Here is a 1,099,364-nt window from a genome sequence, read left to right as displayed (position 1 = left end):
TTTATTTTTTGACAAAATTTTATATAGAAATAAAATTTTGACGAAATTTTCTATAGAAATGAAATTTTAACAAAATTTTCTATAGAAGTAAAACTTGGACGAAATTTTCTATAGGAATAACATTTTGACAAAATATTCGATAGGAATAAAATTTGGACAAAATTTTCTGTAGAAATAAAATTTTGACAAAATTTTATATAGAAATAAAATTTTGACAAAATTTTCTACAGAAATAAAATTTTGACAAAATTTTCTACAGAAATAAAATTTTGACAAAATTTTCTATAGAAATAAAATTTTGACAAAAATTTTTATATAAATAAAATATTGGCAAAATTTTCTATAGAAATAACATTTTGACAAAATTTTCTATAGAAATAAAATTTTGACAAAATTTTCTATAGAAATAAAATTTTGACAAATTTTCTATAAAAATAAAATTTTGACAAAATTTTCTCTAGAAATAAAATTTCGGCAAAATTTTCTCTAGAAATAAAATTTTGACAAAATTTTCTATAGAAATAAAATTTTATTTGTTGTTTTGATAAACCATTGTGTTTAAAACCACTGTGTTGACTAAACTACTAGAGTAGCTTAACCAACAGAGGAAAAGAATGTTTTTCAAATTTATTTGGGGAAAGCCCTATAGACTGCAAGATGGTTGGATGGACGCACGTTTCGGAATTACCACATTCCTCATCAGCATCCTCTACTTGCAGCAAAACTATCAACAAATTATCAGAATAAATTCAGACAGTTCACTAAACCCAAAGTGAACCACACTTGAACCTTCCGAAAAAAGGTTTATGATAGCCAGCTTATGCCGAAATAAATTCATACAAACATCTCTCCTTTTCACCATAAAATCATCGATTTGTGTGCAGTTGGCTGGGTTTATTTTGAGCGTGCTTCCTCTTACTTCATTCGTGTTTTGTTTTTTATTGGAGGTTTCCACTTCAATCATATTTGTTGTTTTGATCTCAGCTTTAAAACTAAACTACAAGAGTAAAAGCTGAGATCAAAACAACAAATATGATTGAAGTAGAAACCACCAATAAGAAACAAAACACGAATGAAATAAAATTTTGACAAAATTTTCTATAGAAATAACATTTTGATAAAATTTTCTATAGGAATAAAATTTTGACAAAATGTTCTATAGAAATACATTTTGTTAAAATTTTCTAAATAAATACAATTTTGTTAAAATTTTCTAAATAAATACAATTTTGACAAAATTTTCTATAGAAATAAAATTTTGACAAAATTTTCTATAGAAATAAAATTTTGACAAAATATTCCATAGAAATAAAATTTTGACAAAATTTTCTATAGAAATAACATTTTGACAAAATTTTCTATAAAAAAAAAATTTGACAAAATTTGCAAAGAAATAATTTGGTAGACTATTTATGGCTCGAGTGGCAACTGTGACCCCAAACCTGCAAATTTCAAATAAATCGAAGAACTTTGATCTAATTTTCATAAACTCAGATATCAAAAAATGAGGTACGCTATTTTCACCCTATTAAAATATGGTACCTTTTGTCAAAAATTCGGGGTTACTTGCTTTCAAAGAGAATACTTTATAAAAAGGGGAGTTTTGTTTGTCGGAAAAATAAGATAGGAAAGGCCGAGAGACGAAGAAGTCCATGCGATTGGTTCTACTCTGAGTGAGCACGGTAACCTGTTCCGGGCTCAACATAGGAAGGCTAAGGAGTTATGTTGGTTAGAAAAATAAGTTACACGGGTGCTTAACTTCCCTCTTACCAACCATTGCTGACTGATTCCTCCGAAAAAAATATATATAATACGCAAAATGCTAAATAAAGAATATCTGCATACCACATTTTTTTCAAAAAAAAGTGTTTTTTTTAAAGTGGTTGTATCTTAAAAAATACAGTGCGCAAGTTTTTATTTATAAATAAACAAGTTGGTTTTAGTAGAAAATAGAAAATAGCGATATTTTTACACTACAAAGTTTTTTTAACAACAATACTTTCATCTCTGGTAAATATTATTTAACTTAAAATTAGTAGTTTTTTGAATTTTTGGTCAAAATTTGATTTTTAATTTTGACTGCAGATTAACAAAAAAAAACCTATTTTTAGGAATAGCTTTATGATGTATTAAATACAACAAACTTGATTTCATAGAATTCGGGCAAAATTTTAAGACGTAAGATTTTTTTCCTATTGTATCTTAAAAGATACAGTGCACATTTAAGGGTTAAGGTAACTGGCAATGGAAATAGTTTCAATGGTTGTGGTTCTGTTCTGTAGTCATAATGCTTTACATATAGTTTATATGTGAAAAACTTAAAGAAGCTTTGAAAACTTCATTAGAACAATGAAAATGTTCGTTAATAGTATGAAACTTTTCATTGATTAACAGAAAATTCGCTATAATAATGAAAAACTCTTTTATGTAAATGTTTTTTTTTTTTGCAATAGCTCTATTTTAATGACACATTTTGTTAACACAATGAGGTTTTTTTCTACCAGTGTATACGAAACGATGACACTCAGACTGCCCATACAAATGCACAAATTTATTATTGCCCTATACCACAGTAGTGGTAAAGAGTATAATAAAGAATTTCACAAAATTTAAAGAATTTAGAGAATACACATCAATTTATTCGATGAAGATATCCAAATCATAGCAATTTAAACATATCAATCCTTTTGTTTAATTACATATTTAAAATTCGCAAATCTAAATTAAATTTAGCAAAAATTCAGAAATGGTGTTATATTGTTCTAATATATTACAATTATATTGTTTTATTCTTTGTAATTATAATACATATTAATCAAATTTTAAATATAATACATGCCTCTCTATTTCTCTACTTACGAACCTAATCAAAATATTAAATTCTTATTCAAAATATATAAGCCAATCATATATAAATAATACGGGTTTCAATGTTGATCAAATGAATTTAATTTCCAACCAATATAAGATATTATGAAAATAAACAAAATAAAAAAAACAAAACAAATAGAACTAAATATAAAATAAAACTTAATATTTTTAAATTTATGTCATTATATTTATATATAAAAACACAACCGAAAATCTGACCAATTTCATTTCGTTAGTTCATCATCCTAAATACAAAATAATCAAACTAACAATAACAATTATTCTCCATTATCCTAATCAAACTCGCAATTAACCGAGGTTTCTTATTGATAAACATATATATACGGCGTAAAGTTCGGCCGGGCCGAATCTTAAATACCCATCACTATAGAACGCATACAATAGTTTTCTTTGAAAATATTTTCGTAATCGAATGTCATATATCGTACGAATATAACGACTTTTGCTACGGATACAAAATGGTGCAACATCAAAATATTAATGAAACTTGCAAGAATGTCAGGTAGGAATTTCTGTTTTTATTGGACCAAGAAGTCGAACAGGGAGATTGTTCTACAAGGATGTTATATCGAAACATTCAGCCATACGCAAAAAAATAATTCTTTCCTACCAAACGAAATTTTAGACAAACAAAGATCGTTTCTTATTTTTGAATTTTATTCTATTATACTTTTTGTTAAACGTTTATTCTTTTCCAGGATTTAAAAACAATTTCATAAAGACTAACTCAAAACAACAATCTTTTCTGGTCAATTGCATTTTCCCTCACATCTTTCTCACTTCCACGAGTTCTTTTAGTTCTTAGCACGTTTTTCTGTAAAAAATGTAGAAGAAATTATTGGATTTATAAGTTTTTTTTTTTAAATTTTACCTTTCGCCTGGACGGAGAATCGAACCGCGGTCCATGCAATTTATAAGCCAACACACTATCCGCTGGGCTACGTAGCTGTTATTGTCATCAACAGACAATTAGCGTTATAAGTTATATTTATGTAGCATAGTTTGCAGCGCCCACGAACAAATTTTATTTAAGAGAAACATACATTTTATTGGGCACCGTGGAACAGTGGTTGGTACGTCCGTCTATCATACCACGGGTCGTGGGTTCGATCCCTGTTTCGACCGAACACCAAAAATTTTTTTTGTTGTTTTTTTTTTTACATATATTCCAGATATGTTCGTAAGATCCCGAAAAGGTGTTCAACATTACATACTACTATAATAAATTTTTACTATGAAATGTGTCTTGTTAAAGACCTTAAGTCAGAAAAGTACAGTGCTTGATATAAACGAAATCGACAAAATATTTTTGCACCAACAACAAAAATATTTTGTTTATTGAATAAATAAAATTTTTGTAACAAACGATTTTTTTGGTGATACAATTTTAAAATTTTCGAAGTAATTCAAAAAACTCCAACACGTTTTCGATACACGTTTTCCAAACGTTTTTTTTTTCTTTGCGTTCATAACTCCTTTTGGATCAAATACACCTCCAGATTTGAAACTTCAAGCAAGCAGATAAAACTTGGGGCTTCCATGTCCTCAAGAACTCAAATCGGGAGATCGGTCTATATAAACCAAATTTAGTACAGCTCTTTGTGAACATAAAATACCTTCAGATTTAAAATTGTAAGCAAACCGGATAAAATTTGCTGTTTCCATGTCATTAAGAAATCAAATCAAGAGATCGGCCTATATGATGGACAGATATATGCCAAATTTAGCACAGTTACGAACTTAAAATACCTTTAGATTTCCATTTTCATGAGAATCGGGTAAAAGTTACTGCTTCCATGCTCTCAAGATGTAAAATCGGTATATACAGGGGCTAACAGGTTGGCTGATAAGTCCCCGGTCTAACAAAGAAAAACACATTTTTTTTGTCAAAATTCGTTTTTATTATTCAACATAGTTTCCTTCAAGAGGGATACAACGATTATAACGAACTTCCAATTTTTGGATACCATTTTGGTAGTACTCCTTCAGTTTTGCCTCAAAATAGGCCTCAGTTTCGACGATCACCTCTTAGGTTAGGTTAGGTTATGTGGCAGCCCGATGTATCAGGCTCACTTAGACTATTCAGTCCATTGTGATACCATAGTGGTGAACTTCTCTCTTATCACTGAGTGCTGCCCGATTCCATGTTAAGCTCAATGACAAGGGACCTCCTTTTTATAGCCGAGTCCGAACGGCGTTCCACATTGCAGTGAAACCACTTAGAGAAGCTTTGTAACCCTCAGAAATGTCACCAGCATTACTGAGGTGGGATAATCCACCGCTGAAAAACTTTTTGGTGTTCGGTCGTAGCAGGAATCGAACCCACGACCTTGTGTATGCAAGGCGGGCATGCTAACCATTGCACCACGGTGGCTCCCACCGTGGTGCAATTTATTCATTGCAGCCAAATTTTTTCACTGCGAACATCATTTTGAGGTCTGAGAACAAGAAAAAGTCGCTGGGGGCCAGATCTGGTGAATACGGTGGGTGGGGATGCAATTCGAAGCCCAATTCATGAATTTTCGCCATCGTTCTCAATGACTTGTGGCACGGTGCGTTGTCTTGGGGGAACAACACTTTTTTCTTCTTCATATGGGGCCGTTTTGCCGCGATTCCGACCTTCAAACGCTCCAATAACGCCATATAAAAGTCACTGTTGATGGATTTTCCTGTTGATGGTTTTTCCCTACTCAAGATAATCGATAAAAAATATTCCATGCGCTTCCCAAAAAACAGAGGCCATTACTTTGCCATTACTTTGAGTCTTTCCATGCTTCGGAGACGGTTCACCGGTCGCTGTCCACTCAGCCGACTGTCGATTGGACTCAGGAGTGTAGTGATGGAGCCATGTTGCATCCATTGTCACATATCGACGGAAAAACTCGGGTGTATTACGAGTTAACAGGTGCAAACACCGCTCAGAATCATCAACACGTTGTTGTTTTTGGTCAAATGTGAGCTCGCGCGGCACCCATTTTGCACAGAGCTTCCGCATATCCAAATATTGATGAATGATATGACCAACACGTTCCTTTGATATCTTTAAGGCCTCTGCTATTTCGATCAACTTCATTTTACGGTCATTCAAAATCATTTTGTGGATTTTTTTGATGTTTTCGTCGGTAACCACATCTTTCGGGCGTCCACTGCGTTCACCCTCCTCCGTGCTCATTTCACCACGCTTGGGGCGAAGTCCGGAAACTCATTATCAAGCCAAGTTTTTGCTTCCACCGTATTTTTTCTTGGGGCAGAGTCCGGAAACTCATTATCAAGCCAATTTTTGCTTCCAGCGTATTTTTTCCCTTCAGAAAACAGTATTTTATCAAAACACGAAATTCTTTTTTTTCCATTTTTTTTACACAATTTCAAAAGTTGCTTCACAAAAGACTTACAGACGTCAAATTTTGACACGAATCATTTCAAGGTTGGTACTATATGAAAATAATATGCATTTAATACTAGCGATGCCATCTATGTGTCAGACCGGGGACTTATCAGCCAACCTGTTAGAGGCAGAGTGAGATCAAATTTGACATTTGAGAAATAGATAAGTTGCAAGTTTTTTGCTAGAAATTTTTTTCCCAGTAAAATCTTGCAAGAGTTAGCCATAAACAAATAATACGTACAATATATTTCACAGAGTCAATTAGAAGAAGTGTAGTATAAACAAGTATATACGGCCGTAAGTTCGGCCAGGCCGAAACTTATGTACCCTCCATCATGGATTGCGTAGAAACTTCTTCTAAACACTGCCATCCAGAATCGAATTACTTAAGTTGCGGTAACGCTTGCCGATGGCAAGGTATCTTAAAACCTCCTAACACCATCTTCTAAATTGTATGTAAGTCCATACGTGGTATATATTAAATCAAAAAAGATCGATCCAATACGTATATAATTCAGTTTGACAAAGTAGACGTAAAATTTTTACAAAATTTTCTAAAAAAATTAAAAAAAAATTTTCTATAGAAATAAAATTTTCACAAAATTTACTATAGAAATAAAAATTTTGACAAAATTTTCTATAGAAAGAAAATTTTAACAAAAATTTTCACAGAAATAAAATTTTAACAAAATTTTCTATAGAAATAAACTTTTGACAAAATTTTCTATAGAAATAAAATCTTGGTAGATTATTTTTGGCTCGAGTGGCAACCATGATTATGAACCGAATAAAATTTGAACAAAATTTTCTATAGAAATAAAATTTTTACAATGATGAAAATTTTATTATGAACCGAATAAAATTTTAACAAAATTTTCTCTAGCAATAAAATTTTGGTAGATTATTTTTGGCTCTAGTGACAACCATGATTATGAACCGATATGGACCAATTTTTGTGTGATTGGACCAATTTTGGTATGGTTGTTAGCGACCATATACTAACACCACGTTCCTAATTTGAACCGGATCGGATGAATTTTGCTCCTCCAAGAGGCTCCGGAGGTCAAATCTGGAGAACGTTTTATATGGATCATATACTAACACCATGTTCAAAATTACAACCTGATTGTATGAAATTTGCTTCTCTTGGAGACTTCGCAAGCCAAATCTGGGGATCCGTTTATATGGGGGCTATATATAATTATGAACCGATGTGGACCAATTTTTGCAAGGATGTTAGAGACCATATCCCAATATCATGTACCAAATTTCAGGCGGATCGGATGAAATTTGCTTCTCTTTGAGGCTCCGCAACCCAAATCTGGGGATCGGTTTATATGGGCGCTATATATAATTATGGACCGATGTGGACCAATTTTTGCACGGTTGTTAGAGACCATATACCAATACCATGTACCAAATTTCAGCCGGATCGGATGAAATTTTCTTCTCTTTGAGGCTCGGCAAGCCAAATCTGGGGATCGGTTTATATGGGGGCTATATATAATTATGGACCGATGTGAACCAATTTTTGCACGGTTGTTAGAGACCATATACCAACACCATGTACCAAATTTCAGCCGGATTGGATGAAAGTTGCTTCTCTTTTAGGCTCTGCAAGCCAAATCTGGGGATCGGTTTATATGGGGGCTATATATAATTATGGACCGATGTGGACCAATTTTTGCATGGTTATTACAGACCATATACCAACACCATATACGAAATTTCAGCCGGATCAGATGAAATTTGCTTCTCTTTTAGGCTCCGCAAGCCAAATCTGGGGATCGGTTTATATGGGGCTATATATAATTATGGACCGATGTGGACCAATTTTTGCATGGTTATTACAGACCATATACCAACACCATATACGAAATTTCAGCCGGATCAGATGAAATATGCTTCTGTTAGAGGCTCCACAAGCCAAATCTGAGGGTCCCTTTATATGGGGGCTATACGTAAAAGTGGACCGATATGGTCCATTTTCAATACCATCCGACCTACATCGATAACAACTACTTGTGCCAAGTTTCAAGTCGATAGCTTGTTTCGTTCGGAAGTTAGCGTGATTTCAACAGACGGACGGACGGACGGACATGCTCAGATCGACTCAGAATTTCACCACGACCCAGAATATATACACGGTTGAAAAAGACTGTTTTTCATATGCTTGGCTATAAACATTATATGTTTGGAACACAAATTTTTAAACACAATATTTTTGAGTGCAACCATATAATGTTCATAAACTAGCATAACATGTTTGGGACATATATGTTAATATGTTAGAACATATTATGTTTGGTACATAAAATGTTTGTAAATATAATATGCTTGAATGCAAACATATATTAATTTAGAAATAGCCTATAAACATATATGTGTTTAGTAGCTTGGAGCGCTATTTAACAGGGAGCGATATTGAATTAAGTTGGTGGTTGTTGCTTGTTATTACAAAATTAACATTTTATTTTCCTTGGGCAATTGATCAGCTACTTCTTTGATCCTTACAAACTGTGTGGTCCGCTGTTCGAATCCCCGTCCGGCAAAAGGTAAAATTAAAATAAAAAAAATCATAAAATTGAATAATTTCTTCTACAATGTTTGTATTACAGAAAAAGGTGCTAAGAACTAAAAAATCTCGTGGAAGTGAGAAAGTTGTCGGGGAATATACAATTGGGCAGAAACAAAATTTTGAGCATTCAGGTCGAAAACCTATGTTGTTAGCACCTATATTACCTGTTTATTTTCATAATTCATTATGATTATAAATATATAAATAAATATTGAGCACAATATTGTTTGGGAGAATTTTTTTTAAGCATATAATATTTTTGGGTGCAAAATGCTTCCAAACATATTATATGGTCACATAAAAACATATTGTTTTTTGGAAGACAACATTATTGAATTTGGATGCAAAAATACAAAATGTTTGGAACTTAGACTACCCAAACATATATTGTTTAGACCAATATGCTTTCAAACATATTATATATTGGTAGAGATCAAACATATACATGTTTGGGCAATACCCAAAAATGTATATGCTTGAAGCAAAATATGTTTGGGAGTATATGTTACAGAAGCGATTTTTTGTGAGGGTGTATACTTTATGGGATCTTACAGAAATATTTCGATGTGTTACAAATGGAAAGACAAAGTTAATATACCCCCCATCCTATGGTGGAAGGTATAAAAAAATCAATACCAAAATCATTATTGTAAAGAGAAAATCTTTGGAACCAGGCATGCTTTTTTTCAGTGTAGATTATTGAACCATTTTGAGCAAACTTTGTATGTGTTACACTTACAGTATATCAAGAAAGTCTTTTGACATTGCCAAATATTTAAAATTCCAGAAATAATTGAAGTAAAAATCGAGTTGTTAATTCGTTTTGAGAAAAATAAAATATGTATACTTTGAAAAATACATAATAAAATATTTTTTAAAATTAAATTATATTTAATTTTGGAATAAAACATAATTTTTATCCTATTGTCAAAACACTTTCTTGACATACTGTATGTAGATACAAAATCAGTTTAAATGGAATTTTAGGTCCAATAAAGCGTATGTTGTAGCCGGTTATAGATGATCGTTATGCCATAAGTCAACTAAAAAAAAAACTATTCCATTTAAAAATATCGAATGTTTCTTTGGCACCACTGTGCCATTGACTTTTTTCATTTCATGTAATTCCATTTGAATACAGTTGTTTTTCCATCTATATTCATAAATTCAACAACCACACCAAAAATTGGTATAGGGAAAAATTTACAAAACAAGCAAATGCAACTAAAAAATTCTAATATTGTTTCAATTTCTGTGGTTTTCCTTTTTGAATAAATAAAACTACATACAATAAATAAAAAATATATATATATATATATATATATATATATATATACATATTTTGTAAGTTAAATTTATGATATAAGTAATTTTTCATCTAAAACAAAACTAAACAAGATAACTGATAAATTGTACCAGAAAATATAACACCAAAATTTACAAAAACAAAAATGTTAAAGAAAACGATAAAGACATGGAAACTCTTAAGTACTGAATTAGAAATCAAAGAACAAACAAAAAACTCCTATTGAAAAAGAAAAGTATACAATTTGTATTAGTTTTAGAAGAAGACATAAAAAGAAAATAATGCCAAAATAAACTTAAAAAAAAAAAAAAAAACAAAACAATGAAATTCTAAAACAATTAAAGGGAAAATAAGAAGAAAAATGTTAGTTAATGTTTAAATGTTAAATTATTCTATGAAAGATGTAATGTAGTAGAATTAGTTGTCTGAAATTGAAAGATATAGAAATTTATGATTTAGTTAAAAGTGTTTATGTGTGAACATTTTTAATATGAAAACGAAATCAATTATTTGTATTTTAAGTTTAATATTTTGAAATCTTATAGGCAAAGGCATAAAATAATATATACAAAAGTCATTATTATGAACTTACCGAAACCGGATCGCTTCGCAGCGCCCTCTCGATTTTTTTAAACTAAGAGATAATTTGTTGAAAAGGAACAATTTGGGTTAACTAAGTCGACCATATTATTGCCAGAATATTTCGCAGGATAAGTAATCCTTCTGAAAATTATTCCAAAGTATTTGACATTCTTTTCGAAATTCATGTGAATACGCCCTCGTAGTATTCAGGGCGAACACGACATTTTTCTGTGGTTTATTTCTCTCCAAGGGGTGTCACCCATAGAATTATTAGTCGTTCAGAAAAATTGGGCAGCATTTATTTTTAAGACAGATTTCAGTCTAGGAAGGGTTCCATGAATTGTGTATTTACATTTCTCCGACCGGCATTTGATAAAAATTTTTAAGAAATTTAACATAGTTTATTTCTATAGAAAACGTTGTTTGGCAAAATTCTATTTCAATCAGGGATCCGGAGCGGAGCGGAGCGGAGCGTGGAGCGGAGCGGAGCAAGCCCTTTTTTTGCCGGAGCGGGAGCGGAGCGGGAGCGGCATTTCTAAAATCCGGAGCGGAGCGGGAGCGGAGCGGTTTCCAAATGAAAAACCGCTCCGCTCCGAATAAAATATTACTTGAATGAAATATGTAACTTTGAAATTACACTGTGTAGGTAATTTCAAATTTAGCTAGTACTTAGCGTAGTGTGAGTAAACGTTTAAAATGTACGATATGTATTTTTGTACGTACGTACATTGGGGAAAACACAACGTGTTTTTTAGTAATTGTTTTCAAAAACGGCAAATGTCAAAATATATATCTAGTATGTGTTGTAAAAGTAACAACAGTACTTTCGATCAATTTCATCCCGTATTACTACAAAGATGTTTGTAATGAACGTCAAATAAATGCAATTAAACGATCTTATTTATATTTAATTTTTTAGTTTTCTACACTGAAAAAAATATTGTCGTGAAGTCAAAGATTCCATGTCCTTAGAATAAGAATGCAAATTTTGCTTAACATGGAAGACGCATTTCTCTAAAATAAAGTTTTTTTCTTGAATGAAGTTGTAATGTCCTTATAATTAAGTGATTTTACTTAAAAATGTGTATCATAACATGAAAGATAAAATTTTTGAGGTAAGGTCAACGTGACTTTAATAATTAAGAAAAATTCTTTAAAATTAATAAAATTGTTTTTAAATTTGTTTCCTTTTTACATCTTGCCTACAAAGCAAAAAATCGTTAAAAAATAAGACATGTTTTTCAACACTTTATTTTAAAGACGTTTTTTTTTGAAACATAGCATAATTTCTACTGGAAGTCGAGTCTTAATATGGAAAAAAATAACTCGTTAACTCGTTTTTAAAGGATTTTGATAACAACTGACGAAAAAAAATCTAAAAAAAATTAAAAATTAACATTTGCTTCCTAGAAGCAAGTACATAACCCCCAAATTTAAAAGAGAATTACGTCTTTAAAGTATCCTTACTTGTATTCTCCGCTTCTTTGGCTCGGAATTAATACCCAAACTGTTAAAGTAAAGACAAAATCTTTGGAACCGGGCATGCTTTTTTTCATTCACATTTGCTTTACTATTGTACTATATCCTAGCATTCTCTTATTTCTGATATTAGTTCTCGAAAATTTAATTAAAATTATGGATAGTTTCAATTTTGGTTGAAAAATGTGCGCATATACATTTATTATACAATAAAGGGAAAGAAACCGAAATTAGGTAACACTAGATCTGAGTAAGAATATTCGTAGGTATACCACGGACTGATGTCGATGGAGGTTGTTGCAAACATAAACATACACACACATTACAAATATAACAAAACCTCTTCTCTACGTCTGTTGCAAAACAAAAAAAACTTTCGGAGAGTAATTACTTCTACTCTGTGTATAGACTTTCAATTCCAATCAGCGTTGCCGATCGGACCAAAATTGGTCCAAAAGATTTCTAATTTTTAAATTTGGTCCGATGGTCAGACCAAACAGAATTTGGTCCATTTTGGTCCATTTTCATAAATTTGGTTTCTATCACATATTAAATAGTAGATGGTGCACCGCAAAGAATATTGTCGGGAGGCCAAATATTTCACATGCTTAAAATACGAATACTAATTTTGCTTAGAATAGAAGACGTATTTCTCTGAAAAAAAGTTTTTCCTTGTCTAAAAGTCTCTAAACTTTTCAATGAAGTCTGTTTGTCCTTATAGCTAAGTGATTCGACATAAAAATGTGTATCCTAACATGAATGCAAATTTCGTTTTAATGAAGTCAAAATGGATTTAATATTTCTGAAAAAATCTTCAAAATTAATAAAATATTTCAACACATTGTTTTAAAGTCATTATACCCTAAACCACATAGTGGTTAGGGTATAATAAGTTTGATCTGTCAAAAAATGTGCCTACAAGAAATATTGATTTTAGACCCCATAAAATATATACCGATCGACTCAGAATCACCTCCTGAGTCGATCTAGCGCTTGGCGTCCGTCCGTCCATCCGTCCGTCTGTCCATGTATTTGTTGTTCACAGGATTTCGGTCGCAATTATTAACCGATTTTGATAAAATTTGGTACAAGGAGTTTTTTTGGGCACAAGGACGACGTTATTGAATTTGGAAGAAATCGGATCAGATTTAGATATAGCTCCCATATATATGTATTGCCCGATTTCGACAAATGGGGTCACGTTGCACTTTTTTTACTAACCGATCGTCGTCAAATTTAGCACAAAATAATCTTCTGTATCACCCTTTAAGTATGAAAATTTCATCGAAATCGGTTCAGATTTAGATATAGGTCCCATATATATGTATCGCCCGATTTTGTCAAATTAGGTCATAAAACCCTTATTTATCAACCGATCTTACTCAAAGTTGGCGAAATGTAATCTTCTACAGCACTAACTATATGTGCAAAAAATCATCGAAATCGGTTCAGATTTAGCTATAGCTCCCATATATGTACCGCCCGATTTTTCTAAATAAAATAAAACTCAATTGAACAAATTATACAATGTTTGTACTATAATTTTCTCGAAGAGGAGCGGAGCGGAGCGTGGAGCGGAGCGGAGCGATTTTTTTTTTCTCGGAGCGGAGCGAGGAGCGGAGCGGTTTTTTTTTCTCCGGAGCGGGAGCGGAGCGGAGCGAAAAAAATGGACCGCTCCGGATCCCTGATTTCAATAACACATTTTGTCAAAATATTATTTTATATATTTATTATTTCTATAGCAAATTTTGTCAAAATTTTATTTATATACAATTTTTTTCAAAATTTTATTTCTATAGAAAAGTTTGTCAAAACTTCATTCCTAAGAAAATTTTGTCTAATTTTTTTTTTCTATAATAAATTTTGTTAAATTTTTTTTATCGTAAAATTTTGTTAAAATCTTTTTCTATCATAAAATTTTGTCAAAATTTTATCTCTATTGAAAATTTTGTCAATATTTTATTTCTTTAGGAAATTTTGTCAAAATTTTATTTCTTTAGGAAATTTTGTCAAAATTTTATTTCCATAGGAAATTTTGTCAAAATTTTATTTCTATTTGTCAAGTTTTTATTTCTATAGAAAATTTTGTCAAATTATTTGCTTCTATAATAAATTTTGTTAAAATTTTATTTTTATAAAAAATTTTGTCAAAACTATATTTCTATAGAAAATTTTGTAAAAATTTTATTTTTACAGAAAATTTGGTCAAAGTTTTATTTCTATAGAAAATTCAGTCAAAATTTCATTTCTATCGAAAATTTTGTCAACATTTTATTTCTATAGAAAATTTTGTCAAAATTTCACTTCTAAGAAAATTTTGTCAATTTTTTTTTCTATTAAAATTTGTCAAAATTTTTTTCTATTATCAAATTTTATCAAAATTTTGTCTCTATAGAAAATGTTTTCAAAATTTTATCTCTATAGAAAATTTTGTCAAAATTTTATTTACATAGAAAATTTTGTCAAAATTATATTTCTATAATAAATTTGTCAAAATTATTTTTTTTTCTATAATAAATTTTGTTAAAATTTTATTTTTATAGAAAATTTTGTCAAAGTTTTATTTCCATAGAAAACTTTGTCAAAATTATTTGCTTCTATAATAAAATTTGTTAAAATTTTATTTTTATAGAAAATTTTGTCAAACTTTTATTTCTATAGAAAATTTTGTCAAAATTTCCATAGAAAATTTTGACAATGAAAATGTTGTCAAATCTTGTTTCTAGAAAATTTTGAAAATGAAAATGTTGTCAAATCTTGTTTCTATAATAAATTTTGTCAAAATTTTTTTCTATAATAAATTTTGTCAAAATTTTTTTCTATAATAAATTTTGTCAAAATTTTTTTCTATCATAAAATTTAGTCAAAATTTTATTTCTATAGAAAATTTTGTCAAAATTTTATTTCTATAGAAAAGTTTGTCAACATTATTTGCTCCTATAATAAATTTTGTTAAAATTTTGTTGTTGGTCAAAATTTTATTTCTATAGAAAATTTGCTCACAATTTTATTTCTATAGAAAATTCAGTCAAAATTTCATTTTTATAGAAAATTTTGTCAACATTTTATTTCTATAGAAAATTTTGTCAACATCTTATTTCTATAGAAAATTTTGTCAAAATTTCATTTCTAAGGAAATTTTGTCAAAATTTTATTTCTATAGAAAATTTTGTCAAAATTTTATTTCTATAGAAAATTTTGTCAAAATTTTATTTCTATAGAAAATTTTGTCAAAATTTTATTTCTATTGAAAATTTTGTCAAAATTTTATTTCTGTAGAAAATTTGGTCAAAATTTTATTTCTATAGAAAATTTTGTCAAAATTTCATTTCTAAGGAAATTTTGTCAAAATTTTATTTCTATAGAAAATTTTGTCAAAATTTTATTTCTATAGAAAATTTTGTCAAATTTTTATTTCTATAGAAAATTTTGTCAAAATTTTATTTCTATAGAAAATTTTGTCAAAATTTTATTTCTATAGAAAATTTTGTCAAAATTTTATTTCTATTGAAAATTCTGTCAAAATTTTATTTCTATTGAAACTTTTGTCAAAATTTTATTTCTATAGAAAATTTTGTCAAAATTTTGCCTGTATAGAAAATGTTTTCAAAATGTTATCTCTATAGACAATTTTGTCAAAATTTTATTTCTGTAGAAAATTTTGTCTCTCTAGAAAATGTTTTAAAAATTTTATCTCTATAGAAAATTTTGTCAAACTTTTATTTCTATAGAAAATTTGTCAAAATTTTATTTCTATAGAAAATTTAGTCAAAATATTATTTCCATAGAAAATCTTGACAATGAAAATGTTGTCAAATCTTGTTTCTAGAAAATTTTGACAATGAAAATGTTGTCAAATCTTGTTTCTATAATAAATTTTGTCAAAATTTTTTTCTATAATAAATTTTGTCAAAATTTTTTTCTATCATAAAATTTTGTCAAAATTTTTTTCTATCATAAAATTTTGTCAAAATTTTATTCTATAGAAAATTTTGTCAAAATTTTATTTCTATAGAAAAGTTTGTCAACATTATTTGCTCCTAAAATAAATTTTGTTAAAATTTTTTTTTTATAGAAAATTTTGTCAACATTTTATTTCTATAGAAAATTTTGTCAACATCTTATTTCTATAGAAAATTTTGTCAAAATTTCATTTCTAAGGAAATTTTGTCAAAATTTTATTTCTATAGAAAATTTTGTCAAAATTTTATTTCTATAGAAAATTTTGTCAAAATTTTATTTCTATTGAAAATTTTGTCAAAATTTTATTTCTGTAGAAAATTTGGTCAAAATTTTATTTCTATAGAAAATTTTGTCAAAATTTCATTTCTAAGGAAATTTTGTCAAAATTTTATTTCTATAGAAAATTTGGTCAAAATTTTATTTCTATAGAAAATTTTGTCAAAATTTTATTTCTATAGAAAATTTTGTCAAATTTTTATTTCTATAGAAAATTTTGTCAAAATTTTATTTCTATAGAAAATTTTGTCAAAATTTTATTTCTATAGAAAATTTTGTCAAAATTTTATTTCTATTGAAAATTCTGTCAAAATTTTATTTCTATTGAAACTTTTGTCAAAATTTTATTTCTATTGAAAATTTTGTCTGTATAGAAAATGTTTTCAAAATTTTATCTCTATAGACCATTTTGTCAAAATTTTATTTCTGTAGAAAATTTTGTCTCTTTAGAAAATGTTTTAAAAATTTTATCTCTATAGAAAATTTTGTCAAAATTTTATTTCTTTAGGAAATTTTGTCAAAATTTTATTTCTATAGAAAAATTTGTCAAAATTATATTTCTTTAGAAAATTTTGTCAAAATTTTATTTCTATAGAAAATTTTATCAAAATTTTAATTCTATAGAAAATTTGGTCAAAATTATTTATTTCTATAGAAAATTTGGTCAAAATTTTATTTCTATAGAAAATTTTGTCAAAATTTTTTCTGTATAGAAAATTTTGTCAAAATTTTATTTCTATAGAAAATTTTTTCAAAATTTTATTTCTATAGAAAATTTTGTAAAATTTTGTCTGTATAGAAAATGTTTTCAAAATTTTATCTCTATAGAAAAATTTGTCAAAATTTTATTTCTATAGGAAATTTTGTCAAAATTTTATTTCTATAGAAAATATTCTCAAAATTGTATTTCTATAGAAAATTTGGTCAAAATTTTATTTCTATAGAATATTTTGTCTGTATAGAAAATTTTGTCAAAATTTTATTTCTATAGAAAATTGTTTCAAAATTTTATTTCTATAGACAATTTTGTCAAAATTTTGTCTGTATAGAAAATGTTTTCAAAATTTTATCTCTATAGAACATTTTGTCAAAATTTTATTTCTATAGGAAATTTTGTCAAAATTTTATTTCTATAGAAAATATTCTCAAAATTATAATTCTATAGAAAATTTGGTCAAAATTATTTATTTCTATAATAAATTTTGTCAAAATTATTTTTTTCTGTAATAAATTTTCTTTTTATAGAAAATTTTGTCAAAATTTTATTTCTGTAGAAAAATTAGTCAAAATTATTTGCTTCTATAATAAAATTTGTTAAAATTTTATTTTTATAGAAAATTTGGTCAAAATTTTATTTCTATAGAAAATTCTGTTAAAATTTTATTTCTATAGAAATTTTGTCAAAATTTTAATTGTATAGAAATTTAGCCAAAATTTGTATTGTATAGTAAATTTTGTCAAAGTTATTTATTTCTATAATAAATTTTGTTAATTTTTTTTTTTTTGTAATAGAAAATTTTGTCAAAATTTCATTTCTAAGAAAATTTTGTAAAATCTTTTTTTCTATAATAAATTTTGTCAAAATTTTTTTCTATCATAAAATTTTGTCAAAATTTTATTTCTATAGAAAATTTTTTCAACATTTTGCTCTCAATGAATTTAAAGAGGGTTTCTTTAATTTTGAAGAATTTTTAGAATCATTAAAGCCTTAATCCAAAAACATTTTGCTTCATGTAAAAATACCCATTTTAAAGTCTAATCAACTAACTCTAAGAATAAAATGTCTTCAATAAAAAATTTATCAACTTTTGGCCAAGTAAACAATCTTTGTATCAGAAAGCACATGAAATCTGTATCCTAACGATAATATTTTGCTCAGTATATAAAAGAAAAAAAATTATACAAAACCATGTTCGATTGTATTTTTTACCTTCGGAATACATTTCTCTGAATTTTAAGCCTTCTATGCCACTTGCCAAAATAGATGATTATAAAACATATCGCCACAAAATTCAAATAAATATTTTTTTAATATGTTAAAAAACAAGAAATTAAAACATAAATTGTTTCACTAAAATTATGAATCATTTAGAAAGCTAAGTAAAAAATTTATTTGGAATAAACTCCATTGCGGTTATAAATATAAAACAAATATATCTATCATATAATTTTTAGAACGAAATCAAATTTAATTTTAGTTATATATTACTATTATTATCATTTGTTGTTTACTAAATATTACATAATTTAAAAAATAATGCATATAGTATGTTTAACGAAAATATTTGATTTTAAACATAAATATATATGTACTAAAAAAAATAAAATCAAAATGCGCTTTATCTTTAAATCGCAATACTATAGATGTTTTATTAGAGAAACTATCAAGTATATAAATGAATTAAATATTTTAAAATTTTCAAAGCAAAGTCAATCCCCAAAAATAAAAGACAACTGTTAAAAAAACTACTACAATAAAATATTTGCAAAAATTATATCACAAAAACCAAACTGATATAGAATAATAATAAACAATTAAATGTTTTGCTTATATGAAAATGTACTGTATGAATCTTAGCAAACGTCTCCATATAACAACTTATGTGTATTAAATAATTGAATATTTAATAAGAAATTAAATATATATAAATAAATAAACATATTATTTAAAAAATCCATGGACACTTTTATTTATTTGATTATAAGGATAAAAAGTAAAAAATTAAAAAAAAATAAGTTCTTTTTTTTTCGTAATAATACATTTTTTTGTACACCCAAAGAAGAAATCTGAAACGAAATTTTGGACAAACGAAAGTCCATTTTACGAATTATTGCAAATTTCATACGAATTGGACCTGAACATGAAGATTAAGGAATTTGTATTATGAAGTTATTGAAACTGCAGGATACCAATCTTCATAAACCTGGCTATACATGTTTCCTCCGAATTTTCACCACGATTTCTATACCCTCCACCATAGGATGGTGGTATATTAACTTTGTCATTCCGTTTGTAACACATCGAAATATTACTCTAAGACCCCATAAAGTATACATATTCTGGGTCGTGGTGAAATTCTGATTCGATCTGAGCATGCCCGTCCGTCCGTCTGTTGAAAACGGACCCCCAAATTCGGCTTGCGAATCCTCCAAGAGAAGCAACTTTCATCCGATCCGGCTGAAATTTGGTACATGGTGTTAGTATATGGTCTCAAACAACCATGCAAAAATTGGACCACATCGGTCCATAATTACATATAGCCCCCATATAAACCGATCCCCCGATTTGGCTTGCGAAGCCTCTAATAGAAGCAAATTTCATCCGATCCGGCTGAAATTTGGTACATGGTATTAGAATATAGTCTCTAACAATCATGCAAAAACTGGTCCACATCGGTCCATAATTATATTTAGCCCCCATATAAACCGATCCCCCGATTTGGCTTGCGGAGCCTCTAATAGAAGCAAATGTCATCCGATCCGGCTGAAATTTGGTTGTTGATGTTAGTATATGGTCTCTAATGATATACAAAAATTTGTCCATATCGGTCCATAATTATATATAGCCCCCATATAAACCGATCATCAGATTTGACCTCCGGAGCCTCTTGGAAGACCAAAATTCATCTGATTCAGTTGAAAGTTGGTACGTGGTGTTAATATATGGCATGAAACACCCATGCAAAAATTGGCCAAAATCGGTCCATAAATATATATAGGCCCCATATAAACCGATCCCCAGATTTGACCTCCGGAGCCCCTTGGAAGAGCAAAATTCATCCGATTCGGTTAAAATTTGGTATGTGATGTTAGTATATGGTATCCAACAACCATGCAGGAATTAGTTCATATCAGTCCGTAATTATATATAGCCCTCATATAAACCGATCCCCAGATTTGACCTCCGGTGCCTTTTGGAGAAGCAAAATTCATCTGAAATTTGGTATGTGGTGGTAGTCTATGATATTTAACAACCATTCCAAAAGTGGTCCATATCAGTCCATAATCATATATAGCCCCCATATAAACCGATCCTAAGATTTGGTTTTGGAGCCTCATGGAGGAGCAAAGTTCATCCGAGTCAACCATGCCTAACTAGGTCCATATCGGTCTATAGTTATATATAGGCCTCAGATAAATCGATCCCCAATCACACAAAACTTGGTCCATATCAAGTTCATATTTGTATATAGCCCCCATATAAGCGACCCCTATATTTCAATTCTGGGTCTCTACGTACCGTGCAAAAGTCCATATCGATTCGTAATTATTTGTAGACTTACCTATACATACCTTTTTTGTGTAGTATATACCACGTATGGACTAACTCACAATTTAAAAAACGATGTTAAGAAGTTTTAAGATACCACAACCCAAGTAATTCGATTGTGGATGACAGTCTTTCGTAGAAGTTTCTACGCAATCCATGGTGGAGGGTACATAAGATTCGGCCTGGCCGAACTTACGGCCGTAAATACTTGTTCCAATTAAAAATGTAATTGAATTGAAAACAATATTCAATTAAAAATTTAATAAAAATCAATCATAAAATTTAATTGTATCAAATGATTTTTTAATTGGACAATTAATTTCGTGATTGAATACAACAAATATTTTTTTCTGTATATCTATATATCTGGCTGGGGGGAGATGACTCATTTTAGGAGTTATATATGAAAATCCCTGCCACGATGGTTTCTAATCTCTTTTTGATTTTAAAGAAAATTTTCTAGCGTCAAACTAAATTCGCTCATCTAAAATGTCGGTTCACAGAAACGAAAACTCTTCTTTCAGTGTATGAAACCTAATTAAATTCATATCGGGCGAGGTTTTTGAGTCATATTTGCTAGGTTTTACGAGACTCGGATGTACGAAATTTAGAGAATATCGGTTGACAAACACCTCGATCATGAACAAATCGATGATAAATATATGACAGCTAAATCTAACTTTGAACCGATTTTTCCCATATCAAAAGGGATTTTCCGATATCAATAGAGATTGGAAAATTTTGTCAAAATTTTATTTCTATAGAAAATTTTGTCAAAATTTTATTTCCATAGAAAATTTTGTAAAAATTTTATTTCTATAGAAAATTTTGTTAAAATTTTATTTCTATAGAAAATTTTGTCAAAATTTTATTTCTATAGAAAATTTTGTCAAAATTTTATTTCTATAGAAAATTTTGTCAAAATTTTATTTCTATAGAAAATTTTATCAAAACATTATTTTTATAGAAAATTTTGTCAAAATTTTATTTCTAGAGAAAATTTTGTCAAAATTTTACTTCTATAGAAAATTTTTCAAAACTTTATTTCTATCGAAAATTTTGTCAAAATTTTATTTCTATAAAAATTTTTGTCAAAATTTTATTTCTATAGAAAATTTTGTCAAAATTTTATTTCTATAGAAAATTTTGTCAAAATTTTATTTCTATAGAAAATTTTGTCAAAATTTTATTTCTATAGAAAATTTTGTCAAAATTTTATTTCTATAGAAAATTTTGTCAAAATTTTATTTCTATAGAAAATTTTGTCAAAATTTTATTTCTATAGAAAATTTTGTCAAAATTTTATTTCTATAGAAAATTTTGTCAAAATTTTATTTCTATAGATAATTTTTTCAAAACTTTTATACCCTGCGCCACACTGGGTATTATAAGTTAGTGCATATGTTTACAACACCCAGAAGGAGACGAGATAGACACATCGTGTCTTTGGCAAAAATACTCAGGGTGGGCTCCTGAGTCGATATAGCCATGTCCGTCTGTCCGTGAACACATTTTTGTAATCAAAGTCTAGGTCGCAGTTTTTGTCCAATCGACTTCAAATTTGGCACAAGTAAGTGTTTTGGCTCAGAATAGAACCCTATTGATTTTGGAAGAAATCGGTTCAGATTTAGATATAGCTCCCATATATATATTTCGCCCGATATGGACTTATATAGCCCCAGAAGCCAGGGGGGTTACTCTGTATTGCGATACGAAAGCAAATGCGATGCGATAGTTAAATGCGTTAAGAGTACAATTCGGTACTCTGTATCACTTGCGCAAACGCTTTCGCAAAGTAAACTGAAAATATGGCAACGCTTTAGCAAAATAAAGCGAAAATATGACAACGCTGGCTGCACAATGTAAACAATAACGAAAATGATAAAAAGAAATGTCAAAAAATTGTAAAAAAAAACATTTTAAACAATCTTCCGTTCGGTGCGTGTTCTTTTAAAACTTGCTAATCGTTTATAACAAAAAAGTAATAATTATGGATTCGATAGCGTTATGGTTTGAAGAAAATTAACATGAACGAATTACAAGAAGAATTTTGCGAGATCGGTCAAATATACTCTCCCTAAGTGACCACGGGTAAGAAAATGGAAACTCAAATTATGTGACAAACGTTTTCGAATATTTCATTTTTATAGATTTCGTCTTAATAAAGATGCGTTTATGTATGTATTAAACGCTATTAAAGACGACCTCGTCGTTCCAAATAAATCCACCGCCATTCCAACTCCAATAAAAGTGGCCGCTGCTTTGAAATTGCTTGGACAAGGTGGTTATCTACAAATCGGCCAAGACCATCTTTTAGGACTATCAGAGCAATCTATGTCGCGCTGCTTAAAAGAAGTTTGCGAGGTGATTGAACGAATACTTTGTCCCAAGCACATACAATTTGAGGTAACTGCGGAAGAGACCATAAAGTCTACCAAAGTTTGGAACTGACGTTGCTGTGTCTGTAACTTTTTTGGTTTTTCCCTAAAACAATAAACAATTTAGATACAAATATAAAAATTTAATTGTGCTTACTTACATATTTGTTACTTTGCGATTGCTATTTTGTTTGCGCACGATTTTTGCGATCAACGAACGAGTTTGACATACGCTTTCGCATTATAGAGTGCGGTGATGCCAGATTTGCGAAAACTAGATGCGCAAGGTAGATACGAAAACGAATTACTGAGTACCAATTACTCGATTCGCGACAATTTTTCTTACGCATCGCAATACAGAGTAACCCCCCAGAGTTTTACCCTTATTTGCTTAAAATTTTGCCAAATTTTGTGCCAAATTTTATTGAAATCGGTCTAGATTTAGATATAGCTCCCATATATATCTTTCGCCCCATATGGACTAATACGGTCGCAGAATCCAGAATTTTACTCCAATTTGGTTGAAATTTCGCACTAGAAGTACAATTAGTAGTGTAGTCAACTGTGCCAAATTTTTGAAATCGGTTCAGATTTAGATATAGCTCCCATATATATCGTTCGCCCGATTTACACTCATATGACCACAGTGGCTAATGAACAGGGAGTAGAATTAGCATTGTAGCTATGCGTGCCAAATTTGGTTGAAATCTGTTCAGATTTAGATATAGCTCCCATATATATGTTTTTTCTGATTTCTATCAAATTCTGTCCAGATCGAGTGATATTTAAATGTATGTATTTGGGACAAACCTTTATAAAGGGTGATTTGTTAAGAGCTTGATAACTTTTTTTTAAAAAAAACGCATAAAATTTGCAAAATCTCATCGGTTCTTTATTTGAAACGTTAGATTGGTCCATGACATTTACTTTTTGAAGATAATTTCATTTAAATGTTGACCGCGGCTGCGTCTTAGGTGGTCCATTCGGAAAGTCCAATTTTGGGCAACTTTTTCGAGCATTTCGGCCGGAATAGCCCGAATTTCTTCGGAAATGTTGTCTTCCAAAGCTGGAATAGTTGCTGGCTTATTTCTGTAGACTTTAGACTTGACGTAGCCCCACAAAAAATAGTCTAAAGGCGTCAAATCGCATGATCTTGGTGGCCAACTTACCGGTCCATTTCTTGAGATGAATTGTTCTCCGAAGTTTTCCCTCAAAATGGCCATAGAATCGCGAGCTGTGTGGCATGTAGCGCCATCTTGTTGAAACCACATGTCAACCAAGTTCAGTTCTTCCATTTTTGGCAACAAAAAGTTTGTTAGCATCGAACGATAGCGATCGCCATTCACCGTAACGTTGCGTCCAACAGCATCTTTGAAAAAATACGGTCCAATGATTCCACCAGCGTACAAACCACACCAAACAGTGCATTTTTCGGGATGCATGGGCAGTTCTTGAACGGCTTCTGGTTGGTCTTCACTCCAAATGCGGCAATTTTGCTTATTTACGTAGCCATTCAACCAGAAATGAGCCTCATCGCTGAACAAAATTTGTCGATAAAAAAGCGGATTTTCTGCCAACTTTTCTAGGGCCCATTCACTGAAAATTCGACGTTGTGGCAGATCGTAAGTCTATTCATGATGAAATGTCAAAGCATACTGAGCATCTTTCTCTTTGACACCATGTCTGAAATCCCACGTGATCTGTCAAATACTAATGCATGAAAATCCTAACCTCAAAAGAATCACCCTTTATATAGCCCCCAAAACATTCGACGGATGTGATATGGTATCGAAAATTTAGATCTACAAAGTGGTGCAGGGTATAATATAGTCGGCCCCGCTCGACTTTAGACTTTCCTTACTTGTTTCTATAGAAAATTTTGTCAAAATGTTATTTCTATAGAAAATTTTGTCAAAATTTTATTTCTATAAAAAATTTTGTCACATTTGACCAAAAACAACGTGTTGATGATTCTGAGCGGTGTTTACAGCTGTTAACTCGTAATACACCCGAGTTTTTCCGTCGATATGTGACAATGGATGAAACATGGCTCCATCACTACACTCCTGAGTCCAATCGACAGTCGACTGAGTGGACACCGACCGGTGAACCGTCTCCGAAGCGTGGAAAGACTCAAAAGTCCGCTGGCAAAGTAATGGCCTCTATTTTTTGGGATGCACATGGAATAATTTTTATCGATTATCTTGAGAAGGGAAAAACCATCAACAGTGACTATTATATGACGTTATTGAAGCGTTTGAAGGTCGAAATCGCGGCAAAACGGCCCCATATGAAGAAGAAAAAAGTGTTGTTCCACCAAGACAACGCACCGTGCCACAAGTCATTGAGAACGATGGCAAAACTTCATGAATTGGGCTTCGAATTGCTTCCCCACCCACCGTATTCTCCAGATCTGGCCCCCAGCGACTTTTTCTTGTTCTTAGACCTCAAAAGGATGCTCGCAGGGAAAAAAATTTGGCTGCAATGAAGAGGTGATCGCCGAAACTGAGGCCTATTTTGAGGCAAAACCGAAGGAGTACTACCAAAATGGTATCAAAAAATTGGAAGGTCGTTATAATCGTCGTATCGCTCTTGAAGGGAACTATGTTGAATAATAAAAACGAATTTTGACAAAAAAAATGTGTTTTTCTTTGTTAGACCGGGGACTTATCAGCCAACCTGTTAAGAGTTACATGTAATTCTAAATACTATCGGATAATACATAAAAATTTGAAACTTGAGTAGCATTGGTAAATAAATAAGAGTATTATGGCCAAATTTGAGAAAATCGAGCGATCTATATATATGGGAGCTATATATAAATCTGAACCGAGTTAGATATTTTTCGGATTTAATTGAAACCACAGAAGGTGATCTTGTGCTAAATTGGAGAAATATCAGTTAAGAAATGAGGCCTCTGTGCTTAAACATAAGGTTAATAGGGGACATTTTTCAAAAATGGGCAATATATATATCTACATCTGAACCGATTTCGATGAAATTTTGCACATACAGTTAGTACTATATAGGACTGGATCTAGCCAACTTTGAGTAAGATCAATTAATAAATAAAGGTTCTTTGGTCAAATTTGGGAAAATCGGGCTATACATATATATGGGAGCTATATCTAAATCTGAACCGAATTCGATGAAATTTTGCACATATTGTTCGTGCTATAGAAGATTACATTTAGCCAACGTTGAGTATTATCGGTTGATAAATAAGGTTGATAAATAAGGGTTTTATGGCAAATTTAGAAAAATCGGGCGGTACATATATATGGGCGCTATAGCTAAATCTGAACCGATTTCTATGATATTTGGCACACATTGTTAGTACTATAGAAGACTATAGTAAGCCAACTTTGAGTAAGATCGGTTGATAAATAAGGGTTTTATGGCCAAATTTGGGAAAATCGGGCTATACATATATATGAGAGCTATATCTAAATCTAAACCGATTTGGATGAAATTTTGCAGACTTGAAGGGTGATGAAGAAGATTACTTTTTGCCAAATTTGGTGACGATCCGTTTGTAAAAAAGCGCAACGTGACCCCATTTGTCGAAATCGGGCGATACATATATATATGGGAGTTATATCTAAATTTGATCCGATTTCTTCCAAATTCAATAGCGTTCGTCCTTGTGCCCAAAAAACTCCCTGTACCAAATATCATCAAAATCGGTTAATAATTGCGACCGGAATCCTGTGAACAACAAATACATGGACAGACGGACGGACGGACACCAAGCGCTAGATCGACTCAGGAGGTGATTCTGAGTCGATCGGTATATATTTTATGGGGTCTAAAATCAATATTTCTGGTAGGCACATTTTTTGGCCGATCAAAGTTATTATACCCTGACCACTATGTGGTTTAGGGTATAAAAAGTAGACTTTCGATAGTTGAAAATTCGACCGGTATAGCCTCACTTTATCACACCTTATATAGAACTTATTTGAGACAACTCCTAAAAGGCCTTAAAATAATGACCTTATATTAGCCCTTATGCTGTAAGTTGAAGTCGGAGCCCTTGGTCGAAAAAAAAATCACTGAATATGTAATGGGACATTAATGCCTTGTGTCTGCAAATAAATGCCTTTCATAAGGCCTTATGAAGAGCGATTTCCGCCGCTGGGTAGTCCTTAAAACTTAACAAAGCACACATTTCGATAATAAAATTCAAAAATTCGCAAGCGTTCTTCATTTGAAGGTTAAGGTGAGTATTAAGTTCGAGTTTAGCCGCTAAAATCGCTAAAGTGAAAACTAAATCAGTAAGAAAAATGCATGAAATTATACGTATTTGTTGCAAATTTTATTATAACATGATGGGGAAAAGCCCAAAGCCTATTTTCACAAAGTTTGTATTCCTTAAAATGGATTATTAAAGAAAAGTAATCGTGAAAAAATGACGTTTTTAGCGGCTAAACTCGAACTTAATACCCACCTTTAGGTGGCAGCCCGATGTATCAGGCTCAGACTATTCAGTCCATTGTGATACCACATTGGTGAACTTCTCTCTTATCACTGAGTGCTGCCCGATTCCATGTTAAGCTCAATGACAAGGGACCTCCTTTTTATAGCCGAGTCCGAACGGCGTTCCACATTGCAGTGAAACCACTTAGAGAAGTTTTGAAACCCTCAGAAATGTCACCAGCATTTCTGAGGTGGGATAATCCACCGCTGAAAAACTTTTTGGTGTTCGGTCGAAGCAGGAATCGAACCCACGACCTTGTGTATGCAAGGCGGGCATGCCAACCATTGCACCACGGTGGCTCCCTTGAAGGACGATTCATGGTTAAACTGTAGATGTTTGACAGTGAAACAAAACACGAAACGTACCTCAGCTGTTTAAACCAGTGTTACCAAAAAGATAAAACTAAAAAATTAGCCTTTAATTTGCTATCAGATATTTATTTTATAGTTTAGAGTATTTGCTTCTCCGATTTGAGAAGACTAGCACATTCGTGATGTGTCACATTTGGTTTCTTCCCAACCATTGCATCTTCCATAAGTCATTTTTGAGGCAGCCATCGACTAAGAAGAGTCACTTTTCACACGATTTCGAAAAACTACTTCTTTCTGTGTGTGACCAAAAACTTACCACTTTTTGATATCATCTTCTTGAAGAAATCCTTAAACCGTACTTGGCAGGTCAATCAGTTGATTTAGGAAAAGCCCGACTTGCAAAATAAATACGTCCCGACTCTTAGCTCTTGGTTATTGCAGATTTTGGTAACTTTAGTGAAATTCCGCCAATTGATTAATAATGTTGGAAGACCATGCGATGACGAAGCAATATTTACGTAGTGGTTTCTTGTAACACCACACCAGACCAATGAAAACCTATTTAATAAAATTATCTAAACAACAAAGATTGGCCATTATAAGATGCCGTTGAAAATACATCATAAATTAAATAAAATTTGTTACTTTTGATTAATTTTTCTAATATATGCAATTTTTATTTTTATTGTGACACACATTTCTATAATATAAGTATGTGGTAACATTGTTTTTCTGGTTTTGTTTTTTTTTTTTAAGTTCATTCATTTGTGATTTTCGATTTTCTTTAATTTTAATTAATATTAAATGCCTAAAGGACCGCTTAAAGGCTAATTTTTATTGTATGCTATTTTTATTTCTATTAATTATTATTAATAATTGAATGCAATTATGGCTATGGATAACGAACTGATTTGCAAAATATGAAAAGTTAGTTGTAAGGACTATTATATGCCTGCATTGGGGTAGCAGTAAATAAACGTGATACATGTATGCATGTGTATGTGAATGTAAAAAAACAAATCACCATTTCGCGACACACCACCAAATTGCGAACGCGCGTATATATGTATGTGGGTGGGGGTGTGTATTTGTGTGTGTGTGCTCTTATTATTATAAGCAATTGCTATATTATATACGATTAAAAATCTGAAAATATGATGTATTTTTTTTTAAATACATAAATAAATTATTACACTCTAGCAATTTATTTTTAGAGAATTATTAAGAAAAAACAAGTAAATCAATAAAAGGAAACAATTACGAAATGAAATTATAAATTTATAATAATGATCAACAATTCAAAAATCAACACTTGAAAAATTGGTATGGGTATCATATATACCGGAATTATAATAAAAACAAAAACTGGCACACAAAAATATTTTTGTGTTTAAATCACCAGTCAACACAAAAGGAAAAATATTGGAAAAAGATCAGGTAAATTATTATGGTTGCTTTTATATGGCATTTTCATTTAATTCAATTCAAATCTACAATTTACAATGCATCTGTATTCCAATCTAAAAATGGAATTAATTTCATTTAATTTTAGCTTGAACATTACTAGTGAACAAGGGGTAATACGAGTAACACAGTTATTTTGTGGCACAATCAACCAAACCAAACAAAATTAATGTAAAAATATTCACGGCTTATTCTAGATTTGTATGAATATGGTATGGAGATTCTCTACGATGAGGACATTGCTAAGACATCACTACTACTGCTGCGACTTTTGTTGGACGAAGATGAGGATTTGTATGTTTTGATACCGGTCAATGTCACCGAACCAGGTCCATTAAGGAAATGCATTTTTACATGTTTCTGCAATTCTAACTGTGAATCGAAATACACTTGACATAGATCGCAGGAGAAACGTGATTTCACAACGGCATTAGCGGCCACAGCAGGAGGTTTACGATTTTCCATTGATGAGCCACCATCGTCATCAAATTCATCAGAATCCTCGAATTCATCGGAGTCAGTATCACGATTTTGCGTTGTGTGCTGTTGTGATTGCGGTTGGTGTTGCGGTTGCGGTTGTACTTGTGCTTGGGGTTTTTTGAGACTTGCTGCCTTGGCTTCTTCATCGGTTATATCACCTGAAATTTTAAGAAAAAATAATTAACGATTTTTAAAATTTTCTAAAATTCGAAACTGACTAGTTAACTTTTTGTCAAATAGAACAATGAAAAAAATTATTAAAAATTCAAATCGAATGTATAAATATGGACTATTCGATTAAAAACACAAAAGTCGAAAATCTAATCTTTTACTAATTTTGTATTAGCGCTTATAATCTGGATCAAAAAGTCTAGCACGTGTCTAACACTTTGAAGGGGCTATTATTAGCTTCGTTCTAAATTTTTCTAAAAGGACATCTGATAATTGTACTGAAGCGATGCTTTAATATAGTAACTTGGCTTGGTACAACTTCTCAATAGTGACTCAGCTATATCCAATGAATTTTAAATATCATGTACGACCATTTTCGACGTGGTGGGGATTCATGGATTGCATAGAAACTTGTACTAAAGACTGTCATCCACAATCGAATTACTTGGGTTGCGGTAACACTTGCCGATGGCAAGTTATTGTAAGTTAGTCCATACGGGGTACATATTAAGCAAAAAAAAGGCCGATTAAATACGTATATAATTCAGTTTGACAAAATTAAAATAAAATGTTGACAACATTTTCTATAGAAATAAAATTTTGACAAAATTTTCTATAGAAATAAAATTTTAACAAAATTTTCTATAGAAATAAAATTTTGACAAAATTTTCTATAGAAATAAAATTTTGACAAAATTCTCTATAGAAATAAAATTTTGACAAAATTTTCTATAGAAATAAAATTTTGACAAAATTTTCTATAGAAATAAAATTTTGACAAAATTTTCTATAAAATAAAATTTTGACAAAATTTTCTATAGAAATAAAATTTTGACAAAACTTTCTATAGAAATAAAATTTTGACAAAATTTTCTATAGAAATAAAATTTTGACAAAATTTTCTATAGAAATAAAATTTTGACAAAATTTTCTATAGAAATAAAATTTTGACAAAATTTTCTATAGAAATAAAATTTTGACAAAATTTTCTATACAAATAAAATTTTGACAAAATTTTCTATAGAAATAAAATTTTGACAAAACTTTCTATAGAATTAAAATTTTGACAAAATTTTCTATAGAAATAAAATTTTGACAAAATTTTCTATAGAAATAAAATTTTGACAAAATTTTCCATAGAAATAAAATTTTGACAAAATTTTCTATAGAAATAAAATTTTGACAAAATTTTCTATAGAAATAAAATTTTGACAAAATTTTCTATAGAAATAAAATTTTGACAAAATTTTCTATAGAAATAAAATTTTGACAAAATTTTCTATAGAAATAACATTTTGACAAAATTTTCTATAGAAATAAAATTTTGACAAAATTTTCTATAGAAATAAAATTTTGACAAAATTTTCTATGGAAATAAAATTTTGACAAAATTTTCTATAGAAATAAAATTTTGACAAAATTTTCTATGGAAATAAAATTTTGACAAAATTTTCTATAGAAATAAAATTTTGACAAAATTTTCTATAGAAATAAAATTTTGGTAGATTATTTTTGGGGATCGGCTATGTATAACTATAGATCGATATGGACCAATTTTGGCATGGTTGTTAGTGCCAATATACAGAGCAATGTACCAAATTTCACCACGTACCAAATTTCAACAGGATCGGCTTCGGAGGTCAAATCTGGGGATCGGTTTAAATTGGGGTTATATATAATTAAGACCGGTATGGACCAATTTCTGCATGGTTGTTAGAGACCATATACTAACACCATGTACCAAATTTCAACTGGATCGGATGAAATTTGCTCCTCCAAGAGGCTCCGCAAGCCAAATCTGGGGATCGGTTGATTGGCTATATATAATTATTGACCGATGTGGACCAATTTTTGCATGTTTATTAGATACCATATACTAACACCATGTACCAAATTTCAACCGGATCGGATGTATTTTGCTCCTCCAAGAGGCTCCGCAAGCCAAATCTGAGCGTCGGTTTATATGGGTGCTATACGTAAAAGTGGTCCGATATGGCCAATTTGCAATACCATCCGACCTACATCAATAACAACTACTTGTGCCAAGTTTCAAGTCGATAGCTTGTTTCGTTCGGAAGTTAGCGTGATTTCAACAGACGGACGGACGGACGGACATGCTTAGATCGACTCAGAATTTCACCACGACCCAGAATATATATACTTTATGGGGTCTTAGAGCAATATTTTGATGTGTTACAAACGGAATTACAAAGTTAATATACCCCCATCCTATGGTGGAGGGTATAAAAATTGTAACGATTTCGATTGCAAAACACAATTGTTTTTCTTATTTGATTAAAAAGTAAATTTGAATTTGGATTGAAGTTTAATTGAGTCCGTTAAAAAACTGATGGAGTTTTCGAAACGACATCAATTGAATCAATTAATTTTTTAATCAACATCAATTAAATGGTTAATTGAATCAATTAAAAAATTAATTAAATTTTTTGAATCCAATTAATTATTTTTTTAATGGAATATATTTTATGCCGAATTAAAATTGTGATTCATCATTTTCGTGATTGAAGACATTTCAATTAAAAATTAATTGAATCAATTAATTTCGTGATTTAATCATACATTTTTTTTGTGGGTAATTAAAACACATTTTCACTAATTATCACATGAGAACACTGAAAAGAATACTGCTAACACTGATATAAAGGAGTATTTTCAGCTCAAAATTTCACAAAAAGTGAACAGAAACTCTTTTGCAGTATTTTTTGCGATATAAATAATAAAAACAAATTAACTAATTTTTAGTTTTAGCCGGTATTGGGCAAACCCGGTTTCAACAAATTTGGTATTGGGATAAGCCGAAACCCTTTTTCGTTTTTCAAAAAAACTGATTATTTCGACAATCTATTTTCATCGATTATCAAATTCTCATCTATTATCCTATTATAGAAAATCTACGTTGGCTTTGTAAATAAATTCTTCATCTCTTATTTGAATATTGGAGTCTCATTTTTTTGTTTTTATCAAACTCACCTTCATCATCCTCTTCGTCATCATCATCGACGTCATCCTCATCATCGTCATCGTCGTCGTCATCATCATCATCCTCATCATCATCCTCATCGTCTTCATCATCATCGTCATCTTCCTCTTCGTCCTCTTCACCACCCACAGTTTGTTGGGCTCCTACAGCCAAATCGTCGATATCTCCTGCAAGTATTTCCTCGCCATCTAAATCATCGTCTTCATATGCCGGATGTTTATATTGTGTGACTCTGGCATCACCATCTTCTGCCTCTACGCCTCCCCCTTCATTATTCTCTTCTTCGTCATAATGATCTTTGGCACTATCACGCGAGTCTTCTCCATTTCCTTCCGCTTGCATAGACACTGTATTCTGTTGTTGTAAAGCAGGTAATTTAATCTTCTTAAATTCGTATGATCCCTCTTCGCCCTGATCGTTTTGTTCACCCGAGGTATTATGATGTTTCTGTTGACCGGATTCAGTGTATTCCACTGGTACTATGATCTGCTCCTTCATGTGATTATGCAGATGATTGATAAGTTTCTCTTTGCGTGATACATACGCTCCACACAAATCACAACCCCATTGGAATGGACCGAATGGTTTCATTACGCGAGCCTCGGCCACTTTATGTTCAATCCATTCGGCTTTCGATTCAAATTTCACATTACATTTGCGACAATTGTTTGCCACATCACATTGAATTCTCGGTGGTTCGGGTAAATTGCCAATTTCATTTTTATGCAGCTCGAATAAATGTCTACGCAAGTTGTTGTTACTAATGAAGGTGGACGGGCAATATTGGCATTTAAGTTCACGTTTACGCTTCTGGGATTTGGTCGGTAAGTGAGGAGCAGATGAGTTGACTGAATGTCTCGGCATCAAACCCACCGCTTGTAATCCCAGTAGATGTTGATGGTTGTTCGATTTCTGTTGGATCTGTGATGATGTTTGCTTCTGTTGCGATTTGCTGTGGGGTAGGCTGTTGTTGTTGTTGTGGTGGTGGAGAATCTGATTCGATGAAAGATGATCGGCATCGTTCTGTGTTTTGAAAAAATGTGGGGAAGATACAGAGAAGGAAAAACTCATATATGAAAACAAATTCTTTACTATTAAAGCTACTACAACATTGTAGATCTCATAATTTTTGCGACTGGTGTGGAGGCAATACACATATCCAGAAATTTGTATATAGGCTGTAATGTCCATTGTTTTTTCTTACGTAGTTTTAATAAAAAGTTTTGAAAGCACAATTTAGAGTGAGAAACAGTTTATATAGTTAAATATTATAATTTCGACATGATTAATATTCAAATTTTATACATTTTAAGAGGACCCATAGAATATACCAATGTATCGAGATAGCCTTGAATTAAAAGAAGACAAGTTTAATTCCGTTATTTTAAAATTTTGAAAAGAAAAAAATCTATAACACAAAAATCTATAACAATTCGTATTAGTCACACGGTTGTTACAGTTGGTAGAATTCTACAAAAAATTGTAGATTTTTTAAAATTTATTTCTATAGACAATTTTCACAAAATTTTCTATAGAAATAAAATTTTGAAAAAAATTTCTATACAAATAAAATTTTGAAAAAAATTTCTATAGAAATAAAATTTTGAAAAAATTTTCTATAGAAATAAAATTTTGAAAAAATTTTCTATAGAAATAAAATTTTTATCAAATTTTCTATAGGAATAAAATATTGACAACATCTTCTATAGAAATAAATTTTGACATAATTTTCTATAGAAATAAATTTTGACATAATTTTCTATAGAAATAAATTTTGACATAATTTTCTATAGAAATAAAATTTTGACAAAATTTTCTATAGAAATAAAATTTTGACAACATTTTCTACAGAAATACAATTTTTACAAAATTTTCTATAGAAATACAATTTTTACAAAATTTTCTATAGAAATAAAATTTTGACAAAATTTTCTATTTTGTGGCACAAATGCTGGTAACATAAGGAAAGTTAAACTAGCAATTCATAGAATAGTCCGTTATCTACATTCATTGCGTCGATATGACCACATATCTCCTCATGTCCAGGATTTCCTGGGGTGCCCATTTTCGAGTTTTATTGACTTCAGATCACTTGTTCTTTTCCGCAAAATTTTCAGTGCTCAGTCACCTCGATTTCTCGTGGACTTATTTTCATTTGGCCGATCGCGGCGAAATCAGATTGTTGTACCTCTTGCCAGAGGTCATATGGACAAGTCATTTCAGGCTAGAATCGCCAGATCTTATAACTGTCTCCCTACTAATTTAAAGGACTTCTCGATTTCTGATTCGACATATCGTAAAAGATTACTCGATCATCTTGGATCACCTGCATGAAGCTTATCCAAACTCTAGTTAGTAGTGCTGCTTTGTTGTGCTTGGTTGAGTAAATAATATTTTCTTATTTTGTCTTTTTTCAATCATAATGGGAACTAAAAATGTTTTGTCATATTTCATTTTCTTTATATTTTTTTTTTATCATATTATTAATTATAATTGTCATATTTCATTTTTTGTCATATTATTAATTAATCTATTTTATACCTTATATATGTAATTATACTTTTTATATACTCGCATATATTTTCACATTGTCATAACTTCAATTATACTTTAGTCACGGTTAGTAGTCCATTGTAATTTACATGAATTGGCCGCTATGTGGCTTCAAATTACATAATGAAAATAAAATAAATAAATAAAATAAATAAAATTTTGACAAAATTTTCTATAGAAATAAAATTTAAACAAAATTTTCTATCGAAATAAAATTTTGACAAAATTTTCTATAGAAATAAAATTTTGACAAAATTTTCTATAGAAATACAATATTGACAAAATTTTCTATAGAAATAAAATTTTGACAAAATTTTCTATAGAAATAAAATTTTTGCAAAAATTTCTATAGAAATAAAATTTTTGCAAAATTGTCTATAGAAATAAAATTTTTGCAAAATTTTCTATAGAAATAAAATTAAAAAAAAAAAAAAAAATACTATAGAAATAGAATTAAAAAAAAAATACTATAGAAATAACATTTTTGCAAAATTTTCTATAGAAATAAAATTTTGACAAAATTGTCTATAGAAATAAAATTTTGACAAAATTTTCAATAGAAATAAAATTTTGTAAAAAATTTCTATAGAAATAAAATTTTACAAAATTTTCTATAGAAATAAAATTTTACAAAATTTTCTATAGAAATAAAATTTTGACTAAATTTTCTATAGAAATAAAATTTTGACTAAATTTTCTATAAAAATAAAATTTGGACAAAATTTTCTATAGAAATAAAATTTTGACACAATTTTTTTTAATAAAAATTTGCAAAATAATTTTTCCATTTTGACAAACATCATAATTGAATTTGACTCAATTTCCTGAAAAATTAGGATTTGACTCGATTTCCTGAAAAATTAGGATTTGACTCGATTTCCTGAAAAATTAGGATTTGACTCTTCTAACAAGTGGAAAAATTGATTTTTGACTTTCATAGCAACATGCCCAAGAAAGTGTAGATTATTCTAACTAGCGGCCAAGCTTTCCATCCAAACTACCATGTCATGTTAACCAATGCTTCAGTGCCATTATTTTTAAATTCATTCTAGCCATAATCTCGATCATTAATATATCTCCTTCTTATTTTGAAAACATTTTAAATTTTGCTCCAAAAAACATTGAGCATAAGGAATTTTGAATTTATTATTTCTTATGTTCATTCACAAAAAAAATCCAAAACTGTGGCTTTCCAAACAAAGTATACGCGTTTTTTTAACTCGCGAATTTGTAAAGGACATTTTATACCGTTGCTCTTTCACTTTTCTCTTCAAAGCCTCACTGCACAAGTCCAAAAGCTCACCTGTTTGTTATCACCTCTGAAATGCCATTTCCTATGAACTTTAAATGCTGTCATTTGTGTGAACGTTTTCGAGCACAAATCACAAGCATACTCGCCATTATCATTTACACGATCCATATAGAATTGATTTGGATCTGCTGGGCCAGTATCGAACATAGCAGCCAATGGATTGTCCGTATACAATTCTCTTTCGTGCATTTGTATATGCTTAGCAAATAGTTCTTGATCTGTGAAACGAGCTCCACAAATCGTACAGGCCACTTCGGGTAGTTTGATTTTCATACTACCCGCCGTATTCGCATGCATATTTGTGGATACTGAATCAGCAGCATCTCGTGATTGTTCATCATCATCATCGTCTTCATCATCGCCGGTCTTGTGTTTGTAAACGGCACCCATCTGTCCACTTCCTTCATTAATAGCAGAGTTAATAGGCTTGCGATTACATGTGGGTATGTGGTGTTCCAACATTTGGCCATCAAAGAATATCTTTTTGCACAAAACGCATTCCGAGGGTTCGGGTATCTGGGGATGCTTTTTGTAACGATGAACCTGTACAGAGTTTGAAGTCAATAAGTGAAATTTCCGCTTTTTTTTCGTTAATTGTCAAAACTTACCCAGAGACTTTTTCTTCCACTATACACATTTCCACAATCTTTACACGAGTAATCATTAGAGTCAAATTCATCGTGTGAATTAATATGTATGGCCAGTTTTTTATTCGTATTGAAATTCGATGGACAATATTTGCATTGATACCAATATAAGGGTCCAGAACCACCTCCAGTTTCCCCTGCTCCAACTACACTCACCGGGGTTGATAGTCCCGACATATCAGCGGTTGTAGAATTATTATCACCACCGCCACCAGCATTCAAGATGGATTCATCAGCATTGTCATCATCGACAGCATCAGGTTTGGCTGACACTTGTCCATGCTTATTATGTACATTAGCGAGATGGTGTTGCAGCTCTACATCGGTACGATAAACAATGGAGCATATTTCACATTCATATTGCTTGATGATCATGTCATCCTTAAGCAATGTATTGTGAATTTTGAACATGTGCACCTTCAAGCCCTTCTCATAAGCAAATTCAGCATCGCACAGCTTGCATTTGATAAACTGGACATTACGAATTTGATGGTCCTTCAACATGTGATAACGATATGATCTTTTGGAAGAGAAACGACGCTGACATATACGACAACGCATACGTCGAAATCTTCTGTAGGCGGCTGCTTGTTCCAATGATTTCTTTAGTATATTCTCAGATGCAATAATACCGGTGGACTGCTGTTGACTGCCATTTCCTCCAGCACTTATGGATTTGGGATTTATATTGAAACTATTATTGGCTGCACTTTGATGGGAACGCATATGATTGGAGAGGCCAATGTTGTTTGCGAATACAGCATTACATATGGGACACTCACGAGGGCTTGTATTGGTGGTTGTACCACCATTATTGTTTCCATTACTTCCTTCCAAACGCATTTTCTTCGAAGCGTTCTCATAATCTGCATCATCGTCTATTATGCATTAAACAAAGAAAAACAAAATTATTCTCAATTTTAATATCAATGACTTTAGCGGTGATATGAAAAATATTTAATATAAAAATAAATCTTAAAGACAAAAATCCTTAGCCCACCCTTACCCAGTGTCCCACCATTTGTTATCGACATCAAATCCTTCATCACATAGTCATAACGTCCTGTATATTGTGTTTGTGAACTACTGCCATTGTTGCCTTCTGTAGCACTTTTTACAGCGTCCGCATTAACAATGTATTCGAATCCTGTATGTCGTGCTTTATCTGCTCCATGGGCAGTAACCATATGCTCACGCAGATTTGATAGTCTTGGATAACCTTGACCACATTTTACACATTTATAGGTCTGAGGTAACTGATCGGGATGTTTGGATTCCATGTGACGCAAGACATTGTTATAGTTATTGTATTGTTGACCACATATCGGACATGCTTGAGGCATGCGTGAGAAATATTGAGCTCGAGGTGGTGTAATATTTACAAGGCTAACACCTCCGAAACTATTACGCGAATCATCATTCGATGAAGTTGTTCCTGTAAGAAAATAAAAATAAATTAAAGAAATCAATAATTGAAATGAGAGTATACAATAGTGGAAGAAAAAATGGAAATTTGTAACGAAGCAATGTCTGGACTACACGGGGCAGCGTTACCGTTGAAAATTTGTAGAAAAGGCACAAAAAAGTGGCAAAAATGGCACACTTTTTCATAAAGAAGATTCCACAAACAATCGTATTTATATTTATTTACATAGCGTAGCGAAATAACTTTTTGAAATAAGTTGAAAATCTTTGAAATTTAATATTCATAAAAGATAAACCCGGTTTATCTACTATAGAACATTTTTCATGCATACTTTTAGGCGGTAAAAGTATACACCGCCTAAAAGTAAAAAAAAAAAAATTGCTCACAAACTCAATATTCCACTCGGGAATCCGATTATTTTTTAAGAATCTAATCAAATCGGTAATCTTAAAGCTATTTACAATCGAAATATGTAAAATATATTACAGTATGAATGAATGCAATTAAAAAGTGGCACAGTGTAACAAAAAAAAGTCGCACAAAAAGTAAAAGGTATCACATTTAGTGGCATAACAAAAAGGTGGCACAAAAGTAGCACTGTTTGAAAAATGTTGGTAATTTGCCACTAAAGTGACACAAGGGTAACACTGATACGGAGATGGGGTAGTACCTCCCATTGTAGTGTTTCTGGTTTTGCAACGTGGGGCCAAGCGTCATCGTGCTGCACCTTGCTTGGCCTGTTCAAATATTGTGGCTTTTATCACGCAGTGCTCCGCTCCTGTAATCATTTGACTCGCTCATAGTAAATCACACAAACCGTCAATATTGAAGCATGACCGGGATAACCATATGATTTGATTTTCACTTGGGTGCGATGCGATGCAAAATTAATATAGTTTCAGTATCGTCTTATTTTTCAAAGCAAAAATTTTCATCTTTTTCATGGGCACAGAAGACACATAAAACGGTGTGGACCAATGCAACGGTCGGAAAGACGACGAAAATGGGTTGACCCAGACATTAAAAATACTGGAGAACTACTCAAGGAGAGGAGGACGACTGTCAGGAGGACCATGGAAATAATGACGGGGCCACTGGAATTGAGAGCACATCTGTGGCGAATAGGAGCAGCAGAAGATGGTGTATGTAGGGCGTATTTTTAGGATGGTGAGACTTTGAAACACCACCTTTGTCACTGCCCTGCATTTACTAGACAAAGAGTTGATCATATCGGTGAAGGGGTGGTTCGGTACCAGGTCCAGTAACTGGACAGGAAATTCGTTAACGCACAACAATCCGAATACTGGCTTGGGTGTATGTCAGTCGACATGAGACAGGAATCTTCTTTTCAACCTAACCTATTCTAACCTATGTTAGGCATAGTGATAGTCCATTATTTCTTAGGCATAGTGATAGTCCATTATTTCAGGCTCATTTTGCCTATTCAGACCAGAATCTGAAACCGCCAAAGTTTAGCCACCGACAATATTTTAGGAGACGCCGACTATGATTTTTTAATCCATAATTTGCCGTCGCCAAATAAACAAATTTGAATCTGTTAAGCGTAAGTTTCCGCTGTCGATAACTCTGCCAACAAAAATGAGTTAACTTCATTCTCTGATTCAGATCATCGAGATACCAGAGTGTTGAGATTCTCTCTTTTCACTGTGTGCTGCGCGATTCCATGTTCAATACAATGACAATAACCAAGTCCCAAAGGCATTTCAAACAAGTGAGTAAAGTAGAAAGTCGGGCGGGGCCGACTATTATATCATACCCTAAACCACCCCTACTGATTTAGTAAACATTGTTTGTGGGGTATCAATGGTAACATATAACATTTAAGGATGGGGAATGGGAGTGGGTAATAAATCCAAATTTCTGAAAATAGGGCAAAAGATTTATGTAATAGCTACATATAAGTCTAAATACGATCGGATAATACCTGTACATTTGAAATTTGAGCAACATTGGTTAATAAATAAGAGTATTATGGCCAAATTTGGGAAAATCGGATATACATGGGAGCTATATCTAAATATAAACCGATTTCGATGACATTTGACACACTTAAAGGGTGGTCAATTTGATTACATTGTGGCAAATTTGATGCTGATCGGTTAGTAAATAAACGCAATTTCACCCCATTTATCGAAATCGGACGATACATATATGGGAGCTATATCTAAATTTGATCCGATTTTTTCCAAATTCAATAGCGTTCGTCTCTGTACCAAAAAAAAACCCCACATGCCAAATGTCGTCAAAATCGGTTAATAATTGCGACAATAATTGGACACCAAGGGCTAGATCGACTCAGGAGGTGATTCTGAGTCGATCGGTATATATTTTACAGGGTCTAAAATCAATATTTCTGGTAGGCACATTTTTTGGCAGATCAAAGTTATTATACCCTGACCACTATGTGGTTTAGGGTATAATTACGATGAGAGAAGCCTTAAAACTTTCAGGAATATCAACTGCGTTCGTTCAAAATTGTGGTTGAAAATATGACTCTTTGTATGCAAGATGTACATACCAACCATTACACCTCGGTGCCTCCCGATATTGAAGCACCTGGTTTCCCAGGACCTGATTAGAACAAGGGTACATTGATTCCGTTACTGACGTTATTTACATCATATATCAGTCGAATTCTTAATTGCTCAAAGCCGTGTCAAAGAATTATCGCCGTGGGACTTGACGGCTAATATTATTGCACAGGAGAAGTCGAGAAAAAGCAATTTATTTATTTTTATTTATTTAAGCAATTCAAAGCCCTTAAAAGGGCAATATAACGAATTACAAAGGTCGAGCTCTAATTTGTCAGATTGGACATTACTCAAAAATTGATTATTCGATGTAGTAAAGCCAATTAGCCGATTGTGGAAACCGTACACATTCGATATTATTTTTTATTTTCTAATATTAAAGCTGAGTACTATGTTCAGTTTTCAAGCTGAAAATCAGCTTGTTTTACTTACGGTTACTTTTTAATTAATTAATTTAGAAATATAAAATTATTTGCAAGCAATAGACTGGATTTTCTCCATCCATTATTTGGCAAGACTTGATCAAGATATAATCGTCTTCATAAATATATTTGTACTTTTAATTTAGTGTTTTTGTTTAAAAAAAAAACCGAACATAGTACTCACCTTAAGGCATTAGCTTAAACCCGGGTTTTAATTTCTTAACAGAACTAAATTTATTTCAAAATATTTCTATTGAAACCCTTAGGAAGTTAATAATGTTATACATGTTCATATTCTATATTCAAATTTCGTTATTTGTTTTTGATATGTTTTCGCGTCTTAAAGTTGCGATAAAAATACCATGTCGCATATTTTAAAATCACATATGTCTTCTTACGAACTTCCTTTAGAATACCATCGAAATGTAGATTCCATTTCAGACACCATTTATAATATTCTAATGACTCTCATTAATGAAGAAATATCTTTTGTATGCAAACAGTTGCTACAACACTTACCACACACTCCTCCACCCATGTTCGTAGATATTTTCCCTGGTGAATTATCCATATGTCCACTTCCAAACTGGGTATTTTCACCGAAATTTGCCATATGTTTCTCTTGAACATGTTCCATAAATTTCTGTTGGGTCTCATGTTTTGTATCACAGGTTACGCAACGTAACGTAACTATACAATCCATATTATTATAATGACGTTTACGTTCGGCTGGATCTTCAATATCTATGCCACAGAAACTACACTGAGTGTTGTTAATATCTTTACGTTGGGCATCGGCATGTTCATCATAGACATGTGTACGAAATTCCAACTTCAAACGGAATGTTTTGGGGCAAAGTTTACACTCGTACATTTTATTAACCAACAATTCTTTGGCGCGCAGTTTTTCGGGCGCAGCAGCAACGGTAGCACTAACAGCTGCTGCAAAATTGGCATTTTTCGACATCAAATTGTGTAAAACTTTATGGAGATTTATGCAATTGCGTTTTTTCAAATGTGAAATAAACAAAGCTTTCGAATCGTTTAGCTTCAAACAATTGAAGCAACAATTTCTGGGCAATGTAAGGTACTTTTTACGCATGTGAGCCATAAAGGTTTTATAGGTGGTATAGAAACGGTTGCAACAGCGGCAAGTCATTGCCTGATATTGTCGCAGGAATTCATCGTTTTGCTGTAAAAAGACAATCTTTTCATCGGTCAACAAATGTTGATATTTCTCAGGATTGTCATAATCATAGCCAACTTCACAGGAATTATTGAAGGCAGTTACAACTTCATGGCGATATTTTTGTGGTGTTATAACACCAGTGCCTGTCAGTTTGCAAGCATCAGCGGCTACAGCTGCTGCCACAGCTCGTTGTAGTTCTAGCGAAGCATTTAAAGCTGCTGTTTGTTTATTCACAGTCGTGTCGTTCTCCTCCAAGGTTTCAAATAAATGTGGATGCAAATTTTTTTCATGTCTCCGTGCATTGGCCCTTGTTGAAAATTTCAAATTACAAGCACGACATGCAGCCTCTTTAGTACTCATACGTATAACAGTACCAGCTGGTAGATTAGGCCTGATATTCTCATAATCATAATTTGAACCCGAATCCTAAATAGGGTGAATAAGTGTGACTTTCTAATTTATTTTTACAAAAATACTATCGTAACATACCATTAATGGTTCTTCACCTTCATCGGCTGTACGTTCCAAAAACATGGTGGGATCCATCATTTCATCGGATTCATCATTGTTTTTGGCGTTATTATACTCATCCTCCATATCCATAGGTTCATCTTTTATTTGTACTGCGGGTAAGGGCTAAAATGAGAAAAATTAAAAATTAAGTATTAATAAAAAATAACGAATTTCATATTCGATTAAATCTACAAAAATATCACTGGATATGGTTTTTGATTGTTTATCACCGGAAACATTAAAAAAAAAACTATAGCGTTTTTAATTGAGGAACAGCTGTGACAATGTTATTGACATTTTCCAAGTAATTTTTAACGGAGTTATTGGATTCGAAGCTCAGTTTTTACTACAAAAAATATGAATGTATTTTAAGAGGATCGGATAAGTTTGGCCCCTCCAATAGGCTCCAGACGTCAAATCTGGGGATCGGTTTATATGGGGGCTCAATATAATTATGGATCGATGTGGACCAATTTTTGCTAGGTTGTTACTAACTAACACCATGTACCAAATTTCAGCTGGATCGGATGACATTTTTTTTCTTAGAGGCCAATTTTTGGAAACCAAATCTGGAGGTCCGTTTATAAGGGGGCTATACGTAAAAGTTTCAAGTCGATAGATTGTTTCGTTCGGAAGTTAGCGTGATTTCAACAGACGGAAGGACATGCTTAGTTCGACTCAGAATTTCACCACGACCCAGAATATATATACTTTATGGTGTCTTAGAGCAATATTTCGATGTGTTACGAACGGAATGACAAAGTTAATATACCCCCATCCTATGGTGGAGGGTATAATTAATTGAGTTTGCAATCAACATCAATTAAATTTTTAATCGAATCAATTAAAAAAATAATTGAAATTTTCAAATCAAATTCATTAATTTTTTAATCAAATATTTTTTACGCCCAATTAAAACTGTGATTTTGATACTATCATTTTTGCGATTGAAGGCATTTCAATTAAAAAATTAATTGCATCAATTAATTTCGTGATTGAATCAGAAAAAAAAATTTTGTGTGGTATTGAATCAGAAAAAAAATTTTTGTGTGTATGTTTGCAACATCCACAGCGACGCGAGATAGACACATGGTGTCTTTGGGGAAAATGCTCAGGGTCGGATCCTGAGGCAATCTAGCCATGTGTATCCGTCCGTCGATCGGTAAACACATTTTTGTGATCAAAGACTAGGTCACAGATTTAGTCAAATTGACTTCAAATTTGGCAGAAGTAGGTCTTTTGGGTTAGAATAGAATTCTATTGGAAGAAATCGGTTCAGATGTACATATATATATCTACCATATATATCTTCCGGCCGACTCACACTCATATGAGCATAGAAGCCAAAGTTTTACTCCGAAATTTTGCACAGGGAATATAATTAATGTCGGCTCAGATTTAGATATAGCTCCCACCAAATATATCTTTCGCCCGATTTACAATCAAAGTTGCAATCCTTCATTCTTACAATGCATACCAAATTTGGTTCGAAAGGGGATTTACTGGTGATGTAAAGTGGATCGAAGAGAGCCACCGTGGTGCAATCGTTTGCATGCCCGCCTTGCATACACAGGGTCGTGGGTTCAAAGCCAGTTTCGACCAAAAACCAAAAAGTTTTTCAGCGGTGGATATCCTACCTCAGTAATGCTGGTGACATTTCTGAGGGTTTCAAAGCTTCTCTAAGAAGTTTCACTGCAATGTGGAACGCCGTTCGGACTCGGCTATAAAAAGGAGGTCCCTTGTCGACAAAGCCGAATATCCATGGAAAGAAGCTTATGCTGTGTATTTGGTGGGGCCAACTGGTTGTGGTGTACTATGAGCTGCTACAACCGAGTGCAACGATCACAGGAGCTTTGTATCGAACTCAAATGATGTGTTTGAGCCGAATATCCACGAAAAAAAACTTATGCTGTGTATTTGGTGGGACCAGCAATAAGATCGCAAGAGCTTTGTATTGAATTCAATTGAGGCGTTGAGTCGTTCATTGCATGATAAAGGGCCATAACATTTGTAAGGGCACGACAAGGTTTGAAGATTTGAAACGCTTAGAAATATCATCAGAATTACTGAGAGCGGATAATCCACGGCAGTAAAAATTTTGTTGATTGGCCGAATCTGAGATTGAACCCATAAACCTTTGTATGCAAGGCAGGCATTCTAACCATTGCACCATGGAGGCTTTATTTTTAATTTGTTTTTACCAAAAATTCGACTTTATTCATCTGTGTCCCAAGTGATTGTCCAATCATGCTAATCAAACTCTAAAATTGGTAAAAAAAATCTTATCTAATATATGTGCACTGTTCCCGCTAATCGCATGAAACACATTCGAAAAAATTAATCATTAGAATTCGAATCATTTTGGATTTATCCGGTTTTGTATGTTCCGTTCGTTGGTATGAGTCTGCATTGATTTTCAAAAATGCAAATTATTTAATTTTTGGCCTGAAAATTCATTAAAATAATTTTTGTACTTTTTCTCGACACATATTGTATATGTTCAACTGCAATTCGAAATGACTTGCCTTTCGAAATAGAAGAACCAAAAATCAAATTTCTTTCTTTTGAAAAGCACAATGCAAGCTTTCTTATGAGATTGGGAAACAGGGCAATAAACTCGCCTGACATATGCTTCTACACCAATAACTCATTTAAAAGAACAAAGAAAATGTAAAAATTTATATGGACGTAAAATTTTTCGCAAAAAATTTTGAATTTTCATTTTCATCACGATTCGAAACAGGTAGCCAAACATTGATAGACTTCAACGGCGAAATATCTCCTCTGCATATGAAAAACGTTATAAATAAAATTTATCACACAAAAATCATAAAACACAAACAAGAAGATAAGATTTTCTAATGTATGTAACGCCATGATACGATGTATACGATACTTTTACATTATAGGAGTATCGTCTAAACAAACGTAATTGTTGGACAGCGCTTGAACAAGCAGCTGCCGCCGATGTAGAAGCCCCCATTGCTGATGTTCCAGCAATACAATCAACATCTAAACCAAAACCAACAGTGGATGTTGGACCAACATCACTGCCAGTAGTGGTCAGAGTGCTTGTGCTGGAACAAGAAGCAGATGTAGCTGTCAATGCATTCGACGACGAATATGAAGTTATGGTAGCTGTAACCGCTGCAAGAGACGTAGAACAAGGCGCTGCTGGTTTTGCAAACGATTGCTGCTGTTGCAGCATTTCTTGGCCGAGCTTTTTGTCATATTTAGAGCGTTTGGTTTTACTACTACTACTACTGCTACTACAACGAGAAGGAGCTGTAGCAGACGAAAGGGTTTGCGACCGATAAACATTTGGCTGATCTAGTTTTCGTTGAGAAAGTTTATGTCGGTTATAGCGACGTTTAGTCAGCAACGGCTTTGTGGCTGCAGTTTTACTAGTAGCAGACACTTCTGCGATTTGCTCTGGATGTTTGCTTTTTGGTGACGCCAATATTTGGGGCGTTACTGCTGTTTGGGGCTTATGCGCGTATTTTGCTTGAGATGTATCTTTTTGACAAACTTGCGATTGTTGTTTTTGACTCACATAGACTGTTAAGGATTTTCGTTTTTTCAATGTTGATATACCCTCCAATATGGAGGAGGCCAATGATTGTTCATCTTTCGGCTGGTGCTGATGCTGCTGCAGGTGATCCTCGCTGTTATTATCTGCATTTGGATTTTCAGCATTTGATTTGGCTTTTTGTGGTGATCCATCTAACCAAGAACTTTGCTTGGTTTGTGCGGATAAGCAACGATTTTTGAATGATTGCCAGGAATTTAAGTAGCTTATACAGGCATGACATATGCGCAATGATAGACTATCATTTGAAGAAATCTGCAATGAAATGAAAATGAAAAGAAAGATTATTTGGTATTTGTATACAAAATGGGGTTATTTATATTTTAAATGGAGAGAATGGAGTTGCAACAGGCAGCTGAGAGACACTGAAGATCCAAACTCTATTAATATATGGGCTAATTTTGATGTGGGAATGGTAATCGGATTGACATTTCAAAATGTGTGTTGATATTTCAAAATGTGTCACCCAGAAAAGCCGACTGTCCAAGGACCGATGTCCTAGATCCCACGGTATATGCCCGATGTGTCCTTATTTTTGGGGTTCGTCTATTTTGTTAATTTCTAAATCGAAAAACTTTTCAACTAGTATTAGATATATTTTGAATTGGTAAAAGAGCAATGAATAGATTCCGCAAGACAAGCACTAGAGAATGAAGCCGCTGACCCTTTTTTGCCAGTAGTTGTTGTTGTTGTAACAGTTTTTAATGTAGTTTCATACATTTTGTTCTATGCTTGTGTAGTTCAAGGATGGGGTGTGCCTAGAGTGATCTGGAGGTGAGATGGGTAGGCTTAGCTGGGCAAGCGAAAAGGTGACGAGTGTCATGTGGCCCTTGATTACAGATGGGACACACGTTAGCTACGCTGCTATCAATCACTGATAAGTAGGAATTGAGGCGGCTGCACTTGCCTGATCTTATGGCGATTTCGATTGGGAAAAAAGGTACAACATTCTCGAAATTGATTGCCACATATGAAGGACACTGTCATAGATTTTGGATCCTGTATCCCTCAAAATGTTATGAATTAATAATAACTTTGGAATGACACTATCATTTGGGCGAAAATACAATGAAGGAAAAAGTAGTGTAACACCAAGGCAACATATTTTTTGCGAAACGAAAACGCCCTTAGTTGGGCCAAAACCGTGGGAGGACTCTGCCGTGGGAGGACTCTCTCCTACGGTGCAGTGGGCGGCGATCGGACTCCGGGAACAGGATTAACCTTATAGCTCCTCACCGCTTCAGCAACAGTATCCTCATGAATCCTGTTCAGACCTGTGTGGTATGCTGCCTGATCTAGATGCTCTCTTTTATAACGCTGGATCTCGGGCTCTAGAAAGTGAAGATCGACCCTTACATTCCTGGGTGGAGATTGTCTATCCACCAAATGGTGATTCGGATGACAACTACGATAGCAACACAAGAGGTACTGCTTTGACAACATGTAATTGTGTCGACACACTGGGATGATTTTGGTCTCCGCATAAAGGTGATGCAGAGGTGTACTGCGGAGACATCCTGTTGCAGTTCTAAGGGCAGCGTTCTGACAGGTCTGTATGTTATTCCACTACGTGTCGCTCGTTTGGGGTGTCCACACTGACGCTGCATAGTTTATCACTGACTTGCCACTTGCCTTATATGTAGTCAACAAGGTTTCTTTGTCCGCACTCCAAGTGCTGCCGGCAAGCGACTTGAGGACCTTGTTTCTACCGCGGAGCTTATTACAAATTGCAGCGGCATGGGCAGACGACCTGAAAAGGCTGTCGAATGTGACCCCAAGAACCTTGGGGTAATTTGTGGTCGGAATTATTTCGCCGTCTACTCTGACAGTTGAATGTCGTACTTCCGCCGTCCATGTAGTGAATAGTGTGGATGAGGATTTGGTAGGAGATATCCTCAAATTTCTTGCATTGAAATAACTGGTAAGATCAGCAAGGTAGATGTTCTATCGATCGCATATGTCATCAACAAAGGGCCCATGATTGTACAATCGTCCGCATATGATACAATCTCGACGCCGTCAGGAGGGGGTGGAATCGAGGACAGGTAGAGATTAAACAGTGCCGGAGAGTTCACCCCACCCTGGGGAACTTCCTGTTTAACTCTACGGGGTTTAGACTTCCTGTCCCTGAATTCCACATACGACTGGCGTCCGCACAGATAATTCAGAACCCAACGCTTGGTCCCTACCGGTAGGGACGTATTCTCGATGTCCTCGAATAGTGTGGCATGGTTGACGGTATCGTATGCCTTCGATATGTCAAGCGCCACGAAGACCGTCCTGTGACACGGCTTGGGCTGATTGAGTCCCATATTGATGTGTGCTGAAATGGCATGCAAGGCTGTCGTCGTGCTATGTACCTTACGGAATCCATGTGGATGGTGGGAAAATTCTCCACAAGGCTGGGGAGGAGTAGTGCCTCAAGTGTCTTGGCTACTGGCGAGAGAAGGGATATCGGTCTGTACGATTCACCTTTGCTCGAGTCTTTGCCTGGCTTCAGTAGTGGAATCACCCTACCCATCTTCCAGACATCGGGTATAATGAGTGATTCTAAGGACAAATTGAGGAGTCTGGTCAGGTACTTAACTCCCAGTATTCCCAGATGCTTCAGAATTAGCATTGAAATTCCATCGGGGCCCAGCGCCCTGGATGGTTTCGCGCTGTGTATGACATTGGTAACTTCGGCTGTGGTAAATTGTGGTGTGTCATCGGCTCGGAGACCACGTATGCGACAAGTGGCTCTGCTTTTCGCTCTAACACTCTCCGGATCCTCGACAAACTGTCGGTTGAAGTATTTGGCGCATCTCTTCCATCCCATCATCCCTTGGGGTGGGGTTGGAGAGGGCTCTCACTGTTGACCACAATTTACCAGTTCCTGTGCCTAAGTTACATTGCTTCAGGGGCTCTAACCAAGTGTTCCACTTGTGCTCGTCGACTATCTTACTAATCTCTAGATTCAGATCTCTGATTCTAGGATCAGCAGCGTTAGCACGACGGCGTTCATCTCGCTCGTCTGCGAGTCCGACGCTTCGGCTACGAAGTTGGGCCTCACTTGGGCAATTCAACCAGCGGGTATGAAGCGTGCGACTGCTGCGTTGATGATGTCCCGAAACACCCTCTTGGCAACGTGAACATGAGACGGGACGGGAGCTCACGGAAGCGGCGATCTTTGTATTCTCTGAAGCCTTCCCAGTTAGCTTTCTTTTGATTGATAAACGTCCGGCGTTCAGAGGTTATGAAATCGGAGGGTCGGTTAATGGTGAGAATTATGGGGAGGTGGCCTGAACCCAATGAAATGACGGGTTGCCAGGAAACGTCAACCTGTCATGGCGAACTGCTGCAATCACCCATAATTCTCGTGGGCGCCTCTTTGTTCACCGTGCAAAATGTGGAGTCATCTATCTGCTCTGCCAAAGCTATGCCTCTCTGGTCATTACTCAAAGTTCGTGGTGGGCATTAAAGTCTCCTAGAACCAATCGGTTATGCCCGCACAACAGCTACTCAATGTTTGGGCTATAACCTGGAGCACAGCTACCAACCGGCGGTATATACACATTGTATAGGTCTATCTCGGTAGCCCCAGACTTGACTGCTACCCCCATACATTCCACATACGGGTCACTAGTGTCTGGCACAAGTGGGATAGGTCTATACTGCACGAAAGGGTGTAATATGAAAGCCAGGCCACCACCTCCACTTCTTGTACGATCCTTTCGTAGCACATTGTATCCATCACAATGGCGTAGGCTGCAGGTGGGATTCAGCTTAATTTCTTGGATCGCCGAGACCATTATCCTTTTCCGATTCATAAAGTCCACGATGTCACTAATCTTACCTCGGAGCCCGTTGCAATTAAATTGCAAAAACCATGCACTGTCCAGAATTGGAAGAACAATATTGGGTGTAAAATGCTGCGGCGGAGAATATTGTTGTGCGGGAGATGTCGGGGGGTCGCATAGTCTGACGACCCACTGCTGCTGTCGTTGGCACAGCATCCGCCACGTAGTCAGTATGACTATACTCCCGCAGCGATGTTAGGCCGGAGCAGTTCCGGAAATGGACCCACTCCAAGTACTGGTTACACCTCACCGAAACCGAACGGTGGTGGATTTCGGTTTCGGCAGACTGAACAGTACCCTGGACCGGGGTTTTCCTCTATCCCGGCTCGGACTAACAGCAAACGGAGAAGGCTCCCCGGGAAGCACCTTCTGAAACACAAAAATATTGTTTCATCCATACGTACACTGATGTGACAGCCGCTGGCCAATGGGTGGGATCCATCGGGTCAATCCGGTACAAAGAACACGCCGCCGTGGGATTGTGATGACATTAGTAACTTCAGCTGTGGTAAATTGTGGCGTGTCATCGGCTCGGAGACCACGTATGCGACGAGTGGTTCTCCTTTTCGCTATATCTTCGGTTCGGTTGAAAAAATCTGGCGCATCTCTTCGGATCCGTCGCAGTGTACGTGTTGTTTCGTCCGTATTTTGTGCCAGTCGACGCTGTCGCTGAATTTGTCGACTCATTTCGACTCAAATGAAAATATATTGATTTAAATCAGAAAATGTTTTAATAATTCTTGTATTTTTTGCCAACATTTTCAAATTTCGGCTATTCAGTCCTTTATTAATCACAATCAAAAAAGGGCACCATTCTCAATTACTTAACTATGGTTAAGTAATTTTTTTTTGTAATTTAGGTAATATAGATTTTAAGTTTTTGAATTTAATTATTTTCTATAATTCAGGTATTTTGTTTTGCTATGTAATACGTTTTTTGGCCCTTGGGCTTTTGTATTACTTCGTGGATTAATAAATAAATAAATAAATAAAATTGATTGCCAAATATGAAGGACACTGACATAGCTTTTTGGTCCTTTATCCCTCCCAATATTATGAATTAGCAATAACATCCTTAGAAAATTAGAATGAAGTGTAAATTTGATTGCAAGATAGGTTGTATAACTAATCTAATTACCATTCGGATAACTTCAAATTGAATTTATAATGGATAATTGTCCGCCGCCGACAAAAATGAGTTGGCTTCAATCTCTGGCATTTATCTTTTCTATCAATGTAGGGACTGAGGCGACCTGACCTACAATAAATTCTAGTAAAGAAATAAATATAGGAATTATCCATCCTAATTTGTTAAATTTCTCTAAAGTATTCCTTAAAAAAACATTCCTTAGCCTTCTGTAAACGCATACACGAGAAAGATGTTACTGACCTCCACTCTTACCATTGTCTATTTGTTTTTATTATCATCCCTACCCCTCCACCAAGCATCAAACATACAAACTTTCCCAATTTCTATTGCACTTTGTATTGCAAATGCTAAAAGAAAATTCATATTAAGATAATTTGCCGTTTACTACTTAAATGTCTTGCAATAATTAGTCAAGCATGTACACTACCATAGGCTACATAGTCCTGCTCCTTAATTACGAATGAATGCCATTGACCCTTGGGTATTGCTTATATGTTTGTGTGTATGCATGTTTGAAAAATAATTTATAATAAAATGTGCACATGAGACGAATACATAATCCTGCAAACAAATGTACATACATAATTATGGATGGATGCATTTTGTGTCCTAAGTGTGTGCGAGACACTGACATAGCCATTTAGGAGTTGGGACATTCAAAGTTGAAATAAATAATAGTGGTTGTGGACATCCTGTCGTACTTATAGAAGAAGGAGCAATACATATATACACCTGAAATCTTAGGTAATTGCTCATATTAAAGTAGGAAATCTTAAAATAAATCCCATATTTATCTATAAAAAATCAACTGACGGGTCACTTAAGCAGAATTCGAAATAATGAACGTTGATGATATATGAAAATATCATAACAACGTAGCTGGTTCCCAACTCTAAACTATTGCAAAGATTCGGTTTATGTTGTGTACCAATAAAAATATTTCAATAAAATATAAATGCGATATGAAAATTGACGATGTCAAAACGAAATATTGGCTTTAGAAAAATAAAACTCAAACAAAAAATATCAGGAGTTTTTTCATTTATGACCTGGACTATTTTTAAACCTTAAAAGATAATTTTTCTATTTAGAATAGAACATTTCCAATTTTACAGCATATTACTGTGCAAAAGTAGATTTTTTTTTAATCTTTAAAATTTGATTTTGAACATTGTTTCGATAAACCGATTCGGAAGGCCACGAAATTGGTTCACTAATTTTCACATCTTTGTCAAATTTGTATATCTATTTATTTAATTTTTTTCTATTCTAAATGTTTATCTTTTTGATAGGAAAGAGATTTACCACCTTTTTGAAATTTGTGCATAATAACAATAATAAAACAAAAATATTGAAGTAAGAAGAATCACGCTCTCAAAAAAATTACTTTAGCAAGGGAAATGTCCATAATGGCAAATGTTCATTGGTTTATTCAAAAGCCAAGTTTTCCACTTTTATATTAATTTGGAAAATTTTAATCTTTTGCTATCGAAAAGCCGGATTGTGTGGAGAATGATTCTTATGCGCCGTCCAGACTATAAGTTTATCCGGACGGCAATGCTCATGTCGAACATATCCCAGATGTTGGTCACACTATAAGTTATGTCCGACCGCATAATCGATACTGATGCTTGTTTACGTGATCGATAACACATTTGTCGATTCTTTAGTCATCGCCGACTATTCGTATCGATTGGCCACATCATAATATTCTTCATAAACACAGAAATTCCATCCGGAATAACTTATAATGTGTACGGCGCATTACACTTTATCATGTCGGATGTTTCCGATACCTTATCGATTACACTAGTTTACAAAATATTTTTTTTCATGTACATTTGAGGAAATGTGACTTATTTTGATCTGCTGAATTCAAAAAAATGTAAACTTTTTTTTATGGAACAGTTTGTGAGATAAACCCTTTGTTTTTAGTTTTTCGCTCTTTTGTCACTAAACAAATTATATCTCAAAGACGGTAAATTTTTAACTGTTTGGTAGATTGGTAGAATTGAGAAGTACTTCACAAATTTTCTATAGAAATAAAATTTTGACAAAATTTTCTATAGAATAAAAATGTTGTAAAATTTTTTCGTAATTACCACTTTTCTCATAAGCATCCTCTACTTGCTGCAAAACTATCAACCAATTATCAGAATAAATTCGGGTAGTTCACTAAACCCAAAGTGAACCACACTCGAGCCTTCCGAAAAAAGCCCGCCAGTTCACTAAACCCAATGTGAACCACACTCGAGCCTTCCGAAAAAAGCCTGCCAAAACAAATCTTTGTACAAACATCTCTCTTTTCCTTTTCCACTGTCAAATCATCGATTTGAGTGCAGTTGGCTGGATTTATTTTGAGCGTGCTTCCTCTTAATTCATTCGTTTTTGTTTTTTTCTTTTGTTGGTTTGTACTTCCATCATATTTGTTGTTTTGATCTCAGCTTTTTGCAAAAATTTTCTATAGAAATAAAATTTTGCGAAAATTTTCTGTAGAAATAAAATTTTGATAAATTTCTATAGAAATAAAATTTTGACAAAATTTTCTATAGAAATAAAATTTTGACAAAATTTTCTATAGAAATAAAATTTTGACAAAATTTTCTATAGAAATAAAATTTTGACAAAATTTTCTATAGAAATAAAATTTTGACAAAATTTTCTATAGAAATAAAATTTTGACAAAATTTTCTATAGAAATAAAATTTTGACAAAATTTTCTATAGAAATAAAATTTTGACAAAATTTTCTATAGAAATAAAATTTTGACAAAAATTTCTATATAAATAAAATTTTGACAAAAATTTCTATATAAATAAATTTTGACAAAAATTTCTATAAAAATAATATTTTGACAAATTTTCTATAGAAATAAAATTTTGAAAATATTTTCTATAGAAATAAAATTTTGACAAAAGTTTCTATAAAAATAAAATTTTGCAAAAATTTTCTATAGAAATAAAATTTTCACAAAATTTTCTATAGAAATAAAATTTTGACAATATTTTCTACAGAAATAAAATTTTGACAAAAGTTTCTATAAAAATAAAATTTTGCAAAATTTTTCTATAGAAATAAAATTTTGCGAAAATTTTCTATAGAAATAGAAATTTTAACAAAATTTTGCATTTAATGGTCAAGGTGTCGTGAAAGAAAAAAATGAATACCCAGGGTCAAGGAGTTTAGTTTATTCCATCTATTTAACGAATACCAAAATAAGTTTGCAGCAAAATTTCGAAAATTAAGCCCTTCGGACATGGCTAACGGAGAAGATCTATTATATTTGGCACAGACAACTACCCTAATTTTTCTCTCTTTCTGTTGAGGATTCAGAATTAGTTTAATTTTAAAAAAATTATTTTATGGTTACCCACAGGAAATGGTTCAACCCCAGCAGCACCGCCCTCGTTGCAGTCGGGTCTACGGCCCGGGGCGGACACAGGGTTTTCAACCCTGTCCAAGGACTGCTAACCCCCATTTGGAGTATGCTTATTTCCCGAAAAAACTCGAAAATACCAACTCCAAAGGGCTACAACAACAACCCCAGCAGCATTCCAATCGCACCAGAAAGGAAAACTTTTGGAATTTGTTAAACAATAGATTTTTCTTATAATTGTATTTTTGTAAATGTGTGGAACCAATAACATTCAAGATCAAGAGAGTGCCGAAAATTTTAAATTATAGGAAAATCAAAAATTGCGATAAACTGGGACATTGGTACCAGTCATGTGATTGGTCCGTATGTGTCAATTTATTCGTGAGCAAATGCAAGATATCATATGCTCTTAAATTGACTTTTTGGTTTGTTCCAGGGTTATCGAGTTTAAAAACAACAACGATTTCCTTTTTACAGATTTTTATGCTGTGTCTACTAACAAATTTCTTTGACGATAAAGTCTTCACTGAAAATTTATGATGGACTAGGACTAGTACTTGTACAAAAAAATTCTTTAGGTGGTAACGACTTCAAAACTTAATTGAAGATGAATGATCTCTTAGATTTTTCTGCAGTGCCTACTAAAACTTTTTTTAGTGTAAAATACACTGAAAATTAATGATGAACTCAGCGTTGTCAGATTAGGATGTTTTCCCCAAACTAGTAGGTTTTTTCCCTGGATGGGAATTTTTTTTTTTACTTTGGAGATTTGGCTGGGGATAAAGCCGTGATTTGTGGATTTTTATTTTTTATTTCCACCATCAATTAGATAGTACTAAATTTGTTATAGAACTCCAAAAGCAAAGTAAATTAAGTCGTATACGTCAATCTTTACGAACTCATTTACTTTGGACTAAACGGCGTTTCTGTTTACCATCACAGCTTCATATTTATGTAATAAATATAAAAGTGTACCACTTTACAAAATTCGTATCTCCTACAAAATAGTTCAGAATTTCATAAAATTGTTTAAGGTTAGGTTAAAGTGGCAGTCCGATTTAGTTTCAGGTTCACTTAGACTATTCAGTCCATTATGATAATAGAAAAATTTATTTTAGACTCATTGGAGGGCTCCACTCCAAATTTTCTTAAAATTGTTGAAAAATATTTACTTATTTTTGTGAAATCTGCGCAACATCGGGTTTGTAATGTAGTTAAAATTTTCAAAAATTAAGCAAAATGTTGCTTCCGAGTGGGTCCACTGTGTTGTAGTGTCATTTCGCTTTTTTGTTCCTGTTAGTCATCAGAAAATAAAAAAATTAAATTTGGAAGAAATAAAACAAATATATAAAACTACGATAATTTTGTTCTAAATGTTTTTAATAAAATATAGTACAATTTTGTATAAATTTTCATTACAAGTGTTGTTTCTGAAAAAAGAAACTTTTCAAAGATTCTTTACATAGCAAAACTCACATCAATTATTTACCACCTGACAGACTTTTTGAAGTCATTATCTATTAAGGAAATCGATACCATGTTGTTTTTATTTTTTTGTAAAATTAATAAATATATAATTTTTCTTTGCGGGATTTTTCATGGGCAAATTTTTTCGGTTGGGGATATACTTTCGAAATTTTGGGAATCTCTCTCAAAAAAATCTGGTAACCGTGGATGAACTAGTTCTTGTACGAACAAAATTTTTTCATTGTTAACAACTTCAAGTCTTAATTGAAGACGAGCGATTTTTGAAATTCGTTAACATGATTTTTGAAAGTCGTTAACTAGTCTAAAAATAAGTTTCAAATGCTAACCTATATTGAACTGTAAAAAAATGAAAATTGATCCAAAACAAAAATTACAAGAATCTATAGATTAAAGATTATATGGCTCGATTCAAATAAAAACATTTCTTCGCGTTAATTAACACCCTCTCAAGGTCTTACAAACTTACGCTATCATACGTTTATATTTTGTTCTATTTGTAAATTTCTTTATTTTATATCAATCCATCAATATTTCATTGAAAATACTAAAATGTCCAGCTGAATATTCCATATGTGCTGAAAACAAACATTAATGGATGTAAGTAAAAGCAATGCTAAAACAAAATTGTATTACTTTCCATAATCGTTTACTAACTCCAAATGGAAATTATCATCAAAGCAAATAGGCCTTACAAGTGAGTGATTGGCAATCGAAAGACGTTGCAAATTACGTCTCAATGAAATCTAGAGAAAAAAGTACTAAGTGAATTTATTGAAATTTGCCACATATTAAATTTAGACTAGCGATGTAATTATATTCTCTTATCCCCCTCATAAAAATAATCGTTTTGTTTTTGAATTTTCCCTAACAGCCTAAAATGATCGATAAAAATAATTTTACCTTTAATCCTGGTAACGAAAATTTTAGACTTAGCATCTTTTCACCAAAATAATTAGTGTGCGTACAAGTATGCAATTGGCAAAGTATTCGAGGATATAGTGCCTGGCTATTTGTACAGTAAATACATGTGTTTGCATATATGTACAGAGATACATACTTGTAAGTGTGTGTGTGTGTGAAAGGTGCATTTGAATGTACTCTTGTTAGATATTGTTGGACGAATTTATCCCTGGCAAAGAAGTATACACGTAGAAGAGGTGGGATGAGCAATATCCGTAATTATAACTCATTTTTCGAAATGTGTACATGCAAATTTAATTTGAAGTTGGCTCGTACTTAAAGAATTAGGAGCTTGTAATTTTGTTTTTCGTTGAGGAAATGAATTCACACAAAACAGTATTTAATTCATTTGACTAATAAAGTTGGAATCGCATAAGATTTTTTATTAAAATTCCAATTATTTCAAACCTTTAATATAAGGTACAAAATCAACGAAGACTTTGCCGGCAACCAAAATAATGAAAGTTCCACTTTTTCATTCGTTCTACCCAAATTAGATAAAAACTGGGTGTTTCAAAAGATCGGCTATAAAAAAGAAATCCCTTTTGTCGCCCCTCCAGATAGTTGTGGATATATTAAATCTCCTCTAAATGCTGTCTCATTTGAGATATGTCAAGTGAATGGACCCTTTCAAAAAAAGAATATTAAAAATCTTGAATCCATATCAAATTTGAACTTAAGTATTTTAACCTATTCATTCATGGGAGTCACAAGGGTCATGGGTTCAACGCCAGTTTCGACCAAAAAGTTTTTTAGAGCTGCATTATCCCCTCTCGGTATGCTGGTGACATTAAAGTGGTTTCACCACAATGTTAAACACCGTTCCGACCATGGTTGCCACAGTTGGTAGAATTCTTGATGTCTGGTATTGATGAAATTTCCTACAGAAATAAATTTTTTAAAAAATTTTCTATAGAAATAAGATTCTATAAAAAAAATCTATAGAAATAAAATTTTGAAAAAATTTTCTAAATAAAATTTTGACAAAATTTTTTATAGAAATAAAATTTTGAAAAAATTTTCTAAAACAAAATTGACAAAATTTTCTATAGAAATAAAGTTTTGACAAAATTTTCTATAGCAAAAAATTGACAAAATTTTCTATAGAAATAAAATTTTGAAAAACTTTTCTATAGAAATAACATATTGATAAAATATTTTATAAAAATAAAATTTTGACAAAACTTTCTTTCTATGTTAGAAAAAAAGCTTCTCTAAGTGGTTTCACCACAATGTTTAACACCGTTCGGACCATGGTTGCCACAGTTGGTAGAATTCTTGATGTCTGGTATTGATGAAATTTCCTATAGAAATAAATTGTTTAAAAAATTTTCTATAGAAATAACATTCTATAAAAAAATTCTATAGAAATAAAATTTTGAAAAAAAATTCTAAATAAAATTTTGACAAAATTTTCTATAAAAATAAAATTTTGAAAAAAAAAATCTAAATATAATCTTGACAAAATTTTCTATAGAAATAAAATTTTGACAAAATTTTCTATAGAAATAAAATTTTGACAAAATTTTCTATAGAAATAAAATTTTGACAAAATTTTCTATAGAAATAAAATTTTGACAAAATTTTCTATAGAAATAAAATATTGACAAAAATTTCTATAGAAATAAAATTTTGACAAAATTTTCTATAGAAATAAAATTTTGACAAAATTTTCTATAGAAATAAAATTTTGACAAAATTTTTTATAGAAATAAAATTTTGACAAAATTTTCTATAGAAATAAAATTTTGACAAAATTTTCTATAGAAATAAAATTTTGACAAAATTTTCTATAGAAATAAAATTTTGACAAAATTTTTTATAGAAATAAAATTTTCTATAGAAAATTTTGTCAAAATTTTATTTCTATAAAAAATGTTGACAAAATTTTCGATAGAAATAAAATTTTGACAAAATTTTCTATAGAAATAAAATTTTGACAAAATTTTCTATAGAAATAAAACTTTGACAAAATTTTCAATAGAAATAAAATTTTGACAAATGTTTCTATAGAAATAAAATGTTGACAGAATTTCCTTTACAAATAAAGTTTTGACAACATTTTCTATAGAAAAAATGTTGACAAAATTTTATTTAGATATAATGTTGACAAAATTTTCTATAGAAATAAAATTTTGGCAAAGTTTTCTATAGAAATAAAATTTTGACAAAATTTTCTATAGAAATAAAATTTTGACAAAATTTTCTATAGAAATAAAATGTTGACAAAATTTTCTATAGAAATAAAATTTTGACAAAATTTTCTATAGAAATAAAATTTTGACAAAATTTTCTATAGAAATAAAATTTTGACAAAATTTTCTATAGAAATAAAATTTTGACAAAAATTTTTATAGAAATAAAATTTTGACAAAAATTTCTATAGAAATAAAATTTTGACAAAATTTTCTATAGAAATAAAATTTTGACAAAATTTTTTGTAGAAATAAAATTTTCTATAGAAAATTTTGTCAAAATTTTATTTCTATAAAAAATGTTGACAAAATTTTCGATAGAAATAAAATTTTGACAAAATTTTCTATAGAAATAAAATTTTGACAAAATTTTCTATAGAAATAAAATTTTGACAAAATTTTCAATAGAAATAAAATTTTGACAAATTTTTCTATAGAAATAAAATGTTGACAGAATTTCCTTTACAAATAAAGTTTTGACAACATTTTCTATAGAAAAAATGTTGACAAAATTTTATTTAGATATAATGTTGACAAAATTTTCTATAGAAATAAAATTTTGACAAAATTTTCTATAGAAATAAAATTTTGACAAAATTTTCTATAGAAATAAAATGTTGACAAAATTTTCTATAGAAATAAAATTTTGACAAAATTTTCTATAGAAATAAAATTTTGACAAAATTTTCTATAGAAATAAAATTTTGACAAAATTTTCTATAGAAATAAAATGTTGACAAAATTTTCTATAGAAATAAAATGTTGACAAAATTTTCTATAGAAATAAAATGTTGACAAAATTTTCTATAGAAATAAAATTTTGACAAAATTTTCTATAGAAAAAAATTTTGACAAAATTTTCTATAGAAATAAAATTTTGACAAAATTTTCTATAGAAATAAAATTTTGACAAAATTTTCTATAGAAATAAAGTTTTGACAAAATTTTCTATAGAAATAAAATTTGACAAAATTTTCTACAGAAATATAATTTTGAAAGAATTTCCTTTACAAATAAAGTTTTGACATCATTTTCTAAAGAAAAAATGTTGACAAAATTTTCTATAGATATAATGTTGGCAAAATTTTCTTTAGAAATAATATTTTGACTAAATTTTCTATAGAAATAAAATTTTGACAAATTTTCTATAGAAATAAAATTTTGACAAAATTTTCTATAGAAATAAAATTTTGACAAAAGTTTCTATAGAAACAAAATTCTGACAAAACTTTCTATAGAAATAAAATTCTGACAAAATTTTCTATAGAAATAAAATTTTGACAAAATTTTCAATAGAAATAAAATTTTGACAAAATTTTAGATAGAAATAAAATTTTGACAAAATTTTCTATAGAAATAAAATTCTGACAAAATTTTCTATAGAAATAAAATTCTGACAAAATTTTCTATAGAAATAAAATTTTGTCAAAATTTTATATAAAAACAAAAGTTTGACAAAGCTTTCTATAGAAATACAATTCTGAAAAAAATCTATAGAAATAAAATTCTGACAAAATTTTCTGTAGAAATAAAATATTGACAAAATTTTCTATAGAAATAAAATTTTAACAAAACTATTTATAGCAATAAAATTTTGAAGAATAAAATTCAATAGAAATAAAATTTTGACAAAATGTTCTATAAAAATAAAATTTTGGCTAAATTTACTATGGCCAAATTCAAAATACAGTAGAATGCATTTATAGCGACCTCGGTTATAACGACCATCCGTTTATAACGACGGATTTTCAAAGCTAGTTTGGTTCTTAATAGTTTGTACATGCGCAAGCGTTCGCTTAGAACGACTCCGGTTTTAGCGACCATCTGCTTTTAACGACCAATTTGAACGTCTGCTTTGGAATGGACATTCGGTTATAACGACGATGTAAGTTCTGTGTACTAATTTTTATTTTTCCATTCCATTTTTTGTCGTCACCCAATACTAAATAAAGAAACATATACTGCGGGGAATCACAGAATTTGTTTTCGACTATCCCAAACAGAGGTGCAAATGACAAAGAAAAAAATATTCAAACCAGTTTTGGATGAGTTAGAGTTCAAACCAGGACTGGGATGAGTTCGTAAATGTCGATGACAACGTCGTGATATCAGAAGAGCCTTCATTGATAGAAATAGTGGAGAACACAAAAGAAAATGATGAAACTCACAGCGATAATGAACAAGATGACAAAGATGAGCCAATCAAAATTCCAACTAGGACAGAAACCTTGAGTGCGGTGCACACATTAAAACAGTATTTACGATTTGGGGGTTCTGATATATCAGAGAGTGTATATAGTTCCGTTAAAATTATTGAAAGTAAATTATTAAAAGAAATTCTTGTAAATAGAAAACAAACCACATTTCTATACTATTTGCAATCTCAATAAATATGAATATACATGATAAAAAAAAAAAATAAAAATATTGTGTACACTTATTTGGATACAACGACGTTCGGTTATAACGACGCATAATTTCGATCCCTTGGCAGTCGCTATAACCGAATTCTACTGTATTTTAATTGAATAATTTCTCCAATTGTTTTCATCATAACCACATTTTTTATCAAAAACTTCACAATAAGATATTTTATTTGGTAGTTTTTCTTTCTTCAAATTTTGGTAGATTATTTTAGGCTTGAGTGGCAACCGTGCTTCGGTCTCGACTATAAAAAGAAGGTCTCTTGTCATTGAGCTAAACATAGTCTAAGTGATCCTAAAATAAAGCGCTGTTAATATACCCAACAAACGCAAACCTATTCATAAATGTGACTAAACCTGCAAGGCATAAGTCTAACCTCAAAATCGCGCATTGTGCACTTCCCTTCTTTGTATTCCAAACAATATTTGCATCCAAAGTGCACTAACAGAGTCCATCAAGATAGTTGGTATGAAAATTTTATGTTTAAGCCATTGTGTTCTATGGTAATATATTTACGATTATTTTGGTATTGTTGTATCAGTTGGAGTAATAGCAAATATGTTTGGGGTACATCGGTATGTTTACATCTAGCATACAAGATGGTGAGCAAAGTTCCATGTTTACATTTACGAGAATGTAACACACATTCAAACAAACCTTATAGGCATTTATGTATCTGCTGCATACGCCCGGTGAATGTACATAAATAGAGAATAAGCATACAATCATTGTACACTTAAGGATAACAATTTTCAAATTTATTTTGGGGGGAAAACACATTGGAAAGGGACAAATGAACATTTCAATTTGAAATATGATTTTAATAAAGAACTATGATTTTAATTTAATTTTGTGTGCAGAATTTTTCTTTGCTATGGAATTTTTATTTTTTGTAATATTAAAAAAAATCATTAGTATAGAATTCAAAAGCTTTCGAGATTGAGATTTAAGTAATATATTCGACTAATCGGCTTTATCATAAAAAAATTAAAATATGGGTGTAAATCGGGCGAAAGATATATATGGGAGCTATATCGAACTCTGAACCGATTTCACTCACATCAAAACCACACTTGACGATACTATCAATTGAACTCTTTGCACAAAATAAATAAAACTCTGGTATTTTAGGGCCATCTAAGTAATATCAGGCGAAATATATATGGAAGCTATAGCTAATTATTAACCGATTTCTTCCAATTGTATTCTACTCTGACCCAAAGCACATACTTGTTCCAAATTTGAAGTCGAAGATACTTAAACAGCGACCTAGACTTTGAGTACAAAAATGTGTTCGCAGACTTTCTGTTCTGGCAGTTAAAGCCTAACGGAGCGAAATGAAAATGGCCATCAGCGTGAATATCAGTTCTATTATCTGTGCAAAATTTGTTTATTTATTTTTATATTCATGAAGCCACATAGCGGCCAATTTATATAAATTACAACGGACTACTAACTATGAATAAAGTACAATTCAAGTTATGACAATGTGAGAAATTTCAATTAAATCGGAGTGAAACTTTGAATTCTCTTTGGTCAAATTAGTGTAAATCGGGCGAAATATTCATATAGGTGGGGAGCCACTGTGGTAAAATGGTTAGCATACCCACCTTACACAGAAAGGTCATGGGTTCAACCAAACACAAAAAGTTTTCCAGCTGTGGATTATCCCCTCCGGTAATGCTGGTGACATATCAGAGTTTTTCAAAGATTCTCTTAGTGGTTTCACCGTCCCGACTCTGCTATAAAAAGGAACTCCCTTTTCAGTTCACCACCTGTGCCATGACAATGGACTGAATAGTCTGAATGAGCCTAAAATATAGTATAGTCCTAAAATATAGGACTATACCTAACCTATATAAATGTGAACTGACCCTACGGGAATTTGGTGCACTTTGCCACTAACGTAACAGAGGATTCTGGTACAAATCCTTTTCACTTTTCACAATTTTTAAATTTTCATATAATTTATTGAGTTCTATATTGTATGCACACATTTATTGAAATGAACAAATTTATCAGAATAATCTATTGTTCAACATATTTCAAAAGATTTTCCTTTCTGGTGCTAATCAGATGGTCAAAATTAAACAGGTTCGGCAGAGTTTGTCCCAGACTGGTTCATGAGAAACTGTAGCCCTACTAACTTGTGTCAGCACGTGTCCTTTGGAATGAGTCCAAGTCATGACCTGAAATGTGAATTTACCCTGTCAATGACAAACCTATGCTAAAACAAGTAAAGTCTAAAGTCGGGCGGGGCCGACTATATTATACCCTGCACTACTTTGTAGATCCACATTTTCGATACTATATCAAATCCGTCAAATGTGTTGTGTATAAAGGTTCTTGTCCCAAATACATACATTTAAATCTGACTCCATCTGAACAAAATTTATATTCTATAGACTTAAAATTTAAGTCGGCTAATCCCCTGGGATGGTACACTATGTTAATTTAAAAAAAAATATGGGAAATATTTTAATCTGAACCAATTTTGATGCAACTTCGCAAACGTGTACTTATGATTTATCGGTCGATAGATATGTATTAGAAATAAGGGAAATTTGAGTCACTTTTACAAGTTTTCGACTTAGCAGGAAAATATGGGTTTTTTTTGTCATTTTTGCTTAAATCGATCAACCAAATTTGACATGCATACTTAGTATTTTAATTCTACTCCCTGTGCAAAATTTCACATAAATCGGACTCCAACTTTGACCTCTGCGTTCATACGACGGAAAATCGGGCGAAAGATATATATATGGGAGCTATATCTAAATCTGAACCGATTTCAATCAAATTTAGCACACTTGAATACACTACTAATTGTACTCCTAGTGTAAAATTTCAACAAAATTGGGCTAAAACTCTTGCTTCTGGGGCCATATAAGTCAATATCGGGCGAAAGATATATATGAGAGCTATATCTCAATCTGGACCGATTTCAATCAAATGTTGCAAACTTGACTATACGACCAAGTGTTATGTTTGTGCAAAATTTCAAGCAAATCTGGGTAAAACCCTGGCTTCTGGGTCCATATAAGAGTATATCGGGCGAAATATATATATGGAAGCTATATCTAAATCTGACACGATTTCAATCAAATTTAGCACACTTGACTACACTACTAATTGTATTTCTAGTGCAAAATTTCAAACAAATTGGGCTAAAACTCTGGCTTCTGGGACCATATAAGTCCATATCGGGCGAAAGATATATATGAGAGCTATATCTCAATCTGAACCGATTTCAATAAAATTTGATACACTTGACTATAGTACTTATTGTTCTCCTGATGCAAAATTTCAAGCAAATTAGGGTAAAACTCTGGCTTCTGGGGCCATATAAGTCCATATCGGGCGAAAGATATATATGGGAGCTATATCTAAATCTGAACCGATTTCAATCAAATTTTACAGAATTGACTAGACGACCAAGTGCTATGTTTGTGCAAAATGTCAAGCAAATCAGCAAATCAGCCAAGGTTTTGGCTTCTGGGTCCATATAAGTGCATATCGGGCGAAAGATATATATGGGAGATATATCTAAATCTGAACCGATTTCTTCCAAAATCAATAGGGTTATATTCTGACGAAAAATATGAACTTGTGCCAAATTTGAAGTCGATTGGACTTTAACTGTGACCTAGACTTTGATCACAAAAATGTGTTCACAGACAGACGGACGGACGGACAGACGGACATGACTAGATCGACTCAGGGACCCACCCTGAGCATTATTGCCAAAGACAAAATTTTAATTCACGCACGAAAATGTCGTGACTCACGAAAAATACCGCAGTGTGGCGCAGGGTATAAAAATGACCGGCCCCTAGAGGTGTGCACGTGAGTAATATTTTACTCACGCACGATATTATTTGTTAGGACTCACGCATACTCACGAAATTTTTTTTTTAATTCACGCACGAAAATGTCGTGACTCACGAAAAATACCGTGACTCACGAGAAATGTCGCGACTCACGAATAATTTTATGAGTAATATACCTTAGGGGAGTGTATGAAAACATGAGCATGATAAAAATCGATAGCGTTATTAAACTCTTAACATCCCAGGTGTCCATAAAATTGTAAATGAATTCAACTCGTAAGCGTTTTATATCCGTGGGCGGAGGAAATTTGTTCGAAATTCGTTACTCACTCACACTCACGAAGAAATTATTTTCGGGACTCACGCTCATGCACGACGTTTGGTTTGTTAATCACGCTCACGCACACTCACGCCGTTGTCATCAGCGTGACTCACGACTAGAGGTGAGCGATTCACACGAAATTCTCGTGACACAAAATCCACGAGAGTCGTGAACAAAATCCAAAGCAACTCTCGTGAATGTGCGTGAAAGGGACTAAAATAAATATGTCGTGTGTGAGAAATAAAATCGGTTCGTGAATGTGCGTGAATAAAATTTCTGCAAAATCACGCTCACGAAAAAAATCAAGATTTAATTCATACTCGTATGTTAACTGAAATTAATTTAGCTCTAGAACTTTATTCTATTTTAGAGTTGTGTTACCTCTGCTAATTTGAGTTTGGAAAATGTCGTGAGCCTCGTGAATTTGTCGTGAATCACGTGAATTATCGTGAATCATGCGTGAGCGTGAGTCTTTAAAAGTAGTTCATGCGTGAACATGCGTGAGTACTGGTTTTTATTTCGTAAATGTGCGTGAGTGGAATTGGCTACCACACGTATCGTGAGTGAGCGTGCGTAAATGAACATTTTGCTTTGTGAATGTGCGTGATTGTGCGTGAAATTTCAGTCACGCGCACACCTCTAGTCACGAGTACCGCGTGAGTCACGAAAATTTTCGTGAGTCACGACAATTTCGCATCACGTCACCTCTACTTCATACACACCAGGGACTAGTCCTGCATCGGTCCTGGGCTTGATACATTTCACGTATGGAATTTTTTAGAATTTCGAGGGAGTGCATAGTTTAGGAGTTATGTCAGAATAACAAAGACACTTTGTTTAAAATTCGAAGTGTCTCAATATATCATAATTTTTCTGGAGGTTCTACTGTTCTTCTAAATCTGATCCGATTTGTCTGATATTTACCTAGCTTCACGCGATTCATAAAATATCTTATTCGAATAATATACACGTAAAGAAAAAAAAACGTTTGGAAAACGTGTACCAAAAACGTTTTTCTTTTGTTAGAGTTTTTTGAATTGCTTCGAAAAGTATACACTTTTATCACCAAAAAAATTCGCTTGTTACAAAATTTTTATTTTTTCAATAAAAAAAGTTATTTTTGAACCAAAAACACAGTCCATTTCGTTTATATCAAACACTGTTCTTTTCTGACTTTAGGTCTTTAATAAGACACATTTTACAATTTATAGTAAAAATTTAATATAGTAGAATGTAATGTTGAACATTTTTTTGGAATGTTCCGACCATATCTGGAATTTGGTCGAAGCAGGGATCGAACCCACGACCCTTGGCATGCAAGTCGGACGTAGCGACCACTGCTCCACGTTGCCCAACTAAATGTATTTTTCTGTTAAATAAACTTTGTTTAATCGGCTCGTGGGCGCCGCAAACTATGCTATATAAATATAACTTATATGGGTAATTGTCTATTGATGACAATAACGGCTACATAGCTCAGTGGATAGTGTGTTGGCTTACAAATTGTATGGTCCGCGGTTCGATTCTCCGTCCAGACGAAAGGTAAAAAAAATTTTAAAATTTATAAAATCGTATAACTTCTTCTACATTGTTTGTATTACAGAAAAAGGTGCTAAGAACTAAAAAAAATCGTGGAAGTGACAAAGATGTGAGGGAAAATTAGCCAGAAAAAATTTTTTTTGAGTTTGTCTTTATGAAATTGTTTTTACATCCTGGAAAAGAATAAACGTTTACCATAAAAAGTATACACTTTTCTTCCAAATACACTTCCTTTCAACGAAAAGCAAATGAGAAACGAACTTTGTTTGTCTAAAATTTCGTTTGGGAGAAAAGAATTATTTTTTGCGTGTATCTAAAAAATTACATAAACAACTTTTGGCTGATCACCGATAAATATATATGACATCGATTTTTAAATCAGAAACTTTTTTTCTAAAACGTATAGCAATTTCCTTAGAGCACTAGCTATACTTTTGCGAAGCCAATAGAGTTTGTCCTAGTTTCAAAACATTTTCCTTGTAGCAAAATTCATGAACGGACAGCCAAAACTAAATGGCCGACGAAATAAACGACGACTCTGGTTCGGTGCGCACACATGTCAATTTTGATAGGGCGATCAAAACTATAATATGACCACATAGTGGTTTTGGACATATATACTGATAATTTAACTAAAAGTTATTTTTTGGTTGGTTAAATGATATACAAAGCCTATTTGTATGAATTAGAAAAATGTTTGCGGTCTAAAATTACATTTTAGAAAATACATCATTATTGATTTGTTATTCGTTCAAAGGATCCAAATAATGAAGATATACAAAAATTTTATGTAAATGCTACTACAGTCATCATCGTCGTCGTCTTTAATTGAAAAGTGCTACATTAAAAATTTAACCCAAACTCTTTAAGAAATATTTCTTTGAAAATCAAATATGTGATTTGACCACGACAAAGCTTCAAACACACAAATACTACGTACATACATACATACCCAGCCGGACAGTGTTATGTTCTTTGTGGTGGTCATCATCATCATCATGTATTAAATGAAGCATAATCGACACATACAAAGGTGGAAAACGCACTTACAATTACACAGGATAAGAAAAGGATATGTATACCTATACATAGACATTTTGCTAAAGCTATGCAACATCAAATATACATATATACATGCACACACACATACATACGTTAGTGTGTATTTTTGTGTCGACAAGCTGCAAGTGCCATCTCATATGTATGTAAACCTATATAATGTTGTGAATAGCTATGTATATACATGAATACATCCGATTGTCCAATGTTTGTATTCAACTTTGGCTGTAGTGCAATTTCGGTGGTTACTAACAAATGGTTTATTCACCTTACCCATACCCCATATCGCAGTAGTGAGAAGAAGGAAGATAATTTCATAATCATTCCCAGTTGTCGGCTTGCTGCAGCATCCATCGGGAGCTGCTTACTTAAGGAGCTGATGACACCAGTGCTCTTGTTGTTGATAGTGTTGTTACATGGTTTATGTGTGAGATATTTTCAAACGATTTCTATTGTTTCCCCAAAATAAGACCTGTAATTGTTAATGCCCATTGTTGACCATTGACGCTATTCTTTCATGACAATTTATGTAAAAACGCTTAAGACCGACCGTAATGTATGCATACACATGCCGACGTGCGTAATAGTATATGGGGTGTAGGATTATTTGGGACGAGATTACCACAATTGAATGTGAGAATTAATCTAAGACGTTTAACACAATTGACTTTTCACCTTTATTGAATTTTGCAAAAAAAAAAAAACTAAATGAACTCAGCTTTGATAACTCTGAGCATAATGGATTTCAATTTCCATTTATTTCGTAATACAAAGCCAAATAAAAAAAATTTAATGCAAGTCTACATGGAATTTACCACTTTTTAATGAACATCTTACAAAATTCTGGTTGTAACCAGGGCTGTGGAGTCGGAGTCGGAGTCTGAAGATTTTGCTAGAGTCGGAGTCGTAAAAATTTTGCTCGACTCCGACTCGGGATAAACTATATTTTTTAAAACACTTCACATTTTTGTAACTAAACAAGTTTTTACGCAAATTAGTTTCCATTGCGTTATTCATTAGATCAATGTACGGTATGACTGTAAATGAAAAGCAACTTCCAATTACGAAGATCATTTATTGCTTCCTAGAATGTTAGACTAGCCGATGGGCTGAATCGATCCATTTTAATGCTCACCACCATAAAAATTTACTTGAAATATTTCAATCAATTTAATTTTTTTTTTAATATTATTTTAAGATCATATACCATATACATATGTCGAATATTGAAAGAAAAATTTTCAAAACTTTATTTCTATAGAAAATTTTGTCAAAATTTTTTCAAAATTTATTTCTAAAGAAAATTTTATCAAAATTTTATTTCTATAGAAAATTTTGTCAATTTTTTTTTTCTATAGAAAATTTTGTCAAAATTTTATTTCTAAAGAAAATTTTGTAAATTTTTTTTTATACACAATTTTTTCAAAGTTTTATTTCTATAGAAAGTCTTTCAAAATTTTATTTCTATAGAAAAATTTTGTCAAAATGTTATTTCATAATTTTAATTTAATTTTTTTCATAATTTTATTTCTATAGAAAATTTTGCAAACTTTTATTTCTATAGAAAATTTTGCAAAATCTTGTTTCTATATAGAATATTGCAAAATTGTATTTATAGAAAATTTTTCAAAAAATTATTTGTATAGAAAATTTTGTCAAATTTTTTTTTCTATAGAAAATTTTGTCAAAATTTTATTTCTATTGATAATTTTTTCAAAAAATTATTATTTGTATAGAAAATTTTGTCAAATTTTTTTTCTATAGAAAATTTTATTTCTAAAGAACCGAACACCAAAAAGTTTTTCGGCGGTGGATTATCCCACCTCAGTAATGCTGGTGACATTTCTGAGGGTTTCAAAGCTTCTCTAAGTGGTTTCACTGCAATGTGGAACGCCGTTCGGACTCGGCTATAAAAAGGAGGTCCCTTGTCATTGAGCTTAACATGGAATCGGGTAGCACTTAGTGATAAGAGAAAAGTTCACCAATGTGGTATCACAATGGACTGAATAGTCTAAGTGAGCCCGATACATCGGGCTGCCACCTAACCTTAACCTATATGCAGCTGTTAAGAAATCAATTTTTAGAGTCGACTGCAAAAGGCGAGTCAAGTACAAATGGCCAAACGGGTTCACTTTTAGTTTGCTCTTAACAAGACGATAAAGCAGTAACGAATAGGAAATAGGAGGGGAAATGGTGAAATAACCAGGAATGCCATTCATTCATTGAGCATAATATCGATGCCCTCATTCCAGAGTACGCTAAGTCGACTTAGCATGTTTTGATGGAGTTCGCTGTTTTTTATTCGGATTGATGTGAATTGCATACTGTCAAAAGTTCGTATTTATTGGACATTTCTATCAAAAGTTATGGTTAATATTGTACTTAGCCTGTGTCTAAAGTTTAAAAAAATGTCCAATCCAAAAAGGGCAAAAAGCTTTGTTCGGTCTAAAATGGTCTAAGTCATTTTTAGTCATGTTCTATTATCACTATTTTGATTTCGTACATACTAAAAAAATTATAAAAATATGATTTTGAGACCGAAAATAAGGAAATTTCTATATTGTACGAGTTTTGAGAAATTTCAAAAAACAAAACTTGTTTCTTGTTTCCTGTAAAATTCACTTTTTAGACTTAGCGCACTTTGGAATGTAGTCATCGATATGGAATTGGTAAGAAATGTCGGCTAAGTCTAGCACATAAAACATGATGTGGAATTTAATTGAGAAGTGAGATAAAAAAACTTACTTAATTTTTGTCCAGCAGAAAAAACCCATTTTCTTTAAACACATTTAATTTGCTAAATATGCCAGATTTTGGATTATGTGGCATATCAAGAGATATTAAGAGAGGTAATCTCAGTATTACAAAAAAATAATGACGGTCGTCATATTGCCACTTTTATTGTCTATAAATGAAAAAACCTAGGCCTGAAATACAAGCAAAACGAATTGAGCAAATTCCTCGAAGATCGGCCAAAATTTCCAAGCGATATGCTACCCGGATAACCCAATGTTCAATTTTTTGCAGCCAGAGTCAAACGCTGAAGCTAAATTTAAATAGTTAAAATTTTAGAAAGTTTATAGTCGCAAATTAATAAATAACTCAGGGCCAAAAAATAGCAAGAAAATTAAAAGCCTAAATTCGCTAAAAATGTATGCCGACAATGACGTATATTTTTTTTTATTTAATAGATGCAATCCCAATATAATTTAATAGATTCAAAAATTCCGAAATTTGCTTTTTTAATATACTTTGAAAAAAAAAAAAAAATACTAGGATAAATAATCAGAGTTTGAAGAATAAAAAAAATACAAACAATCCACCAGCAATGAAAAAAAAAAACTATTTTCAACTGATTCCTCTTAAAATATTCCTTGATCATGACAATAAAAATCAGAGAGGAAGACAAAAGCATGGCCGATTTTTTTTCTATATATTATTTTCGTCCCACGGAAATTGTTTTAATTTGAATGTTTTAAAATTTCCACTGGGTTAAATTTTTATTTTTTGTTGAGGTACACTACCATTGGCGTATACCAAGGAATAAATGAACAATTTTGGGTGCACAAATTAGTAATGCGAAAATGTAGTTCGGAATATACGCATACGAAATTACTGAAATTATATTCATGTCATCATAACCTCATTCCATAGCATTAATTACCAGTATGAGTCATTTACACGGAGGCTAAACAACATAGTTTTTTGGCTCTCAATATGTAAAGTTTCGTGGCCATAAAACAGCATTTGCTCCAAAGGAAATGTTTCTTGCATAGCGTGGTCCCTGCTAATGAAAAGTGGATCCACTACGACAATCCCAAGCAGATAATGGTTACCTCGATCATGTCTCAACATCAGAAGACGATTCACAATTTCGTTGTGGTATCCATATGTTGCCAAAAAGATGGCAAAACGTTGTAGCCAGAGATGAATCGAATAATCAGTCTGCTACAATTTTGTTCGGAATAAATTCTCAAACATCAGAAAAATTCCTGAATATCTCGGCTAATTTTAAGATTTTATATATAGGTTTATTTGCATTCATCTTTCGCATTAAATGAGTCATATTAAAAGGCATCTTTCGAATTAACAATTTCACAACTTGTTTCAAATAATAGCCAGAACTCGAACTTGTGTAATGTTTACTGTGATGCTCCTCAGATTTCTATATTAGGTCTAATCCTATTTATGTTTTATATAAATGATATAAGGAAGTCGAAATATCCATTCAACCGTTCAATGTATTCGTAGACCAGAGTTGCCAATTTGGCCTTTTTCTCGCTAGTTTAACATCTTTTAGCGGGATGAGTATTCTAGTCGTGGCCTTTTCAGAGCCAATTTTAGTCATTTTTATTTTCGACTTTCTATTGAATCATGGAAAAAACCGCGATTTTATCAAAATCTTACTCTCTGAATAAGGGTTTCCACGTACATCAAAGCTCAATTCATAAATTAACAATAATTCCCGCCTTGACTTTTGGTACAAAAAATACTAAGCTTTTTTTCTGACTGTTTTTAGCTTTCTTTTTCGTGCAACAATTCTGGCAATGCTGTCGTATACTCTATTAAGCCACCGTGGCGCAATGGTTAGCATGCCCGCCTTGCATACACAAGGTCGTGGGTTCGATTCCTGCTTCGACCGAACACCAAAAATGTTTTTCAGCGGTGGATTATCCCACCTCAGTAATGCTGGTGACATTTCTGAGGGGTTTCAAAGATTCTCTAAGTGGTTTCACTGCAATGTGAAACGCCGTTCGGACTCGGCTATAAAAACGAGGTCCCTTGTCATTGAGCTTAACATGGAATCGGACAGCACTCTGTGATAAGAGAGAAGTTCACCAATGTGGTATCACAATGGACTGAACAGTCTAAGTGAGCCTGATACATCGGGCTGCCACATAACCTAATCTAACCTAACATACTCTATTAAGATATTGGATGTGCATTGCCTTGGGCTTCCACTAAGAGAGTATGGATTATCCTTGATAAAACTAAAGAAGTGATTTACGGTGAAGAACGAAGTACTACTATTTCAATTAACAGAGTTAGGTTGGGTTAAGTTTAGTGGCAGTCCCATATTTTAGGCTTAGTTAGACTTTCGTCCATTTGATACCACATTGATCTTATCGCTGAGCGCTAGGTTTAGCTCAATGAGAAGGGACCACCTTTTTATAGTTGAGTCCAAACCGCGTTCCATTGCGGCGAAACCACTTAGAGAAGCTTTGAAACACGCTTTTTGGTGTTTGGTCGAAACTGGATTTGAACCCACGACCCTGTGTATGCAAGGCGGGCATGCTAACTACGTGTATACTTAGGTTGTCTTCTATAGTGTATTGCTTTTTGTCTATGGTAATCGTTGTAGTTAGTATGGAGTCCCCGAGATGCTCGTTTGAAGACTTTACGAGTTCGAAACCTACAATTCAAACCATGTTTGAAGAGCACATTTTTGTTCTCTTTCGTTTTTTTACAATGTTCCAATTTCTCCTAAAATTTGATGTACCGGAAATAATTATAAACTTACAAGTTCACATTTGCACAAAACACTACTATGTCCAATATGGCGAAAATACGACACTAAACAAAGGCCTGAAAATTTTTGTCTGGAACTAACTCTTTACGAAAGAATCAAAACGAAATGTCAGAAAATTAATTTCTGGAAATGATACATTTTTTTCTGGAGAGAAATGATTCATCTTTCTGAGTCTATTGTTTATGGTTCTAGGTTCCAAGAGATATCGTCAAATCATAGATTAGAGACTACATAGATGATTCGTTTGTCTCCGTGAAAAAGAACGTGTCAGTTCCAAGGATTATTTTCTGACATTTCGTTTTGATTACCTAGTAAAGGGTCAGTTTAGTTTTCCTGCTTTTTTGTGTTAAGCTGAGTACTATGTTCAGTTTTCAAGCTGAAAACCAACTTGTTTTCACGGTTACTTTTTTTAATTAACTAATTTAGAAATATGAAATTATTTGCAATCAATTCCTTGGATCTTTTCCATCCATTATTTGGCAAGACTCGATCAAAATATAATCGTCTTCATAAATAGATTTGTACTTTTAATTTCGTGTTTTGGTGAAAAGACCGAACATAGTACTCACCTTTATTCTTGAGGAGAAAATCCGCTCAAAGTTAAATTTCGTTTTAGCGCGGTTTTGTTAACAAATTTTTGTGGAAATATAATCTCTGGAAATGTTAGATTTTTCCCAAAGAGAAATGATTCATCTTTCTGAGTCTATTGTTTACGGTTCTAGGTTCCAATAGATATCGTCGAATCATAGATTAAAGACTACATTGATGATTCGTTTGTCTCCGTGAAAAAACGTGTCAGTTCCAAGGATTATTTTCTAATATTCCGTTTTGATTACCTAGTAAAGAGTCAGATCCAAAACTTTGGTTTTCCGACATTTTTGTGTTATTCTCGAAGAGAAAATCCACACAAAATTAAATTTCGTTTTTGCGCGGATTTGTTAACAAATTTTTGTGGAAATATAATCTCTGGAAATGTTAGATTTTTCTCGAAGAGAAATGATTCATCCTTCTGAATCTATTGTTTATGGTTCTAGGTTCCAAGAGATATCGTCGAATCATAGATTAAAGACTACATTGATGATTCGTTTGTCTCCGTGAAAAAAATGTGTCAGTTCCAAAGATAATTTTCCGACATTTCGTTTTGATTGCCTAGTAAAGAGTCAGTTTAGTTTTCCGAATTTTTTTTTTGTTGTTCTTGAAGAGAAAATCCGCTCAAAGTTAAATTTCGTTTTTGCGCTGTTTTGAACTTAGTAAAGAGTCAGATCCAAAACTTAAGTTTTCCGCAAATTTTTTTGTGTTGTCCTTGAAGAGAAAATCCGCTCAAAGTTAAATTTCGTTTTTGCGCTGTTTTGAACTTATAGGTTTTTAGTTTATTTAAAAGATGCCTGAAGCATCATAAATGTTAAAATTGGAAAATTGTTAAAATGAAAATGAAAGAGAGCGAAATCGTGCTTTTAATTTCTTCGAAAATGTCGAACAATGATTGACACGAACGGATCGTCTATATATGTAGCCTAAAATCTATGGGTCGAATAAATTATATGTAATTTGACTTCCCATTTCTCAATTCTACCAGAAATGATCAAATTTTAATACAGCAATTCAATCGAAACTATTCTTGAGCGGTCATTCGCAGTATGTGTTGCAAGGCTTTGGAATCGTGTCCAAACAATAATTCCAAAATTTGTCTGAGTTGTCAATTGTAATTACCGCAACTGTTGTCGCTGACATTTTTATATCTATGGGAAAATGTGTTTTGAAATTTTATGATTCTGATACCTATATGGTCCCATGAAATGTATTTCTATAAATATGTCGTCTAAAATGGGCCTGAATTGATTGATAAAATTGAATTGGAATTAAATTGAATGGAAAAGATAATTTCTACCAAAATTCATCAGAAATGCGAATGGAATCAAATTTCCCAACACATTGGGTGACTGATAAGATTGCCCATAGCTTTTATTAATTTTGTAGCCCAGTTCATCTATCAATTCACCTATAAACTCAGTCAAGATGGGGATAATCCTTTATGGGGATGATCACCTGTAAATAGAAAATGTTATATGAATAACATATTTTTACACTTGATAAATATTACAGACTTGGTATTTCTTACCACCCATAGATAGTAGTCTCCCAATGAAATCCCACTATGATTCTGGCAGCTATTTGTAATTTTTGTTCCACTGTAGACTCATTGAGGTTAAATGGAGACATAACCTCAAAACGGAGTACCAAAATATTAAACAAAATAAAAATTATTTAATATTATGATCAACAAAATAAAGCAGACTATATATCGTTTCTTTTTTTATTTTTCGTTAAATATATCTCGCAGGAATTTAGGACGAGGTTCTTCTCCAATTATTGATGGTGGAGGCATTATATTAGATACATGTTATGCCACACCATTCACATTGGTGGTTGTCATTAACATCGTTGGGAAGCAACGAAATAAATACCAAAACAAAGTGAGCAATGACGACGCAGAAGAAGAAGCAGAGCCATAGGAAGCTTTATGAGCAATGGAACTGCTGAATACAAGCAAAACAAAACCAGCCACACCAAGAATAGTCATTGGGGTTCACCATGAGATAACATGGACGAACAACGGAATAAAACCAACCAACCAGCTAGCCAGCCAGCCAACCACTCACTTTAACAAGGGGGTACAATAATAACAACAGCAACCGTAGCCATACACAAGAAATATATTATGGCTCTTAACAAGAAGACTGACTAAACGTGCTTAGGTAAGAAGCAGTTCATCGATTGTTTCCGAGCGGTTTTGCTTGTGCTACAACCACCACTACAAAAGCACCATCACCACTTCACTATTGAAGCTAGCCATTAATGTGTGTACATGTGTTCTCCTGCTCTGTTCAGCTTGGGTTTTGGCAATGAACCATGAGGTGACACCAAGTGGCAATATTTTCTTTTTATGAAACAAATGGAACACCAAGTGGACTACAGAAATTTCTTACGAAAATGTCAAAGTTTGCATTTAAAAATGTCAAAAAAGAATTCCGGATACAAACATACACATACACGTCTCTCTATGCGTAATAGAATAAAATCATTTGTCCAAACCATTATAAGCTCAGACAGATTTAATAGACTGCTGATGTTCGATTTTGTACTTTAATCCAAAAGTCCAAATGAGGAACAACGGGCAAACCACAAAATGGAGAAACACTACGTTTCCAGTTTGGAACAGTTTTTTCATTGGAAGCTTCATATCAGCACAAAAAACAACGTTCATAATCACGTTATCGCCTATAATGGCGACCAGACCACAGATATTCCTAACGAAAAACACAGCAACAACAATGTATCCAACGATTACTGAGACCCATAACCAAGACGAAGTCATCATCGGATACACCTCGTGTATGCCTATGTCAGGCAATCAGCCAGCTAGCCATCAACTGACTGGTTGGTGACTGATTACCACTACATCGCCATAATCATCGATGGCAATGAGGCAATTGTGGCGAGAATGATGCACACGTCAAACGAGGGCAAAATAATGTGGGTCTGGCAATTATATGCCAACGGCTGCGACGACTACGCCAATGGTGCTGATGATGACTACATGCAAAATCCAACCTAACCTCAAATAATTCATCATGGGACGAATAATTTCCCTACACATTGGTTATCCATTAATTCGGCATGTTCCTCGTGGTCTCTCGTCTCTCGAGTGCTCTTGTTACCCAGTCCACCAGACATGTGGACGGGTGTGGTCGCAAAGCAAAGTTTCCATTCTCCAAGAGCATACATCCACACTTACCTTGATGGATACACAACTGTGTATTTTGCTGGCCAAGGGCTCCTTGTCGGCCGCATAACTGTTCAAAATGGATATACATTCGTTGTCTGGAGCTAAGCATAGTCGGCAGCAGTTGTGTCTCCTTTGCATCTGCTGCTGCTGCTGCAACGGCAGACGGTCATCCGACATTTTGAATTTGTCCTATAGCGTTCCACTTCCACACACGCACACACTCTTAAAGGATTTACAGCTTCAAAGCCAGGCGACGTTGGATTGCTACTCTTTCCACACAGAAGTAATTTTTTTCCTTCGTCCAACGGTTATGTATTCGTTTGTCTATTTGTTGTTTGATAAAATCTTTATTTTGTTTTCACTTTCTCTTTCGAAAATATTTGCAACTTGTTTTTATTCTATTCTTTTTTATTCGCACATTTATTTTTCATTCTATTATTCACTTATTTTTTGTGCGTTAATTTGTTAAAAAAATTGTTCTTTTTTGCAATATCAACTTTTTCACATTTTCTATGGATGGATTTTTCTAGTTCGTCCTCGACCGGATACCGAGGGACAATCCACAACTGCTCACAACGGGAATTCAAGAAACTGTGCGGATGGCTTCACCGGGATTGGATGTGCTTTTCCTCGATTCCTACTCTCATTCGCAAATATGCTACCAACCTAAACTGAATGGTTGCGCATTTACAACGCAATTGGTATACAACACTGTTTATCAGCTGTTTCCATAACAATCAATAAACGGCCAGGTAGTGCGAGTTTCACAACAAAGAGCCATCTCTAGAAACCAATACGCCGTTCATATTGTTATTTTCACATTTTGGCGATTTCATATAAAACTAATGGCTCGAAATCTACTAAAAGTGCATTTGAAATCCCATTTTTTAAGGCGAGAGACATTTGAAATCTTGGTAAAGTGGGTTTGGAAAGGGTAATGTGAATGAGATATATATAATTAATACTATGTTCACACTATACTTGTGTTTGACATCTGAAATCCCGTTTTTGTGCCGAGAGGCTATTTGTAAATCTTGAAAAAAACTTCAAACATATTCAATTATGAGGAACATTTATTTCGATAGTTTTCAGTAACAAATTTAAAACAAATTGAATATTTCAAAATTTTTGGTGTAAAATAATTTTATTTTGAATTTTTATTTGTCACAATTGTCAGTTCAACATTGGCGTAGCTGGCAACATTTTCGTAGGGGGTACAATCTACAATGTGTGCTCATTGTGAAGATACCTCAAAAAGAAAAAATAAATTCTTATAGATGGAAAGAAAACAGAATATTTAATTCAATGACATATAATCATATTTTGAACAAATACTGCATGGTATTTGGTAGAGGGATATTACAAACCCATAAAACCCCTTTAGCTGCGCCTATGCCATTAAACAATTTTAATCACCACTTAAAAACGTAGCCGTAAAAAAGAAAGAAAGTTATTTTTATAGATTTTTTTGTAACCATCTTCTATTGACCTATAGGCTTGGTTATTTTTACAATAAATATAAATAATTATACAATTATTTTTCGAGCTTTATGGACAGATATAGATTAAGGAACATGGTTAATAGAGCCATTGAAAAGAAAACGCCAGATACCAATCTATACACGCCTGGACTGTACATGTTTCGGTTCGGGCGAATGAACCTTTCCACAGCCTTTAGTATAGATCTGGCTGGGAGAGATAACTCAATTTTGGGCCCTTTATGCTAACTCCTTATGGAGAAAACATTTGGGAAATTTCCTCTTACAAATTGAATAATCTTTTCTCCCACTGTACATCATCTTTTCATATAACTTACAAGTCCCTTAATCTAATTTTTATTTCGTTTTGTTACATAGTAATGCAACAACACGAAATTTATTTTTAGAAAGCTAATTTGTTAGAATTCACCTAAGTGGTGAACAGTCGAACAATGCTTATTGTTTCTACAGTCAACTACAACATATGACAATTAACAGAAACTGGTTTCCAGGATACAACAACAATTCTAACGCGTACATTAGTCGTGTTTTTCCTAGTTTTACGACGGGCTCATCGTTGCTTATTATATTTCATGTTAGCCTGATAATGAAACAGGCAATTGACGTCCAAATGCATTATATCTAATTATACAATTATTTTTCGAGCTTTATGGACAGATATAGATTAAGGAACATGGTTAATAGAGCCATTGAAAAGAAAACGCCAGATACCAATCTATACACGCCTGGACTGTACATGTTTCGGTTCGGGCGAATGAACCTTTCCACAGCCTTTAGTATAGATCTGGCTGGGAGAGATAACTCAATTTTGGGCCCTTTATGCTAACTCCTTATGGAGAAAACATTTGGGAAATTTCCTCTTACAAATTGAATAATCTTTTCTCCCACTGTACATCATCTTTTCATATAACTTACAAGTCCCTTAATCTAATTTTTATTTCGTTTTGTTACATAGTAATGCAACAACACGAAATTTATTTTTAGAAAGCTAATTTGTTAGAATTCACCTAAGTGGTGAACAGTCGAACAATGCTTATTGTTTCTACAGTCAACTACAACATATGACAATTAACAGAAACTGGTTTCCAGGATACAACAACAATTCTAACGCGTACATTAGTCGTGTTTTTCCTAGTTTTACGACGGGCTCATCGTTGCTTATTATATTTCATGTTAGCCTGATAATGAAACAGGCAATTGACGTCCAAATGCATTATATCTAATTATACAAATTATTTTTCGAGCTTTATGGACAGATATAGATTAAGGAACATGGTTAATAGAGCCATTGAAAAGAAAACGCCAGATACCAATCTATACACGCCTGGACTGTACATGTTTCGGTTCGGGCGAATGAACCTTTCCACAGCCTTTAGTATAGATCTGGCTGGGAGAGATAACTCAATTTTGGGCCCTTTATGCTAACTCCTTATGGAGAAAACATTTGGGAAATTTCCTCTTACAAATTGAATAATCTTTTCTCCCACTGTACATCATCTTTTCATATAACTTACAAGTCCCTTAATCTAATTTTTATTTCGTTTTGTTACATAGTAATGCAACAACACGAAATTTATTTTTAGAAAGCTAATTTGTTAGAATTCACCTAAGTGGTGAACAGTCGAACAATGCTTATTGTTTCTACAGTCAACTACAACATATGACAATTAACAGAAACTGGTTTCCAGGATACAACAACAATTCTAACGCGTACATTAGTCGTGTTTTTCCTAGTTTTACGACGGGCTCATCGTTGCTTATTATATTTCATGTTAGCCTGATAATGAAACAGGCAATTGACGTCCAAATGCATTATATCTAATTATACAATTATTTTTCGAGCTTTATGGACAGATATAGATTAAGGAACATGGTTAATAGAGCCATTGAAAAGAAAACGCCAGATACCAATCTATACACGCCTGGACTGTACATGTTTCGGTTCGGGCGAATGAACCTTTCCACAGCCTTTAGTATAGATCTGGCTGGGAGAGATAACTCAATTTTGGGCCCTTTATGCTAACTCCTTATGGAGAAAACATTTGGGAAATTTCCTCTTACAAATTGAATAATCTTTTCTCCCACTGTACATCATCTTTTCATATAACTTACAAGTCCCTTAATCTAATTTTTATTTCGTTTTGTTACATAGTAATGCAACAACACGAAATTTATTTTTAGAAAGCTAATTTGTTAGAATTCACCTAAGTGGTGAACAGTCGAACAATGCTTATTGTTTCTACAGTCAACTACAACATATGACAATTAACAGAAACTGGTTTCCAGGATACAACAACAATTCTAACGCGTACATTAGTCGTGTTTTTCCTAGTTTTACGACGGGCTCATCGTTGCTTATTATATTTCATGTTAGCCTGATAATGAAACAGGCAATTGACGTCCAAATGCATTATATCTAATTATACAATTATTTTTCGAGCTTTATGGACAGATATAGATTAAGGAACATGGTTAATAGAGCCATTGAAAAGAAAACGCCAGATACCAATCTATACACGCCTGGACTGTACATGTTTCGGTTCGGGCGAATGAACCTTTCCACAGCCTTTAGTATAGATCTGGCTGGGAGAGATAACTCAATTTTGGGCCTTTTATGCTAACTCCTTATGGAGAAAACATTTGGGAAATTTCCTCTTACAAATTGAATAATCTTTTCTCCCACTGTACATCATCTTTTCATATAACTTACAAGTCCCTTAATCTAATTTTTATTTCGTTTTGTTACATAGTAATGCAACAACACGAAATTTATTTTTAGAAAGCTAATTTGTTAGAATTCACCTAAGTGGTGAACAGTCGAACAATGCTTATTGTTTCTACAGTCAACTACAACATATGACAATTAACAGAAACTGGTTTCCAGGATACAACAACAATTCTAACGCGTACATTAGTCGTGTTTTTCCTAGTTTTACGACGGGCTCATCGTTGCTTATTATATTTCATGTTAGCCTGATAATGAAACAGGCAATTGACGTCCAAATGCATTATATCTAATTATACAATTATTTTTCGAGCTTTATGGACAGATATAGATTAAGGAACATGGTTAATAGAGCCATTGAAAAGAAAACGCCAGATACCAATCTATACACGCCTGGACTGTACATGTTTCGGTTCGGGCGAATGAACCTTTCCACAGCCTTTAGTATAGATCTGGCTGGGAGAGATAACTCAATTTTGGGCCCTTTATGCTAACTCCTTATGGAGAAAACATTTGGGAAATTTCCTCTTACAAATTGAATAATCTTTTCTCCCACTGTACATCATCTTTTCATATAACTTACAAGTCCCTTAATCTAATTTTTATTTCGTTTTGTTACATAGTAATGCAACAACACGAAATTTATTTTTAGAAAGCTAATTTGTTAGAATTCACCTAAGTGGTGAACAGTCGAACAATGCTTATTGTTTCTACAGTCAACTACAACATATGACAATTAACAGAAACTGGTTTCCAGGATACAACAACAATTCTAACGCGTACATTAGTCGTGTTTTTCCTAGTTTTACGACGGGCTCATCGTTGCTTATTATATTTCATGTTAGCCTGATAATGAAACAGGCAATTGACGTCCAAATGCATTATATCTAATTATACAATTATTTTTCGAGCTTTATGGACAGATATAGATTAAGGAACATGGTTAATAGAGCCATCTATTAACCATGTTCCTTAATCTATATCTGTCCATAAAGCTCGAAAAATAATTGTATAATTAGATATAATGCATTTGGACGTCAATTGCCTGTTTCATTATCAGGCTAACATGAAATATAATAAGCAACGATGAGCCCGTCGTAAAACTAGGAAAAACACGACTAATGTACGCGTTAGAATTGTTGTTGTATCCTGGAAACCAGTTTCTGTTAATTGTCATATGTTGTAGTTGACTGTAGAAACAATAAGCATTGTTCGACTGTTCACCACTTAGGTGAATTCTAACAAATTAGCTTTCTAAAAATAAATTTCGTGTTGTTGCATTACTATGTAACAAAACGAAATAAAAATTAGATTAAGGGACTTGTAAGTTATATGAAAAGATGATGTACAGTGGGAGAAAAGATTATTCAATTTGTAAGAGGAAATTTCCCAAATGTTTTCTCCATAAGGAGTTAGCATAAAGGGCCCAAAATTGAGTTATCTCTCCCAGCCAGATCTATACTAAAGGCTGTGGAAAGGTTCATTCGCCCGAACCGAAACATGTACAGTCCAGGCGTGTATAGATTGGTATCTGGCGTTTTCTTTTCAATGGCTCTATTAACCATGTTCCTTAATCTATATCTGTCCATAAAGCTCGAAAAATAATTGTATAATTAGATATAATGCATTTGGACGTCAATTGCCTGTTTCATTATCAGGCTAACATGAAATATAATAAGCAACGATGAGCCCGTCGTAAAACTAGGAAAAACACGACTAATGTACGCGTTAGAATTGTTGTTGTATCCTGGAAACCAGTTTCTGTTAATTGTCATATGTTGTAGTTGACTGTAGAAACAATAAGCATTGTTCGACTGTTCACCACTTAGGTGAATTCTAACAAATTAGCTTTCTAAAAATAAATTTCGTGTTGTTGCATTACTATGTAACAAAACGAAATAAAAATTAGATTAAGGGACTTGTAAGTTATATGAAAAGATGATGTACAGTGGGAGAAAAGATTATTCAATTTGTAAGAGGAAATTTCCCAAATGTTTTCTCCATAAGGAGTTAGCATAAAGGGCCCAAAATTGAGTTATCTCTCCCAGACAGATCTATACTAAAGGCTGTGGAAAGGTTCATTCGCCCGAACCGAAACATGTACAGTCCAGGCGTGTATAGATTGGTATCTGGCGTTTTCTTTTCAATGGCTCTATTAACCATGTTCCTTAATCTATATCTGTCCATAAAGCTCGAAAAATAATTGTATAATTAGATATAATGCATTTGGACGTCAATTGCCTGTTTCATTATCAGGCTAACATGAAATATAATAAGCAACGATGAGCCCGTCGTAAAACTAGGAAAAACACGACTAATGTACGCGTTAGAATTGTTGTTGTATCCTGGAAACCAGTTTCTGTTAATTGTCATATGTTGTAGTTGACTGTAGAAACAATAAGCATTGTTCGACTGTTCACCACTTAGGTGAATTCTAACAAATTAGCTTTCTAAAAATAAATTTCGTGTTGTTGCATTACTATGTAACAAAACGAAATAAAAATTAGATTAAGGGACTTGTAAGTTATATGAAAAGATGATGTACAGTGGGAGAAAAGATTATTCAATTTGTAAGAGGAAATTTCCCAAATGTTTTCTCCATAAGGAGTTAGCATAAAGGGCCCAAAATTGAGTTATCTCTCCCAGCCAGATCTATACTAAAGGCTGTGGAAAGGTTCATTCGCCCGAACCGAAACATGTACAGTCCAGGCGTGTATAGATTGGTATCTGGCGTTTTCTTTTCAATGGCTCTATTAACCATGTTCCTTAATCTATATCTGTCCATAAAGCTCGAAAAATAATTGTATAATTAGATATAATGCATTTGGACGTCAATTGCCTGTTTCATTATCAGGCTAACATGAAATATAATAAGCAACGATGAGCCCGTCGTAAAACTAGGAAAAACACGACTAATGTACGCGTTAGAATTGTTGTTGTATCCTGGAAACCAGTTTCTGTTAATTGTCATATGTTGTAGTTGACTGTAGAAACAATAAGCATTGTTCGACTGTTCACCACTTAGGTGAATTCTAACAAATTAGCTTTCTAAAAATAAATTTCGTGTTGTTGCATTACTATGTAACAAAACGAAATAAAAATTAGATTAAGGGACTTGTAAGTTATATGAAAAGATGATGTACAGTGGGAGAAAAGATTATTCAATTTGTAAGAGGAAATTTCCCAAATGTTTTCTCCATAAGGAGTTAGCATAAAGGGCCCAAAATTGAGTTATCTCTCCCAGCCAGATCTATACTAAAGGCTGTGGAAAGGTTCATTCGCCCGAACCGAAACATGTACAGTCCAGGCGTGTATAGATTGGTATCTGGCGTTTTCTTTTCAATGGCTCTATTAACCATGTTCCTTAATCTATATCTGTCCATAAAGCTCGAAAAATAATTGTATAATTAGATATAATGCATTTGGACGTCAATTGCCTGTTTCATTATCAGGCTAACATGAAATATAATAAGCAACGATGAGCCCGTCGTAAAACTAGGAAAAACACGACTAATGTACGCGTTAGAATTGTTGTTGTATCCTGGAAACCAGTTTCTGTTAATTGTCATATGTTGTAGTTGACTGTAGAAACAATAAGCATTGTTCGACTGTTCACCACTTAGGTGAATTCTAACAAATTAGCTTTCTAAAAATAAATTTCGTGTTGTTGCATTACTATGTAACAAAACGAAATAAAAATTAGATTAAGGGACTTGTAAGTTATATGAAAAGATGATGTACAGTGGGAGAAAAGATTATTCAATTTGTAAGAGGAAATTTCCCAAATGTTTTCTCCATAAGGAGTTAGCATAAAGGGCCCAAAATTGAGTTATCTCTCCCAGCCAGATCTATACTAAAGGCTGTGGAAAGGTTCATTCGCCCGAACCGAAACATGTACAGTCCAGGCGTGTATAGATTGGTATCTGGCGTTTTCTTTTCAATGGCTCTATTAACCATGTTCCTTAATCTATATCTGTCCATAAAGCTCGAAAAATAATTGTATAATTAGATATAATGCATTTGGACGTCAATTGCCTGTTTCATTATCAGGCTAACATGAAATATAATAAGCAACGATGAGCCCGTCGTAAAACTAGGAAAAACACGACTAATGTACGCGTTAGAATTGTTGTTGTATCCTGGAAACCAGTTTCTGTTAATTGTCATATGTTGTAGTTGACTGTAGAAACAATAAGCATTGTTCGACTGTTCACCACTTAGGTGAATTCTAACAAATTAGCTTTCTAAAAATAAATTTCGTGTTGTTGCATTACTATGTAACAAAACGAAATAAAAATTAGATTAAGGGACTTGTAAGTTATATGAAAAGATGATGTACAGTGGGAGAAAAGATTATTCAATTTGTAAGAGGAAATTTCCCAAATGTTTTCTCCATAAGGAGTTAGCATAAAGGGCCCAAAATTGAGTTATCTCTCCCAGCCAGATCTATACTAAAGGCTGTGGAAAGGTTCATTCGCCCGAACCGAAACATGTACAGTCCAGGCGTGTATAGATTGGTATCTGGCGTTTTCTTTTCAATGGCTCTATTAACCATGTTCCTTAATCTATATCTGTCCATAAAGCTCGAAAAATAATTGTATAATTAGATATAATGCATTTGGACGTCAATTGCCTGTTTCATTATCAGGCTAACATGAAATATAATAAGCAACGATGAGCCCGTCGTAAAACTAGGAAAAACACGACTAATGTACGCGTTAGAATTGTTGTTGTATCCTGGAAACCAGTTTCTGTTAATTGTCATATGTTGTAGTTGACTGTAGAAACAATAAGCATTGTTCGACTGTTCACCACTTAGGTGAATTCTAACAAATTAGCTTTCTAAAAATAAATTTCGTGTTGTTGCATTACTATGTAACAAAACGAAATAAAAATTAGATTAAGGGACTTGTAAGTTATATGAAAAGATGATGTACAGTGGGAGAAAAGATTATTCAATTTGTAAGAGGAAATTTCCCAAATGTTTTCTCCATAAGGAGTTAGCATAAAGGGCCCAAAATTGAGTTATCTCTCCCAGCCAGATCTATACTAAAGGCTGTGGAAAGGTTCATTCGCCCGAACCGAAACATGTACAGTCCAGGCGTGTATAGATTGGTATCTGGCGTTTTCTTTTCAATGGCTCTATTAACCATGTTCCTTAATCTATATCTGTCCATAAAGCTCGAAAAATAATTGTATAATTAGATATAATGCATTTGGACGTCAATTGCCTGTTTCATTATCAGGCTAACATGAAATATAATAAGCAACGATGAGCCCGTCGTAAAACTAGGAAAAACACGACTAATGTACGCGTTAGAATTGTTGTTGTATCCTGGAAACCAGTTTCTGTTAATTGTCATATGTTGTAGTTGACTGTAGAAACAATAAGCATTGTTCGACTGTTCACCACTTAGGTGAATTCTAACAAATTAGCTTTCTAAAAATAAATTTCGTGTTGTTGCATTACTATGTAACAAAACGAAATAAAAATTAGATTAAGGGACTTGTAAGTTATATGAAAAGATGATGTACAGTGGGAGAAAAGATTATTCAATTTGTAAGAGGAAATTTCCCAAATGTTTTCTCCATAAGGAGTTAGCATAAAGGGCCCAAAATTGAGTTATCTCTCCCAGCCAGATCTATACTAAAGGCTGTGGAAAGGTTCATTCGCCCGAACCGAAACATGTACAGTCCAGGCGTGTATAGATTGGTATCTGGCGTTTTCTTTTCAATGGCTCTATTAACCATGTTCCTTAATCTATATCTGTCCATAAAGCTCGAAAAATAATTGTATAATTAGATATAATGCATTTGGACGTCAATTGCCTGTTTCATTATCAGGCTAACATGAAATATAATAAATATAAATAAAATAAATAAAACGATTTTGCACCTGACGATACAGGTTTAATACCGGACTTTACCTTATTTGTAATGAAAAAAACCTTCTTCCCATCCAGGTTCATTCGAACCCCTAAAAGTTTTTTTAGCAGTAGTTTATCTCCTATCAGTAGTGCTGGAGACAGATATAAATTTTTCAAAGCACTATATATAACCACGGTTAACATGCCCGCCTTGCATACACAAGGTCGTGGGTTCGATTCATGCTTCGACCGGACACCAAAAAGTTTTTCAGCGGTGGATTATCCCATCTCAGTAATGCTGGTGACATTTCTGATGGTTTCAAAGCTTCTCTAAGTGGTTTCACAGCAATGTGGAACGCCGTTCGGACTCGGCTATAAAAAGGACGTCCCTTGTCATTGAGCTTAACATGGAATCGGGCAGCACTCAGTGATAAGAGAGAAGTTCACAATGGACTGAATAGTCTAAGTGAGCCTGATACATCGGGCTGCCACCTAACATCACCTAACTTATATAACCTCACCGCATTGCTTGAATTTGACACTGGATAATGTCAATTGGTGTGCATTTTTTTTTTTTAATATATTTTATGTAAAGGCCCCCTACTCCACTTTGGGCTCGCGTCGGGCACTTTTGGACTCTTTTTTCATAAAAAAATCTCAAAGCCCCCCATATATACCACTGGTGTTATCCCCAGCTGTCCTTTGGGAAAAAAATCAAACTCCGCCCAAAGTCGGTAATCATTACACATTTTCTATGTATGTGAGAAATTTAATATTTTGGTTTAACTTTGCTTAAGTTATGGTACTTAGCTAAGTATTAGACTTTAATACTTTGTACTTTGCCAAAATCCAATGAAAAACACTGCGGTGGGTCTATTTGTATAAACGAAAATCCATTAAAATTTATGTAGCGTTGTTGGACTGTTTGAAAGATAATAAGGCCGTAAGTTCAGCCAGGCCGAAATCTATGTGCCCTCCACAATGGATTGCGTAGAAAATTCTACTAAAGGCTGTAATCCACATTCGAATTACATGGGTTGTGGTAACACTTGCCGATGACAAGGTATCTTAAAACTTCTAAACATATGGGGTATATGTTAGACAAAAAGAACAGTTTAAAACATAAAAAAACGGCCGCATTTGAAGAAAAAGGTAACCAAAGACGATGTACCGTTTCACAAGTGATAAGACTTGAATTGAGATTTGATTGGCTTTCTCTACCGTGTTATCCAGTTCTCTCAACCCACGACTATTTCGTGCTTTCACGCCTTAAACAAATGCTCCGTGGGAAGAAATTTTCGTCAAATGAAGAGGCGATCACCAAAGCTGATGGTGCTTCATTAAAAATGCTGTAATTCATAATGTAATAATCCGTTATGACCCATGATCAGGCCACTTCATAAATGTCTTTTGTTATTAAAGACCCATAGTAGTTGTGGTAAAATAGGAAGTTAAACGAATTAATTTCTGCAAACTTCGTTGTATTTTAAATTTAAAGCAAAGTCCAAATTTTGTGAGTATAAAACGAAAAATAATCAAACTAAAATATACTAATCAATCCTGTAAAGTTTTTATGGATTATAAACTCTTTTGTTGAGTCAGACTCACTTCCCTCAATATTGAGTTTATAAGTGGGTCGTCATAAAGGCAACTATTGTGCCACAAATAGAGTTTTTATCCATCATAAAAAACTTTACGTTACGTATATGGAATATACTGGTGATTGATAATGAAATGGGGTCTGCTGTGTCCAGGCGAGTAATAGGTTAAATATGTCACTTTAGATGTTGTCAAGTGAAATGCCTATTACTCATATGCATGCCGGGACACTTTACCGTGCTCATCCACCTCCAGGTATATTACAATCCATTGAATTTGTTACACGTCCGATGCGGCGATTGGGTCGAAGACCTCCATTACCACCACCTCCTCCGCCGCCACCACCTCCACCAGAACCACTACCGGAGCCCCAACCACTGGTACCACGACGATTTCCTCCTCGGTTCTCCTGGCAAAATGGTGCTATAAGTGTTTGGAAGCTACAAAGACATATGCTTATGAGCAACGTGTAGTTCTAGGATGCTTTCAAAATACTTACAATTGAACGACAACCAGCCATAGGCCCGTAAAAATCTCCATTATACGGGCCATATCCCAAGGTCGTTTCTCTAAAACACGACCATCTGTAATTCAATTATATTGATAAGCAAAATCGTTTTACATTTAAGCAATATTTTACATACTTCGATCTATGTACACCATTTTAATATGGCGACTGAATATCTTAACACAAATATGATATTGCCGTATACAGGTTCTGCTTTCTTGAACAATCTAAATCAAAATATTAGAAAACAATGACTTCAGATTTTACTTGTGGATTCCAAATCGCGTTGCCAGATTTTTTTGTTTTCGAATTGGTCGGGGTCGGGGTTTCAATGTTTCCACATTTTTCACGCCCTCTATCGGAAATTTTATTTGCATGCCAATAATGCAATTCTTTCATTTACTATGCTATTTAAAGGAAAGAAGATGGGTCATGTCATCCAAGTTATGATGATAGGTTTTGTAAAAAAAAGTCGCATCTTTTGTACTTGCAATTTTGGTTTCCACTAGCCTTATAACAAGATTTCAAATATCAAATTTATTTTATGGGTAGAGAAATGTTTTTAGCTGTATATACGAGCTCTTATAAACAATACTTCTTGTTAGCAGAATTGGTAGACAATTTCGCTGGAGCTGCCTACCGGATTTAGTTGCAATTTACTACGCTACCTTAAACGATACAAATTACCTATACTTCTCGCAATATTGAATACGGTGATAGTCTGGGAAGAAGTACGGGGATAGTCTGGGAACACTATTTCCAAGCACTGACGTGGCTGTCAAAATGAACATATTTATCTGCCAAACATCGAGCTGAAGAATTATATAAAAAAACACATACAACGCAGGCTCAGAGAATAGGAAATACAAGAGAACGAAACTGTGAAGCAAAACTGCGTCAGTAGGTGGCAGTCATTAGCCCAATTCTGAATAACAACTCCCTGGGAATTTCCCTATTCCCTGTTGCCCTATTCTAAACAAAATCTCCCAGGGAAATTTTGTATTTCAAATGACAATAAAAAGGGAAAAACGATGAAATTTTTTGGGAATAATTCCCCCTAAAAAAGTCAAGGGAGTTGTAATCAAAATGCATCATTTTTCTGTAATTTCAGGTCAAAAATCACAAATTAAAAGCAAAAAAATAAAATAGTGGCATGCACCAGGATGGGATGCATCCAATTACCGAATCCTCATCTCATGGTCACAGATCTGTACATATTTTAAAAATTCTTTCATATTTACTAATTGAATATATTTTTCGAATATCCGCGGAATTTCGCTTTAGAAAATAGTTTTATATAACCTAGGGTTGCCGAAAATCACGCGTGGCTTTGCCATTGAAAAAGCAAATTTTTGAAAAAAAAAATGAACTGATAAGTCGAACTTTAATATGGATATTTGGCCTGACTTTCGAAATATATGTCTCTTTGCTTCAAATAACTTTTTTTATAGAAAGTAGGATATTCTAAACTATTCAATAAAAAAAACTAAGAACAATTTCATTAACGTGTTTATTTTAAATTCGAGAAAAATATATTGTTGACAATTACATTATTTGGAGTTAACGTTTCATTTTTTTGGCATTAAACGAAGATTATATGTAGTACAATATGTATGTAGATTCTAAAAATATTTTGATTTGAAAATTTGTTTAATAACTTTTGATTTTAATAACTGGTAAATTTTAATAATATATTATTACGTACACTAATATTTTAGTAAATACAGTATTATGTATATAATACCTTGTTGTGGGTATATGGTAAGTTGTATTATCGACAGGAAGTTTTTTATTGTTTTGGAAACCTAGCCTACAATATGTGTGTACGTGTGTATACGAAATAAGGATAAATTTTAATGTTTCACATTACATACTTCTCTAATATCGATCGTGTTTTTTATGTATTTATGTACTCCTCTAGAAAAGCAAAATAAAATAAATTTCTTGTAATTGCTTATTGTTCACAGTTCCAATACCGAGTGCTAACACTAATTCATTAGTGCTAACACTGACCACCTACCTCATTTGATTCAAATATGCGAGCAAACACCGACGGTATTTCGACAATCATATCGGTGGCCAACATGCCACGTCCATGCTTTTGAAATGCTGCGGCGTTGCAATGTTTTAAAAAATAACTAGCTGCAAAGGCTGCCAAAAATCCGGGATTTGCTTGATTGGCTTCCAGAGACCAATGGAAAAACACCGAGAGAGCACCACACAGTATATCTCCTTGACCACCACAACGTCTGCCTGAACCACCACTGGGCATTACATATATTTCTGAAGTATTTGGTATGTGAATACGATCATGGGCACCCTTTTCCAGTACAATAACCCCCTCACCCAATGAGGACATACGTTCCTTGCAAAATTTGTCACTTTCACTGGCTGGGGAGGCGACTGTACCAAATAAACGGCGAAATTCAATAGCATTCGGTGTTAATATTATATTGCGTTGACCTTGTATGAGATCTAAATGGTCATTTAGAATGGCCAGACCATCGGCATCGATAATCATTGGTTTTTCAATTTGTAAGCATACTTTGATGAGTTCTATCACAGTCTTTTGTATTTCTGGATCACGACCCAAACCAGGACCAATTACCTAACGGTGAAAAAAGAAAACCAAACAAAATAGTAGAAATTGTGGAATGGGGAGCAAAAAAGAGACAACATAACCTCAATGTCTATGAGTTTCGAATAATTCAAGCGTATACTAGATTCAAAGTATGTACTTACAATTACATGCAATCTTTCCAGCCAAGGAGCTATTATTTCGACAGCATTTTCGTCGTCCAAATTTGGATGGACTATCAATTCTGGACTATACGATTTGATGACTACTGCGGCTTCTTTCTGGCAAAATACATGGGTTAAATCAGCACCGACCTTTAACGATGAAATTGCAGCAAAATACGGAGCCCCAGTATACTCCAATGAGCCTCCCACCACGCCAATTCTTCCATATTGACCTTTGTGTTTGTTATCTGTTAGCCTCGGAACTATAGTCCTTGAAAGCTTAAGCAATTTTTGTGTTTGAACTGGAATCTCCATGCCTACGACGTTTGCTTGCTGCGATGCCTTTCTCAATTGCTGCTGCTGATGTTGTATATAAAAACTTCCATTGTCTGTGGCCGTAGGGCTCGGTAGACATCTGAATTGGTTTATCAGAAATACTGTCGTGCGCGGCTTGGTACGCAATATTGAAGTTTGCATGGCAAACAGGCTTTAATTTAAAGCATAAATTAAATTTTCACCGTTCGAACCAAAAACAAAATTAATCAATTCAAAGGTGCACTTTGGAAGAAATCAATTTTCATTTCGAATGCAGAGCTGCTGCTGCTGCTTGCCAATTTTGTGACGTTTATGGGTTTGCAAAAAACAGCTGATGAAAAGATAAACAAAACATACCAAAACCAAGCAGGGTTGCAAATAAAAAGTATGTAGACGTTTACAAAGAAATTAATTTACAGCCAATATTTTAGATTTTGTGATTTTTTTCATTTTGAAAAGTGTTTTAATTCTTTAGTAAATGTTTCAAACGAATTTCATAGGCCTTCTAATTGCAGCAAAATACGATAGGTTACATTTGTATAACCGTTGTATTTTTCTTTCTGTTCCAGTCCAGACCAAGTGTTGCCGCTTTGCAGCTTTTACAAAAATTCATGTTTCATTCCAAATAGGCGATTTTTTCTAGCCATAAAAAATGTATTGCTATGTTAAGGTCGGTATGCAACTATAACTAATTAAACAATTAACACTGAATTAACGGCACAAAAATATATATGAAGACGATTATATTTTAGCAAGTCTAGTAAAATTATGGATGCAAAAGATCCAATGCATTGATTGCGAAACATTTTATATTTCTAAATTAATTGATTAAAAAAAGTAACCGTGAGAACTAGCTGGTTTTCAGCTTGAAACCAGATTTTCCGGGATTTTTTCGGGATTATTTAAATGTTTTAAGTAATAACAATATACATCGCCACAAAATTGTTGTACATTAAACCAATTTAGTTTCATTAAATTTTACAAAAAAAAAAGTAAAGGATGCTGATGAGGAAACGTGCGTCAATCCAACCATCTTGCAGTCTAAAGGGCTTTGCCCAAATAAAATTGACAAACATTCTTTTCCTCTGTTGGTTAAGCTACACTTGTAGTTTAGACAATGCATGGTTTTAAGCTGAAATCAAAAACAACAACAATGATTAAAGAGGAAAAAACCAACAATAGGGCTGTTTTCTTTTTGCACTTGATACAACATTTGTATGGGCTATCCAGAACATCGTTGCACTGGTGTTCTATCTAGAACATCTCATCAGTGCAAGTCGTGCCGATCTTGCCAGATTGTGTTTTGATAAATTGACGCTTCATCGATTCACATGTAATTCAAAGTGGTATAGTGTCATAAATAATCGCAGCAGTAAATTTTTATTACTAATTGGAGCATTTCATACATTAAAAATGCAAGATTTCACTTCTTTTCTGTGATTGTTTTTAAACAGCTGATGACAGTGTTGCATATTTTTGGAGATGTCCTGGATAAACGTGTACTCTGTTTTCTTTTAGTCCTTCGCGGCTTAGGGTATCCAGTGCTAAAAGAAAACAGCCCTAATAACAAAACAAAACGAATAAAAAAACAAAAGAATATGTTCTTTTGTAAAATAAAAAGCAATTTCATATAGCTATCATATCATCCCTGCCAACATTTTTATACCCTGCTCCACACTGTGGAACAGGGTATTATAAGTTAGTGCATATGTTTGCAACACCCAGAAGGAGACGAGATAGACACATGGTGTCTTTGGCAAAAATGCTCAGGGTGGGCTCTTGAGTCGATATAGCGATGTCCGTCTGTCCGTCTGTCCGTGAACACATTTTTGTAATCAAAGTCTAGGTCGTAGTTTTAGTCCAATCGACTTCAAATTTGGCACAAGTATGTATTTTGGCTCAGAATAGATCCCTATTGATTTTGAAAGAAATCGGTTCAGATTTAGATATAGCTCCCATATATATATTTCGCCCGATATGGACTTATATGGCCCCAGAAGCCAGAGTTTTAACCTAATTTGCTTAAAATTTTGCACAAGAAGAACAATTAGTACTGTAGTCAAGTGTGCCAAATTTTATTGAAATCGGTTCAGATTTAGATATAGCTCCCATATATATCTTTCGCCCGATATGGACTAATACGGTCCCAGAAGCCAGAGTTTTACCCCAATTTAGTTGAAATTTTGCACAAGCAGTAGAATTAGCATTGTAGCTATGCGTGCCAAATTTGGTTGAAATCGGTTCAGATTTAGATATATCTCCCATATATAGCTTTCGGCCGATTTACACTCATTTGACCATAGAGGCCAATTTTTAACTCCGATTTAGTTGAAATTTTGCACAGGGAGTAGAATTAGCATTATTGCTATGCGTGCCAAATTTGGTTGAAATCGGTTCAGATTTAGATGTAGCTCCCATATATATCTTTCGCCCGATTTACACTCATATGACCACAGAGGCCAATTTTTAACTCCGATTTAGTTGAAATTTTCTACAGGGAGTAGAATAAGCATTGTTGCTATGCGTGCCTAATTTGGTTGAAATCGGTTCAGATTTAGATATAGCTACCATATATATGTTTTTCCGATTTCGACAAAAATGGTCAAAATACCAACATTTTCCTTGTTAAATCGCCGCTTCTTAGTCGAAAAGTTGTAAAAATGACTCTAATTTTCCTAAACTTCTAATAAATGTATATCGAGCGATAAATTATAAATAAACTTTTTCGAAGTTTCCTTAAAATTGCTTCAGATTAAAACGTTTCCCATATTTTGTTACTAAAATTGTTTTCCACCCTAGTGCATTAGCCGACTTAAATTTTGAGTCTATAGATTTTGTAGAAGTCTATCAAATTCTGTTCGGATCGAGTGATATTTGCCCCCAACATATTTGACGGATGTGATATGGTATCGAAAATTTACATCTACAAAGTGGTGCAGGGTATAATATAGTCGGCCCCGCCCGACTTTAGACTTTCCTTACTTGTTTGAATTTGGGGGCGCTTCTGAGAATCCCCACTACGTCGAAAACAGTCGTATACCATATCCAAAACTCCTCGGAAAACAGCGTCACTATTGAGAAGTTGTACCACGCCAAGTTACTACAAAAAAGTATTGCATGAGTGCAATTATTAGGTGCCTTTCTGGATACATTTAGAAGGACGCCAATAAGAGCCCCTTCAAACAATCTGAGAAAGTGCATTTTAAGATAGTTGTACAAGAATCATTGTGGTCAAGTAAAACACGATTGTTTAGAAGTGTATTAATTTCATTAAACATTTATAAATTCTCATAAATATAACATTTATACAACTATCACACCACATTTAACATATTTTTATGCATTAATAAAATATTGATGTTGAGTTACAAGTTGTAAGTTACATGTTGTAACGTCTATCAGCCAGTGCTTTTATTCCCAATGGAGGCAGCGTGTCTGGAAAAATATTTGAAAAACTATCACTTTGTTCCATTTGGAAAGTCAAAAATTCTTCACCAATATACCTTTCACAATTTTAAGCGAAATAACTATGTTTTCAGCACTTTAATATCGTTTTTACTTAAATAAATTATAAGAAGCTAGTTGTGCTTGGTGTTTCACAAAATATAAAATGGCTGTTATAACAATAGTGATGGCAAAATACTTTCATGCGAATGGTGATGGCAAAATACTATCACAGTTGGCGATTGTTGCAGTGTCACTTATGAGTCTGTGGTAGCGATGAAGATGAAATGGAACTTTGAAATGCTGGCAGGGATGGTATGTAATTCTACTTTAGTCCAACGCAAAATTGTGATGAAAAGAAAAACAAAAATATTGTGACAAAAATAAATACAAAAGACATTTCATATCGCTATCTTACTCAGCCAAACATTTTAAGGATTAGGTTAGATTAGGCGTATTTTCGTATACTTGTGATAATCCTTTTGTACTTCGATTTAAGTAAAAATATCAAGGCATTAAAATTTTTATCACATAAACGTGATCTTGTCATATTTTCGATGGATCATTTGCTTTTTATTTAAGGCCGCTATGAACCTCTAACGAAATTTCCTCTACCCATAAGAAATGCATTGATAGTTTTGCTATCGAAAATTTCGTGAGGTGATGTTATCGATTGCTTACATTTTGCTCTCATAAGAATAGTATAGCAAAACTGTATTATAGGCAGGCAACAGGAATTTTCGCTGCATACTGGGCTTTAAGCCTAGTACTAAGATCACGTTTTCGCACGAAAAAGTGTTATACTCCACGTAAAAAAAGCGTTGGCGCGGAATAAATGAGAAATCTTTGTTTTGAGCATTTTCAAACACATATTTATACAACCCTGGATTTTTCGCACGAAAAAATAGGCAGTCATATTATTTCGCATAAATAAGTTAACATCCCTGGGTTTGAGACCCTATTTACGGAGATTGATGAAGATATTCGTTTTTCGCAGAAACAAACTTAGTACTAAGCATTAAACAAAAAAAAAAACACCAAATCAACTGATACCTTGAAAATACCTTGTTAAATTTGCTTTGGACAGAACACCATGGAATTTCGCAAAGAAAAACAACTATACATTTCTATGGGTAGCAAAACTGATATAGCTGTCATTTTTCACTCCATTTTACATACAAATACGTAAATTGGCAACACTGCCCAGTACTAACATTTTCAGAGCAGTTGTGTTTTTTGTGTGAAGAGGTGCGTTAAGCTTTTCCTAGGTTTTCTATGAATTTTCCAAGACTGAAACGAAACTATATAGCTTAAAAATTGTACATAATATTGTGTGGTAATGTATTTGTGATGTTGTGTTAAAGGTAAATAGGGAAACTTAATGGGCGAATCTGAAAAACCAATTATTGTTGCTGTTGAAATCCAACATCATTATTACCGTCGTTGAGGCAGAGCAGAGTTTTCCAACAGAGTTCTTAGCCGAATTCAAGTGGATTTGCAAAAATAAACGGCGACGCGAACCGAGCAATGTTGATAGTGTTGGGGGGTATGAAGCCATCTTCAAGGTTTAATGTCTACTAGTATTGTGTGTAATGTACATTCACATATATGTGGTGCAATCAACGAAATTTGGAATTGTCAACTTATTACATAGTGTGTGGAACAGCAGCAAGGAATATGTGAGTGAGTGTGGCAAAAGGCTGCTGCTGTTGTGAAAACCAATAATATTAAAAAATGACCAACGACCTGACCCAGGCAAGAACGAATCCGTGGAAAAGTGACAGTTTTATGAATTTATTGACAACACCATCATTATCATCATCATCGTCTTACATATGGTGGCAACAATCGTCTATATCCATATACATCCATCCATACCTATATAATATATTATTCGTATATAACTGAGCAGGATTTTGTTTCATTGATTGACTTTTGCTTTCGAAATTCAGTGGTTTATAATATCGGACTTCTACCCATTTCGGGGCTCTGGGTATTACTCACAAGTGCCTTAGTGTAATACAAACGATTTTCACAAAGGACTACTTCCTGAAAGACAGTTAAAAGGAATAAAAAAATATATATGAAAGGAAAAACACAAAAACAAAAATCAGGTCCCGATATGAATTCAATGTCACACGTCATGGTGGTGTTGAGGAAAAATTCTTCAACAGTTTTTCCCCACAACATGTAATTTTTCTTCGGGTTTTACCTAATTTTGTATGAAAAAAAGTGAAATATTTAACAACACAGTTGTTGTAATAAATAACCAACCAAAATTGTGTTATCTTGGATATTTAATAAACACTGTGAAAATACCCTATAATTAGTTTTGTCCATTGTTGTCCTATTGGATCGATAGTAGTGATGTGGTGACTATGTGATACACATTTAAAGCTGAACTGGCTTTTAAGGTATTGGACAAATAAACTAAATAAAACCATGAATTTGGCTTTAAGCTAAATAGATTATTGTAATAAATTGCTGTGAATTTTTTTTTTTTGGGTTCGATTCCATAACCGAGACGAAATAAAATAAACGAAAATGTGTGTCCTTGGAACCCATATGTATTCGTGTTATATAGAGCGAATATGACAGTCACTCCATGTATATCTGCATCTATAAAGTATGGAGCCACAGTGAGCCATGGTTAACTTGACTTGACGCAGAAAGTCGTAGGTTCAACTCGCACTTGGAACAAAATATGTGTAATACGTTCTAACATCTTAATATTTTTTAAAATGTTGTCTAAGTCTGGTATGTGACACAGTGTCAAGGTGTTCCTATATGACCATAAAATGCAGGACCCTAATCATTGGAATGAAAATACAAGGGGAATATCCCAATTCTTATGAAAAATCCTTTACTTGTCTTTTAAGATGAAAACAATTTAAGAAATTCCTTCCCTTGCATTCCATGAGATGTTCGTGGCATATATGTACGAGGGTTGTCTTTTTTATTTTGCGATTATAGAACAAAAACAAATATTAATAATCCAAAAAGCTATTGATTTTCAAAATATTCCCCTTTAAACTACCCAGCAAAAAAAAAGCGTCGCCAAAAAAGTAGTGAAAATGTTATTTTTGGATCCGGGAGTGGTGCAAAATTAGCGCAGAAGCGATGATTTCAACATGGTCTTGTGAGCCACCGTCGTGCAATGGTTAGCATGCCCGCCTTGCATACACAAGGTCGTGGGTTCGATTCCTGCTTCGACCGAACACCAAAAAGTTTTTCAGCGGTGGATTATCCACCTCAGTAATGCTGGTGACATTTCTGAGGGTTTCAAAGCTTCTCTAAGTGGTTTCACTGCAATGTAGAACGCCGTTCGGACTCGGCTATAAAAAGGAGGTCCCTTGTCATTGAGCTTAACATAGAATCGGGCAGTACTCAGTGATAAGAGAGAATTTCACCAACGTGGTATTACAATGGACTGAATAGTCTAAGTGAGCCAGATACATCGGGCTGCCACCTAACCTAACCTAACCTTCCCTTCAACATGGTCTTGTCATAGGACGGATGTCCACAATTTCAACGGCCGTTGCACTGAATTTGCATCACTTCTTAATGTGTGATGCGAATCCAGTGATTTGGATGTGAATAAAGAAATTTTGCGATATTTTGACGAATAAATAATTTTTAAAATGTTTTATGATTCTTAATGCATTATAACGCTTTGACATCAAATATTTTCAAAAATTCGCAATTTTTCTAAAAAAGATTTAGCATTATTTTCGGCAAAATTTAAATAATTTGCACTATTTTATTAATTTTTAATCTGTTTTTAACCCATTTGAAACAATAAAATTTTAAATTTCCAATTAAAAATATGAAAAAAGCGAGTTATAAAATATTGACTCAAATCTACTTCCTGTGCAGTTAAAATTAAGAGATCTTTGGGAGAACATTTTTGGAAGTGCTTTTAAAGTTGTGCCTTAAGAAGACCTTCCAAATTTTTTTTTGCTGGGTATATAAACATTTGCATGCGTTTGAACCAATTGTCCAAGCTCTTTTGGCATTCTGAACGCATCTTCAGGTGCTGAACTTTCGACAGATGCGCACTTAAATCCACGATTCATCGCCTATCACATTTTAATACATGTGTTTCAAAGGACCGTCATCGTATTTATTTTTTCTATCGTTTTTGAGCGATTGACAAATTGCGTGGGATCCAACGGGAACACATTTTTTGACTGTCAAATGTTCATGCAACAATGTTTGTTTGTTTCACTAATACCTAAGGCTGTCCGAATCTCATGATATGCCACATGATGAACTTGCAATATCAGTTGACGCACAGCATCAATGGTTTCCGGAACAACAACTGTCTTTAGACTACCCTAACAAAATTCGTTTTGGAATGAACTACGATCTGAACGGATGAATTCACCATACTTTCGATAAATACTGATCCTTGACGGAGGTTCATCGCCAACAATTTGATTAAGTTCGTGGATGTACTGTTTTTGAGTTAATCCACGTCGGCAGGTGTAAAAAATAATGGCACGAAAATGTTCACGCTTTAATTCTATTTTTTGGGGAGGTGAATGTTTTAAGCTGTTGTAAACAACAATAAACTCAAAACTGTCAAGCTTTACGATAGTTGGCAGATTGCAACACTAGGGTTGTCCAATGCTGGCATATGAAAGGCAATCCTCGTGCAGATAGTTATGTACCTGTTATGGGTTGATCCATTCCTCGCTGCCGAATTTATATTATTGCCATTGGTATGCAATATGGATTATTTATCAAAAATCTAAAAACAAACTCGTCTAATCACCGTATAAAGTCAATTGTAACAAACGAAACGAAGGTTTTCGTTCGGTCATAGATCAATAAAGGTAGAGACGTCTAAAGATTAGATCCGAAGTTTGGAAAAAAAGCTATAATAGGCCGAAGCCGCTTATTTTCCGGAAATTTGTAGTTAAAGAAGTTTGAGGTGCTTTAGTTCAATATTTGATACAACAAAGGCATAAAAAACAACAAAACAAAGATAATTCTGTCAATGTCTTATAAATTCCTTTAGCAATATTCAAAATAGAATTCAAAATTCAATAGTTTGATATTATATTGACAAATAAGGATTTTTTGTACATTTTTGCTGGACCGTACTAGTACCGTTGCTCTTAAATGTTGAAAAGGGGAACCATTCCAATACTCAAATATGTTACTGTTACGTAGCTACTTAGGCTCCATAATATCAATCCATTCAATCTCTAATACTGTTTTTTTTTCTTCTCAATTTTATTGGACATGAAGTCAAGTTTTTCCCAATATGTATTTATAAGAGAATGATTTCAACGGCGATTTTCGTTTTCCAAAGAAAAAATTGAAAGGTCTGTGGTTCGGTTCAATTGTGCGTTCGCCACAATTGGTAGAATTCTACCAAAAGGGTAGAGTTTTTACAATTCAAATTGCTCTACTATAACATAGTATATTTTTTTTTACCAATATCGGTACCGAGAAATTGTAATATTGGTATGGAATAATAAATAAGTTCAAATGCTAATATTTTTAGGGACTATCAAGTTAGTCTCGTATATACACAATGCTTTATTATCGCAATATACTGCCGATCTTTACCACTACTGTGGTACAGGGTATAATAAGTTTGTGCATTTGTATGTAACGCCAAGAAGGAAAAGTCTGAGACCCATCGTTTAGTATATCGATCGTCTTAGAATTAAATTCTGAGTCGATTTAGCGATGTCCGTCTGTCTGTCTGTCTGTCCGTCCGTCTGTATATGTGTATGTAATTTTGTGTGCAAAGTACAGCTCGCAGTCTGATCGTCCTCAAATTTTGCACAGAGGTTTACATTGGCTGAAAGACAATCGCTATTGATTTTGAAAAAAAAATCGGTTCAGATTTAGATATAGCTGTCATATATATTTATCACCGATCTGGTCATAATTGACGTATTTATAAACGTATTTTCTCAAAATTTCGGGCAGCCAAATATTTTGGGGCTTTCGTAAGATATGCAAAATATCAGCCAAATCGGTTCAGATTTAGATATAGCTCCCATATATATCTTCCGTCCGATTTGAACTTATATGGCCTCAAAAGCCAGAATTTTACCCTGATTTGCTTCAAATTTTGCACAAGGAGTACGTTTAATAGCATCATTAAGTATACCAAATTTCGTTGAAATCGGTTCAGATTTAGATATAGCTCCCATATATATTTTTTAGTGATGGGCATTGTAGTTCAATGAAATGATCGCTCACTTCAGCTCTTTTTCGGTCAGTGAACTAGTTCGGTCAGTTAGTTCTCTAGTTCATTGTCGGCCAGTGAGGGGTTTCCAGTTCTTTTCTGGTTCATTTCAAATTCATAATAAAGTACAAGTATATTGCGTTGTTTTATTCATCCCACAAAAATAAATACGAAAATAATCCCGAATAATTTATGTGCAACAAAAAGCGATATGAGTTTAAGGACTGAAAACTATGACAATGCCAAGGAAAGCAAAAATAACTGAGCAAACAAACTGTTTAGCTAGCTGAACTGACATGGTGAACGAAAAAGAACGATTAATGTGATCTAGTTCAGTCCGTTCATTTCAGTGATCCGTTCACTTGAACTAGTTCGTTCGCGAACTACCCAACTTTAATATTTTTTGTCTGATGTTTACCTATATGGCAAAAAAAGCCAGAGTTTTATTCTGATTTGCTTCAAATTTTGCAAAAGGAATACGTTTAATAGTATTGTTAATAGTGCTGAATAAAATATGAAACAATCTACCATATTCCCCTACTCTGGCGTACATATATATGAACCGATTTTGACCAAATATGACATGCATAGTTAGAATAATAGTCCTGCTATTTCAACAAAAAACGTAAATGGGAGAATAATTTTGGCCTCCGTGATCATATGGGTGTAATCGGGCGAAAGATATATATGGGAGCTATATCCAAATCTGAACCGATTTCAACCAAATTTAGTACACTTAACTAGTTTCAAGTTGGTTTATTTATAGTTTCACATACAAAAGATTACAATCTCATAAATACAGTATGTGATTCAAGATGATTAAACACAATATTTAGGATATCATAAAAGGAAATAAGGATTAATAACATTCATTATCTTTCATAAATCATTCATAAAAAGAAAAACACAATAAAAGATGAAAGCGAAAACAATAAAAATTGCGATAAACAGAAAAAACAAATTAAACGCAATAAAGTGTAATGAAATATAACGAACAAATAAAATAAGAAAATAAATTGCGTTTTTCGGCGTTTAAACAATGCTTAATAGGGGGATGTTTTGAACTGAATTGCGTTGCTTAGGTTTTGTATTTGTGCAGGAAGAGAGACTATAATACTAATTGTTTTCCTTGTGCAAAATTTCAATAAAATTAGGGTAAAACTCTGGGGCCATATAATTCTATATCGGGCGAAAGATATATATGGGAGATATATCTAAATCTGAATCTAACTGATTTTAATCAAATTTTGCACAATATAGTACTAATTGTTCTCTTTTGAGCAAAATTTCAAGCCAATTAGGGTAAAACTCTGGCTTCTGGCCCATATAAGTGCATATCAATAGGATTCTATTCTGACCCAAAACAGAAACTTGTGCCAAATTTGAAGTCGATCGGACTAAAACTGCGACCTGGATTTTGATCACAAATATGTGTTCACAGACAGACGGACGGTATATAGCTCTGATTTAGTGGCGTTGCTTTCTAAAGGTAATTTCACTGCTTCCAACAAACAGTACAATGAATGAGGTTTTGAATGGCCCTAAAGCAATACATAAGCGTGAACTTCCATACCCATATACATATATAACAATACCCGTATTTGCCATTTATTAAATATTTCACTTAATTAAATGGTATAAAGTTAATAATCTTCGGTTAATTTTTCTGTAATATTTGTGCAGCCTAGATTAGTTTTAAAATTAAAGCACGATCTTGAAATTTATTATTTTGTAAAAATTAAAAAAAAAAATCGTCAACTAAATATAGAACAAACTTATATAAATGGCTAGAAAAGGAATAGTAAATCGTATACAAAACGAGAAATTCCTCTAAATTATCAATGAAAAGTACTTTTTCGTATTCTTTCTATTCCAAAATTATTCCCAAAAATGGCAAGTAATAATTGACAAAATTCAGAGTCCTGGTGACACAACAAAAAACGAATACATTCAATACCAAAGAATATCAAAATTAGCTGTCGTATTTATTATTATTGTATTTATTTCAATTTCAGGTGGTAAAGTGTGGTAAAGTGTGAAAGCGGAGTTAAACTTGTGTAAGAACGCGCGCGTACGACACTCACACGCTACCTGGTAACACTGAGCTGACTGGCAATTAGACAACACAACGTCTAACGCAAGATCTAAAGATCCCAAAAAGTTGGACGGCGAACGAAGAGTGTGGTGAAAACTCGAAACGACAATACAAAAATCCCTCCTAGCTGTTAATTTGGGTATAGGCGTATAGGAGGCAATATAGATTATTGACCCGATATAGAAAAAAAAAACGCTTTAAGGTGTTCTTTAATTTTAACCTTCAAGTAGGAGAAAACGAATAAAAGCAAAATGTCGGATATTGGTAGCGGAGATGGAGATCTAGGAGGATCAAGTACGTATAAGAACATTTAATGAAAACTATATTTTATCGAATATTTCAAACGAATCTATGAATGGAACAATATATTAAAAATTACTTTCTTACAGAATATAATGCTCCCAGCAGCATGGATGGCGCAGGTCGGTGTGACTTTGATCCTTCTGCGAAAAGTATACCAGAAATTCAAATTTTTACTACAAAACATTTTAATAATAAAATGAATGTATTATATATATATTTTCTCTATTCCCAAAAATAGCTCCTCAGGGACAAACCGAACAGGAGTTGGCTACTAAAATGTTGCAAATACAATCGAAGAGATTTTATTTAGATGTAAAACAAAATCGTAGAGGCCGTTTTATCAAAGTGGCTGAGGTAAGTGAAGATTAAAATCTATATGTTGCGTTACTAATTTGATGGCATCGATAATTTTCAGATCGGGGCTGATGGTAGACGCAGTCAGGTATATTTAGCTTTATCAACAGCTGCAGAATTTCGTGATCATTTGTCAACATTCAGTGATTACTATGCTTCTTTGGGTAATTTCTTAATGACTTATTCAACTTTGGACTATATAAGCCAATTATATCGAATTAATTTATAGGACCACCGAATCCCGATAATTTACCTGAGGACGGTAAACTGAAATCGGAAATGATGACCAAGGATAATAGGCGTTACTATTTGGACTTGAAAGAGAATGCAAGGGGTCGTTTTCTAAGGGTAAGCTTTTAGAAAAATATAAATATAAATTCGATGTAGGCCATAATCGAAAAAATCATCACAAACTCCGAGTCAGTGTTGGCAAAATTGAATTATTTGACTACTATTGTAATTTAAAAAGCCGAATTTTTTATGAGTAAATTTTTTAAAGGTAAAAAGTCGGCATTCTAAAAACTAAAATTTCTAATTGTCTTTAGACAGTGTATTTATTATCGTCATTATAATTCACCGCAATGTAATGCAATGTGTAATAACAATTTTACTATTGGTAATGCAAATTGTAATGAGCTGTGGTTACCTAATTTTTGCTGGGTAACTACAAGATTACAGGGTAATGAGAGTTTTTGCTGGATATGTAGTCCTCGACGTATTTCATAATCGCTTCGACTAATGATTTTTTATTATCCTTAATTTTAGTATTAAAATAAAGTTCGAATTAAGATCGAAAATAGGAACAAGTCGACTTTTCTATAATTGACTCAAATCGACTTTTAGATTGGCCAAGAGCCACTGACATTGGCAAGGAAAAAATCACGCGATTTTTTCTTGCAACTCCCTTTGGGTACTCTCGATAGTTTCGTATCGTCTCGTTTTGGAATAAAACTATCGATAATACCCCAAAGGATTATATACGAAACTTTGTGCAATTTAGTAGTTGCAAGGAAAAAATCGCGCGATTTCGAATATTCTCTTTTGGGGTATTATCTATAATCATCCATAAAATATAAAGAGTATCGCGCAATTTTTGTCTTGCAACTACAAAATTCGTATCGTATATATATTAAAATGACGTTGTACGTATGAGAGTCGATAACATTCCGACAGAAACGACGTTTGGAATGATGTTTTATGGATCAGTGTCGATAATATACCAAAGGATAGGCAGTGTGTGCAATTTTGTAGTACCAAGGAAAACAACTTGCACTATTTTCTTATCGTATATTTGGAATATTATCGATACTTTTTAAGTATATGTTTTGAAAAAAAAAAAACAGTTCTTCATTTCAGATAACACCAAGAAATATATCCGTTGTTACTGACAGGCCAATAAAAAAATTTGTGAAGTCACGTATCTTCGAAGCTTTCAAACTGTATATTTTTTTTTTGCTAATTTGGGTTATTCCTAAGTGCTGAATGTTTTGCCTTCTTTTTAAAATTTTGGGGTGTTAATTCATATACAATTGGGGCCTTATTTCATATTTTGGGGCTTTATTTAATATTTGAAATGGGCATTTATTTCATTATGAAAAAACGCCCCATTTTTTGGGCATTGTTTCATATCCTCTTTGGGACGTTGTTCTCTCTTTCTTTAATATTCTCTGTGGGGCTTTATTTCCATGTTTCCATATATACCCAACAAAAAAAGCATCGCCAAAAAAGTAGTGAAAATGTTTTTTTTTGGATCCGGAAGTGGTGCAAAATTGTAATTATTTTATTTTGGCCAAATAGGCTTAGAATTACATGCTCTGAATGAATAAATAAAATAAAAATAAAAAATTGGCGCAGAAGCGATCATTTTAACATGGGCTTGTCATAGGACGGATGTCCACCATATCAACAGCCCGTTATATTGAATTTGCATCACTTCTTAAGGTATGATGCGAATCCAGTGATTTGGATGTGAATAAAGAAATTTTGTGATATTTTGACGAATAAATAATTTTTAATTTTTTTTATGATTTTTAATGCATTATAACGCTTGTCTGGAACGTTTGACATCACATATTGTCAAAAATTCGAAAGAATTTAGCATTTTTTTCGACAAAATTTAAATAATTTGCACTATATTATTAATTTTTAATCTGTTTTTAAACCAATTGAAACAATAAAATTTTGAATTTCCCATTAAAAATATGAAAAAAGCGAGTTATTAAAAATTTTCTCAAATGAACTTCATTTGCAGTTAAAATAAAGAACATCTTTGGGAGGACATTTTTGGAAGTGCTTTTAAAGTTGTGCCTTAAGAAGAACGTCCATTTTTTTGTTGGGATACCTTGTATAACTTATTAACTTATCTCATGATTTTATTTCATTAATATATGGAATCGACAAAATTTGTCAGATTACCCTGAAATTTGAAAGATGTCGATGTAAGAGAGTTTAAGCGGTATATTTTGCATATGACAATAGTGGAATTTTGAATCTGGAAATATTTAAATATATTTCAATTTGGAATCTGGTTTTATATTTGACCTGAAAATGTAGTATGCGTATGACGGCACAATATACCGTATATACAGTCTACATATTCTCCTTATAAACCGATTATGTAATTATAGTTCATGTGGAAATATTTTTATATCAATAATAAGGGATAGTCAAAATATACCGATTGATCTCGTTGCAATAATCGATCAGAGCATTATGCAAGGGACTTTGCCTTATATTGTATCTTTGTTTTTTGTTAGAAAGCTGACTTCTCTAATAATGACTTCTATTTACTGTAGGTTTCCCAAACTATCACACGTGGTGGACCACGTTCGCAAATTGCCATACCTGCTCAAGGTATGATAGAATTTCGTGATGCCCTCACCGATCTATTAGAAGAATTTGGTACCAATGATGGGGGGTATGCGTGTAGCAGCGTTTTCCATTTGCTATCGTCTTTAAATATTTCTAATTTTACATTGCAGATTTAAGGGCGATCTACCAGAAGAGCGTCACATGAAAGTAGATAATAAGAATTTCTACTTTGATATTGGCCAAAACAATAGAGGTGTTTATATGCGTATTAGTGAGGTAAGTAAACAAAGGAATGTTTAGTTTGTTATTACAAGATAACATGGCAACTATATGGCGGCTAAAAAATTGGCGACAGAATCCCAAATCGTATCGAAAGCAATCTATTAATTCCGGCGAAAATTTGAATTCTGATATTTTTTGTTCGAATACGAAATTTCCATCTGTTTTGCCAAAAATTTGGAGATTTGATGAGTATGGTTTAAATAGTTAATATTTTAATTTCAGGACTAATATTTTTCACTCCAGGAAAACCTTTTAAATTTTCAATGAAAACTAAATTAAACCTTTTACGTTTCAAATGATTTTTTCAAGCCAAAATGAAATCTTTATCCAATTAAATTAAACCTTTTTCATTACAAATTAATACGTTTACCGTTCAAAAAAAAAGTTTGTATTACAAAATGCTTAGTTAAAGGGAATTCCCTTCCTTCTGTTCTCTGCGATAAAAAAGGAAGCTACCGTTGTGAAATGGTTAACATGCCCGCTTTGCATACAAATGGTCATGGGTTCATTTCTAGTTTCGACTAGAGGTGTGCACGTGACACGAAATTGTCGTGACTCACGATAATTTTCGTGATTCACGCGTGAGTCGTGAGTCACGCTCATGGCAACAGCGAGAGTGTGCGTGAGTCTCGAAAATAATAGCTTCGTGAGTGTTCGTCAGACAGGTATATTACTCATAAAATTATTCGTGAGTCACATTTTTCGTGAGTCATGGTATTTTTCGTGATTCGCAACATTTTCGTGCGCGAGTGTGCGTGAGTACAAATTTTCTTTTCGTGTGTCTGCGTTAGTAATTCCGTTGTTAGTGTGCATGAGCGTGTGTAATTACTCACGTGCACACCTCTAGTTTCGACCGAACACCAAAATGTTTTTCAGCGGTGGTTCATGCCACCGTGGTGCAATGGTTAGCATGCCCGCCTTGCATACACATGGTCGTGGGTTCGATTCCTGCTTCGACCGAACACCAAAAGTTTTTCATCGGTGGATTATCCTACCTCAGTAATGCTGGTGACATTTCTGAGGGTTACAAAGCTTGTCTAAGTGGTTTCTCTGCAATGTGGAACGCCGTTCGGACTCGGCTATAAAAAGGAGGTCCCTTGTCAATGTGGTATCACAATGGACTGATTAGTCTAAGTGAGCCTGATACATCGGGCTGCCACCTAACCTAACCTTATGCCCTCTAAGTAATATTGTTGACATTTCTCAATGATTTAAAACTTTTCTAATTGGTTTAAAAGTTGTGTGAAAGGTTTCATTTGGCTTAAAAAGATTTCATTTAAGATGATTTTTTTATTTGATTTTTTAATTCTTGCTTCAATCATGAAAATGATAGATACCATCGAACCCAATTAAAAAATTGGTAATATATTGGTTATATTTTTTTTACCCTCCAGCATAGGATGGGGGGTATATAAAATTTGTCATTCCGTTTGTAACACATCGATGTATTCTGGGTCGTGTTGAAATTCTAACCATGTCCGTTCGTCCGTAAGTCCGTCTGTTGAAACCAGGAACGAAACAAGCTATCGACTTGAAACTTGGCACAAGTAGTTGTTATTGATGTAGGTCGGATGGTATTGCAAATCCCCAGATTTGGCTTGCGGATCCTCTTAAGAGAAGCAAATTTCATCCGATCCGGCTGAAATTTGGTACATGCTGTTCGTATATGGTATCTAACAACCATGCAAAAATTGGTCCATATCGGTCCATAATTATATATAGCCCCATATAAAAACCGATCCCCAGATTTGACCTTCGGAGCTTCTTGGAGGAGCAAATTTTATCCGATCCGGTTGAAATTTGGTACGTGCTGTTATTATATGGTCTTTAACAACCATGCCAAAATCGGTCCATATCGGTCGATAATCATATATAGCCCCATATAAACCGATCCCAGGATGTGGTTTTGAATCTTCTTGGAGTAACAAATTTCATTAGATTCAGTTGAAATTTTGTGTTTTGTGTAACTATATGGACACTAACAACCATGCAAAAATTAGTCCATATCGGTCCATAATAAAGGTCTGCGATTTCAAATGGCTTGGATTTTTATAAAACATGCAGAACATCAGCGCTTCGCTAAACAAACCAAACAAATACCTCGTTCGACGGCAGCATGGCTTGAAAACACATACACAACGAAAGGCAATCGAACCCAAATCAAGCATAATAAAAATCAATTCCATGTTGCATAGAACTTGTTGCTACTTGGGTTATAAATGTTTTGCGTGGGTTATGCATGTTCTACAGAACCTCAGGCAGCACAGCAGTGGTGTGATTTAATTTTGTGAAAAAATATGGATGCCTTAAGCAGCAATTACTTCAATAATTTTTGTACAATATAGGAATTGTTATTTGATATAACTTAGGTATATAGTTGCTTTGTAATACGTTATTGGCCAATAGTCTTTTGTATTATAATGAATAAATAAATAAATAAATAAATATAGTAACTATGAAGCTTGGTATGGCTTCGCGTATTGTTATTTTTATACCCTCCACCATAGGATGGGGGTATATTAACTTTGTCATTCCCTTTGTAACACATCGAAATATTGCTCTAAGACCCCATAAAGTATATATATTCTGGGTCGTGGTGAAATTCTGAGTCGATCTGAGCATGTCCGTTCGTCCGTCCGTCCGTCTGTTGAAATCACGCTAACTTCCGAACGAAACAAGCTATCGACTTGGCACAAGTAGTTGTTATTGATGTAGGTCGGATGGTATTGCAATTGGGTCATATCGGTCCACTTTTACGTATAGCCCCCATATAAACGGACCCCCAAATTTGGCTTGCGATTGCTCTAAGAGAACCAAATTTCATCCGAGCCGGCTGAAATTTAGTACATAGTGTTAGTATATGGTCACTAACAACCATGCAAATAATTATATATAGCCCCCATGTAAACCGACCCCCTATTTGGCTTGCGGAGCCTCTAAGAGAAGCAAATTTCATCCGATCTGGCTGAAATTTGGTACATGGTGTTAGTATATGGGGTCGAACAACCATGCAAAAATTGGTCCACATCGGTACATAATTATATATAGCCACCATACAAACAGATCACCAGATTTGACCTCCGGAGCCTCTTGGAAGACAAAAATTCATCTGATGAAATTTGGTACGTGGTGTTAATATATGTCCTTAAACACCCATGCCAAAATTGGTCGAAATCGGTCAATAATTATATATAGGTCCCATATAAACCGATACCCAGATTTGAGCTCCGGAGCCCCTTGGAAGAGCAAAATTCATCCGATTCGGTTGAAATTTGGTACGTGATGTTAGTATATGGTATCCAACAACCATGCAGGAATTGGTTCATATCAGTCCATAATTATGTATAACGCACATATAAAACGATCCCCAGATTTGACATCCGGTGCCTTTTGGAGAAGCAAAATTCATCCGATCTGGCTGAAATTCGGTACGTGGGGGTAGTATATGATATTTAACAACCATGCCAAAAGTGGTCCATATCTGTCCCGATCCCGAGATTTGGTTTTGGAGCTTCTTGGAGGAGCAAATTTCATCCGAGTCAGTTGAAATTTGGTACATTGTGCTAGTATATGGCCGTTAACAACCATGCCTAACTAGGTCCATATTGGCCTATAGTTATATATAGCCCTCAGATAAATCGATCCCCAATCATACAATAATTGGTCCATATCAAGTTCATAATTCTATATAGCCCCCATATAAGCGACCCCCATATTTCAATTCTTGCTCTACGTACCGTGCAAAAGTCCATGTCGATTCGTAATTATTTATAGACTTACCCATACATAACTTTTTTGTCTAATATATACCACGTATCGACTATCTCACAATTTAGAAAACGAAGCTAAGAAGTTTTAAGATACCACAACCCAAGTAATTCGATTGTGGATGAAAGTCTTTCGTAGAAGTTTCTACGCAATCCATGGTGGAGGGTACATAAGATTACGGCCGTATATACTTGTTTTATTTCATATTGGTTTTTGTTTATTTCTGGAGTCGAACTTTTGGGATTGAAAATGAAAATAAATTACATTGACTTTCAATTTTAACGTAAAAGTTTTTTTGTTTTACGAATTTGGCTATATTTGCCACACTAATTGAACGATCTCCTATTCTACTTCTTCTAATGTAAATCTTAACTTTGTGCTATTCCACGGAAGTATCATAGAATATGAAGCTTACACAAAAATCATTCAAGCTAGAGACAACTATTTTTAAAATACTATCACACACAGAAAAAAATTTCACGAAAATTTTTCCAATTAAAATCTTAATTGAGTTTTAAAAAATATTCAATTAAAAATTTAATTGATTCAACAAATTTTTTAATTGAAATAAAAATCAATCACACAAATTAATAGTATCAATTAAATATTTAATTGGATCAATTAATTTTTTAATTGACTGTCAATTAATTTTTTAATTGATACTATCAATTCTGTGATTGAAGACATTTCAATTAAAAAATTAATTGGATCAATTAATTTCGTGATTGAATCAGAAAAAAAATTTTTTGTGTGCATGTACTTTATATATAAACGGGCGGTACTAAGCTTATGTTTCACGAGAGAAAACCAAAAATATAAGTGCAAAAATAATATAAGCTTACGAAATTATTTGCAAAATCTAAAATAGATTGAAAGAAAATGGCATCACAAAATTAATGGTAAACTTAGTACCTCCTTTAATGCAAAAAAAAACTTACGTTCGGGGAATCCATGGCTTACAAACTTTTCTTGCACACACCCACACACAATTCAATAACTACGCATCAACTGCCCCACCATTTAATTTGTTGCTTTCAGCTCTGTTCAGAAGATGTTGCAAGAATAACAAAATGTTGCAAGCACTTTAGAACATGCGCGCAGGTTCTACAATTCTTGCAACCGACTTGTGGAAATATCGCCCGACTTTGCCAAATAATATATCACAACCCACAATTGACCACATATCTCGAGGGCGAGATCTAACAAATATCCTTGTAAAATCGCCACTGCTAAGTAGCAAAACTTGTAAATATTACTCAAATTTGTCCTATACACACAAAAAAAATTTTCTCTGATTCAATCACCAAATTAATTGATCCAATTAATTTTTTAATTGAAATGTCTTCAATCACGAAAATGATAGTATCAATCACAGTTTTAATTGGGCATAGAAAAAATTCTTGATTAAAAAATTAATTGATTTTTTCAGCAAAATTCAATTAATTTTTTAATTGATTCAATGAAAAATTTAATTGATGTTGATTGCAAAACGAAATTAATTTATTAATTAAAAAAGGTAACTATTTTTAATTACTTAGTTAGATTGGCTTAGAGTTTTTATTTGGATTAACAAATGATTGTTTGAAATACATTTTTAATTAAAAAAGTAAAAAAAAATCAGCACTTTTTTAACTGAATTAGTCTTCCGAATTTGACTAAAAAGTTAATTGTATCAATTAATTTTTTAATTAAACATTTTAAAAATTTCAATCATTGACTTAATTAACTTAATGTTTCTATCATGATTAAAAAGTCAATTGTATCAATTAATTTATTAATTGAAAAAATTTTCAACTTCAATTAACTTTTTAATTGGAAATATTTTGGTGATATTTTTTTCTGTGTATCTCGAATAAATATGTATCGCCCCATAAATCATAACATAAACCTTTATAATAACTCCCAAAAAATTTGAAGTAGTTGAGATGGTAACACAAATTTTGATTTACATAGTGGTGAAGGGTATAATATAATCGGTCCCGCCCGACTTTAGACTTTACTTACTTGTTATTTAATCGATTGTAGTAATAATTTTTGTTTTTTTCTGTAGGTCAAATCAAATTTCCGTACAGCTATAACTGTACCCGAAAAGTGCTGGACACGTTTTCGTGATATATTCAATGATTATTGTGAAAAAATGAAAAAATCGTCCGAATCACCATCGTCAATCACTGCCGATAATAATACCATACAACAACAACAACAACAGCAGCAGCAACAACAGCCATCAGCCAAGTAAAAATACAAAGAGGCGACGGCGCGTGGTTTAACACACACACACACACCAACAAAATTTGGGGTAGCGCGTGAGGAGGAGGAGAAGGAGGAGAGTAAGGCAAATTTGTGGGGAATTTGGATAATGAAGAAATGATTAGATTTTAATCACACACAAGTAGTAGTGGGAAACAATTGACAATGTCATTATTACTGTTATAATCTATTACATACGACACTCTTTACATACACACACACACAAGAATACACTGAGAAACAGAAACACCAATCCTATATTAAAAAAAAGATAAATAGACCCACACATACAGAGTAGGTTAAAAAAATTTAAAGCAACTGTGTTTTGCCAGAGGAAAAGAAAAAGATTCATTTGTTATTAGCAGTAACAATTGACCATTTTAATCGATATCGTATAGAAAAATCTTTAAAAAAAATATTAACAGAATAACTCGATTTTAATCAATTTGTTTGTTGACAATTATCTTTTAATTTCACAATGATATGAAACTATTGTTAAGCTTACACTTCGTTATATGTGTGTGTCGTGCGCGAGTTACTAACTAAGGCGCAAAATGCAAACTGTAAAAATAAAAGAACTTAAAAAACAATACAAAAGAATAGAAAACTACAATTCAAAAATCAATGAAACGAGATGACAAACGAAAAAAAAAAAAATACCAAGTTAGACCCAAATACACATCAAAATATGATTAATTGGCTAATGAGAATAGATCCATCGCAATGTTAGGATAAAAAAACATCCGAATAAATCCACACATATACTACTACTACATTTTACATAAAAACCTACACTCACAAAGAAACAAAAAAAGTACACACACACACACACACATACATGATGATAATACCCAGAATTCACCCACCCACCTTGTATCACTAAAGTGTCCCCACTTCGAAAAGAGAGTGGCGGAACACTGGTGAGACAAAACGTATAATATAATCACTCTTTATGCAAAGTTAACACATCAACTACAAACAATCCTACTAGGACCAGACATTGGAAATTGTATTGCCGTAGGTTCATTCAATTATTAATTAGTACCAATAAAATAATAATAATAATAAAAAATGATCATAAAATGATCAAAAACATTGGCCGTATACCATAGGGATTTAGTTTCTTTTTTTATATTAAATCCCTCTCGCAATCACTTCTTCTACAATTATTACTATTATTCCAATTTTCTTTTGTTTTAAATTTTTGCTTTCATTACTTTACTTTTGTTTTTGGATCTTCTTTACTTTGCTATTTATTAAATTAGTTGTATGCCTGTATCATAATATTGTGTACGTAATTGTTTTCATGTTTATTTTTATAAATTGATTGTATCTCTTATTTATATATATATTTTAGTTAAAATCTGTGCGAAACGTACAGAAATTGACATTATTTAAACAAAACAAACATTGTGATTATGTGGAAATTTCAACAAAAAAAAAAACATGTTATTGTATAATAAATTTAGTTATTATCATAAATCAATTGAATGCAAATCTTAAAAATTTGGTTTTAATTTTCTAAAAAAATATTTTTTGTTGCAAACATTTCGCTGTACCCTTCGACGATATAGATGGATTTTTCACTTTTGTGAAATATACTTTAAAAAAATTTCAAAGTTGATATTCGTTATTCCGAATGATACATTCAATTGTGTAGATTTTCGAAAAGTTTTCTAAAATTTAAAAAACTCGACTTTCAATAATATTCGCTCAATGTATTCGAACTCAGTTTCGTTAGCTTTGACTTTGAAAAATAGCTATGGGTTACAAACTTATGGGTAACAAACATTTTTAAGACTTTAAAAAGATTATAAATCTAGTAAATGATTACCATTGAAAAGTTCGCTCCAATGCTTAGTACTAAGTTCGTTTCTGCAAAAAACGAATATCTTCATCTATCTCCGTAAATAGGGTCCCAAAGGCAGGGATATTAACTTATTTATTCGAAATAATATGCCTGCCTATTTTTTCGTGCGAAAAATCCAGGGCTAGATGTGGCAGCGACTCTATGTTTAATATAAACACCGCATGTCGTCTTGGTCCATCCACCTCATCCAAACGACCAACCTTTCAATCGGCGGTTGGAAGATCTGGGTTACATTCTTTTAGTCTCTCTAGTATTGACTCAGGATCAGGAGGGTTTACCGGTATCCATGCATGTGCTCTAGGTTTAGCCGGTATGCCTTTTTTATCGACTAACTCCAAAGCGGCTCCTTCCCAAACTTCACCAATTAGCATCAATGCAGCTTTAAAGAAATCCATAGACCTCTGGTCTGCAAAAGCTATTAACTTATATCGTCCTTGATACCATCCAGCATCTTGCCATCGAGGACTTGTTCCGGGAAACTTTTCGCACCTCAGAGTAGACACCAGACATCGCGTTCTCAATTTCCCCCCATTTTTGCCTTGGAATCATACCGTCCAATGCTCCTTTATTAATGATAGCCATCACAAGGCTGTCTTTTGCAACTGAGGCAAACGAGTTCATCCGGTGATCGTTCATTATCACGACTTGGTTATAAACTGTTATACTGGATGTATATTGTATACGGTGGGTATAAAAGCGAACGCTTTTTGCAAACTTTTTTGTAGATATCTGTACACACAAAAAAATATTTTTGTCTTCAATGACGGAAATGATAGTATCAATTAAAAAATTAATTCATACTATTAATTTTTGTAATTGATTTTTGTTTCAATTAAAAAAATTGTTGAATCAATTAAATTCTTCATTTAATATTATTTAAAACTCAATTAAGACTATAATCGGAAAAATTTTCGTGATTTTTTTTTCTGTTCCCACGAAATAATGTGCAATAATATGTGTATAAAAGTTTTTCATGTGGAAACTTGATCTTGCACTAGAATTTAACGAAAACACTTTAACAATACAAGGATGTATTGTTATATTGTTATATTCCACATAAAACTGTTATACTCCGTACTATAATGCATATTAATTGGTACGAAAAAGTTAACAATCATGTGGTTTTTTATCCTACTCAAGGTGCTACCTACTGATACTCGTTTTTAACAGAAACGAACTTAATATTAGGCTGTATTCAGAATTTTTGTTGCTTTATGCTATTGCTTTTGGAAGAATCAAAATTAATTGATCCCATTCTTTTCAATTGAAACTGTTTCAACCACGAAAAAAGTTTCACATTTTCAGTGGAACAATTCCTCAAATTCATTTTAAGATTTTAATTGGAAACAGTTTGGTTATATTAGGATTATACGCTCCTAAGAGCACGTTTTCGAACGAAAAACCGTTATATTCCATTAAAAAAAGTTTGTACGGCAGGGATGGAAAATGCAGTACTATAGTACTATTTTCAATACTTTTTCACCCTGGTCAGTACCCCCGCGAATGATTTAGTACCTTTTGTGCAGACATTTTTGAGCCGATATCAGATTTATGGTACAATAGTTTTGACAAAATATTTTATTATTTTGAGAAAGTCTTTAACAAACTTATTTGCTAATAGTCTCTTACAAATTTGACAAAACAGACAAGTTCATGTGGAAAGAAAATCTCGATTTTGTAAACGCCATTGAACAATATTTCTTGAATTTGAAGAATATTTTAGTAGAAAAAAGCATGTGATTCTATATTACACTACCATACGAACACTTTTTAGATAAGAAGTTATGGATCGCGTACTAAAATAATGCAAACCATTACAGTCACTGTCGAAACTTGAGACAAAAATAATCTACCAACACTTTGAGAAAATCTTATCAAATACTACCAAAAAATATTATTTTCCAAAAATATATTTCTTCTGAAAGTTGTATCAAAATTTTATTTCTACAGAAAATTTTGTCAAAATTTTATATCTATAGAAAATTTTGTAAAAATTTATTTCTGTGGAAAATTTTGTCAAGATTTTATTTCTATAGAAAATTTTGTCAAAATTGTATTTCTACAAAAAAAATTTTTTTGTCAAAATTTTATTTTTATTGCAAATTTTGTCAATTTGTTTTCTATAGAAAATTTTGTCAAAATTTTATTTCTATAGAAAATTTTGTCAAAATTTTATATCTATAGAAATTTTGTCAAAATTTTATTTCTATAGAAAATTTTGTCAAAATGTTATTTCTATAGAAAATTTTGTCGAAATTTTATATCTATAGAAATTTTGTCAAAATTTTATTTCTATAGAAAATTTTGTCAAAATTTTATATCTATAGAATTTTGTTTTTTTTTTTCTAAATTTTATTTCTTTAGAAAATTTTGTCAAAATTTAGTTCTATAGCAAATTTGTTGTTAAAGCTTTATTTTATTTTGAAAATTTTGTCAAAATTGTATTTCTATAAAATAAAAATTACAGAATTTTATTTCTATAGAAATAAAATTTCTACCGATCTATCAAACAGTAGAATTCTACCAACTGTAGCGACCGTGATTAGAATGCTACGGTAGTCTTTGTAGACGGATATAAAACTAAAACAAAAAAATATTTAAAATTGGGGTCGAAAATTGTATTTCTATAAAAAAAAAATTTGTCAAAATTTTATTTTTATTGCAAATTTTATCAATTTTTTTTTATAGAAAATTTTGTCAAAATTGTATTTTTATTGAAAATTTTGTCAACATTTTATTTCTATAGAAAATTTTGTCAACATTTTATTTCTATAGAAAATTTCGTCAAAATTTTAAATCTATAGAAATTTTGTCAAAATTTTATATCTATAAAAATTTTGTCAAAATTTTATTTGTCTAGAAAATTTTGTCAAAATTTTATTTCTACAGAAAATTTTTAAAAATTTTATTTCGGTAGAAAATTTTGTCAAAATTTTATTTCTATAGAAAATGTTGTCAAAATTTTATTTCTATAGAAAATGTTGTCAAAATTTTATTTCTATAGAACATTTTGACAAAATGTTATTTCTATAGAAATAAAATTTCTACCAATCTACCAAAAACCAGTAGAATTCTACCAACTGTAGCGACCGTGATTACAATGCTACGGTAGTCTCTGTAGGCGGATATAAAACTAAAACATAATTTTTTTTCAAAATTTTATTTCTATAGAAAATTTTGTCAAAATTTTATATCTATAGAAATTTTGTCAAAATTTTATTTCTACGGAAAATTTTTAAAAATTTTATTTCGGTAGAAAATTTTTCAAAATTTTATTTCTATAGAAAATTTCGTCAAAATTTTATTTATATAGAAAATTTTGTCAAAATTTTATTTCTATAGACAATTTTGTCAAAATGTTATTTCTATAGAAAATTTTATTTCTATAGAAAATTTTGTTAAAATTTTATTTTTATTGAAAATTTTGTCAAAATTTTATTTCTATAGAAAATTTTGTCAAAATTTTATTTCTATAGAAATAAAATTTCTACCAATCTACCAAAAAACAGTAGAATTGTACCAACTGTAGCGACCGTGATTACAATGCTACGGTAGTCTCTGTAGGCGGATATAAAACTAAAACAAAATTTTTTTTCAAAATTTTATTTCTATAGAAAATTTTGTCAAAATTTTATATCTATAGAAATTTTGTCAAAATTTTATTTCTACGGAAAATTTTTAAAAATTTTATTTCGGTAGAAAATTTTTCAAAATTTTATTTCTATAGAAAATTTTGTCAAAATTTTATTTCTATAGACAATTTTGTCAAAATGTTATTTCTATAGAAAATTTTATATCTATAGAAAATTTTGTTAAAATTTTATTTTTATTGAAAATTTTGTCAAAATTTTATTTCTATAGAAAATTTTGTAAAAATTTTATTTCTATAGAAATAAAATTTCTACCAATCTACCAAAAAACAGTAGAATTGTACCAACTATAGCGACCGTGATTACAATGCTACGGTAGTCTCTGTAGGCGGATATAAAACTAAAACAAAATTATTTTTCAAAATTTTATTTCTATCGAAAATTTTGTCAAAATTTTATATCTATAGAAATTTTGTCAAAATTTTATTTCTACAGAAAATTTTTAAAAATTTTATTTCGGTAGAAAATTTTTCAAAATTTTATTTCTATAGAAAATTTTGTCAAAATTTTATTTATATAGAAAATTTTGTCAAAATTTTATTTCTATAGAAAATTTTGTCAAAATTTTATTTCTATAGACAATTTTGTCAAAATGTTATTTCTATAGAAAATTTTATTTCTATAGAAAATTTTGTTAAAATTTTATTTTTATTGAAAATTTTGTCAAAATTTTATTTCTATAGAAAATTTTGTCAAAATTTTATTTCTATAGAAATAAAATTTCTACCAATCTACCAAAAAACAGTAGAATTGTACCAACTGTAGCGACCGTGATTACAATGCTACGGTAGTCTCTGTAGGCGGATATAAAACTAAAACAAATTTTTTTTTCAAAATTTTATTTCTATAGAAAATTTTGTCAAAATTTTATATCTATAGAAATTTTGTCAAAATTTTATTTCTACGGAAAATTTTTAAAAATTTTATTTCGGTAGAAAATTTTTCAAAATTTTATTTCTATAGAAAATTTTGTCAAAATTTTATTTCTATAGACAATTTTGTCAAAATGTTATTTCTATAGAAAATTTTATATCTATAGAAAATTTTGTTAAAATTTTATTTTTATTGAAAATTTTGTCAAAATTTTATTTCTATAGAAAATTTTGTAAAAATTTTATTTCTATAGAAATAAAATTTCTACCAATCTACCAAAAAACAGTAGAATTGTACCAACTATAGCGACCGTGATTACAATGCTACGGTAGTCTCTGTAGGCGGATATAAAACTAAAACAAAATTATTTTTCAAAATTTTATTTCTATAGAAAATTTTGTCAAAATTTTATATCTATAGAAATTTTGTCAAAATTTTATTTCTACAGAAAATTTTTAAAAATTTTATTTCGGTAGAAAATTTTTCAAAATTTTATTTCTATAGAAAATTTTGTCAAAATTTTATTTATATTGAAAATTTTGTCAAAATTTTATTTCTATAGAAAATTTTGTCAAAATTTTATTTCTATAGAAAATTTTGTCAAAATTTTATTTCTATAGAAAATTTTATTTCTATAGAAGATTTTGTTAAAATTTTATTTTTATTGAAAATTTTGTCAAAATTTTATTTCTATAGAAAATTTTGTAAAAATTTTATTTCTATAGAAATAAAATTTCTACCAATCTACCAAAAAACAGTAGAATTGTACCAACTATAGCGACCGTGATTACAATGCTACGGTAGTCTCTGTAGGCGGATATAAAACTAAAACAAAATTATTTTTCAAAATTTTATTTCTATAGAAAATTTTGTCAAAATTTTATATCTATAGAAATTTTGTCAAAATTTTATTTCTACAGAAAATTTTTGAAAATTTTATTTCGGTAGAAAATTTTTCAAAATTTTATTTCTATAGAAAATTTTGTCAAAATTTTATTTATATAGAAAATTTTGTCAAAATTTTATTTCTATAGAAAATTTTGTCAAAATTTTATTTCTATAGACAATTTTGTCAAAATGTTATTTCTATAGAAAATTTTATTTCTATAGAAAATTTTGTTAAAATTTTATTTTTATTGAAAATTTTGTCAAAATTTTATTTCTATAGAAAATTTTGTCAAAATTTTATTTCTATAGAAATAAAATTTCTACCAATCTACCAAAAAACAGTAGAATTGTACCAACTGTAGCGACCGTGATTACAATGCTACGGTAGTCTCTGTAGGCGGATATAAAACTAAAACAATTTTTTTTTTTTCAAAATTTTATTTCTATAGAAAATTTTGTCAAAATTTTATATCTATAGAAATTTTGTCAAAATTTTATTTCTACGGAAATTTTTTGAAAATTTTATTTCGGTAGAAAATTTTTCAAAATTTTATTTCTATAGAAAATTTTGTCAAAATTTTATTTCTATAGACAATTTTGTCAAAATGTTATTTCTATAGAAAATTTTATATCTATAGAAAATTTTGTTAAAATTTTATTTTTATTGAAAATTTTGTCAAAATTTTATTTCTATAGAAAATTTTGTAAAAATTTTATTTCTATAGAAATAAAATTTCTACCAATCTACCAAAAAACAGTAGAATTGTACCAACTATAGCGACCGTGATTACAATGCTACGGTAGACTCCTTGTGGGCGGATATAAAACTAAAACAAAATTATTTTTCAAAATTTTATTTCTATAGAAAATTTTGTCAAAATTTTATATCTATAGAAATTTTGTCAAAATTTTATTTCTACAGAAAATTTTTAAAAATTTTATTTCGGTAGAAAATTTTTCAAAATTTTATTTCTATAGAAAATTTTGTCAAAATTTTATTTATATTGAAAATTTTGTCAAAATTTTATTTCTATAGAAAATTTTGTCAAAATTTTATTTCTATAGAAAATTTTGTCAAAATTTTATTTCTATAGAAAATTTTATTTCTATAGAAAATTTTGTTAAAATTTTATTTTTATTGAAAATTTTGTCAAAATTTTATTTCTATAGAAAATTTTGTCAAAATTTTATTTCTATAGAAATAAAATTGCTACCAATCTACCAAAAAACAATAGAATTGTACCAACTGTAGCGACCGTGATTACAATGCTACGGTAGTCTCTGTAGGCGGATATAAAACTAAAACAAAAAAATATTTAAAATTGGTATCAACTCAACAAAATTTTATTTTCTTTAAAATTCAGTCTACGGGAGCTCTTGTCAATAATCTTCCAATGGAATTCTGTTTGATTTTGGTGAAAAGTACTTTTTCGCTCAAAAAAAAAACTTTTTTTTGTACTTTCTTAAAAATTGTAATTTCAATCTTTGTTGTGCGGTATATCTTTGTTTTGAGCTTGTTCGAACACATATCGATGCAAGTCTCGAATTTTCGTACTAAGAAAAAAAAATAAGAAGGCATATTATTTCACACAAATAAATTAAAAACCCGGTGATAAATACTGATATTCGTTTTTAACAGAAACGAACTAGTACTAAGCAATAAATAATTTTTTGTCACGTGAATTTTTACTTGAACTTTGAGATATATTCGAATAGAAGATTTACAGCAGTTATGTTAATTGCATACATTATTTATTTAGTTCAGCTAATTATTTTTTTCAGTTGATGAGGATTATTGATATTGATTTAAACTTTTATGGAAATAAATAATTTTAAGATTATCCCCGATAATCGTAAACACAAATCGCAAGATTTTGATTTTCTCCATTTTGCAAGGAGTTATCCTACGAAAGTACAACGCTTTAGATTTACAGTTTCTGTGGCTTGAATAAAATAACCAAATGAACATCTCTTCATTTGCCATTGTTACCTCCGTAACATGGGATTATATGATTTTGCGTTTAATCCTTCTTTCATATTTATTCAGAATTTACTAGAAAACCAGGTTTCTACTTTTTTTTGGTTTTAAGATGTACACAGACAGCTATGTAACTAAACTAAATTTTCAGTGTATCACCGTCCCTGGTAAATGAAAATTGTTGTAGTTGTTCAACACACTTACAGAAAACAAATTCTAGTAATAACAACAACAACAACAAAAATCCACAAAGAAAACTAAGAATATACCAGGTCTTTATGTATGAATAAATCTTGATTATCTAAAACCGTAAAACTTAAGAGAGGATAAAGAGTTTGTAGATGTATATATGATTATAACAGTTAATTTAACACAAAAACAAAAGAAAACCTAACAAAAAAACTATCAAATTTACCTAGTTGTGTTAATAAAAAGAAAAAAATCGTAACTAACAGAAAAAAAAACTAAAAGTAAATGAGCGAAAAAAATAATCGTAATAAGAAAGATACAGAAAGAAATCCTTATAAGTGTTAGTAAATTACAAGTATATGAAAGTAAAACAAAAAAGCAACAGCAACAACAACAAACAAACAAAACAACAAAAACATCAACCTGAAACAAAATAATAAAAATAATTATATCCTCCACCATATGTTGTGGGGAGGGCGTTACTAATGCTAAGTTCAAAATTCATTTCCGTTTGTATAACAAACAAATCAAAGCCATAGATCGCAGATCAAACTGTATGACAGTGTATGAAGAATGTCCCGAGTCCGTTGTCAGTCTGTGTGATTATTAAAACCGGAAGAAGAAGAGGAAGAGAAAGTGATTTATAATCCAATTTAAAGAAAATGTAACTGTTATTGGGTAATTTATTCTAAATTATGTACCATATGTATAATATTTGGAGTACGATTGCTACAAAGGATAAAATCCTCCGATGAGGATATATGGTATGTTGTGTATATAAAGCCTAGCTTGTTTTGAAGAAAATATTTTTGTTTTATTTAATAATACAATATATACATATATTCTAAAATACAATATGTTTAATTTTTTCTGTTAGGAAAATAATATTATTTTTACCAAACTGGCCATTTATATGTATTTTTATCTATTGGGTTTTCCATTTTATTTTAGATAAAGCCTTCTTGGTTTATTATAATTCGTTCATTGTCTCGTTTTTACAATAATTCCCATTTTAAATGAAATTTGTTATTTTTACTTTATCCGGGTGTACCGGGTGTCTATTCTCTGTTTCAGTTATTGTGTCCTCACACTGAAAAAACAGTGAACCCACCATGAAGAAAACTTTGATTAATTTTAGAAAATTTTAAATATTTTTAGAAAATTTTATCAAAACAGTATTACAAGCACTGGCATCACGCCGATATCACAAAAATAAGTAAATATTTTTCGACAAATTCAAAAAAATTTATCAGACATAAATATTTTTTCCGCTTTTTAAAGAAATTTTTGTAGTTTGAAGGAAAAAAATTGGAGTTCAAAATTGCAAGAATGTCTTTAATGTCATACGAAGTTTATGATGGACACTTTTTTGGTAAAAATTATAAAATTGAAGAAATAATGAACTATTTTGTGAGAAATACGAATTTAAAATTGTGACAAAATTTTCTATAAAAATAAAATCTTGATAAAATTTTCTATAGAAATAAAATTTTGACAAAATTTTCTATAGAAATAAAATTTTGACAAAATTTTCTATAGAAATAAAATTTTGACAAAATTTTCTATAGAAATAAAATTTTAACAAAATTTTCTATAGATATCAAATTTTGACAAATTTTTCTATAGAAATAAAATTTTGACAAAATTTGCTATAAAAATTAAATTTTGACAAAATTTTCTATAGAAATAAAATTTAGACAAAATTTTCTATATTTAGAAATAAAATATTGACAAAATTTTATTTCTATAGAAAAAATTTTATTTTCTATAGAAATAAAATTGTGACAAAATTTTCTATAGAAATAAAAATTTGACAAAATTTTCTATAGAAATAAAGTTTTGACAAAATTTTCAATAGAAATAAAAATTTGCCAACCTTTTCTATAGAAATAAAATTTTGTCAAAATTTTCTATAGAAATCAAATGTTGACAAAATTTTTTATAGAAATAAAATTTTGACAAAATTTTCTATAGAAATAAAAGTTTTGACAAAAGTTTTTATACAAATAAAATTTTCTATAGAAATAAAATTTTGAGAAAATTTTCTATAGAAATTAAATTTTAAAATTTTTTTTTCTATAGATATAAAATTTTGACAAAATTTTCTATAGATACAAAATTTTGACAAAATTTTCTATAGAAATAAAATTTTGACAAAATTTTCTATAGAAACAAAATTTTCTATAGAAACAAAATTTTCTATAGAAATAAAATTTTGACAAAATTTTCTATAGAAATAAAATTTTGACAAAATTTTCTATAGAAATAAAATTTTGACAAAATTTTCTATACAAATAAAATTTTGACAAAATTTTCTATAGAAATAAAATTTTGACAAAATTTGCTATAGAAATAAAAATTTGACAAAATTTTCTATAGAAATAAAATTTTGACAAACTTTTCTGTGGAAATAAAATTTTGACAAAATTTTCTATGGAAATAAAATTTTGACACAATTTTCTATTGGAATTAAATTTTGACAAAATTTTCTATAGAAATTAAATTTGGACAAAATTTTCTATAGAAATAAAATTTTGACACAATTTTCTATAGAAATAAAATTTTGACAAAATTGTCTATAAAAATAAAATTTTGACAAAATTTTCTATGGAAATAAAATTTTGACAAAATCTTCTATAGAAAAAAAAATTTGACAAAATTTTCTATAGAAATTAAATTTTGACAAAATTTTCTATAGAAATTAAATTTTGACAAAATTTTCTATAGAATTAAAAATTTGACAAAATTTTCTATAGAATTAAAAATTTGGCAAAATTTTCTATAGAAACAAAATTTTGACAAAATTTTCTATAGAAATAAAATTTTGACAAAATTTTCTATAGAAATAAAAATTTGACAAAATTTTCTATAGAAATATAATGTTGACAAAATTTTCTATAGAAATAAAATTATGACAAAATTGTCTATAGAAATGAAATGTTGACAAAATTGTCTATAGAAATAAAATGTTGACAAAATTTTCTATAGAAATAAAATTTTGACAAAATTTTCTATAGAAATAAAATTTTGACAAAATTTTCTATGGAAATAAAATTTTGACACAATTTCTATTGGAATTAATGTTTGGCAAAATTGTCTACAGAAATAAAATTTTGACAAAATTTTCTATGGAAATAAAATTTTGACACAATTTTCTATAGAAATAAATTGTTGACAAAATTTTCTATAGAAATAACATTTTCTAAAGAAATAAATTGTTGACACAATTTTCTATAGAATTAAAATTTTGACAAAATTTTATATAGAAATAAAATTTTGACAAAATTTTCTATAGAAATAAAATTTTGACAATATTTTCTATAGAAATAAATTTTTGACAAAATTTTCTATAGAAATAAAAAATTTTCTATAGAAATTAAATTTTGACAAAATTTTCTTAAGAAATAAAATTTTGACAAAATTTTCTTAAGAAATAAAATTTTGTCAAAATTTTCTATAGAAATAAAATTTTGACAAAATTTTCTATAGAAATAAAATTTTAACAAAATTTTCTATAGAAATAAAATTTTGACAAAATTTTCTATAGAAATAAAATTTTGACAAAATTTTCTATAGAAAAAAAATGTTGACAAAATTTTCTATAGAAATAAAATTTTGACAAAATTTTCTATGGAAATAAAATTTTGACAAAATTTTCTATGGAAATAAAATTTTGACAAAATTTTCTATAGAAACAAAATTTTGACAAAATTTTCTATGGAAACAAAATTTTTTATAGAAACAAAATTTTGACAAAATTTTCTATAGAAGCAAAATTTTGACAAAACTTTTTATAGAAAAAAAATTTTGACAAAATTTTTGCTATAGAAAATTTTAACAAAATTTTCTATAGCAATAAAATTTTGACAAACTTTCTATATATTTTTTTGTTTGGTAGTTTTTTTGGGAGAATTTTCTCCAAATTTATAACTACCAAATTGACATAGCTACACAGAAAAAAAGTATTGGCCAAATATGAATGAATATGCAACCTAAATTTGAGGATACACAATTTATGTCAAGGATACTTTCTTTAAAGAAATTTTAGTTAAGAGATTCATTCGATTTGCTTTAAAATTTGTTTTTATTAAATTAGGCAACAAATTTTTGGTATTTGCGTGCCTCCGTTTAAGTCGTATGTCTTTGAATTCAGCCGAATTTTATTGGTAGTCCGATATTTCAGCCTGATTTTATGTTTCTTTTTATAGCCGAGTTCGAAAGACGTTCCACATTGCGGTGAAACCACTTAGAGAAGCTTTGAAACACTCAGGAAAGGAACTAGCGTTACTGTGAGGGGATAAACCACAATTGAAAAGTTTTTTTGGGTTTTGGGCTACTCAAGCAGGAGATTGAATGTCCCGTTTCGCAGTGTATGGAACACAGAAAGTTTCTTGACAATTTCCAAGAAATAAGACACAATTTTTATTTGTGTACTGCAAAAATCTGCCAATTTTTTCTATTAGTTTACGGCATATACTATGAATATTGAAAAACAAGACATAAATAACGGACACTTAAAATATTTACCTACACATAAAAAATTTTTTTGTCCGATACAATCACGAAATTAATTGATCCAATTATTTTTTTAATTGAAATGTCTTCAATCACTGAAATGATAGTATCAATTAAAAAATTAATTGAGAGTCAATTAAAACATGTATTGATCCAATTAAAAAATTAATTGATACTATTACTTTTTGTGATTGATTTTTGTTTCAATTAAAAAATTTGTTGAATCAATTAAAATTTTAATTGAATATTTTTTTAAAACTCAATTAAGACTTTAATTGGCAAAAATTTTCGTAAAATTTTTTCTGTGTACATAAGAGTTTTATAAAAGCAAAATTTTAATATAATCTCTTACACAGGAAAAGTCTTTAAATGCTATCTGGAATATTATTATGAAAAATTTAGTTGATCTATGTTTTGTTGTTATGTGCTCTTTTGTAGAGATTCACGTTTTCCTGTCTTATTATAAATTAAATTAATAGATGGGATTATTTATTTATTTATTTTTTTATTTATTAATGTAACTTGAATTATTAATTATAATTTTCATATATATGGCTAGTTGTGAAAGAATGATAATAACTTTTGTTTGAAATATTTTTTTTGGCGGGATGAAGAATAGTCTCTACAAAATTGAACCTGCCCATTCACAGGAGTGTGGTACATTAAATATTTTCAAAATATCCAATGACCACAACTATCTATTAAAACAAAAAGAAATTTATTAAATTAATGTTGGAGGGTATAATCAATTCGGCCAAGTCGAATATGCATAGCACTCTTGTTTTTAGTAAAAAAATTCTAATAAATTAAAGATATATATAATAGAATCTAATGATATATAATTATAGTGAAATGAAAAAACAAAATGTCCTAAAGTAACTGAGAGAAAAAAAAAAACAAAACAAAACAAAAACTGAAACAAAAAGGTCCTTCTAATCTGTGTTTGTAATTCTATGTTAAATAAAATAATGTGAACAAATTCAAGCGAACAATCATAGATAGGAGATCATTCTCCTAACCGAATATAGTTAGTTCGTTTGGTGAATGTATGGCAAAAATGCTGATAATAGTATTAGCGAAGGAAAATATTAGGAACAGAGACATTTTCCAAAAGTGAAATGAAGTCAAAATGTAAATGCAAAAAAAATGTTTTTAAAAATTTTATTTCGAATTTCATTAGAAAAAATAATAATTATATGTATATTTTCCACAATTAATTACATTTTTTATATTCCAAAAAAAAAAAAAATGAAGCAGTGTCTGCTAATATAATAGAAACAGATATATTAGAGGCTAAACTCCAAAGCTCCAATAAAGGTTTACATATAAAATTGTTTCTGTTATTATTTTCAATTTTAAGACATCCCGAGTAAAAATTGTAGATTTCTCAATTTAAATTAGATCTGAGCAGATCCGAAAATTGTTAAGATATGATTATATATTTTTGTTATAGAACTAGATCAGATTAGATCTCAATATTGGCCTAGATCTAATGTAATCGATATAATTATATATAGCCCTATACACTGAAAAAATATTGTCGTGAGGTCAAAGATTTCATGTCTTTAAAATACGAATGGAATTTTTTCTTAGCATAGAAGACGTTTTTTTCCTTGTCCAAAAATCGATAAACTTTTCAATGAAGTTGTATTGTCCTTATAATTAAGTGATTTGACTTAAAACTGGGTATCATAAGATGAAAGAAAAAATGTTTGGGCTAAGGTCAACTTGACTTTAATAATTCAGAAAAATTCTTTAAACTTAATAAAATTGTCTTTAAATTTGTTGTGTTTTTGCATCTTGACTACAAAGCAAAAAATCGTTCAAATAGGGGACATATTTTTCAAAACTTTATTTTAAAGAAGTATTTTACTTGAAGCATAGCATAATTTCTATTGGAAGTCGAGTTTTAATTTGGAAAATAAAGTTGTCGTTAACTTGTTTTTAAAGCATATGAAGAAAAAAAGCTGAGAAAGCGAAAAATTAAAATTTGCTTCCTAGAAGTAAGTACACAAAACCCAAATTGAAAAGAGAATTGTGTCCTAAAACTATCCTTACTTGTATTCTGCGCTTCTTTGGCTCGGGATCAATACAAAATTTTTGTTAAAGTAAAGACAAAATCTTTGGAACCGGGCATGCTTTTTTTCAGTGTATGTAGATAGGTCTGATGTTAGATCTTATCATATATGGGATTCTATCTAGTTATATCAAATTATATCTCATCATATCTGGTTAGATCCAAAGAGGCCAATTTTGATATCTGATCATAACTACACAGAAAAAAATTTCATAAACATTTTTTCAATTACAGCCTTAATAGAGATTTAGAAAATATTCAATTAAAAATTTAATTGATTCAACAAATATTTTAATTGAAACAAAAATCAAACACAAAAATTTATAATATTAATTAATTTTTTAATTGGATCAATTAATGTTTTAATTAATACTATCATTTCTGTGATTGAAGACATTTTAATTAAAAATTAATTGGATCAATTAATTTCGTAATTGAAGACAAAAAATTGGAATTGGATCAAATAATTTTTTAATTAATACTGTAATTTCTGTGATTGAAGAAATTTCAATAAAAATTAATTGGATCAATTAATTTCGTAATTGAAGACAAAAAATATTTTTTTGTGTGTAATTAGATCCATCATTTTTTACATGGCGTCCCATGTTAAAATTGGGGGATATAATTCAATATGATTAGATCTCAAAATTTGCCGCTTTAAATGTGAGCAAATACACCCAGATATAATGTGTCCAACTAACTATATATATGGTTAGATATAATTATATCGAAGACATTAGATCTAGACTAATATTGAAATCTGATCATACTCAAAAAAAAAATTTTTTTTTGATTCAATCATGAAATTAATTGAACCAATTAATTTTTTAATTGAAATGTCTTCAATCACAGAAATGATAGTATCAATTAAAAAAATTAATTGACAGTCAATTAAAAAATTAATTGATCCAATTAACAAATTAATTGATGCTATTAATTTCTGTGATTGATTTTTATTTCAATTAAAAAATTTGTTGTTTCAATTAAATTTTTATTTGATTTTTTTTTTAAACTCAATTAAGATTTTAATTGGAAAAATTTTCCTGAAATTTTTTTCTGTGTATGTAATTTCATAGTAATTAGATATGATTAGATCATATCATTTTTTGGATGTACTCATATCTAATCATATCAAATAAGATCTCTCAATTTTTACTGGGGATAGAAACTATTTTGATTAAAAAATAAATACCAACTTATTCTAATTTTGAAACATCTTTTTTTAATTAACTGACTGCTAAAAATAGCAAAAAATGATTGGTTTTAACAGCAAGTAACAATGTTTGATAATAGAAAAATTTTTTGGATGTGTTTTTTTTTTGAAAAAGATTACCATTAGGCTTGTTTTCTTTTAATGCTGGTTAACTAAGCCGTGAGGGACTAAAAGGAAACACAGCAAATTTCACAGCAGCTGCTGAAAATAAAAATAAATACCAAAATATTCTAATTTTGAAAAATCTTTTTTAATTAACTGACTGCTAAAAATAGGAAAAAAATACTTTGTTTTAACAGCAAATAATATTTTTGATAACAGCTAATTTTTTACGTTTTTTGGAAAAATATTATCTTTAGGCTTGTTTTCTTTTCATGGTGCACAGAAAAAAATTCACGAAAAATTTTCCAATTAAAATTTTAATTGAGTTTTAAAAAATATTCAATTAAAAATTTAATTGAATCAACAATTTTTTTAATTGAAACAAAAATCAATCACGAAAATTAATAGTATCAATTAATGTTTTAATTGGATCAATTAATTTTTTAATGAACATTCAATTAATTTTTAATTGATACTATCATTTCTGTGATTGAAGACATTTCAATTAAAAATTAATTGGAGCAATTAATTTCGTGTTTGAATCAGAAACATTTTTTTTTGTGTGGATAACTAAGCCGTGAGGGACTAAAAGGAAACACAGTAATTGTTTATCGAGAATATGTACGAGAAACTGCGCAAAACTGGCATCAGCTGTTTAATTATTGGACAAATTAAGCACAAGGGGAACTAGAATCTGTTCGTATGTCTTTGACTACCTGCAAGCTCTTACTGCGTGAGAAGGCTATCATGATGGCAAATGTTCGATGGGAGAATTGCAAGGGTTGTAACGACACCAAGCAAATATGGCCCCATTTAAACTTGAACCGCACACTAGATATGCTAGTGTTCTCAAGACGTCAGATATCACTTCTGACATCTGCTATAACGGGTCGCTGCCTGATAGGCGAATTTGCAAAAACTATTGGTGGGAAGTATAATGACTACTGTATGAGCTGTCATGATGCGGAGGAAAAGGAATCTTGTGTGAGTGTCCTGCATTTTGTGTAAGGCGCAAGCGAATTTTAGGGTCATATAGCTTTAAATTACTGGCGGACCTGGAAAACGTTAACTTAAGCAGTCTGTTAATGTTTTTGGAACAATCTGTTTGGTTCAACCAAAGAAAATAATTGTGAAGGTTCAGTGGTTAAAACTAGAAGTGCCCATATGTAGTAGGTACTTTTAGTTAAATGTGGTATCACAATGGACTGAATAGTCTAAATGAGCCTGACACTTAATCGGGCTGCCACTTTAACCTAACCTAACCTAAGCACAATAAATATCTATTGTGAATCAAAGAGACATCTTTTCATGTAAATTCAATCTGGCAACACTAGTGAGATTTACACTGATGTGATAATCAGTCGTTGTCGCTGTCGGTTTATGTCGCTTTACGCCTGTCGCCACTAATTGGTATTCTATTTGTCGATATTTTCTGTTATCGATTATTATCGACACAGATCGATATTTCTACACTCGAAAAAAAAACAAATAATTAGTTCCAAAGATTTTGACCTTCCCTTAAGGATTTTGGTATTGATTCCAAGCCAAAGATGCGATTTCTTTAAAATAAAGAAAAATTTTAGCGACCTATCTGGCTTTAAATCTAGAATCAATAAAATTAAAATTAGGATACAGATCCCATTTATCGAATTTTCATTCTATATATTCGCTATATTAATAAAGCTATTCAAACAAATGCCAATTTAAAAATTCAAATTATAACGGATACTTCAAAGTAAAGAAATGTTTCCTTAATTCTAAAAACAGAACTTTAAACCTAAGATGATAAATTCTCAAAATAAGTTTTAGCCTATATCTGAATCGTTTTTTTTTTCATAAGATTCAATATTCCAATGAATTTAAGGACGATTTTTTTTAAATCAAAAATGTGTTTCTTTGCTTTAAGGAAAATTCGCCTTAGTTCAAAGACATACGACTTTAACGGAGGGACAGAAATTTAGAACACAAATTTTGGAAATTTGAGTCCTAAATTTAATTAAAAAAAAATTAGAAGCATAGATAATAAACTTTATTTTAATTAAAATATTTTCATTATTTTAAAGAAAATTGTCCTTAATATTTTGTAAATTGCATATCTCCCTTAATATCACGTAAATATTTTTTTCAGTGTAGAGACGTTTTTGTTGTCATCGAATTTGGCAGCGGCTTTTAAAGAAATTATTTAAACTTTAGTGATCGAAATGTAAAGAAAAATGGAAACTGGAAATAGTTAAAATGACTAATGCTCATCAATTAAAAAAGGTTGAAGAACTAGAAATGAATTCATAAGACGGAGGATTTGGTTGGAACACGATTTCAAATGATTTAAAACTCGATGCTTTTTGAACTTTCGAGAAGAAGATGGGCAAATGATAAGAAGTAAATTTAATTTCAAAAAAATTTATATTGTTTAAGTATTTATTCCGGTTTTGCCGAACTCATGTTCTAGATCTAGGAGACCTGAGCTGATCATGACACCAGTGTAACGATATCCTGGATAGTTGATACAAATGTTGCATCCAGTACTAAAAGAAAACAGGCCTAATCTTAGTGCTAGAGTCTAAGGCTCAAGGCTTCCTTGATTTACAAAAATATTGTATTTTTATTTTCATTACATTTTGACCGATTTTCACCTAGTTAGAATGCCTGTTGTAAATTAAAAATTAAAAAAAAGAAAAACCTAAATAATTATAAAGCAAAGATAGTATAATAAAAGATGATATATAATTAATATAATTAATTTAAAACCACAAAACAAAAATGTTAAAACATAAAAGAGAATAATTGTTTTTATTATCATTATTATTATTATTATTGAACAAAATTATAAACATAAAACAAAACAAATATATTATTTTTTCTAAAAATATAGTTACGACATATTTACTTGAAAAACAAAAAACCAAAAGTATCCTCTAATTAATTCAAATAAATTCTACTTTAGCCAAATTAGCTAAATACTGTTGATGTAACGTAAAAACTCGAAGAAATGAAAACAAAAAATTGTATTTATTTTTTTTTTCTCAAAAACTATTAATTTTAAATTTAGTTAAATTTATTTCTTTTTATGGGATGATGTTGTTTGTGTATGTACGAGTATATGTATGTATATGTGCACAGTTAGACCAAAACACCAATTGGTGAAGATGAATAGAATAGATGAAGCGGCTAGGAAGGAATTACATGCATGTCGCCTCCTTACAGCCAGCCGAAAGTTCTATGAATGAAAAACAATTTCAAATTAGAGATGAAAAACAAACCGATAAAGAAAATACAATAAGAGAACGATTTCAATAATAAAGATTTAGAACTAGTTTGGACTCTGAATTATCGTAAATCTGTTTTAATTGATGGGTTTGGGGGGTCTGAATTTTATATTAAATAATAATTAAAAAAAACTACAAGGTATGTACTATTTTTTGTACAAATTTGGCGCGGGTCGCAAAAAATGAATTTAGACACTAGTGAGCAGATAATAAAGCTAGTCCGGCGGCGACTGACACTTAATTTTTCCCATTGGCTGCGGAGGTCATCGCAAATAACAGGTTGGCTGATAAGTCCCCGGTCTAACAAAGAAAAACACATTTTTTTGTCAAAATTCGTTTTTATTATTCAACATAGTTCCCTTCAAGAGCGATACAACGATTATAACGACCTTCCAATTTTTTGATACCATTTTGGTAGTACTCCTTCGGTTTTGCCTCAAAATAGGCCTCAGTTTCGGCGATCACCTCTTCATTGCAGCCAAATTTTTTCCCTGCGAGCATCCTTTTGAGGTCTGAGAACAAGAAAAAGTCGCTGGGAGCCAGATCTGGAGAATACGGTGGGTGGGGAAGCAATTCGAAGCCCAATTCATGAATTTTTGCCATCGTTCTCATTGACTTGTGGCACAGTGCGTTGTCTTGGTGTAACAACACTTTTTTCTTCTTCATATGGGGCCGTTTTGCCGCGATTTCGACCTTCAAACGCTCAAATAACGCCATATAATAGCCACTGTTGATGGTTTTTCCCTTCTCAAGATAATCGATAAAAATTATTCCATGCGCATCCCAAAAAACAGAGGCCATTACTTTCCCAGCTGACTTTTGAGTCTTTCCACGCTTCGGAGACGGTTCACCGGTCGCTGTCCACTCAGCCGAATGTCGATTGGACTCAGGAGTGTAGTGATGGAGCCATGTTTCATCCATTGTCACATATCGACGGAAAAACTCTTGTGTATTACGAGTTAACAGCTGCAAACACCGCTCAGAATCATCAACACGTTGTTGTTTTTGGTCAAATGTGAGCTCGCGCGGCACCCATTTTGCACAGAGCTTCCGCATATCCAAATATTGATGAATGATATGACCAACATGTTCCTTTGATATCTTTAAGGCCTCTGCTATCTCGATCAACTTCATTTTACGGTCATTCAAAATCATTTTGTGGATTTTTTTGATGTTTTCGTCGATAACCATCTCTTTCGGGCGTCCCCTGCGTTCACCGTCCTCCGTGCTCATTTCACCATGCTTGAATTTTGCATACCAATCAATTATTGTTGATTTCCTTGGGGCAGAGTCCGGAAACTCATTATCAAGCCAAGTTTTTGCTTCCACCGTATTTTTTCCCTACAGAAAACAGTATTTTATCAAAACACGAAATTCCTTTTTTCCATTTTTTTCACAATAACAAAAGTTGCTTCACAAAAGACGCTCTATCTCACAAACTAATTGACTTACAGACGTCAAATTTTGACACAATGCATAAAAATAATATGCATTCAATACTAGCGACGCCATCTATGTGTCAGACCGGGGACTTATAAGCCAACCTGTTATTTAATTTCTTTTAAAAATTTTGTCAGTATTTAATTTCTTTTAAAAATTTTGTCAAAATTTTATTTCTAGAGAAAATTTTATCATCATTTTATTTCTATAGAAAATTTTATTTCTACAGAAAGTTTTAGCATCATTTTATTTTTATAGGATATTTTGTCAACACTTTATTTCCAAAGAGAATTTTGTCAAAATTATTATTATTTCTATATATAGAAACATGAGAAACCTCTTACTTGGAGAGGGAGATTTTGCAAAAATATACCAAAACATCAAGAATTCTACCGTTCTACCAAACAGTAAAAAAATCTACCATTTTTAGTAGAATTCTACCAATTGTGGGAACCATGTTTATTATTGCGGCCTTTAATTCTAAATACTAATTGAAACACTGGAGCGTATGATTGATATATCCAAATTATGTACATCATACGCCACCTTACGATAACTTATTGTGTAGTCCAGAGAACTGCAACGGTGGCTTTCTTTCGTATTGCAATCTTACCCACAAAATGTCGGTGGCAGTGAGTAAGACACCAATTACCATGCGATCTTTTCATACAAATCCGAGAATAAAAACACCAATAGTATATAACAATGTTCGTTCGTATGCAGTGTCTTCCAATCTTAAACCAATCGACATCGTAACAACGCTCGGTAAACAAAAAACGAGGTTGGCACTTAAGTGTGATTGCACTCAACAACAACAATTACTAGCAGTTGGCATTAGCTCAAGAGAATTGAGAGAGTACCAAATAAGAAAATACCAAACTGCTGAGATATGGGTAACCAATTTGTGTGATTGCTTTACTACGGTGTTTTCGAGAAACCAACACTCATACTAACAAACACCGACAGGGGTTGGTTGCATTGGATATTGGTGGTTGAAATTTTTTGACCAATTGGTGTTTTAAGATTGCAAATGTTGGGTGTTTACTAAATACACTGGTCGGTTGCGGTAGATCGCAGTCGTTCTCTGGTGTAGTCCAAATCAGAGAACGGCTGCGATCTACCACAACCGACCAGTGTATTTAGTAAACACCAATATTTGCAATCTTAAAACACCAATTGGTAAAAAAAAATTTCAATCACCAATATCCAATGCAATCGACGACTGTCGGTGTTTGTTGGTCTCTCGAAAACACCGTAGTAAAGCAATCACGCAAATTGGTTACCCATATCTAAGTAGTTTGGTATTCTCTTATTTGGAAGTAAATATTTGTCTTATTTGGAAGTAAATATTTGTCTTGGATAAAAGAATACTGTGATTTCTTTTACTCCGTCAAGATTTTGGTTATCAAGTCACGGTTGCCACAGTTGGTAGAATTCTACCAAAACTAGTATTTTTTTACTATTTGGTTAGAATTGTTTATGTTTTGGTAGATTTTCGACAATATTCCTTTCCAACTATGAGGTACTCACAAATTTTCTATAGAAATAAAAGTTTAACAAAATTTTCTATATAAACAAAATTTTAACAAAATTTTTTATAGAAATAAAATTTCAACAAAATTTTTTATAGAAATAAAATGTTGACAACATTTTTTTATAGAACGAAAGAAATATGAGCTACCGTGGTTCAATGGTTAGCATGCCCGTCTTGCATACACAAGGTCGTGGGTTCGATTGCTGCTTCGACCGAACACCAAAAAGTTTTTCAGCGGTGGATTATCCCACCTCAGTAATTCTGGAGATATTTCTGAGTGTTTCAATGCTTCTCTAAGTGGTTTCACTGCAATGCGGACTCGTTCGGACTCGGCTATAAAAAGGAGGTCCCTTGTAATTGAGCTTAAGATGGAATCGGGCACTCATTGATAAGAGAGAAGTTCACCACTGTGGTATCACAATGGACTGAATAGTCTAAGTGAGCCTGATACATCGGGCTGCCACCTAACCTAACCTTTTATAGAAATAAAATGTTGACAAATTTTCTATAGAAATAATTTTTTTCGTGTTTTGTTTTTTACTGTTGGTTTGTACTTCAATCATATTTGTTGTTTTGATCTCAGCTTTAAAACCATTGCGTTGACTAAACTACAAGAGTTGTTGCGTAGCACCGAAAAATAAAATAAATAAAAACACAAGGGATTTAGTTTTTCTTTTCAATGATGTTTCAATAAAACGTAATTTTATTGAATTTTTGGGAGATTATTATTTACCTTTTACAAAACAATCGTTGGACGGACGTAATCCAGAAACGAATAATAACAAAAGTTAGACGCCGCAAGACGGTAATGGCGCGACTCGTTAGAAAAATGTAACGAATTGTGCTGAAAGCACAGAGCTGCATCCAGAGCTTAGGGTACATTTCCTAACGAGGGGGAAATTGTTATTTTACAAGATTTTAAGTCCCCATCTAACGAATAAATTTTGACCTTACGAATTTGAACTTAAACATTCCGCCCGCCTTGCAACATCCAGCTATGTTGTAATTGAAATTCAGTAATTCATAGAATATTACATATGTACAATATATTGATATCAAAATAAATATAAAATGCGTTGTCAGTATCATTTTCAAATTGAGCATTTTTTTTTTTTTTTATTAGTTCTTTTAATTTTTTTCAAACTTCATTCTTTCTTAACTAAATGCTCGTAGAGCCGTTGACCCGGAGGGTCTGCAGTGTCTGGGTTATTGGCCAGGATGACCTACGACACATATTCATGGTTGACATTGCCCTGAAATCACCCAGCCGAATATCGTCAGCTGCGCCAAGGGGAATCCCGGACTCGAAAACATTTGAGGCTTAATAACCCTTGCGTATACGTCGGGCCCCAGGACCAACCCCACCCCGGAAGGGCGATAAAACACTGGATCGGCCAGCTGGAGACATTCAAAATGCTCTCGTATGGAGTCTGGAGCCGACGCCGATGGGGTGACCACACGGGATAAATTTGTCACCCGGGCGGAAAAAATCAATTTATTTTCCGCGTTGTGCCGGGATACGACGATCAGCGGACAAAAGGCGTTCTGCGCTGTCATTGCCGAAGTAAGCAGTAAGCTTTGGGCAAGACTACTGCATATCATACTGTACCCCGCACATGGGTCGAGGACAGCTCGGACGGGAATTCGACGACCGGACAAGACGAGTATCAACACAAGAGTGGGACCAAGCCTAACAGTTGGTTGCAAAACTAACAACGGACTAAATATGGGGGTAGCATTTGTAATGCAGTACGCGGACGAATTAACGGACGGACTTGAATTTGACTTTCTCTTAGACAAATCGGACGATGGAGCGGAAGGACGTTGTTGCTGGTCGAAGGAGTGCAGAAGCGTATGGTGGCTCTCTCCGCATTCGCGACACCTTTCGCGACTATTGCAGGTCGACCGCATGTGTGACCTGCCCAGACAGTTGGAGCACACCCGATGAAGAACTACGGTGCGCAGCCTTTGCTCCAACCGCATTTTCAAGAACCTGCGGCACGACCGTAGATTATGCTTCCGCCTGCATAACACACAATTGTTCAAATGAAGCTTTGGGCTCGAGTCCGAATTTCTTTGGGCAGTCCCCGTAGGGGAAGACGAAGATTCTGCTGCCTTAGTTGCAGATACTTCAGCTGGAGCCGTATCAGCCCCCGACGGAGGGATAACTTTTTGTGTCGGTACTACCTCTTGTGAAGAGGCGACGACTGGGGTCATCCCGACGTCAGGGACCTGCTCGATTGCTGGTAACGGCTCGCGAAGAACCGGTGCAACATCATTTTCTAAAATCTCTCTTTCCTCATCGGACATCGGGACGTCATCCTCGTAGTCAGGGAGAGTCTTAACAATTTCCCTCATATTTTCCATTGTACTGCGAAAAGAAAGATGACGCTTACTATATGAACGATCGAAAACTATTCGGTCAGTATGACCAATATTACCACCGGCCGTCTTACAACACCGTTTGCCGTTCTCACGTCAGCAACTCTAACGCGACCGTCAGATCCCGGGTGGACGTCATCCACACGACCTAACTTCCACGATGTAGGAGGCAATTGTTCATCACGAATTACTACCAAGTCCCCTACTTCGATATCACGCTGCGGAAATTTCCATTTATACCTTTTCTGTAAGCCTTTCAAATATTCATCTTTCCACCGTAAGCAGAACTGTTGCGACAGCGCCTTCATTTTCCTAAATCGATGCACCAAATGAAGTGGTGATTCCTCCTCTAACTGTTCAGGAGGCGCCAAGATCGGAGATCCTACCAAAAAATGGCCGGGCGTAAGTGCCACCAACTCTTGAGAACTTTCACTCATCGGGCACAACGGCCTAGAATTTAAACAAGCCTCAATTCTCGAAAGAACAGTCGAAAACTCTTCAAATGTATATTTGAATCCAGATGCATGTTTCCTAAAATGCGTCTTGAAGCTTTTGACAGCAGCTTCCCAGAGACCACCCATATGTGGCGCCCCGGCAGGGATAAACTGCCAGGAAAGCTGCTGAAACTGGTATGCGGAACACACCTTATCACGTCCCTCCTTAAGAACACTTCTCAATTCTTTTTCCATTTCGCGTGAAGCGCCTACAAAATTTGTACCATTATCCGAAAAAATGGTCTTGGGACAACCACGCCGAGATATAAATCTGTGAAAGGCAGCCAGAAATGTTGTCGTAGACAAGTCTGATGTGGCTTCCAAGTGTATGGCCTTCGTCGAAAAGCATACAAAAACGCAAACATAACCCTTTGTTATCTTACATGCGCGCCCTATAAATGACTTAATTTCGAAAGGCCCCGCAAAATCAACGCCAGTCGTAGTAAACGGTCTGGTAAGTACAGTTCTCTCCGGTGGGAGAGCCGCCATGATCTGCGTACAAGACTTCTTCCTATCCAACAGACACCGTTTACACCGGTTAATAGTCGATCTAATCAAAGATGTTAAACGAGGAATCCAATACTCTATCCGAATAAGACGTAGAACCAACTGGTTTCCTCCGTGAATAGATATGTCGTGAACATATTTCACCAGTAACCTAGCGAATCTACTATTATACGGCACTATAATTGGATGTCGCTCACTATACGAAAGGGTAGGACACCTACTCAAACGACCATTCAACCTCATAACCCCCTCCTCATCCAGGAATGGATTCAATGACAACAACGAACTCCTGGAACCTAACGGTTTCTTTTCCATCAAACAACCGTACTCATCTGGATAATGAGCCCTTTGAGAAAGAACAGCTAGACGTAATCTCACTGCCTTTAATTCAGTTGCCGTCAACGTCGTGTCGTGATACACATTTCGACTAGCATGTGAATAATGGGTCCTTTGATAAAACCTAAATATATACGCGATGACTCGTAGAGCCCTATCTAACGAAGAAAATCTCTCTAAAATGTCCTCATAGTTCGTAAAAAACGATGCGTGAGTCTTGACCGCCCGTACCTCAACGTCAGTCTCAAGAGGGGTCAAATCACTAATATCCCACTGAGAACTAGCTGAGCACAGCCACTCTGGTCCATGCCACCAAAGCGTTGAAACTGCCAACTCTGCAGGCGACACTCCGCGACTTCCCAAGTCGGCCGGATTGTCCTCAGAACGAACATGGTACCAATTCTGTCCCCCAGTATTCTCCTGAATCCTACATACGCGATTCGCAACGAAAGTAGACCACGTAGATGGCGTCTTTCGAAGCCAAGAGCGGACGATCGTAGAATCCGTCCAACAATAAACACGTCGAAATTCAATATCTAACTCCCTGGCTATAGACTTGTAAAGTTCTGAGGCCAAAACTGCCCCACAAAGCTCCAAACGTGGCAAAGATATAGATTTGATGGGGGCTACCTTAGTCTTACAAGATAGCAAATGGGTGAAGATTTGTCCCTGCGGCGTAACCACACGAACATATACTACCCCCGCGTATGCTTTTTCCGAGGCGTCGGAAAAAACATGTAATTCTACCTCACAGTCTGTGGAGTAATTGACCCATCGAGGAATACGAACGTGATTCACATCCTGATAGGTCTCGACAAACTTTCGCCATTGTCGCTCTGTTTGTAACGGAAGAGACTCGTCCCATCCTATCTTATCCAACCAAACCTGTTGCATAATTATCTTCGCCACTATAATAACTGGCCCCAGCCAGCCAACAGGGTCAAATAGCCTAGCTATAGCCGATAAAACCTCTCTCTTCGTAAACCGAGATTTTTGCTCAATCGGTTTCATCTCAAAATAAAACAAGTCTAACTGCGCATTCCACCTAATACCCAACGGTTTCGAACTACTGGCCTCAACAAACTCCAGTAATTTGGCGTCAACCAAATGGTCAGCCGGAAGCGATTCTAAAATGGCTAGCTCATTAGAAGTCCACTTCCTCAGTTCGAACTTTGCCGATGATAGTACTCTAATCAATTGGTCCCTAGATTCAACAGCAGTATCCACGTCATGGTATCCTGTCAAAACATCATCCACGTACATGCACCTTCGTAGAATATGTGCCGCGTGGGGATAGTCATCTTCGGAGTCATCGGCCAATTGCAATAACGTCCGTATAGCTAAATAGGGAGCACAATTCACTCCAAATGTCACGGTCTGCAGCTCATAGTCTTGTACATCTTTTTGTGGGGAGTCCCTAAAGACAATTCGCTGCAGAGAAGTATGGGCCGAATTTACCCTAATTTGGCGGTACATCTGTGTGATGTCGCAATTAAAAACGTATTTGAAAAATCTCCACCTCAAAATCAAATGAACCAATTCCAATTGTAATGTGGGTCCCACATAAAGAATGTCGTTCAGACTTTTACCATTTGAGGTCTTATGCGAAGCATTAAAGACAACTCGAAGTTTGGACGTCAATTTGTCCGGATTGATTACCGGGTGGTGTGGCAAATAACACACAGTTTGATCTGCAGGAGAAGTCGACGACACTGGTCTCATATGTTGCAAGTCCAAATATTCTTTAATCACCCCGTCATACATTAATTTTGTTTCAGGCTTTCGTAAAAGCGAAGCCTCACCACGAATAAACTGCTTCAAACAACTTGTCCGCGAATGTCCAAGCAAGACTTGTCCCTTTAATTCGGGTTTTATCGGAAGAGTCACTACGTATCTTCCATCGGAATCCCTATATGTGGTATTCTTAAAATTTTCCTCACAAAATTTATCTGCGGGAGAACAAATTGCCCGTCTTGGTAAGTCCTCTAATTCCCAAAAGCGAAGAAGAGTCTTGTCAAGACCATCTTCCTCCATAAATTCTACAGTCGTTGAAAAAACTGTCACACTGGAAGTGGGAATTGAACCAGTAATGAGCCAACCGAAGACTGTCTGTTGAGCAATCAACGAACCTAAAATACCGGAGCGAACCCCCTGTAATATAATTCTGGGATACACGTCTGCCCCCAACAATAAATCAACCGGACGGCTATCGAACAGATTAGGATCCGCCAAACGTAAGCCAGGCAAACGCGACATATAATTCCGACTCACTTGGAAAGACGGTAAATTCCCAGAAATCCTAGGCAGGACCAACGCAGTCGCCTCTACCAAGACCGACTCATCTATTGGTGACCCTATACTCAGAAGGCAAATACCGCGAGAAGTTATCGAAACCGATTGATTCACGCCTGATATCGAAGACGTCGCACTCGTTATCGAAATCCTAAGCAACTTTTGCATTTTTTCGGTAATAAAGGAGGCTTCCGATGCTGGGTCAATAAGAGCCCGAGCTGGGTACGTCATACCCTGATGAACGATGTTCACCATAGCCGTCCCTAATAGTACCGACCTGTTCTGGGAAACATGAAAAACTTGCCTGGCCGAAGTACCAGACACGATTCCAGACGAAGTGGAAGGCTGCGGGTCAATCAAACCGCTAGAATCCGTAGGACGAGCGGCCGAAACCATCGAAGACGTAGTCGCCACATTCGTAGAATGAGAAAAATCGCGATGAAGCAAAGTATGATGCCTTCCTTGACACTTCTCACAACTGCGAGATGTAGCACAGTTGTTAACGTCATGTCTACGAGCTAGACAATTGAAACAACAGCGGTACCGTTTCACAGCAGTCAACCGATCATTCACAGAAAGATTCCTAAATCTCGGACAAACACGAAGATGATGGCTTTGTCGTGGACAAAGAACACACATCTTATCGACGGAATCTCTAGAAGAATGAGAAGTGTATTGCGAATTACGCGACCTAGATGGCGAAGATTTCGGAGCTGCATTCGTAAAATGCGTTCGCAGTTTCCTGCCATCAGTTCTCCTCGAAGCATCGATACCCTTCAAATCGCGCAGACACGTGAGTGTCTGAATCCTTTCCGTAAGAAAACGATCCATGTCCACCCAAGACGACAACGCAGACTTATCACTTATACCCTGTTCCCACAAAGTAACACTAATCTTCGGTAGACGTTGCACACACAAATATATCAAAATCGGATCCCAATCGTTCGTAGGAACGTTATTCACAGCCATCGCCGAAATACATGCATTTATACCACGCTGCAAGTTCTTCAACCCAGAACTTGTCTCGGTGTCTAAGACCGGAAGGTCAAAAAGAAGCTTCAACTGATTGCTGACTAAAATTCTCAAGTTGTCATAAGTTTCCTTTAACGTCCTCCAAGCTAACTCGAAACTCCTATCAGTGAGAGGAAATCTTCTTACAACTTCACGGGCGTCGCCACTAGTCTTTTTGAGCAAATGACACAAGCGCTCAATATCACTCAGACGGGAATTTTTTACATAAACAGCAGTAAACAAATCCCTAAATGTTGGCCAAGACTGAAAGTCACCATCGAAAACCTCAATATCGCATGGTGGTAAAGCCAAACTATGGACCGCACCATGGTCAACACCTAACAAAAGAGAATTTCCCGATACATCCACATTACCAGAACGAGCAGAAATATCCGCCACATCGGCCTGCTGTATAGGAGTTGACGCCCTATGAACGGCTTTCAGACCGTCTATTTTCCTTTCGATAGTGGAAACAATACGAATATAGGCATCATAAGTTGCCTCATACTTGCCGTCAGCAGATTCTACCTTTCCCTTATCTGAATCTTCCTGAAGATCGTCTAAACACTCCTCATACCTCTCTTTCACTTTCTCCCAGAGTGATTTCGCCTCTTCGACCTGAGCCCTTAGAGAATAAACATCTAAATTCTCCTCCTTCAAAGAGCTAACCCGTGTCCCAAACTTCACAACCGCATCAGCGGCTCTAATGAATCGCGCGAATGTATTAACTGGCATATTGAAAATAATTCAGCGTCACAAAAATTCACAAAAACTCGTAAAGTATGTGAACACGCACTTATCGACAGCGAAAACTGGCCGAAAAATCAATAAATTTGCACAAAATGCCCAAAAATGCAAAAACAAAAATTTACAAAATTTTTCTTTCAGTGTATCAAATTCTCACACTGCACCAAAATTACCACAAAATTTCTTGAAGTGTAAACAATTGTTCGTAAAACAACCACTTCAAAACTTAAAATCAAAAATTTCAAACAATTTGTAAAATATTGGACTATTTTTCTCTCAGTGTAGAAACAATTAATTTTCGTTCAGTGTACCGAATCACAAAATATTTTCCCCTTGTACAAAAAATAGGCAAATTATTCAAGTCAAATTCTAAAAATCTCAAAATTCCACTAAAATCTTCGAACTATTTCTCTCAGTGTATGAATGAATTTACGAAAATTACGCTCAGTGTACCGAAGAATACTGACTGCCGCCAATTTGTATCAAAACTTCACACACGAAAACCAGATGATCAAAAAAATTCAACAAATTATAAGAAATTATAAAAAAATGTCTGTAAGACCAAATGTAGGGTGCACGGACTGTAAAATACACCTCTACACTTCCACGCCAAATAATCTCCCCAAAAAAATTAAAAATCGCAAATAATAAAAAATATAGAAATAAAAATATATACGTAATATATATGATAAAATAAAAATTATACGATCGTACCGGACCGCCTGTAGGGTGCACAGTGACCAAAACGATAATTTTTACTAATGCGCGTAACGCTAATGGGGTTAGCGTGAGGGTTAACAAATAAACCAAAGAAACACAGCTCAAAAAAAATATGTATGTATATACGTGTGTGTATCACTGATCATACGTAGGTATGTAATTCAAACGTTGACTGCAGTGACGATTGATGTTTGTTTACAATAGTAATACGACCAACAGAGCCTTTGGAGTCTGCGTGTATTTTGTTATTGTTTTATTTACTTCAAGTTAAAGGCAACGTAATTGCAAATAATGTTTTGAAGTAAATAAGCAATTGTCAACGTTTAAATTCACCACACAACACCAATATATACAATAGATTTTTTCACTTTTTATTTTGACTATTCTTTCACTTGAATATCTTTTAGCAAAACGAAATTAAACAAACGAAAGAAACGTACGTATGTATGTAGCAACGAATGTGTGTTTTTGAAATGCAATTTGCCGTCGGCAAAACGAAATAATTGAATCAATGTTGTAAAACGACCGCGGTTTAAATTTAAAACACTCGCGATTTGCTCAATTATTTTAATAAAACACTGACATACGCACCTGTGTGTTGATATATAATTATTTAAATAAATTTTCAATTTAAATTCTCCACAAATATGGCTGCAAACTGGCTGCTTTTTTGTTGTTGCTTCACAATATCAGCACTTTCCTTTGAAAAAAAAGACAAAACAAAATCCTTTATTAATTGCTGTAAGCAAGTATCCGGCTCGAAGGACCAATGATTGCGTAGCACCGAAAAATAAAATAAATAAAAACACAAGGGATTTAGTTTTTCTTTTCAATGATGTTTCAATAAAACGTAATTTTATTGAATTTTTGGGAGATTATTATTTACCTTTTACAAAACAATCGTTGGACGGACGTAATCCAGAAACGAATAATAACAAAAGTTAGACGCCGCAAGACGGTAATGGCGCGACTCGTTAGAAAAATGTAACGAATTGTGCTGAAAGCACAGAGCTGCATCCAGAGCTTAGGGTACATTTCCTAACGAGGGGGAAATTGTTATTTTACAAGATTTTAAGTCCCCATCTAACGAATAAATTTTGACCTTACGAATTTGAACTTAAACAAGAGTAGTTAAGTCAACGCAACCATCATGCAGTCTATAGGGCTTTGCCTAAATAAATTTGACCAACATTCTTTTCCTCTGTAGGTTAAGCTCTTGTAGTTTAGTCAACGCAATGGTTTAAAAATTTAAAATTTTGACAAAGTTTTCTATAGAGATACAATTTTGACAAAATTTTCTATTGTAATAAAATTTTGACAAATTTTTTAATAGAAATAAAATTTTGACAAAATTTTCTATAGAAATAAAATATTAACAACATATTTTATAGAAATAAAATTTTGACAATGTTTTCAATAGAAATAAAATTTTGACAATATTTTTAATAGAAATAAATTTTTTTCAATAAAAATAAAATTTTGACAAATTTTTTTATAGAAATAAAATTTTGACAAAATTTTCTATAGAAATAAAATATTAACAACATATTCTATAGAAATAAAATTTTGACAATATTTTCAGTAGAAATACAATTTTGGCAAAATTTTCAATAAAAATAAAATTTTGACAAAATTTTCAATAGAAATAGAATTTTGACAAAATTATCTATAGAAATAAAATTTTGACAGAATATACTATAGAAATAAAAACTTGACAAAACTAGTAACCACAAAAAATTTAACAAACACTGTTAAATATTTTGTAGTTTTTTGATAAAATTTTCTTAAAAATTTTCAAATATGTACATAGAAAAAAAATTCACGAAATTTTGTACAATTAAAGTCTTAATTGAATTTTAAGAAATATTCAATTAAAAATTTTATTGATTCAACAAATTTTTTAATTGGAACAAAAATTAATCACAAAAATTAATAGTATCAATTAATTTTTTTAATTGACTTTCAATTAATTTTTTAATTGATACTATCATTTCTGTGATTGAAGACATTTCAATTAAAAAATTAATTGGATCAATTAATTTCGTGATTGAATCAGAACTTTTTTTGTGTGGTTAATAATTTAGACCACAAGAGGTTAATTTTGTTTATCCCTTTGATTATTCTTAAAAAAAAATCCAGCTAATAGACATTTTCTATTTGTTCGTTCTTTATTTATGGTAATGACCTTCACTTAGTTTTTGCTTACATGGATGAAAAGACCTATTCCCTCCCCCAAATTTACTTTTCATTGCAGTTATTGCATTGCATTGGTACCAGACCCAAAGTAATGCATACAAACCTTGTATAGATGGATAAAGGACAATGTTCTCGTTACTGCAGTATATTTTATGTATAACAAACATTTATCTTAGTTGACCTAAATAATGTCGTCATCAGCACTATGTAAAGGGTAGAAGGATAAAATGGGTCCAATTGAGCTGAAAAAAAGTGGTTGAATTCAAATAAATGATAAGATATTTTGATAGTAAATGTTGGAAATATGGTTAAATTTATTTATATCAAAACTTCACTCAAATTTCCTTAATAGGAACACTTTTACGTTGAAAAAAAAAAAAAAAAAATAATAATAATCTATATATATAAAATTCAATCTGTTTGTTTATTTGTTTGTTTGTTTGTTTGTATGTTTCGAGTTGGCTCCGAAACGGCTGAACCGATTTACTTGGAACTTTCAGAGATCGTAGGGGGCGTTCATGTGGTGAAAATAGGGTACCTCATTTTTTGACACCTGGTCGCGGAGGGGGGCCTTCCCTTTGGCGGACTTTTGAAAAATTGGACCAAAGTTGACCGATTTGCTTGAAATTTTTATTGAAGGTTGGGGTTGGCATCTAGTTAAAGATCCGCTACTTTATATTTCGATATTTGGTGGCGGAGGGGGACCTCCCCTTTGTTCGACTTTTTTAAAGTACAGTGAAAAAACTAAAATTCTCTAAATTATCTGACATTTACAGAGAACATGCGGTGAGGTAATGGAATTAATATGGGGTACCTGATGATTTCATATGTGGTCGGGGAGGGGGACTTTCCCCTTGCCCTACTTTTTGAAACTTGGAACAAAATTATGCGATTTGCTTGAAATTTTCATTGAATGTTGCGGTTGGCATCTAGACAAAAATCCGCTACATTATTTTTCGATATTTGGTCGCGGAGGGGGACCACCCCTTTGCCCTACTTTTTTTAAAAGTACAGTGAAAACAAAACTAAACTCCCCCGACTGAAATTTTACGGAAAAATGAGTGAGGTTACGAAATTTATATCAGGTTCCTGATTTTTTAATAAAAATAAAAGGGCATAGGGAGACATCCGCTTCTCTTAAGTACATACAGAGAAACAATTAAACTTTACCGAGTTACTTGAAATTTACAGAGGAGAGGTTACGATATTAATAGTTGATACCTGATTTTGTAATATTTGGACGGAAGAGAGGCCGCCTCTTTAGGCTTATAATTTGCTTGACATTTTTTGGAACGTTTACAAAAGTACGCTACATCACTTTTCGATATTTGGTCCTCTAAAACTGCAAAAAAAAAAACAAAAATTCTTAAGTTTTCTTGAAATTTACAAAGGCAGTGGGGGAAGGTTATGAACGAAGAGGCAACCTTCCTTGCCCCACACTAGAAGGAAAGTTTCAAGAATTTTCAGGGAAGGTTAGTGGTGATATTCACTACGGGGTTTGTCGATATTGTATCGGGGAAAGTGACGTCCCTTTAAAACAATAGAGCAAAATTTAAACATCTCCGATCTACTTGAAATTTACAGGGAACGTGGGTGGAGGTGATTAAATTTATCAAGGCCCTATTCAGGGGGGGATGAGGGAGATCAAATCCCCCCCGAAATGAATGAAGATTTTTATATAAATAAATATATATTTTTAGCTGCATAGAAAAATCTTATCGAAGATGTTGAAGAAAAGCTGGAGGTTTTATTTTGAAAAACGCTTACCTATAAAACTTGCACAAATCATAGAATACTCGTTGAAAAGTCCGTCAAACGACGGTCGAAAAAACAAATTGTTTTTGTTCTCGCACCACAAATTTCATTTTTGGAAAATGTCTTTCTGCTTTTTATTTGTGTTTGTTGTTCTTTTTGTGAACATGACTCGCTTTGTTTAGCCATAGCAAAAACAACGAAACAGCCAAACACAAATGTGTAAATGAAATGGCGCAAAACCTGCGAAAATAACCTGCCTAATTCAGCGATGGAAGCACTTGGAGAATGCAATAAAGAGATATTTCCAAACGTGCATATTCTTTTAAAAATTTTGGTCACTTTGCCAGTTACTCAGGGATGGAAAATACAATTTTTAAGAAAGTACAAAAAAGGTATTTTTTGAGCGGAAAGGTACTTTTTACTAAATTTCAACAAAAATTTCACTGGAAAATTATTGTCAAGAGACTAAATTTTAAAGAAAATAAAATTTTGATAAAATTTTCTATATAAATAAAATTTTGCAAAAAAAAAATCTGTAGAAAAAAAATGTTGCAAAATTTTTTCTATAGAAATAAAATTTTGCAAAAATTTCCTATAGAAATAAAATTTTTACAAAATTTTCAATTGAAATAAAATTTTGACAACATTTTCTACCGAAATAAAAAATCGATAATATAGAATCGCATTCTTTTTTCGACTAAAATATTCTTGAAGATCAATAAAATCCTGTTTTTAATTATGTCTTTTATAAAATCGAGATTTTCTTCCCACATGAACATGTCTGTTTTGCCATATTTGTAAAAGACTATTAGCAAATAAGGTTGATAAAGACTTTCTCAAAATTTTAAAATATTTTGTCAAAGATATTGTGCCATAAATCTGATATCGATTCAAAAATGTCTACACAAAAGGTACTAAATCTTTCTTTACTTTCTACACATGACATTATATGAATATTTTTTTTTAAGTTGAACCCTCCCCCCCCCCCCCCTCCGAATTAAAATCCTGGCTACGGCCTTGAAATTTATACATGATTTTTAAATTAGTATATGATTTTTCGATATCTGGCTGGGGAAGGGGAAAATTGAAATAAACTTTGTCGATTTATTTCGATAGAATTTATAGGGACCATTGAGTAGTTGTGAAATGAATATAGGGTACGTGATACTCCGATATCAGGTCGGAGTGGAGCGAAGGTGGGGAGAGGGTTCCCTTTTGTCGGTTTTTATTTTCTTAAATTGAAAGTAGAGGGTTGTCCGTAAATGCGAACTCATTACATAATTTTATGATTTTTGCACAGGCTTCTGTCAGACTTCGTTTTTAGTAAAGAACTTAAATTTACATGAAATTGGCAGCCAACGTAGTGGGTGCATCATTTTCCAACATTTTAGCAAATGTTAATGTGGTAAAATTTTTTACTACTTTTGCATTTTCCGATTTATTGGATGGGAAACAGTAATTCTTTGTATGTTATTATAATATAGTGCTCAATTTTCAGATATGTTAAGGAGAAAGATACCTTTCCTTGACAAACCACACTTAAAATTCACAAGAAAAATAGAAGATTGTACAACTACTTGAATACAGAGCATTATTTAAAAAATTTGGAGAAAAGGGTACACCCATTCCCCCGACATTTTATTAGACGAACCGTTTTACATAAGCATATCCGCCGTATTTGTACCTATAAACGAAAAAGCAAGTAGTCCGATTTGTTTGAAAGAATTCAAATCTTTTCGAATTTGTTTTCAGCACGAAGGATATGGTTGACTAAGTAAACGTAAAATGTTCCTACAAATACGCTTCGGAAGGCGCAGCGAAGCGGGCCGGGTTACGCTAGTAATAAAATAAAATAAAATAAAATAAAATAAAATAAAATAAAGTAAAATAAAATAAAATAAAATAAAATAAAATAAAATAAAATAAAATAAAACAAGTATATACAGCAGTAAGTTCGGCCGGGCCGAATCTTAAATACCCACCACCATGAACCAAATATTAGGGTTTCCTTTGAAATTTCAGGAGGGCTTGAGAACTTGAGGACACTTCCCGAAAATAAATGTTCACCTATGAGGGCTATGTCAGATTCTGGATTTATAAGAACCATTTTTGTTTGAGTTCTAGAGGAATAATTAACATCTCTTGTAAGTGTGCAAGAAAATTATAAAATAACGTCTTGATTTGAAATCTTAAATCTGTAGAAGTAAAATCTGGAAATTTTTCATTGAGTTTCAAGCAATTTTCATGATCACTGCGCCTTCTACACCCTCAAGAAGTGAAGTCGGTCTATATGGAGGCATTACCAAATGGACCGATAAAAACTTAATCCGATACACGTTTTTGTGAGCCTAAAATACCAGAATATTTACAATTTCAGGCAAATCAGATAAAAACTACGGTTTCTAGAAACCCAAGGAGTTAAATCGGGAGATCGTTCTTATTGGGGCTATACTAAAATATGGACCGATACTCACCGTTTTCGGAACACCACTTTATGACCCGAAAATACCTCTAGATTTCCAATTTCAGGCAAATAGGATGAAAACTTCGGATTCTAGAAGCCCAAGAAGTAAAATCGGGCAATCGGTCTATATGGGGGCTATACCAAAATATGGACCGATACTCACCATTTTTGGCACACCTCTTCAAGGTCCCAAAATATCTCTAGATTTTCAATTTCGCGCAAATTGGATGAAAACTACGGTTTCTATTTATAAGCGAAAGACCCCAAATCGGGAGGTCGGTTTATATGGGGGCTATACCAAACCATGGACCGACACTCACCATTTTTGGCACACCTCTTCAAGGTCCCAAAATATCTCTAGATTTTCAATTTCGCGCAAATTGGATGAAAACTACGGTTTCTATAAGCGAAAGACCCCAAATCGGGAGGTCGGTTTATATGGGGGCTATACCAAAACATGGACCGACACTCACCATTTTTGGCACACCTCTTCAAGGTCCCAAAATACCACTAGATTTTCAATTTCGCGCAAATTGGATGAAAACTACGGTTTCTATAAGCGAAAAACCCCAAATCGGGAGGTCGGTTTATATGGGGGCTATACCAAAACATGGACCGACACTCACCATTTTTGGCACACCTCTTCAAGGTCCCAAAATACCACTAGATTTTCAATTTCGCGCAAATTGGATGAAAACTACGGTTTCTATAAGCAAAAAACCCCAAATCGGGAGGTCGGTTTATATGGGGGCTATACCAAAACATGGACCGACACTCACCATTTTTGGCACACCTCTTCAAGGTCCCAAAATATCTCTAGATTTTCAATTTCGCGCAAATTGGATGAAAACTACGGTTTCTATAAGCGAAAGACCCCAAATCGGGAGGTCGGTTTATATGGGGGCTATACCAAAACATGGCCCGATATAGCCCATCTGCGAACTTGACCTGCGCGCAGACAAAAGACGATTCTGTGCCAAATTTCAGGACAATAGCTCCATTATTGAATGCTGTAGCGTGATTACAACAGACAGCCAGACAGACAGACAGACGGACAGACGGACATGCTTATATCGTCTTAGAATTTCTCCCTGATCAAGAATATATATACTTTATATAGTCGGCAATCGATATTTCGATGCGTTACAAACGGAATGACAAACTTATTATACCCCGTCACCATTCTATGGTGGTGGGTATAATAAAATAAAATAAAATAAAATAAAACATTACATTAAACATTCCTAATAGTTTGAAAGATCTTTTTCTTTCTTTAATTTTAAATAACTAAACACCATGATATTAAACGATAATCAAATTAACATATGTTAAGGAAAAGTTAAATAGGTAATGAATATTTGAGCCCATAAATTTAAGACTAGAATTTCAAGTGAATTTGTTGGGAAATACCCCTCTCTCAATACCCGATACTTGTTTGTTGCCTATATTTGAATTTCAATTTTTTTGTTTTTATTAACGTTTCAAAAAAGTACGGAAAGAAGCAGCAAAAACAATATTGCGGCGATATATTAAACGGCGATGCCAATCTAAACGCACAACTCTGTACTTTGAAGTAGTTAAATTGTTGGTGTAACAGGTTGATAATCTAATGAGAAGTTGAGTGGTTTTTATGTGACAAGTTTCGTAAAAATTTTGTGTTAATATTTTTCTCATTTATTTGCTTAACAATCACTCATTAAACTAAATAAAAGAAAACAAGTACATACTATAAATAGCTATTACGGTAAGTTCTGTTCCAAATAAAAACAAATGTTCGTTTAAGAGATTGACAATAATATTTACATTAATGCGGTATTGTGCATTCCATATAAGTGTTGTCAATATGGTGGTTTTCGAAAAATATAAATAATACTTAGGGCCAGTTTCTCATTGTGTTGTTATTATTTATCGTGTCTATAAAACAGCTGATCCCATACAAAAATTTTACTAACCGGAGGTCTATCCACCGGTTAAAATTAATCGGAGGATGAGAAACTGGCCATTAAACTATTGAATTTTGTTCGTTGTGAAGTGATTTAAAAGGTAGTGTAACCAATCAACGATATTGTTTCATTACTTCAATACTACCGCGATTTATAACTCTTCAAATTTCTTGTAAAATACGCGACAAATAATAACAAAATATTTACTTTTATTACATTTGCATCAACGTATTCTTTTTCCATGATATAATAAACTGCGAAACTGCTGACTGCAATCTTGTAATGAAAGTGTTATCCGAGCGCCATGCTTAACTCTTAAAGTATATTTCAGATATCCGAAGGCATGACTGTCACTCCCTTTCTTGTAGGTTTAGATTTCTCTAATAAATTACCTGAATCACTGTGATAAATGGTAATATTCGTTTTCGTAGAAATGGGCCTAGAAATTAGATAGGGCTTAGAAGAACCGAAATCTAATATTAATGAAGATAAGATTTCGAGTATCAGAAATAGGTTATCATTTTTCTTAATTACGGCAAAATTGATCAAAATATTATGTTAGCAATGCATAGAATCGATAGAAAAATACAGATTAAAACTGAATGGGTAAATGTCTATAATCCATTATTAATCTATTTGAATTTGTAGCTTTGAAATAACATATGAATGCATATGTTAAGTTTTTGAAATGTATCGACAGAGAGAATGAAAATACAAGAGAACGAAACTGTGAAGCGAAACTGCGTCAGTAACAGGTTGGCTGATAAGTCCCCGGTCTGACACATAGATGGCGTCGCTAGTATTAAATGCATATTATTTTTATATAGTACCAACCTTCAAATGATTCGTGTCAAAATTTGACGTCTGTAAGTCAATTATTTTGTGAGATAGAGCGTCTTTTGTGAAGCAACTTTTTTTATTGTGAAAAAAATGGAAAGGACGAATTTCGTGTTTTGATAAAATACTGTTTTCTGATGGGGAAAAATACGGTGGAAGCAAAAACTTGGCTTGGTAATGAGTTTCCGGACTCTGCCCCAGGGAAATCAACAATAATTGATTGGTATGCAAAATTCAAGTGTGGTGAAATGAGCACGGAGGACGGTGAACGCAGTGGACGCCCGAAAGAGGTGGTTCCGTCGAAAACATAAAAAAATCCACAAAATGATTTTGAATGACCGTAAAATGAAGTTGATCGAGATAGCAGAGGCCTTAAAGATATCAAAGGAACGTGTTGGCCATATCATTCATCAATATTTGGATATGCGGAAGCTCTGTGCAAAATGGGTGCCGCGCGAGCTCACATTTGACCAAAAACATCAACGTGTTGATGATTCTGAGCGGTGTTTGCAGCTGTTAACTCGTAATACACCCGAGTTTTTCCGTCGATATGTGACAATGGATGAAACATGGCTCCATCACTACACTCCTGAGTCCAATCGACAGTCGGCTGAGTGGACAGCGACCGGTGAACCGTCTCCGAAGCGTGGAATGGAATGGGATGCGCATGGAATAATTTTTATCGATTATCTTGAGAAGGGAAAGCGTTTGAAGGCCGAAATCGCGGCAAAACGGCCCCATATGAAGAAGAAAAAAGTGTTGTTCCACCAAGACAACGCACCGTGGCACAAGTCATTGAGAACGATGGCAAAATTCATGAATTGGGCTTCGAATTGCTTCCCCACCCACCGTATTCTCCAGATCTGGCCCCAGCGACTTTTTCTTGTTCTCAGACCTCAAAAGGATGCTCGCAGGGGAAAAAATTTGGCTGCAATGAAGAGGTCATCGCCGAAACTGAGGCCTATTTTGAGGCAAAACCGAAGGAGTACTACCAAAATGGTATCAAAAAATTGGAAAGTCGTTATAATCATTGTATCGCTCTTGAAGGGAACTATGTTGAATAATAAAAACGAATTTTGACAAAAAAATGTGTTTTTCTTTGTTAGACCGGGGGCTTATCAGCCAACCTGTTAGGTGGCAGTCATGAGCAAAGAATGAAGCCGACCCATTTTTGTCGGCGGCGGCTGACACTAAAGTTTTACGTCTGGCGGCGGCGGCTTGACGGCTAAGCCGATATAAATTTGTCCATTCGGCGGCGCACAATCATCCATTATAAAATCCATTTGAAGTTATTCGAATGGTAATGAGATTAGTTGTACAACCAATCTTACAATCAAATTTACATTTAGTTAAAATTTTCTGAGCTAAATGTTTGCAAAAATGTTATAGCAGTTTGAAATTGATTGATTGTGGGTGGAAGGTTCAATATTTTGTCAAAAATATTACAATTATTATTATATTTTTCTGATTTAAATCGATATTTTTGATTAAGTGGCGGCTTAATTTGAGTCGAGATGAGTCGACATATTCGGCGGCGGCGTCGACTGGAAAAAAGTGGTCGGCGGCAACTGAAATCAGCGGCGCGACTCGGCGGCTTCATTCTCTGGTCATGAGGAACATTTCTCTAATATCATGCAGTTTTTGTCGGCGCTTCTCTAAAATATCATACAGTTTGCGTCAGCGTCACCCAGTTCAGTTCTCTGCCGGCTTTACGGAACGTAAGGAAAATAGGATTTACAACCTACTTTGTAGTAGAGGTGTGCACGTGAGTAATATTTTACTCACGCTCACGCACACTCACGACGGAAACATCTTACTCACGCACGATAGTGTTTGGTAGCACTCACGCTCACGCACACTCACGAAAAGAAATTTTGTACTCACGCACGAAATTTCGTGACTCACGAAAAATCTCGTGATTAAAATCGAGAGCGTTATTAAACTCTTAACATCCCAGGTGTCACTAAATGAATTCATCTCGTAAGCGTTTTATGTCAGCGGGCGGGATTTTTTTCGTGAGCGTATTTTTCAGAAATTCGTTACTCACGCACACTCACGAAGAAATTATTTTCGTGACTCACGCTCACGCACGACTTTTGGTTTGTTAATAACGCACACGCATACTCAAGCCGTTGCCATCAGCGTGACTCACGACCGCAACGTCGGTTATACCAAAGCTGTAGGCATTGTGCGACATCTGTACGGTTGACATTTGTTTTCTTCGCAGAAGAGAACTTTTCGTCATCTTGTGTTTTCATTCTCTCTGGTATTGACAACACTGTGAGTTTATTAATCATAAAAACCTGGTATACAAACAGTGTTGCCAGAAATGCAGATTTCATAATTTATGAAGACTTCAAAATTCCGCAGATAATATTACCTGTGACCAATGGGTACATTGAATATATACAATTTATTTATTTTTGGAAATTATTATCCAATATTAAAAATCCATACTAAAATAGTTTTTGTTTCAAATAATATTTCAAAGATTCAAAATAATTCTTCGTCCCTATTTGAAGATTTTTATTTTTAATCTAAATTAAACCTTATCTCTTTAAAGAAACCAGGTTTTCTTTAAATTGGGAGAAAATTGACCTTACTTGACCTAGAATTAACTAGATTTAGAGAAAACAAATTTTAAAACAAAGATTATCGAATTTCTTTTAATTACAATTTTGTTATTTTGAATAGTCTAAATAAGCATAATTAATCTAACCCATATACAAAGCAGGCAGTTTCGAAACAATTTGGTATTTAAACTTATCTGGCAACTTTGCCGAAAGCTTTTTATTTACATCACCCTCAAAGCTCATCGTTATATAGCTTGATACTTTACAACAGGAAGACCCGTATCAATTAAAATTATTTTTCGTTGAATGTATTAACGGAATATTAATTGCCAATTGTATTTAAATTCATTCAATATTGTTGTTTTGATTTCAGCTTAATCTGCAAGGGTAGCTTAATCAGCAAAGGAAAAGTATGTTTGTCAAATTTATTTGGGCAATGCAGTTGGTCGGATGGACGGCAGTTTCGGAATTACCACATTTTGACAAAATTTAGAATTTTGACCAATTTTTCTAAAGAAATGAAATTTTAACGAAATTTTCTATAAAAATAAAATTTTGACAAAATTTTCTATAGAAATAATATTTTGACAAAATTTTCTACAGAAATAAAATTTTGACAAAATTTTCTATAGAAATAAAATTGTGATAAAATTTTCTATAGAAATACAATTTTGACAAAAATTGTCTATGGAAATAAAATTTTGACAAAATTTTCTATAGAAATAAAATTTTGACAAAATTTTCTATAGAAATGAAATTTGACAAAATTTTCTATAGAATTAAAACTTTGACAAAATTTTCTATAGACTTAAAATTTTGACAAAATCTTCTACAGAATTAAAATTTTTACAAAATTTTCTATAGAAATGAAATATTGAAAAAATTTTCTTTAAAAATGAAATTTAGACAAAATTTTCTATAGAAATACAATTTTGACAATTATTTTTAGAAATAAAATTTTTACAAAATTTTCTATAGAAAAAAAAGTTTGACAAAATTTTCTATGGAAATGAAATTTTCTATAGAAATAAAATTTTGAAAAAATTTTCTACAGAAATAAAATTTTCTATAGAAATAAAATTTTCACAAAATTTTCTAAAGAAATAAAATTTTTCCAAAATTTTGTACAGAAATAAAATTTTGAAAAAATGTTCTATAGAAATAAAATTTTGACAAAATTTTCTATAGAAATAAAATTTTGACAAAATTTTCTATAGAAATAAAATTTTGACAAAATTTTCATAAAAATAATTTTTTTACAAACATTTCTATAGAAACCAAATTTTGATAAATTTGTCTATAGAAATAAAATGTTGACAAAATTTTCTATAGAATTACAATTTTGACTAAATCTTTTACAGAATTAAAATTTTTACAAAATTTTTTATAGAAACAAAATGTTAAAAAAGTTGTCTTTAGAAATGAAAGTTAGACAAAATTTTCTATAGAAATAAAATTCAGACACAATTTTCGATAGAAATAAAGTTTTGAGCAAATTTTCTAAAGCAATAAAATTTTGACGAAATTTTCTATAAAAATAAAATTTTCACAAAATTTTCTTTAGAAATAAAATTTTGACAGAATTTTCTATAGAAATAATATTATGACAAAATTTTCTATAGAATTAAATTTTGATAAAATTTTCATAAAAATAATTTTTTTACAAAATTTTCTATAGAAATCAAATTTTAATAAATTTGTCTATAGAAATAAAATGTTGACAAAATTTTCTATAGAATTACAATTTTGACTAAATCTTCTACAGAATTAAAATTTTTACAAAATTTTTTATAGAAACAAAATGTTAAAAAAGTTGTCTTTAGAAATGAAATTTAGACAAAATTTTCTATAGAAATAAAGTTTTGAGCAAATTTTCTAAAGCAATAAAATTTTGACGAACTTTTCTATAAAAATAAAATTTTCACAAAATTTTCTTTAGAAATAAAATTTTGACAGAATTTTCTATAGAAATAATATTTTGACAAAATTTTCTATAGAATTAAATTTTGATAAAATTTTCTACAGAAATAAAATTTTGACAAAATTTTCTATAGAAATAAAATTTTGAAAATTTTTTTTTTTTAGAAATGAAATTTAGACAAAATTTTTTATAGAAATAAAAGTTTGATACAATTTTCGATAGAAATAAAATTTTGACAAAATTTTCTATAAAAATAAAATTTTGACAAAATTTTCTATAGAAATAAAATTTTGACAAAATTTTCTATAGAAATAAAAGATTGACAGAATTTTCTATGGAAATTAAATTTTAACAAAATTTTCTATAGAAATAAAATTTTGAAAATTTTTTTTAGAAATGAAATTTTGACAAAATTTTCTATAAAAATAAAATTTTGACAAAATTTTCTATAGAAATAAAATTTTGACAAAATTTTTTATAAAAATAAAATTTCTTACAGAAAAGTGATTTTCTATAGCCCCACATAAACCAATCGTTAGAGTGGGCTTGATAAATTTCCTGGGCGCGTTTTTATCCAATCAATTTCGATACGTAAAATGTGTAAAGTGTCCAAGCAGAAGTACAGTGAATTTAAACTTCTAGTTTCAGACAATTTGTATTAAAATTGCGGCTCTTATCCCCTCATGAAGTTAGATCAGGAGGCTATATCAAAAGAGTACCTGTATAAAACAATTATAATACATGAATTTGTGAGCCAAAAATTCTACTACATTTAAATTTGAAAGTTGCACCTATGTGGTCCATACATCGGTCTATATGAAGGCTATACTAGAATATGGACCGATACGCACCTAATTGGACACACTTATTTGATCCCCAGAAAGCACCTTTAGATTTCCAATGTCAGATAAATTGAATAACAACCTTCGGTGTGAAGCAATGTTGCCAGTATTGGGAATTTTCCCCCAAATTGGGGATATTTTTTCGTGAATGGGGACGAAATTTCTAAGTTGGTGACTTGGGATTTGATGGGGAATTTCCATAAATTTGGGGATTTTTGTGGAATTTTTTTTTTTCGAGAAATAGGTTTAATTTTTTTTAACAAAATTTTATTTCTTTAGGAAATTTTGTCAAAATTTTATTTCTATAGAAAATTTTGTCTAAATTTTATTTCTTTAGAAAATTTTGTCAACATTTTATTTCGTTGTGAAATAATACAATATGACTGAAAAACAAACTAACAATAAAAAAAAATTTTCTATAAAATAAATCATATAAGCCCGATGTATCAGGAGGCGATCTTAGACTATTCAGTCCATTGTGATACCACATTGGTGAACTTGTGTGCTATATTAAAACATGGACCGATATAAACAAAATTTGACACTGACAACTTCATGGACCTGAAATTCCTTTAGATTTCTAACTTCAATCAAATCGAATAAAAATTTCGCAGTTTAGATGCTCAACGCTTCATTTCTACCGCACAATGGCCACCAAAATATCTGGATCTCAAGCCATTGAACTTTTGCGCCCGGGGCATTTTGAAGAGTATGGTGTGCACTAAAAGTTTCGATCATCTCAAGCCGGCGCTTTGCCGGAAATGGGATAAAATTCAGCAGAGCTACTTTCGTTCAGGGTGTGATGGTTTGAAACCATAATTCGTGCCAAAGGTAGCCCATTCCAGAAAATCTAAAGTGGTTCCAAAACATTACGTTATTTTTGACATGTTTTGCTTTGGAGCAATACAATTAAAAAAAAACAAGCGGGTCTATAATTGCGATTACCACCTCCGGCTATGAAATTTCTTTTTGCATTGAAATCTGAGACAATGAAATTTCTTAAGTTGTTATCGATTGGCACTCTAGCCGGTCGTATACAAGAGCGATCAAATTGCTATAGAAAATATAAATGGAGTGGATAATATTAGACTGAGATATTGAATTTGTCTCAAAGTAATTAATTTTTTTTGGTAAAACTAAAAAAATTATTATTCCAAATCAATTTCAACCTTAAATATAAAACCCTCTCGAGAAAATAGACTTGTGCCTTCTCGAAACATTTCAAATAGTCCTCCTTCGGTATAGCCATTAGAAATAGGAAAGTCCCTCCACCCGAACATGTTCTCCGAACAAATCGACGATTTTTCCATCGGCTGAAAAGGTTTTATACCCTCCACCATAGGATGGGGGTATACTAACTTTGTCATTCCGTTTGTAACACATCGAAATATTGGCCTCAGTCGCCATGAAGTATATACATTCTGGGTCTTGGGGAAATTCTGAGTCGATGTTCGTCCATCCATACGTCTGTTGAGGTATGACTACCTTCCTTTCAGCGTTGCCAATTTAGCGTTTCTTATCCTCTTTTTTGACATATTTCCAAAACATTGCTGCCAGAATAAGGTTTTCTAGATATTGCAAAGCTCAATCCATACATACACAATAATTATCTCAGTGATTTTTAATAAAAATAAGTATATACGGCCGTAAGTTCGGCCAGGCCGAATCTTATGTACCCTCCACCATGGATTGCGTAGAAACTTGTACTAAAGACTGTCATCCACAATCCACTTCTTAACATCGTTTTCTAAATTGTGAGTTAGTCCATACATGGTAGAGAGCCAGAATTGAAATATGTGGGCTACATACAATTATGAAATTGATATGGACCAATTTTTGTGTGTATAACTATGGACCGATATGGACCTAGTTAGGCATGGTTGTTAACGGCCACATACTAGAACAATGTACCAAATATGAACTGACTCGGATGAAATTTGCTCCTCCAAGTGGCTCCAAAACCAAATCTCGGGATCGGTTTATATGGGGGCTATATATATAAATATCATATACTACCATCACGTACCAAATTTTAACCAGATCGGATGAATTTTGCTTCTCCAAAAGGCACCGGAGGTCAAATCTGGGGATCGGTTTATATGGGGGCTATATATAATTATGGACTGATATGAACCAATTCTTGCATGGTTGTTGGATACCATATACTAACATCACGTACCAAATTTCAACCGAATCGGATGAATTTTGCTTTTCCAAGGGGCTCCGGAGATCAAATCTGGGGATCGGTTTATATGGGGGCTATATATAATTATGGACTGATTTCGACCAATTTTTGCATGGGTGTTTGAGGCCATATATTAACACCACGTACCAAATTTCAACTGAATCAGATGAAATTTGGTCTTCCAAGTGGCTTCGGAGGTCAAATTTGGTGATCAGTTTATATGGGGGCTATATATAATTATGGACCGATGTGGACCAATTTTTGCATGGTCATTAGAGACCATGCACTAACACCATGTACCAAATTTCAGTCGGATCGGATGAAATTTGCTTCTCTTAGAGGCTCCGCAAGCCAAATCGGGGGATCGGTTTATATGAGGGCTATATATAATTATGGACCGATGTGGACCAATTTTTGCATGGTTTTCAGAGATCATATACTGACACCATGTACCAAATTTCAGCTGGATCGGATGAAATTTGCTTCTCTTAGAGTCCCCGCAATCCAAAATTGGGGGTCCGCTTATATGGGGGCTATACGTAAAATTGGACCGATATGGCCCATTTGCAATACCATCTGACCTACATCAATAACAAGTTTCAAGTCGATAGCTTGTTTCGTTCGGAAGTTAGCGTGATTTCAATAGACGGACGTACGGACATGCTCAGATCGACTCAGAATTTCACCACGACTCAGAATATATATACTTTATGGAGTCTTAGAGCAATATTTTGATGAGTTACAAACGGAACGACGAAGTTAATATACCCCCATCCTATGGTGGAGGGTATAATATAGCGCTTTACTATGTTGCATTAGATATCAGCCACTATGTATGGAACTATACACGCCTTATTTAGCACATTTATGCGTGATCCCTAATAACTCAAGATGTCCGATTTTAGACAAATCGAATAAAAATACATCTAGACGGACGTCTTTAGCTCGTGGTGGGTATAAAAAATGTGATGCGCTTGAGTTATTGTGATCCATACAAGTGGAAAACCATAAATCATTTGAAATGTGAAGCATTTAGTATTTGTTTTAATGTAGATTATAAAAAAGTGATGAATAATTTCAATGATAGTTGGCAATTAATTAGAAATTTGTTTGCAAAAACTTTCGCAACTAATGAATGTGATTTTGGTATCCAATAAAATTTTAATAATTTAAATATACTTCTTATTAGATGTCATTTAGAGGTTAATTGAATTAACAATTGTTTTGTTTTTAATATTATTAGCTGCAATTATTGTACACTTTTTGCAATGTAACATTTACGACAAAATTCGACAAACCAGCAAATTAAATTATGCATACGGTAGTTAACAGAAAGTGTTACCAATTAAACCGACCCTATTAGTTTTTTTGTCCGAAATGTTATCTAATTGATTGAAATGACTAAAATGCAACAATGTATAAAATGCGGAATTCATTAATTTTGCTCGATATGGCCACCTTTTCCTTTGTATAAACACTGATTATTTAATTCGAAGACGATTGGATGAGAACTTTGGTGTGTATATGATCGTGAATTGATAACTTGATCTATTTCAGCATAAGCTGAGTACTATGTTCAGTTTTCAAGCTGAAAACCAGCTTATTTTCACGGTTACTTTTTTTTATACCCTCCATCATAGGATGGGGGTATATTAACTTTGTCATTCCGTTTGTAACACATCGAAATATTGCTATAAGACCCCATAAAGTATATATATTCTGGGTCGTGGTGAAATTCTGAGTCGATCTAAGCATGTCCGTCCGTCCGTCCGTCCGTCCGTCCGTCTGTTGAAATCACGCTAACTTCCGAACGAAACAAGCTATCTACTTGAAACTTGGCACAAGTAGTTGTTATCGATGTAGGTCGGATGGTATTGAAAATGGGCCATATCGGTCCACTTTTACGTATAGCCCCCATATAAAGGGACCCTCAGATTTGGCTTGTGGAGCCTCTAACAGAAGCATATTTCATCCGATCCGGCTGAAATTTGGTACATGGTGTTGGTAGATGGTCTCTAACAATCATGCAAAAATTGGTCCACATCGGTCCATAATTATATATAGCCCCCATATAAACCGATCCCCAGATTTGGCTTGTGGAGCCTCTAAGAGAAGCATATTTCATCCGATCCGGCTGAAATTTGGTACATGGTGTTGGTAGATGGTCTCTAACAATCGTGCAAAAATTGGTCCACATCGGTCCATAATTATATATAGCCCCCATATAAACCGATCCCCAGATTTGGCTTGTGGAGCCTCTAAGAGAAGCATATTTCATCCGATCCGGCTGAAATTTGGTACATGGTGTTAGTATATGGTCTCTAACAATCGTGCAAAAATTGGTCCACATCGGTCCATAATTATATATAGCCCCCATATAAACCGATCCCCAGATTTGGCTTGTGGAGCCTCTAAGAGAAGCATATTTCATCCGATCCGGCTGAAATTTGGTACATGGTGTTGGTAGATGGTCTCTAATAATCATGCAAAAATTAGTCCACATCGGTCCATAATTATATATAGCCCCCATATAAACCGATCCCCAGATTTGGCTTGTGGAGCCTCTAAGAGAAGCATATTTCATCCGATCCGGCTGAAATTTGGTACATGGTGTTGGTAGATGGTCTCTAACAATCGTGCAAAAATTGGTCCACATCGGTCCATAATTATATATAGCCCCCATATAAACCGATCCCCAGATTTGGCTTGTGGAGCCTCTAAGAGAAGCATATTTCATCCGATCCGGCTGAACTTTGGTACATGGTGTTGATAGATGGTCTCTAACAATCATGCAAAAATTGGTGCACATCGGTCCATAATTATATATAGCCCCCATATAAACCGATCCCCAGATTTGGCTTGCGAAGCCCCTAAGAGAAGCAAATTGCATCCGATCGGGCTGAAATTTGGTACTTGGTATTGTTATATGGTCTCTAATAACCATGCAAAAATTGGTCCACATCGGTTCATAATTATATATAGCCCCCATATAAGCCGATCCCCAGATTTGGCTTGTGAAGTCTCCAAGAGAAGCAAATTTCACCCAATCCGGTTGTAATTTTGAACATGGTGTTAGTATATGATCTTTAACAACCGTGCCAGAATTGGTCCATATCGGTCCATAATTATATATAGCCCCTATATAAAACGTTCTCCAGATTTGACCTCCGGAGCCTCTTGGAGGAGCAAAATTCATCCGATCCGGTTCAAATTAGGAACGTGGTGTTAGTATATGGTCGCTAACAACCATACAACAATTGGTCCAATCACTCAAAAATTGGTCCATATCGGTTCATAACCATGGTTGCCACTAGAGCCAAAATTAATCTACCAAAATTTTATTTCTAGAGAAAATTTTGTTAAAATTTTATTAGGTTCACAATAAACTTTTCATCATTGTCAAAATTTTATTTCTATAGAAAATTTTGTTCAAATTTTATTCGGTTCATAATCATGGTTGCCACTCGAGCCAAAAATAATCTACCAAGATTTTATTTCTATAGAATATTTTGTCAAAATCTATTTCTATAGAAAATTTTGTTAAAATTTTATTTCTGTAGAAATTTTTATCAAAATTTTCTTTCTATAGAAAATTTTGTCAAAATTTTTATTTCTATAGAAAATTTTATTTCTATAGAAAATTTTGTTAAAATTTTATTTCTGTAGAAAATTTTGTCAAAATTTTATGTCTACTTTGTCAAACTGAATTATATACGTATTGTATCGATCTTTTTTGATATAATATATACCACGTATGGACTTACATACAATTTAGAAGATGGTGTTAGGAGGTTTTAAGATACCTTGCCATCGGCAAGCGTTACCGCAACTTAAGTAATTCGATTGTGGATGGCAGTGTTTAGAAAAAGTTTCTACGCAATCCATGATGGAGGGTACATAAGCTTCGGCCTGGCCGAACTTACGGCCGTATATACTTGTTTGATTTAATATATACCACGTATGGACTTACATACAATTTAGAAGATGGTGTTAGGAGGTTTTAAGATACCTTGCCATCGGCAAGCGTTACCGCAACTTAAGTAATTCGATTGTGGATGGCAGTGTTTAGAAAAAGTTTCTACGCAATCCATGATGGAGGGTACATAAGCTTCGGCCTGGCCGAACTTACGGCCGTATATACTTGTTATTAATTAATTTAGAAATATAAAGTTATATGCAACCAATTCCTTGGATCTTTTCCATCCATTATTTGAAAAGACTCGATCAAAATATAATCGTCTTCATAAATATATTTGTACTTTTAATTTAGTGTTTTGGTGAAAACCCCGAACATAGTACTCACCTATAGCCATAAAAAATTTTATTTCGGACCAAATTTTACAAAACCGCACCAGCGGACCAATTTTAAAATTTCAATGAAAAAGGCCTTTATTGTTGTAATTTTTATAAAACTAAAGTAGCATAGATCATGTAAGGGAAGTCTAAAGTCGGGCGGGGTCGACCCTTCACCACTTGGTAAGCCAAAAATGTTGGTGCAATCTCAAATCCTTCAAATTACATGTAAACTTTTTTTTACACTCAAACAACATTTCTAGACCTAAAATTGAAGTCGGATAACACCCTGCACGCTCACAAAAAATCGCTCCTGTAACATATACTCCCAAACATATTTTGCTTCAAGCATATATATTTTTGGGTATTGCCCAAACATTTATATGTTTGATCTCTTCCAATATATAATATGTTTGAAAGCATATTGGTTTAAACAATATATGTTTGGGTAGTCTAAGTTCCAAACATTTTGTATTTTTGCATCCAAATTCAATAATGTTGTCTTCCAAAAAAAATATGTTATTATGTGAACATATAATATGTTTGGAGGCATTTTGCACACAAAAATATTATATGCTTAAAAAAAATTCTCCCAAACAATATTGTGCTCAAAATTTTATTTATTTATTTATATATTTAAAATCATAATGAATTATGAAAATACACAGGTAATATAGGTGCTAACAACATAGGTTTTCGACCTGAATGCTCAAAATTTTGTTTCTGCCCAATTGTATATTCCCCCACATCTTTCTCACTTCCACACGCTCACAAAAAATCGCTTCTGTAACATATACTCCCAAACATATTTTGCTTCAAGCATATACATTTTTGGCTATTGCCCAAACATTTATATGTTTGATCTCTTCCAATATATAATATGTTTGAAAGCCTATTGGTCTAAACAATATATGTTTGGGTAGTCAATTTCCAAACATTTTGTATTTTTGCATCCAAATTCAATAATGTTGTCTTCCAAAAAACAATATGTTATTATGTGAACATATAATATGTTTGGAAGCATTTTGCACCCAAAAATATTATATGCTTAAAAAAATTCTCCCAAACAATATTGTGCTCAGAATTTTATTTGTTTATTTATATATTTACAATCATAATGAATTATGAAAATAAACAGGTAATATAGGTGCTAACAACATAGGTTTTCGACCTGAATGCTCAAAATTTTGTTTCTGCCCAATTGTATATTCCCCCACATCTTTCTCACTTTCACGAGATTTTTTAGTTCTTAGCACCTTTTTCTGTAATACAAACATTGTAGAAGAAATTATTCAATTGTATGATTTTTTTTATTTTAATTTTACCTTTTGCCGGACGGGGATTCGAACAGCGGACCACACAGTTTGTAAGGATCAAAGAAGTAGCTGATCAATTGCCCAAGGAAAAATAAAATGTTAATATTGTAATAACAAGCAACAACCACCAACTTAATTCAATATCGCTCCCTGTTAAATAGCGCTCCAAGCTACTAAACACATATATGTTTATAGGCTATTTCTAAATTAATATATGTTTGCATCCAAGCATATTATATTTACAAACATTTTATGTCCCAAACATAATATGTTCTAACATATTAACATATATGTCCCAAACATGTTATGCTAGTTTATGAACATTATATGCTTGCACTCAAAAATATTGTGTTTAAAAATTTGTGTTCCAAACATATAATGTTTATATCCAAACATATGAAAAACAGTCTTTTTCATCCGTGTGGGACAAATTACAATGTTATTTAAAACTAGAATAACCCGGCCCGCTTCATTGCGCCTCCCGAAGCATATTTTCGAATCACCCTCTACGTTGCCTGTCAACTTCTCCAAAACACGTCAATTTTAGTATGTGAACCCACCTAATTTTGGAATATACCCCGAATAACATACCCTATTCAAAATATTGAAATAAGTTTCATAGAAATAAAAGAATAAACAAAGGCTTTTAAGAACATGGACATGTGAAAATAACATAAAAAAAATTTCCCATTGGGCTCGCGGTAATTATTTGGACATAGGTTGCATATATGTGAATTAGGAGTAAATGTAAATTTCTAGTTTCCATGGTAACTGTCAAACTAAAACATCTCAACCCGGTGTGAACGGTGAAATGTTTTGGAAAAACGAATGAGGAAAACGAGTCGGTGGGAACATAGCATTACTTAAAAAAATCTGGCAGAAGCATGTGGAAAAATCATAAAATTATGTACCGAGTTCCCATTTATCGACAATCCTTTACTTTCTATTTGCAAACAAGTATATGGCCGTAAGTTCGCCCAGGCTTATACGAAAGACTACACAATCGAATCTTAAATCGTTTTCTAAATTGTGAGTTAGTCCATACGTGATATATATTACACAAAAATGTTATGTGTCGGTAAGTCTACAAATAATTACGAATCGATATAGACTTTTGCACGGTACGTAGGGAGCCAGAATTGAAATATGGGGGTCGCTTATATGGGGACTATATACAATTATGAACTTGATATGGACCAATTTTTGTGTGATTGGGGATCGATTTATCTGAGGGCTATATATAACTATAGACCGATATGGATGAATTTTGCTTCTCCAAAAGGCACCGGAGGTCAAATCTGGGGATCGGTTTATACGCGCAGAGAAGGAATATGATCACCTCAAACATGTTTCAAGAGCAAAATGTTATTTTTGTATGGTGACCATGTAACATGTTTGTCACTAAAATGTTATTTTCTCCTCATGTTATTTTCTCTTATATGGGGCCTATATATAATTATGCACCGATGCGGACCAATTTTTGCATGGTCTATAGAGACCATATACTAACACCATGTACCAAATTTCAGCCGGATCGGATGAAATTTGCTTCTTTTAGAGGGTCCGCAAACCAAATTTGGGGGTCCGTTTATATGGGGGCAATACATAAAAGTGGACTGATATGGCCCAATTTTTTAATTGATATGTCTTCAATCACGAAAATGATAGTATCAATCACTGTGCCTTTTGGAGAAGCAAAATTTCATTCGATCTGGTTGAAATTTGGTACGTGGTGGTAGTATATGATATTTAACAACCATGCCATAAGTGGTCCATATCAGTCCATAATCATATATAGCCCCCATATAAACCGATTTGGTTTTGGAGCCTCTTGGAGGAAGAAATTTCATCCGAGTCAGTTGAAATTTGGTACATTGTGCTAGTAAATTGGCGTTAACAACCATGCCTAACTAGGTCCATATCGGTCTATAGTTATATATAGCCCTCAGATAATCAGGGCAAAACTCTGGCTTTTGAGGCCATATAAGTGCAAATCGGGCAAAGGATATATATGGGAGCTATATCTAAAATAACCGATTTGGCTGCTATTTTGCATATTTTATGAGAAGCCCAAAACATTTATCTGTGCGAAATTTTAAGAAAATACGTTGATAAATACATAAATTATGGCCAGATCGGTGAAATATATATATATATATATATATATATATATATATATATATATATATATATATATATATATATATATATATATATATATATATATATATATATATATATATATATATATATATATATATATATATATATATATATATATAACAGCGATTTTTTTCAAAATCAATAGCGATTGTCTTTGAGCCAAAGTAAAACTCTATGCCAAATTTGAGGACGATCGGCCTTAAACTGTGAGCTGTACTTTGCAGACAAAATTACATATACAGACAGAAAGGCAGAAAGACAGTTTGGAAAACGTGCACCGAAAACGTTTTTCTTTTGTTAGGGTGTTTTGAATTTCTTCGAAAATTTTAAACTTTTATCACCAAAAACAAAATCGTTTGTTACAATTTTTTTATTTTTTCAATAAAAAAATTATTTTTGAACCAACAACAAAGTCCATTTCGTTTATATCAAGCACTGTTCTTTTCTGACTTTAAGTCTTTAATAAGACACATTCTACAGTTTCATAGCAAAAATTTAATATAGTAGTACACTCAAAAAAAGATTTTGACCTTCCTTTAAGGATTTTGGTATTGATTCCGAGCCAAAGATGGGGGTTCTTTAAAATAAGGAAATTTTTTTGCGGCCTATCTAGCTTAAAATCTGGGATCTGTAAAATTAAAATTCGGATGTAGATCTCATTTATCGAATTTTCATTTTATTTTTGCGGTATATTAAACTGACAAACAAATGTCAGTTTAAAAATCCAAATTATGACGGATATTTCGAAGTAAAAAATTATTTTCTTAATTCCAAAAAAGCTTTAAACCAATGATGCTAAATCCTCAAAATAAATCTTGGCCTATATTTGAAGCGTTTTTATCTTAAATCTAAAGATTCAATATTACAGTTAAATTAAGGACGATTTCCTTAAATCAAAAATGTGTTTCTTTACTTTAAGGAAAATTTGCCTTAGTTTAAAGACATGCAACTTTAACGAAGGGACGCAAATTTTCAAAATGTGTGTCCTAAATTTAATAAAACAAAATATTGAAGCAAAGCGTATAAACTTTCTTTTAATTAAAATTTCATTATTTTAAAGAAATTTATCCTTAATAGTGTGTAAATTGCGGATCCTAAAATTGAAGTTGCGTAATCTTTAATATCACGTAAATATTTTTTTCAGTGTATGTAATGTTGAACACCTTTTCGGAATCTTTCGAAAATATCTGGAATATATGTAAAAAAAAAAAACAAAACAAAAAACTTTTTGGTGTTCGGTCGAAGCAGGGATCGAACCCAGGACCCTTGGTATGCAAGGCGGACGTAGCAACCACTGATACACGGTGCCCAACTAAATGTATGTTTCTGTTAAATAAAGTTTGTTTAATCGCCTCCTGGGCGCCGCAAGCTATGCTACACAGAAAAAAAAGTGTCTCGTAAATTTAAGAAGATTTTTACAATAATTTATTACAAGAATTTTCCAGAATTTTAGTTCATTTTTCGTATCTTCAACGAAAATTAACTACTCGGAAGGAAATTTTACAAATTCTAAGGAGCAATCGTTTAGTTCATGGCCTACAAAATACGATGGAAATTTCCTTAAAAAAATTCTTTACTGGTAGTTAAAAATTCGTTTGTCATGCTATAAAACTACTTGTGAAATGTAAAGTATTTTGTATATTTGTATTTATTGTATTTACTATAAGATTTTTTTGTATGAGAAAATATTTTTTTACGAAAAATGAACTTGAAAGTGGATAGCAATTTCTTACTGACAATTCCTATAGTTAATAATTGTTGGTAAAAAATTACCCAATGAAATATTTTTAGTTCACATGTAATTAAATTTATAGACATTTTCGTCAAAAATTGTAGATAACATTTCTTAAAAAATTTGCAAATTTTAAGTTAAATGTTTCATTGTTCATAAACTGGTGTGCCTTTACGAATATTATTCATAGAGTAAATTGTCAGCAGATGCGATGAACTAATGCATAGTACAAAGATCTTTATTGGCATAGTGGAATGTGATTAATGTAAAGATGAATTTTGTTGTGTATACATGAGCGTGGGGTTGTTTTTATTTTTGTTCATTTAGTGGTTTGTGTGTGTGTGTTTGTTATTCGCGGATGGTTTATTTTGCTGGATGAGGTGTTGTTTTCAATAAAGGCTAGGGTTGCCAGATGATGGTTGCCGAAATCCGGGACATTGCGCCGTACATTCCGGGATTTGTCGGGACAAGCAAAAACAGTCATATTTTTCGATATTAGTTCCCCATATTTTATCACTTGGTAAATTTGCATAAACGCCATGGCGTAGTCGTAATTGTCAGCAAGCTTTGAAATTCCTAAATATATTGGAGCCTCTGAAACTTTCTCCCAAGATGGCTGCGACGATTTTATATAAAACGTAAATAATTTTGGGAATATTTTTTTTTTAAACGGAAACCGAAACTCATATTTACTGGCATATTACTTTCGGGTTTGGCAAACAAACTTAAGCTCTGAGGTGACAATCGCTGCTTCTTTTGTAGTGGCTTTCGACTGGACTGGGATTTTGGATATCGCCATGGACATGGTTTTAGGTATATTTCGTATCCGAATTGGGGATTGTTATAGTGTCACTAAAGGGTCTATGGTAATCATAGGATAAAATCGAACTTTGAAATGATGGCAGGGAGCACAAACTTGACTTATAATTTGTTAAAATGCATTTTGCAGAAAAACGTGAATTGGATATTTGCGTAAATTTTTTTACATTTACTACTCAAGTGACAGCTGATGATTCGCAAGACAGTGATTTGATTTTTTTCTCAAAGTGGTGAGATTAAATGAAATGGTACAAAATCGGACAAACAAATGTACATTTAAAATGTATGAAAATCCAAAACCAAAAATATTTTTGAAAGCGATTTAATTTTAAATCGTTTTCATTTTTAAGAAATGTAAAAAAAATAAAACATATGCCTTGAGTAATTGAAATTCCGGGATATTTGGTAAATTTTGTGAAAGATCCGGGACACTTCATAGAGACGAAATTCCGGGACAATCCAGGCGAATCCCGGCCATCTGGCAAGCCTAATAAAGGCACATGTGTTTTTGTTGTTGTAGGAATGTTTTGGCTTTGCTTGGTTTTGTTTGGCATGCTTCAGTTGTATAGTTGGCGTTGGCGTGGGCTGTTGCATCTTTAAGAAGGTATGCAACAAGGGAGTATAAAGGCATGGAATATTTTGTATTTTTGAGACATATATTGGTGTTTGTTTATTAAACCTTTTAAATGAAAGTTATTAATATTTTATTGGTAGTTTAGAAAAAAGTTATTAAGAATATTTAGGAAAATATGTTGAAATTGAAAGTGTTTTGAAATTGTTATTATTGTATGTAAAAAATTAATATTCAATTCTAGATGAATTTGGAAAATTTTTGTTATATCTCAGCATATAGTTTATTCATAAATTGGTAAGTATTTTTTTAATATGACTTTCTTTTAAAAAGAATATTTTTTATGTATATTATTATTTGTTAATTAATTTTTTTGGAAACCAGTTTTTCTTTGTTGTAAAAACAATATTTAATTTCAGAGCAACTCCAGATGGATTCGAAGAAATAAAAAATAGAGAATTGGTAAGTTTTCTTTTAAAAATTGGCTTTTTTCAACTAGAATATTTACGTTTTTGTGACCTTTTTATCATCAAAATTACAGGTTTTTAATGCCTTATTTTAGTATTTCTTTAATCAAATTTTTTTGGAAACCAATGTAACATTTTTAATGTAAAAACAAATATTTAATTTCAGAATAACCCCTTAAAAATTTGGACAAATTTTTAGTACTCCTTTGCCTGTAATTTAATAGTGAATTGGTAAGGATTCTTTAACTTTCTTTTAGCCCTGGACAGTCATCCTTATTTTTTGTACATTAACGTCAGCCTTTGTCACTTTGACTACGGCTCATTTCAAGACGCTATAATTTTCATCGTGAGCGAAAAAGTGAGCCAAACTTGAGTTTATTTTCTTATTCAATTTGGTTTTAAGTAGTATAAAAAAAAATATTCATAAAACGGTCGATTAGTATAACTTAAATTTACCATTTCCCAATAGACTAAAATGCATTTTAAATCGAAAATGAAATTACGTGTCGTCATTTTGACGAATGATGACTGTCTACGGTTATCAAGAATATTTGGTTTTTTATGCATATTATTATTTTTTTCATTAGATTTTTCGAAAACCTATTTAATATTTAATTTCAGAGTAACCCAAATAAATTTGGAAAACTTTTTATATTTCCCCTCAGCGTACAATTTAATAGAGAATTGGTAAGTTTTATATTAAAACGTTGGCTTTCTTTCAACTAGAATATTTATTTTATTATATCCTTCACATCGATAACAACACAGTTTTATGAGTTTATTTAGAATATATCATTATTTCTCTAATTGTTTCAGGTACAAATTTTATGAGATACGTTTTCCAAAGAAAAGTTGAATTCCTTACACCATTTGATAAAATGCCCCAAATATGGTAAGTTACAAGCTAAAATGAAGAATTAAAAATTATATTTCATTACATGGTGTTAATTACATGGTGTCAATTTTCATTATTGTTTCCATTTTTCTAGCAAGATATGTGAAAAAACTACCTACGATGAATAAAAAAAGGATAAGTCAAAATGTCCAAACAGCGGGTTCAAATGAACTACTCTCTGTTCCACGTGGTAATAATATTTATTCACAAAAGACATTGTATTAAGAACTTTCATCATAAGTTGTTATAATAAAGTACTTTTGCTTAAAGAAAGTTTAATTTTAATGTATGGAAATTTTCATAATAGTAAAACGGTTTGTTGTTCCTTTAATTATTTAATTTCTCTGTACTGTGGAATGATTGATTTAAAAATAGTTTAGTCGTCGACATTTTAAAGAGACTGTTAACCAATTTTTATTATCGGGTTTCCCACAAAATAAGCAAGTAAACCAAAATAATACTGACTTTCTAACTTGGTAGGGGTATAGAAATCTTATGGTGTTGTAAAAATGAACTAAACTACAATGTTATAGATGAACTAAAATTTAAGAATATTATAAACTAGACAAGTTGAAAAAAATCTTAAGGGCTAAATCATGGTCAATATTACTACAGTTTAGTTCATTTTGCAATGGAAAAGGGTTCACTGTTTTTTCAGTGTATATAAATATAACTTTTATGGATAATTTTCGATTGATGACAAATTGTATGGCTTACAAATTGTATGGTCCGCGGTTCGATTCTCCGTCCAGGCGAAAGGTAAAATTTAAAAAAAATATATATAAAATCGAATAATTTCTTCTTCATTGTTTGTACTACAGAAAGAGATGCTAAGAACTACGAGTAAAAAACCTCGTGGAAATGAGAAAGATGTGAGGGAAAATGCAATTAGTCAGAAAAGATTTTTTGGAGTTTGTCTTTATGAAATTGTTTTTACATTCTGAAAAGAATAAACGTTTATCACAAAAAGTATATACTTTTCTTCTAAATAAACTTCCTTAAAGCAAAAAGCAAATGAGAAACGAACTTTTTTTGTCTAAAATTTCGTTTGGGAGGAAAGAATTATTTTTTTGCGTGTACAAATGCACAAACTTATTATACCCTGTAGTAGTGAAGGGTATAAATATGCGTCTTCTATGCTAAGAAAAATTCGGATTCGTATATTAAGAACATGAAATCTTTGGCGTTACATATACACTTTTTTCTCTGTTGCAATTGTATTGAAAATTGACCCTAGCTTCTTGTTTGAAACACCCCCCGAATGTGTCAAATATTATTAATTTTGTGAGGTTGGTAAAGCGGATCAGATAGTTGTCTTCGCCTGCTTTCTCTTAATTGTTTGTATAAAGTAAATAAACTCTACTTTAGCTATGATTAAACTAAGAAGATGACCAAATAAATCGTTCAAACTGTCACTTGATTTTCACTATACAAAGGGATGCGATCGATGGATTATCTATGAACATGGTTATAATCACGTTTTTGCTTTCCGATTGACCCATACATAATTATTATTATAATAAAATGCCATTAAAATTAAAAAAGACAAGCCATAAAAATGATAAGAAATGTATTTTTATAGAACTTCCACTCCATGGATTTAATATGCCTATGTGTGAGCATGAGTCTGGAACGACATCAAAAGGGCAAAATTAAAAAAAAAAAAATCCATTATCAATGATGTATTGTTCCAAGGTCAGACTTTCGTTCCATCGTTCGTTCCATTAGCTTAAATGTTCTATAGAAACTAAATTTGCATGACTTCATATATACGCCCGACGAAAAGAAATAAAACGCAACAACATTATTTGATTATGCAAATTTTTTTTATGCTAGCCATGTTTTTATCGTTTTTGTGATTCGTACATTATATTTACAACTAAAAATTGCATCAAATTTCTATATAACTCTCATATATATCGCATTGGATGCAAATCCACAGTGAATGAGAATGAGACCATAACTTTTACTCACTTTACATTCGAGATTTCAATCAGTATCAAAAAGAAAATTATTCGTCGTTTTGATTTTCAAATTTCAAAAAAAAAAAAAAACAACTTTTCGAAATTTTAAAATTTTAGAAAAAAAACTTTTTGACATTTCGACTTTCTAAAAATGTTGGCTATCGGTAAAATCAGATAATTCCTCCATCATTAAATGGAGGTATTATAACTTTGTCTACCGTTAGGTTATGTTAGTTTAGATTAACCTTGTTTACCGTTAGTAACGCATCTGTCTCAGCCCCCAAAAAGTACATACAATATTCTGGGTCGTGGTGAAATTTTGTGTCGATCTAGCGATGTCCGTCCGTCCGTATGTGGAAATCACGTTAACTTCCGAACGAAACCAGCTATCTACTTGAAACTTGGTACATGTAGTTGTTGTTGAAGTAAGTCAGATGGTGTTGCAAATAGACCTTATCGGACCACTTTTATGTATAGCTCATATAAACCGATCTTCAAATTTGACTTCCAGAGCATCTTTAGGCCGCAATTTTTGCCTTCTACCTATTACACCATAATTTACAATATTGTTTATTAAAGGACATATATTGACCGAATCAAATCTAGCGGTTGGTTTTTATGGAGCTGCATATAATTACAAAACGATATGATCCAATTTTTGTATGGTAGTTAGCGAACCCATACTGACATCACGTAACCAATTTCAAACTGATAGGAAGACTTTTTATCTCTAGGAGGCTTTAGAAGTCAAATCTGGGGATCAGTTGATATAAGACCTATATATAATTATGAATTGATATGCATCAAATTTTATACAATATAACTCAGCACCATCACCGAATTTCTAAAATGTATGACCTAAATAAAATAATTTATTATGGCTTCAAATTTTTTAATGAAATAAAATAAAATAAATATAATGACAAAATGTTGAGGCAACGATTAGAAACTTTTTTTAATTGAAATTTCGTTATTTTAAAAAAATTTGTCCTTTTTTCAGTATAATTTCGATGCCCTCATTCCAGAGTGCGCTAAGTCGACTTAGCATGTTTTGATGGAGTTCGCTGTTTTTTATTCGGATTGATGTGAATTGCATCCTGTCAAAAGTTCGAATTTATTGGACATTTCTATCAAAAGTTATGGTTAATATTGTACTTAGCCTGTGTCTAAAGTTTTAAAAATCCAATCCAAAAAGGGCAAAAAGCTTTGTTCGGTCTAAAGTGGTCTAAGTCATTTTTAGTCATGTACTATTATCACTATTTTGAGTTCGTACATACTAAAAAAGAAATTATAAAAAATATGATTTTGAGATAGAAAATAAGGGAATTTCTATCTTATACGGGTATTGAGAAATTTCAAAAAACAAAACTTGTTTCCTGTAAAATTCACTTTTCAGACTTAGCGCACTTTGGAATGTAGACATCGATTTGATGCTCCCAGGAAAAAAAGCGTTGCCACAAAAGTAGTGAAAATGTTATTTTTGGATCCGGAAGTGGTGCACCATTGGCGCAGAAGCGATGAATTTAAGATGGGCTTGTCATAGGACGGATGTCCACCATTTTTTACAATTTTATTAATTCTTTCTACGTTTTTACCCTTTAGAAACAAAAAAACTTAAAATTACCCATTAAAAATAGAAAAAAAAAATCGATTTTATGTAGTTAAAATTGAGAACATATTTGGAAGTCGTGCCGTTAGAAGAACTTCCAAATTTTTTTGCTGGGGTATTTTGGACATTTTGGATACCAAAAATTTGATGTGTTGCACAAGGAATGACAAATTTATTATCCCCCTAAAAAATGTATCCCCCTAAAAAATGCATTCCAAAAAATCCGAATTCAAGGAGTAGGGTAACATACATGAGGTTCAGGGCTGCCAATTTTGGCGATTTATAGGAATTTTGACGATTTTTTACTCAAAAAATAGCAAATGCCGATTTTCCGATTTTTGCACCAAAAATGACGATATTAGCTCGGTTCAAAAATTTCGACTAGAAGCAGTTCGTTTACACATTTAGAGCCACCAAAAAAGAGAATACATTTGACAATATTCAGATAGAGAAATTGCAAAGTTTTTGCTAGAGATTTCATACATATAGGAGCTATACCCCACTTTACATCTACAGTATTAGTATCACGGTTGCCACTCGTGCTAAAAATAATCCACCAAAATTTGAAGAAAATTTTATGAAAAATCTACCAAATTACAAAAATATCTTGAAGTTGTTGATCAAATTTTTGTGGTTAGTATATATAAAAATTTTGTTTTATTCGAAAGAAATGTTTTATATGGAATTTATAGAAAATTTTGTTAACATTTTATTTCTACAGAAAAAGTTGTCAAAATTTTATTTCTATAGAAAATTTTTTCAAAATTTTGTTTCTATAAAAGATTTTGTCAAAATTTAATTTCTATAGAAAATTTTGTCAAAATTTTATTTCTATAGAAAATTTTGTCAAAATTTTATTTCTATAGAAAATTTTGTCAAAATTTTATTTCTTAGAAAATTTTGTCAAAATTTTATTTCTATAGAAAATTTTGTCAAAATTTTATTTCTATAGAAAATTTTGTCAAAATCTTATTTCTATAGAAAATTTTGTCAAAATTTTATTTCTATAGAAAATTTTATCAAAATTTTATTTCTATAAACAAATTTGTCAAAATTTTATTTCTATAGAAAATTTTGTCAAAATTTTATTTCGTTTTGTTATTGTTGGTTTTGTTCTTTAAGCATTGTTGTCATTTTTTTATTTCAGCTTAAAACCATACATTGACTAAACTACAAGAGTAGCTTAACCAACAGAGGAAAAGAATGTTTGTCAAATTTATTTGGGCAAAGCCCTATAGACTGCAAGATGGTGCGTCCATCCAACCATCTTGCAGTCTATAGGGCTTTGCCCAAATAAATTTGACAAACATTCTTTTCCTCTGTTGGTTAAGCTACTCTTGTAGTTTAGTCAATGTATGGTTTTAAGCTGAAATAAAAAAATGACAAAAATTTTATTTCTATAGAAAATTTTGTCAAAATTTTATTTCTATAGAAAATTTTATCAAAATTTTATTTCTATAGAAAATTTTGTCAAAATTTTATTTTTATAGAAAATTTTGTCAAAATTTTATTTTTATAGAAAATTTTGTCAAAATTTTATTTTTATAGAAAATTTTGTCAACATTTTTTTTTATAGAAAATTTTGGTAAAATTTTATTTCTATAGAAAATTTCGGCAGAATTTTATTTTTATAGAAAATTTCGGCAAAATTTTATTTCTATAGAAAATTTTGTCCAAATTTTATTTCTATAGAAAATTTTGTCATAATTTTATTTCTATAGAAAATTTTGTCAAAATTTTATTTCTATAGAAAATTTTGTCAAAATTTTATTTCTATAGAAAATTTTGTCAAAATTTTATTTCTATAGAAAATTTTGTCAAAATTTTATTTCTATAGAAAATTTTGTCAAAATTTTATTTCTATAGAAAATTTTGTCAAAATTTTATTTCTATAGAAAATTTTGTCAAAATTTTGTTTCTATAGAAAATTTTGTCAAAATTTTATTTCTATAGAAAATTTTGTCAAAATTTTATTTTTATAGAAAATTTTGTCAAAATTTTATTTTTATAGAAAATTTTGTCAACATTTTTTTTATAGAAAATTTTGGTAAAATTTTATTTCTATAGAAAATTTCGGCAGAATTTTATTTTTATAGAAAATTTCGGCAAAATTTTATTTCTATAGAAAATTTTGTCCAAATTTTATTTCTATAGAAAATTTCGGCAAAATTTTATTTCTATAGAAAATTTTGTCCAAATTTTATTTCTATAGAAAATTTTGTCATAATTTTATTTCTATAGAAAATTTTGTCAAAATTTTATTTCTATAGAACATTTTGTCAAAATTTTATTTCTATAGAAAAATTTGTCAAAATTTTATTTCTGTAGAAAATTTTGTCAAAATTTTATTTCTATAGAAAATTTTGTCAAAATTTTATTTCTATAGAAAATTTTGTCAAAATTTTATTTCTATGGAGAATTTTTCAAAATTTTATTTCTATAGAAAACTTTCTCAAGCCTTTAGATCTCTAGAAAACATTTTTATTTCTATATAATATTCTTGCAAAAATGTATTTCTATGAACATTTTTGTAAAATTCTATTTTCAAGAAAATGTATATTTTTAATAAAATTTTTACAAATTGTCAAATTTTGGAAAATCGGGCAACACATATATAAATATTAAAGTTCTTTATTTTTATTTTTAAAGAAAAAACTTACTGAAGTAAAACTATATATTAACAAAATATTTTTTTATACTATTTTGTGAATTTCATAAATATTTTTTATACTTTTTTGTGAATTTCATAGCATAGCATAAAAAATGTTTTTTTTTTTATAATTTTATTTTTATACAAGACTAAATTCAAATATAGTTCTGAAGAATATTCCAGAATGTTTAGAGTATTGTTGTCTTTTCAATAATATGTTAAATAATTCGTACTTTCCATCTCAATGGAAGAAAGCTAAAGTAGTTATTTTACCAAAAAAAGATAAGGACACTTCGAAACTCGGAAATTTTAGAGCCATTAGTCTTCTTCCGAATATTAGTAAAATCTTCGAATGCTGCGTTAACAGTGACCAAATGTAATAATGATATCAGAAGAAACTGGAGAAAATTTGGAATAATATCGGAATTGTGTGACACTAAAATCCCAGTCAAACAATCAGTAAAATATCTACACCCTCAAAAAAAATCGCCTCTTTAACATATGTTCCAAACATATTTTGCAGGAAGCACATATATTATTGGATACTGCCGAAACATTAATATGTTTGTTTTATGTGAACATATTATATGTTTGGAAACATTTTGAGCCCAAAAATGTTATATGCTTGGAAGAATTTTTCCCAAAGACGATTGTGCTCATTCCCTAACATACTCGTTATTTTCACTTCCACGAAATATTTTAATTCTTGGCACCTTTTTCTGTAATACAAATAATGTTGAAGAAATTATTCACTTTTTTATTTTTTTAAATTTTACCTTTCGCCTGCACGGAGAATCGAACCGAGTACCATACAGTTTGTAAGCCAACACACTATCCACTGGGCTACGTAGCTGTTATGGTCACCAGCAGATAATTATCGTTATAAGTTACATTTATATAGCATAGTTTGCAGCGCCTACGAGCCCATGCAAACATAACATTATTTAACAGAAACATACATTTGTTTGCCACGTGGAGCAGTGGCTAGCATGTCTGCCTTGCATGCAAAGGGTCGTGGGTTCAATCCCTGCTCCGACCGAACACTTTTTTGTTGTTGTTTTTTTTTTTAATTTACACATTTATATTTATACTATATTAAATTTTTATAATAAAACTTCGAAATGTGGGTTATTAAAGATTTATAGTCATTAACAGCGCTTGATATAAACGAATTTGACTGATTTTTGGATAAAATATTATTTTTTATTGCAAAAATAACAATTTTGTAACAAAAAACTGTTTTTGGTACAAAACTTTAAAATTTGGAAGGAATTCAAAAACTTACAAAAGAAGAACGTGGAGTCGAGTATAAACATACATAAATAATTTTATAATATAAATATAAATTTATTTAGGCGTGAGCAGTTTTTTACTAGCATTTAACACCATCGGTCTAAAATGCCTTTTATTTTTTTTAATAATTCATTTTAAAGAAAATAAAATTTTTAAATTGTTTTAGCTGCAAAACTCGAACTTAATGCCCGCTTTTATATTTGAGGGTGTCCGTCAACTCCTCTTGGACTACTTATTAATAAAGAGGAACTAAACTTTCTTTTTATACATTTTACTGTGTAATTGTTCACTATTTCCTCCATTTCATTTTACTGTTCCAACTGTAAAAAGAGTATAGTGCCCTTTCGTTATTTTTATGAAGACCCCTGATTCCTTTTAACGAACCAAGAAAAAATTGTGCTCATAATGCCAAAATGATAAACAAAACACATGTCCACACATACATAAAATGCTGCTCTCACGGCGAAAACACATGCTGTTTTTTTTTAATGTCTATTCTCTTGGTTCCGAATGTCTATTCTCTTTATTCAAATTAAATAATATTTAGACTTAAGCATATCAAATTTTTGGCGTTATCATAAACCAGTTTTCCGAAACATCATAAAAGCGGTTTCATAGAAATTGTTCTCTTTTGATTCTTTCGCTGTGTTATATTGATATCTTTTGTCAACTCTCCCGGTTTCCATCTCTATTTCTTTCTCTATACTCTCTCTGTCGCTTTGAATAAAATATCACAACATATGTATGTTTAGTCGAAATTTGTAAATTTATACATGTTTGCATTCACACATATGATTTTTATGAAACATTCATGCCCCAAACATAATATATTCTAACATATTAACATAGATGTCCCAAACATTTAGTGTTAGTTTAGGAACATTACATGTTTGCACTTAAATATATTGTGTTTTAAAATTGTGCCCGAAACACATTTTGTTTATATCGGAACATATGAAAAACATATATTTCTAAGAGTGTAGGAATCTATTTGGACAATTTTCTATATTTTAACGACCATGTCAACAATATTTTAACAAAGGCTCGAAATGCATTTTTCCTATATAAGGGACTATTTTATTCAAGATATATTACCACACGCATTAAAATTATTATGTACCAATCTTTAATTAGACCAATTATTTCATATGGAAGTCCTATCTGGTTTAATATATGTCCATCCTATATGGAAAGGATACGAGTTTTCGAAAGAAAATGTCTAAGAGCTTGCACTTCTTTATTTAGGTCAGCACACAGCGACTACACAAAATACATATCAAATAAAAAGCTTTATGATGAAGCGAATGTAGTAAGGATAGACAATTTTATTATTCATCTGATCAGAAATTACATTGTAAGATGCACTTCATGTACTACGAATAATTTGATATTGGCGCCATATTATGCGGATGAAAGATATATTGTAGACACGTCAAGTAAAGGATGGGTCCCGCCTGAGGCTTTTTTATACCTCGATAAAAAAAAAAGATCATTCAGAAAGAAAGTGCCTTTCCTGTGTTTTATTACTGTTATAGAAGGGCCAATATCAAAGCTATTGATTGTACAAACTATTCAGACAATAACTTAAGATTCAGCACTAGCATCAGCGTTGCCAGAATTGTTTCACCAAAAACCGCTAGATTTGCCCAAAAAAATAGCTAAAAAATGCTAAAAAATGCTAAAAAAATAGCTAGAAAAAAAGCTAAATTTTTTTGTATCAAAAGTCACATTTTTGATTGAAATTTAACAAACTTAAAGGCTTTATTTCACTTACAATGCATATTATTTTCATTTTAATTTCACTTCTGTGAGACTGTAACAATATCTAAGGTATTTAGCTCTGTTTGCGTACTCGATACAAATTTTTTACTGGAAGTCCTTCGTTTTGTGGGAGCTACCTTCCCAACACCTCTATTTTATTTACTTGTTATTTTAAAATATTAAATGATCTAAGCATGCTTTGGATTTGGTAAAAAAATGATTTGTCATTTTTTTAAATAAAATTTTAGTTTGGTTTTGAAATTGTGAAAAATTCGAAATACATTACTTTTATTTAAATTGTAGAAAATACCCATAGTTTACATTTCCCAGTAAAAACATTTTCCTTTTCTTCATGAGCTATCAAAGTGCTTTAAAAACGTGCTAACGCCAACTTAAATTTCCAAATTCAAACTCGACTTCTAGTAGAAATTATTGTATATATACGTTTTTAAAATAAAGTGTTGAAAACATCTTCTCTTTTTGAACGCTATTTTGGTTTGTGGTTAAGATGCAAAAACTCCTCACATTTAAAGACTATTTCATTAATTCTTCCTTCTTTCATGAAAACATACCCATTTTTAAGTTGAATCACTTAATTATAAGGACAAAACGACTTTATCGTCTTTTGGAAAAGGAAAACAGTTTATATAAAATAAATTCACAAATGCTATTATAACCAAAATTCGCGTTCGTATTTTTTCAGTGCACAAAGCTATTCACATCTACTATTTTAATTTAGTAATATCGTAATAACTTTAGAATATTATAATAACATAAAAAGGATAAACGAGTCAAATGATAATATTCCCAATAATTTACTGACAGTTTATCTAACAAATTTATTTAATAGTAGATTTAAAGTTTACGATAACTTTTATGTATATAATGAAAAAACTTTACTTTACTTTATTGCTACAAGAATGCCCGCATAATGGCTGGACTCATTATTAATGTTTCAACTGAGCTTTGAAATATGTGGAAACCCTTATACTTGCAGCAAGGCTTAGATAAAAACGCCGATTTATCCATATTTCAATAGAAATATGTCGAAAATAAAAAAAAACCAAAAATAGCTAAAAGGGTCATGAAAAAAAGCCAGAAAAAAAGCTAAAAGCTAAATGCATTTTTTTCCCGCTAAACGTCTTCAAAAAAAGCCAAATCTAGCGGGAAAAAAGCTAAATTGGCAACGCTGACTAGCATATCAAATAGAGACCTACTTTCCTCTAATAAACCTGTACCAAAACAGTACTGGTGGCTAATGAATTAAAATTTATATTTTAAATCCTTTGCTTTTAAACTTCTGACTTAACCTTTAAAAATAAATTTAAACGTGATGTTTTTTGCAATTACTTTTCATTACAAAAATTTGCAATAGATTTACAAACATGAAAGAATAAAACTAATATCATAAATTTTCAAATAAAAATTTCAACCATAATTATTGTACTCGAGAGCCCGACTAGGGGACTAAGTATTAAGAGACTAAATATTATATACTATTGTTTATTGTAGTTATATATTATATAGTAAATTTTGAATAAATAAACACGACAAAAAAAAAGACTAAATTCATTATGATTTTGTCGTTGAAATGCATAGTTGTGTTAATTTTCTGTTCTTTATATGAAATAAATATTTTTGTTTTTAACCAAAAAATTAGTTTGGTTTTAATATTATTAACATTGCAGATTTTTTGACGATTTTTAAAATGGAAGTGATGATTATGACGATTTTTTCGGAAAAAACTGAATAGCCAATTTTTGTGAGTTTCTTTAATTTTTAATGGATTGAAATACAGGAACATTTTTTCGAGTATACGAATTGCCTCTGATCTTGACATTTGAAAATGATTTATTTTCCATTAGTGACATATCTAATCGAATTTTTACAGATCTCTGGACGCGTGGTCTTGTCTTACATGTATTCAATTTAATATACCCTCCACCATAGGATGGGGGGTATATTAACTTTGTCATTCCGTTTGTGACACATCGAAATATTGCTCTAAGACCCCATAAAGTATATATATTCTAGGTAGTGGTGAAATTTATGGCCGCTAACAATCATGCCAAAAGTGGTCCATATCGGTCTATACACTGAAAAAAAAAAGCATGTCCGGTTCCAAAGATTTTGTCTTTACTTTAAAAATTTTGGTATTGATACCGAGCCAAAGAAGCGGAGAATATAAGTAAGGAGACTTTTAAGACACAATTCTCTTTTAAATTTGGGTTTTGTGTACTTGCTTCTAGGAAGCAAATTTTAATTTTTCGTTTTTTTTCAGCTTTTTTTTCTTCATATGCCATCAAAGTCCATTAAAAACGAGTTAACGACAACTTTATTTTCCAAATTCAGACTCGACTTCCAGTAGAAATTATGCGATGTTTCAAGTAAAAAAGTCTTTAAAATAAAGTGTTGAGAAACATGTTCTATATTTGAACGATTTTTTGCTTTGTAGTCAAGATGCAAAACGACAATAAATTTAAAGACAATTTGATTAAATTTAAAGAATTTTTCTGAATTATTCAAGTCAAGTTGACCTTAGCCCAAACATTTGTTCTTTAATGTCACTTAATTATAAGGACAATACGACTTCATTGAAAAGTTTATCGGCTTTTGGACAAGGAAAAACACTTTATATTAGAGAAATGCAGCTTCTATGCTAAGCAAAATTTGCATTTGTATTTTAAAGACATAAAATCTTGGACCTCACGACAATATTTTTTTTTCAGTGTAGTTATATATAGCAGATCCCCAATCACACAAAAATTGGTCCATATCGGTTCATAATCATGGTTGCCACTAGAGCAAAAACTAATCTACCAAAATTTTATTTCTATAGAAAATTTTGTCAACGTTTTATTTCTATAGAAAATGTTGTCATAATTTTATTTCTATAAAATATATAGTCAACATTTTATTTCTATAGAAAATTTGTCAAAATTTTATTTCTATTGAAAATTTTGTCAAAATTTTATTTCTATAGAAAATTTTATTTCTATAGAAAATTTTGTCAAAATTTTTTTTCTATAGAAAATGTTGTCAAAATTTTATTTCTATAGAAAATTTTGTAAACTGAATTAGATACGTATTTAATCGGCCTTGTTTTAGTTTAATACATACCACGAATGGACTAACTTACAATTTAGAAGACGGTGTTGGGAGGTCTTAAGATATCTTGCCATCGACCAGTGTTACCGCAACCCAAGTAATTCGATTGTGGATGACAGTCTTTAGAAGAAGTTTCTACGCATTCCAAGGTGGAGGGTACATAAGCTTCGGTCTGGCCGAACTTACGGCCGTATATACTTGTTAGCTTTAAATTAATTTTTTCGATGTTTTCTTTACGAAATATAATCAAAGTTTTTTCTTTCATTTATATTCGAGCTTATCTATAATATTATTGTACTTTAATTTTTTTTATTATTTTTAATATGCAAAACTGTTGTTGCTACTTTCCATCTTCATAAATTGATTTCGCTGGTACAGAGTTCTACTACAAAAAGAAACAGAAATAATTTCAAGCTGATATAAATGTCTGCCCAAGTATGTATATGAGACAGGCTAGTCTTGCGTTTAGAACCCATATCTTTTCCTATAAAACATCTTAGGAATAAAAAATCTGCCTCAGTTGACATTTTTGTCGCTAAGTGACCGGTATTCGAATATTTGTGATCGGAACCCTATTGAATTTCTTATAAGGTATGAACTTTCCTTAGTAAATTATGTGAAGTGAAGTAGTTAGAAAATAAAGTTAAAGGAGCTATCCTTTGTGAAGCATATGAATTTTGGATTTATTCTTATTAAGGACTTTGGTTTCAAATTTCCAATATACAATATTTAAGAAATATTAAAAATTAACATGGAAATAGATTAAAAATATCAAAATCACAAACAAATATATGATGGATTTTTTTGAAGTTAGTTTTTTGGTATCTTTTGGAATTTTAATTCTTGGAATGTTTTTTGACAACCCTTTTCAACGTAGATGTTTCATTTTCAGAGTGTGATTTAAAGTGTAGTTAATGGAATTCGTTTTGTGTTACATTTAATATATAGTTTAGCCAAAAAATAAATTTATTAAATAAATTATTTTATTTTTTTTTAATTTAAAAAATTGATTTTTTATTTTTTATTAATTTAAAAAATTAAATTAATATGATTTACTGTAATTAAATTGTATTAAGCTCATTAGGATTACATTGGAATAAATATTTTTATATTAGGTTAAATGAAAGGAAACATTAAATTAAAGTAAATTTTGTTGAAATATGAAATAAATCGTATTAATTTATACTAATTTAAATTGCAATGAATTAAAATAAATAATAAAGTGATTTTAAATTATTTAAAGCAAAGTAAATAAAATGAATTAAATTTTCTAGATTGTATAAAAACTAAATTAAATTTAGTTTAATTAGTTAAATTAATCGCATTAAAATCCTCCTTCCAAATACATAAAATATTAGATATTATAGGCGAAGCTAGTCCTAATGACATTTTTTTTATTTTTGGAAAATTCACTTACTCAATTTTCTACTTTAAATTGCAAAGAATTAAAATAAATGAAACAAATTAAATTAATAAAATCCATTTAAATTATTTAAAGTAAACTAGGTGATATTAAAATAAATTGTATTGTATAGGTTATCTAAAAAGTAAATTTAACTAAATTAAATTAATCGCATTAATCATATCCATCCAAAAACACAAAATTTTAGATATTATAGGCGAAGGTTCTTGAAATCATACCCCATTTTCTTGTTTTAGTTTTGGAAAATTCTAATTAAAATAAATTAAACAAATTAAATTAATAAAGAATTAACACAGAATTAACAAAATTAACACAGAATTAATTAGAAATTGAATTTATTTTTTATTAAAAAACTAATTGATTTTTTCGACATTTTCTATTAATTTTTTTGATTGGATTAATTAAAAATGTAATTAATTTTTTCCACAAAACTCAATTTGTTTTTGAAATAAGGTAACTAATCAATCAATCAATCAATTATTTATTTATATATTTATTTATTTATTTTACCTTTACATGAAGTATTTTTCTTGTAATTTTTATACGAATTAGCGTTATGTTAACATTTTTTTTACTTTTCTTAGGATTTGAGTTAATATTTAATGATTCTAATATACATATATTTTTTTTTTGATAAAATATTATTTTTATTTAATTAAAATTTTAATTTTAATTTTTTTTAATAAGGTAAGCAATCAATCAATTATTTATTTATTTATTATTATGTTACATTTAGGTGGAATATTTTTCTTGTAATTTTCATACGAATTAGCGTTTTGTTAAGATTGTTTGGTTTTTCTTGGGATTTGAGTCAAAATTTAATGATTCTAGTATACATATATTTTTATTTGGAAATATTGTTTTGATTAAATTAAAATTGAGTTAATAATTATTTAAATTATTATTAATTATTTAAAGTGAAAAGGAAAAAAATCAATAATTTTCTTAATCCTTTCGACCTCGAATATTTTTAGGTATCGCTATTTTTTGTTTTTTACTTTTAATCATGTTGAAGTCATTTAAGAAGCGTCTAGCCAAAATTTCGGGTTGCCACGCCCATTCGTTAAGGCGGTAGAGAATATTGCCTGTGGGCAACTTTGGGCAATTGTGACTACAAAATAGTTTGTTTTGTAATGATAGACGTATTACGTTTTATTTGATTTTATTGTTATTTTACAGTAAATATATACTTAGATGCGCACGTGAGTGGAATTTCACTCACTCTCAAACACATTCATGAAGAAATATTTGTACTCACGCACGCCATGTGGGTAGGAATTCACACTCACGCCAATTCACGAAATGAAAAGTCATACTCATACAATTTTCGTAATTCACGACAAATCTCGTGATTCACGAATATTTTCGGAAATTTCTCGTGACTCTCGCTTTTGAAATCTTAAGCGTGATTAAATAAGAAAAGGTGATTGAAATCGGTGAGCTTGAATTTAATTTAATTTAATTGTGAACGTGAATTTTTTCGTGATTGTGACCTTTTGTGTCTCTGTTTTACCGTGAGTGTGCATTTTATCGTGAACATGAATTTGATCGCGAACGCGAATTTTGTCTTGAGCGTGGGTTGGATCGTGAGTTGGGTCGTGAAAGTGAATTTTTATCGGGAGCGTGATTTCGGAGAAATTTTACTTTCTCACAATCACGAACACAATTTGATTTGTACTCACGCGTCAAACATTTTTGTTTAGTCCCGTGTACGCACACTCACGAGATTTCGTTTAAATTTCATTCACGGCTTCGCGTGAATCACGCGTGAATGTTTTGAAATGTTTTTTTTTAACCCATGTCAATTTAACTGGCGGTGCCACCGTGGTGCAATGGTTAGCATGCCCGACTTGCATACACAAGGTCGTGGGTTCGATTCCTGCTTCGACCGAACACCAACAAGTTTTTCAGCGGTGGATTATCCCACCTCAGTAATGCTGGTGACATTTCTGAGGGTTTCAAATCTTCTCTAAGTGGTTTCACTGCAATGTGGAACGCCGTTCGGACTCCGCTATAAAAAGGAGGTCCCTTGTCATTGAGCTAAACCGGACAGCACTCAGTGATAAGAGAGAAGTTCACCAATGTGGTATCACAATGGACTGAATAGTCTAAGTGAGCCTGATACATCGGGCTGCCACCTAACCTAACCTAACTGGCGGTGTAAAAAACCAAAGTATACTAATGCGCCAATATTCGTACTAATTCACTTGTATGTTGCCAATAAGGTCGATATCTATGGCTTCCTCCCTTTTTACGATTTCTTCCAAATTCCCCCTGCACTGCAGATATGTTTTCCACATCATCGCCGCATTTCTTGTCACTGGGACATACCAATCGGAATTCAAAATTTTTTCAAAATCATTCTTTTTCAAAACTTTTTTCACTAGGTCTTACGTCCAAAAATATGTAATTTTACTACCACAATTGCCCAAAGTTGCCCACAGGCAACTTTTCAATTTTAAAAATTTCTCATCGGTTGTTTTTTTTACAATTGTAAGATTTTACTTCCAGAAATATTTTATTTGACATGTACTACAACAGATTTAATAAAAACTTTCAACATTTTAGTTGTAATTTTTGAAAAAAGTCACATGTATAAAAAACTATTTTTAAATTCGCAAATATTTTTCTCTTGAGACACGTGCGTATTAATGAAAATATTTTTGCTAATTGACAACCAAATTAACTGATTTTTCATTCAATTTGAAGAAAATACTTGTAGCTTTCGATACTGTTACAGTTTTATGAACAAAAGCAAAAACAACGCTGACAGTGTGTCTCAAAACACAAAAAATTGCCCACAGGCAACTTTAGGGTCGAAAGGGTTAATTGACTTTATTTTCTTAATTTGATTAAAAAGTTAATTATATCAATTAATTTAATTGATAACTTTTTTTTTAATTATATAAAGTAAAAAGTAAAAAAGTCAATATTTTTCATTATTGATTTTATTTTTTAATTTGATTAAAATGTTAATTATATCAGTTAATTTAATTGATTACATTTTCAACTTCAACCAAAATTTTTATTGAAAATATTGTGGTGATATTTTTCATTCAATCTGCCTGATATTCGGTACATGGTGTTTTGGTATCCATTCCTAAGTAGAATTCGTCCATCTTCAGATTTGACTTCTTGAGCATTTTGTTTTTTCTCCCGATATAGATATAGTCCGATTCCCATATTTTACTTCAGGCTAAGTTTTCATCCGCTCCTCCATGGAAGAAAACGTAGCTTTATATTAGACATTTGTATTTAAAATATTTTAGTAATTGCAACATGAGACAAATACGAGTAAGTTAATGATTTTTGTCAAATTGAAGTAAATTTATTAAAAATAATATTTTTTCTGTTGTTTAAAGAAATATCATATTTTGAAGATACAATTGGAGTTAAAAATTGTTAAAATGTCTTTAGCACTATATGAAGTTCAAGACAGACACAATTTAAGAAAAATTTGCTCAATTGAGAAATTTATGAATTCAATTTATTTAAACTTTACCTATTTTAGAAAAATATGAACTATTTTCAAATTTAGCAAAATCGTGCTCTTCATTTGTATACAACTTTTTTTAATTTTTTAAGTATTTAGATGTACTATTCCTCCTGTTTTAATTAAAATCTTACTGGAAGGATATAAATATTCTATTAAACAGTGAATACTCATTGATTTTTTTAGCCATAATAAAAGTCAGTCACATAGTCATAATAATTTTAATGCAATTTCAATTAAACCTTAATTTGTAACAATAAATTAACCAAATTAAATTAATCTTAATTGAATATATTAAAATGAAGAACATTGTTTTCAAATAAATCAAAACAAAAAGTAAATAAAAAATATTAAATTAAGGGTATATTTATGTGACTAAATTTACCCCAGAGACTTAAAGCCTTATCAGGTTAACATAACTTACCCTTCCTCAAAATAGTATAAAAGACTTAAGCGATGATCATCGTCGACTTTTGACTATCCAAAGATTTTACTATAAATTATACAGATATCTCTATCACATTTATAATCGACTTTAAATTGCTCTTACTGCTTGCGTTTTTAATAACAGTGTTCTCTATGAGTGATTGAGATTTGCATTAGCAGTTTCAGTGCTCCATCAATTATGGAACCCTTTAACAAAGCAATGACATTTGTAGCTAATTATAACAAATTTAATTAACTTTTTTTTGTTACCATATTCTGGTTCAATGCCTTTTTTGTTGTGCCAAAGTAGTTCTCGTCACAGCAATGGCTAACGTCATTTCAGTAAGCAAAAGTTTACAACAGTTTCAAATAAAAGGTCAGTTGTCTTTCATTAATCGAATGGTTAAGGCGCGTCAATTGGTAATAGCGGTTAAGCGACACTAAGAGGCTTGATTCGATCGTTTGATTCAATGTGTTCATTCAACAGTTAATCGATTTAATATTTATAAATATTGTGAATTATTTTTGTTTATTGTTCCGGTCAATACGATACAATAAGAAACCAAGCAAAATGTTGTTCGTACGATATTATCTAGTACTTGTGATTCTGTGTTCAATCAGTTTGGTGTATTCGAAACCTGGAGATAATTCGGTAAATAACATAGTGGTTAATAAAGAAATAAAATTTTGACAAAATTTACTAAAGAAATAAAATTTTGACAAATTTTTCTATAGAAATAAATTTTATTTCTATCGGATATTTTGATAGATTTTGACAACATTTTCTATAAAAATACAATTTTGACAACATTTTCTATAAAAATACAATTTTGACAACATTTTCTATAAAAATACAATTTTGACAACATTTTCTATAGATGTGTAATTTTGACAAAATTTTCTATAGAAATAAAATTTTACCTTCTGTTTTCTTTTTGTAAATTCAAGCTCGAGGTCAGAGTTTTATTTTCTGTTTTATTATACCCTCCACCATAGGATGGGGGTATATTAACTTTGTCATTCCGTTTGTAACACATCGAAATATTTCTCTAAGACCCCATAAAGTATATATTCTGGGTCGTAGCGAAATTCTGAGTCCATCTGAGCATGTCCGTCCGTCCGCCCGTCCGTCCGTCTGTTGAAATCACGCTACCTTCCGAACGAAACAAGCTATCGACTTGAAACTTGGCACAAATAGTTGTTATTGATGTAGGTCGGATGGTATTGCAAATGGGCCATATCGGTCCACTTTTACGTATAGCCCCCATATAAACCGATATATAGCCCTCATATAAACCGATCACCAGATTTGACCTCCGGAGACTCGTGGAAGACCAAAATTCATCTGATTCAGTTGAAATTTGGTACGTGGTGTTAATATATGGCCTCAAACACCCATGCAAAAATTGATCGAAATCGGTCAATAATTATATATAGGCCCCATATAAGGTTAAAGTGGCAGTCCGATTAACATTCAGGCTCACTTAGACTATTCAGTCCATTGTGATAAGGCCCCATATAAACCGATCTCCAGATTTGACATCCGGGGCCCCTTGGAAGAGCAAAATTCATTCGATTTGGTTGAAATTTGGTAAGTGATGTTAGTATATGGTATCCAACAACCATGCATGAATTGGTTCATATCAGTCCATAATTATATATAGCCCCCATATAAACCGATCCCCAGACTTGACCTCTAGTGCCTTTTGGAGAAGCAAAATTCATCCGATCTGGTTGAAATTTGGTACGTGGTGGTAGTATATGATATTTAACAACCATGCCAAAAGTTGTCCATATCAGTCAATAATCATATATAGCCCCCATATAAACCGATCCCGAGATTTGGTTTTGGAGCCTCTTGGAGGAGCAAATTTCATCCGAGTCCGAGTTGGTACATTGTGCTAGTATATGGCCGTTAACAACCATGCCTATCTAGGTCCATATCGGTCTATCGTTATATATAGCCCTCAGATAAATCGATCCCCAATCACACAAAAAGTGGTAGACTTACCTACACATACCTTTTTTGTCTAATATATACCACGTATGGACTAAATCACAATTTAAAAACGATGTTAAGAAGTTTTAAGATACCACAACCAAGTAATTCGATGGTAGAAGTTTCTACGCCATCCATGGTGGAGGGTACATAAGATTCGGCCTGGCCGAACTTACGGCCGTATACACTTGTTTTTTTATATAGGTTTTAATTTTATTTATTTATTTTATTCCCGTCGATGATTTCCGAAGGAAATCGAAATATCGAATTATAAAAAAATAAAACAGAAAATAAAACTCTGATCTCAAGCTTGAATTTACCAAAAGAAAACAGAAGGTAATAAACAAGGTCAAAAAACAAAAACAACAAACTTATATGAAATAAAATGTTGACAAAATTTTCTATAGAATTACAATGTTGACAATATTTTCTATAGAAATACATTTTTGACAAAATTTTCTATAGAAATAAAATTTTGACACAATTTTCTACAGAAATAAATTTTTGACAAAATTTTCTATAAAGGGTGATACGGTCAAAATTTGGTCAAGGGAAAACGCGTGTAAATCGGTGAAATCGTTTATTTAAAAAATCAAATTAAATTTATTTTTCAAGTTCAATTAGTATAAAATTCAGGAAAAATATTCAGTTAGGCTTTCGCTTTTCCAAATCCGAATTGCCGGGCCTCACGCTTGACACCTGCCATCAGATTTGGTACAGGCACCTTGTCCACCTTCTTCGCCGCAGAAAGCCAGTTTGCCTTGAACTGCTGCTCGTCCTTAGCAGTTTTTTTTTGGTCTTCTTTAGGTTCCGCTTGACAATAGCCCAGTATTTCTCAATTGGGCGGAGCTCTGGCGTGTTGGGAGGGTTCTTGTCCTTGGGAACCACCTGCACGTTGTTGGCGGCGTACCACTCCATGGCCTTTTTACCGTAATGGCAAGATGCCAAATCCGGCCAAAACAGTACGGAACAACCGTGTTTCTTCAGGAAAGGCAGCAGGCGTTTATTCAAACACTTTTTCACGTAAAGTTCTTGGTTGACAGTCCCGGAAGCTATGAAAATGCTGCTTTTCAAGCCACAGGTACAGATGGCTTGCCAAACCAGATATTTCTTTGCGAACTTTGACAGTTTTATGTGCTTGAAAATATCTGCTTCCTTTCCCCTTCCTTTTGCCGTATAAAACTCCTGTCCCGGAAGATGCTTGTAGTCGGCTTTGACGTAGGTTTCGTCGTCCATTACTACGCAGTCAAACTTCGTCAGCATCGTCGTGTACAGCCTCCGGGATCGCGCTTTGGCCGTCGTATTTTGTTTATCATCGCGATTTGGAGTCACTACCTTCTTGTAAGTCGATAGTCCGGCTCGTTTTTTGGCTCGATGCACGGTTGTAGACGATACACCCAGCTTATTTGCGGCATCTCGGGTAGAGAGGTTAGGGTTTCGCTTGAAACTACCGGCAACTCTCTTCGTCGTCTCAGCGGCTTCCGGATTTCGATTTCCCCCCGATAAAGATTTCCTGGATGTCGACAAACGTTCCCCAAACACTTTAATTGCATTTGTAACATTTGATTTGGCAACTTTTAGCGATTTTGCCAGCTTTGCGTGCGAGTAGCTCGGATTTTCGCGATGCGCGAGCAAAATTTTGATACGCTGCTCTTCTTGCTTGGACGGCATTTTGACAACTGAAGAGTGAATTCCAAAATCAAAACAGGAGCAACATTATACACACACACACACCTTCAAAATGAGGGGTGTTCAGGTTTTTTAAATGAAAATTGAAAGAAATACGTCAAGTTTATATTGACCAAATTTTGACTGTATCACCCTTTACAAATAAAATTTTGACAAAATTTTCTATAGAAAAAAAATTTTGACAAAATTTTCTATAGAAATGAAATTTTGACAAAATTTTCTATCGAAATAAAATTTTCTTTAGAAATAAAATAAAATAAAATAAAAAAATTGTGTCAAATTTTCTATAGAAATAAAATTTTGACAAAATTTTCTATAAAAATAATTTTTATTAAATTTTGATTAAATTTTCTATAGAAATATAATTTTGATTAAATTTTCTATATAAATAAAATTTTGACAAGGTTTTCTATAAAAAAAAAATTTTGAAAATTTTTTTATAGAAATAAAATTTTGACAAAATTTTCTACAGAAATAAATTTTTAACAAAATTTTCTATAAAAATAAAATTTTGGACAAAACTTTCTATAGAAATAAAATTTTCTTTAGAAATAAAATAAAATAAAACAAGTAAGGAAAGTCTAAAGTCGGGCGGGGACGACTATATTATACCCTGCGCCACTTTGGAGATCTAAATTTTCGATACCATATCACATCCGTCAAATGTGTTAGGGGCTATATATAAAGGTTTGTCCCAAATACATACATTTAAATTTCACTCGATCTGGACAGAATTTGATAGACTTCTACAAAATCTATAGACTCAAAATTTAAGTCGGCTAATGATGAGACACCGTGGTACAATGGTTCCTGCTTCGACCGAACACCAACAAGTTTTTCAGCGGTGGATTATCCCACTTCAGTAATGCTGGTGACATTTCTGAGGGTTTCAAAGCTTCTCTAAGTGGTTTCACTGCAATGTGGAACGCCGTTCGGACTCGGCTATAAAAAGGAGATCCCTTGTAATTGAGCTTAACATCGAATCGGGCATCACTCAGTGATAAGAGAGAAGTTCACCAATGTGGTATCACAATGGACTGAATAGTCTAAGTGAGCCTGATACTTCGGGCTGCCACCTAACCTAACCTAATGCACTAGGGTGGAACACAATGTTAGTAAAAAAAAATGTGAGAAACATTTAAATCTGAAGCAATTTTAAGGAAACTTCGCAAAAGTTTTTTTATGATTTATAGCTCGATATATATGTATTAGAAGTTTAGGAAAATTAGAGTCGTTTTACAACTTTTCGACTAAGCAGTGGCGATTTTACAAGGAAAACGTTGGTATTTTTACCATTTTTGTCGCAATCAGAAAAACATATATATGGGAGCTATATCTAAATCTGAATCGATTTCAACCTAATTTGGCACGCATAGCAACAATGTTAATTCTACTCCCTGTGCAAAATTTCAACTAAATCGGAGCACAAAATTGGCCTCTGTGGTCATATGAGTGTAAATCGGGCGAACGATATATATGGGAACTATATCTAAATCTGAACCGATTTCAATAAAATTTTGCACACTTGACTACACTACTAATTTTACTACTAGTGCAAAATTTCAATCAAATTGGGGTAAAACTCTGGCTTCTGGGACCGTATTAGTCCATATCGGGCGAAAGATATATATGGGAGCTATATCTAAATCTGAACCGATTTCAATCAAATTTTGCACACTTAACTGCACTACTAATTGTACTCCTAGTGAAAAATTTCAAACAAATTGGGCCAAAACTCTGGCTTCTAGGACCATATTAGTCCATATCGGGCGAAAGATATATATGGGAGCTATATCTAAATCTCAATCGATTTCAACCAAATTTAGCACGCATAGCTACAATGCTAAATCTACTCTCTGTGCAAAATTTCAACAGACGGACGGACGGACGGACGGACAGACGGACGGACGGACAAACGGACAGAGGGACATGGCTATATCGACTCAGGGACCCACCCTGAGCATTATTGCCAAAGACACCATGTGTCTATATCGTCACCTTCTGGGTGTTACAAACATATGCACTAACTTATAATACCCTGTTCCACAGTATGGCGCAGGGTATAAAAATTTGTCTAATTTTCTATAAAAATATAATTTTGATTAAAGTTTCTATAGAAATATAATTTTGATAAAATTTTCTATATAAATAAAATATTAACAACCCAGCAAAAAAATTTTGAAGTTCTTCTAAAGGCACAACTTTAAAAGCACTTTCAAAAATGTCCTCCCTAAGATGTTCTTTATTTGAACTGCACAGGAAGTTCATTTGAGCCAATTTTTTATAACTTATAACCATATTTTTAATGGGAAATTTATTTTTTTTTTTGTTTCAAATAGGATAAAAGAATATTAATAATTAATAAAATGGTACAAATTATTTAAATTTTGCCGTATAAAATGCTAGATGCTAGAATGGATTATTCTAGAAAAATTTCGAATTTTTGAAAATATTTCATGTCAAAAGTGCCGGACAAGCATTAGAATGCATTAAAAATCATAAAAAATTGTAAAAATTATTTATTTGTCATAATGAGACTAAATTTCTTAATTCGCAACACTGAATTCGCATTATCCCTTAAGAAGTGATGCAAATTTAGTGCAACGGATGTTGAAATGTTGGACATCCGTCCTATGACAAGCCCATGTTAAATTCATCGCTTCTTCGCTGATTTTGCATCACTTCCGGATCCAAAAAGAACATTTTCAATACTTTCTTGGCAAACGCGTTTTTTGCTGGGAAGGTTTTCTGCAGAAATAAAATATTGCCAAAATTTTCCATACAAATAAAAATTTTTGACAACATATTAATAGAAATAAAATTTTGACTAAATTTTCTATAGAAATAACATTTTGGCAAAATTTTCTATATAGTAAATAAAATATTGACAAAATTTTTTATAAAAAAAATTGTGAAAATTTTTTTTTTATAGAAATAAAATTTTCTATTTCTATAGAATACAGAAATAGAAATAAAATTTTGACAAATCGTACTCCACTGTTAGGCGAGCTGTGTGGCATGGGGTACCGTTGGATATCATTACGGTAGCGTTCGCCATTCGCAGTTTCGTTACGATTCTCATCATCTTTGAAGATTTTTTTCGGAGGCGCCTCAAGCACATTCACAGATTTTCTTTTTCACTCACACACGAAAAATTATTCACGCGTGTCACTACAATTTCATGTCACGGGTATTCCTCTAAGCTAGTCAATCATTATTACATGAAATAAAACGTTAAGATGGGTTTTGTTAATGAGGTGCAATAACTAAGTTACTGATTAATGCGATCAATATTTCTTCCAACCATCTCTCGTACTCTGAATTTATAAACGGGTGGAACGGGAATTTAAATTTCAATATGAATGAGTAACATAACTTGTTTGTATGTATACAAACAACAAGCACGTAGTTTCGAAACGTCATAAAAATCAGTATTCTGACATTCGCTAAACTTGAGCAATGCAAAAAATTTACTAAAAAATGAGAGTGACGTTAAAACTCATAACGGTCATAAAGAGGTTATATATAAATAAACTTTCAATTTATTTATAATGAGTTGCTTGACAAAAATGTATACAGTAATCCCTCGATTTACGTCGTGATTGGTTCCGGAATTTGACGACGTTAATCGAAACGACGTAAACAGAATTAAAAATTGCTCATACATAAAAAAGAAACAAATAACAGTTCATTATTCAAAAATATTGGGGTTTAAAAATTAAGTTTATAAACAAATGAGAAACTGTTATTTGTATACATATAAAAAACATCGCCTCTTCGAAAATTGCGTTATATATGCAATATAAATCAGAATTTGACGAATTTTCGGTAAGAATTTCAGAAATAAATGTTTCGGTGTCTTCGTTGTTGGTAGTTATTTCACTTACAAGGAGGGCGTTTCTGATAAAATTGGCAAAAAATCGACGACACAAATCGAATGGCGACGTAAATCGAAGTTGGATGGAATGAAAAATTTGACTAACTAAATCGAAACAACGCAAACCGACGCGACGTAAATCGAGGGATTGCTGTATATGTATAATATGAAATAGTAGTATTTTTTTAAGGGGTTGTTTAAACCCCCAACCAACTAAAATAGCATGTAGGGAAATAGGAACATCGAACGATAAGGTTGGTTGGGCTAGGTTATAATTGCAGACTGTTACTTCAGGCACTCTCATATACACCATCGTTGCCACAGTTGGTAGAATTCTACCAAAAATGGTAGATTGGTAGAATTCTTGAACATTTGGTAGAATTTTTAAAATATTCCCCCCCAGCTAAGAGTTCAAATTTTTTTCAAATTTTGAAATTTTCTATAGAAATAAAATTTTGACAAAATTTTGTCTATAAATAAATTTTTGACAAAATTTTCTATAGAAAACAAATTTGACAAAATTTTCTATAGAAATAAAATTTTGACAAAGCTTTCTACAGATATAAAATTTTGACAAAATTTTTTATAGGAATAAAATTTAAATATTTTTGGTTTCTATAGATCTAAATTTATATTTATTTTTTTAGAATATAATTTTGATATAATTTTCTATAGAAATAAATTTTGTCAAAATTTTCTATAGAAATAAAATTTTGACAAAATTTTCTATAAGAATAAAATTTAAAATTTTTCGGTTTCTATGGAACTATAATTTCTATTTATTTTTTAGAATAAAATTTTGACAAAATTTTCTATAGAAATAAAATTTTGACGAAATTTTCTATAGGAATAAAATATAAAATTTTTTGGTTTCTATGGTACTAAAATTTCTATTTATTTCTTTAGAATAAAATTTTGACAAAATTTTCTATAGAAATAAAATTTTGACAAAATTTTCTATAGAAATAAAATTTTGACAAAATTTGTTATAGAAATAAAATTTTGACAAAATTTTTTATAGGAATAAAGTTTTAAATTTTTTGGTATCTATGGAACTAAAATTTCTATTTATTTCTTTAGAACAAAATTTTCTATAGAAATAAAAATTTTACAAAGCTTTCTACAGGTATAAAATTTTGCAAAATTTTATATAGGAATTAAATTTAAATTTTTTGGTTTCTATAGATCTATAATTATATTTATTTCTTTAGAATATAATTTTGACAAAATTTTCTTTAATTTTTCACAAAATTTTCTATAGAAATAAATTTTTTGACAAAATTGTCTATATAAAGGGTGGTTAAAATTTCAAGGGCCGATGTTGATTTTGAATAAAACACAAACTATTTAGGAAATTATTGTAATTTTATTTTATTATGATATATTGGTATTACTCAATTATGTATGGAACAAAATATCGGCCAAATGGGCGCCGCGACCTCGGTGGCACACCTTCATCCGATGGTCCAAATTTTCGATGACGCTGAGGCATAATGGAGGTTCTATGCCGTTAATGTGCCGAATTATCTCATCCTTTAGCTCTTGAATTGTTGCTGGCTTATCGACGTACACCTTTTCTTTCAAATAACCCCAAAGAAAAAAGTCCAACGGTGTCAAATCACATGATCTTGGCGGCCAATTGACATCGCCATTACGTGAGATAACACGGCCATTGAATTTGTTGCGCAAAAGAGCCATTGCTTCGTTAGCTGTGTGGCAAGTGGAACCGTCCTGCTGAAACCACATATCGTCCACATCCATATCTTCCAATTCGGGCCATAAAAAGTTCGTTATCATCTCACGATAGCGAACACCATTCACAGTAACTGCCTGACCGGCCTCATTTTGGAAAAAATACGGCCCGATGATGCCGCCAGCCCATAAACCGCACCAAACAGTCACTCTTTGTGGGTGCATTGGTTTTTCGACAATCACTCTTGGATTCTTATTCGCCCAAATGCGGCAATTCTGTTTATTGACGAATCCACTGAGGTGAAAATGTGCCTCATCACTGAAGATGATTTTCTTCGAAAATTGATCATCCACTGTTGCCATTTCTTGGAACCATTTAACACGTTGTTGGATTGTTTATCTCTCCATGGTTCAAATTGAGTAAGTCTGAAATAGAGAAATGTCAAATAAAATTCGGAAAAAAACTTGGCGTTTAGGTGTGGTTCACATTCAACATCGGCCCTTACAATTTAACCACCCTTTATTTCTGCATACAGAAATAAAATTTAACAATATTTTATAGAAATAAAATTTAACCTTTTAGGTTTCTATAGAACTAAAATTTTGACAAAACCTTCTATATATTGTATAAAAACGTACTAATCTTGTGGCCCCTAAGTAAGCCTACGATCCACATTTTAGTCAAATCGAATGAATGTGAAGGCTTCTATAAGCTCAAGAATATGTTTATGTGTCATCAGCTATATCATGTGTCATCAGCTATATCAAGCTAGACAGACAGGATATATCGAAAAGGATCCCCAATTCTGGCAAACCGAAGTTTTTATTCAATTTACCTGAAATTGGAAATATAGAGGTATTGTAGGACCACAAATACGTATGCCAAAAATTTTGAGTAACGGTCCATATTTTGGTATAGCCCCCATATAGACCGATCTCCCGATTTTACTTATTGGGCTTATAGAAACCGCAGTTTTTATCCAATTTACCTGAAATTTGAAATCGGGAGGTACTTTAGAACCATAAAGAGGTGTGCCAAAAATTGTGAGTATCGGTCCATGTTTTGGTATGGTCCCCATATAAAACGACCTCCCGATTTGGGGTCTTGGGCTTATAGAAACCGTAGTTTTTATCCCATTTGCCTGAGGTATTTTAGGACCATAAAGAGGTGTGCCGAAAATGGTGAGTATCGGTCGATATTTTGGTATAGCCCCCATATGGACCGATTTCCCGATTTTACTTCTTGGGCTTCTAGAATCCGAAGGTTTTATCCAATTTGCCTGAAATTGGAAATCTAGAGGTATTTTCGGGCCATAAAGAGGTGTGCCGAAAACGGTGAGTATCGGTCCATATTTTAGTATAGCCCCCATAAGAACGATTTCCCGATTTAACTCGTTAAGTTTCTAGAAACCGTAGTTTTTATCCGATTTTTCTGAAATTGTAAATATTCTTGTATTTTAGGCTCACAAAAACGTGTATCGGATTAAGTTTTTATCGGTCCATTTGGTAATACCTCCATATAGACCGACTTCACTTCTTGAGGGTGTAGAAGGCGCTCTGATCATGAAGATTGCTTGAAACTCAATGTAAAATTTCCAGATATTACTTCTCGGGTGAAAATCTACAGATTTAAGATTTCAGATGTTAATGATTCCTCTAAAACTCAAACAAAAATGGTTCTTATAAATCCAGAATCTAATATAGTCCTCATAGGTGAAATCTTTAAATTTATCTTCGGCCCTCCTGAAATTTCAAAGGAAACCCTAATATTTGGTTCATGGTGGTGGGTATTTAATATTCGGCCCGGCCGAACTTACTGATGTATATACTTGTTATTACGAAATTTGTCCATAATATGGTTTAGGGTTCAAAATTTTAAAACAATTTAAACTTTCGTCAATTTAATTTAAGATTTCTGACACCTAAGAATTTTGGTATTGGATCCGAACCAAAAACCCTGCTTTAAATCTACACCCAAATACAAAATACCTTCCAGCACAAAATTTTCGACAAACGAATTTCCCCTTTGTTATCAAATGTTTTCTTTAAGTGCAAATTAAGCCAAAATAATAAGTCTTGCATCAAAGGCTTCTGGTAAACTTTATTTGCTTTTAAAGAAAAGAAATACTTCAAAAAAGAACTTCTTCAAATTAGGTCAATATTTTTTTAGTGAAGTAACTACTTCGAATTACCAAGGTCCAGGTGTTTCAGTTATCTTAAGCTATAAGGCCCAAAGTTTGCTTTTGTCTGTTGTGTCATGCTCTATGATATCACAGATGGTCAACATTTCTCTTATCAATGAGTGCTGCCCAATTCAATGTTTAGCTGAATATAACTTTTTCAATGTCTCGAAAAACACAATAATTCTGATTTCTTTGATTGATAATTTTATTGCCTTCTCTTTGCAGATGTCTTACAAAGTCGAAGCATTGCCAAACTCTCACGCTGAATTGGGTGAGGGACCCCATTGGGATGTAGCCAGACAAAGTTTGTACTATGTTGATATTCATGTTGGCAAAATCTATCGTTACGACTACAATGAGAACAAAGTTTACAAGGCACAAATCGAAAATGAAACCTTGGCTGGATTCATTATACCCGTCGAGGGTACAACCGATCAATTTGTGGTAGGAGCTGGTCGTCGTGTCATTGTTATCACCTGGGATGGTGTCTCGCCCACAGCCAAGGTTGTCAAGACTCTATTCGAAGTGCAACAGGGTGATGCTCGTTTCAACGATAATCGTTTCAATGATGGCAAATGTGATCCCAAGGGTCGTTTGTTTGCCGGCACCATGAAATATGTGGGTGATGAATTTGAACATCGTTATGGTGAATTGTACAAATTTGAGAAGGATGGCAAAATGGAACTGGTTAAAAGTGATGTAGGCATTTCTAATGGTATGGCTTGGAATGAGAAAACCAAGAAATTTTACTACATTGACACTACCGATTATGAGGTTAAGGAGTATGATTATGATTTTGCCACAGGCAAGGCATGTAAGTAAAATCTGCCACAGTTTTATGATAAGAAAAATCTGACTTCAAAATCACTTGTTTTATATTCCAGCTAACCCCAAAGTTGTTTTCAATCTACGCAAGACCAGTCCCAAGGACCATTTGTTACCCGATGGCATGACCATTGATACTGATGGTAATATTTATGTAGCCACTTTCAATGGCCATACCATTTTCAAGGTTGATCCCAAGTAAGTTAATGTAGTAGGAAAAGTAAGCTCTTCATTTTATTTTCTTGTTTTCTTCTTTTTATTTGTTTAGCACCAGCAAAGTTCTTTTGGAAATTAAATTCCCTTGCAAACAAATCACTTCAGCTGCCTTTGGTGGTCCCAATTTGGATATCCTTTATGTGACCACTTCCTCTCGTTTCGGTGAACCTGATCCTGCTGGTACTACATTCAAGGTTACTGGTTTGGGTGCTAAGGGTTTGCCCATGACCAAAATGCAAATTTAATTTAATACCTCAATACAAAGACACAATGCGTTCGCACACTCACACATACATATATACAAATAATATAAGATCGATATTTCGTTTATTGTTGAAATAGATTATGAAAAATACCACAAAAAAATGTTTTTTACACCTTCCATAAATCGCAAGAAGTTATATGACTGACAACGAAAAACTCGAGTTGGAAAGAATACTGCGAAATTTTAAGTTTATATGTTTAAGGACAAAGAAAAATGTTAACTTAAGCAGTCTGTTGTTCTTAGAACAATCTGGTTGGTTCAACATAAGAATATAATCGAGTAGGTTCAGCGGTACTTTTAGTTAATATGGTATTACAATAGTATAAGTCAGCCTGAAAATAAATCGGGCCGCCACTTTAAGCTAAGGACAATGAAAATATCGCCAAACGAAAATTTTGCGACTTGCTATTCCGAATATCGGAACAGTGGGTTATGTATATTCTTGATCGTGGTGACATTCTGAGCAGAGATGGTTAGGTTAGGTTAGGTTAGGTTAGGTGGCAGCCCGATGTATCAGGCTCACTTAGACTATTCAGTCCATTGCGACACCACATTGGTGAACTTCTCTCTTATCAGTGAGTGCTGCCCGATTCCATGTTAAGCTCAATGACAAGGGACCTCCTTTTTATAGCCGAGTCCGAACGGCGTTCCACATTCCAGTGAAACCACTTAGATAAGCTTTGAAACCCTCAGAAATGTCACCAGCATTACTGAGGTGGGATAATCCACCGCTGAAAAACTTTTTGGTGTACGGTCGAAGCAGGAATCGAACCACGACCTTGTGTATGCAAGGCGGGCATGCTAACCATTGCACCACGGTGGCTCCCCTGTAGAAATGATGCTAACTTCCGATGGACCTTAACGGAACACTTTTAGGTATAGCCTCCATATAAAACTATCTACTGATTTGACTTGCGGATCCTCTTGGAAGAGCAAATTTCATCCGATTGTGTTGAAATTTAGTACGTGTTGTTAGTATATACCCTAAAACAACCATGCGAACATTGGCTAATATCGGACCATAATTATATATATATAACCCCCATATAAACCGATCTCCAGATTTGGAGCACGCTCTATATTGCTTGTCAATTTCGTGTAAATTTATGTTTTTCGTTTGAAAAAGTGTGGTAAAAAGGAGCTTCCACTTCCCAGCAAATATCAAAAAATGAATTTCGTAGTTCCTATTTAGGAATACCCTTCACCTTAAATTTTCAAAAAAAGGCAAGGAAAAGTTGCTTCACTCTCCCCATACCCCATACCCCATATTCATTTCATAACTTCTCCCATTTCCCTACAAATTCCATGTAAATCGAAGAAGTTTTGATGTTTCACTATTCTCCAAAAGGGAGTTCCCCACCCCAGATCATATATCGAAAAATCCACGTTATCGGTAAATTCCAAGTAAATCGGAGAATTTTTGTTTTTGCGTATTCTTAAAAAATGGGACGAAATCGAAATTTCGAAAAATAAAGTAGGAGATTTATGTCTAGAGACCACCTCAACTTTCCTTAGTTTAGGTTAGGTGGCAGACCGATGTATCAGGCTCACTTAGGCTATTCAGTCCATTTTGATACCACATTGGTGAAATTCTCTCTTATCACTGAGTGCTGCCCGATTCCATGTTAAGCTCAATGACAAGGGACCTCCTTTTTATAGCCGAGTCCGAACGGCGTTCCACATTGCAGTGAAACCACTTAGAGAAGTTTTGAAACCCTCAGAAATGTCAACGGCATTACTGAGGTGGGATAATCCACTGCTGAAAAACTTTTTGGTGTTCGGTCGAAGTGGGAAACGAACCCACGACCTTGTGTACGCAAGGCGGGCATGTTAACCATTGCACCACGGTGGCTCCCGGTCACTTTCCTTGAAAATGTCAAAAAATGGTGAACTCCCCAAACCCCCCTCCCCCTTCCCCGACCAAAAAAGTCAAGGTATTTTTTCTATAGACCACCTTCAATATTCCCCGAGAACTTCTTCAAGTTTCTAAATGTCAGTCGAGGTGGAAGTCCCTCTCCTCGTCCAAATATCAAAAAATCACGTACCCCATATTTGTGTCACAACCTCCGCCATCTTCTTTATAAATTTCGTGTAAATATGAGAATTTATACTTGTTTAGTACAATAAAAAAGTCAGCAAAATGTAGGTCCCCTAATATAAAGTAGCGAAGCTGTGTTTAGTGACATCCACCAAACTTCCCGGAAGTTTTCAAGCATATCAGAGAACTTAAGCTAAATTTAAAAAAAAAAGTCTGGCAAGGAGGTCCTCCTCACCGGCAAATATCAAGTTCCGCATAATAATTTCATAACTTCCATGTCTTCTGTAAATTTCAAATAAATCGGAGAAGAAAAAGGATGGCCAAAGAGGAGGTCCCCTCCCCGACCAAATATCGCAAAATAAAGTAGAGAATCTTTGTCGAGACGCCGCCATCGGAGAACTTTGATTCAATTTTCGAAAAATCGGACAAGGGCGAGATACCCTCCCCGTCAAAATATCAACAGATCAGGTACCCTATATTAATTTCATAAACTCCCCCCACGTATTTTGCAAATTTCAAGTAAACCGGAGTTTTTCACTGAACTTTAAAAAGAAGGTCGACGGTACGTCCCCCTCTCCGCCAACCTTCCCAGAAAATTTCTAGAAGATCGGAGAACTTAAACGCAATTTTTTAAAAATGCGGGAAAAGGGAAGGGGATTTCCCTACCCAAATATTAAAAATCAGGTACACCATATTAATTTCATAATTTCACGTCCTTCACCCAGAGAAGGAATATGATCACCTCAAACATGTTTTAAGAGCAAAATGTTATTTTTGGGTGGTGACCATGTGACATGGTTTTCGCAACCATGTTATTTTTCTCTGAAATCATGCATCTGATTTCGGCAAGCAGGTTATATTTGACGAGAAAATATTATTTTAGTGACAAACATGTTACATGGTCACCATACAAAAATAACATTTTGCTCTTGAAACATGGTTGAGGTGATCATATTCCTTCTCTGCGTGTTCGTAAATTGCACGTAAATCGGAAAATTTTAGTTTTTTTCACTTTAAAATGTCGGGCAAAGGTTTTGTAGTTTATACCAGGTCTGTAGTAAAATGGATCAAATCCGGTACAAGATTAGTCTCTGGTGTGTATGGGCTAGTCCCAGTTAGGGTCAAAACTTATGGAAGGGACCGGTAACTTTAACATGGATTTGTCATTAACGGGGTAATTAAAATCTGGAGCACTGGTACCAGTCCTGTGATAGATTTTGGGTTTTGTTACGGATAGTCGAGGCCATACATTTAATATAGCGATTTCAAGTGTTTAATAAATTATCGTCTTCCACAAAATGGAAAAAATGGTGACTTCCATGCCCTCCAGAAGTTAAATCGGAAGATCGGTTTCTGTGGTGGATATATTAAAACATGGACGGATATATACCAAAGTTAGCACAGCTCTTTACTGACTTATAGAAATTGCGTCTTCTATGATCCCATGAAGTCAAATCGGGAGACCGGTATATATGGGGGCTATATCCACATATGGACCGATATAGTTCATATTGGACCCCATTTGGTACAATCGTTATGCGATAGAAAGTAGATCAGCATTAATTTTCAGTTCAATGGCTCTATTGCATCTCACCCCTATGCGAACAGCGATACCTGCATAAACCATAAATAAATCTTTGTTTTCATTCAATTTCATTACTATACAGAACACCCAAAAATGTATCTACGAGTATTTCCTCTATCTGTGATCTGTACCATTGACATTTGCTATTCATCAACATGCCATCCGTACCAGTCAATTGCATTGAAAAGAGAACATTTTGTATTGTTCAACTGTTCAACTAACCTGCATAAAATGCTCAATCACTGCGCGAAATACTTGAGTATGTTTTTTTTTGTTATGGGGGAGAACCCTTGTTGTGAACTCGTATTGTTGTGTTAAATTATAACGCATAATTTAAATATAATAGTTAGTTCTACTATTTACCGTCATAGATTGAATGAAGAGCTTGAATATTAGTGTGGAGTGAAGATAAACGCGTAGTATTTTTTGTCATTTGATATCCATTGCACGGAATAAAGGAACATACATAGCAGCGTTTACCAATAAGAACAGTCTATAGAAGAGTGACTATCACTTCATTCACGTTCAGAATGAGAAATTTTTATTCCCAACTCGGGAAGTAGAAAGAACAGACTGTTTTTTTTTGCTTGAGGTTAGGTGCTGATCGTCGGCGTTGAGTTTTTAGTTTTCCCATTGAGTTCTCGGATCTATAATTCCCCTACTGATTTGTTCGGATCTGCAGATCCTCTACTGATTTATTTGAACACAAAGATCTCCCGCTGAGTTCTTCAGATCTACAGTTCGCAACTGAGTTTCTTAATTTGCAGTTCCCCTTACATATATAGAGATTCCCCGCTGAGTATGTAGGATAATGAGTGTTTCAGATCTACAATCCCTCAATTTTTTTCGGATCTAATGAGTTCTGTTGATCAGCGAAATATCCATTGCAAGGAACACATATAGAAGTGTTTCGAATTTCGATTCTCATCGTCTGCTTGAAGTTTAGTTTTCCCACTGAGTTCTCGGATAAATAATTCCCGTACTGATTTATTCGGATCCAAAGATCTTCCTGGTTCTAAAGGTCTCCCACTGAGATCTTCAGATCTATAGTTCGCCACAGAGTTCTTTGATGTATAGATCCCCCTACGGATATTCAGATTTCAAGCTGATTATTTTGGATATACAGATTTTCGGATCTACATTCTCCCCGCTAAGTTTTTCGTATCTATGTAACAGTCACGCCACTGAGTTCTTTAGATCTATAGTTCCCCACTGAGTTTTATTGATCTGCGAAATACCCTCTCAGTTCCATGGACCTTTAGATTCTCCACTGAGTTCTTGGGTTCTACAATTCCCTTACTGAGTTATTCCGATCTATAGTTCCCCCAAAAAATTCTTCGAATCTACAATCCCTCATTGAGATCAATAGTTCCCCCACCGATTTGTTTGAATTTACAGTTCGTCATTGATTTCTCCGGGTCTATATATATGCAATAAGTTCTTCGGATACACATTTCACCCCGTGATATCTTCAGATCTTCTGTTCTACCACTGGGTCTTTAGACCAATAATTTTCCCATTGATTTGTTCGGATTCACAGTACCATAATGATTTATTCGATCTGCATTTCCCCCCACACATCTACAGATTCCCAGCTGAATTTTTCCGATTTACAGATTCGAATCTAAAGATTCGGCACTGATTTGTTTTGATCTACATTATCCCACTAAGATCTTGAGTCTACAGTGCACGGAAGTGCAGATTCCCGGTGAGCTTTTCGGATCGACAATTCCCGACGATCCTTCAGATTTCCCACTGTTAAGATCTATAGATTTCTCGGAACTACAGTTCTCCCACTGAGTTCTTAGGATTTAAGTTCCTCCACTGGTTTCTTGGGATCTTCTGAGTTCTTAGGATTTAAGTTCATCCACTGGTTTCTTGTGATCTACTGAGTTATTGGGATCTAGAGTTCTCTCACTTAGCTCCACCACTGAGTTCTTTGGATCTATAGATCTCCAAGTTTGCTCTTAAGACCTAATGCCCCCCAGATCTACTGTGCCTTTACAGAGTTCTTCGAATTTACGCCCCTCCCCCCTGATTTATTCGCATCCGTAGATTCCGCACTGAGTTCTTCGGATCTACATTCCCCATGAATTCTTTGGACCTTCATTTCCTCTATTGAGTTATTCGTATTTATAGATCCCCACTGAGGTTCCACGCATATTAGGTGGCATAATAGTATGTATGAGTAGGTGTACCGACCCTGAACTATTGCCTAATATGAGATAGCGTTCACACTACAATTAATACTGAAGTTGAGGTCAATTAATTTCAACGAGCAAACCTGTTCTCGTTTGTGGGTTCTTACGAAGATCTTGGGGAGCCACCTTGGTGCAATGGTTAACATGCCCGCCTTGCATACACAAGTTTGTGGGTTCGATTCCTGCTTCGACCAAACACCAAAAAGTTTTTCAGCGGTAGATTATCCCATCTCAGTAATGCTGGTGATATTTCTGAGTGTGGAACGCCGTTCGGACTCGGCTATAAAAAGGAGGTCCCTTGTCATTGAGCTTAACATGGAATCGGGCAGCACTCAGTGATAAGAGAGAAGTTCACCAATGTGGTAACACAATGGACTGAATAGTCTAAGTGAGCCTGATACATCGGGCAGCCACCAAACCTAACCTAACCTAACCTAACCTAACATGCCCGCCTTGCATACACAAGGTCGTGGGTTCGATTCCTGCTTCGACCAAACACCAAAAAGTTTTTCAGCGGTGGATTATCCCTCCTCAGTAATGCTGGTGACATTTCTGAGGGTTTCAAAGCTTCTCTAAGTGGTTTCACTGCAATGTGGAATGCCGTCCGGACTCGGCTATAAAAAGGAGGTCCCTTGTCGTTGAGCTTAACATGGAATTGGGCAGTACTCAGTGATAAGAGAGAAGTTCACCACAGTGGTATCACAATGGACTGAATAGGCTAAGTGAGCCTGATACATCGGGCTGCCACCTAACCTAACCTAACCTTAGGGAGAGAAGACCTCATCCAACGAGGTCTTCTCTCCCAACGAGAAAACCTCGATTCAAAATTTGTTACAAATCAAACGCAAACCTTAGGATGAATGAGATAAATATGTCTTTGGGAAAAATTCGAAATTTTAAATTTCTCACATAATTAACTACGCCCTATATCCACCCTAATATTTATAGTTCGACATTAAATAGGGGAAGTGCTCGCAATTTATTTAAATAAAGTTCTGCTGGACCCCCACCATGGTTTGATGCTTTTGCTTCTTTTATGTTCATGCATAATTAGCACGCATTCATTGCAAGGGGTAACCATAATTTTGGATTTTGATCTCAATCCGATGTTACTTTGCACGTAGCGTTTGAGCTCTTGGTCAGTCGGAGTTTGGGTTCGACTGAGGAAAGACTAGCGCTAGTTTTCGAATCATCTTCATTCACTGATATTGACTTCTGTGCATTTCAGTAAAATGCAAAACATAGAAGCCAATATACCCTTACAGGCCGTTGGTCAAACCCCCACAGATATTGTGCCTGCTAAGAAGGAAATCGTTTCTGGAAATGAGGTAATTTTTTTTGGTCCAAAAATGTATCTTTCATAGGAAAGAATGTTGTTTTTTCACAAATCTCATTTGAACAAACGGAAAAAATATATGGTAAATGCCTATCGTGGTAGCCTACCATTGCTGGAATTTCGAAAGGCTTTTAATGGTTTTGTAGGCCTATGTGGGATGCCTAAACCATGTAAAATATTAAAGGCAACGCACAATGTGCAGTACCTCATGGGTTGTGTGGAAATCTGCATCAAATGAAATCGAAGTAGGGTTTGGGTTTGGAAAGTTAAGTTTTTTTTCAGCAATATTTATGGGAATACTTTTCGCATATGGAGATGGTGTATTGGAAGAGACAAGAGTGATATTGAACTTCTGGAAAGAATGATCGTTGGATATTTAGAAAGAAATGAAGTAATTGTGAGTATTATTTTGAGATATATACGTTTAAGTTTAAAAACTAAATTAATTTTGTATTGCTTACAGTTTCTTATTCGAGATCTGTCGAAGATTTATGGATGACTCATTACTTGTAGCTACAATTCTGAGCCATCAAATTCTGCATTGTGCTGGTACTCGAATTCGCAGTTGCATCAAATGATTACAATGAAATACAATGAAATGATTACAAATGAAACACTCCTTGTCGATACCAGCTGAGAAGGTGTTTTAGAGGCGTTACACTTCAAAGCCTTGATTAGCCATTTTGCCATTCATCGCTTCATGTATTTTGCGTTTATGAATGCTGACCTGTCTGGTATACTGCATGTTCCAGAGGATATTTTTGTATCCCTCTCACCCACTGGATTTTGAAATTCAACCTTGACTTTCCTGTTTTCAACTAAAGGAGTGGTGAATTCCTATCAATGTGTGATTAACATGTAAAATTGCTTAGAAAAGTAATGAAACATTTACAAATTTCACCAGCATTATTGAGAGGCCTTTAAGATCAAAAGGGCAAAAAAAAAAACACTTTTTAAAAAATTAAAAACGCAATTTTTTCAAAATTAGCAGATTTCTTTTTATGCCCTCCACCATAGGATGGGGGCATATTAACTTTGTCATTCCGTTTGTAACACATCGAAATATTGGTCTAAGTCCCCATAAAGTATATATATATTCTGAGCCGTGGTCAAATTCCGAGCCGATCTAGCTATGTCCGTCTGTCCGGCTGTCTGTCCGTATGTCGAAATCACGCTAACATCTGAACGAAACAAGCTATCGACTTGAAACTTGGCACAAGTAGTTATTATTGATGTAGGTCGTATGGTGTTGCAAATGGGCCGTATCGTTCCACTTTTACGTATAGCCCCCATATAAACGGACCCCCAGATTTGGCTTGCGGAGGCTCTAGGAGGAGCAATTTTCATCCGATCCGGTTAAAATTTGGTACATGGTGTTAGTATATAACCTCTAACATCCATACAAAAATTGGTCCATATCGGTCCATAATTATATATAGCCCTCATATAAACCGATCCCCAGATTTGACCTCCAGAGCCTCTTTTTCATCCGATGCGGTTGAAATTTGGGACGTGATGTTAGTTTATGGTGTCTAACATTCGCGCTAAAATTGGTCCATATAGGTCCTTAATTATATATATCCCCCATATAAACCGATCCCCAGATTCGGCTTTCGGAACATCTGGGAGGAGCACATTTCATCCGATTTGCTTAACATTTTCTATGTTGTGTGCGTATATGGCCTCTAACAACCATGCAAAAATTTATCCATATAATATAATTATATATAGCCGATCCCCAGATTTGACCTCCGGAGCCTCATGGATGAACAAAATTCATCCGATCCGGCAGAAATTTGGTACATGGTGTTAGTATATGGTCTCTAACAACCATGCAAAAATTGCTCCATATCGGTCCATAATTATATATAGCCCCCATATAAATCGATCCCCAGATTTGACCTCGGGAGCCTCATGGAAGAGCAAATTTCTTGGTGGCGAAAATGTCATCAGATTCGGCTGAAATGTGAAGGAAAAACACTTTTTTTTTCAAAATTCGTTTTTATTATTCAACATAGAGTTCCCTTCAAGAGTGATACAAGGATTATAACGACCTTCCAATTTTTGATACCATTTTGGTAGTACTCCTTCGGTTTTGCCTCAAAATAGGCCTCAGTTTCGACGATCTGGGGATCGGCGAGCATCCTTTTGAGGTCTGAGAACAAGAAAAAGTCGCTGGGGCCAGATCTGGAGAATACGGTGGGTGGGGAAGCAATTCGAAGCACAATTCATGAATTTTTGCCATCGTTCTCAATGTCTTGTGGCACGGTGCGTTGGCTTGGTTGAACAACACTTTTTTCTTCTTCATATGGACCGTTTTGCCGCGATTTCGACCTTCAAACGTTCCAATAACGCCATATAATAGTCACTGTTGATGGTTTTTCCCTTCTCAAGATAATTGATAAAAACTATTCCATGCGCATCCCAAAAAAACAGAGGCCATTACTTTGCCAGTGGACTTTTGAGTCTTTCCACGCTTCGGAGACGGTTCACCGGTCGCTGTCCACTCAGCCGACTGTCGATTGGACTCAGGAGTGTAGTGATGGAGCCATGTTTCATCCATTGTCACATATCGACGGAAAAACTCGGGTGTATTACGAGTTAACAGCTGCAAACACCGCTCAGAATTATCAACACGTTGTTGTTTTTGGTCAAATGTGAGCTCGCGCGGCACCCATTTTGCACAGAGCTTCCGCATATCCAAATATTGATGAATGATATGAGCAACACGTTCCTTTTATATCTTTAAGGCCTCTGCTATCTCGATCAACTTCATTTTACGGTCATTCAAAATCATTTTGTGGATGTTTTTGATGTTTTCGTCGGTAACCACCTCTTTCGGGCGTCCACTGCGTTCACCGTCCTCCGTGCTCATTTCACCACACTTGAATTTTGCATACCAATCAATTATTGTTGATTTCCCTGGGGCAGAGTCCGGAAACTCATTATCAAGCCAAGTTTTTGCTTCCACCGTATTTTTTCCCTTCAGAAAACAGTATTTTTATCAAAACACGAAATTCCTTTTTTTCCATTTTTTCACAATAACAAAAGTTGCTTCACAAAAGACGCTCTATCTCACAAACTAATTGACTTACAGACGTCAAATTTTGACACGAATCATTGGAAGCTTGGTACTATATGAAAATAATATGCATTTAATACTAGCTACGCCATCTATGTGTCAGACCGGGGACTTATCAGCCAACTTGTTACATTGTGTTAGTATATGGTCGCTTACAACCATGCCAAAAGTGGTCCATATCGGTCCATAGTTATATATATATCCCCAAGATAAACCGATCCTTAGATTTTACTTCTTCCAGCATAAGCAAATTTCTTTTGATCTTTCTAAAATTTTGTACTAATCACACAAAATTTGGACCATATAAGTTCATAATAGTATATAGCTCCCATATAAACCGACCGCGCAAAAATTCATGCCGGTCAAGAACTGACTTATGTAGGTTTTTAACCTGCCTTTTTTGTCGAATATATACCACGTATGGACTAACTTCCAATTTATAAGACGATGTTATGGAGTTCTAAGATACCTTGCCATCGACAAGTATTACCGCAACCCAAGTAATTCGATTGTGGAAATTCGCCCAGTAAAAACTCTCATTATCAAAAAATTTTGGAGGTAGCTTAGTTCAAAACTGGTAACAAATTACTATCAAATGGAAATCTTGTTTACTTTCGCGGAAAGTACGTAGCATTACCAACACTCATAGACAAAATCATGAACGGCGTGCTCATTTCATAACGATTCGTTCATGAAAGTGAAACAACACACATGTGGTGTCAAATGGAGAAAAGGCGGTGTCAATCTGACAACGATTAAATGATACCATGCATTGTCAAAACAACAACCAGCGTCCATGATCTGAAAACAATTTAACAAAAAAGAGTATATACGGCCGTAAGTTCGGCCAGGCCGAAGCTTATGTACCCTCCACCATGGATGGCGTAGAAACTTCTACTGAAGACTGTCATCCACAATCGAATTACTTGGGTTGCGGTAACACTTGCCGATGGCAAGGTATCTTAAAACTTCCTAACACCGTCTTCTAAATTGTAAGTTAATCCATACGGGGTATATATTAAACTAAAAAAGGCCAATTAAATACGATATAATTAAGTTTGACAAAATTGTTTATAGATATAAAATTTTGACAAAAGTTTCTATAAAAATAAAATTTCGACAACATTTTCTATAGAAGTATAATTTGGGCAAAATTTTCTATAGAAATAAAATTTTGACAAAATTTTTTATAGAAATAAAATTTTGACAAAAATTTTTATAGAAATAAAATTTTGACAAAATTTTCTATAAAAATAAAATTTTGACAAAATTTTCTATAGAAATAAATTTTTGACAACATTTTCTATAGAACAAAAGTTTTTAACAAAATTTTCTATAGAAATAAAATTTTGACAAAATTTTCTATAGAAATAAATTTTTGACAACATTTTCTATAGAACAAAAGTTTTTAACAAAATTTTCTATAGAAATAAAATTTTGACAAAATTTTCTATGGAAATAAAATTTTGGTAGATTATTTTTGGCTCGAGTGGCAACCATGATTATGAACCGATATGGACCAATTTTTGTGTGATTGGGGATCGGCTATATATAAGTATAGACAGATATGGACCAATTTTGGCATGGTTATTAGCGGCCATATACTAACACCACGTTCCTAATTTCAACCGGATCGGATGAATTTTGCTTCTCCAAGAGGCTCCGGAGATCAAATCTGGGGAACGGTTTATATGGGGACTATATATAATTATGGACCGATATGGACCAATTTTTGCATCGTTGTTAGATAATAACACCACGTACCAAATTTCAACCGGATCGGATTAATTTTGCTCCTCCAAAAGGCTCCGGAGGACAAATCTGGGGACTCGGTTTATATGGGGACTATATATAATTATGGACCGATGTGGACCAAGTTTTGCACAGTTGTTAGAAACCATGCACTTACACCATGTACCGGATCGGATGAAATTTGCTTCTCTTAGAGGGCTATATATAATTATGGAGGCTCCGCAAGCCAAATCTGGGGGCACAGTTGTTAGAGACCATATACTTACACCATGTACCAAATTTCAGCCAGATCGGATGAAATTTGCTTCTCTTAGAGGCTCCGCTAGCCAAATCTTGGGATCGGTTTATATGGGGGCTATATATAATTATGGACCGATGTGGACTAATTTTTGCATGTTTGTTAAAGACCATATACTAGTACTATGTACCAAATTTCAGCCAGATCGGATAAAATTTGCTTCTCTTAGGGGCTCTGCAAGCCAAATCTGGGGGTCGGTTTATATGGGGGCTATATATAATTATATACCGGTGAGGACCAATTTTTGCACAGTTGTTAGAAACCATGTACTTACACCATGTACCAAATTTCAATCGGATCGGATGAATTTTGCTTCTCTTAGAGGCTCCGCAAGCCAAATCTGGGGATCGGTTTATATGGGGGCTATATAATTATGGACCGATGTGGACCAATTTTCGCACAGTTGTTAGAGACCATATACTTACACCATGTACCAAATTTCAGCCAGATCGGATGAAATGTGCTTCTCTTAGAGGCTCCGCAAGCCAAATCTTGGGATCGGTTTATATGGGGGCTATATATAATTATGGACCGATGTGGACCAATTTTTGCATGTTTGTTAAAGACCATATACTAGTACTATGTACCAAATTTCAGCCAGATTGGTTAAAATTTGCTTCTCTTAGAGACTCCGGAAGCCAAATCTGGGGATCGGTTTATATGGGGGCTATATATAATTATGGACCGATTTGGATCAATTTTTTCAAGGTTGTGAGAGACCATATACAAACACCATGTACCAAATTTCAACCGTATCGGATGAATTTTGCTCCTCCAAGAGTATCCGCAAGCCAAATCTGAGCGTCGGTTTATATGGGGGCTATACGTAAAAATGGTCCGATATGGCCCATTTTCAATACCATCCGACCTACGTCAATAACAACTACTTGTGCCAAGTTTCAAGTCGATAGCTTGTTTCGTTCGGAAGACGGACGGACATGAGTAGATCGACTCAGAATTTCACCACGACCCAGAATATATATATATATATATATATATATATATATATATATATATATATATATATATATATATATATATATATATATATATATATATATATATATATATATATATATATATATATATATATATATATATATATATATATATATATATATATATATATATATATATATATATATATATATATATATATATATATATATATATATATATATATATATATATATATATATATATATATATATATACTTTATGGGGTCTTAGAGCAATATTTCGATGTGTTACAAACGGAATGACAAAGTTAATATACCCCCCATCCTATGGTGGAGGGTATAAAAAGTTTTCCCCTACTGTCTCGAACCTGTGTTGTCTGCACACTACTTTTTCTTTTTTCAATACTTTTTCACTTTGGTCAATACCGTAGTAATTTTTAGTACTTCTGCGTAAACTAGAACCAAAATTTAAAGAAAATTTTAATGAAATTTTGCCCGAAAATTCAAAAACTTTGGAGAATAATTAATTTTTACCAGTAAAAAAGGAATGTTGGAAAAAATTTGTGTAGTATAAAAATATCTCTATTCTCTATGCTCTACTACAATAAAATTGTTTATTTGTAAATAAAAACTTAGTAATGCACATTGTATCTGTTATTTGTGCAAAACAATAAAAAATGAAATTTTGAAAAAATGTGCTATGCAGATGTTCTTTTTTACCATTTTGCATATTATATATTTTTTGGAGGAATATCGAATCCTGTTTTTATTTCATATGGTGGAAGAAGAGGTAAAACTAGCATATCCTGGTTTTATCGTTTGTTTTGACTGCTTTTTGCTGGATCAGAATTTTTGACCATTTTCCTTCTCAGCGTCCGAGAGAAATGGAAAAGCGGCCAAAATGGCACTACGAAGACCTCTTTCGCTCGTGAAATAGGTCAGTTTCAGCTCAAAGACATTTGAATTTATATTGACACAAGAAAATTCGAAAAATGCTATGCTGTTTCTTTTGAGCAAACCAGACAAATGCTGAATTGAAAATGATGTATTTTAAAATGTAAATTGGAAAGAGATGAGATGAAAGGATCGACATGCTGCTGACGGGTACTTGAAATAAATCGCGTGCACCAATTCTCTCATCTCTTTCCAATTTTAATGTTTGGAACAAGATAATTAAACGAATGATGCTAGGATTTGATGGCGAACGATCTGAATGTGATGAATTTAAAAGAATTCGCGCGCACATTGGAAAGCAACATAGAAACATTTATTCGCGAGATACCAAGTTGTTGGAAAAAGTATGTCAAAATTGGACTAAGCTGATGGACCATTTGAGGCGCAGCCGCGGTTAACATTTGCAAGAAATAGTCTTCAAACATTAAATTATATGGACCGTATTGTTGATTTAAATAAAGATTTTATGCATTTTTTTGAATTTTATGTGTTTGTTTTTTAATTCGTTTTGTTTTGTTATTGTTGGTTTGTTCTTCATTCATATTTGTTGTTTGATCTCAGCTTAAAACCATTGCGTTGACTAAACTACAAGAGTAGCTTAACCAACAGAGGAAAATAATGTTGGTCAAATTTATTTGGGCAAAGCCCTATAGACTGCAAGATGGTTGGATGGACGCACGTTTCGGAATTACCACATTCCTCATCAGCAACCTCTACTTGCAGCAAAACTATCAACCAATTATCAGAACCACGGAAGCCACCGTGGTGCAATGGTTAGCATGCCCGCCTTGCATACACAAGGTCGTGGGTTCGATTCCTGCTACGACCGAACACCAAAAACTTTTTCAGCGGTGGATTATCCCACCTCTGTAATGCTGGTGTCATTTCTGAGGGTTTCAAAGCTTCTCTAAGTGGTTTCACTGGAATGTGGAACGCCGTTCAGACTCGGCTATAAAAAGGAGGTCCCTTGTCATTGAGCTTAACATGGAATCGGGCAGCACTCAGTGATAAGAGAGAAGTTCACCACTGTGGTATCACAATGGACTGAATATTCTAAGTGAGCCTGATACATCGGGTAGTTTAGTCAACGCAATGGTTTTAACAACAAATATTTTCTTATAACTCTTAAAAAATCACCGATTACTTGTTTAATTTTGGAAGGAACGTAAAGGAATGGCCCGATCATAACCAAACTTTGCAAATTTGTTAGTTTTGGTCCAATACAAGGTTTGTTGCCTTCGTACGATATCTCCTTCTAAATTTGTTCATTTGTTGTATGAGGTCGCAGCGTTTTGCATTATCAACATTCGCCGTGAACTAACTATTTTCATACCACAATGATAGCTAAGCTTTACTTCCGTTGTTTCGGCATACTGGTTGACTAATGTATCAACAAGCAATAGATGCAATGTGTCATTAAGAGTAAGTGTTTCACCTTCTGCTTTTCACATATAAAAAGCACACACAATTTGTTTAGGTAAAGACATAATCAAAGCAGCTTTTTATTTCGATTTTCACATCTATCATACGATTAGAATGTATACCTTTCATTTGGCGAGCATAAATTTGGATATTGGCGATTTCTTCCGGTCCTACAGCCTTGACCACCAATATTGCAATCCGTGTAGATAGGTCGATTGAACATATTCGTATAAGCAAAGTTACAAGCAATCAGAAAAGTTCGATAGTTATTGCCTGAGGTATTATATGTGGAAATGGCACAACCAATGCGTACATTATTTTCCAACATCATAGCAGTAAAATGACCAATATGTCTGATAGAAAAAAAAAATTTAATTTAAAATTAATTTGGAATAATTTTTTGCAGATCTTACCTGCCACTTGGATGATTACGATATCTTCGAATGAAATCAATATTCGCCAATTGATGTTCATTATACCATGCATTTAGAGAAGTAGCCGTTTGCTGTCGAACATTAAGATTACCAAAATAGCCTTGCCATGCCAGATTTTGTCCTGAATTGGGGAATACAGCAGTGGCATGACAATCATGTTGCATTCGACATTGTCTCACATTGTATTCAGCCAAACGTGCCAATTCGTTATCCCAGGACACAGTGCCCATGCGACAAGCGGGTCTATATTACTACCTCCGGCTATGAAATTTCTTTTTGCATTGAAATCTGAGACAATGAAATTTCTTAAGTTGTTATCGATTGGCACTCTAGCCGGCCGTATACAAGAGCGATCAAATTGCTATAGAAAATTTAAATGGAGTGGAAAATATTAGACTGAGATATTGAATTTTTCTCAAAGTAATTAATTTTATTTTTTTGTAAAATTAAAAAAAATATTATTCCAAATCAATTTCAACCTTCAATATAATACCCTCTCGAGAAAAAAACTTGTGCCTTCTCGAAATATTTCAAATAGTCCTCCTTCGGTATAGCCATTAGAAATAGGAAAGTGCCTCCAACCGAGCATGTTCTCCGAACAAATCGACGATTTTTCCATCGGGTGAAAAGGTTTTATACCCTGAAAAGGTTTTATACCCTCCACCATAGGATGGGGGTATACTAATTTGGTCATTCCTTTTGTAACACATCGAAATATTGGCATCAGTCACCATGAAGTATATACATTCTGGGTCTTGGGGAAATTCCGAGTCGATGTTCTTCCGTCCATCCATCTGTTGAGGTATGACTACCTTCCTTTCAGCGTTGCCAATTTAGCGTTTCTTATCATCTTTTTTTGACATATTTCCAAAACCTTGCTGCCAGAATAAGATTTTCTAGATATTGCAAAGCTCAATCCAAACATACACAATAATTATCTCAGTGATTTTTAATAAAAATAAGTATATACGGCCGTGAGTTCGGCCAGGCCGAATCTTATGTACCCTCCACCATGGATTGCATAGAAACTTGTACTAAAGACTGTCATCCACAATCGAATTACTTGGGTTGTGGTATCTTACAACTTCTTAACATCGTTTTCTAAATTGTGAATTAGTCCACACGTGGTAGAGAGCCAGAATTGAAATATGGGGGTCGCTTATATGGGGGCTATATACATTTATGAACTTGATATAGACCAATTTTTGTGTGATTGGGGATCGATTTATCTGAGGGCTATATATAACAATAGACCGATATGGATCTAGTTAGGCATGGTTGTTAACGGCCACATACTAGAACAATGTACCAAATTTCAACTGACTCGGATGAAATTTGCGCCTCCAAGAGGTTCCAAAACCTCGGGATGGGTTTATATGGGGGCTATATATAATTATGGACCGATTTCGACCAATTTTTGCATGGGTGTTTGAGGCCATATATTAACACCACGTACCAAATTTCAACTGAATCAGATGAATATTGGTCTTCCAAGAGGCTCCGGAGGTCAAATCTGGTGATCGGTTTATATGGGGCTATATATAATTATGCACCGATGTGGACCAATTTTTGCATGGTCATTAGCGACCATATACTAACACCATGTACCAAATTTCAGGCGGATCGGATGAAATTTGCTTCTCTTAGAGGCTCCACAAGCCAAATCGGGGGATCGGTTTATATGGGGGCTATATATAATTATGGACCGATGTGGACCAATTTTTGCATAGTTGTCAGAGATCATATGCTGACACCATGTACCAAATTTCAGCTGGATCGGATGAAATTTGCTTCTCTTAGAGTCCCCGCAAGCCAAATTTGGGGGTCCGTTTATATGGGGGCTATACGTAAAAGTGGACCGATATGGCCCATTGGCAATACCATCTGACTTACATCAATAACAACTACTTGTGCCAAGTTTCAAGTCGATAGCTTGTTTCGTTCGGAAGTTTGCGTGATTTCAACAGACGGATGGACGGACATGTTCGACTCAGAATTTCACCACGACCCAGAATATATATACTTTATGGGGTCTTAGAGCAATATTTCGATGTGTTACAAACGGAATGACAAAGTTAATATACCCCCATCCTATGGTGGAGGGTATTAAGAAAATTAAGCGGTTTTTTCTAAGTTTTTGAGAAGATCTATCGGGGTTTGGTAAAACAATTATAGCAACTCTGGCTCCATATAAACCCACAAAGTTCATCTGATCTGATAGAATTTGTACTTGGCGTTAGTATCTGCCTTCTAACAACCCCATACAAACCGATCCTTATATTTGCTTTCCCAAATCATAGTAGACACATGGTGTCTGTGGCAATAATGAAGAGGGTAGCCCCTCAAGCAGAGAAGAAATATGATCACCCCAAAAATGTTTTAAGAGCAAAATGTTATTTTTGGAAAGTGTCCGCATTGAAACCCTAGGCAGATAAATATTTCGGCTATTTTCTAACGCACAATGGCTACCAAAATCTCTAGATTTGAATCCGACTTTTGGGCATTTTGGGAGAGTAAAGTTGACACTCAAAACGGCGCACATTGGGGTTTTTGATACCAAAAATGGGAATTAATTGAAAAATGAAATTTAGGAGAACCGAAAAAATTTTTATAGTCGGTAAAAGTACACAAAATTCCACATCACTAGCGCAAAAATTGTGTCTTTGACAAGTACCGTTGTGTCACTATATATGTTTGAAGTTGGAGTTATTTTACGTTTTCCTTGCGTGCGATATAAATGTAAATTATTGGTGTCTTAAAAATTAGTTTTGAGTGTTTTCTAAAGCGATAATTAAAAAAATAATAATGGAACCTTCATCCTCAGGTTAATAAGATTATTTTTGTGTTTTTTATTTTTATATTTGACTTGTATTATTATATGAAATTTAGTTTCGCTCGTAAGTCTTTAAATTAGAGGATTTCGAGAAATATGTCGACAAATAGTTGTGAATAAAGCCAAATTAAGTAAAAAAGTTTATTTTTTCTAAAACAATAAACTCTTTTGAAAGCATAGATGAAAAAGTTGTCTGCACTTTTTTGCACATTTCGAAATGAAATGGAAATACATTTTTCAACCCCTGGTACTATATGTCCCCAACTGTTCACAAATATTTATTACTTGGAGCAGAAATAATTAACCACGCTTTACTTCCAATTGGACAGTTGTCGGAAGAAGCGCAAGAAGCTAGAAACAAAAAATTTTAGAGAGCATTTTTTGCGAAAATGTTCTATGGAAAAGTCAAATGAAGAGATATTTAAAAGACTGTTAATTAACATACTTCGGATCCAGTTATATCAGAAATGAGAAATTAAAAGAGAAGAAACCCCACAATTTGCCTATGGAAGCAATTCAAATGTTGATATTTGAGTCAAATCTTGATGGTGATCAAAATGCCAGTGTTGATGATAATGATACATATAGTAATTTTCTGACGATGATGATAATAATTGTTAAGAATCAGATCAAAAAGCAGATATTCATTCTCTTTTTTTTTTGTTGCAAATTAACTAATGGAAAACAAATAAAATGTGGACTAAAAACTATTTAAAATTTGATTGGTTTTATGTCTTTTAGTGAATTTGGCCGAAAAAAGTTAAAACTATAAACAGGGAAAGCTACTTCGAATTAATTCCCACTTTTGACATCAAAAACCCCACTGTGCGGCGTTTTCACGAGAGCTAGCCAATCCTGGGGTCAAATCACCGAATTCGTCATCGAGTTCTGTTTCGTATAGAGAAAAATTTCGATCGTAGTAAATTTTTGGATCACCGCATTCGATCGTAATTTATTTTGTCTACTACTTTTTTTACTTTGCTGTAAACTTATGGTAATAAGAAATCGGAAGCGAAAGAGAATTTTAAAATAAGTTTTTGTGATCAAAATACGTTATTTCTGTGAAATATAATTGTTGTTGTGTGTTAAAATATATGTGCAAAAATATTTTATGAATCGGATACAGAGGATGAGTACATTAAGTGGCATTAATAAGGAAAAATATTCGTCCTTTAGCATTGCCTGAAGTAGAGTGATTCTATTTTGAAGTGAAGTGCTTTTAATTAATTGTGTTTTTAACATCCATAGATTTAAAAGACGTTTTCGTCTGCCAAAAGAAGCTTTAATATAAATATTTTCTTGAAAAAATAAGTTTTTTTGAAGCGGCTACTGAGCATTCCTTTCTTTTATCCGTTTTCCTAAAAATAGAATAATACTTACATTTTCACCCACTTCTTTTTTTTTTGTTTACCTTTTTCCGCTCAAAAATCACTACGTACTTCGTTTTCGATAGCATGCAACCTGTCGTGTTCAACTTCGAGTAGAAACAATTCGATAACGACTGCGGTGATCTTCGTAAACTATATTACGATGATGAAGTACTCGATTTCGACTGTGGTAATTTGGCCCCTGAACAAATTTAAACAGATTCTAAAATTTGATGTTGTTTTGGCATCTTAGTTATATGTACTAAATCGGTTTAAATTTAGATCTAACTCCCATATACATATATTTTTTGCCCGATATGCTCGTTATTGCCTTTGAGGCCAGAGTTGCCACTCTAGCTACCAAAATTTTGAGAAAACTTTACCAAAAAATTACCAAACACAAAAATCTTACTTTTATTTTCATAGACACTTTTATCAAAATTTAATTTCTATAGAAAATTTTGTCAAAATTTTATTTCTATACAAAATTTTGTCAAAATTCAATTTCTATAGAAAATGTTGTCAAAATTTTATTTCTAACATATAGGTAATTTTGTCAAAACTTTATTTCTATTGAAAATGTTGTCAAAATTTTAGTCCTATAGAAAATGTTGTCAACATTTAATTTTGATAGAAAATTTTGTCAAAATTTTAATTATCTAGAAAATTTTGTAAAAATATTACTTCTATAGACAATTTTGTCAACATTTTATTTCTATAGAAAATTTTGTCAGCATTTTATTTCTATAGAAAATTTTGTCAATGTTTTGTTTCTATAGAAATTTTTTTCTAATTTTTATTTCTATAGAAAATTTTGGCAAAGTTTTATTTCTATAGAAATTTTTTTTTAATATTTTATTTTTATAGAAAATGTATTCCTATAGAAAATTTTGTCAAAGTTTTATTTCTATAGAACATTTTGTCAAATTTTTATTTCTATAGAAAATGTTGGCAAAGTTTTATTTTTATAGACATTTTTTTTTTTTAAATTTTATTATCTATAGAAAAATATGTCAAAATTTTATATCTATAGAAAATTTTGTCAAAATATTATTTCTATAGAAAATGTTATGAAAAACTTTATTTCTATAGAAAATGTTATAAAAATTTTTATTTCTATAGCAAATTTTGTCAAAATAGAAATTTTGCCAAAATTTTATTTCTATAGAAAAATTTTTTCAAAATTTTATTTCTATAGAAAATTTTGTCAAAATTTTATTTCCATAGAAAATTTTGTCAACATTTTATTTCCATAGAAAATTTTACTTCTATTCTCTAGAAAATTTTGTCAAAATTTTATTTCTATAGAAAATGTTGTCAAAATTTTGCATTGACTAAACTACAAGTGTAGCTTAACCAACAGAGGAAAAGTATGCTTGTCAAATTTATTTCTGCAAAGCCCTATAGACTGCAAGATGGTCTATAGGGCTATAGAAAATTTAGTCAAAATTTTAATTATCTAGAAAATTTTGTCAAAGTTTTATTTCTATAGACAATTTTGTAAAAATTTTATTTCTATAGAAAATTTTGTCAGCATTTAATTCTTATAGAAAATTTTGTCAAAATTTTATTTCTATAGAAATTTTTTTCAAAATTTTATTTCTATAGGAAATTTTGTTAAAATTTTATTTCTATAGAAAATTGTATCAACATTTTATTTCTATAGAAAATTTTATCAACATTTTAGTTCTATAAAAAATTCGGTCACAATTTTATTTCTTTAGAAAATGTTATGAAAATTTTTATTTCTATAGAAAATTTGGTCAAAATATTACTTTTTTACAAAATTTTGTCAAGATTTTATTTCTAAAAACTTTTAATTTCATTTCTCTAGAAATTTTTTTCAAAATTTTATTTCTATAGAAAAAATTTTATTTCAAAATTTCTATATCAAATTTTGTTAAACTTTTATTTCTATAGATGATTTTGTCAAAATTTTATTTTTATAGAAATTTTTGTTAAACTTTTATTTCTATAGAAGATTTTGTCAAAATTTTATTTCTATAGAACATTTTGTCAAAATTTTATTTCTATAGAAAATTTTGTCAAAATTTTATTTCTATATAAAATTTTGTCAAAAGTTTATTTCTATAGAAAATTTTGTCAAAATTTTATTCTATAGAAAATTTTTTCAAAATTTTATTTCTATAGAAAATTTATGAGGTTCGTACCTTTTAGTTGGAGAGGAATATTTTGCAAAATCAAGCAAAACCGTGCGTCTGGGTCCATTTAGCGATGTCCGTCCATATGTGAACATATAAGTTGTAATCAAAGTCTAGCTCAACTAAACATGTGAAAAAAGTATGTGTTTTGGCTCAGAATCTCTCCTTAATGATTTTGTGTATAGATCGGTCCAGATTTAGTTATAACACCCCCATATACTATTCCCCCGAAAATTTCTTGTAAGTTCTCAGAAGATAAAGTTTCACGTTGATTTGCTTCAAATGTTGCCTCAAAATTTGTGCTAAATGAGTTTAACCTTTGGTGGCAGCCCACTTTAATATGCCTTGCTCTATATCAATGAAATTTAAATCAAAACTTTGTTGGAATTTGTTGAAGAAACAATTGTCGTTTGTGAAAAAAAATAGATTATTTTTAAAAGATTTCCGAAAGCTTTCTACACATATATATTTTGAGAAAAATGTTTTCATTAATGCATATCAAGTCTCGCCTTATGGCCATAACGAAATTGCATCAAATACGCTGCTATACTAGCCCTGCCATCAATCAAATGATTCAAATACAGCATACGGACATCTGTGCAGATCCGCCTTCCCGTGGTTTGGTTTTGGGTGTCTATGCCAATGAAGAAGATAAAAATGATCCAGGAGTTTTGAGTCCATCCGCTTGGCGTTATAATGTCCAGAAAACAGCTGGACATCTTTTGGAAGTTTTAAGGATGTCAGGTCCCATGCCAAAGATAGGTGAGGCTCGCCTCCTCTTTGCTCAGGAGACGGAGAAAATTCCCTATTATTCCGCCGTGGCCATGGTGGGTTTGGGCAAAGAATGTTTGGGGTTTAACCCCTACGAAATTTTGGATGAACAAAAAGAAGCCATACGAAGATCTGTGGCCAAGGCATGTATGGCTTTGGCTCTATTGGATACCGAACGCATAGAAGTGGACAATTGTGGGCATTCCGAATCGGCAGCTGAGGGAGCTGCTCTGGGTGTATGGGCTTATCAAGAGCTAAAGGATCCAAAAAAACGTATTACCATACCCGCCCTGGATTTATATACCCACAAGGATGAAGTCTGCGATATAGAAGGCTGGCGTATTGGATTGCAAAAGGCTGCAGCACAAAATTTGGCTCGCCAATTGCAAGAAATGCCCTCGAATATCCTAACGCCTACAGCATTTGCCCAGAATGTGGTGGAAGTGTTGTGCAAATCGGGTGTTAATGTCGAAGTCAAAGTAGAAGGATGGGCAGAGAGTCAAATGATGAATGCTTTTCTGTCGGTGGGTAAAGCTTCGTGTGAACCTCCCATCTTTTTGGAGCTCAGCTATTATGGAACTTCAGCAGAGGAAAGGCCTATCGTTATGGTGGGTCAAGGTCTAACCTATGATTGTGGCGGTCTGTGTCTAAAGCCCAAGCAAGAGTTATTCGAAATGAGGGGAGATGTGACTGGGGCAGCTGTTGTAGTGGCTACTTGTAGGGCCATAGCTAATTTGAGACTACCGGTGAGTATTCCTAAATTCAATGGAGAGGGATTTTCCTTCTAATTTGTGTCAAATAACCAGGTCAATATACGAGGTCTTATTCCTGTATGTGAAAATGCCATTGGCTGCAATGCTTTTCGTCCTGGAGACATTGTGAAAACCATGAATGGTAAACATATAAAAATTCAAGGTACTGACCATGAAGATGTTTTAGTCCTTGCCGATACCCTGGTGTATGCACAAAATTTCTGTCCAAAGACAATTATATCGGTGGGCACTACATCAGGCAGCATGCATCAGGCCTTGGGCGATGCTGCCTGTGGAGTTTTTACAAATTCCGAAATTCTATGGCAACAAATCAAACATGCCAGCATGCATACCGGAGATCGTGTTTGGCGGTTTCCCTTATGGTCGTACTATACCACTCAGGTAACTTCGGGCATGTCATCAGATGTCCAGAATAAGGGCTTGGGTAGCGGGGGACATCCGTGTAAGGCGGCTGCTTTCTTAAGGGAATTTGTACCATGTGGCCAATGGATGCATATTGTAAGTCGCTTTTTTATTTCGTTTATTTATCTGAAAATTCAAATGTATGCTCCACATTTAGGATGCCACCAATGTTATGATGTCGAATGGTCGTAATTTTGAATATTTAAGGCCTGGTATGGCTGGTCGACCTACTCGTACTCTGATTGAATTTATTGCTCAGGGTATTTGCAGAGATACAGCTCCAAAACAACCACGAAAAGGAAAATAGAAGCGACGTGCTTGTGAAACAGGAGAACTAGTGTTTTTTTTAATTAGATATTTTTTGTGTAATTTATTGATCCATAATCCAAATTATTTGTTGAATTTAAATGTTTGTGTCTAATTTCTTGATTGTATTTTTCCTTCAACATTTTTCGTTGATTTGATATTTTTGTGAGTATTTTTTATGTTTTCTACTTTAAATTATTCGTTGCTTGTTTCGTTTCAATAAATTTTGTTAAGCAAATTTTTGTTTTAACAAAAAAAAAAAAAAAACTTCAATTCTGTTGTAGGAGTAAAGTCCTTTGGAGTCGTAATTGCTTTACTGTATAGTGGTATTGGGATTATTTTCAAATTTTTGGAAAATCGAAAAATTAATCCTACACATATGTCGACACAGATAGGGGTCGGTATAGAGGGTATAGGTATAGGAGGTTTTAAGAAACTTCGAACCAAAATATGTCGAAGAAGATTTTGATGGACATTTGAAACCATACATATAATTTTGGATTTTTCAAGTGAATTTAATGGAACATACTCCTTTCTCAAGACAATCGGTTCAAAGGTACGGTTTCCGAAAATACATGTAATAATTTAACCCTTTCACTACCAAATTTAACCTAATATTAATTGACAAAAAAAATACAAAACGAATTAGCCACATAGCGTCTTTGGCAATATTGCTCAGGTTCGGTCCCTGAGTCGATCTACCCATGTCTGCATGCAACAAATTTGAAGGATTTTTCAATAGGGTTCCATTTTGACTAAAAAAACATACTTGTGCCAAATTTGAAGTCGATTAGACTAAAACTGCGACATAGGCTTTGATTACAAAAATTTGTACACAGACAGACGGACATGGCTAGATCGACTAAGGGGCCCACCCTAAGCATTATTGGCAAAGTTAGGTTAGATTAGGTGGCAGCCCGATGTATCAGGCTCACTTAGACTATTCAGTCCATTGTGATACCAGAGTGGTGAACTTCTCTCTTATCACCAGCGTTGCCACAATTAAATTTTATTTTTGACCAACATTTTTCCAAAAATCGACCAAAATTCATACCAGTGGACCATTTTTCCAAATTATATTAATATACTTTTAAAGTTAAAATTTTTCCAACATTTTACTTCCATAGAAAATTTGGTCAAATTTTTATTGCTATTCAAATTTTTTATTTCTATTTATTTCTATAGAAACTTTTGTCAAAATTTTATTTCTATAGAGAATTTTGTAAAAATTTTATTTCTATAGAAAATTTTGTGAAAATTTTATTTCTACAGAAAATTTTGTCAAAATTTTATTTCTATAGAAAATTTTGTCAAAATTTTATCTCTATAGAAAATTTTGTCAACATTTTATTGCTGTAGAAAATTTTGTCAAAATTTTATTTCTGTAGAAAATTTTATCAAAACTTTATTTCTATAGAAAATTTTGTCAACATTTTATTTCTATAGAAAATTTTATTTCTGTAGAAAATTTTGTCAAAATTTTATTTCTGTAGAATATTTTGTCAAAATTTTATTTCTATAGAAATATTGTCAAAATTTTTACTTCTATAGAAAATTTGTAAACCTTTTTTTTCTATAAAAAGTTATCGCAATATTTTATTTCTATATAAAATTTGTACAAAATTTTGTTCCTATACAAAATGTTTGCATAATTTTCTATCTATACATAATTTTTTCTAAAGTTTATTTCTGTACAACATTTTGGCAAAATTTTATTTCTATAGAAAATTTTGTTTATTTATATCTATAGAAATTTTTGCCAATTTTTTTTTGTATAGAAAATTTTATCAAAATTTTCTATATATAGAAAATTTTGATAAAATTATTAATTTGACAAAAATGGACCAAATTTCATTAGTCCGATCATCGACCAAGGGGCCCACCGTAAGCATTATTGCCAAGGTTAGGTTAGGTTAGCGTTGCCACAATGATTTTTTATTTTTGACCAACATTTTTCCAAAATTCGTACCAGCGGACAATTTTTCCAAATTAAATTAATGTACTTTAATGTTTTTCCAAAATTTGACTTCCATAGAAAATTTTGTAAATTTTTTATTTCTATTCAAAATTTGTATTTCTATTTATTCATATAGAAACTTTTGTCAAAATTTTATTTCTATAGAAAATTTTGTCAAATTTTTTTTTTCTGTAGAAAATTGTATCAAAATTTTCTTTCTATAGAAAATTATGACAAAATTTTATTTCTATAGAAAATTTTGTAAAAATTTTATTTCTATAGAAATATTTTATCAATATTTCATTTCTTTAGAAAATTCTGTCAAAATTTTTATTTCTATAGAAAATTTTGCCAATAGTTTATTTCTATATAAAATTTGTACAAAATTTTCTTCCTATACTAAATGTTTGCATAATTTTGTATCTATGCATAATTTTTTCTAAAGTTTATTTCTGTACAAAATTTTGGCAAAATTTTATTTCTATAGAAAATTTTGTTTATTTATATCTATAGACATTTTTGCCAATTTTTTTTTGTACAGAAAATTTTGTCAAAATTTTATTTCTATAGAAAATTTTTAAAAAATTATTGATTTGACAAAAATGGAACGAATTTCATTTGGTTCGATCATCGGACCAAATTTAAAAATTAATATTTCTTGGACCAATTTTGGTCCGATCGGACTAAAATGGCAACCCTGCTTATCCCGGAGCGCTGCCCCGTTCCATATTAAGCTCAATGACAGTGACAAAGCAGCAAAACCACTTAGAGAAGCTTTGAAACACTCAGAAATGACACGAGCATTACTGGGATGGGATAATCTACCGCTGAAAAACTTTTCGGTGTTCGGTCGAAGCAGGAATCTAACCCACGACCTTGTGTATGCAAGACGGGCATGCTAACCATTGCACCACGGTGACTCCCGAATTATTGCCAAAGACACCTCCTTCTGGGTGTTGTAAACATCTTGATAATGCGATCTTAATAACGGTCTTACGCGCTCACGAAAATTGTACGAATATATGACCCTTCTCGTAAAGGGAAGATTGCAGTTTCTGTTGGCCCAAAGATCAGGAGATTGGTCTATAAGGGGGTTACATATAACGAAACATTGATCAATATATATATATATATATATATATATATATATATATATATATATATATATATATATATATATATATATATATATATATATATATATATATATATATATATATATATATATATATATATATATATATATATATATATATTACATATGGCATAGCTGCTGTTAAACAACAAATTCCTCCAGGTATCAAAATTCAAGCAAATCGGATAAAAATGGCGGTTTCCATGTCCTCAAGATGTAAAATCGTAGTCGGTTTGTATAGGTGCTATATCAAAACATGGACCGATTTACACCAAATTTAGCTCTTTCAAATTTTAGCAAATCAGATAAACATTTCGACTTCCGTTCACTCAAGAAGTAAAATCGGGAGATCTGTCTACGTCTAAAAATTGACCGATATATACCAAATTTACCTCTAGTTTTCAAATTTCAAAAAATCCTATAAAAATGCGGCTTCTATTCCCTCAAGTTGTAAAATCGGGATCAATAAAAATCGTGATGATGCGAGCTATGTCAAAACATGGAACGATATATATAAAATTTACCGCAGTCTTTAACTGATTTAAAATACAAACTATATGCCAAATTTCTAGCAAATCGGATAAAAAAAGCGACTCTCATGCAGTCAAATCGGAAAATTGGTCTACATGAGGCAACATCACTTTCCGATAATATTCGGGTTTTATTTTGACCCCTAGGGCTATGGATACAAGAGGGGAGTGACCATCCGCGGTTACGGTGGCCCACACCATTATTATCAGCTGACATTGTTAACAAGCAAAATAGATCATTTTGGTTGTTCACAAACTGCTCAATTGGAAAAACCAACATTCGGTAACTGGTCACTTTCACTCCTTGGCTTTGGTGCATCGGTGTGCTCTTGTACTTTTTGGTAGTTTAATGGCTTTAGTCCAAATTCTAGAGGAACCATCGTAGTGCACTGGTAAGCATGAATACAAAGGGTCATGACTTCAATTCCAGTTTCGACCAAACACCAACAAGTTTTTCAGCGGTGGATTAACCCCTCTCAATAATGCTGGGGACATTTCTGAGTGTTTCAAAGCTTCTCTAAGTAGTTTCACCGCAAAGTGGAACGCCATTGGGTCTCGGCCATAGCCCAAGCGAAACTGAACCATAGCTGCCACCATAGCCAACCTAACCTAATTTAGTTCAAATTCAGTTTTCAATATGTGTTTCTAACTGTTTAGCTCATGAGAAAGGCTTTCACTTTTTGGATCATTTCTGTGTGTTGTGTTGTCAGTATCACGGTAACGAGTCATGGTACTTGAAACAAAAAATCTTTCAATTTCAAGAAAACGGAAAAGGAAAGGATTCTCCTCCTCGATCGAAAAGTCATGTACCCCTTATTTGTTTTATAACCTCCCCAAAGTTCCTGACAAATTCGAAGTAAATCGAAGACATTTAGATTTTTTACTATTCCAAATGGGAGTTCCCCTTCCCCGTCTAAGTGTAAAGGTACCCCATATTAATGTCATAACCTCTCTCCATGTCCTTTGTAAATTTCAAATAAATCGGAGAATTTCTCCGATTTTCACTGTACTTTAAAAACAAGTCGGGCAAAGCGGAGGACCCCACCCTGACCAAAATTTCGAAAAATAATGTAGCGGGTCTTTTAAGCAAGTCGGAGAACTTTGATCCAATTTTCAAAAAGTTGGGTAAGTTGGGAGAAGCACCTCCCTCCTCCCCGACCAAATATCAAAATATGAGGTACCCTATGTGCACAACATAATCACCCTCTACGTTCTCTGAGAATTTTAGATTTTGCTCTACTTTTTAAAAAAGGGACGTTTCCTTCCCCGATCGAAAATCGAAAAATAAAGTAGGAGTTTTTTTGTCTATAACTCCTCCCACAACTTTCCTTAAAAATTTCAACAAAATCGGGCAAGGTGGAGGTCCCCAAAAATCCCTCCAAATTCGAAGTAAATTGAAAAAATTTATATTTTTCACTATTCCAAAGGGAAGTTCCCCTTCCCCGTCTAAGTGTAAAGGTACCCTATATTAATTTCATAACTTCTCTCCACGTTCTTTGTAAATTTCAAGTAAATCGGAGAAGTTTTATCCAATTTTCAAAAGTTCGGACAAGAAGGAGGTCCCTCTTCTCGACCAGATACCAAAAAAATGAGGTAACCTATTTCACCATATTTTCACCCTCTAGTTTCTTTGAAATCTCAAGTAAATGCATATATAGATAATGATGAACTTACACCATTGTTTCCACAGAGTATATGTCTCCGAGAAATTTGACTTCGTTGACACCATCTAGGTTCACAGTAATTTTGTGCTCTGATCATTGATGCAGAGGCAAAAATCAAAATTAAATAAAATAATTTCATTTTCAGTTAACTGGGTTCCAATTGCAAGTTGATACAAATTCAACTTCCGTTAATTACAGTTCGATGATGGGTTTTTAAGAGATAGTAACTTGTATCGGTTTCTTTGTTTGATGAAATGGAAGCACGTGCCGTTAAAATAATGGTTAATTGTTTAATGAAAAATTTGGGTGATGTTTTTAAGGTCCCAACTGTTTTTCTTTTAAATATAGACAAACAAAAGCGAATTTTTAATACCTCCCACCGTTTATATATTATTGAAATATCGAAATGCACTAAAAAACAACGAACGAAATTTTCTGAAGCCAATTGAACATTATTTTATATCATGAAATTTGCTGAACTCAAATTGTGAAAATATGTTTCACACCAATAAAGTTCACAATTTTACTAAATTCGAATTTTTCGCAAAATTACAGTTATTTAAAATAAGAAAAAAAATCCCAAAAATTGTATACGTCTTAAATTTTTTGCGCGTACTTTTTAACATGTTTACCAATTTTTATACCCTCCACCATAGGATGGGGGGTACATTAACTTTGTCATTCCTTTTGTAACACATCGAAATATTGCTCTAAGACCCCATAAAGTATATATATTCTGGGTCGTGGTGAAATTCTGAGTCGATCTGAGAATGTCCGTCCGTCCGTCCGTCCGTCTGTTGAAATCACGCTAACTTCCGAACGAAACAAGCTATCGACTTGAAACTTGGCACAAGTAGTTGTTATTCACGTAGGTCGGTGGTATTGAAAATGGGCCATATCGGTCCACTTTTACATATAGCCCCCATATAAACGGACCCCCAAATTTGGCTTGCGAGACCTCTAAGAGAAGCAAATTTCATCCGATCCGGCTGAAATTTGGTACATGGTGTTAGTATATGGTCTCTAACAATCATGCAAAAACTGGACAACATCGGTCCATAATTATATATAGCCCCCATATAAACCGATCTTCCGATTTGGCTTGCGAGGCCTCTAAGAGAAGCAAATTTCATCCGATCCGGCTGAAATTTGGTACATGGTGTTAGTATATGGTCTCTAACAACCATGCAAAAATTGGTCAACATCGGTCCATAATTATATATAGCCTCCATATAAACCGATCACCAGATTTGACCTCCGGAGCCTCTTGGAAGACCAAAATTCATCTGATTCAGTTGAAATTTGGTACGTGGTGTTAATATATGGCCTCAAACACCCATGCATAAATTGGTCGATATCGGTCCATAATTATATATAGGCCCCATATAAACCGATCCCCAGATTTGACCTCCAGAGCCCCTTGGAAGAGCAAAATTCTTCCCATTCGTTTGAAATTTGGTACGTGATGTTAGTATATGGTATCCAACAACCATGCAGGAATTGGTTCCTATCAGTCCATAATTATATATAGCTCCCATATAAACCGATCCCCAGATTTGACCTCCGGTGCCTTTTGGAGAAGCAAAATTCATCCGATCTGCTTGAAATTTGGTACGTGGTGGTAGGTTAGGTTAGGTTAGGTTATGTGGCAGCCCGATGTATCAGGCTCACTTAGACTATTCAGTCCATTGTGATACCACAGTGGTGAACTTCTCTCTTATCACTGAGTGCTGCCCGATTCCATGTTAAGCTCAATGACAAGGGACCTCCTTTTTATAGCCGAGTCCGAACGGCGTTCCACATTTCAGTGAAACCACTTAGAGAAGCTTAGAAACCCTCAGAAATGTCACCAGCATTACTGAGGTGGGATAATCCACCGCTGAAAAACTTTTTGGTGTTCAGTCGTAGCAGGAATCGAACCCACGACCTTGTGTATGCAAGGCGGGCATGCTAACCATTGCACCACGGTGGCTCCCCACCGTGGTGGTAGTATACGATATTTACGATATTTAACAACCATGCCAAAAGTGGTCCATATCAGTCCATAATCGTACATAGTCCTATATAAACCGATCTCGAGATTTGGTTTTGGAGCCTCTTGGAGGAGCAAATTTCATCCGAGTGAGTTGAAATTTGGTACATTGTGCTAGTATATGGTTGTTAACAACCATGTCTAACTAGGTCCATATCGGTCTATAGTTATATATAGCCCTCAGATAAATCGATCCCCAATCACACAAAAATTGGTCCATATCAAGTTCATAATTGTATATAGCCCCCATATAAGCGACCCCCATATTTCAATTCTGGCTCTCTACGTACCGTGCAAAAAGTCCATATCGATTCGTAATTATTTGTAGACTTAATTATACATAACTTTTTTGTCTAATATATACCACGTATGGACTAACTCACAATTTAGAAAACTATGTTAAGAAGTTTTAAGATACCACAACCCAATTAATTTGATTGTGGATGACAGTGTTTCGTAGAAGTTTCTACGCAATCCATGGTGGAGGGTACATAAATTTCGGCCTGGCCGAACTTATACTTGTATATAGTTGTTTAATTTCGAAATTTTCGGAAACGCTCAGATTTGGCTTGCGGAGACTCTTGGAGGAGCAAAATTCATCCGATCCGGTTGAAATTTGGTACATGGTGTTTGTATATGGTCTCTCACAACCATACAAAAATTGGTCCAAATTGGTCCATAATTATATATAGCCCCCATATAAACCGACCCCCAGATTTGGCTTGCGGAGCCTCTAAGAGAAGCAAATTCCATCCGATCCGGCTGAAAGTTGGTACATGGTGTAAGTACATGGTTTCTAACAACTGTGCAAAAATTGGTCCACATAGGTCCATAATTATATATAATCCCCATATAAATCGATCCCCAGATTTGTCCTCCGGAGCCGTTTGGAGGAGCAAAATTCATCCGATCCGGTTGAAATTTTGTACGTGGTGTTATTATCTAACAACGATGCAAAAATTGGTCCACATCGGTCCATAATTATATACACGGATGAAAAAGACTGTTTTTCATATGTTTGGCTATAAACATTATATGTTTGGAACACAAATTTTTAAACACAATATTTTTGAGTGCAAGCATATAATGTTCATAAACTATCATAACATGTTTGGGACATATATGTTAATATGTTAGAACATATTATGTTTGGGACATAAAATGTTTGTAAATATAATATGCTTGGATGCAAACATATATTAATTTAGAAATAGCCTATAAACATATATATGTTTAGTAGCTTGGAGCGCTATTTAACAGGAAGCGATATTGAATTAGTTGGTGGTTGTTGCTTGTTATTACAAAATTAACATTTTATTTTTCCTTGGGCAATTGATCAGCTACTTCTTTGATCCTTACAAACTGTGTGGTCCGCTGTTCGAATCCCCGTCCGGCAACAGGTAAAATTAAAATAAAAAAAATCATAAAATTGAATAATTTCTTCTACAATGTTTGTATTACAGAAAAAGGTGCTAAGAACTAAAAAATCTCGTGGAAGTGAGAAAGATGTGAGGGAATATACAATTAGGCAGAAACAAAATTTTGAGCATTCATGTCGAAAACCTATGTTGTTAGCACCTATATTACCTGTTTATTTTCATAATTCATTATGATTGTAAATAAATAAATAAATAAATAAAATTTTGAGCACAATATTGTTTGGGAGAATTTTTTAAGCATATAATATTTTTGGGTGCAAAATGCTTCCAAACATATTATATGGTCACATAATAACATATTGTTTTATGGAAGACAACATTATTGAATTTAGATGCAAAAATACAAAATGTTTGGAACTTAGACTACCCAAACATATATTATTTAGACCAATATGCTTTCAAACATATTATATATTGGTAGAGATCAAACATATAAATGTTTGGGCAATACCCAAAAATGTATATGTTTGAAGCAAAATATGTTTGGGAGTATATGTTACAGAAGCGTTTTTTTGTGAGGGTGTATAGTCCCCATATAAACCGTTCCCCAGATTTGATCTCCGGAGCCTCTTGGAAACGCAAAATTCATCCCATCCGGTTGAAATTTGGAACGTGGTGTTAGTATATGGCTAATAACCATGCCAAAATTGGTCCATATCTGTCTATAGTTATATATAGCCGATCCCCAATCCCACAAAAATTGGTCCATATCGGTTCATAATCATGGTTGCCACTCGAGCCAAAAATAATCTACCAAAATTTTATTTCTATAGAAAATTTTGTCAAAATTTTATTTCTATAGAAATTTTATTCAAAATTTTAGTTCTATAGAAAATTTTGTCCAAATTTTACTTCTATAGAAAATGTTGTCGAAATTTTATTTCTATAGAAACTTTTGTCAAAATTTTATTTCTATAAATAATTTTGTCAAACTTAATTATATACGTATTTAATCGGCCTTTTTTAGTTTAATATATACCCCGTATGGATTAACTTAAAATTTAGAAGACGGTGTTAAGAAGTTTTAAGATACCTTGCCATCGACAAGTGTTACCGCAACGCAAGTAATTCGATTGTGGATGACAGTATTCAGTAGAAGTTTCTACGCAATCCATGGTGGAGGGTACATAAGCTTCGGCCTGGCCGAACTTACGGCCGTATATACTTGTTATTTTATAAGTTTCAACTTGACTAAAATAATTTGTATGGTGGGTTCAATTTTTTGTGAGTATCAGCTCATCGAAATTGTGTATTTTTGATTAGAATTAATTTCTGAATTAGAATTCAATTCTGTTGTAATCACGCTACAGCCTTCAATAATGGCGCTATCGTCCTGAAATTTGGCAAAGATTCGTTTTTTGTTTGCAGGTAGGTCAAGTTCGAAGATCCTAGTTTTGATATAGTCCCCATATAAACTGACCTCCCGATTTGGGGTCTTGAGCTAGTAGTTTTTATCCAATTTGCCTGAAATTGGAAATCTAGAGGTATTTTATGACCACAAGGAGGTGTGCCAAAAATGGTGAGTATCGGTCCATGTTTTGGTATAGCCCCCATATAGACCGATCTCCCTATTTTACTTCTTGGGCTTATATAAATCGTAGTTTTTATCCAATATGCCTCAAATTGAAAATATAGAGGTGTTTTAGGACTATAAAGAGGTGTGCCGAAAATGGTGAGTATCGGTCCATGTTTTGATATAGCCCCCATATATAGACCGATCTCCCGATTTTACTTCTTGGGATAGACTGATACATCGGGCTGCCACCTAACCTAACCTAACATAGAATTGGGCAGCACTCAGTGATAAGAGAGAAGTTCACCGCAGTGGTATTACAATGGACTGAATAGTCTAAGTGATCCTGAAATATCGGGCTGTCACTATATCTAACCTAACCTACATCTAAGCAGATATATCTAGATATGATGAGATAGAATTAAATATAAAGTGAAACCTGTCAAACTTGAACATTCACACCTCAGCGAACGTATATGCGTTTCAGAGTGTCCAAGTTCGAGAGATTTTACTGTAAAATTTTATTCTTAAGAAATTGGATATTTTGGATATTTTTCCAGTTACAAATTTCTCTACAATTATTTTTCTTAGCATACTTTCAGGCAGTAAATTTTTCCGCTAGAATCCATTGTGGTGCGAAAAAGAAAACGTTTTCTAAAATATGGTTTGGGACTCAAACATATTAAAAATAAATACTTCTTGTTGTATTGTGTTTTTTTTGTTCCTCTTAACTTTAATTAATCAACATCATATTCTTCAGAAATTGAGCATAGATTAGGATATTTAGGATTTTTCCCAGTTACACATTTCTCACCAGGAGTTGTGCAATCTGTGTAGACTGGCTCACCAATTTTATTGGTAAAAGCAAAATTACAGGCCATTAGGAAAGCCGTAAAGGACTCTCCAGTGGGAGTATATGTCGATGCAGCACATCCTACTCTGATATTACGATCTGTCACCATGGCGGTAAAATGAGCAATAACCCTGAAAGTGAAAAGTAACTCATCATTATTAATTATGATTCCATGGTTTTGGATATTCGGAGAAACTTACGCTCCCGTATCGTGATCAGGATATTTTTGTATGTAATCCATTTTACTGTGATTCACCTCGTCGTACCACAGTTCTAAAGCACTTTTAAGCAAGGCGGGATAATCCGGTTCATTGGTGTAGGTTTTCCAAGCTAAATTTTGACCAGACGTTGGATAGGCTTTTGTATTGTGACATGCTTCTTGTTTCATTTCACATTGGCGTACATTTAATTCAGCCAATTTGGCCAGTTCATGATCCCATTGCATTGTGGCCATGTGACAAGCGGGCTTATGCATATGATTTCCACCTCCAGCAATGAAATTTCTCTTTTCATTAAATTCATTCACAATTAATTCCTTTAAATACTTATCGAGTTTGACCAGAGCAGCATCTTCGGGGCATGATTCACTGAATTTCTATAAGATATGAGGAGGGCACATAGGTAAATTTTAAATGATAGAGGTATAAAAAATTCATAGTAAATGAAATGAGAAAATTCCAAAAACAACGTTTTTGGTGAGTTTCAGTGTACAACTTATATTTTATAGTATGTTTATGTTCAATATGATTTTTTTGAAATATCGCCGTCTACATGGACCGAGATATTGCACAAAGGAATCTCGATCACTTCGTTCTTAATTATGTATAGCTCCATAAACCTAGAGAAGGAATATGAACTCCTCAAACGAGTTTCATGAGCAAAATATTATTTTTGGAAGGTGAACATGGAATATGTTTGACGCAAACGTGTTATTTTTTCGAAAATTATGTATCTGATTTCGGTAACCATGTATATGTTTTCCGAAGAAGACAACATAATTACGTATAGCCCCATAAACCCAGAGAAGGAATATGAACCCCCCAAACGAGTTATTTTTGGAAGGTGAACATGGAATATGTTTGACGCAAACGTGTTATTTTCTCGAAAATTATGGATCTGAATTCGGTAACCATGTATATGTTTTCCGAAGAAGACAACACAATTACGTATAGCCCCATAAACCCAGAGAGGGAATATGAATCCCCCAAACGAGTTTCAAGAGCAAAATATTATTTTTGGAAGGTGAACATGGGATATGTTTGACGCAAACGTGTTATTTTCTCGAAAATTGTGTATCTGATTTCGGCGGCCATGTATATGTTTTCCGAAGAAGACAACATGGTGAAGGGTACATATTCTCGGACTTTTTCTACCACTCTCTCTCCCTTTGTATGCATTTATGGTATAATTTTAACTTAGAAAATATCTAAGATGCCAGATGGAATCGAACTTAGACCTCTTGTTTTGTAAACCAACACCCTATACCCTACTACACGGTATGGAACAATGATGTAATTTTGCAATATATATTCATTTTATTTATATTTATCATATACACCTTAAAAAATCTCCTCTGTAACATATACTCCCAAACATACTCTGCTTCAAGCATATATATTTTTAAAATTTGTTCAAATAAAAAACTGTTTGCAATCATATTAAGTTTACTCTAATCATATCTTTTTTAAGGCCCCAAATAATTAATTCCTGTCTGTTTTATAAATATGCGCTTCGCTCATGTGCCAGACACATACCAAGGAAATGAATGTAAGCACAATTATTCACAACAAAATATGTCTCTCTAGTAGAGATCCATTGCTCTCATTTGATACTCTCACTGCACGGAAGAAAAATACTGTTTTTCATATGTTTGGGTGTAAAAATTATATGTTTGGAATTCAAATTTTTTAAAACAATATTTTTAAGTGCAATCATATAATGTTCATAAATTAGCATAACATGTTTGGGTTATATATGTTAGTATGGTAGAACATATTATGTTTGGGACATAAAATGTTTGTAAATATAATATGCTTAGATGCAAACATATATTAATTTGGAAATTATTTATAAACATATATGTGTTTAGAAAGAGCTGCAAGTAAAATAATGAAAGTAACAAATTGGCGCCTTAAAAATATATCCACACAAAGAAAATTTCATTAAAATTTTTTACTACCAGTGTATGCCCTAACATAATATGTTTGAACAATACAAACAATATTTTGTTTGGACCAATCCTGAAAATATATATGCTTGAAACAAAATGTGTATATGTTACAGAAGCGATTTTTTTTAGGGTGTGTGTTATGTTGAAGTCTTTCGTTATCCGTCGCAATCTTTAGATTTTTCCTCTATTCTCTCCCGCTCTCTTTGACGTTGCAATGTTTATACGAAATTTCTAAATTAATTATATTATATTTAAGAAAATGTATATGACCCAAACATATATGCTCTAAGATATTAACGTATATAACCCAAACATATTATACTAGTTTATGAATACTATACGGTTACACTTAAAAATAATGTGCTAAAAATTTGAGTTCCAAGCGTATAATTTTTACACCGAAACATATGAAAAACAGTCTTTTTCGTCCGTGTACTAATATTTTCTGAACTACTTTTCACTTCCATATCGATGACAGCAAAAAATTTTTTCAAGACAAAAACTTAAAAAATAATTAAAATTTGTGATTACCGAAGGATTCCAGAAAATTCATTAAGAATAAAAAAACCAAACAAAAGAAATTTAAAATGGACAAAATTCGACCATGAAATCAACGATATAATGTGTTTCGTAGTCGGCAATTGGTAATCGATAATTTGTTAATACTGAGAGTAGTACGATTTTGATTGCTGGTATTGCTAAAAGGAATGGCGTCGGGCAGGGAGCCACCGTGGTGGAATGGTTAGCATGCTAGCCTTGCACACATAGGATCATGGGTTCAAGACCAGTTTCGGCCAAATACCAAACACTTTTTCAGCGGTGGGGTATCCTACTCAATAATGCTCGTGACATTTCTGAGTATTTCAAAGCTTCTCTAAGTGGTTTTACTACAATGTGGAACGCCGTGCGGACGACGGTTGCTACAGGTGGTAGAATTCTACCAAAAATGGTAGATTTTTTACTGCTTGGTAGATTGGTAAAATTTTTAGTGGTTTGGTAGATTTTGCAATTCATAAATAGAAATAAAATTTTTACAAAATCTTCTATAGAAATAAAATTTTGTCAAAATTTTCTATAGCAATAAAATTTTGTCATTTTCTATAGAAATAAAATTTGGACAAAATTTTCTATAGAAATAAAGTTTTGGACAATTCTTCTATTGAAATAAAACTTTGCAAAATATGATTTTTTTGTTTGGTAGTCTTTTTTTTTGGTAAAATTGGCAACCGTGGGTCGGACTTGGCAATAAAAAATAGGTCCGCTGTCATTGAGCTAAGTGATAAGAGAGAATTTCTCCAGTGTGGTATCACAATGTATTGAATAGTGTAAGTGAGCCTGAAATATCGGGCTGCTACTATTCCTCATCTACCCTAAGGTAGTAAGTTTTTGTTTACCAATAATGCTGGAGGAATCGCTAGTAGTTACCCAGATTTTTGTGGGTATATAAGTTACTTTAGTTTTCTACCTGTTTATATCGAGGAGTCCATATATACCCAGAAAAAATAGTTTTTGTCTTCAATCACGAAATTAATTGATTCAATTAGTTTTTAATTGAAATGCCTTCAATCGCAGAAATGATAGTATTATTCACCAAAGTCAATTAAAACATTAATTGTTCCATTTAAAAAATTTGTTGCACCAATTAAATTTTTATACCATAGGATGGGGGTATGTATATTAACTTTGTCATTCTGTTTGTAACGCATCGAAATATTGCTTAAGACCCCATAAAGTATATATATTCTGGGTCGTGGTGAAATTCTGAGTCGATATGAGCATGTCCGTCCGTCCGTCCGTCTGTTGAAATCACGCTAACTTCCGAACGAAACAAGCTATCGACTTGAAATTTGGCACAAGTAGTTTTATTAATGTAGGTTAGGTTAGGTTAGGTTATGTGGCAGCCCGATGTATCAGGCTCACTTAGACTATTCAGTCCATTGTGATACCACAGTGGTGAACTTCTCTCTTATCACTAAGTGCTGCCCGATTCCATGTTAAGCTCAATGACAAGGGACCTCCTTTTTATAGCCGAGTCCGAACGGCGTTACACATTGCAGTGCAACCACTTAGAGAAGCTTTGTAACCCTCAGAAATGTCACCAGCATTACTGAGGTGGGATAATCCACCGCTGAAAAACTTTTTGGTGTTCGGTCGTAGCAGGAATCGAACCCACGACCTTGTGTATGCAAGGCGGGCATGCTAACCATTGCACCACGGTGGCTCCCTTTTTTTTATTAATGTAGGTCGGATGGTATTGCAAAGGGGCCATATCGGTCGACTTTTACGTATAGCCCCCATATAAACGGACCCCCAAATTTGGCTTGCGAATCCTCTAAGAGAAGCAAATTTCATCCGATCCGGTTGAAATTTGGTACATGGTGTTAGTATATGGTCTCTAACAACCATGCACAAATTGGTCTACATCGGTCCATAATTATATATAGCCCCCATATAAACCGATCCCCTGATTTGGCTTGCGGAGCCTGTAAGAGAAGCAAATTTCATCCAATCCGGCTGAAATTTGGTACATGATGTCAGCATATGATCTCTAACAACCATACAAAAATTGGTCTACATCGGTTCAAAATTATATATAGCCCCCATATAAACCGATCTCCCGATTTGGTTTGCGGAGCCTCTAAGAGAAGCATCATCGGATCGGGCAGAAATTTGGTACATGGTGTAAGTATATTGTCTCAAACAACTATGCAAACATTGGTCGAAATTGGTCCATAATTATATATAGCCCCCATATAAACCGATCCCCCGATTTGGCTTGCGGAGCCTCTAAGAGAAGCAAATTTCATCCGATCCGGCTGAAATTTGGTACATGGTGTTGGTATATGGTCTCTAAAGACCATGCAAAAATTGGTCCACAGCGGTCAGTAGCCCTCATATAAACCGATCCCCCGATTTGGTTTGCGGAGCCTCTAAGAGAAGCAAATTTCATCCGTTCCGGCTGAAATTTGGTACATGGTGTTAGTATATGGTCTCTTATGACCATGCAAAAATTGGTCCACATCGGTCCATAATTATATATAGCCCCCATATAAACCAGATTTGACCTCCGGAGCCTCTTGGAAGACCAAAATTCATCTGATTCAGTTGAAATTTGGTACGTGGTGTTAATATACGGCCTCAAACACCCATACAAAAATTGGTCGAAATCAGTCTATAATTATATACAGCCCCTATATAAACCAATCCCTAGATTTGACCTCCGGAGCCCCTTGGAAGAGCAAAATCCATCCGATTCGGTTGAAATTTGGTACGTGATGTTAGTATATGGTATCCAACAACCATGCAGGAATTGGTTCATATCAGTCCATAATTATATAGTCCCCATATAAACCGATCCCCAGATTTGACCTCCGGTGCCCATGAAGTTAAGTCGGGAGATCGTTCATATGGTGGCTATACGAAAATATGGACCGATACTCACCGTTTTCGGCACACCTCTTTATGGTCCTAGGTTAGGTTAGGTTATGTGGCAGCCCGATGTATCAGGCTCACTTAGACTATTCAGTCCATTGTGATACCACAGTGGTGAACTTCTCTCTTATCACTGAGTGCTGCCCGATTCCATGTTAAGCTCAATGACAAGGGACCTCCTTTTTATAGCCGAGTCCGAACGGCGTTTCACATTCCAGTGAAACCACTTAGAGAAGCTTTGAAACCCTCAGAAATGTCACCAGCATTACTGAGGTGGGATAATCCACCGCTGAAAATTTTTTGGTGTTCGGTCGTAGCAGGAATCGAACCCACGACCTTGTGTATGCAAGGCGGGCATGCTAACCATTGCACCACGGTGGCTCCCTTATGGTCCTAAAATACCTCTAGATTTCCAATTTCAGGCAAATTGGATAAAAACTACGGTTTCTACAAGCCGAAGACCCCAAATCGGCAGGTCGGTTTATATGGGGACCATACCAAAACATGGATCGATGCTCACCATTTTTGGTACACCTCTTTATGGTTCTAAAATACCTCTAGATTTCTAATTTCAGGTAAATTGAATAAAAAACTGTGGATTCTGGAAGCCCAAGAAGTAAAATCGGGAGAAATTCTAAGACGATATGATTCTAAGACGGTCTATATGGGGGCTATACCAAAACATGAGCCGATACTCACAATTTTTGACACACCTCTTTATGGTTCGAAGATACCTCTAGATTTCTAATTTCCAAAACATGGGCCGATACTCACAATTTTTGGCACACCTCTTTATGATCCGAAAATACCTCTAGATTTCTAATTTCGAGCAATTTGGATAAAAACTACGGTTTCTACACCGAAAGAATTTTCTTCGTAAAAAGAACGAAAAATTTCGTTAAAAGTACGAAATTTGTCATTGTTTTACAACCAAAGAAACTTTTCATTAAAAGTACGAAATATTTCGTACTTTTTACGAAGAAAAGTTCTTCCAAAATTTTCGTAGTTTGTAAGAAAAAAATTCGTACTTTTTATGAAGAATCTTCGTACTTTTTATGAAAAATCTTCGTACTTTTTATGAAACAATTTCGTTCTTTTTATGAAAATGTTGCGTACTTTTTATGAAAAATTTTCGTAGTTTTTATGAAAAATGTTCGTACTTTTTATGAAAAAATTTCGTACTTTTTTCTGAAAAATGTTCGAACTTTTAGAAAAAAAATTATAGTCGGAAGTGCATTTGGTTGTAGTTGCAAGTGTGAAAAATGACATCACAACTTTACATCTTAAGTTTTTGAATAATTTTGAGTTTTATTGCTTCACTTTTATTCATAGCGCGCTATCACCCAAATGAGAAGTAGCATAGACTTGCATAAAAAAATAGAATAAAGGAATACACTCAAGCACATTATAAAAGACAATTTAATGCCGCGAAGCAAATTTTACAACTTCAATGAAACTTCTTCGTTATTTCAAAGAAAATGTTTCGTACTTTTTATGAAGAAATTTTAACGAAGAATGTTTCGTAAAATATTCGTAAAAACTTCTTCACAAAATTCATGAAATGTGAAGAAAGTTTCGTTAAAAGTACGAACTTTTTACGAAGAAAAGTTAATGTAGAATGTTTCGTAGAAGTTTCGTATATTCGTAAAATGTTCTTCGTAAAATTTACGAAAATGAATGAAAATTTCGTTATTTTAATGAAGAATTCAGGAAGAATAGTTAATGAAGAATTCTTCGTAAAATTAACGAAAAGAATTCTTTCGGTGTATAAGCCCAAGAAGTAAAATCGGGAGATCGGTCTATTTGGGGGCTATACCAAAACATGGATCGATACTCACAATTTTTGGCACACCTCTTTATGGTTCCAAGATACCTCTAGATTTCCAATTTCAGGCAAATTGGATGAAAACTAAGGTTTCTATAAGCCCAAGACCCCAAATCGGGAGGTCGGTTTATATGGGGACTATACCAAAACATGAACCGATACTCAGCATTTTCGGCACACCTCTTTATGGTCCTAAAATACCTCTAGATTTACAATTTCAGGCAAATTGGATGAAAACTACGGTTTCTATAAGCCCAAGACCCCAAATCGGGAGGTCGGTTTATATGGGAGCTATATCAAAACCTGGACCGATATAGCCCATCTTCGAATTTGACCTGCCTGCAGACAAAAAATTTCAGCACGATTGCTTCATTATTGAAGACTGTAGCGTGATTACAAGAGTACAGACTGACATACAGACGGACATGGTTATATCGTCTTAGAATTTCTCTCTGATCAAGAATATATATGCTTTATATAGTCGGAAATCGATATTTCGATGTGTTGAAAACGGAATGACAAACTTAATAATAATAAACCAAAAATGAACAATTCTGATTTATTTTAATGCCTAAAGATATATTTTTTTAAAAACAAATTCCTTTCTCCTATAGTTGACGACTTTGCATTACGAGTATATGAATTGCTCTCCGCTTATTTTGTAGAAAATAATTATACCCTTCACCACTACTGTGGTACAGGGTATAATAAGTTTGTGCATTTGTATGTAACGCCAAGAAATAGTGGTCATAGACCCATCTTTTAGTATACCGATCGGCTTAGAATTAACTTCTGAGTCGATTTAGCGATGTCCGTCTGTCTGTCTGTCTGTCCGTCTGTCTGTATATGTAATTTTGTGCACAAAGTACAGCCCGCAATTTAAGTCCGATCGTCCTCAAATTTGGCATAGGGCCGTTTCTTGGGACAGAGACAATAGCTATTGGTTTTGGAAAAAATCGGTTCAGATTTAGATATATATATATATAGCTCCCATATATATCTTTCGTCCGATTTAGACTCATATGACCACAGAGGCCAAAGTTTATTACCGATCTTCGTGAAATTTTGCACAGGGGGTAGAATTGACATTCTACCAATGCTTGGTAAATTTGATTGAAATCGGTTCAAATTTAGATATAGCTCCCATATATATCTTTCGTCCGATTTGAACTTATATGACCACAAAAGCCAGAGTTTTGCCGTGATTTGCTTCAAATTTTGCACAAGGGGTACGTTTAATAGTATCGTTAAGTGTGTCAAATTTTGTTAAAATCGGTTCAGATTTAGATATAGCTCCTATATATATCTTTCGTCCGATTTGGACTTATATGGCCTCAAAAGCCAGAGGGTTGCCCTGACTTGCTTCAAATTTTGCGCAAGGAGTACGTTTAATAGTATCGTTAAGTGTGTCAAATTCGGTTCAGATTTGGATATAGCTCACATATATATCTTTCGCCCGATTTGGACTTATATGGTCTCAAAAGCCAGAGTTTTGCCCTGACTTACTTCAAATTTTGCACAAGCGGTACTTTTAACGATACTATTGTATGTGCCAAATATGGTCAAAATCGATTCAGATTTAGATATAGCTCCCATATATATCTTTCGTCCGATTTGAACTTATATGGCCACAAAAGCCAGAGTTTTGCCGTGATTTGCTTCAAATTTCGCGCAAGGAGTGCGTTTAGTAGTATCGGTAATTGTGCCAAATTTGGTTGAAATCGGTTCAGATTTAGATATGGCTCCCATATATATCTTCCGTCGTATTTGCACTGATATGACCAGGGAGCCAAAAGTTATACTCCCATTTACGTGAAATTTCGCATAGATAGCAGAATTATTATTCTAACTATACATGTCAAATTTAGTCAAAATCAGATTATATATAGCTCCCATATATACGTACACCAGAGTTGGGGAAATATGGTAGACTGTTACACATTTTAGACCCATTTTCAATGGAAGTTTCCTCCAATTAACTGGTTAGCGTTAGCCGATTTAAATTTTAATTCTAAAGATTTTGTAGAAGTAAAAAAATTGTCTCCTTTATATAGCTTCCAGCAAATGTGAAGTAGTTGAGATGTAACACAAATTTTGGCCTACATAGGGGTGAAGGGTATAATATAGTCGGCCCCGCCCGACTTTAGACTTTACTTACTTGTTTTTTCCATGCAATCAACACCGGGAAGTTAGCATCAAATTTAGAACGTTAGGTTAAAGTGGCAACCCGATTTTTTCAGGCTCAATCATACTACTCAGTTCATTGTGATCAATTTTACAATAATTTTTCGTCGGTGAAAAATCTTGGGCCTTACGGTTTTTTACATTCCAGCATCCACGGAGTCTGGACGGCTATAATTAGTTATTGCACGAAATCCGATAGTATCGATACCATCGAATGTTTTTATTGAAACTATCGAAAATATCGAATGGTACGACTATCGATATCGATAGTCGTACCATCGATATCGATAGTCGTACCATATATATATATATATACATATATATATATATATATATATATATATATATATATATATATATATATATATATATATATATATATATATATATATATATATATATATATATATATATATATATATATATATATATATATATATAATATATATATATATATATATATATATATATATATAATATATATATATATATATATATATATATATATATATATATATATATATATATATATATATATATATATATATATATATATATATATATATATATATATAGCACCCATATAAACCGATCACCAGATTTGACCTCCGGAGCCTCTTGGAAGACCAAAATTCATCTGATTCGCTTGAAATTTGGTACGTGGTGGTAGTATATGATATTTAACAGTCATGCCAAAAGTGATTCATATCAGTCCATAATCATATATAGGCCCCATATAAACCGATCCCGAGATTTGGTTTTGGAGCCTCTTGGAGGAGCAAATTTCATCCGAGTCGGTTGAAATTTGTTACATTGTGCTAGTATATGGCCGTTAACAACCATGCCTAACTAGGTCCATATCGTCTATAGGTCTATAGTTATATATAGCCCTCAGATAAATCGATCCCCAATCACACAAAAATTAGTCCATAACAAGTTCATAATTGTATATAGCCCCATATAAGCGACCCCCATGTTTCAATTCTGGCCCTCTACCACGTATGGACTAACTCACAATTTAGAAAACGAAGAAGTTTTAATATAGCTAAACCCAAGTAATTCGATTGTGGATGACAGTATTTCGTAGAAGTTTCTACGCAATCCATGGTGGAGGGTACATAAGATTCAGCCTGGCCGAACTTACGGCCGTACATACTTGTTTTAGTTAGTCTTTATGAAATTGTTTTTACATCCTGGAAAAGAATAAACGTTATCACGAATAGTATATACTGTTCTTTCAAATAAACTTCCTTACAGCGAAAAGCAAACGAGAAACGATCTTTGTCTAAAATTTCGTTTGGTATGAAAGAATTGTTTTTTTGCGTGTAGTGAAATGTAAAATGTATCAAACATTACAGAGTGTACATCCCGAGAAGGAATATGATCACCTCAAATATATTTTAAGATCATAATGTTATTTTTGGATGGGGAATATGTAGCACATTCGTTGCAGACATGCTATTTTCCCGTAAATTATGTATCAGTTTTTTGCAAGCATGTTATGTACGGTGAGAACACAAAATTTTGGGGCAAAAATATTCCATGTTCCTCCTTCGAAAACAATATTTTGAAATATGTTTGAGGTAATCGAGTTTCTTCTCTGCTTGTAATTGCAAATGTCTGATTCGTTTCGTAGTTAAAAACTGACTGCTGAAATACTATGTCGAGAAGTGATTAAACTCTTGACTATTACTCCTTGTGATAGACTTAAATACTAGCATAAAATTATGGCAAAATAAATAGACGTTGTTTTTTTTTTGTATTCCACTTACCCCATTGTGACGACAACCAATATGTGTACCCACTGGGCAAAGTTTTTTATCACAATAATCCTCTGTGTTGACCAATGCAATGACGAACGTCACTAACAAAAACCCCGCTAATGTTTTCATGGCTGCTTGTATTGTAGGTTGAAACTGAAATACAACTGTGAAATAAAGCCATTGTGGAAAATAATTCATTTGAACATGCTAAACCACATTGGACTTCTTGACGACATATTGCGTACACATATAAATTTTGTGTTATTTCAGCTGTCTCAAAGATGTTAGGAAATTACGTTTTGTATTGATATCCTATATAATAGAGTTCTACTAGATAATGACTGATCAACATTTAGGTGCTGTATATTATTCACTATGAACATAGATTACCATGGAGACAATCTGATTCATACATTCAATATAACCAAAATACAAAGACAAGGTTGTATAATTAAAGCACAGGATTCTCATCATATAGATTTTTTAAAAGTATTAACAATAAAGAAAATAACTAAGCTAATTTATTTTTAAATAAACGCAACTGATTTTCATTAGAAAGCTCTCATTGCATTCGAGCCATACGAATACCCTCCTAAGAGAATTGTAGAAAGGGAAATGTTCTTAGCTGACATTCTCCTACAATCCGAAGTAAGCGAATCGGAGCCTCTTAGAGAAGCAAATTTCAACCGATCCGGTTGAAATTTGGTACTTGGTGTTAGTATATGGTCTCTAACAACCATGCAAGAATTGGTCCATATCGGTTCATAATTGTATATAGCCCTCATATAAACCGATACCCAGATTTGACCTCTGGAGCCTTTTTGAGAAGCAAAATTCATCCGATCCGTTTGAAATTTGGTACGTGGTATTAGTATATGGTCTTTAACAACCATGCCTAGGGAGCCACCGTGGTGCAATGGTTAGCATGCCCGCCTTGCATACACAAGGTCGTGGGTTCGATTCCTGCTTCGACCGAACACCAAAAAGTTTTTCAGCAGTGGATTATCCCACCTCAGTAATGCTGGTGACATTTCTGAGGGTTGCAAAGCTTCTCTAAGTGGTTTCACTGCAATGTGGAACGCCGTTCGGACTCGGCTATAAAAAGGAGGTCCCTTGTCATTGAGAAGTTCACCAATGTGGTATCACAATGGACTGAATAGTCTAAGTGAGCCTGATACATCGGGCTGCCACCTAACCTAACCTAACAACCATGCCTAAATTTGTCCATATCGATCCATAATCATATATAGCCCTCATATAAACCGATCCCCCAGATTTGGTTTTGGCCAAACTAGGTCCATATAACAGGTTGGCTGATAAGTCCCCGGTCTGACACATAGTTGGCGTCGCTAGTATTAAATGCATATTATTTTTATTTAGTACCAACCTTCAAATGATTCGTGTCAACATTTGACGTCTGTAAGTCAATTAGTTTGTGAGATAGAGCGTCTTTTGTGAAGCAACTTTCGTTATTGTGAAAAAATGGAAAAAAGGGAATTTCGTGTTTTGATAAAATACTGTTTTCTGAAGGGAAAAAATACGGTGGAAGCAAAAACTTGGCTTGATAATGAGTTTCCGGACTCTGCCCCAGGGAAATCAACAATAATTGATTGGTATACAAAATTCAAGCGTGGTGAAATGAGCACGGAGGACGGTGAACTCAGGTTACCGACGAAAACATCAAAAAAATCCACAAAATGATTTTGAATGACCGTAAAATGAAGTTGATCGAGATAGCAGAGGCCTTAAAGATATAAAAGGAACGTGTTGCTCATGTCATTCATCGATATTTGGATATGCGGAAGCTCTGTGCAAAATGGGTGCCGCGCGAGCTCACATTTGACCAAAAACAACAACGTGTTGATAATTCTGAGCGGTGTTTGCAACTGTTAACTTGTAATACACCCGAGTTTTCCGTCGATATGTGACAATGAATGAAACATGGCTCCATCACTACACTCCTGAGTCCAATCGACAGTCGGCTGAGTGGACAGCGACCGGTGAACCGTTTCCGAAGCCTGGAAAGACTCAAAAGTCCGCTGGCAAAGTAATGGCCTCTGTTTTTTGGGATGCGCATGGAATAATTTTTATCGATTATCTTGAGAAGGGAAAAACCATCAACAGTGACTATTATATGGCGTTATTGGAGCGTTTGAAGGTCGAAATCGCGGCAAAACGGCCCCATATGAAGAAGAAAAAAGTGTTGTTCAACCAAGACAACGCACCGTGCCACAAGCCATTGAGAACGATGGCAAAAATTCATGAATTGAGCTTCGAATTGCTTCCCCACCCACCGTATTCTCCAGATCTGGTCCCCAGCGACTTTTTCTTGTTCTCAGACCTCAAAACGATGCTCGCAGGGTAAAAATTTGGCTGCAATGAAGAGGTGATCGCCGAAACTGAGGCCTATTTTGAGGCAAAACCGAAGGAGTACTACCGAAATGGTATCAAAAAATTGGAAGATCGTTATAATCGTTATATCGCTCTTGAAGGGAACATAGTTTCCTTCAATAATAAAAATTTTGACAAAATAATGTGTTTTTCTTTGTTAGACCGGGGACTTATCAGCCAACCTTTTATATTGTTATATATAGCCCTCAGATAAACCGATCCCCAATCACACAAACATTGGCCCATATCGGTTCCCCCATATAAAGCGACACCCATATTTCAATTCCGGCTCTCTAATTACCGCGCAAAAGTCCATATCGGTGCGTAAATTTTTGTAGACTTACCTACATATACCTTTTTTGTCTAACATATACCACGTATGGACTAACTTATAATTTAGAAGACGATTTTAAGAAGTTTTAAGATACATTGCCATCGTTAAGTATTACTACAACCCAAGTAATTCGATTGTGGATGACAGTCTTTCATAGAAGTTTCTACGCAATCCATGGTGGAGGGTACATAAGATTCGGCCTGGCCGAACTTACGGCGGTATCTACTTGTTTATGCTAAACTAACCATCCTGTAAATATTTTTAATATTTACTTCGTTATTTACACCAAAAATTCAGACCATACGCCATGATTGGCTGAAATTTGTTTCGAAGGCCCCTGAGTGCAGTTATGTTTGCAATTCCAAAAATAATTAATTTTTTATACCCTGCGCTACACTGTGGAACAGGGTATTATAAGTTAGTGCATATGTTTGTAACACCCAGAAGGAGACGAGATAGACACATGATGTCTTTGGCAATAATGCTCAGGGTGGGTCCCTGAGTGGATATAACCATGTCCGTCTGTCCGTCCGTCCGTCTGTCTGTGAACACATTTTTGTGATCAAAGTCTAGGTCGCAATTTAAGTCCAATCGCCTTCAAATTTGGCACATGTTCCTAATTTGGGTTAGAATAGAACCCTATTGATTTTGGCAGAAATCGGTTCAGATTAAGATAAAGTTCCCATATATATCTTTCGCCCGATTTGGACTTATATGACCCAAGAAGCCAGATTTTTGGCCGAATTTGGTTGAAATTTTGCACTAGGAGTACAATTAGTAGTATAGTCAAGTGTGCAAAATTTGATTGAAATCGGTTCAGATTTAGATGTAGCTCTCATATATATTTTCGCCCGATATTGGTCCTAAAAGCCAGAGTTTTGGCCCAATTTGGTTGAAATTGTGCATGGGGAGTAGATTTAGCATTGTAGCTATGCGTGCCAAATTTGGTTGAAATCGATTCAGATTTAGATATAGCTCCCATATATATCTTTCGCCCGATATGCACTTATATGGACCCAGAAGCCAGAGTTTTATCCCGATTAGTATAGTCATGTGTGCCAAATCTGATTGAAATCGGTTCAGATTTAGATATAGCTTCCATATATATTTTTCGCCCGATATGGACTTATATGGCCCCAGAAGCCAGAGTTGGCCCAATTTGGTTGAAATTTTGCACTAGTAATATAGTCATGTGTGCCAAATTTGATTGAAATCGGTTTAGATTTAGATTTAGCTCCCATATATATGTTTTTCTGATTTCGACAAAAATGGTCAAAATACCAACATTTTCCTTGTTAAATCGCCACTGCTTAGTCGAAAAGTTGTAAAAATGACTCTAATTTTCCTAAACTTCTAATACATATACATCGAGCGATAAATCATAAATAAACTTTTGCGAAGTTTCCTTAAAATTGCTTCAGATTTAAATGTTTCCCATATTTTTTTTACTAAAATTGTGTTCCACCCTAGTGCATTAGCCGACTTAAATTTTGAGTCTATAGATTTTGTAGAAGTCTATCAAATTCTGTCCAGATCCAGTGATATTTAAATGTATGTATTTGGGACAAACCGTTATATATAGCCCCCAACACATTTGACGGATGTGATATGGTATCGAAAATTTAGATCTACAAAGTGGTGCAGGGTATAATATAGTCGGCCCCGCCCGACTTTAGACTTTCCTCACTTGTTTTTTACTAACATTGTGTTCCACCCTAGTGCATTAGCCGACTTAAATTTTGAGTCTATAGATTTTGTAGAAGTCTATCAAATTCTGTCCAGATCCAGTGATATTTAAATGTATGTATTTGGGACAAACCTTTATATATAGCCCCCAACACATTTGACGGATGTGATATGGTATCGAAAATTTAGATCTACAAAGTGGTGCATGGTATAATATAGTCGGCCCCGCCCGACTTTAGACTTCCCTTACTTGCTTTATTATTAACATTTTTCGTTAAATTATTTATTATACATAGATTCGATATATTGCATTAAATTTGCGCAAAGTTTTTACTTAATTAAATTTATATTAATTTAATTTAATATAAATTTTTTGCTGTCTTAAATTATGACCAAATGAAGATTGATATACAGGAAGTCGATCCGATTCAGTCTAGCACACCAAGAAAATCCCTTGTTACCTTTTTCTTAGGTTAAGTTGTTAAGAAGTCTTTTCCAAACTGTTCCAATAATCAAACTCTCTCATTTTGAGACTTTTTGATAAACGTACGAAATAAGTTTATTCACCTATTCTATGAACTTTTCTCCAAATCTGAAATATAATATAGCAAAATTTTTTTGTAAATATTGGCATATATTAAAGTTGAATATTGCTTGTTAGTCGGATCATATGGACAAAGACTCTAGAAACAGCTGCTGCTTAGTACATAAAATAAAAAAAAACAACAAGTTTATACGGCCGTAAGTTCGGCCAGGCCGAATCTTATGTACCCTCCACCATGGATTGCTTAGAAACTTCTATTAGAAACTGGCATCCACAATCTAACTACTTGGGTTGCGGTAACACTTGCCAATGGCAAGGTATCTTAAAAATCCTTAACACCGTCTTCTAAATTGTAAGTTAGTCCATACGGGGGATATATTAAACAAAATCAAAAAGAAAAAAAAAGACCGATTAAATACGTACACGCAAAAAAATAATTCTTTCCTCCCAAACGAAATTTTAGACAAAAAAGTTCGTTTCTCATTTGCTTTTCGCTGTAAGGAAGTGTATTTGGAAGAAAAGTATATACTTTTTGTGATAAACGTTTATTCTTTTCCAGGATGTAACAACAATTTCATAAAAACTAAAAAAACATTTCTTGCTAATTGCATTTTCCCTCATATATTTCTCACACCCACGAGATTTTTAAGTTCCTAACATCTTTTCCTGTAATACCAACAATGTAGAAGAAATTATACGATTTTATAAATTTTTAATTTTTTTTACCTTTCGCCTGGACGGAGAATCGAACCGCGGACCATGCACTTTGTAAGCCAACACACTAACCACTGAGCTATGTACCTGTTATGGTAATCAATAGATAAATATCCATATAAGTTATATTTATATAGCATAGCTTGCGGCGCCCACGAACCTAATAAACAAAGTTTATTTAACAGAAACAAACATTTAGTTTGGCACCGTGGAGCAGTGGTTGCTACGTCCGACTTGCATGCCAAGGGTCGCGGGTTCGATCCCTGCTTCGACCAAAGTTTTTTTTTTACATATATTCCAGATATGTTCGGAAGATTGCGAAAAAATGTTCAACATTACATTGTAGTATATTAAATTTTGAACTGTAAAATGTGTCTTATTAAAGACCTAAAGTCAGAAAAGAACAGTGTTTGATATAAACGAAATGGACTGTGTTGTTGTTTCAAAAATAACTTTTTTTATTGAAAAAATAAAAATTTTGTAACAAACGAATTTTTTTGATGATAAAAGTTTAAAATTTTCGAAGCAATTCAAAAAACTCTAACAAAAGAAAAACGTTTTCGGTACACGTTTTCCAAACGTTTTTTTTTTCTTTGCGTGTATATAATTCAGTTCGACAAAATTTTCTATAGAAATAACAGGTTGGCTGATAAGTCCTCGGTCTGACAAAGAAAAACACTTTTTTGTCAAAATTCGTTTTTATTATTCAACATAGTTCCCTTCAAGAGCGATACAACGATTATAACGACCTTCCAATTTTTTGATACCATTTTGGTAGTACTCCTTCGGTTTTGCCTCAAAATAGGCCTCAGTTTCGGTGATCATTGCAGCCAAATTTTTTCCCTGCGAGCATCCTTTTGAGGTCTGAGAACAAGAAAAATTCGCTGGGGCCAGATCTGGAGAATACGGTGGGTGGGGAAGAAATTCGAAGCCCAATTCATGAAGTTTTGCCATCGTACTCAATGACTTGTGGCACGGTGCGTTGTCTTGGTGGAACAACACTTTTTTCTTCTTCAAATGGGGCCGTTTTGCCGCGATTTCGACTTTCAAACGCTCCAATAGCGCCATATAATAGTCACTGGTTTTTCCCTTCTCAAGATAATCGATAAAAATTATTCCATGCGCATCCCAAAAAACAGAGGCCATTACTTTGCCAGCGGACTTTTGAGTCTTTCCACGCTTCGGAGACGGTTCACCGGTCGCTGTCCACTCAGCCGACTGTCGATTGGACCCAGGAGTGTAGTGATGGAGCCATGTTTCTTCCATTGTCACATATCGATGGAAAAACTCGGGTGTATTACGAGTTAACAGCTTCAAATACGGCTCAGAATCATCAACACGTTGTTGTTTTTGGTAAAATGTGAGCTCACGCGGCACCCATTTTGCACAGAGCTTCCGCATATCCAAATATTGATGAATGATATGACCAACACGTTCCTTTGATATCTTTAAGGCCTCTGCTATCTCGATCAACTTCATTTTACGGTCATTCAAAATCATTTTGTTGATTTTTTTTTATGTTTTCGTCGGTAACCACCTCTTTCGGGCGTCCACTGCGTTCACCGTCCTCCGTGCTCATTTCACCACACTTGAATTTTGCATACCAATCAATTATTGTTGATTTCCCTGGGGCAGAGTCCGGAAACTCATTATCAAGCCAAGTTTTTGCTTCCACCGTATTTTTTCCCTTCAGAAAACAGTATTTTATCAAAACACGAAATTCCTTTTTTCCATTTTTTTCACAATAACAAAAGTTGCTTCACAAAATACGTTCTATCTCACAAACTAATTGACTTACAGACGTCAAATTTTGACACGAATCATTTGAAGGTTGGTACTATATAAAAATAATATGCATTTAATACTAGCGACGGCATCTATGTGCCAGACCGGGGACTTATCAGCCAACCTGTTAAAATGTTGACAAAATTTTCTATAGAAATAAAATGTTTGTTGTTGTTTTTTTATTTCAGCTTAAAACCATACATTGACTAAACTACAAGAGTAGCTTAACCAACAGAGGAAAAGAATGTTTGTCAAATTTATTTGGGCAAAGCCCTATAGACTGCAAGATGGTTGGATGGACGCACGTTTCGGAATTACCACATTCCTCATCAGCATCCTCTACTTGCAGCAAAACTATCAACCAATTATCAGAATAAATTCAGGCAGTTTATTAAACCCAACAAAAACCACACTTGAACCCTCCGAAAAAAGGTTTTACATTGATAGCCGGCTTATGCCAAATAAATTCGAAACAAACATATCTCTTTTCCTATGCCACTGTCAAATCATCGATTTGAATTCACATGGCTGGGTTTATTTTGAGCGTGCCTCCTCTTCTTTTTCCATTTGTTTTGTTTTGTTATTGTTGGTTTTGTTCTTTAAGCATTGTTGTTGTTTTTTTATTTCAGCTTAAAACCATACATTGACTAAACTACAAGAGTAGCTTAACCAACAGAGGAAAAGAATGTTTGTCAAATTTATTTGGGCAAAGCCCTATAGACTGCAAGATGGTTGGATGGACGCACGTTTCGGAATTACCACATTCCTCATCAGCATCCTCTACTTGCAGCAAAACTATCAACCAATTATCAGAATAAATTCAGGCAGTTTATTAAACCCAACAAAAACCACACTTGAACCCTCCGAAAAAAGGTTTTACATTGATAGCCGGCTTATGCCAAATAAATATGTTAAATATGTTTGTTTCGAATTTATTTGGCATAAGCCGGCTATCAATGTAAAACCTTTTTTCGGAGGGTTCAAGTGTGGTTTTTGTTGGGTTTAATAAACTGCCTGAATTTATTCTGATAATTGGTTGATAGTTTTGCTGCAAGTAGAGGATGCTGATGAGGAATGTGGTAATTCCGAAACGTGCGTCCATCCAACCATCTTGCAGTCTATAGGGCTTTGCCCAAATAAATTTGACAAACATTCTTTTCCTCTGTTGGTTAAGCTACTCTTGTAGTTTAGTCAATGTATGGTTTTAAGCTGAAATAAAAAAACAACAACAATGCTTAAAGAACAAAACCAACAATAACAAAACAAAACAAATGGAAAAAGAAGAGGAGGCACGCTCAAAATAAACCCAGCCATGTGAATTCAAATCGATGATTTGACAGTGGCATAGGAAAAGAGATATGTTTGTTTCGAATTTATTTGGCATAAGCCGGCTATCAATGTAAAACCTTTTTTCGGAGGGTTCAAGTGTGGTTTTTGTTGGGTTTAATAAACTGCCTGAATTTATTCTGATAATTGGTTGATAGTTTTGCTGCAAGTAGAGGATGCTGATGAGGAATGTGGTAATTCCGAAACGTGCGTCCATCCAACCATCTTGCAGTCTATAGGGCTTTGCCCAAATAAATTTGACAAACATTCTTTTCCTCTGTTGGTTAAGCTACTCTTGTAGTTTAGTCAATGTATGGTTTTAAGCTGAAATAAAAAAACAACAACAATGCTTAAAGAACAAAACCAACAATAACAAAACAAAACAAATGGAAAAAGAAGAGGAGGCACGCTCAAAATAAACCCAGCCATGTTAATTCAAATCGATGATTTGACAGTGGCATAGGAAAAGAGATATGTTTGTTTCGAATTTATTTGGCATAAGCCGGCTATCAATGTAAAACCTTTTTTCGGAGGGTTCAAGTGTGGTTTTTGTTGGGTTTAATAAACTGCCTGAATTTATTCTGATAATTGGTTGATAGTTTTGCTGCAAGTAGAGGATGCTGATGAGGAATGTGGTAATTCCGAAACGTGCGTCCATCCAACCATCTTGCAGTCTATAGGGCTTTGCCCAAATAAATTTGACAAACATTCTTTTCCTCTGTTGGTTAAGCTACTCTTGTAGTTTAGTCAATGTATGGTTTTAAGCTGAAATAAAAAAACAACAACAATGCTTAAAGAACAAAACCAACAATAACAAAACAAAACAAATGGAAAAAGAAGAGGAGGCACGCTCAAAATAAACCCAGCCATGTGAATTCAAATCGATGATTTGACAGTGGCATAGGAAAAGAGATATGTTTGTTTCGAATTTATTTGGCATAAGCCGGCTATCAATGTAAAACCTTTTTTCGGAGGGTTCAAGTGTGGTTTTTGTTGGGTTTAATAAACTGCCTGAATTTATTCTGATAATTGGTTGATAGTTTTGCTGCAAGTAGAGGATGCTGATGAGGAATGTGGTAATTCCGAAACGTGCGTCCATCCAACCATCTTGCAGTCTATAGGGCTTTGCCCAAATAAATTTGACAAACATTCTTTTCCTCTGTTGGTTAAGCTACTCTTGTAGTTTAGTCAATGTATGGTTTTAAGCTGAAATAAAAAAACAACAACAATGCTTAAAGAACAAAACCAACAATAACAAAACAAAACAAATGGAAAAAGAAGAGGAGGCACGCTCAAAATAAACCCAGCCATGTGAATTCAAATCGATGATTTGACAGTGGCATAGGAAAAGAGATATGTTTGTTTCGAATTTATTTGGCATAAGCCGGCTATCAATGTAAAACCTTTTTTCGGAGGGTTCAAGTGTGGTTTTTGTTGGGTTTAATAAACTGCCTGAATTTATTCTGATAATTGGTTGATAGTTTTGCTGCAAGTAGAGGATGCTGATGAGGAATGTGGTAATTCCGAAACGTGCGTCCATCCAACCATCTTGCAGTCTATAGGGCTTTGCCCAAATAAATTTGACAAACATTCTTTTCCTCTGTTGGTTAAGCTACTCTTGTAGTTTAGTCAATGTATGGTTTTAAGCTGAAATAAAAAAACAACAACAATGCTTAAAGAACAAAACCAACAATAACAAAACAAAACAAATGGAAAAAGAAGAGGAGGCACGCTCAAAATAAACCCAGCCATGTGAATTCAAATCGATGATTTGACAGTGGCATAGGAAAAGAGATATGTTTGTTTCGAATTTATTTGGCATAAGCCGGCTATCAATGTAAAACCTTTTTTCGGAGGGTTCAAGTGTGGTTTTTGTTGGGTTTAATAAACTGCCTGAATTTATTCTGATAATTGGTTGATAGTTTTGCTGCAAGTAGAGGATGCTGATGAGGAATGTGGTAATTCCGAAACGTGCGTCCATCCAACCATCTTGCAGTCTATAGGGCTTTGCCCAAATAAATTTGACAAACATTCTTTTCCTCTGTTGGTTAAGCTACTCTTGTAGTTTAGTCAATGTATGGTTTTAAGCTGAAATAAAAAAACAACAACAATGCTTAAAGAACAAAACCAACAATAACAAAACAAAACAAATGGAAAAAGAAGAGGAGGCACGCTCAAAATAAACCCAGCCATGTGAATTCAAATCGATGATTTGACAGTGGCATAGGAAAAGAGATATGTTTGTTTCGAATTTATTTGGCATAAGCCGGCTATCAATGTAAAACCTTTTTTCGGAGGGTTCAAGTGTGGTTTTTGTTGGGTTTAATAAACTGCCTGAATTTATTCTGATAATTGGTTGATAGTTTTGCTGCAAGTAGAGGATGCTGATGAGGAATGTGGTAATTCCGAAACGTGCGTCCATCCAACCATCTTGCAGTCTATAGGGCTTTGCCCAAATAAATTTGACAAACATTCTTTTCCTCTGTTGGTTAAGCTACTCTTGTAGTTTAGTCAATGTATGGTTTTAAGCTGAAATAAAAAAACAACAACAATGCTTAAAGAACAAAACCAACAATAACAAAACAAAACAAATGGAAAAAGAAGAGGAGGCACGCTCAAAATAAACCCAGCCATGTGAATTCAAATCGATGATTTGACAGTGGCATAGGAAAAGAGATATGTTTGTTTCGAATTTATTTGGCATAAGCCGGCTATCAATGTAAAACCTTTTTTCGGAGGGTTCAAGTGTGGTTTTTGTTGGGTTTAATAAACTGCCTGAATTTATTCTGATAATTGGTTGATAGTTTTGCTGCAAGTAGAGGATGCTGATGAGGAATGTGGTAATTCCGAAACGTGCGTCCATCCAACCATCTTGCAGTCTATAGGGCTTTGCCCAAATAAATTTGACAAACATTCTTTTCCTCTGTTGGTTAAGCTACTCTTGTAGTTTAGTCAATGTATGGTTTTAAGCTGAAATAAAAAAACAACAACAATGCTTAAAGAACAAAACCAACAATAACAAAACAAAACAAATGGAAAAAGAAGAGGAGGCACGCTCAAAATAAACCCAGCCATGTGAATTCAAATCGATGATTTGACAGTGGCATAGGAAAAGAGATATGTTTGTTTCGAATTTATTTGGCATAAGCCGGCTATCAATGTAAAACCTTTTTTCGGAGGGTTCAAGTGTGGTTTTTGTTGGGTTTAATAAACTGCCTGAATTTATTCTGATAATTGGTTGATAGTTTTGCTGCAAGTAGAGGATGCTGATGAGGAATGTGGTAATTCCGAAACGTGCGTCCATCCAACCATCTTGCAGTCTATAGGGCTTTGCCCAAATAAATTTGACAAACATTCTTTTCCTCTGTTGGTTAAGCTACTCTTGTAGTTTAGTCAATGTATGGTTTTAAGCTGAAATAAAAAAACAACAACAATGCTTAAAGAACAAAACCAACAATAACAAAACAAAACAAATGGAGAAATAAAATGTTGACATAATTATACCCTTCACCACTACTGTGGTACAGGGTATAATAAGTTTGTGCATTTGTATGTAACGCCAAGAAGGAAAAGTCTGAGACCCATCGTTTAGTATACCGATCGTCTTAGAATTAAATTCTGAGTCGATTTAGCGATGTCCGTCTGTCTGTCTGTCCGTCTGTCTGTCTGTTGATGTATTTTTGTGTGCAAAGTACAGTTCGCAGTTTTAGTCCGATTGTCCTAAAATTTGGTATAAGGTCCTGTTTCGGCTCAAAGACGATCCCTATTGATTTTGGAAAAAATCGGTTCAGATTTAGATATAGCTGCCATATATATTTTTCACCGATCTGGTCATAATTGGCGTGTATATCAACCGATCTTCCTCAAATTCCGTACATCCGAATATTTTATGAGTCTCGAAAAACTTGCAAAATATCAGCCAAATCGGTTCAGATTTAGATATAGCTCCCATATATAGCTTTCGCCCGATTTACACTCATTTGCCCACAGAGGCCAAGTTTTTGCTCCGATTTAGTTGAAACTTTGCACAGGGAGTAGAATTAGCATTGTAGCTATGCGTGTCAAATTTGGTTGAAATCGGTTCAGATTTAGATATAGCTCCCATATATAGCTTTCGCACGATTTACACTCAGAGGCCAATTTTTTGCTCCGATTTAGTTGAAATTTTGCACAGGGAGTACAATTAGGATTGTAGCTATGCGTGCCAAATTTGGTTGAAATCGGTTCAGATTTAGATATAGCTCCCATATATAGCTTTCGCCCGATTTACACTCATATGACCACAGAGGCCAATTTTTTGCTCCGATTTAGTTGAAATTTTGCACAGGGAGTAGAATTAGCATTGTAGCTATGCGTGCCAAATTTGGTTGAAATCGGTTCAGATTTAGATATATCTCCCATATATAGCTTTCGCCCGATTTACACTCATATGACCGTAGAGGCCAATTTTCAACTCCGATTTAGTTGAAATTTTACACAGGGAGTAGAATTAGCATTGTAGCTATGCGTGCCAAATTTGGTTGAAATCGGTTCAAATTTAGATATAGCTCCCATATATATGTTTTTCTGATTTCGACAAAAATGGTCAAAATACCAACATTTTCCTTGTAAAGTCGTCACTGCTTAGTCGAAAAGTTGTAAAAATGACTCTAATTTTTCTAAACTTCTAATGCATATATATCGAGCGATAAATCATAAATAAACTTTTGCGAAGTTTTCTTAAAATTGCTCCAGATTTAAATGTTTCCCATATTTTTTTACTAACATTGTGTTCCACCCTAGTGCATTAGCCGACTTAAATTTTGAGTCTATAGATTTTGTAGAAGTCTATCAAATTCTGTCCAGATCGAGTGATATTTAAATGTATGTATTTGGGACAAACCTTTATATATAGCCCCAACACATTTGATGGCTGTGATATGGTATCGAAAATTTAGATCTATAAAGAGGTGCAGGGTATAATATAGTCGGCCCCGCCCGACTTTAGACTTTCCTTACTTGTTTTCTATAGAAATAAAATTTTGACAAAATTATTTATAGAAATAAATTTTTTCATAAAATTTTGATAAAATAAAATTTTGACAAAATTTTCTATAGAAATAAAATTTTAACAACATTTTCTACAGAAATAAAATTTTGACAAAACTTTCTATAGTAATAAAATTTTGACAACATTTTTTATAGAAATAAAATTTTGGTAGATTATTTTTGGCGATATGGACCAATTTTTGTGTGATTGGCCATTGGCTATATATAACTATATACCGATATGGACCAATTTTTGCGTGGCTATTAGCAGCCATATACTAGCGCAATGTACCAAATTTCAACCGAATCGGATGAATTTTGCTCCTCCAAGAGGTTGCGGAGGTCAAATCTGGGGATCGATTTATATGGGGGCTATATATAATTATCGACCGATATCGACCAATTTTTGCATGGTTTTTATAGACCACATACTAATACCACATACCAAATTTCAACCGTACCGGATGAATTTTGTTCCTCCAAGAAGCTCTGCAAGCCAAATCTGGGGGTCGGTTTATATGGGGCTATACGTAAAAGTGATCCGATATGGACCATTTGCAATACCAACCGACCTACATCAATAACAACTACTTATGCCAAGTTTCAAGTCGATAGCTTGTTTCGTTCGGAAGTCAGCGTGATTTCAACAGACGGACGGACGGACATGCTCAAATCGACTCAGAATTTCACCACGACCCAGAATATATATACTTTATGGGGTCTTAGAGCATTATTTCGATGTGTTACAAACGGAATAACAAAGTTAATATACCCCCATCCTATGGTGGAGGGTATAAAAACAACGTTAATGCAAATACTTTGGTGTTGCTTAAAAGTGTTTTTGATTGTTCCAAATCATTTGACAAAATAGCCGAAGGACTGGAAGAAAATTATTATATGATTAAACAATACGACTTCTTAATGTGCTACTTCATTAGATGACATTGTATTTTCCAATTACAATATGATATTATCATCTATTCATTCCCCTTTTGAAGAAATCTCGCTTCTCAATTTAAATAAGTTTGACTAATTGATGTTTTACATAAATCAGTGTGTTATTGTATTAATCACACCACTTAAGTTATTACCAACTGACCAATGACTTACTTTGGATATGGATCAGTTAATGATTACATGGTCTAAACTAAGTAAAACAAATCTGGAACGCATATAATATTTTGCTTTGAAAACATCTCCTCGTAATGGATTGTCATGTTCAGTACATATATATACATGCTAAGAAAAAACGTGTACCGAAAGCGTTTGTCTACATTTAGAGTTTTTTGAGTTTATGCGAAAATTTAAAACTTTTATCACCCAAAAAAAAAACTTTTTTTTTACAAAATTTTTATTTTTGCAATAAAAAAATAGCCGTAAGTTCAGCCGGGTCGAATCTTATATACACTGAAAAAATTATTGTCGCGAGGTCAAAGATTTCATGTCTTTAAAATACGAATGCAAATTTTGCTTAGCATAGAAGACGCATTTCTCTAAAAAAAAGTTTTTTTCTTTGTCCAAAAGTCAATAAACTTTTCAATGAAGCCGTATTGTCTTTATAATTAAGTGCTTTGACTTAAAAATGGGTATCATAACATGAAAGAAGAAATTTTTGGGCTAAGGTCAACTTGACTTTAATAATTCAGAAAAATTCTTTAAAATTAATGAAATTGTCTTTAAATTTGTTGTCTTTTTGCATCTTGACTACAAAGCAAAAAATCATTCAAATATAGGACATGTTTTTCAACACTTTATTTAAAGACGTTTTTTACTTGAAACATATCATAATTTCTACTAGAAGTCGAGTCTGAATTTGAAAAATGAAGTTGTCGTTAACTCGTTTTTAAAGAACTTTGATAGCATATGAAGAAAAAAAGCTGAAAAAAACGAAAAATTACAATTTACTTCCTAGAAGCAAGAACACAAAACCTAAATTTAAAAGAGAATAGTGTCTTAAAAGCATTGGCGGAGCTAGAAATTTTCTCTAACTATACATCCTCAATTTTATTGCGGTGTTAAAGGCAATATGCAGCAATATCAATCAAAAACAAAAAAACTCAATCACAAAAATTAGTTGTATCAATTAATTTTTTAATTGGCTTTGATGATTGATACTATCATTTTTTTTGATTGAATACATTTCAATTAAAAACAAGTAAGTAAAATCTAAAGTCGGGCGGAGCCGACTATATTATACCCTTCACCACTATGTAGACAAACATTTGTGTTACCATCTCAACTACTTAAAATTTGCTGGGAGCTATATAAAGGTTTGCATTTCCAGATACAAATACTTTTAATGGAAACAATTTTTTGTACTTCTACAAAAACTCTAGAATTAAAATTTAAATCGGCTAACGCCCTGGGATGATACACAATGTTAGTAAAAAATATGGGAAATATGAAGCGAGAGAAATTTTAATGCAATTGTACAAAAGAGATTTTTAATTTTTCAGGCGATACATATGTATTCGAGATATAGGACAATTAGAGTAATATTTACAATTTGTGCTACTCAGCAGTGGCGATTTTACAAGGATATTGGTTAGATCTCGCCAAGATATGTGTAGGGCGACTTGGAGCCTTATTTAAAACTAATCCGTTCTGTGGAAATTTTGGCATTGCAGTGTGTAGGATATGGGGAAATCATCACAGAATTTTGTGTAAACTGTGAGAATTTTGGCCATATTTGTATTCTCTGTGGAAACTATCCAGTCAATTGGAGGAAAATCCCATTGAAAATGGGTCTAAAATATGAAACAGTCGACCATATTTCCCCAACTCTGGTGTACGTATATATGGGAGCTATATACAATCTGAACCCATTTTGAATAAATTTGACATGTATAGTTAGAATAATAATTCTGCTATCTATGCGAAATTTCACGTAAATGGGAGTATAACTTTGGCCCCCCTGGTCATATGAGTGCAAATCGGACGGGAGATATATATGGGAGCCATATCTAAATCTGAATCGATTTCAACCAAATTTGGCACAATTACCTATACTACTAAACGTACTCCTTGTGCGAAATTTGAAGCAAATCACGGCAAAACCCTGGATTTTGAGGCCATATAAGTTCAATCGGACGAAAGATATATATGGGAGCTATATCTAAATCTGAACCGATTTTAACAAAATTTGACACACTTAACGATACTATTAAACGTACCCCTTGTGCAAAATGTGAAGCAAATCACGGCAAATCTCTGGCTTTTGTGGCCATATAAGTTCAAATCGGACGAAAGATATATATGGGAGCTATATCTAAATTTGAACCGATTTCAATCAAGTGTACCAAGCATTGGTAGAATGCCAATTCTACCCTCTGTGCAAAATTTCATGAAGATCGGTAGTAAATTTTGGGCTCTGTGGTCATATGAGTCTAAATCGGACGAAAGATATATATGGGAGCTATATCTAAATCTGAACCGATTTGGCTGATATTTTGCAAGATTTGCGAGATTCATTAAATATTTGGATGTACGGTATTTCAAGAAAATTGGTTGATAAACACGCTAACTATGACCACATCGTAGATAATTATATATGGCAGCTATATCTAAATCTGAACCGATTTTTTCCAAAACCAATAGCAATTGTCTCTGTCTCAAGAAACGGCCCTATGCCAAATTTGAGGACGATCGGACTTAAATTGCGAGCTGTACTTTGTGCACAAAATTACATATACAGACAGACGGACGGACAGACAGACGGACATCGCTAAATCGACTCAGATTTTAATTCTTACCCGATCGGTTTACTAAAAGATGGGTCTATGACCACTATTTCTTGGCGTTATATACAAATGCACAAACTTATTATACCCCGTACCACAGTAGTGGTGAAGGGTATAATTAATTAGATCAATTAATTTCATGGTTGAAGACAAAAAATATTTTATTGTGTGTGGGAGCCGGTTCCACGACACCGCTATAAATAATCAAATAACAACTTACCATTATTTAATATAACAAAAAATAAAAGCATTGCTTTAAGTATGTGCTTGAAAAATACTGTTTGTAATTTATTTTTAATTCAAGACAACAAACATATGATTTTTAAATTTTATTTAAAATGTGTGTTTTAAAACAGGACTAGAAATCATAAAGCAAAACATAAACTTAATATATTCATCGTGTATAAAAAATACTAAGAATAAAAAATTAAATAAAAGGCAAAAAATAAATTGAATATTATAAAACGTCTATCTTCGATTAGTTTTTAAAAATTCTCTGAGAACAGAATACAACGAAGCAACTGTCGAGAGCAGAGGTGCCAACTCTGTGGATTTTTCGTGATTTTGACGATTTTAGATGGTAAATTGGGCATGTGACGATTTATGATTTTAATCAACGTAGTTATAAATTGACTATTTTTGAAAATGTGCGTCTCAAGTTTCCTTTTAGTGTTTTTATGACGTGTTTTTAGTTGTAATGTAAATATCAATACTAAAAAATATGCTTAACATACTCTCTCTGCCACAATCTTAATTGGATTAAACACATCGCAAAGCCTGAATTAAAATATAAAACAACTGTAGCTTTGATTATTCTGGGGGGGCAAGAACTATTCTGGGGGGGGGGCATAGCCCCCCCCAGCACCCCCCTAGCTACGCCAATGCTTAAAAGTAAACTTACTTTTATTCTCCGCTTGTTTGCTCGGAATCAATACCAAAATTTTTAAAGTAAAGACAAAATCTTTGGAACCGGGCATGTTTTTTTTCAGTGTACCCTCCACCATGCTCTACTAAAGACTACCATCTACAATCGAATCATTTGAGTTACCTTAACCTTTATGAAGGCAGATTAATTTCCTACATAAAACAATTAAGTTCTTAATGAGTTTATATAGAGGAGACTATAAATAATTATGAACCTATATGAACCAAATTTCGCGCGGTTATTAGAGGTCTAAATTTCAATTGCATCGGATGAAATTTGCGCCTACAGGAAGCGCAGGAGACAAATCTGGGGATCGGTTTATATGGGTAGCTATATATAATTATGTATCGATTGGTACTAATTTTTGCATGGTTGTTAGAGACCCTATACTGAAGGTTGAATTACACACCATGCGTCAATCCGTGCGTTGATGGAAGGGTTGATTTTTTCTGTTTGCGGCAGACTATTCGAGCTTTTGATTTCAAAGAGAAATTTCAACTCTTCAATCATCGGACGCATTGAACGCATGGTATGTAATTCTACCTTAACACCACGTACCAAATTTCAACCGGTTCGTATGAATTTTGCTCTCCAAGAGGCTCCGGAGGTCAACTATGAGGATCGGCTTATATGGGGGCTATATATAATTATGGGTCGATATGGACAAATTATGTCATGGTTATTAGAGACCATATGCTAACACCACATACCAAATTTAAACCGGATCGGATGAAATTTCACTTCGAGGAAGCTTCGCTAGCCAAATCTGGGGATCGGTTTATGTGGGGACTATATATAATTTTGGACATATATGAACCAATTTTTGCGGGGTTGTTAGAAGCCATATTCTAACACCACGTATCAAGTTTCAATTGGACCAGATGAAATTTGCTACTTCCAGAGGCTCTGCAAGCCAAATATGGGAATCGGCTTATATGGGAACTATACTCATATATAATTATGGACCTATATTGGTCAATTATTGCATGACTGTTAGAGGCTATATACTAACACCACTTACCAAATTTCAACCGGATCTGATGAAATTTGCTCCTCTAAGAGGCTCCGCAAGCCAAATCTTAAGGTCAGTTTATATGGGGCCTATACGTAAAAGTGGTCTGATATGGTCCATTTTCAATACAATCCGACCTACATCAATAACAACTACTGGTACCAAGTTTCAAGTCGATAGCTTGTTTCGTTCGGAGGTTAGCGTGATTTCAACAGACGGACGGACAGAGGTAGATCGACTCAGAATTTCACCATGGCCGGGCTGCATGTACTCCTTTTTATACCCACTACCATAGAATGGTGACAAACTTATTATACCCCCCATAATAAGTTTGTCATTCCGTTTGCAATACATCGAAATATCGATTTCTAACTATATAAAGTATATATATTCTTGATCAGGGAGAAATTGTAAGGCGATATAAACATGTTCTTCTGGCCGTCTGTCTGTCTGTTGTAATCACAGTCTCCAATAATGACCATACCTGAAATTTGGCACAGATTCGTCTTTTGTCTGCACGCAGGCCAAGTTCGAAGATGGGCTATATCGGTCCAGGTGTTGATATAGCTCCCATATAAACCGATCCCCCGATTTGGGGTCTGGGGCTTCTAGAAACCGTAGTTTTTAATCAATTTGCCTAAAAGTGGAAATCTAGAGGTATTTTGGGTCTATAAATACGTGTGCAGAAAATGGTTGAATCGGTCCATTTTTTGGAATAGCCCCCATATGGACCGATCTCCCGATTTTACTTTTTGGGCTTCTAGAAACCGTAGTTTTTAAACGATTTGTCTGAAAATGGAAATCTGGAGGTATTTTAGGACCACAAATTGGTTTGTCGAAAATGGTGTGTTTCGATCCATGTTTTGGTATAGCCCCCATATAGACTGATCTCCCGATTTTACTTCTTGTGCTTCTAGAAACCGTTGCAAATCGAGAGGTATTTTAGATCCACAAATAGGTGTGTCGAAAATGGATTTGAAATTGGAAGTCTGGAGGTATTTTAGGACCACAAATTGGTTTGTCGAAAATGGTGTGTTTCGATCCATGTTTTGGTATAGCCGCCATATAGACCGACTCTCGATTTTACTACTTGGGCTTCTAGCAACCGTAGCAAATCTAGAGGTATTTTAGAACCACAAATAGATGTGTCGAAAATGGAGCATATAGGTTAATCTCCCGATTTTAATTCTTGGGCGTCGAGAAACTGTAATTTCCATCCGATTTGCTTGAAATTTGAAATCTAGAGATATTTTAGGACCACAAACAGGTGTGTCGATTAGATCGCATCGATAGATCGTGCATCGATAGATCGTTTGCTATAGCTCCATATAGACCGATCTCAGGAGTTTACTTCTTTTAGTTTTTATCCAATGTGCCTGAAATTGGAAATCTTGATGTTTTTTAGGACCATAAATAGGTGTTCCGTAAATATTGTGTATCGGTACAGATTATGATATATCCCCCTTATAAACCCGCCCTTATATTTGGGGTCTAGATTCTTTAGGGTTTTCAGAACCACAATTAGGTGTGTATCGGTGCATATTTTTGGCATAGCACCCATATAACATAGACTGATCTCCCGATTTAAGTCCTTGGTCGTATATAAACCTTGTTCGTATGATAAGGCCGATTTCACTTCTTGGTGGTATTGAAGGCACACTAATCATGAAAATTGGGTTACCCCCATTATTCAAATATACAGATTTTAGATTTCATATCAAGGCGTTATTTAATCTTTTTCTTGCACAGTTATGTTACATGAGATGTTTATGACTCCTCTAAAACTCAAATAAAAATTGTTCTTATAAATCCGGAATCTGATTTAGTCTTCATAGATAGAATCGTTAAATTTATCTTCGGAAAGTGTGCTTACTGCTTGAATTGATCTGCTTGGGAGAATATCTGTCAGCCAACCCCCTGAAATCCTATATATTATCAAGTAACCCGCAACGACGAAGAGTTTCCAAAGGAAACTATTATATTGGATTCATGGTGGTGGGTATTTAATATTCGGCCCGGCCGAACTTATTGCTGTATATACTTGTTTCTTCTCAATTGTTCAAGCCACTTACTAAGTCATACAAAAACATTATATATGTAATAAAAATGCTCAAAATAAACGATTTTATTAAAAATGTTTGAAAAATGCATATATCCTATTTCATCTTTAGTACCATTTATTGACATTGTATCTCTCACTTGAGGAGCACAAATTTGGATAATGGTGATTTTTGCCAGTGATGCATTTTGAAGCAGAAACAGGGCAGACATCATAAATTGGATGATCTACCATATTAGTGGTGGCATAGTTACAGGCTATCAAATATGTTGTATACCATTTGCCGTTTTCCTTGAAAATGGCAGCAGCACAGCCGACACGGATATTACGATCAGTCATCATGACAGTGAAATGCCCTATAGGTCTTTGCAATGGCCAAGAAATACATTTCAATAATGTATTATTGCCGAAAAAGCGTCAGATGCAATACTTACGGTCCTTGGTATCTAGAGGGAAATTTTTTGATAAATTCCATGCGACTATTCTTGACTTCATTGAACCAAGATTCCACTGCCTTGGTCATCATCTGTTCATCGGTATCGGACTCACTATAGCTGGATAAAAACAAATTTTGGCCGGAATATTTAAAGGTGTCGGTATTGTGACATCTATCGTGATTCATACGGCACTGGCGAACATTGAGATCTGCCAAAGAGGCCAATTCATCATCCCATTGCATGGTAGCCATACGGCAAGCTTTAGGATGTTTGTAGTCACCACCACCGGCAATGAAGTTTCTTTTGGCATTATGTACCTTGAGGATTGTAGCTTTCAGATTTTTATCCATGTTTACCGATCTTACATTGTTTGGACAAAAGGTAGCAAAATTCTAGAAGGAAAGTGCTTAGAATAGCATAGATCTGATCTTTAGTCTAGAGGATAAACTTACGCCATTATGACCACATGCAATGTGTCTGCCTTTTGAACCACATACCGAGGGAGAACAATAATTTGTACCTTCGACCAATGTCAGAATAGTCACTAAGACTACTGGGAAATAGAACCCATGAAGATAATTTTGCATTTTTGATTGTTCTTCGATAGAACTTTCCACAACTGATACTGATCGAGGGCTAAAAGAGCCCGTTTATATTTGGAATATATGGTCATCAAGGTGAATTTGGTTATTCTTCTAGAATCACAAATGTCTGTTGCGGAATATTAATTAGAATTATTTCCAGTCATGCTATGATAGATTATTAGTTACAAGTTTAAAGCGTTTCTATATTTAAAATTGATTTAACTGGAACAAGGCGTACCTAACATTACCGTTAGTAACCAAATGACCTTAAGGTGGAAATCAAAATTTTAGCACATTATTTTTAAGTGCAAACATATAATATTCCTAAACTAGCATAACATGTTTGGGACGTATATGTTAATATGTTAGAACATGTTATGTTTGGGACATATCATTTTTTTAAACATAATATGTGTGGATGGGAACATACATTTATTTAGAAATTGCTTATTAACATATATGTGTTTAGAAAGAGAGACCAAGAGAGTGTAAAACAAGTTAGTAAAGTCTAAAGTCGGACGGGGCCGACTATATTATACCCTTCACCACTGTAGCCCTAACTGTTTGATACCAGTTCAATTCCTTCAAATTTTTTGGGATCTAAAGGGTGGTTAAATTGTAAGGGCCGATGTTGAATGTGAACCACACCTAAACGCCAAGTTTTTTTCCGAATTTTATTTGACACTTCTCTATTTCAGACTTACTCAATTTGAACCATGGAGAGATACACAATCCAACAACGTGTTAAATGGTTCCAAGAAATGGCAACAGTGGATGATCAATTTTCGAAGAAAATCATCTTCAGTGATGAGGCACATTTTCACCTCAGTGGATTCGTCAATAAACAGAATTGCCGCATTTGGGCGAATGAGAATCCAAGAGTGATTGTCGAAAAACCAATGCACCCACAAAGAGTGACTGTTTGGTGCGGTTTATGGGTTGGCGGCATCGTCGGGCCGTATTTTTTCCAAAATGAGGCCGGTCAGGCAGTTACTGTGAGTGGTGTTCGCTATCGTGAGATGATAACGAACTTTTTATGGCCCGAATTGGAAGATATGGATGTGGACGATATGTGGTTTCAGTAGAACGTTGCCACTTGCCACACAGCTAACGAAACAATGGCTCTTTTGCGCAACAAATTCAATGGCCGTGTTATCTCACGTAATAGCGATGTCAATTGGCCGCCAAGATCATGTGATTTGACACCGTTAGACTTTTTTCTTTGGGATTATTTGAAAGAAAAGGTGGACGTCGATAAGGCAGCAACAATTCAAGAGCTAAAGGATGAGATAATTCGGCACATTAACGGCATAGAACCTCCATTATGCATCAGCGTCATCGAAAATTTGGACCATCGGATGAAGGTGTGCCACCGAGGTCGCGGCGCCCATATTTTGTTCCATACATAATTGAGTAATACCAATATATCATAATAAAATAAAATTACAATAATTTCCTAAATAGTTTGTGTTTTATTCAAAATCAACATCGGCCCTTGAAATTTTAACCACCCCTTATATAAACCCAGCAACAAAAAAAAAAAATGGAAGTTCTTCCAAAGGCACAACTTTAAAAGCACTTCCAGAAGATGCACTCCCAATGATGTTCTTTATTTTAACTATCCAGGAAGTTCTTTTAATTCAATTATTTATTTGACAAAATATCGCAGGATTTTTTAATTTACATCCAAAACATTGAATTCGGATCACGCCTAAAGAAGTGATGCAAATTCAGTGCAACGGCTGTTGAAATGGAGGACTTCCGTTCTATGACAAGCCCATGTTAAATTCATCGTTTCTGCGTAAATTTTGCACAACTCCCGGATCCAAAAAGAACATTTTCATTACTTTTTTGGCGACGCTTTTTTTGCTGGGAAGGTTTACATTCCCATTTACAGGTTGGCTGATAAGTCTGACACATAGATGGCGTCGCTAGTATTAAATGCATATTATTTTTATATAGTACCAACCTTCAAATGATTTGCGTCAAAATTTGACGTCTGTAAGTCAATTAGTTTGTGAGATAGAGCGTCTTTTGTGAAGCAACTTTTGTTATCGTGAAAAAAATGGAAAAAAATGGAAATTTCGTGTTTTGATAAAATTCTGTTTTCTGAAGGGAAAACATACGGTGGAAGCAAAACTTGGCTTGATAATGAGTTTCCAGACTCTGCCCCAGGGAAATCAACAATAATTGATTGGTATGCAAAATTCAAGCGTGGTGAAATGAGCACGGAGGACGGTGAACGCAGTGGACGCCCGAAAGAAGTGGTTACCGACGAAAACATCAAAAAATCCACAAAATGATTTTGAATGACCGTAAAATGAAGTTGATCGAGATAGCAGAGGCCTTAAAGATATCAAAGGAACGTGTTGGTCATATCATTCATCAATATTTGGATATGCGGAAGCTCTGTGCAAAATGGATGCCGCGCGAGCTCACATTTGACCAAAAACAACAACGTGTTGATGATTCTGAGCGGTGTTTGGAGCTGTTAACTAGTAATACACCCGAGTTTTTCCGTCGATATGTGACAATGGATGAAACATGGCTCCATCACTACACTCCTGGGTCCAATCGACAGTGGACAGCGACCGGTGAACCGTCTCCGAAGCGTGGAAAGACTCAAAAGTCCGCTGGCAAAGTAATGACCTCTGTTTTTTTGGGATGCGCATGGAATAATTTTTATCGATTATCTTGAGAAGGGGAAAACCATCAACAGTGACTATTATATGGCGTTATTGGAGCGTTTGAAGGTCGAAATCGCGGCAAAACGGCCCCATATGAAGAAGAAAAAAGTGTTGTTCCACCAAGACAACGCACCGTGCCACAAGTCATTGAGAACGATGGCAAAAATTCATGAATTGGGCTTCGAATTGCTTCCCCACCCACCGTATTCTCCAAATCTGGCCCCAGCGACTTTTTCTTGTTCTCAGACCTCAAAAAGGATGCTCGCAGGGAAAAAATTAGGCTGCAATGAAGAGGTGATCGCCGAAACTGAGGCCTATTTTGAGGCAAAACCGAAGGAGTACTACCAAAATGGTATCCAAAAATTGGAAGGTCGTTATAATCTTTGTATCACTCTTGAAGGGAACTATGTTGAATAATAAAAACGAATTTTGACAAAAAAATGTGTTTTTCTTTGTTAGACCGGGGACTTATCAGCCAACCTGTTATTTAGAGTATAACATTCAAATAAATTATAAATATATTTTTATTTGTAATCCACAAGTATGTTTATGGCATTTTGCTGCAAGTAAAAAAATGGAAGAAACAAATTGACGCCATAAAATATGTTTGAGCAATTGACGCCTTAATATGTTTGAGCACTATAAACAATATTTAGTTTTGACAAATCTAGAAAATATATATGCTTCAAGCATATTGAAGCATAATAAGCTTGAAGCATAATGGGAGAATAATGTTGTTGCTGGAAACCGTTTACATAATCACCCAACAAAAAACGGCGCCAACAAAGTAGTGATAATGTTCTTTTTGGATCTGGAAGTGGTGCAAAATTGGCGCAGAAGCGATGAGTTTAACATGGGCTTGTCATAGGATGGATGTCCACCATTCAACAGCCGTTGCACTGAATTTGCATCACTTCTTAAGGTGTAATCTGAATTCGGTGTTTTGGATGTGAATTAAAAATTTTCTGATATTTTGCCAAATAAATAATTTCTATAATTGTTTTATGATTTCTAATGCATTCTATCGTTTGTCCGAAATGTTTGACTTCGAAATTTATCAAAAATTCGAAATTTTTTCTGAAATGGATTTTGATTTTTTTCGACAAAATTTGAAAAAATTTTTACAAATTTTATTAATTCTTATTATGTTTCTAACCTATTTGAAACACAAAATTTTAAAATCAAGCATTAAAAAAGAGAGAATAAAGAAGAATGAAAAAATAAAATAAAGAATTGTGTATTCGGATCCTGAAAAAAGAAACACAATTTTTTGTTTGAACGAATACTGAAAATATATATGTTTGAAGCACAATATGTTTGAGAGTACATGTTACAAAGGTGATTTTTCTGTTTTTATTCAAATTTTATTTCAATAGAAAATTTTGTCAAAATTTTATTTCTATAGAAAATTTTGTCAATATTTTATTTCTATAGAAAATTTTGTTAAAATTTAATTTCTATAGAAAATTTTTTCAAAATTGTATTTTTTATAAAAATTTTCTCAAAATTTAATTTCTAAAGAAAACATTCATGTTTTATTTCTATAGATTTGTCAAAATTTTATTTCTATAGAAAACGTATCAAAATTATATTTCTATACATAATTTTGTCAAAATTTTATTTCTATAGAAAATTTTCTCAAAATTTTATTTCCATATAAAATTTTGTCAAAATTCTATTTCTATAGAAAATTTTGTCAAAATTTTATTTCTATAGAAAATTTTTGTCAATATTTTATTTCTATAGAAAATTTTGTCAAAATTTTATTTCTAAAGAGAATATTCAAGTTTTATTTCTATATTAACAGCTTCTCAAAATTTTATTTCTATAGAAAACGTTATCAAAATTATATTTCTATACATAATTTTGTCGAAATTTTATTTCTATAGATTTTTTTTTCAAAATTGTATATCTGTAAACAATTTTGTCAAAATTTTATTTCTATAAAAAATTTTGTCAACATTTAATTTCTATAGAAAATTTTGTCAAAATTTTATTTCTAAAGAAAATATTCAAGTTTTATTTCTATATTAACATTTTCTCAAAATTTTTATAGAAAACGTTCTCAAAATTTTATTTCTATAGAAAATTTTGTTAAAATTTTATTTCTATACATCTTAACCAATATACAATATTTAAACAATCGATCCTACAATTTGAATCCACCATAAAAATAAATGAATTTTGTATAAACTTGTCCTGTCATAATTTTCTCATCTTTATTTGTCAATTGGATAAAGTTCAATATCTCAGTATAATTATCGCTCTCTTAAGAGAAGAGCCAATGGTGATTACTCATACTCCCATGGAAATCAAAATAAGAGTGTGATTTATAACGTCATAAATGGTAGGAAAATTTTAATTAGACATCTAAAGATAAAATCGTTACTCATATGGTATTCTTATCAAACAGATAAGAAAATGGAATTTTTATTTCATTCTTATAAAAACGTTTTGCATCTGTTGGCAAATGAGTAGTTATTTTCAGCTTTCGATGCAAGAGATTACTCTTTGAGAAGACAAACGGAAAAAATGCATCAATATTATGTTTTAATCTCAATTGCAGCGATGACTGCATTGATTTCCGTTTCCGCTGTGGATTATTGTTCCCCAGCCTTGTGCAGAGAAGGATTACAGCATATAGCTTGTGGTCATAGTGGAGTAAGTATTGCAATGGAAGTTCCTAAAATCGTGATAATAATTTTCTTTGCCTTTAGAAATTTGCCGCCTCCTGTCCCCCTGATGCAATAATGGTCAAAATGAGTGCTGACCTAAAATCCATTATCGTTAATGCTCATAATGAAAAGCGCAATTGGATTGCTGGAGGAGGTGATGAAAATCATAAGCCCGCTTGTCGCATGGCCACCATGCAATGGGATGATGAATTGGCTTACATAGCGTCTCTTAATGTCCGTCAATGTTCGATGCGTCATGATATGTGCCGTAATACAGGATCCTTTAAATATTCCGGACAGAATTTGGCTTGGAGAGGTTTTTTTGGGGTTGCTAATCATACCGATATGTTGACAAAGACAGTGAACTTATGGTACAGTGAGGTCAAACATAGCAAAATGAGTTACATTAATAAATTCCCACGATTGTACAAAGGACCGTATGTAATGGAAAAGTGAATTTGTGAGGAAAATATACAAAAATGATTTATTTTTCATTTTACAGAGCAATTGGCCATTTTACTGTAATGGTAGCCGATCGTAATATCCGGATAGGCTGTGCTGCTGCAACATATTCTGTAATGGGAAAACCCTATAAATCCTATTTGGTGGCCTGTAACTATGCCACCACAAATGTTATTGATCATCCAATTTACGAATCTTGTCCTGTTGCTGGCCTACATTGCACAACTGGTAGAAATCCTCTATATCCAAATTTGTGCTCGATGTATGAGAAATATGCCGTGAATAAATGGTTCTAATAATAAGTGGCCTTGCTATAAAAGTGAGGTACAATGGGCGTTAATCGGTCTCCATTCATGGGACTAACCTACAAAATAATTAGTCTCGATCTTATTTTAATTAGCCTAAGAATGAAAGGGTTCTTTATTGCAATAAAAATTCGTCTTTCAAATGAAAAGAAAAAATAGAACTATTTAATCGAGAGCGCCTAAAAGTATTCTTGTTATATTGTTCTAAGGAATGTCAATTTTAACCAGCAAAAAACTTTGAAAGATATTCCTTTGAAAGATATTCTAAAAATGTTCTTCTAGAGATGGACTTATTTTTTACTTCACAATAAGTTCTTTTGACGTGATATACACAGTAAGATCAAATAAAATAATGGAAATTTCCAAAACCTAATTGAAAATTGTTCTCAGCAGACGCGATAAAATATTTGCTAGTATTATTCAAAACGAAAAATTAATTATTAAATGGAATCAAATTGTCAAAACTGTATTCCAATAGAAAATTTTGTAAGATAAATAATTTTATCAAAATTTTATTTCTATAGAAATTTTTGTCAAAATTTTATTTCTATAGAAAATTTGATCAAAATTTTATTTCTATAGAAAATTCGATCAAATTTTATTTCTATAAAAATTTTTTTTAAAATTTATTTCCATAAAAATTTTTGTCAAAATTTTATTTCTATAGAAAATTTTGTCAAAATTTTATTTCTATAGAAAATTTTGTCAAAATTTTATTTCTATAGAAAATTTTGTCAATATTTTATTTCTAAAGAAAATTTTGTCAAAATTGTATTTCTATAGAAAATTTTGTCAAAATTTTATTTCTATAGAAAATTTTGTTGAAATTTAATTCTATAGAAATTTTGTCAAAATTTAATTTCTATATAAAATTTTGTCAAAATTTTATTTCTATAGAAAATTTTGTCAAAATTTTATTTCTATAGAAAATTTTGTCAAAATTTTATTTCTATAGAAAATTTTGTCAAAATGTTATTAATATAGAAAACGTTGTCAAAATTTTATTTCTATAGAAAATTTTGTCAAAATTTTATTTATATAGAAAATTTTGTCAAAATTTTATTAATATAGAAAATTTTGTCAAATTTTTATTTCTATAGAAAATTTTGTCAAAATTTTATTTCTATAGAAAATGTTGTCAAAATTTTATTTCTATAGAATATTTTGTCAAAATTTTATTAATATAGAAAATTTTGTCAAAATTTTATTTCTATAAAAAATTTAGTCAAAATTTTATTTCTAGAAAATTTTGTCAAAATTTTATTTCTATAGAAAATTTTGTCAAAATTTCATTTCTATAGGAATTTTTGTCAAAATTTAATTTCTATAGAGAATTTTGTCACAATTTTATTTCTATAGAAAATTTTGTCAAAATTTTATTTCTATAGAAAATTTTGCCAAATTTTATTTCTATAGAAAAATTTTGTCAAAATTTTATTTCTATAGAAAATTTTGTCGAAATTTTATTTCCATAGAATATTTTGTCAAAATTTTATTTCTATAGAAAATTTTGTCAAAATTTTATTTCAATAGAAAATTCTGTCAAAATTTTATTTCAATAGAAAATTTTGTCAAAATTTTATTTCTATAGAAAATTTTGTCAAAATTTTATTTCTATAGAAAATTTTGTCAAAATTTTATTCCTATAGAAAATTTTGTCAAAATTTTATTCCTATAGAAAATTTTGTCAAAATTGTATTTCTATAGAAAATGCTGTCAAAATTTTATTTCTATAGAAAATTTTGTCAAAATTTTATTTCTATAGAAAATTTTGTCAAAATTTTATTAATATAGAAAATATTGTCAATATTTGATTTCTATAGAAAATCGTATTGCTATAGAAAATTTCTATAGAAAATTTGATCAAAATTTTATTTCTATAGAAAATTTTCTGGAAATTTATTTCTATAAAAATTTTTGTCAAAATTTTATTTCTATAGAAAATTTTGTCAATGTTTTATTAATATAGAAAATTTTGTCAAATTCTATTCCAATAGAAAACTTTTTCAAAATTTTATTTCTTTAGAAAATTTTGTCAAAATTTTATTAATATAGAAAATTTTGTCAAATTTAGTCAAAGTTTTATTTGTATAATATAATCTGTATGCATCAATTTTCTATAGAAATAAAATTTTGACAAATTTTCTACAGAAATAAAATTTTGACAATATTTGCTATATATAAAATTTTGACAAAACTTTCTATAGAAATAAAATATTTTACAAAATTTTCTATGGAAATAAAATGTTGACAAATTTTTCTATAGAAATACAATTTTGAAAAAAAAATCTTTAGAATATAAATTTTATCAAAATTTTCTATTGGAATACAATTTTGAAAAAAAAATTATAGAAATAAAATTTTGAAAAAAAATTTTTTTTTAATAAATGTTGAGAAAATTTTCTATAGAAATAAAATTGTGACATAATTGTCTATAGAAAGGAAATTTTGACAAAATTTTCTATAGAAAAAAATTTTGAGAAAATTTTCTGTAGAAATAAAATTTTGACAAAATTGTCTATAGAAATAAAATTTTGACAAAATTTTCTATAGAAATAAAATTTTGCAAATAAAGTTAGGATAATAATATATAATAGTGCAAATATTGAAAAGAAAAAAATTTACCACAAAAATTTGATCAAAAATTTTAAAATAAGATTTTTGAAATTTGATAGATTTTTGACACAACTGGAATCCGTGACTATTTGTTAAAAGTTACAAAAATAAAATTAAAGCTATTCTTGAAAAAATCAAAAAAAGGAGTACCGAAAGGTTTTACAGACTTTATTTTCCATTACAGAATACCAGGTAGGTTCAATTCACGTTTAATACTCTGTCCAAAATGTTTACCACTTATTGACACTGTATACCTCTTGGGGTGAGCATAAATTCGGATATTTGGTATTCTTGCCTTTTTTGCAAGATGTTGCAGGTTTAGTGCAACTAGCATAAATAGGTTTAGTCTGCATATTGGTAGTGGCATAATTACAGCCCATTAGGAAATTCTTAGCACCATCTTTAGTATATTTGGCGACAGCGCATCCTACAGCGATATTGCGATCGACAACCATAACAGTGAAATGACCAAATTCCTTGCTATAGCAAAAACAAAAAATGATTAAAATAAAATCAATTATTTTCATCATTTTCTCTGTTGTCAAACCTTACTTGTGATCATAGGTGACTGGGAATGCCTTTATGTTGCTCATATTACTATACTTAACTTCATTATACCACATATCCACACAGGCAACTAACATTTTTTGGGTATCCAAGGTCCCACTGTATGTTCTCCAGGCCAAATTTTGTCCTGAATATTTGAAGGCATCTGTATTACGACAACTATCATGATTCATTTTACATTGACGAACATTTAAGGCTGCTAGCTTTGCCAATTCCGCATTCCATTTCATGGTGGCCATACGACAAGCTGGCTTATGATTAGCCGCCTTACCACCGGCTACCAAATTCCTCTTGGCATTGTGCCTATTGACGATTGCATTTTTCATAGCTGTTGTAAGAGTGACGATGGCTGCATCTTTGGGACATGTGGAGTCGAATTTCTATATAGTATGTAGATTACCAATTAATGAAGAAACTGAAAATTGAGATGAGCTACTTACACCACTATGTCCACATGCTATATGTGAAGTTCCTGTGGGACAAATGGAACTGGAGCAATAATCTGTTGCCATTATATGGCCAATAGATAATGCAGCAAATAGAATTAATGCAATTGAATTCATTCCGATTGTGAACACTATTCCGTGAAAGCTCTTTCTCTATTATTTGAAAAAATAATCTGGATGACTTAGACCTTCATAACATATGTCACGATTTTTGTTTTGTTTAACTTTCCCATTTAGGGTAAAACAATAGATTATTTGAAAATATTTGTTTTGTTTCCATAATAAAATGGGCATTGTATTAAGGTTGTTGTTGTTTCAGCCGGGACATAAATCGCAAAGACACTGTTTTTTTATATTTTCTTTATTATTTTGGAATAATATAAAAAAAGAGCTTGCACAAAATGGGTTGTCTCCAAATTTGAAGTAGTGTAAATTTGGATCATATCCAAAGAATTTTAAATGGGCTTGTCATAGGACAGAACATTTGAACTTTTTCCAGAAGTGATGTCTTGAAAGCACATTTTAATCGAGAGAATAAGAAACGAGTATATACACCCTCAAAAACACAATTGCTTCTCTAACCCAAACATATTTTGAAGGTCCATGTTTTGGTATAGCCCCCATGTAGACTGATCTCCCGATTTTATTTCTTGGGCATCTAGAAACCGTAGCTTTTATCCGATTTGTCTGAAGTTGGAAATCTAGAAGTATTGTAGGACCACAAGTAGGTGTGTCGAAAATGGTGTGTATAGGTCCATGTTTTGGTGCAGTCCCCATATAGACCGAACTCCCGAGTGACATTGGAAATCTAGTGGTATTTTAGGACCACAAACAGGTGTGCCGAATATGGTGTGTATCCGTCCACGGTTTGGTATAGCCCCCATATAGCCTGATCTCCCAATTTGACTTCTTGGGATTCTAGACACCGCAATTTTTATCCGATTTACCTGAAATTCAAAATCTGGAGATATTTTCGGTACGCCGAATATGGTGTATATCGATTCATGTTTTGGTGTAGTCCCCATATGACCGAACTCCCGAGTTTAATTTTGGGTTTCTAAAAACCGTATTTTCTATTCGATTAGTCAGAAATTGGAATTCTAGAGGTATTTTAGGACCACAAATAGTGTGTCGAAAATGGTCTGTATTGGTCCATTTTTTGGTATATCCCTCATATAGCCCGATCTCCTGATTTGATTTCTTGGGCTTCTAGACACCGCAATTTTTGTCCGAAAAATCGGTAGATATTTTGGGTCTACGCATAAGTACGCCGAATATGGTGTGTATCGATCCATGTTTTGGTGTAGTCCCCATATAGACCGAACTCCCGAGTTTAATTTTTGGCTTCTATCTAGAGGTATCTAGAGGTATATTAGGACCACAAACAGGTGTGCCGAATATGGTGTATATCCGTCCACGGTTTGGTATAGCCCCCATATAGACCGATCTCCCGATTTGACTTCTTGGGCTTCTAGACACAGCAATTTTTATCCGATTTACCTGAAATTCAAAATCGGTAGATATTTTGGGTCTACGCATAAATACGCCGAATATGGTGTGTATCGGTTCATGTTTTCGTATTTACCTCACATAGACCGATCTCCAGATTTGTCATCTTAAGTGTGTAGACATCCCAATTTTTATGCGATTTGCCTGAAATTCAAAATAAAGAGGTATTTTGGGTCCACACATAAGTAAGACGAATATGGGGTGTATCGATCGATTTTCATATAAACCACATATAGACCGATCTCCCGATTTGACTTCGAGACACCACAATTTTTATCCGATTTTCCTGAAATTCAAAATTTAGAGGTATTTTCTATCCGTAAATAGGTCTAGCGAATATGGTGTGGATCGGTCCATGTTTTGGCATAGCTCCCATGTGTTAAGTCTACCGATTTCTATGTTGGTACATATGTCTGCTTGGCAGATCATCTGTCATCAAATTCACCTGAGTTTCTATATATGTACTTTCAAGTAACCTGACGAAGAGTTTTCTACACCGAAGAAAAAGTAAACTGTTTTATAGGAAGAATAAACTACCTCGTGCGAAAAATGAACTAAATTGTATTCCACATTTGGATATTTCCCCAAAGCGTTGTTAAAACCTTTTGTACCTTTTAACTGCTGTTCACGAAATAACATTCTCTCATAGAAGCAAAAATGAATTAAAAGTAAAGAAGAAATCATTGGCGCCAAATCATGACCATTTTAACCATACAATAGTTTATTCTTACTCTTTTTGGGAATCGTACGAAAATGTTCTTTCGCTTTAGTTCATAATGAACTTATGTGTAATGTTCTATAGAAATAAAGTTTTGACAAATTTTTCTATAGAAATAAAATTTCGACAAAAATTTCTATAGAAATAGAATTTTGATAAAATTTTCTATAGAAATAAAATTTTGACAAAATTTTGTATAGAAATAAAATTTTGACAAAATTTTCTATAGAAATAAAATTTTGACAAAATTTTTTATGGAAATGAAATTGTGACAAAATTTTCTATAGAAATAAAATTTTGACAAAATTTTCTATAGAAATAAAATTTGGACAAAATTTTCTATAGAAATAAAATTTGGACAAAATTTTCTATAGAAATAAAATTTTCTATAGAAATAAAAATTTGACAAAATTTTCTATAGAAATAAAGTGTTGACAAAATATTCTATAGAAATAGAATTTTGACAAAATTAAAAAGTAAAATTTTGACAAAATTTGCTATAAAATAAATTTTTGACAAAATTTTCTATACAAATAAAATTTTGACAAAATTTTCTATAGAAATACAATTTTGACAAAATTTTCTATAGAAATAAATTTTTGACAAAATTTTCTATAGAAATGAAATTTTGACAAAATTTTCTATAGAAATCAAATTTTTACAAAATTTTCTATAGAAATAAAATTTTGACAAAATTTTCTATAAAAATAAATTTTTGACAAAATTTTCTATAGAAATAAAATTTTGACAAAATTTTCTATAGAAATAACTTTGCCAAATTTTCTATAGAAATAATTTTGACAAAATTTTCTATAAAAATAAAATTTTGATAAAATTTCCTACAGAAATTATATTGTGACAAATATTCCTACAAATAAAATTTTGACAAATGTTCTATAAAGACAATATTAAGTCAACATCTTTATTTTCCCTCTCAATTTTTCGCGGGGGTACTACGGTACGGACCAAGGGTAAACATTAAAAGAAAGTACTATAGTACTCCATTTTTATACCCTCCACCATAGGTTGGCGGTATTTTAACTTTGTCATTCCGTTTGTAACACATCGAAATATTGTTCTAAGACCCCATAAAGAAAATATATATTCTGGGTCGTGGTGAAATTTTGAGTCGATCTAAGCATGTCCGTCCATCCGTCCGTCTGTTGAAATCACGCTAACTTCCGAACGAAACAAGCTATCGACTTGAATCTTGGCATAAGTAGTTGTTATTGATGTAGGTCGGACTGTATTGAAAATGGGCCATATTGGACAACTTTTACGTATAGCCCCCATATAAGCCGACCCCAGATTTGGCTTGCGGAGCCTCTTAGAGAAGCAAATTTCAATTGTATATAGCCCCATATAAACCAATCCCCAGATTTGACCTCCGGAGCCTCTGGGAGGAGTAAAATTCATCCGATCCAGTTGAAATTTGGTACGAGCTGTATGTATATGGTATCTAACAACCATGCAAAAATTGATCCATATCGGTCCATAATTATATATAGCCCATATATAAGTCAATCCCCATATTTGAACTCCGGAACTTCTTGGAGGAGCAAAATTCATCCGATTCGATTGAAATTTGGTACATTACTCTAGTATATGGCCACTAAAAACCATGCCAAAATTGGTCCGTATCGGTCTATAGTTATATATAGCCGATCCCCAATCACAAAAGAATTGGTCCGTGTCAGTTTGAGCCAAAATTAATCTACCAAAAATGTAATTATATAGAAAATTTTGTCACAATTTTATTTCTTGAGAAAATTTTGTAAAAATTTGATTTCTATAGAAAATTTTGTCAAAATTTTATTTCTATACAAAATTTTGTCAAAATTTAGTTTCTATAGAAAATTTTTCAAAATCGTATTTCTATAGAAAATTTTGTCAAGATTTTGTTTCTATAGAAAATTTTTCAAAATTGTATTTCTAAAAAAAATGTTGTCAAGATTTTGTTTCTATAGGAAATTTTTCAAAATTGTATTTCTATAGAAAATTTTGTCAAGATTTTGTTTCTATAGAAAATTTTGTCAAGATTTTGTTTCTATAGAAAATTTTGTCAAAATTTTATTTTTATAGAAAATTTTTTAAAAATTTTATTGCTATAGAAAATTTTGTCAAAATTTTATTTTTATAGAAAAAATTGTCAAAATTTTATTTCCATAGAAATTTTTGTCAAGATTTTATTTCTATAGAAAATTTTTTCAAACTGAATTACATACTTATTTAATCGGCCTTTGTTTGTTTACTATATATATTCGTATGGACTAACTAACAATACATGGTGGAGGGTACATAACTTACGGCCGTATATACTTGGTCTAGCCTTTAAAAATATAACTGCACTATTAGTGCTCCATTTTGTTTGTGTAGAAAATAAATTAATTAATTTATTTAGAATTTGTTCACCATTTATTAACTTTATATGATTCTTTGATGGAACACAAATTCCGATATCTTCTATTCCTTCCTCTTCTACACTTTGCCGCCGGTCTTCTACAACTGGTGTATACCGGTCTCCTTTCCATATTCGTCGTGGCATAATTACACGCAAATAGAAATTGTTTAAACCCATTATCAGTATAGGTGGATGCAGCACAACCCACACGTATATTACGTTCGGCTACCATAACAGTGAAATGGCCAATTTTCTGGCTGTAAAGAAAATTCAAAGTTAAGAAAAATGTCTTTAAATTAAATGTATAGGTACTAATTTCAATGATAACTTACTTAGTGTTACTAGGGAATGAATTGATATGAGCCATATTACTATTTGACAACTCATTGTACCACATGTTAATGGCTTTAGTTATCAGATGTCTCTTATTTGGTTTTCTTCTAAATGCCAACCTGGCTACATTTTGTCCGGCAAATTTAAAGTATTTAGTATTTCGGCAAGCATCATGTTTCATTTCACATTGACGAACGTTAAGTGCAGCTAGAGATGCTAGTTCTTTGCTCCATCTCATAGTGGCCATACGGCAAGCTGGTTTATAATTGCGCACCCTTCCACTGGCAATCTTATTTCGTTTGATATTATGACGATGGAGAACAAGCCTCCTTAGACTCCAAGGAAATTTAACCATTGATGCACTTCTAGGACATTTTCTGGAGAATTTCTGTAAAGTAAATTAGTATGAGAATCTCTTTAAGAATACGATGAGGAGCACTTACTCCATTGTGGCCACAAGCTATATGTTTTTTACCAGCTGGACAAATGTTTTTGGAACAATAGTTTGTAGCCGTAATGTAACCAATACAAAAAGCTAAGAACAAAATCAAACGTATTGATACCATTTTCTTTAAAATCTAAAATATTTCTGTTTATACCAAAAAAAAGAAGCTACCTATTTATATGTCTGAATGCATTTTTGTTATAGGCCTAAAATGTATTTTAATACACTTCCCCATAGGATGGGGAGTATACTAGCTTTGTCATTTCGTTTGTAACACTCCGAAATATTGATCTCAGACGCCATAAAGTATATATATTGTGGGTCGTGGTGAAATTCTAAGTCGATTCGTCCGCAATATCCATCCGTCTGCCTGATGAAATCTTGATAACTTTTCAACGAAACACATAAAAAACAATTTCTGATTCAATCACGAAATTAATTGAAACAATTAATGTTTTAATTGAAATGTCTTCAATCACAGAAATGCCCAGCAAAAAATTCGTCGACAAAAAAGTAATGAAAATGTCCTTTTTGAATCCGCAAGTGGTGCAAAATTGATGCAGAAGCGGTGAATTTAACATGGGCTTGTCATAGGACGGAAGTTCTCCATTTCAACAGCCGTTGCACTGAACTTGCATCACTTCTTTAGGTGTGATCCGAATTCAACGTTTTGAATGTAAATTAAAAAATTCTGTGATATTTTGTCAAATAAATATTTTTTTATAATTTGTAATGGATTCTAACGCTTCTCGGAAACGTTTGACCACAAATATTTTCAAAAATTCACAATTTCTTCCGAATTCAACGTTTTGAATGTAAATTAAAAAATTCTGTGATATTTTGTCAAATAAATATTTTTTTATAATTTGTAATGGATTCTAACGCTTCTCGGAAACGTTTGACCACAAATATTTTCAAAAATTCACAATTTCTTCAGATTGGATTTAGCATTTTTTTCGAAAAAAAATTTAAATGATTTGTACCAGTTTATGAAGTCTTACTGTGTTTTAAAAAAAAGTTAAAATTACCCATTAAAAGTATAAACAAGTTATAAAAAATTGAATTAAAATAACTTCCTGGATTGCTAAAATAAAGAACATCATTGGGAGTGCATCTTCTGGAAGTGCTTTTAAAGTTGTGCCTTTGGAAGAACTTCCAAATTTTTTGCTGGGTGATAGTATCAATTAAAAAATTAATTGAAAGTCAAAATAATTGATCCAAATAAAACAAATTAATACTATGAATTTTTATACCCTCCACCATAGGATGGGGGTATATTAACTTTGTCATTCCGTTTGTAAAACATCGAAATATTGCTCTAAGACCCCATAAAGTATATATTCTGGGTCGTGGTGAAATTCTGAGCATGTCCGTCCGTCCGTCTGTTGAAATCACGCTAACTTCCGAACGAAACAAGCTATCGACTTGAAACTTGGCACAAGTAGTTGTTATTGATGTTGGTCGGTTGGTATTGTAAATGGGCCATATCGGTCCAATTTTACGTATAGCTCCCATATAAACGGACCCCCAAATTTGGTTTGCGGAGCCTCTAAGAGAAGCAAATTTCATCCGATCCGGCTGAAATTCGGTACATGGTGTAAGTATATGGTCTCTAACAACCATGCAAAAATTGGTCCATATCGGTCTATAATTATATATAGCTCCCATATAAACCGATCCCCAGATTTGGCTTGCGGAGCCTCTAAGAGAAGCAAATTTCATCCAATGCGGCTGAAATTTGGTACATGATGTCAGCATATGATCTGTAATAACCATGCAAAAATTGGTCCACATCGATCCATAATTATATATAGCCCCCATATAAACCGATCATCCGATTTGGCTTGCGGAGCCTCTAAGAAAAGCAAATTTCATCCGATCCGGCTGAAATTTGGTACATGGAGTAAGTATATGGTCTCTAATGACCATGCAAAAATTGGTCCCCATCGGTCCATAATTATATATAGCCCTAGATTTGACCTCCAGAGCCTCTTGGAAGACCAAAATTCATGTGATTCAGTTGAAATTTGGTACGTGGTGTTAATACATGGCCTCAAACACCCATGCGAAAATCGGTCGAAATCGGTCCAAAATTATATATAGCCCCCATATAAACCGATTCCTAGATTTGACCTCCGGAGCCCCTTGGAAGAGCAACATTCATCCGATTGGGTTGAAATTTGGTACGTGATGTTAGTATAAATATGGTATCCAACAACCATATATATATAGCCCCATATAAATCGATCCCCAGATTTTACCGCCGGTGCCTTTTGGAGAAGCAAAATGCATCCGATCTAGTTGAAATTTGGTACGTGGTGGTAGTATATGATATTTAACAACCATGCCAAAAGTGGTCCATATCAGTCCATAATCATATATAGCCCCCATATAAACCGATCCCGAGATTTGGTTTTGGAGGAGCAAATTTCATCCGAGTCAGTTGAAATTTGGTACATGTGCTAGTATATGGCCGTTAACAACCATGCCTAACTAGGTCCATATCGATCTATAGTTATCTATAGCCCTCAGATAAATCGATCCCCAATCACAGAAAAATTGGTCCATATCAAGCTCATAATTGTATATAGCCCCCACATCTGGCTCTCTACGTACCGTGCAAAAGTCCATATCGATTCGTAATTATTTTTAGACTTACCTATACATACCTAACTCACAATTTAGAAAACGATGTTAAGGAGTTTTAAGATACCACAACCCTAGTAATTCGATTGTGGATGACAGTCTTTCGTAGAACTTTCTACGCAATCCATGGTGAAGGGTACATAAGCTTCGGGCTGGCCGAACTTACGGCCGTATATACTTGTAATTGATTTTTGTTTCAATTTAAAAATTTTTTGAATCAATTTAATTTTTAATTTAATATTTTTTAAAACTTAATTAAGACCCCAGCAAAAAAAGAGCTTCCACAAAAGTAGTTTGGATCCCCAATTTGTGACCTGGGAGTAGTGCAAACTTGGATCATCGCCAATGAATTTTTGTCATTTTTGGATCCTTTGCATTGCTTTAGAAGTTGTTCCTTGAAACTTCACTTCACTAAAAAACAAAATTTTTTTCCAATTTCATTTATTTATCAATATTTTTTGCCTTAGCGCACTCGGTCACAAACGCCATTGAACGTCTATTCAAATGTTTGTGATATGAACATAATATGACACCACGGCATGACATTCTAACTACTTCCTGAGATGTTCTTTATTATTATGAATGAAAAAATAAAGATCGCCTGTTAAAATGTCACCAGCGGTAATTTTTAAATTCAATATTTTTCCAAGAAATTAATGTTACACATCGTTTTTATTATGGTATTTTCGGCATATATTTTTTCCCATTAAAAATCAAAAAAAAAAAAATTAAAATTATCGTAATTTTCAAAACCTTCTCCAAAGAACTTCCATGGAAGTGAAAAAGTCAAACGGCACAGTTTCGATTCCCAACGGGCATGCATTTTTTCTTTTTATTATTATTTTTTTTTACTTTTTGGTTGATTTTAATTGTAAATGAAATCTGTTTTGGTTAATTTAACTTTTAACTTTTAGTTTAATTTAACATACGCAAATAATTATTAAAGTCATGGAAATTTTCTTAAAACGTAATAATTCCATGAACTCAAATAGAATTAAATCGGCTTTAGTGAGGTTCGAAAGGTTCACTTTTGTTTTGAGTGCAAAGAACATCTCGAGAAGTAGTTAGAATGTTATGTCGCTGTGTGATATTACGTTCATATCACAAACAAAATCCATGTAAAATTCTTTGGGTATACCAACTACTAGTTTGGGAGCTCTTTCTTTGCTAGGTATATATAGCCCCCATAGAAGCCGATCTGCCGATTTGATTTCTGGAGCTTCCTTGAGGTGCAAATTTCATACGATCAGATGTCAAAATATGCTTTTTACTAATCGAGCACAAATTGATCCATATCGGTTCATAATTATATATAGCCCACATATAACCGAACCATTTAGAAGAAATTAAATTGACTGGCATGAAAACATTTGGTAGTATGTGTAAGTAAAAATTTCGTTTCTGGCACGATAAACTGATCACATAAACTGATCTTTGTAATTTCAAACTATATCGGAGTAGTGGCGTGAACGGCAAAAGAGTTCAAAGTAATAATTATTACGATATTTTTATAAAACTCTTGAACTAACTTGATAGAAGTGCGATTAACTAAATTGAAGTTCAAAACATATCAGCTACTTTTTTTGGTGTAAGAAGTTTTTATCTTAAAAGAACATTCTACGCAATCCATGGTGGAGGGTACATAAGAATCGGACTTACCGAACTTACAGCCGTATATATTTGCATTCCAATATTATTATTGTTACGAAGAATGTTATGTGTTCTTTACAACAAATATTTACCATTAGAGTGTGACCTATTTACATTGAGATGTCTCATGTTTTATTGAATTTTTCAGAGACACACATTTTTATGGTTAACAAACAAATGTTTGAAGAAGTTGACATTAGTTGCGTTTCTTTACCTATAGAAATAAAATTTTGACAAAATTTTCTTTAGAAATAAAATTTTGACAAAATTTTCTTTAGAAATAAAATTTTGACAATATTTTCTATAGAAATAAAATTTTGACAAAATTTTCTATAGAAATAAAATTTTGACAAAATTTTCTTTAGAAATAAAATTTTGACAAAATTTTCTATAGAAATAAAATTTTGACAAAATTTTCTATAGAAATAAAATTTTGACAAAATTTTCTATAGAAATAAAATTTTGACAAAATTGTCTATAGAAATAAAATTTTGACAAAATTTCTATAGAAATAAAATTTTGACAAAATTTTCTATAGAAATAAAATTTTGACAAAATGTTCTATAGAAATAAAATTTAGAAAGAAAATATCTATAGAAATAAAATTTTGACAAAATTTTCTATAAAAAAAATAAAATTTTGACAAAATTTTCTATAGAAATAAAATTTTGACAAAATTTTTTATAGAAATAAATTTTTGGTAGATTATTTTTGGCTCGAGTTAAAACCATGATTATGAACTGATATGGACCAATTTTTTTGTGATTGGGGATCGGCTATATAATATAACTATAGACCCATATGGACCAATTTTGGCATGGTTGACAATATACTAACTCCTCGCACTAAATTTCAATCGAATCGGATGAAGTTTGCTCCTCCAAGAGGTTCCAGAGGTCAAATCTGCGGATCGATTTATATGGGGGCTATACATAATTATGGACCGATATAACCATTTTTTGCATGGTTGTTAGATACCATATATTTACACCTCGTTCCAAATTTCAACCGTATCGGATGAATTTTGCTCCTCCAAGAGGCTCGGGAGGTCAAATCTGGGGATCAGTTTATATGGGGACTATATATAACTATGGACCGATATAGACCAATTTTGGCTTGGTTGTTAGATACCATATACCTACACTTCGTACCAAATTTCAACCGGATCGGATGAATTTTGCTCCACCAAAAGGCTCCGGAGCTCAAATCTGGGGATCGGTTTATAAGGGGGCTATATATAAAAATGTACCGATATAGACCAATTTTGGATTGGTTGTTAGATACCATATACTTACACTTCGTACCAAATTTCAACCGGATCGGATGAATTTTGCTCCTCCAAGAGGGTCTGGAGTTCAAATTTGGGGATCGGTTTATATGGTGGTTATACATAACTATGGAACGATATGGACCACTTTTTGCATGGTTGTTAGAGACCATATTCTAACACTACCAAATTTCAAGGGGATCGGATGAAATTTGCTTCTCTAAGAGGCTCCGCAAACCAAATCTGGGGGTCGGTTTATATGGGGCCTATACGTAAAAGTGATCCAATTTGGCCCATTTGCAATACCATCCGACCTACATCAATAACAACTACTTATGCCAAGTTTCAAGTCGATAGCTTGTTTCGTTCGGAAGTTATCGTGATTTCAACAGACGGGCGGACGGACATGCTTAGATCGACTCAGAATTTCACCACGACCCAGAATATATATACTTTATGGGGTCTTAGAACAATATTTCGATGTGTTACAAACGATATGACAAAGTTAATATACCCCCATGCTATCGTTGAGGGTATAAAAAAATGTTTCTCTTCATGTTCGTAAATATGATACTTTATCGTAAGAAATAAGACAAACTAGAAGAAAATCAACCGAAAAATGACAAAGTTATAAGCAATTGAGTGAATAAATCCGATGCCAAATCATACAAAAATGAGCCACTCATCCACACAAAAATGCCACTCGGCCACACAAGAACGCATTTGATATGAGTATGTAAGTAAGAACTCTGATGAGACCATCATAATATGTTAGGCATCATAACAGGATATAACACACTTGGAATACACATTGTAAGGATTGGCTGAATGACTGATGATATTTTTAGACGGCATCTGGACCCGGAGGCAATGGAAGACTCCTACCATTTTCTGTGTCAGTGTCCATACTCAAAAAAAAAAAAAAAAAATATTGTCGGGCAATGGAAGACTCCTACAATTTTCTCTGTCAATGTCCACACTAAAAAAAATATTGTCGTGAGGTCAAAGATTTCATGTCTTTAAGATACGAATGCAAATTTTGCTTAGCATAGAAGACGCATTTCTCTAATATAAAGAGTTTTTTTGCCTTGTCCAAAAGTTGATAAACTTTTCAATGAAGTCGTATTGTCCTTATAATTAAGTGATTTCACTTAAAAATGGGTATCATAACATGAAAGAAAAAATTTTTGGGCTAAGGTCAACTTGACTTTAATAATTCAGAAAAAATTTTTAAATTTAATGAAATTGTCTTTAAATTTGTTGTCTTTTTGCATCTTGACTACAAAGCAAAAAATCGTTCAAATATAGGACATGTTTTTCAACACTTTATTTTAAAGACGTTTTTTACTAGAAACATAGCATAATTTCTACTGGAAGTCGAGTCTTAATTAAGAAAATAAAGTTGTCGTTAACTCGTTTTTAAAGAACATTGAAAGCATATGAAAAAAAAGCTGAAAAAGCGAAAAATTAAAATTTGCTTCCTGGAAGCAAGTACACAAAACCTAAATTTAAAAGAGAATTGTGTCTTAAAAGTATCCTTACTTGTATTCTCCGCTTCTTTGGCTCGGAATCAATACCAAATTTTTTAAGGCAAAGACAAAATCTTTGGAAACGGTCATGCTTTTTTTTCAGTGTATAAAAAAATATTTCTCTTCATGTTCGTAAAGATGATACTCTATCTTTATCGTAAGAAATAAGACCAACTATGTTAGAAGAAAATCAATCGAAAAAAATGACAAAGTTATAAGCAATTGAGTGAATAAATCCGATGCCAAATCAAACAAAAATGAGCCACTCATCCACACAAAAATGCCACTCGGCCACACACACACAAAAATTTTTTTTTCCGATTCAATCACCAAATTAATTGATCCAATTAATTTTTTAATTGAAATGTCTTCAATCACGAAAATGATAGTATCAATCACAGTTTTAATTGGGCATAGAAAAAATTCTTGATTAAAAAATTAATTGATTTTTTAGCAAATTTCAATTAATTTTTTAATTGATTCAATTAAAAATTTAATTGATGTTGATTGCAAAACTCAATTTATTTATTTTAAAAAAGGTAACTATTTTTAATTACTTTCTGAATTGGCTTAGAGTTTTTATTTGGATTAACAAATGATTGTTTGAAATACATTTTTAATTAAAAAAAAATCAGCACTTTTTTAACTGAATTAGTCTTCCGAATTTGATTAAAAAGTTAATTGTATCAATTAATTTGTTAATTAAAATTTTTAAAATTTTCAATCATTGACTTAATTAACTTAATGTTTCTATCATGATTAAAAAGTTAATTGTATCAATTAATTTATTAATTAAAAAAAATTTCAACTTCAATTAACTTTTTAATTGGAAATATTTTGGTGATATTTTTTTCTGTGCAAGAACGCATTTAATATGGGACTACAAGAGTAGTAAGAACTCAGATTTTCAGATGGCGACACATATAGAGAGGATTTGAGACCATCATAACAGGATATAACACACTTGGAAAACACATGGTATGGATTGGCTGAATGACTGATGATATTTGTATACGGCGTCTGGACCCGGAGGCAATGGAAGACTCCTACCATTTTCTGTGCCAGTGTCCAGCACAATCTTTCCTTTTTCTTTCAGGATATTACCGATGTACAGGACTACAATCTGAAGGATATACATGTTTTCTCAAGGCTTCGAGAAGAATGGGCTAGAAAGCTCATTTTGGAACTCGTTTGGAAACGCGTATATGATTGATGAAGAGGAGAGAAGACAACTATAAGGAATCACAATGGACCAACATGGCCTAGGTTAGGTTAGGTTAGGTTAGGTTAAAGTGGCAACCCGATTAAGATTCAGGATCACTTAGACTATTCAGTCCATTGTGATACCACATTAACTAAAAGTACCTATTACATATGTGCACTTCTAGTTTTAACCGTTGAACCTTCTCGATTATTTTCTTCTGTTGAACCAACCAGATTGTTCCAAAAACATTAGCAGACTGCTTAAGTTAACGTTTTCCAGGTCCGCCAGTAATCTGAAGCTATATGCCCCCAAAATTTGCTTACGCCTTACACAAAATGCAGGACACTCACACAAGAGGTGTTTTATTGATTCCTTTTCCTCCGCATCATGACAGCTCATACAATAGTCATTATACTTCGCACCAATAGTTTTTGCAAAATCGCCTATCAGGCAGCGACCCGTTATAGCAGATATCAGGAGTGACATCTGGCGTCTCGAGAACGCTAGCATATCTTGTGTGCGATTTAAGTTTAAATGGGGCCATATTTGCTTGGTGTCATTACAACCCTTACAATTCTCCCATCGAACATTTGCCATCATGACAGCCTTCTCACGCAGTAAGAGCTTGCAGGTAGCCAGACCAAGAGATTCTAGTTCCTCTGGAATATGTAAGGTAGTTCCTAGCCTTGCTAGCTCATCTGCTTCGCAGTTCCCCGGTACACACAAAGAAAATTTCATTAAAATTGAGCCAACGAAAATGTTTCATTGATATAACGAAACATTTTCATTAAGACAATGAAAATGTTCGTTAATAGTACGAAACGTTTCGTTGACTAACAGAAAATTCGTTATAATAACGAAAAATTTCGTTATATCAATGAATTTTTTTCATTGGCTCAATTTTAATGACACATTTCATTAATATAACGAAACTTTTTCTACCAGTGTATGTTCCTGTGGCCAGGCACCCATATTAGGTGAATATTGTGCTGCTCAGCCATATCATTGAGAGATTTGCGGCAGTCGATGGCCGTTTTCGAGTTGAGGAACACAGAGTCCAAGGATTTTATTGCAGGTTGACTGTCTGAGTATATATTAATGCCAATATTGCTTGGAGCATTACTTCTCAGCCAATTCACCACTTCTCTTATTGCTAATATTTCAGCCTGAAAAACACTACAGTGATCAGGTAATCTTTTCGCTATTCGAAGTTCCAGATCTTTAGAATATACTCCGAAACCCACTTGGCCATCCCATTTGGAGCCATCAGTGTAGAAATCTATATATCTTTTATTCCCCGGGGTCCGTGTACACCACGCCTCACTGTTGGGAATTAGAGTCTCAAACTTTTTGTCGAAAAGTGGACTCGCCAAAATGTAATCCACTACGTTAGGCACATCTGGCATTATTTTGAGGACCGAACTGTGACCGTAACTTTTTTCCGACCACAGCGATAGCTCGCGCAACCGCACAGCCGTTGTTGCAGCTGACTGTTTGGACAAAATGTCTAAAGGCAATAGATGCAGTATGACATTAAGGGTATGACAGTGTGACTAAAGGCAATAGATGCAGTATGACATGGCCTAGGTGGGAACCAATCCCATTTCTACGGATTGATGGCTCCAATCCTATAACATAACCTGACATAGACAAGTGGTCGAAGAAAACCCCGATTTTAAAAGAAGAAAGAAACCTAGATCCACTTTGTAATGCTATATCGATTATTGACTAAATTCGCGGAGATCAATTTTCTTATATCTTTAGCACATAATTATTTTCAATTTTAAAATTTTTATTAATATTTGTTCACCATTGATTAACACTATAGGCTTCGTTGACAGAGCATAAATATGGATATCTGCTATTCTTTCCGCTTTTACACTTTGCTGCAGGCTTTTCGCAACTGGCATATATGGGTTTCCGTTGCATATTGGTGGTGGCATAATTACAGGCCATTAGAAAATTTTTAGCTCCATTTTTGGTATAGGTAACTGCAGAACAACCCACACGCACATTACGATCGGCTACCATAACAGTGAAATGGCCAATTTCCTTGCTGTAAGGAAAATTACAAATCAAATCAAATATATTTAAATCCCATTTTCATTAATTTCAAAGGCAACTTACTTTTGATTATAGGTAACGGGAAATGCATTAATATAAGCCATTTTGCTATTTGAAACCTCATTATACCACATGTTTATGGCATTTGTAATCATTTGTCGTTTATTTAATTGTCCACTGAATGTCATCCAAGCCAAATTTTGTCCAGAATTTCTGAAGGCTTGAGTATTTCGGCAGGCATCATGATTCATTTCACACTGACGAACATTGAGAGCAGCTAATTGAGCTAATTCTACATCCCATCTCATAGTGGCCATACGGCAAGCTGCTTTATGATTGGCCACTGTCCCACTGGCAACCTTATTTCGTTTGACATTATGACGATGGAGAATAAGTCGTTTTAGTTTCATTGTCATTTTAATCAATGCAGCATTTTTAGGACATTTTGTCGAAAATTTCTGCAAAATAAATTTTTATTTAGAAACTTCAGTGCAATTTCTGAGGCGAACCTACTCCACTATGGCCACAAGCTATATGAGTGGTACCAGCTGGACAAATATTTTTCGCACAATAATTTGTAGCCGTAATGTAACCAAAACATAAGGCTGAGAGCAAAAGCAACCGAATTGATCCCATTTTCTTTGTGACTTTGTTGAGTCAGCAGCAGTGTTTTAATTAAAGTCAGTCTATTTATATGTGTAAGGGTTTATGACTTTTTTTGTGGTAGGCCTAATATGGGATTTTCCAAATCTATTTTTGATATGGAATATGTTATGTTTTTACTACATCAAATATTTACCATTAGATGTTTTTATGGTTTATATACCTTGAGACGTCTCATATCTTAATGAATTGAATGGATATACTTACATATTCGCCAGAAAAATAGCGTATCTTATAATTCCATTTGTGACAAATAAATAAATGCTTGAGGAATGTGACATATTAATTATTACATTTGGTTAAATTTGCACATTTATGTCCTACACTGAAAAAAAAACAGTGTTGACCTAAGAGATTGTACACCCTATCATTCTATTTGTAACACATCCAAATATTGATTTCCGACTATACAAAGTGTATATATATTCTTGATCAGGGAGAATTTCTAAAACGGTATATCCGATTTGCCTGTATCGAAATCTAGAGATTTTTAAGGTCCTTAAATAAGTGTGTCGAACATGCACACAAAAAAAGTAAACTATTTTACAGCAAGAATGAGCCACGTCGTGCGAAAATTGAATTGAATTATACGACACATTTTGTGATTTCCACAAAGCATTATTAAACCCCTGGTGCACTTTTTAACTACAAATCACGAAATTAGACCCTCTCATAGAAAAAAAACAAGTATATACGGCCGTAAGTTCGGCCAGGCCGAAGCTCCACCCCCACCATGGATTGCGTAGAAACTTCTTCTAAACACTGCCATCCACAATCGAATTACTTGAGTTGCGGTAAAACCTCCTAACATCGTCTTCCAAATTGTAAGTAAGTCCATACGTGGTATATATTAAATCAAAAAAGACCGATTAAATACGTCTATAATTCAGTTTGACAAAATTTTCTGTAGAAATAAAACTTTAACGAAATTTTCTATAGAAATAAAATATTCACAAAATCTTCTATAGAAATAAAATTTGACAAAGTTTTCTATAGAAATAAAGTTTTGATAAAATTTTCTACAGAAATGAAATTTTAACAAAATTTTCTATAGACATAAAATTTTGACAAAATTTTCTATAGAAATAAAATTTTGGTAGATTATTTTTGGCTCCAGTGGCAACCATGATTATGAACCGATATGGATCAAGTTTTATGTAATTGGGTGTCGGCTATATGTAACTATAGACCGATATGGACCAATTTTGATATGGTTGTTTCAACCGGATCGGATGAAATTTGCTTCTCTTAGAGGCTCCGCAAGCCAAATCTGGGAATCGGTTTATATGGGGGCTATATATAATTGTGAACTGATGTGCACCAATTTTCGCATGTATATAAGAAACCATATACTAACACCACGTTCCACATTTGAACCGGATCGGATGAATTTTGCTCCTCCAAGAGGCTCCGGAGGTCAAATCTGGAGAACTGTTTATATGGAGGCTATATATAATTATGGACCGACATAGACCAATTTTAGCATGGTTTTTAGAGATCATGTACCAAATTTCAGCCGGATCGGATGAAATTTGCTTCTCGTTGAGGCTCCGCACGCCAAATCTGGGGATCGGTTTATATGGGGGCCTTGCATACACAAGGTCGTGGGTTCGATTCCTGCTTCGACCGAACACCAAAAAGTTTTTCAGCGGTGGATTACCCCACCTCAGTAATGCTGGTGACATTTCTGAGGGTTTCAAAGCTTCTCTAAGTGGTTTCACTGCAATGTGGAACGCCGTTCGGACTCGGCTATAAAAAGGAGGTCCCTTGTCATTGAGCTTAACATGGAATCGGGCAGCGCTCAGTGATAAGAGAGAAGTTCACCAATGTGGTATCACAATGGACTGAATAGTCTAAGTGAGCCTGATACATCGGGCTGCCACCTAACCTAACCTAACCTAACATGGGGGCTATATATAATTATGGACCGATGTGGACCAATTTTTGCATGGTTGTTAGAGACCACATACTAACATGATGTACCAAATTTCAGCCGGATCGGATGAAATATGCTTCTGTTAGAGGCTCTGCAAGCAAAATCTGAGGGTCCGTTTATATGGGGGCTATACGTAAAAGTGAATCGATATGGCCCATTTTCAATACCATCCGACCTACATCAATAGCAACTACTTGGCACAAGTTTCAAGTCGATAGCTTGTTTCGTTCGGAAGTTAGCGTGATTTCAATAGACGGACGGACGGACATTCTTAGATCGACTCAGAATTTCAACACGACCCATAATATATATATACTTTGTGGGGTCTTAGAGCAATATTTCGATGTGTTACAAACGGAATGACAAAGTTAATATACCCCCCATCCAATTGTGGAGGGTATAAAAACTGAACTAAGAGTAAAGAAAACAAGTATATACAGCAGTAAGCTCGGCCGGGCCGAATCCTAAATACTAGGGCTTTCTTTTTCCCGGACTTTTTGCATTCCCGGGAAAGCGGGATTTCTTTTCGAATTTCCCGGGTTCCCGGTCAAAGGGAAACCTGCTTTGATGTGGACATTTGAACTAATTAGAAATTGCCTAAAGCTACGGTCATAAAGGGCTCTCTGGACAACTAACAATATATATTATATTGTTCTCTTACATCAGCCATAACTCATACTAAAATATGGTTATGGCTGTCTTCTTCGGTATAGTTTTTGGAAGAACACTATTAATATAGTGGGATTTTTTGTAACACTAAAAAACTATTTGGAAATGAAAGAAACTTATTTCACAATCGTTAAACGGGATCAATAAATGCACATGTTCAGTCAATATTCCCAAAAGGGAAACACTACCATGTAATACGACATTCACATTACACTTCCAAAATCCACTTTAACTAGATTTCAATTGTCGTATGCCCTATAAATAATGGCTTTAAACCCCAATTTTAATAGATTTCAAGCCTAATGTTTATAAGGTATAAATTTGAAATTAAAGTAACTATTTTAAGAAAGGTTGGAATTTTCTTATTTCATAAAAATTATACAATTGCCAACGTGGGTTACATTAGGTAAAATGTTCCGTTGTTTTTAAATGTTTACTCAGTCTACCAGTCTGTCGGAATGTCGGTTTACAGAAATATGACAATCATAAATTAGGAAGTGCAAACTTCTTTTTAACAACTGGGAGCCCGTTGGATTCTGGATTAGAACCCACGACTATGTATGTTCCATAAGGAAACTACTATGACTTGGTACCATAGTTATTCACATTACATTACATAGTTATTCACTTTTGCCATATAAAACCCTCTATTATACATAAAATATTGTAAAGAACATTTCCCGCGAATTCCCGCACTTCATTTCCGAGAAAGCGAGAGCGAAAAATATCAATTTCCCTAAAAATCTTTAGAGTTTTACCCCCCAACTTTTCAAATGATTACGAGAATTAAAATCTGTTTCAAGCTATTTTCATGATCAGTGCACCTTCTACCTCTAGATTTTCAATTTCAGGCAAATTGGATAAAAACTACCCAGCAAAAAAGCGTCGCCAAAAAAGTAGTGAAAACGTTCTTTTTGGATCCGGAAGTGGTGCAAAATTGGCGCAGAAGCGATGAACATGGGCTTGTCATTGGATGGATTTCCAGCATTTTAACAGCCATTACACTGAATTTTCATCATTTCTTAAGGTGTGATGCAAATTCAGTGTTTTGGATGTGAATTAAGAAATTTTGTGATATTTTGACAAATAAATAATTTTTAAAAATTTTTATTAGTTTTAATGCATTCTTACGCTTGTGTGGAACGTTTGGCATCAAATATTTTCAAAAATTCGCAATTTTTCTAGAATGGATCTAGCATTTTTGTTGGCAAAATTTAAATAATTATTACCATTTTATTAATTCTTAATCTATTTTCAACCAATTTGTTACAAAAAATTAAAATTTTTCCATTAAAAATATGAAAAAAGCGAGTTATAAAAAAATTGACTCAAATGAACTTCCTGTGCAGCTAAAATAAAGAACTTTTGTGGTAGGACATTTTTGGAAGTGCTTTTAAAGTTATGCCTTTAGAAGTACTTCCAATTTTTTTTTGCTGGAAACAGATTCTACAGGAATAGCTCCCAAGAAGTATATGGGGGCTATACCAAACCATGGACCAATACTCACCATTTTCGGCAAACCTCTTTATGGTCCTAGAATACCTCTAGATTTCAAATTTCAGGCAAATCGGATAGAAAATACACTTTCTAGACGCCCAAGCAACAAAATCGGGAAATCGGTCCATATGGGGGCCATACCATGGACCAATAGGTATCATTTTCGGTACACTTTTTGATGGTCCTAAAATACTTCTAGATTTCCAATTTCAGGCAAATTGGATAAAAACTACAGTTTTTCTAAGCCAAAGACCCCAAATCGGGAGGTCAGTTTATATGGGGACTATATCAAAACTTGGACCGATATAGCCCATCTTCGAACTTGACCTGTCTGCAAACAAAAGACGAATCTGTGCCAAACTTCAGGACGATAGCGCCATTATTGAAGGCTGTAGCGTGATTAGACCGATAGACAGACGGACATGCTAATATCGTCTTAGAATTTCTCCCTGATCAAGAATATATAGACTTTATATAGTCGGAAATCGATATTTCGATGTGTTACAAACAGAATGACAAACTTATTATACCCCCGTCAACATTCTATGGTGGGGGGTATTAAAATGCGTTTTCTACACTAAACAAAATTCGTATTTGGACATGACATCATTGGCCTCACAACACTATTCATTTTCAGTGTAGTAATACTCTTATATGTTAATTTAAATTCAATCATTTTACTTTATTATTTGCATTATATATAAAAAAATTAACAATTTAAAACTACATATAACAATTTGATAGGATAAAAAATCCTCTAAGCTTCATATAAATTATTGACATCATATGATTCAGATGTGGAACATAAATTGGGATATTGAGGATTTGTTCCCGAGGTGCATGAAGTTGCTGCAGAACTACAACTTTTGTAAATAGGCATAGTTCCAACATTGGTTCGGGCATAATTACAGGCGATTAAGAATATTTGTTTCGAGGAATCATTATCATCATAAGTGGCAGCAGCACAACCAAGACGTATACTTGGAGCATTTACCATCACAGTAAAGTGGCCAATTTTCCTATAGGAAAAATTTGGGAAGGATATTAAAATTTATTGTGATTCATATTTGGTATTCATTTTTAACTTACGGTCCCGAATAGTTCACAGGATAAGCATCAATGTAATTCATGTTACAGTCTTTTACTTCATCATACCACATATCCATACCAATTTTGGCCAGTTCAACATAATTTGGGGTACCCGAATAGGATCTCCAGGCTAAATTTTGTCCGGCATATTTGAAAGAGTCGGTGTTGCGGCATTTATCATGCAGCATTTTACACTGATGAACATTGAGAGCAGCCAATGAAGCTAATTCATCATCCCATTGCATGGTAGCCATGCGGCAGGCTGGTGAATGATTGGGTGCCTCTCCTCCGGCCACTAAATTACGTTTCTCATTGTGATAGTTGATAATGCTGGTCTTTAGCGAGTCGTCCATTTCGACCATTGCAGCATTTGAGGGACAAGATGAAGCGAAATTCTGGGGTAAAAGTAATAAAGCAATTTTCAGATTAGCTATAGGCAAAGTCATTAACCAACTATTCAATACTTACTCCACTATTTCCACAGGCTATGTGATTACCACCGCTACAGACAACAGTGGAACAATAGTCAGTGGCTAAAGCAAATCCTATTAGAGCTAAAAAACATAGAATTGCTATTAAATTATTCATTTTGCTCTGATGTTGTTTTGAAGTTATTGTTGAATTATGATATTTAAATTTAAAATTCAATCTCTTTTTATACAATAACCCATACTCTAGTCTAGGTTCAAGACCTAGTCGATTTCATTATAAAGTTCAAGTTGAAACGACCTATGTATGAGTTTTATTTACTAACTCTGTCATTTGACCTAGACAGCAATGTTTTGTCAACATTGTTACCTTATTGGTTTTAAACATCTGCGTTATAGACAATTACAAATATGTCTAACTCCAACTGTTGTAATAGAAATTTCTAAAACGATAAATATTTGTTTAATATAATTATACTCTAAACCATATAGTAGTTAGGGTATAATAGCTTTGATCTGCAAAAATATATGCCTACCAGAAATATTGATTTTAGATCCCAAAAAATATGTTTCGATAGACTCAGAACCAGGGCTGTGGAGTCGGAGTCTGAAGATTTTGCTGGAGTCGGAGCCGGAGTCGTAAAAATTTTGCTCGACTCCGACTCCGGCGACAAAACACTTCATATCTTAGTAACTAAAGAAATATTTCGACAAATTAGATTCCATTAGGGTTTTTAATCGAACAACGAAAAACGAAGTAATGAATTTCAGGCCATTCAAAGTGTATTTATATGGGTGATTTTACGGTGATATAAAAATTAGGTTTTACTAAAATATGATCAAAAATTGATCAATTGTATTGTCCATTTTTAACATATTAAAATATCGATTTTTCACCATATATGCACTCTTGATAAAGGTACAATTTTAAGGCAATATAGCCGTAGAACTTAACGTTCTAAATTTTTTGGCAGGCATATCGAGTTCGAAGATGGGCCATACCGGACAATTTTGTGAGGTGTTAGCATATAAACCCACCTTCCGATTTGTTTTAAGAAGTTTTTACCAGTTTTTATTTAGAGTTATTTGAATTTAGAGTTATTTGATCTATAAATAAATGCGGAAATTTTCCGTCGGCACAGATTTTGTATATGGAGATAATTACTTGAGAAATCTCCATATACACCCGATGTCCTTGGAAGCTGTAATTTTAAATTAAACCTCTGCCAACGTGCCATCTGAGCCGGTCTTTTGGGAGAATATTTATTTCATCAAAGCCACTCGAAATTCTTTACATTAAATTAATGGCCTTTAACAGGGATGATAAATTATGTTGTCGAAAAAGTACTAACAAGTATATACGGCCGTAAGTTCGGCCAGGCCGAAGCTTATGTACCCTCCACCACACGGATGAAAAAGACTGTTTTTCATATGTTTGGCTATAAACATTATATGTTTGGAACACAAATTTTTAAACACAATATTTTTGAGTGCAAGCATATAATGTTCATAAACTAGCATAACATGTTTGGGACATATATGTTAATATGTTAGAACATATTATGTTTGGGACATAAAATGTTTGTAAATATAATATGCTTGGATGCAAACATATATTAATTTAGAAATAGCCTATAAACATATATGTGTTTAGTAGCTTGGAGCGCTATTTAACAGGGAACGATATTGAATTAAGTTGGTGGTTGTTGCTTGTTATTACAAAATTAACATTTTATTTTTCCTTGAGCAATTGATCAGCTACTTCTTTGATCCTTACAAACTGTGTGGTCCGCTGTTCGAATCCCCGTCCTGCAAAAGGTAAAATTAAAATAAAAAATCATAAAATTGAATAATTTCTTCTACAATGTTTGTATTACAGAAAAAGGTGCTAAGAACTAAAAAATCTCGTGGAAGTGAGAAAGATGTCGGGGAATATACAATTGGGCAGAAACAAAATTTTGAGCATTCAGGTCGAAAACCTATGTTGTTAGCACCTATATTACCTGTTTATTTTCATAATTCATTATGATTGTAAATATATAAATAAATAAATAAAATTTTGAGCACAATATTGTTTGGGAGAATTTTTTTAAGCATATAATATTTTTGGGTGCAAAATGCTTCCAAACATATTATATGGTCACATAATAACATATTGTTTTTTGGAAGACAACATTATTGAATTTGGATGCAAAAATACAAAATGTTTGGAACTTAGACTACCCAAACATATATTGTTTAGACCAATATGCTTTCAAACATATTATATATTGGAAGAGATCAAACATATAAATGTTTGGGCAATACCCAAAAATATATATGCTTGAAGCAAAATATGTTTGGGAGTATATGTTACAGAAGCGATTTTTTGTGAGCGTGCATGGATTGCATATAAACTTCTTCTAAACGTACCAAGAGGCTTCAAAACCAAATCTCGGGATCGGTTTATATGGGGGCTATATATGATTATGGAATGATATGGACCACTTTTGGCATGGTTGTTAAATATCATATACTACCACCACGTACCAAATTTCAAACAGATCGGATGAACTTTGCTTCTCCAAAAGGCGCCGGAGGTCAAATCTGGGGATCGGTTTATATGGGAGCTATATATACTTATGAACTGATATGAACCAATTCCTGCATGGTTGTTGGATACCATATACTAGCATCACGTACCAAATTTCAACCGAATCGGATGAGTTTTGCTCTTCCAGGGGCTCCGGAGGTCAAATCTGGGAATCGGTTTATATGGGAGCTATATATAACTATGGACCGATTTCGACCAATTTTTGTATGGGTGTTTGAGGCCATATATTAACAGCACGTACCAAATTTCAACTGAATCAGATGAATTTTGGTTTTCCAAGAGGCTCCGGAGGACAAACCTGGTGATCGGTTTATATGGGAGCTATATATAATTATGGACCGATGTGGACCAATTTTTGCATCGTCATTAACATCATAACATTATGTACCAAATTTCAACCGGATCGGATGAAATTTGCTTCTCTTAGAGGCTCCGCAAGCCAAATCGGGGGATCGGTTTATATGGGGGCTATATATAATTATAGACCGATGTGGACCAATTTTTACATGGTCATTAGAGACCATATACTAACACCATGTACCAAATTTGCTTCTCTTAGAGGCTCCGCAAGCCAAATCGGGGGATCGGTTTATATGGGGGCTATATATAATTATGGACCAATTTTTGCATGGTTGTTAGAGACCATATACTAACACCATGTACCAAATTTCAGACGGATCGGATGAAATTTGCTTCTCTTAGAGGATCCTCAAGCCAAATTTTGGGGTCCGTTTATATGGGGGCTATACGTAAAAGTGAACCAATATGGCCCATTTGCAAAACCATCTGACCTACATCAATAGCAACTACTTGTGCCAAGTTTCAAGTCCATAGCTTGTTTCGTTCGGAAGTTAGCGTGATTTCAACAGACGGACGGACGGACATGCTCAGATCGACTCAGAATTTCACCATGACCCAGAATATATATACTTTATGGGGTCTTAGAGCAATATTTCGATGTGTTACAAACGGAATGACAAAGTTAATATACCCCCTATCCTATGGTGGAGGGTATAAAAACAATATTTTCTGGTCACTTGCATTTTCCCTCACATTTTTCTCACTTCCACGAGGTTTTTTAGTTCTTAGCACCTTTTTCTGTAATACAAACAATGTAGAAGAAATTTTTCGATTTTATATTTTTTTTAAATTTTACCTTTCGCCTGGACGGAGAATCGAACCGCGGACTATGCAATTTGTAAGCTAGCACACTATCCACTGAGCTACGTAGCTGTTATTGTCATCATGGCTTGATAATGAGTTTCCGGACTCTGCCCCAGGGAAATTAACAATAATTGATTTGTATGCAAAATTCAAGCGTGGTGAAATGAGCACGGAGGACGGTGAACGCAGTGGACGCCCGAAAGAGGTGGTTACCGACGAAAACATCAAAAAATCCACAAAATGATTTTGAATGACCTGACCTAGGGCAAATTTAGTTTGGGATCTATGTCCTTCCCTTATGACCCCCCATTGCGTCATTACTTGCGTTATGTATCACGCACATAGCGTGTTTCGTTCGCTCCATTGTCAGAATAAATTTTCCAGTTGAGAATTGATCCTTTCCTTAATTTTTGTTTTTTAAAAATTACTACATTTAGACCACTGCTAGACAATGTTTAGACAAAATTTTTTGCAAATGGTTAATTCATATTCAATTTATTTATACAGCAACAAAAGTTTTCATTTTGTCTATCGATTACAAATAAAATCTAGAACCATTTGTTGACGGAATATTGCTCCTTAGCGGAACACAAGTTGGGGAAGTTCTTATTGGTGCCAGTTTTACAGCCAGAGGCAGCCTTGGGACATGAAGCATAAATGGGATGGTCCATCATGTTGGTGGTGGCGTAGTTACAAGCAACCAAATAGCCCTTGTAGGGTTGACCGGGTACGGAATAAGTGGAAGCAGCACAACCAACACGAACATTGCGATCAGCAACCATGACAGTGAAATGTCCAATTGCTCTGTGGAAGAAGCAAACCAATGAAAATCAATCCCATCGAAAATTGCGAAGGGTTTAATACTTACGGTCCACTATAGCTCTTGGGGTATTTCTTGATGTATTGCATTTTGCTATCCTTGACTTCTTCGTACCACATATTCACAGCCTTATTCAACATATCAACATCATTTGCACTACCCATGAAGCCCATCCAAGCCAAATTCTGACCGGAATATTGGAAGGTCTTGGTGTTGCGACATTTATCGTGGGCCATTTTACATTGACGAACATTAAGAGCAGCAATTTTAGCCAATTCATCGTCCCATTTCATAGTGGCCATACGGCAGGCAGGTTCATGGTTGGGATGGCCTCCTCCAGCAATCAAATTACGTTTGGTGTTATGGGCCTTGACGATAACCTTCTTGAGCTTGTCATCAATATTGATCATAGTAGCATCGGAAGGACAAGATGGTTCGAAAGCCTGTAAGTTAAGAAGAATATGTCCTGTATATCAATTCAATAGTGGAAATGTTAGTTTTCATCTTACACCATTGTGGCGACAGGCAATATGGCTATAGCCATTTCTACACAAATCGGGTGAGCAATAGTCAGTTTGACCATAAGCTCCAATGACCAACAACGAGGCTGAGAACAAGAATACAGATAAGCTTTGCATATTGAATAGTTCTTTAAAATCAACTATACAACTGATGAAGATTAGAACTATAGGCGGATACTTTTATAGTCCCAGGTTCTCGTCAATTGCATCTATGTAAACTAACATGAAACAAAGATGACTTTACGCGATATTCAGCAAATATTTGCTCTTATTTATTGTCTCTATTATAAATGTTTTGTGTATTTAATGAAAATATTTGCATATGCATAGTCTTATATAAAGTCTTCAAATGTTTTCTTTTGGTTTGCAATTGTTTCTGACGTATGAATAACCGCATAACCATATGTGAATATTGTTGACACCCCCTTTGAATTTTTTTAGATATTCAGGATGTAAATGAAGCTGTATTTATCGCCACGACAAGACGAAAGTTTATACAAAATAATTTCTGCATATAAAAATTGCTGGGTAATTATCCATATAAACTACCCAGCAAAAAAAATGGAAGTTCTTCCAAAGGCACAACTTTAAAAGCACTTCCACAAGATACACTCCCAATGATGTTCTTTATTTTAACTACCTAGGAAGTTCTTTTAATTCAATGTTTTTATAACTTTTTTTTTTTAATACTTTTAATGAGTAATTTTAACTTTTTGTGCTTCAAATAGGTTAAAAACAGAGTAAGAATTCATAAAATGGTACAAATCATTTAAATTTTGTCGAAAAAAGCTAAATCCAATCTGAAAAAATTGTGAATTTTTGAAATTGTTTGAGGTCGAACGTTTCGGACAAGCGTTAAAGTCCATTAAAAATTATAAAAAATTATAAAAATTATTTATTTGACAAAATATCACAGAATTTTTTAATTTACATCCAGAACATTGAATTCGGATCACACCTAAAGAAGTGATGCAAATTCAGTGGAACGGCTGTTGAAATGGAGGACTTCCGTCCTATGACAAGCCCATGTTAAATTCATCGCTTCTGCGTCAATTTTGCACCACTTCCGGATCCAAAAAGAACATTTTCATTACTTTTTTGGCGACGCTTTTTTTGCTGGGTATTAATACAGCCCAGCAAAAAAATTGGAAGTTCTTCCAGACTTTAAAAGCACTTCCAGAAGATGTACTCCCAATGATGTTCTTTATTTAAACTACACAGGAAGTTCTTTTAATTCAATTTTTATAACTTGATTTTTTCATATTTTTAATGGGTAATGTTAACTTTTTTTGTTTCAAATAGGTTAAAAACAGAGTAAGGATTCATAAAATGGTACAAATTTTAAAAAAATTTTTTCGAAAAAAAAGCTAAATCCAATCTGAAAAAATTGTGAATTTTTGAAAATATTTGAGGTCAAACGTTTCAGACAAGCATTGGAATCCATTAAAAATTATAAAAATTATTTATTTGACAAAATATTACAGAAATTTTTAATTTACATCCAAAACATTGAATTCGGATCACACCTAAAGAAGTGATGCAAATTCAGGGCAACGGCTGTTGAAATGGAGGACTTCCGTCCTATGACAAGCCCATGTTAAATTCATCGCTTCTGCGTCAATTTTGCACCACTTCCGGATCCAAAAAGAACATTTTCATTACGTTTTTGGCGACACTTTTTTCGCTGGGATGGTAACTTAATTAATTCAAATATAAATATACATTGTCATGAATCTCCTTTAGATTTAGATTATCTAGGAACTATTAAACCGTACTATGAATATGTCCCCGTCCTACCTATCTATTTATATACCAATTAAGAACTTAACTGATAAAAAAATCAGTTAGACTTAAGCGGAATTTGAATTTCTCGTTCTAAATGATCCTTCAAGATTCTTAATGCATTTTCTCGCACAAACAAATTGCCTATAAAATATTTAATAACAAGCGTAATCTTCAGTTTTTTTTCGCTTTGTTCGCTTGTCGTTTTGCATATTCACTAAATTTGTGTTTAAGTTAATCAAAAGTAATTGCTCTTAGTAAGACAATTTTGTCCATTGTCCCAATGTCGACTCAATCGACGATATAACTGGTGGTTACTATACCATTGTTTCTCAATTTATTGAAGATGCTAGTTCTCTCATGTCATGCAAATAAACCTCCAAGATTCTGAATTAGCAAATTTTGTTGAATTGAATACAAACCAAAATCATAAAGAAAGAAATTCAGAGATATATTTTTGCTACAAATCCTCAAATTACCACCAAGATGGACAGGCTGGAAAAAATTTAAATTTTCACCTGTTTTTTAAAGTTTTGCAAAAATAACGTTACTTTTTCAAAATTAGCAATATTTTATTTTTTTTTAATGAAAACCAAATACTAAATAAAGGGTGATACGGTCAAAATTTGGTCAAGGGAAAACGCGTGTAAATCGGTGAAATCGTTTATTTAAAAAATCAAATTAAATTCCTTTTTCAAGTTCAATTAGTATAAAATTCAGGAAAAATATTCAGTTAGGCTTTCGCTTTTCCAAATCCGAATTGCCGGGCCTCACGCTTGACATCTGCCATCAGATTTTGTACGCAGTAAGCCAGTTTGTCTTGAAGTGCTGCTTGTCCTTAGCAGTTTTTTGGTCTTCTTTAGGTTCCGTTTGACAATAGCCCAGTATTTCTCAATTGGGCGGAGCTCTGGCGTGTTGGGAGGGTTCTTGTCCTTGGGAACCACCTGCACGTTGTTGGCGGCGTACCACTCCATGGCCTTTTTACCGTAATGGCAAGATGCCAAATCCGGCCAAAACAGTACGGAACAACCGTGTTTCTTCAGGAAAGGCAGCAGACGTTTATTCAAACACTCTTTCTCGTAAATTTCTTGGTTGATAGTCCCGGAAGCTATGAAAATGCTGCTTTTCAAGCCACAGGTACAGATGGCTTGCCAAACCAGATATTTCTTTGCGAACTTTGACAGTTTTATGTGCTTGAAAATATCTGCTACCTTTCCCCTTCTTTTTGCCATATAAAACTCCTGTCCCGGAAGCTGCTTTGACGTAGGTTTCGTCGTCCATTACCACTCAGTCAAACTTCGTCAGCATCGTCGTGTACAGCCTCCGGGATCGCGCTTTGGCCGTCGTATTTTGTTTATCATCGCGATTTGTAGTCACTACCTTCTTGTAAGTCGATAGTCCGGCAAGTTTTTTTGACTCGATGCACGGTTTTAGACGATACACCCAGCTTATTTGCGGCATCTTGGAGAGAGAGGCTAGGGTTTCGCTTGAAACTACCGGCAACTCTCTTTGTCGTCTCAGCGGCTTCCGGTTTTCGATTTCCCCCCGATCCAGACTTCCTGGCTGTCGACAAACGTTCCACTTTTATTACATTTGTAACGGTTGATTTGGCAACTTTTAGCGATTTTGCCAGCTTTGCGTGCGAGTAGCTCGGATTTTCGCGATGCGCGAGCAAAATTTTGATACGCTGCTCTTCTTGCTTGGACGGCATTTTGACAACTGAAGAGTGAATTCCAAAATCAAAATAGGAGCAACATTCTACACAAACGCACACCTTCAAAATGAGGGTTGTTCAGGTTTTGTAAATGCAAAATTGAAAGAAATACGCCAAGTTTATATTGACCTAATTTTGACCGTATCACCCTTTAAAATCAAACAAGTATATACAGCAGTAAGTTCGACCGGGCCGACTCTTAAATGCCCACCACCATCAATAAAATATAATAATTTTCAGTTGAAAACTGTTCGTCGCAGCGGGTTTCTTGATAATATAACAGGTTGGCTGATAAGTCCCCGGTCTAACAAAGAAAAACACATTTTTTTGTCTAAATTCGTTTTTATTATTCAACATAGTTCCCTTCAAGAGCGATACAACGATTATAACGACCTTCCAATTTGTTGATACCATTTTGGTAGTATTCCTTCGGTTTTGCCTCAAAATAGGCCGCAGTTTCGGCGATCACCTCTTCATTGCGAGCATCCTTTTGAGGTCTGAGAACAAGAAAAAGTCGCTGGGGGCCAAATCTGGAGAATACGGTGGGTGGGGAAGCGATTCGAAGCCCAATTCATAAATTTTTGCCATCGTTCTCAATGACTTGTGGCACGGTGCGTTGTCTTGGTGGAACAACACTTTTTTCTTCTTCATATGGGGCCGTTTTCTCGCGATTTCGACCTTCAAACGCTCCAATAACGCCATATAATAGTCACTGTTGATGGTTTTTCCCTTCTCAAGATAATCGATAAAAATTATTCCATGCGCAGCCCAAAAAACAGAGGTCATTACTTTACCAGCGGACTTTTGAGTCTTTCCACGCTTCGGAGACGGTTCACCGGTCGCTGTCCACTCAGCCGACTGTCGATTGGACTCAGGAGTGTAGTGATGGAGCCATGTTTCATCCATTGTCACATATCGACGGAAAAACTCGGTTGTATTACGAGTTAACAGCTGCAAACACCGCTCAGAATCATCAACACGTTGTTGTTTTTGGTCAAATGTGAGCTCGCGCGGCACCCACACCCAAAGAAAAAGTACTTTCCTCCGGAACAAAATTTTAGACAAACGAAATTCCTTTTAATATAAATTCCTTTTTAATAAAACTCGTATCTGTGACAAACGATGCAACAATTGTCTCTAATCTTTTTTATTTGCTTTTAAAGAAAATATGTTAGCTTCAAAAGGAAACTTTGTTTGTCTAAAATTTCGTTCCTCAGAAAAGAAAACTCTTCTTTCTGTGCATTTTGCACAGAGCTTCCGCATATCCAAATATTGATGAATGATATGACCAACACGTTCCTTTGATATCTTTAAGGCCTCTGCTATCTCGATCAGCTTCATTTTACGGTCATTCAAAATCATTTTGTGGATTTTTTTGATGTTTTCGTCGGTAACCACCTCTTTCGGGCGTCCACTGCGTTCACCGTCCTCCGTGCTCATTTCACCACGCTTGAATTTTGCATACCAATCAATTATTGTTGATTTCCCTGGGGCAGAGTCCAGAAACTCATTATCAAGCAAAGTTTTTGCTTCCATCGTGTTTTTTTCCTTCACAAACAGTATTTTATCAAAACACAAAATTCCTTTATTTCCATTTTTTCACAATAACAAAAGTTGCTTCACAAAAGACGCTCTATCTCACAAACTAATTGACTTAGAGACGTCACATTTTGACACGAATCATTTGAAGGTTAGTACTATATAAAAATAATATGAATTTAATACTAGCGACGCCATCAGACCGGGGACTTATCAGCCAACCTGATAAAGAAGCCAAATCTTTGGCTTTGAATCAATGCAAAACACAATAACATAATGGAGGGTCACAATCTTTGAATCCAAGTAAACTTTTTTTTGTTTAATTAAGAAACCATATTTCTGTAAAGTTTAGGATATTTTCATTTATTCGAAATTTGGCAGGATTGCAATACAAGGATACACGCAGTGTATATAAGTTATGGGTTATTAAGTCAACAGGTTGATGTTTTTCAAGCACAAAATGTTGAATGAGTTTAAAATGGCAAATTCATCACTTGATGGATGGCATAACAGTATCGTGTAAAATTCTTACACAGTAGGAAATAATACGAAAAAGTGTTTATTGCTGAGACAATAGACTCAGAAAAATATTTGAAAAGTATGGTGCAAAAAGATCTCTTTTGTGAGTTAGTGTTGCTTGGATGCACTTAAGCCAAACCCGGGACTATAAAAACACCCTCATTACTTGCAATATTCATCAGTTGTATAGTTGAGCTTTTCCAAGTAATCGGCCAATATGCAAAATTTATCTTTACTTTTATTCTCAGCCTCGTTGTTGGTCATTGGAGTCTATGGTCAAACCGACTATTGCTCACCCGATTTGTGTAGAAATGGCTATAGCCATATTGCCTGTCGCCACAATGGTGTAAGTTGAAGATCAGCATCTCCCCTCAAACTGAAACTGTATTCATGGGATATTTTTGTGATATTTCAGGCTTTTGGTCCCTCTTGTCCTTCCGATGCTACTATGATCAATATTGATGACAAGCTCAAGAAGGTTATCGTCAAGGCTCATAACACCAAACGTAATTTGATTGCTGGAGGAGGCCATCCCAACCATGAACCTGCCTGCCGTATGGCCACCATGCAATGGGACGATGAATTGGCTAAAATTGCTGCTCTTAATGTTCGTCAATGTAAAATGGCCCACGATAAATGTCGCAACACCAAGACCTTCCAATATTCCGGTCAGAATTTGGCTTGGATGGGCTTCATGGGTAGTGCAAATGATGTTGATATGTTGAATAAGGCTGTGAATATGTGGTACGAAGAAGTCAAGGATAGCAAAATGCAATACATCAAGAAATACCCCAAGAGCTATAGTGGACCGTAAGTATTAAATTCTTGGCAATTTTGGATGGGTAATTTTCATTGGTTTGCTTCTTACACAGAGCAATTGGACATTTCACTGTCATGGTTGCTGATCGCAATGTTCGTGTTGGTTGTGCTGCTTCCACTTATTCCGTACCCGGTCAATCCTACAAGGGCTATCTGGTTGCTTGTAACTACGCCACCACCAATATGATGGACCATCCCATCTATGCTTCATGCCCTAAGGCTGCCTCTGGCTGTAAAACTGGCACCAATAAGAACTTCCCCAACTTGTGTTCCGCTAAGGAGCAATATTCTGTCAACAAATGGTACTAGATTTGATTGATAATTATTGGAAATCTGTGTTGGAGTACGAATAAATTGACAAATAGTTAATTGTTTGCAAAAGGATGTGTTTAATTTATTTAAATGGAAACCAAATGTTGAACGATACGATATGTCAACTACTGTGGTACAGGGTATAAAAGTTTGTGCGTTTGTATGTAACGGCAAGAAGGACTAACCTGAGACCCATTGTTTCCCAGCATGAAAAATTGGAAGTTGTTTCACAACCATTTCCTTTAAAGAGCATACCGGGATCCTCCATCAATGTTTGTTCCGATCAAGCTCTTTTGTACCAGTTTTAGAGAATACGTTAGTTGGCCGTGTTAAATAAAGTTTTAGACAAGTAAATGTTGCAAATTTTTTCCACTTCCGATGAAGTTCTCTTGGACCAGTTTTAAAAAATACGTTATATCGCCGTCCTAAATGAAATTCGAAGTTTTGGACAGTTAAGTGAGGCAAAAACGAATAGACGACCAATAAAAATTAAAAAATAATGGGTTTCACTTCCATGCAAGTTCTTTTGAGAGGATTTTGGAAATTACGAGAATTTGCATTTCTTTATTGAATTTAAGTGGAAATATGTATTTCGACAAAAATATACGCCGAAAATAACAAAATGAAAACGACGTTAAAATAAACAAGTATATACAGCAGTAAGTTCGGCCGGGCCGAATCTTAAATACCCACAAGAAGTGAAATCGGCCTTACCAAATGGACAGGTAAAAATAAATGCGATACAAATTTTTGAGGGTCTAAAATACAAGTATATCAACATTTTTGTGCAAATCGGATAAAAACTACGGTTTCTAAAAGCAGAAGGAGTTAAATCTGGTGATCGCTCTATGTGGAGGCTATGCTAAAACATGGGTCGACACACACCATATTCGGCTGACATATTTGTGGTCAGCTGGATTCTAGAAGCCCAAGAAGTTCTATAGGGGCTATACCAAAACATGAAACATTTTCGACACACTTCTTTATGGTCCTAAGATACCTCTAGATTTCTAATTTCCAGTCAATATGATAAAAACTACGGATTCTAGAAGCCCAAGAAATAAAGTCGGGAAATCGGTCTATATGGGGATTATACCAAAAAATGGATCGATACACCTCAATTTCAGCATACCTATTTGTGGTCATAAAATACTTCCAAATTTCAAATTTCAGACAAATTGGATAGTAAATACAGTTTCTAGAAGCCCAAGAAATAAAATAGTGAGATCGGTTTATATGGAGGCTATACCAAAACATAGACCGATACACCCCAATTTCGGCACACCTATTTGTGGTCACAAAATACCTCTAGATTTCCAAATTCAGGCAAATGCAGTTTCTAGAAGCCCAAGAAGTAAAATCGGGAGATCGGTCTATATGGCGGCTATACCAAAACATGGACCGATAGAGACCATTTTCTACACACCTCTTTATGGTTCTAAAATACCTCTAGGTTATCAATTTCAGGCAAATCGGATAGAATATACAGTTTCTAGACGCCCAAGAAGCAAAATCGGGAGATCGGTCTATATAGGGGCTATACCAAAACATGGACCGATACGGACCATTTTCGACATACTTCCTAATGGACCCAAAATACCGTTAGATTTCCAAACTCAAGCAAATCCGATAGTAAATACAGTTTCTAGCAGCCCAAGAAGTAAAATCGGGAGATCGTTCTATATCACTTCACTTGGACCGATATGGACGATTTTCGACACACCTCTTTATGATCCAAAAATACCTCCAGATTTTCAATTTCAAGCAAAACAGTTTCTAGACTCCCAAGAAGCAAAATCGGGAGATCGGTCTATATGGGGGCTATACCAAAACATGGACCGATGAGCACCATTTTCGGCACACCTTTTTATGGTCCTCAAGTACATCTAGATTTCCAATTTCAGGCAAAAACTACGGATAAAAACTACGGTTTTTATAAGCTCAAGACCCAAAATCGGGAAGTCGGTTTATATGGGGACTATATCAAAACTTGGACCGATATAACCCATGCCAATCTCGTCTCCTTCTGGGTGTTGCAGACATATGCACTAACTTATAATACCCTGTTCCACAGTGTGGCACAGGCTATTATAAGTAAGTGCATATGTTTGCAACATCCAGAAGGAGACGAGATTGACATATGGTGTCTTTGGCAATATTGCTCAGGGCCGGCCTCTGAGTCGATCTAGCCATGAGCACATAACACCTATATGGCCCCAGAAGTCAGAGTTTTACCCTGATATGCTTTAAATTTTGTACAGGTAGTAGAATTAACGTTCTCGATATACATGCCAAGTTTGGTTGAAATCGGTTCAGATTTAGATATAGCTCCCATATACATATATCTTTCGTCCGATTTACACTTATATGACCCTAGAGGTCAAAATTTTAATCCGATTTTAGTGACATTTGGCACAGTGGGGTAGAAATAACATTTTATCTATGCGTGCCAAATTTGATTGAAATCGGTTCAGATTTAGATATATCTCCCATATATATGTTGATCTGATTTCGACAAAAATGGTCAAAATATCAACATTTTCCTTGTAAAATCGCCACTGCTTAGTCGAAAAGTTGCAAAAATTACTCTAATTTTCCTAAACTTCTAATACATATATATCGAGCGATAAATCATAAATAAACTTTTGCGAAGTTTCCTTAAAATTGCTTCAGATTTAAATGTTTCCCATATTTTTTACTAACATTGTGTTCCACCCTAGTGCATTAGCCAACTTAAATTTTTAGTCTATAGATTTTGTAAAAGTTTATCATATTCTGTCCAAATCGAGTGATATTTAAATGTATGTATTTGGGACAAACCTTTATATATAGCACCCAACACCAAGAAGCCCAAGAAATAAAGTCGGGAAATCGGTCTATATGGGGGTTATACCAAAAAATGGATCGATACACCTCAATTTCAGCATACCTATTTGTGGTCATAAAATACTTCCAAATTTCAAATTTCAGACAAATTGGATAGTAAATACAGTTTCTAGAAGCCCAAGATTCAGATTTAAATGTTTCCCATATTTTTTATTAACATTTTGTTCCACCCTAGTGCATTAGCCAACTTAAATTTTTAGTCTATAGATTTTGTAAAAGTTTATCATATTCTGTCCAAATCGAGAGTATGTATTTGGGACAAAACTTTATATATAGCACCCAACACATTTGACGGATGTGATCTGGTATCGAAAATTTAGATCTACAAAGTGGTGCAGGGTATAATATAGTCGGCCTCGCCCGACTTTATACTTTCCTTACTTGTTTTTTACAAACATTTTGTTCCACCCCAGGGCCGACTTAAAGTTAAAGTCGATAAATTTTGTAGAACTGTAACAAATTTTGTCCAGATCGGGTCAGATTTCAATATATGTATATAGCATCCAATACATTGGACGGATTTGATATGCTTTCGAAAATGTGGATCTACAAAGTGGTGCAGGGTATAATATAGTCGGCCCCGCCCGACTTTAGACTTTCCTTACTTGTTTTTTAATTGAGTACTTTTTAATCAACTTTTTTAATTTTAAATGTTTTGGTGATATTTTTTCTGCGGTTCTACCACCATGAGTCATTTGAAAATGAAATATTTTTGGACTTTTCGGTTAATATGAGGGGAGGATATGACGTTGTCACTGGAAATTATTGCCGTCAATGGGATAACATATTGTGATGCTAAGTAGTGAATGGTGAAGCATTTTCTCTCTTGGGGTTTTCCCGATTGTTTTCCTGATTTCACAATATGTCATTCATGCATAAATAGTGACTAGTTAAGCCTTTTCTCTGTTACTTTTTCCTCGATTATTTCTCTGATTTCACAACATATCATTCATTTAGATTAATATCACAACAACTACAACTAGTTTTTTTTACCTATTGACTACAAAAAGGGCGAATTCAATTTTGTTCTAGGTGGAATTATCGAACACAATCTTTTCACTCACTGGGTATAAATATCCTCAATGCAGTTGACGTCTCTTCATCTCAGTCGGTCTTTAAATTTTTTTCGTAATGCGGTTTAATCATAAAATCGTAATATCCTTGCAATAGTTATTACATGTGTTGAAGGACGACGTTTTCAATTCGTGTTTGACAGCGAGGACATTTTCTCAAACTGCGAAAATGCTCCTGCTGGAACGAAAACCCTATATGATCAATACGATTTCAGCGAATTTAAGATAGAATTTTCTGATGGATTCGCTGTTTTATCAGGCAATTTGACATGCATTTGGAAACATATCCAGCCAGGCGATTACTTAGAAGTGAAGCAAGCCGAAATTAAATCCATCAACTTGTGATCGGAAATTATATCTTCTCTATTTTTCCAGCAACATATTGAATTGTATAAATTTATACGTGGCACCTGGCAACCCACAGTCTACACTTATTACCTAAGAGATGTATGTGCTAGAATGTTCAAAGAAACAGAAGAAATCTATCAAGTTTGGACCAAACACATTATCCCAGAAGCTCGCGAGTGTTGTAGTAAATATGGGGTAAGCTAAAGATGTTCTTAGAATAAATTTGTACTCATCAAATATTGGAAGGATGGGGTCGCACTCACGGCTACAAGTCGAGACAAAAATAATCTACCAAAATTTAGTAAAATTTTCTTACAAAAAAAAAAACTAACAAACCAAAAAATATTATTTTGCAATTTTTTTTTTCTATAAAAGATTTTGTCAAAATTTTATTTCTAAAGAAAATTTTGTCAAAATTTTATTTCTATAGAAAATTTTGTCAAAATTTTATTTCTAAAAAAATTTGTTAAAACTTTATTTCTATAGAAAATTTTTTCAAAATTTTATTTCTATAGAAAATTTTATCAAAATTTTATTTCTAAAGAAAATTTTCTCAAAATTTTATTTCTAAAGAAATTTTTCAAAATTTTTTTATTTCTGTAGAAAATTTTGTCATAATTATTTTATTTCTATAGAAAATTTGTGAAAATATTTTTATTTTTATAGAATTTTATTTTTAATTTTATTTCTATAGAAAATTTTGTAAAGGTTATTTGTATAAAAAATTTTGTCAAAATTTTATTTCTATAGAAAATTTAGTCAAAATTTTATTTCTATAGAAAATGTCGTCAAAATTTTATTTCTATGGAAATGTTGTCAAATTTTGATTCTATAGAAAATTTTGCCATAATTGTTTTTCTATAGAAAGTATTGTCAAAATTGTTTTTCTGTAGAAAATATTGTCCACATTTTATTTATATACACACAAAAAAAATTTTTCTGATTCAATCACGAAATTAATTGATCCAATTAATTTTTTAATTGAAATGTCTTCAATCACAGAAATGATAGTATCAATTAAAAAATTAATTGAAGGTCAATTAAAAAATTAATTGATCCAATTAAAAAATTAATTGATACTATTAATTTTTGTGATTGATTTTTGTTTCAATTAAAAAATTTGTTGATTCAATTAAATTTTTAATTGAATATTTTTTAAAACTCAATTAAAATTTTAATTGGAAAATTTTTCGTGAATTTTTTTTCTGTGTAGATAATTTTATCAAAATTGTATTTCTATAAAAAAATTTCGTCAAAGTTTTATTTCTATAGAAAATTTTGTTAAAATTTTATTTCCATAGATTTTTTTTTTAAATTTTATTTCTATAGAAAATATTGTCAAAATTTAATTTCTATAGAAAATTTTTTTCAAAATTTTATTTATATAGACCATTTTATCAAAATTTTATTTCTATAGAAAATATTGTCAAAATTTTATTTGTATAGAAAATTTTTTCAACATTTTATTTATATAGACCATTTTATCAAAATTTTATTTCTATAAAAAATGTTGTCCAAATTTTATTTCTATAGAAAATTTTGTAAAAATTTTATTTCTATAAAAGATTTTGTCTAAATTTTATTTCTATAGAAAATTTTGTCAACATTTTATTTCTTTAGAAAATTTTGTCAAAATTTAATTTCTATAGAAAATTTTGTCAAAATTTTATTTTTATAGAAAAATTTCTCAAAATTGTATTTTTATAAAAAAATTTGTCAAAATTTTATTTTTAAAGAAAATTTTGTCAAAATTTTATTTCTATACAAAAAGTTGTAAAATTTTATAAAATTTTATATAAAATGTTGTCAAAATTGTTGTTCAATAGAAAATATTGTCAAAATTTTATATATAATATTGAACATTTTGTCAAAATTTTATTTCTATAGGAAATTTTTCCATAGAAATTTTTTTTTATTTCTATAGGAAATTTTTCCATAGAAAATTTAGTCGAAATTTTATTTCTTTAGAAAATCTACCAAAACATGAAGAATTCTATCAATCTACCAAACAATAAAAAATCTACCATTTGTGATAGAATTCTACCAGCAGTGGCAACTACTTAACACTGTCTAAATTTATATTCAATTGTGCGATTTGTATGTTGTTCTTTTTCCTTTCCTCTTCCCTTTACTTGTTTAGCATGTCTATCACCACGAAACATTTAACTTTAGCATTATTTTGGACTTTCCGAATAATATGGAGCCGTTACAAAATTTAATTCAATAACATTGCCTTTGATGAATACCGTCGACGGCGGCCACATCCCATTTGCACTGCTATCCAAGGAGAATTTATCAAAGCCAATTGATGGATTATATTATATAATTATTATTATTTAATAAATATTTATATATATGTTATACAATGTAAAGCTTATTGTTTTTCTTCAAATTTTGTAAAAAAAAAACAATCAATAAATTGGTTTATTGTCCGAGACTGTTTAACATTGTCATCTTCCGACTACATTATAAGCCCAATTTTCAGGTTACTATCACTTCGAAGCCGCTCGTCTGTCAGCTGACATATTTGTTCCAGTAACAGTTCATTTTATAGTTTACAAAATTTCGATCCATTGTACACAGAGAAAAAATCCGTAGTAAAACCATCGCAAAATTTAACAAATTTATTTGCTAGTAGTTAAATTTTATTATTTTTTTTTCGAAATTTTCACAGATTAATGAAATCTTAATTTTTTTTTTGTAAGTCTCAAACATTTTATTAACTTAAAGTGGGTATAACATAAAGTTCAATGACCGTAGACATAAGTTGAATATGAACTAAAACAAAAGAAAATTTTTGTACGATTCCCAAAAATAGTAAGAATGAACTATTATGTGGTTAAAATGGTCATGATTTGGCGCCAATGATTTTTATACACTGCGCCACACTGTGGAACAGGGTGTTATAAGTTAGTGCATATGTTTGCAACACCCAGAAGAGACGAGATAGACACATGGTGTCTTTGGCAAAAATGCTCAGGGTGGGCTCTTGAGTCGATATAGCGATGTCCGTCTGTCCGTGAACACATTTTTGTAATAAAAGTCTAGGTCGCAGTTTTAGTTCAATCGACTTCAAATTTGGCACAAGTATGTGTTTGGCTCAGAATAGATCCCTATTGATTTTGGAAGAAATCGGTTCAAATTTAGATATAGCTCCCATATATATATTTCGCCCGATATGGACTTATATGGCCCCAGAAGACAGAGTTTTACCCTAAATTTCTTAAAATTTTGCACAAGAAGAACAATTAGTATTATAGTCAAGTGTGCCAAATTTTATTGAAATCGGTTCAGATTTAGATATAGCTCCCATATATATCTTTCGCCCGATATGGACTAATACAGTACCAGAAGCCAGAGTTTTACCCCAATTTGGTTGAAATTTTGCGCAGGGAGTAGAATTAGCATTGTAGCTTTGCGTGCCAAATTTGGTTGAAATCGGTTCAGATTTCGATACAGCTCCAATATATAGCCTTCGGCCGATTTACACTCATATGACCACAGAGGCCAATTTTTTGCTCCGATTTAGTTGAAATTTTGCACGGGGAGTAGAATTAGCATTGTAGCTATGCGTACCAAATTTGGTTGAAATCGGTTCAGATTTAGATATAGCTCCAATAAATAGTTTTCGGCCAATTTACACTCATATGACCACAGAGGCCAATTTTTTGCTTTTTGTAATCAAAGTCTAGGTCGCAGTTTAAGTCCAATCGCCTTCAAGGGGAGCCACCGCTCAAGGGGAGCCACCGTGGTGCAATGGTTAGCATGCCCGCCTTGCATACACAAGGTCGTGGGTTCGATTCCTGCTTCGACCGAACACCAAAAAGTTTTTCAGCGGTGGATTATCCCACCTCAGTAATGATGGTGACATTTCTGAGGGTTTCAAAGCTTCTCTAAGTGGTTTCACTGCAATGTGGAACGCCGTTCGGACTCGGCTATAAAAAGGAGGTCCCTTGTCATTGAGCTTAACATGGAATCGGGCAGCACTCAGTGATAAGAGAGAAGTTCACCAATGTGGTATCACAATGGACTGAATAGTCTATGTGAGTCTGATAAATCGGGCTGCCACCTAACCTAACCTAACCTAATCGCCTTCAAATTTGGCACATATTCCTAATTTGGGTCAGAATAGAACCCTATTGATTTTGAAAGAAATCGGTTAGATTTAGATATAGCTCCCTTATATATCTTTCGCCCGATATGCACTTATATGGACCCAGAAGCCAGAGTTTTATCCCGATTAGCTTGAAATTTTGCACAAGGAGTACAATTGGTAGTATAGTCATGTGTGTCAAATTTGATTGAAATCGGTTCAGATTAAAATATAGCTTCCATATATATTTTTCGCCCGATATGGACTTATATGGCCCCAGAAGCCAGAGTTTTGGCCCAATTTGGTTGAAATTTTGCACTAGGAGTACAATTAATAATATAGTCATGTGTGCCAGATTTGATTGAAATCGGTTCAGATTTAGATATAGCTCCCATATATATGTTTTTCTGATTTCGACAAAAATGGTCAAAATACCAACATTTTCCTTGTTAAATCGCCACTGCTTAGCCGAAAAGTTGTAAAAATGACTCTAATTTTCCTAAACTTCTAATACATATATATCGAGCGATAAATCATAAATAAACTTTTGCGAAGTTTCCTTAAATTTGCTTCAGATTTAAATGTTTCCCATATTTTTTTACTAACATTCCACCCTAGTGCATTAGCCAACTTAAATTTTGAGTCTATAGATTTTGTAAAAGTCTATCAAATTCTGTCCAAATCTAGTGATATTTAAATGTATGTATTTGGGACAACCCTTTATATATAGCACCCAACACATTTGACGGATGTGATATGGTATCGAAAATTTAGATCTACAAAGTGGTGCAGGGTATAATATAGTCGGCCCCGCCCGACTTTATACGTTCCTTACTTGTTTTTTTTTTACTAACATTGTGTTCCACCCCAGGGCATTAACCAACTTAAATTTTAACCCTTCGTTGCATGATTTAATTTGAGCAAGGATAAAAATTATTTAGTATGTTAGAATTGTTGTATATGGAGTTATGATATCGTAAACCAATTTTCGTTCGATTCTGATCACTGAAGCAAAAGTTACGTAACATTGCATATATGCAATTTCATGCAGATAATCAATTTCTTTAGTCCACGTTGTTATCTCTATATATCACAGGTAGAGGAGAAAAGTGATAAGATAAAAAATGTTTTAAGTGAAAAATTTTATTGCTGGATGGGGAAAATGGAACATTTTTACTAAAAAAAATTGTTTTCTCGCCAAACATAAAATATTTTCCAAAATCAGATAGCATGATTGCGTCAAACATGTTACATGTTCCCCATCGAAAACTAACATTTTACTTCTGAAACATGTTTGAGGTGATCATATTCCTTCTCGGGGTGCAATATTAAAAGTCAAACTCTTGGGATTCTAAATAATTTCTGCCTTTTTTGATGCACAGAATTCCCCAGTTTTGCATTTAACACAAAGGGATGTGAACTTGGAGAACGCAATCCCATAGATGCGAGACCGTTTGCCGTTTACCATTGCACTGTTCCACGTAGAACAGTGCAATGGTCGGAGGGGCGACGAAAGTTGGAGCGTAACATGCTGAAAACTGGTTTTGGTATATACCAGCTTATATGATACACGGAAATCTGGACCCTCGTTTTTACTTAGGGTAGGTATAATGGCGACTTTTCAGTTAATTATGATACCACAATATTGACCTTCTGTTTATCACTGAGTGTAGTTCGATTCAATATTAAGCTCTATAGTTCCGAGTTCGAACGGTCTTCCACCATGAGGAAGCTTTTAAACACCTAAAATTGTCACCAACATATTGACAGGGGATAGGCCACCGCAAAAAAATGTTGAACCCATTTAACCTATCTATCACGATGATATACGTGTAACAATTACAAGCCAGCAGCTTGTATGTTATATGATTCTCCAACGATGTAGGGCAAGGATCAACTCGAATCTTCTTCTACGACCTCGATTTATATCAAACTCGGTGTTTAAATCTCCATCATCAACAAAATACTCGTCTTTATATTCATATTCGTCGTTAAGTGTCCTAGTAGTAACAAAAATTGATTGAATGCATGACATTGCACATATGCAATTATATGGCATATATGCAATGACAGTTCATATCGGCTCAACCGCATGAAATTGCAGATATGATATCATTCATTGTAGAGCACTTGTAAATATAATTTGTATTATAAAACTATACATGTAGCGTTTAGAATAGATTAAACTTTTCATTTTATATTTACATTTAAAAAAATTTTAAGAAAGTTTCATAATATTAAAACAAATAAGTTAAATTTTTCGAGGTACTCAAAATGCTTATTTTAATTTCGCTTTATTTAAATGAAATTGTTACGATACTGGACAAAATCCTTATCAAATATAATCTACGGCTTCCAAAATGTGAATAACAAAAAAAATTATGGTAAAATATGTAAAAGAATAGGAGCTAGACAGGCAAGAAACTAACATTGCATATATGCAATGTCATGCAACGAAGGGTTAAGTTAATAGATTTTCCAAAATGTCTTAAACATATTGTCCACACGCAAAGAAAAAAACGTTTGGAAAACGTGTACCGAAAACGTTTTTCTTTTGTTAGAGCTTTCTGAATTGCTTCGAAAATTTTAAACTTTTATCACCAAAAAACTTCGTTTGTTACAAAATTTTTATTTTTTCAATAAAAAAAGTTATTTTTGAAACAACAACACAGTCCATTTCGTTTATATCAAACAATGTTCTTTTCTGACTTTAGGTCTTTAATAAGATACATTTTACAGTTCAAAATTTAATATACTACAATGCAATGTTGAACATTTTTTCGGAATCTTCCGAACCTATCTGGAATATATGAAAAAAAAAAAAAAAAAACTTTGGTCGAAGCAGGGATCGAACCCACGACCCTTGGTGCCAAACTAAATGTTTGTTTCTGTTAAATAAACTTTGTTTATTCGGTTCGTGGGCACCGCAAGCTATGCTGTATAAATATAACTTATATGGATATTTATCTATTGATGACCATAACAGCTACATAGCTCAGTGGTTAGTGTGTTGGCTTACAAAGTGCATGGTCCGCGGTTCGATTCTCCGTCCAGGCGTATTACAGGAAAAGGTGTTAAGAACTAAAAAACCTCGTGGATGTGAGAAAGATGTGAGGGAAAATGCAAATAGCAAGAAAACAATGTGTTTTTTTTTTTGAGTTTGTCTCTATGCAATTGTTTTTACATCCTGGAAAAGAATAAACGTTTATGACAAAAAGTAGATACTTTTCTTCCAAATTTACTTCCTTACAGCGAAAAGCAAATGAGAAACAAACTTTGTTTGTCTAAAATTTCGTTTGGGAGGAAAGAATTATTTTTTTGCGTGCACTAAAAAGCTTTTAATATGTTGTCGGTTGAAATTTATATGTATGTATATGGGAACATAAACATTTATATATGGGACCCAAGAAATTTGAAGGATTTTAGATGGTATCGAAAATGTTGATCACAAAGTTGTGCAGGGTATGATATAGTAGGCCCCGCTCGACTTTAGACTTTCCTGGCTTGTTTTGGCTTGGAGTCTACCATTGGAATTAATTTATTTTCCAGTTTACTTTTTAAAATGCGCTTGCAGTTTTATGAACTTTCCTGAGAATTGAACCTTCGTCGCACATATCATCATCTTGGATATCACCGAATTCAATGTCTTGCTGACGTGACTGAACCATTTTGAGTTTGTGACGTTTGTTACTTTTTCTACATTTATGATCCTGATGCTGAAGTTTCTCTAGCACTTTTATGGGCCTTGTAAGTTAGAAGTTGGTTTTGTAAATTTACAATTTACATACCTAAGTTGAACCATTAGATAAGAAATTTGTCCTTTTACATATTGGACATAATTCCAGGGATGTCAAATCTGACAGTTCTTAAACTGGCCAAATAAACATGTAACATTTATAACCTTTGAATTTAAACCGATTTTCATAAATATTGGAAAGAAATGTTAGTAATAAAATCCTATTAAAAATAGGTACATAAAATGTATTTTTTGTCTGAGTGTCCAAACCTTAAAGCTCTCTAATCTTCATAATAAAGATTCCATATTACATGTTTTCTCATAATTATATGCCAACATCTAATATATGTCCGCACCTATTACATACACGCTCACAAAAAATCGCTTCTGTAACATATACTCCCAAACATATTTTGCTTCAAGCATATACATTTTTGGGTATTGCCCAAACATTTATATGTTTGATCTCTTCCAATATATAATATGTTTGAAAGCATATTGGTCTAAACAATATATGTTTGGGTAGTCTAAGTTCCAAACATTTTGTATTTTTGCATCCAAATTCAATAATATTGTCTTCCAAAAAACAATATGTTATTATGTGAACATATAATATGTTTGGAAGCATTTTGCACCCAAAAATATTATATGCTTAAAAAAAATTCTCCCAAACAATATTGTGCTCAAAATTTTATTTATTTATTTATATATTTACAATCATAATGAATTATGAAAATAAACAGGTAATATAGGTGCTAACAACATAGGTTTTCGACCTGAATGCTCAAAATTTTGTTTCTGCCCAATTGTATATTCCCCCACATCTTTCTCACTTCCACGAGATTTTTTAGTTCTTAGCACCTTTTTCTGTAATACAAACATTGTAGAAGAAATTATTCAATTGTATGATTTTTTTTATTTTAATTTTACCTTTTGCCGGACGGGGATTCGAACAGCGGACCACACAGTTTGTAAGGATCAAAGAAGTAGCTGATCAATTGCCCAAGGAAAAATAAAATGTTAATTTTGTAATAACAAGCAACAACCACCAACTTAATTCAATATCGCTCCCTGTTAAATAGCGCTCCAAGCTACTAAACACATATATGTTTATAGGCTATTTCTAAATTAATATATGTTTGCATCCAAGCATATTATATTTAAAAACATTCTATGTCCCAAACATAATATGTTCTAACATATTATCATATATGTCCCAAACATGTTATGCTAGTTTATGAACATTATATGCTTGCACTCAAAAATATTGTGTTTTGTGTTCCAAACATATAATGTTTATAGCCAAACATATGAAAAGTCTTTTTCATCCGTGTATATACAAGGATTATTATTGTAATATGACGTTAAGAGATTGAGTCCTCGTGGGAGTTCTTTCTATTAACATGAAATTTTTGTATATCCATTAAACACATGCAATTGCGAACAATTAACTAATTTTCACTTTATTAGTAAATCAACATAGATTGACAATAATTGTCGATCAAATCTAATACCATTTGTTGACGGAATATTGCTCTTTAGCGGAGCACAAGTTGGGGAAGTTCTTATTGGTGCCAGTTTTACAGCCAGAGGCAGCCTTAGGGCATGAAGCATAGATGGGATGGTCCATCATGTTGGTGGTGGCGTAGTTACAAGCAACCAAATAGCCCTTGTAGGGTTGACCGGGTACGGAATAAGTGGAAGCAGCACAACCAACACGAACATTGCGATCAGCGACCATGACAGTGAAATGTCCAATTGCTCTGTGGAAGAAGCAACTCAATGAAAATCAATCCCATCCAAAATTGCAAAGGGTTTAATACTTACGGTCCACTATAGCTCTTGGGATATTTCTTGATGTATTGCATTTTGCTATCCTTGACTTCTTCGTACCACATATTCACAGCCTTATTCAACATATCAACATCATTCGCGCTACCCATGAAGCCCATCCAAGCCAAATTCTGACCGGAATATTGGAAGGTCTTGGTGTTGCGACATTTATCGTGGGCCATTTTACATTGACGAACATTAAGAGCAGCAATTTTAGCCAATTCATCGTCCCATTTCATGGTGGCCATACGGCAGGCAGGTTCATGATTGGGATGGCCTCCTCCAGCAATCAAATTACGTTTGGTGTTATGAGCCTTGACGATAACCTTCTTAAGCTTGTCATCAATATTGATCATAGTAGCATCGGAAGGACATGATGGTTCGAAAGCCTGTAAAATAAGAAGAATATGTCCTGTATATCAATTCAATAGTGGAAATGTTAGTTTTCAACTTACACCATTGTGACGACAGGCAATGTGGCTATAGCCATTTCTACACAAATCGGGTGAGCAATAGTCGGTTTGACCATAAACTCCGATGACCAGCAACGAGGCTGAGAACAAGAATACAGAGAAGCTTTGCATATTGGATAGTTCCTAAGAATCAACTATACAACTGATGAAGATTGCAACTGTAGGCGGATGTTTTTATAGTCCCAGTTTAGCTTCAATTGCATCTAAGTAAACTAACTTACAAAAGTGATCTATTTGAACGATACTGCTCTAATATTTACCTGAACCTATTGTATCGACTCGAAAACACTTTGCACATTATTTTCTATTGCATAAGAGTTTTATAATTTTATAAAGTTATACAATATTTGACATATTTTTTTCCAATAAATTAACATTCCTACGCCTAGATAACTGTGTAACCAGATGCAACTACGCTTGCGAATAAATTATGCATGTTGGAGTTATTGGCAATAGATTACCTTTTTACATGACCCTAAATTGGTTGGAAATCATTTGTGGTAATGATGAGTTTACATATAATATCAAATTAAATGTTTGTTTTGTCAATCCATTTCCTGTATTTTTTAATATTTTTGTTGCCCCTAGAACCATACACAGATCGTGTCCATAGATTTTCTTAGGCGTTATAGGACAAATAACAGGTTGGCTGATAAGTCCCCGGTCTGACACCTAGATGGCGTCGCTAGCATTAAATGCATATTATTTTTATATAGTACCAACCTTCAAATGTTTCGTGTCAAAATTTGACGTTTGTAAGTCAATTAGTTTGTGAGATAGAGCGTCTTTAGTGAAGCAACTTTTGTTATTGTGAAAAAAATGGAAAAAAAGGAATTTAGTGTTTTGATAAAATACTGTTTTCTGAAGGGAAAAAATACGGTGGAAGCAAAAACTTGGGTTGATAATGAGTTTCCGGACTCTGCCCCAGGAAAATCAACAATAATTGATTGGTATGCAAAATTCAAGCGTGGTGAAATGAGCACGGAGGACGGTGAACGCAGTGGACGCCTGAAAGAGGTGGACGCCCGACGAAAACATCAAAAAAATCCACAAAATGATTTTGAATGACAGTAAAATGAAGTTGACCGAGATAGCAGAGGCCTTAAAGATATCAAAGAAACGTGTTGGTCATATCATTGATCAATATTTGGATATGTGGAAGCACTGTGCAAAATGGGTGCCGCGCGAGCTCATATTTGACCAAAAACAACAACGTGTTGATGATTCTGAGCGGTGTTTACAGCTGTTAACTCGTAATACACCCGAGTTATTCCGTCGATATGTGACAATGGATGAAACATGGCTCCATCACTACACTCCTGAGTCCAATCGACAGTCGGCTGAGTGGACACCGACCGGTGAACCGTCTCCGAAGCGTGGAAAGACTCAAAAGTCCGCTGGCAAAGTAATGGTCTCTGTTTTTTGGGATGCGCATGGAATAATTTTTATCGATTATCTTGAGAAGGGAAAAACCATCAACAGTGACTATTATATGGCGTTATTGGAGCGTTTGAAGGTCGAAATCGCGGCAAAACGTCCCCATATGAAGAAGAAAAAAGTGTTGTTCCCCCAAGACAACGCACCGTGCCACAAGTCATTGAGAACGATGGCAAAAATTCATGAATTGGGCTTCGAGTTGCTTCCCCGCCCACCGTATTCTCCAGATCTGGCCCCCAGCGACTTTTTCTTGTTCTCAGACCTCAAAAGGATGCTCGCAGGGAAAAAATTTGGCTGCAATGAAGTGGTGATCGCCGAAACTGAGGCCTATTTTGAGGCAAAACCGAAGGAGTACTACCAAAATGGTATCAAAAAATTGGAAGGTCGTTATAATCTTTGTATCGCTCTTGAAGGGAACTATGTTGAATAATAAAAATGAATTTTGACAAAAAAAAATATGTTTTTCTTTGTTAGACCGGGGACTTATCAGCCAACCTGTTAATTATTGCAATCTCATGTGTCTACTTTGAATAATTAAACATGAAATGTCTTTTTTCATAAACTGATTTAATTTAATGTAATTAACTAAAATTGAAGATATTACCAGTAAAGTCTTGTAAAATAGGGAATCTCCCAGTGAGAGATCTATCACAACTACTTTCGAAAATGGTTAGAACTAGGTAAAACCAAATTATATTTTTATGGTGAACCAAAAGCTTGAATTAATATATTTTGGTTCCCAAATTCAAACGATTACGAGAAGTAAAATCTGAAAATTTTACATTCAATTTCAAGCAATTTTCATAATCAGTGCGCCTCAAATAGGTCTATATGGAGGTCTTACCAAATGGACCGATAACAACTAAATTCGATACAGATCTACATCATATTCCTAATTGTAGTTCTGAAAAATTTAGAGAATTTAGACTCGAAATCGGTGGGTCGGTTTATAAGGGGCTATATCAAAACCTCCACCTCTTAATGGTCTCAAAACACCTCCAGATTTTCAATTGATTGACAAATTGGATAAAAACTAAGGATTCTAGAAGCCCAAGAAGTAAAATCGTGAGATCGGTCTATATGGAGGCTATACCAATCCATGGACCGATACTAACCATTTTCGGCAAACCCCTTTATGGTCCTAAAATATCTCTAGATTTCCAATTTCAGGCAAATTGGATAAAACTAAGGATTGTAGAAGCCCAAGAAATAAAATCGTTAGATTGGTCAGTATGGGGGCTATACCAATCTATAAGACACCAAATCGGGAGGTCGGTATATATGGGGACCGTAGCAAAACCTTAACCGGTACAGCCCATCTTCGAAATTGACCTGCCTGCAAACAAAACAAAAAAAAAAAAACGAATTGGTGCCAAATTTCAGAACGATAGCGCCATTATTGAAGGATGTAGCGCTATTACAACAGACAGACGGACATGGTTATATCGTCTTAGAATTTCTCCCTGGTCAAGACCATATATATTTTATATAGTCGGAAATCGATATTTCGATGTGCTACAAATGGTGATGGGTATAAAAATGAACTAAAAGTAAATTACAAAATTATTGGCGCCAAATGATGGCCATTTGAACCATACGAGTACTGTAGTTCATTCTTACTCATTTTGGGAATCGTACGAAAACTGTCTTTTGCTTTAGTTCATATTGAACTTAAGTGTATGGTCATTGAACTTTATACACATAACAAATAATTTTTTTCAATAAAAATAATTTAAATTTAGCGTTAGTTTAACTACGGATTTTTTTCAGAAAAATGCATGAAAATCATTGCATGCAAATGTTGACCGCGACTGCGCCTTTGTCCAATTTTAACATGCTCTTTGCAACATTTCGGCCGGTATCTCACGAATAAATGTTATGTTCCAATATGTCAATTGCAGTGGGCTTATGTTTTTAGAGATGACACAGCCTCCCAAAAAAATAGTTTTAAAGCGCATTAAATCGCACGATCTAGGCGGCCAATTGACCGATCCCAAATTTAAAATAAAATGTTCACCGAACTCGCCACCCAATAACTCCGTTGTTAAGCATGCTGTGTGGCATGTGGTAACGTCTTGTTTAAACCGCCTGTAATGCAAGCCAAGCTCTTGCATTGTATGTCATCTAACGGTAGCGATCACCATTCACAATTACGTTACGATTCACATCATCTTTGTAGAAGTACGGTCTAAAGACGCCACCGCACCAAACTGTGATTTTTATACCCTCCACCATAGGATGGGGGGTATACTAACTTTGTCATTCCGTTTTTAACACATCGAAATATTGCTCTAAGACCCAATAAAGTATATACCCTATAACTTTGTCATTCCGATTTTAACACATCGAAATATTGCTCTAAGATCCAATAAAGTATATACCCTATGGGAAATTGGTGCAAATTGCCACTGACGGACCTATCACAGAACTGGTACCTGTGCTCCAGTTAGTTGCAATTTTTATATAGTCGTAATTTATTTATTTCCGTACTCGCTAATATTTATATATCATGTATTTTCACATTTAGTGAATTAAACTTATCAGAATAACCTATTGTTCGACATATTTCAAATTTTTGTTTTTTTCATTTCGGGTTTGATTGGGATGCCCAAATTGAAACAGATTTCTAAGAGTTTGTCCGAGACTGGTTCCTGAGGACCTGTCTACACGAAGGGAAGGAATATGATCACCTCAAACATGTTTCAAGAGCAAAATGTTATTTTTGTATGGTGACCATGTAACATGTTTGTCATTAAAATGTTATTTTCTCGTCAAATATAACCTGCTTGCCGAAATCAGATACATAATTTCCGAGAAAATAACATGGTTGCGAAAACCATGTTACGTGGTCACCACCCAAAAATAACATTTTGCTCTTAAAACATGTTTGACGTGATCATATTCCTTCTCTGAGTGTATGGGGTGCTCCTGCTAAATTGTCCCAGGACGTGTACTTTGGGATGAGTTCCAGACGCGTCCTAAAATGTAAATTTACCCCGTCAATGACAAACCCATGTTAAAGTGGCCGGTCCCTTCCATACGTTTTGACCAGAACTGGGACTGGTCCATACACACTAGTCCTGTACCGGTTCTGTGGTTGATCCATATCCCGCAGAGTATCTATGCCCTCATTCCAGAGTACGCTAAGTCGACTTGACTTGTTATGTTGGAGCTCGTTGTGTTTTATTCGGATTTATGTGAATTATTCTGTCAAAATTTCGAATTTATTGGACACTTCTATCAAAAGTTATGGTTAATATTGTACTTAGCCTGTGACTAAACTTAAAAAAAAAGTCCAATCCAAAAAAGGGCAAAAAGCTTTGTTCGGTTAAAGTGGTCTAAGCCATTTTTAGCCATGTTCTATTATCACCATTTTGAGTTCGTACATACTAAAAAAATCTATAATAAATATGATTTTAAGACCGAAAAAGGGAATTTCTGTCTTATACGGTTTTTGAGAAATTCAAAAAAAAAAAAACCTTGAACTTGTTTCCTGTAAAATTCACTTTTTAAGCCATCGATATATTCTGGATCGTGGTGAAATTCTGAGTCAATCTAAGCATGTCCGTCCATCCGTCTGTTGAAATTACGCTAACTTCCGAACGAAACAAGCTATCGACTTGAAACTTGGCATAAGTAGTTGTTATTGATGTAGGTTGGATGGTATTGCAAATGGGCCATATTGGACTACTTTTAGAAAAGCAAATTTCATCCGATCGGGATGAAATTTGATACGTGGCGCTAGTATATGGTTTCTAACAATCATGCAAAAATTGGTCCATAACGGTTCATAACTATATATAACCCCCTTATAAACCGATCCCCAGATTTGGTTTTGGAGTCTCTTGGAGGACAAATTTTCATCCGATTCACATCGGTCCGTACTTATATAATGCCCCCATATAAACTGGTCTCCAGATTTGGTCTCCAGATTTGACCTCCGGAGGAGAAGCAAAATCCGATCCGGTTGAAATTTGGTACGTGGTGTTAGTATATGGTCTTTAACAACCATGCGAAAATTGGTTCATATCGGCCCATAATCATATATAGCCCCCATTTAAACCGATCCTTTGCTTTTGGAGCCTCTTGTAAGAGCAAATTTCATCCGATTCAGTTGAGATTTGGTACATTGTGCTAGCATATTGCCGTTAACAACAATGCCTAACTAGGTCCATATATAGACCTCAGATAAATCGATCCCCATATCAGTTCATAATTGTATATACACCCAGAGAAGGAATATGATCACCTCAAACATGTTTCAAGAGCACCATGTTTTCCGTGTAAAAGTAACATTTTGGTCTTGGAATATGGTTGGGTCGATCATATTCCTTCTCTGTGTGTAGCCCCCATAAAAGCGACACCCATATTTCGATTCTGGATCTCTAATTACCGCGCAAAAGTCCAAATCGGTTCGTAATTATTTGTAGACGTACGCATATATACATTTTTTGTCTCATATATTCCACGTATGGACTAACTTACAATTTAGAAGACGGTTGTTCAATTGTTAGAGGATTCATAGTAAAATTATAGACCTAACTCAACTATTTAAATATGTGTTGCCAAAAATATAAATAGCTAAAGAAATCACCCTTTACTTGTGCTTTTCTAGTTCTTCGAAATATATGCAAGTTTGTTCTTGTATTAGAAGAAGGCAAAGCAATCAAATTCATCCAATCGGATTGAAATTTGGACGTGAAATGCTTTCTAATAAATATGAAAAAAAAAAATGGTCGACGGAAGTCCATTATTATATATAGCCTTCGGAGGCGACCCCCTAAGATTTGATTTCTGAAACCTTTCCGTATCCGATCCGTTTAAAAATTGACTCTCTATGGTTTACCATCACGGTTGCCAATCGAGCCCAAAATAATCTACAAAAATTTGGAGAAAATTTTGCCAAAAACTATCAAACAGACAAATCGTATTTTGCAAAATTTTATTTTTATAGAAAATTTTGTCAAAATTTTATTGCTATGGATTTTTTTTTCAAAATGTTACTTACATAGAAAATTTGGTCAAAATTTAATTTATATAGAAAATTTGGTCAAAATTTTATTTCTATAGAAAAATTTGTCAAAATTTTATTTCTATAGAAAAAATTTTTTCACTTTATTAGTACACCAATACCTGATTTCCAATATTTATCAATCAAATCTAGTACCATTTGTTGACGGAATATTGCTCTTTACCGGAGCACAAGTTGGGGAAGTTCTTATTGGTGCCAGTTTTACAGCCAGAGGCAGCCTTAGGGCATGAAGCATAGATGGGATGGTCCATCATATTGGTGGTGGCGTAGTTACAAGCAACCAAATAGCCCTTGTAGGGTTGACCGGGTACGGAATAAGTGGAAGCAGCACAACCAACACGAACATTGCGATCAGCGACCATGACAGTGAAATGTCCAATTGCTCTGTGGAAGAAGCAAACCAATGAAAATCAATCCCATCCAAAATTGCCAAGGGTTTAATACTTACGGTCCACTATAGCTCTTGGGATATTTCTTGATGTATTGCATTTTGCTATCCTTGACTTCTTCGTACCACATATTCACAGCCTTATTCAACATATCAACATCATTTGCACTACCCATGAAGCCCATCCAAGCCAAATTCTGACCGGAATATTGGAAGGTCTTGGTGTTGCGACATTTATCGTGGGCCATTTTACATTGACGAACATTAAGAGCAGCAATTTTAGCCAATTCATCGTCCCATTTCATGGTGGCCATACGGCAGGCAGGTTCATGGTTGGGATGGCCTCCTCCAGCAATCAAATTACGTTTGGTGTTATGAGCCTTGACGATAACCTTCTTGAGCTTGTCATCAATATTGATCATAGTAGCATCGGAAGGACAAGATGGTTCGAAAGCCTGTCAGATAAGAAGAATATGTCCTGTATATTAATTCAATAGTGGAAATGTTAGTTTTCAACTTACACCATTGTGACGACAGGCAATGTGGCTATAGCCATTTCTACACAAATCGGGTGAGCAATAGTCGGTTTGACCATAAACTCCAATGACCAGCAACGAGGCTGAGAACAAGAATACAGAGAAGCTTCGCATATTGAATAGTTCCTAAGAGTCAACTATACAGCTGATGAAGATTGCAACTGTAGGCGGATGTTTTTATAGACCCAGTTTAGCTTCAATTGCATCTAAGTAAACTAACTTACAAAAGTGATCAATTTGAACTAATATTTACCTGGACCTATTGTCTCGACTCGAAAACAGTTATTGTCTTATGATTTCATAACGTTATACAATTTTTCTTATTTGGTTTACATTGAATTAATATTTTAATGCATGGATAACTGCGTAACTGCAGATGGGATTGCTTTTGGAAACACATTAATAAACTGTACGGACAAAGATATTGAGCTAATATGAAATACTATGGTTAGTTAGGGACACTCACTTTACCCAATATTATGGAAATTTTGCATTAAAATAGAGAAATTTTTATTCAAGTAAAATTCATATTCTTTGCTTTAAAATTTTCATAAAATATATCATAAAAATCTTTTAAATTTGCGCCTTTCGTTACTATCTATGAATAAATAAAACAGAGTATCAATATCTTTATTCCTACAGTTTATTATGGTTCCAAAATCAATCCCATCTGCAGTTACATGCATTAGAATATTAATTCAATGTAAACCAAATAAGAAAAATTGTATAACTTTATAAAATCATAAGACAATAAGTGTTTTCGAGTCGAGACAATAGGTCCAGGTAAATATTAGTTCAAATAGATCACTTTTGTAAGTTAGTTTACTTACATGCAATTGAAGCTAAACTGGAACTATAAAAACATCCGCCTACAGTTGCAATCTTCATCAGTTGTATAGTTGACTCTTAGGAACTATTCAATATGCAAAGCTTCTCTGTATTCTTGTTCTCAGCCTCGTTGTTGGTCATTGGAGTTTATGGTCAAACCGACTATTGCTCACCCGATTTGTGTAGAAATGGCTATAGCCATATTGCCTGTCGTCACAATGGTGTAAGTTGAAAACTAACATTTCCACTATTGAATTTATATACAGGACATATTCTTCTTAACTTACAGGCTTTCGAACCATCTTGTCCTTCCGATGCTACTATGATCAATATTGATGACAAGCTCAAGAAGGTTATCGTCAAGGCTCATAACACCAAACGTAATTTGATTGCTGGAGGAGGCCATCCCAATCATGAACCTGCCTGTCGTATGGCCACCATGAAATGGGACGATGAATTGGCTAAAATTGCTGCCCTTAATGTTCGTCAATGTAAAATGGCCCACGATAAATGTCGCAACACCAAAACCTTCCAATATTCCGGTCAGAATTTGGCTTGGATGGGCTTCATGGGTAGTGCAAATGATGTTGATATGTTGAATAAGGCTGTGAATATGTGGTACGAAGAAGTCAAGGATAGCAAAATGCAATACATCAAGAAATACCCCAAGAGCTATAGTGGACCGTAAGTATTAAACCCTTGACAATTTTGGTTGGAACATTTTCATTGGGTTGCTTCTTCCACAGAGCAATTGGACATTTCACTGTCATGGTCGCTGATCGCAATGTTCGTGTTGGTTGTGCTGCTTCCACTTATTCCGTACCCGGTCAACCCTACAAGGGCTATTTGGTTGCTTGTAACTACGCCACCACCAACATGATGGACCATCCCATCTATGCTTCATGCCCTAAGGCTGCCTCTGGCTGTAAAACTGGCACCAATAAGAACTTCCCTAACTTGTGCTCCGCTAAAGAGCAATATTCCGTCAACAAATGGTACTAGATGTGATCGATAATTATTGGTTAAATATGTTGATTTACAAATAAAGTGAAAATTAGTTAATTGTTTGCAAAGGGATGTGTTTAATTTAATTAAATGTAAACCAAAGGTTACAAAAAAGATGGCGGAAAATTTGCTTAAAGGATCGGGATTTTTTTTTTATATTCGATCATTCGATTTACCCACAAAAAATGTTAACGGAAATTTCATTTCAATGAATTCTCAATAAAATTTTGCCCTCCAAGTTAAGAAATGTTATTTAACAAGTGAAAGGAATTAATTGTGTTTATAGGTGTATACCATGTTCGGTTTCCAAACACGGTTGCCACAAATGGTAGAATTCTAGCAACAATGGTAGATTGTTTACTGTTTGGTAGATTGGTAGAATTCTTCCCAACTAAGAAGTACTTTATAAATAGAAATAAAATGATGACAAAATTTTCTTTAGCACTAAAATTTGACGAAATTTTCTATTGAAATAAAATTTTGACAAAATTTTCTATAGAAATAAAATTTTGACAAAATTTTAATTGAAATAAAATGTTGACAAAATTTTCTATAGAAATAATTTTTTTAGAAAATGTTCAGTTTCCAAACACGGTTGCCACAAATTCAAGCAACAATGGTAGATTTTTTTCTGTTTGGTAGATTGGTAGAATTCTTGATGTTTTCGTAGATTTTCCAAAACTTTCCTTCTCAACTAAAAAGTACTTTACGAGTATAAATAGAAATAAAATGTTGACAAAATTTTCTATAGCACTAAAATTTGACAAAATTTTCTATTGAAATAAAATTTTGACTAAATTTTCTATTGAAATAAAATTTTGACAAAATTTTCTATAGAAATAAAATTTTGATAAAATTGTCTATAGAAATAAAATTTTGACAAAATTTTCTATAGAAATAAAATTTTTAGAAAATTTTCTATAGAAATAAAATTTTGACAAAATTTTCTATAGAAATAAAATTTTTTGAAAATTTTCTATAGAATTAAAATTTTTTAGAACATTTTCGTAAGAAATAAAATTTTGACAAAATTTTCTATAGAATTAAAATTTTTAGAAAATTTTCGTAAGAAATAAAATTTTGACAAAATTTTCTATAGGAACACAATTTTGAAAAAATAAGAGTTTTCTTAGTAGTTGTTTCTCCAAAATTTTGGTAGAATATTTTTGGATCGAATGGCAACCGTGTTTCCAAATCGAAACCCCATAGAAAATCAAAAATGCAAAAAACTGGCGAATTTTGTTCGTTTGTGGTACTTTTTTCCGGACCGATAACTGACGGAAAGCTTAAGCTCGTAGTTAGAACTTGTTAAATCCTCCCTTGAGTTAGGTTTATAACGCCATTTGCAATGTCATTTGGGAAATTAATTAATGTAAAGCTGTGATGTAATATTTCTATTGACAAGAATAAAATTATCATCTGCAATAACTAAATGTACATTCTGTTATTTTTGCAAATAAGATTCCTTGAGAAGGCTATTATAACCAGCAAAAAATGTGGAAGTTGTTCCACAAAAATTTCTTTTTAAGCGCATCGCGTAATACACTATTCGGAGAGCGGCTATATAAAACTCTTACCGATATAAACCAAATTAGACATATGGTTAGGTTAGGTTAGGTGGCAGCCCGATGTATCGGGGTCACTTAGACTATTCAGTCCATTGTGATACCACATTGGTGAACTTCTCTCTTATCACTGAGTGCTGCCCGATTCCATGTTAAGCTCAATGACAAGGGACCTCCTTTTTATAGCCGAGTACGACCGGCGTTCCACATTGCAGTGAAACCACTTAGAGAATCTTTGAAACCCTTGTGTATGCAAGGCATATGTAGATATATCTTTATGGATCTAAAATATTTCCAGAAGCCCAAGAATTCAGATCAGAAGATCGATTTGCATATGCAGGCTACACAAAATCATGTACCGATACACACCATATTCGTCACAATTATTTGTGGACCTAAAATTCCTCACAACTTGCAATTGGAGGAAAGTCGAATACATCTTTTGGGCTTTATCAAACCCTTGACCGATATAGCCCATTGTTGGAATTGATCTGATTGCATACAAAAGCGTATCTGTGCCAAATTTCAGGACGATAGGTTCATAATTGAGGGCTTCTGCGTGATTACAACAGACAGACGGACATTATTAGATTGTCATAGAATTCTATAGATTCGTTGCAAGAAATATATATTCTTTATATGGTCCGAAATCGATATTGCGAAGTGTTGCCAACGGAATGGCGAACTTATTATACCATGCTTTGGTGGTGTGTATAACAATTATTTGTCCAGACCGAGCGGCTCTCGATCTCTCAAGCAGGGTCTTCATGGGAGAACCCTTTGAGAGAGAGAGGAGACTTAGCACCCAGCAAAAAATTGAGCACTATTTCAGCAGGATTGCAAGGGAGCCCAGCAAAAAATGGAGCACTGTTTCAGCAGGATTGTAAGGGAGAGGGGCAGCACCAACTGCTTACAAAACAACCGAATCAGCGCTGATTTTTGTGGGCGATGTCCCGATTTAGAGCAGCTTCTACATAGCGCTGATATAATTGCTCATTTTAATAGAAATATTCCTACGAAGTGATATATAATCTTGAGTATAGCATTGTTGGTATGAAGGAAAACAGCACTACCTATCATGCATCTATACTACATGAATTGGTTGCAATAACGTAAACGAATGATGATAAACTTGTTTGATTACTCGTTTACATTATTGCCACCGATTCATGCAGTGTGGGTGCACTGCCTACATTATTGTATAAGAAAAACGCAACTAAACTCTTACTACTGAAGTATTTTTTGCTGGGAGAGAGGCAGTACCAACTGTTTACAAAACAACCGAATCAGCGCTGAGTTTTGTGGGAAGAAGAAGGGAGCCACCGTGGTGCAATGGTTAGCATGCCCGCCTTGTATACACAAGGTCGTGGGTTCGATTCTTGCTTCGACCGAACACCAAAAGTTTTTCAGCTGTGGATTATCCTATCTCGGTAATGCTGGTGACATTTCTGAGGGTTACAAAGCTTCTCTAAGTGGTTTCACTGCAATGTGGAACGCTATTCGGACTCGGCTATAAAAAGGAGGTCCCATGAGCTTAACATAGAATCGGGCAGCACTCAGTGATAAGAGAGAAGTTCACCAATATGGTATCACAATGGACTGAATAGTCAAAGTGAGCCTGATACATCGGGCTGCCACCTAACCTAACCTAACCTAACCTTTATGGGCGATGTCCCGATTTAGAGCAGCTTCTACATAGCGCTGATATAACTGCTCATTTCAATAGCAATATTGTTCAGAAGAGATATACAATTTTGAGTTTTCCTATTTTATAGTATTGAAGGAGTTTCCTATTTTATAGTATAGAAGGAAAACATCACTACCTTTCATGCGTGCATACGTTATTGCCACTGATACATACAGTTCGGATGTAGGCCGTAGCCAGGATTTTAATTCGGGGGGGGTTCAACTTTAAAAAAAAATATTCATATAATCTCATGTGTAAAAAATTTTTATTTATGCATAGGTATGTATACAATATTTATACCCTGCGCCACACTGTGGAACAGGGTATTATAAGTTAGTGCATATGTTTCAACACCCAGAAGGAGACGAGATAGACACATGGTGTCTTTGGCAATAATGCTCAGGGTGGGTCCCTGAGTCGATATAACCATGTCCGTCTGTCCGTCTGTCCGTCCGTCCGTCCGTCCGTTCCTTTGTCTGTGAACACATTTTTGTGATCAAAGTCTAGGTCGCAATTTAAGTTCAATCGCCTTCAAATTTGGCACATGTTCCTAATTTGGGTCAGAATAGATCCCTATTGATTTTGGAAGAAATCGGTTCAGATTTAGATATAGCTCCCATATATATCTTTCGCCCGATTTACACTCATATGACCACAGAGACCAATTTTATACTCCGATTTAGTTGCAATTTTGCACAGGGAGTAGAATTAGCATTGTAGGTATGCGTGCTCAATTTGGTTGAAATCGGTTCAGATTTAGATATAGCTCCCATATATATGTTTTTCTGATTTCGACAAAAAAGGTCAAAATACCAACATTTTCCTTGTAAAATCGCCACTGCTTAGTTGAAAAGTTGTAAAAATGACTGTAATTTTCCTAAAATTTTAATACATATATATCGAGCGATAAATCATAAATACACTTTTGCGAAGTTTCCTTAAAAGTGCTTCAGATTTAAATGCTTCCCATATTTATACCCTGCGCCACACTGTGGAACAGGGTATTATAAGTTAGTGCATATGTTTGTAACGCCCAGAAGGAGACGAGATAGACACATGGTGTCTTTGGCAATAATGCTCAGGGTGGGTCCCTGAGTCGATATAACCATGTCCGTCTGTCCGTCCGTTACCTTTTGTGTAGACATTTTTGAGTCGATATCAATAGCTTTGACAAAACATTTTAATATTTTGAGAAAGTCTTTATCAACCTTATTTGCTAATAGTCTTTTACAAATGTGGCAAAACAGACATGTTCATGTGGGAAGAAAATCTTGATTTTGTAAAAGACATAGTCAAAAACAGGATTTTATTCTATATTATCGATTTTTTATTTCGGTAGAAAATGTTGTCAAAATTTTATGTCTATATAAAATTTTTGCAAAATTTTATTTTTATAGAAAATTTTGTGAACATTTTATTTCAATTGAAAATATTGTAAAAATTTTATTTCTATAGGAAATTTTTGCAAAATTTTATTTCTATAGAAAAAATTTTGCAAATTTTTTTTCTATCGAATTTTTTTGCAAAATTTTATTTCTATCGAAAATTTTTGCAAAATTTTATTTATATAGAAAATTTTGTCAAAATTTTATTTTCTTTAAAATTCAGTCTCTTGACAATAATCTTCCAGTGAAATTTTTGTTGAAATTTAGTAAAAAGTAGCTTTCCGCTCAAAAAATACCTTTTTTGTACTTTCTTAAAAATTGTATTTTCCATCCCTGAGTAACTGGCAAAGTGACCAAAATGTTTAAAAGAATATGCACGTTTGGAAATATCTCTTTATTGCACTCTCCAAGTGCTTCCATCGCTGAATTAGGCAGGTTCTTTTCGCAGGTTTTGCGCCATTTCATTTACATATGTGTGTTTGGCTGTTTCGTTGTTGTTGCTATGGCCAAACACAGCGAGCCATGTTCACAAAAAGAACAACAAACACACATAAAAAGCAGAAATACATTTTCCAAAAATGAAATTTGTGGTGCGAGAACAAAAACAATTTGTTTTTTTCGACCGTCGTTTGACGGGCTTTTCAACTAGTATTCTATGATTTGTGCAAGTTTTATAGGTAAGCGTTTTTCAAAATAAAACCTCCAGCTTTTCTTCAACATCTTCGATAAGATTTTTTATGCAGCTAAAAATATATATATTTTTTTATATAAAAATATTCATTCATTTCGGGGGGGGGGTTTGATCCCCCTCATCCCCCCCTGAATACGGCCTTGGATGTACTGCCTAATTTATTGTATACCAAAAAGCGCAACTAAACTCTTACTGCTGAAGTATTTGTTGCTGGGCAATGATCATTCGAAAATTATGGTAGAATTTAGAAGGTTCTCTCATACAAAGCGGTTAATTGCCTGACAGAGTCACGATCTGATATGTACCGACCTCCAAGAACTAAAAGAACTGCTTCTTCTGAGATCATTAATTCAATATGACTACACGAGAATGTAGCCACTCGAAGAGAGAGATACATCGCTGTGATCATTCAAAAATTATGGTCAAATTTCAAAGGCTCTCAGTTTCTTGCTCTTCTTCTAATTGAAGTCGAGTCGGAACTCGGAAATTTAAGTTGTAGTTAATACTTTTCTTTAAAGGATATTGATAGCACATGAAGAAAATAGCTGAAAAAAGGAATGAATGATAATTTGCTTCTTAGATTCATGTACGCAAAACGTAAATTGTGTCTTTACAGTACCAGTGTTGCCAGGTAATTTTTGATTCTTCCCCCCAAATCTTAATAAAAAAAACCCCTAAATTGGTCTAGACTTTTTTCAAAAACCCCCGAAAATTTTAAGTATGTCAATAGTACAAAAAGAGACCCAAAATCAAAAGACTGTAGGGATACACTTTAAAAATTAAATTTAACACAAATATGTAAACTGAAAGAAGTTTTTTCTGAGGAACAAAATTTTAGACAAAATAAGTTTTTTTATGCTAAAAATTTTCCTTTGAAAAATTTTCAGGGGGTTTTAAAGTGGTTGCACTGCAATGTGGAACGCCGTTCAAACTCGGATATAAAAAGGAAGTTCCTTTACATTGAGCTTAACATGGAATCGGGCAGTGATACATCTCAACTTGTTTTTAATTGTATAAAATATTAAAAATGCCCCTTCAACAGATGCGTTTAAAAAAGAATGTCATTGCATACTTGCTTGTATTTAGGAACATGGGTTGACTTCCCTTATTTTTTTCTCAAAATTCATGCCAGAACTGTTCCAAATTTTGTTGAGAATTGCTCCACTTTATAAGATCTAAGATATTTTTTTTACCCCCAAACCCACCCCCCCACCCAACTAAATGTTACCTATAAATATCCCCCTAAACGTGTACAAACCACTAAATTTTGGGGGAAAACCCCCAACCTGGCAACACTGAACAGTACCCAAATTTTTGGAAGGCAGCATACATTTTTTAGTGTGCTAGGCCAGACGTTAACCATTGCACTACAATAACTCTATATTTGATTACATTTTCAATGAAATTCAAGGGGTTTCTGTTAATTGTCCGCTCGTAAATTGGATCCAGACCTAAGAAATTCTAAAGTCAGGAAGGTCTTTGAGTATTGATATTAATATTGGAGATATATTTAACTGACAAGCTTTCTTCGTTTTTTATCAAACACCAATCGTAGTACAATTAATTAATTAGAAAAACAATTGTAAAAAGACTAGGAAGTGTGGTTTCAAACAATAGACAAACAAATATTAGGAATATCAATATTTCCCTATAACAACGGCATTATTGCATAATAATTACTTGGGCGAATTGTAAATAAGTCTCAACTATAAAATCTTAACCCGATGTAAGTATCATCATCAGTTGTACGGTGAATAAACTGTAGGAAAAATGCAACCTTTCTCATTACTTTTCTTCGGAGCCTGTATGTTGGTAGTTTTGGTCTCTGGCCAAACTTCCGATTATTGCTCACCCGATTTATGCAAAAATGGAATTACACATATTGCTTGTCGTCATAGTGGTGTAAGTAGATGGTTGACTTCATATAGGTTAATCACTTATTACACTCTTGAAATATATCCAGCAATTCTCGGAAGAATGCCCATCCGATGCTGTCATGATCAACATCGATGATAAACTCAAGAAGGCTATTGTCAAGGCCCACAATACTAAACGTAATCTAATTGCTGGAGGTGGTGATGCCAATCATGGTCCTGCCTGTCGCATGGCCACCATGAGATGGGATGATGAATTAGCCAAGATTGCTGCTCTCAATGTCCGCCAATGTAAAATGGCTCATGACAAATGCCGCAATACCAAAGCCTTTAAATATTCCGGACAGAATTTGGCTTTTATGGGCTTCACAGGAACTGCAAAGGATGTCGATATGTTGACTAAGGCTGTACAATTGTGGTATGATGAAGTTAAGGACAGCAAAATGAAATATATCAAGAAATACCCCAAAAACTATAGTGGAAAGTGAGTTGTGATGAATCTATATAGAATTTTGAAGAGATATAATCCAACGTTGTTCTGTTTTAGGACCATTGGTCATTTCACTGTTATGGTCGCTGATCGCAATGTCCGTGTGGGCTGCGCTGCCACCACTTATTCAGTTCCTGGAAAACCCTACAAGGCCTATTTGGTTGCCTGTAACTATGCCACTACCAATATGATCGACCAACCCATTTATGCCTCTTGCCCTAAGGTTGCCTCTGGCTGCAAGACTGGTACCAACAAGAACTTCCCTAACTTGTGCTCTGCCAAGGAGAAATATGCCGTTAACAAATTTAAATTGTAAATTATGAGGTAGCAATTTTTCGCCATTGATTTTGAAATCACTGGTGACGGATTAAAAATAATGAAACAAATGGTCATTTGAATAAAATTATCATTGGTTTGAAATGGTTTCACAGCTTGACAAAGTGAAAGAATATTGCTGTGAAGGTTTTTTCTACACTGAAAAATATATATGTTGTCATGAGAACAACGATTTCTTGTCCTTCCCTGATCAATTTGATGAAAGTCTTTTTTCTTTAACAAAAATCGATAAATTGAATTTTTGATACCCTCCACCATAGGGGGTATATTAACAATCAACAAGCGGACGTTTGTTGAAATTCCGAACGAAACAAGCTATCGACTTGAAACTTGGCACAAGTATTTGTTATTGATGTAGGTCGGATATTATTGCAAATGGGCTACATCGGTTCACCTTTACGTATAGCCCCCATATAAACGGACGCAAAGATTTGGCTTGCGGAGCCTCTAAGAGAAGCACATTTCAACCGATCTGGCTGAAATTTGGTACATGGTGTTGATATATGATCTCTAACAACCATGCAAAATTTGGTCCACATCGGTCCATAATTATATATCAAACGTGGTGAAATGAGCAAGGAGGACGGTGAACGCAGTGGACGCCCGAAAGAGGTGGTTACCGACGAAAACATAAAAAAAAACCCACAAAATGATTTTGAATGACCGTAAAATGAAGTTGATCGTGTTGGTCATATCAATTATCAATATTTGGATATGCGGAAGCTCTGTGCAAAATGGGTGCCGCGCGAGCTCACATTTGACCAAAAACAACAACGTGTTGATGATTCTGAGCGGTGTTTGCAGCTGTTAATTCGTAATACATCCGAGTTTTTCCGTCGATATGTGACAATGGATGAAACATGGCTCCATCACTACACTCCTGAGTCCAATCGACAGTCGGATTAGTAGACAGCGACCGGTGAACCGTTTCCGAAACGTGGAAAGACTCAAAAGTCCGCTGGCAAAGTAATGGCCTCTGTTTTTTGGGATGCGCATGGAATAATTTTTATCGATTATCTTGAGAAGGGAAAAACCATCAACAGTGACTATTATATGGCGTTTTTGGAGCGTCTGAAGGCCGAAATCGCGGCAAAACGGCCCCATATGAAGAAGAAACAAGTAAATACGGACGTAAGTTCGGCCAGGCCGAATCTTATATACCCTCCACCATGGATTGCGTAGAAACTTCTACGAAAGACTGTCATCCACAATCGAATTACTTGGGTTATGGTATCTTAAAACTTCTTAACATCGTTTTCTAAATTGTGAGTTAGTCCATACATGGTGTATATTAGACAAAAAAGGTATGTATAGGTAAGTCTACAAATAATTACGAGTCGGTATGGACTTTTGCACGGTACGTAGAGAGCCAGAATTGAAATATGGGGGTCGCTTATATGGGGGCTATATACAATTATGAACTTGATATGGACCAATTTTTTGTGATTGGGGATCGATTTATCTGAGGGCCATATATAACTATAGACCGATATGGACTTAGTTAAGCATGTTTGTTAACGGCCATATACTAGCACAATGTACCAAATTTCAACTGACTCGGATGAAATGTGCTCCTACAAGAGGCTCCAAAACCAAATCTCGGGATCTGTTTCCGGATGTCAAATCTGGGGATCGGTTTATATGGGGGCTATATATAATTATGGACTGATATGAAACAATTCCCGCATGGTTTTTGGATACCATATACTAACATCACGTACCAAATTCCAACCGAATCGGATGAATTTTGCTCTTCCAAGGGATTCCGGAGGTCAAATCTTGGGATCGGTTTATATGGGGGCTATATATAATTATGGACCGATTTCGACCAATTTTTGCATGGGTGTTTGAAGCCATATATTAACACCATGTACCAAATATCAACTTAATTAGATGAATTTTGGTCTTCCTAAAGGCTCCGGAGGTCAAATCTGGTGATGGGTTTATATGGGGGCCATATATAATTATGCACCGATGTGGACCAATTTTTGCATAGTTGTTAGAGACCATATACGTACACCATATACCAAATTTCAGCCGGATCGGATGAAATTTTCTTCTCTGAGAGGCTCCGTAAACCAAATCTGGGGATCGGTTTATATGGGGGCTATATATAATTAATGACCGATGTGGACCTATTTTTGCATGGTCAGTACAGACCATATATTAACACCATGTACCAAATTTCAGCCGGATCGGATCAAATTTGCTTCTCTTAGAGGGTCTGCAAGCCAAATTTGGGGGTCCGTTTATATGGGGGCTATACGTAAAAGTGGAACGATATGGCCCATTTGCAATACACGCAAGAAAATAATTCTTTCCTCCCAAACGAAATTTTAGACAAACAAAGTTCGTTTCTCATTTGCTTTTCGCTGTAAGGAAGTGTATTTGTATATACTTTTTGTGATAAACGTTTATTCTTTTCCAGGATGTAAAACCCTTTTCATAAAGACTAACTCAAAAAAACAAAAAAAAAACATTGTTTTCTTGCTAATTGCATTTTCCCTCACATCTTTCTCACATCCACGAGGTTTTTTAGTTCTTAACACCGCCTGGACGGAGAATAGAACCGCGGACCATGCACTTTGTAAGCCAACACACTAACCACTGAGCTATGTACCTGTTATGGTCATCAATAGATAATTATCCATATAAGTTATATTTATATAGCATAGCTTGCGGCGCCCACGAACCGAATAAACAAAGTTTATTTAACAGAAACAAACAGTTAGTTTGGCACCGTGGAGCAGTGCTTGCTACGTCCGACTTGCATGCCAAGGGTCGTGGGTTCGATCCCTGCTTCGACCAAAGTTTTTTTTGTTTTGTTTTTTTTTTACATATATTCCAGATATGTTCGGAAGATTGCGAAAAAATGTTCAACATTACATTGTAGTATATTAAATTTTGAACTGTAAAATGTGTCTTATTAAAGACCTAAAGTCAGAAAAGAACAGTTTTTGATATAAACGAAATGGACTGTGTTGTTGTTTCAAAAATAAATTTTTTTATTGAAAAAATAAAAATTGTGTAACAAACGATTTTTTTTTTTGGTGATAAAAGTTTAAAATTTTCGAAGCAATTCAAAAAACTCTAACAAAAGAAAAACGTTTTCGGTACACGTTTTCCAAACGTTTTTTTCTTTGCGTGTACCATCCGACCTACATCAATAAAAACTACTTGTGCCAAGTTTCAAGTCGATAGCTTGTTTCGTTCGGAAGTTAGCGTGATTTCAACAGACGGACGGACGGACGGACGGACATGTTCAGATCGACTCAGAATTTCACCACGACCCAGAATATATATACTTTATGGGGACTTAGAGCAATATTTCGATGTGTTACAAACGGAATGACAAAGTTAATATACCCCCATCCTATGGTGGAAGGTATAAAAAGTGTTGTTCCACCAAGACAACAGAAATGGCTCTCTTTTGATTCTCTCGCTGTGTTATGTTGATTTCTTTCGTCAACCCTCGCGGTTTACATCTCTATTTATTGCTCTATACTCTCTCTCCCTCTATCTCTCTCACTCTGACGCTCTCTGAATAAAATATCACATCATATATACGTTTACTCGAAATTTGTAAATTTATATATGTTTACATTCACACATATTATTTTTATGAGACATTCATGCCCCAAACATATATTCTAACATATTAACATATGTGTCCCAAACATTTAGTGTTAGTTTAGGAACATTACATAAATCATGGGGTCTGAGATCAATATTTCAATGTGTTACAAAGAGGTTAGGTTAGGTGTCAGCCCGATGTAACAGGCGCACTTAGACTATTCAATCCATTGTGATACTACAGTGGTGAACTTCTCTCTTATCACTGAGCGCTGCCCGATTCCATGTTAAGCTCAATGACAAGGGACCCCCTTTTTATAGCCGAGTCCGAACGGCGTTCCACATTGCAGTGAAACCACTTAGAGAAGCTTTGAAACACTCAGAAATGTCACCAGCATTCCTGAGGTGGGATAATCCTTTTTGGTGTTCGGTCGCAACAGGAATTGAATCCACGATCTTGTGTATTCAAGGTGGGAATGCTAACCATTGCATCACGGTGGGTTCCATGTGTTACAAATGGAATGACGAAACGTAAAATTTGAAAAATTTATGAATTTCTTCTACATTGTTGGTATTACAGAAACAAAATGCTGGGAACTAAATAAACCCATTTGAAGTGAGAAGGCTATCGGAGAAGATGAAACTAGCTATAAATTAAAAGCGATTGGTGAATGGTAAACGACGATAAATGACCAATATTTCTGGTAGGCTAATTCTCAATTAAGCAAAAGTTTTTACAAGTGATACAAAATTTTTAATCGAGCCAAAAGTTTACATATTACGATTAATACTATTTAAACGTACCCTATAGTCAAATTTCGATGCCAACAGATGTTATGGAAACATTTCTACATATATATTAGATCAAATAGTATTACATTTGGTGTAAGCCCTTGAACTTCATGGGTTATACCAATTCAATATGTTTTTCTCAAATATTTACAAATTGTCAATGAAATTAATTTTAAAAAGGTAAATATTTAAACACTAAAAGCAGATCTATAAAAGCGTTTTCGATTTTAACCATCAATATCAGTTATCATCAGTTAGCGTAGATTGAAAGTTCATATTTCAAAAAATGTATCACATTTTAATGTCCTCAGCCTTTATCTGTATCATTGGTACTGTTGTGGCTACTGACTACTGTTCCTCTTCACTATGCAATGGAAAAACTCACATTGCCTGTGATCACAATGGTGTAAGCATGCATCTGACTTTAATATTTTTTTAAAATTAAAAAAAAAAAAACAAAAATTTTAAATTTAATTAAAACAATTTTTTCTAGAATTTTGATTCCACATGTCCTTCAAATGCTGCCATGGTAAATATTGATAGTTCCTTGAAGTCGTACATCCTCGATTTTCATAATGAGAAACGTAATTTGATTGCCGGAGGAAGTGTGAACAAGCATGATGCTGCCTGTCGCATGGGCACTGCACAATGGGATGATGAATTGGCTTCCTTGGCCGCTTTCAATGTTCGCCAGTGTAAAATGGCCCATGACAAGTGTCGTAACACTGATAGCTTCCAATTTGCTGGACAAAATTTGGCCTACAAAACTTATGGGGGAACACCGAATTATCAAAATTTACTTAAAGCCACCATGAACATGTGGTACGATGAAGTGCTGAACAGCAATATGAATTTTATTAACTCCTATCCCTCAGGAGGAGCGTAAGTATTCTTTACATGATGCAATCGCGAGATTTTCTCACAAATATCCTTATTACTTTACTACAGAGGTATTGGCCATTTCACGGTTATGGTAAATGAAAATAATATTCGTGTTGGTTGTGCTGCCGCCACCTATGGAAAATCGAAAATGCAATTTTTGATCGCTTGTAATTATGCTAGAACTAATGTTGCTGGAATGCCTATATATACCAGTTGTGATACACCAGCCTCCTCTTGTACCTCTGGCAAGAATTCAAAATATCCTAATTTGTGCTCCACTTCGGAGTCGTATGATCCCAACGATTTATCCTAATTCAAGATCAAAATGATGTTGTAGCCTTAAATATATATAGTTTTTGTTACGCAGTTTTAAAAGTAAGTGTTATTCAAAGAAATGTAATCAAATAAAGAAAATGTTGAAATATAAAACAAGTATATACGGCCGAAGTTCGGCCAGGCCGAATATTATGTACCGTCCACCATGGATTGCATAGAAACTTGTACTAAAGACTGTCATCCACAATCGAATTGCTTGGGTTGTGGTCTCTTTAATCGTCTTCTAAATTATGAGTTAGTTCATACGTGGTATATATTAGACAAAAAAGGTATGTGTAGGTAAGTCTACAAATAATTACGAATCGACATGGACTTTTGCACGGTACGTAGGGAGCCAGAATTGAAATATGGGGGTCGCTTATATGGGGGCTATATACAGTTATGAACTTGATATGGATCAATTTTTGTGTAATTGGGGATCGATTTATCTAAGAGCTATATATAACTATAGACCAATATGGACCTAGTTAGGCATGGTTGTTAACGGCCATATATTAGTACAATGTACCAAATTTCAATTGACTCGGATTAAATTTGCTCCTCCAAGAGGCTCCAAAACCAAATCTCGGGATCGGTTTATATATGATTATGGACTGGTATGGACCACTTTTGGCATGGTTGTTAAATATCATATACTACCACCACGTACCAAATTTCACCCAGATCGGATGAATTTTGCTTCTCCAAAAGGCACCCGAGGTCAAATCTGGGGATCGGTTTATATGGGGGCTATATATAATTATGGACTGATATGAACCAATTTCTGCATGGTTGTTGGATAACATATACTAACATCACGTACCAAATTTCAACCGAATCGGATGAATTTTGCTCTTCCAAGGGGCTCCGGAGGTCAAATCTGGGGATCGGTTTATATGGGGGCTATATATAATTATGGACCGATTTCGACCAATTTTTGCATGGGTATTTGAGGCCATATATTAACAGCATGTTCCAAATATCAACTGAATCAGATGAATTTTGGTCTTTCAAGAGGCTCCGGATATCAAATCTGGTGATCGGTTTATATGGGGGCTATATATAATTATGCACCGATGTGGACCAATTTTTGCATAGTTGTTAAAGACCATATGCTTACACCCTGTACCAAATTTCAGCCGGATCGGATGAAATTTTCTTCTCTTAGAGGCTCCGGAAGCCAAATCTGGGGATCGATTTATATGGGGGCTATATATAATTATGGACCGATGTGGACCAATTTCTGCATGGTCATTTGAGACCATATATTAACACCATATACCAAATTTCAGCCGGATCGGATACAACTTGCTTCTCTTAGAGGCTCCGCAAGGCAAATCGGGGGATCGGTTTATATGGGGGCTATATATAATTATGGACCGATATGGACCAATTTTTGCATGGGTATTTGAGACCATATGCTTACACCATGTACCAAATTTCAGCCGGATCGGATGAAATTTTCTTCTCTTAGAGGCTCCGCAAGCCAAATCTGGGGATCGGTGTATATGGGGGCTATATATAATTATGGACCGATGTGGACCAATTTTTGCATGGTTGTTAAGGACCATATACAAAGACCATGTACCAAATTTCAGCCGGATCGGATGAAATTTGCTTCTGTTAGAGGCTCCGAAAGCCAAATCGGGGGATCGGTTTATATGGGGGCTATATATGATTATGGACCGATGTGGACCAATTTTTGCATAGTTGTTAGAGACCATATGCTAACACCATGTACCAAATTTCAGCTAGATCGGATGAAATTTGCTTCTCTTATAGGGTCTGCAAGCCAAATTTTGGGGTCCGTTTATATGGGGGCTATACGTAAAAGTGGACCGATATGGCCCATTTGCAATACCATCCGACCTACATCAATAGCAACTACTTGTGCCAAGTTTCAAGTCGATAGCTTGTTTCGTTCGGAAGTTAGCGTGATTTCAACAGACGGACGGACACGCTCAGATCTACTCAGAATTTCACCACGACCCAGAATATATATACTTTATGGGGTCATAGAGCAATATTTTGATGTGTTACAAATGGAATGACAAAGTTAATATACCCCCATGGTGGAGGGTATAAAAAATAATTGTGAACGAGCTTTTGAACTAAAAGCAAATAAGGGAATTTAGAGTTAGGTTGATGAATCTCCTATCCTGCATAGTGGTTCCAAATCGCTTTCTTTTTAATAATTGTACAATTTTTGAAGGGATAAGGAGTCAATAAGATTTTTTATGTACACTGAAAAAAAAAAGCATGCCCGGTCCAAAGATTTTGTGTTTACTCTAAAAATTTTGGTATTGATTCCGAGCCAAAGAAGAGAAGATAATACGAGGACACTTTTAAGACAAAATTCTCTTTTAAATTCGGGTTTTGTGTACTTGCTTCTAGGAAGCAAAATTTATTTTTTCGTTTTTTCAGCTTTTTTTCTTCATATGCTATCAAAGTCCTTTAAAAACGAGTTAACGACAACTTTATTTTCCAAATTCAGACTCGACTTCCAGTAGAAATTATGGTATGTTTCAAGTAAAAAACGGCTTTAAAATAAAATGTTGAAAAACATGTCCTATATTTGAACGAATTTTTGATTTGTAGTCAAGATGCAAAAAGACAAAAAATTTAAAGGCAATTTCATAAATTTTATATAATTTTTCTGAATTATTAAAGTCAACTTGACCTTAGCCCAACAATTGTTTCTTTCATGTTATGATACCCATTTTTAAATCACTTAATTATAAGAGCAACACGATTTAATTGAAAATTTTATCGACTTTTGGACAAAACTTTATATTAGATAAATGCGTCTTCCATGCTAAGCAAAATTTGCATTCGTATTTTAAAGACATGAAATCTTTGACCTCACGGCAATATTTTTTTCAGTGTAAAAGTTGAGGTGTTTTTATAGAAGTTGAAGGGTTGCTAAAGGCTCCCCAGGTTCACGTAAGGATGTTTGAAGTTTTTCACGTCGCACAGTGCTTCGATCCCATACAACGAATGTACAAAAATAGAAGGAAGCATCTTAGGAATGCGAGGCTTTGAAGGGATTTGTTGACGGTAAAAACTAAGAGAAATGTGAAGTTTGATACCTATCGGACCACAGGCAATGTGAGTTTTTCCATTGCATATTTAGTGAAGAGGAACAATAGTCAGTAGCAGTGTTGCCTGGTTGAGGGTAACCCCCCCCCCAAATTTAAGGGTTTTTATCATATTTTAGGGGGGTTTTTAGGGGTAACATTTATAGTGGAGCAATTCTCAATCAAATTCGGAACATTTCTGGCTTGAATTATGTAAAAAAGTCAACCCATGCTCCTAAATATAACAAGTACGCAATAGCATTATTTTTGTTATCTTTTTCAAACGCTTCTGTTGTAGGGATATTTTTAATATTATACACAATTAAAAACAATTAAACAAGTATATACGGTGGTAAGTTCGGCCAGGCCGAACAATCCATCATGGATTTCGTAGAAACTTCTACGAAAGACTGTCATCCACAATCGAATTATTTGGGTTGCAAGGTATCTTAAAACTTCCTAACACCGTCTTCTAAATTGCAAGGTAGTCCATATGTGGTATATATTAAACTAAAAAAGGTCGATTAAATACGTATATAATTAAGTTTGACAAAATTTTCTTTAGAAATAAAATTTTGACAAAAGTTTCTATAGAAATAAAATTTTGACAAAATACAATTTTGACAACATTTTCAATAGAAGTAAAATTTGGACAAAATTTTCTATAGAAATAAAATTTTAACAAAATTTTCTATAGGAATAAAATTTTATCAAAATTTTCTATAAAAATAAAATTTTGACAAAATTTTTTATAGAAATAAAATTTTAGACAAAATTTTCTATAGAAATAACATTTTGACAACATTTCTATAGAAAATGTTGTCAAAATGTTACGATTTTGACAAAATTTTCAATAGAATTAAAATTTTGGCAACATCTATATATATAAAATTCAATCTATGTTTGTTTATTTGTTTGTTTGTATGAACCGAGTTGGCTCCGAAACGGCTGAACCGATTTACTTGAAACTTTCAGAGATCATAGAGAACGTTCATGTGGTGAAAATAGGGTACCTCATTTTTTGACACCTGGTGGCGGAGCGGGACCTCCCCTTTGTCGGACTTTTTGAAAATTGGACCAAAGTTGACCGATTTGCTTGAAATTTTCATTGAAGGTTGGGGTTGGTAACTAGACAAAGATCCGCTACTTTATATTTCGATATTTGGTGGCGGAGGGGGACCTCCCCTTTGTTCGACTTTTTTTAAAGTACAGTGAAAAAACTAAAATTCTCTAAATTATCTGAGATTTAAAGAGAACATGCGGTGAGGTTATGGAATTAATATGGGGAACCTGATGATTTCATATGCGGACGGGGAGGGGGACCTCCCCCTTGCCTTACTTTTTGAAACTTGGAACAAAATTATGCGATTTGCATGAAATTTTCATTCAATGTTGGGGTTGGCATCTAGACAAAAATCCGCTGCATTATTTTTCGACATTTGGTCGGGGAGGGGGGCCACCCCTTTGCCCGACTTTTTTTAAAGTACAGTGAAAACAAAACTAAACTCCCCCGACTGAAATTTTACGGAAAAATGGGTGAGGTTATGAAATTTATATCAGGTTCCTGATTTTTTAATAAAAATAAAAGGGCATAGGGAGACATCCGCTTCTCTTAAGTACATACAGAGAAACAATTAAACTTTACCGAGTTACTTGAAATTTACAGAGGACTGGGGAGAGATCGTAACCTCTGTCAACCGTAATATTTGATACCTGATTTTGTGATTTTTGGACGGAAGAGAGGCCGCCCCTTTAGGCTTATAATTTGCTTGACATTTTCTGGGACGTTTACAAAAGATACGCTTTTCGACATTTGGTCGGGGAGGAGGTCCTCCTCTAAAACTGCAAAAAAACTGGCTCTATTAACCATGTTCCTTAATCTATATCTGTCCATAAAGCTCGAAAAATAATTGTATAATTAGATATAATGCATTTGGACGTCAATTGCCTGTTTCGGTATCAGGCTAACATGAAATATAAAAAAATTTAAGTTTTCTTGAAATTTACAAAGGAAGCGGGGGAAAAGGTTATAAATGAAGAGGCAACCTTCATTGCCCCACACTTGAAGGAAAGTTTCAAGAATTTTCAGGGAAGGTTAGGGTGCTATTGACTACGGTGTTTGTCGATATTGTATCGGGGAAAGTGACGTCCCTTTAAAACAATAGAGCAAAAATTAAACATCTCCGATCTACTTGAAATTTACAGGGAACGTGGGAGGAGGTGATGAAATTAATACATGATTTTTAAATTAATATATGATTTTTCGATATCTGGTTGGGGAAGGGGAAAATTTAAATAAACTTTGTCGATTTACTTCGATAGAATTTATAGGGACCATTGAGTAGTTGCGAAATTAATATAGGGTACGTGATAGTCCGATATCAGGTCAGAGTGGAGCGAAGGTGGGGAGAGAGTTCCCTTTTGTCGGTTTTTTCTCTTAAATTAAAAGTGGAGGGTTGTCCGTAAATGGGAACTCGGTATAAAATTTTATGATTTTTGCACAGGCTTCTTTCTTCCAGACTTCTTATTAGTAAAGAGAGGGTTCCTTTTTGTCCGTTTTTTTTTTTCTTAAGTTGAAAGTAGAGGGTTGTCCGTAAATGGGAACTCGGTACATAATTTTATGATTTTTGCACAGGCTTCTGCCAGACTTCTTTTTAGTAAAGAACTTAAATTTACATGAAATTGGCAGCCAACGTAGAGGGTGCATTATTTTCCAACATTTTAGCAAATGTTAATGTGGTAAAATTTTTTACTACTTTTGCCTTTTCCGATTTATTGGATGGGAAACAGTAATTCTTTGTATGTTATTATAATATAATGCTTAATTTTCAGATATGTTGAAGAGAAGGATACCTTTCCTTGACAAACCACACTTAAAATTCACAAGAAATATAGAAGAAGGTACACCCTCTCCCGCCGTATTTGTACCTATAAACGAAAAATCAAGTAGTCCGATTTGTTTAAAAGAATTCAAATGTTTTCGAATTTGTTTTCAGCACGAAGGATATAGTTGACTAAGTTAACGCAAAATGTTCCTCCAAATACGCTTCGGAAGGCGCAGCGAAGCGGGCCGGGTTACGCTAGTTCTCTATAGAATTAAAATTTTGACAAAATTTTCTATAGAAATAAAATTTTCCCAAAATTTTCTATAGAAATAAAATTTTGACAAAATTTTCTATAGTAATAACATTTTGACAAAATTTTCTATAGAAATAAAATTTTGGTAGATTATTTTTGGTTCGAATGGCAACCATGAATATGGACTGATATGGACAAATTTTTGTGTGATTGGGGATCGGCTATATATAACTATAGACCGATATGGACCAATTTTGGGATGGTTATTAGCGGCCATATACTAAAACCACTTTGCAAATTTGAACCGGATCGGACGAATTTTGCTTCTCCAAGAGGTTCCGGAGGTCAAATCTGGGAATCGATTTATATGGGGGCTATATATAACCCTCTAATGCCCAATAAGGAAGCTTTTAGTAAAACACACCTTAAGACAACAAAAATGGGCAAAATAAAAAGTAAACTTATTTGAGACTATTCAAGAGGCTTTGCAGCATATGCTGAATTTTACCGTATACATTTTTCTTGCTTTTGTGTCGTTAACATTGAAAATTTAATCATCTGCCAAAAAAATTGGGGCATTAGAGGAATAATTATGGACCGATATGGACCAATTCTGGCGTGTTTGTTAGAGCACATACTAACACCACGTTCCAAATTTCAACCGGATCGGATGAATTTTACTCCTCCAAGAGGCTTCGGAGGACAAATCAGGGGATCGGTTTATATGGGGACCAATTCTGGCATGGTTGTGAGAGACCAAATACTAACACCATGTAACAAATTTCAACTGGATCGGATGAAATTTGCTTCTCTTTGAGGCTCCGCAAGCCAAATCTGGGGATCGGTTTATATGGGGGCTATATATAATTATGGACCGATATGGACCAAATTTTGCATAGTTATCAAAGACCATATACCTACACCTCGTACCAAATCGGATGAATTTTGCTCTTCCAAGAGGCTCCGGAATTCAAATCTGGGGATCTGTTTATATGGGGCCTATATATAATTGTGGACTGATATGGACCAATTCTGGCATGGTTGTGAGAGACCATATACTAACACCATCTAACAAGTTTCAACCGGATCGGATGAAATTTGTTTCTCTTTGAGGTTCCGCAAGCCAAATCTGAGATGGCTTTATATGGGGGCTATAACTATACATCGTTCGCCCGATTTACACTCATATGACCACAGTGGCCAATCTTTTTGTCCGATTTAATTAAAAGTTTGCACAGGGAGTAGAATTAGCGTTGTAGCTATGCGTGTCAAATTTTATTGAAATCGGTTCAGATTTAGATATAGCTCCCATATATATCGTTCGCCCGATTTACACTCATATGACCAAAGTGGCCAATCTTTTACTCCGATTTAATTGAAATTTTGCACAGGGAGTAGAATTAGCATTGTAGCTTGCGTGCCAAATTTGGTTGAAATCGGTTCAGATTTAGATATAGCTCCCATATATAGCTTTCGCCCGATTTACACTCATATGACCACAGAGGCCAATTTTTTGCTCCGGTCAAGTTGAAATTTTGCACAGGGAGTAGAATTAGCATTGTAGCTATGCGTGCCAAATTTGGTTGAAATCGGTTCAGATTTAGAATATCTCTCATATATAGCTTTCGCCCGATTTACACTCATATGACCACAGAGACCAATTTTTAACTCCGATTTAGTTGAAATTTTGCACAGGGAGTAGAATTAGCATTGTAGCTATGCGTGCCAAATTTGGTTGAAATTGGTTCAGATTTAGATATAGCTCCCACATATAGCTTTTAGTATACCGATCGGCTTAGAATTAACTTCTGAGTCGATTTAGCGATATCCGTATGTCTGTCTGCCTGTCTGTCTGTCCGTCCGTCCGTCTGTCTGTATATGTAATTTTGTGCACAAAGTACAGCTCGCAATTTAAGTCCGATCGTCCTCAAATTTGGCATAGGGCCGTTTCTTGGGACAGAGACAATCGCTATTGGCTTTGGGAAAAATCGGTTCAGATTTAGATATAGCTGCCATATATATTTATCCCCGATTTGGTCATAGTTAGCGTGTTTATCAACCGATTTTCTTGAAATACTGTACATCCAAATATTTTAGGAATCTCGAAAATCTTGCAAAATATCAGCCAAATCGGTTCAGATTTAGATATAGCTCCCATATATATCATTCGTCCGATTTAGACTCATATGACCACAGAGGCCAAAGTTTATTACCGATCTTCGTGAAATTTTGCACAGAAGGTAGAATTGGCATTCTACCAATGCTTGGTAAATTTGATTGAAATCGGTTCAAATTTAGATATAGCTCCCATATATATCTTTCGTCCGATTTGAACTTATATGACCACAAAAGCCAGAGTTTTGCCGTGATTTGCTTCAAATTTTGCACAAGGGGTACGTTTAATAGTATCGTTAAGTGTGTCAAATTTTGTTAAAATCGGTTCAGATTTAGATATAGCTCCTATATATATCTTTCGTCCGATTTGGACTTATATGGATTCAAAAGCCAGAGTTTTGCCCTGATTTGCTTCAAATTTTGCGCAAGGAGTACGTTTAATAGTATCGTTGTGTCAAATTCGGTTCAGATTTAGATATAGCTCACATATATATCTTTCGCCCGATTTGGACTTATATGGTCTCAAAAGCCAGAGTTTTGCCCTGACTTACTTCAAATTTTGCACAGGCGGTACTTTTAACGATACTATTGTATATGCCAAATATGGTCAAAATCGATTCAGATTTAGATATAGCTCCCATATATATCTTTCGTCCGATTTGAACTTATATGGCCACAAAAGCCAGAGTTTTGCAGTGATTTGCTTCAAATTTCGCGCAAGGAGTGCGTTTAGTAGTATCGGTAATTGTGCCAAATTTGGTTGAAATCGGTTCAGATATAGATATGGCTCCCATATATATCTTCCGTCGTATTTTCACTCATATGACCAGGGGGCCCAAAGTTATACTCCCATTTACGTGAAATTTCGCATAGATAGCAGAATTATTATTCTAACTATACATATCAAATTTAGTCAAAATCAGATTATATATATCTCCCATATATACGTACACCAGAGTTGGGGAAATATGGTAGACTGTTACACATTTTAGACCCATTTTCAATGGAAGTTTCCTCCAATTAACTGGATAGCGTTAGCCGATTTAAATTTTAATTCTAAAGATTTTGTAGAAGTAAAAAAATTGTCTCCTTTATATAGCTTCCAGCAAATGTGAAGTAGTTGAGATGTAACAGAAATTTTGGCCTACATAGGGGTGAAGGGTATAATATAGTCGGCCCCGCCCGACTTTAGACTTTACTTACTTGTTTTTTACTAACATTGTGTTCCACCCGACTTAAATTTTGAGTCTATAGATTTTGTAGAAGTCTATCAAATTCTGTCCAGATCGAGTGATATTTAAATATATGTATTTGGGACAGACCTTTATATATAGCCCCCAACACATTTGACGGATGTGATATGGTATCGAAAATTTAGGTATACAAAGTGGTGTAGGGTATAATATAGTCGGCCCCGCCCGACTTTAGACTTTCCTTACTTGTTTTTTACTAACATTGTGTTCCACCTCAGCGCATTAGTCGACTTAAATGTAAAATCTATAAGTATTGTAGAACTCTGTCTAGATCTGGTCAGATATACAGAATCTATGTGTATGGGTGCATATAGCATCCAACACATTGGATGGATTTGACATGGTATCGAAAATGTGGATTTACAAAATGGTACAGGGTATAATATAGTCGGCCCCGCCCGACTTTAGACTTTCCTTATTTGTTTTTTACTAACATTGTGTTCCACCCCAGAGGATTAGGCTGAAATTTTAAGTCTACAGATTTTTGGAAGTCTAACAAATTTTGTCCAGGTTGAGTCAGATTTAAATGCATGTATAGGGGAACAGAAATCTTTATATATACTACCCAACACATTTGACGGATTTGATATGGCGAAAATGTGCCTCTACAAAGGGTATAATATAGTCGGCACCGCCCGACTTTAGACTTTCCTTACTTGTTTTTTTTTTTGCATTCATAATAATAAAGAACATCCCAGGAAGTAGTTAGAATGTCATGCCGTGGTTTCTTATTAGGTTCATATCACAAACATTTGAATAGACTTTTTGATGTGTCGTATACAATGGCGTTTGTAGCTGAGTGTGCTAAGACGTCCTGTTATGGTGCCAAACAGACCCAAGTTCAATACCCGGTGGAAGCGAAGAAGTTTTTCAATTTGCAAGAAATTAGATAATAAGAAAATTAGTTTTTTTTTAATTTCGTCATGATCTTCCAACTTGTTAAGCAATGCAAAGGATCCAAAAAGGGAGTACTTCCGTCCTATGTAAAGCCCATATAAAATTCATTGGATATGCTCCAAGTTTTTACTACTTCGGGATCACAAATTGGGGATCCAAACTACTTTTTTGCTGGGATATTTCAAGTAAAAAAATGTCTTTAAAATAAAGTATTGGAAAATATATATGCTTCATTAATTTTGATGAAATATATTAAAGACAAGTTTACCTTGGTCAAACAAAATTTTCTTTCTTTTTAAGATACCCATTTTTTAGTGGAATCACTTAATTATAAGGCAAAAAGACTTTATTGAAAAGTTCATCGTTTTTGCACAAGGAAAAAAGCATTATATCATAGAAATGCGTCGTCTATCCAAAGCAAAAATCTAGCGTAAACCTAGCGTAAAAACTTGTGGCAAATTTAGTTGATTGGACTTCGATCTAGATTTTATTATAGAAAAAACAGATGTGGAAATCTTCATCAAAATCTGTTACATTTTTTTAAGTTTTATTTTCTGAAAATTTTTTGTCAATATGCTTTTCAAGGTATGTTGTACGAAAAGAAGACCGAGTCAATAGCAAACTAAACAAACAATACACAACATATGGAAATATTAGTTGTGAATATGAAATCAAGGCAATATTATGGAAAATCCCTTAGTAAAAAAAAACAAAATATATTCAAAAACACTTGTTACCTTGTAATTTTAGTAGTTATTTTTTTTAACAAATATTTTACTATATAATGAGGTTGAAAGTTCACAATAGATATCATTTCTTTTTTCTCGTGGTTTCTACTAATAATAACATCCACTTACGCAATGAATACTTCAATAGTTTTTATTGGCTTAATGGCCCTTTTTGGTTTAACAATGGCAGATTATTGTTCAAAATCTCTTTGTTCCGGCGGAAATCATATAGCCTGTGGGCATAGTGGAGTAAGTGTAGAAGTTAAATTTTTATTTGAAAATATTAGAAATAAATTATTTTATGATTTTAGACTTTCGACTCTTCGTGTCCATCCAATCGTCGTGCTGTTACAATTGATGAGTCCTTGAAGAATGCCATTATCAATTATCATAATGAGAAACGTAATTTGGTAGCCGGTGGTGGAGCTCCTAATCATCAGCCTGCTTGTCGTATGGCTACCATGCAATGGGATGATGAATTGGCCTATTTAGCAGCTCTCAATGTCCGTCAATGTAAAATGCTACATGACAAATGTCGCAACACAAATACCTTCCACTACTCAGGCCAAAATTTAGCCTGGAGATCATATTCCGGATCTCCAAACTATCATGAATTGGCTAAAATATGCATGGATATGTGGTATGATGAAGTGAAAGATAGCAACATGAATTATATCAATGCTTATCCCATGAACTATAATGGACCGTAAGTTATACGAAATTGGTCACGGAAATTTGAAAATGTTTAATTGTTTTATTTCTATAGTAAAATTGGTCATTTCACTACTTTGGTGAATGGTCCCAATATTCGTTTGGGATGTGCTGCAGTTACCTATGCCGCCAGTGATTCGTCAAAGCAAATCTTTTTGATTGGTTGCAACTATGCCCGAAATAATGTAGCCACTTTACCCATTTATAAGAGTTGCAATTCTGGTGGTAGTGAATGTACCACTGGCAGAAATCCCCAATATCCCAACTTGTGTTCAGTATCTGAAGTTTTCGACGTAAACAATGTTTGGTGAGGAGGAAGTTATTAAAATTTTTGTTTTTTATAAGTGTTAATTTTTTTTAAGTTAAGTTGTTCATTAAATTGTTTCGTAGAGTATTAAATAAAATATAATTTTGATGAGTTACAATTTTAATGAGTTTTTTTCCGAATCTTAAATACCCACCGCCATAAATCAAATATAACAGGTTGGCTGATAAGTCCCCGGTCTAACAAAGAAAAACAATTTTTTTTGTCAAAATTCTTTTTTGTTATTCAATACAGTTCCCTTCAAGAGCGATACAACGATTATAACGACCTTCCAATTTTTTGATACAATTTTGGTAGTACTCCTTCGGTTTTGCCTCAAAATAGGCCTCAGTTTCGGCGATCACCTCTTCATTGCAACCAAATTTTTTCTCTGCGACAGCGTTGCCAATTTAGCTTTTTTCCCGCTAGATTTGGCTTTTTTGAAGACGTTTAGCGGGGGAAAAAAATGCATTTAGCTTTTTGCTTTTTTCAGGCTTTTTTTCATGACCCTTTTAGCTATTTTTGGCTTTTTTTATTTTCGTTTCTATTGAAATATGGATAAAACGGCGTTTTTATCTAAGCCTTGCTGCAAGAATAAGGGTTTCCACATATTTCAAAGCTCAGTTGAAACATTAATAATGATTCCAGCCACTATGCGGGAATTTTTGTAGCAAATACACCTTGTTGTAAAGTTTTTTCATCATATTCATAAAAGCTATCATTTGACTCGTTTATCTTTTTTATGTTATTATAATATTCTAAAGTTATTACGATATTACTGAATTAAAATAGTAGATGTGAATTGCTTTGTGCACTGAAAAAATATTGTCGTGAGGCCAAAGATTTCATGTCCTTAAAATACGAACGCGAATTTTGGTTATAATAGCATTTGTGAATTTCTCATATAAAAACTGTTTTCCTTGTCCAAAAGACGATAAAGTCGTTTTGTCCTTCTTCTTTTCATGAAAGAAGGAAGAATTAATGAAATAGTCTTTAAATGTGAGGAGTTTTTACTTCTTGACCACAAACCAAAATAGCGTTCAAAAATAGAAGATGTTTTTCAACACTTTATTTTAAAAACGTATACATACAATAATTTCTACTTGAAGTCGAATCTGAATTTGGAAATTTAAGTTGGCGTTAGCACGTTTTTAAAGCACTTTGATAGGACATGAAGAAAAGGAAAATGTTTTTACTGGGAAATGTAAACTGTAGGTATTTTCTACAATTTAAATAAAAGTAATGTATTTCGAATTTCTCACAATTTCAAAACCAAACTAAAATTTTATTTAAAAAACAAGTATATACGGCCGTAAGTTCGGCCAGGCCGAAGCTTATGTACCCTCCACCATGGATTGCGTAGAAACTTCTTCTAAACGTACCAAGAGGCCCCAAAACCAAATCTCGGGATCGGTTTATATGGGGGCTATATATGATTATGGACTGATATGGACCACTTTTGGCACTGTTGTTAAATATCGTATACTACCACCACGTACCAAATTTCAACCAGATCGGATGAATTTTACTTCTCCAAAAGGCACCGGAGGCCAAATCTGGGGATCGGTTTATATGGGTGTTATATATAATTATGGACTGATATGAACCAATTCCTGCATGGTTGTTGGATACCATATACTAACATCGCGTTAGTTAGTAGTCAACCGAATCGGATGAATTTTACTCTTCCAAGGGGGCTCCGGAGGTAAAATCTGGTGGTCGGTTTATATGGGGGCTATATATAATTATGGACCGATGTGGACCAATTTGTGCATGGTTATTAGAGACCATATACTAACATCATATACCAAATTTCAGCCGGATCGGATGAAATTTGCTGCTCTTAGAGGCTCCGCAAGCCAAATCGGGGGATCGGTTTATATGGGGGCTATATATAATTATTGACCGATATGGACCAATTTTTGCATGGTTATTAGAGACCATATACTAACACCATGTACCAAATTTCAGCCGGATCGGATGAAAATTGTTTCTCTTAGAGGCTCTGCAAGCCAAATCGGGGGATCGGTTTATATGGGGGCTATATATAATTATGGACCGATGTGGACCAATTTTTGCATGGTTGTTAGAGACCATATACTAACACCATGTACCAAATTTCAGCCGGATCGGATGAAATTTGCTTCTCTTAGAGGCCTCGCAAGCCAAATTTGGGGGTCCGTTTGTATGGGGGCTATACGTAAAAAGGGACCGATATGGCCCATTTGCAATACCATCCGACCTACATCAATAGCAACTACTTGTGCCAAGTTTCAAGTCGATAGCTTGTTTCGTTCGGAAATTAGCGTGATTTCAACAGACGGACGGACGGACGGACATGCTCAGATCGACTCAGAATTTCACCACGACCCAGAATATATATACTTTATGGGGTCTTAGAGCAATATTTCGATGTGTTACAAACGGAATGACAAAGTTAATATACCCCCCATCCTATGGTGGAGGGTATAAAAATGACAAATCATTTTTTACCAATATTAAATAATCCAAAGATTATTTAATATTTTAGAATAACAAGTAAATAAAATAAAGGTGTTGGGAAGGTAGCTCCCACAAAACGAAGGACTTCCAATAAAAAATTTGTGATAGTAATCAAAATGTATCGAATACGCAAACAGAGCAAATATGCCTTAGATATAATGGGAGCTATATATAATCTGAACCGATTTTGACTAAATTTGACATGTATAGTTAGAATAATAATTCTGCTATCTATGCGAAATTTCACGTAAATGGGAGTATAACTTTGGCCCCCCCTGGCCATATGAGTGCACATCGGACGGAAGATATATATGGGAGCCATATCTAAATCTGAACCGATTTCAACCAAATTTGGCACAATTACCGATACTACTAAACGTACTCCTTGTGCGAAATTTGAAGCAAATCGCGGCAAAACCTTGGATTTTGAGGCCATATAAGTTCAAATCGGACGAAAGATATGCATGGGAGCTATATCTAAATCTGAATCGATTTTGACCATATTTGGCACATACAATAGTATCGTTAAAAGTACCGCTTGTGCAAAATTTTAAGTAAGTCAGGGCAAAACTCTAGCTATTGAGACCATATAAGTCCAAATCGGGCGAAAGATATATATGTGAACTATATCTAAATCTGAACCGATTTTAACAAAATTTGACACACTTAACGATACTATTAAACGTACCCCTTGTGCAAAATTTGAAGCAAAGCACGGCAAAACTCTGGCTTTTGTGGCCATATAAATTCAAATCGGACGAAAGATATATATGGGAGCACCCCATTTTCGGCAAACCTCTTTATGGTCCTAGAATACCTCTAGACTTCCAATTTCAGGCAAATCGGAAAGAAAATACAGTTTCTAGACGCCCAAGAAGCAAAATCGGGAAATCGGTTCATATGGGCGCTATACCAAAACATGGACCGATATAGCCCATCTTCGAACTTGGCCTGCCTGCAAGCAAAAGACGAATCTGTACCAAATTTCAGGACGATAGCGCAATTATTGAAGGATGTAGCGTGATTACAACAGACAGACTGACAGACGGACAAGCTTATGTCGTCTTAGAATTTCTCCCTGATCAAGAATATATGGGCGCTACTTTATATAGTCGGAAATCGATATTTCGAAGTGTTACAAACGGAATTACAAACTTATTATACCCCCGTCACCATTCTTGGTGGTGGGTATAAAAAATTATAAATAGATCTGAAATCTGATTTGCAGTCCCCATAAATTGAAAATTTAAGTTCGGCCTGCTCGATTTTTTGACCGTTTATACTTATTATTTATTTCATAACGAAGGAACTATGTGAAATGAATCATATCTCGATTAGACGAAAAAAAACGCAATTTCGTTTATGTTTGTAAGTTTTGATATTCATTCAATTTTTATTGGTAAATAACTTAATATCATGAATAGTACATATGTATGTATGTTTTTTCGCTTGTAGTATGTAGTTTACCTTTTTGTTTGTTTGTTTGTATAATATGTATGTAGGTGTGGTTTAGGCATTTATTTTTTATGTGTTATGTATATAGATATATTTATATATTTTTTGTTTGTTTAATATACATTTAGAGAAATGATCGATTAATCTACATAGTACATTCTTATAATTTTACTTTTAAGTTTAAAATTTAGTTATCTTAAATATTTTGACATCTCGTATTAAAACTTAAAAATAAAAATCGTTACAAAACTTATTCTTCGAAAAGACAAACGCATAGAAAATTACAAATTAATATGGATAAATACTTACAAAATTTAAAATATACATATATATATCGGGATATATTTTATATTAGATATATTTATAGTACATAATTATAAAGCAAAACTAACAAGGATATATACAGAAAAACAACAAAAAAATATATAGAAATAATAAAAGAAAAAGAATAAAATAATTGTGCTGGTGGGATGGAAATAACTGGTCCTCCCAAATTGATTCTAAACAAAAAATATTTAATATTTTAAATTATTCTGCAATAATTGTAGATAACCTTTTAAGCAAATTCAGTTGAATTATATATTGTGAGTACAGAAGAAAATATTTTTCTTATTATGGGAGCTATATATGTTTGACAATTTTAATTTGGAAGCGTTATTTTTGTTTTATATTTAGGCTTGTTTTTTTGTTATAAAAGCAAACTATAATTCTTTGCATGCTATTTAAATATTAAAGCTGAAACATATATAAAAATTGAAAATTATATATAGATATAGTACATTGAGTGCTATGAGTTTAACTTAATGGTTCGGAAGCACGCTTAGCGTCTTCTTGAGTTTTAACAATAAAAAAAAAATTCTCATGGACCAACAGAGATTTCAATTTGGCAGCAATAGCATAACAAGGTTCAAATGATATTTTAAATTTGGTTTTTTGTTTTTTTTTTTTTTTTTTTTTTCAATTATTACATACATATTTCTATTCAAAAATTATAAAAAAAAATCAAATTAAAGTCCCCAACAAAATAAAAAAGTATTTCTTTATTATAAGAAAATATGTTAATAAGGGTTATTTGTTAGTTGAGGTTGTTTTTCCGATTCTTAGATAACATATCCGTTGTATATTCCAGTCTGATCCAAAACCCTCAAAATGTAGAAACGCCTCTGGGAGAAGAGCTTAGCCCCCCAGAATTTGAAAACATATTTACGATTTCCCGTTGTATTCTAGATAAAGGAGATATTGCACCCCCCTCCCCCCACAATCTAAAAAATGTCTAGATACGCCAATGTTCTCGAGTCTACAGATTAGGAAAAGCTGATTCAGTATGTCTACCCATATCATTTCGGTTCAAAGTATAGCTCGTAATTTATATCCTAACATTTGGTACAATCTGTCAGTTTCTTACTAAGGTAAAATCTGTTGACATTTAGAATAAATACAATATTTAATGAAGCTCTTTACTCAAAAAAAGTGAACCCTATACGGCACTAAATCCAATTTAATTCTATTTTATTTCATGGACTTATTATGTGTTATGAAAGTTTTCTAGACTTTAATTTTTTAAATGAACTTAAAACTGAAGCACAAAGATTTACTAAATTCGTGTCTACCACAAAATACTTCAGAATCTCTTAAAATTTGTAAATTTTCCCAATAATGCGCCCATCATGAACTTCGTATGGTACTAAGGATATTTTTGCAATTTTGAACTCCAATTTTTTCCTTCAAATTTTTCATTATTTTTTTTTATGAATTTATCGAAAAATTACTTTTGTGAAATCCGTGTGACATTTGCTTTGTTATAAATAATAGTTACAAATTTTTTAAATTAACCAAAATTTTCCTTCCTGTTGGGTTCACTGTTTTTGAGTGTTGTTAAAGTTTGCCCGATTTTATTTTACTTATGGGAAAAAGTAAAATGAGGTTTGCTCAATGTGGTTATTCTATAGTGGGGCTGTCGCCGGGATAAGTCCCGTCGCGAAATTCGGGGATTCGGGATTAATCCCGAGATTTGTTATTTTGAACAAGGCTGTGGAGTCGGAGTCGGAGACGGAGTCTTGGAGTCGGAGCCGGAGTCTTGGAGTCGGAGTCTGAAGATTTTGCTTGAGTCGGAGTCGACTCTGACTTCGGCGAAAAAAACTTTGCAACACACTTCGTATCCTATCCTATCAAACAACGAAAAACAAAGTAATGGATTTCAGGTCATTCAAAGTGTATTTAAAAGGTTAAATTTCACGGTGATATAAAAAGTAGGTTTTACTAGAATATGGGCTGAATTGATCAATTGTATTGTCAATTTTTAACATATTAAAATATCGATTTTGACCACATATATACACACATATATATATCAGTAGAACCTAACGTTCTAAATTTTTTGGCAGGCATGTCGAATTCGTAGATGGGTCATACCGGAAAATTTTGTGATATAGCACCTACATATAAACCCATTTTTCGATTTGTTTTAAGAAGTTTTTCCCAGTCTAAAATTTTCATAAGATTTGTCAGACATTTTGAATTTAGAGTTATTTGAGATCCACAAATAAATGCGGAAATTTCCCGTCGGCCCAGATTTTGTATATGGAGATAATTACTTGAGAAATCTCCGTATGCACCCGATGTCCTTGGAAGCCTCTGCCAACGTGGCACCTAAGGCGGTCTTTTGGGAGAATGTTTGTTTTATCAAAGCCACTCGAAATTCTTTACATTAAATTAATGACCTCTAATGTCCATAACTGATAGACCCTTTATAAATCGATGTCACACCATTTTATTTCTGTAGAAACAATATTTGTAACTGTCCAGCTATTCCTGTCATCGGTTGTATGGTAGTGGTTATTTAAAATTCCGCCGTCCCAATTTTTTGGCAGTTTATGCTTGTTTTCTATATCCGACACATTACATTTTTAACATCTAAACTTTCTATCAGATTAGGCCGACATTTTTATATTTGTGTATTTTTCTTTTTCATATAGATTCATTTTTTATAAAATGCCTGTATAGATTAATACCAGGATTTTACTTTTTAAACTTCTGGAAGCCTAATTATTTTTTGAATTTTTTTGTTTTTATAAATACATATTCTGGAGATTGTTGTCATCTACCCATATTTTGATGTGGTCTCTATATAGTCTTGTGTCGTATTTTAATTTATTGACCTGACATTAAAATGTAGAGTTCTTTATATCCATAAAATGCTGAGATTTGTCGTCGAGTCGTATAAAATAGGGCTCTTTAGGACATATAAACACATATGGCAAAATAGAATACTTATATCGGTCTATTTTTGGAACACTACACCTTAAAGTTACAAGTGGAATACTTTTAAAATGATACTTAGGAACACCACCTGGAGTCGACTCCGGAGTCGGAGTCGAGGCTAATAAGAAATGCTGGAGTCGGAGCCGGAGTCGAGCAAAATTTACTCGACACCACAGCCCCGATTTTGAATCCCGGGATTTTTCGGAACTCTTTACTTTACTCTTATGTTCTTTTGTTAATTGTATTAAACTAAAAATTACAACAATTTTTGGCGCTGTAGATTATTACACAGAAAAAAAAAAATTCACGAAAATTTGTCCAATTAAAATCTTAATTGAGTTTTAAAAAATATTCTATTAAAAATTTAATTGATTCAACAAATTTTTTAATTGAAATAAAAATCAATCACACAAATTAATAGTATCAATTAATTTTTTAATTGGATCAATTAATTTTTTAATTGACTGTCAGTTAATTTTTTAATTGATACTATCATTTCTGTGATTGAAGACATTTCAATTAAAAAATTAATTGGATCGATTAATTTCGTGATTGAATCAGAAAAAAAAACTTAAGTTTCGGGTTCCCGTAAAATCCCGGGATTCTATATTTTAAAATCCTGTATGCCGGGATTTATAAAAATCGATCCCGAATGACAGCCCTAATCGTGGCCTTCGGCAGCAGAGTGGAAGAGCGTTAGTCTTGCATGACAAAGGGGCCGGATTCGATTCCCAGCAGAGAATGGCAATACCAAAAATTAATTTCATATGCATTCATCACTTTTTCTAAAGTCCGCTGTCACACTTCCATCCATAAATAAAGTATGACTAAAAAGAGGGGAAATACTTAATGCTTTACTACCAGCAAAAATGAAGCTGTAAATGTAACTAACCAATAGCGCCCCCTAGTGGAGAAACTCAATCAACACCAAAACACCTGTTAATCTGAAACAGGATATTATAATCAGTGATGTTAAAACAAGCTCTCACGATAATCAATTGGTTTGAAGCACCTCCAAACTGCTACAACAACATTATTCATTCAAATCTGGACAATAATATTTTTAAAAATTTTTAAGGACTCGGGAAATAGGAAGAAACGAAAAAATATTGTTGATAGATATTTTTGACCCTATTTGGTTATAACTATCGGGTAACATTGGCTGGAAACCTATTCAAAGTTCTAAAACAACCCCACGTCTGGTCAAATCGGACTCCGTCTACAGTCTAAAATAATTCCCAATATCGGGTTTGAAGCGAAATATCGACATATCGATGCACAAGTAGTAAAATTTGGGAGTTCAAAAAATTGGCCGTTATAAAGCATATTAAATGATTTTTTATGGGTCTAAAGTAAAGTAAGCTTCAAAGTATGGTTAAAAATCGCTTCTGTAACATATGCCCCAAACACATTTTGCTTCAAGCATATATATTTTCAGGATTGGTCCAAACAAAATATTTTTATTTGTATTGTTCTAACATATTGTTTCATCTTAGGCATACATTGGTAGAAAAAAAATTTAATGAAATTTTCTTTATCTATATATATATTTAAGGTGCCAATTGTTTACTTCCATTCTTTTACTTGCAGCATGCTCTCTAAGTCTGTCTTTCTAAACACATATATATTTATAGGCTATTTCTAAATTAATATATGTTTGCATCCAAGCATATTATATTTACAAACATTTTATGTCCCAAACATAATATGTTCTAACATATTAACATATATGTCCCAAAAATGTTATGCTAGTTTATGAACATTATATGCTTGCACATAAAAATATTGTGTTAAAAAATATGAGTTCCAAACATATAATTTTTAGACCCAAACATATGAAAGACAGTCTTTTTCGTCCGTGTAGGACTAAAAAAGCTCAGATTGCAGGTATTTAAAAATTTCGGCGTTTGCTGGGTCAAGAAATTAAATTGGATATTGTTCTCTAGTGGGCTTTTAAAACAAGACCGATATTAACTTTTAGTTAGTTAAGATAAGTCCGATGACAATTTCGGCTTCAAGGGGCTTATCATAATTTGGATTATTTTTGGTTTTTTATTTTGCCATATATCGATTACAAACCGCCCTAGAAATATTTCTGCTAGGAAATCTATGAAAATGTCATCTTCCACATTCTCATTAAAACATGGACCAATATGGGTTATCTTTGTTATATTAAACACAGCAAAAAATTTCACGAAAAGTTTTCCAATTAAAATCTTAATTGAGTTTTAAAAAATATTCAATTAAAAATTTAATTGATTCAACAAACTTTTTAATTGAAACAAATATCATTCACAAAAATTAATAGTATCAATTATTGGATCAATTAATTTTTTAATTGCTACTATAATTTCTGTGATTGAAGATATTTCAATTAAAATTTAATTGTATGACTTAATTTAGTGATTGAAGATAAAAATATCTTTTTGTGTGTATTAAGAGGCTAAAGGAATGACATAATCTGCTAAGAAATCGGATTCAAAATGTCCCTGCAAGGCTGTTATAAAATCTAATCGGGATAATAGTTTATATGGGGGATATATAACATTTTCGAACTTGATGTGCCTGCTAACCAAACAATAATCTGGGCTAAACTTTAAGACTGTACTGAAGGCTGTATCCTAATCATAATCGGATCGTAATCCCTAGATTATTTTGTGCGAGAGAGTGGAAAATTTATTATTATGTCCATTTTATGGTAGAGGGTATAAGACCAAGACTTTAAAAGGCCGCTTTCCTTAAGATCAAGTCACGACATCAGATTTCTCGTACCACTATGTGATAAAAAAAGCAAAGCACACCATTTTGGTGAATTCTATAAATGAGGAAAAATGATGGAGTGGCTTGTCATTAAAACCGAGACATGATAGGTTATTAGAGACCTTGCCTTTAGTGTCGATATCGAAATATTTTACATTAAAGCACACCATTTTGGAAAGTTCTAAAAATGAGGTAAAACGTTGGACTGACTTGCCTTTAAAGCGGAGGCATGATTGGTTATTAGTGACCTTACCTTTAGTGGCGATATTGAATTTATTTCCCATAAATTCGAAACTCGGGAATTCGATTTACACACTCAAATTAAGCCTTAAGCTCGGATCTTTTAAATAGTACGAATGAAAGCTTTCGTAATTTAAATTCATATAATTAAAAAATAGCCTTTTCATAAAAATCCTGATATTTAAATTCTGGAAATAGTTTCGTGTGTTAATTATAAACTAAATATTTTTTTTTTCAAATAATAAAAATAACACGAAAAAGAAAACATGGTCATAAAGTGCTGCAATTTCGTAATATTTGTTTAATTTCTTTTTTTTTTTTAATTCATTGTTTTTGGGGAATATGGTTGTTAGATTTTTCAAATGTTCGAAACTAAGTTTATTAAGTAGATAGTTTAAAGCATTTTGTTATGTTTACAGCTATTTATAATGTTGATGAATTAATTTCTGTTTTTTTTTTTTAATTTTAATAATTCTTAGTTTTCTAATTAATAATTTTGTTTATTATAGTTTTTTCCAGTTTTCACTTTACTTTCTGTCCATTTTGTTCTTAAATCTAAAATAAATTGATATTAAATCTAATTAAGGTTATCGTTTAGTTTTAAGGGAACTGGTTTTACATTTTCATGATAATATTTGCATTGTTTTGTTTTTTTGTGTGTTTGTAACATTTCTTTTTTTTCTTTTCTTTTTTGCTTCAACTTAAAAAAATACCTTTTTCTCTCATATCATATTTTTCACAATGACCATTTAAATACTAGTAATATTGGATATATGTATGTATCTGTGTGTGTATATATATATATAGTCCTGTATACATGTACATATACTGCTATCAAAAAATACTTTTTTGCTGTTGGGATTTTTGCTTTTCTTCATATTCTTAGAAACACTTACACATAAAAACTACAATTCAATATTTTTTTCAATTTTTTTTAATAGACACCATTCTTAATTTTCGAATTACGCATAATGTTAATATATCTGATAAACTCTTCATTAAGACAGTGTGAATGAAATTTGGAAAAAAGATTTTCAATTTTTTCCTTAAGATTTAAAGTAGGAGGAAGGATATGCACATTAAATATTGGTAAATATTTGTCGAAAATATATGTGAAATTTGTTTCTATAGTTGACTTAGCCTAGAATGTATGCAATCCAATGTTTGTTACTATTGGGAATATCCAAACAGTGGTCATTCGTAATCAAAATTGGAAGACAGATTAAAAAATTACTCTTGTTCTCATAAAGAAAAAGGAATTAAATCCATTTGTATCAGTTTATGTTCACCAAATTTTATATCACTTAGTGAAATTTTGATTTAAATTAACCTAAAAATCATTTTTATCAACAATTCATCGAAAATCACTGATTGAAGTTGACCGTTCAGTGGAATATCCCTACTAACGAAAGTTTTCATTAAGCTATTTGTATACTTTCAGGCGCCAGATTTGACCACTAGGGTATAGTCACACTAGGCAAATATTTGACCACCATTTTTCCAGCATCATTTTAGAAATATCTGGATGCCGGACCAACAGGACTAAACATACATGTGGGAGGGGCATAGTGAGTGTTACTATTTTTTGCCAACATCAGTATATAGTTGATATATAAAATATGAAACTATAAGCACTATTTAGTATATCTCTTTTTGGCTCTTAACACCATACTCCACGCCAATAGATTCGCTTGGTACGTGGTCAGGAAATAAATTATAGCCAATATGAGAACATGGTTAGGTTCGGTTAGGTGGCAGCCCGATGTATCAGGCTCATTTAGACTATTCAGCCCATTGTGATACCACATTGGTGAACTTCTCTCTTATCACTGAGTGCTGCTCGATTCCATGTTAAGCTCAATGACAAGGGACCTCCTTTTTATAGCCGGGTCCGAACGGCGTTCCACATTGCAGTGAAACCACTTAGAGAAGTTTTGAAACCCTCAGAAATGTCACCAGCATTACTGAGGTGGGGTAATCCACCGCTGAAAAACTTTTTGGTGTTCGGTCGAAGCAGGAAACGAACCCACGACCTTGTGTATGCAAGGCGGGCATGCAAACCATTGCACCACGGTTGCTCCCTTATTGGACCTTATATAATTAAAATTTTAATGGGATTGTTGCATAAAAAAAATCATTGAGTTTTGTATTCAAAATTAATTAAAGTTTTAATTGATAAAACAGTAATTTAAAATGTCTATAAAATATATGATTTTTTTAATCAAGGGAATTTGTTACATGAGAAAATTTTAACAAATATTCAATTACAATTTCTAATTTTCTAATTTTCTAATTTTTTTTTGTAATTGAAACAAAAATCAATCATAACAATTAATTGTATCAATTGATTTTTTAATTGAAACAATTAATTTTTTTATTGATTGGGTGATGGATACTTTCATTTCAGTGATAGAAGACATTTCAATTAAAAATTAATTGGATCAATTAATTTCGTGATTGAAGATTTTTTCTGTGTATGTTTATTTAATGCTGTGATTGGAGTATATACAATAAAAATCAATCATAACAATTAATTGTATCAATTGATTTTTTAATTGGAACAATTAATTTTTTTTTTATTTACTTCGGTGATGGACACTTTCATTTCAGTGATTGAAGATATTTCAATTAAAAATTAATTGGATCAATTAATTTCGTGATTGAAAATTTTTTCTGTGTATGTTTATTTAATGCTGTGATTGGAGTATATACAATTTAAAAAATTAATTCGATCAATTAATGTCGTGATTGAATCGGAAAGATTTTTTTGCGGGTACACTTAAAAAAAAGCGAACTATCTATTTCACTAAAGCCAGTTTAACTTTATTTTAGTGCATGGGATTATTATGTTTGGAGAAAGTTTATTTTATTCTCATAATTTTTTTGCGTATGTTTGTTAAATGAACTAAAAAATGGGAAAAATTATACACAAATAAAGCATAAAATTTACTAAATTCGTATTTCTTACAAAATAGTTCATTATTTCTTTAAATTTGTAAATTTTACTACAAATGCGTTCATCATAAACTTCGTATGTCACGAAAGACATTCTTGCAAATTTTTAACTCCAATTTTTTCCTTCAAACTACAAAACTTTTTTTAACAAGTGAAGAAAATTATTTATGTCTAATACATTTTCTTGAATTTGTCGAAAAATATTTACTTATTTTTGTGATATCGCCGTGATGCCAGCGTTTGTAATACTATTTAGGGCCATTTTCATGTATCTCCGTTAGAATTTAACTCTCAGTTAAAAGAAAGTAAAATCGAAATATCTTCACACAGAGAAAATGTCATTAAAATTGAGCCAACGAAAATTTTTCATTGATACAACGAAACATTTTCATTAAGACAATGAAAATGTTCGTTAATACTACGAAACGTTTCGTTGACTAACAGAAAATTCGTTATAATAACGAAAAATTTCGTTATATTAATGAATTTGTTTCATTGGCTCAATTTTAATGACACATTTCATTAATATAACGAAACTTTTTCTACCAGTGTTCTATCCGGTTAACTTTAACTGAGAAATTTTTAGCAGTTAAGTTCCTAACTGGCATATGGAATATATAGACAAGATGACAGACATGTCCATAGTACGGTTTAAATGTTCGTTAGCTAACGTAGCACTAACGGAGCTACATGAAAATGGACGTTAGTTAATTTTTTTTTTTTAATATTCAAAATTTTCTAACTTATCCAAAATATTTCTTCCTGGTGGGTTCACTGTTTTTTCAGTGTATGCTTACAGACGTACTGTTCTCTGTTAAAAATTTCTTGTATGTCAAAATTTCAAATCTATGGACCGTTTATAAGAGGGTGATGGCAACATGAACGGGACGGGCTGAAAGATATGGCTAAACTGACTCGGGAAGTTCATGACCATGATCAAAATAATTTATACTTTATGTGGATCCTGTTCCAAGGTATTATAAAGTTGTAGATGATGGTAACACTTTATCCTGCATCTAGAAAATGTTAGGTATACCATACAACAGTCTTAGTTGAATTCAAGCTTCGATCTAACACCAAGAATTTTTTCCACCGGGATGTTTATCTTCTCTCTATAAAGCTGGTGGTGACATTTGCGTGTGTTTTATAGCTTCGCTAAGTGGTTTCACATGTGGTGTAACAAGGCCTATTAGTTCATTGGAATCTTTGCTGATAATTTCTGTAACCCAATTATATTTGACTACACCCTCAAAAAAAAAAAATCGCTTCTGTAACATATACTCCAAAAACATTTTGCTTAAAGCATATATATTTTCAGCATTGTTGCAAACAAAATATTGTTTGTATTGTTCAAACATATTATGTTTCACCTTAGGGCATACACTGGTAGTAAAAAATTTTAATGAAATTTTCTTTGTGTGGATATATTTTTAAGGCGCCAATTGATTACTTCCATTATTTTACTTGTAGCATACTCTCTAGGTCTCTCTTTCTAAACACATATATGTTTATAGGCTATTTCCAACTTAATATATGTTTGTATCTAAGCATATTATATTTACAAACATTTTATGTTCCAAACATAATATGTTATAACATATTAACATATATATGTCCCAAACATTTTATGCTAGTTTATGAACATTATATGCTTGCAGTTGAAAAATATTGTGTTAAAAATTTGAGTTCCAAACATATAATTTTTACAACCAAACATATGAAAATAGTCTTTTTCGTCCGTGTATGTACGACACAACCTAAAAAATAATTTTCTGTAGGGAATTTCAATGTACAAATTTGCTCTGAACCAATCCTACTGTCTTAAAAAAAAAAGCTTATCATTTAAAACTTGGCTTACATATGCGTAATTATGTAATCATATTACTTAGTCATTTCGAATTAGCAAACTTATTTCTAATAAATTTTGTGAAAAAGAAAAACATTCATAAATTATTTTCTAAATTATTTTGCTTGTGGTTTCTTTTGGTTGTTGGAGTTTAAGTTACCATGTATATATATATATGCTCGAAAATTGATATCGTTTATATTAATGCCGTAATATTTTCGGGAGAGTAAGGTTGACATATGTGAGGATATAGTTTTCTCATACATGTATATGAGTTCTTTTTAAGTAGTTAACAAAATGTAGCTGCTTTTCAATTAACTTTGTTCTTGGTGTTGGGCATGTGAATGATTACTATGTTGATGTGATTGTGACTGTTGCTGCTGCTGTTGCTGTGGTGAGTGATGGGTTTGTTGTTGTTGCGGTCCAAACTTATTCGTAATCTTATTGGAGACATTAACAATGGCCATTTCATGTTTTGAATCCATATCACAATCATAAAGACCACTGAGAGAATCTAGACTCAAAAGTCTAGAGCTGGCACGTGATGATACCGATGTATCATCAACATCGGGAGCATTATATAAAGAATTGACATCGGATAAAGCACCTTCGGCGTCGGTTAGACCAGCCTCATTTAGTAGAGAGATATTTTCGAGTCCAGGCTCATCGGTTATATAGCCGGTTGATTCAGCACCACCTGTTGATTGGGGAAATAAAAAGATTTCATTAAGAAAACCGTAATCATAGTAAATATGCTACAAAAAATTACATATAATTTTATTTAACTTTAACTTTGAGTTAATTTAATTGCGGGTAATTTAATTTTACATTATTGTATCACATACCTGTTGCCTCTTCGCGACAATCATCATCGGACCATTCCGATTGACTTTCCAAATGATTGGAATCCATCGATTGATGATTATGATGACCGGCACCATATTTGAGCTCATCATTTATCACATTCGTTTCAAGACAATCCATACGACGATCATGACTGCCACCATTTGTTAGAATTCTACCGCCACAAGCACCGACCAATGCATCCTCTGGGCCACATTCATTATCCTCCTCCTCATCATCATCATCATCATCATCTTCACCATTGCTACGATAGTGATTGACCATTTCTGTGGGTGGTAGTAAACGTTTTTTCCTTACATCGCGACCAACTTCATCATCCTCAAATTCCTCATCGGCCAAATTGTCTTCGGTATCATCGCGTTCATCTTCCTCATGATTATTAACTAAATGATGATGATTATTTCGTGTTGGCCTTGAGTGATGATGATGGTGGTGGTGATGATGATGATGGTGACGATTATAACGACCATTTGCCTTATTCTCTGAACCATCGTCCAATTGATCAAGGCTCTCATGACTCTGATCGTAGTCTTTGGAACGAGGTCTTAAGCGATGACGATGATTATGTTCTTTGGTTTGTTGAGTCTGTAACTGCTGCTGCTGCTGTTGTTGGTGATTTTGCGTTGTTGACGCACCCTGTTGTTGTTGAGGAAAGTTGTTGTAATTTGTACCATTGGTGGATGTTGAGGATTTATTGGTCATACTGCCATGGTGATGATCCATCATGGCCAGATTAAGTTGATTACGTGTTTCATGTAGGATTTCACATGATTCTGTGTCAGAAGTTTGCCTGCGGGAAATAATTGAATTGCGTTTAGTACATTGAAAGAAGTGTTTCTTTTCCGAGGAAAGCAATTTTAGACAAAGTTTTCTTTTGATGCTAATACATTTTTTTAAAAGAACATAAACAACGAGTATATGGCCGTAAGTTCGGCCACTCCGAAGCTTATGTACCCTCCACCATGGATTTCGTAGAAACTTATTATACTAAAGACTGTCGTCCACCATCGAATTACTTGGGTTGCGGAAACACTTGCCGATGGCAAGGTATCATAAACATCGTCCTAACACCGTCTTCTAAATGGTAAGTTAGTCCATACGTGGTATATATTAAACTAAAAAGGCCGGTTAAATACATATACAATTCAGTTTGAATTTTCTATAGAAATAAAATTTTGAGAAAATTTTCTATAGAAATAAAATTTTGAGAAAATTTTCTATAGAAATAAAATTTTGAGAAAATGTTCTATAGAAATTTTGAGAAAATTTTCTATAGAAATAAAAGTTTGACAGAATTTTCAATAGAAATAAAATTTTGAAAGAATTTTCTATAGAAATAAAATTTTGAGAGAATTTTCTATAGAAATAAAATTTTGACAAAATTTTCTATAGAAATAAAATTTTGACAAAATTTTCTATAGAAATAAAATTTTGACAAAATCTATAGAAATCAAATTGTGGTAGATTATATTTGGCTCGAGTGGCAAACATGATTATGAACCGATATGGACCAATTTTTGTGTGATTGGGGATCGTCTATATATAACTACAGACCGATATGGACCAATTTTGGCATGGTTGTTAGCGGCCATATACTGACACCACGTTTCAAATTTCAACCGGATCGGATGAATTTTGTTCCTCCAAGAGGATCCGGAAGTCAAATCTGGGGGCTATATATAATTATTGACCGATATGGACCAATTTTTCCATGGTTTTTAGCGGCCATATACTAACACCACGTTCCAAATTTCAACTAGATCGGATGAATTTTGCCCCTCCAAGACGATCTGGAGGTCAAATCTGGGGAACGGTGTATATTGTGGCTATATATAATTATGGACCGATATGGATGAATTTTTCCATGGTTATTAGAGACCATATTCTAACATCACGTACCAAATTTCAACTGAATCGGATGAATTTTGCTCCTCCAAGAGATTCCGGAGGTCAAATCTAGGGTTCGATTTATATGGGGGCTATATATAATTATGGACCGATATGGACCAATTTTGGCATGGTTATTAGCGGCCATATACTAACACCACATACCAAATTTCAACCGAATCGGATGAATTTTACTCCTCCAAGAGGTTCCGAAGGTCAAATCTGGAGATCGGGGGCTAATAAAATTTTGGACCGATATGGACCAATTTTTGCATGGTTCTTAGATACCATATGCTTCGTCGTCGCTAGAATTAAATGCATATTATTTTTATAAGGTACCAACCTTCAAATGATTCGTGTCAAAATTTGACGTCTGTAAGTCAATTAGTTTGTGAGATAGAGCGTCTTTTGTGAAGCAACTTTTGTTATTGTGAAAAAAGTGGAAAAAAGGAATTTCGTGTTTTGATAAAATACTGTTTTCTGAAGGGGAAAAATACGGTGGAAGCAACAACTTGGCTTGATTATGAGTTTCCTGACTCTGCCCCAGGGAAATCAACAATAATTGATTGGTATGCAAAATTCAAGCGAGGTGAAATGAGCACGGAGGACGGTGAACGCAGTGGACGCCCGAAAGAGGTGGTTACCGACGAAAACATCAAACAACTCCACAAAATGATTTGAATGACCATAAAATAAAGTTGATCGAGATAGCAGAGGCCTTAAGGATATCAAATGCACGTTTTGGTCATATCATTCATCAATATTTGGATATGCGGAAGCTCTGTGCAAAATGGGTGCCGCGCGAACTCACATTTGACCAAAAACAACAACGTGTTGATGATTCTGAGCGGTGTTTGCAGCTGTTAACTCGTAATACACCCGAATTTTTCCGTCGATATGTGACGATGGATGAAACATGGCTCCATCACTACACTCCTGAGTCCAATCGACAGCGGCCAGTGAACCGTCTCCGAAGCGTGGAAAGACTCAAAAGTCCGCTGGCAAAGTAATGGCCTCTGTTTTTTGGGTTGCGCATGGAATAATTTTTATCGATTATCTTGAAAAGGAAAAACCATCAACAGTGACTATTATATGGCGTTATTGGAGCGTTTGAAGGTCGAAATCGCGGCAAAACGGCACCATATGAAGAAGAAAAAAGTGTTGTTCCACCAAGACAACGCACCGTGCCACAAGTCATTGAGAACGATGTCAAAAATTCATGAATTGGGCTTCGAATTGCTTCCCCACCCACCGTATTCTCCAGATAAGGCCCCCAGCGACTTTTTCTTGTTCTCAGACCCCATAAGGATGCTCCCAGGGAAAAACTTTGGCTGCAATGAAGAGGTGATCGCGGAAACTGAGGCCAATTTTGAGGCAAAACCGAAGGAGTACTACCAAAACGGTATCAAACAAGTATAAACAGCAGTAAATTCGGCCGGGCCGAATTTTAAATACCCACCACCATGAATCAAGTATAATAGTTTACTATGAAAACTCTTCGTCGTAGTGGGTTACGTGATAATATATAGAATTGTAGGGGGTTTGATGACAAATCTTCTCCCAAACGAGGCAGCTCCCGAAGACAAACAAGATTCTACCTATGAAGACCAGATAAGATTCTGGATTTATGAGAACCAAATTTGTTTGAGTTTTAGAGAAAATATAAACATATCGTGTATATGTTGAAATTACGCCTTGATTTAAAATCTTAAATCTGTAGATTTTTCCGCATTTATTTAAATACGATGAGTAAAATCTGGAACTTTTACTTTCAGTTTGAAGCAATTTTCATGATCAGTGCGCCTGCTATACCCTGAAAGAAGTGTTTTCTTTTTTGAGAAACGTAATTTTAGACAAGCAAAGTTTACTTTTGGCACAAATTTTAGATACAATCGTTGAATAAACGAAAACACTTTATAAGAAAAAGAAATTTCGTTTCTCTAAAATTTTATTATAGATTACTAATTTCCAGCAAATCGGATAAAACTACGGATTCTAGAAGCCCAAGGAATAAAGCCGGGAGATCGGTGTATATGGGGGATATACCAAAACATGGACCGATAGGCATAATTTGCTACTCACATATTTGTGATCTTAAAATACCTCCAGATTTTAAATTTCAAACAAATCGGCCAGAAAATATAGTCTCTAGACGCCCAAGAAGTAAAAATCGAGAGATCAGTCTATATGGGGGTTATACCAAAAAATGGACCGATATACCTCAATTTCGGCACTCTTATTTGTGGTCTAAAAATACCTCTAGATTTCGAATTTCAGGCAAATCATGTAATAAATACAGTTATTGTAGCTCAAGAATTTCAGGCAAAGCGGATGGTAAATATAGTTTCTAGAAGCCCAAGAAGCAAAATGGGAGATCGGTCTATATGGGGGCTATACCAAAAAATGGACCGATGGGCACCATTTTCGGCACACATTTTTATGGTTCCAAAAGAACTCTGGATTTTCAATTTCAGGAAAATCGGATAGAAAATATTGTTTCTAGAAGCCCAAGAAGCAAAGTCGGGAAATCAGTCTCTATGGGGCTATATGAAAACATGGACCGATGAGCACCATTTTCGGCACACCTTTTTATGGTCCCCAAATACCTCTAGATTTCCAATTTCAGGCAAATCGGATGGTAAATATAGTTTCTAGAAGCCCTAAAAGCAAAATCGGTCTATATGGGGGCTATACCAAAACATGTACCGATGAGCACCATTTTCGGCACACCTTTTTATGGCCCCCAAATACTTCTATATTTCCAATTTCAGGCAAATTGGATAAAAACTACGGGTTTTATAGACTCCAAATCGGGAGGTTGGTTTACATGGGGGCTACATCAAAACATGGACCGATGCGGACAATTTTCGACACACCTCTTTATGGTCCCAAAATACCTTTAGATTTTCAATTTCATACAAATCGGATAGAAAATACTGTTTCTAGACGTGTAACAAGCAAAATCGGGAGATCGGTCTATATGGGGGCTATACCAAAACATGGACCGATATGGACCATTTCCGACACACCTCTTTATAGTCCCACAATACCTCTAGATTTCCAATTTCAGGCAAATCGGACGGTAAATATAGTTTCTAGACGCCCAAGAAGCAAAATCGGGAGATCGGTCTATAAGGGGGCTATATCAAAACATGGACCGATACGAACGATTTTCGACACAACTCCTTATGGTCCTAAAATACCTCTAGATTTTCAATTTCAGACAAATCGGATAGAAAATACTGTTTCTAGACGCCTAAGAAGCAAAATCGGGAGATCGGTCTATATGGGGGCTATACTAAAACATGGACCGATACGGACCATTTTCGACACACCCCTTTATGGTCCCACAATACCTCTAGATTTCCAATTTCAGGCAAATCTGATAAAAACTACGGTTTTTATAGGCCCAAGACCCCAAATCGGGAGGTACGTTTATATGGGGACTATATCAAAACTTGGACCGATATAGCCCATCTTCGAACTTGACCTGCCTGCAAACAAAAAACTAATCTGTGCCAAATTTCGGGACGATAGCGCCATTATTGAAGGCTGTAGCGTGATTACAACAGACAGACAGACAGACAGACAGACAGACAGACAGACAGACAGACAGACGGACATGCTTATATCGTCTTAGAATTTCTCCCTGATCAAGAATATATATACTTTATATAGTCGGAAATCGATATTTCGATGTGTTACAAACGGAATGACAAACTTATTATACCCCCGTCACCATTTATGGTGGTGGGTATAAAAATTGGAAGGTCGTTATAATCGTTGTATCGCTCTTGAAGGGAACTATGATGAATAATAAAAACAAATTTTGACAAAAAAATGTGTTTTTCTTTGTTAGGCCGGGGACTTATCAGCCAACCTGTTACTTATGCAAAGTTTCAAAACGATAGCTTGTTACGTTCGGAAGTTAGTGTGATTTCAAAAGACGGACGGGCGTGATTTCAACAGATGTGGTCTTAGACCAATATTTCGATGTGTTACAAATGGAATGACAAAGTTAATATACCCCCCATCCTATGGTGGGAGGTATAAAAAGATTAGTCGATTGTCATAAAATCGGCTTTATAAGCTCTTAAAGAAAATAATTTAAAACAAAGAGGAATTTCGTTTGTCCAAAATTTCCTTCCGGAGGAAAGTATTTTTTCTTTGGGGGTAATTCTCGACACAACTGAAATTTAATATTTCTTTGTAGATACACTTATTCCCCCCCCCCCCCCCTTTTTTATACCTTTCATCATAGCAAGGGACTATACTTATCATCCTGTTTGTAACGCATCACTATATTGTTGTCTGACGGCAGAAAGTGGAATTCTGAGCCGATGTATGTCCATTCATTCGTTCGTCTGTTGCAATCACTGTAACTTCCGAAAGAAGCTATCGACTTTGACTACTTGTAGATGTAGCCCGCATAGCAGTAAATTGCAACTATCGGTCCATAATCTCTCACAATTTCTTTTTGTACCAAATAAAAATTGCAGACCCGAAGGTTCAAGAAGTCCAATGTGGGGAAAGGTTTATATGGATCTTATATATAATTATGGGTTGATATGGAGCAATTTTTGTTAAAATGTCCGGCCTTGAATTGACCGAGCCGAATCTTAAATACCCACCATCATGAAACAAACATAACAGTTTCTTTGGAAAACTCTTTCAAGCTGTCCGGTCGAATTGTACGCTACCCTACGCTAAATTTTAATTCTTTACATATGGAGGCTACATCAAATTTTGGTACTCTAATCGTCAAACAATAATGATTGTAAGTCTCGTCTAAGAGTACAAGAAAATCCTATAAATAACGAATTTTATAGAATTTGAAATTTTATATGTGTTAACCCATTGGTAATGTTTACTTCTAATTTCGTCAAATTTGGATGAACAATGCGCCTTCTATCCCCTAAAGAAGTTGAATGGGGAGTCCAGTGTATATGGGGATTATATCAAATCCTTACCGATATAAACTAAATTTGACATATGGTTTTAAGATACGTATAGATTTACAATTTACAAGACAATTGGATAAAATTTTCGGAGTCCAGACGATCTATATGGGGGTTTTATTCGGTACACCTATTAGTGGATCTAAAATAGCTCTAGATTTCCAATTTCAAGCAGATCGGATAAAAATTGCGGTGTCTAGGCGCTGAAGAAGTAAAATCGGGAGATCGGTTTATGTGGGGGGCTGTATGAAAACCTGGACCGATACACAGCATATTCGGAATACTTACTTAGATACCTCTTGATTTCCAGAAAAAGAAGTAAAATTGGGAAATCGGGGGATGTATAAGAACCTGGACCGATACACACCTTAATTGATACACTTATTTATGGACCTAACATACATCTAAAATTCCAATTCCTGGCAAATCACATACAACTGCGTTTAGAAATCAAATCAGGACATCGATCTATATGGGGATTATATCAACACGTGAACCGATTTATACTATATTGAACACACCTATTAGTAGACCTAAAATACTTTCAAGCATATCACATAACAAGTAAGGAAAGTCTAAAGTCGGGCGGGGCCGACTATATTATACCCTGCACTTTGTAGATCTAAATTTTCGATACCATATCACATCCGTCAAATGTGTTGGGGGCTATATATAAAGGTTTGTCCCAAATACATACATTTAAATATCACTCTATCTGAATAGAATTTGATAGACTTCTACAAAATCTATAGACTCAAAATTTAAGTCGTTTAATGCACTAGGGTGGAACACAATGTTAGTAAAAAATATATGGGAAACATTTAAATCTGAAGCAAATTTAAGGAACTTCGAATAAGTTTATTTATGATTTATCGCTCAATATATGTATTAAAAGTTTAGGAAAATTAGAGTCATTTTTACAACTGTTCGACTAAGCAGTGGCGATTTTAGAATGAAAATGTTGGTATTTTGACCATTTTTGTCGAAATCAGAAAAACATATATATGTGAGCTATATCTAAATCTGAACCGATTTCAACCAAATTTGGCACGCATAGCAATAATGCTAATTCTACTCTCTGTCCAAAATTTCAACTAAATCGGAGTAAAAAATTGGCCTCTGTGGTCATATGAGTGTAAATCAGGAGAAAGCTATATATGGGAGCTATATCTAAATCTGAACCGATTTCAACCAAATTTGGCACGCATAGCTGCAATGCTAATTCTACTCCCTGTGCAAAATTTCAATTAAATCGGAGTAAAAGATTGGCCACTGTGGTCATATGAGTGTAAATCGGGCGAACGATATATATGGGAGTTATATCTAAATCTGAGCCGATTTCAATAAAATTTGGCACACTAGACAACACTACTAAGTGTACTCCTAGTGCAAAATTCCAACCAAATGGAGGTACAACTCTGGCTTCTGGGACCGTATTAGTCCATATCGGGCGAAAGATATATATGGGAGCTATATCTAAATCTGAACTGATTTCAATAAAATTTGGCACACTTGACTATAGTACTAATTGTTCTTCTTGTGCGAAATTTTAAGCAAATTAGGGCAAAATATATATATGGGAGCTAGTTCTAAATCTGAACCGATTTTTCCAAAATCAATAGGGTTCTATTCTGTGCCAAAACACATACTTGTGCCAACTTTGAATTCGATTGGACTAAAACTGCGACCTAGACTTTGATTACAAAACTATGTTCACGGACAGACGGACATGGCTATATCGACTCAGGAGCCCACCCTGAGCATTTTTGCCAAAGACACCATGTGTCTATCTCGTCTCCTTCTGGGTGTTGCAAACATATGCACTATCTTATAATACCCTGTTCCAAAGTGTGGCGCAGGGTATAAAAATTGCGATCAAGAAGTTAATTCGGGAGATCGGTTTAAATGGGGTCTATATCGAAAACTTTACATGGACTTAGTTTTAGATTTCCAATTGCAAATTGGATAAAAAATTCTGTGTCCAAATCGGTTTATATGGGAGCTATATCAAACCTGGACCGATACTCACCATATTCGGGACAAATATTTATAGACCTAAAATACCTGTAGATTTTCAATTTCAGGCAAAATATCAGTGTCTAGATGCTCAAGACTCCAAATCAGGGGATCGGTTAAGGGGGCTATATCAAAACCTGAACTACAGTAGTCCATCTTCGAACTTGACCTGCTTGCAGGGGAAAAACGAGTTTATGCAAAATGTCAGCACGATAGATTCATTATTGGCTGTAGCGTGCTTACAACAGACAGACAGATGGACATTGTTATATAGTCTTGGAATTTCTCCCTGATCTAGTATATATATACTTTATATAGTGGGGCGTCGATATTTCGATGTGATACAAACGGAATGACAGACTTATTATACTCCCATCACCATTCTATGGAGTGTGCTGTAAAAAATAATTTGACAAATAGTTTGTCAAGCTCTCGAAGTCTCATACCGGAGGTCATTCGAGTGCATGAAAGGCTCTGAGTTCTAATAACCACGATCAGAATCATTTTTTTTCTCATCTCAGGTGCTGAAAAAGTTTGTCTGTCCAAGCTCTCGACATCCCACACTGAAAAAAATATTGTCGTGAGGTCAAAGATTTCGTGTCTTTAAAATACGAATGCAAATTTTGCTTAGCATAGAAGACGCATTTCTCTAATATAAAATTTTTTTCCTTGTCCAAAAGTCGATAAACTTTTCAATGAAATCGTATTGTCCTTATAATTAAGTGATTTGAATTAAAAATGGGTATCATAACATGAAAGAAAAAATGTTTAGGCTAAGGTCAACTTGACTTTAATAATTCTGAAAAATTCTTTAAATTTAATGAAAGTGTCTTTAAATTGGTTGTCTTTTTGCATCTTGACTACAAAGCAAAAAATCGTTCAAATATAGGACATGTTTTTCAAAACTTTATTTTAAAGAAGTTTTTTAGTTGAAACATAGCATAATTTCTACTGGAAGTCGAGTCGTAATTTGGAAAATAAAGTTGTCGTTAACTCGTTTTTAAAGGACTTTGATAGCATATGAAGAAACAAAGCTGAGAAAGCGAAAAATTAAAATTTGCTTCCTAGAAGCAAGTACACAAAATCCAAATTTAAAAGAGAATTGTGTCTTAAAAGTATCCTTACTTGTATTCTCCGCTTCTTTGGCTCGGAATCAATACCAAATTTTTTAAAGTAAAGACAAAATCTTTGGAACCGGACATGCTTTTTTTTCAGTGCAGTTTCAAGTTTGTGAAGGCGATTTTATGTTAGTCTAGATGTAATACCGTCTTATTTTCATACGATTAGGGATTCAATCGATCCCTCAGATTTGATTTTTTAGCGTCCTTTGAGCTTCATTTTAGTTTCCATTGCCTATTAGTAATCACACAGAAAATGTGTTCTCATTACTACATTTACGTGGGAGGGTCTAATATTTCTTGGCCTACAACAAAGAACTCCTACAAGAAAGAATATTCCGCACACACTCCAGCTTTTACATGTGGCAAAAAAACATGCCAATTAATCTGGCTCATTCACGAAAATATGCTACATGATCGTAAATTTATCTAGTAATTCTTGGTCAGTGCACGGAAAAAAAAATATTATCGTGAGGCCATAGATTTCATGTCCTTAAAAGAAGGACATGAGAAGACGAATATCTCTTATATAAAGTTTTTTCCTTGTTCAAAAGTCGATAAACTTTTCAATGTAGTCGTTTTGTCCAAATATTTAATTGATCCGATTTAAAAATGGGAATCTTAACATGAAAGAAAATTTTGTTTGACTAAGGTCAACATGTCTTTAATAATTCTGAAAAATTCATTAAAATTAATGAAATCGTCTTTACAATTATTGACTTTCTGTATCTTTACTAGAACGGAAAAATTCGGTCAATATTAGGACATGTTTTTCAAAACTTTATTTTAAAGACTTTTTTACTTGAAACATAGAATAATTTCCATATGAAGTCGAGTCTGAAGTCTGGAAATTTAAGTCGTCGTTAAAACGTTTTTAAAGGACTTTGATAGCACACGAAGAAAACGGTTGAAACAACGAATAAATTAAAATTTGTTTCCCAGAATCAAGTACGCAAAACTTAAATCTAAGAGAGAGTTGTGTCTTAAATGTATCCTTGCTTCAATTCTCCGCTTCTTTGGCTCGGAATCAATACCAAAATCATTAATGTAAAGACAAAATTCTTGGAACCGGGCATGTGTTTTTTTCACTTTGGTATCACATTGGACTGAATAGTCCAAGTGAGCCTGAAATATCGGGCTGCAACTATACCAAACCTAACCTAACTTCTGGGCCAGCAATCGTTGAACGCATGGCATCGCCCTTATAAATATATATCCAAAAATATTCCCCTTTTCTACTTGACTCTAGTTAAAGTTACGATATTTTTCCAATTTGGAGCGGAATTAATACCCAAATCCTTAAATAAATGACGAGATCCATGGATCTAAGTGTACTTTTGTTGTGATTGCAATTAAAGTTTTGTTAATAAAATTCTCTAAAATTCAAATATGGAAATCATTGCACACTACTTACATTTGACTGGATTCTGAAGGATTCTTATTGCGGGTTATCTCCTTTATGGCCTCTAGACCCACTGGATGTTTGGCTATCATAAAGCTTGTACTCACTGGAATTTTAGAACCTATCCTCTGACCGCTACCGGTTGGTGAATTAAGCTCATCCAAAATTGTAGCCGCCATGGCCGTTGTGACATTCTTCAGGTTGTTGTTGACACTCAGGGGTGTACTGCCACTCAAGTTGCCATTACTACCCAAACTACCGCTGCCTCCAAAACCAGCGGCCACATTTAAACCATTGGAACTTAACTTACTATTGCTGCCCGAATAACTGATGTCAATATTGTTGCGACTGCTACTATTGCTGGTGGTATTGCCACCAATATCGCCATTACCCAGTGAACCGGATGTGACATTGCCTCCCGTGGATGATGAGGCTGTGGCCGCTGCCGAATTATGATTGTTTGCCGCTACTAAGCCTCTCGCTCTCGACGATTCGTTTAAAAGTCTTTGCAATTCCCTCTCAAATGGTGATTTAGTTGTGGTGGTGGTGGTAGCAGCAGCGCCATTTTGGTGGCCACTGCTACTGCCACCCGATGTTGGATTAGATTGTTTCGGCTGATGCTGACTCAAAGCCAAACGATCCTGATATTCGAAACTATTACAAGAGTCACCCTTATTTTGTGTGGTGGTCGTATACTGGCCTTGACTCTCGGTCGTGGAACTGACTTCAAAGTCCTTCAAATTCGACATATCTATGACGGGTGAGGTCGGATCGACCTGTATATCGCATGGATATAACCATTGTAGGGCATTACTGCCATTGCGTTGCTGATGACTGTTACTGCTGGTGGCTGTTGCTGTTAGACGATGCGGTGAATCTTCTTCACCTTCACCCTCCGTGGTCTTGGAATAACTTTCATCCGAGGAACTCATCGAGGGCGAATGTGGTCGGGAGCTGAGATCGTCGGTGGAAGACATTTCACGACTCTCTTCCAGTTCGTTTGGTAGTTTCGGTAGTGGCTTCATGTAGGAGCGTAGAAGAGGGGTATTCTGTTTTAGACTCGTTGTTAATGTGGCAGGTTTGGGTGGTAGGGCTGGTAGTGGAGGCTGGGGTTGTTGGGAGTATAGGGGATATTGTTGGTGTTGTTGCAGTTGCTGTTTCGTTTGCGTCTGTGGTTGCTGTTGGTATTGTTGGTGTAGTTGGTGTTGCATCTGCTGTTGTTGTTGTAGAAATACATTACTGGGGCACATATAACGAGGCGGTTCATATTTAGTGGGTGTATGATGCATTTGCTGATGATGTTGTTGCATGGACATAATCTTTTTGTATTTGATTTTTTTTTTTGGGGATTAGCACAAGGATTGATTGTCAAGCCATTCAAAGGCACACAGTGTATGGACATGTTCATGTTTCATTATGGTAGTCACATTTCAAGGATGTTCGATGGTGGTTACATTTAGAGATGCAGACATATAGACACACATAGAGATAGACAGAAAGATCCATGATCATAAATGATATCATTTGCATCAATCAATCAATCAATCATGGTCACCATGCAAATGGATGGATAGTTTTAGTTTTTGTTTGGATGTATTGAGGATTATTGATCAAAAAGAGAGCATAGAAAGGAATATACAAATAGGAGATTATTTACAAAAAAATACTAAACCATTTCACCATATAGTTAGTTATAAATAAGGTAATATATTTAAAAGTTTTATAGATATATATGTAAGCAAATAAAACTATTGCCACAAGAGTATATATATAAACAAACACCAAAAAAAAAGAAAATCAAACAAGAGGAGAGACCAAGCCATATGAACTATCACCAAGGAAACAGTATGCAATAGTGTAGGCCTAAATCTTAAGTGAAGCTAAAAGCAAAAATGCCTGTTGTTATCTAAACTCTTGCAAGAAGAGTCATGGCCAATAAAAGTGCTAGATCCCTATGGCAAAATTCGACAAATCATTCCCCAGTTTTCAGATATACTGATATCAAGATATACAAGATATCATTTGAGCAGAACTTTGATTGTCGGTATCTGCTTAATGGCATAGGCGTAGCTAAAGGGGTTTTATGGGTTTTTCATCTCCCCCTACCAAATACCATTCAGTATTTCTTCAAATCATGATTATATATCATTGAATTAAATATTATGGTTTCTTCCCATCTATAAGAATTTATTTTTTCTCCTTTTGAGGTATCTTCACAATGAGCACACATCGTAGCTTTTACCCCCTATGAAAATATTGCTAGCTACGCCAATGTTTAATAGACAATTGTGACAAATAAAAATAAAAATTCAAAATAAAATTATTTTATACCAAAAATTTTGAATTTTCAATTTGCTTTAAATTTATGACAGAAAAGTATCGAAATAAATTATCCTCATAATTGATGGTAAGAATTACTTCAATTATTCTTGTAGACCGTATCATATTTCGAAGCATACATCGATCATTTCCAGATTTTCTCTATTTTAAATTTCCAACTTCCAACCAAGTGAGAAATTTAATTCAATTTGACTGACAATCAAAGTTTCAATATGGCGACTGATATTTTTGTTTTTGTAATACTAAAAATATAGTCGTGAGGCCAAAAATTTCATGTCCTTAAAATACGAATGAGAATTTTGCTTTCTCTGATATTGTCCAAAATTCGACCAACTTTGTAATGAGGCCATTATAGTTAAGCGATTCGACTTAAAAATGGGTGTTTTCAAATGAAAGACATTTTATCTTTAAATAAGCCCAACTTGGCTTTAATAATTCTGAAAAATTCTTCAAAATTAATGAGATCGTCTTTAAATGTGTTGACTTTTAGTGCCTTGACTACAAAGCAAAAAAGCGTTCAACATATTATTTTAAAAATGCGTTTTTTTGTTGCTTTAAATATAGAGTCATTTCAACTTGATTTCAATTCTAAATTTGGAAATTTAAGTTATCGTTAACATGCTTTTAAAGGACTTTGATAGCATCTTCATGTACTTCAAAAGCTGAACAAAAACGAACAAATTTGTTTTCTAGAATCAAGTATGCAAAACTTAAATTTAATAGAGAATTGTGTCTTAGAATTATCCTTACTTTAATTCTGAAAGGTTTTGTCGAAATTACCATGTACAGATTATAGAGAGGATCTATTCTAGCTATGTATTAGGAAAACTTAAAACCAATACAGTAGTCATGCAAAAACGAAAAAAACTAAATCTTGGAAAATCTTCGTCTATATTCTTTAAAACCATTCTAACAAAGAGAGCCCAAACATCCAAAACAGACAAAATCTAGCTAATGTAACAAAAAATGGACAAAACAAATTGTTATTGTTTTGTCCCTTATTGGAAAATTTATAAAACAAATTGTTGCTAATTTTGATCTTCGTTCGAATTTGATCTTCGCATCATTCTTCCTTATATTAAAATTTAATGTTTTCTCATTGTTTTAAGAGACCAAAATTTGTGTTACCATCTCAACTCTTTCAAATTTGTTGGGAGTTATTATGAAGGTTTATATTCCCATATACAAATATTTATATCTTAACCGATTTGGAGACAATTTTTTGTACTTCTACAAAATCTCTAAAATTAAAATATAAAATATGGCTAAAAATATGGGAAATATAAAGCTATAGCAATTTTACTTTGCACACAAATCGGGCGATATATCCACAAGTCGGAGCTTTATTTAAAACTCGACCGTTCTGTGGAAAGTCTGGCATTACAGTGTGTACACTGAAAAAAAATTTACGTGATATTAAAGATTATGCAACCTAAATTTTAGGATGCGAAATTTACAAAGTATTAAGGACAAATTTTTGGGAGCCACCGTGCTAACCGCCTTGCATACACAAGGTCGTGGGTTCGTTTCCTGCTTCGACCGAACACCAAAAAAAGGTTTTTCAGCGGTGGATTATCCCACCTCAGTAATACTGGTGACATTTCTGAGGGTTTCAAAACTTCTCTAAGTGGTTTCACAGCAATGTGGAACGCCGTTCGGACTCGGCTATAAAAAAGGAGGTCCCTTGTCATTGAGCTTAACATGGAATCGGGCAGCACTCAGTGATAAGAGAGAAGTTCACCAATGTGGTATCACAATGGACTGAATAGTCTAAGTGAGCCTGATACATAGGGCTGCCACCTAACCTAACCTAACCTAAGGACAAATTTCTTTAAAATAATGAAATTTTAATAAAAATAAAGTTTATATCCCTGGCTTCAAAATTGTTTTTTTCATTAAATTTAGGACTGTTAAAGTCGCATGTCTCTGAAGTAAGGCCAATCTTCCTTAATGTAAAGAAACACATTTTTGATTTAAAGTAATTGTCCATAAATTAACTGAAATATTCAAACTTTTGATTTAAGATAAAAACGCTTCAAATATAGGCTAAGACTTATTTTGAAGATTTAGCGTCTTTGGTTTAAAGAATTTTTTGGAATTAAGAAAATATTTTGAAGTATCCGTTATAATTTGGATTTTTAAACTGGCATTTGTTTGTACGTGAGTACCTTTATTAATAAACCACGAAAAGGGAATGAAAATTTGATAAATGAGATCTGTATCCTAATTTTAATTTTATTGGTCCTTGATTTAAAGCCAGATAGGACGCGAAAAAAATTCTTTATTTTAAAGAAGCCGCATCTTTGGCTCGGGATCAATACCAAAATCCTTAAGGGAAGGTCAAAATCTTTCGATCAAAATACATTTTTTTGAGTGTAGGATATGACTCCGATATGGTGCAATCATTGCAGAATTTTGTGTAAAATGTTGGAATTTTGGCAAATTTGTATAAACCGGAAGAAAAAATATATGGAGGCTTTATCTAAATCTGAACAAAATTAGATCAAACTTGACACACTTTAATACCAGTTTCCGATTTTGATCAAATTTGACATGCAAAATAGTAATTCTGCTATCTCTGCAAAATTTGGGAGAATAACTTTGGCCTCCGTGGTCATATGAGTGTAAATCGGGCGAAAGATATATGGGACCTATATCTTAATCTGAACCGATTTCAAGTAAATTTGACATAATTAACGATACTATTAAATGCATTCCTTGTGCAAAATTTGAAGCATATGAGTGTAAATCGGGCGAAAGATATATATGGGACCTATATCTAAATCTGAACCGATTTGGTTGATATTTTGCATATTTTACGAAAGCTCCAAAACATTTGGATGTCCGAAATATTAAGAAAATTATTTGATAAATACCTCAATTATAATCAGATCGGTGATAAATATATATGGCAGCTATATCGAAATCTGAACCGATATCAATAGCGATTGTCTTTGAGCCGAAGTAAAACTCTTAAATATATAGACAGACAGACGGACGGACAGATAGACGGACATCACTAAATCAACTCAGAATTGAATTCTAAGACGATCGGTATACTAAACAATGGGTCTCAGACTTTTCCTTCTTGGCACAAAATTATTATACCCTGTACCACAGTAGTGTATAAAAGAGTATACAAATTATTGACATCCCATTAAAAATTAGATGCGAATCTTAAGGTGGAGTTACATACCATGCGTTAATGCGTCAGTTGATTGAAGAGTTGAATTTTCTCTTTGAAAGCAACAGTTTTGTCAACCCTTCCATCAACGCAAGGATTAACGCATGATATGTAACTCAACCTGTAGTTTTGCTTCAAACTATTTGCTCTTCTTTAAAGAAATATAGTCCTATAACATAAAGTGCTATTAGAGCCTCTATTAAATTAAGGATTGCAATGGATAACTCAATAATTGAGTCCATCCACCGGCAAATTCTCAGCGCTATCAACTAACGTTACCTCAATGATTTCATTATCGGATGGCATAACTACCCTCAACTCATGTTGCAGATGACTGTAACCGACACATTTGATAAACATTTGCTACAAGTACATCACACAAAAACTTGAATGCAAATCATTTTTGTGCAAATGCAAATAATGGGGTAATTATACATATACAAATCTAAGGACTTTTCATTTTGGTATTTGGGCAATTACCCCAAATAGAAGCTTATGCATTTTTATATTCAATTTTGGCAATTAAGCGTGCAAATTATTTAACCGTAGGCCTTTTATATTTCGGGTTTGTACTCTGCCAACTGACGGCTCTATCATAAAGATTGACATCTTTGGGGTTATACGTACTCAGAACAGTGTGGGCATAAATTGTCGACTGTTTTTTCGGTCAAAGTTTTCAAAGCATAATTGTCAATTATGAGTTGTAGGCAACCGTTTGTTTGCTAGTTGTCTTGCAAAAACTCAGGAAAACCAATTGCCTAAGACGGACAACTCTGAATATTAGTTATGGGCCAAATTGGTCAGACCAAATATCTTCAAAATGAGATAGTACCATTTTTCGGATCTGACGAAATATAAAACCATATCTAGTCAGATATTGTACTAGATCTTACAATATTTGGTGAGATCCAATAATTTTTATACGGTAATTAGTTTTTTTCTTTAACTAAAGAAAATTTCGTATTTTAAAGCAACACATTTGGAGGTAGAATTTTTTCATAGTTCAAGATGAACATTTTTGGTAAAATATAAAAGAAACAAGTATATACGGCCGTAAGTTCGGCCAGGCCGAATCTTATGTACCCTCCACCATGGATTGCGTAGAAACTTCTACGAAAGACTGTCATCCAGAATCGAATTACTTGGGTTGTGGTATCTTAAATCGTTTTCTAAATTGTGAGTTAGTCCATACGTGGTATATATTAGACAAAAAAGGTATGTGTAGGTGAGTCTACAAATAATTACGAATCTATATGGACTTTTGCACGGTACGTACACAGAAAAAAATATCACCAAAATATTTCCAATTAAAAAGTTAATTGAAGTTGAAAATTTTTTCAATTAATAAATTAATTGATACAATTAACTTTTTAATCATGATAGAAACATTAAGTTAATTAAGTCAATGATTGAAAATTTTAAAATTTTTAATTAAAAAATTAATTGATACAACTAACTTTTTAATCAAATTCGGAAGACTAAGTCAGTTAAAAAAGTGATGAATATTTTTTTAAATTTTTAATTAAAATTTTTTTTTGAAACAATCAATTGTTAATCCATATAAAAATTCTAAGCCAATTCATAATGTAATTGAAAATAGTTACCTTTTTTAATTAATAAATTAATTGAGTTGTGCAATCAACAACAATTAAATTTTTAATTGAATCAATTAAAAAATTAATTGAAATTTGGTAATGAAATCAATTAATTTTTTAATCAAGAATTTTTTCTATGGCCAATTAAAACTCTGATTGATACTATCATTTTCGTGATTGAAGACATTTCAATTAAAAAATTAACTGGATCAATTAATTTCGTGATTGAATCAGAAAAAAAATTGTTTGTGTGTAGGGAGCCAGAATTGAAATATGGATGTCGCTTATATGGGGGCTATATACAATTATGAACTTGATATGTACCAATTATTGTGTGATTGGGGATCGATTTATCTGAGGGCTATATATAACTATAGACCGATATGGACCTAGATAGGCATGGTTGTTAAAGGCCATATACTAGCACAATGTACCAAGAGGCTCCAAAACCAAATCTCGGGATCGGTTTATATGGGGGCTATATATGATTATGGACTGATGTGGACCACTTTTGGCATGGTTGTTAAATATCATTTACTACCACCACGTACCAATTCCAGCCAGATCGGATTAATTTTGCTTCTCCAAGGGGCTCCGGAGGTCAAATCTGGGGATCGGTTTATATGGGAGCTATATATAATTATGGACCGATTTCGACCAGTTTTTGCATGGGTGTTTGGGGCCATATATTAACACCACGTACCAAATACCAACTGAATCAGATGAATTTTGGTCTTCCAAGAGGCTCCGGAGGTAAAATCTGGTGATCGGTTTATATGGTGGCTATATATAATTATGAACCGATGTGGAATTTTTGCATGGTTGTTAGAGACCATATACTAACACTATGTGCCAAATTTCAGCCGGATCGGATGAAATGAAATTTCAACAGACGGACGGGCATGCTCAGATCGACTCAAAATTTCATTACGACACAGAATATATATACTTTATGGGGTCTTAGAGCAATATTTCGATGTGTTACAAAGTTAATATACCCCCATCCTATGGTGGAGGGTATAAAAATCTGAACTACTTTGTGCGAAATTCAAATTTAGTTAAACTATTACAGAAATCACTTGAGCAGGTCGCAATTGGAATATAACAATGTATAGAAATTTAAATATAATAAAGTTTTATTAGATTAAACACAAAATATGTATATATATCAAAAACAAGACGATGCCAAAAAAACAAAAGCAAGCATAAAATCTAGCCACAAAATCAATTAAACACAATTTCTTCTAACAATAAAATGGAATTTTTCAAACATTCGGAACTTCATCTAATTATTACCGTTTCCGGCCAGGGTAATCAATCAGGAGAACATAGATATTAGATATTTGTGTATAAAAAAACAACAACAAAAGTGTTTTGTTTTTTCGAAAATAGACAAATTCCAACACCAGATTAGATTTTAGTTGGTCTAGGATTTAGATATTGAATGGAATGGAACCACTATGGAATACTACTAATCAACACTACTGAACAAATTCGAGAAAATGGGCTCTCTTTGTTTCATTCGCTCTCGCTCAAACTATCTCTCATAAAAGATACTCTTCGGGACCCAGGTACTCGTCGTTATCATCACTACAATCTTCATTATCTTCATCTTCATCAAAATAAGAGTTGGAAGAGGAGTAGGAACTCACCTTGGCCACCTGGGTGGCATGCAACAATGGTTCACTTTCGCGACAATTATTGTAATTCATGTAATTACTATTGGCATTGTTGTGGTGATTGTGGTTCGAGGAGGACAACAATGGCGACGAGGATAACGACGTCGAAGCAATTTGATTATTGAATTGATTGTGATGATTATTGAGTTTGTTATTGTGATGATTGAGAAAATTGTTAGGTGGATGATGTTGATTTGCATTGTTACTATTATTCGAAGGTTGATGGTGACCATTGTTATGTTGCTGTGGCAGCTGTTGTTGATGATGCTGATACAAATAATGATGATAATTGGATGCGGATGTATTCTGTGAGACTACATGTAGATCACGTTCGCGTTTACCATTACCAGCCGCCGCACCATACATATGATTATTGAAATTCTCCAGCGGAGCGTAGGGATCATGCTGTTGCTGATGCTGATGGTGGTTTTGTGAGAGAGTAGGAGGAGTATTATTATAATAATTATTGAATTGGAGTAGGCGCTTATTGCTAGGATTTTCAATTATATTAAATTGTTCACGGAACATTACCGATGAGGAAGTAGGTGGCACCGCAGACAATGCCAGTTGTTGTGTTGATGATGATGATAATTGGGAAGAAGGTTGATGGGTTGGGTTGTGTTGTTGTTGTTGCTGTTGGAAGGCAGGTGGAACACCAGAATTGGCCGATAATGATGATGAATTCGGTGGTGGTGGTGGTGGTTGTGGTAAAGGCAAATGCTGGGGACCAGGTGTTAGGGATTGCTGTGCCATGGTGGTATTAGGATTAAGACCCATGCTGCTCATAGAACTAGACGAGTGATTACGTTGATGTTGCTGCTGCGGCTGCGCCTGATATCCACCTCCATTGAAACCATTGCTATGCTCATTCCCATTGCCATGTTGCTGCTCATGATCATTGTGACCATTCTCGCGTATATTAGGCAATCCACCATTCATTAGGAAAGGTTGCTTTTGTAATTTACTTTGCATCCTCTGTTGCTGCTGCTGTTGCAAATGATGTTGGTGATGTTGTGGCTGCATATGTTGCAGCAATAATTGTTGCTCTTCATTAGAATGTTTCATTATCTGATTGGTTGTAGCCTCTTGTTGATCGATAAAACCGAAATTATCCTTTTTCACATTATACGTTTCCGAGTTCATATTCAGATGATAGTTGGTATCCTGATTGAATTGCGATTGTTTTTGATAGTAGTCGGTAGATTGTAGCTGGGTCTGTGGTGGTTGACCAAATCCGGAATTTGTTATAGGTCTACTGCCAATCATGGCATTGCGTACCTCACCATTGAGAGCATTATTGGCATTGTCATTAAGGAAATAGGTAATCATATCACCTTTGCCTTTGACCTTAATAGTACCTCGGCATCTAGGGAGTAAAGGGAAAGAAAAGAAAACAGGAAGATTAATATCGATGGACATGGAAGAATAGAAGAATCTCAATATTCGTTATAATACGTGCCCACTATTCCCATAATCTGGAATATTTTCTGTAGATTGGAAAATTTTATCAGACTATGTATTAAATATACTCACTTGAATTCAAAATGTGATCCTTGAAGGCTATCCACAACTTCTTGGGTAACTTGTGTATAACCTGGTATGCCAGTCGAATCCATACGACTTGCAACATTTACTGTATTGCCCCATATATCATATTGAGGTTTACGAGCTCCAATGACACCAGCCACCACAGGTCCAATATTGATACCTATAAGAAAACCATTCAACGATGCTCCAAAACAAAATTGCATTGTCTATACTTACCAACTCTTAGCATAAAATTATTATAGGAATGACTGTTGATCTCTTGTAAAGATAAACGCATTGCCTTAACATATTCCACAAGTGCGGTCATATGACGTCGTACAGAATTTTGATCATTTGCATTAATTTTGTATTCTGTAAATATACAGGAACAGGGCATAAGAAATTAACCATCTATCGAAAAAAAGGAATATAATTTAAGATTACCTGGTATTAAACCCACGACAGCCATATAAGTACTGCCAACGGTTTTGATCTTATCAATGCCCAGAAAGCGATCTTCTTTTAATAACTGAAAATTTTGGATATATTTCAAATAAAATTGTAACAAAGAATTGTCCATGTACTTACTTCATCGAAATCAGCTATTATTTCATTGAGTAAACGCAAACATTCCAAACCTTGATCGGATCCATCCATTTCCGTATAGAATTCATGGAAATTTGGTACACTGGCAAATATGACACCTACTTTGGCATAACTTTGATGATAGAGTTCCTGTGAGAAAAAACAAAGAAGAAAGTAGAAATTATTTATTTTGAGAAATATACGACGATACTATAGGTGGGAGCTAAATAATTTACGAAATTTTCTATGATATGGTACAAACCTCGTTGAGATGGGAGTATAAGCTGGATTTTCTGCCTACACTGAATATTGTCGTGAGGCTAAAGACTTCATGTTCTTAAAGTACGGATGCGAACTTAGCTTAGCATAAAAGACGCATTTTTATACCCGCATTCCGTTTGTAACACAACGAAATATTGCTCTAAGACCCCATAAAGTATATATATTCTGGGTCGTGGTGAAATTCTGAGTCAAACTGAGCATGTCCGTCCGTCCGTCCGCCTGTTGAAATCACGCTAACTTCCGAACGAAACAAGCTATCGTCTTGAAACTTGGTACAAGTAGTTGTTATTGATGTAGGTCGGATGGTATTGCATATCGGTCCACTTTTACGTATAGCCCCCATATAAACGGACACCCAAATTTGGCTTAAGATTGCTCTAAGAGAAGCGAATTTCATCTGATCCTGCTGAAATTTGGTACATGGTGTTAGTATATGGTTTCTAACAACCATGCAAAAATTAGTCCACATCGGTCCATAATTACATATAGCCCCCATATAAACCGATCCCCCGATTTGGCTTGCGGAGCCTCTAAGAGAAGCAAATTTCATCCCATCCGGCTGAAATTTGGTACATGGTGTTAGTATATGGTCTCTAACAACCGTGCAAAAATTGGCCCACATCGGTCCATAATTATATATAGTCCCCATATAAACCGATCCCCAGATTTGACCTCCTCCGATCTGGTTGAAATTTGGTACGTGGTGGTAGTATATGATATTTAACAACCATGCCAAAAGTGGTCCTTATCAGTCTATAATCATATATAGCCCCCATATAAACCGATCCCGAGATTTGGTTTTGGAGCCTCTTGGAGGAGAAAATTTCATCCGAGTCAGTTGAAATTTGATACATTATGCTAGTATATGGCCGTTAACAACCATGCCTAACTAAGTCCATATCAGTCTATAGTTATATATAGCCCGTAGATAAATCCCCAATCACACAGAAATTGGTCCATATCAAGTTCATAATTCTATATAGCCCCCATATAAGCGACCCCCATATTTCAATTTCCATGTCGATTCGTAATTATTTGTAGACTTACCTATACATACCTTTTTTGTCTAATACATACCACGTATGGACTAACTCACAATTTAGAAAACGATGTTAAGAAGTTTTAAGATATCACAACCCAAGAAATTCGATTGTGGATGACAGTCTTTCGTAGAAGTTTCTACGCAATCCATGGTGGAGCGTACATAAGATTCGGCCTGGCCGAACTTACGACCGTATATACTTGTTCTGATATAAATAGTTGGCGATGAAAGATGTTTAGGTTTAGAGGTCCCTTGACCTCTAAAAGAAGTTGTGGATTGTGATTTTGTTTCCGAAGCAAACAGCGATAATATCATTATGATAGAAACTTGAAAAACATTATTGAGGTTCAGCTATAGACTATTTCGAGATTGACGACCAAAGGAATAAATTACCACAACCATGTCCGTTTAGGTATAGTTGAAGCTCGTTTAGACTTTTCAGTCCATTGAGATACCATTATGGTGAACTTCTCTCTTATCACTGAGAGCTGTCCGTTTCCATGTTTAGCTCCACTAAAAAGGACAAAGGCGAGAAGATTTGAACTCTCAGAAATGTCCCGGCAATTATGAGAAGGTATAATCCATCGCTGAAAATATTTCGAGATTGAACCCATGACAATTTGTATGTAAGACGGGTATGCTAACCATTGCACCATGGTGCCTCCCAGTTTAAATCATGAACTAGATAATCACGATGGAAAACTCTGAGACTAATTTCTATCTTCTGGAGGGAATCAAATTCTTGGACTGCGTGGCAATAGGTCGATTGAATTATAATGACCTGCGAAATAAATGTTTACTTCCTCAATCTGGGACTTGTTTAATATGCTTGAAGGCCCTGTAGAATATATAGTTGCTTAAAAACTGAGAAGAAACGCAATGGAACTCTTCTTGTATTGAAGCGGTATCCTAGTCTAAGTTCCTTACGCAATACAAAATATTGTCAATACAGAGTGATGTCGCCACAAGTCCATCAACAAAGGCACAGAGGCCAAATCGGACGAGGAGCAAATGATGCTAAGTTAGGAGTTAAGAAGCTGTTTAGTAATCTCCTAGAAGCAACCCTACATCATATTAGAGCATACGGTTCAAACTCTTTTAGATCGAAACGGCAAACAACGATGTAATGAACAAACTTCTAGAAACGAGTTGGTTTACGCACATTTCTATTTAGGCGACATTTTCACAGAATCTTCAAGTATCTAAAGATATTGGCCGTAAAAACTCAGTAATTTTTTAAAATGTGACAACCATTTATTTATTGTTTTACTAGTTATTTATTTGGAGCCACCGTGGAGCAATGGTTAGCATACCCGCCTTGCATACACAAGGTCGTGGGTTCGATTCCTGCTTCGACCGAACACCAAAAAGTTTTTCAGCGAAGGATTATCACACATCAGTAATGCTGGTGACATTTCAGAGGGTTTCAAAGCTTCTCTAAATGGTTTCACTGCAATGTGGAACGCCGTTCGGAATCGGCTATAAAAAGGAGGTCCCTTGCCATTGAGCTTAGCATAACAACCATTTATTTATTGTTTTATTATTTATTTATTTGGAGCCACAATGGTTGGTGCAATGGTTAGCATACCCGCCTTGCATACACAAGGTCGTGGGTTCGATTCCTGCTTCGACCGAACACCAAAAAGCTTTTCAGCGGCGGATTATCCCACTGAGCTTAGCATGGAATCGGGCAGCACTCACACGGATGAAAAAGACTGTTTTTCATATGTTTGGCTTTAAACATTATATGTTTGGAACACAAATTTTTAAACACAATATTTTTGAGTGCAAGCACATAATGTTCATAAACTAGCATAACATGTTTGGGACATATATGTTAATATGTTAGAACATATTATGTTTGGGACATAAAATGTTTGTAAATATAATATGCTTGGATGCAAACATATATTAATTTAGAAATAGCCTATAAACATATATGTGTTTAGTAGCTTGGAGCGCTATTTAACAGGGAGCGATATTGAATTAAGTTGGTGGTTGTTGCTAGTTATTACAAAATTAACATTTTATTTTTCCTTGGGCAATTGATCAGCTACTTCTTTGATCCTTACAAACTGTGTGGTCCGCTGTTCGAATCCCCGTCCGGCAAAAGGTAAAATTAAAATAAAAAAAATCATACAATTGAATAATTTCTTCTACAATGTTTGTAATTCAGAAAAATGTGCTAAGAACTAAAAAATCTTGTGGAAGTGAGAAAGATGTGGGGGAATATACAATTGGGCAGAAACAATATTTTGAGCATTCAGCTCGAAAACCTATGTTGTTAGCACCTATATTACCTGTTTATTTTCATAATTCATTATGATTGTAAATATATAAATAAATAAATAAAATTTTGAGATTTTTTTTAAGCATATAATAATTTTGGGTGCAAAATGCTTCCAAACATATTATATGTTCATATAATAACATATTGTTTTTTGGAAGACAACATTATTGAATTTGGAAGCAAAAATACAAAATGTTTGGAACTTAGACTACCCAAACATATATCGTTTAGACCAATATGCTTTCAAACATATTATATATTGGAAGAGATCAAACATATAAATGTTTGGGCAATACCCAAAAATGTATATGCTTGAAGCAAAATATGTTTGGGAGTATATGTTACAGAAGCGATTTTTTGTGAGCGTGCAGTGATAAGAGAGAAGTTCACCAATGTGGTATCGCAATGGACTGAATAGTCTAAGTGAGCCTGATACATTGGGCTGCCACCTAACCTAACCTTATTTGTAATTATTTAACCCTGGAAAAACAGCCTTAGTTTTTTCACACTAAAGTCATCCTTCGCCATTTTGTCTACGCCCTATTCCAAGGCCCTTTAAGTTGCATCATGAGCAAAAATGGGAACCAAAAAAATTATATATCGTTTTTTTTTTTTTTCTTTCGGGTTGAGTTACAATGCAATGAATTGGGATAATTAATATTTTAATTAAAAACGTAGAAATGTTTAATCTGTTTATTACTTGTCATTATTATACCCTCCACCATATGATGGGGGGTGTATTAACTTTGTCATTTCGTTTGTAACACATCGAAATATTGCTCTAAGACCCATAAAGTATATATACTTGTGGTGAAATTGTGCGTCGATTTAGCCACATCCGTCCGTCCGTTAACTTCCGAACGAAAAAGCTATCGAAAGGTATTGAAACTTGGCACAAATAGTTGTTATTGATGTAGGTCGGATGGTATTGTAAATGGACCATATCGGACCACTTTTACGTATAGCTCCCTTATAGACCTCCAGATTTGGTTTGCGGAATCTCTTAAAGAAGCAAATTTCAACCGATCCGTTTGAAATTTGGTACGTGGTGTAAGTATATAGTGCTCTAACAACCATGCAGAAATTGTTCCATATAGGTCCATAATTATATATGGCCCCCATATAAACCGATCCCCAGATTTGACCTCCGGAGCCTCTTGGAGCACCAAAATTCATCCGATTCGGTTGAAATTTGGTACGTGGTGTAAGTATATAATCTCTAACAACCATGCAAAAATTGGCCCATATCGGTCCATAATCATATATAGCCCCCATATAATTTGATCCCCAGATTTTACCTCCGGTGCTTCTTGGAGGAGCAAAATCGATCCGATCCGGTTGAAATTGTGCACGTGGTGTTGGTATATGGCATCTAACAATCATCCAAACATTGGTCCATATCCGTCCATAATTATATTTATAGGCCCCATATAAACCGATCCCCAGATTTGGTACGTCGTGTTAGTATATGGTCTCTAACAACCACGCAAAGTTGGTCCATATCGGTCCATAATTATATATAGCCCCCATATAAACCGATCCCATTGTTTGACCTCCGGAACCTCTTGGAGGAGCAAAATTCATCCGATTCGGTGGAAATTTGGTACATTGCGCTAGTCCATATCGGTCTATAGTTATATATAGTCGATCCCCAATCATGCAAAAATTGGTCCATATCGCCAAAAATAATCTACCAAAATTTTATTTTTATAGAAAATTTTGTCAACATTTTAGTTCTATACAAAATTTTGTCAAAATTTTATTTCTATAGAAAATTTTGTCAAAATTTTATTTTTATTGAAAATTTAGTCCCAATTTTATTTCTATAAAAATTTTTGTCAACATTTTATTCTGTAGAAAATTTTTCAAAAAATTGTTTTTCTATAGAAAATTTTGTCAAAATTTTATTTCTATAGAAAATTTTGTCAAAATTTTATTTCTATAGAAAATTTTGTCAAAATTTTATTTCTATAGAAAATTTTGTCAAGATTTTAAATCTATAGAAAAGCTTGTCAAAATTTTATTTCTATAGAAGATTTTGTCAAAATTTTATTTTTATTGAAAATTTAGTCCCAATTTTATTTCTATAAAAATTTTTGTCAACATTTTATTCTATAGAAAATTTTTCAAAAAATTGTTTTTCTATAGAAAATTTTGTCAAAATTTTATTTATTTTTATAAAATTAGAAAATTTTTTCAACCTGAATTATATACGTAATTAATCGGCCTTTTTTTGGTGTAATATATACCTCGTATGGGCTAACTTTCAATTTAGAAGACGGTGTTTTAAGATAACTTCCCATCGGCAAGTGTTATCGCAACCAAAGTAATTCGATTGTGTTTGACAGTCTTTATTAGGTTATAGTTATGGACTATTCAGTCCATTGTGATCGCAATCCATGGTGGAGGGTACATAAGATTCGGCCTGGCCGAACTTACGGGCGTATATACTTGGTTTTTAAATGCATTTAGAAGGGGGATGATAATCTGATTAACGCGTTAATTACGTTTTCAATTTTTTGTTTGAAATATTTTAGCCATATTTTTCTGGGTATATTCTGATAATTCTACTATTTTGTTTAACGCAATCTTAAACTCATTTCATTGAGTTGTTTCTTTTCCATAATCAAAATTCTATATGTCTATCAATCATCCTTGGAAATCTATGTCAACAGAATTTATTTTAAATCGCCTTTACTCACCATATTACTTCGAAATTGAGCATCAAGGAAGTGTGCAGCCACATGAGCAGGTAGCAAATTGTGCAATATTCTCTTGTTCGATTCCTGTAAAACATCCATTTCCTTTTTCTCCTGTGAAGCTTGCAATTGCCATAGAAAATCTAATCGGGCTGTCCATTCAACCAGACGACCATGCACAAGGATGGCAATCATAAAAATTATAATACGGGCCAATGAGATTAAATGAAGTGGAATGGAGGCACTGGAAATGATGGTAGAGAAATTGTGGGAGAAAAAAAGGGAAAAATACACCCACGATTAAATAAAGTCAATTGTGTATGAAGGTCATAAGGGTTTCCCCCCACATATATATAGAGGACTGGATGGATGGCATCATCATCATCATCACTTACTTGACACGGCTGTCATAACAATCGAAAATATTTGTATGGGATAGTTCAATGAAGAGACAATAGATAACGCCCATTGTCACCACCAGCACAGATTTGAAAATTATGGGTAATCTAAAGATAAAATGAAGAGAAAGGAGGTGTAAGGTATTATAGAAAATTTATAGGAGGACTTTAAGGTCAATCAAAGTGTTTGACACTCATTCAGCCATACTTACCTTAAAAATACCGATACAGATAGAAAGGCAAATGTGGCTGACAATGATACATATTGGGGTAGGGAGCATTTACGATGAGCCTCATTCTGATGGATCAGCACTAGAAGATCTTCTTCCATGGTTGGTTTTGTAGTGGTTACATTACTCGAACAAGGATGATCCGAAACGCAAGTGAACTACAAAAGCAAGGAACATGATTAGATTACGATACGATATACACCTTTGTTGGCAATTCAATACTCACCACATTCACTTGACCCACTGAATAGATGAGTATTATGGTGAATATCGTTATGGCCATACGCAATGTAAAACTCTGTGACAAATCCCAAACTATCCATTTCAAACGTACCGCCAATAGAAGCATCAATATAGAACTGACCCATACGAAGGCGGTTAGGAAAAGCAATAACAATATCAAGGTCCTTGGCAAAGCGGTCACCTGCAAGGCTGCTCCCAATATCAGCAGCAGCAACGAACAGCCCATGGCGGTGGTAAAGCCCAAATCGAAATCTTTGCGATATTCTCGTTCTTTGTCGCTCTCACGAAAGCGCAACGAGATACGATCGACATGTTCCGATTTGTCACAATCCACCGATCGGGCATTGATCGCTTGCGAAAGGAACCGATTAACACGATTGGTCGGCTGATGATGCACTGATGAGTGCCGCTTGCGAAAGGGTCTTTTGAATTTGTCAGTAACTTTTGATTGCTGCATATGGTACCCCCATGACAACAATAATGGTGGCATCATGTGATTGGACGGATACGTTTTGTATATATATATTTTTTTGGATTTTTTTGTTTGTTTTCAAAACCGAATTAATTGAAATGAAAAGTTTGAGAATGGCAGGAGAAACAGACAAAAAAACAGATTGAAAGAAACAGGAGAAATAAAAACATTTATTAGGCAATTGAATAAGAGTTATGGACTACTTAAGTAAATTAAGGAAAAATTGGCTTTAATAAAAATAAAATTTGAAAACAAGGGAATTAAATAAAAGAAAAAAAAAAACTTGTTAGTACAAATAAATATTACATGCTTTCTACAATCAAATCATATACAAACATGCAACCAAAACCATATATAGATGTATGTGTATACATACATTTATACAAATACTATTTTTTATAAGTATTGGTCTATACAAATCTAAAGAATATTTGAGAAGGGATTTCAAAATTAAATTTCATGCTAATTTTCTCAGAATCGATATACAAAGATGATTCACCACCATCCTCTCCTTAGAAATTGTATCTAAGTTTTTGTAGTAAAAATTTATTACCTTTAAAAAGCTTAGAAAAAAAAACTAAAAACACCATGCATTAAAAATAATAGGGCGGTTCCTTTCAGGGGGGGGGGGGGGGGTAAAAATCAATCCAAAGAAAATTTAGGTAAATTCTAGTTATTTCGAAAATAAAACATCTCAGAACAAAGCAGGGCGAAACATGTGTCTTACACCTAAATTGTGATTTTTTCTGGGATGATATTTGATTGTTCCATTCATATTTAAGAGGAGTTTTTTTATATCTATGGAAAATTGGACCTCGCAAAAACAAAGAGTTATTATTAGGGGTTCCTGTTCATCCTAGGGATTTATTAATCGAAAATCGGATAATCGTTTGTTCGAATTTTGGCATGTCGAAATCGATTATTAACCTAATAAAAATCACAAAGTCGATTTAAAATTTTCAACTATTTCTTAATTTTGACTATCTGATTCTGATGTTTTCTATTTTCATATTTATTGGTTTTAAATGAATAGAAATGTACATACTCTAAAATTTTATACAAACAAGGTTTTCTTTTGAATCGAACAAATTTTCTTTAAAAGCAAATAACGATTAGAGGCAATTGTTACATCGCTTGTCAAATATTCCAAGTTTTTAATTTACATTAAAAGGGAATTACGTTTGTCTCAAATTTCGTTCCGGAGGAAAGCATTTGTCTTTGGGTTTAGATGTAAAAAACATGCATATATTTCCTAATTATTAATAGGTTAGGTTAGGTAGCCCGATATTTCAGGCTCACTTAGACTATTTAGTCCATTGTGATACCACAGTGGTATTTATTAATAGAATTTTTTTATTAATTGAATTCCATTGTCAGTATACACGGCTGTAAGTTCGGCCAGGCCGAATGTTATGTATCCATGATGGAGGATTGCGTAGAAACTTCTACGAAAGACTGTCATTCACAATCGAATTACTTGGGTTCTAGTATCTTAATTGGGGATCGATTTATCTGAGGGCTATATTAACTATGTACCAATATGGACCTAGTTAGGCATAGTTATTAACGGCCATATACTAGCACAATGTACCGAATTTCAACTGACTCGAATGAAATTTGCTTTTCCACGAGGCTCCAAAACGAAATCTCGGGATCGGTTTATATGGGGGTTATATATTATTATGGAATGATATGGACCACTTTTGCCATGGTTGTTAAAAATCATATACTACCACCACGTACCAAATTTCAACCAGATCGGATGTATTTTGCTTCTCCAAAAGGCACCAGAGGTCAAGTATGGTGATCGGTTTACATGGGGGCTATATATAATTATGGACTAATATGAACCAATTCCTGCATTGTTGTTGGATACCATATACTAATTTCAGGTACCAAATTTCAACCGAATCGGATGAATTTTGCTCTTCAAAGAGGCTGCGGAGGCCAAATCTGGGGATCGGTTTATGTAGGGCCTCTATATAATTATGGACCGATTTCGACCAATTTTTGCATGCACTGAAAAAACAGTGAACCAACAAGGAAGAAAACTTTCGGTTAATTTTAGAAAATTTTGAATATATGTAGAAAATTTTAACTAAACAGTATTACAAACGTTGGCATCACGCCGATGTCATAAAAATAAGTAAATATTTTTCGACAAATTCAAGAAAATTTATTAGACATAACTAAGTTTTTTAACTTGTTAAGGAAAATTTTGTTGTTTGAAGGGAAAACTTGGAGTTCAAAATTGCAAGAATGTCTTTAGTGACATACGAAGTTCATGATGGACGCATTTTTGGTAAACTTTACAAATTTAAAGAAATTCTGAACTATTTTGTGGAAGACACAAATTTAGTTAATCTGTATGCTTCATTTGAGTATATTTTTTTCCTCGGTTTTAGTTAATTTAACTAACGTACACAAAAAATTATTAGAGTAAAGGAAACTTTCTCCAAACATAATAATTCCATGAACTAAAATAAAGTTAAATTGGCTTTAGTGAAATAGAGAGTTCACTTTTTTTTGAGTGTGGGTGTTTGAGGCCATATATTAACACCACGTATCAAATTTCAACTGAATCAGATGAATTTTGGTCTTCCAAGAGGCTCCGGAGGTCATATCTGGTGATCGGTTTATATGGGGGCTATATATAATTATGGACCGGAAATTTGCTTCTCTTAGAGGATTCGCAAGCCAAATATGTGCGCTATACGTAAAAGTGGACCGATGTGGACCAATTTGTGCATGGTTGTTAGAGACCATATACTAACACCATGTACCAAATTTCAGCCGGATCGGATGAAATTTGCTTCTCTTAGAGGCTCCGCAAGCCAAATCGGGGGATCGGTTTATATGGGGGCTATATATAATTATGGACCGATATGGACCAATTTTTGCATGGTTGATATAGACCATATACCATATACATTATTATCTTAGAGCAAACGCAAGCTAAATTTGGGGGTCCGTTTATATGGGGGCTATATATGATTATGGACTGATATTTATGGACCTCTTTTGGCATAGTTGTTAAATATCATATACTACCACCACGTACAAAATTTCAACCAGATCGGATGAATTTTGCTTCTCCAAAAGGCACCGGAGGTCAAATCTGGGGATCGGTTTATATGGGGGCTATATATAATAATGGACTGATATGAACCAATTCCTGCATGGTTGTTGGATACCATATATTACCACCACGTACCAAATTTCAACCAGATCGGATGAATTTATCTTCTCCAAAAGGCACCATAGGTCAAGTATGGTGATCGGTTTACATGGGGCCTATATATAATTATGGACTGATATGAACCAATTCCTGCATGGTTATTGGATACCATATACTAACACCATGTACCAAATTTTAGCCGGGTAGGATGAAATTTGCATCTCTTAGAGGCTCCGCAAGCCAAATCGGGGGATCGGTTTATATGGGGGCTATATATAATTATTTTTTGCATGGTTGATATAGACCATATACCATATACATTATTATCTTAGAGCAAACGCAAGCCAAATTTGGGGGTCCGTTTATATGGGGGCTATACGTAAAAGTGGACCGATATAGCCCATTTGCAATACCATCCGACCTACATCAATAACAACTACTTGTGCCTAGTTTCCAGTCGATAGCTTATTTCGTTCGGAAGTTAGCGTGATTTATTTTTCAAGTATTTTGTATAATCATTATTTCTATGAAATGCGATTATGAAAAATCAAATATACGAATTTTGATTGCTAAAACTAGTAGAAAATCGATCGAAAAGTCGAAAAATCGATTATTGGTTTGAACTACAGATCCCTACTTCATCCTTAACATGTGATTGTTTGGTACAGTCCAAATCCAAAGATTTGGACCTTCCCTTACACACAAAAAAATAGCATCAGCATATTTCAAAATAAAATTTTAATTGTATTATAAAAAAAAAATCAATTAAAAATTTTATTTTGTCAATACATTTTTTAACCCATTACCGTCCTCGGTCCCCATATGAGGACAACTGTTTAAATTCAAACTATGAACAACCCATTATACTGCATCTGATTTATACATAAAGACTCTTGGTCACATTTGATAAATGTTATATTCTTGTTATTATTTGGATAACTTTCGTAAAATACGTTTAATAGTTTTAGATATACCAAGTGACCAAAAATTTGTAGATAAAATTGTTATGTTTATTGTAATAAAAAGTTTAAAATTGTACTACCAGATAATGTAGATGTTTGGGGAATTTAATACTTAAACTGTCCAATGTCCCCACATGGGGATAATCTTTTTTCTAAAAAGTGTCAGTTTTATTTATTTAAATCTTTTTATTTAGCCTTTACTGAGTTAATAAAAAAAAAACATAATATCAACTTTTGTCCGGCAGATTCATTTTGAGCGTTAATGGGTTAATTGACGTTGTTTGATTTATACTATAATTTCTGTGATTCAAGAAATTTTTAATTAAAAATTAATTGGATCAATTCATTTCGTGATTGCAGATAAAAAAAAAACATTTTTTCGGTGTAAGGATTTTGTTATTGCTTTCTAGCCAAAGATGCGGCTTTCTTTAAAATAAGGAAAACTTTTAGGGACCTACACTGAAAAAACAGCATGCCCGGTTCCAAAGATTTTGTCTTTACTTTAACAAGTTGGGTATTGATTCCGAGCCAAAGAAGCGGAGAATACAACTAAGGATACTTTTAAGACTAGGAAGCAAATTGTAATTTTTCGTTTTTTCAGCATTTCTTCATCAAAGGCCTTTAAAAACGAGTTAACTACAACTTTATTTTCCAAATTCAGACTCGACTTCCAGTAGAATTTTTGCTATGTTTCAAGTAAAAAATGTTTTTAAAATAAAGTGTAGAAAAACATGTCCTATATTTGAACGATTTTTTTCATTGTAGTCAAGATCCAAAAAAACAGCAAATTTAAAGACAATTTCATTAATTTTAAATAATTTTTATGAATTATTAAAGTCAATTTCATATTAGCACAAATTTTTTTTCTTTTATGTTATGATACCCATTTTGATACACTTAATTATAAGGACAATGCCACTTCATTGAAATGTTTATCGACTCTTGAACAAGGAAAAAAATTTATATTCTAGAAATAGGTCTTCTATGCTAAGCAAAATTTGCGTTCGTATTTTAAAGACATAAAATCTTTGACCTCACGACAATATTTTTTTCAGTGCAGCTGATCGCTTAATGAAATTTAAATGTTTGCTGATATATTAAAGACAAAATCGGAGGTTTAGATCCGTCCCATAGTTTCACATAGTTTCTTGTTCATTGATGTAGATATACTAAAACATTTGATATGCTGTAAAGTTTGTACTTATAAATATAAAATCCTAGGAACATTCAAATATTTTCCATTCAAAATCACAATTGTTGTATAAAATGACTATAAAAAAGCTAAAAGATGGTTAAATATTATTTCAATGTGAGTTTTTGAAACTTTAAACTGAAGAACGGTGAACGTCAAAGAAACATCATTCATCGAACTCATTTTTGTTATGGAACTCATTGCAGAAGTAAGGATAAGCAGAAGAAAAATGGGAACCAGAGAAAACCAAACTTTTTCCCATGAGATTGAACTTTAAACAAAAAAACACAAGGATTCAATAAAATGGAAACATATCGATCGTGATGACATAGGAAAATAGAGAGGGTAAAACATTCCCATGGCAACAGCAAATGAAATTCAAACAATCCAAATGAATATCTAAATATTTTTTTAAAGGCTGTTAGACAAGAGTAGTTTATTTGTTCGATATCCAATATAATCAAATATACATACAGTGAGTGTCCAAATAAAGTGTACGAAGTGTTTGTTTGTTTTGTTGAGCTATTCATTTTCGATGTTTAAGCAGAAATATTCTCTAAAAATGTTTAATAAAATCGTAGATATAAAGGCTGAAATAAGTATTTTGAAACAAATTCATTTGTACACTTTATTATGGCGCTCACTGTATGTGTATGATAAATACTAAATAATAACATCGATTCGATTCGAGTTATTTTTGTCTGTCTATTAACATGGTCAGTATGTGAGAAGTGTGACATACAGGGTGAGGGAATTTGATCTTTCGTCGACATAGCGAATTGTTATGCCCATATATAAAATTGTGTCAAAAATTAAAGTGAAATTCCCGTGGTAACAGTTACCGACGGCAAGGCCTCTTAAACTCTTAATATTCATTTGTTCATTCATGAGGTTTTGTCAAAATTTTATTTCAATAGAAAATTTGGTCAAAAGATTGTTTCAAAAATTTATTTCTATAGAAAATTTTGTCAAAATTTTATTTCTTTAGAAAATTTAGTCAAAATTTTATTTCTATAGAAAATTTTGTCAAAATTTTATTTCTATAGAAAATTTTACTTCTGAAGAAATTTTTGTCAAAATTTTATTTCTATAGAAAATTGTGTCAAAATTTTATTTCTGTAGAAAATTTTACTTCTAAAGAAATTTTTGTCAAAATTTTTTTCTATAGAAAATTTTGTTAAAATTTTATTTCTATAGAAAATATTGACAAAATTTTATTTCTATAGAAAATTTTATCAAAATTTTATTTATAGAGAAAATTTTGTCAAAACTTTATTCCTAGAGAAAAGTTTGTCATAATTTTATTTCTATAGGAAATTTTGTCAAAATTTTATTTCTATAGCAAATGTTATCAACATCTTATTTCTATAGAAAATTTTGTCAAAATGTTATTTCTATAGGAAATTTTGTCAAAATTTTATTTCTATAGCAAATGTTATCAACATCTTATTTCTATAGAAAATTTTGTCAAAATTTTATTTCTATAGAAAATTTTGTAAAAATGTTATTTCTATAGAAAATTTTGTCAAAATTTTATTTCCATAGAAAATTTTGTCATAATTTTATTTCTATAGAAAATGTTGTCAAAATTTTATTTCTAGAGAAAATTTTGTCAAAATTTTACTTCAATAGAAAATTTTGTCAAAATTTTACTTCTATAGAAAATTATCAAAATTTTAATGCTATAGAAAATTTTTTTAAAATTTTATTTCTATAGAAAATTTTGTAAAAATTTTATTTCTTTAGAGAACATTGTCAAGATTTTAATTCTATAGAAAATATTGACAAAATTTTATTGCTATAGAAAATTTTGTCAAAATTTTATTTCTATAGAAAATTTTGTTAAAATTGTATTTCTATAGAACATTTTGTCAAAATTTTATTTCTTTAGAGAATTTTGTCAAAATTTTATTTCTACGAAAATTCTGTCAAAATTTTATTTCTATAGAAAATTTTGTCAAAATTTTATTTCTATAGAAAATTTTGTCAAAATTTTATTTCTATAGAAAATTTTGTCAAAATATTATTTCTATAGAAAATTTTGTCATAATATTATTTCTATAGAAAATGTTGTCAAAATTTTACTGCAATAGAAAATTTTATCAAAATTTTACTTCGATAGAAAATTTTGTCAAAATTTTACTTCTATAGAAAATTTTATCGAAATTTTATTTCTATAGCAAATGTTATCAAAATTTTAATGCTATAGAAAATTTTGTTAAAATTTTATTTCTATAGAAAATTTTGTAAAAATTTTATTTCTTTAAGAGAATATTGCAAGATTTTATTTCTATAGAAAATTTGGCAAAATTTTATTTCTCTAGAAAATTTTGTCGACATTCGACTTCTATTGAAAATCTTGTCGACATTTTATTTCTATAGAAAATTTTGTCAAAATTTTATTTCTACAGAAAATTTTGTCAAAATTTTATTTCTATAGAAAATTTTACTTCCAAAAAACTTTTTGTCAAAATTTTATTCCCATTGAAAATTTTGTCAAAAATTTATTTCTATAAGAAATATTGACAAAATTTTATTTCTATAGAAAATTTTGTCAAAAGTTTATTTCTATAGAAAATTTTGTCAAAATTTGATTTCTGTAGAAAATTTTGTAAAAATTTTATTTCTATAGAAAACTTTGTCAAAATTTTATTTCTTTGGAGAATTTTGTCAAAACTTTATTTCTATAGAAAATTTTATCAAAATTTTATTTATAGAGAAAATTTTGTCAAAATTTTATTTCTAGAGAAAATTTTGCAAAATTTTACTTCTATAGAAAATTTTGTCAAAATTTTATTTCTATAGAAAATTTTGTCCACAGTTGATTTCTATAGAAAATTTTGTCAAAATTTTATTTCTATAGAAAATTTTGTTAAAATCTTATTTTTAGAGAAAATTTTTTTCAAATTTTTTTTCTATAGAGAATTTTGTCAAGTTCTTATTTTTATTGAACATTTTGTCAAAATTATATTTCTATAGAAAATTTTGTCAAAATTTTAATTCTATAGAAAATTTTGTTAAATTTTTTTTCTGTAGAAAATGTCAAAATTCTCTACTGCACTCAAATCGATGATTTGACAGTGGAAAAGGAAAAAGAGAGATGTTTGTACAAATATTTATTTCGGCAAAAGCCGACTATCATAAACCTTTTTTCGGAAGGTTCAAGTGTGGTTCACTATGTTTTTAAGCTACTCTTGTAGTTTAGTCAACGCAATGGTTTTAAGCTGAAATCAAAACAACAAATAAAATTTTATTTCTATAGAAAATTTTGTCATAATTTTATTTCTATAAAAAATTTTGTCAAAATTTTAATTCTACGAAAATTTTGTCAAAATTTTATTTCTATAGAAAATTTTGTCAACATTTTATTTCGATAGAAAATTTTGTGAACATTTTATTTCTATAGAAAATTTTGTGAAAATTTTATTTCTATAGAAAATTTTGTCAAAATTTTATTTTTATAGAAAATTTTGTAAAAAATTTTATTTCTTTAGAAAATTTTGTTAAAATTTTATTTCTATGGAAAATTTTGTCAAAATTTTATTTCTATAGAAAATTTTGTCAAAATTTTATTTCTATAGAAAATTTTGTCAAAATTTTATTTCTATAGAAAATTTTGTCAAAATTTTATTTCTATAGAAAATTTTGTCAAAATTTTATTTCTATAGAAAATTTTGTCAAAATTTTATTTTTATAGAAAATTTTGTCAAAACTTTATTTCTGTAGAAAATTTTGTTAAAATTTTATTTCTATAGAAAATTTTGTCAAAACTTTATTTCTATAGAAAACTTTGTCAAAATTATATTTCTATAGATTTTTTTTTTAAATTTTATTTCTAAAGAAAATTTTGTCGAAATTTTATTTCTATAGAAAATTTTGTCGAAATTTTATTTCCATATTTTGGGAAGTAGTTTAGTTTCAGGACACCATATTGAGGGCTTGGTAGTTTTGTTACCATGATAACATCAAAAAACCTCATGTTGACTACTCCCGTCTTTCAGCCTTTAAATTAAAAAAATCACAATCTTTTCTTTTTAAATTTTGCAAACAAAAAGAAAAAGGCAAACATTAAGGAAAAGTTGTTGCAAAAATTCAGATTTTTGTTTTCTTGGAGAATGGGAATTTTGGTTTAGTTTTGTTTTGTGGAGTTTTTGGTTTAAAGTTGCTTTTCGAATAAATCTCACTTTAGTTTTGTTCTGACTCTGATTCTGACTAGTATTTCTATGAATACGACTAATCGTATTCGCAGTGGAATTGGAAGTTGTTCCTACTTGTATGGTCAGACCACCAACAGGCGGTGATGGAGCATGTAAGATTTTTTGTAGTCGTATTACCTAAAGAAACAAAACGATATTGGAATATATAAAAAAAGATGGAAAGAAAAGAATATTGTAAATATACAAAAGCAAAACAATAAAAAAAGAAAAATATAAAAATAAATATAAGAAATACACAAAAAATAATATATTTTTATATTTGTATATTTTTAATATAAAAATATAATTTTGGTATAAATATGAATATATATATGAATCCCAATCGGCCAAGCGAGGGAGTTAGCAAGTATCCATATGTTTTATGTTATAAGGGTGGGATAGAAGAAGAAATAGAAGAGAAGAGTATTTACAAAAACAAGAAGAAGACGAAGAAGAAAGGGAAATTATGGGAAAAGGTCACGAGGGATGGAAGAGAAAAATGAAAGTTTTTGGAAAATTTATTAGCTAAAGCTCATGAACTATGATTTCTAATTTTTTTTCTTAATGTTTACTATGGGAAAGGTATTTTTAATAATGAACGACTCTATTATTATACAAATATGAAACAATTAATTTTTATCTCAAACTAAACACAACAACTTATTTGAAATTTTTCTATTTTTTGGAGATTTTTTAAATACTAATTCTAATAGAATTTAATTGTCAATCAGTTGGTGATAATTTAGAAATGGAACATTTTGATGTATACAATAATGACTACCGTTTATAGCATACTACTAAGCCGTACGGGGGACTTAATGAGATTATAATGAAATATTATGAATACGGTTTTATTGATTATTTTTCAAAGCCGTGTGGGTAATTTGGATTTTTCTTTTAACTATGGCAACATATGAATAGTTTATCCAATAATTTCGTATCGGTCTCAATTGAAAATGTAAGCATTTTTAGATTATCAGCGGCTGTTTCTTTTTCCGGTATGGCGATGAGTTTTTATTTTTTGAAAATAATGTCACAACTATTATACGCCCAACCAACGTATAAAATTTATCTTAGTCTTCTTGATACACCCTCAAAAACATATACTCACAAACATATTCTGCTTCAAGCTTATATGTTTGAATTGTTTCAAACAAAATATTGTTTGTATTGTTCAAACATATTATGTTTCACATTGGTGGAAAAAAACTTTTAATCAAATTTTCTTTGTGTGTATGTATTTTTAAGGCGTCAATTGGTTGCTTCCATTTTTCTACTTCCAACATACCCTCTCGGTCTCTCTATCTAAACACATATATGTTAATAGATAATTTCTAAATTAATATATGTATGCATCCAAACATATTATATTTACCAAAAAGGTTATGTCCCAAACATAATATGTTCTAACATATTAACATATATGTCACAAACATTTTATGCTAGTTTATGAACATTATATTATATTATATACTATTATATTATATACAGTTAAAAATAATATGATAAAAATTTGAGTTCCAAGCATATAATTTTTACTCCCAAACATATGAAAAACAGCCTTTTCCGTCCGTCTAGCTGACACGTTTGAAGGGTTTGTGACGTTTTCTATATTAACGACAAATGTGCAAAGTTTACGACTGTTTACTGAAAAAGTTTAAAACAGATCATCTCTGCTAGGGATACAAATGTCGAAAATCGACCAATCTACTCTTTGTCCAAAACGTGGGGAAGCTTAAATCTTTTTGGATTCTTCCAATTGGACTAATCGATTTGTGACTTTGTAGAAAAAAGGTCAATAATCAAAGAGAAAATGAAAAGTCGAATTTTCATTGAAGAGTGGAAGTAATGCACACCATTTTATGCATCGAAAGTCAAATTTTAAATAATTGCAAAAGTCGAAAATTGTTAATATTGTAGACCAAGTTTAAAAATTTCAGCGCTGAAGTTAACATGAGCTTGTCATAGGACGGATGTCCACCATTTCAACAGGCGTTGCACTGACTTTGTCTCACTTCTTAAGGTGCGATCCGAATTCAGTATTTTAGATGTGAATTTGTAAAAAATTTGTAATATTTTGCAAAATAAATAATTTTTCTATTGTTTTACGATTTTTAACGCTTGTCTGACCTCAAATATTTTGAAAAATTCGCAATATTTCTAGAATGGATTTTGCATTTTTTTCCGACAAAATTTAAAAAATTTGTGTGTGTGTAGTTAAAATAAATAACTTATTTGGGAAATGCTTTTAATGTTGTGCCTTTAGAATAACTTCGAATTTTTTATTGCTGGTCAATTGTCGAAGTACTTTTGCCACTCTGATTGAGATATCTCCAAAACATGCATTCTGGGCGCATCAACCACTTTTTCAGCTGTCGAAAAACTTTGACGTCTCATTTATTTTTTTACGCACGAAAAGAAAAGAAAGTCATTCGGTGCCAAGTCAGGACTATACGGCGGATGAAAGTGGCGAAGAGCAATCCATTTTCGGCGGTAAGTTTTCCTGATTTCTTGGAAGAAAATTGGAAATCGAACCTTTCTGTATCACTGAAAATTGACTGTTTTGCCTTGTTCCACACCGAAAAAAATCCGTAGTTAAACTAACACTAAATTTAAATTATTTTTATTGTAAAAAAAATTATTTGGTTGTCATTAGATTTTATTATTTTTTTTTTTTTTGGAAATTTTCCATATGCCAATGGCATTTTCCTTTTTTATGTATGTCTCAAATATTTTATAAAGTTCAGTGACCATTTTCGTACGATTCCTAAAAGTAGTAAGAATGAACGACTGTATGATTACAATGGACATGATTTGGTGCCAATGATTTTCTTCTTTACTTTAAGTTAATTTTTTCTTCTATGGGAGCGTGTAATTTCGTGAGTTGTAGTTAAAAAGTACAGCGGACATTTTCCTGGTTTGAGGAAATCATAAAATGTGGAGTATACTTTTTTCTGTGTAGGTTTGGGACATGTCACGTTTTTCGGAAAAGTACATGCAATTATTACCTTGGAGAAACTGTCCTCCCAAGGATGTTCTTTATATTAACTACTCAGGAAGTTTTTATACCATCCACCATAGGATGGGGGTATACTAACTTTGTCATTCCGTTTGTAGCACATCAAAATATTGCTCTAAAACACCATAGAGTATATATATTCTAGGTCGTGGTGAAATGCTGAGTCGATCTAAGCATGTCCGTCCGTCCGTCCGTCTGTTGAAATAACTTCCGAACGAAACAAGCTATCGACTTGCAACTTGGCACAAGTAGTTGTTATTGATGTAGGTCGGATGGTTTTGCCAATGGGCCACATCGGTCAACTTTTACGTATAGCCACCATATAAATGGACCCTCAAATTTGGCTTTCGGAGCCTCTAAGAAAAGCATATTTCATCTGATCCAGCTGAAATTTGGTACATGATGTTGGTATATGGTATCTAACAATCACGCACAAATTGGTTCACATCGGTCCATAATTATATATAGCCCCCATATTAACCGATTCCCAGATTTGGCTTGCGGAGCCTCAAAGAGAAGAGAATTTCATCCGATCCGGCTGAAATTTGGTACATGGTGTTAGTATATGGTCTCTCAAAACCATGCAAAAATTGGTCCACATCGGTCCATCATTATATATAACCCTCATATAAAGCGATCACCAGATTTGACCTCCGGAACCTCTTGGAAGACCAAAATTCATCTGATTCAGTTGAAATTTGGTACGTGGTGTTAATATATGGTCTCAAACACCCATGCAAAAATTGGTCGAAATCGGTCCATAATTATATATAGCCTCCATATAAACCGAACCCCAGATTTGACCTCCGGATCCTCTTGGAAGAGCAAAATTTATCCTATTCGGTTGAAATTTGGTACGTGATGTTAGTATATGGTATCCAACAACCATGCAGGAATTGGTTCATATCAGCCCATATTTATATAGAGTCCCCATATAAACCGATCCCCAGATTTGACCTCCGGTGGCTTTTCGAGAAGCAAAATTCATCCGATCTGCTTGAAATTTGGTACGTGGTGGTAGTATATGATACTTAACAACCACGGCAAAAGTGGTCCATATCAGTCCATAATCATATATAGCCCTCATATAAACCGATCCCGAGATTTGGTTTTGGAACCTCTTGGAGGAGCAAATTTCATCCGAGTCAGTTGAAATTTGGTACATTGTGCTAGTATATGGCCGTTAACAACCATGCCTAACTAGGTCCATATCGGTCTATAGTTATATATAGCCCTCAGATAAATCGATCCCCAATCACACAAAAATTGGTCCATATCAAGTTCATAATTGTATATAGCCCCCATATAAGCGACCCCCATATTTCAATTCTGGGTCTCTACGTACCGTGCAAAAGTCCATATCGATTCGTAATTATTTGTAGACTTGCCTATACATACCTTTTTTGTCTAGTATATACCACGTATGGACTAACTCACAATTTAGAAAACGATGTTAAGAAGTTTTAAGATACCACAACCCAAGTAATTCGGTTGTAGATGACAGTCTTTCGTAGAAGTTTCTACGCAATCCATGGTGGAGGGTACATAAGATTCGGCCTGGCCGAACTTACGGCCGTATATACTTGTTATTTTTATATCAAACTGCAAAATTTTTTATATCAAAAAGTGCGTAAGTTCTAAAAGAATATCATAAGACTTGAGCTCAATTACCTTTTGTTGTTGGTTTTTATGTCTTCGTTTAACACTCGAAACATCCCAGCAAAAAAATTTGGAATTACTTCTAAAAGCACATCTTTAAAAGCACTACAAAAAATGTCCTCCCAAAGATGTTCTTTATATTAACTACTCAGGAAGTTTTTTGTTAATTCAATTTGTTATAACTCGATATTTTTATATTTTTAACCTTGTTTTGTTGTAAGTTGGAGTAAGGTTTAATAAAATGGTACAAACTATTTCAATTTTGTCACAAAAAAAAATGCTAAATCCATTCTAGAACATGTAAGGTACGTCTAAAGTCGAGCGGGATCGACTATACGAGTATTATACCCTGCACGACTTTGTTGATCCAAATATTCGATACCATATCAAATCCGTCAAATGTATTGGGTGCTATAGTTATATAAAGGTTTTTGTTTTAAATACATACATTTAAATCTGAGCAGTATTGTCCTGAGCAATATTGCCAAAGACACCATATGTCTATCTCGTCTCCTTTTAGGTGTTGGAAACATATGCATTACCCAGCAAAAAAGTTTGAAAGTTCATCCAAAGGCACAACTTTAAAAGCACTTCCAGAAGATGCACTCCCAATGATGTTCTTTATTTTAACTACCCAGGAAGATTTTTTTCATACTTTTAATGGGTAATTTTAACTTTTTTTGTTTCAAAGAGGTTAAAAATAGAGTAAGAATTCATAATATGGTACAAATCATTTAAATTTTGTCGAAAAAAATGCTAAATCCAATCTGAGAAAATTGTGAATTTTTGAAAATATTTGAGGTCTAACGTTTGCGTTAAGCGTTAGAATCCATTAAAAATTATAAAAAATTATAAAAATTATTAATTTGACAAAATATCACAGAATGTTTTAAATTACATCCAAAACATTGAATTCGGGTCACACCTAAAGAAGTGATGCAAATTGATGCAAAATAAATTCATCGCTTCTGCGTCAATTTTGCACCACTTCTGGATCCAAAAAGAACATTTTCATTACTTTTTTGGCGACGCATTTTTTGCTGGGTAACTTATAATACTCTGTTCCACAGTGTGGCGCAGAGTATAAAAATTGCGAATTTTTGAAAATATTTGAGAACAAACGTTAGAATGCATTAAAAATCACAAAAAAATTTTTTTTTATTATTTATTTATGAAAATATCACAAAATTTTTTTAGTTCACATCGAAAATACTAGTTCGTAGCATACCTTAAGAAGTGATGCATATTCAGTGTAACGGCTGTGGAAATAGTGGAATCCGTCCTATGACAAGCTCATGTTAAATTCATAGCTTCTACGATAATTTTGCTCCACTTCCGGATCCAAAAAGAACATTTTCACTACTTTCTTGGCGACGCTTTTTTGCTGGGATCTTTAATTAAAAATTTTAGAAAAACTACCGGCTTCGGCTGATAATAGCATTTTTTGTGAACATCGGCTTTGGCTTCGGTCGAGCTCTACTGCAACACAGTCGTTTATATTTTTCAAATAATTTCGTAAATGTTGCTCCTTTAATAAGAAGCGAAATTGTTATTCGATTTTAAAATTCACTTTCTTGTTGCCCACAATAGTACATAAAATTATATAATGATAATTTTATATAACTTTATGCTAATTAAACCATATTAAATTTTATAACTTTATACAATATTTGGTTAGTATATGTGCGTTAAGTTACATGTGTCTACAAGCTATTGTGTTTAAGTTAAAATCTGGCCTTTGTTATATATGATAACATTATAGTATATATTTTTCGTTCCGATACTTTACGTTAGCTAACTAAGTTCGTTGCATTAGTTGAGATAAAATTTAAATATTTAAATTTCTATTAACTATTCCATTTTATGTCATCATCATTTATTTATGTTTTATTATTACACACTGTGTATAGTTATGTTTTGGAAAAATTATAAATCGAGAATTATCCATTAGTTTTGTTTTTTATGGATAATAAAATTAAATTAAACAAAATCATAAATTCGGAGATAAAAAAGAAGAGACGAAAGAGAAAAGGGAGTACATAAAACACTTACCGCATCCTGGAATATAAATTACAACATTGACAACAACAAAAAACCATAAAGAAAATGAAAAGAGAGGGAAGAAGAATAAAAGAAGATAAATAAAATAACCAAACAAATCAATATAATTTAATAAAATTAAAATGTATTTAAAAAAATAATAAAATTTAGTCATAAAAGTTTATAGATTAGAAAAGAGTAAAATAGTTAAGGATTAGAAAAGTTCCAAGTGGATAGATTGGTGTTGGTTGTGGGGTTTTGTTAATTGTTTAAAACAAATTTTTAAAATTACAAAACAATATTTAAGGTTTAAAAAAAGCGATGCCAATTCGTTGTAAAAAAGAAGGCATAAAAAGAAGAACGAAAAAAAGGAAAAACTTAATTAATAAAAGCTTAGTGTTGTGTTTTTTTTCGTTTGTTTATGTATTAGACGTGTTTTATTAAAAATTTTATTTTGTTTTAAAGTGGTTGGTTAGTTAGTATTGGGTTTTTATTGCGCATCTAATGTGGTGGTGTGATGTTTTATAGTTTGTCATAATTTCAAGTGCATGCAAATAATATTTGAAGTGGGGGGGAAATGCTAAGTTTTCTTTTTCAAATTAGTGGCTTTCAAAGCAAAAATGGTGTGAAAAGCTCTAATGAAATAATTTTTGTAAATGCGTGTTTTTTTCATAATTACATATATAAGGATTATATTGCACCTGCGAAAGCCTTTCTTTATTATTTTTGCTTTCGTTTGGTATCATTTGAGGGAAGGTTAGTAGTATATTAGTGCCGAAGGGTTTTTTGTACAAAACTGAAAACTCTCTTTTGTTCTGGAAAACTTACCTTACGACCTCCTTTTTCCAATTGGCCATCTCCTCCTGCTGTACTGCCACGACCTCCATTACCTCCTGTGGAGGGAAATGAGCCAGTGGCTATATTGGAGAATGGCACAGGTTCAGAGAATTTTATGGTATGTAATAATTGCATGACCACATTGGATACATTGCGGAATGATAATTTTCGACGAGATCCAATGGCCGAACGTACACCCAAAGTGTTTAACATAAGGGGCTAGAAAAAACAATAAAACAATCAGATACCATTAAGAAGATCTTAAAAATCCCCAACCACAATCCCGGTTTTCATATATACCTTACGCCTATGTGGTGGTGGTACTATAAAATAGGTATCCACCCCATGATCTCTAAGATATGAGGACCTTTGATCCCCATGACCAGCTTCAACTTCATATTCTCCTGATAAGGCGTCTAGTGTGGCTCGTGTTACATGTACCCGACCTGGTTCACCACCCGACTCCATGTGATTGGCTAGAGTAACATCATTGGACCATACATCAAATTGCCATTTACGTAGGCCCAAAACCCCACATAAAACCCTACCCGTATGGATACCCACACGCATATTTAACATAACATCAGTAGCTTCAACCACAGAACTAAAATTTGAGAGAACAATTATTTTTCATTTTATTTATTTATATTTTAAAATATCTGTAAATACTTACGCTATAGCATCTATCATATCTAAACCCATTTCTACTGTACATTTGGCATGATCTTTACGTGGTTCCGGTAAACCGGAAACACAATAGTAACAATCTCCTAGGATTTTAATGCGCAAACAATGATTATCCTATATAATATTAATGGATATAAATAATATTATTAAACAATTTGAAAACATTTTCTAAAACTTTTCATATTTTTGTACTTACATGCGCCAATTGATCAAATCTTCCGAAAAGTTCATTCAACAGTCTTACCAATTCCTGTGCACTACACTGTGACGAGAGTACCGTAAATCCTACTATATCGGCAAATAAAATGCTGTAAATATATAGGAAAAAACGTAATAGATTAGATTTCTTCTCTTTTTAATTTTGATTAATTGCAGAGTTTATCCTAACGTTTTCAGTTACCCACAAGAAGGTTCACAAGAAAAAACGTAAAATACGCTAGTAAAATTTCAACATAAATATTTATAAATAAAATGATTCAAAATGTGATAAAGTTTTGCAGTTTCATTGATTTCCTTTTTTATTGATGTTGTAACTGATAGAAAAAGGTTGATATATCAAATCAATTCTCGTGAATTGGGTGGTATTCTTTACTCTTTATACCCTAACGTTACGCTGCAAGCAAATGTGCCTATTAGTATTATTGACTTTAGACTCTATAAAAGATATATCGACCAACTCAGAATTTACCAAAAAACATTTGCAAAATTTTATTTTTATAGAAAATTTTGTCAAAATTTTATTTCTATAGAAAATTTTGTCAAAATATTATTTCTATAGAAATTTTTTCTTTCTTTAGAAACTTTTGTCAAAATTATATTTCTATAGAAAATTTTGTCAAAATTATATTTCTGTAGGAAATTTTGTTTCTATAGAACATTTTGTCAAAATTTTATTTCTATAGAACATTTTGTTAAAATTTTATTTCTATAGAAAATTTTGTCAAAATTTTATTTCTATAAAAAATGTTGTCAAAATTTTATTTCTATAGAAAATTTTGTCAAAATGATATTTCTATAGAAAATATTGTGAAAATTTTATTTCTATAGAACATTTTGTCAAAATTTTATTTCTGTAGGAAATTTTGTCAAAATTTTATTTCTGAAGGAAATTTTATTTCTATAGAAAATTTTGTCAAAATTCTACTTCAATAGAAAATTTTGTCACAATTTTATTTCTATAGAAAATTTTGTCAACATTTTATTTCTATAGAAAATTTTGTCAAAATTTTATTACTATAGAAACTTTTGTAAAAATTTTATTTCTATAGAAAATTTTGTCAAAATTTTATTTCTATAGAAAATTTTGTCAAAATTTTATTTCTGTAGAAAATTTTGACAAATTTTTATTTCTACAGAAAATTGTGTTAAATTGTTATTTCTATACAAAATTTTGTGAAAATTTTATTTCTATAGACAATTTTGTCAATATTTTATTTCTATAGAAAATTTTGTCAAAATTTTATTCCTATAGAAAATTTTGTCAAAATTTTATTTCTATAGAAAATTTTGTCACAATTTTATTTCTGTAGACAATTTTGTCAAAATTTTATTTCTACAGAAAATTGTGTTAAATTGTTATTTCTATAGAAAATTTTGTGAAAATTTTATTTCTGTAGACAATTTTGTCAAAATTTTATTTCTATAGAAAATTTTGTCAAAATGTTATTTCTATAGAAAATTTTGTCAAAATTTTATTCCTATAGAAGGTTAGGTTAGGTTAGGTTATGTGGCAGCCCGATGTATCAGGCTCACTTAGACTATTCAGTCCATTGTGATACCACAGTGGTGAACTTCTCTCTTATCACTGAGTGCTGCCCGATTCCATGTTAAGCTCAATGACAAGGGACCTCCTTTTTATAGCCGAGTCCGAACGGCGTTCCACATTCCAGTGATACCACTTAGAGAAGCTTTGAAACCCTCAGAAATGTCACCAGCATTACTGAGGTGGGATAATCCACCGCTGAAAAACTTTTTGGTGTTCGGTCGTAGCAGGAATCGAACCCACGACCTTGTGTATGCAAGGCGGGCATGCTAACCATTGCACCACGGTGGCTCCCATTCCTATAGAAACTTTTGTAAACATTTTATTTCTATAGAAAATTTTGACAAAATTTTATTTCTACAGAAAATTGTGTTAAATTGTTATTTCTATAGAAAATTTTGTGAAAATTTTATTTCTATAGACAATTTTGTCAAAATTTTATTTCTATAGAAAATTTTGTCAAAATTTATTTCTATAAAAAATGTTGTCAACATTTTATTTCTATAGAAAATATTGTAAAATTTTTATTTCTATAGAAAATTTTGTCAAAATTTTATATCTGTAGGAAAGTTTGTTTCTATAGAAATTTTTTTTAAAATTTTATTTCTGTAGGAAATTTTATTTCTATAGAAAATTTTGGCAAAATACTACTTCAATAGAAATTTTTGTAAAAATTTTATTTCTATAGAAAATTTTGCCCAAATTTTATTCCTATAGAAACTTTTGTAAAAATTTTATTTCTATAGAAAATTTTGTCAAAATTTTATTTCTACAGAAAATTGTGTCAAATTGTTATTTCTATAGAAAATTTTGTCAACATTTTATTTCAATAGAAAATGTTGTCAAAATTTTATTTCTATAGAAAAATTTGTGAAAATTTTATTTCTATAGAAAATTTTGTCAACATTTTATTTCTATAGACAATTTTGTCAAAATTTTATTTCTATAGACAATTTTGTCAAATTTTTATTTCTATAGAAAATTTTATTTCTATGAAAATTGTGTTAAAATTCTATTTCTACCAAAAATTGTGTTAAAATGTTATTTCTATAGAAAATTTCGTCAAAATTTTATTTCTATACAAATTTTTGTCAAATTTTTATTTCTATAGAAAAGTGTGTTAAAATTTTATTTCTATTTGTAAAGTTTGTAAGGCTTGAGGTCATGTTGTAATAAAACAAATTTTAAATTCTTTCCAATATTTCGAACACCATCGTTGTCCGTCCTCAGGGAAATTATTTTTTTTTAATAAGACAAAGTAACTTGCTCGCCACAGCGTTTGAGTTTACACTATTTTTTATTTCTATAGAAAATTTTGTCAAAATTTTATTTCTGTACAAAATTATATTTCTTTAGAAACTTTTGTCAAAATTATATTTCTATAGAAAATTTTGTCAAAATTTTATTTCTGTAGAAAATTTTATTTCTATAGAACATTTTTGTCAAAATTTTATTTATATAGAAAATTTTGTCAAAATTTTATTTATATAGAAAATTTCGTCAAAATTTTATTTATATAGAAAATTTTGTCAAAATTTTATTTATATAGAAAATTTTGTCAAAATTTTATTTATATAGAAAATTTTGTCAAAATTTTATTTATATAGAAAATTTAGCCAAAATTTTATTTATATACAAAATTTTCTCAAAATTTAATTTATATAGAAAATTTTGACACAATTTAATTTATATAGAAAATTTTGACAAAATTTAAAATCTGTAATAATTTTTATTTTTTTTTTTTAATGGAAAAAATAAATGCCGAAAAAAAATTAAAACAAGTATATATGGCCGTAAGTTCGGCCAGGCAGAATCTTATGTACCCTCCACCATGGATTGCGCAGAAAATTCTACTAAAGACTGTCATCCACAGTCGAATTACTTGGGTTGCGGTAACACTTGCCAATGGCAAGGAATCTTAAAAATTCCTAACACCGTCTTCTAAATTGTAAGTTAGTCCATAAGTGTATATATTAAACTAAAAAAAGCCAATTAAATACGTATATAATTCAGTTTGACAAAATTTGATATAGAAATAAAATTTTGACAAAATTTTCTATAGAAATAAAATTTTGAGAAAAATTTCTATAGAAATAAAATTTTGAAAAAACTTTCTATAGAAATAAATTTTTGTCAAAATTTTCTATGGAAATAACATTTTGAGAAAATTTTTTATAGAAATAAAATTTTGACAACATTTTCAATAGAAATAAATTTTACCAAAATTTTCTATAGAAATAAAATTTTCTATAAAAATATTGTCTATAGCAATAAAATTTTCTATAGAAATAAAATTTTCTATAGAAATAAAATGTTGAGAAATTTTTTTATAGAAATAAAATCGTGACGTAATTTTCTATAAAAATAAAATTTTGTCAAAATTTTCTATAGTAATAAAATTTTGACAAAATGTTCTATAGTAGTAAAATTTTAACCAAAATTTTCTATAGTAATAAAATTTTGACCAAAATTCTGGTAGATTATTTTTGCCTTGAGTGGCAACCATGATTATGAACCGATATGGACCAATTTTTGTGTGATTGCGGATTGGCTATATATAACTTTAGCCCGATATGGAAGAATTTTGGCATGGTTGTTAGCGGCCATATACTAGCGCAATGTACCAAATTTCAACCGAATCGGATGAATTTTGCTCTTCCAAGAGGTTCCGGAGGTTAAATTTGGGGAGCGGTTTATAGCCCAAATATATATGATTATGGACCAATTTTTCCATGGGTGGTAGATACCATATACTAGCACCACGTACCAAATTTTAAAGGGATCGGATAAATTTTGCTTCTTCAAGGGGCTCCAGAGGTCAAGTCTGGTGATCGGTTTATATGTATATAATTATGGACCGATATGGACCAATTTTTGCATAGTTATTACAGACCATACACTAACACTACATACCAAGTTTCAACCGGATCGGATGAATTTTGCTCCACTAAGAGCCTCCGGAGGTCACAGCTGGGGATCGGTTTATATGGGGGCTATATATAATTATGGACCGATATGGACCAATTTTGGCATGGTTGTTAGAGACCATATACCAACTCCATGTCCAAATTTAAGCCGGATCGGATGAAATATGCTTCTCTTAGAAGCACCGCAAGCCAAATCTGAGAGTCGGTTTATATGGGGGCTATCAAGTTTTAATATAGCGGGATGGGGAATGATCCAAAGCAACAATTGGTGAATGATCCAAAGCAACAATTAGCTCGCGAATGCGATCTTAATACCGACCTTAAACTACAAATTAAGAAAGGCCTAATTTAAATTTCACCACCCTGCCGTATACGAATTATTACTATGAAATTAATTTTCAAATATTCATACGCACTGATGGTCTTCCGCTAACTTTATTACTTGCACATGTAAATATTTCAACTGAATTTCCTGGTACAATTAGTAAAATGTAATTGGAAAAACAATGATTAATTATATAAAAATATGTAAAAAATTGATTTAATGAAAGGAAACAGAAAACAAAAATTAAATGAACATCAAATTGTTTCGAGTTGAAAGACAAATTAAAAATTTAACAAAATTGTATAGAACTGTGCTTTTATACAAACAAAAAATATACGAACATTGCCATTTAAAAGAGGGCAAAAAATATATGGATACACAAACATCGACACTGACAATCGAATGCAATCAACCGGCAATGAAGTCCAAAAATTGCAATAACGGGTCAGACCAGTGACGTCAATTGGCCATAAGTCCAGTGAAAATGAAATGAGAATACATAACCAAAAAGAAGGAATGTTTTATGATTCAATTGGGGAAAATTTCCAGTAATGAAACAGGTATTTTAATGAAATTTGTTGCATGGAATGCATATATAAGGAAAACAACAAATTGTATTTATGCAAATTGTATACGAATCATATTTGCTTTTAAGTTTATATCAAATAGTATTTCATTTATATCTATAATAAATAAATAAAAAATAAACTAAATTAAACAAACGAATGAACCAAACGTTTGAAGGCAAACGAGTACTCAACTGCAATAGTTTCACTCAATATATTTTATTTATTTGTTGTACGAAGGGAATTTTTCCTATGATGGTAGGAAGATCCGGAAAATGACGGTACGAAACTGGGCCCCAAAAACCTATAGGAAACAGGGCCACAAATCTGGGGCAACGCTAAAAGTTCCTCAAGAATGAAAATAGACCCGAAAATAAAATTAGGGCCCATTTTTATACCCTCCACCATAGGATGGGGGGTATATTAACTTTGTCATTCCGTTTGTAACACATCGAAATATATATACTCTGGGTCGTGGTGAAATTCTGAGTCGATCTAAGCATGTCCGTTCGTCCGTCTGTTGAAATCACGCTAACTTCCCAACGAAACAAGCTATCGACTTGAAACTTGGCATAAGTAGTTGTTATTGATGTAGGTCGGAAGGTGTTGCAAATGGACCACTTTTACGTATAGCCCCCATACAAACCGACACCCAGATTTGCCTTGCGGAGCCTCTTAGAGAAACAAATTTCATCCGATCTGGTTGAAATTTTAAAATTGGTCCATATCGGTCCATAATTATATATAGCCCCCAAATAAACCGATCCCCAGATTTGACCTCCGGAGGCTCTTAGTGGAGGAAAATTCATCCTATCCGGTTGAAACTTGGTAGGTGGTGTTAGTATATCGTCTCTAATAACCATGCAAAAATTGGTCCATAATTATATATAGCCCCCACATAAACCGATCCCCAGATTTGACCTCTGAGCCGCATGGAGGAGCAACATTTATCCGATCCGGTTGAAATTTTGAACGTGGTGTTAGTATATGGTATCTAACAGCCATGCACAAATTGGTCCATATCGGATCATAATTATATATAGCCCCCATGTAAACCGATCTCCAGACTTGACCTCTGGAGCCCCTTGGAGGAGCAAAATTTATCCGACCCGTTTAAAATTTGGTACGTGGTATAAGTATATGGTCTCTAATAACCATGTAGGAATTGATCCATATCGGTCCATAATTATATATAGCCCCCATATAAACCGATCCCCCGATTTGGCTTGCCGAGCCTCTAAAAGAAGCAAATTTCATCCGATCCGGTTGAAATTTTGAACGTGGTGTTAGTATATGGTTTCTAACAGCCATGCAAAAATTGATCCATATCGGATCATAATTATATATAGCCCCCATATAAACCGATCTCCAGACTTGACCTCTGTAGCCCCTTGGAGGAGCAAAATTTATCCGATCCGTTTAAAATTTGGTACGTGGTGTTAGTATATGGTCTGTAATAACCAGACAAAAATTGGTCCATAATCATATATAGCCCCCATATAAACCGATCCCCAAATTTGACCTCCGGAACCTCTTGGAGGAGCAAAATTCATCCTATTTGGTTGAAATTTGGCACATTGCGCTAGTATATGGCCGCTAACAACCATGCCAAAATTGGTTCATATCAGGCTAAAGTTATATATAGCCGATCCGCAATCACACAAAAGTTGGTCCATATCGGTTCATAATCATGGTTGCCACTCGAGGCAAAAATAATCTACCAAAATTTTATATCTATAGAATTTTTGTCTACATTTTATTACTATAGAAAATTTTGTTACGATTTTATTTCTATAGAAAATTTTTTGCAAAATTTATTTCTATAGAAAAGTTTTTCAAAATTTATTTCTATAGAAAATTTTGTCAAAATTTTATGTCTATAGAAAATTTTTTCAAAATTTTATGTCTATAGAATTTTTTTTCAAAATTTTATTTCTATAGAAAATTTTTTCAAAATTTTATTCCTACAGAAATTTTTTCAAAATTTTATTTCTATAGAAAATTTTGTCAAACTATTATTTCTATAGAAAATTTTTTCAAAATTTTATGTCTATAGAAATTTTTTTTCAAAATTTTATTTCTATAGAAAATTTTTTCAAAATGTTATTCCTATAGAAATTTTTTTTTAAAATTTTATTTCTATTGAAAATTTTGTCAAACTATTATTTCTATAGAAAATTTTGTCAAAATTTTATTTCTATAGAAAATTTTGTCAAAGTTTTATTTCTATAGAAATTTTTTTCAAAATTATATTCCAATAGATTTTTTTTTTCAAAATTTAATTCTATAGAAAATTTTGTTAAAATTTTATTTCTATAGCAAATGTTGTCAAAATTTTATTTCTATAGAAATTTTTTTATTTCTATATAAAATTTTGTCAAACTGAATTATATACGGCTTTTTTTAGTTTAATATATACCACGTATGGACTAACTTGGGAGCCACCGTGGTGCAATGGTTAGAATGCCCGCCTTGCATACACAAGGTCGTGGGTTCGATTCCTGCTTCAACCGAACACCAAAACGTTTTTTCAGTGGTGGATTATTCCACCTCAGTAATGTTGGTGACATTTCTGAGGGTTTCAAAGGTTCTCTAAGTGGTTTTACTGCAATGTGGAACGCCGTTTGGACTCTGCTATAAAAAAGAGGTCCCTTGTCATTGAGCTTTACATGGAATCGGGCAGCACTCAGTGATAAGAGAGAAGTTCACCAATGTGGTATCACAATGGACTGAATAGTCTAAGTAAGCCTGATACATCGGGCTGCCACCTAACCTAACCTAACCTAACATGGACTAACTTACAATTTAGAAGACGGTGTTAGGAATTTTTAAAATACCTCTCCAGTGGCAAGTGTTACCGCAACCCAAGTAATTCGACTGTGGATGACAGTATTTAGTAGAAGTTTCTACGTAATCCATGGTGGAGGGTACATAAGATCATAAGCGTAGGAAGGCCTCTGGGGAGGGGGCTTAGACCCCCCCAGAAAAAATTTAGCCCCCCCCAGAATTTGAAAACCTATTTACGATTTTACATTTTTATAAAAATTAAAGAAGTATATACAACCGCACAAAGTTCCGCTAAAGACTTTCATGCACAATCGAATTACTTGGGTTGTGGTAGCAGTTGCCGATGGCAATGTTTGAAGTCTGATATTTATGAAATAGAGCTGTGATTGAACTTATGGTTTAGTTGAATAACTAACAGCCTGTTTCTGTATGTCGAACGAGTTCAATCGATCGACTGAAATGCATAGAAACAGCTGTTTTTGGTTATAAATTCTGCCGTTTGTTTCCATTTTAGTCGACATACAGAAAGAGGTTGTAAAGCTCCTTTATTATATTGTTTAGTCTGGTTTAGTCATCTTAATTAAAAAATAGTAATTGGTATTAACACTATTCTTCCATAAATCAATATCTTAATAATGCTGCAAAAAAGCTTTGCCAAAAAAGAAGTGAAAATGTTCTTTTTGGGTCCGGAAGTGGTGCAAAATTGGCGGAGAAGCGATGCATGTAATAGGAACTCGTCATAGAACGAATGTCCACCGTTTCAACAGCCGTTGCAATAAATTTGCATCACTTCTTACGGTGTGATTCGAATTCCGAGTTTTGAATGTGAATTAAAAAATTCTTTGATTTTTGGTCGACCTTTTGTTAGAATTATATAAATATTTATAAAGACCTCGAGCTTCAAGAAACATTAATTTATAATAATTTTTATATTTTTTTATGATTTTTAATGCATTCTAACGCTTGTTTGAATATTTTCAAAAATGATTGATTTTTCTATAATGGATTTAGCATTTTTGTGGCAAAATTTGAATAATTTTTACCATTTTATTTATTCTTACTCTTTTTTGAAACTATTTGAAAAAAGAAAACAAAAATTACGCATTAAAATATGAAAAAACTAAAGTAAAAAGCTGCATGTGTAGTTAATATAATTAACTTCTTTGTGAGGACATTTTTGGAAGTGCTTTTAAAGTTGTGCCTTTAAAACAAATCCCATTTTTTTTTTGCTGGGAAAAGTGTGGAAATACTTCTAGTTGCTTTATTATATATTATTTTGATGTCTATTTTTTTATTCTTTTTTATGAAATAAAACAATAATTGAACCTATAAGTTCAGTCTATAAATTTTTAGCTAGGGTGGCTATAGCCCCCCCTAGGAAAATTGTCTAGCTACGCTAATGCATAAGATTCGGCCTGGCCGAACTTACGAACAGGCCAGGTCACTTTTGATTTAAACGACCGCGTGAAAATGAAAACCAACTGATGGATAAAATATGAATTTTTGAGATTACAATTACATATGTGTCACCTAGTACGAATCTCTTTATCCATAGGAGAAAGTCTTAAGTTTGTATAATTGACACCATGTCAAATGCCAGAAAGCCAAAAAAGGTCCCACATGAAAACGAAGCACAATCCCACTAAGGAATTTGGGTTTCGTTTTCCTTTGTAATATTACAGTTTATTTCCACAATGCAAACGGGCCCCAAAAACGAAAATAAGTTACACTCCAAGAAACATAAAAATTTGGCTATATGAACTTTTGTGCGGTAATTATAGAGCCAGAATTGAAATATCGGGGTCGCTTTATATGAGGGCTATATACAATTATGAACACGATACTACCAAAAATGGCAGATTTTTGACTGTTTGGTAGATTGGTAGAATTCTTGATGTTTTGGAAAATTTTGCAAAATATTCCTCTCCAAATATGAAATGCTTCATAAATTTTCTATAGAAATAAAATTTTGACAAAATTTTCTATAGAAATAAATTTTTGGCAAAATTTTGTATCGAAATTATATTTTGACAAAATTTTCTATAGAATTAAATTTTTGGCAAAATTTTGTATCGAAGTTATATTTTGACAAAATTTTCTATAGAAATAAAATTTTGACAAAATTTTCTATAGAAATATAAAATTTTGACAAATTTTTCTATGGCAATAAAATTTTGATAGATTATTTTTGGCTCGAGTGGCAATCATGATTTTTCTATGATTGGGGAACGGTTTGTTTGGGGGCTATATATAATATCGTATGTTGCTCGTTTCTCCTGAACCTAGTGTTAAAAGTGTTAATTCGTGATTACCACCAAATAATTAAAATGTTCATGTGTAGGAGACTTTCTCCTATGGGCAGAATCCCTTTATCGATTTTATTTTACACATCAGAAACAGACATTTTTTGATATGGTTGGAACGGAGCATAAATGTAATTTGGTTCATTCTCTGATCCTGATACGAATATTTTGTAAACATACGTGGGGTGATTGTATATCATTTAGGGGTATAATCTTTTCTATTATTACAGTAATTCAATATTCATCTTTATACACGAAGTCACATAGTGATCAAGGTATAATAACTTTGATCTGTCTAAAAATGTGCCTGCCAGAAATATTGATTTAAGACCCCATAAAAAATTTGTATTGATCGACTCAGAATCACCTCCTAAGCCGATCTAGCCCCCTTGGTGTCCGTCCGTTTGTCCATGTATTTGTTGGTCGCAGGATTCCGGTTGCAATTATTAACCGATATTGTTTATTAATTCTGTAGGGGTGGTTTAGGGTATGATATAGTCGGCCCAGCCCGACTTTCTACTTTACTCACTTGTTTTTGTTTTTTTGTAATATTCATCGTTGCTACATTTCTTACCTTATATTAAAATACTTGTTAAATTCTTTTTTTTTCAACTTACCTTACATTCTCATGTTTTTGTATGTAAATTCTATGAAATTGACCAGCTACGGGTGAGAGTATGTCATTCTTCATTTGCATTGCAACATGCTGAGGTAGTACCGACAATAAAAGTCTTTCGAGTTTTTCATTTTCATCCTGTATCTCTAGGCGAGCAGCAATGCAATTTCGTGTATCCAAAAAGGCACGACGCTGTGCCCTCTCCATCATAATGTTTACGACTAGGCCAGCCACATTAACTCCAATAAACATAACAATATTAGCTATTAGCTGAAAAAATACAAATAATTGGAAATATTAATTAGACTATGTAAGGCAAGCGTAAGGTCAATGGTGGAAAGTGGGACCAATAATGTAGAAAAGAAATCATAAATGTACCATAATGGAATATATGGTTATATGTAATTCATCGTATAATATATACATGATTGCGGCAAAAATATCCAATACTGGCAACACAGCTCCACAATTGACTTCTTACAAAAAAAAAAATAATATGCTAACAATTTTTCTGAAGACTATAATCAGTCAGTCTTATTAAATCAAAATGTTGAAATGTATGTCTAACGAAATATAATGTACAAAATATATGTCGGTTCCGATTAGGGAGGTTGTACTTTAGCTGCGGTTTTTATTTGAAGAATACATATAGTATTAAACTTTTGTGCAAATGTCTCTTGTTAAACTATAGAGGTGAATGATTTCTATTGAAATACCGGCAATATTTAATTATAAATTTCAAAGATTCTAATGATGATTTGTTGAATATTGCAGAGCCTTAAATAGTTGTTGTACAACCTACAGGCTTAAACACAAATTAGGTGTAGGCTTTATCTTGTTTGCTTGCTTCAAAGCGGCCACAATTTTTCCAACACACATACACTCAAAAAAAGTCAACCCTCTAGGACAATAAAGCCATGTTAACTCTATTTTAGTTCATGGAAGTATTATACCCTACGCCACACTGTGGAACAGGGTATTACAAGTTAGTGCATATGTTTGCAACACCCAGAAGGAGACGAGATAGACCGTCCATCCGTCTGTCTGTGAACACATTTTTGTAATCAAAGTCTAGGTCGCAATTTCAGTCTAATAAAATTTGGCCCAAGTATGTGTTTGGGGTCAGAATATAACCCCATTGATTTTGGAAGAAATTCGTTCAGTTTATATATCTATGGCCCAGAAGCCAGAATTTTAGCCAGATTTGCTTTAAATTTTGCGCAAGGAGTACAATTGATGGTGTCGCGTGTCGAATTTGGTAGAAATCGATTCACATTTAGATATATCTCCCATATAACAGGTTGGCTGATAAGTCCCCGGTCTAACAAAGAAAAACACATTTTTTTGTCAAAATTCGTTTTCATTATTCAACATAGTTCCCTTCAAGAGCGATACAACGATTACAACGACCTTCCTATTTTTATACCCACCACCATAGAATGGTGACGGGGGTATAATAAGTTTGTCATTCCGTTTGTAACACATCGAAATATCGATTTCCGACTATATAAAGTATATATACTCTTGATCAGGGAGAAATTCTAAGACGATATGACCATGTCCGTCTGTCTGCCTGTCTGTCTGTCTGTCTATTGTAATCACGCTACAGTCTTCAATAATGAAGCAAACGTGCTGAAATTTTGCACAAATTCGTCTTTTGTCTGCAGGCAGGTCAAGTTCGAAGATGGTCTATATCGTTCCAGGTTTTGATATAGTCCCGATATAAACCGACCTCCCGATTTGGGGTCTTGAGCTTATAAAAACCATAGTTTTTATACAATTTGCTTGAAATTAGAAATCTAGAGGTATTTTAGGACCATCAAAAAGTGTACCGAAAATGGTGCCTATCGGTCCATGTTTTCGTATAGCCCCCATATAGACCGATTTCCGGATGTTGCTTCTTGGGCGTCTAGAAACTGTATTTTTTTATCCGATTTGCCTGAAATTGAAAATCTAGAGGTATTTTAGAACCGGAAATAGGTGTGCAGAAAATGGGGTGTATCGGTCCATGTTTTGGTATAGTATATATAGACAGATCTGCCGATTTAACTTCTAGGGCGTCTAGATACTGTATTTTCTATCCGATTTGCTTGAAATTGCAAATCTAGAGGTACTTTAAGACCACAAATAGGTGTGTCGAAAATGGGAAGTATCGGTCCAGGTTTTGATATAGCTCCCATATAAATCGATCCCCCGATTTGGGGTCTTGAGCTTCTAGAAACCGTAGTTTTTATTCGATTGGCCTAAAATTTTAAATGTAGATGTATTTTAGGACCACACATAGGTGTGCAGCAAATGGGGTGTATCAGTCCATGTTTCGATGTAGCCCCCACATAGACCGATCTCCCAAATTTACTTCTTGGGATTCTAGAATCCGTAGTTTTTATCCAATTTGCCAGAAATTAGAAATCTAGAGGTACTTTAGGAACATAAAGGGTTGTGCCGAAAATGGTCCGTATCGGTCCAAGTTTTGGTATAGCCCCCTTATAGACTGATCGCCCGATTTTACTTCTTGGGCTTTTAGAATTCGTAGTTTTTTTTACCAATTTGTCTGAAATTGGAATTCTAGAGGTATTTGAGGAACATTTCTAGAGGTATTCAAGTATTGGTCCATGTTTTGGTATAGCCCCCATATAGACCTACCCCCCACGGATTTATTTCTTGGGCTGCTAGAATCTGTACTTTTAATCCACATTGCCTGAAAATGTCAATATACTGGTATTTTAGACCCGTAAAATTTTGTATCGCATTTATTTGCACCGGTCCATTATTGACATTGATCGATCGACCGATTTCACTTCTTGGGGATATATCAGGAGCACTGATCATGAAAATTGTTTGAAAACAAAAGTAAAATTTCCATAGTTTACTACTCGTTATCATTTAAATAATGGCGGTAAAAATCTACAGATTTAAGATTTCAAATCAAGTCTTTTTTCATCATTTACACGATATGTTTAAGATTTCTCTAAAATTAAAAAAAATTGGTTCTTATAAATCCAGAATCTGATCTAATCGTCATAGGTAGAATTTTTAAATTTATCTTCGGGAAGTGTTCTGATTGAATTGATCTGCTTGGGAGAATAACCGTCAAGATACCCGCACCGACGAAGAGTTTTCAAATGAAACTATTATATTTGATTCATGGAGGTGAGTATTTAAGATTCGGCCTGGCCGAACTGATTACTGTATATATTTGTATTATATGTACTTATTTTTGTGATATCAGCGTGTTGTTGAGGTTACTGTTTTTGAGTGTAAAAAGCGCAGCGCTCGCTTCATAAACATAAACAAACTATAGAAACCCGAAATTCTTGAAATATATTTTGCTTTTAGTACCCCCCGACGCCCAGTTCACAGTTATTTTTTTTATTTTTTATTTAGCCTATAGATACAAATATCCTTACAGACTACTTTATACAAATATATATACAAAGAATACTGTTACAATAATTTAAACATTTCAAATAGATTTTAGATGTATTATAAGTTTTCGTTTTAAAGAGTGTTTATTGTCAGAGAAATCAAATAAGTGGTAATGTGAATTAAAATCAAAACAAATTCGTCGGAGGGGATCATTGTTTGCAAAATCTTTTTGATAGTATTGAATAGATAGAAATTGAAAATTCCTTGTTGGTCTAATAGGAACACTAATTAGGAGACGGTTAAGAATAAAATCGGAATTGATATAACCCTGCAAGATTTTCATAATGAAAGTAATGTTCAACACTTTTCTATGACTACTAACGGTAGGAAGTTTAATCATATTGAGTCTAAACGCATATGAGGGAAGTGTATTGAAATTCCATCCGTGACTACGAAGGTGAAACAAAAGAAACTGTTTTTGAACAGATTCTATTTTATCCGAATAAATGTTGTACACCGGATCCCAAATAACAGATCCATATTCAAGATTACTCCGAACAAGGGATATATATTGTGAAGCAACTTTTGTTATTGTGAAAAACTGGAAGAAAAGGAATTTCGTGTTTTGATGCAAAACGGTGGAAGCAAAAACTTGGCTTGTTAATGAATTTCCGGACTCTGCCCCAGGGAAATCAACAATAATTGATTGGTATGCAAAAATTCAAGCGTGGTGAAATGAGCACGGAGGACGGTGAACGCAGTGGAAAACGAAAAAAAAATCACAAAATGATTTTGAATGACCGTAAAATGAAGTTGATCGAGATAGCAGAGGCATTAAAGATATCAAAGGAACGTGTTGGTCATAGAATTAATTAATGTTAGGATATGCGGAAGATCTGTGCAAAATAGGTGCCGCGCGAGCTCACATTTGACCAAAAACAACAACGTGTTGATGATTCTGAACGGTGTTTGCAGCTGTTAACTCGTAATACACCCGAGTTTTTCCGTCGATATGTGACAATGGATGAAACATGGCTCCATCACTACACTCCTGAGTCCAATCGACAGTCGGCTGAGTGGACAGCGACCGGTGAACCGTCTCCGAAGCGTGGAAAAACTCAAAAGTCCGCTGGCAAAGTAATGGCCTCTGTTTTTTTGGATGCGCATGGAATAATTTTTATCGATTATCTTGACAAGGGAAAAACTATCAACAGTGACTATTATATGGCGTTATTGGAGCGTTTGAAGGTCGAAATCGCGGCAAAACGGCCCCATATGAAGAAGAAAAAAGTATTGTTTCACGAAGACAACGCACCGTGCCACAAGTCATTGAGAACGATGGCAAAAATTCATGAATTGGGCTTCGAATTGCTTCCCCACCCACCGTATTCTCCAGATCTGGCCCCCAGCGACTTTTTCTTGTTCTCAGACTTCAAAAGGATGCTCGCAGGGAAAAAATTTGGCTACAAAGAAGAGGTGATCGCCGAAACTGAGGCCTATTTTGAGGCAAAACCGAAGGAGTACTACCAAAATGGTATCAAAAAATTGGAAGGTCGTTATAATCGTTGTATCGCTCTTGAAGGGAACTATGTTAAATAATAAAAACGAATTTTGACAAAAAAAAATGTGTTTTTCTTTGTTAGACCGGGGACTTATCAGCCAACCTGTTACATTAAAACAAAAGAATGTTTGATAACATTTGGTAAATCATTTATAAAAAGGTTAAACAGAATAGGGCCCAAATGGCTACCCTGCGGAACCCCTGACTTAATTGAAATCTTCTTAGATAGAGTGTCACCAAATTTAACATATTGTATACGGCCAGATAAGTAAGATCTAATCCAATTTAATAACAATGCACATTGGGCCAAATGACCGAAATCTCACGCATAAAATCAAATTTTGAACTTGTGAAAATTAAATATTTGGTGGTACGAAAAAGTTGACAACACATTACCAAAAACAAATCCAAAATGGTAAAACAATATGGCAACCCGTTTGGCCGTCTCAGGCCGACGAAGTGGCAACTCTTTGCTATTGATTTTCTTCTTGAATTTATAGTGTAGCAAGGTGCTTTAGAGATTTTGCTGGTAAAAAAAGTTTTTAATGTTATAAACTTAATTTAAAATGTAAAATTTAAGTCAAAGAATGTACTTGTAGTAAAAATTAACAGCGATGGTAAATATTGTTTGGTTGTTTAAGAAAAAATGTGTGACAAAAAACATATTTTTTCTTTGCTAAATATAATGTATGTCCCTTGTTGTCTGGAGTAGAACTTACTATATTGGAACGTATTGGTAGAGTTTTATACTGCGTTAGAAAGGTTGAGATGTTGTCTTTCTTACAAACATAAATTTGTCTGCTTATAAGTGCTAATGAAGCTACCCTATTATAATTATGGTGTTACAATCAAAACGCAGAAATTATTAAATATTGGATAGAAAAAAACTCCCAGTGCTGTAATAATGATGCAGAAACATTAAAAAGAGATAAGTCTACCATGATAACTTGAAGAAAAAATAAAAATAATTGTGCAGGGAATTAGAATGAAGTAGCGTTACTTTGTTTATTAGAAACGTTTGGACAAAACAATGATAACGAATGAGAAATTTAGGTAAATCTGCAATATCTACCATATCATTAATAATAGGTATATAAAATAAAAAGTCGTCCTGGGTATCTTACTGTAACTGATTCGTCGACACAAGTTCCGTTACAAAATTTGGTTAATCATAAAGCTAATATTTACATATAGACTTACATATAGCAGAGTGTCAAGGTAGTGACACGTACTGAAGTAATATGATCACTTCAAACATGTTTCAAGAACAAAATGTTATTTTTGGACTGATAACGCAAAAACGGTATCTGAAAATTTTTTAACGAATATGTTCCCATTTCAATATAGTGTTGCAGAAATAATGGTATTTAAAACTTTTAGAGTGTAAGAGATTGAATTAAACTAAAATTGCTGAAAACATATACACTCTAAGGCAGTGATCAAGATGGAGTAACAGTGAGCATCAGTTATAATCTAGATTTTCAGTTTCCAATGTTACTACATATTGAAATATTTGATTTGATGTATGATAAAAGTGGTTGAGATACATCCTCCATTAGAAAGTGGACGTGGCAGTGGCCGGATCGGTCCGAAATGTTGATCATACTTTATTCTCATCCCCAGTGGTACATGTACAAAATTTTAGAGCTCTAAGCGCTTCCTATGGGTTGAAATACGTCCTTCATTTTAAAGTGGGCGTGGCAATGGGCGGATCGGTCCAAATTTTATATCATACTTTATTCTCATCCCCAGTGGTAGATGTACAAAATTTCAGAGCTCTAGGCGCTTCCTTTGGGTTGAAATAAGCCTTCATTTTAAAGTGGGCGTGGCAGTGGGCGGATCGGTCCAAAATTTTAATCATACTTTATTCTCATCCCCAGTGGTATATGTACAAAATTTCAGAGCTCTGGGTGCTTCCGTTGATTTAATGCGTCAAAAACCTGTCATTTGGCCCATTGTGCAATGGACAGAAGCCAAACTTATCAAGTTTCAACATGAGGAGCCTTTCGAACGCTTTGCTAAAATCGGTATATACAGCATCAGTCTGTTTTCCTTGTCTAAAACCATAATTAACTAAAGTTGTTGACTCAAAGATTATGCGCAACCTCTTAGAATTATATACTTTCCAACTTGTTTCGAAGACGAAGAATTAATCAGCGTCTTCATTGTTTGTCGGTAGAATATAAATACAAGAGAACGAAAAACGCTCTTCTACAAAAACAACAAATGTCAACCGTATAGATGTCGCACAATGCCTGCAGCTTTGGTATTACCGACGTTATGGTCGAAGCATTGTTTTGATAAATTCTTTATAAAGGCATCGGCAGTTATAATTTCAAATTGTCTGCCAAAAAAATTAATAGAATGAAAAGATTTATATAAAAGAACATTGGTTATTAAAAAGTTGGATCTAAATTCTATTTTCCTTACGACTCGTAAAGCCGGCAGAGAACTGAACTGGGTGACGCCGACGCAAACTTTATGATATTTGACATAAGCGCCGACAAAAACTGCATGGTATTAGAGAAATTTTCCTCATGACTGCCACCTACTGAAGTAGTTTCGCTTCACAGTTTCGTCCTCTTGTCGTTTTATTCTCTCTGACAATACTACTACTTGACCAGCGGTGCGTATGATTACCGTAGTAAATGTTTAATGCTAATATATAAATCATACGCTCCGATATCCCCTCACTAGTTGACAAACATTGAAATGAATGAGTAACAAACGACCAAGACATTCCTTCTATGCCATGTCAATTGACCTTTTAGTGTATAGCCAAAAAAAAAAAAAACACATTAAAATACGAAAATACAAAGGAAAAGGAAATAGTGGTTATTTCTTAAGTTATTTATAAAGGGCATATAACTCCTTGTGTAGAATGTTGGAATACTGTAGAACATGATATCGATCAAAAGTTAGTCTCTTTTGTTTTGTCCTATAATAAAATGCCATTTAACCAACTCTATGCTTTCATACTTAACCACAAAATCTAATTTCCTTTAGCTAAAGCAATTTTTCAATTTAATAAAATGTTATATATACAAAAGCAATTTATGTAAATGGAGCTTTTCGACCAGACGGATGGCCTGCTGGCCAGCCAGCCAGTCAGCCAGCCATCGAATTGCCCAGACATTCATCGACTACACTTACCTGATTATATTCCAAATAACGAAATGCATCCGTACATATTTTATAGACAGTCAAACTGATGTGCACCAAAGGCAGGATGATGCCAAAACAAACAGCTTCCCAGATTTGCAAAGGCATCATGGCATATGCCAAAAAGACCACAAACACTATTTGCCAAACACCTTCGGCCATGACCTGTACATAGAGAGAAATATACAAACAGAATGGAGAATATAACAAAATGGAAAAAAAGAAATGGACGAGTTAAAATAAATCAATGAGATTGCTACAAGCATCTGGGAAAATTCGTATGCTAGTACAAAATTTACATATTACAAACAGGGATTTATTCCAAATTCAAAGCGATAATCGTGAAATATATTGGTGCGACATACATCGATTATTCTTAAAGTAAAGTTTTGCTAGCCAATGCTCTACTAAAATTTAATCTTAAAAGATATTCAGAGGAGTTAGTGATTTCTTAATTGCTCCATAATGAATTCAATGGAGTTAATGATGTCAACATTATACGCCCGATTTATAAGATATTGAACTTGTTATCTTTTTGTAGGTACTTTCATCTTTTTTTTATACCATCCACCATAGGACGGGGCTATATTAACATTGTAATTTGTTCTGTAACGCATCAAAATGTTGGTTTCAAGCCCCGTGGTAGTGGTGAAATTCTGAGTAGATATAGCTATGTCCTTTCGTCCTAACCTAACCTAACCTTCGTCCGTCTGTTGCTAGCGTTCAACAGGCGGACGGACGGACGGACGGCTCAGAATTTTATTTTCATTTCTTTCGAACGAAACAAGCTGTCGGCTTGAAACTTAGTACAAGTACATCTATAATAGGAATATGATCACGCTAAACATGTTACAAGAAAAAAAATGCTATTTTTGGATGGTGAACATGGAACATGTTTGTCGCAACCATCTTATTTTCTCGTAAATTATGTATTTGATTTCATTTGTCGACAAAACAAAAATTTTCCAAAAATAACATAAGAAAATGGTCCATGTTCACCACCACCCCCCCGCAAACAAAAAACAAGTATATACAAGTATATATAAAAAAAGCGTCGCCAAAAAAGTAATGAAAATGTTCTTTTTGGATCCGGAAGTGGTGCAAAATTGACGCAGAAGCGATGAATTTAACATGGGCTTGTCATTGGACGGAAGTCCTCCATTCCAAAAGCCGTTGCACTGAATTTGCATCACTTCTTTAGGTGTGATCCGAATTCAATGTTTTGGATGTAAATTAAAAAATTCTGTGATACTTTGTCAAATAAATAATTTTAATAATTTTTTATAATTTTTATGGGTCCTAACGCTTGTCGGAAACGTTTGACCTCAAATATTTTCAAAAATTCACAATTTTTTCAGCTTGGATTTAGCATTTTTTCGACAAAATTTAAATGATTTGTATCATTTTATGAATTCTTACTCTGTTTTTAACCTATTTAAAACAAAACAAGTATATACGGCCGTAAGTTCGGCCAGGCCGAATCTTATGTACCCTCCACCATGGATTGCGTAGGAACTTCTACTAAAGGCTGTCATCCACAATCGAATTACTTGGGTTGCGATAACACTTGCCGATGGCAAGGTATCGTAAAACTTTTTAACACTGTCTTCTAAATTGTAAGTTAGTCCATAAGGGGTATATATTAAACAAAAAAAAAAGGCCGATTAAATACGTATATAATTCAGTTTGACAAAATTTTCTATAGAAATAAAATTTTGACAAAATTTTCTATAGAAATAAAAACTTGACAAAATTTTCTATAGAAATAAAATGTTGACAAAATTTTCTATGGAAGTAAAATGTTGACAAAATTTTCTATAACAATAAAATTTTGACAAAATTTTCTATAGAAATAAAATGTTGACAAAATTTTCTATAGAAATAAAATGTTGACAAAATGTTCTATAGAAACAAAATGTTGACAAAATTGTCTATAGAAATAAAATGTTGACAAAATTTTCTACAGAAATAAATTTTTTTACAAAATTTTCTATAGAAATAAAATTTTGACAAAATTTTCTATGGAAATAAAATGTTGACAAACATTGCTATAGAAATAAACTTTTTACAAAACTTTCTATAGAAATGAAATTTTGACAAAACTTTCTATAGTAATAAAATTTGACAATTTTTGCATGACTGTTAGAGGCCATATACTAACGAAATGTACCAAATTTCAACCGCATCGGATGACTATTGCTCCTCCAAGAGGCTCCGGAAGTCAAATCTGGGGATCGGTTTATATGGGAGCTATATATAATTATGGACCGATATGGACCAATTTTTGCATGGTTGTTAGAGACCATATACTAACACCACGTACTAAATTTCAATTGGATCGGATGAATTTTGCTCATCCAAGAGGCTCCAGAGTTCAAATCTGGGGATCGGTTTATATGGGAGCTATATATAATTATGGACCGATATGGACTAATTTTTGCATGCATGTTAGAGACCGTATACTAACATCAGGTACCCAATTTCAAACGGATCGGATGAATTTTGACCCTCCAAGAGGCTCCGGAGGTCAAATATTGGGGATCGGTTATATGGGAGCTATATATAATTATGGACCGATATGGACCAGTTTTTGCATGGTAGTTAGAGACCATATACTAACACCACGTACCAAATTTCAATCGGGTAGGATGAAGTTTGCTCCTCCAAGAGGCTCCGGAGGTCAAATCTGGGGATCGGTTTATATGGGAGCTATATATATTTATGGACCGATATGGACCAATTTTTGCATGGTTGTTCGAGGCCGTATACTAACATCAGGTACCAAATTTCAACCGGATCGGATGAATTTTGCCCCTCCAAGAGGCTCCGGAGGTCAAATCTGGGGATCGGTTTATATGGGGGCTATATATAATTATGGACCGATATGGACCAATTTTTGCATGGTTGTTAGAGACCGTATACTTAGATCACGTACCAAATTTCAACCGGATCGGATGAATTTTGCTGCTCCGGAAGGCTCCGCAAGCCAAATTTGGGGATCGGTTTATATGGGGGCTATACGTAAACGTGGGCCGATATGGCCCATTTTCAATACCATCCGACCTACATCAATAACAACTACTTGTGCCAAGTTTCAAGTCGATAGCTAGTTTCGTTCGGAAGTTAGCGTGATTTCCACAGACGGACGGACAGCCGGACAGACGGACGGACACGGACGGACGGACATGCTTAGATCGACTCAGAATTGCACCACGACCCAGAATATATATACTTTATGGGGTCTTAGAGCAATATTTCGATGTGTTACAAACGGAATGACAAAGTTAATATACCCCCATCCTATGGTGGAGGGTATAAAAAAGTTAAAATTACCCATTAAAAGTTGGAAAAAACCAAGTTATAAAAAACTGAATTAAAAGAACTTCCTGGGTAGTTCAAATAAAGAACATCATTGGAAGTCAATCTTCTGGAAGTGCTTTTAAAGTTGTGCCTTTGGATGAACTTCAAAATTTTTTTGCTGGGTACGGCCAGGCCGAATCTTATGTACCCTCCACCATGGATTGCGTAGAAACTTCTACGAAAGACTGTCATCCACAATCGAATTACTTGGGTTGTGGTATCTTAAGACCAAAAAGGTATGTATAGGTATGTCTAAAAATAATTACGAATCGATATGGACTTTTGCACGGTACGTAGAGAGCCAGAATTGAAATATGGGGGTCGCTTATATGGGGGCTATATACAATTATGAACTTAATATGGACCAATTTTTGTGTGATTGGGGATCGATTTATCTGAGGGCTATATATAACTGCAGACCGATATGGACCTGGTAGGGCATGGTTGTTAACGGTCATATACTAGCACAATGTACCAAATTTCAACTGACTCGGATGAAATTTGCTCCTCCGAAAGGCTCCAAACCAAACCTCGTGATCGGTTTATATGGGGGCTATATATGAATATGGACTGATATGGACCACTATTGGCATGGTTGTTAAATATCATATACTAACACCACGTACCAAATTTTAATCAGATCGAATGAATTTTACTTTTCCAAAAGGCACCGGAGGTCACATCTGGGGATCAGTTTATATGGGGGCTTATTTTATTATGGACTGATATGAACCAATTCCTGCATATACTAACACCATTTGCCAAATTTCAACCGGATCGGATGAATTTTGCTCCTCTAAGAGGCTCCGGAGCTCAAATCTGGGGATCGGTTTATATGGGGGTTATATATAATTAGGGGCCGATATGAACCAATTCCTGCATGGTTGTTGGATTCCATATACTAACATCATGTACCAGATTTCAACCGAATCGGATGAATTTTGCTCTTCCAAGGGGCTCCAGAGGTCAAATCTGGGGATCGGTTTATATGGGGCCTATATATAATTATGGACCGATTCCGACCAATTTTTGCACGGGTGTATTAACACCACGTACCAAGTTTCAACTGAATCAGATGAATTTTGATCTTCCAAAAGGCTCCGGAGGTCAAATCTGGTGATCGGTTTATATGGCGGCTATATATAATTATGGACCGATGTGGACCAATTTTTGCATTGTCATTAGAGACCATATACTAACACCATGTACCAAATTTCAGCCGGATCGGATAAAATTTGCTTCTCTTAGAGGCTCCGCAAGCAAAATCGGGGGATCGTTTTATGTGGGGGCTATATATAATTATGAACCGATGTGGACCAATTTTTGCATGGTTATTAGAGACCATATATTAACACCATGTACCAAATTTCAGCCGGATCGGATAAAATTTGCTCCTGCAAGAGGATCGGGAAGTCAAATCTGGGGATCGGTTTATATGGGGGCTATATATAATTATAGACCGATGTGGACCAATTTTTGCATGGTTGTTAGATACCATATACCAACACCACGCACCAAATTTCAACCGGATCGGATAAATTTTGCTCCTGCAAGAGGCTCGGGAGGTCAAATCTGGGGATCGGTTTATATGAGGGCTATATATAATTAGTGACCGACGTTGACCAATTTTTGCATGGTTATTAGATACCATATACTAACACCATGTACCAAATTTCAACCGGATCGAATGAATTGTGCTCCTCCAAGAGGCTCCGGAGTACAAATCTGGGGATCGGTTTATATGGGGGCTATATATAATTATGGACCTATGTGGACCAATTTTTGCATGGTTGTTAGAGACCATATACTTACACCATGTACCAAATTTCAGACAGATCGAATGAAATATGCTACCATTATAGGCTCCGCAAGCTAAATTTGGGGGTCCGTTTATATGGGGGCTATACGTAAAAGTGGACCGCTATGGCCCATTTGCAATGCCATCCGACCTACATCAATAACTACTTGTGCCAAGTTTAAACTCGATAGCTTGTTTCGTTCGGAAGTTAGCGTGATTTCAACAGACGGACGGACGGACATGCTCAGATCGACTCAGAATTTCACAACGACCCAGAATATATATACTTTATGGGGTCTTAGAGCAATATTTCGATGTGTTCCTATGGTGGAGGGTATACAAATTAATTAAGTTTTGTAATCAATATCAATTACATTTTTAATTTAATCATTTAAAAAATTAATTGAAATTTCCTAATGAAATTAATTAATTTTTTAATCAAGTATTTTTTAATGTCCTATTGAAAATGTGATTGATACTATCATTTTCGTGATTGGAGACATTTCAATTAAAAAATTAATTGGATCAATTAATTTCGTGATGGAATCAGAAAAGTTTTAAAATTTTTGAATTAAAACCAAGAAGCCAGATGCTTTGAAACAGATAGAAACGCGTCGAGAAAAATTCTCAGCTTGTGCGATTTGTTAAGCTCAATGACAAGGGACCTCCTTTTTATAGCCGAGTCCGAACGGCGTTCCACATTGCAGTGAAACCACTTAGAGAAGCTTTGAAACCCTCAGAAATGTCACCAGCATTTCTGAGGTGGGATAGTCCACCGCTGAAAAACTTTTTGGTGTTCGGTCGAAGCAGTAATCGAACCCACGACCTTGTGTATGCAAGGCGGGCATGCTAACCATTGCACCACGGTGGCTCCCTGGTGGCATTATGGACAGTACTTCTTCGAAGATGATCCAAGTCGTAACATAACTGTGAATGGTTGGCACTACCATGAGATGAAAGCCAACTTTTTCTGCCCAAAATGCAAGTGGTTCACGAGCATGACTTGTGGTTTCAACAAGACGGTGCCAAATGCCACACAGCTAATTCGGGACCGGTCAATTGGCAGTGTAGATCGTGCGAATTAATAGTCGGGTCAAGTTCTTTCTTGCTTGCCGCCAGGTCAAGTTCGAAGATAGGCTATATCACAGATTGTACCTCTCTGTTGAACCTATCAAATTAATGTTTTTTTTTTTACATTTCCCCATTTGTTGTAGTTCATGTAATAGTAGCTGGACCCATCCCAGATCGGATATTAGTAAGTCGTGAGAAAAAAAACCGGTTATGTTTTCTGGAGTTGAATTTTAAAAATTAATTCACTTTAAAATGATTCAATAAATGGAAAATGCAGCGATGTAATGATAATCAGATTAATGAATTTTTCATAATTGAATACTTGCAATTTTATACTACATACATATTATACTTCATATATTCATACTATATTTTTCACAAATTTTATTTTTGTATTGATTGTTAATCATTACCTTAGAGGCATCCTTTGTGTATGGATTTTTCCATAATGTATTTAATGAAAAATGTAATGCTATCATTGAGTGTACATTATAAATCAATAAAGATTAGAATTTTCAATGAACGGTATGGTAATTTAAAAAAAAAAAGCTTTTGCAAAAAATGGAAATTTATTAGAGCCCACATCAAATGTGTGAAATTGACATGATGTCCTTTAATTTAATTAACAAAAATCCTAAATGAGTTTCTTTATTGGAAATATGTTTGGTTTAAAGTTAAATGCATTGACACATAATTTATTTTAAATTAGTTCGTCTAAAACAATCACAATTTTTAAAATAATGTAAAAAGTTTTCCATTCTGTTTGAAAGGCAATATGATGCATGTATAGATCGGATATCGGATCGATTTTTCGAACGAGGACGAAACTCTCACCAAGGTTAATTTAATGTTAAAGTAATTTGCGATATCGACCACAAACTGTAACTTTTTGCAAATTGCTTATTATAAAATTGGTTCTGGGGGACTTAAGATTCTTATTGCCTCGTAATGGAACCACGGTTGCCATAATTAGTAGAATTCTATCAAAAATGGTAGATTTTTTACTACTTGGCAGATTGGTAGACTTTTTGATGTTTTGGTAAATTTTGTAAAATTTCGACACAATTTTCTATAGAAATAAAATTTTGACAAAATTTTCTATAGAAATAAAATTTTATTCTGATTCTTAATTTTGTTCGGCTTGAGGTCATAGAAACAATCGATTATTGATTTGTTTTAATATTTATTTCCAATATTTCGGTTAGTGCCACTAACCATCTTCTGGGATTTTGTATCTACATAAAATACAAAAATTAAGTTACTTTTAATGTTCACAAATCACAATATTATTTTAGATATAATATATTGAAAATAACTAACGTGAGTTCGTGTGATGCTTTTCGTTCTGCAAGTCACCGTACACTAAGCTTCGTTTGTGTCGATGCTTGTTTATGATGTGTCGATACATTCTCGCGCATTCTTCCGTGTCTTTTTTGAAATTCATTCTCTTGTCAGGAGAGAGATCTATTATATTAAGCATCTCAAGAGTGTATCTACGCCTATGATTATTCTCTTGAGCAAGTATCTCGACGTCTGTGAAGTTGGGCTTGTGTCCTGTTGTTGCACAGTGAGCTGCAAGTGCTGTTTTTTGCTCTACTGATTTGTCTACAGCTTTAAGGTCTGATTTATGCGACGAAAGTCTTGTCTTAAGTTTGGTCATTGTAGTGCCAACATATGCCATTGGGCATATGTTGGACTTGTCTCCATTACATTTAATTTTGTACACTATATTACTCCTGTCCTCATTCTTTATTTTTGACTTTGTGTTGCTGAATAATTCCTTTACTGTTCTCGATGTGCGTGAAGCAATTTGAATCTTGTCCTTGTTATATACGTTCGATTTGTAAAAACGCTCTGAGAATCTTTCAACGTAAGTCATGGGTTTGTATGACTTATCCTTTTTATGTTCCGGCTCTTCAATTGTCTTATTTTTAATGTTTTCGTCAAGTGTTTTATTTTTAACGCGATTTATTAGTCTGCTTATTATTCTATTTGGAAAATCGTTTGTGGTCAATATTTGTCTTATCTTTATTTCATTCTCCTTGTGGAATTCTACATCACTTATCCTTAAGATTCGATCTATAAAATTGATTGCTGTCATATGGATTTTACTTTTATTGTGTTTTGAATTATAATTTATTAGTCGTCCAGTTGCTGTTTGTTTTTGATACCAATTCAACCTCAAATAATTATCATCTCTCAGTATGTTACAGTCTAAATATGGTAGCTTGTTATCCTTCTCTAACTCCATTGTAAATTGTATTTGACTGTGGAATGAGTTTGATGCGTCAAGAGTACTTTCCAAGTCGGTTTTCTTTACTATAGCAAATATATCGTCCACATATTTTGTTATAATTCGAGGTTTCGGTATCTTGCTTAAGGATACGTCTAATAGATCTTGCATGATGATGTCAGCAATTATTGGAGATGCTGGAGATCCCATTGGCATTCCTTTCAATTGTTCATATGTCTTATCTTCATATTTGAAGTACCTACTGTCTTTGATGCAAAATAGTGCTAGTTCCTTGAAAATATCACGAGGTATTTTTGTATGATTTTTGATTAAGTCCCATTTCTTCTCAATCATTGCAATGGCTAGGTTTACCGGTATACTGGGAAACAGTGATACAACGTCAAACGATATCAGGATTTCATCATCTGTTAGCCTTACATTCTTAATCTTCGTTTTAAAGTCAATCGCGTCTTTTACATTGTATTTTGAATCTTTGGTGACGTTCTTTAAGATACTAGATATATATCTGCACATCTTATACGATGGTGCATTGAAAAAATTTTCTAAAGAAATAAAATTTTGACAAAAGTTTCTATAGAAATAAAATTTTGACAAAATTTTCTATAGAAATAAAAGTTTCTACAGAAAAAAAATTTTAAAAATAAATAAAGTTTTAAAAATATCTACAGCAATAAAATTTTGACACAATTTTCTATAGAAATAAAAATTTTATAAAACATTATTTTTTGGTTGGTAGTTTTTTGGTAAGATTATTTTTGGCTCGAGTGGCAACCGACAAAATTTCCTACAGAAATAAAATTTTGACAAAATTTTCTACAGAAATAAAATTTTGACAAAATTTTCTATGGAAATAAAATTTTGACACAATTTTCTATAGAAATAAAATTTCGACAAAATTTTCTATAGAAATAAAATTTTGTCAAAATTTTCCATAGAAATAAAATTTTGACAAAAGTTTCTATAGAAATAAAATTTAAACAAAAGTTTCTATAGAAATAAAATTTTGAAAAATAAATAAAGTTTTAAAAATATCTACAGCAATAAAATTTTGACAAAATTTTCTATAGAAATAAAAATTTTATAAAATAATATTTTTTGGTTGGTAGTTTGTTTGGTAAGATTATTTTTGGCTCGAGTGGCAACCTTGAATGGAATGCTGCACAAAATTGGTTCAAAGGGACAAACCCAGTTTGATTTTAACTTTTTATAACCCCCATCCTTTGAGGGGTATGTGTTACAAACGGAATAACATTGTCATTCCGTTTGTAACACATCGAAATATTGCTCTAAGACCCCATAAAGTATATATATTCTGGGTCGTGGTGAAATTCTGAGTCGATCTAGGCATGTCCGGCCGTCCGCCTGTTGAAATCACGCTAACTTCCGAACGAAACAAGCTATCGACTTCAAACTTGGCACAAGTAGTTGTTATTGATGCAGGTCGGTATTGGTATTGCAAATGGGTCATATCGGTTCACATTTACGTATAGCCCCCCATAAACGGACCCCCAGATTTGGCTTGCGGAGCCTATAAGAGTAGCATAATTCATCCGATCTGGCTGAAATTTGGTACATGGTGTAAGTATATGGTCTCGAACAACCATGCAAAAATTGGTACATATCACTCCATAATTATATATAGCCCCCATATAAACCGATCCCCAGATTTGACCTCCCGAGCCTCTTGCAGGAGCAAAATTTATCTGATCCGGTTGAAATTTGGTACGTGGTGTTGGTATATAGTCTCTCACAACCATGCAAAAATAGGTCCAAATCGGTCCACAATTATATATAGCCCCCATATAAACCGATCCCCAGTTTTGGCTTGCGGAGCCTCTAAGAGAAGCAAATTTCATCCGATCCAGCTGAAATTTGGTACATGGTGCTAGTAAATGGTCTTTATCAAATTCGATTGTAGATGACAGTCTTTAGTACAAGTTTCTATGCAATCCATGGTGGACGGTACATAAGATTCGGCCTGGCCGAACTTACGGCCGTATATACTTGTTTAAATTTTAAATTAATTTGTTTATTTCAATTTTTTTTAAAGAACTCTTTAATATCGTAAACGAAAGATCGAAATATACCTTAAGAAAAATCTTGTAACGGATGTAATTTTATCAAAATTTTATTAATAGAAAATTATATCGAAAATTTTTTAAAAAATTTATTTCTATAGAAAATTTTGTTAAAATTTTATTTCTATAAAAAATTTGTCAAAATTTTATTTCTATAGAAAATTTTGTCAAAATTTTATTTCTACAGAAAGTGTTGTCAAAATTTCATTTCTATAGGAAAATAAAGATATTAAAAAAATAATTGTGAAGTTCCTTTTAGTTGGAGCGGGATATTTTGCAAAATCTAGCAATCATCAGGAATTCTACCAATCTACCAAACAGTAAAAAATCTACCATTTTTGGTAGAATTCTACCAACTGTGGCAACCGTGGTTTGATCCCATAAAATTTGTCAATTGCTCAAAAAAGTTTCGTGTCGATTGATCGAAAGAAATACTCCAAAAATACGATCGCTTTCTTTCCAAAAACGTCTATGACATCGTGGCAGGGGATGAATCGTGGATATACGCGTATGAGCCCGAAAGTAAATAGCAGTCGACTGTACGAGATGAGCCAAATCCAACAAAAGTTTTTCGCGCACGAAGCACTTCCAAGCAAATGATCTCGTTGTTTTTTCGAAAAAAAAACTGGACATACCCATTTGTTTGCCAGAAGTCTTTCAAGAAATCAGGAAAACCAACCGACGAAGACGGATCACTCTTCACCATATCAATGCGAGCTCTCACACATCGGCTCAAACAACTGCACTCAAAACATGGCTAGTTCTAACTTAACGCCGAATGATTTTTTTTTTAATTCCCGTACGTAAAAAATAAAACGATACATCAATGTTTTTCGATACTTGGAGAAGCGATGTATGCGTTCAGACTGCATGTTTTGGAGATACTTCGACAAACTGACAAAAGTGCTTCGACAAATGGTTCAAACGCATGCATAAGTGTAAAGATCTTAATGGGGAATAGTTCGAAAAATAATAAAACTATGAATAATATATCAGAAGAAAGACTCATACCAAAATATAAAAGGCAAACCTCGTAAATACTGGTTCATATATAATATTTATCCCCGGTTTCATGAAGCACCGTAAGAGTAAAGTTTGCTAAACAACTCTTAAAATGTAATCCTGGCTATTTATTCGCACGTCAATTAGGAACTTAACATCTAAAAATCAACAAAATATCTTCAATTTACTTGTTGTTAAGTGACAGTTAAAGCCAAACCGTTACATATATAATATTTAATATATAATGCATATATATTTTAACCTATTAAACAATTTGAAATATAAAAAAAAACTATCCAGCAAAAAACAATTTATCGATTTTCTTTGACGTCCAAACATTTATAGCACCCACAAATATTCTATGACATTTAAAACTGCAGTACTTAGTGCCGAAAAAAACGACCATGTGATACCACCAAGTGATTGATGGATGACAGAAATGTAACAGCAACGGAACTTACCTCCTTGGTGTCAACCGGAAATATGGAACCCAATGTCGGCATCGAAACAAAACAAATTGCAGCAGTAAATAAAAGTATGCCATAGCATAGACAAGGCAAATGATGATCCTTGATCACGCGACATTGCAACAGGACTAAAATTATGGCAAATAACAGGCACACAAATGAATTGAAGACATTCTGAAAAAATCGAAAGACCATAGAATCAAACACCAAATCACAATAAAAAAGGACAATTTTAAATCAATGAAAATGCCATCACCGAAGTGCATTCCAAATAGGTGTGTTTGAACTTACATGAAATGTTGCAGCGTAATTATAGGTAAAGGATAAAGCAGCCATTACACCGCATAGCACCACAACTAAGGCCACCACACCCAGCACCGAAAAGCGTTGCAATTTGAGCGTATAACGTTGATACAGACATTCCAATTCATCATTTTCAAAACGTAGGGTATTCCAGGGACGACCACGTGTGGCTTTCACTGCATGATCCATGGTGGATAGGATTTTTTAGGGCTGTTTTGTTGTTAAACTAAGACCAAAAACTGTAACCACAAACCCAAAACGAATGGTAGGAAATAAAATGAGGATGAAGATTTGAAATAGAGCCCAACCAACCACCACTACCGCCTTTAAAGGGCGGTTATTTAAATGGTCGCAGCCAAAGCCTTAAAGTTTTTGGGAAATTTTCGTGAAAAAGACACCATTAAATCTGTAAGTAAAGAGAATAAAAATAAGAATGTTAATGTTTGTTCATTACTTTAATAAATAAAATAAAATAAATAAAATAAAATAAAATAAAATAAAATAAAATTAAATAAAATAAAATAAAATTAAATAAAATAAATGAAGTGATATTCATAATGCTCGACACCACAAGGTTAGGATTGAAAAAATAAAAAAAAATATATACGACCGTAAGTTCGGCCAGGCCGAATCTTATGTACCCTCCACCATGGATTGCGTAGAAACTTCTACTAGAGACGAGAGAGATTTTTCCCTAGAAAAATAATAAATATTGAATCTGGGGTGGAAAGTATACAAAGAGCTTCCAAAAAAGTAGTTTGGGTCCCCACTTTGTGATCCGAAAGTAGTGCAAACTTGGATCATCTCCAATGAATTTTACATGGGCTTGACACCACGGCATGACATTCTAACTACTTCCTGAGATGTTCTTTATTATTATGAATGCAAATAAGTATATACTGCCGTAAGTTCGGCCAGGCCGAAGCTTATATACCATCCACCATGGATTGCGTAGAAACTTCTACTGAAGATTGTCATCCGCAATCGAATAACTTGGGTTGCGGTAACACTTGCCGATGGCAAGGTATATTAAAACTTCCTAACACCGTCTTCTAAATTGCAAGGTAGTCCATACGTGGTATATATTAAACTAAACAAGGCCGATAAAATACGTATATAATTAAGCTTCACAACATTTTTTATATAAATAAAATGATGACAAAAGCTTTTATAGAAATAAAATTTTGACAATATTTTCTATAGAAGTAAAATTTGGACAATATTTTCTATAGAAGTAAAATTTGGACAATATTTTCTATAGAAGTAAAATTTTGACAAAATTTTCAATAGAAATAAAATTTTGACAAAATTTTCTATAGAAATAAAATTTTGACAATTTTTTTTGTAGAAATAAAATTTTTACAAAATTTTCTATACAAATAAAATTTTGACAAAATTTTCTTTAGAAATAAAACTTTGACAAAAGCTTTTATAGAAATAAAATTTTGACAAAGTAAAATTTTGACAATATTTTCTATAGAAGTAAAATTTGGACAAAATTTTCTATAGAACTAAAATTTTGACAAAATTTTCAATAGAAATAAAATTTTGACAAAATTTTCTATAGAAATAAAATTTGGACAAAATTTTCTATGGAACTAAAATTTTGACAAAATTTTCAATAGAAATAAAATTTTGACAAAATTTTCTATAGAAATAAAATTTTGACAAATTTTTTATAGAAATAAAATTTTGACAAAATTTTCTATGCAAATAAAATTTTGACAAAATTTTCTATAGAAATAAAATTTTGACAAAATTTTCTATAGAAATAAAATTTTGGTAGATTATTTTTGGCTCCAGTGGCAACCATGATTATGAACCGATATGGACCAATTTTTGTGTGATTGGCTATATATAACTATAGACCGATATGGAGCAATTGTGGCATGATTATTAGCGGCCATTTACTAACACCACGTTCCAAATTTCAACCGGATCGGATGAATTTTGCTTCTCCATGAGGCTCCGGAGGGCCAATCTGGGGATCAGTTTATATGGGGGCTATATATAATTATGGACCAATGTAGACCAATTTTTGCATACTTGTTAGAGACCGTATACTTACAACTTGTACCAAATTTCAGCCGGATCGTATGAAATTTGCTTCTCTTAGAGGCTCCGCAAGCCAAATCTGGGGATCGGTTTATATAGAGGCTATATATAATTATGGGTCGACGTGGACCAATTTTTGCATGATTGTTAGAGATCATATGCTAACATTATGTACTAAATTTCAGCCGGATCGGATGAAATTTTTCCCTTAGAGGCTCCGCAAGCCAAATCTGGGGATCGGTTTATATGGGGGCTATATATAATTTTGAACCGATTTGGGCCAATTTTTGCGTGGTTGTTAAAGACCGTATACTAACACCAAATTTCAACCGCATCGGATGAATTTGCTCCTCCAAGAGGCTACGCAAGCCAAATCTGAGCGTCGGTTTGTTTATATGGGGGCTATACGTAAAAGTGGACCGATATGGCCCATTTGCAATACCATCCGACCTACATCAATAACATCAATAATTCAAGTCGATAGCTAGTTTCGTTCGGAAGTTAGCGTGATTTCAACAGACGGACGGACGGACATGCTTAGATCGACTCAGAATTTCACCACGACCCAGAATATATATACTTTATGGGGTCTTAGAGCAATATTTCGAAGTGTTACAAACGGAATGAAAAGTTAATATACCCCACCCCCCTCCACCATCCTATGGTGGAGGGTATAAAAAAGAGCTTCCAAAAAAGTAGTTTGGATCCCCAATTTGTGATCCGGAAATAGTGCAAACTTGGATCATATCCAATGAATTTTACATGGGGTTGACACCGCGACAATACATTCTAACTACTTCCTGAGATGTTCTTTATTATTGTGAATGGAAAAAATAAAGAACCCTGGTTCAAATCTAACCAGCGGTAATTTTTTATTAAATATTTTTCTTAAAAAATATTTGTTTTATATTATACATCGTCTTTATTTTGTTTTTTGCATATATTTTGGTATAAACTTATTTTTTGTGTTTATTAAAAATGAGCAAAAAATTAAAAATTATCGTAGTTTGCAAAATCTTCTCAAAAGAACTTCCTTGGAAGTGATAAAGTCAAACGGCACAGGTTCAAATTCCATCGAGGATGATTTTTTTGTTTTTTTTTTTTTGATTTTCTAGTTTTTTTTTTTTTTTTTTTTTTTGTTTTGCAAAATTTAATTATCCAAATCTTAAATTTTCACTACAAACGGTCTATTCTGTTCTTTATAAGACTTGTCCAAAAGGACTGCATAGGAGGTGGAAAAAAATTAATGGGGGGATACGCTTTAAAAGAAATGTTTGTGGTACAACTTCCATTTGTTTTGCTTGGATGTTTAAAATGGGAAAGAGCAAAACTAAGAGTATCGAGAAACTACAGACGGACGTAATAGAGTCAAATTAATTAATAAAGATGATACTTTTGAACTTTTTCGGTACTTTTAGAATGAAATTGTACCGTGGTACTTCTATCTCGTGGTTTGTACGTTCTCAACACTCTCTTCAACCCTTCCACAAGCTATAAAGTATAAATGGACCCAACCTAATGTATGTGTTTGTATGCAACAATTCTTCATTTTCACATGGCTAAATTGGTGTCACGATATATTTTACAGCCATCCAAAATGGTATACGCTATACGTGTAGGTGTTAATGTTTTACTACTAATACGTATGTCATATTTCTAATATCCTGTAACAAACACTGTCACGATACTCATTTATTATGGGTGTTATATATATATGGATGAGAGTGGTTGCCTATGTTTGTGTATTTGTTGTTTCTACTGCTGTTGTTGTGTATACATGACAGCCTAAAAACTAAAATATGAATCGCTATGGATGAAAATATGTTGACATCGTTGTTTGTTCATTATTTTGTCCTTTGGGTTTTGATTATCATGCGCTTCGTCAACTGTGAAAATTTGAAAAATTATTTTTAGTTTTTCCTTCATTTCATATTAATTTTGTGGGTATCATTCCACTACCGATTTTAAAGGCTTTATTGGTGAATACCAATATGACCATTTTAGGAGACTGGAACATTTTATAGGAACAATTTTTTAAATATTAAGTGGTTGCTGTGAATAAAATGAAGAACAATTTCGTTGCGATAACAGCGGAAATTGTAATTGAAGTCATCCACTTAAATTGAAATAATCCATTTCGAGAGAGGAAATCAGTCCATTAACAAACTTCGATAAACAGGGACATTATTGATGCAACATAGGAAACTAGGTCCGAAGCCTTTACAACGCCGTAAAGAAATTAAGTGTACCGGGATTCGTAAAAAGGTCATTCAGAAAATATTAAAGGACTACAAGGAAAGAAGATTTCAGATCAGAAGATCATAACTGGAGAAATAATGCGAAGACGGTGCAGCGCATCTTTGACTTTTGTAGTCTTAGAAATGAACCTATGATCGTACAACCGAGGTGACTGAACGCTAAGTGGCGTCAGAAAGACAGACTCTGGAAAACAAATCGATGATGGATGATATGATGAGACTGGACGCATAAATGATGGACCAAGTTCTTTCCGGGCCACAATCATGCAAGCCGAAGGGCTGGATCAGCACTAACACAAAGCTATGAATCAATTACCATAGAGCAGGGATGATAAATGTTGTTGACGAAGCCAAAAGGTGCTAAACATAATATACAATTTAAACGCTATTGTAAAAGTACACTTATATTTAAATCTAGACCGATTTGGATTTTTTTCTTTCGATTTTCTAAAGTAATTATACCCTGCGCCACACTGTGGAACAGGGTATTATAAGTTAGTGCATATGTTTGTAACACCCAGAAGGAGACGAGATAGACACATGGTGTCTTTGGCAATAATGCTCAGGGTGGGTCCCTGAGTCGATATAACCATGTCCGTCTGTCCGTCCGTCCGTCCGTCCGTCTGTCTGTGAACACATTTTTGTGATCAAAGTCTAATTTGGGTCAGAATAGAACCCTATTGATTTTGGAAGAAATCGGTTCAGATTTAGGTATAGCTCCCATATATATCTTTCGCCCGATATACACTAATATGGACCCAGCAGCCAGAGTTTTATACCGCTTTGCTTGAAATTTTGTACAAACATAACACTTAGTCGTATAGTCAAGTGTGCAAAATTTGATTGAAATCGGTTCGGATTTAGATATAGCTCCCATATATATCTTTCGCCCGATATGGACTTAAATGGCCCCAGAAGCCAGATTTTTTGAAAATTGGTTGAAATTTTGCACTAGGAGTACAATTAGTAATATAGTCAAGTGTGCAAAATTTGATTGAAATCGGTTCAGATTTAGATATAGCTCCCATATATACCTTTCGCCCGATATGGACTAATATGGTCCTAGAAGTCAGAGTTTTGGCCCAATTTGTTTGAAATCTTGCACTAGGAGTACAATTAGTAGTGCAGTTAAGTGTGCAAAATTTGATTGAAATCGGGTCAGATTTAGATATAGCTCCCATATATATCTTTCGCCCGATATGGACTAATATGGTTCTAATAGCCAGAGTTTTGGCCCAATTTGGTTGAAATTTTGCACAGGGAGTAGATTTAGCATTGTAGCTATGCGTGCCAAATTTGAATGAAATCGGTTCAGATTTATATATAGCTCCCATATGTAGCTTTCGCCCGATTTACACTCATATGACCATAGAGGCCAATTTTTTACTCCGATTTAGTTGAAATTTTGCACAGGGTGTAGAATTAGCATTGTAGCTATACGTGCCCAATTTGGTTGAAATCGGTTCAGATTTAGATATAGCTCCCATATATATGTTTTTCTGATTTCGACAAAAGTGGTCAAAATACCAAAATTTTTCTGGTAAAATCGCCACTGCTTAGTCGAAAAGTTGTAAAAATTACTCTAATTTTCCTAAACATCTAATACATATATATCGAGCGACAAATCATAAAAAAAAACTTAAAATTGCTTCAGATTTAAATGTTTCCCATATTTTTTTACTAACATTGTGTTCCACCTTAGTGCATTAGCCGACTTAAATTTTGAGTCTATAGATTTTGTAGAAATCTATCAAATTCTGTCCAGATCGAGTGATATTTAAAAAATTTAGATCTACAAAATGGTGCAGGGTATAATATAGTCGGCCCCGCCCGACTTTAGACTTTCCTTACTTGTTTTATTTTGCAAAATTATTATACCCTCTACCATTGGACGGGGGGTATATTAACTTTGTCATTCCGTTTGTAACACATCGAAATATTGCTCTAAGACCCCGTAAAGTATAAATATTCTGGGTCGTGGTGAAATTCTGAGTCGATCTAAGCATGTCCGTCCGTCCGTCTGTTGAAATAACGCTAACTTCCGAACGAAACAAGCTATCGACTTGAAACTTGGCATAAGTAGTTGTTATTGATGTAAGTCAGATGGTATTGCAAATGGATGGTCCATTTGCATTTTTTTACGTATAGTCCCCACTTTTACGTATAGACCCCATATAAACCGACCCCCAGATTTGCCTTGCGGAGCCTCCTAGAGAAGCAAATTTCACCCGATCTGGTTGAAACTTGGTACGTGGTGATAGAATGTGGTCCTTAACAACCTTGCAAAAATTGGTCCATATCGGTTCATAATTATATATAGCCCCCATATAAACCGATCCCCAGATTTGACCTCCGGATGTTCTTAGTGGAGGAAAATTCATCCGATCCGTTTGAAACTTGGTAGGTGGTGTTAGTATAAAGGGTGATACGGTCAAAATTTGGTCATGGGAAAACGCGTGTAAATCGGTGAAATCGTTTATTTAAAAAATCAAATTAAATTTCTTTTTCAAGTTCAATTAGTATAAAATTCAGGAAAAATATTCAGTTAGGCTTTCGCTTTTCCAAATCCGAATGGCAGGGCCTCACGTTTGACACCTGCCATCAGATTTTGTACAGCCACCTTGTCCACCTTCTTCGCCGCAGAAAGCCAGTTTGCCTTGAACTGCTGCTCGTCCTTAGCAGTTTTTTTGGTCTTCTTTAGGTTCCGCTTGACAATAGCCCAGTATTTCTCAATTGGGCGGAGTTCTGGCGTGTTGGGAGGGTTCTTGACCTTGGGAACCACCTGCACGTTGTTGGCGGCGTACCACTCCATGGCCTTTTTACCGTAATGGCAAGATGCCAAATCCGGCCAAAACAGTACGGAACAACCGTGTTTCTTCAGGAAAGGCAGCAGACGTTTATTCAAACACTCTTTCACGTAAATTTCTTGGTTGACAGTCCCGGAAGCTATGAAAATGCTGCTTTTCAAGCCACAGGTACAGATGGCTTGCCAAACCAGATATTTCTTTGCGAACTTTGACAGTTTTATGTGCTTGAAAATATCTGCTACCTTTCCCCTTTCTTTTGCCGTATAAAACTCCTGTCGTCCATTACCACGCAGTCAAACTTCGTCAGCATCGTCGTGTACAGCCTCCGGGATCGCGCTTTGGCCGTCGTATTTTGTTTATCATCGCGATTTGGAGTCACTACCTTCTTGTAAGTCGATAGTCCGACTCGTTTTTTGGCTCGATGCACGGTTGTAGACGATACACCCAGCTTATTTGCGGCATCTCGGAGAGAGAGGTTAGGGTTTCGCTTGAAACTACCGGCAATTCTCTTTGTCGTCTCAGCGGCTTCCGGTTTTCGATTTCCCCCCGATCCAGACTTCCTGGCTGTCGACAAACGTTCCCCAAACACTTTAATTACATTTGTAACGGTTGATTTGGCAACTTTTAGCGATTTTGCCAGCTTTGCGTGCGAGTAGCTCGGATTTTCGCGATACGCGAGCAAAATTTTGATACGCTGCTCTTCTTGCTTGGACGGCATTTTAAAAACTGAAGAGTGAATTCCAAAATCAAAATAGGAGCAACATTCTACACACACACACCTTCAAAACGAGGGGTGTTCAGGTTTTTTAAATGCAAAATTGAAAGAAATACGTCAAGTTTATATTGACCAAATGGGTCCATAATTAAATATAGCCCCCATATAAACCGATCCCCAGATTTGACCTCTGGAGGCCCTTGGAGGAGCAACATTTATCTGATCCGTTTAAAATTTGGTACGTGGTGTATGTATATGGTCTCTAATAACCATGCAAAGATTGGTCGATAATTATATATAGCCCCATATAAACCGATCCCCAAATTTGACCTCCGGAACCTCTTGGAGGAGCAAAATTCATTCGATTCGGTTGAAATTTGGTGCATTGCGCTAGTATATGGCCGCTAACAACCACGCCAAAATTGGTCCATATCGGGCTAAAGTTATATATAGCCGATCCGCAATCACACAAAAATTGGTCCACATCGGTTCATAATCATGGTTGCCACTCGAGGCAAAAATAATCTACCAAAATTTTATATCTATAGAATTTTTGTCAAAATTTTATTTCTATCGAAAATTTTGTCAAAATTTTATTTTTATAGAAAATTTTGTAACGATTTTATTTCTATAGAAAATGTTCTCACGATTTTATTCATACAGAAAACTTTTTCAAAATTTAGTTGTATAGAAAATTTTGTCAAAATTTTATTTGTATAGAAATTTTTTTCAAAATTCTATTTGTATAGAAAATTTTCTCAAAATTTCTTTAGAAAAATGTGTCAAAATTTATTTCTATAGAAAATTTTGTGAACATTTTATTTCTATAGAAAATTTTGTCAAAATTTTATTTCTAAAGAAAATTTTGTCAAAATTTTATTTCTATAGAAAATTTTGTCAAAATTTATTTCTATAGAAAATTTTGTCAAAATTTTATTTCTATAGAAAAAATTTTCAAAATTTATTTCTATAGAAAATGTTGTCAAAATTTTATTTGTATAGAAATTTTTTCCAAAATTCTATTTGTATAGAAAATTTTCTCAAAATTTTATTTCTATAGAAAATTTTGTCAACATTTTATTTCTATAGAGTATTTTGTCAAAATTCATTTCTATAGAAAATGTTGTCAACATTTTATTTCTCTAGAAAATTTTGTCAAAATTTATTTCTATAGAAAATGTTGTCAAAATTTTATTTCTATAGAATTTTTTTTATTTCTATATAAAATGTTGTCAAACTGAATTATATACATATTTAATCGGTTTTTTTAGTTTAATATAAACCACGTATGGACTAAATTACAATTTAGAAGACGGTGATAGGAATTTTTAAGATACCTTGGCATTGGCAAGTGTTACTGCAACCCAAGTAATTCGACTGTGGATGGCAGTCTTCAGTAGAAGTTTCTATGCAATCCATAGTGGAGGCTACATAAGATTCGGCCTGGCCGAACTTACGGCCATATATACTTGTTTTTCTATAGAAAATTTTGTCAAAATTTTATTTCTATAAGGAATTTTGTCAAAATTTTATTTCTGAAAAAAAAAAACGTTGTCAAAATTTTTTTTCTATAGAAAATTTTGACAAAATTGTATTTCTGGAGACAATTTTGTCAAAATTTTATTTCTATAGTCAATTTTCTCAAAATTTTATTTCCATAGATTTTGACAAAATTTTATTTCGATAGAAAATTTTGTCAAAATTTTATTTCTATAGAAAATTTTGTCAAAATTTTATTTCTATAGACAATTTTGTCAAAATTTTATTTCTATAGACAATTTTGTCAAAATTTTTTTTCTATAGACAATGTTGTCAAAATTTTATTTCCATGGAAAATTTTGACAAAATTTTATTTCTATTGAAAATTTTTACAAAATTTTATTTCTTCAATGTCCGCTATTTGTAATTGTTATTGTTGAGTTGATAGCTGAGAAACGTTCACATTTAGGGGAGAATAACTCTGTATAGAGTAATTGTGGTCGTGCCACGGTGCTTTTGGTAGTCGAAATGTATGAAAAAAAGCACAAAAGTGTCAATTTTATCAACCCTGCCGTAGAGGTCACGCGAACTGAATGGCATTGGTATAGGGCGCATTGGTGTCGAATAGAAATTTCGAATGAAGTAGAATGAAAGATGTCTTGTTAGGACAGGGAGGTGTCAAACCATTACCTACGTCGCATCCCTGGATTTACGAAATGTAGACACCCCATATGGGGACAGTGATTCAAAACAAATTGGTGAAGTCGTTAAGAACATGAAGAATAGAATAGGAATAGGAGAAGTGTATATCAGCGTACAAGGGAATGGGAAACCCGGATACCCTTTTCAACTTTAATCCATTATTTCATTTACCGGCTATAACTATCACAGATTACTTAATTAATTAATGCGATAGAGTTGGGATATCTTTATATTACATAAATACAATGTATATTCTTATTACTAAATAGCTGTTCATTTAATTTCCATTAATTCAAATTTTCATTATTTAGTAATTGTGTTATAGAAATTTTGAGCAAGTGTCTATTTTGGGTAATATCGGTGGATTTTGCAATTGTGTTAAATAACGTTAAAGATCTAAACGGCCGAGAAGGTACATAAAATTGCATCAAAGCCATTAACTTTGGAATGTCAATTCTTGAATCCATTATATCTTTTACAAAAACAATGCTCTGAAGTTTACATCGATCCGATAACTTCTGAATGCGCAGTAATGGACAGCGGATTTCATAGGAAGGCTTGTTTGTAAAATGGAAATATTTCTTCAACTTAACCTCACCTAATGCGATATAAACTTTGAGATTAAGCAAGTTATACATTTTACCACTGACATTCACAGGTGCCCCGACTTTATGTTATTGAAATATTGCTATAGTTGTACAAACTCATAATATATGTAAATAATTTTATACAAACGCAACCATATCAAATATTCACTCCCTTGAATAGGGCATTGCGGTCTAAATGCTTTATTCAAATTCAGTATTCAATGGGTATATATTGTATATACATATGTGTGTGTGTGTAAACGTAGGGTAGTTTTCTAATGCGTATGTGTTGGTAAGTGTTATTCTTGAAAATTTTCCATATAAAAAGAAAAACACTTTTTTTCTTGCATTAGTCAGTTTAAGCACTTCAAAGGCCACACCACTTTAGAGAGAAAAGAGCACTTGCCATGTTGTTATTCCTCTACAGAGATGCGATGACGATGATGATTATCATTTTCTTTAAAATGATAATCCTATGGAGATGAATACATAGAAAAAATATGAAACCAAAATCAATTCATCTTTAAATGTGTCCATGAATATTGTGATTAAATCAATTGCGTATATTTAATAATGAACGTATATAGACATTTGCATTATGTTCCGCATTTATACGGATATTGCATTAAATACAATAAGAAGTTTTATATTTATATTTTACCTGTTTAAAAAAAGAAGGTTCAGGAAAACCTCATCCACATTACACTTCTAAAATCCATTAGAACTTTTGATTTCATTTCCTTATAAAAAAAGAATTTAATATCCACTTTTAGAGGATTTCAAGTCTGTCATAATTTTATTTCTATAGAATATTTTGTCAAAACTTTATTTTAAATTTTACAATTATTTGGACGTTAACTGCCTGCTTCGGTATCAGGCTAACATGAAAAATAAAAAAAACTTTTTTTCTACAGAAAATTTTGTCAAAATTTTATATCTTTAGAAAATTTCGTCAAAATTTTATATCTATAGGAAATTTTGTCAATATTTAATTTCAATAGAAAATTTTGTCAAAATTTTACTTCTATAGAAAATTTTGTCAACGTTTAATTTCTATAGAAAATTTTGTCAACATTTAATTTCTATAGAAAATTTTGTAAAAATTTTATTTCCACCGAAAATTGTGTCAAAATTTTATTTCTATAGAGGATTTCAATAGAAGATTTTTGTAAAAATCTTGTTTCTGTAAATATTGTTGTCAAAATTTTATTTCCACCGCAAATTGTGTCAAAATTTTATTTCTATAGAAAATTTTGTCAAAATTTTATTTCTATAGAATATTTTGTCAACATTTTATTTCTATATAAAATTTTGTCACAACTTTATTTCGAAAGAAAATTTTGTCAAAATTTTATTTCAATAGAAAATTGTGTCAAAATTTTATTTCTATAGAAAATTTTGTCAAAATCTTGTTTCTGTAAATATTGTTGTAAAAATTTTGTTTCTATAGGAAACTTTGTCAAAATTTTATTTCTATAGAACATTTTGTCAGAATTTTATTTCTATAGAAAATTTTGGCAACTTTTGATTTCTATAGAAAATTTGTCAAAATTTTGTTTCTATAGACAATTTTGTCAAATTTCTATTTTTATAGAAAATCTTGTCAAAATCTTATTTCTATGGAAAATTTTGTCAATATTTAATTTCTATAGAAAATTTTGGCAAAATTTTACTTCTATAGAAAATTTTGTCAAAATTTTATTTTTATAGAAAATTTTGTGAAACTTTTATTTCTATAGAAATTTTTGTCAAAATTTTATTTCTATAGAAAATTTTGTCAGAATTTTAATTTCTGTAGAAATTTTTGTCAAAATTTTATTTCTATAGACAATTTTGTCAAATTTCTATTTTTATAGAAAATCTTGTCAAAAATTTTTTTTAAATTTTTTTGTAAAAATTTTATTTGTAATATAATATTTTTTTTTTCAAAATTTTATGTCTATAGATTTTTTTTTTTTGAAAATTGTATTTCTATGAAAAATTTTTACGGTGTAATTCATTTCTTTGCATCGTTTGCATCAATAGAAAATTGTGTTAAAATTTTATTTCTATTGAAAATTTTGTCAAAATGTTATTTCTATAGAAAATTTTGTCACAATTTTATTTCTGTAGAAATTTTTGTCAAAAATTTCTTTCTATACCAATTGTTGTCAACATTTTATTTCTGTAGAAAATTTTGTCAAAAATTTAATTCTATATAACATTTTGTCAAAATTTTATTTCTATAGAAAACTTTGTCATAATTTTATTTCTATGGAAAATTTTGTCAAAATTGTATTTTTATAGAAAATTTTGTCAAAATCGTGTTTCTGTAGAAATTGTTGTAAAATTTTGTTTCTTTAAAAAATTTTGTCAAAATTTTATTTCTATAGACAATTTTGTCAAATTTCTATTTTTATAGAAAATCTTGTCAAAATTTTTTTTCTATAGAAAATTTTGTCAAAATTTTATTTCTATAGAAAATATTGTCAAAATGTTATTTTTATAGAAAATTTTGTCAAAATTTTATTTCTATAGAAAATTTTGTCGAAATATTATTTCTATATAAAATTTTGTCAAAATTTTATTTCTATAGAAAATTTTGTCAACATTTTATTTCCATAGAAAATTTTGTCAAAATTTTATTTCTATAGAAAATTTTGTCAAAATTTCATTTCTATAGAAGATTTTGTCACAATTTTATTTCTATAGAAAAATTTGTCCATATTTTATTTCTATAGAAAATTTTGTCAAAATGTCATTTCTATAGAAAATTTTGTCACAATTTTATTTCAGTAGAAATTTTTGTCAAACATTTCTTCCTATACAAATTGTTGTCAACATTTTATTTCTATAGAAAATTTTGTCAACATTTAATGCTATAGAAAATTTTGTCAAAAATTTATTTCTATAGAAAATTGTGTCAAAATTTTATTTCTATAGAAAATTTTGTCAGAATTTTATTTCTATAGAAATTTTTGTCAACATTTTATTTCCGTAGAAAAATTTGTCCAAATTTCATTTCTATAGAAGATTTTGTCAAAATTGTATTTCTATAGATTTCTTTTTGTTACATTTTATGTCTATAGAAAATTTTCTCAAAATTGTATTTCTATATAAAATTTTATTTCTATGGACAATATAGTCAAAATTTTATTCTATAGAAAATTTTATCAAAATTTTATTTCTCTGTAGAAATTTTTGTCAAAAATTTCTTTCTATACAAATTGTTGTCAAAATTTTATTTGTATAGAAAATTTTGTCAGAATTTTATTTATATAGAAAATTTTGTCAACATTTTTTTTTTCTATAGAAAATTGTATCAAAATCTTGTTTCTATATAAAATTATGTCAAAATATTATTTCTATAGAAAATTCTGTAAACATTTTATTTCTAAAGAAAATTCTGTGAAACTTTTATTTCTATAGAAATTTTCGTGAAACTTTTATTTCTATAGAAATTTTAGTCAAAATTTTATTTCATTAGAAAATTCTGTAAAAATTTTATTTCTATAATGTTTTTGTTTTTTTTTTTTTTTCAAAATTGTATGTCTATAGAATTTTTATTTTTTTTGAAAATTTTATTTCTATGGAAAATTTTTACGGTGTAATTCATTTCTTTGCATCTTTTGATAACTTAAGTACTGCATACTAGAGCTGTTGAACTGTCATCTGTAGTGTGGCACAAACTGAAGACAACAGGTTCAACCGCATGTAGAAATATTCTTTGTAATACAATTACGAAATGTTTAAGCACAAATTGTGGCTATGAGATACAATTAAAAGGGAATAAAAAGAGATATGCTGTGCGTAGAACCAAGGGTAAAATGAAGATAGTAAAATGTAAACGGGAGATTACAAAGAAAACAAGTGTATACGTTCTTAATTTCTGCCGGGCCAAATCTTAACTAGCCACCATCATCATTCACATATAATCTAAACCTTTGAAAATTCTTCGTCGTAGTGAGCTTGTTGAATATATATAGAACTTCAGGGGAATTTGATGACAGATACTCTACCAAACAAAAATATATAGCAAAACATGGGCCGATACACACCATATTCGGCACACGTATTTATGGTACTAAAAAAAAGTTTGAAATCCAACCAAATCGGATATGGGGTGTCATGATGCTCAAGAAGTCAAATCGGTCTATGTGGGGGCTACAACAAAACATACACCGATACACATCATATTCGTCACACCTAATTACGGGCCACAAATACATCTAGATTTTGAATTCCAGATATTCGGATAAAATCTGTCTGGGATGCCTAGACGCTCAAAAAGTCAAATGAGGAGATCAGCCTATATGAGGGCAATAGCAAAACATAGACCGATACACACCATAGACCGATACACACCATCTTCGACACACTTGTTTATGGCACAAAAGTATCTCTTCATTTGCAAGAAATCAAATCGAGAGATCGGACTAAATGGGGGCTATACCAAAACGTGGATCGATACGCCTTATCTTCGGCCTATATTTTGAAATTCATGCAAATCGGAAAAATATTGTGGTGTCCAGAAGCCCAAGAAATCAAAGCATGGGCCGATTCACACCATGTTCTGCACACTTATTTACGGACCTAATCCTAGATTTTGACTTGCAGGCAAGTCGGATAAAAATTTGGATATCTGAACGCTAAAGAAGTCACATCGGGAGAACGGTGGATATGGGGGCTACACCAAAATATGGTCCGATACACAAACTGTTCGGCAGACAAAAATTGTAGACAAATCAGATAAAAATTGCGGTGTCCAGAAGCTCAAGAAATCAAATCAGGAGATCGGGCTATATGGTGCATATACCAAAATATGGCTATACTGCTAAGGACTATACTAAGGACTTTAAACATCCAGATTTTGAATTTCTGGGAAATCGGATAAAAATTGCGGTTTATTTCCATTTTGTGAAAGTTTTGTTTCTATAGAAAATAATGTCAAAATTTTGTTTCAATAGAAAATTTTGTCAACATTTTATCTCTATAGAAAATTTTGTCAACATTTTATTTCTATAGAAAATTTTGTCAAAATTTTATTTCTATAGAAAATTTTGTAAACATTTCATTTCTATAGAAAATTTTGTCAACATTTTATTTTGTTTCTATAACAAATTTTGTCAACATTGTATTTCTATAGAAAAATTTGTCAAAATTTTATTTCTATAGAAAATTTTGTCATAATTTTTTTTATAGAAAATTATGTCAAAATTTTATTTCTATAAAAAATTTTGTCAAAATTTTGTTTCTATAGAAAATTCTGTTAAAATTTTATTTCTATAGAAAATTTTGTCAAAATTTTATTTCTATAGATTTTTTTCCAAAATTTAATTTCTATGGACAATTTTGTCAATATTCGGATAAAATCTGTCTGGGATGCCTAGACGCTCAAAAAGTCAAATGAGGAGATCAGCCTATATGAGGGCAATAGCAAAACATAGACCGATACACACCATAGACCGATACACACCATCTTCGACACACTTGTTTATGGCACAAAAGTATCTCTTCATTTGCAAGAAATCAAATCGAGAGATCGGACTAAATGGGGGCTATACCAAAACGTGGATCGATACGCCTTATCTTCGGCCTATATTTTGAAATTCATGCAAATCGGAAAAATATTGTGGTGTCCAGAAGCCCAAGAAATCAAAGCATGGGCCGATTCACACCATGTTCTGCACACTTATTTACGGACCTAATCCTAGATTTTGACTTGCAGGCAAGTCGGATAAAAATTTGGATATCTGAACGCTAAAGAAGTCACATCGGGAGAACGGTGGATATGGGGGCTACACCAAAATATGGTCCGATACACAAACTGTTCGGCAGACAAAAATTGTAGACAAATCAGATAAAAATTGCGGTGTCCAGAAGCTCAAGAAATCAAATCAGGAGATCGGGCTATATGGTGCATATACCAAAATATGGCTATACTGCTAAGGACTATACTAAGGACTTTAAACATCCAGATTTTGAATTTCTGGGAAATCGGATAAAAATTGCGGTTTATTTCCATTTTGTGAAAGTTTTGTTTCTATAGAAAATAATGTCAAAATTTTGTTTCAATAGAAAATTTTGTCAACATTTTATCTCTATAGAAAATTTTGTCAACATTTTATTTCTATAGAAAATTTTGTCAAAATTTTATTTCTATAGAAAATTTTGTCAAAATTTTATTTCTATAGAAAATTTTGTAAACATTTCATTTCTATAGAAAATTTTGTCAACATTTTATTTTGTTTCTATAAAAAATTTTGTCAACATTGTATTTCTATAGAAAAATTTGTCAAAATGTTATTTCTATAGAAAATTTTGTCATAATTTTTTTTATAGAAAATTATGTCAAAATTTTATTTCTATAAAAAATTTTGTCAAAATTTTGTTTCTATAGAAAATTCTGTTAAAATTTTATTTCTATAGAAAATTTTGTCAAAATTTTATTTCTATAGATTTTTTTCCAAAATTTTATTTCTATGGACAATTTTGTCAATATTTTATTTCTATAGAAAATTTTGTCAAAATTTGTTTTCTATAGAAAATTTTTGTATTTCTACAGAAAATTTTATCAAAATTTTATTTCTATAGATTTTTTTTTGCAAAATTTAATTTCTATGCACAATTTTGTCAATATTTTATTTCTATAGAAAATTTTGTCAAAATTTCATTTCTATAGAAAATTTCGTCAAAATTTTACTTCTATAGAAAATTTTTTAAAAATTTTATTTGTATAGAAAATTTTGTCAAAATTTTATTTCTATAGAAAATTTTGGAAAATTTTATTTCTATAGACAATTTTGTCAAAATTCTATTTCTGTAGCAAATGTTGTCAAAATTTAATTACCATAGAAAATGTTTAAAAATTTTGTTTCTATAGAATATTTTGTCAAAATTTTATTTCTATAGAAAATTTTGTCAACATTTTATTTCTATAGAAAATTTTGTCAACATTTTATTTCTATAGAAAATTTTGTCAACATTTTATTTCTATAGAAAATTTTTTCAAAATTTTGTTTCTATAGAAAATTTTGTCAAAATTGTATATGTATAGAAAAATTTGTCAAAATATTTTTGTCAAAATTTTATTTCTATAAAAAATTTTGTGCAAATTTTCTTTTTATATAGAAAATTTTGTCAAAATTTTATTTCTATAATTTTTTTTTTCCAAATTTTAACTTCTATGGACAATTTTGTCTATATTTTATTTCTATAGAAAATTTTGTCAAAATTTGTTTTCTATAGAAAATTTTGTAAAAATTTTATTTCTACAGAAAATTTTATTGCTATAGAAGATTTTGTCAAAATTTTATATATGTAGAAAATCTCGTGAAAATTCTATTTCGATAGAAAATTTTGTCAAAATTTTATTTCGATAGAAATTTTTTTTCGAAATTTTATTTCGAAAGAAAATTTTTGTCAAAATTTTATTTATATAGAAAATTTTGTCAAAATTCTATTTCTGTAGAAAATTCTGTCAACATTTTCTTTCTATAGAAAATTTTGTCAAAATTTTATTTCAATAGAAAATTTTGTCAAAATTTTATTTCTATAGAAAATTTTGTCAAAATTCTATTTTTGTAGAAAATTTTGTCAACATTTTAGTTCAATAGAAAATGTTGTCAAAATTTTATTTTTATAGAAAATTTTGTAAAAATTTTATTTCTAAAGATTTTTTTGCAAAATTTAATTTCTATGGACAATTTTGTCAAAATTTGTTTTCTATAGAACATTTTGTCAAAATTTTATTTCTACAGAAAACGTCAAAATTTTATTGCTATAGAAGATTTTGTCAAAATTCTATTTCTGTAGAAAATATCGTGAAAATTCTATTTCGACAGAAAAGTTTGCCAAAATTTTATTTCGTTAGAAAATTTTGTCGAAATTTTATTTCGATAGAAAATTTGGCGAAATTTTATTTCGGTAGAAAATTTTGTCAAAATTCTATTTCTGTAAAAATTTTTGTCAACATTTTATTTCCATAGAAAATTTTGCAAAATTTTATGTTTCTAGAAAATTTTGTCAAAATTTTATTTCTATAGAAAATTTTGTCAAAAGTTTATTTCTATAGAAAATTTTGTCAAAATTTTATTTCCATAGAATATATTGTCAAAATTTTAAACCTCCAGATTTTGAATTTTTGAAGGTTGTAGCGTGATTATTGGATAATAAGACATGGTTACGTAGTCTTAGAGTTTCTCCCCGATCCAGCCACCGTGGTGCAATGGCTAGCATGCCCGCCTTGCATACACAAGGTCGTGGGTTCGATTCCTGCTACGACCGAACACCAAAAAGTTTTTCAGCGGTGGATTATCCCACCTCAGTAATGCTGGTGACATTTCTGAGGGTTTCAAAGCTTCTCTAAGTGGTTTCACTGGAATGTGGAACGCCGTTCGGACTCGGATATAAAAAGTAGGTCCCTGTCATTGAGTTTAACATGGAATCGGGCAGCACTCAGTGATAAGAGAGAAGTTCACCACTGTGGTCTGAATAGTCTAAGTGAGCCTGATACATCGGGCTGCCACATAACCTAACCTAACCTAATATTTCGATGTGTTACTAGACAAACTTATTTCATCCCCATCAAGAGGTGATATCACTTCCATCGGTGGTGGATTAACGTTAACCCATTTCGAACAATGGCCTGCGAACAATCGTTCAATGCAGCGGGATGTCTTTTATATTTCTACTACAAAGTATGTTCTAAAATCTCTAAATGAATATTATAAGACTTGAGCTGAATAACTCTTTATTATTGTTATCAAACATTTGTAAATACTATTTTAATATAATATCACGAGAAGTGATCTCTCGTGGAATTTATTAATTTATTTACTTTTTTGTGCTACTTAGTTAATTATTTTTTATTTTGTTTTGCCAATATTGTATTACCTTTGAAATTTAGTTCATCACATCAGTAATGAAGTAATGACATACAAATTTGTTGCCTCTTTAAACATTTTACATAGCCCTTAATGTAGTCAGCATAAGAGTGGCATTTTGACAAGGAAAGCAATATACTTGAGATTTTTATCAGTATTAAGAAGGATGATTACATGGCTCTCACTAGCTGGCAGCCAAACGATTATAACGTCCTTGACAAACTTTCTGTTGGTTTTTTTTATTGTTGTTGGGTTCAATGGGTGGCACTATGTCATCGCTATTAAACAATTTGACTTTCGATTTTTTTTGGCGCCAGAGTTCATTGTGTAAAGACATTTAAACAACATCATCTTACATGATTTTTGGCAATGAGCTCTTCCCATTAGGGATGTTCACATCAAAAAGGAAAATATATATTTTTCATATGTATGTAAAGTAGTTATAATTAAGAGAAATGGGATTTTATTTGTGTTGAAGAGCTTTCAGTTTTAATGTTAAACCCAATACTAATATGAGAATAGTATAACCATTAACTAACAAAATTTTTTGTTCTTTCTTACTTGATTAGAATTCGATTAAAAAAGGATGAGCACACATTTTACCAATGACGTATTTAAATATTATACAGAATAATTTTGGATAATTTTATTGCTCAGATAAACAGAAAATTATTGATAGTATTGCAACTGCAATTAAGCCAAATGTTGTCGTGAGGTCCTTAAAATACAAATACGAATTTCGGTTAACATAGAAGACGCATTTCTTTCATATAAAATTATTTCCTTTCCCAGAAGTCGAAGTCCTTTTGTCCTTGTAGTGAAGTGACTCGACTTAAAAATGGCTATCCTAACATAAAAGAAAATTTTGTTTGACTAAGGTCAGCTTGACTTTAATAATTCTGAAAAATGCGTTCAAAAATAGTCGATGGTTTTCAATACTTTATTTTAAAGACGTCTTTTATAAGAAACTTTGCATAATTTCTACGAGTTTGAGTTTGAAAATCAAAGTTGTCGTTAAAAAATCAGAAAAAAATAATAACTTAAACTTTGTTTCCTAGAAAGTATGCAAAACAGAAATTTACATCTAGTAAACATCTTAGAGATGGTAAAGGAACAATGGTAACAACAAAAACGAAAAAATAGAGATTTGAACAATATGCAAGACCTACCTTAACAGGTTGGCTGATAAGTCCCCGGTTTAACAAAGAAAAACACATTTTTTTTTGTCAAAATTCGTTTTTATCATTCTACATAGTTCCCCTCAAGAGCGATACAACGATTATAACGACCTTCCAATTTTTTGATACCATTTTGGTAGTACTCCTTCGGTTTTGCCTCAAAATAGGCCTCAGTTTCGGCGATCACCTCTTCATTGCAGCCAAATTATTTCCCTGGGAGCATCCTGAGGTCTGAGAACAAGAAAAAGTCGCTGGGGGCCAGATCTGGAGAATACGGTGGGCGGGGAAGCAATTCGAAGCCCAATTCATGAATTTTTTCCATTGTTCTCAATGACTTGTGGCACGGTGCGTTGTCTTGGTGGAACAACACTTTTTATACCCTCCACCATAGGATGGGGGGCATATTAACTTTGTCATTCCGTTTGTAACACATCGAAATATTGCTCTAAGACCCCATAAAGTATATATATTCTGGGTCGTGGTGAAATTCTGAGTCGATCTGAGCATGTCCGTCCGTCCGTCCGTCCGTCTGTTGAAATCATGCTAACTTCCGATCGAAACAAGCTAACGACTTGAAACTTGGCACAAGTAGTTGTTATTGATGTGGGTAGGACGGTATTGCAAATGGGCCATACCGGTCCACTTTTACGTATAGCCCCCATATAAACGACCCCAAATTTGGCTTGCGAATCCTCTAAGAGAAGCAAATTTAATCCGATCCGGCTGAAATTTGGCACATGGTGTTAGTATATGGACTCTAACAACAATGCAAAAATTGGTCCACATCGGTCCATAATTATATATAGCCCCCATATAAACCGATCCCCCGATTTGGCTTGCCGAGCCTCTAAGAGAAGCACATTTCATCCGATCCGGCTGAAATTTGGTACATGGTGTTGGTATATGGTCTCTAACAACCATGCAAAAATTGGTCCACATCGGTCAATAATTATATATAGCCCTCATATAAACCGATCCCCAGATTTGACCTCCGGCGCCCTTGGAAAAGCAAAATTCTTCCGATTCGGTTGAAATTTGGTACGTGATGTTAGTATATGGTATCCAACAACCATGCAAGAATTGGTTCATATCAGTCCATAATTATATATAGCCATATAAACTGATCCCCAGATTTGACCTCCGGTGCCTTTTGGAGAAGCAAAATTCATCCGATCTGGTTGAAATTTGGTACGTGGTGGTAGTATATCATATTTAACAACCATGCCAAAAGTGGTCCATATCAGTCCATAATTATATATAGCCCCCATATAAACCAATGCAGAGATTTGGTTTTGGAGCCTCTTGGAGGAGCAAATTTCATCCGAGTCAGTTTAAATTTGGTACATTGTGCTAGTATATGGCCGTTAACAACCATGCCTAACTAGGTCCATATCGGTCTATAGTTATATATTGCCCTCAGATTAATCGATCCCCAATCACACAAAAATTGGTCCATATCAAGTTCATAATTCTATATAGCCCCCATATAAGCGACCCCCATATTTCAATTCTGGCTCTTTACGTACCGTGCAAAAGTCCATGTCGATTCGTAATTATTTGTAGACTTACATATACATAACATTTTTGTCTAATATATACCACGTATGGACTAACTCACAATTTAGAAAATTTAAAAAGTTGTAAGATACCACAACCCAAGTAATTCGATCGTGGATGACAGTCTTTCGTAGAAGTTTCTACGCAATCCATGGTGGAGGGTACATAAGATTCGGCCTGGCCGAACTTACGGCCGTATATACTTGTTTTTGTGTAAGGAGTATGTTAACGAGTATGGTGCAGATACCACAGGTTCGAGTCACGCTAGCGGAAATCTTTTTTTACTTTTGTTTGTAAAGTCGTAACCATAACGTTTTCAGATCATGAACGCTAGTTGTTGTTTTGACAACGCATGGTGTCATTTTACCGCCTGTTCACAGGTTGCCGCGACTTCGAACTTCAAACGCTCCAATAACGCCATATAATAGTCACTGTTGATGGTTTTTCCCTTCTCAATCGATAAAAATTATTCCATGCGCATCCCAAAAAACAGAGGCCATTACTTTGCCAGCGGAGTCTTTCCACGCTTCGGAGACGGTTCACCGGTCGCTGTCCACTCAGTCGACTGTCGATTGGACTCAGGAGTTTAGTGGAATGGAGCCATGTTTCATCCATTGTCACATATCGACGGAAAAACTCGGGTGTATTACGAGTTAACAGCTGCAAACACCGCTCAGAATCATCAACACGTTGTTGTTTTTGGTCAAATGTGAGCTCGCGCGGCACCCATTTTGCACAGAGCTTCCACATATCCAAATATTGATAAATGATATGACCAACACGTTCCTTTGATATCTTTAAGGCCTCTGCTATCTCGATCAACTTCATTTTACTGTCATTCAAAATCATTTTGTGGATTTTTTTGATGATTTCGTCGGTAACCACCTCTTTCGGGCGTCCACTGCGTTCACCGTCCTCCGTGCTCATTTCATCAAGCTTGAATTTTGCATACCAATTAATTATTGTTGATTTCCCTGGGGCGGAGTCCGGAAACTTATTATTATTTGCTTCCACCGTATTTTTTCCCTTCAGAAAACAGTATTTTATCAAAACACTAAATTCCTTTTTTCCATTTTTTTCACAATAACAAAAGTTGCTTCACAAAAGACGATCTATCTCACAAACTAATTGACTTACAAACGTCAAATTTTGATACGATTCATTTGAAGGTTGGTACTATATAAAAATAATATGCATTTAATACTAGCGACACAATCTATGTGTCAGACCGGGGACTTATCAGCCAACCTGTTACATTGGAATTCTTCATTACATCCAAACAAAAAAATCACTTATCTCAGTCGAAAGTACCCGATGAGAGGAGAAATGTGATCTCTGGATTGTGCTAGATTGGGTGCACACATTTCTTCTCCAATTTTTTTTCAAATGTTCAACATTTCAAGAGCTGTAGTCGAAAAACGGAAAAACTCGGTGATAAACGTGGTAATTTTTGGGGTTTTGAACATGAAGATGCAATTTTTCGACTTAATATATTCAGAATTTTTGTTGGCCGAGTCAAGAGCGGAAGACTGCAAAAAAAAAATCACAGCATTTTGCGAGCTATGACCATGGGAAAATTTCTCACAATCCAATTTGGCGACAAAACTATAGATGCTCATAATAAACGAACGGCAACCAATCTAACAATATCCAGACATTATCTCTCTCTTCTCATCGAGTACTTTCGCCTGGGATAAGTATTTTTTGTTTGGAATTTTTGTGTTACACTGTGCTATTAGTAACTTTTAGAAAAATGGTAATCTTCAGGGGAAAATAAAAGAAGGGTTAGTAATAGAGCTGCCAAAAAAGGATATTTGTCCATATGTCCAAATTGGTGAAGCATTACTTACTTAAGCATCATAAATACGTTCAAAACGTTCATCATCATACCAATGCGTTATGGGCGGAAATGGCAAAACAGCGGCAAAAAGTCAAATTTAAAAAGTGAAAAACTATTGGAAAGTACAAATCGAAAGTAAATTTAAAACTTGGCAACCTTGTTCATGAGCAAAAAGCTGTTTATGTTTACTAAACTTTATGTAATGTGCGTGTAATCAAAGATACCAAAAATTTAAAAATTCCGTGCTTATTTTTTTTTTTTTTTTTTTTTTGCAATAAAAGTGAATTAAAAAACTTTTAAATGTGGATTCTTAGAGGAGAGATATATACGAGTATATAATATTCTTGATCAGAGAGAAATGTTAAAGCTATATATCGATGTCCGTCTGTGTCTGTTTTAATCACCCTAGAGCCCTTAATAATGAAGCTATCGTGCTGAAATGTTGCCCAGATTCTTTTGTCTGCAAACAGATCAAGTGATCTTCCGATTTGACTTCTTGAAGGCATAGAAACCGCAATTTTGATCAGCTTAATATGGTTTGTATCATTACATATATGTTTCATAATATTTGCATGCAATTTGAAATCTAATGTGTGTTTATGTTCAAAATGAGTTGTGCTGGTTATGATTTATATCAGAGCTTCACAACTCAATTTGCTTCGTGCCCCCCAAAAATGTATCAAACTATTTAATTGTAGTTCTAGAATCTAGACGCCAGATCGGAGGGCCGGTTTATAAGGGGGCTATATCAAAAACTGTACCGATACTCAATACATTCGGCACACCCCCTTATGGTACTAGAATACCTCTAGATTTCCAGTTTCAGGCAAATTGGATAAAAACTACGGATTCTAGAATCCCAAGAAGTAAACTCGGGAGATCGGTCTATATGGGGGCTATATCAAAATATGGACCGATAATCACCATTTTCGGCACATCTCTTTATTTTCCTAGAATACCTCTACATTTCCAATTTCAGGCAAATTGGATAAAAACTATGGTTTCTAGAAGCCCAAAAAGTAAAATCGAGAGATCGGTCTATATGGGGGCTATATCAAAACATGGACCGGTACTCACCATTTTCGACACACGCCTTTATGGTCCTAGAATACCTCTAGATTTCAAATTTCAGGCAAATTGGATAAAAACTACGGGTTTTAGAAGCCCAAGAAGTAAAATCGGGAGATCGGTCTGTTAGGGGGCTATATCAAAACATGGACCGGTACTCACCATTTTCGGTATACCTCCTTAAGGCCCTAGAATACCTCTAGATTTTCAATTTCAGGCAAATTGGATGAAAACTGACTTTATAAGTCCAAGACCCCAAATCGGGAAATCGGTTTACATGGGGACTATATCAAAACTTGGACCGAAATAGCCCATCTTCGAATTTGACCTGCCTGCAAACAAAAGACGAATCTGTGCCAAATTTCAGGACGATAGCACCATTATTGAAGGCTGTAGCGTGATTACAATAGACAGACAGATGGACAGACGGACATGGTTATAACATATCGTCTTAGAATTTCTCCCTGATCAAGAATATATATACTTTATATAGTCGGATATCGATATTTCGATGTGTTACAAACGGAATGACAAACTTATTATACCCCCGTCACCATTCTATGGTGGTGGGTATAAAAAGTTTATCAATTTGTGGAAAATTTGTCAATTGTTCCTTTCATTAGCTAGATTTTTAATATTTGGTACTATTACTGAGAAAGTACGCCTTAAATCAGTTTCAACATGAAGGCAAGACAGATATTTTGACTTTATGTCTAAGAGTGACGAAAATGGTTTCAAAATTTTTAAAATGTGTGAATACAAAAGTGGGTACTGGTTCCGATATTTTAGCAAGAAATTTAGCCGTTGCAAATAAAGTGAACGACTATTTAATAACGGAAGACCTACAACAAATTATAGAATTACATGTAACTTCTATTCTTTTCTCATTGTGGTTATAATGATAAAAAAAACCTGCTCAACCAAAAATGACGCTGCACCCCTAGCGCGCCCCCTATTTAGGAAGCTCTGATTTATATCGTTCCGTGGTTTTTACACCGCTGTGACAACATGTGTTTGAGCTCGCCGTCAATAGTTGGTTGTTAGTTTTCGTCAAATAAAATATATCCTTGAATTCGAATAACATTCATTTTAAATAAATTTAATATTATTTATGACCTTTCAATGGAACAAATGTTATTTAGTTATCATATCTAGTTGGATATGTATACCAATGTGAACTCGGTTAATGCCTAGTGTCAGGTATTCATTAATAAGTCATCAGTTATACTATTATTCTCGCCAATGATTTTTATTACAATACTTTTTCTTCTCCGTGTATTGACGTGAGGACCCATAATGCTCAAGTGATTACCTCATTTGCCAACAAGCAATTTCTAAATAAAACAATTCAGTCAACGCGTGCTTTAGTTTTTATACCCACCACCACAGAATGGTGACGGGGGTATAATAAGTTTGTCATTCCGTATGTAATACATCGAAATATCGATTTCCGACTATATAAAGTATATATATATTCTTGATCAGGGAGAAATTCTAAGACGATATAACGATGTCCGTCTGTCTGTCTGGCTGTCTGTCTGTCTGTCGTAATCACGCTACAGTCTTTAATAATGAAGCAATCGTGCTGAAATTTTGCACAAACTCGTCTTTTGCCTGCAGGCAGGTCAAGTTCGAAGATGGGCTATATCGGTCCAGGTTTTGATATAGTCCCCATATAAACCGACCTCCCGATTTGGGGTCTTGGGCTTATAGAAATCGTAGATTTTATCCAATTTGCCTGAAATTGGAAATCTAGAGGTATTGTAGGGCCACACATGCGTGTGCCAAAAATTGTGAGTATCGGTCCATATTTTGGTATAGCCCCCATATAGACCGATCTCCCGATTTTACTTCTTGGGCTTATATAAACCGCAGTTTTTATTCAATTTACCTGAAATTGGAAATCTAGAGGTATTGTAGGACCACAAATACGTGTGCCAAAAATTGTGAGTATCGGTCCATGGTTTTGTATGATCCCCATATAAAACGACCTCCCGATTTGGGGTCTTGGGCTTATAGAAATCGTAGATTTTATCCAAGTTGCCTGAAATTTGAAATCTAGAGGAATTTTATGACCATAAAGAGGTGTGGCAAAAATGGTGAGTATCGGTCCATGTTTTGGTATAGCCGCCATATAGACCGATCTCCCGATTTTACTTCTTGGGCTTATAGAAACCGCAGTTTTTATTCAATTTACCTGAAATTGGAAATCTAGAGGTATTGTAGGACCACAAATGCGTGTGCCAAAAATTGTGACTATCGGTCTATATTTTGGTATAGCCCCCATATAGACCGATCTCCCGATTTTACTTCTTGGGCTTATATAAACCGCAGTTTTTATTCAATTTACCTGAAATTGGAAATCTAGAGGTATTGTAGGACCACAAATGCGTGTGCCAAAAATTGTGAGTATCGGTCCATATTTTGGTATAGCCCCCATATAGACCGATCTCCCGATTTTACTACTTGGGCTTATAGAAACCGCAGTTTTTATTCAATTTACCTGAAATTGGAAATCTAGAGGTATTGTAAGACCACAAATACGTGTGCCAAAAATTGTGAGTATCGGTCCAAGTTTTGGTATGTTCCCCATATAAAACGACCTCCCGATTTGGGGTCTTGGGCTTATAGAAACAGTAGTTTTCATCCAATTTGTCTGAAATTGGAAATCTAGAGGTATTTTAGGACCATAAAGGGGTGTGCCGAAAATGGTGAGTATCGGTCCATATTTTGGTATAGCCCCCATATAGACCGATTTCCCGATTTTACTTCTTGGGCTTTTAGAATCCGAAGTTGTTATCCTATTTGCCTGAAAGTGGAAATCTAGAGGTATTTTCGGGTCATAAAGAGGTGTGCCGAAAACGGTGAGTATCGGTCCATATTATAGTATAGCCCCCATAAAAACGATCGCCCGATTTAACTCCTTGGGTTTCTAGAAACCGTAGTTTTTATCTTATTTGCCTGAAATTGTAAATATTCTGGTATTTTAGGCTCACAAAAACGTGTATCGGATTAAGTTTTTATCGGTCCATTTGATAATGCCTCCATATAGACCGACTTCACTTCTTGAGGGTGTAGAAGGCGCACTGATCATGAAAATTGCTTGAAACTCAATGTAAAATTTCCAGATTTTTCTTCTACAGATTTAAGATTTCAAATTAAGACGTTATTTTATAATTTTCTTGCACACTTACAAGAGATGTTAATGATTCCTCTAAAACTCAAACAAAAATGGTTCTCAAGTGTCCTCAAGTCCTCAAGCCCTCCTGAAATTTCAAAGGAAACCCTAATATTTGGTTCATGGTGGTGGGTATTTAAGATTCGGCTCGGCCGAACTTACTGCTGTATATACTTGTTAGTTTTTTTTTGCTTTCTTGTCATGTTGTCACATTTTAAACAGGCAATGCGTCGCTTCTTCATTCTGTCTACTCAAAACCAGAGAAAGAAAATTAAATCATTCAACGATCTTGTATTTCAATCGATTCAACAGTTTGAATAGTGATGGTTAAGAAGGTTTATAAAATAGCCCATATATAAACCGCGAATTTTAATTTTGTCTTTTTAAAAACAAACAAAGTTCCACTTCGTCCATAAAGAAATTTATTTTAAAGGAAATAAATTTTGCAAAGACTATGGTTGCAATAAATGAGCTACAATTGAATGCGAATATTTGATGTGTTTTTATACCTTGCATTATGCATATTTTTTACAACGAAAAGACTTTAATTTGTCATATTTTAATGATTGTTAAAAAATAGTTAAAAAGAAAATTACACGATGCGAAAACATTTTAATTAATACAAAATGGATTTTTTTTAATTATCTGGCTGATATAGTAAAATTGCATTTTCACCATACCTTTCTCACGTCTACACTCAAAAAAAAGTTTACTTGGATCCAAAGATTTTGACCTCACTTAAGGATTTTCGTATTGATTCCGAGCCAAAGATGCGACTTCTTTAAAATAAAGAAATTTTTTAGCGACCTATCGGGCTTTAAATCTAGGACAAATAAAATTAAAATTAGAATACAGATCTCATTTATCAAATTTGCACTCTCTTTTCGCGGTTTATTAATAAAGGTACTCACGTACAAACAAATGCCAGTTTAAAAATTCAAATTATGACAAATGCTTCAGAGTACAAAATGTTTTCTTAATTCCAAAAAAAAAAAACTTTAAACCAACGACGCTAAATCCTCAAAATAAGTCTTAGCCTGTATTTGAAGCGTTTTTATTTTAAATCTAAAGTTTCAATATTTCAGTTAATTTAAGGACAATTTCTTTAAATCAAAAAAGGTGTTTCTTTACTTTAAGGAAAATTAGCCTAAGTTCAAAGACATGCAACTTTAATGGAGGGACACAAAATTTACAAAACTTGTGTCCTAAATTTAATGAAATTTTTGAAGCAAAGATAATAAACTTTATTGTAATTAAAATTTCATTTTAATTTAATTCATGTTAAAATTTTAAAGAAATTTGTCCTTAATATTGTGTAAATTTCCCATCCTAAAATTTAGGTTGCGTTATCTTTAATATCATGTAAATATTTTTTTCAGTACATATGATTTATTTAGGTCCCATCGCTTTGTCTTCTGGAATACAAGTAATATGGAAGCATATGTGAGTACACCTAAATACATAAATTTAGATTCCCAATCGAATAAGACTGTTTTTCATATGTTTGGGTGTAAAAATCATATGTTTGGAACTTAAATTTTTTAAAAAAATATTTTTAAGTACAAGCATATAATGTTCACAAACTAGCATAACATGTTTGGGACATATATGTTAAATGTTTGAATATATTACGTTTGGGACATAAAATGTTTGTAAATATAATATGCTTAGATGCAAACCTACATTAATTTAGAAATCTATCTATATACTTATATACTCGTATATAAAATTCAATCTTTGTTTGTTTGTTTGTATATTCCGAGTTGGCTCCGAAACGGCTGAACCGATTTACTTGAAACTTTCAGAGATCGTAGGGGGCGTTCATGTGGAGAAAATAGGGTACCTCATTTTTTGACACCATGTCGCGGAAGTGGACCTCCCCTTTGTCGAACTTTTTGAAAATTGGACCAAAGTTGACCGATTTGCTTGAAATTTTCATTGAATGTTGGGGTTGGCATCTAGACAAAGATCCGCTACTTTATATTTCGATATTTGGTGGCGGAGGTGGACCTCCACTTTGTTCGACTTTTTTTTTAAAGTACAGTGAAAAAAACTAAAATTCTCAAAATTATCTGAGATTTACAGAGAACATGCGGTGAGGTTATGGAATTAATATGGGGTACCTGATGATTTCTTATGAGGACGGGGAGGGGGACTTCCCCCTTGCCCTACTTTTTGAAACTTGGAACAAAATTATGCGATTTGCTTGAAATTTTCATTGAATGTTGGGGTTGGCATCGGGACAAAAATCCGCTACATTATTTTCAATATTTGGCCGGGGAGGGGGACCACACCTTTGCCCATTTTTTTAACTCCTTGAAAACAAAAATAAACTCCCCCGACTGAAATTTTACGGAAAAAATGGGTGAGGTTATGAAATTTGTATCAGGTTCCTGATTTTTTAATAAAAATAAAAGGGCTAGGGAGACATTCGCTTCTCTTAAGTACATCAGAGAAACAATTAATCTTTAGCGAGTTACTTGAAATTTACAGAGGACTGGAGAAAGGTTACGGTATTAATAGTTGATACCTGATTTTGTGATATTTGGACGGAAGAGAGGCCGCCCTTTTAGGCTTGTAATTTGCTTGACATTTTCTGGGACGTTTACAAAAGATACGCTACATCACTTTTCGATATTGGTCGGGGAGGAGGTCATCCTCTAAAACTGCAAAACAAAAAACAAAAATTCTTAAGTTTTTTTGAAATGTACAAAGGCAGTGGGGGAAGGTTATGAACGAAGAGGCAACCTACCACACTTGAAGGAAAATTTCAAGAATTTTCTGGGAAGGTTAGGAGTGCTATTCACTACGGTGTTTGTCGATATTGTATCGGGGAAAGTGACGTCCCTTTAAAACAATAGAGCAATATTTAAACATCTCCGATCTAATTGAAATTTACAGGGAACGTGGGAGGAGGTGATTAAATTTATACATGATTTTTAAATTAGTATATGATTTTTCGATATCTGGTTGGGGAAGGGGAAAATTGAAATAAACTTTGTCGATTTACTTCGATAGAATTTATAGGGACCATTGAGTAGTTGTGAAATTAATATAGGGTACGTGATAGTCCGATATCAGGTCGGAGTGGAGCGAAGGTGGGGAGAGGGATCCCTTTTGTCCGTTTTTTTTTTTCTTAAATTGAAAGTAGAGGGTTGTCCGTAAATGGGAACTCGGTACATAATTTTATGATTTTTGCACAGGCTTCTGCCAGACTTCTTTTTAGTAAAGAACTTAAATTTACATGAAATCGGCAGCCAACGTAGAGGGTGCATCATTTTGCAACATTTTAGCAAATGTTAATGTGGTAAAATTTTTTACTACTTTTGCTTTTTCCGATTTATTGGATGGGAAACAGTAATTATTTGTACGTTATTATAATATAGTGCTTAATTTTCAGATATGTTGAGGAGAAGGATACCTTCCCTTGACAAACCACACTTAAAATTCACAAGAAATATAGAAGATTGTTCAACTACTTGAATACAGAACACTATTTAAAAAATTTGGAGGAAAGCAGGTCGAAAAGCTATGTTGTTAGCACCTATATTATCTTATACATAAATAAATAAAATTTGGAGGAAAGGGTACCCTCTCCCCGAAATTTTTTAAAACGAACCGTTTTACATATGCATATCCGCCGTATTTTTACCTATAAACGAAAAAGCAAGTAGTCCGATTTGTTTGAAAGAATTCAAATCTTTTCGAATTTGTTTTCAGCATGACGGATATGGTTGACTAAGTTAACGCAAAATGTTCCAACAAATACGCTTCGGAAGGCGCAGCGAAGCGGGCCGGGTTACGCTAGTAGCCTATAAACATATATGTGTTTAGAAAGAGAGACCTAGAGAGTATGCTGCAAGTAAAATAATGGAAGTAACCAATTGGCGCCTTAAAAATATATCCACATAAAGAAATTTTCATTAATTTTTTTTTACCAGTGTATGCTCAAAGGTGAAACACTATATGTTTGAACAATACAAACAATATTTTGTTTGGACCAATCCTGAAAATATATATGCTTGAAGCAAAATGTGTTTGGGGTATATGTTACAAATTTTTATACCCTGCGCCACACTGTGGAACAGGGTATTATAAGTTAGTGCATATGTTTGTAACACCCAGAAGGAGACGAGATAGACACATGGTGTCTTCGGCAATAATGCTCAGGGTGGGTCCCTGAGTCGATATAAGCATGTACAATTATTAGTATAGTCAAGCGTGCAAAATTTGATTGAAATCCGTTCAGATTTAGATATAGCTCCCATATATATCATTCGCCCGATATGGACTAATATGGTCCTAAAAGCCAGAGTTTTGGCCCAATTTGGTTGAAATTTTGCACAGGGAGTAGATTTGGCATTGTAGCTATGCGTACCAAATTTGGTTGAAATCGATTCAGATTTAGATATAGTTCCCATATATATCTTTCGCCCGATATGCACTTATATGGACCCAGAAGCCAGAGTTTTATCCCGATTAGCTTGAAATTTTGCACAAGGAGTATAATTGGTAGTATAGTCATGTGTGCTAAATTTGATTGAAATCGGTTCAGATTTAGATATAGCTTCCATATATATTTTTCGCCCGATGTGGACTTATATGGCCCAGAAGCCAGAGTTTTGGCCAAATTTGGTTGAAATTTTGCACTAGGAGTACAATTAGTAATATAGTCATGTGTGCCAAATTTGATTGAAATCGGTTCAGATTTAGATATATCCAGGAAAAACTCTCATTACCCGGTAATCTTGTAGGTAAGCCTATTTAAAAATTAATAACCACTTATTAATTGGCATCGTTTCGGATTACATTTACATACGCATGTCCTAGGAGGAAAGTACTTCTCCCCAGGCATACTTTCGGCCATAAAATAAGTAGTGCATTTAAAGCATATAATCACCTAATATGTAATGACTTATTCGTACACACAAAAAAATTTTTTTCTGATTCAATCACGAAATTAATTGATCCAATTAATTTTTTAATTGAAATGTCTTCAATCACAGAATTGATAGTATCAATTAAAAAATTAATTGACAGTCAATTAAAAAATTAATTGATCCAATTAAATATTTAATTGATACTATTAATTTGTGTGATTGATTTTTATTTCAATTAAAAAATTTGTTGAATCAATTAAATTTTTAATTGAATATTTTTTAAAACTCAATTAAGATTTTAATTGGAAAAACGTTCGTGAAATTTTTTCTGTGTAGATACACAAAAGCTTGCAAAATAGCCACTTATAGTCTCAGGCAACCAAGTCTCGAAAATATTGATTTCTATCGCCGATTACAATGGATCAAAATATGGCGAGTGGTGCTGTAATAGGAGAACTACTGAATAGAAATAGAATATTGTATAAATAAACAAAAAATCTAATAAATAATCTAAATACGATACACTCAAATTAATGTCACACTTAAAATAGAAATAAATGTAGGTTGTTTAAGGGAGATGTATTTGTGAATTACGTTATAATATAAAAAGTGGATTTTAAGTCTCTTTTTTATAAGGCAAATGGCATTTGAAATTTAGTTTAAGCGCATTTTGGATTATTATCATATTATGTTTATTTAAAACATAATATGATAATGTCATTAAACACAATTATTATGAAATATTTGTGATAAAAAATTCTTAACGGAAAAATCTTCAGAATTACCGTTACATTACATATTCTTTTTGATTTTTTATGTAAGTGCTCGATTATGTGAATACTTATATTAACTACAACTGCCTAAAAATTTGAGAATAACAATTCGAAAATTACCGAGAAGTATTTAATTTTGTCATTACAAGTTAGTCATTATAACTCGCCGCAATGTAATGCAACGTGTAATGACAGCTTTACTCCTGGTAATGTCAATTGTAATGAGATGTGGTTACCTAGTTTTTGCTGGGTAGCTCCCACATATATGTTTTTCTGATTTCGAAAAATGGTCAAAATACTAACATTTCCCTGTTGAATCGCCACTGCTTAGTCGAAAAGTTGTAAAAATGACTCTAATTTTCCTAAACTTCTAATACAAATATATCGAGCGATAAATCATAAATAAACTTTTGCGAAGTTTACTTAAAATTGCTTCAGATTTAAATGTTTCCCATATTTTTTACTAAAATTGTGTTCCACCGTAGTGCATTAGCCAACTTAAATTTTGAGTCCATAGAGTTTGTAAAAGTCTATCAAATTCTGTCCAAATCGAGTGATATTTAAATGTATGTATTTGGGACAAACCTTTATATATAGCCCCCAACACATTTGACGGATGTGATATGGTATCGAAAATTTCGATCTACAAAGTGGTGCAGGGTATAATATAGTCGGCCCCGCCCGACTTTAGACTTTCCTTACTTGTTTTTTTACCAGTGTATGCCCAAAGGTGAAATGCAATATGTTTGAACAATACAAACAATATTTTGTTTGGACCAATCCTCAAAATATATATGCTTGAAGCAAAATGTGTTTGGGGTATATGTTACAGAAGCGATTTTTTTTTAGAGTGTACATATTTAATTTATTGTAACAATATATTTTAAATTTGGAATTTGTTGTATTACTTACACATAAGGTCTCCAAAAAATTTAAGAAATTATTTTTCCGAATGGGCTTTTCTTGGATTCATTTTGTTTTATACTCGAAAATTTTTTACTTTAAATATTTTGTGTTATATTTTTACTGTAAGATAATTTAAAACTGGCTTTGATCATTCGTTTCATTGCTTATTTCAATTTTAGTACACAAAAAAAAAATGTGTTAACACTCATTACGCATGTGAAATAACGCTCGAAATAAGCAAATCATTCTGATGCAATTAAACTACAAAAGCATCACAAGAACAGATCATCCGAATATTTCAGAGGAACATGGAAAACGTTGAGTTAATAAAGTCAGAAAAATTAAAAAAAAAACGAATTATTTGCCAGACAGACAGGGGAACATACATATAGTCAAAGGGATAGAACAAGGACGGACAAAGAGTCAGAGACACTGCTTACTCTTGCCTTTTCATTTTATTTGGCATTAATTTGTAATTTCTTCCGACTGTCTGTACTGTATGAGTTCATGAGATTTTCTCGAGTGGATTCTCGTGCCAAAAATAATTTCAATTTATACGGGGAACATCACACACGGCAGACTATGGTGATATATGAATTCATCTGAAGATGACATCCGAAGTAACTTGTGCCTGTCAATGGTATATAAATGGAATGTTTAGTACACAGAAGAAAAATTGTGTTATTTAGTATTATCAAGTCTTTGAACAGACAACATCATATTTTTTCATCGTGTTAAAAATGTCGAATTTTGTACCAGAAATTGATGATTTGCGGAAAGCATTCATTTTTTATTTTCATTTGAAAAATGCTTGTCGAAGCATATGGTGATCATGCTCTATCAGAAGCAACATGCAAAAGACGGTTTCAGCGGTTCAGAAATAATGATTTTGATGTGAGAAATGAAGAACGTGGAAAACTACCAAAGACACTTTGAGTTAAAAGCAAATGGCATCAATGTTAAATGTTGCACAACAAACATTTAAAAGGGAAAGAACCAAAAGTGTGGATTTGGCTTGCGAAACCTTTTGGAAGAGCTAATTTCATCCGACCTGGTTAAAATTAGATACGTTGTGTTAATATATGACAGACTCCATATAAACCAATCTCCAGATTTGATTTCCTGCGCTTCCTGGAGGTTCAAACTTCATCATATCCGGTTCTAATTTGGTGGTGTTAGTATATCATCTCTAACAATTATGCAAAAATTAATCCATATCTGTTCATAATTGTATATGGTTCCCATACCAACCGATCCCCAGATTTGATTTTCAGCTCTTCCTGCAGGCACAAGTTTCATCCGATATGGTTGAAATTTGGCCCTCTAACTACCGTATGAAAATTGGTTTACATGGGTTCAAAATTATTTATAGACTTCACTATATAAACCGATCAAGAGCTAAGGAGACTTATATAGGCATTTAATCTGTCTCCTCACACTCAAAATTTTTTTCTGATTCAATCACGAAATTAATTGATCCAATTAATTTTTCAATTGAAATGTCTTCAAACACGAAAATGATAGTATCAATCACAGTTTTTGTTGGACATAAAAAAAATATTTAATTAAAAAGTTTATGGATTTAATTTAAAAATTTCAATGAATTTTTTAATTAATTCAATTAAAAATTTAATAGATATTGATTGCAAAACTCAATTCATTTTTTTAATTAAAAATTTAACTATTTTCAATTACTTTCCTATATGAATTTTCTTTATTTGATTAAAAATTTTTGATCCAAATAATTTTTTATTTAAAAATTAAAAAAAAATGTCCATCACTTTTTAACTGATTTAGTCTTCCGAGTTTGATTAAAAACTTAATTGTATCAATTAACTTATTAGTTGAAAAAATTTTCAACTTCAATCAACTCTTTAATTGGTGATATGTTTTTCTGTGTATGGACTAAGACAAGTGTTATCACAGCCCACGTAATTCGTTCTAAGATGACAGCCTTTAGTAGAACTTTCTAGGCAATCTATGATGACCAGTGTTGACAGTATTTTTATACCCTCCACCATAGGATGGGGGGTTTATCATGTTTGTCATTCCTTTTGTAACACATCGAAATATTGCTCTAAGACCCCTTAAAGTATATATATTCTGGGGTCGACGTGAAATTCTGAGTCGATCTAAGCATGTCCGTCCGTCCGTCTGTAGAAATCACGCTAACTTCCGAACCAAACAAGCTATCGACTTGAAACTTGGCACAAGTAGTTGTTATTGATGTAGGTCAGATGGTATTGCAAATGGGCTATATCGGACCACTTTTACGTATAGCCCCCATATCAACCGACGCTCAGATTTGGCTTGCGGAGCCTCTTTGTGGAGCAAACTTCATCCGATCTGGTTGAAATTTCGTACATAGTGTTAGTATATGGTCTCTAACAACCGTGCAAAAATTGGTCCATATCGGTCCATAATTATATATAGCTCCCATATAAACCGATCTCTTGATTTGGCTTGCGGAGCCTCAAACAGAAGTAAATTTCATCCGATCCGGCTGAAATTTGGTACATGATGTTGGTATGTGGTCTCTCATAGATGAGCAAAATTCATCCGATTCGGTTGAAATTTGGTACATTGCGCAAGTATATGGCCGCTCACAACCATGCAGGAATTGGTCCATATCGGTCCATAATTAGTTGAAGCCTCCATATAAACCGATCCCCAGATTTGACCTCCGGAGCCCGTTGGAAGAGCACCATGAATCCGATTCGGTTGAAATTTGGTACATTGTGCTAGTATATGGCCGCTAACAACCATGCCAAAATTGGTCCATATCGGTCTATAGTTATATATAGCCCCCATATAAACCGATCCCCAGATTTCAACTCCGGAGCCTCATGGATGAGCAAAATTCATCCAATCCGGCTGAAATATGGTCCATGGTGTTAGTATATGGTCTCTAACAACCATGCAAGAATTTGTCCACACCGGTCCATAATTATATATAGCCCCCATATAAATCGATGTACCGATTTGTCCTCCGGAGCCTCTTGGAGGAGCAAAATTCATCCGATCCGGTTGAAATTTGGAACATGGTGTTTGAATTTGGTCTCTAACAAACACGCAAGAATTGGTCCATATCGGTCCATAATTATATATAGCCCCCATATAAACCGTTCCCCAGATTTGATCTCCGGAGCCTCTTGGAGGAGCAAAATTCATCCGATCCGGTTGAAATGTTAGTATAAGGCCGCTAATAACCATGCCAAAATTGGTCCATATCGGTCTATAGTTATATTTAGCCGATCCCCAATCACACAAAAATTGGTCCATATCGGTTCATAATCATGGTTGCCACTTGAGCCAAAAATTATATACCAAAATTTTATTTTTATAGAAAACATTGTCAAAATGTTATTTCTATAGAAAATTTTGTCAAAATTTTATTTCTATAGAAAATTTTGTCAAAATTTTATTTCTATAGAAAATTTTTTCAAAATTTTATTTCTATAGAAAATTTTTTCTAAATTTTATTTCTATAGAAAATTTTTTCCAAATTTTATTTCTATAGAAAATTTTTTCCAAATTTTACTTCTATAGAAAATGTTGTCAAAATTTTATTTTGTCAAAATTTTATTTCTATAGAAACTTTAAACTTAATTATATACGTATTTAATCGGCCTTTTTTAGTTTAATATATACCACGTATGGACTATGTGGTATATATTACGGTGTTAGGAAGTTTTAAGATACCTTGCCATCGGCAAGTGTTACCGCAACCCAAGTAATTCGATTGTGGATGACAGTCTTCAGTAGAAGTTTCTACGCAATCCTGGTGGAGCGTACATAAGCTTCGGCCTGGCCGAACTTACGGCCGTATATACTTGTTATTTTATAAGTTTCAACTTGACTAAAATAATTTGTTTTGTGGGTTCAATTTTTTGTGAGTACCATATAAACCGACGCTCAGATTTGGCTTGTAGAGCCTCTTGGACGAGCAAAATTCATCCGATCCGGTTGAAATTTGGTACATGGAGTTAGTATATGGTCTATCAACCATGCAAAAATTGGTCCACATCGGTCCATAATTATATATAGCCCTCATATAAACCGATCCCCCGATTTGGCTTGCGGAGCCTCTAAGAGAAGCAAATTTCATCCGATCCGGTTGAAATTTGGTACATGGTGTTAGTATATGGTGTCTAACAACCACGCAAGAATTGGTCCATATCGGTCCATGATTATATATAGCCCCCATATAAACCGATCCCCAGATTTGGCCTCCGGAGCCTCATGGCTGAACAAAATTCATCCGATTCGGTTGAAATTTGGTACATTGCACTAGTACATGGCCGCTAACAACCATGCCAAAATTGGTCCATATCGGTCTATAGTTATATATAGCCGATCCCCAAAAACAATCTACCAAAATTTTATTTCTATAGAAAATTTTGTCAAAATTTTATTTCATTAGAAAATTTCGTCAAAATTTTATTGCTATAGAAAATTTTGTCAAAATTTTATTTCTATAGAAAATTGTGTCAAAATTTTATTTATATAGAAAATTTTGTCAAACTGAATTATATACGTATTTAATCGGCCTTTTTTTGTTTAATATATTCCCCGTATGGACTAACTTACAATTGAGACGACGGTATTAAGAAGTTTTAAGATACCGCAACCCCAGTAATTCGATTGTGTATGACAGACTTTAGTACAAGTTTCTAAGCAATCCATGGCGGAGGGCACTTAAGATTCGGTCTGGCCGAACTTACGGCCGTATATAATTGTTTTTTTTTTTTTGGCTTTTAAATTAAAATTCCATTCAAAAGTTCCTAATAAATTGTTGCAAATATAATGGAAATATAATAGAAAACTGCAATAATTTAAAAAAAAATTGAAAAAGGTTGGTAGAGTTCTATCGAAAGAGGTAGATTTTTAGAATTCTTGATGTTTTAATAGATTTTGCAAAATATTACTTTCCGCCGAAGATGTTGTTCTCAAATTTTCTAATGAAATAAAATTTTGAACAAATTTCCTATAGAAAAACAAAATTTTGACCAAATTTCCTATAGATATAAAATTTTGGCAAAATTTTCTAGAGAAATAAATATCTCTAAACACTTTGGTAAATTTTCTTCACACCTTGTAGATTATTTTTGGTTGGACTATCTTCATAATATCTATATTTATTGAATATATTGTCCAAATCAGTGATGAACACTGATGAGGGGGCAAAATTTGAGAGGGCCTCACGAAATGATTTCGTAATTGTAAAACTTTGTCTTACTAAAGCTGAGTAAAATTATAAATTAATCCTTGGGCGCCCACAATAAAGTTCTGTGTCCGTTTCTAATCTGACCCCGGATAAATGAACAAAAAATGTTGCCATTCGTATATAACTCATTTGTTCACATATAGATGACGCTGACAGGAATTTATTTTCCCCGATATCCATTACATGGCGATTCCAAATATTTGAATTTTTTTTTACGCAAATAATCCCAAAAATCTCACAACTTTTTTATCAATAAAATATCACACTGGCATCACTAATGAAAGTACTCACATTTCGACATTTGTATGATGGCGGGTAGTGAACTACTACCAGTCATGCTGATGTAGGGAAGCACACGTAGTCAATATTTGAATTGATTGAAAACACTTGAGTTAACCATAGATGAATGTCGTATTGACGGTTGAAGATACATTTGAAGCTTCTACTGACACTACAAATATATAACGATGTTATTAATGCTATTGTGGAAAAATAGAATATACTTAAATATAAATAGCAATCCGAAGGTAGAAAACAGACAGATGTATGGGCAACAGAAAAGTAGATATTTTCTACTCCCCGCTAAAGTCATCACTGTGCTTTTTAATTATATCAGCAACGCTATCCTATATCCAATCTTCAAAATTCACACTAGCAAAAAGTAAATTCCAACAAAAATAAATATTAATTAATGAAATGAAATGATATAAAAAAATCCATCAATTGCCACAATTATCGTAATTTAATTAAAAGCACAGTAACAAATTGATTTCAATCTATCACTCTGATTAAAAAAACTGAATTGAAGTGAAACAAAACAAAACGAAACGAAATCACAATCATCTCGCCCAAAAGGAAATTATGGCATCGATAAGAAAAATATTCGAATCGAAATCAATCAAAGTGAATTAAAAACAATTTGTTTGTTTTTTATTAATAAATTACTTTAATATATTGCATGCTGTGCAATGTAATTCTTTAAGAAAAAAAAATTGCTACATTTGTTAATAAAAAGGAGAATCATTATAAATTATTTTGTATATTATAAAAGATCATCTGCACATGGGTATTTTTAGATTGCGAGCAAAATTCTTTGGTTTCTGAGAAGAAATTGGAACAAATCATAGCTTAGGTTATTAATAAAAATTAATCTTATGTATCCTTCACCATGGATTGCGTAGAAAGTTCTACTAAAGCCCGTCCACCACAATAGAATTAATTGGGGTAACAGTTGCCCATGTGAATGTAAATCAAACATTTTTAAAATTATCTTTTAAATTGAAATTATTTCATATGGAGATGACAGAAGGTATATACTAACATCTCGTACCAAATTTTGACGGTATTGGATGAAATTTACCTCTCCAATAAGTTCCGGAAGTCAAATCTGGGCATGGGCTTATATGTGGCCTATACATAATTACACAGAAAAAAAGTAAACTGTTTTATGGGAAGAATAAACTAACTCATACGAGATTTCCACAAAGCGTTGTTAAAACCAGGAAAATTTAATGCCCCGTTGTAACTGCAGTTCTCGAAATTACACCCTCTCATAGAAGAAGAAATTAACTAAAATTAAAGAAGAAAATCATTGGCGTCAAATCATGACCATTTTAACCATACAGTCGTTCATTCTTACTATCGAATCGTACGAAAATTTTAATTTGCTTTAGTTCATATTGTACTTATGTGAACGGTCATTGAACGTTTTACACACGTTTAGTTCTTAAAATATTTGAGACATACTTAAAAAAACGAAATTTTCATTGGGCTGTGGAAAATTTTGCAAAAATAATACAATTTAACTACAAACAAATAATTGTTTTTTTTTTGCAATAAAAATAAGTTTAATTTAGCGTTAGTTTAACTACGGAAATTTTTTCTGTGTATGAATCGATATGGACCAATCTTTTTACAGTTGTTAAGCAATACCATCCGACCTTCAGTTATAACGACCAAGTTTCAAGTCGATAAATAGCATGATTTCACATGATTTATCACAATGGACTAAATAGTCTAAGTGAGCCTGAAACTAAATCGGGCTGCCACTTTAACTCATGATTTCATCAGACACACGGACAGCCGGAAGTATGGACGGACGGACATCGCTAGATCGACTTAGAATTTTAACACGACCCAGACTATATAAACTTTATGGGGTCTGAGAGCAATATTTCGATGTTGTAAACGCAATGACAAAGTGTTTCTATGATGGAGGGCAAAAAAATATTTACCTCAGGAAATAGGGTCTCAATAACCTAGCAAAAAAAAAACAAGTAAGTAAAGTCTAAATTCGGGCGGGGCCGACTATATTATACCCTTCACACTATGTACACCAAAAATGTGTGTTACCATATCAACTCCTTCAAATTTGTTGGGAGTTATTATGAATGCTTTTATTAGAAATATTTATATAATTTATATACAATATGGAGAAATTTTTTTGTACTTTTTAAAATCTCTAGAATTAAAATTTAAATCGGCTAACACCCAGGGATGAAACACAATGTTAGTTATAAAATATGGGAAATATAAAGCTAGATCAGTTTTAATGTAATTGTACGAAATAATATATACGATTTATCGAGCGAGAAATACGTATTCGAGATAAAGGAAAATTTAAGTAATAATTAAAATTTTTGCTACAGTGGCGCTTTTACAAGGATATTGGTTAAATCTCGGCATTATATGTGGTCAATTGTGGGTTGTGATATATTATTTGGCCTAGTTTATTTAAAACTCGACCGTTTTGTGGAAAGTGTGGTATTACAGTGTGAAATATGACTACGAAATCTGAACCAATGAAACATTCTACACGCAAAAAAATAATTCTTTCCTCCCAAACGAAATTTTAGACAAACAAAGTTCGTTTCTCATTTGCTTTTCCCTGTAAGGAAGTGTATTTTGAAGAAAAGTATATACTTTTTGTGATAAACGTTTATTCTTTTCCAGGATGTAAAAAAATTTCATAAAGACAAACTCAAAAAAAAACACATTGTTTTCTTGCTAATTGCATTTTCCCTCACATCTTTCTCACATCCACGAGGTTTTTTAGTTCTTAACACCTTTTCCTGTAATACCAACAATGTAGAAGAAATTATACGATTTTATAAATTTCTAAATTTTTTTTACCTTTCGCCTGGACGGAGAATCGAACCGCGGACCATGCACTTTGTAAGCCAACACACTAACCACTGAGCTATGTACCTGTTATGGTCATCAATAGATAAATATCCATATAAGTTATATTTATATAGCATAGCTTGCGGCGCCCACGAACCGAATAAACAAAGTTTATTTATTAGAAACAAACATTTAGTTTGGCACCGTGGAGCAGTGGTTGCTACGTCCGACTTGCATGCCAAGGGTCGTGGGTTCGATCCCTGCTTCGACCAAAGTTTCTTTTTTTTTGAACATATATTCCAGATTCCGAAAAAATGTTCAACATTACATTGTAGTATATAAAATGTTGAACTGTAAAATGGGCCGTATTAAAGACCTAAAGTCAGAAAAGAACAGTGTTTGATATCAACGAAAACAACAATGTTTCAAAAAAAACTTTTTTTATTGAAAAAATAAAAATTTTGTAACAAACGAATTTTTTTGGTGATAAAAATTTAAAATTTTCGAAGCAATTCAAAAAACTCTAACAAAAGAAAAACGTTTTTTTTCTTTGCGTGTACTCAACTCTGGCGTATATATACAAAATTTGAAGCAAATCAGGCTTCAACTCTGGCTTTTGTGCAAATCGGACGAATTATAGATGGGAGCTATATTTAAATCTGAACCGAGTCCAAACAAATTTGGCACGGTTAACCATACTATTAAACGCACTCCTTTTGCAAAATTTGAAGCAAATCAGGGTAAAATTCTGGCTTTTAAGGCCTTGCACATATGACCTCGGACGAAAGGTATATATGAGAACTATATCTAAATATGAACCGATTTCAACCAAATTTGCACAGCTAACCATATTATTAAACGTACACTTTGTGCAAATTTTGAATCAAATCAGGGCAAAATTCTGGCTTTTGAAGCCATATAAGTGCAAATCGGACGAAAGATATATATGGGAGCTATATCTAAATCTGAACCGATTTAGCTGATGTTTTGCAGGTTTTACGTGACCGACAAAACATTCAGATGTACGAAATTTGAAGAAGATCGGTTCATAAATACGTGAATTCTGATCAAATCGGTGATAAATATATATGACAGCTATATCTAAATCTGAACCAATTTTTTCCAAAATCAATAGCGATTGTCTTTGACCCGAAGAAAGACCCCAAGCCAAAATTAAGGACGATTGGACTTCAATTTCGAGCTGTACTTTGTGCACAAAATTACATATACAGACAGACGGACGGACATCGCTAAATCGACTCAGAATTTAATTCTAAGCCGATCGGTATACTAAAAGATGGGTCTATGACTATTATTTCTTGGCGTTACATACAAATGCACAAACTTATTATACCCTGTACCACAGTAGTGGTGAAGGATATAATTACAAGTTGTTCCACAAACATTTCTTTTAAAGCGCATCCCAGAATCCACCGCCGATTTTTTTCAAATTCTGATGCAGTCTTTTGGACAAGTCCACAAACATTTCTTCTAAAACACATCGTGCGATCCCCCAATGATTTTTTCTACTTCTGATGCAGTCCTTTTGGACAAGTATTTGAAAGTACGCAATTAGGCTATTTTAAGTGCAAATTTAAGTTTTGGACAAAAAAAAAAATTATAAAAAAGTAAAAAAAAAAACAATACTCCCCGCTGGGATTTGAACCTGTGCCGTTGGACTTTTTCGCTTCCGTGGAAATTCTTTTGAGAAGGTTTTGCTAATTATGAAAATTTTTAATTTTTGTTGTTGATTTTTAATGGAAAAAATATATTTATACAAAAATATATGCCGAAAATAACAAAAATAAAAACGATGTATAACATAAAAAATATTCTTTTATGTTCCCTCCACCATAGGATGGGGGTATATTAACTTTGTCATTCCGTTTGTAACACATCGAACTATTGCTCTAAGACCCCATAAAGTATATATATTCTGGGTCGTGGTGAAATTCTGAGTCGATCTGAGCATGTCCGTCCGTCCGTCTGTTGAAATCACGCTAACTTCCGAACGAAACAAGCTATCGACTTGAAACTGGCACAAGTAGTTGTTATTGATGTAGGTCGGATGGTATTGCAAATGGGCCATATCGGTCCACTTTTACGTATAGCCCCCATATAAACGGACCCCCAAATTTGGCTTGCGATTGCTCTAAGAGAAGCAAATTTCATCCGATTCGGCTGAAATTTGGTACATGGTGTCAATATATGGTTTCTAACAACCATGCAAAAATTGGTCCACATTGGTCCATAATTACATATAGCCCCCATATAAACCGATCCCCCGATTTGGCTTGCGGAGCCTCTAAGAGAAGCAAATTTCATCCGATCCGGTTGAAATTTGGTACATGGTGTTAGTATATGGTGTCTAACAACCACGCAAAAATTGGTCTACATCGGTCCATAATTATATATAGCCCCCATATAAACCGATCACCAGATTTGACCTCCGGAGCCTCGTGGAAGACCAAAATTCATCTGATTCAGTTGAAATTTGGTACGTGGTGTTAGCATATGGCCTCACACACCCATGCAAAAATTGGTCGAAATCGGTCAATAATTATATATAGGCCCCATATAAACTGATCCTCAGATGTGACCTCCGGAGCCCCTTGGAAGAGCAAAATTCATCCGATTCGGTTGAAATTTGGTACGTGATGTTAGTATATGGCATCCAACAACCATACAGGAATTAGTTCATATCAGTCCATATTTATATATAGCCCCCATATAAACCGATTCCCGGATTTGACATCTGGTGCCTTTTGGAGAAGCAAAATTCATCTGATCTGGTTGAAATTTGGTACGTAGTGATAGTAAATGATATTTAACAACCATGCTAAAAGTGGTCCATATCAGTCCATAAACATATATAGCCCCAATAGAAACCGATCCCGAGATTTAGTTTTGGAGCCTCTTGGAGGAGCAAATTTCATCCGAGTCAGTTGAAATTTGGTACATTGTGCTAGTATATGGCCGTTAACAACCATGCCTAACTAGGTCCATATCGGTCTATAGTTTTATATATCCCTCAGATAAATCGATCCCCAATCACACAAAAATTATTTGTAGACTTACCTATACATAACATTTTTGTCTAATATATACCACGTATGGACTAACTCACAATTTAGAAAACGATGTTAAGAAGTTTTAAGATACCACAACCCAAGTAATTCGATTGTGGATGACCGTCTTTCGCAGAAGTTTCTACGCAATCCATGGTGGAGGGTACATATGATTCGGCCTGGCCGAACTTACGGCCGTATATACTTGTTTTTTTTCTGCATTCTAATAAATGATGCATTCTAATAATTGATGTCGTATTACGATCATATCACAAACATTTGAATTGACGTTTCGACGCGAATAAAACTAGGGTTTCTAGAAGCCCAAGAAGTGAAATCGGGAGATCGGTCTATAAGGAGGCTATTCCAAAACATGGACCAATTCACACCATTTTCGACACACCTATTTGTGGTGCTAAAATACTTCTAGATTTCCAATTTTGGACAAATCGGATAAAACTACGGATTCTAGAAGCCCAAGAAGTAAGATCGGTCTATATGGGGGCTATACCAAAACAAGGACCGATATACACCATTTTCAGCACACCTATTTGTGGTCCTAAAATACCTCCACCATAGAATGGTGACGGGGGTATAATAAGTTTGTCATTCCGTTTGTACTGCATCGAAATATCGATTTCCGACTATATAAAGTATATATATTCATGATCAGGGAGAAATTCTAAGACGATATAAGCATGTCCGTCTGTCTGTCTGTTGTAATCACGCTACAGCCTTCAATAATGGCGCTATCGTCCTGAAATTTGGCACAGATTCGTCTTTTGTTTGCAGGCAGGTCAAGTTCGAAGATGGGCTATATCGGTCCAAGTTTTCATATAGTTCCCATATAAACCAACCTCCCGATTTGGGGTCTTGGGCTTATAAAAACTGTAGTTTTTATCCAATTTGCCTGAAATTGGAAATCTAGAGGTATTTTAGGACCATCAAAAAGTGTACCGAAAATAGTGCCTATCGGTCCATGTTTTAGTATAGCGCCCATATGGACCGATTTCCCGATTTTGTTTCTTGGGCGTCTAGAAAGTGTATTTTCTATCCGATTTGCCTGAAATTGGAAATCTAGAGGTATTTTAGGACCATTAAAAAGTGTATCGAAAATGGTGCCTATCGGTCCATGTTTTGACATAGCCCCCATATAGACCGATCTCCCGATTTTACTTCTTGGGCTTCTATAATCCGTAGTTTTAATCTAATTTACCTGAAATTTGAGATCTAGAGGTATTCTAGGACCCTAAAGACGTGTACCGAAAATGGTGAGTACCGGTCCATGTTTTGATATAGCCACCATATAGACCGATCTCCCGATTTTGGTTCTTGGTCTTCTAGAATCCGTAATTTTTACCCAATTTGCCTCAAATCGGAAATCTAGAGGTATTCTAGGACCATAAAGGGGTATGCCGAATATATTGAGTAGCGGTACAGTTTTGGATATAGACCCCTTATAAACCGGCCCTCCGATTTGGGGTCTAACATAGATTCTAGAACTACAATTAAATGTGCTGAATACTGTGTGTATCCTTCCATGTTTTGGTATAGCCCCCATTACACCGAACTCCCGATTTAACTCCTAGGGTTTCTAGAAATTGTAGTTTTTATCGGATTTGCCACAAAATTGAAAATATACTGGCATTTTAGACCCATAACAAAGTGTACATGATTTAGTTTTATCGGTCCATTTGGTAAGGCCTCCATATAGACCGATTTCACTTATTGAGGGTATAGAAGGCGCACTGATCATGAAAATTACTTGAAACTGAATGCAAAATTTCCAGATTTTACTTCTCGTAGTCATTTAAATAATTGGGATGAAAATTCACAGATTTTAGAACAATCAAAAAATGGTTCTTATAAATTCAGAATCTGATCTAGTCTTCATAGGTAAAATCTTTACATTTATCTGTGGGAAGCGTATTGGTTGAACTGATCTACTTTGGAAAATATCTGTCATCAAACCCCCCTGACATTTTCAAAGGAAACTATTATAAAAAAAAAAAAAAAAAAAAAAAAAAAATATATATTATATTTGATATTTGATATCAAATATAATAGTTTCCTTTGAAAATCTTTAATATCTTTAATATCTTTAATATCTTTAAATCTTTAATATCTTTAAATCTTTAATATTAAGTAAATACTTTTTTCAGTGTAGCAACATTCCCGACATGCCCTACTAATTCTAAGATATGTATCTGTTAGCCTCTCCAGAGTGTGAAGACGTCCGTTTATAGATGTTGGTGCATAAAATCGGTGTATAGGTTCACACTAACGATTTCGAGACAAAGAAGCGGAGAATTGAAGACGAAATTCTCTTTTAAATTTGAGTTTTGCGTACTGGATTCTAGGTAACAAAATTTAATCCATTCGGATTTCCAGATTTTTTCTTCATGTGCTATCAATTTTTTTTAAAGCGTGCTAACGACAACTTAAATTTCCAAATTCAGACTGGGCTTCAAGTAGAAATTATGCTATGTTTCAATTAAAAAAGGTCTTTAAAATAAAGTTTGTGAGCCACTTAACTTATCACAGATCCAATTACACACGATTATTCGTCAATACCTTTCATTTAAGTAACAACAACGATATATCGGATATTTCCAACTCGATATAATTTGTTTAGTGAAAAAAGAGCGAAGAATTAAAAATAACGGGATATCGCAAAAACTATTCCATAAAAAAAATTTTAATTTTTATTTTCGGATTCAGCAGATCAAAATGCATAAGTCGCATACCATAAAATGTACATGAAAAAAATTTATTTTTAAACTAGTGTTATTAAAGCCAAGTTGACCTTAGTCAAATAACATTTTGTTTCATGTAAAAATATTTAATTTTAAGTGGAATTACTTAACTATAAGGACAATTCAATTTCATTGAAAAGTTCATCGACTTTTGGACAAGGAAAAAACTTTTACATCAAAGAAATGAATTTTCTATACTAAGCATTTCTAAATTCGCATTCGTATTTTAAGGACATGAAATCTTTGGTCTCTGTCATTTTCGAACTTCAAAATGCAGGCCAACATATTTTAAATGCTCTAAATTTGATATTTTAATATCTCGCAAACAAAATAGCAAGCTGATTATACTCCCTGGTGAATGTTATCATATAGGGGAATTGCCGGGCGGAAATGCTCATGTTGAATCTAAACCACGTATCACCCATCTAAATCTCCACAAAAACGTTAAAAATGTTATACATTTTAATTGAATTAAGTATTCTTTATATTCAACATGATAAATAATACAAATTACCAGGTTTCATATTCAACTTAAAATTCACTTGGTTATGGAGTACTTCTTATATTTGTGCTAGGAATTTCACGTAATTAGTGGCTCACAAGGACTTTTGAAATTGCGCCTCAAAATGGTCTGTATCCTTTGAGGAATAACAAAATGAGATATAAAATACAAATGTAAGCCATTCAAGATTGGTACTTAAGATCCCCATCACCTTAGCGTATACTTAGACATGTAAATTTTATAATATTTAATTTTTTTGTTTTGCGAAAGCATATGTTGTACATCAAACAGAAGAAAAAAACATTGCATTTTAGCGGATGTCGTATTGTCTGCCAGACGTCTTCTTTCATGTAAACGGGGTAACAGACGACGACAAAACCACGAACTGTTTTCTTTTTCTGTGAAACAATTTTAAACCGCTTGAAAGACCCCATTCCGTGTGGACTATGCCTCTCAAAAATAAAAACCACACAGTGATTTACGTCGACAATTAAACAATTTAAATGCACGAGGTGTGACACTGTGTCACACTTTTTATTGCCACGACGATAGATTGCAGATAGGTGTAATGTCTGTAGAGAAAGATCCAAGACACACTACACTGCTACATAAAATTTCATTTTAATTTGTTTGACTACACTTTGTTGTAGCCTCGATATATTCGCAAATATTTGATGTGGGAAAATATTAGGGATTCCCTGGTATATTAGGTTCACAAGTAGGTTAGGTAGCAGCAGGATGTATCAGGCTCACTTAGACTATTCAGTCCATTGTGATACCACATTGGTGAACTTCTCTCTTATCACTGAGTGCTGCCCGATTCCATGTTAAGCTCAATGACAAGGGACCTCCTTTTTATAGTCGAGTCCGCAAGGCGTTCCACATTGCAGTGAAACCACTTAGAGAAGCTTAGGTTCACAAGTAAGTATGCCTAATATTGTGTGTATCGGTCCATGGGTTGATATATGGGAGCCACCGTGGTGCAATCAATGTTGCCAGTCTTTTTCGGGCTCTTATCCCCAAAAGAAGACGCTTTCATCCCCAAAAACCTCCAATACAGATTTTGGCAAGTTTTTTGAAGTAATAGGCTCTGCTGAAAAAAAAATCCGTCATTATTTAAAAATTGGAATTAAAAATCAGAATTAATTATTTGTATAAAGAGTCATCGAATTTGTATCAAAAACAAAACTTAGTTCTGAATAGTCAAAAAAATAAAATTGGGTAATCGATCAAAAGGCGTTGTTGCTCCCATATGAACTCTGTTATGTATAGTATGTATTTTCCAAATCAGTGAGGTGCGCAGATGAGGGGGCATCATTTCGAACTAAGTCCTTCCGAAATAATTTCACAATAGTAAAAAATTTCTTAGAAACAAAGTAAATTGTAAAATAGCTTTTGGAATAGAAAGTTTTTTTTTTTTTGTTATATTTTGAAGATTCTCTGTACTTTTTTAAGCCCCCTTTTTTAAGCATGTAGAAGTAAAGAAGTTCATATAAACCATAACCTAAAACCTAATTTATTATACTGACCAGATTTCCAAAATTCCCCACAAAAATCGCCAAATTTGTGGAAATTCCCCCACCAAATCGTCAAGTCCCCAAGTCGAAAATTTTTCCCCATCCACGTAAAAATATCCTCGATTTGGGGAAAATCCCCAATACTGGCAACACTGGGTGCAATGGATGGCATGTCCATCTCGTTCCGTCCCATCCCGTTCAAAAGCTACAGAATTATTTCAAAAAAAATCGATTTGGAACCACTGTGCGATCGTCCAATTTGACTTCTTTGGGTTCCTAGCCATCAACGTTTTTATCCGATTTGCCTGCAATTGAAAATGTAGAGGTATTTGTGGACCTCAAATTGTTGTACTGAATATGGTGTCTTTACCGGATTAAATATGTCTTTACACAATGATGATGTTTCAAGTAAAAATAATACAGTGTTGAAAAACATCTACCATTTTTAAAAACGCTTTTTGCTTTGTTGTCAAGATGCAAAAAGTCAATAAATTAATTTTGAAGAATTTTTCAGAATTATTAAAGAAAGTCTCAAATAAAATGTTCTTCTTTCTATGCTAAGCAAAAAAAAAACGCATTCGAATTTTAAGGACACGAAAGCATTGGCTGCACGACATTATTTTTATACCCTCCATCATAGGATGGGGGTATAGTCATTCTGTTTGTAACACATCGAAATATTGCTCTAAGACCCCATTCTGGGTCGTGGTGAAATTCTGAGTCGATCTAAGCATATCCGTCGTACGTCGGTTGAAATCACGCTAGCTTCCGAAAGAAACATGCTATCGACTTGAAACTTGGCACAAGTAGTTTCTATTTATGTAGGTCGGATGGTATTGCAAATGGGCCATATCGGTTCACTTTTACGTATAGCCCCCATATAAAAAGACCCACCGAATTTGGCTTGCGGATCCTCTAAGAGAAGCAACTTTCATCCGATCCGACTGAAATTTGGTACATGGTGTTAGTATATGGTCTCTAATAACCATGCAGGAATTGATCCATATCGGCCCATAACTATATAGAGCCCCCATATAAACCGATCCCCCGATTTGGCTTGCCGAGCCTTTAAGAGAAGCAAATTTCATCCGATCCTATGGTCTCTAACAACGATGCAAAAATTGGTCCACATCAGTCCATAATTATATATATAGCCCCCATATAAACCGATGCCCGGATTTGGCTTGCGGAGCCTCTAAGAGAAGCAAATTTCATCCGATCCGGCTGAAATTTATATTAAATTTATTTATAATTATATATATGTTAGCCCCCATATAAACCGATCCCCAGATTTGGCTAAGCGAAGCAAATTTCATCCGATCCGGCTGAAATTTGGTACATGGTGAAAGTATATGGTCTCTAACAACTATGCCAAAATTGGTCCACATCGGTCCATAATTACATATAACCCCCATATAAACCGATCTCCAGATTTAGCTGGCGGAGTCTCAAAGAGAATCAAATTTCATCCGATCCGGCTGAAATTTGGTACATGGTGTTGGTATATGGTCTCTAACAACTATGCCAAAATTGGTCCACATCGGTCTATAATTATGTATAGCCCCCATATAAACCGATCCCCAGATTTGAGCTCCTGAGCCTGGTGGAAGAACAAAAATATCCCCGATTCGGTTGAAATTTGGTACGTGGTGTTAGTATATGGTCTCTAATAACCATACAGGATTGATCCATATCGGTCCATAATTATATGTAGCCCCCATATAAACCGATCCCCAGATTTGACCTCCGGTACTTCGTGGAAGAACAAAATTCATCTGATTCAATTGAAAATTGTTGCGTAGGGTTAATATATGGCCTCAAACACCCATGCAAAAATTGGTCGAAATCGGTCCATAATTTTATATTGCCCCCATATAAACCCATCCCCAGATTTGACCTCCGGAGCCCCTTGGAAGAGCAAAATTCATCCGATTCGGTTGAAATTTGGTACGTGATGTTAGTATATGGTCTGTAACAACCATGCAGGAATTGGTCCATATCGGTCCATAACTGCCCAGCAAGAAAATTTGGAAGTTCTTCCAAAGGCACAACTTTAACAGCACTTCCAAAAGATGTACTCCCAATGATGTTCTTTATTTGAACTACGCAGGAAGTTCTTTTCTTTCAATATTTTATAACATGCTTTTTCCATATGTTTAATGGGTAATTTTAATTTTTTTTTTGTTTCAAATGGTTTAAAAATAGAGTAAGAATTCGTAAAATGGTTCAAATCATTTAAATGTTGTCGAAAAACATGCTAAATGCAATCCGAAAAAATTGTGAATTTGTGAAAATATTTGAAGTCAAACGTTTCCGACTGGCGTTAGAATCCATTAAAAATTATAAAAAATTATAAAAATTATTTATTTGACAAAATATCACAGAATTTTTTAATTTACATCCAAAACATTGAATTCGGATCACACCGAAAGAAGTGATGCAAATTCAGTGCAACGGCTGTTGTAATGGAGGACTTCCGTCCTATGACAAGCCCATGTTAAATTCATCGCTTCTGCGTCAATTTTGCACCACTTCCGGATCCAAAAAGAATATTTTCATTACTGGTTTGGCGACGCTTTTTTTGCTGGGTGTATATAGCCCCATTTAAACCCATCCCCAGATTTGACCTCCGGCTCCTTTTTGAGAAGCAAAATTCATCCGATCTGATTGAAATTTGGTACGTGGTGGTAGTATATGATATTTAACAACCATGCCAAAAGTGGTCCATATCAGTCCATAATCATATATAGCCTCCATATAAACCGATCCCGAGATTTGGTTTTGGAGCCTCTTGGAGGAGTAAATTTTCTCCGAGTCAGTTGAAATTTGGTACATTGTGCTAGTATATGGCCGTTAACAGCCATGCTTAACTAGGTCCACATCGGTCTATAGTTATAAATAGCCCTCAGACAAATCGATCCCCAATCACACAAAAATTGGACCATATCAAGTTCATAATTATATAGAGCCCCCATATAAGCGACCGCCAAATTTCAATTCTGGCTCTCTACGTATCGTGCAAAAAGTCCATATCGATTCAGAACATTAACTATACATGACTTTTTTGTCTAATATATACCACGTATGAACTAACTCACAATTTAGAAAACGATGTTAAGAAGTTTTAAGAAACCTTGACATCTGTAAGTATTACCACAGCCCAAGTAATTCGATTGTGGATGACAGTCTGTAGTAGAACTTTCTACGCAATGTATGGTGGAGGGTACATAAGATTCGGCCTGGCCGAACTTACGGCCGTATATACTTCTTTTTAGTGCATTTTATATACTTTCAAGTAACCAACTACGGCTCGTTTTTTGACATTAATATCTTCTTTTTTCTTACTTTAGTTTGTGGGAAAAAAATCTGAAACGATATGTATGTATGTGTCGAATACCGCCAATGTTTTTATAATCTCTGCTACTAATATTCTATCTCCTTTTGCCATTAATTGTGGTGTGTTACTTTTAATACTAAAACATTTATTTATAAACACTTACCAAAACTTAATGATTAGCAACCAGTTTCTAAAAGAAAACAAAGTATATAAAACATTAAAAAAAGTTTTGTAATTACAATTACATTTTTAAACATAAATAGTAAATTAGACCGATAAATATACACTCTATACTATGTCGCTTCAATTAATTTAAAATTAGTTTAGTAGTTTGTGAATATTATTATAATTTTATAAAAGCTTATACGACAAGACAAAGAAGGGAATTGGTATGATTAAGTTATTAAAACAAGATATCACCAGATACCAATCTACACAGGCCTAACTGTACACGTTTCATCACAGGCTAAAGCGAATTACCATAGCCTTCAGTATGGACCTGGCGTGGCAATATAACTTATTTTGGGTCTTATATTCATACTTCTAATGGAATTGTATGTTATATTAAAATACATTTAAATAATTTGAAATAAATAAAACTAAGCTATAATAAATCTACAAGCTGCCATAAATTAAATAAACGTATGTAAAGAATGTCCAAAATCGATCGGGTCGACTAAATTATATCGCGCACTGAAACAAAAGCGTGACCGGCTTTGGCCTCCGGAGGCTCTTAGTGGAGCAAAATTATATATATGGGGGCTATAAACCGATCCTCAAATTTGACCTCTGGAACCTCTTGAAGGAGCACAATTCATCCGATTCGGTTGAAATTTGGTGCATTGCGCTAGTACATGGCCACTAACAACCATGCCAAAATTGGTCCATATCGGTCTAAAGTTATATATAGCCGATCCGCAATCGCACAGAAATTGGTCCATATCGGTTCATAATCATGGTTGCCACTCGAGGCAAAAATAATCTACCAAAATTTTATATCTTTAGAATTTCAAAATTGTATTACTAAAAAATTTTGTCAAAATTTTATTTTTATTGAAAATTTTGTCACGATTTATTTCTATAGAAAATTTGCTCAACATTTTATTTATATAGAAAATTTTGTCAAAATTTTATTTCTATAGAAAATATTGTCAAAATTTTATTTCTATAGAAAATTTTGTCAAAATTTTATTTCTATAGAATTTTTTCTCACAATTTTATTTCTATAGAAATTTTTCTCACAATTTTATTTCTATAGAAAATTTTGCCAAATTTTATTTCTATAGAAAATGTTGTTAAAATTTTATTGCTATAGAAAATTTTGTCAAAATTTTATTTCTATAGAAATTTTTCTCAAAATTTTATTTCTATAGAAATTTTTCTCAAAATTTTATTTCTATAGAAAATTTTGGCAAATTTTATTTCTACACTGTTAGAAAAATATGTTTTTCATATGTTCTGATATAAACAAAATGTGTTTCGGGCACAATTTTTAAACACAATATATTTAAGTGCCAACATGTAATGTTCCTAAGCTAACATTAAATGTTTGGGACACATATGTTAATATGTTAAAATATATTATGCTTGGGGCATGAATGTTTCATAAAAATGAATGTAAACATATATAAATTTACAAATTTCGAGTAAACATATATATGTTTACAATTTCTGTGAAACGGTTGTATGTTGTTTCGGAAAACTGCTTTATGATAAGGCCAAAAATTTGATATGCTTAAGTCTAAATATTATTTAATTTGAATATTGGAATGAGTATTCGGAGTAAAGAGAATAGACATTCGGAACCAAGAGCATAGAGATTTGAAAAAAAAAACAGCATGTGTTTTTGCGTTGAGAGGAGAATTTTATGTATGTGTGGACAAGTGTTTTGTGTATCATTTTGGCATTATGGACACACATTTTTTAACGGCCTTAAAGGTAAAATTAAAATTAAGTACAACATTTAAGCGTTTAAAATGTTGTTAAATGCTAGTAAAAAACGGTTCACGCCTTAATAAATTTATGTGTACATTATAAAATTATTTATTTATATTTATACTCTTATTTTGTTAGAGTTTTTGATTTTCTTCCAAAATTTCAAACTTTTATACCAAAAAAAGTTTTTTGTTACAAAATTGTTATTTTTGCAATAAAAAAATAATATTTGATTCAATAGCCATTTCGTTTATATCAAGCACTGTTTCCGACTGTAAATCTTTAATAACCCACATTTCGAAGTTTCATCATAAAAATTTAATATAGTATAAATGTCTAAATAACAATCCACTTGAATTGAACCCACGACCCTTTGCATGCAAGGCAGATATGCTAACCACTGCTCCACGTGGCCAACAAATGTATGTTTCTTTTAAATAATGTTATGTTTGCATGGGCTCGTGGGCGCTGCAAACTATGCTATATAAATGTAACTTATAACGATAATTGTCTACTGGTGACTATAACTGCTACGTAGCCCAGTGGATAGTGTGTTGGCTTACAAACTGTATTGTCCTCAGTTCGATTCTCCGTCCAGGCGAAAGGTAAAATTTATAAAATTGAATAATTTCTTCAACATTATTTGTATTACAGAAAAAGGTACCAAGAACTAAAAATTTCGTGAAAGTGAAAATTATGTTAGGGGAATGAGCACAATCTTCTTTGGGGGAACTTCTTCCAAGCATATAATATTTTTGGGCTCAGAATGCTTCCAAACATATAATATATTCACATAAAACAAACATATTAATGTTTCGGCAGTATCTAATAATATATGTGCTTCCTGCAAAATATGTTTGGAACATATGTTAGAGAAGCGATTTTTTTGAGGGTGTATAGAAAATTTCGTCAAAATTTTATTTCTATAGAAAATTTTGTCAAACTGAATTATATACGTATTTAATTGACTTTTTTAGTTTAATATATACCACTTATGGACTAACTTACAATTTAGAAGACAGTGTTTGGAATTTTTAAGATACCTTGCCATTGGCAAGTTTCTGCCCAATCCATGGTGGAGGGTACATAAGATTCGGCCTGGCCGAACTTACGGCCATATATACTTGTTTTGTTTCAAAAAGGTTAAAAACAGCGTAAGAATTAATAAAATTGTATAAATTATTTAAATTTTGACGAAAGAATTGCTAAATCCAATCAAGAAATATTGGGAATTTTCAAAAAAATTTGGGTTAAACGTTTTAGAATGCATTAAAAACTACAAAATTCGTCACTTCTGCGCCAAATTTGCACTACTGCCGGATCCAAAAAAAAAAAAACATTTTCACTACTTTTTTGGCGACTCTTTTTTGGCTGGGATAAAAAAAAAATAATTTTTTAGAAAAATGGTTGATAAAAAAATTGCCTCTGGTCAGATTTGAACCTGCGTTTCGTATTTTTTCGTTTATACTAATATGAACATCTCGAGAAGCGGTTAGAATGTAATTCCATGGCGTATTACGATCAAATCACAAATATTTGAATTGACCTTTCGACGCTTTGTGTTCAATGGCGTTTATGTCTGAGTTCAACCCCTGGTCGGAGCTTTTTAAATTTCTTCATTCAAATGAACTTGCAGGACACAACTTCTAAAGCAATGCAAAGGATCCACAAAGGGAGTACTTCCCTCTTATGACAAGCCCATGTAAAATTCATTCGAGATGATCCAAGTTTGCACTACTTCCGGATCACAGATTGGGGATCCAAACTATTTATTTGGAAGCTCTTTTTTTGATGGGATAATAAAGTTTTTCACAATACATATCAGCTACCCTGTATATGGCTTTGAGATTGAAAACCAATTTATTTATTACATTCAATTTATATAGTAAAAGGAGGATTATTTTATTGATATAATTAAGTGGGTTTATATAACCTCATGTGTATTTACTTTTTCATTAGAAATCTACTTAAACAATCTCCCTTAATTATTTGTTCATACGAGTATACTAAGCTATAATTGTCTTTGATTATATGAGTTTTAATTAAATTATTGCATAATACTCTATTTCACATTATGTCAATATATGTATATTGCATAAGAACAGGCTGAAACCAAACAATTGTTGGTTGTTGTTGAGATCACACCATTTGTTTAGTATGTCATGTGTGAATGTGAAATTTTCAATTGAACAATTAGAATTAATTAATTGACACTAATAACAGTTATTTAGAATAGACTCAATGTGGTCTTTGCACTTCTTATTCTTGGTAAAGCAATTGCATATCAAAGTGAATATTTTATTCGAACAGTTCGACTGTCACATCGCTGACACCGACATGTCCATGGAAAACTTAATTAGCCATGATCTTGTAAATGGCCAACACAAATGGAAAACAAATCGAATTGAAAAACAGGTCCAATCAATTAACAAGCTTTTTTTTTAAACCAGGTTAACAACATAGCCATGTTAACCACTTAAGTCACAAAGTACTTGATATATGGATGAAGGTTTGAGGTTGGCATAAATTTTCCCAAAATGTAATTATGTCAATTTTGAAATTAGCGATGCATAGGCTTGTGAATGGAAGAAGCTTTAGTTGAAGAATCAGGATTTAAAATTGCATTAAATAGTTAGACAATATTGTACCAGGAGTACTCTGAACGAAAAAATTCTTTCCTACGGAACGAAATTTTACACTCAAAAAAACAGAGATCCCACCAGGAAGGAACATTTTGGATGATTTTAGAAAATTTAGGTTAATTTTAAAATATTCTAACTAAACTGTATTACAAACGCAGATATCACGCTGATTTTAAGTAAATATTTAAATATTTTTAGATATAAAAGTAAGTAAGTAAATATTTTCCGACAAATTCAAGAAAAACAAGTAAGTAAAGTTTATAGTCGGGCGGAGCCGTCTATATTATACCCTTCACCATTATGTAAACCAAAAATTTGTGTTACCATATCAACTCCTTCAAATTTGTTGGGAGTTATTATGAATGCTTTTATTCGAAATATTTATATAATTTATATACAATATGGAGACAACTTTTTGTACTTCTATAAAATCTCTACAATTAAAATTTAAATCGGCTAACACCCTGGGATGAAACACAATGTTAGTTATAAAATATGGGAAATATAAAGCTAGAGCAATTTTAATGCAATTGTACGAAATAATATTTACCATTTATCGAGCGAGAAATACGTATTCGAGATAAAGGAAAATTTAAGTAATAATTAAAATTTTTGCAACAGTGGCGCTTTTACACGGATATTGGTTAAATCTCGGCATTATATGTGGTCAATTATGGGTTGTGATATATTATTTGGCCTAGTTTATTTAAAACTCGACCGTTTTGTGGAAAGTGTGGTATTACAGTGTGAAATATGACTACAAAATCTGAACCAATGAAACATTCTACTCAACTCTGGCGTATATATACAACTTTTGAAGCAAATCAGGCTTCAACTCTGGCTTTTGTGCAAATCGGACGAAGTATATATGGGAGGTATATCTAAATCTTAACCGAGTCCAAACAAATTTGGCACAGTTAAAATTCTGGCTTTTGAGGCCATATGTGCAAATCGGACGAAAGGTATATATGGGAGCTATACCTAAATCTGAACCGATTTCAACCAAATTTGCACAGCTAACCATATTATTAAACGTACACTTTGTGCAAATTTTGAATCAAATCAGGGCAAAATTCTGGCTTTTGAAGCCATATAAGTGCAAATCGGACGAAAGATATATATGGGAGCTATATCTAAATCTGAACCGATTTTAACCAAATTTGGCACAGTTAACAATATTATTAAACGTACACCTTGTGCTAAATTTGAAGCAAATCACGGTAAAATTCTGGCTTTTGAGGCCATATAAGTCCAAATCGGACGAAACGTATATATGGAAGCTATATCTAAAACTGAACCGATTTCAACCAAATTTGGCACAGTTAACCATATTATAAAACGTACACTTTGTGCAAATTTTAAATCAAATCAGTACAAAATTCTGGCTTTTGAAGCCATATAAGTGCAAATCGGACGAAAGATATATATGGGATCTAAATCTGAACCGATTTTAACCAAATTTGGCACAGTTAACAATATTATTAAACGTACACCTTGTGCTAAATTTGAAGCAAATCACGGTAAAATTCTGTCTTTTGAGGCCATATAAGTCCAAATCGGACGAAACGTATATATGGAAGCTATATCTAAATCTGAACCGATTTCAACCAAATTTGGCACAGTTAACCATATTATAAAACGTACACTTTGTGCAAATTTTAAATCAAATCAGTACAAAATTCTGGCTTTTGAAGCCATATAAGTGCAAATCGGACGAAAGATATATATGGGATCTAAATCTGAACCGATTTTAACCAAATTTGGCACAGTTAACAATATTATTAAACGTACACCTTGTGCTAAATTTGAAGCAAATCACGGTAAAATTCTGGCTTTTGAGGCCATATAAGTCCAAATCGGACGAAACGTATATATGGGAGCTATATCTAAATCTGAACCGATTTAGCTGATGTTTTGCATGTTTTACGTTGCCGACAAAACATTCAGATGTACGAAATTTGAAGAATATCGGTTCATAAATACGTGAATTCTGATCAAATCGGTGATAAATATATATGGCAGCTATATCTAAATCTGAACCGATTTTTTCCAAAATCAATAGCGATTGTCTTTGACCCGAAGAAAGACCCCATGCCAAAATTGAGGACGATCGGACTTAAATTGCGAGCTGTACTTTGTGCACAAAATTACATATACAGACAGACGGACAGAGAGACAGACGAACATCGCTAAATCGACTCAGAATTTAATTCTAAGCCGATCGGTATACTAAAAGATGGGTCTATGACTATTATTTCTTGGCGTTACATACAAATGCACAAACTTATTATACACTGTACCACAGTAGTGGTGAAGGGTATAATTATTAGACATAATTAATTTTTTCCCTTGTTAAAGCAAATTCCGTCGTTTGATGGAAAAAACTGACTTAAAAATGTCTTTAGTACCATACGAAGTTCATGATCGGCGAATTATTGGTAAACAAAAACAGTGAACCCACCAGGAAAGAAAATTTGGATGAGTTTAAAAAAAATAGGTTAATTTTAGAATATTCTAACTAAACTGTATTAGAAACGCAGATTTCACGCCGATTTTAAATAAATACAAGTAAACAAAAATATTTAAATATTTTTAGATATAAAAGTAAGTAAATATTTTCCGACAAATTCAAGAAAATTTATTAGACATAATTAATTTTTATTGCCTTGTTAAAGCAAATTCCGTAGTTTGAAGGAAAAAAAGTGACTTAAAAATGGCAAAAATGTCTTTAGTACCACAAGAAGTTCATGATCAGCGCATTATTGGCTAAATATAAAAATTTTAAAAAATTCTGAACTAGTTTGTGGGAGACACGAATTTAGTAAATCTCTATGCTTCATTAGTGTATAATTTTTTCCCGCATTTTAGTTCATTTAAATAACGTACGCAAAAATTATTGGAGTAAAGGAAACTTTCTCCAAACTTATAGGGTTCACTTTTTTAGTGTACTCGTAAAGTATATATATTCTCGATCAGGGAAAAATTCTAAGACGATATAACAATATCCGTCTGTCTGTCTGTTGTAATCACGCTACTGAAATTTTGCACAGTTTGTCAGCAGATATATTGGTATAGACCCCATATAGACCGATCTGTCGGCTCCTATGTTAGAAACCATAATTTTTGTCGAATATGATGCGTACCGGTCCAAATTTTAGTATGGTGCCCATGTAAACCGATCTCCCGATTTGACCTTTTGAGCTTCTAGAAATCGCAATTTCTATCAGAGCTTGTCATGCTCGAACGAGCGAGTAATAATGCGGGTAAAAATCTATTTCAAGTCATATGGTTCTCTCACCGGATTATTAAGATTAAATCCCATATTTGATATATTCTCCATAACTATGTAGAAAGTTTAAATTAAAACTGTAGAAACTTAAAAAAAAACTATCAAAAACTCCCTGAAATTCTTTATATTTTCAAATAAACGCTACGACGAAGAGTTTTGAAAGGAAGCTATTATCTTTGATTCATGTTGAAATTTGCTCCTCCAAGAGGCTCCAAAACCAAATCTCGGGATCGGTTTATATGGGGGCTGTGTATGTCTATGGACTGATATGGACCACTTTTGGCATGGTTTTTAAATATCATACACTACCACCACGTACTAAATTTCAACCAGATCGGATGAATTTTGCTTCTCCAAAAGGCACCGGAGGTCCAATCTGGGGATCGGTTTATATGGGGGCTATATATAATTATGGACTGATATGAATCAACTCCTGCATGGTTGTTGGATACCATATACTAACATCACGTACCAAATTTCAACCGAATCAGATGACTTTTGCTCTACCAAGAGCATCCGGAGGTCAAATCTGGGGATCGCTTTATATGGGGCATATATATAATTATGGACCGATTTCAACCAATTTTTTCATGGGTGTTTGAGACCATATATTAACACCACGTACCAAATTTCAACTGAATCAGATGAATTTTGGTCTTCCAAGAGGCTCCGGAGGTCATATCTGGTGATCGGTTTATATGGGGGCTATATATAATTATGGACTGATATGAACCAATTCCTGCATGGTCATTAGACTAGGAGCCACCGTGGTGCAAGGGTTAGCACGCCCGCCTTGCATACACAAGGTCATGGGTTTGATTCCTGCTTCGACCGAACACCAAAAAGTTTTTCAGCGGTGGATTATCCCACCTCAGTAATGCTGGTGACATTTCTGAGTGTTTCGAAGCTTCTCTAAGTGGTTTCACTGCAATGTGGAACGCCGTACGGACTCGGCTATAAAAAGGAGGTCCATTGTCATTGAGCTTAACATGGAATCGGGCAGCACTCAGTGATAAGAGGGAAGTTCACCAATGTGGTATCACAATGGACTGAATAGTCTAAGTGAGCCTGATACATCGGGCTGCCACCTAACCTAACCTATGGTCATTAGACACCATATATTAACACCATGTACCAAATTTCAGCCGGATCGAATGAAATTTGCTTCTCTTAGAGACTCCACAAGCCAAATCGGGGGATCGGTTTTAATGGGTGCTATATATATATAATTATGGACCGATGTGGACCAATTTTTGCAAGGTTGTTAGAGACCATTTCAGCCGGATCGGATGAAATTTGCTTCTCTTAGGGGATCCGCAAGACAAATTTGAGGGCCCGTTATATGGGGGCTATACGTAAAAGTGGACCGATATGGCCCATTTGCAATACAGTCCGACCTACATCAATAACAACTACTTGTGCCAAGTTTCAAGTCGATAACTTATTTCGTTCGGAAGTTAGTGTGATTTCAACATACGGACGGACGGACGGACATGCTCAGACCGACTCAGAATTTCACCACGACCCAGAATATATATACTTTATGGGATCTTAGAGCAATATTTCGATGTGTTACAAACGGATTGACAAAGTTAATATACCCCCATCCTATGGTGAAGGGTATAAAAACACTCAGTGTATGTACTTATTCCCGAACTATATTTGCATTTAACTGTAGTGGAGAATTAGTCATTTCTCTTCAACCGAATATTAGAAGTAAATGTTGGAGAAAAGAAAGACGATTTTCCACGATTTTTCCTCTCTAATTGATTATTGACAGCATTTGCTTATTGCTACGCATTGATTGGTAATCAAAGTATCCCAAGAATATTCTTTCGAGTGGACAGCATAAAAAGGCCAAATCTCGCTGAGTATATGTCTGTCAATCACTGTCATGCATATGTTTCCTGAATGCCAACCACAATCAAAAAGGTCACCTCAGGTGAAGCTTCCAATATATGGTAAATAAATTGATAAATCTTCCAAAAGGGCAAGGTTATATGAAACCACAGCGTGCTCTATGTAATTGGCAACTGATGTAAGGAAATTACCACAGATGGATTGATGGCGAGTACGCCACACAATTATTATTATGGTATGTGATTATTGGATAAATAAGCTCTGTGGTTAAAAATCCCAAAAGTAAAAAAAAAACCGCGTAGGGCGATGTGAAATTTTATTGACATTGAACTGGCGTATGGAACCTACACACAAAGAAAAATACTTTCCTCGGAAACGAAATTCCCCATTCATATAAAGTATTTTATAAGAATTCACTCAACTTTACAATAAGTGATATAACTACTGACGATAATTTGTTTAATTTCCTTTTTTCAAGGATCTAAACTTGTTCCATCACGTTTGTTATCAGTCCCGTAACAATGATATCCTCTGAAATCCTTTCTGGGATTCCAAGTTTTATATCCAGCACTATGTCCGTCTGTAACACATCGAAATATAAAGTATTCCACATCAGGAATTACGGGATCAACGAACACGGTTGCCACTCGAGCCAAAAATAATCTACAAAAATTTGGAGAATATTTTACCAAAAAACCACCAAGCCAAGTTCTTCCGAAAAAAATGGTAAAAAGAACATCTGCATACCACATTAAAAAAATTATATGTTTCTTTGAAAAAATAGTGGTTGTTTTTTAAAAAATACAGTGCGCATTAAACTAAGTTTTTATTTACAAATACATAATTTTATTTTAGTAGAGAATAGAGATATGTTTGCAATGCGCAGGTTTTTACCAACATTATTTTCATAACTTTCCAATTTGTAGTTTTTGGTTAAAACCTGCTTTTCAATCTTGACTATAAATTACTCAGAAGTATTTTTCGGAAAAACATATTTTTAGAAATACCGTTATGATGTTTTAAATGCAAAAAACTTGATTTCATAAAATTTGGTCAAAACTTTAAGACGTAAGTTTTTTTTTCTATTTGTATCTTAAAAGATACAGTGCGCGATTTAACCCTTAAAAATCATAATTATTTATTATTCGAGCTATATGGACGAAGAAGTTTAAGGAACTTTATACATTAAGTTAATGAAAAGAAAATCTTATTTTGTCAAAATTTTATTTCTATGGAAAAAAATTTCAAAAATGTTATTTCTATAGAAAATTTCACTTCTATACAAAATTTTGTCAAAATGTTATTTTTATAGAAAAAAAATTTTTGTTAACATTTTATTTCTATATATTGTCAACATTTTATTTCTATAGAAAAATTTGTCAAAATTATATGTTTGTAGAATTTTATTTTATAGAAAGTATAGTCAAAATTTTACTTCCATAGAAAATATTGTTCAAATATTATTTCGATAGAAAATTTTGTTTAAATTTTATTTCTTTTTGTTTAAATATTGTTGTCAAAGTTTTATTTCTATCGAAAAATAGAAAATTTTGTTTACATTTTATTTTTATCGAAAATTTTGTCAAATTTTTATTTCTACAGTAAATGTCATCAAAATTTTATTTCTATTGGTTTTTGTCAAAATTGTATTTTTGTAGAAAAAAAATTTTGTTAACATTTTATTTCTATATATTGTCAATATTTTATTTCTTATATTTATATTTATCAAAATTATATTTCTATAGAGTTTTATTTCTATAGAAAGAATTTTTAAAATTTTATTTCCATAGAAAATTTTGTTTAAATTTTATTTCGTTAGAAAATTTTGTTTAAATTTTATTTCGATAGAAAATTTTGTTCAAATTTTATTTCTATAGAAAATTTTGTCAAATTTTTATTTCTATATAAAGTATTGTCAAAATTTTATTTCGATAGAAAATTTTATCACAATTTTTTTCTATAGAACATTTTGTAACAATTTTATTTCCATAGAAAGTATTGTCAAACTTTTATTTCTATAGAAAATTTTGTCAAAATTTAATTCCTATAGAAAATTTTGTCACAATTTTATTTCTATAGAAAATTTTGTCAAAATGTGATTTCTATAGAAAATTTTGTCAAAACTTTATTCCTATAGAAAATTTTTTAAACATTTTATTTCTATAGAAAGTATTGTCAATATATATATATAGAAAATGCTATTTCTATAGAAAACTTTATCAAGATTTTATTTCTATGGAAAGTATAGCCAAATTTTATTTCGGTAGTAAATTTTATCAAAATTGTATTTCCATTGAAAGTATTTAAAAAAAAATATTTCTATAGCAAATGTTATCAAAACTTTATTTGTATAGAATGTATTGTCAAAATTTTATTTCTATAGAAAAGTTTGTCAAAATTTAATTTTTATTGAAAATTTTGCCAAAATTTTATTCATTTTGAAAATTTTGTCACAATTTTATTTCTATAGAAAATTTTGTAAACATTTGATTTCTATAGAAAGTATTGTCAAAATTTTATTTCTATAGAAAGTATTGTGAAAATGTTATTTCTATAGAAAATTTTGTAAACATTTTATATCCATAGAAAGTATTGTCAAACTTTTATTTCTATAGAAAATTTTGTCAAAATTTAATTCCTATAGAAAATTTTGTCACAATTTTATTTCTATAGAAAATTTTGTCAAAATGTGATTTCTATAGAAAATTTTGTCAAAACTTTATTCCTATAGAAAATTTTTTAAACATTTTATTTCTATAGAAAGTATTGTCAAAATTTTATTTCTATAGAAAATTTTGTCAAAATTTGTTTCTAAAGAAAATTTTGTCACAATTTTATTTCTATAGAAAGTATTAACAATATGTTATTTCTATAGAAACTTTTATCAAGATTTTACTTCCATAGAAAGTATTATCAAAATTTTATTTCTATAGAAAATTTTGTCAAATTTTATTTCTATAGTACATTTTGTCAAAATTTTATTTCTATAGAAAGTGTTGTCAAATTGTATTTCTATAGAAAAGTTTGTTAAAATTTAATTTTTATAGAAAATTTTGTCAAAATTTTATTCCTATTTGAAATTTTGTCAACATTTTAGTTTTAGAAAATTTTGTTAAAATTTTATTTTTATAGAAATTTTTTTCAAAATTTTATTTCTATAGAAAATTTGGTCAAAATTTTATTTCTATAGAAAATTCTGTCAAAATTTTATTTCTATAGAAAATTTTGTCAAAATTTATTTCTATATAAAACTTTATTTCTATATAAATTTTGTCAAAATGTTATTTCTAAAGAAAATTTTGTCAAAATTTAATTCCTATAGAAAATTTTGTAAACATTTTATTTCTATAGAAAGTATTGTCAAAATTTTATTTCTATAGAAAATTTTGTCAAAATTTGTTTCTAAAGAAAATTTTGTCACAATTTTATTTCTATAGAAAGTATTAACAATATGTTATTTCTGTAGAAACTTTTATCAAGATTTTTCTTCCATAGAAAGTATTATCAAAATTTTATTTCTATAGAAAATTTTGTCACAATTTTATTTCTATAGTACATTTTGTCAAAATTTTATTTCTATAGAAAGTGTGGTCAAAATTGTATTTCTATAGAAAAGTTTTTTAAAATTTAATTTTTAAAGAAATTTTTGTCAAAATTTTATTCCTATTTGAAATTTTGTCAACATTTTAGTTTTAGAAAATTTTGTTAAAATTTTATTTTTATAGAAAATTTTTTCAAAATTTTATTTCTATAGAAAATTTGGTCAAAATTTTGTTTCTATAGAAAATTCTGTCAAAATTGTATTTCTATAGAAAATTTTGTCAAAATGTATTTCTATATAACATTTTATTTCTTTATAAATTTTGTCAAAATGTTATTTCTATAGAAAATTTTGTCAAAATTTTATTCCTATAGAAAATTTTGTTAAAATTTTAATTCTATAGAAAATTTTGTTAAAATGTTATTCCTATTAAAAATTTTGTCACAAATTTATTACTAAAGAAAGTTTTTTGAAAATTTTATTTCTATAGAAAGTTTTGTCACATTTTTATTTCTATAGAAAGTATTGTCAATGTTTTACTTCTATAGAAAGTATTGTCAAGATTTTATTTCTATAGCAAATTTTGTCAAAATTTTATTTCCATAGAAAATTTTCTCAAAATTTTATTTCTTTAGAAAATTTTGTTAAATTTTTATTTCTCTAGAAAAAAAAATTATTTCGATAGAAAATTTTATCAAAATTTTATTTCTATGGAAAATTTTGTAAAAATTTTATTTTTTTTCAAAATTTTATTTTTATAAAAAGTATAGTCAAAATATTATGTATATAGAAAATGTTGTCAAGATTTTATTTTTATAGAAAATGCTGTTAAAATTTTATTTCTATAGAAAGTTTTTTCAAAATTTTATTTCCATTTGTTTTTTTTTAATATTTTATTTTTATAGAAAACTTTATCAAAATTTTATTCCAATAGAAAATGTTGTCAAAATTTTATTTCTACAGAAAATTTTGTAAAAATTATATTTCGATAGAAAATTTTGTTCAAATTTTGTCGAAATTTTATTTCTATAGAAAATTTTGTCCAAATGTTATTTCTATAGACAATTTTGTCCAAATTTTATATAGATAGAAAATTTTGTCATAATTTTATTTAGATAGAAAATTTTGTCAAAATTTTATTTAGATAGAACATTTTGTCAAAATTTTATTTCTATAGAAAATTTTGTCACAATTTTATTTCTATAGAAAGTTTTGTCATAGTTTTATTTCTATAGAAAGTATTGTCAATGTTTTACTTCTATGGAAAGTATTGTCAAAATTGTATTTCTATAGAAAGTATTGCCTAAATTTTATTTCTATAGCAAAAATTTTATTTCCAAGAAAATTTTCTCAAAATTTTATTTCTTTAGAAAATTTTGTTAAATTTTTATTTCTATAGAAAAAAAAAATGTATGTCGATAGAAAATTTTATCAAAATTTTATTTCTATAGAAAATTTTGTAAAAATTTTATTTGTTTTTGTCAAAATTTTATTTTTATAAAAAGTATAGTAAAAATATTATGTATATAGAAAATGTTGCCAAAATTTTATTTTTATAGAAAATGTTGTTAAAATTTTATTTCTATAGAAAGTTTTGTCAAAATTTTAATTCTCTTTGTTTTTGTCAACATTTTATTTCCATTTGTTTTTTTAGTATTTTATTTCTATAGAAACTTTATCAAAATTTTATTTCAATAGAAAATTTGGCAAAATTATATTTCTATAGAAAATTTTGTCATAATTTTATTTCTATAGAAACTTTTATCAAAATATTATTTCTATAGGAAATTTTGTCAAAATTTTATTTCTATAGAAAACTTTATCAAAATTTTATTTCAATAGAAAATGTTGTCAAAATTTTATTTCTACAGAAGATTTTGTCAAAATTATGTTTCGATAGAGAATTTTGTTCAAATTTTGTCCAAATTTTATTTCCATGGAAACTTTTGTCCAAATTTATTTCTATAGAAAATTTTGTCCAAATTTTATTTCTAAAGACAATTTTGTCCAAATTTTATTTAGATAGAAAATTTTGTCAAAATTTTATTTAGATGGAAAATTTTGTCAAAATTTTATTTAGATAGAAAATTTTGTCAAAATTTTATTTAGATAGAAAATTTTATCAAAATTGTTTTTCGATAGAAAATTTTGTGAAAATTTTCTCCAAATTTTATTTCTCTAGACTCAAAATGGGACTCAAAAGTTGTAAATAGCTGAGATGTGAGTCAGTAAGAACCCCGTTGGGTCTATATGGGCTCCGCCAAAGGTATTTGGAACCAGTGGTGACGTTTCCTAGTTAGTTAAGCTTTGAAATCCTTACATATGTCACCAGTATTGATAAGACCCAGTAATATAATTCTCAACAATTTTATTGGAAAATTTTCAAAATACCGGGAAATTCAACAAATTATTTGAACCATATCAAAGATAAGTAGTACACCTCATTTAAAGGTGTGAGCTACAAAGGAACATCTATAACCCCAACCACATGGGCTAAATAAATTTCCAATGAGTGATTTGAATTGAATTAATTCAGATGATACCTTCCTTTACTCACATCCACTTGTTATGTATGTGGGGTGGTGGTTGGTTGGTTGGTTTGTTTGCCAGTAGGCAGTCTGTCCACACTTAAATAACCGGCCTTTTGAATATGGGACAGTGGAAAAAAAAACGATAGCCCACACTTGTAAACAACCACAGCAATCTCTATATATTGCATACATATAAACACAACAAAAACAACAACAACAGCAAGAGCAATAAGAATAACAGCAAAGTCAGTAAAAATTATTAAATATGATATGAGGGGGACCAGGCGCAACCAGTCGTCAGAAGTCAGAAGCAACTGTAACAAAAGATGATACCGACTAGCTAAAATGCTGGTTGGAATTTATGAAAGCCTATACCACAATGTGATATGAGAAAATTGAAACAATCATAATTGTGGGAATACTGTGTCATGATTCTGTCATTATGATTAAAACGTAAAACAAACAGAAAATGCTCTCAAACCAAATCAGGGATAATATTTCCACAAAAAAACTCGACATTATAAGCAAATCATTCAGGAAGACGAAACTCTTTTCACAGCTCCTAATACCAACCCCCGCCATCAATGATGCAAAGTGTTCCACTATCATCGTTATCAGCATTATTCTCGCGAACAACATTACCGGCAGCCAGCAATGGTTGTTACACCATAGCTGTCAGTATCATTGCTCGTCGAAAAAAAGGTTCTATAACACCACCAACCACAAATCACTGAAGATAGTTCCATCGCAAATTCCGGAAATATTATCATCTCTTTTCACAACCAGACCACGGTCACCCACACATGATGAGCAAGCAACATCAATACCATAGTGTAACCACCTTACATCCTTCATTATGAGAAATAGAGCCAGTATCAACAAGAAGACTAGCAGCAACTGTCACAGACATGTTTATGATAATTCATGCTAAATACCAGGCTCGCAGTGAAAAGCAATAGGCCTGCGTTTTTGTGAAATGTTTTATTTTTGGTTTCCAGCAAAGTGAAAAGAATTTATCACTCACCGACGACGAACAACCCAGCAACCGACCAAACAGCGGACTATAACAGATACTCAAGTTGAATGAAAGCAAAAAATACAAATACAAATATCAAAAAAAAAAAAAAAAAAATGCCATCGCATCGCATACGGTGCAAAAGCGAATAACAGTAGCATGTTGATTCTGGACCTGTCCATCCAATTTACTACTATGTGTATGGCGGAGAAATGTCGGTGGCATGCCCACATAACGAGGGAGATATGAAAAATAATTGAAATAACTTTCGATATCTCAGGTGGTATCTATTGCAGCATCCAAACATAGAGGACTTACATGGAATATCTTACAAAAATTTCACAGCTTTCAGGAACAACCATATAAGCTGACAAATTGGTTCTCAATGTCCTAATAATGTCCTAAATTTCACTTCTTCAAAATAATATTTATTTATTTCAGGTGAGTATATGACATAAAACACTTTCTTACTTCAGCCATTAGGCGAGGTCAAATTCACTACGAGTTTAGTAAGCCCGCGTGTGTTTTTTCTGTTGGAAAATACACAGAAACAAATATGTTAAAAATTATTTAACACTAAATTTGAGCAAAAAATAAAAAACAAGTATATACGGCCGTAAGTTCGGTCAGGTCGAAGCTTATGTACCCTCCACCATGGATTGCGTCAAAGCTTCTTCTAAACACTGCCATCCACAATCAAATTACTTGAGTTGCAGTAACGCTTGCCGATGGCAAGGTATCTTAAAACCTCCTAACACCGTCTTCTAAATTGTAAGTGGTCCATACACGCTCACAAAAAATCGCTTCTGTAACATATACTCCCAAACATACATTTTTGGGTATTGCCCAAACATTTATATGTTTGATCTCTACCAATATATAATATGTTTGAAAGCATATTGGTCTAAACAATATATGTTTGGGTAGTCTAAGTTCCAAACATTTTGTATTTTTGCATCCAAATTCAATAATGTTGTCTTCCAAAAAACAATATGTTATTATGTGAACATATAATATGTTTGGAAGCATTTTGCACCCAAAAATATCATATGCTTAAAAAAAATTCTCCCAAACAATATTGTGCTCAAAATTTTATTTATTTATTTATATATTTACAATCATAATGAATTATGAAAATAAACAGGTAATATAGGTGCTAACAACATAGGTTTTCGACCTGAATGCTCAAAATTTTGTTTCTGCCCAATTGTATATTCCCCCACATCTTTCTCACTTCCACGAGATTTTTTAGTTCTTAGCACCTTTTTCTGTAATAAAAACTTTGTAGAAGAAATTATTCAATTGTATGATTTTATTTTATTTTAATTTTACCTTTTGCCGGACGGGGATTCGAACAGCGGACCATACAGTTTGTAAGGATCAAAGAAGTAGCTGATCAATTGCCCAAGGAAAAATAAAATGTTAATTTTGTAATAACAAGCAACAACCACCAGCTTAATTCAATATCGCTCCCTGTTAAATAGCGCTCCAGGCTACTAAACACATATATCTTTATAGGCTATTTCTAAATTAATATATGTTTGCATCCAAACATATTATATATACAAACATTTTATGTCCCAAACATAATATGTTCTAACATATTAACATATATGTCCCAAACATGTTATGCTAGTTTATGAACATTATATGCTTGCACTCAAAAATATTGTGTTTAAAAATTTGTGTTCCAAACATATAATGTTTATAGCCAAACATATGAAAAACAGTCTTTTTCATCCGTGTACGTGGTATATATTAAATTAAAAAAGACCAATTAAATACGTATATAATTCAGTTTGACAAAATTTTCCATAGAAATCAAATTTTTACCAAAATTTTTTATAGAAATAAAATTTTGACAAAATTTCTATAGAAATAAAGTTTTGACAAAATTTTCTATAGAAATAAAATTTTAACTAAATTTTCTATAGAAATAAAATTTTAACAAAAATATCTATAGAAAAAAATTTTAACAAATTTTTCAATAGAAATAAAATGTTGACAAAATTTTCTATAGAAATAAAATTTTGGCTATATAACTATAGACCGATATGGACCAATTTTAGTATGGTTGTTAGCGGCCACGTTCAAAATTTGAACCAGATCGGATGAATTTTGCTCCTCCAAGAGGCTCCGGAGTTCAAATCTGGAGAACGGTTTATATGTGGGCTATATATAGTTATGGACTGATAAGGACCAACTCTCGCACGGTTGTTAGAGACCATATACTAACACCATGTTACAAATTTAAACCGCATCGGATGAAATTTGTTTCTCTTTGAGGCTCCGCAAGCCAAATCTGGAGATCTGTTTATATGGGGGCTATATATAATTATGGACCGATGTGGACCAATTTTAGCATGGTTGTTAGAGACCATATACCAACATCATGTACCACATTTCAGCCAGATCGGATGAAATTTGTTTCTCTTTGAGGCTCCGCAAGCCAAATCTGGGGATCGGTTTATATGGGGTCTATATATAATTATGGACCGATGTGGACCAATTTTAGCATGGTTGTTAGAGACCATATACCAACACCATGTACCAAATTTCAGCAGGATCGGATGAAATTTGCTTCTCTTTGAGGCTCCTCAAGCCATATCTGGGGATCGGTTTATATGGGGTCTATATATAATTATGGACCGATGTGGACCAATTTTAGCATGGTTGTTAGAGACCATATACCAACACCATGTACCAAATTTCAGCAGGATCGGATGAAATTTGCTTCTCTTTGAGGCTCCTCAAGCCAAATCTGGGGATCGGTTTATATGGGGGCTATATATAATTATGGACCGATGTGGACCAATTGCGTGGTTGTTAGAGACCATATACAAAGACTATGTACCAAATTTCAGCCGGATCGGATGAAATATGCTTCTCTTAGAAGCTCCGCAAGCCAAATATGGGGATCGGTTTATATGGGGGCTATATATAATTATGGACCGATGTGGACCAATTGCGTGGTTGTTAGAGACCATATACAAAGACTATGTACCAAATTTCAGCCGGATCGGATGAAATATGCTTCTCTTAGAAGCTCCGCAAGCCAAATCTGGGGATCGGTTTATATGGGGGCTATATATAATTATGGACCGATGTGGACCAATTGCGTGGTTGTTAGAGACCATATACAAAGACTATGTACCAAATTTCAGCCGGATCGGATGAAATATGCTTCTCTTAGAAGCTCCGCAAGTCAAATCTGAGGATCCGTTTATATGGGGGCTATACGTAAAAGTGGACCGATATGGCCCATTTGTAATACCATCCGAACTACATCAATAACAACTACTTGTGCCAAGTTTCAAGTCGATAGCTTGTGTCGTTCGGAAGTTAGCGTGATTTGAACAGACGGACGGACGGAAGGAATCAGAATTTCACCACGACCCAGAATATATATACTTCATGGGGTTTTAGAGCAATATTTCGATGTGTTACAAACGGAATGACAAAGTTAATATACCCCCCATCCTATGGTGGAGGGTATAAAAAGCATATAAGGCGCAAGTTCGACCAGACCGAATCTTATGCACCCTCTACTATGGATTGCGTTAAAGTTCATCTAAAAACTGTCATCCACATTCGATTTGAATCGAATTGAGCTATATTTCAAGCTCACCTACACAGAAACAATTTTACGAAATAGTTTCCAATTAAAATCTTAATTGAGTTCTAAAAGTTCTAGACTATTCAGTCCATTGTCGTATCACAGTAGTGAGCTTCTCTCGTATCACAGAGTGCTGCTCGATTCGATGTTTAGCTCAATGACAACATTGAGGTGAAACCACTAAGGGAAGCTTTGAAACACGCAGAAATGTCACCAGCATTGCTGGTCTCCTGATTTAACTTCTTAAGAGGATAGAAAGTGCAGTGATCCTCCAAATTTCCCATAACAAGAAGTAAAATTTCCCGATTTTACTTCGCGAGCACATTTGAGTAATGGAGGTACAAATCGACAGATTTAAAATCATATGAGAGGAGTTATTTAATAGGATCTTTTTGCACGCTTTGACGTGATATTTATGCTCCATCTAAAATGGTTCCGATGTAGTCTCCATATGTAGAAATTATTATCTTCGGAAAGCCTACCATTTTATCCGATCTTCTTGGGATACTAGGTTTCATCAAATCCACCTGGAATTCTATATATATTTTCAAGTAAACCGCGAGGGGATTTCAAAGGAAACTATTACATTTCATTGATGGTGGAGAGTAAAGTGAAATCTCTCAAACTTGGACACTCTGAAAACCGGACACTGCTCACAAAGTGGACAATTGTCGCCAGACGCTTGATATATGAACTAATTTAAGATTTGGACCGGTCGAACTTAAAACCGTATATACTTGTTTTTATTGTAAAATCGGGCGGGATCGAAATTGGTTAATGACCGGGACGGACCACAATGTTAATTAAAAAAATATTGGAAATATTTAAATTGCATAAAATTTCGCAAATCTGCATTTATGATTTATCGGTCAATACATACGAATTAGGGTATCGGTAAATTTGAATCATTTTAACTGTGACGATTTTACAAGCAAATATTTGCTAAAATCGGAAGAACATATATACGGGGGCTTAGTCTAATTCTGAGCCGATTTTGATAAAATTTAGCACATATTGCTAAAATTTTAATTGAACTCTCAGTGCAAAACTTCAAAACTTTCGAAATTAAACTTTGGCCTCTGTGATCACATGAATCTAAATCGGGCGAAAGATATATATGGGAGTTATATTTAAATCTGAACCCACTTTGGCCAAATTTGGCATGTGTAGCAAGAATGTTAGTCCTACTCTCTGTAAAAAACTTCAAGTAAATCGGAGTGACATTTTGACGTCTGGGACTTAATTCTACTCCCTTGCAAAATTTCACGTAAATCGAAACAAAACATTGGCCCCTGGGGCCATAGGATTGTAAATCGGGCAAAAGCTATATATGAGAGTTATATCTAAATCTGAACCGATATGACTGATATTCTGCAAAATTTACGAGACTCACAAAATATTCGATTAGACGATCGGTTGATAAATACGTCATTTATGAACAGATCGTTTACAAATATATATGGCATATATATCTAAATCCGAGCCGATTTTTTCCAAAATCAATAGGGATCAACAGACAGACAGACAGACGGACATCGCTAGGTTAGGTTAGGTTAAAGTGGCAGCCCGATTGAGTTTCAGGCTCACTTAGACTATTCAGTCCATTGTTATATCACAGTTAACTAAATGTACCTATTACATATGGGCACTTCTAGTTTTAACCACTGAACCTTCTCCATTATTTTCTTTTGTTGAACCAACCAGATTGTTCCAGAAACATTAACAGACTGCTTAAGTTAACGTTTTCCAGGTCCGCCAGTATATGCCCCTAAAATTCGCTTACGCCTTACACAAAATGCAGGACACTCACACAAGAGGCGTTTAATTGATTCATTTTTCTCCGAATCATGACAGCTTCGCACCAATAGTTTTTGCAAATTCGCCTATCAGGCAGCGGCCCGTTATAGCAGATATCAGGAGTGATATCCGACGTCTTGAAAACACTAGCATATCTAGTGAGCGGTTCAAGTTTAAATGGGGCCATATTTGCTTGGTGTCGTTACAACCCTTGCAATTCTCCCATCGAACATTTGCCATCATGACAGCCTTCTCACGCAGTAAGAGCTTGCAGGTTGTCAGATACATTCCATCAGATTCTAGTTCACCTGGAATATATAAGGTAGTTCCTAGCCTTGCTAAATCATATGTTATGTTTGGTTGTAAAAATTATATGTTTGGAACTCAAAATTTTTAACACAATATTTTTAAGTGCAAGCATAAACTAGCATAACATGTTTTTTTTTTTTGAGGGTGCAGACACCCATATTAGGTGAATATTGTACTGCTCAGCCATCTCATGGAGAGATTTGCGGCAGTCGATGGCCGTTTTCGAGTTAAGGAACACAGAGTCCAAGGATTTTATTGCAGGTTGACTCTCTGAGTATATATTAATGCCAACAATTTTTGGAACATTACTTCTCTGCCAATTCGCCACCTCTCTTATTGCTAATATTTCAGCCTGAAAAACACTACAGTGATTAGGTAATCTTTTCGCTATTCGAAATTCCAGATCTTTAGAATATACTCCGAAACTCACTTGTCCATCCAATTTGGAGCCATCAGTGTAGAAATCTATATATCTTTTATTCCCCGGGGTCTGTGTACACCACGCCTCACTGTTGGAAATTAGAGTTTCAAACTTTTTGTCGAAAAGTGGTTTCGCCAGAATATAATCCACTACGTTAGGCACGTCTGGCATTATTTTGAGGACCGAACTGTGACCGTACATTTTTCCCGACGACGGACATCGCTAAATCGACTCAGAATTTAATCAAACCAAGGGAAACCAGGTCTATTATGGATGGGAACATATCGAAATCTGCCCTTACACAAGTATATTGATTTCACATATACATAGACATCGTTTGAGTAAGAATTTTGCTCATCAACCGGTCATCAATTTATCTTAGTAAACCATCAAACATGTACTAACCAAGCCCAGTTATCATGTGGCCATATTTTAGGTTCATCTTTTTTGTGGATGGGCAGTTCAAAAAAGAATCATGTAAATGATATTACATAACTCTAGCTTTGGAAGTATGTTTCAACACAAATGTATTCAATTTCCATCAACATCGAAATCTATACTATTTCATTTTTATTTTATTTCTTCACATTGATGGGGGTAGTTGGTTATGCCGAATTTTGTTCAATATTTTCGTCACGCACCATGTACAAATTATTCTGGTTTCGTTTTAGTCCTGGTTAATTTATCTTAAGAGGTCATTTCTTTAGAGGAGCTGACCTTTACTGTTCAAATTCTTTTTTTCTTGGAATTATAGTGAGTTTGTGTTCAAACACTTATGTTGAAAAAACTTCTTCTTTTGTTCCATTTCATTAGCAACACTCACGTATTTCCATTCCCGATTATTTCCAGTCAGAACTTTTTCATACATTCACCATATTAACCATGATACATTCTTGCGAATGTTTTGTTTTTTATTACTCGTTGTGGTACCCGCTTACTTCAAAAGAAGGAGGGTATTTCCTTAGGCTTGTTTTGTCATCTGTATGAAGTTAGGTTTCAATTTCGCATTTTTTCTCATATCACAGCAGGTTCTTCATGTGGAATTTTTTCTTGATGATTTGTTGTAGTGTTTGTTAGTTTTTACTACCAGGCGTTCAGGCGCTGTTGAACGCACCATCGCAAAATGAGATAGAACCAACCACAAGTTATTGCGTCTCAAGCTTTTGTTTTTTGTATTTTCTTTCTTTAGTTTTTTTTTCTCCTCCTCGACACATCCTCCTTCTCTTCGTAGCTGCCCATTGAAAAATGAAAAAAGGTGGAGGAGCAACTTGTATACAACATGATAGTGACAGGAATTTATTTGAAAATGATGACACACATATGCTTAATAAATATACCGAGGTGTCCATATACAACATTTAGTAGTACACTGTGAAAATGATCTCTTTAGCATAGAGTATAATGATCTGAGTTCCAAACAAAATATAAAATTTGTCTTCATTAGATTAAACGGAAGTTTTCAATCGCAAAGGGGCTTTGTATGGATTAAACAACAAATGTTTAAGAAAACTGGGATTTGTTTTGCTGCAAAGATGATATGTGAGACTTTTGGGGTCATTGCACTATGGGCGGAAATTAAAAATTTGCGGCAAAAATTATTTACAATCAATCTAGTATCGCCAAACATGGTATATCGATATATCTTATCAAAATGAAATGTTACCAACAAAAAGGGAGTCAATCCCCCTTATTCCAGGTGCGTTACTATAGAGGGGTCGAAATTGTAATTCCACTTGGAAAATACTTATATATGGAGTTTAATTTATACTTGCTGATTTTCCTTATTAAAAAAGCACCTTATCCCCAGAACTTGATGTAAATAGTATAAACCAGTTGTCATTTTATTAAATTAATTTCATTAATTAAGATTAAACAAATATTAACATCAAAATCACTTTCTTCGGTGTCTAACTCTAATTCCGTCCGTCTGTGTTTGTTGTTCGCAGGATTCCGATCGCAATTATTAACCAATTTTGATAAAATTTGGTACGACGTGTTTTCTTGATCAAAGAACAAACACTGTTGAATTTGGATAAAATTGGATCAAAGTTAGATATAGCCCCCATATACATGTATCGCCCGATTTCGACAAATGAGACCATACTGCGCTTATTTACTACCCGATTGTTTTAAAATTTAACACAAAGTAATATTTTATAGTACCCTTAAAGTGTGCAAAATTTCATCAAATTCGGTTCAGATTAGATATAGCTCCCATATATATGTATCGCCCGATTTTCCCAAATTTGACTATAAAACCCTTACATTTTTTTAGTATGGACAAGTTTGGGCAGACAAACCTTAGAGTACGTAAAAGTATACTTTCTCACGAACAATTATAAGCAACAATTTTCATTAACAATCGTTAACATTTCTAGTTCTATTCTTCGCAAATATACGTATGTACTAAAATTTTCACATATAAACAGCACTTTTGAATCCACAAATTCATGTTCAAAACCAAAAATATTTTTTAAAGTATTTACAACATTTTGAACTACTAAACCTTCTCTTAGAATCTACATTTAAAAGTTTTCTTTATTCACTTGTATTGCGAAAAAAATTAAGCACGAAATTTTTCAATTTTTGCTCTCCTTGATTGCACTCAACTTGCATAAATTTTGGTAAACATTGGCAACCTTTTTCTCCTGAATAGGGTTGCCAAGTTTTAAATTAACTTTCGATTTGTACTTTCCAAGATGTTCTATAGTAATTTCAATTGGAACATCCAATAATTTTTCATTTTGAAAATTTGACTTTTTGCCGCTGTTTCCATAGTGCATTGATGTGATATTGATTGAGATAGGGATGAATATGAGAATAACAATTGTTCAGCTTATTCCGATATCCCCAAATTTATATGGAGGCTATACGTAAAAGTGGCAACCACGGTTGTCACAGTTGGTAGAATTCTACCAAAAATGATAGCTTTTTTTACTGTGTGGTAGATTGGTAGAAGTTTGGTAGATTTTGCAATATATTCCTCTCCAACTAAGAGGTACTTACACTTTCTATCGACAACATTTTCGATAGAAATGAAGTTTTGATAAAATCTTCTAAAGAAATAATATTTTGACAAAATCATCTAAAGAAATAAAACTTTAAAAATTTTTCTATAGAAATAAAAACCAAATAAAAATTTTCTATATAAATAAAATTTTCTATAGAAATACAATTTTGACAAAATTTTCTATATAAATAAAGCTTTGACAAATTTTTGTATAAAAATAAAATTTTGACAAATTTTTATATGGAAATAAAATTTTGACAAAATTTTCTATAGAAATAAAATATTGACAAAATTTTCTGTAGAAATACAATTTTGGCAAAATTTTCTATAGGAAATCTTCTTTAAATTCAATATCTTTAAACATTTTAATTTTCGTGCTAGGTCATACTATCAAGGTCACATGGTAAGTAAGTTCTCCTGTTTTTTTGTAGAAGTGGTAAATTTCCCTTGTTGGTGCAAGCTAAAATTTAAAATTCTACACATTTACAATCCAGTGGATATTTATACAGATTTTTTTTTTATAAATTTGGTAGGTGTTTGGTAAAATATTCTTAAAATTTTGGTAGATTACTTTTGGCACGAGTGGCAAGCGTATCAGCAATACCATCCGACCTACATCAACAACAACTACTTGTGCCAAGTTTCAAACCGATAGCTTGTTTAGTTCGGAAGTTAGAGTGATTTCAACAGACGGACGGACGGACATCGACTCGGAATTTCATCACGACCCAGAATATAGTTTTTGGGGTCTTAGGGGAGCTGGGTTAGATTAGGTATAGTTGCAGTCCTTTGCTGGGTATACGGTATACCGGTATGAAGTGAGCGTCAAGATACAAATGTCTTGATAGGGAACATTTGTTGTAAACGAGCCCTTATTTTTTTGTTCGTTTGTTTGCTATGACCTCTATGAAAAATATTTAGTATACATCGAGTCATTTTTTATCGTGTTCAAAATGTAGAATTTTGTAGCTGAAAATTATGATTTGCGGAAAGCATTCTTTTTTGTTTTCATTTGAAGAAAAGTGCTGCAGAGTCGCAAAAACACTTGTGAAATTTTGTTTCAAAGACACGAAAGAAAATCAGGTTTGAATTGTATTGTTAATGGCGATGAAAAATGGATTTATTTTAAGAATCCTAAATGGAAAAAATATGGCTTTATCCGGGACAATCATCAATATCAACAGGATCGATTCGGCAAGAAGACAATGCTGTGTGTTTGGTGGGACCAGAAAGGTGTAGTGTACCACGAACTCCTAAAACCTGGTGAATCCGTTAATACTGAGCGCTACCGACAAAAAATGATCAATTTGAACCAAGGTTAGGTTAGGTTATGTGGCAGCCCGATGTATCAGGCTCACTTAGACTATTCAGTCCATTGTGATACCACAGTGGTGAACTTCTCTCTTATCACTGAGTGCTGCCCGATTCCATGTAAAGCTCAATGACAAGGGACCTCCTTTTTATAGCCGAGTCCGAACGGCGTTCCACATTCCAGTGAAACCACTTAGAGAAGCTTTGAAACCCTCAGAAATGTCACCAGCATTACTGAGGTGGGATAATCCACCGCCGAAAAACTTTTTGGTGTTCGGCCGTAGCAAGAATCGAACCCACGACCTTGTGTATGCAAGGCGGGCATGCTAACCATTGCACCACGGTGGCTCCAAGCAATGATAGAGAAACGACCAGAATGGGTCGACCCCAAAGCAAAACCGGTTCAGGATACAATCAAAACACTTGGATGGGAGCAGTTACCGCACCAGCCGTATTCACCAGGCTTGGCTCTTTTCGACTACCATTTGTTTACACCGATAGAACACGCATTGGCTGAGCAGCACTTTGATTCCTACGAGCAGGTCGAAAATTGAGTGTCTGATTAGTTTGCTTTAAAAGACGAAAAGATAAAATTCCAGAGAAGTGGTCAAAATGTGTGGAAAAGCAAAGGTCAATGCTATGAATAAAATGTTTTTACTTTCCCATTAATAATTAGTGTTTTATTTTCAAACAAAATTCATATCGGTATACCTGGTAAATATCCGCCGAATCTCCGATGCCTGATTTCCAGGCCTCTAGAATTCATATTTTTCAGATATGATAAAAAAATTCAGCACTGGTGGACGCACATACAAAGCAATTTTAATTAAAAACATAAGGGAAACTTTTCATTTGGACGATGAAAATGTTCATTGATATTATGAAACGTTCAGACCAAACAGAAAATTCATGAAAATAATGAAAACTTTCATTGTACATATGCAATTATTTCTTATTTTTGGTCAAATTTTAATGACAAATTTCTTTAATACTACATTTCTTTAATACTACCACTGCAGTGTATTGAATTCAATAAAAGCAAAAATTTCTGAAATAATATCTCACGAAGCAAATCCCTGCATCGGCTTAGTTGAAATCACCAATGTATATTTTCTATTTTCTCTCTGTGCATGATATCACAAGAATGTATAAAGTGCAATTTTTGAAGATATATTCAAAGACTACATTGTGCATATATTTCTACAAACATACATACATAAGTGCACTAAAGGAATTTTCAAACAAAAGCAGAATTTTAATACCCATAATTTATACTTTGGTCGCAGCAACTGGTGGTTGAGTTGTGATATCAATCTCTTCAGCAGGAAATTTTACTGCAATGACGAGAATGCATATCCAAATGCAATATCAAACAATTGACGATCAATAATGGATGTGGAACAAGTCAACATTTTTTCAAATTCAAAATTCATCCGTTTTATTATTCAGGCAAATGTTCTTCTTGAAAATCGACTTTTTATACCCTAAACCACATAGTGGTCAGGGTATAATAACTTTGATCTGCCAAAAAATGTGCCTACCAGAAATATTGATTTTTACACCCCATAAAATATATACCAGTCGACTCAGAAATATACACCAGTCGACTCAGAAATAAAATTTTGACAAAATTTTCTATAGAAATAAAATTTTGAAAAAATGTTCGTAGAAATAAAATTTTGACAAAATTTTCTCTAGAAATAAAATTTTCACAAAATTTTCTATAGAAATAAAATGTTGACAAAAGTTTCCATAGAAATACAATTTTCACAAAATTTTCTATGGAAATAAAATTTTGACAAAGTTTTTTATAGATATAAAATTTTGACAAAATTTTCTATTGAAAAAAAAATTTGACAAATTTTCCATAGAAATAAAATTTTGACAAAATTTTCTACAGAAATAAAATTTTGACAAAACTTTCCACAGTAATAAAATTTTGACAAAATTTTCCATAAAAATAAAATTTTCTATAGAAATAAAATTTTGACAACATTTGCTATTGAAATAAAATTTTGAGAAAATTTTCTATTGAAATAAAATTTTGAAAATATTTTCTATAGAAATAAAATTTTGTGAAAATTTACTATAGAAATAGAAATTTTCTATAGAAATAACATGTTGACAAAATTTTCCATAGAAATTAAATTTTCACAAAATTTTCTAGAGAAATAAAATTTTGACAAAATTTTCTAAAAAAATAAAATTTACAAAATTTACTATAGAAATAAAATTTTGAGAACATTTTCTATTGAAATAAAATTGTGACAAAATTTACTATTGAAATAAAATTTTGAGAAAATTGTCTATTGAAATAAAATTTTGAGAGAATTTTCTATAGAAATAAAATCTTGACAGAATTTTCTATAGATATAAAATCTTGACAAATTTTCTATATAAAAAAATTTTTGACAATGTTTTGTATAGAAATAAAATTTTGACAAAATTTTCTATAGAAATAAAATATTGACAAAATTTTCTGTAGAAATACAATTTTGGCAAAATTTTCTATAGGAAATCTTCTTTAAATTCAATATCTTTAAAAATTTTAATTTTCGTGCTAGGTCATACTATCAAGGTCACATGGTAAGTAAGTTCTCCTGTTTTTTTGTAGAAGTGGTAAATTTCCCTTGTTGGTGCAAGCTAAAATTTAAAATTCTACACATTTACAATCCAGTGGATATTTATACAGATTTTTTTTTATAAATTTGGTAGGTTTTTGGTAAAATATTCTTAAAATTTTGGTAGATTACTTTTGGCACGAGTGGCAAGCGTATCAGCAATACCATCCGACCTACATCAACAACAACTACTTGTGCCAAGTTTCAAACCGATAGCTTGTTTAGTTCGGAAGTTAGAGTGATTTCAACAGACGGACGGACGGACATCGACTCGGAATTTCATCACGACCCAGAATATAGTTTTTGGGGTCTTAGACCGATATTTTGATGTGTTACAAACGGAATGACAAGGTTAATATACCTCACAACCTATGGTGGAGGTTATAAAAATTTTTATCAAAGAGCTGGGTTAGATTAGGTATAGTTGCAGTCCTTTGCTGGGTATACGGTATACCGGTATGAAGTGAGCGTCAAGATACAAATGTCTTGATAGGGAACATTTGTTGTAAACGAGCCCTTATTTTTTTGTTCGTTTGTTTGCTATGACCTCTATGAAAAATATTTAGTATACATCGAGTCATTTTTTATCGTGTTCAAAATGTCGAATTTTGTAGCTGAAAATTATGATTTGCGGAAAGCATTCTTTTTTGTTTTCATTTGAAGAAAAGTGCTGCAGAGTCGCAAAAACACTTGTGAAATTTTGTTTCAAAGACACGAAAGAAAATCAGGTTTGAATTGTATTGTTAATGGCGATGAAAAATGGATTTATTTTAAGAATCCTAAACGGAAAAAATATGGCTTTATCCGGGACAATCATCAACATCAACAGGATCGATTCGGCAAGAAGACAATGCTGTGTGTTTGGTGGGACCAGAAAGGTGTAGTGTACCACGAACTCCTAAAACCTGGTGAATCCGTTAATACTGAGCGCTACCGACAAAAAATGATCAATTTGAACCATGCAATGATAGAGAAACGACCAGAATGGGTCGACCCCAAAGCAAAACCGGTTCAGGATACAATCAAAACACGTGGATGGGAGCAGTTACCGCACCAGCCGTATTCACCAGACTTGGCTCTTTTCGACTACCATTTGTTTACACCGATAGAACACGCATTGGCTGAGCAGCACTTTGATTCCTACGAGCACGTCGAAAATTGAGTGTCTGATTGGTTTGCTTTAAAAGACGACAAGATAAAATTCCAGAGAAGTGGTCAAAATGTGTGGAAAAGCAAAGGTCAATGCTATGAATAAAATGTTTTTACTTTCCCATTAATAATTAGTGTTTTATTTTCAAACAAAATTCATATCGGTATACCTGGTAAATATCCGTCGAATCTCCGATGCCTGGTTTCAAGGCCTCTGGAGTTCATATTTTTCAGTTATGATAAAAAACTTTCAGCATTGGTGGACGCACACACAAAGAAATTTTAATTAAAATGGCATTGACATAAGAAAAAATTTTTCATTTAGACGATGCAAATGTTCATTGATATTATGAAACGTTCAGTATCAAACAGAAAATTCATGAAAGTAATGAAAACTTTCATTGTACATATGAAATTATTTCTTATTTCTGGTCAAATTTTAATGACAAATTTCTTTAATACTACATTTCTTTAATACTACCACTGCAGAGTATTGAGTTCAATAAAAGCAAACATTTCTGAAATAATATCTCACGAAGCAAATCCCTGCATCGGCTTACTCGAAATCACCAATGTATATTTTTAATCTATTTTCTCTCTGTGCATGATATCACAAGAATGTATAAAGTGCAATTTTTGAAGATATATTCAAAGACCACATTGTGCATATATTTCTACAAACATACATACATAAGTGCACTAAAGGAATTTTCAAACAAAAGCAGAATTTTAATACCCATAATTTATACTTTGGTCGCAGCAACTGGTGGTTGAGTTGTGATATCAATCTCTTCAGCAGGAAATTTTACTGCAATGACGAGAATGCATATCCAAATGCAATATCAAACAATTGACGATCAATAATGGATGTGGAACAAGTCAACAACAAGTTCAAATTCAAAATTCATCCGTTTTATTATTCAGGCAAATGTTCTTCTTGAAAATCGACTTTTTATACCCTAAACCACATAGTGGTCAGGGTATAATAACTTTGATCTGCCAAAAAATGTGCCTACCAGAAATATTGTTTTTTACACCCCATAAAATATATACCAGTCGACTCAGAAATATATACCAGTCGACTCAGAAATAAAATTTTGACAAAATTTTCTATAGAAATAAAATTTTGAAAAAATGTTCGTAGAAATAAAATTTTGACAAAATTTTTTCTAGAAATAAAATTTTCACAAAATTTTCTATAGAAATAAAATGTTGACAAAAGTTTTCATAGAAATACAATTTTCACAAAATTTTCTATGGAAATAAAATTTTGACAAAGTTTTTTATAGATATAAAATTTTGACAAATTTTCCTATAGAAATAAAATTTTGACAAAATTTTCTATTGAAAAAAAAAATTTGACAAATTTTCCATAGAAATAAAATTTTGACAAAATTTTCTACAGAAATAAAATTTTGACAAAACTTTCCACAGTAATAAAATTTTGACAAAATTTTCCATAAAAATAAAATTTTCTATAGAAATAAAATTTTGACAACATTTGCTATTGAAATAAAATTTTGAGAAAATTTTCTATTGAAATAAAATTTTGAAAATATTTTCTATAGAAATAAAATTTTGTGAAAATTTACTATAGAAATAGAAATTTTCTATAGAAATAACATGTTGACAAAATTTTCCATAGAAATTAAATTTTCACAAAATTTTCTAGAGAAATAAAATTTTGACAAAATCTTCTAAAGAAACAAAATTTACAAAATTTACTATAGAAATAAAATTTTGAGAACATTTTCTATTGAAATAAAATTGTGACAAAATTTACTATTGAAATAAAATTTTGAGAAAATTGTCTATTGAAATAAAATTTTGAGAGAATTTTCTATAGAAATAAAATCTTGACAGAATTTTCTATAGATATAAAATCTTGACAAATTTTCTATATAAAAAAATTTTTGACAATGTTTTGTATAGAAATAAAATTTTGACAAACTTTTATATAGAAATAAAATTTTAACAAAATTTTCCATAAAAATAAAATTTTCACAAAATTTTCTATTGAAATAAAATTTTGACAAAAGTTTCTATTGAAATAAAATTTTGACAAAAGTTTCTATTGAAATAAAATTTTGAGAAAATTTTCTAGTAAAATACAATTTTGAGAAAATTTTTTATAGAAATAAAATTTTGTGAAAATTTCTTATAGATATAAAATCTTGACAAAATTTTCAAAAAAAAAACGACAACAATTGACAAAATTTTCTCTAGAAATAAAGTGTTGCCAAAATTTCCCCGTATAAAATTTTGACAAAATATTCCATAGAACTAAAAATTTTCTCTAGAAATAACATTTTGTGAAAATTTACTATAGAAATAAAATTTTGACAAAATTTTCTATTGAAATAAAATTTTGACAAAATTTACTATTGAAATAAAATTTTGAGAAAATTTTCTATTGAAATAAAATTTTGAGAGAATTTTCTATAGAAATAAAATTTTGTGAAAATTTACTATAGAAATAAAATCTTGACAAAATTTTCCAAAAAACAACATTGACAAAATTTTCTATAAAAATAAAATGTTTACAAAATTTTCCATAGAAATACAATTTTCACAAAATTTTCAATAGAAATAAAATGTTGACAAAATTTTCTAAAGAAATAAAATTATTACAAAATTTACTATAGAAATAAAATTTTGAGAACATTTTTTATTGAAATAAAATTGTGGTAAAATGTTCTATAGAAATAAAATTGTGTGAAAATTTACTATAGAAATAAAATCTTGACAAAATTTTCTATAGGTATAAAATCTTGACAAAAATATCCATAGAAATACAATTTTGACAAAATTTTCTCTAGAAATAAAATGTTGACAAAATTTTCCATAAAAATTAAGTTTTCACAGAATTTTCTATAGAAATAAAATTTTGACAAAATTTTCTCTATAAATAAAATTATGACAAAATTTTCTATTGAAATAAAATGTTGACAACATTTTCTATTGAAATAAAATTTTGTGAAAATTTACAATAAAAATTAAATCTTGACAAAATTTTCCAAAACAAAAATTATTAAAATATTCTATAGAAATAAAATCTTGACAAAATTTTCCAAAAAAAAGTTTTTTTGACAAAATATTTTATAGAAATAAAATTTTGACAAAATTTTCTCTAGAAATAAAATGTTGACAAAATTTTCTATAGAAGTAAAATTTTGACAAAATATTGAAATAAAATTATAGAAATAAAATCTTGACAAAATCTTCCAAAAAAAAAAACATTGACAAAATTTTCTATAGAAATAAAATGTTGACAAAATTTTCTATAGAAATAAAATGTTGACAAAATTTTTCATAGAAATAAAATTTTCACAAAATTTTCTATAGAAATAAAATATTTACAAAATTTTCAAAAAAAATGTTTTGACAAAATATTCTATAGAAATAAAATTTTGACACAATTTTCTCTTTAAATAAAATGTTGACAAAATTTTCCATAAACATAAAATTTTCACAAAATTTTCTATAGAAGTAAAATTTTGACAAAATTTTCTATAGAAATAAAATTTAGACAAAATTTTCTATAGAAATAAAATTTAGACAAAATTTTCTATTGAAATAAAATTTTGAGAAAATTTTCTATTGAAATAAAATTTTGAGAGAATTTTCTATAGAAATAAAATTTTGTGAAAATTTACCATAGAAATAAAATCTTGACAAAATTTTCAAAAAAAAACATTGACAAAATTTTCTATAGAAATAAAATGTTTACAAAATTTTCCATAGAAATACATTTTTCACAAAATTTTCAATAGAAATAAAATTTTGACAAAATTTTCTAAAGAAATAAAATTATTAAAAAATTTACTATAGAAATAAAATTTTGAGAAAATTTTCTATAGAAATAAAATTGTGAGAAAATTTTTAATAGAAATAAAATTTTGTGAAAATTTACTATAGAAATAAGATCTTGACAAAATTTTCTTTAGAAATAAAATTTTTGAAAATTTACTTTAAATTTACTATCTTTAAAAATTTTAGTTCTCGTGTTAGCTCATATAATGGTGAGTAGGTTCTCCTGTTTTTTGTAGAAGTGGTAAGTTTCCCTTGTTGGCGCAATCTAAAATTTTAATTTTAATTTTGCAGCGCGATATTAGCTCGCCTAAACTTGATAAAACAATTAATATCGTAGGAGGATTACAATTTAAGCATTTTTGCCCAAATGGGAAATCAAAGAGTGTGGCGAATTATAATTAAAATGAACATTTTGTCGCTGGCGATTACACTCACCAATTAATTCCATCATTTATCATTTGCTCAGTGATCATGCCAATCCCAGAATGATTTCTTTGTAATTGCGAGATGGTGTCGCCCACATTATTTGGCACATAGATCGCAGTGTCCATAAGCCATAAAAGCAGTGAGGAAAAGTTTTAAAATTGGTACCTATCAATAAACCCGAGCGAGTATTTGCATAAACCATTTTTGGATAAAAGCGCCACAACTTATTTTCTGTTTGTGGGAGCACAGAAGGCAAATGGCTTAAACTCATAAGCCAAATTAATACCATGTTTTGTATAATAATAAATGTCTATATTTGTACACAAACAAATTGAATAAATACAAATATCCAAATTCTTATCGTTAACACAAAAATAATAAATAATAAAAAAAAACAAAAACAAGGAAATGCTGATTTTGTTAACCATTTTCAAATCTCTTTCAAATTTTATGGCCAAATGCTGTTGTCATTTACCTACCCACTTTTCGCGGCAATATAGTACTATAGTCATTACCAAAAGAAATAAAATGGCCATTTAATGTTTTTGGGGCAAATTGTTATCGCGACAAATGTATCACAGTTGCAAATTATCAAAATGAATGATGTGAATGATGCTGGTTGATGGTTATGTACATGCCAAATGAGTTTAAGGATTTTGACAAATTGTGCGAATAAATTCATGAAAATTCAAATAGAATTTGTTCAGACTTATGTAGATATCAATATACAGTGTGGTTGATATGCATTTCAACCAATCTCAGTTTGCTATCATTTCTGGTTTGCATACCCGCCTTGCATATAAAGTGGCATGAGTTCAATCCTAGTTTCGATAGAACACCAAAAAGTTTTGCTCCCCTCAGTAATGCTTGTGGCATATCTGAGTGTTAAAGCTTCTCTAAGTGGCTTAATCTTAACATAGAATCGGGCAGCACTCATTTATAAGAGAGAAGTTGACCACCTGTGGCATCACTAGGGTTCAATCCCAGTCTCGACCAAACACCAAAAAAATTTTTTGAGCGGTGTTATATCCCCTCTCTATAATGCTGGTGACATTTCTGAGTGGATCAAAGCCGCCAGAGCTCAAGATCCACCGATGGCGAACTTTTAAAACTACAAAAATCCAAATTGATTTGAATTCGATTGACTGTTTTTCTTTCGAATGGAGTTTCGTTCGATATGCAGAAACAGGTTATATGATTAAAAAGCAAGTAAGAAAAGTTTAAAGATGGGTGGCCCTACTATATTATACCCTGAACCACTTTGTGGAACTACATTTTCGATACCATCCCAACTCCTTCAAATATGTTTGTTGCTATATATAAAGGCTTATATTCCCATGTATATTTATTTAAATCTGACCCGAATTGACCATGTTTTTTGGTCTTCTACGAAGTCCACAGCCACTTTTATCCAATTTTGCAAAAGCACATTCATTATTTATCGGGAAATACATAAGAGTTAGAGTTTTAGGTAAATTTTAGCATTTTTTACTACTTTTTCCGACATAGCAGTTGCGAGTTTTGAAGAAATATGCGTTAGAGTTTTAGGTAAATTTGAGTCATTTTTTGAAAATTTTCCGAGGAATTACGATTTTAGAAGGAAATGAGCTATATCTCAGCAAGATATGCGGGAAGTTCTTGGATTTTGAACAATTTTTGGCCACATCACGCGACATTTGTAGAATTCAGAGGTTTAATTTGACACACATCGCCTAATTTTATTTTCAGTGTAAAATTTCGGAGTGAAACTTTGGTCTAAAGGCACGGTTGCCGCTCGTGCCAAAAATAATCTACCAGAATTTTAATAAAATTTTTCCAAAAATCTACTAAACATAAAAAATTTTATTTTGAAGTCTTTGATCAAATTTTTGTGGTTAGTATAAAAAAAAAAATATTTTTTTAAGAAATGTTTTATTATTTCTATATGAAATAGTATTTCTATAAAAAATTTTGTGAAAACTTTATTTCTATAGAAATTTTTTATAAAATTTTATTTCTATAGAAAACTTTGTCAACATTTTTATTTCTATAGAAAATTTTGTCAAAATTTTATTTCTTTAGAAAGTTTAGCAAAATTTTTATTTCTATAGAAAATTTTGTCAAAATTGTATTTTTATTTATAGAAAACTTTGCCAACATTTTTATTTCTATAGAAAATTTTGTCAAAATTTTATTTCTATAGAAAATTTTGTCAAAATTTTATTTCTTTAGAAAGTTTAGCAAAATTTTTATTTCTTTAGAAAATTTTGTCAAAATTTTATTTCTATAGAAAATTTTGTCAAAATTTTATTTCTATAGAAAATGTTGTCAAAATTTTATTTCTATAGAAAATTTTCCCAAAAACTTATTTCTATAGAAAATTTTATCAAAATTTTATTTCTATAGAACATTTTATCAAAATTTTATTTCTATAGATAATTTTATCAAAATTTGATTTCTATACAAAATTTTATTAACATTTTGTTTCTATAGAAAATTTTGACAAAATTTTATTTCTATAGAAAATGTTGTCAAAATTTTTATTTCTATAGAAAATTTTGTCAAAATTTTATTTCTTTAGAAAGTTCAGCAAAATTTTTATTTCTATAGAAAATTTTGTTATTTATAGAAAACTTTGCCAACATTTTTATTTTTATAGAAAATTTTGTAAAAATTTTATTTCTATAAAAATTTTTGTCAAAATTTTATTTTTATAGAAATTTTTGGTAAAATTTAATTTCTATAGAAAATTTTGTCAAAATTTTATTTCTATAAAAATGTCAAAATTTCATTTCTATAGAAAATTTTGTCAAAATTTTATTTCTTTAGAAAGTTTAGCAAAATTTTTATTTCTATAGAAAATTTTGTCAAAATTTTATTTCTATAGAAAATGCTGTCAAAATTTTATTTCTGTAGTAAATTTTGTCAAAATTTTATTTCCATAGAAAATGTTGTCAAAATTTTATTTCTATAGAAAATGTTGTCAAAATTTTATTTCTATAGAAAATTTTGTCAAAATGTTATTTCTCTACAAAGTTTAGTAACATTTTTATTTCTATAGAAAATTTTTTCAAAATTTTATTTCTATAGAAAATTTTCCCAAAATTTTATTTCTATAGAAAATTTTATCAAAATTTTATTTCTATAGAAAATTTGTCAAAATTTTAGTTCTACATAAATTTTGTCAAAATTTTATTTCTATACAAAATTTTTCCGAAATTTTATTTCTATAGAAAATGTTGTCAAAATTCTATTTCTATAGAATATTTTGTCAAAATTTTACTTTTATAGAAATTTATTGGGACTTTTCGCTTGGTTTGAGGTCATGAGTAAATTAAAAATGCTGGTGTAATTGCTTGTCATTGCTTTATCATTGAAATATTGCTATTACGGATATTTCAATACACCGTCGGTGATAATCGTCAGCGAGATATTATATTTCAAAAAGTAATGGACTTTCTCCTTGCAAAGCTTCTATTTAATAGAAAATTTTTTTCCACAGAAAATTTTATTTCTACAGAAAATTTTGTGAAAATTGTATTTCTACAGCAAATTTTGCCAAATTTAATTTTTATTTCTGCGGAAAATTTTGTAAATATTTTATTTCTATAGAAAATTTTACTAAAATGTTATTTCTATATTAAATTTTGACAAAATTTTCTTTCTCTAGAAATTTTTGTCAAAATTGTATTTCTATGGAAAAATTTGTCAAAATTTTATTTCTATAGAAAATTTTCTCAAAATTTTATTTCTTTAGAAAATTTTGTCAAAATTTTATTTGTTAGAAATTTTTTGTAAAATTTTATTTCTATAGAATTTTTTGTAAAATGTACACCATGTGTTTATTCCGTTTCCTTTTATGGTGTTGCAAACATATGATCTATTTTATAATACTCTGTTGCACAGAGTTGTTCGGGATATACAAAACATAGCTATCTTTGCATTACATATCAGTCACTCATTATTCTTTTTGATTCGATTTTGTCAGCTCAATAGAAGACCCTCTTTCATTCTCATTATTCTGAAATCCAGAGCAGCAGCTGGAACATGTTCCTACACTCAATCAAAAGCATGCCCAGTTCCACAGATTTTGTCTTTACTCTAATGATTTTGGTATTGATTCCGAGCCAAGGAAGCAGAGAATTGAAGTAAGGATACATTTGATTATTCTCCTTTCAATTTGTGTTTTCTGTACTTGATTCTAGGCAGCAATGTTTAATCCTTTCGCTTTTTCACATTTTTTCTTCATGTGCTAAAAAAGTCCTTTAACGACAACTTAAGTTTCCAAATTCAGATTTGACTTCAAGTAGAAATTATGCTATGTTTCAAGTAAAAAAGTCTTGGAAAACATCTCCTATTTTTGAACGCATTTTTGCTTTGTCGTAAAGATATAAAAAGCCAACAAACTTAAATATGATTTCATTAATTTTAAAGAATTTTTTAGAATTATTAAAGCCAAGTTTATCTTAGTCAAACGAAATTTCGGCGAGGCCGAAGCTTATGTACCCTCCACCATGGATTGCGTAGTAACTTCTTCTAAACACTGCCATCCACAATCGAATTACTTGGGTTGCGGTAACGCTTGCCGATGGTAATGTATTTTAAAACCCCCTAACACCGTCTTCTAAATTATAAGTATACTTATAAGTACATACGTGGTATATATTAAATTAAAAAAGACCGATTAAATATAATTCAGTTTAACAAAGTGTTCAATTAAAATAAAATTTAAACAAAATTTTCTATAGAAATAAAATTTTTATAAGGAACCGAACCCACGACCTTGCCGGTGGCTCCCGGAGTGCGATGGTTGCGGAACTGGTTGAAATATATATATATGGTTGAAATATATATTAAATTTGCTTCCTTAGAGGCTCCGCAAGCCAAATCTGGGGATCGGTATATATGGGGGCTATATATAATTATGGACCGATGTGGACCAATTTTTGCATGGTTGTTAGAGACCATATACCAAAACCATGTACCAAATTTCAGCCGGATCGGATGAAATTTGCTTCTCTTTCAGGCTCCGCAATTATATGTAATTATGGACCGATGTGGACTAATTTTTGAATGATTGTTAGAGATAATATACCAACACCATGTACCAAATTACAGCAGGATCGGATGAAATTTGCTTCTGTTTGAGGCTCCGCAAGCCAAATCTGGGAATCGGTTTATATGAGGCTATATATAATTATGGACCGATGTGGACCAATTTTTGCATGGTTGTTGGAGACCATATACCAACATCATGCACCCAATTTCAGCCAGATCGGATGAAATTTATTTCTCTTGCAGGCTCCGCAAGCCAAATCTGGGGATCGGTTTATATGGGGGCTATATGTAAAAGTGGACCGATATGGCCCATTTGCAATACCGTCCGACCTACATAAATAACAACTACTTGTGCCAAGTTTCAAGTCGATAGCTTGTTTCGTTCGGAAGTTAGCGTGATTTCAAGAGACGGACGGACGGCCATGCTCAGATCGACTCAGAATTTCACCACGACCCAGAATATATATACTTTATTTCTTAGATCAATATTTCGATGTGTTACAAACGGAATGACAAAGTTAATATACCTCACCACCATACCCCCCCACATCTTATGGTGGAGGGTATAAAAATTGTGAATTTTTGAAAATATTTGAGGTCAAATGTTTCCGACAAGCGTTAGAATCAATTAAAAATTATAAAAAATTATTTATTTGACAAAATATCACAGAATTTTTTAATTTACATCCAAAACATTGAATTCGGATCACACCTAAAGAAGTGATGCAAATTCAGTGCAACGGCGGTTGAAATGGAGGACTTCCGTCCTATGACAAGCCACCACTTCCAGATCCAAAAAGAACATTTTCATTACTTTTTTGGCGACGCTTTTTTGCTGACCAGCAAAAGAAGAACTTCCAAATTTTTTTGCTGGGTGGATATAAGAACAAAACGATTTCATCGACTTTCGGGCAAAGAAAAATCCTCTATCAGAGAAATGGGTCTTCTATTCTAAGCAAAATTCGTATTTTAAGGACATGAAATTTTTGGACTCATTTATTTTATATTTTTTTTTTCGGTGTAGGGGGGTATATAACCCACCTAGTTGATAATTATTAAAATTTAAAAAAAAAAATTATTTATAACAATTAAAAAATATAATACATACATAGAATAATTGGGAAATTGTTGTCATCGGGTTGCTATAAATAAAGCTGTTTTTGCCTTTAAGGAGACAACAGTAAGAAGAAAATAAATCTTCCTTGGTCTAATGTTTCGTTTCGTAAGAAAGAATTTTTTTAAAGGTTTAAAAATTAATATAATTTTTTTTTTTGCTTAACAAGGGTCTCTTAAAACTGTAGACTATCTTATTTCTAAGGCCTACTATATATATCACCTCAAATTTATTTTAAAACCACTGTCTGGCTTAGAAAACGTAATAAATCCTTCCTATGAACTCCATCGATAACAAGTTAAGATATTTTCCAGTTCATTTATTATGATTTTAGTATTTGGCTGCACTAACAGAAGAAAGCTAAGCAATAATCAATCAATATTATTAATTTGGTTTCCCCATTTCATGCTTCCCATGGGTAATACCATGCAGATGGAAGACAAAATTGTAAGCTTCTTATTTATGAGTGGGAGTCTTAAGCAAAACAAGAATAAATAGGCCATTTGCAAAGACTATGATGGATTTTCTGGGACATCTTAAATACAAAATAAAATTGCTATAATAAATACGAGTATATTTTACTTACTAACTGGTTCACATCAGTTCTTCTACATGGACCATCCCTAACGCGAAACGGGGGTAAGACCATAATTTGTTATTTTGACTTAATTGTTTTTACAACCCAAAAAAGGCTATGACAACAAAGTGTCGCATTTGGCCAAGTGTGATTGAAATAAAATTCCCCAAAAAATTTATTCAATTACATCTTGTATGAGATTACTGGCTTCATATAATGGAAGTCGGGCAAGCAGACAGAGCAGTGATACAAGTAAACTGTTTATTGTACTTGTGACCTACTTTTATTCATGAAGATCCATAAATAAATTGCCATAAAATTAATTAGCTTTGATTAAATTTGAATTTAACCAAGATATTTTATATAAGGAAATTATATGAAAAAAAATTCACCTAACATGGCCAAGGCAATTTACCAACACAGCTGGTGTGGGTTTGAAATGGGTGTGCTCTGTATTTAATGGATTATCGCATATAAAAAAAATTTTACAATAAATATTTGGGCTTGGATGGAGCCTAAAGAGACTTCAATTATGAGATTGATTGATCCAATTACTTTTTCATTGAAATTTCTTTAAATACGGAAGTGTAGAAAACTGCCAAATTCTGTGGTTTTGACTAGGATTAACCGAGAATGTGAACTTATGGGACCAAATAAATTAGAAAATAAAGTCGGGCGGGGCCGACTATATTATACCCTGCACCACTTTGTAGGTTCACATTTTCGATACCATATAAAATCCGAAATCAGAAACACATATATATGGGAGCTATATCTAAATCCGAACCGATTTCAACCAAATTCTGCAAACTTTACGACACTATCAATTGCACTGCTTGTGCAAAATTTAAAACAAATCAGGTTGAAATTCTTAATAGATATCGGGCGAAAGATATATATGGGAGCTATATCTAAAACTGAACCGATTTCCTCCAAAACGAAATTGCCTCTTAAACTTTGATTACAAAAACTGTGTTCACAGACAGGCGGACGGATGGACAGACGGACTAGATCGACTCAGGGGCTGGCCCTGTTCCACAGTGTGGCTCAGGGTATAAATGTATTATCTGGGTGATATAATGACCGATGGACGGAGAAACCAACACATACTTCGATATTCTTAAACTTTTTATACCTCCCACCATAAGATGAGGGGTATACTAACTTTGTCATTCCGTTTGTAGCATATCGAAATATTGGTAAAGTATATATGTTCTGGGTCAAGGTGAAATTCTGAGTGGATCTACGTCCATATATTTTCATAGTTATACAAGCACAGTTGCCACTCAAGCCAAAAATAATCTACGCAATCTGAAGAAAATTTTACCAAAAATCTACCAAATTTTTTTCAAAATTTTATTTTTATGGAAAATTTTTTTAATTTTTTTTATTTCTAAAGATTTTTTCAAAATATTATTTTATTTCTATAGAAAATTTTTTTAAAATTTTATTTCAATGGAAAATTTTTTCAAAATTTTATTTCTATGGAAAATTTTGACAAAATTTTATTTCTATGGAAATTTTTTCAAAATTTTATTTCTATAGAAAATTTTCGCAAAATGTTATTTCTATAGAAAATTTTGTCAAAAGTTTATTTCTCTAGAAATTTTTCTCAAAATTTTATTTCTATAGATTTTTTTTTTCAAAATTTTATTTCTATAGAAGATTTTTTCAAAATTTTATTTCGATAGAAAATCTAAGTTCTGTAGAAAATTTTGTCAAAATTTTATTTCTCTAGAAATTTTTCTAAAAATGTTATTTCTAAAGAATTTTTTTTCAAAATTTTATTTCCATAGAAAACTTTGCCAAAGTTTTATTTCTATAGAAAATTTTGTCAAAATTTTATTTCTATAGAAAATTTTGACAAAATTTTATTTCAATAGAAAATTTTGACAAAATTTTATTTCAATAGATAATTTTTACAAAATTTTATATCTATAGAATTTTTTTTCAAAATTTTATTTCAATAGAAAATTTTCTAAAATGTTAAGCCTATAGTAATTTTTTTCAAAATTTTATTTCTAAAGAAAATTTTCGCAAAATTTAATTCCTATAGAAAATTTTCTCAAAATTTTAAGTCTATAGGAAATTTTTCAAAATGTTGTTTCTATAGTAAATTTTCTCAATATTTTGTTTCTATAGAAAATTTTGACAAAATTTTATTCCTATAGAAAATTTTGACAAAATTTTATTTCAATAGATAATTTTTACAAAATATTATATCTATAGAAAATTTTTTAAAAATTTTATTTCAAAAGAAATTTTTCTAAAAATGTTATTCCTATAGAATTTTTTTCAAAATTTTATTTCTATAGAAAATTTTCGCAAAATTTAACTCCTATAGAAATTGTTCTAAAAATGTTATTTCTATAGAAAATTTTTTTCAAAATTTTATTTCTATAGAAAACTTTGTCAAAATTTTATTTCTATAGAAAATTTTGGCAAAATTTTATTTCTATAGAAAATTTTGACCAAATTTTATTTCTATAGAAAATTTTGACAAAATTTTATTTCTATAGAAAATTTTTACAAAATTTTATATCTATAGAAATTTTTTTCAAAATTTTATTTAAATAGAAATTTTTCTAAAAATGTTATTCCTATAGACAATTTTTTCAAAATTTTATTTCTATAGAAAATTTTAGCAAAATTTAATTCCTATAGAAAATTTTCTCAACATTTTAAGTCGATAGAAAATTTTCTCAAAATGTTGTTTTTATAGAAAATTTTCTCAATATTTTGTTTCTATTGAAAATTTTTTTTCAAAATTTTATTTCTATAGAAAGTTTTCGCAAAATTTAATTTCTGTAGAAAATTTTGTCAAGATTTTCTATTGAAATTATTTCAATAGAAAATTTTGACAAAATTTTATATCTATAGAAAATTGTTTCAAAATTTTACTTCTATAGAAATTTTTCTAAAAATGTTATTTCTATAGAAATTTTTTTTCAAAATTTTATTTATATAGAAAATTTTCGCAAAATTTAATGTTCTCAAAATTTTAAGTCTATAGAAAATTTTCTCAAAGTTTTAATTCTAGAAAAAATTTTCTCAAAATTTTAATTCTATAAAAAATTTTCTCAACATTTTATTTTAATAAAAATTAAACTAAATTTTATTTCCACAGAAAAATTTTCTCAAAATTTTGTTTCTATGGAGAATTTTTCAATATTTTGTTTCTATAGAAAATTTTCTCAAATTTTTATTTCTATATATAGAAAATTGAAGTACTTCTTAGACGGAGAGGAAGATTTTGCAAAATCTACCAGAACATCAAGAATTCTACCAATCTACCAAACAGTAAAAAATCTACCATTTTTGGTAGAATCTTTGGAAACAGGTATGCTTTTTTTCAGTGTAGTGGAGCCTTTAGGAGGAGCAAATTTCATTCGATCCCTTTGAAATTTTGTAGGTGGTGTAAGTATACGGTCTCTAGTCGCCATGCGATTGATCCATATGGGTCCATAATTATATGTAGCCTCCATACAAATTGATCCCCAGATTGTACTTCTTAAGTCTCCTGGAAAAGTAAATTTTATCCGATCTAATTGAAATTGGGTACGTGATGTCAGTATATGTTTTCTACTAATTATGGAAAAAATTAGTCTATATCGGTTCATTCATATTTGTATCGATGTCTACATTCCAAAGTGCGCTAAGTCTAAAAAGTGAATTTTACAGGAAACAAGTTCAAAGTTTTGTTTTTTGAAGTCTAAAAAGTGAATTTTACAGGAAACAAGTTAAAGGTTTTGTTTTTTGAAATTTCTCAAAACCCGTATAAGATAGAAATTCCCTCATTTCGGTCTTAAGATCATATTTTTTATAAATTTTTTTTAGCATGTATGAACTTAAAATTGTGATAATAGAACATGACTAAAAATGACTTAGACCACTTTAGACCGAGCAAAGCTTTTTGCCCTTTTTGGATTGGACATTTTTTAAAACTTTAATCACAGGCTAAATACAATATTAGCCAGAAGGGTCCAATAAATTCCAAATTTTGACAGGATGCAATTCACAAACTCCATCAAAACATGCTAATTCGACTTATCGTACTCTGGAATGAGGCCATCGATATATAGCCCCCCCATATAAACTGAACCCTCAAAATTTGTTATCGGGAGCCTCCTTACACAAAATGCAGGACACTCACACAAGAGGTGTTTAATTGATTCCTTTTCCTCCGCATCATTACAGCTCATACAATAGTCGCGCCAATAGTTTTTGCAAAATCGTCTATCAGGCAGCGACCCGTTATAGCAGATATCAGGAGTGAAATCTGACGTCGCGAGAGAACTAGCATATATAGTGTGCGGTTTAGGTTTAAATGGGGCCATATTTGTTTAGTGTCATTACAAACCTTGAAATTCTCCCACCGAACATTTGCCATCATAACAGCCTTCTCACGCAGTATGAGCTTGCAGGTGCATGCATACCAACAGATTCTAATTCCGTGGAATATGTAAGGTAGTCCCTAGCCTTGCCAACTCTTCTGCTTCACAGTTCCCCGGTATGCTCCTATGGCCAGGCACCCATATTAGGTGAATATTGTGCGGCTCAGCCATCTCATTGAGAGATTTGCGGCATTCGGCGGCCGTTTTCTAGTTAAGGAACACAGAGTCCAAGCTGTATATCATTCGATTTTCTATGTGAATTCCCTCTGATTATGAAAAAAAGTCTTCTCTACAAAATAAACCCCCACGATTATAATACAGAATGGTAATTGGCATTTTTTAATGACCTAAGTTACGGGATATTTTGCGGGTAATTGACTTGATAATATGGAAATAATCGCTGTCATTGGCATATACACAGCTAGGAAATTCATTTTCATTTTACTGATATACGGTGTCTGTTATTCAAAAACGAATTGCTCAGCGTTACTGCCGTTGTTATTGTCTCTCATTTATTGCTGTTATCAGCGGTTCTAATTTCATTAATTTAAATTGCAATGCGTGCTGCTATATGACAACCTAATGGTGGGGGATTGTTAAATTATATCATTCTTTTTTTCTTATTTACTAGTTTTGTTTAGTCATTGTGAAAAATATGACAACAAGTACTTTAAATTAAGAGGCGTACTCAAGACAAATAATAACAAAAAGTAATAACGAGAACTTTGAAAGCTATTATAAAAAAAATAAATATGTTTCAATCAATAATATAATATAAATAATATTCTTAGAAGCTTCGATTCGAATAATGTTTTTTTCGGGAACGGTATCCCGGAATCGAAAAAATATACTGGAATCATGACTTACTTATGCTCCGAATGCATATTGGTAGTTTAATGTTAATCCTCACCTAGAATGGAAAGAACAAGAACAATAACGCAAATTAGATAAAGTAAAAACAATGTTAAAAATATTGATACAAGAATATTATACAAATTAAATTCAAGCCAAAGTTGACCTGGAAAGATTTTCGAATGTACAAAATCATCCTGATAATCCTGGGGCTCCGTTTGTATTGAGCAAGTCCAACTACTTGAAAAAAATCATTGTTTTAAAACAAGCCTATTTTGTCAACGTATTTATTATAGAAAATTTCTGTACCCAGAAAAAAATATCACCAAAATATTTCCAATTGTAAATTTGATTAAAATTGACTAATTAACTTTTTAATCAAATTAAAAAAAAATCAAGTATATACGGCCGTAAGTTCGGCCTGGCCGAAGCTTATGTACCCTCCACCATGTATTGCGTAGAAACTTCTACTGAAGACTGTCATCCACAATCGAATTACTTGGGTTGCGGTAACACTTGCCGATGGTAAGGTATCTTAAAACTTCCTAACACCGTCTTCTAAATTACAAGGTAGTCCATACGTAGTATATATTAAACTAAAAAAAACCGATTAAATACGTATATAATTAAGTTTAAAGTTTCTATAGAAATAAAATTTTGACAAAATAAAATTTTGACAACATTTTCTACAGAAGTAAAATTTGGAAAAAAATTTTCTATAGAAATAAAATTTGGAAAAAAATTTCTATAGAAATAAAATTTTGACAAAATTTTCTAAAGAAATAAAATTTTGACAAAATTTTCTATAGAAATAAAATTTTTACAAAATTTTCTATAAAAAAAAATTTTGACAAAATTTTATATTGAAATAAAATTTTTACAAAATTTTCTATAGAAATAAAATTTTGACAAAATTTTCTATAGAAATAACATTTTGACAATGTTTTCCATAAAAATAAAATTTTGGTAGATTATTTTTGGCTCGAGTGGCAACCATGAATATGAACCGATATGGATCAATTTTTGTGTGATTGGGGATCGGCTATATATAACTATAGACCGATATGGACCAATTTTGGCATGGATATTAGCGGCCTTATACTAACACCACGTTGCAAATTTCAACCGGATCGGATGAATTTTGCTCCTCCAAGAGGCTCCGGAGGACAAATCTGGGAATCGATTTATATGAGGCCTATATATATTTATGGACCGATATGGGCCAATTTTTGCATGGTCATTAGAGAACATATACTAACACCATGTACCAAATTTCAGCCGGATCGAATGAAATTTGCTGCTCTTAGAGCTCCGCAAGCCAAATCGGGGGATCGGTTTATATGGGGGCTATATATAATTATGGACCGATGTGGACCAATTTTTGCATGGTTGTTAGAAATCATATGCTGACACCTGTACCTAATTTCAACCGGATCGGATGAAATTTGCTTCTCTTAGAGGCTCCGCAAGCCAAATCTGTGGATCGGTTTATATGGGAGCTATATATAATTATGGACCGATGTGGACCAATTTTTGCATGGTCATTAGAGAACATATACCAATACCATGTACCAAATTTCAGCCGGATCGGATGAAATTTGTTTCTCTTAGAGGCTCCGCAAGCTAAATCCGGGGATCGGTTTATATGGGGGTTATATGTAATTATGGACCGATATGGACCAATTTTTGCATGGTTGAGACCATATACTAACACCATGTACCAAATTTCATCCGGATGGGATGAAATTTGCTTCTCTTAGAGCAATCGCAAGCCAAATTTGGGGGTCCGTTTATATGGGGGCTATACGTAAAAGTGGACCGATATGGCCCATTTGCAATACCGACCGACCTACATCAATAACAACTGCTTGTGCCAAGTTTCAAGTCGATAGCTTGTTTCGTTCGGAAGTTAGCGTGATTTCAACAGACGGACGAACGGACGGATATAATTTATAATAAACACATTTCCTTAATTGGTTTTTCATACCCTCCACCATAGGATGGGGGGTATATAAACTTTGTCATCCGTTTGTAACACATGGAAATATTGCTCTAAGACCCCATAAAGTATATATATTCTGGGTCGTGGTGAAATTCTGAGTCGATCTCAGCATGTCCGTCCGTCAGTCCGTCTGTTGAAATCACGCTAACTTCCGAACGAAACAAGCTATCGACTTCAAACTTGGCCCAAATAGTTGTTATTGATGTAGATCGGATGGTATTGCAAATAGGCCATATCAGTCCACTTTTACGTATAGCCCCCATATAAACGGACCCCCAGATTTGGTTTGCGGAGCCTATAAGAGTAGCATATTTCATCCGATCTGGCTGAAATTTGGTACACGGTGTAAGTATACGGTCTCTAACACAAAAATTGGTCTCTAACGCAAAAATTGGTCCATATCGGCCCATAATTATATATAGACCCTATATAAACCGATCCCCAGATTTGGTTTGCGGACCCTCTAAGAGAGGCAAATTTCATCCGATACGGCTGAAATTTGGTACATGGTATTAGTATATGGTCTCTAACAACATTGCAAAAAGTGGTCCATATCGGTCCATAATTATATATAGCCCCCATATAAACCGATCCCCAGATTTGACCTCCGGAGCCTCTTGGAAGACCAAAATTCATCTGATTCTTTTTGAAATTTAGAACGTGGTGTTAATTAATGGCATCAAACCCCTATGCAAAAATTGGTCGAAATCGGTCCATAATTATATATAGCCCCCATATAAACCGATCCCCAGATTTGACGTACGGTGCCTTTTGAAGAAGCAAAATTCCTCCGATCTGGTTGAAATTTGGTACGTGGTGGTAGTATATGATATTTAAAAACCATGCCAAAAGTGGTACATATCAGTCCATAATCATATATAGCCCCCATATAAACCGATCCCGAGATTTAGTTTTGGAGCCTCTTGGAGGAGCAAATTTCATCCGAGTCAGTTGAAATTTGGTACATTGTGCTAGTATATGGCCGTTAACAACCATACCTAACTAGGTCCATATCGCTCTATAGTTATATATAGCCCTCAGATAAATCGATCACCAATCACACAAAAATCAAGTTCATAATTGTATATAGCCGCCATATAAGTGACCCCCATATTTCAATTCTGGCTCTCTACGTACCGTGCAAAAGTCCATATCGATTCGTAATTATTTGTATATACCTTTTTTGTCTAATATATACCACGTATGGACTACCTTGCAATTTAGAAGACGGTGTTAGGAAGTTTGAAGATACCTGGCCATCGGCAAGTGTTACCGCAACCCAAGTAATTCGATTGTGGATGACAGTCTTCAGTAGAAGTTTCTACGCAATCTATGGTGGAGGGTACATAAGCATCGGCCTGGCCGAACTTACGGCCGTATATACTTGTTTTTTTTTTAATTAAAAATAAAATATTGTTTACTTTAAAGTATCTGTCATAATGTGGATTTTTTATTTGTACAACAAGAGCTTTGTAACTTTATCGTAAAAACAAAATCGAATAAATGAGATATTTATCCTAGGTTAGGTTAGGTTAGGTTATGTGGCAGCCCGATGTATCAGGCTCACTTAGACTATTCAGTCCATTGTGATACCACAGTGGTGAACTTCTCTCTTATCACTGAGTGCTGCCCGATTCCATGTTAAGCTCAATGACAAGGGACCTCCTTTTTATAGCCGAGTCCGAACGGGGTTGCACATTGCACTCAAACCACATAGAGAAGCTTTGAAACCCTCAGAAATGTCACCAGTATTACTGAGGTGGGATAATCCACCGCTGAAAAACTTTTTTGGTGTTCGGTCGTAGCAGGAATCGAACCCACGACCTTGTGTATGCAAGGCGGGCATGTTAAGCATTGCACCACGGTGGTTCCCTATCTGTATCCTAAGTTTATTTTAAGTAGCCCAAATTTAAAGCTTGATAGGTCCTTAAAACGGCCTTTATTTTAACAAAGTCTTATCTTTGGCTCGGAATTAATACTAAAATCTTTAAGGGGAGATCAAAAACTTTGGTTCCAAGTACTACTTTCACTGAAAAAAATATTGTCTTGAGAAAAAATATTTCGTATCCTTCAATACGAATGGCACTTTTGTTAAAGGCGGATTTCTCGCATAAAAAATTGTCTTCTTAACCAAACATAACAGTTTATATAAAGATTTCAATAAAGCCATTTTGACCTTAATATCAATATCTTCAATACGTATGGCACTTTTGTTAAAGGCGCATTTCTCGCATATAAAATTGTTTTCTTAACCAAACATAACTGTTTATATAAAGATTTCAATAAAGCCATTTTGTCATTAGAGTTAGAAGATTCGGCATTAAAATTAGTATTTTTAAGTAAAATATTTTTTTTTAAATAAAAGAATATTATTGAAGTCGTCCTTAATTTCGAGGATTTTTTGTAACTTATTCCAAAAGAGGAAATTAAAAGCATCCTTAGTTCAGTTCTCCGCTTCTACAATTAAAGAAAGATGTAGTTGGATGCAAAGATGTTGTCCCAATTTAAAGAAGTCTCATCTTTGGTTCGGAATCAATACGAAAATTCGTATTGATGAGAGAGTATTAAATTGGGAAATTTTTTTAAAAAGCTATCTAGCTTTTTGCCATTAACAAAAGACGTTTGCTTAAATATAAATGTCAGTTTAAAAATCGAAAATATAACAGATACTTAAAAAAACCATAATATTTGTTTAACTAAAAACAAATAAACCAAAGATGTAAATCCCTCAAAATTAGTCTTATCGTCTTTATCTTTAATTTAAAAATACAATATCTCAGTTAATATAATGATTATTTCTTTATGTCAAAAATGTTTTTCGTTACTTTAAGGAAAATTTGCCAATTTCAAAGGATCTTGTCCTAAATTTAACAAGGAAAACAATGGGATCAATGACTATGAACTTCCTTTTAAATAAAATTTTAAATATTTTAAAGAAATTTTAAAATTGTAAAAATTTTTCCGTCCTAAAATTTAGGTTGCATAATCTTTAATTTTAGGTCAATATTGTTTTTTTTTTTTTTTTCACTGTACGAAATTTTTGTAGCAGGATTAACTTTTTTCCAAAATATAATTTAATGCACAGTAGTTTATTAATGCAACAAATTCCTCACACTACACATAAAGAAAAATCACGAAAATTTTTCCAATTAAAATTTTAATTGAGTTTTCAAAACTTTTCAATTAAAAATTTAATTGATTCAACACATTTTTTAATTGAAACAAAAATCAATCACAAAAACTAATAGTACCAATTAATTTTATCAATAATATTTTAAAAGACCTTCAACTAATGTTTATCATTTCTGTGATTGAAGACATTTCAAATAAAAAATTAATTGCATCAATTAATTTCGTGATTGAATCAGATTTTTTTCCTTTATTTAAAGCAATGAATATCAACATAAATAATAAATAAAACTGTGCTGCTATGACCATAACAAGGGATTCACACCCCCTCTGATTACAATTTAAATTTAGAATTTCTTATCAGTTGGACTTTTTTTCGATTTCCACAAACGCAAAATCAAGTGCATTTTGTTTTCGTTTTACTTTCCGTTTCAGTTGTTAGTCATCCGAGGCCCATTAGCTCAGTTGGTTAGAGCGTCGTGCTAATAACGCGAAGGTCGCGGGTTCGATCCCCCCATGGGCCAGTCAAATTTTTATGACTTTCTTGTTTTTTTTTTTTTTTTTTAATTTAAGCTGGTACGGAAATTAAACGGCACAACAACTCAAATACATGGTTACAAAAACTCCTCCTCAAAGTCATAGAAACTAAAAAATAAAAAAAATAAAAAATGGTAATTGTCGTATATAAGCGGCAGTGCATGATACCGGTGATGACATTGATGACGATGACATTAAAGTTTATGACTTTTAACACACAAAAGTGCTATTTACGATTATAGGAAATGGTCTCATATACAAATGAAACTAACCTACATTCATTCGATTTTGACACATGTCAAACTATCGATTTGTGCAAAAACTCATATATGTGTTAAAGATGAAGAGAATCTTTATGATGACATTGATTTCCGTTAAATATGTACATCACACATGTCATTTCTAAATACGCTGCCATTTTTAGTTCTGCGAAGGCTTGATTTTAAATGTCTTTCTATTTGACCCATATGTGGTTATGGGATGGGATAAGGTTTGAAGGTCTTTTGTGATACAAATTGAATTTGATGATAATGAAAAGAAAATGAGAAATTTCAGATTAACTTCTAAAAAAACTAAAGTCTGAAGCAATGAAATAAATCGAGAATTTTTTCTCTAAGCACACTGAAAAAAAATCTTTTCTGAGGATCGGAAAAAAATTTTTTCTGCAGCAAAAAAATTGCATCGTTTGCCATAAATTCGGCTTTATTTGCACTTCAAATAAATCCTTTAAATTGAGAGAAAATTTCATTTCACTAAAGGTTCGATCTGGAGGAAAATATTTTTCTTTGGGTGTATGACAAGGCCACCGCACTCTAATTTTCGACTCAAAAATTTCAAATGAAAACAGTGATTAAAAAAATTATATAAGGAATAAAGCCTAATACGGTTCTAAAAATTTTATCTTTACACTAATACTTTGGCATATTTCCGAGTCAAAGAAGTAGAAAATTGAAGCATGGATATAATTACGATACAATTAAATTTGAGTTTTGAATACATTGTACTAGGAGACAAATTGGAATTTATACGTTTTTTCTGATTTGTATACCCTCCACCATAGGATGGGGGGTATATTAACTTTGTCATTCCGTTTGTAACACATCGAAATATTGCTCTAAGACCCCATAAAGTATATATATTCTGGGTCGTGGTGAAATTCTGAGTCGATCTAAGCATGTCCGTCCGTCTGTTGAAATAACGCTAACTTACGAACGAAACAAGTTATCGACTTGAAACTTGGCAAAAGTAGTTGTTATTGATGTAGGTCGGATGGTATTGCAAATGGGCCATATCGGACCACTTTTACGTATACCCCCATATAAACCAACGCTAAGATTTAACTTGCGGAGCCTCTTGGAGGAGCAAAATTCATCCGATCTGGCAGAAATTTGGTGCATGGTGTTGGAATATGGTCTCCAACAACCATGCACAAATTGGTCCACATCGGTCCATAATTACATATAGCAACCATATAAACGGACCCCCAGATTTGGCTTGCGGAGCCTCTAAGAGAAGCAAATTTCATCCGATCCGGCTGAAATTTGGTACATGGTGTTAGTATATGGTCTCTAACAACCATGCAAGAATTGGTCCATAGCGGTCCTTAATTATATATAGCCCCCATATAAATCGATCCCCAGATTTGACCTCCGGAGCCTCTTAGAGGAGCAAAATTCATCCGATCCGGTTGAAATTTGGTACGTGGTGTTATTATATGGTCTCTAATAACCATGCAGGAATTGGTCCATATCGGTCCATAATTATATGTAGCCCCTATATAAACCGATCCTCAGATTTGACCTCCGGAGCCTCGTGGATGAGCAAAATTCATCCGATTCGGTTGAAATTTTGTACGTGGTGTTAGTATATGGTCTCTAATAACCATGCAAAAATTGGTCAATACCGGTTTTAATTATATATAACCCCCATTTAAACCGATCCTCAGATTTGAACTCCGGAGCTGTTGGAGGGGCAAAATTCATCCGATCCGGTTGAAATTTGGTACGTGGTGAAATTTGGTACATTGCGCTAGTATATGGCCGCTAACAACCATGCCAAACTTGTTCCATATCGGTCTATAGTTGTATATAGGCGATCTCCAAAAATAATCTACCAAAATTTTATTTCTATAGAAAATTTTGTCACAATTTTGTTACTATTCAAAATTTTGTCAAAACTTTATTTCTATAGAAAGTTTTGTCAAAATTTTATTTCTATAGAAAATTTTGTCAAAATTTTAGTGCTATAGAAAATTTTGTCAAAATTTTATTGCTATAGAAAATTGTGTCAAAATTTTATTTTTATAGAAAATTTTGTCAAAATTTTATTTCTATAGAAAATTTTGTCAAACTGAATTATATACGTATTTAATCGGCTTTTGTTGTTTAATATATTCCCCCTATGGACTAACTTACAATTAAGAAGATTTAAGATACCTTGCCATCGGCAAGTGTTACGGCAACCCAAGTAATTCGATTGTGAATGTCAGTTTTAAGTACAAGTTTCTATACAATCCATGGTGGAGGGTACATAAGATTCGGCCTGGCCGAACTTACGGCCGTATATACTTGTTTTTCTTCAACCGTAATTCCTAGCTTTGAACGCTTTTAGCTTTGTGATATAGACAAAGACAAAGGCAACTTCATTATTATACCCACGACCATAGAATGGTGATGGGGGTATAACAAGTTTGTCATTCTGTTTGTAACACATCGAAATATTGATTTCCGACTATATAAAGTATATATATTCTTGATCAGGGAGAAATTCTAAGACGATTTAACTATGTCTGTCTGTCTGTTGTAATCACGCTACAGTCTTCAATAATGAAGCAATCGTGCTGACATTTTGCACAAACCGTCTTTTGTCTGCAGGCAGGACAAGTTCGAAGATGGGCTATATCGGTCCATGTTTCGATATAGCCCCCATATAAATCGACAACCAGATTTGGGGTCTTGGGCTTCTAGAAACCGTATTTTCTATCCGATTTGCTTGAAATTGGATATCTGGAGGTATTAGAGGACCACAAATAGGTGTGCCGAAAATGGTGTTTATCGGTCCATGTTTTGGTATAGCCCCCATATAGACCGAAAACCGTATTTTCAATCGGATTTGCCTGAAATTTGAAATCGAGAGGTATTTTAGGAATACAAATACGTTTGCCGAAACTGGCTAGTATTGGTCCATGTTTTTATATAGCCCCCATATAGACCGATCTCCCGATTTTATTTCTCGGGCTTCTAGAATCCGCAGTATTTATACAATTTGTCTGAAATTGGAAATCTAGAGGTATTTTAGGACCATAAAGAGGTGTGCCGAAAATGGTGATTATCGGTCCATGTTTTGGAATAGCCCCCATATAGACCGATCTCCCGATTTTATTTCTCGGGCTTCTAGAATCCGCAGTATTTATACAATTTGTCTGAAATTGGAAATCTAGAGGTATTTTAGGACCATAAAGAGGTGTGCCGAAAATGGTGATTATCGGTCCATGTTTTGGTATAGCCCTCATATAGACCGATATCCCGATTTTACTTCTTGGGCTTCTAGAATCCGTAAATTTTATCCAATTTGCCTGAAATTGGAAATCTAGAGGTATTTTAGGACCATAAAGAGGTGTGCCGAGAAAGGTGATTATTGGTATAGAAAATTATATTATATAGAAAATTATATTAGAATTTTCTTTGTTTTCTTCTATATTTTTTGTTATAATAATAAATTCATGTTTTTTTTTTAATCGAGATCTTTTCAATATTTTATTTATTTTTGCCAATATTTTTCAAAAATTTTATTTCTATAGAAAATGTTGTCAATATTTTATTTCTATAGAAATTTTTGTCAAAAATTTATTTCTATAGAAATTTTTGTCAAAATTTTATTTCTATAGGAAAATTTGTCAAAATTTTATTTCTATAGAAATTTTTGTCAAAATTTTATATCTATAGAAATTTTTGTCAAATTTTATTTCTATAGAAAATTTGTGAAGTACCACTTGTTGGAGAGGAATAATTTGTAAGTCGAACCACTTAACTAAAATTGCAAAATGACTTCGTTGAAAAGTTTATCGACTTGTGCACAAGAAAATAAAAATTTTTATCAGAGAAATACGTCTTCTATGCTAAACAAAATTCGCATTTGTATTTTTTTGTTTTTTCAGTATTTGATTTAAGATTTCAAATCTGTAGATTTATACATTGGGATGTTATTGATCGAAATGGAAAAATTTAAACAACTATATCAAAATGGAAATCAAATAATAATGTCCTTTATATGCCCGAAATGTCGGACAAGTCGGATACAAATTGCTGTTTCTATTGGTCGATTGGTATGGATGTTAAATATTTCCAGATTTTAAATTTTAAGTAAATCGGACAAAAAATGCGGATTCAATGTCCTTATGAACTCAAATTTGGAGTTAGGTCTATATGGGGACTATATTAAAATATGACCATGCCAATATTTCGGGATTGCAAAATTTTTACAAAATTTTATTTCTATAGAAAATTTTTGTCAATATTTTATTTCTATAGGAATTTTTTAAAAGCTTTACTTTTTTAGGAAATTTTGCCAAAATTTTATTTCTATAGAATTTTTTGTCAAAATTTTATTTCTATAGAAATTTTTGTCAAAATTGTATTTCTATAGAAATTTTTGTCAACATTTTATTTCCTTATTGGAAAGTTTATGGACTTTTACACAAGAAAAAAAATTTTATCAGAGAAATACGTCTTCTATGCTAAGCAAAATTCGCATTCGTATTTTTAAATAAAGCTGGGAAATATCAAATACAAATTGATGTTTCCATTAATCCATTGATTTGGATGTAAAATATTTCCAGATTTTAAATTTTAAGTAAATCGGGTAAAAATTGCGGCTTCAATATCCTCGTGAACTCAAATCTGGAGATCGGTCTATATGGGGGCTATATTAAAACATGACCCAATATATACCAAATTTGGCTTAGCTATTTACCACATTAAATTATTGGTCTACATGGGGCTGTACACCAACTTTAGCACAACTCTTAACTGACGGATAAAAATTGCTGCTTCCATGCCCTCAAGAAATCAATTTATATTGGTTTCTATTTTGATAGACATCATATCGGCCGATCTGCTGATTTGATTTCTTAAGGATAAAGAAGCGATCATTTGTATCCGAATTCAAAATCTAGATTTATTTACAGCGATTTGACTTCATTTGAGTTAATTTCATCAGTTTTAGCGAACATGTAAGCATATTAAAGACTTCTTTATTTACAGCTGTTTAGATTATTTCAATTCTCTGTGCTGCTAGTGGAGATGTTAAATGTTTTCTAAAAAGTTTTCTTCAAGGCAATCAATCTGGTGTGGGTGCACTCTCCCTTCATATTTCGCACTCAACATCGTTCAGGGTTCTTTGTTGAAGGCGTTTATGGTAAAACGGTTAACATTTTTTTTCGTAAATCTTGAGTATAGAATTTACATAGGGCAAAGTGGGTTTTTGGATTTGTGGGGCTACTGAATGTAGACTGAAAAAAACTTGCCGTTTCCAACGATTTCGTCATTACACTGATTGATTCCGAACCAAAGAAGTAAAGAATTGCGGTAAGGATACACTGAAAAAAACTTAGTTGGATCCAAAGATTTTGACGTTCCCTTAAGGATTTTACTATTGATTGCAAGCCAAAAATATGGCTTTAACCCTGCTACTATGTTAGAAAAACTTACAGATTTTATGTTGGGGTCATATTATGACCCACACTTAATTTTGTAAAATAAAATGAAATGTGTATGTAATTAAAAGTTTTTTTTATAGTTTGTGATCATCGGAATTGGTTGTTGTTACTGGAATTTTCTGTCGGTGAGACGAACATACCGTTTATTTTGCCAGTTATGCTTTTATTGGAAGTTTTTCTTTAATGAAAGAATTTACACTTTTTTTATACCCTCCACCATAGGATGGGGGGTATATTAACTTTGTCATTCCGTTTGTAACACATCGAAATATTGTTCTAAGACCCCATAAAGTATATATATATATTCTGGGTCATGGTGAAATTCTGAGTCGATCGGTCCATAATTATATATAGCCCCCATATAAACCAATCCCCCGATTTGGCTTGCGAGGCCTCAAAGAGAAGCAAATTTCATCCGATCCGGCTGAAATTTGGTACATGGTGTTAGTATATGGTCTCTAACAACCATGCAAAAATTGGTCCACATCGGTCCATAATTATATATAGCCCCCATATAAACCAATCCCCCGATTTGGCTTGCGAGGCCTCAAAGAGAAGCAAATTTCATCCGATCCGGCTGAAATTTGGTACATGGTGTTAGTTTATGGTCTCCAACAACCATGCAAAAATTGGTCCACATCGGTCCATAATTATATATAGCCCCCATATAAACCGATCACCAGATTTGACCTGCGGAGCCTCTTGGAAGACCAAAATTCATCTGATTCAATTGAAATTTGGTACGTGGTATTAATATATGGCCTCAAACTCCCGTGCAAAAATTGGTCGATATCGGTCCATAATTATATATAGGCCCCATATAACCCGATCCCCAGATTTGACCTCCAGAGCCCCTTGGAAGAGCAAAATTCTTCCCATTCGGTTGAAATTTGGTACGTGATGTTAGTATATGGTATCCAACAACCATGCAGGAATTGGTTCCTAGCAGTTCATAATTATATATAGCTCCCATATAAACCAGTCCCCAGATTTGACCTCCGGTGCCTTTTGGAGAAGCAAAATTCATCCGATCTGCTTGAAATATGGTACGTGGTGGTAGTATATGATATTTAACAACCATGTCACAAGTGCTCCATATCAGTCTATAATCATATATAGCCCCCATATAAACCGATCCCGAGATTTGGTTTTGGAGCTTCTTGGAGGAGCAAATTTTATCCGAGTGAGTTGAAATTTGGTACATTGTGCTAGTATATGGTCGTTAGCAGGCATGTCTAACTAGGTCCATATCGGTCTATAGTTATATATGGCCCTCAGATAAATCGATCCACAATCACACAAAAATTGGTCCATATCAAGTTCATAATTGTATATAGCCCCCATATAAGCGACCCCCATATTTCAATTCTGGCTCTCTACGTACCGTGCAAAAATTCCATATCGATTCGTAATTATTTGTAGACTTAACTATACATAACTTTTTGGTCCAATATATACCACGTACACTGTTAGAAAAATATGTTTTTCATATGTTCCGATATAAACAAAATGTGTTTCGGGCACAATTTTTAAACACAATATATTTAAGTGCAAACATGTAATGTTCCTAAACTAACACAAAATGTTTGGGACACATATGTTAATATGTTAGAATATATTATGCTTGGGGCATGAATGTTTCATAAAAATAATATGCGTGAATGTAAACATATATAAATTTACAAATTTCGAGTAAACATATATATGTTGTGATACTTTATTCAGAGAGCGACAGAGAGAGAGAGAGAGAGTTAGTATAGAGAAAGAAATAGAGATGGAAACAGGGAGGGTTGAATAAAAAGATATCAACATAACACAGCAAGAGAATGAAATGAGAGAAATTTCTGTGAAACCGCTTGTATGTTGTTTCGGAAAACTGTTTTATAATATGGCCAAAAATTTGGTATGCTTAAGTCTAAGTATTATTTAATTTGAATAGTAGATTGAGTATTCGGAATAAAGAGAATAGACATTCGGAACCAAGAAAATAGACATTTGAAAAAAAAAACAGCATATTTGTATTACAGAAAATAAAGATGCGAAGAACTCAAAAATTTCGTGGAAGTTAAAAATATGTGAGGGAATGAACACAATCTTCTTTGGGGAATTCTTCCAAGCATATACTATTTTTGGACCCAAATGCTTCCAAACATATAATATGCTCACATAAAACAAACATATTAATGTTTCGGCGGTATCCAATAATATATGTGCTTCCTGCAAAATATGTTTGGAACATATGTTAGAGAAGCGATTTTTTTTGAGGGTGTATGGACTAACTCACAATTTAGAAAACGATGTTAAGAAGTTTTAAGATACCACAACCCAAGTAATTCGATTGTGGATGACAGTCTTTCGTAGAAGTTTCTACGCAATCCATGGTGGAGGGTACATAAGATTCGGCCTGGCCGAACTTACGGCCGTATATACTTGTTTAATTTACTCGCGCCTTTTGGTTGTAAAAAAGTTGTATGTAGGTGGTAATGCGAGCTACCGTGGCGCAATGGTTAGCATGCCCGTTTTACAAAGGGTCATGGGTTCAACCCCAAACACGAAAGTATTTTTTCAGCGGGTGGAATAATATCTCTTCTCAGTAATGCTGGTGACATTTCTGAGTTTCAAAGCTTCTCTATGTGGTTTCACCGAAATGTGGAACCAAGTGCAGATTTGGATTCATCGTCCCAAATAGCTATAAACACAATATTCAGTTCTTCATCAACAGAACCATAAAAAAACTAACTTATTACATACAAATATTCACCCATTAGAAAATGTCATTCTTATACGGAAATCGCGATTTATATCAATTCAGTAAATCGTGAACAATATTAAAAGTCGTGCACCGATTGTAATGAAATAAAGCTCGTTGATTCGAAATATATTAAACTAACTATTTCTGAACCAAAACTGTGATTTTCGCCCCATTTTTATTTTGTAGGAATTTTTAAAGAACAAATTTTCTTTTTTTTTTTTGTTAAAAATTTCAATTTTTTTTTCAAAACTTGAACGATATCTCTAAAACTACTTAGAAAATTGAAAAACAATGTAAAGACGGCTTACAGATAATATTCTTTGGGATTTTCGGTTTGTTTTTATTTAAAATAGCAAACCGTTTTCAAGTTTTTCCAATATATGTAGCGGAAGTGCCTTAATTTTGAAAATAACGGTATATCTCGAAAAGTCAAGCTGATAGAAAAAACGTATATATTTGGATTAAGCGATCTGAAATTACTAAAATTTGCTATAAATTTCTCATCAATACAAAAAAGTTCGAGTTTGTTCCCCTGTGTAATATATGGGGTCATAAAATGACCCCAACCTGTTATGTCTATACACCAAGAATAAAAAGCCCTACGAACATAAAATTTTAACATACCCTATTGAATTGAGTACATTTCACCAATTCATGCACTGAGTAGTAAGATCTTTTAATTATATTCCACCTCAAAGAAATGCGGTAATAATAAATTAGATTTGGGTCATCAAATGACCCCTACATAATAGCAGGGTTAATAAAAAAATACATTCATTAGTAGCCTTAAATCTAGGCCCTTTAAAATTAAAATGAGTATACCGATCTCATTTATAAAATTTTTATTTTCCTTTTTCATATACTAACAAAGCAAGTCACGTAAAAATAACTTAAAATTTCAAAACTTTAAACCACAGATACAAAACCTTCGAAATGAGTCTTCAACAAATAGCTAGGTTAATTTAAGGATTATTTCTTTAAATCGCATATGTTTTGTTTTTTGCTTTAAGGAAATTTGTCCCTACTGTAAAGACATGCAACTTTAATGGCGGAACGCACATTTTAAATATTCCTTCACCATTCTTAATGAAAAGATTTTTAGAACATGGATTAAGATCCCAGCAAAAAAATTGGGAAGTTTTCCAAAGGCACAACTTTAAAAACACTTCCCGAAGATGCACACCCAATGATGTTCTTTATTTTAACTACCCAGGTAGTTCTTTTAATTCAATATTTTATAACTTGGGTAATTTTAAGTTTTTTTTTTTTTTGTTTTAAATAGGTTAAAAACAAAGTAAGAATCTATAAAATGGTACAAATAATTTAAATTTTGTCGAAAAAAATGCTAAATCCAATCCGAAAAAATTGTGAATTTTTCAAAATATTTGCAGTCAAACGTTTCCGACAAGCGTTAGAATCCATTAAAAATTATAAAAATTATTTATTTTACAAAATATCACAGAATTTTTTAATTTACATTCAAAACATTGAATTCGGATCACACCTAAAAAAGTGATGCAAATTCAGTGCAACGGCTGTTGAAATGCAGAACTTCCGTCCTATGACAAGCCCATGTTAAATTCATCGCTTCTGCGTCAATTCGTTTTCATTACTTTTTTGGCGACGCTTTTTTTGCTGGGATTTTTCTTTAATTAAAATTTATGTATTATAAAGAAATTTGTACTGAATAGTAAGTAAATTCCATGTCATAAAATTTAGGTTGCATAATCTTCCATATTAGTCAATATTAGTGTAAAAATACCCAATTTTTAAATCGAAAATATGTAAAGCTTGCTTACGTATTTTTTCAGTGTATGTTAAGCTATAATTAGAGCCTTTAATTTGTTTGCCAGTAAACCATGAATGAGTCACCAATAGACAATGGCAAAGGGCATTGGAAGAGGCAAAATGTTCCTTAGTCATTTGCAAAAGCATGAAAGCAAAAACTCATAGGGGTATGAAATTTTAATCTGTTAACCATTTCAACCCCTTGCATAAGGTTTCTACTTAAAGTTTATTCGGGCCTAAGTGGAATTATTGCAGCATTGGTAAATCACCCTTATAATTATGAGAGTTTTAAAATAAAAGCCTAAGGCTATGGTCACACTAGGCAAATATTTGACCAAATTGAGTGTCAAACATTTTTCCAGAACCATTTTCCAAATATCTGGATACGGTTTTTGGAAAATAACCCTACCATGATGTTATATATCCAATATGAGCTCAAAGCGTTGGCTGGTTTGGCTGTGGCGACGGATTCTTTTTCGATTTCTGTCAAATATTTGCCCAGTGTGACCATAGCATAATTCTCATAAACTCTTAATGTAGTGAACGAAGTAAATTTAATATTCTTGGGAATGTAAGGAATAAGGAATTGTTGTATGGTTTGAAGACCTATTATTATTGGCTTGTTCGGGGTGTCATAATCCAAAATGAATTTTATGACATAAAATTCTACCATATTTGGAAAAAGCTACAGAGCCATACTCTAATTCGATCTCCATATAAACGAATGTACGTATTTAATTTTTTGAGTAGTTTAAGGCGTAATCCCGGCCAAGGTGAGATATTTAGGTTGAATCTCCGCTTACTAAAGAGAGATTCACCACGGTAAAAAAAATTTTTTTTTGGACTTCGAGCGAAATTGTTATAAAGAATATGACCAAAGAATATTCAAAAGTTATAAAGATATTGAAGCCTGATATTTTTTGCTCCAAAAAATGTAATTCCCATTTTAATTAAAACAGGTACGGAAGGTCTAAAGACGGAAGGTCCTGCATCATTTTGAAGATCTACATTTCGAGATCATCTCAAATCCTTAAATTTTTTGGTTGCTATTATATTCTTATACACATACATTTTGGACAACAATTTTAGACAAAATCTCTAGACTCCAATCAAAATTTCACATAAATCGGAATACAAATTTGGCCTCTGGGGTTATATGAGTGTAAATCAGGCGAAAGCTATATATGGAAGCTATATTTAAATATGATCCAATTTCTTCAAAATCAAAAGAAATCGGATTCAACATCAAAAGGGTTCTATTTTGACCCAAAATACAAACTTCTGCCAAATTTGAAGTCGATTGGATTAAAACTGCGGCCTAGACTTTGATCACAATAATGTGTTCACAGACAGATGGATGGATGGACAGACGGACATGGATAGATCGACTCAGGAATCGACGCTGAGAATTATTGCCAAAGACACTATGTGTCTATCTCTTCTCCTTCTGGCTTTTCACACTGTTCCACAGTGTGACGCAGAGTATAAATATGGGAAATGTTTAAATCAAAAGCCATTTTTAGACAACTTCAAAAAAGTGTATTTATGATTTATCGGTCGATAGATATGTATTAGAGGTAAATATGTATAAATAGGAAAATTTGGGTCATTTTGACAAATTTTCGAATTAGCAGGGACAAAGAAAATGTGTGTATTATGGCCATTTTTTTGCCAAATAGGAAAAACATATATATGAGAGCTTTATTCAAATCTGCGCCGATACTTGTCGATTGGGCTAAAACTGCGACCTAGACTTTGATAACAAAAATGTGTTCACAGACAGACAGACGGACGGACACGGCTAGATCGTCAGCCCTGAGCATCATTGCCAAAGACACAAACATTTTCATTAACTTATAATACCCTGTTCTACAGTGGGACGCAGAATACAAAAGGGTAATTCTACAAAAATTGGTTCTTTCACACATTTTGTGTCTTTATTTATATTTATGCATTTACCCATTCCAATTTTCAAGATTTAATTTTGACCTCTCCATAGATCCTGCGAAATGTATAGTTTTATCGGCTTTCTAACCACGGTTGCAACTCGTACCAAAAATAATCTACCACAATTTGAAGAAAATTTTACCAAAAATCTACAAAATTTTAAAATATTTGTTTTGAAGTTTTTGATAAATATTATGTCAAAATTTTATTTCTCTAGAAAATCTGTTAAAATTTTATTTCTACAGAAAATTGTGTATTTTTTTCTACAGAAAATTTTGTTAAAATTTTATTTCTATAGAAAATTTTATCAAAATTTTATTTCTATAGCAGTGGGGCAATGGTTAAAGGGTCATATAGAAAATTTTATCAAAATTTTATTTCTATAGCAAATTTTGTCAACATTTTATTTCTATAGCAAATTTTGTCAAAATTTTATTTCTATACAAAATTATGTCAACATTTTATTTCTATAGAAAATTATGTCAACATTTTATTTCTATAGAAAATTTTATCAAAATTTTAATACTCTAGAAAATTTTGTCAAAATTCTATTTCTATAGAAAATTATGTCAAAATTTTATTTCTACAGAAAATTTTGTTAAAATTTTATTTCTATAGAAAATTTTGTCAAAATTTATTTCTGTAGAAAATTTTGTCAAAATTTTATTTCTATAGGAAATTTTGTCAAAATTTTATTTCTATAGAAAATTATGTCAAAATTTTATTTCTATAGAAAATTTTGTCAAAATTTTATTTCTATAGAAAATTTTATCAAAATTTTAATACTCTAGAAAATTTTGCCAAAAGTTTATTTTTCTACAAAATTTTGTGAAAAGTTTATTTCTCTACAAAATTTTGTCAAAGTTTTATTTTGTTAGAAAATTTTGTCAAAATTTTACTTCTATAGAAAATTTTGTCAACATTTTATTTCTAAAGAAAATTTTGGCAAAATTTTATTCTATAGAATTTTTTTTCTAAATTTTATTTCCATAGAAAATTTTGTCAAAATTTTATTTGTATAGAAAATTTTATCTAAATTTTATTTGTACAAAAAATGTTGTCACAATTTTATTTGTATAGAAAATTTTGCCTAATTTTATTTTGTTAGAAAATTTTGCCAAATTTTTATTTCGTTACAAAATTTTATCAAAATTTTAATACTCTAGAAAATTTTGTCAAAATTTTATTTCTATTTCTCTAGAAAATTTTGTCAAAAGTTTATTGCTATAGAAAATTTTGTAAAAATTTTACTTATGTAGAAAACTTTGTCACAGTTTTATTTTGTTAGAAAATTTTGTCAAAATTTTATTTCTACAGAAAGTTTTGTCAAATTTTTATTTTGTTAGAAAATTTTGCCAACATTTTACTTCGTTAGAAAATGTTATCAAAATTTTATTTCGCTGAAAATTTTGTAAAAATTTTATTTCCTTCGAAAATTTTGTCAAAATTTTATTGCCTTCGAAAATGTTATCAAAATTTTATTTCGTTAATAAATTTTCTCAAACTCTACCAAATTGCTTCGAAAAGTATACACTTTTATCACAAAAAAAATTCGTTTGTTACAAAATTTTTATTTTTTCAATAAAAAAGTTATTTTTAAACTAACAACACAGTCCATTTCGTTTATATCAAACACTGTTCTTTTCTAAATTTAGGTCTTTAATAAGGCGCATTTTACAGTTCATAGTAAAAATTTAATATAGTAGAATGTAATGTTGAACATCTTTTCGGAATCTTCCGACCATATTTGAAATATATGTAAACTTTGGTCGAAGCAGGGATCGAACCCACGACCCTTGGCATGCAAGTCGGACATAGCAACCACTGCTCCAAGGTGCCCAACTAAATGTATTTTTCTGTTAAATAAACTTTGTTTAATCGACTCGTGGGCGCCGCAAGCTATGCTATATAAATATAACTTATATGGGTAATTGTCTATTGATGACAATAACGGCTACATGGCTCAGTGGATAGTGTGTTGGCTTACAAATTGCATGGTCCGCGGTTCGTTTCTCATTCCAGGCGAAAGGTAAAAAATTTTTAAAAATCTTTAAAATCGTATAATTTCTTCTACAGAACTAAAAAACTTCGTGGAAATGAGAAGGATGTGACGGAAAATGCAATTAGCCAGAAAATTTTTTTGAGTTAGTCTTTATGAAATTGTTTTTACATCCTGGAAAAGAATAAACGTTTATCACAAAAAGTATATACTTTTCTTCCAAATACACTTCCTTTTTACGAAAAGCAAATGAGAAATGAACTTTGTTTGTCTAAAATTTCGTTTGGGAGGAAAGAATTATTTTTTTGCGTGTACTAAATGGCTTATATTCTATGTATTTTTCAATTGTTTTCACCAGTATATCACAAAATTATTTTGTAATCACGCAAGACTAAGTTACATTTATATGATTAGTTCCTGCTTTGTGAATCAGAAATACCTACGCTACCGTTTCCCATACTTCCAAATCAATATTCACCATAAAATAAAACAAAAAATGAATGAACAAGAAAAAACCGCAAGTGGTTGAAAATTCCCATTTATTTCTATAGATTGGAAACAAGCAATGCAAATTAAATGCTCCTCACTATGGTCTTAAAATTTCGAAATTTTGTTGTCAGACACTTGTTAGAGTTGCGTTGATTTTTTTTACTTTATGGTGTTCTTTTGGTCACGTACTAGTCATAAACACTGACGACTCCAACAATGATAATGATGTTGTCGACGTCAGCGACAAAAAGAGGCATCAACATCACACCATTAAACCTCTCAAAATATTTGAATTAATGGTCGGTTCGAAACAGTAAACCACTGTGCAAGTATTTAACAATTGTCTATACAATTGCTTGTTGGTCGATTTGTTTTCGATTTTTAATGAACTTAACGCCAACTCGAAAAACAGTTTTGCTGCTTCCATTGACGCTATTGTTGGTGTTAAATTTTTCGCTTTCTGAATAATAAAATTTGAAAATATTTGTGGCGTAATGGTGAACACTGAGCACATTGGGGGAAAATAACTCAAATTTTTATAATATTTCCAATTCGAATAAAAACAATTTTGTGAATTCAAACTGCGGGGTACCTACAAAGAAAAAATATCCACAAAATTATCCCAATTAATTCAATGAATTTTAAGAAACATTCTGAGATATATGTCAGTGGTCACTGTCAAAGCACAATGGAGTAAGAGTAAGGTCCTAAGCAGAGAATGAAGCCGACCCATTTTTGCCGGCGGCGGCTGACACTAATTTTTTGCCTTCTGCGGCGCGTGCCGATATAAATTCGTCTATTCGGCGGCAGACAATTATCAATTACAAAATCGATTTGAAGTAATCCGAATGGTAATGAGATTAGTTGTACAACCAAACTTACAATCAAATTTTCATTTCATTAACATTTTCTGAGCTAAATGGTTGCAAAGCTATTATAGCAACATGACACTGATCGATTTTGGGTTGAAAGTTAAACATTTTAACAAAAAATACAACAATTATTAATTATTTTTTTCTGATTTAAATCAATATTTTTAATTACTTGGCGGCTAATTATAAGTCGAGATGAGTCGATATATTCGGCGGCGGCTTCGGCTGGAAGAAACTGTTCGGCGGCGGCTAAAATCGACGGCGCGACTCGGCGGCTTCATTCTCTGGTCCTAAGAGACAATCTTAGACTAATTGACAGGCTGCCATATCTGCTACGTAATTTTCCGAAAACAACGACCTCGAAAGGAGGTAATTGCGAAAGACAGTTTTGTACACTAAAACAAACAGTGACCTCATATATCAAAGATTATTTTGAGAGTCACAGTGGTTAACATGCCCGCCTTGCATACAAAGGGTCATGGTTTCAATCTCAGTTTCGACCAAACACCAACAAGTTTTTCAGCAGTGGATTATCCCCTCTCAGTGACGGTGACATTTCTGATTGCTTCAAAGCTTCTCTTAGTGGTTTCCCCGCAATGTGAAAGGGCGTTCGCACTCGTCTACTCGTCTAAAGGAAGTCCCTTGTCATTGAGTTAAACATAGAATCGATCAGCCTGAATTGTTGGGCTGCCACAAAACCTCATGCAATCTAAAGATTGTGCTACCAAAATTTTATGGCACATAATTTACACAATTATAAGGTCAAATTTCTTTAAAATATGTATATTCTCATGAAAATAAAGTCCATAATCTATACTTTGAAGGACATAACGAAAGATTTCAAGGTCTCGCAACTTCTAGAAATCTACCAAAAATGGTAGATTTTTTACGGTTTGGAAGATTTTGCAAAGTTTTCCTTTCCAACTAAGATGTGATTCACAAATAGAAATAAAATTTTGAAAAAAATTCTGTAGAAATAAAATTTTGACAAAATTTTCTATGGAAATAAAATGTTGACAAAATTTTCTATATAAATAAAATTTTGACAAAATTTTCTATAGAAATACAATTTTGACAAAATTTTCTATAGAAATAAAATTTTGACAAAATTTTCTATAAAACTAAAATTTTGACAAAATTTTCTATAGAAATAAAATTTTGACAAAATTTTCTGTAGAAGTACAATTTTGACAAAATTTTCTATAGAAATAAAATTTTGAAAATTTCGAAATCTATAGAGATAAAATTTCGACAAAATTTTCTAAAGAAATAAAATTTTGACAAAATTTTGTGTAGAAATAAAATTTTGACAAAATTTTCCATAGAAATAAAATTTTGACAAAATTTTTTGTAGAAATAAAATTTTGACAAAATTTTCTAAAGAAATAAAATTTTGACAAAATTTTGTGTAGAAATAAAATTTTGACAAAATTTTCTGTAGAAATAAAATTTTGACAAAATTTTCTGTAGAAATAAAATTTTGACAAAATTTTCTATCGAAATAAAATGTTGACAAAATTTTCTATAGAAATACAATTTTGACAAAATTTTCTATAGAAATAAAATGTTGAAAATTTTGAAATCTATAGAGATAAAATTTTGACAAAATTTTCTATAGAAATAAAATGTTGACAAGATTTTCTATAGAAACAAAATTTTGACAAAATTTTCTAAAGAAATAAACTTTTGACAAAATTATCTATAGAAATAAAATTTTGACAAAATTTTCTATAGAAATAAAATTTTGACAAAATTTTCTATAGAAATAAAATTTTGACAAAAGTTTTTTATAGAAATAAAATGTTGACAAAATTTCCAATCGAAATAAATTTTGACACAATTTTCTATAGAAATAAAATTTTCACAAAATTTTCTACAGAAATACAATTTTGACAAAATTTTCCACAGAAATAAAATTTTGACAAAATTTTCTATAGAAATAAAATTTTTAAGGAATTTTCTTTAGAAATAAAATTTTTAAGAAATTTTCTTTAGAAATAAAATTTTGAAATCTATAGAGATAAAATGTTGACAAATTTTTTTAAGGAAATAAAATTTTGACAAAATTATCTATAGAAATAAAATTTTGACAAAATTATCTATAGAAATAAAATTTTGACAAAATTTTCTAGAGTTTGACAAAGGAAAAGATATATGCTTGCAAATTTGTTTAGGTAGTAGCCGACTATCAAACCCTTTTTCGGAAGGTTCAAGTTTTTTTTTACCTTTCGCCTGGACGGAGAATCGAACCGCGGACAATGCAATTTGTAAGCCAACACACTATCCACTGATTTTTAATAGAAATGAAAATTTTGAAAAAAATTTACTATAGAAATAAAATTTTGACAAAATTTTCTATAGAATAAAAATTTTGACAAAATTTTCTATATAAATAAAATTTTGACAAAATTTTCTATATAAATAAAATTTTGACAAAATTTTCTATAGAAATACAATTTTGACAAAATTTTCTATAAAACTAAAATTTTGACAAAATTTTCTATAGAAATAAAATTTTGACAAAATTTTCTGTAGAAGTACAATTTTGACAAAATTTTCTATAGAAATAAAATTTTGAAAATTTCGAAATCTATAGAGATAAAATTTCGACAAAATTTTCTAAAGAAATAAAATTTTGACAAAATTTTGTGTAGAAATAAAATTTTGACAAAATTTTCCATAGAAATAAAATTTTGACAAAATTTTTTGTAGAAATAAAATTTTGACAAAATTTTCTAAAGAAATAAAATTTTGACAAAATTTTGTGTAGAAATAAAATTTTGACAAAATTTTCTGTAGAAATAAAATTTTGACAAAATTTTCTGTAGAAATAAAATTTTGACAAAATTTTCTATCGAAATAAAATGTTGACAAAATTTTCTATAGAAATACAATTTTGACAAAATTTTCTATAGAAATAAAATTTTGAAAATTTTGAAATCTATAGAGATAAAATTTTGACAAAATTTTCTATAGAAATAAAATGTTGACAAGATTTTCTATAGAAACAAAATTTTGACAAAATTTTCTAAAGAAATAAACTTTTGACAAAATTATCTATAGAAATAAAATTTTGACAAAATTTTCTATAGAAATAAAATTTTGACAAAATTTTCTATAGAAATAAAATTTTGACAAAAGTTTTTTATAGAAATAAAATGTTGACAAAAATTCCAATCGAAATAAATTTTGACACAATTTTCTATAGAAATAAAATTTTCACAAAATTTTCTACAGAAATACAATTTTGACAAAATTTTCCACAGAAATAAAATTTTGACAAAATTTTCTATAGAAATAAAATTTTTAAGAAATTTTCTTTAGAAATAAAATTTTTAAGAAATTTTCTTTAGAAATAAAATTTTGAAATCTATAGAGATAAAATGTTGACAAAATTTTCTAAAGAAATAAAATTTTGACAAAATTATCTATAGAAATAAAATTTTGACAAAATTATCTATAGAAATAAAATTTTGACAAAATTTTCTAGAGTTTGACAAAGGAAAAGATATATGCTTGCAAATTTGTTTAGGTAGTAGCCGACTATCAAACCCTTTTTCGGAAGGTTCAAGTTTTTTTTTACCTTTCGCCTGGACGGAGAATCGAACCGCGGACAATGCAATTTGTAAGCCAACACACTATCCACTCAGCCACGTAGCCGTTATTGTCATCAATAGACAATTACCCATATAACTAAGTTATATTTATATAGCATAGCTTGCGGCGCCCACGAGCCGATTAAACAAAGTTTATTTAACAGAAAAATACATTTAGTTGGGCACCGTGGAGCAGTGGTTGCTACGTCTGACTTGCATGCCAAGGGTCGTGGGTTCGATCCCTGCTTCGACCAAAGTTTTTTTTTTTTTTTACATATATTCCAGATATGATCGGAAGATTCCGAAAAAATTTTCAACATTACATTCTACTATATTAAATTTTTACTATGAACTGTAAAATGTGTCTTATTAAAGACCTAAATTTAGAAAAGAACAGTATTTGATATAAACGAAATGGACTGTGTTGTTGGTTCAAAAATAACTTTTTTTACTGAAAAAATAAAAATTTTGTAACAAACGAATTTTTTTGGTGATAAAAGTGTATACTTTTCGAAGCAATTCAAAAAATTCTAACAAAAGAAAAACGTTTTCGGTACACGTTTTCCAAACGTTTTATTTTCTTTGCGTGTACCTTCCGGAAAGTAGTAGCATCAACTCACATGGCATAAAATATTAGAGGACAACTGGAGGACAAATTAAAAAAATTGTCTGTCATCAAGTAAGATTGGGCAGCTACTATAACCTAACCTATGGGAGATGGAATATAAGACTTGAGGAATCTGAACTGTCTAAGAAGCGAAGAGTCCACTTTTTAAATAAAATGCCGTAAAAATACCACTTTATCCCACTGTACCACGATGGTGGTATTTCTGTTACTGATCTTGACTTGATGCCATAAACCTCAACCGAAATTACATCGTCAACTGACACAGAGACAAATACAATGGCATTATTGCGATGGCAGAAGCAGAGACAGCAACAGCAACAGTAACCGCTGACTGACCAAAAAGAGGCTATAAAACTAATTGACATTGACTTTGTCCTTAACAACAATTTCATTTTTTTTTTTCGTTTTGGTTAACATTTTCAATTTTGATTTCAATTTCATTATAAAGTGAATTTTATTGTTAATGTCTAAAGTGGATAATTCGATTTGATATCACAGAAGCTAAGTTAGAATAGGTAATTGAAATTCATTTCAAAATAATGGGACGACCATTGTAATCTAACTGCAGATGGTTTTTTTATGAAAGAAAATTAAGATTTTGTGAACAATCTCAACAATCAAAAGTCACTTATGATAAATGTAAATGTTTCAAATTTATTTCTACTTCTTCAGGCGTTTGGAAAAAGTGTACCGAAAACGTTTTTCTTTTGTTAGAGTTTTTTGAATTGCTTCGAAAAGTATACACTTTTATCACCAAAAAAATTCGTTTGTTACAAAATGTTAATTTTTTTAATAAAAAAAGTTATTTTTGAACCAACAACACAGTCCATTTCGTTTATATCAAACACTGTTCTTTTCTGACTTTAGGTCTTTAATAAGACACATTTTACAGTTCAAAATTTAATATACTACAATGTAATGTTGAACATTTTTTCGGAATCTTCCTAACATATCTGGAATATATGTAAAAAAAAAAAAAAACTTTGGCCGAAGCAGGGATCGAACCCATGACCCTTGGCATGCAAGTCAGACGTAGCAACCACTGCTCCATGGTGCCCAACTAAATGTATTTTTCTGTGAAATAAACTTTGTTTAATCGGCTCGTGGGCGCCGCAAGCTATGCTATATAAATATAACTTATATGGGTAATTGTCTATTGATGACAATAACGGCTACATAGCTCAGTGGATAGTGTGTTGGCTTACAAATTGCATGGTCCGCGGTTCGATTCTCCGTCCAGGCGAAAGGTAAAAAAAAATTAAAAATTTATAAAATCGTATCATTTCTTCTACATTGTTTGCATTACAGAAAAAGGTGCTAAGAACTAAAAAACTTCGTGGAAGTGAGAAAGATGTGAGGAAAAATGCAATTATCCAGAAAAAATTTTTTTTTTGAGTTAGTCTTTATGAAATTGTTTTTACATCCTGGAAAAGAATAAACGTTTATCACAAAAAGTATATACTTTTCTTCCAAATACACTTCCTTTCAACGAAAAGCAAATGAGAAACGAACTTTGTTTGTCTAAAATTTCGTTTGGGAGGAAAGAATTATTTTTTTTGCGTGTGGTGATCAGGGTATATTAGCTTTGTGCAAAATATTATATACAACGCCAAATGGGACAGATCTAGTAAAAGGTAGCAAAAGAAAAATTAGAGGTTGTTGCACAATGAAGTAATTACCGACAAGTGTAAAACATATTCTAAAATTATATGAAAAGCGCCCGAACGATTAAGAACAATTTGCAATATGTAGCTGGACCATTAATGGATCCCTCGTAGCATCTCTCAACAAATTGTTGCGAATATAATAAGGGGTCATGCAAAAAATAAAATAAAACAAGTATATATACGGCCGTAAGTTCGGCCAGGCCGTATCTTATGTACCCTCCACCATGGATTGCATAGAAACTTGTACTAATGACTGTCACCCACAATCGAATTACTTGGGTTGTGGTAACACTTACCGATGCCAAGGTATCTTAAAACTTCTTAACACCGTCTTCTCAATTGTAAGTTAGTCCATACGGGTTATATATTAAACACAAAAAGGCCGATTAAATACGTATATAATTCAGTTTGACAAAATTGTCTATAGTAATAACATTTTGCAAAAATTTCTATAGTAATAAAATTTTGACAAAATTTTCTATAGAAATAAAATGCTGGTAGATTATTTTTGGGGATCGGCTATATATAACTATAGACCGATATGATCCAATTTTGGCATGGTTGTTAGCGGCTATATACTAGCGCAATGTACCAAATTTCAACCGGATCGAGTGAATTTTGCTGTTCTAAGGGGCTCCGGAGGTGAAATCTGGGGATCGGTTTATATGGGGGCTATATATAATTATGGACCGATGTGGACCAATTTTTGCATGGTTGTTAGAGACCATATACTTACACTATGTACCAAATTTCAACCGGATCGGGTGAATTTTGCTCTTTCAAGGGGCTCCGGAGGTCCAATTTGTGGATCGGTTTATATGGGTGCTACATATAATTATAGACCGATGTGAAATTTGTTTCTCTTAGAGGCTCCGCAATTTTTGCATGGTTGTTAGAGACCATATACTAACACCATGTACCAACTTTCAGCCGGGTGAAATTTGTTTCTCTTAGAGGCTCCGCAAGCCAAGCAATCTGGGGATCGGTTTATATGGGGGCTATACGTAAAAGTGGACCGATATGGACCAATTTTTGCATGGTTGTTAGAGACCATATGCTAATTTGCTTCTCTTAGAGCAATCGCAAGCCAAATTTGGGGGTCCGTTTATATGGAGGCTATACGTAAAAGTGGGCCGATATGGCCCATTTGCAATACCATCCGACCTACAGCAATAACAACTACTTGTGCCAAGTTTCAAGTCGATAGCTTGTTTCGTTCGGAAGTTAGCGTGATTTCAACAGACGGACGGACTGACGGACGGACATGCTCAGATCGACTCAGATTTTCACCACGACCCAGAATATATATACTTTATGGGGTCTTAGAGCAATATTTCGATGTGTTACACCATCCTATGGTGGAGGGTATAAAAACGCTGGCATCACGCCGATATCACAAAAATAAGTTTCGGCAATTTGAAGAAAATTTTTTAAACATAATTAATTTTTTGTTAAAGAAAATTTTATAGTTTGAAAGAAAAATTTGGAGTTCAAAATTTAGTTAGTGGCATACGAAGTTCATGATGGACGCATTTGTAGTAAAAGTTACAAATTTAAAGAAATAATGAACTATTTTGTTAGAAATGCGAATTTAGTAAATCTTTATGATTAATTTGTGTATAATATTTCTCGGTGGGAGCCACCGTGGTGCAATGGTTAGCATGCCCGCCTTGCATTCACAATGTCGTGGGTTCGATTCCTGCTTCGACCGAACACCAAAAAGTTTTTCAGCAGTGGATTATACCACCTCAATAATGCTGGTGACATTTCTGAGGGTTTCAAAGCTTCTCTAAGTGGTTTCACCGCAATGTGAAACGCCGTTCGGACTCGGCTATAAAATGGAGATCCCTTGTCATTGAGCTTAACATGGAATCGGGCCGCATTCAGTGATAAGAAGTTTACCAATGTGGTATTACAATGGGCTGAATAGTCTAAGTGAGCCCGATACATCGGGCTGCCACCTAACCTAACTTAAGAAGCTTTGAAACACTCAAAAATGTCACCGGCAATACTGAGAAGCAGTATGACCACGTATAAAAATTTTTTGCAGCTGAATAAGCATTAAACAAGTAAGGAAAGTCTAAAGTCTGACGGGGCTTACTATATTATACCCTATACCACTTTGTAGATCTACATTTTCGATAGCATATCAAATCCGTCCAATGTGTTAGATGCTGTATATAAAGGTTTATGTTCCCATATAAATATGTTTTAATCTGATCCGATCTGGACAAAAAAAAATTAAGTCGGCTTAAAAAAATATGAAACATTTAAATTTGAATCAATTTTTAGGGAACATCGCGAAAGTGTATTTATGATTTATCGGTCGATAGGATAGGAAAATTGAAGTGATTTTTAAAAGTTTTCGACTTTTTCAGCCACATTTGGCATACATATACGTAAAATCTACTGCCTATGCAAAGTTTCATGTAAATCAGAGTAAAACTTTGGTCTCTGTTGTTTTATGAGTATAATCGTGCGAAGGATATATATGGGAGGTATATCTAAAACTAAACCGATTTCTTTCAAAATAAATAGGGTTCTATTCTGACCCAAAACACATAATTGTGTCAAATTTTAAGTCGATTTCACTAAAATTGCGCCTAGACTTTGATCACAAAAATGTGTTCACAGACAGACGGACGGACAGGCGGACATGGCTAAGTTGACTCAGTGGCCGGACCTGAGCATTATTGCCAAAGACACCATATGTCTATCTCGTCTCCTTCTGGGTGTTGCAAACTTATGCACTAACTTATAATACCCTGTTCCACAGTGTGATGCAGGGTATAAATATGGGAAATATTTACAGCTGAAGCCATTTGAGGAATTTTTTTTACAAATTTTGCTAATTAGCAGTGCAAGGATATTGACTAGATCTTGCCATGATATATGGTTAATTGTGGGTTTTGAGACAATATTGCACAAGTATGTGCCTCATCTGAATCTTACTCGATTCTGTGGAAAGACTGCTATTACAGTGTGTAGGATAAATCTACAATTTGAAGAAATAATTATTGAAATTGTGTGAAAAATTTGGGTATTCTGGCTATATATGACTAAATCAGAAAATAATATAAAATATTTGGGGATTTTACCTAAATCTGATTATGAAAATCAAATTGGATACAATTAAATTGAATGATAAATAAAATATCAAGTCAATTGAAAATAAAATATGAATTTTTTTTTCATAATTCCCCAAATCTGCCCCCAGACACGCCAATTACATACATACTGACCGAGTTACATATAAATCTGAACCGATTTTGATCACATTTAGCGTTATTATACCCACCACCATAGAATGGGACGGGGGTATAATAGGTTTGTCATTCCGTTTGTAACACATCGAAATATCGATTACCGACTATATAAAGTATATATATAAAGAATATATATATTCTTTATCAGGGAGAAATTCTAAGACGATATAAGCATGCCCGTCTGACCGTCTGTCTGTCTGTTGTAATCGCGCTACAGTCATCAATAATGGAGTCTTTTGTCTGCACGCAGGCCAAGTTCGAAGATGGGCTATATCGGTCCAGGTTTTGATATAGCCCCCATATAGACCTATCTCCCGATTTGGGGTCTTGGGCTTATGGAAACCGTAGTTTTTGGCTGAAATTGGAAATCTAGAGCTATTTTAGGATCGTAAAGAGGTGTGCCAAAAATGGTGATTATCGGTCCATGTTTTGGAATAGCCCCCATATAGACCGATCTCCCGATTTAACTTCTTGGGCTCACACAAAAAAATTTCACGAAAATTTTTCCAATTAAAATTTTAATTGAGTTTTAAAAAATATTCAATTAAAAATTTAATTGATTCAACAAATCTTTTTAATTAAAACAAAAATCAATCACAAAAATAATAGTATCAATTAATTTTTTAATTGGATCAATTAACTTTTTAATTGACCTTCAATTAATTTTTTAATTGATATTATCATTTCTGTGGTTGAAGACATTTCAATTAAAAATTAATTGGATCAATTAATTTCGTGATTGAATCAGAAAAAAATTTTGTTTGTGTGCTTCTAGAAACTGTATTTACTTTCCGATTTGCCTCAAATTTGAAATCTAGGACTATAGGAGTATAAAAAGGTGTGCCGAAAATGGTGCCATGTTTTGGTATAGCCCCCATACAGACCATTCTCCCGATTTTATTTCTTGGGCTTCTGGAAACTGTAGTTGCTTTCCGATTTGCCTGAAATTTGAAATCTAGAGGTATTTTATGACCGGAAATAGGTGTGCAGAAAATGGAATGTATCGGTCCATGTTTTGGTATAGCCCCCATATAGACCGAACTCCCGATTTTACTTATTGAGCGTCTAGAAACTGTATATACCGTCCCATTTACGTGAAATTGAAAATTAGAGGCATTATGGGACCACAAATAGGTGTATCGCAAGAGGGGTGTATCGGCCGATCTCCTGACTTTACGTCTTGGGCTTCCAAATCCGGTCCATTTTTGATCTCTCGACTGTACTTTTTGGGCTTCTAGAATTCGTAGTTTTTACCCAATTTGTGTGAAATTGGAATTCTAGAGGTATTTGAGGACCATTAAGAGGTGTGCCGAAAATGGTGAGTATTGGTCCATGTTTTGGTATAGCCCTATATGGACCTACCTCCCGAATTTATTTCTAGAACTTTAGTTTTATTTCTAGGACCAAATATGGTGTGTGTCGAGCCAAAACATGGACCATAGACCGATTTAACTCCTTGGGCTTCTAGAAACCGTAGTTTTTTATCGGATTTGCTCGAAAATGTAAATATGCTGGTATTGTAGACCCTCAAAAATCTCTATCGCGTTTATTTTTACCGGTCCATTTGGTAAGGCATCGATATAGATTGATTTCTCTTCTTGACGGTACACTCAAAGAAAAAATATTTTCCTCCGGAATGAAATTTTAGACAAACGAAATACCCCTTTCGTATAAAGTATTTTCGTTTAGAGCAAATAATCCGAATTTTTGATAAGCGATTGTCTCTAAAATGTGTGTCAAAAGGAAACTTTGCTGGTCTAAAATTTCGTTCCTCAGAAAAGAAAACTCTTCTTTCAGTGTATAGCAGGCGCACTGCTCATGAAAATTGCTTGAAACTGAAAGTACAATTTCCAGATTTTACTACCCGCAATCATTTAAATAATGACGGTAAAAGTCTACAGATTTAAGATTTAAAATCAAGGCGTTATTTCATCATTTGCACGATATGCACGATTTCTCTAAAACTCAAACAAAAATGGTTCTTCTAAATCCAGAATCTGATCTAGTCTTCATAGGTAGAATCTTTAAATTTATCTTCGGGAAGCGTACTGGATGAACTGATTTGCTGGGGAGAATATTTGTCATCAAACCCCTTGAAATTCTATATATTATAAACTAACGCGATATGACGAAGAGTTTTCAAAGGAGGCCATTATATTTGGTTCATGGTGGTGGGTTTTTAAGATTCGGCCCGGCCGAACTTACTGCTGTATATACTTGTTTTTGCTATCGTTGCAAAATTTTATTAAAATCTTGTGTAAAAGTTTAGCCTCAGTGGTCATAAAGGTGTAAATCGGGCGATTTGGCTGCACGGGTATGAAAACATAACATAAAAGAAAACTATCGCACCGAAAGTACACCATCACTTTCTCCTTGGCGGGTGATATATGGCTAGGGTTGAGGTAGGCCCATTTTCCCATCAAAATTCTATCTTTAAAGAACTTTCCACATTCCACTCTGCAACAACAAGTTATCTTTAAACTTCCTTTCGTTAAATTTTGAAATTTTGCTATTGATAGACAATGGCGGAAGTATATCACTATTTATTATTACAATCTAAAACAAATATAGCTACAATGTATACTCAAGACCATATGACAATCAATAATAATACTCACATTATTTATCCAAGGATATTGTATTAGACCAACACACATGTAAATTTTATTACATACCTGCAATTAAATAAATTGTAAATGTCAATATACCATTAATAGCAGTAAACTAAATATATAAGAGAATTTATAAATAGAATATGAAAATTTTATGGACGCGTCTTTTGTGGGGTTAAATCTGATAGACAAAATGTGTCTGAATGTGTGTCTGTGTGTTAGTATTTACAGGATATGCATTGTGGCACACTAGGAGATAGCGAACAATAAGGAATAAAGCCAACAACCTGTAGTGGCATACGTACACCTACAGACTTTTACAACAGTCTTTGTGGGGACTTTATTCTAATAGAAAACTAATAAACTGGAAATATCTAGGTAATCTTAAAGGTTAATGAACTGCAACCTAATATGGTTTACATTGTCTATAGAATGCATAAAGGTGAATAAATATATGGTTGAAAGAAAACAGAAAAACAAATTTCCTATAAAAAGTGATATTCAATAAGAGCTAAATATTACAAAAAAAAAGATTATTGTAGGTTTTTTCTCGGGAGTTAAAAGCGGGAATTCCCAGGAATTTTTCTTTGCTTACTATATTATTATCTATACTACAAAAATTGATATTGGGTTAAGTTAGTCAATGTAAAGGGGAATATAAAAGTAAATTATGTTATAACAGTGATCTACGTCATGCGAAAATTGAACTAAATTATACTCCACATTTTGAGATTTCTACAAAGGCTGTTAAAACCATGAAATGAATACGAGAAGTAAAATCTGGAAATTTTACTTTCAGTTTCAAGCAATTTTCATGATCAGATGATCAGCTATATCCTCACGAAGTTAAATCGGTCTATATGGAGGTCTTACCAAATGGACCGATAAAAATTAAATCCGGTACAAGTTTTTTGGGGTCTAAAATACTAGTAACAGGTTGGCTGATAAGTCTCCAGTCTAACAAAGAAAAACACATTTTTTGTCAAAATTCGTTTTTATTATTCAACATAGTTCCCTTCAAGAGCGATACATCGATTATAAGGACCTTCGAATTTTTTGATACCATTTTGGTAGTACTCCTTCGGTTTTGCCTCAAAATAGGCCTCAGTTTCGGCGATCACCTCTTCATTGCAGCCAAATTTTTTCCCTGCGAGCATCCTTTTGAGGTCTGAGAACAAGAAAAAGTCGCTGGGGGCCAGATCTGGAGAATACAGTGTGTGGGGAAGCAATTCGAAGCCCAATTCATGAATTTTTGCCATCGTTCTCAATGACTTGTGGTACGGTGCGTTGTCTTGGTGGAACAACACTTTTTTCTTCCTCATATGGGGCCGTTTTGCCCCGATTTCGACCTTCAAACGCTCCAATAACGCCATATAATAGTCACTGTTGATGGTTTTTCCCTTCTCAAGATAATCGATAAAAATTATTCCATGCTCATCCCAAAACACGGAGGCCATACTTTGCCAGCGGACTTTTGAGTCTTTCCACGGTTCGGAGACGGTTCACCGGTCGCTGTCCACTGTCGATTGGACTCAGGAGTGTAGTGATGGAACCATGTTTCATCCATTGTCACATATCGACGTAAAAACTCGGGTGCATTACTAGTTAACAGCTTCAAACACCGCTCAGAATCATCAACACGTTGTTGTTTTTGGTCAAATGTGAGCTCGCGCGGCATCCATTTTGCACAGAGCTTCCGCATATCCAAATATTGATGAATGATATGACCAACACGTTCCTTTGATATCTTTAAGGCCTCTGCTGTCTCGATCAACTTCATTTTACGGTCATTCAAAATCATTTTGTGGATTTTTTTGATGTTTTCGTCGGTAACCACCTCTTTCGGGCGTCCAATGCGTTCACCGTCCTCCGTGCTCATTTCACCACGCTTGAATTTTGCGAAATTCCTTTTTTCCATTTTTTTCACAATAACAAAAGTTGCTTCACAAAAGACGCTCTATCTCACAAACTAATTGACTTACAGACGTCAAATTTTAACACGAATCATTTGAAGGTTGGTACTATATAAAAATAATAACATATGCATTTAATACTAGCGACGCCATCTATGTGTCAGACCGGGGGCAAATCGGATAAAAACGTTTCCTAAATCCCAAGAAGTGATATCGGGAGATCGGAACTAATTGTGGTCCTCAATTTCAGACAAATGGGATAAGAACTATGGATTGTAGAAGCCCAAGAAGTACACGGTCGAAAAATACTGTTTCTCATATGTTTGGGTGTAAAAATTATATGTTTGGAACTCAAATTTTTTAACACAATATTTTTACGTGCAAGCATATAATGTTCATAAACTAGCATAATATGTTCGGGTCATATATGTTAATATGTTAGAACCTATTATGGTTTGGGACATAAAATGTTTGTAAATATAATATGCTTTGGAAATAGCCAGTAAACATATATGCATTCAGAAAGAGAGACTTAGAGAGTATGCTGCAAGGAAAATAATGGAATTAGCCAATTGACGCCTTAAAAATATATCCACGCAAAGCAAATTTCATTAAAATTTTGTACTACCACCCAGCCAAAAAAAAACGTCGCAAAAAAAGTAGTAAAAATGTTCTTTTTGGATCCGGAAGTGGTGCCAAATTGGCGCAGAAACGATGAATTTAAGATGGGCTTGTCATAGGAAGGATGTCCACCATTTCAATAGCCGGTGAACTGAATTTGCACCACTTCTTAAGGTGTAATCGAAATTCAGTGTTTTGGATGAGAAATAAGAAATTTTGTGATATTTGGACAAATTAATAATTTTTTTTTTAATGATTTTTAATGCATTATAATGCGTGTCTTGAATGCTTAAAATTAAATATTTGCAAAAATTCGCAATTTTTCTAGAATGTATTTGGTATTTTTTTTTCGGCAAAATTTTAATAATTTTTACCATTTTATTAATTCTTAATCTGATTTTAACGCATTTGAAACAAAAAATTTAAAAAAAAATTAAAAATTATTAGAAATATGAAAAAAGCGAGTTATAAAAAAATTGGCTCAATTGAACTTCCTCTACAGTTAAAATAAAGAACATCTTTGGGAGGATATTTTTGCAAGTGCTTTTAAAGTTGTGCCTTTAGAAGAACTTCCATTTTTTTTTTGCTGGGCAGTGTATGCCTTAAGGTGAAACATAGTATGTTTGAACAGTACAAACAATATTTTGTTTGGACCAATCCTGAAAATATATATGCTTGAAGCAAAATGTGTTTGGGGTATATGTTACAGAAGCGTTTTTTTTTTGAGGGTGTAAATTCAAGATATCGGTCTATATGGGGTTTATACCAAAACACGGACCGATACATACCATTTTCGGCACACCTATTTGTGGTCCCAAAATATCTCCAGATTTCTACTACACTCAAAAAAAAAAGTGAACTCTCTATTTCACTAAAGCCAATTTAACTTTATTTTAGTTGATAGAATTATTATGTTTCGAGAAAGTTTTCTTTACTCTAATAATTTTTTGTGTACGTTAGTTAAATTAACTAAACCCAAGGAAAAAAATATACTCAAATGAAGCATAAAGATTAACTAAATTCGTATCTTCCACAAAATAGTTCAGAATTTCTTTAAATATGTAAATTTTACCACAAATGCATGAACTTCGTATGTCACTAAAGACATTTTTGCAATTTTGAACTCCAAGTTTTTCCTTCAAACTACAAAATTTTCTTTAACAATTGAAAAAACTTAGCTATGTCTAATAAATTTTCTTGAAATTGTCGAAAAATATTTACTTATTTTTATGACATCTGCGTGATACCAACGTTTGTAATACTGTTTAGTTAAAATTTTCTTCAAATATGCAAAACTTTCTAAAATTAACCGAAAATTTTCTTCCTGGTGGGTTCACTGTTTTTTCAGTGTAGATTTCCAATTTCAGGCAAATTAGATAAAAACTACGGTTTGTATAAGCTAAAGACCTCAAATCGGGAGGTCGGTTGGTATGGGGACTATATAAAAACCTGGATCGATATGGCCCATCTGCGAACTTGATCTACGGGAGCCACCGTGGTACAATGGTTAGCATGCCCGCCTACATACACAAGGTCGTGGGTTCGATTCCTGCTTCGACCGAACACCAAAAAGTTTTTCTGCGGTGGATTGTCCCACCTCAGTAATGCTGGTGACATTTCTGAGGGTTTCAGAACTTCTCTAAGTGGTTTCACTGCAATGGGGAACGCCGTTCAGACTCGGCTATAAAAAGGAGGTCCCTTGTCATTGAACTTAACATGGAATCGGGCAGCACTCAGTGATAAGAGAGAAGTTCATCAATGTGGTATCACAATGGACTGAATAGTCTAAGTGAGCCTGATACATAGGGCTGCCACCTAACCTAACCTACCTCCAAACAAAAAATGAATCTGTGCCAAATTTCAGGACGATAGCGTCATTATTGAATGCTGTAGCATGATTACAACAGACAGACAGACGGACAGGGTTATATCGTCTTACAATTTATCCCTGATCAAGAATATATATACCTTGTATAGCCGGAAATCGATATTAGGATGTGTTACAAATAGAATGACTAACTTATTATACCCCCATCACCATTCTATGGTGGTGGGTATACAAATAAATTGAATTTAGCGTTAGTTTAACTACGGATTGTTTTCGGCGTAATATAATTTTGTTGTTACATAATCGTTCATATTACGTCTACATTCGATTAATAAATTGACATTTCATAATATCGTAATATGTGCTAAATCGAGAACCCTTTGCTGTAAATAACTAAAATCTATTAAATTCATAACCATGAGCGTAGTCAGATATTCAACGTGCGACATATCAGGTGCATGTAAAACACAAGGAAATAAAATTTGTATAAATTGTCTCTTCTAGTATCACATACATATTTAAATATATATGAAATACATGGGCAAATATGTTAACGCAAGAACTTGTAAGCGGTTTCTCCTACATATGAAAGACGCACTCGTTGATGTTGCATACATTGAATAGTGCAGATATAACGCTCCAAACAATGTTATACGAATGCTTTATTGCATACACAACCCTCAATACTCTGGATATTCACGTACATTGGAAAAAAAAACTTGTCCAGTTCCCAAGATTTTGTACCGAACCAAAGATGCCTCTATTTAATTTGGGTTCTGCGCGTATATACGGTCGTAAGTTCAGCCAGGCCAAAACTTATGTAACATCCACCATGGATTACGTAGAAAGTTCTACTAAAGACACTTATCCACAATCGTATTACTTGACTTGTGTTAATACTAGCCGATGTCCTTAACATTGTCTTCTATACTGAATCCCAGCAAAAATAGCTTCGCCAAAAAAGTAATGAAAATGTTCTTTTTGGATCCGGGAGTGGTGCAAAATTGACGCAGAAGCGATAAATTTACCATGGGCTTGTCAATTTCAACAGCTATTGCACTGAATTTGCATCACTTCTTTAGGTGTGATCCGAATGTTTTGGATGTAAATTAAAAAATTCTGTCATATTTTGTCAAATAAACAATTTTTATAATTTTTTATAATTTTTAATGAAACGTTTTGACCTCAAATATTCTGAAACGTTTGACATCAAATATTTTAAAAAAATTCACAACTTGTTCAGATTGGATTTAGCAATTTTTTTTTTTTGACACAATTTAAATAATTTGTACCATTTTATGAATTCTTACTCTGTTATTAACCTATTTGAAACAAAAAAAGTTAACATTATCCATTAAAAATATGAAAAAAGCAAGTTATAACAAGTATAAACGGCCGTAAGTTTGGCCAGGCAGAATCTTATGTACCCTCCACCATGGATTGCGTAGAAACTTCTACTAAAGACTCTCATCCACAATCGAATTACTTGGGTTGCGGTAACACTTACCGATGGCAAGGTATCTTAACCGTGATAAATTTTTCTACAGAAATAAAATTTTGACAAAATTTTCTATAGAAATACAATTTTGACAAAATTTTCTATAGAAATACAATTTTGACAAAACTTTCGATAGAAGTAAAATTTTGACAACATTTTCTATAAAAATACAATTTTGACAAAACTTTCTATAGAAATAAAATTTTGACAAAATTTTCTAAAGGAATAAAATCTTGACAAAATTTTCTATAGAAATAAAATCGTGACAAATTTTTCTAAAGGGTGGTTAAAATTTCAAGGGCCGATGTTGATTTTGAATAAAACACAAACTATTTAGGAAATTATTGTAATTTTATTTTATTATGATATATTGGTAATTCTCAATTATGTATGGAACAAAATATCGGTCAAATGGGTGCCGCGACCTCGGTGGCACACCTTCATCCGATGGTCCAAATTTTCGATGACGCTGAGGCATAATGGAGGTTCTATGCCGTTAATGTGCCGAATTATCTCATCCTTTAGTTCTTGAATTGTTGCTGGCTTATCGACGTACACCTTTTCTTTCAAATAACCCCAAAGAAAAAAGTCTAACGGTGTCAAATAACATGATCTTGACATCGCCATTACGTGAGATAACACGGCCATTGAATTTGTTGCGCAAAAGAGCCATTGTTTCGTTAGCTTTGTGGCAAGTGGCACCGGAAAAAAACGTTTAGGTATGGTTCACATTCAACATGGGCCCTTACAATTTAACCACCCTTTATACACCCACAACAAAAATCGCTTCTGTAACATATACCCCAAACATATTTTGCTTCAAGCATATATATTTTCAGGATTGGTGCAAACAAAATATTGTTTGTATTATTCAAACATATTATGTTTCACTTTAGGCATACACTGGTAGAAAAAAAATGTTAATAAAATGTTCTTTGTGTTTATATATATTTTTAAGGCGCCAATTGGTTACACCCATTCGTTTACTTGCAGCATACTCTAGGTCTCTCTTTCTAAACACATATATGGTTATAGGCTATCTCTAAATTAACATAACAAACATATTATATTTACAAGCACTTTATGTCCCAAACATAAAATGTTCTAACATATTAACATATATGTCTCAAACATGTTATGCTAGTTTATGAACATTATGTGCTTGCACTCAAATATTATGTGTTAAAAAATTTGAATTCCAAACATATAATTTTTACATGCAAACATATGAAAAATAGTCTTTTTCGTCCGTGTAGAAATGAAACATTGACAAAATTTTCTATAGTAATAAAATTTTGACAAAAATTTCTATAGATATAAAATTTTGGTAGATTATTATACCCTCCACCATAGGATGGGGGGTATATTAACTTTGTCATTCCGTTTGTAAAACATCGAAATATTGATCTAAGACCCCATAAAGTATATATATTCTGGGTCGTGGTGAAATTCTGAGTCGATCTGAGCATGTCCCATCACGCTAACTTCCGAACGAAACAAGCTATCGACTTGAAACTTGGCACAAGTAGTTGTTATTGATGTAGGTCGGATGGTATTGCACATATCGGTCCACTTTTTCGTATAGCCCCCATATAAACCGATCCCTCGATTTGGGTTGCAGAGCCTCTAAGAGAAGCAAATTTCATCCGATCCGGCTGAAATTTGGTACATGGTGTTAGTATATGGTCTCTAATGACCATGCAAAAATTGGTCCATATCGGTCCATAATTATATATAGCCCCATATAAACCGATCACCAGATTTGACCTCCGTAGCCTCTTGAAAGACCAGAATTCATCTGATTCACTTGCAGTTTGGTACGTGATGTTAATATATGGCCTCAAACACCCATGCAAAAATTGGTCAATATCTGTCCATAATTATATATAAAGGGTGATACCGTTAAAATTTGGTCAAGGGAAAACGCGTGTAAATCGGTGAAATCGTTTGTTTAAAAAATCAAATTAAATTTCTTTTTCAAGTTCAATTAGTATAAAATTCAGGAAAAATATTCAGTTAGGCTTTCGCTTTTCCAAATCCGAATTGCAGGGCCTCACGCTTGACACCTGCCATCAGATTTTGTACAGCCACCTTGTCCACCTTCTTCGCCGCAGAAAGCCAGTTTGCCTTGAACTGCTGCTCGTCCTTAGCAGTTTTTTTGGTCTTCTTTAGGTTCCGCTTGACAATAGCCCAGTATTTCTCAATTGGGCGGAGCTCTGACGTGTTGGGAGGGTTCTTGTCCTTGGGAACCACCTGCACGTTGTTGGCGGCGTACCACTCCATGGCCCTTTTACCGTAATGGCAAGATGCCAAATCCGGCCAAAACAGTACGGAACAACCGCGTTTCTTCAGGAAAGGCAGCAGACGTTTATTCAAACACTCTTTCACGTAAATTTCTTGGTTGACAGTCCCGGAAGCTATGAAAATGCTGCTTTTCAAGCCACAGGTACAGATGGCTTGCCAAACCAGATATTTCTTTGCGAACTTTGACAGTTTTATGTGCTTGAAAATATCTGCTACCTTTCCCCTTCCTTTTGCCGTATAAAACTCCTGTCCCGGAAGCTGCTTGTAGTCGGTAGGTTTCGTCGTCCATTACCACGCAGTCAAACTTCGTCAGCATCGTCGTGTACAGCCTACGGGATCGCGCTTTGGCCGTCGTATTTTGTTTATCATCGCGATTTGGAGTCACTACCTTCTTGTAAGTCGATAGTCCGGCTCGTTTTTTGGGTCGATGCACGGTTGTAGACGATACACCCATCTTATTTGCGACATCTCGTAGAGAGAGGTAAGGGTTTCGCTTGAAACTACCGGCAACTCTCTTTGTCGTCTCAGCGGCTTCCGGTTTTCGATTTCCCCCCGATCCAGACTTCTTGGCTGTCGACAAACGTTCCCCAAACACTTTAATTACATTTGTAACGGTTGATTTGGCAACTTTTTGCGATTTTGCCAGCTTTGCGTGCGAGTAGCTCGGATTTTCGCAATGCGCGAGCAAAATTTTGATACGCTGCTCTACTTGCTTGGACGGCATTTTGACAACTGAAGAGTGTATTTCAAAATCAAAATAGGAGCAACATTCTACACACACACACACCTTCAAAATGAGGGGTGTTTTTTAAATGCAAAATTGAAAGAAATACGTCAAGTTTATATTGACCAAATTTTGACCGTATCACCCTTTAGGCCCTATATAAACCGATCCCCAGATTTGACCTCCGGAGCACCTTGGAAGAGCAAAATTCTTCCCATTCGGTTGAAATTTGGTACGTGATGTTAGTATATGGTATCCAACAACCATGCAGGAATTGGTTCCTATCAGTCCATAATTATATATAGCTCCCATATAAACCGATAGCCAGATTTGACCTCCGGTGCCTTTTGGAGAAGCAAAATTCATCCGATCTGGTTGAACTTTGGTACGTGGTGGTAGTATATGATATTTAACAACCATGCCAAAAGTGATCCATATCAGTCCATAATCATTTATAGCCCCCATATAAACCGATCCCGAGATTTGGTTTTGGAGCCTCTTGGAGGAGCAAATTTCATCCGAGTGAGTTGAAATTTGTGGATGACAGTCTTTCGTAGAAGTTTCTACGCAATCCATGGTGGAGGGTACATAAGATTCGGCCTGGCCGAACTTACGGCCGTATATACTTGTGTTTGGCTCGAGTGGCAACCGTGATTATAAACCGATATGGACCAATTTTTGTGTGATTGCGGATCGGTAATATATATAACTATAGCCGGATCGAATGAAATATGCTTCTCTTAAAGGCTCCGCAAATCTGAGGGTCCGTTTATATGGGGACTGGTCCATTTGCAATACCATCCGACCTACATCAATAACAACTTCTTATTCCAAGTTTCAAGTCGATAGCTTTTTTCGTTCGGAAGTTAGCATGATTTCAACAGACGGACGGACATGCTTAAATCGACTCAGAATTTCACCACGCAAAAATGTTAAAATGGCCACAGTGTTGAGAGGGGATTATCCACCACTGAAAGACTTTTTCGTGTTTTCTCGAATCTTGGATTGAACCCATGAAAATTTTGTATACAAGGTACTAACCATTGTACCAAATACACCCTTGGACTCACGAGAAATCTCCTAACTCACAAAAATTCGCCGCGCTCAAAAAAAATTTCGTGACTCACCATTAAGACGTATGTATGCTACGTTTTAAATCTCAGATTGTGTAGATGAGAATAGGAAATTAAAAGGCGTTCATTTGAGGAAAGTATGTAGCAGTTGTCATTAAATATATAATCCTAGAATTATATTAAAAATCACCTTTATATTACTCACTCTTATTTGGTGTGAATGAACTGACCAATAGAACTCGACTGACTTTGAAAACAGTCATACCTTCAACGCAAGAATAGCTGTACTTTGTTTTATTTTGTTTCTCTATTTGCAAAAAATCATGAAGTAAATTGTAAAATTTATTCATGGATTTCTTGTTTTCGTCATTAAAGCATTCCCTATAGGATTACTTGAGCCCAGTTCTGTAGCTAGTAGTAGTACGCCACAAACACATATTTTGTGAACTAGATACCTTTTTTGGATTCTACATTACCTGTAGTATAAAACGGAGCCAGCTCAATAAGGCATTTCCAAAAGCTAAGCATTTGGTTACTCTCGTGACTAGAGAGTACAATTCGTGAGCGTATTTGTCAAAATTTGCTACTCGCGCACTCTCACAAAAAGATGATTTTCATTACTCACACCACCGAGAGCGTACTTCGTAGTCAACATGGTATAAATTGTCACGGCGCCCGAGCATGAATGAGATCTTCGTCGCCAGAGTGTAAACTGAATTCAAAATGAAAAACATTACGACTAGTTTGACTAGCAGGGTAAAACGGGAGGTGATGCTGCGTATCACAAGATTTTAATATGAAATCTCTATTACGTATCAATGTAACTATGCCCCTATCTAGTCACAGCATAAAAAAAGCTGACAGTTATGCCGACATAAAATGTAGTCCTTAATGTATACGTTGGCTTGCTATGTATTAGAAATGGTTGTACGCTTTCAAGTGAGGATTGTTGTTGAGTACGACAATGCCGACATTACCGTATAATCAGTTGAAAGTTATGCATGCAGACAGACACAAGTATGTGTCATTTGAACTGGCTGGCCTGTTCTGAGTGAGTGTTGTAAAGCCAACTAAAATAATAAAATTGCTTTTTTGCAACTGTGTCAACTGGCGATTGTTACAGATCCTGTACACAAACACACGTGTATATATATATACATATATACAACAGAATAACCAGCGTCGCATATTCTCCCGATACAAACAAACTTTTATAATCACAAGCATAACATGAAAAGGATACTAAAAACCAAAAACAATGGAAGATGAAGATGGGAAAATGGCAGCAGAGGGTATCAAACCATTGACGGCGTTCGATGCAAACGTGTCGTTTATGATTTTTTGTTCCACAAATTAAACTAAGAATAAAAAGAAATTTATATCAGGGAATGACGTAGAACAATCGGTCAAAAGTTTCTCATTATTATTTACACAAAATTTAACATCATTTGTGAGTTTTTAACAAAAAATATTGCAAATTAAAAATGAACGAACGTGTATGTATCGAACACCGTAAATGCAACTTTTGGTATGACGTCGCCCATTCTCCCGTCTTCATCATCCATTGTTTTTGCTAAAAACACTCATAATATAAACAAAACCGCAGGTGTACTGCATAGGGTGATACATAAACAAACATTCATACTCCTGTATTCAAATGCCAATCTAGTAAACATTTTTGGATACACGAAAAATATTTATCAAGCACAATATAACGCTAGTAACATGTATACCACACATAAAGAAATAATTTTGTCCAATTTCTATCTACATTGCCATATGTTTCTTCCGAAAGTTGTACTTTTTGTAAAGAGATACTGAAAATGAAAACAAGTAAGTTAAGTCTAAAGTCGGGCGGTGCCGACATATTATACCCTTCACCATTATGTACACAAACATTTGTGTTACCATCTCAACTACTTGAAATTTGCCGGGAGCTATATAAAGTTTTGCATTTCCAGATACAAATACTTTTAATGGAGACAATTTTTTGTACTTTTACAAAAACTGTAGAATTAAAATTTCAATCAGCTAACGACCTGGGATGAAACACAATATCAGTAAAAAACAAGTAAGAAAAGTCTAAAGTCGGGCGGGGCCGACTATATTATACCCTGCACCACTTTGTAGATCTAAATTTTCGATACCATATCACATCTGTCAAATGTGTTGGGGGCTATATATAAAGGTTTGTCCCAAATACATACATTTAAATATCACTCGATTTGGACAGAATTTGATAGACTTCTACAAAATCTATAGACTCAAAATTTAAGTTGGCTAATGCACTAGGGTGGAACACAACTTTAGTAAAAAACAAGTAAGGAAAGTCTAAAGTCGGGCGGGGCCGACTATATTATACCCTGCACCACTTTGTAGATCTAAATTTTCGATACCATATCACATCCGTCAAATGTGTTGGGGGCTATATATAAAGGTTTGTCCCAAATACATACATTTAAATATCACTCGATCTGGACAGAATTTGATAGACTTCTACAAAATCTATAGACTCAAAATTTAAGTCGGCTAATGCACTAGGGTGGAACACAATGTTAGTAAAAAATATGGGAAACGTTTAAATCTGAAGCAATTTTAAGGAAACTTCGAAAAAGTTTATTTATGATTTATCGCTCGATATATATGTATTATAAGTTTAGGAAAATTAGATTCATTTTTACAACCTTTCGACTAAGCAGTGGCGATTTTACAAGGAAAATGTTGGTTATGTCGAAATCAGAAAATCAGAATATCTAAATCTGAACCGATTTCAACCAAATTTGGCACGCATAGCAACAATGCATATTCTCCTCCCTGTGCAAAATTTCAACTAAATCGGAGTTAAAAATTGGCCTCTGTGGTCATATGAGTGTAAATCGGGCGAAAGCTATATATGGGAGATATATCTAAATCTGAACCGATTTCAACCAAATTTGGCACGCATAGCAACAATGCTTATTCTCCTCCCTGTGCAAAATTTCAACTAAATCGGAGTTAAAAATTGGCCTCTGTGGTCATATGAGTGTAAATCGGGCGAAAGCTATATATGGGAGATATATCTAAATCTGAACCGATTTCAACCAAATTTGGCACGCATAGCAACAATGCCAATTCTACTCCCTGTGCAAAATGTCAACTAAATCGGAGTTAAAAATTGGCCTCTGTGGTCATATGAGTGTAAATCGGGCGAAAGGTATATATGGGAGATATATCTAAATCTGAACCGATTTCAAACAAATTTGGCACGCATTGCTACAATGCTAATTCTACTCCCTGTGCAAAATTTCAACTAAATCGGTGTTAAAAATTGGCCTCTGTGGTCATATGAGTGAAAATCGGGCGAAAGCTATATATGGGAGATATATCCAAATCTGAACCGATTTCAACCAAATTTGGCACGCATAGTTACAATGCTAATTCTACTCCCTATGCAAAATTTCAACTAAATCGGAGCAAAAAATTGGCCTCTGTGGGCAAATGAGTGTAAATCGGGCGAAAGCTATATATGGGAGATATATCTAAATCTGAACCGATTTGGCTGATATTTTGCAAGTTTTTCGAGACCCATAAAATATTCGGATGTACGGAATTTGAGGAAGATCGGTTGATATACACGCCAATTATGACCAGATCGGTGAAAAATATATATGACAGCTATATCTAAATCTGAACCCATTTTTTCCAAAATCAATAGGGATCGTCTTTGAGCCGAAACAGGATCCTATACCAAATTTTAGGACAATCGGACTAAAACTGCGAGCTGTACTTTGCACACAAAAATACACCAACAGACAGACAGACGGACATCGCTAAATCGACTCAGAATTTAATTCTAAGACGATCGACTTATTATACCCTGTACCACAGTAGTGGTGAAGGGTATAAAAACCTCCAGATTTTCAATTTCATGCAATTTAGATAAAAACTACGGTTTCTAGCACAAGAAGTAAAAGCGGGAGATCGGTTTATATTGAGGCTATATCAAACCGAACACGCCATTTTCGGTACACGTATTTGTGGTCCTAAAATACCTCTTGATTTCCAATTTTAGGTAAATTAGATAAAAACTGCGCATTCTAGAACCCAGCAAAAAAAAAGCGTCGCCAAAAAAGTAATGAAAATGTTATTTGGTAATGAAAATGTTATATTGAATCCGGAAGTGGTGCAAAATTGACGCAGAATTTGAATTTAACATGGGCTTATCATAGGACGGAAGTTCTCCACTTCAACAGCCGTTGCACTGAATTTTCATCACTTCTTAAGGTGTGATCCGAATTCAATGTTTTGGATGTAAATTAGAAAATTCTGTGATATTCTGTCAAATACATAATTTTTATAATTTTTTATAATTCTAACGCTTGTCGGAAACGTTTGAAGTCAAATATTTTCAAAAATGCACATTTTTTTCAGATTGGATTTAGCATATTTTTCGACAAAATTTAAATGATTTGTACCATTTTCTGAATTCTTACTCTGTTTGCAACCTTTTTAAAACAGAAAAAGTTAAAATTACCCATTAAAAGTATGAAAAAACAACATGTCATAAAAAATTTAATTAAACTAACTTCCTGACTTCCTAACTTTAATTAAACTAACTTCCTGGGAAGTTAAAATAAAGAACATCATTGGGAGTGCATCTCGTGGAAGCGCTTTTAAAGTTGTGCCTTTGGAAGAACTTCCAAATTTTTTTGCTGGGAAGCCCAAGAAGTAAAATCGGGAGATCGGTCTATATGAGGGCTATACCAAAACATGGACCGATAATCACCATTTGCGGCACACCTCTTTATGGTCCTAAATTACCTCTGGATTTCCAATTTCAGGCAAATTGGATATAAACTCCGGATTCTAGAAGCCCAAGAAGTAAAATCGGGAGATCGGTCTATATGAGGGCTATACCAAAACATGGACCGATAATCACCATTTTCGGCACACTTCTTTATGGCCCTAAAATACCTCTAGATTTCCAATTTCAGGCAAATTGGATATAAACTGCGGATTATAGAAGTCCAAGAAGTAAAATTGGGAGATCGGTCTATACGGCGGCTACACCAAAACATGAACCGATACTCACCATTTGCGTCACACCTCTTTATGGTCCTAAATTACCTCTAGATTTCCAATTTCAGGCAAATTGGATAAATACTGCGGATTCTAGAAGCCCACGAAGTAAAATCGGGAGATCGGTCTATTGGCGGCTACACCAAAACATGGACCTATAATCACCATTTTCGCCACACCTCTTTATGGTCCTAAATTACCTCTAAATTTCCAATTTCAGGCAAATTGGATATAAACTGCGGATTCTAGAAGTCCAAGAAGTAAAATCGGGAGATCGGTCTAGATGGCGGCTACACCAAAGCATGGACCGATAATCACCATTTTCGGCACACCTAAATTACCTCTAGATTTCCAATTTCAGAAAAATTGGATAAAAACTACGGTTTCTAGAAGTCCAAGAAGTAAAATCGGGAGATCGGTCTAGATGGCGGCTACACCAAAACATGGACCGATAATCACCATTTTCGGCACACCTCTTTATGGTCCTAAATTACCTCTATATTTCCAATTTCAGGCAAATTGGATAAATACTGCGCATTCTAGAAGCCCAAGAAGTAAAATCGGGAGATCGGTCTATATGGGGAGTATATCAAAACATGGACCGATTATCACCATTTTCGATACACCTCTTTACGGTCATAAAATACCTCTAGTTTTCCAATTTCAGAAAAATTACGGTTTCTAGAAGCCCAAAAAGTAAAATCGGGAAATCGGTCTATATGGGGGCTATATAAAAACATGGACCGATACAGGTCAGTTTCGGCACACGTATTTGTATTCCTAAAATACCTCTCGATTTCAAATTTCAGGCAAATCCGATTGAATATACGGTTTCTAGAAGCCCAAGAAGTAAAATTGGGAGATCGGTCTATACGGGGGCTATACCAAACCATGGTCCGTCAAAAGACTATTTTTCAATAATCGTAAAAGTCTTTTCTAAATTTGCTTAGGCGACGTTTGATTCTCATCACAATCCCCAGTTTATGTGGCCAATTGTCGGACATATCTTTTTACCGTCACTGCATACCGAAATGCGGCAACAAAAATGTTAACGTGTTTATTTGTTTACATTGGCTTTTGGGCCAAATTATTTACATTGCGCATTCGGTTTGTCTCGCCAATGCTTTTGTTCTGTGTTTTGGGATCTTAAACTGTTGTCTAACCTCCAGCTAATGGTTGGCTACAATGATTGTAATATTTGTATACAATATTCAGGTTCTGTGTACGAATGTTCTCCTATTGGGTCCCATAGGGTAAATAAACTTTTCTTGACATTGCCATTTGTTGTCTTTGGAGTAGTTTCATCTACTTTTGTTATTTTGTCACTTACTTTATTGGGTTATTGTTCTTTCGAATACTGACTAGGGGTCCTTGCAAGCACGCAAGCAAACAACTTCACCGTAACTACTCAGTATTACATAAAGTTGTCAATGAGGGATAAGAAGGAATAGCAGGCAAATGAGAACAAGCTTGTCTATCATAAGCCAGGTTAAGAGGTTGATGTTTCCACAAAAGCTTTTTTAATGACTATGACTTTGCAAGTGATACTACCTCCAATGGCTACACTGTGTACGATGATGATGACCTGTTAGCTATTTCGAAATATGACACGTACAAGGTGCTATTGACAGCGAGAGAGTGCAGTGGTAGTGGTAATGGTAGTGGAGATGATATAATTTTAATGGCATTCATCTGCACTAAAAAAAAAATATTTATTTCATATTATATTTTAGGACACGCCATTGACACAATATTAAAGACAAATTTCTTTAAAATAAAGAAATTGTAAACAAAAGAAAGTTCATAAATTTTGAATAAAAATTCTTTCGTTTAGGCTATGGTGAAAAGAGGATCCAGGTTTCCCTGTCTCTTGTTGGCTGACATAAGCCAGTTGATTTTTTTTTTCATTTGTTTCCAAGCTGGGCCCTGAATCACTACATGCACCTAATCACGGTTTCCACTCGAGCCAAAACTAATTTTCCAAATTTGAAGAAAATTTTACCAAACAAAAAATATTTTGCAGTGATTGATCAATTTTTTGTGGTTCTTATAAAAAAACATGTTTCATCAAAAGAAATGTTTTATTATTTTATTTTAGAAGTTCATTTATTATTTTTTGATCATCCCTTGTAAATATTTCGAAGTTTTAAATATTTTCAGTTTGCAACAACAAGAGAAAGTTACTACTTCTACGAAAGGTCGAAAAAGGGAGACGTTGATATTATGGCCTAAAACAAAAATTAAAATTTTTAAAGATTTTGATTTAATAGAAAATGTAGTCAAAATTTTTTTTCTATCGAAAATTCTGTCAAAAATTTATTTCTATAGAAAGTCTTCGAAACATTTTATTTCTATAAAAATTTTTTGCAAAATTTTATTTCTATAGAAAATTTTTGAAAAATCTTATTTCCATACAAAATTTTGTCAAAATTTTTTCTAAATAGATATTTTTGTCAATATTTTATTTCTATAGACAATTTTTAAAAAAATTTATTTCTATTAAAAATTTTTGCAAAATTTTATTTCTATAGAAAATTTTCGAAAAATCTTATTTCTATACAAAATTTTGTCAAAATTTTATCTATATAGAAATTTTTGTCAAAATTTTATTTCTATAGACAATTTTTAAAAAAATTTATTTCTATAGAAAATTTTGCAAAATTTTATTTCTATAGAAAATTTTGTCAAAATTTTATTTCCATAGAAAATTTTGTCAAAAATGGATTTCTATAGAAAGTCTTCGAAACATTTTATTTCTATTAAAAATATTTGCAAAATTTTATTTCTATAGAACATTTTTGAAAAATCTTATTTCTATACAAAATTTTGTCAAAATTTTATTTATATAGAAAATTTTGTCAAAATTGTATCTATATAGAAATTTTTGTCAAAATTTCTATAGACAATTTTTTCAAAAATATAAGTTCTATAGAAAATTTTGCGAAAATTTTATTTCTATAGAAATTTTTGTTAAAAATTTATTTCTATAGAAAATCTTGTCGACATTCTATTTCCATATACAATTTTGTAAAAATTTTATATCTATAGAAAATTTTGTCAACATTTTATTTATAAAGAAAATTTTATCAAAATTTTATTTCTATAGAAAATGTTCTCAAAATGTAATTTTTATAGAAAATTTTGTTAAAATTTTATTTCTGTAGAAAATGTTGTCAACATATTATTTCTCTAGAAAATTTTGTCAAAATTTTATTTCTATAGAAAATTTTGTCAAAATTTTATTTCTATAGAAAATATTGGCATAATTTAATTAAAATTTTATTTCTGTAGAAAATTTGTCAAAATTTTATTTTTACACAAACTTTTATTTCTATAGACAATTTTGTCAAACATTTATTTCTATAGAAATTCTTGTCATTATATTTCGATAGACAAATTTGTCAACATTTTAGTTTTCTAGAACATTTTATCAACATTTTATTTATATAGAAAATTTTATCAAAATTTTATTTCTATAGAAAATGTTCTCAAAATGTTATTTTTATAGAAAATTTTGTTAAATTTTATTTCTGTAGAAAATTTTGTCAACATATTATTTCTATAGAAAATTTTGTCAAATTTGTATTTCTATAGAAAATTTAATCAAAATTTTATTTCTATAGAAAATTTTGTCAACAATTACTTTCTATAGAAAATTTTTTGCAAAATTTTATTTTATTTGTCAAAATTTTGTTTATTTAGAAAATTTTGTTAAAATTTTAATTCTGTAGAAAAATTTATCAAAATTTTATTTCTATAGAAAATGTTCTCAAAATGTAATTTTTGTAGAAAATTTTGTTAAAATTTTATTTCTGTAGAAAATTTTGTCAACATATTATTTCTATAGAAAACTTTGTCAAAATGTAATTTCTAGAGAAAATGTTGTCAGAATTTTATTTCTATACAAAATGTTTTCAAAATTTAAGTTCCACAAAAGATTCTATTTCTGTAGAAAATTGTGCCAAAATTTTATTTCTATAGAAAATTTTGTCAACAATTTAATTCTACAAATTTTGTCAAAATTTTATTTCTATAGAAAATTTGGTCAAAATTTAAGTTGTACAGAAAATTTTGTGATTTTATTTCTATAGAAAATGTCACAAATAGAAAATTTTGCCAAATTTTATTTCTATAGAAAATTTTATTTTATTTGTCATGTTTTTTTTGTAGACAATTTTGCCAAAATTTTATATCTATAGAAAATTTAATCTAAATTTTATTTCTATATAAAATTTTGTCAACATTTTATTTCTATAGTAAATTTTTTCTCTAATATAAAGTTTTTTCCTTGTCCAAAAGTCGATAAACTTTTCAATAAATTCGTATTGTCCTTATAATGAAGTGATTTCACTTAAAAATGGGTATCATAACATGAAAGAAAAAATGTTTGGGCTAAGGTCAACTTCACTTTAATAATTCGGAATAATTCTTTAAATTTGATGAAATTGTCTTTAAATTTCTTGCCTTTTTGCATCTTGACTACAAAGCAAAAAAAGTTCAAATATGGGACATTTTTTCAACTCTTTTTTTAAAGACGTTTTTACTTCGAAAATAGCATAATTTCTACTGGAAGTCGAGTTTTGATTTGGAAAATAAAGTTGTCGTTAACTCGGTTTTATACCTCATACACATTAGGCTCCAAATCTATTAAAAGTCGATTTGAAATCCCTTATTTAAAAAGCAAATGACAGTTGAAATCTAGTTAAGTGGATTGTGGAAGTGTAATGTGAATGAGGTATTAAAGGACTTTGATAGCATATGAAGAAAAAAAAGCGAAAAATTAAAATTTGCTTCCTAGAAGCAAGTACACAAAATCCAAATTTAAAAGAGAACTGTGTCTTAAAAGTATCCTTACTTGTATTCTCCGCTTCTTTGGCTCGGAATCAATACCAAAATTTTTAAAGTGAAGACAAAATCTTTGGAACCGGGCATGCTTTTTTTTCAGTGCTACCAATCTACCGAACTGTGGCGAACTGTATTCTAATACAGTTCGCGATTCTTTAAATTTTGCACGCGACACTTTGAAATGTTAATGAAAATTCATAATATTTCGATTAATCAGCATGTTCTAAGTTTTTTTTATTGGTGCAATGGTTAGCATGCCCGCCTTGCATACACAAGGTATTGGTTTCGATACCTGCTTCGACCGAACACCAAAAAGTTTTTCAGCGGTGGATTATCCCACCTCAGTAATACTGGTGACATTTCTGAGGGTTTCAAGGCTTATCTAAGTGGTTTCACTGCAATGTGGAACGCCGTTCAGACTCGGCTATAAAAAGGAGGCCCCTTGTCATTGAGCTTAACATGGAATCGGGCAGCACTCACTGATAAGAGAGAAGTTCACCAATGAGGTATCACAATGGACTGAATAGTCCAAGTGAGCCTGATACATCGGGCTGCCACCTATCCTAACCTAACCTATCATTTTTTCTTTCGGAATATTTTCTCAAAAATTTGAAAAAACAGTTTTTAATTTGCACTCCCAATAACCTAGATTCAAAGATAAATGACGGCGCAATAAATGTCTTTTGATTTTACAGAAGTTACATCTTTCATTCGGAATTGGAAAATTTTGGATCCATGTAAACTTTTTTAAGTGTACCTGTCCATCGCCCCCACCCCTTACACTTGCAGCTTGAACTTTGAACAGGTATCAAACGTAGGATATTGTATTCAATTATGATAGCCTTAACATCCATTTTGCTTTGAATTTGGTAGCATTCTCCTGCGAACATTTATATGTTAAGTGAAAATCCAAACAGAAGTTATCGCACCAGCTTAACCCTAATTTTGTGTAATTTAATAATGGTCACGTTCAGGTGCCTATCAAAGATTTGAAAGTTTATTATAATGCTAAAAAATGATTGCAAATGTACAAGTCACTTCACTAACCCTCTAATGTCCAATCCCGCCTTTAGCCGGCCTTCATTAAACGGAGATTATATCAAAATAATACCTTAATATTAAAGTCTTTTAAACGGTGGGAGATGGTAACTCTAAGTGAGTAAATGCGAACCTACTATGGTAGATTCTCATCCAGATATAATAAATGACACATCAATGTGTTACACAATGATATTTAATGAAATAAAATTATTTCATAAAATATAAACAAAAAAATTCCGTAGTTAAACTAACACTAAATTTAACTTATTTTTATTGTAAGAAAATATTTGTTAGTAGTGTAATTTTTTATTTGTGGCGAAATTTTCCACAGCTTGATGAAATCTTACTTGTTTTAAGTATGTCTCAAACATTGTATGAACTAAACGTGGGTATAAAGTTCAATGACCGTACACATAAGTTCAATATGAACTAAAGCAAAAGAGCAATTTCGTACGATTTCCAATAATAGTAAGAATGAACTACTGCATGGTGAAAATGGTCATGAGTAGTAGTAGTCAGGGCTGTGGAGTCGAGCCAATTTTGCTCGACTCCGACTCCAGCATTTTTCATCAGCTCGACTCCGACTCCGGAGTCGACTCCGGGTAATATAACTAAATCTCATTTTAATACCACTAATTTGTAGTTCCATTGTGGGGGTACCGTAAGTGGACGATATAAAGTATCGTGTTTATTTATGTGTGCCAAAAAAGATCTTAATTTCACATTAGATGCCAATTGAATTCTATATTTCAAATTTATGGCAATGTTTAAAAAATAAAATAATTATATAAATACCCATCATAATATGAGAATATACCAACAGTATATGTATTTGTGGACCAAAATTATTGATACTATTTCAAATCCTTTAAATTTGTTGCGAGCTATATAAAGGTTTATATTTCCATATGCATGAATTTGAATCTGAATCGATTTAGACAAAATTGTATATACTTCTACAAAATCTATGTACTTAAAATTTAAATCTAACGTTATGGGACGTAACACAATTTTAACGAAAAATAAAAATGCAAGGAAAGTCTAAAGTCGGGCGGGCCGATTATAATATACTCTGCACAACTTTGTATTTAGATCTACATTTTGATAAAATCTCAAATCAGACTTCTACAAAACTCGGGCAATATTTGGGAAATATTTATAATTGTTTTGACAATTTTGCAAAAATGCATTTATGATTCATTCATTGAAAAATTTGAAAATTTGAGTCATTTCCACAAGTTTTCGACTTAGCAGCAATTTTTCCAAAATTGTATGCTCACTGAATACAATTTTGGAAAAATTTTTGTCTTGTAAATAAAATTTTGCAAAATTTTATATAGAAATAAAATTTTGGAAAATTTTCTACAGTAACAAAATTTTGACTAAATTTTCTATAGAAATAAAATTTTGGCAACATTTTCTATAGAAATCAAATTTTGACCAAATATATAGAAATACAATTTTGAATAAAATTTTTGTAGAAATAAAATTTGGCAAAATTTTTTATAGAAAAAAAAGTTTGAAAAAATTATCAATAGAAATACAATTTAAAAAAAATTGTGTAGCAAACAAAATTTTGCAAAATTTTCTATAGAAATAAAATTTTGCAAAATATTCTATCTAAACAACATTTTTACTAAATTTTCTATAGAAGTAAAATTTTGACTACATTTTATATAGAAAAAAAATATTTCTATATTAATAAAATTTTGAATACATTTTTTATAGCAGTGAGTATCAGTGAGCATCAGTAAGAAAAAAAATTGAGAAAATTTGCTATAGAAATAAAATTTGACAATTTTTTCTTATAGAAATAAAATTTTGAAAAAATTATCAATAAAAATACAATTTTAGAAAAATTTTTGTGTAGTAAATAAAATTCTGCAAAATATTCTACAGAAACAAAATTTTGACTAAATTTTCTATAGAAATAAAATTTTGACAACATTTCCTATAGAAATAAAATGTTGACCAAATTTTCTGTAGAAATAAAATTTTGATTAAATTTTCTAATAAAAAAATCTATTACTATAAAATTTTGGCAAAATTTTCTATAGAAATACAATTTTGACTTAAATTTTTATAGAAATAAAATTATCAATAGAAATAAAATTTAAAAAAAAAAAAAAAATTTGTGTAACAAACAAAATTTTGCAAAATTTTCTATAGAAATAAAATTTTGCAAAATATTCTATAGAAACTAAATTTTGACTCAATTTTCTATAGAAATAAAATTTTGACTAAATTTTCTATAGAAAAAAATATTTCTATAGTAATAAAATTTTGAATAAAATTTTTATAGAATTAAAATTTTGACAAAATTTGCTATAGAAATAAAATTTTGACAAAACTTTTTATAGAAATAACATTTTGACAAAATTTTCTATAAAAACAACTTTGAAAAAATTTTCTGCCAATATTCCACATATGTATATTGCCTTAAAATAAAATAAAAATAATATCGATTGTTCGAAACATTTCAAATAAATTGATATGGGCATTAAAATGGATCGATCCAGCCCATCTGCTAGTCAAACATTCTAGGAAACATTAAAAGATAGCCGTAATTGGAAGTTGATTTTCATTTACAATCATGCTGTACAATGATCGAATGAATAACGCAATGGAAACTAATTTGCGTAAAAACTTGCTTAGTTACAAAAATGTGAAGTGTTTTAAAAAATTTGGTTTAGCCGGAGTCGGAGTCGAGCAAAATTTTTACGACTCCGACTCCAGCAAAATCTTCAGACTCCGACTCCAAGACTCCGACTCCGACTCCACAGCCCTGGTAGTAGTAGTAGTATTTTATTTCATAATTTTCATTTATATATACACGGATGAAAAAGACTGTTTTTCATATGTTTGGCTATAAACATGATATGTTTGGAACACAAATTTTTAAACACAATATTTTTGAGTGCAAGCATATAATGTTCATAAACTAGCATAACATGTTTGGGACATATATGTTAATATGTTAGAACATATTATGTTTGGGACATAAAATGTTTGTAAATATAATATGCTTGGTTGCAAACATATATTAATTTAGAAATAGCCTATAAACATATATGTGTTTAGTAGCTTGGAGCGCTATTTAACAGGGAGCGATATTGAATTAAGTTGGTGGTTGTTGCTTGTTATTACAAAATTAACATTTTATTTTTCCTTGGGCAATTGATCAGCTACTTCTTTGATCCTTACAAACTGTGTGGTCCGCTGTTCGAATCCCCGTCCGGCAAAAGGTAAAATTAAATTAAAAAAAAATCATATCATTGAATATATATAATACAATGTTTGTATTACAGAAAAAGGTTCTAAGAACTAAAAAATCTCGTGGAAGTGAGAAAGATGTGGGGGAATATACAATTAGGCAGAAACAAAATTTTGAGCATTCAGGTCGAAAACCTATGTTGTTAGCACCTATATTACCTGTTTATTTTCATAATTCATTATGATTGCAAATATATAAATAAATAAATAACATTTTCAGCACAATATTGTTTGGGAGAATTTTTTTAAGCATATAATATTTTTGGGTGCAAAATGCTTCCAAACATATTATATGTTCACATAATAACATATTGTTTTTTGGAAGACAACATTATTGAATTTGGATGCAAAAATACAAAATGTTTGGAACTTAGACTACTCAAACATATATTGTTTAGACCAATATGCTTTCAAACATATTATATATTGGAAGAGATCAAACATATAAATGTTTGGGCAATACCCAACAATGTATATGCTTGAAGCAAAATATGTTTGGGAGTATATGTTACAGAAGCGATTTTTTATGAGAGTGTACATGTCATACAATTTTTGATTTTAAATTTTAGTTACTTGTTACAAAAAATAAATAAAGCGAAACAAAGATTTACGGCTACGACATATTGGCGTCAGCCGGAATTTAATTTTAAAAATTTGTGTATGACTTTTAGGGTTGCACATATACGAATATGGGAGTAAATTAGCAATACTCTGACATTATCAGCTTCCTGTATGTAATTCAGGCTGTAATATATTTGACCAAGTTTCTCCAGTTATTATCCCCTCTTCCATCTACGATTTGTACAACTTCATGCTCGGACAAGTATGTTTTACAAAAGAATTGAGTCCGGTGGCCTCTAAAAATTGGACAAACAGCTAAGAAATGGTAAAGTGCCTCTCTCCGAAAGGTTGCAAAGCGAACATTGATCATCTGCATTGCGATTATGTGAATTTAGATATATTAAGTGCCTTTAAAATCTACGATTTGTACAACTTCATATCTCTCAAGGTATAACCTCCGGTGAAATACAGTTAGTCTCTATCAGGATCTAAGTTTCTGTAAAAACGTGATATGCTTTGCTGAGCTCTCTGGATCGACTTTTCTCTGTTAACCCGGCACAAGTTTTCCAGCAACAAATCAACTATTCTATTCAAAGATTCCGATGTCGCGGGTTCTCTTAATAATGGCATGCCCAATTCATTCAATATGTTATTGATGTATTTGGCCCAAAATAGATTTTTTCTCATTATTATTAGGGTCATTTGATGAGAAAGTCTTTTTGCAGTATATTGATAAATAGTCCTGAAGATGTATCTCAAATGAAGCTGAAGAGTGTATAGTTGGCTTTCTTCTAGTCCCGTTTCGATGTATAAAGCGTAATTTGGTGTACATTCTGGTAATCGTAGATCTAGTTTAAGGAAGAAGCGTTGAAGCTGGTCAACTTGTTCGAAATTTCCATATCCCCAAATCTGAGCACCGTACGTCTGTACTGATCTCTATGCAGCCGTGTACAAATTACATTTTTGTTCAAGGGAAATATCGTCCTTTCTCAAAAAGTTATTCCATGTGCATTTTATAGCACTTTTTGCCTGGTTATTTCGAGACTGGTTATGTTTCAAAAATTGCATCTGTGGTGTTAGTATTACTCCCAGGGTTGGCCTGTCACAAACTGTGACTTTTGCGACGGTATAATACGTATGTCGCAAAAGTCCTAAACCTACTGTAGAAAACATAATTTTGAATAGAAGAAATCCTGAACAATTTTTAATTTAGCTTGACAGCATTCGCTGTGAGTTTCTGCAGAAATTTGTGAAAGTTTTCCCACGGTCAGGCCTATTTTCTTAGGTGGTATCGAAATTCCCGTTGGGGAGTGTGCAAAATACCTTGGGGTTATATTGGACAAGAGACTGAACTTAAAGCTAAGAAAGGACGAGAAAATCCACGGTTATCCTGTACTCGTGCAAAAGGCAATAGGGAAAATGTGGAGACTAAAACCTTCTCTTCGCACATACCATCGTCTTGGATATCATCGAAATTGCTGCCTAGCTGACGCGACTAAAGTATTTTGAATTTGCGACTTTTGTTACTTTTTCTACATTTACGACACGTATGTGACGTTTACAACTTTGCGACAGTCGCAAACCTAAAAAAGTTTGATACAGACCATCTCTGATTACTCCTAAATACTTGTAGTCTGGTACTATTTCAAGTCATTCCCCTTGATAGAACCACGTATTATTTTGGGATATTCGGCCTCCTTTGCGAAAAAACATAATTTTGGATTTACTTGCGTTAACCACTAAATTCCATTTATTGCAGTATTCCTCTAATTTATTATTCATAGGTACAAGAGCACTAGGTTCTTCAACTAGCAAAACTATATCTTCGGCATACAGTAAAACCCTAATATTAATGTCTTCTATATACAGTCCTTCACCAAGGGACTCGCTTAGATCATTGATATAGAGGGAAAACAGTAAAGGCGATAGAAGACAACCTTGCTTTACACCTAAGTGAGTTTCAAAATAACTATAAACCGATCTCCCGATTTGATTTCATGAGCGTTTAGACACCCCAATTTTTTGTCTGAAATTCAAAACCTATAGGTATTTAAGATTCTAACATTGCTATGCAAAAATGGTATGAATTGGTCCATGTTTTGGTATAGCATTCATCTCCCGATTTGATTTATTGTGCTTCTTGACACTACTATTTATATTGGCCTAGAACTACTACTATTTATATTGCCTAGAATTAAAAATCTGTATCTTAGGTCCATGAATAGGTGTGTCGTGCACGCAAAGAAAAAAAACGTTTGGAAAACGTGTACCGAAAACGTTTTTCTTTTGTTAGAGTTTTTTGAATTGCTTCGAAACTTTTAAACTTTTATCACCAAAAAAATTCGTTTGTTACAAAATTTTTATTTTTTCAATAAAAAAAGTTATTTTTGAAATAACAACACAGTCCATTTCGTTTATATCAAACATTGTTCTTTTCTGACTTTAGGTCTTTAATAAGACACATTTTACAGTTCAAAATTTAATATAGTACAATGTAATGTTGAACATTTTTTCAGAATCTTCCGAATATATCTGGAATATATGTAAAAAAAACAAAAGCAAAAAAAAAACTTTGGCCGAAGCAGGGATCGAACCCACGACCCTTGGCATGAGAGTCGGACGTAGCTACCACTGCTCCACGGTGCCAAACTAAATGTTTGTTTCTGTTAAATAAACTTTGTTTATTCGGTTCGAGGGCGCCGCAAGCTATGCTATATAAATATAACTTATATGGATATTTATCTATTGATGACCATAACAGGTACATAGCTCAGTGGTTAGTGTGTTGGCTTACAATGTGCATGGTCCGCGGTTCGATTCTCCGTCCAGGCGAAAGGTAAAAAAAAATTTAAAAATTTATAAAATCGTATAATTTCTTCTACATTGTTGGTATTACAGGAAAAGGTGTTAAGAACTAAAAATCCTCGTGGATGTGAGGGACAATGCAATTAGCAAGAAAATAATGTTTTTTTTTTGAGCTAGTCTTTATGAAATTGTTTTTACATCCTGGAAAAGAATAAACGTTTATCACAAAAAGTATATAAAGGGTGATTCTTTTGAGGTTAGGATTTTCATGCATTAGTATTTGACAGATCACGTGGGATTTCAGACATGTTGTCAAAGAGAAAGATGCTCAGTATGCTTTGACATTTCATCATGAATAGCCGAACGATCTGCCACAACGTCGAATTTTCAGTGAATGGGCCCTAGAAAAGTTGGCAGAAAATCCGCTTTTTTATCGACAAATTTTGTTCAGCGATGAGGCTCATTTCTGGTTGAATGGCTACGTAAATAAGCAAAATTGCCGCATTTGGAGTGAAGAGCAACCAGAAGCCGTTCAAGAACTGCCCATGCATCCCGAAAAATGCACTGTTTGGTGTGGTTTGTACGCTGGTGGAATCATTGGACCGTATTTTTTCAAAGATGCTGTTGGACGCAACGTTACGGTGAATGGCGATCGCTATCGTTCGATGCTAACAAACTTTTTGTTGCCAAAAATGGAAGAACTGAACTTGGTTGACATGTGGTTTCAACAAGATGGCGCTACATGCCACACAGCTCGCGATTCTATGGCCATTTTGAGGGAAAACTTCGGAGAACAATTCATCTCAAGAAATGGACCGGTAAGTTGGCCACCAAGATCATGCGATTTGACGCCTTTAGACTATTTTTTGTGGGGCTACGTCAAGTCTAAAGTCTACAGAAATAAGCCAGCAACTATTCCAGCTTTGGAAGACAACATTTCCGAAGAAATTCGGGCTATTCCGGCCGAAATGCTCGAAAAAGTTGCCCAAAATCGGACTTTCCGAATGGGCCACCTAAGACGCAGCCGCGGTCAACATTTAAATGAAATTATCTTCAAAAAGTAAATGTCATGGACCAATCTAACGTTTCAAATAAAGAACCGATGAGATTTTGCAAATTTTATGCGTTTTTTTTTTAAAAAAAGTTATCAAGCTCTTAACAAATCACCCTTTACTTTTCTTCCAAATACACTTCCTTACAGCGAAAAGCAAATGAGAAACGAACTTTGTTTGTCTAAAATTTCGTTTGGGAGGAAATAATTATTTTTTTGCGTGTGTATGGTGTGTATCGATCCATGTTCTGGTACAATTATTTGAAATTGATCTCTTATTTAGTCCTAATGTAATGCAAAAACAAAAATCCATATTTTTATTTATTTATTTTTTTGTTTAACTCATATTGTTTTGTGATTCCCTATTGCATTTATTTATATTAACTTAAAATGTCATTGTTTTTCAAATGATATTCACATTTTACACACGATGATACTGCATTATAAGGCACCATAAAGATTAATTGATGAAAATCAATCACCATTAAATTACCATAGACTTTTAAATATCAATCACTCAAATTGACCACCTTTTTAGTTATATTAACTTTTGATAATACATCATTTATATGCCTAGTACATGTCAACACTTATGTTAGCCGTAAATTAATTGGTTTCGCAGACATGTAATTAAGAGAGAACCAGTTTCACAGATAGCTTGGGCGAAACAAAATGTAAAATAAAATATTATTGAAATATAACATATATCAATATTAGTATCACCCACAAACTCATAATTCAAAATAGAAACGTCAAATATGATTGAAAAAATAAGCTAACTCAAGAACATCAGTAACATGTAACCACTATAACTGAACAAATATTGGAATAAAGGAAAGGTTATCTAACCTAAATTCCAGAATACATCCGGACATCCGTCCTATTACAAGCCCATGTTAAATTCATCGCTTCTGCGCCAATTTTGCACCACTTCCGGATCCAAAAAGAACATTTTCACTACTTTTTTGGCGACGCTTTTTTTACTGGAAATGTCCGTCGGTCCGTCTGTCTGTCTATACAGTCTTCAATAATGAAGCTATGGTTCTAACATTTTTCATAAGCTCCTATTTTGTCTGCAGGCAGGACAAGTTCGAATTTAGCCTATATCGGTCCAGATTTTGATATAGCCCCCACACCGCATCGACCCCCCCGATTTGAGGTCTTGAGCGAGTAGACATAACAATTTTTATTCGATTTACCAGAATTTCATAATTTAGAAGTATTTTGGGTGCATAAATAAGTGTGCCGAATATAGTGTAATTCGGTCCATATATTGATATAGCACCCAAATAGTCCGATCTTTAGATTTGACTTCTTGGGCTTCTAGACACCGCAATTTATGTCCGATTTGCCTGAAATTCAAAATCTAGAGGTATTTTGGGTCCATACACAGAAAAAAATTTCATGAAATGTTTTCCAATTAAAATTGCAATTGAGTTTTAAAAAATATTCAAATAAAAATTTAATTGATTCAACAAATTTTTTAATTGAAACTAAAATCAATCACAAAAATGAATAGGACCAATTAATTTTTTAATTGCATCAATTAATTTTTTAATTGAATTTCAATTAATTTTTTAATTGAATTTCAATTAATTTTTTAATTGACCTTCAATTAATTTTTTAATTGACCTTTAATTAATTTTATCGTTTCTGTGATTGAAGACATTTCAATTAAAAAATTAATTGGATCAATTAATTTCGTGATTGAATCAGAAATTTTTTTCGTGTGTATATAAGTACGTCGAATATGGTGTATATTCGGTCGACGCTTTTATATAGCCCCCATAGAGCCCGTTCTCCCGATTGGACTTCTTGAGCATCTAGACATCCGAATTATTATCCTCTTTGCCTGAAATTCAAAAACTAGAGGTATATAGAGGGTCCACACATAATTACGACGAATACTGTATGCGTGGATCCTCCTGATTTAACTTCTTGAGCTTCTGATACCACTATTTTTATCCGATTAGGCTGATGTTCAAAATTTAATTTAATTATGGTGTCGATCCATGTCCATGTTTCGTATAGCCCCCATGTATTAAACCTTCCGATTTCCATGTTTTGGTATATATTTTCTTGGCAGAGTATCTGTCACGGAATCCACAAGAAATTCTATATATTTTCAAGTAACCTTTGAAAACGCTATGACAATTATATTATTTGATGCGTGATGGTGGGTATATACGATTCGGCCTGGCTGAACTTAGGACCGTACTTATTTATTTTGAAGGTGTTGATAGTTCCGTAAATATGTCTTTATTTGAAAGCTCGCTCGCAATCAATACACAACATATTTACCGGAATGTCAAAATCGTTTAAATTTAGATAAATCTTTTTCACGATCTCAGAATGGTAATGGAGATATATGAAATTTGGCATATCCACATAAAGTTTTTTCCATGTCCAAAACTCGATACATTTTGCAAGGAAACCGTTTTGTCGTTATTTAAACTTTGTTAGAGTAAGGTAAATTTGGCTTAAATAATTCAGAATTTCTTCAAAATTAATAAAATATTGAGAGCATTAGATTTCACTTTTGGGTAAATTAAAACCACCATTTTTTCTATCTATCTTGAAATTTTGGAGGGTTTAGGCCCTGTGCAAAGTTGGCTTTATATCGGCCCATATTTTGATATGGCCCTATCGGAAATTCTATGTCGCATCATGTAGATTTTATCTAAAGAAATTATATGTGATCTATAGGGGTGGGCATTTAAGATTCGATCAGGCCGAACCTACCTTATATTTTTGTTAATATTTGCCTATATCGTTTTATGGTACCAACTTCCTAATATCTCTTCTTTAACCCGTAATCAGGGTTGCCATTTTGGTCCGAAGTCGGATTTGTTGATTTTGGTTCATTTTCGTCACATCGGTAATTTTTTCAAAATTTTGATAAAATTTTCTATAGAAATAAAATGTTGACAAAATTTTCGATAGAAATAATAATTTAAGAATATTTTCGAGAGAAATAAAATTTTACCACAATTGTGTAAATACATAAACTTTAAAAGAATTTTGTATAGATACCAAATTGTGCGAAAATTTTGTAAAAAATTTATATAGAAATAAAATTTTGCGAAGTTTGAGAAATTTTCTTCAGACAAAATTGAGACAAAATTTTCTGTAGAAATAAAATTTTAAGAATATTTTTCTATGGAAATAAAATTTTATTAAAATTTTGTACAGAAATAAACTTTAAAAGAATTTTGTATAGATACAAAATTGTGCGAAAATCTTGTAAAACTTTTAAATAGAAATAAAAGTTTGAGAAATTTTCTATAGAAATAAAATTGAGACAAAATTTTCAATAGAAATAAAATTTTGACAAAATTTTCAATAGAAATAAAATGTTGAAAAAATTTTCTATAGAAATAAAATTTAGACAAAATTTTCTATTTAAATAAATTTTTGAAAAAATTTTCTATAGAATTAAATGCAATTTTGCCAAAATTTTCAATAGAAATAAAAATTTGATAAAATTTTCAATAGAAATAAAATTTGACAAAATTTTCTATAGAAATAAAATTTTGACAAAATTTTCTATAGACATAAAATTTTGACAAAAATTTCTATAGAAATAAAATTTTCTATACAAATAAAATTTTGAAAAAAATTTCTATAGAAATAAAATTTGACAAAATTTTCTATAGAAATAAAATTTTGAAAAAAATTTTCAATAGAAATAAAATTTTGACAACATTATCAATAGAAATAAAATTTTGATAATAAAATTTTTCTATAGAAATAAATGCAATTTTGACAAAATTTTCTATAGAAATAAAATTTTCTATACAAATAGAATTTCGAAAAATATTTCTATAGAAATAAAATTGAAACAAAATTTTCTATAGAAATATAGTTTTCATAAATTTTCTATAGAAATAAAATTTTGACGAAATGTTCTATAGAAATAAATGCAATTGTGACAAAATTTTTTATAGAAATATAATTTTGACAAAATTTTCTATAGAAATAAAATTTTGACAAAATTTTCTATAGAAATAAAATTTTCTATAGAAATAAAATTTTGAAAAAAATATTCTATAGAAATAAAATTTTGACAAAATTTTCAATAGAAATAAAATTTTGACAAAATTTTCTATAGAAATAAAATTTTGACAAAATTTTCTATAGAAATAAAATTTTGCCAAAATTTTCTATAGAAATAAAATTTTGACAAAATTTTCTATAGAAATAAATTTTCTATACAAATAAAATTTTGAAAAAAATTCTATAGAAATAAAATTTTGACAAAATTTTCTATGGAAATACAAAATTTTCTATCGACGTAGAATTTTGGAAAAATTTTAACTTTTAAATGATTTAATTTAAAAAATGGTACGGATTTTGGTCCAATCTTGGAAAAATGTTGGTCCAAAATAAAAATGCATTGTGGCAACGCTGCCAGTAATACCGAGATTTATTTTCTCAGTTAATCTTAATTATCAGAATAACCTCCAAAACAAGCATTGCTCTTTACTTTGTCTGGAACAAGTCTTCTACAATATTATATTTTTGTCATAATTTAATGCAATCATCTGCAAAAAAAAAATCAAAAAATATTCTCATACGAAATTCTTGTCTTTGCCTTATCACATTTTCGGTTTCCCATTAGCCGGCTTTTATTTTTAATTAAACGAAAAAAGTTCACTAAACTCAAAGTTTTTCATAGATGACAAAAAGTTAATTGAACTTCTATGAACTCCAAATCGAAATGGGTGATAGAGGAAAACAAAGTTTTCTACCTTTACTCGTAGTTAACTCAAGTAAACACAACGTTATGCACCCGAAGTAAATTAAATTCATTTCATAGTCATTTTTAGGATATTAAACTTTACGGTCGTTAAACAATTTACTATTATTTTGCACACATTGGACAAACCATACATTCATAAAGGGTTCTTACTGATACTATTGTCACACGTGGGAGTGAGACAAGAGAGGGAAAATCTATAAAAGGAAAGGTAGTCATATATGTGTAGCATATGTTGGGAGTTCGTAGTTTCTAGAAAATATTTGAGAGTATTCTCTTATATTTCAATACCTTCATTGGGATCAGATTTTCATATATCAGCCGGCCTATGCCATAACATCTCTGTTGCAGTGTAGTCAACTGATAACGTGGTACAGTGAAAGAATAGCCTCGATGGGCAGAATTTAATTCTGAGCCTAAAAATTTGATATATGGGTGTATACCGCCCCCCTATGGTTTTTGCACAGGGGTCACAAATGTCTTTAACTTTAACTCAATCTCACTCAAAATGGAAATATCTCCAATTCTGGCTTGATGTAATTATTTCGGAATTAGATTCTGCTCATCGAGCCCTAAAATTTGGTATATGAATGTATACTGCGCCCTCTACAGTTTGTGCAAAATGGTCACCTTTTTCTTTAACTTTAAATCAGCCGCCACTTAAAGTGAAAATATCTCGATAGCTGGCAAACAACCTGATGAAATTTTAGATAGAATTGGATTCTGCTCATCGAGCCCTAAATTTGGTATATGGGTGTATACTGCCCTCTAGAGTTTTTGCACAACGTTATTTTGTGTTTTAACTTTTTACTTTAAAAAAGTCAACTTTTTTTCCTCTGTTAAGCACTTAACAGAGCTCTTTTCTGTTAACCGTAAGATAAATATTAACATAAATTTTGAAGCTGACGGACATGGTCTGGGAGCACGGTTGCCACAGTTAGTAGAATTCTACCAAAATTGGTATATTTTTTTTAAAGTTTGGTAGGTTGGTAGAATTCTTGATGTTAGGTAGATTTTCCATAACATTCCTCTACAACTAAGAAGTAATTCATAATTTTTCTATACAAATAAAATGTTGACAAAATTTTCTATAGAAATAAAATTTTGGCAAAAATTTCTATAGAAAAAATTTACAAAATTTTCTATAGGAAAAAAATTTGAAAAAAATCCATAGAAATAAAATTTTGACAAAATCTTCTATACGAATAAAATTTTAACAAGCAAATTAAAATTCAAAACAAAATTTTGAAAATGTATATAGAAATAATATTTTAACAAAATTTTCTATAGAAATAACATTTTGAAAACAATTTTCTATAGAAACAAAATTTTGAACAAAAATGTCTAAAGAAATAAAATTTTAACAAACTTTTCTATAGAAATAAAATGTTGACAAAATTTTCTATAGAAGTAAAATTTTGATAAAATTTTCTATAGACAAAATTTTCTATAGGAAGAAAATTTTGACAAAATGTTCCATAGAAATAAAATTTTGACAAAATCGTCTAAAGAAATAAAATTTTGACAAAATTTTCTATAGACATAACATTTTGACAAAATTTTCTATAGAAAACAATATTTGACAAAATTTTTTATAGAAATAAAATTTTGACAGAATTTTCCACAGAAATAAAATTTTGACAAAATTTTCTTTAGAAATACAATTTTGACAAAATTTTCTATAGAAGTAAAATTTTGATAAAATTTTCTATAGACAAAATTTTCTATAGAAATGTATTTTTGACTAAATTTTTTATAGAAATAAAATTTTGACAGCATTTTCTATTGAAATAAAATTTTGGATTTGTGCGTCAGTTATTGGTCTAACTGACGCACAGCCATTATACCTAATCCACCCTAATGTAACCCAGACATCATTATCAGTTTACGGTGAAAGCCACCGGGACGCAATGGCTGGCACACCCGCCTGGCATACAAAGGGCCTTGGATTCAATCCCAGTTCCGACTATTTTGAAAAACAAAAAATCCATAGAAATAAAATTTTAACAAAATTTTATTTAGAAATAAAATTTTGACAAAATTTGCTATAGGAATAAAATGTTGACAAAATTTTCTATACAAACAAAATCTTAAAAATGCCCATATAAATAAAATTTTGAGGTGAGCTCTATTAGATTTTTATACCCACCACCATAGGATGGGGGGTATATTATCTTTGTCATTCCGTTTTTAACACATCGAAATATTGCTCTAAGACCCCATATATTCTGGGTCGTGGTGAAATTCCGAGTCGATCTAAGCATGTCCGTCTGTTTAAATCACGCTAAGTTCCGACTTAGCGTGATTTCAAACTTGGCCTAAGTAGTTTTTATTGATGTAGGTCGGATGGTATTGCAAATGGGCCATATCGGTCCACTTTTACGTATAGCCCACATATAAACGGACCCCCAAATTTGGCTTGCAGACCCTCTAAGAGAAGCAAATTTCATCCGATCCGGCTGAAATTTGGTACATGGTGTTAGTACATGGTCTCTAACAACCATGCAAAAATTGGTCCACATCGTTCTATAATTATATATAGCCCCCATATAACCCGCTCCCCCGATTTGGCTTTCGGAGCCTCTAAGACTAGAAAATTTCATCCGATCCGGCTGAAATTTGGTACATGGTGTTAGAGTATGGTCTCTAATAACTATGCAAAAATTGGTCTACATCGGTCAATAATTATATATAGATCCCATATAAACCGATCCCCCGATTTGGCTTTCGGAGCCTCTAAGACTAGAAAATTTCATCCGATCCGGCTGAAATTTGGTACATGGAGTTAGTATATGGTCTCTAACAACCATGCAAAAATTGGTCCACATCGTTCCATAATTATATAGTCCCCATATAAACCGCTCCCCCGATTTGGCTTTCGGAGCCTCTAAGACTAGAAAATTTCATCCGATCCGGCTGAAATTTGGTACATGGTGTTAGTATATGGTCTCTAACAACCATGCAAAAATTGGTCCACATCGTTCCATAATTATATATAGCCCCCATATAAACCGTTCCCCCGATTTGGCTTTCGGAGCCTCTAAGGGAAGCAAATTTCATCCGATCCGGCTGAAATTTGGTACATTGTGTTAGTATATGGTCTTTACCAACCATGCAAAAATTGGTCCATATCGGTCCATAATTATATAAGCCCCCATATAAACCGATCCCCAGATTTGACCTCCGGAATTTTAATCTACCAAAATTTTATTTTTATAGAAAACATTGTCAAAATGTTATTTCAAGAGAACATTTTGTCAAAATTTTATTTCTATAGAAAATTTTGTCAAAATTGTATTTCTATACAAAATTTTGTCAAAATTTATTTAATTTGTATAGAAATTTAATTTGTATAGAAATTTTTGTCAAAATTTTAATTTTATAGAAATTTTTTCCAAATTTTATTTCTATAGATTTTTTTTCCAAATTTTACTGCTATAGAAAATGTTGTCAAAATTTTATTTCTATAGAAACTTTAAACTTAATTATATACGTATTTAATCCGCCTTATTTCGTTTAATATATACCACGTATGGACTATGTAGTATATATTACGGTGTTAAGAAGTTTTAAGATACCTTGCCATTGACAAGTGTTACCACAAGCCAAGTAATTCAATTGTGGATGACAGTCGTCACTAGAAGTTTCTACGCAATCCATGGTGGAGGATACATAAGATTCGGCCTGTCCGAACTTACCGCTGTATATACTTGTCATTTCTCGAGCATTTCGAAGAGGATATCCTGTTGCTGTGTTTCGAAATCTTGATCTTCTTGCAGCTTACAAGATGGTATCACAAAAATTTGCTATTTTTTCCAGTTTTTTTGTAATTTTACTGACTTTCGATTTTTTTTTTATAAAATATTGTCAAAAATTTATTGGGGATTTTTGTGAGGAATTCTAAAATAAATTGGTGATTTTTGGGGACGAAAGCCTCCCAATTGAGGACAATACTGGCAACACTGATCCTGACCCAGCTCACTGTAATCCAAATTGTTGTATGTTCAAACTGTCATACATATCGGTTCAGATCATTTTGGCGTAGCTACAACTTTCTAAAAAATAAAATTTCAAATGTCTGTGGCTGGCTTAAGCCCCCAGAGATTTTCTAGCCATTCCAAATTGAAATTTCAAATTTTAAATGTGCAGATGTTTTTCAAAAAACAAAAACACCACATCCGTTAAGTAAACTTTTGAATTATATTACACATTGAACATATATGATTTTATTTCTATATGTAAAGGTATTTGGCCAGTAAATTCCTAGTATTCCTTTGTTTGTCTTAGTCACCATGAATTCTCAGAAACCTATGCACTCTAGATGCCTTTTTATGATGTTGTCTGTTTTTTTTTACAGGATATTAAGTGCTGTTTTATAAATAATTCTTTGTTATTCGGATAGTTGTTCCTTGAAGGCAAACACACAATGTGGTAGTCTCCTGGCGGGAAAGTTTGCATTAAAAGGCCAACAATGGCAATAGCAAGGACAAAGGAAACACAGTAGCCAACAACCATGAAAATGTCCTCGATAGGGGGCAACAATGTTGCCTTTGTCTCAATACCCTAAGACTTAGAGGCGGAGTGCAGTGAATAAAGTGAAGCAATTTCAATGCAATATATCCATTGGAATTCTTTTAGATAATCCTTGGAATATTTAAAGGGGGAAAAAAATAAAGAAAATATAAAAAAAGTAAACATTTCTAAAAGGCCAACTACTGTGTGTTGTATACTTGATGAGATTTCTTACATTTTAGATGAAATTGGATTTTATTGGAAATAGAAAAATGTAAATAAATCCGACAAAAGCTAGACAATATAGGGACCGATACCCACCATTTTCAGCACACTTTTTGTGCACCTAATGTACATGTAGATTTCCAATTTCAGACAAATCGGACTAGAATTGCGGTATCTAGAAAGTCAAGAAGTTAAATCGGGAGTTTTGTCTATATGTTAAGATATAGCCCCTATCTTAACATGGGCCAATACATCTATTTCTAAATTCTGGGTGCGTATACAAATAACGGGCTTCCAATATTCCTATCTTAGAATATGCTGACTTCGAATTGCATGACAATGCGACCACAAGCGTAGCACTATGATGAATTATTTCGCCGTTCCGGCCGAGCACCCCAGAAAAAAAATCTCGCTCATTTTTTTCAATTAACATCTTATCAAATGATTCGTGTCAAAATTTGACGTTCTTAAGTCAATTAGTTTGTGAAGCAACTTTTGTTATTGTGAAAAAAAGGAATTTCGTGTTTTGATAAAATACTGTTTTCTGAAGGGAAAAATACGGTGGAAGCAAAAACTTGGCTTGATAATGAGTTTCCGGACTCTGCCCCAGGGAAATAAACAATAATTGATTGGTATGAAAAATTCAAGCGTGGTGAAATGAGCACGGAGGACGGTGAACGCAGTGGACGCCCGAAAGAGGTGGTTACCGACGAAAACATCAAAAAAATCCACAAAATGATTTTGAATGACCGTAAAATAAAGTTGATCGAGATAGCAGAGGCCTTAAAGATATCAAAGGAACGTGTTGGTCATATCATTCATCAATATTTGGATATGCGGAAGCTCTGTGCAAAATGGATGCCGCGCGAGCTCACATTTGACCGTCGATATGTGACAATGGATGAAACATGGCTCCATCACTACACTCCTGAGACCAATCGACAGTCGGCTGAGTGGACAGCGACCGGTGAACCGTCTCCGAAGCGTGAAAAGACTCAAAAGTCCGCTGGCAAAGTTAATGGCCTCTGTTTTTTGGGATGCGCATGGAATAATTTTAATCGATTATCTTGAGAAGGGAAAAACTATCAAAAGTGACTATTACATGGCGTTATTGAAGCGTTTGAAGGTCGAAATCGCGGCAAAACGGCCCCATATGAAGAAGAAAAAAGTGTTGTTCCACCAAGACAACGCACCGTGCCACAAGTCATTGAGAACGATGGCAAAAATTCATGAATTGAGCTTCGAATTGCTTCCCCACCCACCGTATTCTCCAGATCTGGCACCCAGCGACTTTTTCTTGTTCTCAGACCTTAAAAGGATGCTCGCAGGTAAAAAATTTGGCTGCAATGAAGAGGTGATCGCCGAAACTGATGCCTATTTTGAGGCATAACAGAAGGAGTACTACCAAAATGGTATCAAAAAATTGGAAGGTCGTTATAATCGTTGCATCGCTCTTGAAGGGAACTATCTTGAATAATAAAAACGAATTTTGACAAAAAAAATGTGTTTTTCTTTGTAAGACCGGGGACTTATCAGCCAACCTGTTAAGGGCGATGCACCAACCTTCGTCACCAAAAACAGGCAAAAGGTTTTGGACGTCACATTGGCCTCTCCGGAACTGAATGATAAGATATCTGAGTGGCAAGTTTTGAGGGAGCATAACATATCTTCTCAGATCATCGCTACATCAGTTTCAGATGGGCTGTTCGTACTTCAAAGACCATATTTCCGCCAAATGTTAGGAAAGCTGATTGGAATAGGCATAGGGAATCGTTCAATATGATGATACCGGAAATACCAGAGACAAATATAAGCACTGTGCAAGATATCGAACACGCAGTGGAGCGGATTACTAAGGCCTTCAACATCTCACTGAAAGCTGCATGCCCTAGAGGAAAGCCAAGGGAGAAAAATCGACCACCATGGTGGTCTACGGAGTTAAGTAATATGAGGAAATCCTGCAGGAAGCTCTTTAACAAAGCAAAGTCCACCAGAGCTCCTGAGGATTGGGACGCTTACAAGAAGAATCTGAAAGGATACAAGCGAGAACTGAGAAAGGCTCAGCATAAATCTTGGAATGTTTACTGCATCAGTATTAACCCTCTAATGCCCAATCCCGCCTTTAAAATAGAAAGAAACCTTAGTTTAAACTGTTTAAGAGGCTTTGCTGCATATATTGAATTTTACCGTATAAATTTTTCTTATTTAGTTTTCTTGCTTTTTTGTCGTTAACATTGAAAATTTAATCAGCTGGCAAAAAAATTGGGGCATTAGAGGGTTAAGAATACGCCCGAGGCTTCCAGACTACGGAAGGTACTAGCATCCACTAACTCCGCTCCAGTTTTCATTAAAATATCGGAGGGCAATTGGACAACGTCCAGTGAGGAGACGCTGGAGGTACTATTGGACACACATTTTCCCGGAAATCAGACGGTTGAACCATGTTCTAGCGGTGCTACAGTGGCTCTGCGGTCATTTCCTATCGAGGAACTTGTATCGGAATCTAGAATAAAATGGGCGTTAAATAGCTTTGGGTCATTCAAATCCCCGGACCTGATGGAATTACTCCGGCGGAGTTACAAGCAGTGACTGACAAAATTATCCCCTGGTTGTCGGCGATATATAAAGGATGTATAAACTTAGCATATATTCCACAAAAGTTGAGGGAAACAAAAGTCGTTTTCATACCTAAAGCGGGAAAAGCCTCTCACTCGAGTGCGAAGGATTTTCGACCAATCAGCTTATCCTCATTGCTACTTAAGACTCTGGAGAGGATGATAGACATTTATCTTAGAACTAGCGTCGATTCAAGTTTGCTCTCGAAACGACAGCATGCATACTCGAAGGGCAGGTATACTGAGACCGCTTTCCATGAACTAGTCAGCTTTATCGAAAGCTCACTATCTGTCAATGAATACACAATCGTGGCGTTTCTAGACATCGAGGGGACATTCAATAACGTCCATCCGAGCTCGATATTAAATGGACTGGCAACTCTGAATGTTGATCCAGGTATACTTAGGCTGCTAGACGAACTGCTAATGTGGAGACGTATTTCAGCCACACTAGGACAAGCAAATATACAAAGGTATGTGAACAGAGGCACTCCCCAAGGAGGAGTTCTATCACCTCTTCTTTGGAATGTTATAAGCTATAAGCAACCTTATGGTTTCCCTAGAAAAGGAAAGGATAAAAGTGGTGGCATACGCCGACGATGTGGTCCTAGCAGTCAGGGGAAAATTCCCATTCACAATCAGAGATGTTATACAAAGAGCCTACCGGATGACTGAGAAATGGACGAAAGAGAATGGTCTTGGAGTAAATCCTGCCAAGACAGAATTAGTCATATACTGCAAAGATCGCAAAACTCCCACGGTTAAGCCCATATCCTTAGGGGGTACTGAAATTCCTTTTGGTGAGTGTGCAAAATACCTTGGCGTTATTCTGAACAGGAAGCTGAACTTTAGGATTAATATTGAAGAAAGGGCGAGGAAAGCCATGGTAGCTTTGTACTCATGCAAAAAGGCATTAGGAAAAAAGTGGGGACTAAAACCGAAAATTGTGCATTGGCTATACACAGCAGTGGTTAGACCTATAATGCTATATGGTGTTGTAGTCTGGTGGCCGGCACTTCAGAAACCGAAAGGTTTAGATAAAGTTCAGCGTATGGCGTGCTTGTGTATCTCAGGCGCATTCAGTAAGACAGGAACAGATGTCATGCTGCATTCATTTCCTTTAGACATTTTGGCCAAACAGTCGGAAAAAATGTACGGTCACATTTCGGTCAACAAAATAATGCGAGATGTGCCTAACTTAGTGGATTACACTCTGGCGAAACCAATTTTCGACAAAAAGTTAGAAACTCTAATTCCCAACAGTGAGGCGTGGTGTACCCGGGGAATAAAAGATATATAGATTTCTACACTGATGGCTCCAAATTGGATGGACAAGTGGATTTCGGAGTAAAGGGTGATTTGTTAAGAGCTTGATAACTTTTTTTTTTTAAAAAAACGCATAAAATTTGCAAAATCTCATCGGTTCTTTATTTGAAACGTTAGATTGGTCCATGACATTTACTTTTTGAAGATAATTTCATTTAAATGTTGACCGCGGCTGCGTCTTAGGTGGTCCATTCGGAAAGTCCAATTTTGGGCAACTTTTTCGAGCATTTCGGCCGGAATAGCCCGAATTTCTTCGGAAATGTTGTCTTCCAAAGCTGGAATAGTTGCTGGCTTATTTCTGTAGACTTTAGACTTGACGTAGCCCCACAAAAAATAGTCTAAAGGCGTCAAATCGCATGATCTTGGTGGCCAACTTACCGGTCCATTTCTTGAGATGAATTGTTCTCCGAAGTTTTCCCTCAAAATGGCCATAGAATCGCGAGCTGTGTGGCATGTAGCGCCATCTTGTTGAAACCACATGTCAACCAAGTTCAGTTCTTCCATCTTTGGCAACAAAAAGTTTGTTAGCATCGAACGATAGCGATCGCCATTCACCGTAACGTTGCGTCCAACAGCATCTTTGAAAAAATACGGTCCAATGATTCCACCAGCGTACAAACCACACCAAACAGTGCATTTTTCGGGATGCATGGGCAGTTCTTGAACGGCTTCTGGTTGCTCTTCACTCCAAATGCGGCAATTTTGCTTATTTACGTAGCCATTCAACCAGAAATGAGCCTCATCGCTGAACAAAATTTGTCGATAAAAAAGCGGATTTTCTGCCAACTTTTCTAGGGCCCATTCACTGAAAATTCGACGTTGTGGCTCGTTAGTAAGTCTATTCATGATGAAATGTCAAAGCATACTGAGCATCTTTCTCTTTGACACCATGTCTGAAATCCCACGTGATCTGTCAAATACTAATGCATGAAAATCCTAACCTCAAAAGAATCACCCTTTATATTCTAAATATCTGGAACTTCGAATAGCGAAAAGACTACCTAATCACTGTAGTGTATTTCTGGCTGAAATATTAACAATAAAAGAGGTGGCGAATTGGCTGAGAAGTAATGTTCCAAAAATTGTTGGCATTAATATATACTCAGTCAACCTGCAATAAAATCCTTGGACTCTGTGTTCCTTTACTCGAAAACGGCCATCGACTGCCGCAAATCTCTCAACGAGATGGCTGAGCAGTACAATATTCACCTAATATGCGTGCCTGGCCATAGGAACATACCGGGGAACTATCAAGCAGATGAGTTAGCAAGGCTAGGAACTACCTTACATATTCCAGGGGAACTAGAATCTGTTGGTATGTCTCTGGCAACCTGCAAGCTCTTACTGCGTGAGAAGGCTGTCATGATGGCAAATGTTCGATGGGAGAATTGCAAGGGTTGTAACGACACAAAGCAAATATGGGCCCATTTAAACTTGAACCGCACACTAGATATGCTAGTGTTCTCAAGACGTCAGATATCACTTCTGATATCTGCTATAACGGGTCGCTGCCTGATAGGCGAATTTGCAAAAACTATTGGTGCGAAGTATAATGACTATTGTATGAGCTGTCATGATGCGGAGGAAAAGGAATCAATTAAACACCTCTCGTGTGTGTGTCCTGCATTTTGTGTAAGGCGTAAGCAAATTTTAGGGGCATATAGCTTTAGTTTACTGGCGGACCTGGAAAACGTTAACTTAAGCAGTATGTTAATGTTTTTGGAACAATCAGGTTGGTTCAACAACAGAATATAATAGAGAAGGTTCAGTAGTTAAAACTAGAAGTGTCCATATGTAATAGGTACTTTTAGTTAAATGTGGTGTCACAATGTACTGAATAGACTAAGTGAGCCTGAAACTTAATCGGGCTGCCACTTTAACCTAAAAAGGAATCAATTAAACACCTCTAGTGTGAGTGTCTTGCATTTTGTGTAAGGCGTAAGCAAATTTTAAGGGGAATATAGCTTTAGATTACTGGCGGACCTGGAAAACGTTAACTTAAGCAGTCTGTTAATGTTTTTGGAACAATCTGGTTGGTTCAACAAAAGAATATAATAGAGAAGGTTCAGTGGTTAAAACTAGAAGTGCCCATATGTAATAGGTACTTTTAGTTAAATGTGGTATCACAATGGACTGAATAGTCTAAGTGAGCCTGAAACTTAATCGGGCTGCCACTTTAACCTAACCTATCATTTGCCTTATTGAACTAATTTCAAGTATAAATTAATTTGATCAATCAATAATTGTTGTTTTTGATTTCAGCTTAAAATCATGTATTGACTAAAAAGTGTAGCTTAACCAACAGAGGAAAATTATGCTTGTCAAATTTATTTGGGCAAAGCCCTATAGACTGCAAGATGGTTGGATGGACAGCTATTACGGAATTACCACATTCCTCATCAGCATCCTCTACTTGCAGCAAAACTATCAACCAATTATCAGAATAAATTCGGGTAGTTCACTAAACCCAAAGTGAGCCAGACTTGAACATTCCGAAAAAAGGTTTTTTGGTAGTCGGCTTTGCCTAAACAAAATTGTAAGTATTTCTCTCTTCCTTTTATTAATTTCGTCATTAAACAAAATATTCTGTCTGTCCCAATAATTCTACGCGGCTGAAATTCTGGTTCTTTAATTTCTCTTCTTGGTTTTACACATAGTGGAACTGAACTGGAAATATTTTATTTTTGAACTGAAGATCGATTCGGTCAACACTCAGTTGCAAGACAGAAAAAAGCTCAGCATCACCATAATGAACTTACATTTATTTGGTTCGAAGAGACAACATCTTAAACATCTTAGGATTTGGATTGTTGTTTGGACGTACCTGAAATAAAATAGATAAACACAATTTAAAATAAAGTCGTAAAAAAGCAAGTAAATGTGAATATATATTTTAAAATTTGATATACAAGAACATGATAATACATACAAATTTATTTGACGGTAGGTACATCATTAGATAAAGATACCTATTACATACCATATAAACCCAGCAAAAACTTGAGAACATGCATGTTCGAATCGATTTGAACCAACTCTATACCATATGATAACGCAATAAAACCATTTGTATACAGAAAAAAGTGAATATTTCAATCATATCTAAAATTGTGATTTCAATCATTCAGTATTCAGCTTATTACGAAAATCATAAATCCAATTACCCAATTATTAATTGTAAGATCGTCATAAAATTTTCAAATGATGGAATATTTCATATGAGTACAAAGGTACTTGGAATTTGTCATAGTACCCAATTGAAATAGTACTCAATCCAAATACATTAGTAATTGAAGTAAATGATTCTTATTAATTACGGTCGTAATTGAACAGAGTACAATGTTAATTAAATTTCGTAAACTATATCAATTACTATTGTACTTGCGTTTATTATGATGATAATCAATATAAATGAAATATTGGTTTATGATTTTTATTATAAAAAATGTTTAATAAAAATATATATTGTTTAAATGCAGCCGAATATAAAAGATAACATCTACACACGAAAAATACAAATTTTTTTAAGGTAAAGATCCACCTGGTGGAATTAGGCTTCCCATATCTTCCTCATTTCCACATGATTTTTTTTTGTCATCTATACTTGCTCTTCTGTAATACAAACAATTTATAAGCATATATTCGATATCATAGTTTTATATAATTTAACCTGCAGTTAGGCCATAGATTTAACTCACGAACCATCCATTTTCGGAACAAACATACATTTCTCTAAACCAAATTGCCCTGAAAGTCGTCTTATATTGATTTGTTTACTTTGCAAGCTTCTCTGTTCATAGACCAGTTAGCAATACAGACACGGTTCAATTTGTATCCTAAACAAAACAAGACTTTTTCGCAAAAAGTTACAATATTCAATTTAGAATGTATTGGATTGTATACACCGAAAGAATTCTTTTTGGTATTTTCATGTAATATTCTTCGCAAACTACACCCAAAGAAAAAATACTTTCCTCTGGAACGAAAATTTAGACAAAGGAAATTCCCCTTAAGAGAAAATAAACCCCAATGTATAAAATGCGTTGCCACCATTGACCCCAATCTTATTCATTTACCTTTAAAAGCAATCTTTTAGCTTCAAAAGAAAACTACATTTGTCTAAAACTTCGTTCCTCAAAAAAAAAAAAATGTTCATGCAAAAAAATTATATAGAAAATGTACATATGTACTTACGATAAAATAAAACTTAATGCTCCAAAAAACTGTTTTTGATATATCGAAGAATCGCGGCACCCACACAACGTTTTATTTGCATGTAACTCGACTTGAATATCCTTGTTTGTTACCTCAAATAATAGGTTCTACTTCATTATTCTTATTTATTTATTTTTCGTTGTCTAGCAACGTCATAATTAGTGTTGGAATTCATACAATCGTTGTAGAACTAATTATTTGAGTAATTGAATCAAATTATATTTAGTTTTCATATGGCAATTACGTAGTATATTTAAAACAATAACTTTTTCAATTAGTCCAATTGAACATTGTAATAGATGTGTGTTCAAATGTAAGGAAATTTTGAGGTTTTCGAAAGTTTTTCATTTAACCAATTATTTTCCTTTATTAACTTAATGAAAATCGTATTTGATTTAATTTTATGATTCAATTATGGCAATAATTGACTTTTACTTTACTTAATTTTTGTCTGTGTAGGTATCGTTAAAGTCATATGTTTTCAAACTAGGTTAGGTTAGGTTAAAAGTAGCAGCCCGATTTATTTTCAGGCTCATTTTGACTATTCGGTCCACATTAACTAAAAGTACCTATTACATATGGGCACTTCTAAAAGTACTCGATAATTTTCTTTTGTTGAACCAACCATATTGTTCCAAAAACATTAGCAGCCTAAAGTATTAACTTGCCCTTATATTAGGCTCCCCTTCTAGAAGTACATTTTTCAAAATATTGAAATACCCCTCAACAGGCGCATTAGATATAGTTTTTACAGCTTTACTATTTTTGGGTTCTACAACGTGGCCCATTAAGTTGGACCACAATGGTGCATACGCATTGTATTTATTTAATAAAATTAGTGCAAATTTTTCGTTGAAATATATGTATTTGTCCCCAATGTTTTTAGCTTCATTCTTCACTTTGCAGTGCCAGATGTGCCTAACGTAGTGGATTACACTTTGGCAAGTCCACTTTTCGACAAAAAGTTTGAGACTCTACACTGATGGCTCCAAATTGGATGGCCAAGTGGGCTTCGGAGTATATTCTAAATATCTGAAACTTCGAATAGCGAAAAGATTACCTGATCACTGTAGTGTTTTTCAGGCTGAAATATTAGCAATAAAAGAAGTAGTGAATTGGATGAGAAGTAATGCTCCAAGCAATATTGGCATTAATATATACTCAGACAATTAACCTGCAATAAAATCCTTGGACTCTGTTTTCCTCAACTCGAAAACGGCCATCGACTGCCGCAAATCTCTCAATGAGATGGCTGAGCAGCACAATATTCACCTAATATGGGTGCCTGGCCATAGGAACATACCGGGGAACTGCGAAGCAGATGAGCTAGCAAGGCTAGGAACTACCTTACATATTCCAGGGGAACTAGAGTCTGTTGGTATGCCTCTGGCTACCTGCAAGCTCTTACTGCGTGAGAAGGCTGTCATGATGGCTGGTGTTCGATGGGAGAATTGCAAGGGTTGTAACGACACCAAGGAAATATGGCCCATTTAAACTTAAACCGCACACTAGATATGCTAGTGTTCTCGAGACGCCAGATATCACTCCTGATATCTGCTATAAAGGGTCGCTGCCTGATAAGCGATTTTGCAAAAACTATTGGTGCGAAGTATAATGACTATTGTATGAGCTGTCATGATGCGGAGGAAAAGGAATCAATAAAACCTCTTGTGTGAGTGTCCTGCATTTTGTGTAAGGCGTACGCAAATTTTAGGGGCATATAGTTTCAGATTACTGGCGGACCTGGAAAACGTTAACTTAAGCAGTCTGCTAATGTTTTTGGAACAATCTGATTGGTTCAACAGAAGAAAATAATCGAGAAGGTTCAACGGTTAAAACTAGAAGTTCCCATATGTAATAGGTACTTTTAGTTAATGTGGTATCACAATGGACTGAATAGTCTAAGTGAGCTTGAATCTTAATAGGGCTGCCTCTTTAACCTAACCTAATCTTCACTTTGCAGGAAATGGAATTTCCACGCTTATAAAATGGGATTTTTGCATATGTAGATGTTAGTGGTGTTTTATTGATTATTATTTGTTTCTTTAAAATATGTTTTGGCTTATCTTCTAGATTGGTACCGTCTACATCTTTGTAGACAATCTTTGCAAAATGGTCATAGCAAACCTGAATAACCACCAATTTGAATATTTTCTTATTTCTACATATTCTGTAACAAGTGTCGAAATATTGATCCATGTTTACTATGTTGTTTTCCGCGTTAAATAATTTTGTAGTTGCATTTATAACGACCTTACTCCAATCTGAGCAGATGCGCTTCGCTATTGGCCACGTAATATTTTCTTTTATGCAAAAGTCACGAATGAACATCATAAACCTTTCAATATCGCCAGTTTAGTGGCTACACAGAAATGCCCCCGCCAGTTCTACCTACATTGTCATATATATGTGCCACAATGCTGTAGCAAAATGTTCGTTTAGATCTTTTTTCAAATTCTTTCAAAACGTTCCCTGTGGCGTCAAGAAACAAAGTATTTCTGCTCAGTTTTGGATTTTTTTCCGTTTTTTTAATTTCTATTTGCCTTTTGCTGAAGAGGCAACGCTACGTGCTGTATAAATTTGCCTCAATTTGTATCCAAATACATTTCAATTAGGTCTATGGAAGTGTTCGTGTCTCTATCCAGTTTTCTCATCTCTTCCGCTTTTAATTTTCTGGTTGCAGCTCGGGAGAGAATTTTTAATATACTGAATTATAGGATGACAAGCTGCACTTAGTTCCGTCAACAACATATCCATTTATGAGGCTAAAAATATCATGAAATTTGTTAATCGCACCAGCCATTATAATAGAATATCGGTCGGGACAGATTGGACGATATTTTTCTGATCCATTATAAATGATTTAGGAAAACTAAGGCTAATATTTCTAAAATCTTTGCGTTTGTCAAAAAATGGACAGAAACCATTCAAGATACCATATTCATAAAATCGGTTGATTCTGACTATATATGTCAAAAAATCAATGCTAAGGGAAAATTCAGCACATACGTCAAAAAGCTTCAAAGATGTCCTCACATTTAAAATTTCATTTGCAACATGTGAATACTTTATAAATATAATCGTGAGACATATAAACAACCGCTCCATCATACCTTTATTCTCAATATTTTGCCTTTAGTAACATTATAAAAAAACTTATGCAACAAGTAAACATTGTACAAATATCTTTGATGTTAATTGAACATGGCGTTATGGTTGCAAGTCTGTTTCTATGTGCCACGGAAAGTTTACTCGGAGGATAAAGTGACAAAAATTCACAATTTCGTATTTACATACCTCCTTTGCAATTCAGAGAAAATTTTGCAACGATTACGTTCGAGCCAATCATTTCTCTACAACTAATCCAACTTGGATCTGCTAATAGTATAAATAATTGGCTGAATATAGCGAAAACTATCCCATCAGTATGATAGGCGATGGACAACGTTTATTTTACAAAGTAATATGGGTATCTGGCCATAGGAACATACCGTGGATCTGCGAAGCAGATGAGCTAGCAAGGCTAGGAACTACCTTACATATTCCAGGGGACTAGAATCTGTTGGTATGCCTCTGGCTACCTGCAAGCTCTTACTGCGTGAGAAGGCTGTCATGATGGCAAATGTTCGACGGGAGAATTGCAAGGGTTGCAACGACACCAAGCAAATATGGCCCCATTTAAACTTAAACCGCACACTACCTATGCTAGTTCTCGAGACGCAAAAACTATTGGTGCGAAGTATAATGACTATTGTATGAGATGTCATGATGCGGAGGAAAAGGAATCAATAAAACACCTCTTGTGTGAGTGTCCTACACTTTGTGTAAGGCACAATTAAATTTTAGGGGCATATAGTTTCAGATTACTGGACCTGGAAAACGTTAACTTAAGCAGTATGCTAATGTTTTTGGAACAATCTGGTTGGTTCAACAGAAGAAAATAATCGTGAAGGTTCATCGGTTAAAACTAGAAGTGCGCATATGTAATAGGTACTTTAAGCTAATGTGGTATCACAATGGACTGAATAGTCTAAGTGAGCCTGAATCTTAATCGGGCTGCCACTTTAACCTAACCTAACCTATTAGACATCCTCATTTTTGTGAAAAACGATTATTTTAACAGAAATGTTTTTTCTTCACATTGAAAATTGTTGTATCACAATTGGAGTTTGCATATATAGTTTGTCTTTTTCTTTCACATCACATATCAACTACTCATTACATGTTCATATTCTAATGTGTATATAAAGTTATATGCATGGAGCGAGACAGATATACAATATATTAGACAGATGTCTATCAGTATTGCCAAGTTGCAGATTTTAAGATTTCTGGCAATTCATAATACACCGCATATATATGATGAAATTAAATTTGTGTGGATTGGCTTACAAGAAGTTCTTATAAAAAGTGTTCACTATGCAGTGTAGAATGTTGTGCGTTTAAACTTAAAAATACTAATACATTAGTTTTCGCTTATAGTCCACACCAATAGTTGAACAACTTTTTTGGGACTATAAGTGAAATTCGACAGTTAAGCAAATTCATTTATATGCCACTTTGGTATATAACTGTTTTCACACATTTCCAGGAATATGAGATAAACGGAAAAAAAAGAAAAAGACAATTTATTTTGTGTACTCAGAACGCACTTTTGTTAATGTAGTTTGAGGTAAAAAAATGTGATTTCCCTATTTTCTTAATATATACCAATACTGCCAATTTGGCGCATTTTTCATGATGTTGCAAAAATTTTATATTATTGTGGACTATATCTTAAATATTTTATATCGAAAACGGAATATATGCAAAATCGGCATATATGTGAAATGGATTATTCAGCAAACTATATGTGTGAAATTTATGTCATAATGACACTAGAAGAATAATTTTTGGACTATATGTGAAAATCTCCTATATGTGCGATGGACTATAAGCGAAAACTACTGTACGTATATTTTTTCTTTTAAATAATTATGGTTAAAATCAATTGATATTACATATCAATACATTGAAATAAAGTCCATTTTTTACAGTCTTTATAAAGGCTGGTACCTTTTCGATATCTATGCTGAAATCCATCTTATTTCCATGGTTACTTTTTAAATCTATTGATTTGAAAGAAAACTGTATATCGCAATTTTTCATCCTTAATTTAGACCTTAGGTGGTGAAATTTACTATTTCTAAGATACAATTTAATTCGATTCGTTTAACGATTATACTTACAGTGCTTTTCATGACTGTGTATTCTTTTTTAACGTTGCCTATATTTTTCTCAGAAAATCCCTTGTTCCCTTTCAATCCACGTTTTGTCAGTCCACATATTTCCATTTAGAAGAAATTTGAAAATTTCTCTCCAGTATGTTTGGCCCATAAAACAAAGTGGACATTATCTCCACTCCATAGCGGATCTGGAACACATGAACTATGCTTTTTAATAGATTTCGGTTTGTACTTCCATTCCCCGTTGGTTTTGTCAACCCACACTTGTTTGTTTGGGGTCTGTGACCCACTGTATAAAAGTGGCATAAAAAAAAAAGCGACACCAGTGATTTTTATGGAGTATTGGTACACCTTATTAGATAGGGATCGGTCTATATTATAGAATTTGATATGTTATGTTAATTAATTTCCGTGTTTTGTGCATTTTATACAATTATTTTATTGCAGGTTGACTGTCTGAGTATATATGTATTAATTGCAACATTTATTAAAATATTACTTCTCAGCCAATTCGCCCCCTCTCTTATTGCTAATATTACAGCCTAAAAAACCTATAGTGATTAGGTAATCTTATCGCTATTCAAAGTTCCAGGTCTTTAGAATAAAGTCCGAAACCCACTTGTCTATCAAATGTGGAGCCATCGGTGGTCCTTCGAACCTCTCTTGTAATTATTTCTTAATCGCTACAGTCCTCTAATATGTCCGTGAAAATAAAGTTAACTTTAAAATGTATGTTAACATTGTCTTAAAGTTAACATAGTGTTAACAGAGCTCTGCTAAGTGCTTAACAGAGAAAAAATAAGATTAGCTTCAAAGAAAAGAGTAAATAGTTAAAATTAAAAAACGACCATTGTGCAAAAACTATAGTGGGGGCAATATACACCCATATACCAAATTTTAGGTCAGAATTCGAGATATTTTCACTTCAAGTGGTGATTGAGTTAAAGTTAAAAACAAATGTGACCTTTACGCAAAAACTATAGAAGGGGCAGTACATACCCATATACTAAATTCTTGGGGCACGATGAGTAGAATCTAAATCTGAAATAATTTTTACAAACAGAAAGTTGTTTATTTAATTCAATGATTTTGTATTTATTAAGTGTCCGGCAATTATCTTTTCCAAAATGTATATATGTACATGTTTATTCTTATTATTGGGTATGGATTTGTGTCGTAATATGTTATATTTTATTTGTTGTGCCCTGCACGTATTTTTCGAAAGCTTAGATACATTTTTAGTTTTAATTTAGGTATTGTGCTATAAGTGGTTATTTTTTATTATTGCGGCAAAACTGGCATTCAAAAAGGATATTTTCTTCCTCTGGATGGTAGCATCCGAAGCATCCATTACATATTGCTCGTTTACAACCATTACACAGATTTTCGTATTGCTCTGATTCACCACAGTGTAAGCAGACGCTGTCCATGTCGTCGGAGTTTTCGATTAAAATATTTTTTATATACTCCCTATATAATGATGGATTATATACTCCCTATATAATGAATAGTGGCATACGACAACGCCGCAATTGAAATTTTCATTTTGATGTGGGTATGTTATTTCTTTATAACGCCAGATATTTGACTCGAACTTTTTCTCGTATCAAATAATGTTTTGCCTTTGTACGCGGATCAATCACGGGATTTAAATGAAAAACCTATGTTATTATATTCAAATATACCAATACAAAATGGGATTTATGTAGAACTGGCAAAAACATTATTCCTGTGCAGCGTGAGGGAATATTAATTTTTCCTTCATCATGAAAGAAATTGTGCCCCTCTTCACAATTGTCGACGATGGAATTGTACGGCTCTACGCGACCTTATAGGCTTTTGAATTCTAATATGTCCAACATTGGTGTAATGGGAGAGTCTTCCCATATTTTAGTTTTGATATTAGCAAAATTCAAAATAACAAATCATCATGTTCGCTTTGTTTTCCATATTCTGTTGAACAAAGTTTTGCAATATTTGGGTACTCCTCCATTTATCCTCTACTAGATTTGGATTTGCTAACCTTTCTGGGCTTCATTTTACTTCATATATATCCTCAATTTCAGCACGCTTCGCCGAGATATATACAAAAGATTTTCGGACGTAGTCCGTCGCCCGTATATTAGATTTGCCATCTAAAATACTATTTTTAACTAAGTTAAAATATCCCTCCGCAGGACTGCTGGCAACGCTTGTGCGTGTCTTGTCTACAAATTTCCCCATGATATTAAACCAAAGAGGTGCATACGGCGCACATTTTTCTAATATTGTATCGCCAAATTTGGGACAATAGTAGGGATTATTGTCATTGCCGCTTTCGGTGGAAACATTCGTTTTCTTGGCCATGCAATACAGTACTAAAAACCTTCTTATAGTACGGGCTTTTTTTGAAGATAGCATTTGATTTTTTGCGACTTCGGCATCTTCATATTTTTTTCCATATTCGGGGTCCATGGTTAGGATAAAGTGGCAACCTGATTAAGATTCAGGCTCACTTTGACTATTCAGTTCATTGTGATACCACATTAACTAAAAGTACCTATTACATATGGGCACTTCTAGTTTTAACCGCTGAACTTTTCTCGATTATTTTTTTCTGTTCGACCAACCAGATTGTTCCAAAAACATTAGCAGACTGCTTAAGTTAACGTTTTCTAGGTCCGCCAGTAATCTGAAGATATATGCCCCTAAAATTTGCTTACGCCTTACACAAAATGCAGGACACTCACACAAGAGGTGTTTTATTGATTCTTTTTCCTCCGCATCATGACAGCTCATACAATAGTCATTACACTTCGCGCCAATAGTTTTTGCGAAATCGCCTATCAGGCAGCGACCCGTTATAGCAGCTATCAGGAATGATATCTGGCGTCTCGAGAACACTAGCATATCTAGTGGGAGGTTTAAGTTTAAATGGGGCCATATTTCTTTGGTGTCGTTACAACCCTTGCACTTCTCCCATCGAACACCAGCCATCATGACAGCCTTCTCACGCAGTAAGAGATTGCAGGTAGCCAGAGGCATACCAACAGGTTCTAGTTCCCCTGGAATATGTAATGTAGTTCCTAGCCTTGCCAGCTCATCTGATTCGCAGTTCCCCGGTATGTTCCTATGGTCAGGCACCCATATAAGGTGAATATTGTGCTGCTCAGCCATCTCATTGAGAGTTTTGCGGCAGTCGATGGACGTTTTCGAGTTGAGGAACACAGAGTCCAAGGATTTTTTGCAGGTTGACTTTCTGAGTATATATTAATGCCAACATTGCCTGGAGCATTACTTCTCAGCCAATTCACCACTTCACTTATTTCTAATATTTCAGCCTGAAAAACACTACAGTGATCAGGTAATCTTTTCGCTATTCGATCTTTAGAATATACTACGAAACCCACTTGTCCATCCAATTTGGAGCCATCAGTGTAGGAATCTATACATCATTTATTCCACGGGGTCCGTGTACACCACGCCTCACTGTTGGGAATTCGAGTCTCAAACTTTTGTCGAAAAGTGGTCTCGCCAATCCACTACGTTAGGCACATCTGGCATTATTTTGAGGACCGAACTGTGACCGTAACTTTTTTCCGACCACAGCAATAGCTCGGGCACCCGCACAGCCGTTGTTGCAGCTGAATGTTTAATGTTTGGCCCGTACACCCAGAAAAAAGTGACCCCTTCTTTAAGTTAAAATGAACTCATTGTGAAGAAAGTTGAACTTCGTATAGCGCCAAAGACATTTTTATTTGTTTGAACGATGTGATTTTCGTAGAAATTAGGAATAATGCATTCCATATATTAGTTAACATTTTCCTATATTTATATACCACTATACTACAGAATGAAAAAATTTAACTAATTTGAATTCATATATGGAATGATTTTATTGAAATTTTTTCATTCATTTCGACAAATCTTACACATTTGTGGTAAAACTTTTACTTCATAATTAGAACTGCTTACCTTCGTTTTTAAATACAATTTTATTTATTTCTATAAGCAATTTTATCTTCAATAAAAGACATGTTTTATTAATATATTGAATATATTTATTAAGAATCAACAGCATCGAATCTCTTTGAAATATTAGTTTATTATTCCACTATTTCCAATTTCCGTGTGATATTATCAACTGTAAAACGCACTTTTTCTTCTTCTTGTACTTTTCACTTTTAATAAGTTGCTGCCTTACGATTTTGTCCTCCTTTTACAATTTCAATACCTACAAATATAAAAAATCATAAAACATTTTTGTTGCAAAAGGTTAGCGTCACTGAATATTACCTGATAATTGAAGATTCCAAAATGAAGACAAATGAAAGGGTTGTTATTCTGCTGTTGTTTTCTTTCTTTATACACTATCACGAACATTGATAGATTTATTAAAAAAAAACGAAAATTTTTCTCACTAATTTAAAATAACAAATATTTTATATATTTTATTTGTTATTTATTATATTATTTTACCATATTATTTTTTTAACAATCTCTCCGTATACCAAAACAAAGCGAATTCAACTAAAAAAACAACCGACGCGCAAATATATCGATTACACCCACGCGCAAACACATCGATTACGATGACAGGTATCGATTACAGGTAGACAATAGAAATTTAGGAAAATTTCCTATATTCTAACAGGTGTGTTTCCTTAAGTTTTGAAAGGATTGCATACTTCTTAGTACGAATGAACTAAAATATTTTTCTATGCCAAGTGTTGTTCGTATGTATGAAAAACTTTCTATTATAAAGGAAGTCGCAATTATCATTTTATAAGAAATTTTACTAATTTTGAAGAAACTTGGTTTTAGTTCGGTTTTTGTTTATTTTTACGAATGCTTTGTTATCGGTGAATAAAATTTTCTTTTTCAGTAGTAAATTCTTATACCCAGCGAAGAAAATAGTATGAGTAAAATTCCATGCCTTATTCTAGTTAATGAACTATTCCTAACTGCTTACAGTTTAGGATTTTTTTACTGAAACGAGTAAATTTTATTATTTTTCACAAAAATGTACCTTAATGGAAATAAAATGGATAAACTATATTGATGAAAATTTTTTCCTTTAGTTTCGAAGGCACTTTTTTCTGGGTGTAAAACAAAGTGGACAATACCTCGACTTCCCAGCGAATCTGGAACACATGAACTATATGCTTTTTAATAGATCACGGTTTGTACTTCCATTCCCCTTGGGTTTTGCCAACCCACACTTGTTTGTTTGGAGTATGTGAACCACAGTATACAAGTGGCCATATCTCGACACCAGTGATTTTATTGGTACACCTTATTGGATGGAGCTCGGTCTATATTATAGAATTTGATATGTTATGTTAATTAATTTCCGTGTTTTGTGCATTTTATACAATTGTTGCTAACATTACACCCTAAAAAACAATACAGTGACTAGGTAATCTTATTCGAAGTTCCAGGTCTTTAGAATAACTCCGAAACCCACTTGTCTATCCAATGTGGAGCCATCGGTGGTTCTTCGAACCTCCCTTGTAATTATCTGTTAATCGCTACAGTCCTCGAATATGTCCGTGAAAATAAAGTTAACTTTAAAATGTACGTTAAAGTTAACAGAGTTTTAACAGACCTCTGCTATGTGCTTAACAGAGAAAAAATAAAGTTAACTTTAAAAAGAGTAAATAGTTGAAATTAAAAAACGACCCTTGTGCAAAAACTATAGTGGGGGCACTATACACCCATATACCAAATTTTAGGGCAGGATGAGTAGAATCTAAATCTGAAGTTATATAACTAAGCTCATGACCAGAATTCGATATATTTTCACTTTAAGTGGTGATTGAGTTAAAGTTAAAAACAAATGTGACCTTTGCGCAAAAACTATAGAAGGGGCAGTACATACCCATATACCAAATTCTTGGGGCACGATGAGTAGAATATAAATCTGAAATAATTTTTACAAATTAAAAGTTGTTTATTTAATTCAATGATTTTGTATTTATTAAGTGTCCGGCAATTCCAAAATGTATATAAATGTTTAGTCTTATTATTGGGTATGGGTTAGTGTCGTAATATGTTACATTTTATTTGTTGTGCCCTGCACTTATTTTTCGAAAGCTTAGATACATTTTTAGTTTTAATTTAGGTATTGTGCTATAGGTGGTTATTTTTTATTATTGCGGCAAAACTGACATTCAAAAAGGATATTTTCTTCCTCTGGATGGTAGCATCCGAAGCATCCATTACATATTGCTCGTTTACAACCATTACACAGATTTTCGTATTGCTCTGATTCACCACAGTGTAAGCAGACGCTGTCCATGTCGTCGGAGTTTTCGATTAAAACATTTTTTATATACTCCCTATATAAAGATGGATTAACTGAAAAGATATCTTTATTATTTAAAATAGCGTCGGCATAGTGGCATACGAAAACGCCGCAATTGAAAATGTCATTTTGATGTGGGTATGTTATTTCTTTATAACGCCAGATATTTGGCTCAACTTTTTCTCGTATCAAATAATGTTTTGCCTTTGTACACGGATCAATCACGGGATTTAAATGAAAAAAACCTTTGTTTATACATTCAAATATACCAATAGAAAATGGGATTTATGTAAAACTGGCAAAAACATTAGTCCTGTTCAGCGTGAGGAAATTCTAATTTTTCCTTCATCGTGAAAGAAATTGTGCCCATCTTCACATGTAATGGTGTATGAATTGTTTTCGTTGTGTATTGCACATATGGTACTTATAAATGTGTCGACGATGGAATTGTACGGCTCTACGCGACAGTCTAGGCTTTCGAATTCTAATGCGTTCAACATTGGTGTAATGGGAATCTTCCCAAATTTGAGTTTTGATATTAGCAAACTTTAAAATAACAAATCTTGTTCGCTTTGTTTCCCTATTTTGTTGAACAAGGTTTTGCAACATTTGGGTACAACAGAACTTTTTGTTGAAATTTAATTTCATTTTTTTTGTGGGGTGCTTCTCCATTTATCCTCTATTAGATTTAGATTTGCTATCCTTTTAGGCATTCATTTTACTTTATAAATATCCTCAATTTCAGCTCGCTTCGCCGAGATATACACAAAAGATTTTCGGACGTAGTCCGTCGCCAGTATTTTAGATTTGCCATCTAAAATACTATTTTTAACTAAGTTAAATATCCCTCCGCAGGACTGCTGGAAGCACTGGTACGTGTCTTGTCTAAAAATTTCCCCATGATATTAAACCAAAGAGGTGCATATGCCACATATTTTTCTAATATTGTATCGCCAAATTTGGGACAAAAGTCGTGATTATTGTCATTGCCGCTTTCGGTGGAAACACCCGTTTTCTTGGCCATGCAATACAGTGCTAAAGCTTTTTTATAGAACACAATGCAGGACACTCACACAAGAGGTGTTTAATTGATTCCTTTTCCTCCGCATCATGACAGCTCATACAATAGTCATTATACTTCGCGCCAATAGTTTTTGCAAAATCGCCTATCACGAAGCGACACGTTATAGCAGATATCAGGAGTGATATCTTACGTCTCGAGAACACTAGCATATCTAGTGTGCAGTTTAAGTTTAAATGAAGCCGTATTTGCTTGGTGTCGTTACAACCCTTGCAATTCTCCCATCCAACATCATAACAGCCTTCTCACGCAGTATGAGCTTGCAGGTAGCCAGCGGCATACCAACAGATTCTAGTTCCCCTGGAATATGTAAGGTAGTCCCTAGCCTTGTCAACTCATCCGCTTTGCAGTTCCCCGATATGTTCCTATGGACAGGCACCCATATTAGGTGAATATTGTACTGCTCAGCCATCTCATTGAGAGATTATCTTTCGCTCATTTCTCAGTCATCCGGAGGGCTATCTGTATAATAGCTATCTCGGGGTCCATAGCCATATTGTTAAATTGTTTTATGTGTTTCAAGGCTTCGTCAACTTCATTGTTTGAGTAACGATTTAGGCATATAATAAATATAATCCTTATCCAATATATCCAAATCATTTATATATTTATAACATATGTAGATTCTACTCATCGTGCCTAAATTTTGGTATATTGAGGTATACTGCCTCCTCTATAGTATTTGCACAGTCGTCAGATTTGTTTTTAACTTTAACTCAATCGCCACTTAATGTGAAAATATCTCGAATTCTGACAATGAACTTGATCAAATTGTTTTAGATTTATATTACACTCATCGTGCCCTAAAATTTGGTATATGGGTGTGTACCTCCCCCCTCTATAGTTTTTGCACAAAGGTCTATTCTCCCGATCATTTTGGTTAAGTCCCAAAAATTTGCAGTGGCAACGTTCTTTTAAAGTGTGCTATTGTGAATGGGTGTTGTAGGCTGACATAAAAATAACTAAAATTGACATTTTCAATGTTGGTAGCATTGAAACAAAAATTAATTGAAAATAGAAACAGCAGAGTTAATACGAAGCATGAACGAACAAAATTCACGGAATGTTGATCCAGGTATATTTAGGCTGCTAGACGAACTGCTAATGAGGAGACGTATTTCGTCCACACTAGAACAAGCAAACATACAAAGGCATGTGAACAGAGGCACTCCCCAAGGAGGAGTTCTATCACCTCTTCTTTGGAATGTTGCTATAAACAACCTTCTGGTTTCCCTAGAAAAAGAAAGGATAAAAGTGGTGGCATACGCAGACGATGTGGCTCTAGCAGTCAGGGGAAAATTCCCTACCACAATCAGAGATGCTATACAGAGAGCCCTCCGGATTACTGAGAAATGGGCGAAAGAGAATGGTCTTCGTGTAAATCCTGCGGAACTGCGAAGCAGATGAGTTAGCAAGGCTAGGAACTACCTTACATATTCCAGGGAAACTAGAATCTGTTGGTATGTCTTTGGCTACTTGCAAGCTCTTACTGCGTGAGAAGGCTGTCATGATGGCAAATGTTCGATGGGAGAATTGCAAGGGTTGTAACGACACCAAGCAACTATGGCCCCATATAAACTTGAACCGCACACTAGATATGCTAGTGTTCTCAAGACGTCAGATATCACTTCTGATATCTGCTATAAAGGGTCGCTGCCTGATAGGCGAATTTGCAAAAAAAAACTATTGGTGCGAAGTATAATGACTACTGTATGAGCTGTCATGATGCGGAGGAAAAGCAACCAATTAAACACCTCTTGTGTGAGTGTCCTGCATTTTGTGTAAGGCGTAAGCGAATTTTAGGGGCATATAGCTCTAGATTACTTGTGGACCTGGAAAACGTTAACTTAAGCAGTCTGTTAATGTTTTGGGAACAATCTGGTTGGTTCAACAAAAGAAAATAATAGAGGAGGTTCAGTGGTTAAAACTAGACGTGTCCATATGTAATAGGTACTTTTAGTTAAATGTGGTATCACAATGGACTGAATAGTCTAAGTGAGCCTGAAACTTAATCGGGATGCCACTTTAACCTACCCTAACCTAAGTAATTCAATTGTGGATGCCCGTCTTTAGTAGAAGTTTCTACGCAATCCATGGTGGAGGGTATATAAGATTCGGCCGTATATACTTGTTATTTCTCGAGCATTTAGAAGTTGATTTGCATAAGAAAAAATTCAATGACATTATATATCAGAAACTAACTCTGATGAGGGCCAATATCGGATGATATTTTGAGTACCCGCCTCCTGGTTTTGTGTTTGAAATATTCCTCTTTTGGTAACTCGCAAACTGGTATAACCAAAATTGCACATTTTTTTCAATATTTATTTTTTTTTGCGGATTTTCAGCAGAGTCTATTCCTTCAATTTTATCCCAAAAAAATGCCAACAATTTATTGAAGATTTTTGTGGGTAAGTTTATATTAAATCGGGGATTTTTGAGGCTGAGAGCGTCCCATGTTGGGGCATCAGTCCGGAAAATACTGGCAACATTGCTGGCATCAGCTGTTTAAAAACAATCACAGAAAATAAGTGAACACTTTTAATGTATGAAGTGCTCAAATAGTAATTAATATTTACTGCTGTGATTATTTTGGACACTTTACAGCTTTAAATTTTTTTTATTCGACAAAGTAATCATAGTAATCAAAGTAATCATGCTTTATCAAAGTGCAGCCTGGCAACACCGACTGATGAGATGTTCAGGATAGAACACCGTCGTAACTATGTTCTGTATAGCTTATAAAAATGTCGCATCGAGTACTAAAAAAATATTTAGATTTTATTTCCTATGGGAAAATGTCGACTATTTTTGATAAAAGCCGAGTAATACGGAAATATTGTATAATGAACAAGTAAGGAAAATCTAAAGTCGGGCGGGGCCGACTATATTATACCCTGCACCACTTTGTAGATCTAAATTTTCGATACCATATCACATCCGTCAAATGTGTTGGGAGCTATATATAAAGGTTTGTCCCAAATACATACATTTAAATATCACTCGATTTGGACAGAATTTGATAGACTTCTACAAAATCTATAGACTCAAAATTTAAGTTGGCTAATGCACTAGGGTGGAACACAATTTTAGTAAAAAACAAGTAAGGAAAGTCTAAAGTCGGGCGGGGCCGACTATATTATACCCTGCACCACTTTGTAGATCTAAATTTTCGATACCATATCACATCCGTCAAATGTGTTGGGAGCTATATATAAAGGTTTGTCCCAAATACATACATTTAAATATCACTCGATTTGGACAGAATTTGATAGACTTCTACAAAATCTATAGACTCAAAATTTAAGTTGGCTAATGCACTAGGGTGGAACACAATTTTAGTAAAAAAAATATGGGAAACATTTAAATCTGAAGCAATTTTAAGGAAAATTTGCACAAGTTTATTTATGATTTATCGCTTGATATATATGTATTAGAAGTTTAGGAAAATTAGAGTCATTTTTACAACTTTTCGACTAAGCAGTGGCGATTTTACAAGGAAAATGTTGGTCGAAATCAGAAAAACATATATATGGGAGCTAAATCTAAATCTGAACCGATGTCAACCAAATTTGACACGCATAGCTTCAATGCTAATTCTACTCCCTGTGCAAAATTTCAACTAAATCGGAGCAAAAAATTGGCCTCTGTGGTCATTTGAGTGTAAATCGGGCGAAAGCTATATATGGGAGCTATATCTAAATCTGAACCGATTTCAACCAAATTTGACACGCATAGCTACAATGCTAATTCCACTCCCTGTGCAAAATTTCAACTAAATCGGAGCAAAAAATTGGCCTCTGTGGGCAAATGAGTGTAAATCGGGCGAAAGCTATATATGGGAGCTATATCTAAATCTGAACCGATTTCAACCAAATTTGACACGCATAGCTGCAATGCTAATTCTACTCCCTGTGCAAAATTTCAACTAAATCGGAGTTAAAAATTGGCCTCTGTGGTCATATGAGTGTAAATCGGGCGAATGCTATATATGGGAGCTATATCTAAATCTGAACCGATTTCAACCAAATTTGGCACGGATACCTACAATGCTAATTATACTCCCTGTGCAAAATTTCAACTAAATCGGAGAAAAAAATTGGCCTCTGTGGTCATTTGAGTGTAAATCGGGCGAAAGCTATATATGGGAGCTATATCTAAATCTGAACCGATTTCAACCAAATTTGACACGCATAGCTACAATACTAATTCTACTCCCTGTGCAAAATTTCAACTAAATCGGAGCAAAAAATTGGCCTCTGTGGGCAAATGAGTGTAAATCGGGCGAAAGCTATATATGGGAGCTATATCTAAATCTGAACCGATTTGGCTGATATTTTGCAAGTTTTTCGAGACTCATTAAATATTCGGATGTACGGAATTTTAGGAAGATCGGTTGATATACACGCCAATTATGACCAGATCGGTGAAAAATATATATGGCAGCTATATCTAAATCTGAACCGATTTTTTCCAAAATCAATAGGGAACGTCTTTGAGTCAAAACAGGACCCTATACCAAATTTTAGGACAATCGGACTAAACCTGCGAGCTGTACTTTGCACACAAAAATACATCAACAGACAGACAGACGGACAGACAGACAGACGGACATCGCTAAATCGACTCAGAATTTAATTCTAAGACGATCGGTATACTAAACGATGGGTCTCAGACTTTTCCTTCTTGGCGTTACATACAAATGCACAAACTTATTATACCCTGTACCACAGTAGTGGTGAAGGGTATAAAAATGTAGTTAGTGAAGCAATACGCACAATTGAAAACATTTCTAGATTAATATTTAGAACAGAGTACCACTTAATCTTTTTCTAAAAATATTATTCATTCATAAACCTGTGAACTTTTAAATGCCAACTATTTATTCAAATCCATTCTTACACGGATCTTAACTGCAAAACCATTCATCTTCGATATACATCTTCGTAAAACGTGATTTCTACAATAATTTCAAGTGTGCCAGCTATTATTTGAGCGTCAATCTTCATCAGAGTCGTTGACGTGAAGTCGAATGTAATTAGCAGACAATTTGTAAATCATCGCTAGTTTGTTGAGCACTCAACCAACCAACCAGCTAATAGTCCGTCCGTCGTGGCCAAGTGGTGATTAATTTTTTGTAATTTCGTTTTGATTCTATTGTTGGCTGATGTTTTTTGTTTCTGTTTCCAATCAATTAAGAAAAATGGTGGCAAATTTCATTCATGAAATTCACTCGATTATCCCATATAATAAAGATAATATTTCAGAAGGAGGAAAGACTAAAGGGGTATGGAATGAATTAGTGCTACAATTGGTGAAAAGAAAATGGAATTGTTAACAAATGCGATTCAAAATAAACAAATGAACACCAAACATAATTAAATATGGTACAAAATCAATTTTTGCTTAAACAAAAAACAAGGTGCCAAGTACCGCTGTTTAATGGCAAAAATATCATCTCAGTGGGTGGCTTGACTATCCATTTGCATGTGATTCGTAATTTATTTAGTCAATATATTTCTGATAATTAAATACTTTGGTTTTGTTTTCTTCTGATCGGATTTTGGACAATCATGGGGAATGCGATAGGGAAATATATAAAGTGCGAATTGAATGAATTTTTGGAGCATTCAATAAACAAGGTCAATATTTTTTTTTATTTACACATTTTCACAAGCTATCTATAATTTGGGATATTGGATTATTAAAAAAAATAGGGAACAATATAAAAAAAACAATATGTAATTTATGAATTTATTATAAATTCCATGCAGATTTTCAAGTGATGGGAAAGCAAATAACTCTAAATCAATTAACAACCAAATTTGCATTTGTGGCAATCAACAAAACGGAGGCGTGCCATGCTCCAAATTTACGAACAATAAATTGAATTCTTTATTAGGGGGGAAACAAGTGTTTTCTCAGCTACCATAAGACGGCATTGTCTATTTTAATATTTTCATAATTTTATTAGTGGCAATGCGTTAATAAATTTATGATGATATACTTCGTTTTTGAGTGGGTGGAAAATATTATCGATTGTTTCTGTGTGTGTGTGTGTTTTTTTGTGTTTAGCTGTTAATGACTTCCGATGAGGATTATTACGGAATTTTATGTTAATAGATAATACGGAGATATATGAAACAATATACATAATTTAGAAAAACGTTTATTTGAAATAACAAAATTACAATTACTCATAGACTTATAAATTTCACTAATATTTCGCAATATAACCATTCCATAAAGAAAGATATTGTTCCCACATAAATGTTTCCACACCAAAGAGTGGATAAAAATCATCTTTTCATTCGATGATATGTAATGCAACAAACCAAATGTAGGTATATATATATAAAAGTAATATTGTTATACCCAAAAATTTTGTAAATTTGCATCCCTCCGTTAAAGTTGCATGTCTTTGAACTAAGGAAAATTTTCCTTAAAGTAAAGAAACACATTTTTGATTTAAAGAAATCGTCCTCAAATTAATTGAAATATTGAATCTTTTAGATTTAAGATAAAAACGCTTCTATAGGCAAAGACTTATTTTGAGGATTTAGCATCTTTGGTTTAAAGTTTTGCTTTTTTTTTGGGAATAAAAAAACATTTTGATGTATCCTTTATCATTTGGATTTTTAAACTGGCATTTGTTTATACGTGAATAGCTTTACTAACATACCGCAAGAAGAAAATGAAAATTGGATAAATGAGACATGAATCTTAATTTTAATTTTACTGCTCCTAAATTTAAGTCCACATAGGTCGCTAAAAAATGTCCTTATTTTAAAGAAGCCGCATCTTTGGCTCGGAATCAATCCTCAAGGGAATGTCAAAATCTTTGGATCCAAGTAAATCTTTTTTTTTTTAAGTGAATATGGCACTAAATTCAATTTAATTCATTTTAGTTAATGCTAAAAGCACCAAATTGGCATCACTGCTTGGACGTATGTTAAATTGGATTTTCGCTAAATGGTGTATTCGTTGAAGAGAGCTTCGACTGTATTATGTTTTGAGAAAAATTTCTTAACTATAATAAGTTTTTGTATAAGTTAGTTAAATAAATTTAAAGGAAAATTATACATAAATGATTTACTAAATTCGTGTCTCAAAATAGTTCAAAATTGCTTAAAATTTGACTTCAAAATCATGAACTTCGTATGGTACTAAAAACGATACACCGATTTGGGACCTTGAGCATCTAGATACCGCAATTTTTCCGATTTCTAAAGCTAGAGATATTGAAGGTCCTTAAATAGATGTGCATAACATGGTGTGAATCTCTCTATGTATTGTTATATAAACCGATCTCCCGATTTGATTTCTTGGGATTTTCGAGACCGCAATCCGATTTACCTGAAATTGAAATATAGAGGTATTTGAGACCCGCCCCTCTGTTAAAATTGTATGTCTCCGCCCTAAGTCAAATTTTTCTTAAAGTAAAGAAACATTTTTGGTTTAAAGAAATCGTCCTTAAATTAACTGAAATATTGAATTTTTAGATTTGAGGTAAAAACGCTTCAAATATATATATAAAGATTCAAATTGGCTACCTTTGACATGAATTACGACCTTCAAACGACGACAAAGCCATCACACGCTGCATGACAGTTGCTCTGCGGTATTTTTGCCCATTTCCGGCGAAGCGACGTCTGGAAATGATCGATATTTCATTTTGAGCATATAAATGAAAACTTCAGGTGGGATGCGATGACATGTACACTGAAAAAAATATTGTCGTGAGGTCAAAGATTTCATGTCTTTAAAATACGAATACAAATTTTGCTTAGCATAGAAGACGCATTTCTCTAAAATAAAGTTATTTTCCTTGTCCAAAAGTCTATAAACTTTTCAATGAAGTCGTATTGTCCTTATAATTAAGTGATTTGACTTAAAAATGGGTATCTTAACATGAAAGAAAAAATTTATAGGCTAAGGTCAACTTGACTTTAATAATTCAGAAAAATTCTTTAAATTTAATGAAATTGTCTTTAAATTTGTTGTCTTTTTGCATCTTGACTACAAAGCAAAAAATCGTTCAAATATAGGACAGGTTTTTCAAAACTTTATTTTAAAGAATTTTTTTTACTTCAAACATAGCATAATTTCTACTGGAAGTCCAGTCCTAATTTGGAAAATAAAGTTGCCGTTAACTCGTTTTTAAAGGACTATTATAGCATATGAAGAAAAAAAGCTGAGAAAGCGAAAAATTAAAATCTTTGGAACCTAGTATGCTTTTTTTTCAGTGTAATCAGCCCAGCGTTATCGTTGAGAATTTCTAGAAAGTGGCACACAAAGTGTCACAGGCACGGTTACCACAGTTGGTATTATTCTAGAAGAATTCTTGATGTTTGGGTAGATTTTACCAAATATTCCTCTCTAGAAATTTTCTATAGAAATAAAATTTCAACTAAATTTTTTATATAAATAAAATTTAGGCTAAATTTTATATAGAAATAAAATTTCGACAAAATTTTCTATAGAAATAAAACTTTGACAAAATCTTCTATAGAAATAAAACTTTGACAAAATTTTCTATAGAAATAAAATTTTTACAAAATTTTCTATAGAAATAAAATGTTGGCAAAATTTTCTACAGAACTAAATTTTGGCAAAATTTTCTATTGAAATAAAATTTTAACAAAATTTTCTATAGAAATAAAATTTCGACTAAATTTTTTATAGAAATAAAATTTAGGCTAAATTTTTTAATAGAAATAAAATTTAGACAAAATTATCTATAGAAATAAAATTTCGACAAAATTTTCTATAGAAATACAATTTTGACAAATATTTCTATAGAAATAAAACTTTGACAAAATCTTCTATAGAAATAAAACTTTGATAAGATTTCCATAGAAATAAAATGTTGACCAAATTTTCTATGGAAATAAAACTTTGACCAAATTTTCTATTAAAACAAAATTTTGACAAAATTTTCTATAGGAATAAAATGTTGACAAAATTTTCTATAGAAATAACATTTTGACAAAATTTTCTATAGAAATAAAATTTTGACAAAATTTTCTATAGAAATAAAATTTTGGCAAAATTTTCTATGAAAATAAAATTTTGACAAAATTTTGTATAGAAATAAAATGTTGGCAAAATTTTGTATAGAAATAAAATTTTGGCAAAATTTTCTATAGAAATAAAATTTTGGCAAAATTTTCTATAGAAATAAAATTCCGTCAAAATTTTCTATAGAAATAAAATTTTGACAAAATTTTCTATAGAAATAACATTTTGGCAAAATGTTCCATAGAAATAAAATTTTCTATAGAAATAAATCTTTGATAAAATATTCTATATAAATAAAATGTTGACCAAATTTTCTATAGAAATAAAATCTTCTCTAAATTTTCTATAGAAATAAAATTATGACAAAATTTTCTATAGAAATAAAATTTTGACCAAATTTTCTATAGAAATAAAATTTTGGTAAAATCTTCTATATAAATAAAATGTTGACAAAATAATAAATTTTGACAAAATTTTCTATAGGAATAAAATATTGACAAAATTTTCTGTAAAAATAAAATTTTCACAAAATTTTCTATAGACATAAAATTATGACAAAATTTTCTATAGAAATAAAATTTTGGCCAAATTTTCTATAGAAATAAAATTTTGGTAAAAACTTCTATATAAATAAAATGTTGAGCAAATTTTTATAGAAACAACATTTTGACAAAATTTTCTATAGAAATAAAATTTTGACAAAATTTTCTATAGGAATAAAATGTCGACAAAATTTTATATAGAAATAACATTTTGACAAAATTTTCTATAGAAATAAAATTTTGACAAAATTTTCTATAGGAATAAAATGTCGACAAAATTTTATATAGAAATAACATTTTGACAAAATTTTCTATAGAAATAAAATTTTGACAAAATTTTCTATAGAAATAAAATGTTGACCAAATTTTCTATAAAAATAAAATTTTGGCAAAATTTTCAATAGAAATAAAATTTTGACAAAATTTTCTATAGAAATAAAATTTTGACAAAATTTTCTATAGAAATAAAATTTTGGCAAAATTTTCTATAGAAATAAAACTCTGATAAAATCTTCTATATAAATAAAATGTTGACCAAATTTTCTAAAGAAATAAAATTTTCACCAAATTTTCTATAGAAATAAAATTTTGGTAAAATCTTCTATGTTGACCAAATTTTCTATAGAAATAACATTTTAACAAAATTTTCTATAGAAATAAAACTTCGACTAAACTTTTTATAGAAATAAAATTTCGACAAAATTTTCTATAGAAAAAAAATTTCGACAAAATTTTCTATACAAATAAAATTTTCTATAGAAACAAAACTTTGACAAAATTTTCTATAGAAATAAAACTCTGATAAAATCTTCTATATAAATAAAATGTTGACAAAATTTTCTATAGAAATAAAATTTTGGCCAAATTTTCTATAGAAATAAAATTTTGGTAAAATCTTCTATGTTGACCAAATTTTCTATAGAAATAACATTTTAACAAAATTTTCTATAGAAATAAAACTTCGACTAAACTTTTTATAGAAATAAAATTTTGACAAAATTTTCTATAGAAATAAAGTTTGGCAAAATTTTCTATAGAAATAAAATTTTGGCCAAATTTTCTACAGAAATAAAATTTTGGTAAAATCTTCTATATAAATAAAATGTTGAGCAAATTTTCTATACAGATAAAATTTTGATAAAATTTTCTATAGAAATAAAATTTTGATAAAATTTTCTATAGAAATAAAATTATGATAAAATTTTCTATAGAAATAAAATTTTGACAAAATTTTCTATAGAAATAAAATTTAGACACAATTTTCTATAGAAATAAAATTTTGACAATATTTTGTATAGAAATAAAACTTTGACAAACTCTTCCATATAAATAAAAATTTGTGTTTGGTAGTTTTTTGATAGAATTCTTTCCAAAATAATCCATATTTGTGGTTCGAGTGGCAACCGTGGTCACAAGCCATAGGGAGTGATAGACTCATTTTCATATTATCAGATTATTATTATGTCGCGTAGTAAAATAACTTTTATTTTAATTTACACACAAAGAAAAAATGTTAGACAAACGAAATTTCCCTTTAATGTAAAGTATTTTCTTTAAGAGCAAATAAACGTCAATTTGCGATAAACGATTGTCTCTAATCTGTCAAAAGAAAATTTTGGTTGTCTAAAATTTCGTTCTTCAGGAAAGAAAACTCTGCTTTCAGTGTGATTCTAACATTATTTTTTTTTTCTCCATTCAGTTGAAAATCTTTAAAATTTAATATTCAGAAGATAAACCCGGTTTATCTACCACAGAACATTGTTCATACTTATGGTGTATAAATAGACACTGATAACATTATGGTAAAAAAAGAAAATTTGCTCACAATATTCGACTCGTGAACTAGAACATTTGTTAAGAATCCAATCATGTATTAAACCCAACACTATTTGCAATCGAAATATGTAAACTATATTAGAATGTAATTAAAAAGAGACACAGTATGACTAAAAGTGGGACAAAAGTGTACAAAGTATCACTTTTTGTGGCACAACAAAAAGGTGGCAAAATAGTATCCCCGCTTGAAAAATGTGGCACAACGTCAACACTGGATCACCCTATGTCATCACATCCCTATTACACTTGTCTCCCTATACATATTTCAATTCGAAATATCAATATTTAGAAATCTTTTTGTTAAAAAGCTTTCAGAAATGTTCAATATTTTCCATTTCTTAGTTTCACAAATATTTTTTTGTTTTCATTTTCACTCTTCAACTGCACCTTGAAAACAGAAATGATGGCAAAATATATGTACATTTGCACTTCACTCCCGTCTCGTTAGATGTCATAATTCAGTTTATAAAACAAAATTACTTATTGCTGACATATCTAAATTTAGAATGTAATTTGTTTAACATATTTAGCTCAATATGAACACAGCACCGTCCGGCGTGCAAAATGATTAACAATGCGGTGCAACCGCAACAGATGTCATAAAAAAATACAAACAAATTTCAAGAAAACGAAATTAGTCTAAAGACTATAATAAATGAAATTTCAAAAAAAAATCCAAAATAAAAATAAAAAAAACAATTAAGCTTAAATATACCAACTAGATTGTTGGAATTCTGGTGGTTAATAAAATTGTTGAATCATTCAGTACAATAAAAAAATCAAAAAATAAATCACAACTGTTAAAAGATTTGGTGGAATCGTTGGATCATAAATTTTATATACTACACCGAAATTTTTATTAGGTCATAAACGAATGTTATAACAATTTTTGGGAAAATTACCATGCCATAAAAGTGAAGTGTTTACTTAGTTCAATATTAGAGCAATGCAAATAGAAACAGCAATTTGTAGATGTACACTATGTTAGAAGTAGAGTTATTTTTTAAGAATTTTTTCCATTCCCTGGAAGGAATTTTTCGAATTTTCCGTGATCCCGCATAAAACAAAATTTTCTCTTGATATGGTATGCATATTTGATATTGGCAGAAATTAAACAATGGTTAGAAAAGTATTTTCCTGTACAGTTAAACACTTTCCCATTGCTTGTAAATGAAATTATTTCTATAGAATTAAACTAAAATTAAATAATGGCATTTTTACATTTCATAAAAATTTCCTTTTATTAAATTAGAAAATATTTTTAAAGTATGCATACGTGCATAATTTAAGGTAAATTGGCGCGTTGTTTATAAAGGCTTACTTAGTCTACTAGTCCATCGAAATACCGGTTCGTAGAAATATCGCGATCTTACTAATATTTAGAAATATTGTGAAAATTCCCGAGATTTGCAGCACTTAATTCCCTGTAAAGCGTACGTAAAAATATGAAAAGAAAGTCCTAGGCGGAAGCTATGCTGACTTGTTATATTAATGAAAATATTGCTTTTTATACCCTGCGCATATGTTTGCAACACACAGAAGGAGACGAAATAGACAATAATGCTCAGGGTCGGTCCCTGAGTTGATCAAGCCATGTCCGTCTGTCTCACATTTTTGTGATCAGTCTGGGTCGCAGTTTTAGTCTGACTGAATTCAAACTTGGTACAATTATGTGTTTTGGGATATTTTTGGTAGAAATCGGTTCAGATTTACATATAGCTCCCATATATATCATTCGCCCGATATGTACTCATATGACCCCAGAAGCAAAAGTTTTTCACTGATGCACAAGAAGTAGAATTAATATTCATATTATAGGAGCCAATTTGGTTGAAATCGGCCTTTTGCTCTGGGTCTGGGTCGCACAATTTTGCATAATTATGTGTTTTGGGACAGATTTTGGAAGAAATCGGTTCAGATTTATATATAGCTCCCATATATATCTTTCGCCCGATATGTACTCATATGACCCCAGAAGCAAAAGTTTTTCACTGATGCACAAGAAGTAGAATTGACAATTGACCGTATGACCACCGAAGGTCAAAATTTCACTCCGGCTGTCTTGATTGCACAGAGCGTACAGTTAACATTTGAGCAATGTGTACCACACTTTTTCAAAATCAGCTCAGATTTCATATATATATTTTTCCAATTTTAAAACATAGGTAATTTGGCCAAAATACCCATATTTATGAACCCACAGTCGAATGTACGCGTGTTTCTAGATGAGCCAAATCCAACAAAATTACTCGCGCACGAAACACTTCCAATCAAATAATCGCCGGTTTTCTTTCGAAAAAACTGAATATATTGTAATAGTACCAATAGAACAACGCCGAAAAGTCAATTCTGAGTGGAACACAACAATATGCAAAAGTACTTCGACAATTAGTTCAAACTAGAGTGATAAAAACCGGTCGGTGAAAACCGGTGGACCGGTTTCTCGTTTTGCACCGATTGTCGGTTTTGTATAAAATCCCATTTTCGGTGGACCGGTAGAACCGGAGTTTTTAATATTATAACAAGTATATACGGCCGTAAGTTCGGCCAGGCCGAAGTTTATGTACCCTCCACCATAGATGGCGTTGAAACTTCTACTGAAGACTGTCATCCACAATCGAATAACTTGGGTTGCGGTAACACTTGCCGATGGCAAGGTATCTTAACACTTCCTAACACCGTAATATATACCACATAGTCCATACGTGGTATATATTAAACTAAAAAAGGCCGATTAAATATGTATATAATTAAGTTTGGCAAAATTTTCTATAGAAATAAAATTTTGACAAAAGTTTCTATAGAAATAAAATTTTGACAACATTTTATATTGAAGTAAAATTTGGACAAAATTTTCTATAGAACTAAAATTTTCTATAGAAATAATATTTTGTTAAAAATTTTTTATAGAAATAAAATTTTGACAAAATTTTCTATAGAAATAAAATTTTGGTAGATTATTTTTGGCTCGAGTGGCAACCATGATTATGGACCAATTTTTGTGTGATTGGGGATTAGCTATATATAACTATAGACCGATATGCACCAATTTTGGCATGGTTATTAGCGGCCATATACTAACACCACGTTGCAAATTTCAACCGGATCGGTTTATATGGGGGCTATATATAATTATGGACCGATATGGACCAATTTTTTCATGGTTGTTAGAGACCACATACTAATACCATGTACCAAATTTCAGCCGGATCGGATGAAATTTGCTTCTCTTAGAGAATCCGCAAACCAAATCTGGGGATCGGTTTATATGGGGGCTATATAATTATGGACCGATATGGACCAATTTTTGCATTGTTGTTAGAGACCATATACTAACACCACGTACCAAATTTCAGCCGGATCGGCTGAAATTTGCTTCTCTTAGAGTCCCCGCAAGTCAAATTTGGGGGTCCGTTTATATGGGGGCTATACGTGAAAGGAGAATTTCACCACGACCCGGAATATATATACTCTATGCGGTCTTGAGCAATATTTCGATATGTTACAAACGGAATGACAAAGTTAATATACCCCCATCCTATGGTGGAGGGTATAAAAATGTTACCTTATGAGTTTTTCAATTATAATTATAGGTTAATTTTTCTTTGGATTTGAGTCCAAATTTAATTAGCCAATTAATTGTATGAAACTAATTTTTTTCAGATTAAAAATTTTTAGTAAATTTTTTGATTAGAAATATTCTGTTTTGTTTTTTATTTAGCAAAAATAATAATATACATTTTAATTTTCTTGACTTTATTTTTAATTTTATTATGAAGTTAATTTTATTGGTTAATTTTTAAAATGATGACGTTTTCACATCCTATCAACTTTTAATGATAAAGGGTGATTCTTTTGAGGTTAGGATTTTCATGCATTAGTATTTGACAGATCACGTGGGATTTCAGACATGGTGTCAAAGAGAAAGATGCTCAGTATGCTTTGACATTTCATCATGAATAGACTTACTAACGAGCAACGCTTGCAAATCATTGAATTTTATTACCAAAATCAGTGGCAGAAAATCCGCTTTTTTATCGACAAATTTTGTTCAGCGATGAGGCTCATTTCTGGTTGAATGGCTACGTAAATAAGCAAAATTGCCGCATTTGGAGTGAAGAGCAACCAGAAGCCGTTCAAGAACTGCCCATGCATCCCGAAAAATGCACTGTTTGGTGTGGTTTGTACGCTGGTGGAATCATTGGACCGTATTTTTTCAAAGATGCTGTTGGACGCAACGTTACGGTGAATGGCGATCGCTATCGTTCGATGCTAACAAACTTTTTGTTGCCAAAAATGGAAGAACTGAACTTGGTTGACATGTGGTTTCAACAAGATGGCGCTACATGCCACACAGCTCGCGATTCTATGGCCATTTTGAGGGAAAACTTCGGAGAACAATTCATCTCAAGAAATGGACCGGTAAGTTGGCCACCAAGATCATGCGATTTGACGCCTTTAGACTATTTTTTGTGGGGCTACGTCAAGTCTAAAGTCTACAGAAATAAGCCAGCAACTATTCCAGCTTTGGAAGACAACATTTCCGAAGAAATTCGGGCTATTCCGGCCGAAATGCTCGAAAAAGTTGCCCAAAATTGGACTTTCCGAATGGACCACCTAAGACGCAGCCGCGGTCAACATTTAAATGAAATTATCTTCAAAAAGTAAATGTCATGGACCAATCTAACGTTTCAAATAAAGAACCGATGAGATTTTGCAAATTTTATGCGTTTTTTAAAAAAAAAAAGTTATCAAGCTCTTAACAAATCACCCTTTATTTTGTTTTCTGTGCTCCAAGAGAAAGATCTTAGTGCTGAGAAACTTCTTTAATCACCCTACACACAAAAAAAAAATTCTGATTCAATCACGAAATTAATTGATCCAATTAATTTTTTAATTGAAATGTCTTCAATCACAGAAATGATAGTATCAATTAAAAAATTAATTGCCAGTCCATTAAAAAATTAATTGACAGTCAATTAAAAAATTAATTGATCCAATTAAATTTTTAATTGATACTATTAATTTGTGTGATTGATTTTTATTTCAATTAAAAAATTTGTTGAATCAATTAAATTTTTAATTGAATATTTTTTTTACTCAATTAAGATTTTAATTGCAAAAATTTTCGTGAAATTTTTTTCTGTGTAGAAAAATTAACTGCAAAATTTAACCCCCAATTCCCCAATAGATAAAACCACTTCACTTATCTATTTCTCACTTTACCATATTTTCTATTACGTCTCTTTAATTAACTATCCCTTTTTTTCATAGACCAATTTAAAATATTCACACTTATAACAGACTCTTGATTGACATGAAGGGAATCGATACACATCTATGATAGCTCATTAATTTCTGGTGAACCAATTTTACATATTGTCGATAGAGCATGAATGGCCTCGAATGATCAGTACAATTGGATGTTATGGAACATAGCTAACATATCATTGATAAGAGAAAAATTGTTCATCCATTGAGGCGGGCGACAATAAGTGCTCAAAAGACCAATTGGAACATGGAAAGCATATTTGAGCTTGAGATGCAAGCAGAAGCTTTTTGTTTTTTAAAAGTGGCAAGATATGCGACGAGTGCAATAGCATAATCGCATTTAGGAATCATGGCAAGTAATGGAATGGTAAAGTGTATGCTGTAATGGCATGATGGATCGATGTCGAAAGTGTTATAGAGACAATCGAAATGTTTTTATACCCTCCACCATAGGATGGAACTAAATTAGGTTAGGTTAGATAGCAGCCCGATGTATCAGGCTCACTTAGACTATTCAGTCCATTGTCATTCCGTTTGTAACACATCGAAATACTGATCTAAGACCCCACAAAGTATATATATTCTGGGACGTGGTGATATTCTGAGTTGATCTAGTGACGTCCGTCCGTCTTTCCGTCTGTTGAAATTACGCTAAGTTCCGAACGAATCAAGGTATCGACTTGAAAATTAGCACAAGTTGGATGGTAGTGCAAATTACGTATAGCCCCCATTTAAACCGACCCCCAGATTTGGCTTGCCCTTTAGTGCTATTTATATATAGCCCCTAACATCCAGAGATGCAGTTTCTTTAAAATAAAGAAATTTTTTAGCGACCTATTTGGCTTTCAATCTATGACCAATAAAATTAAAATAAAAACAAGTATATACGGCTGTAAATTCGGCCAGGCCGAATCTTATGTACCCTCCACCATGGATTGCGTAGAAACTTCTACTGAAGACTGTCATCCACAATCGAATTACTTGGATTGAGGTAAATTTTGCCGATGACAAGGTATCTTAAAACTTCCTAATACCGTAATATATGCCACGTAGTCCATACGTGGTATATATTAAACTTAAAATGGCCGATTAAATACGTATATAATTAAGTTTGACAAAATTTTCTATAGAAATAAAATTTTGACAAAATAAAATTTTGACAAAAAATTTTCTATAGAAGTAAAATTTGGACACAATTTTCTATAGAAATACGATTTTAACAAAATTTTCTATACACCCAGAAAAAAGTGACCCCTTCTTTAAGTTAAAATGAACTCATTGTGAAGAAAGTTAAACTTCGTATAGCGCCAAAGACATTTTTATTTGTTTGAACGATGTGGTTTTCGTAGAAATTAGGTATAATGCATTCCATATATTAGTTAACATTTTCCTATATTTATGTACCACTATACTACAGAATGAAAAAATTTAACTGATTTGAATTCATATATGGAATGATTTTATTGAAATTTTTTCATTCATTTGGACAAATCTTACACATTTGTGATAACACTTTTACTTCATAATTAGAACTGCTTACCTTCGTTTTTAAATACAATTTTATTTATTTATATAAGCAATTTTATCTTCAATAAAAGACATGTTTTATTAATATATTGAATATATTTATTAAGAATCAACAGCATCGAATCTCCTTAAAATATTAGTTTATTATTCCACTATTTCCAATTTCCATGTGATATTATCAACTGTAAAACGCACTTTTTCTTCTTCTTGTACTTTTCACTTTTAATAAGTTGCTGCCTTACAATTTCAATACCTATAAATATAAAAAATCATAAACCATTTTTGTTACAAAAGGTTAGCGTCACTGAATATTACCTGATAATTGAAGATTCCAAAATGAAGACAAATGAAAGGGTTGTTATTCTGCTGGTCTTTTCTTTCTTTATACACCATCACGATTGATAGATTTATTTTCAAAAAACGAAAATTTTTCTCACTAATTTAAAATAATAAATATTTTATATATTTTATTTCCTATTTATTATATTATTTTACGATATTATTTTTTAACAATCTCTCCGTATACCACAACAACGCGATTCCAACTAAAAAAACAACCCACGCGCAAACATATCGATTGCACCCACGCGCAAACACATCGATTACGATGACAGGTATCGATTACAGGTAGAGAATAGAAATATAGGAAAATTTCCTATATTCTAACAAGTGTGTTTCCTTAAGTTTTGAAAGGATTGCATACTTCTTAGTACGAATGAACTAAAATATTTTTCTATGCCAAGTGTTGTTCGTATGTATGAACAACTTTCTATTGTAAAGGAAGTCGCAATTATCATTTTATAAGAAATTTTACTAATTTTGAGGAAACTTGGTTTTTAGTTCTGTTTTTGTTTATTTTTACGAATGCTTTGTTATCGGTGAATAAAATTTTCTTGTTCAGTAGTAAATTCTTATACCCAGCGAAGAAAATAGTATGAGTAAAATTCCATGCCTTATTCTAGTTAATGAACTATTCCTATCTGCTTACAGTTTAGGATTTTTTTACTGAAACGAGTAAATTTTATTATTTCTCACAAAAATTTACCTTAATGGAAATAAAATGGATAAACTATATTGATGAAAATTTTTTCCTTTAGTTTCGAAGGCACTTTTTTCTGGGTGTAGAAATAACATTTTGACAAAATTTTCTATTCTCTATAGAATTAAAATTTTGACAACATTTTCTACAGAAATAAAATTTTGCCAAAATTTTCTATAGAAATAAATTTGACAAAATTTTCTATAGGAATAAAATTTCGACAAAGTTTTCTATAGAAATAAAATTTTGACAACATTTTCTATAGAAATAAAATTTTGCTAGATTATTTTTGCTCGAGTGGCAAGCATGATTATGAACCGATATTGACCAATTTTTGTGTGATTGGGGATCGGATATATATAACTATAGATCGATATGGACCAATTTTGGCATGGTTATTAACGGCCATATACTAATACCATGTACCAAATTTCAGCCGTATCGGATGAAATTTGCTTCTCTTTGAGGATCCCCAAGCCAAATCTGGGGATCGGTTTATATGGGGGCTATATATAATAATGGACTGATATGGACCAATTTTTGAATGGTTCTTAGAGACTATATACTAATACCATGTACCAAATTTCAGCAGGATCGGATGAAATTTGCTTCTCTTAGAGGATCCGCAAACCAAATCTGGGAATCGGTTTATATGGGGGCTATATATAATTATGAACCGATATGGACCAATTTTTGCATGGTTGTTAGAGACCATATACTAACACTATGTACCCAATTTCAGCCGAATCGGATGAAATTTGCTTCTCTTAGAGCAATCGCATGCCAAATTTGGGGGTCCATTTGTATGAGGGCTATACGTAAAAGTGGACCGAAATGGACCAATTTTTGCATGGTTGTTAGAGACGATATACTAACACCAAGTACCAAATTTCCGCCGTATGGGATGAAATTTGCTTCTCTTAGAGCAATCGCAAGCCAAATTTGGGGGTCCGTTTATATGGGGGCTATACGTAAAAGTGGACTGATATGGACCACTTTTTGCGTGGTTGTTAGAGACCATATACTAACACCATGTACCAAATTTCAGCCGGATCGGATGAAATTTGCTTCTCTTAGAGCAATCGCAAGCCAAATTTGGGGGTCCTTTTGTATGAGGGCTATACGTCAAAGTGGACCGAAATGGACCAATTTTTGCATGGTTGTTAGAGACGATATACTAACACCATGTACTAAATTTCAGCCGGATCGGATGAAATTTGCTTCTCTTAGAGCAACCGCAAGCCAAATCTGAGCGTCTGTTTATATGGGAGCTATACGTAAAAGTGGTCCGATATGGCCCATTTTCAATACCATCCGACCTACCTCAATAACAACTACTTGTGCCAAGTTTCAAGTCGATAGCTTGTTTCGTTCGGAAGTTAGCGTGATTTGAACAGACGGACGGACATTCTTTGATCGACTCAGAATTTCACTACGACCCCGAATATATACTTTATGGGATCTTAGAGCAATATTTCGATGTGTTACAATCGGAATGGAGGGTATAAAAACGAAGGGACGAAAATTTACAAAAATTATATATTAATTTTAATGAAAAAAATTTAAGCAAATATTATAAACTTAATTTTAATTAGAATTCCATTATTTTAAAGAAATTAGTCCTTAATACTTTTTAAATTTCGCATCCTAAAATTTAGGTTGGGTAATCTTTAATATCACGTAAATATTTATTTCAGTGTAGAAAGCCACAAATCGCTTAAAGCAATGATTTAGTAAATCAGTATTCGCCGAATAGGCTCCTTAACATATATATTCCTAGGAACTAGAATCTTTTATGGTACTTCTCTAGATCTACTTCTACCAACATACTCCCACTGAATACTATCACTCCAATTATCTCCGTAACCACCATTGATTTTCTCATTTGATTACAAAAAAAGAAAAAAAACGAACATAAATTAAATCATTGGCAAATATCTATCTGAGATACTAGAAATGCAAGTAGAACTATAAAAAAACATTGCTGGCATTTTTTGTTTCTATTCAGGCAATGCTATTAGTCCGTCCCGCGTGTTTTGTACTTTCGATGATGGAGTGGAATATTGGCTGCTGCGTTTTGTTAGTTGTTGGTGGTGGTGGTGGCTGGTTCTGGTGCTGCAACATCTGATAGCGCTTCTAAATGAAAAACAAACCATGAAACATCCAACAAAATGAACAAACGTCAAATGAATGCGTGTTTTGAATTTAGGTCAGCTTACAGAAAGTCGTTGCCACTGCAAGCATTAAGCACTCGGTCGGACCAGCAAGCACTACACACAATTGCCCCCAACTCGATTTGTTTAGCACAACTCAACTCTGCTCGATTCTATCCAACTCCTAGATAGACCAATAACATCAAATTAGACAAGCGCAACAAAATAAATGCGTTGTAAGTTGTTTGATGGAGTTTGTTTGGACTTTAGAGAATGAAATGTATGGGTGCTGATAAAGGGTTATTGAATGGGGTCAACATTTTTGAAAATATGAAAATTTTATATTCTTAATTTAAAACAAAAATACGAAAATTCTATTCCCATAAAAAATTGTTTTATCATCTTAAATTTTATCTAGAAAAATTTTGACCAATATTAAAGATATAATGAAATACAATGGAAAATTTTGTTAAAATTATATTTCTATAGAGATTTTTTTAAGCTGAAATCAAAAACAACAATAAAATTTTATTGCTATAGAAAATTTTGTCAAAATTTTATTTCTATAGAAAATTTTATCAAAATTTTATTTCTTTAGAAAATGTTGTCAAAATTTTATTTCTATAGAAAATTTTGTCAAAATTTTATTTCTATAGAATTTTTTTCAAAATGTTATCCCTATAGAAAATGTTGTTAAAATTTTACTTATATTAAAAATTTTGTCAACATTTTCTTTCTATAGAAAATTTTGTCAAAATTACATTTCTTAGAAAATTGTTGCAAAATTGTATTTCCATTTCTATAATTTTGCAATTTTTTTTGTATAAAAAACTTTTTGCAATATTTTGTTTCTATAGAAAATTTTTGCGATTTTTTTCTGAATAAAACTTTGTCAAAATTTTATTTTTACAGAAAATGTTTACATAACTTTTCCAAATTTTATCTTTACAGAAAATTTTTCTAAAAATTTTATCCCTATAGAAATTGTAAAATTTTATAGAAAATTTTGTCCGAATTTTACTTCTATAGAACATTTTTTTAAATTTTATCTCTACAGATCATTTATTTTTTTATCTCTATCTCTATAGAAAATGTTGTCCAACTTTTAGGTCTATAGAAAATTCTGTCCGAATTCTATAGAAAATTTTTGCAGAAGTCCGCCTTTAACGAAAATTTTTGCAAAATTTTATCCCTATAGAAAAAGTTGTCAAAGTTTTATTCTATACAAAATTTGGTCAAAAATTTATTTCAACAGAAAATTTTTTTCAAAATTTGACTTCTGTAGATGATTTTGTCAAAATTTTATTTCTATAGAAAATTTTGTCAAAATTTTATTTGTACAGAAAATTTTGTCAAAATTTTATTTCTATTTCTATATTTTTGCAAAATTTTATTTCTGAAGAAAATTTAGTAAATGTTTTTTTTTTACAGAAAATGTTATCTCTATAGAAAATGTTTACATAATTTTATACACACAGAAATTTTTTTTTGCAAAATTTTATCTCTTTAGAAATTTTTGGCAAAATTATACTTCTACAGAAATTGTTTACAAAATTTGATACCTATAGAAAACAATTTTTTTTCTATAGGAATTTTTTGCATAATTCTGTGCCTATAGAAATTTTTTGCAAAATTTTATTTCCATAAAAAAATGTAAAAATTGTATCCCTAAAGAAAATTTTACTTCTATAGAAAATTTTGTAAAAATTTTATTTCTACAGAAAATTTTGTAAAAATTTTATTTCTACAGAAAATTTTTTAAAACTTTTATTCAATAGAAAATGTAGGGAATTTTATTTTTACAGAAAATGTTTACATAATTTTATCCCTACAGAAAATTTTATTTCTATAGAACAATTTTTAAAATTTTATCTTTATAGACAATTTATTATTTTATCTCTATCTCTATAGAAAATGTTGTCCAACTTTTATGTCCGTAGAAAATTTTGTCCGAATTCTATTTCCATAGATTTTTTTTGAAAATTTTATTTCCATAGAAAATTTTTGCAAAAGTCCGTCTCAAACGAAATTTTTTGAAAATTTTATCTCTATAGAAAAAGTTGTCAAAGTTTTTACTTCTATACAAAATTTTGTCAAAAATTTATTTCAACAGAAAATTTTGTAAAAATTTGACTTCTGTAGATGATTTTGTCAAAATTTTATTTCCATAGAAAATTTTGTCAAAATTTTATTTCTATAGGAAATTGTTGCAAAATTTTATTTCTATTTCTATATTTTTGCAAAATTGTATTTCTGAAGAAAATTTAGTCAATTTTTTTAATAGAAAATGCTATCTCTATAGAAAATGTTTACATAATTTTATACCTACAGAATTTTTTTTGCAAAATTTTCTCTATCGAAATTTTTGGCAAAATTCTATTTCTACAGAAAATGTTTAGAAATGTTATACCTATAGAAAACATTTTTTTTCTATAGGAAATTTTTGCAAAACAAAAAATTTTTAAAAAATTTTATTTCCATAGAAAATTTTTGCATAATTCTGTGCCTATAGAAATTTTTTGCAAAAATTTATTTTCATAAAAGAAATTTTGTAAAAGTTGTATCCCTAAAGAAAATTTTACTTCTATAGAAAATTTCGTCAAAGTTTTATTTATACAGAAAATTTTGTCAAAATTTTATTTCTACAGAAAATTATGTCAAAACTTTACTTCTACAGAAAATTTTATAAAAATTTTATGTCTAAACAAATTTTGTAAAAATTTTATTTTATAGAAAATGTTGGGAAAACTTTATTTCTAAAGAATACTTTTGCAAAATTTTATTTCTATAGAAAATTGTTGCAAAATTTTATTTTTATAAAAAACTATTGGCTACATCTTATTTCTATAGAAACATTTTGCAAAATTTTATTTCTATAAAAAATTTTGTCACCACTTTATCTCTGTAGACCATTTTGTCACAATTTTACTTCTATCCACAATTTTGTCAAAGTTTTATTTCTTAGAAAATTTTGTCAAAATTTCATTTCTACAGAAAAGTTTGTCAAAATTTTATTTCTATTGAAAATTTTGTAAATTTTTTTTTTTTCTTTTGAAAATTTTGTAAAAATTTTATTTCTATAGAAAATTTTGACAAATTTTATTTCTACAGAAAATTTTGTAAAAATTTTATTTTATAGAAAATGTTGGGAAAATTTTATTTTTATAGAAATATTTTGCAAAATTTTATCTCCATAGAAATTTTTTGCAAAATGTTAAAGGGTGATACGGTCAAAATTTGGTCAATATAAACTTGACGTATTTCTTTCAATTTTGCATTTAAAAAACCTGAACACCCCTCATTTTGAAGGTGTGTGTGTGTAGAATGTTGCTCCTATTTTGATTTTGGAATTCAATCTTCAGTTGTCTAAATGCCGTCCAAGCAAGAAGAGCAGCGTATCAAAATTTTGCTCGCGCATCGCGAAAATCCGAGCTACTCGCACGCAAAGCTGGCAAAATCGCTAAAAGTTGCCAAATCAACCGTTACAAATGTAATTAAAGTGTTTGGGGAACGTTCGTCGACAGCCAGGGAGTCTAGATCGGGGGAAATCGAAAACGAGATGCCGCAAATAAGTTGGGTGTATCGTCTACAACCGTGCATCGAGCCAAAAAACGAGCCGGACTATCGACTTACAAGAAGGTAGAGACTCCAACTCGCAATGATAAACAAAATACGACGGCGAAAGCCCAATCCCGGAGGCTGTACACGACGATGCTGACGAAGTTTGACTGCGTGGTAATAGACGACGAAACTTACGTCAAAGCCGACTACAAGCAGCTTCCGGGACAGGAGTTTTATACGGCAAAATGAAGGGGAAAGGTAGCAGATATTTTCAAGCACATAAAACTGTCAAAGTTCGCAAAGAAATATCTGGTTTGGCAAGCCATCTGTATCTGTGGCTTGAAAAGCAGCATTTTCATAGCTTCCGGGACTGTCAACCAAGAAATTTAGGTGAAAGAGTGTTTGAATAAACGTCTGCTGCCTTTCCTGAAGAAACACGGTTGTTCCGTACTGTTTTGGCCGGATTTGGCATCTTGCCTTTACGGTAAAAAGGCCATGGAGTGGTACGCCGCCAACAACGTGCAGGTGGTTCCCAAGGACAAGAACCCTCCCAACACGCCAGAGCTCCGCCCAATTGAGAAATACTGGGCTATTGTCAAGCGGAACCTAAAGAAGACCAAAAAAACTGCTAACGACGAGCAGCAGTTCAAGGCAAACTGGCTTTCTGCGGCGAAGAATGTGGACAAGGTGGCTGTACAAAATCGGATGGCAGGTGTCAAGCGTGAGGCCCGGCAATTCGGATTTGGAAAAGCGAAAGCCTAACTGAATATTTTTCCTGAATTTTATACTAAATGAACTTGAAAAAGAAATTTAATTTGATTTTTTAAATAAACGCCGATTACACGCGTTTCCCCTTGACCAAATTTTGACCGTATCACCCTTTATTTCCATAACAAATTTTTGTAAAAATGTTATCTCTATAGAAAATTGTGTCACCACTTTATCTCTGTAGACCATTTTGTCCAAATTTTACTTCTATCCAAAATTTTGTCAAAGTTTTTATAGAAGTAGCAAATTTTGTCAAAATTTTATTTCTACAGAAAATTTTGTCAAAATTTTATTTCTATTGAAAATTTTGTCAACATTATTCCCACAGAAAATTTTGTAAAAATTGTATTTCTACAGAAAATTTTGTCAAAATTTGTATCTACAGAAAATTTTGCAAAATTGTTATCTACAGAAAATTTTGTCAAAATTTTATTTCTATAGAAAAAGTTGGGAAAATTTTATTTCTATTGAAAATTTTGTCAAAATTTTATTTCTACAGAAAATTTTGTAAAAATTTTATTTCTACAGAAAATTTTGTCAAAATTTCTATCTACAGAAAATTTTGTCAAAATTTTATTTCTATAGAAAATGTTGGGAAAATTTTATTTCTACAGAAAATTTTGTAAAAATTTTATTTCCACAGAAAATTTTGTCAAAATTTCTATCTACAGAAAATTTTGTCAAAGTTTTATTTCTATAGAAAATTTTGTCAAAATTTTATTTCGAAAGAAATTTTTGGAAAATTCTCTTTCTGTAGGAAATTGTTGCAAACTTTTATTTTTATTTCTATATTTTCGAAAAAAAAAATATTTTTAAAGAAAATTTTTTTGCAACATCTTATTTCTACAAAAAAATTTTTACAAAAGGTTATTTCTGAAGAAAATTTTGTCAAAATTTTATATCTATAAAAAAATTGTAGTAAAATGTTATATCTATAAAAATTGTGTCCAAATTTTATTTCCATAGAAAGATTTTGCAAAATATTATCTCTATAGAAAATTTTTGTAAAATTTTATATCTTTAGAAATTTTTTGTAAAATTTTATGTCTATAGAAAATGTTGTCCAGCTTTTATGTGAATAAAAAATTTTTACAAAATTTTATTTATAAAGAATACTTTGTCCAACTTTAATATCTGTAGAAAATTTTTGCAATGCATTATTTCTATAGACATTTTTTGCAAAATTTTATTTATATAGCCAATTTTTGCAAAATTAAGACTCTATAGATTTTTTTTGCAAAATTCTGACTCTATAGAAAATTTTGCAAAATTTTATCTCTTTAGAAAATTTTTATTTCCATAAAAAAATTTTGTAAACATTTTATCACTATAGAAAATTATTTCAAAATTTTATTTCTATAGATTTTTTTTGCAAAATTCTGTCTCTATAGAAAAGTTTTGCAAAATTTTATCTACATAGAAATTTTAGCAAAATTTTATCCTATGGAAAATTGTTGCAAAATTAAATATCTTTAAAAAATGTTTGTAAAATTTTATCTCTATACAATGTCTGTGTAAAATTTTATCTCTTTAAAAAATTTTTGCGAAATGTGAAGATATTTTTACTAACCCTCTTTGGGGAAAAATCAATAATGTAAACTATACAAGTGTTTTGGACTTTTATCCATTTGATTGTGGCGGCTAAATGGCTGGCAGCAACTAGTCCAACCACCACAACAGCAGATCTCTACAGATGCTGACAATGTTGTGTTGTATCTGATGTCACTGTCAATAGATTTTTTTCTCGTTCTCGTTGCTCCTACAAGTTAACAATCTCTAAACCTAAAATTTGTGGAATGTCTTCATGTGTGTATGTAACAGTCGGACGGACAAAATACGTGGCTAAAATTAACAAAAAAATTAGAAGATATCTAAAATATTTTTCCAATGAATTTTGCTCTAATCAGTAGCCAATAAAGAGACACAGATTAATATGTTTTCCTCCCTCAAATAGAATTTTCCGGTTTTTATTAATGTGGCCAGAGATTCACATTCAAAGTTAAAGCTACAACAACTGAAGGAATTTTAATTGGAGTATTTAGGGGTTTTGTCCCCTTTTAATGGATTTATAGCCCATACATGACACATTGCCGTTGTTACAACTCTCGTCGTATTAATAGAAAGAGAAGATTTTTTCTAGGTTCAAATATAATGACAGACTAATTGACAATACCTTAAATTAATAAAATTTTCTGCGAGCCATTTTCTGGAAAATGTGTGTCAATAATAACCACACTCATAGTTAGAGTTACGTTAGAGGAAGAAATCATATGAGTAAAATAATGAATTATTGTGTTTATTTTTTGGAAATAATTTTTTTATATTATATAAAAAAATATCCAAATTATTATTTTATTTTTATAAAATATTTGATTTAACGTTAGAGGAAGAAATCATATGAGTAAAATATTGAATTATTGTTTTTATTTTTTGGAAATAAATTTTTCATATTATTTAAAAAAAATATCCAAATTAATATTTTATTTTTATAAAATATTTGATTTGATTACAATGCTAACTATGTCAATTATTTTTTTTAATTGATTGCGTTTTCAACTTCAATTAACTTCTTAGTTGAAAATATTTTGGTGATATATTTTTCTGTGTAGATGTTTTAATTTCTCTTAAATAAACTTTAACCTATTCTATATTTACTCTATAAATATTTTACTTTTGATTCTAATTTACAAACTGAATAATACAAGAACAAATTCCACAACAATCACTGTATAATTAACATTTGCTGCACTTTTTGCACTATACAACAATTTTTTACTAGTACTCATAAAGAAGACAACAGCCTTTCGTACAAATTTAAATTTTAAATTACTTTACATTAATTTGTATAAATTTTATTTAATAAAGCCTTATACACAAAAATATCATTAAAATTGAGCCACCGATTTCATTGACATAACAAACATTTTTCATTAACACAATGAAAATGTTTAAAAATACTAAATCACAGCTAAAAAAAAACTTTTTTCCTTGACCAAAAGTCGATAAACTTTTCAATGAAGTCGTATTGTCCTAATAATTAAGTGATTTTACTTAAAAATGGGTATCATAACATGAAAGAAAAAATGTTTGGGCTAAAATCAACTTGACTTTAATAATTCAGAAAAAATCTTTAAATTTAATGAAATTGTCTTTAAATTTCTTGTCTTTTTGCATCTTGAATACAAAGCAAAAAATCGTTCAAATATAGGACAGTTTTTTCACTTTATTTTAAAGACGTTTTTTACTTCATACATAGCAAAATTTCTACTGGAAGTCGAGTCTTAATTTGGAAAATAAAGTTGTCGTTAACCCGTTTTTAAAGAACTTTAATAGCATATGAAGAAAAACAAGTATGTAAGGCCGTAAGATCGGCCAGGCCGAATCTTATGTACCCTCCACCATGGATTGCATAGAAACTTGTACTAAAGACTGTCATCCACAATCGAACTAATTGGGTTGCGGTAACACTTGCCGATGGCAAAGTATCTTAAAACTTCTTAACATCGTCTTCTCAATTGTAAGTTAGTCCATACGGTTAAACAAAAAAGGTCGATTAAATACGTATATAATTCAGTTTGACAAATTTTCTATAGAAATAAAATTTTGACAAAATTTTGGAAGATTATTTTTGGGGATCGGCTATATATAACTATAGACCGATACGGACCAATTTTGGCACGATTGTTAGCGGTCATATACTAGCGCAATGTACCAAATTTCACCAAGTACCAAATTTCAAACGGATCGGATGAATTTTCCTCCTCCAAGAGCTCCGGAGATCAAATCTGGGGATCAGTTTAAACGGATGTTAGATATAATTATGGACCGATGTGGACCATTTTTTACATGGTTGTTAGAGACCACTAACACCACGTACCAAATTTCAACCGGATCGGGTGAATTTTGCTCTTCCAAGGGGCTCCGGAGGTCAAATCTGGGGATCGATTTATATTGGGGCTACATATAATTATGGACCAATATAGACCAATTCCTGTATGGTTGTTAGAGACCATATTCTAACACCACGTACCAAATTTTAACCGAATCGGATGAATTTTGCTCATCCATGAGGCTCCGGAGGTCAAATCGGGGGATCGGTTTATATGGGGGCTATATATAATTATTGACCGATGTGGACCAATTTTTGCATGGTTGTTAGAGACCATATACTAACACCATGTACCAAATTTCAGCCGGATCGGTTAAATTTTGCTTCTCTTAGAGGCTCCGCAAGCCAAATCGGGAGGTCGGTTTATATGGGGGCTATATATAATTATGGACCGATGTGGACCATTTTTTGCATGGTTGTTAGAGACCATACACTAACACCACGTACCAAATTTCAACCGGATCGGGTGAATTTTGCTCTTCCAAGGGGCTCCGGAGGTCAAATCTGCGGATCGATTTATATTGGGGCTACATATAATTATGGACCAATATAGACCAATTCCTGTATGGTTGTTAGAGACCATATTCTAACACCACGTACCAAATTTTAACCGAATCGGATGAATTTTGCTCATCCATGAGGCTCCGCCAGCCAAATCGGGGGATCGGTTTATATGGGGGCTATATATAATTATGGACCGATGTGGACCAATGTTTGCATGGTTGTTAGATATTATATACTAACACCATGTACCAAATTTCAGCCGGATCGGATGAAATTTGCTTCTCTTAGAGGCTCCGCAAGCCAAATCTGGGGATCGGTTTATATGGGGGCTACATATAATTATGGACCGATATAGACCAATTCTTGCATGGTTGTTAGAGACAAATACTAATACCACGTACCAAATTTCAACTGAATCGGATGAATTTTGCTCATCAATGAGGTTCCGGAGGTCAAATCTGGGGTTCGGTTTATATGGGGGCTATATATAACTATAGACCGATGTGGACCAATTTTTGCATGGTTGTTAGAGACCATATTCTAACACCACGTACCAAATTTTAACCGAATCGGATGAATTTTGCTCATCCATGAGGCTCCGGAGGTCAAATCGGGGGATCGGTTTATATGGGGGCTATATATAATTATTGACCGATGTGGACCAATTTTTGCATGGTTGTTAGAGACCATATACTAACACCATGTACCAAATTTCAGCCGGATCGGTTAAATTTTGCTTCTCTTAGAGGCTCCGCAAGCCAAATCGGGAGGTCGGTTTATATGGGGGCTATATATAATTATGGACCGATGTGGACCATTTTTTGCATGGTTGTTAGAGACCATACACTAACACCACGTACCAAATTTCAACCGGATCGGGTGAATTTTGCTCTTCCAAGGGGCTCCGGAGGTCAAATCTGCGGATCGATTTATATTGGGGCTACATATAATTATGGACCAATATAGACCAATTCCTGTATGGTTGTTAGAGACCATATTCTAACACCACGTACCAAATTTTAACCGAATCGGATGAATTTTGCTCATCCATGAGGCTCCGCCAGCCAAATCGGGGGATCGGTTTATATGGGGGCTATATATAATTATGGACCGATGTGGACCAATGTTTGCATGGTTGTTAGATATTATATACTAACACCATGTACCAAATTTCAGCCGGATCGGATGAAATTTGCTTCTCTTAGAGGCTCCGCAAGCCAAATCTGGGGATCGGTTTATATGGGGGCTACATATAATTATGGACCGATATAGACCAATTCTTGCATGGTTGTTAGAGACAAATACTAATACCACGTACCAAATTTCAACTGAATCGGATGAATTTTGCTCATCAATGAGGTTCCGGAGGTCAAATCTGGGGTTCGGTTTATATGGGGGCTATATATAACTATAGACCGATGTGGACCAATTTTTGCATGGTTGTTAGAGACCATATACATACACCATGTACCAAATTTCAGCAGGATCGGATGAAATTTGCTTCTCTTAGAGGCTCCGCAAGCCAAATCTGGGGATCGATTTATATGGGGGCTATATATAATTATGCACCGATGTGGACCAATTTTTGCATGGTTGTTAGAGACCATACACTAACACCATGTACCAAATTTCTGCCGGATCGGATGAAATTTGCTTCTCTTAGAGGCTCCAAAAGCCAAATCGGGGGATCGGTTTATATGGGGGCTATATATAATTATGCACCGATGTGGACCAATTTTTGCACGGTTGTTAGAGACCATACACTAACACCATGTACCAAATTTCTGCCGGATCGGATGAAATTTGCTTCTCTTAGAGGCTCCAAAAGCCAAATGGGGGATCGGTTTATATGGGGGCTATATATAATTATGGACCGATGTGGACCAATTTTTTCATGGTTGTTAGATATTATATCGATCGATTTATATGGGGGCTACATATAATTATGGACCAATATAGACCAATTCCTGTATGGTTGTTAGAGACCATATACTAACACCACGTACCAAATTTCAACCGAATCGGATGAATTTTGCTCATCCATGAGGCTCCGGAGGTCAAATCTGGGGATCGGTTTATATGGGGGCTATATATAATTATGCACCGATGTGGACCAATTTTTGCATGGCTGTTAGATATTATATACTAACACCATGTACCAAATTTCAGGCGGATCGGATAAAATCTGCTTCTCAGTTTATATGGGGGCTATATACAAGTATAGACCAATATGGGCCAATTTTTGCATGGTTGTTAGAGACCATATACTAACACCACGTACCAAATTTCAACCGGATCGGATGAATTTTGCTCCTCCAAGAGGCTCTGCAAGGCAAATCTGAGCGTCGGTTTATACGGGGGCTATATGTAAAAGTGGTCCAATATGGCCATTTGCAATACCATCCGACCTACATCAATAACAACTAATTGTGCCTAGTTTCAAGTCGATAGCTTGTTTCGTTCGGAAGTTAGCGTGATTTCGACAGACGGACGGACGGACATGCTTAGATCAACTCAGAATTTCACTACGACCCGGAATATATATATACATTATGGGGTCTTAGAGCAATATTTCGATTTGTTACAAACGGAATGACAAGGTTAATATACCCCCCATGGTATGGTGGAGGGTATAAAAAGCTGAAAAAGCGAAAAATTTAAATTTGCTTCCTAGAAGCAAGCACACAAAACCCGATTTTAAAAGAGAATTGTGTCTTAAAAGTATCCTTACTTGTATTCTCCGCTTCTTTGGCTCGGAATCAATACCAAAATTGTTGAAGTCAAAATCTTTGGAACCGCGCATGATTGGAACCGCGCATGCTGGAACCGCGCATGCCTTCGGCATGACATTCAATGGCGTTTGTGTCTAAGTATGCTAAAGCATTCTGTTGTGGTGCCAGCAGACCCATGTTCAACCCCCGGGGAAGCGAAGCGGTGGAATTAGATAATAAGAAAATAAAAGTGTAACAAAAAATACTGATAAAAATAAAATGTGAAATTGAAGAAAATGTTGTTTTTAAGTTTTTTTTTTTAGATTTCTTCATCTAAATGAACTTCCAAAGCACATCCAAATGAACTCCCAAGGCAAAGGATTCAAAAATGGACTACTTCCGTCCTATGACAAGCCCGTGTCAAATTCATTGGAGATGATCCAAGTTTGCACCACTTCGGGATCACAAATTGGGCATCGAAACTACTTTTTTAGAAGCTTTTTTTTTGCTGGGATATTGTTTCCTTTTTATAGCCACCACTACAAAATGGTAATCGGGGTATAATAAGTTTGTTATTACGTTTGTAACATATGAAAATATCGATTTCCGACCACATAAATGGAGCATGGCGATATCACCATGTCCGTGTGTCTGCCTGTTGCAACCACGCTACAGTCTTCAATAATGAAGTTATCGCGCTGAAATTGTACATAACCTCGCCTTTTGTCTTCAGGCAGGTCAAGTTCGAAGACGGGCTATATCGGTCCAGATCGGTCCTCCATACTAACCTGATCTCTCACCTTCAATTTGGGGTCTTAATCGACTAAGCGTCCACATTTGTATCCGATTTGCCTGAATTTCCAAATTTTGGCGTATTTTCGCTGCATAAATAACTGTACCGAATATTGTGTGATTTGGTCGGCATTTTGATATAGCCCATATATAGCCCGATCTCCTGATTTAACTGTTATTATCCGATTTGTCTAAAAAAAGTGTTTATGTGTTTTGGGCCCACAAATAAGTACGCCGAATATGGTGCGTGTCGGTCTACGTTTTAATACAGCCCCCATATAGCCCGATTTCCTTGACTTCTTGGGCTTCTGGACACCGCAATTGTTATCCAATTTGCCTGAAATTCAAATTAGTCCTTAAATAGGTGTAACTATGATAACAAAACGACTTCATTGAAAGATTTCTCAAAAATGTTTAAGGACAAGGGAAAAACTACCCAGCAAAAAAAGCGGCGGCGAAAAAGTAATGAAAATGTTCTTTTTGGATCCGGAAGTGGTGCAAAATTGACGCAGAAGTGATGAATTTAACATGGGCTTGTCATAGGACGGAAGTCCTCCATTTCAACAGCCGGTGCACTGAATTTGCATCACTTCTTTAGGTGGGATCCGAATTCAATGTTTTGGATGTGCATTAAAAAATTTTGTGATATTTTGAAAAATAAATACTTTTTAAAATTTTTCTATGAGTTTAAATGCATTCTTACGCTTATGTGGAAGGTTTGACATCAAATAATTTAAAAAATTCGCAATTTTTCTGATTGGACTTAGCATTTTTTTTTTTCGACAAAATTTAAATGATTTGTGCCATTTTATAACAAAAAAAGTTGAAATTACCCATTAAAAGTATGAAAAAACCAAGTTATAAAAAATTGAATTAAAAGAAGTTCCTGCGTATTTAAAATAAAGAACATCATTGGGAGTGCATCTTCTGGAAGTGCTTATAAAGTTTTGCCTTTGGAAGAGCTTCCAAATTCTTTTGCTGGGTATATATCAAGCAAAACTCGCATTCGTATTTTAAGGAAAAAATTGTTGGCCTTACGACAATATGTTTTCATTGTGAACAAATCTCCCCTTAATCCCTAATGAGATATTAATGATATATCAATAAAATTTATTAGTTAACAGACATATTTTATTCCAATAACGGAATTTTACCATTTTATTAAAGAAATGAGCATTGATTAATAAATACACATTTGTGATTTATTTAAACTTTTGTGTCGCCTAGTGTAACTGGGTGTTTACAGAAAAGTCACCTTGCCCTCTGATTAAATCGAATTTAATTGTAAGCAACCAGTCTGACCTTTTGACTTACGTGTGCACAATGCAATTTATGATGAATAAGCGCAGAGACGTCAGTGATGAAGGCTTACCTGTAAGTAAATCAAAAACAAATATTTTGATTTAAAAAAAATTCTTAAATACATATACATAAAAAGTATTATAAAAAAATCAAATAAAGAGATCTTTTGAATTGTAAGGCTCCTCTAAAGAAAATTGTCTACAACAAAAGATCAGATTAAACAAGTATATACGGCGAAAAGTATGACCGGACCGAATTGTAAACACCGCTACCTTGGAAAGCTTATAATAATTTTCATTGAAAATATACTGATAATGTTGTACCGCGTCCGAGATGTGGAGGAAAAAAATAGGATAGAATTTGCCCAAGAAGTCAAATCAGGAGATCGGTCTATATGAGGGGCATATCAAAATGTGGATGGATGCATCCTAAAATCAGAATTTACCTCTAGATAAAGAATTTAAGCAAATCGGATAAAAATTGCGATGCCTATACGCTCAAAAGTACAAATCGGGATAGCGGTCTATATAGAGTGAATACCAAAACAGGGACCGATACACACAATTATGTATGGACCTAAAATACTTACAGATTTTGAATTTCAGACAAATCGGATTAAAATTATTTCAGAAGATCGGTCTATATGGGGGCTGTATCAAGATATGGACCAAATCACAACACATTCGGCACAAGTATTTATGAACCCCAAATATCTCTAGATTTTGAATTTCAGGCTAATCGAATAAAACTTGGGATATCTTGATGCTCAAGAAGTTAAATCGGGATTTCAAGCTATATCAAAATGTGGACCAATACGCACCATATTTGGCGTACTTATGTGCGGACCTAAAATACCTCCAGATTTTGAATTTCAGGCAAATCGGATTAAAATTGCTGTTCTAGCAGCCCAAGTAGTCCAATTAGGAGATCGGGCTATATGGGGGCTATATCAAAATTGTGGACTGAATCACCCAAAATACCTCTACAATACCTCTTCAATACCCCAAATCGGGGGTTCGGTTTGTATGGGGCAATATTAAAAATTGAACCGATATAACCCATCATCGAACTTGACCTGCCTGCAGGCTAAAAAAAATTAAGTAAGTACACTAAAAAAAAAAAAAGCGAATCCTATATATTTCACTAAAGTCGATTTAATTTTATTTTTGCCCATGGAATTATTACATTTTAAGAAAAGTTCCATGTTGCTTATGTTAGTTAAATTAACTAATGGCGATTGCGATTGGGAAAAAAGGTGCAACATTCTCGAAATTGATTGCCACATATGAAGGACACTGTCATAAATTTTGGTTCCTGTGTCCCTCCAAATGTTATGAATTAATAATAACTTTGGAACGACACTACCATTTGGGCGAAAATACAATGAGGGAAAAAGTAGTGTAACACCAAGGCAACATATTTTTTGCGAAACGAAAACGCCCTAAGACAGAGGAAAAAGTTATACATAAATGAAGCATAAAGATTAACTAAATTCGTGTCTCCCACAAAATAGTTTAGAATTTCTTAAAATTTTTACATTTTACCAACACCAACTTTTTTCTACCAACTTTGAAATTTTTTTTAGCAAGTGAATAATAACGATTTTGTGTAATAAATTTTCTTGAATTTGTCGAAAATTATTTGTGAAATCGGCGTGATATTTTTTTCAAAAATTAACTAAAATCTTCTTTCCTGGTGGGTTCAATGTATTTTCAGTTTAGCTTCATTATTAAAGGATGTAGCGTGAATACAACGGAATGGCAAACTTATGACTTCGGCCACCCAGCAAAAAAAGAGCTTCCAAAAAAATTAGTTTGGATCCCCAATTTGTGATCCGGAAGTAGTGCAAACTTGGATCATATCCAATAAATTTTACAAGGGCTTGTCATAGGAGGAAAGTACTCAATTTTTGGATCCTTTGCATTGCTTTAGAAGTTGTGCCTTGGAAAAGTTCATTTGGATGGAGAAATTTAAAAAAGTAAAAAAAAACAAACATTTTTTTCCAATTTCACATTTTATTTTTATCAGTATTTTTTGTTACATTTTTTTATTTTCTTATTATCTAATTTTTACAAATTGAAAAACTTCTTCGCTTCCACCGGTGGTTGCACCTGGGTCTGTTGGCACCATAAGAGAATGCCTTAGCACAATCAGCTACAAACGCAATTGAACACGATGCATCAAAACGTCTATACAAATGTTTGTGACATGAACCTAATATGACAACAGGACATGACATTCTAACTACTTCCTGAGATGTTCTTCTATTATAAATGAAAAAAATAAAGAACGCTGGTTCACATCTCACCAGCGGAAAGTTTTTTATTAAATATTTTTCCAAAAAAAAAAAATTTTTTTTTTTGTTATACATCGTTTTTATTTTGTATTTTTGCAAAATCTTCTCAAACGAACTTCCATGCAAGTGAAAAAGTCAAACGTCACAGGTTGGGGGGTATATTAACTTTGTCATTCGTTTGTAACACAGCGAAATATTGCTCTAAGACCCCATAAAGTATATATATTATCGGTAGTGATGAAATTCTGAGTCGATCTGAGCATGTCCGTCCGTCCGTCTGTTGAAATCACGCTAACTTCCGACCGAAACAAGCTACCGACTTGAAACTTGGCACAAGTAGTTGTTATTGATGTAGGTCAGATGGTATAGCAAATGGGCCATATCGGTCTATTTTTACGTATAACCCCCACATAAAGGTACCCTCAGATTTGGTTTGCGGAGCCTCTAAGAGCAGCAAATTTCATCCGATCCGGATGAAATTTGGTACATGGTGTTAGTGTATGGTATCTAACAAACATGCAAAAATTGGTCCACATTGGTCCATAATTATATATAGCCCCCATATAAACCAATCCCCAGATTTGGCTTGCGGAGCCTCAAAGAGAAGCAAATTTCATCCGATCCGGCTGAAATTTGGTACATGGTGTAACTATATGGTCTCTAGAGAGCCACCGTGGTGCAATGGTTAGCATGCCCGCCTTGCAAACACAAGGTCGTGGGTTCGATTCCTGCTTCGACCGAACACCAAAAAGTTTTTCAGCGGTGGATTATCCCACCTTAGTAATGCTGGTGACATTTCTGAGGGTTTTAAAGCTTCTCTAAGTGGTTTCACTGCAATGTGGAACGCCGTTCGGACTCGGCTATAAAAAGGAGGTCCCTTGTCATTGAGCTTAACATGAAACCGGGCAGCACTCAGTGATAAGAGAGAAGTTCACCAATGTGGTATCACAATGGACTGAATAGTCTAAGTGAGCCTGATACATCGGGCTGCCACCTAACCTAACCTAAATGGTCTCTAACAATTACACAAAAATTGGTTCACATCGGTTCATAATTATATATAGCCCCCATATAAACCGATCCCCCGATTTGGCTTGCGGAGCCTCTAAGAGAAGCAAATTTCATCCGATCCGGCTGAAATTTGGTACGTGGTGTTAGTATATGGTCTCTAACAACCATGCACAAATTGGTTCACATCGGTTCATAAGTGTATACAGCCCCCATATAAACCGATCCCCAGATTTGACCTCCGGAGCCTCGTGGAAGAGCAAAATTCATCCGATTCCGTTGAAATTTGGTACGTGATGTTAGTATATGGTCTCTAACAACCATGCAGGAATTGATCCATATCGGTCCATAATTATATATAGCCCCCATATAAACCGATCCCCAGATTTGACCTCATCCAATCTGATTGAAATTTGGTACTTGGTGTTAATATATGGCCTCAAACACCCATACAAAAATTGGTCGAAATCGGTCCATAATTATATATAGCCCCCATATAAACCGATCCCCAGATTTGACCTCCGGTGCCTTTTTGAGAAGCAAAATTCATCCGATCTGATTGAAATTTAGTAAGTGGTGTTTTAGTTTATATAAGTCCATAATTATATATAACCCCCATATAAACCGATCCAAGATTTGACCTCCGGTGCCTGTTGGAGAAGCAAAGTATATGATATTTAACAACCATTCCAAAAGTGGTCCGTATCGGTCCATAATCATATATAGCCCTCATATAAACCGATCCCGATATTTGGTTTTGGAGCCTCTTGGAGGAGCAACATTCATCCGACTCAGTTGAAATTTGGTACATTGTGCTAGTATATAACCTAGGTCCATATCGGTCTACAGTTATATATAGCCCTCAGATAAATCGATCCCCAATCACACAAAAATTGGTCCGTATCAAGTTCATAATTGTATATAGCCCTATATAAGCGACCCCCATATTTCAATTCTGGCTCTCTACGTACCGTGCAAAATTCCATATCGATTCGTAATTATTTGTAGACTTACCTATACATTCCTTTTTTGTCTAATATATACCACGTATGGACTAACTCTCAATTTAGAAAACGATGTTACCGATGGCATCGGTAAGTATTACCACAACCCAAGTAATTCGATTGTGGATGACAGTCTTTCGTAGAAGTTTCTACGCAATCCATGGTGGAGGGTACATAAGATTCGGCCTGGCCGAACTTACTCCCGTATATACTTGTTTTTATTTTTATTATTTTTTACTTACACCCTCAAAAAAAATCGCCTCTCTAACATATGTTCCAAACATATTTTGCAGGAAGCACATATATTATTGGATACTGCCGAAACATTAATATGTTTGTTTTATGTGAACATATTCTATTTTTGGAAGCATTTTGAGCCAAAAATATTAAATGCTTGGAAGAATTTTCCCCAAAGAAGATTGTGCTCATTCCCTAACATAATTTTCACTTCCACGAAAATTTTTAGTTCTTAGCACCTTTTTCTGTAATACAAATAATGTTGAAGAAATTATTCAATTTTATAATTTTTTTAAATTTTACCTTTCGCCTGGACGGAGAATCGAACCGAGGACCATACAGTTTGTAGGCCAACACACTACCACTGAGCTACGTAGCTGTTATAGTCACCAGAAGACAATTATCGTTATAAGTTACTTTTATATAGCATAGTTTGCAGCGCCCACGAGCCCATGCAAACATAACAATATTTAACAGAAACATACATGTGTTGGCAACGTGGAGCAGTGGTTAGCATGTCTGCCGTACATGCAAAGGGTCGTGGGTTCAATCCCTGCTCCGACCAAACACCAATTGTTTTTTTTTTAATTTACGCATTTATATTTATACTATATTAAATTTTTATAATGAAACTTCGAAATGTGGGTTATTAAAGATTTACAGTCAGAAACAGTGCTTGATATAAACGAAATGGACTGAGCTTTTGGATAAAATATTATTTTTTTATTGCAAAAATAACAATTTTGTAATAAAAAACTGGTTTTGGTATAAAAGTTTGATATTTTGGAAGGAATTCAAAAACTCTAACAAAGGAAGAACGTGGGGTCGAGTATAAACATACATAAATAATTTTATAATATACACAAATTAAATAATATTTAGACTTAAATTAAATAATATTTAGACTTAAGCGTATAAAATTTTTGGCCTTACCATAAAGCAGTTTCCGAAACAACATATAAGCGGTTTCACAGAAATTGCTCTCTTTCGATTCTCTCGATGTGTTAATTTGATATCTTTCGTCAACCCTCCCGGTTTTTATCTCTATTTCTTTCTCTATACTCTCTCTCTCTCTCTCTCTCTTTCGCTCTCTGAATAAAATATCACAACATATATATGTTTAATCGAAATTTGTAAATTTATATATGTTTACATTCACACATATAATTTTTATGAAACATGCATGCCCCAAACATAATATATTCTAACATATTAACATATGTGTTCCAAACATTTAGTGTTAGTTTGAGAACATTACATGTTTGCACTTAAATATATTGTGTTTAAAAATTGTGCCCGAACACACATTTTGTTTATATCGAAACATATGAAAAACATATTTTAGTAACAGTGTATTTATTGATTTTATATTCTTTTTTTGCGAAATTTAATTGTCATAAGTGGCAAACTTATGAATGCTATCATTGATTTGCGTTTTGTAAAAAAATCTTTAGTTGTTTAAAATTTGGTTTCAATCAAATTTAAAATGCCAATTATCGGTTCTTACTTCACAGTTCAATTCAAAATTTAAGAAAATGTTATTTCGCAACGTTTTTTCCAGAAATTTCCATAAAATTTGTCATGTATGAGAAAAGACATTCAAGAAATTTTGAGATTCTATTCGTTTGTCCCATATTCCCTTCACATTATTTTGCTGCACTCAAAATGTTTGAACAGATAACAAAAGCTGCATCAAATAAATATCCGTAATGCCAGACAGACATCTCTGTCAAGATACACATACAGTTTTCTTGGAGCAAATGAAAAGAGGTGGTATTAACCAGTCAAAACTGACTGGTATTTTTTGATATTCTTCAAAATAAAACTATGTCAGATAAGAGTCGTTCCCTAACGAACGGAGTATAGGTATGAAGGCCAGAAGTAAAGAAACTACAAGAGTTTCCATCAAAATCGATGATATCACAATGAGACAATGATATCAAAGCAATATATCTTCGGAATTTGACTAAGAAAGATTTTCACTGAAATGAAAGGAAAAACTGATAGCCAGTGAAAATTTTTCGTTCAAGGGGTTTTAAGCATTTGTGAAAAACTTGACATTTTCAGTTTTAGCAGAATCCCAGCAAAAAAAAAATGTCGCCAAAACGATTTTGGATACGAAATTTGACAAAGTCGGATAAAAAGTAATAAGAAGAAGTTACACACAAATTAGGAATATAATTGCATCAAACATGTTGTTTTCTTGTTAAATATATAAACTTAAAAAAAAAAACAACTTTCCAGAAGTTTAAGAAATAAAATCCTGTTATCAGTCTATGTGGGCGTTATATAAAAAATAAATCCATATCAACAAATACGATAGCCCATTTGGAAACATCAGAAATACATTTCCTAAACGAAAACGGAAATCGTAGGTGCCAAGCAAAAAAAATTGGAAGTTGTTCCAAAGGCAAAACTTTAAAAGCACTTCCAAAAATGTCCACCCAAAAAAGTTCTCTATTTTAACTACACAGGAAGTTCTTTTAATTAAATTTTTTATAACTCGCTTTTTCCATATTTTTAATGAGTAATTTTAACTTTTTCTTGTTGTCCCAAATAGGTTAAAAACAGATTACGAATTACTAAAATTTTACAAATTATTAAAATTTTGTCGAAAAAAATTATAAGTGAATTCTAGAAAAGTTGCGAATTTTTGAAAATAAAGGGTGATTCTTTTGAGGTTAGGATTTTCATGCATTAGTATTTGACAGATCACGTGGGATTTCAGACATGGTGTCAAAGAGAAAGATGCTCAGTATGCTTTGACATTTCATCATGAATAGACTTACTAACGAGCAACGCTTGCAAATCATTGAATTTTATTACCAAAATCAGTGTTCGGTTCGAAATGTGTTTCGCGCTTTACGTCCGAGGCTCATTTCTGGTTGAATGGCTACGTAAATAAGCAAAATTGCCGCATTTGGAGTGAAGAGCAACCAGAAGCCGTTCAAGAACTGCTCATGCATCCCGAAAAATGCACTGTTTGGTGTGGTTTGTACGCTGGTGGAATCATTGGACCGTATTTTTTCAAAGATGCTGTTGGACGCAACGTTACGGTGAATGGCGATCGCTATCGTTCGATGCTAACAAACTTTTTGTTGCCAAAAATGGAAGAACTGAACTTGGTTGACATGTGGTTTCAACAAGATGGCGCTACATGCCACACAGCTCGCGATTCTATGGCCATTTTGAGGGAAAACTTCGGAGAACAATTCATCTCAAGAAATGGACCGGTAAGTTGGCCACCAAGATCATGCGATTTGACGCCTTTAGACTATTTTTTGTGGGGCTACGTCAAGTCTAAAGTCTACAGAAATAAGCCAGCAACTATTCCAGCTTTGGAAGACAACATTTCCGAAGAAATTCGGGCTATTCCGGCCGAAATGCTCGAAAAAGTTGCCCAAAATTGGACTTTCCGAATGGACCACCTAAGACGCAGCCGCGGTCAACATTTAAATGAAATTATCTTCAAAAAGTAAATGTCATGGACCAATCTAACGTTTCAAATAAAGAACCGATGAGATTTTGCAAATTTTATGCGTTTTTTAAAAAAAAAAAGTTATCAAGCTCTTAACAAATCACCCTTTATTTGAGGTCAATCTTTTCAAACAAAAAAAAATTTGGCAAAATATTACAAAATTTTTTAATTCACATCGAAAATTCGAATCACACCTTAATACACCTAGACCTCGCTTTGCGTCGCAGATACGTTCCAAAAAAAACTCGACGCAAAGTGAATTATGAGTTTTTATGGCAAACCATGCAAAGATTAGAGATAAATAACAACGGTAACAACGGAACTTCGAAAATCTAACGACGTAAAGTGAAAACTAGTACTGATTCAGCAGCGACGCAACTTCGAAACAACGCAAAATGAAACGACGCAAAGCGAGGTCTAGGTGTAAGTGATGCAAATTCAGTACAACGGCTATTGAAATTGTGGACATCTCCTATCTACTTTTTCCACTTCCACTGCAGTCCTTTTGGCCAAGTCTTAGAAAGTACGGAACTAGGCCGTTTTAAGTAAAAATTTAAGTTTTGGACAATTAAAACTCGCAAAAAAGAATAGAAAATCAATAAAAAAGTAAAAAATAGTAAAAAAAAGTATATACGGCCGTAAGTTCGGCCAGGCCGAATGCAATCCACCATGGATTGCGTAGAAACTTCTACTAAAGACGATCATACACAATTGAATTACTTGGGTTGCGGCCGAAGGCAAGACATCTTAAAACTTCTCAACATTATCTTTTAAATTGTGAGATAATCATTGCGGGATATATATTAGGCAAAACAAAGGCCGAATAAATACGTATATATTCAGTTCTTGACCGGTATATATAGGGAAGAAATTATTGCGAACCGATATGAACACTTGTGCGGTAATTATAAAGCAAGAATTGAAATACGGGGGTCGCTTTATATGGGGGCTATATACAATTATGAACACGATACTACCAAAAATGACAGATTTTTTACTGATTGGTAGAATTCTTGATGTTTTGGATGATTTTGCAAAATATTCCTCTCTAACTAAGAGGTGCTTCATAAATTTTCTAAAGAAATAATATTTTGACAAAATTTTCTACAGAAATAAAGTTCTGAAAAAAATTCGATAGAAATAAATTTTTAACAAAATTTTCTATAGAGTTTACGTTTTGACAAAAATTTCTAAAGAAATAAAATGTTGACAAAATTTTCTATAGAAATAAAATTTTGACAAAATTTTCTATGACAATAAAATTTTGGTAGATTTTTTTTGGCTCTTAGAGTCTCCGCAAGCCAAATCTGGGGATCGGTTTATATGGGGGCTATATATAATTATGGAAAGATGTGGACCAATTTTTGCATGGTTGTTTGAGACCATATACCAACATCAAGTACTATTTAAATTTCAGCCGGATCGGATAAAATTTGCTTCTCTTTGAGGCTCCGCAAGCCAAATCTGTTTATATGGGGGCTATATATATGGGGGCTATATATAATTATGGACCGATGTGGACCAATTTTTGCATGGTTGTTAGAGACCATATACTAACACCATGTACCAAATTTCAGCCGGATCGAATAAAATTAGCTTCTCTTAGAGACTCCGCAAGCCAAATCGGGGGATCGGTTATATGGGGGCTATATATAATTATTGACCGATGTGGAGCAATGTTTGCATAGTTATTAGAGACCATATACTTACACTATGTAGGTTAGGTTAGGTGGCAGCCCGATGTATCAGGCTCACTTAGACTATTCAGTCCATTGTGATACCACATTGGTGAACTTCTCTCTTATCACTGTGTGCTGCCCGATTCCATGTTAAGCTCAATGACAAGGGTCCTCCTTTTTATAGCCGTGTCCGAACGGCGTTCCACATTGCAGTGAAACCACTTAGAGAAGTTTTTAAACCCTCAGAAATGTCACCAGCATTACTGAGGTGGGATAATCCACCGCTGAAAAACTTTTTGATGTTCGGTCGAAGCAGGAATCGAACCCATGACCTTGTGTATGCAAGGCGGGCATGCTAACCATTGCACCACGGTGGCTCCCGTGTCTGATAAAATTTGCTTCTCTTTGAGGCTCCGCAAGCCAAATCTGGGGATCGGTTTATATGGGGGCTATATATAATTATGGACCGATGTGTACCAATTTTTGCATGGTTGTTAGAGACCATATACTAACACCATGTACCAAATTTCAGCCGGATCGAATAAAATTAGCTTCTCTTAGAGGCTCCGCAAGCCAAATCTGGGGGTCCGTTTATATGGGGGCTATACGTAAAAGTGGACCGATATGGCCCATTTGTAATACCATCCGACCTACATCAATAACAACTACTTGTGCCAAGCTTCAAGTCGATAGCTTGTTTCATTCGGAAGTTAGCGTGATTTCAACAGACGGACGGACGGACGGACATGCTTAGATCGACTCAGAATTTCACCACGACCCAGAATATATACACTTTATGGGGTCTTCGAGCAATATTTTGATGTGTTACAAACGCAATGACAAAGTTAATGGTGGAGGGTATAAAAATACAAAAATATATAATAAAAAATTGCCGCTGCCGAGATTTGAATAAGCGTTCTTTATTTTTTTCATTCATAATAATAAAGAACATCTCAGGAAGTAGTTAGAATGTCATGCCGTGGTGTCATATTAGGTTCATATCACAAACATTTGAATAGAAGTTTCGATGGCGTTTGTGGCTGAGTTTGCTAAGACGATCTGTTATGGTGTCAACAGACCCAGGTTCAAGCCCCGGTGGAAGCGAAGAAGTTTTTCAATTTGTAAAAATTAGATAATAAGAAAATAAAAGTGTAACAAAAAATACTGATAAAAATAAAAAGTAATAGTGGAAAAAATATTTTTTTAGTTTTTTTTTTTTTTAATTTCTTCATTCAAAGGAACTTCCAAGGCACAACTTCTAAAGCAATGCAATAGATCCAAAAATGGAGTACTTCCGTCCTATGACAAGCCCATGTAAAATTCATTGGAGATGATCCAAGTTTGCATTATTTCCGGATCACAAATTGGGAATCCAAACTACTTTTTTGAAAGCTCATTTTTTTTGCTGGGTAATAGTAAATTTTTAAACTCTCATACATCGCAACAAACAACTGCATTTTTGGGCACTCAAAACATCGAACTGATGAGTCATCGGTATGAAAAAAAATAAAATAAAAGGTCAAGGTTTTTCTTTCATTGAAAGAAAATTTTCTCTGACTAAGGTCAACTTGGATTTATTAATTCCCAAAAATTCTTTAAAATTACCCAGCAAAAAACAACTTTAGAAGCACTTCCAGAAGATGTACTGCCAATGATGTTCTTTATTTTAACTACACAGGAAGTTATTTTCATTAAATTTTTTATAACATGTTTTTTTTTCATATTTTTAATGGGTAATTTTAACTTTTTTTGTTTCAAATTGGTTAAAAACAGTTTAAGAATTAATACAATGGTACAAATTATTTAAATTTTGTCGAAAAAAAATGCTAAATCCAATCTGAAAAAATTGTGCATTTTTGAAAATATTTGAGGCCAATAGTTTCAGACAAGCGTGCGAATCTATTAAAAATTATAAAAAATTATTTATTTGACAAAATATCACAGACTTGTTTTAATTTACATCCAAAACATTGAATTCGGATCACACCTACAGAAGTGATACAAATTCAGTGCATCGGCTGTTGAAATGGAGGACTTCCGTCCCATGTTAAACTCATCGCTTCTGCGTCAATTTTGCACCACTTCCGGATCCAAAAAGAACATTTTTATTACTTTATTGGCGACGCTTTTTTGCTGGGTAATTACATAGCAAAAACGCGTTTAAAAATAGTAATTTTTTTTTTTCAATTCTTTATTTTAAAGACGTTTTATGCTTGAAACGTAGCATAATATCTATTTGAAGTCGGATCTGAATTCAGAACTTAAAGTTATCGTTAACATGATTTCAAAGAACTCTTATATCACATGAAGAAAAATGCTGAAAAAACGAATAAATTAAACTTTCTTTTTGCTAATAACAATTACGCAAAACTTAGATTTAAAAGAGAATTGTGTCTTAAATTCGTCCTTACTTCAATTCATCGGTTCTTTGGCTCGGAATCAATACCAAAATCATTAGTGTAAAAACAAAATCTTTGGAATAGGCCATGCATTTTTTCAGAGTGTATTTTTGCTATTACTAACTTCCGGATTTGGATCTCTCAATATCATCTGGAATGCGAACAGACACAAAAATATCTTTAAGAACTATTCGACTATTCAAAAAACAATTTAATCAAAATGCAACAAAAGAACAACCCCAAACAATTTCTGATTTATTGAATTTTTATTACGTTTTAGACGATTTGACTTCTTTAGAATGAATATTTATCAATTTTCTTTTCTACATGAACAATGGATCACTTCACAGACACGCTTTTAATAAAGAGAACACAAAAAAAATCAATTTGTTTACAGCTCCGACTGTGAATGGGCAAAAGTTTTGACACAAAGCGCCACCTACTATTCAGAATTTTTCTTTTATGTTTTCCACAACGTTTCCATTTTGCAATATCACTAAGGCATACATGAATAGGTTAAAGAGGAGACGATGCCAAATATTGAAACGAAACGAATTTATGATAGCCTACGAATTTGTTATAGCCTAAGTGTCAACAAGTATATACGGCCGTAAGTTCGGCCAGGCCGAAGCTTATGTACCCTCCATCATGGATTACGTAGAAACTTCATCTAAATACTGCCATCCACAATCGAATTACTTAAGTTGCGGTAACGCTTGCCGATGGCAAGGTATCTTAAAACCTCCTAACACCATCTTCTAAGTTGTATGTAAGTCCATACGTGGTATATATTAAATCAAAAAAGATCGATCCAATACGTATATAATTCAGTTTGACAAAGTAGACATAAAATTTTCTACAGAAATAAAATTTTAAAACAATTTTCTATAGAAATAAACTTTTGACAAACTTTTCTATAGAAATAAAATCTTGGTAGATTATTTTTGGCTCGAGTGGCAACAATGATTATGAACCGAATAAAATTTTAACAAAATTTTCTATAGAAATAAAATTTTGACAAAATTTTCTATAGAAATAAAATTTTGACAAAATTTTCTATAGAAATAAAATTTTGACAATGATGAAAATTTTATTATAAACCGAATAAAATTTTAACAAAATTTTCTCTAGAAATAAAATTTTGACAAAATTTTCTATAGAAATAAAATTTTGACAAAATTTTCTATAGAAATAAAATCTTGGTAGATTATTTTTGGCTCGAGTGGCAACCATGATTATGAACCGATATGGACCAATTTTTGTGTGATTGGACCAATTTTGGTATGGTTGTTAGCGACCATATACTAACACCACGTGCCTAATTTGAACCGGATCGGATGAATTTTGCTTCTCTTTGAGGCTCCGCAAGCCAAATCTGGGGATGGGTTTATATGGGGGCTATATATAATTATGGACCGATGTGAACCAATTTTTGCATGGTTGTAAGAGACCATATACCAACATCATGTACCAAATTTCAGCCGGATCGGATGAAATTTGCTTCTCTTTGAGGCTCCGTAAGCCAAATCTGGGGATCGGTTTATATGGGGGCTATATATAATTATGGACCGATGTGAACCAATTTTTGCATGGTTGTTAGATACCATATACCAACACCATGTACCAAATTTCAGCCGGATCGGATGAAATATGCTTCTGTTAGAGGCTCCACAAGCCAAATCTGAGGGTCCCTTTATATGGGGGCTAGACGTAAAAGTGGACCGATATGGCCCATTTTCAATACCATCCGACCTACATCTATAACAACTACTTGTGCTAAGTTTCAAGTCGATAGCTTGTTTCGTTCAGAAGTTAGCGTGATTTCAACAGACGGACGGACGGACGGACGGACGGACGGACATGCTTAGATCGACTCAGAATTTCACCACGACCCAGAATATATATACTTTATGGGGTCTTAGAGCACTATTTCGATGTGTTACAAACGGAATGACAAAGTTAATATACCCCCATCCTATGATGGAGGGTATAAAAATGGTGTGTATCGGTCTAGGTTTTGATATAGCCCCCATATAGACCGAACTTCCCATTATATGTTACTTCGTAGGCTTCTAGAAACCATACTTTTTATCCAATTTTCCTGAAATTGGAAATCTAGAGGTATTTTAAGTACATAACAAGTATATACGGCCGTAAGTGCGGCCAGGCCGAATTTTATGTACCATCCACCATGAATTGCGTAGAAAGTTCTACTAAAAGCTGTCATCGTCAATCGAATTACGTGGGTTGTGGTAATACTTACTTAAATGGTATCTAAACATCGTTTTCTAAATTGTAAGATAGTCCATACGTGGTATATATTAGACCAAAAAGGCCGATTAAATTCCCAGCAAAAAAAAAAGCGTCGCCAAAAAAGTAATGAACATATTCTTTTTGGATCCGGAAATGGTGCAAAATTGACGCAGAAGCGATGAATTTAACATGGGCTTGTCATAGGACGGAAGTCCTCCATTTCAACAGTCGTTGCACTGAATTTGCATCACTTCTTTAGGTGTGATCCGAATTCAATGTTTTGGATGTAAATTAAAAAAATTCTGTCATATTTTGTCAAATAAATAATTTGTATAATTTTTAATGGATTCTAACGCTTGTCGGAAACGTTTGACCTCAAACATTTTCAAAAATTCACATTTTTTTCAGTTCGGATTTAGCATTTTTTTCGACAAAATTTAAATAATTTGTACCATTTTATACTCTTTTTATACCCTGCTCCACACTGTGGAACAGGGTATTATAAGTTAGTGCATATGTTTGCAACACCCAGAAGGAGACGAGATAGACACATGGTGTCTTTGGCAAAAATGCTCAGGGTAGGCTCCTGAGTCGATATAGCGATGTCCGTCTGTCCATGAACACATTTTTGTAATCAAAGTCTAGGTCGCAGTTTTAGTCCAATCGACTTCAAATTTGGCACAAGTATGTGTTTTGGCTCAGAATAGATCCCTATTGATTTTGGCAGAAATCGGTTAAGATTTAGATATAGCTCCCATATATATCTTTCGTCCGATATGGACTAATACGGTCCCAGAAGCCAGAGTTTTACCCCAATTTGATTGAAATTTTGCACAGAGAGTAGAATTAGCATTGTAGCTATACGTGCCAAATTTGGTTGAAATCGGTTCAGATTTAGATATAGCTCCCATATATAGCTTTCGCCCGATTTACACTCATATGACCACAGAGGCTAATTGTTTGCTCCGATTTAGTTGAAATTTTGCACAGGGAGTAGAATTAGCATTGTAGCTATGCGTGCTAAATTTGCTTGAAATCGGTTCAGATTTAGATATAGCTCCCATATATAGCTTTCGGCCGATATGGACTAATACGGTCCCAGAAGCCAGAGTTTTACCTCAATTTGGTTGAAATTTTGCACAGGGAGTAGAATTAGCATTGTAGCTATGCGTGCCAAATTTGGTTGAAATCGGTTCAGATTTAGATATAGCTCCCATATATAGCTTTCGCCCGATTTACACTCGTATGACCACAGAGGCCAATTTTTTGCTCCGATTTAGTTGAAATTTTGCACAGGGAGTAGAATTAGCACTGTAGCTATGCGTGCTAAATTTGGTTGAAATCGGTTCAGATTTAGATATAGCTCCCATATATAGCTTTCGGCCGATTTACACTCATATGACCACAGAGCCCAATTTTTAACTCCGATTTAGTTGAAATTTTGCACAGGGAGGAGAATAAGCATTGTTGCTATGCGTGTCAAATTTGGTTGAAATCGGTTCAGATTTAGATATAGCTCCCATATATATGTTTTTCTGATTTCGACAAAAATGGTCAAAATACCAACATTTTCCTTGTAAAATCGCCACTGCTTAGTCGAAAGGTTGTAAAAATGACTCTAATTTTCCTAAACTTCTAATACATATATATCGAGCGATAAATCATAAATAAACTTTTTTGAAGTTTCCTTAAAATTGCTTCAGATTTAAACGTTTCCCATATTTTTTTACTAACATTGTGTTCCACCCTAGTGCATTAGCCGACTTAAATTTTGAGTCTATAGATTTTGTAGAATTCTATCAAATTCTTCCAGATCGAGTGATATTTAAATTTATGTATTTGGGACAAACCTTTATATATAGCCCCCAACACATTTGACGGATGTGATATGGTATCGAAAATTTAGATCTACAAAGTGGTGCAGGGTATAATATAGTCGGCCCCGCCCGACTTTAGACTTTCCTTACTGGTTTTTTACTAACATTGTGTTCCACCCTAGTGCATTAGCAGACTTAAATTTTGAGTCAAAAGATTTTGTAGAAGTCTATCATATTCTGTCCAGATCGAGTGATATTTAAATGTATGTATTTGGGACAAACCTTTATACATAGCCCCCAACACGTTTGACGAATGTGATATTGTATCGAAAATTTAGATCTACTAAGTGGTGCAGGGTATAATATAGTCGGCCCCGCTCGACTTTAGACTTTCCTTACTTGTTTTAACCTATTTGAAGCAAAAAAGTTAAAATTACCCATTAAAAGTATGAAAAAATAGCAAGTTATAAAAAATTGAATTAAAAGGACTTCCTGGGTAGTTAAAATAAAGAACATCATTGGGAGTGCATCTTCTGGAAGTGCTTTTAAAGTTGTGCCTTTGGAAGAACTTCCAAATTTTTTTGCTGGGTATCACGAACTGAATTATATACATACTATATATATAATTCAGTTCGTGATAGGGGAGTCTATAAATAACTATGAACTGTTACGTGGGCTATATACAATTATGAACCAATATGGACTAATTTTTGCGTGATTGGATCGATGTGAACCAAGTTTGGCTCTCCAAGAGGCTTCGGAGGTCAAATCCGGCAATCGGTTTTTATGCGGGCTATATAACATATAATTATGCACCAATTTTGGCGTGAATGTTAAGTTCCAACTCTCAACCGGATCGGATGAAATTTGCTCCTCCAAGAGTATCCGCAAGCAAGATCCCCAGATAGACCTATAAAGGGTGATACGGTCAAAATTTGGTCAAGGGAAAACGCGTGTTAATCGGTGAAATCGTTTATTTAAAAAATCAAATTAAATTTCTTTTTCAAGTTCAATTAGTATAAAATTCAGGAAAAATATTCAGTTAGGCTTTCGCTTTTCCAAATCCGAATTGCCGGGCCTCACGCTTGACATCTGCCATTAGATTTTGTACAGCCACCTTGTCCATCTTCTTCGCTGCAGAAAGCCAGTTTGCCTTGAACTGCTGCTCGTCCTTAGCAGTTTTTTTGGTCTTCTTTAGGTTCCGCTTGACAATAGGCCAGTATTTCTCAATTGGGCGGAGCTCTGGCGTGTTGGGAGGGTTCTTTTACTTGGGAACCACCTGCACGTTGTTGGCGGCGTACCACTCCATGGCCTTTTTACCGTAATGGCAAGATGCCAAATCCGGCCAAAACAGTACGGAACAACCGTGTTTCTTCAGGAAAGACAGCAGACGTTTATTCAAACACTCTTTCACGTAAATTTCTTGGATGACAGTCCCGGAAGCTATGAAAATGCTGCTTGTCAAGCCACAGGTACAGATGGCTTGCCAAACCAGATATTTTTTTGCGAACTTTGGCAGTTTTATGTGCTTGCAAATATCTGCTACCTTTCCCCTTTCTTTTGCCGTATAAAACTCCTGTCCCGGAAGCTGCTTGTAGTCGGCTTTGACGTAGGTTTCGTCGTTTATTACCACACAGTCAAACTTCGTCAGTATCGTCGTGTACAGCCTCCGGGATCGCGCTTTGGCCGTCGTATTTTGTTTATCATCGCGATTTGGAGTCACTACCTTCTTGTAAGTCGATAGTCCGGCTCGTTTTTTGGCACGATGCACGGTTGTAGACGATACACCCAGCTTATTTGCGGCATCTCGTAGAGAGAGGTTAGGGTTTCGCTTGAAACTACCGGCAACTCTCTTTGTCGTTTCAGCGGTTTCCGGTTTTCGATTCCCCCCCGATCCAGACTTCCTGGCTGTCGACAAACGTTCCCCAAACACTTTAATTACATTTGTAACGGTTGATTTGGCAACTTTTAGCGATTTTGCCAGCTTTGCGTGCGAGTAGCTCGGATTTTCGCGATGCGCGAGCAAAATTTTGATACGCTGCTCTTCTTGCTTGGACGGCATTTTGACAACTGAAGAGTGAATTCCAAAATCAAAATAGGAGCAACATTCTACACACACACACCTTCAAAATGAGGGGTGTTCAGGTTTTTTAAATGGAAAATTGAAAGAAATACGTCAAGTTTATATTGACCAAATTTTGACCGTATCACCCTTTATGAACCAATTTTAGCGTGAATGTTAGAGACCATATACTTACACCACACATCAAATTTCAACCGGATCGGATGCACTTTGCTTCTCTGAAAGGCTCGAGCAATCCAAATCTGGGGGTCCATTTATATGAGGGCTATACGCATAAGTGGTCCGACATTGCAATATCATCCGACCTACATCAATAACAACTACTTGTGCCAAGTTTCATGTCGATAGCTTGTTTCGTTCGGAAGTTAGCGTGATTTCCACAGACAGACGGACGGACATCTCTAGATCGACTCAGAATTTCACCATGACTCAGAATATATATACATTATGGGGTCTTAGACCAATATTTCGATGTGTTACAAACAGAATGAATGAAAGTTAATATCCTCCTTTTTATAGCCAAGTCCGAACGGCGTTCCACATTGCAGTGAAACCACTTAGAGAAGCTTTAAAACCCTCAGAAATGTCACCAGCATTACTGAGGTGGGATAATCAACCGCTGAAAAACTTTTTGGTGTTCGATCGAAGCAGGAAACGAACCCACGACCTTGTGTATGCAAGGCGGGCATGCTAACCATTGCACCACGGTGGGCTTCTAGAATCCGTAGTTTTTATCCATTTTGCCTGAAGTCTAGCGGTATTTTAGCATCACAAATAGGTGTGCCGAAAATGGAATGTATCGGTCCATGTTTTCGTATAGGTCCAATATAGATCGATTCGATCCGATTTGCCTGAAATCGTAAATATACTGGTATTTTAGACCCACAAACGGATTTAGTTTTTATCGGTCCATTTGGCAAGGTCTCCTTATAGACCGATTTCACTTCATGAGGGTATAGCAGGCGCATTGATCATGAAATTGGCTTGAAACTGAATATAACATTTGCAGATTTTATTTCTCGCAATTATTTGAATAATGGGGTAAAAACCTACAGATTTCAGATTTGAAATCAAGGCGTTATGTTATAGGAAAAAATCATATTATTTTCTTCTTTCAATATGATCACGATAAACGCTGTACATAAGAATGAGAACAATTCAACTGTGCGAAAAATTTGGAAAATGCTGCAAGCAGGCAAAATTTCTCTAATTGCCATTTTAATGCATATTCATATCGATATGCCCTAAGGATATGATATCCATCTAGCCATTTAGATATATAAAGGGTGATTCTTTTGAGGTTAGGATTTTCATGCATTAGTATTTGACAGATCACGTGGGATTTCAGACATGGTGTCAAAGAGAAAGATGCTCAGTATGCTTTGACATTTCATCATGAATAGACTTACTAACGAGCAACGCTTGCAAATCATTGAATTTTATTACCAAAATCAGTGGCAGAAAATCCGCTTTTTTATCGACAAATTTTGTTCAGCGATGAGGCTCATTTCTGGTTGAATGGCTACGTAAATAAGCAAAATTGCCGCATTTGGAGTGAAGAGCAACCAGAAGCCGTTCAAGAACTGCCCATGCACCCACGCTGGTGGAATCATTGGACCATATTTTTTCAAAGATGCTGTTGGACGCAACGTTACGGTGAATGGCGATCGCTATCGTTCGATGCTAACAAACTTTTTGTTGCCAAAAATGGAAGAACTGAACTTGGTTGACATGTGGTTTCAACAAGATGGCGCTACATGCCACACAGCTCGCGATTCTATGGCCATTTTGAGGGAAAACTTCGGAGAACAATTCATCTCAAGAAATGGACCGGTAAGTTGGCCACCAAGATCATGCGATTTGACGCCTTTAGACTATTTTTTGTGGGGCTACGTCAAGTCTAAAGTCTACAGAAATAAGCCAGCAACTATTCCAGCTTTGGAAGACAACATTTCCGAAGAAATTCGGGCTATTCCGGCCGAAATGATCGAAAAAGTTGCCCAAAATTGGACTTTCCGAATGGACCACCTAAGACGCAGCCGCGGTCAACATTTAAATGAAATTATCTTCAAAAAGTAAATGTCATGGACCAATCTAACGTTTCAAATAAAGAACCGATGAGATTTTGCAAATTTTATGCGTTTTTTTTTTTTAAAAAGTTATCAAGCTCTTAACAAATCACCCTTTATAACCTTCTATTCCCCCTCATTTAATTGATCCATATAATTGTCCACATATTTCAATATTAATTGGCCTATGATGTAATGAACTCAACATGCTCTTCAGAACCCCTATAGAGGACAATAGAGAAACGTGGGGGTATGAATAAACGATTTTTTGTTGTTGTTGTTTTTGTATTTATTACGAGTACACATTGCACTCATATTAATGGTGTTGCCCGTCTTAGCATTGTGTTTTTGCTCCCAGTATAGTGGAGTGCATGTGCCACCACAAACTGTTCCCGTAACAAAGGAAGCTCGAACAAAAATATAACACAGCATTTAAAGTGTGGGGGTGGTGAGGTGTGGAGCATCAGACCACACATGAGTGAATGTAGGTAAGTAAAGAGAAAAATTATTTCTGTATTCTTCCTTTTTACACACACATATATACACTTGCATTTAAGTTTCTATTATTTCCCTTTTCACCATAATTTCCCTAAAGTTGTTGCTGTTGACAATGTTATTGTTTACATGGTCTAATATTACTCCAGCCACTTGACCCACAAGCAATTACTCAGAGCGTACCATTTATAAGAGAACAAGAGTGTGAGGTGATTGTGGGAGGGTTATATCAAATTGAGTAGACTTAACACTGTGACAAAGGCGAAACATTTAGTGGTGAGCAGTGTTGCCAGAATGTTTGGATTGAGCTTTTTAATATATGGAAAATCTTATTCCGACATCAAGGGTTAGAAAACAACGCAGTTTCTTCCATCTTACAAGAGAAACACGTCGAAAATAAAATAGACTAAAATACGCCAAATAAGGCCATGATTTTTTTCCGCTAAAAGATTAAAAAAAAAATCAAGCGTTAAAAAAAAACACCAAATTGGCAATGCTTGTGATGAGAATAACTATGGGACATTCCTCATCAAATGTTGTTGAAATGGCTGGAGATGAGATATATTTGATCAACATGTCGACTTTACGAAATATTGATCTCATTGATATTCTAGGTTGTGGTGAAATTCTGAGTCGATTTAATGATGTCAGTCTGTTGAAATCACGCTAACGTCCGCATGAAACTTGGCCCCAGTAGCTGTTATTTATATAGATCGGATGGTATTGCAAACGGCCCTTATCGGACCACTTTCCTCAGTTTCGGCCGAAATTCGGTATGTACACACAAAAAAATTTTTTTCTGATTCAATCACGAAATTAATTGATCCAATTAATTTTTTAATTGAAATGTCTTCAATCACAGAAATGATAGTACCAATTAAAAAATTAATTGAAGGTCAATTAAAAAATTAATTGATCCAATTAAAAAATTAATTGATACTATTAATTTTTGTGATTGATTTTTGTTTCAATTAAAAAATTTGTTGATTCTATTAAATTTTTAATTGAATATTTTTTAAAACTCAATTAAAATTTTAATTGGAAAATTTTTCGTGAAATTTTTTCTGTGTAATGTTAATAAAGGGTGGTTAAATAGTAAGGGCCGATGTTGAATGTGAACCACACCTAAACGCCAAGTTTTTTCCCGAATTTTATTTGACATTTCTCTATTTCAGACTTACTCAATTTGAACCATGGAGAGATACACAATCCAACAACGTGTTAAATGGTTCCAAGAAATGGCAACAGTGGATGATCAATTTTTGAAGAAAATCATCTTCAGTGATGAGGCACATTTTCACCTCAGTGGATTCGTCAATAAACAGAATTGCCGCATTTGGGCGAATGAGAATCCAAGAGTGATTGCCGAAAAACCAATGCACCCACAAAGAGTGACTGTTTGGTGCGGTTTATGGGCTGGCGGCATCATCGGGCCGTATTTTTTCCAAAATGAGGCCGGTCAGGCAGTTACTGTGAATGGTGTTCGCTATCGTGAGATGATAACGAACTTTTTATGGCCCGAATTGGAAGATATTGATGTGGACGATATGTGGTTTCAGCAGGACGATGCCACTTGCCACACAGCTAACGAAACAATGGCTCTTTTGCGCAACAAATTCAATGGCCGTGTTATCTCACGTAATGACGATGTCAATTGGCCGCCAAGATCATGTGATTTGACACCGTTGGAATTTTTTCTTTGGGGTTATTTGAAAGAAAAGGTGTACATCGATAATCCAGCAACAATTCAATAGCTAAAGGATGAGATAATTCGGCACATTAACGGCATAGAACCTCCATTATGCCTCAGCGCCATCGAAAATTTGGACCATCGGATGAAGGTGTTCCACCGAGGTCGCGGCGCCCAGTTGGCCGATATTTTGTTCCATACATAATTGAGTAATACCAGTATATCATAATAAAATAAAATTACAATAATTTCCTAAATAGTTTGTGTTTTATTCAAAATCAACACCGGCCCATGAAATGTTAACCACCCTTTAAATATATAGACAATTTTGTCAAAAAATTTACTTCTATAGAAAATTTTGTGAAAAATTTATTTCTATAGAAAATTTTGACAAAATTGTATTTCTATAGAAAATTTTATCGAAATTTTATTTCTATAGAAAATTTTGTCAAAATTATATTCTAAAGAAATAAATATAATTTTAGATCTATAGAAACCAAAAAATTTAAAATTTTATTCCTATAAAAAATTTTGTCAAAATTTTATTTCTATAAAAAATTTTGTCAAAATTTTATTTCTATAGAAAATTTTGTCAAAGTTTTATTTCTATAGAAAATTTTGTCAAAATTTTATTCTAAAGAAATAAATAGAAATTTTAGTACCTTAAATTTAGTACCTCTAACAACCATGTAAAAATTGGTCCATAATTATATATAGCCTCCATATAAACTCCCTAGATTTGATTTCCGATTCATGCACACTCCAAAAAAAGTGAACTCTCTATTTCACTAAAGCCATATTAACTTTATATTAGTTCATAGATTCATTATGTTTGGAAAAAGTTTATTTTAGTCAAATAATTTTTTGCGTATGTTGGTTAAATGAACTAAAAACCGGGAAAAGGTTATACACAAATAAAGCATAAAGATTTCCTAATTTCGTATTTCTTACAAAATAGTTCATTATTTCTTTAAATTTGTAAATTTTACCAAAAATGTGTCCATCATGAACTTCGTATGTCACTAAAGACATTCTTGCAATTTTGAACTCCAAGATTTCTCTTAAAACTACTGAAAAAATTTAGTTATGTCTAATAAATTTTCTTGAATTTGTCGAAAAATATTTACTTATTTTTGCCATATCGGAGTGATGCCAGCGCTTGTAATACCGTTTAGTTAAAATTTTCTAAAAAAGTTCCAAATTTTCTAAAATTGATCGAAAGTTATCTTTCCTGGTGGGTTCACTGTTTTTTCAGTGCAGGTGCAAAGTTTATCCGATCCGGCTGAAATTTGGCCCTCTAATTATCGTGCGAAAATTTATTCAGATATAATTATTTATATACCGATCAAGAACTTATTTGTGTTATAGAAGTAATTAATATGTCTCAATATGGATTAATACAGCCCAAGTAATTCGATTGTAGATGACGTTCTTTAGTGGAACTTTCTACGCAATCCATGGTGGAGGGTACATAAGGCCTGGCCGAACTTATGGCCGTATATACAATTGTTCTACATTGACCGAAAAAAATGAAATTCCGGTGGTGCACGGTCAGGACTGTATGGTGGCTGCGGCAAAACTTCATAGTGAAGCTCCTCCAGTCTTGGCCGAGTAACCTACGGAACTGTTTCATCCGATCCGGGTGATATGTATAGTACATGTCCCCATATAAACCGATCCCCAGATTAGGCCCCCGGAACACTGTTGCCACAGTTGGTAGAGAATTCTACCAAAAATGGTAGATTTTTTACTGGTATGTAGATTGCTAGAATTCTTGATACTTTGGTAGATTTTACAAAATGTTCCTCTCCAATTAAGAGGTACAATTTTCTATAGAAATAAAATTTTACAAAATTTTCTATACACTCAAAAAAAGTGAACCCTCTATTTTACTAAAGCCAACTTAACTATATTTTACTTCAAGGAATTATTATGTTTTGCAAAAGTTTCCTTTACTCTAATAATTCTTTGCATACATTTGTTAAATGAACTAAAAAAACGGGCGAAAAAAATTATACACAAATGAACCATAAAGATTTACTAAATTCGCACATCTCACAAAATAGTTCATTATTTCGTTAAATTTGTACATTTTACTACAAATGCGCCCATTCGTATGGAAGCATTGTTTTCTTCAAACTAAAAAATTTTCTTTATAAATTGCCAAAATTAATTGTGTCCTATAATATTTCGTGAATTTGTCGAAAAATATTTACTTATTTTTTTGATATCGCCATGATATCTGAGGTATTTTAGGACCATAAAGTGGTCCGTATCGGTCCATGTTTTGGTATAGTCGCCACATAGACCGATCTCCCGATTTTTATTCTTGGGCTTCTAAAAACTGTATTTATTACCCGATTTGCCTGAAATTGGAAATCTAGAGGTATTTTCGGACCACAAATAGGTGTGCCCAAATTGAGGTGTATCGGTCCATTTTTTGGTATAACCCCCATATAGACCGATCTCCCGATTTTACTTCTTGGGCGCCTAGAGACTATATTTTCCAGCCGATTTGCTTGAAATTGAAAATCTAGAGGTATTTTAAGATCACAAATAGGTGTGTCGCAAATAGTACCTATCGGTCCATGTTTTGGTATAGCCCCCATATAGACCTATCTCCCGACTTTATTTGTGGGGCTTCTAGGATACGTAGTTTTTATCCAATTTGGCGGAAATTAGAAATCTAGAGGTATTTTGGAACCATAAAGAGGTGTGTCGAAAATGGTCCGTATCGGTAAGGCATCGATATAGACCGATTTAACTTCTTGAGCGTACATATTTTCCTCCGGAATGAAATTTTAGACAAACGAAATTCCCCTTTCGTATAAAGTATTTTCGTTTAGAGTAAACTAAACCGAATTTTTGATAAGCGATTCAACGATTGTCTCTACAATTTGTGTCAAAAGAAAACTTTGCTTGTCTAAAATTTCGTTCCTCAGAAAAGAAAACACTTCTTTCAGGGTATAGCAGGCGCACTGATCATGATTAATGGTGTTGGGTATTTAAGATTGTTTCAGTGTAGAAATGAAATATTTTCTATAGAGATGCAATTTTGCAAAAAACTTCTATAGAAATAAAATTTTGCAAAAATTTTCTATAGAAATGCAATTTTGCAAAAATAAAATCTATAGAAATAAAAAAAAAACAAAATATTTTTAGAAATAAAATTTTGACAAAATTTTCAGCAGAAATAAAATTTTTACAACATTTGCTATAGAAATAAAATTTTAACAAAATTTTCTATAAATTCAATGAAAACATTTCTTTCGAATAAAACAACATTTTCCTGTGCCGTTACTTTTTACAATTTAAAATTAATTTTAAAAAATATGACAAAAGACTAAATGTAAGTTTAGAGTTTAGCTTATGATACGCTACATAGAAGTAATTGTATGTTTTTTCTGTTTACAATATGGTTGCCAGATTTCAATAAAAAATTCATCCCAGAAAAAGTTGAAAATTACCAACGAAACGTCGGATGTAAATATGAAATAAAGTCTTTTTATTTGCATATTGAGAGACCTTGAAAGTCCATTTTAGAACAGATCTAAAAATAACCAAAAATAAAGAATAAGAAGGTCGTACCAAAAAATGTAACAACAAAAAAACCTTTGACTTAGCTTCAGAAGACCCATGAAAGAACAAATTTCATCTGATCCGGTTGAAATTTGGCCTTACCATGCGAAAATTGGTTCATAATTACCCAGTAAAAAAAGCGTCGCCAAAAAAGTAATGAAAATGTTCTTTTTGAATCCGGAAGTGGTGCAAAATTGACGCAGAAGCGATGAATTTAACATGGGATTGTCATTTCAACTGCCGCTGCACTGAATTTCGTTAAATTAATAATTTTTATAATTCTTTATAATTTTTAATGGGTTCTAACGCTTTTCGGAAACATTTGACCTCAAATATTTTCAAAAATTCGCAATTTTTTCAGATTGGATTTCGCATTTTTATAACCTCCATCATAGGATGGGGGTATATTAACTTTGTCATTCCGTTTGTAACACATCGAAATATTGCTCTAAGACCCCATAAAGTATATATATTCTGGGTCGTGGTGAAATTCTGAGTCGATCTAAGCATGTCCGTCCGTCCGTCCGTCCGTCTGTTGAAATCACGCTAACTTCCGAACGAAACAAGCTATCGACTTGAAACTTGGCACAAGTAGTTGTTATCGATGAAGGTCGGATGGTATTGAAAATGGGCGATATCGGTCCATTTTTACGTATAGCCCCCATATAAAGGTACCCTCAGATTTGGCTTGTGGAGCCTCTAAAAGAAGCATATTTCATCCGATCCGGCTGAAATTTGGTATATGGTGTTGGTACATGGTCTCTAACAACCATGCAAAAATTGGTCCACATCGGTCCATAATTATATATAGCCCCCATATAAACCGATCCCCAGATTTGGCTTATGGAGCCTCTAACAGAAGCATATTTCATCCGATCCGGCTGAAATTTGGTACATGGTGTTGGTATATGGTCTCTAACAACCACGCAAAAATTGGTTCCCATCGGTCCATAATTATATATAGCCCCCATATAAACCGATCCCCAGATTTGGCTTGCGGAGCCTCAAAGAGAAGAAAATTTCATCCGATCCGGCTGAAATTTGGTACATAATGTTGGTATATGGTCTCTAACAACCATGCAAAAATTGGTCCATATCGGTTCTTAATTATATATAGCCCCCATATAAACCGATCCCCAGATTTGGCTAGTGGAGCCTCTAAGAGAAGCATATTTCATCCGATCCGGATGAAATTTGGTACATGGTGTTGGTATATGGTTTCTAACAATCATGCAAAAATTGGTCCACATTGGTCCATAATTATATATAGCCCCCATATAAACCGATCCCCAGATTTTGGCTTGCGGAGCCTCAAAGAGAAGCAAATTTCATCCGATCCGGCTGAAATTTGGTACATGCTGTTGGTATATGGTCTCTAACAACCGTGCAAAAATTGGTCCACATCGTTTCATAATTATATATAGCCCCCATATAAACCGATCCCCAGATTTGGCTTGCGAAGTCTCCAAGAGAAGCAAATTTCATCCAATCCGGTTGTAATTTGAAACATGGTCCATATCGGTCCATAATTATATATAGCCCCCATATAAAACGTTCTCCAGATTTGACCTCCGGAGCCTCTTGGAGGAGCAAAATTCATCCGATCCGGTTCAAAGTAGGAACGTGGCGTTAGTATATGGTCGCTAACAACCATACCAAAATTGGTCCAATCACACAAAAATTGGTCCATATCGGTTCATAATCATGGTTGCCACTAGAGCCAAAAATAATCTACCAAAAATTTTATTTCTATAGAAAATGTTGTCAAAATTTTATTTCTAGAGAAAATTTTGTTAAAATTTTATTCGGTTCATAATAAAATTTTCATCATTGTCAAAATTTTATTTCTATAGAAAATTTTGTCAAAATTTTATTTCTATAGAAAATTTTGTTCAAATTTTATTCGGTTCATAATCATAGTTGCAACTCGAGCCAAAAATAATCGACCAAGATTTTATTTCTATAGAAAATTTTACCAAAAGTATATATCTATAGAAAATTTTGTTAAAATTTTATTTCTGTAGAAATTTTTGTCAAAATTTTCTTTCTATAGAAAATTTTGTCAAAATTTTTATTTCTATAGAAAATTTTGTGAAAATTTTATTTCCATAGAAAATTTTTTAATATTTTCTTTCTGCAGAAAATTTTGTCAAAATTTTATGTCTACTTTGTCAAACTGAATTATATACGTATTGGATCGATCTTTTTTGATTTAATATATACCACGTATGGACATACAATTTAGAAGATGGTGTTAGGAGGTTTTAAGATACCTTGCCATCGACAAGCGTTACCGCAACTTAAGTAATTCGATTGTGGATGGCAGTGTTTAGAAGAAGTTTCTACGCAATCCATGATGGAGGGTACATAAGCTTCGGCCTGGCCGAACTTACGGCCGTATATACTTGTTTTTTCGATAAAATATAAATGATTTCTACCATTTTATGAATTCTTACTCTGTTTTTAGCCTATTTGAAACAAAAAAGTTAAAATTACCCATTAACGGCCATTTTCATGTAGCTCCGTTAGGCTTTAACTGTCAGTTAACAGAAAGTAAATTGCAAATATATTTTCTCCAGTTAACTTTAACTGAAAAAATTCTAGCAGTTAAGCTCCTAACGGGCATATAGGATGTATAGACAAGATGACAGATATGTCCATAGATCGGTTTAAAAATTAGTTAGCTAACGTAGCACTAACGGAGCTTCATGAAAATGGGGGTAAAAGTATGAAAAAAAAAACAAGATATAAAAAATTGAATAAAAAGAACTCCCACCAGGAAATGCATCTTCTGGAAGTGCTTTTAAAGTTGTGCCTTTGGAAGAACTTCCAAATTTTTTGCTGGGTATTTGTAGACTCCTCTATACACAGAAAACAATTTCATAAACATTTTTCCAATTAGAATCTTAATTGAGTTTTACAAAAATATTCAACTAAAAATTTAATTGATTCAACCAATTTTTTTAATTGAAACAAAAATTAATAGTATCAATTAACGTTTTAATTGGATCAATTAATTTTTTAATTGATACTATCATTTCTGTGATTGAAGGCATTTCAATTAAAAATTAATTGGATCACTTAATTTCGTGATTGAAGACAAAAAATATTTTTTTGTTGTGTATAAACCTATCTAAGGAGGCTTATATAGATATTTATTATGCCTTATTATCTAAAGTAGGTTCGATACAATTTACCATACAATTTAGAAGAAAATGTTAAGAAGGTTTAATATAATTTTCCATGAGTAACGGTTGTCAGAAACCAAGTAGGTTAGGTTAGGTTAGGTGGCAGCACGATGTATCAGACTCATTTAGACTATTCAGTCCATTGTGATACCATATTGGTGAACTTCTCTCTTATCACTGAGTGCTGCCCGATTCCATGTTAAGCTCAATGACAAGGGACCTCCTTTTTATAGCCGAGTCCGAACGGCGTTCCACGTTGCAGTGAAACCACTTGGAGAAGCTTTGAAACCCTCAGAAATGTCACCAGCATTACAGAGGTGGGATATTCCACCGCTGAAAAACTTTTTGGTGTTCGGTCGAAGCAGGAATCGAACCCACGACCTTGTGTGTGCAAGGCGGGCATGCTAACCATTGCACCACGGTGGCTCCCAGAAACCAAGTAACTATTGCCAGAACCCAAGTAATTCGATGATGGACGACAGTCTTTAGTAGAATTGTATACGCAATCCATGGTGTAGGGTGCATAAGATTTGATCTGACCGAGTCCTTTTAAATCCGTTTGTCAGATTTTTTCAAAATTATAGCCATTATTACATAAAATACCAATACTTTTTACTGCGTATTTGCAAATGAACGATTAGGTATTCGATTAATAGTTGCCTACTATCGTACGATACATCCTATCTATTATTAGAAATAATTTCCTATAGTTAAACTGTCTATTATAAAATAAATAAATAGCGTAATCGTTATATGACTAAATACACAATTTGTCTATAATCGCAATACTAAAACACTTTGCTTGGGTTAGATTGCAATTACCTACACGTAACATTATAAAAAACAAAAAACTTTTATTCAAAATACAGATAGGATTTTGTAATTGGTTTTGGCTGAATTATCTTCTACATTGTTCATCTTATCTTAGTTGGTCATTGTATTCGCGACGTTATTATAAAAATTTATGCTTTATGCTGGATCACAATTTACTTATTTTTGTATGACGTTGAAAAATTGATAACGTTCTCTAAGAAAGGGGGATTATTTGTTTTCATTATCTTGGTCAACATATTCATTAAATTTTAGGAGTATAGAATTTTTAAGAATTACGTTTGTGCGTAATTGATGATGAATTTATAATGGGTTAACATGACCTACCTCTATATAAAAACTTTTTGTCTTGGAGATTGAAATCAATAATGCGAGACAAGGTTAGATTGCATTAACACTGGACAATCATCCCTAGTCAATGGCGTTCAATTTTATATTCGATCTAAATGTGTTTTAGGCAATGGGTAAATGATAAATTTATGTAACAAGTATATACAGCAGTAAGTTTGGCCGGGCCGAATCTTAAATACCCACCACCATGAATCAAATATAATAGTTTCCTTTGAAAATTTCAGGGGGTGCGGGTTTGATAACAGATATTTTCTCAAGCAGATCAGTTCAACCAGTACGCTTCCCACAGATAAATGTAAAGATTTTACCTATGAAGACTAGATCAGATTCTGAATTTACAACAACCATTTTTTGTTTGAGTTTTATTAGAGGAATCATAAATATCTCTTGTAAGTGCAAGAAAATTATGAAATAACGCCTTGATTTTAAATCTAAAGTCTGTGAATTTTCATCCCAATTATTTAAATGGCTACGAGAAGCAAAATCTGGAAATTTTGCATTCAGTTTCAAGCAATTTTCATTATCAGTGCGCCTTCTATACACTCAATAAGTGAAATCGGTCTATATGGAGGCCTTACCAAATGGACCGATAAAACTAAATCATATTCACTTTGTTATGGGTCTAAAATGCCAGTATATTTTCAATTTGTGGTAAATCGGATAAAAACTACAATTTCTAGAAACGGGCGTTCGATGTAATGGGGGCTATACCAAAACATGGAAAAATACACACAGTATTCAGCACATTTAATTGTAGTTCTAGAATCTAGACCCCAAATCGGAGGGCCGATTTGGGGTCTAGATTCTGTACCGATACTCAATATATTCGGCACACCCCTTTATGGTCCTACACGGATGAAAAAGACTGTTTTTCATATGTTTGGCTGTAAACATTATATGTTTGGAACACAAATTTTTAAACACAATATTTTTGAGTGCAAGCATATAATGTTCATAAACTAGCATAACATGTTTGGGACATATATGTTAATATGTTAGAACATATTATGTTTGGGACATAAAATGTTTGTAAATATAATATGCTTGGATGCAAACATATATTAATTTAGAAATAGCCTATAAACATATATGTGTTTAGTAGCTTGGAGCGCTATTTAACAGGGAGCGATATTGAATTAAGTTGGTGGTTGTTGCTTGTTATTACAAAATTAACATTTTATTTTTCCTTGGGCAATTGATCAGCTACTTCTTTGATCCTTACAAACTGTGTGGTCCGCTGTTCGAATCCCCGTCCGGCAAAAGGTAAAATTAAAATAAAAAAAAATCATAAAATTGAATAATTTCTTCTACAATGTTTGTATTACAGAAAAATGTGCTAAGAACTAAAAAATCTCGTGGAAGTGAGAAAGATGTCGGGGAATATACAATTGGGCAGAAACAACATTTTGAGCATTCAGGTCGAAAACCTATGTTGTTAGCACCTATATTACCTGTTTATTTTCATAATTCATTATGATTGTAAATATATAAATAAATAAAATTTTGAGCACAATATTGTTTGGGAGAATTTTTTTTAAGCATATAATATTTTTGGGTGCAAAATGCTTCCAACATATTATATGTTCACATAATAACATATTGTTTTTTGGAAGACAACATTATTGAATTTGGATGCAAAAATACAAAATGTTTGGAACTTAGACTACCCAAACATATATTGTTTAGACCAATATGCTTTCAAACATATTATATATTGGAAGAGATCAAACATATAAATGTTTGGGCAATACCCAAAAATGTATATGCTTGAAGCGAAATATGTTTGGAAGTATATGTTACAGAAGCGATTTTTTGTGAGAGTGTAATGACTTGATTTGTATTATGGCATGTTATCTACTTTTTTGAGAACGAACATTTCTTAAAAACGCTGTTCGAAAATGTATTTTTACAATAAAGGGAAAGAAAGCGAAATTAGGTAACACTAGATCTGAGTAAGAATATTCGTAGGTATACCACGGACTGATTTCGATGGAGGTTGTTGCAAACATAAACATACACACACACATTACAAATATAACAAAACCTCTTCTCTACGTCTGTTGCAAAACAAAAAAAACTTTCGGAGAGTAGTTACTTCTACTCTGTGTATAGACTTTCAATTCCAATCAGCGTTGCCGTTTTGGTCCGATCGGACCAAAATTGGTCCAAAAGATTTCTAATTTTTAAATTTGGTCCGATGGTCGGACCAAACAGAATTTGGTCCATTTTGGTCCATTTTCATAAATTTGGTTTCTATCACATATTAAATAGTAGATGGTGCACCGCAAAGAATATTGTCGGGAGGCCAAATATTTCACATGCTTAAAATACGAATACGAAATTTGCTTAGAATAGAAGACGTATTTCTCTGAAATAAAGTTTTTTCCTTGTCTAAAAGTCTCTAAACTTTTCAATGAAGTCTGTTTGTCCTTATAGCTAAGTGATTCGACATAAAAATGCGTATCCTAACATGAATGAAAATGTCGTTTTAATGAAGTCAAAATGGATTTAATATTTCTGTAAAAATCTTCAAAATTAATAAAATGTTTCAACACATTGTTTTAAAGTCATTATACCCTAAACCACATAGTGGTTAGGGTATAATAAGTTTGATCTACCAAAAAATGTGCCTACCAGAATATTGATTTTAGACCCCATAAAATATATACCGATCGACTCAGAATCACCTGACTCAGAATCCTGAGTCGATCTAGCGCTTGGTGTCCGTCCGTCCATCCGTCCGAAAATTTCATCGAAATCGGTTCAGATTTAGATATAGGTCCCATATATATGTATCGCCCGATTTTGCCAAATTAGGTCATAAAACCCTTATTTATCAACCGATCTTACTCAAAGTTGGCTAAATCTAATCTTCTATAGCACTAACTATATGTGCAAAAAATCATCGAAGTTGGTTCAGATTTAGCTATAGCTCCCATATATGTACCGCCCGATTTTTCTAAATAAAATAAAACTCCATTGAACAAATAATACAATGTTTGTACTATAATTTTCTCGAAGAGGAGCGGAGCGGAGCGGAGCGATTTTTTTTTTTTCTCGGAGCGGAGCGTGGAGCGGAGCGGTTTTTTTTTCTCCGGAGCGGGAGCGGAGCGGAGCGAAAAAAATGGACCGCTCCGGATCCCTGGTTTCAAGCAATTTTCATTATCAGTGCGCCTTCTATACACTCAATAAGTGAAATCGGTCTATATGGAGGCCTTACCAAATGGACCGATAAAACTAAATCATATTCACTTTGTTATGGGTCTAAAATGCCAGTATATTTTCAATTTGTGGTAAATCGGATAAAAACTACACTTTCTAGAAACGGGCGTTCGGTGTAATGGGGGCTATACCAAAACATGGAAAAATACACACAGTATTCAGCACATTTAATTGTAGTTCTAGAATCTAGACCCCAAATCGGAGGGCCGATTTGGGGTCTAGATTCTGTACCGATACTCAATATATTCGGCACACCCCTTTATGGTCCTAGAATACCTCTAGATTTCCAATTTCAAGCAAATTGGGTAAAAACTACGGATTCTAGAAGCCCAAGAAGTAAAGTCGGGAGATCGGTATATATGGGAGCTATATCAAAACATGGGCCGATACTCACCATTTTCGGCACAACTCTTTATTTTCCTAGAATACCTCTAGATTTCCAATTTCAGGCAATTTGGGTAAAAACTACGGATTCTAGAAGACCAAAAAGTAAAATCGGGAGATCGGTCTATATGGTGGCTATATCAAAACATGGACCGGTACTCACCATTTTTGGCACAAGTCTTTAGGGTAATAGAGTACCTCTAGATTTCAAATTTCAGGTAAATTGGATTAAAACTACGGATTCTAGAAGCCCAAGGAGAAAATCGGGAGATCGGTCTATATGGGGGCTATATCAAAACATGGACTGATACACCCCTTTTTCGGCACACCTCTTTATGGTCCTAGAATACCTCTAGGTTTCCAATTTCAGGCAAACCGGATAGAAAAATACACCTTCTAGACGCCCAAGAAGTAAAATCGGGAGATCGGTCTATATGGGGGCTATATCAAAACATGGACCGAAACACCCCATTTTTGGCACACCTCTTTATGGTCCACTACTGTGGTGCAGGGTATAATAAGTTTGTGCATTTGTTTGTAACGCCAAGAAGGAAAATTCAGAGACCCATCGTTTAGTGTACCGATCGTCTTAGAATTGAATTCTGAGTCGATTTAGCTATGTCCGTCTGTCTGTCTGTTCATGTATTGTTGTGTGCAAAGTACAGGTCGCAGTTTAAGTCCGATCGTTTTTAAATTTAGTACATGGTCTTTTTTCTTGACAAAGACAATCGCTATTGATTTTGGAAACAATCGGTTCTGATTTAGATATAGCTGCCATATATATTTATCACCGATGTGGTCATAATTGGCGTGTTTATCAACCGATCTTCTTCAAATTACGTACGTCCGAATATTTTATGAGTCTCGAAATACTTGCAAAATATTAGCCAAATCGTTTCGGATTTATATATAGCTCCCATATATATCTTTCGCCCGATATAGACACATATGACCACAGAGGCCAAAGTTTACTACCGATTTACGTTAAATTTTGCACAGAGAGTAGAATTGATATTGTACCAATACTTAGTAAATTTGGTTGCAATCGGTTCAGATTTGGATATAGGTCTCATATATATCTTTCGCCCGATTTAGACTCATATGACCATAGAGGCCAAAGTTTTACTCCGATTTGTGTGAGGCTTTGCATAGGGAGTAGAATTTATATTTGGTTAAAATCGGTTCAGATTTAGATATAGCTCCAATATATATATTTCGCACGATATGGACTTAATTGGCCCTGGAGGCCAAAATGTTGTCTTTATTTCCTTCAAATTTGTCACATAGAGTACAATCACCCAGCAAAAAAAGCGTCGCCAAAAAAGTAGTGAAAATATTCTTTTTGGATCCGGAAGTGGTGCCAAATTGACTCAGAAGCAATGAATTTAACATGGGCTTGTCATAGGACGGACGTCCAACATTTCAACAGCTGCTGCACTGAATTTGCATCACTTCTTAAGGTGTTCTTAAGGGAGCCACCGTGGTGCAATGGTTAGCATGCCCGCTTTGCATACACAAGGTCGTGGGTTCGATTCCTGCTTCGACCGAACACCAAAAAGTTTTTCAGCGGTGGATTATCCCACCTCAGTAATGCTGGTGACATTTCTGAAAGTTTCAAAGCTTCTCTAAGTGGTTTCAATGCAATGTGGAACGCCGTTCGGACTCGGCTATAAAAAGGAGGTCCCTTGTCATTGAGCTTAACATGGAATCGGGCAGCACTCAGTGATAAGAGAGAAGTTCACCAATGTGGTATCACAATGGAATGAATAGTCTCAGTGAGCCTGATACGTCGGGCTGCCACCTAACCTAACCTAACCTAAGGTGTAAGGTGAATTCAGTGTTTTGGATGTGAATTAAGGATTTTTGTGATATTGTGCAAATAAATAATTTTTAAATTTTTTATTATGATTTTTATGATAAAGGGTGATACGGTCAAAATTTGGTCAAGGGAAAACGCGTGTAAATCGGTGAAATCGTTTATTTAAAAAATCAAATTAAATTTCTTTTTCAAGTTGAATTAGTATAAAATTCAGGAAAAATATTCAGTTAGGCTTTCGCTTTTCCGAATCCGAATTGCCGGGCCTCACGCTTGACACCTGCCATCAGATTTTGTACAGCCACCTTGTCCACCTTCTTCGCCGCAGAAAGCCAGTTTGCCTTGAACTGCTGCTCGTACTTAGCAGTTTTTTTTTGGTCTTCTTTAGGTTCCGCTTGACAACAGTCCAGTATTTCTCAATTGGGCGGAGCTCTGGCGTGTTGGGAGGGTTCTTGTCCTTGGGAACCACCTGCACGTTGTTGGCGGCGTACCACTCCATGGCCTTTTTACCGTAATGGCAAGATGCCAAATCCGGCCAAAACAGTACGGAACAACCGTGTTTCTTCAGGAAAGGCAGCAGACGTTTATTCAAACACTCTTTCACGTAAATTTCTTGGTTGACAGTCCCGGAAGCTATGAAAATGCTGCTTTGCAAGCCACAGGTACAGATGGCTTGCCAAACCAGATATTTCTTTGCGAACTTTGACAGTTTTATGTGCTTGAAAATATCTGCTACCTTTCCCCTTCCTTTTGCCGTATAAAACTCCTGTCCCGGAAGCTGCTTGTAGTCGGCTTTGACGTAGGTTTCGTCGTCCATTACCACGCAGTCAAACTTCGTCAGCATCGTCGTGTACAGCCTCCGGGATCGCGCTTTGGCCGTCGTATTTTGTTTATCATCGCGATTTGGAGTCACTACCTTCTTGTAAGTCGATAGTCCGGCTCGTTTTTTGGCTCTATGCACGGTTGTAGACGATACACCCAGCTTATTTGCGGCATCTCGGAGAGAGAGGTTAGGGTTTCGCTTGAAACTACCGGCAACTCTCTTTGTCGTCCCAGCGGCTTCCGGTTTTCGATTTCCCCCCGATCCAGACTTCCTGGCTGTCGACAAACGTTCCCCAAACACTTTAATTACATTTGTAACGGTTGATTTGGCAACTTTTAGCGATTTTGCCAGCTTTGTGTGCGAGTAGCTCGGATTTTCTCGATGCGCGAGCAAAATTTTGATACGCTGCTCTTCTTGCTTGGACGGCATTTTGACAACTGAAGAGTGAATTCCAAAATCAAAATAGGAGCAACATTCTACACACACAACCTTCAAATTTAAATAATTTATACCATTTTATGAATTCTTACTCTGTTTTTAACCTATTTGAAACAAAAAAATGAATTTCCCATTAAAAAATATGAAATAAGCGAGTTATAAAAAAAATTGACTCAAATGAACTTCCTGTGCAGTTAAAGTAAAGAACATCTTTGGGAGAGCATTTTTGGAAGTTCTTTTAAAGTTGTGCCTTGGGAAGAACTTCCAAAATTTTTTGCTGGGCGGTTCAGCCACAAAGAGTGAAATCGGTTCAGATTTAGATATAGCTCTCATATATATGTGTTTCGACCGATCAAAGAGATATTTTACAAAAGATTTTCAAATGATTAATAAATATTTACTCATCCAGCAACGTTTCACTTATGAGATACTCTTAGCCATTTGTGTTGCGTAATTATCGTCTAGTAATAATCCATCATTCCATCTCAATTACTGAAATATGAGAGTCGTGTGGTTGAAACTATTCTAAATTAATCAATGACATGTAATTTTCAATTTAATATTGAACTTTTTACGTTTTTGGTTTACGATTGTTATTAACTATTGAATTTTCAAAATAAATATGGTTAACCGCAACCATTACTTGTATGTCAATATTCTTTATTTCTAAATGAAATGATGGTTTGTGATGGTTATCTTATTGTCTGAGAAGGATCACAAAAACTATGAACTTTTCTAAATTCGGATGAACCGAAAATAAACACGTATATACGGCCTTAAGTTCGGCCAGGCCGAATCTTATGTACCCTCCATCATGGATTGCGTAGAAACGTCTACTTTCTATAATAATAATTTTATATAGAAATAAAATTTTGACTAAATTTTCTATGGAAATAAAATTTTGAAAAAATTTTCTATAGAAATAAAATTTTGACAAATTTTTCTATTCCAATAAAATTTTGACAACATTTTTTATAGAAATAAAATTTTGACAAAATTTTCTATAGAAACAAAAATTTTAACAACATTTTCTATAGAAATAAAATTTTGACAAAATATTCTATAGAAATAAAATTTTTACAAAATTTTCTATAGAAATACCATTTTGACAAACTTTTCTATAGAAACAAAAATTTCAACAAAATTTTCTATAGAAATAACATTTTGACAAAATTTTCTATAGAAATAACATTTTGACAAAATGTTCCATAGAAATAAAGTTTTTACAAAATTTTCTATAGAAATAAAATTTTGACAAAATTTTCTATAGAAATAAAATTTTGACAAAATTTTCTATAGAAATAAAATTTTGACAAAATTTTCTATAGAAATAAAATTTTGACAAAATTTGCTATAGAAATAAAATTTGACAAAATTTTCTATAGAAATAAAATTTTGACAAAATTTTCTAACAAATAAAATTTTGAAATAATTTTCAATAGAAATAAAATTTTGACAAAATTTTCTATAGTAATGAATCTTGACAAAATTTTCTATAGAAATAAAATTTTGAAAAAATTGTCTATAGAAATAAAATTTTGACAAAACTTTCTATAGAAATAAAATTTTGACAAAATTTTATATAGAAATAAAATTTTGAAAAAATTTTCTATAGAATTAAAATTTTGAAAAAAATTTTTATAGAAATAAAATTTAGGAAAAATTTTCTATAGAAATAAAATTTTGACAAAATCTTCTATAGAAATAAAATTTTGACAAAATGTTCTATAGAAATAAAGTTTTTACATAATTTTCTATAGAAATAAAATTTCCACAAAATTTTCTATAGAAATAAAATTTTGATAAAATTTTCTATAGAAATAACATTTTCTATAGAAATAAAATTTTGACAAAATTTTCTATAGAAATAAAATTTTGACAAAAGTTTATATAGAAATAAAATTTTGAAAAAAAATTTTCTACAGAATTAAAATTTTGAAAAAATTTTTTATTGAAATAAAATTTTGAAAAAAAATTTTCTATAGAAATAAAATTTTGACAAAATTTTCTATAGAAATAAAATTTTGACAAAATGTTCTATAGAAATAAAGTTTTTACATAATTTTCTATAGAAATAAAATTTTGACAAAATTTTCTATAGAAATAAAATTTTGATAAAATTTTCTATAGAAATAAAATTTTGACAAAATTTTCGATAGAAATAAAATTTTGACAAAATTTTCTATAGAAATAAAATTTTGACAAAATTTTCTATACAAATAAAATTTTGAAAAAATTTTCAATAGAAATAAAATTTTGACAAAATTTTCTATAGAAATAACATCTTGACAACATTTTCTATAGAAACAAAAATTTTGACAAAATTTTCTATAGAAATAAAATTTTGACAAAATTTTCTATAGAAATAAAATGTTGAAAAAAATTTCTATAACAATAAAATGTTGACAAAATTTTCTATAGAAATAAAATTTTCATAAAATTTACTATATAAATAAAATTTTTACAAACTTTTCGATAGAAATAAAATTTTGACAAAATTTTCTATAGAAACAAAATTTTGACAAAATTTTCTATAGAAATAAAATTTTGACAAAATTTTCTATAGAAATAAAATGTTAATAAAATTTTCTATATAAATAAAATTTTGGCAAAATTTTCTATAGAAATAAAATTTTTACAAAATTTTCTATAACATAGAAATAAAATTTTGATAAAATTTTCTATATAAATAAAATTTTGACAAAAATTTCTATAGAAATAAAATTTTGAAAAAAAATTTTATAAAAATAAAATTTTGACAAAATTTTTTATAGAAATAAAATTTTCTATAGAAATAAAATTTTCTATATAAATAAAATTTTGACAAAACTTTCCATAGAAATAAAATGTTGACAAAATTTTCTATAGAAATAAAATTTTGAAAAAATTTTCTATAGAAATAAAATTTTGACAAAATTTTCTGTAGAAATAAAATTTTGACAAAATTTTCTATAGAAATAAAATTTTCTATAGAAATAAAATTTTCTATAGAAATAAAATTTTGACAAAATATTCTATATAAATAAAATTTTGACGAAATTTTCTATATAAATAAAATTTTGACAAAATTTTCTATAGAAATAAAATTTTGACAAAATTTCCTATAGAAATAAAATTTTGGCAACATTTTCTATAGAAATGAAATTTTGGTAGATTATTTTTGCCTCGAGTGGCAACCATGATTATGAACCGATATGGACCAATTTTTGTGTGACTGGGGATCGGCTATATATAACTATATACCGATATGGACTAATTTTGGCATGGTTGTTAGCGGCTATATACTAACAGCGCGTACCAAATTTCAACCGAATCGGATGAATTTTGCTCATCCAAGATGTTCCGGAGTTCAAATCTGAGGATCGGTTTATATGGGGGCTATATATAATGATGGACCGATATGGACCAATTTTTCCATGGTTATTAGACACCATATACTAACACCACGTACCAAATTTCAACCGAATCGGATGAATTTTGCTCCTCCAAGATGTTCCGGAGTTCAAATCTGGGGATCGGTTTATATTGGGGCTATATATAATTATGGACCGATATGGACCAATTTTTGCATGGTTGTTAGACACCATATACTAACACCACGTACCAAATTTCAACCGGGTCGGGTGAATTTTGCTCCACCAATATGCTCCGGAGGTCAAATATGGGGGCTATACATAATTATGGACCGATATGGACCAATTTTTTCATGGTTGTTAGAGACCATATACTTATACCACGTACCAAATGTCAACCGGATCGGATGAAATTTGCTTCTTTAAGAGGCTCCGAAAGCCAAATATGGGGGTCGGTTTATATGGGGGCTATACGTAAAAGTGGTCCAATATAGCCCATTTTCATCAATACTATCCGACCTACATCAATAACAACTACTTATGCCAAGTTTCAAGTCGATAGCTTGTTTCGTTTGGAAGTTAGCGTGATTTGAACAGACGGACGGACGGACATGCTTAGATCGACTCAGAATTTCACCACGACCCAGAATATATATACTTTATGGGGTCTTAGAACAATATTTCGATGTGTTACAAACGGAATGACAAAGTTAATATACCCCCATCCTATGGGGGAGGGTGTAAAAATCTAATAGAGCTCACCTAGAAGTAATAATTTTAGAACAATATTCAATTTCATGTCCTGCATTTTGCTTAGTATATGCATAACTGGTACTTACTTGTCTGTATCTCACTATGACTTTAGCCAAGTGGACCAGCTTTTCATAGTTTCATGTTGCAAATGCATGTTATACAACACCTATATCGCATCACCCTCTAACTTTTAACGATGCATTGAAATGAATATTTGATCCCCAGTATACAAGTGCTCTATAGAGATCGTGTTGCAAATGTGATTCCAACATATTTTCCAAAACCACAACACGCGCATTCAGTCTATCGGACATCACATGGACATACGATAAACCAGTTATCGACAATCTTAAATCTTGAGTTTAATGTCACAAATTCTGTTGAATGCAACAAAACAATTTGGTTAGCCAAAGTTTCCTATTGGCCGAGTGTAAAACAACATCATTATTTAATTCTCATCACGTTTTTGTGTTTTCAACGCTAAGCAGGCAATGGTTTCGGGCTTGGAAATGGCTTAGACTTGTTGCGTTGCAATGCGTTCCGATTACGACAGTGCATACATACACACACACACACGCACACACAGTGGTTACAATCCAAGGATTTCCAAATTTACATTGTTTGAAAGAAACTAGACCTTGGAATATTTTATGGAACGTGATAATGTCATGTAAACTATGTGTGAGGTATAGTGACAGTGTCCTCTCAAGAAAAATAAGAATGACGATAAATTTGGCCGGGCCCTAAGTATTTATCCTTGGCCATGGTTTCCAATTGATAAAAGCAAAAACTCGTAATTTTTAAGACATCCCTGAGAAATTCCATTCCAACTTCTAATAATGAAAAATTCTTCTTTATTGAATTTTCCGGGGATGGTACGATAAGAACTTAGCCTCACGTTATGTTGAAAGATAAATTTACTATGGTGTACACTCAAAAACCACACGCAAAAAAATAATTCTTTCCTCCCAAACGAAATTTTAGACAAACAAAGTTCGTTTCTCATTTGCTTTTCGTTGAAAGGAAGTGTATTTGTAAGAAAAGTATATTTTTTTGTGATAAACGTTTATTCTTTTCCAGGATGTAAAAACAATTTCATAAAGACTAACTCAAAAAATTTTTTTCTGGCTAATTGCATTTTCCCTCACATCTTTCCCACTTCCACGAAGTTTTTTAGTTCTTAGCACCTTTTTCTGTAACACAAACAATGTAGAAGGAATTATACGATTTTATAAATTTTAAATTTTTTTTACCTTTCGCCTGGACGGAGAATCGAACCGCGGACCATGCAATTTGTAAGCCAACACACTATCCACTGAGCCATGTAGCCGTTATTGTCATCAATAGATAATTACCCATATAACTAAGTTATATTTATATAGCATAGCTTGCGGCGCCCACGAGCCGATTAAACAAAGTTTATTTAACAGAAAAATACATTTAGTTGGGCACCGTGGAGCAGTGGTTGCTACGTCTGACTTACATGCCAAGGGTCGTGGGTTCGATCCCTGCTTCGACCAAATTTTTTTTTTTTTTTTTTGTACATATATTCCAGATATGATCGGAAGATTCCGAAAAAATTTTCAACATTACATTCTACTATATTAAATTTTTACTATGAACTGTAAAATGTGTCTTATTAAAGACCTAAATTTAGAAAAGAACAGTGTTTGATATAAACGAAATGGACTGTGTTGTTGGTTCAAAAATAACTTTTTTTACTGAAAAAATAAAAATTTTGTAACAAACGAATTTTTTTGGTGATAAAAGTGTATACTTTTCGAAGCAATTCAAAAAACTCTAACAAAAGAAAAACGTTTTCGGTACACGTTTTCCAAACGTTTTTTTTGCTTTGCGTGCAGTGAACCCACCAGGAAGAAACATTAATTAATTTAAAAAACATTACTTAAATTAATTAATTAAGAAACACTACGTTACATCATATCTGGGGATCGGTTTATATGGTCAGATATGGACCTATTTTTGTGATTGTTAGGGAGTATCTACTAAGACCACGTACTAAATTTCAAGTCGATCGGATGAAGTTTGCTCCTCCAAGAGTCTCCGTAAGCCAAATCTGGCTATCGGTTTATAGGGAGCCTAGATATAATTTTGGACCGATATTATGACTGCTAGTGGCTCCGCAAGCTAAATCAGTGGGTCCGATAGGGCTACCATCCGACCTATAGCAACAACAACTTCTTGTGCAACGTTTCAAGTCCATATCTTTGGTTAGGTTAGTTGGCAGTCCGATGTATCAGGCCCACTTAGACTATTCAGTCCATTGTGATGCCACATTGGTGAACTTCTCTCTTATCACTGAGTGCTGCCCGATTCCATGTTAAGCTCAATGAGTCCATATCTTGTTTCCTTCGGAAGTTTGCGTGATTTCAACAGACGGACGGACATCGCTACATCATCGCTCAGAATTGAATGCTCTGCGTTGTTCTACCCAGCAAAAAAATTTGGAAGTTCTTCTAAAGGCACGACTTTAAAGGGACTTTTAAAAATGTCCTCCCAAAGATGTTCTTTATTTCAACTACATAGGAAGTTATTTTCATTCATTTTTTATACCCACCACAATAGAATGGTGACGGGGGTATAATAAGTTTGTCATTCCGTTTGTAACACATCGAAATATCGATTTCCGACTATATAAAGTATATATTCTTGATCAGGGAGAAATTCTAAGACGATATAAGCATGTCCGTCTCTCTGTCTATTGTAATCACGCTACAGCCTTCAATAATGGCGCTATAGTCCTGAAATTGGGCACAGATTCGTCTTTTGTTTGCAGGCAGGTCAAGTTCGAAGATGGGCTATATCGGTCCAAGTTTTGATATAGTCCCCATATAAACCGACCTCCCGATTTGGGGTCTTGGGCTTATAAAAACTGTAGTTTTTATCCAATTTGCCTGAAATTGGAAATCTAGAGGTATTTTTGGACCATCCAAAAATTTACCGAAAATGGTGCCTATCGGTCCATGTTTTGGTATAGCGCCCATATGGACCGATTTCCCGATTTTGTGAAAATGGGTTGCATCGGTCCATGTTTTGATATAGCCCCATATAGACCGATCTCCCGATTTTAATTCTTGGTCTTCTAGAATCCGTAATTTATACCCAATTTACCTGAAATTTGAAATCTAGAGGTACTCTAGGACCCTAAAGACGTGTACCGAAAATGGTGAGTACCGGTCCATGTTTTGATATAGCCCCCATATAGACCAATCTCCCGATTTTACTACTTGGTCTTCTAGAATCCGTAATTTTTACCCAATTTGCCTCAAATTGGAAATCTAGATGTATTCTAGGACCTTAAGGAGGTGTGCCGAAAATGGTGAGTATCGGTCCATGTTTTGATATAGCCACCATATAGAACGATCTCCCGATTTTACTTCTTGGGCTTCTAGAATCCGTAGTTTTTATCAAATTTGCCTGAAATTTGAAATCTAGAGGTATTCTAGGACCATAAAGACGTGTGACGCAAGCAGTGAGTACCGGTCCATGTTTTTATATAGCCCCTATATAGACCGATCTCCCGATTTTACTTCTTGGGCTTCTAGAATCCGTAGTTTTTACCCAATTTGCCTGAAATTGGAAATCTATAGGTATTCTAGGACCATAAAGGGGTGTGCCGAAAATGGTGAGTATCGGCCCATGTTTTGACATAGGCCCCATATAGACCGATCTCCCAATTTTACTTCTTGGGCTTCTACAATCCGTAGTTTTTATCCAATCTGCCTGAAATTTGAAATCTAGAGGTATTCTAGGACCATAAAAACGTGTGTCGAAAATGATGAGTACCGGTCCATGTTTTGATATAGCCCCTATATAGACCGATCTCCCGATTTTACTTCTTGGGCTTCTAGAATCCGTAGTTTTTACCCAATTTGCCTGAAATTGGAAATCTAGAGGTATTCTAGGACCATAAAGGGGTGTGCCGAATATATTGGGTATCGTTGCAGTTTTTGATATAGCCCCCTTATAAACCGGCCCTCCTATTTGGGGTCTAGATTCTAGAACTACAATTAAATGTGCTGAATACTGTATGTATCCTTCCATGTTTTGGTATAGCACCCATTACACCGAACTCCCGATTTAACCCCTAGGGTTTCTAGAAATTGTAGTTGTTATCCGATTTGCCACAAATTGATAATATACTGGCATTTTAGACCCATAACAAAGTCTATATGATTTAGTTTTCTCGGTCCAATTGGTAAGGCCTCCATATATACCGATTTCACTTATTGAGGGTATAGAAGGCGCACTGATCATGAAAATTGCTTGAAACTGAATGCAAAATTTCCAGATTTTACTTCTCGTAATCATTTAAATAATTGGGATGAAACTCTACAGATTTTAGATTTCAAATCAAGGCGTTTTTTCATCATTTTCTTGCACACTTACAAGAGATGTTTATGATTCCTCTAAACCCAGCAAAAAAAACCGTCGCCAAAAAAGTACTGAAAATGTTCTTCCTGGATCCGGAAGTGGTGCAAAATTGACGCAGAAGCGATGAATTTAACATGGGCTTGTCATAGGAGGGAAGTCCTCCATTTCAACAGCCGTTGCACTGAATTTGCATCACTTCTTTAGGTGTGATCCGAATTCAATGTTTTGGATGTAAATTAAAAAATTCTTTGATATTTTGCCAAAAAAAATCATTTTTATATTTTTTTTTAATTTTTAATGGATTCTAACGCTTGTCTGAAACGTTTGACGTCAAATATTTTCAAAAATTCACAATTTTTACAGATTGGATTTAGCATTTTTTTCGACAAAATTTAAAAGATTTTACCATTTTATGAATTCTTACTCGGGCCGAATCTTAAATACCCATCACCATGAATCAAATATACTAGTTTCCTTTGAAAATTTCTGTCATCACATTTTCCTTTGAAAATATGATGAAAGATATTTTCCCAAGCAGATAAGTTCAACCAGTACGCTTCCCACAGATAAATGTAAAGATTTTACCAATGAAGACTAGATCAGATTCTGAATCTATAAGAACCATTTTTTGTTTGAGCTTCCCGGAAAAAAATTGTGGAATTTCTTCCAAAGGCACAACTTAAAAAGCACTTCCAGAAGATGCACACCCAATGATGTTCTTTATTTTAACTACCCAGGATGTTATTTTTATTCAATTTTTTATAACTTGATTTTTTCATACTGTTAATGGCTAATTTTAACTTTTTTTGTTTCAAATAGTTTAAAAACAGAGTAAGAATTCATAAAATGGTACAAATTATTTTAATTTTGTCGAAAAAAATGCTAAATCCAATCTGAAAAAATTGTGAATTTTTGAAAATATTTAAGGTCAAATGTTTCCGAAAATTATAAGAAACTATAAAAATTATTTATTTGACAAAATATCACAGAATTTTTTAATTTACATCCAAAACATTGAATTCGGATCACACCTAAAGAAGTGATGCAAATTCAGTGCAACGGCTGTTGAAATGGAGGACTTCCGTCCTATGATAAGCCCATGTTAACTTCATCGCTTCTGCGTCAATTTTGCACCACTTCCGGATCCAAAAAGAACATTTTCATTACTTTTTTGACGACGCTTTTTTTGCTGGGCTTCTTGATATTATGTCAGTATTGTCGTCTTTAAATTTTAAATAAATTTCTTGACAAAAATTTGCTTTGAAGTTTTACACAGTATATGTTTTTCTGGGCAAAGGCACAAAAGTTCCTAATTTATTTCACCAATGTAAATGGCTAATCCATCGAAAAGCTAATACCAAAAAATTGCTTTTCTTTATGAAAATGTGGTTAAATGACCATAGAAAACAATGTTGTTATCGAAGCAAAGCCAATAAAAATCGCAACCTGTGTTGCCAGTGTTCAGCGAATTGTGGTGATTGTTTATAAATGGGGATGAAAGTTTTTAGTTTGGGACATGGGATTTGGTGACTTGGGAATATCCATAAGTAGTTTTTTTTTTTTTTTTTAATTGGGGCATATAATAATTCAGGTTTAGGTGAAATTCTTTTTATTTCTAACATTAATAAAAAACAACAATCAATATTCAAAAATTAAACAAGTATATACGGCTTATGTACCCTCCACCATGGATTGCGTAGAAACTTTTTCTAAACATTGCCATCCACAATCGAATTACTTGCGTTGTGGTAACGTTTGCCGATGGTAAGGTATCTTAAAAACTCCTAACACCGTCTTCTAAATTGTAAGTCCATAGGTGGTATATATTAAATTAAAAAATAAAAATAAATAAAAAAAAAAAATAAACAAAAAAAAAATAAACAAGTATATACGGCCGTAAGTTCGGCTAGGCCGAATCTTATGTACCCTCCACCATGGATTGCGTAGGAACTTCTACTAAAGGCTGTCATCCACAATCGAATTACTTGGGTTGAGATAACACTTGCCGATGGCAAGGTATCGTAAAACTTTTTAACACTGTCTTCTAAATTGTCAGTTAGTCCATAAGGGGTATATATTAAACAAAAAAAAGGCCGTTTAAATACGTATATAATTCAGTTTGACAAAATTTTCTATAGAAATAAAATTTTGACAAAATTTTCTATAGAAATAAAAACTTGACAAAATTTTCTATAGAAATAAAATGTTGACAAAATGTTCTATAGAAATAAAATGTTGACAAAATTGTCTATAGAAATAAAATGTTGACAAAATTTTCTACAGAAATAAATTTTTTACAAAATTTTCCATAGAAATAAAATTTTGACAAAATTTTCTATGGAAATAAAATGTTGACAAACATTGCTATAGAAATAAACTTTTTACAAAACTTTCTATAGAAATGAAATATTGACAAAACTTTCTATAGTAATAAAATTTGACAATTTTTACATGGCTGTTAGAGGCCATATACTAACGAAATGTACCAAATTTCAACCGCATCGGATGACTTTTGCTCCTCCAAGAGGCTCCGGAGGTCAAATCTGGGGATCGGTTTATATGGGAGCTATATATAATTATGGACCGATATGGACCAATTTTTGCATGGTTGTTAGAGACCATATACTAACACCACGTACTAAATTTCAATTGGATCGGATGAATTTTGCTCATCCAAGAGGCTCCAGAGTTCAAATCTGGGGATCGGTTTATATGGGAGCTATATATAATTATGGACCGATATGGACCAAATTTTTGCATGCTTGTTAGAGACCGTATACTAACATCAGGTACCCAATTTCAAACGGATCGGATGAATTTTGCCCCTCCAAGAGGCTCCGGAGGTCAAATCTGGGGATCGGTTTATATGGGAGCTAAATATAATTATGGACCGATATGAACCAGTTTTTGCATGGCTGTTAGAGACCATATACTAACACCACGTACCAAATTTCAATCGGGTAGGATGAAGTTTGCTCCTCCAAGAGGCTCCGGAGGTCAAATCTGGGGATCGGTTTATATGGGAGCTATATATATTTATGGACCGATATGGACCAATTTTTGCGTGGTTGTTAGAGACCGAATACTAACATCAGGTACCAAATTTCAACCGGATCGGATGAATTTTGCCCCTCCAAGAGGCTCCGGAGGTCAAATCTGGGGATCGGTTTATATGGGGGCTATATATAATTATGGACCGATATGGACCAATTTTTGCATGGTTGTTAGAGACCGTATACTTAGACCAAGTACCAAATTTCAAACGGATCGGATGAATTTTGCTGCTCCGGAAGGCTTTGCAAGCCAAATTTGGGGATCGGTTTATATGGGGGCTATACGTAAACGTGGGCCGATATGGCCCATTTTCAATACCATCCGACCTACATCAATAACAACTACTTGTGCCAAGTTTCAAGTCGATAGCTAGTTTCGTTCGGAAGTTAGCGTGATTTCCACAGACGGACGGACAGCCGGACAGACGGACAGACGGACAGACGGACGGACGGACGGACATGCTTAGATCGACTCAGAATTTCACCACGACCCAGAATATATATACTTTATGGGGTCTTAGAGCAATATTTCGATGTGTTACAAACGGAATGACAAAGTTAATATACCCCCATCCTATGGTGGAGGGTATAAAAATTAAATACGTATATAATTCAGTTTGACTAAATTTTCTATAGAAATAAAATTTTAACAAAATTTTCTATAGAAATGAAATTTTGACATAATTTTCTATAGAAATAATTTTCTATAGAAATAAAATGTTAACAAAATTTTCTATAGAAATAAAATGTTAACAAAATTTTGTCTAGAAATAAAATTTTGACAAAATTTTCTATAGAAATACAATTTTGACAAAATTTTCTATAGAAATAAAATGTTGGTAGATTATTTTTGGCTCGAGTGGCAACCATCATTATGAACCAATATGGACCAATTTTTGTGTGATTGGGGATCGGCTATATAACTATAGACCTATATGGATCAATTTAGGTATGGTTGTTAGCGGCCATATACTAACACCACGTTCCAAATTTAAACCGCATCGGATGAATTTTGCTCCTCCAAGAGGCTCCGGAGGTCAAATCTGGAGAACGGTTTATATGGGGGCTATATATAATTACGGACCGATATGGACCAATTCTGGCACGGTTGTTAGAGATCATATACTAACACCATGTTCCAAATTTCAACCGGATCGGATAAAATTTGCTTCTCTTAGAGGCTCCGAAAGTCAAATCTGGGGATCGGTTTATATGGGGGCTATATATAATTGTGAAATGATGTGGACCAATTTTTGCATGGATGTTGGAGACAATATACTAGCACCACGTTCCACATTTGAAGCGGATCGGATGAATTTTGCTCCTCCAAGAGATATGGACCAATTCTGGCACGGTTGCTAGAGACCATATACTAACACCATGTTCCAAATTTCAACCGGATCGGATAAAATTTGCTTCTCTTAGAGGCTCCGAAAGTCAAATCTGGGGATCGGTTTATATGGGGGCTATATATAATTATGGACCGATGTGGAGCAATTTTAGCATGGATGTTAGAGACCATATACTAACACCACGTTCCACATTTGAAGCGGATCAGATGAATTTTGCTCTTCCCAGAGGCTCCGGAGTTCAAATCTGGAGAACGGTTTATATGTGGGCTATATATAGTTATGGACTGGGAGCCACCTGGTGCAATGTTTAGCATGCCCGCCTTGCATACACAAGGTCGTGGGTTCGATTCCTGCTTCGACCGAACACCAAAAAGTTTTTCAGCGGTGGATTATCCCACCTCAGTAATGCTGGTGACATTTCTGAGGGTTTCAAAGCTTCTCTAAGTGATTTCACTACAATGTGGAACGCCGTTCGGACTCGGCTATAAAAAGGAGGTCCCTTGTCATTGATCTACATGGAATCGGGCAGCACTCAGTAATAAGAGAGAAGTTTACCAATGTGGTATCACAATGGACTAATAGTCTAAGTGAGCCTGATACATCGGGCTGCCACCTAACCTAACCTAACCTAGTTATGGACTGATATGAACCAATTCTCGCACGGTTGTTAGAGACCATATACCAACACCATGTACCAAATTTCAGCAAGATCGGATGAAATTGGCTTCTCTTTGAGGCTCAGCAAGCCGAATCTGGGGATCGGTTTATATGGGGGCTATATATAATTATGGACCGATGTGGACCAATTTTTGCATGATTGTTAGAGACCATATACCAACATAACGTACCAAATTTCAGCCGGATCGGATGAAATTTGTTTCTCTTTGAGACTCCGCAAGCCAAATCTGGGGATCGGTTTATATTTATGGGGGCTATATATAATTATGGACCGATGAGGAGCAAGTTTGGCATGGTTGTTAGAGACCATATACCAACACCATGTACCAAATTTCAGCCGGATCAGATGAAATATGCCTCTTTTAGAAGCTCCGCAAGCCAAATCTGAGGGTCCGTTTATATGGGGGCTATACGTAAAAGTGGATCGATATGGACCATTTGCAATACCATCCGACCTACATCAATAACAACTACTTGTGTCAGGTTTCAAGTCGATAGCTTGTTTCGTTCGTAAGTTAGCGTGATTTCAACATACGGACATCCCTAAATCGCCTCAGACCAATATTTCGATGTGTTACAAACGAAATAACAAAGTTAATATAATCCCCATTCTATAATTTAATAATTTTTTTAGCGTTTCCAAATGCTGTAGTTTTTTTGATTTCAGCTTAAAACCATACATTGACTAAACTACAAGTGTAGCTTAACAAACAGAGGAAAAGAATGTTTGTCAATTTTTTTGCTCGTAAAATGACAATGAGAGTTCGAACACCATGTATTTATATCGGACCACTTTTATATCGGACCACTTTTACGTATAGCCTCCATATAAACCGACCCCCAGATTTGGCTTGCGGAGCCTCTTAGAGAAGCACATGCCATCCGATCTTGTTGAAATTTGGTACGTGGTGTTTATATATGACTTTTAAAACCCATATAAAAATTGCTCCACATCAGTCCGTAATTATATATAGCTCCTGTATAAACCGATCCTAAGATTTTGCTTGCGGATCCTCTTGGAGGAGCAAATTTCATACGATTCGATTGAAATTTTGTACGTTGACCGTTGAAAACCATGCCAAAATCGGCCCATAACGATCTATAGTTATATATAGCCCCCACATAAACCGATCGCCAGATTTTAGTTCTTGACCCTTCAGGATATTTTTTTTTTTTTGATTTTGCTAAAATTTATAATTTTTTTATAGCCTCCACATATTTGACTTCTGGCAATTTACCGTGCAAAAATAGACTCCCCTCTATATACCGATCAAGAGCTGAATTATATAGGTATTTAATCTGCTTTTGTCCAATTTTAATTTTAATTTAAATTGGGGATTTTTATTAGATATCTCATAAAACCACTGTACACTCGGATACACTAACGCCTAAGCCAAATTCGACATCACATTGAAGTGTGCGCATGCGTATAATGTGTGTAAAAAGGTGAGTAAGTTGGCTGAAGGTGCGCACACGCACGCACACCTTGCCACCCGCTAGCATTACAACATCAACTGTGTTGACGTGATGTGAGACACCACGTAATAATTGTGTGTTGTTATAGTTGTTGGCGTTAAATGGATGTTGGTTTGTTTGTTTTGGTTTTTTCTTGGAAGCATTCCCCACACAGTTTTTTTTTTTTTTTGTTTTGGTTTATTTGAAGTTGAAACTGAAATTGAAAATTAAAATAACACTGAACACTGGCTGTGATAACATCAATCACTCAATTAAAAAACAACTTCAGCTAACACCACATTTTTTGTTCTCAAAATTCTAAACGTTGATCAGTCCATAGAGCACAATCATAGCAATTAACAAGCGCATAATAATAAAACGAAACAAATCTAAAGCGACTTCAGAGGGAATTGTTAGTGGGGTAATAATGACTCGATTTGAAATCAAGTGCAATTTCTAATCTAAGAAGCCAAGCAATACCCAAAGGCATTGCTGGCTACTGTATGGTGGATTGGCCATTACCATCTACCCTCGGTTTGAAACTTTTGTTTCTCTCTCACGTCCCTCATATGCTGGCTGGGATCGTGTCTATCATAATTTATCGCGTTTTATTGAACTGAAATTATTCAATTGTCCATTTGTGCTTGTCCAATATATGCTTGCTATCAAACTATCGGCTATTTGTGACTGTCATTTTGTGTGAATTCCTTGTGTCTTAAATCGGAGCAATGGTGCGCATGCGCAAATGCTCAATCAACAATATGCATTGCTTAATTTTGAATGTGTGTGTGTGTGTCTGTGCATTTTTAAGCAATTAGCCTCACATACTTTGTCCGTCCGTTCATAGTGAACAATGTTTGCAGTCACATTCAACGTTTTCTGATGAATCGTTCTGAGTTCGTGTGTCTGATTATTGTATTCGTCTTTCATCGCTCATGTTAATCGCTTATTTATTATCGATTTCTTATTAGTGGTTTGTGTTATTGATAATTTTATATTTAATGAAAATGTTTTATACAATTCAAACCAATAAGTTCAGTCTGTTCAGTCTGTTGGTAAATTGGCACCAAAAGGGCCTATAACAAGTATATATTCAGCCGGGCCGAATCTTAAATACCCACCACCATGAATCAAATATAATATTTTCCTTTGAAAATTTCAGGGGGGTTTGATGACAGATATTTTCCCAAGCAGATCACTCCAACCAGTACGCTTCCCTCGGATAAATGTAAAGATTTTACCTATGAAGACTAGATCAGATTCTGAATTTATAAGAACGATTTTTTGTTTGAATTTTAGAGGAATATAAACATCTCTTGTAAGTGCAAGAAAATGATGAAATAACGCCTTGATTTTAAATCTAAAATCTGTGAATTTTCATCCCAATTATTTAAACGACTACGAGAAGTAAAATCTGGAAATTTTGCATTCAGTTTCAAGCAATTTTCATGATCAGTGCGCCTTCTATACCCTCAATAAGTGAAATCGGTCTATATGGAGGACTTACCAAATGGACCGATAAAACTAAATCATATACACTTTGTTATGGGTGTAAAATGCCAGTATATTTTCAATTTGTGGCAAATCGGATAAAAACTACAATTTCTAGAAACCCTAGGAGTTAAATCGGGAGTTCGGTGCAATGGGCGCTATACCAAAACATGGAAGGATACACACAGTATTCAGCACATTTAATTGTAGTTCTAGAATCTAGACCCCAAATAGGAGGGCCGGTTTATAAGGGTGCTATATCAAAAACCGTACCGATACTCAATATATTCGGCGCACCCCTTTATGGTCTAGATTTCCAATTTCAGGCAGATTGGGTAAAAACTACGGATTCTAGAAGCCCAAGAAGTAAAATCGGGAGATCCCTCTATATGGGGCTATATCAAAAGCCGTACCGATACTCAATATATTCGGTGCACCCCTTTATGGTCCTAGAATACCTCTAGATTTCCAATTTCAGGCAGATTGGGTAAAAACTACGGATTCTAGAAGCCCAAGAAGTAAAATCGGGAGATCCCTCTATATGGATATAAAACATGGACCGATAATCCCCTTTTTCGGGACATCTCTTTATTTTCCTAGAATACCACTAGATTTCAAATTTCAGGCAAATTGGATAAAATCTACGGATTCTAGAAGCCCAAGAAGCAAAATGGGGAGATCGGTTTATATGGGGGCTATATCAAAACATGGACCGATACTCACAATTTTCGGCACACCTCTTTAGGGTCCTAGAATACCTCTAGATTTCCAATTTCAGGCAAATTGGGTAAAAACTACGGATTCTAGAAGACCAAAAAGTAAAATCGAGAAATCGGTCTATATGGTGGCTATATCAAAACATGGACCGGTACTCACCATTTTCGGTACACGTCTTTAGGGTCCTAGAGTACCTCTAGATTTCAAATTTCAGGTAAATTGGATTAAAACTACGGATTATAGAAGCCCAAGAAGTAAAATCGGGAGATCGGTCTATATGGGGGCTATATCAAAACATGGACCGATACTCACCATTTTCGGCACACCTCTTTAGAGTCCTAGAATACCTCAGATTTCCGATTTCAGGCAAATCGGATAGAAATTACACTTTCTAGACGCCTAAGAAGCAAAATCGGGAAATCGGTCCATATGGGCGCTATACCAAAACGTGGACCGATAGGCACCATTTTCGGTACACTTTTTGATGGTCCTAAAATACTTCTAGATTTCCAATGTCAGGCAAATTGGAGAAAAACTTTTACAAAAGTCGACTCAACTTTTCCAAACTTCTCATCGTGGTCTAATTCGACTAATCGCCTTTTAGCGAAAAAAAGTCGAAAAGACGAAACGGGATCGTGATGTAAATCATTTCAGGCTGACAATTCATCAATTCACTATGCCAAAAGCCGACTTTTTAATAACCGTAAATGTCTAAAGTCGACATAACCAAAATGTTAAACAGTCGATATGCGACATTTCTAGTTTTGTACATGTCCGGTTTTTTAAAGACGATTTTTCTTCTTCTTATAAGGTCCAAAATCGGCTTTTTTCAACTCCAGATATTGACCAAAATCGACTAATCGACTTTTAGAGAAGTCTAAACTTAACTTTTTTAAATGTTATAAAGTTGACTTCCACTTTTGCAAACATTTACTTCTCGACTTTCAAGCTATTTCAAAATTTGAAAACGTCGATTTGCCGACTTTTTCAAAATTTGAAAAAGACAACTTTTGATTTTTTTTCGTTCGTTGAAACCTCGATTTTTGACAATTTGACTTTGGCGAAAATCGACTTAACGTCATTTTCCAACTTCTCATAGTAACCTATATTAACTAATCGACTTTTAGCGAAAAAATATAGTGTAGATCTTTTCATTATTGAATTTTATAAAAAAGTCGAAAGTTTCGATTTTAAAGGCCATATTAACCTTGCAGTTGACTTTTTCAAAATCGTAAAACGTAGAAAAATCCACTTTACTAAATTAGGAAAGTTTCAAAGAGCCGACTTTGGCAAATTTTGTTTAATCTAAAGTCGAAATTTTTAAATTGTGAAAAAGTCGACATTCCTATACGCTTCATATTCCCAGATCCCTTGTACTCCTAGCCAAAGTCTTGAGATTCTCCACTGGAACTGTTTAGCCAGAAATCGCGACGGCAGTTAGTCAGCAATTTTTTATAGGCAAATCTCTAGAACTAGCTGAACTGTTAAGCCCATTTACATATAGTTTTTCGTCTATGACCATGGCAATGCATTTACTAAGCCAATTAAAAATTCTTGGGTTTGGTCAATCCGTCTGTCATGTCTGTCCATATATCAGACAATGTTGTATAGAATGTTCAACTAAATGTTAGATTTATTATGACTCAAATTCCAGATAATCGAGATAATAAATATGTCAAAATACTCACTGGTCAATTCATAGCAATTGCGATGAAGTGATAATTGCCAAACAAGCATATCAGACAAAATTCATTTGATAATTTAGAATTTCAAATTGTACGCAAAACTCGCATCGTGCAAGGCATACCTATTTTTGAAAAAGTCACAATATTTCATGGTTCTTTGGAAAAGTGAGCTCACCTGAAAAGAGAAGAGAGATGATTTAATTAATTAAATTTGTCACTAGTGCCAATAATAATCTACCAAAAATATAACATAAAATTTACCAAAAATCTACCAAATTCAAAAAATGTAGCTTTTGATCAAATTTTTCACAAAATTTTATTTCTATAGAAAATTTTGTCAACATTTAATTTCTATAGAAATTTTTGTCAAAGTTTTATTTCTATAGAAAATTTTGTCAAAATTTTCTTTCTATAGAAAATTTTGTCAACATTTAATTTCTATAGAAAATTTTGTCAAAATCTTATTTCCTTAGAAAATTTTGTTTCTATAGAAAAATAGTTTCAAAATTTTATTTCTAGATAAAATTTTGTCAAAATTTTATTTCTATAGAAAATTTGGTCAAAATTGTATGTCTATAGAAAATTTTGTCAAAATTTTATTTCTATAGAAAATTTTGTCAAAATTTTATTTCTATAGAAAATTGTGTCAAAATTTTTGTTATACAGAAAATTTTGTCAAAGTTTTATTTCTATAAAAAATGTTGTCAAAATTTTATTTCTATAAAAAATTTTGTCAAAATTTTATTTCTATAGAAAATTGTGTCAAAATTTTATTTCTATACAAAATTTTGTCAAAATTTTATTTCTATAGAAAATTTTGTCAAAATTTTATTTCCTTAGAAAATTTTGTTTCTATAGAAAAATAGTTTCAAAATTTTATTTCTAGATACAATTTTTTCAAAATTTTATTACTATAGAAAATTTGGTCAAAATTGTATGTCTATAGAAAATTGTGTCAAAATTTTTGTTATACAGAAAATTTTGTCAAAGTTTTATTTCTATAGAAAATTTTGTCAAAATTTTATTTCTACAAAAATTTTTTCAAAACTTTATTTCTATAGAAAAATTTTGTCAAAATTTTATTTCTGTAGAACATTTTCTCAAAATTTTATTTCTATAGAAAATGTTGTCAAAATTTTATTTCTATAGAAAATTGTATCAAAATTTTTGTTATACAGAAAATTTTGTCAAAGTTTCATTTCTATAGAAAATTTTCTCAAAATTTTATTTCTATAAAAAATTTTGTCAAAATTTTATTTCCATAGAAAATTTTGTCAACATTTTATTTTCATAGACAATTTTCTCAAAAATTTATTTCTATAGAAAATTTTGTCAAAATTTAGTTTCTATAGAATGTTTTGTCAAAATTTATTTCTATAGAAAATATTCTCAATTTTTTATGTTTTGTATAGAAAATTTGTTCAATTTTATTTTTTTAAAAAACATTTGGTCGACATTTTATTTCTATAGAAAATTTTGTCGAAATTTTATTTCTATAGAAAATTTTGTCAACATTTTATTTCTATAGGAAATATTGAGAAAATTTTATTTCTACAGAAAATTTGGTCAAAATTTTATTTCTATAGAAAATTTGTCAAAATTTTATTTTTATAGAAAATTTTGTCAAAATTTTATTTCTATGGACAATTTTGTCAAAATTTTATCTCAATAGAAAATTGTGTCAACATTTTGTATCTATAGAAAATTTTGCCAAAATTTTATCTCTATAAAAGATTGTCCAAATTTTATTTCTTTAGAAAATTTTGTTTCTGTCGAAACTTTTGTCGAAATTTTATATCTATAGGAAGTATTGACAAAATTTCATTTCTATAGAAAATTTTGTAGAAATTTTATTTCTATAGAAAATTTTGTAAAAATTTTTTTTCTATAGAAAATATTGTCAAAATTTTATTTCTATAGAAAATTTTGTCAAAATTTTATTTCAATAGAAAATTTTGTAGAAATTTTATTTCTATAGAAAATTTTGTAAAAATTTTTTTCTATAGAAAATATTGTCAAAATTTTATTTCTATAGAAAATTTTGTCAAAATTTTATTTCTATAGAAAAAAAATTGTCAATTGCAAATTTGGTCAAAATTTTATTTCTATAGAAAATTTTGTCAAAATTTTATTTCTACAAAAATTTTTTCAAAACTTTATTTCTATAGAAAAATTTTGTCAAAATTTTATTTCTGTAGAACATGTTCTCAAAATTTTATTTCTATAGAAAATGTTGTCAAAATTTTATTTCTATAGAAAATTGTGTCAAAATTTTTGTTATACAGAAAATTTTGTCAAAGTTTCATTTCTATAGAAAATTTTCTCAAAATTTTATTTCTATAAAAAATTTTGTCAAAATTTTATTTCCATAGAAAATTTTGTCAACATTTTATTTTCATAGACAATTTTCTCAAAAATTTATTTCTATAGAAAATTTTGTCAAAATTTAGTTTCTATAGAATGTTTTGTCAAAATTTATTTCTATAGAAAATATTCTCAATTTTTTATGTTTTGTATAGAAAATTTGTTCAATTTTATTTTTTTAAAAAACATTTGGTCGACATTTTATTTCTATAGAAAATTTTGTCGAAATTTTATTTCTATAGAAAATTTTGTCAACATTTTATTTCTATAGGAAATATTGACAAAATTTTATTTCTACAGAAAATTTGGTCAAAATTTTATTTCTATAGAAAATTTGTCAAAATTTTATTTTTATAGAAAATTTTGTCAAAATTTTATTTCTATGGACAATTTTGTCAAAATTTTATCTCAATAGAAAATTGTGTCAACATTTTGTATCTATAGAAAATTTTGCCAAAATTTTATCTCTATAAAAGATTGTCCAAATTTTATTTCTTTAGAAAATTTTGTTTCTGTCGAAACTTTTGTCGAAATTTTATATCTATAGGAAGTATTGACAAAATTTCATTTCTATAGAAAATTTTGTAGAAATTTTATTTCTATAGAAAATTTTGTAAAAATTTTTTTTCTATAGAAAATATTGTCAAAATTTTATTTCTATAGAAAATTTTGTCAAAATTTTATTTCAATAGAAAATTTTGTAGAAATTTTATTTCTATAGAAAATTTTGTAAAATTTTTTTTTCTATAGAAAATATTGTCAAAATTTTATTTCTATAGAAAATTTTGTCAAAATTTTATTTCTATAGAAAAAAAATTGTCAATTGCAAATTTGGTCAAAATTTTATTTCTATAGAAAATGTTGTCAAAATTTATTTCTATAGAAAATTTTCTCCATTTTTTTTTATAGAAAATTTGTTCAAAATTTTATTTTCATAGAAAATTTGGCCAACCTTTTATTTTTATAGAAAATTTTGTCCACATTTTATTTCTTTAGAAAATTTTGTTTCTGTAGAAAAGTTTGTCAAAATTTTATTTCTATAGGAAGTCTTGACAAAACATTATTTCTATACAAAATTTTGTAGAAATTTTATTTCTATAGAAAATTTTGTCAAAATTTTATTTCTATAGAATGTTTTGTCAAAATTTTATTTCTATAGAAAATTTTTTCAAAATTTTATTTCCATGGACAATTTTGTCAAAATTTTATCTCAATAGAAAATTGTGTCAACATTTTGTATCTATAGAAAATTTTGCCAAAATTTTATCTCTATAAAAGATTTTGCCAAATTGTGTTCTATAAAACTTCAAGGATTCTACCAATCTACCCTTTAAATGATCCCAATACGCACAATACAAGAATCACTGAAGATCCAAGTACATTCAGATTGCGAATCCCTGATGTAGTAAAATTTTTTGCAATAACATTGCAAGTAAAATTTGGCCAACATTTTATTTCTATAGAAAATTTTGTCCAAATTTTAATTTCTTTAGAAAATTTTGTTTCTGTAGAAACTTTTGTCGAAATTTTATATCTATAGGAAGTATTGACAAAACTTTATTTCTATAGAAAATTTTGTAGAAATTTTATTTCTATGGAAAATTTTGTCAAAATTTTATTTCAATAGAAAATATTGTAGAAATTTTATTTCTATAGAAAATTTTGTAAAAATTTTTTTCTATAGAAAATATTGTCAAAATTTTATTTCTATAGAAAATTTTGTCAAAATTTTATTTCTATAGAAAAAAATTTGTCAATAGCAAATTTGGTCAAAATTTTATTTCTATAGAAAATATTGTCAAAATTTATTTCTATAGAAAATTTTCTCCATTTTTTTTATAGAAAATTTGTTCAAAATTTTATTTTCATACAAAATTTGGCCAACATTTTATTTTTATAGAAAATTTTGTCCACATTTTTTTTTGGAAAATTTTGTTTCTGTAGAAAAGTTTGTCAAAATTTTATTTCTATAGGAAGTATTGACAAAACTTTATTTCTATAGAAAATTTTGTAGAAATTTTATTTCTATAGAAAATTTTGTCAAAATTTTATTTCAATAGAAAATTTTGTCAAAATTTTATTTCAATAGAAAATTTTGTAGAAATTTTATTTCTTTGTAAAGTTTTTGTAATATTTTTTTTATAGAAAATATTGTCAAAATTTTTTTTCTAATTTTGTCAAAATCTTATTTCTATAGAAAAAATTTGTCAATAGAAAATTTGGTCAAAATTTTATTTCTGTAGAAAATTTTGTCAAAATTTTATTTCTATAGAAAATTTTGTCAAAATTTTATTTCTATAGGAAATATTGACAAAATTTTATTTCTATAGGAAATATTGACAAAATTTTATTTCCATAGAAAATTTTGTCCAAATTTTATTTCACTAGAAAATTTTGTCAAAATTTTATTTCTATAGAAAACTTTGTCAAAATTTTATTTCTATAGAAAATTTTGCCAAAATTTTATCTCTATAAAAGATTTTGCCAAATTGTTTTTCTATAAAACTTCAAGGATTCTACCAATCTACCCTTTAAAATATTCCCAGTAGGCTCAATACAAGAATCACTGAAGATCCAAGTATCCTCAGATTGCGAATCCCTGGTGTAGTAAAATTTTTTGCAATAACATTCCAACCGTCTTTAGCGCCCTCATGCAAATGAAGACATTTACAAATATAAAGAAAAATTGCAGAAGTTCATCACTTCGTCTTTGAAGCAATGAACGACAGGCAGATGAATGACAAAGCCACATGGCTCCTTCTAAATGTCTTGTCTTCGTTATCATTGTATCGAGGTAAGGTTTATCAGCAGCCTCTTTTTGTCGTTGGCAAATCTGACGTCAAACAATGGCCCGTTTTGTTCTTTGGTTTCGTTTAAACATTTTTCAGAGCATGTGGGTATATGCATGCGATGGTGATAACAAACCAAACGGAATAGCTTTAAGATTCACATTTCTTTTTCAAAACTAAAGAAAAAATCCATCAACAAATACAAGTAAATCTCTGTGAACAAAGTTTATTTTACAACGTAGGGCTAACTATAAATAACACACTTGGAAATTCAAAAAAAAAAAAATAAATAAAAACAAATAAGTGCATAAATAAATATGAATTATAGCAGGCATTGAAAGCCAAGGAATGTTAGAGGTTAGTATGAAATGAACGGGGAAATTTCTTATTCACTACCCTCTAAGTAACATGGGTTAGAAAGAAGATATTAGACCAATAAGTTTCCGAAACAAAGTGAATACGAATCGAATTAAATTTATATCATATACGGTTTTTGAGAAATTACAAAACAAAAAAAAGCTTTTAACTTGTTTCATGTAAAATTCAATTATTAGGCTTAGCGTACTTTTGAATGGAGACATCGATATGGAGTCTATGTAAGATAAAAAAAAAACAGAATAAATACCTATAACAGACAGCCTATTTAGTTCTTTATCGGTTTAGTTCATTATATGAAAGAAATTTGCCATTAAAATTGAGCCAACGAAACAATTTTATAAATACAATGAAACATTTCGTAAAGGTAATGAATTTTCGATATAATAATGAAACACTTCATAATATTAATAAATATTTTCATAATAAAAATTTGGACAAAATTTTCTATAGATATACAATTTTGACAAAATTTTCTATAGAAACATAATTTGGACAAAATTTGTCAAAATGTCGTTTAAATGCATTGGCTAAGTTTTTATGAAGTTTTTTCTTTTCATCTTGGAAGAAAAATTTGCTCTTCCAGATTCAAATTTGGGGATCGGATCGCGTACCAAATTTCAACAGGATCGGATGAAATCTACTCCCCCCGAGAGGCCTCGGAAACTTGGGGATATACATAAACATTTGCAATACCATCCGACCTACATCAAGGCTAGCTACTGATGTCAACTTTCAAGACGAAACCAACACCAAATTTTAAAATCACTTTACATTTTTTCCAATCGGCTACTTTTGACAAAAAGTGTCACTGTAGTATATTTCCCGGCCTTGAGATGGTATTTTTTAAAAAATTTCCTATAGAAATAAGATTTTGACAAAATTTCTATCGAAATAAAAAAATTGAGAAAATTTTTTATAGAAATAAATTTAGACAAAAATTTCTAAAGAAATAAAACTTCGACAAAATTTTTTATAGAAATAAATTTTTTACAAAATTTTCTATAGAAATAAATATTTGACAAAATTTTGTAATAAATAAAATTTTGATAAAACACTCTATAGAAATAAAGTTTTGACAAAATTTTCTAATAAATAGAATTTCGAAAATATTTTCTGTAGAGATAAAATCTTAACAAACATTTCTAAAGAAATAAAATTTTAACAAAATGTTATATAGAAATAATATTTTGGCCAAATTTTCGATAGAAATAAAGTTTTTACAAAAATTTCTACAGAAATAAAATTTTCTATAGAAATAAATTTTTTACAAAATTTTCTACAGCAATAAAATTTTGTGAAAATTTTCTATAGAAATAATCTTTTCTATAAAAATAAAATTTTTACAAAATAAAATTTTGACAAAATTTTCTACAGCAATAAAATGTTGAGAAAAATTTCTATAGAAATAAAATTTTCTATAAAAATAACATTTTTACAAAATTTTGTATAAAAATTAAATTTTCGATAGAAATAAAATGTTGACAAAATTTTCTATAGAAATAAAACGTTGAGAAAATTTCCTATAGAAATAAAATTTTGACAAAATTTTCTATGAAAATAAAATTTTGAGAAAATTTTCTATAAACTAAAATTTTTACAAAAAATTTACTATAGTAATAAAATTTTGAGAAAATTTTCTATAGAAATAAAATTTTCTATAAAAATAACATTTTTACAAAATTTTCTATAAAAATTAAATGTTGACAAAATTTTCTATAGTAACAAAATTTTGACAAAATTTTCTATAGTAAAAAAATTTTGACAAAATTTTCTATAGTAACAAAATTTTGACAAAATTTTCTATAGTAATAAAATTTTGACAAAATTTTCTATAGTAACAAAATTTTGAGAAAATTTTCCATAGAAATAAAATTTTGACAAAATTTTCTATAGGAATAAAATGTTGACAAAAATTTCAATAGAAATAAAAATTTCTATTGATATACAATTTTGACAAAATTTTCTATAGAAATTACATTTTGACAAAATTTTTATAGAAATAAAATGTTGACAAAATGTTCTATAGAAATAAGATTTTGACAAAATTTCTATAGAAATAAAATTTTGATAAAAATTTCTATAGAAATAAATAAATTTTTTGATTAGAAAAAATTAGAAATTAGAAATAAAATGTTGACAAAATTTTCTATAGAAATAAAATTTTGACAAAATTTTCTATAGAAATAAAACGTTGAGAAAATTTTCCATAAACTAAAATTAAAAAAAAATAAAATTTTGAGAAAATTTTCCATAAACTAAAATTTTGACAAAATTTTCTACAGCAATAAAATTTTGAGAAAATTTTCTATAGAAATAAAATTTTCTATAAAAATAACATTTTTACAAAGTTTTCTATTAAAATTAAATTTTCGATAGAAATAAAATTTTGACAAAATTTTCTATAGTAATAAAATTTTGACAAAATTTTCTATAGTAACAAAATTTTGACAAAATTTTCGATAGGAATAAAATGTTGACAAACATTTTAATAGAAATAAAATTTTCACAAAATTTACTATAAAAATACAATTTTTACAAAATTTTCTATAAAAATAAAATGTTCTATAGAAATAAAATGTTACAAGACTTTCTATAGAGATAAAGTTTTGACACAATGTTCTATAGAAATAAAATTTTGAAAAAATTTTCTATAGAAATAAAATTTTGATAAAATTTTCTATAGAAATAAAATTTTTACGAAATTTTCTATGGAAATAAAATTTTGACAAAATTTTCTATAGAAATAAAATTTTGACAAAATTTTCTATGAAAATAAAATTTTGAGAAAATTTTCTATAAACTAAAATTTTGACAAAATTTACTATATATATATAAAATTTTGAAAAAATTTTCTATAAACTAAAATTTTGACAAAATTTACTATAGTAATAAAATCTTGACAAAATTTTCTATGGTAATAAAATTTTGACAAAATTTTCTATAGTAATAAAATTTTGACAAAATTTTCTTTTCTATAAAAATAAAATTTTGAGAAAATTTTCTATACAAATAAAATGTTGACAAAATTTTCTATAGTATCAAAGTTTTGACAAAATTTTCTATAGAAATAAATTTTTGACAACATTTGCTATAAAAATAAAATTTTGACAAACTATTCTATAGCAATAAAATTTTGAGAAAATTCTCTATAGAAATAAAATGTTGAGAAAATTTTCTATACAAATAAAATTTTTGAGAAAATTTTCTATAGAAATAAAATTTTTGAGAAAATTTTCTATAGCAATAAAATTTTGAGAAAATTTTCTATAGAAATAAAATGTTGACAAATTTTTCTATAGAAATAAAAATTTTGACAAAATTTTCTATAGAAATAAAATTTTGAGAAAATTTTCTATAGATATAAAATTTTGACAAAATTTTCTATATAAATAAAATTTTGACAAAAATTTCTATTGATATACAATTTTGACAAAATTTTCTCTAGAAATTAAATTTAGACAAAATTTTTTATAGAAATAAAATGTTGACAAAATGTTCTATAGAAATAAGATTTTGACAAAATTTCTATAGAAATAAAATTTTGATAAAAATTTCTATAGAAATAAATACATTTTTTTGACAAAATTTTCTATGGAAATATAAAAGAAACAATATCACGGTAACGAGCAATGGTATGAGAAATCAAAAATTTATTCACATTTATTTCGAATTTTAAAGACAAGAAATCTTTGTCTTTTTGAAGTGGGAGTTCAGTATCACATACACTAATGGCGTTTGTGAATCATCCAGATATAATATGTGATCTCAAGCATATCATACCACCCTCATTCATGAGTGTGTATGAACTCTATAGCATATCGGACAGTGAATGTTCAGGTTGCACACAACAACAAGACAACCCTGTAACCACATTCCCACTTTTGCCATTGAAGCGTACAACGTGTAGCGGTTTTTATTAATAAAGCAAAAAGGTGCCACATAAACGACCAGGTTGGCAGGCCACAGACCCAAAGACACAGAATATTGGGAAAGGCTTTGATGATGGCGATGGGGGTATGGTATCACTGACTACAACAGTGAATGAGGCGAAACAATTCTCTCTCTCTATGGATTGGATATTGGAAAAATCCATAGCGATTCGATTGAAGGAAAACCTTCACAGTGAAATTGAAACACTATCTATATTCCAGAAGACAGCCTGTAACAGAGGTGGCAACCAGCAATGAAAACTCGTAAAAATAGCAACAAAGCCTTCATTCACACAAAGCATTTTAACACTTTGCGCCTGGCATTGACGCAGATCATCGGTGTATACCATTTTTAAATTTGTTTTTTTGTTTTATAATATTGAGTTTTTAATATTGAGATTTGTTATAATATTGAGATATGGTGAAAATGTTCAGGGAAATAGCCGTGAACAAAGTTCAAGGGCTAAATCAGGAGTAAACACAAGCTACACATGGCCAACAGATAAATTGCGATTAATTACAAGGCAAACTGGAACGAACAGAGTAAAATCTTCACCTGGGTGGTAAATAGCACAATAAAGTTAAGTTAGACAAAAGATATTATGATGTGAAGGTAATATATACTGGAAGTTACTGGAGTTAATAGGTGGAAAGAGGGACTAAAGCATACTTAATCATGCATTTATCGGACCACCTACGTATACTCTCCACTTCAGTGAAAATACACAGAAAACCCTAAAATTTGTCTTAAATGTACCGTATTTGAATAAATTTGCCACCTGTTTCAGACTTTCTTGGCACCTAATAAATTTAAACAAAGCGTTTCCTTAAATCTATCATAAATTTTACTATTAAATAAAAGAAATAGAAAATACAAAATCAAAGGCATCGTTCTTTTAGCCTACAGAATATTCAAAATGCAATATTTAATAATATATCAGCCATAGATCTCAATGCAATATCATCATCATCATCATCTTGAATGTACCTTCTTATAGATTTAATTATAGAAAACTATTTTAACTGCAGGCCATGCACACATGTGCAACACATTTTTCATTTGGGATTTCATTTCGAATCCATAAAACAAAAACTCAAAATGGAAAGCAACTGAAAGCATATAAAATAAATCCAAGAAAATAGAGAATTGAATGAGTGATATACCCTCAATGCAATGGCTGATGAGCTCCATAACTGAAATTCATTCAAAAGCAATTCATGCAATTCTCAAAATGTCTTAAATTCTGAGATGTTGCCAAGGGCTTGATGGTAATTGGAAACTAGAAAGAAAAAGACAATTCCAACTGAAACAATACAAGAGTCTCTTGACTTTGTTGACAGCATTCTGGACAAAAATTTACTGATTTTGATTGTTTTGCATGAAATGTTTTCTTGACTGCAATATTGTCAATTGTCCTTGTTATGCATGTGAATTTGAAGATTGCAAAAATTTCATTTAGAGAGTCTATATAATTTAGCTGTTCTTAAAAAAGAGCGCTATTTGTGTTGTTTACAGCAACTTAAAAGATGAAACTTCATCAAGGACCTATATGTATCGATGGTAAGGTGAATTGAAACGAGATCATAGTTTACTCCAAGACGAATTTCGTGGAGGTCGCTTGTTTTTTTTTCGGAACTCATGTGACCTATCGTGAGATTGAAATAACCATAGAATTAGTGGGACCAGGATACATTCACATTCACTCAATTCTCAAACACACATTTGTCAATCGCTCATAAAAAGGCTCGTGTCGATTGGTCAAAATACGATCGCGTTGCTTCGAAGTACATATATGACATAGAAAATTTTGTGAACATATTATTTCTATACAAAATTTTGTCAAAAATTTATTTCTATAGGAAGTATTGACAAAATTTTATTTCTGTAGAAAATTTTGTCAAAATTTTATTCTATAGAAAATTTTGTGAAAATTTTATTTCTATAATTTAAATTTAAATTTTATTTCTATAGAAATTTTTGTCCAAATTTTATTTCTATAGAAAATATTGTGAAAATTTTATTTCTTTAGAAAATTTTGTCAAAATTTTAGTACTACAGAAAATTTTGTCAAAATTTTTTTTCTATAGAAAATTTTCTCAAAATTTTATTTCTTTAGAACATTTTCTCAAAATTTTATTTCTATAGAAAATTTTGTCAAAATTTTACTTCTAAAGAAAATTTTGTCAAAATTTTATTTATATAGAAAATGTTCTCAAAATTTTATTACGATAGAAAATTTTGTCTAAATTGTATTTCTTGTTGTTGTTTTTTATTTCAGCTTAAAACCATATATTGACTAAACTACAAGAGTAGCTTAACCAACAGTGGCATAGGAAAAGAGATATGTTTGTTTCGAATTTATTTCGGCATAAGCCGGCTATCAATGTAAAACCTTTTTTCGGAGGGTTCAAGTGTGGTTTTTGTTGGGTTTAATAAACTGCCTGAATTTATTCTGATAATTGGTTGATAGTTTTGCTGCAAGTAGAGGATGCTGATGAGGAATGTGGTAATTCCGAAACGTGCGTCCATCCAACCATCTTGCAGTCTATAGGGCTTTGCCCAAATAAATTTGACAAACATTCTTTTCCTCTGTTGGTTAAGCTACTCTTGTAGTTTAGTCAATATATGGTTTTAAGCTGAAATAAAAAACAACAACAATGCTTAAAGAACAAAACCAACAATAACAAAACAAAATAAATTTTATTTCTATAGAACATTTTGTCAAAATGCTATTTCCGTAGAAAATTTTAATTCTAAAGAAATTTTTGTCAAAATTTTATTTCTATAGAAAATGTTGTCCAAATTTTATTTCTATAGAAAATGTTGTCAAAATTTTATTTCTACAGAAAATGTTGCCAACATTTCATTGCTATAGAAAATTTTGTCAACATTTTATTTCTATAGAAAGTTTTGTCAAAATTTTATTTCTGTAGAAAATATTGTCAACATTTTATTTCTATAGAAAATTTTGTCAAAATTTTATTGCTATAGAAAATTTTGTAAAAATTTTTTTTCTATAGAAAAGTTTGTCAAAATTTTATTTCTATAGAAAATATTATTTCTATAGAAAATTTTGTGAAAAGTTTATTTCTATAGAAAATTTTGTGAAAAGTTTATTTCTATAGAAAATTTTGTGAATTTCTATAAAAAATTTTGTCAAAATTTTATTTCTATAGAAAATTTTGCCGAATTTTATATCTACAGGAAATATTATTTCTATAGAAAATTTTGTGAAAATTGTATTTCAATAGAAAATTTTGTCAAAATGCTATTCTATAGAAAATTTTGTCAACATTTTATTTCTATAGAAAATTTTGTAAAATTTTATTCTAGAGACAATTTTCTCAACACTACTAAAGGGTGATTCTTTTGAGGTTAGGATTTTCATGCATTAGTATTTGACAGATCACGTGGGATTTCAGACATGGTGTCAAAGAGAAAGATGCTCAGTATGCTTTGACATTTCATCATGAATAGACTTACTAACGAGCAACGCTTGCAAATCATTGAATTTTATTACCAAAATCAGTGGCAGAATATCCGCTTTTTTATCGACAAATTTTGTTCAGCGATGAGGCTCATTTCTGGTTGAATGGCTACGTAAATAAGCAAAATTGCCGCATTTGGAGTGAAGAGCAACCAGAAGCCGTTCAAGAACTGCCCATGCATCCCGAAAAATGCACTGTTTGGTGTGGTTTGTACGCTGGTGGAATCATTGGACCGTATTTTTTCAAAGATGCTGTTGGACGCAACGTTACGGTGAATGGCGATCGCTATCGTTCGATGCTAACAAACTTTTTGTTGCCAAAAATGGAAAAACTGAACTTGGTTGACATGTGGTTTCAACAAGATGGCGCTACATGCCACACAGCTCGCGATTCTATGGCCATTTTGAGGGAAAACTTCGGAGAACAATTCATCTCAAGAAATGGACCGGTAAGTTGGCCACCAAGATCATGCGATTTGACGCCTTTAGACTATTTTTTGTGGGGCTACGTCAAGTCTAAAGTCTACAGAAATAAGCCAGCAACTATTCCAGCTTTGGAAGACAACATTTCCGAAGAAATTCGGGCTATTCCGGCCGAAATGCTCGAAAAAGTTGCCCAAAATTGGACTTTCCGAATGGACCACCTAAGACGCAGCCGCGGTCAACATTTAAATGAAATTATCTTCAAAAAGTAAATGTCATGGACCAATCTAACGTTTCAAATAAAGAACCGATGAGATTTTGCAAATTTTATTCGTTTTTTTTAAAAAAAAAGTTATCAAGCTCTTAACAAATCACCCTTTATAGCAAAGTTATTTCTATAGAAAATGTTGTGTAAATTGTATTTCTATAGAAAATTTTGTGAAAATTTTATTTCTATAGAAATTTTCGTCAAAATTTTATTTTAATAGAGAATTTTGTTAAAATTTTATTTCTAGAGAAAATTTTGTCAAAATTTTATTTCTAGAGAAAATTTTGTCAAAATTTCATTTCTATAGCAAAGTTATTTCTATAGAAATGTTGCCAACATGTCATTGCTATAGAAAATGTTGTCAAAATTTTATTTCTATAGAAAATTTTGTCAAATTTTTATTCTAGAGAAAATTTTCGTGAAAATTTTATTTCTATAGAGAATTTTGTGAAAATTTTATTTCTATAGAAAATTTTGTGAAAATTTTATTTCTATAGAAAATTTTGTCAAAATTTTATTTCTATAGAAAATTTTGTCAAATTTTTATTCTAGAGAAAATTTTGTCAACATTTTATTACTATAGCAAAGTTATTTCTATAGAAACCCAGCAAAAAAATTTGGAAGTTCTTCCAAAGGCACAACTTTAAAAGCACTTCCAGAAGATGCACTCACAATGATGTTCTTTATTTTAACTACCCAAGATGTTCTTTTAATTCAATTTTTTATAACTTAGTTTTTTTCATACTTTTAATGGGTAATTTTAACTTTTTTTGTTTCAAATAGGTTAAAAACAGAGTAAGAATTCATAAAATGGTACAAATCATTTAAATTTTGTCGTAAAATGTGCTAAATCCAATCTGAAAAAATTGTGAATTTTTGAAAATATTTGAGGTCAAACGTTTCCGACAAGCGTTAGAATCCATTAAAAATTATAAAAAATTATAAAAATTATTTATTTGACAAAATATCACAGAATTGTTTAATTTACATCCAAAACATTGAATTCGGATCACACCTAAAGAAGTGATGCAAATTCAGTGCAACGGCTGTTGAAATGGAGGACTTCCGTCCTATGACAAGCCCATGTTAAATTCATCGCTTCTGCGTCAATTTTGCACCACTTACGGATCCAAAAAGAACATTTTCATTACTTTTTTGGCGACACTTTTTTTTGCTGGGAAATGTTGTGAAAATTTTATTTCTATAGAAAATTTTGTGAAAATTTTATTTCTATAGAAATTTTCGTCAAAATTTTATTTTTATAGAGAATTTTGTTAAAATTTTATTTCTAGAGAAAATTTTGTCAAAATTTTATTTCTATAGAAAATTTTGTTAAAATTTCATTTCTATAGCAAAGTTATTTCTATAGAAATGTTGCCAACATTTCATTGCTATAGAAAATTTTGTCAAAATTTTATTTCTATAGAAAAATTTGTCAAAATTTTATTTCTATAGAAAAATTTGTCAAAATTTTATTTCTATAGAAAATTTTGTCACAATTTTATTTCTATAGAAAATTTTGTCAAAATTTTATTTCTATAAAACATTTTGTCAAAATTTTATTTCTATAGAAAATATTACTTCTATAGAAAATTTTGTGAAAATTTTATTTCTATAGAGAATTTTGTGAAAATTTTATTTCTATAGAAAATTTTGTGAAAATTTTATTTCTATAGAAAATTTTATCAACATTTTATTCTATAGAAAATTTTGTCAAAATTTTATTACTATAGCAAAGTTATTTCTATAGAAAATGTTGTGAAAATGTTATTTCTATAGAAAATTTTGTCAAAATTTTATTTCTATAGAAAATTTTGTTAAAATTTTATTTCTATGGAAAATTTTGTGAAAATTTTATTTCTATAGAAATTTTTGTCACAATTTTATTTTTATAGAGAAATTTGTAAAAATTTTATTTCTAGCCAATATTTCATTGCTGTAGAAAATGTTGCCAACATTTCATTGCTATAGAAAATTTTGTCAGAATTTTATTTCTATAGAAAATTTTGTCAAAATTGTATTTCTATAGCAAATGTTGCCAACATTTCATTGCTATAGAAAATTTTGTCAAAATGTTATTTCTATAGAAATATTGGCAAAATTTTATTTCTATAAAAAAATTTTGTCAAAATTTTATTACTATAGAAAATTTTGTCAAAATTTTATTTCTGTAGAAAATTTTCTCGTAATTTTATTTCTATAGAAAATTTTGTCAAATTTTTATTTCTCGTGACATATGGAATAATGATCTAAGCCCAACACACTCGTATGGTATTGAAAGGTGTAAAAATTAAAAATTTTCAACCCACTGTATGTTATTAATCACTGTTCTCATAACCGCCGTCTTCCATGAATAAACATTGCAATTTCACACTTCTAAACACCAAGGGGATATGATGGAGATGACAAACTCTAATGAACAACATTCTGCGTTTTTTTTTTTTTCATAAATATTAACAAATGCTGGTGGTGAGAATGCAATGGAAAAACGCATATTGCGTTTCATTTACATTTAGGTATGATCTTGTGGTTGCAATGAATTTTTATTCCGCTTATGTGGTAGTTCATTGAACTGCAATGCATATACCACCACCAGCACACGGATATTGCAACTTTAGACATGAACGAATGTTGCACAAGTTGAACTTTAACCAAACAATTGCTGCTGGCGGTACCAGAACAATATTTGCATGCACCATAAACGTGGATTGTTTTATGCGAAGTGTCTATGAATCAATGAACGCTTTGGTTGCCCTAAAAATGTTTTACATTTCCGAGAGGAATTTTCCGAATGGAGAAAATATGTGTAATACGTTGAGATTATGCGAAAACTAAAAATAGAATGGCTAATATATAGACAAAGATGTAGGGAGCCACCACCACCTAACCTAAGCTAACCTAGCCAAAGATGTAACCTAATGGAAATATTCTCTATATTATAGGAGTGATTAATAAGACTTCTCGAATTGTAGGCTATTTCCATTAAAGTATTTTGGTCATAAGTTAGGTTGGGTTAAGTTAAGGGTCCACTTCACGGTTCCCGCAGTCGGTAGAATCTACCAAAAATGGAAGATTTTGTAGTGTTTTGTAGAATGGTAGAATCCTTGATGGTTTTGTACATTTGACAATATATTCCTCTCCAACTAAGAAGTACTTACATTTTCGTAAGACAAACATTTCTATCGAAATAAAATTTTGACAAAATTTTCTATAGAAATAAAATTTTGATAAAATTTTCTATAGAAATAAAATTTAGACAAAATTTTCTATAGAAATAAAATTTTGATAAATTTTTCTATAGAAGTAAAAACGTGACAAAATTTTCTATAGACATAAAATTTGACAGAATATTAGAAAGAAATAAAATTTTGATAAAACATTTTATACAAATAAAATTATGACAAAATTTTCTATAGAAATAAAAATGTGACAAAATTTTTATAGAAATAAAATTTTGAAAAAATTTTCTATAGAATTAAAATTTTGACAAAATTTCCTAGAAAAATAAAATTTTGACAAAATTGTCTATAGAAATAAACAACTAAATTGTTATAGAAATACAATTTTGACAAAATTTTTCTATAGAAATAAAATTTTGACAAAATTTTCTATAGAAATAAAATTTTGACATATTTTTTTATAGAAATAAAATTTTGCCAAATTTTTTATGGAAATAAAATTTTGACAAAATTTTCTATAGAAATAAAATTTTGACAAATTAGTTTTGTTTTGTTATTGTTGGTTTATTCTTCAATCAATTTGTTGTTTATGATTTCAGCTTATGATTTCAGCATTGACTAAACTAAAAATGTAGCTTAACCAACAGAGCAAAAGAATGTTTGTCAATTTTATTTAGCCATAGAAATAAACTTTTCGCAACATTTTTTATAGAAATAAAATGTTGACATAATTTTCTATTGGAATAAAATTTTGACAAAATTTTCTTTAGAATTAAAATTTTGCCAAAATTTTCCATAGAAATAAAATTTTGACCAAATATTCTATAAAAATAAAATTTTGACAACATTTTGTATGGAAATACAATTTTTACAAAATCTTCTATAGACATAAAATTTGACGGAATATTACAAAGAAATTAAATTTTGACAAAATTTTCTATAGAAATAAAATTTTTGTTGTTGTTTTTGATTTCAGCTTGAAAACATGCATTGACAAGTGTAGCTTAACCAACAGAGGAAAATAATGTTTAATGAACTGCCTGAATTTATTCTGATAATTGGTTGATAGTTTTGATGCAAGTAGATGATGCTGATGAGGAATGTGGTAATTCCGAAACGTGCGTCCATCCAACCATCTTGCAATTTTGACAAAATTTTCCATAGAAATAAAATTTTGACGAAATTTTCTATAGACATAAAATTTTGACATATTTTTTTATAAAAATAATTTTATGGATAATTTTTTATGGAAATAAAATGTTGGCAAAATTTTTTATAGAAATAAAATTTTGACAAATTAGTTTTGGTTTGTTATTGTTTATTGGTTTATTCTTCAATCATTTTGTTGTTTATGATTTCAGCTTAAAACCATGCAGTGACTAAACTAAAAGTGTAGCTTAACCAACAGAGGAAAAGAATGTTTGTCAAATTTATTTGGCCATAGAAATAAAATTTTGGCAAGATTTTTTATAGAAATAAAATGTTGACATAATTTTCTATTGGAATAAAATTTTGACAAAATTTTCTTTATGAATAAAATTTTGATAAAATTTTCTATAGAAGTCAAAATGTGACAAAATTTTCGATAGAAATAAAATTTTGACCAAATTTTCTATAGAAATAAAATTTTGACAAATTTTCCATAGAAATAAAATTTTGACATAATTTTCTATAGAAATAAAATATTGACAAAATTGTCTATCGAAATAAAATGTTGATAAAATTTTCTACAGAAGTAAAAACGTGACAAAATTTTCTATAGACATAAAATTTGACAGAATATTAGAAAGAAAAAAAATTTTGACAAAATTTTCTATGGAAATAAAATTTTGACAAAAATTTCTTTAGAAGTAAAATTTTCTACAGAAATAGCATTTTGACAAAATTTGCTATTGAAAAAAATTAAGACAACATTTTCCATCGTAATAAAATGTTGATAAAATTTTCTATAGAAATAAAATTTTGACAAAATTTTCTATAGAAATAAAATTTTGACAAAATTTTCTATAGAAATAAAATTTTGACAAAATTTTCTATAGAAATACAATTTTGACAAAATTTTCTATAGAAATAAAATTTTGACATATGTTTTTATAAAAAATATAATTTTTTTTATAGAAATAAAATGTTGACATAATTTTCTATTGGAATAAAATTTTGACAAAATTTTCTTTATGAATACAATTTTTATAAAATTTTCTATAGAAGTAAAAATGTGATAAAATTTTTTATAGAAATAAAATTTTGACCAAATTTTCTATAGAAATAAATTTTTGACATAATTTTCTATAGAAATAAAATTGTGACAAAATTTTCTATAGAAATAAAATTTTGACAAAATTTTCTATAGAAGTAAAGTTTTGTATAACTTTTCTATAGAAATAAAATTTTGACAAAATTCTCTATAGAAATAGAATGTTGACATAATTTCTATAGGAATAACATTTTAACAAAATTTTCTATAGAAATAAAATTTTGACAAAATTCTCTATAGAAATAGAATGTTGACATAATTTCTATAGGAATAACATTTTAACAAAATTTTCTATAGAAATAAAATTGGGACAACTTTTCTATAGAAATAAAATTTTGACAAAATTTTCTATAGAAATAAAATTTTGACAAAATTTTCTATAGAAATACAATTTTGACAAAATTTTCTAGAAAAATAAAATTTTGACAACTTTTCTATAGAAATAAAATTTCGACAATTGTTTTTTTTAATAAAATTTTGACAAAATTTTCTATAGAAATAAAATTGTGACAAAATGTTCTAATTATTTTTTTTATTTTTTCTGAGATCTTTGATCAAAAACTTCAAAACAAGATTTTTTAAATTGGTAGATTTTGAGTAAAATTTTCTTCAAATTTGGTAGATTATTTTTGGCACGAGTGGCAACCAGAGATGGTCTGTATCAAACTTTTTTAGGTTTGTGACTATCGCAAAGTTGTAAACGTCGCATACGCGTCGTAAATGTAGAAAAAGTAACAAAAGTCGCATACTAAAAATACTTTAGTCGCGTCAGCTAGGCAGCGAATTCGATGATATCCAAGACGATGATATGAGCGAAGAAGTTTCAATTCTTAGGAATGTTCGCAATTTTAGGTTTTAGTCCCCACATTTTCCCTGCTGCCTTTTACACGAGTACCGTGGATTTTCTCTACCTTTCATAGATTTAAGTTCAGTCTCCGGCCCAATATAACCCCAAGGTATTTTGCACACTCACTAACGGGAATTTCGATACCACCTAAGAAAATAGGCTTGACCATGGGAAAACTTTCACAAATTTCTGCAGAAACTCACAGCGAATGCTGTCAAACTAAATTAAAAAATGTTCAGGATTTCTTCTATTCAAAATTTAGTTTTCTACAGTAGGTTTACGACATACGTATTATACCGTCGCAAATGTATGTCGCAAAAGTTACAGTTTGCGACAGGCCAACCCTGGTGGCAACCGTGATTTTGATATACCGAAATATTTAGTAGTTTTTCTGGCTAGGTTTTAGTTTTTTTAGCTATTTTTCTGGGCAAATGTTGCGGTTTGTGGTGAAACAATTCTGGAAATACTGGCCACACGCCGCACAGCCAGTGTTACTGCCACTCTTTTCAAGCGCTTATACTTTTGTTCAACTTTTTTCTTATACCACTACGAAATGCGATACTTTTTCTATAGTAGATTAAATTAGTTAATATTACATTTCAAGGAATGGTTGGTTATAAATGAAATGGAGATAAAATTATTGATATTAATTGTTTTGGTTTTTAAAAACTATAACTCTTAAAAAATCACGCTTTTTAATGTTATAGGAATTTAATAATATTTAGTTAATTATATTTCATGTTAGCCTGATAATGAAACAGGCAATTGACGTCCAAATGCATTATATCTAATTATACAATTATTTTTCGAGCTTTATGGACAGATATAGATTAAGGAACATGGTTAATAGAGCCATTGAAAAGAAAACGCCAGATACCAATCTATACACGCCTGGACTGTACATGTTTCGGTTCGGGCGAATGAACCTTTCCACAGCCTTTAGTATAGATCTGGCTGGGAGAGATAACTCAATTTTGGGCCCTTTATGCTAACTCCTTATGGAGAAAACATTTGGGAAATTTCCTCTTACAAATTGAATCATCTTTTCTCCCACTGTACATCATCTTTTCATATAACTTACAATAATATTTAATATTTAGTTAGAGGAATTTAAAATACTTTGAAAGGCCAAAATGACAAATGTTTTTGGATTTTAAACAACTGTACTCTACCCGTATATAGACAAGCGATGAGAAGTTGAGTATATCGACAATATTCATTATCGATAGGTTTAAACTATCAATCATAAATTACAAAATGATGACGTATAACACTCCAAAATAGTCCTAAGGGCACTTATAAATGATTTTCAGGGAATAGAAGCTATTTTATGGGCGATGAAAGTTTTCACCAATGTCATTTGATAAAAGGTCTCAGACAAAATAATAAAAAACAAGTACATACGGCCGTAAGTTCAGCCAGGCCGAAGCTTATGTACCCTCCATCATGGATTGCGTAGAAACTTCATCTAAACACTGCCATCCACAATCGAATTACTTAAGTTGCGGTAACGCTTGCCGATGGCAAGGTATCTTAAAACCTCCTAACACCATCTTCTAAATTGTATGTAAGTCCATACGTGGTATATATTAAATCAAAAAGATCGATCCAATACGTATATAATTCAGTTTGACAAAGTAGACATAAAATTTTGACAAAATTTTCTACAGAAAAAAATTTTAACAAAATTTTATATAGAAATAAAATTGTCACAAAATTTTCTATAGAAATAAAAATTTTGACAAAATTTTCTATAGAAAGAAAATTTTTACAAAAATTTCTAAAGAAATAAAATTTTAACAAAATTTTATATAGAAATAAACTTTTGACAAAATTTTCTATAGAAATAAAATCTTGGTAGATTATTTTTGGCTCGAGTGGCAACCATGATTATGAACCGAATAAAATTTGAACAAAATTTTCTCTAGAAATAAAATTTTGACAAAATTTTCTATAGAAATAAAATTTTGGTAGATTATTTTTGGCTCTCGTGGCAACCATGATTATGAACCGATATGGACCAATTTTTGTGTGATTGGACCAATTTTGGAATGGTTGTTAGCAACCATATACTAGCACCACATGCCTAATTTGAACCGGATCGGATGAATTTTGCTCCTCCAAGAGGCTCCGGAGGTCACATCTGGAGAATGTTTTATATGGGGGCTATATACAATTATGGACCGATATGGACCAATTCTGGCACGGTTGTTAAAGATCATATACTAACACCATGTTCCAAATTACAACCGGATTGGATGAAATTTGCTTCTCTTTGGAGACTTCGCAAACCAAATCTGGGGATCGGTTTATATGGGGGCTATATATAGTTATGAACCGATGAGGACCAATTTTTGCATGGTTGTTAGAGACCATATACCAATATCATGTACCAAATTTCAGGCGGATCGGATGAAATTTGCTTCTCTTTGAGGCTCCGCAACCCAAACCTGGGGATCGGTTTATATGGGCGCCATATATAATTATAGACCGATGTGGACCAATTTTTGCATGATTGTTAGAGACCATATACCAACATCATGTACCAAATTTCAGCCGGATCGGATGAAATTTTCTTCTCTTTGAGGCTCCGCAAGTCAAATCTGGGGATCGGTTTATATGGGGGCTATATATAATTATGGACCGATGTGAACCAATTTTTGCATGGTTGTTAGAGACCATATACCAACACCATGTACCAAATTTCAGCCGGATCGGATGAAATTTGCTTCTCTTAGAGGGTCTGCAAGCCAAATTTGGGGGTCCGTTCGGGGCTATACGTAAAAGTGGACCGATATGGCCCATTTGCAATACCATCCGACCTACATCAATAACAACTACTTGTGCCAAGTTTCAAGTCGATGGCTCGTTTCGTTCGGAAGTTTGCGTGATTTCAACAGACGGACGGACGGACGGACATGCTCAGATCGACTCAGAATTTCACCACGACTCAGAATATATATACTTTATGGGGTCTTAGAACAATATTTCGATGTGTTACAAACGAAATGACAAAGTTAATATACCCCCCATCCTATGGTGGAGGGTATAAAAAATAATTTATTTACTTACTGATTATAAATAATACTGAACAATCATCGATTGAACCATAGGTATTATTACTGCCAATAAAACACCATCACAATACCACAAGACACACACGGACACACTCTAACAAATACTATATGAAAAAAATGTAAGTACCATTTTATTGAAATTTCTATGCATATCGAAATTGTTGTTGTTTGTTTTCCATTTACATAAATATGACATTTATTGCCACAACCAAAAATATTGAAATGAATATTAATTTCTTCATTTATAAGCGACTTCATTCATTGAAATTCATTCATAGAATTCCAAGATACAAAATATTGCCCAAGAAATTGTGTGACACTGATTTTTATGTTGATTACTTTGTTTTATCTATTCTCTGGGAATGTGTGTCAACAATAAAGTTAGTATATAAACTGAAACAAAATATGATTCACTTGAAGTGCAATTTCTATATACATAAAAAATTGAAATATTTATATATAAGATTAAAACAAAAAAATCTATCATAATTTCAATTTAAAGTAAGTAAATCACTATCAAAAGAATATTTTTTTTGTGTGTATAAACTTGAATAAATCCTCATTGAAATTCCATTTATTTCCTTCATAAAATGTAAAGTTTCTTTGGTGGAATTGTTTACCAACTTCAAGAAATTATAAAAAGACGATGATGAATGAGACAACGACAAGAACTGCGAACATCACTGCAACTCAATTAAAATCTTAAACAAAGAATAATGAAAGAAGACCAGAAGAAAATAGCAACTGTCATGGAACGATATTATTTTCCATTACATCCATCGTTAATAGTTTCTAATTCAATAAGAGTTTTCAATTAATCTTAATATTATTCAAAAGAATTGGTAAAAACAAAATGTAAAACTAAATGCATAATGCAATGTGTACTTACATATATCTGGATAGGATAAAATGGCAAGACAATTTTAAATCATTTGTAGTTAAAACCTTAAATCCACACTGACACCAATTCATGTTTTTTGGAAAAATAGTGGTTGTATCTTAAAAAATAAAGTGCGCATTAACCTAATTAATTTTATTAGTGTTTTATAAGGTAGAGGATATATTTTTACACTACTGAGATGTAGTGCCCATCATACTTTTATCTCTGCTAAATATTATTTAACTTCCAATTTGTAGTTGTTTGAATTTATGGCCAAAAATTGATTTTCAAATTTTCCGGAAAAACATATTTTTTTTTTGAAACTGTGCTATGATGTTTTAAATGCAACAAACTGGATTTTATAGAATTCGGTCAAAATTTGAAGACGTAAGAATTTTTAAATACACTGAAAAAAATATTGTCGCGAGACCAAAGATTTCATGTCCTTAAAATACGAATGCAAATTTTGCTTAGCATAAAAGACGCATTTCACAAATATAAAGTTTTTTTCTTTGTCCAAAAGTCGATAAACTTTTCAATGAAGTCGTATTGTCCTTATAATTAAGTGATTTGACTTAAAAATGGGTATCATAATATTAAAGAATTTGTTTTTTTGGGTAAGGTCAACTTGACTTTAAAAATTCAGAAAAATTCTTTAAAATTAATGAAATTGTCTGAAATTTGTTGCATTTTTGCATCTTGAGCAAAAGAATCCTTCAAACATAAAGGGTGATACGGTCAAAATTTGGTCAATATAAACTTGACGTATTTCTTTCAATTTTGCATTTAAAAAACCTGAACACCCCTCATTTTGAAGGTGTGTGTGTGTAGAATGTCGCTCCTATTTTGATTTTGGAATTCACTCTTCAGTGGTCAAAATGCCGTCCAAGCAAGAAGAGCAGCGTATCAAAATTTTGCTCGCGCATCGCGAAAATCCGAGCTACTCGCACGCAAAGCTGGCAAAATCGCTAAAAGTTGCAAAATCAACCGTTACAAATGTAATTAAAGTGTTTGGGGAACGTTTGTCGACAGCCAGGAAGTCTGGATCGGGGGGAAATCGAAAACCAGAAGCCGCTGAGACGACAAAGAGAGTTGCCGGTAGTTTCAAGCGAAACCCTAACCTCTCTCTCCGAGATGTCGCAAATAAGCTGGGTGTATCGTCTACAACCGTGCATCGAGCCAAAAAACGAGCCGGACTATCGACTTACAAGAAGGTAGTGACTCCAAATCGCGATGATAAACAAAATACGACGGCCAAAGCGCGATCCCGGAGGCTGTACACGACGATGCTGACGAAGTTTGACTGCGTGGTAATGGACGACGAAACCTACGTCAAAGCCGACTACAAGCAGCTTCCGGGACAGGAGTTTTATACGACAAAAGGAAGGGGAAAGGTAGCAGATATTTTCAAGCACATAAAACTGTCAAAGTTCGCAAAGAAATATCTGGTTTGGCAAGCCATCTGTACCTGTGGCTTGAAAAGCAGCATTTTCATAGCTTCCGGGACTGTCAACCAAGAAATTTACGTGAAAGAGTGTTTGAATAAACGTCTGCTGTCTTTCCTGAAGAAACACGGTTGTTCCGTACTGTTTTGGCCGGATTTGGCATCTTGCCATTACGGTAAAAAGGTCATGGAGTGGTACGCCGCCAACAACGTGCAGGTGGTTCCCAAGGACAAGAACCCTCCCAACACGCCAGAGCTCCGCCCAATTGAGAAATACTGGGCTATTGTCAAGCGGAACCAAACCTCTGCAACGAATACACAAGCGAATACTTCAAGCACACGCCACACAATTCGAGTAGTAACTTCAGTGTCCATTTCTCAAACGAGTGAAATAGAAACCTTGCACATTGTGAACCAAAACAAATAGAACCCAGTAAAGCAAGCACCCAACAATGTTTTGAAGTATTCGAATGTAATCGGAATTCCAAATGCATTCGTTTTATAATTTCCATTTCTGTGTAGATGAAGTTATTTCGTTTTCTCAACTATAATAGTATGCTACACACCATTCCTATTTTGTTTATTGTTGGCAAATACAATAAAAAGCACAGACCCGCTCACAGCCTAGTGTTGGGAAAGTAACGAGTATTTGATTACAAGTACTCGTTACTGACTAATTTTTTGAGTACTCGTTACTAGTAAAAGAGTACTCAATATCTTCAATGCCAGTTTTTTCTTCTGACGGTAAGTTGGCGGTTTGGAAGTAAAATTCTTGACTTCTTGGAAAATATTAATTGAAGTTTTCGAAAATCGTTTTATCAGTTAAAATAACACGAAAAGGATATATGGCTTCATCTTTGAAGAAAGTGAAAAATTTATCTGATTTCTTACAAACGTTTGCATTTGAAAAAATTTGCATTGGGTGTAGGTGGGAGCTATAATTTAAAGCGTCACATGGATCACGTCTCATGCGAATAGTATGAATAATAATGTCAGGGCTGTTTTCTTTTAGCACTGGATACCCTAAGCCGTGAAGGAATAAAAGAAAACAGAGTACTCGTTTATCCAGGACATCTCCAAAAATAGGCAACACTGTCATCAGCTGTTCAAAAACAATCACAGAAAATAAGTGAAATCTTGCATTTTTAATGTATGAAATGCTCCAATTAGTAATAAATATTTACTGCTGCGATTATTTATGACACTATACCACTTTGAATTTCATGTTTTTCGATAAATTAGTCACAATAAAGTGCTATTGTGAATCGATGAAGCGTCACTTTATCAAAACACAATCTGGCAAGATCGGCGCGACTTGCACTGATGAGATGTTCTGGATAGAACACCAGTGCAACGATGTTCTGGATAGCCCATACAAATGTTGTATCCAGTGCAAAAAGAAAACAGCCCTGTCGTTGACTTCAGCTGGTTCAATCCAATTGTTTTCAGCGAAGGTACCCAAGCCAAGGTACCAAAACCCTTGGAAAATTTCAACATTGGGTCTCACGATAAAAATGATCGCTAAATATTTTCATCCACTGTCAATGGTGGAAAATGGTGGATTTAAAAAGTTTGCAAATAACAATCATCAGTAATACCCTGACGAAAAAATACCAAATAGTGAATACGAAATTGGCTCTAAAAATTTTAATGATTGGTGAAAATCTTTTTCTAACGAGACCCATATATCTACAACACCACATTTTATAACACTAGAGCAAAACTGGATAATATAATTTGTTTTTCTATACTGTTTTTAAATTTAAACAAGTATATAAAGCAGTAAATTCGGCCGGGCCGAATTTTAAATACCCACCACCATGAATCAAGTATAATAGTTTACTATGAAAACTCTTCGTCGTAGTGGGTTACTTGATAATATATAGAATTGTAGGGGGTTTGATGACAAATATTCTCCCAAACGAGCCAGCTCCCGAAGACAAACTTTAAAGATTCTACCTATTAAGGCCAGATAAGATTCTGGATTTATGAGAACCAATTTTGTTTGAGTTTTAGAGAAAATATAAACAAATCGTGTATATGTTGAAATTACGCCTTGACTTAAAATCTTAAATCTGTAGATTTTTCCGCATTTATTTAAATACGATGAGTAAAATCTGGAACTTTTACTTTCAGTTTAAAGCAATTTTCATGATCAGTGCGCCTGCTATACCCTGAAAGAGGTGTTTTCTTTTTTGAGAAAGCAAAGTTTTCTTTTGACACAAATTTTAGAGACAATCGTTGAATAAACGAAAACACTTTATAAGAAAAAGACATTTCGTTTGTCTAAAATTTTATTATAAATTACTAATTTCCAGCAAATCGGATAAAAACTAAGGATTCTAGAAGCCCAAGAAATAAAGCCGGGAGATCGGTGTATATGGGGGCTATACCAAAACATGGACCGATAGGCACCATTTGCTACTCACATATTTGTGATCTTAAAATACCTTCAGATTTTCGCCTTAGAAGTAAAAATCGAGAGATCAGTCTATATAGGGGTTATACCAAAAAATGGACCGATATACCTCAATTTCGGCACTCTTATTTGTGGTCTAAAAATCCCTCTAGATTTCGAATTTCAGGCAAATCATGTAATAAATACAGTTTATTGTAGCTCAAGAATTTCAGGCAAAGCGGATGTTAAATATAGTTTCTAGAAGCCCAAGAAGCAAAATGGGAGATCGGTCTATATGGGGGCTATACCAAAAAATGGACCGATGGGCACCATTTTCGGCACACTTTTTTATGGTCCCAAAAGAACTCTACATTTTCAATTTCAGAAAAATCGGATAGAAAATATAGTTTCTAGAATCCCAAGATCAGTCTCTATGGGGGCTATATCAAAACATGGACCGATGAGCACCATTTTCGGCATACCTTTTTATGGTCCTCAAATACCTCTAGATTTCCAATTTCAGGCTAATCGGATGGTAAATATAGTTTCTAGAAGCCCTAAAAGCAAAATCGGAATATCGGTCTATATGGGGGCTATACAAAAACATGAACCGATGAGAACCATTTTCGGCACACCTTTTTCTGGTCCTCAAATACCTCTATATTTTCAATTTCAGGCAAATTGGATAAAAACTACGGGTTTTGTAGGCCCAAGACTCCAAATCGGGAGGTTGGTTTATATGGGGGCTATATCAAAACATGGACCTATGCGGACCATTGTCGACACCAGGGCTGTGGAGTCGGAGTCGGAGTCTTGGAGTCGGAGTCTGAAGATTTGGCTGGAGTCGGAGTCGGAGTCGGAGTCGTAAAAATTTTGCTCGACTCCGACTCCGGCTAAACCAAATTTTTTAAAACACTTCACATTTTTGTAACTAAAAAAGTTTTTACGCAAATTAGTTTCCAATGCGTTATGCATTCGATCAATGTACACCATGATTGGAAATGAAAATCAACTTCCAATTACGGCTATCATTTTATGTTTCCTAGAATGTTAGACTAGCAAATGGGCTGGATCGATCCATTTGAATCCCCATATCAATTTATTTGAAATAATTCGAACAATAATTCGAATTTATTGTTTTTAATTTTATTTTAAGGCTATATACCTACACACATATGACAGAAAAAATTGTCAAAACTGTTTTTTATAGAAAATTTTGTCACTATTGTATTTGTATGGAATGTTTTGTCAAAATTTAATTTCTATAAAAAAATTATTCGAAATATTATTACTATAGAAATATTTTTTTCTATAGAAAACTATGTCAACATTTATTTCTATAGAAAATAAAAAATAAAACAAGTATATACAGCAATAAGTTCGTCCGGGCCGAATCATAAATATCCACCACCATGAATCAAATATACTAATTTCCTTAGAAAATTTCATGGGGGTTTGATGACAGATCAGTTTAACCAGTTCGCATCCCGAAAATAAATGCAAAGATTTTACCTATCAGATTCCGGATTTATAAGAACTATTTTTGTTTGAGTTTTAAAGGAATCATAAACATATCCTGTAAATGTGCAAGAAAATTAAGAAAAAATACCTTGATTTGAAATCTAAAATCTATAGTACACCAACTGTTTTATGATTACGAGAAATAATATCTGGCAAATTTAGATTTATGGTAAATGCACCTTCTGTACCCTCAATATCTGAAATCGGTCTATATGGAGGCCTTACCAGCGTTGCAACAACGAATTTTTATTTTGGACCAAATTTTTCCAAAATTCGTACCAGGGGACCAGTTTTCTAATTTAAATTAATATAATTTAAAAGTTAAAATTTTTCTAAAATTTTTCTTCGAAAGAAAATTTTTTCAAAATTTTATTTCTATATAAAATTTTGACCTCATTCTATTTCTATCGAAAATTTTGTCCATATTTTATTTCTATAGAAAATTTGGTCCAAATTTTATTTCAATAGATTTCATTTTAGCCAAAATTTCAATTTAGCCAAAATTTAATTTCTATAGAAAATGTAGCCAAAGTTTAATTCTATTGAAAATTTAGCCAAAATTTAATTTCTGTAAAAAATTTAGCCAAAATTTTATTTCTATTACATATTTAGCAGAAATCTTTTTCTATAGAAAGTTATAGCAAAATTTTATTTTTTCTTAAAATTTGTACAAAATTTTTGCATAATATTGTATCCCAAAAATTTTTAAGTAGCTTATTTCTATACAAAATTTTGTTAAAATTTTATTTCTATGAAAAATTTGTTAAAATTTTATTTCTATGAAAATTTTGTTAAAATTTTATTTCTATGAAAATTTTGTTAAAATTTTATTTCTATAGAAATTTTTGTCCAAATGTTATTTCTGCAGAAAAATTCCATTTGGTCTGACCATCGGACCAACTTCAATAATTTTTTGGGTCTATTTTGGTCCAATCGGACTAATGGGGCTACGCCAAAAACATGGAAGGATACGTACAGTATTCAGCACATCTATTGTAGTTCTAGTATATAGACCCCAAAACGGAGGGCCGGTTTATAAGGGGACTATATCAAAAACTGGACCGATACACAATATATTCGGCACACCTCTTAATGGTCCTAGAATACCTCCAGATTTTCAATTTCAGGCAAATTGGATAAAAACTACGGATTGTAGAAGTCCAAGAAGTAAACTCGTAACATCGGTCTAAAAGGGGGCTATATCAAAACTTCGTCCGATAATGACCATCTTCGGCACGCCTTGTAATGGTCCTATAATACCTCTAGATTTCCAATTTCAGACAAATTGGATAAAAACTACGGATTCTAGAAGCTTAAGAAATAAAATTGGGAGTTCTGTCTATATGGGAGCTATATTAAAACATGGTCCGATAACCACCATTTTCAGCACTCCTCCTTATAGCCCTAGAATACCTCTAGGTTTCCAATTTCTGGCAAATTGGATAAAAACTACGGTTTTTATAAGCCCAAGACCCCAAATCGGGCGATCGGTTGATATGGGAGCTATATCAAAACCTGGACGGATCTAGCTCATCTTCGACATGACAAACTTATTAGACCCCTGTCACCATTCTATGGTGGTGGGTATAAAAATATTTTTATGTAGAAAATTTTATCAAAAATTTTTTTCTATAGAAAATTTAGCCAAAATTTTGCTTCTATAGAAAATTGTGCAAAATTTTATTTACACAAAAAATTTTCCAAAATTTCTATTAATAATTTTTTCAAATTTTTTTCTATAGAAAATTGTGCCAAAATTTTGTTACTATAGATTTTTTATACAAAATTTATACAACATTTTATGTCGATAGAAAATTTAGTCAACATTTCTATTGAAAAGTTGGTAAAAATTTATTTATATAGAAAATTTTCTCAAACATTTATTTATATAGAGAATTTAGTTCAAATTTTGTTTCTATAGAAAATTTTGCAAACTTTTATTTACACAAAAAATTTTCCAAAATTTCTATTTATATTTTTTTCAAAATTTTATTTCTATAAAACAATTTGTCAAAATTTTATTTATATAGCAAAATATCTCAAATTTTTTTCTTACTGATACTCACTGCTAAGTCGAAAACTGGTAAAAGTGACTCAAATTTTGCTATATAAAAAATTATGAATGTTTCCCAAATATTGCACGAGATTTTGTAGAAGTCTGATTTCAGATTTTATCAAAATGTAGATCTAAATACAAAGTTGTGCAGAGTATGTTACAATCGGCCCGCCCGACTTTAGACTTTCTTTGCATTTTTATTTTTTGCTATAATTGTGTTACGTCCCATAACGTTAGATTTAAATTTTAGGTACAGAGATTTTCTAGAAGTATATACAATTTTGTCTAAATCGATTCAGATTCAAATTCATGCATATGGGAATATAACCCTTTATAATAAATTTCGTATACTGTCGGTATCTTCTCATATTATGATGGGTATTTATATCATTATTTTATTTATTAAACATTGCCCTAAATTTTAAATAAAGAGTTTAATTGGTATAAATGCGAAATTAAGACCTTTCTTGACACAAAAATAAATACGATACTTTATATCGATCCATATATATATCCCATATATACCCCCTCAATAGAACTACAAATTAGTGGTACTAAAATGAGATTTAGTTATATTACCCGGAGTCGACTCCGGAGTCGGAGTCGGAGTCGAGCTGATGAAAAATGCTGGAGTCGGAGTCGGAGTCGGAGTCGAGCAAAATTGGCTCGACTCCACAGCCCTGGTCGACACACCTCTTTATGGTCCCAAAACACCTTTAGATTTTCAATTTCATACAAATCGGATAGAAAATACTGTTTCTAGACGAGTAAGAAGAAAAATCGGGAGATCGGTCTATATGGGGGCTATACCAAAACATGGACCGATATGGACCATTTTCGACACACCTCTTTATAGTCCCACAATACCTCTAGATTTCCAATTTCAGGCAAATCGGATGGTAAATATAGTTTCTAGACGCCCAAGAAGCAAAATCGGGAGATCGGTCTATATGGGGGCTGCATCAAAACATGGACCGATGAGAACCATTTTCGGCACACCTTTTTATGGTCCTCAAATACCACTATATTTTCAATTTCAGGCAAATTGGATAAAAACTACGGGTTTTTTAGGCCCAAGACTCCAAATCGGGAGGTTGGTTTATATGGGGGCTATATCAAAACATGGACCTATGCGGACCATTTTCGACACACCTCTTTATGGTTCTAAAATACCTCTAGATTTTCAATTTCAGACAAATCGGATAGAAAATACTGTTTCTAGACGCCTAAGAAGTAAAATCGGGAGATCGGTCTATATGGGGGCTATACTAAAACATGGACCGATACGGACCATTTTTGACACACCTCTTTATGGTCCCAAAATACCTCTAGATTTCCAATTTGAGGCAAATCTGGTAAAAACTACGGTTTTTATAGGCCCAAGACCCCAAATCGGGAGGTCGGTTTATATGGGGACTATATCAAAACTTGGACCGATATAGCCCATCTTCGAACTTGACCTGCCTGCAAACAAAAAACTAATCTGTGCCAAATTTCGGGACGATAGCGCCATTATTGAAGGCTGTAGAGTGATTACAACAGACAGACAGACAGACAGACAGACGGACATGCTTATATCGTCTTAGAATTTCTCCCTGATCAAGAATATATATACTTTATATAGTCGGAAATCGATATTTCGATGTGTTACAAACGGAATGACAAACTTATTATACCCCCGTCACCATTTTATGGTGGTGGGTATAAAAAGAGGAAGATATCATTAAAAAGTGCCCACAATGTATTTTTTAATTTTTTTTATAAAAGTAACGAGTAGTAACGAGTACTCAATTCAAAAGTAACGAATAGTAACGAGTAGTCAAATGTAATCAACATTTACAACACTATCACAGCCTGCATTCATTGACTTCTGCCAATCAACTGATCGACGATTGTGTTTGGCTTTTGTTTGTTAGTTACTTCGTGTCTCATACGAAGTTTCGTCGTTGCTAATGCAAAGTATTCTATCTTCACTAAAAATGTTTTGATTTACTCGTATCGTGACGATTACTTCAAAACCAAAATATTGAAAAGAACTGTAAAACTATTCCTTTTGAATGTTATGGCTCTGCAATGCTTGACACTGTAATCGCTTTACAGTGGTTTTGTTTTATTCATTAATCGAAGTATTCGAAGTATTCGTGGAGTGTATTGCCTTCACTAGAACATCGATTACTTCGAATAGGCTTGTGCAGGCCTTTGAGCGGAACCTAAAGAAGAACAAAAAAAGACTGCTAAGGACGAGCAGCAGTTCAAGGCAAACTGGCTTTATGCGGCGAAGAAGGTGGACAAGGTGGCTGTACAAAATCTGATGGCAGGTGTCAAGCGTGAGGCCCGGCAATTCGGATTTGGAAAAGCGAAAGCCTAACTGAATATTTTTCCTGAATTTTATACTAATTGAACTTGAACAAGTATATACAGCACTAAGTTCGGCCGGGTCGAATCTTAAATACCCACCACCATTTACCAAATATTAGGGTTTCCTTTGAAATTTCAGGAGGCTTGAGGACTTGAAGTCACTTCCCGAAGATAAATTTAAAGATTTCACCTATGAGGACTATATCAGATTCTGGATTTATAAGAACCATTTTTGTTTGAGTTTTAGAGGAATCATTAACATCTCTTGTAAGTGTGCAAGAAAATTATAAAATAACGTCTTGATTTGAAATCTTAAATCTGTAGATTTTCTGGAAATTTTACATTGAGTTTCAAGCAATTTTCATGATCAGTGCGCCTTCTACACCCTCAAGAAGTGAAGTCGGTCTATATGGAGGCATTACCAAATGGACCGATAAAAACTTAATCCGATACACGTTTTTGTGAGCCTAAAATACCAGAATATTTACAATTTCAGGCAAATCAGATAAAAACTACGATTTCTAGAAACCCAAGGAGTTAAATCGGGAGATCGTTCTTACGGGGGCTATACTAAAATATGGACCGATACTCACCGTTTTCGGCACACCGCTTTATGACCCGAAAATACCTCTAGATTTCCAATTTCAGGCAAATAGGATAAAAACTTCGGATTCTAGAAGCCCAAGAAGTACAATCGGGAAATCGGTCTATATGGGGGCTATACCAAAATATGGACCGATACTCACCATTTTCGGCACACCTCTTTATGGTCCTAAAATACCTCTAAATTTCCAATTTCAGACAAATTGGATAAAAACTACGGTTTCTATAAACCCAAGACCCCAAATCGGGAGGTCGTTTTATATGGGGACCATACCAAAACATGGACCGATACTCACAATTTTTGGCGCACGTATTTGTGGTCCTACAATACCTCTAGATTTCCAATTTCAGGTAAATTGAATAAAAACTGCGGTTTCTATAAGCCCAAGAGTAAAATCGGGAGATCGGTCTATATGGGGGCTATACCAAAATATGGACCGATACTCACAATTTTTGGCACACATAATTGTGGTCCTACAATACCTCTAGATTTCCAATTTCAGGCAAATAAGATAAAAGCTTCGGATTCTAGAAGCCCAAGAAGTAAAATCGGGAAATCGGTCTATATGGGGACTATACCAAAATATGGACCGATACTCACCATTTTCGGCACACCTCTTTATGGTCCTAAAATACCTCTAGATTTCCAATTTCAGACAAATTGGATAAAAACTACGGTTTCTATAAGCCCAAACCCAAAATCGGGAGGTCGTTTTATATGGGGACTATATCAAAACCTGGACCGATATAGCCCATCTTCGAACTTGACCTGCCTGCAGACAAAAGACGAGTGTGTGCAAAATTTCAGCACGATTGCTTCATTATTGAAGACTGTAGCGTGATTACAACAGACAGACAGACAGACAGACGGACAGACGGACATCGTTATATCGTCTTAGAATTTCTCCCTGATCAAGAATATATATACTTTATATAGTCGGAAATCGATATTTCGATGTGTTACAAACGGAATGACAAACTTATTATACCCCCGTCACCATTCTATGGTGGTGGGTATAAAAAGAAATTTAATTTGATTTTTTTAAATAGACGATTTCACCGATTTACACGCGTTTTTCCTTGACCAAATTTTGACCGTATCACCCTTTAGGACATGTTTTCCAACACTTTATTTTAAAGACATTTTTTACTTGAAACATTGCATAATTTCTACTGGAAGTCGAGTCTGAATTTCGAAAACAAAGTTGTCGTTAACTCGTTTTTAAAGGACTTTGATAGCATAACAGGTTGGCTGATAAGTCCACGGTCTGACACATAGATGGCGTTGCTAGTATTAAATTCAAATGATTCGTGTCAAAATTTGACGTCTGTAAGTCAATTAGTTTGTGAGATAGAGCGTCTTTTGTGAAGCAAATTTTGTTATTGTGAAAAAAATGGAAAAAAAAGGATTTTCGTGTTTTGATAAAATACTGTTTTCTGAAGGGAAAAAATACGGTGGAAGCAAAAACTTGGCTTGATAATGAGTTTCCGAACTCTGCCCCAGGAAAATCATCAATAATTGCTTGGAATGCAAAATTCAAGCGTGGTGAAATGAGCACGCAGGACGGTGAACGCAGTGGACGCCCGAAAGAGGTGGTTACCGACGAAAACATCAAAAAAATCCACAAAATGATTTTGAATGACCGTAAAATGAAGTTGATCGAGATAGCAGAGGCCTTAAAGATATCAAAGGAACGTGTTGGATATGCGGAAGCTCTGTGCAAAATGGGTGCCGGCCGAGCTCACATTTGACCAAAAACAGCAACGTGTTGATGATTCTGAGCGGTGTTTTCAGCTGTTAACTCGTAATACACCCGAGTTTTTCCGTCGATATGTGACAATGGATGAAACATGGCTCCATCACTACACTCCTGAGTCCAATCGACAGTTGGCTGAGTGGACAGCGACCGGTGAAACGTTTCCGAAGCGTGGAAAGACTCAAAAGTCCGCTGGCAAAGTAATGGCCTCTGTTCTTTGCGCATGGAATAATTTTTATCGATTATCTTGAGAAGGGAAAAACCATCAACAGTGACTATTATATGGCATTATTGGAGCGTTTGAAGGTCGAAATCGCGGCAAAACGGCCCCATATGAAGAAGAAAAAAGTGTTGTTCCACCAAGACAACGCACCGTACCACAAGTCATTGAGAACGATGGCAAAAATTCATGAATTGGGCTTCGAATTGCTTCCCCACCCACCGTATTCTCCAGATCTGGCCCCCAGCGACTTTTTCTTGTTCTCAGACCTCAAAAGGATGCTCGCAGGGAAAAAAATTGGCTGCAATGAAGAGGTGATCGCCGAAACTGAGGCCTATTTTGATGCAAAACCGAAGAAGTACTACCAAAATGGTATCAAAAAATTGGAAAATTGGAAGGTCGTTATAATCGTTGTATCGCTCTTGAAGGGAACTATGTTGAATAATAAAAACGAATTTTGACAAAAAAAAAAATGTATTTTTCTTTGTTAGACCGGGGACTTATCAGCCAACCTGTTACATTCCGTTATGGCACGCACTTCTGCCTGCAGGATTGTGCTGTAGTTCGCTAATCCGAAGAGGATCTCGGTGGCTGGATCCTCCACATATACGCCCAGTCCCGTCCTCTCACCCATTTACGATCTATAGGCGTACCAGTTATTTCCTTCTTGTATTCTAAGGTCAGAATGGCACACTTGCATGCTATGACCACCTCGAGTATATGATGATGAATTATTGCGGCATCCGCCATTTCACCCACAATTTCCTCTTTTATCCCTTGATGGTTCGTGATGTTTCCTTTCATTCTCCCACAATCTTCAATAACTTCGCAGCCATGCAGGCAGTTACGCTTTTGATCTGAACTAGTCCCGTGTCGTCTCCAAGGCTCTGATTGACGTGGTCTGCATTGCCACAGTTATTTGAAGACATGTTGGATACGTTCGAATATTGTAGTCCTTCTAGTGAATAGACATAATTCTGTCTTCTCCGGGTTAACATTCAGGTCCTGAGATGTGCATATTTGCTGACCCCCCCATAAGAATGTCAACATTGAACTTCTCAATAATTTTAAAATATCAAAAAGATTTTTTTCTAATTTGGAAAAAATATTGAAACATTATTTTTTGTTTGCAAATTTGGAATAAGCAAAAAGCCCGATTTTCCAAGTTTTTCTGTTTTATTTTGATTATAATCCTTTATATGGATTTGAATATTTTCCGATTTCAACATATATGGTTATAATTTCCTCATAATTTAACCAGAATAAAATTACTAAATTTGTATCATACTGCTTTTACAAATCTAAATCAAATAAATATTTTTTGGATATGGATGTATAGTAAGTTTGTTAATGTTTGTATGCTAGGAATCCTAATTAGTCAATTCCAAGCAAAATTAACAATACCCTTTTCCTACCCCAAAAATCTCGTTGTTAGTTCTCCATTTAAATTGTTTAACATCCTGGTGTATTGACTACTTCAGTAGCCCGAGGATATCCATTGAATTGTGCCTGAACATTGTTTCTGGGTGTTAATTAAAACTGTAAACAATTCGGTTTGTTGATGTTAAAGTGTAAACAACTAAAATATGGATGACTGTGACGACCCAACAGCAAGCAATGTTTTCCCAAAAACATCCGACAAAATAAAATGGGTAAATAAGAATAAATGTATTTACAATAAAAAAACAACAACAACAACAAAAACTACAAGATTCTGAAATGAGCATGCAACTCCGGATCTCATTTCCATATAAACTACGCAACATTCAAATCGATAGCATTCATTGCATCCATGATGCTGATAATGTAAACAAAACTTTTCATAAAGAACACCATGCAGTTCTGTGGAACTCTATAACCAGAGAAACAATTGGGAATACACACTCAATAAGGAAAATCTGAGAATGCTTCTCATAACGAACTAAAACTAAATCTTTATATAGATTTAGTTTTAAAAGTAAATGCTGGATATGTGCACTGAATAAAAGCATGCCTGGTTCCAAAGATTTTGTCTTAACACTAATGGTTTTGGTATTGATTTCGAGATAAGGAAGCGGAGAATTGAAGTAACATAAGGACACATTTAAGACATAACTCTCTTTTAAATTTGAGTCTTACTACGAAACAAATTTTAATTTATTGACCTTTTCAGTTTTTTTCTTCATGTGCTGTGCTATGCTATGTATCAAGTAAACAACGTCCTTAAAATAAAGTATTGAAAACCATCGCCTATTTTTGAAAGCTTGCTTACTTTGTAGTCAAGGTACAAAAATTCAACAAACTCAAAGACTATTTTATTATTTTTGAAGAATTTTTCAGAATTTTTAAAGCCATGTTGACCTTGGTTCAATGAAATTTTCTTTGATGTAAAGATACATAATTCTAGTCTTACTTAACTATAAAGAAAAGTGTATCGACTTTTGGACAAGGAAAAAACTTAATATCAGAGAAATGTGTCATATATGCCACGAAAAATTGTCTTTTTTTTTTTTGAAGGACTTAAAATATTTAGTCTCACGACATTTTTATACCCTCCACCATAGGATGGGGGTATATTAACTTTGTCATTCCGTTTGTAACACATCGAAATATTGCTCTAAGACCCCATAAAGTATATATATTCTGGGTCGTGGTGAAATTCTGAGTCGATCTGAGCATGTCCGTCCGTCTGTTGAAATCACGCTAACTTCCGAACGAACCAAGCTATCGACTTGAAACTTGGCACAAGTAGTTGTTATTGATGGAGGTCGACCCCATACAATTTGGCTTGCTGGGACTCTAAGAGAAACAAATTTCATCCGATCCGACTGAAATTTGGTACATGGTGTCAGCATATGATCTCTAACAACCATGCAAAAATTGGTCCACATCGGTACATAATTATATATAGCCCACATATAAACCGATCCCCCGATTTGGCTTGCGGAGCCTCTAACAGAAGCAAATTTCATCCGATCCGGCTGAAATTTGGTACATGGTGTTAGTATATGGTCTCTAATGACCATGCAAAAATTGTTCCACATCGGTCCATAATTATATATAGCCCCCGTATAAACCGATCACCAGATTTGACCACCGGAGCCTCTTGGAAAACCAAAATTCATCTCATTCAGTTGAAATTTGGTACGTGATGTTAGTATATGGTATTCAACAACCATGCAGGAAGTGGTTCATATCAGTCCATAATTATATGTCCCCATATAAACCGACCCCAGATTTTACCTCTGGTGCCTTTTGGAGAAGCAAAATTCATCCGATCTGGTTGAAATTTGGTACATGATGTTAGTATATGGTATCCAACAACCATGCAGGAATTGGTTCATATCAGTCCATAATTATATGTAGCCCCCATATAAACCGATCCCCAGATTTGACCTCCGGTGCCTTTTGGAGAAGCAAAATTCATCCGATCTGGTTGAAATTTGGTACGTGGTGGTAGTATATGATATTTAACAACCATGCCAAAAGTGGTTCATATCAGTCCATAATTATATATAGCCCCCATATAAACCGATCCCGAAATTTGGTTTTAGAGCCTCTTGGAGGAGAAAATTTCATCCGAGTCAGTTGAAATTTGGTACATTGTGCTAGTATATGGGCGTTAACAACCATGCCCAACTAGGTCCATATCGCTCTATAGTTATATATAGCCCTCAGATAAATCACACAAAACTTGGTCCATATCAAGTTCATAATTCTATATAGCCCCCATATTATTTCTATAGAAAATTTTGTCAAAATTTTATTTCTATAGAAAATTTTGTCAAAATTTTATTTCTATAGAGAATTTTGTAAACATTTTATTTCTATAGAAAATTTTCTCAAAATTTTATTTCTATAGAAAATTTTTATAAAAAAATTTATTTCTATAGAAAATTTTGACAAATTTTATTTCTATAGAAAATTTTGTCAAAATTTTATTTCTATAGAAAATTTTGTCAAAATGTTATTTCTATAAAAAATGTTGTCAAAATTTTATTTCTATAGAAAATTTGTAAAAAAATTTATATAGAAATTTTATTTCTATATAAAATTTTGTCAAAATTTTATTTCTATAGAAGATTTTTAAAATCTTATTTCTATAGAAAATTTTGCAAAATTTAATTTCTATAGAAAATTTTGTCGAAATTTTATTTCTGTATAACATTTTATTTCCAAAGAAAATTTTGTAAAAATTTTATTTCTAGAGAAAATTTTGTCAAAATTTTATTTCTATAGAAAATTTTGTCAACATTTTATTTCTATAGAAAATTTTGTCAACATTTTGTTTTCATACAAAATTTTGTCAAAATTTTATATCTATAGAAAATGTAGTCAAAATTTTATTTCTGTAGAAAATTTAGTCAACATTTTATTTCTGTAGAAAATTTCCTCAAAATTCTATTTCTATAGAAAATTTAGTCAAAATTTTATTTCTATAGAAAATTTTGTCAACATTTTATTTCTATAGAAAATTTTCTCAAAATTTTATTTCTATAGAAAATTTTTATAAAAAAATTTATTTCTATAGAAAATTTTGACAAATTTTATTTCTATAGAAAATTTTGACAAATTTTATTTCTATAGAAAATTTTGTCAAAATTTTATTTCTATAGAAAATTTTGTCAAATTGTTATTTCTATAAAAAATGTTGTCAAAATTTTATTTCTATAGGAAAATTTGTAAAAATTTTATTTCTATATAAAATTTTGCCAAATTTTTCTATAGAAGATTTTTAAAATCTTATTTCTATAGAAAATTTTGCAAAATTTAATTTCTATAGAAAATTTTGTCGAAATTTTATTTCTGTATAACATTTTATTTCCAAAGAAAATTTTGTAAAAATTTTAGTTCTAGAGAAAATTTTGTCAAAATTTTATTTCTATAGAAAATTTTGTCAACACTTTATTTCTATAGAAAATTTTGTCAACATTTTGTTTTCATACAAAATTTTGTCAAAATTTTATATCTATAGAAAATGTAGTCAAAAATTTATTTCTGTAGAAAATTTAGTCAACATTTTATTTCTGTAGAAAATTTCCTCAAAATTCTATTTCTATAGAAAATTTAGTCAAAATTTTATTTTTATAGAAAATTTTGTTAACAATTTATTTCTATAGAAAATTTTGTCAAAGTTTTATTTCTATAGAATATTTTTAAAATCTTATTTCTATAGAAAATTTTGTCAACATCTATTTATACAGATAATGTTCTCAAAATTTTATTTCTATAGAAAATTTTGTCAAAATTTTATTTCTATAGAATATTTCTTAAAATCTTATTTCTCTAGAATATTTATTAAAATCTTATTTCTATAGAAAATTTTGCAAAATTTCATTTCTATAGAAAATTTTGTCAAAATTTCATTTCTATAGAATATTTGTTAAAATCTTATTTCTATAGAAAATTTTGCAAAATTTCATTTCTATAGAAAATGTTGTCAAAATTTTATTTCTATAAAAAAATTTTGTCAAAATTTTATTTCTATAGAAAAATTTTATAAAAAATTTTATTTCTATAGCCAATTTTGTCAAAATTTTATTTCTACAGAAAACTTTGTGAAAATTTTATTTCTATAGAAAATGTTGTCAAAATTTTATTTGTATAGAATATTTTGTCAAAATTTTATTTCCAAAGAAAATTTTGTGAACATTTTATTTCTATAAAATTTTGTGAACATTTTATTTCTATAGAAAATTTTGTAGAAATTTTATTTCTAGAGAAAATTTTGTCAAAATTTTATTTATATAGAAAATTTTGTCAACATTTTATTTCTATAGAAAATTTTGTCAACATTTTATTTTCATACAAAATTTTGGCAAAATTTTATATCTATAGAAAATTTTTTCAACATTTTATTTCTATAGAAAATTTTGTCAAAATTTTATTTTTATAGAACCTATAAGATATTCCTTTGCATGTTATCCTCTAAACATCAATCCGCAACAAGATCCTTATAAATACTAATTAATTTTTTAAAACAACTAAAACAATCCGAAACTCCAAAAAAGACGATTATGACAACACTAAAATACGTACCTTTTTCTTCTTTTCTCCACAGACAAAATTCACCAAATAAATGATGCTGATGATGAAGTTACTAATGCGGCCACAATTGTGGATTTCGACGATGATAAAAATGACGATTCTAAGATAAACAGCATTATGCCAAGTCAGACGAGTAAACGGCGGTGGCGGCAATCGTAGACAATTGGAAATTTGTAAACAAACGAAATTTTTAGAAAACAAACACAAATGAATGAAATCCAATTAAATTTTATAGTGGGCTGGTCGAAGTACCCACAACTAATTCGAATAGAAAAATTCACACACACATACACACTCGAAAACTTTGTTGTTAAAGGTTTTGTAGTATTTGTTGTTGTTGTTGTTGTCGTTTATGTTGTTATTATTCTTGTTGCTTTTGCTATGTTAGTATAGCTATAACAAACACGACGATTGCGCAGATCTGGCCACCTCCTTATATGGCACAACCACCAAAATGACCTGACAGCTGACAGCTGCCTCTTTTGATGAATGAAACTTGAACTTCGGAGTACAGATGAGAACCGCAACTTTTTTGAATTCCTCCGGAAAAATGAGACAACCACAAAGAATTTGTTGCAAGACAAGTTTTGAATAGAAGATGGTAGTGTGGTAGTGTTGCAAATGTATCGCAGAGATAAGCGGTGTATTTTTTCGTTTAGTTACCGAAAATTGTTGTTGTTGGTTCGTGGTGTTTTGAATATTCTCACGATTAGCTGCTTACTACAGTAAATCTTCCACAGACATTGTGGTGTACAAGAAGAAACACACTTTTTCGTATTTTTTTTATTTACTATAATCCGGTTTTACGTTAAATTCTTTTAGAACATATTCTTCACATATTTATGAATGCAGATAAACATATGCATTATAATTTTTTTTTTATTTTTATTTTTACTTCTCTATTATTTACACAATTGTTATCCGTTTTCGTTATTTTTTTCTGTTTTACCAATTTATCTGAAATGAGATAATAAAACATAATATTAGATAATCATTGAAATGTTAGGCTTTTGGGTATTTTACGAGGGTCATTTAGAAATTCCATGGCACTATCAGCGAGAAAGTCATTAAAATTGAAAGTGTGACATTATTTCAAGTAATTGGGATGTGCGTATATTTTTGGTAGTAACATATAACTACCTTGGGGTCAAGGGTTAAAAAATCAAATCAATAATTCACATCTCCAGAAGTGATCTATAAACAAGTAAGGAAAGTCTAAAGTCGGGCGGTGCCGACTATATTATACCCTGCACCACTTTGTAGATCTAAATTTTCGATTCCATATCACATCCGTCAAATGTGTTGGGTGCTATATATAAAGGTTTGTCCCAAATACATACATTTAAATATCACTCGATTTGGACAGAATTTGATAGACTTTTACACAATCTATAGACTCAAAATTTAAGTCGGCTAATGCACTAGGGTGGAAAACAATGTTAGTAAATAAATATGGGAAACATTTAAATCTGAAGCAATTTTAAGGAATCTTCGCAAAAGTTTATTTATGATTTATCGCTCGATATATATGTATGAGAAGTTTAGGAAAATTAGAGTAATTTTTACAACTTTTCGACTAAGCAGTGGCGATTTAACAAGGAAAATATTGGTATTTTGACCATTTTTGTCGAAATCAGAAAAACATATATATGGGAGCTATATCTAAATCTGAATCGATTTCAACCAAATTTGGCACGCATAGCTACAATGCTAAATCTACTCCCTGTGCAAATTTTCAACCCAATTGGGCCAAAACTCTGGCTTTTAGGACCATATTAGTCCATATCGGGCGAAAGATATATATTGGAGCTATATCTAAATCTGAACCGATTTCAATCAAATTTTGCACACTTGACTATACTACTAATTGTACTCCTAGTGCAAAATTTCAACCAAATTCGGCCAAAAATCTGGCTTCTGAGGCCATATAAGTCTATATCGGGCGAAAGATATATATGGGAGCTATATCTAAATCTGAATCGATTTCAACCAAATTTTGCACACTTGACTATACCAAGTGTTATGTTTGCACAAAATTTCAAGCAAATCGGTATAAAACTCTGGCTGCTGGGTGCATATTAGTGCATAGAACCCTATTGATTTCCTCCAAAATCAATAGGGTTCTATTCTGACCCAAATTAGAAACATGTGCCAAATTTGAAGGCGATTGGACTTAAATTGCGACCTAGACTTTGATCACAAAAATGTGTCCACAGACAGGCGGACGGACGGACAGACGGACATGGTTATATCGACTCTGGGACCCACCCTGAGCATTATTGCCAAAGACACCATGTGTCTATCTCGTCTCCTTCTGGGTGTTACAAACATATGCACTAACTTATAATACCCTGTTCCACAGTGTGGCGCAGGGTATAAAAAAAACCTCATCACAACACTGATTGATCTGGGAAAATGTACCCTCTCTCATAGAGATCGGAAGATCTCTATACAAAATATACATATGTGTAAAAGCGGTTTCACCTCCCGTTTCGAGGAAAATAACAGTACATTAAAAGAAGTACTCTTATATACAGCAAAAGTTCGGACGGGCCGAATCTTTAATACCCGGGCGGGTTACATGATAATGTATAGAAATTATTAAATAACGCCTTGATTTGAAATCTAAATAAATCTATAGATTTTCACCCTCATTATTCAAATGATTAGAAGAAGTAAAATCTGGAAATTTTACTTTCAGTTTCAAACAATTTTCATGATCAGTTCGCCTTATATACCTTCAAGAAGTGAAATCGGTCTATATGGAGGCCTTACCAAAAGGACCGATAAAAACCAGATTCGTTACAATTTCAGGCAAATCGGATAAAAACTACGGTTTATATAAGCCTAAGTAGTTAATCGGGAAATCGAGAGATGGTTACTGGTTTTTTATGGTCGAAGTTGAATGATATTATTCTGGATAACGTTTACATTCACAGAAAAGTTTCCGGACCGTGTTATATCTCTCGACATAACTCCTTGCGACTTCTTCCTTAAGGACCACGTAAGTCTACGCCCACATATAGATTTTCTCTTACTTTTTAGATTTTTATACCCTCCACCATAGGATGGGGGGTATATTAACTTTGTCATTCCGTTTGTAACACATCGAAATATTGCTCTAAGACCCCATAAAGTATATATATTCTGGGTCGTGGTGAAATTCTGAGTCGATCAAAGCATGTCCGCCCGTCCGTCTGTTGAAATCACGCTAACTTCCGAACGAAGGTTAGGTTAGGTTAGGTGGCAGCCCGATGTATCAGGCTCAATTAGACTATTCAGTCCATTGTGATACCACATTGGTGAACTTCTCTCTTATCACTGAGTGCTGCCCGATTCTATGTTAAGCTCATTGACAATGAACCTCCTTTTATAGCCGAGTCCGAACGGCGTTCCAAATTGCAGTGAAACCACTTAGAGAAGCTTTGTAAGCCTCAGAAATGTCACCAGCATTACTAAGGTCGGATAATCCACCGCTGAAAAACTTTTGGTGTTCGGTCGAAGCAGGAATTGAACCCACGACCAAGGCGGCCAATCTAACCATTGCACCACTGTGGCTTCCGAACGAAACAAGCTATCGACTTCAAACATGGCACAAGTAGTTGTTATTGATGTAGGTCCGATGGTTTTGCAAATGGGCCATATCGGTCCACTTTTACGTACAGCCCCCATATAAACGGACCCCCAGATTTGGCTTGTGGAGCCTATAAGAGTAGCATATTTCATCCGATCTGAAATTTGGTACATGGTGTAAGTATATGGTCTCTAACAACCATGCAAAAATTGGTCCATATCGGTCCATAATTATATATAGCCCCCATATAAACCGATCCCCAGATTTGGTTTGCGAATCCTCTTGCAGGAGCAAAATTTATCCGATCCGGTTGAAATTTAGTAAGTGATGTTAGTATATGGTCTCTAACAACCATGCATGAATTGGTCCATATCGGTCCATAATTATATATAGCCCCCATATAAACCGATCCCCGGAGCCTCTTGGAGGAGCAAAATTCATCCGATCCGGTTGAATGTGGTGTTAGTATGTGGTCTCTAACAAACACGCAAGAATTGGTCCATATCGGTCCGTACTTATATATAGCCTCCATATAAATCGATCCCCAGATTTGACCTCCGGAAACTCTTGGAGGAGCAAAATTCATCCGATTCGGTTGAAATTTGAAACGTGGTGTTATATGGTATCTAAGAACCATGCAAAAATTGGTCCATATCGGTCCATAATTATATATAGCCCCCATATAAACCGTTCCCCATATTTGATCTCCGGAGCCTCTTGGAGAAGCAAAATTCATCCGATCCGGTTGAAATTTGCAACGTGGTGTTAGTATATGGCCGCTAATAACCATGCCAAAATTGGTCCATATAGGTCTATAGTTATATATAGCCGATCCCCAATCACACAAAAATTGGTCCATATCGATTCATAATCATGGTTGCCACTCGAGCCAAAAATAATCTACCAACATTTTATTTCTATAGAAAATTTTGTCAAAATTTTATTTCTATAGAAAATTTTGTCAACATTTTATTCCTAAAGAAAACTTTGTCAAATTTAATTTCTATAGCAAATTTTAGCAACATTTCATTTCTAGAGAAAATGTTGTCAAAATTTTAATTCTATAGAGAATATTGTCAAATTTTAATTCAATTGAAAATTTTGTCAAAATTTTATTTCTATAGAAAATTTTGACAATTTTTTTTTAAATTTTATTTCTTTAGAAAATTATGTCCGAATTTTACTTCTATAGAAAATGTTGTCAAAATTTTATTTCTATAGAAACTTTTATCAAAATTTTATTTATTAATTTTGTCAAACTTAATTATATACGTATTTAATCGGCCTTTTTTAGTTTCATATATACCACATATGGACTACCTTGCAATTTAGAAGACGGTGTTAGGATGTTTTAAGATACCTTGCCATCGGCAACCCAAGTAATTCGATTATGGATGACAGTCTTCAGTATAAGTTTCTACGCAATCCATGGTGGAGGGTACATAAGCTTCGGCCCGGCCGAACTTACGGCCGTATATACTTGTTCTTACTTGTTTTGTTTTATACTTTAAGGCCGGTACTCTGTTCGGTTTTCGCATTGAAACTCCATACAAAACCAAAACATGCGAAAAACTAGCGAAATTTTTTCCATTTGTGGTACTTTGTTTTTTTTCGAGTTGAAAAACTGACGTAACTCGCGTAGTCAGTATTTTCATAAAATGGCGCCATTTGCAATGTGAATTAAGAAAAAATTTATTTATTAAACTGATTTTTGTGAATTTATAACACAAAAGTGGATCTGATTATTATTTAAAAATGTAATCTGATGATTGATAAAACAAAGTATAACATGGAGCTGTATTTCCATAATAAACTACCAACAATATCTAGCCGCTCCCTACTATATGGTAGAATATAAATAATGTACATATATAACATAAAATTTAAACACAAATGTTAACAAAATAAAAGCTTTATTTTGTGAATTATATTTTACAATTGTTTCATTTGTACTGGGAACCGGGATAATAAACACAAAACATAATTTCAACAAAAGGAGGCACAGCAATTGATGTTCCAAAACAAGCATTAGCACTTCAACCAACATGTATAGTACCGAGGTAGCAATGAATGGAATCACAAGAATTAATTGCTATGTTCCAAAAAATAAAATGCAGCACTGTAAAATTAGTTTTTTTTATTCCAAAGATATTTGTAAAATAACTTCGCCTGCTTCTTCTTTTTCAAATTATTTAGTTTGTATGCGTGTGTGTGTGTAAATCGAGCCACTAGTTGTGTATGTATATGTAATCATTTCGTGACAGTCTGCGATGTTGTCAATACATTTCGACGAAATAAACGCAAAAAAGTCCCAAAATGGCTGTTTTTCCCCTCAAAATATATTGTCAACACTATCATTTTTCAACGCGAAACAATGATTGAGTGGAACTTTTTTCGCACCAACAAACAGAGTACCGGCCTTTATGGATAAAAGTCGATAAAAGTTAATTGTGACACTCTTGTCCAATACTAAATGATCCATATGTATATCCCTACAAACGAAAAACTTCGCACAAATTATTTTTTGATTCGTGGTTTTTCTTTTCTGGTAACATTTTACATATCCCATTACACTATACATATAATTGTTGTTGCATTATTTATTTATATCAATACAATTTATATACCAAACTTATCACACAACCACTTTAACAGTGACGATTTAATAACAGTAGTTCGCTCGACTTAAATCGCCACGAGGAAACCAAGGAAACATATTTTTCATGGTATTTTGTTTATACAATGTGGCATGGCTGTTGCTTTTGTTATTGTATTTTCTCGCTTGTTACACGCACGCGACATAAAAACGTGAATCCTGTACGTGGGCTGTTGAAACGTTTGTGTGGGTGCATGAGTGTATGACGAAAGAGAATGCCGCAAAGGAGAGTATTGTTTTGTGCATATGTATGTACAAATGTGTGTGCACATTGTGAGCAAAAGTTCTTCATACATTTTAGTATTTATCTTTAAGCGTTGTTACTCTCCACAAAGCACAATGAGACAAATAAGATAGCAACAACAACAACATAATATCAATAATACGAATAACCCTACTACGTAAAAGTAAAACACAAGCGAACAACCATCAATCCATCCATTCAAACCAAACCAATGTATTTTATCCCCTCGAACCTAAAAAGAAACCACCGCCATATCCTTCATATTCACCATCGTCATATATCTCCACCGAACCATCCAAGAGCATTGTATCTTCTTCTCCATAAAATGGTCGTAAATGTTTCGAAGAATTGAATACCATACCGTACATCCGTACGGTCCTTTTTGTTTTAGGTCTTGGCCGTCGATGTTCAACAATGAAAACAATGTCAAGAGATATGGGATAACCAGTGTTGCCACAATTTGGTAGGTAATGCAGCATTCTATAATTCTATTTATTCCATAATTCTATCAACAAAGGATTGGAAACATGTGTTACTCCAACAGGAATTACTGGTTTCTGGTTCGAAATTGAAATGTTGGGAGTTTCTTTGTCTTTAAATGCTCGATTTTCACATTCGTGTTTCACCGGTGAAAATCAACACCAAAAGTTGAGCAAACTCAATGTTTTGAAAATATATAACACCCATATCGATAGGCAATCTGTTATAATGGGTGGTTAAATTGTAAGGGCCGATGTTGAATGTGAACCACACCTAAACGCCAAGTTTTTTCCGAATTTTTTTGAACCATGAAGAGATACACAATCCAACAACGTGTTAAAGTTATCCAGACTTATTATGAAAATGGGCGTTCAAATCAAAATGCATATCATGCACTTCGTGATTTTTTTGGTCAATTTGATCGTCCAAATGTGCGTACAATCGTAAAAATCGTGGAAAAACTCGAGCAAACCGGGTCTGTAGAAGATATGAGATCACCAGTGCATGCTCGTACAGCTCGTACTGCAGAAAATATTGCTGCTGTTCGCGATAGTGTGGCTGAAGAGCCGTCCACCTCAACTCGTCGTCGTGCCCAACAATTGCACCTCTCACGCTCGTCGTTGATGAACATTATGCATAAAGACTTGCATTTACACGCTTACAAGGTGCAATTGGCTCAAGAACTGAAGCCTCTTGACCATTCCAAACGTCGTGAATGGGCAGAATGGTTCCAAGAAATGGCAACAGTGAATGATCAATTTTCGAAGAAAATCATCTTCAGTGATGAGGCACATTTTCACCTCAGTGGATTCGTCAATAAACAGAATTTCCGCATTTGGGCGAATGAGAATCCAAGAGTGATTGTCGAAAAACACATGCACCCACAAAGAGTGACTGTTTGGTGCGGTTTATGGGCTGGCGGCATCATCGGGCCGTATTTTTTCCAAAATGAGGCCGGTCAGGCAGTTACTGTGAATGGTGTTCGCTATCGTGAGATGATAACGAACTTTTTATGGCCCGAATTGGAAGATATGGATGTGGACGATATGTGGTTTCCGCAGGACGGTGCCACTTGCCACACAGCTAACGAAACAATGGCTCTTTTGCGCAACAAATTCAATGGCCGTGTTATGTCACGTAATGGCGATGTCAATTGGCCGCCATGATCATGTGATTTGGCACCGTTGGACTTTTTTCTTTGGGGTTATTTGAAAGAAAAGGTGTACGTCAGCAACTCAAGAGCTAAAGGATGAGATAATTCGGCACATTAACGGCATAGAACCTCCATTATGCCTCAGCATCATCGAAAATTTGGACCATCGGATGAAGGTGTGTCACCGAGGTCGCGATATTTTATTCCATACATAATTGAGTAATACCAATATATCATAATAAAATAAAATTACAATAATTTCCTAAATAGTTTGTGTTTTATTCAAAATCAACATCGGCCCTTGAAATTTAACCACCATTTAGGTCAATTTGGTTGGTCACAAACCACATTAGCTAAGACGTTAGCCTTTTATCGGAAATTACAATATTCCTCGGCTTTCATCAAAATTTGATGCCGTTGGAATAATTCCAAGAAGATATCGAGTTGATTACACATAAAGATTTGAATATTATTTTATTTTGTTATCTTTATATCTAATGAAAAAGTAACATTAGGCATGTTTGAGGTGATCATATTCCTTCACATCCTAAGGGATGGTTTATCCTATGGGCTGTTTATAGCAATGTTGCCAGTATTGGAGATTTTTCCGTGGATGGGGACGAAATTTGTGATTTAGGGTGTTATAGATTTGGTGCGGAATTTCCATAAATTTGGGGATTTTTTCGAAATGGAGTATAATAAATCAGGTTTACAATAATGGTTGACATGATCTTGTTATTTCTGCATTTCTCGTATTAGAAAAGAAGCCCAGAGTATCTTCAAAATTTAAACAAGTAAGGAAGGTCTAAAGTCGGGCGGGGCCCACTATATTATACCCTGCACCACTTTGTAGATCTAAATTTTCGATACCATATCACATCCGTCAAATGTGTTGGGTGCTATATATAAAGGTTTGTCCCAAATACATACATTTAAATATCAGTCGATCTGGACAGAATTTGATAGACTTCTACAAAATCTATAGACTCAAAATTTAAGTCGGCTAATGCACTAGGGTGGAACACAATGTTAGTAAAAACAAGTAAGGAAAGTCTAAAGTCGGGCGGGGCCGACTATATTATACCCTGCACCACTTTGTAGATCTAAATTTTCGATACCATATCACATCTGTCAAATGTGTTGGGGGCTATATATAAAGGTTTGTCCCAAATACATACATTTAAATATCACTCGATTTGGACAGAATAGACTCAAAATTTATGTTGGCTAATGCACTAGGGTGGAACACAATTTTAGTAAAAAACAAAAAATATGGGAAACATTTAAATCTGAAGCAATTTTAAGGAAACTTCGCAAAAGTTTATTTATGGTTTATCGCTCGATATATATGTATTAGAGGTTTAGGAAAATTACAATGCTAATTCTACTCCTTGTGCAAAATTTCAACTAAATCGTAGCAAAAAATTGGCCTCTGTGGTCATATGAGTGTAAATCTGGCGAAAGCTATATATGGGAGCTATATCTAAATCTGAACCGATTTGGCTGATATTTTGCAAGTTTTTCGAGACTCATAATATATTCGGATGTACGGAATTTGAGGAAGATCGGTTGATATACACCCCAATTATGACCAGATCGGTGAAAAATATACATGGCAGCTATATCTAAATCTGAACCAAAATCAATAGGGATCGTCTTTGAGCCGAAACAGGACCCTATACCAAATTTTAGGACAATCGGACTAAAACTGCGAGCTGTACTTTGCACACAAAAATACATCAACAGACAGACAGGCAGACGGACAGACAGACGGACATCGCTAAATCGACTCAGAATTTAATTCTAAGACCATCGATATACTAAACGATGGGTCTCAGACTTTTCCTTCTTGGCGTTACATACAAATGCACAAACTTATTATACCCTGTACCACAGTAGTGTGAAGGGTATAAAAATATGGGAAACATTTAAATCTGAAGCAATTTTAAGAAAAGTTCGCAAACGTTTATTTATGATTTATAGCTCGATATATATGTATTAAAGTTTAGGAAAATTAGAGTCATTTTTACAACTTTTCGACTAAGCAGTGGCGATTTTACAAGGAAAATGTTGGTATTTTGACCATGTTTGTCGAAATCAGAAAAACGTATATATGGGAGATATATCCAAATCGGAACCGATTTCAACCAAATTTGACACGCATAGTTACAATGCTAATTCTACTCCCTATGCAAAATTTCAACTAAATCGGAGCAATAAATTGGCCTCTGTTGTCATATGAGTGTAAATCGGTAAATCGATTTCAACCAAATTTGGCGCGCATAGCTACAATGCTAATTCTACTCCCTGTGCAAAATTTCAACTAAATCGGAGTTAAAAATTGGCCTCTGTGGTCATATGAGTGTAAATCGGGCGAAAGCTATATATGGGAGCTATATCTAGATCTGAACCGATATCAACCAAATTTGGCTCGCATAGCTACAATGCTAATTCTACTCCCTGTGCAAAATTTCAACTAAATCGGAGCAAAAAATTGGCCTCTGTGGTCATATGAGTGTAAATCGGGCGAAAGCTATATATGGGAGCTATATCTAAATCTGAACCGATATCAACCAAATTTGGCTCGCATAGCTACAATGCTAATTCTACTCCCTGTGCAAAACTTCAACCAAATTGGGGTAAAACTCTGGCTTTTGGGACCGTATTAGTCCATGTCGGGCGAAAGATATATATGGGAGCTATATCTAAATCTGAACTAAAACTGCGACCTAGACTTTGATTACAAAAATGTGTTCACGGACAGACGGACACCGCTATATCGACTCAGGAGCCCACCCTGAGCATTTTTGCCAAAGGCACCATGTGTCTATCTCGTCTCCTTCTGGGTGTTGCAAACATATGCACTAACTTATAATACCCTGTTCCACGGTATGGAGCAGGGTATAAATAGTAAACTTTGCTCCTCTTTATTCCACGGCATACAATATACGGTGCAAATGAAACATTTGGACTTTAAACGGACACATAATATTATTGTGGGTCCCAAGCGCTAATTTATAATATTACTCAGCTTGGCTAAGAATATTTTTACAAGGACTCGGACCTAAAGTTTGCCCTTTATCATTGATTTCACAGAAAAATATTTCACGAAAAATTTTCCAATTAAAATCTTAATTGAGTTTTAAAAAATATTCGTTTAAAAATTTAATTGATTCAACAAATTTTTTAAGTGAAACAAAAAACAATCACTCAAATTAATGGTATCGATTAATTTTTTAATTGGATAAATTAATTTTTTAATTGGCTGTCAATTCATTTTTTAATTGATACTATCATTTCTGTGATTGAAGACATTTCAATTAAAAAATTATTTGGATCAATTAATTTCTTGAGTGAATCAGAAAAAATTTTTTGTGTGTTCGACCATATATCCACTAAATATAAAAATTATTAAGCTGAGTTCACTTTCATATTGATCTACCACCCAATTTTACTACTTGTCTGAACTGACATTGTTTTCTATGGGATGGAACACAATGTTAGTAAACAAAATATGGGTAATATTTAAATCTGTACCAATTTTGAAGTAACTTCGCAAAAGTGTATTTATGATTTATCGGTCGATAGATATGTATTAGAAGTATTGGAAAATTTAAGTCATTTTTACCAGTTTTCGACTTAGAAATTTTTCTTTTTCATCAAGAAATTATTTCATTGGATAGATTTTAATAACAGATTTCGAATAACGAATACCAGCGTAAAAACTAGTTAAAAGTCTCCGCCGGCTTCATTCTCTACTTCCAACTCAATTCTGCCCTGAAAAATACAAACATTTACTTTTGCACCGAAACGAATTTTTTGTTTATCTGGTCAAATTTTTTTTTTATTTCGTATATGTTTGAACTTACAGAGATTCAATGAGGAAAACATGGTTAAATTTGTGAAAACGGCAACCCTTAGCAATACAAGCAATCTCTCAAACCCCCTTCCCTTACATAGGTTGGCAGTGGTTTATGCGAGAATACTAGAATGGGATTTGTGAATATGGCAGACTTCAATTGCGACAAAAGCTCTTGTCATTCGATTGCAAGAATTGAAGTAGGCTACCGAACACAAAGTCTGTAACAGTTGCAAGCAATGAAGAACCACGAAATCTACAAGAAAAGAAAAGGGCGCGACACAATAAAGTGATGATACAAGTGCAGGAAATGATACTCCTCTTGTTTCGAGTGCGTAGAGGAGAAATGAAATCAAAGTAAAACAAACGAATGAGTTTTTTAAATAAGAACTGATAATAGAGCACAAAACATAACACAAAAACAAAAAATGGTTAGGTTTAATGAAGGCTAAGATATAACCGTAGAATAAACTTGAGAATGAAATTGGTTTAATCTTGAGGTCGAGTAGCAGTCGTTGGGAATGGCTTAACACAAAATCGCAAGGATAATTAAGACATTCAAGTGCCGGATTAAGTTCACGGGTGTGCAATCGGTTATAGCCTTATTAGATGCAGTACTTTAGAGGATTGCTGGGCAACTTTGAAAAACAAAAATTAAATCTTCAGCAATCTATGATTGAAAATATTGCCGCTAACTCTAAATTTAACATATGCTACCAGAAGAAAATTTTGGCAGTATATTATTGAAATTATAACCGCAAGCATATTGGTTTAATGTTCTTGATTTCTCTAAAACAACATGTATATACCGTAAGTTCGGCCAGGCCGAATCTTATGTACACCCAGAGAAGGAATATGATCACCTCACCCATGTTTCGAGAGCAAAATGTTATTTTTGGACGGAGAACATGTAACATGTTTGCGGCAACCATGTTATTTTCTCAAAAAGCATATGTCTGACTTCGGCAATCATGTATATATTTGCCGAGAAAACAACATTTTTGCAAAAAAAAATGTTCCATGGTCACCGTCCAAAAATAACATTTTGCTCTCGAAACATGGTTGAGGTGATCATATTCCTTCTCTGCGTGTACCCTCCACCGTGGATTGCGTAGAAACTTCTACTAAAGGCTGTCATCCGCAATCGAATTACTTGGGCTGCGGTAACACTTGCCGATGGCAAGGTATCTTCAAACTTCTTAACACCGTCTTCTAAATTGTAAGGTAGTCCATACGGTGCATTTATTAAACAAAAACAGAGCCAATTAAACACGTATATAATTCAGTTTGACAAAATTTTCTATAGAAATAAAATTTTTCTATAGAAATAAAATTTTGACAAAAATTTCCTATAGAAATAAAATTTTGATAGATTATTTTTGGCGATATGGACCAATTTTTGCCTGATTGGCCATCGGCTATATATAAATATAGACCGATATGGACCAATTTTTGCATGGCTGTTAGCGGCCATATACTAGTGCAATGTACCAAATCTGATCTGAATCGGAAGAAATTTGCTCTTCCAAGAGGCTCCGTAGGTCAAATCAGGCGATCGGTTTATATGGGGGCTATATATAATTATAGACCGATATGTACCAATTTTTGCATGGTTGCTAGAGACCATATACTAATACCACGTACCAAATTTCAACCGGATCGGATGGATTGTGCTCCTCTAAGAGGATCCGCAATCCACATCTGCGGGTCGGTTTATATGGGGGCTATACGTAAAAGTGGTCCGATATGGCCCATTTGCAATACCATCCGACCTACATCAATAACAGGGAGCCACCGTGGTGCAATGGTTAGCATGCCCGCCTTGCATACACAAGGTCGTGGGTTCGATTCCTGCTTCGACCGAACACCAAAAAGTTTTTCAGCGATGGATTATCCCACCTCAGTAATGCTGGTGCCATTTCTGAGGGTTTCAAAGCTTCTCTAAGTGGTTTCAATGCAATGTGGAACGCCGTTCGGACTGGGCTATAAAAAGGAGGTCCGTTTTCATTTAGCTTAACATGGAATCGGGCAGCACTCAGTGATAAGAGAGAAGTTCACCAATGTGGTATCACAATGAACTGAATAGTCTAAGTGAGGCTGATACATCGGGCTGGTGAACTTCAGTGCATTAATAATGACATAACTTCCCTCTTTTATTTTTCTGCTAGGTAAATGCATTCTAGTTATATTGCAATCCATTATAATTGAAACTTATTAAGAACGAATGAATGAATCATCGTTCTGATTTATTTTATATTTTAATAAAAATTTTCTGCATTTGTTGGCTACGAAGAACATGATTTTATATCGATAAATTTTATTTTATGGTTCCTCATATAAATCAACTATTTATAGATATGGTTGAGGTCAAAATTAATTTTATGTCTGCAAACCGTTCCACAACCGTCAATATAATTTTCTGTGATTTTTTTTTATATACAAGCTATTTGAATTTATATACATTCAATAAAAATGCGAATGACGTCAATTAAAAAAAGTTTCACCGATCGTAAAAATACTACAAATGTCATAATTAATGCCTAAAAAATCCAAATGGAATGTTATTTTTATTTAATCAATGAGACACTTTCAAATATGTTGAATTGTATTCCCTTTTGTGTGTAAGAAAATCGAAAACTTTGTTTTTTTTTTTGTAATTCGTGTACCCAAAATATTTCGGAATTTTTAAAGGATTTTTTCAATAAAAATGTAGTTTTTGCTCTTATACGAGGTACATCTGAACAGGAAGAACAAGTATATACGGCCGTAAGTTCGGCCAGGCCGAATCTTATGTACCCCCTTACCATGGCTTGCATAGAAACTTGTACTAAAGACTGTCATCCACAATCGAATTACTTGGGTTGCGGTAACACTTGCCGATGACAAGGTATCTTAAAACTTCTTAACACCGTGTTCTCAATTGTAAGGTAGTACATACGTGGTATATATTAAACACAAAAGGCCGATCAAATACTAATTCAGTTTGACAAATTTTTCTATAGAAATAAAATGTTGTTGTTTTTGAACTCAGATTAAAACCATGCATTGACTAAACTACAAGTATAGCTTAACCAACAGAGGAAAATAATGTTTGTCAAATTTATTTGGGCAAAGCCCTATAGACTGCAAGATGGTTGGATGTACAGCTGTTTCGGAATTACCTCATCAGCATCCTCTACTTGCAGCAAAACTATCAACCAATTATCAGAATAAATTAAGCTATACTTGTAATTTAGTCAATGCATACTTGTAATTTAGTCAACAATAACAAACAAAACGAAATAAAATTTTGACAAAACCTTCTATAAAATAACATTTTGACAAAATTTTCTTAGCAATAAAATTTGACAAAATTTTCTACAGAAATAAAATTGTGACAAAATTTTGTATAGCAATAAAATGTTGATAAAATTTTCTATAGAAATAAAATCTTGATAAAATTTTCTATAGTAATAAAATTTTGACAAAATATTCTATAGTAATAAAATTTTGACAAAATTTTCTATAGAAATACAATTTTGACAAAATTTTCTATAGAAATAAAATTTCGACAAAATTTCCTATAGAAATGAAATTTTGACAAAATTTTCTAAAGAAATAAAATGTTGACAAAATATTTTATAGTAATAAAATTTTGACAAAATTTTCTATGGAAATAAAATTTTGACAAAATTTTCTATAGAAATAAAATTTGGACAAAATTTTCTATAGAAATGATATTTTGACAAAATTTTTTAAAGAAATAAAATTTGGACAAAATTTTCTATAGAAATAAAATTTTGACAAAATTTACTATAGCAATATAATTTTGGCACAATTTTCTATAGAAATAAAACTTTGACAACATTTTCTAAAGAAATAAAATTTTGACAAAATTTTCTATAGAAATAAAATTTTGATATAAATTTAGATACCATTATATCTATATATAAAAATTTGTATCACATCGAAATATTGGCCTCAGACCCCATAAAGCATATGTGTTCTGGGTCATGGTGTCGATCTAACGATGTCCGTCCGTCTGTGGAAATCGCACTAACTTCCGAACGAAACAAGCTACCGACTTGAAAATTTGCCCAAGTAGAAATAAAATTTTTACAAAATTTTCTATAGACATAAAATTTTGACAAAATTTTCTATAGAAAGAAAATGTTGACAAAATTTTCTATAGAAAGAAAATGGTGACAAAATTTTCTATAGAAAGAAAATGTTGACAAAATTTTCTATAGAAATAAAATTTTGACAAAATTTCGACAAAATTTTCTATAGAATTAAAATTTTGACTAAAATTTTCTAAAGAAATAATAAATTGACAAATTTTCTATAGAAATAAAATTTTGATATAAATTTAGGTGCAATTATATTTATATATAAAAATTTGAATCACATCGAAATATTGGTCTCAGACCCCATAAAGTATATGTGTTCTGGGTCCATCTAGCGATCCGTCCGTCTGTGGAAATCACACTAATTTCCGAACGAAACAAGCTACACTGTTAGAAAAATATGTTTTTCATATGTTCCGATATAAACAAAATGTGTTTCGGGCACAATTTTTAAACAGAATATATTTAAGTGCCAACAGGTAATGTTTCTAAACTAACACTAAATGTTTGGGACACATATGTTAATATGTTAAATATATTATGTTTGGGGCATCTCGTATTTTGTTTATCATCGCGATTTGGAGTCACTACCTTCTTGTAAGTCGATAGTCCGGCTCGTTTTTTGGCTCGATGCACGGTTGTAGACGATACAGCCAGCTTATTTGCGGCATCTCGGAGAGAGAGGTTAGGGATTCGCTATAAACTACCGGCAACTCTCTTTGTCGGCATCCGGCTTTCGATTTCCCCCCGATCCAGACTTCCTGGCTGTCGACAAACGTTCCCCAAACACTTTAATTACATTTGTAACGTTTGATTTGGCAACTTTTAGCGATTTTGCCGGCTCTGCGTGCGAGTAGCTCGGATTTTCGCGATGCGCGAGCAAAATTTTGATACGCTGCTCTTCTTGCTTGGACGTCATTTTGACAACTGAAGAGTGAATTCAAAAATCTAAATAATTTCCGAACGAAACAAGCTACACTGTTAGAAAAATATGTTTTTCATATGTTCCGATATAAACAAAATGTGTTTCGGGCACAATTTTTAAACAGAATATATTTAAGTGCCAACAGGTAATGTTCCTACACTCAAAAAAAAGTGAACTCACTATTTCACTAAAGCCAATTTAACTATATTTTAGTTCATGAACTTATTATATTTGGTGAAAGTTTCATTTACTCTAATAATTTTTTGCGTACGTTAGCTAAATGTACTAAAAGAGAGGAAAAAATTATACACAAGTTAAGGATAGAGATTTACCAAATTCGTATTTGCCATAAATTAGTTCATTATTTCTTCAAATTTGTAAATTTTACTACAAAAGCGTCCATGATGAACTTCGTATGTCACTAAAGACATTCTTGCAATTTTTAACTCCAATTTTTTCCTTCAAACTACAAAATTTTCTTTAAAAAGTGAAAAAAATTATTTATGTCTAATAAATTTTCTTGAATTTGTCGAAAAATTTTACTTATTTTTGTGATATCGGCGCGACGACCAGCGCTTGTAATACTGTTTAGTTAAAAATTTCTAAAAATATTCAAAATTTTCTAAAATTAATCAAAAGTTTTCTTCCTGGTGGGTTCACTGTTTTTTCAGTGTAAACTAACACTAAATATTTGGGACACATATGTTAATATGTTAAAATATATTATGTTTGGGGCATGGATGTTTCATAAAAATAATATGTGTGAATGTAAACATATATAAATTTCTGTGAAATAAAATTTTCTATAGAAATAAAATTTTGACAAAATTTCGACAAAATTTTTATAGAAATAAACTTTTGACAAAAATTCGACAAAATTTTTCTATAGAAATAAAATTTTGACAAAATTTTCTATAGAAATAAAATGTTGATAAAATTTTCTATAGAAATAAAACTTTGACAAAATTTTCTATAGAAATAAAATTTTGACACAGTTTTCTATAGAAATAAAATTTTACTAAAATGTTCTATAGAAATAAAATGTTGACAAAATTTTCTATAGAAATAAAATTTTGACAAAATAAATTTTTTGTTTGGTAGAATTGTGCTCAAATTTTGGTAGAATAGTTTTGACTCGTTAGCCATGAACTCCTTAATTAATATGTTCATAATCTTCACCATTGGATGAACATTTAAAATTTTGTTTGCTCCATATTGACATATCAGTTATAGTTTAAGCAAAGCTAAAAAGCATTCATAAATTGGACAAGTCTTTAAAGGTTTTTAAAAATTCTTTTTGTATGAAAAATGACATAGTTTATAGTTAAAGACATGTTTGAATTTAGAATTTTAAACAAAGGACAACACGTATGTATGAAGGACAATAATTATACATGGCGAAAGCAGGCATAAACATGAATACATTAAACTTTGCGTCATAGTATCAATAACGAAAAACCTAAATTTAAAAGTGCGTTACGTCTAAAATTTATCCTTAATATATATTCTCGCTTCTCTTGCTAGAAATCAATACCAAAATAATTTAACTAAAGTCAAAATCTGTAGAACTGATCTGTTTTTCAGTGTGGTCAAGCTCTTAACCTATCACGATAATTTCTTTATACCAATTTGAAATTTTTACATTATTAAAAGATTTTCTACAACACAACCTAATTCACCAGACTGAACTTGGCACAATTTTAACTTGAATAGAAAAAATATACAAATACATTAGCCAACAAGTATTTAAATCATACTATGGGCATAACTGTCATCATGTCTATATATTTCATATGTCTTTCAGTTAAAGTTAGTGGAGATGATATTTGCAATTTACTTTTCTGTTAACTGGCAGTTAAAGCCTAACGGAACTACATGAAGACGGGCGTTAATTTTGTAAATCAATGAATATTTTATAGAATTTACGAAAAGAAAAATCCATATTTGCTTTAAAGTAATGTCTGGGTCATAGACAAGACAAAATTTTCTGTTTTACTACTTCCTTTTAATGGCAAATTTGAAGAAGCAAAAATAAAACCAGATGTTGCAAAAACAGACGTCATACCATCGCTAACACATAGACTTGCTCATACCCCTCCTCCCGACCAAACAATACACATGGCTCTTTTTCGGAGGGACCAAAAAGGAATCCACTAACAATTTCTTTAAGCTTTTTGCCAAAATTCCCCTACCAAAAAACAAAACAGAAAACGAAAACATATGAGAACAAAATGAATTCACAAAGTAAACGAGAAAAAGTGAAACATGGGATTAGAACAAAAAGGCAGGAAAAAGTGAATAAAAAAGGAAGAACGGCGAACGACCCATTATAAAACAGAGAACACAGCCAAGGAAACCAAAAGGCTGGGAGATGAGACATAATATCAGGAAACCGACAAATACAAAACCCTCCCAAATAAATGGTTAACGAACAAAACATGTTTTATGCCCATCTAGATACTCTGTATACAATTTGAAAGCGACTTGAACTAGCTACTAATTTTGGTTTAGAGAATTGCAAAAGAATCATCCATGTCACGTTTTCGAAGAATATTTCACATAAAACATTTTCTGTTTTTTTTTGCGTTTTTTACATAACACTTGAGCATTCATAAAGGTGTTTTGTGCGATATTCCATACCATGGGGCTATTTTAAGAGGTGAAATTGGTTTTCGTTTGGTTTATTCGAAACAATGACAAAGAATGACGGGGTTATCCCATAGGTGAGGCAAGGCAATAGGGTAAGACGAGGGGTAAACATAATATTTGACAGTTTTTTTTTTTTATTTGTGGTTATCTAATGGAAATTAGTTTCTTGCCGAAATCATTATGGAATATCGATTATTTTTTCATCTTTAATACTAAGTTCTAGAGATTCTTTAAAGTTTGTTAATTTTTTCTTCGATTTTTTTTTAAATAACTGCTTTATTTATTATTTAACAGTGAAAACTCCAGCCAAACAAAGGGAGGGAGAGAGGTATTATATGAAAATCGGGATTGTTTCTCCTCGCGCTCTCTCTCTCTTGATTTAAAGTGGGAGATGACAGACACCTCCTAAGTAAGGACTTTTCAGAGGGTTTTCAACACCAATTCTCTTTTTTATATTAACCCTCTTGTTTGTTGTTTCTATTGTAATCCACGAATGTCTGTTGTTGTTGTTGTTTTTACATGTTTGTTATAATATTTACACTTAGATGCCATTTATTTGTTGGTATTCTCTTAGCTGCTTGCTATTGTTGGTTTTGTTACGCAAATATTGATTTTATGGCATTTAAATATCACAAACATTTCATTGCTTTCCCTATTATTATATTCTAATGGTCTTCCTCATAGGATATATTCACTAACAACAATCACATTGGTGTTGTCATCTTTTATTTTTGTTGTTTTTTTTTTTTTTGTTCTTCTTCTTCTCTGGCACTTTGCACTCTATATTTACAAAGGTTTCTGTATTTATTGTTGTTGTTTTAATGCTGCTTTAATAGTTGGTAATTTATTTCACATTTCCACAAATTGTTGCACTCACACTCTATTTTTTGTGTTTGGTTCACACACACACACACACATGTATATGTACTCTCACTTTGCACCAGACTCACATACACGGCTTTAGCAGCAACTCTAATAATGTGGCATTCTCTTTTTTTTCCCATGTTGTTGTTTGTTTTTCCATTATCTACAAAACTATCTGTGACCATTTGTTAATTAATTCACTCTAAACTAAAACTTTTAATATTGCCTCTAACATAGGCTAAAACAAAGCAATAACAACAAAAAACAAACTGGCATATTACAATCGACAACAGCAACGAAGATGACGCCCGTAAAACTATTTGCCTCCAAACAAAATCTCTGGTGTTACCAATATTCTAGATTTTCACTTATGTTAAATGTGTTGTAGAATGTTGACGATTTTCTTTTCATTACCATTTATTATACGTTTTGATGTTTTTATTGTTGGTATTGCATTTATGTAAATGTTTTGTTTTTCTTGTATTTATTTGTTTATATTTCGGCGTATTGAACTTTGTTTAGTAATTTTCCAACCGTTCGCTTTGAATTCTCATCGAGGACTGGAATACCATACGCTCAAACTTTTAGTCTAATAAGATACTTTGTCGTTGACTGCTTCTTCTTCTCCTTGGTGGTTTTCGTTGCCGTGGTACTACTCTTTACGTACTAAAAGTATCTCAAAATGCTATTGCCTGTATCTGAAACGGGTGTGTGCGTGTGTTTACATTTTCTTCTTCATGCTCATGCTCATTTGGTCAACACTGAAAGCAACAACTTGTATTGTTGTTGTCTACTACTGCATTTGAATGGACGACTAATCTCCAAAGAGCTCTCTCGGTCTTTAAGTCTCACATTTCGATTCGTGTGGCACTCTCACTTTTCTACAAAATGGTTTGTTTACATTAGTACTCTCCATAAGAACATTTTTAGGTTTTAGCGCAGAGACATTCAATAAGAAGAGATCTCTAGCAGTTTTCTCCTTAAAGGAAGTTATTCTGATATTCAGTGTTGTTATGCACAAATCCGTTTTCGCCATTAGTTTTTTCAATAATTTTATTTCAAATGACCAAGAAAAAAAATGCGATGAATATTTTATAAAAATTTAATTTTTGTAATCTAAGTTTTGGATACTGCGATGGTGATTTAAAAAAAGATACAATTTCTTTTGACCATTGTTCGCATATCCACTACCAGGTGGATGCAGGGATGGAAAATGCAGTACTTTAGTACTTTTTTTCAATACTTTTCACCATGGTCAGCAGTGCTGCCGTTAGTGAAAAATTGAGTGAAGTAGATTTGGAAAGTAGATTGAATAAAATTGAAGTAGCATACATTTTTGAAAACAAAACAATAGAATTCATTTTATTATACCCTCCACCATAGGATGGGGGTATATTAACTTTGTCATTCCGTTTGCAACACATGGAAATATTGCTCTAAGACCCCATAAAGTATATATACTCGGTCGTGGTGAAATTCTGAGTCGATCTAAGCATGTCCGCCTGTTGCAATCACGCTAACATCCGAACGAAACAAGCTATCGACTTGAAACTTGGCACAAGTAGTTGATGCAGGTCGGATGATATTAAAAATGGGCCATATTGGACCACTTTTACGTATAGCCCCCATATAAACGGTCCCCAGATTTGGCTTGCGGTGCCTCTTAGAGAAGCAAATTTCATCCGATCCGGTTGAAATTTGGTACGTGGTGTAAGTATATGGTCTCTAACAACTATGCAAAAAATTTTCCACATCGGTTAATAATTCAATGATTAAAACCGCTATGTTCATCGTAATTAAAGGAATAGGAAAAAAAATTATGTAATATGGGGAAAAATTTTAAAATTTGAAGCAGGACAAAAAGTGAAGCAGATTTTTGGAAGAAGGAGTGACGAAGTAAATTTTATGAAAATGAAGCAAAATACTTCGATTGAAGTAGTAGCGGCAGCACTGATGGTCAGTACCGTAGTACCCCCTCGAATGATTTAGTACCTTTTGTGTAGACATTTTTGAGCAGATATCAGACTTATAGTACAATAGTTTTGACCAAATATTTTAATATTTTGAGAAAGTCTTTAACACACTTATTTGCTAAAAGTCTTTTACAAATTCGGGAAAACAGACAAGTTCATGCGGGAAAAAAGTCGATTTTATAATAGCCAAAAAACACGATTTTATTGAATTTCAAGAATGTTTTAGTCGAAAAAAGCATGTGTTTCAATATTACACTTCCACTCGAACACTTTCTAGATAAGAAGTTATCGATCGCGTGCTAAAATGAACATTAAATCACGGTCGAAACTTGAGACAAAAATATTATTTTGCAAACATTTATTTCTTCAGAAAGTTTTGACAAAATTTTATTTCTCCAGAAAGTTTTATCAAAATTTTATTTCTACAGATATTTTTGAGAATTTTGTTAAAATTGTATTTTATTTTTTTGTCAACGTTTTATTTCTATAGAAAATTTGACAAACTTTTATTTCTATAAAAAATTCTGATACAAATTTTCTTTGGAAAATTTTATCACAATTTTATTTCTATTGAAAATTTTATCAAAATTATATTTCTATAGAAAATTTTATCAAAATTGTATTACTATTGAAAATTTTATCAAAATTTTATTTCTGTTGAAAATTTTATCAAAATTTTATTTCTATTGAAAATTTCGTCAATATTTTATTTTTTATAGAAAATTTTGTCAAAGATTTATTTCTATAGGAAATTTTGTCAAAGTTTTATTTCAATAGTAAATTTTGTCAAAATTTTATTTCTACAGTAAATTTTGTCAAAATTTTATTTCTATAGAAAATTTTGTCAAAGTTTTATTTCTATAGAAAATTTTGTCAAAATTTAATTTCTATAGAAAATTTTGTCAAAGTTTTATTTCTATGGAAAATTTTGTAAAAATAGTATTTTTTAGAAAATTTTGTCAAAAACTTATGTTTATTTATCTACAGAAAATTTATGAAGTACCATGAAGTACAACTGTGGCAAACGTGACTACAATACTGCGGTAGTCTTTGTAAGCGGATATGAAACTAAAAAAAAATATTTAAAATTGAGGAGTTGACAAACAAAATTTTATTTTCTTTAAAATTCAGTCTGAAGGAGCTCTTGACAATAATCTTCCAATGGAATTTTTGTTGAATCTTAGTGAAAAGTATTTTTTCTCTCAAAAAAATACTTTTTGTACTTTTTTAAAACGTGTATTTTCCATCCCTGGGTGGATGTCAATAAATTCTACGATATTAATATTCTACCCTCCATATTCACAAACATTATCGTGAAATTAACTAACTAGCACAAATCATGGTGAAAGTTGAATGATGGTTAAGTTAGGTACACTGAAAAAAAAGCTTGCCCGTTTCCAAAGATTTTGTCTTTACTTTAAAAACTTTGGTATTGATTCCGAGCCAAAGAAGCGGAGAATACAAGTAAGGATACTTTTAACACACAATTCTCTTTCAAATTTGGGTTTTGTGTACTTGCTTCTAGGAAGCAAATTTTAATTTTTCGCTTTCTCAGCTTTTTTTCTTCATATGCTCTCAAAGTCCTTTAAAAACGAGTTAACAACAACTTTATTTTCCAAATTAAGACTCGACTTCCAGTAAATATTTTGCTATGTTTCAAGGAAAAAACGTCTTTAAAATAAAGTGTTGAAAAACATGTCCTATATTTGAACGAGTTTTTGCTTTGTAGTCAAGATGCAGAAAGACAACAAATTTAAAGACAATTTCATTAAATTTAAAGAATTTTTCTGAATTATTAAAGTCAAGTTGACCTTAGCCCAAACATTTTTTCTTTCATGTTATGATACCCATTTTTAAGTGAAATCGAATTATAAGGATAATACGACTTCATTGAAAAGTTTATCGACTTTTGGACAAGGAAAAAAACTGTATATTAGAGAAATGCGTCTTCTATGCTAAGCAAAATTTGCATTCGTATTTTATAGACATGAAATCTTTGACCTCACGACAATATTTTTTTTCAGTGTAGAGAAGCTTTGAAACACTTTGAAATGTCACCACCATTACAGAGAGGGGATAATCGAATGGGATTGAACACATGACCCTTTGTATTCAAAGCAGACATACTAACCATTGCACCAAAACTACCGGTTGGAATAGCTTGGAAAGTTTCAGAATATGTTGGAGACAGTTATGCTACAATACGCTGAGGACAATGCCACTTGTTGGGAGATTTTTAGCAGGATAACGACCTGAAACACTCATCAAAGTTGGTGATTGAATGGTTTCGGGATAATAATTCGACCGTTGTTGAGTGGCCAAGTCAGTCCACCGACCTTAATCCCATTGAAAACCTTTGGGGCGAACTCAAGACACAACTCTCTCTAAGCTTCCCTGCAGCTACAAAAAACAATTGTGGGAAAATATTCACAAAGTATGGTATAATGTACAGGTAGAGATTTGCCGTAATTTAATTTCATTCATGCCTAAGAGAATAGAAGCTGTTCTTAAAAATCCCGATAAATATACAGGATATTAACGACCTAGTTTGATGCTTATAGCAAACACTAACTTCCACGTACAAATTCTTATATCATTTGCACGTTTTTTTTGTCATATACACCTGTTTTACTGTCCACATAAAATTCGACGAATTTCTTGAATTTACTTTATTTTAAGTTATTATTTACTTCTATCTGAATTCTAAACTAATTTTCATAATACACGAAATATGTTTACTTTACACGGATGAAAAAGACTGTTTTTCATATGTTTGGCTATAAACATTATATGTTTGGAACACACATTTTTAAACACAATATTTTTGAGTGCAAGCATATAATGTTCATAAACTAGCATAACATGTTTGGGACATATATGTTAATATGTTAGAACATATTATGTTTGGGACATAAAATATTTGTAAATATAATATGCTTTGAAGCAAACATATATTAATTTAGAAATAGTCTATAAACATATATGTGTTTAGTAGCTTGGAGCGCTATTTAACAGGGAGCGATATTGAATTAAGTTGGTGGTTGTTGCTTGTTATTACAAAATTTACATTTTATTTTTCCTTGGGCAATTGATCAGCTACTCCTTTGATCCTTACAAACTGTGTGGTCCGCTGTTCGAATCCCCGTCCGGCAAAAGGTAAAATTAAAATTAAAAAAAATTGAATAATTTCTTCTACAATGTGTGTATTACAGAAAAAGGTGCTTAGAACTACAAAATCTCGTGGAAGTGAGAAAGATGTGGGGGAATATACAATTAGGCAGAAACAAAATTTTGAGCATTCAGGTCGAAAACCTATGTTGTTAGCACCTATATTACCTGTTTATTTTCATAATTCATTATGATTGTAAATATATAAATAAATAAATAAAATTTTGAGCACAATATTGTTTGGGAGAATTTTTTTAAGCATATAATATTTTTGGGTGCAAAATGCTTCCAAACATACTATATGTTCACAATATAACATACTGTTTTTTGGAAGACAACATTATTGAATTTGGATGCAAAAATACAAAATGTTTGGAACTTAGACTACCCAAACATATATTGTTTAGACCAATATGCTTTCAAACATATTATATATTAGAAGAGATCTAACATATAAATGTTTAGGCAATACCCAAAAATGTATATGCTGGAAGCAAAATATGTTTGGGAGTATATGTTACAGAAGCGATTTTTTATGAGGGTGTATAAATTAATCCGAAATATTCCATAAAAAGCATAAATTATAAAAACCATGACCTCGTTTAATAAAAAATACTTACACCTATTATTCCGTCCACATGTGTATACGTTAATATTTTGGAAAATATTATGTTTGGGGCCTTACATTTTCTTAATATCTCTGGATTGAAACATAAAAAGTTTGGAAATTTCCTATAAACATATATATGTTTAGAAACGTCAGAGAGAGCGTGAGAGTAGAAAAAAGATAAATATGGCGACGGAGGATAACGAAATACATATATAGATATGTAAGTTTAATATCAACAAAAGTGTAGGTTGCTGAGTACTCGTCCATGATTGCTTATCGACTTAAATTTTTCTAAATACATTACAAACATAACATACATGCTTATTTCTATTCTAACACAATTATATTTAAGAAATTTTGTTGCAAGCAAACAAATGTTTAGAAACTGGAACTAACTAATAGATGACCTGTCGCACTCCGACTAGAAAATGTTGAAGAAGCCCAAATGAATTTTCTAACATTTTGTTTTGTATTTTTCGTAAAGAGAAAATTTGCTCAAAATTATATTTTGTAGTTTCGGGGTTTTAGTCGTAATTTTTTGTTCAACTATAAACTTTTGAATATTTAATTTGATTATAAATCATCTAGTGTATGAAAAAAATTTTCAAATTGTGGATATAATAGGAAAAATGTAAAATCGAATCTCAGAGAGAATTTGTAATTCTTGTATCTATGACTGGAACTAACTATTTGGAGACTTAAACAAAGATATGCTTAGGGTGAAACATTACATGTTTGCACAGCGCAAACATTTTTGTGTTTGAACAAATTCTGAAAATATATATGCTTGAAGCAGAATATGTTTGGGAGTACATGTTACAGAGGCGATTGTTTTCAGGGTGCAGAGAGGGAATATGATCACCTCCAAGAGCAAAATGTTATTTTTGGACGGTAAATATGCAATATGTTTGTCGCAATCATGTTATTTTGTATCTGTATTTGTATCTGATTTGAACAACCATTTTATGTTTGGCGAGAAAACAAAATTGTCGCGTAAAAAAATTTTGCCCATCCAAACGTTCCCCATCCAAAAATGTTTGAACTATTCATTATGAGGAGACAATAGCCCAAATAAGTCAAATTTGCTATTGTAAAATTCTTTCATTGCATAGAACATTTCACTGTATAGAAATTCATTAAAATGCAAGAAAATGAGATAGCAAAACCAATGTTTTTAACATCATTTCGCTATAACGAAGCTCAAATGCATAAATTGAATTAATAATAGACTTCTGAACTCATATATTTGAAGCGTAAAGTTGTGAACGATCCCTCTTTATCATTAATACTACCATTTCAATGCATATGCGAACGTAAATATGTATCTGGAAGATACGCAATGAATTATTCACAAGAGAGAGTGAGAGAGTGAAAGATACTGAGAGGCCATTTGTCCAAACTCTTCAAAAGTCTTCGCTAATATTCTCCACTATTTTAACACATGTTAGTACGCGTCATAAATCGGTTTATGTCTCTGCTAAATATTAATAATTTGTACTAAACTAATTTACCGACAAAAATACAGGAACTCAGCGTTGAAATTGGGAAGTACTTGAAGAATAATGCAAACACCGATGATAATAGCTTTTAAACTCTTCGCTTGCATTAAAATTGTACCAAACCATGGATTTATCCGGCAACAAATAGGGTGAAGGGAAAATCTATTGCCCATTTCGATATGAATACTATAGTGACCGATAACACCGTTTACTTCTTGAGCATTAAGACAGTGTGACCAGACCAAAAAAAAAACTACACAAAATATTAAAATGCTAAAAACTAATCGTAAATTTAAAGTTTTTTAATGAAGCGATTATTTTTTAAAAGTTCGTTTTTAATGTAGCCGTAGAAATATATTTTATTTTTATATTTTTTATAGGTTACGTATATTTATAGGTTACGTATAGACATGTCTAGAACCATTACATGGCCATAAAGACCATGTACATTGTTTTCGTGACCATTTAATTTTTTTGCAGCGAAAAGAATTTTATAAAAACATTGAGCAGGTACACACGATTTTCATTTTGCGCGTCAGTCGTGTGTTGATTGTTTCTTGGAATGGACGGAGAATACGGGTTTTGTGTTACTTTATTTATTCAGAAGTGGCACGTGGTTTTATGTGAACACAAAAAGGAAAGTGTAATTGAAAAAAATGTACCTGTTTTTTGTTCTGCATTTTGATATATGGTATAATTTATTTTTATTTGCAGTTAAATGATGTCTGCGTTGGTACATTTGATGGACACGAAATAAATATAGAATGATTACTTATTGTTGAAAATGAACCAAAATAGAGTGTGTACATATATGTGATGTTTGCTTGCACGACATTATAAATACAAATAAACAATGACTTGGTTTATAAATAAATAAAAACAAATAAATAAAGTTAATTTTGTGTTTTCTTTTCTCAAGTGGCGTCCTTTTTTCGACGACGAAAAAAGTTTTGAGTTTGTGACCAGTTCTTTTAACTGGAAGAAAAACATTTTTGTCGAATACCATAAGATTTTAGATCGTGACCATTGTCTTTTAATGGGAACAAAATTCTTTTAGATGAGGACAATTTTATTTTTCTTAGAACCATGGTCACTGGGCCAACATGGTTGCAGGTGAAAATGTTACATGGTCGCCGTCAAAATAGCTCCTATCATATTATTTTGCCCTTCGAATATGATTGTGACAATCGTGTTTCTTCTCTGCGTGTACATACATACAAGAAAAAGTGTCTATTCAATTCAATATTTCATTGGTTTGTATTAAATAAATTTATGTCAATTTTATTAATTTTATTAACACTAAAAAAACAGAAGTCTACCTCCACCAGAGACGTACGCAGTAAGAGGGTACGGCGGCTTATTTCTGGCACCCTAGAAATTTTTTCGAACCCATACAAAAGCTTTTGGCCAAACAGACACATTTCAGGGGTCCGAGTAAACAGAGTAAGTTTTCTTGTGCTTTAATTTACATTGAATATTTGAGGTAAGCAAAATTGCATTAAACTGTGAATAATTTGGACAAAAATAATAAAATTGAACTAAAACCAAATATTTTTTTTTTAATAATTCATATAATAATAATTCAAATTCAGCATCAATTTAAGGGTAGACATTTCTTCTGTGCGTAATCAGTTATAGATCCCATATAATCAGATTCCTAATTCCGCCTTTTCGGTTTAGAACCTAGATCCATTGCTAAAATGAGTTATATAGGTCTATACTGAACGAAAATTTTTCTTTTCAAAGGAACATACATTTAGACATACGAAGTTTTCTTTTGGTACTAAAAATTGTTCTTTAAAAGCAAATATAAACAAGTAAGGAAAGTCTAAAGTCGGGCGAGTCCGACTATATTATACCCTGCACCATTTAGTAGATCCACAATTTCGATACCATATCAGATCCGTCAAATGTGTTGGGTGCTATATATAAAGGTTTTTGTACCAAATATACACATTTAAATCTGGCTCGATCTGGACAAAATTGTTTAGACTCTACAAAATCTATAGACTTAAAATTTAAGTAGGCTAATGCTCTGGGGTGGAACACTGTTCCACAGTGTGGCGCTGGATATAAATATGGCAAATCTTATTAAATCCGAAGCAATTTTTAGGCAACTTCGCAAAAGTGTATTTATGATTAATCGGTCGATTACACTAGTTTACACTGAAAATGTACATTTGATGAGAGGTGACTTTTCTTATGTATTTTGATCTGCTGAATTCGAAAAAAAAATTATGGAACAGTTTTTGAGATATCTTGTTATTTTTAGTTTTTCGCTTTTTTTCACTAAACAAATTATATCTCGAATTAGAAATGTCCGATTATATCGCTGAACTTAACTTGTCACAGATCCAATAATACACGATTATTATTCATTTCAATACCTTTCATTTAAATGTTGACAACGATATAATCGGACATTTCTAACTCGAGATATAATTTGTTTAGTGAAAAAAGAGCGAAAAACTAAAAATAACAAGATATCTCAAAAACTGTTCCATATATAATTAATGGAATATAATTTGTTTAGTGAAAAAAGAGCGAAAACTTAAAAATAACGGGATATCTCAAAAACTGTTCCATAAAAAATTAAAAAAAAAATCGAATTCAGCAGATCAAAATACATAAGAAAAGTCACACCTCATCAAATGTACATGAAAATGTTTTACAAGGAAAATGTTGGTATTTTGGTCATTTTTGCCGAAATCAGAAAAACATATATATAGGAGCTATATCTAAATTTGAACCGATTTCAACCAAAATCGGCATGCATATCCAGAACGTTAATTCTACTCTCAGTACAAAGTTGAAAGTAAATTACAGTAAAACTTTGGCCTCTGTGGTTTTGTGAGTGTAAATCGGGCGAAGCTTATATATGGGAGCTTTAGCTAAATCTGAACCGATTTCAACCGAAAATGGCATGCATATCCAGAACGTTAATTCTACTCCCTGTACAAAATTTAAAACAAATCAAGGTAAAACTCCGGTTCTGGGGCCATATAAGTGCATATCGGGCTAAAGATATAATGGGAGCTGTATCTAAATCTGAACCCATTTCAACCAAATTCGGCACACTTTATAACACTGTCAGTTGCACTCCTTGTGCAAAATTTGAAGTAAATCAGGCTGAAATTCTGGCTTTTGGGGCCATATTAGTAGATATCGGGCGAAAGATTTATGGTATATGCATTAGCGTAGCTAGACAATTTTCCTTGGGGGGCTATAGCCCCCCTAGCTAAAAATTAATGGACTGAAGATAGGGTCAATTAAAGTTTTATTTTATAAAAATAAATAAAAACTCAGGCTTCATCTTAACTAGACAATTAATTTATAATAAAGCAAATAAAAGTAGTTCCACACTTTTTCCAGAAAAAAAATTTGGGAGTTGTTAAAAGGCACAACTTTAAAAGCAAATTATTTAAAGTATGTCGACAAAATGCAAATTACATTCTAGAAAAATTGCGAAAATTTGAAAATATTTTAGGTCAAACGTTCCCATTTCACATTATTTATTTGGGAAAATATCGCAAAAATGTTTAATTCACACTGAATTCGGATCACACCTTAAAAATGATGCAAATTCAGTGCAAGTTGAAATAGTGGGCATCCGTCCTATTCATTTAAATTCATCGTTTCTGCGCCAATTTTGCACCACTTCCGAACACAAAAAGAACAGTTTTACTACTTTTTTGGCGATTTTTTTTTGCAGCGTTATTAAGATATTCATTTATGGAAGAATAGTTTTAATATCGTTTAATATTTTTTTTTTTAAATTAAATCGACTAAAACTCTGACTAAACAAAATAATAAAGGTAGTTTAGTTATTAAACTAAACATAAATTTAGGAACTTAAATCATAAGTTCAACCACAGTTTTATTTCATAAATATCAGACTTCAAACATTCACTTATACTAATTCACTTGTATAAAAAAAACTATATATTGCCATCGGCAACTGCTACCATGAAAGTCTTTAGCGGAACTTTGTGCGGTTGTATTGACTTGTTTAATATTATATAAAAACAATGGAAAATCGTAAATAGGTTATCAAATTCTGGGGGGCTAAAATTTTTCTGGGGGGGTCTAAGCCCCCTCCCCAGAGGCCTTCCTACGCTTATGGGTATATGGGACCTATATCTAAAACTGAACCTTTCAAACAACACAAATAGTTCGAGTGTAGACTTTTTCGACAAAATATACTTGTTTAATTTTATTTTCATTCATTAATATATTTTATTTTACTCTAAGGTTATTAAAATTATAGTTTCTGCAATTGAAAAATAAAACCAATAGCTTGAAACTAACGAAATTTTAGTCTGTTTCAAAAAAAAAATCGCAAAATATTTTATATACAGTCTTTATACAGTACATTTAACATCTGTCAGATGCAATCCCCACCACCACAGTTGTATTCAACAGATAAATCAACCACACATACACCAAGTATTAAAGCCTCAAAATAGCAAAACATGATAAATGTCGTAAGCACAGCAAAATAAACAATGTCATTTATAAAAAGAAAATAGAAAAACAGAGATTCAATACAACGAAATGAGAGCCAATTGAGAAAGAGAGCAAGAGCGAGTGGCCCCCCATATTACTGGTAAACATTCAACCTAGCTCCACTGCTATGCAAAAACAGACAATGGAAACAGTCTATCGGGAACTGAATTTGCGATTGGGGATGTTTTTGCGATATCTATACGAGTATCGGTATCAACAAAACAAAAAAAAAAAAAAACGAAAAAACAGCAACGGTAAATAAAATAAGCGTCACACTCTGCATTCGTCAAACAACGGCAAACACGAAATGGTGACACAAGAACAACGGTGTTAACACAGTCAAATGCTGCCGCTGCTGCCTTAAGTAACTGTAAATAAACCCCCCATATAATAATAATAAAAGCAAAAACAAAAATACCTACACTTACCACCATCCCAAAAGAAAAAGATAGCAAAGAGATACAAAAACGTTTCATGAGGGGTTTTTAATGTGGGGAGCGGAAGAATCGGAAAATTATAACCCATTCTCCATCTCTCTGTTAAGGGGGGAACGCATACAGCTGACTGGCTGTGAGAGGCAACTAACGAAGATAAAACAATAAAGCAACAACAACAAGAACAAATATGTACTACATGCATAGAGAAAAATCGGGAGTATGAAAGAAGCGACCACCACAAGACCATCGGAGAAAATCGAATTGAAAATAACTGCTGCAAGTTAGTTACAATAACTGCTGGAGCAAATTTTCCTCCATACAAGACAGACCATCAGAGCACCACCATTACCACCTACCGCTATCGTAGTAGAGAAAATAGAACGCATGAATGTGCATGTAACGAACAAAGCGACCACGATACGGATAGTCAAATGAAATACGGAAAAAGCATTGGGAAAAAATTGTTATGAAATTTTCATTAAAAAAGCAAATTAATAAATAAAGTTCACAAGATAGTTTTCTAATCAGTAAAGAGGAGCAAAAAAATAAAAACAATTAAAAATAAAAGAAAAAATAAGCGGATGTGAAAGTGCAGAGAAAAAAAAATAAATATTAAAAAATATAATAAATTGTTCTGGTATTGCATTTTTTTAATGAAATGTGGTGATATTTAAAAATATTGAAAAATAGTTGCATAAATTTGGAGTTTTTTTTACCAAAAAAAAATTATATTTGTATAACTCCACCTTTTGTACTGCAAACAATCATCATGTCAACGGAAAGCAATAACACTCCTGTAGATCCCAGAGTTCAAGTAAGTGACTACACCTTTATATCGATATATAATTCGTCATTATGTTTCCATTTCCCAGAAGGTGTCTTGTACATTTTCTTTTTTGCGACAATATTATAGCAAAAAATCCCAATTAAAATCAGTGCCAAGCCCACACATATTTATCGCAAGATTAATGGAAAATCATTTATATCTTGAATATAAGTATGTATGATGTATAAATTTAGTAGCCAAGTGTGTATGTAGGCACATAGATACAATTATATATAAGGGTGTCACGAAAAAAATGGAAATGTCATTATAAGCAGAAAATTATAAATAGTCTACAAAAATTATTAACCTAATAAAAAAAGACGAAAATGTCAAGACTACTTTGAAATCTTAGACGCTGCAAAAAGCATGACCGGTTTCTAAGATTTTGTCTATACACTAATGATTTGGTAGTGAAAAAACCGATGTATAACATAAAAAAATATTGTTGTAGAAAAATGTTTGGTAATAAATTGCCGCTGGTGAGATTTGAACAAGCGTGCTTTAGTTTTTCATTCATAATAATAAAGAACACACAAACATTTTTTTCTGATTCAATCACGAAATTAATTGATCCAATTAATTTCTTAATTTAAATGTCTTCAATCACAGAAATGATAGTATCAATTAAAAAATTAATTGAAGGCCAATTAAAAAATTAATTGATCCAATTAAAAAAATTATTTGATACTATTAATTTTTGTTTCAATTAAAAAATTTGTTGATTCAATTAAATTTTTAATTGAATATTTTATTAAAAAAAATAAAATTTTAATTGGAAAATTGTTCGTGAATTTTTTTTCTGTGAACATGGCAGGAAGTAATAGTTAGAATGTCATGCCGTGGTGTCATATGACGTTTGAGGCTGAGTGTGGTAAAGCGCTCTGTCAACATACCCAGGATCAACCCCCGGTGGAAGCGAAGATGTTTTTAAATTTTTAAAAATTAGATAAAAAGAAAATAAAAGCGTGACAAAAAATACTGATAAAACGTGAAATTGTAGAAAAAAATTTTGTATTTATGCATCGAAATGAACTACCAAGGCACAACTTCTAAAGCAATGCAAAGGATCCAAAAATAGAGTACTTTAGTTGTATGACATCCCCATGTAAAATTCATTGGAGATGAACCAAGTTTGCAGTACTTTCGGATTGAAAATTGGGGATCCAAACTACTTTTTTTTTGCTGGGAAGTTATCGTTGGTCGTACTTGGATTCTTTCGATCTTCTCTTAATGATTTTAGATATAGTGCCACTGAAAACCAAAATGCTCGGTTCCAAAGATTCCAAGCCAAATAAGCGGACAATTGAAATAAAGATACCTTTAAGACATGTTGGCTTAGTATTGAAAGCGAAGTTTTTTCCTTAATCAAAAGTCAATAATTTTTCCATCGAATGTGTTGTGTCCTTAGATTGATTTTAAAACGCGTATCTTTAAATAAGAAATGTAAGAACTTTCAGAGGCCTGATATGACCTTATATGGCCCAAAGATCAGATTTTTACCACGATATGCTTTAAATTTTGCACAAGATTCAGATGTAACTTCCCTATATAGCTTTCGTCCTATTTACACTCTCATGCACTGAAAAACAAGTAAGTAAAGTCTAAAGTCGGGCGGGGCCGACTATATTATACCCTTCACCCCTATATAGGGCAAAATTTGTGTTACCATCTCAACTACTTCACATTTGTTGGAAGCTATATAAAGGAGACAATTTTTTTACTTCTACAAAATCTCTAGCATTAAAATTTAAATCGGCTTACGCTATCCAGTTAATTGGAGGAAATTTCCATTGAAAATGGGTCTAAAATGTCTAACAGTCTACCACATTTACGATTTTGACTAAATTTGACATGTATAGTTAGAATAATAATTCTGCTATCTATGCGAAATTTCACGTAAATGGGAGTATAACTTTGGCCCCCCTGGTCATATGAGTGCAAATCGGACGGAAGATATATATGGGAGCCACATCTAAATCTGAACCGATTTCAACCAAATTTGGCACAATTACCGATACTACTAAACGTACTCCTTGTGCGAAATTTGAAGCAAATCACGGCAAAACCCTGGATCTTGAGGCCATATAAGTTCAAATCGGACGAAAGATATATATGGGAGCTATATCTAAATCTGAATCGATTTTGACCATATTTGGCACATACAATAGTATCGTTAAAAGTACCGCTTGTGCAAAATTTGAAGTAAGTCAGGGCAAAACTCTGGCTTTTGAGACCATATAAGTCCAAATCGGGCGAAATATATATATGTGAGCTAAATCTAAATTTGAACCGATTTCAATCAAATTTACCAAGCATTGGTAGAATGTCAATTCTACCCTCTGTGCAAAATTTCACGAAGATCGGTGGTAAACTTTGACCTCTGTGGTCATATGAGTCTAAATCGGACGAAAGATATATATGGGAGCTATATCTAAATCTGAACCGATTTGGCTGATATTTTCCAAGATTTTCGAGATTCATAAAATATTTGGATGTACGGTATTTCAAGAAAATCGGTTGATAAACACGCTAACTATGACCAAATCGGGGATAAATATATATGGCAGCTATATCTAAATTTGAACCGATTTTTTCCAAGACCAATAGCGGTTGTCTCTGTCCCAAGAAAAGGCCCTATGCCAAATTTGAGGACGATCGGACTTAAATTGTGAGCTGTACTTTGTGCACAAAATTACATATACAGACAGACGGACGGACAGACAGACAGCCAGACAGACAGACAGAGAGACAGACGGACATCGCTAAATCGACTCAGAATTTAATTCTAAGCCGATCGGTATACTAAAAGATGGGTCTATGACCACTATTTCTTGGCGTTACATACAAATGCACAAACTTATTATACCCTGTACCACAGTAGTGGTGAAGGGTATAATTATTGTCGTGAGATCAAAGATTTCATGTCCTTAAAATGACATACGAATGCGAATTAAGCTTCCCAGCACAAAAATTTGGATATTATTCTAAAGGCTCAACTTTAAAAACACACCAAACATGTCCTCCCAAAGAAGTCCTTTATTTGAACTACACAGGAAGTTCTTTTAATTCAATTTTTTATAACTCGCTTTTTTCATATTTTTAATGAGTAATTTTAACTTTTTTTGTCTCACATAGGTTAAAAACAGAGTAAGAATTAGCAAAATGGTAACAATTATTAAAATGTTGTCGAATAAAATGCCATATCCAAATTCTAAAAATTATTTAATCGTCAAAATATCACAAAATTTCTTAATTCACATCCAAAACATTGGATTCGCCTCACACCTTAAGAAGTGATGGAAATTCAGTGCAACGGCTGTTGAAACGGTGAACATCCGTCCTATGACAAGCCCATGTTAAATTCACCGCTTCTGCGCCAATTTTGCAGGACTTCCGGATCCAAAAAGAACATGTCCACTACTTTTTTGGCGACGCTTTTTTTGCTGGGTTAGAATAGAAGACGCATTTCTCTAATATAAAGCTTTTTTCTTTGCCCAAAAGTTGATCAATGAAGTTGTTTTGTCCTTGAGGTGAAAGAGGTTTCGTTTGATAGAGGTCAACTTGGCTTTAATAATTCTGAAAAAATCATTGAAATCGTCGATAACCCAGCAAAAAAATTGGAAGTTCTTCTAAAGGCACAACTTTAAAAACACTTTCAAAAATGTCCTTCCTAAGATGCTCTTTATTTTAACTGCACAAGGAGTTCATTTGAGTAAATTTTTGTATAACTCGTCTTTTCATATTTTTAAAGGGAAATTTAAAATGTTATCGTTTCAAATAGGTTAAAAACGGATTAAGAATTAATAAAATAGTGCAAATTATTTAAATTTTTCCGAAAAAAATAAATCCTTTTTAGAAAAATTGCGATTTTTGAAAATATTTAATGTAAAACGATCCAGACAAGCGTTATAATGCATTGAAAATCATAAAAAAATTTAAAAATTATTTATTCGTCAAAATATCACAAAATTTCTTAATTCACATCCAAAACATTGGATTCGCTTCACACCTTAAGAAGTGATGCAAATTAAGTGCAACAGCTGTTGAAATGGTGGACATCCGTCCTAAGACAAGCCCATGTTAAATTCATCGCTTCTGCGTCAATTTTGCATCACTTCCGCATCCAAAAAGAACATTTTCACTGGTGAAGCTTTTTTTAGCTGGGAAGTTACACCGACGAAAAAGTCTGCACCGAAAGAATCTCTTCGTAAAAAGAACAAAAACTTTCATTAAAAGTACGAAATTTGTCATTGTTTTACAACCAAAGAAACTTTTCATTAAAAGTACGAAATATTTCGAATATATTTACGAGGATAAGTTCTTCCAAATTTATCGTAGTATGTAAGAAAAAAATTCGTACTTTTTATGAAAAAAGTTTGTACTTTTTATGAAAAAAGTTCGTACTTTTTATGGAACAATTTCGTTCTTTTTATGAAAATGTTACGTACATTTTTTGAAAAATTTCGTACTTTTTTTAGACAAATGTTCGAACTTTTAGAAAAAAAATATAGTTCAAAGTGCATTTGGTTGTAGTAACAAGTTTGAAAAATATCATCACTACTTTACATCTTAAGGTTTTGAATAATTTTTAATTTTATTGCTTTACTTTTATTCATAGCATGCTATCACCCAAATGAGAGTAGCATAGCCATGCATAAAAAATTTAATAGAGGAATACACTCAAGCACATTTTCAAAGACAATTTTATGTCGCGAACGGAAATTTTACAACTTAAATTAAATTTCTTCGTTATTTCAAAGAAAATGCTTCGTACTTTTTATGAAGAAATTTTAACGCATATTCATAAATTCGAAAAAACTTATTCACAAAAGTCATGAAATTTGATGAAAGTTTCGTTAAAAGTACGAACTTTTTACGAAGAAAAGTTAATGTAGAATATTTCGTAGACGATTCGTATAAAATGAATGAAAAATTCGATGTTTTAATGAAGAATTCAGGAAGAATAGTTAATGAAATATTCTTCGTAAAATTAACGAAGATAATTGTTTCGGTGTGATTTTGAAATGTTTGGGTTTAACAATTATATGTTTGGCACTCAAATTTTTAGAGATGTTCTATTTTCCAAAATATGTACTCCACTTTTAGTAGTGTAAATATTTATCGAAGCGGCCACGTAAATGTGATTTGAAAACATAATATGTGTATAATTCATTACACCCTAATATGTATGTAATATGTTTTCAAATCTAAATGTATATCTTTGTAAAAAACGCATTTGTCAATGTGTTTGGTTTGGTATGTTTTTGATATACAATGACCCTCCATCTGCTATGGATGCTTAGAGTGAAAAGAAAATCTGTTTTCTAATCATTAAATTGCTCATAGGGATTTGAATCTATAAAAAAAAAAACAAATATTAAAAAAATTTTATCAGTTTTCCGAATGTGTCATGACTAATATAGTCATCGCAAGGCTACTTGATATCATATGATGGGGGGAAAACTAAGAGACTTTGCACCAAACCACCTATCCTATTAAAAATTGGATTATATTTAAATTTACCTTGACCGTTTAAAGGCACAAAGAACAAACAATTAATTTAAGGAAAATAAAACATGAATGACGTTCAACATATCTTTAACATTGGCATCATATACACTCCAAAATTAAATGACACTGAATGCGGCCATGTCGATTTATATACACGGTTGCCACATTTGGTAGAATTCTACCAACAATGATAGATTTTTTACTGTTTGGTAGAGTGGAAGAATTTTTGACGTTTTGCAAAATCTTCCTCTCCAACTAAGGATTAAGTTTTTTTATTAATTACCACTTTATACATAGAAATAATATTTTCACAAATAGAAATAAAATTAAAAAAAAACTGACAAAATTTTTTATAGAAATAATATTTTGACACAAATTTCTATAAGAACAAAATTTTGATAAATTTTTCAATAGAAACAAAATTTTGGCACATTTTTCTATAGAAATAAAATTTTGACAAAATTTTCTATAGAAACAAAATATTGACAAAATTTTCTATAGAAACAAAATTTTGGCAAAATTTTCTAAAGAAATAAAATTTGACAAAATTTTCTATAGAAATAAAATTTTGACCACATTTGCTATACAAATAAAATTTTGACAAAATTTTCTATAGAAACAAAATTTTCTAAAGAAATAAAATTTGACAAAATTTTATATAGAAATAAAATTTTGACCACATTTTCTATACAAATAAAATTTTGACAAATTTTTTCTATAGAAAGAAAATTTTGGCAAATTTTTCTATAGAAATAAAATTTTGACAAAATGTTCTCTAGAAATAAAATTTTGACAAAATTTTCTATAGAAATTAAATTTAGACAAAAATTGCTATAGAAAAAAAAATTTTGACAAAAATTTCTATAGAAATAAAATTTTGACAACATTTTCTATATAAATAAAATTTTTGGCAAAATTTACTATAGAAATAAAATTTTGACAAAATGTTCTATAGAAATAAAATTTTGACAAAATTTTCTATAGAAATAATATTTTGACAACATTTTTTGTAGAAATAAAATGTTGATAAATATTTTCATAGAAATAAAATTTTGACAAAATTTTCTATAGAAATAAAATTTTAACAAAATTTTCTATAGAAATAAAGTTTTGACAAAATTTTCTATAGAAATAAAATCTTGACAAAATTTTCTATAGAAATAAAATTGTGACCAAATTTTCTATAGAAATAAAATTTTGACAAAATTTTCTATAGAAATAAAATTTTAACAAAATTTTCTATAGAAATAAAGTTTTGACAAAATTTTCTATAGAAATAAAATCTTGACAAAATTTTCTATAGAAATAAAATTTTGACCAAATTTTCTATAGAAATAAAATTTTGACAAAATTTTCTATAGAAATAAAATTTTGACAAAATTTCCTTAGAAATAACATTTTGACAAAATTTTCTACATAAATAAAATTTTGACAAAAGTTTCTATAGAAATAAAATTTTGACAAAATTTTCTATAGAAATTAAATTTAGACAAAATTTTGTATAAAAATAAAATTTTGACAAAATTTTCTATAGAAATAAAATTTTTACAAAATTTTCTATAGAAATAAAATTTTGACACAATTTTTTATAGAAATAAAAATTTAACAAAATATTCTATAGAAAATATATTTGCTAAAATCGGAAGAACATATATATGGGGATTTTATCTAATTTTGAGCTAATTTTGATAAAATTTGGCACACATGGCTAAAATTTTAATTGAACTCTCAGTGCAAAACTTCAAAATTTTCGAAATGAAACTTTCGCTTCGTGGTCATATGAATCTAAATCGGGCGAAATATATATATGGGAGTTATATCTAAACCGATTTTGACCAAATTTAGCATGTGTATGCTAGTCTTACTCTCTGTGCAACACTTTAAGTAAATCGAAGTGAAAGTTTGACCTCTGGGGCCATATAAGTGCGTATCGGACGAAAAATAAATATATGGCAGCTACATTTAAATCTGGAGCAATTTCAACTAAATTTGGCATGCATAGTAAAAATGTTATTTCCATTCCCTGTGCACAATTTTAAGTAAATCGGAGGGAAATTTTGATCTACGATGGTCATATGACTGTAAATTGAATGACGGATATATATGGGAGCTATATCTAAATCTGAACCGATTTCAACCAAATTCGGTGTACATGTTTATAATGTTAATTATATTTCCTGTGCAAAATTTCACGTAAATCGGAACAAAATATTGGCCTCTGGGGCCCTAGGAGTGTAAATCGGGCGATAGCTATATAAATATGAGAGCTATATCTAAATCTGAACCGATTTCAACCAAATTCGTTGTGCATATTTACAGTGCTAATTTTTACTCCCTGTGCAAAATTGCACGTAAATCGGAACAAAATATTGGCCTCAGGGGCCATAGGAGTGTAAATCGGGCGAAAGCTATATATGGAAGCTATATCTAAATCTGAACCCATTTCAACCAAATTCGGTGTGCAAATTTATAATGTTAAATCTACTCCCTATACACAATTTCACGTAAATCGGAACAAAATATTGGCCTGCTATATATGAGAGCTATATCTAAATCTGAACCGATTTCAACCAAATTCGGTGTGTATATTTATAATGTTAATTCTACTCACTGTACAAAATTTTCGTAAATCGGAAAAAAAATATTGGCCAAAGCGGCATAGGGGTGTAAATTGGGCGAAAGCCCTATATGGGAGCTATATCTGAATCTGAAACGATTTAACTGATATTCAGCAAAATTTACGAGGCTCACAAAATATTCGATTACACGAAATTGGAAGAATATCGGTTGATAAATACATCATTTATGACCAGATCGGTTCTAAATATATATGGCAGCTATATCTAAATCTGAACCGATTTTTACAAATCAAATAGGGATCGTCTTTGAGTCGAAAAAGAGCCCTATGGCAAATTTGAAGACGATCGGATTAAACTGCGAGCTGGACTTTGCACACAAAAATACATCAACAGACAGACAGACAGACGGACATCGCTAAATCGACTCAGAATTTAATTCTAAGCCCATCGGTATACTAAAAGATGGATCTATGACTACTCCTTCTCGGCGTTACATACAAATGCACAAACTTATTATACCCTGTACCACAGTAGTGGTGAATGGTATAATAATCGCTTCTAGTTTGACAGATATATCTGAAGAGAATAAATACTATACTGTAGTCGGCTCAGTTAAACTTCGGATCAACTTTTTATTGTGACTAATATCTGATTTTAACAATAACTATAGTAACATATTTAATTATTTGATAATTGATTTGTTTTTGTGAAAACGACTTTGGAAAGCATGTTTATTTAATATTTCTAGCATTACGTTTTTTGGAGGGTTTTTCCTCTTTTTTCTTAGTTAAGTAATCCAGCCATTTTGACCAATATTAATGGGCCATAAACATTCATTACCACTATAAGTGTTTTTTTTTGTTTTTTTTTTTTTAATGAAAGCAAGAACTAAGAAAGAAAGCGAAAGTTCGAAAGAAATAGAGAAACAACCATTTTTTCTGCATTGCCACAAGAAATAATTTGGCCATTCTGCCAAAATGGGGTAACATACACTTGAATTTTGTTGTTTTTGGCCAAGGTACAAACTAAATCTAATACCCAACATCATTATTATCATCTGTAGCAGCAGCATCCCACGGATATAAAAAACTATTGTTATTCTAATAACAAAAGCAACAGCGACGACAATGTTCTAGTCGCTTTTTCTATTCTTTTGTATTTTGTTTTGGCCAAATTATACTAAATATTACTTGTTGGTGTGTTTGTGATATCGTCGTCATTGTCTAGTATAAATAGTGCTTATGTCATGGTTAAGGCAAAAATATTAACATTATTATCGATGCGAGACGTTAAATATTCAATAATATTTTTTGTCTTCGATGACCACAGACCCTTAGAAGGCCAAAGAGATGATAAAGTCTCCATTGTTAAAAGTGCAAATAAGTTTATGACAACAGCTGTTTAATAGTCTTAGAATAATATGACCATATTATTCAGATAGTAGACGAGAGTTAGTGGGAGAGAAGCTGAGAGGGGTTGAAGAAATGCGGATTATTGAAACTAACCTAAAGTTAGACCAGACCGAATACATGTATTCTACACCATGGATTGCGTACAAAATTCTACCAAAGACTGTCATCTATAGTCTGTGATAATAGTTGCCATTGATAATATTTGCCGATGGTTAACATAGACTTCTAGCTTGTAAGTTAGTCCATATGTACACTGATAAAATATTGACCTAATATGAAAGATTATGCTACCTAAATTTTAGGACTCGTAACTTATATTGTCTAAAGACAAATTTCTAAAAAATATGAAACTTTAATTACAAGAGTGTTTATAAACGTTGCTTTAAAAATTTTCTTCTTTAATTTTAGGATACGTAATTTTGAAATTCGCATCCCTTCATTAAAGCCATGTATCTTTGAAGCAAAGCAAACTTAAGTAAAGAAAAACATTTTTGATTTAAAGAAACAATCTTTCAATTATCTGAGATATTGAATTTTAGAATTAAATTTATTATTTATTACACGCAAAGAAAAAAAACGTTTGGAAAACGTGTACCGAAAACGTTTTTCTTTTGTTAGAGTTTTTTGAATTGCTTCGAAAATTTTAAACTTTTATCACCAAAAAAAAAAAATCATTTGTTACAAAATTTTTATTTTTTCAATAAAAAAAGTTATATTTGAAACAACAATACAGTCCATTTCGTTTATATCAAACACTGTTCTTTTCTGACTTTAGGTCTTTAATAAGACACATTTTACAGTTCAAAATTTAATATTGTACAATGTAATGTTGAACATTTTTTCGGAATCTTCCGAACATATTCCAGATATATGTAAAAAAACAAAAAAAAAAAAGCTTTGGTCAAAGCAGGGATCGAACCCACGACCTTTGGCATGCAAGTCGGACGTAGCAACCACTGCTCCACGGTGCCAAACTAAATGTTTGTTTCTGTTAAATAAACTTTGTTTATTCGGTTCGTGGGCTCCGCAAGCTATGCTATATAAATATAACTTATATGGATATTTATCTATTGATGACCATAACAGGTTCGATTCTCCATCCAGGCGAAAGGTAAAAAAAATTTTGAAAATTTATAAAATCGTATAATTTCTTCTACGTTGTTGGTATTACAGGAAAAGGTGTTAAGAACTAAAAAACCTCGTGGATGTGAGAAAGATGTGAGAGAAAATGCAATTAGCAAGAAAACAACGTTTTTTTATACCCACCACCATAGGATGGGGGGTATATTAACTTTGTCATTCCGTTTGTAACACATCGAAATATTGCTCTAAGACCCCATAAAGTATATATATTCTGGGTTGTGGTGAAATTCTGAGTCGATCTGAGCATGTCCGTCCGTCCGTCCGTCCGTCTGTTGAAATCACGCTAACTTCCGAACGAAACAAGCTATCGACTTGAAACTTGGCACAAGTAGTTGTTATTGCTGTAGGTCGGATGGTATTGCAAATGGGCCATGTCGGTCCACTTTTACGTATAGCCCCCATATAAACGGACCCCAAAATTTGGCTTGCGAGGCCTCTAATAGAAGGAAATTTCATCCGATCCGGCTGAAATTTGGTACATGGTGGCAGTATATGGTCTCTTACAACCATGCAAAAATTGGTCGAAATTGGTCCATAATTATATATAGCCCCCATATAAACCGATCCCCCGATTTGGCTTGCGAGGCCTCTAAGAGAAGCAAATTTCATCCGATCCGACTGAAATTTGGTACATGGTGTTAGTATATGGTCTCTAACAACCATGCAAAAATTGGTCCACATCGGTTCTTAATTATATATAGCCCCCATATAAACCGATCACCACATTTGACCTCCGGAACCTCTTGGAAGACCAAAATTCATATGATTCAGTTGAAATTTGGTACGTGGTGTTAATATATGGCCTCAAACTCCCATGCAAAAATTGGTCGATATCGGTCCATAATTATATATAGGCCCCATATAAACCGATCCCCAGATTTGACCTCCAGAGCCCCTTGGAAGAGCAAAATTCTTCCCATTCGGTTGGAATTTGGTACGTGATGTTAGTATATGGTATCCAACAACCATGCAGGAATTGGTTCCTATCAGTCCATAATTATATATAGCTCCCATATAAACCGATCCCCAGATTTGACCTCCGGTGCCTTTTGGAGAAGCAAAATTCATCCGTTCTGCTTGAAATTTGGTACATTGTGCTAGTATATGGTCGTTAACAACCATGCCTAACTAGGTCCATATCGGTTATATATGGTCCTCAGATAAATCGATCCCCAATCACACAAAAATTGGTCCATATCAAGTTCATAATTGTATATAGCCCCCATATAAGCGACCCCCATATTTCAATTCTGGCTCTCTACGTACAAAAAGTCCATATCGATTCGTAATTATTTATAGACAACTATACATAACTTTTTTGTCTAATATATACCATGTATGGACTAAATCACAATTTAGAAAACGATGTTAAGAAGTTTTAAGATACCACAACCCAAGTAATTCTATTGTGGATGACAATCTTTCGTAGAAGTTTCTACGCAATGGTGGTGGGTACATAAGATTCGGCCTGGCCGAACTTGCGGCCGTGTATACTTGTTTTTTTTTTTTTTGAGTTAGTGTTTATGAATTTTTTTACATCCTGGAAAAGAATAAACGTTTATCACAAAAAGTATATACTTTTCTTCGAAATACACTTCCTTACAGCGAAAAGCAAATAAGAAACGAACTCTGTTTGTCTAAAATTTCGTTTGGGAGGAAAGAATTATTTTTTTTTTTTCGTGCATAAACATCTCTTGTAAGTGCAAGAAAATGATGAAATAACGCCTTGATTTGAAATCTAAAATCTGTGAATTTTCATCCCAATTATTTAAATGACTACGAGAAGTAAAATCTGGAAATTTTGCATTCAATTTCAAGCAAATTTCATGATCAGTGCGCCTTCTATACCCTCAATAAGTGAAATCGGTCTATATGGAGGCCTTACCAAATGGACCGATAAAACTAAATCATATACACTTTATTATGGGTCTAACATACCAGTATATTTTCTATTTGTGACAAATCGGATAAAAACTACAATTTCTAGAAACCCTAGGAGTTAAATCGGGAGTTCGGTGTAATGGGGGCTATACCAAAACATGGAAGGATACACACAGTATTCAGCACATTTAATTGTAGTTCTAGAATCTAGACCCCAAATCGGAGGGCCGGTTTATAAGGGGGATATATCAAAAACTGTACCGATAGTCAATATATTCGACACACCCCTTTATGGTCCTAGAATACCTCTAGATTTCCAATTTCAGGCAAATTGGGTAAAAACTGCGGATTATAGAAGCCCAAGAAGTAAAATCGGGAGATCGGTCTATGTGGGGGCTATATCAAAATATGGTCCGATAATCACCATTTTCGGCACATATCTTTATTTTCCTAGAATATCTCTAGATATCCAATTTTAGGCAAATTGGGTAAAAACTACGGATTCTAGAAGCCCAACAAAAAAAATGGGAGATCGTCCTGGAATATGGTCCTAGAATACCACTAGATTTAAAATTTCAGGTAAATTGGAATAAAACTACGAATTATAGAAGCCCAAGAAGTAAAATCGGGAAATCGGTCTATATGGGGGATATATCAAAACCTGGACCGATGCACCCCATTTTCAGCACACCTCTTTATGGTCCTAGAATACCTCTAGATTTGCAATTTCTGGCAAATCGGATAGAAAATACACTTTGTAGACGCTCAAGAAGCAAAATCGGGAAATCGGTCCATATGGGGGCTATACCAAAATATGGACCGATAGGCACCATTTTCGGTACACATTTTTTGGTATTGCAAATGGGCCATATCGGTCCACTTTTGCGTATAGCCCCCATATAAACGGACCCTCAGGTTTGGCTTGCGGAGCCTCTAAGAGAAGCATATTTCATCCGATCCGGCTGAAATTTGGTACGTGGTGTTAGTATATGGTCTCTAACAACCATGCAAAATTTGGTCCACATCGGTCCATAATTATATATAGCCCCCATATAAACAGATCCCCAGATTTGGCTTGCGGAGCCTCAAAGAGAAGCAAATTTCATCCGATCCGGCTGAAATTTGGTAAATGGTCTTGGTATATGGTCTCTAACAACCATGCAAAAATTGGTCCACATCGGTTCATAATTATATATAGTCCCCATATAAACCGATCGCCAAATTTGTCTTGCGGAGCGTCAAAGAGAAGCAAATTTTCTCTGATCCGGCTGAAATTTGGTACATGGTATTGGTATATGGTCTCTAATAGAGGTGTGCACGTGACTCGAAATTGTTGTGACTCACGAAAATTGTCGTGATTCGTGCGTGAGTCACGCTCATGACAACAGTGTGAGTGTTATAAACAAACCAAAATGTCGTGCGTGAGCGTGAGTCACGAAAATAATATCTTCGTGAGTGTGCGTGAGTAACGAATTACACTCACGAAAATATTCCTGCTCACCAAAAGAAAACCCTTAAGAGTTAAATGCAATTACAATTTTAGTGACACCTGGGATGTTAAGAGTTTAATAACACTCTCTATTTTAATAATGCTCATGTTTTCAGACACTTCGGTAAGGTAAATTAACCATAAAATTATTCGTGAGTCACGATATTTTTCGTGAGTCACGACGTTTTCGTGCGTGAGTGTGCGTGAGTACAAATTTTGTTTTCGTGAGTGTGCGTGAGTCCTACCAAAAAATATCGTGCGTGAGTATGATTTTTCAGTCGTGAGTGTGCGTGAGCGTGAGTAAACTATTACTCACGTGCACACCCCTAGTCTCTAACAACCATGCTAAAATTGGTCCACATCGGTCCATAATTATATATAGCCACAATATAAACCGATCCCCAGATTTGGCTTGCGGAGCTTCTAAGAGCAGCAAATTTCATCCGATCCGGTTGAAATTTGGAACATGGTGTTAATATATGGTCTCTAACAACTAATATAGCCCCCATATAAACCGTTCTCCAGATTTGACCTCCGGAGCGTCTTGGTGGAGAAAAATTCATCCGATCCGGTTCAAATTTGGAACGTGGTGTTAGTAGGCCGCTAACAACCATACCAAAATTGGTCTGTATCGGTCTATAGTTAAATATAGTCGATCCCCAACCACACAAAAATTGGTTCATATGGGTTCATAATCATGGCTGCCAGTCGAATCTAACTGCCAAAAATAATCTACCAAAATTTTATTTCTATTAAAAATTTTGTCAAAATTTTATTTCTATTAAAAATTTTGTCAAAATTTTATTTCTATAGAAAATTTTGTTAAAATTTCATTTCTATAGAACATTTTGTCAAATCTCTATTTCTATAAAAAATGTTGTCAAAATTTTATTTCTATAGAAAATTTTGTCAAAATTTTATTTCTATGGAAAATTTTGTTAAAATTTTAGTTCTACAGAAAAATTTGTTAATTTAATATATACCACGTATGGACTTACTTACAATTTAGAAGACGGAGTTAGGAGGTGTAAGACACCTTGCCATTGGAAAGCGTTACCGCAACCCAAGTAATTCGATTGTGGATGACAGTGTTTAGAAGAAGTTTCTACGCAATCCATGGAGGAGGGTACATAAGCTTCGCCCTGGCCGAACTTACGGCCGTATATACTTGTTTTTTTTTTTTGAGTGTGTTAAGACAAAATCTTTGGAACCGTGCATGTTTTTTTTCAGTGTAGTAATCCTTTATGAATCTCTATTTCTGGAATTTTCAGTTACAACCACAACCTTGTTAAACATCCTTACACTATCAACATCAATTTCATATCATTTATGTATAGACTTAAGATTCAATCTCAATCAATGCAATTTACTTTCTAATATCTCTTCCACGTACCCTTCTCATTCATTTTTGTTGTCTTGTATTTTCATCTTTTGACATTTAGATTGAACTGGAAAAACTCAATACTGCAACGGACAATATCAACAAGTACGAAGTGGAACTAGATGTAAGTACACCCATTCTCTGGATATTCCCTGGAATAGCAATTCCATTTCTCTGATGGCAATCTAACGACATAGAGAAAATTTAATTTATCCGAAAAACGATGAAGGAGGCGAAAAAAATCTATGCTAAATAATTTCATTTCTTTGCATGACTACGCCGACAACGACGATGGCATAAACAGGAGGCAAAATGTGAATTTAAACGAATTTTGGCTGAAAGTGTGGTGAGGATAAAACAATCTGCGCACAAATTAGGTAATTCTATAGAAGCGGCAAAGCCTTACTATGAATCCCGTATATATGCCGCTCAGGTAAGTGAAAATACCGACATAGAATATGGTAAGGTGTATGGAGGTAATTTTATGTGGTTAACCCCTTATATAATCTAATATACAGTAAGTGTTTAAAGAGAGTATGGGTTTAAAAAGAGAAAGCGGGTAATCGATGGTGGTTACAAAAATATACACCCAAAGAAAAATATACTTTCCTCCGGAACGATATTTTGGATAAACAAAATTCTCTTTTGTTATAAAATATATTCTTTACACTCAAAAAAAAAGTGAACTCTCTATTTCACTAAAGCCAATTTAACATTGTTTTAATTCATGGAATTATAATATATATAGAGAAAGTTTCGTTTACTCTAATAATTGTTTGCGTACGTTAGTTAAATGAACTAAAAAACGGGAAAAAATTATACACAAATGAAGTAAAAAGTTTTACTAAATTCGAACTTCTCACCAAATAGTTCATTATTTCTTTAAATTTGCAAATTTTACTACAAATTCGTCCATCATGAACTTCGTATTTCACTAAAGACATTCTTGCAATTTTGAACTCCAATTTTTTCTTTCAAACTACAAAATTTTCTTTAACAAGTGGAAAAAAATAATTATATCTAATAAATTTTCTTGAATTTGTCGAAAAATATTTACTTATTTTTGTGATATCGGCGTGATGTCAGCGTTTGTAATACTGTTTAGTTAAAATTTTCTAAAAATATTAAAAATGTTCTAAAATGAACTAAATGTTTTCTTCCTGGTGGGTTCACTGTTTTTTCAGTGTAAGAGCAAATAAATCGGAATTTATGACAAGCGATGCAACGAATATCGTCAATCTTTTTATACCCTCCACCATAGGATGGGGGGTATATTAACTTTGTCATTCCGTTTGTAACACATCGAAATATTGCTCTAAGACCCCATAAAGTATATATATTCTGGGTCGTGGTGAAATTCTGAGTCGATCTAAGCATGCCCGTCCGTCTGTTGAAATCACGCTAACTTCCGAACGAAACAAGCTATCGATTTGAAACTTAGCACAAATAGTTGTTATTGATGTAGGTCGGATGGTATTGCAAATGGGCCATATCGGACCACTTTTACGTATAGCCCCCATATAAACCGACGCTCAGATTTGGCTTGCGGAGCCTCTTGAAGGAACAAAATTCTTCCGATCCGGTTGAAATTTGGTACATGGTGTTGGTATATGGTCTCTAACAACCACGCAAAAATTAGTCCATATCGGTCCATAATTATATATAGCCCCCATATAAACCGATCCCCAGATTTGGCTTGCGGAGACTCAAAGAGAAGCAAATTTCATCCGATCCGGCTAACATTTGGTACAGGGTTTTGGTATATGGTCCCTAACAACTATGCAAAATTGGTCCATAATTATATATAGCCCCCATATAAACCGATCCGCAGATTTGGCTTGTGGAGCCTCAAAGAGAAGCAAATTTAATCCAATACGGTTGAAATTTGGAACATGGTGTTAGTATATGGTCTCTAACAACCGTGCCAGAATTGGTCCATATCGGTCCATAATTATATCGTTGGCAGAAATGCAAAAGAACGTAACTACAATTTTCATTTTTTTACAGGAGAAGATATAGACCAGAATTGGTCTATATCGGTCCATAATTATATATAGCACCCATTTATATAAACCGTTCTCCAGATTTGACCTGCGGAGCCGCTTGGAGGAACAAAATTCATCCGATCCTGTTCAAATTTGGAACGTGGTATTAGTATATGGCCGCTAACAACCATTCCAAAATTGGTCCATATCGGTCTATAGTTATATATAGCCGATCCCCAATCACACAAAAATTGGTCCATATCCGTTCATAATCATGGTTGCCACTGGAGCCAAAAATAATCTACACTGAAAAAACAGTGAACCCACCAGGAAAGATAACTTTCGATTAATTTTAGAAAATTTGGAACTTTTTTAGAAAATTTTAACTAAACGGTATTACAAGCGCTGGCATCACTCCGATATGGCAAAAATAAGTAAATATTTTTCGACAAATTCAAGAAAATTTATTAGACATAACTAAATTTTTTCAGTAGTTAAAGAAAATTTTATAGTTTTAAGAGAAATCTTGGAGTTCAAAATTGCAAGAATGTCTTTAGTGACATACGAAGTTCACGATGGACACAGTTTTGGTAAAATTTACAAATTTAAAGAAATAATAAACTATTTTGTAAGAAATACGAAATTAGGAAATCTTTATGCTTTATTTGTGTATAACTTTTTCCCGTTTTTTAGTTCATTTAACTAACATACGCAAAAAATTATTTGACTAAAATAAACTTTTTCCAAACATAATGATTCTATGAACTAATATAAAGTTAATATGGCTTTAGTGAAATAGAGAGTTCACTTTTTTTTTGAGTGTACCAAAACTTTTATTTCTATAGAAAATTTTGTCAAAATTGTATTATATAGCAAATTTTGTTAAATTTGGCTTGTCAAAATTTCACTTCTATAGAAAATTTTGTCAAAATTTCATTTCTATAGAAAATTTTGTCAAAATTTCATTTCTATAGAAAATTTTGTCAAACTGAATTATGTACGTATTTAATCGGTCTTTTTATACCCTTCACCACTACTGTGGTACAGGGTATAATAAGTTTGTGCATTTGTATGTAACGCCAAGAAGGAGTAATCATAGACCAACCTTTTAGTATACGGATCGGCTTAGAATTAAATTCTGAGTCGATTTAGCGATGTCCGTCTGTCTGTCTGTTGATGTATTTTTGTGTGCAAAGTACATCTCGCAGTTTTAGTCCGATTGTCCTAAAATTTGATATAGGGTCCTGTTTCGGCTCAAAGACGATCCCTATTGATTTTGGAAAAATCGGTTCAGATTTAGATATAGCTGCCATATATATTTTTCACCGATCTGGTCATAATTGGCGTGTATATCAACCGATCTTCCTAAAATTCCGTACATCCGAATATTTTATGAGTCTCGAAAAACAAAATATCAGCCAAATCGGTTCAGATTTAGATATAGCTCCCATATATAGCTTTCGCCCGATTTACACTCATTTGCCCACAGAGGCCAATTTTTTGCTCCGATTTAGTTGAAATTTTACATAGGGAGTAGAATTAGCATTGTAGCTATGCGTGTCAAATTTGGTTGAAATCGGTTCAGATTTAGATATAGCTTCAATATATAGCTTTCGGCCGATTTACACTCATATGACCAAAGAGGCCAATTTTTTGGTCCGATTTAATTGAAATTTTGCACAGGGAGTAGAATTAGCATTGTAGCTATGCGTGCCAAATTTGGTTGAAATCGGTTCAGATTTAGATATATCTCCCATATATATATTTTTCTGATTTCGACAAAAATGGTCATACTACCAATATTTTCCTTGTTAAATCGCCACTGCTTAGTCGAAAAGTTGTAAAAATGGGTCTAATTTTCCTAAACTTCTAATAGATATATATAGAGCGACAAATCATAAATAAACTTTTGCGAAGTTTTCTTAAAATTGGTTTAGATTTAAACGTTTCCCATATTTTTTACTAACATTGTGTTCCACCCTAGTGCATTAGCCGACTTAAAGTTTGAGTCTATAGATTTTGTAGAAGTCCATCAAATTCTGCCCAGATCGAGTGATATTTAAATGTATGTATTTGAGACAAACCTTTATATATAGCCCCCAACACGTTTAACGGATGTGATATGGTATCGAAAATCTAGATCTACAAAGTGGTGCAGGGTATAATATAGTCTGCCCCGTCCGACTTTAGACTTTCCTTACTTGTTTCTATAGAAAATTTTGTCAAACTGAATTATGTACGTATTTAATCGGTCTTTTTTAATTTAATATATACCACGTATGGATTTACTTATAATTTAGGAGACGGTGTTAGGAGGTTTTAAGATACCTTGCCATCGGCAAGCGTTACTGCAACCCAAGTAATTCGATTGTGGATGGCAGTGTTTAGAAGAAGTTGCTACGCAATCCATGGTGGAGGGTACATAAGCTTCGACCTGGCCGAACTTACGGCCGTATATAATTGTTTCCTCTTTTTTAGTTAATTTAACTAACTTATTCAAACATTGTTAAAGTCATGGAAACTTTCTTAAAATGTTATAATTCCATGAACTAAAGTAGAATTAAATCGGCTTTAGTGAGATATAGGGTTCACTTTTTTTGAGTGTATGACAAACCCATATTAATTTCACCGGCTATTTTACCAATAAAAGGGATAGTCCTCACCTTTTAGGACAAATGAAACAACCAGTTTGAGACCGGTTCATCAAATTGAAGGGATAAGGGAATTTTAATTACAAGAAAGTTTATAATTTTTGCTATATAAGGGATAAGAAAATTTTGATTACAAGAAAGTTTATAATCTATGCTTTAACATTTTTTCATTATATTTAGGACATGAATTTTGGAAATTTCAATCCCTTAAAGTCATATGTCTTTGACCTGAGGAGTATTTTCCTTAAATTAAAGAAAAACCTGTTTGGTTTAAATAAATCGCCTTTAAATTAACTGATATATTGAACCTTTAGATTTATGATAAAACTGCTTTAAATACAGTCCAAGACTTATTTTGAGGATTTAGTATACTAGTTTTAAGTTTTTTTTTTTTTTTATTAAGAAAACATTATTTACTTTGAAGTACACTCAAAAAAAGTTTACTTGGAGCTAAAGATTTTGACATTTTCTTACACTTAAAGTGAACTCTCTGTTTCACTAAAGCCAATTCAACTTTAGTTCATGGAATTATTAAGTTTGAAGAAAGTTTCTTCTACTCTAATTATTTTTTGCGTACATTAGTTAAATTAACTAAAGCCGAGGAAAAAATGTACACAAATGAAGTATAAATATGAACTAAAATCGTGTCTTCCACAAAATAGTTGAATATTTCTTTAAATTTGTAAATTTTGCTACAAATGCGTTCATCATGAACTTCATATGTCATTAAAGTCATTCTTGCAATTTTGAACTCCATTTTTTCCTTCAAACTACAAAATTTTCTTTAACAAGTGAAGAAACTTAATTATGTCTAATAAATTTTCTTGAATTTGTTGAAAAATATTTACTTATTTTTATGACATCGGCGTGATGCCAGCGTTTGTTATACTGGTTAGTTAAAATTTTCTAAAACTATTCAAAATTTTCTAAAATTAACCGAAATTTTTCTTCCTGGTGGGTTCACTGTTATTTCAGTGTAAGGATTTTGATATTGATATCGAGACAAAGATGCGGCTTCTTTACAATAAAGACATTTTTTAACGACCTGTCTGGCTTTAAATGTAGGATCAATAAAATTAAAATTATTTATCAAATTTGTATTCCCTTTCGCGGTATATTCATAAAGCTATTCACGTAAAAAAACAAATCCCAGTTTAAAAATCCCAATTATAACGGATACTTCAAAGTAGAAAATGTTTTCTTAATTAGTAATTGCAACAAATTGGTTCATATCGGTCAAACTGGTTTATAATATATAGCCCCAATATGAAGCGATCCTCAGATTTGGCTACAGGAATCTCGTGGATGAGCACATTACATCCGATCCATTATATGCGTTCTAATAATCAAGCACAACCTTTATAATTATATAGCCCCCATAGACAAAGACTCCTTCTAATTAGACTTCTAGAGTCTCATAAAGGAAAACAATTTCATTCAATCCGTTTGAAATTTTAAAGCCAAATGTGCTAAGCGTTGTAGATTACACTCTGGCGAAACCAATTTTCGACAACAAGTTTGAAACTCTAATTCCCAACAGTGAGGCGTGGCGTACACAGACCTCAGGGAATAAACGTTATATAGATTTCTACACTGATGGCTCCAAATTGGATGTACAAATGGGTTTCGAAGTATATTCTAAAGAGCTGGAACTTCGAATAGCCAAAAAAATTACCTAATCACTGTAGTGTGTTTCAGGATGAAATATTAGCAATAAGGGAGGTGGCGAATTGCCTGAGAAGTAATATTCCAACAAATGTTGGCATTAATATATACCCAGACAGTCAAGTCAATCTGCAATAAAATCCTCTGTGTTCCTTAACTCGAAAACGGTCATAGACTGCCGCAAATCTCTCAACTAGATGGCTGAGCAGTACAAAATTCACCTATTACGGGAGCCTGGCCATTCAGTGGAACATATCGGGGAACTGCAAAGTTAGCAAGGCTAGGGACTACCTTACATATTCCAGGGGAACTACAATCTGGCTAACTGCAAACTCTTACTGCGTGAGAAAGCGTGAGTTATGAAGGCAAATGAGAATTGTAAAAAGGTTGTAAAGACACCAAGTAAGTATGGACCCATTTAAACTTAAACCGCACACTAGATATGCCAGAGTTCTCAAGACATGACTCCTGATATCTGCTATAGCGGGCCGTTACCTGATAGGCGATTTCGAAAAAACTATTGGCGCGAAGTATAATGTCTACTGTTTGAGCTGTCGTGATGCGGAAGAAAAGGAATCAATTAAACACCTCTTGTGTGAGTGTCCTGCATTTTGTGTTAGGTTAGGTGGCAGCCCGATGTATCAGGCTCACTTAGACTTTTCAGTCCATTGTGATTCCACATTGGTGAACTTCTCTCTTATCACTAAGTGCTGCCCGATTCCATGTTAAGCTCAATGACAAGGGACCTCCTTTTTATAGTCGAATCCGAACGGCGTTCCACATTGCAGTCAAACCACTTAGAGAAGCTTTGAAACCCTCAGAAATGTCACCAGCATTATTGGAGTGGGATAATCCAACGCCGAAAAACTGTTTAGTGTTCTGTTGAAGCAGGAATCCACGACCCACGACCTTGTGTATGCAAGGCGGGCATGCTAACCAATGCACCACGGTGGCTCCCTGCATTTTGTGTTAGGTGTAAGTGAATTTTAGGGGCATATATGTTAGCTTTAGACTACTGGCGGACCTGGAAAACGTTAACTTAAGCCGTCTGCTAATGTTTTTGGAACAATCTGGTTGGTTCAACAGAAGAAAATAATCGAGAAGGTTCAGTGGTTAAAACTAGAAGTGGCCACATGTAATAGGTACTTTTAGTTAATGTGGTATCAGAATGGACTGAATAGTCTAAATTAGCCTGAAACTTAATCGGGCTGCCACTTTAACCTAACCTTTGTTGCTAAAGTTGCTTCTTTCAGGCTAAATAGTGGGAACAAACATGGCACGGAAAACATAAACAAAGGCAATGCCTTTAGCAATAAAAACTTCGTTGACTTAAAATCTCGTTTCGTGAAAAGGAATACATTTTTTAATTAAAATTGACTAAAAACGATAAAAAATACCTAATTTACCTTCCAATTAGATGATTAATATCAACAATCACAATCTCAAGGATTTTCACAACAATCAAAATCTCAAGGATTAACACATACCCGGGAATGTAGTTTTTTTTGAGCATACACGCAGAGAAGAAACATGATTGTCACAATCCTATTCGAAGAGCAAAATAATATGATTGGAGATATTTTTGCGGCAACCATGTAACATTTTCACCTGCAACCACGTTGGCTCAGTGAACATGGTTCTAAGAAAAATAAAATTGTCCTCATCTAAAATGTTATTATATTAATAAAAAGAATTTTGTTTGAATCAAAATACAATGGTCACGATCTAAAATGTTATGGTATTCGTCAAAAATTTTTTTCTTCCAGTTAAAAGAACATGGTCACAACCTAAAATGTTTTGATCTTTATAAAAAAACCATTTTCGTCGTCGAAAAAAGGACGCCACTTGAGAAAAGAAAACACAAAATTAACTTTATTTATTTGTTTTTAATTATTAATAAACTAATTCATTGTTTATTTGTATTTACTATGTCGCTCAAGCAAACATCACATATTTTTACACATTCTATTTTGGTTCAATTTCAACAATAAGTAATTATTCCAAATTTACTTCGTACCCATCAAATGTACCAATGCAGACATCATGTAACTGCCAATAAATATAAATTATACAATATATCACAATGCAGAACAAAAAACAGGTACATTTTTTTCAATTACACTTTCCTTTTTTGTGTTCACATAAAACCACGTCCCGCTTCTGAGTAAATAAATTAACACAAAACACAGTAATTCCGTATTCTCCGTCCATTCCTAGAAACAATCAACACACGACTGACGCGCAAATTGAAAATCGTGTGTACCTGCTCAATATTTTTATAAAGTTCTTTTCGCTGCAAAAAATTAAATGGTCACGAAAACAATGTACATGGTCTTTATGGCCATTTAATGGTTCTAAACATGTCTATACGTAACCTATAAAAATAATTTTCTCTCTGCAAAAAAGGAAAAAAATTGAATAGTCAGGTACATGATTTTCCCGACCATATAATGGTCTCAAATTCTATCATTTAAATAATAGAACATGTTTGCGGCATTTGAGAACCATTTAAATGCTTATTGCCAACATATATTTTTCTCGGCTCGAAAATTATTTTTACAAAGACAAAATATATGGTTTTCGCGACAATTACATGCTCTATATATGCATTAAATGGATGCGGCAACCATGTCCAAACATTTTTTTGTGTGCGTGTATAAAATATACAAATTATTAACCAAAAGTTTCATTAATTTTACGAAAATGTGTATTGTGTGTAGGTGTGTGTTTTTTGTGTAGGGTTTAGTCTGCTCTGCAAATCTCTCAAGGAGATAACCAGACAGTTCATTATTTGCCAAAAAGGTGTGAGAAAAACCGCAAAATCGATTTTTAGTGGAATTTCATCCTAACTCGAAAACAGTTCACCCTCATACTTTCTTTTCATACTCACTGTATAACACAAACTCTAAATAAAACCCATAGAACATATGAACCACCTCCATCAACCATGCTAATTTTAAATTGTGGCTTTTTCATAAAAAAAACAAAAACTTTTTTTACCTTCGGCTCTCCCATGCGGCAATTATTCATCCTCCTGTGGCTTTACAGCTTGCCAAAGAAACCCAAACGGCAGCAGCAAATTACGAAAAGGCCAAATCCATACATGCTGCCGCCAAAGAAATGGTTTATTTAGCTGAACAAGGTTTGGGTGAGAAGTCTACATTGGATACAGCCTGCCAGGAGATGTTAAGTCATGCTGCCAGTGAGTAATAAAATTATTTATCATTCTTTCTATTCTCCCATAGAAAATACTCTACGTCTACTGATGATGCTACTAAATTTACTCATGTCCTGTATACGTGCGTCATTTTCTATATCGCTGGCACATCGATATTGCCAATGGAATATTAATATTCTTTTTTTTCTATATAGGCAAAGTTAATCAATCACAACTGGAGGTAACCGATGCCCGTAATTCATTGAAAATGTGTCAATTGAAGCTTGAAGTGGCTAATAATCGTGTAGGTAAATTACAAGGACAATTACGACAGGCCATAAAGGCATCCAGGTGAGTGTTAACAATATAATTGTGATAATCATAGAAAATGAAGAAAATAGTATTCAATTAACTAGAATTGTGGTAACTGGTGGTAGATGTTATGTGGTATAAGGGGAATACTTAATGACGGGAAGAAATTGCGATGATTTAATTTTTCGAAAATATCCTTGGATCCTACTCAAATTTTGATTTAAAGGAAAATTTAGAGAACTTACTCAACGGATTATGGACAGTCATCGTGGTATATACTGATAGGTATGCAGAGCGAAGCACAATCTTAGTAAAAAACAAGTACGGAAAGTCTAAAGTCGGGCGGGGCCGACTATATTATACCCTGCACCACTTTGTAGATCTAAATTTTCGATACCATATCACATCCGTCAAATGTGTTGGGGGCTATATATAAAGGTTTGTCCCAAATACATACATTTATGTTAAATATCACTCGATCTGACAGAATTTTGATAGACTTCTACAAAATCTATAGACTCAAAATTTAAGTCGGCTAATGCACTAGGGTGGAGCACAATGTTAGTAAAAAAATATGGGAAACATTTAAATCTGAAGCAATTTTAAGGAAACTTCGCAAAAGTTTATTTATGGTTTATCGCTCGATATATATGTATTAGAAGTTTAGGAAAATTAGAGTCATTTTGACAACTTTTCGACTAAGCAGTGGCGATTTTACGAGGAAAATGTTGGTATTTTGACCATTTTTTTCGAAATCGGAAAAACATATATATGGGAGCTATATCTAAATCTGAGCCGATTTCAACCAAATTGAGCACGCATAGCTACAATGCTAATTCTACTCCCTGTGCAAAATTTCAACTAAATCGGAGTAAAAAATTGGCCTCTGTGGTCATATGAGTGTAAATCGGGCGAAAGCTATATATGGGAGCTATATCTAAATCTGAACCGATTTCAATCAAATTTGGCACGCATAGCTACAATGCTAAATCTACTCCCTGTGCAACATTTCAACCAAATTGGGCCAAAACTCAGGCTATTAGAACCATATTAGTCCTTATCGGGCGAAAGATATATATGGGAGCTATATCTAAATCTGAACCGATTTCAATCAAATTTTGCACACTTAACAGCACTACTAATTGTACTCCTAGTGCAAAATTTCCAACAAATTGGGCCAAAACTCTGGCTTCTGGGTCCATATAAGTGCATATCGGGCGAAAGATATATATGGGAGCTATATCTAAATCTGAATCGATTTCAACCAAATTTGACACGCATAGCTACAATGCTAAATCTACTCCCTGTGCAAAATTTCAGCCAAATTGGGCAAAACTCTGGCTTGTAGGACCATATTAGTCCATGTCGGGCGAAAGATATATATGGGAGCTATATATAAATCTGAACCGATTTCAATCAAATTTTGCACACTTGACTATACGACTAAGTGTTATGTCTGTACAAAATTTCAAGCAAATCGGTATAAAACTCTGGCAGCTGGGTCCATATTAGTCCTTATCGGGCGAAAGATATATATGGGAGCTATATCTAAATCTGAACCGATTTCTTCCAAAATCAATAGGGTTCTATTCTGACCCAAATTAGGAACATGTGCCAAATTTGAAGGCGATTGGACTTAAATTGCGACCTAGACTTTGATCACAAAAATGTGTTCACAGACAGACGGACGGACGGACATGGTTATATCGACTCAGGGACCCACCCTGAGCATTATTGCCGAAGACACCATGTGTCTATCTCGTCTCCTTATGGGTGTTACAAACATATGCACTAAGTTATAATACCCTGTTCCACAGTGTGGCGCAGGGTAAAAATTCTTATGAAAAAAATTTATCGGGCGAAAGATATATATGGGAGCTATATCTCAATCTGAAACGCTTTCAGTCAAACTTGGCGTGCATAATAAGAATGTTAATTCTAAACTTTGTGCAACATTTTTAATATCAGAGTAAAACTGTGGCCTCTGTGGTCATATGAGACTTAATCGGGTGAAAGATATATATGGCAGCTATATCTTAATTTTAACCGATTTAAACCAAATTTGGCACACTTTACGACTTCGTACTACTTGAACAATATTTGAAGTAAATCAAGGTACTCAACTCTGGCTTCTGGGTCATAAAAGTCGTATCGAGCGAATGATATATATGGAAGCTATATCTAAATCTGAACCGATTTCTTCCAAAATCAATAGGTTTCTATTCTAACCCAATCGGACTAAAACTGTGACCCAGACTTTGATCACATGGCTAGATCGACTCAAGAGCCGGTCCTGAGCATTATTGGCAAAGACACCATGTGTCTACATTAATAGAAACAAGTATATACGGCCCTAAGTTCGGCCAGGCCGAATATGTACCCTCCACCATGAATTGCGTAGAAACTTCAACGAAAGACTGTCATCCACAATCGAATTAATTGGGTTGTGGTATCTTAAAACTTCTTAAGATCGTTTTCTAAATTGTTAGTTAGTCCATACGTGGTATATATTAGACAAAAAAGGTATGTATAGGCAAGTCTACAAATAATTACGAATCGATATGGACTGAATTGAAATATGGGGGTCGCTTATATGTGGGCTATATACAATTATGAATTTGATATGGACCAATTTTTGTGTGATTGGGGATCGATTTATCTGAGGACTATATATAACTATAGACCGATATGGACCTAGTTAGACATGGCTGTTAACGGCCATATACTTGCACAATGTACCAAATTTCAACTGACTCGGATGAAATTTGCTCCTCCAAGTGGCTCCAAAACCAAATCTCGGGATCGGTTTTTATGGGGGCTATATATGATTATGGACTGATATGGACCACTTTTGGCATGGTTGTTAAATATCATATACTACCACCACGTACCAAATTTCAACCAGATCGATTGAATTTTGCTTCTCCGAAAGGCACCGGGGGTTAAATCTGGGGATCGGTTTATATGGTGGGCTATATATAATTATGGACTGATATGAACCAATTCCTGCATGGTTGTTGGATACCATATACTAACATCACGTACCAAATTTCAACAGAATCGGGTGAATTTTGCTCTTCCAAGGGGCTCCGGAGGTCAAATCTGGTGATCGGTTTATATGGGGCCTATATATAATTATGGTCCGATTTCGACCAAGTTTTGAATTAGTGTTTGAGGCCATATATTAACACCACGTACCAAATTTCAACTGAATCAGATGAATTTTGGTCTTCCAAGAGGCTCCGGAGATCAAATCTGGTGATCGGTTTATATGAGGGCCATTAGCGTAGCTAGACAATTTTCCTAGGGGGGGCTATAGCCCCCCTAGCTAAAAACTTATATTTCATTTATTTATATTTCAATTAATGTTTTATTTCATAAAAAATTTGGAAGTTCTTCCAAAGACACAACTTTAAAAGCACTTCCAGAAGATGTACTCCCAATGATATTCTTTATTTTAACTACTCAGGAAGTTCTTTAAATTCAATTTTTTTTAACTTGGTTTTTTCATACTTTTAATGGGAAATTTTAATTTTTTTGTTTCAAATAACTTAAAAACGAAGTAAGAATTCATAAAATGGTACAAATAATTAAAATTTTGTCGAAAAAATTCTAAATCCATTCTGAAAAATTTGTGAATTTTTGAAAATATTTGAGGTCAAACGTTTCCGACAAGCATTAGAATCCATTCAAAATTATAAAAATTATTTATTTGACAAAATATAACAGAATTTTTAATTTACATTCAAAACATTGAATTCGGATCACACCTAAAGAAGTGATGCAAATTCAGTGCAACGGTTGTTGAAATGGAGGACTTCCGTCCTATGACAAGCCCATGTTAAATTCAACGCTTCTTCGCCAATTTTGCACCACTTCCGGATCCAAAAAGATCATTTTCATTACTTTTTTGGCGACGCTTTTTTGGCTGGGCTTGTTTATTTTTTATAAAAATGGAAAATCGTAAATAGGTTTTCAAATTCTGGGGGGGGCTAAAATTTTTCTGGGGGGGTCTAAGCCCCCTCCCCAGAGGCCTTCCTACGCTTATGATGAGGGCTATATATAATTATGAACCGATATGGACCAATTTTTGCATGGTCATTAGAGACCATATACTAACACCATGTACCAAATTTCAGCCGGATCGAATGAAATTTGCTTCTCTTAGAGGCTCTGCAAGCCAAATGAGGGGATCGGTTTATATGGGGGCTATATATATTTATGGACCGATGTGGACCAAGCCAAATTTGGTTTATATGGGGGCTATACGTAAAAGTGGACCGATATGGCCCATTTGCAATACCATCCGACCTACATCAATAACAACTACTTGTGCCAAGTTCCAAGTCGATAGCTTGTTTCGTTCGGAAGACGGAGGACGGACATGCTCAGATCGACTCAGAATTTCACCACGACCCGGAATATATACACTTTATGGGGTCTCAGAGCAATATTTCGATGTGTTACAAACGGAATGAAAAAGTTAATATAACCCCATCCTATGGTGGAGGGTATAAAAATTGCATTTCACAATCGTGAACGGAATGTTCACGGGCGTTCACGATTTCATGAACGGCATTCATTTTCCTTTGGCCATTAAAAGTCTTAAAATAATCGTTTGACGTTGTTATGGTAACTCCGCCGTTGGTGCAAAGTACTAAGGCGACTGTTAACGCGTATAGTGCAGGCAACATAGGTTCGAGTCACGGTAACGGAAATCTTTTTTATTTTTGGTTATAAATTCGTAACCATTACGTTTTTAGATCATGAACGCTGGTTGTTGTTTTGACAACGTATGGTGTCATTTTTACGTTGTCGGATTGACCCTATCTGTTCTCAGTATGACAACACATGTGTGTTGATTCACTCAAAAAAAAGTGAACTCTCTATTTCACTAAAGCCAATTTAACTTTATTTTAGTTCATGGAATTATTATGTTTAGAGAAAGTTTTCTTTACTCTAATAATTTTTTGTGTACGTTAGTTAAATTAACTAAACCCGAGGAAAAAAATGTGCTCCAATGAAGCATAAAGATTAACTAAATTCGTGTCTTCCACAAAATAGTTCAGAATTTCTTTAAATTTGTAAATTTTACCAAAAATGTGTTCACCATGAACTTCGTATGTCACTAAAGACATTCTTGCAATTTTGAACTCCAAGTTTTTCCTTCAAACTACAAAATTTTCTTTAACAAATGAAAAAACTTAGTTATGTCTAATAAATTTTATTGAATTTGTCGAAAAATATGTACTTATTTTTATGACATCGGCGTGATGCCAACGTTTGTAATACTGTTTAGTTAAAATTTTCTACAAATATTCAAAATTTTCTAAAATTAACCGAAAGTTTTCTTCCTGGTGGGTTCACTGTTTTTTCAGTGTTCACTTTGATTTTTTCTATGGATGTATCCCGTCTCTTTTTGTATGTTGCAAACATATGCACTAACTTATAATACCTCACAGTTCCACATTGTGGCGTAGGGTATAACATACATAAGGGAAACATTTAAATCTATCTTTGGCCATGAAAAAGCCTTAAAAATTCGCAAGACGTTGTTATGGCAACTCCGGCAGTGGTACACTTAGGGGCTGGCCTTGGGTGGTGTGGCCCAGGTTATACAAACGATGAAAAAATATCGCTTTACTTTGTTGCATTACATATCAGCTACCCAATAGTAGAGGTGTGCACGTGAGTAATATTTTACTCACGCACACTCACGACGAAGAATCCTTATTCCCGCACACTCACGCACGATATTTTTTGGTAGGACTTACGCTCACGCACGAAAATCTTTTAAATGTCGTGACTCACGAAAAATGTCGTGACTCATGAGAAACCTCGTAATTTCATGAGTAATTTTCCTATAGAACCTGACTGAAAACATGAGTATGATAAAAAGCGAGAGCGTTATACAACTCTTAACACCTAGGATGTCACTAAAATTATAATTGAATTAAACTAGTAAGCATTTTATGTTCGTAAGGGGGATTAATTTCGTGAGCGTGTTTTTGCGAAATTCGATACCCACTCACAGTCACGAAGATATTATTTTCGTGACTCACGCTCACGCACGACATTTGTTTGGTTAATCACGCTCACACACACTCACGGAAATTTCGTGTCACGTGCACACCCCTACCCTATAGTGCCGTTCGTAACGAAATTTCGTTGATTAATTGAACAGTATAAATTTATATATGCATATATGCCAGAAGCAGAGAATGAAGCCGGTGAGTCGCGTTCCCGATATTAGCCGCCGCCGAACCATTTTTGCAGTAGATGCCGTCGTCAATTATTTGGACTCATCTCAACTCAAATTTTACCCCCAAAAATATTTCTTAAATAATAAAATTTTATTGTAGATATTGTATTTTCTGCCAAAATTTTAAACCGTCAGTCAATATAAAATTATTATGATAACTTTGCAAAAATCTCGCTCAGGAGATATTGTAGGGCATTAGATCATTCCGTCAAGACGCCACCGCTGAAACGCAGAAATGAAGGAAATGGAATTGAAAAAAAAAAACAATAATGGACATATTTTAATTAGATGTGGTTACCTAGTTTTGGATGGGTATTTATTTCAATCTTCTATCAAAAATAATTTATTGCTATGTATCTAAAATAATTTTGTAAAAATTTTCCTCTAAAGAGATGAATAGAATGAAAATTTTATTGCAAGATTGGTTGTACATTTAATCTTACAAACGTTTGGATATTTTTAATTTTATTTTTATTTTTTATTGAAGATATCCAGCCTCCGGTTGAAAAAACAAAAAGCACATTTTTAGCCTTAGTTTTATTTTATTTTGAATTCTTCCAAAATGCACAATTATTATTTTTATTTGTTTATTTATCTTTTTGTTTAATTTTAGTTTTAATATTAGACGAAATTTACTTTTAATTAATTTATTGGCATATCAACATGACTTGAATCATTTGTTGTAAGTAAATGTCATGAAATTTTACTTGTATTTTTTCAAATTGAAATTATTGAAATTTTTAAACGCCAAAAAACATTCTCAATTTCTTTGCCAGGCCCTATTATGAGACCCGAGCCAATTACAATGGTATACTAAAATCGCAAAAGGAGAAAATAAATAGTCTGGAGAATAAAGTAGCGGAAGCCAAAATGACATACAATGAGGCATTAAAGAATCTGGAACAGATATCCGAAGAGATACATCGTCAACGACAGCAACAACAACAGAATTTACTAAACTATGAGACCATGATGAAACAGGTGGAAGATACAGCTTCAAATTATACATCGTCCTCGGGAGATATGGGCACGTTCCAGCAGTTTTCATGTGACATAGATACCAGTGATGAATATCTCGAGATGCCCGATAAATTGAGCACCAACTCCAGTCCCATACGCCAAAGACATCTGGATGAACATGAATGCCCGCATTTGCTACAAGATTTTGAATCTGTCCTAACATTTCCCCAAAAAATTGCCGGTGGTATGCACAAATCGGCAAGTACAAGTAATACCAGCGATAATTTATTTGCCCAGGCCCAATTGCATGGACCCTACGATGTTAAATGTTGTTCCTCCATTGGTAGTGGGCAAAATCTGAATACGGACAATAGTTCAAGCACCGGAAAGGGAGGTGGAGGGAGTAGCAGCGGTGGAGGTGGGGGCGGGCGTTTAGGTAGTCATAGCATGGGTGGCGATAATGATGATCACGATATAGAACAATGGACCGAAATTCGCCTTTCACATTCGGAAAGTACAAGTTCCAGTTATTCCAATCAAAGTCTACTCCATGACCATGCTGCCGATGACGCCCAATCCCACCACTCATCATCATCCTCATCGGATGAACCCAAACGTAAGGTGACCTGCACAACAATATTCCAAGAAGACCAGCTAAATCGAAAGCAATCCCTTACACAATGGCTATCGCGATCGAATAGTCTGAAAGTGGGTGGGAGACGGCAATCGCTTGATCTTCTTATCGATGCCAGTGATAAAGTCAAAGATGTTTTCTCCTTTGGTTTTCAAAAAGTTGGTCGTTCCCTGGAACGCCGCAACAGTGAGTCCGAGATGAATAACGAATGCAGCGGCAATGGAACAAATAGTACGGCCAGTGGTACTGGCTCAGTTCTAGGTGGGGGAGGTAGCCACACATCCTCGACTTCGAATACCACATCGGCTGGTGATTTCTTTCTCTTCTCCAGGTCAGTAGATGAAGACCCATCCAGAAATGAGCATGATTTAAGTCGTAACTGCACTCACACAAATACTAGCATTGGTTCTACCATCACCACTACTACTAATACAAATAAACAAAATAATAACAATTGCAATTATCAAAAAATCAATAACAATAAAGCTTTGCACAAAAAGACTGGACTATTTGGAGCTATACAAAATCATTTCACTCGACTTAAATAATTTTTCAAAATTTATTTTGGAGTGAAACAAACTACAAGCACAATTCTTTTTTACTCAATCTATACAAAATTCGATTTAAAAAGAAACAAAAACTACAACAACAAAAATATCATACAAAATGTCCAACACTGTCAAAAAAAATACTCGATTTCATCTCACCTTTAAGATTTGAAAACCATTTTGTAATTTTCAAAATTCTCAAAATATCCAATTCAAATATTTTTTCCCCGCTCTAAATGTACTTCTTATTTTTTCCAGAGGCAAGTACTACTGATTGGCTTTTTCGTAGATGTAGCTCTTTTTTGAGTTTTCCTCTCTTGTTTTTCCATTTTTCTCTTTCTCTCCCAGTTTCTTTCTGTCACTTGAATTTTCTATTTAAAAATTTATCCAATCCAAGTTTTTTCTTTTTTTAATCATATTTCTTTCTCGATGTAATTACCAAACTTTGTTATTATGCATTTTGTATACTCAGCATGTTTTTCTTTAAACAAAAATAATAAATTATAATAATATTTTATAAATTGTATATAAGTTATAACACTAATTTAAGTTCAAGTTTTATCTATATTAAAAATTAGTATAAATAACACAATAGCAAACACATTGAAAGTTCGTCCGCACTGAATCTTATGTACGCTGAGTTCGTCTGGATGTCAATTTTTTTTTTGAAAATTCGGAAAACTTTTCAACATAGCTTTTTCGGTGATGAAAATTCAACATTTAACATACACAGTTTCTCGATTTTTTTTTGGTTAAGGCTGGTACTACACCGCGGTTGCCACAATTGGTAGAATTCTACCAAAAATGGTACATTTTTCATTATTTGGTAGATTGGTAGAATTCTTGATGTTTTGGTAGATTTTACAAAATATTCCCTTCCAACTAAGAGGTACTCACAAATAAAATTTTGACAAAATTTTCTATAGAAATAAACTTTTGAGAAAAATTTATATAGAAATAAAATTTTGAGAAAAATATATATAGAAAAAAAAATTTTGAGAAAATTTTGTAAAGAAATAAAATTATGAGAAAATTTCTATAGAAATAAAATTATAAGAAAAGTTCTATAGAAATAAAATTTTGAGAAAATTTTCTATAGAAATAAAAGTTTGACAAAATTTTCTATAGAAATAAAATTTTGACAAAATTTTCTATAGAAATAACATTTTGAAAACATTTTGTATAGAAATAAAATTTTGACAAACTTTTCTACAGAAATAAAATTTTGAGAAAATTTCCATAGAAATAAAATGTTGAGAAAATTTCTATAAAAATAAAATTTTGGGAAAATTTCTATAGAAATAAAATTTTGAGAAAATTTTCTAAAGAAAAAAATTTTAACAAAATATGCTATAGAAATAAACTTTTGAGAAAAATTTATATAGAAATAAAATTTGGAAAAAAATTTTCTATAGACATAAAATTTTGAAAACATTTTGTAAAGAAATAAAATTATGAAAAAATCTCTAAAGAAATAAAACTATGAGAAAATGTCTATAGAAATAAAATTTTGACAAAATTTTCTATAGAAATAAAATTTTAAGAAAATTTTCTACAGAAATAAAATTTTGACAAAATTTTCTATAGAAATAAAATGTTGAGAAAAATTTCTATAGAAATAAAATTTTGACAAATTTTTCTATAGAAATAAAATGTTGACAAAATGTTTAATAGAAATAAAATTTTGACAAAATTTTCTATAGAAATAAAATTTTGACAACATTTTCTATAGAAATAAAATTTTGACAAAATTTTCTATAGAAGTACAATTTTTTAGAAAAAATTATATAGAAATAAAATTTTGAGAAAATTTTCTATAGAAATAAAATTTTGAGAACATTTTGTAAAGAAATAAAATTATGAGAAAATTTCTATAGAAATAAAACTTTGACAAAACGTTCTATAGAAATAAAATTTTGACAAAATTTCCTATAGAAATACAATTTTGAGAAAAATTTATATAGAAATAAAATTTTGACAATTTTTTCTATAGAAATAAAATTTTGAGAAAATTTTCTATAGAAATAAAATTTTGAGAATATTTCTATAGCACTAAATTTTGAGAACATTTTCTAAAAAAAAATTTTAACAAAATGTTCTATAGAAATAAACTTTTGAGAAAATATAATTGAGAAATAAAATTTGGAAAAAAATTTTCTATAGAAATAAAATTTTGAGAACATTTTGTAAAGAAATAAAATTATGAAAAAATTTCTAAAGAAATAAAATTATGAGAAAATTTCTATAGAAATAAAATTTTGACAAAATTTTCTATAGAAATAAAATTTTGACAAAATTTTCTACAGAAATAAAATTTTGACAAAATTTTCTATAGAAATAAAATGTTGAGAAAAATTTATATAGAAATAAAATTTTGACAAAATTTTCTATAGAAATAAAATTTTGACAAAATTTTCTACAGAAATAAAATTTTGACAAAATTTTCTATAGAAGTACAATTTTGAGAAAATTTTCTATAGAAATAAAATTTTGAGAACATTTTTTAAAGAAATAAAATTATGAGAAAATTTCTATAGAAATAAAACTTTGACAAAACGTTCTATAGAAATAAAATTTTGACAAAATTTTCTTCAGAAATACAATTTTGAGAAACTTTTCTATAAAAATAAAAATTTGAGAAAATTTTCTATAAAATAAAATTTTGAGAAAACTTTCTATAGCAATAAAATTTTGAGAAAATTTTCTATAGAAATAAAATTTTGAGAAAATTTTCTATAGAAATAAAATTTTGACAAACTTTTCTATAGAAATAAAATTTAACAAATTTTTCTCTAGAAATAAAATGTTGACAAAATTTTGGAACAAATAGTACGGCCAGTGGTACTGGCTCAGTTCTAGGTGGGGGAGGTAGCCACACATCCTCGACTTCGAATACCACATCGGCTGGTGATTTTGAGAATATTTCTATAGCACTAAAATTTTGAGAACATATTCTAAAAAAAATTTTAACAAAATGTTCTATAGAAATAAACTTTTGAGAAAAATTTATATAGAAATAAAATTTGGAAAAAATTTTCTGTAGAAATAAAATTTTGAGAACATTTTGTAAAGAAATAAAATTATGAAAAAATTTCTAAAGAAATAATAAAGAAAAAATTTCTAAAGAAATAAAACTATGAGAAAATTTCTATAGAAATAAAATTTTGACAAAATTTTCTATAGAAATAAAATTTTAAGAAAATTTTCTACAGAAATAAAATTTTGACAAAATTTTCTATAGAAATAAAATGTTGAGAAAAATTTCTATAGAAATAAAATTTTGACAATTTTTTCTATAGAAATAAAATGTTGACAAAATATTTAATAGAAATAAAATTTTGACAAAATTTTCTATAGAAATAAATTTTGACAACATTTTCTATAGAAATAAAATTTTGACAAAATTTTCTATAGAAGTACAATTTTTTAGAAAAATTTATATAGAAATAAAATTTTGAGAAAATTTCTATAGAAATAAAATTTTGAGAACATTTTGTAAAGAAATAAAATTATGAGAAAATGTCTATAGAAATAAAACTTTGACAAAACGTTCTATAGAAATAAAATTTTGACAAAATTTCCTATAGAAATACAATTTTGAGAAAAATTTATATAGAAATAAAATTTTGACAAAATTTTCTATAGAAATAAAATTTTGAGAAAATTTTCTATAGAAATAAAATTTTGAGAATATTTCTATAGCACTAAATTTTGAGAACATTTTCTAAAAAAAAATTTTAACAAAATGTTCTATAGAAATAAACTTATGAGAAAATATAATTGAGAAATAAAATTTGGAAAAAAATTTTCTATAGAAATAAAATTTGGAAAAAAATTTTCTATAGAAATAAAATTTTGAGAACATTTTGTAAAGAAATAAAATTATGAAAAAATTTCTAAAGAAATAAAATTATGAGAAAATTTCTATAGAAATAAAATTTTGACAAAATTTTCTATAGAAATAAAATTTTAAGAAAATTTTCTACAGAAATAAAATTTTGACAAAATTTTCTATAGAAATAAAATGTTGAGAAAAATTTATATAGAAATAAAATTTTGACAAAATTTTCTATAGAAATAAAATTTTGACAAAATTTTCTATAGAAATAAAATTTTGACAAAATTTTCTACAGAAATAAAATTTTGACAAAATTTTCTATAGAAGTACAATTTTGAGAAAATTTTCTATAGAAATAAAATTTTGAGAACATTTTGTAAAGAAATAAAATTATGAGAAAATTTCTATAGAAATAAAACTTTGACAAAACGTTCTATAGAAATAAAATTTTGACAAAATTTTCTTCAGAAATACAATTTTGAGAAACTTTTCTATAAAAATAAAAATTTGAGAAAATTTTCTATAAAATAAAATTTTGAGAAAACTTTCTATAGCAATAAAATTTTGAGAAAATTTTCTATAGAAATAAAATTTTGAGAAAATTTTCTATAGAAATAAAATTTTGACAAACTTTTCTATAGAAATAAAATTTAACAATTTTTTCTCTAGAAATAAAATGTTGACAAAATTTTCTATAGAAATAAAATTTTGAGAAAAATTTATATAGAAATTAACTTTTGAAAAAAATTTCTATGGAAATAAACTTTTGAGAAAAATTTCTAAAGAAATAAAATTATGAGAAAATTTCTATAGAAATAAAATTTTGACAAAATTTTTTATAGAAATAAAATTTTGACAACATTTTCTATAGAAATAAAATTTTGACAAACTTTTCAATAGAAATAAAATTTTGAGAAAATTTCTATAGAAATAAAATTTTGACAACATTTTCTATAGAAATAAAATTTTGACAAAATTTTCAATAGAAATAAAATTTTGAAAAAATTTCTATACAAATAAAATGTTGAGAAAATTTTCTAAAGAAATAGAACATTAAAAAAATTTTCTATAGAAATAAAATTGTGACAAAATTTTCTATAGAAATAAAATTTTGGCAAAATTTTCTATAGAAATAAAATTTTGAGAAAATTTTCTAAATAAATAAAATTTTGAGAAAATTCCTATAGAAATAAAATTTTGACAAAATTTTCTATAGAAATAAAATTTTGACAAAATTTTCTATAGAAATAAAGTTTTGACAACATTTTCTATAGAAATAAAATTTTGACAAACTTTTCTATAGAAATAAAATTTTGAGAAAATTTCTCTAGAAATAAAATTTTGACAAAATTTTCAATAGAAATAAAATTTTGAATAAATTTTCTATAGAAATAAAATTTTGACAAACTTTACTATAGGAATAAAATATTAGCAAAATGAGTTTTGGCTCGAGTGGCAACCGTGTACTACAATGAAGAAAAATATTTAGGTGATAGTAAAGATTATCCTAAATTTTTTGATGCGAAATTTACAAAATATTAAAGACAAATTTCTTTAAAATAATAAAATTTTAGTTAAAACAAGTTTATAATCTTTTCTTCAAAAAAAGTTTTTACTTTGGGGACAATGGGAGTCCGCTTTTGAGAGGTTTTACTGTATATTCTTGTTTTGGGGAAAATTCTAAGACGATATAACCATGTCTTTCCGTCTGTATTTCTGTTGTAATCGCGCTACAGACTTGAATAATGGCGCTATCGTGTTGGAATTAGTTAGTTTTTTGCTTGCCATGTTCGAATATGGGTTTTATCGGTCCTGGTTTGAAAAAAAATTTTGACAAAATAAATATAAATATAAATCGACCCTCCCCCCGCCCCCAATTTTGGGCTTTTAATTTACATCGGATTTTATTGAAAATGTGTGTCTAGAGGTAGTTTGGGACCACAGATAATTGCACTGAATGTGGTGCGTCTCGATTGTTGTTTTGGTATAGACCCATTTGATTTCATGGACTTCTAGAAATCGAAATTTGTATTCAATTTGCCTGAGATTGGAAATTTAGTGTTTTTTTACGACCATGAATAGCTGTGATGAATATGGTGTGTATTAGTTCATGTTGTGGTATAGACCCTATATAGACCGATCTCCCGATTTGACTTCTTGGCCTTCTAGAAGCCGCTATTTATACCGGATTTTCCTGAAAATTAATATCTAATTAGGACCACAAATAGATGTTTTGAATATGATGTGTATTTATCCATACCATCCACAAATATGTGAGATGTTTAATTTGAATAGATTTTACACAATTTCAAGCTAATTTCAAGATTTTAATGAGATATTCCGCGAATTGTAAGCAAACTATCATATAGACATAGACTGAGTATACACACTTGCATAAGTATACAAAGAAATTCTGTTCAATGATATTATTCTAAATATTTTTTTTATGATTTCTCCACAGATCTGAACCCAAAGAATTACTCTCCGATGAACAAGTGGAGAATCTCTTACTTAACCATACCGTGGATGAGAATGGAACGATAATTGTGGAAGAACTGAAATCACCATTGCAGCAGCCAAGTGGTAACAAATATGGCATACCATCACTTTTAGTTTAAAACTTGAAACGCATGCATTGGAATTGATGGCGAACATCTTTTGTTTAAATTTTGAATTTATATTTTTTGTATTTCTTTAACAATTGGTTATTATAAATATATTTAAGAAACATATCAGATCATTGCTGTAATTCGAAATATAACAGAAAATACCTTAAATACGACAGAGTGAAGGGACGTTCACCATAATAAGAAGGGTATTGAAGAATTTCTCGATTTTTTGAGGAATTAAATTTTCTTTGTTTGTACGAAAATAAAAACTATTTGAATTAATTTTCGGCTACCTAAGCCTCTTCTACTAAGCGAAATCGGCTGTAATGGAAAAGACAGAAGAGGAAAGATGACTTTCACAAAGTTTTATTGCGAAACTGCGAATTCGTAAAACCTGATTTCTTGTGATATTCCATAGATTGAAAATAATTTGTTACCTTTTTATTTACAAAACAAATATATAAAAATATTATTTTTTTAATTAGATATTTAAACATAACTTTTAGTTAATTTTGCATATATTTTATAAAGAACATTAAAGCTAAATAAAAAAATAAAAAAAAAAACGTTTTATAAATACAAAATAGAAAATCATCAAATATACAACATCTATATTTCATATTATTATGACTTAGAATTTTATTAAAAGCTAAAATTATATTAAATCAAAGACAAGAACAACCATTGATATTAAATGACATTTGTTAGTGAAATTTAAATAATTTATTGTAAGCATTAAAGCGAAATTGTCAGTTGAGAGGAAAGATGTCTTAAAAATAATTCTATCTATGTACGTTACAACAAATTATATATAATTAATTAGTAGCATATTGAAAATAAAAACTGCATTAAATTATACAATTCAATTATGTATTATTACAAATATTTAAGAATTATACAAAAAAAACAATAATAAATTAAATAGTTGCTACAAAAACAAAACACATTCGAGTTTTGTATTCTCTGGTTTATATTTATGATGAGTTAATTAAGAGGATATATGTTCGGATTTTCCACCAAAAATTGCAAATTCAAAGTGAAAATTTATGCATGAAGATTACACTTAGGTTAGGTTAGGTTATGTGGCAGCCCGATGTATCAGGCTCACTTAGACTATTCAGTCCTTTGTGATACCACAGTGGTGAACTTCTCTCTTATCACTGAGTGCTGCCCGATTCCATGTTAAGCTCAATGACAAGGGACCTCCTTTTTATAGCCGAGTCCGATCGGCGTTCCACATTGCAGTGAAACCATTTAGAGAAGTTTTGAGACCCTCAGAAATGTCACCAGAATTACTGAGGTGGGATAATCCACCGCTGAAAAACTTTTTGGTGTTCGGTCGTAGCAGGAATCGAACCCATGACCTTGTGTATGCAAGGCGGGCATGCTAACCATTGCACCACGGTGGCTCCCCAGATTACACTTACTGCCAATACAAACCCATCACTCTTTAAGAAGCCCAATTCGAGACCAGGTCCCGCTTCGAAAACGGCAAAAAATTATGTGCTCCCGATCTTCATTCTAATTTCTGTTTTTAATATTCTATGATACCAAGCTTCGAATTCAAAAAAATAAAATTCTGCTAAAATTGACTGGAACTATTTTTAAAAAATAGTTGAATTTTAAGCTTCTTTTGGTCGAAAATGGGGTTAAATTACGTGGCTGGTGTAAAAAGACTTTTGTTGCTGAAAAATTTGTCAGCAATTTTTATACCCTCCACCATAGGATGGGGGGTATATTAACTTTGTCATTCCGTTTGTAACACATCGAAATATTGCTCTAAGACCCCATAAAGTTTATATATTCTGGGACGTGGTGAAATTCTGAGTCGATCTAAGCATGTCCGTCCGTCTGTTCAAATCACGCTAACTTCTGAACGGAACAAGCTATCGACTTGAAACTTGGCACAAGTAGTTGTTATTGATGTAGGTCGGATGGTATTGCCAATGGGCTATATCGGACCACTTTTAGGTATAGCCCCCATATCAACCGACGCTTACATTTAGCTTGCGGAGCCTCCTGGAGGAACTTCGTCCGATCCGGTTCAAATTTCGTACATAGTGTTAGTATATGGTCCCTAACAACCATGCAAAAATTGGTCCATAATTAACATATATAACATATAGGCCCCATATAAACCGATCCCCTGATTTGGCTTGCGGACCCTCAAACAAAAGCAAATTTCATCCGATCCGGCTGAAATTTGGTACATGATGTTGGTATATGGTATCTAACAACCATGCAAAAATTGGTCCACATCGGTTCATAATTATATATAGCCCCCATATAAACCGATCCCCCGATTTGGCTTGCGGAGCCTCTAAGAGAAGCATATTTCATCCAATCCGGCTGAAATTTGGTACATGGTGTTGGTATATGGTCCCTAACAACCATGCAAAACTTGGTCCATATCGGTCCATAATTATATAGCCCCCATATAGTCCGATCCCCAGATTTGACCTCCGGAGCCTCAGGGATGAACAAAATTCATCCGATTCAGTTGAAATTTGGTACATTGCGCTAGTATATGGCCACTAACAACCATGCCAAAAATTGGTCCATATCGGTCTATAGTTATATATAGCCGATCCCCAAAAATAATCTACCAAAATTTTATTTCTATAGAAAATGTTATCAAAATTTTATTACTATACAAAAATTTGTCAAGGTTTTATTTCTATAAAAAATGTTGTCAAAATTTTATTTCTATAGAAAATTTTGTCAAGATTTTTTTCTATAGAAAATTTTGTCAAATTTTTATTGATATAGAAAATTTTGTCAAAATTGTATTTCTATAGAAAATTTTGTCAAAATTTTATTTCTATAGAAAATTTTGTCAAAATTTTATTTCTATAGAAAATTTTGTCAAAATTGTATTGCTATAGAAAATTTTGTCAAAATTTTATTTCTATAGAAAATTTTGTCAAAATTTTATTTCTATAGAAAATTTTGTCAAAATGTTATTTTTTTTTATTTGGAATTCATATTTGCTACAATTCACATACTTTAACTTATAGCCTCAGCGCCCATAGTGGCATATTTGAGGCAAGTAGGCAATCTTACATATCTGGTGCAATTTAAAATTTATATAATTATTTTTTTTATCTAAAGGTAAGTACTATGTTCGCTTTTCGAGTTGAAATGTTCGCGGTTACTTTATTAAAACAGTTCAATATAAAGCAGATAAATTAACTCAATTGATGCGCTGTTTCTTGTTTCTCTAGAAGACTTTACAGGAATAAGTTTGTTTTCATTTATAATTTTGATTATTTGAGGAAAAGTAATCGCGAAAATAAAGTGGTTTTCAACTCGAAAACCAAACATAGTACCCACCTTAATACAAAAATAATTAACTATGGTGGTATATTTCATACAAAACTGAAAAATTATTATTCGATATTACTTTAAATTACTTTCTTTCATATCAAAAGTGTTTCTATAGACTCAAAAAGATACTTCTTAGAAGCTGATTTAAATAATGCAATATTAGGAATATTTTTAATAGTATTGGGTAAATCATTATCTAAAACACTTCCCGCAAAATCTATTCTTTGCTTGGTTCTCTCCAATCTACAATTTTCTATAGAAAATTTTGTCAAACTGAATTATATACGTATTTAATCGGCCTTTTTTGTTTAATATATCCCCCGTATGGACTACCTTACAATTGAGACGACGGTGTTAAAAAGTTTTACGATACCTTGCCATTGGCAATTGTTACCGCAACCCAAGTAATTCGATTGTGGATGACAGTCTTTAGTACAAGTTTCTATGCAATCCATGGTGGAGGGTACCTAAAATTCGGTCTGGCCGAACTTACATCCGTACACGGATAAAAAAGACTGTTTTTCATATGTTTGGCTATAAACATTATATGTTTGGAACACAAATTTTTAAACACAATATTTTTGAGTGCAAGCATATAATGTTCATAAACTAGCATAACATGTTTGGGACATATATGTTAATATGTTAGAACATATTATGTTTGGGACATAAAATGTTTTTAAATATAATATGCTTGGATGAAAACATATATTAATTTAGAAATAGCCTATAAACATATATGTGTTTAGTAGCTTGGAGCGCTATTTAACAGGGAGCGATATTGAATTAAGTTGGTGGTTGTTGCTTGTTATTACAAAATTAACATTTTATTTTTCCTTGGGCAATTGATCAGCTACTTCTTTGATCCTTACAAACTGTGTGGTCCGCTGTTCGAATCCCCGTCCGGCAAAAGGTAAAATTAAAATAAAAAAAAATCATACAATTGAATAATTTCTTCTACAATGTTTGTATTACAGAAAAAGGTGCTAAGAACTAAAAAATCTCGTGGAAGTGAGAAAGATGTGGGGGAATATACAATTGGGCAGAAACAAAATTTTGAGCATTCAGGTCGAAAACCTATGTTGTTAGCACCTATATTACCTGTTTATTTTCATAATTCATTATGATTGTAAATATATAAATAAATAAATAAAATTTTGAGCACAATATTGTTTGGGAGAATTTTTTTTAAGCATATAATATTTTTGGGTGCAAAATGCTTCCAAACATATTATATGTTCACATAATAACATAGTGTTTTTTGGAAGACAACATTATTGAATTTGGATGCAAAAATACAAAATGTTTGGAAATTGATTACCCAAACATATATTGTTTAGACCAATATGCTTTCAAACATATTATATATTGGAAGAGATCAAACATATAAATGTTTGGGCAATAGCCAAAAATGTATATGCTTGAAGCAAAATATGTTTGGGAGTATATGTTACAGAAGCGATTTTTTGAGAGCGTGTATATATACTTGTTTTTATTTAACAAAACGAGTAAAAATTCTAAAAAATTTGAAAAGTTGAAAATATTTTCCCATAGCCGAGGGGACCAAATTTAGAAACCTGTCAATATGGTTCCAGTCCACCTAGGGTCACCACTTGGTTAGTATCTCGACTCTAATCATACAAAAGGAACGATCTATACCCGTTCCCAAATGACTGACATTTGTGCTATCTTCCTCCCTCTATACAATCTGATATTTTTGAACACTTTGTACACGGATGAAAAAGACTGTTTTTCATATGTTTGGCTATAAACATTATATGTTTGGAACACAAATTTTTAAACACAATATTTTTGAGTGCAAGCATATAATGTTCATAAACTAGCATAACATGTTTGGGACATATATGTTAATATGTTAGAACATATTATGTTTGGGACATAAAATGTTTGTAAATATAATATGCTTGGATGCAAACATATATTCATTTAGAAATAGCCTATAAACATATATGTGTTTAGTAGCTTGGAGCGCTATTTAACAGGGAGCGATATTGAATTAACTTGGTGGTTGTTGCTTGTTATTACAAAATTAACATTTTATTTTTCCTTGGGCAATTGATCAGCTACTTCTTTGATCCTTACAGACTGTGTGGTCCGCTGTTCGAATCCCCGTCCGGCAAAAGGTAAAATTAAAATAAAAAAAATCATAAAATTGAATAATTTCTTCTACAATGTTTGTATTACAGAAAAAGGTGCTAAGAACTAAAAAATCTCGTGGAAGTGAGAAAGATGTCGGGGAATATACAGTTGGGCAGAAACAAAATTTTGAGCATTCAGGTCGAAAACCTATGTTGTTAGCACCTATATTACCTGTTTATTTTCATAATTCATTATGATTGTAAATATATAAATAAATAAATAAAATTTTGAGCACAATATTGTTTGGGAGAATTTTTTTAAGCATATAATATTTTTGGGTGCAAAATGCTTCCAAACATATTATATGGTCACATAATAACATATTGTTTTTTGGAAGACAACATTATTGAATTTGGATGCAAAAATACAAAATGTTTGGAACTTAGACTACCCAAACATATATTGTTTAGACCAATATGCTTTCAAACATATTATATATTGGAAAAGATCAAACATATAAATGTTTGGGCAATACCCAAAAATATATATGCTTGAAGCAAAATATGTTTGGGAGTATATGTTACAGAAGCGATTTTTTGTGAGCGTGTATAAAAGGCATAAGCGTATTAAGGCCTCTGGGAGGAGGGCTTAGCCCCCTCCAGAAAAAAATTAGCCCCCCCCCTAGAATGTGAAAACCTATATATGATTTTCCATTATATATTGTTACTATAGTATAGATAGGGGGGCTCTAACCCCCCTGGTTAAACATGTCTAGATACGGCAATGATAAAAGGTACGTGAAGGAGTGGTCCGATCGGAAACAAACTTCGCAGTTTTCTTAGTTTTGGCCATAAACAAGGCCCTCCAAAGTATCGCTAGGATACCTATTTTTCCATTCGTTACATGTGGGTCCCGCTTCAAAAATTGAAAATTCTAAATATTTATATGAAAAACCTATTGGGCTCATATCACCCAAACTGTGCATACTTTAGCGAAAAAGTGATTAATTCGTGATCTTTTCTATATCTCCCAAACTATTTATCGTAGATCGAAAAAGAGTTTAATTCGTGAATAAACCCCAAAAAATTATGAATTTAAAATTTTTATATGAAACCCTCATCCAAATACTGAAAAACTAGATGTTTTCATATGAGAAACTAAATTTGTTCATAACTCCTAAACAATGCGATCTACACGCAAAGAAAAAATATTTTTGGACATGGTTGTCGCATCCATTTAATGCTTATCTATTTTGTCTTTGTAAAAATAGTTTTCGAGCAGAGAAAACTGTATGCTGGCAATATGTTAAGTATTGAAATGCACGGATGAAAAAGACTGTTTTTCATATGTTTGGCTATAAACATTATATGTTTGGAACACAAATTTTTAAACACAATTTTTTTGAGTGCAAGCATATAATGTTCATAAACTAGCATAACATGTTTGGGACATATATGTTAATATGTTAGAACATATTATGTTTGGGACATAAAATGTTTGTAAATATAATATGCTTGGATGCAAACATATATTCATTTAGAAATAGCCTATAAACATATATGTGTTTAGTAGCTTGGAGCGCTATTTAACAGGGAGCGATATTGAATTAACTTGGTGGTTGTTGCTTGTTATTACAAAATTAACATTTTATTTTTCCTTGGGCAATTGATCAGCTACTTCTTTGATCCTTACAAACTGTGTGGTCCGCTGTTCGAATCCCCGTCCGGCAAAAGGTAAAATTAAAATAAAAAAAATCATACCATTGAATAATTTCTTCTACAATGTTTGTATTACAGAAAAAGGTGCTAAGAACTAAAAAATCTCGTGGAAGTGAGAAAGATGTGGGGGAATATACAATTGGGCAGAAACAAAATTTTGAGCATTCAGGTCGAAAACCTATGTTGTTAGCACCTATATTACCTGTTTATTTTCATAATTCATTATGATTGTAAATATATAAATAAATAAATAAAATTTTGAGCACAATATTGTTTGGGAGATTTTTTTTAAGCATATAATATTTTTGGGTGCAAAATGCTTCCACACATATTATATGTTCACATAATAACATATTGTTTTTTGGAAGACAACATTATTGAATTTGGATGCAAAAATACAAAATGTTTGGAACTTAGACTACCCAAACATATATTGTTTAGACCAATATGCTTTCAAACATATTATATATTGGAAGAGATCAAACATATAAATGTTTGGGCAATACCCAAAAATATATATGCTTGAAGCAAAATATGTTTGCGAGTATATGTTACAGAAGCGATTTTTTGTGAGCGTGTGGTTCTCAATTGTCGATGTTTTTGCAGGGATAAAAGTATTTTTATAGGTTGGGTATAGATATGTCTAGAACCATTACATGGCCATAAAGACCACGCAGATTTTTTTCGTTACCATTTAATTTTTTAACTTTTGTGCAGCGAAAAGAATTTTATATATTGAGTACACGCTCCCAAAAAATCGCTTCTGTAACATATACTCCCAAACATATTTTGCTTCAAGCATATACATTTTTGGCTATTGCCCAAACATTTATATGTTTGATCTCTTCCAATATATAATATGTTTGAAAGCATATTGGTCTAAACAATATATGTTTGGGTAGTCAATTTCCAAACATTTTGTATTTTTGCATCCAAATTCAATAATGTTGTCTTCCAAAAAACAATATGTTATTATGTGAACATATAATATGTTTGGAAGCATTTTGCACCCAAAAATATTATATGCTTAAAAAAAATTCTCCCAAACAATATTGTGCTCAAAATTTTATTTATTTATTTATATATTTACAATCATAATGAATTATGAAAATAAACAGGTAATATAGGTGCTAACAACATAGGTTTTCGACCTGAATGCTCAAAATGTTGTTTCTGCCCAATTGTATATTCCCCCACATCTTTCTCACTTCCACGAGATTTTTTAGTTCTTAGCACCTTTTTCTGTAATACAAACATTGTAGAAGAAATTATTCAATTTTATGATTTTTTTTTATTTTAATTTTACCTTTTGCCGGACGGGGATTCGAACAGCGGACCACACAGTTTGTAAGGATCAAAGAAGTAGCTGATCAATTACCCAAGGAAAAATAAAATGTTAATTTTGTCATAACAAGCAACAACCACCAACTTAATTCAATATCGCTCCCTGTTAAATAGCGCTCCAAGCTACTAAACACATATATGTTTATAGGCTATTTCTAAATTAATATATGTTTGCATCCAAGCATATTATATTTAAAAACATTTTATGTCCCAAACATAATATGTTCTAACATATTGACATATATGTCCCAAACATGTTATGCTAGTTTATGAAGATTATATGCTTGCACTCAAAAATATTGTGTTTAAAAATTTGTGTTCCAAACATATAATGTTTATAGCCAAATATATGAAAAACAGTCTTTTTCATCCGTGTAGGTACAAACGATTTTCATTTTGCGCGTCAGTCTATAAAAATACAATTTTGACAAAATTTTCTATAAAAATAAAATTTAGTCCAAATTTTCTATAAAAATAAAATTTAGACAAAATTTTCTATAAAAATAAAACCTTGACAAAATCTTCCATAAAAATAATATTTTGACAAAATTATCTATTACAAGTATATACGGCCGTAAGTTCGGCCAGGCCGAATCTTCCCAGCAAAAACTCTCATTACCCGGTAATCTTGTAGGTAAGCCTATTTAAAAATTAATAACCACTTATTAATTGGCATCGCTTCGGATTACATTTACATACGCATGTCCTAGGAGGAAAGTACTTCTACCCAGGCATACTTTCGGCCATAAAATAAGTAGTGCATTTAAAGCATATAATCACCTAATATGTAATGACTTATTCGTAGATACACCAAAGCTTGCAAAATAGCCACTTATTGTCTCAGGCAACCAAATCTCGAAAATATTGATTTCTATCGCCGATTACAATGGATCAAAATATGGGGAGTGGTGCTGTAATAGGAGAACTACTTGAATAGAAATAGAATATTGTATAAATAAACAAAAAATCTAATAAATAATCTAAATAAGATTACACTCAAATTAATTTCACACTTAAAATAGAAATAAATGTAGGTTGTTTAAGGGAGTTGGATTCGTGAATTACGTTATAATATATCCAATAACCAATTCACATAAGGTTCGAAATCTACTAAAAGTGGATTTTAAGTCTCTTTTTTATAAGGCAAATGGCATTTGAAATTTAGTTTAAGCGCATTTTGGAAGTGTAATGTCAATGAGGTATAAGAAAGCATTTATTTAAAACATAATGTGATAATGCCATTAAACACAATTATTATGAAATATTTGTGATAAAAAATTCTTAACGGAAAATTTTTCAGAATTGCCTTTACATTACATATTCTTTTTTATTTTTTATGTAAGTGCTCGATTATGTGAATAATTATATTAACTACAACTGCCTAAAAATTTGAGAATAACAATTCGAAAATTACCGAGAAGTATTTATTTTTGTCATTACAAGTTAGTCATTATAACTCGCCGCAATGTAATGCAACGTGTAATGACAGCTTTACTCCTGGTAATGTCAATTGTAATGAGATGTGGTTACCTAGTTTTTGCTGGGTTATGTACCCTCGACCATGAATTGCATAGAAACTTTTACTAAAGACTGTCATCCACAATCGAATTACTTGGTTTGCGGTAACACTTGCCGATGGCAAGTCCATACGGGGTATATATTAAACAAAATGGCCGATACGTAAATAATTCAGTTTGACAAAATTTTCTATAGAAATCAAATTTTGACAAAATTTTCTATAGCAATAAAATTTGACAAAATTTTCTATAGAAATAAAATTTTGATATAATTTTCTACAGAAATAAAGTCTTGACACAATTTTCTATAGAAATCAAATCTTGACAAAATTTTGTACAGTAATAAAATTTTGACAAAATTTTCTATAGAAATAAAATTTTGACAACATTTTCTATAGAAATAAAATCTTGACAAATTTTTGTATAGTAATAAAATTTTGACAAAATTTTCTATAGAAATAAAATTTTGGTAGGTTATTTTTGGGGATCGGCTATATATAACTATAGACCGATATGGACCAATTTTGGCGTGGTTGTTAGCGGCCATATACTACCCAGTAAAAAAGCGTCGCCAAAAAGTGGTGCAAAATTGACGCAGAAGCGATGAATTTAACATGGGCTTGTCATATGACGGAAGTCCTCCATTTCAACAGCCGTTGCACTGAATTTGCATCACTTCTTTAGGTGTGATCCGAATTCAATCTTTATGATGTAAATTAAAAAATTCTGTGATATTTTGTCAAATAAATAATTTTTATAATTTTTTATAATTTTCAATAGATTCTAACTCTTGTCGGAAACGTTTGACCTAAAATATTTTCAAAAATGCACAATTTTTTCAGATTGGATTTAGCATTTTTTTTCGAAAAAAAATTAAATGATTTGTACCATTTTATAAATTCTTATGGCCAGTTTCTCATCCTCCGATTAATTTTAACCGGTGGATAGACCTCCGGTTAGTAAAATTTTTGTATGGGATCAGCTGTTTTATCGACACGACAAATAATAACAAGACATTGAGAAACTGGCCCTTACTCTGTTTGCGACCTATTTGAAACAAAAAAAAAGTTAAAATTACCCATTAAAGGTATGAAAAACCCAAGTTATTAAAAATTGAATTGAAAGAATTTCCAGGGTAGTTCAAATAAAGAACATCATTGGGAGTGCATCTTCTGGAAGTGTTTTTAAAGTTGTGCCTTTGGAAGAACTTCCAAATTTTTTGGTGGTTTAGCGCAATGTACCAAATTTCAACCGAATCGGATGAATTTTGTTCATCCGTGAGGCTCCGGAGGTCAAATCTGGGGATCGGTTTATATGGGGGCTATATATAATCATGGACCGATGTAGACCAATTTTTGCATGGTTGTTAGATACCACATACCGACATCATGTACTAAATTTCAGTCGCATCGGATGAAATTTGCTTTTGTTTGTTGGTCCGCAAGCCAAATCAGGGGATCGGTTTATATGGGGGCTATATATAATTATGGACCGATATGGACCAATTTTTGCATGGTTGTTAGGGACCATATATTAAGACTGTGTACGAAATTTAAACCGGATCGTATGAAGTTTGCTCCTCCAAGAGGCTCCGAAAGCCAAATGTGAGCGCCGGTTGATATGGGTGCTATACGTAATAGTGGTCCGATATAGCCCATTTGCAATACCATACGACCTACATCAATAACAACTACTTGTGCCAAGTTTCAAGCAGTGTTGCCAACTCCCCAAGGCCAAAAAGCACCAAATATATATTATAAATTCTAACATACCACCTTCCACCACAAAATTAAATGCTCTACTAAAAAAAAAAAAAAAAAAAAAAAAAAAAAAAAAAAAAAAAATTCCGAAGATGTATTATAGAACTTTTGTGAGTTGAATTTTAAGAAGTTAAGGTGGGTATTAAGATCGAGTTTAACTGCTAAAATAGTCATTTTTCACAATTACAATTTCTTTAATAATTCATTTTAAGGAATATAAACTTTGTGAAAATTTGCTTTTGGCTATTCCCCATCAAGTTATAATAAATATGCATAATTTTATGCCTTTTTTACTGATATAGTTTTCACTTTAGCGGCAAAACTCGAACTTAGTACTCACCATTATGAACTGTTATTCAAGTATACACTTTGATCAGTTTTAATGCTTTCGTCCAATTCATTTTGATCAGTGATGTTTTTCAACTTTCAAAATATTTATGTATGGAAGGAATCTATTGCTTATTTCAGTTTTGCGTGCTTTTGTGAATTTAATACAAACGTTTTTAATGACATCTTTACCAAATTCAAAAAATTTCCTACAGAATACCCTAAATAACAATACCCAATAAACACAAACGTTTGAAAAATGCTAAATTTCAACAATTTTTCAAACATTTTTTCAAAGGATTAGGGTAATATTCAAGTAGAGAAATTGTTGAGAAAATCGCGTTCTCAACAAAAAACAGACATTACCCTCAACAGTGAAATTCAACACATTAGCAATAATATCTCAAGTGTTATCCTCAAATTGAAATGCATCGCTACTCAATAATTTGTCAAACAATTTTCGATGCGAGTCAAATTCAAAATTAACATCGTTGCAAATACATTTCAACCTAAATTTGTATGAATGATATCCCCACTTCAAATTGAAAGTCAAAGCCAAAATTCTATGAATTTTGTATAATTTATTCATTTTCATCAAAATAAAATATATAATAATACACTACACTACATAATACACTACAATACCAATTGATAAATAATAAATAATAATCTTATTAAACATACCAACAAATAAGAACAAAAAAAAAAACAAACAACAAAAGTTTAAATATCTTCAACATTATTAGTAAACACTTTTGCATTGATAATTCGATTTCCTTCCTTTTGGTTCCTTCCTTTTATTAACATGCGGGCAATTTGAAATTAGGAACGTACTGGACCGCGTGCTAGAATTGATATCCAGCAGAAGGAATTCACAAAATATCCATTTTAAACTGATAATAGCATATGAATTAAACTGACGATGTGATACACATTTTCATCCAGAAGTTGTTGATTTCAACAATTTGTTGTTTTTAACAATTTTAATTGGTTGCACTTGTAATGTTTCTGGAAACTTTTTCTTGTTGATAAGCCACTCATTTTTATTGGTCAGCTTCTTATTGTTTGCAAGAATGTAGCATCCAAAGATTTTAGTTTTCTGCAAAGAGATTTAAATTTAGTGACTTCTTTAAAGTGTTGATTTAATTTTTCATATTGACGTACCAATTATTATAAACTATTTCATTGGTCAGCTTTTTAATGTTTTCAAGAACGTAAAGGGTGATTCTTTTGAGGTTAGGATTTTCATGCATTAGTATTTGACAGATCACGTGGGATTTCAGACATGGTGTCAAAGAGAAAGATGCTCAGTATGCTTTGACATTTCATCATGAATAGACTTACTAACGAGCAACGCTTGCAAATCATTGAATTTTATTACCAAAATCAGTGGCAGAAAATCCGCTTTTTTATCGACAAATTTTGTTCAGCGATGAGGCTCATTTCTGGTTGAATGGCTACGTAAATAAGCAAAATTGCCGCATTTGGAGTGAAGAGCAACCAGAAGCCGTTCAAGAACTGCCCATGCATCCCGAAAAATGCACTGTTTGGTGTGGTTTGTACGCTGGTGGAATCATTGGACCGTATTTTTTCAAAGATGCTGTTGGACGCAACGTTACGGTGAATGGCGATCGCTATCGTTCGATGCTAACAAACTTTTTGTTGCCAAAAATGGAAGAACTGAACTTGGTTGACATGTGGTTTCAACAAGATGGCGCTACATGCCACACAGCTCGCGATTCTATGGCCATTTTGAGGGAAAACTTCGGAGAACAATTCATCTCAAGAAATGGACCGGTAAGTTGGCCACCAAGATCATGCGATTTGACGCCTTTAGACTATTTTTTGTGGGGCTACGTCAAGTCTAAAGTCTACAGAAATAAGCCAGCAACTATTCCAGCTTTGGAAGACAACATTTCCGAAGAAATTCGGGCTATTCCGGCCGAAATGCTCGAAAAAGTTGCCCAAAATTGGACTTTCCGAATGGACCACCTAAGACGCAGCCGCGGTCAACATTTAAATGAAATTATCTTCAAAAAGTAAATGTCATGGACCAATCTAACGTTTCAAATAAAGAACCGATGAGATTTTGCAAATTTTATGCGTTTTTTTTTAAAAAAAAGTTATCAAGCTCTTAACAAATCACCCTTTAGAATCGATAATTTTAGTTTTCTGCAAAGAGAGATTTAGTGACATCCTTAAAGTTTTATTTCATTTTTTATTTTCTCTTACCTATTTTTATAAACTATTTGGTTATTTGTCTAAAATTTTCCATTTTTTTATTTCTTGCAATTGACCACGAACTTCGTTGCACAAATAAGTATTGAAAACCACATGGTTTTTTCGTTGCAATCTAGGGTAGTGTTTTGTCAAAGTTTTCTCATATTATCTTCAACACCTTTTCAAAGATTTCGTCAACATTTTGGCAAATTGGAAGTAATTCGCAAACAATTTGAAGATGTATTGAAGATGAGCTATTTCAAGTCATGTTGAATTTATGTTGACAATTATATTTACCCTCAAACTGAACAGTTGTTGCATTTGAAAAACGCTCATCCTGTGTTTATTGGGTATTAATTAAAAATAATCAATACCAACTTCATAACAATCAAATTCTATATTTGGCAATAAATTTGAGTTTCTTCGGCTCTTGAAAGTCTAATCAAAATTTTTGTATCAATTAAACTTAATAGTGTTCAAAATAAAAAAAGCACCAAAAGCACTAAATGAAAATGCCAGAAGCACCAAGTTGGTGCTTTTTTTGAAAAGGCACCAAAAAGGCAATTTGGTGCTTTTTACAAATCAAAAAGCACTAAATTTGGTGCTAAAAGCACCAAATTGGCAACACTGGTTTCAAGTCGATAGCTTCTTTCGTTCGGAAGTTAGCTTGATTTCAACAGACGGACGGACATGTTTAGATCGACTCAGAATTTCACCACGACTCATAATATATATACTTTATGGGGTCTTAGAGCAATATTTCGACGTGTTACAAACGGAATGACAAAGTTAATATACCCTCCATTCTATGGTGGAGGGTATAAAAACTTCTCATATTTCCCAAACTATACTTGGTAGAGCGAAAATTGAAAATTTGGCGGAAAACTTCGAAATTAAGGTGGGTATTAAGTTCGAGTTTTTTTTTTCACTAAAGTGAAATCTAAATCAGTAAAAAAAACGCCATAAACGTATACATATTTGTTGCAGATTTCATTGTAACTTGATGGGGGGAATATCCCAAAGCAAATTTTCACAAAATTTGTATTCTTTAAAATTGATTATTAAAAAAAAGTAATCGTGAAAAAATTACGATTTTAAGGTGGGTATTAAGTTCCAGTTTAGCCGCTGAAAACGTAATTTTTTCACGATTACTTTTCTTTAATAATCCATTTTAAGGAATACAAACTTTGTGAAAATTTGCTTTGGGCTTTTCCCCATCAAGTTATAATAAAATTTGCTACAGATATGTATAATTTCATGCATTTTTCTTACTGATTTAGTTTTCACTTAAGCGATTTTAGCGGCTAAACTCGAACTTAATACTCACCTTTAGCGGCTAAACTCGAACTTAATACCCACCTTAAAGGTGAGTACTAAGTTCGAGTTTTTTCACTAAAGTGAAAACTAAATCAGTAAAAAAAGGCATAAAATTATACATATTTGTTGCATATTTTATTATAACTTGATGGGGAATAGCCCAAAGCAAGTTTTCACAAAGTTTGTATTCCTTAAAAAGTATTATTAAAGAAAAGTAATCGTGAAAAAATGGCGATTTTAGCGGCTAAACTCGAACTTAATACTCACCTTAAGGGAGCAAAAAAAAGACGGAGACAAATTTAAATTAAATGGAAAACTACCAACACAATGATTGCGTTACATATTTTCTTTTCAAATTTATTATTTCAGAAGAGCAACCATGAAAATAAGCTAATTTCCACTTTCACATAAAAAGGCTGGTATGAACCTCTAGCGAAATTTCCGTTACCCATAAGAAATGCATGGAGACGTTGTTATCGATTGTTTACATGTTTCCCTTAAAAATACATGCCAAACTGTTTTATTGGCACGCAAACGACAAATCCGCTAGAGGTGCATACCTAGCTAAAGAAACTATCCAATAAACACAAAGGATGAGCATTTTTCATATAAATACAACACCATATAACCCACACTCAACTGGCCTTACAAATTGCTTGTCTGCAACAAATTTTACAAAATATTTGAAACATTTTAGAAGTTGTTTCTTATATATTGAAAACTTATTGGTAAAGCGTTGAATTCTACTGTTGAGGCGACTAGCATTTTGATCCTGATCCTGATCCTTTGAAAAGAAGTTAGAGAGCGTGTTGAATATAAGTATTTCTCCAGTGTTTGTGTTCAACGATATTTTAAATACATTGTTAATACTATTGGCAACACTGTTACTGATAACAAATGAATACCATCAGCTGATAAAAAAAAACTGGATAACAAAACAATCTCGGACTATTCACTCATTCATTTGTTTTTCTTAAAAATATGGATTCCAACATTGAAAATGCACTAATAGAAAAGAAAACTATATCTCCTGGAAAACAATTCATTCCTTTAAAGTCGGGTACAAGGGTAAACATGTCAAGAAATTAACAATCAATAGAGTTGTGATCGATTCTTTTCTCTTCATAGGTAAAATTCCACTTTCAAACCAAGAAACCAGATGGAACTATACTGGATGATAGTAGAGAAATGGGTAATCCCATGGAACTTGTATTGGGTAAAAAATTCAAATTGGAAGTGTGGGAGGTAATAGTACAGAAAATGGCTTTACACGAAGTGGCACAATTTACAGTAAACAGAAAGGTTAGTCAAAGGTCAATGCATTTAGCCTATGGTGAGTCCTGAATACGGTTGCCACACGAGAAAAAAATTTTTAGAACTATATACCAAAATTAAGTATTGGCATAAATGACTGCATAGAGATAATTTTACTCTAAATACTTATTTAAAAGCAACTAATGACTTGTCTTATCGATATTAATTAATTTTAAAACATTAGAGGGCATATAAATACCTAACACTGTTTTCAGTTCTTTGTGTTTGCCGTACTACCTCTACAAAGAAAAGCTAATTTCCTCCGGAGCGAAATTTTAGACAATTCCCTTATTCTATAAAGTATATTCTTTAAGAACAAATGAATTTGATTTTATCACAGGCTTTGCCTCTTATATTTTTTAGTTGCTTTTGAAGAAAAAAACTTTTAGCGTCTGATGTTATCTTCCTCTGTATAAAGTTTCGTCTCAGAAACAATTTCTTTCGTTGCGTGTGCATATGGGAAACTTGTATATTCCATATATTTGACATTTTTACGAACGGTCTAAACCTTTTAGTTTTTATAATCACCTAGTATTGATGTTTGTTTTGTCCAAAGATTTTGTTTGACTCATAGTTATTATGTACATATCACTGCTTAATTGCAACTATACTCAATGATATTGTATTTGTTGTTTATTTTCTTAGGATTTATAGAACTTTGTAAAACCGAAAATAAATTTACTATTTAGAATACTCAATGTAGGGAATGCTGTTATTCGCTAAATGAATAACAGCATATAGCAAAAATTAGTTAAAAATCGACATTACAGAAAAGTAACAAGGTATAGATTAGCCAAAACGATTTATAATCCAAAAATTCTACAAAATATTTAAAAATAACAGTTTTGATAGAATTCTTTCAGTTGTGGCAACCGTTGACATAAGCCCTACCACATTCATCTTTTTGTGGAGTTTTTAACAGTTTGATTTTAATTGTGACCGTTAATATCCCTTTTCCATTATATTAATATCCCTTATCCATTTTGTAGTTAGTGGCTCAGTATCCATTTATATCAAAAACACTGCGTGATGTTGGCAAAAAAGTTGAAGAGCGTCGTCATTGTTGTGGCATGACACTACAGAATGAAGGACTAGGTTACAAAGACTTAGATGATCTACTCTCAAATCCTACCGATTTGATTTTCACTATTGATTTGCTATCCATCGAAATGCCAGAAGAGTATAAAAAAGATACTTGGCAGTTGTCCGATGAGGAACGTCTAAAAACTGCGATAAAACTCCGTGATGAGGGAAATAATTTGTACAAAGAAAAAGATTTTAAGAAAGCAGAGGAATGCTATCGTCAAGCAGTGGGATTGATAGACCAGTTAATGGTAAAGTAAGTATGGAAAATATAATTTGGTCAATATTAAGTGTAAACTATTATACAATTACACTATACCTTACATATTTTGAATTATCCACAAGGCATACAAATGTGAAATATCGGCTTTTTATATCAGAAATAAAAACTAAAATATTTTTTTTTTTGTGAAATTTCTCTTGCAGAGAAAAACCTCACGACGTAGAATGGTTGGAATTGGCTAAACACAAAGTTCCTGTTCTGTTAAACTATGCTCAATGTCGACTTTTAGCTCAAGACTATTACGCTGTAATAGAGCACTGTACAGAAGTATTGAAATTAGATCCACAAAATGTAAAGGCTTTATTTCGTAGAGCCAAAGCACATTTTGGTGCATGGAATCCCAATGAGGCACGAGATGACTTTCAACAAGCACTTGAATTGGACCCATCACTGCAAACTGCAGTGAACAAAGAACTTAAAGCTATAGAAAGGACACAACACGAACGTGATCTGGAAGACAAAAGGCGTTTGCAGGCATTATTTTAAATTTAAGTAAAAAGATCTGTTTAGTCTAGTTTAGTTTAATTTATTTTTTTGTTGTCAAAGAAAATCTAATTATGTGGATTTTTTTAATAATAAATGTACTTAAATATAAACGCTGTAACTTTGGAATTTTTATTTTAAGAGACTCGCAGTCTGACGAAACAAGACAAACCCAAAATAAATAAACTATGACATTATATGGCCGTAGTGATTCAATTTTGTAGCTTATTACAATATCACCAACGCTCATTAAATAGCTATGTAGGTTCACATACCTTAAATTAACTAAATTATACAAAAAATTTACACTTGTTTTCAAATATAATGACTAAAGTTCATGTTCATGCCTATATCTCGATGTTGTCAAACGGAGAGCTATACTTTTTTGAGACGCCTTGCCGCACCCTCAGCTTCACCTCTTAGTTTATTGTCGTCGGTGCGCCACACAAACGGATCAAGACGATCCTCAACATCAAGAAAATTATTTATGGTTTCCAGACTTTCTAAATTTGCATTGAGCATTGAATTACATCGACTCAATTGCTCTGAGATCAAGCGCACCTTGGCAAATTGTTCAGCATAAGCGGCATAGGTTTTCTGCATATCAACAAAGGAGGCAAAAAGTGTTGTTATCGAATTGCTTACAATTTTCGTACGCTCTACTAAATGTGATTGTTCCTGAGCCACTAGATTCGCACATATATTTAAATGGGTTTGCATTCGACAACAAATATTCAACATATGCGGTTGTATCTCCAATCTCTCTAACAGTTCAGCATCTTTAGTGATTGTTGAAGAATTTATGGTTTCTCTTAGCACGGGTAAAAATTGAGGTATATTCTGCAATTGCTGGAGCTCTGATTCAATTTCTTCATGAGGGTCTCTCGCACCGGGCTTGACAATCACTATGTTATGGCTGCCCACTGTAGACTGGGGTCGTTTAGGCTTTGCTCCTGTATTAGGACGTCTTAATACTAGTGAGTTACGATTGGCAGCTGGGCTGCTGTTCGACTTTCCGCGAATTTTAGGTGAGTCACCTCCGATTGGTCTATCCGTTGTATAGGAAACGTAAGGCAAATCCGAACAAACACTTAACGGGGGAGAAGACGGCCTACTCATTTCCGAGGTTGTAGGTGATGGAATTGGATCATTTGATTGTTTTAATTTATTGGTGGATGTAGAACTACTTGCACTTCCCTGTCTTAGCATAGATCGTTTCTTTATTGCCCCCGTGCCTTGGGCAAAGGGAGCTTGTCTTCCTACAGTGTATTGGTTGATTTGATTTCTGGTATCCCCTTCAAACAATTCTCGGCCATCGGCATCAGCCCTTTGCTGGGAATGTTCAGCTCCCATTTTTTTCTTGTAATATTTGTTATCGCTTAGATAATATTTCGGTTTAACTGTAATTTTTAACAAGGCTGGCTGGCGGCAAGCTTTCTTTATTATGCTTATTTTCTGTGTCTAAACCTCCGGCATATTTGTACAATATATATTTTTGCTTATTTCTGATATATGCACAACTTTTACTAGGAGTAAATATTCTTGTCAATATAATATCCACTACTTTAGCAAAAAAAAAACTCCTCTCCATATCCTCACGAAAGAGAGGAATATTCGTTAATGGTCAACAAAAGGTTTTTGGCAGCAGCTGAGATAAGTATCGAAAACATATGGCAACAACAAATCCATAATTTAGAAAGAGAAGTAGAGTAAGAGGAAGATTTTAGCTCTTCCGCAGAGAAAGCAAATTTCAACTAAATAGATGTCGCTAAATTACTGTGAGCATTTTTATACTAAAGCCCATTATGCGTCTCTTGCGTAATTTTCGGTGGCAAACATCCATTTAATGGTGTTATCTTTTCTGAAAAAAGCGCTTTGCCTTCATTTTGTCTGTGTGTAAATGTTGTCAGCAACCTAGAGAAATGCTATAATTTCAGCGGGCAGAAAAGAATTCAAAGCAGCTAACAGGGCAATCGCAAAACTCTTATATGTCCGCAGTGCTGAAAATGCCCGCAATTTGCCTATCGTGAGTCGTGAACAAAATTGAAAGCAGTTCTCGTGAATGTGCGTGAATGGGACTAAAATAAATATGTCGTGCGTGAGAAATAAATTCGGTTCGTGAGTGTGCGTGAATAAAATTTCTGCAAAATCACACTCACGAAAAAAAAAATAAAAATTTAATTCAAACTCGTATGTAAGGGTAGGTACTATGTTCGGTTTTCGAGTTGAAAACCACTTTATTTTCGCGATTACTTTTCCTTAAATAATCAAAATTATAAATGAAAACAAACTTATTCCAGTAAAGTCTTGCCGAAATCTAGAGGAACAAGAAACTACGCATCAATTGTGTTAATTTGTCTGCTTTATATTGAACTGTTTTAATAAAGTAACCACGAAAATTTCAACGCGAAAAGCGAACATAGTACTTACCTTAAACTGAAATTAATTTAGCTCTCGAACTATATTCTGTTTTTGAATTTTGTTACCTATTCTAATTTCCGTTTGGAAAAAGTCGTGAGTCTCGTGAATTTGTCGTGAATCTCGTGGATTGTCGTGAATCGTGCGTGAGCGTGAGTCTTTAAAAGTAGTTCGTGCGTGAGTACTGGTTCTCATTTCGTGAGTGTGCGTGAGTGGGATTGGCTACTACCCTGCCAACATTTTTTGAATTTGGGGGCGCTTCAGAGAATCCCCACTACGTCGAAAACAGTCGTATACATTTAGAAGGACGCCAATAAGAGCCCCTTCAAACAATCAGACAAAGTGCATTTTAAGATAGTTGTAAAAGAATCATTGTGGTCAAGTAAAACACGATTTTTTAGATGTTTAGTAATTTTATGAAACAGTTATAAATTCTCATAAATATAACATTTATACGGCTATCACATCACATTTAACACATTTTTATGCATTAATAAGAGATTGATGTTGAGTTACAAGTTGTAAGTTAAATGTTGTAGCGTCTATCAGCCAGTACTTTTATTCCCAATGGAGGCAGCGTGTCTGGAAAAATATTTGAAAAACTATCACTTTATTCCATTTGGAAAGTCAAATATTGTTCACCAATTTACTTTTCACAATTTTAAGCGTAATAACTATGTTTTCAGCATTTTATTTTCGTTTTTATTTAAATAAAATATAACAAGCTGGTTGCGCTTGGCGTTTCACAAAAAATAAAATGGCTCTTCTAACAGTAGTGATGGCAAAATACTTTCATGTACATTTTGTACTTTTTGATATGCTTCCCCCATCACAGTTCGCGATGGTTGTGGTGACATATACGAGACTGTGGTAGCGATGAGGATGAAATGGAACTTTGAAATGCTGGCAGGGTAATGTTATATTTCTAAATTAATTAATAAAAAAAAGTAACCATGAAAACAAACTGGTTTTCAGCTTGAAAACTGAACATGGTACTCAGCTTTATTGTTGAATTCGGCTAAGTTTTTGTTAAGTATGATAGCAATTTGAAACTTGATTTTTAATTTACTCTTATGTTCTTTTGTTAAGTGCTTAATAAAAATTGAATTGAACTAAATCCCGGGATCCAATATTTTGAAATTCCGAATCCCGGGATTTATAATTCTCAGTCCCAAATGTCAACCCTAGTTAATATGAATGGCCTTTGCGTACGTCACACACAAGAGTACTCATTTAGTGAGCAGTATATTTCATTCGGTTGTGAATGGGTGATTAATTTTTTCCCGCCATTTCAGTCAAAATCGTGCAAAATTTTGTTAACAAAAATTAATTGGAAAAATGACGGATGTTGTTAATTGCCAAAATAGTCCGGATATAAATAAAAATTCTAATGGCACTATGGCTCCGGATTCATTGAAAAATGGTTCCGTGGGTCCTCAAGGAGAATCTTCAAAAATTATGAATCAGGAAAACACCGATGAGCAACAATACTTGGACTTGATTGAGAAAATAATTGAAAAGGGTATGCAAATAATTTGCTGAAATATACTTGACGGAGAGTAGTTAGATTTCCCCGATATTTTATGCCCTATACTAAATGTACTCCCCTTTGCCCTAAAAAGTGTTTTAATTTTCAACAGTTAATATTTGAATTCTACGATTTCCTTACTATCAGGTGCTGTAAAAGATGATCGTACTGGAGTGGGTACCATTTCTATTTTTGGTGCCCAAATGCGATTTGACATGCGCAACTCGTTTCCATTGTTGACTACTAAACGAGTCTTTTGGAGAGCCGTTGCAGAGGAATTACTATGGTTTGTTCATGGATGTACCAACGCCAAAATATTGCAGGATAAAAACATACACATCTGGGATGGAAATAGCACACGCGAATTTTTGGACAAATTTGGTTTCACAGATTATAGCAAAGAGGGTGTGGATCAATTGAAACAGGTCATACATACAATACGCACTAATCCCAATGATAGACGTATTATTATGTCTGCTTGGAATCCTGTTGACATTCCACAGATGGCCTTGCCACCTTGCCATTGCCTAGCTCAATTCTATGTGGCCAATGGTGAGTTATCGTGTCAATTGTATCAAAGAAGTGCTGACATGGGATTAGGGGTACCTTTCAACATTGCTTCGTATGCCTTGCTAACGTATATGATTGCCCATATAACTGGTCTTAAACCGGGCGATTTCATACATACGTTGGGTGATACGCATGTCTACAAAAATCACGTTGATCCTCTTAAAGAGCAATTAAAAAGAAAGCCAAGACCATTTCCCAAATTGATTATTAAACGTAAGGTGGAGGATATAGAAGATTTTAAATTTGATGATTTTGAAATTGTGGACTACAATCCATACCCTAAAATACATATGGAAATGGCTGTTTAAAATATAATTACGATATGAGTATCGTCGAAAACGTTTTCACTACATAAATTACAGATAACATGCGTCATTACTGTATTTGAAGTGATCAACTAATATCAAATAACCAGCCGCCGGTGGCATTTTATATTAAAATCTTTATGTATTATTTGTTTCATTGGTATTGGTACTCTGGAATGTATATGGAAATGGATTTTTAAAATTAGAATATCGTCGTAATTATTTTCCCTACAAAAAATTTACAGAAAAATTACGTCATTCCCGTCTTTCAAGTGATCAATAAATATACTGCATTGTATCTTTAAGCAGCAAAATGAATCTGAATTGTTATAAGTATTATTTTTAGTTTTTACATACTTTTTTATGTTTTGTATTTTTATATAAATAACAGTGTACTACTAGTTGTTTAAACAGCCGCCGGTGGCATTTGTATTAAAAGTTTTGTGAATTATTTGTTACATTGGTATGTCTTTATATGGAAGCTTAATTTGTTTTACTAATAAAAATAATTTCTAATATAAATAACTTTGCCTTTACTTAAATTTTTGCATTTTTAACATGGCTAAATAGGATTTTGTGAGGCCAGAAACAGATTTACACATATCATAAATTTAGAAATTTATTGTATGTGAAATTCGGAAGGATCCCGTAGTAAGTACCAACCATGCGCAATCTATGCATAAAAATTGAGAAAATAAGAGTTCGATCGGGATTACATTTGCGGAGAGAGGACACTAGAGATTTATTTCAACGGCTTCAGCTAGGAGATTAGAATGAACATTCGGTCGGGCCGAAGGCTTTTGTATTACAAGTCTAAATAAATGAAATGAAATGAACTTGTGTACTCTACACCATGAACTGTTGACATGCATTGTGTAGCATATTATTGGAAAGTTTTGGAAATTCTACGCTGGGAATACTCATTATTAACATACGACCGTTCAATGATAGACGATTTAACCTTAGAAAGTCATCTTTATTTTTTGTACACTAACGTCATCCTTCGTCATTTTGACTACGGCTTATTTCTTATGTTTATCTTGCAATAAATTAAGTTTTTGCCACTCATACCAGATCATTTCGCAGAACAATTTCAATTACATCGTCGACCCCATTAATGTTGCTGTCGCATCCCCATAAAGTGTTTATGTGATGCATCCAAGTCCAACCACAACAACTACTTCTTTGGACAGTGCGTATTGGTAAGGTATTTATTTAACTTATATTTATTTATTTTAGTTTAATTTTAATTTATTTATTTTTTTTTTATTTCTTTAATATTTATTCGGCAGCAATTAAATCATTAATCAGCGCCACATGTCAAAATGCTGTTGAGAAAGTGGAGGCAAAAAAGCTAATATTGCTGCGAATAACAGAAAATTTTCAGGGGATGCGAAGTTCCTTTTTATACCCTTCACCACTACTGTGGCACAGGGTATTTGGTTGACATCGGTTCAGATTTAGATATAGCTCCCATATATATCTTTCGCACGATTTACACTCAAATGACCACGGGGGCCAGAGTTATACTCCCATTTACATGAAATTTTGCAGAGATAGTAGAATTTTTATTCTAACTATGCATGTCAAATTTAGTCGAAATCGGTTCAGATTATATATAGCTCCCATATATATGTACACCAGAGTTGGGAAAATATGGTAGACTATTTCATAATTTAGACCCATTACAAATATGGCCAAATTCCCATACTTTACACAAAATTCTGTGATGATTTCCCCATATCTTAGTCATATCCTATACACTGTAATGCCACACTTTCCACAGAACAGTTGAGTTTTAAATAAGGCTCCAAGTCGCCCGACTTGACCAAATAATATATCACAACCCACACTTCACCACATATATTGGCAAGATCTAACCAATATCCTTGTAAAATCGTCACTGCTGAGTAGCAAAAATTGTAAATGTTACTCAAATTGTCCTATATCTCGAATACATAAGTATCCCCTGGTAAATCATAAATGCTCTTTTGTATAATTGCATTAAAATTTCCCTCGCTCCATATTCCCTATATTTATACCCTTCACCACTACTGTGGTACAGGGTATAATAAGTTTGTGCATTTGTATGTAACGCCAAGAAGGAGTAATCATAGACCAACCTTTTAGTATACGGATCGGCTTAGAATTAAATTCTGAGTCGATTTAGCGATGTCCGTCTGTCTGTCTGTCCGTCTGTCTGTCCGTCTGTCTGTCCGTCTGTCTGTCCGTCTGTCTGTCTGTCTGTCTGTCTGTCTGTTGATGTATTTTTGTGTGCAAAGTACAGCTCGCAGTTTTAGTCCGATTGTCCTAAAATTTGGTATAGGGTCCTGTTTCGGCTCAAAGACGATCCCTATTGATTTTGGAAAAAATCAGTTCAGATTTAGATATAGCTGCCATATATCATTTTCACCGATCTGGTCATAATTGGCGTGTATATCAACCTATCTTCCTCAAATTCCGTACATCCGAATATTTTATGAGTCTCGAAAAACTTGCAAAATATCAGCAAAATCGGTTCAGATTTCGATATAGCTCCCATATATAGCTTTCGCCCGATTTACACTCATTTGCCCACAGAGGCCAATTTTTTGCTCCGATTTAGTTGAAATTTTGCATAGAGAGTAGAATTAGCGTTGTAACTATGCGTGCCAAATTTGCTTGAAATCGGTTCAGATTTGGATATATCTCCCATATAAAGCTTTCGCCCGATTTACACTCATATGACCACAGAGGCCAATTTTTAACTCCGATTTAGTTGAAATTTCGCACAGGGAGTAGAATTAGCATTGTAGCTATGCGTGCCAAATTTGGTTGAAATCGGTTCAGATTTAGATATAGCTCCAATATATATGTTTTTCTGATTTCGACAAAAATGGTCAAAATACCAACATTTTCCTTATAAAATCGCTACTGCTTAGTCGAAAAGTTGTAAAAATGACTCTAATTTTCTTAAACTTCTAATACATATATATCGAGCGATAAATCATAAATAAACTTTTTCGAAGTTTCCTTAAAATTGCTTCAGATTTAAACGTTTCCCATATTTTTTTACTAACTTTGTGTTCCACCCTAGTGCATTATCCGACTTAAATTTTGAGTCTATAGATTTTGTAGAAGTCTATCAAATTCTTCCAGATCGAGTGATATTTAAATGTATGTATTTGGGACAAACCTTTATATATAGCCCCCGACACATTTGACGGATGTGATATGGTATCGAAAATTTAGATCTACAAAGTGGTGCAGGGTATAATATAGTCGGCCCCGCCCGACTTTAGACTTTCCTTACTGGTTTTTTACTAACATTGTGTTCCACCCTAGTGCATTAGCCGACTTAAATTTTGAGTCTATAGATTTTGTAGAATTCTATCGAATTCTTCCAGATCGAGTGATATTTAAATTTATGTATTTGGGACAAACCTTTATATATAGCCCCCAACACATTTGACGGATGGGATATGGTATCGAAGATTTAGATCTACAAAGTGGTGCAGGGTATAATATAGTCGGCCCCGCCCGACTTTAGACTTTCCTTACTGGTTTTTTCTTAACATTGTGTTTCATTCCAGGTCGTTAGCCGATTTCAATTTTAATTCTAGAGATTTTGTAGAAGTACAAAAAATTGTCTCCATTATAAGTATTTGTATCTGGAAATGCAAACCTTTATATAGCCCTCCCAGCGAATTTGATGTAGTTGAGATGGTAACACAAATATTGGTCTATACATGGTGGTGAAGGGTATAATATAGTCGGCCCCGCCCGACTTTAGACTTTACTTACTTGTTTTTATATTTTAATTTTATATTTTTATACTAATAAAAAAATAACATTAAATATGTTTTCTAGTTAATTAATAAAAAAACAGATTCGAAACAATAAAAATGTTTTAAACGTTAATTTCATTAAAAAATCGTGTTTTTTAAGCATTTGCAAAACGTGTATTTTAAGCATTTAGAAAACGTGTAATTACAATACTTAGAAAACATGTTTTGCAATCGTCTTTTAAATAAGGGTGCTTTTCGATTATAAAACGCTTTGATGTCTTTTGTAAGTGTCACAGCAAACGTTTCATAAGTGTTTCACTTACATTTGAACGCTTACAAAACGCTTATAATAATATGTAAATGCTTGCTGGGATAGAACATAAATGAAATGGTTGAATTATTATAACTTAAATTTTCCCAATCGACAAAAATGCATTTAAAATCGAAAATGGAATTACGCCTCGTCATTTTGACGAAGGATGACTGTCCAGGGGTAAACGGGTAAAACAATTTAAATATCCCGATTTTCCACGTAGCGCAGGCTATAACCTATTAAAAAAATAGATTGATCTGGTGCCAATATAACTATTGTTCGATATCACTACGCGAATTTATTTTTCTAATATTGGCCGCATTTATTATGTTGTATCTTGGCTGGTAGATGAAAGCAGCTGTAAATCGTCCATTTCTCCATAATTGCTTGGTTCGAAATGGATTTCTTTGTGCTAGATGGTGGATACTAACCTAATTTCAATCAACTAACATACCAATTTCAATCGTATCGAATAAAAATAAGCCATCAGAAGGATCAAGAAATTAAATTTTTAGATTGACTGTACATAAAACTATTTGATTATGACCCGATATAAATCAATTTGGATTTTGAAGTGAGAATACCAACATCTCACGCTTAGATCCAAGCAGATCAAAAAAAAAAAAAAAACCCCGTCCAGCAAGTTTCCAAATCTATCCGACATATCGGGACTATATCTAATTATACCCAGTACAGAACAAAGAGATCAATACTAAACCATACTCCATAGGACGTTGCGAATAATATAAAACTCTGAATCATAAGGAAACAAGTAAGTAAAGTCGAAAGTCGGGCGGGGCCGACTATATTACACCCTTCACCACTATGTAGATCAAAATTTGTGTTACCATCTCAACTCCCTCAAATTTGTTGGGGTTTATTATCAAGGTTTATATTCCCATATACAAATATTTATATATGAAACGATTTGGAGACAAGTTTTTGTACTTCTACAATATCGCTAGAAGCTAGAGCAATTTTGATACAATTGTACAAAACAACATTTATTATTTATCGGACGATACATACGTATTCGAGATATAGGACAATTTGAGTGATATTTAAAATTTTTGCTACTCAGCAGTGACGATTTTACAAGGAAATTGGTTAGATCTCGCCAAGATATGCGAATAATTTTGGCCTCCGTGGTCATTTGGGTGTCAATCGGGCGAATGATATATATGGAAGCTATATCTAAATCTGAACCAATTTCAACAAAATTTGGCACACTTAATGATACTATTAAACGTATTCCTTGTGCAAAATTTTAAAGAAATTAGGGCAAAACTCTGGCTTTTGAAGTCATATAAGTGCAAATCGGACGAAAAATATATATGGGAGCTATATCAAAATCTGAACCGATTTGCACCAAATTTGGCACACTTAACGATACTATTGAAAGTACTTGTTATGCCAAATTTGAAGCAACTCATGGCAAAACTCTGGCTTTTGAGGACATATATGTGCAAATCGGACGAAAGATATATATGAGCTATATCTAAATCTGAACCGATTTCAACCAAATTTGGCACACATTATGATACTATTAAACGTACTCCTTGTGCAAAATTTGAAGCAAATGAGGGCAAGGCTGTGGCTTTTGAAGTCATATAAGTGCAAATCGGACGAAAATCTGAACCGATTTCGCTGATAGTTTGTATATCTTACGAAATCTCTAAAGCATTCGGCTGCCCGAAATTTTTAGAAAATATGTTGATAAATACGTCAATTATGACGAGATTGATGATGTATATACATAGCAGCTATATCTAAATCTGAACCGATTTTTTTTTTCAAAAGCAATAGCGATTGTCTTTGAGTCAATGTAAAACTCTGTGCCAAATTTGAGGACGATCGGACTTAAACTGCGAGCTGTACTTTGCACACAAAATTACATATACAGACAGACGGACGGACAGACAGACAGACATCGCTAAATCGACTCAGAATTTAATTCTAAGACGATCGGTATACTAAACGATGGATCTCAGACTTTTCCTTCTTGGCGTTACATACAAATGCACAAACTTATTATACCCTGTACCACATTCGAACTAATGATGAAGTCAAAAATTCTAGAAATAATACTTTCTGCTATGTAATTGAACTTGCCACCTTTCTCATTTAAGACTAACGCATTTTGCGTACTGTAAGTTAATTTTTATTTTTGTATAAGTCCGTACCGCCAGTACATTTGCCTTTATTCCGGTATATTATACAATTGCTGCAGTATTTGCAGTAATTGTTGGTCAGTTTTGTGTTCCAATGCTGTCCATGATAGCACATTAATATCAGTTAATACTTCCATTGTCTTCCGACTCTCCCTGAATACGTTCTCGATTTCCAAAGATTTCATTTGAAGTAAAAAATCTACACCCAAAGAAATTTCTTATTAGTAGAAACAGCAGAAAAGTTTGGAGAAATAGGCAAAACTCTCACTATTTGCTAAAATAGCAAACTCTGTGTGTTATTTTGTAAGCTCGATTACACTGAAGCATGTTTTAGTTTGACTGAAACAAAGAAAAAAGTTAGCTGTGGATACGATGGCTTCTCATTGCCTATTTGAGACTGATTTCCCAATTCAGTTATTAATCATACGTTTTTCCATTATCATGTATTTATACACAGAACCTTTAATTTAAACAGCTTTTGAAACTTAAGTCAATATTTGTCAATTAAAAAAGGTTTTAAAACTAAAAGCAAAAAATATTACAAATATATTTTTAATTCGTTTAATCACAAATTAATAGAAAAACTAACATCATAGATTCATCATCACTTATCGAAAACTTGAATTAGTTTCAATTTCTGCAAGAACAACAAATGGCATTTAATACTCCCAGATATGCTGAAAACGGTGGTGGTGAATCCGTACGTAGTACATTTTCATCACCATTCAATAATAGTGAAGAATCTAATCTGACTAGTCGTAGTTTAGACCCCAATGTCAGTTTAAAGTAAGTATTGAGTACAAGGTTGGAAACTACCTATACAAAATTGAATTCAATGGGTAATTTCGATTGGTTTGAGTGGGACATTTAGATTTAGATCAAACTGCGACACGTTAAGCCTTAGGTCGTCTTTCTTAGATTTAATATTAGTTTTGAAATATAAAATATATTTAAAGATTTTTAATTTCATGTTAAAGTAGACATACCGATGTTCCGAAATATTTGGATAAGAGATGCCAGTCGTGTAATGAAATTTATGGAAGTGGAAAAAACTCTATACAAATACCGGATAATAAAAGCGATATAGTTCCACCATTGGATTTGAAATCGGAAGAAAATTACCCCAACGGAGGCGATTGTACATTTTCATATCGTAAACATTGGGAAAATGCAAAAATAGAAAGAAAACCTGAAGAGGCATACGAGACATGGCTCTCGGCTAAAAAGTATAGAATAGAATAACCATTTATTTTGCATCTTTAACTTGCAATTTCTTTTTTGATTTTTCCAAAAGAAAACATTTGTCTATCCAAGCTGCCCGTCGTAGAGAAATCGAAGAACAAAAACGTCAAGAATTAGAAGAAAGGAAACGGTTGTCTCAAGAAAAGTATAATCAGTGGCTGCAAAATAAAGCAAAGCTGCAAAAAAAGGTGACTACACAACTCAATGAGAGATCTTGTGAACAAAAGTCGAAGAATACTGAAAAAGTCCTTTATTGTGAACTAAACAATGAAGAGATAAAGTCTCACTTAGACGAATGGGAGCGTACCAAGCGTTTGCAAGAAGAACGTCGTCGTTTGAAAAAACAAGAACAGGAGCAGAGGCGACGTGAGGTGGAAGAACAACGACGTCGAGCTGCAGCAGAAGCCTGGGAGAAGTGGTTAGCGGAAGCTGCCAAGAAACCAAAGCCGGTTCCTTTGAATCGTGGCATATACACTTTACGAGGAACAGTATCAAATATTTTTGTAAATCCTAATGAATGGAAACCGATATTGTCTGGCGAAAAGGGAGATCATTGATTTGTGAAAGATTTGTAGATCTTGAAATAAATGTTATGGAAAACAACTTGATTCATTGTCTTCGTCTATTTATAATTGGTTTCAGTGCAATAAATATTCATGGCGATTCACGAAAATTCTCCTCACTATAAAACATGCACAGTGCAACACAAAAAATCCAAACAAAAAATCACTTATCTCAGTCGAAAGTACTCGATGAGAGAAGAAAAAGTAATATCTGGATTTTGCTAGATTGGTTGCCGGTCAGATGAATTTGGCATATACTACAAAGTTGTTCATAATTTTATAGACTACATTTCTTCCACCGACTGTTTGGTAAAATTTTCAACAGTTTTGAGAATGAAGATGAAAATTTTCCAACTTAATATATTCAGCTTAGGTTAGGTTAGGTGGCAGCCTGATGTATCGGGCTCACTTAGACTATTCAGTCCATTGTGATACCACATTGGTTAACTTCATTCATATTCAGTTTAATATATTAATATTGTTGGTCGAGTTAAGAGCTACAACTTTAATGAATACCTCAAAAATTAATTCACAGCATTTTTCGAGCTATGGTCATACGAAAATTGCAAAAAGTGCTCAAAATCAAATTTGGCGACAAAAATTTAGAGGTTCATAAAATACAAACGGCAACCCATCTGGCAAAATCCAGAAATTACTTTTCTCCTCTCATTGAGTACTTTCGGCTGGGATAAATGATTTTTTGTTTGGAGACAAAAAGTTGAATTTTGCGTCACAGTGATATTATAACACGGTGGTCTGTTTCTTAAATTGGCATCTGTTCTTCTTTCATGTCTATTATGAGAGTCACAGTGCAATAATGGCCTGTTTATGGGTTCTATCCCAGTGTCACCCAAAATATAAAACGTGTTTTGGAGATAGTTCATGTCATGTGTACCATCATTGTTCAGTATGAAATTTCTAGGAAGTAGGATAATAATTCCTTTGCTTTATATTACAATGTTGTTAAGATTTAGGACTAACTGCAGCAAATGACGATATATTTATTCAATTTTGGTTCGTTAGTAACAAGATTTCATTACTCTGTGAGTCCATTTGCCCAGTGGACGAACAATTTCACCATGATATTTCGCAAATTGCAACAAATCTATATTCTACATAATTTATTATAAACATATATCTTATTATAATACACGATTACTATATTAGGTGCAATGCAACAGTCTATCGTTGGAAAGGATGCACTTGCATGGCAGATTTAATATTTGTCTTTATAGCTGATGGGGCTTTTCCCAATTGGCTCACACCGCCAGGGCTTACAGAACTCATTGGTGCCGGAGGACGGATTGCCGGTGGCACCATCATACTTCCAGGGCCACCTCCAGGTACTGGCATGGGCATTCCCAATTTTAATCCTTTACCCATTCCAACGGCTGCCACCAATGCATTGGTTTCGGCCACACTACTTGTCTGTTGTATTCCAGCCCTTGAAGATGATTCAATGTCCCATTCTTCACGTTTTTTACTCACCATATCCAAGATATGCGAGACCACTTTATTGTGTTGGGCCACTTGTTTTACGGCAGCCTCTGCCGAGAGATTTGCAGCCTTTTGTTCATTTTGCAACATTTTTTGTTCGGCAATAGGATCTGGTTTTGTACGCAAGTAATCTGGAACAATATCATGTGAAAAAACCGGCACCCTTCCTTGCGTCATATTAAGAAGGAGTTCATCACGTTCGGGTGATAACATGAGTGGCAGAACAGTGCGATTTCGTAGTGGCGGGCACATTTCCTTTGATAAGATTTTGGAAAGGCTAGTAAGCTATTAAACATAATACCAACTATGTAAAAAAGTTGAACCCATTATTATTTCACATAATTCTACGTACATGGCTAGAAATCAAGGCAAAGTTATCCAGAAATGTGGGCCAATTGATGAATTCATATTCAGTTTCCAATTTATGTACCATTGCACCAATAGAGATCTTTAAATCATTGAGACGGGTTTGCACTGCATCCAAGGTCATATCTAGTTGTTTTTCTTCTCGAGACATCTTGGGTAAAAGTTTTATGTGCTTGACTCTTCAAAAATTAAAAATAATAATAAACAAATTGCTCCACAGGGATGATTAATCTGGCATTTCGTGCAATACTGTTTTAGTCATAGCTGCAATACTAAATAAACGCATTTTCGCTTGCGGAGAATAGAGTCGAAATATACTCGACGGCGTTCGAATAATTGGCGGCCCAAAGGAATGCTAAAACACAATGATGCCAATTTGGTGCTTTTAACAACAAATTTAGAGCTTTTTGATTCCCAAAAAGCACCAAATTGCCTTTTTAGTGCCTATTCAAAAAAAGCACTAACTTGGTACTTTGTGGCGTTTTTATTTAGTGCTTTTTTTAAGTTGAGCAATATTGACGACAACTTTTCATAAAAAATTCTGATTAGACTGTCGAAAGCTTAAGAAACTCAATTATATTGCAAAATATAGAAATTGATTTTTACCCTACCAGCATTTCAAAGTTCCATTTCATCTTCATCGCTACCACAGACTCGTAAGTGACACTACAACAATCGCCAACTGTGATGGGGAAGCGTATCAAAAAGTACAAAATGTACATGAAAGTATTTTGCCATCACTATTGTTACAAGAGCCATTTTATATTTTGTGAAACACCAAGCGCAACTAGCTTATTATAATTTATTTAAATAAAAACGAGAATGAAGTGCTGAAAACATAGTTATTTCGCTCAAAATTGTGAAACGTATATTGGTGAACAATTTTCGATTTTCCAAATGGAATAAAGTGATAGTTTTTCACATATTTTTCCAGACATCGAGAATAAAAACGCTTGCTACTTGTATCTTAACATCAGGGCTGTTTTCTTTTAGCACTGGATGCAACATTTGTATGTGTTATCCAGAACATCGTTGCACTGGTTTTCTATCCAGAACATATCATCAGTGCAAGTCGCGCCGATGTTGCCAGATTGTATTTTGATAAAGTGACGCTTCATCGATTCACAATAGCAATTTATTGTGACTAATTTATCGAAAAACATGAAATTCAAAGTGGTACGGTGTCATAAATAATCGCAGCAGTAAATATTTATTATTAATTGGGGCATTTCATACATTAAAAATGCAAGATTTCACTTCTTTTCTGTAATTGTTTTTAAACAGCTGATGACAGTGTTGCATATTTTTGGAGATGTCCTAGATAAATGAAAACTCTGTTTTCTTTTAGTCCTTCACGGCCTAGGGTATCCAGTGCTAAAAGAAAACAGTCCTATCATTCTTTTATTAATGCAAAAAATTATGTTAAATTTGATGTGATAGTCGTATAAATGTTATATTTACAAGAATATATAAATGTTTAATCCAATTAATAAACATCTAAACAATCGTGTTTTACTCAACCACAATGATTCTTAGTTTGAAGGGGCTCTTATTGGCGTCGTTCTAAACTTATCTAAAAAGGCACCTAATAATTGCACTCATGCGATTCTTTTTTGTAGTAACTTGGCGTGGTACAACTTCTCAATAGTGACGGCGCTTTTGCGAGGAGTTTTGGATATCGTATACGACTGTTTTCGACGTGGTGGGGATTCTCAGAAGCGCCGTCAAAATCAAAAAATGTTGGCAGGGTTAAATTCATAAAATCACTCATAATTGAAATAAGAAATAGACTCCCTGCAAATATTAATATTTGCAAATTTAATGTAGACAAATTTTTTTTCTCCTCTGAAAAAACATAATTTGACATTCGAAAGTCAAAATAGTATTCATTAACAAATAAAGGGTGATTTGTTAAGAGCTTGATAACTTTTTTTTTAAAAAAAACGCATAAAATTTGCAAAATCTCATCGGTTCTTTATTTGAAACGTTAGATTGGTCCATGACATTTACTTTTTGAAGATAATTTCATTTAAATGTTGACCGCGGCTGCGTCTTAGGTGGTCCATTCGGAAAGTCCAATTTTGGGCAACTTTTTCGAGCATTTCGGCCGGAATAGCCCGAATTTCTTCGGAAATGTTGTCTTCCAAAGCTGGAATAGTTGCTGGCTTATTTCTGTAGACTTTAGACTTGACGTAGCCCCACAAAAAATAGTCTAAAGGCGTCAAATCGCATGATCTTGGTGGCCAACTTACCGGTCCATTTCTTGAGATGAATTGTTCTCCGAAGTTTTCCCTCAAAATGGCCATAGAATCGCGAGCTGTGTGGCATGTAGCGCCATCTTGTTGAAACCACATGTCAACCAAGTTCAGTTCTTCCATTTTTGGCAACAAAAAGTTTGTTAGCATCGAATGATAGCGATCGCCATTCACCGTAACATTGCGTCCAACAGCATCTTTGAAAAAATACGGTCCAATGATTCCACCAGCGTACAAACCACACCAAACAGTGCATTTTTCGGGATGCATGGGCAGTTCTTGAACGGCTTCTGGTTGCTCTTCACTCCAAATGCGGCAATTTTGCTTATTTACGTAGCCATTCAACCAGAAATGAGCCTCATCGCTGAACAAAATTTGTCGATAAAAAAGCGGATTTTCTGCCAACTTTTCTAGGGCCCATTCACTGAAAATTCGACGTTGTGGCAGATCGTAAGTCTATTCATGATGAAATGTCAAAGCATACTGAGCATCTTTCTCTTTGACACCATGTCTGAAATCCCACGTGATCTGTCAAATACTAATGCATGAAAATCCTAACCTCAAAAGAATCACCCTTTATAAAGCTGTACATAAATACATAGATAAAATTAAATATGCTTCAAATCAAATGAATACCCAGAAGTTCTAAACTACATCTTTGGATGTTTTAGTAGCACATTCAATTTTAGCTGGCTGGAGTAGTTTTTATGGTGGGAACTAGTATGTTACAATTTATAATATATTTCTGGTGCTTTTTGGCCTTCGGGAGTTGGCATCACTGAGATTTAGATATCAAGCAAGAGAGATTCTCTTTTAAATTTCATAGTTTGATTCAGGGATGTAAAATACAATTTTTAAGAAAGTACAAAATAGGTATTTTCTTTTACTTTTCACCCTTTAGACTGAATTTTAAAGAAAATAAAATTTTGTTTGTCAACTCCTCAATTTTAAATATTTTTTTTAGTTTCATATCCGCTTACTTATTTTTTTAGTTTCATATCCGCTTACTTCATGGTACTTAATAAATTTTCTGTAGATAAATAAAAATAAAAATTTGACAAAATTTTGATAAAATTTTCTATAGAAATAAAATTTTGACCAAACAGAAATAAACTTTTGACAAAATTTTTGATAGATATAAAATTTTTACCAAATTTTCTATAAAAATTAAATTTTGATAAAAATTTCTATAAAAATAAAATTTAGACAAAATTTTCTATGGAAAAAAAAGTTTGACAAAATATTCTATAAAAAAAAATGTTGACTACATTTTTTACAGAAACAAAATTTTGTTAAAATTTTCTATAGAAATAAAATGTTGACAAAATTTTCTAAAGAAATAAAATTTTGACAAAATTGACTATAGAAATAAAATTTTGACAAAATTGACTATAGAAATAAAATTTTGACAAAATTATCTATAGATATACAATTTTGACAAAATTTTCTATAGTTCTATAGAAAATTTTGTCAAAATTGTATATCTATAGATAATTTTGTCAAAATTTTTTTCTGTAGAAAATTTTGTCAAAATTTTATTTCTATAGTCAATTTTGTCAAAATTTTATTTCTAAATAACATTTTTACAAAATTTTCTATAGAATTAAAATTTGACAAAATTTTACATACAAAAAAAATTTTTTTGACAAAATTTTCTATAAAATTTTGAGAACATTTTCTATACAAATAAAATGTTGACAAAATTTTCTATAGAAATAAAATTTTGACAAAATTTTCTATAGATATAAAATTTTGACAAAATTTTCTATATAAAAAAATTTTACAAATTTTCTACCGAAATAAAATTTTGACAAAATTTTCTATAGAAGTAAAATTTTGACAAAAGTTTCTATAAAAATAAAATTTTTAAAATAGTGTCTATAAAAAGATTTTTAAAATTGTCTATAGAAATACAATTTTGATAACATTTTCTATAGAAATAAAATGTTGACAAAAATAAAATTTTGACAACATTTTCCAGAAGAAAAAATTTTGACAACATTTTTTGTAGAAATAACATTTTGACAAAACTTTCCGAAGAAATAAATTTTTGCAAAATAATATTTTTGGTAGTTTTTGGTAAGATTTTCTTTTGTTGGTAGATTATTTTTCGAGGTTCGACCGTGACTGTAATGGTTCACATTATTTTAGTACACAATCGATAACTTCTTATCTAGAGAGTGTTCGTGTGGAAGCGTAATATACACAGAAAAAAATTTCCGTAGTTAAACTAACGCTAAATTTAACTTATTTTTATTGAAAAATAAATTATTTGCTTGTAGTTAAATTTTCTTATTTTTATCGAAATTTTCCACAGCTTAATGAAATCTTACTTTTTTTAAGTATGTCTCAAAAATTTTATGAACTAAACGTGAGTATAAAGTTCAATGACCGTACACATAAGTTCAATATGAACTAAAGCAAAAGAAGATTTTCGTACGATTCCCAAAAAAAGTAAGAATGAACTACTGTATGGTTAAAATGGTCATGATTTGGCGCCAATGATTTTCTTCTTTACTTTTAGATAATTTTTTCTTCTATGGGATGATGTAATTTCGTGAACTGCAGTTAAAAAGTACAACAGGGCATTAAAATTTCCTGGTTTTAACAACGCTTTGTGGAAATCTCAAAATGTGGAGTAAAATTTAGTTCAATTTTCATGCGAGGTAGTTCATTCTTCCTATAAAACAGTTCATTTTTTTTCGGTGTAGAATCGCATGCATTTTTCGACTAAAACAATCTTGAAACTCAAAAAAAAAAAAATGTGTTTTTGACTATAGTTTTTACAAAATCGATAGTTTCTTCTCGCATGAACTTGTCTGTTTTGCCAAATTTGTAAAAGACTATTAGCAAATAAGTTTGTTAAAGACTTTCTCAAAATATTAAAATATTTTGTGAAAACCATTATTCCATCTGATATCAGCTCAAAATGTCTACGCGAAAGGTACTAAATTATTCGCGAGGGTATTACGGTACTGGCCACGGAGAAAAAAATATTGAAAAAAGAACTCCCTGGTTTGATTGGTTTTTTCATTGTTTTGTTCGTGATCATTTTTAACTTCTCTCTGGCTCAATAAGATTTAAATTAAACAGAGCGAGAGCTAAGAATTTTTTGGAGGGAAATTTGTTTTTAATGGAAGAGATTTCAAGATAAATAGTTTAAATTGGGGATTTAAGACGAAAGCGTATTGATTTGGGAACAATTGGTAGACAAATACATACTGATAACACTGAGTGGAACCGATTCTTACACTCCCTCTCTATGATTGGTTTTTATTATTTTCGTGTTAAGTTTTAACTTCTCTCTTAGACCCCTTCAGTTTAACTATGGCGAATACTATCCCATTAAGATTTTAATTTAAGAGAGTGAGAGTTAAGAATTTTTGGCGGGAAATTTGTTGCATGAGATCAGTGTTGCCAGGTAATTTTTGATTCTTCCCCCCAAATCTTAAGAAGAAAACCACTAAATTGGTCTAGACGTTTTTCAAAAACCCCCAAAAAATTTAAGTATGTTAAAAGTACAAAAAGAGACCCAAAATTTCGTTAAAAATCCTGTAGTGATACACTATAAAAATTAAATTTAACACAAATATATAAACTGAAAGAAGATTTTTTCTGAGGAACAAAATTTTAGACAAAATAAATTTTTTATGCTAAAAATTTTCCTTTGAAGTAAATAAAAATCATTAGATAAATTCATTACACCCCTTGTCACAAATTCGGGTTCGATTCCTGCTTCAACAGAACACCAAAAAGTAACACCTCAGTAATGCTGGTGACATTTCTGAGGGTTTCAACGCTTTTCTAAATGGTTGCACTGCAATGTGGAACGCCGTTCGTACTCGGCTATAAAAAGGAGGTCCCTAAGTGAGTCTAAGGAGGTCCCTAAGTGAGTCTAAGTGAGCCTGATACATCGGGCCGCCACCTAACCTAACTTTGTTTTTAATTGTATCAAATATTAAAAATGGCCCTTCAACAGATGCGTTTAAAAAAGAATGTCATTGCATACTTGCTTGTATTTAAGAATATGGGTTGACTTCCCTTATTTTTTTCTCAAAATTCATGCCAGAATTGTTCCAAATTTTGTTGAGAAATGCTCCACTTTATAAGATCGAAGATATTTTCTTTTACCCCCAAAAATCCCCCCAAATAAATGTTACCCCTAAAAATCCCCCTAAACGTGTAAAAAACCCCTAAATTTGGGGGGAAAACCCCCAACCTGGCAACACTGCATGATATGAAGGATGGCGAGGGAACACAAGATAAGTGGAGTACATACTCATTAGATAAAGTGGACACTCGACTTACGCCAACAATTGTATGTATAATAAACAAATTAAAGTACAAAAAGTGAACTTACCAGCCTTTATTGATTGCTTATAAGCCTATACATGTGAAAATTGGTGGAAGGGATGATGTAATAATTCGAAACACACTAAACACTTTTTAATATAAATAAATAAAGCACACAAAAGTTTGACCAAATATTGCACTTTACTCCTAAATGATCGTAACACATAAAACCAACTGAACTACACAAGAGCAAGAATTAAACTGCTAGTGTGGTTGTTTGCAGTGCTGCCGCTACTACTTCAATCGAAGTATTTTGCTTCATTTTCACAAAATTTACTTCGTCACTCCTTCTTTCAAAAATCTGCTTCACTTTTTGTTCTGCTTCAAATTTTTAAATTTTTCCCCATAGTACCTAATTGCTTTTCCTATTCCTTTAATTACGATGAACATAGGTTAATAAATCATTGAATTATTAACCAATGTGGACCAATTTTTGCATAGTTGTTAGAGACCATATGCTTACACCATGTACCAAATTTCAGCCAGATCGGATGAATTTGGTTTTCTTAGAGGCTCCGCAAGCCAAATCGGGGGATCAGTTAATATGGGGGCTATATATAATTATGGACCTATGTGGACCAATTTGTGCATGGTTGTTAGAGATCATATGCTGAAGCCATGTACCACATTTCAGCTGGATCGGATGAAATTTGCTTCTCTTAGAGTCCCCGCAAGCCAAATTTGGGGGTCCGTTTATATGGGGGCTATACGTAAAAGTGGACCGATATGGCCCATTTGCAATACCATCCGACCTACATCAATAACAACTACTTGTGCCAAGTTTCAAGTCGATAGATTCTTTCGTTCGGAAGTTAGCGTTTTTCAACAGACGGACGGACGGACATGCTCAGATCGACTCAGAATTTCACCACGACCCAGAATATATATACTTTATGGGGTCTTAGAGCAATATTTCGATGTGTTACAAACGGAATGACAAAGTTAATATACCCCCCATCCTATGGTGGAGGGTATAATAAAATGATTTCTATTGTTTGTTTTCAAAAATGTATGCTACTTCAATTTTATTCAATCTACTCCACTTTTTTCCAAAATCTACTTCACTCAATTTGTCACTAGCGGCAGCACTGGTTGTTTGGTTGCAAAATAAAACCTGTTGAGCAAAGAGAGAAATCCAAATACTCACCACTTTACACTCAATCATAATGGAAACGGAAACTCAATCAGCTTTAAATAGATAGCGAGCAAGAGAGATTCCGTTTCCATCGGCTTGAGTTGAGAATTGGCATTTTTTCTTTCTCTCTCTCTCGCTTTCTTCGGGCAATGGTTCACATTTTGATATCCAACAACCAAACAGTTCGGCTTGTGACCTTGCCTAGTCCAAAGACAATAAACTTAAGGCTTGCGTCATACCAAATGTTGCATTTACCATGTTAGTTCCATACATGTTTGTATTTTTTTATTTGTTTTTCGTTTTTATTTTTTAAATGAAAAACTTAATTTTCTTAATGAAGCAATGTTAAATTTTAGGCAACAACAAAAAATTACGTCGTATACACGTTCGGTTCGAGTATGAAACTAATACGGTAAATTGTTCGATCTCCTCAGTAGCTAATTTCCTATCAAAGACAATAAACTTGAGGAAGATAGGAAATTGGCTTGCGTCATACCAAATGTTGCATTTACCATGTTAGTTCCATACATGTTTGTAAATTTTATTTTTTTTTTCGTTTTTATTTTTTAAATGAAAAACTTAATTTTCTTAATGAAACAATGTGCAATTTTGGGCAACAACAAAAAATTATATTTTCCCCTTTATGGAAACTTATTTCGTGTACTTAATTTCTTTTTATTTGCATTTTAATGCTATGTCAATACTTGTCGTATACGCGTTTGGTTCGAGTATGAAACTAACACGGTAAATGGTTTGATCTCCTCAGTAGCCAATTTCCTATCTTCCTAGAGTTTATTGTCTTTGTTTCCTATCTTCCTAGAGTTTATTGTCTTTGGCCTAGTCCACTTGTTTGTCGTGTTGCATTCATTTTGGGAATAAAGTGATTTCTTGTATGCAAATTGTTTATGACTAAGAATTGTAATAGTTGATGTGTTTATTTTGAAATTATTATTTCATACCATGATCAGTTCATCCAAAGATTATCTGAAATAACAAGATGTCTATATGCTTCCTCTTTTTTCCAATAGACTCATGAGTTTAGGTCCATACATGTATGAGAGAGTTGGAAAAAATGGGTATGATGTTACGAATCTAAAAAAGAAAAGAAAATGAAGAATTTTCAATTTGGTTAATAGGCCTGTTTCTGCACTCTTTTTCCATTCAACATTTATGGCAAAAGAAATTACTTCAAGTAAATTGTGTTTATTTTTATTTTGTTGTGTCTTTATTGGTACTGTATCTTTACAAATTGCATTGCCATACAAGACATAATGACTAATATGGTTTATTTATAATTATATGATTATAAAAATGGCAATTTTAACGGCTAAACTGGAACTTAATACCCACTTTAAGTAATTAAATCATTAAGAGATGTCTATTATGCTCCCTGGTGTTCTTTCTGCGTTAAGTTTTCTACAGTTTTTCTGAGAAAATAGGAATTTTTACTTTACAGTTTTAATTTTGGAAACACGCCCGTAGTAGCGGCCAATTCAAAATGTTTCCCTTTTTAACTTCTTTATTTGTCAATTGTTGTTTTTTTAACTCTTTTTGTTCGTGGTTTTGTCTAAACGAAAAATTTTAGAGTCACAAATTATTATACATTATTGGTCCCCCGAACTCAGCTATTTAGACACATGATTGTTACGAATACAATTTTAAAGAGGAATTGGAGAAAATGTTGCAAAGAAACCTTCCAACAAGCAAAATAGATAACGAACGTGTGTGAACCTAAAGTCGTGCACTTTTATCTATTCAAGAACAAGAGGCAATTTGGACATCTTGTTATAATTACAAAGTCTTTGAGTTCATCCCTTACATAAGTATCGGGTTATAAAAAGTTAATGAAGATCTGTAAGTTTGTTATTTTTTCTTTTTTCATGTTAGTATACTCGTATGAAGGCTGTTTTTTTTATTTATTACTTAATTGATTTATCTGACCTTCCCTTAATTTATCTACTTCTTTAAGAGTTTTTGTCGTATATTTCTCTGCTCATAATTAAGGTTTCCGCCAGAGCTGCCAATAAAATTTCAAGAAAAAAATCGTCGCTTTTTTCAGAAAAAATCGTTAAATCGGCATATGCATTTTAAAAATCGTCCAAAATCAGCATTTTAAATAACATTAAAAGAAAATATATGTTTTTGTTAAAATTAATGCAAAAGTATTTATTTCGTATAAAAAAAAGAAAGTTAACATGAACAACTATGAATTTCAATATAAAAAATCATAACGTATTCATGTTTGTATAAAAAACTAAAACAACCCAATAAACACAGGATGAGCGTTTTTCAAATGCAACAACTTTTCAGTTTGAGGGTAAATATAATTTTCAACATAAATTCAACTTGACTTGAAATAGCTCATCTTCAATACATCTCCAAATTGTTTGCGAATTACTTCCAATTTGCCAAAATGTTGACGAAATCTTTGAAAAGTTGTTGAAGATAATATGAGAAAACTTTGACAAAACACTACCCTAAAATGCAACGAAAAAACCATGTGGTTTTCAATACTTATTTGTGCAACGAAGTTCGTGGTCAATTGCAAGAAATAAAAAATGGAAAATTTTAGACAAATAACCAAATAGTTTATAAAAATAGGTAAGTGAAAATAAAAAATGAAATAAAACTTTAAGGAAGTCACTAAATGTATATCTCTTTGCAGAAAACTAAAATTATGGATTCTACGTTCTTGAAAACATTAAAAAGCTGACCGATGAAAAAATGGTGGTCAATTAACTGGAACAAATAGTTTATAATAATTGGTACGTCAATATGAAAAATTAAATCAACACTTTAGAGAAGTCACTAAATTTAAATCTCTTTGCAGAAAACCCAAATCTTTGGATGCTACATTCTTGCAAACATTAAGAAGCTGACCAATGAAAAATGAGTGGCTTATCGACAAGAAAAAGTTTCCAGAAACATTACAAGTGCAACCAATTAAAATTGTTAAAAACAACAAATTGTTGAAATCAACAACTTCTGGATGAAAATGGGCATCACATCGTCAGTTTAATTCATATGCTATTATCAGTTTAAAATGGATATTTTGTGAATTCCTTCTGCTGGAAATCAATTCTAACACGCGGTCCAGTACGTTCCTAATTTCAAATTGCCCGCTTGTTAATAAATTTTAATGCTGTTTTATGACGCCAAAAGGAAGGAAAAATAATTATCAATGCAAAAGTGTTTACTAATAATGTTTAAGATATTTAAAGTTTTGTTGTTTTTTTTTTGTTCTTATTTGTTGATATGTTTAATAAGATTATTATTTATCAATTGGTATTGTAGTGTATTATGTAGTGGAGTGTATTATTATATATTTTATTTTGATGAAAATGAATAAATTATACAAAATTCATAGAATTTTGGCTTTGACTTTCAATTTGAAGTGGGGATATCATTCATACAAATTTAGGTTGAAAAGTATTTGCAACGATGTTAATTTTGAATTTGACTCGCATCGAAAATTGTTTGACAAATTATAGAGTAGCGATGCATTTCAATTTGAGGATAACACTTGAGATATTATTGCTAATGTGTTGAATTTCACTGTTGAGGGTAATGTCTGTTTTTTGTTGAGAACGCGATTTTCTCAACAATTTCTCAACTTGAATATTACCCTAATCCTTTGAAAAAATGTTTGAAAAATTGTTGAAATTTAGCATTTTTTAAACGTTTGTGTTTATTGGGAAATAACATTTTTATTCAATGCTATTCTATGCAATTCAAACAATAACATAAAAATTAAATTTTCTTAAATATAGTTACTAGTTCGGTAATATTTTTATTGAAAATAAAAAAGTTCTATCCTTAGCCAGATCATTAAGATTTGCGTATAACTCTAAAGAAAAAGATCCGTGATTTCCAAAACGTGTAATTGTTCGGATTCCGGTCGCAATTATTAATCAATTTTGATGAAATTTGGTTCATGGCGTTTTTTTTTTGCACAAGAACGAACACTATTTAATTTAGAAAATTCGGATCAAATTTAGATATTGTCCCTATATATATGTATCACCCGATTTCAACATATAGGGACGTATTGCGCAAAGAAAGCAAAATTTATTAACTTGGAATTTTTCTATCTGACAACTGTCAAATGTAGTCTCTCTCCGTCTCCTTTTGCTGTATTTTCTGTGTAAACGAACGATTTCCAGTAAGATTTTCGAAATGAGCTAATATCGTCATTTTCGAGGCAAAATCGGAAAATTAACATTTGTTATTTTTTGAGTAAAAAATCGTCAAAATGCGGATAAATCGGCAAAATTGGCATTGGATTCCGCTAAAAAATACTTTTTCTCTGTATACCCCTTAATATTTTACTGAGCTTGTAAAAGATTACTCCACTAATAGTTATGCATCTATTTTTTTTTTCTGGTTTTTATACCCTCCACCATAGGATGGGGGTATATTAACTTTGTCATTCCGTTTGTAACACATCGAAATATTGTTCTAAGACCCATAAAGTATATATATATTCGGGGTCGTGGTGAAATTCTAAGTCGATCTGAGCATGTCCTTCCGTCCGTCTGTTGAAATCACGCTAACTTCCGAACGAAACAGGCTATCGACTTGAAACTTGACACAAGTAGTTGTTATTGATGTAGGTCAAATGGTATTGCAAATGGGCCATATCGGTCCACTTTTACGTATAGCCCCCATATAAACCGATCCCCCGATTTGGCTTGCGAGGCCTCTAAGAGAAGCAAATTTCATCCGATCCGGCTGAAATTTGGTATACGGTGTTAGTATATGGCCTCTAACAACAATGCAAAAATTGGTCCACATCGGTCCATAATTATATATAGCCCCCATATAAACCGATCCCCCGATTTGGCTTGCGAGGCCTCTAAGAGAAGCAAATTTCATCCGATCCGGCTGAAATTTGGTACATGGTATTAGTATATAGTCTCTAAAAACCATGTACAAATTGGTCCACATCGGTCCATAATTATATATAGCCCCCATATAAACCGTTCCCCCGATTTGGCTTGCGAGACCTCTAAGAGAAGCAAATTTCATCCAATCCGGCTGAAATTTGGTGCATGGTGTTAGTATATGGTCTCTAACAACCATGCAAAAATTGGTCCACATCGGTCCATAATTATATATAGCCCCCATATAAACCGATCCCCCGATTTGGCTTGCGAGTCCTCTAAGAGAAGCAAATTTCATCCGATCCGGCTGAAATTTGGTACATGGTGTTAGTATATGATCTCTAACAACCATGCAAAAATTGGTCCACATCGGTCCATAATTATATATAGCCCCCATATAAACTGATCACCAGATTTGACCTCCGGAGCCTCTTGTAAGATCAAAATTCATCTGATTCAGTTGAAATTTGGTACGTGGTGTTAATATATGACCTCAAACTCCCATGCAAAAATTGGTCGAAATCGGTCCATAAATATATATAGGCCCCATATAAACCGATCCCCAGATTTGACCTCCAGAGCCCCTTGGAAAAGCAAAATTCTTCCCATTCGGTTGAAATTTGGTACGTGATGTTAGTATATGGTATCCAACAACCATGCAGGAATTGGTTCCTATCAGCCCATAATTATATATAGCTCCCATATAAACCGATCCCCAGATTTGACCTCCGGTGCCTTTTGGAGAAGCAAAATTCATACGATCTGCTTGAAATTTGGTACGTGGTGATCGTATATGATATTTAACAACCATGCCAAAAGTGGTCCATATTAGTCCATAATCATATATAGCCCCATATAAACCGATCCCGAGATTTGGTTTTGGAGCCTCTTGGAGGAGCAAATTTCATCTGAGTGAGTTGAAATTTGGTACATTGTACTAGTATATGGTCGTTAACAACCATGCCTAACTAGGTTCATATCGGTCTATAGTTATATATATCCCTCAGATAAATCGATTTCCAATTACACAAAAATTTGTCCATATCAAGTTCATAATTGTATATAGCCCCCATATAAGCGACCCCCAATTTCAATTCTGGCTCTACGTACCGTGCAAAAAGTCCATATCGATTCGTAATTATTTGAAGACTTAACTATACATAACTTTTTTGTCTAATATATACCACGTATGGACTAACTCACAATTTAGAAAACGATGTTAAGAAGTTTTAAGATACCACAACCCTAGTATTTCGATTGTGGATGACAGTCTTTCGTAGAAGTTTCTACGCAATCCATGGTGGAGGGTACATAAGATTCGGCCTGGCCGAACTTATGGCCGTATATACTTGTTAATTTCTAAAATATTATGAAAAAGATATTGCAATGAATTGGCGCCAATGATTTCTTCTTTACTTTTACGTTATGTTTGCTTTTAGAATGAACAATTTCTTGAATGGTAGCAACGCATTATAAAAATCTAAAACAATAGAATGCAATTTAGTTCAATTTCAATTTCTTCCATAAAACAATTTATTGTTTTTCTCTACACCAAAAAAAATCCGTAGTTAAACTAACGCCGAATTTAACTTATTTGTATCGGAAAAAATATTTGTTTGTAGGTAAATTTTATTACTTTTTTTTCGAAATTTTCAATAGCCCAACGCAATTTTTCTTTTTTAAAGTATGTCTCAAACATTGTATGAACTAAACGTGGGTATAAAGTGCAATGACCGTACACATTAGTTCAATATGAACTAAAGCAAAAGAAAATTTTCCTACGATTCCAAAAAATAGTTAGAATGAACTACTGTAAGATTAAAATGGTCATGATTTGGCGCCAATGATTTTTTTCTTTACTTTTACTTCATTTTTTCAATGATAGGGTGTAATTTCGTAAGTCGCACGACGTATTTCATTCTTGCTATAAGACTGTTTACTTTTTTGATGTACCAAATTCCCAATATCATCTTGTTGTATCCAAAAGTCTGTAAGCTTTATTATTTTGGAATCGTAATTTCTATATTTAAAAAAGAGAAAGACATTATGGTTTTTATAGGTTAGGTGGCAGCCCGATGTATCAGGCTCACTTAGACTATTCAGTCCATTGTGATACCACATTGATGAACTTCACTCTTATCACTGAGTGCTACCCGATTCTATGTTAAGCTCAATGACAAGGGACCTCCTTTTTATAGCCGAGTCCGAACGGCGTTCCACATTGCAGTGAAACCAGTTAGAGAAAGTTTGTAACCCTCAGAAATGTCACCAGCATTACTGAGGTAGGATAATCCACCGCTGAAAAACTTTTGGTGTTCGGTCGAAGCAGGAATCGAACCCACGACCTTGTGTATGCAAGGCGGGCATGCTAACCATTGCACCACGGTGGCTCATACTTTAAACAATTTTTTTTGTTGATTGAGCTACTCTAGTAGTTTAGTCAACGCAAGGTTTTAAGCTGAAATCAAAACAAGAACAATTGCAAAAATATCAGAATTCAAATCAAAAATTAATAGATTTCTAGCCAAAGGCAATTTCAGAAATTTTCTAGCAACTCAACATCAAAAATAGCTAGATCTATTTATAAAATAACTAAATTGGCATCACCACAAAAAAAAAAGATTTTTTGTCTTCAATCACGAAATTAATTGATCCAATTAATTTTTAATTGAAATGTCTTCAATCACTGAAATCAATTAAAAAATTAATTGATGCAATTAAAAAATTAATTGATACTATTAATTTTTGTGATTGATTTTTTTCCCATAAGAAAATTTTAATTTTTTAATAGAATATTTTAAATTTTTAATAGAATATTTTTTAAAACTCAATTAAAACTACAATTAGAAAAATTTTAGTGACATTTTTTCTGTAAAGGTGGGTATTAAGTTCGAGTTTAGCCGCTAAAATCGTCATTTTTTCACGATTACTTTTCTTTAATAATCCATTTTAAGGAGTACAAACTTTGTGAAAATTCGCTGAAAATTAGTTTTCACTTTAGCGGCTACACTCGAACTTAGTACTCACCTTAACTAAGAAACAACAAACTACTCCACTGAGAGTTAATTCGCCTTTTGTGCTCTCTCGTGTTTGAATGAGTTTCCGTTTCCCTGTTCTTTAGTTGATAAGCATTAAGTTTTACGTTTTTGTTCTGATTTGGTTACAATTTCAACCGGAATCTCTCTATGGAACGAGATTTATTCTCCATTTCCCTTATTTCACTCCAATAAAATACTACTGACTATCATCTATGAAATATATGAGCGAATCTCTCGCTAACTAAAGCTGATTAAGTTTCCGTTTCCATTATGATTGAGTGAAAAGTGGTGAGTATTCGGATTTTTCTCTTTGCTCAAGAGGTTTTATTTTGCAACCCAACAACCACACAAGCAGTTTAATTCTTGCCCTTGCGTTGTTAAGTTTGTTTTAGGTGTTGCGATCATTTGGCAGTAAAGTGACATTTTTGGTCAAACTTATTTTTTTTATTCATCTATGGATTAATCCTTACAGACTAACAATGCTATACTACAATATTTACAAATGGTATCTTATGCATCTTATGTGCATTATTTGTTTATATTAAATAGTGTGTTTATATTCGAATTATTACATCATCTCTTTCACCAATTCTTCATATGTATAGGATTATAAACAATCAATAAATGCAAGTAAGTTCACTTTTTTGTATCTTAATTTGTTTATTATACATACAATTGTTGGCGTAAGTCCAGTGCTCATTTTATCTAATAAGTATGTACTCCACTTATCTTGTATTCCCTCGCCTTCCATCATCTCTTGCAAAAAAAAAAAAACAAATTTCCCGCCAAAAATTCTTAACTCTCACTCTCTTGAATTAAAATCTTACTGGGATAGTATTCGCCATAGGCCTTATAATACATAGATGAGCCATGGGTGTCAAACTATGTTTGACAGTTCAGAAGACTAAGAATAAACGAGAAAAATAAGAGCACGCTTACAATCTTTTTCGTTTTCCATTTTGTAGTTTGCCAATTTTACACAAAATTAGAACGTTTGTGATGCAACAGAGGATTTATAAATAAATTAATATATTAAAAGTTAATATTTGAACAAAAAATTGTGACCAACACCGCGAAAATACGAAATTTAATTTTGAGCAGCATTGCTCTTTACGAACAACACAAAAGCAAATGCACGAAAATTAATGTAAACGTTTTAAAGAGAATAGTGGATCATCTATGTATTATAAGGTCTATGGTCTATGACAAGATTAAGCCTTGTGCTCTTATAAAGATAAAACAAATGTCAAGGTGTAGAGGGCTATGAGAAAAAAATTGTTTTATTTGTCAATTTTTTCAAAGGCAGCTCTGCCCAGGAATAAATTAAAGCAGCAGTATTCACATAAAACCATAATAAATATTCGCTTTAACACACATACGTTTTATTTTAATTTTCTATAATCGTTTTGGTATTGCTTTTATGGGTTTTAATTCAGAAATTTATGAAAAACACAAATGTTATGATATTTTCCGACGCAAACGGCAGTACATTTGAGAGACACGTCGACGCAAACTTCATGATATTTTGTTGGCAGAGTCCTCTGCAATGACAAGACTGAGTCTTCTTCTAATTTGTCTATGGCCATAGTTTAACTCAGTGTTGCCAGTATTTTTCTGGATCTTGTCCCCAAATTATGAGGTTTTCGTCCCCAAAAACCCCCAAATTTAAATTCCCTACCAAAATCCCCAATACTTTTTTGACAATTTTTTTTGAAAAAAAAAATAAAGCAAATGGGTCTGCTGTAGAAAATCAGTAATAATAATCCAGCAAGCAGCAATAAGACCAAGATTTCGAACCACAGCACCAAGAGACTGATGATCGTCTTCCAAATGCTGGAGATATGAAAATGGGAGTTCGGAGTTCCTTGTATTTATGAAACAAATTTAGAGAAAATTTTCTTTATAGAAAAAAGTTTTTTTTTTGACAAAATTTTCTGTATTGAAATAAAATTTTGTATTTTCTGTATTGAAATAAAATTTTCTATATAGAAAGATAATTTTGACAAAACAGAAAAACAGACAGCGAAGTAACAAGACAGCGGAGAAAATCCCTGAAAACGGTTCTGACGACGTCAACCGAAATATCGGAAAAAAAACAAGAAACCAACAATTTCAAGTTTAATTTAAAGACCTATAGCCGATAAAAAATCATAGAAATAAAATTTTAACAAAATTTTCTATATTGAAATAAAATGTCAACAAAATTTTCTATATAGAAATAAAATTTTGACAAAATTTTCTATGTAGAAATAAAATTTTACAATATTTTCTATAGAAATAAAATTTTAACAAAATGTTCTATGTAGAAATAAAATTCTGAAAAAAAATTTTCTATAGAAATACAATTTTGACAATACTAGAAATAAAATTTGACAAAATTTTCTATATAGAAATACAATTTTGACAAAATTTTCTATTTACAAATAAAATGTCGACAAAATTTTCTATATAGAAATAAAATTTGGACAAAATTTTCTATGTAGCAATAAAATTTTGACAAAATTTTCTATAGAAATAAAATTTTAACAATTTTTTCTATCAAGAAATAAAATTCTGAAAAAAAAAAAAAATTCCTATAGAAATAACATTTTGTTAAAAAAGATTAAACCGATTTCTCGAAAAAATCCCAAAAAAAAAAAATTTCCGATTTTCCAAAATTTGACAATTTGCAAAAATTTTATTAAAAATAAAATTTTGCAAAATTTTCTTAGAAATACAATTTTGCAAAAATGTTCATAGAAATACAATTTTGCACGAATTTACTGTAAATAGAAAAAAAATTGCCAAAAATGTTCTATAGAAATAAATTTTTGCAAGAATATTCTATAGAAATAAAATTGTGCAAAAATTTTCTACAGATATAAAGGCTTGATAACGTTTTCTATAGAAATAAAATTTTGACAAAATTCTCTATAGAAATAAAATGCTGACAAATTTTTTTATAGCAATACAATTTTGACAAAATTTTCTTTATAAATACAATTTTGACAAAATTTTCTATATAAATACAATTTTGACAAAATTTTCTATAGAAATACAATTTTGACAAACATTTTTTATAGAAATAAAATTTTGACAAAATTTTCTGCAGAAATAAAATATTGATAAAATTTTTACAAAATTTTCAGTAGAAATAAAATTTTAACAAAATTTTCTATAGAAATACATTTTTGTCGAAATTTTCTATAGAAATAAAATTTTGACAACTTTTTCTGTAGAAATAAAATGTTAACAAAATTTTCTATAGAAACAAAATTTTGACAAAATTTTCTATAGAAATAAAATTGTGATAAAATTTTCTATGGAAATAAAATGTTGCCGAAATTTTCTATAGAAATAAAATTTTGACAACTTTTTCTGTAGAAATAAAATTTTAACAAAATTTTCTATAAATTCCATATAAAATATTTCTTTCGAATAAAACAAAATTTTTGTATAACTATATACTATATAACTATATACTATATAAATATATACTAGATAACTATATACTATATATATACTAACCACAAACATTTGATCAACATCTTCAAGATATTTTTGTAATTTGATAGATTTTTGATAAAATTTTCTTCAAATGTTGGTGATAACGCTTGGTTAGCTGCCATCCCAATGAAGTTCCAGACAAAGGACCAGAATTGTACTGTAGATGTAAAATGAGGTATAGCTCCTACATGTATGAAATTTCTAGCAAAAACTTGCAATTTCTCTATCTGACTATTGTCAAATGTATTCTCTCTTTTGTTGGTTCTAAATGTGTAAACGAACTGCTTCTAGTCCAAACTTTTGAACCGGGCTACTAATATCATCATTTTTGGGGCAAAAATCGGAAAATCGGCATTTGCTATTTTTTGAGTAAAAAATCGTCAAAATGCCGATAAATCGGCAAAATTGGCAGCCCTGCACGAAAATAATAAAAACCAATCATAGAGAGTAGGGAGAGAGGGAGGGAACAGGAACAAAACAATGAAACACCAATCCAACTATGAAATTTAAAAGATAATATCTCTTGCTTGATATCTAAATCTCAATGAGTTTCCCAGTAATGCCAATTTGGTGCTCTTAGCACCAGCTTGGTGCTTTCTGGTGTTTTCATTTAGTGCATTTGGTGTTTATACCCTTCACCACTACTGTGGTACAGGGTATAATAAGTTTGTGCATTTGTATGTAACGCCAAGAAATAATTGTCATAGACCCATCTTTTAGTATACCGATCGGCTTAGAATTAAATTCTGAGTCGATTTAGCGATGTCCGTCTGTCTGTCTGTCCGTCCGTCTGTCTGTATATGTAATTTTGTGCACAAAGTACAGGTCGCAGTTTAAGTCCGATCGTCCTCAAATTTGGCATAACGTCTTTCTTCGGGTAGAAGACAATCGCTATTGATTTTGGAAAAATCAATTTAGATATAGCTGCCATATATAGTTATCACCGATTTGATCATAATTCACGTATTTATGAACCGACGTTCTTCAAATTTTGTACATCTGAATGTTTTGTCAATCCCGTAAAAACTGCCAAATATCAGCTAAATCGGTTCAGATTTATATATAGCTCCCATATATATCTTTCGTCCGATTTGGACTTAAATGGCCCCAAAAGCGAGAGTTTTGCCCTGATTTGCTTCAAATTTTGCACAACGAGTACGTTTAATGGTATCGTTAATTGTGCCAAATTTAGTTGAAATCGGTTCAGATTTAGATATAGCTCCCATATATATCTTTCGACCGATTTGGACTTATATGGCCCCAAAAGCCAGAGTTTTGCCCTGATTTGCTTCAAATTTTGCACAACAAGTACGTTTAATAGTATCGTCAGGTGTGCTTAATTTGGTTAAAATCGGTTCCGATTTAGATATAGCTCCCATATATATCTTTCGTCCGATTTGGATTTATATGGCCTCAAAAGCCAGAGTTTTGCCCTGAGTTGCTTGAAATTTTGCACAAGGAGTACATTTTATAGTATCGTTAATTGTGCAAAATTTAGTTGAAATCGGTTCAGTTTTAGATATAGCTCCCATATATATCATTCGCCCGATTTGGTCTAATTTGCATATAGAGGCAAAAGTGCTACTCTGATTTACGTGAAATTTTGCAGAGTGAGTAGAATTGAACTTGAAACTTTGCACAGGCAGTAGAATTAAGGTTCTGCATATGTGTGTTTATTTTGGTTGAAATCGGTTCAGATTTTGATATAGCTCCCATATATATCTTTCGCCCGTTTTTCCGTCATATGACCACAGAGGTCAAATTTGTTATCCGATTTACGTGAAATTTTGCACAGGGAGTAGATTCAACATAGTAATTATGCATGTGAGATTTGATTGCAATCGGTTCAGATTTCGATATAGATTCCATGTATATGTTTTTCCTATTTGGGGAAAACTGGCCGAAATACCTACATTTTCCTTATCAAATCGCCACAAGTCGAAAACTTATCAAAATGACTCAAATTTTCCTATTACTCTATTACACATCTATCGACCGATAAATCATAAATACACTTTTGCGAAGTTGCCTCAAAATTGGTTCATATTTAAATGTTTCCCCTATTTTGTTACTAACATTGTGTTCCACCTCAGCGCATTAGCCGACTTAAATGTAAAATCTAAAAGTATTGCAGAACTCTGTACAGATCTGCTCAGATATACAGAATATATGTGTATGGATTCATATAGCATCTAACACATTGGATTTGATATGGTATCGAAAATGTGGACTTACAAAGTGGTGAAGGGTATAATATAGTCGGCTCCGCCCGACTTTAGACTTTCCTTACTTGTTTGTTTTTTTCAATTTGAGCAGTATTCAGTTTAATTGACAGGACTTTCAAAAGTTTAAAAAATTCAACTATATTATAGTTTTTTCACCACCGCTGTGCATCATCTTCTTATATACCTAAAATCCCTTAATCGTATTTTTCCGATTTCAATTTGTTACTACATTACTACAACAACAAATCGAAAATCTATTTCCAGAGACATTGCTGAATTCACCTGATTGGTGAACGATCACACAATGTCTTGTTTTTTAGTCAACCAACAACAACTACTGTGATAACTATTTTGAAACTGGTTTCAAGGACACAACAACAATTCTAACGACAACATTAGCAGTGTTCTGTTTTCGTTTACGATGGGCTCATCGTAGCTTACTATTTCCATATTAGCCTGACATCAACGCAGGCTGGTTCTTCGTCCAAATCAATTGCGTCAATCATCTCACCCAGCCAGATCTTACTAGAGACTATGGAAATGTGGATTGGCCGACACTGAAACATATGTATAGTCAGGCTTATAAGATGGGTATCTGGCATTTTCTTTTCAATGGCGTAGCAATGCCAATTCCTTAATCTTCATGTCCAATTAGCTCGTATTAAAAATGTAATAATATGTAACGCAATTGATTTGGACGAAGAACCAGCCTGCGTTGATATCAGGCTAACATGGAAATAGAATTTTATTGTTATGAAGATGGTATTGACTCTTTTTTGTAATCAATATTGTCATTTAGGGCATTCTTTTGAAAAGTCTAGCGACGAGTGTAAAAAGTTTGTATTAAATTCACAAAAGTACTCATAATTGAAATATGAAATAGACTCCCTTCAAATATTAGAATTATTAGGTTAGGTTAAAATAGCAGCCCGATTAAGTTTCAGGCCCACTTAGACTATTCAGTCCATTGTGATTCCACATTAACTAAAAGTACCTATTACATATGGACACTTCTAGTTTTAACCTTCTCGATTATTTTCTTCTGTTGAACCAACCAGATTGTTCCAAAAACATTAGCAGACTGCTTAAGTTAACGTTTTCCAGGTCCGCCAGTAATCTAAAGCTATAAGTATGTCCCTAAAATTTGCTTACGCCTTACAAAAAAAGCAGGACACTTGCACAAATACTAGAACTAATATTTTGAAATTTAATGTCGAAAAATGTATTTTCTCCTCCGACCTTCTCTAAACTGAACAAAACTAGAATTCTCAAGTTTACTTGAAATTTACAAAGGCCGCAGGAAAAGGTTTTGGAATCAATATGGTTTACTTGATTTATGGGTATTTTGACGGGAACCTTCTCCTTCCCCCACACTATGAAACTTGAAGGATAGTTTACGTCCCTTTACAAAAATAGAGCAAAATCTAACCGTCTCCTTGCCCCATACTATGAAACTCGAAGGATAGTTTACGTCCCTTTACAAAAATAGAGCAAAATCTAACCTTCTCCGATTTACTTGAAATTGGGAGAAGATGATTACATTCATACAGGGTACATGATTTTTCGATGCCTGGTTGGGGAAGGGGAATAGTGAAGTTGGGTAGTTTGTAAAATCAATATAGGTTACGTTAATTTACGATATCTGGTCGGGGAGGAGCGAAGGAGGGGTTCCCTTCCCCATGTTCTCCGTGTCCAACACTTTAACAAATATGGTCAATTTTTAAGTACTTTTACTTTTTCCGATTTATTGGACGGTATGTTGAGGAGAAGTATACCTCCCCTTGACAGACCACGCTTGAATATCATAGGAAATGTAAAAAACCAAAAATTGGTTGAAAGTGAACGCCCCCTACCCGACGTTTGTTAAGCCGGTCCGTTTTACATCAGCATAACCGCCCTATTTCTCTATATAAACGGAAAAGCAAGTAGTCCGATCTTTTTGAAATGTACTGTACACGTGTGTGGAAACCATGGAGTGATTAATCAGTACTTCAGTTTTTGTGCCAGACTTCCCCTGACCCTACTCTTTTAAAGAGTTCAAATCTTTTCGAAATTGTTTTCAGATCGAAGGATATATGGTTGAATAAGTTAACGAAAATATGCTTCGGGAGGCGAAGCGGGCCGGGTTACGCTAGTATATATGTTATATATCAAAAAGTATTTATTGCAATAGAATACTTTTTGATAGTATTGGACGCTGATCGTATGAATTTAATAATATCACAAAAAATCAAACAAAAAGTATATTAAATTATAGAAAAAAGACTTTTATGTAATTAGTTTCTTAAATTTTTATATTTTTATTTTATTGGCAAACTGTATATATACCCACGATTGAATTATAGAGCTCAGAGTGTTTGAGAGATTTGAATTCTTCCAAATCTATGAAGGTTGGATAAGAAGGCTTCGAGTTTAGTGACCGGTAAATGTTGTCGAACTTCAGAAATACGTATGTGCTGGAATTATTTAATTTTTGTGGCAAGTTCGGTAAATTTTTTAAAATTTGTAGCTGGTATTTTTATTAAATTTTTCCTTTACTTTTTTGGAGTTTTTTTCCATTGATCTTCTTCAAATTTAATAGCTGTTGTTTTCACAACATTTTCAATTTGGGGGATAATATCAGCAATTTCTTTCAATTTAGCTTGGATATACGTATAAGATTTTCGAACATATTCTGTTGCTATTATGTTTCTGTTGCTATCGAGTGTTATATTTTTCGTTATATTAAAATAACCTTCGACAGGGCTATTAGCATTTCGAGTATATACTGGGTCTACGAATTTTCCCATTGTGTTTGTCCAAAGTGGGGCGGATGGGGAATATTTTCTTAATTTTTTTTCTCTTTACATATTCTTTTTTGTTTTTAATTTGGCAATATATTCGATTAGCTCTAATATAAAATGGACTTTGTATATATATATATATATATATATATATATATATATATATATATATATATATATATATATATATATATATATATACAAAGTCCATTTTATATTAGAGCTAATCGAATATATTGCCAAATTAAAAAAAAAATATATATATATATATATATATATATATATATATATATATATATATATATATATATATATATATATATATATATATATATATATATATATATATATATATATATAGGGTATGTATTGGTAAGAATATGTTTCTTCTTAACATCCTCAGTCTCTGTGTTCATAGTAATATTTTTACATGCCTGTTGACGAAGTACAGTCAAAGATTTCGTTACTCGGGCTGTGTAATTCTCGGTGCATAAAATTATAAACATATTTTCAAGCCATAGAAAAAAAATGTCTTTATGTCACATATATTTATCGCCACAAAAACTGTGTACTCAAAAAATGTCTTCACATCAACAACCTGCAGTTGAAGTTTTCTCACGTCATTTGCGACAATGCGTATGGAATGTGCACAACACATCTGAATTATCACAACTTTGGGTTTCATTTTGTTCTGACACGCTTTGTAGCACGCATTTGTGTAATCCGCCATATTTGAGATTTTATAGTCCGAAATGAAAGCCAGTAAACATGCGTTAATAATTGCAATTGCTCCAGTCCGTGCAAATTCTCTTAGTTATGGGCCAGCCTAATCCATTTTTCTTTGTCAGTATGTTTTTAAGAATATCAAAACTTGCAAAATATCGCCCACGAAATGGTTGCGCAAAAAAGTTTCAGCTATTGGGAACAGTATACCTTAGCCTCTTCTGTCATTCGGTATATGCACAACTAAAGAGTAAAGGAAAACTCTTTTTGAACAGTTTTGACATTTTCTTAAGACGCGTGTATATTTATATAGATTATTATTTTTGATTTGCAGTACTTTTAATTGCTTTTCAAAAAAATCTTTTTTCTTGTATAAATCCTCTCCATTCTTTGTCTAAATACATTTTGTATAAATCAATAAAATTATCCCTGTCTCTGTCCATTTGTCCTGCTTTAGTTTTCGGCTTGCTTCTCTTGACAGGATTCCTTGGTTGTTCCCAATTCTTTTCAAGGATGTGTGATGTGCACACAATTTTTGGTATCTCCAGTTAGACGTCTTCATATTAAAAGTTTCCTTTCTTGCCATCTCTCTGCCAAGAGATCTCTTTTGATGGTTCAATCCTTTTTTCGGGTAAACGACGTTTGCCTGCTTCGAGTAAACAATTGTTTTAATGGTATTTGTTCCAAATAAGTCGAAAACTTGAACTGTGCACAGCCATATTTATAGTACAAGCACTTGGCATAGATATGAATAGTAGAAGCTACAGCGAAAGAATTCTATTCGCTAATTTTAAGACACATTCTTCATTAACTATTCTTCGTGAATACTTCATTAAAACCGTGAAATTTTCATTCATTTTCGTAAATTTTACGAAGAACATTTTACGAATACACGAAACGTCTACGAAAAATTCTACGTTAACTTTTCTTCGTAAAAAGTTCGTATTTTTAACGAAACTTTCTTCAAATTTCATGATTTTTTTGAAGAAGTTTTTACGAATTTATGAATATTTTACGAATCATTCTGCGTTAAAGTTTTTTCATTAAAAGTATGAAACCTTTTCTTTGAAATAACGAAGAAGATTCACTGAAGTTTTAAAATTTCCTTTCGCGACATAAAATTGTCTTTGATAATGTGCTAGAGTGTATTCTTTTATTCAATTTGTTAATACATGTCTATGCTACTTCTCATATGGGTGACAGCATGCTATGGATAAAAGTGAAGCAACGAAACTAAAAAAATATTCAAAAACTTAAGATGTAAAGTAGTGATGACATTTTCCAAACTTGTTACTACAACCAAATGCACTTTGGACTATAATTTTTTTCGAAAAGTTCGAACATTTTTCACAAAAAGTACAAAAGTTTTTCATAAAAGTACGAAAGTTTTTATAAAAAGTTTTTCATAAAAAATACGTAACTGTATCATATAAAGTACGAAAGTTTATCATAAAAAGTACGAAATTTTTTCATAGAAAATACGAAAGTTTTACATACAACTATGAAGAACAAATTTCGTTAAAAGAACGTAACATTTCGTACTTTTAATGAAAAGTTTCTTTGGTTATAAGACAAAGACAAATTACTTTATTCGAAATTTTTCGTTCTTTTTACGAAGAAAATTCTGTAACGGAACGAAATACAAAAAGTATTCGTCTTTAAATGAATTTATTTAATTGTGCTTCACGTTGTTTGGTATATGTGTATTTCGTGTGGCCACTACTCCACTCTCCATATACCCACTGTCATTCAATGCAGTCTGGGTGGGTATGGGAAAAATGCTTTATGAGGCAATCTGACTTTGGGCAACATTTATTTTTGCGTGCTATGAGTATAATTCTCATCTACGTCGTGGCTGTGGAAGAATATAAACTCGGGGTTTTTGGGGAGCGAGCAAGGAGTCCCGACAGCCGAAGGGAATTGAACACGAAGAGTGGCACGACCGCAGTCAGTTCACACTAAGCGACAGGAACTCTACCACCGCACTAAGTGTTTCGGCATTTAGCTTGCTTCCGCACTAATAGCTTCGGCTATTAGCTTGCTTCCGCACTAGTAGCTTCGGTTATTAGCTTGCTTCCGCACTAATTGTTTCGGCAATTAGCTTGCTTCCGCACTAATAGATTCGGCTATTAGCTTGCTTCCGCACTAATAGCTTCGGTTATTAGCTTGCTTCCGCACTAATAGCTTCGGCTATTAGCTTGCTTCCGCACTAATAGCTCCGGCTATTAGCTTGCTTCCACTAGTAGGTTCGGCAAGTAGTTTGTAGTTTTGTTACTAACCTAACAACGAATCAACAATCAACACCGAATCGCCACATCACCCGGATTATCAACATACACTATCAACACTGAATCGCCGCATCACCCGAATCATCAACATATCCCGCATCACCCGAATCATCAACATATCGCCGCATCACCCGAAACATCAACCTACCGCCGCATCACTCGAATCATAAACATCGGCCAACCACCGACAGCCGACTAAACCAACACAACCGACTCATCGACACCGGACAGTCACCGACGGCTGACCAGCAACCATCGCCACCGAATCATGAACCGAATAGTCAACGACGCCGAATCGTCAACGACAATCCCGAACCATCAACAGAATCACCAACCGATCGTCACCGAACAATCACCGACACCGTACAACGACTTTAGCCGAACCAAATCGATCAGCCGACGATAAAATCACGTTACAATTCTTTCGGCGTACTTGGATTCTAGTGTTCGGATAATGTCCGCAGTAGTTTATAAGACAAGTATTATTAGTAGTTTTAAATTTCTCTCTGAGAAAGTGTTCAATATATTTTAACGCATTTGGTAAATCATTATCATTGTAAAAATTATTTTTGAAAAATAAAAATTCATTCGAGTTGAAAACAATTTTATCATAATATTAATTTTTCGTTTGCCCTCCGAAATTATTTCGACCTTTTGGTTTGGTAATTTGCAATGTTTTATTTTTTTGGCCAAAGGGATATATTCGTCCAACGGTGTATTTGAAAGCCTTTTAACATTCATAAAAGTGTTGGAGTTATGGTTCATGGAATCAGTTGCTTCCATCAGGAGATCATCATGCAAATATAGGGCATACACTATAAATGTTTTGATGTAAAAATGACCGCTTTTACAAATTGATAAAAAATTCTTTTTCTCATTAGTGTGGAGTCAGCATGCTTCTTCTGTCCAAACACAGAGTGGATTTTTTCAAAAAAGTCAGGTTGTTGGTTATCTTCTTACAATAATCGCTTTATGCAAACTCGTATTTTTCTTTTTTTATTCAATAAATATATTTCGTTTATTTATAAACGAAAACATTAACTTTTTATTGATCATTTTAACATAAAACAAAACAAACCAAAGCAAACAACAAAGCCAATTTGAATGACAAATGCCATATGAGAGAAAGTGAGTGAAAGAAGAAAAGACTAGATAAGCGCTGGAATAGCAGTGTTGCCATACTAGGTGTTATAAAGGGTGATTCTTTTGAGGTTAGGATTTTCATGCATTAGTATTTGACAGATCACGTGGGATTTCAGACATGGTGTCAAAGAGAAAGATGCTCAGTATGCTTTGACATTTCATCATGAATAGACTTACTAACGAGCAACGCTTGCAAATCATTGAATTTTATTACCAAAATCAGTGGCAGAAAATCCGCTTTTTTATCGACAAATTTTGTTCAGCGATGAGGCTCATTTCTGGTTGAATGGCTACGTAAATAAGCAAAATTGCCGCATTTGGAGTGAAGAGCAACCAGAAGCCGTTCAAGAACTGCCCATGCATCCCGAAAAATGCACTGTTTGGTGTGGTTTGTACGCTGGTGGAATCATTGGACCGTATTTTTTCAAAGATGCTGTTGGACGCAACGTTACGGTGAATGGCGATCGCTATCGTTCGATGCTAACAAACTTTTTGTTGCCAAAAATGGAAGAACTGAACTTGGTTGACATGTGGTTTCAACAAGATGGCGCTACATGCCACACAGCTCGCGATTCTATGGCCATTTTGAGGGAAAACTTCGGAGAACAATTCATCTCAAGAAATGGACCGGTAAGTTGGCCACCAAGATCATGCGATTTGACGCCTTTAGACTATTTTTTGTGGGGCTACGTCAAGTCTAAAGTCTACAGAAATAAGCCAGCAACTATTCCAGCTTTGGAAGACAACATTTCCGAAGAAATTCGGGCTATTCCGGCCGAAATGCTCGAAAAAGTTGCCCAAAATTGGACTTTCCGAATGGACCACCTAAGACGCAGCCGCGGTCAACATTTAAATGAAATTATCTTCAAAAAGTAAATGTCATGGACCAATCTAACGTTTCAAATAAAGAACCGATGAGATTTTGCAAATTTTATGCGTTTTTTTTTTTTTTAAAGTTATCAAGCTCTTAACAAATCACCCTTTATGACAATTTGAATCACGAATTTTGAACAATTCTGGCATGAATTTGGATACAAAAAGATATAGAAACTCAACCCAAGTTCCTAAATATGAGCAAGTATGCATTACCATTATATTCACTAAACTTTTCAATGGCTTCTGTTGAAAGGACATTTTTAATATTTGACACAGTTAAAAACAAATTATTTTAACTTAGTAGCTAAAAGCATTTTAAGAGTTAAATTTTTATTTGATTATGTGTCTCATAATTTAGTACCTACAATTTGTACATTGCAACGGCAGACGATTTAAAATTTTGGACTCTTTGTGGCGAATAATGTATATACTTACTCAATTTCGTTTATTTTTTACTATTTTACTTTATAAACCGATTTTTTACATTAATTTGATTTAAAAAATGTATACATTAAATTGTTTCTTTTTTTACACCTGCTTTTTAAATTGATATACATTTTGTATTACTATATATTTTTATTAAATTAAATTTTTAAAATATATCACTGTAGGGATTTTTCGCGAAATTTGGGTTCTCAAATTTTGTAATTTTTACATTCATAAATTTTTGGGGGTTTTTGATAAAACTCTACCAATTTAGGGGTTCTTTTCTTAAGATTTGGAGGAATAGCAACAAAGAGGACGAAAATTTCTCTTCTACACTGAAAAAACAAAAAAATATTTACGCGATATTAAAGATTACGCAACCTAAATTTTAGGATGCAAAATTTACAAAATATTAAGGACAAATTTCTTTAAAATAATGAAATTTTAAATAAAATAAAGTTTATAATCTTTGCTTCAAATTTTTTTTCATTAAATTTAGGACGCTAATTTTGTAAATTTGCGTCCCTCCGTTAAAGTAGCATGTCTTTGAATTAAGGCTAATTTTACATAAAGTAAAAAACACATTTTTGATTTAAAGAAATTGTCCTTAAATTAACTGAAATCTTGAAACTTTAGATTTAAGATAAAAACGCTTCAAATAAGAAAACATTTTTTTCTTTGAAGAATCCGTTATAATTTGGATGTTTAAACTGGCATTTGTTTGTACGTGATTACCTTTATTAATAAACCGCGAAAATAGAATGAAAATTCTATAAATGAGATCTGTACCTAATTTTAATTTTATTGGTCCTAGATTTAAAGCCGATAGGTCGCTAAAAAATTTCTTTATTTTAAAGAAGCCGCATCTTTGGAATCAATACCAAAATCCTTAAGGGAAGGTCAAAATCTTTGGATCCAAGTAAACTTTTTTTGAGTGTACAAAAACAACAAATGTCAACCAATAGATGTCGCGCAATGCCTGCAGCGTTGGTATTACCAACGTTGCGGTGGAAGCACAGTTTTGATAAATTGTTTATAAAGGCATCGGCATTTATAATTTCAAATTGTCTGCCAAAAAATTTAATAGAATGAAAAGAGTTATATAAAAGAAAATTTGTTATTACAAAGTAGGTTCTAAATCCTATTTTCCTTTCGTTTCATAAAGCCGGCAGAGCACTGAACTGGGTGACGCCGACGCAAATTGTATGATATTTGAGAGAAGCGCCGACAAAAAGTGTATGATATTAGAGAAATTTTCCTCATGACTGCCACCTACTGACGCAGTTTCGCTTCACACTTTCGTCCTCTTGTCTTTTTATACCCGTCCGTCCGTCCGTCTGTTGAAATCACGCTAACTTCCGAACGAGACAAGCTATCGATTTGAAACTTGGCACAAGTAGTTGTTATTGATGTAGGTCGGATTGTATTGCAAATGGTCCACATCGGTCACTTTTACGTATAGCCCCCATATCAACCGACGCTTACATTTGGCATGCGGAGCCTCTTGGAGGAGCAAACTTCATCCGATCCGTCTGAAATTTGGTACTTGGTGTTGGTATATGGTCTCTAACAACCATGCAAAAATTGGTCCACATCGGTCCATAATTATATATAGCCCCCCCCCCATAAACCGATCACCAGATGTGACTTGTGGAGCCTCAAAGAGAAGCAAATTTCATCCGATCCGGCTGAAATTTGGTACTTGGTGTTGGTATATGGTCTCTAACAACCATGCACAAATTGGTCCACATCGGTCCATAATTATATATAGCCCCCCCATAAACCGATCCCAACATTTGGCTTGCGGAGTCTCAAAGAGAAGCACATTTCATCCGATCCGCCTAAAATGTGGTACACGGTGTTTGTATTTGATCTCTAATAACCATGCAAAAATTGGTCCACATCGGTCCATAATTATACATACCCCTTTGTTTGTGTCACAGAATTGCATCCCTAATTGTAATAAGCGACTCTTTAAAGCTAAGATTTGCCATAAGTTCAAATGCAGGTGGCGTTGCCCTGCATTCGTTAAGATAATGAATACATCAAACAAATGTTAGTTGTTAAGTTCTTGCCTAAATAAAGTGTTACTTTGTATTTAACATCGAAACGAACAACACGGTAATTTCCATCATTTCAATCAGGGATACTTCCACCATTCTAACCCTTTTGTTTCCACATTTTCTTTTTCTATCCTTCTTCGAGGAAACATTTGGTCCAAATCGAGTGGTTTCATAAATTATTATTGGTGTTTTGCAGCCATCTAGACCTTTATCCAGCCAATTTCTCTTCGAATCATCCCCTAAACATTTTTGGTCCATCCGAACCGGATTTCTGCAAGAAGTTGGTACCGGTTGCATAACAGTAATCCCTAGACACTACTTGATTTAATCACTCAGGAGCATATCCCACATTCCCATCTGTCCCAGGTTTGCATTTGTCTCTATATTGTCTTCAATGGTATGTACGTTTCGATTAAGCAAATAGTATTGTGTTGAACGGCAATAGAAAAGGCGCGAATGAATGAGTCAGTCGAATTATTCTTTTTTTTGCGATTTCGTTTTTTAACGAGAGTTCCCCAAATTCTAAATGTGCAAAAGTAAAACGCATAATACAAATTTTATAAATGCTATAAAAGCTTAAATTCCAAAGAAAAAATTGTGCGGTTCAAAAATTCCATAAAATCCACGAGCATTTCTAAGCGAACCGAATATTACTAAGGTATTTTAGATATTCGCCATTTTCCGAGCAAAAGAAAAAAAAAATCGTTTAAAATTCTCAATTCATATAAAATTCATATGAAAGCTTTAAAAATTAAACGAGTGTCTTTCCCAATGTTACCATTTTCCATGTTCTGAAAAAATAATTTCTATCTTAATTCTTTAAGAGTTGCAATAAATGGCAAATACAAAAAGAAAATAAAAAAGGAGAAAGTGAAAAAGGCGTCAAAGTGATCACATGTGTGCTTTACGTATATTTCTTTATGTGTGATATTTTTGCCACATTGGTACAACTAGAAAAAAGAAAGAAGGGAATAATAAGTATTTTGCTATGATATGTTCGAAAACATAACCTGAAATATTAAGTGTCCATATATACACGTTAATTTTTTATATACATATATATATAATATTGTGCGAAGGAACAACCAAAAGATAGAAAAGTTCAAGTCTCCACATTGGCTGAAACCGTTACGTAAACCAAAACCTGTTTCTTAATTGGTACGTACATACATACATATATTTATTACTTCTCTCCCAACATATTTCTTTCCCGCTCCCGCTTTATTCTCATTTTACATTATACCCATGTTCCTTCTCCCATATCAACGTACAAAGATGGAACGAGTGAATTTGTTTGAGCTAAACTAAGTCTAACTTATCACACTCAATTGCTCTTACCATAGAAATGACAATTGGTTCATTTCCATATTCCCTTCGATAATTAAATAGCTCGGTGATCGATAATTCACAGATTCAACATGAATATGAGATAGTCATCGACAAGAATAACTATGACATAAAAAAAAAAAAAAAAAAAAAAAAAATTGGTTAAAGACGATTAAATATTCCTTGAAATATTGGTAATTTAGATTGCTGGTTATTTTTTCCCATAAATCCTTACATCCAAAATTGGTATTCAGGCCCATACGTTCATGGATGAATAAGAGTGCAAAACAGAGTAAATTTTAATGCTATCATATTAAGGTGACCAGCTTGGCAATCCAAAAAATAAAATATTGTTGCACAATTTACTACCATTCTAATAAAATATTTTTTCGATAAAAGAAATACATTTTCTAACTATTTTTTTTAAATTTAATTTGTTGCATGTAAACATATATTAGAAACAAAATTTCTTAAAAATAGTTGGAACACTCCTACATTTGTTAAATATATTGAATATGAAATAATTCGTATTTCTCTTTCATTGTTCGATGTTTTGAAGTGTGTTAAGATATTTTGAACGGCGATCGGCTTTTCATTTCTAAGATCTATGAATCAATGCGTTTTGTTTCATACAAATTATATTGTGGTTACCCTGTCGTCCAATTTTATGGGTTTAAGGTGTAATACTTATAGTATTTTTGCTTTATTTCAAAAATTGGCTTCTTTGGAATCTATGATTGACTTTACGGTTTTGTGTTAGAGAAGTGATCTAACCCAAGGTTGTCACATACGTTTCATAACGCTGATGAAATATTAACTTGTCCGACTACAATAGTCAATATATTTCGAATATTTTTCCTTTTCTTCTGTTTTTTGGAAGTTGTTACAAATCTTTAGTTTCTTTTGGTCAGTATCTTTATTTGTACCCGTTTTCTGCCTATTTTTTCGTTCCTTTGCAGTTCTGAATTACCATGAGCGCATTGGAAAAATTTATTCGGGCCAATGATAAATTGGTCAAATTCGAACAGGAATTGACCGATGCAGTCATTTCCGATTCGACTATTTATTCTCTCGAAGTCCATCGAGAGGAATTAAAGTCTATGTGGTCCACTATTAAAGGTCTTTACGACAAATGTATTGACCACTTTGATAAAGAGGAAAAGAAGGAAGATAAGGCAAAGGGCAAAGGGGATAAATCATTGGATACTGACTCAGAGGAAGGGAATTCCCTTCAAGATAGTGTAAATGCTAGATTTCACAGTTCCTATGATACTTATGTCCGAGTTGTTTCCAAAATTAGTTCCGATATCCATAATCGATCTGAAGTTCCAAGAACTACTGTCCAAAATTCGAATTTCCATTTGCCTGCTTGCGATACGGAGTCGTTTCGGGGAGACTATCAATCATGGCCTTCTTTCCGAGACATGTTCTCCGCCATATATGTTAATAATTCCAGCCTCTCAAAGGTTCAGAAACTTTTTCATTTGAGAAAGAAAACTGAAGGAGAGGCGCATGACATCGTCAAGAAATGTCCCTTAACCAATAGTGGCTTTGATATTGCATGGGCTAATCTAAGGGATAGATTCGAAAACAAAAGGATGCTGGTCCACAGCCAGCTCCGACAGCTTTTCAATCTGACACCGATTAATACCGAATCGAGCGAGGAAATTAAATGCATTCAGAGGGACATTAATTCCTGCATTTCATCCTTAAAAATGTATGACATTGATGTCTCCAGCTGGGATGCAATTTTTGTATACATTTGCTCAACGAAGCTACCTCGTGTTACTCTTTCATTGTGGGAACAATCAATTCTGAACAAAAAGGATTTGTCGAGTTGGAATGACTTGGATTGTTTTTTGTCTAGTCGTTATCAGACTCTGGAAACCATCAGCGAAATTAATGGACCTTCTAAGACTGAGAAATCTCCTTCCTATTCTAGGAAAGTAATTTCATCGATGAGCAAGAAGGTTAATAGCAACCATACAAAAATTTCTTCTTCCTCATCGAATCCTTTATGTAATTTATGTTCCAACGAATCTCATACGATCCGCAAATGTCCGAAGTTTCTTAACATGAATGTCGAGGATAAAGTCTCGTACATTCGTAGACAGAACTTATGTCTGAATTGTTTTGCTAAAGCCCATGGTGTAAAGGATTGCAAAAGTCCACATAACTGCTTCTCATGTGGAAAAAGGCATAATACGCTTTTACACCGTGACTTTAACTCATCGCAGGCTGTGCGGTCCATACCGAACCCAGGCTGTCAAGTTCAGGTTCCAAATCCCCATCCAATACAGTCCACGGTTCCTCCGACAGCCACTAATTATGTGAATACTGAGCCTATATCTTTACAGCCTTCGACATCTGGCAGAATCCAATCGTGTTTTGCTTCACATTCTCACCATGTATTGCTCGGCACAGCTTTAGTTCAAATCACCCATATCGGGGTGAAATATTTCGTTAGAGCCTTGATTGATTCCGGATCTCAAGGTTCTTTTATTTCTGAACGCGTTTTCAATATCCTTAAATTACCATTTCAATCTATTGACGCCGAAATTGCTGGCCTTAATGGTGTCACATCCGCAAAAGCTAGAAAATTGGCAACATTTTCAATATGCCCCCGTTTTACCTCAGATTTTGAGGTAGACGTTAGGGCTTTAGTTGTTCCGCGACTTTCAGGCGATCTTCCAAGTACTTCCATTAATCGTTCCGTTCTAACAAATTTCCCTGATATTCAACTCGCTGACCCAAAGTTCTACGAAAGTGACCGAATCGATTTATTGATTGGTGCGGATTTATTCAACAGTATTATGTTGGAAAATGTTCATCGTAATATTTGTGGCTCTCTGATTGCTCAGGAGACGGTATTTGGGTGGATAGTAACTGGACCTGTTCAGTCACATCCCAAAATATCATCATTTTCCACAGTTGTATCCTTTTGTACAGAAACAAATTTGGAAAAACAGCTGAAGCGTTTTTGGGAGGTGGAGGAAGTTCCACAAAAACCTCACATTTCTGATTCGGATTCATTTTGCGAAAAATTATATTCTGATACCACTACACGGGATGTAAACGGTCGGTATATAGTGTCTCTTCCGTTTAAGCCATCGTTTACAGAAAGTTCCCTTTCAATAGGTCCATCGAGATCTATCGCAAAAGCTCAATTCTTGAGAAATGAATCTCGGTTATTGAGAAACATGGACCAGAAAGAGCAATACGATTCGGTTGTACACGAATATATAGATTTGGGTCATATGGTGAAAGTTCCTACGCCTGCCTATGAAAATTTTCCTACGCACTACTATCTTCCTCATCATGCTGTGATTAAGCCTGATAGGACCACTACAAAGGTAAGAGTTGTATTCAATGCCTCTTGCCCCAGCTCTTCAGGTACATCATTGAATGACGTCCTATATCCAGGACCAATCCTCCAAAACGATTTGACGTTACATCTCTTACGATGGCGATTTTATCGCTTCGTTTTTAGTGCGGACATCGAAAAGATGTACCGGCAGATACGTGTTAATCCAAAAGACTCAAGATTTCAAAGAATTCTTTTTCGTTCCAATCCCAATGACCAAATTGAGGATTTTGAATTACAGACAGTCACTTTTGGGGTTAATGCGGCACCATACTTGGCAATTAGAACGTTATTACAACTGTCAAATGATTGTAGTGATTCACATCCTATGGCTAGTCAAATAATTCGTGATGACATGTACGTTGATGATGTTCTTAGCGGATGCCATGATCTCCAAACGGCCTTTGAGGCAAAAAATCAACTGGTTTCCGCTCTGAATTCCGCGTGCTTTCCTTTAAGAAAATGGACATCAAATTCAGCCAAACTTCTACAATCATTGCCAAAGGAACATGTTCTGAAACAAGATTTCCTAGTCTTCGATGACTCTAGTCAAATCAAAACCCTAGGAGTTAAATGGAATGCCATGTCCGATTGTTTCCTTTTTGACATTCAGGCTTTATCACCAAGAACGAGGTATACCAAAAGGCAAGTACTTTCGGAGATATCAAGGATATTTGATCCAGCGGGATGGCTATCTCCTATTGTAATCCTCGCTAAGATTCTTATGCGAAATGTGTGGCTTTCCAAAGTTGCTTGGGACGAGGATATCACACCCAAGTGCTTTCAAGACTGGGTACAGTTCTTACAAAATTTTTCGTCCACCAATTCCATTCAAATACCTCGATGGATTTCCTACTCCCCCATATGTAGCCTTCAATTTCATGCATTTTGTGATGCATCAGAAAATGCTTATGCTGCGGTAATATATACCCGCATCCAATTAGAAAACGACTCTGTCTGCATCAATTTGTTGACTTCCAAATCTCGAGTGGCTCCGGTTAAATCACTTTCGATTCCAAAACTCGAACTTTGTGGAGCTGCCTTATTAGCAGATGTCGTCGAATCTGTTGTTCCATCTATGAAGGTAACGAACTACGAGATTTATAAATGGACCGACTCCACTATAGTCCTAGCCTGGCTACGAAAACCTGCATGTCATTGGAAAACTTTTGTTGCCAATCGTGTGTCGCTGATATACAACAAAGTAGGTGTGGACAACTGGTTTCACATAGATACCCGATCAAATCCTGCGGACTTGGCCAGCCGAGGTGTTTATCCGAAGGACTTAGTCAACAATTCATTATGGTGGTCAGGACCGCATTGGTTGGTAGAACCACCAAACTGTTGGCCTTTATGTAATGACTTTCCATCTGAGACTGATTTAGAGCAAAAAGTTGTAAGGGTACACTTTGTTGCTGATTCCAGTGACATAGATCTTCTTGAACGTTTTTCGTCTTTCCAACATGCCATTCGAGTCATATGCTACGTTTACAGATTTTTCCTCAGAACCCATCCAAAATATCGCCATTCATTCTCATTTGATTCAACCGATTTAACTGCTACAGAGGTCACGAAAGTAAGAGACAAATTAATTGTTCTTTCCCAAGTGAAATATTTCCCTGACGTTCATGAAGCTTTACTTCAGAAGAAAACGATTCCAAAATCATCCTCTATCAACAGTCTTAACCCTTTCCTAGATGGTCATGGCATTATTCGTGCATTTGGTCGATTAGCTTATTCACCAGCCCTGAGTTATAATGAACGTTATCCAATCATTCTTCCGTACAACTGTCCTTTTAGCCGACTTTTAGTCCAATTTACTCACGTCCTAAGTCTCCACGGCGGTAATCAACAGGTCCTCAATATTGTTAGACTCCAATTTTGGATTCCGAAGTTAAAAAACTTGATCAAAACTATCATTCATAAGTGCAAAATATGTGTCCTTCACAGAAGAAAACTTCAAACTCAGCTCATGGCTGCTCTTCCTCCCGCCCGAACTATCCTTAAGCGTCCATTTCATAATACGGGTGTGGATTTTGCCGGCCCGTTTGATATTAAGAGTTTTTCTGGACGAGGTTCAAAAATTTCCAAAGGCTATGTATGTTTGTTCGTGTGTTTTGCTACCAAAGCAATTCATCTGGAAGCCACTTCCTCGTTATCTACTTCCACTTTCTTAGCCGCTTTTCAACGTTTCATAGCCAGACGAGGGTGTCCCCTTAACATTTATTCTGACAACGGAAAGAATTTTGTTGGGGCATCACGGGAAATTGTTAAGGATTTCCTAATAGCCTCTCGATCTAATATTGTGTCACAATTTGCCCACCAGCAACTCTCCTGGCATTTCATTCCTCCCGGTGCACCACACATGGGTGGTTTATGGGAAGCCGGAGTGAAAAGTTTTAAGAACCATTTCAAGAAAATTTCCGGGGGTTTCACTTATTCTTTTGAAGAATTTTGCACTCTCTTATCAAAAATCGAATCCTGCCTAAATTCCAGACCAATATCCAGAATGTCAGAAGATCCCACGGATCTGAATCCGCTTACGCCAGGACACTTCCTTACTGGTGGACCCTTATTGGCCCCTCCAGAACCTTCTTATGATACTCATCCCGAATCGGTTGTTAATCGTTGGCAGCGCGTCAAAGTTCTTCAGCAACACTTCTGTCAACGATGGAAAACCGAATACTTAAGGGAACTCCATAAGAGAAATAAATGGAAAAATCCCGAAAAGGATATAGAAATTGATTCTGTCGTTGTCATTCGTGATGAAAACCTTCCACCCAACGAATGGCGAATTGGTCGAGTTGTAAAACTATACCCAGGAAAAGACAAGCGAGTAAGAGTAGTTGATGTATACACAGCGAAAGGTGTAATAACTCGACCCATTGTAAAGCTGGTAATTCTTCCAACAATTTAGCTAAGTGGCACACTCACTTCTCCCAAATCAAGTCCTTCCTACCGTCTCATTAAATTTTCTATAAACGTTTATTTGTAGCTTATTTTAATTTCAGGATGCCTAGAATCATAAAAAATAGGTCTTTGACACCAAAGCGACCCACAACGTACAAGCGAGCCTTCCAGTGTCGGATCTGCAAAAAATATCACCCATTGCGTCTTTGTAAACGATTTCTATCCATGGGTCCCTACCAACGGAAAAAAGCTGTAGAGAAGTTTAACTATTGTACAAACTGTTTAGCGCATGAACACTCAAGCTCTGGATGTTTTTCCAATACTGGATGTCACATTTGTCGAAAACTGCATCACACGCTTCTCCACCAAAAGCTTCCAAGTCGATCACGTAAAACTGACTCTGCAGTTTCAATAGTAACACATACTTTGCCGTCTCAAACTGTCACCATTCTTCCTACAGCTATTGTGAAAATTGCACACGGAGGTCGTCTACACCCAATTCGTGCCCTTATTGACACTGGCTCTGCCATAAGCCGCATTTCCCAGACAACGGTCACAAAGCTTGGTATTTCTACCAGCCGTGTGGAAAATACATTTATCTGCCAAATATCAATTCGAGCCATGTCTGATCCGAAAGCTAGATTTTCATCGAGTTTCCGTGTTGACAACAGAATTGCAATGAAAACCCCCTCAAATTCCTTGCCTTCTACATTTAAGGAAAAGTTCGTAAATTTGATCCTGGCGGACCCAACATTTTATGAGAATGCGCCGATTTCGATGATATTAGGAGCAGATGTTTACCCTAAGCTTATCCTCGGCGGTGTGATGCCCAATCAAGAAGGCAGGCTGATGGCACAGAACTCCATCTTGGGATGGTTGGTTTCCGGAACGTGCCCGCTTTGAAAATCTTCTCTAATATCAAATGATTTTTTTTTTATTGAACTCTTTATTCGAACTTTCTATATATACTTTTAAATAACTTTTTTTTTTTTTTTTTTGATGGTACCCATCAAGGGGCCCGAAATGTTTGTGTCACAGAATTGCATCCCTAATTGTAATAAGCGACTCTTTAAAGCTAAGATTTGCCATAAGTTCAAATGCAGGTGGCGTTGCCCTGCATTCGTTAAGATAATGAATACATCAAACAAATGTTAGTTGTTAAGTTCTTGCCTAAATAAAGTGTTACTTTGTATTTAACATCGAAACGAACAACACGGTAATTTCCATCATTTCAATCAGGGATACTTCCACCATTCTAACCCTTTTGTTTCCACATTTTCTTTTTCTATCCTTCTTCGAGGAAACATTTGGTCCAAATCGAGTGGTTTCATAAATTATTATTGGTGTTTTGCAGCCATCTAGACCTTTATCCAGCCAATTTCTCTTCGAATCATCCCCTAAACACCCTTATATAAACCGATACCCAGATTTGACCTCCGGAGCCTCTTGAAGGAATAAAATTCATCCGATCCGGTTGAAATTTGGTACATTTCGCTAGTGTATGGCCGATAACAACCATGCCAAAATTGGTCCGTATCGATCTATATTATATATAGCCCCCAAATAAACCGATCCCCAATCACAGAAAAATCACGATTACCACTCGAGCCAAAAATAATCTACCAAAATGTTATTGCCATAGAAAATTTTGTCAACATTTTAAATTTCTATAGAAAATTTTGTCAAAATTTTATTTCTATAGACAATTTTGTCAACATTTTATGTCTTTAGGAAATTTGGTCAATATATAATTTCTATACAAAATTTTGTCAAAAATTTTTTCTATAGAAAATTTTGTCAACATTTTATTTCTATAGAAAATTTTATTAGAATTTTATTTCTGTCAAAATGTTATTTCTATAAAAAAATTTATGAAGCATTTCATAGTTGGAGAGGAATATTTTGCAAAATCTTCCAAAACATCAAGAATTCTACCAATCTACTAAACAGTAAAAAAATCTGCCATTTTTGGTAGAATCGTGTTCATATGTTAATTCTATATAGCCCCCATATAAAGCGACCCCCATATTTCAATTCTGGCTCTATAATTACAGCACAAAAGTTCATATCGGTTCGTAATTATTTCTTCCCTATATATACCGGTCAAGAACTGAATATATAAGTATTAAATCGAACTTTGTTTTGTCTAACTTACAATTTAGAAGATGACTAACTTACAATTTAGAAGATGATGTTAAGACGTTTTAAGATACCTTGCCATCGGCCGCAACCCAAGTAATTCAATCGTGGATGACCGTCTTTAGCAGAAGTTTCTACGCAATCCATGGTGGAGGGTACATAAGATTCGGCCTGGCCGAACTTACGGCCGTATATACTTGTTATTCTCTCTGATAGCATTGTTGCCAGTATAGGTATTATTTTTTTGAGTGAAAATTATTTTTCACAAAGTTTTGGTTTTTATACAATAAAAAGATAGGACGAAGATCAGCTCGTCTAATTCATTCATTTCTAATGACACTGTTCTGTAAAAAATTTAAAATCAGAAATGAGTGTACATATTCCCATTTTTTTTTTGTAACCAGGAAATAATCCAGTTAAAAGAGGAATTTTGTTGTTCGACTTGCTAAATAGTGAAAAATCATCATCATTTCGATACTTTCTTAGTTCAAAAATATTTCAGTATCACAACAAAAATTCCATAGGAAGATTATTGTCATGAGATTCCTTGTGAATAAAATTTCGTGAAGTTTTTTATTCTAATCTTTACAATGAAATATTCTAGCGCCCTCAGACTGCCGTTTAATGTTAACACTGTTCACAAGTTTTAACATAAAAAAGTAATAGAAAATATCCTGGGCAGAATTGCAGTGGGACATTTTTACTTATATTAATCCATCCAATTTTCCATTAAATTGAAAAAAACAAGAAACAATTTTCTGTATTGGTTTCGAATATAGCGACCATATAGCCATAAAGTACACGTCACGCTCTTTCTCCTGATACCAAAATATCCTGGGCAGGATTTCCTTACTTGTTCTATTTGTTTTTAAAGAAATTTTTTTAACATGAAACAAGTAAGGAAAGTCTAAAGTCGGGCGGGACCGACTATATTATACCCTGCACTACTTTGTAAATCCACATTTTCGATACTATATCAAATCCGTCAAATGTGTTGTTTTATAAAGGTTTTTGTCCCAAATACATACAGTTAAGTCTGACTCCATCTGAACAAAATTTATAATCTATAGACTTAAAATTTAAGTCGGCTAACGCCCTGGGATGGTAAACTATGTTAGTACACACTGTTCCACAGTGTGGCGCAGGGTATAAATATGGAAAACATTTTAATCTGAACCAATTTTGAGGCAACTTCGCAAAACGTGTATTTATGATTTATCGGTCGATAGATATGTATTAGAAATAAAGGAAAATTTGAGTCACTTTTACAAGTTTTCGACTTAGCAGTGACGATTTTATAAGGAAAATGTTGGTATTTTGGTTATTTTTTGGCCCAAATCGGAAAAGCATATATATGAAAGCTATATAGTAATCTGAACCGATTTCAACCAAATTTGACATGCATACTTAGTATTTTAATTATACTCCCTGTGCAAAATTTTACATAAATCGGACTACAACGTTGACGTCTGTTTTCATATGACGGAAAATCGGGCGAAAGATTTATATGGGAGCTATATCTAAATCTGAACCGATTTCAATAAAAGTTAGCACACTTGACTTCGCTACTAATGCACTAATCCTAGTGCAAAATTTCAACCAAATTGGGCTAAAACTCTGGCTTCTGGGGCCATATAAGTCCATATCGGGCGAAAGATATATATGAGAGCTATATCTCAATCTGAATCGATTTCAACCAAATTTGGCACACCTCACTATAGTACTTATAGTTCTCTTGGTGCAAAATTTCAAGCAAATTAGGGTAGAACTCTGGCTTCTGGTGTCATATAAGTCCATAACGGGCGAAAGATATATATATGGGAGCTATATCTAATTCTGAACCGATTTCAATCAAATTTTGCACATTTGACTATACGATCAAGTGTTATGTTTGTGCAAAATTTCAAGCAAATCAGGATAAAACTCTGGCTTCTGGGTCCATATAAGTCCATATCGGGCGAAAGATAGATATGGGAGGTATATCTAAATCTGAACCGATTTCTTCCAAAATCAATAGGGTTCTATTCGGACCCAAAACAGGAACTTGTGCCAAATTTGAAGGCGATTGGACGTAAACTGCGACCTAGACTTTGATCACAAAAGTGTGTTCATAGACAGACGGACATGGCTAGATCGACTCAGGGAGCCACCCTGAGCATTCACCATGTGTCTATCTCGTCTCCTTCTGGGTGTTGCAAACATATGCACTAATACCCTGTTCCACAGTGTGGCGCAGAGTATAAAAACACTTTCAGTGAAAAACTCTTCTTTTCTTTAATGTGGATAGAATCTGTTTTATCCATATCTATTGATTTGTATCAGCTATAACATTTTGTATTGCTCCATGCATTGTTTTTCCATCAGGAGACATGCGCATGCTGTTGCTATCCATATCGAATGAATTTTAGATACCATATCAGAATACATTCCATTTATCCTTATCCCATGATTAATGAGTTTAGCAAGTTATTGAACCACATGTATTCATGATTTGCTATAAAAACTGGTACCAATCAGCTGTAAACTAAGGGATTAATTCATTTAAAATCATGGATTTTGGTATATACACAAATAGTGGATATTATCTGTATTATCCTATGAGTGAATTGTAGGTAACGTATGTTTAGAGTTTTCTATTCCTATAGACGTTTACATTTTTTGAGAATAGTGAGTACATGAACCATATGAAGGTTTATAGCATAATAGAATCCACAGCTATAATTATCTATTTATTTTATATAATGCGGATGGAAATTTCAACAATTTTTCAACAAACGATAGTTTTATTAAAAAAATTAATGATTTTAAGAAATGTTCCTCAAACTGATTAAAATGCGAATCTGCAATCTGAATTCGGACAAAAATCGAAGGATGTGAAGACGTTTTTTACTTGAAACATAGCATAATTTCTACTGGAAGTCGAGTCTGAGTTTGGAAATTAAAGTTGTCGTCAACACGCTTTTAAAGGACTTTGATAGCATATGAAGAAAAAATCTAAAAATACGAAAAATTAAAATTTTCTTCCTAGAATCAAGTACGCAAAACTCAAATTTATTTTCTTCCTAGAATCAAGTACGCAAAACTCAAATTTAAAAGAGAATTGTATCCTAAAATTATCCTTATTTGAATTCTACGCTTCTTTGGCAATCAATACCAAAATCATTCGGGTGAAGACAAAATCTTTGGAACCGGGCATGCTTTTTTTTAGAGTAGAAATTGACCATATCTGTCCAATATTAGATATAGGCTTATTATCATTATTTTATATTCGTTTTCCATCTTTGTATCTTTAATGCGGATAGAATCTGTTTTATCCATATCTAGTGAATTGTATTAGCTGTAACATTTTGTATTGCTCCATCAGGAGACATGCACATACGGTTGTTATCCATATGGAATGAATTTTAGATATCATGGCACAATACATTCCAATTATCCTTATCCATATATACCATGATTAATGAGTTTAGCAAGTTAGTGAACCCCATGTATATGATTTGCTATAAAAACTGGTACCAATAATAATCAGCTGTAAAATAAGGGATGAATTCATTTAAAATCATAGACTTTAGTATCCACACAAATTGTGGATATTATCTGTATTATCCTATAAGTGAATTGTAGGTAACGTATGTTCAGATATTTCTATTCCTATAGACGTTTGCTTTTTTAAGAATAGTGAGTACATGAACCATATGAAGGTTTATAGCATAATAGAATCCACTGCTATAATTATCTATTTATTTTACATAATGCGGATAGATAGGATTTCAGAAATTTTCCAATTTTTTCTTCAATATATGAAATTTTCTTAAAAAAAAAAATCAATTGCTTTTATGAAATTTTCTTCAATCTGAATTCGGTTAAAAATCGAATCACTGTTGGGAATTAGGAGGACCGAACTGTGACCGTACATTTTTTCCGACCACAACGATAGCTCTCGCAACCGCACAGCCTTTGCTGCAGGTGATTGTTTGGCCAAAATGTCTAAAGGCAATAGATGCAGCATGACATTAAGGGAATCTATTCCTGTCTTAAGGTGAGTATTAAGTTCGAGTTTAGCCACTAATTTTCACTAAAGTGAAAACTAAATCAGTAAAAAAAAAATATACATATTTGTTGCAGATTTCATTATAATTTGATGGGGAATATCCCAAAGCAAATTTTCACAAAGTTTGTATTCCTTAAAATGGATTATTAAAGAAAAGTAATCGTGGAAAAATGACGATTTTAGCGGCTAAACTTGAACTTAATACTCACCTTTACTGAATGCGTCTGAGATACACAAGCACGACATACACTGAACTTTATCTAAACCTGTCGGTTGCTGAAGTGCCGGCCACCAGACTACAGCACCATATAGCATTATAGGTCTAACCACTGCCGTATATAGCCAATGCACAATTTTCGGTTTTAGTCCCAACTTTTTTCCTATTGCCTTTTTGCACGAGTACAAAGCTACCGTGACTTTTCTCGCTCTCTCTTCAATATTAAGCCCAAAGTTCAGCTTCATGTCCAGAATAACGCCAAGGTATTTTGCACACTCACCAAAGGGAATTTCAATACCGCCTAAGGATATGGGCTTAACCGTGGGAATTTTGTGATCTTTGCAGTACATGACTAATTCTGTCTTTGCAGGATTTACTCCAAGACCATTCTCTTTCGCCCATTTCTCAGTCATCCGGAGGGCTCTCTGTATAACATCTCTGATTGTGGATGGGAATTTTCCCCTAACTGCTAGAGTTATATGGTCTGCGTATGCCACCACTTTTATTCTTTCTTTTTCTAGGAAAACCAGAAGGTTGTTTATAGCAACATTCCAAAGAAGAGGTGATAGAACTCCTCCTTGGGGAGTGTCTCTGTTCACATACCTTTGTGAACTTTTTGCCGCGATTTCGACCTTCAAACGCTCCAACAACGCCATATAATAGTCACTGTTGATGGTTTTTCCCTTCTCAAGATAATCGATAAAAATTATTCCATGCGCATCCCATAAAACAGAGGTCATTACTTTACCACGCTTCGGAGACGGTTCACCGGTCGCTGTCCACTCAGCCGACAGTCGATTGGACTCAGGAGTGTAGTGATGGAGCCATGTTTCATCCATTGTCACATATCGACGGAAAAACTCGGGTGTATAACGAGTTAACAGCTGCAAACACCGCTCAGAATTATCAACACGTTGTTGTTTTTGGTCAAATGTGAGCTCGCGCGGCACCCATTTTGCACACAGCTTCCGCATATCCAAATATTGATGAATGATATGACCAACACGTTCCTTAGATATATTTAAGGCCTCTGCCGTCTCGATAAACTTCATTTTACGGTCATTCAAAACCATTTTGGGGATTTTTTGAGGTTTTCACCGTCCTCCTTGCTCATTTCACCACGCTTGAATTTTGCATACCAATCAATTATTGATGATTTCCCTGGGGCAGTGTCCGGAAACACAATATCAAGCCAAGTTATTGCTTCGTATTTTTCCCTTCAGAAAACAGTATTTTATCAAAACACGAAATTCCTTTTTTCCATTTTTTCACAATAACAAAAGTTGCTTCACAAAAGACGCTCTATCTTACAAACTAATTGACTTACAGACGTCAAATTTTGACACGAATCATTTGAAGGTTGCTACTATATAAAAATAATATGCATTTAATACTAGCGACGCCATCTATGTGTCATACCGGGGACTTATCAGCCAACCTGTTATACCCCTAGATTTTTAAACTCAGGTAAATCGAAAATATTGCTGTGTTGAGACCCTCAGAATACCCCATTGAGATGGGGGCTTTACCAAACCATGGATTGATAAACACCATATTCGGCACACATCTTTGCGGTCCTAAAATCTAGAGTTGGGTAGTTCCGCAGCGAACTAGCTCTTTGGAACTATTCCGTGGCTGGAACTAAATGAACTGGATCCGATACCTTTACTCTTTCAGCTCCTCAGTTCCTTATATTCATTTCGTTGTGTACTTATTCCATTTCTTCCGCTCTTTATGACAACAGCTCTCACTTAAATTGAAGTTGCCAGATCCTTAATGAAGCTATCGAAACTGTTCCAACCTAAATATTAATACCAACATGCTTTACAAAAATTATGTAAATCAGCCAAACCTGTACAATGCGGAAGAATATTTTACGCAATAGAAATATATCATAAACGGAAGGCGAACTCTTTTGGTCTAAAGTCGGCAAAATAATTTTTACATAGTAACTTTTGATTTTCTCTATGAAAAAATTTAAACACGATATTTCTAAATAAATGTAGATCTTTGTATTAGTATTGATCTCTGAAAATTTTTCTACAGAGTTATACCATTATCTAATTTTAGTCCCAGAATCTTTATTATACAAATTAACGTTCAAGAAATTTGATTAAATTCTTGTGAACTTTTATGTTTTACTTAAATTTAGTGTTCATGCGTTTTATTTTTTTGCGGAGCTAAAAGAAAATGTCAATATATGGTATTCTTTAAGCACTTTCCTTATCCGGATCCAAAAGGAACTATGGAACTAAATGATGGAACTAGTTCCTTTTTAGGAGCGAATCTGAAAAGACCGATCACTTCAGTGAGCCGGGATCGCCCAACTCTACTAAAATCTAATATGTGATAGCCAAACAAAAAATTAAAATTGAATACAAAAATGCGGTTTTCGGGTTAACAGAAAATTCCCCATTTTTTACTATCCAGGTTCGGTTTTTAAAATTCTAACGTTACAAAAGGATATTACAACTATTTTTTCTACCAAGTAATGAGAAACGATTGATAAGAGAGATATTTCAGTGGGAAAATTCTTTTGTTGCATACCAAACAAAAATAATTGTCAATGAATACCGGATAAGTATCTCTAACATACATGCTTGCATTTCGCACAAATTCTTCATATGTTTTCGATGAAAAATATCACCTCATTTCTTCGGTTTTCCCTTTATATTGTCCTATTACACCAAAGGCTTTATATGGAGTAACATTAGGTTTCTGATTTCTTTCCCTGATACAGTTATGCTCTCTAACAAGCATTGTACAGTGCTTTGGGTTCATTTCATATTGTTGTAGCTAAACATTTGGTTAAAAGCAATAATCTTTAAAATTTTAAAAGCAATAATCTTTAAAATTTACGTAACTCCGTTTCTATCTATTCCACCGGTCATCGACTGCCGCAAATCTCTCAACAAGATTGCGGGGCAGTACAATATTCCCCTAATATGGGTTCCTGGCCACAGGAACATACTAGGGAACAGCGAAGCAGATGAGTTAATAAGGCAATGATTACCTTACGATATTCCAGAGGAACTAGAATCTGTGGATATACATCTGACTACCTGCAAGCTCATACTGCGTGAGTAGGCTGTTATGATGGCGCATGTCTGATGGGATAATTGCAAGGTTTGCAACAACATTAAGGGCGTTTTCGTTTCGCAAAAAATATGTTGCCTAGTTTTTTCGTCATTATATTTTCACTCAAATGATAGTGTCATTCCAAAATTATTGTTAATTCATAATATTGTGAGGGATACAGGACCCAAAAGCTATAACAGTGCCCTTCATATTTTGCAAACAATTTCCAGAATGTTGCACCTTTTTTACCAATCGAAACCGCCATAAGCAAATATGACCCCATCTACACTTGAACCGTACACTAGATATGCTAATGTTTTGAAGAGGTCAGAAGACGTAACTCTTAATATCTCCCAGCAAAAAAAATGGATGTTTTATAAACATTTCGTTTAAAGCGCATCGCGGAATTCTCCATCGATTTTTCCACTTCCAATGCAGTCCTTTTGGACAAGTATTAGAAGTACGTAGGCTATTTTAAGTGGAAATTTAGAAAATTAAATTTCACAAAAAAAAAATCATTAATAAAAGTATAAAAAAAAAAATAATAAAAAAATAAATTTCTTCCCTGCTGGGATTTGAACCTGTGCGTGAAGGTGAAGGTCTTGCCAATTACGATAATTTTTAATTTTTTGTTGATTTTTAATGGAAAAAATATAATTTATACAAAAAATATGTCGAAAATAACTAAGTAAAAACGATGTATAACATAAAAAATAATTTTGTAGAAAAATAAAAAAATGATAAAAAAATTGCCGTTGGTGAGATTTGAACCAGCGTTCTTTATTTTTTCATTCATAATAATAAAGAACATCTCAGGAAGTAGTTAGAATGTCATATCACAAACATTTAAATAGACGTTTTTATGCATCGTGTTCAATGGCGTTTGTTATCGAGTGTGCTAAAGCGTTCTGGTATGGTGCAAACAGACCCAGGTTCAACCCCCGGTGGAAGCGAAGAAGTTTTCAATTTGTAAAAATTACATAATAAGAAAATAAAAGTGTAGCAAAAAATAATAATTGAAAAAAAAAGTTTTTCAGTTTTTTCAAATATCTTCTTCCAAATTATTTAGAAGCACTTTATGTCCCAAACATAGTATGTTAATATATATGTCCCAAACATGTTATGCTAGTTTATGAATCACACGAATCAACTCACTGTGCACCTTTTCACATTTGATGGAGCTGATACTTCAATCGTTTTGTATGACATTGGAATATACATATTGATGACTCCAAGATTGTTGCATTGTTAAAAGACAAAGAATTATGTCACACCATCAATATTATTGTTCAGACGAGCGACAAAGAAGCAAACATAACATAAATAATAATAAGGATTGATCCTCACACATATCAATGGATTACATATATGGCATACCTAAAATCATATAATAAACCACATGTAAGTATGCATGTGTGTGCACTTCGCAGGGGGTTGAAGTTATTCACACATGTGAACTTGGCAGACACACTTGTTGGTCGTTAGTATTAGGGGTTAGTTGTTATCAGATGCGTCTATATTGTGATGCCTTTACATTGTATGTTGATGGGAGTACGATTTTTTATTAATAGTTTACAATTTATCAAAGAGGACATCTATACAACAACAAAAAACTTTAGTCTTTTTGCAAGCTACACATTAGAGGTGTGAACGTGAGTAATATGTTAGTTTACTCACGCTCATGCACACTCACGAAAAGAAAATTTGTACTCACGCACACTCACGCACACTCACGCACACTCACGCACGAAAACGTCGTGACTCACGAAAAATATCGTGACTCACGAATAATTTTATGATTAGTTTACCTTACCGAAGCGTCTGAAAACATGAGCTTTATTAAAATCGAGAGTGTTATTAAACTCTTAACATCCCAGGTGTCACTAAAATTGTAATTGAATTTAAATCTTAAGCGTTTTATGTTGGTGAGCAGGAATATTTTCGTGAGTGTTATTCGTTACTCACGCACACTCACGAAGATATTATTTTCGTGACTCACGTTCACGCACGACATTTTTTTTGTTAATCACGCTGACGCACACTCACGCTGTTGTCATGAGCGTGACTCACGAATCACGAAAATTTTCGTGAGTCACGACAATTTCTTGTCACGTGCACACCTCTACTACACATACAGCCAAGCATCCCAGCAAGAAAATTGTAAGTTGTTCCACAAACACTTCTTTGAAAGTGCATCCTGGAATCTCCCATCAAGTTTTTTCCACTTCCGATGCAGTCTTTTGGGACTAGTCAACAAACATTTCTTTTAAAGCGCATCCCGGGATCCCCTACAGAGTTTAATACCCACCACCATAGAATGGTGGTGGGTATAAAATCGAAATATCGATTTCCGACTATATAAAGTATATATATTCTTGATCAGGGGGAAATTCCAAGACGATATAGACATGTCCGTCTGTTTGTTTTTCTGTCTGTCTGTCTGTCTGGTGTAATCACGCTACAGTCTTCAACAATAAAGCAATCGTGCTGAAATTTCGCACAAACTCGTCTTTTGTCTGCAGGCAGGACAAGTTCGAAGATGGGCTATATCGGTCCAAGTTTTGATATAGTCTCCATACAAACCGACCTCCCGATTTGGGGTCTTGGGCTTATAAAAACCTTAGTTTCTATCCAATTTGCCTGAAATTTGAAATCTAGAGGTATTTTAGGACCATAAAGAGGTGTGCTAAAAATGGTGAGTATCGGTCCAGGTTTTGGTATATCCCCCATATAGACCAATCTCCCGATTTGGGGTCTTGGGCTTATAGACTCATATGGCCTCAAAAGCCAGAGGTTTGCCCTGATTTGCTTCAAATCTCGCACAAGGAGTACGTTTAATAGTATCGTTAAGCGTGCCAAATTTGGTTGAAATCGGTTCAGATTTAGGTATAGCTCCCATATATATCTTTCGCCCGATTTACACCCATATGACCACGGAGGCCAAAATTATTCTAGCATTTACGTTTTTTGCTGAGATAGCAGGATTATTATTCTAACTTTGCATGTCAAAATCGGTTCATATTTAGATATAGCTCCCATATATATGTACGCCAGAGTAGGGGAAATATGGTAGAATGTTTCATAGTTTAGACCCATTTTCAATGGGAGTTTCCTGCAATTGACTCTATACACACAGAGAAGATATTAGTTGAAAATCAATTGTTGTAATGAAAATTCTGCATTTACAATGAAATCACATTTGTATCAATCTATTTACTTTATTTACAACCATTATTTCGTTTCTTTTTCCATTTGGCGATTATTATTATATATTTTTGTTTGTAATACCAGTCAAATAGTTGTCTGAACTAATTGCCTCTCTTACGAAAAATTTGTATCGAATTCGATACGAACAACCAACCTTATAAAACTTTTATAACTGTCATTTAGTATTCAGCACTAACAATTGGTATTCACAGCCGAATTCCTTTGGAAATATTTTTAAATGTCAAACAATTTATTACTAATTCTTCGATGTTGAAGGAAAGCGTGTTTTTTTTTACGGGAACCGGATTATTTTTCAGCCATTTCTAAGTTTATTTGAGTCCTCGGTGGACTGCCACTCAAGCATTTTCACGAACACCTCGCACAGGCTTGAGGATACTCAATGCCAACAGTCAGATAAATAGTGCGCATCTTAAATTGTTTAGGATCAAATGCAGATTGAGTTGTATTGTGTTTTGGATGTGGAACAATGTTATTGTGCGAAAGGCAAAAGTTTAGACGATGATAACGAATTTAAAGATCATCTCCACATCTGCCATTTATCTATGAAACCCAAAAGGAAGTGACCATGGCGAGTAGATTACTATTTATTTTTTTAAAACTACACTCTAATTTTCTGATTTAATTTGTTGTGTTTTTAGACGGGATGTGTTGGCCACTATGTACTCAGTTCGGACTCCAATTATAAATACTACTGAACGAAGAGTTCCAAAGATTTAACTCCCATTGCCTTTAAAAATGACCATTGTTTTAAATTGCTATCAATGTATTGTATTAAGTTACAAAGTTATTTTATATACCTTTCTATCATTTCAAAATATAAATAAAATACAATATTTTGAGGAAAAATTAATTTTCAATTCGGTTAAGTTGCTAGTAAAGTTGGGTGATACAACCAAATGAACAAGGGGCAACGACCAATTTCATTGTCTAATACAACCAATCCCATATATAGTATTAGCTGGATTTCCCATAATTCGATTGAGACGACCGAATTTATCAGGTATCACAACTATCAACAGATAGTTGCTGCAACTGCCAAAAGGAGGTTGGCAATAAATTCGGTTATCACAACCAATCTGTATTCTCTGTGTAGTTTCCACAGAGAATACATTTAATATGCTATTTAAGTGTGTCATCTTGATCTAACTGGCCAAAATACCCACATTTTACACAAAATTCTGTGACGATTTCCCCATATCGTAGTCATATCCTAAACACTGTAATGCCAAACTTAACACAAAAGGGTCGAATTTTAAATAAAGAGTATAATATAGTCGGCCCCGCCCGACTTTAGACTTCACTTACTAGTTTATTTGTCGGAAACTACGCTGAAAATATATTTACGTGTTATTAAAGATTACGCAACCTCAATTATAGGATGCGCAATTTACACACTATTAAGGACAAATTTCTTTAATATACTAACATTTTAATTAGAAGAAAATATAATGTTTAAAAAAATGTTTCCTTACATTTAGGACACAAATTTGCGTCCTTCCTTTAAAACCATATTCCTTTGAACTAGGGCAAATGTAGTCAATATGTAATCTAAAGGTAAGTTTAGTTTATATAACTTTATTCATTCCTGTTTTTTCTCTATTCTAGCAGTGACATCTGCATGTCAATCATCTGGATGTAAGTAGTCTCTCATTTTGAACGCTTTCTGATTGCATGACGTATACAAATACGGTGGCTAGTTTATTATGTTTAACAACCATTTATATTTTTGTATAACAGTTTCAATATTTAGTGTTGTTTTGATAAATTAGGATGTAACTATCCAACTATGCAATACAGTACTGTTAAAATGTATACTGTAATGTGATGGGTTTATCGTAAATGTACCCATGTTTAGGGCTAGTATTCGATGTAAGTACATGCGTTTTGATATGATATTAGCGGTAATAAATGTACTAGTACTAGTGTGCAAGAATTTTAAAGGATTATTCAATTAACTTTTTTATGAAATTTATTTGTCTTTTTGTAAGTGTTATTAACAATAGTGTTCCAGTCAAACATGTATTTTTTTTTTAATTTGTTTAATATGTTTTTAAAATGTTTAATATAAAATTTTTAATATGTACACTGAAAAAAAATATATTTTCGTGATATCAAAGATTATTTTACGATGCGTAATTTACAAAATATTAAGGACAATTTTCTTTACAATAACAAGTAAGGAAAGTCTAAAGTCGGGCGGGCCGACTATATTATACCCTGCACCACTTTGTAGATCTAAATTTTCGATACCATATCACATCCGTTAAATGTGTTGGGGCTATATATAAAGGTTTGTCCCAAATACATACATTTAAATATCACTCGATCTGGACAGAATTTGATAGACTTCTACAAAATCTATAGACTCAAAATTTAAGTCGGCTAATGCACAATGTTAGTAAAAAAATATGGGAAACGTTTAAATCTGAAGCAATTTTAAGGAAACTTCGCAAAAGTTTATTTATGATTTATCGCTCTATATATATGTATTAGAAGTTTAGGAAAATTAGAGTCATTTTTACAACTTTTCGACTAAGCAGTGGCGATTTTACAAGGAAAATGTTGGTATTTTGACCATTTTTGTCGAAATCAGAAAAACATATGTATGGGAGCTATATTAAATCTGAACCGATGTCAACCAAATTTGGCACGCATAGCTACAATGCTAATTCTACTACCTGTGCAAAATTTCAACTAAATCGGAGTTAAAAATTGGCCTCTGTGGTCATATGAGTGTAAATCGGGCGAAAGCTATTTATGGGAGATATATCCAAATCTGAACCGATTTCAACCAAATTTGGCACGCATAGTTACACTGCTAATTCTACTCCCTGTGCAAAATTTCAACTAAATCGGAGTTAAAAATTGGCCTCTGTGGTCATATGAGTGTAAATCGGGCGTAAGCTATATATGGGAGATATATCTAAATCTGAACCGATTTCAACCAAATGTGGCACGCATAGCTACAATGCTAATTATACTCCCTGTGCAAAATTTAAAATAAATCGGATCAAAAAATTGGCCTCTGTGGTCATATGAGTGTAAATCGGGCGAAAGATATATATGGGAGCTATATCTAAATCTGAACCGATTTCAAACAAATTGGGCACGCATAGCTACAATGCTAATTCTACTCCCTGTGCAAAATTTCAAATAAATCGGAGCAAAAAATTGGCCTCTGTGGTCATATGAGTGTAAATCGGCCGAAAGCTATATATTGGAGCTATATCTAAATCTGAACCGATTTCAACCAAATTTGGCACGCATAGCTACAATGCTAATTCTACTCCCTGTGCAAAATTCCAACTAAATTGGAGCAAAAAATTGGCCTCTGTGGTCATATGAGTGTAAATCGGGCGAAAGATATATATATCTAAATCTGAACCGATTTCAACCAAATTGGTCACGCATAGCTACAATGCTAATTCTACTCCCTTTGCAAAATTTCAACCAAATTGGGGTAAAACTCTGGCTTCTGGGACCGTTTAGTCCATATCGGGCGAAAGATATATATGGGAGCTATATCTAAATCTGAACCGATTTCAATAAAATTTGGCACACGTGACTATAGTACTAATTGTTCTTCTTGTGCAAAATTTTAAGCAAATTATGGTAAAACTCTGGCTTCTGGGGCCATATAAGTCCATATCGGGCGAAATATATATAAGGGAGCTATATCTAAATCTGAACCGATTTCTTCCAAAATCAATAGGGAACTATTCTGAGCCAAAACACATACTTGTGCCAAATTTGAAGTGGATTGGACCAAAACTGCGACCTAGACTTTGATTACAAAAATGTGTTCACGGACAGATGGACAGACGGACATGGCTATATCGACTCAGGAGCCCACCCTGAGCATTTTTGCCAAAGACACCATTTGTCTATCTCGTCTCCTTCTGGGTGTTGCAAACATATGCACTAACTTATAATACCCTGTTCCACAGTGTGGAGCAGGGTATAAAAATTATTTATTTCAGAATATCACAGAATTTTTTAATTTACATCCACAACATTGAATTCCGATCACTCCTAAAGAAGTGTTGCAAATTCAGTGCAACGGTTGTTGAAATGGAGGACTTCCGTCCTATGACATGTTAAATTCATCGCTTTTGCACCATTTCCTGATCCAAAAAGAACATTTTCATTACTTTTTTGGCGACGCTTTTTGTTTGCTGGGTTACTGAATATCATCCGGATCGGATGAGAAACACAGAGAAGGAATGTGATCACTCCAAACCTGTTTCAAATATTATTTCTGAACGCTGAACATGGAACATTTTTGTCGCAATAATGTTTTTTCTCTCGGCGATCATACACTGAAAAAAGTATTGTTGTGAGGCCAACAGTTCCATGTCCTTGAAATACGAATGCGAATTTTCCTTAATAGTAGACGCATTTCTCTCACATAAAGTTTAATTCCTTGTCCAAAAGTCTATAAACTTTTCAATGAAGTTGTTTTGTCCTTAAAAATGGGTATCTTGACATGAAATAATCTTCAAAATTAATGAAATCGTCTTTAAAATTGTTGACGTTTTGTATCTTTACTACAAAGTAGAGGTGTGCACGTGACACGAAATTGAATTGATGGTAACGGCGTGAGTGTGCGTGAGCGTGATTAACCAAACAAATGTCGTGCGTGAGTCACGAAAATAGTATCTTCGTGAGTGTGCGTGAGTAACGAATTTCGGAAAAACACGCTCACGAAAATAATCCCGCTTACGAACATAAAATGCTTACGAGTTCAATTCATATATAATTTTAGTGACATCCTAAGTGTTAAAAGTTTTATAACGCTCTCGATTTTAATCATACTCATATTTTCAGTCAGGTTCTATAGGTAAATTACTCATAAAATTATTCGTGAGTCACGACATTTTTTGTATCAAAAATGACCATCATTCCTATTAAATTAACTTTAATAACTGCTTCCCAATACTACTTCATGCATTAATGCCGTAAAATAGCATGCATTGTGTTTACGATTTTTTCTTTTACAGTGAAATGATATCGACTGCTAACTTTTATTAAAATATAAATATTCATTCAGCATAATAAATTGATCGATATTTACAAATGTTTTCGTCAATCACCGTATTTTAAGGATTCATACTACTAATTGCATTGATTACGCGTAATGTCAATGAATTTGCTTTCATACATTCGTATCATGCTATGTTGTGGCAAACTTTACACATTGAGCATAAGATGTGCTTCCTTTATTGTTATTTGTATGGAAGACATAAATAACATATTAATAAAAATGATAATTAAATGTAACTTAAATTGCTCTTCTGCAATACGACATTACAAATATTCGTAGTTTTACGGTTTCCGATGTTTTCATCATTAACATAATTTTTGAGTTTTTAAACATAATATGGACAGGCATAGCAGAAGGCGAAATGATCTATATAAATGTATACACATATGTATAGAAAATAATATAAACTAAAATAGATGGTTACTTCTACAAAGAAGACAAAGATGGTTTTAGACGAAAAGGCCATTGGACAAAGGTAAAAAATTTATTTGGATATAATTGAAAGAATGGCCACAAAAAAAAAGTACATGTTTCTCCCAACCATGCAATTGTCTCATGTTTTATTATTTAAATAGTAGAACATGTTTTGTCGAATATGAGGGCAATTTAATGTTTATTTCTTCGGAATAACTGATATCTTCTCTTATAAATTCTGAAGATTTCAAAGCCTCCCTCGTAGTGATTTCGGTTGTTAAAAATGTGTTGCATATTTTACACCTTACCCCCATTAATCGAATTCTTTTCAGCTTATCCAAACTGTGCACATTTGCGTCACGTGGTGTAACCCATCGCAAGATCAAAAATGTAACGCTCTCATAAAGATTATTTCCGCAGTCGAGTCAGGAGTCTCATTAGACATTTTTTTCATGGGAACTTATTTCATGGAGCAGCATTTCTCTGATATAAAGTTGTTTCCCTTATCCAAAAGTCGATAAACTTTTCAACAAGTATATACGGCCGTAAGTTCGGTCAAGCCGAAGCTTATGTACACGCACAGAAAAAACATGTTTGGACATGGTTGCCGCATCCATTTAATGCTTATCTAGAGCAGGTAATTGTCGCGAAAACCATGTATTTTGTCTTTGTAAAAATAATTTTCGAGTGGAGAAAAATATATGTTGGCAATAAGCATTTAAATGGTTCTCAAATGCTCTATTATTTAAATGATAGAATTTGAAACTTTTACATGGTCGGGAAAATCATGTACCAGGCCATTCAATTTTTTTACTTTTTTTTCGGACAAAAAAGTATTTTTACAGATTACGTATAGACATGTCTAGAACTATTACATGGCCATAAAGACCATGTACATTGTTTTCGTGACAATTTAATTTTTTTGCCTCGCGAAAAGAATTTTATAAAAACATTGAGCAGGTAAACACGATTTTCATTTTGCGCGTCAGTCGTGTGTTGGTTGTTTCTTGGAATGGACGGAGAATACGGAATTATGGTAGAATTACATACCATACGTTCAATGCGTACAATGCGTCCGATGATTGAAGAGTTGAAATTTCTCTTTGAAATCAAAAGCTCGAATAGTCTGCCGCAAACAGAAAAAAATCAACCCTTCCATTCCAACGCACGGATTGACGCATGGTGTGTAATTCAACCTTTACTGTGTTTTGTGTTAATTTATTTATTCAGAAGTGGCACGTGGTTTTATGTGAACACAAAAACGGAAAGTGTAATTGAAAAAATGTACTTGTTTTTTGTTCTGCATTTTGATATATGGTATAATTTATTTTTATTTGCAGTTACATGATGTCTGCGTTGGCAGTAATGATGGAATGATTACTTATTGTTGAAATGGAACCAAAATAGAGAGTGTAAAATATGTCATGTTTGCTTGCACGATATTATAAATACAAATAAACGATGAATTAGTTTATAAATAAATAAACACAAATAAATAGAGTTAATTTTGTGCTTTATTTTCTCAAGTGGCGTCCTTTTTTCGACGACGAAAAAAGTTTTTCCATAAAGATCAAAACATTTTAGGTTGTGAACATGTTCTTTTAACTGGAAAAAAACATTTTTTACGAATACCATAACATTTTAGATCGTGACCATTGTCTTTTAATGGAAACACAATTCTTTTCAATATAATATTCAATATAATAACATTTTAGATGAGGACAATTTTATTTTTCTTAGAACCATGTTCACTGAGCCAACATGGTTGCAGGTGAAAATGCTACATGGTCGCCGCTAAAATAGCTCCTATCATATTATTTTGCTCTTCGAATATGATTGTGACAATCATGTTTCTTCTCTGCGTGTACTTTCCACCATGGATTGCGTAGATACTTCTTCTAAACACTGCCATCCACAATCGAATTACTTGGGTTACGGTAACGCTTGCCATGGCAAGGTATCTTAAAACTTCCTAACACCGTCTTCTAAATTTTAAGTAAGTCCATACGTGGTAACATATATATTAAATTAACAAAATTTTCCATAGAAATAAAATTTTGACAAAATTTTCTATAGAAATAAAATGTTGACAAAATTTTCTATAGAAATAATTTTTTGGCAAAATTTTTTATAGAAATGAAATTTTAACAAAATTTTCTATAAAAATAACATTTTAATTTTAAAATTTTGGTAGATTATTTTTGGCTCGAGTGGCACCCATGATTATGAACCGATATGGACCAATTTTTGTGTGATTGGGGATTGGCTATATATAACTGTAAACCGATATGGACCAGTTTTGGTATGGTTGTTAGTGGCCATATACTAATACCACGTTCCAAATTTGAACCGGATCGGATGAATTTTGCTTCTCTAAGAGGGTCCGGAGGTCAAATCTGGAGAACGGGTTATATGGGGGCTATATATAATTATGGACCGATATGGACCAATTCTGGCACGGTTGTTAGAGACCATATACTAACACCATGTTCCAAATTTCAACCGGATCGGATGAAATTAGCTTCTCTTAGTGGCTCCGCAAGCCAAATCTTGGGGATCGGTTTATATGGGGGCTATATATAATTATGGACCAATTTTTGCATGGATGTTAGAGACCATATACTAACACCACGTTCCACATTTGAACCGGATCGGATGAATTTTGCTTCTACAAGAGGCTCCGGAGGTCAAATCTGGAGAACGCTTTATATGGGGGCTATATATAAATATGGACCGATGTGGACCAATTTTTGCATGGTTGTTAGAGACCATATACCAACATCATGTTCCAAATTTCAAGCGGATCGGATGAAATTTGCTTCTCTTAGAGGCTCCGCAAGCCAAATCTGGCGATCGGTTTATAAGGTGGCTATATATAATTATGAACCGATGTGGACCAATTCTGACATGGTTGTTAGAGACCATATACCAACATTATGTACCAAATTTCAGCCGGATCGGATGAAATTTGTTTCTCTTTGAGCTTCCTCAAGCCAAATCTGGGGATCGGTTTATATGGGGGCTACATATAATTATGGACCGATGTGGACCAATTTTAGCACGGTTGTTAGAGACAATATACCAACACCATGTACTAAATTTCAGACGGATCGGATTGAGGCTCTGCAGGCCAAATTTGGGGATCGGTTTGTATGGGGGCTATATATATTTTTGGACCGATGTGGACCAATTTTTGCATGGTAGTTAGAGAATATATGCCAAAACCATGTATCAAGTTTCAGCCGGATCGGATGAAATTTGCTTCTATTTGAGGCTCTGCAAGCCAAATCTGGGGATCGGTTTATATGGGGGCTATATAATTACGGACCGATGTAGACCAATTTTTGCATGGTTGTTAGAAATGATATTCCAACACCATGTACCAAATTTCAGCCGCATCGGATGAAATATGCTTCTCTTAGAGGCTACGCAAGCCAAATCTGATGGTCCGTTTACATGGGGATTATACGTAAAAGTGGACCAATATTAGATCGACTCAGAATTTCACCACGACCCAGAATACATATACTTTATGGGGTCTTAGAGCAATATTTGGATGTGTTACAAACGGAATGACAAAGTTAATATACCCCCCATCCTATGGTTGAGGGTACACTCAAAAAAAAATGTTACTTGGATCCAAAGATTTTGACCTTCCTTTAAGGATTTTGGTATTGATTCCGAGCCAAAGATGCGGCTTCTTTAAAATAAAGACATTTTTTAGGGACCTCCTTGGCTTTAAATCTAGGATCGATTTAATTAAAACTGGATACAGATCTCATTCATCGAATTTTTATTCTCTGTTTACGATATATTAATAAAGGTATTCATGTACAAACAAATTCCAGTTTCAAAATCCAAATTAAAACCTGTTTCCTTAATGCTAAAAAAACTTTAAACCAAAGATGCAAATCCTTAAAATAAGTCTTAGCCTATATTTGAAACATTTTTATCTTAAATTTAAAAATTCAATATGTCAGTTGAGTTAAAGATGATTACTTTAAACTAAAAATGTTTTTCTTCATTTTAAGGAACATTTGCCTTACTTCAAAGATCTACAACTTCAACAGAGGGACGCAAAATGTCAAAATTTGTGTCCTAAAGTTAAAGAAAAAAGTTTTTGAAGCAAGGATTATAAACTTTCTTTTAATTAATATTTCATTATTTTAAAGAATTTTGTCCTTAGCATTGCGTAAATTTTGAGTCCTAAAATTTAAGTTGCATAATCTTCCATATTAGGTCAATATTTTTTTCAGTGTATAATAAGGCCTTTATATTCTTATAGTTAAGTGATTCGAGTTAAAATTGGCTATCCTAATATTTGGCTTTCATACTTCTGGAAAAAATCTTGAAAATTAATGAATGAAAAAAAATGGCGATGTTTTTAACACTTTATTTTAAATACATTTTTTAGTTGAAATATAGGATAATTTTTATTAAAGAGTCAAGTCGAATTTGGAAATGTATGTTGTGACAAAATCTTTGAAGTGCAGACACCTGAAACTCTTCCGTACGTATATCATAAACCAGCAAAAAAGAGCTTCCAAAAAAGTAGTTTGGATCCCCAATTCGCGATCCGGAAGTAGTGGATCATCTCCAATGAATTTTATATGGGCTTGTCATAGGATGGAAGTACTCCATTTATGGATCCCTTGCATTGCTTTAGAAGTTGTGCCTGCTAAGTTCATATGGATGAAAAAATTTAAAAAAATAAAAAAAATTTTTTTTCTCTAATTTCACTTTTTATTTTTATACTCACCACCATAGAATGGTGACGCGGGTATAATAAGTTTGTCATTCCGTTTGTAACACATCGAAATATCGATTTCCGACTATATAAAGTATATATACTATTGATCAGCGAATTCTACGATGATATAACCATGTCCCTCTGTCTGTCTGTTGTAATCACGCTACAGTTGTCAATAATGAAACAATCGTGCTGAAATTTTGCACAAACTCGTCTTTTGTCTGCAGACAGATCAAGTTCGAAGATGGGCTATATCGGTCCAGGTTTTGATATAGCCCTTATTTAGATCGATCTCCATATTTTACTTCTTGGGCTTATAGAAATCGTTGGTAAGGCCTACATATAGACCGAGTTCACTTCTTGAGGGTATAGAAGGCGCACTGATCATGATAAAAATTGCTTTCCAGATTTTACTTCTCGTAATCATTTAAATAATGAGGGTGAAAATCTACAAATTCTAGATTTAAAATCAAGGCTTTATTTCATCATTTTCTTGCACACTTACACGAGATGTTAATGATTTCTCTAAAATTCAAACAAAAATGGTTCTTATAAATCCAGAATCTTATGTTGTCTTCATAGGTAAAATCTTTAAATCTATCTTCGGGAAGTGTACTAGTTGAACTGCTCTCTTTGGGAGAATATCCGTTATCAAATCCCCTGACATTTCAAAGGAAACTATAATATTTGATTCATGGTGGTGGGTATTTAAGATTCGGCCCGGCCGAACTTCCTGCTGAATATACTTGTTATCAATATTTTTATTACACTTATTATTTAATTTTTATACCCTCCACCATAGGATGGGCGGTATATTAACTTTGTCATTCCGTTTGTAACACATCGAAATATTGCTCTAAGACCTCATAAATTATATATATTCTGGGTCGTGGTGAAATTCTGTGTCGATCTAAGCATGTCCGTCCGTCCGTGCGTCTGTTGAAATCACGCTAACTTCCGAACGAAACAAGCTATCGACTTGAAACTTGGCATAAGTAGTTGTTATTGATGTAGGTCGGATAGTATTGCACCACTTTTACGTATAGCCCTCATATAAACCGACCCCCAAATTTGGCTTGCGGAGAGCAGCAAATTTCATCCGATCCGGTTGAAATTTGGTGCGTGGTGTTAGTATATGGTCTCTAATAACCATGCAAAAATTGGTCTATATCTGTCTATAATTATATATAGCCCCCATATAAACATATCCCCAGAACGGGTTGAAATTTGGTACGTGATGTACGTATATAGTATCTAATAACCATGCAAAAATTCGTCCATATCGGTCCATAATTATATATAGCCCCCATATAAACCGGTCCCCAGATTTGACCTCCGGAGCCTTTTGTAGAAACAAAATTCATTCGATCCGGTTGAAATTTGGTATATGGTGTTAGTATATGGTCTTTAACAACTATGTCAAAATTGGTCCATATCGGTCCATAATCATATATAGCCCCCATCCCCAGATTTGGTGTTGGAGGAGCAAATTTCATCCGATTCAGTTGAAATTTGGTACATTGTGCTAGTATATGGCCCCTAACAACTATGCCTAATTAGGTTCATATCGGTCTATAGTTATATATAGCCCTCAGATAAATCGATCTACAATCACACAAAAATTGGTCCATATCAAGTTCATAATTGTATATAGCCCCCATATAAAGCGACCCCCATATTTCAACTCTGGCTCTCTAATTACCGCGCAAAAGTTCATATCGGTTCGTAATTATTTGTAGACTTATCTATATATACCTTTTTTGTCTAATATATACCACGTATGGACTAACTTGCAATTTAGAAGACGATGTTAAGAATTTTTAAGATACCTTGCCGTCGATGCATCGGTAAGTATTACCACAGCCCAAGTAATTCGATTGTGGATGACAGTCTTTCGTAGAAGTTTCTACGCAATCCATGGTGGAGGGTACATAAGATTCGGGCTGACCGAACTTACGGCCGTATATATTTGTTACTAATTGAAAAACTTTCTCGCATCACCCGGGGGCTGAACCTGGGTCTGTTGGCTCCATAACCGAACGCCTTAGCACACGCAGGAACAAACGCCATTGAACACGATGCATCAAAACGTCTATTCAAATGTTTGTGATATGAACGTCATATGACACCACGGCATGACATTCTAACTACTCCCTGAGACGCTTATTCAAATCTCACCAGTGGCAATTTTTTATTAAATAGTTTTGTAAAAAATAGTTTTTTTATGTTATACATCGTTTTTATTATTCTTTTTTCGGCATATATTTTTTTCCAAAAATTATCGTAATTTGAAAAACCTCCCATGGAAGTGGAAAAGTCAAACGGCAGTGGGGATGATTTTTTTATTTTTTTTTTAATTTTTTATTGATTTTCTATTCTTTAATTGTCCAAAACTTAAATTTTCACTTAAAACGGCCTAATTCCGTACTTTCTAAGACTTGTCCAAAAGGACTGCATCGGAAGTGGAAAAAAATCGATAGGGGATCCCGGGATGCGCTTTAAAAGAAATGTTTGTAGACTTGTCCAAAAGGACTGCATCGGAAGTAGAAAAAAAATTGATGGGGGATTCCGCGATGCAATTTAAAAGAAATGTTTGTGTAACAACTTCTAATTTTTTTACTGGGAATTAAATAATCTGAATTGGAAATATTTTGAATAAAGAATCCTAGGACATAGTTACATTTTAATGTAAATATTTTAATTCCATGTATTTCTATTTATTTTTTATAACTAGTGTAACCCGGCCCGCTTCGCTGCGCCTTCCGAAGCGTATTTGAGGAATATTTTGCGTTAACTTAGTCAACTATATCCTTCGTGCTGAAAACAAATTCGAAAAGATTTGAATTCTTTTAAACAAATCGGACTACTTGATTTTTCGTTTATAGGTACAAATACGGCGGGAGAGGGTGTACCTTCTTCTATATTTCTTGTGAATTTTAAGTGTGGTTTGTCAAGGAAAGGTATACTTCTCCTCAACATATCTGAAAATTAAGCACTATATTATAATAACATACAAAGAATTACTGTTTCCCATCCAATAAATCGAAAAAAGCAAAAAATAGTAAAAAATTTTACCACATTAACATTTGCTAAAATGTTGGAAAATGATGCACCCTCTACGTTGGCTGGCAATTTCATGTAAATTTAAGTTCTTTACTAAAAAGAAGTCTGACAGAAGCATGTGCAAAACTCATAAAATTATTGTACTGAGTTCCCATTTACGGACAACCCTCTACTTTCAATTTAAGAAAAAAAAAAAAAAAAACGGACAAAAGGGAACCCTCCCCCCACCTTCGCTCCACTCCGACCTGATATCTGACTATCACGTACCCTATATTAATTTCACAACTACTCAATGGTCCCTACAAATTCTATCGAAGTAAATCGACAAAGTTTATTTCAATTTTCCCCTTCCCCAACCAGATATCGAAAAATCATATACTAATTTAAAAAGCATGTATAAATTTAATCACCTCCTCCCACGTTCCCTGTAAATTTCAAGTAGATCGGCGATGTTTAAATTTTGCTCTATTGTTTTAAAGGGACGTCACTTTCCCCGATACAATATCGACAAACACCGTAGTGGATAGCACCCCTAACCTTCCCTGAAAATTCTTGAAACTTTCCTTCAAGTGTGGGGCAAGGAAGGTTGCCTCTTCGTTCATAACCTTCCCCCACTGCCTATGTAAATTTCAAGAAAACTTAAGAATTGTTGTTGTTTTTTTTGCAGTTTTAGAGGACGACCTCCTCCCCGACTAAATATCGAAAAGTGATGTAGCGTATCTTTTGTAAACGTCCCAGAAAATGTCAAGCAAATTATAAGCCTAAAAGGGCGGCCTCTCTTCCGTCCAAATATCACAAAATCAGGTATCAACTATTAATATCGTAAACTCTCCCCAGTCCTCTGTAAATTTCAAGTAACTCGGTAAAAGTTTAATTGTTTCTCTGTATGTACTTAAAAGAAGCGGATGTCTCCCTATGCCCTTTTATTTTTATTAAAAAATTAAGAAATTTCATAACCCATTTTTTTCCGTAAAATTTCAGTCGGAGGAGTTTAGTTTTGTTTGTACTTACAAAAAAAAAAATCGGGCAAAGGGGTGGTGCCCCTCCCCGACCAAATATCGAAAAATAATGTAGCGGATTTTTGTCTAGATGTCAACCCCAACATTCAATGAAAATTTCAAGCAAATCACATAATTTTGTTCAAAGTTTCAAAAAGTAGGGCAAGACGGAAGTCTCCCTTCCCATCCACATATGAAATCATCGGGTACCCCATATTAATTCCATAACCTCACCACATGTTCTCTGTAAATCTCAGATAATTTAGAGAATTTTAGTTTTTTCACTGTACTTTAAAAAAAAATCGAACAAAGGGGAGGCCCCCTCCGCCACCAAATATCGAAATAAAAAGTAGCGGATCTTTGTCTAGATGCCAACCCCAATCTTAAATGAAAATTTCAAGCAAATCGGTCAACTTTGGTCCAATTTTGAAAAAGTCCGACGTAGGGGAGGTCCCCCTCCGCGACCAGGTGTCAATTTTCACCACATGAACGCCCTCTACGATCTCTGAAAGTTTCAAGTAAATCGGTTCAGCCGTTTCGGAGCCAACTCGGAACATACAAACAAACAAACAAATAAACAAACATAGATTGAATTTTATATATATAGAAGATAGAAGATAGATAGATATAAATCTAATTAAATTATTATGTTTACTCATTTGTTTTTTGTGGCGTCCAAATAACTTACCCAACCATTATAGTTCGCCTACTTTCACGAAGAGTACAAAATGTAAACATTACTCTCGATTAACGGAGTAACGGAGGGTAAAGTCACAATTTTTTTTTGTTATTACAAAAATTAAACGAAAGTCATGTTTACATTGATTGTACGAATGAATGTGTGTATGTGTTGGTGTGCAATGATATAATTGTATTAAATTGTATTTAACGATACATTCGTACGCTTTTAACGAGATTTCCTCTGTTTTTTTGGAAATTGAAACAACTCCATATATGGATATATTTGTTGTATGTTTTTTTTTTGGTATATGCAATGCGATACGCTACATTGCCTACCGGAATCGGAAGGGGAAGTGCAAATAAACGGATATGCATGCACGACTACCTTTGTGACAGTGTCATACTGCTGTGGTAGAGTTGGAGAAAAAATAAAAAAATCTCAGTGATTTTAGGTGAAGGTCAATGTGTAATACAATGGGAGTATCATTAAAAGTAGAGTAGTGAATAAAAATATACAGTAAATACCTAAAATACGACCAAATTGAATCTCAAGAACCCTCCACCAAGAATCGTAAAAACAGGTCTGTAGCGGACTATGGCGACCTACACCAGTCGGGAAGGTTAATAATTTCAGGGAAGTAGGTGAAATTTTCTTAAAAAAAAATAACAAAAACGACCGATAAGACTAAGAACTACTAAGATTGCCTCACGTTGGCTGACATACACTTAAGCCTGTATATGACTCGCTGTGTGCTGGGTCAGGCCCTGTCTCAATACTTCGCCGATATGAGTGCTTTATATATCGACCGAGTGGGTTTTTTCCGGGAACGGAATCCCTGGAATTTCCATGGGATGTAGAGAGGAATATATAAAATAATTTATTTGATTTTGATGCTTTGGTTTAAAACAAGAAACAAAAAATATAATAACTTAAGTAGAATTTTTCAATTTTTCCGATTTCTATTTAAATATGTTAACATGAAAGATGGGGTTTCTCCATATCACTGTATACTGTAAGCAGCAATTTTCTGCGCTGCCTATTCGACGCATTTTCATGCATTCATTTTGGCGTCATTAAGCAAAAAAACTTCCACGAGCAAAAAAATAATTCTTTCTTCCCAAACAAAATTTTAGACAAACAAAGACCGTTTCTCATTTGCTTTTCGCTATAAGGAAGTTTATTGGGAAGAAAAGTATATACTTTTTGTGATAAACGCTTATTCTTTTAGAGTTTTTGCGGGTAGTCACGAATTACAGTCCTTTTTCGCTCTAGGACGCTTAGTTTAGGAGATATGGCCAAAAGAAATTTTCCATAAAAAAAATTAATTTTTTTTAGGTTTTGGGTGGATTTTTCAATTGTTTGGGGGTGGTCACGAATTAAAGTCCTTTTCGTTCTAGGACGCTTAGTTTAGGATTTTTCAATTTTGTGGGCGCGGTCACGAATTAAAGTCATTTTCGCTCTAGGACGCTTAGTTTAGGAGATATTGACAAAAGAAGTTTTCCATATAAAAATTTCAATTTTTTTACGGTTTGGGTGGATTCTTGAATTTTTTGGGGGTGGTCACGAATTGAAGTCTTTTTCGCTCTAGGGCTCATATTTAAGGAGATATGGGCAAAAGAAGTTTTTCATATAAAAATTTAAATTTTTTAGGTTTTGGGTGGATTTTTTAATTTTTTGGGAGTGGTCACGAACACAGAAAAAAAGTGTCTCGTAAATTTAAGAAGATTTTTACAATAATTTATTACAAGAATTTTCCAGAATTTTAGTTCATTTTTCGTATCTTGAACGAAAATTAACTACTCGAAAGGAAATTTTACAAATTCTAAGTAGCAATCGTTTAGTTCATGGCCTACAAAATACGATGGAAATTTCCTCAAAAAATTTCTTAACTGGTAGTTAAAAATTCGTTTGTCATGCTATAAAACTACTTGTGAAATGTAAAGTATTTTCTAAATAATAAGTGCAATTTACTATAAGATATTTTTGTATGAGAAAATATTTTTTTACGAAAAATGAACTTGAAAGTGGATAGCAATTTCTTACTGACAATTCCTATAGTTAATAATTGTTGGTAAAAAATTACACAATGAAATATTTTTAGTTCACATGTAATTAAATTTATAGATATTTTCGTCAAATATGGGAGATAACATTTCATGAAAATTTTGCAAATTTTAAGTTAAACGTTTCATCGTTCATAAACTGGTGTGCCTTTACGAATATTATTCTTAGAGTAAATTGTCAGCAGATGCGATGAACTAATGCATAGTACAGAGATCTTTATCGGAATAGTTGAATGTGATTAATGTAAAGATGATGTTACTTGAGTTTTGTTGTGTATACATGAGCGTGGGGTTGTTTTTATTTTTGTTCATTTAGTGGTTTTTGTGTGTGTGTTTGTTATTCGTTGATGGGTTTTGGCTGGATGAGGTGTTGTTTTCAATAAAGGCACATGTGTTTTTGTTGTTGTAGGAATGTTTTGGCTTTGCTTGGTTTTGTTTGGCATGCTTCAGTTGTATAGTTGGCGTTGGCGTGGGCTGTTGCATCTTTTAAGTAGGTATGCAACAAGGGAATATAAAGGCATGGAATATTTTGGATTTTTGAGACATATATTGGTGTTTGTTTATTAAACCTTTTAAATGAAAATTATTAATATTTTATCGGTAGTTTAGAAAAAAGTTATTAAGAATATTTAGGAAAATATGTTGAAATTGAAAGTGTATTGAAATTTTTATTATTCTATGTAAAAAAATAATATTCAATTCCAGATGAATTTGGAAAATGTTTGTTATATCTCAGCGTATAGTTTATTCATAAATTGGTAAGTATTTTTTTAATACGACTTTCTTTTAAAAAGAATATTTTTTATGTATATTGTTATTTGTTAATTATTATTTTTTTTTTTTTTGAAAACCAGTTTAATGTTTTTCTTTGTTGTAAAAACAATATTTAATTTCAGAGCAACTCCAGATGGATTCGAACAAATTTAAAAAATAGAGAATTGGTATGTTTTCTTTTAAAAATTGGCTTTCTTTCAACTAGAATATTTACGTTTTTATGACCTTTTTATAATCAAAATTACAGGTTTTAATACCTTATTTTAGTATTTCTTTAATCAAATTTTTTGGAAACTAATGTAATATTTTTAATGTAAAAATAAATATTTAATTTCAGAATAACCCCTTAAAATTTGGAAAAATTTTTAGTACTGCTTTGCCTGTAATTTAATAGTGAATTGGCAAGGATTCTTTAACTTTCTTTTAACCCTGGAAAGCCATCCTTATTTTTTGTACATTAACGTCATCCTTCGTCATTTTGACTACAGCTGATTTCAAGACGATATAATTTTCATCGTGAGCGAAAAAGTGAACCAAACTTGAATTTATTTTCTTATTCAATTTGGTTTTAAGTAGTATAAAACAAAAATTCATAAAACGGTCGAATTAGTGTAGCTTAAATTTACCATTTCCCAATAGACTAAAATGCATTTTAAATCGAAAATGAAATTACGTGTCGTCATTTTGACGAATGATGACTGTCTAGGGTTATCAAGAATATTTGGTTTTTTATGCATATTATTATTTTTACTTTTATTATCGGGTTTTCCACAAAATAAGCAAGTAAACCAAAATAATACTGACTTTTTAACTTGGTAGGGGTATATAAATCTTATGGTGTTGTAAAAATGAACTAAACTACAATGTTATAGATGAACTAAAATTTAAGAAAATTATAAACTAGACAAGTTGAAAAAAATCTTAAGGGCTAAATCATGGTCAATATTACTACAGTTTAGTTCATTTTGCAATGGAAAAGGGTTCACTGTTTTTTCAGTGAATTAAAGTCCTTTTCGCTCTAGGACGCTTACTTTAGGAGATATGGGCAAAAGGAGTTTTTCATATAAAAATTTAAATTTTTGTAGGTTTTTGGATGTATTTTTCAATTTTTTGGGGGTGGTCACGAATTGAAGTCTTTTTCGCTCTAGGACGCGTATTTAAGGAGATTTTGGCAAAAGAAGTTTTTCATATAAAAATTTCATTTTTTTTAGGATTTGGGTGGATTTTTCTATTTTTTAGGGTGTGTTCACGAATTAAAGTCCTTTTCGCTCTAGGACGCTTAGTTTAGGAGATATGGGCAAATAAAGTTTTTCAGGTTAAGTTAGGTTAGTTGGCAGCCCGATGTATCAGGCTCACTCAGACTATTCAGTCCATTGTGATACCACATTGGTGAACTTCTCTCTTATCACTGAGTGCTGCCCGATTCCATATTAAGCTCAATGACAAGGGACCTCCTTTTTATAGCCGAGTCCGAACGGTGTTCCACATTGCAGTGAAACCACTTAGACAAGCTTTGAAACCCTCAGAAATGTTACCAGCATTACTGGGGTGGGATAATCCACCGCTGACCATTGCACCACGGGCATGCTAACCATTGCACCACGTTGGCTCTTTTGGGGATAGTCACGAATTAAAGTCCTTATCGCTCTAGGACGCATATTTAAGGGGTATGGGCAAAACAAGTCTCTCATATAATAATTTAAATTTGTTTAGGATTTGGGTCTATTTTTTGGGGGTGGTCACGAATAAAACTCCTTTTCGTTCTAGGACGCATATTTAAGGAGATATGGGCAAAAGAAGTTTTTCAAATAAAAAATTTATTTATTTTTAAGTTTTGGATGGATTTTTCAATTTTTTGTCACGAATTAAAGTCCTTTTCGCTCTAAGACGCGTAGTTTAGGAGATATGGACGAAAGAAGTTTTTCATATAAAAAGTTCAATTTTTGTAGGTTTTTGGTGTATTTTTCAATTTTTAGGGCGTGGTCACGAATTAAAGTCCTTTTCGATCTAGGACGCTTAGACGCTTCAATTTTTTGGGGGTGGTCACGAATTAAAGTCCTTTTCGCTCTAGGACGCATATTTAAGGAGCTATGGGCAAACGAAGTTTTTCATATAAAAATGTAAATCTTTTTAGGATTTGGGTATATTTTTCAATTTTTTCATTCATTTCATTTCGCTCTAGGACGCATATTTAAGGAGATATGGGCAAAAGAAGTTTTTCATATAAAAATTTAAATTTTTTTAAGGTGTTTGGTGTATTTGGCAATTAAAGTCCTTTTCGATCTAAGACGCCTAGTTTAGGAGATATGGGGAAAATACGTTTTTCATATAAAAATTTCAATTTTTGTAGGTGTTGGGTGGATTTTGCAATTTGTTGGGGGTGGTCTCGAATTAAAGTCCTTTTCTAGGACGCATATTTAATGAGATATGGCCAAAAGAAGTTTTTCATATAAAAATTTAATTTTTTTAGGTTTTGGGTGGATTTTTAAATTTGTTGGGGGTGGTCACGAAGTAAAGTCCTTTTTGCTCTAGGATGCATGTGTAAGGAGATATGGGCAAAAGAAGTTTTTCATATAAAAATTTCAATTTTTTTAGGATTTGGATCCATTTTTAACTTTTTTGGTGGTGGTCTCGAATTAAAGTCCTTTTCGGTCTAGGACGCATATTTAAGGAGATATGGTCAAAAGAAGTTTTTCATATAAAAATTTAAATTTTCTTAGGATTTGGGTCCATTTTTCAATTTTCCTTTTCGCTCTAGGACGTATATGTAAGGAGATATGGCCAAAGGAAGTTTTTCATTTAAAAATTAATATTTTTTTAGGTTTTGGGTGGTTTTTTCAATTTTTAGTGGTGGTCACGAATTAAGGTCCTTTTCGCTCCAGGACGCATATTTAAGGAGATATGGGCAAAAGAAGTTTTTCATATAAAAAATTTCAATTTTTTTAGGTTTTGGGTGGATTTTTCAATTTTTTGAGGGTGGTCACGAATTAAAGTCCGTTTCGCTCTAGGAGACATATTCAAGGAGGTATGGGCAAAAGAAGTTTTTCATATAAAAATTTAAATTTTTTAGGTTTTGGGTGGATTTTTCAATTTTTTTGGGGGTGGTCACGAATTAAAGTCCTTTTCGCACTAGGACGCTTAGTTTAAGAGATATGGGCAAAAGATGTTTTTCATATAAAAATTTCAAATTTTTTAGGTTTTGGGTGGATTTGTCAATTTTTTTAGGGGTGGTCACGAATTAAAGTCCTTTTCACTCTAGTGCGCATAGTTAAGAAGATATGGGCAAAAGAAGTTTTTCATATAAAAATTTCAAATTTTAGGTTTTGGGTGGATTTTTCAAATTTTTTGGGGGTGGTCACGAATTAAAGTCCTTTTCGCTCTAGGACGCATAGTTAAGGAGATATTGGCAAAAGAAATTTGTCATATAAAAATTAAAATTTTTTTAGGATTTGGTTATATTTTTCAATTTTTTGGGGATAGTCGCGAATTAAAGTTAATTTCGCTCTAGGACGCATATTTAAGGAGATATGGGCAAAAGAAGTTTTTGATATAAAAATTTAAATTTTTTTTAGGTGTTGGGTGGATTTTTAAATTTGTTGGGGGTGGTCACGAATTAAAGTCCTTTTCGCTCTAGGACGCATATTTAAGGAGATATGGGCAAAAGAAGGTTTTCATATACAAATTTCAATTTTTTTAGGGTTTCGGTGGATTTTTCAATTTTTTGAGGGTGGTCACGAATTAAAGTCCTTTTTGCTCTAGGACGCATATTTAAGGAGATATGGCCAAAATAAGTTTTTCATATAAAAATTTCAATTTTCTTAGGATGTGGGTTCATTTTTCAATTTTCCTTTTCGCTCTAGGACGCATATGTAAGGAGATATGGCCAAAGAAAGTTTTTCATTTAAAAATTAAAATTTTTTTAGGTTTTGGGTGGAATTTTACAATTTTTTGGGGGTGGTCTCGAATTAAAGTCTTTTTCGCTCTAGGACGCATATTTAAGGAGATATTGGCAAAAGAAGTTTTTCATATACAAATTTAAATTTTTTAGGTTTTGGGTGGATGTTTAAATTTGTTGGGGGTGGTCACGAATTAAAGCCCTTTTTGCTCAAGGACGCATGTGTAAGGAGATATGGGCAAAAGAAGTTTTTCATATAAAAATTTCAATTTTTTTAGAATTTGGATCCATTTCTAAATTTTTTGATGGTGGTCTCGAATTAAAGTCCTTTTCGGTCTAGGACGCATATTTAAGGAGATATGACCAAAAGAAGTTTTTCATATACAAATTTAAATTTTCTTAGAATTTGGGTCCATTTTTCAAATTTCCTTTTCGCTCTAGGACGCATATGTAAGGAGATATGCCCAAAGGAAGTTTTTCATTTAAAAATTAATATTTTTTACGTTTTGAGTGGTTTAGGAGATATGGACAAAAGAAGTTTTTCATATAAAAAGTTCAATTTTTGTAGGTTTTTGGTGTATTTTTCAATTTTTAGGGCGTGGTCACGAATTAAAGTCCTTTTCGATCTAGGACGCTTAGACGCTTCAATTTTTTGGGGGTGGTCACGAATTAAAGTCCTTTTCGCTCTAGGACGCATATTTAAGGAGCTATGGGCAAAAGAAGTTTTTCATATAAAAATGTAAATCTTTTTAGGATTTGGGTATATTTTCCAATTTTTTCATTCATTTCATTTCGCCCTAGGACGCATATTTAAGGAGATATGGGCAAAAGAAGTTTTTCATATAAAAATTTAAATTTTTTTAAGGTTTTTGGTGTATTTGGCAATTAAAGTCCTTTTCGATCTAAGACGCCTAGTTTAGGAGATATGGGGAAAATAAGTTTTTCATATAAAAATTTCAATTTTTGTAGGTTTTGGGTGGATTTTGCACGCATATTTAAGGAGATATGGCCAAAATAAGTTTTTCATATAAAAATTTCAATTTTCTTAGGATGTGGGTTCATTTTTCAATTTTCCTTTTCGCTCTAGGACGCATATGTAAGGAGATATGGCCAAAGAAAGTTTTTCATTTAAAAATTTAAATTTTTTTAGGTTTTGGGTGGAATTTTACAATTTTTTGGGGGTGGTCTCGAATTAAAGTCTTTTTCGCTCTAGGACGCATATTTAAGGAGATATGGGCAAAAGAAGTTTTTCATATACAAATTTAAATTTTTTAGGTTTTGGGTGGATGTTTAAATTTGTTGGGGGTGGTCACGAATTAAAGCCCTTTTTGCTCAAGGACGCATGTGTAAGGAGATATGGGCAAAAGAAGTTTTTCATATAAAAATTTCAATTGTTTTAGAGTTTGGATCCATTTCTAAATTTTTTGATGGTGGTCTCGAATTAAAGTCCTTTTCGGTCTAGGACGCATATTTAAGGAGATATGACCAAAAGAAGTTTTTCATATACAAATTTAAATTTTCTTAGGATTTGGGTCCATTTTTCAAATTTCCTTTTCGCTCTAGGACGCATATGTAAGGAGATATGCCCAAAGGAAGTTTTTCATTTAAAAATTAATATTTTTTACGTTTTGAGTGGTTTTTTCAATTTTTTGAGGATGGTCATGAATTAAAGTCCTTTTCGCTCTTGGACGCATATTTAAGGATATATGGGCAAAAGAAGTTTTTCATATAAAAATTTCAATTTTTTTAGGTTTTGGGTGGACTTTTCATTTTTTGGGGGCGGTCACGAATTAAAGTCGTTTTCGCTCTAGGACGCATATTTAAGGAGAAATGGGCAAAAGAAGTTTTTCATATAAAATTTTAAATTTTTTTAGGTTTTGGGTGGAATTTTCAATTTTTTGAGGGTGGTCACGAATTAAAGTTTTTTCGCTCTAGGACGCATATTTAAGGAGATATGGGCAAAAGAAGTTTTTGATATAAAAATTTCAATTTTTTTAGGTTTTGGGTAGATTTTTCAATTTTTTGGGGGTGGTCACGAATTAAAGTCCTTTTCGCTCTAGGTCGCATATTTATTTGGTGGTGGTCACGATTTAAAGTCCTTCTCGCTCTAGGACGCATAGTTAAGGAGATATGGGCAAAATAAATTTTTCATATAAAAATTTTAATTTTTTTAGGTTTTGGGTGGATTTTTCAATTTTTCGGGGGTGGTCACGAATTAAAGTCCTTCTCGCTCTAGGACGCATAGTTAAGGAGATATGGGCACAATAAGTTTTTCATATAAAAATTTTAATTTTTTTAGGTTTTGGGTGGATTGTGCAATTTTTTGGGGGTGGTCACGAATTAAAGTCCTTTTCGCTCTAGGAAGCATATTTAAGGAGGTATGGGCAAAAGAAGTTTTTCATAAATTAAAATTTTTGTAGATTTTGGGTGGATTTTCGATTTTTTAAGGGTGGTCACGAATTGAAGTCCTTTTCGCTCTAGGACGCATATTTAAGGAGCTATGGGCAAAAGAAATTTTTCATAAATTTAAATTTTTGTAGATTTTGGGTGGATTTTCGATTTTGCGAGGGTGGTCACGAATTGAAGTCCTTTTCGATCTAGGACGCATATTTAAGGAGATATGGGCCAAAGAAAGTTTTCATATCAAAATTTCAATTTTTTAGGTTTTGGGTGAATTTTTCAATTTTTTGGAGGTGGTCACGAATTAAAGTCCTTTTCGCATATTTAAGGAGATATGGACAACAGAAGTTTTTCATGTAAAAATTGAAATTTGTTTAGGTTTTGTTTAGGTTTTGGGTGGATTTTTAAATTTGTTGGGGTGGTTACGAATTAAAGTCCTTTTCGCTCTAGGACGCATATTTAAGAAGATATGGACAAAAGAAGTTTTTTGTATAAAATTTCTTTTTTTGGTAGGTTTTGGGTGGTTATTTTCAATTTTTTGGGGGCAGTTACGAATTAAAGTCCTTTTCGCTCTAGGACGCATATTTAAGGAGATATGGGCAAAAGAAGTTTTTCATATAAAAATTTCAATTTTTTTAGGTTTTGGGTGGATTTTTCAATTTTTTGAGGGTGGTCACGAATTAAAGTCCTTTTCGAGCTAGGACGCATATTTAAGGAGATATAGGAAAAATAAAGATGGGAAATTTTTTTTAGGTTTTGCGTGGATTTTTTAATTTTTTGGAGGTGGTCACGAATTAAAGTCCTTTTCGCATATTTAAGGAGATATGGGCAAAAGAAGTTTTTCATATAAAAATTTAAATTTTATTAGGTTTTGGGTGGATTTGTCAATTTTTTGGGGATGGTCACGAATTAAAGTCCTTTTCGCTCTAGGACGCATATTTAAGGAGATATGGGCAAAAGAAGTTTTTCATATAAAAATTTCAATTTTTTTAGGTTTTGGGTGGATTTTTCAATTTTTTGGGGGTGGTCACGAATTAAAGTCCTTTTCCTTCTAGGACGCTTAGTTTAGGAGATATGGGCAAAAGAAGTATTTCATATAAAAATTTCAATTTTTTTTAGGTTTTGGGTGGATTTGTCAATTTTTTGAGGGTGGTCGCGAATTAAAGTCCTTTTCGCTCTAGGACGCATATTTAAGGAGATATGGGCAAAAAAAGTTTTTCATATAAAAATTGCAATTTTTTTAGGTTTTGGGTGGATTTTTCAATTGTTTGAGGGTGGTCGCGGATTAAAGTCCTTTTCGCTCTAGGACGCATATTTAAGGAGATATGGGCAAAAAAAGTTTTTCATATAAAAATTGCAATTTTTTTAGGTTTTGGGTGGATTTTTCAATTTTTTGGGGGTGGTCACGAATTAAAGTCCTTTTCGCTGTAGGACGCACATTTAAGGAGATATGGGCAAAAGAAGTTTTTCATATAAAAATTTCAATTTGTTTAGGTTTTGGGTGGACTTTTCATTTTTTTGGGGGCGGTCACGAATTAAAGTCGTTTTCGCTCTAGGACGCATATTTAAGGAGAAATGGGCAAAAGAAGTTTTTCATATAAAAATTTAAATTTTTTTAGGTTTTGGTGGATTTTTCAATTTTTTGGGGGTGGTCACGAATTAAAGTCCTTTTCGCTCTAGGACGCATATTTAAGGAGATATGGGCAAAAGAAGGTTTTCATATAAAAATTTCAATTTTTTTAGGTTTTGGGTGGATTTTTCAATTTTTTGGGGGTGGTCACGAATTAAAGTCCTTTTCGCTCTAGGACGCATATTTAAGGAGATATGGGCAAAAGAAGTTTTTGATATAAAAATTTAATTTTTTTAGGTTTTGGGTGGATTTTTAAATTTTTTAGGGGTGGTCACGAATTAAAGTCCTTTTCGCTCTAGAACGCATATTTAAGGAGATATGGGCAAAAGAAGTTTTTCATATAAAAATTTAAATTTTTTTAGGTTTTAGGTGGATTTTTCAATTTTTATGGGGGTGGTCACGAATTAAAGTCCTTTTCGCTCTAGGTCGCTTAGTTTAGGAGATATGGGCAAAAGAAGTTTTTCATATAAAAATTTCAATATTTTTATGTTTTGGGTGGATTTTTCAATTTTTTGGGGGTGGTCACGAATTAAAGTCCTTTTCGCTCTAGGTCGCATATTTAAGGAGATATGGGCAAAATAAGTTTTTAATATAAAAATTTCAATTTTTTTGGGTTTTGGGTGGATTTTTCAATTTTTTGGGGGCGGTCACGAATTAAAGTTTTTTTCGATCTAGGACGCATATTTAAGGAGATATGGGCAAAAGAAGTTTTTGATATAAAAATTTCAATTTTTTTAGGTTTTGGGTGGATTTTTCAATTTTTTGGTGGTGGTCACGAATTAAAGTCCTTTTCGCTCTAGGACGCATATTTAAGGAGATATGGGCAAAAGAAGTATTTCATATAAAAATTTCAATTTTTTTTAGGTTTTGGGTGGATTTGTCAATTTTTTGGGGGCGGTCACGAATTAAAGTCCTTTTCGCTCTTGGACGCATATTTAAGGAGATATGGACAAAAGAAGTTTTTCATATAAAAATTTCAATTTTTTTAGGTTTTGGGTGGATTTTTCAATTTTTTTGGGTGTGGTCACGAATTAAAGTCCTTTTCGCTCTAGGACGCATATTTAAAAAAATTTAAATTTTTTTGGGTTTTGGGTGGATTCTTCAATTTTTTGGGGGCGGTCACGAGTTAAAGTCCTTTTCGCTCTAGGACGCATATTTAAGGAGATATGGGCAAAAGAAGTTTTTCATATAAAAATTTAAATTTTTTTAGGTTTTAGGTGGATTTTTCAATTTTTATGGGGGTGGTCACGAATTAAAGTCCTTTTCGCTCTAGGTCGCTTAGTTTAGGAGATATGGGCAAAAGAAGTTTTTCATATAAAAATTTCAATATTTTTATGTTTTGGGTGGATTTTTCAATTTTTTGGGGGTGGTCACGAATTAAAGTCCTTTTCGCTCTAGGTCGCATATTTAAGGAGATATGGGCAAAATAAGTTTTTAATATAAAAATTTCAATTTTTTGGGGTTTTGGGTGGATTTTTCAATTTTTTGGGGGCGGTCACGAATTAAAGTTTTTTTCGATCTAGGACGCATATTTAAGGAGATATGGGCAAAAGAAGTTTTTGATATAAAAATTTCAATTTTTTTAGGTTTTGGGTGGATTTTTCAATTTTTTGGTGGTGGTCACGAATTAAAGTCCTTTTCGCTCTAGGACGCATATTTAAGGAGATATGGGCAAAAGAAGTATTTCATATAAAAATTTCAATTTTTTTTAGGTTTTGGGTGGATTTGTCAATTTTTTGGGGGCGGTCACGAATTAAAGTCCTTTTCGCTCTTGGACGCATATTTAAGGAGATATGGACAAAAGAAGTTTTTCATATAAAAATTTCAATTTTTTTAGGTTTTGGGTGGATTTTTCAATTTTTTTGGGTGTGGTCACGAATTAAAGTCCTTTTCGCTCTAGGACGCATATTTAAAAAAATTTAAATTTTTTTGGGTTTTGGGTGGATTCTTCAATTTTTTGGGGGCGGTCACGAGTTAAAGTCCTTTTCGCTCTAGGACGCATATTTAAGGAGATATGGGCAAAAGAAGTTTTTCATATAAAAATTTAAATTTTTTTAGCTTTTAGGTGGATTTTTCAATTTTTTGGGGGTGGTCACGAATTAAAGTCCTTTTCGCTCTTGGACGCATATTTAAGGAGATATGGACAAAAGAAGTTTTTCATAAAAAAATTTCAATTTTTTAGGTTTTGGGAGCCACCGTGGTGCAATGGTTAGCATGCCCGCCTTGCATACACAAGGTCGTGGGTTCGATTCCTGCTACGACCGAACACCAAAAAGTTTTTCAGCGGTGGATTATCCCACCTCAGTAATGCTGGTGACATTTCTGAGGGTTACAAAGCTTCTCTAAGTGGTTTCACTGCAATGTGGAACGCCGTTCGGACTCGGCTATAAAAAGGAGGTCCCTTGTCATTGAGCTTAACATGGAATCGGGCAGCACTCAGTGATAAGAGAGAAGTTCACCACTGTGGTATCACAATGGACTGAATAGTCTAAGTGAGCCTGATACATCGGGCTGCCACATAACCTAACCTAACCTAACCTAGGTTTTGGGTGGATTTTTCAATTTTTTTGGGTGTGGTCACGAATTAAAGTCTTTTTCGCTCTAGGACGCATATTTAAAAAAATTTCAATTTTTTAGGTTTTGGGTGGATTTTTCAATTTTTTGAGGGTGGTCACGAATTATAGTCCTTTTCGCTCTAGGACGCATATTTAAGGAGATATGGGCAAAAGAAGTTTTTCATATAAAAATTTTATTTTTTTTAGGTTTTGGGTGGATTTTTCAATTTTTTGGGGTGGTCACGAATTAAAGTCCTTTTCGCTCTAGGACGCATATTTAAGGAGATATGGGCAAAAGAAGTATAAAAATTAAAATTTTTTAGGTTTTGGGTGGATTTTTCAATTTTTTGGGGGTGGTCACGAATTTAAGTCCTTTTCGCTCTAATAAGCATATTTAAGGAGATATGGGCAAAAGAAGTTTTCCATATAAAAAATTCAATTTTTTTTTCAATTTTTTGGGGGTGGTCACGAATTAGTCCTTTTCGATCTAGGACGCTTAGTTTAGGAGATATGGGCAAAAGAAGTTTTTCATATAAAAATTTCAATTTTTTTAGGTTTTGGGTGGATTTTTCAATTTTTTGGGGTTGGTCACGAATTAAAGTCCTTTTCCTTCTAGGACGTTTAGTTTAGGAGATATGGCCAAAAGAAGTTTTTCATATAAAAATTTAAATTTTTTTTAGGTTTTGGGTGGATTTTTCAATATTTTGTGGGTGGTCACGAATTAAAGTCCTTTTCGCTCTAGGACGCATATTTAAGGAGATATGGGCAAAAGAAGTTTTTCATATAAAAATTTCAATTTTTTTAGGTTTTGGGTGGATTTTTCAATTTTTTGGGGGTGGTCACGAATTATAGTCCTTTTCGCTCTAGGGCGCATATTTAAGGAGATATGGGCAAAAGAAGTTGTTCATATAAAAATTTCAATTTTTTAGGTTTTGGGTGGATTTTTCAATTTTTTGAGGGTGGTCACGAATTAAAGTCCTTTTCGCTCTAGGACGCATATTTAAGGAGATATGGGCAAAAGAAGTTTTTCATATAAAAATTTCAATTTTTTTAGGTTTTGGGTGGATTTTTCAATTTTTTGAGGGTGGTCACGAATTAAAGTCCTTTTCGCTCTAGGACGCTTAGTTTAGGAGATATGGGCAAAAGAAGTTTTTCATATAAAAATTTCAATTTTTTTAGGTTTTGGGTGGATTTTTCAATTTTGGAGGGTGGTCACGAATTAAAGTCCTTTTCTCTCTAGGACGCATATTTAAGGAGATATGGGCAAAAGAAGTTTTTCATATAAAAATTTCAATTTTTTGAGGTTTTGGGTGGATTTTTCAATTTTTTGGGGGTGGTCACGAATTAAAGTCCTTTTCCTTCTAGGACGCTTAGTTTAGGAGATATGGGCAAAAGATGTTTTTCATATAAAAATTTAATTTTTTTTTTAGGTTTTGGGTGGATTTTTCAATTTTTTGTGGGTGGTCACGAATTAAAGTCCTTTTCGCTCTAGGACGCATATTTAAGGAGATATGGGCAAAAGATGTTTTTCATATAAAAATTTCAATTTTTTTAGGTTTTGGGTGGATTTTTCAATTTTTTGGGGGTGGTCACGAATTATAGTCCTTTCCGCTTTAGGGCGCATATTTAAGGAGATATGGGCAAAAGAAGTTTTTCATATAAAAATTTCAATTTTTTAGGTTTTGGGTGGATTTTTCAATTTTTTGGGGGTGGTCACGAATTAAAGTCCTTTTCGACCTAGGACGCATATTTAAGGAGATATGGGCAAAAGAAGTTTTTCATATAAAAATCTCAATTTTTTTAGGTTTTGGGTGGATTTTTCAATTTTTTGGGGGTGGTCACGAATTAAAGTCCTTTTCGCTCTAGGACGCATATTTAAGGAGATGTGGGCAAAAGAAGTTTTTCATATAAAAATTTCAATTTTTTTAGGTTTTGGGTGGATTTTTCAATTTTTTTGGGGGTGGTCACGAATTAAAGACCTTTTCGCTATAGGACGCATATTTAAGGAGATATGGGCAAAAGAAGTTTTTCATATAAAAATTTCATTTTTTTTAGGTTTTGGGTGGATTTTTCAATTTTTTAGGGGTGGTCACGAATTAAAGTCCTTTTCGATCTAGGACGCATATTTAAGGAGATATGGGCAAAAGAAGTTTTTCATGTAAAAAATTAAATTTTTTTAGGTTTTGGGTGGATTTTTCAATTTTTTGGGGGTGGTCACGAATTAAAGTCCTTTTCGATCTAGGACGCATATTTAAGGAGATATGGGCAAAAAAAGTTGTTCATATAAAAATTTACATTTTTTTAGGTTTTGGGTGGATTTTTCAATTTTTTGGGGGTGGTCACGAATTAAAGTCCTTTTCGCTCTAGGACGCATATTTAAGGAGATATGGGAAAAAGAAGTTTTTCATATAAAAATTTCAATTTTTTTAGGTTTTAGGTGGATTTTTCAATTGTTTGAGGGTGGTCACAAATTAAAGTCCTTTTCGCTCTAGGACGCTTAGTTTAGGAGGTATGGGCAAAAGAAATTTTTCGTAAAAAAATTTCAATTGTTTTAGGTTTTAGGTGGATTTTTCTATTTTTTGAGGGTGGTCACGAATTAAAGTCCTTTTCGCTCTAGGACACATATTTAAGGAGATATGGGCAAAAGAAGTTTTCCATATAAAAATTTCAATTTTTTTAGGTTTTGGGTGGATTTTTCTATTTTTTGAGGGTTGTCACGAAGTAAAGTCCTTTTCGCTCTAGGACGCATATTTAAGGAGATATGGGCAAAAGAAGTTTCTCATATAAAAATTTAAATTTTTTTAAGTTTTGGGTGGATTTTTCTATTTTTTGAGGGTGGTCACGAATTAAAGCCCTTTTCTCTCTAGGACGCATATTTAAGAAGATATGGGCAAAAGAAGTTTTTCATATAAAAATTTAAATTTTTTTGGGTAGATATTTCAATTTTTTGGGGGTGGTCACGAATTAAAGTCCTTTTCGCTCTAGGACGCATATTTAAGGAGATATGGGCAAAAGAAGTTTTTCATATAAAAAATTCAATTTTTTTAGGTTTTGGGTGGCTTTTTCAATTTTTTGAGGGTGGTCACGAATTAAAGCCCTTTTCGCTCTAGGACACTTATTTAAGGAGATATGGGCAAAAGAAGTTTTTCATATAAAAATTCAATTTTTTTAGGTTTTGGGTGGATTTTTCAATTTTTTGAGGGTGGTCACGAATTAAAGTCCTTTTCGCTCTAGGACGCATATTTAAGGAGATATGGGCAAAAGAAGCTTTTCATATAAAAATTTAAATTTTTTTAGGTTTTGGGTGGATTTTTCAATTTTTTGGGGGTGGTCACGAATTAAAGTCCTTTTCGATCTAGGAAGCATATTTAAGGAGATATGGGCAAAAAAAGTTTTTCATATAAAAATTTAATTTTTTTTTTAGGTTTTGGGTGGATTTTTCAGTTTTTTGGGGGTGGTCACGAATTAAAGTCCTTTTCGCTCTAGGACGCATATTTAAGGAGATATGGGCAAAAGAATTTTTTCATATAAAAATTTCAATTTTTTAGGTTTTGGGTGGATTTTTCAATTTTTTGGGGGTGGTCACGAATTAAAGTCCTTTTCGACCTAGGAGGCATATTTAAGGAGATATGGCCAAAAGAAGTTTTTCATATAAAAATTTAAATTTTTTTAGGTTTTGGGTGGATTTTTCAATTTTTTGGGGGTGGTCACGAATTAAAGTCCTTTTCGATCTAGGAAGCATATTTAAGGAGATATGGGCAAAAAAAGTTTTTCATATAAAAATTTAATTTTTTTTAGGTTTTGGGTGGATTTTTCAATTTTTTGGGGGTGGTCACGAATTAAAGTCCTTTTCGTTCTAGGACGCATATTTAAGGAGATATGGGCAAAAGAAGTTTTTCATATAAAAATTTCAATTTTTTTAGGTTTTGGGTGGATTTTTCAAATGTTTGAGGGTGGTCACAAATTAAAGTCCTTTTCGCTCTAGGACGCTTAGTTTAGGAGATATGGGCAAAAGAAGTTTTTCATATAAAAATTTTAATTTTTTTAGGTTTTAGGTGGATTTTTCTATTTTTTGAGGGTGGTCACGAATTAAAGTCCTTTTCGCAATAGGACGCATATTTAAGGAGATATGGGCAAAAGAAGTTTTCCATATAAAAATTTCAATTTTTTTAGGTTTTGGGTGGATTTTTCAATTTTTTGGGGGTGGTCACGAATTAAAGTCCTTTTCGCTCTAGGACGCATATTTAAGGAGATATGGGCAAAAGAAGTTTTTCATATAAAAATTTCAATTTTTTTAGGTTTTGGGTGGATTTTTCTATTTTTTGAGGGTTGTCACGAATTAAAGTCCTTTTCGCTCTAGGACGCATATTTAAGGAGATATGGGCAAAAGAAGTTTTTCATATAAAAATTTAATTTTTTTTAAGTTTTGGGTGGATTTTTCTATTTTTTGAGGGTGGTCACGAATTAAAGCCCTTTTCGCTCTAGGACGCATATTTAAGGAGATATGGGCAAAAGAAGTTTTTCATATAAAAATTTCAATTTTTTTAGGTTTTGGGTGGATTTTTCAATTTTTTGGGGGTGGTCACGAATTAAAGTCCTTTTCCTTCTAGGACGCTTAGTTTAGGAGATATGGGCAAAAGATGTTTTTCATATAAAAATTTCAATTTTTTAGGTTTTGGGTGGATTTTTCAATTTTTTGGGGGTGGTCACGAATTAAAGTCCTTTTCGACCTAGGACGCATATTTAAGGAGATATGGGCAAAAGAAGTTTTTCATATAAAAATTTAAATTTTTTTAGGTTTTGGGTGGATTTTTCAATTTTTAGGGGTGGTCACGAATTAAAGTCCTTTTCGATCTAGGACGCATATTTAAGGAGATAAGGGCAAAAGAAGTTTTTCATGTAAAAATTTAAATTTTTTTAGGTTTTGGGTGGATTTTTCAATTTTTTGGGGGTGGTCACGAATTAAAGTCCTTTTCGATCTAGGATGCATATTTAAGGAGATATGGGCAAAAAAGTTGTTCATATAAAAATTTAAATTTTTTTAGGTTTTGGGTGGATTTTTCAATTTTTTGGGGGTGGTCACGAATTAAAGTCCTTTTCGCTCTAGGACGCTTAGTTTAGGAGATATGGGCAAAAGAAGTTTTTCGTATAAAAATTTCAATTTTTTTAGGTTTTAGGTGGATTTTTCTATTTTTTGAGGGTGGTCACGAATTAAAGTCCTTTTCGCTCTAGGACGCATATTTAAGGAGATATGGGCAAAAGAAGTTTTCCATATAAAAATTTCAATTTTTTTAGGTTTTGGGTGGATTTTTCTATTTTTTGAGGGTTGTCACGAAGTAAAGTCCTTTTCGCTCTAGGACGCATATTTAAGGAGATATGGGCAAAAGAAGTTTTTCATATAAAATTTTAAATTTTTTTTAAGTTTTGGGTGGATTTTTCTATTTTTTGAGGGTGGTCACGAATTAAAGCCCTTTTCTCTCTAGGACGCATATTTAAGAAGATATGGGCAAAAGAAGTTTTTCATATACAAATTTAAATTTTTTTGGGTAGATATTTCAATTTTTTGGGGGTGGTCACGAATTAAAGTCCTTTTCGCTCTAGGACGCATATTTAAGGAGATATGGGCAAAAGAAGTTTTTCATATAAAAAATTCAATTTTTTTAGGTTTTGGGTGGCTTTTTCAATTTTTTGAGGGTGGTCACGAATTAAAGCCCTTTTCGCTCTAGGACCCATATTTAAGGAGATATGGGCAAAAGAAGTTTTTCATATAAAAAATTCAATTTTTTTAGGTTTTGGGTGGATTTTTCAATTTTTTGAGGGTGGTCACGAATTAAAGTCCTTTTCGCTCTAGGACGCATATTTAAGGAGATATGGGCAAAAGAAGTTTTTCATATAAAAATTTAAATTTTTTTAGGTTTTGGGTGGATTTTTCAATTTTTTGGGGGTGGTCACGAATTAAAGTCCTTTTCGATCTAGGAAGCATATTTAAGGAGATATGGGCAAAAAAAGTTTTTCATATAAAAATTTAATTTTTTTTAGGTTTTGGGTGGATTTTTCAATTTTTTGGGGGTGGTCACGAATTAAAGTCCTTTTCGCTCTAGGACGCATATTTAAGGAGATATGGGCAAAAGAAGTTTTTCATATAAAAATTTCAATTTTTTTAGGTTTTGGGTGGATTTTTCAAATGTTTGAGGGTGGTCACAAATTAAAGTCCTTTTCGCTCTAGGACGCTTAGTTTAGGAGATATGGGCAAAAGAAGTTTTTCATATAAAAATTTTAATTTTTTTAGGTTTTAGGTGGATTTTTCTATTTTTTGAGGGTGGTCACGAATTAAAGTCCTTTTCGCTCTAGGACGCATATTTAAGGAGATATGGGCAAAATAAGTTTTTCATATAAAAATGTCAATTTTTTTAGGTTTTGGGTGGATTTTTCTATTTTTTGAGGGTTGTCACGAATTAAAGTCCTTTTCGCTCTAGGACGCATATTTAAGGAGATATGGGCAAAAGAAGTTTTTCATATAAAAATTTAATTTTTTTTAAGTTTTGGGTGGATTTTTCTATTTTTTGAGGGTGGTCACGAATTAAAGCCCTTTTCGCTCTAGGACGCATATTTAAGGAGATATGGGCAAAAGAAGTTTTTCATATAAAAATTTCAATTTTTTTAGGTTTTGGGTGGATTTTTCAATTTTTTGGGGGTGGTCACGAATTAAAGTCCTTTTCCTTCTAGGACGCTTAGTTTAGGAGATATGGGCAAAAGATGTTTTTCATATAAAAATTTAATTTTTTTTTAGGTTTTGGGTGGATTTTTCAATTTTTTGTGGGTGGTCACGAATTAAAGTCCTTTTCGCTCTAGGACGCATATTTAAGGAGATATGGGCAAAAGATGTTTTTCATATAAAAATTTCAATTTTTTTAGGTTTTGGGTGGATTTTTAAATTTTTTGGGGGTGGTCACGAATTATAGTCCTTTCCGCTCTAGGGCGCATATTTAAGGAGATATGGGCAAAAGAAGTTTTTCATATAAAAATTACAATTTTTTAGGTTTTGGGTGGATTTTTCAATTTTTTGGGGGTGGTCACGAATTAAAGTCCTTTTCGACCTAGGACGCATATTTAAGGAGATATGGGCAAAAGAAGTTTTTCATATAAAAATTTAAATTTTTTTAGGTTTTGGGTGGATTTTTCAATTTTTAGGGGTGGTCACGAATTAAAGTCCTTTTCGATCTAGGACGCATATTTAAGGAGATATGGGCAAAAGAAGTTTTTCATGTAAAAATTTAAATTTTTTTAGGTTTTGGGTGGATTTTTCAATTTTTTGGGGGTGGTCACGAATTAAAGTCCTTTTCGATCTAGGATGCATATTTAAGGAGATATGGGCAAAAAAGTTGTTCATATAAAAATTTAAATTTTTTTAGGTTTTGGGTGGATTTTTCAATTTTTTGGGGGTGGTCACGAATTAAAGTCCTTTTCGCTCTAGGACGCTTAGTTTAGGAGATATGGGCAAAAGAAGTTTTTCGTATAAAAATTTCAATTTTTTTAGGTTTTAGGTGGATTTTTCTATTTTTTGAGGGTGGTCACAAATTAAAGTCCTTTTCGCTCTAGGACGCATATTTAAGGAGATATGGGCAAAAGAAGTTTTCCATATAAAAATTTAAATTTTTTTAGGTTTTGGGTGGATTTTTCAATTTTTGGGGGTGGTCACGAATTAAAGTCCTTTTCGCTCTAGGACGCATATTTAAGGAGATATGGCCAAAAGAAGTTTTTCATATAAAAATTTAAATTTTTTTAGGTTTTGGGTGGATTTTTCAATTTTTTGGTGGTGGTCACGAATTAAAGTCCTTTTCGCTCTAGGACGAATATTTAAGGAGATATGGGCAAAATAAGTTTTTCATATAAAAGTTTAAATTTTTTTTAGGTTTTGGGTGGATTTTTCACTTTTTTGAGGGTGGTCACGAATTAAAGTCCTTTTCGCTCTAGGACGCATATTTAAGGAGATATGGGCAAAAGAAGTTTTTCATATAAAAATTTCAATTTTTTTACGTTTTGGGTGGATTTTTCAATTTTTTGGGGGTAGTCACGAATTAAAGTCCTTTTCGCTCTAGGACGCATATTTAAGGAGATATGGGCAAAAGAAGTTTTTCATGTAAAAATTTAAATTTTTTTAGGTTTTGGGTGGATTTTTCAATTTTTTGGGGGTGGTCACGAATTAAAGTCCTTTTCGATCTAGGAAGCATATTTAAGGAGATATGGGCAAAAAAAGTTTTTCATATAAAAATTTAATTTTTTTTAGGTTTTGGGTGGATTTTTCAATTTTTTGGGGGTGGTCACGAATTAAAGTCCTTTTCGCTCTAGGACGCATATTTAAGGAGATATGGGCAAAAGAAGTTTTTCATATAAAAATTTAAATTTTTTTAGGTTTTGGGTGGATTTTTCAAATGTTTGAGGGTGGTCACAAATTAAAGTCCTTTTCGCTCTAGGACGCATATTTAAGGAGACTTAGTTTAGGAGATATGGGTGGTCACGAATTATAGGAGATAGGGGTGGTCACGAATTATAGTCCTTTTCGCTCTAGGACGAATATTTAAGGAGATATGGGCAAAATAAGTTTTTCATATAAAAATTTAAATTTTTTAAGGAGATATGGGCAAAAGAAGTTTTTCATATAAAAACTTCAATTTTTTTAGGTTTTGGGTGGATTTTTCAATTTTTTGAGGGTGGTCACGAATTAAAGTCCTTTTCGCTCTAGGACGCATATTTAAGGAGATATGGGCAAAAGAAGTTTTTCATATAAAAATTTAAATTTTTTTAAATTTTTATTTTTATAGGACGCATATTTAAGGAGATATGGGCAAAAGAAGTTTTTCATATAAAAATTTAATTTTTTTTTAGGTTTTGGGTGGATTTTTTAATTTTTTGGGGGTGGTCACGAATTAAAGTCCTTTTCGCTCTAGGACGCTTAGTTAAGGAGATATGGGCAAAAGAAGTTTTTCATATAAAAATTTCAATTTTTTTAGGTTTTGGGTGGATTTTTCAATTTTTTGAGGGTGGTCACGAATTAAAGTCCTTTTCGCTCTAGGACGCATATTTAAGGAGATATGGGCAAAAGAAGTTTTTCATATAAAAATTTAAATTTTTTTAGGTTTTGGGTGGATTTTTCAATTTTTTGGGGGTGGTCACGAATTAAAGTCCTTTTCGCTCTAGGACGCATATTTAAGGAGATATGGGCAAAAGATGTTTTTCATATAAAAATTTCAATTTTTTTAGGTTTTGGGTGGATTTTTAAATTTTTTGGGGGTGGTCACGAATTATAGTCCTTTCCGCTCTAGGACGCATATTTAAGGAGATATGGGCAAAAGAAGTTTTTCATATAAAATTTTAAATTTTTTTTAAGTTTTGGGTGGATTTTTCTATTTTTTGAGGGTGGTCACGAATTAAAGCCCTTTTCTCTCTAGGACGCATATTTAAGAAGATATGGGCAAAAGAAGTTTTTCATATAAAAATTTAAATTTTTTTGGGTAGATATTTCAATTTTTTGGGGGTGGTCACGAATTAAAGTCCTTTTCGCTCTAGGACGCATATTTAAGGAGATATGGGCAAAAGAAGTTTTTCATATAAAAAATTCAATTTTTTTAGGTTTTGGGTGGCTTTTTCAATTTTTTGAGGGTGGTCACGAATTAAAGCCCTTTTCGCTCTAGGACCCATATTTAAGGAGATATGGGCAAAAGAAGTTTTTCATATAAAAAATTCAATTTTTTTAGGTTTTGGGTGGATTTTTCAATTTTTTGAGGGTGGTCACGAATTAAAGTCCTTTTCGCTCTAGGACGCATATTTAAGGAGATATGGGCAAAAGAAGTTTTTCATATAAAAATTTAAATTTTTTTAGGTTTTGGGTGGATTTTTCAATTTTTTGGGGGTGGTCACGAATTAAAGTCCTTTTCGATCTAGGAAGCATATTTAAGGAGATATGGGCAAAAAAAGTTTTTCATATAAAAATTTAATTTTTTTTAGGTTTTGGGTGGATTTTTCAATTTTTTGGGGGTGGTCACGAATTAAAGTCCTTTTCGCTCTAGGACGCATATTTAAGGAGATATGGGCAAAAGAAGTTTTTCATATAAAAATTTCAATTTTTTTAGGTTTTGGGTGGATTTTTCAAATGTTTGAGGGTGGTCACAAATTAAAGTCCTTTTCGCTCTAGGACGCTTAGTTTAGGAGATATGGGCAAAAGAAGTTTTTCATATAAAAATTTTAATTTTTTTAGGTTTTAGGTGGATTTTTCTATTTTTTGAGGGTGGTCACGAATTAAAGTCCTTTTCGCTCTAGGACGCATATTTAAGGAGATATGGGCAAAATAAGTTTTTCATATAAAAATGTCAATTTTTTTAGGTTTTGGGTGGATTTTTCTATTTTTTGAGGGTTGTCACGAATTAAAGTCCTTTTCGCTCTAGGACGCATATTTAAGGAGATATGGGCAAAAGAAGTTTTTCATATAAAAATTTAATTTTTTTTAAGTTTTGGGTGGATTTTTCTATTTTTTGAGGGTGGTCACGAATTAAAGCCCTTTTCGCTCTAGGACGCATATTTAAGGAGATATGGGCAAAAGAAGTTTTTCATATAAAAATTTCAATTTTTTTAGGTTTTGGGTGGATTTTTCAATTTTTTGGGGGTGGTCACGAATTAAAGTCCTTTTCCTTCTAGGACGCTTAGTTTAGGAGATATGGGCAAAAGATGTTTTTCATATAAAAATTTAATTTTTTTTTAGGTTTTGGGTGGATTTTTCAATTTTTTGTGGGTGGTCACGAATTAAAGTCCTTTTCGCTCTAGGACGCATATTTAAGGAGATATGGGCAAAAGATGTTTTTCATATAAAAATTTCAATTTTTTTAGGTTTTGGGTGGATTTTTAAATTTTTTGGGGGTGGTCACGAATTATAGTCCTTTCCGCTCTAGGGCGCATATTTAAGGAGATATGGGCAAAAGAAGTTTTTCATATAAAAATTACAATTTTTTAGGTTTTGGGTGGATTTTTCAATTTTTTGGGGGTGGTCACGAATTAAAGTCCTTTTCGACCTAGGACGCATATTTAAGGAGATATGGGCAAAAGAAGTTTTTCATATAAAAATTTAAATTTTTTTAGGTTTTGGGTGGATTTTTCAATTTTTAGGGGTGGTCACGAATTAAAGTCCTTTTCGATCTAGGACGCATATTTAAGGAGATATGGGCAAAAGAAGTTTTTCATGTAAAAATTTAAATTTTTTTAGGTTTTGGGTGGATTTTTCAATTTTTTGGGGGTGGTCACGAATTAAAGTCCTTTTCGATCTAGGATGCATATTTAAGGAGATATGGGCAAAAAAGTTGTTCATATAAAAATTTAAATTTTTTTAGGTTTTGGGTGGATTTTTCAATTTTTTGGGGGTGGTCACGAATTAAAGTCCTTTTCGCTCTAGGACGCTTAGTTTAGGAGATATGGGCAAAAGAAGTTTTTCGTATAAAAATTTCAATTTTTTTAGGTTTTAGGTGGATTTTTCTATTTTTTGAGGGTGGTCACAAATTAAAGTCCTTTTCGCTCTAGGACGCATATTTAAGGAGATATGGGCAAAAGAAGTTTTCCATATAAAAATTTAAATTTTTTTAGGTTTTGGGTGGATTTTTCAATTTTTGGGGGTGGTCACGAATTAAAGTCCTTTTCGCTCTAGGACGCATATTTAAGGAGATATGGCCAAAAGAAGTTTTTCATATAAAAATTTAAATTTTTTTAGGTTTTGGGTGGATTTTTCAATTTTTTGGTGGTGGTCACGAATTAAAGTCCTTTTCGCTCTAGGACGAATATTTAAGGAGATATGGGCAAAATAAGTTTTTCATATAAAAATTTAAATTTTTTTTAGGTTTTGGGTGGATTTTTCACTTTTTTGAGGGTGGTCACGAATTAAAGTCCTTTTCGCTCTAGGACGCATATTTAAGGAGATATGGGCAAAAGAAGTTTTTCATATAAAAATTTCAATTTTTTTACGTTTTGGGTGGATTTTTCAATTTTTTGGGGGTAGTCACGAATTAAAGTCCTTTTCGCTCTAGGACGCATATTTAAGGAGATATGGGCAAAAGAAGTTTTTCATGTAAAAATTTAAATTTTTTTAGGTTTTGGGTGGATTTTTCAATTTTTTGGGGGTGGTCACGAATTAAAGTCCTTTTCGATCTAGGAAGCATATTTAAGGAGATATGGGCAAAAAAAGTTTTTCATATAAAAATTTAATTTTTTTTAGGTTTTGGGTGGATTTTTCAATTTTTTGGGGGTGGTCACGAATTAAAGTCCTTTTCGCTCTAGGACGCATATTTAAGGAGATATGGGCAAAAGAAGTTTTTCATATAAAAATTTAAATTTTTTTAGGTTTTGGGTGGATTTTTCAAATGTTTGAGGGTGGTCACAAATTAAAGTCCTTTTCGCTCTAGGACGCATATTTAAGGAGACTTAGTTTAGGAGATATGGGTGGTCACGAATTATAGGAGATAGGGGTGGTCACGAATTATAGTCCTTTTCGCTCTAGGACGAATATTTAAGGAGATATGGGCAAAATAAGTTTTTCATATAAAAATTTAAATTTTTTAAGGAGATATGGGCAAAAGAAGTTTTTCATATAAAAACTTCAATTTTTTTAGGTTTTGGGTGACTTTTTCAATTTTTTGAGGGTGGTCACGAATTAAAGTCCTTTTCGCTCTAGGACGCATATTTAAGGAGATATGGGCAAAAGAAGTTTTTCATATAAAAATTTAAATTTTTTTAAATTTTTATTTTTATAGGACGCATATTTAAGGAGATATGGGCAAAAGAAGTTTTTCATATAAAAATTTAATTTTTTTTTAGGTTTTGGGTGGATTTTTTAATTTTTTGGGGGTGGTCACGAATTAAAGTCCTTTTCGCTCTAGGACGCTTAGTTAAGGAGATATGGGCAAAAGAAGTTTTTCATATAAAAATTTAAATTTTTTTAGGTTTTGGATGGATTTTTAAATTGTTTGAGGGTGGTCACGAATTATAGTCCTTTTCGCTCTAGGACGCATATTTAAGGAGATATGGGCAAAAGAAGTTTTTCATATAAAAACTTAAATTTTTTTAGGTTTTGGGTGGATTTTTCAATTTTTTAGGGGTGGTCACGAATTAAAGTCCTTTTCGCTCTAGGACGCATATTTACGGAGATATGGCTAAAAGAAGTTTTTCATATAAAAATTTAAATTTTTTTAGGTTTTGGGTGGATTTTTCAATTTTTTGGGGGTGGTCACGAATTAAAGTCCTTTTCGCTCTAGGACGCATATTTAAGGAGATATGAGCAAAAGAAGTTTTTCATATAAAAATTTAAATTTTTTTAGGTTTTGGGTGTATTTTTCATTTTTTTGAGGGTGGTCACGAATTAAAGTCCTTTTCGCTCTAGGACGCATATTTAAGGAGATATGGGCAAAAGAAATTTTTCATATAAAAATTTCAATTTTTTAAAGGTTTTGGGTGGACTTTTCACTTTTTTGAGGGTGGTCCCGAATTAAAGTCCTTTTCGCTCTAGGACGCATATTTAAGGAGATATGGGCAAAAGAAGTTTTTCATATAAAAATTTCAATTGTTTTAGGTTTTGGGTGGATTTTTAAATTTTTTGAGGGTGGTCACGAATTAAAGTCCTTTTTGCTCTAGGACGCATATTTAAGGAGATATGGCCAAAAGAAGTTTTTCATATAAAAATTAATTTTTTTTTGTGGTTTTGGGTGGATTTTTCAATTTTTTGGGGGTGGTCACGAATTATAGTCCTTTTCGCTCTAGGACGCATATTTAAGGAGATATGGGCCAAAGAAGTTTTTCATATAAAATTTCAATTTTTTTAGGTTTTGGGTGGATTTTTCAATTTTTTGGGGGTGGTTACGAATTAAAGTCCTTTTCGCTCTAGGACGCTTAGTTTAGGAGATATGGGCAAAAGAGTTTTTCATATAAAAATTTAAATTTTTTTAGGGTTTGGGTGGATTTTTCAATTTTTTGGGGGTGGTCACGAATTAAAGTCCTTTTCGCTCTAGGACGCATATTTAAGGAGATACGGATTTTTCAATTTTTTGGGGGTGGTCACGAATTAAAGTCCTTTTCGCTCTAGGACGCATATTTAAGGAAGTTTTTCATATAAAAATTTCAATTTTTTTAGGTTTTGGGTGGATTTTTCAATTTTTTGGGGGTGGTCACGCATTAAAGTCCTTTTCGCTCTAGGACGCTTAGTTTAGGAGATATGGGAAAAAGAGTTTTTCATATAAAAATTTAAATTTTTTTAGGGTTTGGGTGGATTTTTCAATTTTTTGGGGGTGGTCACGAATTAAAGTCCTTTTCGCTCTAGGACGCATATTTAAGGAGATACGGATTTTTCAATTTTTTGGGGGTGGTCACGAATTAAAGTCCTTTTCGCTCTAGGACGCATATTTAAGGAAGTTTTTCATATAAAAATTTCAATTTTTTTAGGTTTTGGGTGGATTTTTCAATTTTTTGGGGGTGGTCACGAATTAAAGTCCTTTTCGCTCTAGGACGCATATTTAAGGAAGTTTTTCATATAAAAATTTCAATTTTTTTAGGTTTTGGGTGGATTTTTCAATTTTTTGGGGGTGGTCACGAATTAAAGTCCTTTTCGCTCTAGGACGCATATTTAAGGAGATATGGGCAAAAGAAGTTTTTCATATAAAAATTTCAATTTTTTTAGGTTTTGGGTGGATTTTTCCATTTTTTGGGGGTGGTCACGAATTAAAGTCCTTTTCGCTCTAGGACGCTTAGTTAAGGAGATATGGGCAAAAGAAGTTTTTCATATAAAAATTTCAATTTTTTTAGGTTTTGGGTGGATTTTTCAATTTTTTGAGGGTGGTCACGAATTAAAGTCCTTTTCGCTCTAGGACGCATATTTAAGGAGATATGGGCAAAAGAAGTTTTTCATATAAAAATTTAAATTTTTTTAGGTTTTGGGTGGATTTTTCAATTTTTTGGGGGTGGTCACGAATTAAAGTCCTTTTCGCTCTAGGACGCATATTTAAGGAGATGTGGCCAAAAGAAGTTTTTCATATAAAAATTTAAATTTTTTTAGGTTTTGGGTGGATTTTTAAATTTTTTGGGGGTGGTCACGAATTATAGTCCTTTTCGCTCTAGGACGAATATTTAAGGAGATATGGGCAAAATAAGTTTTTCATATAAAAATTTAATTTTTTTTTAGGTTTTGGGTGGATTTTTCACTTTTTTGAGGGTGGTCACGAATTAAAGTCCTTTTCGCTCTAGGACGCATATTTAAGGAGATATGGGCAAAAGAAGTTTTTCATATAAAAATTTAAATTTTTTTAGGTTTTGGGTGGATTTTTCAATTTTTTGGGGGTGGTCACGAATTAAAGTCCTTTTCGCTCTAGGACGCATATTTAAGGAGATATGGGCAAAAGAAGTTTTTCATATAAAAATTTAATTTTTTTTTAGGTTTTGGGTGGATTTTTTAATTTTTTGGGGGTGGTCACGAATTAAAGTCCTTTTCGCTCTAGGACGCTTAGTTAAGGAGATATGGGCAAAAGAAGTTTTTCATATAAAAATTTCAATTTTTTTAGGTTTTGGATGGATTTTTAAATTGTTTGAGGGTGGTCACGAATTATAGTCCTTTTCGCTCTAGGACGCATATTTAAGGAGATATGGGCAAAAGAAGTTTTTCATATAAAAACTTAATTTTTTTTAGGTTTTGGGTGGATTTTTCAATTTTTTAGGGGTGGTCACGAATTAAAGTCCTTTTCGCTCTAGGACGCATATTTACGGAGATATGGCTAAAAGAAGTTTTTCATATAAAAATTTAAATTTTTTTAGGTTTTGGGTGGATTTTTCAATTTTTTGGGGGTGGTCACGAATTAAAGTCCTTTTCGCTCTAGGACGCATATTTAAGGAGATATGAGCAAAAGAAGTTTTTCATATAAAAATTTAAATTTTTTTAGGTTTTGGGTGTATTTTTCATTTTTTTGAGGGTGGTCACGAATTAAAGTCCTTTTCGCTCTAGGACGCATATTTAAGGAGATATGGGCAAAAGAAATTTTTCATATAAAAATTTCAATTTTTTAAAGGTTTTGGGTGGACTTTTCACTTTTTTGAGGGTGGTCCCGAATTAAAGTCCTTTTCGCTCTAGGACGCATATTTAAGGAGATATGGGCAAAAGAAGTTTTTCATATAAAAATTTCAATTGTTTTAGGTTTTGGGTGGATTTTTAAATTTTTTGAGGGTGGTCACGAATTAAAGTCCTTTTTGCTCTAGGACGCATATTTAAGGAGATATGGCCAAAAGAAGTTTTTCATATAAAAATTAAATTTTTTTTGTGGTTTTGGGTGGATTTTTCAATTTTTTGGGGGTGGTCACGAATTATAGTCCTTTTCGCTCTAGGACGCATATTTAAGGAGATATGGGCCAAAGAAGTTTTTCATATAAAATTTCAATTTTTTTAGGTTTTGGGTGGATTTTTCAATTTTTTGGGGGTGGTTACGAATTAAAGTCCTTTTCGCTCTAGGACGCTTAGTTTAGGAGATATGGGAAAAAGAGTTTTTCATATAAAAATTTAAATTTTTTTAGGGTTTGGGTGGATTTTTCAATTTTTTGGGGGTGGTCACGAATTAAAGTCCTTTTCGCTCTAGGACGCATATTTAAGGAGATACGGATTTTTCAATTTTTTGGGGGTGGTCACGAATTAAAGTCCTTTTCGCTCTAGGACGCATATTTAAGGAAGTTTTTCATATAAAAATTTCAATTTTTTTAGGTTTTGGGTGGATTTTTCAATTTTTTGGGGGTGGTCACGCATTAAAGTCCTTTTCGCTCTAGGACGCTTAGTTTAGGAGATATGGGAAAAAGAGTTTTTCATATAAAAATTTAAATTTTTTTAGGGGTTGGGTGGATTTTTCAATTTTTTGGGGGTGGTCACGAATTAAAGTCCTTTTCGCTCTAGGACGCATATTTAAGGAGATATGGGCAAAAGAAGTTTTTCATATAAAAATTTCAATTTTTTTAGGTTTTGGGTGGATTTTTCAATTTTTTGGGGGTGGTCACGAATTTAAGTCCTTTTCGCTCTAGGACGCATATTTAAGGAGATATGGGCAAAAGAAGTTTTTCATATAAAAATTTCAATTTGTTTAGGTTTTGGGTGGATTTTTAAATTTTTTGGGGGTGGTCACGAATTATAGTCCTTTTCGTTCTAGGACGCTTAGTTTAGGAGATATGGGCAAAAGAAGTTTTTTATATAAAAATTTCAATTTTTTTAGGTTTTGGGTGGATTTTTCCATTTTTTGGGGGTGGTCACGAATTAAAGTCCTTATTGCTCTAGGACGCTTAGTTTAGGAGATATGGGCAACAGAAGTTTTTCATATAAAAATTTCAATTTTTTAGGTTTTGGGTGGATTTTTTAATTTTTTGGCGGTGATCACGAATTTAAGTCCTTTTCGCACTAGGACGCATATTTAAGGAGATATGGGCAAAAGAAGCTTTTCATAAAAAAATTTCAATTTTTTTAGATTTTGGGTGAATTTTTCGATTTTTTGAGGGTGGTCACGAATTAAAGTGCTTTTCGCTTTAGGACGCATATTTAAGGAGATATGGGCAAAAGAAGTTTTTCATATAAACATTTCAATTTTTTAGGTTTTGGGTGGATTTTTTAATTTTTTGGCGGTGGTCACGAATTTAAGTCCTTTTCGCTCTAGGACGCTTAGTTTAGGAGATATGGGCAAAAGAAGTTTTTCATATAAAAATTTAAATTTTTTTTGGTTTTGGGTGGATTTTTCAATTTTTTGGGGGTGGTCACGAATTAGAGACCTTTTCGCTCTAGGACGCATATTTAAGGAGATATGGGCAAAAGAAGTTTTCCATATAAAAATTTAAATTTTTTAGGTTTTGGGTGGATTTTGCAATTGTTTGAGGGTGGTCACGAATTAAAGTGCTTTTCGCTTTAGGACGCATATTTAAGGAGATATGGGCAAAAGAAGTTTTTCATATAAAAATTTCAATTTTTTTAGATTTTGGGTGGATTTTTCAATTTTTTGGGGGTGGTCACGAATTAAAGCCCTTTTCGCTCTAGGACGCATATTTAAGGAGATATGGGCAAAAGAAGTTTTTCATATAAAAAATTCAATTTTTTTAGGTTTTGGGTGGATTTTTCAATTTTTTGAGGGTGGTCACGAATTAAAGTCCTTTTCGCTCTAGGACGCATATTTAAGGAGATATGGGCAAAATAAGTTTTTCATATAAAAATTTAAATTTTTTTAGGTTTTGGGTGGATTTTTCAATTTTTTGGGGGTGGTCACGAATTATAGTCCTTTTCGCTCTAGGACGAATATTTAAGGAGATATGGGCAAAATAAGTTTTTCATATAAAAATTTAAATTTTTTTTTTGTTTTGGGTGGATTTTCCACTTTTTTGAGGGTGGTCACGAATTAAAGTCCTTTTCGCTCTAGGACGCATATTTAAGGAGATATGGGCAAAAGAAGTTTTCCATATAAAAATTTCAATTTTTTTAGGTTTTGGGTGGATTTTTCAATTTTTTGGGGGTGGTCACGAATTAAAGTCCTTTTCGCTCTAGGACGCATATTTAAGGAGATATGGGCAAAAGAAGTTTTTCATATAAAAATTTCAATTTTTTTAGGTTTTGGGTGGATTTTTCAATTTTTTGGGGGTGGTCACGAATTACAGTCCTTTTCGCTCTAGGACGCATATTTAAGGAGATATGGGCAAAAGAAGTTTTTCATATAAAAAATTCAATTTTTTTAGGTTTTGGGTGGATTTTGCAATTTTTTGAGGGTGGTCACGAATTGAAGTCCTTTTCGCTCTAGGACGCATATTTAAGGAGATATGGGCAAAATAAGTTTTTCATATAAAAATTTAAATTTTTTTAGGTTTTGGGTGGATTTTTCAATTTTTTGGGGGTGGTCACGAATTATAGTCCTTTTCGCTCTAGGACGAATATTTAAGGAGATATGGGCAAAATAAGTTTTTCATATAAAAATTTAAATTTTTTTTTTGTTTTGGGTGGATTTTCCACTTTTTTGAGGGTGGTCACGAATTAAAGTCCTTTTCGCTCTAGGACGCATATTTAAGGAGATATGGGCAAAAGAAGTTTTCCATATAAAAATTTCAATTTTTTTAGGTTTTGGGTGGATTTTTCAATTTTTTGGGGGTGGTCACGAATTAAAGTCCTTTTCGCTTTAGGACGCATATTTAAGGAGATATGGGCAAAAGAAGTTTTTCATATAAAAATTTCAATTTTTTTAGGTTTTGGGTGGATTTTTCAATTTTTTGGGGGTGGTCACGAATTACAGTCCTTTTCGCTCTAGGACGCATATTTAAGGAGATATGGGCAAAAGAAGTTTTTCATATAAAAAATTCAATTTTTTTAGGTTTTGGGTGGATTTTGCAATTTTTTGAGGGTGGTCACGAATTGAAGTCCTTTTCGCTCTAGGACGCATATTTAAGGAGATATGGGCAAAATAAGTTTTTCATATAAAAATTTAAATTTTTTTAGGTTTTGGGTGGATTTTTCAATTTTTTGGGGGTGGTCACGAATTAAAGTCCTTTTCGCTCTAGGACGCATATTTAAGGAGATATGGCCAAAAGAAGTTTTTCATATAAAAATTTAAATTTTTTAGGTTTTGGGTGGATTTTTCAATTTTTTGGGGGTGGTCACGAATTATAGTCCTTTTCGCTCTAGGACGAATATTTAAGGAGATATGGGCAAAATAAGTTTTTCATATAAAAATTTAAATTTTTTTAGGTTTTGTCCTTTTCGCTCTAGGACGCATATTTAAGGAGATATGGGCAAAAGAAGTTTTTCATATAAAAATTTCAATTTTTTTAGGTTTTGGGTGGATTTTTCAATTTTTTGGGGGTGGTCACGAATTAAAGTCCTTTTCGCTCTAGGACGCTTAGTTTAGGAGATATGGGCAAAAGAAGTTTTTCATATAAAAATTTCAATTTGTTTAGATTTTGGGTGGATTTTTTCAATTTTTTGGGGGTGGTCACGAATTAAAGTGCTTTTCGCTTTAGGACGCATATTTAAGGAGATATGGGCAAAAGAAGTTTTTCATATAAAAATTTCAATTTTTTAGGTTTTGGGTGGATTTTTTAATTTTTTGGCGGTGGTCACGAATTTAAGTCCTTTTCGCTCTAGGACGCTTAGTTTAGGAGATATGGGCAAAAGAAGTTTTTCATATAAAAATTTCAATTTTTTTAGGTTTTGGGTGGATTTTTCAATTTTTTGGGGGTGGTCACGAATTTAAGTCCTTTTCGCTCTAGGACGCATATTTAAGGAGATATGGGCAAAAGAAGTTTTTCATATAAAAATTTCAATTTGTTTAGATTTTGGGTGGATTTTTTCAATTTTTTGGGGGTGGTCACGAATTAAAGTGCTTTTCGCTTTAGGACGCATATTTAAGGAGATATGGGCAAAAGAAGTTTTTCATATAAAAATTTCAATTTTTTAGGTTTTGGGTGGATTTTTTAATTTTTTGGCGGTGGTCACGAATTTAAGTCCTTTTCGCTCTAGGACGCTTAGTTTAGGAGATATGGGCAAAAGAAGTTTTTCATATAAAAATTTAAATTTTTTTAGGTTTTGGGTGGATTTTTCAATTTTTTGGGGGTGGTCACGAATTAAAGTCCTTTTCGCTCTAGGACGCATATTTAAGGAGATATGGGCAAAAGAAGTTTTCCATATAAAAATTTCATTTTTTTAGGTTTTGGGTGGATTTTGTAATTGTTTGAGGGTGGTCACGAATTAAAGTGCTTTTCGCTTTAGGACGCATATTTAAGGAGATATGGGCAAAAGAAGTTTTTCATATAAAAATTTCAATTTTTTTAGATTTTGGGTGGATTTTTCAATTTGTTGGGTGTGGTCACGAATTAAAGCCCTTTTCGCTCTAGGACGCATATTTAAGGAGATATGGGCAAAAGAAGTTTTTCATATAAAAAATTCAATTTTTTTAGGTTTTGGGTGGATTTTTCAATTTTTTGAGGGTGGTCACGAATTAAAGTCCTTTTCGCTCTAGGACGCATATTTAAGAAGATATGGCAAAATAAGTTTTTCATATAAAAATTTAAATTTTTTTAGGTTTTGGGTGGATTTTTCAATTTTTTGGGGGTGGTCACGAATTAAAGTCCTTTTCGCTCTAGGACGCATATTTAAGGAGATATGGCCAAAAGAAGTTTTTCATATAAAAATTTAAATTTTTTTAGGTTTTGGGTGGATTTTTCAATTTTTTGGGGGTGGTCACGAATTAAAGTCCTTTTCGCTCTAGGACGCATATTTAAGGAGATATGGGCAAAAGAAGTTTTCCATATAAAAATTAAATTTTTTTTAGGTTTTGGGTGGAGTTTTCAATTGATTGAGTGTGGTCACGATTTATAGTCCTTTTCGCTCTAGGGCGCATATTTAAGGAGATATGGGCAAAAGAAGTTTTTCATATAAAAATTTCAATTTTTTAGGTTTTGTGTGGATTTTTCAATTTTTTGGGGGTGGTCACCAATTTAAGTCCTTTTCGCTCCAGGACGCATATTTAAGGAAATATGGGCAAAAGAAGTTTTTCATATAAAAATTTCAATTTTTTAGGTTTTGGGTGGATTTTTTAATTTTTTGGCGGTGGTCACGAATTTAAGTCCTTTTCGCTCTAGGACGCTTAGTTTAGGAGATATGGGCAAAAGAAGTTTTTGATATAAAAATTTCATTTTTTTTAGGTTTTGGGTGGATTTTGCAATTTTTTGTGGGCGGTCACGAATTAAAGTCCTTTTTCCTCTAGGACGCATATTTAAGGAGATATGGGCAAAAGAAGTTTTTCATATAAAAATTTCAATTTTTTTAGGTTTTGGGTGGATTTCTTAATTTTTGGGGGTGGTCACGAATTTAAGTCCTTTTCGCTCTAGGACGCATATTTAAAGAGATATGGGCTAAAGAAGTTTTTCATATAAAAATTTAAATTTTTTTAGGTTTTGGGTGGATTTTTCAATTTTTTGGGGGTGGTCACGAATTAAAGTCCTTTTCGCTCTAGGACGCATAATTAAGGAGATATGGACAAAAGAAGTTTTTCATATAAAAATTTCAATTTTTTTTGGTTTTGGGTGGATTTTTCAATTGTTTGAGTGTGGTCACGAATTAAAGTGCTTTTCGCTTTAGGACGCATATTTAAGGAGATATGGGCAAAAGAAGTTTTTCATATAAAAATTTAAATTTTTTTAGATTTTGGGTGGATTTTTCAATTTTTTAGGGGTGGTCACGAATTAAAGTCCTTTTCGCTCTAGGACGCATATTTAAGGAGATATGGCCAAAAGAAGTTTTTCATATAAAAATTTAAATTTTTTTAGGTTTTGGGTGGATTTTTCAATTTTTTGGGGGTGGTCACGAATTAAAGTCCATTTCGCTCTAGGACGCATATTTAAGGAGATATGGGCAAAAGAAGTTTTCCATATAAAAATTTAAATTTTTTTAGGTTTTGGGTGGAGTTTTCAATTGATTGAGTGTGGTCACGAATTAAAGCCCTTTTCGCTCTAGGACGCTTAGTTTAGGAGATATGGGCAAAAGAAGTTTCCCATATAAAAATTTCACTTTTTTTAGGTTTTGGGTGGATTTTTTCAATTTTTTGGGGGTGGTCACGAATTATAGTCCTTTTCGCTCTAGGGCGCATATTTAAGGAGATATGGGCAAAAGAAGTTTTTCATATAAAAATTTCAATTTTTTAGGTTTTGTGTGGATTTTTCAATTTCTTGGGGGTGGTCACGAATTAAAGTCCTTTTCGCTCTAGGACGCATATTTAAGGAGATGTGGGCAAAAGAAGTTTTTCATATAAAAATTTCAATTTTTTAGGTTTTGGATGGATTTTTCAATTTTTTTGGGGGTGGTCACGAATTAAAGTCCTTTTCGCTCTAGGACGCTTAGTTTAGGAGATATGGGCAAAAGAAGTTTTTCATATAAAAAATTCAATTTTTTTAGGTTTTGGGTTGTTTTTTCTATTTTTTGAGGGTGGTCACGAATTATAGTCGCATATTTAAGGAGATATGGGCAAAAGAAGTTTTCCATATAAAAATTTCAATTTTTTTAGATTTAGGGTGGATTTTTCAATTTTTTGGGGGGTCAAGAAATATAGTCCTTTTCGCTCTAGGACGCATATTTAAGGAGAAATGGGCAAAAGAAGTTTTTCATATAAAAATTTAAATTTTTTTAGGTTTTGGGTGGATTTTTCAATTTGGGGGACGCATATTTAAGGAGATATGGGCAAAAGAAGTTTTTCATATAAAAAATTCAATTTTTTTAGGTTTTGGGTGGATTTTGCAAAAGAAGTTTTTCATATAAAAATTTCAATTTTTTTAGGTTTTGAGTGGATTTTTCAATTTTTTGGGGGTGGTCACGAATTACAGTCCTTTTCGCTCTAGGACGCATATTTAAGGAGATATGGGCAAAAGAAGTTTTTCATATAAAAAATTCAATTTTTTTAGGTTTTTGGTGGATTTTGCAATTTTTTGAGGGTGGTCACGAATTAAAGTCCTTTTCGCTCTAGGACGCATATTTAAGGAGATATGGGCAAAATAAGTTTTTCATATAAAAATTTAAATTTTTTTAGGTTTCGGGTGGATTTTTCAATTTTTTGGGGGTGGTCACGAATTAAAGTCCTTTTCGCTCTAGGACGCATATTTAAGGAGATATGGCCAAAAGAAGTTTTTCATATAAAAATTTAAATTTTTTTAGGTTTTGGGTGGATTTTTCAATTTTTTGGGGGTGGTCACGAATTATAGTCCTTTTCGCTCTAGGACGAATATTTAAGGAGATATGGGCAAAATAAGTTTTTCATATAAAAATTTAAATTTTTTTAGGTTTTGGGTGGATTTTTCACTTTTTTAAGGGTGGTCACGAATTAAAGTCCTTTTCGCTCTAGGACGCATATTTAAGGAGATATGGGCAAAAGAAGTTTTTCATATAAAAATTTCAATTTTTTTAGGTTTTGGGTGGATTTTTCAATTTTTTGGGGGTGGTCACGAATTAAAGTCCTTTTCGCTCTAGGACGCTTAGTTTAGGAGATATGGGAAAAAGAGTTTTTCATATAAAAATTTAAATTTTTTTAGGGGTTGGGTGGATTTTTCAATTTTTTGGGGGTGGTCACGAATTAAAGTCCTTTTCGCTCTAGGACGCATATTTAAGGAGATATGGGCAAAAGAAGTTTTTCATATAAAAATTTCAATTTTTTTAGGTTTTAGGTGGATTTTTCAATTTTTTGGGGGTGGTCACGAATTTAAGTCCTTTTCGCTCTAGGACGCATATTTAAGGAGATATGGGCAAAAGAAGTTTTTCATATAAAAATTTCAATTTGTTTAGGTTTTGGGTGGATTTTTAAATTTTTTGAGGGTGGTCACGAATTATAGTCCTTTTCGTTCTAGGACCCTTAGTTTAGGAGATATGGGCAAAAGAAGTTTTTTATATAAAAATTTCAATTTTTTTAGGTTTTGGGTGGATTTTTCCATTTGTTGGGGGTGGTCACGAATTAAAGTCCTTATTGCTCTAGGACGCTTAGTTTAGGAGATATGGGCAACAGAAGTTTTTCATATAAAAATTTCAATTTTTTAGGTTTTGGGTGGATTTTTTAATTTTTTGGCGGTGATCACGAATTTAAGTCCTTTTCGCTCTAGGACGCATATTTAAGGAGGTATGGGCAAAAGAAGCTTTTCATATAAAAATTTCAATTTTTTTAGATTTTGGGTGGATTTTTTCAATTTTTTGGGGGTGGTCACGAATTAAAGTGCTTTTCGCTTTAGGACGCATATTTAAGGAGATATGGGCAAAAGAAGTTTTTCATATAAAAATTTCAATTTTTTAGGTTTTGGGTGGATTTTTTAATTTTTTGGCGGTGGTCACGAATTTAAGTCCTTTTCGCTCTAGGACGCTTAGTTTAGGAGATATGGGCAAAAGAAGTTTTTCATATAAAAATTTAAATTTTTTTAGGTTTTGGGTGGATTTTTCAATTTTTTGGGGGTGGTCACGAATTAAAGTCCTTTTCGCTCTAGGACGCATATTTAAGGAGATATGGGCAAAAGAAGTTTTCCATATAAAAATTTCATTTTTTTAGGTTTTGGGTGGATTTTGCAATTGTTTGAGGGTGGTCACGAATTAAAGTGCTTTTCGCTTTAGGACGCATATTTAAGGAGATATGGGCAAAAGAAGTTTTTAATATAAAAATTTCAATTTTTTTAGATTTTAGGTGGATTTTTCAATTTTTTGGGGGTGGTCACGATTTATAGACCTTTTCGCTCTAGGGCGCATATTTAAGGAGATATGGGCAAAAGAAGTTTTTCATATAAAAATTTCAATTTTTTAGGTTTTGTGTGGATTTTTCAATTTTTTGGGGGTGGTCACGAATTTAAGTCCTTTTCGCTCCAGGACGCATATTTAAGGAGATATGGGCAAAAGAAGTTTTTCATATAAAAATTTCAATTTTTTTAGGTTTTGGGTGGATTTCTTAATTTTTGGGGGTGGTCACGAATTTAAGTCCTTCTCGCTCTAGGACGCATATTTAAAGAGATATGGGCTAAAGAAGTTTTTCATATACAAATTTAAATTTTTTTAGGTTTTGGGTGGATTTTTCAATTTTTAGGGGTGGTCACGAATTAAAGTCCTTTGGATTTGGGTGGATTTTTCAATTTTTTGTGGGCGGTCACGAATTAAAGTCCTTTTCCCTCTAGGACGCATATTTAAGGAGATATGGGCAAAAGAAGTTTTTCATATAAAAATTTCAATTTTTTTAGGTTTTGGGTGGATTTCTTAATTTTTGGGGGTGGTCACGAATTTAAGTCCTTTTCGCTCTAGGACGCATATTTAAAGAGATATGGGCTAAAGAAGTTTTTCATATACAAATTTAAATTTTTTTAGGTTTTGGGTGGATTTTTTAATTTTTTGGCGGTGGTCACGAATTTAAGTCCTTTGGTTTTGGGTGGATTTTTCAATTTTTTGTGGGCGGTCACGAATTAAAGTCCTTTTCCCTCTAGGACGCATATTTAAGGAGATATGGGCAAAAGAAGTTTTTCATATAAAAATTTCAATTTTTTTAGGTTTTGGGTGGATTTCTTAATTTTTGGGGGTGGTCACGAATTTAAGTCCTTTTCGCTCTAGGACGCATATTTAAAGAGATATGGGCTAAAGAAGTTTTTCATATACAAATTTAAATTTTTTTAGGTTTTGGGTGGATTTTTCAATTTTTTGGGAGTGGTCACGAATTAAAGTCCTTTTCGCTCTAGGACGCATAATTAAGGAGATATGGACAAAAGAAGTTTTTCATATAAAAATTTCAATTTTTTTAGGTTTTGGGTGGATTTTTCAATTGTTTGAGTGTGGTCACGAATTAAAGTGCTTTTCGCTTTAGGACGCATATTTAAGGAGATATGGGCAAAAGAAGTTTTCCATATAAAAATTTCAATTTTTTTAGATTTTGGGTGGATTTTTCAATTTTTTGGGGGTGGTCACGAATTATAGTCCTTTTCGCTCTAGGACGCATATTTAAGGAGATATGGCCAAAAGAAGTTTTTCATATAAAAATTTAAATTTTTTTAGGTTTTGGGTGGATTTTTCAATTTTTTGGGGGTGGTCACGAATTAAAGTCCATTTCGCTCTAGGACGCATATTTAAGGAGATATGGGCAAAAGAAGTTTTCCATATAAAAATTTAAATTTTTTTAGGTTTTGGGTGGAGTTTTCAATTGATTGAGTGTGGTCACGAATTAAAGTCCTTTTCGCTCTAGGACGCTTAGTTTAGGAGATATGGGCAAAAGAAGTTTCCCATATAAAAATTTCACTTTTTTTAGGTTTTGGGTGGATTTTTCAATTTTTTGGGGGTGGTCACGAATTATAGTCCTTTTCGCTCTAGGGCGCATATTTAAGGAGATATGGGCAAAAGAAGTTTTTCATATAAAAATTTCAATTTTTTAGGTTTTGTGTGGATTTTTCAATTTTTTGGGGGTGGTCACGAATTAAAGTCCTTTTCGCTCTAGGACGCATATTTAAGGAGATGTGGGCAAAAGAAGTTTTTCATATAAAAATTTCAATTTTTTTAGGTTTTGGATGGATTTTTCAATTTTTTAGGGGTGGTCACGAATTAAAGTCCTTTTCGCTCTAGGACGCTTAGTTTAGGAGATATGGGCAAAAGAAGTTTTTCATATAAAAAATTCAATTTTTTTAGGTTTTGGGTTGTTTTTTCTATTTTTTGAGGGTGGTCACGAATTATAGTCGCATATTTAAGGAGATATGGGCAAAAGAAGTTTTCCATATAAAAATTTCAATTTTTTTAGATTTAGGGTAGATTTTTCAATTTTTTGGGGGGTCAAGAAATATAGTCCTTTTCGCTCTAGGACGCATATTTAAGGAGAAATGGGCAAAAGAAGTTTTTCATATAAAAATTTAAATTTTTTTAGGTTTTGGGTGGATTTTTCAATTTGGGGGACGCATATTTAAGGAGATATGGGCAACAGAAGTTTTTCATATAAAATTTTCAAATTTTTTAGGTTTTGGGTGGATTTTTCAATTTTTTGGGGGGGGTCAAGAAATATAGTCCTTTTCGCTCTAGGACGCATATTTAAGGAGAAATGGGCAAAAGAAGTTTTTCATATAAAAATTTAAATTTTTTTAGGTTTTGGGTGGATTTTTCAATTTGGGGGACGCATATTTAAGGAGATATGGGCAAAAGAAGTTTTTCATATAAAATTTTCAAATATTTTAGGTTTTGGGTGGATTTTTCAATTTTTTGGGGGTGGTCACGAATTAAAGTCCTTTTCGCTCTAGGACGCATATTTAAGGAGATATGGGCAAAAGAAGTTTTCCATATAAAAATTTAAATTTTTTTAGGTTTTGGGTGGATATTTCAATTTTTTGGGGGTGGTCACGAATTAAAGTTTTTCATATAAAATTTTCAAATTTTTTAGGTTTTGGGTGGATTTTTCAATTTTTTGGGGGGGGTCAAGAAATATAGTCCTTTTCGCTCTAGGACGCATATTTAAGGAGATATGGGCAAAAGAAGTTTTTCATATAAAAATTTAAATTTTTTTAGGTTTTGGGTGGATTTTTCAATTTGGGGGACGCATATTTAAGGAGATATGGGCAAAAGAAGTTTTTCATATAAAAAATTCAATTTTTTTAGGTTTTGGGTGGATTTTTCAATTTTTGAGGGTGGTCACGAATTAAAGCCCTTTTCGCTCTAGGACGCATATTTAAGGAGATATGGCCAAAAGAAGTTTTTCTTACAAAAATTTCAATTTTTTTTAGGTTTTGGGTGGATTTTTCAATTTTTTGGGGGTGGTCACGAATTAAAGTTTTTCATATAAAAATTTCAATTTTTTTAGGTTTTGGGTGGATTTTTCAATTTTTTGGGGGTGGTCACGAATTAAAGTCCTTTTCGCTTTAGGACGCATATTTAAGGAGATATGGGCAAAAGAAGTTTTTCATATAAAAATTTCAATTTTTTTTAGGTTTTGGGTGGATTTTTCAATTTTTTGGGGTGGTCACGAATTTAAGTCCTTTTCGCTCTAGGACGCATATTTAAGGAGATATGGGCAAAAGAAGTTTTTCATATAAAAATTTCAATTTTTTAGGTTTTGGGTGGATTTTTCAATTTTTTGTGGTGGTCACGAATTAAAGTCCTTTTCGCTCTAGGACGCATATTTAAGGAGATATGGGCAAAAGAAGTTTTTCATATAAAAACTTCAATTTTTTTAGGTTTTGGGTGGATTTTTAAATTTTTTGGGGTGGTCACGAATTAAAGTCCTTTTCGCTCTAGGACGCTTAGTTTAGGAGATATGGGCAAAAGAAGTTTTTCATATAAAAATTTTAATTTTTTTAGGTTTTGGGTGGATTTTTCAATTTTTTGGGGTTGGTCACGAATTAAAGTCCTTTTCGCTCTAGGACGCATATTTAAGGAGATATGGGCAAAAGAAGTTTTTCATATAAAAATTTCATTTTTTTTTTTAGGTTTTGGGTGGATTTTTCAATATTTTGGTGTGGTCATGAATTAAAGTCCTTTTCGCTCTAGGACGCATATTTAAGGAGATATGGGCAAAAGAAGTTTTTCATATAAAAATTTAAATTTTTTTAGGTTTTGGGTGGATTATTCAACTTTTTGGGGGTGGTCACGAATTAAAGTCCTTTTCGCTCTAGGACGCATATTTAAGGAGATATGGGCAAAAGAAGGTTTTCATATAAAAATTTCAATTTTTTTTAGGTTTTGGGTGGATTTTTCAATTTTTTGAGGGTGGTCACGAATTAGAGTCCTTTTCGCTGTAGGACGCATATTTAAGGAGATATGGGCAAAAGAAGTTTTTCATATAAAAATTTAAATTTTTTTAGGTTTTGGGTGGTTTTTCTATTTTTTGAGGGTGGTCACGAATTAAAGTCCTTAGTTTAGGAGATATGGGCAAAAGAAGTTTTTCATATAAAAAATTAAATATTTTTAGGTTTTGGGTGGATTTTTCAATTTTTTGAGGGTGGTCACGAATTAAAGTCCTTTTCGATCTAGGACGCATATTTAGGAGATATTGGAAAAAGAAGTTTTTCATATAAAAATTTCATTTTTTTAGGGTTTGGGTGGATTTTTCAATTTTTTGGGGGTGGTCACGAATTAAAGTCCTTTTCGCTCTAGGACGCATATTTAAGGAGATATGGGCAAAAGAAGTTTTTCATATAAAAATTTAAATTTTTTTAGGTTTTGGGTGGATTTTTAAATTTTTTGAGGGTGGTCACGAATTAAAGTCCTTTTCGCTCTAGGACGCATATTTAAGGAGATATGGGCAAAAGAAGTTTTTCATATAAAAATCGAATTTTTTTTAGGTTTTGGGTGGATTTTTCTATTTTTTGGGGGTGGTCACGAATTAAAGTCCTTATCGCTCTAGGACGCTTAGTTTAGGAGATATGGGCAAAAGAAGTTTTACATATCAAAATTTCAATTTTTTTAGGTTTTGGGTGGATTTTTCAATTTTTTGAGGGTGGTCACGAATATGGACAAAAGAAGTTTTTCATATAAAAAATTCAATTTTTTTAGGTTTTGGGTGGATTTTTCAATTTTTTGGTGGTGGTCACGAATTAAAGTCCTGTTCGCTCTAGGACGCTCAGTTTAGGAGATATGGGCAAAAGAAGTTTTACATACAAAAATTTCAATTTTTTTAGGTTTTGGGTGGATTTTTCAATTTTTTGAGGGTGGTCACGAATATGGGCAAAAGAAGTTTTTCATATAAAAATTTAAATTTTTTTAGGTTTTGGGTGGATTTTTCAATTTGTTGAGGGTGGTCACGAATTATAGTCCTTTTCGCTCTAGAAGATATGGGCAAAAGAAGTTTTTCATATAAAAATTTCAACTTTTTTTAGGTTTTGGGTGGATTTTTCAATTTTTTGGGGGTGGTCACGAATTAAAGTCATTTTCGCTCTAGGACGCATATTTAAGGAGATATGGGCAAAAGAAATTTTTTATATAAAAATTTCAATTTTTTTTAGGTTTTGGGTGGATTTTTCAATTTTTTGGGGGTGTTCACGAATTATAGTCCTTTTCGTTCTAGGACGCTTAGTTTAGGAGATATGGGCAAAAGAAGTTTTTCATATAAAAATTTCAATTTTTTTAGGTTTTGGGTGGATTTTTAAATTTTTTGAGGGTGGTCACGAATTAAAGTCCTTTTCGCTCTAGGACGCTTAGTTTAGGAGATATGGACAAAAGAAGCTTTTCATATAAAAGTTTCAATTTTTTTTAGGTTTTGGGTGGATTTTTTAATTTTTTGGGGGTGGTCACGAATTTAAGTCCTTTTCGCTCTAGGACGCATATTTAAGGAGATATGGGCAAAAGAAGTTTTTCATATAAAAATTTCAATTTTTTTAGGTTTTGGGTGGATTTTTAAATTTTTTGAGGGTGGTCACGAATTATAGTCCTTTTCGTTCTAGGACGCTTAGTTTAGGAGATATGGGCAAAAGAAGGTTTTCATATAAAAATTTCAATTTTTTTAGGTTTTGGGTGGATTTTTCAATTTTTTGAGGGTGGTCACGAATTAAAGTCCTTTTCGCTCTAGGACGCATATTTAAGGACATATGGGCAAAAGAAGTTTTTCATATAAAAATTTAATTTTTTTTAGGTTTTGGGTGGATTTTTTAATTTTTTGGGGGTGGTCACGAATTAAAGTCCTTTTCGCTCTAGGACGCTTAGTTAAGGAGATATGGGCAAAAGAAGTTTTTCATATAAAAATTTCAATTTTTTTAGGTTTTGGATGGATTTTTAAATTGTTTGAGGGTGGTCACGAATTATAGTCCTTTTCGCTCTAGGACGCATATTTAAGGAGATATGGGCAAAAGAAGTTTTTCATATAAAAATTTAAATTTTTTTAGGTTTTGGGTGCATTTTTCAATTTTTTAGGGGTGGTCACGAATTAAAGTACTTTTCGCTCTAGGACGCATATTTACGGAGATATGGCTAAAAGAAGTTTTTCATATAAAAATTTAAATTTTTTTTGGTTTTGGGTGGATTTTTCAATTTTTTGGGGGTGGTCACGAATTATAGTCCTTTTCGCTCTAGGACGCATATTTAAGGAGATATGAACAAAAGAAGTTTTTCATATAAAAATTTAATTTTTTTTAGGTTTTGGGTGTATTTTTCATTTTTTTGAGGGTGGTCACGAATTAAAGTCCTTTTCGCTCTAGGACGCATATTTAAGGAGATATGGGCAAAAGAAATTTTTCATATAAAAATTTCAATTTTTTTTAGGTTTTGGGTGGACTTTTCACTTTTTTGAGGGTGGTCACGAATTAAAGTCCTTTTCGTTCTAGGACGCATATTTAAGGAGATATGGGCAAAAGAAGTTTTTCATATAAAAATTTCAATTGTTTTAGGTTTTGGGTGGATTTTTAAATTTTTTGAGGGTGGTCACGAATTAAAGTCCTTTTTGCTCTAGGACGAATATTTAAGGAGATATGGCCAAAAGAAGTTTTTCATATAAAAATTAAAATTTTTTTTTGGTTTTGGGTGGATTTTTCAATTTTTTGGGGGTGGTCACGAATTATAGTCCTTTTCGCTCTAGGACGCATATTTAAGGAGATATGGGCCAAAGAAGTTTTTCATATAAAATTTAAATTTTTTTAGGTTTTGGGTGGATTTTTCAATTTTTTGGGGGTGGTCACGAATTAAAGTCCTTTTCGCTCTAGGACGCATATTTAAGGAGATACGGATTTTTCAATTTTTTGGGGGTGGTCACGAATTAAAGTCGCTCTAGGACACATATTTAAGGAGATATGGGCAAAAGAAGTTTTTCATATAAAAATTTCAATTTTTTTAGGTTTTGGGTGGATTTTTAAATTTTTTGAGGGTGGTCACGAATTATAGTCCTTTTCGTTTTAGGACGCTTAGTTTAGGAGATATGGGCAAAATAAGTTTTTCATATAAAAATTTCATTTTTTTAGGTTTTGGGTGGATTTTTCAATTTTTTGAGGGTGGTCACGAATTAAAGTCCTTTTCGCTTTAGGACGCATATTTAAGGAGATATGGGCAAAAGAAGTTTTTCATATAAAAATTTCAATTTTTTTAGGTTTTGGGTGGATTTTTTAATTTTTGGGGGTGGTCACGAATTTAAGTCCTTTTCGCTCTAGGACGCTTAGTTTAGGAGATATGGGCAAAAGAAGTTTTTCATATAAAAATTTCAAATTTTTAGGTTTTGGGTGGATTTTACAATTATTTGAGGGTGGTCATGAATTATAGTCCTTTTCGCTCTAGGACGCATATTTAAGGAGATACGGATTTTTCAATTTTTTGGGGGTGGTCACGAATTAAAGTCGCTCTAGGACGCATATTTAAGGAGATATGGGCAAAAGAAGTTTTTCATATAAAAATTTCAATTTTTTTAGGTTTTGGGTGGATTTTTAAATTTTTTGAGGGTGGTCACGAATTATAGTCCTTTTCGTTTTAGGACGCTTAGTTTAGGAGATATGGGCAAAATAAGTTTTTCATATAAAAATTTCATTTTTTTTAGGTTTTGGGTGGAATTTTCAATTTTTTGAGGGTGGTCACGAATTAAAGTCCTTTTCGCTTTAGGACGCATATTTAAGGAGATATGGGCAAAAGAAGTTTTTCATATAAAAATTTCAATTTTTTTTAGGTTTTGGGTGGACTTTTCACTTTTTTGAGGGTGGTCACGAATTAAAGTCCTTTTCGCTCTAGGACGCATATTTAAGGAGATATGGGCAAAAGAAGTTTTTCATATAAAAATTTTAATTTTTTTAGGTTTTGGGTGGATTTTTCAATTTTTTAGGGGTGGTCACGAATTAAAGTCCTTTTCGCTTTAGGACGCATATTTAAGGAGATATGGGCAAAAGAAGTTTTTCATATAAAAATTTCAATTGTTTTAGGTTTTGGGTGGATTTTTAAATTTTTTGAGGGTGGTCACGAATTAAAGTCCTTTTCGCTCTAGGACGCATATTTAAGGAGATATGGGCAAAAGAAGTTTTTCATATAAAAATTTAAATTTTTTTAGGTTTTGGGTGGATTTTTCAATTTTTTGAGGGTGGTCACGAATTAAAGTCCTTTTCGCTTTAGGACGCATATTTAAGGAGATATGGGCAAAAGAAGTTTTTCATATAAAAATTTCAATTGTTTTAGGTTTTGGGTGGATTTTTAAATTTTTTGAGGGTGGTCACGAATTAAAGTCCTTTTCGCTCTAGGACGCATATTTAAGGAGATATGAGCAAAAGAAGTTTTTCATATAAAAATTTAAATTTTTTTAGGTTTTGGGTGGATTTTTCAATTTTTTAGGGGTGGTCACGAAGTAAAGTCCTTTTCGCTCTAGGACGCATATTTACGGAGATATGGCTAAAAGAAGTTTTTCATATAAAAATTTAAATTTTTTTTAGGTTTTGGGTGGATTTTTCAATTTTTTGGGGGTGGTCACGAATTAAAGTCCTTTTCGCTCTAGGACGCATATTTAAGGAGATATGAGCAAAAGAAGTTTTTCATATAAAAATTTAAATTTTTTTAGGTTTTGGGTGTATTTTTCATTTTTTTGAGGGTGGTCACGAATTGAAGTCCTTTTCGCTCTAGGACGCATATTTAAGGAGATACGGATTTTTCAATTTTTTGGGGGTGGTCACGAATTAAAGTCCTTTTCGCTCTAGGACGCATAGTTAAGGAGATATGGGCAAAAGAAATTTTTCATATAAAAAATTCAATTTTTTTAGGTTTTGGGTGGATTTTTTAATTTTTGGGGGTGGTCACGAATTTAAGTCCTTTTCGCTATAGGACGCTTAGTTTAGGAGATATGGGCAAAAGAAGTTTTTCATATAAAAATTTCAATTTTTTAGGTTTTGGGTGGATTTTTCAATTATTTGAGGGTGGTCACGAATTAAAGTGCTTTCGCTTTAGGACGCATATTTAAGGAGATATGGGCAAAAGAAGTTTTTCATATAAAAATTTCAATTTTTTTAGATTTTGGGTGGATTTTTCAATTTTTTGGGGTTGGTCATGAATTATAGTCCTTTTCGCTGTAGGACGCATATTTAAGGAGATATGGGCAAAAGAAGTTTTTCATATAAAAATTTAAATTTTTTTAGGTTTTGGGTGGTTTTTCTATTTTTTGAGGGTGGTCACGAATTAAAGTCCTTTTCGCTCTAGGACGCTTAGTTTAGGAGATATGGGCAAAAGAAGTTTTTCATATAAAAAATTAAATATTTTTAGGTTTTGGGTGGATTTTTCAAGTTTTTGGGATGGTCACGAATTAAAGTCCTTTTCGCTCCATGACGCATATTTAGGAGATATTGGAAAAAGAAGTTTTTCATATAAAAATTTCATTTTTGGGTGGATTTTTCAATTTTTTGGGGGTGGTCACGAATTAAAGTCCTTTTCGCTCTAGGACGCATATTTAAGGAGATATGGGCAAAAGAAGTTTTTCATATAAAAATTTAAATTTTTTTAGGTTTTGGGTGGATTTTTAAATTTTTTGAGGGTGGTCACGAATTAAAGTCCTTTTCGCTCTAGGACGCATATTTAAGGAGATATGGCCAAAAGAAGTTTTTCATATAAAAATCTAATTTTTTTTAGGTTTTGGGTGGATTTTTCTATTTTTTGGGGGTGGTCACGAATTAAAGTCCTTATCGCTCTAGGACGCTTAGTTTAGGAGATATGGGCAAAAGAAGTTTTAGATATAAAAATTTCAATTTTTTTAGGTTTTGGGTGGATTTTTCAATTTTTTGAGGGTGGTCACGAATATGGACAAAAGAAGTTTTTCATATAAAAAATTCAATTTTTTTAGGTTTTGGGTGGATTTTTCAATTTTTTGGGGGTGGTCACGAATTAAAGTCCTGTTCGCTCTAGGACGCTCAGTTTAGGAGATATGGGCAAAAGAAGTTTTACATACAAAAATTTCAATTTTTTTAGGTTTTGGGTGGATTTTTCAATTTTTTGAGGGTGGTCACGAATATGGGTAAAAGAAGTTTTTCATATAAAAATTTCAATTTTTTTAGGTTTTGGGTGGATTTTTCAATTTGTTGAGGGTGGTCACGAATTATAGTCCTTTTCGCTCTAGAAGATATGGGCAAAAGAAGTTTTTCATATAAAAATTTCAATTTTTTTTAGGTTTTGGGTGGATTTTTCAATTTTTTGGGGGTGGTCACGAATTAAAGTCATTTTCGCTCTAGGACGCATATTTAAGGAGATATGGGCAAAAGAAATTTTTTATATAAAAATTTCAATTTTTTTTAGGTTTTGGGTGGATATTTCAATTTTTTGGGGGTGTTCACGAATTATAGTCCTTTTCGTTGTAGGACGCATAGTTTAGGAGATATGGGCAAAAGAAGTTTTTCATATAAAAATTTCAATTTTTTTAGGTTTTGGGTGGATTTTTAAATTTTTTGAGGGTGGTCACGAATTAAAGTCCTTTTCGCTCTAGGACGCTTAGTTTAGGAGATATGGGCAAAATAAGCTTTTCATATAAAAGTTTCAATTTTTTTTAGGTTTTGAGTGGATTTTTTAATTTTTTGTGGGTGGTCACGAATTTAAGTCCTTTTCGCTCTAGGACGCATATTTAAGGAGATATGGGCAAAAGAAGTTTTTCATATAAAAATTTCAATTTTTTAGGTTTTGGGTGGATTTTTAAATTTTTTGAGGGTGGTCCCGAATTATAGTCCTTTTCGTTCTAGGACGCTTAGTTTAGGAGATATGGGCAAAATAAGTTTTTCATATAAAAATTTAAATTTTTTTAGGTTTTGGGTGGATTTTTCAATTTTTTGAGGGTGGTCACGAATTAAAGTGCTTTTCGCTCTAGGACGCATATTTAAGGAGATATGGGCAAAAGAAGTTTTTCATATAAAAATTTAATTTTTTTTAGGTTTTGGGTGGATTTTTTAATTTTTTGGGGGTGGTCACGAATTAAAGTCCTTTTCGCTCTAGGACGCTTAGTTAAGGAGATATGGGCAAAAGAAGTTTTTCATATAAAAATTTCAATTTTTTTAGGTTTTGGATGGATTTTTAAATTGTTTGAGGGTGGTCACGAATTATAGTCCTTTTCGCTCTAGGACGCATATTTAAGGAGATATGGGCAAAAGAAGTTTTTCATATAAAAACTTAAATTTTTTTAGGTTTTGGGTGGATTTTTCAATTTTTTGGGGGTGGTCACGAATTAAAGTCTTTTTCGCTCTAGGACGCATATTTAAGGAGATATGGGCAAAAGAAATTTTTCATATAAAAAATTCAAATTTTTTAGGTTTTGGGTGGATTTTTCAATTTTTTGGGGGTGGTCACGAATTAAAGTCCTTTTCGCTCTAGGACGCATATTTAAGGAGATATGAGCAAAAGAAGTTTTTCATATAAAAATTTAAATTTTTTTTAGGTTTTGGGTGGATTTTTCAATTTTTTGGGGTTGGTCACGAATTATAGTCCTTTTCACTGTAGGACGCATATTTAAGGAGATATGGGCAAAAGAAGTTTTTCATATAAAAATTTAAATTTTTTTAGGTTTTGGGTGGATTTTTCAATTTTTTGGGGGTGGTCACGAATTAAAGTCCTTTTCGCTCTAGGACGCTTAGTTTAGGAGATATGGGCAAAATAAGTTTTTCATATAAAAAATTAAATTTTTTTAGGTTATGGGTGGATTTTTCAATTTTTTGGGGTGGTCACGAATTAAAGTCCTTTTCGCTCCAGGACGCATATTTAGGAGATATTGGAAAAATAAGTTTTTCATATAAAAAATTCCATTTTTTAGGTTTTGGGTGGATTTTTCTATTTTTTGAAGGTGGTCACGAATTATAGTCCTTTTCGCTCTAGGACGCATATTTAAGGAGATATGGGCAAAAGAAGTTTTTCATATAAAAATTTCAATTTTTTTAGGTTTTGTGTGGATTTTTCAATTTTTTGAGGGTGGTCACGAATTAAAGTCCTTTTCGCTCTAGGACGCATATTTAAGGAGATATGGGCAAAAGAAGTTTTTCATATAAAAATTTCATTTTTTTAGGGTTTGGGTGGATTTTTCAATTTTTTGGGGGTGGTCACGAATTAAAGTCCTTTTCGCTCTAGGACGCATATTTAAGGAGATATGGGCAAAAGAAGTTTTTCATATAAAAATTTAAATTTTTTTAGGTTTTTAGGTGGATTTTTCAATTGTTTGAGGGTGGTCACGAATTAAAGTGCTTTCGCTTTAGGACGCATATTTAAGGAGATATGGGCAAAAGAAGTTTTTCATATAAAAATTTCAATTTTTTTAGATTTTGGGTGGATTTTTCAATTTATTGGGGTTGGTCATGAATTATAGTCCTTTTCACTGTAGGACGCATATTTAAGGAGATATGGGGGGCAAAAGAAGTTTTTCATATAAAAATTTAAATTTTTTTAGGTTTTGGGTGGATTTTTCAATTTTTTGGGGGTGGTCACGAATTAAAGTCATTTTCGCTCTAGGACGCTTAGTTTAGGAGATATGGGCAAAATAAGTTTTTCATATAAAAAATTAAATTTTTTTAGGTTATGGGTGGATTTTTCAATTTTTTGGGGTGGTCACGAATTAAAGTCCTTTTCGCTCCAGGACGCATATTTAGGAGATATTGGAAAAAGAAGTTTTTCATATAAAAAATTTCAATTTTTAGGTTTTGGGTGGATTTTTCTATTTTTTGAAGGTGGTCACGAATTATAGTCCTTTTCGCTCTAGGACGCATATTTAAGGAGATATGGGCAAAAGAAGTTTTTCATATAAAAATTTCAATTTTTTTAGGTTTTGTGTGGATTTTTCAATGTTTTGAGGGTGGTCACGAATTAAAGTCCTTTTCGCTCTAGGACGCATATTTAAGGAGATATGGGCAAAAGAAGTTTTTCATATAAAAATTTCATTTTTTTAGGGTTTGGGTGGATTTTTCAATTTTTTGGGGGTGGTCACGAATTAAAGTCCTTTTCGCTCTAGGACGCATATTTAAGGAGATATGGGCAAAAGAAGTTTTTCATATAAAAATTTAAATTTTTATAGGTTTTTAGGTGGATTTTTAAATTTTTTGAGGGTGGTCATTTTTCAATTTGTGGATTTTTCAATTTGTTGAGGGTGGTCACGAATTATAGTCCTTTTCGCTCTAGAAGATATGGGCAAAAGAAGTTTTTCATATAAAAATTTCAATTTTTTTTAGGTTTTGGGTGGATTTTTCAATTTTTTGGGGGTGGTCACGAATTAAAGTCATTTTCGCTCTAGGACGCATATTTAAGGAGATATGGGCAAAAGAAATTTTTTATATAAAAATTTCAGTTTTTTTTAGGTTTTGGGTGGATATTTCAATTTTTTGGGGGTGTTCACGAATTATAGTCCTTTTCGTTGTAGGACGCATAGTTTAGGAGATATGGGCAAAAGAAGTTTTTCATATAAAAATTTCAATTTTTTTAGGTTTTGGGTGGATTTTTAAATTTTTTGAGGGTGGTCACGAATTAAAGTCCTTTTCGCTCTAGGACGCTTAGTTTAGGAGATATGGGCAAAATAAGCTTTTCATATAAAAGTTTCAATTTTTTTTAGGTTTTGAGTGGATTTTTTAATTTTTTGTGGGTGGTCACGAATTTAAGTCCTTTTCGCTCTAGGACGCATATTTAAGGAGATATGGGCAAAAGAAGTTTTTCATATAAAAATTTCAATTTTTTAGGTTTTGGGTGGATTTTTAAATTTTTTGAGGGTGGTCCCGAATTATAGTCCTTTTCGTTCTAGGACGCTTAGCTTAGGAGATATGGGCAAAATAAGTTTTTCATATAAAAATTTAAATTTTTTTAGGTTTTGGGTGGATTTTTCAATTTTTTGAGGGTGGTCACGAATTAAAGTGCTTTTCGCTCTAGGACGCATATTTAAGGAGATATGGGCAAAAGAAGTTTTTCATATAAAAATTTAATTTTTTTTAGGTTTTGGGTGGATTTTTTAATTTTTTGGGGGTGGTCACGAATTAAAGTCCTTTTCGCTCTAGGACGCTTAGTTAAGGAGATATGGGCAAAAGAAGTTTTTCATATAAAAATTTCAATTTTTTTAGGTTTTGGATGGATTTTTAAATTGTTTGAGGGTGGTCACGAATTATAGTCCTTTTCGCTCTAGGACGCATATTTAAGGAGATATGGGCAAAAGAAGTTTTTCATATAAAAACTTAAATTTTTTTAGGTTTTGGGTGGATTTTTCAATTTTTTAGGGGTGGTCACGAATTAAAGTCCTTTTCGCTCTAGGACGCATATTTACGGAGATATGGCTAAAAGAAGTTTTTCATATAAAAATTTAAATTTTTTTAGGTTTTGGGTGGATTTTTCAATTTTTTGGGGGTGGTCACGAATTAAAGTCCTTTTCGCTCTAGGACGCATATTTAAGGAGATATGAGCAAAAGAAGTTTTTCATATAAAAATTTAAATTTTTTTTAGGTTTTGGGTGTATTTTTCATTTTTTTGAGGGTGGTCACGAATTAAAGTCCTTTTCGCTCTAGGACGCATATTTAAGGAGATATGGGCAAAAGAAATTTTTCATATAAAAATTTCAATTTTTTTTTAGGTTTTGGGTGGACTTTTCACTTTTTTGAGGGTGGTCCCGAATTAAAGTCCTTTTCGCTCTAGGACGCATATTTAAGGAGATATGGGCAAAAGAAGTTTTTCATATAAAAATTTCAATTGTTTTAGGTTTTGGGTGGATTTTTAAATTTTTTGAGGGTGGTCACGAATTAAAGTCCTTTTTGCTCTAGGACGCATATTTAAGGAGATATGGCCAAAAGAAGTTTTTCATATAAAAATTAAATTTTTTTTTGGTTTTGGGTGGATTTTTCAATTTTTTGGGGGTGGTCACGAATTATAGTCCTTTTCGCTCTAGGACGCATATTTAAGGAGATATGGGCCAAAGAAGTTTTTCATATAAAATTTCAATTTTTTTAGGTTTTGGGTGGATTTTTCAATTTTTTGGGGGTGGTTACGAATTAAAGTCCTTTTCGCTCTAGGACGCTTAGTTTAGGAGATATGGGCAAAAGAGTTTTTCATATAAAAATTTAAATTTTTTTAGGGTTTGGGTGGATTTTTCAATTTTTTGGGGGTGGTCACGAATTTAAGTCCTTTTCGCTCTAGGACGCATATTTAAGGAGATACGGATTTTTCAATTTTTTGGGGGTGGTCACGAATTAAAGTCTTTTTCGCTCTAGGACGCATATTTAAGGAGATATGGGCAAAAGAAATTTTTCATATAAAAAATTCAAATTTTTTAGGTTTTGGGTGGATTTTTCAATTTTTTGAGAGTGATCACGAATTAAAGTCCTTTTCGCTCTAGGACGCATATTTAAGGAGATATGGGCAAAAGAAGTTTTTCATATAAAAATTTCAATTTTTTTAGATTTTGGGTGGATTTTTCAATTTTTTGGGGTTGGTCACGAATTATAGTCCTTTTCACTGTAGGACGCATATTTAAGGAGATATGGGCAAAAGAAGTTTTTCATATAAAAATTTAAATTTTTTTAGGTTTTGGGTGGATTTTTCAATTTTTTGGGGGTGGTCACGAATTAAAGTCCTTTTCGCTCTAGGACGCTTAGTTTAGGAGATATGGGCAAAATAAGTTTTTCATATAAAAAATTAAATTTTTTTAGGTTATGGGTGGATTTTTCAATTTTTTGGGGTGGTCACGAATTAAAGTCCTTTTCGCTCCAGGACGCATATTTAGGAGATATTGGAAAAATAAGTTTTTCATATAAAAAATTCCATTTTTTAGGTTTTGGGTGGATTTTTCTATTTTTTGAAGGTGGTCACGAATTATAGTCCTTTTCGCTCTAGGACGCATATTTAAGGAGATATGGGCAAAAGAAGTTTTTCATATAAAAATTTCAATTTTTTTAGGTTTTGTGTGGATTTTTCAATTTTTTGAGGGTGGTCACGAATTAAAGTCCTTTTCGCTCTAGGACGCATATTTAAGGAGATATGGGCAAAAGAAGTTTTTCATATAAAAATTTCATTTTTTTAGGGTTTGGGTGGATTTTTCAATTTTTTGGGGGTGGTCACGAATTAAAGTCCTTTTCGCTCTAGGACGCATATTTAAGGAGATATGGGCAAAAGAAGTTTTTCATATAAAAATTTAAATTTTTTTAGGTTTTTAGGTGGATTTTTCAATTGTTTGAGGGTGGTCACGAATTAAAGTGCTTTCGCTTTAGGACGCATATTTAAGGAGATATGGGCAAAAGAAGTTTTTCATATAAAAATTTCAATTTTTTTAGATTTTGGGTGGATTTTTCAATTTATTGGGGTTGGTCATGAATTATAGTCCTTTTCACTGTAGGACGCATATTTAAGGAGATATGGGGGGCAAAAGAAGTTTTTCATATAAAAATTTAAATTTTTTTAGGTTTTGGGTGGATTTTTCAATTTTTTGGGGGTGGTCACGAATTAAAGTCATTTTCGCTCTAGGACGCTTAGTTTAGGAGATATGGGCAAAATAAGTTTTTCATATAAAAAATTAAATTTTTTTAGGTTATGGGTGGATTTTTCAATTTTTTGGGGTGGTCACGAATTAAAGTCCTTTTCGCTCCAGGACGCATATTTAGGAGATATTGGAAAAAGAAGTTTTTCATATAAAAAATTTCATTTTTTAGGTTTTGGGTGGATTTTTCTATTTTTTGAAGGTGGTCACGAATTATAGTCCTTTTCGTTCTAGGACGCATATTTAAGGAGATATGGGCAAAAGAAGTTTTTCATATAAAAATTTCAATTTTTTTAGGTTTTGTGTGGATTTTTCAATGTTTTGAGGGTGGTCACGAATTAAAGTCCTTTTCGCTCTAGGACGCATATTTAAGGAGATATGGGCAAAAGAAGTTTTTCATATAAAAATTTCATTTTTTTAGGGTTTGGGTGGATTTTTCAATTTTTTGGGGGTGGTCACGAATTAAAGTCCTTTTCGCTCTAGGACGCATATTTAAGGAGATATGGGCAAAAGAAGTTTTTCATATAAAAATTTAAATTTTTATAGGTTTTTAGGTGGATTTTTAAATTTTTTGAGGGTGGTCACGAATTAAAGTCCTTTTCGCTCTAGGACGCATATTTAAGGAGATATGGGCAATAGAAGTTTTTCATATAAAAATCTAAATTTTTTTAGGTTTTGGGTGGATTTTTCTATTTCTTGGGGGTGGTCACGAATTAAAGTCCTTATCGCTCTAGGACGCTTAGTTTAGGAGATATGGGCAAAAGAAGTTTTACATACAAAAATTTCAATTTTTTTAGGTTTTGGGTGGATTTTTCAATTTTTTGAGGGTGGTCACGAATATGGACAAAAGAAGTTTTTCATATAAAAAATTCAATTTTTTTAGGTTTTGGGTGGATTTTTCAATTTTTTGGGGGTGGTCACGAATTAAAGTCCTGTTCGCTCTAGGACCCTCAGTTTAGGAGATATGGGCAAAAGAAGATTTACATACAAAAATTTCAATTTTTTTAGGTTTTGGGTGGATTTTTCAATTTTTTGGGGGTGGTCACGAATTAAAGTCATTTTCGCTCTAGGACGCATATTTAAGGAGATATGGGAAAAAGAAATTTTTTATATAAAAATTTAATTTTTTTTAGGTTTTGGGTGGATTTTTCAATTTTTTGTGGGTGTTCACGAATTATAGTCCTTTTCGTTCTAGGACGCTTAGTTTAGGAGATATGGGCAAAAGAAGTTTTTCATGTAAAAATTTCAATTTTTTTAGGTTTTGGGTGGATTTTTAAATTTTTTGAGGGTGGTCACGAATTAAAGTCCTTTTGGCTCTAGGACGCTTAGTTTAGGAGATATGGGCAAAAAAAGTTTTTCATATAAAAATTTCAATTTTTTTAGGTGTTGGGTGGATTTTTTAATTTTTTGGGGGTGGTCACGAATTTAAGTCCTTTTCGCTCTAGGACGCATATTTAAGGAGATATGGGCAAAAGAAGTTTTTCATATAAAAATTTCAATTTTTTTAGGTTTTGGGTGGATTTTTAAATTTTTTGAGGGTGGTCACGAATTATAGTCCTTTTCGCTCTAGGACGCATATTTAAGGAGATATGGGCAAAAGAAGTTTTTCATATAAAAATTTCAATTTTTTTAGGTGTTGGGTGGATTTTTCAATTTTTTGAGGGTGGTCACGAATTAAAGTCCTTTTCGCTCTAGGACGCATATTTAAGGAGATATGGGCAAAAGAAGTTTTTCATATAAAAATTTATTTTTTTTTAGGTTTTGGGTGGATTTTTTAAGTTTTTGGGGGTGGTCACGAATTAAAGTCCTTTTCGCTCTAGGACGCTTAGTTTAGGAGATATGGACAAAAGAAGTTTTTCATATAAAAATTTCAATTTTTTTAGGTTTTGGATGGATTTTTAAATTTTTTGAGGGTGGTCACGAATTATAGTCCTTTTCGCTCTAGGACTATGCGTCTTTAAGGAGATATGGGCAAAAGAAGTTTTTCATATAAAAATTTAAATTTTTTTAGGTTTTGGGTGGATTTTTCAATTTTTTAGGGGTGGTCACGAATTAAAGTCCTTTTCGCTCTAGGACGCATATTTACGGAGATATGGCCAAAAGAAGTTTTTCATATAAAAATTAAATTTTTTTTAGGTTTTGGGTGGATTTTTCAATTTTTTGGGGGTGGTCACGAATTATAGTCCTTTTCGCTCTAGGACGCATATTTAAGGAGATATGGGCAAAAGAAGTTTTTCGTATAAAAATTTCAATTTTTTTAGGTTTTGGGTGTATTTTTCACTTTTTTGAGGGTGGTCACGAATTAAAGTCCTTTTCGCTCTAGGACGCATATTTAAGGAGATATGGGCAAAAGAAGTTTTTCATATAAAAATTTCAATTGTTTTAGGTTTTGGGTGGATTTTTAAATTTTTTGAGGGTGGTCACGAATTAAAGTCCTTTTTGCTCTAGGACGAATATTTAAGGAGATATGGCCAAAAGAAGTTTTTCATATAAAAATTAAATTTTTTTTTTGGTTTTGGGTGGATTTTTCAATTTTTTGGGGGTGGTCACGAATTATAGTCCTTTTCGCTCTAGGACGCATATTTAAGGAGATATGGGCCAAAGAAGTTTTTCATATAAAATTTAAATTTTTTTAGGTTTTGGGTGGATTTTTCAATTTTTTGGGGGTGGTCACGAATTAAAGTCCTTTTCGCTCTAGGACGCTTAGTTTAGGAGATATGGGCAAAAGAGTTTTTCATATAAAAATTTAAATTTTTTTAGGGTTTGGGTGGATTTTTCAATTTTTTGGGCGTGGTCACGAATTAAAGTCCTTTTCGCTCTAGGACGCATATTTAAGGAGATACGGATTTTTCAATTTTTTGGGGGTGGTCACGAATTAAAGTCCTTTTCGCTCTAGGACGCTTATTTAAGGAGATATGGGCAAAGGAAGTTTTTCGTATAAAAATTTCATTTTTTAGGTTTTGGGTGGATTTTTTAATTTTTGAGAGTGATCACGAATTAAAGTCCTTTTCGCTCTAGGACGCATATTTAAGGAGATATGGGCAAAAGAAGTTTTTCATATAAAAATTTCATTTTTTAGGTTTTGGGTGGATTTTTTAATTTTTTGGGGGTGGTCACGAATTAAAGTCCTTTTCGCTCCAGGACGCTTAGTTAAGGAGATATGGGCAAAAGAAGTTTTTCATATAAAAATTTAGATTTTTTTAGGTTTTGGGTGGATTTTTCAATTTTTTAGGGGTGGTCACGAATTAAAGTCCTTTTCGCTCTAGGACGCATATTTACGGAGATATGGCTAAAAGAAGTTTTTCATATAAAAATTTAAATTTTTTTTAGGTTTTGGGTGGATTTTTCAATTTTTTGGGGGTGGTCACGAATTAAAGTCCTTTTCGCTCTAGGACGCATATTTAAGGAGATATGGGCAAAAGAAATTTTTCATATAAAAAATTGAATTTTTTTAGGTTTTGGGTGGATTTTTTAATTTTTGGGGGTGGTCACGAATTTAAGTCCTTTTCGCTCTAGGACGCTTAGTTTAGGAGATATGGGCAAAAGAAGTTTTTCATATAAAAATTTCAATTTTTTAGGTATTGGGTGGATTTTTCAATTATTTGAGGGTGGTCACGAATTAAAGTCCTTTTCGCTCTAGGACGCATATTTAAGGAGATATGAGCAAAAGAAGTTTTTCATATACAAATTTCAATTTTTTTAGATTTTGGGTGGATTTTTCAATTTTTTGGGGTTGGTCACGAATTATAGTCCTTTTCGCTGTAGGACGCATATTTAAGGAGATATGGGCAAAAGAAGTTTTTCATATAAAAATTTAAATTTTTTTAGGTTTTGGGTGGTTTTTCTATTTTTTGAGGGTGGTCACGAATTAAAGTCCTTTTCGCTCTAGGACGCTTAGCTTAGGAGATATGGGCAAAAGAAGTTTTTCATATAAAAATTTCAATTGTTTTAGGTTTTGGGTGGATTTTTCAATTTTTTGAGGGTGTTCACGAATATGGACAAAAGAAGTTTTTCATATAAAAAATTCAATTTTTTTAGGTTTCGGGTGTATTTTTCATTTTTTTGAGGGTGGTCACGAATTAAAGTCCTTTTCGCTCTAGGACGCATATTTAAGGAGATACGGATTTTTCAATTTTTTGGGGGTGGTCACGAATTAAAGTGCTTTCGCTTTAGGACGCATATTTAAGGAGATATGAGCAAAAGAAGTTTTTCATATACAAATTTCAATTTTTTTAGATTTTGGGTGGATTTTTCAATTTTTTGGGATGGTCACGAATTAAAGTCCTTTTCGCTCCAGGACGCATATTTAGGAGATATTGGAAAAAGAAGTTTTTCATATAAAAATTTCATTTTTTAGGGTTTGGGTGGATTTTTCAATTTTTTGGGGGTGGTCACGAATTAAAGTCCTTTTCGCTCTAGGACGCATATTTAAGGAGATATGGGCAAAAGAAGTTTTTGATATAAAAATCTAAATTTTTTTAGGTTTTGGGTGGATTTTAAAATTTTTTGAGGGTGGTCACGAATTAAAGTCCTTTTCGCTCTAGGACGCATATTTAAGGAGATATGGGCAAAAGAAGTTTTTCATATAAAAATTTAAATTTTTTTAGGTTTTGGGTGGATTTTTCAATTTTTTAGGGGTGGTCACGAATTAAAGTCCTTTTCGCTCTAGGACGCATATTTACGGAGATATGGCTAAAAGAAGTTTTTCATATAAAAATTTAAATTTTTTTTAGGTTTTGGGAGGTTTTTCAATTTTTTGGGGGTGGTCACGAATTAAAGTCCTTTTCGCTCTAGGACGCATATTTAAGGAGATATGGGCAAAAGAAATTTTTCATATAAAAAATTGAATTTTTTTAGGTTTTGGGTGGATTTTTTAATTTTTGGGGGTGGTCACGAATTTAAGTCCTTTTCGCTCTAGGACGCTTAGTTTAGGAGATATGGGCAAAAGAAGTTTTTCATATAAAAATTTCAATTTTTTAGGTATTGGGTGGATTTTTCAATTATTTGAGGGTGGTCACGAATTAAAGTCCTTTTCGCTCTAGGACGCATATTTAAGGAGATATGAGCAAAAGAAGTTTTTCATATACAAATTTCAATTTTTTTAGATTTTGGGTGGATTTTTCAATTTTTTGGGGTTGGTCACGAATTATAGTCCTTTTCGCTGTAGGACGCATATTTAAGGAGATATGGGCAAAAGAAGTTTTTCATATAAAAATTTAAATTTTTTTAGGTTTTGGGTGGTTTTTCTATTTTTTGAGGGTGGTCACGAATTAAAGTCCTTTTCGCTCTAGGACGCTTAGCTTAGGAGATATGGGCAAAAGAAGTTTTTCATATAAAAATTTCAATTGTTTTAGGTTTTGGGTGGATTTTTCAATTTTTTGAGGGTGTTCACGAATATGGACAAAAGAAGTTTTTCATATAAAAAATTCAATTTTTTTAGGTTTCGGGTGTATTTTTCATTTTTTTGAGGGTGGTCACGAATTAAAGTCCTTTTCGCTCTAGGACGCATATTTAAGGAGATACGGATTTTTCAATTTTTTGGGGGTGGTCACGAATTAAAGTGCTTTCGCTTTAGGACGCATATTTAAGGAGATATGAGCAAAAGAAGTTTTTCATATACAAATTTCAATTTTTTTAGATTTTGGGTGGATTTTTCAATTTTTTGGGATGGTCACGAATTAAAGTCCTTTTCGCTCCAGGACGCATATTTAGGAGATATTGGAAAAAGAAGTTTTTCATATAAAAATTTCATTTTTTAGGGTTTGGGTGGATTTTTCAATTTTTTGGGGGTGGTCACGAATTAAAGTCCTTTTCGCTCTAGGACGCATATTTAAGGAGATATGGGCAAAAGAAGTTTTTGATATAAAAATCTAAATTTTTTTAGGTTTTGGGTGGATTTTAAAATTTTTTGAGGGTGGTCACGAATTAAAGTCCTTTTCGCTCTAGGACGCATATTTAAGGAGATATGGGCAAAAGAAGTTTTTCATATAAAAATCTATTTTTTTTAGGTTTTGGGTGGATTTTTCAATTTTTTGAGGGTGTTCACGAATATGGACAAAAGAAGTTTTTCATATAAAAAATTCAATTTTTTTAGGTTTTGGGTGGATTTTTCAATTTTTTGGGGGTGGTCACGAATTAAAGTCCTGTTCGCTCTAGGACGCTCAGTTTAGGAGATATGGGCAAAAGAAGTTTTACATACAAAAATTTCAATTTTTTTAGGTTTTGGGTGGATTTTTCAATTTTTTGAGGGTGGTCACGAATATGGGCAAAAGAATTTTTCATATAAAAATTTCAATTTTTTTAGGTTTTGGGTGGATTTTTCAATTTTTTGGGGGTGGTCACGAATTAAAGTCCTTTTCGCTCTAGAAGATATGGGCAAAAGAAGTTTTTCATATAAAAATTTCAATTTTTTTTAGGTTTTGGGTGGATTTTTCAATTTTTTGGGGGTGGTCACGAATTAAAGTCATTTTCGCTCTAGGACGCATATTTAAGGAGATATGGGCAAAATAAATTTTTTTTATATAAAAATTTCAATTTTTTTTAGGTTTTGGGTGGATTTTTCAATTTTTTGGGGGTGTTCACGAATTATAGTCCTTTTCGTTGTAGGACGCTTAGTTTAGGAGATATGGGCAAAAGAAGTTTTTCATATAAAAATTTCAATTTTTTTAGGTTTTGGGTGGATTTTTAAATTTTTTGAGGGTGGTCACGAATTAAAGTCCTTTTCGCTCTAGGACGCTTAGTTTAGGAGATATGGGCAAAAGAAGCTTTTCATATAAAAGTTTCAATTTTTTTTAGGTTTTGGGTGGATTTTTTAATTTTTTGGGGGTGGTCACGAATTTAAGTCCTTTTCGCTCTAGGACGCATATTTAAGGAGATATGGGCAAAAGAAGTTTTTCATATAAAAATTTAAATTTTTTTAGGTTTTGGGTGGATTTTTAAATTTTTTGAGGGTGGTCACGAATTATAGTCCTTTTCGTTCTAGGACGCATATTTAAGGAGATATGGGCAAAAGAAGTTTTTCATATAAAAATTTAATTTTTTTCAGGTTTTGGGTGGATTTTTTAATTTTTTGGGGGTGGTCACGAATTAAAGTCCTTTTCGCTCTAGGACGCTTAGTTAAGGAGATATGGGCAAAAGAAGTTTTTCATATAAAAATTTCAATTTTTTTAGGTTTTAGATGGATTTTTCAATTTTTTAGGGGTGATCACGAATTAAAGTCCTTTTCGCTCTAGGACGCATATTTACGGAGATATGGCTAAAAGAAGTTTTTCATATAAAAATTAAAATTTTTTTTAGGTTTAGGGTGGATTTTTCAATTTTTTGGGGGTGGTCACGAATTAAAGTCCTTTTCGCTCTAGGACGCATATTTAAGGAGATATGAGCAAAAGAAGTTTTTCATATAAAAATTTAAATTTTTTTAGGTTTTGGGTGGACTTTTCACTTTTTTGAGGGTGGTCACGAATTAAAGTCCTTTTCGCTCTAGGACGCATATTTAAGGAGATATGGGCAAAAGAAATTTTTCATATAAAAATTTCAATTTTTTTTAGGTTTTGGGTGGACTTTTCACTTTTTTGAGGGTGGTCACGAATTAAAGTCCTTTTCGCTCTAGGACGCATATTTAAGGAGATATGGGCAAAAGAAGTTTTTCATATAAAAATTTCAATTGTTTTAGGTTTTGGGTGGATTTTTAAATTTTTTGAGGGTGGTCACGAATTAAAGTCCTTTTTGCTCTAGGACGCATATTTAAGGAGATATGGCCAAAAGAAGTTTTTCATATAAAAATTAAATTTTTTTTTTGGTTTTGGGTGGATTTTTCAATTTTTTGGGGGTGGTCACGAATTATAGTCCTTTTCGCTCTAGGACGCATATTTAAGGAGATATGGGCCAAAGAAGTTTTTCATATAAAATTTCAATTTTTTTAGGTTTTGGGTGGATTTTTCAATTTTTTTGGGGGTGGTTACGAATTAAAGTCCTTTTCGCTCTAGGACGCTTAGTTTAGGAGATATGGGCAAAAGAGTTTTTCATATAAAAATTTAAATTTTTTTAGGGTTTGGGTGGATTTTTCAATTTTTTGGGGGTGGTCACGAATTAAAGTCCTTTTCGCTCTAGGACGCATATTTAAGGAGATACGGATTTTTCAATTTTTTGGGGGTGGTCACGAATTAAAGTCCTTTTCGCTCTAGGACGCATATTTAAGGAGATATGGGCAAAAGAAGTTTTTCATATAAAAAATTCAATTTTTTTAGGTTTTGGGTGGATTTTTCAATTTTTTGAGAGTGATGACGAATTAAAGTCCTTTTCGCTCTAGGACGCATATTTAAGGAGATATGGGCAAAAGAAGTTTTTCATATAAAAATTTCAATTTTTTTTAGGTTTTGGGTGGATTTTTCAATAGTTTGGGGTGGTCACGAATTAAAGTCCTTTTCGCTCTAGGGCGCATATTTAAGGAGATATGGGCCAAAGAAGTTTTTCATATAAAAATTTAAATTTTTTTAGGTTTTTAGGTGGATTTTTAAATTTTTTGAGGGTGGTCACGAATTAAAGTCCTTTTCGCTCTAGGACGCATATTTAAGGAGATATGGGCAAAAGAAGTTTTTCATATAAAAATCTAAATTTTTTTAGGTTTTGGGTGGATTTTTCAATTTGTTGAGGGTGGTCACGAATTATAGTCCTTTTCGCTCTAGAAGATATGGGCAAAAGAAGTTTTTCATATAAAAATTTCAATTTTTTTAGGTTTTGGGTGGATTTTTCAATTTTTTGGGGGTGGTCACGAATTAAAGTCATTTTCGCTCTAGGACGCATATTTAAGGAGATATGGGCCAAAGAAGTTTTTCATATAAAAATTTAAATTTTTTTAGGTTTTTAGGTGGATTTTTAAATTTTTTGAGGGTGGTCACGAATTAAAGTCCTTTTCGCTCTAGGACGCATATTTAAGGGGATATGGGCAAAAGAACTTTTTCAAATAAAAATTAAAATTTTTTTAGGTTTTGGGTGGATTTTTCACTTTTTTGAGGGTGGTCACGAATTAAAGTCCTTTTCGCTCTAGGACGCATATTTAAGGAGATATGGGCAAAATAAGTTTTTCATATAAAAATTTCAATTTTTTTAGGTTTTGGGTGGATTTTTAAATTTTTTGAGGGTGGTCACGAATTATAGTCCTTTTCGTTCTAGGACGCTTAGTTTAGGAGATATGGGCAAAAGAAGTTTTTCGTATAAAAATTTCAATTTTTTTAGGTTTTGGGTGGATTTTTCAATTTTTTGGGGGTGGTCACGAATTAAAGTCCTTTTCGCTCTAGGACGCATATTTAAGGAGATCTGGGCAAAAGAAATTTTTCATATAAAAAATCAATTTTTTTAGGTTTTGGGTGGATTTTTCAATTTTTTGGGGTGGTCACGAATTAAAGTCCTTTTCGCTCTAGGACTCATATTTAAGGAGATATGGGCAAAATAAGTTTTTCATATAAAAATTTAAATTTTTTAGGTTTTGGGTGGATTTTTCACTTTTTTGAGGGTGGTCACGAATTAAAGTCCTTTTCGCTCTAGGACGCATATTTAAGGAGATTTGGGCAAAAGAATTTTTTCATATAAAAATTTCAATTTTTTTAGGTTTTGGGTGGATTTTTCAATTTTTTGGGGTGGTCACGATTTAAGTCCTTTTCGCTCTAGGAGGCATATTTAAGGAGATATGGGCAAAAGAAGTTTCTCATATAAAAATTTCAATTTTTTTAGGTTTTGGGTGGATTTTTAAATTTTTTGAGGGTGGTCACGAATTAAAGTCCTTTTAGGAGATATGGGCAAACGAGTTTTTCATACAAAAATTTAAATTTTTTTAGAGTTTGGGTGGATTTTTCAATTTTTTGAGGGTGGTCGCGAATTAAAGTCCTTTTCGCTCTAGGACGCATATTTAAGGAGATATGGGCAAAAGAAGTTTTTCATATAAAAAATCAATTTTTTAGGTTTTGGGTGAATTTTTCAATTTTTTGGGGGTGGTCTCGAATTAAAGTCCTTTTCGCTCTAGGACTCATATTTAAGGAGATATGGGCAAAATAAGTTTTTGATATAAAAATTTAAATTTTTTAGGTTTTGGGTGGACTTTTCACTTTTTTGAGGGTGGTCACGAATTAAAGTCCTTTTCGCTCTAGGACGCATATTTAAGGAGATATGGGCAAAAGAAGTTTTTCATATAAAAAATCAATTTTTTAAGGTTTTGGGTGAATTTTTCAATTTTTGGGGTGGTCACGAATTAAAGTCCTTTTCGCTCTAGGACTCATATTTAAGGAGATATGGGCAAAATAAGTTTTTGATATAAAAATTTAAATTTTTTAGGTTTTGGGTGGACTTTTCACTTTTTTGAGGGTGGTCACGAATTAAAGTCCTTTTCGCTCTAGGACGCATATTTAAGGAGATTTGGGCAAAAGAATTTTTTCATATAAAAATTTCAATTTTTTTAGGTTTTGGGTGGATTTTTAAATTTTTTGGGGTGGTCACGAATTTAAGTCATTTTCGCTCTAGGACGCATATTTAAGGAGATATGGGCAAAAGAAGTTTTTCATATAAAAATTTCATTTTTTTTAGGTTTGGGTGGATTTTTAAATTTTTTGAGGGTGGTCACGAATTAAAGTCCTTTTAGGAGATATGGGCAAACGAGTTTTTCATACAAAAATTTAAATTTTTTTAGGGTTTGGGTGGATTTTTCAATTTTTTGAGGGTGGTCGCGAATTAAAGTCCTTTTCGCTCTAGGACGCATATTTAAGGAGATATGGGCAAAAGAAGTTTTTCATATAAAAATTTACATTTTTTTAAGTTTTGGGTGGATTTTTCTATTTTTTGAGGGTGGTCACGAATTAAAGTCCTTTTCGCTCTAGGAGGCATATTTAAGGAGATATGGGCAAAAGAAGTTTTTCATATAAAAATTTAAATTTTTTTAGGTTTTGGGTGGATTTTTCTATTTTTTGAGGGTTGTCACGAATTATAGTCCTTTTCGCTCTAGGACGCATATTTAAGGAGATATGGGCAAAAGAAGTTTTCCATATAAAAAATTCAATTTTTTTTTAGGTTTTGGGTGGATTTTTCAATTTTTTGGGGGTTGTCACGAATTATAGTCCTTTTCGCTCTAGGACGCATATTTAAGGAGATATGGGCAAAAGAAGTTTTGCATATAAAAAATTCAATTTGTTTAGGTTTTGGGTGGATTTTTCAATTTTTTGGGGTGGTCACGAATTAAAGTCCTTTTCGCTCTAGGACGCATATTTAAGGAGATATGGGCAAAAGAAGTATTTCATATAAAAATTTCAATTTTTTTAGGTTTTGGGTGGATTTTTCAATTTTTTGAGGGTGGTCACGAATTATAGTCCTTTTCGCCCTAGGACGCATATTTAAGGAGATATGGGCAAAAGAAGTTTTTCATATAAAAATTTCAATTTTTTTTAGGTTTTGGGTGGATTTTTCAATTTTTTGGGGGTGGTCACGAATTATAGTCCTTTTCGCTCTAGGACGCATATTTAAGGAGATATGGGCAAAAGAAGTTTTTCATATAAAAAATTCAATTTTTTTAGGTTTTTTGGGGTGGATTTTTCAATTTTTTGGGGGTGGTCACGAATTAAAGTCCTTTTCGCTCTAGGACGCTTAGTTTAGGAGATATGGGCAAAAGAAGTTTTTCATATAAAAATTTCAATTTTTTTAGGTTTTGGGTGGATTTTTCAATTTTTTGAGGGTGGTCACGAATTATAGTCCTTTTCGCTCTAGGACGCATATTTAAGGAGATATGGGCAAAAGAAGTTTTTCATATAAAAATTTCAATTTTTTTAGATTTTGGGTGGATTTTTCAATTGTTTGAGGGTGGTCACGAATTAAAGTCCTTTTCGCTCTAGGACGCATATTTAAGTAGATATGGGCAAAAGACGTTTTTCATATAAAAAATTAATTTTTTTTAGGTTTTGGGTGGATTTTTAAATTTTTTGTGGTGGTCCCGAATTATAGTCCTTTTCGCTCTAGGACGCATATTTAAGGAGATATGGGCAAAAGAAGTTTTTCATATAAAAATTTCAATTTTTTTAGGTTTTGGGTGGATTTTTCAATTTTTTGGGGGTGGTCACGAATTATAGTCCTTTTCGCTCTAGGACGCATATTTAAGGAGATATGGGCAAAAGAAGTTTTTCATATAAAAAATTCATTTTTTTTAGGTTTTGGGTGGATTTTTCAATTTTTTGGGGTGGTCACGAATTAAAGTCCTTTTCGCTCTAGGTCGCATATTTAAGGAGATATGGGCAAAAGAAGTATTTCATATAAAAATTTCAATTTTTTTAGGTTTTGGGTGGATTTTTCAATTTTTTGAGGGTGGTCACGAATTATAGTCCTTTTCGCTCTAGGACGCATATTTAAGGAGATATGGGCAAAAGAAGTTTTTCATATAAAAATTTCAATTTTTTTTAGGTTTTGGGTGGATTTTTCAATTTTTTGGGGGTGGTCACGAATTATAGTCCTTTTCGCTCTAGGACGCATATGTAAGGAGATATGGGCAAAAGAAGTTTTTCATATAAAAAATTCAATTTTTTTAGGATTTGTGTGGATTTTTCAATTTTTTGGGGGTGGTCACGAATTAAAGTCCTTTTCGCTCTAGGACGCTTAGTTTAGGAGATATGGGCAAAAGAAGTTTTTCATATAAAAATTTCAATTTTTTTAGGTTTTGGGTGGATTTTTCAATTTTTTGAGGGTGGTCACGAATTATAGTCCTTTTCGCTCTAGGACGCATATTTAAGGAGATATGGGCAAAAGAAGTTTTTCATATAAAAATTTCAATTTTTTTAGATTTTGGGTGGATTTTTCAATTGTTTGAGGGTGGTCACGAATTAAAGTCCTTTTCGCTCTAGGACGCATATTTAAGTAGATATGGGCAAAAGAAGTTTTTCATATAAAAAATTAAATTTTTTTAGGTTTTGGGTGGATTTTTAAATTTTTTGGGGTTGGCCCGAATTATAGTCCTTTTCGCTCTAGGACGCATATTTAAGGAGATATGGGCAAAAGAAGTTTTTCATATAAAAATTTCAATTTTTTTGGGTTTTGGGTGGATTTTTCAATTTTTTGGGGGTGGTCACGAATTAAAGTCCTTTTCCTTCTAGGACGCTTAGTTTAGGAGATATGGGCAAAAGAAGTTTTTCATATAAAAATTTAATTTTTTTAGGTTTTGGGTGGATTTTTCAATTTTTTGAGGGTGGTCACGAATTAAAGTCCTTTTGGCTCTAGGACGCATATTTAAGGAGATATGGGCAAAAGAAGTTTTTCATATAAAAATTTAAATTTTTTTAGGTTTTGGGTGGATTTTTCAATTTTTTAGGGGTGGTCACGAATTAAAGTCCTTTTCGCTCTAGGACGCATATTTAAGGAGATATGGGCAAAAGAAGTTTTTTATATAAAAATTTCAATTTTTTTAGGTTTTGGGTGGATTTTTCAATTTTTTGGGGGTGGTCACGAATTAAAGTCCTTTTCGCTCTAGGACGCATATTTAAGGAGATATGGGCAAAAGAAGTTTTTCATATAAAAATTTAATTTTTTTTAGGTTTTGGTTGGATTTTTCAATTTTTTGAGGGTGGTCACGAATTATAGTCCTTTTCGTTCTAGGCCGCTTAGCTTAGGAGATATGGGCAAAAGAAGTTTTTCATATAAAAATTTCAATTTTTTAGGTTTTGGGTGGATTTTTCAATTTTTTGAGGGTGGTCACGAATTAAAGTCCTTTTGGCTCTAGGACGCATATTTAAGGAGATATGGGCAAAGGAAGTTTTTCATATAAAAATTTAATTTTTTTAGGTTTTGGGTGGATTTTTAAATTTTTTGAGGGTGGTCACGAATTAAAGTCCTTTTCGCTCTAGGACGCTTAGTTTAGGAGATATGGACAAAGGAAGTTTTTCATATCAAAATTTCAATTTTTTTAGATTTTGGGTGGATTTTTCAATTGTTTGAGGGTGGTCACGAATTAAAGTCCTTTTCGCTCTAGGACGCATATTTAAGTAGATATGGGCAAAAGACGTTTTTCATATAAAAAATTAATTTTTTTTAGGTTTTGGGTGGATTTTTAAATTTTTTGTGGTGGTCCCGAATTATAGTCCTTTTCGCTCTAGGACGCATATTTAAGGAGATATGGGCAAAAGAAGTTTTTCATATAAAAATTTCAATTTTTTTAGGTTTTGGGTGGATTTTTCAATTTTTTGGGGGTGGTCACGAATTATAGTCCTTTTCGCTCTAGGACGCATATTTAAGGAGATATGGGCAAAAGAAGTTTTTCATATAAAAAATTCATTTTTTTTAGGTTTTGGGTGGATTTTTCAATTTTTTGGGGTGGTCACGAATTAAAGTCCTTTTCGCTCTAGGTCGCATATTTAAGGAGATATGGGCAAAAGAAGTATTTCATATAAAAATTTCAATTTTTTTAGGTTTTGGGTGGATTTTTCAATTTTTTGAGGGTGGTCACGAATTATAGTCCTTTTCGCTCTAGGACGCATATTTAAGGAGATATGGGCAAAAGAAGTTTTTCATATAAAAATTTCAATTTTTTTTAGGTTTTGGGTGGATTTTTCAATTTTTTGGGGGTGGTCACGAATTATAGTCCTTTTCGCTCTAGGACGCATATGTAAGGAGATATGGGCAAAAGAAGTTTTTCATATAAAAAATTCAATTTTTTTAGGATTTGTGTGGATTTTTCAATTTTTTGGGGGTGGTCACGAATTAAAGTCCTTTTCGCTCTAGGACGCTTAGTTTAGGAGATATGGGCAAAAGAAGTTTTTCATATAAAAATTTCAATTTTTTTAGGTTTTGGGTGGATTTTTCAATTTTTTGAGGGTGGTCACGAATTATAGTCCTTTTCGCTCTAGGACGCATATTTAAGGAGATATGGGCAAAAGAAGTTTTTCATATAAAAATTTCAATTTTTTTAGATTTTGGGTGGATTTTTCAATTGTTTGAGGGTGGTCACGAATTAAAGTCCTTTTCGCTCTAGGACGCATATTTAAGTAGATATGGGCAAAAGAAGTTTTTCATATAAAAAATTAAATTTTTTTAGGTTTTGGGTGGATTTTTAAATTTTTTGGGGTTGGCCCGAATTATAGTCCTTTTCGCTCTAGGACGCATATTTAAGGAGATATGGGCAAAAGAAGTTTTTCATATAAAAATTTCAATTTTTTTGGGTTTTGGGTGGATTTTTCAATTTTTTGGGGGTGGTCACGAATTAAAGTCCTTTTCCTTCTAGGACGCTTAGTTTAGGAGATATGGGCAAAAGAAGTTTTTCATATAAAAATTTAATTTTTTTAGGTTTTGGGTGGATTTTTCAATTTTTTGAGGGTGGTCACGAATTAAAGTCCTTTTGGCTCTAGGACGCATATTTAAGGAGATATGGGCAAAAGAAGTTTTTCATATAAAAATTTAAATTTTTTTAGGTTTTGGTTGGATTTTTCAATTTTTTGAGGGTGGTCACGAATTATAGTCCTTTTCGTTCTAGGCCGCTTAGCTTAGGAGATATGGGCAAAAGAAGTTTTTCATATAAAAATTTCAATTTTTTAGGTTTTGGGTGGATTTTTCAATTTTTTGAGGGTGGTCACGAATTAAAGTCCTTTTGGCTCTAGGACGCATATTTAAGGAGATATGGGCAAAGGAAGTTTTTCATATAAAAATTTAATTTTTTTAGGTTTTGGGTGGATTTTTAAATTTTTTGAGGGTGGTCACGAATTAAAGTCCTTTTCGCTCTAGGACGCTTAGTTTAGGAGATATGGACAAAGGAAGTTTTTCATATCAAAATTTCATTTTTTTTTAGGTTTTGGGTGGATTTTTCAATTTTTTGGGGGTGGTCACGAATTATAGTCCTTTTCGCTCTAGGACGCATATTTAAGGAGATATGGGCCAAAGAAGTTTTTCATATAAAAATTTAATTTTTTTTAGGTTTTGGGTGGATTTTTCACTTTTTTGAGGGTGGTCACGAATTAAAGTCCTTTTCGCTCTAGGACGCATATTTAAGGAGATATGGGCAAAAGAAGTTTTTCATATAAAAATTAAAATTTTTTTAGGTTTTGGGTGGATTTTTCAATTTTTTGGGGGTGGTCACGAATTAAAGTCCTTTTCGGCCTAGGACGCATATTTAAGGAGATACGGTCAAAAGAAATTTTTCATATAAAAATTTCAATTTGTTTTTCATGTTTTGGGTGGATTTTTCAATTTTTTGGGGGTGGTCACGAATTAAAGTCCTTTTCGCTCTAGGAGGCATATTTAAGGAGATATGGGCAAAAGAAGTTTTTCATATAAAAATTTCAATTTTTTTAGGTTTTGGGTGGATTTTTAAATTTTTTGAGGGTGGTCACGAATTAAAGTCCTTTTCGCTCAAGGACGCTTAGTTTAGGAGATATGGGCAAAAGAAGTTTTTCATATAAAAATTTAAATTTTTTTAGGTTTTGGGTGGATTTTTTAGTTTATTGGGTCACGAATTTAAGTCCTTTTCGCTCTAGGACGCATATTTAAAGAGATATGGGCAAAAGAAGTTTTTCATATAAAAATTTCAATTTTTTTAGGTTTTGGGTGGATTTTTCAATTTTTTGAGGGTGGTCACGAATTATAGTCCTTTTCGCTCTAGGACGCTTAGTTTAGGAGATATGGGCAAAAGAAGTTTTTCATATAAAAATTTCAATTTTTTTAGGTTTTGGGTGGATTTTGAGGGTGGTCACGAATTATAGTCCTTTTCGCTCTAGGACGCATATTTAAGGAGATATGGGCAAAAGAAGTTTTTCATATAAAAATTTCAATTTTTTTAGATTTTGGGTGGATTTTTCAATTGTTTGAGGGTGGTCACGAATTAAAGTCCTTTTCGCTCTAGGACGCATATTTAAGTATTTATGGGCAAAAGAAGTTTTTCATATAAAAAATTAAATTTTTTTAGGTTTTGGGTGGATTTTTAAATTTTTTGGGGGTGGTCACGAATTGTAGTACTTTTCGCTCTAGGACGCATATTTAAGGAGATATGGGCAAAAGAAGTTTTTCATATAAAAATTTAAATTTTTTTAGGTTTTGGGTGGATTTTTCAATTTTTTGGGGGTGGTCACGAATTAAAGTCCTCTTCGCTCTAGGACGCATATTTAAGGAGATATGGGCAACAGAAGTTTTTCATATAAACATTTAAATTTTTTTAGGTTTTGGGTGGATTTTTCAATTTTTTGGGGGTGGTCACGAATTATAGTCCTTTTCGCTCTAGGACGCATATTTAAGGAGATATGGGCAAAAGAAGTTTTTCATATAAAAATTTCAATTTTTTTTAGGTTTTGGGTGGATTTTTCAATATTTTGGGGTGGTCACGAATTAAAGTCCTTTTCGCTCTAGGACGCATATTTAAGGAGATATGGGCAAAAGAAGTTTTTCATATAAAAATTTAAATTTTTTTAGGTTTTGGGTGGATTTTTCAATTTTTTGGGGGTGGTCACGAATTAAAGTCATTTTCTCTCTAGGACGCATATTTAAGGAGATATGGGCAAAAGAAGTTTTTCATATAAAAATGTCAATTTTTTTAGGTTTTGGGTGGATTTTTCAATTTTTTGGGGTGGTCACGAATTAAAGTCCTTTTCGCTCTAGGACGCATATTTAACGAGATATGGGCAAAAGAAATTTTTCATATAAAAAATTTCAATTTTTTTAGGTTTTGGGTGGATTTTTCAATTGTTTGAGGGTGGTCACGAATTAAAGTCCTTTTCGCTCTAGGACGCATATTTAAGGAGATATGGGCAAAAGAAGGTTTTCATATAAAAATTTCAATTTTTTTAGGTTTTGGGTGGATTTTTCAATTTTTTGGGGGTGGTCACGAATTAAAGTCCTTTTCGCTCTAGGACGCATATTTAAGGAGATATGGGCAAAAGAAGTTTTTCATATAAAAATTTCAATTTTGTTAGGTTTTGGGTGGATTTTTAAATTTTTTGGGGGTGGTCACGAATTAAAGTCCTTTTCGCTCTAGGACGCATATTTAAGGAGATATGGGCAAAAGAAGTTTTTCATATAAAAATTTCAATTTTTTTTAGGTTTTGGGTGGATTTTTCAATAGTTTGGGGTGGTCACGAATTAAAGTCCTTTTCGCTCTAGGACGCATATTTAAGGAGATATGGGCAAAAGAAGTTTTTCATATAAAAATTTAAATTTTTTTAGGTTTGGGTGGATTTTTCAATTTTTTGGGGGTGGTCACGAATTAAAGTCCTTTTCTCTCTAGGACGCATATTTAAGGAGGGTGGTCACGAATTAAAGTCCTTTTCGCTCTAGGACGCATATTTAAGGAGATATGGGCAGAAGAAATTTTTCATATAAAAAATTTCAATTTTTTTTAGGTTTTGGGTGGATTTTTCAATTTTTTGGGGGTGGTCACGAATTAAAGTCCTTTTCGCTCTAGGACGCATATTTAAGGAGATATGGGCAAAAGAAGTTTTTCATATAAAAATTACAATTTTTTAGGTTTTGGGTGGATTTTTCAATTGTTTGAGGGTGGTCACGAATTAAAGTCCTTTTCGCTCTAGGACGCATATTTAAGGAGATATGGGCAAAAGAAGGTTTTCATATAAAAATTTCAATTTTTTTAGGTTTTGGGTGGATTTTGCAATTGTTTGAGGGTGGTCACGAATTAAAGTCCTTTTCTCTCTAGGACGCATATTTAAGGAGATATGGGCAAAAGAAGTTTTTCATATAAAAATTCATTTTTTTTAGGTTTTGGGTGGATTTTTCAATTTTTTGGGGTGGTCACGAATTAAAGTCCTTTTCGCTCTAGGACGCATATCTGAGGAGATATGGGCAAAAGAAGTTTGTCATATAAAAATTTCAATTTTTTTAGGTTTTGGGTGGATTTTTAAATTTTTTGAGGGTGGTCACGAATTAAAGTCCTTTTCGCTCTAGGACGCATATTTGAGGAGATATGGGCAAAAGCAGTTTTTCATATAAAAATTTAATTTTTTTAGGTTTTGGGTGGATTTTTAAATTTTTTGAGGGTGGTCACGAATTAAAGTCCTTTTCGCTCTAGGACGCATATTTAAGGAGATATGGGCCAAAGAAGTTTTTCATATAAAAATTTATTTTTTTTTTAGGTTTTGGGTGGATTTTTCACTTTTTTGAGGGTGGTCACGAATTAAAGTCCTTTTCGCTCTAGGACGCATATTTAAGGAGATATGGGCAAAAGAAGTTTTTCATATAAAAATTAAAATTTTTTTAGGTTTTGGGTGGATTTTTCAATTTTTTGGGGGTGGTCACGAATTAAAGTCCTTTTCGGCCTAGGACGCATATTTAAGGAGATACGGTCAAAAGAAATTTTTCATATAAAAATTTCAATTTGTTTTTCATGTTTTGGGTGGATTTTTCAATTTTTCGGGGGTGGTCACGAATTAAAGTCCTTTTCGCTCTAGGAGGCATATTTAAGGAGATATGGGCAAAAGAAGTTTTTCATATAAAAATTTCAATTTTTTTAGGTTTTGGGTGGATTTTTCAATTTTTTGAGGGTGGTCACGAATTAAAGTCCTTTTCGCTCAAGGACGCATATTTAAGGAGATATGGGCAAAAGAAGTTTTCCATATAAAAATTTCAATTTTTTTAGGTTTTGGGTGGATTTTTTAGTTTTTTGGGGGTGGTCACGAATTTAAGTCCTTTTCGCTCTAGGACGCATATTTAAGGAGATATGGGCAAAAGAAGTTTTTCATATAAAAATTTCAATTTTTTTAGGTTTTGGGTGGATTTTTCAATTTTTTTAGGGTGGTCACGAATTATAGTCCTTTTCCTTCTAGGACGCTTAGTTTAGGAGATATGGGCAAAAGAAGTTTTTCATATAAAAATTTCAATTTTTTTAGGTTTTGGGTGGATTTTTCAATTTTTTGAGGGTGGTCACGAATTAAAGTCCTTTTCGCTCTAGGACGCATATTTAAGGAGATATGGGCAAAAGAAGTTTTCCATATAAAAATTTCAATTTTTTTAGGTTTTGGGTGGATTTTTCAATTTTTTGGGGGTGGTCACGAATTATAGTCCTTTTCGCTCTAGGACGCATATTTAAGGAGATATGGGCAAAAGAAGTTTTTCATATAAAAATTTAAATTTTTTTAGGTTTTGGGTGGATTTTTCTATTTTTTGAGGGTGGTTACGAATTATAGTCCTCTTCGCTCTAGGACGCATATTTAAGGAGATATGGGCAAAAGAAGTTTTTCATATAAAAATTTACATTTTTTTAAGTTTTGGGTGGATTTTTCTATTTTTTGAGGGTGGTCACGAATTAAAGTCCTTTTCGCTCTAGGACGCATATTTAAGGAGATATGGGCAAAAGAAGTTTTTCATATAAAAATTTAATTTTTTTTAGGTTTTGGGTGGATTTTTCTATTTTTTGGGGTGGTCACGAATTACAGTCCTTTTCTCTCTAGGACGCATATTTAAGGAGATATGGGCAAAAGAAGTTTTCCATATAAAAAATTCAATTTTTTTAGGTTTTGGGTGGATTTTTCAATTTTTTGGGGGTGGTCACGAATTAAAGTCCTTTTCGCTCTAGGACGCATATTTAAGGAGATATGGGCAAAAGAAGTTTTCCATATAAAAAATTCAATTTTTTTAGGTTTTGGGTGGATTTTTCAATTTTTTGGGGGTGGTCACGAATTAAAGTCCTTTTCGCTCTAGGACGCATATTTAAAGAGATATGGGCAAAAGAAGTTTTTCATATCAAAATTTCAATTTTTTTAGATTTTGGGTGGATTTTTCAATTGTTTGAGGGTGGTCACGAATTAAAGTCCTTTTCGCTCTAGGACGCATATTTAAGTGGATATGGGCAAAAGAAGTTTTTCATATAAAAAATTAAATTTTTTTAGGTTTTGGGTGGATTTTTAAATTTTTTGGGGGTGGTCACGAATTGTAGTACTTTTCGCTCTAGGACGCATATTTAAGGAGATATGGGCAAAAGAAGTTTTTCATATAAAAATTTCAATTTTTTTAGGTTTTGGGTGGATTTTCCCATTTTTTGGGGGTGGTCACGAATTAAAGTCCTCTTCGCTCTAGGACGCATATTTAAGTAGATATGGGCAAAAGAAGTTTTTCATATAAAAAATTAAATTTTTTTAGGTTTTGGGTGGATTTTTCAATTTTTTGGGGGTGGTCACGAATTATAGTCCTTTTCGCTCTAGGACGCATATTTAAGGAGATATGGGCAAAAGAAGTTTTTCATATAAAAATTTCAATTTTTTTAGGTTTTGGGTGGATTTTTCAATTGTTTGAGGGTGGTCACGAATTAAAGTCCTTTTCGCTCTGGGACGCATATTTAAGGAGATATGGGCAAAAGAAGTTTTTCATATAAAAATTTCAATTTTTTTAGGTTTTGGGTGGATTTTTCAATTTTTTGAGGGTAGTCACGAATTAAAGTCCTTTTCGCTCTAGGAGGCATATTTAAGGAGATATGGGCAAAAGAAGTTTTCCATATAAAAATTTCAATTTTTTTAGGTTTTGGGTGGATTTTTAAATTTTTTGAGGGTGGTCACGAATTAAAGTCCTTTTCGCTCTAGGACGCATATTTAAGGAGATATGGGCAAAAGAAATTTTTCATATAAAAATTTCAATTTTTTTTAGGTTTTGGGTGGACTTTTCACTTTTTTGAGGGTGGTCACGAATTAAAGTCCTTTTCGCTCTAGGACGCATATTTAAGGAGATATGGGCAAAAGAAGTTTTTCATATAAAAATTTCAATTGTTTTAGGTTTTGGGTGGATTTTTAAATTTTTCGAGGGTGGTCACGAATTAAAGTCCTTTTCGCTCTAGGACGCATATTTAAGGAGATATGGGCAAAAGAAGTTTTTCATATAAAAATTTCAATTTTTTTAGGTTTTGGGTGGATTTTTCAATTTTTTGGGGGTGGTCACGAATTAAAGTCCTTTTCGCTCTAGGACGCATATTTAAGGAGATATGGGTAAAAGAAATTTTTCATATAAAAAATTTCAATTTTTTTTAGGTTTTGGGTGGATTTTTCAATTTTTTGGGGGTGGTCACGAATTAAAGTCCTTTTCGCTCTAGGACGCATATTTAAGGAGATATGGGCAAAAGAAGTTTTTCATATAAAAATTTCAATTTTTTTAGGTTTTGGGTAGATTTTTCAATTTTTTGGGGTGGTCACGAATTAAAGTCCTTTTCGCTCTAGGACGCATATTTAAGGAGATATGGGCAAAAGAAGTTTTTCATATAAAAATTTACATTTTTTTAAGTTTTGGGTGGATTTTTCTATTTTTTGAGGGTGGTCACGAATTAAAGTCCTTTTCGCTCTAGGACGCATATTTAAGGAGATATGGGCAAAAGAAGTTTTTCATATAAAAATTTAATTTTTTTTAGGTTTTGGGTGGATTTTTCTATTTTTTGGGGTGGTCACGAATTACAGTCCTTTTCTCTCTAGGACGCATATTTAAGGAGATATGGGCAAAAGAAGTTTTCCATATAAAAAATTCAATTTTTTTAGGTTTTGGGTGGATTTTTCAATTTTTTGGGGGTGGTCACGAATTAAAGTCCTTTTCGCTCTAGGACGCATATTTAAGGAGATATGGGCAAAAGAAGTTTTCCATATAAAAAATTCAATTTTTTTAGGTTTTGGGTGGATTTTTCAATTTTTTGGGGGTGGTCACGAATTAAAGTCCTTTTCGCTCTAGGACGCATATTTAAAGAGATATGGGCAAAAGAAGTTTTTCATATCAAAATTTCAATTTTTTTAGGTTTTGGGTGGATTTTTCAATTTTTTGAGGGTGGTCACGAATTATAGTCCTTTTCGCTCTAGGACGCTTAGTTTAGGAGATATGGGCAAAAGAAGTTTTTCATATAAAAATTTCAATTTTTTTAGGTTTTGGGTGGATTTTTCAATTTTTTGAGGGTGGTCACGAATTATAGTCCTTTTCGCTCTAGGACGCATATTTAAGGAGATATGGGCAAAAGAAGTTTTTCATATAAAAATTTCAATTTTTTTAGATTTTGGGTGGATTTTTCAATTGTTTGAGGGTGGTCACGAATTAAAGTCCTTTTCGCTCTAGGACGCATATTTAAGTGGATATGGGCAAAAGAAGTTTTTCATATAAAAAATTAAATTTTTTTAGGTTTTGGGTGGATTTTTAAATTTTTTGGGGGTGGTCACGAATTGTAGTACTTTTCGCTCTAGGACGCATATTTAAGGAGATATGGGCAAACGAAGTTTTTCATATAAAAATTTCAATTTTTTTAGGTTTTGGGTGGATTTTCCCATTTTTTGGGGGTGGTCACGAATTAAAGTCCTCTTCGCTCTAGGACGCATATTTAAGTAGATATGGGCAAAAGAAGTTTTTCATATAAAAAATTAAATTTTTTTAGGTTTTGGGTGGATTTTTCAATTTTTTGGGGGTGGTCACGAATTATAGTCCTTTTCGCTCTAGGACGCATATTTAAGGAGATATGGGCAAAAGAAGTTTTTCATATAAAAATTTCAATTTTTTTAGGTTTTGGGTGGATTTTTCAATTGTTTGAGGGTGGTCACGAATTAAAGTCCTTTTCGCTCTGGGACGCATATTTAAGGAGATATGGGCAAAAGAAGTTTTTCATATAAAAATTTAAATTTTTTTAGGTTTTGGGTGGATTTTTCAATTTTTTGGGGGTGGTCACGAATTAAAGTCCTTTTCGCTCTAGGAGGCATATTTAAGGAGATATGGGCAAAAGAAGTTTTCCATATAAAAATTTCAATTTTTTTAGGTTTTGGGTGGATTTTTCAATTTTTTGGGGGTGGTCACGAATTAAAGTCCTTTTCGCTCTAGGACGCATATTTAAGGAGATATGGGCAAAAGAAATTTTTCATATAAAAATTTCAATTTTTTTTAGGTTTTGGGTGGACTTTTCACTTTTTTGAGGGTGGTCACGAATTAAAGTCCTTTTCGCTCTAGGACGCATATTTAAGGAGATATGGGCAAAAGAAGTTTTTCATATAAAAATTTCAATTGTTTTAGGTTTTGGGTGGATTTTTAAATTTTTCGAGGGTGGTCACGAATTAAAGTCCTTTTCGCTCTAGGACGCATATTTAAGGAGATATGGGCAAAAGAAGTTTTTCATATAAAAATTTCAATTTTTTTAGGTTTTGGGTGGATTTTTCAATTTTTTGGGGGTGGTCACGAATTAAAGTCCTTTTCGCTCTAGGACGCATATTTAAGGAGATATGGGCAAAAGAAATTTTTCATATAAAAAATTTCAATTTTTTTTAGGTTTTGGGTGGATTTTTCAATTTTTTGGGGGTGGTCACGAATTAAAGTCCTTTTCGCTCTAGGACGCATATTTAAGGAGATATGGGCAAAAGAAGTTTTTCATATAAAAATTTCAATTTTTTTAGGTTTTGGGTAGATTTTTCAATTTTTTGGGGTGGTCACGAATTAAAGTCCTTTTCGCTCTAGGACGCATATTTAAGGAGATATGGGCAAAAGAAGTTTTTCATATAAAAAATTTCAATTTTTTTAGGTTTTTGGGTGGAATTTTCAATTTTTTGGGGGTGGTCACGAATTAAAGTCCTTTTCGCTCTAGGACGCATATTTAAGGAGATATGGACAAAAGAAGTTTTTCATATAAAAATTTCAATTTTTTTTAGTTTTGGGTGGATTTTTCAATTTTTTGGGGTGGTCACGAATTAAAGTCCTTTTCGCTCTAGGACGCATATTTAAGGAGATATGGGCAAAAGAAGTTTTTTCATATAAAAATTTCAATTTTTTTAGGTTTTGGGTGGATTTTTCAATTTTTTGGGGTGGTCACGAATTATAGTCCTTTTCGCTCTAGGACGCATATTTAAGGAGATATGGGCAAAAGAAGTTTTCCATATAAAAATTTCAATTTTTTGGGGGTGGTCACGAATTAAAGTCCTTTTCGCTCTAGGACGCATATTTAAGGAGATATGGGCAAAAGAAGTTTTTCATATAAAAATTTCAATTTTTTTTAGGTTTTGGGTGGATTTTTCAATATTTTGGGGTGGTCACGAATTAAAGTCCTTTTCGCTCTAGGACGCATATTTAAGGAGATATGGGCAAAAGAAGTTTTTCATATAAAAATTTAATTTTTTTTAGGTTTTGGGTGGATTTTTCAATTTTTTGGGGGTGGTCACGAATTAAAGTCCTTTTCGCTCTAGGACGCATATTTAAGGAGATATGGGCAAAAGAAGTTTTTCATTTAAAATTTCATTTTTTTTAGGTTTTGGATAGATTTTCCAATTGTTTGAGGGTGGTCACGAATTAAAGTCCTTTTCTCTCTAGGACGCATATTTAAGGACATATGGGCAAAAGAAGTTTTTCATATAAAAATGTCAATTTTTTTAGGTTTTGGGTGGATTTTTCAATTTTTTGGGGGTGGTCACGAATTAAAGTCCTTTTCGCTCTAGGACGCATATTTAAGGAGATATGGGCAAAAGAAGTTTTTCATATAAAAATTTCAATTTTTTTAGGTTTTGGGTGGATTTTTAAATTTTTTGGGGGTGGTCACGAATTAAAGTCCTTTTCGCTCTAGGACGCATATTGAAGGAGATATGGGCAAAAGAAGTTTTTCATATAAAAATTTCAATTTTTTTTAGGTTTTGGGTGGATTTTTCAATAGTTTGGGGTGGTCACGAATTAAAGTCCTTTTCGCTCTAGGACGCATATTTAAGGAGATATGGGCAAAAGAAGTTTTTCATATAAAAATTTAAATTTTTTTTAGGTTTTGGGTGGATTTTTCAATTTTTTGGGGGTGGTCACGAATTAAAGTCCTTTTCTCTCTAGGACGCATATTTAAGGAGGGTGGTCACGAAATAAAGTCCTTTTCGCTCTAGGACGCATATTTAAGGAGATATGGGCAAAAAAAAATTTTCATATAAAAAATTTCAATTTTTTTAGGTTTTGGGTGGATTTTTCAATTGTTTGAGGGTGGTCACGAATTAAAGTCCTTTTCGCTCTGGGACGCATATTTAAGGAGATATGGGCAAAAGAAGTTTTTCATATAAAAATTTCAATTTTTTTAGGTTTTGGGTGGATTTTTCAATTTTTTGGGGGTGGTCACGAATTAAAGTCCTTTTCGCTCTAGGACGCATATTTAAGGAGATATGGGCAAAAGAAATTTTTCATATAAAAATTTATTTTTTTTAGGTTTTGGGTGGATTTTTCAATTTTTTGGGGGTGGTCACGAATTAAAGTCCTTTTCTCTCTAGGACGCATATTTAAGGAGATATGGGCAAAAGAAGTTTTTCATATAAAAATTTAAATTTTTTTAGGTTTTGGGTGGATTTTTCAATTTTTTGGGGGTGGTCACGAATTAAAGTCCTTTTCTCTCTAGGACGCATATTTAAGGAGATATGGGCAAAAGAAGTTTTTCATATAAAAATTTCAATTTTTTTAGGTTTTGGGTGGATTTTTCAATTTTTTGGGGGTGGTCACGAATTATAGTCCTTTTCGCTCTAGGACGCATATTTAAGGAGATATGGGCAAAAGAAGTTTTTCATATAAAAATTTCAATTTTTTTAGGTTTTGGGTGGATTTTTCAATTGTTTGAGGGTGGTCACGAATTAAAGTCCTTTTCGCTCTGGGACGCATATTTAAGGAGATATGGGCAAAAGAAGTTTTTCATATAAAAATTTAAATTTTTTTAGGTTTTGGGTGGATTTTTCAATTTTTTGGGGGTGGTCACGAATTAAAGTCCTTTTCGCTCTAGGAGGCATATTTAAGGAGATATGGGCAAAAGAAGTTTTCCATATAAAAATTTAAATTTTTTTAGGTTTTGGGTGGATTTTTCAATTTTTTGGGGTGGTCACGAATTATAGTCCTTTTCGCTCTAGGACGCATATTTAAGGAGATATGGGCAAAAGAAATTTTTCATATAAAAATTTCAATTTTTTTTTAGGTTTTGGGTGGACTTTTCACTTTTTTGAGGGTGGTCACGAATTAAAGTCCTTTTCGCTCTAGGACGCATATTTAAGGAGATATGGGCAAAAGAAGTTTTTCATATAAAAATTTCAATTGTTTTAGGTTTTGGGTGGATTTTTAAATTTTTCGAGGGTGGTCACGAATTAAAGTCCTTTTCGCTCTAGGACGCATATTTAAGGAGATATGGGCAAAAGAAGTTTTTCATATAAAAATTTCAATTTTTTTAGGTTTTGGGTGGATTTTTCAATTTTTTGGGGGTGGTCACGAATTAAAGTTCTTTTCGCTCTAGGACGCATATTTAAGGAGATATGGGCAAAAGAAATTTTTCATATAAAAAATTTCAATTTTTTTTAGGTTTTGGGTGGATTTTTCAATTTTTTGGGGGTGGTCACGAATTAAAGTCCTTTTCGCTCTAGGACGCATATTTAAGGAGATATGGGCAAAAGAAGTTTTTCATATAAAAATTTCAATTTTTTTAGGTTTTGGGTAGATTTTTCAATTTTTTGGGGTGGTCACGAATTAAAGTCCTTTTCGCTCTAGGACGCATATTTAAGGAGATATGGGCAAAAGAAGTTTTTCATATAAAAAATTTCAATTTTTTTAGGTTTTTGGGTGGAATTTTCAATTTTTTGGGGGTGGTCACGAATTAAAGTCCTTTTCGCTCTAGGACGCATATTTAAGGAGATATGGACAAAAGAAGTTTTTCATATAAAAATTTCAATTTTTTTTAGTTTTGGGTGGATTTTTCAATTTTTTGGGGTGGTCACGAATTAAAGTCCTTTTCGCTCTAGGACGCATATTTAAGGAGATATGGGCAAAAGAAGTTTTTTCATATAAAAATTTCAATTTTTTTAGGTTTTGGGTGGATTTTTCAATTTTTTGGGGTGGTCACGAATTATAGTCCTTTTCGCTCTAGGACGCATATTTAAGGAGATATGGGCAAAAGAAGTTTTCCATATAAAAATTTCAATTTTTTGGGGGTGGTCACGAATTAAAGTCCTTTTCGCTCTAGGACGCATATTTAAGGAGATATGGGCAAAAGAAGTTTTTCATATAAAAATTTCAATTTTTTTTAGGTTTTGGGTGGATTTTTCAATATTTTGGGGTGGTCACGAATTAAAGTCCTTTTCGCTCTAGGACGCATATTTAAGGAGATATGGGCAAAAGAAGTTTTTCATATAAAAATTTAATTTTTTTTAGGTTTTGGGTGGATTTTTCAATTTTTTGGGGGTGGTCACGAATTAAAGTCCTTTTCGCTCTAGGACGCATATTTAAGGAGATATGGGCAAAAGAAGTTTTTCATTTAAAATTTCATTTTTTTTAGGTTTTGGATAGATTTTCCAATTGTTTGAGGGTGGTCACGAATTAAAGTCCTTTTCTCTCTAGGACGCATATTTAAGGACATATGGGCAAAAGAAGTTTTTCATATAAAAATGTCAATTTTTTTAGGTTTTGGGTGGATTTTTCAATTTTTTGGGGGTGGTCACGAATTAAAGTCCTTTTCGCTCTAGGACGCATATTTAAGGAGATATGGGCAAAAGAAGTTTTTCATATAAAAATTTCAATTTTTTTAGGTTTTGGGTGGATTTTTAAATTTTTTGGGGGTGGTCACGAATTAAAGTCCTTTTCGCTCTAGGACGCATATTGAAGGAGATATGGGCAAAAGAAGTTTTTCATATAAAAATTTCAATTTTTTTTAGGTTTTGGGTGGATTTTTCAATAGTTTGGGGTGGTCACGAATTAAAGTCCTTTTCGCTCTAGGACGCATATTTAAGGAGATATGGGCAAAAGAAGTTTTTCATATAAAAATTTAAATTTTTTTTAGGTTTTGGGTGGATTTTTCAATTTTTTGGGGGTGGTCACGAATTAAAGTCCTTTTCTCTCTAGGACGCATATTTAAGGAGGGTGGTCACGAAATAAAGTCCTTTTCGCTCTAGGACGCATATTTAAGGAGATATGGGCAAAAAAAAATTTTCATATAAAAAATTTCAATTTTTTTAGGTTTTGGGTGGATTTTTCAATTGTTTGAGGGTGGTCACGAATTAAAGTCCTTTTCGCTCTGGGACGCATATTTAAGGAGATATGGGCAAAAGAAGTTTTTCATATAAAAATTTCAATTTTTTTAGGTTTTGGGTGGATTTTTCAATTTTTTGGGGGTGGTCACGAATTAAAGTCCTTTTCGCTCTAGGACGCATATTTAAGGAGATATGGGCAAAAGAAATTTTTCATATAAAAATTTATTTTTTTTAGGTTTTGGGTGGATTTTTCAATTTTTTGGGGGTGGTCACGAATTAAAGTCCTTTTCTCTCTAGGACGCATATTTAAGGAGATATGGGCAAAAGAAGTTTTTCATATAAAAATTTAAATTTTTTTAGGTTTTGGGTGGATTTTTCAATTTTTTGGGGGTGGTCACGAATTAAAGTCCTTTTCTCTCTAGGACGCATATTTAAGGAGATATGGGCAAAAGAAGTTTTTCATATAAAAATTTCAATTTTTTTAGGTTTTGGGTGGATTTTTCAATTTTTTGGGGGTGGTCACGAATTAAAGTCCTTTTCGCTCTAGGACGCATATTTAAGGAGATATGGGCAAAAGAAATTTTTCATATAAAAAATTTCAATTTTTTTTAGGTTTTGGGTGGATTTTTCAATTTTTTGGGGGTGGTCACGAATTAAAGTCCTTTTCGCTCTAGGACGCATATTTAAGGAGATATGGGCAAAAGAAGTTTTTCATATAAAAATTTCAATTTTTTTAGGTTTTGGGTAGATTTTTCAATTTTTTGGGGTGGTCACGAATTAAAGTCCTTTTCGCTCTAGGACGCATATTTAAGGAGATATGGGCAAAAGAAGTTTTTCATATAAAAATTTAAATTTTTTTAGGTTTTGGGTGGATTTTTCAATTTTTTGGGGTGGTCACGAATTATAGTCCTTTTCGCTCTAGGACGCATATTTAAGGAGATATGGGTAAAAGAAATTTTTCATATAAAAATTTATTTTTTTTTAGGTTTTGGGTGGATTTTTCAATTTTTTGGGGGTGGTCACGAATTAAAGTCCTTTTCTCTCTAGGACGCATATTTAAGGAGATATGGGCAAAAGAAGTTTTTCATATAAAAATTTCAATTTTTTTCGGTTTTGGGTGGATTTTTCAATTTTTTGGGGGTGGTCACGAATTAAAGTCCTTTTCTCTCTAGGACGCATATTTAAGGAGATATGGGCAAAATAAGTTTTTCATATAAAAATTTCAATTTTTTTAGGTTTTGGGTGGATTTTTCAATTTTTTGGGGGTGGTCACGAATTAAAGTCCTTTTCGCTCTAGGACGCATATTTAAGGAGATATGGGCAAAAGAAATTTTTCATATAAAAAATTTCAATTTTTTTTAGGTTTTGGGTGGATTTTTCAATTTTTTGGGGGTGGTCACGAATTAAAGTCCTTTTCGCTCTAGGACGCATATTTAAGGAGATATGGGCAAAAGAAGTTTTTCATATAAAAATTTCAATTTTTTTAGGTTTTGGGTGGATTTTTCAATTTTTTGGGGTGGTCACGAATTAAAGTCCTTTTCGCTCGAGGACGCATATTTATGGAGATATGGGCAAAAGAAGGTTTTCATATAAAAATTTCAATTTTTTTTAGGTTTTGGGTGGATTTTTCAATTTTTTGGGGTAGTCACGAATTTAAGTCCTTTTCGCTCTAGGACGCATATTTAAGGAGATATGGGCAAAAGAAGTTTTTCATATAAAAATTTCAATTTTTTTAGGTTTTGGGTGGATTTTTCAATTTTTTGGGGTGGTCACGAATTAAAGTCCTTTTCGCTCTAGGACGCATATTTAAGGAGATATGGGCAAAAGAAGTTTTTCATATAGAAATTTAATTTTTTTTAGGTTTTGTGTGGATTTTGCAATTTTTTGGGGTGGTCACGAATTAAAGTCCTTTTCGCTCTAGAACGCATATTTAAGGAGATATGGGCAAAAGAAGTTTTTCATATAAAAATTTATTTTTTTTAGGTTTTGGGTGGATTTTTCAATTTTTTGGGGGTGGTCACGAATTAAAGTCCTTTTCGCTCTAGGACGCATATTTAAGGAGATATGGGCAAAAGAAGTTTTTCATATAAAAATTTCAATTTTTTTAGGTTTTGGGTGGATTTTTCAATTGTTTGAGGGTGGTCACGAATTAAAGTCCTTTTCGCTCTGGGACGCATATTTAAGGAGATATGGGCAAAAGAAGTTTTTCATATAAAAATTTAAATTTTTTTAGGTTTTGGGTGGATTTTTCAATTTTTTGGGGGTGGTCACGAATTAAAGTCCTTTTCGCTCTAGGAGGCATATTTAAGGAGATATGGGCAAAAGAAGTTTTCCATATAAAAATTTCAATTTTTTTAGGTTTTGGGTGGATTTTTCAATTTTTTGGGGGTGGTCACGAATTAAAGTCCTTTTCGCTCTAGGACGCATATTTAAGGAGATATGGGCAAAAGAAATTTTTCATATAAAAATTTCAATTTTTTTTAGGTTTTGGTGGACTTTTCACTTTTTTGAGGGTGGTCACGAATTAAAGTCCTTTTCGCTCTAGGACGCATATTTAAGGAGATATGGGCAAAAGAAGTTTTTCATATAAAAATTTCAATTGTTTTAGGTTTTGGGTGGATTTTTAAATTTTTCGAGGGTGGTCACGAATTAAAGTCCTTTTCGCTCTAGGACGCATATTTAAGGAGATATGGGCAAAAGAAGTTTTTCATATAAAAATTTCAATTTTTTTAGGTTTTGGGTGGATTTTTCAATTTTTTGGGGGTGGTCACGAATTAAAGTCCTTTTCGCTCTAGGACGCATATTTAAGGAGATATGGGCAAAAGAAATTTTTCATATAAAAAATTTCAATTTTTTTTAGGTTTTGGGTGGATTTTTCAATTTTTTGGGGGTGGTCACGAATTAAAGTCCTTTTCGCTCTAGGACGCATATTTAAGGAGATATGGGCAAAAGAAGTTTTTCATATAAAAATTTCAATTTTTTTAGGTTTTGGGTAGATTTTTCAATTTTTTGGGGTGGTCACGAATTAAAGTCCTTTTCGCTCTAGGACGCATATTTAAGGAGATATGGGCAAAAGAAATTTTTCATATAAAAAATTTCAATTTTTTTTAGGTTTTGGGTGGATTTTTCAATTTTTTGGGGGTGGTCACGAATTAAAGTCCTTTTCGCTCTAGGACGCATATTTAAGGAGATATGGGCAAAAGAAGTTTTTCATATAAAAATTTCAATTTTTTTAGGTTTTGGGTAGATTTTTCAATTTTTTGGGGTGGTCACGAATTAAAGTCCTTTTCGCTCTAGGACGCATATTTAAGGAGATATGGGCAAAAGAAGTTTTTCATATAAAAAATTTCAATTTTTTTAGGTTTTTGGGTGGAATTTTCAATTTTTTGGGGGTGGTCACGAATTAAAGTCCTTTTCGCTCTAGGACGCATATTTAAGGAGATATGGACAAAAGAAGTTTTTCATATAAAAATTTCAATTTTTTTTAGTTTTGGGTGGATTTTTCAATTTTTTGGGGTGGTCACGAATTAAAGTCCTTTTCGCTCTAGGACGCATATTTAAGGAGATATGGGCAAAAGAAGTTTTTTCATATAAAAATTTCAATTTTTTTAGGTTTTGGGTGGATTTTTCAATTTTTTGGGGTGGTCACGAATTATAGTCCTTTTCGCTCTAGGACGCATATTTAAGGAGATATGGGCAAAAGAAGTTTTCCATATAAAAATTTCAATTTTTTGGGGGTGGTCACGAATTAAAGTCCTTTTCGCTCTAGGACGCATATTTAAGGAGATATGGGCAAAAGAAGTTTTTCATATAAAAATTTCAATTTTTTTTAGGTTTTGGGTGGATTTTTCAATATTTTGGGGTGGTCACGAATTAAAGTCCTTTTCGCTCTAGGACGCATATTTAAGGAGATATGGGCAAAAGAAGTTTTTCATATAAAAATTTAATTTTTTTTAGGTTTTGGGTGGATTTTTCAATTTTTTGGGGGTGGTCACGAATTAAAGTCCTTTTCGCTCTAGGACGCATATTTAAGGAGATATGGGCAAAAGAAGTTTTTCATTTAAAATTTCATTTTTTTTAGGTTTTGGATAGATTTTCCAATTGTTTGAGGGTGGTCACGAATTAAAGTCCTTTTCTCTCTAGGACGCATATTTAAGGACATATGGGCAAAAGAAGTTTTTCATATAAAAATGTCAATTTTTTTAGGTTTTGGGTGGATTTTTCAATTTTTTGGGGGTGGTCACGAATTAAAGTCCTTTTCGCTCTAGGACGCATATTTAAGGAGATATGGGCAAAAGAAGTTTTTCATATAAAAATTTCAATTTTTTTAGGTTTTGGGTGGATTTTTAAATTTTTTGGGGGTGGTCACGAATTAAAGTCCTTTTCGCTCTAGGACGCATATTGAAGGAGATATGGGCAAAAGAAGTTTTTCATATAAAAATTTCAATTTTTTTTAGGTTTTGGGTGGATTTTTCAATAGTTTGGGGTGGTCACGAATTAAAGTCCTTTTCGCTCTAGGACGCATATTTAAGGAGATATGGGCAAAAGAAGTTTTTCATATAAAAATTTAAATTTTTTTTAGGTTTTGGGTGGATTTTTCAATTTTTTGGGGGTGGTCACGAATTAAAGTCCTTTTCTCTCTAGGACGCATATTTAAGGAGGGTGGTCACGAAATAAAGTCCTTTTCGCTCTAGGACGCATATTTAAGGAGATATGGGCAAAAAAAAATTTTCATATAAAAAATTTCAATTTTTTTAGGTTTTGGGTGGATTTTTCAATTGTTTGAGGGTGGTCACGAATTAAAGTCCTTTTCGCTCTGGGACGCATATTTAAGGAGATATGGGCAAAAGAAGTTTTTCATATAAAAATTTCAATTTTTTTAGGTTTTGGGTGGATTTTTCAATTTTTTGGGGGTGGTCACGAATTAAAGTCCTTTTCGCTCTAGGACGCATATTTAAGGAGATATGGGCAAAAGAAATTTTTCATATAAAAATTTATTTTTTTTAGGTTTTGGGTGGATTTTTCAATTTTTTGGGGGTGGTCACGAATTAAAGTCCTTTTCTCTCTAGGACGCATATTTAAGGAGATATGGGCAAAAGAAGTTTTTCATATAAAAATTTAAATTTTTTTAGGTTTTGGGTGGATTTTTCAATTTTTTGGGGGTGGTCACGAATTAAAGTCCTTTTCTCTCTAGGACGCATATTTAAGGAGATATGGGCAAAAGAAGTTTTTCATATAAAAATTTCAATTTTTTTAGGTTTTGGGTGGATTTTTCAATTTTTTGGGGGTGGTCACGAATTAAAGTCCTTTTCGCTCTAGGACGCATATTTAAGGAGATATGGGCAAAAGAAATTTTTCATATAAAAAATTTCAATTTTTTTTAGGTTTTGGGTGGATTTTTCAATTTTTTGGGGGTGGTCACGAATTAAAGTCCTTTTCGCTCTAGGACGCATATTTAAGGAGATATGGGCAAAAGAAGTTTTTCATATAAAAATTTCAATTTTTTTAGGTTTTGGGTAGATTTTTCAATTTTTTGGGGTGGTCACGAATTAAAGTCCTTTTCGCTCTAGGACGCATATTTAAGGAGATATGGGCAAAAGAAGTTTTTCATATAAAAATTTAAATTTTTTTAGGTTTTGGGTGGATTTTTCAATTTTTTGGGGTGGTCACGAATTATAGTCCTTTTCGCTCTAGGACGCATATTTAAGGAGATATGGGTAAAAGAAATTTTTCATATAAAAATTTATTTTTTTTTAGGTTTTGGGTGGATTTTTCAATTTTTTGGGGGTGGTCACGAATTAAAGTCCTTTTCTCTCTAGGACGCATATTTAAGGAGATATGGGCAAAAGAAGTTTTTCATATAAAAATTTCAATTTTTTTCGGTTTTGGGTGGATTTTTCAATTTTTTGGGGGTGGTCACGAATTAAAGTCCTTTTCTCTCTAGGACGCATATTTAAGGAGATATGGGCAAAATAAGTTTTTCATATAAAAATTTCAATTTTTTTAGGTTTTGGGTGGATTTTTCAATTTTTTGGGGGTGGTCACGAATTAAAGTCCTTTTCGCTCTAGGACGCATATTTAAGGAGATATGGGCAAAAGAAATTTTTCATATAAAAAATTTCAATTTTTTTTAGGTTTTGGGTGGATTTTTCAATTTTTTGGGGGTGGTCACGAATTAAAGTCCTTTTCGCTCTAGGACGCATATTTAAGGAGATATGGGCAAAAGAAGTTTTTCATATAAAAATTTCAATTTTTTTAGGTTTTGGGTGGATTTTTCAATTTTTTGGGGTGGTCACGAATTAAAGTCCTTTTCGCTCGAGGACGCATATTTATGGAGATATGGGCAAAAGAAGGTTTTCATATAAAAATTTCAATTTTTTTTAGGTTTTGGGTGGATTTTTCAATTTTTTGGGGGTGGTCACGAATTTAAGTCCTTTTCGCTCTAGGACGCATATTTAAGGAGATATGGGCAAAAGAAGTTTTTCATATAAAAATTTCAATTTTTTTAGGTTTTGGGTGGATTTTTCAATTTTTTGGGGTGGTCACGAATTAAAGTCCTTTTCGCTCTAGGACGCATATTTAAGGAGATATGGGCAAAAGAAGTTTTTCATATAGAAATTTAATTTTTTTTAGGTTTTGTGTGGATTTTGCAATTTTTTGGGGTGGTCACGAATTAAAGTCCTTTTCGCTCTAGAACGCATATTTAAGGAGATATGGGCAAAAGAAGTTTTTCATATAAAAATTTCAATTTTTTTAGGTTTTGGGTGGATTTTTAAATTTTTTGGGGTGGTCACGAATTAAAGTCCTTTTCGCTCTAGGACGCATATTTAAGGAGATATGGGCAAAAGAAGTTTTTCATATAAAAATTTCAATTTTTTAAGGTTTTGGGTGGATTTTTCAATTTTTTGGGGGTGGTCACGAATTAAAGTCCTTTTCGCTCTAGGACGCATATTTAAGGAGATATGGGCAAAAGAAGTTTTTCATATAAAAATTTAAATTTTTTTAGGTTTTGGGTGGATTTTTCAATTTTTTGGGGTGGTCACGAATTAAAGTCCTTTTCGCTCTAGGACGCATATTTATGGAGATATGGGCAAAAGAAGGTTTTCATATACAAATTTCAATTTTTTTAGGTTTTTTGGAGTGGATTTTTCAATTTTTTGGGGGTGGTCACGAATTAAAGTCCTCTTCGCTCTAGGACGCATATTTAAGGAGATATGGGCAAAAGAAGTTTTCCATATAAAAATTTCAATTTTTTAGGTTTTGGGTGGATTTTTCAATTTTTTGGGGGTGGTCACGAATTAAAGTCCTTTTCGCTCTAGGACGCATATTTAAGGAGATATGGGCAAAAGAAGTTTTTCATATAAAAATTTAAATTTTTTTAGGTTTTGGGTGGATTTTTCAATTTTTTGGGGGTGGTCACGAATTAAAGTCCTTTTCGCTCTAGGACGCATATTTAAGGAGATATGGGCAAAAGAAGTTTTTCATATAAAAATTTCAATTTTTTTAGGTTTTGGGTGGATTTTTCAATTTTTTGGGGGTGGTCACGAATTAAAGTCCTTTTCGCTCTAGGATGCATATTTAAGGAGATATGGGCAAAAGAAATTTTTCATATAAAAAATTTCAATTTTTTTAGGTTTTGGGTGGATTTTTCAATTGTTTGAGGGTGGTCACGAATTAAAGTCCTTTTCGCTCTAGGATGCATATTTAAGGAGATATGGGCAAAAGAAGTTTTTCATATAAAAAATTAAATTTTTTTAGGTTTTTGGGTGGATTTTTCAATTTTTTGGGGGTGGTCACGAATTAAAGTCCTTTTCGCTCTAGGACGCATATTTAAGGAGATATGGACAAAAGAAGTTTTCCATATAAAAATTTAAATTTTTTTAGGTTTTGGGTGGATTTTTCAATTTTTTGGGGGTGGTCACGAATTAAAGTCCTTTTCGCTATAGGACGCATATTTAAGGAGATATGGGCAAAAGAAGTTTTTCATATAAAAATTTCAATTTTTTTAGGTTTTGGGTGGATTTTTCAATTTTTTGGGGGTGGTCACGAATTAAAGTCCTTTTCGCTCTAGGACGCATATTTAAGGAGATATGGGCAAAATAAGTTTTTCATATAAAAATTTCAATTTTTTTAGGTTTTGGGTGGATTTTTCAATTTTTTGAGGGTGGTCACGAATTAAAGTCCTTTTCGCTCTAGGACGCATATTTAAGGAGATATGGGCAAAAGAAGTTTTTCATACAAAATTTTAATTTTTTTAGGTTTTGGGTGGATTTTTCAATATTTTGGGGTGGTCAGGAATTAAAGTCCTTTTCGCTCTAGGACGCATATTTAAGGAGATATGGGCAAAAGAAGTTTTTCATATAAAAATTTCAATTTTTTTAGGTTTTGGGTGGATTTTTCAGGTTTTCATATAAAAATTTCAATTTTTTTAGGTTTTGGGTGGATTTTTCAATTTTTTGGGGGTGGTCACGAATTAAAGTCCTTTTCGCTCTAGGACGCATATTTAAGGAGATATGGGCAAAAGTAGTTTTTCGTATAAAAATTTCAATTTTTTTAGGTTTTGGGTGGATTTTTCAATTTTTTGGGGGTGGTCACGAATTAAAGTCCTTTTCGCTCTAGGACGCATATTTAAGGAGATATGGGCAAAAGAAGGTTTTCATATAAAAATTTCAATTTTTTTAGGTTTTGGGTGGATTTTTCAATTTTTTGGGGGTGGTCACGAATTAAAGTCCTTTTCGCTCTAGGACGCTTAGTTTAGGAGATATGGGCAAAAGAAGTTTTTCATATAAAAATTTCAATTTTTTTTAGGTTTTGGGTGGATTTTTCAATTTTTTGGGGTGGTCACGAATTTAAGTCCTTTTCGCTCTAGGACGCATATTTAAGGAGATATGGGCAAAAGAAGTTTTTCATATAAAAATTTCAATTTTTTTAGGTTTTGGGTGGATTTTTAAATTTTTTGAGGGTGGTCACGAATTATAGTCCTTTTCCTTCTAGGACGCTTAGTTTAGGAGATATGGGCAAAATAAGTTTTTCATATAAAAATTTCAATTTTTTTAGGTTTTGGGTGGATTTTTCAATTTTTTGAGGGTGGTCACGAATTAAAGTCCTTTTCGCTCTAGGACGCATATTTAAGGAGATATGGGCAAAAGAAGTTTTTCATATAAAAATTTCAATTTTTTTAGGTTTTGGGTGGATTTTTCTATTTTTTGAGGGTGGTCACGAATTATAGTCCTTCTCGCTCTAGGACGCATATTTAAGGAGATATGGGCAAAAGAAGTTTTCCATATAAAAAATTCAATTTTTTTTAGGTTTTGGGTGGATTTTTCAATTTTGTGGGGGTGGTCACGAATTATAGTCCTTTTCGTTCTAGGACGCATATTTAAGGAGATATGGGCAAAAGAAGTTTTTCATATAAAAATTTAAATTTTTTTAGGTTTTGGGTGGATTTTTCTATTTTTTGAGGGTGGTTACGAATTATAGTCCTCTTTGCTCTAGGACGCATATTTAAGGAGATATGGGAAAAAGAAGTTTTTCATATAAAAATTTACATTTTTTTAAGTTTTGGGTGGATTTTTCTATTTTTTGAGGGTGGTCACGAATTAAAGTCCTTTTCGCTCTAGGACGCATATTTAAGGAGATATGGGCAAAAGAAGTTTTTCATATAAAAATTTAATTTTTTTTAGGTTTTGGGTGGATTTTTCTATTTTTTGGGGTGGTCACGAATTACAGTCCTTTTCTCTCTAGGACGCATATTTAAGGAGATATGGGCAAAAGAAATTTTCCATATAAAAAATTCAATTTTTTTAGGTTTTGGGTGGATTTTTCAATTTTTTGGGGGTGGTCACGAATTAAAGTCCTTTTCGCTCTAGGACGCATATTTAAGGAGATATGGGCAAAAGAAGTTTTCCATATAAAAAATTCAATTTTTTTAGGTTTTGGGTTGATTTTTCAATTTTTTGGGGGTGGTCACGAATTAAAGTCCTTTTCGCTCTAGGACGCATATTTAAAGAGATATGGGCAAAAGAAGTTTTTCATATCAAAATTTCAATTTTTTTAGGTTTTGGGTGGATTTTTCAATTTTTTGAGGGTGGTCACGAATTATAGTCCTTTTCGCTCTAGGACGCATATTTAAGGAGATATGGGCAAAAGAAGTTTTTCATATAAAAATTTCAATTTTTTTAGATTTTGGGTGGATTTTTCAATTGTTTGAGGGTGGTCACGAATTAAAGTCCTTTTCGCTCTAGGACGCATATTTAAGTGGATATGGGCAAAAGAAGTTTTTCATATAAAAAATTAAATTTTTTTAGGTTTTGGGTGGATTTTTAAATTTTTTGGGGGTGGTCACGAATTGTAGTACTTTTCGCTCTAGGACGCATATTTAAGGAGATATGGGCAAAAGAAGTTTTTCATATAAAAATTTCAATTTTTTTAGGTTTTGGGTGGATTTTCCCATTTTTTGGGGGTGGTCACGAATTAAAGTCCTCTTCGCTCTAGGACGCATATTTAAGTAGATATGGGCAAAAGAAGTTTTTCATATAAAAAATTAAATTTTTTTAGGTTTTGGGTGGATTTTTCAATTTTTTGGGGGTGGTCACGAATTATAGTCCTTTTCGCTCTAGGACGCATATTTAAGGAGATATGGGCAAAAGAAGTTTTTCATATAAAAATTTCAATTTTTTTAGGTTTTGGGTGGATTTTTCAATTGTTTGAGAGTGGTCACGAATTAAAGTCCTTTTCGCTCTGGGACGCATATTTAAGGAGATATGGGCAAAAGAAGTTTTTCATATAAAAATTTCAATTTTTTTAGGTTTTGGGTGGATTTTTCAATTTTTTGGGGGTGGTCACGAATTAAAGTCCTTTTCGCTCTAGGAGGCATATTTAAGGAGATATGGGCAAAAGAAGTTTTCCATATAAAAATTTCAATTTTTTTAGGTTTTGGGTGGATTTTTCAATTTTTTGGGGGTGGTCACGAATTAAAGTCCTTTTCGCTCTAGGACGCATATTTAAGGAGATATGGGCAAAAGAAATTTTTCATATAAAAATTTCAATTTTTTTTAGGTTTTGGGTGGACTTTTCACTTTTTTGAGGGTGGTCACGAATTAAAGTCCTTTTCGCTCTAGGACGCATATTTAAGGAGATATGGGCAAAAGAAGTTTTTCATATAAAAATTTCAATTGTTTTAGGTTTTGGGTGGATTTTTCAATTTTTCGAGGGTGGTCACGAATTAAAGTCCTTTTCGCTCTAGGACGCATATTTAAGGAGATATGGGCAAAAGAAGTTTTTCATATAAAAATTTCAATTTTTTTAGGTTTTGGGTGGATTTTTCAATTTTTTGGGGGTGGTCACGAATTAAAGTCCTTTTCGCTCTAGGACGCATATTTAAGGAGATATGGGCAAAAGAAATTTTTCATATAAAAAATTTCAATTTTTTTTAGGTTTTGGGTGGATTTTTCAATTTTTTGGGGGTGGTCACGAATTAAAGTCCTTTTCGCTCTAGGACGCATATTTAAGGAGATATGGGCAAAAGAAGTTTTTCATATAAAAATTTCAATTTTTTTAGGTTTTGGGTAGATTTTTCAATTTTTTGGGGTGGTCACGAATTAAAGTCCTTTTCGCTCTAGGACGCATATTTAAGGAGATATGGGCAAAAGAAGTTTTTCATATAAAAATTTCAATTTTTTTAGGTTTTTGGGTGGAATTTTCAATTTTTTGGGGGTGGTCACGAATTAAAGTCCTTTTCGCTCTAGGACGCATATTTAAGGAGATATGGACAAAAGAAGTTTTTCATATAAAAATTTCAATTTTTTTTAGTTTTGGGTGGATTTTTCAATTTTTTGGGGTGGTCACGAATTAAAGTCCTTTTCGCTCTAGGACGCATATTTAAGGAGATATGGGCAAAAGAAGTTTTTTCATATAAAAATTTCAATTTTTTTAGGTTTTGGGTGGATTTTTCAATTTTTTGGGGTGGTCACGAATTATAGTCCTTTTCGCTCTAGGACGCATATTTAAGGAGATATGGGCAAAAGAAGTTTTCCATATAAAAATTTCAATTTTTTGGGGGTGGTCACGAATTAAAGTCCTTTTCGCTCTAGGACGCATATTTAAGGAGATATGGGCAAAAGAAGTTTTTCATATAAAAATTTCAATTTTTTTTAGGTTTTGGGTGGATTTTTCAATATTTTGGGGTGGTCACGAATTAAAGTCCTTTTCGCTCTAGGACGCATATTTAAGGAGATATGGGCAAAAGAAGTTTTTCATATAAAAATTTAATTTTTTTAGGTTTTGGGTGGATTTTTCAATTTTTTGGGGGTGGTCACGAATTAAAGTCCTTTTCGCTCTAGGACGCATATTTAAGGAGATATGGGCAAAAGAAGTTTTTCATTTAAAATTTCATTTTTTTTAGGTTTTGGATAGATTTTCCAATTGTTTGAGGGTGGTCACGAATTAAAGTCCTTTTCTCTCTAGGACGCATATTTAAGGACATATGGGCAAAAGAAGTTTTTCATATAAAAATGTCAATTTTTTTAGGTTTTGGGTGGATTTTTCAATTTTTTGGGGGTGGTCACGAATTAAAGTCCTTTTCGCTCTAGGACGCATATTTAAGGAGATATGGGCAAAAGAAGTTTTTCATATAAAAATTTCAATTTTTTTAGGTTTTGGGTGGATTTTTAAATTTTTTGGGGGTGGTCACGAATTAAAGTCCTTTTCGCTCTAGGACGCATATTTAAGGAGATATGGGCAAAAGAAATTTTTCATATAAAAATTTATTTTTTTTTAGGTTTTGGGTGGATTTTTCAATTTTTTGGGGGTGGTCACGAATTAAAGTCCTTTTCTCTCTAGGACGCATATTTAAGGAGATATGGGCAAAAGAAGTTTTTCATATAAAAATTTAAATTTTTTTAGGTTTTGGGTGGATTTTTCAATTTTTTGGGGGTGGTCACGAATTAAAGTCCTTTTCTCTCTAGGATGCATATTTAAGGAGATATGGGCAAAAGAAGTTTTTCATATAAAAATTTCAATTTTTTTAGGTTTTGGGTGGATTTTTCAATTTTTTGGGGGTGGTCACGAATTAAAGTCCTTTTCGCTCTAGGACGCATATTTAAGGAGATATGGGCAAAAGAAATTTTTCATATAAAAAATTTCAATTTTTTTTAGGTTTTGGGTGGATTTTTCAATTTTTTGGGGGTGGTCACGAATTAAAGTCCTTTTCTCTCTAGGACGCATATTTAAGGAGATATGGGCAAAAGAAGTTTTTCATATAAAAATTTCAATTTTTTTAGGTTTTGGGTGGATTTTTCAATTTTTTGGGGGTGGTCACGAATTAAAGTCCTTTTCGCTCTAGGACGCATATTTAAGGAGATATGGGCAAAAGAAATTTTTCATATAAAAAATTTCAATTTTTTTTAGGTTTTGGGTGGATTTTTCAATTTTTTGGGGGTGGTCACGAATTAAAGTCCTTTTCGCTCTAGGACGCATATTTAAGGAGATATGGGCAAAAGAAGTTTTTCATATAAAAATTTCAATTTTTTTAGGTTTTGGGTGGATTTTTCAATTTTTTGGGGTGGTCACGAATTAAAGTCCTTTTCGCGCGAGGACGCATATTTATGGAGATATGGGCAAAAGAAGGTTTTCATATAAAAATTTCAATTTTTTTTAGGTTTTGGGTGGATTTTTCAATTTTTTGGGGTAGTCACGAATTTAAGTCCTTTTCGCTCTAGGACGCATATTTAAGGAGATATGGGCAAAAGAAGTTTTTCATATAAAAATTTCAATTTTTTTAGGTTTTGGGTGGATTTTTCAATTTTTTGGGGTGGTCACGAATTAAAGTCCTTTTCGCTCTAGGACGCATATTTAAGGAGATATGGGCAAAAGAAGTTTTTCATATAGAAATTTAATTTTTTTTAGGTTTTGGGTGGATTTTGCAATTTTTTGGGGTGGTCACGAATTAAAGTCCTTTTCGCTCTAGAACGCATATTTAAGGAGATATGGGCAAAAGAAGTTTTTCATATAAAAATTTCAATTTTTTTAGGTTTTGGGTGGATTTTTAAATTTTTTGGGGTGGTCACGAATTAAAGTCCTTTTCGCTCTAGGACGCATATTTAAGGAGATATGGGCAAAAGAAGTTTTTCATATAAAAATTTCAATTTTTTAAGGTTTTGGGTGGATTTTTCAATTTTTTGGGGGTGGTCACGAATTAAAGTCCTTTTCGCTCTAGGACGCATATTTAAGGAGATATGGGCAAAAGAAGTTTTTCATATAAAAATTTAAATTTTTTTAGGTTTTGGGTGGATTTTTCAATTTTTTGGGGTGGTCACGAATTAAAGTCCTTTTCGCTCTAGGACGCATATTTATGGAGATATGGGCAAAAGAAGGTTTTCATATACAAATTTCAATTTTTTTAGGTTTTTTGGGGTGGATTTTTCGATTTTTTGGGGGTGGTCACGAATTAAAGTCCTCTTCGCTCTAGGACGCATATTTAAGGAGATATGGGCAAAAGAAGTTTTCCATATAAAAATTTCAATTTTTTAGGTTTTGGGTGGATTTTTCAATTTTTTGGGGGTGGTCACGAATTAAAGTCCTTTTCGCTCTAGGACGCATATTTAAGGAGATATGGGCAAAAGAAGTTTTTCATATAAAAATTTAAATTTTTTTAGGTTTTGGGTGGATTTTTCAATTTTTTGGGGGTGGTCACGAATTAAAGTCCTTTTCGCTCTAGGATGCATATTTAAGGAGATATGGGCAAAAGAAATTTTTCATATAAAAAATTTCAATTTTTTTAGGTTTTGGGTGGATTTTTCAATTGTTTGAGGGTGGTCACGAATTAAAGTCCTTTTCGCTCTAGGATGCATATTTAAGGAGATATGGGCAAAAGAAGTTTTTCATATAAAAAATTAAATTTTTTTAGGTTTTTGGGTGGATTTTTCAATTTTTTGGGGGTGGTCACGAATTAAAGTCCTTTTCGCTCTAGGACGCATATTTAAGGAGATATGGACAAAAGAAGTTTTCCATATAAAAATTTAAATTTTTTTAGGTTTTGGGTGGATTTTTCAATTTTTTGGGGGTGGTCACGAATTAAAGTCCTTTTCGCTATAGGACGCATATTTAAGGAGATATGGGCAAAAGAAGTTTTTCATATAAAAATTTCAATTTTTTTAGGTTTTGGGTGGATTTTTCAATTTTTTGGGGGTGGTCACGAATTAAAGTCCTTTTCGCTCTAGGACGCATATTTAAGGAGATATGGGCAAAATAAGTTTTTCATATAAAAATTTCAATTTTTTTAGGTTTTGGGTGGATTTTTCAATTTTTTGAGGGTGGTCACGAATTAAAGTCCTTTTCGCTCTAGGACGCATATTTAAGGAGATATGGGCAAAAGAAGTTTTTCATATAAAAATTTCAATTTTTTTAGGTTTTGGGTGGATTTTTCAATATTTTGGGGTGGTCAGGAATTAAAGTCCTTTTCGCTCTAGGACGCATATTTAAGGAGATATGGGCAAAAGAAGTTTTTCATATAAAAATTTCAATTTTTTTAGGTTTTGGGTGGATTTTTCAGGTTTTCATATAAAAATTTCAATTTTTTTAGGTTTTGGGTGGATTTTTCAATTTTTTGGGGGTGGTCACGAATTAAAGTCCTTTTCGCTCTAGGACGCATATTTAAGGAGATATGGGCAAAAGAAGGTTTTCATATAAAAATTTAAATTTTTTAGGTTTTGGGTGGATTTTTCAATTTTTTGGGGGTGGTCACGAATTAAAGTCCTTTTCGCTCTAGGACGCATATTTAAGGAGATATGGGCAAAAGAAGTTTTTCGTATAAAAATTTAAATTTTTTTAGGTTTTGGGTGGATTTCTCAATTTTTTGGGGGTGGTCACGAATTAAAGTCCTTTTCGCTCTAGGACGCATATTTAAGGAGATATGGGCAAAAGTAGGTTTTCATATAAAAATTTAAATTTTTTTAGGTTTTGGGTGGATTTTTCAATTTTTTGGGGGTGGTCACGAATTAAAGTCCTTTTCGCTCTAGGACGCATATTTAAGGAGATATGGGCAAAAGAAGTTTTTCATATAAAAATTTCAATTTTTTTAGGTTTTGGGTGGATTTTTCCATTTTTTGGGGTGGTCACGAATTAAAGTCCTTTTCGCTCTAGGACGCATATTTAAGGAGATATGGGCAAAAGAAGGTTTTCATATAAAAATTTCAATTTTTTTAGGTTTTTTGGGGTGGATTTTTCATTTTTTGGGGGTGGTCACGAATTAAAGTCCTTTTCGTTCTAGGACGCATATTTAAGGAGATATGGGCAAAAGAAGTTTTCCATATAAAAATTTCAATTTTTTTAGGTTTTGGGTGGATTTTTCAATTTTTTGGTGGTGGTCACGAATTAAAGTCCTTTTCGCTCTAGGACGCATATTTAAGGAGATATGGGCAAAAGAAATTTTTCATATAAAAATTTAAATTTTTTTAGGTTTTGGGTGGATTTTTCAATTTTTTGGGGGTGGTCACGAATTAAAGTCCTTTTCGCTCTAGGACGCATATTTAAGGAGATATGGGCAAAAGAAGTTTTTCATATAAAAATTTCAATTTTTTTAGGTTTTGGGTGGATTTTTCCATTTTTTGGGGTGGTCACGAATTAAAGTCCTTTTCGCTCTAGGACGCATATTTAAGGAGATATGGGCAAAAGAAGGTTTTCATATAAAAATTTCATTTTTTTTAGGTTTTTTGGGGTGGATTTTTCAATTTTTTGGGGGTGGTCACGAATTAAAGTCCTTTTCGTTCTAGGACGCATATTTAAGGAGATATGGGCAAAAGAAGTTTTCCATATAAAAATTTCAATTTTTTTAGGTTTTGGGTGGATTTTTCAATTTTTTGGTGGTGGTCACGAATTAAAGTCCTTTTCGCTCTAGGACGCTTAGTTTAGGAGATATGGGCAAAAGAAGTTTTTCATATAAAAATTTCAATTTTTTTTAGGTTTTGGGTGGATTTTTCAATTTTTTGGGGTGGTCACGAATTTAAGTCCTTTTCGCTCTAGGACGCATATTTAAGGAGATATGGGCAAAAGAAGTTTTTCATATAAAAATTTCAATTTTTTTAGGTTTTGGGTGGATTTTTCAATTTTTTGGGGTGGTCACGAATTAAAGTCCTTTTCGCGCGAGGACGCATATTTATGGAGATATGGGCAAAAGAAGGTTTTCATATAAAAATTTCAATTTTTTTTAGGTTTTGGGTGGATTTTTCAATTTTTTGGGGTAGTCACGAATTTAAGTCCTTTTCGCTCTAGGACGCATATTTAAGGAGATATGGGCAAAAGAAGTTTTTCATATAAAAATTTCAATTTTTTTAGGTTTTGGGTGGATTTTTCAATTTTTTGGGGTGGTCACGAATTAAAGTCCTTTTCGCTCTAGGACGCATATTTAAGGAGATATGGGCAAAAGAAGTTTTTCATATAGAAATTTAATTTTTTTTAGGTTTTGGGTGGATTTTGCAATTTTTTGGGGTGGTCACGAATTAAAGTCCTTTTCGCTCTAGAACGCATATTTAAGGAGATATGGGCAAAAGAAGTTTTTCATATAAAAATTTCAATTTTTTTAGGTTTTGGGTGGATTTTTAAATTTTTTGGGGTGGTCACGAATTAAAGTCCTTTTCGCTCTAGGACGCATATTTAAGGAGATATGGGCAAAAGAAGTTTTTCATATAAAAATTTCAATTTTTTAAGGTTTTGGGTGGATTTTTCAATTTTTTGGGGGTGGTCACGAATTAAAGTCCTTTTCGCTCTAGGACGCATATTTAAGGAGATATGGGCAAAAGAAGTTTTTCATATAAAAATTTAAATTTTTTTAGGTTTTGGGTGGATTTTTCAATTTTTTGGGGTGGTCACGAATTAAAGTCCTTTTCGCTCTAGGACGCATATTTATGGAGATATGGGCAAAAGAAGGTTTTCATATACAAATTTCAATTTTTTTAGGTTTTTTGGGGTGGATTTTTCGATTTTTTGGGGGTGGTCACGAATTAAAGTCCTCTTCGCTCTAGGACGCATATTTAAGGAGATATGGGCAAAAGAAGTTTTCCATATAAAAATTTCAATTTTTTAGGTTTTGGGTGGATTTTTCAATTTTTTGGGGGTGGTCACGAATTAAAGTCCTTTTCGCTCTAGGACGCATATTTAAGGAGATATGGGCAAAAGAAGTTTTTCATATAAAAATTTAAATTTTTTTAGGTTTTGGGTGGATTTTTCAATTTTTTGGGGGTGGTCACGAATTAAAGTCCTTTTCGCTCTAGGATGCATATTTAAGGAGATATGGGCAAAAGAAATTTTTCATATAAAAAATTTCAATTTTTTTAGGTTTTGGGTGGATTTTTCAATTGTTTGAGGGTGGTCACGAATTAAAGTCCTTTTCGCTCTAGGATGCATATTTAAGGAGATATGGGCAAAAGAAGTTTTTCATATAAAAAATTAAATTTTTTTAGGTTTTTGGGTGGATTTTTCAATTTTTTGGGGGTGGTCACGAATTAAAGTCCTTTTCGCTCTAGGACGCATATTTAAGGAGATATGGACAAAAGAAGTTTTCCATATAAAAATTTAAATTTTTTTAGGTTTTGGGTGGATTTTTCAATTTTTTGGGGGTGGTCACGAATTAAAGTCCTTTTCGCTATAGGACGCATATTTAAGGAGATATGGGCAAAAGAAGTTTTTCATATAAAAATTTCAATTTTTTTAGGTTTTGGGTGGATTTTTCAATTTTTTGGGGGTGGTCACGAATTAAAGTCCTTTTCGCTCTAGGACGCATATTTAAGGAGATATGGGCAAAATAAGTTTTTCATATAAAAATTTCAATTTTTTTAGGTTTTGGGTGGATTTTTCAATTTTTTGAGGGTGGTCACGAATTAAAGTCCTTTTCGCTCTAGGACGCATATTTAAGGAGATATGGGCAAAAGAAGTTTTTCATATAAAAATTTCAATTTTTTTAGGTTTTGGGTGGATTTTTCAATATTTTGGGGTGGTCAGGAATTAAAGTCCTTTTCGCTCTAGGACGCATATTTAAGGAGATATGGGCAAAAGAAGTTTTTCATATAAAAATTTCAATTTTTTTAGGTTTTGGGTGGATTTTTCAGGTTTTCATATAAAAATTTCAATTTTTTTAGGTTTTGGGTGGATTTTTCAATTTTTTGGGGGTGGTCACGAATTAAAGTCCTTTTCGCTCTAGGACGCATATTTAAGGAGATATGGGCAAAAGAAGGTTTTCATATAAAAATTTAAATTTTTTAGGTTTTGGGTGGATTTTTCAATTTTTTGGGGGTGGTCACGAATTAAAGTCCTTTTCGCTCTAGGACGCATATTTAAGGAGATATGGGCAAAAGAAGTTTTTCGTATAAAAATTTAAATTTTTTTAGGTTTTGGGTGGATTTCTCAATTTTTTGGGGGTGGTCACGAATTAAAGTCCTTTTCGCTCTAGGACGCATATTTAAGGAGATATGGGCAAAAGTAGGTTTTCATATAAAAATTTAAATTTTTTTAGGTTTTGGGTGGATTTTTCAATTTTTTGGGGGTGGTCACGAATTAAAGTCCTTTTCGCTCTAGGACGCATATTTAAGGAGATATGGGCAAAAGAAGTTTTTCATATAAAAATTTCAATTTTTTTAGGTTTTGGGTGGATTTTTCCATTTTTTGGGGTGGTCACGAATTAAAGTCCTTTTCGCTCTAGGACGCATATTTAAGGAGATATGGGCAAAAGAAGGTTTTCATATAAAAATTTCAATTTTTTTAGGTTTTTTGGGGTGGATTTTTCATTTTTTGGGGGTGGTCACGAATTAAAGTCCTTTTCGTTCTAGGACGCATATTTAAGGAGATATGGGCAAAAGAAGTTTTCCATATAAAAATTTCAATTTTTTTAGGTTTTGGGTGGATTTTTCAATTTTTTGGTGGTGGTCACGAATTAAAGTCCTTTTCGCTCTAGGACGCATATTTAAGGAGATATGGGCAAAAGAAATTTTTCATATAAAAATTTAAATTTTTTTAGGTTTTGGGTGGATTTTTCAATTTTTTGGGGGTGGTCACGAATTAAAGTCCTTTTCGCTCTAGGACGCATATTTAAGGAGATATGGGCAAAAGAAGTTTTTCATATAAAAATTTCAATTTTTTTAGGTTTTGGGTGGATTTTTCCATTTTTTGGGGTGGTCACGAATTAAAGTCCTTTTCGCTCTAGGACGCATATTTAAGGAGATATGGGCAAAAGAAGGTTTTCATATAAAAATTTCATTTTTTTTAGGTTTTTTGGGGTGGATTTTTCAATTTTTTGGGGGTGGTCACGAATTAAAGTCCTTTTCGTTCTAGGACGCATATTTAAGGAGATATGGGCAAAAGAAGTTTTCCATATAAAAATTTCAATTTTTTTAGGTTTTGGGTGGATTTTTCAATTTTTTGGTGGTGGTCACGAATTAAAGTCCTTTTCGCTCTAGGACGCTTAGTTTAGGAGATATGGGCAAAAGAAGTTTTTCATATAAAAATTTCAATTTTTTTTAGGTTTTGGGTGGATTTTTCAATTTTTTGGGGTGGTCACGAATTTAAGTCCTTTTCGCTCTAGGACGCATATTTAAGGAGATATGGGCAAAAGAAGGTTTTCATATAAAAATTTCAATTTTTTAGGTTTTGGGTGGATTTTTCAATTTTTTGGGGGTGGTCACGAATTAAAGTCCTTTTCGCTCTAGGACGCATATTTAAGGAGATATGGGCAAAAGAAGTTTTCCATATAAAAATTTCAATTTTTTTAGGTTTTGGGTGGATTTTTCAATTTTTTGGTGGTGGTCACGAATTAAAGTCCTTTTCGCTCTAGGACGCATATTTAAGGAGATATGGGCAAAAGAAGTTTTTCATATAAAAATTTAAATTTTTTTAGGTTTTGGGTGGATTTTTCAATTTTTTGGGGGTGGTCACGAATTAAAGTCCCTTTCGCTCTAGGACGCATATTTAAGGAGATATGGGCAAAAGAAGTTTTTCATTTAAAATTTCAATTTTTTTAGGTTTTGGGTGGATTTTTCAATTTTTTGGGGGTGGTCACGAATTAAAGTCCTTTGCGCTCTAGGACGCATATTTAAGGAGATATGGGCAAAAGAAGTTTTCCATATAAAAATTTCAATTTTTTTAGGTTTTGGGTGGATTTTTCAATTGTTTGAGGGTGGTCACGAATTAAAGTCCTTTTCGCTCTAGGACGCATATTTAAGGAGATATGGGCAAAAGAAATTTTTCATATAAAAAATTTCAATTTTTTTAGGTTTTGGGTGGATTTTTCAATTGTTTGAGGGTGGTCACGAATTAAAGTCCTTTTCGCTCTAGGACGCATATTTAAGGAGATATGGGCAAAAGAAGGTTTTCATATAAAAATTTCAATTTTTTAGGTTTTGGGTGGATTTTTCAATTTTTTGGGGGTGGTCACGAATTAAAGTCCTTTTCGCTCTAGGACGCATATTTAAGGAGATATGGGCAAAAGAAGGTTTTCATATAAAAATTTCAATTTTTTTAGGTTTTGGGTGGATTTTTAAATTTTTTGGGGTGGTCACGAATTAAAGTCCTTTTCGCTCTAGGACGCATATTTAAGGAGATATGGGCAAAAGAAGTTTTTCATATAAAAATTTCAATTTTTTAAGGTTTTGGGTGGATTTTTCAATTTTTTGGGGGTGGTCACGAATTAAAGTCCTTTTCGCTCTAGGACGCATATTTAAGGAGATATGGGCAAAAGAAGTTTTTCATATAGAAATTTAATTTTTTTTAGGTTTTGGGTGGATTTTGCAATTTTTTGGGGTGGTCACGAATTAAAGTCCTTTTCGCTCTAGAACGCATATTTAAGGAGATATGGGCAAAAGAAGTTTTTCATATAAAAATTTCAATTTTTTTAGGTTTTGGGTGGATTTTTAAATTTTTTGGGGTGGTCACGAATTAAAGTCCTTTTCGCTCTAGGACGCATATTTAAGGAGATATGGGCAAAAGAAGTTTTTCATATAAAAATTTCAATTTTTTAAGGTTTTGGGTGGATTTTTCAATTTTTTGGGGGTGGTCACGAATTAAAGCCCTTTTCGCTCTAGGACGCATATTTAAGGAGATATGGGCAAAAGAAGTTTTTCATATAAAAATTTAAATTTTTTTAGGTTTTGGGTGGATTTTTCAATTTTTTGGGGTGGTCACGAATTAAAGTCCTTTTCGCTCTAGGACGCATATTTATGGAGATATGGGCAAAAGAAGGTTTTCATATACAAATTTCAATTTTTTTAGGTTTTTTGGGGTGGATTTTTCGATTTTTTGGGGGTGGTCACGAATTAAAGTCCTCTTCGCTCTAGGACGCATATTTAAGGAGATATGGGCAAAAGAAGTTTTCCATATAAAAATTTCAATTTTTTAGGTTTTGGGTGGATTTTTCAATTTTTTGGGGGTGGTCACGAATTAAAGTCCTTTTCGCTCTAGGACGCATATTTAAGGAGATATGGGCAAAAGAAGTTTTTCATATAAAAATTTAAATTTTTTTAGGTTTTGGGTGGATTTTTCAATTTTTTGGGGGTGGTCACGAATTAAAGTCCTTTTCGCTCTAGGATGCATATTTAAGGAGATATGGGCAAAAGAAATTTTTCATATAAAAAATTTCAATTTTTTTAGGTTTTGGGTGGATTTTTCAATTGTTTGAGGGTGGTCACGAATTAAAGTCCTTTTCGCTCTAGGATGCATATTTAAGGAGATATGGGCAAAAGAAGTTTTTCATATAAAAAATTAATTTTTTTTAGGTTTTTGGGTGGATTTTTCAATTTTTTGGGGGTGGTCACGAATTAAAGTCCTTTTCGCTCTAGGACGCATATTTAAGGAGATATGGACAAAAGAAGTTTTCCATATAAAAATTTAAATTTTTTTAGGTTTTGGGTGGATTTTTCAATTTTTTGGGGGTGGTCACGAATTAAAGTCCTTTTCGCTATAGGACGCATATTTAAGGAGATATGGGCAAAAGAAGTTTTTCATATAAAAATTTCAATTTTTTTAGGTTTTGGGTGGATTTTTCAATTTTTTGGGGGTGGTCACGAATTAAAGTCCTTTTCGCTCTAGGACGCATATTTAAGGAGATATGGGCAAAATAAGTTTTTCATATAAAAATTTCAATTTTTTTAGGTTTTGGGTGGATTTTTCAATTTTTTGAGGGTGGTCACGAATTAAAGTCCTTTTCGCTCTAGGACGCATATTTAAGGAGATATGGGCAAAAGAAGTTTTTCATATAAAAATTTCAATTTTTTTAGGTTTTGGGTGGATTTTTCAATATTTTGGGGTGGTCAGGAATTAAAGTCCTTTTCGCTCTAGGACGCATATTTAAGGAGATATGGGCAAAAGAAGTTTTTCATATAAAAATTTCAATTTTTTTAGGTTTTGGGTGGATTTTTCAGGTTTTCATATAAAAATTTCAATTTTTTTAGGTTTTGGGTGGATTTTTCAATTTTTTGGGGGTGGTCACGAATTAAAGTCCTTTTCGCTCTAGGACGCATATTTAAGGAGATATGGGCAAAAGAAGGTTTTCATATAAAAATTTAAATTTTTTAGGTTTTGGGTGGATTTTTCAATTTTTTGGGGGTGGTCACGAATTAAAGTCCTTTTCGCTCTAGGACGCATATTTAAGGAGATATGGGCAAAAGAAGTTTTTCGTATAAAAATTTAAATTTTTTTAGGTTTTGGGTGGATTTCTCAATTTTTTGGGGGTGGTCACGAATTAAAGTCCTTTTCGCTCTAGGACGCATATTTAAGGAGATATGGGCAAAAGTAGGTTTTCATATAAAAATTTAAATTTTTTTAGGTTTTGGGTGGATTTTTCAATTTTTTGGGGGTGGTCACGAATTAAAGTCCTTTTCGCTCTAGGACGCATATTTAAGGAGATATGGGCAAAAGAAGTTTTTCATATAAAAATTTCAATTTTTTTAGGTTTTGGGTGGATTTTTCCATTTTTTGGGGTGGTCACGAATTAAAGTCCTTTTCGCTCTAGGACGCATATTTAAGGAGATATGGGCAAAAGAAGGTTTTCATATAAAAATTTCAATTTTTTTAGGTTTTTTGGGGTGGATTTTTCATTTTTTGGGGGTGGTCACGAATTAAAGTCCTTTTCGTTCTAGGACGCATATTTAAGGAGATATGGGCAAAAGAAGTTTTCCATATAAAAATTTCAATTTTTTTAGGTTTTGGGTGGATTTTTCAATTTTTTGGTGGTGGTCACGAATTAAAGTCCTTTTCGCTCTAGGACGCATATTTAAGGAGATATGGGCAAAAGAAATTTTTCATATAAAAATTTAAATTTTTTTAGGTTTTGGGTGGATTTTTCAATTTTTTGGGGGTGGTCACGAATTAAAGTCCTTTTCGCTCTAGGACGCATATTTAAGGAGATATGGGCAAAAGAAGTTTTTCATATAAAAATTTCAATTTTTTTAGGTTTTGGGTGGATTTTTCCATTTTTTGGGGTGGTCACGAATTAAAGTCCTTTTCGCTCTAGGACGCATATTTAAGGAGATATGGGCAAAAGAAGGTTTTCATATAAAAATTTCATTTTTTTTAGGTTTTTTGGGGTGGATTTTTCAATTTTTTGGGGGTGGTCACGAATTAAAGTCCTTTTCGTTCTAGGACGCATATTTAAGGAGATATGGGCAAAAGAAGTTTTCCATATAAAAATTTCAATTTTTTTAGGTTTTGGGTGGATTTTTCAATTTTTTGGTGGTGGTCACGAATTAAAGTCCTTTTCGCTCTAGGACGCTTAGTTTAGGAGATATGGGCAAAAGAAGTTTTTCATATAAAAATTTCAATTTTTTTTAGGTTTTGGGTGGATTTTTCAATTTTTTGGGGTGGTCACGAATTTAAGTCCTTTTCGCTCTAGGACGCATATTTAAGGAGATATGGGCAAAAGAAGGTTTTCATATAAAAATTTCAATTTTTTAGGTTTTGGGTGGATTTTTCAATTTTTTGGGGGTGGTCACGAATTAAAGTCCTTTTCGCTCTAGGACGCATATTTAAGGAGATATGGGCAAAAGAAGTTTTCCATATAAAAATTTCAATTTTTTTAGGTTTTGGGTGGATTTTTCAATTTTTTGGTGGTGGTCACGAATTAAAGTCCTTTTCGCTCTAGGACGCATATTTAAGGAGATATGGGCAAAAGAAGTTTTTCATATAAAAATTTAAATTTTTTTAGGTTTTGGGTGGATTTTTCAATTTTTTGGGGGTGGTCACGAATTAAAGTCCCTTTCGCTCTAGGACGCATATTTAAGGAGATATGGGCAAAAGAAGTTTTTCATTTAAAATTTAAATTTTTTTAGGTTTTGGGTGGATTTTTCAATTTTTTGGGGGTGGTCACGAATTAAAGTCCTTTGCGCTCTAGGACGCATATTTAAGGAGATATGGGCAAAAGAAGTTTTCCATATAAAAATTTCAATTTTTTTAGGTTTTGGGTGGATTTTTCAATTGTTTGAGGGTGGTCACGAATTAAAGTCCTTTTCGCTCTAGGACGCATATTTAAGGAGATATGGGCAAAAGAAATTTTTCATATAAAAAATTTCAATTTTTTTAGGTTTTGGGTGGATTTTTCAATTGTTTGAGGGTGGTCACGAATTAAAGTCCTTTTCGCTCTAGGACGCATATTTAAGGAGATATGGGCAAAAGAAGGTTTTCATATAAAAATTTCAATTTTTTAGGTTTTGGGTGGATTTTTCAATTTTTTGGGGGTGGTCACGAATTAAAGTCCTTTTCGCTCTAGGACGCATATTTAAGGAGATATGGGCAAAAGAAGGTTTTCATATAAAAATTTCAATTTTGTTAGGTTTTGGGTGGATTTTTCAATTTTTTGGGGGTGGTCACGAATTAAAGTCCTTTTCGCTCTAGGACGCATATTTAAGGAGATATGGGCAAAAGAAGTTTTTCATATAAAAATTTCAATTTTTTTAGGTTTTGGGTGGATTTTTCCATTTTTTGGGGTGGTCACGAATTAAAGTCCTTTTCGCTCTAGGACGCATATTTAAGGAGATATGGGCAAAAGAAGGTTTTCATATAAAAATTTCAATTTTTTTAGGTTTTTTGGGGTGGATTTTTCAACTTTTTGGGGGTGGTCACGAATTAAAGTCCTTTTCGCTCTAGGACGCATATTTAAGGAGATATGGGCAAAAGAAGTTTTTCATATAAAAATTTCAATTTTTTTTAGGGTTTGGGTGGATTTTTCAATATTTTGGGGTGGTCACGAATTAAAGTCCTTTTCGCTCTAGGACGCATATTTAAGGAGATATGGGCAAAAGAAGGTTTTCATATAAAAATTTCAATTTTTTTAGGTTTTGGGTGGATTTTCCAATTTTTTGGGGGTGGTCACGAATTAAAGTCCTTTTCGCTCTAGGACGCTTAGTTTAGGAGATATGGGCAAAAGAAGTTTTTCATATAAAAATTTCAATTTTTTTTAGGTTTTGGGTGGATTTTTCAATTTTTTGGGGTGGTCACGAATTTAAGTCCTTTTCGCTCTAGGACGCATATTTAAGGAGATATGGGCAAAAGAAGTTTTTCATATAAAAATTTAAATTTTTTTAGGTTTTGGGTGGATTTTTCAATTTTTTGGGGGTGGTCACGAATTAAAGTCCCTTTCGCTCTAGGACGCATATTTAAGGAGATATGGGCAAAAGAAGTTTTTCATTTAAAATTTCAATTTTTTTAGGTTTTGGGTGGATTTTTCAATTTTTTGGGGGTGGTCACGAATTAAAGTCCTTTGCGCTCTAGGACGCATATTTAAGGAGATATGGGCAAAAGAAGTTTTCCATATAAAAATTTCAATTTTTTTAGGTTTTGGGTAGATTTTTCAATTTTTTGGGGGTGGTCACGAATTAAAGTCCTTTTCGCTCTAGGACGCATATTTAAGGAGATATGGGCAAAAGAAATTTTTCATATAAAAAATTTCAATTTTTTTAGGTTTTGGGTGGATTTTTCAATTGTTTGAGGGTGGTCACGAATTAAAGTCCTTTTCGCTCTAGGACGCATATTTAAGGAGATATGGGCAAAAGAAATTTTTCATATAAAAAATTTCAATTTTTTTAGGTTTTGGGTGGATTTTCAATTGCTTGAGGGTGGTCACGAATTAAAGTCCTTTTCGCTCTAGGACGCATATTTAAGGAGATATGGGCAAAAGAAGGTTTTCATATAAAAATTTCAATTTTTTAGGTTTTGGGTGGATTTTTCAATTTTTTGGGGATGGTCACGAATTAAAGTCCTTTTCGTTCTAGGACGCATATTTAAGGAGATATGGGCAAAAGAAGTTTTTCGTATAAAAATTTCAATTTTTTTAGGTTTTGGGTGGATTTTTCAATTTTTTGGGGGTGGTCACGAATTAAAGTCCTTTTCGCTCTAGGACGCATATTTAAGGAGATATGGGCAAAAGAAGGTTTTCATATAAAAATTTCAATTTTTTTAGGTTTTTTGGGGTGGATTTTTCAATTTTTTGGGGGTGGTCACGAATTAAAGTCCTTTGCGCTCTAGGACGCATATTTAAGGAGATATGGGCAAAAGAAGTTTTTCATATAAAAATTTCAATTTTTTTAGGTTTTGGGTGGATTTTTCAATATTTTGGGGTGGTCACGAATTAAAGTCCTTTTCGCTCTAGGACGCATATTTAAGGAGATATGGGCAAAAGAAGGTTTTCTTATAAAAATTTCAATTTTATTAGGTTTTGGGTGGATTTTTCAATTTTTTGGGGGTGGTCACGAATTAAAGTCCTTTTCACTCTAGGACGCATATTTAAGGAGATATGGGCAAAAGAAGTTCTTCGTATAAAAATTTCAATTTTTTTAGGTTTTGGGTGGATTTTTCAATTTTTTGGGGGTGGTCACGAATTAAAGTCCTTTTCGCTCTAGGACGCATATTTAAGGAGATATGGGCAAAAGAAGTTTTTCATTTAAAATTTCAATTTTTTTAGGTTTTGGGTGGATTTTTCAATTTTTTGGGGGTGGTCACGAATTAAAGTCCTTTTCGCTCTAGGACGCATATATAAGGAGATATTGTCAAAAGAAGTTTTTCATATAAAAATTTCAATTTTTTTAGGTTTTGGGTGGATTTTTCAATTTTTTGGGGGTGGTCACGAATTAAAGTCCTTTTCGCTCTAGGACGCATATTTAAGGAGATATGGGCAAAAGAAGGTTTTCATATAAAAATTTCAATTTTTTTTAGGTTTTGGGTGGATTTTTCAATTTTTTGGGGGTGGTCACGAATTAAAGTCCTTTTCGCTCTAGGACGCACATTTAAGGAGATATGGGCAAAAGAAGTTTTTCATATAAAAATTTCAATTTTTTTAGGTTTTGGGTGGATTTTTCAATTTTTCGGGGTGGTCACGAATTAAAGTCCTTTTCTCTCTAGGACGCATATTTAAGGAGATATGGGCAAAATAAGTTTTTCATATAAAAATTTAAATTTTTTTAGGTTTTTGGGTGGATTTTTCAATTTTTTGAGGGTGGTCACGAATTTAAATCCTTTTCGCTCTAGGACGCATATTTAAGGAGATATGGGCAAAATAAGTTTTTCATATAAAAATTTCAATTTTTTTAGGTTTTGGGTGGATTTTTCAATTTTTTGGGGGTGGTCACGAATTAAAGTCCTTTTCGCTCTAGGACGCATATTTAAGGAGATATGGGCAAAAGAAGTTTTTCATATAAAAATTCCATTTTTTTTAGGTTTTGGGTGGATTTTTCAATTTTTTGGGGGTGGTCACGAATTAAAATCCTTTTCGCTCTAGGACGCATATTTAAGGAGATATGGGCAAAAGAAGGTTTTCATATAAAAATTTCAATTTTTTTAGGTTTTGGGTGGATTTTTCAATTTTTTGGGGTGGTCACGAATTAAAGTCGTTTTCGCTCTAGGACGCATATTTAAGGAGATATGGGCAAAAGAAATTTTTCATATAAAAATTTCAATTTTTTTAGGTTTTGGGTGGTTTTTTCAATTTTTTGGGGGTGGTCACGAATTAAAGTCCTTTTCGCTCTAGGACGCATATTTAAGGAGATATGGGCAAAAGAAGTTTTTCATATAAAAATTTCAATTTTTTTCGGTTTTGGGTGGATTTTTCAATTTTTTGGGGGTGGTCACGAATTAAAGTCCTTTTCGCTCTAGGACGCATATTTAAGGAGATATGGGCAAAAGAAGGTTTTCATATAAAAATTTCAATTTTTTTAGGTTTTTTGGGGTGGATTTTTCAATTTTTTGGGGGTGGTCACGAATTAAAGTCCTTTGCGCTCTAGGACGCATATTTAAGGAGATATGGGCAAAAGAAGTTTTCCATATAAAAATTTCAATTTTTTTAGGTTTTGGGTGGATTTTTCAATTTTTTGGGGGTGGTCACGAATTAAAGTCCTTTTCGCTCTAGGACGCATATTTAAGGAGATATGGGCAAAAGAAATTTTTCATATAAAAATTTCAATTTTTTTCGGTTTTGGGTGGATTTTTCAATTTTTTGGGGTGGTCACGAATTAAAGTCCTTTTCGCTCTAGGACGCATATTTAAGGAGATATGGGCAAAAGAAGGTTTTCATATAAAAATTTAAATTTTTTTAGGTTTTTTGGGGTGGATTTTTCAATTTTTTGGGGGTGGTCACGAATTAAAGTCCTTTTCGCTCTAGGACGCATATTTAAGGAGATATGGGCAAAAGAAGTTTTTCATATAAAAACTTCAATTTTTTTAGGTTTTGGGTGGATTTTTCAATTTTTTGGGGTGGTCACGAATTATAGTCCTTTTCGCTCTAGGAAGCTTAGTTTAGGAGATATGGGCAAAAGAAGTTTTTCATATAAAAATTTAATTTTTTTTAGGTTTTGGGTGGATTTTTCAACTTTTTGGGGGTGGTCACGAATTAAAGTCCTTTTCGCTCTAGGACGCATATTTAAGGAGATATGGGCAAAAGAAGGTTTTCATATAAAAATTTCAATTTTGTTAGGTTTTGGGTGGATTTTTCAATTTTTTGGGGGTGGTCACGAATTAAAGTCCTTTTCGCTCTAGAACGCATATTTAAGGAGATATGGGCAAAAGAAGTTTTTCGTATAAAAATTTCAATTTTTTTAGGTTTTGGGTGGATTTGTCAATTTTTTGGGGGTGGTCACGAATTAAAGTCCTTTTCGCTCTAGGACGCATATTTAAGGAGATATGGGCAAAAGAAGTTTTTCATATAAAAACTTCAATTTTTTTAGGTTTTGGGTGGATTTTTCAATTTTTTGGGGTGGTCACGAATTAAAGTCCTTTTCGCTCTAGGACGCATATTTAAGGAGATATGGGCAAAAGAAGGTTTTCATATAAAAATTTCAATTTTTTTAGGTTTTGGGTGGATTTTTCAATTTTTTGGGGGTGGTCACGAATTAAAGTCCTTTTCGCTCTAGGACGCTTAGTTTAGGAAATATGGGCAAAAGAAGTTTTTCATATAAAAATTTCAATTTTTTTTTAGGTTTTGGGTGGATTTTTCAATTTTTTGGGGTGGTCACGAATTTAAGTCCTTTTCGCTCTAGGACGCATATTTAAGGAGATATGGGCAAAAGAAGTTTTTCATATAAAAATTTAAATTTTTTTAGGTTTTGGGTGGATTTTTCAATTTTTTGGGGTGGTCACGAATTATAGTCCTTTTCGCTCTAGGAAGCTTAGTTTAGGAGATATGGGCAAAAGAAATTTTTCATATAAAAAATTTCAATTTTTTTAGGTTTTGGGTGGATTTTCAATTGCTTGAGGGTGGTCACGAATTAAAGTCCTTTTCGCTCTAGGACGCATATTTAAGGAGATATGGGCAAAAGAAGGTTTTCATATAAAAATTTCAATTTTTTAGGTTTTGGGTGGATTTTTCAATTTTTTGGGGATGGTCACGAATTAAAGTCCTTTTCGTTCTAGGACGCATATTTAAGGAGATATGGGCAAAAGAAGTTTTTCGTATAAAAATTTCAATTTTTTTAGGTTTTGGGTGGATTTTTCAATTTTTTGGGGGTGGTCACGAATTAAAGTCCTTTTCGCTCTAGGACGCATATTTAAGGAGATATGGGCAAAAGAAGGTTTTCATATAAAAATTTCAATTTTTTTAGGTTTTGGGTGGATTTTTCAATTTTTTGGGGGTGGTCACGAATTAAAGTCCTTTTCGCTCTAGGACGCATATTTAAGGAGATATGGGCAAAAGAAGTTTTTCATATAAAAATTTCAATTTTTTTAGGTTTTGGGTGGATTTTTCCATTTTTTGGGGTGGTCACGAATTAAAGTCCTTTTCGCTCTAGGACGCATATTTAAGGAGATATGGGTAAAAGAAGGTTTTCATATAAAAATTTCAATTTTAGGTTTTTTGGGGTGGATTTTTCAATTTTTTGGGGGTGGTCACCAATTAAAGTCCTTTTCGTTCTAGGACGCATATTTAAGGAGATATGGGCAAAAGAAGTTTTCCATATAAAAATTTCAATTTTTTTAGGTTTTGGGTGGATTTTTCAATTTTTTGGTGGTGGTCACCAATTAAAGTCCTTTTCGCTCTAGGACGCATATTTAAGGAGATATGGGCAAAAGAAATTTTTCGTATAAAAATTTAATTTTTTTTAGGTTTTGGGTGGATTTTTCAATTTTTTGGGGGTGGTCACGAATTAAAGTCCTTTTCTCTCTAGGACGCATATTTAAGGAGATATGGGCAAAAGAAGTTTTTCATATAAAAATTTCAATTTTTTTAGGTTTTGGGTGGATTTTTCAATTTTTTGGGGGTGGTCACGAATTAAAGTCCTTTTCGCTCTAGGACGCATATTTAAGGAGATATGGGCAAAAGAAATTTTTCATATAAAAAATTTCAATTTTTTTAGGTTTTGGGTGGATTTTTCAATTGTTTGAGGGTGGTCACGAATTAAAGTCCTTTTCGCTCTAGGACGCATATTTAAGGAGATATGGGCAAAAGAAGTTTTCCATATAAAAATTTAAATTTTTTTAGGTTTTGGGTGGATTTTTCAATTTTTTGGGATGGTCACGAATTAAAGTCCATTTCGCTCTAGGTCGCATATTTAAGGAGATATGGGCAAAAGAAGTTTTTCATATAAAAATTTCAATTTTTTAGGTTTTGGGTGGATTTTTCAATTTTTTGGGGTGGTCACGAATTAAAGTCCTTTTCGCTCTAGGACGCATATTTAAGGAGATATGGCAAAAGAAGTTTTTCATATAAAAACTTCAATTTTTTTAGGTTTTGGGTGGATTTTTCAATTTTTTGGGGTGGTCACGAATTATAGTCCTTTTCGCTCTAGGACGCATATTTAAGGAGATATGGGCAAAATAAGTTTTTCATATAAAAATTTCAATTTTTTTAGGTTTTGGGTGGATTTTTCAATTTTTTGGGGGTGGTCACGAATTAAAGTCCTTTTCGCTCTAGGACGCATATTTAAGGAGATATGGGCAAAAGAAATTTTTCATATAAAAAATTTCAATTTTTTTAGGTTTTGGGTGGATTTTTCAATTGTTTGAGGGTGGTCACGAATTAAAGTCCTTTTCGCTCTAGGACGCATATTTAAGGATATATGGACAAAAGAAGTTTTCCATATAAAAATTTCAATTTTTTTTGGGTTTTGGGTGGATTTTTCAAATTTTTGGGGGTGGTCACGAATTAAAGTCCTTTTCGCTCTAGGACGCATATTTAAGGAGATATGGGCAAAAGAAGTTTTTCATTTAACATTTTAATTTTTTTAGGTTTTGGGTGGATTTTTCAATTTTTTGGGGTGGTCACGAATTATAGTCCTTTTCGCTCTAGGACGCATATTTAAGGAGATATGGGCAAAAGAAGGTTTTCATATAAAAATTTCAATTTTTTTAGGTTTTGGGTGGATTTTTCAATTTTTTGGGGGTGGTCACGAATTAAAGTCCTTTTCGCTCTAGGACGCTTAGTTTAGGAGATATGGGCAAAAGAAGTTTTTCATATAAAAATTTAAATTTTTTTTAGGTTTTGGGTGGATTTTTCAATTTTTTGGGGTGGTCACGAATTTAAGTCCTTTTCGCTCTAGGACGCATATTTAAGGAGATATGGGCGCAAGAAGGTTTTCATATAAAAATTTCAATTTTTTTAGGCTTTGGGTGGATTTTTCAATTTTTTGGGGGTGGTCACGAATTAAAGTCCTTTTCGCTCTAGGACGCATATTTAAGGAGATATGGGCAAAAGAAGTTTTTCATATAAAAATTTCAATTTTTTTAGGTTTTGGGTGGATTTTTCAATATTTTGGGGTGGTCACGAATTAAAGTCCTTTTCGCTCTAGGACGCATATTTAAGGAGATATGGGCAAAAGAAGGTTTTCTTATAAAAATTTCAATTTTATTAGGTTTTGGGTGGATTTTTCAATTTTTTGGGGGTGGTCACGAATTAAAGTCCTTTTCACTCTAGGACGCATATTTAAGGAGATATGGGCAAAAGAAGTTCTTCGTATATAAATTTCAATTTTTTTAGGTTTTGGGTGGATTTTTCAATTTTTTGGGGGTGGTCACGAATTAAAGTCCTTTTCGCTCTAGGACGCATATTTAAGGAGATATGGGCAAAAGAAGTTTTTCATTTAAAATTTCAATTTTTTTAGGTTTTGGGTGGATTTTTCAATTTTTTGGGGGTGGTCACGAATTAAAGTCCTTTTCGCTCTAGGACGCATATATAAGGAGATATTGTCAAAAGAAGTTTTTCATATAAAAATTTCAATTTTTTTAGGTTTTGGGTGGATTTTTCAATTTTTTGGGGGTGGTCACGAATTAAAGTCCTTTTCGCTCTAGGACGCATATTTAAGGAGATATGGGCAAAAGAAGGTTTTCATATAAAAATTTCAATTTTTTTTAGGTTTTGGGTGGATTTTTCAATTTTTTGGGGGTGGTCACGAATTAAAGTCCTTTTCGCTCTAGGACGCACATTTAAGGAGATATGGGCAAAAGAAGTTTTTCATATAAAAATTTCAATTTTTTTAGGTTTTGGGTGGATTTTTCAATTTTTCGGGGTGGTCACGAATTAAAGTCCTTTTCTCTCTAGGACGCATATTTAAGGAGATATGGGCAAAATAAGTTTTTCATATAAAAATTTAAATTTTTTTAGGTTTTTGGGTGGATTTTTAAATTTTTTGAGGGTGGTCACGAATTTAAATCCTTTTCGCTCTAGGACGCATATTTAAGGAGATATGGGCAAAATAAGTTTTTCATATAAAAATTTCAATTTTTTTAGGTTTTGGGTGGATTTTTCAATTTTTTGGGGGTGGTCACGAATTAAAGTCCTTTTCGCTCTAGGACGCATATTTAAGGAGATATGGGCAAAAGAAGTTTTTCATATAAAAATTCCATTTTTTTTAGGTTTTGGGTGGATTTTTCAATTTTTTGGGGGTGGTCACGAATTAAAATCCTTTTCGCTCTAGGACGCATATTTAAGGAGATATGGGCAAAAGAAGGTTTTCATATAAAAATTTCAATTTTTTTAGGTTTTGGGTGGATTTTTCAATTTTTTGGGGTGGTCACGAATTAAAGTCGTTTTCGCTCTAGGACGCATATTTAAGGAGATATGGGCAAAAGAAATTTTTCATATAAAAATTTCAATTTTTTTAGGTTTTGGGTGGTTTTTTCAATTTTTTGGGGGTGGTCACGAATTAAAGTCCTTTTCGCTCTAGGACGCATATTTAAGGAGATATGGGCAAAAGAAGTTTTTCATATAAAAATTTCAATTTTTTTCGGTTTTGGGTGGATTTTTCAATTTTTTGGGGGTGGTCACGAATTAAAGTCCTTTTCGCTCTAGGACGCATATTTAAGGAGATATGGGCAAAAGAAGGTTTTCATATAAAAATTTCAATTTTTTTAGGTTTTTTGGGGTGGATTTTTCAATTTTTTGGGGGTGGTCACGAATTAAAGTCCTTTGCGCTCTAGGACGCATATTTAAGGAGATATGGGCAAAAGAAGTTTTCCATATAAAAATTTCAATTTTTTTAGGTTTTGGGTGGATTTTTCAATTTTTTGGGGGTGGTCACGAATTAAAGTCCTTTTCGCTCTAGGACGCATATTTAAGGAGATATGGGCAAAAGAAATTTTTCATATAAAAATTTCAATTTTTTTCGGTTTTGGGTGGATTTTTCAATTTTTTGGGGTGGTCACGAATTAAAGTCCTTTTCGCTCTAGGACGCATATTTAAGGAGATATGGGCAAAAGAAGGTTTTCATATAAAAATTTAAATTTTTTTAGGTTTTTTGGGGTGGATTTTTCAATTTTTTGGGGGTGGTCACGAATTAAAGTCCTTTTCGCTCTAGGACGCATATTTAAGGAGATATGGGCAAAAGAAGTTTTTCATATAAAAACTTCAATTTTTTTAGGTTTTGGGTGGATTTTTCAATTTTTTGGGGTGGTCACGAATTATAGTCCTTTTCGCTCTAGGAAGCTTAGTTTAGGAGATATGGGCAAAAGAAGTTTTTCATATAAAAATTTAATTTTTTTTAGGTTTTGGGTGGATTTTTCAACTTTTTGGGGGTGGTCACGAATTAAAGTCCTTTTCGCTCTAGGACGCATATTTAAGGAGATATGGGCAAAAGAAGGTTTTCATATAAAAATTTCAATTTTGTTAGGTTTTGGGTGGATTTTTCAATTTTTTGGGGGTGGTCACGAATTAAAGTCCTTTTCGCTCTAGAACGCATATTTAAGGAGATATGGGCAAAAGAAGTTTTTCGTATAAAAATTTCAATTTTTTTAGGTTTTGGGTGGATTTGTCAATTTTTTGGGGGTGGTCACGAATTAAAGTCCTTTTCGCTCTAGGACGCATATTTAAGGAGATATGGGCAAAAGAAGTTTTTCATATAAAAACTTCAATTTTTTTAGGTTTTGGGTGGATTTTTCAATTTTTTGGGGTGGTCACGAATTAAAGTCCTTTTCGCTCTAGGACGCATATTTAAGGAGATATGGGCAAAAGAAGGTTTTCATATAAAAATTTCAATTTTTTTAGGTTTTGGGTGGATTTTTCAATTTTTTGGGGGTGGTCACGAATTAAAGTCCTTTTCGCTCTAGGACGCTTAGTTTAGGAAATATGGGCAAAAGAAGTTTTTCATATAAAAATTTCAATTTTTTTTAGGTTTTGGGTGGATTTTTCAATTTTTTGGGGTGGTCACGAATTTAAGTCCTTTTCGCTCTAGGACGCATATTTAAGGAGATATGGGCAAAAGAAGTTTTTCATATAAAAATTTAAATTTTTTTAGGTTTTGGGTGGATTTTTCAATTTTTTGGGGGTGGTCACGAATTAAAGTCCTTTTCGCTCTAGCACGCATATTTAAGGAGATATGGGCAAAAGAAGTTTTTCATTTAAAATTTCAATTTTTTTAGGTTTTGGGTGGATTTTTCAATTTTTTGGGGGTGGTCACGAATTAAAGTCCTTTGCGCTCTAGGACGCATATTTAAGGAGATATGGGCAAAAGAAGTTTTCCATATAAAAATTTCAATTTTTTTAGGTTTTGGGTGGATTTTTCAATTTTTTGGGGGTGGTCACGAATTAAAGTCCTTTTCGCTCTAGGACGCTTAGTTTAGGAAATATGGGCAAAAGAAGTTTTTCATATAAAAATTTCAATTTTTTTTAGGTTTTGGGTGGATTTTTCAATTTTTTGGGGTGGTCACGAATTTAAGTCCTTTTCGCTCTAGGACGCATATTTAAGGAGATATGGGCAAAAGAAGTTTTTCATATAAAAATTTAAATTTTTTTAGGTTTTGGGTGGATTTTTCAATTTTTTGGGGGTGGTCACGAATTAAAGTCCTTTTCGCTCTAGCACGCATATTTAAGGAGATATGGGCAAAAGAAGTTTTTCATTTAAAATTTCAATTTTTTTAGGTTTTGGGTGGATTTTTCAATTTTTTGGGGGTGGTCACGAATTAAAGTCCTTTGCGCTCTAGGACGCATATTTAAGGAGATATGGGCAAAAGAAGTTTTCCATATAAAAATTTCAATTTTTTTAGGTTTTGGGTGGATTTTTCAATTTTTTGGGGGTGGTCACGAATTAAAGTCCTTTTCGCTCTAGGACGCATATTTAAGGAGATATGGGCAAAAGAAATTTTTCATATAAAAAATTTCAATTTTTTTAGGTTTTGGGTGGATTTTTCAATTGTTTGAGGGTGGTCACGAATTAAAGTCCTTTTCGCTCTAGGACGCATATTTAAGGAGATATGGGCAAAAGAAATTTTTCATATAAAAAAATTCAATTTTTTTTAGGTTTTGGGTGGATTTTTCAATTGTTTGAGGGTGGTCACGAATTGAAGTCCTTTTCGCTCTAGGACGCATATTTAAGGAGATATGGGCAAAAGAAGGTTTTCATATAAAAATTTCAATTTTTTAGGTTTTGGGTGGATTTTTCAATTTTTTGGGGGTGGTCACGAATTAAAGTCCTTTTCGCTCTAGGACGCATATTTAAGGAGATATGGGCAAAAGAAGTTTTTCGTATAAAAATTTCAAATTTTTTAGGTTTTGGGTGGATTTTTCAATTTTTTGGGGGTGGTCACGAATTAAAGTCCTTTTCGCTCTAGGACGCATATTTAAGGAGATATGGGCAAAAGAAGGTTTTCATATAAAAATTTCAATTTTTTTAGGTTTTGGGTGGATTTTCCAATTTTTTGGGGGTGGTCACGAATTAAAGTCCTTTTCGCTCTAGGACGCTTAGTTTAGGAGATATGGGCAAAAGAAGTTTTTCATATAAAAATTTCAATTTTTTTTAGGTTTTGGGTGGATTTTTCAATTTTTTGGGGTGGTCACGAATTTAAGTCCTTTTCGCTCTAGGACGCATATTTAAGGAGATATGGGCAAAAGAAGTTTTTCATATAAAAATTTAAATTTTTTTAGGTTTTGGGTGGATTTTTCAATTTTTTGGGGGTGGTCACGAATTAAAGTCCTTTGCGCTCTAGGACGCATATTTAAGAAGTTTTCCATATAAAAATTTCAATTTTTTTAGGTTTTGGGTGGATTTTTCAATTTTTTGGGGGTGGTCACGAATGAAAGTCCTTTTCGCTCTAGGACGCATATTTAAGGAGATATGGGCAAAAGAAATTTTTCATATAAAAAATTTCAATTTTTTTAGGTTTTGGGTGGATTTTTCAATTGTTTGAGGGTGGTCACGAATTAAAGTCCTTTTCGCTCTAGGACGCATATTTAAGGAGATATGGGCAAAAGAAGGTTTTCATATAAAAATTTCAATTTTTTAGGTTTTGGCTGGATTTTTCAATTTTTTGGGGGTGGTCACGAATTAAAGTCCTTTTCGTTCTAGGACGCATATTTAAGGAGATATGGGCAAAAGAAGTTTTTCGTATAAAAATTTCAATTTTTTTAGGTTTTGGGTGGATTTTTCAATTTTTTGGGGGTGGTCACGAATTAAAGTCCTTTTCGCTCTAGGACGCATATTTAAGGAGGTATGGGCAAAAGAAGTTTTTCATATAAAAATTTCAATTTTTTTAGGTTTTGGGTGGATTTTTCAATTTTTTGGGGGTGGTCACGAATTAAAGTCCTTTTCGCTCTAGGACGCATATTTAAGGAGATATGGGCAAAAGAAGTTTTTCATATAAAAATTTCAATTTTTTTAGGTTTTGGGTGGATTTTTCCATTTTTTGGGGTGGTCACGAATTAAAGTCCTTTTCGCTCTAGGACGCATATTTAAGGAGATATGGGCAAAAGAAGGTTTTCATATAAAAATTTCAATTTTTTTAGGTTTTTTGGGGTGGATTTTTCAATTTTTTGGGGGTGGTCACCAATTAAAGTCCTTTTCCTTCTAGGACGCATATTTAAGGAGATATGGGCAAAAGAAGTTTTCCATATAAAAATTTCAATTTTTTTAGGTTTTGGGTGGATTTTTCAATTTTTTGGTGGTGGTCACGAATTAAAGTCCTTTTCGCTCTAGGACGCATATTTAAGGAGATATGGGCAAAAGAAATTTTTCATATAAAAATTTAATTTTTTTTAGGTTTTGGGTGGATTTTTCAATTTTTTGGGGGTGGTCACGAATTAAAGTCCTTTTCTCTCTAGGACGCATATTTAAGGAGATATGGGCAAAAGAAGTTTTTCATATAAAAATTTCAATTTTTTTAGGTTTTGGGTGGATTTTTCAATTTTTTGGGGGTGGTCACGAATTAAAGTCCTTTTCGCTCTAGGACGCATATTTAAGGAGATATGGGCAAAAGAAATTTTTCATATAAAAAATTTCAATTTTTTTAGGTTTTGGGTGGATTTTTCAATTGTTTGAGGGTGGTCACGAATTAAAGTCCTTTTCGCTCTAGGACGCATATTTAAGGAGATATGGGCAAAAGAAGTTTTCCATATAAAATTTCAATTTTTTTAGGTTTTGGGTGGATTTTTCAAATTTTTGGGGGTGGTCACGAATTAAAGTCCTTTTCGCTCTAGGACTCATATTTAAGGAGATATGGGCAAAAGAAGTTTTTCATTTAACATTTCAATTTTTTTAGGTTTTGGGTGGATTTTTCAATTTTTTGGGATGGTCACGAATTAAAGTCCATTTCGCTCTAGGTCGCATATTTAAGGAGATATGGGCAAAAGAAGTTTTTCATATAAAAATTTCAATTTTTTAGGTTTTGGGAGGATTTTTCAATTTTTTGGGGTGGTCACGAATTAAAGTCCTTTTCGCTCTAGGACGCATATTTAAGGAGATATGGCAAAAGAAGTTTTTCATATAAAAACTTCAATTTTTTTAGGTTTTGGGTGGATTTTTCAATTTTTTGGGGGTGGTCACGAATTAAAGTCCTTTTCGCTCTAGGACGCATATTTAAGGAGATATGGGCAAAAGAAGTTTTTCATATAAAAATTTCAATTTTTTTAGGTTTTGGGTGGATTTTTCAATTTTTTGGGGTGGTCACGAATTAAAGTCCTTTTCGCTCTAGGACGCATATTTAAGGAGATATGGGCAAAAGAAGGTTTTCTTATAAAAATTTCAATTTTATTAGGTTTTGGGTGGATTTTTCAATTTTTTGGGGGTGGTCACGAATTAAAGTCCTTTTCGCTCTAGGACGCATATTTAAGGAGATATGGGCAAAAGAAGTTTTTCGTATAAAAATTTCAATTTTTTTAGGTTTTGGGTGGATTTTTCAATTTTTTGGGGGTGGTCACGAATTAAAGTCCTTTTCGCTCTAGGACGCATATTTAAGGAGATATGGGCAAAAGAAGTTTTTCATTTAAAATTTCAATTTTTTTAGGTTTTGGGTGGATTTTTCAATTTTTTGGGGGTGGTCACGAATTAAAGTCCTTTTCGCTCTAGGACGCATATTTAAGGAGATATGGGCAAAAGAAGGTTTTCATATAAAAATTTCAATTTTTTTTAGGTTTTGGGTGGATTTTTCAATTTTTTGGGGGTGGTCACGAATTAAAGTCCTTTTCGCTCTAGGACGCTTAGTTTAGGAGATATGGGCAAAAGAAGTTTTTCATATAAAAATTTCAATTTTTTTTAGGTTTTGGGTGGATTTTTCAATATTTTGGGGTGGTCACGAATTAAAGTCCTTTTCGCTCTAGGACGCATATTTAAGGAGATATGGGCAAAAGAAGTTTTTCGTATAAAAATTTCAATTTTTTTAGGTTTTGGGTGGATTTTTCAATTTTTTGGGGGTGGTCACGAATTAAAGTCCTTTTCGCTCTAGGACGCATATTTAAGGAGATATGGGCAAAAGAAGTTTTTCATTTAAAATTTCAATTTTTTTAGGTTTTGGGTGGATTTTTCAATTTTTTGGGGGTGGTCACGAATTAAAGTCCTTTTCGCTCTAGGACGCATATTTAAGGAGATATGGGCAAAAGAAGTTTTTCGTATAAAAATTTCAATTTTTTTAGGTTTTGGGTGGATTTTTCAATTTTTTGGGGGTGGTCACGAATTAAAGTCCTTTTCGCTCTAGGACGCACATTTAAGGAGATATGGGCAAAAGAAGTTTTTCATATAAATATTTCAATTTTTTTCGGTTTTGGGTGGATTTTTCAATTTTTTGGGGTGGTCACGAATTAAAGTCCTTTTCTCTCTAGGACGCATATTTAAGGAGATATGGGCAAAAGAAGTTTTCCATATAAAAATTTCAATTTTTTTAGGTTTTGGGTGGATTTTTCAATTTTTTGGTGGTGGTCACGAATTAAAGTCCTTTTCGCTCTAGGACGCATATTTAAGGAGATATGGGCAAAAGAAATTTTTCATATAAAAATTTAATTTTTTTTAGGTTTTGGGTGGATTTTTCAATTTTTTGGGGGTGGTCACGAATTAAAGTCCTTTTCTCTCTAGGACGCATATTTAAGGAGATATGGGCAAAAGAAGTTTTTCATATAAAAATTTCAATTTTTTTAGGTTTTGGGTGGATTTTTCAATTTTTTGGGGGTGGTCACGAATTAAAGTCCTTTTCGCTCTAGGACGCATATTTAAGGAGATATGGGCAAAAGAAATTTTTCATATAAAAAATTTCAATTTTTTTAGGTTTTGGGTGGATTTTTCAATTGTTTGAGGGTGGTCACGAATTAAAGTCCTTTTCGCTCTAGGACGCATATTTAAGGAGATATGGGCAAAAGAAGTTTTCCATATAAAATTTCAATTTTTTTAGGTTTTGGGTGGATTTTTCAAATTTTTGGGGGTGGTCACGAATTAAAGTCCTTTTCGCTCTAGGACTCATATTTAAGGAGATATGGGCAAAAGAAGTTTTTCATTTAACATTTCAATTTTTTTAGGTTTTGGGTGGATTTTTCAATTTTTTGGGATGGTCACGAATTAAAGTCCATTTCGCTCTAGGTCGCATATTTAAGGAGATATGGGCAAAAGAAGTTTTTCATATAAAAATTTCAATTTTTTAGGTTTTGGGAGGATTTTTCAATTTTTTGGGGTGGTCACGAATTAAAGTCCTTTTCGCTCTAGGACGCATATTTAAGGAGATATGGCAAAAGAAGTTTTTCATATAAAAACTTCAATTTTTTTAGGTTTTGGGTGGATTTTTCAATTTTTTGGGGGTGGTCACGAATTAAAGTCCTTTTCGCTCTAGGACGCATATTTAAGGAGATATGGGCAAAAGAAGTTTTTCATATAAAAATTTCAATTTTTTTAGGTTTTGGGTGGATTTTTCAATTTTTTGGGGTGGTCACGAATTAAAGTCCTTTTCGCTCTAGGACGCATATTTAAGGAGATATGGACAAAAGAAGGTTTTCTTATAAAAATTTCAATTTTATTAGGTTTTGGGTGGATTTTTCAATTTTTTGGGGGTGGTCACGAATTAAAGTCCTTTTCGCTCTAGGACGCATATTTAAGGAGATATGGGCAAAAGAAGTTTTTCGTATAAAAATTTCAATTTTTTTAGGTTTTGGGTGGATTTTTCAATTTTTTGGGGGTGGTCACGAATTAAAGTCCTTTTCGCTCTAGGACGCATATTTAAGGAGATATGGGCAAAAGAAGTTTTTCATTTAAAATTTCAATTTTTTTAGGTTTTGGGTGGATTTTTCAATTTTTTGGGGGTGGTCACGAATTAAAGTCCTTTTCGCTCTAGGACGCATATTTAAGGAGATATGGGCAAAAGAAGGTTTTCATATAAAAATTTCAATTTTTTTTAGGTTTTGGGTGGATTTTTCAATTTTTTGGGGGTGGTCACGAATTAAAGTCCTTTTCGCTCTAGGACGCACATTTAAGGAGATATGGGCAAAAGAAGTTTTTCATATAAATATTTCAATTTTTTTCGGTTTTGGGTGGATTTTTCAATTTTTTGGGGTGGTCACGAATTAAAGTCCTTTTCTCTCTAGGACGCATATTTAAGGAGATATGGGCAAAAGAAGTTTTTCATATAAAAATTTCAATTTTTTTAGGTTTTTGGGTGGATTTTTCAATTTTTTGGGGGTGGTCACGAATTAAAGTCCTTTTCGCTCTAGGACGCATATTTAAGGAGATATGGGCAAAAGAAGGTTTTCATATAAAAATTTCAATTTTTTTAGGTTTTGGGTGGATTTTTCAATTGTTTGAGGGTGGTCACGAATTAAAGTCCTTTTCGCTCTAGGACGCATATTTAAGGAGATATGGGCAAAAGAAGTTTTTCATATAAAAATTTCAATTTTTCAATTTTATATGAAAAACTTCTTTTGCCCATATCTCCTAAACTAAGCGTCCTAGAGCGAACTTTTTGGGGGTGGTCACGAATTAAAGTCCTTTTCGCTCTAGGACGCATATTTAAGGAGATATCGGCAAAAGAAGGTTTTCATATAAAAATTTCAATTTTTTTAGGTTTTGGGTGGATTTTTCAATTTTTTGGGGGTGGTCACGAATTAAAGTCCTTTTCGCTCTAGGACGCACATTTAAGGAGATATGGGCAAAAGAAGTTTTTCATATAAAAACTTCAATTTTTCAATTTTATATGCGCCCTAGAGCGAAAAGGACTTTAATTCGTGACCACCCCCAAAAAGTTCGCTCTAGGACGCTTAGTTTAGGAGATATGGGCAAAAGAAGTTTTTCATATAAAATTGAAAAATTGAAATTTTTATATGAAAACCTTCTTTTGCCCATATCTCCTTAAATATGCGTCCTAGAGCGAAAAGGACTTTAATTCGTGACCACCCCCAAAAAATTGAAAAATCCACCCAAAACCTAAAAAAATTGAAATTTTTATATGAAAACCTTCTTTTGCCCATATCTCCTTAACTATGCGTCCTAGAGCGAAAAGGACTTTAATTCGTGACCACCCTCAAACAATTGAAAAATCCACCCAAAACCTAAAAAAATTGAAATTTTTTATATGAAAAGTTTATTTTGCCCATATCTCATTAAATATGCGTCCTAGAGCGAAAAGGACTTTAATTCGTGACCACCCCAAAATATTGAAAAATCCACCCAAAACCTAAAAAAATTGAAATTTTTATATGAAAAACTTCTTTTGCCCATATCTCCTAAACTAAGCGTCCTAGAGCGAAAAGGACTATAATTCGTGACCACCCCAAAAAATTGAAAAATCCACCCAAAACCTAAAAAAATTGAAGTTTTTATATGAAAAACTTCTTTTGCCCATATCTCCTTAAATATGCGTCCTAGAGCGAAAAGGACTTTAATTCGTGACCACCCCCAAAAAATTGAAAAATCCACCCAAAACCTAAAAAAATTGAAATTTTTATATGAAAACCTTCTTTTGCCCATATCTCCTTAAATATGCGTCCCTCAAACAATTGAAAAATCCACCCAAAACCTAAAAAAATTGAAATTTTTATATGAAAAACTTCTTTTGCCCATATCTCCTTAAATATGCGTCCTAGAGCGAAAAGGACTTTAATTCGTGACCACCCCCAAAAAATTGAAAAATCCACCCAAAACCTAAAAAAATTGAAATTTTTATATGGAAAACTTCTTTTGCCCATATCTCCTTAAATATGCGTCCTAGAGCGAAAAGGACTATAATTCGTGACCACCCAAAACCTAAAAAAATTGAAGTTTTTATATGAAAAACTTCTTTTGCCAATATCTCCTTAAATATGCGTCCTAGAGCGAAAAGGACTTTAATTCGTGACCACCCTCAAACAATTGAAAAATCCACCCAAAACCTAAAAAAAATGAAATTTTTATATGAAAAACTTCTTTTGCCCATATCTCCTTAAATATGCGTCCTAGAGCGAAAAGGACTTTAATTCGTGACCACCCCCAAAAAATTGAAAAATCCACCCAAAACCTAAAAAAAAAATGAAATTTTTTATATGAAAAATGTCTTTTGCCCATATCTCCTTAAATATGCGTCCTAGAGCGAAAAGAACTTTAATTCGTGACCACCCCCAAAAAATTGAAAAATCCACCCAAAACCTAAAAAAATTGAAATTTTTATATGAAAACCTTCTTTTGCCCATATCTCCTTAAATATGCGTCCTAGAGCGAAAAGGACTTTAATTCGTGACCACCCCCAAAAAATTGAAAAATCCACCCAAAACCTAAAAATATTTAAATTTTTATATGAAAAACTTCTTTTGCCCATATCTCCTTAAATATGCGTCCTAGAGAGAAAAGGACTTTAATTCGTGACCACCCCCAAAAAATTGAAAAATCCACCCAAAACCTAAAAAAATTAAATTTTTATATGAAAAATTTCTTTTGCCCATATGTCCTTAAATATGCGTCCTAGAGCGAAAAGGACTTTAATTCGTGACCACCCCCAAAAAATTGAAAAATCCACCCAAAACCTAAAAAATTTGAAATTTTTATATGAAAAACTTCTTTTGCCCATATCTCCTTAAATATGCGTCCTAGAGCGAAAAGGACTTTAATTCGTGACCACCCCAAAAAATTGAAAAATCCACCCAAAACCTAAAAAAATTGAAATTCTTTTGCCCATATCTCCTTAAATATGCGTCCTAGAGCGAAAAGGACTTTAATTCGTGACCACCCCAAAAAATTGAAAAATCCACCCAAAACCTAAAAAAATTTAAATTTTATATGAAAACCTTCTTTTGCCCATATCTCCTTAAATATGCGTCCTAGAGCGAAAAGGACTTTAATTCGTGACCACCCCAAAATATTGAAAAATCCACCCAAAACCTAAAAAAATTGAAATTTTTATATGAAAAACTTCTTTTGCCCATATCTCCTTAAATATGCGTCCTAGAGCGAAAAGAACTTTAATTCGTGACCACCCCCAAAAAATTGAAAAATCCACCCCAAAAAACCTAAAAAAATTGAAATTTTTATATGAAAACCTTCTTTTGCCCATATCTCCTTAAATATGCGTCCTAGAGCGAAAAGGACTTTAATTCGTGACCACCCCAAAATATTGAAAAATCCACCCAAAACCTAAAAAAAATTGAAATTTTTATATGAAAAACTTCTTTTGCCCATATCTCCTTAAATATGCGTCCTAGAGCGAAAAGGACTTTAATTCGTGACCACCCTCAAACAATTGAAAAATCCACCCAAAACCTAAAAAAAATTGAAATTTTTATATGAAAAACTTCTTTTGCCCATATCTCCTTAAATATGCGTCCTAGAGCGAAAAGGACTTTAATTCGTGACCACCCCCAAAAAACCTAAAAAATTGAAATTTTTATATGAAAATCTTCTTTTGCCCATATCTCCTTAAATATGCGTCCTAGAGCGAAAAGGACTTTAATTCGTGACCACCCCAAAATATTGAAAAATCCACCCAAAACCTAAAAAAAATTGAAATTTTTATATGAAAAACTTCTTTTGCCCATATCTCCTTAAATATGCGTCCTAGAGCGAAAAGGACTTTAATTCGTGACCACCCCCAAAAATTGAAAAATCCACCCAAAACCCAAAAAAATTGAAATTTTTATATGAGAAACTTCTTTTGCCCATATCTCCTAAACTAAGCGTCCTAGAGCGAAAAGGACTATAATTCGTGACCACCCCAAAAAATTGAAAAATCTACCCAAAACCTAAAAAAATTGAAAATTTTATTCTTTTGCCCATATCTCCTTAAATATGCGTCCTAGAGCGAAAAGGACTTTAATTCGTGACCACCCCAAAAAATTGAAAAATCCACCCAAAACCTAAAAAATTGAAATTTTTATATGAAAACCTTCTTTTGCTCATATCTCCTTAAATAGGCGTCCTAGAGCGAAAAGGACTCTAATTCGTGACCACCCCCAAAAAATTGAAAAATCCACACAAAACCTAAAAAAATTGAAATTTTTATATGAAAACCTTCTTTTGCCCATATCTCCTTAAATATGCGTCCTAGAGCGAAAAGGACTTTAATTCGTGACCACCCCCAAAAAATTGAAAAATCCACCCAAAACCTAAAAAAATTGAAGTTTTTATATGAAAAACTTCTTTTGCCCATATCTCCTAAACTAAGCGTCCTAGAGCGAAAAGGACTGTAATTCGTGACCACCCCAAAAAATTGAAAAATCCACCCAAAACCCAAAAAAATTGAAGTTTTTATATGAAAAACTTCTTTTGCCCATATCTCCTTAAATATGCGTCCTAGAGCGAAAAGGACTTTAATTCGTGACCACCCCCAAAAAATTGAAAAATCCACCCAAAACCTAAAAAAATTGAAATTTTTATATGGAAAACTTCTTTTGCCCATATCTCCTTAAATATGCGTCCTAGAGCGAAAAGGACTTTAATTCGTGACCACCCCCAAAAAATTGAAAAATCCACCCAAAACCTAAAAAAATTGAAATTTTAAATGAAAAACTTCTTTTGCCCATATCTCCTTAAATATGCGTCCTAGAGCGAAAAGGACTTTAATTCGTGACCACCCCCAAAAAATTGAAAAATCCACCCAAAACCTAAAAAAATTGAAATTTTTATATGAAAAACTTATTTTGCCCATATCTCCTTAAATATGCGTCCTAGAGAGAAAAGGACTTTAATTCGTGACCACCCCCAAAAAATTGAAAAATCCACCCAAAACCTAAAAAAATTAAATTTTTATATGAAAAATTTCTTTTGCCCATATCTCTTTAAATATGCGTCCTAGAGCGAAAAGGACTTTAATTCGTGACCACCCCCAAAAAATTGAAAAATCCACCCAAAACCTAAAAAAATTGAAATTTTTATATGGAAAACTTCTTTTGCCCATATCTCCTTAAATATGCGTCCTAGAGCGAAAAGGACTTCAATTCGTGACCACCCCCAAAAAATTGAAAAATCCACCCAAAACCTAAAAAAATTGAAATTTTAAATGAAAAACTTCTTTTGCCCATATCTCCTTAAATATGCGTCCTAGAGCGAAAAGGACTTTAATTCGTGACCACCCTCAAACAATTGAAAAATCCACCCAAAACCTAAAAAAAATTGAAATTTTTATATGAAAAACTTCTTTTGCCCATATCTCCTTAAATATGCGTCCTAGAGCGAAAAGGACTTTAATTCGTGACCACCCCCAAAAAATTGAAAAATCCACCCAAAACCCAAAAAAATTGAAATTTTTATATGAAAAACTTCTTTTGCCCATATCTCCTAAACTAAGCGTCCTAGAGCGAAAAGGACTATAATTCGTGACCACCCCAAAAAATTGAAAAATCCACCCAAAACCTAAAAAAATTGAAATTTTTATATGAAAAACTTCTTGTGCCCATATCTCCTTAAATATGCGTCCTAGAGCAAAAAGGACTTTAATTCGTGACCACCCCCAAAAAATTGAAAAATCCACCCAAAACCTAAAAAAATTGAAATTTTTATATGAAAACCTTCTTTTGCTCATATCTCCTTAAATATGCGTCCTAGAGCGAAAAGGACTTTAATTCGTGACCACCCCCAAGAAATTGAAAAATCCACCCAAAACCTAAAAAAATTGAAATTTTTATATGAAAACCTTCTTTTGCCCATATCTCCTTAAATATGCGTCCTAGAGCGAAAAGGACTTTAATTCGTGACCACCCCCAAAAAATTGAAAAATCCACCCAAAACCTAAAAAAATTGAAATTTTTATATGAAAAACTTCTTTTGCCCATATCTCCTAAACTAAGCGTCCTAGAGCGAAAAGGACTATAATTCGTGACCACCCCAAAAAATTGAAAAATCCACCCAAAACCCAAAAAAATTGAAGTTTTTATATGAAAAACTTCTTTTGCCCATATCTCCTTAAATATGCGTCCTAGAGCGAAAAGGACTTTAATTCGTGACCACCCCCAAAAAATTGAAAAATCCACCCAAAACCTAAAAAAATTGAAATTTTTATATGGAAAACTTCTTTTGCCCATATCTCCTTAAATATGCGTCCTAGAGCGAAAAGGACTTTAATTCGTGACCACCCCCAAAAAATTGAAAAATCCACCCAAAACCTAAAAAAATTGAAATTTTAAATGAAAAACTTCTTTTGCCCATATCTCCTTAAATATGCGTCCTAGAGCGAAAAGGACTTTAATTCGTGACCACCCCCAAAAAATTGAAAAATCCACCCAAAACCTAAAAAAATTGAAATTTTTATATGAAAAACTTATTTTGCCCATATCTCCTTAAATATGCGTCCTAGAGAGAAAAGGACTTTAATTCGTGACCACCCCCAAAAAATTGAAAAATCCACCCAAAACCTAAAAAAATTAAATTTTTATATGAAAAATTTCTTTTGCCCATATCTCTTTAAATATGCGTCCTAGAGCGAAAAGGACTTTAATTCGTGACCACCCCCAAAAAATTGAAAAATCCACCCAAAACCTAAAAAAATTGAAATTTTTATATGGAAAACTTCTTTTGCCCATATCTCCTTAAATATGCGTCCTAGAGCGAAAAGGACTTCAATTCGTGACCACCCCCAAAAAATTGAAAAATCCACCCAAAACCTAAAAAAATTGAAATTTTAAATGAAAAACTTCTTTTGCCCATATCTCCTTAAATATGCGTCCTAGAGCGAAAAGGACTTTAATTCTTGACCACCCTCAAACAATTGAAAAATCCACCCAAAACCTAAAAAAAATTGAAATTTTTATATGAAAAACTTCTTTTGCCCATATCTCCTTAAATATGCGTCCTAGAGCGAAAAGGACTTTAATTCGTGACCACCCCCAAAAAATTGAAAAATCCACCCAA

The 1,099,364-nt window shown here is 32.7% G+C and overlaps 32 protein-coding genes, 6 long non-coding RNA genes and 1 other non-coding gene across 53 annotated transcripts; 18 read left to right on the top strand and 21 right to left on the bottom strand.

Annotated features, from left to right (window-relative positions):
* The first annotated feature begins 22,417 nt into the window (after positions 1-22,417).
* Positions 22,418-23,251, top strand: LOC142230685 (uncharacterized). The gene is made up of 2 exons (XR_012720775.1): positions 22,418-22,822; positions 22,882-23,251. It is a non-coding gene; the product is annotated as an uncharacterized LOC142230685 (long non-coding RNA).
* Positions 22,844-23,483, bottom strand: LOC142230683 (uncharacterized). Its single transcript, XR_012720774.1, has 2 exons — positions 23,271-23,483; positions 22,844-23,215 (listed from the first exon to the last, which is right to left on the bottom strand). It is a non-coding gene; the product is annotated as an uncharacterized LOC142230683 (long non-coding RNA).
* A 5,859-nt stretch (positions 23,484-29,342) lies between these two features.
* Positions 29,343-79,280, bottom strand: hang (hangover). Its single transcript, XM_075302407.1, has 9 exons — positions 78,728-79,280; positions 47,184-47,474; positions 43,607-43,753; positions 42,448-43,543; positions 38,535-38,963; positions 37,490-38,406; positions 36,873-37,424; positions 33,007-34,039; positions 29,343-30,002 (listed from the first exon to the last, which is right to left on the bottom strand). Exons 1-9 carry the CDS (start codon positions 78,893-78,895, stop codon positions 29,590-29,592), a joined length of 5,046 nt encoding a protein of 1,681 aa, XP_075158522.1. The 5' UTR covers positions 78,896-79,280; the 3' UTR covers positions 29,343-29,589.
* On the top strand, positions 77,340-80,244 carry LOC142231774 (uncharacterized). Its single transcript, XR_012720913.1, has 2 exons — positions 77,340-77,687; positions 79,249-80,244. It is a non-coding gene; the product is annotated as an uncharacterized LOC142231774 (long non-coding RNA).
* Positions 80,245-90,273: 10,029 nt separating this feature from the next.
* Positions 90,274-91,213, bottom strand: LOC142228086 (glycine-rich selenoprotein-like). The gene is made up of 3 exons (XM_075298390.1): positions 91,053-91,213; positions 90,908-90,992; positions 90,274-90,848 (listed from the first exon to the last, which is right to left on the bottom strand). Exons 1-3 carry the CDS (start codon positions 91,069-91,071, stop codon positions 90,650-90,652), a joined length of 303 nt encoding a protein of 100 aa, XP_075154505.1. The 5' UTR covers positions 91,072-91,213; the 3' UTR covers positions 90,274-90,649.
* A 1,199-nt stretch (positions 91,214-92,412) lies between these two features.
* Positions 92,413-94,295, bottom strand: Naxd (NAD(P)HX dehydratase). 2 transcript variants are annotated; one of them, XM_075298389.1, is made up of 3 exons: positions 93,659-94,295; positions 92,937-93,524; positions 92,413-92,833 (listed from the first exon to the last, which is right to left on the bottom strand). In XM_075298389.1, the coding sequence occupies exons 1-3, from the start codon at positions 94,133-94,135 to the stop codon at positions 92,822-92,824; spliced, it is 1,077 nt and encodes a 358-aa protein (XP_075154504.1). In that variant the 5' UTR covers positions 94,136-94,295; the 3' UTR covers positions 92,413-92,821. The 2 variants fall into 2 exon arrangements, with proteins under 2 accessions (XP_075154504.1, XP_075154503.1); XM_075298388.1 differs by having other exon boundaries at positions 92,413-93,524; positions 93,659-94,294.
* A 4,303-nt stretch (positions 94,296-98,598) lies between these two features.
* On the top strand, positions 98,599-116,563 carry Pur-alpha (Purine-rich binding protein-alpha). 6 transcript variants are annotated; one of them, XM_075298684.1, is made up of 9 exons: positions 98,599-98,665; positions 105,644-106,017; positions 106,113-106,175; positions 106,265-106,380; positions 106,442-106,544; positions 106,610-106,728; positions 109,176-109,297; positions 109,362-109,467; positions 115,292-116,563. In XM_075298684.1, exons 2-9 carry the CDS (start codon positions 105,975-105,977, stop codon positions 115,478-115,480), a joined length of 861 nt encoding a protein of 286 aa, XP_075154799.1. In that variant the 5' UTR covers positions 98,599-98,665; positions 105,644-105,974; the 3' UTR covers positions 115,481-116,563. The 6 variants fall into 6 exon arrangements, with proteins under 6 accessions (XP_075154799.1, XP_075154800.1, XP_075154802.1 ...); XM_075298685.1 differs by lacking the exon at positions 98,599-98,665 and adding an exon at positions 98,718-98,736; XM_075298687.1 differs by lacking the exon at positions 98,599-98,665 and adding an exon at positions 98,946-99,096 and having other exon boundaries at positions 106,113-106,145.
* A 23,185-nt stretch (positions 116,564-139,748) lies between these two features.
* On the bottom strand, positions 139,749-148,692 carry LOC142229192 (uncharacterized). Its single transcript, XM_075299730.1, has 3 exons — positions 148,462-148,692; positions 148,167-148,275; positions 139,749-141,457 (listed from the first exon to the last, which is right to left on the bottom strand). Exon 3 carries the CDS (start codon positions 141,451-141,453, stop codon positions 140,323-140,325), a length of 1,131 nt encoding a protein of 376 aa, XP_075155845.1. The 5' UTR covers positions 141,454-141,457; positions 148,167-148,275; positions 148,462-148,692; the 3' UTR covers positions 139,749-140,322.
* On the bottom strand, positions 141,501-146,843 carry LOC142231109 (uncharacterized). Its single transcript, XM_075301729.1, has one exon. The coding sequence runs from the start codon at positions 146,841-146,843 to the stop codon at positions 141,501-141,503; it is 5,343 nt and encodes a 1,780-aa protein (XP_075157844.1).
* Positions 148,693-155,582: 6,890 nt separating the features above from the next.
* On the top strand, positions 155,583-207,027 carry LOC142228417 (regucalcin-like). 3 transcript variants are annotated; one of them, XM_075298849.1, is made up of 4 exons: positions 155,583-155,734; positions 205,940-206,528; positions 206,599-206,737; positions 206,808-207,027. In XM_075298849.1, the coding sequence occupies exons 2-4, from the start codon at positions 205,940-205,942 to the stop codon at positions 206,998-207,000; spliced, it is 921 nt and encodes a 306-aa protein (XP_075154964.1). In that variant the 5' UTR covers positions 155,583-155,734; the 3' UTR covers positions 207,001-207,027. The 3 variants fall into 3 exon arrangements, with proteins under 3 accessions (XP_075154964.1, XP_075154963.1, XP_075154962.1); XM_075298848.1 differs by lacking the exon at positions 155,583-155,734 and adding an exon at positions 189,366-189,523; XM_075298847.1 differs by lacking the exon at positions 155,583-155,734 and adding an exon at positions 194,724-194,926.
* LOC142228418 (uncharacterized) lies at positions 193,288-194,472 on the bottom strand. Of its 2 annotated transcripts, none has more exons than XR_012720158.1 (2): positions 194,273-194,472; positions 193,288-193,589 (listed from the first exon to the last, which is right to left on the bottom strand). It is a non-coding gene; the product is annotated as an uncharacterized LOC142228418 (long non-coding RNA). The 2 variants fall into 2 exon arrangements; XR_012720157.1 differs by having other exon boundaries at positions 193,288-193,569.
* A 7,356-nt stretch (positions 207,028-214,383) lies between the features above and the next one.
* Positions 214,384-215,164, top strand: LOC142228416 (uncharacterized). The gene is made up of 2 exons (XR_012720155.1): positions 214,384-214,577; positions 214,644-215,164. It is a non-coding gene; the product is annotated as an uncharacterized LOC142228416 (long non-coding RNA).
* A 7,565-nt stretch (positions 215,165-222,729) lies between these two features.
* On the bottom strand, positions 222,730-223,455 carry LOC142228415 (venom allergen-1-like). Its single transcript, XM_075298846.1, has 2 exons — positions 223,061-223,455; positions 222,730-223,000 (listed from the first exon to the last, which is right to left on the bottom strand). Exons 1-2 carry the CDS (start codon positions 223,309-223,311, stop codon positions 222,757-222,759), a joined length of 495 nt encoding a protein of 164 aa, XP_075154961.1. The 5' UTR covers positions 223,312-223,455; the 3' UTR covers positions 222,730-222,756.
* Positions 223,456-229,830: 6,375 nt separating this feature from the next.
* On the top strand, positions 229,831-231,797 carry LOC142228413 (cytosol aminopeptidase-like). Its single transcript, XM_075298844.1, has 3 exons — positions 229,831-230,960; positions 231,021-231,485; positions 231,547-231,797. Exons 1-3 carry the CDS (start codon positions 229,923-229,925, stop codon positions 231,694-231,696), a joined length of 1,653 nt encoding a protein of 550 aa, XP_075154959.1. The 5' UTR covers positions 229,831-229,922; the 3' UTR covers positions 231,697-231,797.
* Positions 231,798-242,678: 10,881 nt separating this feature from the next.
* LOC142228908 (antigen 5 like allergen Cul n 1-like) lies at positions 242,679-254,354 on the bottom strand. The gene is made up of 3 exons (XM_075299438.1): positions 254,202-254,354; positions 243,019-243,413; positions 242,679-242,949 (listed from the first exon to the last, which is right to left on the bottom strand). Exons 1-3 carry the CDS (start codon positions 254,319-254,321, stop codon positions 242,703-242,705), a joined length of 762 nt encoding a protein of 253 aa, XP_075155553.1. The 5' UTR covers positions 254,322-254,354; the 3' UTR covers positions 242,679-242,702.
* A 21,412-nt stretch (positions 254,355-275,766) lies between these two features.
* LOC142230654 (antigen 5 like allergen Cul n 1-like) lies at positions 275,767-276,813 on the bottom strand. The gene is made up of 3 exons (XM_075301292.1): positions 276,626-276,813; positions 276,171-276,565; positions 275,767-276,100 (listed from the first exon to the last, which is right to left on the bottom strand). The coding sequence occupies exons 1-3, from the start codon at positions 276,758-276,760 to the stop codon at positions 275,845-275,847; spliced, it is 786 nt and encodes a 261-aa protein (XP_075157407.1). The 5' UTR covers positions 276,761-276,813; the 3' UTR covers positions 275,767-275,844.
* A 5,099-nt stretch (positions 276,814-281,912) lies between these two features.
* On the top strand, positions 281,913-283,055 carry LOC142228525 (venom allergen-1-like). The gene is made up of 3 exons (XM_075298974.1): positions 281,913-282,105; positions 282,162-282,556; positions 282,622-283,055. Exons 1-3 carry the CDS (start codon positions 281,977-281,979, stop codon positions 282,875-282,877), a joined length of 780 nt encoding a protein of 259 aa, XP_075155089.1. The 5' UTR covers positions 281,913-281,976; the 3' UTR covers positions 282,878-283,055.
* A 2,594-nt stretch (positions 283,056-285,649) lies between these two features.
* Positions 285,650-286,754, bottom strand: LOC142229371 (antigen 5 like allergen Cul n 1-like). The gene is made up of 3 exons (XM_075299923.1): positions 286,510-286,754; positions 286,055-286,449; positions 285,650-285,982 (listed from the first exon to the last, which is right to left on the bottom strand). The coding sequence occupies exons 1-3, from the start codon at positions 286,630-286,632 to the stop codon at positions 285,733-285,735; spliced, it is 768 nt and encodes a 255-aa protein (XP_075156038.1). The 5' UTR covers positions 286,633-286,754; the 3' UTR covers positions 285,650-285,732.
* A 4,396-nt stretch (positions 286,755-291,150) lies between these two features.
* Positions 291,151-292,042, bottom strand: LOC142231108 (antigen 5 like allergen Cul n 1-like). Its single transcript, XM_075301728.1, has 3 exons — positions 291,920-292,042; positions 291,476-291,864; positions 291,151-291,400 (listed from the first exon to the last, which is right to left on the bottom strand). Exons 1-3 carry the CDS (start codon positions 292,040-292,042, stop codon positions 291,151-291,153), a joined length of 762 nt encoding a protein of 253 aa, XP_075157843.1.
* A 9,981-nt stretch (positions 292,043-302,023) lies between these two features.
* On the bottom strand, positions 302,024-302,917 carry LOC142231107 (antigen 5 like allergen Cul n 1-like). The gene is made up of 3 exons (XM_075301727.1): positions 302,795-302,917; positions 302,345-302,739; positions 302,024-302,273 (listed from the first exon to the last, which is right to left on the bottom strand). The coding sequence occupies exons 1-3, from the start codon at positions 302,915-302,917 to the stop codon at positions 302,024-302,026; spliced, it is 768 nt and encodes a 255-aa protein (XP_075157842.1).
* A 4,790-nt stretch (positions 302,918-307,707) lies between these two features.
* Positions 307,708-308,840, bottom strand: LOC142229360 (venom allergen-1-like). The gene is made up of 3 exons (XM_075299907.1): positions 308,604-308,840; positions 308,136-308,530; positions 307,708-308,065 (listed from the first exon to the last, which is right to left on the bottom strand). Exons 1-3 carry the CDS (start codon positions 308,721-308,723, stop codon positions 307,804-307,806), a joined length of 777 nt encoding a protein of 258 aa, XP_075156022.1. The 5' UTR covers positions 308,724-308,840; the 3' UTR covers positions 307,708-307,803.
* Positions 308,841-312,785: 3,945 nt separating this feature from the next.
* Positions 312,786-313,831, bottom strand: LOC142232216 (venom allergen-1-like). The gene is made up of 3 exons (XM_075302946.1): positions 313,650-313,831; positions 313,189-313,583; positions 312,786-313,124 (listed from the first exon to the last, which is right to left on the bottom strand). Exons 1-3 carry the CDS (start codon positions 313,776-313,778, stop codon positions 312,869-312,871), a joined length of 780 nt encoding a protein of 259 aa, XP_075159061.1. The 5' UTR covers positions 313,779-313,831; the 3' UTR covers positions 312,786-312,868.
* A 5,554-nt stretch (positions 313,832-319,385) lies between these two features.
* On the top strand, positions 319,386-320,415 carry LOC142228997 (venom allergen-1-like). The gene is made up of 3 exons (XM_075299526.1): positions 319,386-319,561; positions 319,631-320,025; positions 320,088-320,415. Exons 1-3 carry the CDS (start codon positions 319,433-319,435, stop codon positions 320,341-320,343), a joined length of 780 nt encoding a protein of 259 aa, XP_075155641.1. The 5' UTR covers positions 319,386-319,432; the 3' UTR covers positions 320,344-320,415.
* Positions 320,416-333,919: 13,504 nt separating this feature from the next.
* LOC142232217 (venom allergen-1-like) lies at positions 333,920-334,946 on the bottom strand. The gene is made up of 3 exons (XM_075302947.1): positions 334,771-334,946; positions 334,310-334,704; positions 333,920-334,245 (listed from the first exon to the last, which is right to left on the bottom strand). Exons 1-3 carry the CDS (start codon positions 334,897-334,899, stop codon positions 333,990-333,992), a joined length of 780 nt encoding a protein of 259 aa, XP_075159062.1. The 5' UTR covers positions 334,900-334,946; the 3' UTR covers positions 333,920-333,989.
* Positions 334,947-341,324: 6,378 nt separating this feature from the next.
* LOC142232145 (venom allergen-1-like) lies at positions 341,325-342,346 on the bottom strand. The gene is made up of 3 exons (XM_075302860.1): positions 342,167-342,346; positions 341,706-342,100; positions 341,325-341,641 (listed from the first exon to the last, which is right to left on the bottom strand). Exons 1-3 carry the CDS (start codon positions 342,293-342,295, stop codon positions 341,386-341,388), a joined length of 780 nt encoding a protein of 259 aa, XP_075158975.1. The 5' UTR covers positions 342,296-342,346; the 3' UTR covers positions 341,325-341,385.
* A 707-nt stretch (positions 342,347-343,053) lies between these two features.
* Positions 343,054-344,082, top strand: LOC142232144 (venom allergen-1-like). The gene is made up of 3 exons (XM_075302859.1): positions 343,054-343,232; positions 343,299-343,693; positions 343,756-344,082. Exons 1-3 carry the CDS (start codon positions 343,104-343,106, stop codon positions 344,009-344,011), a joined length of 780 nt encoding a protein of 259 aa, XP_075158974.1. The 5' UTR covers positions 343,054-343,103; the 3' UTR covers positions 344,012-344,082.
* Positions 344,083-351,068: 6,986 nt separating this feature from the next.
* Positions 351,069-352,109, top strand: LOC142228524 (venom allergen-1-like). Its single transcript, XM_075298973.1, has 3 exons — positions 351,069-351,244; positions 351,306-351,700; positions 351,764-352,109. Exons 1-3 carry the CDS (start codon positions 351,113-351,115, stop codon positions 352,020-352,022), a joined length of 786 nt encoding a protein of 261 aa, XP_075155088.1. The 5' UTR covers positions 351,069-351,112; the 3' UTR covers positions 352,023-352,109.
* Positions 352,110-356,693: 4,584 nt separating this feature from the next.
* LOC142231106 (venom allergen-1-like) lies at positions 356,694-357,644 on the top strand. The gene is made up of 3 exons (XM_075301726.1): positions 356,694-356,813; positions 356,901-357,289; positions 357,356-357,644. The coding sequence occupies exons 1-3, from the start codon at positions 356,694-356,696 to the stop codon at positions 357,600-357,602; spliced, it is 756 nt and encodes a 251-aa protein (XP_075157841.1). The 3' UTR covers positions 357,603-357,644.
* Positions 357,645-368,884: 11,240 nt separating this feature from the next.
* LOC142231105 (venom allergen-1-like) lies at positions 368,885-369,774 on the top strand. Its single transcript, XM_075301725.1, has 3 exons — positions 368,885-369,001; positions 369,064-369,458; positions 369,519-369,774. The coding sequence occupies exons 1-3, from the start codon at positions 368,885-368,887 to the stop codon at positions 369,772-369,774; spliced, it is 768 nt and encodes a 255-aa protein (XP_075157840.1).
* Positions 369,775-373,623: 3,849 nt separating this feature from the next.
* On the bottom strand, positions 373,624-812,862 carry rut (adenylate cyclase rutabaga). 2 transcript variants are annotated; one of them, XM_075302255.1, is made up of 25 exons: positions 812,724-812,862; positions 791,791-792,756; positions 519,616-519,642; positions 465,064-465,481; positions 464,767-464,946; positions 452,734-452,907; positions 444,655-444,923; positions 433,564-433,675; positions 433,354-433,481; positions 432,981-433,284; positions 432,672-432,899; positions 425,114-425,263; positions 415,109-415,576; positions 414,865-415,040; positions 414,650-414,760; positions 414,258-414,498; positions 407,945-408,091; positions 407,801-407,885; positions 407,594-407,728; positions 407,363-407,537; positions 406,361-407,195; positions 405,803-406,246; positions 397,044-398,350; positions 385,632-386,440; positions 373,624-385,483 (listed from the first exon to the last, which is right to left on the bottom strand). In XM_075302255.1, the coding sequence occupies exons 4-25, from the start codon at positions 465,262-465,264 to the stop codon at positions 385,101-385,103; spliced, it is 7,062 nt and encodes a 2,353-aa protein (XP_075158370.1). In that variant the 5' UTR covers positions 465,265-465,481; positions 519,616-519,642; positions 791,791-792,756; positions 812,724-812,862; the 3' UTR covers positions 373,624-385,100. The 2 variants fall into 2 exon arrangements, with proteins under 2 accessions (XP_075158370.1, XP_075158369.1); XM_075302254.1 differs by lacking the exon at positions 425,114-425,263.
* Positions 572,294-572,367, top strand: TRNAI-AAU (transfer RNA isoleucine (anticodon AAU)). The gene has a single exon. It is a non-coding gene; the product is annotated as a tRNA-Ile (tRNA).
* LOC142229051 (uncharacterized) lies at positions 676,825-677,181 on the bottom strand. The gene is made up of 2 exons (XR_012720314.1): positions 677,064-677,181; positions 676,825-677,001 (listed from the first exon to the last, which is right to left on the bottom strand). It is a non-coding gene; the product is annotated as an uncharacterized LOC142229051 (long non-coding RNA).
* An 11,350-nt stretch (positions 812,863-824,212) lies between the features above and the next one.
* LOC142229390 (uncharacterized) lies at positions 824,213-865,513 on the top strand. Of its 4 annotated transcripts, none has more exons than XM_075299945.1 (8): positions 824,213-825,316; positions 840,786-840,848; positions 841,029-841,157; positions 850,074-850,227; positions 850,398-850,533; positions 857,370-857,438; positions 857,533-858,681; positions 859,157-859,363. In XM_075299945.1, exons 1-8 carry the CDS (start codon positions 825,272-825,274, stop codon positions 859,170-859,172), a joined length of 1,761 nt encoding a protein of 586 aa, XP_075156060.1. In that variant the 5' UTR covers positions 824,213-825,271; the 3' UTR covers positions 859,173-859,363. The 4 variants fall into 4 exon arrangements, with proteins under 4 accessions (XP_075156060.1, XP_075156058.1, XP_075156057.1 ...); XM_075299943.1 differs by lacking the exon at positions 859,157-859,363 and adding an exon at positions 865,198-865,513 and having other exon boundaries at positions 824,214-825,316; positions 857,370-857,435; XM_075299942.1 differs by lacking the exon at positions 859,157-859,363 and adding an exon at positions 865,198-865,513 and having other exon boundaries at positions 824,214-825,316.
* A 16,374-nt stretch (positions 865,514-881,887) lies between these two features.
* On the top strand, positions 881,888-884,259 carry LOC142229242 (AH receptor-interacting protein). Its single transcript, XM_075299781.1, has 4 exons — positions 881,888-882,043; positions 882,104-882,277; positions 883,279-883,628; positions 883,799-884,259. Exons 1-4 carry the CDS (start codon positions 881,957-881,959, stop codon positions 884,139-884,141), a joined length of 954 nt encoding a protein of 317 aa, XP_075155896.1. The 5' UTR covers positions 881,888-881,956; the 3' UTR covers positions 884,142-884,259.
* Positions 884,161-885,774, bottom strand: BORCS5 (BLOC-1 related complex subunit 5). Its single transcript, XM_075299780.1, has one exon. The coding sequence runs from the start codon at positions 885,489-885,491 to the stop codon at positions 884,514-884,516; it is 978 nt and encodes a 325-aa protein (XP_075155895.1). The 5' UTR covers positions 885,492-885,774; the 3' UTR covers positions 884,161-884,513.
* A 2,024-nt stretch (positions 885,775-887,798) lies between these two features.
* Positions 887,799-889,372, top strand: Ts (Thymidylate synthase). The gene is made up of 2 exons (XM_075300516.1): positions 887,799-888,078; positions 888,232-889,372. The coding sequence occupies exons 1-2, from the start codon at positions 887,895-887,897 to the stop codon at positions 888,960-888,962; spliced, it is 915 nt and encodes a 304-aa protein (XP_075156631.1). The 5' UTR covers positions 887,799-887,894; the 3' UTR covers positions 888,963-889,372.
* A 6,324-nt stretch (positions 889,373-895,696) lies between these two features.
* On the top strand, positions 895,697-897,055 carry LOC142229045 (uncharacterized). Of its 2 annotated transcripts, none has more exons than XM_075299584.1 (3): positions 895,697-895,996; positions 896,191-896,436; positions 896,505-897,055. In XM_075299584.1, the coding sequence occupies exons 1-3, from the start codon at positions 895,863-895,865 to the stop codon at positions 897,007-897,009; spliced, it is 885 nt and encodes a 294-aa protein (XP_075155699.1). In that variant the 5' UTR covers positions 895,697-895,862; the 3' UTR covers positions 897,010-897,055. The 2 variants fall into 2 exon arrangements, with proteins under 2 accessions (XP_075155699.1, XP_075155698.1); XM_075299583.1 differs by having other exon boundaries at positions 896,188-896,436.
* Positions 897,056-898,121: 1,066 nt separating this feature from the next.
* MED8 (mediator complex subunit 8) lies at positions 898,122-899,098 on the bottom strand. The gene is made up of 2 exons (XM_075300830.1): positions 898,865-899,098; positions 898,122-898,797 (listed from the first exon to the last, which is right to left on the bottom strand). Exons 1-2 carry the CDS (start codon positions 899,027-899,029, stop codon positions 898,198-898,200), a joined length of 765 nt encoding a protein of 254 aa, XP_075156945.1. The 5' UTR covers positions 899,030-899,098; the 3' UTR covers positions 898,122-898,197.
* A 33,754-nt stretch (positions 899,099-932,852) lies between these two features.
* LOC142231104 (uncharacterized) lies at positions 932,853-938,162 on the top strand. The gene has a single exon (XM_075301724.1). The coding sequence runs from the start codon at positions 932,853-932,855 to the stop codon at positions 938,160-938,162; it is 5,310 nt and encodes a 1,769-aa protein (XP_075157839.1).
* The last annotated feature ends 161,202 nt before the right edge of the window (positions 938,163-1,099,364 follow it).

The sequence above is a fragment of the Haematobia irritans genome, chromosome 3 (assembly GCF_050003625.1).
Source record: "Haematobia irritans isolate KBUSLIRL chromosome 3, ASM5000362v1, whole genome shotgun sequence".
In the NCBI taxonomy this organism is placed as follows: Eukaryota; Metazoa; Arthropoda; class Insecta; order Diptera; family Muscidae; genus Haematobia; species Haematobia irritans.
This window is presented reverse-complemented; position numbering and strand designations above follow the sequence as displayed.

Excerpts from the sequence above, each read along its gene's own strand:
- LOC142232216 (XM_075302946.1), bottom strand. The coding sequence starts at position 313,778 with ATGCAAAGCTTATCTGTATTCTTGTTCTCAGCCTCGTTGTTGGTCATT. Across the intron at positions 313,584-313,649 it reads TTGCCTGTCGCCACAATGGT|GCTTTCGAACCATCTTGTCC; the intron begins GTAAGATGAAAA and ends CTTAACTTACAG. Across the intron at positions 313,125-313,188 it reads CCCAAGAGCTATAGTGGACC|AGCAATTGGACATTTCACTG; the intron begins GTAAGTATTAAA and ends CTTCTTCCACAG.
- LOC142228415 (XM_075298846.1), bottom strand. The coding sequence starts at position 223,311 with ATGGGCACTGTGTCCTGGGATAACGAATTGGCACGTTTGGCTGAATAC. Across the intron at positions 223,001-223,060 it reads CGTAATCATCCAAGTGGCAG|ACATATTGGTCATTTTACTG; the intron begins GTAAGATCTGCA and ends TTTTTCTATCAG.
- LOC142232217 (XM_075302947.1), bottom strand. The coding sequence starts at position 334,899 with ATGCAAAGCTTCTCTGTATTCTTGTTCTCAGCCTCGTTGCTGGTCATC. Across the intron at positions 334,705-334,770 it reads TTGCCTGTCGTCACAATGGT|GCTTTCGAACCATCATGTCC; the intron begins GTAAGTTGAAAA and ends CTTATTTTACAG. Across the intron at positions 334,246-334,309 it reads CCCAAGAGCTATAGTGGACC|AGCAATTGGACATTTCACTG; the intron begins GTAAGTATTAAA and ends CTTCTTCCACAG.
- LOC142229242 (XM_075299781.1), top strand. The coding sequence starts at position 881,957 with ATGGATTCCAACATTGAAAATGCACTAATAGAAAAGAAAACTATATCT. Across the intron at positions 882,278-883,278 it reads AATTTACAGTAAACAGAAAG|TTAGTGGCTCAGTATCCATT; the intron begins GTTAGTCAAAGG and ends TCCATTTTGTAG. Across the intron at positions 883,629-883,798 it reads ATAGACCAGTTAATGGTAAA|AGAAAAACCTCACGACGTAG; the intron begins GTAAGTATGGAA and ends TTTCTCTTGCAG.
- LOC142228413 (XM_075298844.1), top strand. The coding sequence starts at position 229,923 with ATGTTTTCATTAATGCATATCAAGTCTCGCCTTATGGCCATAACGAAA. Across the intron at positions 230,961-231,020 it reads TAGCTAATTTGAGACTACCG|GTCAATATACGAGGTCTTAT; the intron begins GTGAGTATTCCT and ends TCAAATAACCAG. Across the intron at positions 231,486-231,546 it reads GTGGCCAATGGATGCATATT|GATGCCACCAATGTTATGAT; the intron begins GTAAGTCGCTTT and ends CTCCACATTTAG.
- LOC142231109 (XM_075301729.1), bottom strand. The coding sequence starts at position 146,843 with ATGCCAGTTAATACATTCGCGCGATTCATTAGAGCCGCTGATGCGGTT.
- LOC142231104 (XM_075301724.1), top strand. The coding sequence starts at position 932,853 with ATGAGCGCATTGGAAAAATTTATTCGGGCCAATGATAAATTGGTCAAA.
- LOC142228525 (XM_075298974.1), top strand. The coding sequence starts at position 281,977 with ATGCATCAATATTATGTTTTAATCTCAATTGCAGCGATGACTGCATTG. Across the intron at positions 282,106-282,161 it reads TAGCTTGTGGTCATAGTGGA|AAATTTGCCGCCTCCTGTCC; the intron begins GTAAGTATTGCA and ends CTTTGCCTTTAG. Across the intron at positions 282,557-282,621 it reads CCACGATTGTACAAAGGACC|AGCAATTGGCCATTTTACTG; the intron begins GTATGTAATGGA and ends TTCATTTTACAG.
- LOC142232145 (XM_075302860.1), bottom strand. The coding sequence starts at position 342,295 with ATGCGAAGCTTCTCTGTATTCTTGTTCTCAGCCTCGTTGCTGGTCATT. Across the intron at positions 342,101-342,166 it reads TTGCCTGTCGTCACAATGGT|GCTTTCGAACCATCTTGTCC; the intron begins GTAAGTTGAAAA and ends CTTATCTGACAG. Across the intron at positions 341,642-341,705 it reads CCCAAGAGCTATAGTGGACC|AGCAATTGGACATTTCACTG; the intron begins GTAAGTATTAAA and ends CTTCTTCCACAG.
- LOC142228997 (XM_075299526.1), top strand. The coding sequence starts at position 319,433 with ATGCAAAATTTATCTTTACTTTTATTCTCAGCCTCGTTGTTGGTCATT. Across the intron at positions 319,562-319,630 it reads TTGCCTGTCGCCACAATGGT|GCTTTTGGTCCCTCTTGTCC; the intron begins GTAAGTTGAAGA and ends GTGATATTTCAG. Across the intron at positions 320,026-320,087 it reads CCCAAGAGCTATAGTGGACC|AGCAATTGGACATTTCACTG; the intron begins GTAAGTATTAAA and ends CTTCTTACACAG.
- LOC142229390 (XM_075299942.1), top strand. The coding sequence starts at position 825,272 with ATGTCAACGGAAAGCAATAACACTCCTGTAGATCCCAGAGTTCAA. Across the intron at positions 850,228-850,397 it reads GATGTTAAGTCATGCTGCCA|GCAAAGTTAATCAATCACAA; the intron begins GTGAGTAATAAA and ends TTTTCTATATAG. Across the intron at positions 850,534-857,369 it reads CAGGCCATAAAGGCATCCAG|TTTTAATATTAGACGAAATT; the intron begins GTGAGTGTTAAC and ends GTTTAATTTTAG.
- rut (XM_075302255.1), bottom strand. The coding sequence starts at position 465,264 with ATGGATCATGCAGTGAAAGCCACACGTGGTCGTCCCTGGAATACCCTA. Across the intron at positions 414,499-414,649 it reads TGTTATGACAGCCGTGTCAA|TGCCTCCATTCCACTTCATT; the intron begins GTAAGTGATGAT and ends CATCATTTCCAG. Across the intron at positions 385,484-385,631 it reads TTGTCGCGAAGAGGCAACAG|GTGGTGCTGAATCAACCGGC; the intron begins GTATGTGATACA and ends CCCAATCAACAG.
- LOC142232144 (XM_075302859.1), top strand. The coding sequence starts at position 343,104 with ATGCAAAGCTTCTCTGTATTCTTGTTCTCAGCCTCGTTGTTGGTCATT. Across the intron at positions 343,233-343,298 it reads TTGCCTGTCGTCACAATGGT|GCTTTCGAACCATCTTGTCC; the intron begins GTAAGTTGAAAA and ends CTTAACTTACAG. Across the intron at positions 343,694-343,755 it reads CCCAAGAGCTATAGTGGACC|AGCAATTGGACATTTCACTG; the intron begins GTAAGTATTAAA and ends CTTCTTCCACAG.
- BORCS5 (XM_075299780.1), bottom strand. The coding sequence starts at position 885,491 with ATGGGAGCTGAACATTCCCAGCAAAGGGCTGATGCCGATGGCCGAGAA.
- LOC142231108 (XM_075301728.1), bottom strand. The coding sequence starts at position 292,042 with ATGGTATCAATACGTTTGATTTTGTTCTTAGCTTTTTGTATTGGTTAC. Across the intron at positions 291,865-291,919 it reads TAGCTTGTGGCCACAATGGA|AAATTCTCCAGAAAATGTCC; the intron begins GTAAGTGCTCCT and ends TTTACTTTACAG. Across the intron at positions 291,401-291,475 it reads TCATTCCCTAGTAACACTAA|CCAGAAAATTGGCCATTTCA; the intron begins GTAAGTTATCAT and ends TTTTCTTTACAG.
- Pur-alpha (XM_075298684.1), top strand. The coding sequence starts at position 105,975 with ATGTCGGATATTGGTAGCGGAGATGGAGATCTAGGAGGATCAA. Across the intron at positions 106,545-106,609 it reads TGATTACTATGCTTCTTTGG|GACCACCGAATCCCGATAAT; the intron begins GTAATTTCTTAA and ends ATTAATTTATAG. Across the intron at positions 106,729-109,175 it reads CAAGGGGTCGTTTTCTAAGG|GTTTCCCAAACTATCACACG; the intron begins GTAAGCTTTTAG and ends TATTTACTGTAG.
- hang (XM_075302407.1), bottom strand. The coding sequence starts at position 78,895 with ATGTCGGATGACCGTCTGCCGTTGCAGCAGCAGCAGCAGATGCAAAGG. Across the intron at positions 38,964-42,447 it reads CATGGGTGGAGGAGTGTGTG|GAACAACTTCATCGAATGAT; the intron begins GTAAGTGTTGTA and ends ATTTTCTTACAG. Across the intron at positions 38,407-38,534 it reads AACAAATGGTGGGACACTGG|ACGATGATGCAGATTATGAG; the intron begins GTAAGGGTGGGC and ends AATGCATAATAG.
- LOC142231106 (XM_075301726.1), top strand. The coding sequence starts at position 356,694 with ATGTATCACATTTTAATGTCCTCAGCCTTTATCTGTATCATTGGTACT. Across the intron at positions 356,814-356,900 it reads TTGCCTGTGATCACAATGGT|AATTTTGATTCCACATGTCC; the intron begins GTAAGCATGCAT and ends AATTTTTTCTAG. Across the intron at positions 357,290-357,355 it reads TCCTATCCCTCAGGAGGAGC|AGGTATTGGCCATTTCACGG; the intron begins GTAAGTATTCTT and ends ACTTTACTACAG.
- LOC142229045 (XM_075299583.1), top strand. The coding sequence starts at position 895,863 with ATGGCATTTAATACTCCCAGATATGCTGAAAACGGTGGTGGTGAATCC. Across the intron at positions 895,997-896,187 it reads GACCCCAATGTCAGTTTAAA|TAGACATACCGATGTTCCGA; the intron begins GTAAGTATTGAG and ends TTCATGTTAAAG. Across the intron at positions 896,437-896,504 it reads ACATGGCTCTCGGCTAAAAA|AAAACATTTGTCTATCCAAG; the intron begins GTATAGAATAGA and ends TTTTTCCAAAAG.
- LOC142230654 (XM_075301292.1), bottom strand. The coding sequence starts at position 276,760 with ATGCAAAATTATCTTCATGGGTTCTATTTCCCAGTAGTCTTAGTGACT. Across the intron at positions 276,566-276,625 it reads TTGCATGTGGTCATAATGGC|AATTTTGCTACCTTTTGTCC; the intron begins GTAAGTTTATCC and ends CTTTCCTTCTAG. Across the intron at positions 276,101-276,170 it reads CCCTCTAGATACCAAGGACC|ACCTATAGGGCATTTCACTG; the intron begins GTAAGTATTGCA and ends GCCATTGCAAAG.
- LOC142228524 (XM_075298973.1), top strand. The coding sequence starts at position 351,113 with ATGCAACCTTTCTCATTACTTTTCTTCGGAGCCTGTATGTTGGTAGTT. Across the intron at positions 351,245-351,305 it reads TTGCTTGTCGTCATAGTGGT|CAATTCTCGGAAGAATGCCC; the intron begins GTAAGTAGATGG and ends AAATATATCCAG. Across the intron at positions 351,701-351,763 it reads CCCAAAAACTATAGTGGAAA|GACCATTGGTCATTTCACTG; the intron begins GTGAGTTGTGAT and ends GTTCTGTTTTAG.
- LOC142229192 (XM_075299730.1), bottom strand. The coding sequence starts at position 141,453 with ATGGAAAATATGAGGGAAATTGTTAAGACTCTCCCTGACTACGAGGAT.
- MED8 (XM_075300830.1), bottom strand. The coding sequence starts at position 899,029 with ATGTCTCGAGAAGAAAAACAACTAGATATGACCTTGGATGCAGTGCAA. Across the intron at positions 898,798-898,864 it reads TTGCCTTGATTTCTAGCCAT|CTTACTAGCCTTTCCAAAAT; the intron begins GTACGTAGAATT and ends TATGTTTAATAG.
- LOC142228908 (XM_075299438.1), bottom strand. The coding sequence starts at position 254,321 with ATGAAAACATTAGCGGGGTTTTTGTTAGTGACGTTCGTCATTGCATTG. Across the intron at positions 243,414-254,201 it reads TTGGTTGTCGTCACAATGGG|AAATTCAGTGAATCATGCCC; the intron begins GTAAGTGGAATA and ends CATATCTTATAG. Across the intron at positions 242,950-243,018 it reads CCTGATCACGATACGGGAGC|GGTTATTGCTCATTTTACCG; the intron begins GTAAGTTTCTCC and ends TTTCACTTTCAG.
- Ts (XM_075300516.1), top strand. The coding sequence starts at position 887,895 with ATGACGGATGTTGTTAATTGCCAAAATAGTCCGGATATAAATAAAAAT. Across the intron at positions 888,079-888,231 it reads TGAGAAAATAATTGAAAAGG|GTGCTGTAAAAGATGATCGT; the intron begins GTATGCAAATAA and ends CCTTACTATCAG.
- LOC142229360 (XM_075299907.1), bottom strand. The coding sequence starts at position 308,723 with ATGAATAATTTAATAGCAATTCTATGTTTTTTAGCTCTAATAGGATTT. Across the intron at positions 308,531-308,603 it reads TAGCCTGTGGAAATAGTGGA|AATTTCGCTTCATCTTGTCC; the intron begins GTAAGTATTGAA and ends CTTTTACCCCAG. Across the intron at positions 308,066-308,135 it reads CCTGTGAACTATTCGGGACC|GAAAATTGGCCACTTTACTG; the intron begins GTAAGTTAAAAA and ends TTTTTCCTATAG.
- LOC142231107 (XM_075301727.1), bottom strand. The coding sequence starts at position 302,917 with ATGGGATCAATTCGGTTGCTTTTGCTCTCAGCCTTATGTTTTGGTTAC. Across the intron at positions 302,740-302,794 it reads TAGCTTGTGGCCATAGTGGA|AAATTTTCGACAAAATGTCC; the intron begins GTAGGTTCGCCT and ends TTTATTTTGCAG. Across the intron at positions 302,274-302,344 it reads CCCGTTACCTATAATCAAAA|CAAGGAAATTGGCCATTTCA; the intron begins GTAAGTTGCCTT and ends TTTTCCTTACAG.
- Naxd (XM_075298388.1), bottom strand. The coding sequence starts at position 94,135 with ATGCAAACTTCAATATTGCGTACCAAGCCGCGCACGACAGTATTTCTG. Across the intron at positions 93,525-93,658 it reads TGGAAAGATTGCATGTAATT|GTAATTGGTCCTGGTTTGGG; the intron begins GTAAGTACATAC and ends TTTCACCGTTAG.
- LOC142228417 (XM_075298847.1), top strand. The coding sequence starts at position 194,846 with ATGTTGTTCGTACGATATTATCTAGTACTTGTGATTCTGTGTTCAATC. Across the intron at positions 206,529-206,598 it reads TTTTGCCACAGGCAAGGCAT|CTAACCCCAAAGTTGTTTTC; the intron begins GTAAGTAAAATC and ends TTTATATTCCAG. Across the intron at positions 206,738-206,807 it reads ATTTTCAAGGTTGATCCCAA|CACCAGCAAAGTTCTTTTGG; the intron begins GTAAGTTAATGT and ends TTATTTGTTTAG.
- LOC142228086 (XM_075298390.1), bottom strand. Across the intron at positions 90,849-90,907 it reads TGGCTGGTTGTCGTTCAATT|CTTCCAAACACTTATAGCAC; the intron begins GTAAGTATTTTG and ends ATGTCTTTGTAG.
- LOC142231105 (XM_075301725.1), top strand. The coding sequence starts at position 368,885 with ATGAATACTTCAATAGTTTTTATTGGCTTAATGGCCCTTTTTGGTTTA. Across the intron at positions 369,002-369,063 it reads TAGCCTGTGGGCATAGTGGA|ACTTTCGACTCTTCGTGTCC; the intron begins GTAAGTGTAGAA and ends TTATGATTTTAG. Across the intron at positions 369,459-369,518 it reads CCCATGAACTATAATGGACC|TAAAATTGGTCATTTCACTA; the intron begins GTAAGTTATACG and ends TTATTTCTATAG.
- LOC142229371 (XM_075299923.1), bottom strand. The coding sequence starts at position 286,632 with ATGAATTCAATTGCATTAATTCTATTTGCTGCATTATCTATTGGCCAT. Across the intron at positions 286,450-286,509 it reads TAGCATGTGGACATAGTGGT|AAATTCGACTCCACATGTCC; the intron begins GTAAGTAGCTCA and ends CATACTATATAG. Across the intron at positions 285,983-286,054 it reads CCAGTCACCTATGATCACAA|CAAGGAATTTGGTCATTTCA; the intron begins GTAAGGTTTGAC and ends TTTTTGCTATAG.